Here is a 1,115,874-nt window from a genome sequence, read left to right as displayed (position 1 = left end):
CTTTATAAGAACACAGAAAAGAAAAAGAAAATACAGTAAAGAGCATTCCTTCTTTAAAATTGAACCAACAAGTCATTCCCTTACACCCTTGTTAGGTTGTATGTCTTCATGCATGCGTGTGTGTGTGTGCGTGTGTGTGTGTATCAGTATATGTCTCAGGGTATGTGTTGTTGCACGTGTGTTTCAGTAGCTGTGTCTTTGTGTATCTCAATGCATGTGTGTTTCAATGTATGTTTCTCAATGTGAGGGTGTATCTGTGTATGTGAGTATGTGTCTGTATCTGTGTATGTATCTGTGTGTGTGTATATGTATCTGTGTGTGTCTCAGCATGTGTGTGCATCAGCATGACATGTGTTTCATTGTGTGTGTGAGAGAGAGATGGTGGCTTATTTTGTGTGTGTTTTCATCTTTTTTCTGTTCATTCCCCGTTGTGTTTAACAGCCTGCTTACTCTCTGCCCTGGTGATTTGTCTCCTCAGTGTGTCTGTAAATGAGTGCATTTCCATATTATCCACTGGGGAGCTGTTTCCTGCTCCATCAGGATGCTCGTGGTATGTATTCGCTTCACAGCTTGATGAAGCCCTTTAGAATAAAAGAGTATTTTCACCACATGAAACTAGATTGTGCTCTGAAAAGTGCTTTCTCATCCATATTTTTAATATTTTACATGCAGCAAGAAATTTGCCAGTTTTAAAAACATGTAAGCCAAGGTTTAGACAAATTATTTACATATGTCATGGGCAGGTACATAACTGAAAGGGACTAAGTGGTAGTCTACTTGTATTGCAGTATTTGACAAATATAGGTGTCTGGTTTATATATGAATAAAATATTTTCAGTTGCTATGGTTTAAAAAATTACATGCATCCGAAGTTGGTCATTTTTGTGTATGGTTCTTTGGTTTTTAAAATGCATAAATACATGTAATTCTTACAATTAAAATACACATTTCCCTTCATGGTCATGAGGGAGGGAAGCATAGGAGATACCTTAGCTTGGGAGCCCCATTTGAATTTGACTTACCCACACAGACACACACCATAATAATGTACTCCACAGCCTCGTTCCTTCACCTGTATTTGCCTCGCCCTGACTCAAACAAGGAGCTCAGCAACTTCAAAGCCCCCTGAGGCCCCATCTGGATCAGGCCACATGTATTCCTATCATTGGACACGTTCCCCATGGCTGATAGTCAATTTTAAACCATTTCTGTTCAATGAGTTCCCAAACTGTATTCCCTTATCCAGTTTGACGAATACAAGAGAAAATCTGAGCTGAACTGATTTGGAGTGTCCTGCATAGTAAAGTAAAACTTGGTCCTTTAGTAATCTTTTTGGGGATCCCTATTTACCATCTTTTGCCTAGGTATAATTATGCATATATAATGGTTAAAATCGTATGTATTCCAGAAAGGGATATTCACAATAGAGAATCTTTCAATGAAAATAGAGTTAACCAAACTATGGTCCTTAGTAACCAGCCTCTCCTACTCTTGAAGTCCATAAAAATACTTTAGGGTAGCCTGCCCCCCTTGAGCTCTCTCACTAATGTGAGGCTCTGTCAACCTTAGTAGTGTGGCCCTTTGTAACCTTCACAATTTCTTTACTCCGAATCAAACTGTCTCGCTTCTTTTGCACTACATGAGCCTTCGTTTGCAATTCTTTGGATAAGAGGCTAAAACCGTGAAAAAACTAGACAGAGTCACCAGTAACAGTCACATCAAGTTGGCCTGTGTCTTCCAGCAGCCGTTTGCTTGCTCCTTATTTCCACAATTTTGTCTTCTCCTGATCATAGAAACACAATGCCTCAGAAGGGTAAAGTTTCAAGACGTTACATCATTCAGCTGGGGCATATGTGATATTCACCCAACTTTTTCATTCAAGTTATATGTTCTTGTTGTTTATGATAGAATCAATCCACTGGACATGTTTTCAATGATGTATTTATCTGCTTCAACAATCTCTGTGTCATTACTAGTTGTTGGCAATTATAAATAGTACTGTTGTAAAAACTCACATAAAGGTTAGTGTGGACTTTTATTAACTTTTTTTTTTGCCAAATCTGAAGGATAAAAATAGAACACAGGGTGGGGATTACGGAATCATTTAACAATGCTACATTTATAAGAAGTTGCCTAAATGCACATAGTAACTGCACAATTATGCGTATTCCAGTTGACCTGTGTTTGTGTCAGCACTTGCTAGTGTCAGGTTGTGCAAAGACTTGTATGTGCTGACATGTCTCTGTGTATGTGTTGGCCAACCTGAAATTTGTATTGTTTTCTAATTATGATTTAAACTATTTCCCTAATGTCCCTTGATTTCTAAATCTGGACATTTTATGTACTTCTTACAGTTACGCATGTTCTCTGAGATTTGTTATAAATTTTGGCTTATGACCTTTATTAGATTTTTTTATTTGACTTTAAAAATTCTTTTACAGTTTAAGTCCTTTGTCAAAATGTTACTTTCAAATATTTTCTCCCTGTTTTCAATTTATCTCACTTTCTGAGTATGTTTCACAGACACAAAACCATCAAAATATTATCAGTATCAAATGAGTCAGCATTTTTCAGACTCTTTTGCTGATGTTCTAGTTTCATTTCTGCCATTGTAATAAATATCCTGACAAGCACCACAGGGGAGGAAACGTTGTATTTACTGTAGAATTCCTGGTTATCGTCCACCATCAGCGGGGCGCCACAGAGGCAGGAGCTCCATCTCACCGTGTCTACCTTCAAGGGCAGAGAGAAGCTCACCTGTGCGTATTCTTCCTTCCTAGCTTTCTCTGTCTTACACATTTGAGGGCCGGCTCATGAAGTAATGCTATACAATCTGCTACAATCAAGGTGAGTGTCCCCATCTCTCTTATCAGTCAAGACAAGCCCCCACAGATGTATCCACAGGCCAACCTGATTGAGACTCTCTTCCCATGTGATTCTAGATTTGTGGCAATACAGCTATTTCAGATGATCAAAAAACTATGCCAAGCCTGAAAACAGATCACTTTCTTATATGTTTATGGTTTTTGAATTTGCACATAAAATGCATTTTGAATTGAACTTTTGTGAAGTTGTAGGCATCTAATGTTTCTTTGGCGTTCTGATGTACAATTATTATAGCACCATTTCCTGAAAACTGAGCTTTTTCCAGTGAATTGTTTTTGTGAAAAATACACTGACAACATTTCTATTCTGCTGTCTTTAGTCTATAGTTCCATTAATCTATATATCTGTCTTTTTACCAATTACAAACTGTCTTGGTTATAATTGTTTTTAAGAGACTTTAGAGTTTGGTAGTGTGAATTTTTTTTTTACTTTTTCAACATCAGTTTCATTTTTCTGCCCATTTATGGAACACATCTTTCTTTTTATGTAATATATATCTTCGTACACCAAAATCTGCCTCTTCATATTCATGTCTAAATGTGTATATATTATAGCAATGCTGATAGAAAAGTAATCAAACCAGAATGCTGTCTGATTTCTACAAAAAGTAGGTGATCATGAATGCTTGGATTTAATGGCCTGTTGTTTATTTTTAGTAGCATTTATTTTTATTTTATGGTATTGTTGTTTTGCACATATATATATATATATATATATATGAGCATGTCAGATCCTCTGTAACTGGAGTTACAGATAGCAGATAGTTGTGAGCCACCGTGTGGGTGCTGGGAATCGAACTCTGGTCCTCTGGAAGACCAGACAGTGCTCTTAACCATTGAAACATCTTGCCAGCCTTATCTATATAAATAAACAACACGTTGTTTGTGCATGCCTGAGAGCTGTGGCTTTAGCCCATGTGCTGTGATATCTGCCAGCAAGGTTATTCTTGAGAGAACATTGAAGCCTTGCTAAGAGCATAAGAACATCTTATTAAAAATTATAGATGTATATTCTAAGACGAAAGAGATTTTCACAGGAAAATCAGCTTAGCTTTCTATTAAATGCTTCATTCAGTTCAAAGAATAGGAGATAATTCAACATTAGTAAATCAAAAATCTAAAGTAGGCACATTCATCCAGACAGGGCTAGCTGGCACCTCCCCAGCAGGCAAGAAGAAAGGCAGTAAATAAGGGGCGGAGAATTGGGGGAGTTAGAGAGGCAGAATGATTCATAAGCCATGGAAAGACACACAAAGAAGCAAAGTTAGATACAGAGGGCTGGGCAGTTTGTTGGAGGCCAGCTTGCCACCTGGGTCCATGGTGACATTGTCGAGGAGTAGGCTGAGGAGGAAGGTCAACTTGCCATCCGGGCACATGGTGATATCCGGATGAGGCAGTTACCAAGAGCCGTATGCGGCTCTCTGGTCCTACAGTAGCCAGGGTCTGTGTTGATATCCATGGTCAAACGCCATGCTGACTCCAGTGGGCTGGCTTACCACCTGGGGCAAAGTTCAGGTTCATGAGCCATGCTGTCCCTGGGGTCACACTAATTAGGATGCTTTTCCTGTCATCTGGGTCGACAGTGACAGCCAGGTCTAGGTTGTTGCTAAGGACAATGTCTGTGCCCGTGATCCTACCGCAGCTGAGGTGTGTATTGACGCCCTTGTCTCCACGGTGCCACCAAAGGACACATGAAGCCTGGGGTCTGGGCTGCATCTTGTGGCTTTGTTGGTGTTCAGGAGCCATGCTGACACCAGAGCCATCCTGATCTGAGTGTCCCGAGCCACCACTCAGAACAAGGATGTCAACCAGGCTAAGCTGCTGCTTGAGGCTACGCCTGGGTCTGTAGCCCAGCTGCAGCTGGGGGTCTGTTGAACTCCATGGCACAGATTACCACTAAGGGCTATACAGGATCTGAGCCAGAGGAGGAAGTGTTCACGCCATAGTAGTGACCATATAGTCATGGGTGGCCTGTGCTACTTACCACCTGGGGCCAAGGTATTATCTGGGCCAAGACTGCCTCTGAAGGCCGAGTCAAGTTCCGTGGCCTGTAGCGGCCAGGGTCCAGATTAACATATGTCATTCTGTTTTCAAAAGCTCCATGAAGGAACAGCAGGGGTCAAACCAGCAACCTGAGTCAGGGATGGTATCCGAGGACAAAGATACAGCCATATCTGAGTGGTCTGGTGAAGTCTGGGCCAAAGCTGCAGCTGAGGGCCGCGACAGGTCCATGACCCCAATGCAGGCAGGGTCTGTGCTGATGCCCGCTGCTCCTGCCACCATCGAAGTCTGTGCAGACACCCAAGATCAAGGACCAAGTTAGTGTCAGGGCCACACTGCCATTGGGGCAGTGGCGACAGCAAGACCCAGTTGCTGCTGCTAAGGACCATGTTGGAGTTCGTGGTCCCACCACAGCTGGGGGTATGACCTGAATTACAGGTGCTGCACTGCCACTAATGGTCACCTAGGGACAGGCCCAAGGCTGGGACTGAAGCCTTGGTGGTATTCGGCAACCATATGGCTGTCAAAACCATTCCAACCCGAGTGACTATTTCTTCTATCCAGAGACAGAATGTTGTCTGGGCCTAAGCTACTGCCAAGGGCCATGTTTGGGTCCATGGTCCAGCTACAGCTGGGGTCTGTGTTGATGTCAGTGGCACCTCATAGGGCCTTGGGATCACTCGAGATGAAATCAGAGGGCTATACTGAGTCACTCGAGATGAAATCAGAGGGCTACACTGAGTCACTCGAAATGAAATCAGGGGGCTATACTGAGCCAGTTCTGGCCTTCGCTGCCCTGGGAAAGCTGGCCTTTGCTCTCTCTGCACACTACTGCAAGAGAACTGACCTGCACCCAGGGGAGAGGGCCTCCACCCCTCACCACAGGCGAGGATGAACCTACCCTGAGGGTATGCATGTAGGGGAGCTGACCACTGCACCCGAAGTGGTTGCCCCAGTGACTGGATCTGACCTAACTGGCTTACACCCAGATCCACAACCTGTCTTTGGGTTGACCCACCCTAGCATCTACCCCATTTAGGTCCTGGAGAAGCTGGGGAAGAGACTGTACCTGCAGAAGGATACCTGCAAGACCTCCAAGACACAAGATACCCAAGAAGAGCTTCAGTGAAGATCCGGTGAGGATGGCGAACCAAAACCAGAGGCCTTGAACCAGACCAAAACCTCATTGCAATGGACAGTCGCCAGTCAAGCTGATGGGACAAAGCGGTACACTACATGACAGACTGAAGCCTCTAATGCCATCAGGATGGGTGAAGAGGTGATGGAGAGGCAGGAGAGAAGGAGAAGCAGACAGTTTTCTGTTCAGGTGTGGTATTTGTTCTGTTTTGGGTCATTGTTTTGTTGTTGTTCTCGGTTTTGTTTGCTCACTTACTTTGTTTTGTGTTCTTTCATGGGGAAGGCAGCAGGGATGAGGGGGAGATATGGGGCGACTGGGAGGTGTACAGAACTGGGATACATGGTGTGAAACCCCCAAAGATACAATAAAGAAATTTAAAAACATCTAAAGTAGATACTGCAGACACTGGGCTTTTATTTTAGTGAGACAGACATGTGAAAAGGATGATAACTTTGTTCAAATAAAAAAGGGACAAAATGGGTATTGTCTAAGTTACATCATCATTATTATACCAGATGTGTATGTCCTTTTCTTCTTTTTGAAGTTTTCAGAAACGTTAAAGGAAAAATAAAGTGTTTTTCTGTAACATATGGAATGTTCCAGAAAACGTTTCTTTAGCAGCCTGCACAGTCGAGCTAGCTGATGCAGCTTTGTTCTCCCTCAAATAGATGTTTCATTTGCCTTCCTGTTCTATGGCTATAATTCATGAGTACTCACATCTGATGTTTGTTCACACAATCGTCTGTTTCTCTGACATCCAAAAAAATGAAGGCTACCAATGAAGAGATTACCCTTTTCCATATGACAAAGCGCCCTCCCTTTCCAATATTTTTTGATTAAATTTTTGTAAATACACACCTGCAAGGGGGTGGGAACAGGGCATTGGAGAACTGAGCTAAAGCCCCAGTCAGCCCTTAACTAGTTAGGTAACTTTGAAGCAACTTACTTAATTCCCACCCATTTATTTTAATAATAGTGTCCACTTCACAATATTACAGTAAAGCTTAAGTGATGTCACATGCATGAAGAGCCTGGACACATGATACTTAGCTACAAGGGAGGCGACCTTTCAGCACTGGCCATCCACCCCTCTAGTTCCTTCTGAAATATGCCATTTTCCATGTTTCACACCTATGGTGGTGGAGGAACCAAAGGTGTTTGGGGATCATTTGTGGTCAGACAATAGTGGAGACATTTACCACTGTTTGTGCATGCAGTAATCGTGTCACATAACTGGTGTCCCCTGAGACCCCAGTCAAAGAAACAGCTGAGAAGGAATCCTAAAGATCATTTAAGAAAGCACCATAAATCTTGGTTATCATCTAAAACACATTTCATTGATTTTTCTGTAAAATAAAGGGCCAGTTTCAAGATGTTAAGAATAGATGTCAATAGCTTGGAAGAAATTCCTGGAGACAAAAAATTCAGGACTCTTTGGTCAGCACTTAGTCACTGGTGCCCTTGTCAACGTCTGGGCAAACAAGGACAACAGTCACTTCCCAGAAGAGACTTGGAGCTGGACTTTGTTCTCCAATCACTGCATATTGTTTGTATTTTTTATTTTAAATATAAGCATTGTGATATACAAAAATTGTTTTCAATTAATGTAGATGGCATTTATTGAGTTTTGAATGGATTTTAAATAAATATTATAGTTGATGTCATTTTGGCTGAGTGCTTTTTATTCTTTCTTAGCAGCATGTTAAAAAAATAATCTTCACTGATATCCTGAGTCCATTGAACCGGTATAGATATTACTCATCTCAGGGCCTATAAGGATCTTATTCATTAAAGTATACAGCACGAAGACACTCTGTCAACTGTAATTTCCTAAAAGTACTATTTCCATGGGCTATTTAGAAGACCAAAACCAAGAGAAGAGGGAGCAGTCAGCAAAAGAAAGGAGGAAGAGACGAGAAGGGCAGATGGCTGGAAGCTGAGGGAACATGGGGAAGTTTTTCAGCAGATGACTGCAGGTAACTGTGTCTTACCTGAAGTAGACTAAACATGGTGACTGTGTCTCACCTGAAGTAGACTAACCATGGTGACTGTGTCTCACCTGAAGTAGACTAACCATGGTGACTGTGTCTCACCTGAAGTAGACTAACCATGGTGACTGTGTCTCACCTGAAGTAGACTAAACATGACCAACTCTTACCCATGGCCTAGGAGTGAGTGGACATTAAAGATTGGCATCTGTGCTTGAGTGAGAGGGCAGAGGGAAGGGTAGGAGTGCTGCATCTACTTCAGTGAGCTCATGTAAAAAGCAATCGTCTTTCAGGGATGTTTAATCACATTCTTACCTAACACACTGTACATCGCTAATTAGCGGCAGCCTTTGAGGAGGCTGAGAATCATCAGATAGAAAGAACAGAGCCTTCATTTTCCCCAGAAGTTCCTCTCCCTTCAATAAAATTATTCTAATTGGCTGGATTTAACAAGCCCTAGAAGTTATGATCTGGGTAATTCTTCCTTAAGAGAAAACTTTAATATTTCTATTACATTGTCTTTGTATGGATCAAATCACAATGAATTCACTAGGAAGGCAGCGAGCCCAGCTTCAGGTGAGATTGGGTCCCCGGCTGGGACCACCCGCCCATCACCCATCCCCCTCCATCTTCGGGGCCGCTCCCGGCTTCCAGAAGAGCCGCCCACACCGGAAAGAGATCAGCCCCTCCAAGACCCCAACCCAGCGAGCCCAGCTTCAGGTGAGATTGGGTCTCTGGCTGGGACCACCCGCCCATCACCCATCCCCCTCCATCTTCGGGGCCGCTCCTGGCTTCCAGAAGAGCTGCCCACACAGGAAAGAGATCAGCACCTCCAAGACACCAACCCAGCGAGCCCAGCTTCAGAAAAGAGATCAGCCCCTCCAAGACCCCAACCCCAGCGAGGCCAGCTTCAGCTTCAGCTGCAGTAAGGAAGGAGACCAGTGGAAACAGAAAGCCCCCACCAGCACCCACTAGAAGAAGAGATGGGAAGAAGACAGAATAAGAGATCACTCAGCAATAGAAACACCAACACGACCCCACCAGAATCCAGGGATCCAACACCAGCAAGACCTGAAAAGCACTACATAGATGAAGAAGAGGAGACAGACCTTAAAAGTTATTTCATGAAGATGATGGAGAGCCTCAAAGAAGAAACGAGGAAATCCCTTAAAGAAATAGAAGAAAAAACAAACAAAAAAATCCATGAAATGGGGGAAAAAATTCAAGAAATAAACAAATCTCTCAAAGAATCTAAAGAGCACCAAGAAAAAACAACCAAGAAAATTAAGGAAACAGCTCAAACAGTTGAAGGATTGAAAGCTGAAATAGAAACGATAAAGAAAACACAGAATGAAGGGATGCTGGAAATAGAAAAGCTCGGTAAACGGTCTGGAATTACAGATGCAAGCATCACCAATAGAATACAAGAGATAGAAGAGAGAATCTCAGGTGTTGAAGACTCATTAGAGGACATAGCATCGTCAACCAAAGAAAATCTCAAAACCAACAAATCCTTAACACAAAATATTCAGGAAATATGGGACACCGTGAAGAAGCCAAACCTGAGAATAATAGGTATAGAAGAAGGTGAAGAACTTCAACTTGAAGGTACAGAAAACATATTCAACAAAATCATAGAAGAAAACTTCCCTAACCTAAAGAAAGATATGCCTATAAAAGTACAAGAATCTTACAGAACGCAAAATAGGCTTGACCAGAAAAAGAAGTCACCTCGCCATATAATAATCAAAACATCAAACCTACAGAGCAAAGAGAAAATATTAAGAGCAGCTAAAGAAAAAGGCCAAGTAACATATAAAGGCAGACCTATCCGAATTACACCTGACTTCTCAATGGAAACGATGAAAGCCAGAAGATCCTGGTCAGATGTCCTACAAACGCTAAGGGAACAAGGATGCCAGCCCAGACTACTATATCCAGCAAAGCTTTCAATTACCATAGATGGAGAAAACAAAATATTCCATGACAAAGCCAGATTTAAACAATACGTATCCATGAATCCAGCTCTACAGAAAATGCTAGAAGGAAAACCTAGAGCCAAGGAAGATAACGACATTCACAAAGACACAGGCAATATAGAATCATACTTTACAAAACACTAAAAGAAAAAGGGAGGAGAAACTACACAAAATAACTTCACTAACAATAAATCAAGCGCAAACAAGGATCACCAATCAATGGTCATTAATATCCCTCAATGTCAATGGCCTCAACTTACCTATAAAAAGACACAGACTAGCAGAATGGATACGAAGACAGAACCCTTCCTTCTGCTGCATACAAGAAACACATCTCAACACCAAAGACAGACGTTATCTCAGAGTAAAGGGCTGGGAAAAGATCTTCCAATCAAACGGCCCCAAGAAACAAGCGGGCGTAGCAATCCTAATATCTAACAAATTAGGCTTCAAATTAAAATCAATCAAAAGAGATGAAGAAGGACACTTCATATTCATCAAAGGAAAAATACATCAAGACGAAGTCTCGATTTTAAATATCTACGCCCCAAATACAAAGGCACCTACATTCGTGAAAGAAACATTACTAAAGCTCAAAATGCACATAAAATCTCACACACTAATAGTAGGAGACTTCAACACTCCGCTCTCACCGCTAGATAGGACCTCCAGACAGAAACTTAACAAAGAAACAAAAGAATTAATAGAAGTTATGACCCAACTGGGTTTAACAGACATCTATAGAACATTCCACCCAAATACAAAGGGATATACCTTCTTCTCGGCACCACATGGAACCTTCTCTAAAATTGACCACATAATAGGAAACATAGCAAATCTCCACAGATACAAAAAAATTGGAATAACCCCCTGCATCTTATCAGACCACCATGCATTAACATTAGAATTCAACAATAACACAAATCGCAGAAACCCTACAAACTCATGGAGATTGAACAATGCACAATTGCACCATCCCTGGGTAAAGGAACAAATAAAAAAAGAAATTAAAGACTTCCTCGATTTCAATGAGAATGAAGACACAACATACACAAACTTATGGGACACTTTGAAAGCAGTGCTGAGAGGAAAGTTTATAGCACTAAGTGCCCACATGAAAAAACTGGAGAACAGTCATACTAGAGAATTAATAGCACAGCTGAATGTTCTAGAACAAAAAGAAGCAAACTCCCCCAGGAGGAGCAGACGCCAGGAAATAATCAAATTGAGGGCTGAAATCAATCAAGTAGAAACCAGGAAAACATTGAGAAGAATCAATGAAACAAAGAGTTGGTTCTTTGAGAAAATCAACAAAATAGACAAACCTCTGTCCAAACTAACCAAAAGACAGAGAGAGAACATGCTAATTAATAAAATCAGGGATGAGAAAGGGGACATAACAACGGACTCTGAGGAAATCAAGAGAATCATCAGGGCAAACTTTGAAAATCTGTACTCCACAAAATTTGAAAATTTAAAGGAAATGGACAATTTCTTGGATAGATATCACTTGCCAAAACTAAATCAAGAACAGATAAATAATCTAAACAGACCTATAACCCCTAATGAAATAGAAGCAGTCATCAAAAGTCTCCCAAACAAAAAAAGCCCAGGCCCAGATGGCTTCAGTGCAGAATTCTACCAGAAATTCAAAGAAGAGCTCATTCCAATACTCGTCAAAGTATTCCACACTATAGAAGCAGGAGGCTCACTGCCAAACTCTTTCTACGAGGCTACAATTACCTTGATACCCAAGCCACACAAAGACACAACTAAGAAAGAGAACTATAGACCAATTTCCCTCATGAACATTGATGCAAAAATACTCAATAAAATACTTGCAAACCGGATTCAAGAACACATCAGAAAAATCATCCACCATGATCAAGTAGGCTTCATTCCAGGAATGCAGGGATGGTTCAACATTAGAAAATCTATCAATGTAATCCACCATATTAACAATCTGCGAAAGAAAAACCACATGATCATCTCGCTAGATGCTGAAAAAGCCTTTGACAAAATCCAGCACCCCTTCATGATAAAGGTCCTAGAGAGATCAGGGATAACAGGAACGTACCTGAATATAATAAAAGCAATATACAGTAAACCAACAGCTAACATCAAACTAAATGGAGAGAAACTCAAAGCAATTCCTCTAAAATCAGGAACAAGACAAGGCTGTCCACTCTCTCCATATCTCTTCAATATTGTACTTGAAGTTCTAGCTACAGCAATAAGACAACAAAAGGAGATAAAGGGGATACAAATAGGAAAAGAAGAAGTCAAACTTTCATTATTTGCAGATGATATGATAGTTTACATAAGTGACCCAAAAAACTCCGCAAGGTCACTCCTAGAGCTGATAAACACCTTCAGCAATGTGGCAGGATACAAGGTAAACTCAAAAAAATCAGTGGCCCTATTATATACAGATGATGAAGTGACTGAGAAAGAAATCAGAGAAACATCACCTTTTACAATAGCCAAAAACAGCATCAAATATCTGGGGATAATGTTAACCAAGGAAGTGAAAGACCTGTATATCAAGAACTTTGTGTCTTTGAAGAAAGAAATCAAAGAAGATACCAGAAAATGGAAAGATCTCCCATGCTCTTGGATTGGTAGGATCAACATAATAAAAATGGCAATCTTGCCAAAAGCAGTCTATAGATTCAATGCAATCCCTATCAAAATTCCATCACAATTCTTCAAGGACCTGGAAAGAACATTAATCAACTTTATATGGAAAAACAAAAGGCCCAGGATAGCCAAAACATCCCTATACAATAAAGGAACTTCAGGAGGCATCACCATACCTGACTTCAAGCTCTATTATAGAGCTATAGTCCTGAAAACAGCTTGGTATTGGCACAAAAATAGGCAGGTAGACCAATGGAACCGAATCGAAAGCCCTAATTTTAACCCACACACCTATGAACACCTGATTTTTGACAAAGAAGCTAAAACTGTACAGTGGAAAAAAGAAAGCATCTTCAACAAATGGTGCTGGCATAACTGGGTAGTGGTATGCAGAAGACTGCAGATAGATCCATGTTTATCGCCTTGTACAAAACTTAAGTCCAAATGGATCAAAGATCTCAACATACATCCAGCCACACTGAAACTTTTAGAAGAGAAAGTGGGAGATACTCTTCAACGAGTTGGTACAGGAGACCACTTCCTAAACATAACACCAGTGGCACAGGCACTGAGATCAACAATTAACAAATGGGACCTTCTGAAACTAAAAAGCTTCTGTAAGGCAAAGGACACAATCAAAAAGACAAAAAGGCAGGCCACAGAATGGGAAAAGATATTCACTAACCCTACATCTGACAGAGGGCTAATCTCCAAAATTTACAAAGAACTCAAGAAACAAGTCTCCAAAACACCAAAGGATCCACTTGAAAGGTGGGGTACAGAGCTAAATAGACAATTCTCAGTAGAGGAGGCTAAACTGGCCAAGAGACACTTAAGAAAGTGCTCAACATCCTTAGCCATCAGGGAAATGCAAATCAAAACAACTCTGAGATACCATCTTACTCCTGTCAGAATGGCTAGAATCAAAAACACCGAAGACAATTTATGCTGGAGGGGATGTGGAGAGAGAGGAACACTCCTCCACTGCTGGTGGGAATGCCAACTCATACAGCCTCTTTGGAAATCAGTATGGAGATTCCTCAGGAAAATGGGAATTAATCTACCACTAGACCCAGCAATTCTACTCTTAGGCGTTTATCCAAATGAGGCAGGTTCATACAACAAGGGCATCTGCTCCACTATGTTCATAGCAGCATTGTTTGTAATAGCCAGAACCTGGAAGCAACCTAGATGCCCCTCAACTGAAGAGTGGATAGAGAAAATGTGGTACATTTACACAATGGAGTATTACTCAGCAGGAAAAAACAATGGAATCTTGAAATTCGCAGGGAAATGGATAGCACTGGAAGAAACCATCCTGAGTGAGGTAACCCAGTCACAAAAAGACAAACATGGTATGTACTCACTCATATATGGATTTTAGATATGGATCAGGATAGGGCCAGTCTGCACTTCCACAGATAGAGAGTCTGGGAAACAGGAAAGAACCTAAAAGATATGCATATATACATAGTACCCAAGAGAAGAGGATGGAGACAAGATCCTCTGAATGGATGGGGAACAGGGCGAGGGGGGGTAGTGGGACCTGGGAAGAATAGAGGGGGTAAAGAGGAAGGGAGTTGGTCATGGGGGAACAGGAAGTTGAGGGGGTGGGGGTAGAATAGGGGGAAGAGGGAATCATAGGATCGAAGACAGATCAGGCACCAGAGTGACCTCGAGTGATCTAAAGGTATAACATCAATTGGCAAGCTAAGCAATAGTGGAAGGACCACCTCGAATGCCCATTCCTGATAATGAACTTGATGTCTATAACTATCCGGGAGCCTTCATCCTGGGACTGATGGAAGCAGAGGCAAACACACATCTAAGCACTGAACTGAACCCAAGGAACCCAGTGACAGAGAGAGAGGAATGATGAGCAAATTGGCAAAGAATGGGCTGGCAAAACCAGCAGAGACAGCTGATCTGAACAGGGGAGAGCTCTTGGACCCCAGACCGACAGTGGGGAGGCCAGAATGGGACTGATCTGGACCCCCCAAATGTGAGTGTCAGTGAGAAGGCCTGGACAACCTATGGGGCTCTGAGCTGTGGATCAGTGTCTATTCCTGGTATACAATCTGTCTTCATGTGCCTATAGCACAAAGAGAGATGCTCTCTCAGCCTGGACTCTTAGGGGAGTGCCTTGATGAGTAAAATGATAGACTCTAGACATCCCCTATGTGGAAGTATGTGGCAATAGGGTGGGAGGGAGGGTGGAAGGGGAGTGCGGGAGGAGGGGAGGGAGAGGGAACTGGGATTGACATGTAAAACAAGCTATTTAAAATTTTTAAAAAAACTAAAAAAAAAAAATTCACTAGGAAGTTTTCCTGTGCCAAAATGATACTGACAGAAAAACAAATTAAACAGCAGATATTTTAATATTTTTGAAGCGCAACACTTTTTTCCTGATTTAAAGTATTCAGAAACACTTGAAATGATTTTGGTCATTTAGGCTCTGTTTTAATTAATAGTTTCTAAATGTTTTTATTAACCTCTATTAGTAAAACTAAGGATGAGGGGGATGAAGAGATGACTTAATGGTTAAGAGAACTTGCTGCCCCATTCACTTCCCAGTACCTACTTCAGGCAACTGACAACTCCCTATAACTCCAGTTTCAGGAGATCTGATTTCCCTTCTGGCCTCCTAGAGCATGTGTACACATGTGAAGCTCATGGGCGCATTCACACACACATGCCCTCGCTACACAACTAAATCAAAATTTAAAAGATTAAGGTTGAGGTTTTTTTGTTTCTCCTGGCATCAATTTTTAAAGGAAAGCTGGAGTGCCAAGGTATGTCTTTGCAATCTTGATAAGCTGTTAAGGGTAATAAATGCTTTTCTTTCAATTTTTTAGTAACTAAGTGGGTGGGAAAAGTTCCCCCCCCCACAATAGGCACCAAAGCACAGTTGGCAATGTTAGTGTGTAGTTCCAGTCTAACGCAAACAATAGGAAGTGTCTGCTAAAACAAGACTTCAATAGAAGTCAACGGTAAGTTTCAGAAAACAGAATAAGAATCTTCCCTGATGCTCAGGTAGAATAATCAATATTTTTCATGATTTCCTGTTTCTGCCTCGGCTTTGTAGTAGATTAATACTTTTGACTCTTAGAAATAAAAGTCAAATGAAAATCATCTCTTCCTGTGATGATTCCAATGTCATGAAACAGACCATTGTTAACCAAAATGGAGATAAAATTGTAAGCAAACAGTTGGGGTTACCACACACACACACACACACACACACACACACACACACACACACACACATCTCCCTTGCTCATATATTCCAAGCTGCCTGTAATAAATAAACTCTCTATGCTTGTTAACCTCCTGTTGAAGTGATCTTCCCATCACACCCTATAGCCAAGTCACACAGACCAAAGGGGGGGTTATGACCTGTTTCAATCACAACTTGCTGGGGATAAAGCAAGTTCAATTGGTTCTGCTGAGGTTGCCTTTATCATTGCTGAAAGAGGAAATCGTTAATTTCAGGAAGTTCTCTCCTCCCGTTCTCTCCCCCTGCCTCCTTTCTATACCCCTGCCCTCTGCATCCACTCCTCAGAAAGGGTAAGGCCTCCCTGGCATATCAAGTCGAAGCAGGACCATGCTCCTTCCCTGCATCAAGGTTGAGCCTGGCATCCCATCATAGAGCATGGGTTCTAAAAGGACTGTTCATACTTCAGTGACAGGTCCTGGTCCAACTGCTAGGGCCACTACACACAGACCAAACTACACAACTGTCACCCACATGTGAAGGGCCTAGGTTGGTCTCATACAGGTTCCCTAAATGTAGGTCTGGAGTCCCTGAGCTCTCATGATATTGGTCTGCTGTCTCTGTGGGTTCCCATCATGATCTTGACCTCCATTGCTCATATAGTCCCTCCTCCCTCTCTTCAACTGGATTTCTGGGGCTCAGGCCAGTGCTGAGCTCTATATCTGCTTATCTATATCTGCAATCTCTATAACTGCTTCCACCAGTTAATGGATGAAGGTTCTATGATGACAATTAGGGTAGTCACACATCTGATTACAGGAGAAGAGAGGATCAGGCACCCAGTACACTATTACTAGTATTATCTGGGGGTAATCCTTGTGGATTCCTGGGAGTCTCTCTGGCATGAGGTTTCTTCCTAATCCCATAAGGACTCCCTCTATCAAGGTTTCTCTTTCATTGCTCTCCTTCTCCATCTCTCCCTCAACTTGACCATCCCAAACCTACATATTCTCATCTACCATCCTCTCCTCTCTATCCCCCTGTTTCACCTTCCCAGGGCAATTTATTCATCCCTCCTAGGGTCCTTCATGTTGCCTGGCTTCATTGGGGCTGTAGATTTTATCATAACCATTGTTTTTACATGTAATACCCACTTATGAGTGAGTATATACTGTGTTTTGTTTCTGGGACTGTGTTACCTCACTCAGGATGATCTTTTCTAGTTCCATCCATTTGCCTGCAGATTTCAGATGTCACTGTTTCGTTTTTACCTCTGAGTAGTACTCCATTGTGTAAATGTACCACATTTTCTTTATTCATTCTTTGCCTGATAGGCATCTAGCTTGTTTTCAGTTTCAAGAGGTCCCATTTATTAATTGTTGATGTCAGTGTCTGTGCTACTGGTGTTATATTTAGGATGTCATCTCCTGTGCCAATGCATTCAAGGCTACGTCTCACTTTCCCTTCTATCAGGTTCAGGGTAACTGAATCTATGTTGCTGTTATCTCCCATGCTCTTGGATAGGTAGTATTAACATAGTAAAATTGGTAAGCTTACCAAAAGCAATCTACAGACTCAGTGCAAGCACCATCAAAATCCTAAAACAGTTCTTTACAGACCTCGAAACAACAATACTCAACTCCATATGGAAAACCAAAAACCAAACAAAAAGCTAAAATTTATAGAGGCATCACTTTTCCAGAGTTCAAGCTCTCCTATAGAGCTATATTAAGAAAACCAGCTTAGTATTGGAATAAAAATAGACACATGAACCAATGGAACTGAATCAAATATGCTGATATTAATCCACACACCTATGAACACCTAATTTTTGAAAACGAAGCCAAATTTGTACAGAGGCAAAAAAGAAAGCATTTTTAACAAATGGTGCTGGCACAACTGGATGTTGACATATAGAAGAATGCAAATAGATCTGTATCTACCCCCATGTACAAAACTCAAGTCCAAGTGGACCAAAGACCTCAACATGAATCCAGTTACACTGAACCTGATAGAAGACTCTATTTCAATAAGAGAAAAAGAAAAACAAAAAGATTTCCTTAATTTAAATAGGAAAACATTAGAATATTTCTGTGTATGATACATGACTGTCTTTGCTGTCCATAATGGGTCTTCACTTTTCCTTTGCCTGGAATTTGTGCAGCTGACTCACGTAATAATTACTAATTTGCCATGTAGTAGCAACACATACATAAATAAGACCTAGAACTGTATATGTCTTTAGGGACTTGAAATCTAGTTGAGGGTATTAAAAACAAAGCTGAGAGAGAAGCTGCACTGATGAAGACCACAGTGTTCTTATGTCTCAGGTTACTGGTGACAGCGGCCCAAAGATGTGTAAATGAAAGATAATGTGACTACCCAGGCTTGTTTATTATCCACCCACTCTGCTTATCTGTTTCCTATGTACTCATAGCAAACCTGTCCGAATACATGGTTTCGGTTTTATCAATGTCAATGTATTTAGTTAAGACCAACCTTTTTTTTCTTTTTTGTTTTTTTGAGACAGGGTTTCTCTGTGGTTTTGGAGGCTGTCTTGGAACTAGCTCTTGTAAACCAGGCTGGTCTCAAACTCACACAGATCTGCCTTCCTCTGCCTCCCGAGTGCTGGGATTAAAGGCGTGCGCCACCACTGCCCCGTAAGACCAACCATTAATTTGTATGGCATTTCTAAAATAGAAGAAACATGAGGAGCTGTTTACTTTATGATAGAAAACAATTCTAAAAAGACATTCTCTAAAGCAGTGCTCAGGTGGCTACATGATCATATTGGATTCTCTACCCATTTGCTTCTGCATGTAAGTCATTATTAAAAAGCCCTTTCATTGAGCCACAGTTCTATAAAAGGAGAAAAGGCACACCAAAATTCACCTTGATGCACAGAAAATACGCAGCAAAACCCACTACTCATCCACTGGGATGGGTGTTGCCTCTGTGGACATAGACATTTAGAGATCCTCCAAGCTATTTTCCAGAGTTAAGAAAAAAATCTCACCTGGTTCAGCCTAAGAGAAACAGGACCATAAATCATAAACTTCTTGACACCATCTATGAAGACAAGGAAAAGAAGGTTGTTCAGTCTCTTACAGAAAATATTTTCAAAGTCAGAACACAGATGAAAAAGTGTACATGTAGAATTTTCCAGGTGGACTTAGTTTAGATGATCCTCCAATTTTGTTCACAACATCTAGAGCATTGTAATTAGGAGCTCTTGCACAGGGAATCGCAGACAGGCTGCTTTAGAGGGCTGTCCCAGCTGGGGGTAGATAGGAACTATTTCACTGTTGTTACACTCCTCCACCTAAAGAGGAATGCCACTATGTGAATGCCATTAGTCCACAAAACCTTGGTCAACCTCTGGGAGGGAGGTCCTGGGATATAGTGTCCACTCAACCTCATTTAGGCCTATTAAGTCTTTTTCAAAAGAATTGCAGGGAAGGGGAAGCAATGACGTAAATAGAGGCCATCTTTAGTGTATTCTAGCTTTCCTTGTAACTATGCAATCAGACAACCATGTCCTGGTCAATATCATCTCCTCTACTAGCTGGATGTAGTATATCTAAAGAGAGACTCTAATTGTCTGAAGCAAAATAGATGCAACAGTTTTGATTTAAAGGACAAATGCTCAGGACAGCCTTAGGACTAGAATGTCCAATTGGCCTGCACAGATACACACACACACACACACACACACACACACACACACGCATGCATGCATGCACGCACGCACACATGTACGCACGCACACACAAATGAAACTTGAGTAATTAAACAGATAAATGTTCATCTGCTCATTTTTACAGTTGTCAACCTGCGGGGAGTTTCTGGGCATGCCTATGACTAACTAGCTTATTCTCATGAAAAAAATAATTACACCTTTCCACTTTTGTTCTCATTTTTTCCTTGGTATTTCACCAAAATAATAAAGTATGTAATACACTCACTCGTGACAGCAGTGTGGTCTCCAGTCAGAAAGAAACATTTATTTTAAATTAGTACCTTGTCTTTGTGAGGTTGCTCATACTAGAACTTGATGAATAATGCAGGACAAGTCTGGAACATCACAAGACCCCCGCACATGCCAGTGGGTCCTTGACAGCTATTGATTACATTTTTGCAACCTCTCTGCTTCTGAGACTTGAAACAGCTTTTGCTGTTGTGTACATGCCTGCCCCAGAATTCACATCTTTTGCCTGATTGCCACTGCCTGAAGAGCTGAGAACAGCAGCCAATAGACCTGACTGACTTCACTGAAGCTGAGGACACAAAGATACTGGTGACCATTAACTTTATCGTCTTTCCCCAGCAGGCAATACAATAGGGTAGCCCGTTCAATACATTTTGTACATGTTTGCTCATTTGTTATTCCATTAACCATTTGTTGAGTTCCCAGCCACCAGAGTCTTGGGGACACAAACATGAAAGCACACCCAACTCAGCTCCCACCCTGAGTTTATGCCAGTGGAGAACAGTGGGAGGGAGAGACAGAAGTCAGTGTAGGCTGTGAGGATGTTATGCAAGGTGTGAGAAAGAGGATGCTTTGGCGACTTGTCAGAATCAACTGAGCTGTGCAAGCTGCAGTTCTGTGTGTCTTACTTTATGCTGTAGAATGCATTTTGTAAAGTACTATTTCAAAGATTAATCCAGAGGCTGGGGAGATGGTTTAGCAGCTAAGAGCACTTCCCATTCTTGCCGAAGACTTGGGTTAGATTTTCAGCATCCACATGATGGCTCACAACTGCTTGTGAGTCTAGTTCTAGGGAATTCAGTGCCCTTTCTGGTCTCTGAGGGCACCAGGCACGTATGCAGTATACATACTTACATGCAGGCAAAGCACTTATGCACAAAAAATAAGAGCAAATCTTTGAAAAATGAATAGTTTATTAAAATGTATTAACCAGTGGCATTTATTTACAGCCTTCCAACTTCTCTGTTCCAGGGAAAGCTTCTTTTTTGTCACACTACATTTTACATTTTATTTTATTTTAAGACAGTATCTCGTGTATCAGAGGCTGACCTCGAACACACTATGCTGCCCAAGTTGCCTAAGAGCATTGGATCCTACTGCATCACTCCCTGAATCCTGATATTGCAGGCACGTGAAACCATGTTTGGTTTGTCTGCTCCCTGGGATCAAACCCAGAGCTTTGTCCACTAACTGAGCTTTCCCTCAGCCACTCCGAGTACATTTATTTAATGGATTTCATGGATTACTTTTGATTTTTAACTTGGGTCTTTATATTCTCTTGAAGACTGATCCTTTCTAAACCTACTTCTGAGTTATTTAAGGCATTCACATTTCACAAGCCGAACAGAAATTAAAACAGTGCTAAACTATTTAAAAGCTATGAAGTGTTATGGAAGCCTTAAATTTTAGTATTGAAGGTGAGAAAGAAGTTGATGATGATTTAGCAATTTTGTGTACATATTTCTCCCAACAGTCAGACTGAGTGGGACTCAGGTCTGAAAAACAAGTTCCCAATAAAAGCATAATAAATAAGCTCCAAAACCCCGAACGTGAATTTAAACAAGCAAATATGACAGACAAGAAAAATAAACATCTGACTCCAAGCACTATGGCAGAAATGAAAAAGATTTAGTGAGAAAAAACTCTATAGAAACTCATTCTGTGCATTCCCAGGGGCAGAATTGCTGTCTCTTTGCATCTGCAGTTTTGACAAGAGATCTTGGAGATCTCCTGGAATGCCTAACTTACTCTGCAGCAATGCAGGCAATACAGTGTTCTACTAGAAGTTTTTAATCAAGCAATCACGAATATGTCTTTAAAGAGACTCACTTCAATGTGAGTAATAGACACAGCAAAAGACATCTCTTTCCAATCAAACCATTATTGTCAGCTTTGTTCCCGCGTTGGTGCTCCCTGGGCACTTTCTATGCTACGGTCACTGTGCTTTGTACACTCTGTACTGTATCATCATCTTAACCACACCAGGTGCTTTTTAAATAACATCTATTAAGGAAACTCGGGTTGAAAGCAGTTGTACACCGTGCTCTGACTCATAGAACGAAATCTCAAGGCCTGGTTGTCCTTCATCAATACCATGATTGCTCATCACGGTATAAACTCTATGTTATACTTCAGCTGGAACTCAGGGCTTAGCACTACCAAACACACTGAGCAGTTTCATCGCATTTCAATGGTCATGTTTTTCATACTCAAAAATGTTGCTGCACAAAGGACTCAGCGACAGTGGAAAAGCAAATTGGAGTGGCGTCATCTCACAAAGGGATCTGTTACAAATGTCCACCAGGACATCTGGATAATTGGGTAGCACTCTCCTGCTTTTCAAAATCTCTGGTGATAGTCAGCTTTCCGTCATTATGATGGCATACCTTATGTGGAAGGAGGATTTTTTGAGTTTATCATCATGGAAATTTCTGGGTATGGTCTGTTTTTCCTATGATTTTTCAGCCTGTGGGAGACTGGGAAAGGGTAATAACTGCTTCATGAAAGCCAGGAAGTACAATAGCAATGATTTATGCTCCTCACATACCTTTTCCTGTCATGCTTGGTTAATAGTTAACATGCTTTCACTAGACGGTACCTCCTAATAACTTACTATCTCCTAATAGCACCACAGACCACAGGTGGGAGTCAAGTTTTCAATACATGGTCCCTTGAAAGTCACTTAACTAAACCATAGATTACTTACTGTTTTAGTCTTTATCTTAACAGAAATAAAAGTTGAGACACTTATGAGACAGGAAAATGTGCATTACCTACAAAGAGATTGTGAGCCAAAAATGTTGCTGAGTAAAATGAAAAATAAGAAAAAATAACCAACGGAGTGGAGAACACGAGAGGTAGGAAGAAATGGTGATGTGGGGAGTGTGGAGAGGAGAAAGAGAGGGTACTGAAACATATGCGACACGAAGGCAGAAAGGAGCTGGGAGGGGAGGAAGCGGACCAGCAAGAGGGCCGTAGGGCAGTAGGAGAAGGTAATGGAAAAGGAGCTATCTCGGTTTCTCTCCATGGGGCTATGATAGAGCACACTTACAAAAGCCATTTATGTTTTGGTTGTGAGCCTAGCCTTTAATGGCTGGGCCGTCTCTCCAGCCCAAGGAATGGACTTTGGGAGCCCATTTGCTATGGTGGGATAATCTCTCAGCCTAGATACACAGGCAGGGTCTAGGCCCTGCCCCAAATGATATGACAGACTTTGTTGATCCCCATGTTAGGCCTCACCCTCCCTGGGGAGTAGATAGGGGGTGAGAGGGAGGGAGCATGGGAGGATGGGAGGATGGGAGGGAGAGGGAACTGAGATTGGTTTGTAAAATAAGATTGCTTTTAATTTAAATAAAAACATATTAAAAAGCCATTTATAGAAATGAGAGTTTGTTAGACTTAAAGTTTCAGATTATAGTTTATCATTGCAGGTAACCCAGAGAGAGAGAAAATGAAGCAGCTAGACACAGTCACAGACAAGGGCAGAAAGAGAATGAATACATGCATATTACTCAGTTAACTATCCATTCTTAGAGCACCTAGGATGGAAACCCAGGGAATGGTGTGGACTACAGTGGGCGATGTTATTCTATATATATTTCTCGTGTTGGTTGATGAATAAAACACTGATTGGCCAGGCAGGAAGATAGGAGGGGCTAGGAGACAAGAATTCTGGGAAGTGTAGGCAGAGAGAAGTCAATATGTTAGCCCAGGAAGAGAGGATGTGAGTCTCCAGTAAGATAAGATCATGTAGAAATACATAGATTAGCAGCTATGGGCAAATAATTAAGACAAAGCTAGCCAATAAGAAGCCTAGACCACTCTCCAACAGTTTCATAATTAATATAGCAATTGTGTGTTCATTAGGGGCAAGGTTGCTGCGGAACCGGGCGGGATCAATTAAGGAATTAAGACAATTCCCCACAGACATGTCTGTGGACCAGCTAACCTAGGCAGTCCCTCATCGACACTATTGTTCCAGTCAAGTTAGCAGTCAAAAGGAATCATCACAGACGACAAGTAAGAACTGAGTATGCACAAAAGTACAATAATGAAATCTGTTACTTAGTATCCTATGCTAAGAATAATTAATGACTAAAATTATAGGTTAATGTACTAATAATATCACATTTTAAAACTATAATAAAATAAGTTTTACATAGCATCGACTTATATGTAACATATATATGCATATCTCATACATGTATATATATATACACACACACACATTCCTTAGGCAGAAATTGTGATTTAGATATCAATGTATTGCTGCTGACAGTTTTTACTGAAGCTTCAATGTGATCTAACACTTAAGAATTGAATAAATGAATCCAACAAGGTAAACAGAAGTCCATTGCAAATCTATTAGAACATCTCAGATTTTCTAGAACAGTAGCAATTTAAAGTCTGTATGTTCTCCAAAATCTCCACTATAAAACTCCTAGTTCTTTCTGAAATGTCCTTATTTTGACAGGAACATGCTCTCTAAGGCTTTTTCTCAACATCAACAATCAACACCGTAACTTATTCATTGAATATTTAATGACCATTCACTACCTGTTAGCCTCCCAGGGTAGAAGAATGAATACTATTTCCATATTTGGGTTCCTAGAAAAATGAGTAGCTGTAAGTCAGTTGATGGTGAATAGCACACCTGTTGAACATAAACTGACCTTTATACAAGGCTAAAACTTGCCCTTCTTTTCTCTATTTCTGTTATGTATTGGGTTGCCTAGGAAATTTCCATTAAGAAGATACAGAAAATGAGACTATATTTTCATTTTTAAATTATTTTAATAATTCAGAAAGGAAATGGTTTTGGGAAAATTAAAATAGAGGAATTTTAATTTATTATGAATTATAAGTAGAATTTACCACAATATAAGGAGAGTCTCCATGTATATTTGCATTTGAGTTGCATAATTAATAATTCCTATGAGACAATGCAGCCATATAAATACCATCATTGAATTTTTTATTATCATTTTTTATTTTAATTTTAAATAGCTTGTTTTACATGTCAATCCCAGTTCCCTCTCCCTCCCCTCCTCCCGCACTCCCCTTCCCCCCTCCCACCCTATTGCCAAATCCTTCCAAATAGGGGATATCTAAAGTCTGTCATTTTACTCTGGGTGGGGTCCAGGCACTCCCCTAAGAGTCTAGGCTGAGAGAGCATCCCTCTTTGTGCTATAGGCACACGAAGACTGTTTGTATACCAGGGATAGACACTGATCCACAGCTCAGGGCCCCATAGGTTGCCCAGGCCTTCTTGCTGACACTCACATTTGGGGGATCCAGATCAGTCCCATGCTGGCCTCCCCACTGTCAGTCTGGGGCCATCATTGAATTTTTATCATCACTCAGTAACTCAACAACCTGTGATTTTGTAAAGTAATATGTACTCATTGCATAAAATATGAGCTAAATGTCTATCAAGATAGGAATCGATGAATAATTAATTACAGATTCATATGCTCAAACATATATTAAAGATAATAAACTATAATTCCAACCGTTAGTATTAAAAATTCAGAAATATTATTCAGTAAAAAATGTCATGATGAAGTTTCTAAAAACATTTAAAGTATATAAAATACATTTTGCATTTTGTGGGATGAGCATTTGTGTCCTTCCCAAATTCACATGCTGCAATCTCATCCCCTGTCCTATTGTGGGTAGGATTTGTGGGGTATAATTAGATAATGTGTGTAGAGTCCTACTTAAAGACCCTCCAAGAGCTCCTGACACGCTTTCCACCATGAACATGCAAGGGGAAGATGGCTATCTGCAGCCTAGAAGAGGACCCACACCAGGACCTTGCCACAGAACATCTGACCTCAGATCTCCAGCCTCTGGAACTGTGAGGGATGCACAGCTACTCAACATACGTTATTTGTTACAGCAGCAAAAATTGACACAGAAAATAAATATACACAGTACTAATATGAAAACTCGTGTAGATGATAAGGGACATAATCAGGATAGTGCAGAAGGATCAAAAGGGCAAGATGATAGAACAAGGGAGGATGTCCAAACAAGAAGGCAAATGGGCTCTTCCAGGTGGAGCTCGTCCATTGTTGCACAGCACATACATCTGTGTTAAAGAGCTGTTCCCAGCGTCCAAAGTTACCTACAATTTAACTCCTACTGGAGTGTGTTCACTTGGAGAACTTCCCCCTTTATCCTTTCCCTGTATGTCAACAAAGGGCTTATAGTGTACTTACAGGTCTCTAACAACTTTGTGTTATGCATATCAGCATTTTAGTATGTGTTGCTGTGAGCATTTCTTCCAGATGGGCTCACCTTTCAGTTCAGAGTTAAAATTTCTCATTATATTTTCTGTCGTTATACATTTAGTGTTCTCATGTATCTTTTAGCAGTTCTGCTTCATTTTCCATTTGGATAGTCAGCCCATATAGAATTTATCTTAGTGTATTTCAGCCTATGATGCTGGGAATCTAATTCTGCTTTCATGATAAATCATTAAATAATTCATCAGATATTTCAAGTGGATTTATGAAATAACTCAGACATACTTTTGTGCAGTTGTTTTCTTTGAATCCACACTTTGCTGCTGAGAGGGAGGACACAGCTTTTAAAACTCAGAAAGCAAACTCAGAAAGTCACAAGAACTTATACATTAGCCAGAGTCCCAGCACAAAAAGGTGGATTTATATATAATAAAATATTTACTAGATTGGCTTAAGGGATATAGTTCGGGAAGTACAGCAATGGCTGCCTTACGTCAGGAACAACTAAGAATCTGATAGCTGAGATCCACAAGCCAGATCTCTCAGCAACTCCACCCTGGTGCTGAGATCTTGGAGAGTTCCGGGAGAGCTGATGGTCTTCCATCCACGTTAGTAACCTGAAGAAGCTTCTTCTAATATTGACAACGGAACACTGCAACAGCAAGATAGATGATCTTGGCAGATGGAGGGAGGGCGGGTAGGCAAACTTCATAGTTTCCATCTTCCATGTCCTTTTCTGTGGCTTCCACAGGCAAGTGCTGCCCACACTGAGGGTGAGTCTTCCTGGTTCAAATGCACTAGTCAAAATCCTTCTTTGCAGGAGTGCCCAGTGGTTCCAGATCAAGTCATGCTGATGACCCAAATTAACCACAAGCAGACTGCTCCCCAAAGTTGTATGCAGAGCAATAACTACAGAGGAAGAGGGGACTTTGGTGGGACGGCCTGCAAGTTGGGCAGGGAGGTGCAGTGGATTTTTGTTGTTGTAATGCACCTGACTTTGTGTCATTCTGAACAACGCAACCCCTAAGAACAAGCTCAACTTGGATGGAATTGTGTCTGCTCTGTCATCACTGCCCTATCTCAGATGCATAGATTGTGTGCGTATTCCTGTCTCCTAAGGAACACTCATGAAACAGATCCGAACTCAAACCAGGATCTGGAAGAACAAAGGATGATTGGGAAAGGAGTAGTTGCATAGCTACTGTGGTACAGGGTGCTGTGCCGGTATAGTACAGGCAAGAGCACAGCCTCATTCTCCTTCTCCCTTAGACAGGACTGTGTAACACAATGTGGCCCTGCCTGTGTCATTGTGGGTGGGATGGTACGTGACCACAGCAGTGTTTCACCACGAGGAGGATGAATGCCTCGTGGAAAATGATTGACTGAGGCAGTCTTCTCCCCATGCTACCAATATCCAGTATTGGTCTATGGTCCAAACTATTAACAGAGTGCCTGGGGTGGGGACATGGCTTGGAATTGGTACAGAACACAACCAGACACCAAATTCTTAACACAAAGAATATTTATTACCCCAGAGGGGGCAGGTGGGGGCTGTCTCTGGATTGGATATCTCCACAGAAGTGATTTTTAAGGAGAAAATGGAACGTCTCTGCTAGGGTGCTTTTGTACATCCTGGTTAGACAGGTTATCCCGTGAAGGACCATGGTATTCAGTATCAGGAATGAGTCAATAGTCAAATAAGGGAAGAGACCTTGGGGAATAGCTTTAGGAATATAATCGAAGGCTTTAACAAGGGAGAGGAAAGGAGAAAGGGCCAAACCTGTCTGCAATGGCTGGGCCTATTAGGGAGCCCTTCACAAACAGTAGACATAAATGACGAGAATCTTTTCACAGTGTATTGGGCCTTGCTTATATTTTGCTTTGGTATTTCCCCTTACACACTAAATTCCAAGATCAACTGAATCTCTTTGGCATGGATGAAAGTGTGCCTTGAGAGATCCTGTTTGTTCTCTAAAAAAATAATTTCCAAAAATAATGTTAATCCTATAATGTCTTACATATTTGGGAAAGCATCTAGAAAATGCCAAAAAAAACCCCCATAGTTTAATGAATAATAGAATCCTGACTTGCTTGCAAAAAAAAAACTCCCTAAGAAGTTACAATTTTTGGAAAAAGGTTTCAGTACCAGGGTGGGTTTCCTTCCTAAAAGTTATTAGATGTGGGGAGGGGGCTTCCTGAAGCCACAGAAACCATAAATGCTATGGTTGCTACTGTTGATTGCATGCTAGAACTTGATGTCACCTGTGACTTAAGATATGGCACTTGGTTGTGGGACACAGAGAAACTTTGCTAGTCTTTTTCTTTTTTATCTATGTGTAATCAGGACTGTAATCATCTTTCTTATATTTTTATTCTTAAACATCAAAAGAGTATGCTGATACATGGATTAATTGAGCCACAAATATGGACAATTTGGTTCTAATAGAAAGATTTAAGAAAGTGCTTCAATCCTTACCTTTTGAATTCCTCTAATTTAGAAAATGAAGTCTTTAGGACTACCCTCTTTGTCTTCAAAGAACCTACATCTAGTAACTGATGGAAGCAAAAGCAGTGACTCACAGCCAAGCACTGGGCTGAGCTCCTGGAGTACAGTTGAAGAGAGGAAGGAGGGGGTCATAGGAACAAGGGTTGGTCAATATCATGATGGGAAAAACCACAGAGACAGCTGAATCAAGCTAGTGGGGCTCATGGGCTGACAGCTGGGAAACCTGCTTGGGACAGAACTAGACCTTCTGAATGTGGGTGAAAGTTATGTAACCTGATCTGTTTGTTGGGAGGGACCCTGGCAGTGGTGCCAGGACCAGTCCCAGGGGCATGAACTTGCTTTTTGGAGCCTATTCCCTATGGTGAGATACCTTTCCCTGCCTTGATATAGGGGGATGGGTCTTGGTCCTGCCTCAAATTGGTAAGCCAGACTTTTTTGACTCCCCAAGGGAGGCCTTAACCCCTGTGAGGAGTGGATAGAGGGGTTCAAAGTGGGGAGGGGGAGGGGTAACTGGGGTTGTTATGTAAGTTGAAAATTAAATATTTTAAATAAAAAAGAAAATGAAATCTTTAGTAAATTTAATAACAGTTTCACTCTATAGATATTTTAACCAGGACTGGTGGCTGAGGCCTGTATTCCCAGCTATTTGGAAAGCTGAGGAGGGAGGATTCTAAATATAACATCTTCTAGAACTATAGAGTGGGTTCAAGGTAAATTTGGGCAATTTAGTGAGACCCCATCCTAAATAAAATGTAAATCTTTAAATTAAGGGAAAGGGACTGGGGATATAGATTAGTAGTGAGCACTTTTCTAGCTTGTGTGGGGCCCTGGGTTCTACCATCAACATTGAAAGGAAAAAAAGGAAAAATGAAAGAAAATTTAGGAAAAATGAAAGAAAATTTAATCTTCACACAGTGAGAATAGTAATGAAGAGATAATTACCACATGTCTAATCACTTGAAGTTTCAATTTTGATATTTAAAAACTGTTTTAGTGTTTCTATTGCTGTCATAAAGACCATGGTCAAATGCAGTTTGGGAAGGAAGAGTTCATCTTAGCTTACAGCTCCCATGCAGTTCATCTAGGAAAGTCAGGATGGAAACTCTAATGGTGGAGGTCGTCATGGAGGCTGAGACCAAGAAGGAGTGCTACTTACCGACTTCCTTTCATGGCGGGCTCAACCATCATCCAGTACCAGCACCAGGAGTGTCACCTACAATGGCTCTCCAACATCAACTACTAATTAAGAATATGCCCTACAGGCTTGCCTCCAGATGTACTAGAACAATAGTGGCACCAACGGGCATAACTAACCACTTTTGGATTGGGTTTAAGGTCTGCTCCTTATGAGATGGAACCCATACCTGACATGGCTAATAAGGCCCAAAACAGGAGACTAGACAGGGCATGAACTCTAGAGTGAAACCATTATTCTGCTAGGTAAACAGAGCAATAGACTTGATGACGTATTGCTGTATACACTGATCAGCACATCAGTCACCCTTCATCAGAGAAAGGTTTCCTTGCTATAAATAGATATCAACATAGAGATCCAGAGCTAGATAAAGTGCAGAGAGTGGGAGACTTTGGAGTACTCAGCTCTAAACAGAGTGTCTTTATTATACGCCTCCCAAGTTTCAATGTTTATGTGGACTAGGATACAGAAGGACCAAGAGCCAGAGGAGGGGGATAATTCTAACGTGAGCTTATTTTCCACAAATAATGGGGCATATGAAAGCACAGAGACTGTGGCAACATGCCACAACATACAGACGTGTAAAAGTTCAAGCTAGACAAAAATCCCAGCACGGAGAAGGGGAAGTAGGCACACAGTCCCATGATTAACCGAAAGGTTGTTTACAATCGGTGACTTCTAGGAGAGGGAGAAATAATTTATTTTCCCATTGGAGTAACACCAGGTTTATCAACCACACTCCAGGGCAGGCCTCATGCTCAGTAGTAGTTGAGCAACACAAAATGACTTCATTTAAAACATTTTCTTTCCCCCCCCTATTTTGTGGTTGTTTTAAGAGATAAAGAACATGAAGTTGGATGACTGGGGCTGGGGATGTGGGAGGAGGTAAGTAGGAACAGAATATGATCAAAATATATGAAACAAATCAAAACATTTTACAATTTATTTTCAGTATGTGGGAATTTAGTGTGCTTGTGGGCTAGGATGTGACATTCTAATCAAATATTCAGTGTGTGGCAATCACATTGGGGATAACTGGTAAGGCAACCGCACAGTTTACATTCCTTACACAGGAACACTTGCCATCTTCCTTAGTAGCTACCTCTTCACACTGTCAACGTCCTCTTGAACTCAGTGACACCGGTAGCTTTACTAATTATCTTTGATTAATTTCATGTTGTGCTCTGATCTTCTCTGAAGAGCTGAACACTCAGTGTCTTTCATTCTCTTTTCCACCCAGCTACTCTAACAGCATCGCAGAAAAGAATGTATCTATCCAGTTACTCACACCAAACCCAGTACTGAGGTTTTTCCAGAATCTTCTCTTTCACAAGACAACACCAGTTGAAGACTTGGTGATTCTTCTTCATCCTATCTCCTTGCAGCAAGATGTTACTTAGTAACTGTCCCTGTTTCGTCACCTGCTGCTGTACTTGGAGAGGAAAGGGTTTGTTTCAAGTCAACCATCAAGGGAAGCCTGTAACTGAGGCTTGAAGCAAAAACCACAGAAAATGCTGCTTACTGGCTTGCTTTTGGGCTCACAGAGAGCTACCTTTGAAAAACAGCCCAGGTCCACCTGGCAGGGAGTGGCCTTTTAAATGCCCCACAGACATGCCCAAAGGTCAATATTCTAGAGACAATTAGGTTATAACCAAGATTAGCATCGCAGCAGTCAGTTTAATTCATGAATTTTGAGACTCTTAACATTATTAATATGACAAAAATCTAAGATTACAAAGACCAATCATGATTCATACACATGGGTGATATGAAGGACTAATTTTTCCTTGAGCACAAAACTACATTATTGAGCAAAATTAATGTTCTATTGGCAAGAAAAAGATGCTGCTATAAAGTGGGCCACCAACAGTGTTGTCCAGAATTTCCAGTTTGACATCATGATAGACTGCTCATCTTATACATCAGCCCCAAGAGCTCTGAGGCAGAACCACTTGGGGATAAATTTGTGAATGAAGTGATTTTGCTTACTTTTCCAGGTGTAAAAGAGGAAGAAATTTGCATTGTTAACCAGCATTTATAAGCATTCTCCTGCATCAGTTCATATGACCCTCCCAACAATTCTGTGCCAGTGATGCAGCTGGTGTGTGGTCATATATACAGAAAAAAACAAACCTCACAAATTCGGAAGGTAGAGCGATTCTTGCAAGGGCACTCAGCCACTGGGTGGTAAGACTTGGCCAGCGAGGCTGTGAGGATGACTCAATGCTTCTGCAAGCATGGAGATCTGGATTCCAGTTCCTGCATCCATGACAAAGGCAGGCCCAGCACTGGAAGCCTGTGATCCCGGCACTGAGGAGACAGACGCAGATGAGCCATGCAGTTTCAGGCCGGCCAGTGTAATCTGTCAATGAACTCTGGGTTCAGTGAGAGACCTTGTCATAAAAGTAAGGAGGAGGGCTGGGCACAGTGAGTCATTTCTTTAATCCCATCACTTGTTAGACACAGGCAGGTTATTTCTGTGAGTATGGGTTCATCTTGGTGTAGATAATGAGTTCCAAACTAGCCAGGATGACGTATCTCAAAATAAATATAAAAATAGTCTAGAGAGTGGTTAAGAAAGACAGTAGATGTCAACCTCTAGCTTCCATATACACATGTCCACATATACAAAAATACCATCACACACATGCACACACACATATAAATACATGTAAACATACATACACACACACACACACACACACACACAGCTGCTGCACATAGACATTCTGTTTCCCAACTGTGACCTTTTCTTTACACCCCAGACCCTACAGCACTATCAAGGAACTTTTTAGGAAAGCCATCTATCTCCCAGGCTTGCCCACCAGATCTCTCGAATCTGAAACTCTCAGATGTGGTCCACTAGGCTGTGCTCAGCAAGCATTCCTGGGGATTCTGATGTACCCTGAGGTTTGAGGATAACAGAGCTACACTGCATTACTCACAGGACTTGCTTGTAAATTAATCATGTTTCTTCATGCATATTAAATAATTTAACATAAAAAAATGCCTCCTTTCCTGGAGCTGGCCTCAGGAGCGCCCCTTCGATTCAGGTCCCTCAAAATATCGTTATAAAGCTGTGTTTACTCTACCTGCTTTCACACAAAGAGCTGTCCATTTTAAGAACACCATGTGCCCCTGTTTCCAAAGATATATTCCTGGACCCAATGAGTAGTGGCCAGATTTTCCTCTTCCCAGCCTGCGTTATGTATGAGCATACAAAGTGAGCTAGGGAGTTGCATCTCATAGAATTAATTTTCTTGTAACTAATAATGAGTCATTCTGAACTCTTCCCTCTGCCAAAATGAAGGCCTTTTGCCCTCTGCTTCCTGACTACTCGTGACATCCAACCTTTATTTTAAACCACAAAACATGCAATTATGTTCTCTTTCCTGAGAAATAAGCAGCAAAACGGAAAACATTTCAGTGACTAATCATCATCCCTGACAAAGATGACCTAAAATTATTTTACATGAGATACGTTTGTCTTCTCCCAACTCTGATCCTGTGTTTCCCCCAAATTATTAGCATTGTATAAACTCATGAATCACAGGGCTCTGTCTGCAGTTGGCCTTTCCTCTATATTTCTGACATCTTTATGTAACTAAGAGGAATAGTGTACACTTGGAATGAGTTTTAGGCCAAATTAATATATTGGCTATGACTGTATCCTGTTTCCCTTGCCTGTAAAGCTACCTAGGCATAGATACTTTGCTGGTTACTTTTCCCTAGAGTTACATGATGCACACTTTTCAATATTGTTTTTCTACATACCTTACCCATTGCAGGCAGTTCACATTTATATCGACACAGAAAGGAAGCACACATGTTAACCTATTTTGGTCATGACCTTGCTGCTTATTTCCCTTCAATTCAATTCTTTATTTTAAAAACAGTGTAAGGTAATGGTTCGCAAGTTCTGGGGCAGATTAGAATTGTATGTGTGACCTATAAAAGAAAACAAAAGAGTACCGAGTTGAATCAGTCACATAATTTCTGATTCAGTAGGCAATACCTTATATTTCTAGACAGGTACTGGATGATTGCTGGTTCTGCTTGTCTAGAGATGAGGCTTTGAAAAACACTACTTTACTGTTATTAGGACAAAAGTGTAGCATCTGCTGGAAAATGCTAATTTCAAAGCAAGCACTTAATGAATGTCAGTCCCCCTGTCCTCCACCTTTCTTTAACTTTTCATCAAGAGAAATTAAATAGATGGTAGAGCATGGCCAGTTGGACTTGAATGAAAGTAAGCTAAATCCAATTATCTCTGGGCAAGTCTCTCTGGAAGCAAACCAAAAAGTATTTCTATAGAAATAAATTTGAGAAAATATTTGAGATAAATGAACATTTAGAAACAACTGATAGGATTTGGAAAACTCATCAGATGAAGAACACCCCTGTGCACTGTTAATAGAAAAATATTCGTAGTTCAGATGTCAATTTGGTAGTGCCTATCAAAATATGAATAAGGCATACACTTGGACCCAGTGATTTTAATTATAGAAATATGTCCTTCAGAAATACTCATATATGCTCAGAGATTCTGTTCAATAGTTCAGCACAGTAGTTTCCAAGTTTAAGAATACAAGAAATGTCATGCTGTCACCCATGTGTCAACTTGATTTATACTTCAAGCCCATTGTGCCAGGCAAGGAGAATGAATCTCATTCATTTTAGAATTCATCTCTTGGTAATTTGTGGAATTGTATCAGGGAGCCAGGAAGGATGCGCAGAGCGGTAATGCTGGGGCGAGAAGAATTTTTGACTTTATGTTTAATCTCATCGTGCTGTCATCTCCTGCCTTGACCATCGTCCGGAGAGTACTTGATGGATGTCATCTGCAAACTGCTGCTAACTTAGCTTCTTCCCACTGTCCCACATGTCTCTACCTGCTTTGTTCGCCTCTTTTGTCCAGTGCCACACTGAGCTGCCTAACACTCAGGAAGGCAGATGCCCTGACTCTTTGGTTGAGCTTCAGAAACCTAGGAACATTTTAGTGTGTTCTGTACCCTAAAAATTCTAGGTTGTTCCAGAGATTGTAATCAACTTTCTATCTCCTTATTTTAGTTCCACCAACAGAACATATCCAGAAATTTTAAGTGCTAGTTGGGAAGTGGTAAACACTTCCATTTGGAACCTTTTGCTTCTGTAGTTGTTACCAAGCACGGAACAAAAGAAAATAGCCATTTTGATGCTGAAAAATCTCGTTTCCAAGACAAGTTCCAGATGTAAGCCACTCCTTAATCAGTGACTTGGTGATTACAACTTAGCAGCATGCAAGTCTGTGCTGACTGTCTATAGCTTTATTTTTGTCTGCATTAAAATAAGCCTCTGATGGTCAAAATAGATTTTTTAATGTTCAGAATTATAACAGCTGTTACCCTTAATTTTCAGAATAATTTTGGGAAGTCTGTACTTTGCCTTCTTCACTCTCCCAGCCAGAAATGACTTCATTGTTTAGATACAAAAAGAAATATGTTAAATCACTCACCCAATGTTGCTTGGAATAGACTTCTTTAAAACATATTTTGATTGTGTAACTGTTCTGAGCTAAATTTGGCTTTGTCAAATCTCTGGGTGTTATATAACTTCATAGAAAATACAAAACTAAAAAATAAAGACAGAATTAGCTAAGAAACAACAAAGTTTGGAAAATTAGGCATGTTTTAAACCTCCACATTGGCCAAAGATAGATACAAAGATAGATAGGACATAGCTCTTGCCATTGAACTCTAATAAGTGAGAAGATAATTAGATAGTAGAGACAAAGTTCATTAAACAATAATTAAAAAGGACAGAAACAAAGGTTAGTGAGATGGCTTAGTCAGTCAAATGTTTGCTGTGCAAGTATGATGACCTGAGCTCACAATCATCACACACTATATAAACCTGACACAGTGGAGAATGGGCCTATAACCCTTGTATTGGAGAGGCAGAGACATGAGGACTCCTAGAGCTTACTGACCATCTAGTATTGTCTAATCACTGGGTTCCAGGTTCCAGGTTCATTGAGCGATTCTCCGTCCAAATACAAGCTATAGAGAAATTGAGGAAGACACCCAACATTACCCTCTGGCCTCTGTGAGTATGCACATACATAGATGGTATTGATCCTACCTGAAGACAGGATTCATAGTTAAAGTAATATTCAATCCATGGAGCAAAATTTCTTCAAGTATCTTAAAGAAACAAGGCCAAAATTGGTGAAGAAAAAATCCTATTTATTCAATGTAAATTGTGTATTGGAAGGAAGAGTGACTGATTAACCTACTATTTGTCCAGTACCAAAGATTAGCTGATGTTCTAGGTCAGTAGCTCTTAACCTGTGGGTCACTACTCCATTTAGGGGCTGAGCAACCCTGTCCTAAAAGTCACATGTGAGACATCCCATATAGCAAATATTTACATTGCTGTTAATAACAGTAGCAAAATTACAGTTATGGAGTACTAATGGAAATAACTTTATGGTTTTGCTTCTTTACAGCGTGAGAAGCTGTTTTTATAGGGTCACAACATTCAGAATGCTAAGAGCCACTGCTACAGAGAAAATCAATATATATTTGTTGAACTAGTGAAGGCATGACTAGAGGTAATAGTCAGAGGCTCCAAATTGTTCTAGTTTTCTAAACCGGAAAGAGCAGAGTTCACACTTGAGATAAACTAAAAAGAACAGCAAAGATGCTATGGACATGATTTAAAGAATTAGGATTTTGCATTGCTGGCAGTGGCAATCTCTCAGCAGCAATTGAGCAGGATAATCAGAACTTAGTGTATAGCAGACTGCCAAGTAACTCTTTCCGAATGTATGAAGTCAGGTCTTACAGATGAGGACCAATGCTGACCACCTCAAAGACAACAGTTATCCAATACATTTTTTTACCATCACCTGTGAAACACACACACACACACACACACACACACACACACGCTCTCACACACTCAGTCACCTAAGATAGCAACAGCAAGAAGAAGAGAAAACAAGGGAGATTAGCACAGCATTTTGCATTTTGAAAGGTGAGTTGGTCTCTCACTTGGCCAAGTGGGAGGCCCAGCCAACCCCATTCCTTTCACGAAACTTCTATGTCCCTTTAATTCTACTCTGTTCTTCTTGAGGATCACAAGTGATGAGATAATGAACCAGCACTTCCCTGACTTCTCTATTGATGAGTTACAACACAGTATCTTTTCTACATATATCACTGCAGCAAGTTTCTGGTCTTCTTCATTTCCAGACTGGGAAATCAGTCTCCATGTCTCAGCTCATCTCTAGGTTACAACTATATAGGATTCTCAGTAATGATATTCCCATCATCACTTAAATAGTGTGGTCCCATGATTCTGCAGTTGTTCAAGTCTCCAGACAAGAATGTAAGCAAAGTATTTTGTTATGTATCCCCAAGCTCTAATTCTGAACCACTAGCATCCTTTATAATCACTTGGCTTAAGGAAAGATGGATCATGAGTGGGAGAGGAAAGGAGGAATGACTTTCTTCATAAATACTGACCCAAGGAGGAATAGTTCCCTCCTTTTAGTTCAGGTTGTTTTGTATTTCTTTTCTTGTGTGTGTATATGTGAGTATGTGTGTTAGTATTAAGTGTATATATGAGTTCTGTGTGTGCATGTGCTTACATGTGTGTGTGTGTGTGTGTGTGTGTGTGTGTGCATCTCTGTTTTATGTGAAAGGGATATAAATGTTCAGGTTTGTTGTTCTCCACCTTATTCTTTTAAAACAGTGTCTGTTACTGAACCTGGAACTTGTAGTCTTGGATCTATGCCTCCTCACTGACACCCAAATTTAGGGGGTCTGAATCAGTCCCATGCTGACCACTCAGCCATCAGACTGGGGTCCATGAGCTTCCACTTCTTCAGGTCAGCTGTTTCTCTGGGTTTCACCAGTCCATTCTTAATCCCTTTGCTCATCATTCCTCCCTCTCTGCAGCTGGTTTCTTGGATTTCAGTTCAGTGTTTAGCTGTGTGTGTCTGCCTCTGCTTCTGTCAGTCACTGATCAGACACTGAATGAAGGTGCTAGGATGGCATATAAGGCAGCCATCAATCTCATTATCGGGGAAGGGCATTTAAGGTAGTCTCTCCACTATTGCTTAGCTTGACAGTTGGTGTCATCCTTGTAGATCTCTGGAAATCTCACTAGTGCCAGATTTTTCCTCAAACCTATAATGACTCCCTCTATTATGGTATCTCTCATCCTGCTCTCTATTCTACCCCCAACTAGAACTTCCTGCTCACCCATGTCCTCCTCTCCCCTCCTCTTCTCCAGCTCTCTTTCTCACAGATCCCTTTTCCTGGCCCCCATGCTCCCAATCCACTCAGAATGTCCAGTCCCAATCTGCTTCTTCAGGGTACAATGAATATCTCTCTTGGGGTCCTCCCTGTTTCCCAGACTCTCTGGAGGTGGGATTGTAGGCTGGCACTCTCCTGCTCCATCTCTAAAATCCATATATGAGTGAGTACATACCATGTTTTTCTTTTTGTGACTGGGTAACCTCACTCAGGATGGTTTCTTCTAGTGTTGTCCATTTTCCTGCATATTTCAGGATTCCATTGTTTTTTTCTGCTGAATAGTACTCCATTGTGTAAATGTACCACATTTTCTCTATCCACTCTTCAGTTGAGGGGCATCTAGGTTGCTTCCAGGTTCTGGCTATTACAAATAATGCTGCTATGAACATAGTGGAACAGATGTCCTTGCTGTATGAATGTGCATCTTTTCGGTATATGCCTAAGAGTTGAATTGGTAGGTCTTGGGGTTGACTGATTTCCATTTTCCTGAGGAATCTCCATACTGATTTCCAAAGTGGCTGTATGAGTTGGCATTCCCACCAGCAGTGGAGGAGAGTTCCCCTTTCTCCACATTCTCTCCAGCATAAACTGTCATTGGTGTTTTTTATTTTAGCCATTCTGACAGGAGTAAGATGGTATCTCAGAGTTGCTTTGATTTGCATTTCCCTGATGGCTAAGGATGTCGAGCACTTTCTTAATTGTCTCTCAGCCATTTTAGACTCCTCTATTGAGAATTCTCTGTTTAGTTCTTTACCTCACTTTTTAATTGAATCATTTGGTGTTTTGGAGACTTGTTTCTTGAGTTCTTCATAAATTTTGGAGATCAGCCCTCTGTCAGATATGGGGTTAGTATGTAGAGAGATGTACATACCCGTAACGCTGACCACACCCATTTGGGTGTGTTCACAGCTATGTAGAATGTACAGGGGATAAAAGAGTTAGGGGGAGGAGACGTTTTTTTCTCTGGGTTCCAGTTGCTGCCTGGAGACAGCGTGGGGGCCTTTGGTTCTTGGCTTTCTTGGCTTCTCACCTAAGTCATTTCTTCCTCAATAAAATATCATCATAGGACATCCCTATTTTGTATAGCTTAATATTTCCACATTATTAGTGAATATCTTTTACCATTCTGTGGGCTGTTGTTTTGCCTTGTTGACTGTGCCTTTTGCCTTACAGAAGTTTCTCAGTTTCAAGAGGTTCTATTTATTAATTGTTGCTCTCAGAGTCTGTGCTACAGGAAGTGGTCTCGTGTACTAATTAGCTAAGGGTACCTCCCACTTTCTCTTCTAAGAGATTCAGTATTGATGGATTTATGTTGAGGTCTTTGATCCATTTGGACTTAAGTTGTGTGCATAGTGATAGACACGGATGTATCTGCAATCTACTACATGCCAGCATCCAGTTATGCCAGCACCATTTGTTGAAGATGCTTTCTTTTTTACATTGTATAATTTTAGCTTCTTTGTCAAAAATCAAGTGCCTGAGGTGTGTGGGCTAATATCATTGTTTTCAGTTAGATTCCATTGGTCTACGTGTCTATTTTTTGCTAACACCAAGCTGTTTTCCAGACTATAGCTCTATAATAGAGCTTGAAGTCAGGGATGGTGAATCCCCTGGAAGTTTGTTTATTGTACAGAGTTGTTTTGGCTATCCTGGGTCTTTTGTTTTTCCATATAAAGTTGATTATTGTTCTTTCAAGGTCTGTGAAGAATTGTGCTGGGAATTTGATGGAGATTGCATTGAATCTGTAGATGGCTTTTGGCAAGATTGACATTTTTACTATGTTGATTCTACCTATCCAAGAACTTAGGATATTTTTCCATTTTCTGATATCTTCTTTAATTTCTTTCTTTAAAGACTCAAAGTTCTTGCTAAACAGGTCTTTCACTTGTTTGGTTAGCTTTTATGTTGTTTGTGGCAATTGTAAATGGTGATGTTTCTCTGATTTCTTTCTCAGCTCATTTATCATCTGTATATAGTAGGACTACTGATTTCTTTAGTTAATCTTGTATCCTGCCACTTTGCTGAAGGTGTTTATCAGTAGTGGGAGTTCTCTGATAGAGTTTTTGAGTCACTTATATAAACTATCATATCATCTGCACATAGTGAAAGTTTGACTTCTTCCTTTCCAATTTGTATCCCCTTGATCTCCTTTTGTTATCTTATTGCTCTAGCTAGAACTTCATGTACAATATTGAAGAGATATGGGGAGAGTGCACAGCATTGTCTTATTCTTGATTTTAGAGGAATTGCGTTGAGTCCATTTAGTTTGATGTTGGCCATTGGTTTACTGTATATTGCTTTTATTATGTTCAAGTATGTTTCTGTTATCCCTGATCTCTCCAGGATCTTTATCATGAAGGGGTGTTGGATTTTGTCAAAGACTTTTTCAGCATCTGGCTCAGCCATTTTAATGTCCAAACAACTGAAAACTTTCTGCGTTCTTTATGAGATGCTTATGTCTTACTTCTTGAAGTTAAAAATGACACTCTATTCAGTGCTGTTGTGCCCATCTTTAGTATACATGATTAATATTGAAGATATCCTTGAACCACCAGACACCATAGACTTCCTGGTTCGTATATTCTGCCAACTTCCCGGGAGTAACTACTAGGAATAAACAGATGGTTGGATAGATGAATGAATGAATTTACTTGATAGCTCACTGCCAAAAAATTGCTACCTATAGTAAAATCATGGTTCTTGGTTTTGTTCCATGAACCACAAGGGAAAAGAACTCAAATTAGTAACCGACAGAATTTAGAGTAAATACATAGTAGTTCTTTGCCTAAATATATATTTTGTTCTGTGCCTGTGCACATACGCACAATTTCATATTTACAAGTATGCACATTCACATAGAGGGTCAGTGTCAGGTCTTTTCCTCTGTTTCTCTTCACATTTAAAAATACATCATATTATTGGTGTGTGTGTATGTGTGTGTGTGTGTGTGTGTGTGTGTGTGTGTGTGTCTGTGTGTGTAGGCACACCGGTGTTATGATTCATGTGCAGAAGGAAGAGGACAATAGGAGTCTGCTGTCTCCTTCCACCCTTGGTTGCAGGGATTGACTCAGACTGCCAGTATTTCCAAGTGAGTGGTTTCTACCTGCTTTCATCTCACTGACACCTTATTTTCCAGACAGGGTATCTCACTGAACTCGGAGCTCACTTATTTGGCTAGATGGGCTAGGCAGCCAGTCATGGGAATTTCCTTTTTTCTGCCTTCATGGTGTCTGGTGCTCAGGATCTGAACTTGGGTCCTCATGCTGATGTAGTCAGCAAGCTATCTCCCTAGCCTCCAGACTGTTTTTTGTTTGTCTTTGTTTTTTGAGACAGGGTTTCTCTATGGCTTTGGAGCCTGTCCTGGAACTAGCTCTTGTAGACAAGGCTGGTCTCCAACTCACAGAGATCTGCCTGCCTCTGCCTCCCAAGTGCTGGAATTAAAGGTGTGCACCACTACAGCCCACTCTCTCCAGACATTTTAAAAATGGATTTAAACTCAAGAAGCCCTAGCTAATAGAATTATTATAGAACTTCTGAAAGAACCTTCTGGCAATTTTGAGTCAAATAAATTTGTTACCAATGGCATAAATGTCATATTCACTATTAAAATGGAATTAAGTTCCATTTTAATGTTAAATGTATTGTATTTTAGCAACATTACTCATCAGATTCAATTGTCTAAGAGGTATTTAGGATAGCACCTACTATGTGACAGGCACTATTATAGGCTCTGGAAAACATGGGACACAGATGGGGTTGTCATTCTATTGGAATACTAATTTCAATAGGTACTTGAGCGAAATATCTAAAACACTTCATGTAATCAATGTTATATTTTAGTTTGAGCATTGCTTTCACTTAATTCAATTTCTAGATAAGGCAACATTTACAAGTTGGATTTCAGAGATAAGATGTCAACCGAGGTCTTTTGATTACAAAATGTATGCTTCCTTTGCCCCCATGATGCTGTAACAAATACTTGTCTTTCCACGACATTTGTTCAGGAAAGGCTTAAGAGAGCCACACTGTTCCTCCCAGCTCCAACATGTTCGCTTTCTGCTCTGTAATAAAATGTTCTCATCAGAAGACAATTTCAGGAAAACCAAGTTTCACTTTGAAAATGAAGATGATAATGCTAAAGATAACACTGGAAACAGTATCCATCCCTAATATGGTTTCACAGTTTCAGGAAAAGAGTGAGAATAAAAATACAGTATAATCATATCCTTATAGATTTGATTAAGATGGCAGAAATTGCATGGTAATCTGAAAATGGTTCATTCAAATATATTAACCTCTATTCTTTCAGAACCGCTCTGAAGTGTATTCCTCAGGGCAATTAAAACCTGATTGTTAGCAGAGCAGTGGGTAGTAGGGTTTGGTGCAGGGTCGAGGTGGGTGCTCTGCAGGGGAAATCTGACCGAAAGCTGGCACATGTCAGTTAGATAAGACCAGTAAGCTCTAAAGGCTACTGTACGGCAGTGACCGGAGTAATGGCAGTGCCCTGTTCCCTTGAAGTCACATAAAGAGCAGATTCCAAGTTTTCTTTCCAAATATTTGTCCAGTAAATCTGTGTTGATGAATGTGTGCTGCCATTCCACTGCAACCCTGAGCAGTAGCTGCTGAGCATAAAAATCTTCTTTTGAAATAAGTAAAAAGTGCTCTTTTTCTATGAAGAACTAAGAAATGTTTTCCTTATAAATGGCAGACAGTCATAAAAGCATTTCAGTTTCACCAAATAATATAGCTGCTCAGAACTAAAAGTCCCCATACAGCTCCTGAACATCTGTTATAAATAGGTATGAACATTTGAATCTATATATTCTGTATTGTTGGCTTAAAGCAGAGTTGACATGGCAGCTAATGTGGGAAAGAAGAAAGAGGCTGGGTGAAACTGTCTCTTAGATAAACGGGGCCCATAAAACGAGTTAGGAGTCACTGATTAACATATTATGAAAAAAAATCCTGTCCCTCTGTCACTGCTTACTTAAACAAAGACAAGTTCCTACCTCCCCAAGTTTTGCTGTCTGCTTAGAGGGCCCAGGCCTCTGGCTGGCTGCCTCTGCTCCCAGCCCTCTGTCCCCTACTTTCTACTATGCATTTATAACTGCTTTCCAAATGTTGGCTTCTTAGGGTAGCTGCTGGTGTCTCAGAGTGAAATCTTCGCCAGAACTCACTCTATCTCTCAGTGCCATGAATCTCAATAGCACTTGTAAGTAACTTTTTATGCCAAAGTGTTATTTCTCAGGGAGCCAAAGGAAATGCCCGATGTACTGCCTGCTCTCCATGTGCCTTCGGAATAGGGAAGAAGGCACAAGGGAAAAAGTTAGTGACTGTGATAGAAACTGACAGCATCATATGGAGTCATTTACAAATAAGCAAGCCAGCAGCTGGAAACCAAGAGACTATGGCAGAGAAGACAGGGTCCCTAGAGAGGGTGTTCTGTGATGACAAGTCACTTCTGTTCCTTTCTGGGAAGTGCAGTCGACAGGAAGCTCATTGGTGGTGTAGTGTGTTTTGCACGCAGTTTCTCTCCCATCCTGTGAAACAACACGCCCCCATCGTGGACCGTGTTGAGTACTCATTTCCCTTTTTCCCGGAGTGTAGAACCTCTCGGTCATGCAGTGTTATTCTTCAGTTCCCAGGTGAGTTGAGATGTAGAGACCCAGAACAAACAAACATTTTTTATCTGTATCAGAAGCTCATTTTGCAAGAGTTGAAAGCTTTCTCGTATTGAGCTGGATGTCAACACTGGAAATCTAGGAGAAGCTTGAGGAGCTCTCGATTTTTATTTGTCGACTAAAGCCAAGGCCATGGAGTAGCACTAAGGAATAATAAAAACAGTGTATGTGTTTGTCAAACCTCACAGACACCAGTGTAGATATAAATGATTATCGAACAGGACAGAGAATGATGATTTTTAATATCAAAATTATACCACTGAAAAACTGAAGCAAGACAAAACAATTTCAACTAAAGAGACTGATTGAATTGTAACTTCCTTTTACCCCCTCCCTTCATCCTCTATTGCTAATATCCATTCCAGAAGAGTATGTCCAAGATGTCCTATTAATTGAAGCATCTAAGTGTAGACATAAGGAACAATATAGAATACTATGCTTAACATACAACTCTAAAAACGCTTATCATTTTGCACATCAGGACTTGCTGGTAAGTTTCTTCTGCTGAAGACACCACACACTTTTGTCACAGGTCTTTGAGAAATCATGTGGATATTGATCTAGAAGCTTTCTCCTGACTGGTTAGCTTTCATCATGCTCGAAGGTGCTGTCTAAGCTACCCGGGAAGAAAACACCTCAGCAGTCTTACCCAGCTGTGAGCATTGGTAGCTATGATAACAGCTGGCATTAAGGATACCCACGGGTGCAATCGCAGCACAAATGTTATTGGTGGAACCAACTACTTTCTGTCTGGACCGAAGGACCACTCTGCAGGGGAAATGCATAACCGATACTCTAAATCTGGCAAGAACTCATGACTGAGCCCCAAGGGTAAACCCACTGCTACTATTTTGCTAAATGGACATAGTACCAAACTACCCTCTAAATATTTATCTCTAGACCCACAGATTAGTGTGCTTCATTGGAAAACTTCTTTGTCCAGAGAATCGAAGTTAAAGCAGGAATTCACAACTGTACAAAATGCAGACCAGCTGTCTGTGTGGTGTTTAGTCATATATTGGACATCTATATCACAATCCTTCCCTTTCAAAACTTGGGAAATCCTGGGAAAGAATGGGTAAAAAAGATTGCAGTGGTCAGAAGTCTTGAAGGACAGAGGAGAAACTGTCTTCTGGATCTGACAGGACTGCTAAGCTCATGAACTCACAGTAGTCATGGCTCCTTGCATAGACCTACCTAAGACTAAGTCAGTCAGCATTCCAACATGGAGGGGTCTAATGCTGACTTTAACAAAAAATCCTGCCTTTTAGCATCTATGAAAATATATAGCTATAAGTACTTTATGGCAAATTATCCAGATTTTATGCTAATTTTAAAAAACAATTACACGTGGTACAATATGGCTCTGGTTTGGAGAATTGCTGAAAGATAGCCATGTGTTTATATCTTAGTATAAGTGCATGCAAAAAATCTCATAGAATAGGGCCTAATTTTTATAATTTTGTCTGGTTTGTAATATCATAATAAAATAAATTTTCATCAATTTTCTGCATTTTGAAGTTGTTTGAAGTGAATACTTAGGATAAGAATAATCAGAGCCCTTATGCTACTAAAGTTTGATCTAGTTTTCTCACTCTCTGTGTTCTGGAAATTCCTTTTCACTGCTGACCACGGTTTATCTGTCAAGAACAAAGAAAAATTCTTGCAAAAAATTTAAAGACAGATGAAGTAAAATGCTGTCTTGTACTTAATTTGCTTATTACCACTCTTACTGGAAAGCCCAAGTTTTGTAGACTATCCATGTCACACGAGCAGATTTCTCAGACTCCTATAGAAATCAATGATTTCTCTTTTGATCTTCAATTTTGTCAGTATCATCATGGTGTAATATTCAGTTTTTTCTCCAAGTGAATGCTAGTCTACCAGGTGTGTCTAACCTGTTTCCCTCAGGCCATATGGGCCCCAAAATAGCAGTGAATGTGGCTCAACTGTTCATGACATGTCATGCCACACGTAAAAGCATAGACTCTTTCGAAGGTAAACACTTTGAAAGAGGCCAGATTTTCCCCTTTGTTCCCCACGGAGATTAAATGACAGCTGGTGAAACAGAATGTCTTCCCCACCTCTGCAACTGCACAGTAGGAAAGAAAGATGAGAGTCCCAGGGAATCTGAAGAAAGACCACAAAATGATGTTTTTTGACACATTAAAAACGAAGCTTCATAAATCATGCTCACCTAATAGGTATTTAAAATTTTTCATTATAATGAACAACATAGTCATCCGAGTTATACTTCATTATCAGCAAAATGAATTAAAGACTCTACTAGTGCTGAAATTGTGTGGTACGAATGTAACCTAAATCCCACACAAGAAAATAGACCATTAAAATGCTTCTCTGTGAGCAATTGATTTTGGCCTTTGGGGTAAATCTTGCCTTGCTTACGAAGGATCATCTCCCTCCAAAGGAAGAACGCCGACATCTAATGTTATAGGAAAAGTAAGCGTTGAGTTTGAGGTACTGTTTTCTAATCATTTTACAATTTTTCAAGATTACATTTTTATTTATTTACTATGTATGCCGTGCATCTAGGTAAGGCAACATGTGTCACAGCGTGTGTGCAGATGTCAGAGGACAGCTTGAGGGAAGGTCTGTTGAACACATAGGTCCTTGTGCCCACAGATCGCTAGGGAGACGTTAAATGCACAGGGGCCTCTTCTCAATGGAGGAGACGAAATACCCGTGAGTAGATTTTAATGACCTGGTGACCTTACTATCTGTGGAAGCAGATCTCATTCACCTTTTGCTATAGAGGCAGACCTCACCCAAATTCCCCAGAAGGATTATCACAGACTCTCCGCAGGTCATTACCCATTCTTAGAGGCGATGATGCCACACCCACATTAGACCCAGGTACAGGTCAGAGGCCACACTCGATTCTAAGCCTTAGCTACAGACCCTACCGTCACAGTCACAAGCACTTGGCAAAGGAGTGTCTACGTAGTCACACCTTAAACCTTATTGTGCACCTGGAACTGGACTGATTGTTGCCTGAAAATCGTTTCCCAAATTGTTCTGTGTTTTAAATAGGCTGACATTACCTCTTGGTAGAAGACTGAAGTCTCGTCCAGGTTGACGACGTCAATCACACATGGTTTTCAGTCTCCTCTCCCACAGTTTGCATCCCTGTATGAGACCTGTGGGGACCACACAGGCTGAGGAGACAGACCTCGGGTGCGCAGACTTGGTAGCAGGTACCTTTAGCCACTGAGGCATCTGCCGACCCCTGGTGAGTTTTCAGTGTGATGCCAGGGCATCTAAAATGAGAGGTAACCAGTTCCCGGTTGTGAAGCAAGCAAGATCACAGGAGCAGGTGAGTGCCCTTTCCTTTCCATTCGTCAAAGAGCCCAGTCCCTGGAGAACTCTGGGAACCTGGGAAGCCCGAATCGAATTCCAAGCAGAGTGAGTGGCCCAAGCTTCCGGCGACAGTTCTCAGTGATGCACACAGTGGCCACGCTAGAGGCTTTCAAGGGACTGGAATCTGAGAAAAAGAACACAATTATTGAAAGAGTTCCGCTTTCAAACACCTACCTTTGTGCTCCTTCTGAGTTGGGCGGATGTGAGGTGGTGTAGTACTTGTCAAATGTAAGCCCCTCCATTGGTCACCTTGGAGTCTTGTCACCCAGAAAAAGCCAATGCTGCTTTATTTAAGACCGGGAAGTCACAGAGCACCATCGTGTGCAGTGAGTCCACGGGTCTCCACAATGCTGAGAAATCTCGGAGCTTCCTCTGTGGCAGTTTTTTAAACGAAGACCCTGCTCTGGAGGGAGGAGAGGGGAAGGTCAGGCCAGAAATAGCCTTGCATCCTATTATTGGACACGTGACACGTGTTTGCGTCCCGTTAGGGGAGGGAGCTGTAGTGTTCCTTCCATGGTGGTGGCCGCTTGGATCCCCCAAACACGGCTCAGCCAGTGGAGTCCCTTTGTCGCCTGGCATCACAAAATGAAAAATGCCATTCCCTGACTGAGGTTAGGGGTGGAGATGGAGGCAAAGTGGTGTGTGTGTGTGTGTGTGTGTGTGTGTGTGTGTGTATGTGTGTGTAGGTGAAGATAAATGCTCCTTCTGTCCCCACATCTTTGCAAAATATCAGATTAGATCCTGTGCTTTCCTCTCAGAAAAGTGACGGTAGCCTTTTATTTACTTGCTATTACTAACCCTGGCATTCACAGCTCTTCTATGCCTTTAGGAAAATAGGAAAAAGAGACCCTTCTTGGGGGAATGGCTGAGTGGGACGCAGAAGATGGCTGGATTTATGTTCTTTCTACTCCATGCCGGCCAGTTAACAAAATGCAGCCCGTACTAATGAGGCTGTGCCCGAGAATAAAACACCAGCTTGCTGAAAGCCTTTAAGCCTGGAGATCTACCTGGGTGAGACCCTTTCTCCCAGATCCATGCTTACGCAGCTGCAGGGCTTGCAAAGACCCTGGGTGAGGACTTTAAGGCTGCCATTTGACTGATGCCTCCAGTGTATCCTGGCTGGGAAACTGCTGCATGTCGCAAAGATTCTGAGCAGTTATGACATGGAAATTGCTAAAAATAAACCTGGATGCTTGCCAGGCCTCACTAGGCCTTCTGTGTAATATAATCTTAAATACACCAGATAAGCCAGAATCCTAAAATAGCTCAGTTGTGGGAATAATAGAATTGGGTCTTATAATCTTAAATATACCAGATAAACAAGAATCCTAAAATAGTTAGCTGTGGGAATAATAGAATTAGGTCTTTTTAAAAGTTGGATCCACAGTCGCTAATTTTTTTATATTCTCCTTACTTGTATAAAACTTTTAAGGCTGCAATTCCCTATATTTTGAGGTAGAGCATGCTTAAAGTTAGTTGCAAGGTAATTTGCATTTATGACTATGTGATTTCTACTCTGATGTAGTAGCTGCTTAAAAGAATGATTTGGGGCAGGAGAAATGGCTCAGCTGCTAAGAGCACATGCTAAAGCTAGGTTCTGTTCCCAGTACCTACACGACAGCTTGCAACTATGTGTAATTCCAACATCCTCTTTTGGCTGCAGGAATGTGGTGCATAGACAAAACACCCATACGCATAACATAAACAATAAATAAGTCTAATAATTTTAAATAATGACTCAGTTTTTATTCGTGATTTTGTTGTTGATGCTTTCTTTTGTTGGCTTCCTTGGGGAATGTATATGCTCTAGTAATGTAAGAAGGTAATGTTCATTCTCTGTGACGAAAGCATTACAGTTTATTGTCATTGTTACTATTATTGGAGTGTGCATCTGTGTGTGTTTGGGTTTGTCCATGTACTGTTGGCCAATGTCTAGGGCTTCTTACTGGCTAGCTCTCTCTTAATTATTAACCCATAACTGCTAATCTATGTCTTTTTACATGGCCTTATCTTACCAGAGACTGCCTGGCATGTCCTATTTTCCTGGTCTCTACATGGCATCTCTTCCTGGTGGCTCCTCTCTGTCTTCCTCTCCCCAGCCTTCTGGTTTGGTAGCCCTGCCTATATTATTGCCTGGATATTAGTCAATCAGTGTTTTATTCATCAACTAGTAAGAGACACATATATACCGAAGGACATCCCCTATCAATGTTTATCATACAACCTGGCGATCATTGATTCTGCTAGACTGGTTAGCCAATGGACCTCAAGGATCAACTTGTCTCTGCCTGCAATTCCCCTTCCCTCTTATGCGCGTTCTGGAAACAGGTTTTCCTACTAGTGTGGCAATTACATTACCTACTGAACCATCTTCTCAGGACCATCATTTAAAAAAATATGTATGTTTATAAATATTTGAAGACAAGCTTACTAACCTTATTTTTCATGCCATGCAGCATCCCTTGATTAAATTATCTTTATATTTCTGGAAGATTAAGTTTTATATACTTGATATGTATGCCTAGAAAACAGAAATATAAGCTTTCCTTCATATTACAGCATTGACCAAATACTTGTGTAAGTTTTGTCTCATTTAGTATCTTTGTTATAAATTCCACTTTAACTGATACCTTGATATTTAACTGATACCAAAATGCACTCTACATTTTGGTATTTACCCTTATAATTCTTCTTTAGCATTGGCCCTCATACCTTCACATGCATTCTTTTTAAAAATTATAATTTTGTGTGTATGGGTACTTTGTCTGAACGTCTGTCTGTACTATGAACATGAAGGGCTCTTGCAAACCAGAAGAGGGTAGCAGATAACCTGGAACTAGAATTTTGGGAAGGTGTGAGCTGTCATGTGGGTACTGGGGATCGAACCCATTGACTGTGGAGTCATTGCTCCAGCTGTACTTCATTCTTAGTGTATAGGACATATTAACACCTTTCTTCATATCTAAACTTGGTATTTGTTTTAAAAGCATGTGGTTTATTCTTGTCTTATTTACTACTTTTCCCTCCTTTGCCTTTATAAAAAAAACCTTTTCCTCGTATTCTTTCAAATCAGAGTAAACATTTCACTATTCCTTCCATTTATCTTCCATCTCTCATTTGGACTTTTACCTTTAACGTTTTGTTATTGCAAATGCTTGTGTGTGTGTGCGTGCAAGCATGCATGCACATATGCGCGTGTGTGCTCATGTGTGCGTGTGTGTATGTGTGTGTGTGTGTATGTGTGTGTGTGAGTATGTGTGAATACTGTTGCCCTTGGAGGCCAGAGAAGCCGGTTAAATCTTATGGAACTGGAGTTAAAGGTGGTTGTGAGCCACTTGGGAAGGTGCTGGGAATCAAACTCAGAAACTCCGCAAAAGCTGAATATACTCTTAACCACAGAATCATCTCTCCAATCTGTGGACTTTTAAGTTAGCAGGGTTTCACAATTGTCCATAAAATTGGTCCCAAACACAGCTTTGCTAAGTCTAGGAACCATGTGTGTATTGTTATGAAAGTAACTTTTTTAATACATAAAAATTCATGAGTTGCTACAATAATTAGGTTTTTTTTATTTGCCCCTTTCCTTTTGCCTCTTGAACAGAAGGTATTTTCACTAGCCCCTACTTCTGCTGTTTGAAAACTTTTCTATCCTGCTCAATAGCCAGTGCCTGGCTTATAACCAACAGTTAGCAGTTTAAGTATTCTGTATCCTAGCTAACTTTCCCGAGACAGTATTTTCTTTTATTTGGGAATAAGTACTTAAGATTTAAGTGTACTCCTGTGATGTAATTTCACTCATTTATCTTTATATTTCAAGCTCTATGGCATCTCATGGTTCGCTATCAGCAAAGGCATCAGCACAATTCATTTAGTGAATAAATTCCGAGCAGAACATCATATTGCCTTTTCATGCTTTGGACCTTAGAGATATCCTCATGTTCATGACCCAGGTGGTAAGATAAAAACAAGGATTTATTCAGTGAAGCGCCCTTCACTGCTTTTTCAAACTGAAAACCATCGCTGGTATTTTAGTTAAGTTAAATTTTACCATAAGTCCCAATGTCAAATCCCACTGGGAATTCATCTACCTAGCACAATGGAATCTTGGATGATTGGGAATTGGGCATGTACCTAAGCTTTCTATAGGCACCGATATCAAATACTTCACAAATACTATAACTTTCATAAATTCTCTTTCTCCAATTGAATATGAAGTTGTGAAATCTTTAGAAAAGAGCTGAATCATTATTTTTGCACTGTCTGCTGCATCTTAAAGCAGGAACTATGAAATAACTCAAGGGAAGCAGGGAGACATTTGCACCATGACACTCAGTAGCTTGTCTCCCAATCACATGCAGAGGAAACTGATGTGGACAGAGAGAATGGAAAATTGAATTTTGAAGACCATATTGAAAAACTTCCAGGACTACATTAGGTGTACAAGCTGAAAATTGACACAGATCACTATTTTATGTAGATGAAACGTTTGCAGCAAATTTTAGGCTACTTCTCATTTGTTCTCTTCCTCCTTTCCGTGATTTCTGCATAATGTGTTGGGAGAAATAAAAAGAATGATGCATGCCAATGAAGCTAATGGTTGCTGAAGTAAACTGTCTCCACTAGAGAGGGCACACATTTCTACAGATTTTCTGGAAGAAAATTTAAATATCTACCCTTAGTGTTTTAAAAAGTGCATGTGCTTTTTAAAATAGAAAAACTCCAAGTTTATCTTAAGGAAACATGTAAGCATTTATGTAAAGATTTATGTAAAAGGGATTCCCATGCATTGTTGGGAACACAAGAAAAATGTAAAATTCCATAAACATCCATCAGAAGGCCTTGGTTAAAGTATTTACTGTGCATCTATTCGTTTATTCATTAAGAACAGTCACTTAATGCCGATGCATTTCCCTTGAGTAATGCCTATAGTTTAAGATATATATCTGTGATTGTGGGGGACAGTGGATGTGGGGGACAGTGGTATATGTGTAAGTGTGAATGGCTGGTAGTCATAGGACACAGATCCTTATGCCTCCAAGCAAGTACTTTCCTGACTGAACTATTCCGCCCCCCCCCGCCCCACACACACACACAATTTTTACACTGAAGAACACATAGATTTACAAGAAAGAAGGCAAAGAGGGACATTCCCGTTCTCTGTGTTACTGAGGCAATAGGCCATAACAACAGCAAACTCTCCATCTTTTAGGAATGAATTATAATCTGAGTCACAATTCTAACTCCCAATGACCTATGATGCCTTATACAACTGGCCTGTTTCAAGAGAAAACCTTATGCTGTATCCAAGGGAAACAGGAGGTCCCCCTGTCCCCGGGCTGTGGGGCTGCACAGGAGTCTCATGCTGATAAGAGCAAGTGACTTCCCCTTCAACTGTTATAGGAAAACGGCCACCGCTTTTCCCTCTCTGCTTCTGCTACTTGTAAGTCCTGGCTGCTAGTGATTGCACAACTGGAAGTCCTCACCCTGTCTCATGACACAGTCCTTTCTCTGGGAGCTGCTTGCTGCTTTCTTGGAGTCTTGTTTCTGTCTTTTCCTGTCTTGATAATATTTTTTTAACTGCCTGTGACATCAGCCTTACATATGCCATTTGGCACGGCACATTTCCCACCCTGTCTTCTCCAGATTAACTATAGCTTAAAATAATTCTTATTGCAGTGACATATTTTGGGGTAGCATACTCTAAACCTCTCGAAACATAAGGCTCCCAGCTTCTTGCTTCATAGCAGAAAGTAGCTGCCTCCTGTACCTCCATCAGCATAACCCTTGCCTGCGTTTAAACATCCTTGGGTTCCCTCCAGATGAGAAGAACTGTTGGGTATTTAAGTGACTGAAGGACGTGATGGTAGCCAGACATGGGATGATGAGGTTTCCACCCTTAATTTTGTTCCTTAAAGGGGGCATTTAGCAAATGACAAAGTTGAGTGCTGAGTCCAAGTTCTATGGAGATTGTATCTTAGAAAAATTACTGAAATATGTCACTTCAGTAACATGGCAAGACATGACGTAGGATTTCTCATCACTGTCAACTGGATATATGATGTCACTTCTTATGACTAGATTGGGAATGCATAAACCCATCTGAAAATTAAACAAGACTTCTGAATTGTGATTTCATTGACTATTCCTGCACATATCTAATAGAATGTATAGAACACTCAATTATGATGAAGTTTTAAAATGAGAATTTAGGAATATTTGGACTAATAATATAATTTTTGAATAAAAGCAATAAAACAGGTGCTAATTATTTACTTTAGGTTAAAAATATTTGTGTACACTTCTCAAGTGTTTCAAAACAAACAAACAAAAAACCCTCTGGCTCCACCTTTTGTTAGCATTTTCTTTGGAAAGCAGCCCCAGCAGGGATTCTCGGCACTTCCCCACTCTTCTTTGATGTGTCCTGTCATTCCTTTGGCCTTGTTTCAGCGAGGATAGATAGCGTGGACTAGGAGAAGGAAACAATAGCAATTGCAGCCTTGGAGTTTCAGCTGTTTCTGTGAAATGAAGACACTGCTGAGGCTAGGAACAGCAGAGGTACCTATTTTAAAGGTCTGCGACGGTGTGCTTTGTGTAACTGTCATCGCTCGGCCTCCGCAGACAGTGGTGTCTTCCTTGCCTGGAAGACATGAAGAGCTCCCTCCTTGTCAACTAAGGCCAGGGCTGCAATCCATCGCCTGTCTCGGAAGTAGAACAACTGATCTCAAATGAAAAACAATGCTTTCTGGCAGACCGGTGATTGCCAAGTGAGATGCTTTCCTAGTAACTCCTTTCAAAGCAGGAAGGGCAACCCAAGTATTCCTTATCCAAAAAGGAGGCCTTTTCCTTTAAACTCACCCCTCTGTATCCTGAAGGCTTCTTTAGACCTTAGATTCCTTAATATTGGAGATAGTCTTAATTACTGAAACAGTTCCTTTCTATGCAATTCTGAATTCAGTTTGCATTCTACCACTGGTTTTATATATTTAAAAATATACAGAGTGCTAACAATGGACATAATAATTAAAGTTTTATTGCTGAGGTCGCTCTATGTCTCAGATTAAGAATTCTAAACATTGCTACATTAATAATACTAACTACTTACTAGAGAATTAAATAACATGGTTAATACTCATTGCCAACTTAGTGAGATATAGAATCACCCATGAGATAAGCCTGTGGGCACACTTGTAAGGGATTACCTAGGTCAGATTAACCTCTGGACATGCCTGTGAGTGGTAACTCCCATATATGGCATGTGTGTGCATGAACACACACACACACACACACACACACACACACACACACACACTCTCTCTCTCTCTCTCTCTCTCTGTCGCTCTCTCGCTCTCTCTTACACACACACAATACCTATTCTGGTTTATTAGACAACTCAGAATGACATACATAGCTAATATGTCTATATTGTAATATGAAGATTGCCATTGGAGACTGTTTTTTACAATTTGGATAAAAATGTCAGCTCCAAGATCTTTGTGTATCTCTAAAAAGAATTTAAAAGTCAATATTAGTCTAAGGAAAACAGAAGTTTGAATATGCCAGAGGGCTTCCTAGAACTTTTAATTTGTTCTATGTTAATGTTTTTTAATATCAGTAGTTCCATAAAGATCCACTTGGCTGGACAGAGTTAATAGTCTTCTTTCTAAGTAAGAAGAATTTCCATTGTTTCTGGCTCCAGAAATGTGGATATAAAATAGAGGTATCTTGAGAATGGATATTCTTTATGCAAAATTTAAAGCAGGTCTCTTCAGTCTTAAAGCTGAATTTTATAAATCTATATTGTTCCAAATAATGACAGAATCCTTTGATTAGCACAGTGAAAAACTTGACTCTTAAAACATAGAAATGGTTGGTCTGGTAAACAAATAGTCTCAAGCAAGTCTTTTACTTTTGAAACTTTCTTTTTATTTATTCTTTCTACCTTTTATATGAGGCATCTTGATCTCATTCATCTCCCCATTACTTTGTATTGAACCCTCTGCCCTTGAACCCCTAAAAAATAAAACAAAATAAAATTTAAGAGAATTTTCATCATAAATCTCATCATGGAATGTGTAGTGTGAAACAGTGAGTCACTCATTAAACCTTTTTATCCAATGTCTTTACTTGCAAGTGTTCATTGCAAAGAGTCATTGGTTTGGTTTGAAGCCTCCGGTTGGTTTCTTCTATGCTACTGACACTGGGTCCTCACTGGGTATCCTGTTGTTTCCCCGTGTTGTGGAGATCCTGCGGCTTTTGGATTTGCAGTACAAGCCCCTTCCTGTGCTGTAGCCCATCACAGATGGGGTGGATACTGGGTAGGCCAGCTCACTGCCCTGGTTCTGGGCCTGGGTAGTTGCAGGGTTGGTCAGCCCCCAGCTCTCCCTCATCCTACCACCAGGGCGAGCTCTCCAGCATTGCCCTAGCTAGCCACCTTACTCAGTGACGATCAAGGGGTAGGACAGTTCTCCTACTTTTATGTCCTAAGTGTAGGCTCACCCATACCTATACCATCAGGGCCAGCTGAGTTATATCTCCCAGGCCAGGTCAAAGGACTATCCTCTCAAGTGCTCATGAGGGCGGGGACATCATGACCCCAGGGTCAGCTGTCCCACTTGCCTGGCAGCGGTGGGCAGGGGCTGGGGTAAAGGCATCTCTCCCCTGCCCATGCCACCCTACGGCAGATGAGGGGTGGGGCCACATATTCCGTGTTCCTGCTCTCGGCTCACTCACACTCCAGTCAACGGTGGGTGTCAGCTCTACCGTGTTACCAGAGGAGGTGCAGGGCACACTTCTCTGCCTGTTGCGGCTGGTAAAGGGCAGGGCCAGTTCCCTCACCAGCTCCAAGTAGTAGGGGAAAGAGGTGTAGGCATCTGGTCTGTGGACCTGAGGCGGAGGCCACACCCCCCTTTGGGTGTGGCTTCAGGCAGACAAAAATACGGAAAGAGAGGAGCTTCAGGCATGACTTTCCTTTGGGCAATTTTTCTGTTGGGTCAGCGGATCAGGTAGGAAGAGCAGGGAGATGCTTAGGCAGTTCTTTGTATTTTCTGTGTAATTGCCCCCAATAAACTCCCGTTTATCATTTATCTTGGGTCTAGCGATATAATTACATCCTCGCCTTCAAAGAGGGGAGGGCCTCTTTCCTTATTCATGACCACCAGAAAGCAGGTGGGCAGGGGTGGGCAGTACTATCTACCCCATTCTCATGCCCTCAGGGCTGACTCACCTGAGCCCCTTTCTACAGGGTCAGCTCTATTGTACGGCTCAGGTGAGGTGTAGGATCCACTCTCCTAAGTGCTTAAGTTGGTGAGGGACAGGACAAGTTCTCCGTAGTATTGCAGCCAGTGAGGGGTGGTGCCAACTCTGTACAGCCCTGTCCTCTTGGCCTTTGGTGGTATTGGAAGCCAAGCACATCAACACAAACTCCACCTAAAGCAGGACCATGAGCCCAGACATGGGTCCCCTCAGCAACCCGGGTCCAGATATCACTCCATGGCCCTGAATGGTGATCAAGCAACTCGCCTTAGCCCACTCCTCATCTCTTTCACTTCTTTATATACGCCTCAGTCCACAGGACATGAACCATTCCGTCTCTTTCTTTCTCCCATAGCAGACCATAGATTTGCTCACCATAATATTGCCCGACTGCCCAGCTATGCAAGGCACTGGGTGGGCCTGAGTCCTCAGAGCCCCGGGTGGAGAGTGCACACGGGACTCCATGTGCCCTGCTTAGGTCATCATGGCACTGGGCAGGACCATGGCAAGCAAATCTTGATTGATGTGATGATATAATATCATCATCCTCATTTGTAATTTCCTTAGCATCAAGATCAGCATTATTCTTGATATTTCAGAACGTATTCCAAATAATTTTCCAAATAACTCAGATAATTTTAAAAAATATCTCCATACAAAAGAATTAAGAACTATGCTATAAGAATGAGACTTAGTAAAAACGTCAGTGGTGTCTTTGTCAGTAACTTGGATTATGAAGTCACTGATAAAGTTGAAATTATTCAATTCTTCTGAAGTCCATGTGAATATATTCTCAAGTTTAAGAAGATATATACAATATATAAGAGTCTAATGTTTAAGTTTTATAGTGCAGGCTGTAATTGGAAGTAGCAGAGAGAGTCCCTTTTTACTCTGCTTGAACAGTTTTTTATGTAGTACTTTCTTTTTCAAATGATAAAGTCACTTGCTCTTCACTCTGATTCATTTAATTATTCATCTCTTGGAACTCAAGGGTGCAAAGGTGACTGAAAAACACCCGCATCACTGAGAAGTCCCATCTCCTCATAGGTGGTCACATGACAAAAGCTGCTTCATGGAGACCCAGAAGACTTGTAAATTGTAATTTAAAGATAGACTTTTATTACTTTGTTAGCAACAATTTATGAATATTTTATTTGGGGCTGATCAGGAAAACTAAATTTCTTAATGGTGTCTTTGCTTTAGAGAGGAGAGAACGAGGGAGTGCCTGGGTCCAGCCAGGCAGCCATCAGAGCAGACACAGAGTAGGACAGACAAAAAGAAAGGTAAAAAGGCCTGAGGCACAAGAGAAGTGGATTAAGTTTAAGAAAAAAAAAAGCTGGCCAGAAAAGAGCATAATCTAAGGCTAAGCAGTCACAGCTAATAATCTAAGTCTCTGTGTCTTTATTTGGGAGTTGGTTGCTGGCCCCCAAAAGAAAAAGCCTGCTACATTTGATGCCCCACTTTGGGTTCCAGATGGGTTGGGATTTTTTTTCTCTGTCTCACTCAGTCCCACTGGACCAGTTTCTCTCCTGACTGCCAGGTGGCTGAATCAGCTTATGAAATTACACCATAAGGCTTAAAATCAATTACAGTTGTTTGGCAAATGGCTCAGACTTATTACTGGCTAGCTCTCTCTTATAAATTAACCCATTTCTATTAATCTATGTATTGCCCCGTAGTTGTGACTTACTGGTGATACTCTGGCATGTTACTTTTTTTGGCAGCTACACAGCATCTGTGTCTCCATCTTCTTTCTCTCCATAACTCTTTTTGGATTTTTCTGCCTATCTATATTCTGCCTGACCATTGGTCAAAAGAGCTTTATTCATCAGCCAATAAGAGCAACACATATTTGCAGCATACAGAAGGATATCCCATGTCATATGCCTCAGTTCTGTTGCAATTAAAATAAATACAAAAGATCTAAACAAATAAATGAACAAAGCCAAACAGACAAAAAGCAAAAATCTACTTCCTTTCTCATTGACCAAGTCTTTAAAATTAACCCTAGATTCTAGATAAATAATTAGAAATGATTTTATCATACACCTTTTATAAGTGCATTATATCATTTGAACACCAGAGCCTTCCACCCCATTGTTTTACATCCAAAATATGGAGCACTTGATATAACATTGAGTGCTAAGAGGATGATCAAAACTGACTTTAGATTGCAATGGTGGAAAACGCATAATGCTCACAATGACACCACATTTTATTTGTTGCCTACATAGCATAGGGCAGGAAAGAGTTAAACAATGAAACTCTGAGCTGTTCCAACCAAGGAGAACCTAATAGTATTACAGATTAAGTGTCAGGCATCATCATTTCTGTTCAATGAAGGAAATCTACTTTCAATTCAAGCTCTGATAAGGAAGTTTCTCTTCCAGACAAGGTAACTAAATGCCCCATCATGACAGCAAGGAAGGCAGTGAGCAACATCCCAGAGGAAGCCAGCAAGAGAAAGACAGCATTACTAAGAGAGACCATAGGTGTTGCATCACACTACCCCGAGAAAAAGTCTGTTAGCAAGGCTCAACACTCCACACATATTTTACAGAGCTTCATGGGAATATACCAGAGTTTCCTTAGTAATGCTCTGATGCCATATCAGCAGGGTAGTGAGGGAAATTCAAAGCTTAGTCACAGGACATGAAAGCTACAATCCCAGGAGCCCACAGGGTACAGGCGAGTACAGGGAAGAAAAGGAAAGCAGGCTGTGTGAAAGAGAACAATATTTTAACTAGGTGTGTCTAGCAAGGAACTTTGCCACCAGGCAGTCCACAAGCCAGCTGTAAACTCTGTGTCCCTGCAGGTGCAGGTGCTTATCTGTCATCAGTATTGAAGCAAGTATTATTCTCTGTCTCCACTCTACATTCAGTTATTCCCAAAGGATCTGTCTGTTGTCTTCTTAGTACTCAGTCATGATATGGGTTATGATATTGGAACTGGATGCTTATCTTTCTAATGAACAAGTAATTGATTCAAGATTAGAAGAAGCTGAACGTAATGGCTCTCACATGTAGTCTCAGCACTTGGGAGGCAGAGAGAGGCAAGGTTACCATAAATCAGTTGCCAGTCAATAAACCAAAAATGGGTGTGTGAGTTGGGGTGGGGATACAGCTGTGTCTGTGTTTTTTTACTTCCACCACTAGAGTAAAAACAGTGGCTGGATAAGAGGTGGTATTCCACAAATATTTATTCAAATTGTGTCAGATACTATTCTGAAGAGTTTCTTTTAGAAACAAATTCTGAAAACAATTATGATTTAGGGTACTTGCATATAAGGTTATTGTCTTTTTATACATGTGGGCATGAAGAGTATAGGAATGAAATAATTTTCTTAAACTTATGAGAGCAGGGAGGTGGCAGAGCCCGGATTTAGCTGTTAGTCGTTCAGTCATTGGCCCACACAGACCCCTTCAGCTGCTGTTCTCTTTCCCATGTCAGGCCACATCCCTTGCAGTCTCTCTGTCTCTCTGTCTCTGTCTCTGTCTCTCTCTCTCGGATCCCCCTCTCTGTCTCTCTCTCGGATCCCCCTCTCTGTCTCTGTCTTTGTCTCTGTCTCTCTCTCTCGGATCCCCCTCTCTGTCTCTCTCTGATCTCCCTCTCTCTGTCTCTGTCTCTCTCTCTCTGATCCCCCTCTCTCTGTCTCTCTCTGTCTCTGTCTATGTCTCTCTCTCTCGGATCCCCCTCTCTGTCTCTCTCTCTCTGTCTCTGTCTCTCTCTCGGATCCCCCTCTCTGTCTCTCTCTCTCTCTCTCTGTCTCTGTCTCTGTCTCTCTCTCTCGGATCCCCCTCTCTGTCTCTCTCTCTGATCTCCCTCTCTCTGTCTCTGTCTCTCTCTCTCTCTCTCTGATCCCCCTCTCTCTGTCTCTCTCTGTCTCTGTCTATGTCTCTGTTTCTCTGTCTCTCTCTGTGATCCCCCTCTCTGTCTTTCTCTGTCTCTGTCTATGTCTCTGTCTCTCTGATCCCCCTCTCTGTCTCTCTCTGTCTCTGATCCCCCTCTCTCTGTCTCTCTCTCTCTCTCTCTCTCTCTCTCTCTGTCTCTCTCTCTCTCTCTGCCCTCTCTCTAAGCCAAAGCAACTTTAATGCCCCTATATAGGCTTCAGTCCCCACCCCACCCTCCTTTGTAGCTATAAGCAAGCCCAGCTCAGGGGTCATCTAGCACCTAGGCATGAAATCACCTTTGTTGTAATTTTACTCTTTTACGTAGGTCTCTTCATGACACACAAAGGAAGTCACATGGTACCATCCCACTGCCTCACCCTGGAAACCTACAAGGGAAAGAAGCCTCTATTGTCTTATGGATCTCAAAGTTTCATGGCCCCATGTGGCTATGACCATGAAATTATGACTTCCCTCATACAGTGATTCTTATGGGTCTTTTGGTCTCAGTGTTCCTTCCTATGAGCTCTCTTTCTAACTTGCATCACTAATGATTATAAACAAATATAATGATATATGCATGTATTTCTGTGAAATAGTAGAATATCTATTTCTTTTTGGACATGTGGTACATGAAAATAAAGCTAAATCCTTTTCAGTATAATTCAGTCCTCTTCTAATATACAAAAAGTAGTGACCCATAATATATTAATGATGATTTCATCACACAACTTGTACAGCATTAGCTTTCTTTGCAACTTCAATGAAATTTGCTTTCCAATGGTAGTGATTTTATTAAGCTTTATGACCAGGAAGTCTCATTCATGAAGAATTGTGCTTCCTATAAGCTAGATGCTCATGCATTTTAAAAAGAATTTAAAATTTTCATGCAGCAAGATAGCCTCATTTTTGTAATCTTACATTTGTGTTGCATAATCTTCTCCAGCTAATCCATACTGTTTACCTTCTTATTTCAATCAGTTATTATCTATAATCTAGGAGACTGTCCAATGATCATCATCATCAACACAAGAACAGAATGTTGTAAGTTGAGAATATCTGAGAAAATTTTCAGAATTTGTAGATCTTGAACCTACACCTCTCATTTCCCTGCCAGCTAGGCACTGCCACATTATATGTTTTCTTTCATGCTTTGTCAAATTATACAACAAAAACCACACTGTCACCAAAATGAGTGGAAAAGATTTAACATGTAGACATTAAATTTGGTGGATATTTGACTAGATTATTTAACTTACCAAAAACAGTTACATTTTCAAATAATCTACAGAATACACTGAAGTCAGACAGCAGTCCATGTCCTAGATAATCTCTCTTCATCCAAAGCAATCTCTGAGAGGCTAGATAGCCTGAAAACATTGCTGACAAAATAGAAAAGTATATAGATACTGAATTCCAGTTTTGGCTCTTAAATGCTGTAGTGGTAAGTCCATAAACTCAAGCAAGAGGCTATATAGATTGCCCTTAAAGACTAAATATCTTCTATTCCTTGATCAATTCCCCATGCTTATTTAATGCAAATAGATTTAGAAACAAGCCCACACTTTTGTGAGTAGAGTTGGCTCACTGAATAAAGAGAGATTCCTTGTAATAGAAAACCCCTTTTAGCAGCTTAGCTGGAGAGTCAGCTCTGAACTCTCTGAGAACACAGTGGATGACACACAGGGAATGCATCAGAACTGCAGTTTTATGGGGAGAAGAGAAGACAAGTAAGAAGCTGTCACCATTTGCCTTGTTCTTCATGGGTCGCTAACTGAAAAATAAAGTTGTAAGAACAACAGTAAAGAGGAAAGTTACCTTCATGTCCTCACCTGCAGTTCAACTAAAAGTAAACTGTAGACTCTAATAATCCCAGTCCTGGAGAAGAATGTGGTGAGTGTCACTGTGTTTCTTGTTACTAGAAATCAACTACTAGAAATCATTTACTTGTTACAGAAATCAGTCATGAGATTAATAACAACCCAAGTCCTCAAGATCCCACAAGGGTGCCCTTCTCGTGTCTTCTTCAAGATTCAATATAAAGTTGGGTGTATAAAAGATCATACCGGACAAAGATGGGAAGAGTTTAAACTAAGTATAGAAACACTTGCTCATAGACTGTGTTTGCCAAGGCTTCATAAGAAACATTTTAGAGCTATTAATAAAAACAATGACTATAATGCGTTTGTCACATCTTTCCCATTCAAGGTATAGCAGAAACAGTTTTATTTTACATATTATCTTATTTTACAATATGCACTCTCACTGGGTATGTAGAATCATTAGCTCCATTTTGCAGGCTAAGAGCCTAAACAGAGATATTAATTAATTTTCCCATGAAAGAAATGATGTTTTAATCCATATAGTGTGAGGTGAAGTGTGTCCTTTTATACATTAAAATTACTTTTCCTTTGCGTTTATTGTAAGACAAAAATCAGAAAGAAGTTATGAATTTAAAAAGTGTATCTTTTCAACAACACATTTAATTTGTTTAAGAATGGTTATTCACTTAAAGAATTCTCGTGAACTCTTTTTCTTATTTCTTTTCCAATAAAGGGTTAGCTTCTTGAAGAACTTTTATTTTTCAAACACTTTTCTTTGCATAGTCCTTTGCACATACTGGGCACTCAAATGTGTGCAAGCCAAATGAGTCTGTAAGAAAGCTGTCTGTTGGGGCTACCACACCAGTCTGGTAACAGCGCCTCCCAGACAAGCTTCCTAAAGACAGCCACAGAGTGCTCGGAGTTGGATGGTGAAATTTGCCAGTCAGTCCAATTTTGGGGTACAGTGTTATAACAACTTCAAAAGTGTGATTGGAAAATTCAGTTGAGATGGAACATTTTAGAAGCACTTTCTCCTGTCTTCCCCACTTACAGAAAAATCCTGGAGCAGCAACTCACAGATAAGAAAGGGTTTTTCTCTCTTCAGCCTTTTCTTTTCAAACATTGTATTTGCCTTTGGGCAAAGTATGTATTATGAAAGAATGGATAAATAGAATATATGTTGGATAGAATGCAGAACTTTATCATATCAGCGAGGTTTAGATTAGGGAATTGTATTCCTTAAGTAGATCCCTATTGAAAAAAACATTAGAAAGGAGAAGGAAAATACATAAATATCCAAATAAAATCCTTGTTCAGCTCTGTAGGAGTGAACCCCAGAAAGCTATCCACCCATGAGGGAGGAGACATGTAAACTGACACAGGTAGATATAAAAGGAAGTGAAAGAAGAAGGAACCTCCCTTTTTTTCTCCTGGAAGCCAGCCACGCTTCTGACTCCTGGTCAGTGCAACTCTTTCTTTCTTTCTCTCTCTCTCTCTCTCTCTCTCTCTCTCTCTCTCTCTCTCTCTCTCTCTCTCTCTCTCTCTCTCTCTCTCTCTCTCTCTCTGATAAATAAATATATTGTTTTCCCTATATAGCCACGATACAGCTCTTTCTTTTAATTGGGCTAGGAGTATAGCTCAGTGGTGAAATATTTGCCTAGCATGCAAAAAGACCTCTAGTTTAACCCATAGAATCACTATAAACCTCTAAAGTAGTACAATTCATCAGATACCACACAATCTTAACTCCCGCATATATTGGGTTGAGTTCAAGCCAAGGAAAGCAAGGCCAACATACTCTTAACATATGTTTAAACTCTGACATTTGTGTGTCGGAAAAAGGTTTTGATCATTATTATTGTTCCACAACCTGGCTAACTTGATCTTTTTCTTATCTTCATACCCATGGTAGAATGTGCCCTTGCTGAAAAGCTAGATGTCATTGCTTTCTTAGAATGCTACTCAGTTTTACCCCAAAATATTGTTGTGATGGTAACTTCCGATTGATTGTCTCATCCTTTGGATGAATCTAATGCTATGTGGGGTCTCTACACACACCATGGCTAGCAGAGTAACAGTCCATTTGAGGCTAGAAGGAAATCTGACTCAGTAGTTGGTGTTAATTCAAACTTTCAGAGTCTGACATCGGGCAATTTATTTTAGGCATATTCAAGTGCAACATGATTTTGGGAAAAAGGGTTTCTTGATGGGAATTAACTAAATTCTGTGTGTACAACAAAGCTTAAGACACATTTACATGAAACTCTTTAGAAAGTACATATTGCTAGTATTCAGGCATCTGTACTGGCCTGTCCTTGAGGTTCTGACAGGATACACCCTCAGCGGCAACCACTAAGAACACCACCTGTGCACATTCACTAGGTTCCCTTTTAAAAGGGCCCTGCCCACCTCCCATCCTTCTCCCTCCCCTCCCTCTCTCCACCTCTCCCCCTCTCCCCCTCTCTCTTATCCCCCCCTTTCCTTTATCCTCTCTCCTGCTGCCCCATCCTCGGGGTCCAGTCTCCTCCCTCCCCTTTCCCCTTTTTATGACCCCTTTCCCTAATTAAAAAAGAAACCCTCTGCTTGAACCCTGTTACATGGTGTGCTGCTTTTCTTAAATTACAACACATATTATCTTTTCCATAAAGATGGGTTCTATTGACTGAGAAACCCACTCAAGATAGAGGCCTAGGTAGAATAATTGAGATAAGCACAAAAGTCTGTGGGTGTCTGGCGTGGAGTGGCCTTAGAGATCACACAGAGCTCATCCAGATTATTGTAAGGTACATGTGATACCACCCATAAGGATAGATTCTATTGACTGAGGAACAATATTTAAGACCAATGTCTAGGGAAGAGTCTGAGATAAGCATAACAGTCTGGGAGATTCAGATATGGCCTGGCCCTACAGATCTCATGGGTCATCAGACTATTAATACAGAAGTAACTCTGAGTGTTCAACATTCCTGGTTCTCCTAGTGTTTATCTGTGAACACAAGGACCTCTGCCCTCTACAGTGCTAGACCATAGTGGATCACATACTTTACATTTCTAGTCATGGTAATTAGCCTAGATAGGTGAATCATGATTCAGGCCAACCAGAGAACTTTCTTGGGATTTTTTTAAAAGCTAGAATTGGCAGTGAATAATTGTGTTTCTTGTTACTTGAAAGAATATAAATATGTGTAAACCCAGGCTATCATCAGATAGCTGCCTGGTGTTAGTTACCTTGCAGAGATACAGAGATTCGGACACACACACACACACACACACACACACACACACACAGAGAGAGAGAGAGAGAGAGAGAGAGAGAGAGAGAGAGAGAGAGAGAGAGAGAGAGAGAGAGAGAGAGAGAGAGAGAGAGAGAGAACACAAGAGAAACAGAAACAGAAATCAACCCCTTTCCAAGGTTCACTTGTTGTAGCCAGTAGATTGCCAGTTTGAAGACCTGACTCAAGTCAGATTTTTCTCATTTCACCTGAGGAATTTGAGTAATGGCTTAAACTGTGGGTGTTAAGTAAACAGTCTATAGTAATCTATTTTTCGACTTCTATTCATTTCCCTTGGCATGTGTCCTAAAGGAGAGTGGAAAGGCTGAAGGTGTTTGCTTCTTTGGGACTAGGCTAAATTTGGGTGAGAATCATTTTAACTGAGGACTTTAAATCTGGAGTTTAAAGGTGCGGTGCCCCAAGGAAAGCTCAAGATGCGCATCTTGGAGAATCACAGGACTTTGGAGAGCAAAGGGGGAATGCATAGTGGACACAGACACTTGTAACAACAAGCATGTGTGGGAGAAGAAAGCTTCCTGTAAAAATTTTTGGCTGTGATCACAATGTACATGTGTGCAGTTGGGTTCAGCAGAATCCTGACTTTCAAAAGTCTTAACTATTGTGCTAAGTAGTCAGAAATGGATCCTACATGCTATGAGAAGTCATCTGCAGCTCTCAAACAAGTGAGTGGCAGTCAGATTTATAAATACATGTTTCATCACTCGTATGTGAGACTGAGAAACTCTGAAGATCATCAAGGTCAATTTTCACTTACCTTCCTATACATTTTATGCAGATCGGTTCATTCTATTATTCAGATCATCTGTTTTACGAACATTTGTTCCTACTATATCACGTATAAACTTTAAAACTTGCTAATGGTATACATTTACCAAAACACTTCTCGGTCACGTGTAGATCTATTTTCAGTTTTTTGAGAAACCTCTATACTGACTTTTACAGTGTCTCTCTAGTTTATATTTTTACCAGATGTGTATGAGGGTTCTCTATCCATAAACTCAGCAGCATTCGCTGTTAATAACTGACATTCTGACTTAGGCAAGCTATCATCTCAATGAGATTTTGACTTACAATTCTTTGGAGACCACTGAGGTTGAATAATTTTTCATGTGTTTATTAACTATTTGTGTGTTATCTTTTGAGAACTGTCTGTTCATTGGGCCATTTATTGATTGGGTTGTTTGATCTCTTGTATAGATTTTTGAGTTCTTTGTATGTTCTGGTTACTAATTTTCAGTCACATATACACCTGGCATAGATTTTTCTCCCATTAGTAGGCTGTCTCTTACTTGATTAACTGTTCCTTTAGGCGTGGGATTCCATTTGTCACTTGTTATTTCCTGAGTGACTCAAGCCCCATGCAAAAAGGCCTTGCTTAAGCTGAAACTTATTTTCTTCCTTCCTTCCTTCCTTCCTTCCTTCCTCCTTCCTTTCTTTTTCTTTCCTTTTTTACTTCTAGAGTTTTGAATCCCTAGATTCAGATTATAGAATTTGCACATGTTCCTTTCTAATACATATGTAGTTCTGTTTTTAACCCTTGATTGAAATATCTGATCCACTGGGAAGATAAGCAGCTTTTGATGTAGGAGATGGAGTCATTTTTATCATTATCCATATGGACATCCGTTTATATCATTTATTTAAAAGTCCATTTTCTTCTTAGTGATTTAAAATGCTTGTCATCTTGCACAGTGAATTTCCACCTATAATTGCCTCTGTTTCTGGATTTTCTGTTGTCTCCATTGGTTGGTATTAGCACATGTGCTAACAGGGAAGTGTCTGAATTCTGTATTATGCTGTTTCCAATATGTTTTGACCTGACACTTCTTCCATTTTTTTTGTGGTTCTTCTTCTTCAGGATTCATGTAATTACTGTTATTGCTTGTCAAAATATCTGGTGAATTTTCCTAGGAAAGTTGTTTACTTTTAGACAAAATCCTTACAGGCATTTAATAGGGGTCAAGTTAAGTATATAAATAATTAAACTATTTGTACTGCTATTTTCTGCTCCTGATTATGGTCTGTATTTCCATGTATTTATATCTGGTCATTTTAATTTTTTTGTTGTTGTTTGGTTTATATAAATAATGGACATTTCTTGGTAAGTTTATGGTAAAGTATTTTTTCTCTCCTGTTTCCTTTTTAAATGACAGGTGTCATATATTCTTTCATTGCAGAGTCTCTCTCACTGTTATTTTGTGTGTCTGTATTTTCAATTACATAGTTTGTTGCTTAGACATAAATATAAGCATGAGTAATAATATTTACAACCTCATTTAACATATCATTTTAACCTATTCTTGTATTTTTTGTAGCTCCTTTTCTATTTATACAATGACATTTTCTCTTAATATATTTTATCTCATTGTTTTTATTGTGCCAGAATAATGAATATTGTCTTAAGTCTAATAATTGCATTAATTAATGCTATTAACTGAGTGTAATATGAGAAAGAGGTACTGGAAGATAATTGTAACAAGCTAGGTGACGGCTTGATGGAGTGAGAAACTAAAGTAGAAATGCTTGTGATTTTTTTCCCATTATGGTATCCTTCTTTGATAATCTGTGAGTCCACAGACAGCTGCTTCTTGCTATGACTACAGATCACATTGCAATGTACACTATATACACTTGTGAAGAGATACATAAAATCTGAATGAATGAATAATGAATGAATGAGTAAGCTGCTGGATAGAGATAAACTATGGGAACTATTTCCAAGTGATTTTATCAAATTGAGTCAACAGATTATGGAGATTGAATAATTGTAAAAGATTAGAGAGTCAAAATTAGGTAGGATTGCTGCCATTAGCTTAGATAGACAATTCAAGAAAGAAAATTAATATTAAAGACTTGCTATATTGCCTTGAGGTTTCCTGTAAGACATCATAGTGGAGATACTTAATATGCATGCATCCCTTTTCTAAGAAGAAGACTCAAGAAACTATTTTATTTGTTTTTTCTTTTGCCAGATACCATGGCAACTGAATTACAAGGACTACTTCATTATAATTTACACATAAAAGGACATTAGGACTATTGCCATTCTTAAAGTACAGGATAAATATCAAACACAATGGAGGTAAGTAATATATCAAGACTACGGTATTTGCCAAGACTTCCTAAGCACAAAGTGGTGGCACCAGTTTTCAAACTCAGATATTCTTCAACCAAAGCCTGCACAGAGTTATGCCATACAGGCTACTAAGATTAAAAGAGCAGACAGAAGAGCGCTCATCATAGTTCACCACTGGGATGTAATGAATTGTCTTTGTGTATTATCTGTAGAGAGCAACGATGAAAAGTAACTGAAGCAAAATAAGAAGTTGGCAGAAGAGGAAGAGGCTGAGCAGAAGTGGCAGAGAGCTTGAAGGAAACCAGAGAGGCATCCTGGATAGATGGCAGATAATCTGGAACTAGAGAAATTCAGTCTGCTTTTTGGTGTTTGTATATGTGCATGCCCGTGCGCGTGTGTTTATTTTAGTTCCATTTTTAAATGTCATTCATCTCTCATTGTTTTTTTAATAATTTTTATTTAAACTAGAAACAACCTTATTTTACATATCAGTCCAGTTCCCTCTCCCTCCCATACTTCCATGCCCCCCACCAACCCTCCCTCAAGCCACCTCCCATTCACTCCCCAGGGATGGTGAGGCCTTCCATGAGGGATCATCAAAGACTGTCAAGTCATTTGGGGCAGGGCCTAGGCTAACAGAATATCCCTTCATGGGAAATGTGCTCCCGATGTCCGTTCGTGCACTAGGGATAAATACTGGTTCCACTTATCTCTCTCTCAGATACCCTTCAAGAAAAGAAAAGTTATCTGGTACACTGTAGGCTCCAAGGGACGCTGTAACGATACGCAACACTTACTGGAAGTAAAACTAAGTATTTATTGTAGAAATTACTCACAAGATACCAAACAAGTAACCCAGATGAGACAAACAGTTTTCCGCTGCCGAACCGGAAGCCAAACTCCGGGAAAAGAGAGCGAGACTTCCTGTGTGCTGTCTTTTATACCTTCCCCCGTAACACCCCCTAGCCATGCCCAAAAGTGGGCCTGGCTAGTGACGTAGTTCCGCCTACGTACGTATACGTCTTTATGTCCAGCCATATACGTGTTTAGTCCTGCCTAAAGTGGGTGTGGTTAGTGGTGTGGTAAACCGCCCTTTTATTACCTCATCTGTATGCGCCTCTAATAAGTCACATGTTTAATGGCGGCATACAGACTTCCTCCTACAATTCCCCTTTTAGTCTAAAAAGGAACAACTAACTTGTGTCCATGAACAAAATGTATCAAACATCTATTCTATCTAAACCTAAACTTATCTGAAAGAAACACCCAAATATAAACACCTCCTCCCAATGCCAACTCTAAAATAATTGAAAACTAACACTAACAGGTGTAAAATATCTTATAATATCAATAGTAGGGAGAGGGGGCGTGGAATTCTCAAAACTACTTCCTGCTGAGATGGGACGATGATAATCTCATGGGGACCTGTGAGAAGAAAAATGTTAGTATAACAAAATCTCAGTAGATCAGACAGTCTCTGTATGGCAGGAGATGCTTGATTGAAGTTCCTGACTGGGGTTCTAGTGTTGATTGAAGCTCTCGTCTGAAGCTCTGGCCAGATTGTAGAAGATGTGCCGTTTCAGTTTCTTCGTCCGGAGTTGTGTAGAGTGATGTAGTTTCAAGCCAGTTTCAGGATAGTGCTTGTCAGGTGGAGTCAATGATGTGGGGCAGTTCAGATGCCTCCAGTCGAATCAGGTGAAGTCAAGGAAGTGGATCCTCATTCTCTTTCTGAAGCAGTTGAAGATTGCTGTCAGGAAATCCCTTGTTCTCTGGAAAACTCCAACGTTAATGTTAACAAAGAAATATTTCAACTTTCATATGTATGCATACAGAAGAGGTGACAATAGGGAAGATGGAAAACCTAGAGGAAATTAGACTGTTCAGAAAAAGAAATCCACAGATAACAGTCCCTCATTTTATTTCTTCTGTCTCATATCAATGGCTCTTTGATATAATACAGAAATTCTGAATCGTATTTAACTAATATGCTTGAGTTTAGAGTAGGAGAGCCAATCCAACTCCAAAGCCAGCTTCAGTTAAATGAATGGGGACTGAGGTATGTGAAGAAATAAAGATAAAAGGGTACTATGAAAACAAAATATAGAGAGATTTAGACTTTGATACCACACAATGAGTTACTGTTTGTTTGATGGTCCTCACGGTAGCTATTCATTCTTCTACAGGAATCCATATGTCCAGTATTCTTTGCTGAGTTTACCTGTGAATACAAAAAACAAAACACTTCTCTTTCCTTTTAGGAGGTCACTTTACCCATGGTGGACTATGAATTTGTAGATGGGCTGTTATCTTCCTCCTCCTAAGATGTTTTCTGTTCTGATCGAATTTTAATTAATTTTGATGGAACCCAAACCTTTTCTTCTCCTGTGGAAACAAAAGCATAACCCCTTCCCCAATGTAACACATATCCTGGTTTCCAGACTGAGGTCATAACATCCTTAAAATACACCGGTTGGTTCAGTTCAGAAGTCTTCTCTGTAGTCCAGTGTCTTTCTGCTGCAGTTTGTCCTTTTTCATCAGCATTAAGAAAATTCAACGTTAGTAAAGCATTGTGTAACCTATGTTTAGGTGTCTTTGTTTTCCCTGGCTGTTTATGAAGCATCTCTTTTAAGGTTCGGTTAGATCTTTCAATTATTGCTTGTCCTGTGGGATTGTAAGGTATACCAGTTACATGTTTTATATTATAATATTTGAAGAATTGTTCCAATTTACTGGAGACATATGCTGGAGCATTGCCAGTTTTTATTGTTTTAGGTATACCCATAACAGCTATCACCTCTAAGAGGTATATAATAACAGAATCAGCTTTTTCAGAGCTGAGGGCAGTAGCCCATTGGAAGCCTGAGAACGTGTCGATGGTATGGTGTACATATTTCAAACTGCCAAATTCTGGGAAGTGAAATACATCCATTTGCAAAAGTTCATTTCTGTGAACACCTTTAGGATTACAACCTGCTGGTAATGGAGTGTGATTGTAGAATGAGCAACTGGGACAATTTCTTACTATTTCTTTGGCTTGTTGCCATGTGATAGAAAAATCCTTCTTTAAACCTTTGCTGTTAACATGGTGTTTCTTATGAAATTCTGAAGCTTCCAACACATTACCTACTAATAAAGGATCAATTTCATCATTGCCTTGTGCCAGAGGACCTGGCAGACCTGTATGGGATCTGATGTGTGTTATATATATAGGATGAGTCCTGTTTCTGATGATTTCCTGCAATTGTAAAAACAATGAGGTTAAATCTGTATTATCAGGAACAAATTCTGCAGTCTCAATGTGCAAGACAACTCTTTCTGCATACTGAGAATCCGTGACTATATTGAGAGGCTCTGTAAAGTCTTTAAGTACCATGAGAATGGAATATAACTCTGCCTTTTGTACGGAGTTGTAAGGGCTTTGAACTACTTTACTTATTTTTCCTGATTTATACCCTGCTTTACCTGATTTGTTTGCATCCGTGTAGAAGGTAAGAACTCCAGAAATAGGTGTTTGCCTCATGATACGTGGAAGAATCCAAATTGTTTTCTTTATGAATTTGATTCTCTCTGTTTTGGGATAGTTATTACTAATACTTCCCAAAAAGTCACTGCAAGCTATTTGCCAATACTCATTATCCTTCCATAAGGAGGAAATTTCCTCATTCATTAAAGGCACAATAATTTCAGCTGGGTCTTTCCCAGTCAGTTGACGAAGCCTTAATTTACCTTTTAATATCAAATCGGAGATCTTTTCTATATATGTTTTCAATTTTTTATTCTATTTATGTGGCAGAAATACCCATTCTAGAATGATGTCTTCCCTCTGCATTAATATTCCTGAGGGGTATTCTCTAGATGGTAAAATAACCAGAATACAGTCCAGATTTGGATCCACACGGTCCACATGTGCTTCTAATATTCTCTTTTCTACCATTCTAATTCTTTTTCAGCCTCAGCTGATAGTACTCGTGGGCTGTTTAGGTCTTTATCTCCTTTTAAAGCCATTTTCAGGTGTTTTAAATCATGCCCTTCTACACTGATAATTGTCTGTAATTGAGAGATTTCTCCTAATAGTTTTTGAAGATCATTGAGTCCAGTAACAATCTCTTCTGATCTGTACTTTCTGCGGTCTAATTTTCTGAGCATCTATTTTATAACCTAAATAGTTAATAGAATCTCCTCTTTGTATTTTTTCTGGGGCAATTTGTAATCCCCAGCGAGGCAAAATTTCCTTTACTGCTTCAAACATCTTTTCCAAAGTATCCTTATTTGAATCAGACAATAATATGTCATCCATATAATGATATATTAACGAATGTGGAAATTTTTTATGAATTATTTCTAGAGGTTTATTCACAAAATATTGACACAAAGTTGAACTGTTTAACATACCTTGAGGTAGTACCTTCCACTGGAATCTCTGTACTGGACGGGAAGTATTATAGGTAGGTACCGTGAAGGCGAACTTTTCTCTGTCGTTTTCTTGTAACGGTATGGTGAAGAAACAATCTTTTAAGTCTATAACTATAATTGGCCAATCCTTAGGAATTAGAGAAGGTAACGGCATCCCAGGTTGTAGAGACCCCATAGGCTGAATTACCTTGTTGATGGCTCTAAGATCAGTAACCATTCTCCACTTACCAGACTTCTTTTTGACAACAAAAACAGGTGATTTCCATGCACTAGTTGATTCCTCAATATGTCCAGCATCTAGCTGTGCCTGAACTAACTTCTCCAAAGCCTCTAACTTCTCAGATGTCATAGGCCATTGACCCACCCAGACGGGTTCATCTGTCAGCCATTTCAATGGTAGAGCTTTTGGTTGCTCTGTAGGTTTGGCACTAGCCTCTTGCTTCTGTACGGGCTGTACATTTTGCATCTGTTTTCTGTACTGCCTTACTATATTCTTTCTACCACTAAGAGCTTGCCTATAATTCCTAGCTGACACAGGAGGAATGTTAATCTGCGTATTCCAGTGCTGGAGTAGATCATGACCCCAGAGGTTTATAGCAATATCTGCAACATATGGCTTTAACCTTCCTCTCTGTCCTTCTGGCCCAATAAAGTCAATCCATCTGACACTCTGTTTAACTTCAGATAGGGTTCCAATCCCTAAGAATTGAACATTAACCTCTTTTAAAGCCCAGTTGGGCGGCCAGGACTGCTGATTAATTATAGTGACGTCACTTCCAATGTCCAATAAGCCGTTAATCACCCTATTATTTACCTTAACTGGTAGCTTGGGTCTATGATATTGTAAATAAGTTTGCCAAAATATATGTTTTGTATCTCCTCCTGATGTAATTGATTCATCCTCTGGAGCTAATGTATTATCCAGTGCCGTATTATTTACAATGGGCAGTGGATCTTCTAATTGTCCTGGGAGAGGCTGTCCTCCACTGTCACTGGGAATGACCGGATAATCTTCCTTTTGTGGCTCCATTGAGCCCCTGAACCCCGTTTCCCGGCTTTAAAGATCTACCTTGTCTGTCTATTGTGGAAAAGCATTCATCAGTCCAATGGCGCCCCTTCCCACACCTCCTGCATAGACCAGGAGGCTTAGGCCTTCTGTTTGATGCATTCCTGGTAAAAGCATTATTTCAAGGAATGCGTTGTCTACAGTTCCTACTAAGATGTCCTATTCTACCACAGTTAAAGCATGTTGCATCTTTATGCCTATTAAAATTCTTGGAGATTGCCTTCCCTACCCAGGCCTCTATATCATCACAGGTAGGGTATTTGGCATCCTGGTGCCTCCTCAAGCCTGTAGAAATAGCTTCACCTACCCAAGCTCCTGTATCCTGACTTTTACATTCCAGGTTCGCTGTATGTAGGACCCATTCCTCCAATGGCGTTGATCTTATTTTTAATGGCCAAATTACCTGCCTGCATTGAGGATTCGCGTTCTCATACGCCAAAGATTCTATAAGGAGACGCCTGGATTCTGGATTCACTACCTGTACTTCTACTGCTCTGGATAATCTCTCTAAAAATTCAGTGAACCTTTCCCTTGGGCCCTGTAATACCTTGGTGTAGGGTTGCATTATCTCTCCTGTTTCACAAACCTTATCCAAGGCATTTAAAGCAGCTGTACGGCACAAAGACAACATGTGCTCGTCATATGCAGATTGAACCTGCGTGTCAGTGTAAGGACCCTCCCCAAGAATCTTGTCTTGGGGTACTTCATGACCGTTCTGTAATTCCTGAATCTCTATAGCTTTTGCTTCTTGCCTCCATAAAGCTCTCCATTGAATTTGACAACAATTTTCGAGCACTGCAGAGGCTAATTGGGCCCAGTCTTTTGGGGTTACTTTATTTACAGTAGCCCATGAGGTTAGGAACTCCCTGACAAAGGGAGAATGAAGACCATACAAGACAATGGCCTCCTTAATATTCTTTAGATCCTTCATCTGTATAGGTTCCCAGTGATAAGCAATGGGACCATTTGATTGTTTTTTCGTTGCTGGTTTTTCTGTTACAGATACTGGAAAAACCATAGGGGAACGCATAGCAAACTTAGGGAGATCTTTCCGGCATTTGAGAAGCTTTGGGAAACTCCTGTCCTGACCTGTTGCCTGTATTTCTGATTCTGAAGTATCAGATTGAGCGTCTTCTAAATCCTGCAGTCTATTCATCATTGTTTCTCTGAGCTCTTGAAGTTCTTGGGACAAATAATTTTCTAAGGACGTCATGGAATCTTTCATTTTTTACATTCATCATTTACATGTGATTCCAAATTTCTAATATTCTCATTCTTAGAAAGTACCTCAATAGCATGTAAACTGCCTTCCACAAATGATATTCTATCAGTTAGTTTATCATTGCTCTCAGACATGGAACAATTCTTTTCTGTTAGCATTTCAATTTTATGTTCCAGTCTTTGTAATTTGCTAGTGAAATCATCAAACATGGAACCGTGTTTTTCGTTAAATGTTTCAACATTATGTTCCAATTTTTCAATTCTATCTGTGGAACACATTTTTCCTGAAAGTAATTCAATTTTGTGTTCCGTCTCTTTAAACCTGTTCGGCAGACCTACATTATCATTTTTAATATCCTGAATATTTTCTACCAACCCTTTCTTACTCTCCTGCAATGAATTTTGCATTTCCTGAATCCTTTGTATTAAGATTTCAAAACTATCCTGCGATGACTGTATGACCTGTATAAGTTTAGTCCTATTTTTGAGCCATTTCATTAACAAAATTATATTGATTATGAAACTAATAATCACCATCCTGGGTAGGAAGTACATTTCAGGTAGGTCCTCAACCCTTTCTAACATCCCATCCATACAAAAAACAAGAAAATTCTTAACATCCTGCATCATAATGTTAGCTGTTGACATTGCATAAAGCAGTTATATTTGTTACCAGTGGAGTAATTCAGGCTGAAATCAACAGGCTGCCAGCGAAAGAGCACGTGGCCGGAGTCAGCAGGCCGCCAGTAAAACAGCACGTGGCCTCGAGAGAAATCTTGGAATACCACCTAACCTTACAGGCAGGTAGAAGGTGCTGGTTCCTGGCGGCAGGAATCGTGCCTTGCTGAGCGAAGTGGTGAGGAACTTAGCGAAAGGAGAGTCCACGTGTGCCTGGTCAGGCCGAGAGAAGCCGCTTTTCTGGGCGCCTGGATCCGGATTCCAATCCCGCTTCCGACACCAAACTGTAGGCTCCAAGGGACGCTGTAACGATACGCGACACTTACTGGAAGTAAAACTAAGTATTTATTGTAGAAATTACTCACAAGATACCAAACAAGTAACCCAGATGAGACAAGCAGTTTTCTGCTGCCGAACTGGAAGCCAAACTCCGGGAAAAGAGAGCGAGACTTCCTGTGTGCTGTCTTTTATACCTTCCCCCGTAACGCCCCCTAGCCATGCCCAAAAGTGGGCCTGGCTAGTGACATAGTTCCGCCTACATTCGTATACGTCTTTACGTCCAGCCGTATACGTCTTTAATCCTGCCTAAAGTGGGTGTGGTTAGCGGTGTGGTAAACCGCCGTTTTATTACCTCATCTGTATGTGCCTCTAATAAGTCACATGTTTAATGGTGGCATACAGACTTCCTCCTACAGTACACAATATCCTTGGCTGCCTATAGCTACAACCCAATAAATAAAATGTATTATTAGCATTTTCCGTTAGCATACAAAGGCATTATGATAGTGTCTTCATACTTCTTTTGCCCTTAAAATGTGGACTGGTTCATAAGTTAGCATGTCATCTCCGGGGAGGAAGGGATGCTGTAGGACTTTAGTAGAGTCATTGTATCTAAGGTAAAGCATTAGAGTGAGTAGCTGTTTTCTAGAAGGACTTTGGCATTGAAGAATCATTGTGGAAAACAGTGATTTGCAGCATTGTTTTTCTGAGGTGGCATTACAGCCTTTGCATGACTTTGGGGACCCAAGACGTTTCTGGAACACCTGAAGCTCTTGGGGTATTGTGTATTGCAAGCAGCACACAATGAGAACTAAAGTAGCAAGGGCATGTGATATTTTCCTTTAGAAACATATAGATCAGATTAGGGACCTTGGTATGAGGAAATACTTTACCTGAAAAACAACTCTGTGTAACAATCAATAAAGATGTCACTGTACTGCTGTTCAAAGTTCAGCTCAGTTCATTAGAGACTGGACCTTCCTGCTTCCACACAAGACTTAAAATTCATCGTGGAGTGACCTCTTTTCTTTGGCTGACTCATGCAGCATAGCGCACCCCGGCAGAGGCGGCAGATGAATCTCCTCCTTATCTTTTTATATTTAGTAATGAGCTACTGAAGCAAGCACAGGAGATAACATGTATCAAGTCACAAGAATTCCTTTGATGGCATAAGGAAATATTTATATGTTAGCCAAGGAACTTAGTAAGCAAAGGTCTCATGTTTTATGAACCCATGCTACTATCATAAATTTAAAATAACTGATCAAGTGCAAGCAATTAACAATTCAAAAGAAGTTTGGATAATTAGAATAACAATCTCTATCATACTCTGAAACTAAACTTTTAGAATTGAACTATAATTTTGATAGTTTATAATTTCTTTTCATTATTTTATTCTGTGAATTTGAATCGACACTTATGGGTTAAGTAACCAGCATACGGATCAAATGAACAGACAATATGTCAAAGTTATTTTTTGAATGTGGTATTAGGGATGAACACGATGGCTTAGCATCAAACCAGATGACCTGAGTTCAACTTGAATTCTTTTTTTTTGATAGAATTTTCATTTTTTGATAATTTCACGTAATTCACTATTCCCATTATTTCTACCCCCATCCAGCTTCTCCCTTCCCCTCCCACTGCTCCCTCTTGGATTTATGGCCACTTCTCAGATACACAAATAGATGGATACAAAGATAGACAGACAGACAGACAGATCCTACTGAATCCATTTGGTGTTTCTTGGGTGTGCATTTGTTTGAAACTGCATAATGTATCAGGGGTGATGGGATGACCGCTGAGAAACTTGCAGGTGACACTTTCAAACCAGCACACCTTCTAGCACGCCTTTCCACTCACCCAGCATTGTTGCTGACTGCAGTTAGATCTTTCACTCCAGTCTTCAATAAAGCTCCTATAAGATTTTCTGGAATCCCGCACAGCCCGAAACCCACAAAACCCACAAGGCAAACAATCTGCGCAGAGGTAATGTTCTTTCAAGATATGTATTTAACTTGAATTCTATCCCTGTAGCCCACATGGTTGAAGGAGAAAAATGACTTATAGTGTCTCCTGTGACCTCTCCCGAAATGCCATGGCAAATGAACCCATCTGTACCCACTTCCACACAAACTGAATAAATAAAAATGTAATCAAAATTTTTGTTTAATATAGCTAGTTCAATCTGTAATAAACATTTTTACTTTTGTGAGTCACATGTCAGTAATTCCCTTCTGTATAAGATACTGTCAAGAGCAGTGGACTTGGCATTTGGCCTTCATTGAACAATTTCCAGTGCGACAGGGTCACTCATCTTCACAGTCTTCTAAATGAAATTTGTTTCCTAGTATTGCGATTCCACTTTGCATTGTATGGAAATGATAAGATTCCAGATTGTTTCGAGTATCATTCATCTTGTATACAGGATAGCTTTAATCTTTCCATCTTTGTGACAAAACCAAAGAAACAGAACAGAAAAACCTGTCACAGAAATAACAAATCCCTCAAGATAAAGAAGGATGGAGAAGATGGATCAATAAAATTTTGCTTCTGTAACTTGTCATTCATTGTAAATGATCTATCTTATAACTAGTTTCATTTCAAAACGGATTTTTTTGAATATGGTAACCTCTGCCATCTAGTGGGCTGACTTGGTTACTATATTATAAACAATTTTTTCTTTTTCTTTCTTTTCTTTTTTTCCCCCAGTTTTCAAATACAGGTATTCTCTATGTAGTCCTGGCTGTACCAGAACTTACTCTGTAGACTAGGCTGGTTTTGTAGTCAAGACTCAGGATCTGCTTTCCTATGCTTCCTTAGTGCTGGTATTAAAGGAGTGTATCACAACTGTTGGCTATAAACAAGACATTTTTATCATGTCTAATAAAAACACAAGGAGGATAGAGTTTCATCACTATACTTCATCTGCTTTCTTAGTTTATCTACTGCTGCACAATGACAGAAACACCGATGTTTATTTAGCTAATGTTTATGGGCCATGCCAAATTTGATCTACTAATAATTAACTTCTTTTAGAGCAGGCATCCTTGAATATAGGGGGAAAGGAAAATGAGGGTGGGAGTAAATCATTTGCTAGGTGGTGTTTTCCAACTGTAAGCACCACTTGCGGGCCAATTGTAATAAATTTGTGATACCTGGCTTGATATCAACTTCGAACACTGTCTCTTTCTGTAGGCTGCCTGCATGAAATTACCATGTGGTTGTCTACTGCTTGTCTTATGCCTCTCACTTTCCTTCTCCTATTCAACTTAATACACTGTTCCCTTCACCTCCCGAGCCTGGCCTTCGTTTTTTCCTTGTCAGTTTGCTAGATGCAATCATCAAATAAGCCTTATGTGCTTCCCCTTTCCTTATATCTAACTTCCACCAATTCGCTCAACACACCCAATGGTAAGGTAAGTCAGTATGGTAATCTCGAGGCACAAGCTCATATGCAGGCCACAGGAGTAACTTTCAGGCTCTGTGTTTCTCCCACACAGCAGCTAGAATACCTGTATCCATTCCTTGTCTTGTCATTGGGATAAAATCGCCTAGGGAAGAGCAACTAGGAAAGAGAGGGCTTATTCTGGCTTGTAGATCCAACGAGAAATAGTCCATCATGGCAGGATGATGTGGCAGCAGGAGCACAAAAGCAGCTTGGCTCATTGCATCAGTTGTCTGTAAGCGGAGTGAGAACAGAAGTGGAATCAGGCTACAAGACTCCAGGCCTGCTCCAAGACATCAGTCTTCCTCCAGCAAGGCTCCACATCGTAGGGCTTCCTTAGCCTTCCCAAACAGCACCACCCGCTGTGGACCCAGTGCTCAAACTCTTGAGCCTATGGGAAACACTCTTATTCTAGCCACAACATGGATGAAAGGTGAGAAAATTGCACAGATATCTGTGTAACTCCTTAATGTCTTCTTAGAGCATACTGAATAGAGTCCAGGCTTGTCCCCATGGTGTGGAGATCTTTCATAGAAAAAGTTCTTCATTGTATCCTCCTGGAATCCCAGATCATGTGCTAGCTACCATCCCTAACTCCAGGTCACATTGCTTTCTTCTTTTCAAGAAACATTGTGCTCAGCTTCCATTGTAGTCTTTGTATTAACTTGTCTGCTGTCTGGACAGATAGCATCCATCCTTCTCCTCTTGCTCAAGCTCAAGGCTTCCCACTGTGTATTATGAAAAGAAGGGCATTAACTGTGGTGGATGTAAGACTCTCTATCAGTAATTACTGAAGTTTAATAATCAGCATCGAGAATGTTATGAAGGGCAGATGGAATCTGCAAGTATATGTAGTCTATACATGACTTTTAAACATATGCCATTTTCCTACATGACTGAAAATTACTTCTAGTGGTGGATGAACAGAACGTAAATTACAAAGCAATCTTTCTTATTATGCTGTTTTTGAAATTTTAAAATACAAATCATGTTTTGAAAGACAGGATCTCAGTATGTATCTCAAGCAGGCCTGAAGGTCATTGTCCTTCTACTTTGGCCTCTCAACTGGTGAGGTTACAGGTGTGTCCAACAATCTGCAACTTCTTTTTTTTATACATAGACTGTACTTTTATTTAGTAAGAATATTCATTGGGAACAGGACCACTGGAGTCTCACAAAAGGAGTCTTGCACGTTGGTTATTGAATCTATATTTATCAAGTTATGCATCATAAAAAGAAATATAACTGTGATGGAGTTAGAACTAGAAGAGCATTTAGATATATATCTGGTTTTGTAAGTGGTGTTCATTACCTTTATTCAGTCCTACCTCAAACTTGATATTCAGTCTTTGTTGTTTGCTTTGCTTAGTATTCTGGTGTGCCCACATGCATATTGTTTCTCATATACACCTATTATTGATCACTTTCTGTGTATGAGGAAAATGTGATTTCTTCTTCCTGACATTGTGTGACTTCACTTAATAGTACACATTCTGAGTCCATTTTACAGAAATTTTTATGTTTTTATTTAAATTAGAAACATGCATGCTTCAAATGTCAATCCCAGCTCCCTCTCCCACCCCTCCCACCTTGTCCCTCTCCCACCCCTCCCCCCCTTGTCCCTCCAACAGCTCCTGCCCCTCCAAGCCCAGTCACCACAACATTCCCCAGGGAGGGTGAGGCCCTCCTTGGGGGGAATCTCCAGAGTCTGTCATTTCATCCAGGGCAGGACCTAGGCCCTTCCACATGTGTCCAGGCTGAGAGAGCATCCCTCCATGTGGAATGGGCTCCCAAAGTTCATTTGTATGCCATAGTGAACACTAGTGTACTATCCAAGGCCCCAGAGATTTCTGAGACCTCCTCACTGACACCACATACATGGAGTCTGGATGAGTCCCCTGTTGGCTTCTCAGCCATCAGTCTGGGGTTCAAGAGCTCCCCCCTTGTCCGGTGAGCTGTCTTTGGGGGTTTCACCATCATGGTTTTGACCCCTATGCTCATCACTCCTCCATCTCTGTCACTAGGTTCCAGGAGTTCACTTCAGTGCTTAGCTGTGGGTATCTGTCTCTTCTTCCATCAGTCACTGGATGAAGGTTCTAGGATGCCATATAAGGTAGTCATCAACCTTATCATCAGGTAGGGGCTATTAATGTAGTCTAATATGCAATTTCTTTGACCTTTAGCTTTGATCTGCTTGGCTAGGAAGATACATATACAAGTAAATACTTAATTTTCTCTGGTAATAACCTTAGGAGAAAAAAATCAAACTGCCTAGCCTCATCAACCTTCCTAAATAGCTCCTTGACTCTAAATCCAGAACCATTATGGCCAAAGCTGTTAAGTTCTTCTGCCTGCTAGGGCTGTGTCATGGGTCCCTTGTTCAAGTACATCTTCTTCAGCTTTCTGTTTTCCATGGTTTCCGTCACTGGGTAAGCTTGGCTGTCAGAACTATATCTGTAGACCAGCCTGGCCTAGAACTAAGAGATCTTCAATCACATATTCACCAACTTTCCCTTTATGATGTTGTTGGTTGCTTTTACTCTTTTGGATTTTCTGCTCTTTATTCTTTTGAGGGACCAGCCATTCATTTTTCCAAATAATTACACATGGAAGCTTATTCTTTCTTATGAATACCTGGCCCTAGGTTGGCTTGCTTCTAGTAAGCTTTTCTTGACTTAAATTATCCTGTCTACCTTTTGCCTCTGGCCTTTTACCTTATCCATTTCTGTATATATATCTTTACTTCTTACTCTGTGGCTTGCTGTGTAGCTGGGTCGTTGGCTCCTGGAGTTCTCATTTTTCTTCTCCTTTTGCTCCCCAATCTCCTTCTCCCAGACTTCTCCTCCTATTTATTCTTTCTCTTGGCCTATCCCACCTATCCTTTCTCCCGTGTTGTTATTGGTCATGCAGTTTTTTATTAGGCCAATCAGATGTTTATACAGGCAAAGTAACTCAGCTTCAAATTTATACAAATGCAACATAAAAGAATGCAACACATCTTTACATCATTAACCAAATGTCCCACACCATAAGCACATGTACCAGTTAAGCTCTAAACTTTTATTTAATATCTTTTCAAAGTTTCAAACATAGCTGGGTGGGATCTTGCCCTTAGGTCACCACTCCCTTTATTTCATTTCTTAATCTGTTTATCTCCTTGAATACAGGACTTAGCTCCATTCTACTTCCTGGTGCTACTTTTGACCTCAAATTGTACATTTTGTATGTTTCCTTTCTCAGCTTTCTCTTTTTCATTATGAATCTCATTAGACTTAACCCTAATAACCACATGAAATAATCTATACTTGACTGTTTTGAGACTTCCTCTGACAATGGAAATAATCTAAAAGTCGTCATTTTAACCTTTGGCAGAATCTTTAGACAAGGGCAAAAGCTGCCACATTCTTCATCAATATATCACAAAAATGCAAACCTCTTGAGCCATGCACGCACAGTTCTCAAACAATACTCAGTGAAGAGTCTTAACTTAGCATTAGTGCAGCCATGATAGGATACAAACTAACAATACTGAGATTAGGCCTTGCCATTACAATAACCAAGAAAAGCCACAGACTGTACCTTGTGGGGGACCAATCAGAATTGAGGCAAACAAGTTCTAGATGCTCCTGCTTACCTAACTTGTGTATGTAAATTGCCAATTTCCACACAGCAATACCAGTACCAATCCATATTTGACAAGATTTCTGTTACCTCACTTCTGCCCAATCAGGAGTTCAATTCTCATCTGAATCCAGAATTCCCCTCCCCCATCCTTTACTCCTTAAAAACCCTACCATAGCTGAGCTCAGTGCTCTCCTTGATCCAACTGCTATGTCAGAACAGATGGGGGGCCAAGCTTAAGCTTACAATAATGACCCTTTGCTTTTCAATATAGACTCAGACTCCTGGTGGTGTCTGGGGGGCTTATTACACAGGCGTAACACTGTGCTTCTACTAGTATGGAGCATTAAGCAGCACTTAAAATGTTTGACTGCTTTTCTAACCCACAGTGTCATGGTCCATAATCCTTCAGACAAAACATGGCCCGGCCTATAACAATAATACCCCAGTTCCTGGTAACAACTACTATCTTAGAGTTCTGTTGCTGTGAAGACATACCATGACCACAGCAACTCTTATAAAGGAATAAAATCGATTGGAGTGGCTTACATATTCAGAGGTTTAGTTCATTATCATCATGGTGGGACATGGTGGCATGCAGGCAGACATGGTGCTGGAGCTGAGAGTTCTACATCTTGAGCTATAGTCAACAGGAAGTGAGCTGAGACACTGGACATGACTTGAGCATATGAGGCTTTAGCCTGCCTCAAAGAAAGTCACACCTCCTAATGGTGCCACTCCCTATGTGTTTATGGAGCCAATTATACTCAAACTATCACATTCTACCCCCTGGCACCCAAGTGTTTGCAGCCGTTTTGTAAGACTGTCTTAGTTAGGATTTCTGTTGCTGTGAAGAGCTACCATTGGCACGGCAACTCTGGTAAAGGAAAAACATTTAATTGGGGTGGCTTATCGATTCCAAGGTTTAGTCCATTATGATCATGATGAAACATGGTGGCATGCAGGCAGACATGGTGCTGGAGATAGAGATGAGAATTCTACATCTTGATCAGAAGGTAACAGGAAGTGAAATGAGACACAGGACATGACTTGAGCATATATGAGACCTCAGAGCTTACCTACACAGTGACACACTTCCTCCAACAAGGCCTTACCTCCTCCATCAAAATCATATCTCCTAATAGTGTCACTATCTATGAGTTTATGGGGGCCAATTACATTCAAACTACTGCATTTAGGAAGCATATTTTAGAAACTTGCTCCTTTTCTTATTATTTTTACTGGAAAATAAATGACAAACACAAATATTTAAAGACTTAAGGTGAATACCTACATATCTATCACCTAAATTCCACAACTGACACATTCTTGTACTTGCTTTACTGGATAACTAGTCACCTATTTATTAAATATAAGTAAATGGTAGACTTAAGTACCCTTCTCAATGAAAAAAATCAAGAATGAAAATCTACTGAGAGTAGATTGTTATAAAGTTTATGATTGATAAGCAATATAGAAAGGGAAGTTTACATGGTGGACAGGGAGAAGCTGTGTCATCAAATGGGAGATGTCACTTTAATATATGACCTATATGTGTATGCAGGTGACATCTACAGCTCTAGCTAGAACTCAGTTGGCATTCCAGAGTAGGAATCACTGGTTGGCAGTTATAAGTTCATTTACAGATTATTAAGGAAAGGCTCGTGTTTGTGATATAGTGAAATTTATCCCTCATTAACTTTAGGGAATTCATTATTGTTAGAATAAAACATTTATTTTAAATTTAAATACAAAATAAATTAGGTCATTAAATTATTCCTAAGATATTATATACTTTAATTACATTCTTATGGCTCTTTGAAACACAAATGATTCACAACATAGAAATATCAAAAAATCATGGAAATTGTGAGAGGAAAAAAATTGAATAAAATAAGCAAAAATATCAAAAGTAAAATGAAAGGTACCATCTTTAAATGGTACTGTAATATAAACTCTCAAAAATAAAAACAGAAACAAAAATCTGAAAACAAATAAAACCCAAAACACAATATGAGCATCTGTATTCAGGTATGAAAGCTATCATTCAATAAAAGTTTTGGTCAATAGATTTGTAGTTTATTTAATACAAGTTTAATATTTCAAAGGGAAAACATTTTAAAATTTTATTGTTCAGGAATTCCATACATGCGTACAATGTGCTTCTGTCAAACACACCCTTCATTCCCTCCCGTACAATTTCTTCCCTACTACCCTTCCTACCTTTAGTACCAAATTCATATGCTCTTCTATCATATAAGCAGTGTCTACTGAATGCTGCCTGTTTGAATACAGGTGTAGGACCATATACTGGTGTTCTTAGGCAAGAGTATTGTTACCTCTTTTTAGGAAAATAAGTGATTATAAACAAGACTTGATGAAATTCCTGTCTAGGGAATATGCTTGATTTCTAATATTTATAAAATTTAATGTTCTTCAATAAATTACAGTAATTGGTTTCACAATAACTCAAAATCACATTTATTTCTCTCCACATACTCATTTTTAAGTCTACATGAGAATCACAAATGGACCATTAATAAAGATTCCTTCCTTTGCCAGGCAAATATCTTCTGCATGCACACTCTCCCCAACTACCTTTTCACTTTCTTGAAAGAAAACAAAAACAGGTGCTTCATTGGGGGGTGACTCTCTCAGCTTTCTGGCACTGTTTTCTGTGCTCTCACCTTCTAGTCTCCTTGGAGCCCATACAGCCTTGATTTTTCTATCCCCAACTCATTGTTCTCTTCTGGGCTGGAGCAGCAGAAGTCTGCAGTATCCACTAAAGGCTCCCACCCTTTACCCTGTCTCCTGACTTTTATTCTTTACTTACGATTCATATTTCCTCCATCAATCTGACACAGTGCTGTGATTTACATTATCAAACATGTGTTCCTCATTTACCCCACTTCTGAGTTCTAAACCTGTATTAAGATGCATTTTCCTGGTGCTTCTATCTGAATGACTTTGAGTAACTGAACTACCACTTTAGCCTGTAGTACTGCCATTGTCTTAGTTCTTTTTACCATCACTGTCAATGACAACTTCTAAGGGGTTTCTTAAAATCAATCCAGCTTATACTGGATATCTCCAAGTTCCTCCTATGCTGTTTTTGGTCTCCAGTTTTGCTCTATTAAGTCTACCTCTGCAAGGTAATCAGATGATCATATTAAAGCCCTGATTTTATCATATCATTCTCTTTATTAAAATGCCATAGTAGTTCTCTCATAAAATCAAGTTAAACTCTTTCATGAGGTGAAGTGAGAGCATATCTCTATTTGCTTTACACAGTTGGGTTGACACTTAAAGACACAAGGTCCTACCTGGTGGTGCTTCTGAAATCAAATATGTTTCAATAGAGTCCTCCTTCAGATGATAACTTATATAAAAAAGCCTTTTCCATGCTTTTCTGATTAGATTTTACTTTGTGTCTAAAGACTCATTATGAATGGTTATTAACTTTCATTTAGACCCTAACCATCCTGATTCTCAAAGCTCCACACTGCAATCAGCTTTCTCAGCTCTGGTCTTCTATGTATGTTGATCTTTCCTTGCCTCTCGCAAATCTCATAATCCTTTCTGTACTTCTTTGAAGAAAACAATGTTAAAATTTAATATTTTGTATTACCTTTGTGCTTATTTTAATGAAACTTTTATATAACAGTTCTAAAAACTACCAATCTGTTGGCTTCTGTTAATAAAAATGACTTCAGATATACTAAGATTACTTGGCATCTACTTATTTAGAAAGATAACATTTAGACATAGAGCAGGTTATTTAGAATAAGCAGTAGCCAGCATATAATAAAAGCAGAATTGGAGTTTCGTTTGCCAGAGATTTTTAATTAAGATACTTAACAAGAATTTATTGGTAATAAGAAGTTGAGTGGCCTCAAATAGAAAGCAGGAAAACTATTATAAATTATAATGAATAAACTTTTATTTTCTCAAGTTTTTATTTTCTGGAGTGATGATATACTACAGGCATAGTACACACACGCACACACACACACACACACTCACACTCCACACCACACACACACACTCCACACATACACGTGCATACACACACACATACACGCACACACACACACTCACTCATGTTGTTCAATTAGAAAGTGATAATAGAATTATAGTGGTTTTGGAGAGATCAGAGATACAAAGAACATACTTAAATATAATAAAGGCAATATACAGCAACATCAAACATCAACTAAATGGAGAGAAACTCAAAACAACTCCACTAAAATCAAGAACAAGACAAAGCTATCTACTGTCTCCATACGTACTCAATATAATGCTCCAAGTTCTAGCTAAAGCAATAAGGGGATACAAATTGGAAAGGAAGAATTAAAACGTTAGCTATTTGCAGATGATTTGATAATATACATAAGTAACCCCAAAAATTCTAACAGGGTCCTCCTACAGCCAATAAACACCTTCAGTAATGTGACTGGATACATGATTAACTAAACAAAAATCAGTAGCCCTCCTATATGCAAATGATAAATAGGCTGAGAAAGAAATCAGAGATTCATCACCCTTTACAATAGCCACAAATAGCCTAAAATATCTTGGGGTAACTCTAACCAAACAAGTGAAGGACCTGTATGAAAAGAACTTTAAGACTTTGAAGAACATATCAGAAAATGGAAAGATCCCCCAAGCTCTTGGATAGGGAGGATCAAAATGGGAATTTTACCAAAAGCAATCTACAGATTCAATGCAATCCTCATCAAACACCCAACATAATTCTTCACAGATCCCGAAAGAACAACACTCAGCTTCATAGGAAAAAACAAAACAAAACAAAAAAACAAACAAAGATAGCCAAAACAATCATGTACAATAAAGAAAGTTCTGGAGGCATCATCATTCCTGACTTCAAACTTCATTATAGAGTAATAGTAAGGAAAATAGGTTGGTGTTGTCATAAAAACAGGTGGACCATTGGAATCTAATTAAACACCCTGACATTAATCTTCACACGTATGAACACCTGATTTTTGACAAAAAAGCCAAGATTGTCCAATGGAAAGAAGAAAGCATCTTCAACAAGTGGTGCTGGAATAACTGTATGGTGACATGTAGAATGCTAATAAATTCGTATCTATTGCCAAGCACAAAACTCAAGTCCAAGTGGATCAAAGGCCTCAACATAAATTTAGTTGCCCTTAACCTGATAGAAGAGAAAGAGGGAAGTAGCCTTCAATGCATTGGCACAGGAGACCACTTCTTCAGTATAACTCCAGTAGCATAGCCTCTGAGAACAACAATAAATAAATGGGATCTGCTGAAAATGAGAAGCTTCTGTAAGGCAAAAAACATGGTAAATTAAGACAAAATGGCAGACTACAGAATGCAATAAAAGATCATCAGTAACCCCACATTTGACAGAGGACTGATCTTTAGAATATATGAATAACTCAAGAAACTAGATATAAAAATCCCAAATAATCCGATAAAAAAATAGGGTGCAGATTTAAATAGAGAATTATCACCAGAAGAATCTCAAATGGCTAAAGACATCTAAGGAATTGTTCAACATCCTTAGCCATCAGTGAAATTCAAATAAAAACAACTCTGAGATACCAACTTACACCTGTCAAAATGGCTAAGATCAAAACACTGATGACAGCTTTTGTTAGATATGATGTGGAGTAAGGGGAACACTCCTCCACTGTTGGTGGGAGTGCAAACTTTTACAGCCCCTTTGGAAATCAACATGGTGGTTTTCCAGAAAACTAGGAATCATCTACCTCAAGATGCAGCAACACCACTCTTAGGCATATACCCAAAGGATGCTTTATCACACCACACATACACTTGCTCAACTATGTTCACAGCAGTATTATTTGTAAATGTCAGAAAATGAGACAACCTTGATGCCCCTCAAATAGAAGAATGAATAAAGAAAATGTGATATTTTTATACAATGGTGTATTATTAAACTGAAAAACCCCACAGAGACAGCTGAACCAAGGTAGAGGGAGCTCATGGACTCTGGACTAACAGCTGGGAAGCCTGCATGGTACTGAACTAGGCAGTCTGAAAGTGGGCCATAGCTGTATGGCTTGGTTTGTTTGTGGGACCCCTGGCTGTAGGACCAGGATTTATCTCTGGTGCATGAACTGACTCTTTGGAGCCCATTTCCTATGGTGTGATTCCTTGCTCAAACTTGATCCAGAGGGGAGGGACTTGGTCCTGCCTCAATTTTCTATGACAGGCTTAGTTGACTCCCCATGGGAAGCATTACCCTCCCTGAAGTGTGGATAGGAGGCAGTTAGGAGTGGGAGGGAGCAGGAGGAGGAGAGGGCGGGGGAACTGTGATTGGTATGTAAAATGAAAAAAGTTAAAATAAAAATGATTTGTAAAATGGAAAAATTTTTAAAAATTAAAATATGTGAAATAATATGATATATAATGCCAGTCATATAAGTAGGCCCACATGGATACATGTGTATGTGTGTGTATGAGTATATATGCATGTGTATGTGTGTATATTGTAAGTGTATGTGTGTGTGTGTGTGTGTGTGTGTGTAATGAATTATAGTGTATTAAGAGGTCAGACTTGTAAACCTCCCTTTACACATAAATAAACATCAGTAATTATTGGAGCTTTTAGCAAAATATAAGGAGATCCTTAGTGCATATGACATATTTTATATTAAAATATTTTTTCATACAATGTATTCTGAGTATGGTTCTTCTCCCTCAACTCCTCCCAGGTCCTGCCCACCTCCCACCCACTCACATCTATACCCTTTCTTTCTCATTTGAAAGAACCATACATCTCAAAAAAACAATAAAATAAGAAAATAAGAAAAATAAATACAAACAAACCAGAATAGGACCCAAAAAATAGCCAAAAAAAGGAAAATAATAACCAAAGGGGGAGAAAATAAAACACATACAGACTCAAGCACACACACACACATTTGCAAATATCAAAATCCCATAAAAATACAAAAATCAGGAAATAATATGCATGTAAAAGACTTGGGAGATTTTGAAAAATACCCAAACAAAACAATATGAGACAAATACACCTCCAAAAATACTATTAAGTTTGTTTTGTGTTGACTATCCACTACTGGGCATGGTGCCCACCCATAAGTGTGGTTTGTATATTCAATGAGACTCTATTGAAAAAGAAAAAGCTAAGTTTCCAACTTGCAGAAAGGAAGGAATTAAAGAAAAGTTTAGAGCTGTTAGTTATCATCCTCTAAAAAATTGGGGAACACAGAAAGAATCCTGATGAATATTAAAAAATATAAACATCTTGTTCTATTTGATCACAATGCACTAAAGCTAGAAATCAACAGGGAGAGAATGCAGACACGCTTACTATGTATGCATTCTTACAGTGTATCGGATGGTGAATGGGCCATTGAAGCAATCAGGAGGCCAATTAAAAATTCTTAGAGTTAAAATATTAGAACCCATGAGACATGCTGTCAGCAGGACTAGAAGAAAGTTTATCATCAAAAATGCTTTCATTTAAAAATTTAGAGAGGTAGGGGTAAAACTTGATGATGAACCTAGAGCCATAGAAAAACAAGGACAAGACAAAAACAAGAGTAGTAGATCGGGAGAAAAATCAGAGCAGAACAGAAGGAAAATGGAAAGGAACAAACAGTCAACAAACCAGGGTGTATTCTAGGAAGAATAAAATTGTTAAACTCTCACTAACCTAACCAGAGGAGGAAGAAGGCCACATGCCCCCAAGATTCAGAAAATAATTAAGGTACATTGTAAAAACTTGTATTTCAGCACAATAAAAAAAATTCTAGATACTCATGGATCGTCTTTGCTGTGTGTCCACCTGCATATGTGTAGCTGTAGATGTTGAATGTGTGCATGCACACACACGTGTGTGTGTGTGTGTGTGTGTGTGTGTATGTGTGTGCGTGTGTGTATTTATGTAAGCAAGAGGTCAATACTTGTACTGTCTTCCTCTGTTGTTTTTCACTTTGTTTTTCTACACAGGGTCTCTTGGTCAACCTAGAGCTCACAGAGTTAGCAAGACTAGTTTGCCAGCAAGATCCATGAATCTTCCTGTTTCTGTCTCCCTGCCACTGGGATTAGATGTGTGTATACACAACCACGGTGGGCCTTTTATGTAGGCCCTGGGGATCTGAACTCATTAAATACTTTACTAACTAAGCCATCCTTCCTGTCCCCTTGAAATGGCTTTTTGTTTTAGAAATGATAAAATAATTTATTATTTCTGTTATTTTTATTTTATTTATTTTGGAGAATAAAAAATAAAATTTTATCAATAATCAATTAACCAAAACATTTATATTCATGAAATACTCAAAGTTTAATCCATGGATATTCTACAATGTGAACTTAGAATTATCCTTAGTGAAAGTGTAAATCTCTGCCTCTATACTTTGTATATACATATATATGTACACACACACACACACACATATATATATATATATGTACAATTATGATAGAAAATTTCATGTGATATAGGTGTTTAAAAGGGTAGAACCTGGACTGCCTTCTGTTTTTCCTCAACTTTTTAAGCTAATAATCTCTTTTAGTTATGTTTCTGGATATCTTAGGCTATTTTTAATGGGAGCCACCACAGCCTCTGCTATTTAAACAAAGACTTCTATTCTTCCATAATTAGGAATATCAATCCATTTCTACATAAGGTAGGTTTCTGGCCTAAGATTGCCCTGGGCCAGATAGTCAAACTGTTAGACTAAACAACATTGTTTATACCTTGGGAAAAAAATAGAATGAAGTTACATTGTCAATGTGACTGCTTTCTCCCCAAAGAATGGAATATGGGACATATAACTCTACTTGAAATATGCAATGGCAGTTACTCAGCATTTGTCTTGTTTTCTGACCTCCTTGTATATTGTCAGATGAAAATAGATAATCTTTTTTCCTGAAGTTTCCATGTCACCTTTTGGGTGAGCTCAAATGATTTTGGACTGAACACAGTGCCTAGAAGTGTTTTCTGCGAGCAACACATTATGATCACATTTCCCAGGAGTCACACTGGGAAGCAGTTTCTAGCTTACCATCCATCTCCCAGCTGCCTTCCGTCTTTCCTATCAGCTGGGTAATTGTGGACACTTGTATTTTCAGGTATAAGGGTGAACAACATATTTGGGGAGGTGACTTTCTTCAAAGTCAGCTACAGAGTGGTGGGTGACAGTCCACAGGGACAAAAAACAAGACTGTTTAGCTATTCAGTTCCAAGACAGGTGGTGGTGAAGTATACCTTTAATCCCAGAACTTGGGAGGCAGAGATGGGTAGATCTCTCTGAGTATGAGGCCAACCTGGTCTGCAGAGTGAGTTCCATAACAGGCTGCAAAGCTACAAAGAAACCTTGTCTTACAAAACAAAAACAAACAAACAAACAAACAAACAAATAAAAAAGAAAAGTCCTTCCTTCACCTTCTAGATTAGATTAGGTTCCTTGCTTGGATGAGGAATCTGCTGTCATCACCCACTGCGTATGTATTCTAATACATTTTACTTTTCAACATGTGAATCTGATATGCAGGACATCTGACGGTGATCTCACAAAGGTCCATGAGCATGAGTGTAGTAGTTGTTTTAGAACCATTCCCAGATGCTGTCAGAACCCAACACAATACTTATTCTGTATACACACACACATTGTGTTAAGGTTATAATCTTACTAGAGGCAGAATGAACATGGTTTTCTATAATATCATCGTGTATTCTGCACACAGTTATGGTAACTACAAATTGTTTTATTACTACCAGAGTCGTGAATCAGATTAACAATTGTGATTAGGAGAAAACATGGAACTGAACTTCTCTTATACTTGGTATGCCCTGACCCTAGCAATCTTCAACTATTGTCTGATTCATTCAGGTACCATTAAACTAGATTTGCCACTATCATAGGAAACCACCGTAGTTTAAATGTATTATGAAAGCAATAGGTAATTGCAGAAAAGTTGGGAAATATAGAAAAGTTTAATCATACTTTTAAAGATTTGGGTAGAAGTTTCAGAGGCTTCAGTCTATACTATTTGTTTAAACGCAATTTAAAATTTAAACCTTCATTACTGATAGACAAAACTGGTGTCAAAACAAGAATATGAACACAAAGACTATGGTTTCCCTTTCAGTTTCATTGTATTTCTGCATTTGTTTTACTTTTTCTTTTCCTTCTGCTTCTCTTTCTTTTCTCCCCATTTCAGCATCGCCCTTCTTCTGATCTTTCATAACCTTTCAGTCTTTTTCTTCATTCCCTTTCTTTCTCTTTCCACGTGTTTATGAATGGCTGGCATCTAACAAATGATATATTTGAAATAGTTTTGACATCCATTCATTCATACCTGTGAAACTCTTGTTGCAATCCCACAACACACATACATCAGCATAAAGCTTTTCCTGTAATCCTACCCCCGGCCTTGCCCTACACTTCCCACCTGACCAAACAAATACCCACAGGCTTCCTGTCAATGTAGACTGGATTTTGTTTTCATCAATAGTTCCCACTATGGATATTTCAGTCCATGGTCATTGGTCTCACTAATTTCCACACAAGAAATACTGGGGGATATTTAAGACACAAAGAGCAGAGATCCTGGCTCCATTTTCAACCTTAATGCCAGTTGCCGGATAAAATGATGTATTGACATGTTCTGAGCATTACACTGGAAACATTGTGAACTTACGTACTGTCTTAGTTAGGGTTTCTATAACTGAGAAGAGACACCACGACCACAGGAACTTTTATAAAGGAAAACATTCAAGTGGGGCTGGCTTACAGTGTAGCAGTTTTGTTCATTATCATCTTAATGAGAAGTGTGGTGGCATGCACACAGACATAGTACTGGAAAAAGAGATGAGATTTCTCCATCTGGATCCACAGACAGCAGGAAGAGACTGAGACACAGTAGGCCTCCCTTGAACTGAGACCTCAAGTCTGCCCAGGGACACATTTCCTCCAACAATTCCACACCTACTCCAACAAGAACAGACCTCCTTATAGAGAGTGGCAGTCCCTAAGAGCCTACGGGGCTATTTTTATTTGTCTATTATACATTGCCTCACAAGGTTTCTTTTTATTTTTTATTTATTTATTTATTTTTTATTTTTTACGAGACAGGGTTTCTCTGTATTGTCGGTCCAGCCCAGCCTCGAACTTACAGAGCTCTGCCTGCCTCTGCCTCCCGAGTGCTGGGATTAAAGGCGTGCACCACCACCGCCCGGCGCTTTGCAAGGTTTTAAGATGGTCATTTCTTTTTCTTTTCACAGGCCATCTGACAGAGGACACTTTAGCATCGCTCCCCTCCTTTGTCTGTTTCATCTTTCTCAGAATATAGTCTTTAGAAAAATGATTCTCCACATGTCACTTATGATTTTGTGTCTTGCATACTTTGAGCACATGTCTTCAGTTCTGACTGCCTGAGCATTATAATATTTTTGATTCAGAGTGTGTTTAATACTTTTAGTGGTTAAGGTTGTTCTAAATCAACTCCAGGTTCTTTCTGTTTTCTCACCCTGCTGTGATTTTATCTAGATTGATCTCTAGTCTTGCTGTGTGATGAGGCCAGAGCTTCATAAGAGAAACTCAGGGAATATGATGACTCGGTTGTTTGAAAGTTCTGCTAGTGTCTGCTGTTTTTCTCTTTCCAGTCTTCTTTCCCTCTCTGTCTCTGTCCCTGTCTCTGTACCTCTGTCTCTTTGTCTGTCTGTCTGTCCCTCTCTCCCCCCTCCTTGAGACTGAATATAGGGCCTGGTGCATGTTAGGTGTTCAGCACTACCACTGCTCTACATCTTCAGCCCCTGGTCTCTGTTTTCAAGTGTAGTGAGTGAGTAAACATATTTCCCCTCATTTGTTCATATCAGTTCTGAAGAAAATATACTGCCTATGTGTAGGCTACTAAAATTATCTTAAGCTGTTTATAAGTTCTTTGATTCTTTACTATCAAGAAAATTATCAATTTCCTTGAGAAATACTCATAAACAAAGCTTATTTTTCATAGGTCATATTCCAGATTTGAGATTCTCCCTTTTTTAACTGACACTGAAGTTTCAGAGAAACAAAGTAAGATTTACTTTTATACAGAATGTTTGGAAGTCTAAGCCTTGATTGCGTTATTATTTCAAAAGAAACATAATTTTAAAATATTATCTTTTTAAAAATTGGTGTGTGTTTGTGTGTGTGTGTGCGCGTGTGCACGCGTGCACGCACACACACCTTATAGTTCACTTCATCAATTGAAAGCATGTGAATGGGCTTTGTAAAAGTTTACTTCACTAATGTAATGTTGAGATGCATGTAAGACATTCATATGAGTCTGAGGAAGGAAGATCAATAGGTAGAGAAAGGCAGAAAGGAGACATGGAAAGAGGGAAAGATTTCTAGCATTACATAGTCACAGTTACACATTTTAGTATCATTAGGAGATATATATATGTATATATATGTATGTATATGCTAATATGCTATATATCCTTAGTCATTAATGGAGTTGAGACAGATTGAGAGGAAAAAAAGGGAGAAGGAGAAAAGAGAGAGAGAAGGAGAGAGAGAAATAGAGAGAAGAGTTCAAATATTGAGATTTGAGCACACTAATGTTAGAGTGTGGGAGATGAATATTAAATATAGAAGAGATTTTAAAATCCGAAGAGAAATTAATTGCACATGGAACCTTATATGTCAAACAAAGTCAGCTGGAAGAAGACAATGCTTGGATTTCTCTGAGGATTTGAACTTGACTATTGAATCAAGTAGCCTGACAATCATCCATGACTTCTACAAAAGCTGGAACTAACACTTGGGTTAGTTCAGGGGGGTCTGGGAAGAAAACTGGAGGCAGCAGATGTTGCTACCACTTTTCTTCTTGTCTTGTGTTCTGCAGCAGATGGTAAGTAACCTGTTGAGGTAGCAGCTGAAGAAAGAAGTAGGTCGGAGTTCTTTTTCTAAGGCCTTTGTCTTAAGTGAGAAAATGTACATGTTTGTATATGTGGGAACGATCCAGGGAATAAAAATGATAGTGGGGATACAGAGGGTAGCAAATTTCTAGACTGCCAGTTAGAGATGCAAGTGTGGAACTCAGTTTCTCAATAGAGGGAAGCATTGAACAAGCAAAGGTATTACAGATGAGAAGACGGAAAGGACGGGAGAAGTGACCGAGAACGTAAACAGATGATCAGTGTCTATGGAGATACTTGTCTGACTGGTCAGGCGAGAGTAAGAATAAAAAAGAGATGGGGGAGGTGTGAGAGGAAAGGAGTTAGAAAATCATTTAAAGACTTGTAGGATGAGAATTGATCTGAGGAACTGAAGTGTAAAAAAGAAATCATCATAGTTTTACAGAACTGGGATATTCATTTCTCCTTACTCACCTGGGTGGTCCCCTACTCCCGGGAAGTCCCCATACTGATACTGAACTTAGTGTGAACAACATATCTGGCATAGTAGACTACAGCTCTGCAGTCCTAGACTCAGTGATCCTCCTGCCTCAGCTTCCCAAGTAGCTGGGAAAATAGATGTGTGTCACTGTGATGAGCGAGAATGGCAGTTTTAAATATATAGCAAATATTATGTTTTGAAGTTAGACTTGAGTCAAGTGCTTTTCCTAATGTCTAGTTCTCAGAAGCAGAAAAACCCATAGGAGAGTTTCCTCTGCTTTTAGTGAACAGCAATTTCTCAGTCCCACAAGCACTGATACGGAGGAGCAGATGAATCTCCTCCCTCCCTGAGGGTCTTCAAGCAGTTAATGCTTGCTAGGAAAGGGAGCATGATTTTCTTCTCTGGGGTAGCCACTAATAAGTTGCCCATGCTTTAGTAAATAAACTTCTACTCACACTCATTAAGGAAACACAAATTGAACTCTGTGGGCCACATACACACAGAGCATGATAATCAGAGGCAGACTTGTGAAGGAGAAGGGTTTCAGCAGGAGAGGGGAGGAATTGACAGAGGAGACTTTGGGAGTGAAAATGACTAAAATTTATTATACGCATGCACAAAACTATCACAGACTTTAAAAACAGCGAAAGCTTGTATTTGTGGTGAATGAGATGCAAATTACAGGCTTATAGAACTTTCATTTTATTGGTTGATAAAGCAAAAAATATAATGTAATCTTTGTATATAGTAGATATTCTGAGCCAACTTGTTGGATCAATAAATAATCATACAAATAAAATGTGATGTTTATGTATTTTCTGTGCAAATAGGCAAAATGTTTGCTTTGAAATAAAGTATATTTCTTTCTTGCTATGAGCAAGGAAGAACCCCTTGTCTTCAAAGGAGTTTTATTTGCACCAAGTTCAATCAGGAATCATCTATCATTCATTTTATTCCATTTAATTCTAAACTCATAGAAGAGACCAAGAATCTAAATATCAAGAGACTTTTTTTTACAAAATTCACACTTCAAGCATTTCAATAATGGGAATAGCTTCTCACCATCCAATCCCTTTATCTCAGCTATCATGCTAGCCAGGGAATCAAGTAGGCAATCCTCACTCTCCCTCCTCTCTTTCAAATCCAATCCCCCATCACCCACCCCATCATTGCAGTAGATCACCTCTTTGCCCTCTTTGTCCCCATCCCCAGGAGACTCAACACATCTTGGAGGCAGATTCTGGTTTCTTCCCTCCTGTGGACCCCACAGACTCCTCTTCTCGCCCACCTCCATTCCTAAATGTAAACCCCCAATACTCAGAAACAGGTTCTATGAAGTGCCACTCCTGTCAGGGCAGAAGCGCTTCCTACCAGGCAACCCACAGCCATCACACTCCCAAAAGAACCAGAGAGAGGAACAGAAACCAACTGACGGAACCCCCACCCATCAAAGACAAGATCAAATATCAGCACCAACAATCACAGTCACCCGAGTTCCAGATGCCTAGACACCAGCATGGAAAGAAACAGAATAATAACAGCCAAGACATTTCCCCACCAGATCTTAACAACACTACTACACTAGGCCCTGAGAAATGCAGCATAGCTGAAGCACAAGACAAGAACTTCAAAAGAGACTTTATGAATATGTTAGATGTCCTCAAAGAGGATATGCGCATATTCACCAGCATTCTAACAAAGTGTCAGCCTACAGAATGGGAAAACGTTTTACCACTTGCATTTCTGATAGGGGCTAACATCCAAAATACATATAGAAGTCACAAAACCAGATATCAAAAAAGCAAATAACTCAATTAATAATGCGGTACAGGTTTAAACAGAATTCTCAAAAAGGTGAATTCTAATGGCTGTGGAGTACTTAAAGAAATGTCCAGTATGCTTAGTCATCATGGAAATGCAAATCAAAACTACTTCGAGATTTCATCTTACGTGAGTCAGCCTGGCCAAGATCAATAAAACAAATAAGGCTTACGTGGAGAAGATGTGGCATAATGGGAACACTCATCCATTACTGATGCAATGCAGACTTGTACAGGAAATCAGGATGACTGTTCCTCAGAAATCTGGAAACTGATCTACCACAAGATTCAGCTATACTACCCAAGGGACTCTACACCCCACCACAGAGACACTTGTACATATGTGTTTATTGCTGCTCTATTCATTATAGACAGAAATTGGAAACAATCTACATACCCATCAACAGATTAATGAGTAAAGAAAATGTGATATATTTACACAATGGAATGTTACTTAGCTGTTCAAAATGAGCTTTGTTATTAAATGAGTGGAGTGAGAAAATTACCATCCCAAGTGATATAATCCAGAAAGAAAAATATGGTATGTATTCACTTATATATGGATGTTTGCTATTAAGTCATTGATAAGCAGGACATCAGCCATATAACCACAGAGATTAGTTGTAGAATAAGGGACTACTTGGGAGGCATGGATCTCCGTAGGAAGTGGAAATAAAACTAGTAGCTATGGATGGATGAGGTGGGACACTGAAACAGGAGAATCAAATGGAGAAGGGTAGCAAAGTGGAGTGACAGTTAGAACCAAGGGTCATTTGAAGGGATCTATGGAAACCTAATTCAGTAGAAGCTTCCTAAAAAATATACACATGTGAAGTCGATCTAAAGGAAATCACCAGGTAACAAATCGCCAAATCTCCCCTCTGTCTGGGGGAGACAGAGCCCCAGTTGAACATCTCTTGTCATTAAATGAATCTTCAAATACTGTAGAGTGAAGTCTTCCTGCCAGCTTTGTTCCAGAGCTGCATCAGTCTCAAATGAACACACAGGACACTATATTAATTATGAAGCTATTGGCCATTTGCTTGGTTTCTTTCTGGCTGTCTCTGACTTAAGTATTTACCCCATAATTGTTAAATTAAGTATTTCTCTTACCAGAGAAAGGGTCTGGACCTGTTACTTCTATGGCAGCTACATGATGTCTGATGCTGCCTCTCTTTCCCAGAATCCTCCTTGACTCCTAGTCTCACCTATCTTGCTTCCATATTAGTCAACAGTGCTTTATTCAACAACCAATAAGAGACAAATTTACAGAATTACATCTCCCATCAAAGTACCAAGAATGGGTTATATCTAATTGAGCTGTTGGCCAAAGGTGTCCCATGGAAACCCCTCAAAACCCAGACTATTGCCACAGCTAGTGGTTCCTCTCAAAACATTGACAGTAGCCGGGCGGTGGTGGCGCATGCCTTTAATCCCAGCACTCAGGAGGCAGAGGCAGGCGGATCTCTGTGAGTTCGAGGCCGGGCTGGACTGATAGCCTCCGAAACAATACAGAGAAACCCTGTCTCGTAAAAACCAAAAAAAAAAAAAAAAAAAAAAAAAAAACTGACAGTATGGCCCCACAGCTGAAGACAGCACTTATAAAACTCATTGAACACCAAGAAGTTGAGCTGGTTCTTTCTAGAGCCTTGCATTAACAAGCTACCAAAGGAGACATGTAGATACCAAACCAGCTACAAACCCTTTGATCTACAATGGTGATGTGCCCGCAAGGTATGCTGGTATAACGGCGGCATAAAGCTCGTGGGAGGAACCTACCAAGATCTCAATGGACTCAAGGCTCACTCCATGAGATGGAGCCCACACCCAACACTGCTTGAGTGGCCACGAACCTGAGACTGGAGAGGCCACAGACCTTGTGGAAAACCAAATACTACTGTTCTGCTAAATGACCATAACAATAATGTGACTCCTAATCACATTCTTCCACACTTACAGATCTGGGCCCTTCTCAGTCATCATCAGAGAAGCTTCCTCCTCCAGCAGATGGGAGCAAGCACAGAGATTCTTATCCATACCCTAGGCAGCTCTAAATGGGATGCCTCCATCAAATCCCTCCCTTAGGGCTCAGGCAACCCTGCTGAAGAGGAGGCAGAGGTGTAAGATTCAGAGAGGGTGAGAACACCAAAGAAGCAAGACCTTCTGAACACAGCAGGACTGACACATATCTGAACTCACAAGAGGCTGAGGCAATGTGCACAGAGCCCGCACAGATCTGCACCAGAAGGGATCTTAGAATTCTGAGAAGTGGATGCAAGATCACATCTCTAACCTGGGGCTAGCTCCAACTGATAACCACTTGCAAATGTTTTATTCCCAGTGAGTATCTATGGGAAAACTAGGTACTTCTAAGGGCAGGCCCTCAGACCTAGTGGTAGATGACCCAACAGAAACTAACTTGAGTGTACCTTTGGAGGTTTTTAGTCTTATAAAGTTTTTTTTTGTTTTGGTTTTTGCTTTTTTAAACCTCAGAGGTCAATTGTATATATTTATGGGTTCCAGTTTTATATTTTTGTGGGATTCCCATATGTATGATCATGTGGTTTTTTTTTGTACTTCTTTGGCTATTTTTCTTGTTTGTTCTTTTGGTCCTATTTTGATTTGATTTTATCTTACCTTATTGTATTACATCATAAATGCCTGCTGTTGTTTCTAATGAGACACAAAGGATGTGCATCTGGATGGAAGGGGCTGTGAGAAGGAAGTGAGGGGAGTTGGTATGGGAAGACAGTAATCAAAATATATTGTTTGACACCTCAGTCTTCAGTGTTTTCCGGTTCTTTCCCAGTGCTTAAGTGCTTAAAGTGAGCAGGGGCCATGTTATAAGCCCTAACTCCCTACATCCCCCAGCTCTGTCTACCTGGGCATTTCTGCACCTAGAGAGGACCTGCCCCACCCAGGAAGGATCACCCTGAATCTGCCCACACCTCAGTCTTCAGTGTCTTCCAGTCCTTTCCCAGTGCTTAAGGTGAGTGGGGGCTCTACTCTGAGCCGGAACTGCCTACATCCCCCGGCTTCATTTCTCTGGGCATTTTCTGTGCCTAGAGAGTACCTGCCCCCCAAAGGATCACCCTGAATCTGCCCACACCTCAGTCTTCAGTGTCTACAGGTCCTTTCCCGACTCTTAAGGTGCTTAAGGTGAGTGGAGGCCCTGCTGTGAGCCCCAACTCCCTACATCTCCTGGCTCTGTCTCCCTGGGCATTTTCTGCGCCTAGAGAGGAACTGACCCTCCCCCGCCCCCGAAGGATCGCCCTGAATCTCCCCATACCTCAGTCTTGAGTGTCTTCTGGTCCTTTCCTGGTGCTTAAGTGCATAAATGCTTAAGTATCTTCCTGGTGCTTAAGTACCTTCTGGTCTCCGCCCTGTGCTCAGACCCACCTGCACCCATTGAAGTATTGGACCTGCTTGAATGCACTGGAAAAGATCCTTAGACCCCATGAGCTCTCACTGAAAGAAAGGATGGAAAGAAGGCAATATAAAAACACAGCTAACAACAGAGGAACCACTATGACACCACCAGAGTCTAGAAACTCTATACCAGCAAGACCTGAACATAACAACACAGATGAAACAGAAAAGAATGACCTTCAAAACAACTGCCTGAAAGTGATAGAGGTCCGCAAAGAGGATATGAGAAAATCCCTTAAAGAAATGGAAGAAAACACAAACCAAAAAATGCAAGAAATCAACAAATCTCTTAAGGAAAGCCAAGGAAAAACAATCAAACAGATGAAGGAAACAATTCAAACAGTTCAAGACCTGAAAACTGAAATGGAGACAATAAGAAAAACACAAAGTGAGGTAATGCTGGAAATTGAAAGGCTGAAAAAACAATCAGGAACTACAGATACAAGCATAACTAACAGAATACAAGTGATGGAAGACAGAATCTCAGCACCACACAGAACCTTCTCTAAAATCGACAACACATACTTGGCAATAAAGCAAACCTCAACAGATACAAAATTGGGAATAACCCCCTGTACCTTTTCGGACCACCACGGCTTAAAATTAGAATTCACCGTCAACACAGACTGCAGAAACTTCACAAACTCATGGAAACTGAACAATGCTCAATTACATTACCCCTGGGTAAGAAGAAATAAAAAAAGAAATAAAAGACTTCCTAGGATTCAATGAAAATGAAGGCACAACATACCCAAACATTTGGGATACTTTGAAAGCAGTTCTAAGAGGAAAATTCATAGCACTAAGTGCCCACATGAAGAAACTGGAGAATAGCCACACTGGAGAATTAATAGAACACCTGAAAGCTCCAGAATAAAAAGAAGCAAACTCACCCAGGAGGAGTAGACGCCAGGAAATAATCAAACTGAGAGCTGAAATCAATAAAGTAGAAACAAAGAAAACAATACAAAGAATCAATGAAACAAAGAGTTGGTTCTTTGAGAAAATCAACAAGATAGACAATCCTCTATCAAACATAACCAAAAGACAGAGAGAGAATATGCTAATTAACAAAATCAGAAATGAAAAAGGGGACGTAACAACAGACACTGGGGAAATCCAAAGAATCATTAGGTCATACTTTGAAAATCTGTACTCCACTAAATTGGAAAATCTGAAGGAAATGGATGATTTTCTGGATAGATATCACTTACCAAAATTAAATCAAGGACAGATAAACAATTTAAACAGATCTATATCCCCTAAAGAAATAGAAGCAGCCATAAAAAGTATTCCAACCAAGAAAAGTCTAGGGCCAGACAGATTCAGTGCATAATTCTACCAAAAATTCAAGGAAGAGCTAATACCAATACTCTTCAAATTGTTCCACACAATAGAAGCAGAAGGATCACTGCCAAACTCTTTAGGAGGCTACAATTACATTAGTAGCCAAACCACACAAAGACACAACCAAGATAGGGAATTACAGACCAATCTACCTCATGAACATTGATGCAAAAATACTCAATAAAATACTGGCAAATCGAATCCAAGAACACATCAAAACAATCATTCACCACTATCAAGTAGGTTTCATCCCAGGGATGCAGGGATGGTTAAGCATATGAACATTCATCAATGTAATTCACCATATAAACAAGCTGAAAAAGAAAAACCAAATGATCATGTCACTAGATGCTGAAAAAGCCTTCGACAAAATCCAGCACCCCTTCATGATAAAGGTCTTGGAGCGATCAGGAATAACAGGAACATACCTAAATATAATAAAAGCAATGTACAGCAAACCAACAGCCAGCATCAAACTAAATGGAGAGAAACTAAAGGCAATTCCTCTAAAATCAGGAACAAGACAGGAATGTCCACTCTCTCCGCATCTCTTCAATATTGTACTTGAAATTCTAGCTAGAGCAAGAAGGTAACAAAAGGAGATCAAGGGAATATGAATTGGGAAACAAGAAGTCAAACTTTCACTATTTGCAAATGGTATAATAGTCTACGTAAGTGAACCAAAAAATTCTGCCAGGAAACTGCTACAACTGATAAACACCTTCAGCAAAGTGTCAGGATACAAAATTAACTCAAAAAAAATTAGTAGCCCTACTATATAGAGACAATAAAGGGATGAGAAAGAATTCAGAGAAACATCACCCTTTACAATAGCCACAAACACCATAAAATATCTTGGGGTAACTCTAACCAAACAGGTGAAAACCTGTATAACAAGAACATTGAGTCTTTAAGGAAAGAAATTAAAGAAGATACCAGAAAATGGAAAGATCTCTCATGATCTTGGATTAACGTAGTAAAAATGGCAATTTTACCAAAAGCAATCTACAGATTCAATGCAATCCCTATCAAAACACCAGCACAATTTTTCACCGACCTCAAAAAGACAATCCTCAACTTTATATGGAAAAACAAAAGACCCAGGATAACCAAGGCAACCCTGCACAATAAAGGAACTTCCAGAGGCATCACCATCCCTGACTTCAAGCACTATTATAGAGTTATAGTCCTGAAAACAGCTTGGTATTGGCACAAAAGCAGACAGGTAGTCCAATTGAATCAAATCAAAGACCCTGATATCAACCCACACACCTTTGAACACCTGATCTTTGACAAAGAAGCTAAAACTATACAATGGAAAAAAGAAAGCATCTTCAACAAATGGTGCTGTAGTAACTGGATGCTGGAATATAAAAGACAACAGATAGACCCATATCTATCACCATGCACAAAACTTAAGTCCAAATGGATCAAAGACCTCAACATCAATCCAGACACACTGAATCTCTTAGAGGAGAAAGTGGGAAGTACCCTTGAATGAATTGGTACAGAAGACAGCTTCCTGAACATAACACCAGTAGCACAGACACTGAGATCGACAATTAATAAATGGGACCTCCTGAAACTGAGGAGCTTCTGCAGGACAAAGAACACAGTAAACAAGACAACGACAGGCCACAGAATGGGAAAAGATATTCACAAACCCCACATCTGACAGAGGGCTGATCTCCAAAATTTACAAAGAACTCAAGAAGCAAGTCTCCAGAACACCAAAGGATCCAATTAAAAAATGGGGTACAGAACTAAATAGAGAATTCTCAATAGAGGAGTCCAAAATGGCCAAGAGACATGAGAAAGTGATCAACATTTTTAGCCATTAGGGAAATGCAAATCAAAACAACTCTGAGATACCATCTCACTCCTGTCAGAATGGCTAAAATCAAAAACACTAATGACAGTTTATGCTGGAGAGGATGTGAAGAATGGGGTACACTCCACCACTGCTGGTGAATGCCAACTTGTGCAACCACTTTGGAGATCAGTATGGAGATTCCTCAGAAAAATGGAAATCAGTCTACTGCAAGATCCAGCAATTCCACTCTTAGGCATATACCCAAAAGATGTACCCCCATACAATAAGGACATCTGCTCAACTATGTTCCTAGCAGCATTATTTGTAATAGCCAGAACCTGGAAAGAACCTAGATGCTCCTCAACTGAAAAGTGGATAGAGAAAATGTGGTACATTTACACAATGGAGTATTACTCAGCAGAAAAAAATGGAATCTTGAAATTTGCAGGTGAATGGATGGCACTAGAAGAAACCATCCTGAGTGAGGTAACCCAGTCACAGATCTACAGGAATGACACCAACTGGCATTAAGGCTACCTTAAATGCCCTCCCATGATGGGTAGAGTGATGACTACCTTATATGCCATCCTAGAACTCTCATCCAGTGGCTGATGGAGGCAGAGGCAGACACCCACAGCTGGGAACTGAATTGAACTCCTGGAACCTACTTGCAAAGAGGAGTGATGAACAAGGGAATCGGAATCAGGCTGGTGAGGCCCACAGGGGCAGCTGACCTAAACAAGGGGGAACATATGCACCCCAGACTGATGACTGAGGGGCCAGCATAGGACTGATCCAGACTCCCTCCCACCAAACCTGGGTGACAGAGAGGAGGCCTTGGCAATCTGTGGGACCTGGGAGAGTACAGAGTATTTATTCCTGGCAAACAGAGGGACTCTGGGAGCCCATGCCACGTGGAGGGATGCTCTCTCAGCCTGGACACATGAGGAAGAACCTGGGCCCTTCCCGAGATGATGTGACAGACTCTGGAAATCCCTCATGGAGGTCCTTGCCCTCCCTGGGGAGTGGAGGGGAGATGGAGTGGAGTGAGGGGTTGGGAGGACTGGGGGGGGGTGGGGGAGGAGGGGAGGAAGAGGCAACTGAAAGTGACATGTGTAAAAAGTTAAATAAAAAATATGGAAAAATATATTGTATGAAAAAATGTGTTTTCAGTTAAAGTAACTTTAATGAAGAGAGCAAACATTAAGGTATGACTGCAGATGTTCAGCTCCCCTCCTGCTGTCCCTTTAATTTTGGTATTGAAGATTCCAGTTCCAGGACAGTTTTGACAACTCTGTGAACAATGTTCACTGTTAACCTATGCTAGGAACATAGGAGCTCCTTTGACAAGTTCCCAGAGAGCTGTAACAAGACCTCTTAGATGGCCACGTTGCTAGGCAACATCTTGTCTCCTTGGTCACGGTGAGTCCACAGAAGACACCTGTCCCTGAAGTGGCAGCAGATTCTTGGTGGGCAGCTCTCATATCCTTGGAAAGGTGTGAAAGATTACCTTCAGAAAAAATAGCTTTTATGAAGCCAGGGGGACTTTTTTTTCACCTGCTAGCCATGTTCAAAAGGTAGGAAACTAGAATTAAAAGTACCCTTTTTTACTTGAGAGAGAGCACTAAAGTCCAGCAAGCACAGATACTGTTACCAGATTATATTGCAGTTAAAGATGCAAAGTGCTGGCCTGGTGGCTGAGGAAGGTTGCTTCCAGAATGAAGCAAACTCAGTCATCGTCAACTGCCCAGCACTTGCAGTAAATGCGAATGTAGCTTGTGTCTAATCAAAGGGAGGTGGGTTGCTGTTCATTAAATACATCAGCAGATACTCTTTAAGAAGTAGGTGTGAATTTCAAGGGAATAAACAGGACAGCTAAAAGGGAATGTCTATTAATACTAACTAGGTAGATTTAATCAAATCGCTTTACTGATAATAGGAGACTATAAATCAGTTACAGGAAAGCCAACTCCTTCCTTTCTGGTTCTGCATCTGGTCACTGTCTCCTGAGTGTCATGATCTTGTAAATAATTGAACAATGTGCCTTTTGGAGGATTGTAGTATTCTTTGAGTTTTTTTTTGTTATGTGTTACATTCTGTTTGTTGTGTTTTGTTTTTGAATTTATATTGCTGTGTAACCTGGCTCCCATCTTTAAAAACATGAGATTCACACTGTCTGCCTTCAATATTAAGTGTACCATGACTTCGTAAAATACAGAATTAGTTGTGGCTTCCACTCACTGCCTGTAGTCCACAGAAAAGTTCTTAGGTGTGGAACTGGTGAAATGCCAAAATGCTCTGAGTCTGGAAGCCAACTGTGTGTGCCTCAAGCAGTGTCAGAGTATGTTTTCTTATTAAATTACAAAAATCCAGAATTTAGAGAATTGACAGGCAAGATAGTCCTTTTCAGTGGAGTAGAGATTCTGTACAGTGTTGTGGACTTCATTTCTACCTGCACTGGAAGGAAATTTGTGAGCTGTATGCAAGCTGGCATTTACAGCAATGTCATTTTCAGTTGCATTTGTGAAACCATTTTAAAGGCATTGCAAGGCAAGTGGCAGTGGCATACAACTTATCTTTCATTACTCAAAATTTAAAAGAGAAAAGGATGAAGAGATGATAGCAGGGAAGAGTGAGAAAGGGAAGGGAAAAGAAAGGAGGACAAGCCAGGAGAGCAGAAGGAGGGAGAGCAGAAGGAGGCAGGGCAGGGAGGAGGGAGGGCGGAGAGGAGGGACCATCTTCTGTTTGCATAGCTTTGGTGTTTTGCTAGTCACATTGTCTGCACGCTGTATTCATAGGACTTTCCTAAGGGAATGAGTCCTCTTCATTTGGAATTTGACTTTCCTAAGGGAGTCCTCTTCATTTGGGATTAGGTAGTTTTACGTTTTGTTTTTTTTTTTATCACATGTCCATCAATTTCTATTCTCTCCAGTAGCAAGGAACCTGGTTACATTTCCAGAATTGTAACAATTTCTAGAAAGGACAGAGTCAAAACTTAAGCAGAACCATGAGTGCCAGGACAAGGAAGGTCTCCTATTTCTAAACACGACTGCTAGAGAGGGATGTCAGTATTTCTATCTTCCATGGTTCAAGCATTGGAGCACATCCTTTGCTCTTATAAATAACGGTGGATTCACTAACCCCCTCTGCAGCTTAGAGGCCCCATCTCTGCGGGAGGCACTTCTTTGCTTTCTCGCTTTCATTGTACGTAGACGTGGGACTCCTTGATGTTTATATGGAGGTGCGGCAATGAGAGCAAGCAAATTAATAGAAGCAAAATGTTGTTCACATAACGTTAAAATCCAGCTCAGGAGCTAACATACATAGCAAAAGGAAATACGATAAAATCTAACTCAGACTGAAGCACAGGAAATAAAACAAGTGCAGTCTCTCAGTTTTTCGATCTATTTTTTATCGACCGAAGGAGGAGCTTGAAGATTTGGGAAGAGTGCTAGTTGCTAACTGAAAAATAAATTGGACGTTCATCTCTCCTCCCTAAATAGTAAGCCTTCATGGGAAATCCACAAATAGAAACGGCAGTTTTAGAAATTGAGATGTGCTGAATGCTGTTTTGTCCACCCTGTGGGTCATGGAGGACGCAGCCCTGGCTTTTGTGTGGGCCTAGTGTCACTTTTTCCAGCCAAGGAGCTCAGCTCCATCCCGAGACGTGGGCTAACCGCTCTTTCCTCTTCTAATCGCCTTGCCCGTTATGTAACTGCCAACTAGACATTTTAATTAAACGGCTAGCTCCAGCTCCTGTGAACACGTTACGAGGCTTATAAATTCATGGCTGTAAAGGACACCAGAGTCCTCTGATGGCAGGTGCTCGGGAACTGATAAGTTCTTCTTGTCGTTTGTCACCCGTCTTCTCAAATCACCCGATGACTTCCTGCTGGTCACTCCACATGCTTAAAACACAAGAAGCGATGACCAGTTCAGACAGTGCCGCCTATGTTTAAAGACACTAGAAATCAAGCCGAATGGCTGCTGTGCGTTTCAGACATGGCACTTTCTCCAGGACGGCTTTATGCCATAGCATTAATAATACTAATTCCTCTGTTAGAGGGGTTGAGATTGGCAATTTATGACTGGGGTTTGTTCAATGCTGGTGGAAAGATTGTAATTGAGCCAACCAATATACCATGTAAACTGCTTGTGTCTGGTTTATATGGAAGGGAGGGGAGAGAGGGAGGGGTTTTATAGGCAGAAAGCTGCTGTCTAGAGTGATGATGTCATCCAGGTTCCATGTATGGAAGTTTAACTATTGTTTTCAGAGAATGAGAACTGTTCAGAATTGCAAGGTCTATTCAATAACAAAGAAATTTGTATATGGTCAAGTGAAACAGTCAGAATTAGAAAAATCCATACAAATTATTTTCCTTATCAAGCATACCATAATAACGGCAGCTTTAATTCCTTAAAGTGGTGCATTGCTTATCTAATACGTGCATCTGATTTCAATCCTAGTGGTTAATTAATGGACATTCATTGTGGGGGGGCTTTGGAACAGTACTCTCTCTGCATTAGTTCCATTTCTGTTGTTATGATAAAGTACCATGGTCAAGGCAACTTACAGAAGGAAGAGATTACTGTCCTTATGTACCAGAGGGAGAGGAGTCTATCATGGGGGCAGGAGGGCAGCAGGTGGGCATGGCTGCTGGAGCTGGAAGCTGACAGATAAGTTGCTCCTTTTCAAGCAGGAATCAGAGAGTATATAATCTTTTGTCAGCCAGGATGCAACACTAACAACTCCCAGAAACAGTGTCAACAACTAGGACTGGAGCATTTAAATACCTGGGCTTGTGGGGGACATTGGTCATTCAAACCACCCCACTCTCTGGCCTTCAATTTTCTCATCTGCAAAACCGTAATTGAAATGTTGCATTTTTATTAGGAATGTAAAAAAAGTTGAATGTGTGGATCCATGCAAAACTTTTCGTGTAGTGCCTAGCAAATAGTAAGTGCTCAGTAAATACTGACTCTAACATTGTGTTAGTATTGTGGGCCATCAAGTTGGCTCATCAGGTAAAGGTACTTGTCTACAAGGCTGATGACATACTCAGAAACCACACTGAAAAAAGTGCGACCTGACTTCCTCAGCTTATCTTCTGACCTTCACACGTGCTGTCCTATGCATACAAACATGCAGAATGCACACACATGTACTCTCACAAATAAATACACAAAAATCAAAAGGATAATTATGTCAGTAGTAACAGCAACGGCCAGCATGGTAAAACCTAAGGCAGGAAGCTTCTGCATTAACTTGTGAATGGCGAGCAGATAGAGAAACGATGCTAATAGATGCTGAGTGTCTTGTCTGGGTCACAGCAGTCACCACGGCCTAAATGGCGAGGACTCACATGGCTTGCAATGTTGATTTCAGCATCGTGTACATTAGGGCAATCATGGTGGGAAGAGTTATATGACCCAGAAGACACTTTAGAGTTTTCTGTTTTCTTGAGATTTTTCAATAAAACAAAGCAAACAAAGAGCAGAATGAAGAAAAAAATCCATATTGCATATCACATTTGGTTTTTTAGAGTTCCAGAAGAGTTTATCACAATGTTGTCCTAGGGCACCACCTCTGGTCACTGCTTATTTCTGAACTGCCCAGGAGTGACAGAATAAAGTGAGGGCAGAAAACAGAGATGTCACACTCAAGATGGTCACCGTAGTCATCTACAGGCCCTAGTCTTCTTAGCTCCTATCCCATAGTAAGGAGAAGTCAGAAGATGGAGGAGTGGAAGGGTGGAAAGGGTCAGGAGAGAGATGGGAGGTATTGGATACTTCTCCACTCTTATCATTCACGTTGAGTTGCATGAGGAATAAGGCTTTATTCCTGACTTTTTAAACTTTTTTAAGAGAGCATGCATGTGGGAAAAACAGTAATAGAGTTTGAGACATAACCCGCTGGGAGAGAAATGAGCCACAAAATAGAGGGACAGCTTCTTCTTTGAATTTATTTTTATTTTATTTATTTGTGTAGTATTGGCAATCCTTTATTGGAACTTACTTCCAGAGGTCAGGCATGGTGGCACATGCCTTTAATGCCTGTAATCCCAGAACAGCAGTTGGGAGGCAGAGGCAGGCAGATCTCTGCCAGTTTGAGGCCAGCCCAGTCTATAAAGCCAGTTACAAGACAAGGACTGTTACACAGATAAACAATGTCTCAATCAAACAAGTAAGCAAGCAAACAAACAAACAAAAAACAGCTTCTCAACACAAATAATGTTACTTTGTCTTAAAACTACTGGTATGTAATTGATCAAATACAGGAAGACAAACTGATAACAATTGTTGAGAAAAGGGTAAGAATGAATAATAAAGCAGGGGATTGGTACAGAAGAGAAGCAGTTACAAACATGAAGGTACTTTATATTTCAGTGTAAACATAGGAAAGGACGCAGAAGAAACTGGACAGCCAGGTGGGGGACTGGGCAGCAGTTCAGGGTGAGTGAAGCTGATTACAGAGATTTACTTTCATTTGTTTGCCATCAGTGTTAGTGGTAAATCTCAGGGAACATTTCTGGCCCAGATTTGCAGATTTGTGAGGAGTTACATGAGAGCGAGAGTGTGTTGTATGTGCGTGTGTGTGTGTGTGAGAGAGAGAGAGAGAGGAGAGAGAGAGAGAGAGAGAGAGAGAGAGAGAGAGAGAGAGAGAGAGAGAGAGAGAGAGAGAGAGGAAGCTGGAAAGGGCAAGTCAGCTTGGTAGCTCCCTGAGGAATGATAATCCATGGCGTGACCTTAACACTGTGGCATCTTATAAACTGGGGCATATGGTATTTGTTTTTGTTTTTTAAAGGCAGGCAGTTCATGCAGGTGCACTCATTTGGGGGATGGGGACATTTGTTGTAAGTGGGTACAGCCTCAAATATACGTATACATACATATATACATTTAAGATGACGACAAGATATCATAAACTCACAATTTACATCCTCTCTAAATGTTTGTGCTTATAACTTATTGTTATTTTAATGGCAGTATTTATTTTTAAGACAGTAAGAGACACAAAACCACTTTAAACTTATTTTTTCCTTCAGCTCCTTAGATCAAAGTACAAGTAGCAGAGAGGAGACCTGCCCATCTAACACGTCATGCTGCTCTGATCCCAGGGAGTCCCATATCTGTTCAGCTTTTTTAAGGAAGAGAGTATGTCCTCCATATTCAGATTGTGGAATATCATCCTCGGTAAGTACTTTTCCATTTGGCGATTTAACTTGTATTATGTCTCAGCAAATACATGACCTTAGATTTAACATGGACCTGGCGTGGTTTCTTCCTCCCCACTTCATTGAAATTGTTCCACTTAGCCCAGAGGAGTCACATGACTTTTTATATGTCTGCTCTCAAATGATAGAAAATAAGGCTTTCAAACACAATTACTGTATTTTATTCAATTTTGTATACCCAATGTTTGTTAGGAGCTTGTTACCCAACAGAGGACCATCTATGTATGTATACATATGTGTATAAGATAATATTCATTCATTTATATAAACAAATATAACAAAGCACACAGTGAGCCTAACAAAGCACACAGTGAGTCATTATTGTGTCAATCTAGAAAGAGAAGAAGAAGATATTTAAAGAAACCTGGAATGGAAGAGGCTCTAGATAAATCAATCACAATTGGAAAAACCCATAAAGCAAGGCATGAATATTGACTGTCATTTTGCAGAGGAAAAAAATGATCACATGCCATACCACACCAACAACTTAGCACGACAGTAAGCAAGACATGCCCAGCTTCTTTGCTTGTGAGAACAGAAGCCACAAATTAAACAATATAACTGCTAAAGATATGGATTTCAGGTGAAAAGATGGAAGTTGTTTGGTTTTCATCTTTTTTTCCACAAATACAAGGTTAACTTAAATTCCCCTTTATTTCACTATTAATTAGCCTCATAGAGAAGTACAAAGAGGCAACGGGGCATGGTATCCCCAGGGAACTGAAACTGCAAAAAGTTTTTCTATGTAGAAAATTTCACCTAGATTCCACAATAGAAGCAAGAGAGGACACATTCTGAAAATTTATAAAATTTTGAACCTAAGTTTCTATAAACATATAAACCACACAACCCAGAATAAGTTCACCACTGTAGTTTACCAATCTAAGATCTAGTTGTGTTTATTAGCTGTTTTAGAGACAGTTCATAAAAGAAACTTGATTACTCGAGAATTCATTAGCAAATGCTATTTCAACAAATACAGTAGCAGCGTTAACATTTTAGCATCTGTTAACCAAATTTTTAGTGATAGTTCCTTTTTGCAATGAAGATATGTTTTATTTATTACAGAACCCAGATCATGGAGTGACTAATTAATGAAATCGAAAGATCAAACTTTTATTTCTCTATTGTTTTTAGTTATATGTATGAGTATATGTTACTCTGCATGTGTGTGCTCTTAGTACAGATGCTGGTGAAAGCCAGAGGTGCTGTAATTCCCTGGAGTCAAGTCACAGGCAGCTGTGAAACACTTACCTGTGTCTTGGAAACAGAACTCAGGTTTCCTAGAAGAGAAGGAAGTTCTTTTAGATGCCCATACTTCTCCTAATTTATATTCATCACCTGAAGGGTAAATTTATCTAGCAGTTGAAACATTTTTTCTATTAGTTACACAAATTTATACCTAAGCAAACCATAAGCTATGTGAGTAGCTCAGTGAGATTAATGAAGTTGTTCTTAATGCTTTGAAGACGTTTTGTTAAGCCCTTACTCTGATTTAATCTTCTATGTGTGTGTACCAAGGATAACAGAAGAATGAACTTATGGTGTGTGTGTGTGTGTGTGTGTGTGTTTAGCATAGCATTTTCCCAGTAATATAAATTGTATTAGTTTATGTTAACCTCAGAAACATCAACAGAGATAGAAATACTGGGAATTCTGGTTGGTGACAATCTTTGCCACAGATCGTTGATGAAAGCCAGAGGCACTGTAATCCCCTGGAACCAGAATTATAAGCAGTTGTGAAACAAGTAGCATCCTAGAAATTGGACCCAGGTCTTCTAGAACAACAGGAAGCACTCTGCAAGACTGCCACAGATATGGTTTACCTCAGAAAAGAAGATGACCTATCTGAAAGATTTCGTCAATAACAGCTACATATTTCAAAGTTGGTGTCAATAAACAGTTCTTCACAAGAGAAGCTACCAGGATGCTTAATAGTTTATAAACCAAAATCTGTGTGTTCGAATTGAATTTCTTAGGAAGATGATCAATGCCATCACACATTTAGTACAGTAACCACAGACAGAGAGGTTTTTTTTAATGTAACTTCACAAGGGCAGGCCTGGCACACATGGACTAGTTGAGAGGAGTTATGTAATGAGGAGGGTCCATTTAATGAAGCAATTTTACCAGTTAGTACTATTCTATAATCAATTAAACAGATATCACAGGGTGTTAGCCTTGTTTAGAGTAGACTTAATGCTTCTATACATATAAATGTATATATATATGATTTTATGTATATTTGTATATGTATGTGAATATGTGTATGCATGTTTATTTACTCTATTGTTGACCATCAACTATAAAAAGGTTGCAAATGTTGGAACGCAGGATGTGAAGATACATAATGTAGAATGCACTAAGTTGACTTTCAACACAGGATATCTGGAGTTCAATTGGACCGAATATTTGATGCATACAAGTAAACTGAATATATTATCTGATGGATACACTCAGCAGATGATGCAACCGTTCTCTCTTATTTAAGCTTCCATCAGATTCTTACAAATTCCTCACATGGTGCAACATAGAACAGCATGACATTCAAGGAAGTCAGCTACACTGCCCAAGAATAAGAAAAGGTAAAAAAAGGAATATTCTTCTTGCACGTTCTGAGTAGATTTTATCATGTGTATGTATGTCTTAGTTATTGTCCTCTTCATATGAAGAGGTATCATGACAGAGGCAACTCTTATAAAAGAAAGCATTTAATTGAGAGCTTGCTCATCCATAAACAGGAGAGAGAGAGAGAGAGAGAGAGAGAGAGAGAGAGAGAGAGAGAGAGAGAGAGAGAGAGAGAGAGAAAGAGGACCTGGTGTGTGCTTATAAACCTTTAAAGCACATCCTTAGTGACACATATCCTCCAACAAGGCCACACCTCCTAGTCCTTCTCAAACAGTTTCACTACCTGAGGACCCAGCCTTCAAACTTATGAACCTATGAGGCCCATTCTCATTCAAATCCCCATAGTGCATATTAAAATATATTCCTGTATTCCTTGGGGATGAGGAAAGACGTTATGGATTGACTTTTTTTCTTCTTTTGTAATAACAAAGGATGGTTTATATAGTAGCTTCATATTCAAAGCATTATGAAAATAATAATACTTAGCACTAAATGCTGAATAAAAAGATAGAGGGTCCTGTAACCAATCATCTAAAATAATCAGATTTTCATAGATATATATGAAATACATATATATATATATAGAATTTGTATTTTGCAGTTTTCTTTAACATGCTATCACTTAAAACATGCATTTTTAAATTTGCATGCATTTGTGTCATGTGTACATTTTAAGAGTATTTAATCAATGATCATTTTTTAGAAATGTATTATTTTTATGAGTATGTGTAATGGGTCAATTGATTAGCTAATGCTGCTTTAATTTGGTGTAAATATACATTAAGATCAACAGAAGAGAATATTCAATGTACTAGGGTTGTCCCGAGAAATAAGTTTCTTTTGTCTATAGATAAATAGTAAGATATTGATTATAATATTTGGCTTATATGGTTATGGAAACTGTGAAGTCCCAAAATATGTCACCAAGTTTGAAGAATCAGGAAAGCGGGTAGTGGGTTGGAGATTGAGTCTAAACACCTCAGAAACAGGGAAGCTGATGGTCTCATGGGAGAATTCTCATGGAAGGCCTAGAGTCTAAAGGCCAGGCCATGTGGGATTCTGATTTGTTCCAGCTCTAGAAGTGAGAGTGAATCCTTATTCCTTCTACCTGTAGTTCCCCCTTGGTCTCAATGGTTGAGGGGTGCTAGCCCAGGAAAGTGAATATATAAGCCTTATTTATTTGTATTTATTTGTATTCACCCTCTATTGATGATAAATTTAATTGTCATCCTATCTGGATTAAGAGATGTGTAAATAGATGGTTTTGCCTGTGGGGATGCTGTTGAAAAACTATCATTTGAAATTGCAGACTGAGTAAGAAAGATTTGCCCTTACCTAGCACAGGTAGGAACCATCCAATTGCTTGAGGACCACGATAGGATAAAGAGAGAAGGTTAATTCTGTCTCTCTTCTGGGGCAGGACCACTCATCTTCTCCTGCTCTTGGACACTAGAATCTCAATTTCTCAGCACTTGTACTTTAGTAGATTAGAAAAAGGGGACTATGTATTTCTCATGTCTTTGTGTATTCCTCCTTAAGCCAGTGAAACAATACTATACAATTCCTGTTTCACTGAAACTTTAGTCTTTATGAAACTTCAAATGTTTTCTCATCTTTATTGATGTATTGCTCTAACACTGTATAATATATAGTTGAATGATTGGTTTTGGAAAAGTGTCTTTAGAGATGTTAACCTGTTTATTTCTTTCTGCCAGTAGCACGATTTTACCCACATCATACCCGTCTTTTACTCAAACTCAGTTAACAAAGGAAGACTCAAATATTGTTTTCTTAAAGCTGCTACAAAACATGCTCACATACTTTTGTGCTATCAACTTAGTAGGTAGCTAAGCATTAACTCATTAAAAAATACCAATAAGCAGCATTATAATACATAAATTATGTATGTCCTTTAGAAACATTAGACTAATTTTTGAAGGATTGAGAAATTTTAGAAAACAGGGAAGGACCTGAAGACGTAGAGATCAAGTAGGGAGTAACAAGTTTGCCATTGCATAGGAGAGGGAGCCATGCCGCTGGATGAAATGAACAGGAGTCATCTAGGTCTTTTCATTGGATCCTGTGAAAAGAAATCACATTTCTTGGCCTTTTACACCACAATGTGATATTGTTCCTGTGAATTGGGCTTTCTGGAGCCTGCCTGCACTTGTTAAATGATGGCAGTAAATTCTGCTGGAGATCATCTGAAGGCCTTGCTGTGAGATACGGTGAGTGTTTTGAGAAGAGACATTTGATAGACAGTGAGGCAGCAAATGAAGAACATCTCTCTCTCTCTCTCTCTCTCTCTCTCTCTCTCTCTGTGTGTGTGTGTGTGTGTGTGTGTGTGTATGTCTGTGTGTCTGTGTGTGTCTGTGTGTCTGTGTGTGTGTGCACATATGTATATACGCGCTTGGGTGCTTCTTGATTTTGTCAGCCGTGGTGATGCAAAAGAAGCTGCATTCTGAGCACAGGTGAGGGCTGAGGTGTGGTGAGCACTGCAGAACTGGAGAAACATGAGGGCATGGAAAGAATCACACATCTGACAGGAAACCGAACATGAGCATGTTCATTGCATAGCAGTCACGCTTTCCTTCCTGATTTACAGGACCAGGTCAAGTGCTGAGATCATCAATCAGCAAAAGCAATCTCACTCCATCACAATAGTAACCATTCATGCAGAGGATGGCATTGCTCTTCTGAGACAAAGGCACATTTCGCTTCCTTAGATCATTAACAGCATCCAGTCTCTCCTAAGTGACTAGTCATAAAAGAAACAGAGCATTGCCTAGGGGAAGGAAAACACCTGACAAAAGTCCCATCACTTTAAACTATAGAGAAAATAGATGCCCCTTCTACAATGCACTTAATTTGGTTTAGATTTGTTTTGTGAGATGGAAAACAAAGGCTTTCCAGAGCATGCTGATAAGAATTATCCTCCATTGAGATTAGACCTTCAACCATTTATCAAAACTATTTCAGATTGTCTCACCTGTCCCAGTTGTCCATTCCCAAAGAATTGGTAACGAAAGCAAGGTTATCTGGTGTGAGATAAACAGAAATTTCCTGAGGCTTTGATTGCTGGATCAAGAGTGACTAAGCCTGTTCCAATTAAATAAAGCAAAATAGCCCATTGTTCAAAGGATAGACTTATTCTATTTGAAAATCTCCCAGCAAAGTGTTTCTTTGACTGTCATTTTTAGCTATATATGCAGCAAGGGGACAAAGAATGAGCTAAGAGATAGCACGTGAAAGCCAACACCTCAGATACTCCAGGCTATATAGCTGCTAAGATATATCTTCAATTACTAATCCAGTAGGAGTGAAAAACACCAATTTAATATAACTTCTCACAGAGGAAATGACCTTTGGCCTCCAATATCAAATAAATCTTTGGAAGCTACTCTAAAGAGAAATAATTAAAAGACCAGAAAAATCAATAGCACTCAAACCAACAGTACAGGGCAGAGCTTCAGAACTCTGGGGTAGTGAGCACACAGAGGGTATTCAGCATTACCAAATTTGGAGAGAGTTCAAGACAACACTGTTTGAAGGTATCTAAGGTCAATTAGGTGAATTTTTAAAGCTTTGAACACTATAGATTTTATCTCCATTCATCTTCATTGATGAAAAACAGCTCCCAGCTGAGGCTACCTTATTTGCAAATTTATTGACCCTACCACACTCAGGGTCAAAGGATTTCCTGGTACAGTTCATTATGACAGAAATAGGCTAGATGACACCTTGACCTATATATACCTCCCCCTGGTGAGAAAGACTAATGCTTGTGTCAGAATAATGAAACACTGGGTTCTTTCTTATTGCTTTCATAAATTCTTCACAAAAAGGAATCATTATGTCTTATCATCATCTAGATAAACATGCCACAAGACCAATGTTGGCTTGTGATATCTCCCATGTTCCTTTTTCTATTATCTTTATCTTAAAAGAGCAGACCATGAATTCCAGAAAACAGACAGAAATGAATACAAAGGGCACAGGTACAGATCATACAAATACAATATATTAGAGCTGGGAGGCAGCCTTGGAAGCTCACCACCAAGTTGTTTCAGGGGACTTGGATGATAGAAGAATTAGCTTTGCTTGGGTAACTCAATAAACAGTGCAGCAGTGGAAATACAAAAGCATATGTTGGCCAATTATTTTTAGAAATAAATGTCTTATGAATAATTAGGAATACCAAACAAGTATGTTTTCCCTCCAAACTCAGCTCAAATTGGGTCCTTGCTTCTGACCCTTCTGGTATTTTTGGATAGCAAAGCAGCGAATGAAGACCAGTACTTGAAAATCTGTTATCTGGAGTCATGTGGGCCCCTTTCCACTTACCTCAAGATCAGAAGTAGAACAATCTATCCCGACCTTGAGAACTGTGAACAAATCATATGTGGGGGAGAATATTGGAGAATAGTAGACAATTGCTTTGGAAACACAAATTAGATTAATATATGGGAAACTCTGTTGACAAGACTGGGTTTGTGGCCAGGCAGGAAGACATGCCTGTCATGTTTCGAATGTGCATGTTCTATGGTAGATGCTGCTGGAAGCCTTGGGGGCAACTTACAAGGAGATTCCTGAGAAAGCACCTGCAGTTCAAGGGGATATATGAGCTTCCTGACACTGAAAAGCAAGGGATGGTAAAAGTGATCAGACAAAAAAACTCACTGAATTGAGAGACCAAACAGAGAAAATCAGTAATGACTTCACACTCCCCTACACATATTGTATCAAGATTGGATATACTAGTGGCTCGCCTCATTTTATCATGCCAGTTATAATTTGCATAGGGCTAAAGTTTAATTCTACATCTGATTTTTCCTCCATTAATTAAAGTAACTCTTTTTACTTTTTATTAGCTGTAGAAAAAACATTAAATTATATTTCAGCATTAAAACCTGTGCCCAGAATTTAGGGTGGTCCAATAAAATGACAGATGATACATGGTTTAAATATCATTTTTCTTTAGTAATGTGCTATTTCAGATTTTAAACTGAATCTAAATGTGAATTTGTGTGTGTGTGTGTGTGTGTCTATGTGTCTGTATCTGTGTGTGTGTATCTCTGTGTGTTTCTGTGTCTCTGTATGTGTGCATCTGTGTGTGTCTGTATGTGCGTGTGTGTGTGTTTCTGGGTGTGTCTGTGTGTGTTTCTATGTCTGTGTGTGTATCTGTGTGTGTCTCTGTGTGTTTGTGTGTGTGTTTCTGTGTTTCTGTGTGTGTTTCTGTGTCTCTGTGTGTGGGTATCCGTGTGTGTGTGTGTGTGTGTGTGTGTGTGTGTGTGTGTTTCTGGGTGTGTCTCTGTGTGTGTGATTACTGCCAGTCAAACCCAAGTTGTTCTATATGTAAGCAACTAATTGTTCTACCACTCACTGATTCACATTCAACTCATACAGGTAAAAAATTTACTGTTAATTATCTTTAGAAACGTGAAACATTGGTTACATATGTGTTATACATATATATTGATATATGCATGTATTGCCAACAGTCTATATATATATATGTAAAGTTACATAATCTGCAACTGTCCTTTTTCTCTTAGTGACAATACACACTTTTCTGTAAGTTCTAATGAAAATTAAGATTGATAGATGAAAAGAAATAAAATCTTTTGCTACTTTTCCTCATGTGTAACTCCTCCTGTGATGGGAGTATTTAGAGAATAAACTAGTAGACAGGACTTATTCAGCATACGAAGGAACAAGGAGGCCAGAGTCAGGGGGTCAAATATGTGCTCTAGTCATATCTATGAATCTGGTTCCCTTTTTCCACATCAGGAGCTCAGCCTCCCAGTGACTGTCTACCATGGGTTCTCCATCCATAATTTCAACCAATGTCAGAGAACCTGGAGATGCAGAGGCTGGGCTGCACTTGCCAAGATACAAGAGGAAGCCCACCCGACAAATTTTAAGAAAAACATTTCTGGTGATATTTAGAGAAAAATGCAGAGAAATTAAATTATACGGTCAAGTGACCAAGCTCCCTTCTACCTGGATTAGGCATGGTAATGGGTTAGAGCCCATATCAGATGGGAATAATATGATTTTTTTGTTTGGTTTTTCGAGACAGGGTTTCTCTGTATTGTTTTGGAGACTGTCCTGGAACTAGCTCTTTAATACGAACTTTTAAATAAACCATGTTCTTTCCCATCCAGATAGAGAGTGACAAAAAATACAATCAAGCAAAAGTAGCAATCGCGGTCTCCTAGCTTCTTCTGAGGTTTCACATTGCGATTTTGGTTTAGGACCCTCTGAAGAATGCTTACTCTCCAGACAAGTGGGATGCACCTTGGCTCCAAAGAAAAGAGTGCTTGAGAAAAACAAATGGGAAATGTGGTTGCAGGAAAACTGGGAAGATTGCAAGGTGAGCTCCGGTAAAGCCCACACTCCCCCATTGATCAATTACAGCAGCACTCATTTAAAACTATTGTGAGAACGTCATATGAGTGTGTCTTTCTTAAGGGGAAATTGCCAGCAACTCCAGATCTTCATCTAAACACCCATGTTTCCTTCATCTCTCCCATCTTTCCTCCCACTTTTTCTTCATCCTGACTATGCGGTGTATTCTCTACCTGTGTGTTTGTATTGACAAACATTGGGAAAGCAGAAAATAATGGAAAATGAAGTTGTTCCCTTTGTTTAAAAAAAAGTTGAATTTATGGAAGGAGAAAGATGGTTCCGTGGTTAAGAGAGAAAATCAGTAATGACTGCCTACTCCCCTACACAGATTATATCAAGATTGGTTATATTAGTGGCTGCTCTTCCAGAGGTCCCAAGTTCAGTTCCCAGCCCCCACACTGTAGCTCACATTGTCTGTAACTCTAGGCCTAGAAGATCCAATGGCCTCTTTTCCTCTGTGGTGACTGTATCACTACATACATGCAAAACATCCACACACATGAAAGACAAATGAAGGGATTTGTCAGACTGTCAAATTTAGTGTAATTTGGATCAATAAGTTTGTGACGCAGTCTAGAATTTCTCAGTTATCTGCATGGAGCTGTAGGAGCTGTGATTTCACATGGTGAGGCTCCTCTGACTGAGTTGATGGTAAAGAAATAGCCCTTTGATTAGTCACCATGTTCACTCCGTAGGAGACTGTGGCTTTGACCACTTGACTTCAAATTTAGTCCCCTTAAAAATCGCCTGTAAGCAAAAGATTGCATATTTATTTGGCAATGGTCTGTAGCATTGATATCAGTGAAAGAGAAAAGCATCTTGCTTTCAACTCAGTGGAAATGATCAAATAACACTTGATAATTTTAGGACATCTCCTAGCAGTGAATGTGAGTTCAGAAGCTTCGTGTTGGGGTCCCCTGATTCTTCCTTGACTTCACAAGCTGACTTTGTATGTCAGAGACCTACATGGGAAAGAATTTCACAGAGGGTCTGTTTTAAATTCCTTTTTCAGAAGAAGTTCAGTAAAGTACCAAGGTTTCTGAGATTACTCGTGGAAGATGAAAAGAACATTATGCTTACAATATGATGATTTCTTTAAAATTAATTTAAAATCATTCCTATAAAATAAATGGATGCATACTACCTTTCAAATTTAGCAGCGTGCCCACTCATTTATTTCAAAAAGATAAACAGTGCACCCAGGACTCTGACTTCCAGTTCTGCCCAGCCTTCGCTTTCATGGTGATTATTTTGGTATAGTCATTCTTTACAGCTGTAATTTAAGGCATGGACTAACATCAAGGTCGATGAAACTGGTTAATCAATGATCATAAAAATATATTAACTCCCACCTGCCCATCATCCCCTGAGGGATGTGGGAGAGCTGTCCCCAGTACTCATATGTCATGTGGCACCTTGGGCAGGCGAGAGATCCCTTCCCCAACTGCCTTAAGTGGGAGAGCTGGTCCTGAAGTCATGAGAGTGGGAGAGCTGTCTCTGCCTCTCACCATCTGCAGCACTCGGGAGAGTGGCTGCTACACCTCAACTGTGCAACACAATAGAGCTGGCCCTGAAGATGGCAGTGTGGGGAGCCTACCCCGAGAATATGAAAGTGGGGGAACTAGCCCTGCCCTGCTGATCTCTGCAAAGGGTAAACTTTAGCCAGGGCAATGCTGGAGAGCTCACCCTGGTGGTGAGGACAGGGAGAGCTGGTAGGCTGACCAACCCTGCCACTCCCTAGGCACAGAACCGAGGTCAAGTGTTGCCCACCCCAGTGTCCACTCTGTCTGTGATCTGTTGGAGCACAGGTTGGGGGGGGCGCAGGTCCTGTGGACCCAGAACTACAAGATCTCCCCTACACAGGGCAGCGGCAGGATGTCCCCGAAGGGGCCCAGTGAGGGCCCACTGTAGATAGTTTATCAGAGACCAGGGGTCTTGAACCAAACAAATGATTCTTTGTGATGAACACCGACATGCAAAGATTATGGATAAGAGGATTTGCCCACTGACTCACTGTCACACTGCAACTTTCATGACGAGGTTTTCCTTTTTTATCTTAAATTTTATTTTGATTTATTTGGCTGTGGGGATTGCAGGGTCAGAGGGCAGTGAGAGGGGACAGGAGATAGATGCTATCCAGCTACATGATGTGAAAGACACAAAGGATAAATCTTTTTAAAAAGTTAAAAATTATAATCAACCTTTGGGTTATAAAAACTTGTCTTAATAAACTCTAAACTACCATGCAAGACTTAACCACAAAATAACAGTAAATAAGAAAACTGATCAGTGACATCAATGTGTACGATATGGGTATGATCTTCCTCATTCCGTATGTTTTATTTTTAGGTAAGAGTCTTTTGTTCTTATATAAAATAGAGCTTTAAGTCTGAAACTTTGTAATGTTTAATGCCTAGAATATCAAGACTTCAATTTTATTTTATTTGACCTTCTTTTCATGTGTATATGATATTTTCATATGTAGTAAGAATTTGTTTCTGCCAATAGTTACGGGAGTCTTAAGTGTGCGGACATGATGCCTTATAAGGAAGAGGAGGGGTCTTGCTCTCGCTCTTGGGTGGTGGTCTGAACATCCTGCAGCACAGCACCCTGCGTCTCCAGGGGCAGAAGACATGGGGGGTATTTACCTTCATTGTGTGAGTGTCCACAAATAAATATCTGTTATTCTTTTATTTGGACATTTATGGACTTCCTTAATCTGCCCACGCGGGCGTGTGTGTGTGTGTGTGTGTGTGTGTGTGTGTGTGTGCTTGTGCATATTTTTGTGGATGTTCACACCATGTAGTACATATGGTGGTCAGAGCTTAGCTGTCAGTCATTGTCTTTCTTCCTCTTTGGGATAGGGATATATATGTTTGATGACCATTCTACGTATTCCAGGCTAGCCGGCCTCTGAGCTTTGGGGGTTCCTTTCTCTTCTCCTCCCATGTCATGATAAAAGTAGGATCACAGATGCTGGCTATCACACCCACTTTTTAAATGGGTTCTGGATGTTCAAATTTAGATCCTCACTATGGAGTGGTAGGCATTTTATTCACTGAGAGACCTCCCCAGCCTCAGACATGAACCTTTCTAAAGTACATTCTTTAATGCCTGTAGTTCTTTAAATAAAGCAAAGTATTTTGACTCAACACTTTAATGGGTTACTATTCTACTCAACAGCTTTTATTGGCAGCAGTCAGTGGTGAGACCTAGTTTAATATGCTGCACTGTCTTTTATGAATGGAACTCAGGGATAGTACTGGCTTCCTATACCTAAAATTTGGCTGATATTAAAAGTAAATATTAAATTACTGTGCTTGCAATAAAGTCATTTATGAATATGTGCTTGTAGTTGGTTTAATCACAAACCAAAACTTTATCCTTTTGAAAAGGGATGTTTTTCTCTAGATTTTTTATAAGTATGATTTCTGATTGTGTACAAGTGAGGCTGATGGATTGATCATTTGGACCGGTCATTCTTCATTAGACTTTTACCAACTATAATCAGTACTCCAATAAAATTTCAGAATTTTCTTGAGGATCCTACCCTTCTCTAATTTCCATGTAACCTTATTTCACTCAACAATTCTCATCATGTCTCAGCTTCCTCAAAGAACACAGACAAGATAATTGTGGCTGTTTGGGAGAGATGAAAATGAAAAGAGAGATGATTTAATAATGGTTTAATGAAAAATTCATTATCACATGTTGAGCACTAAGTACATTAAAATCGACAACTTACTACTTTTGTTTTTCCTTCAGAAACTGAACATTTCATTTCAGGATTTGGGGGACCCTTATCAAGTTGAAAATTTTAAAAGGATTCTTAGAAGACTGATTCGAGTCGAAATCCTGTGGTTGGTGGATAATTCACTGGTAGATCTACATACCATAAGACTGCCAAGGTATGAGCGATCATTCATAATTTGATTCTTGGACATATGTGACACATATGTATACATAGAATACACCTCAATTTCTGAGGTCACATCTTAGAACTGATCATTTATGCTAAGGCGCATATACAGCCAGGCAACAACAACAACAACAAAATGTTTTATATCAAAATATCATCCAAATAGACACTTTCATGGGTTTTTTGCCAATTTTTACCACAGAAATTGGAATCATGGACATGGTGAGCAGAAAATATTGTCACTTTCCTTTTGTTGTGAACTGGAAAATACAATTTCATTACATATACATTATGGTTGTAAGTAATTTGTAGTGATTCACATTTATTGAGCACCTCTGTGAAGAAACTCTGCAAAGTAGTTAACAAAAGAATTATTTTCCAGGTTGTGTAATATAGATGTTAATGTTGGTATCCTAAGGACAAAAGCAAATAAGAGATTAAATAAGGTATTTTATAAGAAAAAATTCTCATGGAATCCTTCGTCACTCAAAAGACTCCAAATTCCTGTTGTACAAGCCACTCTGTGTCTTCAGTCAGGGCTGTGTAAGAACGCTCTTTCCAGAGAGCTGCAGTCAGCTTCATCAGGCAGAACGGGTAGGTGAGAGAAGCACTGAAAGCCATAAGAGACACATGAAGTCTTCAGGAGTCCATTAGAAGATTGTCATGGATATTTCTGTTGTCACCTTGACAAACCTAGAAAATTCATGAAATAATTGCCTCTATCACATTGGTCTTTTGGCATGACTGTCTGGGGCATATTCTTGATTACTGATTGCTGTGTAAGGGCCCAGCCTACTATGAGCAATACCATCTCTAGGCAGGGTATCCTGGGCTGCATAAGAAAACTAGCTGAATATAAACCTGAGAGCAATCCAGAAAACATCATTTTTCCATGAGTTCTGCTGCAAGTTCTTGCCTTGGTTTTCCCTGGTGATGGACTGTAACCTGTAACCTAAATGAACCCTTTTCCTCCTAAAAATGCTTTTGTTATGGTGTCTATCAAATTAGTAGGAATCGAGGGAGAACAGAGAAGAAGGAAGCCGAGACTCCACACACGAGGAAAGTGAATCCCAGAGTAATTAAGATGTGTCTCTGATGCTGGGCTGACAACACCACAGAAACATATCAGCATCACTGTACAGGAGAGAAGAAACAGCTAGGGAGATGTAAAATACATCAGCATATACAAAGTGTCCATGTATCCATCACCACCTTCAGTTATTTTCAGAATCTGTGTGAAACCTCAGACTGCTTAACGGACTTTTAAATGGACTTACTGTACTGCTGTTAATTTTTTAAAAAATGAGTTTAAAAGAACACAAAAATTCAAAAGAAACTTTATTACTAACACACACACAATTTCCGTACCACTTGGCACCAACTTATTTATTAAACTTGGCAGGTTAAGGTAGGAGGACTGTATCAGTTGTATCTTGCCAATACTTACAGAAATAAACATGCACCAAAGGCAGTTTTGTGGTCACATAGGTGCAGAGCATATTTAGAACACTGAACTGGAAAATTTTGAGTTGGAGTCTTGAATACACATTTATTCATGTGTTAAGGCAGTGTGCTAGAGATGGATTTTGAATTACTTCTTCCATTATCATGCTCTCATACAATTATGATTTTAAGGCAAAAATATTGAAAAGCATTATAGTTCAGAAAATGTATTAAGCTTAAGTGCCTAATATGCTTTTATTCTCTTAAGGGTACTCTGTAGATTTCTTTTTTATATAAAACAAAGGTTACTTCTGATTTAAAATGCCATTTTCTCATTATAGAATTTCGTAAGTACACAAAATCAGGAGGAACAGCTGCTTCCTTTCTTGGAGGCAGCATTCTTCCAAAGTTGCCTTACTTTGTGTGTACTTTTATGCTAAGGAAGTGGTATGGAACTAGTCACCCTGTCGAGATGAATGGGGAAGTCAACGCCCGCTGAACACATGGGAAGAGACGCCTGTGTGTACCAGGCTTATGATCTACTCATCCAGTTTACTCCCGTGGTGAACACAGCTCTTGACAATTTAAATTCCTTTGCAGTTCTTCTCACTGTCACTCTCTGGTGTGGCCAGAGTCCTAGCAGGACTGAGAGGTGGTGTGAGATTTAACAGTTTACTACCCACTTTAGAAAGCAAATGAGTAGATTTTCATATTGTCTCCAGCTGCAGAGTTTTAAATATGAGCAAAAACTGTGTCACATCGTTCAAGCAACTACCAAAGATACCCCAAATACAGCAATTATCATTGGCTGAAAACCACATTGAGACACTGGCTGGCCTCTCCAGTTTACGGAACACACCACTGGAGTCCCTCACCCTGAAGAGGAACCCCTGTGAATTTCATCAAAACTACAGGAAACAGTAAGGCTCAAATGCCTAGGTTACCTTTTGTTGAGTAGTGTACTGTATTGCGTGTTGTTTTTCTCTTGTTAACACTCATGTACCTAAGGTTTGTTTATTTCTATTATGTATTTATGTGTGTTCCTGAGTTCATGTATATATGCCACCTGCATGTAACTGCCTGTGGAGACCAGATAGGATGCCAGATACCCTGGAACTGGAGATACTGACTGTGCAAGCCACCACGTGGGGTGCTAGGAACATAGACATCTCTCCATGTCCAAAAATACTTATCGTAATTGTTCTGTATTGAACCCTTCAGGATTCTAAAATATCAAAAGCAATGAACTAATATGCATGTGTTTTCTGTCTTAAAAATTACTTTATTATGGTAGCACTGATGACAGGCCCTTAGCATAGCAAAAATTTAATATATCGACATATATTCATTTATATAACAATGTATTTCATACAGGTTTTTCATAAAATCATATTGTGTTCTTTGGCAATGTTTACCTCATGCCTCCTCCCCATGATATTTCCATTTTATTTCCCTACTCTGCATTGACCTTCCTTTCCCACACAGCCTCGTTTCTATTTTTATAACACACACACACACACACACACAAGATTTTTTATTTTATTCTATATAGAAAATAAAGGATCAAATAATGAAATAAAACAAATATTGGTCTTTTAAAAATTATTAGGATTTTACTCAGTGGAAAAAAACAATGGAATCTTGAAACTTGCAGGCAAATGGATGGCACTAGAGGAAACCATCCTGAGTGAGGTAACCCAAATGCAAAAAGACAAACATGGTATGTACTCACTCATATATGGATTTTAGACATGGATCAGGGGAGTCTCAGCCTAAAATCCCAGTACCAATGAGTCTGGAAAACAGGGAGGTTCCCAAGAGAGATGCATGATACCCCAGAGAAGTTGAATGAGGCAAGATCTCTTGAGCAGATTGGGAACATCAGGGGAGGATAGAGGGAGCCAGGAAAAAGAGAGGGGGATAAGAGGAGGGGAGAAGAAGGCATGGGGGAGCAGCAAGGTTGAGTCGAGGTAAGAATAGAGGAGAGCAGGATGAGAGATACCATAATAGATGGAGTAATTATAGGTTTGAGGAGAGAGCTGACACTACTGAGATCTCCAGAGATCTGCAAGGATAACACCAAATGGCAAACTAAGTAATAGTAGAGAGACTACATTAATTGTCCCTCCTTGATGGTAAGGTTGATGACTACCTTATATGCCACCCTGAAACCTTCATCCAGTGACTGATGGAAGCAGAGACAGATACCCACAGCTAAACAATGAACTGAATTCCTGGAACCCAGTGACAGAGATGGAGGAGTAATGAGCAAAGGGGTCAAGACCGTGCTGGTGGAACCCACAAAGACAACTGACTGGACAAGGGGGAGCTCTTGAACCCCAGACTGATGGCTGAGAGGCTAACAGGGGACTGATCCAGACTCCATGAATGTAGTCTCAGTGAGGAGGCCACAGAAATCACTGGGACCTTGGGTAGTAGATCAGCATTTATCATGGTTTATGAATGATCTTTGGGTACAGCTGGTATTCTTGAGAGAATTGAAAAATAAGAGCAAGTAACTGAATTCTAATCTCATACTTGATCCCATATGAACAGAGATCATCTTATCTCTCAGCTAATTTTGTTCTACTAAGGGTCGAATCATCTCAGGGGACAGAAATTCATTCTATGATGGAAGACCTTAACAGACATCCAGGTTCAATAACAGATGTAGTTCTCCTTGTTTTTTCTTCTCAAGTTGCTAGTTTTCCCATAATAGTAAAAGAGCTTTATGTAATGTTAAACTGCTCAACTCCTGGTGTACAGTGAAAAATTGTCAAAATATGAATTCTAATCTACGTTGTTAATACATAAATCTCATTATGGCAGTTGTCTCCCCTATGACTATGGTTGGAAAGCAAAATTTCATGTTGGTGATCATAAATTCTCAAATTGCTTTTACAAAGCAGTGGAAACTGGTGTTATAGTGACTTTAATATTGAGCTAATATTTAATCATAATAACGTTTTGAAGCTTAAAATTATATTTCCTATATTCAGAAGAGGTTTAGCTGGACATTTCAACATCATTTACAAGAAGGCACATTCCCAGTCATAAGTATAATTTAACAGTATGATATTTCAGTTTTGTTAACATGTGGCATTTTATCAAGTGTTTTGGTGCCAACTCAAAAATCACCTTAGAGTAGCAACATTAGAATTGTATGAAATCTGGTACAGCATGATGTTTCCCTATAATTGTCTTCAGAATTTATAATGTGGTATACAATTATGAGAATAGGTCCCTCCTGTTTTTCCACTATTAACTCCATTAGACTTGGTCCAAACTGGATGCATACTGCCTTTTAAGCTACAAAAAGCAGGTTATGTTGACTTGAGGCACTTCAGGGTTACTTTGAAGAGAAAGATGAGGCAATTTTAAGATATGAAGAGATGATTTAAGCTTCCACTCATTCTGAGAAGCTAAAATGAAGTTCAGAGTTCATCTAAATTTGAGTTCACTTTGAAGATGATAGCCACATTTATTTTGTCAGTAGGTGTTCATATCCAAGATTTGGGTCAGACTCAAGATCCTTGAGACCATGCTCAAAATTATTTTAGATGTAGCTTCTTTGGGTTACTGTCACCTGGATATGGTACTTTTTCCTTTTTCCTCCTGTGTTCAGATCACACAGTCAGAAGATAGCCTGATTCTAAAGAGAAAAAAAACACAGTGAGAGAGCTTATAGTATATGTCCAGGATGGCAGGGAACACCACTTCCAGGACATACTAACTTAACACAAACTAAATTATCTACCATTTTTCAGAAATCAAAATATTGATTTTGTTTTCATCTCTTGTGTTTTAAATGTTTCAGTGGTGAGGGAATCTCATGATCTAAGTCTAAATATTGGCCCCAGCGGATTTGGATTTTAGGTTTTTTCTCTGGCCAAGATTGAGATATTGAATAAAATACCTAAAATAGGGAGTCAGACTCAGCTTGATAGAGCTTCTGTGAGGACTGAATGAAATAACACACAGAACAGATTGTCACTCTAAGAAAAGCAGGAACAACAAGAAGTCTTAAGCAGGTCAGTGGCGCCATTGGATGACCCAGCACATCTGATGACAGCTGTAAGTTCTTTCATTTTCATTCTGAGGGCCATAGATTGCATTTGCTTGAAGTCTAAGAGATCCCAAATATAGGACAGCTGTCCACTTGAGGGAGGACGCTGCCTTCTAACTGTTCTCTGCATATGATCCCTGCTTAAATGTACTGATCAGAAGGATCTCTTCTAACCCTGTCATTGACTTCCTAAATTTGAAATTTGACCCTCAGAAGCATTGTCTGTCAAAACGAAAGAGCTTACAGAACATATTTCTTATCCCTCTTTTACACCCCTCAGCTCTCACTAAGTAACACTGCCTTCCCTAAATCCCTCCCTCAACTTTTAACTTTGTAACAGGCATATTTACTGTCACAGTCTCATTCTCTCCCTTACAGTATGAATCTGCTCACTGAATTTTTTTTCCTTAGAGGACTTTATGAAAACTGGAATGGGAATGGGGTTCTCTTGTAAAAACAGACTGTATGCTGTCTCACTTCTCTGATCAATATTTACATCTTCTGAAAGATCTGGTATAACCAGGAGAGATAGAAGTATGCCCAGGATATTAGCTCAAGGGATATGAGTAGTGGATTATTTTAACTCCTCTGCAAAGATAAGTAGAGCAGAATAAAGTGAGCGCAATGCTCCTTTCTTATTTGAATAAGCTAAATGCATTTATTCATAAAAAGTACGTGAAATAAAATTCTTTGTTCAATATACTTACTGAACTTCCATTTTGTTTTGTTTTAGAGTGTTCTTCTGTTTGCCAAACTTAAAGATTCTGGATGGGATCTTGAAGTTACCAGAAGATTGTTCCCCACCAGAAGATAATATTTTTTCAAAATCATGTATTTTATCATAACACACTCTGCATAAAAAGAAAACAAGTACTGTTGTTGATAAATAGCTAAAAATAAAGGTATTTCATGATTAAACACTATTCTAATGTATATTACATTTTGGATTGTGAGCCTAGCCTTTAAAGGTTGAGCCATCTCATGGATCAGGGGAATGTCAGCCTACAACACCACTGCCAGAGAGACTGGGAAACAGGAAGTACCCTAAGGGAGATATGCATGGCAACCCAAAGAAGGTGGAATGTGGCAAGATCTCCTGAGTAGATTGGGAGCATGGTGGGAGGGGAGAGGGAGCCAGGAAAAAGAGAGGGGGAGAAGAGGAGGGGAGAGGAGGACATGGGGGAGCAGGAAGGTTAAGTCGGGGAAGAATAGAGGAGAGCCAGAAGAGACATACTATAATAGAGGGAGTCATTTTAGGTTTCAGGAGAGATCTGACACTAGTGAGCTATCCAGAGATCTGCAAGGATGACACCAGCTGGCAAACTAATCAATAGTGAAGAAACTACCTTAAATGCCCCTCCCTGATAATGAGTTAGATACTACCTTATATGCCATCCTAGAACCTTCATCTAGTGACTGATGGAAGCAGAGGCAGACACCCACAGCTAAACACTGAACTCAACTCCTAGGACCCAGTGACAGAGAGGGAAGAGTGATGAGCAAAGGGGTCAAGACTGGACTGGTAAAACCCAGAGGAACAGCTGACCTGAACAAGGGGGAGATCTTGGACCCCAGACTGATGGCTGAGAGGCCAGAATGGGACTGATCCATACCTCCTGAAAATGGGTGTCAATGAGGAGGTCTAAGCAACCTAGGGGGCTTTGGGTAGTAGATCAGTATTTATTCCTGGCATACAAATGGACTTTGAGTGCCCATCCCACAATTAGGGATGTTCTCTCAGCCTTGGGAGAGGGCCTAGGCCCTGCCCTGAAGGAAATGACAGACTCTGGAGATCCCCCATGGAGAGCCTCACCCTTCCTGGGGAAGGAATGGAGTAGGGAATAGGGGATCCTAGGGGCACAGAGGAAGAGGGGAGGGAGAAAGAGCTGAGATTGACATGTGAAGCAAGCTTGTTTCTAATTTAAATCATATATATATATATGTATATATATATATATGTATACTTCTAGTCATGGTAGGAGACTATTTCCTTAACAGATCACTTTATGGACAGGTTTCTAAGCTAGCATGAAGCCCTAGGTTCAATTTCTCAACACTACAGAAATAAGGATCATTTTATGGACTGTGGGTTATGTCTTTGCTGCACTTGCTCACCTCAGCCCTGTAGAGCAAAATCGGCCATAGATAATATAGAAAAGTATGAGTGTAGCAATGTCCCTGGAAAACTTATCTTCCAAACTATGGTATCATGCATCTTAGTGATTTCGGCTCAATGTTTTGATATCACAGGGTTGATTGAATTACTGGTCACCATATTCTCCTGCTCTCTCTGGAAGAGGCATTTACTTCCCCTCCTCCTGATGTCGGACATGTCAATGAACTTTCTTCTGCCGGTGAGATAAAGGGATTGCATTACTACAGGCAGAAATTTGAGGAACAAGTTTGCCTTTTGTTACATTAAAAAATCTGTATCACACCAGTAAACAAATAGCCAGTCAAAAGTTCCTTCACAGGATCTGACATGACTGTGGTCAGGGACAGGGCCATCATCATTCCTAGGGAAGATATGTATACAAAGAATTTCATGATGTCTTACTATATAGACTCACCTTTATCACCTAACATCTCTATAAACTAGGGACTCAATCATACCATACCAATGATGTGTTTCTTTCTACTCCCCAAACAGCGCAATAAGTTGAGTGAATGCATGTGACCACTTTAGGAAGCCATTTGTGCCTGGTAGAACTACCAGGTAGGACACAATGTAGGGAGTTTTGGTGAAATTAATTTAAAAACTTCCCTTGTGGTAATAAATGTTGGAAATTTTAAAACTGTTATGAGAACACTGGAAATTAAGCATGATGCAGCAATAATACTTCATTGGTTACACTAATTTGATTTGGGTTTTCTGAGAAAATGCAGAAAATGCTTATAGGGAAAACATTAAAAATGGCAAGAAAACCATGGGTTTCAAACATGGAAAATGAGAGGTTCAGGGTTGCTCTGTACTTAGCTCTTAGAAACAATGGGTAGACTTATGGTTAGGGGGCTCAATATGCACATGACGAAACTGCCAAATATATAGCCTATGTTTGACTTGGAATTGCAGTTTCTAATCTTAACAAGTCCATCTTCTATGGGCAGGATGGCCAAGCAGGTTGGTTTAAGTAGCTGCTGCCTGTTCTGGAGGAGAAAGGATAAGTAAATGACCTGAATACAATAGGTCTAAGATTTAGTCTCTCTGCTCACCAACTCCAGCAGTTTCTGTGCTTTACCTATCAATAATGGCATTTCAATTATATCTACTCATACAGCTTTCCTTGTGTCTTCTAAGATGCACAGAGACATGACTCACTCTTAGGTCTTAGCATTACCTTTAGTCATACTATACTAAAAATACACATGGACTTTGTAAATCACCAAAGAATCTGCAATTATGTAAATTCATGCACATCAAATAAAAGCAGCCAACTTCTGGCTTTAATCTACTGCTACAGAAAAACAGTTCTCCATCAAGGTTTTGTAATGGGGGAAGTCCTTCTGTATGTATGTTTGTCTTACTGGTTGATAAATAAAGCACTGCTGGCCAATAGGTAAGCGAGATAGGTGGGACTAAGAGAGGTGGAGGATTCTGGGAAGCGGAGGCACAGGGAATCTCTATGTAGGATGCGACAGAAGTAAGAGGTCTGGACCCTTTCTCCTGTAAGAAAAGACCATGTGAAAATACTCAGATTAGTAGTTATGGGTTAATACTTAAGTCAGAGCTAACTAAGCTAACCAACAAGAAATCATAGCAAACGGTCAACAGCTTCATAATTAATATAGTGTCCTGTGTGTTCATTTGGGACTGACGCAGCTCTGAGACTAGGCTGGCGGGGAGAATGCATGTTACAGTTTTGGTTCTGTCAGTCTGCTGAAATGCTTAGTGTTTCTCTAACAACAAGAATACACTAATGTCACGTCTCTTCTTCCATAGAATTTTGTGTTCCAATTTCACTCTTCCCCCAAAGAGTACGTGTGGGCAGATTCATGATTATCCTCACAGTTTGGTTTAAAATGCTGTCAGGGTTAAATGGCACAGATGCTCTAGTGCTCTAACAGAGAAATGTGATGCAAGCAGCTGCTCTGATAGAACACAATTTCAGTGACTGGCACTCACTCACTTTATAAGAAACCACACACGCTTGTCTACTTAATCCCATGGTCATCTATGTCAACCCTCCACTTCTCAATCAAGTATTTTCCAGTTCATCTGGGAACCCATGGCATTTTCAAAACCATTTTGGGTCTGTCTTACTTTTTTGGAAGTTCTTTATTTGAAGATGATACATGCCTCCTGAAAGCTCCAACTTTTTGCTTAAATGGATTGTTATACTCAACTGCATCTTGGAATTTTACTCAGCTTCCAGGTTCATGAAATCATCCTGACATTTTATCTTTTATTATAATGAAAACAGGAATAGTAACACTGGGATTCCATGAGGTTGAGGGAAAAGTAGGGTGAAATGAGCTGAAAAGAACCAAGGCAAGAAATAGACTATGGCGGTTTGAAAGAGACATCCCGGTAGTTGTTTCGGTCCCTAGTTGATGGAGTTGTTTCTGGCAGGATTAGCACGCATAGCCTTTCTGGGGGAAGTGTGTCATTGGGGAGGGATTTGACATTTCAAAGTCATGTGCCATTCCCAGAGTGCTCTCTGCTTCTTGCTTGCAGCAAGATGCGGTCTCTCAGTTATTATTGCCACCATAGCTGGTATTTGCTGCCATGATTCCCTGCCATGAGGAACACTTATCCTTTTGGAAACATAGGCCCAAATAAACTTTTTCTTCTGTAGGTTGCCTTGTTCAAGATGTTTTCTCACAACAATAGAAAATAACCAATTTAAACACTGATTTTCTTGAAATAGTCTAGGCAAAGAAAGTAAGAATGGAATTTTGAAAAGAGATAGTAAACTTATTTTTTGGTTCTCTTAGATGTCACCTGATTTCAGTTATTTCTTTCTACAACAGAAAACATGTAAATACTACTAAATAACATCGACAAATTGGAAGGTTTTAAAATCACAGACATGAAACAATTTTCTGATTAATTTTAGTGTTCTAGAGCAAAGAAACCAATATTTGAACCACTACGAGTGTACTTTTGTCTCTCTCTTGTTTGTTGTATCTCAAAAAAAGAAAATAACATTGGTTTTTCTTTATAATTTCTGAAAGATCTAATAAAATCATCCACACTACTTTATAAAATACCTTGTAAAACCTGTGGCTAATAAAATCCTTATTTCTGTTGTTTGTCAGTGTCCTTGAATATCATTCATGTTTTCCGTTATTTTATATCTAATCACTTTTTACAATATATCACAAAATACATTTTCTTGAAAAAGTAGATTATTTTTTATGTTTGTATATAGTATATCTGATGATTTATATATATGTTATGCATATGATTTGTGTGACTAGTATATGCACGATATTGTATAAGGTATGCATATTATATGTATGATATGTGTATGATATAAGTATAATATGTGCATAATAATATGACTATGTGTAATTATTAGATGTGCTCATATGATTTGTACGTATATGTGTGTGCACATGTGTACTTTGAGGTGAGAGTGAGCCATGGTGCACATTTGAAGATATTCAGAGGATAAGCTTGGATGCTGAGATTATCTTTTATCTGTTTGAGACAAGGTGCCTCATCCATAGCTGAACATTCAGGTTCCCATCTTATCAGAGGAGCACAGGGATCACCACACCACACTACCTTGTGTGGCTGTGCTCTGGTTTTATAGATTTGAACTCAGGTCTTCATGTTTGTTTCATAAGTACTCTACCCACTGAAACATTGACAATGCCCCATTCATATTCACGCCTCTTCATATCGCTAAAAATCTAAGTGGAAATCTCAATGAGTGTGATAGAGACAAGAAAAATTCAACTCTGTCTTCATAAAGATTAGATTTCTACTGCTGGAAGAACACCAATCATATTTTAAATGTCTAAAGAAATAAAAGTTGTAGGGTTTAAAAACTAATTCTTTTTAATTTAAATTAGAAACAAAGTTACTTCCCATGTCAATTCCAGATCCCTCTCCCTCCCCTCCTCCCACGCCCCCCCACCAGGCCCCCAGACCCCCACCCAATCCCCACTCCCTTCCCCAGGGAGGGTGAGGCCCTCCATGGGGGATCTCTAGAGTCTGTCATTTCATCTAGGGCAGGGCCTAGGCCCTCCTCCCACAAGAGTCCAGGCTGAGAAAGCATCTCTTATTGTGGGATGGGCACCAAAAGTCCATTAGTATGCCAGGGATAAATACTGATCTACTACCCAAGGCCCCATAGATTGCCAAGGCCTCCTCATTGACACCCACATTCAGGCAGTCTGGATCAGTCTCCATGCTGGCCTCCCAGACATCAGTCTGGGGTCCAAGTGCTCCTCCTCGTTCAGGTCAGCTGTCTCTGTGGGTTAAACAACCCCAGTCTTGACCCCTTTGCTCATCAATCCTCCCTCTCTGGCACTGGGTTCCAGGAGATCAGTTCAGTGTTTAGCTGTGGGTGTCTGCCTCTGCTCCCATCAGTTTGGTTGAAGGTCCTAGGACAGCATATAAGGAAGTAGTTGAACTCATTATCAGGGAGGGCCATTTAAGGTGGTCTCTCCACTATTGTTTAGCTTGCCAATTGGTGTCATCCTTGTAGATCTCTGGAAATCTCACTAGTGCCAGATCTCTCCTCAAGCCTATAATGACTCCATCTATTATGTTATCTGTTGTCCTCCTCTTCTCTATTCTTTGCCTGACTCAACCTTCCTGCTCCCCCATGTCCTCCTCTCCCTTCCTCTTCTCCCTCTCTCTTTTTTCTAGCAACCTATCCCCTCCCCCCATACTCCCCATCTGCTCAGGAGATCTTGCCTCATTCCCCTTCTTTGGGGTACCATACATATCTCTCTTATGGCCCTTCCTGTTTCCTAGACTCTCTGATGGTGGGATTGTATGCTGGAACTCCCCTGATACATGTCTAAAATCCATATATGAGTGAGTACATACCATGTTTTTTTTTTTTGTGACTGGGTTACCTCACTCAGGATGGTTTCATCTAGTGCCGTCCATTTGTCTGCAATTTTCAAGATTCCATTGTTTTTTTCTCCATTGTGTAAATGTACCACATTTTCTCTATCCATTCTTCGGTTGAGGGGCATCTAGGTTGCTTCCAGGTTCTGGCTATTGCAAATAATGCTGCTATGAATACAGTGCGACAGATGTCCTTGTTGTATGAATGTGCATCTTTTGGATATATGCCAAAGAGTGGAATTGCTGGGTCTTGGGGTAGACTGATTCCCATTTTCCTGAGGAATCGCCATACTGATTTCCAAAGTGGCTGTACGAGTTGGCATTCCCACCAGCAGTGGAGGAATGTTCCCCTTTCTCCATGTCCTTTCCAGCATAAACTGTCATTGGTGTTTTTTATTTTAGCCATTCTGACAGGAGTAAGGTGGTATCTCAGACTTGTTTTGAGTTGCGTTTCCCTGATGGCTAAGAATGTTGAGCACTTTCTGAAGTGTCTCTCAGACATTTTAGACTCCAATATTGAGAATTCTCTATTTAGTTCTGTAGCCCACCTTTTAATTAGATCCCTTGGTGTTTTGGAGACTTGCTTCTTGAGTTCTTTGTAAGTTTTGGCAATCAGCCCTCTGTCAGTTGTGGGCTTGGTGAATATCTTTTCCCATTCTGTGGACTGCCTTTTAGTCTTGTTGACTGTGTCCTTTGCCTTACAGAAGTTTCTCAGTTTCAGGAGGTCCCATGTATTAATTGTCGACCTCAGTGTCTGTGCTACTGGTGTTGTGCTCAGGAAGGTGTCTCCTGTACCAATACGTTCAAGGGTAGCTTCCTCTTTCACTTCTAAGAGTTTCAGTGTGGCTGGATTTATGTTGAGGTCTTTGATCCATTTGGACTTAAGTTCTGTGCATGATGATAGACATGGATCTATTTGCAGTCTTCTACATGCCAGCATCCAGTTCTGCAAGCACCATCTGTTGAAGATGCTTTCTTTTTTTCCATTGTATACTTTTGGCTTCTTTGTCAAAGATCAAGTGTTCATATGTGTATGGGTCAAAAACCTCAGAATCTGGAACTTTTTTTTTGGTTTTTCGAGACAGGGTTTCTCTGTTGCTTTGGAGGCTGTCCTGGAACTCGCTTGGTAGTCCAGGCCGGTCTCGAACTTACAGAGATCAGCCTGCCTCTGCCTCCCAAGTGCTGGGATTAAAGGCGTGCGCCACCAATGCCCGGCGAATCTGGAACTTTTGTACATGGCAGATGACATTGATCTTGGCCTTGCTCTGAGCTGCTTTTCCCTTTTTTCCCCATGAGCAAATCAGATAAGGAGTTCTGCTCTCATGGTTCCTTTCCCTGTGACTGCAGCCAAGGATGTGCGACTTGGATGCTATGCTAATCAACAACACAGGTGAGGAGTTTATAGTTGAAACTTTGAAGAGGGCTTTGAGTTGTCTTTTCCTAACCTCCTCCTTTTCATGCATCGAAAGAAGTTCAGAGAACTGCTTTCATTGTCTTTGGTTTTTGGCCAGTCCCTCTCCTCCCCATTGTTCCTCTTAGGACCCTTCCAGTCCTTCTGTCTGATGCATACATACAGCACAGACACATAGGAGTGGTGTCTGTGACAAGTGGTCTTGGGTGAAAGCTTGATAAATGGAACACAGACCTTTCCACTTGCTCTGTGTGTGTTTATTTATTTACTTCAATTTATGTATTTGTTTTACATCCTGACCACAGTTTGCTCTCTCCCCTCCCTTCCCATCCTCTCTCTTCATCATCCCTCCATTACCCTTCCATCCACTCCTCCTCTGTTACTGTTCAGAAAGAGGCAGACATATAAAGTTGCAGTAATACTGTCTTCCCTTGTATTAAGGCTGAACAAGGCAATCCAGCATGAGGAATGGGTTTCCAAGACCATCAAAGCATTAGAGACAGCCTCTGCTCCCATTGTTAGGGGCCCTACAAGTAGACCAATCCACACAACTGTCACATATATGTAGAGGGCCTAGGTTGCTTCCATGAAGGCTCCCTGGTTGTTGATTCCATCTCTGTGAGCTCCTATGAGCCCACGTTAATTGTTTCTGTGGGTTTTCTTGGTATGTTCTTGACTCCTCTGGCCCATACAATCCTTTCTCCATCTTGTTATCAGACTTCCCTGAGCTTGGCCTAATGTTTGGTTGTGATTCTCCATCTGTTTCCATCAGTTCCTGAATAAAATCCCTCTAATAACAATTGGGGTAGTCACCCACCTGATCACAGGATATGGCCAGTTCAGGCTACATATCCACTATTGCAAGAAGTCTTACTGGGGTCATCCTTGTAGATTCATGCAAGTTTCCCTTGCATCAGGTTTCAACCTGACCCTAAATGCCCTCCCCCATTTCCAGTGATCTATTTTAGTACTCTTGCCCTCCATCCAACCCCACAACCTGGTCCCTCAATTTCCCATCCCCATCTGCTCCCAGTCCACCTAGGGAATCTCTTCTGTTTCCCCTTTCCAGAAAATTCATTCATTCCCTCCTTGGGTCCTCCTTGTTACTTAGCCTCTCTGCATCAGTGGATTGTACTATAGTTTTCCTTTATTTTAGAGATAATGTCCCTTATGAGTAAGTGCATACCACGTTTGTCTTTCTGGATCTGTGTTACCTTACTCAAGACAATTTTCTCAAATTCCATCTATTTACCTTCAAATTTCCTGATGTCATTGTTTTTTTACAGCTGAATAATACTCTATTGTGTGTATCACATTTTCTCCTTCCATTCTTCAGTTGAGGGACATCTAGGCTGTTTCCAGGTTCTGGCTATTATGAATAAAGCGGATATGAACATAGTTGAGCAAGTGTCCTTCTGGTATGATTGAGCATCCTTTGGGTATATGCCCAAGTGTGTTACAGCGAGATTTTGAGAAAGATTGATTCCCAATTTTATGAAAAATTGCCATATTGATTTCCAAAGTGACTATACAAGTTTGCACTCTCACCAGCAATGAAGGACTGTTCCCCTTGATTTTTATGTTACTTTCATGATTTCCTGAGCTTAGAAAACACATTAATTTGTTTAATAGAATTGGAAATTTCCAAATATCCAGAGTAGTTTAGTATAATGACAGAAACATATGTTTTTTTGGATATGAGCTCTATTAAATCTCAGTATAATTTATTAAATTTTGTCAAGGTTCTGGGAAGCAGGGGCCCAAGATATTATTTTGTATAACTAGTTATCATCATCATGATTTATCTCTATTCAGAGCGTTGATAGGTATTTTTTCTATAAAAGTACTCTGGTCAAATGTTGTTTTAATATCATGCTAATAACACTCAGTCTCAAAAGGGTTTGTGCTTTCAAACAAGACACAAATGTCCTTATAGATACATATTACATTTTAATCGTTTACTTAGTTCAAACTCTACAGCAAATACTAAAGAAATACCTTAAGTCTTATAAGTATCAAGTATATAGCTTTTTAATCTGTTGTTCATATTTAGGTAAAAGATACTCTCTATTCATGTTAGGAATATTTTATATTCTATATAATGTAATAGCTAACAACATAGGAGACACTTATTGCTTGCTTAACTAATGAAAAAGGAACAAATATGAATTTATGTTTATCCTCACATGGAGCTATCAAATTCAAGCAAATAGTCTGTTTATTTATTCAGAGGGACTATAGCCCATACCTCCTAAAATAAAAATAGTGACAAAGCCATTGACTACCAAGTAAAAATATCTAAGGTGCCTTTCACATGAATTTATAAGAATGCATATATTTATACAGCATATCACTCCACTATCTTTTAGAAGTGAAATGCATGTTGATGAAAGAAATGTCCGTGCCAATGAGTCATATACTCTAGAATGTTCTGAGTGTAACTGACATTGATTTAGTAGCTGTAGTATTCAAGATTATGTGATCCTCTTTGCTCATCACTCCTCCCTTTCTGCAACTGGATTCCAGGAGTTTGACTCAATGCTTAGCTGTGAAGCTCTGTTTCTGCTTCCATCAGCTACTGGATGACGACTCTAGGATGGCATGTAAGGTAGTCATCAATCTCATTATAGGGGAAGAGCATTTAGGATAGCCTCTCTACAATTACTTAGATTCTTAGTTGGGGTCATTTTTGTAGATCTCTGGACATTTCCCCAGTGCTAGATTTCTCTTTAGTCCTATAATGGCTCCCTCTATTATGGTATCTCTTTTCTTACTCTCCTCTATTCTTCCCCCTACTGGATCTTCCTGCTCCCTCATGTCCTCCTCTCCCCTCCTCTTCTCCCCTTCTCTTTCTCCTAGTGCCCTCTCTCCTGCCACTATGCTCCCAATTTGCTCAGGAGACCTTGTCCCTTTGCCCTTCTCTGGGGGATCAAGTATGTCTCACTTAGGGTCCTCCTTGTTTCCTAACTTCCCTGGCAGTGTGGACTGTAGGCTGGTAAGACTTTGCTCTATGTCTAACATCCATATAGGAGTAAGAATCCTTCTTAAAATAAGTAAGCTTCATCAAGTAAGGTGACAACTTGAACTGAGTAAGATTAACTCTCTGCATGGCCACTTAGGAAGGAATTTTGCCCACAGACAGACTCCTATCAGGAATTGATCTGCATAATCTCCTGTTCATTGAGGCTTCTTTCTCCTCCCTCCCATCCCCTCCCCTCCCCTCCCCTCCCCTCCTCTCCCCTCCCCTCTCCTTTTCCTTCTTCCCTTCTCCTTTCTGTCATTTTGGTTCTTACTTTCAGGATAACCTTGACTAATACATAAGACAGCCCAAGGTGTGCATGCCTTTCTTTCTTTTTTTTTTTAATTCTTTCTTTTTTGGCATCTGCTCTTTACAAGCTCTATCTAAAAGAAGTGTTCATCATTACTTACTGCTTTTATTTCACATCTCTCACTCTTCCAACATATCCTCCATCCTCCTTCTTCTGTGATTCACTTATCGTTCATGTCACAGTCCACACACTTCTGACTTTCCAAACTTAAAAGAGATAATTCAGAAAAAAAACCCTCAGGTTTCCCATCCTTTTCATTGAAAGCTTAGCTTTTCAAATCTTTTTTCTATGTACTTTTAAGAGTTACTTTGAAAGTAAAATTGGACGGTGACTTTTTTGTTTTGGTTTTTCATCTTCCTCAAATGGATTTTTGTGTATCTATGCTAAGGAAGCCAAAGTCAAAGCTAAACAATGGCATTTTTGTTTTGGTTTTTATCTTCCTTACTTTAAAAATCAATGGATATTTGTGTATCTTATACTTAGAGAGCCGGAGGCAAAAGCAATCATGAGAGAAAGTATTAAAATTCAGATAATATTTGTAAATATTGCCATTCTGCAAGATAGTACCATAAAGCAATATTATCATAAAACATTATTATCAGTCCTGGTTTGGAATAGAATCATCAGGATGTTACAGCCTAACAATAGTTGAACCCAACCCTAAAGGCAGTCTGATTTGATTGGTGTAAGGTTCAGGTAATATTATATTCGCTATTTTGCTAAGCAACTCGCGTGCTCCTCACATAGCAGAGGCCTAGACACTGGGTTTCCTTGATAAGAAAGCAGCAGACTAGCATGTCCACTGCAACCTGAAGTAGCTGTGAGATCTAGGCTTCACCTCTAGTTTCATCTTGCTTATATGAAGAACAGGGATATAAGTTTCAACATCTTCAGTGGACTTTCCGCCACTAACATTCTGGAAATCAATTGCTGTGAGAACTAAAGGAGAAACTTGAAGAGTGGCTAATTAGAATATATACAGGCTATACACATGGAGTGAGAGAAAGTCAGTCTAGTCAAACAAATGAGGCACCTACCCTGTGCTGTGCTGGTAAGAACACAGCAGGTCTTTTCCTATGATGATCTTTCCTTTGGCAGGTTGATCTGACACCAACATCAGCTTAAAAGTAGCACTACACACAATCCCACTTCCTCAGACGCTATCTAAGCTCAGAGAGATGCAATCTAATGACTGCATCTTTGAAATTATGTCTCCAAAAGGAGTGGAAATGTTAGTGAGCTCTCTCTGGTAGAACAGGCTGAGATCTGAATGCTGCTTAAATGTCATGTGTGGGAGCTTCATTGCCATGTGAAAGTATTAGAAGGGGAGGCTTTCAAGGAGTAATAAAGTCATGGATTGCATAGGATTAGAATGGGGATTAGGTCTTTTGATGGTCTTGAAGCTTGAGGAAGAACAGAAGCCCTGGAAATGGTTCAAACTAATTTTAAAATGAGTGTCTTTTGAGAACACAAAAGAAAAATTTTAAAAAGGTCTAAAAACATCAAGAAACTTCTAGAAAGTTATAACAACTTCAATATAAATACATGAGATAGATAAATGTGATACACCATATGAATTAGCTGAAAAACGTGACATGCTCATACTAATAGATGTCAAAAATACTTTGGTGAAATCTAACATCTCTTTATGATAAAGATGGTGTAGTGAAAGCCCATTGCTAATATGAACTTCAATGGAGAAAAACTCAAAGCAATTCCACTAAAATTGGGAACAAGACAAGGCTACCCACTCCCTCCATACCTATTCAATGCAGGATTTGAAGTCTTAGCTAGAGCAATAAGACAGCTGAAGGAAATCCAGAGTATTCAAATTAGAAATGAAGACGTCAAAGTATCATTATTTACAGACACTATCATAGTATACACAAGTCACCCTAAAAATTTCCCTGAGAAACTCCTACAGCTAATAAACACTTTCCGCAACACATATGGAAACAATTAACTTATAAAAATCAGTACCCTTCTTAATATGCGAAAGACAGAGGAACTGTAAAAGAAATAAGAGAAAAAACACCTTTCACAATAGCCTCAAAAATATAGGAAGTGAAAATCATATATAATCCATACTTCTTTGGAAATTGAAGAAAGAAATTGAAGAAGATATCAGAAGATGGGAAGATCTCTCATATTCATGGATCAGTAGGATTACTTTAGTAAAACTTGATATCCAACCAAAAGCAATCTACAGATTCAATGCAATTCCCATCAAAATTCCAAAACAGTTCTTTACAGATCTTGTTAGGAAAATTTCTGTTTCATTGTGGAAACATACGAACCCTAACACAATCTTGAATAATAAAACAAGTGCTGGAGCTATCACCATGCAAGAACTCCAATAATTCTTCAGAACTATAGTAATAAAATAGCTTGGTATTGGTATAAAAATGGATATGTTGATCAATGAACTCTAATTGAAGACCCAGACACAAATTTACACAGCTATGGACACCAGAATTTTTTATAAAGAAACAAGACTGCATATAGAAAAAATGGAAATAGATCCATACTAATCTCCCTGCACAAAAGTCAACTGTAAATGGATCAAAAACCTCAACATAAACCAGATGCACTGAACCCAATAAAAAGAAAGGTGAGAATAGTCTTGAATTCATTGGTGGACAAAAAAACATGTTTTACAGAATGCTTTTGGCATAGGCACTAAGATTAACATCTAATATATTGGACTTCATGAAACTAAATAGCTTCTTATGGGAAAGGGTACCATCTCTTAAATGGCTATCTATAAATTGGACAGCTACAGAATGGGAAAAGATTTTTACCCACTATACATCTGATAGATGGTTAGTATCTAAAATACATAAAGAAGTAAAAAAAGTTATCAAGAATCCAAACCAGTTGAAAAAGTGATACAGATCTAAACAGAATTCTGAGAAGAATGTCAAAAATCTGAGAACACTGAAGACATGTTCTACATCCTTAGTCATCAGAAAAACACAAGCCAAAACTATTCTCAGATTTCATGCTTCTCGAGTCTGAAGGGCTGGGATCAATAGAACAAATGACAGTATATGAGGATATGGTGTAAGAGGAACACTGATCCTTTGCTGGTGGAAGTGCAAACTGGAAAGCCACTAAAAAGCGTGGACATTCCTCAGAAAGCTGGGAATTGATGCACCTCAAGATGTAGCCATATTCTTTCATTCCTCAGGAAGCTGGGAACTGATGCACCTCAAGATGTAGCCATATTCTTATATTCCTCAGAAAATTGGGAATGGACGCACCTCAAGATGTAGCCATATTCTTTATTGGGATATGTATATCCAAAGTTTACTTCATCCTACCACAGAGACACTTGCTCAACCACATTCATTGGTGTTCTATTCATATTAGCCAGAAACTGGAAACAGCCTAAATGCCAGTCAACAGATTAATGTATAAACAAAATGTTGTACATTTATACACTTGAGTATTACTCTGTCATTAAAAAAAAGTGAAATCATTAAATTTACAGGTAAATGAATGCAAGTAGAAAAGCATCACCCTGAGTTAGATAACCTAAACCTAGAAAGACAAACATAGTATGTAATTGTTTATATATGAATTATATATATATGTCTATATATAGACATATATAGTGTTAAGTCAATGATAACCAATCTGTAGAACCAATCTACAATCTGTAGAACCACAGCTGTTAGGTATAGATTGAGGGATGGGACAGGCTTGTGGCAGATAAAACTCTCTAGGAAAGAGAAATGGAATACATAGTTATGGATGGATGGGGGAAGTGGGCTGGGAAGATCAAGTGGGTAGTAGGAGGAAAGAAGGGAGTGAGGAAAAGAATACAGGAGAGAGATACCTACCATTAATTGCCATTTGAGCGGTACAGTATGGATGTCCAATACTGTAGAAGCTTCTTAATACACATATGAAAGTTATCTAAATAAAATCACAAAACATGGGAGATACAGAGCCTTAGCTGGACATCTCTGGTCATCAACCAAGAATATGTTACATTTGAGATGACAAAGGGTCCCAGTGAAACTCCCAGACTACCAAGTTTTCCACAAACTGACAGTAAAGCCTAATTGTTAAAGACAACACCTACATAACTCAATGATCACCAAGAAGTCAAGTTGGTTGCTACCTAGAGCCTTAATCCTTATGTGCTAGCATCTTTGGTACGGGAAGGTATTGTGGGATACTTATACACTGTGTGAAAATATATTGCTGTGACTGGTATAATAAAAGCTGAACATCCAATAACTAGGAGGTATAGGAGGGACTGCAGAGTAGAGAGAGAACCCTGGGAAAAAGAAGGTGGGGTTCCCAGATGGAAGCAGCATGAGCAGTACAGAGAGACAAAACAGTCATGCAACAGAATGCAGATTAATAGAAATGGGTTAAGTTATAGACCTAGTTAAAAACAGGCCTAAGCTCATGCCAAAGCTGTCATAAGTATGTGTCTGTGTTGTTATTTGGGAACTGACTGGAGGGACAGAAAAAGACTCATTATAGGAAGGTATTCTGTAGGCCACCAAATGATAAATCTAAACACGGACACAACTTCCAGTCCTTTGATCTACAATAGTGTCCAGCCTGCTAGGTACAGAAGTGCAGTGCTGACACAAAATTGATGGAACTGACCAATCAGTATCTGATTTGACTTAAGGCACACCCTATAGACGGAACCTGTGTTCTACGGTTCCTTGGGGAGCAAGAACCAAAGGTAGCCCTAGGTTCTAGGAAAAAACCAAATGCTACTGTTCTGCTAATAAATGTGTCAATAAAATAACTCCTAATGACAGTCTGCCACACTCAGATATCAGTGTCCTGCTCAGCCATAATCAAAGAAGTTACCTCCCTTTGTAGATGGGAAGTAACACAGAGATCCATAGCCAGACAAAATAACAAAGTGAGAGCCAAGGGAACGCTCAGCCCTACATGGGATGCCTCCATCCAATCCCTCTCCTCAGGGCTCAGAGAACCCTGTGGAAGAGGAGGCAGGAATATTGAAAGAACCAGAGGGAATGGAGGACACCAAGGACACAAGGACGTCTAGATCAACAGGGTGGATGACTATGTGAACTCACGGAGATTGTCGCAGCGTGCACAGGGCCAGCACCAGATGCGGTCTTAGAGCTAAAAACAGTGGACACGTGCTCCCACCCTAACCTAGAAGCTATTTCCAATTGACAACCACTCACCGATATAATTTTAGTTTTCTATTAGGGAGTCTCAGAGGGGAAACAAAGTACTCTTTGGGTTGGCTTCATGTCCATCAGTAGATGGCCAACAGATAAGAAACTCAAAATTATCTTTGAAGGTTCCTTGTCTTATAATGTCCTGTGCAGGATTTTGCTCCACCCTCTTTAAACTCATACGGGTCCTTTGGGTTTATGTTACGGCTCCCAGTTTGGTAATTTTATGGGAGTTTGAGTACACACATGAATCAGTCTCTGTGTCTATATCAGTTTCTTGTGCCTTTTCTTGACTCTTCTCCTTCTGCCTGTTTTGTCCTATTCTAATGTGTTAGCTTTTATTTCCTTATTATATTTTATTATTATCCCTTAGAAGAGTATTTTTCTAATGAGGGACAGATAGGAGTGGACCCAGATAGGAGGGAAGGTGGGCTGAACTGGGAGGAACAGAGGAGCAGACACCATAATGGTGATATATTTGTAAGAAAAAAACTGTGTTTTTAGTAAAAGGAGACAACAAAAGAACATAACGAATCTAAAAAGTAGTCAAGGTGGAAAACACATTCTTATAGCTACTCCTACTTTCAAACTCTCTTACCGTCACTATTTCTGCTGTGTCTTGAACAAATTACTAATATAAAACGTGGAACTCCATGCTAGTACCAGTCAGAACCAGTTACTGTTGCTTTCTGACTCCAGAGAGTAGGTATCAAACAGAAGTATATTTGTTGGTGACGTAATCGTGTAAAACCTTCCCTGAGTTTGATAAATCACGGAAAGGATCAGACTGTTTCTCACGGGGGTTTTGAATGGAGTATAAGAGAAGTAAAGCATGGAATTTGAGGGCGTAATTTGATTATAACAGTGGGCTGTGATGGCCAGAGCACCTTTCCCCCTAAAATGCCATTTTAAAAGCTTTCGCGGCATCATGCCAAGAAGCTCAAAGGGTTTAATGTGTCACTTTCAATGGCAGTCAAAGGTGCATTTGTGTTTTGTAATGTGTGCTTTTACAGGAAGAGGATAAAAGAGACACATGCTTTAGATTCTGTTAATTATTAGAGGCCTAAAGTGCTCGTATTAACAATCATCTTCACCATTAGCTGTTATCTAGTGCAATGGAAGACGATTATTTAGCAGAAGATGGACCACAAATTCTTTTAGTTAAGAAAAATGCTAATGTTAAGTACACATGTTTTTTTAACTTCTTAATCTTTGTAGGAAGTTAAATAGTGGGGACAGGTAAAGAGGGGTGATACGCCTGAGTGAGGCGGAGACGCAGATATTGCTTCTGTGAGACATCACCGTGTCTCCCAGCCACAGGCAAGCATGCCCATGCTGTCTATTTCCAACATCAGCTAATGGAAGTTTCATCCACTGGTGTGGTAAGACTCCCTCCTTCATACGTACTTGTCAACTGTGGTCCCAGCTGTTAAACATTACAGAGTGTGTGTGTGCGTGTGTGTGTGTGTGTGTGTGTGTGTGTGTGTGAGAGAGAGAGAGAGAGAGAGAGAGAGAGAGAGAGAGAGAGAGAGAGAGAGAGAGAGAAAGGGAGGGAGAGGGAGAGGGAGAGAGAGTTCCTGCAAATAAGTTCTATTTTGCGCTTTATTCTTATCAACATATAGAAAACATGTTGTATTCCTTCTATGCTTAAAGACCACAAGAAATGTTACAAATGTGAAAGAAAAGGGGCTAGCCTCCAGTATCTTTATAGATCTTTAAAAGCTTTAACCAAATTGACTCCTAACATTGTAGAAATGCGATAAAAACGTTTTGTATCATTTCTTGACCAGTTTGCCAAAAAGTGGGCACGCATGACAGCTGCTTATTATCAGCCTCTTATCACATCATAAAGTTCCTAAGAATATTGGATTTGGTGTGCATGGTTCCATAGAAATCACAGGTACTGCCACTTGCCTCATCAATTCAGCTGATTTTCCCCATCTGAAGCAAAATGTTATCAATGTTGGAACTGGTGAATTAATTTATATTTAATACTACTCCTTAATCTGAGTAGCTACTGCAGGTTACTTTCCTTTTGTTTACAATGGTGGCACCAACATTTATTGCTGTGCAAGTACTGTGTTTTACAAATCTGAATAATCTAAAATTTAAGAAGAGGAAAATATGGGTATTTTGGGGCATAGGAAGGTATAATGTGTGTGTTTATGTGTGTGCATACACACAGAGAGAGAGAGAGAGAGAGAGAGAGAGAGAGAAAGCAAAAGTAGAGAAAATGTCCCTTGTTCAGACTCTTCAATAGATCAGATTGTGAACTTGCCTGAAATACTTATTCTAAAGATAATCTGGAAACATCCTGTAGATATCCAGAAATATTTTACAAGCTAGTATCTTGGTATCTCTTAACCAAGACTATGTTTTAAAAGTTCAGTTTCTAAAATCTATTGAAATACTAGAAAATTGGAAGGAAATTGAGAACATAACCATGCTGCACTCAAAATTATCAGTCAGTTTGCTTAGTAGCTCTACTAGTGTACGGATCCAAGTGGCCCCTCACTATTCATCTCCTAGGAGACGCTTCATCCTTCTGTAAATAGACCCGAAATGAGCAAGCTACATTTGTCCTGCAAGTATGCCTGGTCACGTCCTGGCTCCAAAAGTCTACTCAGCTGAAGATGCACCACAGCTACACACATAGCGATTGATTTTGAATCTGAACTACCACCATCTGGAACAGATCAATAATGGACTTGTTTTCTTTCATTCTCTTAAGTTTGAAGTGTGTTAGGTTTCTAATCAGTTGAGAATCCAATCATGTGACTCATGAAGGATCTGACAAATTGCTGCTTTTAGATGACTGAAATTTTAACAAGTCCTCGATTTGAAAAACTTTACCTGAAAAATCTTGGAAACGAATTCATAATAGGTGACTAAAATCCTAAATTATGTTTCTGGACTTTGCTGAGTCACCATCTCATGTGACACATCCTGATGATATTAAAACCCCAGAGAGAAAAGAAGCATATAAACTTGTTATCTCCTTTTCTTTTACAGGAGGTAAAACCTGACTCAGGCCACTGCATAAACTAATCTAAAGCAAATGTAGGAAAAGAAATATGGTGTTCCAGCTACCTCAGTGGGCCTGAGTGAAGAAACTGTCATAATCCTTTTTGCTTTTTCATTTTCAAAATTTTGTTCTTTTCATATTTTTTTCATGAACACCAGGGGATCAATGTGGGATGGGCCCAGTGTCAGATTACAGATGTGCTGCACAGCCCCTGGCTCTTTCTGTGGGTGCTGGGGGACTGAACATAAGCTGTCATGTTTGTGCAGCAGGCACCTCACCAACCGAGCTCTCTCCCCAGCCCAGTGAAGATGCACATTCATACAACAAGGATATCTGTGCAACTATGTTCATAGCAGCATTATCTGTAATAGCCAGAACCTGGAAGTAACTAGATGCCCCTCAACTGAAGAGTGGATAGAAAAAATGTGGTACATTTACACAATGGAGTACTACTCAGAGGGAAAAAAAAACAATGGAATCCTTAAATTTTCAAGCAAATGGATGGCACTAGAAGAAACCATCCTGAGTGAAGTAACCCAGTCACAAAAAGAGAAACATGGTATGTAGTCACTCATATATGGATTTTTGATATGAATCAGGGGAGTGCCAGCCTACAATCCCACTGCCAGAGAGTCTGGGAAACAGAACCTTCAGCAATGACTGATGGAAGCAGAGGCAGACACCCACAGACCAACACTGAACTGAACTCCTGGAATCCAGTGACAGAAAGGGAGAACTGATGAGCAAAGGAGTCAAGACTGAGTTGATTTAACCCACAGAAACAGTTGACCTAAACAAGGGGGAGCTCTTGGACTCCAGATTGATGACTGTGTGGACAGCATGGGACTGACCCAGACCCCCTGAATGTGGATGTCAGTGAGGAGGCCTAGGTAATCTATGGGGCCTTGGGTAGTATTTATCCCTGGCGTACAAATAGACTTTGAGTGCCCATCCCACAATGTGGGATTCTCTCTCAGCCTGGACTCTTGTGGAAGGGCCTAGGCCCTGCCCTTGATGAAATGACAGACTCTGGAGATCCTCCATGGAAGGCCTCACCCTCCCTGGGAATCAGAGTGGAGATCTGGGGGGGGCCTGGGGGATCTGGTGGGAAGGGCAGGGCAGGAGGGGAGGGAGAGGGAGCTGGGATTGACATGTGAAGCAAGATTGTTTCTAATTTAAATTTTAAAAAAAGGGGGGGAGGAAACAACAACAACAAAAAGCATTAAACCTGCTTTGTAAAGAAAAAAGAAAAAAAAATCAGGCATTGTGACCTGGGAGTAAAACAACTCTCCTACACTCTTGAATAGAGTGGAAATTAGGATAAGTGTTTTAAAAAGCTATTTGATAACGCCTAACAAATTTACAACGCATTTATCCATTAACCTGGTAATTTTACATGCCTAGAAGAATTTGGATAAGCTTATACAGGTACACCAAAATATTTGTATGAGAATATTCATCACAATGTTGCTAAAGTAGCAAAGGAAAATTATTTCAGCAATAAGTGTGCAGTAGAGGAGAATGTCCTAATTAATCACACACACACACACATACACACATAAAATTTAAGGGAATACTGTAAGTCATTGAGAAGTGTGTATGGGTAATTCCGCATAAAATAAACCAGGCATGGGCCATTAGGGAAAAAAAAGAAAATACAGTACTTGTATATAATAATGAGTTTTAAATAATTTTTTACACATTACATAATGTGTTTTGATCATACTGACTACATCTTGTGCTCCTCCTATGCCTGATCTTCCTCTTCCCACCAAGTTCTCTTTCTATTTTCATGTCGTTTTGTGTGTGTGTGACCCAATAAGCTTAACCAGGGTTGCTATTTCAAAAGCCTGAGCACCTTACCAGAAGCTACACCATGTGTAGCCATGGGTTTTCTCACCACCTTTTCATGCATATAGGCCTCTTCATTGAACACAATGAACTTCCATTTCCATCAATTTCCCTGCACTTTTCTTTATGACAATAAAACACCATTGTGTATATATGGCATTTTCATTATCTATGTATATTGGTGACTCCATTTCCTAATTATTGTGAACAGAGTGGCTTTTATCTTTGATTATAGCCATTCTTTTAGTGAAAAGCCAGTTCAGTTCTTTTGGGTATGTAATACATTTTCAAGCTCACGACTTGGACTTGCAAGCAAAGTCCTCTCTAGACTTTTCTATTAGACCTTGTTTGTATTTCATTTTATAATAATATTATTAACAATTAGCACTTGCTGAGATTCAGGCACATTTGGAAGACATTTTCTCTAACATCCATAACAACCTAAAAAGCACACACTATCCTTTATGTATCACAACTGAGCTGAAAGTAGTTTAAAAAATAACTTCACCCACTTGTTCAGGGTCACACCGGTAGAACATATAAATCGAAATTTAAAAGAACTTATGATAAAAATGCCATGATGTCCCTGTGTTAGTAACAACTGAGGCAATCACACATGATATTCTAACAACTTTAGTTAAAAATAGTGCAGAAGATTATACGGTTTGGTTTGTGCTCTGTAAAAAATATTGAAAACTAACTTCCATGTAGGTTCTTGTGCAAATATTCAGGTTCACTTGGTTTAGTCATTTACCTAGCACTAGCAATTATTTCCCAGAACATATGTATCTAAACTATATGGTTTAATTGCAAAATATGTAGTAGACTTTCTTTTGGGCTACAAATCAGCTCCCAAATCAAGACACGGAGACTTATTATCAATCTTGAGTACTTGGCCTCACCCATACTTGTTCCAATAGTTCTTGTAACTTAATTCAATCCTGTTTCTATCCATCTACATTTTGCCTAGGAGATTCTTTTACCTTTCTTTCTGTATGTCCTGCTTTCACTGCTTCTTCCAAGTCTGGCTGGTTGGGGAATGCCTCGTTGGCTGGCTCTGGGCAACTCCCTCTCTTTCTCTCTCATTCTCTCCTCCCTACTCGAAAGCCTATATTCCTCCTACTTGCCTATTCCTCTTTCATCTAGCCATTGGACATTCAGATTTTTATTAGACCAATCGGGTGCCTTAGGCAGGCAAAGCAACACATATTTTTCTAGTTAAACAAATGCAACATAAACACATAAAACACCTTTACATAGTTAAAGTAATATACCACAATAGAAGTATTTTGAAACAGGATAGGAAATCTATTGGTTTCAGTGTTACTAGCATGCTTTCTGGTAGGTATGACCCATGACTAGGATGGCATGATTGCCACCTAACTTTTGTGAATTGGGTAGCAGCACACTTTTAGGGTATCTTCCCATTCTATGTTCTTCCTCCTCTCAGAACCATCTTTAAGAATGTTCATGAAGTAGTAATTCTAGTACATGCATGGGAACATGCCATCTCTTCCCACCATTCCTCCCTATGTAATTGGTTATGACCAAGTCTAAACTACATAATCCCTGGCCTAAGTACTTTTGACCTAACGACCCATCCTCTTTTCTTGAACAGAATTAATTTGTACTCTACAGCTGCTGGATTTGCTATGTAACCTAATTTTTTAAATTTCAGTTTGCTGGTATATAAACATTGTGTTTGATTTTGTTGTTTGTTTTTAATAATCACTTCTAACTGCTCCATTTTACACACCTTTCTGTGGGATAATGATTACCTTGAATGCATGCATTTTTAGTCAGATTTATTAATCCCTAGTCCCAATTTACTATTCCAGTGCTCCCATTTTTACATTTAGGGTCAGCATCAAACGTAAGCTCGCTTCTTAATGGATGCTGAACTGAATGCGTGAGTCATGATAACCTGAAGACTTGGCTCCATTGGGATAGTGCTCTCTGTGCATGCTTAACGACCTCAGTGTGGGTTGCTAGTCACTACCAAAAAAGCTATTCATGTGGTTTATTTGCTATCCATGAGGGAAAGAGGCATACTGAAGTTCAGTGTCCAGCCAACCTAGCCAAACTGCAGAGCTCCAACTGAGAGACCCTTTGGGTGGTTTGAATGAAAATAGCCCCCATAGGCACATAGGGAGTGGCACTGTTTAAAAGTATGAGGACAGGGGGCCTTGCTCGAATGACCTTATTAGAAGTGTTTCACCAGGAGTGGGCTTAGAGGTTTCAGAAGCTCAAGCCAGGCCCGGTGGTTCATTCTCCCTTCCTGCTCCCATTGGATTAAGATTTAGAACTCTCGGCCACCTCTCCAGTACCATGCATATCTGCATGCCACCATGCTTCCCGCCACGGTGGTAATTAACTAAACCTCTGAATGTAAGCAAGTCCTAGTTAAATGGTTTCTTTTGTAAGAGCTGTCCGGGTAACATCATCTCTTCACAACAGTAAAATCCGAACTAAGACATCCCTAGACCTATACCCAACATCATCTTCTGGTCACACATACATGCACATGCTTCTATGCATGTATGTGAACATATACACAGATCACAAACACACATAAAATATGTCTGGCCTTATAAAGAGACAAAGGTGAAATGCTCTGTTCAGATTCCAGTATCCCTTGAAGAATAAATGGCAGCATGATGGCCTGAAAAGGTACTTATGGTGAAGCTTTAAATTTAGCAAGAAGAACGTGCATTTTTGTCAAAGCTGCAAATCTAATCAAAGGGTTTTGGCGCGTTGGAAGTCAGTTTTTAGGTATTACCTGGAAGCAATTTATGGTGTTCAGGGGTACAGGACAAGATTTTAAGGTCACTTTCAAAGGATTAACTAGCCCTAGTATAGTGCTCTGCACTTTGTGGACATGGTGTAGTTGTCTTTAAAAATAGATGACTCGACCCAAAATTAAAGAGCCGTTAAATCTGGGTCTAACAATCCGAAGCAAAGGAGTCAGACATTTGAGTTGGGCATTGCCTTTTTCAGAGATGGAAAGATATTGTGGCAGCTTCTAGGAGCTTAGGGGGTTTTTGCAATGAGAACTAGTAAGGGGATTCAAGCAGCGAGACCCTGCCAACAGCTGCATGTTCTAGAAAACGGTGTGCATGATAGTGCAGCCTTGCTGACACCTTGAATTCAGCACTGCAGATCCTGAGAACAAAGCCTGGTTATGTGGATAGCAGATGGTGAGTGATTACATGACTGTCATTTAATCTGGAAACTTTATGGTGCTTTTTTAATGAATAAAAATAAAACTAAGAGAGTGTCATGATCCCAACACATAAACAATACCACTGCTTAATTAAGAAAACAGTGTATCCTCTATGAATTTGAAAAAGAGCAAGGAGGTTTGTAAAGAGAAAAGAAAAGGGGGAAATGATGCAATTACATTAATATGAAAAAATTCAAAATTAAAAAAGCAAACAAGAAACAGTATATTCGTACCAAGCAAAATGAGCAAATGAAATGAGACATTTGGCAATCTTTTCTGCTGTACACACTTAATTTAGGTTAAGTCTCATCATTACTACTATTATTATTACTGAAGCAAAATTTCTAAGGGAAATTGGAATATTCCACAACAAATCCATACTAGGAATGATTTATTCATTAACAAGCTTGTGAGGTTACCCGGACACAGCCAGATGTACATAGTTAAATCTTTGGCTTTTACTTGAAATATGATTTGTTTTGATGATGACATTTCATAATGAAAGATAACATCCCTGGTCCTCAGAAGCACTCATCACAAACTCACCTTTCAAGTTTTGATGATGGGATAAGTTGATATATCCAGCAAGGAACTGTCTTACAACTGCCCACTAAACATGGCACTTATATTTTTATATGTTAAGTATAAAACAGAAGTGTTTCTGCCAACTAACAGAGCCCAAGTGTGATTCATGAGTTAGACAAACAAGATTACTTAGAATACAGTTCCCATATCAGATTGAAGAGTTATGTCAACTCATTCCAGCTCAGGATGACATTCAGCAATGCCAGACCTTTCACTCTGACACTGATCGATTATAAGTGCACACTTGTGCATACATGAAAGACAGTGGCATATATTCCCAGACAGCATTCATCTTGAGCTACGGGAGCTGCTAACCCTCATGATCCTGGGGAGACTTGATTTACCTCCATAACTGTGTCTTATATTCCATAGTATTACCAAATTGCTATGAATTAATCCTACTTATTATCAAGCGAGGGCCTCATTTACACCGTGATCCTTATTTTGAAATCCAATTTAAAATACATCAGTGTTTTGAAATTGCAGGAAATAACAGTATATCAAGTAACCACAAATCAAAAGTCTACAGCAGCTACACAAAACACAAGTCAAAGTTATTCAAAACTTCCCTTTGTATAAAGCCATGAAACAACAGAGGGAGACAGCAACAGAGGGAGAAAGATACCAAATACCTTGGAAATAATCAGAAAACAAGGAACATAATGCCAGTTATAAGTACTACCTATACTTGAATGTGAATGAAATTACTTCTCCATGACTGGCATGTAGAAGAATGCGGATCGATCCATGTTTATCGCCATGCACAAAACTTAAATCCAAATGGATCAAAGACCTCAACATAAATCCAGCCACACTGAACCTCTTAGAAGACAAAGTGGGTGGTACCCTTGAACGAATTGGTACAGGAGACAGCTTCCTGAACATAACACCAGTAGCACAGACAGTGAGATCAACAATTAATAAATGGGACCTACTGAAACCGAGAAGCTTCTGTAAGGCAAAGGACACAGTCAGCAAGACAAAAAGGCAGCCCACAGAATGGGAAAAAATATTCACTAATCCCACATCTGACAGAGGGTTGATCTCCAAAATTTACAAAGAACTCAAGAAGCAAGTCTCCAAAACACCAAAGGACCCTATTAAAAAGTGGGCTGCAGAACTAAATAGAGAGTTTTCAATAGAGGAGTCTAAAATGGCTGAGAGGCACATGAGAAAGTGCTCAACATCCTTAGCCATCCGGGAAATGCAAATCAAAACAACTCTGAGATACCATCTCACTCCTGTCAGAATGGCTAAAATAAAAAACACCAATGACAATTTATGCTGGAGAGGATGTGGTGAAAGGGGGACACTCCTCCATTGCTGGTGGGAGTGCCAACTGGTTCAGCCACTTTGGAAATCAGTATGGAGATTCCTCAGAAAAATGGGAATAAACCTACCACAAGACCCATCAATTCCACTCTTAGGCATATATCCAAAAGATGCCCATTCATACAACAAAGATGTCTGCTCCATTATGTTCATAGCAGCTTTATTTGTAATAGCCAGAACTTGGAAGCAACCTAGGTGTCCCTCACCCGAAGAGTGGATAGAGAAAATGTGGTACATCTACACAATGGAGTACTATTCAGCAGAAAAAAATAATGGAATCATGAGATTCGCAGGCAAATGGATGACACTAGAAGAAACCATCTTGAGTGAGGTAACCCAGTCACAAAAAGAGAAACATGGCATGTACTCTCTCATATATGGATTTTAGACATAGATCTGGGGAGTGCCAGCCTACAATCCTATGGCCAGAGAGTCTGGGAAACAGAAACTTCATTTAGTGGCTGATCGAAGAAGAGGCAGACTCCCTTGGTTAAGTACTGAGCTGAACTCAAGAAAGCCAGTAACAGAGAGGGAGGACTGATGATCAAAGGGATTAAGACTGGGCTGGTTTAACCCCCAGAAACAGCTGACCAGACAAAGGTTAACTCTTGAATCCCAGGCATCAGCCTGGGAATCCAGCATGGGACTGATCAAGACCCCCTGAATCTGGGTGTCAGTGAGGAGGCCTAGGTAATCTATTGAGCCTTGGGCAGCAGATCAGTACCCATCCCAAGTATACACACGGACTTTGGACTCCCATAGAACAATGTGAGGTGCACTCTCACCCTGAACTCTTGGGGAAGGGTCTAAGCCCTGCCCTATATGAAATGACAGACTATGGACACCCCCATGGAGGGCCTCACCCTCCCTGGGGGAATGAGGGGATAACGGGGGGGGGGGGGCTTGGGGGGATGGCACGGGAGGAGGGGAGGGAATGGGAGAGGGACCTGGAACTGACTTGTGAAGCAACCTCGTTTCTTATCTAAATTTAAACTGGAAAATAAAAAAAATAAAAAAATGAAAAAAAGAAATTACTTCTCCACTTAAAAACATAGAGTTTGAATTGAAAAAATGGGATCTATCTATATTATTGTAAAAGGAGCTTACTCCGTTATTCATGACACACTCAGAAAGTGAAAACATGAAAAATATTTTATACAAATGGAAATCCACACAATAGGAGCAGCTGAATTTATAGCAGAAAACATAGTTTTTAGAAGGTAGATGAAGAACGTAATATAATGGTGAAGCGGTCAAATCATCAGAGATATTATCTGTAGGTATACACATGTCTATGTAGCTATATATACATATGGCAAATAAGAGAACTAACATAGAACACAAAATAAGCACTTAGGGGACTCAAAGTAAAAACATTGCAATACAATGAAAGTTAAGCATTTTGATGCTCAATTTCCAAAGAAGGTAAGACAAAACAGGGCTGAAAGAATGCTTTAAACCCATGGACCTAACAAAAACATAGAGAATGTTCTTCCAAACAATAGGGTAATATTTCTTCAATGAAAAATATGCTAAAAGGACATCATAATTGAAGAATTAAAATTACCCTTGTTTATCGATGATGAAATTATATATGTAAGCCCCACTCTAAAGGATCCCATAATTTGTATTAAAAGCAATAAATGAATTAAGGCAGCAGGATACAAAATTGACATAAAACATATCTGTATTCCGAGGGATGCTCTCTCAGCCTGGACACATGGGGAAGGGCCTAGGTCCTGCCCTGGATGAAATGACAGACTTTAGAGATCCCCCAAGGAGGGCCTCACCCTCCCTGGGGAATGTTGTGGGGATTGGGTGGGGGTTGGGGGGCTGGTGGAGGGACAAGGGAGGAGGGGTGAGAGAGGGAGCTGGGATTGACATGTGAAGCATTCATGTTTCTAATTTAAATAAAAACATTACAAAAATAGTTTAAAAAATGTATCTCTATTCCAACAAGTTATCCATAGAATGGACCAAGAGAATAGTCTCATTTATTACAGCTATAAGAATATAAAGTACTTAAATATAAAGAAGGTGAAATGTCTGTACAGTTTACAGAAAAGTAGATAGAAATGGGTAATGCATATTAAAGTAAGTGAAACGCAGAAAGACACATACTTAGTGTTCTTTTTCATGTATGAAAGACAAAACAAACAAACGCAAAACATTACTCTTATGGGCCATATTAGCCTCTGTCTCTTTATAAAGCATATGATCATACAAAACTGATGATCTTTCTATCTCCTTCTAAATGGTGAGATTTTAGAAAGGAGCCACCATGCCATATTTATGGGGTGCTGTGGATCAAAGCCAAGTCTTCACACATGGTGAGCAAGAACTCTATTAACTGAGCTACATCTCAAACCCCACGAATGTTAATCTCAATGTGATTTAGTGGTTGCTCAGGTCTTGGAATGGTATTAGAGAGTGAAGGTAAAGGAATGTTGGATGGTGAGTAAGGGTTAGGAGGAAGTTATATTGTTTTATAGGATATTAGGAGAACGATAGCTTGCAATAATTACATATTTTGTGAGTAAGTAAAAAGTGACCAAAGACACTCCAAAGTTAAAATAATAATGATAGAAAGCATTACTGATCCTGGTTTGATAGATACAAATTGTATGCACATTCAGAAAGATCAGAGTATATTGTATATGCACGTAAACTTCTACATGAATCAGAAATACTAAAGCGTCTTGAAAGAGTTAGGAAATTACTCTCATTTGGTAATTGCAAGTTATACAATATAGCAAGCAGTACATGGAACCTTCTAGAGATACATAAGTAAAGTCACTATAAGTTTTTTCAAAAGATTGAATGAAATCAAGAAATATACAAATAAATAGGTAAATATACTCTTTCAAGGTTTGTTAAAATATGGAAAATAATCATAAAATCTATATCCAAAACCAAAAGTCTTGCTGGGTGGATGGTAGTGCACACCTTTATTCCCAGAATTCAGGAGGCAGAGCAGGTAGATCTTTGTGAGGCCATGGCCAGCCTGGTCTACAGAGGGAGTTCAAGGAGAGCCAAGGCATCAGAGAGAAATCATACATTGAAAACAAACAAACAAAAACCCTTAGCATAAAAACAAAGAAAACAAAACTGAGACATCATACCATCTGATATCAGGCTATTTTCCAAAGATGTGATCAATAAACTACATGGTTCTGGCATAAAAATAGACATACCAATCAATATAACAGACTTCTCATCAGTCCCAAAAATTGAAAAAAAAATGAATTATAGGGTTGAATGTAAAACAAATCTAGAAGAAGCATAGGAGGGAGTTTGGGGACATTGTCACAGTCAGAGATACTTTGGGGGTTGATTCAAAAGTCATAGGATATAATGCAAAAACAGGAAAGTGGGATTACAGCAAACAATAAACAGTCAGTACAGCAGAGGAAAAGTTAACAGAATACGGAGAAGAGAAGAGTTTGTCATTCACTTAACAAGGGTTGCTACCAAGATTATATTAAGAACTCAAAGAATAGTAGGAAAAAATATCCATGCTCCTAATGGGATGATATTTAAGGAAAGGGCAGTTGACCTAATCAATGCCCAGTAGACATGAAAAATGTTAAGTACCCTTAGTCTCCAAGGAACTGCAAAGCAGAACTACAAGGAAATATCACCTCATTCCTGTAAACTGGCTATATAAAACGACCGATGACAATAGGTGCTGGGCTGCAGAGAAGGCTCATAGGGATACATGCCTGGGGTGCAAGCCTGACTACCAGAGTTTGGAGCCTCAGAAGCCATGAACCTAACATCTCTATACCCATCTGATTGTGAAATTTTGAATGAACTTCTTTAAAGATATGTTATTGTATTTGTCCATTTTCCCTGTACGTTTCGGTCCCATTCTTTATACTAACAAACGTTTTCTGTGTTGGGAATGTGTCTTTGCATGGCTGGACTTGGTGGATATTCAGCCAATGCTTGCTGATTCAGTTGTAGAGAAACTGAAGACCTCTCTATGCAAAGACAGTAGGTGATGGGGTAAATGCAAAGGTGACCATCACAATCCTGATTCCCCAGGAGCTTACAATCCAGAAGGAGGGTCAGTGACAACACACACCATGCGGTGTCTGAATAAGAAACTGAGACAAGAGGCAGGATGTACAACCTTTAGAGAAACTTTCACTTTATAATTGTGTAAAAATGTACGTACCCAAATGTATCCACAGCCATAAAACTCAGTAGTTTTCCTGTTTAAGAATTTACTAGATCTATCATCAACCCATGCATTGCAGTTACTGTTAGTTATAGCCTCCCATGTGTACAGTACTGTAAAGTAAACACTGAGATACAAAATTTATGACCCCTAAAATAAAATATTAGCAACTTAACACCTTAGAGAGAAGTGTATATACTGTGAATTAGTATTTCCTAGAGAATTCACACTTAATGTTAGAGAAATAGCACTTCACTTTCATCAATACTTATTTTATGGAGTCTCCATTTTTCATGCAGTATATTCTAATATTAGTTTCCCCTCTCCCAGTCGTCCCTCCCTGATCCTAGCTACCCTCCAAACCTACAAACTTGCTTGTTCTCTCTCTCACTAGAAAACAAACAGTACTGGCTATGGAGCTGACTCTCCCTCTTACCAGCCACAGCACTGGGGAAAGCCGGCCCTGCACCTCAACCGGGCATGATGGTAGAGCTGACTATTGACTGGGCTGCATGGGAACCTGTCCTGAGAACTTGAATGTGGGAGACGTGGTCATGATCCTCACCAGCCATATGGTGGCATGGACAGAGGAGAGATGCCCTCCCCTACCCTCACTCCAGTCCCTTGCTGCCTGTGGTGTGCGGGAGAGCTGGCCCTGGGCTCATAAGAGAGGGAGGGCTGTCTCTGTTCTCACTAGCTGCAGCACTTGGTAGAATCGTCCACGCATCTCACCAGGAAAACACAGTCGAGTTCTCCCTGATGGTGCGGGTGTGGGTGAGCCATTCCTGAGGGCATGAAAGCAGAAGTCATCCCACCCCATGCTGCACGGGGTGAACTAGTCAGGGTAATGCTGGAGAGCTCACCCTGGTGGTGAGAATTGGGAAAGCAGACGAGCTGACCAACCTAGCGGCGACCCAGGCCCAGAACCAGGGTTTTAAGTTGGCCCATCCCATCTATCAACAGAAGAAACACAGGAGGGATAATGCCCTGCAGATCCAAAGCTGCAGGATCTCCATGGCACAGGGCAACAACAGGAGAGTCAAGACGAGTTCCAGGAAGGGCGCAGCAGAAATCAGAGGCCTCAAACCAGACCAACAACTGTAGGGAGAGGTCTTACATACCCGTTTGGCGTGGTCACAGGTAAGTAGAATGTACAGGGGAATAAAAAGCTGGGGGGAAAGAGACGCTCTCTCTTTGGGTTCTGGTTGCGTCCCGGAGAGCAGCGTGCGGACCTTTGGTTCTTGGCTTTCTTGGCTTCTCATGTAAGTGACTTCTCCCTCAATAGACTATCAGAGGACATCCCTACTTGGTGTAGCTTAAAATTTCCAGGATAAATGACTCTTTACAATGAACACTTAAAAGTGAAAGTATTTGGATAAAAGGTTTTACCGAGTGACTCACAGTGTCACACTACAGATTTCATGATGAGATTTATGACAAGACCTTTTTCTTTATTTTTTTCTCTTAAATTTTATTTTATTTATATGGGGGGGTTGCAAGAGCAGAGTGTAGATATGAAAGGGCAGGGAAATGGATGGCATCCAGATGCATGAAATGAAAGACGCAAAGTAGAGTTAGGAAAAGAAAACAAACAGGAGTAAATTGCAAATAAACACAAACCTGAACAAGACAAAACAAACAAACAAAAAGAGCCAAAGAAAAAGCACAAGAAACAAATATAGATGCACAGACACATGTATTTGAATGAACAGAAATAATATAAAGATGCAAAATAATAAACCATACTATACAAGCTAAAGATCTAGAAAGGGGGAAAGTACCCACACAAAGTATTGTAAGACCAAAAAAAAAAATAACCTAAAAATACCACTGAATTTCTTTTGTGTTGGCTATCTACTACTGGGCAAGGGGCCTGCTTTTAACTATAGATTGTATACAGTGAGACTCTGAGAGAAAATTAAGGCTTTCTTTTTTTGTTTTATATTTTTATTTAAATTAGAAACTATATTATTTTACATATCAATCCCAGTTCTCTCTCCCTCCCATCCTACCATGCCTTCCATGGGGGATTATCAAAATCTGTCACATCATTTGGGGTGGGGACTAGGCCCTACCCTGTGAATTTAGGCTGAGAGAGGCTCCCAAAGTCCATTTCTGCACTAGGGATAATACTGGTTCCACTGCAACGGAGCCCATAGACTACCCAGGCCTTCTAATTACCACCAAATTTCAGGAGGCCTGGTTCGGTCCTATGCTGGTTCCCCAACTGTCTGGCTGGGGTCCATGAGCTCCCACTTATTCAGGTAAGCTCTTTCTGTGGGTTTTCCCAGCCTGGTCTTGACCCCTTTACTTATCACTCCTCGCTCTTTACAACTAGATTCCAAGAGTTCGTCTCAGTGTTTACCTGTGGTTCTCTGCTTCTGCTTCCATCAGCTTCTGGATAAAGACTCTAGGATAGCATTTAGACAGTCATCAGTCTCATTATAGGGTAAGGGCATTTAAGGTAAACTCCCCACTACTGCTTAGATTCTTAGTAGAGGTCATCATTGTGGGTTTCTGGACATTTCCCTAGTGTCTGGTTTCTCATTAAACCTATAATGGCTCCCTCTATTACGGTATATCTTTTTTTTATGCTCTACTTTATTCATTCCCCAACTCAATGTTCCTGATCCCTCATGGTCTTCTCTCTGCTCCTCCTCTCCCCTCCTCTTCTCCCCTCCTTATTCTCCTACCATCCTTCCCTTTCCCCCTCCCTCATGTTTTCAATATGTTCAGGAAGTCTTGTCACTTTCCCCTTGTCTGGGGAACTATGTATGTCTCTCTTAGGAAGCTCTTTGTTAGCTTCTCTGATGGGGTGGATTGTAGATTGGTAATCCTTTGCTCTATGTCTAAAATCCATATATGAGTGAATACATACCATGTTTGTCTTTCTGTGACTGGGTTACCTCACTCAGGATTGTTTCTTCTACTATCCATTTGCCTGCAAATTTCAAGATTTCATTATTATTATTTTTTGCTGAGAAGTACTCCATTGTGTAAATGTACAACATTTTCTTTATCCATTCTTCAGTTGAGGAGCATCTAGGTTGTTTCTAGGTTCTGGCCATTACAAATAATGCTGCTAGGAACATAGTTGAATAGATTTCCTTGTTATATGAATGTGCATCCTTTGGGTATATGCCTAAGAATGGAATTTCTGGATCATGTGATAGACTGATTCCCATTTTCCTGAGAAACTGCCATATTGATGTGCAAAGTAGCTGTACAAGTTGGCACTCCCACCAGCAGTGAAGTAGTATTCCCCTTTCTCCACATCCTCTCCAGCATAAACTGTCATTGGTGTTTTTGATATTAGTCATTCTGATAGGAGTGAGATGGTATCTCAGTGTTGTTTTGATTTGCATTTCCCATGTGGCTCAGGCTGTTGAGCAATTTCTTACGTATCTTTCAGCCGTTTTAGACTCCTCTGTTGAGAAATCTCTATACAGTTCTGTACCCCAGTTTTTTTCTTCCTTTTTTAAGTTAGAAACAAGCTTGTTTCACATGTCAATCACAGCTCCCTCTCCCTCTCCTCCTCCCCATCCCTCTCTACCAGACACTCCTAGTTCAACATACAATCTCCACTCCGATCCCTCAGTTTTTAATTGAATTATGTGGTGTTTTGGTAAGTAGTTTCTTGACCTTTTTGCATAATTTGGAAATCATCCCTCTGTCTGATGTGGGGTTGGTGAAGATCTTTTACCATTCTGTGGGCTGCCATTTTTGTCTTGTTGACTGTGTCCTTTGTCTTACAGAAGCTTCTCAATTTCATGAGGTCCCATTTACCAAATGTCCATCTCAGTGTCCATGCTAATGGTGTTATGTTCAGGAGGTGGTATTCTGACCAATTTGTTTGAGGGTAGCTCCAACTTACTCTTCTAAGAGGTTCAGTGTGGCTGGATTTATGTTGATGTCTTTGATCTATTTGGACTTAGGTCTTGTGCATGGCTATAGACATGGATTTATCTGCAGTCTTCTATATGCCAGCATTCAGGTATGCCAGCACCATTTGTTGAGGATGCTTTTTTTTTCCGTTGTATACTTTTAGCTTCTTTGTCAAAAATAAGGTGTTTGTTGGTGTGTGGATTAATATCAGGGTTTTCAATTTGATTCCATTTGTCTGCCTGCCAATTTTTGTGCCAATACCAAGTTGTTTTCATTACTATAGCTCTATAGTAGAGCTTGAAGTCTAGAATGGTGATGCCTCTGGAAGTTTGCTTCCTTTATTCCAGAGCTTTCAGGTGTGCTGTTAATTCTCTAGTGTGATTATTCTCCAATTTCTTCATGTGGGCACTTAGTGCTATGAAATTTCCTCTTAGGACTGCTTTTAAAGTGTCCCATAAGTTTGGCTATGTTGTATCTTCATTTTCATTGAATTCTAGGAAATCTTTAATTTTTTTATTTTTTTTCCTTGACCCTGGAGTAATGTAATTGAATATTGTTCAATTTCCATGAATTTGTAGGCTTTCTGCACTTTGTATTGTTGTTGAATTCTAATATTAAACCATAATGACCCAATAAGATACAGTGGGTTATTTCGATTTTTTTGTATCTGTTGAGGTTTGCTTTGTTGCTGACCATGTGGTCCATTTTTGAGAAGATTCATATGGCACTGAGAAAAAGTTACATTCTTTTGTGTTTGGGTGGAATGCTTTATAGATGTCTGTTATATCCAATTGGATCATAACTTCTTTTAGTTCCTTTATTTCTTTTTTAAGCTTCTGTCTGGTATTCCTTTCTGGTGGTAAGAGTGGGGTGTTGAAGTCTCCCACTATAAATGTGTAGGGTTTTATGTGTGATTTGAGATTTAGTAATGTTTCTTTGACAAATGTGGATGCCTTAGTATTTGGGGCATAGATGGTCAGAATCGAGACTTCATCTTGATGGATTTTTCCTGTGATGAATATAAAATGATCTTCTTCATCTGTTTTGATTAATTTTAGTTTGAAGTCTAATTTGTTAGATATTAGAATAGCTACACCAGCTGGTTTCTTAGAGCCATTTGATTGGAAAATTCTTTTCCCATCCCTTTACTCTGATGTAACATCTGTCCTTGAAGTTGAGGTGTATTTCTTGTATGCAATAGAAGGATGGATTCTGTCATCATTTCCATTATGTTAGCTTGTGTTTTCATAGGTAAGTTAAGATCACTGCTATTGAGGGATATTAATGACCACTGATTGTTGATTCTTGTTTCTTCTGTATTTGTTTTTGGTGGTGTCACTGTGTGGGTTTCCCTATTTTTTTGGCTTTTGGTAATGTGGGATCACTTGTTGCCTGTGTTTTTGTGGTTGTAGTTAACTTCCTTGAGTTGGAGTTTTCCTTCCAGCACTTTCTGTAGGGCTGGATTTGTGAATATGTATTGTATATCCATCTGGCTTTGTCATCTAATATCTTGTTTCCTCAATTTATAGTGATTGAACTCTTTCCTGACATCCACGGTCTCTTAGTTGCTCAGAAGGCTGAGCTGAGTCAGAGGTAGGGTAAGTGTGATGCTGGCAGGTTCCTCAGAATCCCAGGATCATGGAGACAATCAGATGCAGAGGCAAGTCTAATCAAGCAGGAACTCATTTATTGCCCCATAGCAAGCATCTTTAAAAGCAAAAAAACACAGGGCGGGAAAACAGCCAGCCAATGGATTTTAAAAGTCAGCCTATCATGTGCCAAGGCACCCTATGCTTTACCTAGTGAACACGAGCCATTCATTCAGTGATGTCATCTGGTTCAATATTGGCAACTAATCACCCTTTTTTCTAAACATCTCAGGACTCACCCTCCTGACTTCCCCCAGTGCCATTTTTGACTGGCTCATGTGCCCTTCATTTCGTGTTTATAGAACATCTATCCAGGACCTGCTGATTTTCAGTATCCATTGGGAAGTCAAGAATAATCCTGATAGGTTTGCTTTGTATGTTACTTGGCCTTTTTCCTTTGCTGCCCTTCTTTATTCTATATGTGATGTTTTGATTATTATGTGGCAAGGAAACTTTTTATTTAAGTCTATTTGGTGTTCAGTAAGCTTCTTGTACCTTCATTGGCATGTCTTTCTTTAGGTTGGGAAAGTTTTCTTCTATGATTTTGTTGAACATGTTTTCTGCACCTTTGAGCTGGGCTTCTCTGCCTTCTTCTATACCTGTTATTCGTTGGTTTGGTCTTTTCAGTATGTCCCATATTTCCTGGTCAATGAATCTGTTTCCTCTAGTTTGTCTTCAGCACCTGAAATTCTCTCTTCAATCTCTTGTATTCTGTTGGTTATGCTTTCATATGTAGTTCCTGATCATTTATCCAGATTTTCAATTTCCAGCATTTCCTCAGTTTGTGTTTTCATTATTGTCTCTATTTCAGTTTTCAGGTCTTGAACTGTTCGAATTATTTCCTTCATCTGTTTGATTATTTTTTTCTTGACTTCCTTGTTTTCTTTAAGACATTTTTTGATTTCTTGAATTTTTGGTTTGTTTTTTCCTCCATTTCTTCTAATGTTTGTTTGTTTTTCCTTCCATTTTCTTTAAAGGATTTTCTCATTTCCTCATTCCTCTCTATCATCTTTATAAGATAGTTTTTAACATCCTTCTCTTCTGCTTCATCTGCGCTGGGATGTTCAGGTCTTGCTGGTGTACAGTCCCTAGACTCTGGTGGTGTCATACTAGTCTTTCTGTTGTTGAGTGTGTTCTTATACTGTTGTCTTTCCATTGCTTCTTCCAGTGGGTGCAGGTTGGGTCTCTCCCTCTTCTGTTGGTTATGGGTCCAAGGCTCTCTGTAGATGGGTGCAGTTGGGTCCAAAACTCAAGTAGCAGCAGGTGTTAGATGGCTCTCTCTTCCAATGTGTGCTGGTCCAAGATAGGAATGGGAAGTGATGTGATCCAATAACCCAAATGTTTATGAATAAAGCAGTACAGTAGCACTATAGAGGATGTTCTCAAACTATTGAGAAGCATCAGCCCTTCAAAATGGAATCACAGACCTTAGGTAATTCAGCACAGCATGTATTAATTATGGTCTGCTTTGGTAAAGATTATAGCTGTTTTAGATTCCAGAAATGTACATGATGCTGATGTACCTTGCAATATTCTGAATCATGGTACTTTTGTTTTATAGATTATAAATACAGAAACCTCAGAATTTATAATTTTTGGTCACTCATTTTAATATGAAAAGAACCATTCAGAAAATAAAAATATTCACATATGTACAACAAAAAAGATTTTTGTAACACAGGTTTCTTGATACCAAATGAGGAACTGTGATACCACGTTTCTTGAAAAAGAAAAAAATTATATGATTAACTTTTTAGTTTTATTTATGCTTCTGTGACTCTGCTAAATGAAAATTGGTGTGGAAAGGGTTTTCCTTGTTCATGTTTCCCAGCCACAGACCATCTTTGAGGGGAGGCAGGTCAGGAACCTGGAAGCAAGAACTGAAGCACAGACGTTGGAGGAACATTGCTTCCTGTTTTCCTTTTCCTTTTTCTCAGCTTTCTTTCTTATACAACCCAGAATGAATAACTTAGGTAATATAAAAACCCATAACAAATTTTGTGTGATATATCATGCTATTATATCAAATCTTGTAGTATGGGGATAATCACTAACAAGGAAAGGGATTTATAAACTATTAATTATAACGATTGATAATTATGTTACATAATAGCATCACATTATATGATATGTATATGTGCACAGGAATAAGGTCTTCATGAACATACATTGTTGTTATTTAAAAATAAAAGCATCATGGTCTGGAAGATGGCTTCACACCTAAGAGTGTTTGCCAGGCAAGCCTGAGAGCTTGAGTTCAATGCCCAGAACTCCTGACAGAAAGAGGAAATGGACTCCGAAGAAATGCTAATGTCTACATGCTCACTGTGGGACACATGCTTCCAAATATATCACATATACATGCATAGCACCAGTCAATACACTTTGACAATCTAAAATCCAGGACTAGAGAGAGACGGCTCAGTAGTTAAGAGCATTTACTGCTCTGGCACAGGACCGTATTGAGTAACTCACAGCTGCTTCCAACTCCAGCTCCATGGGATCCAAGGTCCTTTTTTGGGCTCTGTATTCACCTACACACACATGGTGCACATATATTCAAGCAGGTACACACAGACATACAAATAAATAAGTAAAGTGTGAGTAACAACTTCATGATGGTCAAAGACTCTGGCATAGTATAACATGAGATCTTTTTATTAACTCAGCTGCCTCTAATTTGATAAGAGGTCTAACTACTCTGGTCCCTGTTTTTTCATCTTATTCGGATAATTATTTTCCGAATTTTCCTAATGTTTCTTCCAAGCACAAATGAAATCTTCTTTGATTGCCTTTTTTTTGGACTTTTGGATAAAGTTCTAGGTGCTCTTTTGATGTTAAGTTGGGAATCTAAGACAGCACATCATGAATTTTCTCCATGTGTTGGCTGTCGGAACCTTCTCGACATGTGACCCTATTATAACCATAACTTTGCTTAATCCTCATTTTGTGATGCTAGAATGAGGGGTGCAGATTAAGTGTGGGATTTTCACAGTTTTTTTCTTGGTGCATATGCCCAAGTAAATAGCTAAGAGGATATAGATGTTAGTGCTTGAATTTACATATTAACATTAAGTATTAGGAATGTTTTATCAGTAAATATGGGCTGTTTCATCCTGAGAGTATTCTTTAGAATTCTATATTTGCTAATTTCAGCAAAATGAACAAGTGCAGGAGTACAAAGTAATTGTTCTCATTTCTGCTCTATTTACTGGTAATATATTCTAGAATAAAGTTTACCTATCATGTAAAATGGGAGAGGAGAAAGTGTGTTATCTACAACTGCCCTGGTTGTTGTCTACCCAGTGGTTACATCAGACTGATGATAAATTATGAGTTAAATGAATATGTTGTCATGGCACAACAAAATAAAACAAGTTAAGCAATGGGAAACAGAAAACAAGCATCCAATTTTAAGACCCAGTTTAGAAGCCAATTAAAGTGATATAGGAGAGTAGTATTTCATTCATCAATAAAACATCTCTAGGCTTGCTAGTGATTAGACATGGGATCATTTCCTGCCCTCTCTAATAGATAACAGTTCTGACACTGTGTCCTTTAACAAAGTGCCAAAGAAACAGCTCAGTACATTCCAAGAGCAAAACAAATCACAGCTGTCAGAACTACATGACTCCTGGATTCTGCCACTGAAGTAATGACATTGCCTGACCTTTCCATTTTACTTGAGAATTCTGCCAGGATTTTAGGCTAAAATCTGCTTTAGATAAAGTAATTATAACCTTTAGAAAGGAAGTTATCCAAACTTATATCAACGCATAAATGGGAAAAATGTATAATGGATTCAACACATCTTATCTTCTTACAGTGAGGAAGCAGAATGATCAAGGGAAGCTATAATATCCTGAAGGTTCATTTGTTCCCTGTTCCAATTTGACTCAGTACCCCAATTCTCTAGGTCATTATTTTCCCAGATGTGTGCTAAGACATTTTAAGGTGATACAGCATATGTATAGGGAGGATGATGAATTATCTTACATTTTTAAGGAAATCAAAGTGATACTTAAGATTGACTAGTTGAAATGAGAATTAGTGGCAAGATCAAGGTCATTCACAGATTTATAAAATTCCCTTGAATAATATTTCTTAGGAGCTGGGTGTTCAACAGTTGCTGTGGTAAAAAGCAAAGATTATAGGTTACGGGATGATTAATGAGTTAAGCATCAAGGGCCTTCCTTAATTTTCCAGAAATCATATAGAAATGCTGGACATAGTGGTTCAATCTTGTAACCCTAGCTGTGTGAAAGCAGAAGTAGGAGGAACCCTGGAGCTCCCTCCATTGAGTCTCAGGGCAGTTAGAATCTCCATATCAGACAAACTTAATATAATTAGTGGTCAGATATTTCTTTTGGCCCAAGAATACTACAGAATCAAAAAAATGCATATGACTAAAACACAGAGACCCATGAATGGAGAAAGGTTAGTAACCTCTGCCTTACAGCCTTCTCCCTTGACAGTATGACTTGTCAGTGTTTTACCAAGGCCAATTTACTGCCTAGAGGGCCTAGGGTGTAGATGATCCCTTTTACTGAAGCAAAGGAAAAAGGAATTTTAGATCATTAAGACATTACTGAGAAATTCTCTCCATGTCTCATGTTAAACATTTGTCACCTAAGGACAGCCATCTGTTCTCTGCAATTTTCATTTGGCTGCAGCCTCTCCTCTAGTTGCCAAAATCCTTAGATGGTTGATGGCTTGATTTTCAAAATCAGGATACTTTTGGGTTGGCTATTGTATCTACTTATTTATAGCAATATTTATTCTATCTAATCTGTTTTCTACATTTCTCAAAACAAAAGATCCATGTCTCATAAATATAATATTTTATTTATAGTCATGCTGCAATCACCATAATTCAGTCACTTATTCTCTCTGCTCAAGTCTGAAAGCTGGAAAACAAATATCCAGACATTATTGGTTACTCATAGCAGAATAAATGCACAGAATTTTCCATTTATAATTGCTGTAAAGTATCTGCAAGCATCTGTTGGAAGGTCTTTCTCTCTTGTATCATTATTATTTTACTTACCCGACCTCGTTTATCCAATAGAAAAACACTGAGGGCAATGGTCTCCAGATATATATCTTCCATTTCATTCTCTCCACAATGCTGACTATCTATGAAAATTTCTTAAGTATTTTTCATTGAAAAAGATTCTTCTCTCATACAATACATCCTGACCACAGCTTTGCCTCCCTCCACTCTTCTCACAGCTTCCCTCTTCTCTAGATCCATTCTCTCCTCCATCTTGTGCTTTGTTTTCTTGTGTTTGGTTACCTAAGTATTCTTTAAGGCCACCAATTATCCTGTGTTCCAAAATTCCCTCACCAGCTTTTTTCTCACATTGTATCTACTTTTGTGATGGACTCAGTCTCAAAATCCTTCCTTGTATATTCCCAACAATGAGCGGGCTGCCTAATAAACATGACAAGTTAATGCCAAGGCTATTGGTTGCTCTCTACAACCTGATAGCAAGGCCTTAATGGCGAGCTTACATCATCGTGTAAGATGCAGACACGGAGAAACAGAACTGGTGTGCAACTAGTTTTTCCCCTGCTGACTGCCATTCATATTACAGGAGAAGAAAAGGAATCACCAGTGTCACCCAGCTACAAAACCTGTGAGCTACAGTTGCAACCTGCCTGCAAGATATCCTGGTACAATAGTGACAATACATTGTGGGGGTAACCAACCACTATTGGATTGGACTAATGGCCCACTCCATGAGACGAAATGCATACCCGACTCTGCTAAAGTATCCAAGAGCCTTAGACCAGATCCGTCATAAGTCCTGGGGGCAACCTACTACTGTTAGTCTCTTAAAAGACTAGAGCAATAAAATAATTCCTAATAATATATAGTTATACCTGTAGATCAGTGTCTTGCTCAGCATACACCAGAGAAGCTTCTTCTTGCAGTAGATGGAAATTAGCGCAAAGACCCACTCATCCCTAGATTGAAGGTTTTCTTTCATTTTTTTAAATCAAACCCTTCTCTTCAATATTTGGGAATCTATGTGGAAGAGGACTATAAGACTGCAGAAAGATTTTCAGTGCTATAGGTGGTTGATGACTCCAAGGAAACAGCATTTGGACACAACAGGAGTAGTACATGTATGAACTCACATAGACTGTCACGGTGTGTACAAAGTATGCACAGGTTCAAACCAGAATAAAAACCCAGAGCTGAGAAGGGGAAGTGGAAAAAGTCCCATCCAAAACTAAGAAACTATTTGTCATTGATACGTGCTGAGAAAGGAAAAATCAGTTTTTTCTAGTAGAGTGACACTCAAGGGCAGGTCTCATACCCAGGAATAGTTGGCCACACAAAACAGAATCCTTTTAAGAGATGGGGCTTTTTGTTATATTTAGGTATTTTTGGTATTATTGGGGTTTTGCTATTTTTATTTTCAATTTTGTTGTTTTAAGAGAGAAAAGAAGACATAACATAAAGTTAAGAGTGTAGGGAAGAGTTGTGGGAAGGATCTTGGAGTTGTGGGAAGGAAATAATGTGATCTAAAATATTTTATGAAAAAATTAAATGAAAATGAAACAAGAAAAGCACATTTATCTTTTGTATTTGTACTCTATTTCCATAGCAATTTTCCTAGCCCATACTTTCATTTCTTCCTATTGTGGTTTATGCTTCATGAAATGTCAGCAGTAATCTTTGCAAGCCTCCCATAGGCTCGTGCTATCGCTCTAACTGAGGCTTTCTGGAGTTGGATTTGTGTATTTTTGACCCTGACATGTTTTGATCTCAACTTTGTGTTTATTTCCTTTTATAAAAGCTCTATAGTTTTGTTTGTTTGTTTGTTTTGGCTCTTCAAACACACACTGAGTCCATCAGTGCTGGGGAAAACTAAAGAATGGAATGATTGTCTGAAGAGAAATCTGGAATGGTCTTGAGAGACGGGAGATGATGCTCAGTGGGTGAGATACTTTCAATGTATCCAGAAGGGCTGGAGTCAGATCCCCAGGCTCCATGCAAATCCTGGGTAAGTGCAAAAGTCTCAAAAGGCAGGAATAGGGATCCCCAAACAATCTGGTTAGTGGGACTATCCACTTCATGGAGCTTTGGGCTCAATTGGGAGACCCTTGCTCAAAAACTAAGGTGGAAGAGTCATCAAGAAAGAACCCAACATCAACCCTGGTTCTTCATGTACATACATATGAAGACATGTACACCACACACACACATACACACACACACACACAAAGTAGGAAAGAAAAAACTGCTCCGGAGAAACACTTCCTAAGGTGGGAAGATCTTCCTTATGATTGCTTACAGCTTACAGCTTAGGAACCAACAAATGCATTATGACATATCATTTGCATAAAACATGTGCTCTGTTGACTGGGGAGATAATTCAGTGGGTACCTGATGATTCAGTGTGAATTGGAACTTGAATCTTCAGAATCCACAGGAAAAAGTCAGACAAAGCAGCATCAACTGAAACCACATAGAAAGATTTCTTTTGTGTGACCTAAGAACTTTCTCTCCATTTTAGCAGACAGTTAAGATTGTGAAAGGCACTGGGAAATATTAAGATCATTAAATAAATAAATAAATAAATAAATAAATAAATAATAAATAAATATTTTGGGGGGGTTATGAGACAGGGTTTCTCTGTATTGTTTTGGAGGCTGTCGGCCCAGCCTGGCCTCCAACTCACAGAGATCCGCCTGCCTCTGCCTCCCGAGTGGTGGGATTAAAGGCGTGGGCCACCACCACCCGGCTTAAATAAATATATTGATGACCAATATTTTGACAACAGAAACCTTAGAAACAGAAAGTTTGGTTTAAAAGTATATATTTTCCTTAGGTTCATATTCTTATTTCTCTAACAAGGCCTATGTTTTGTACTTAAAATATCTGATTGATGAATTGAAAACCAGATCATCATGAACACCATTTTTTGTTTTACTTGTGTTTGAGTAAGTTTTAAATTCCTACAGTTCATAATTTGAAAGCTACAATGTAGTCAATGGTGAGAGTGCTGGGTTAAGAGCAGTTTACACTGTCTCACAGGAACCACTGTACATAGCTCTTCACATATGTGTTCAGTGGCATCACATGGCCATCTTTAAAATGGACACTGGGAGCATTTAAAGCATTGAAATTATCAGCTATTTCAAAGAAAAGGCTTTACCAGGACTCTGTGGAAGGTCCTACCCCATTTGCAGCTTTTTGTTGAAATTACTTTGCTTCTTGCTTGCAACTAGTGTTATTTGGAATTATTTAGCACCTTTACAGACAAACTTATGGCACTTGTAATTGATATGTAAATGTTCAGCTGTTTGTCCTATGACAGATAGTGTCTTTTTAGGTGGGTTGGTCTGATTCTTGATTTCTTTTATATATCATTTCATAATTGCTACATACAACGTTTCCTCACTCAGGTTTGAAATATTAATACCTATACAGTTGTTCATTATGCGGATGTACTACTCTTTATATTTGACCCAACATTGCTCATAATCATTGTTTTCAACTTGGGTGGAGGTAATACTCAGCAACTAACCTGTTCACGGATCATTTTGCATGAGAAACACTGTATCTGAAGAGAAGATTCCTCAGAGTGGAACCAGCATATCTAAAGCAGGGGAAGTCTTTTGCAATGACAAAAAGAGGCAAGTTTTTCTCCATAAATATTCCTGTTTGCAGTCCCTTCAGTGGTGTGTGAAGTAAACATTCATGATTAAATTCATAACTGTCTTGTCATATAATCAATATGAAGTTCTGTGTCAGAGAGAAATAGTGTCTGTTATTGCCCAACAGACACTAAAAATGCAGTGTTTCATTATATGAAAAGCTTTCATCAACTGAATCTTTCCTGCAGTTTTCTCCTCATGGACACCTTCTGCCAAATGGCTTCTCTAAAACTCTCAGTGTCCACAAAAATCATGAGATTTGAAGCAGGAGAGAATACACACACACACACACACACACACACACACACACACAGAGAGAGAGAGACAGACAGACAGACAGAGATTTCACTTTTCCAAATTCTTTTTCTTTTACCATAGACAGAAAAAAATACAAATGAAATTATGGAACTTAAATTAGGTAATGATTGACCAAAGGGAGCAGACACATTCATCTAAAATATTTATTCTTATGGGAAAAGAGCAACCAGGATTTTGAAAATGTCGTTACTATTTCAAAGAAAATAATCAATATGTGACTTTGCAGGAATAATCCCACAGTGAAAATAAAATTATTCATCCATGTAGTTTTAAACAACGGGCTTCCAGCCCCAAGGAAAAAGGCCATTTCTCCAGAAGCTTTAGAAAACAAGAGTAGAAATCACTTGGGGTCCTTTCTTTGAGAAGATTTGTTTCATGAAAATGAAATGATGAGTACCACCCTTAAGGCCACACAGTCTTACACAATCCCTTACGGAATTTACTAGTGCAAAAGAAAAGACACACTGTAGACAAGGTGTTAAATCCCCGTCCGTTGAGCCTCCATTTTATAATGCAGCAGTTTAAGTGAGGAAGTTGAGCAGGCAAACTGCCGGTGGGGCTGTCAGATAGACAGGGCTTTTCCACGGCTGAGGACGAGAAGGGGAAGAAAAGGTGGGCAACGTTTTCTTTAAAGAAAATGAACAAGAAATTCCAAGAGGGGGAATTCACCTTCTCCCATACCCCAGCACCCTCCGGCGTGCACCCCACGTCTCAGACTTAGTAACCCTGTTTGTGAACTCGCCACCTTTGTGGTTTCTTCACAGACTGCTGGATCTACTATCATTAAGAAGAACGATACAGAAGGCAGTGGCTAGCCCAAGCTCTGGCATCCCTTGAACCTGAGTGTGCTTCGGAGTAAGCCCAAAGTTAAGTGTCCTCCGTGACCCACTGACTCCGGAAATGTGCTCACCACCACTGAGGCCAGCTTGCTTTAGCTCTCCTGAATTACTAAGCTCCAAGCACGAGTTCATTTTCTTCCCTTTGTGAAAAATGTATGTGTAAAAATTAATTTGGAGCAACCGAGTCACCAAACCGGCGTTGGAATCAGGACGTTAAAACTGTACAACTGAGACTTAGATATATATGAGTGTGGGACTGTAATCTACCCTTCACAGTTAAAGGATGGGATGGGGCACATCCTCTTGCATGCACCCAGAAGGACAGAAGAAATGTAGCTAGGAACACAAGCCAAGTTTGAACACATGTGACTGAAACGGAGAGGACCAGAGACAGAGAAGGAAGCAGTTCTGTGAACGCCCAGCACAAGTCCTGTAAGAGACTTACAGGCATGAGTGTGCTTTTGATGTGGCAGAGCTGTTAGACGCATGAGCTTACAGCAGCTGTGGTTACCTGCTCCAGAGCACCATGGCAATTAACATCCCAGCATTGGTTAGGGAGTGGCTCCACCCTAGCTGAGGGGCTATTGGCAGCTCATGGCTTCTTGCGGAGGGATAAAGACGTTTTTTAGGAGCTTAACTACTTCTGATAGGTTGCACCTGCCCCCCCCCACCTCCATGGATGACCCCACACCCAGGCATACACAGGACAGCACCTCAGGGAGATCGGGTAAAATCCAAAAGTCAGAGGGCAGCGTGGTGAAAAGATGTCCAGAGACTTCCGCTTCGGGTTCTATATAGATTTAAGACAAATAATTTTTTAAAAATCATCACAGTACTATTTCTTCACTATAAGCAGCTGTGTGTCTTGACGCTGGAAGTAAATTATTTTCTGTCTTAACAGGAAGCTGAAAAATGCAGATCTGTGTCTCAGAGACACAGATACTGGAGCCCTTCAACACAAAGTTCACAAAGTCCACGTCCGCGACATGGATTGGGTAGACACCATCCTCTGCTCGGGCAATCCATCCATGGCTCACACAATGGCCCTTCCAATACATACACATGCCTCTTCTTCTCCTGCAGGCCAGGAACCTGGCAAAGCTGTGTCCCAGGAATCCTTAGGGGTTGGGGCTTTGCAGAGGCTGGGTTCCAACAAGCTGTGGACTTGAGCATGAGCAACAGGAGAACGCTGCCAGACTGGGAAGGCAGGCACACGCCGAGACAGCTGTGGTGAAGCTGTGCGCACTCCCCCTTCCTTCCCTAGTGCCGTGATCCGGGTGCTTATCAGACACACATGTCTCCACCGAGCTTTCTGCTGCGTCTCAGCCGAGTGCCTCGCAACAACTGTGAGCTTCCCTGTAGTGATTCAAGAATCTCTGTGTTGACTAGTTGGGGGTAGATGGCATGGTCCGAAGATAGAAATAGCAAAATCATAAGATTCCAAGTAAGGGTATTAGGCAAGTTGGTAAAAAAACATTATCCTGAGAAGAGGCCTGAAGGAGACCACAGCATCTTCGTCTTACCACCCAAGGGTGATACAAGCTGATCTGCTCTCCCGGTACTAGGGGGGAGATGGGTAGTACTTCTTAGCTAGCCTGTTGATGGTGGTCTCATTCTGCTGCACTTTCTGGCTTCCTTGCTCAGCATACATGCTGCGCAGCACCTTGTCAGGTTTCGTGGTTAGCATTATTGACAGCAGATCTGGCTCCTCCACTGGCTACAAGTGCCGTCCTCTTGACTAGTGGGCCACACAGTCCTTTCCTGTTGCGCCTCTCAGCATTTTCAAACTTTATGTGGCCTTGACCCAGCCCAGCGAGTCTTCTTTCTGACAGAGCTTGAGCAGTCACGGGGCTGCACCTTGTCCCTGGCACAATGACATTTGGAACACAGGGACTCTGGAGTCTTGTCATTTTTAAAGGAAATGTCAGGCAAAGGAGCATCCTCCTGGTTATTGTATTTGAGTGAAATGCCATTGTTGTGCTACCTAGATCTTTCTAAATTTACAAGCTAAGTTTTAAAGTCAAATATTGTGTCACTTTTCCTGGGGAGATATGAAGAAATATTTGTTTACTCTAGATGCCCTCTTCCACAGCTATCCACTAAAAAGAAAGATAAATGCTTAGCTGTTGGAGAGAATGAATTTCCGATATTCTATAATGAAAGAGAGCAATTTTTGCTTGTATTAGAAGCATGGAGTAATTATAATGTAAACAAAATGTTTTTATTTTCTGAAAAAAAATCATAAATTCTATAGGAGAAACTCAGTGGTAGGGTATAATGCATTAGGCCTTGGATTTTTTTTATACACACACACACCACCCAAAACAAATTTGTCATTTTCTTAGCCACCTCTAAATGTCTCATTAACACAACAAACTAAGGAGAAAAACAAATTCATCCGTGTACTGCTCAGATCGCTCCTCCAGTTTCCCTATTCGGAGTGACAGAGAAGGTTCATCTGCTTCCAGTGCTCTCGGTTCGGATCCTATCAGACACAGCTTTTTGTTTTCCCCTGGGAAAGATCACTGGGCCACAGAAGAGAAGATAAGGGCCTGCACTTGGCTCTGTCACTGTCGGGTGATTTATCCTGATGAAGGTGTTAATCTCCCTGAACTTGAGTTGACACAGTGGTCACAAAGGAAGGAGAGTAGCTGTCCCTAAATTCAGATAAAACTGGCAAAGTTCTCCCTCAGCATTCCCACTGCATCCTTCTCCATATAGAAATTCCTCCCAGAGAATTGTCTTGTTTGTCTTTCACATTCCAACTCCACAAGTCTTAGGGAAAGTCCATCGCACATGAGGTTTAAGGTCCAGAAGAAAGCAACAGCCGTCTGCCAGGCCTGGGTTCAGAGGCGGCCCTGGTGAGCTGTGTCTTATAGCCAGCTATGCTGTCCCTTTGTCCCAGCAGGGTCCCATGCCTTGTCTTCCTCCCCACCCCCACCGTCAGCCCGGGCACACACACTGGAAGTTACCCTTTAATTGCCTGTCCTTTCCTCTTCTTAGACTTGGCATGAATGATCTACCATCCAGCCCACGCCTTCCCCTAGAATGACGGATGCCAAGGGCACTGCCATGTCTTCTTGTGTCATCATTCTAAGAATGCCTTCAGTGTCTCAGGTTAATGTTGCCTCCTACTCTGAAAACACATTATTTTTTGTTTATTCTTTACACTTTCGAAGCTTACAAATGGATTTTTATTGCAAAAGAAAAAAAAAACTCACACAAATTAATCTAGGCCCTTTGCTTTGTAGAAAAGTGTTCAGTGTCTCACAGAGCTGGCACTAACTTCGAACTCACTATCCCAGTGTCCTGATTTACACTTCTGCTTCTGGAGTGCTGGGATGACAGGTGTCTACCCACACTTGTGGACACTTGAGATTGTCCTAAGGGCACACACCACCTGCATCATTAATTTGGTTGTTTTCTGTCTCTGAGAACTATGTGTATGTATTTTACTCTTTATTCTTTATAAATAAAATCACTTCAATTGAACAAGCTATTTCGAAGTACAGCTATGTACAGCAATCTATCGTGGGTTTTGTAAGAGTTAAATTCTTTTTGTCTCCTCCGGGAATTCATAAACTATTCAGACAGAACTATGTGACAACTAATTGTAGCAAAGTATGAATTTAAGAAGTGCTTGGGGAATGGGAGATTAATCTTCATATAAGACAAGTGGTATGATGCACATGCAAAATGCTACCTGGTACCAAACTCACAAAGCTATCATGCATTTTTAAAATATTGTTAATTTTAATTAGAAACTCAAGATGAAAATTAATTATAATTTGAAAGTTCTCCAAAGTGTAATTAACTGAGAAATGGGACACTGATGATGCCATCATGAAAGCTAATCAGATTTATATGTGTTTAACTGAACAACAGACATTGTACAGATGTTTAATAAATAATTAGCAAAATTCTCATTGGAGAAAAAATTCCTTTTATGTTTTATGATGCTGGGCACATATTAAGCAGCATCAAATGGACTTCAAGTGTTCCATGTCAGTATGTACTTCATAAGTGACAGTGTCACAGGGAAGACGTTCTAATGGGCCTCCTCAGTTAGATAACGGCAGGGTGCTTGTTATTCCGGGAACCCCAGCACACATGTCTGTTTGCTGAAGCATACCAGGGAGTGTCTTTCTCCCTCCTTCCATCCTTACGTTCTACATCAAGTGGCCTTAGCATACTGGGTTCTTCTTGATAGTGATGAATTAGAGTCACGTGTTTTCAGATCTGGACTCCTGATTTATTTTCTGCTACTGCAGCCACACCCTCTGTCTTTGGTAGCCACCACCCAAATACTGTCTTAAATAACTGTCTTTGTATTTTATTTTTATTTTTTTTCGTTTTTACGAGACAGGGTTTCTCTGTATTGTTTCAGAGGCTATCGGTCCAGCCCGGCCTCGAACTCACAGAGATCCGCCTGCCTCTGCCTCCCGAGTGCTGGGATTAAAGGCCTGCGCCACCACCGCCCGGCTGTCTTTGTATTTTATAGCCACCACCACTATTATAGGTACTCATATGCCTCTTACTATAATAGTCGATCCCACCATCAACGTTTTAGAGACTTGTTTATTTTATTTATGTGTACGGGTGTTTTGCCTATTTGTGTGCATTTATGACATGTGAATGCCTGTGCCATTGGAGGATAGAAGGCTTCCCAAATCTCTTAACTGCTGAGCTGTTAACCTGTAAGCCTCACCTGCCCAAGGACCAGGTAATTTCCTGGAATGCTGGGAGTTGTAGTTCTTGGAAAATAACAGACAAGTTACATGGGAAAATACAGTGGTCCTATAGGTTTGCCTTTAAAATGCTCTATAAAACATGTCTGGTGGCCACTCAAATGGGAATTCCAGAGAGTGGAATGGCCAGCCTCCTCTACCTGTCCAGAATTCATATTTAATGAAGCTCGATTCAAATTTGGCTCAAAATAGTGAAATTGATTTTTTTCTCCTATGATTCTCGAAATTAACATTTGGGGCCCTGCAGTGAGACCATTCACCCCAAATTCTAGAGCTAGGCTTTTCACTCCAGCTCCCTGGACATGCTCAAAAAAGAAGACAGCAAGCATTCTTACAAAGGCTTCCTTCTGATAAGTCAGAGGGACGCTTTTCTGTCTGATTTCTGAATTCTGCTTATGGGGTACCCTATCTGACAAGCTCTGTGCAGTTTGGGGCAAAATGAGATGTCCAATGACCCACTGGTTATTTCTGGTTAGTTGGGAAGTTCAGTCAGAGACACCAGATTTACACTCTCCTGACATTTGAACCCTAAGAACCCCTGGTGAGACTGGGAGCTGAAGTATGAAGTTTCCTACTCTGCGAGGTCTGGTACTTCCCTGGTCAACAAGATTCCAGTGCCTTAGCTGCACAGCAGAGCTAAGGAGCAACAGGGGCTTTCTACCACATGGAGACCCGAGACTGAGGATTTGGATAGGGCCAGTGTGGATTTAGGAGCCAGGAAAAACTGGGAGAGGCCCAGCATTTGATGGTTCTTAGAGACTGGATTGTACAAGGAGGCTAAAGAAATTATTTCTCGTTCAGCCTGGTGAAACCTCTGTGCAATACCAGTTGTTACCATTGCTACATTTGGTCTATGGTTTCTGTTCTTGATTTGGCTTTGTGTCTTGTCTTGTGTCTGTTCTGTTTTTGAGCATTATGATTTGGGACAACTAAGACAATGAACAACCAGACTGATGATCTCACACTGTTCTGGGAGGGCCCCGAGAGGGCCATGTAAAGACCCACAACCAAGACTTCAAATCGGGTGGCATCCTTCTGCCTGGGTCTAGATGATGATGAGGCATCACTATAGAACTCCCTGCACCCAGCCCACCAGGTGTAGTTACGTAGCTTTGGGGACATGTGATGTGGCAGGTCTGTGTACAACAGGCTCTTCAGCCTCTTCCTGAGATGACCCTCCTCTCTGCCCACTCCTGCCCGGGAAATTACTGCTTATTTGTTTTTGACTGGTCTCTCTTGAATGTGTGAGTTTACTGTGTGTCTGTGTGTTTTGGTTATAGCTCAGCTGTTACTGATGAAGCCAGCCTCCAGAGCTCAGAGTTTACCCTTGGGCATTCTGGCCATTGGATCTAATGTAATAGTCATTCAGATGTCATCTGGGCGTGGATAATATGAGTTGTTTTATGCTGTTCTACCTTATTGAAACACTGGATCTGAATTGGATTATGACCTGCCCTTTAGTCAGATACAGGCATGCTTTTAAAGTCTCTATGTCTGGAGTCAAGAGCTGAGGCAGGGAGAAAGAGCAAAGCAATACAGCTAAAGGGATTACTGGTTTCATTTAATTGCCTAAAACCATTGCATAAACTTTCTACGCTTAAAAGTCTGTAATATTTGTTACAGAAATTTTGCTTTAAACTCATAACTGGGCATAACACTGGCTCCATCGCCAGGGGCCCCATAGACTGCCCAGGCCCCCCAATTGATACCGATGTTCAAGAGGTCTAGTTCAGTCCTATGCTGGTGTCTATGTGCTCCCACTTACTCAGGTCAGCTGTTTCTGTGGGATTCCCCAGCCTGTCTTGACCCCTTTGCTCATCACTCAGGCCTCACTACCACTGGATTCCAGGAGTCTGGCTCAGTGTTTAGCTGTGAATCACTGCTTCTGCTTCCATCAGCTACTGGATGAAGGCTCTAGGATGACACAAGTGGGTTTGGGGAGCCCATTTCCTATGGAGGGATATGGAGGGATACTCTCTCAGCCTAGATACAATGGGGAGGGCCTAGTCCCACCCCAAATGGTGTGACAGAATTTGATGATCCCCCATGGGAGGCCTCATCCACCCTGAGGAGTGGATGGGAAGTGGGATGTGCGATTGGTGGGGGGGAATGGGAGGAAGAGGAAACTGGGATTGATATGTAAAATAAGATTGTTTGTAATTTAAACAGAAATTAATTTTAAAATCCTCATAACATGTAACTTGGAGAGATGAGTGTCTAGGTACCAGGCTGGAGGATGCTGCCCTCTAGCCCCTAATCACTCCAGGCACAACCCATGTGCCATCCCACCCACCAAATCCCCAGAGACCTGGAATAAAACTCCACACACACATCCAGGCCATCCCTGACAGCACCTATGACCTCCAGAGCTTTGGTCCTGCCTGAATCAGAAGAGTATCCAGAAGAAACTCAGACCACCTGCACCACAGGCTCTGCCTACACCAATTGGAGAAAGAGACACCCCCCTGAAGCACAGAACCCATGTGCACCCATTGGAGGAAGAAATAGGAGATGTCAGTGTAAGAATATATTCAACAACATAAAGAGCAGTGTGACCCCACCAGAAACTAGGAGTTCTATACCAGCAAAACCTGAACTTCCCAACACAGATGAAGCAGAAGAAAACAACCTCAAAAATAACTTTATGAAGATGATAGAACTCCTCCAAGAGGAAATGAAAAACTCCCTTATAGAAATGGAGGGAAGGATGAAAAAATGGAACAAATCCCATAAAGAAAGGAAGGAAACCCAAGAACAAACAATCTACAGGTGAAGGAAGAAATTCAAAGTGTTCAAGACTTGAAAACTGAAATAGAGACAATAAAGAAAACAGAAACAGGGTAAATAGTCAGGAACTACAGATGCAAGCAAAATCAACAGAGTACTAGAGATGGAAGAGAGAACCTCAGGTGTTGAAGACACAATAGAGGAAAAAAAGTCATCAATCAAAGAAAATGTTAAATCCAACAAATTCTTAACACAAAACATCTAGGAAATCTGGGACACCATGAAAAGAACAAACCTAAGAATAGTAGGAATAGAGGAAGGGCAGAAGTCCAGCTCAAAGGTACAGAAAACATATTCAACAAAACCATAAAGAAAGACTGATGTTGCCCTGGTGCCTCTGCACCAATGCCATAGAGACCACAGGAGCCTGGAACAACTGCCTAGGTAATGGCATGGACTGATTTCTGTTATTTTAGTTGATACATAAGGAACTTGGATTATACTTCATGCAATAATTTATCCTTCTAAGATCTCTGATGACATGGAAGGCTAGTTCAACTGTAGATTTGTTGACTAGGCAGTGGCAGACAATCAGTTCCTTCCCAAGGGCTGCAACCACCTTGTTAGTTCAGTAGTCAGTCTGTTAGTTAGTTAATGCTACTATGGCTCTTATTTTTAAAAATGGAAGACAGGTATGTGGGGCTACAGGCTTCATATTAAAGTATAAACAGGTTTCAGGTGTAACTTTCCACTAAAGGAACATACTTTGTAATGATTGTTCTCAGTATACTCATGTCTCTTGTAAATGATTAGATGAAAAAAAAAAGTGCCCAAGCCCATAGCTGAGGATGTACAAGCTTAAACAAGCTCCGAGGGCCTCAGAAAATTGATTTAAGATATATAAATGCTAGTTGTAAATGTATGTAAAGTAATTTAAGGTATATAAATAATGGGAAACATTTTAGATTTCTCTTTCCCTTTCTATGATATTGTCTCACTGAGATTTCGAAGGGTCAGAGTTTTAATACTGATCGGTGGAATTCCAATAAGCTAGTAGAGCACAGACTACTTACTATTAAGTCACAAGCTCAAACTTATAAGTCTCCTTTGTTTGTCTTTTAAGTAAGGTGTAAAGGTGCTTATCATAAGGCTAAAATAATATATCCAGCTGTCTGGACAGAGGAAAAAATATTCATGGTTTTTTAAAGCAAAGTCATAGTTTTTGCTGTAACTCCCAGGTGTGAATCTACTCCAGCTGTTTTACAACACCTGTTAGCTGCCCTTTCTGCAATGTGGATTTCGGTACAATGATAATGCTAATATATCTAGAAGTTTTATCACTTTCTGTAAACTAAAAAAAAAAATCACGTAAACTTCATTGAGTCAAAGAAGTCATGAGACTTGGATTCACCAGTCACGGGTCAAATGGTCCCCAGATAAGTACAGCCTAAGTTTCACAACACATCTATTCCTGATGTCAGGGTCTCTCTCTCTCCCCTAGTCTTGGGATTCTATCCTTCCTAACTATTAGGACTATGGGTCTGAAATTTCCAAATGTAAGGTTCCTAAATTTTGACTTCTGTCCTTGATCTGTATCTTTCTCAGCTTGTTTTCACTTGGCTGATAGACACCATCCAGGTGTTGCTGCAGACTGCGAATTGCTGGGATCTGGACTTGCTGAAGGCTGATGTGAACCAGTCCCGTCAATGATTACTCCCTTTCTCTTCATCTGGCTCCGCTAATCAGAGGCTTCTGATGAAAGCCCCAATGCCCAGCCTTGGACTCACCTTTCAGCCTTCTTAGGCTCTCACAACAATGCCCTAGTTTCAGCCGGAAGTAGTTACAGAAGAGGCTACAATACCCCTTGCCCCCCTTACAGGCTGAAATGTTAAGTCAAACGAAACTCCCCGACACGGGGAACAAAATGGCTCCTACAATGCAATGGCATAGCCGAAAAGTGGGCCCGGATTTACAACTGGTAGATTCGTGAACTAAAATAGTTCTGTAATATGATAGGACACTTGAACAGCTTTATGCAGAACAAAGATGTATTAGATGACTTTAAAAATGTTTCTAGAAAACCATTGCGGGATTATAAACTGGCCATACTCAAGAAGTATTATAAAAAGTAGACGTGAGATATAATAAACCACTGAAGTCGCCTCTGTTTCCAGGTTCCTTCTAAATAGTAACTCTGATGTCAGCCCCCCATGGCCTTTGGCCCTTCTCCTTTGCTCTTACATGTGGGTACTGCCTATCTGGGTACCGCCAAGCTCATGGTTATTAAATCCAAACACGAGCAAGTTCCCATCAAGAGTCAAGGATTTGACCCAGGATACAACTCAAGGGAGGAATGTAAGACCGGAAGTTAGCTTGTAAGCCCCCACCTGCACAAGGACTAGGTAACTTCCTGGAATGCTGGGTTACAATTCTTGGAAAATAACAGCCAAGCACATGTGAAAATGCAATGGTCCTGTGGGTTTGTTTTTACAAAGCCCTATAGCACTTGTCTCTGGAATTCCAGGGAGTGGCCAGAATCCATCTATTTAATATTTAATAAAAAAGCTTTTTTCAAATTTGGCTCAACATGGTGGAATTAGACTTTTTCTCTAGTGAATTTCAGAAATAACACTACCTCTTCAGCCACACACCTCCAACTTTTTATAATTTGTGTCTATAATGAAGAAATAAAAATTATCTAGGTAACACAAAGTAATTCTAGTAACTGGCACAATAACATTACCATTGTGCTTTAAACAAAACAAACGAAGGACAGAATAAATTTAAAACACCCCCCAATTGTTGCTCAACTTCTTTCCTTGGAAGAGGTGGTGTGAACACTGTCCATCTCCTCTTCCTAAGTTCTTAATGACAAACCAAGGTAGGATCCCAGCACACTGTGCCCTTTGGAAACAGTAACTTTATTAGCCTAAATACAAAGCTCGGGTAAAAGGTTGTTTGCAGAGGGTCATCCCCATCCTCCTCAGTGTACAACCCTCAACCCCCTTAGGCAAGCAAATAAAATTAGGGCAAAGTAAAAGAGTGGCCTGCAGCCATTTAAGGAAGCGAGGAAGCCTCACAGAACAATTCAGGAGTTCCTCCTTCTCTTGTCTCACTCTTTAGAGATGTATCTCCCCTTATCACATTTGATGGGACAAACTGACCAACTGAGCAGTAAGAAGTTGCCCTGAGAAAGAAAGAAGCAGGCTTTGGAGGCATGATGAGACCTTTAGGATTAAGACTTGCTTGGACCAGAAAGGCCAAGAGTACCAAGCACAGGTCAGTAAAGCTCTCATACATCAGGCTCTTGCAAATAACATTGTGACACCAGGATCTATGTCTCATCACAGACGCTTCTCAGGTACAGTATTTGTAATTTATAATTTTATCAGCAGGTATCTTGTTAAATTTATGCTATCAAATAGATTCAGAGAACAAACTAAATTAGGTATTTACTGATGGAGACTGACTTACCACATCAATGCTGCCAGTAAATGTAAACAGGCATTTAAGATACATGTGAAACAGCATTGTTTGGAAACAATGGTATAACTGTGACTGGTGCTGTATAATGCTGACCTGGGGGACCAAAGCTGTCTGTGTTCAGCCGAGACCAGGAGCTTTTGCTGCTTCTGTGCTGCTAGAAAGTATTTCATCAAAATACATATCAAGGCCTAATTACCAAAACAGGAGAGTGTATTTGAAGTTGTGTGTGTGTGTCTGTGTTTGTGTATGTGTGTCTGTGTATATGTTTATGTTTGTGTGCGTGTCTGTGTGATGTGTGTTTGGTATGTGTCTGTGTGGTATGTTTTTGTGTCTGTGTTTGTGTGTGCACAATGTATGTGTTTCTGTGTGTGTGTGTGTGTGTGTGTGTGTGTGTGTGTGTGTGGTGTTTATCTGTGTTTGTGTTTGTGTCTGTGATGTGTGTATCTGTGTGGTGTGTGTGGTGTGTACCTGTGTGTGGTGTGTGTGCATCTGTGTCTGTGTGATGTGTGTCTGTATGGGCTGGGTCTACTGACTGAGCAGGTGCTCACAGGAGAATTCCGGATGCACAGCCTTGGGAGTTGAGGAAAAACACACTTAAGCATGTCTGGACTCTTCTTTGGAGGGCATCAGGGAAAGTTCTACTGTGAGAAATCACATATTGTCACAAACATTTTCATTAGCCACTTTGCAGCTCTGTTGACTTCCGGATGGAACTTGGTTTTGACCAACTGGAGGACGTTAGTGTCTGGCAGGCTGATGTGACTGATGGTTCTGGTTTCCCTTTGCAGTACAGGCAGGCCCACACATCCTGGCAGGTGCAAGTAGACGCCTCTGTACATCCAAACAGAATAACCCAAATCCTTAACAAGTGCTCTGAAACACCTTTTACCCTTTAAAATGTTAGTTCCTATAAAAAAATGCAACAATTGTCCATAGAGCCAGCAAAGTGGTAAAGAATGCAAACCTAGCCAAAGGAAAATCTTCAGTTACATTAGCAGCTTTCCATGAAGTTTTACATGAATAATGATGGCATGACCTCCTAAACAGATAAACAAGAGGGAATTCTAAATCTTAATTTAAAATGTGTCAGCACCAACTTCTGGTTACACACACCTCCACAATGCATACGGTCTTAACACACACCCAGTGGATAGTGCTAGCTATAGACTAATGTGTAAAGAGAGAGGAAGATAATTTCAGAGCAGACAGTACATGTATCAGAAACAAATCTTGTTATTCATGCTGCATAGAAAGTTCCAGAAACTTAGGTAAAAAATCAAATCTTATAAACAAACAAATACCATCTTTTTAGTGTATGCCAATGCTAGGGGATATGGTATTCTAAAAAAGAAATACTGGAGTCTAGGAATCCATGGCTTTACAAATGAGGCTGCATGCATATGGATGCCTGTCATATCTCAAGGATTTTGACAGATGTGGCTTGTTCTTTCAACTGTTTATTTCACATTTGACATTTCTATAGAAGAAAAGCTATACCTGTAATGAAATAACCACAAAAGGAATTTTGGTGTTTTTTCTTTTGCTGTTCTCATGACTAGTAATTATAAACAATTGCTTCTAGAGAGATGGGAAATTGTCTAGTACCATGTCACCGTGAAGGAGAGCAGATGGCATCCCAGCTGACCATCTAGTCAGAGAGACAAAACAGGACACACACAATGATGGAAGCCAGGATACACATGTAATTAAGACACAAGAACATTTGCTTCTCTATAAAACACTTTTCACAAATTAACTTTATAATTAAAAGCACTTATCAAGGTGTGTAACATTACATTTAGCAGGTTATGTGTCTGGGCTTTTAGCGTTTGTAGCTATCCTTCACAATTCTAAGTCATTGTTAAGTTACATTTTTCTAGATTGCCCAACCTCTATCCAAATAACCCTGTCTGCATTAAGCACAAACTTAAAATTACCTTCTTGTGGATTTTACCTTAAACAAAAAGCAAAAACAGAAAAAGTTCGAGAGGAAGTGTAAGCCAACAAAAACTACTGGACTGAGCCAAGAGTGTTTTCTTTCTGCAGTTCTTAAAATAGCTACTAATAAGTAAGTTTACAGAACACCAGCATCTCCTGGAGTAGAGGCTGACTCAGATGAGTGTCTCATGACCCTTCCCATCTCCTCTTATGAGGAATTATCAGTATCCCACAGGCATGATTGTGATGCACTCTTGCAAGAAAACATAGCTGATTTCGTGAAGTTGGCCACAGTATGCATTGTGATATAATGCTTGTTCAACACAAATATAGCTCACTCATATATGAATGCAATTGATTTTCATATGTGTAAATGGGCATAGAGAGATTTTATTCCACCACTCATATACATTGTTTTTTCCCCTTCTAACATAACCAAAAGCCAACAAAATTTAAAGTATCTCATACCAAACAGTAACTCAGGACAAAGCTGAGTGAAGAAATGCTTTACTGAAGACCATTTCAGAAAATGAGCACCACTACATCGGAGTTGTTTTTCATAATGCCAGTCATATACATATTTATTACATTCAGATTCATCAGTTTAAAAAACCCAGACAGCATATAAGTGAAACACACTGGAACATTTCCATTATTAACAGCAACAAGAAAACATAAATACAACCTCCTCTTCCACCCAGGGTGTGCTTAGCAAGATTTGTAATGCATTTTATTATTGCCTTCACAGAAAATATTCCAAAGAAATTTAACATAGAATACAACAATTGTGATTTATTTCTGTTCTTTTTCAACATTACTTCTGATGCAGCACTGAAATAATTGTAACGCTTTATTTTAGTCAATAAAACCAATATACTTTTTTAAAAGAATGAACTATAAAAAATTAAAAATGCACAATAACAGAATAGTAATGCATTGGCTGGGATTCCCTGCATTCCAAAATGTTTGTGTTCATAACAAAAAACCATGCTAAAGTTAGGATATACGAGTAATTTGGCCCAAGAGTGTTGTTATCTTTGTGTTGTCTATGTTGAGGAACACCAGAAAAACAGATTGTCACAGCCAAAAATGATTTCAAAGAGGAATCAAAGTTTAGTATGTTGTCTTTTAGATTGTTCTAAATGCATAGAAATTCATTTGATGCTATTTGTCTCCTAAGGCTATAGTAATACATTTTGATAGCCTGTTTCAGATGCAAGGTGACAGCTACTAGGACACTAAGAATTTTGTTCCAGCTCATGTTTCACTTTTTTTGGCATCTAGATAAATTACTGTTTTCTCTAAGACCTCACCTACAGAACAGGAAAAATGCTACAGTTTGCTACTGTAGCTTTAGCTGATCCTCTTGGGTTCTGTAAAGAGGATATTGGTAAATTATGGACTTAGCACTCCCCCCACGCCTGACCCCACTCAGGGCATCTGTAGCAGGTAATGGTAGAGCTCAGACTGATTTCTGTCACCCTTTGGGACACCCCATTCCTCAGCAGTATGAATCACACTTACCTCAAAATAACATTACAGGAATTTCCTTGGTTATTTTCACTCAGATCAAACATTTGTAATTATTCTGAAAGATTAGGTTTCTTATAGCTGAAACAGATGGTGAACTCTGAAGTTGTGACATTGTTCTGTTATCCTACTGGGCTTTCCAGATTCACTTATAAGGCAAGTTTTCAAGTGTTTTTGGGCTATTCATCCCCAGTCAACATATTTGAAGTGTTCCTTATTCTATCAATGTGAAATGACTTTTGGATATTTATTATGTTAATTAATGAACTCTTGCGTGAAAAATCACACAGAGAAACCTGAAACATTGGTATAGATCAGGAAACAGGATTACTGAGGATAAATTAATCACTGCGAGAATAGGTATACTTCATTAGAACACTTGAATAATGTTTCCTAAATGCCATTGGATTATAAAAACTAGTATATTGATATTATGTCTGTGATTAAAATATTTTGAAGAAGATTAAAAATACTGTCAAATATTTGAATGAAAACATTTCATAAACATCTGCTGAGAATTGAAAATGTGTGAAGTGATCCTTGTGATTTTTTAATGTATTTTTTTAATTTTTAAATTTAAATTAGAAGCAAGGTTGCTTCACAAGTCAATCCCAGCTCCCTCTCCTTCTTCCTCCCCTCCTTGCACTCCCTCTCACCAATCCCCCCGTCCTCAACCCCCCCAATGTCCACTTCTTTCCCCAGGGAGGGTGAGGTCCTCCATGAGGGGTATTCATACTCTGTCATTTCATCCAGGGCAGGGCCTAGGACCTCCCAAAAGAGTCCAGGCTGAGAAAGCATCTCTCATTGGGGGATGGGCACCCAAAGTCCATTTGTATGCCAGTGACAAATATTGATTACTGCCCCAGGCCCCATAGATTGCCTAGGCCTCCTCACTGACACCCACATTCAGAGGGTCTGGATCAGTTGCATGCTGGATTTCCAGCCATCAGTCTGAGGTTCAAGAGCTATCCCTTGTCAGGTCAGCTGCTCACATGGGTTAAACAAGCCCCAGGCTTGACCCTTATGCTAATCAGTCCTTCTCTGTCACTGGGTTCCTTGAGTTCAGCTCAGTGTTTAGCCCTGGGTGTCTGCCTCTGCTTCCATCAGTCATTGGTTAAAGGTTCTGTTTCCAAGATTCTCTGACAGTAGGACTGTATGCTGGAACTCCCCTGATCTATATCTTAAAATCCATATATGAGTAAGTATATACCATGTTTGTCTTTTTGTGACTGGGTTACCTCATTCAGGATGGTTTCTTCTAGTGCTATCCATTTGCCGGCAAATTTCAAGATTCCATTGTTTTTTTTTCTGCTGAATAGTACTCCATTGTGTAAATGTACCACATTTTCTCTATCTGCTCTTCAGATGAGGGGCATCTAGGTTGCTTCCAGGTTCTGGATATTACAAATAATGCTGCTACGAACATAGTAGAACAGATGTCCTTGTTGTATGAATGTGCATCTTTTGGATAAATGCCGAAGAGTAGAATTGCTGGGTCTTGTATTAGACTGACTCCTATTTTCCTGAGGAATCTCCATACTGATTTCCAAAGTAGGTATACAAGTTGTCACTCCCACCAGCAGTGGAGGAGTGTTCCCCTTTCTCCATATCCTATCCAGCATAAACTGTCATTGCTGTTTTTGATTTTAGCCACTCTGATGGGAGCAAGATGATATCTCAGAGTTGTTTTGTTTTTTATTTCCGTGATGGCTAGGGATATTGAGCACTTTGTTAAGTGCCTCTGAGCAATTTTAGTCTCCTCTATTGAAAATTCTCTATTTAGTTTGGTAGCCCACTTTTTAATTGGATTCTTTGGTGTTTTGGAGACTTGCTTCATCAGTTTTTGGAAATTTTAGAGATCAGCCCTCTGTCAGATGTGGGGTTAGTGAATATCTTTTCCCATTCTGTGGGCTGCCTTTTTGTCTTGTTGACTGTGTCCTTTGCCTTACAGAAGCTTCTCAGTTTCAGGAGGTCTCATGTATTAATTGTTGACCTCAGTGTCTGTGCTACTGGTGTTATGTTCAGGAAGTGGTCTCCAGTACCAATTAGTTCAAGGATACTTCCCACTTTCTCTTCTAACAGGTTCAGTGTGGCTGGATTTATGTTGAGGTCTTTGATCCATTTGTGCTTAAATTTTGTGCATGGCAATAGACATGGATCTATCTGCATTCTTCTGCATGCCAACATTCAGTTACTATGACACCATTTGTTGAAGATGCTTTCTTTTTTCCATTGTACATTTTTAGCTTCCTTGTCAAAGATCAGATGTTCATACATGTAGGGGTTAATATTGGGGTGCTCAATTCAGTTCCATTGGTTTATCTGTCTATTTTTGTGTCAATACCAAGCTGTTTCAGGACTATAGCTCTATAATAGAGCTTGAGGTCAGGGATGGTGGTCCCTCAGACAGTGCTTTGATGAATAGGGTTGTTTTGGTTATCCTGGATCTTTTGTTTTCCATATAAAGTTGAGTATTGTTCTTTCAAGGTCTGTGAAGAATTGTTCTGGGATTTTAATGGGGATTGCATTGAATCTGTAGATTGCTTTTGGCAGGATTGCCATTTTTACTATGTTGATCCTACCTATCCAAGAGCATGGGAGATCTTTCAATTTTCTGGGTATCTTCTTTAATTTCTTTCTTTTAAGATTCAATGTTCTTGCGATACAGGTCTTTCACTTGTTTGGTTAGTGTTACCCCAAGATATTTTATGTTGTTTATGGCAGTGGTAAAGGGTGATGTTTCTCTGATTTCTTTCTCAGCCCTTTAATCATCTGTATATAGTAGGACTACTGATTTCCTTGAGTTGGTCTTGTATCCTGCTACTTTGCTGAAAGTATTTATCAGCTGTAAGAGTTCCCCATAGAGATTTTTGGATCACTTATGTAAACTATCATATCATCTGCAAATAGTGAAAGTTTGACCTCTTCCTTTCCAATTTGTATCCCCTTGATGGCCTTTTGTTGTACTATTGCTCTATCTAGAATTTCAAGTACAATATTGAAGAGGTATGGAGAGAGTGGACAACCTTGTTTTGTTGCTGATTTTAGAGGAATCGTGCTGAGTTTCTGCCCATTTAGTCTGATGTTGGCTGCTGGTTTGCTGCATATAGCTTTTATTATGTTTAGGTATGTTCGTGTTTTATCCCTGATCTCTCCAAGACCTTTATCATGAAGAGGTGTTGGATTTTGTCAAAGGCTATTTCAGAATCTAGTGAGATGATCATGTGAGTTTCATTTCTCAGTTTGTTTATATGGTGGAATTCATTGATGGATTTTCATATGTTTAACCATCCCTGGGATGACACTTACTTGATCGTGGTGAATGATTGTTTTGATGTGTTCTTGGATCTGATTTGCCAGTATTTTATTGAGTATTTTTGCATCAGTGTTCATGACAGATATTGGTCTGATGTTCTCTTTCTTAGTTGTGTCTTTGTGTGGCTTGGGTATCAAGGTTATTGAAGTCTTGTAGAAAGAGTTTGCGTGGAATACTTTGAGAAGAATTGGTATAAGCTGCTCTTTGAATTTCTGGTAGAATTCTGCACCGAGACCATCTATACCTAGGTTTTGTTGTTGTTGTTGGGAGACTTTTGATGACTGCTTCTATTTCCATTGGGGTTATAGGTCTATTTAAATTGCTTATCTGTTCTTGATTTAATTATGGCAAGTGATAGCTCTCCAGAAAATTATCCATTTTCTTTAAATTTTTGAATTTTGTGGAGTACAGTTTTTCAAATTATGACCTGATGATTCTCTGGATTTCCTCAGTGTCTGTTGTTATGTGCCTCTTTTCATTTCTTATTTGGTTAATTTGCATTTTCACATTCTGCCATTTGGTAAGTTTGGATAAAGGTTTGTCTATCGTGTTGGTTTTCTCGAAGAACCACCTCTTTGTAACATTGATTTTTTTTGTATTGTTTTCCTAGTTTCTACATTATTGATTTCAGCCCTCAGTTTGATTATTTCCTGGTGTCTACTCCTCCTGGGTGAGTTTGCTTCCTTGTGTTGTAGAGGTGTCAGATGTGCTGTTAATTCTCTAGTGTAACTATTCTCCAGTTTTTTCATGTGGGCACTTAGTACTATGAACTTTCGTATTAGCTCTGCTTTCAAAGTGTCCCATAAGTTTGGGTATGTTGTGTCTTCATTCTCATTGCATTCTAGGAAGTCTTTAATTTCTTTCTTTTTTAAAATTTCTTCTTTGACCCAGGAATGGTGCAGTTGTGCATTATTCAACTTCCATGAGTTTGTAGGGTTTCTGCAATTTGTGTTGTTGAATTCTAATTTTAGCGCATGGTGGTCTGATAAGATGCATGAAGGTATTCCATTTTTTTTTATCTGTTACGGTTTGATATGTTGCCATGTATGTGGTCGATTTTTGAGAAGGTTCCATGTGGTACTGAAAATAAGATGTATTCTTTTTCACTTGGATGGAATGTTCTATATATGTCTGTTAATCCAAACTGGCTCATAACATCTATTAGTTCTTTGCTTCTTTGTTAAGTTTCTGTCTGGTAGTACTATCTAGTGGTGAGAGTGGGGTGTTGAAGTCTCCCACTATAAGTATGTGGGTCTTTATATATGATTTGAGTTTTAGTAATGTTTCTTTTACGAATGTGGATGCCTTTGTATTTGGGGCATAGATATTCATAATTGAAACTTCATCTTGGTTAACTTCTCCTGTGGTGAGTATGAAATGACCACCTTTATCTCTTTTGATTGATTTTATTTTAATGCCTAATTTGTTAGATATTAGGATTGCTACCCGCTTGTTTCTTGGGTCTATTTGATTGGAAAATTTTTTCCCAACCCTTAACTCTGCCGTAATGTCTGTCTTTGAAGCTGAGGTGTGTTTCTTGTATGCAGCAGAAGAATGGGTTCTGTCTTCGAATCCATTCTGTTATCCTGTGTCCTTTTATGGGCGAGTTAAGACCATTAATATTGAGGGATATTAATGACCATTGATTGTTCATTCTTGTTTGTTTTGGAATGGGTGGTGGTGGTGAAATTATATGTGAATATCCACCCTTTTTTCTTTTGGCTGTTGGTATGGTGGGATTATCTATTGCCTATGTTTTTCTGGTTGTAGTTAATTCCCTTGGGTTGGAGTTTTCCTTCCAGAACTTTCTGTAGGGCTAGGTTAGTGGATATGTATTGTTTGAAACTGGTTGTGTCATGAAATATCTTGTTTTCTCCATCTATAGTGATTGAAACCTTTCTGGGTATAATAGACTGGGATAGCATCCATGGTCTCTTAGTGTTGGTAGAATATCTATCCAGGACCTTTTCGCTTTCAGAGTTTCCATGGAGACATCAGGTGTACTTCTGTTAGGCTTGCCTTTATATGTTACTTGACCTTTTTCCTTAGCTACTCTTAATACTCTTTCTTTATTCTGTATGTTTGGGGTCTTGATTATTATGTGGTGAGGGGACATTATTTGTGGTCTACTCTATTTGGTGTTCTGTAAGCTTCTTGTACCTTCATTGGCATGTCTTTTTTTAGGTTGGGCAAGTTTAATTCTATGATTTTGTTGAATATATTTTCTGCCTCTTTGAGGTGGTTTTCTTCACCTTCTTTTATACCTATTATTCTCAAGTTTGGTCTTTTCATAGTGTCCCATATTTCCTGGATGATTTTTGTTAAGGATTTGTTGGACTTAAGATTTTCTTTGGTTGATGAATCTATTTCTCCTAGTGTATCTTTAACACCTGAGATTCTCTCTTCCATCTTTTGCATTCTGTTGGTTCTGCTTGCATATGTAGTACCTGACCATTTGCCCAGCTTTTCCATTTCCAGCCTTCCTTCAGACTGTGTCTTTTTTTATCATCTCCATTTCAGTTTTCAACCCTTGCAACTTTTGCTTTACCTTTTTCTCCATTTGTTGCATTTTTAAATTTTTTGTTTGTTTTTTCTTCCATTTCTTGCATTTTTTGGTTCGTTTTTTCTTCCATTTCTTTGAGAGCCTTTATCATTTTCATCAAGTTGTTTTTAAGGTCATTCTCTTCTGCTTCATTTGCATTGGAATGTTGGAGTCTTGCTGGTGTGGAGTCTCTAGAATCTGGCAGTGTCATATTTGTTTTTCTGTTTCTGAGTGTGTTTTTGTATTGTCTCCTTCATATCCCTTATTCTAGTAGGTGCAGAAAGAGCCTCTTCCTGGCCTGGTGGTTAGGGTACCAGAGTTCCCTTTAGGTGGATGCAAGCAAGTCCAATACTCTGGTAGTCTCCTCTTCCTGGTCCTAGTCCTCATTCTGTGGGTGGAGAAGAAGACCAGGAATCTGGGGTGTGTAGGCACCTGCTGGAGAGGAGGCTCACTGGTGGTCCCCAGGCAGTCCCCAAGCACTGGAAGGCAGGCCAGGATACAGGGCCCAGCTTATCTGGTCCCATGGGTGGAGAAGACCAGTAAACTGGGGTGCATAGGCTCTCACTGAGTAATCCTTGTGAGATTTAAGAATATTAAAATTTTACAAATATTGCAAATTAGTGTTCTAGCAATATGACCCGGTAGAATGAAAAAATAGTTAACAGTGTTTGATGTCATGGGCTTGATGATGTTGATCGTCTTTGTTTGCTTTCTGTTGTTGAGAAGAAATATTGTGACCAAAAGCAACGTGGGGAGGAAGGGGCTTATTTGTCTTCCATGTCCATGCCATGGTAAATATGCTTGTTAATATCTGCATAGTAAATTGGGATGTTCAGGACAGTGTGCAGGGCTTTTTTTCTTACTGCAAAGAGGTTGATTTCCTTGATTTGACCTGAAATTATATTATTACCTCTCATTAATTCTAGAATCTCACAAACTGTTTACCACTATGGATAATAATAACTTGCGTTCATGTGTATGCATGTGCATGTGTGCGTGTGTGTGTGTGTGAGTGTGTGTGTGTTAACCATATGCCACAATATTTTCATATCAAACCTAATGAAAATTGAATGATTTCAGAGAAATGTGTAAGTTAATGAAATATAAAAAGTTGTGCAAATTGTCACAAAGGTCTGAAAAAGAACATTCAATATCATTGTCTTAATGACTGTTCAATTATTGTGAAGGGACACCATGACCAAGGCAACTCTTTCAGAACAAAGCAATTTATTGGGGGCTAGCTTACAGTTTTTGAGGGTTAGTCCAGGATCATCATGGCAGGAAGCAGACAGGCATGGTGTTGAGTCCTTTATGTCTGATCCCTAGGCAGCAGGTGAAGAGAGAGACAGGGGTCCTGGAGAATACCTTTGAAACCCCAAAACCCACCCACAGCGACACACTTCCTCCAACGAGGCACACCTTTTTTCTGAGCCTTCTCAAACAGTTCTTCTCCCTAGGGATGACATATTCAAAAATGGCTCATGGGGCAGTTCTCATTGAAACCACCACAAGCACTAATTCTGTCACTTTCATAAACATAGCTGAATCTAGGGGACATGATGCTGAGTGTAGTAAGCCAAGTATGGAAAGGTAGTTTTTCTTGCCCTATATGAGCAGGGATTACCATGCGGGTTGTAGGTAACATGGAGGTGTTGGGCAAAGGCCACAACACTGTAATCAGACAGAAGGATTATTTTTTAGTATGATGACTCTAATTAATATAAATGTGTTACACATTTAAGGATTTCTGAGTGTAAATCACAAATGTGCCTGTCATACACAAAAGCTGATGAGCTCATGGTATTAGTCAGTTTAATCATTTGTAGTGTATATCAGAGTATCACATTGTGAACAATAAGCATACATGTTTTATTTTCCAATCACATCTTAACAAACATTAATAAAAAACAAAATTTTACTTTTTTACCATCTTTCAAAGGAGAATGTAAGGTCAAGAAAGACAAAGCATTTGTGCGTGTTATTTATCAATGTGACACATTAGAACGGCTAGAACATTAGTTTTTTGATATTTAGCAGATCCCTGACAAGTTAATAAAGGCCTTTTCGTATTCTTTCCCCTCAATCTTTGGCCTATAGTGATTCTCTAATTGAATCATCTAGAAGGAGGTTTACAATCAACCACTAGAAACAGGAGGCTTTCAAAACATACGAAAGCCTTGAGCTATATCAACTTCTTGAAAGAAATCATAGACAAACACAAATGCTATTCAGGGTACTCTAAAATTCCCTGAAAAGTTCAGAATCGCCCACCCATGCGACTCTCGTAAGAGCCTACACATATGCAGGTCATCGCATCTCAGAAAGGCAGTGTCTCCTTCATAAATAGATGTTTCATTACTTGCTCAATGAGAATCAGGCTTGCAAAGGGAATCACTGATACTCCCTTAAGGGAGAATAATCCAGCACGCTTGCACAATCCATCCAAGTGAACTGTATCATCTGATCCTCTGTCAGCTGAGGACGGCAAACAAAATACAATTGTCTAAAATTGGAAGGGACCTGAATCTGGATGGTTGGCTTGAAGGGGAAATGGATGGCTGTGTACACTTTTTCTTCACAGTTACAGTGTGCTTTCTCCACATTCAGATAACACTTCCTGCTCAGTGCGTTAGTATTAGCAGAATAACAAGGAAGGACTAATTGATGTGAGCCTATCACTGTCTTAGCCTGTTCTCGAAGGACTGTGAGCCAACGGTGAGAACCTGCCAGAGCTCAGCTGCTATCCTAAGGTGGGCTGAGCTTTGCCCGTTTCTTCCGTTCCCAACATCAGGGCCTCTTCACATCCTTCTGCCAGCTACCAGTCTCAACCTTCCTGTACCCTCGTCAGCTTACCCCAGCATCCTAAACAGAGCAGACAACAGTCTGTCCACAGCGCTGCAGCACTCAGAAGAGTATCCATTCTCTTATGAACTGGTATCCTCTTTTATTCACTATTTCGTTTGAATCACGATTCTGCCCTCTTCTCCCTGAGAAATTTTAATTAGTGAATTTAGGCTCTCTGAAAACAGATTGAAACAGGCTAAGAAATAATGACCTATTTTCTCCCGGATAAAAACAGCTTGAGAACTGGGGTCAATTTTGTTCTTTATCTTCTGAGGAAAATCATCTCGGCTTCTCTAATGTACTAGAAAGCCTTTTTCCTTGAGGGTGAGGAGAGCCATTAAGCTCACATTCTCATTTTGTAGAGTCGAAAACACTTACTAGAGTTAGAAAGGGGCGCAGCCAGGGAGTCTGCATTCAGATGGTCTTCTGTCCACCCCTGGAGAGGACACTCAATAAAGCATTTTCCCAAACAACCACTGAAGATTAATCTTAGAGCCAAAAGTCCCTATGAAGAAAATGAAGGCAGCATAGGCCTGATGTTCCTGTCAGAGTTATTAAAATGTTAATGATATCAGCCATAATAAAAACCTTAATTCCTGAGGATTTATATTGCATAATTATACTCCTCATTAAAGAATTTAACATCATCCATAGGTATTAAAATTTATAGAGAAGTGACAATTCCCCTTTTGGTTTTTATGAGGTTTCCTTTCACATTTGAGCCCAGAATAGGAACATGGAGCCTTCCTTGTAGGCCCATATTTTAAAGCAGCGTTCACTCAGTTCAATCCAGACCCTTGACATGTTGCAAACATGCTATGGGGAAATGCTGTCCACTATTTCTTTGCCAAGCAAGAATTTATTATCACCTTAAAGATTCTAAGAGGATACACAATAAATTGGATATGCAATGAATAAACCCATCCACTCAAAGCTGATTGCACTCCAATTGGAAAAAGTGACGAGTCATTCAGGAGCCACTATGTGTGACTGTGCCCAGGAACTCAGACTCAGATCACTCCAAATCCCATCTTCTAGCTTCCTAACAGTGCCAAGAACCTTTTATCCATATAGAACTAATGACATTTTTCATATACTTTTGGTGAAAACATTATAGTAAAGCGAGGAAATCTACTTAACATAACATTTGTAGGTTTGGGGTTAGTAGGAGCTAGTGGTCTTTTACATTAATACATTGTAGTGGTTGAAAGAAAATGGCCCCCAAAGTGAGTGACACTATTGGGGGCTGTGGCTTTGTTGGAGTAGGTGTGGCCTTGTGGAGGAAGTGTGTCACTGCGGAGGTGGGCTTTGAGGTCTCTTTTGCTCAAGCTATGCTCAGTGTGGTACACAGTTCACTTCCGGTTGTCTGCTGATCAAGATGTAGAGCTCTCAGCTCCTTCTCCAGCACCATGTCTGTCCATATACCACCATGTTTCCCCACATGAAAATAATGGACTAAACTTCTGAAACAAATGGTTTCCTTTATAAAAGTTGCCGTGGTCATGGTGTCTCTTCACAGCAATTGAGACACTAAGACATACATCCAAAAACCAATATATTTCACATAACAGTCTCACGGATATTATGTCAGAAACACATAGGCAATGCCTGGCTATTAAGAGGGTTAAAGATAACTGAAGATAATTTGACTCTAGATCTGCAACATTCCAACTCTCCACAAGGACAGAAGTTCAGTCAGTAAAACAACCTTGTAGAATCTTCAACACAACTGTGGTCTCTTATATAATACTTTAGTAAACATAGTGGCTTAATTGTGAGGTATCCCTCATAGTCTCACATGTTTGGACACCTTGTCCCCAGCTGATGGTGTTACTTGAGAAAGTTGTGGAACATTTAGGAGTGGAGTCTTGCTGGAGGAAGTGACTGTGGATGGCAGTGAGATTTTTATGGCTATACCCCACTCTGTATCCTCTCTGATTCCTGACTTGGAATTCAGTGTGAGTAGCCAGGACCGTGCCTCTGCTACCATACGGAAAACATCCTCTAGACACTAAGCCAGAGAAAACTGCTGCCTTTGCAAAATATAGTGAATACAACTGGGGCATCCCTGGGTTTTCATATGTTTATCTTTATTCAGGCATCATTATCAGTGTGTCTCCCTTATCTCCAACAAGTATCCTCATTTACACCCAATAATTTCAGTAGCATGGTTTAAGCTATCATTCCCAACCTTATTTCACCAGGGAAACCACACTTCTCTCAGCACCCCCGTACCTCACATGGATGTGCCATTTATAGCTTTCCTAATTAGTACAGAAGATTACTTTATTTTATGTGAGAGTTTATCGGTATCTTTCTGGAAGTGACTATAAAACTCACTGATAGATAGCAGATGTGATAGAAGACAGTTAACATTTTGCTGCATGTGGAAAAGGAATGTGAGTGCGTGGCCTTGCCCAGGATGAGAACACTGTTAAATTGTAGTCAAGGACCATCTGGTAGACCTTGCTGTAGTGAAGAGTGGAAGCCACCCCAGGACAGCTGCATGACAACAAACATGCTAGCTGGATTCCAGCTGAGCTCTGCAGCAGCAAGCAAGGCAGCTTCTTCCTTTCCTTGGGAGATTATCCAGACTTACTCAGTCCTCTCTTCCCCTTCATCACCCATCCACTGCTAATGAACATGTACAGCAGAGCATCGACTAGCACTGGATGGTGGAGCCAGAACCATGGGGAATTTTCCTGTACCCACCCTCCATCCATTGTGCATACCAGCTTTGTCTGGGTTACTATCAAGGCCACTCATGCATCTGCTCTGTCTGGTAAATTTTTGGCTGTTGCTGCAGATGGCTGAGGAAGTACAGCCAACCGTAGCAGAGGCATCCTCTTTAGAAACAGAAACCTATAATGAGGTGTGTTCATGGTAACTGTCACATTTGTTTGGGACAGTATCACTTTGAGGTGTTCTAAGAGGAAGAATCAAACAGCTGTTATGAGCAGTATCACCGGACCTCATGTAGGGTACTATGTAAACCCACAAATGACAAAACCAAACCAATTCCATTAACATCCAAAATTTGAAGTATTTCCTGTATGCTTACTGATTCTGCTTTCGTTGAAATGGGAACTTACTCTGGAGTCTAGGCTGGCTTCAAATGCAAGTGACCTAGGACCTTACCCTGGATCCAGGATGGTCTAGAAAACACCCTGCGACCCAGGCTAAGTAGCACAAGCAAGCTTCAAACTTGTGATCCTTCTGTCTGTACTTGGCAAATGTGATTAACTTCAAAACTAAAGACAATAAGAAAACACATCGTTATACTATCCAAGCAAAAAACAAAACTGCTCAGTACATTGGAGCACGATCCCTGTCAATAAGAAAATCAGTTGCAGGGCTGGGGAAATGCATCTGATTAAGAGCACTTGCTGTTCTTCTAGAGAACCAGATTTCAGTGCCCAGCTCCCACTTGGTGGCTCACGACCTACTGTAACTGCAGTTCCACAGGATCTGATGGCCTGCCCTGGCCTCCACAGGCACTGCAAACACTTAGTACACAGACTTCCACAGAGGAAAACACACAGATACAGAACTTTTGTCCTTTTCAATAAAGCCTTCTCTAAAAAGAAAAGAAAATCAACTGCAGTTTCCAAAACGGTTGTAACTCTCTTGTTCCTTAGTGACCAAAGAAGCTACTTGGAAGTCAGTTTTGTTTCCTCAAGAACTTTCCAGTTGTTCCCACATTCGCGTCACCACAGAGGCTGGTCTACTTTTTGTTTTTCTTTTTGTTGTTGAGGAATCCCTCTTCCCTGTCTTTACAGATTTTTGAACAAAGCATGTTTTAGTAGGCACTCCTTCCTCTCAGCTCCTTGCTAGCCCAGTCTCCACCGAAGTCTCTCCCTCTTTCACGTCTCATGCGAACTTTTGCCCTCCCCATGCTCTCATCCCCCGTTCTTACCCTCTCTCTGTCTCCTTTCTAATTTTTTATGTTTTGCCTCCATTTGCATTCACTTCCTATATGCCCATATAGTACAGACTCGGACCCACATGTGAGAGAAAATGTGGTTTCTGTCCTTCTGATCTTTGGTTCACTCACTTGATACACTTTCCAAATCCATCTATTTCTCTGTAAATTGTGTGATTAGTTTCTCATTTCAGCTGAATAAAATTCCACTGTGTACAAGTCCCTCATTTTCCTCATCCACTGACCTGTTGATAGACGTTTAGGTTGCTTTCCCTGCTATCCGGAAAGGAGCCACTCTCCATAAGGATGTGGCTGTCTCTGGATGTGTTCCCTGGCATGGTCTAGCTGGGTCATAGCAAGTTCTACTTTCAGTTTTCAGCAATCAAATCCAGATTGATTTGCACAATGGTTATGCTTATTTTCTTTCCTACCAACAGTGACTAATATCCTCACCAGCAATTTTGTCACATTTCTTCATGATAACAGTTCTCACTGGGACAAGGTGTCTCAAAGTAGCTTTAAATTATATTTTCCTAATGACAAAGCATGTCTCCTATTAAATTGCTTATTGACCATTTTAATTTCTTCTTTTGAGAAGAATCTATTCATTTACCGAGTTTATTTGTTGTTGCCATTTTGTTTTAGGGTGGATGCTTAATTCTTGCAGTTCTTTGTGTGTTCTGAGTGTTAACCCTGTCTGAAACGAAGCTGGTGAAGGTTTTCTCCCATTCAGTGGGCTGTCCCCTGGCTTTAGCTGTGCAGGAAATTTTAGGAAGTTTGTTTTGTTAACATTTTTTAAAAGTTTTTGAAATAATATTCAACCTTTATACCACATTTTCAGACATCTAGGCACCATTTGGAACACTTTTTACACATCTTATTAAGGGCCTGTAAGATTTCTGAGATGGGTACAGACAGTACTGTGCCTTTTACATAAGAGGAAAGAGGAAGTTGATCAGTTTCCCTGTGATCAGTGACCTAGTAGGTGACAAAGTATTGCCTTTGTGGTGGTGTATTTCTTTGAGCACTTTTGATAACCACTGCATCTTATATATTGCTGTCTCCAACATTACCTGCCTTTCTTTTCGTATAGGAACTGTCAAAACAGACACAATAACATAGTCATCAATAGTCATTCTTCAGACAACTGAAAGGTCAGATGTCTATGAATATATATTCCAGACACATTAAAATCAATAAATACTTGGGGAAATTTACAAGCATTCTCAAAGACTAGTTAGAATTCGGTTATTTTCTACCTCTTTGCCAAAAATTTTGATAAAATTGATCAGCATATTACCTAAATGAAGCTGTCATTTTAAGTGGATTATTTTAACATTGTGTATTTGTACACAATGATATGCAGTTATAGTTTCTCCACCAGCATTAATGATGGATTTCTGTGTTGCTTCCTGCCTCCCTGGCAGGAACATGCTTTAGGCTTCTCATACCTTACAATTAATTTTATAGAGCCCTTGACGAAGGGCATGGCAGACCTGAACACTGATTATCCCAAACAATGGCTTTGCTTTATCCATTCTTCATTCAAAATCATAGAATAGCTTGTTCACAATTTCCACGGCTGAATTTATTCCAATCATCAATTAAATATGAAATTATTGGACAATGACTTCATCAATTGTTTTATTAAGGAAACAAAAGAAATTGCTAAATCAGTCCTGATCACATGAGGTCATTAGTATCCACACAAAAACATTTAGTTTTCTTAAATATGTTGCTCCTTTTTGCCCTAAAATTTTTTACTTTGAAATGAAAGGCTAAAAATTATATTCACAGCTTTATTTTGTCTTTAATATAACTTGACAACCACATTAAATTACAAAAATATAATCTAAGGACACTAAACACAATGACAAATTTAACCATCACTTTCAGTTACTCAGCTTTTTCCTTGATATTTTGTTTTGGAAAATATTAGTTGAGAGACTAAATGTATTCCTAAGAGGGAGAAATAAGTCATTTTCCAATTAGTATAAAAGTAGTATTTACTACTTGAGTATTCTTTGCAAATGCATTTGGGGTGGCATATGCTAAAATTCCTGGAAAACTTTGCCTGCTAATGGTATCATCTACAGAACTGAAGGTATTCTGGAACTTTGTCCCTGATGTAAAATAACAAAGAGAGAATGGGAAGAAGAATATGAGATTAAACACTCGGAATGGTTCCCTTTTTAGCTGTGAAATATAAAATTTTTATATGTGAGATCATTACAATAAAAATTTTAAATATATATGATATTTCATGAATTTTTCAGATGTAAGATAATGTTCTGACTATAATTTCTCAGCAACAAAAAAGCACTTGGTAATACAGTATAATGATAAAATGAATTCCTCTTCAATTTTCAGGCTGAGAGCTATACGCAAACAAATTCGTCTTTATCCATCCCATATACAGATGGTCTCTGTTGAGTTACATCTTTATTACAATTCATCAGTGCTTCTCATGGGTTCTCAACTTCATGTCACAGTGATATTACATGATGAAGTTCCCAGGGAACCAATTTAACAATGTCTGTGATGGTCCTTAATGACTTCCAAGAACTCTGCATAAACAAGTAATTTCACTGTAATGATATTATTATATAAAAATATTGATATTAAGCTATAGATCATTTACTTTCCTAAGTTGTGTAAAAATAGAAAAGGTAAATTATGCCTTATTTTTCACTTTGTTTTTATTGTTACCCTTGTGATGTGCAGGAGGAGTGGAGGGGGAAAAGGGTTAAGAGAGGAAGAGGTAGGGAAAACTACATTCAGTATGCAATATATGACAGAAAATAAAGTATATAAAACATATAAGCATAAAAATTTGAAAAAGAACTGGAGGGATGACTCAATGGTTAACAACACTGACTACTCTTCCAGAGGGCCTGGATTTGCTACCCTGCACCCACATGACTCTTCACAACTATTTCTGACTCCAGTTCCTGGGGATCTAATGTCCTCTTCTAACATCCATGGGCACCAGAAATGTAAGTGGTCCACAGGACATACATGTAGGCAAAACACCCATATACATAAAAATTTAAAAATTGAAGTTAAAAACATCTGACAATTGAACATATTCGGGTCTCTATGGCATGCACAGCTTCCTGAGTAAAGACTTAGTAAAACTGTCTAGAAGGAGAGGAAGGGTAGGCAGCAGTGGGCCATAGCCAGTGTTTCTGGAAAATACAGATCACATGTCAGCTCAAGTGCTAAGAATATGCCAAGGGGGTGCCAGAAGGAAAATCTCCACATGTGTAACCTGCTCCATGTATGGATACAGGTATTTGTTAATTCAGAGGTTCTATTTTAAGGAATTAAAAAAAAACCAAGGACATTTATAGACATGGAGCTGAATGGGGGGACAATGATTGGTATCCTGGTCTCCCTTCCTTTGGTCCAGCCTGTGCTTGTGTGACTTTTGAAAGCAATGAAGAATAGAAACCGGAAGGCAGCAAAGATGGAGAACAGAAGTTTCCAGAACTGTGAATACCTACTGTGAAGTAGGAATGTAGAATAACATTACTGAAACAGTTAAACATCAAATTTGAGACCATGTAGCCAGATGGGCCACAGGGAAGTAACCAGCATTTGCGAAGGCCTATGGTCTTTGAACTTCAGCCCAAGGTAGCGTTGAAATTCATCATCGCTCAGGACAAACAGGTTGGCCAGATTTTAGACTGGGTGTTACTCTACTTCATTCCTCATGTGTAGGCAGTCAGCACCCTGTGGATCTTCACTCAGTAGGATCCTAGCCCAGCACCACCAGCATTCAGTAGAGCAATCTTTGCTGGGTTGCTGTAGAGACTCCACAGATGGAGAATCTGCCTCGTCCAGACAGAGCCCCTAGGCCGACCAGCTTGACCCTAATTATTAGCATTAAGTCTTCTTATCTTAATGACCAGTCAAGAAAGTTCTAAATCTCAGTAAGCTCATTTGCACAAGGGGAAAAATGAAAAAAATGGGAATGTAGGTTATTGTGGTTCACTGACATTTGCAATAATCTGTGATATTACTCATGAGTCCAGGCTAATGTTCCCAGGGCATTTAGACATAGATGAACCTGACCCCGACCATCTTGTGATGTGACTAACTCCAAGTGTACACAGGTCAAAACTTGAATGAATGTGTACATATTAAATAAAATGTACACTCTAAGACAGAAGTCAAGATGCTATCCCGCAGTCCTATCCATTGGCCCAAGCTGATCAAACTTAACTGATTTTAAGTTAAGTACTCCTTTCATAACTGTATAACTTAACAATTTTCCCAGGCTTTTTCACTCTAACTTTTATTAGACAAGCAGTGGGCTTTCGACTATGTTAATATTTCAACTTCTGTATGTACTTTCCCAACCTAAAAACTGCCGTTGGGGTTTCACTTACTAAAATAGAAACTTAACCACACCTCTTTTTTTCCTTTTACCAATAATATATTCTGATTATGGTTTCCCCCTCCTCCAACTCCTCTCAGACCTATATTCTTTGCATTAAAATCAGACTGTTTTCTTCTATGTCAAAAGCAGTTTCTAGGCCGGGCATTGGTGGTGCACGCCTTTAATCCCAGCACTCAGGAGGCAGAGGCAGGCGGATCTCTGTGAGTTCAAGGTCAGCCTGGTCTACAGAGCAAGTTCCAGGACAACCTCCAAAGCCACAGAGAAACCTTGTTCTCGAAAAACCAAAAAAAAACAAAAACAAAAACAAAAACAAAAAACAGTTTCTGGTTCGAGCTTATCAGACAGATGTTGGACTGAGAGCATATGCTTGTGAATCTGACCTGCTGTTAATGGGCGAACAAGCAGCAGCAATGGCTGCTGGGAGAAATGCCTTCATTACTCTTGCCAGAAATAACAGAATCAAAGAGGCCAAAACACAGATGCTAGTGACTTGCAATTTTACGTTTTGATATTTACCTACTTTTTCAGTGATTTACTTTCATGTGTGCAGAGAGTATTTTTGCGTGCCTTTAAAGTTTTTGAAGTTCCCTAGTGCTAACTCCAGATTTGCCCCAGAAGCCTGGATAGAGAATGAAGGGTCATTAAAATAGCCCTTGCTATTGGAGCATGTTATCCTTCCACAGAAACTGTATGATTTTACTCTAGTCCAGATAGTTATTTCATTCTCCCTAGTGTATGCTGTTAGTTTGTCTCAAGTCAAAACCATAGAAGCAAAACTTGCCTGGTCCTTTAAAGTTTAAGGGTATGAATGGGGCAGGTTTGTGTGGATTAATCTTCAGCTTTCTCTTGTCAAACAAACTACCTATGTTGTATCCAAATTCTGAACCCCAAAATCATTGCGATGCAAAAGTGAAGAGTCTTTTAACATAGTTGTTTAAAGCGCTAACCCCATTAGCTAGGGCCCTTCATCCATCCATCATGGGAGATGGCTGGAGAAAAGACCCCGAGGAACCACGAGGCATGGATCTTAAAGGGCAGCAGCGTAAGGGGAGTGTCTAGGGGTATGCAGCAGTCTCAGGATCGGTGCACTTCCAGGTTTTTGACCTGCCCTGTGTTGATTGGTCAACTGGTTGTTATGGGCGGTTGCCCAGAGCCGTAAAGCAAGTCCTGCCAGCTAACTTCTGATTGGTTCCTTGCCACGAGGAGGGCATCTGACCTCCTAGTGACCAGGACAGGAGCAGCAAGGTCATGCAAGCACATGTTAGCCTGTCATCGATGCTAAGACCAGGGTGGGTGGAGAGGCTGGTCATTTCACCTAGTCTTTCCTTACTCTTCCAGTCAGAATATCCCAAATCATGCGAGTAACTTGGTTTGAAATCTTTCAGTATTTTATACATTGAAAGTTCTAATGAGGCTTCAACTACCATATTTCCTTACCTAAAAGAGGAAGACAACCCAGCCAGATTTAGGTTTAGGACCTTTAAAGGAAGAATTCAGTTTTGATTTCCAGCTTCTTGCTCAGTGAGAATGTGAAAGGAAGGAAGGAAATGAAGGAATTGAGTGACTGGGTCAGATGATTTAGTAACCCTTAACCCGATCTGAAGGATGCGGCAATTATGCCAATATTATATTTGGTAAGGCAAGCCCAAGGGGTCCAAGGAGTTTGTGGAATGTCCATAAGCAGTCATTTGTGACAAAGTGCTGCTACCCTAGCCTTAGTGGTCTTGCAGTGATCTTGTAAAAGTAGCCACACTCCGTTGGGCGTGGCCTCAGGCATAAGGAGGCAGAAAGAGGGAAACTTGAGGCCTGGCTTTCCTTTGTTTGGTCTTTCTGGTGGGTCAGCCTATCTGGCAGGAAGGGCAGAAACAACCTCCCAAGGTTCTTTGTATTTTTCTGTGTAAGTGTTCCCCCAATAAACACACAGTTTTCATTCATCTTGGGTCTAGTGAAGTCATTATATCCTCACCTTCACCCACCTCCACACAGGAAGAAACAAGATGTGCCAGAGAACACTAGTCACGATTTCCTCTCCACAGAGGTATTACAAGATGGTGACCTTGAATGAGATACCGAAGGCCAGAGTATTGTTTGTGAAATTTGCATCTCAAACATATGACATATTTACATATTTTACAGTCAGAAACAAAATTATATATCTTACATATTCTTCTTTGGGAATTCTTTGCTGTTCTTCAAAAGCCACAGTTTACAGACTTGCAAAGCAATGTTTGGAGGCAAAGCAATTACATGATGAGGTTTTCCATCTTGTGTTTTTCCTCTAAGAGCAGAGACTAACAGGACTTTTGGCTCAAACAATTTGCCCATGCAGTATTCTGAAATTCCCTAATGTGAATGTAAGAGACGGCTACAGCTCAAGTTTGCAGCTTTTGTCATTTACTGTAAAATACTGCAGCAAAGACAATTTGATGAATCCACCCAGAGGATTTTGGTGTGTGTTTGGATCTGTAGACGTTAACACAGGTGGTGCCCTGGTTATGAACGCTTACATCAGAGATGGTTGATCATCCCATAAAAGCACAGATCCAGGCACATCACCCTCGCTGGAGGTTAGTCCTTTGGGAGTTTCCAAAAACTATGTATAAGCTATATTTTCATTTTCAGTTACCATTCAGTAAAAACTTCCTTTTATTTGTTGTGGGCAATTCTATGAATTTTAATACACGTATAGATTTGTATAACAACATCTATAGTCAGAATATAGGCTTTCATGAAGCTGCCTTGCATCCAGAATCATAGTGTCCTTGCAACGACAATTTTTGGGGATGATTTTTTAAAAATAAATACTGGAGTCTAGGCTTTTCTCTCAGGGATCTTGATCTCACTATATTGAGAAAAGGCTTGGAATCTCTTGGGCAAAAACAAAAACACAGAAAATCAAAAATAAAACAAACAAAAAATTACCATGTATAGGCAAGCTCGAGAGACTATCAACATCTATTAAATCATCTAGTAATTTTCAACAAGTATATTGGCTTACACTTGTTTGGGTCATTGGATTGAACTCACCTTCCACACTAACACACTGGGGCAGCTGGCTAGATTGCCAGGGACACTGGTCATGCAGCTGAACATCTCAGTCAGCACTGGCCCTCTCCCTTCTGACTTACAAAGTGCTCAGAAGATGGATGCTTAACCACTGCTGTGTACCCAACTCTTCAAAATCAAGGGGAGTCTGGAATGACTTTTCTGGCTTGTTCTGCCCAACTCCCACAACATTCAATTTATCTGAAGGCTTGACAGGGTTTTGAGGGTTCATTCGATCCAAGTTCTCTTGTGTTGTTATTGTCAGGAAACATCAGTTTCACTCTGTGTGGATGCCGGGCTTCTGTCTGAATAGCCCTCAGGATGTGGTGGCTGGCACTTTCATAGTGACTGATCCAAGGCCAGAGCAATGATACATTATCTTTTATGATCTAACCTCTGAGTCCCACATGGTTACTGCTCTTAAATTTTATTTTTCTTAGGTCAATAAATAAATCTTTTACACACTCAAGAGAAGGCAATCTGGTCTCCAGAAGAATTCCTCAACAAATTTTGAAACCATCCCAAAAAGTAACTGGCTAGGGTTGAGGGTTATAAAAATATTTTGACTGCATTTATTGAAATGTTTAGGGCAAGTCTAGAGGGATAGCTCAGTTGGTTACATGCATGAGCACCTGAGTTTCATGATTAAACCTCATATCTAAAAATGCCAGGAATAGTGGTACTCACCAGTAATCTTAGTGTTAAGGAGACAAACACAGGCAAGTCTATGGGACTCAATATCCAGCCAACGTAGACTACTTGACAAGTTCCAGGCAAATGAAAACAAAGACCCTTTTGCTCACGAGCAACGATGCCTGAGGTTACTCTCTTAACTCCACAGCATGTGTATACATGTGCTTATGTAACCCCCTACTGACATGGATCTACACACAAACATGTGCATGCTCTCACGCACATACATCTAAGCCAGACTCACGGTTTGCAGACCATTAATTCCAGCTAGGAGATTTGAAACTTCAAGTATAGTCTGAGCAACTTAGCGAGACTGTGTGTCAAAATTAAAAATAAATAAATAAATAAACAAATAAATAAATGTGATGATTCATTCTAGTACTGGATATGAATTGGATGAAAGTCTAATACCCCCCCAAAGTCCAAAAACTCTTAAAGCTGTAGTGAATAAATGTGCCACCCAATATAATTGGTACACACATCTTCAGGAGGACAGGACACACCATCTCAAAAGCCAACATCTCATCTTGCTCAAGCCCATGTTGTTCAATGAACTAGTTCTTTAGAAGACATGTACTTTCAGGGCAATGCTGTATATGTGTTAATATAAAAACAGAAACGTGTTAACAGATAAACAGAAATGACATTTAATTTCAAGCTCCATTAGTAGCATACAGGGAACAGGGAGAACAAGGTCAGCCAAGATGGTAAAGGACAAAAATATTTCATTTCCAATTATGTGCAATGGTGTACCGATGCAGCAGCCCAGATACTGCTGAGTGCCTGCCAACTGAAAAATGAAAGGAGGGATAACAACGAAGAACAGAAACCCATAATGCTTGGGGACCTCAAAGTCGTAGTGTCTGTCGGAACACTGTTTTCACCATTAAGTATTTGAGCCGCGTGGATCAGCATTCTGGAGCTGTAGAGGCACCCCGCTTTGTTTCCAGTTTGTAGGAGAACACAGCCATGCTGAAACTTCTTCGTACTGTGTCTAGTAGCTCTCACTGTGTGGCAGTGACTCCTCGTCGCAGGCCTCTGTGAGTCACAAACGTTCATTAAGTAGATTCCAGTTTAAAAGTCAGCTCCTGAAGGAAGGGGTAGCTAGGCTCCAAGAAGTCACCCAGAAAAGGAGAGAATGCTGCACAGTTGGATCAGAGGCAGCGCTGGCTTCACCTTTTCACCCTTCCCCTGGTCCCCTCCCTTCCGAGTGTCGTGGGGTGAGTACATGTTGCATCCTTGTAGGCTCCGGACATGATGTGTGATTCCCTGTCTTCGGAAACTCTCATTTTAGAAAGGTTCCTCTAGCAAACTTGTCCAAATCTTGGCCTGAAAAGGAAGCCACCCTATGGCCCAGGGTTATATATCTTTAGCTTTGAAGGCTGCTGCTTCTGCTAACATCCTTGAAATGACAGTGCATGATAAACACTGTTCAACGGTGCTCGCAGATACCATATTGAAATCGCCTGCCAAAAATAACATCCCAGAGAGGAAATCAAACTGCTTATGTGTTGAGCCAATTATCTGTCCTACCTGGATCATATGGTTTTTGAAAATGTGTGAGGCAGTAGCATCAGCTCTGTTAGTCAATTTTCCATCCAGAGACCAGTTATTGTAGTTCCTATTAAATAGTAATTTACTAGGCTGAAGAATTAAAGTGGGGCTAGACCATGAAGAATTGCACAGTCCATGCTAACAGGTTAGCGGTGTTTTCTCGCATGCAATGGGAATTTCTTAAATGACTGCACGATACTGCAGTAGTAAGGTTATCTCTAAAGTCCTACTGGCTCAGGCCTTAGGGATTATGAAGAAGGAAGAGAAGGAAGAAAAGAATGAAGCAAGGAAATGCCCCAGGTAAATACAGATAAGTGGGGCCTGGACCAGGACAGCAGACAGATGGAAGGTCTGTGGGGATAGCCTGTGGGGTGGGAAGACAATTTCATGCTTCTGTTTGGTGAAACTTAGTGAAAGGAGACACAGCTTAGAAAGAGAAGTAGGTTTGATAAGGTATAAGAAAATGAGTTTTAAAAGTTATGACTTTGGAGGTAGAATAGGGTGTAGAAAATTAGGCTGAGAAAAAGAATAAGACCTGTGAGGAGGGTCCGACAGAGACACGGTCTCTGGCAATAAACATGAAAGGCACCGGCATTTAAGGAGGTGGAAGAAGCAGCCCGGAGGCCACATGAAGGAGACAAGGAAGAGACTGAGCAGCTGCAGGAAACGTCTGATGGAAGCGACATACGCAACTCCTGTGCAAGCCGCCTTATTATGAACGGATCACCAAGTGTCCACATAGCCAAACACACAAAAGGATAAACTCAGAGAAGGTAAATAATGTCAAATGTTCCAAAGGCCATCCTGCCAACCTTAAAGGAAATGCCCTCAGAGTCAGTGCATAAGAGAGTCCAGGTCACCTACTTCGCACGCAGTGAAGGCATTCAATACATGCCAGTCCTTCCCCTTGGTAAGAGGGAGTCCCTGGTGCCCGTGGCTAAGGTTATACTCTTCGTTGCTCGATCTTCCCTCATTATTCTTGCAAATAACCCGTCATTAATTCGGTGCTCTTGCACACATGTCTAAGTGAGTGCTCGCTTTTCCTTCTCGTAAATTCACAGGCATGAACTACTTTGACTTCTGTGGATGTGGAATTCAGCAATCCACATTTGGCATCTTCATTTATCATTCTCCTTTGCTTTGTCCTCTCTCTCTCTCTCTCTCTCTCTCTCTCTCTCTCTCTCTCTCTCTCGCTCGCTCGCTCTCTCTCTCGCTCTTGAGGCAGGATTTTTCTGAACTTGAAACTCACTGATTCAGCTACTCTGGCTGCCCTGTAAGCCCCAGACATCCCCTCATTTAATTGTTCCCAATGCTATGATGACAGGTGATTCTGGCTTCTTTGTCTAGGTACTAGGGAGATATAATGCAAGTCATGCTTTGACAGCAGCTACTGAAACAACTGAATCATCTCCCCAGCCCTCCTCTGCCCCTTGGTCAATCTTGACTAATGGGCAAGACGAACTTAAGTGATAATTTACATCTGTACGGTCATTAATGGGGATCAGGTCTAATTTAGTTCCCACTAGAATGTTCTTCTAGCATGGAGTTAGAAATACTCCAGAGCAGATTGTGATTGGTGGTTTAATGGGGAGATTTACACATGGGCTGTGAACATGGCACTCACGCTTTCTCATATTTTTCTAGACCAGTTTCTTATTTCTAGCACCCAAAGCTAGCTTAATCACAATAAAAGTCCCCAGTGTCCTTAGTGTCCTCTTTAGGTGAGAGAATGGGGATGAGAAGTCAAGTGCCAATCAAAGTAGAAAAAGAAAGAAAATGAAGCAGTTTGGGAAAGGCATTTAATAATTCATTAATTTGTATTCTTCTTATAAAGAAAAACCATAGATCACAAACCACTAAGAAATTATATGCTTCAAGACTTACCCCTTCACTCTTTATAGCTTTATTGATTATTACCCAAGTTTCAAATAATTAAATACTGCAACCGGGACATTAAAATACAAACTAATTTACCAAAATAATTGTATTTTGAGTATTATGTACAATATTATACATTTTACATTACATAAGGGGCTTTTATACATAAAGATAAAATTTGATTTATGGTTACTGGTAATCCACAATACACTTGAACAGAACATTTCTATGCACACACACCGCCACACATACACACACACACACACACACACACACAATTGCTCAGCTGGGAAAATAAAAAATGAGTGTGGTTATTAAAAACTAAAATTAGGTTCATACAATAATAGCAGAAAATGAAATTCATTTTATTATTTTGAAAGTAGTATTTAAAAACCACACACAGATGAATTGTGGACCAGTTCTACATGTTCAACAATATTGATGATTCAAACTAAAACATGTGCTCATTTCAAGGAAAAATTTCCACTTTGCATTTTCCCCTAAGGGATGTATTATTATTCAAAAGCCATTAAATGCCTTATATATAGGCAAAGGCAGGTCAATTCTGGGTAAATAGTAAAGCCACTGAGGGTGGAGTTTCTATCATAGTGCTATAGATATTTCACGACATAGTTTGAAAAATAATCTTATTAAACCGTAACATTGCCTGCTTTCATGTGAACAACCGTGATCCAAATGGTTACATACCAAGGCACAGAGCTTAAGGGAGAAACATTAAGTGGTAGAAACTGGATACCGATGGGCATATAACAATGAGACTTAAGACAAGAAATGATGGAGCATGGGCGATCACCCAGGAAGCACCATCACACACACCACATCAGTTTCTAAGTGTGTCAGGCCCTGTTTGGCCTCTGTAACAAGAGACTAAGTCCAAGATACCTTCATAGGAGTCCTAATATTATTCAACCTTCACACTTGAGTCTCAAGCACGACCGCTGTGATTTTAAGCATTGCTAAATATTCTTCTGACCTAAACTTCGTAAAAAGCATGTCTTTGCTCTGCCACAAATAAAGGTTTTCCAGTTGTACGTCGGCTGTGCAGATGGATCTCATTTCTAGACAGCCTGTAGCAGAGACATCCTATCAGCGCTGTACAGAAGAACCTGCCGAGGCAGCTGCTAGGCTACCAGTCATCCCTCCACATTTGCGTACAGGGCTTTTCAGTACGCCTTGTCTCTAGATCCAATCCTGCCTTTCATCCGATATAAACGGTAGACTCCCTGGAAGCCAGGAGACAAAAAGGTAATGAGCTGTACCATGCACAACAACAGCCAAGCACTTTACAACATCACAGCTTCTCTGAGGAGCGAGACTCAGACGCGAAGGCGTGCCATACTGTTTGTCTTCCCGTCCGTGTTGAACTTGACTATAAAAGAAGTTCTAAGCTAAGTTATCAAAATATATTCATATAAATGTATAGCATTTCTAATATAAAAGTTAAAAAAACTCTAAACCCTTACTTTTGTATGTAATTAAATATTCTAGAGTTCAGTAGGCGGGATTTGTTTTAGAGCAGCTTGAAAAAAAAATGGTTGGCTGAGCACGGTGCAGAAATTGCGTCCAGCTACATTTCGGCTCTGCGATGTGATTTCTCGGCAGCGGCTGCCCCGTCTTCTTCCTCGTCCTCCTCCTCCTCATACGGCTCCTCCCTTCCTTTGGGGTGGGCACCGTCTTGAGCTCCTTGTTCTTCAACATCATTATTTTTGTCCCCAGCCTAAAAGAGAAAAGCAAGAAAATAAGAGAGGATGGGGAGTTCGTGATTGACAATTCTCTCCAACAAAGGACACAAAGTAACTCATTTTGGAGGAAGAGAAGCCATGAAGAAAATGTTCTCAAAAACAACACCACTACATCCTCTTACTTTTCTTAATTCTAGGTGGGCCTGCTAAATTTATCATTGCCTTAGAGGTGCAAGGAATGTACTGTTGGTCTCGATCTGTGTGCTTTTTGCAACTTATATGTGTAAATGTGACATTCCAGAGCAGTGTAGGCAAACACACACATTCTAACGTACATATATACATAGACACATACATACATACATGCATACATACATACATACACATCACACACACACACACACACACATACACACACGCATGTACAGGCACCCATACACACTCATGCACCTTTCCTGGGGAACAGAGGGGGGATGGAGTGGGATGGGGGCTGGAGGGATTGGGGAGCTGGGGGAGGAGGGGAGGGAGAGGGAACTGGGAGAAACATGTGTAAAAAGTTAAATAAAAAATTATTAAAAAAAGAAACAAACATACATTTTCACCATAGGTCTCTTCAGCATTATGCTCCAATTCCCTTTTCTTCTCTTCAGTCAAATCTTCCTGAACCTAAAACACAATCATAAACACAGAGTAAAGCTTTCCCATGTAAACACTTGTGACAAAAGTTCCAATTTCTAAGACATTCATTCACAATTTCACATCTTTACAAAAGAGGAACTAAAATTAAGGTTGAAAATGATAAAAAGTCAAAAGTGTGTCCTGTCTAGTAGGTGCACAGAAGCGCGTGATATACCTCTGGAGAAACTGTTGGCAGTTAACAGTCTTTTGAGGGACAGGTGCCATTTTCTTCAGTGGTATAGCACCGAGAAGGCTCACCTGCTCCAGTAAATTACCTCCTGTTCACGTTTTGGCAAGAAAGTCTAATTAGATTCAGTGGGTCACTCCCAAAAGGAATATGCGAACACAGGAAGACTTGTTGAAAAGAGGCATCCCAGAGGGAAAGGGAACGGGGTAAGGGAAGAAGTTAGGAAAGGATATGGAGAGGAAGATGGTTAAAATTCTTTATATAAATATATACAACTGTGATAAACAAAAATTTTTAAAAATCAATGTGATTCTCAAAGAAGGACCCCTGGATTCGATTTGTTTGGATATGGGTGAACTCTACAAAGTCAATAGATAATGAGATTCAGCTCTCTTTACAAATTGTTGTGTTTCTACTTTCAAATGGGGAGAACTCGAGAATTCTAGAAGGCTGATGGGAGAGAAAGTTTTAGGAAGGCAAAGCAGCCTGTCTTATTTGCTGGCATCAGTAATCACTATGTTTCAGGCAAGTCAATATTTTAAAATATGTAATAGCTTACTAATGGGGTAGTTAAATATGTAATAGCTTACTAATAGGGTAGATGAATAAATAAATGCAAAAAATATCTCTTCTTTATAGGTACAGATGTATCTAAATTTATCTAACTAAAATGTATAGAAAATAGGACAAAATAATTTCAAATTCTTCGTGAAATGTTCTATTACAAACAGCTCCCACATTCCTGTTTCTAATGTGGCAGCACATTTCTGTTTGAAATTGTTTTGTTTTGTGTACACTATTATCACTGTTTCATTGGGTGCAAGTATTTATCGCAAATTGTGAATCAAAGACAGCATCCAAATACATTTACTAAATATCTTCTAATGATCATATCTTATAGAAATAGGTGATAATACAGTTTCCAAATTGTCAACATCTGAAACCCTATATATGCCAAAAGACGGAAGTCATTTGCATGTATTACAAAGATCCTCAGAACATCAGTTTGGTGGGAAGGACTGGGCTGGTATGAAGCCAGTTTCTTCTGGATTCATAGCGTATGGTTAAGTCCTCTTGAATGACACAAGGCAGTAAGAGATTTGGGGGAAGAAAAGCTGGAGGAGTGGCTGCTGCCACTTTGTAAAATGGGTGAGGTGCTATATTCAGGTAGAAGATCGGACACTGCTTCAAAACATCCAAACAAAATGAGGGAAATGAGCATAGCTCAGCCTCCTGAAGGGTTGTGGATAGATGCTAGCTTGTCTGTAGCCTACAAGGATACCTCTTCCAAGATACTCAGGCCACAGGGAAGGCTTCATGAGTCTACTCTAGTCATTCTGCTGTCGGCTGGACCTAGAGCCCCTAAACTGTATTCCTTCCAAATAATTAGGTCAGAGGCATAGAACATGCTCTGTGTTCACAATTCCTGGTAGGGTACTAAAGACTCCCTGTCTCACTTTACGGCTTTATCAATAGTCCATTACATCTCTTCTGCCATTAGTCATCGATCTACAGTGACATTCCACAGGATATTGGGATGAGGTCAGTGGAACAGATATTCCCGATTATATCCAGGGCTGACAAACTGAAGCATTATTTATTAAATTGCTTAAGTGTTCTGTCAATTTTGATAAACAAAATCAACTTTTCTATAACTTTAACGAAGAAAGCATTACTTAACTAAATGTGAGTTGGCTGGGAACAGAAGAAATGCTTAGAAACTGTGCAGTACAGCGAGAAAAATCCCTAAATCAGAGGCTGGAAATCTTTTTGTGTCCAGTGGGGACTAGTAACTGCTCAGGCTGCCTCAACCACTCTGCTCTCTCATGCAACACAACTCTACCAATGTAGAGCCAAACAGCTGTACACAATATTCAAGCAATATTGCACTGCTCCAGTAAAAACTTATTTACAAAACAGACTGTGCGTATTGGAATTTTCTACCTCCTAACATACACTGTGTGGAGAGACAAATCTCAACCAAAGGCTTGCCTGTAAATATTTCTTTCTATATAAACAGTGAAGTCAAATTTGCTGTTTTGCTTTGGTTTCAGAAAGGGTCCCACCTCAAACTCACAATCCTCGGGCATCAGCTCCTGGAGTGCTGTGATTAAAGATCTATGCCAGCATGCTGGGAAAACCATTTTCATTATGAAAACCTTCAAGTGCAGGCCAATAAAGAGAACCTCTAAGACTCTTCCAGCCATTCATTTCAACACGGCCAATCTGGATGTTTTTGATATGCCTACTTTTTTCAATGAATTACTAATATGCCTGTGTGTGCATATGTGAGTGTGTGTGTGTGTGCGCGCGCGCGCGCACCAGAAATGGGAGGTCAGAAGTGAGTGTCATGTGTTTTCCTCAGTCTTCCACTCTATTTTTTAAAAACTTAGTCTCTCATTGATCTTGAAGTTCACAAATTTGCCTACTCTGGTCAGTGAGGCCCCAGGGACCCACCTATCTGTCTTCCCAGTGGTGGAATTACAAGTGTATGTTATCAAGTTTATGTTAGTTTTTTTTCAATGTGAATGCTACGGACCTAACTCAAGCATTCAAGCTTGAGTAAATATTTAAGCAGTTGAGCCATCGCCCCAGCCCTTTGCTGAGTTACACTCAAACTTTCACCCATTACACAGTTTCCATGCAATGCCATTTACATCCATAGCAAGCATCTCTGGCAATGTTGGTCTCATCTCTCTGTACAAACAAAGGGCTATGATGACATTTGACTACTTCAGTAACCCTGTACTATAATCTACTGGTTAGACCACACTCAACACTCCCTTGACTGTCTTTTTAAAATGTTTTTTGTGTTGTTTTGAGGTAAGGAAGGTCTTACACTGCCACACAAGCTGACATGGAACAAAGTGACCCAACCTGGTGTCAACCAGTCGTCCTGTCCAACAGCCTTTTGAGGACAGAGACTACAATTGTCATGTGTCCTAATCACAATCTAAACAAAGATAATGGACAACATGGGCTTCCTTGCATCCTTTTTACTTAAAAAAATTCTACGTTCAGTTCTGTGTGGTATGCCTTCAACCATAACTGTAACCATCCCTCTAGGTCCTTATGTTTCCTATGAGTAAAGTTAAACATAAACTATGATCAAATTCAGATTCAACGTAAGACTCAAGGGCACTTCAGAAGCAGTGCTGAAAACTTGCTGTTTTCATTCCATCAGCATGCAGCCTGTGTGTGTGTGTATCCTAACAAAGTAAGGTTGTCCTCCATCAGTGACATCAGGTATTGACAACCCAGTCACTCCATGCTCCATGGAAATTTCTCTGACCTCTGTCCATGTAGTGACATCATTCATTGATGAATATGTTTAAGTCGATTGTTCGATTTAGAGATTACAGCATGGTGACTTTCTGGTTCTATCATTCTCTTTTATTAATTTCCACCAAGACCTCCTTCACATAAACTTTCAGTTGTTGGTATTCTTAATAATATCAACCTTACACTGGCCCTGGGTAAGCTGTAGTTAGAATTCAACAAGAAATAACAAATGGTGTGATTCTGAAAAAAAACTGATCTCTCTAAAGCTCAATTTTTAATACATGAAAAAAAAAACGTGTTGAATCAAAACCCCTTTGTGTTTATTGTCTGTGTTGGGGGAAGAGCGGTCTGAGAGTTGTCGACCTTGTTAAGTATTTAGTGAGAAAATGTTTAGCAAATGGGTATGACCATATCCATAAGTTCAAGAGGTTACACTTTGCAAAATCTATCTAAACTTCTTTCCCTATAACTAGTTATCTAAACAGAGGTTCCCAAAAGAGCAGTATCTGCTGGCTGATTTCGAGGACCCTTGAAAGACAAGATCCAAATACCAGAGGGTAGAGTCTGACTAGAGGTTTGTATTTTTCATGAACTTCTCAAGGTGACGCTGGGTCACGGCTGAGACAGGACACTACACGTTTGAGTACAATGTGTGCTGGCTAAGAGTGTCTGGCGAGGGAAAGAACAAACTTTGTAAGAATGCTTCTCCTTTTCTCTACTCAGTGGATCTACTGTAGAAATTTGAGCTTATGCCCCGGTTTTCATTGTAATCATAGTTGTGAACTAGTGATTTAAATGGCTCTTTGTTAATTAAAAAAAAGGCATTCTGTAATATTCTAGCCATAGAGACAATTGACTGTTACGTATCTATTATTAATTAACTCATCACATTTGAGACGGAAGTAATCCAAGCTCATCTTAGCCGCACTTCTAAAGAAGAACAGATGATACTGTATTCCCGAGCTTTACAATACGCTTATGCGGACAGCCCTGGGTCAAAAGTTCACCTTTCATCATTTCCATCTTCCACAGCAGTCTGCCTTAATATCCTCCTAAAGATGGCACCGTGCTTTACCAAACACATCTCAACACTGCTACTTCTCATGCAGCCCTGAGAACTCTGCTTCAGAAACTGCAGAAAAGAATCCTACTGAATGGGGCAAAACTTGCTTCGGGTTACACAAAACAAAGCCGGCACCTGCAGCTGAAGCTGGTGTTGGCTAGCCATCCTGTGCTAGCGGGTGTAGGAAGACTTTTCTTCTACATACGACAGAAACTGTGTACCTGGCTGGGAACCGGGAAGCTTCCCCTTACGAGGCTGAGCATGGGAGGGTGCAGGGGTGGTGCCTTGAGACACAGTCAAAGGCCTTCAACAGCATGAGCTACAGTGCTTCATGTACAAGGTTGCAAAGAATCTGCGCCCATTCAAAAGGCCTCCCTTCCTCCCTTCCTAGCAGGACCTGATCTCCCTGGATGGCTTCAAACGTGCTGTGTAGCTGAGAACAACCCTGATCTTCTGACCCTACTGCCTCCACTCCCAAAGTGCTGGGATTTTAGCTGTGCACCCCTACAACCAGTACATGCGTTGTCTGAGACAGATCTTCTGGCGTGAGGGGCAAGAGCCATACCCCCAGCGCTGGGAAAGTTTCTTGACATGGTGATTCTCAGGTCACATCTGGTATCAGGTGTGTGTCCTTCTGTCTACAGAAGGTGGACAGGTACCCTTTACTTCTCTCTCTTGAAGGTTCTTATTATTCTGCTTTTTGGTTTACTAGAGATACTGAAACAGCCACATTTTTCAAGTAGTCATTTAACCTGTTTTATCATTAATTACTTTAAAATACATAAACTTTTTTAGATATGTCATAATGTGTCTCTTCACTCAGAAGCAGATATAATATCCGGAATGCTAGCAACATAAGAAAGATATTTTTAAACATATTTTCGCTCTAGAAATCATAAACAAATACAGAAGGAGTGCTGGTCAGGAATCACGTTTATGTCTTGGAAAGATAACCTGGCTGGGATAAATGAAGGTAGTAGGAAGCTGGGGTCACGGGGTAGTCATGGAAGTGTTTGCCGGGAAAGCAACTGGACCTCAACTCAGTCCTCAGATCCTGCGGCACGCACAGCTCTGGTGTGGCAGACAGGCTGGGGTTGTCTGGCTAGCCAGCCTCCCTACTCTGTGAATGCCAGGCCAAATGACAGATCTTATACAAAAAACAATAACAACAACAAAAAATAACAACAACAACAACAAAGGCGGATGTCACCTGAGGGATGACATCCAAGGTTGCCCTCTGGGATGACATCCAAGGTTGCCCTCTGGCCACTAACTCATGTGCATGCACGGGAGTGTGTACTGTGATCACATATGTGTACCCACATTGGAACATACACATGTACACAAATACACAATACACTTTCTCTTCCTCCCTTTCCCCTCCCCGCTCCTTGTTCTCTCTCTGAAAGAAGGCAAAGAAGGTAGGGAGAGTATAGACTTCCTGTACTCAGTGTGACGCTTATGCTGTGCTCCCCAAACTCAGGTGGTAAATCTGACGACTGCAGTTCTGACTGGAGCAACCCCAGTGAATACGATTACAGTGGTACACCAATACCAACACATCTGAGCTTTGCTGGGAAGGGAAGGAAACTGGGTGCTATTACAAGTCTACGGCCCGGCTGTTACAGAACCGCCGGAACGCGAGGCAAAGAATAGACGAGCAGGACACAGCCATGTGGCATTTCAGTTTCTATAGTGTGTCCATGAATGCTACCCCCCCCCACTAAGTGCCATGCACCCATGCTTCTAATTCACTGCCCATTTTGCTGCAGGCTGCTCAGCACCTCATCTCTGTTATTAGCGCTTGAAGAAATGCGGCATCGGTTCTCCTCCCCGCCTCTATAGAAGACCTTGGAATAATGGAAAGAGTGGGGCAAATTCAACATAGCCTGTACAAGGGATGCTGAGTGGACAGGGAGGCAGTCAATACTGGAAAGAAAATCTTTGTAAATGGGGTGTGTGTGTGCATGAGTGCGTGCGTGCGTGCATGCGTGTGTGAGAGAGAGTGCATGCGTGTGTGTGTGTGTGTGAGAGAGTGCGTGTGTGTGTGTGTGAGAGAGTGCGTGTGTGTGTGTGTGTGTGTGAGAGAGAGAGTGCGTGTGTGTGTGTGTGTGTGTGTGTGTGTGTGTGTGTGTGTGAGAGAGAGAGAGAGAGAGAGAGAGAGAGAGAGAGAGAGCGTCCAGGGGGGTTAGAAAGTATAGACACTGACATTGTTAAAAGGCCTCCCGACAGTGCTAGCGGCCCAGCAGAGCCGAGGCGAGTCACTCTGGGACAAAGGAGGGAAGGACTGTGCTCCATGCAGGCTGCTAGTGTCTGCCTTGGCGCCTGTCTTTCTTTTCTGTGTGTTTCTGCGTCGTCCAACCCTCTCATGCCTCAGGTGTTCCCTCCTTCACCTTAACTGATCATCCTTCAGAGCCGAGACGGAGTCAGCAAACACTGATTAAACTTTTATGTTTACCCTTCTGAATTTTTAAAAGGAAGCCAAGGTGAACCCTTTCTCTCTTAGTCCCTCAGCGCTTCCCCTCAGCTGACTTAAGGAAACAAAGGACTATTGGTCCCGACACCCTGTTAAAAGAGCAGTCCTGACGAATAGCTCTCTCCTGCAGCCGTCTTAGTACTCATGGCTGCTACTGTCTGCAGTGCTCTTTAGGAAAAGACAGTCTCCGGCACTCCATGAAGCTGAGCAGCAGGAGGAAACACGAGACGGCAAAGACGAAGGCTGTTGCAGAGAACAGGGCTGCGGTCATAAAGAATGATTTTCTCTTTCCCCGGGATAAGCACACATGTTAGCACTGGCTCTAAAAAGCTGACCAAGACAAGGAAGAATGAGGCAGGATGCGTGAAGGCAGCCGAGGATACGGTGCAGGGAACTCACTCTCCCAGCTTGCTCTCTTCCTGGTCACGTGTCTACCATCTCACCTGCCACCTACCCCACCCCCTTCCATTCAGGGACAAAGCCTTCTGATTGTAAGACACTGTTATGTTAGGAAACATTTTCTTAACCAGTGCTTTAACTGGGGAAATGCTGACTTGCCTATTGACAGAGAGAGTAAGTGTGGTGTCTGGACCTGTTTGAATGAAAATGGCCCCCACAGGCTCACAGGAAGCAGCATTATTTGAAAGGATTAAGACATGTGGCCTTGCTGGAGCAGGCATGGCCTTATTTGAGGAAGTGTGTCTCTGGGGGTGAGCTTTGACGCCTCAGAAGCTCAAGGGAGGCCTGGTGGCTCACTCTCTTCCTGCTGCTTGCCTAGCTGGATGTGGGCCTCTCTCCTGCCTCCTCAGCACTGTGTCTGCTTGTGTGCTGCCATGCTTCCCACCGTGACAATAACGGACTAAACCTCTGAACTGTGAGCCAGCCTGAATTAAACGGTTTCCTTTATAAGAGTTGCTATGGTCATGGTGACCCTTCACAGCAATAAAAACCTAGGACACTTCCACACACAGTTCACTAAAGAGGCACACACTGCACTCATCAGCTGATTAACCAGGGAACAAGATACTGGGAGAGGTATTTCATAAGACTCATTAGTGCCAATATGCCAGAAATCTACAATGAAAGCAAGTTAAAGTTTAATACTAAGAAACTCCATCTGAATGCACTTTAATTCAAACAAAGTCTGGTCCTTCCCATATTTCACCTCCTCCTTTCTTTCTCTTTCCCCTTTTCCTTTGGTGGAACGGGTGTGCTGGAGACTGAACGCAAGGCCTCTCACTTGCCAGGTGAGCCCGCCCTCATTATTAAGGGAAGAGGTCAGAAGGAAATATTGGTGAATCTCCAGAAATACTTGGGAGTGGGTTAAGTGGGTCCCAGGTCACTCTGTGGGGGTCTCCCTGAGTCGGCATGGGGACGAGCCCGCAGAGAGAGGCGCAGGGATAGGGATTTGCAGAGAATTCCTTCTTCTCTCTTTGATGTTATGCATTTATGGACGCTCTCACAAAGATGCCATGAATCTCAATCTGCCAGAGCTCTTCCTAATTCCAAATCTCTGGTCACTTAAAATCAGCCTGGTTTGCTGCCTCCTAAGTGCTTCAGTTGCTACAGTCCACTTCTTCTTCAGGCTCCCACCCCTTTCTCGTGTGACTTAAGTCTGAAGGTCAAAGTCAACAGAGCTGAGGTCTGTTTGAGGGTGGTGTGCCCCGTGTGACTGGTCCCATGCACCCCATCTCATACCTCCTCCTCTCCTTCTTCCTGGTACTGCTCATCAACATTATCCTCCTGCTGGTCTGGATTCCCTGCCATCTGTTGAAACAAAGGAAAGGATGCTGGGTCGGAGAATGAGCACATCATGAAGAAAAGCATCCCTGCAAATGCATCAGTAGCCAGAAAATGCTGAATGTTCATTTCTCCAAAGAAGTGTGTGCCACTCACCCCTTACCTCACTCTTGGAGTACAGGCATATCATATTACTCAAAGGTCCAAACCCATATCATCTTACTCAAGGGTCCAAACCCACATCATCTTACTCAAGGGTCCAAAACCCACATCATCTTACTCAAGGGTCCAAACCCACATCATCTTACTCAAGGGTCCAAAACCCACATCATCTTACTCAAGGGTCCAAAACCCACATCATCTTACTCAAGGGTCCAAAACCCACATCATCTTACTCAAGGGTCCAAAACCCACATCATCTTACTCAAGGGTCCAAAACCCACATCATCTTACTCAAGGGTCCAAAACCCACATCATCTTACTCAAGGGTCCAAACCCCGTATCATCTTATGCCAGGGTTCAAGACCCGATGAAGAGCTGATGTGGCAAATTGTCTCTCACCCCACACAAGTGCTTGTCTTTCCCACAAGCCAGGCATTCACTGAAACGCTCAGGCTGAACGCAGGCACCGTCTTACCACCAAGTGCTCATCCATTTCTGTGTTCTCCTGCTTGGCTTCACCTTGTTTTCGCTCTTCACTTTCCTCGGGCAAATTTTCTTCTCTCACTTGCTCAGCTTCCTCAAATTCATCTTCCCCTTGGTTGTTGGGGTCATCTGCTGGGTTTATATCCTCCACAGCTGCCCTCTGGAAAATGTTCATGAGCAGCAAGCATAGCTTCAAAACTGAGGCTCAACTTTAATTTCATTGGAAAGGTCACACACTGACAGAAAATGAAATTGCCCTTCACCCGACTGTTCAAATCAAATTTTCCCCGAGACCTGCAGAGTATGAAACAGCTCAATGTCCAAGATGGAGCTCATCTTGCTTTTTCAGTAGGAGGAATCAGATCAACTGAGGAAGTGCACACAGAACGTCATTCGTGCAAGTGATTCCCCAACACTCTGCTGGTAGCGTAAGCTCCACGACGCAGACAACAGTGCTCACACAAGTCACAGGGCGAAGCAGAATAAAAATAGATCAGTAATAATCAAGATGGGAGAGTTAGGGGCAGCAATAACTCCTTTTACCGCTACATTGACTTTCACAAACCTCCCTCTGAGAGAAATTTGTGGGTGTGAAGCGTGTGTGTGTGTTGGTTGCATGTGTACAAGTGCGTGCATGTGCACCTCTCTGTACCTGCCCAGGAGTGCACATGAGTGTGGAAACCCCAGGTTAACTTCAGGTGTCACTCCTCAGGAGCCGTTCACATTCCATTTTTTGACAGGATGTCTTACAGCGAGACATGGGGCCCGTCCACTAAACTAGACTGGCTTAGTATGGAGCCCTGGGTACGCAGCTCCAGAGCTCCAGCACTGGTATTATAAGGTGCACCACCACACCTGACTTTCTATTTGGATGCTGGAGATAAAGCAGCCAACACTTTACTTACTGGGGTACCTCTGATGCCCCCTGCTAGAAAATTTTAACAGGTAAATAGGTGAATATATCTGACGGGAAGGAGTCCACACCAGAAGGACTCAACAAAGACACAGGATAGAGAATGAACTCCACAGTATATGGTCTATTTGTAGCATGCCAAGTTTCTACCATGAAATAGAGTGATATGGCTTTAGAAATGGATGGGAGAAATCAGACAATGTACCATCAAAGGTATTTCCACAGCAGTTCCCAATAACTGTCTCCCACAAATGCCTTTCCAGTGAATTGACATCATAATTACTTCAGTTATCCATGTAAGCCCCTAGCACACATGTTAAGTGATAGCCAAACTCACAAGACCCTGAGATGGGCATCCCCCTTCCTTCAGTAAGCCACGGGACACCTACTGAAGCGGGAATTGCTCTCCCTAAGACCCTGAAGCCACAGAGGGGGAATTCAGCCTCTCAGTGTTACATAGTCAAGGGGCTCTTCTGTTCACCAGGCTATTTGAGCATGGTCAAGAGCTCCCTGCAGGGGCAGATGGTTTATTACCGCACAGCCCTGGCTGGCAACATCAAGTACAAATGACACTGCTCTCAACAGAAATGAGAAGTCATCACCATCACACCCAAGTCCAATTACTTTGCAATCTCTCCACACAGGCGTTCTCGTATGAACTATTGGTCACTTGTGTGGGGGATAAGGAAGAAACTGTATCCTATTCCTAAGTACCTTTTTTACAGAGAAAAAAAATCATAAAAATGCAAATTTAGTCCCACCTGCAACCAAACAACAGTTGAGGGGGTTACAGGGAAAAGCGTTACATCACATAAGAGAATGAATGCACGATGGGACAAGAGGTGACTGACTCAATTCTTGTTAAAAGAAGACATGTTAGAAAACTATCTCTTTATGCATGGTACCCCAGAGAAGTGGAATGAGCCAAGATCTCCTGAGCAGATTGAGAACATCAGGGGAGGGGAGAGGGAACCAAGAAAAAGTGAGGGGGAGAAGAGGAGGGGAGAAGAAGGCATGGGGGAGCAGAGAGGTTGAGTCGAGTTAAGAATAGAAGAGAGCAGGATGAGAGATACCATAATAGATCGAGTCATTATAGGCTTGAGGACAGAGCTGACACTAGTGAGATCTCCAGAGATCTGCAAGGATAACACCAACTGGCAAACTAAGCAATAGTGGAGAGACTACATTAATAGCCCCTCCTTGATGATAAGGTTGATGACTATCCTATATGCCACCCTGGAACCTTCATCAAGTGACTGATGGAAGCAGAGACAGATACCCACAACTAAACAATGAACTGAATTCCTGGAACCCAGTGGCAGAGATGGAGGAGTGATGAGCAAAGGGGTCAAGACTGTGCTGGTGGAACCCACAAAGACAGCTGACTGGACAAGGGGGAGCTCTTGAGTCCCAGACTGATGGCTGAGAGGCCAACAGGGGATTGTTCCAGACTCCATGAATGTAGTGTCAGTGAGGAGGCCTCAGAAATCGCTGGGGCCTTGTCTCAGCCTGGACACATGGGGAAGGGCCTAGGTCCTGCCCTGGAGGAAATGGCAGACTCTGGAGATCCTCCTAAGGAGGGCCTCACCCTCCCTGGGGAATGATGTTGGGATTGGGTGGGGGCTGGTAGAGTGATAAGGGAGGAGGGGTGGGAGAGGGAGCTGGGATTGACATGTGAAGCATTCATGTTTCTAATTTAAATAAAAACATATATTGAGGAAGAAAAAAACCCCTATCTCTTTCAGTGCACTGTCTAGAACAAACAGATGTCAGGAGAGTAAGGATTGGATCCCATCAGCCAGGGATCGTGCAGCAGATCCTAAAGGTAGGTGTCTGTCAGACCCAGCCATCCCACACTGGCACCCTCGCCTCCCCTTATGCACTGGCAGGCTTTTGTGCTCTGGCTTCCTCACTCTCAAGGGACATCTTCTCACTCCCTCATGGGCTCTGCTTCTGTCACTGCAAACAGTTCAGAGCTCGCTTCCCAGCCACACAAGTTCACCTTTTCTTCCTGCCTGCCTTGTGACTTCCTGACTGTTGGGATCAGTGGAGGAGACTTACATCTGCCTCAGCTTCTGGGTCAGATTCTTGGGGTCCTGGTTCGTGACGCTCCTGTCTGTCGCCCGTGTCTCCTTCAGCTTCATCTTGGCGCTGGTTATCTCTTTCATAGGCTAACCAAGCAAAGGCACCATAATCAGCCCAGAGCGGATCAGGCAGGACTTTCCTCTCAAACGGCAGCCCGTGGTGGCTTCCCTGGAGGTCACGCCACTCTATCTCATGTCCTTCTCGGGCAGTGGCATGTCTCTCTCTTGTTTTCTGAGCAGTTCTGTCCTATTTTACAGGCTGCGTGTCACGTGGATGGGTAAACGTACCATGCTACCATTCTCAAGGGATATTTATAGCAGAGGCTGGTGTTTCCCCACCAGACACAAAAGCAATAATCACGATTTTCATAATAAAAGAAGGTATACGTGATTGAGTCTTTTTGGTTACTGTCACAAAAGGAGTTACCCAAAATTGAGACCTTTAAAAATGGACGCCAACAACGTTAAACTCAGAAGCAGACATATCGCTGCCAGGAAAAACCATCCTGTGCTTATAGTGACTTAAGAGTTTACTTGGTATTCTTTGGGGGGTGGTGGTGGTACTCAGATTAACAGAATTACATACACACACAAACTGTCAATCATTTCGAGAGTAAGACATAAGAGGGAAGGTTAAGGCTGCAGTTATTTAGTCTGGACACACCCAGGGAGCCTGCGGGCAAGCTGAAAGTGCTCAGGGGACTTATTAAACAAGAAGGGAGCCAGCAGCCCTTAGTCTCATGAATAACAAACGGAGGGAGCTAAAGTGACCCACGGGGGACATAAAGGCAACAATGTCTTGACTCTTAACGTTATAAAGTAGCATGATAGGCTGCTGATTGAGTGCATGCCCCTGCTTTTCCTTAGACACTTTCTAGAAAAATCGAACACTTGTAAGAGTCAGTGGTACCAAGCTGAGTTAACCTCAGCTCCGTCTCCACAGGGAGCAGCGTTTGACGAATTTCATACTAGAGGTTTGTCACAAATAAAAGCAAGGGCGCAAGATTTCCAAGCTAAGTAGAAAATACAGAAATTTCCTAAAGAATCCCAATCCTATGATGTTTGTCAGAAACAAGTACTAAGCACACAATGAGGGGAGAGGTTTCTGAAAAAAGCCGCTGTCTCCACCTGTTTGCAGGACTGCTAAATACTGTTGCCAGGACTCAGCCCAAAGGTAACAACAGCATTACGTGTGAGTGCCAGCCGCCCGCCTGCTGCTGCATTTACTCTGCCTGTTGGTGCTCCAGAATGTGCTTGTCCGCACGGTGTGACGTGATCAAGTCATCCGGGTGAGGGGTCACCATCTATGGAGTCTTACCTCCTTCCTCCTCTTCATGGATTCTCTGGTCCTCGGCTCCCTGCACAACGTGGTCGTTCTCTACAGCATTGTAATCAACTTGCTGCCTGCCGGTGACATAAATTCAGAAACAGAAATTAGCAGGCAAGGCTTGAAACAGGTCATCTATCTTTCAAGTCAGGAATAAAAGAGGATTTTCAAACTTTAAACGTAAGCCATAACTTGTTTCTGAGGTTTAGAAACACAATAAAATATAATAGTGACAGCAGATATGTTTTCAAAGCACACCTGTAAGAGGGAAAATGACATTCCATGACAAAATAAAGTTAGAACTAAGTCTGCTAGTCTATTTTGAGATCTATTAAGTTTCTTTATTACTATGTGGTGTGTGTGTGTGTGTGTGTGTGTAAGTTTCATGAGAGGTGCACCAACATGCACACGCCAGGTGCACCGGCCAGGTGGTCAGAAGAAAACCTTGCACATTGTCCTTGATGTCAACCTTGCTTGAAACAAGGCCCCTTTTTTGATGTTTGCCTCCACATACTCCAGGCTATTTGGCTGCGAGCCTCCAGAGAATCTCCTGTCTCCAACTCCCATCCTGCTGTACTAGCCCTGGGATTACAGGCTGTGTGCCACCGTACTTAGATTTACATAGATTCTGGGGGCGTGAACTTAGGTCCTAATGTTTGTGTGGCAAGCCCTTTATCACCAAGCCACCTTCTCGGTCCATAACTATCACCTTTAGGAAGAAAAAAATTAGGCTGAAGTTAGTCTCTAGCGTTTAGTTCTCCAGGTGTTTCCTACTTTGTCTACATGGGCACCACGAGCCAGCCCTCTTGCCACGGGTACAAGGGCTACACACACACACACACACACACACACACACACACACACACACACACACACACGGCTGATTTGACGGCGGAGGAAGGATTGTCTACACCCACCAAGGGTACAAGGGCTACACACACACACACACACACACACACACACACACACACACACACACACACACACGGCTGATTTGACGGCGGAGGAAGGACTGTCTACACCCACCAAGGGAAGGGGCAGGCTACCGTTGCTTCTCCGGGTGCTGCTGGGCTTCCTCAAGCCCTGCTTGATCCTGCTGAGCCATCTCTCTGGCCAGGAGCTGCTGCTGCTGCCGCCGCCGCAGCAAGTGTCCGTGTAGCCTCTGCTGGTGCAAGGCTTCCTGGTGTTCTCTGAGCCTCTGAGCCTCCTCATCCCTCCTCGCCGCCAGCCTCTGCTGGTCCAGCTGCTCCTCGTATGGGGACCGGGATTTCGTGATTGCCTTGGTGGGATGGTCCACCTGGAACACAAGGAGTTGATGCTAACCCAGAGGGGCTACACCCTCCGGGAATCCCTTCATGTCCTTGTCGGGACAAGCGCAGGAGGCAGGGTGGGCTTCTTAACGCTTCATGGCAGGTGAGCGCCAATTACACGTGAAGTCCCGTATCTCACAATCTCTGTCTTTTTCTGAATGGCCTTGGCCTTCTTATAGCAGTCTTGGGGCAAGAAGGCCATCTTTCCGTGTGTTCCAGCTCAGATGGAACACAGCACAACAGAGGGAATCAGTTCTACCCTTAATTAAATGTAGGCTCATATGTTCTGAATGTGGCACTTGGTAACCAACCCCACACTAATTACCCAACTTGTGAGGCTAATGCTTTGTCTAGGAATAGTTAAAGACCCAAGGATGCTAATTAACACCAACAATGGATATGCCAGTCTCAGGCTAAGCAAAATGTCAAATCTCAGCTTATATTGGGGAAGCAGAGGAGAGAGACAGAGACACAGAGAGAGAGAGAGAGAGAGAGAGAGAGAGAGTGGGGGAGAGGACACACAGAGAGACAGAGAGATACAGAGAGAGAGACAGAGAGACAAAGAGAGACAGAGAGACAGAGACAGAGAAAGAGAGAGAGAGGACACACAGAGAGACAGAGAGACACAGAGAGAGACAGAAAGAATAAGAATATGGAGAGTGTGTGTGGAGGCCAGAGGAGAACCTAAATTGTCATTCCTTAGATGCCACCTTGTGGATCTTGGTTTTGCTTTTGTTTAAGACAGCATCTTCCATCGGCCTGGGACTTGCTGAGTTAAGGCAAGGCATGTGAGCCCCAGGAATCTCCCTGTCTCTGCCACCCCAGATCTGGGACTGAACTAGAACTTGTTGTGTTTCTGGGTTCTTGGACATTGAACCTGGGACCTCATGCTTGCAGTGTGGGCACTTTACTGACTGAGCTATCAGGCCAGTCTTAGAGAAGAGATTTTTTTTAAATAACTATGCACGGATGCAGACATAATACATTCCAATTAGAGGAAAACCAAACAGCATGTTCTTAAAATTCTGCTCCCCAGTGAGCTACATATCTTCCTTCCACTACCAACCACCCCCCAATTAAAATACACATGCTCAAATGTCAGCCACAGGACGAGGGCAGAATCGAGGACCACAAGCCTAAGGGGAGGAAGGCAGTGCCATTTGCATGCAAGGTTTGCAAGGATGTGAGGGGCAACAGCAGCGGTCTTCACACCTACTAAGGGTGACTTCACCCAGTTTCAAGTACCCGAGAATAGGAAGACAAATAAAGACAGAGTTACAAAGAAATTGTCAGCATCCATGTGCACTATTGTTGGGTGTGAGTTTGGAAGCAGTGAAGCAAAGTCCCTGGCTGCACTCAGTGTGGGCTGACACTAAGATCCTCTGAAGACACTGGCTGCTTTTGTTTGTTCTGAAGGTAGAGATGGGTCTCAGATGTCAGCGGTGAGCTGATGGGCAGTATCTGAGGAGAGACAGGCTAAGGGCACTCACTCAAGGACATGCGTGTGAGTGCTAAGTGTGTGAATGTGTAAGTGGGAGGGTATTGAGAGCTTTTGATTCATCTTTGAGAGCAATGGGGGCAGAAGCTAGCACTGTAACTGCAAGTGAATGGCCGGAAGAAGCAGGACTCTGTCACAGAAAATTAGACGTATTTCCACACTGAGATACTCCGGGTGCAACTTGGGCAGCTTCTGGGGAGGCGCCCAGTTGGGAGCTCACCTGCTGTTCTGTCAGGGATATGAAAACAAGTCTCTCATGCAACACTGACAATGGGATAGATAATACAGGTCTACGAGCAGCCATTGCTCCGATCACCAGTCACCTTTCTGAGCTATGCGGTGCCATTAGTCTTACAACAGAAAATTTAAACACAAGCAAAGAACATTCAATGAAATCTTTCAAAAAGATTGATAGAGACTGTGATTCATTAAAGGGATTCTTTCCCCCCCACCTCTCTCTCTCTCTCTCTCTCTCTCTCTCTCTCTCTCTCTCTCTCTCTCTCTCTCGTGTGTGTGTGTGTGTGTGTGTGTGTGTGTGTGTGTGTGCCCTGGACTTTCTAGTCAGGCTAGGCTAGCTGGCTAGTGAGTCCCAGGGTCCCACCTGTCTGCTTCTCCAGGGCAGGACTTGTGTCCACACCACTACATCCAGCTTTTTACACGGACTTTGGGGATAGAACTAAGGTCCTCCCGCTTGTACGTCACTGACTGAGCATCTCCACAGCCTCCTTATGTTTTTATTAGTGTCTAAAGCCAAAGCCAGCTTCCCTAGCAGAGAGAACTTGCAGCGAGTACCCATGCACCTCAGCTTGAGGGCGGCCATCCAGAAGGTGGGCTGCATCCTGTCTCTGCTGATCGCGCCACTCCCGATCCTGTTCCTCCGGTGAGGGGTCATGTTCTTCCTCTAGACGCTCCGCCTGCCCCACCTGCTCCATTTCCTCCTCTTCCAGTGCCTTCCTGTGCTCCTCCTCCACTCGATGCTCCTCTGGCTCCCTGGGCTCCACTTGGTTCTGTTCCGCTGCGGCCTGAAACCCGGCTCCCTTCTGGATGGAAGAGAAAGGCTTCTCCTCCGTCCTTCTAGGCACTGCTTCCTGGTTCTGCCACACCTCGTTATGCAGAGGCACCTAAGACAGGCACAACACAAAGAATGTCACTTTCGCCATTTCAAAAGTAGTGACATTGTTGTTTTATGACCACATTTAAGGGGCTACAGCATAAGCAACGTATCCTAGAGTTCAGAAATATACACAACCATGACTTCAAAAAGAAAACAGGTGTGACGGAGCTATTTAATTCTCACTGTGTCATTTCACCCTAAGACTAATTTAGGCAAAATTCTATCTCCGAGAATGATAAGTGACCAGGAAAGTGAAACCCACCAGCAACCATGGATCAAAAAACAAAACAAAACAAAAAACCCAAAAACTTCCCTCAAAAGCAATCTATGCAATCTACTCCAGCTTCCTTTGAACAGAAAGGAAACAAACAAGTAAAACAATAAATACCAGAAACATCACATTTACAGCTTACAAAAGTTTCTTCGAGAGGTCAACTTTCTTGTCAACAGACATTTGAAAGGGCTAGGGTAAGATTAAAGATTTAATTGAAGAGGGAATAAGTTGGTTTCTCATTCGCTTCATTAACTAGTAATTAGAGGGACTTGCATACTAACAGATATCTACTTTAGCTTAAAACAGTTTCAGCTAACCAAGACACAAAATAGTCTTTGTTACAGCAGTTCACCTGTGCCAGTGTTTGCAAGTGTTCAGATGCACAGCTGTTGATGCCGGCAGAGCAGGGGGAAGCTTGGGGTCAACCTCAGGTTGCGCCCCTCACGAGCTATTCATCTTGTGTGCTGAGACAGGGTCCTTCTTTAGGATTATCCGACTGACAAATTAGACTAGATTGGCTGGTCCATGGGCCCTACAGACCCTCTTGTCTCTGCCCTAGTATTCTAAGCACAGGCTCTAATGTTTGGCTTTTTAAATGGGGGCCAGGGATTAAACTCAGGCACATGGCAAGAATTTTGCTGAGTTATTTTTCCCAACCCCAATAAAATATTAATGTGTCTTACTACATCTCCTGTAAACCATAAGTAGTCTGTGTATTTATTTTACACTGTCAATACAGGAAACTAAGCCAAGAGAAAAAAACTACTTTAGAAAATATCTTCTCTAAAATCTGTTGAGTCATATCCATATTTTCTATAAGTTCACAACCTTTCTTTGACCTACATGAGTTAGGAAGATAAAAATACTGATAGGAAAATCTATAGTGCCTTCTCCCTCTTCTTCATCAAAAAAAAAAACCTTTACTTCCTTGGTCAGATTAATATCTTGTAATTAGATGCCTAGGGGCCCACACCACAAGCAACAGGAAATGGGACCCCTAGTCTGAAGCTAGCAGGGATATAATTATCACTCTTGAGAAAGGCAAGAGTGTAAATCATGAAGTCCGGAGAAAAGCTCTTCCGTGAAAATCTGGGAACTTCTACAGATGTACATTTTGACAAAGTCTTCTGGCAAGTTTGCCATAAAACTGCCTTGTAGAAAATATTCTCTCAGGGGCTCTAACTACTTTCAAACACCTGCCATTTGTCCCCACTCTGTCCCCGTGAGGAATGTGCCGGCAGATAACTGCTATCTCCCACTTGCAGTTGGAGCAAAGCAAACTCTGCATCATCAGATGGAGAACTGGGAGGGTTGGAAGTCAGACTAGCAGAGCACAGAATCAAATGACAGGCACGTGGTCCCCTCATGCTGTCTTAAATTTCAGATTATAAATCCCTAAGAAAGAACTGGATTGCAAGGACCCGGAGCCTGTGTGTGGAGGAATGCTCCGATGATGCTAAAAACATTCACAGGAGAAATCCATTGGTGTTGACCTCGTTATTGCCATAAGATGGCCACTTGGAAACAAGACTTCTCAAACATTTACAGCAAGCACATCACAGCCTGCATGTGAAGGTCAGGGAACACCCCTCTGCCTTCCTCCATTTGGGACCTGTGAATTAAGTTCAGGTCATTAATCTTGAGTGCCACTGAGCCACTTGGCCAGCCCAGACAAATAACTTGGAAGAATCAGTGCTAAGCAAGACCACCCTAGTGATGTTCCACTTCTGAAACATACTCAAGCCAATCTTCATTTTCACGAGGAACAAGTATAGAGTGGATCACGATCAGGTTACATGGGTAATTTTGATATGGTTTTGGCATGCTCTATATAGACCCAGCAATGTAGTGAGTTCCATTATATTAACACTGATAACAAAGTGGGCTGCCACATAATAGTCTTACACTATTCAAAACCTTTCCACATATTCAAAGGAAAGAAAAATAATCTCTCCTTCAAATCCTCACATGCCAGAGCTCCTTTAATACATGTAAATTTACATAGATACAGGCAAAGCCGGAAAAGTCTTTCCCAGTAAATGCTACAGCATTAATTATCAGTATTTTTCCCCCAGACTAGCTGATTTGGTTAGAAACACAAATCTCCAGGCCAAACCTCAAATGAACTGAATTGGAAAGTGGAGCTGTGGCTGAGAAGCCTGTTTAAACATACCCCACGGGGGATGCTAATGTATACGGAATCTAGGAATAAGCTTGATGAGAAAAGCTGGCTGTTCAGGGAGCATTTCTCCTCAGGACGGCTCCACAGGGAACAACACCTACCAGGGACCCCCAGGTCACACGCCTCACCTCTCTTAGCTCTTCTGTTGGTTTCACTCTTATGTTGGAACCTTGTGGAGTCCCACGAAGAAAGGTGACATTTCGATGCTCTTCTGTGTCAGGATTTCGAAAGCTCGGAATCCTGTTCAGAGTGTCCTTTAGTTGTTTATATTCTGCAACTTGAGTCTGCATATAGATGGCACAGTTGAAAGAAAATTGCACAATGTGATGAGAAAAAAGCCAACATTCATAGATTAATCCATCAGAGGGGCTCTTAGGTTCACTGGAGGAGTAGAAAAACATGAAACCCGAGTTTGTTAGAAAAGGTGCAGGGTCCTCCATGCACTAGGTCTTCCTCTTTGGTCATGCTTGACCATTTCTGAGCACATGCAAATTAGAACCAGAATTAAGAGACGGACAATATATCCAAGACATGTTAGTTTCCCAGGCTACGTGAGTCAAAATAAGAACTACTATAAACATCACTAATAAAGGACAGCTATGTAATCAATGTTTTATTGTATCAGAAATCGACTTACATGTTTATTCAAATTGAGACCCATTAACAGTATTCCTGAATTATAACTTTCAATGGAATATATCTATGTATGTATCTGTCTATGTATGTATCATCTATCTATGTATCTATATATCTATGTATCTATATATGTATCTATCTATCTATGTTTACCCTCTTCTCATCTATGTATCTATATGTGTATCTATCTATCTATGTTTACCCTCTTCTCATCTATGTATCTATATGTGTATCTATCTATCTATGTTTACCCTCTTCTCATCTATGTATCTATGTATGTATGTATCTATCTATCTGTGTATGTATGTATGTATGTATCTATCTATCTATCTGTGTATGTGTGTATCTATCTATCTGTGTATGTATGTATGTATCTGTGTATGTGTGTATGTATGTATGTATGTATCTATCTATCTGTCTATGTTTACTCTCTTCTCCTCAGTTGATTTATGCTAAAATCAGGTCCTTTACTTGCTACTTTCTATACCATGCTCTGCAGCAGCAGAGAACAGGGAAATAGGGGGAAATGAAACTGGGTTTTCAGTCATCAATTCTGCATGTCCTTTGACTTAAAGTGACAAAGGCGGCGTGTGAGTATAGGACGAGTGTAGGACTGGAAGGATCTGATGTAGAAGCTTCTGCGTATGCTTGATGTGGGAGGTACAGGGTGTGTGCCTTTTGTTTCTAACAAGGAGCTAGAAAGGTAGAAAATAAGTCAATAACTTTAACAAAATTAGTAGACACTGCATATCCACATTTCATGGACAGTGTCGCTCTTATCCTAAAACGAGAATTACTGTGTAAATCAACACTTACATAGAACTCTTGTTCTTCCATGCTTACGGAGAAGAACTGTCTTACTTCTTGTGTGTTGTTGGAAGCATATATGATAGGCATACAGGGTATGTACAGATGTATACACGTGTGCATGCGTGTGTGTCGAGGCCCAAGGCCTATCAGGTGGTTTCCCCTACTGCTATTCATCTTTAGTGTTTTAAGACAAGGCCTCTCATAACCCTGAAGCTTACTGGTTCTGTTAGGATGGCTGGCCAATGCCTCAAAGGATCCACCTGTCTCCAGACAACTCATAGTTGGAATTATAAGCTTATGGTTCCGAATCTTGCCTTTCTCTGTGGGGTTTGGGGCCACGATTGCATGGCAAGCACTATCCTGATGGAGCCGTCTCCCCAGCTCTGTTTTGTCTCTTCTAGATTTCAAAAACGAGGATGTCAGCTGGCTAAATATGCATCAGGGGAGTACTCTCCTATAGTTTGTACAAAAGTGGAACGTGTAGCTGCCAGTGGCCTTACCTCAGAATCAATCAGAACATCTAGGAATCAACTTTGGAGAACTAAGCCAAACAAATGGCATCCACACAGTAATGCGGAGGGGTGTACAAAATTCAACTCTATGCTTTCTTTTTTTCTTCCTCTAAGGTAATATCTCTCAACCTGAGGGTTGTGGCCCCTTTGGAGGTTGAACCTTTCACAGGGGTCACCTAAAATCATTTTCATATCAGATATTTACATTATGATTCATAACAGTAGCAACAATCCATTTATGGAGTAACAATGGAAATAATCCTGTGGTTGGGGTCACCACAATAAGAGGGTCTGGATTAAGGGAAGCATTAGGAAGGCCAAGAAACACTGCTCCAAGGTGTGCAATGCACGATGGTAGTCAAGTTGTGGTTTTGATATCAGTGTATATTAAGGATCATAATTGTGTGTGTGTGTGTGTGTGTGAGTGTGTGTGTGTGTGTGACTGCATGTCATGGAATGTCTGTCTGTGGATATCAGTGAACTTTTCTTCCACATCTAATGGATTCTGGGGATCAAGCTCTGGTTAAAAGGCTTGTGTGGCAAGGATTTTATCCACCGAACCATCCTTAAGCCCTAGATTATGAAGATTAAATAAAAATTTCAACTATATTTAAGAATCACCCTGCCTAGAAAGAATCTCATAAGAGGATTTTGCATACGAGATGTAGAAGCCAGAAACAGCAATTGTCCCTCCCTTGGAGATGTGGATAAGTTGTGACATGACGTTATTTACTGAATGTGTGTACCCTTTAGAAAGTGTATATCTGAAGTTTAGTCTCTTTAGTGCTGACAGCAGAAAGTTGATATATTAGAAGGTGCTCAGGTTCTGAGAGTGGAATCCTCGTAAATGAAGCTAGCGTTGTCATAAAAGGAATCCTGGGAGCATCCCCAGATCCCCAGTCTCTTTCCATCACATGACAATACAAGGAGGCAGGAGTCATAACCCAGAGGAGAGTCCTCCTAGGAGTCTGAATGTAGTAATCTGAACTCCTAGCTTCTGGAACCATGACAAATTTGTTACGTCTAAGCCGCCAGTCAACGGTATTTTGTTACATCAGTTCAAATTAATAGAAACATACAGTTCTAATTAAGGAAATTAAGGGATACAGTAGTTACAGTGTAAGCATTGAGATAAAACAAGCAAACAAACAGAAAAACAAACAAACAAAAACCCTGAAAAGTAAGAACTTTGGGCACCCTCCAATCAAAATGCCTGAAGTTACAAAAGCAGTTAAACATGGTAAATAATGAAATAGAAAACTATATTTATTTATTTTTGTGTGTATGAAATTATTTTTTATTGTAAATTTCTTTCTGGGCTGGTGGGCAGGTGGATTCCTGGGGGTACTGGAATCATTGAGTTCCAGAACAGTGACAGACTGTCTCAGAGTGGAGGATGTCCTGAGGAATGACACTTGAGGCGGACCCTCTGGCTTCCACTGACGCGTGTGTGTCCACAAACTTGTGATACCAGTAACAGCAAGTTCCATGGTTGGCTCAGTAATACCACTAACGTGCTTAGTTAAGAACTTGGTTTGGGTCACTAAACCAACCATTGTAATTCTATTTCTGTACATTTTCAGATTGTTGCTTATTGTAATGTTTGTGGCTATTGCCATACAGTGTTCAAATCAGCTTACTCCTTTTTGCTCTGTGAACCTCCTATAAAATAATACCTGACAAGTTTTATGAAGAAGACTTGCAATGCAAGTCTCTAGAGTCAACCCATTAATACACAGATAAAAATCATCATGGGCAACAGAGTAGTACAGAGACATCTACCTGACAAAGGTCCCAAGGACGGTGGCTCACAAGGCCCTACTCCTAGCGGAGCAAGCTATGGGCAGCCAGGAGAAAGATAATCATTTTTGTCTGTGAGTGTGGCCACAGTTAGGTTTCCAGTGCTCCAGTCTGTGGCTCCACACCTGTGCACATGTGGGGGGGGGGGGTGGGCTGGGAGCTAATGGGAACTTGAGGGGGAAATGGTGGGCAAATGTCATCATCCATTGTATACATGTGTGAAATTATCACAGACTCACTTAAAGTATTAAAGAAAAAATTAATGTGAGAGCATACTAAGAAAATTAGAAAACAAAATGAATTCTTTGCATGTTAGAAAAACATCCCTGGTCCTCTAAATGCAAAAAGTGAGTCTTTGAAATAGGTCTAAGCCCAATGTGTTAACTATAGATAATTTTATGAAGCAAAAAGCGAGTGACTTGGCCACTCACTCCTACTGCTTTGGCTCTCAAGCTGTAAAGTCTTCATTTAGAAATCACCCACCAGGTTCTCCATAGCTTCTATTTGATTGCTTATCCGTTTAATAGACATATACCAGGAACATGGCTTACGCCAGGGCCTACTCTAGTCTCTGGCCAAGTGCAGATACGACCCTTGCTTTTACCTTTTTCACCGGCCCTTCTGCTCTCCTGTAATATGAACAGCCCTGTCTTACTCTTGTGCCACGAAGGGTATACACATACAGACTGGGATGCTGGGAATAAGGTCAGGAGCAAAGACAAGATCTGGGTCTGAGTTATCAGATAGTTGCCATCGCACAAGCCTAGATCTGGGATCTTTACTAAGATGGGACACAGGCCAGAGAGGTGCAAAAGACCACATTCCCAGGCCATGCTGTGTTAAGTGTCAGGACCCCTGACTACAGGATGTGGGAGAGGCAGAAACAGCCATGTACAAAAAGCAGCAACAAGTTTATTTAGTAGTCTCTTCAGTGACTTGGAAAAGCATGCATTGTCCCCGAGATTAGGAGTGCGGTCAGAAGTAACTCTGAAGACTGTGTGGTGGAAAACTCCATGCATAAAGGAATTTAGAAATAGTAAGCAGACCTTAACAGGACCCAACAGAGGCTGCTTCCCTCCTAACCTGTGCAGCAGACAGTGCACTCTTGTGGTCTTCCAGAGTCACTAAAAGCCGTTCGTGCTCGGAGAGTAAATTCTTATGCTGTTGCTACACAAAAAAGAAGTTTACATGTTGAGCTAAATTAATGTCACAAAACAAAATTCTTTGGTGTGGCCACCCAAATGTTATTTGCTTGTTGTTTGGAGCAATATTTGTTAGGTTTAAAAATTCCTGGAGAGAAGTACGATTTATGGGCTATTCTAAAATCTATCAAAAGTGCTACCCAGATAAATCTTTCATTAGTAGTCAGCTTTGGTAAATAAAATCCATCTTAAAGTGTAATCATTCACCAAAAGAATGAGTTCAGTGTTGATGCAGATAGTCAGAGGTCCTAGGCCACCTTTAGTTTGTGATGCCAATGTGGCAAACGTCTATCCCAGGTATGCAAAGCCCATGACAGTTGTCTGGGTTTGCAAAGCAGATCAACTAGGGAATGCATTTTAAAAATGAAAAAAAAACTTTATTTTTAAATTTTAATTTTGTGTGTGTGTGTGTGTGTTGGTTGCCATCACGGGGTATGCATGTGAGTGCAGTGTTCACACAGGACAGACAAGGACACTGGATTCCTTGGAGCTGGAGATATAGGTGGCTGTGAGGTAGGGTACCGGGAGCCAAACGTGGTTCCTCTGCATGAGCATCAAGCACTCGTAATCTCTGAGCCACGTTTCCAGCTTCCAGGAATGACTTTTGAAGCCATTCTGAAAATAAGAGACATTCCTTATTTTCCTCAGAGCCAAATGTCCGGTTTTGCCTTACCTTGACATCTTGAAGCTGTGTGTGAATGTCTTGGTGTGCTTTTCTTAGTTGTTTATTCTCTTCTCTCAAATTATATACAGTTTCTGTTTTATAAGAAGAACAGTCATGCATAAATACTAGGAACTCTCTAGTTTCATATGCCATTACTTAAGACCGGAAAGTGTATTTAAGGATGTGTCATAACTTTTACCGGTAAAATAACCCAAATCAATAAAAGACTGTATTATATCGGCACACAGCATGGGTTCAAAGACTCATTGTAAAATGACCTGGTTCACTGGCTTAAGCCTGTAGAAACAGGCAGTCATTATATATTAAGTCAACAATTTCAATCACACAGGCATTGGAAAAGAAACACTTCTGTTAATGAATGAGTCCTCGGGACTATCTGTAATGGGCAGGTGCTGTCTGATTTGAGGACCTTCACGGACGAAAGGTAGCTATGAACAGAACAGACCTTATTTCTCATAGCATGAATACTTTTCACATCCCCTCACAGGGTACTTTAACTAGAGACAATAGAAACCCCACTAAACTGATGATAACCTGTAATTCTTCTTACGCCTATCATTGAGTTCTTGATTAATTTAACTTCGACTCTGAGTAGGTCTTTTTGGAGCTAAAATGAGTGTGTGGAGTCAGAGGTCCCAAATCCTTCCCTCCAAGCTCTGTTCAGTTATCAGCTTCCTCTTGCAAATTCCAGAGCTACCACTTTAGTTTTAGAAATTCTACCTTTCCATGTGTTTTATAAGTTAAGTGCTTTCAAATGTACAAAGTAAGTCATCTTTTTTAAAAATAAATCGCCTATATAGTCTTTTCCATATTTGAGTACTCATCAGTGTTTAAAATGGATCTGACAATATTAGGCCAATGATTGCAAGGCAATACACAAATAACGCAAGGGAAACTGGATACTGGCAGGGTGATTATGTAACTTATTTTGGAAGAGGCAATGGCTGTGAAAAAGAAAGGGGGCATGATTAATACATGAGCCTGGAGAGCAGGCATTAAATAAATCCGGACTGCCCCAGACAAACTGTCCCTACGCAGGGATGCCTTGGCCACAAACTGTCCCCACGCAGGGATGCCTCTGCCCCAGACAAACTGTCCCCACGAAGGGATGCCTCAGCCGCAGACAAGGCTCCGTCTCTGCAGGGTATGCTAAGGTTTAAAGGAGAGTTTTCTGTCCCCTTGCCTCACCATAGCAGGTACAGTTTTACTTTCTTATTGTCCCTTCTTGACTCCGGGGCACACGATTTATGATACATTTAGGGGAAAAATATTAAGAACAAAGTAGGATCGAGCCTTCACATCATAGTAGATTTTCCCAGAAGTCAAAACAGGACACCGCTGGCCGCCTCCCAAGGACCTTTAGAGTACCGCAGGCTTCATGGGGTTTGTAACACTAGAAATACCTAAACTTGACCAGCTAGATCTGAATTTCAGTTCGCTCATTTATTGGCAGTGGCTTCCATGCCTTCACCCGGCTTCTGCCGAAAAGCTTTGCTCAGCAGCCTCCAGGTCTTCATATGCTCAGTAAAACAAGGCACCTGGCTGCCTGCCTCCAGGTTCCTGACGAGAATTCAGTAAAACCATCCACTGAAGGATTTCACCGGTCCTAATACATTGCAGAGGTGTGTTGTCAGCTATTATATTCACAACCATCAAGAGCAATTATCTACATTTCCATGCTGTCAGAGAGAAAGGGGGAGGTGTAGACACTCTCCTTGTGCCACATTAAGCTACCCAAAATTGCCAGCACTTACGGCCCCTAGCCACCACTGCCCTTCATTGATCACAGAATGCTTTACCTTTATTGCCTAAGCCTTTTGCCCAGAGCCACATCTTATTTCCACTTCTGCTGCTGCAATAAAATACCCTCACTAACCACGGAAGGTCTCACCCTCGCTGGGAGTGGATGGGGGGCATGAGAGGATGGGAGAGAGAGGGAACTGGGATTGGTGTGTAAAATAAGATTGTTTCTAAATAAAACAAAAATCCTCAATCAAACAAACAAAATACCTTGAATAAAGCAGGGGGAGAAAAGGTTTCCTTTACTTCATAGAGCCAGGCTATGGCCCACCCCTGAGGGAATTCAGAGGCAGGAACTTGGGATATCCGGTCACATTGTATCCATAGTCAAGTAGAGAGGAAGTAGAGAGGGAGGGAGAACTATACTCAGCTCCCTTGATCATTTTCATTCAGTCCAGGACTTAACCCATGAAATGATGCTGTCCACACTCAGGTTGAGCCATCCCCTCTCAGCTAACCCAAGTAAGAAAAAACATCACAGGCACACTCACGTGCAACCTATTCTTCTTAGGTGATTTCAGCTCGTTTCCAGGGGACAATTAACAGCAGTCATTGCGGTAACGCAGTTATCCCAATCAGACATGGGTACAGAGAAAAGTGTCCATCACAGTGTCAAGGGTTGTTTCTATACTTTCTTTCAGATCCTTTTGAGAAACTTCTTCCAAAAGTTGATTCTATAAGTGTGGTGTTTCGATTTCTAGCTCTCCTAACTGGAGTGCACGTATGTGTGTGCCTGTGTGTGACAAGCTCCCTAAGGCTTCCTGCCTTTCCACTTTTGTCCTGGGTGCAAAGTTCTGAGGCTGATATACCTTAGAAATCAGAATCACATGTACGTGTTTTCCTATCTTCTGTAGCTCTGATTTCTTCTATATGGGCTACTAAAATTTTACTATATATGAATCTTGCTTCAGAAACAGTGAGAAAGAGGATGGAGAGATGCTTCAGAGTTTGAGGACACTTACTGCTCTTCCAGAGGATCCTGGTTCAATTCTAAGCACATCTGTAACTCCACTTCTGAGGGATCTAATGCCCCCTAAGGGCCTCCAGAGACATGAGGCACACCATGGTGTACATACAGACATGCAGGAAAACCCCGTATAAATAAAACAAAAACTAAAGCAATAAAACAAAACCAATGGATTATGAATAGGAGAGGCTGACTACTAAAGTTAACTGTACTACAGAATGCAGGGACCTTAAGGCGGCCCAGCTTCGGCGTGGGCTCTATCAAATACCTTTCAGCTTAGACAGTTCTTGTTCCTTTTCTTGCTGGAGCTGTAGGTATCTCTGTTTGTGGTCATTGAATGTTCTGCTGAAGTCTTCCCCTTGCTTGCGATGCTCCTCTTCCAAGTCACTGTGCTGTTTCTTCAGCTCCTCATGCTGACTCTGCAAGGTGAACACTTGAGTAAGGGCATGCTCTCTAGGGCACACAGAGTCTGCTCCTTGGCTGCACGGCCGCTCTGTCTCTCAGCAGAGAATCAATGAAGGAGTGAGCGCAGCTAAGGCTGGGTCCTGCTTGTTCCTTTCACTTCCTTCACATTTCAGGGAGACCACGGGAAAACACGAATCTCCCCGTCATTTTGAGCGTCAATAAGAGTAAGAAGCATAAGAGGTGGGAAGGGGTATGTGTGGGAGCGGGAGGAGACGTGAGGGTATTCCCTGGATTTAAATTACGGTAGAAACAAGGTAAAGGTAACAGGAAACTTAACCCTAGCCACTTTGAGTATGTTTTCTATTGAACAAGCAAGATCAAGGCTCCATAGTATTCATGGGAGGATTCAGGGCAACTTGAAGCTAAGCTACCCAAATCTGCTTAAGACTCTGAATGGCATAGTATTTGTACATATCCACCACCATGCTTTCAATCATTTCAAGATGGCTTGTGCTACCTAGTTCACTATAAATACTAGTGACAGCAATGCCAAAGAAATAATGGCAAGAAAAGGTCTAAGGCCCCAGGAAGGAAGATACTTAATTAATAAAGTGTGTTCTTGTAGTAGACAAAACTACATCTCCTAAACGTCAGCAAAACAGAGGAAGCTCTGGAGTTGTACACACTCCAGTCTTATAAGATAAGAGAAAAACCACCATGAGAGACCAAGCAAACAAAGAACTCGAAAGATACCAAAGAGAACAACATTTAAAAAGTAGGTAACCAGAGAGCCCAATTATTACATAAGAAAATGGGCAATACAGTAGCCTCTTTTTTGCATAAAGGTAAAAATCATCTTGAGGCCCTAAAACTAGAGACAATTTTTAACCAACTATGACTATATGAAGTCAACTTCCTTCGCTTTTGTTACATTAAAGATGGTTAATTAGTTCAAATAGTTCCTTCTCCTTTCTTTGTTCATATAGGACAGTTTAGGTTACTTACTTTCAGCATCTGATGCTGGACATTCAATGCACTGTATCTGCTATTGGAATCTTGCTGTAAATAAAAGAAAATCAAATCAACAAAAGATAGCTCATCTGGGTCTTTTGTCGAAGACAGCTTCACTTGCTTAATCAAAGATTTTCAGTTTTGCTTTGTAAGGTAACATAAGTTCCTTGACAGAGACAGTATATCTTTAGAGCCATCTCCTTTATTTATTTATGTATTTATTTTTTATTTAACATTGTATCGAGATTGTACTCAGGGCCTCGCACATACTAGACAATCACTTTACCACTGGGTCACCCCCTAAGAACTCCTATTTCTTTATTTAACAGCAGAAACGAGGATTCAATTTTCTCCTGGGTTTGTTAGATTTTACTAATGCAAAGACAGACAAGAAGGGATTCCTAACACGATGAGTTGATAGGACTCAGAAAAAGTTTGGCTCTCTTTCTCATAATCTAAACAAGCCTGGAGGCCCACACACACTGAACTTCTGAAAGTCACTGTGTCCGGCTAACACAGAGTTTAGCACCCGGGAAGGCAGGACGGTGGGGCGTACACCAATTGACAGCAGGCCTCGCAAACTCAGCATGCCTTAGGAGGACAAAGACGGTTCTTCCCTCAACTTCAGTGTGCATTCACATAATCTTCATTTCACCATCAGGGCGAGAGACTGGAGCCGGAGTGAGTCCTGTGCACAGCCGCACAGGAATGGAGCTTGAGCGTCCATGTTCAGGATCATCCCTCAGTCTAAGGGAGCAGATGTCCACACAGGCCTCCCAGCTCCAACCGTCAGCACACTGAAGACACCTGGAGTGTCCTGTCTGCCTTCATCCCCTAGGCTCATTCATCTCTGTACAGCACAACCCTGCGGTGCTCTGTCACCACACAGGTGCACACCTGTGTTTTCTTTTCACAGCTCCTAAAATAAGCTACAGTTTTGCTCTATCATCTCATCCGCTGACCTTTTCTTTCTTTCTTTCTTTCTTTCTTTCTTTCTTTCTTTCTTTCTTTCTTTCTTTCTTTCTTGTTTGTAAGGAAATTGCATTACAAAATATACAGTCGTTTGCACACAGGTTTGGTTGGGGCTTCTAAATAAGGGTTGAAAGCTGAAAGCCTCTCCCAGGACTGACTTTCTCAGTTTTGAAATCCCTAAACACTAATGTTTTATTCAGCTAACACGCATACATTTTTTTCTAGTATAAGAGAAAAACTGGCTTCTCTCCAGTGAATTTTAACATTAAAATATTTTTAAATGCCAACGTCATTTGCTGTGTCCATAATTCATTCTTCAGATACTGGCAAACGTCAACTCTAAGGCAGGTCTCCTGTTTGATAGTATTTTGTAAAGGCAAATGGAAGTCTTTGCATGTCATAGAAATGACCCTCCCTGCTGGCCACAGTAGCACATTCCTGTGATCCCAGCACCAAAGAAGTAGAGGCTCAGGAGTTCAAAGCCACACTCAGTTACACAGTGATTCTGAGGCCTCTTGGGGATAAGAAAACCTGTCTCCAAACTCCAGAAGCAAACCAAGCAACCAAACAAGGCCTTTACTTCATATGACACAGTGAGGTCACCTCAGTTTCTCACTAATCACCATCAGTGTGTCAAGATGCAAGAAGAAGTAAGTCTAAAATGAACAATGCTTAAAGTTTTCCTCTTGTTTTTTTTAACAAAAACGTATGTCCAACCTACAATGCTAGTGATCGACAGAATAACATTTTTCACTAATATTTTTGTCTCTCTCAAGGTTCATGAAAAGAAACGGAAAGCCCAAACAGAGCAAAGCCTTACCCTTCCTTTGTTTAGCGTTTCTTGTGCTTCTAACTTGTAAACAAGGAAATCTAGAAAGGATGAAAATGCAGAAAAAGTAGTAAGTTAATTCATTTTAAAATCTTTAAACATCTCAGGAAAAAAGTTATGCTTTACTCAGACTTGCACAAATGTTTTCAGTTGAAATCAATGTATGTATTTCGCTTTCCCCCTCAAAGCTTTTGGCAAACAGATGACAAAGCATGCCGTCTTCCACTTTGCCTTCTATCTGCGAAACCGGCATCACCAGAGTTCATGTTTTAATCAAGTGCCGGAGAGCACATTACAGTATCTCTGTGAAAAACAGCCTTTGAAACTAAGGCGGGAGCTGCATTTGGAGACAACGGTGATTTATCGTTACCCACTAGAGGGCACACTACATTCCATCAGGAATTGAAAAGACAGACAATCAAGCCATCTTAGCCATCTTCAATGCTCTGAAAACTTTATTATCCACTAGATGGCTCTATAAAATCACTCTGCAGTGGAAGACAGGGCAAAGATAAGTCTCAAAGCATTTCTCAGAATTCTGTTCAACCCAAGAGTCAGGAGAGTGTTGCAGGGTATCCAGGACCCACCACTGCCCCTGTCCTTCTATTCCACAAAGAGAGCCAAGAGCTTAAATTTCCAGATTGGTCACAAAACGTGAATAAATGAATAAGTAAAAAATAAGAATGCAGACAACTTTCAGGAGCTAGATACTGGACTGTATGCTTTCTTTTAAAAGGTATGATAAAATTCAACAGCAATGCCAGTGTTACTTAATTTCTGACTGAACAACTATGTCAGTAAAATTTTTCATGAAATAATAATATCTGCTTCATTCAAAAGAGTCCAGGTAGTGGGTCAACTCACTATGTTACAGATGTAAGATGGAGTGTATGAAAAATGTTATGTTCTGAACAACACATGTTTTCTCAAACCCCAACTGTGGGCAGAGGTTTGATGCGTTAGAAATATACCAATGTCATATAGAAGGGAAGTTGTATGCCAATGTATGACCTTCATGAAGGCTGCAGAAACAGAATGAAAGCTCCTAAATCCCCTCTTGAGCCTCTAATGCAGAGGGTTCCCTATGGGACTGAAGGAAGTAAAGATCTTTGAGATGATAAAGCTCACACATCTTCCACTTACTATCTGACTTGAACTCCCAAAGGAGACGAAAGGGCTACTTCCCCGTCACTGAGCCTATGTAAAATATCTGCACCATGCCTAACACATTGATTAACAGCTTTTTTTCTACCAACCTACGGCGTTGGCTTCAGGTTGATTGAAAAACAACTTAGAAGAAAAAGAACAAAACCAAAAAGCATCATAGGTCATGTCCATGTTGCATCAAATAAGGGTGGGGAAAGCCAGAGGGCACAAGCTAACATTGTCTTACCTTCCTTTGCTTTCTTGTGTTCAAGCCTTTCTTTTTGCAAAGACTTCTCTAATCTTGACCTGTGTTCATACACAACTGGAAGAGAAAGAGTTAAATTTGTCAGACAACTGAAAGGTCCAGAATGAAATTAACAGCAATTTTACACACATGAACGAGTATAGGGCCCACACTCAATTAGGGTAACTGTATAAAGCTTCACATCTGGAGTAAAGAATAAACAGGTAGATGTATTCAAACTTCCAGATTCTGTGCAAGTAATATACACAATAAATACACATGCCATTGGACGCAGTTCTGGAGGACTCCCTAGCAAACGGTGATATGTCAGTGAGCCAGCATTTTTTTCCTCTGCTGCCTCTTAACAATGTCATTATGTCTCTCTAGGAGGCCCGCCACATGGCTTCCCAGGCAACTGTGTCACTTGCAAGACTTCAGTCACAGTCCACACAACAGTTGCGCCCTCATACGCATCCCTTGCTATCACTTTCCTCTGGGCATCCCTTATCTGCACATGAAGAGCATTTCCCCTGGGTATCCCTTATCTGCAAAGTCAGTGTGCCCTGCATCTCAAGCCAAAGCAAGTGCTACGGACGTCAGCGCACCACCACGATTCCACCAAGAGGAGAATCATCCTCGTCCTTCCCATTGGAGCCAACACGTGAAAGAAACACAATGAAAAGGGGATGGAGAGTCTCCCCAAAGACCCTATGGTAGTGCCCACAAAGAAAGAGTCGGGTTCACTATCCCTGAGAGCAAATCGATGTCCATCCTGGAAGGTCCTCCTGCCTTCTCTGCTCTCTGCTCATTCATACACTATGAAGAAGTCAGAGGAACTATGAGAGTGTGGAAGAAGACAGCCTTGTGGAGGGGACAATGCTCACCACAGCTCTTGCTACACTGGTGGATTCATATCTGTAGGAAGCAGAAGCTGCAAGTGAGAGACACTTCACCTCGGAAGGAATGAAATACGTATTACAATAGACTAGTCAGACATAACAACCAACAAACCAATGCCACGTGTGTAGTAGTTATAAGCTATTGAAAATTTCAGGGGCGTTTTATTTTGTTTGAATTCACAGAGGAGCCTGAGAAACCACCAAATGTGTCTAGGACTCTATCTGGGAACAGAAGCCTCACCTGCAGAGTGGTTTGGACAGGCAGTGAGGGCTGAGAAGAGGATAAACTCAACTTCAAATGCATCTTCCAACTCCTGTTTGTCCAGTGTTATGTCAACTATGATCTCATTCTCCATCGAGCTAAGCCAATTCAGTTACTCCATTCTTTGATGAGACCCCAGCACTCCCTGGCTATACACAATTCCATCATTTTGGTCAACGGCTGTCGATATACAACACAAGAACTGGCCGCACACAAACAGCAGCTGCCAAAGTTGTCAGCATCCCAGCAACTCCCCTCCGCTTTCTCCTGCCATGACCCCTTGCTGCTTACGGGACTGCTTGTTCCTCGGCCCGTTCTCAGTCACGGCTTCCTGTTCCCAGTGACCGATGCTGCTGCTCTCCTTCCTCTGTGGCCTCGATTTATACTAAAAGCCCCACCCTGAGTGGTTTCTGGGACCAGAAAGGCAGGGAAAAGGTAAACGCTGCAGTAGTAATTATGATATGCATATTGTTTATCCATTGGCAATGACATTGGCTTATTTCTTTTTTGCCTGAAAAATTCCCTGGAAGAGATGGCAAGAAAGCATTTTCAGTTCATTAGAATCTGGAAGCGTATTTTTCCATAAAAATTCATTGGCAGTAAAGATAGACCAGATAGAGTCCTTTTAAAAAATGCAATCACTATTATACACATACATACTTATAAACACACACACACACACACTTTTTCTTTCCTCGTGTATGTTTAAGATTTTGAGCCAGTGATTTATCTAGTGGCTTTATTGTTTCTGTTAGAAGAAAGATTGCTAATCAATCCTTGTCACCTGTCTCTATTTTTCTATTTATATTCTGAAGTCAAGGGCATCAGTCAAGATGAACTAAAGCTACACAATGACATATAATGGATATTTTCACAGCTTCAAGCCAAGGCTAGTGGGGGGCTCTTTAATCTGATGCACAGGAATAAGATGTGAAAGGTAAGAACTCACGAAAAATAAAAAAATAAATAAAACTCTGCAATACTCATCTCCTCCCAGGTTTGTTGAAGGATGGTGTAATATTTTCCATGCAGCATAGAATGGAAAGAGGGCTCACTTCCACTTAAAAAAAAGGAAAGGAAAGGAAAACTTTTTAGGAGTTTAAATCAACATGCGAGCTTCCGTAGCCATTTGGCATTTAAACACTGTCTTTCATCTACAAGTCACAAAAGAAATGCAGTGGACATTGGCTCTGGGTGGAAGGCTATTCTCAGTTCAGACTAAAATGCTCCAACTCACAATTGAGGAGCCCCTCCTGCCAGGGTGGGAGAGCTGGCTCAGGGGTTAAGAGCTCCTGTTGCTCTTACAGAGGACCCAGGTTTGGTCACCAGCACCCTCATGATGGTTGACAGCCATCAGTAACTCCAGTTCCAGGGATCAGGAGGTCTCTTTGACCACCTTAGGTTCAGAGGCCTATGGTCCACAGATGCACATACACACAAAATACTCCGACACAGAAAATAGATAAATATTCAAAAATTTTCAAAGAATGCAACAGTTAAAAAATCCTTCAGAAAGCACTCCTGGATGTCTTACCTTCTTAAACCAAGGAAGAGAAAACGCTTCTTTGGCAGAACTAACAATAGCCCATGGTTTTTTTTATTCCTACCCCACCCCCAACCCCTTCAGATCTTACTATAGTATAACCTACTTTTCCAAAACTTGGTTAAGAGTCACGCAGTTCAACTGGTGGAATAATTAAGGTTAGTCAGTGATCACATTTTAAAAGGATAAATTTGTTAGTTCAAAACCTGTGGCTATAGAAAAGACAGCCAGGTAACAAGAAAGAATTGGGTGAATAAATTCAAAACAGTACACACAGATCTCGGAACAGAATGTTTTAAAGGCTTCTGGGTAATTTTAGGACTAAAATCGGGCATTTGTGATAATCTGTGTTGAGTGTGTGTTTTATACACTTTTCTATGTGTTTGAGTGCACACGAGCATGTAGGGAAAAGAGAGACATCAGCCGTCTCCCTTGATAGCTCTCCGTCTTGTTTCTTGAGGTAGGACCTGGTCTGGCTGGTCAAATGAACACGCGGGATGCCCCAGTGTCAGATTACAGATGTGCTGCACTGCCCCTGGCTCTTTCTGTGTGTGCTGGGGACTGAACATAAGCTGTCATGTTTGTGCAGCAGGCACCTCACCAACCAAGCTCTCTCCCCAGCCCAGTGACGATAGTCTATGAGAACCACTTTGACCTGTAGTACTAACTCACTGTAATGGGGTGGAGGCCAACCGCAGAGTCTTTCTCTATGGAGCAGAAGACAGTGATTCCATATGAAATGGCATTATAGATGCATTTTTCTGTTATATTTTCTTCTTGCTTTAGTCATTTAATTCATCCCAATTTGAGGGTGAGTATAGAAAATCTTAGTAAATCCGCATCAGACAATAAAGGAACAGAGGCCATAACTGCTACCATGTGGTCCTCACACCGGATCTTTCTTCCGGCTCCCAGGAGAGGGAGAAGGAACCACTAAAGCACTTGGTAAGGTCTGTTCTCCTGGTTCCTCTTTCAAACGACCCCTACCCTGATATGTCAAGCATTTTCCTTTCAGTGCATTCGAGTGTGTTCTGCTTTAGCTTGAATTTTGAGTGTGTTCCAAGATCCCTGTGCTAAAGGCCCAGTCTGCATGAAGGAAGCGGAACCATCTGCAGGGTAGGCCTAGAGGAGGGGGTTCCTTGGTCACTGGAGTATCCTGTGACCGTGATTTCTATTGCCAAACATCAGGGCCAAGCATTACAGACTGAAACGTTCAAGACTTCCAGCCAAAACAAACCTTTATTCTAGATAAGTTAATTGTCTCAGGTGTTTGTTCTGGTGGCAGGAAACTAACACCCATATCTTCCATTACCACCTTTCCTGCTTGCTTTGTAATCTAGACTTTCATTTCATTATTATCATGCAGGGTGGACCACAGCTTTTGTGAGGTAATGCGTGTGAGCATAGGCTGTTGGCTGATACAACTGCCCTTTGATTGCCCATGCTCATCAGTGATACCTTTCATCCATGCTCCTGTAGGTAGTTCCGATTATCTCACTGGACCACTGAGCTCAGCTGAGACCGTCATCAACATTCTAGCACAGAGTGGGAAAGGGGCTGATGAGTGCTCACTACTGAGGAGCTGTGAACAGTTGGTGGCTTCTAAGGAAGGGACAGTGAGTTTTCTTTAAGTCTGCAGCGCTGGGTAGATCAGGTACAGTCAAGGGGACAGTCCTGTGCCTATGAATATATGGGTAGCATAAACTCAAGTTGGTTGGTAATGTAAAAAAGAAAAGAAAGATAAGTTTAGGACGGATCTGAGGGGAGTTACGTGCAGAAGTGAGGACGAACATGATCAAAGCATATGTATAAAGTTATCAAAAATAATAAAAATAGTTTCAATGCTATCCCCATTAAAATCCCAGCACAATTCTTCACAGACCTTGAAAGAACAATAATCAATTTTGTATGGAAAAACAAAAGACCCAGGATAGCCAAAACAACCCTGTTCAACAAGGCAACGTCCGGAGGCATCACTATCCCTGACCTCAAACTCTATTATAGAGCTATAGTCCTGAAAACAGTTTGGTATTGGCACAAAAATAGACAGGCAGACCAATGGAATCGAATTGAAAATCCGGGTATTAACCCACACACGTACGAACATCTGATCTTTGACAAAGAAGCTAAAAATATACAATGGAATAAAGAAAGCATCTTCAACAAATGGTGCTGGCATAATTGGAGACTGGCATGTAGAAAAATGCGGATCGATCCATGTTTATCGCCATGCACAAAACTTAAGTCCAAATGGATCAAAGACCTCAACATAAATCCAGCCACACTGAACCTCTTAGAAGAGAAAGTGGGTGGTACCCTTGAAAGAATTGGTACAGGAGACAGCTTCCTGAACATAACACCAGTAGCACAGACAGTGAGATCAACAATTAATAAATGGGACCTACTGAAACTGAGAAGCTTCTGTAAGGCAAAGGACACAGTCAGCAAGACAAAAAGGCAGCCCACAGAATGGGAAAAAATATTCACTAATCCCACATCTGACAGAGGGTTGATCTCCAAAATTTACAAAGAACTCAAGAAGCAAGTCTCCAAAACAGCAAAGGACCCAATTAAGAAGTGGGCTGCAGAACTAAATAGAGAGTTTTCAATAGAGGAGTCTAAAATGGCTGAGAGGCACTTGAGAAAGTGCTCAACATCCTTAGCCATCCGGGAAATGCAAATCAAAGCAACTCTGAGATACCATCTCACTCCTGTCAGAATGGCTAAAATCAAAAACACCAATGACAATTTATGCTGGAGAGGATGTGGTGAAAGGGGGACACTCCTCCATTGCTGGTGGGAGTGCCAACTGGTTCAGCCACTTTGGAAATCAGTATGGAGATTCCTCAGAAAAATGGGAATAAACCTACCACAAGACCCAGCAACTGCACTCTTAGGCATATATCCAAAAGATGCCCATTCATATAACAAAGATGTCTGTTCCACTATGTTCATAGCAGCTTTATTTGTAATAGCCAGAACTTGGAAGCAACCTAGATGTCCCTCACCCGAAGAATGGATAGAGAAAATGTGGTACATCTACACAATGGAGTACTATTCAGCAGAAAAAAATAATGGAATCATGAGATTCGCAGGCAAATGGATGACACTAGAAGAAACCATCCTGAGTGAGGTAACCCAGTCACAAAAAGAGAAACATGGCATGTACTCTCTCATATATGGATTTTAGACATAGATCTGGGGAGTGCCAGCCTACAATCCTATTGCCAGAGAGTCTGGGAAACAGAAACTTCATTTACTGGCTGGTTAAGTACTGAGCTGAACTCAAGAAAGCCAGTATCAGAGAGGGAGGACTGATGATCAAAGGGATTAAGACTGGGCTGGTTGAACCCCCAGAAACAGCTGACCAGACAAAGGTTAACTCTTGAATCCCAGGCATCAGCCTGGGAATCCAGCATGGGACTGATCAAGACACCCTGAATCTGGGTGTCAGTGAGGAGGCCTAGGGAATCTACTGAGCCTTGGACAGCAGATCAGTACCCATCCCAACTATACACACGGTCTCTGGACTCCCATAGAACAATGTGAGGTGCACTCTCACCCTGAACTCTTGGGGAAGGGTCTAGGCCCTGCCCTATATGAAATGACAGACTATGGACACCCCCATGGAGGGCCTCACCCTCCCTGGGAGAATGAGGGGATAACGGGGGGGAATGGGGGGAGGGCACGGGAGGAGGGGAGGGAAAGGGAGAGGGACCTCGTACTGACTTGTGAAGCAACCTTGTTTCTTATCTAAATTTAAAATGGAAAATAAAGAAAATATTAATAAAAATAGTTTTCAAAAAGGAAATCAATCCAGGCAGCAAGTAGGTAATTACCAAATATTTCTATTTATAAAAAGTTGACGAGCAAGCAAATAATAGTCATGGTCTACTGTTTATGTGGTAGGCTCTGTGAGGTGCCCAGGAGGAATGTGGGGAGGTTTTATCCTCAATGGAAGCGCCAGGTGTACTGATTGTTTTTCCAAAAGGCCCTTATGCTCTGTCTTCATAATTCAAGTATGACAAATGTGTAATTTTATAGTTTATCAAATTTAGATCATATCTATATAAATATCTAGAAAAAACATATAGGAGAAAATATGGTATTTTACCTTTCTGAGACTGGCTTAATTGATTTAATATGGTGTTCTAGTTGCTGATTCATAAAGTCATATATATATATGTATGTATATATATATATATATATGATATAAAGGTGGGAATGAATCTATCTATAGGAACAAATATAAGTGGGAGCCAGGGGATAGGTGAGTTATGGAAAGATATGATAAACACACAATATATACTTGTAGGTAACACAGTACTGTATATAATGAATATGTTCAACAAATTATTAAACTAAAAACCAACCAACCAAATGACCATTCAAACAAACAAACAATTTGTTGGCATCGAGGTCATCATTATACCAATTTATGAAAGTGCTTTTTCAAACACAGATAATATAATTCAGCTCTGGCATTTGGATCTTACCTTCCCTACTTATACAAACTGTAGCATCAAGACTTCATTTTAGTGACAGACAAAGAAATCATCAAGGACAGACAGACAAAAAAAGACTCATGCCCTTGAAATAAAATAAAATTATCTTTACAAAAAACAAACTAACCTTGGTAGGAAATAGCTGTAAAATTATGGCACATGCTACTGCAATTATGTAAGTAAAATAGTGAAAAATATACTTAAAAGGTCATTGTTCCTATATCTCTAAACATAATTAGATTTAAACTTGTCACATACATGAGTGACCTCAATATCAACAGAAGCTGAGTGTTTAGTCCTCTCAGTTTCTGAAGGACAAAAATCTTCTCTTGATACTAACATAGGGGGATTTAGGTCAGGTGCCTTGGTGGAAACTTTGCCCCAAATCTCAGGAAGACCTGACAAAAATTAGGATAACTGTCACCCCCATTTGTCCTGTAAGAGCACAGTCATGTTTTCTATTTGGCCAATCCTGGATTGATTTTGTTTTATTTTTGTGGAAAGCTTTGTTTCCAAAGGCATTTTTATTTGCAACTGTGAGGACACATTCCCAAGAATAAATACCCATGTTTTTAAAATGTTCCTGCAGGCTTCAAAAAAAAAAAAAAGATCCTGTCAGGTACCTTCCATAAATATCTAAGTGCATTAAATGAGGTCATCCTGAGCTCAGATGTCTTCCTCTCCCAGCTCTGTTGCTTGGGATGAAGCAGTAGAGACAGTACCTAGGGATTGCAGAGGCACTGTCCTAATTCTAGTGTGGAATGAATTCTTTTCAGAGGACGAACTTTGCAGGAAGGGAACCTGATCTAGTATGTGAGCATGGGTGACAGCCACTGATGAAGACAGGGATACACAGATGTAAAATACATTTAGCCAAACAAATCGAAGCACTTGAGCGAACGATTAGAAGCCCACTATAAAAGTAAGGCCAGTGGGGCTAAGAATGTGGTGCATTTGGCAAAGTACGTGCTTAGCCTGCAGTAAGAGCTCTTTGGGAGTTGAGACAGCTGAGGCAGGAGAATCCGGAGTTCAAGGTCATTCTTGGCCATACAGAGTGAGTTCAAAGTCTTGGATTCCTGAGACCTTGTCTCATGCATTTAAAAACAAGCCTCCATACATATAAACTTGTCTGTCTGTCTGTCTATCTATCTGTCTGTCTTTCTGTCTGTTTATCTATCTATCATCTACCTACCTGTTTATCCAAATAACATGAAAGTAAATGGGATGGTTTCTCAATGTACAATACAGAAATGCACAAGAACTTCAAGAAATAATTTTTTAGGAAAGAAAATATATCCAAGGATGGGTCTAGCTACTGAATGAACGTTTATAACTAGAAATAAGGATGTGGGAGGGAAGAACACATCATACACTCAGTTTTGCTGGGAGTGTCGGCACAGAGGATTCTAACTCTGGGGTTCCATTTCCTCATCACATTGCATCTCTAAGGCCTGGCACAGAAGTCTCAGAATCCAAGCTCTGTCTCTATCCCCACAGCTACTGCTTATTCTTTGTGGCTACTAATGTTTACTAGTGAAGTCTTAAAACCCTGTTAATCAGAAGAAAAAGCAAACACAGGGAGGCCCAAATTGGCAGTAGATATCCAAAGTTTATTTCAACAGCTTCACTAGAATTCTCAGTAATAGCATTCAATCTTGGCTTATTTTTGGATGCAACCCTCACTCCTCTGGGATGACAATGCGATCAAGCAAAAGTCTTCTAAAACTTTTGAAAGAGAATGTTTAAGTTTACATAATAAAGTTTAATGAAAGGCACAGAGCTCTCCCACAAATCTCTGTGCCATTCATTCCTTTTCTTAAATTACTACAGAAAGCGGGTATCTTCTCCATGGTTCATTGAGGACACAGGGGCTATGAATAGGATTGACTTCTACACTGAGATTCCAGGAAGACCTTGGTGAAGGGAAGGGGCACACACCAGTCACTAATCCCTACACTGCTGGTAAAAGCCCTACAGTGTAGATGACTGAGATCACTTGGTGACACCTCTCCAGGTCAAATGCAAGAGTTCTCTTTTTCTTTCTTTAAGAAAAGACATAGTCTTTATAGGAGGTTGGCTTTAGAGAGGATCATAGGAGATTCTCCATGATGATCTGAGGATTTGGAGGATTTCTGAAAAGCTTTCTCTGAGCAGGCCTGAGTACATCCTTCATGCTGGCATGCAGAGTGAACCTCCAGTGCTACAGATGCAAGATCTGTGTCAGCTTTGGCTGCAGAATCTGTGTTTACACTGTGAAGATGTGTCTCCGCCTAAGGCACCTTCTGATTGGTTTAACAAAGAGCTGAATGGCTGATAGTTAGGTAGGAGAGGATAGGCGGGATTTCCAGGAGAGAGAGGAAGAGGAGGTTGAATCTCGGCCCTAGGCTTTCATAATTAATAATAAGCATTGGTGGCTCAATGGTAGAATTCTCGCCAGCCATAATTAATAATAAGCTTCACTGTCATTATTTAGGGGCTGGGGTTCCAAAGATAGTCTGAACAGAAAGCTTGTTACGAGTTTTACTAGAGTTCACCAAGGCTTGGCGAGGTAACAGGATTCACTTCCTCAGTCTGCTTAGGGCCCCAAACATCTCTGTCCAGAACCTTTTTTTCAGTACTGGTCATTTCAACTGCATTGTGGGATTACTTAAGAAATACCAGTCTCTATCAATCTGTACTATTGGGATAAGTTTATATGGTCTCATTGTGCGCTGAGGTGTTCTTACAGTAGCAACTGCCATAGCAATAAAACAATTCGGCTCAAACTGGCTTTGAACATTCCTGATGACTTGCATTTGAACAGGAGAAGAAATACCCAGGTTAGCAGAACACTGAAGGCTCTGACAAACTGAGACATTCTATTTAATTTGTCACCTACAATTTTCAGTAACTTGAAAGCTACTAAATATTAATATAATATTGATATAATCTAAGACTTTCTTAAAGTTGAGTCTCTATAATACTATATATGTGCTCTCCCTATATATATCTATATACATATATTTAATACTTTATACTTGTGTTTTATATATTCATACATATGTATATAAACACATTATTCTTTTTATGACAAGAAATAATAAAATTATAGATGCATACAAATATTAGTGCCCCAATGAAAGTATATTGAATGAGTTTCTCTTTTTTACTTATGTTTGCATTTACTCTTCTCATGAAAACTTTTACATATTGTGTCCTTATTTAATTTCTGTTGCTGTAGGAAAACTCCCTTACCAAAAGCAGCCTTTGGAATAAGTGGGTTTATTTCATCTTATAATTCCATTATTGTGAGTAGGTCAAGACAGGAACTTCAAACTGCTATATCACATTTACTGTCAACAGCAGCAAAAATAAAACAAAACAAACAGAAAACAACAAAAACAAAAAATAAATCCATCCATTCTGGACTGCTTGCTTGTGCTCGGCTCAGTTCTACACACCCGCACAGCGCAGGACTCCTTGCCTAGAAACTGGTATTTCCCACACTTGGCTGTGTATCCTCGTATCAATAATTAACCCCCCGCCCGCGCAGTGACATGTCCAAAACCCAACACAACGGAGGCAATCTTTCACTGACAGTGCTTTCCCATGTCACCCTCAGTAGTGTCAAGTTTAAAATTAAAGCTGTTGAGAAACAGCCAAGTACACGAGGCAGATAGCCCAGACAGAGGAGTAGAACCGTGAGAAGCACTTCTCCATGGGGGCAAGCAGAGCTCCTCCCAGGCCAAGTGACATGCTTTTGTGAGCCATGACGCATAGCAAGGCGCGCTGAAACCAAGATGTTCAGAGATTTGCTTTAATGTATAATTTGCATGCATCGGGTATTGGAGTATTGAACGCCTCAAATTACATCACTGACAAAACAGAAGGCCCTATCAAGTGACTCCTAAGGGTTCCTCCTGCTCTGCCATTCTCTTATTCTTTGACATGGCCTAGCAGGCAAAGACGCAGACACCAGAATTATAAGGACTTGGATAAGTGGTTTGGTTTTCCACCTAATAGTGAAGTTCAGAAACAGTGATGTCCTGAGGAGAATCAGGGTCCCAGCAAGAAAAACCAAGTCGAGCCTAGGAGCAGCCACATCTCCTCAGCTGACAGTTTACAGCCAATGATGAGGGCTATAGGACTTGGGCCCCCCTTCCTTCTGCAAAGTAATGTTTTAACAGCTCCAAAAAGTTGTGAAGGTGAAAACAGGAAGGCTTCTGAAGATAATGAGCTCAGTGGTTCCAGATTCTGCCAGTCCAACATCCCTCTGGAGGAGCTGACATTCATTTCCATGTTACATTTTCATTTTCACAGCCAGTCTAACCCCAGCCAGAGCCTAATTTAAGCAAAGGCTCATTAGCACACTCGACACTTCACCTTTATTTTACATTGTTTTTCAATGGACAAAAGGTAAATTAGAATTCTTCAGAGAGAGACAGAACCATCATTTACTAAACATTTCTTCATCTGCTTGTAGACAAACTGTCCCTAAGAGGGTAAATGTATTTGCGTACGAATGTCCATGTATTCAGGAGAAAAAAATCCTTTAAAACACACTTCAGTGATAATCACAATAAATTATACTTTCATGGCTCATTTCAGTGTGTATACAGAGAATTTTATGTCCAATTCCCTCTAATTAAGGGGGGAATCAAGGAAGATGATAATTAGAAATTATAACTATGTGCTCACTAGAAGAACTTGGGCCAATCTTCAGGTATTAGCTCATCTTGTATTTACAGTGCTTAAAATGCAATTATTTAAAAATCACTATATTTGGGGGCAGTGAATCAATATGGTTTAGGTCTTTTTGTTATTGCTCTCCATTTCTTCTTAAAATACTTCTTATGGCAAATTTGGCTCATTGAGAACATGAGGAAGACAGGGTAAATTGTCCTCCAATTTACCCTTAAATCATTATGCATCATGTCACCCTGATGGTAAAGCTGCATTAATGCGGGTAAGAAAGACGGGGCAGTATGCAGGCAGCATATTCATGCTTGCCTCTTACATCCTTGCTTTAGATGGTTGTGAACGCACTCAGTAAATTTCTGTTTGACATTATAAACGACCCATTTTTCATTGCTAATTTTAGTAAAGATAAGTTTGTGACTCCTTTATTTCTCATTTGATGATGAAATGAAAATTACTGTGCTTGCAAGTAGTTCAATCCTTCATTACTATAAATATGTAAACCAAGAATCCCCCTACTCTGACTCAAAGCAATGATCCTGGGAACACACACTTAGCAGGTATCTAAAAGTAGACACAATCAGCATTATATGTAGAAAAAAATCTGGAAAGTTAGCTTTACTCCAGAAATTAAAGCAGTCACCCAATATAGTAATATTAGAAAATATAAACAAGCATTTTCAGTAATGGTTTGACTGTGTACTCTGGATATATGTTGGGAAGTCAATTGCCAGTGCAATGGGTATAGATATAAAGAGACTTTAGGACAGAAGTTCTAGGACCTTCTGTAGTGCAGAGCATTCCCTTCCTAGTTCCAGTTCTGTGCTCCTCAAACCTGCAGCAGAGGCTCAAATGGGCCCAGATTCAGCTCCAAAAGACACGAGAGCTATGGCTCCACCTCTTAGATTTCAAGAGACATATAGAAAGGCCTGTTAAAAACCTGCTCCAAAGGCACAGTCGGAATTGAGAGTCCCCCACTAGGAAAGTGCCCAGTGGAGTCCAAGAGTGGAACATCCCAAAAGACTCCAGATCTATAGAGCTACAACACACTAATGTAATGTATGGAAGCTTGCCACAAGATTCCAGTCACATGAGCTCTTCCATGAACTGTGGGTACGCCCTGTAAAGTCAAAAGGATGAGGGCACAGGACGCCTTGTGGGTCTGAACCTCTTGCTAATGTGCCCAGCATGCTGGTTATGACATCAAAGGACATTAAGCTGCAACGTTAATTTCATGTTGTTTCCTCTGTTGGGCTTTGAATTTACATTGGACTCACTGTTCTTGCCAGATTTTCCCTTCAGGTTTAGGAATGTCTATCTACCATTGTATTCTGTAAGCAGGTAGCTAGTTTAATGTCAGAAGCTCCCAGCTGGACAGAAACATTTCCCAGGATGAATTGCGCATAGAGAGTCTCAGCTGTTCCTAATTTAGATGAGAGCATGAACTCTGAGCTTTTGAGTGGATGCAAGAAAGATCGAAAGGCACTGGAGACCAGCGCAATGGAATGGAGGAGTTTTGTCTGTGAGAGGACGTGAGATTGGAGTGTACAGGGCAGAATTGTATTATTTTAATTCCCCCCCAAAGCATGCAGTGGACAACTAGTCATGAAGTCTATAATAGTAAGAGGCAGAACATTTTAAAGAGAAGGGTCCTAAGTGTTCCACCCCCATGCCTACAGTTTTGGGGAGTATAAAGGGATGTGAGCTCTGCATTCAGTCTCTTGCTTTTGTTTGTTTATGTTCTCTGTCTCCTCCCCCTTAGCCCCCCTCCTCTCAACCCTTTTTCTTCCCTCCCTCTCCCCTTCTCTCCTCATCTCCCACCTCTCTCCTCCTCTGCCTTCCACTGTGCTGGACTCTAGAATGAAGTTCCACACCATACGCAGACCCCTCAAGATTTCTCAACCTCCAGAACTGTAAGCACTAATTCTGTGTGCCTTAGTAATCATCCAGCCTGGGGCATGCCATTATTGCAGCACACACACAGACATGCTCAAAGACGAAGACACCTTATGATCTAAAGTGGTTGTCAAAATACTGACAGAACTCACTAAATCAGAAGGATACTAAACCTATCAGAGGATATGACAGATATTTGAGAAATAATAATAAAAAAACCCAAGGCCAGTGCTCATAAAGAATTCCTCTAAGGCAGAAAAGACAGCTCCACATTATCAATATGCAGAATATGTATGGCATTTATGGATGGGATGGTGCAGAGGGCAATATTTCCATCAAATGTCCAGAGTTTCATGACTCAAAAAAGAATAGAGATGAAATTTAACAAAATACATTTATATATCTACCCTGGTGTTTCATAAAGAATACACAAAATATTTTTAGTTCTTTTAGCTTCAGAGCTAAAAAGAGAGGATGCAATCAAATTAAGTTTTCATTCTTAATTTAAATATGTTTACAAAATATCACTACCAAGTAGAAATGCATGTATTTAATACTGCACCACAAAATTAAAACAGCTTTCTCCAAATAATAATAATGTACAAATTAATTTTTCTCCAAAGTTTATGTCATTTGCCATGACGAGTGTGAGACAGAACCGAAGTTATGATTAAAATTGCACACTTAGCCAGACGGTGGTAGCGCCCACCTTTAATCCCAGCATTTGGGAGACACAGGCAGGTGGATCTCTGTGAGTCTGAGACCAGCTAGGTCTATGAGAGCTAGTTCCAGGAGAGTTCCAAAGCTACACATGGAAACCCTGTCTGAAAAACCAAAAACCAAACAAAAAATTGCACAGTTAATATTTCCGGTAAAGAAAACAGAAAAATTACTAAAGCGTGGCTTTTTAATGGCTCCAGTTTCAGAGTGACTATTTTTGGAATTCTGGAAACAAATATCATTTTTTAATATATCAACTTAGTATAGGACAAAAGTGTCCACAACTGATTTATTTGTTCTTTTCTCTCTACGCTGAATCACAATGCTGAGTAAGTGTAAGCGTAGACATTAAACCATGGAGATGCTTTATGTCTGTTGTCCTCTAACTCTCGTCATAATTTTGCCACCGTTTAAACTGGAAATAAGACACAGAAGTCAAAACAGCAATGTGGGATGGGAAGAGGACCTATTTATCCACTCTTTTCTGCAAATAAAAAGTAGAACAAGCTCTAAAAGCTAATGGAAGTTCCGGCTCTTTGAAGATACATTGACAACCATTTACTTCTTAGAACCCCCTGAACCTTTTAAGCTTATAAGGAATCATGAACTAGTGCTTTGGCTTCATACTGTAATGTTGATTATTGTGATTCTAACTATGCTGCAACTGGTTGCTTTTAATTTGTTTTTTTTGCATCCAATTTTTTGAAGAAAGCAAAAGACCAGTGTCTATCTATTAACAAGGCCAGCTAAGTGTTATACCCAGGGGAAAATCCACAGCACATTGAGACTTCCCACCCAGCCTACATTAACACGAGAACCAGCTGATAACAGCCTTTCATACTTCCAGTGATGCAAAGTAATTAATATAGCTTCTAAGGATTTTCACTAAGACTTGGAAAAAAAAAAGGATGTCATGCAACTTTCTATATAAACTCAAATGCAATAGAATTATTTAAACACTGAGACCAGAAACCATCCAGGAACAGAATGTAGTATATTATTTAACACAGAAGCCTACATTCATCAGAATATTCCATTTCCTCAGTACTCTACTTAATTGAGTTTTGTTGCTTTGATGTTCAGAATCCCCGAGTAAAGCGAATTAATGGCAGGAACAGCAGGCACTCAAACATTGCTGCAAACTATGCAGCTGGAGACACTGTGTATTAGAATGCACTAAACTGACTTTCCTTAAGGGAGATCTTAAGACTTCATTAGAGCTCTATGGCATCTCTGGTTGACTTCCTAAGCTACTCTCACTTAAACCCATTCTGTCTAACGGTAAGTGTTCAGCCATTCAAGGGCAGTATAAAGCTCAGAATATACAGATGAGGTTATCAACGCATGGGGCATTTTTTCCTCAGCTGTACTTTATCAACTGTAAGTGGTGGGTGGGTGGGCTTAATGACATTTCTGTCCATCATATGTCATATGCAATGTTGATGTTTTAATAATATCCAGAACTCTAGAAAACCAAGCAGTCTTTATCTTAGTAGACAGTGGTACAGACTAAGTGGATATAAAGCTTGCCAAAGGTTTTATTATAGAAATATATATATATACATATATATATGATACATACATATATACGATAGAGTACAAATCTGAACTCAGGTTTACATGAATTTCAAATCTTGGGAAAACATGTAGATTCTTTGCTTTCCTTAGCTGGACATCACACCATGGCTTCAGTAATATCTCTGAAGTAATATGTTTTTGTCAAATACAGATTCAAAGATGAACTAAAAACACACAGGAAGAAACTCGGAATAAAATATTATCAATTCTATTCTCTGCCAGTAACTCAGTTAAACAACTTGCCAACTTCTCCAGCTGTGGAAACTACCTTAAGCTGGTGGAAACGTGTAAGATTCACAAGGGTCCCTTCCCAAGGTGAAGGACACAGTAAGCAACAGGCAGAGGAGTGCCTGGCCACCTCAGCTGCTGGAGGAAGCCTAGCTGCCTGGAGGACGCTCTCTGACCTGTCGAGCCTGAAAATGGAGTAGAGAATGTCAAGGCAAGAGCTTTGGCGCAGGCTTTCCCTGCTGTAGTTGACTGAGTTGTTCCTGCTCATCCACAGGTTGTCACTCCTCATTCACAGGTCCTGGAGGTATCTCCAGTAAGCTCACCAGCGCAAAAGGTGAATGCAGAATTATTGCTTCTGCCTTTCCCATCTGCAGTGATTAGGACATGCATATGACCTGTTCCCTAGAAGTCTCATGCTACAGTTGGGTTTCTTACACTTCGGAGTTTAGGAGGATGGATATTCTTATGCAGCTCAAAGTGACCTCAAATTCACAATCTCCTGCCACAAGAAGATTCCTGTGCCAAGAATCCAGGAGGTATGTACACCTCCTTGGCAAAGTGCCTTTTGTAATTTTGTACTTAAAACTTGTAATTTTGGACACACACTTTCTGAGCTTCTGCTTTTTTTAAAACTCAGATATAAGGCTCGAATTTGTTCTAATTCATTGTGCAAGTCACAACAGACAGACAGTGAATTCTAGCTGAATTTACAGTAAGACAAGAGCAGACTGTTCCTAGGACATGGGGGACAAAAGAATAAGAAATGCCACACTCCCAAGGGGTAGTCACTGTGACACATTCTGATTAGTGATGAAACTGGGCCAAAGGGAAACCGAGGCAAATGGCAGCAGGACAAGGACTAGCCCTGAGATGAGCCTCTGGGGCAGACAGGCCAATCTGGTGAGGCAGGCAGATGACCTGGTACAGCTTGACGCCCAAAAGAAAATGTTGACTTCATTTTATTTTACTCCCAAATGAGTCAAGAGGATGGGAAGCCGGAGAGAATATATGAAGGAGTGGGAAATGCACGTAATTAATGGATGGTGTAGCAATTTAATTAAAAAAATTCCTTCCTCTGAATGTTCTGTTGACTTTGCGGACCTGCTGTGACCAGTAGATCCTCCTACAGAGACACTCAAGGCTTTATTCTCAGAGCCTGGGATGCCTGTACAATGCCATTGTCACAATCGCCAGGGAGAGACTACAGTATGGGCCTGTTAAACAAGCTTCTACTCTTTGAAGGGCTGGGGAAGCATAAGCCCAATGTCATGGACAGCCGTGAACTTGTAATGCTACACAGGGCAAGACCCCTAATACTACTGCATGAAATTCAGCTGCAGTGGTTCCTGTGTTGTTACTTTTTTCCTTGTCTTAGCAAAATACCTGAGAAGTTCAACTCAAAGAAGAAAAGGTTTAACGTGGCGCAGAAATCGCATCAAAGACTGGCTATTTGACTTTTCCAGTTCATAGCTATAGTAGATGAATCATGTTAGAGAGTTATCAGTACAATGCGAAGCTGATGAACACACAAGCGTAGTGTCAAAAGGATCAAATGTGTAGGATGAGGGAAGAGGGGTATGAGGGAGGGAACACGAGGAGGAACAAATAAAATTAAGGGTCACGTGGGGGGATGTCACTTGGAAACCTAACACAGTTAAGCATCCTAAAATATGTGCAGACATGAAGGCAATCTAAATGAAGTCACCAAATAATAGGGGAGACAGATCCCCAACTGGACTTCCCTTGTCACCAAATGAATATCCCAGGACTGAGAACCTGTTACATCTAATTGAGTTTGTGCCCAAAGGTGTTCCATGGGAACCCACCAAAACCCAGGCTGTTGCCGAGCTATAGGTTACTCTCCACAAACAGAAAGTATGGCCCTATGGCTGAAGACAACACCTACACAACTCATTCAACATGGAGAAGTCATTCTGGTGCCTACCTACAGACTTCCCCACTACGGGCTAGTCTTCTTGGTAACAGAAGGTACTCTGCAAGTTACCAAATTAGAAACATAAACACCAGCCTACAACCCTTTGGCTGCACAATGATGTCTCACCTGCAAGATACCCTAGTACAATGATGGTACAAGGCCTGTGGGATTAACCAATCAATGTATGATTTAAGACCACCCCATGAGATTGTACCCATACCTGTTGCTGCTTAGGTGACTCCAAACCTGAGATTAGATAGTTCAGGGACCCAGGGAAAAACCAAACACTACCAGTCCGCTAAAGGAATGAAGCAAGAGAAAGTCTTAATGAGATTCTGTTATACTCATAGATCAGTGCCTGGCCCAACCCATCAGAGAAGCTTCTTCCTGCAGTTGATGGGAACAAACACAAACACCCCCAGGCAGACAATGCACAGAGAGTGAGCCTTGTAACACTCAGCCCTAAATGGAATGTCTCCATCAAATCCCTCCCCTCTGGACTCAGGCTAGCCTACTGAAAAGGTGGAGGAAAGAATGTAAGCGCCACAGGGCAAGGAAACCCCAAGGAAACAAGGCCTAAATGCAGCAGGACCCACCCCAGCAAGTTTTTGTACCTAGAGCTAAAAGGAGACACAATCACCTATTTCATGCCACTATCCCTAACTATCTCCCAGAAGCTGTCTCCACTTGCAAATGAAAAGAATTTTTTTTTTTGTTTTTTCGAGACAGAGTTTCTCTGTGGCTTTGGAGGCTGTCCTGGAACTAGCTCTGTAGACCAGGCTGGTCTTGAACTCACAGAGATCCGCCTGCCTCTGCCTTCTGAGTGCTGGGATTAAAGGTGTGCGCCACCAATGCCAGGGTTTCTACATGGGAGTTTCACTGTGGAAATGATCTACTCTTAATGGTAGACTCCAGCACAGTCTGGTCAACAGAAAACAAACTCAATGAGATCTTTGGAGGGTCTTTTTCTCATAATGTTGCATTGGCATGTTATTAAATCTTAAAGGTCTTTTGTGTTTATATTATGACTTCCAGTTTTATGTTTTTATGGAACTCCTCTGGCTGAGAACTTGAGTGTCACAATCTCTATACGTGTGTCTAATGCTTTTTCTTGGCCTTTTTGTTTGTTTGTTTTGTTTACTTCTTTTGCCCTACTCCAATTGGCTCGGTGATTTTTGTCTTATTATATTTTATTTTACTATTATCCTGTTTTATTATGAGAGACAGAAAAGGGGTGGATCTTGATGGGAGGGGAGGTAGGAAGGAACTGTGAAGAGGCAAGGCAGGGAAAATATTTGGAATGTACTGTATGAAAAAATCAGCTCTCAATAAAATAAAAACTTAGAAATCAAAAACATAAAATGGTGCTAAAATGTAAGGCTGCATATATATTTATCAAGAGTACTAATTGCCTGCTGTATTTTTGACATGATTCTAAATTTTACCCCTGGTATATTGAGATGAAATATCAGTCTTCCATACTGACAGGTTTTACAACCCCATGAAAGTAAATACGATAGGCGACAAATAAGATGAACTTATAGCAATGCCTGAGTTAGGACCACTCAGAAAAGATACTTTTGTATTTATGAGGAAAAAAGCAGTGCATGAAATAACAAATATGGCACTCTTTGTTGTTTCAAAGAACTATGTTTTGGAGTAACTGTTATGCAGCAATGGAACATTCAAGCTTCCTTTACAAGGAAAGGCCCGTGTGGTAGAAATCTGAGCAGAAGGATAAATAACCAGTGATTAAGACTCTAGACAGACTAAATAGTAGGTCCTACGACACTGAGAAGGCCATGAGCTCTGAAAGTCTCTGAAATACCTGACAGATTTATGTTGAGGGAATCATGACGGTTAAATAAAACAATAAAGTAACGGAAGAATAAACTGGTATTTCAAAGAGAAATGAAAAGTTGCACACCTATTTTATGTTTGTAACCAACTGTTACAAAGTCTGGCCTACTGCTTGGGAAGTAATGAAACAAACACCCATGAGGAGGACACCCATTTGCTTAGTCTACTCAAGAGATTATCATAATTGTCTCTCATCAACTCAGAACAAAACCTTAAGAACAGGTTGGGAAGCAGACATAAAGCGGCTTGCTTTCCAAGCTTGAAGACCTAGATTAAGTACTGAAAATGTAGGTTAAAAAAAAATCTAGGTGTCATTGTTCAGGTCTGGTTGGGGCAACCATTTTAGTGAGACTACATGTGTGCAGCTTCCTTGACATTTCTGGATTAACAGATAGTCTGCTAACAGGGAACAGGGGATCTCATGGGTCTTCAACCCTTGACAAAGAACTACAGGCAGCACAATACTGAGAGCAGGAGAACAGTCACATAAATTGGTTATCCAATACTGTGCGGTCGGCCTTGAAATCGTATGCGTATAAGCGAGACTATAAAGATTGCATATATGTATTTAGGAATAGATATACTTAATTAAAGGCAAAAAAAGGCCTCAGATCTGAGAGGAAGCAGGAGGGGTACATTGGATGAGTTGTAGGGAGGAAGAGGGAAGGGGAAGTGATGTAATTGTAGTTCAATTTCACATATATATTGTGAGGGAGGAAGCCAGGTGTGGTAAACCCTCCGCTGTGTCTCAGCTCAGGGGAGACAGAGACATGCACGTCCCTGAGGTTCAGGGACCAGTCTGCCTGGCCTACTTAGCAAGGTCCAGGCTAGGGAAATACACCATCTCATAACACAAGGTGGATGGGCCTGAGAAAGGACTCCTGAGATTGTCATTTGGCATCCACATGTCAGTCTCTCCCAGCCCAACATAGGACATCTTATACATAAAAATATTACAGGTTGGTTATATGCATCAGACCCCTCTATTTCTATTAGCTTATATTAATTCCGTAAAACAATGGCTTTATTGAGACATTTCCGTGCATGCATACGATCCATCTGTATTGCAAAGGAGCACACATGTAGTTACATGAAGATCTTATTCAGTAGCCTCTATCCAGTCAACAGCGTCTGGCTTTGCAGTGGCTCAGTCAACAAGATAAATCTAGATAAGGTAAGGATTAGATGTCACTCAGTGAGACACACAAACAAGCAAAAAAAGTTGTAGACATGGTAGTGGAAAATGATCTCTTGTAATTAAAAATGCTGTGGGCATAGAAAGAAAGACCTCTGTATATAGAAGGATTACATAGGAGTGGCTCTTTGGAGTCTGTTCTAATTGATGCCAACCAGACTGGTGAGTAAACTTTTCATCAAAAACTAGCAAAGGGAGCAAAAATTAAACATACGTTAATAAAGTAGAGACGAAGAATGATACAAAAGGTTAGGTTAGATTTCTCTTTTCACATCAGCATGCTTCTAAGGAACTGAATTAGAGACAGGGATCTTCCAGGTAGAGTTCAGTACTGAGTCCTGGGGGAGTCGCTGTTGGTTTGATGAAGGACTTAGTGTTCCATTCAGTAGGGCTTAACAGGAACAGACATGTTCCCACTCTGAAAGCGCTCTTAGAAGATAGTATTCACAAAAAGTACATTAAAGAGACATTATTGCATATACAAAAACCATGTGACGATGACTAACAGGAAATATCCATTAGAAATCAAGTCTGTATTTGTCTACTGAGTGCAGCAGTGAACCTCTGACATTCTTCGGCTGAGACACGGAGAGCTGAAAGGAAAAGGCAAACAGACTGCTATTAGAGCTATCTAACGAATGTCATGTTGAGCAACCACCATAAACATACACGAATGACAGCCCCATACTGGTGCACACACACATTATATGTATACATGAGAAATGCTCACACACAATAGGACTAATAAATGTACAACTTGAGAAGCAGAAACGCTCAAAATCCTAGGAGTCCTTTCAAAGGCAAGACCTCTCCTCTGTGAATTTCCCACAATCCTTCCCCAAGTCTCTGCATATACGCAGACACAGCTGCTAGGGTAGGTGCTGCAACTGTAAATAAACAGCAATGACATCATTTTGTCATTTAATTTTGTCCACAAAATAATTTAAGTGAATATTTATTTTTAAAGGAAAGCAGGCTGGGCGTTGGTGGCGCACGCCTTTAATCCCAGCACTCAGGAAGCAGAGGCAGGAGGATCTCTATGAGTTTGAGGCCTGCCTGGTCTACAGAGAATCCTTGTCTCGAAACTCAAAACAGAAAAAAAAAAACAGAGGAAAGCAGAACATTTGCCCAACAGAATCTTACATAATTTTCAAATGACCAAACCTGTCTGTAGATACATACCTTAACTTTCTCAACATTGTGTTATCTTGTGTGTATTAGCATATAAGATAAAGCTAACGCCTTAGCACATCTTATCTGATAAAAATCAGATTACTGACTGACAGAATAATCAGGAAGAGATAGCCCACTTACTCTACGTCACTAAAAGAATTGTCATAAAATCCAATGGGAAATCATTGAACTAGCTACTTTTTTTCTTCATTCTAGGATTGAGTCCAGGACCTCAGTTGTACTAGGTGAGCACTCTGCCACTGAGTGATCAGTCCAGCATGTTTTATACTTTTTTATTTTGACACAGAGTCTCACTAAGCACAGTCCTCCTGTTTCAGCTTTCCAGTAGCTAGGATTACAGTCAAGCGCCACAAGGGCTGGTTTATACTCTATTTCTGGCCTTCTAAAAATTACTCTATTCTCTCTCTCTCTCTCTCCTTTCTATGTGTGTGTGTGTGTGTGTGTGTGTGTGTGTGTGTGTGTGTGTGTGTGTGTGTGTGTGTGTGCACTCTCTGAAGCCAGGAGCCAGCATTAGATCCCCTGGGTATGAAGTTATACCGGTAGTCATTAGCCATCTGATGTGGGAGCTAAGACTCGAACTTAGGTCCACTGCAAGACTGAGGAGACTTTCTGGACCCTACTCTATTCTTGATTTGAGTGAGTCAGTTTATATGTCCATGTGGCCTATGGTGTTTTAGGCAACACTCTGTCTTATTTTGTTTTGTTTACAATTTCTGCCAGGGGCTAGTTCATTCTAGATTTGCAACTTCTACCTAAATATATACAGAAATGATTAAACTATGCTACTTGGCATTACTCTTTACTGAGTTTCATCAAGTAAGGTGATTCTTCAAATACAGACACTTTTCCCTGTGATTCCAAATCCCAGCTGCTTTGACAGTGACTGTGGTAAATGGAAAGCGGTCACCTCTCTGGGTGTAGCTGCGTTAGTCCAGCCCCAACCCTGCTCAGCATTCTCCACCAACCCACAGTTTCTAGGCTTGTCTACGAGATGCAATGGGACAGAGGAGACAGTGTGCCACACTCAAAGTGTTAGCGCTTGCTGTCCAGTGCTGCTGTCACCTTTCCAGCAAGACCCTCTGCAGGTCACAATCCTTGCAGCTCCAGTTAGACACCTCAGACCTTAGGAATGAGCCTACCACTGCCATCACCCCGAGTCTGTGACCCAGGTAGCAGATGAGTCTCATAATGACCAAAATCACAGCCAAACTAGAGTCTATGACAAAATTTAGGCTTGGTCTTTTATCATTGTGAGACACTGTTATATGGCAAAATTCGAATTCACCTAATACACTGAGTGAAGTGTACAAAAACAAAAGTCTAAGTCCTGATTTCATAACCCTGGCAACTTCCACAGCTTAGCCAAGAGTCCTCCAAGTGCAGTGAAGGTTATACCTCTGGAAACATCTGTTATTCTCAAACAGCCTCTCCCTCCAATTTCTAGCTGTTTTTGTGAGGATCTTCCCAAAGCCTCACAGAAATGATTAACTGTTACTGGGCAGAAGCAGGGAGGCAACATCAATGGGTAAAACTTGTGACTTTGAAATGACAGATTATTCTATTTAGGGGATGGAGTGACGGCTAAGGGGGTTAGAGTGCTCGCTACACTGAGTTTGGATTGCAGCACCCACGTGAAAAGCCAAACATGGCCACACACTTGAGTGTGACCACAGCTCTGTGGAGAGTTGAGGAAGGAGGATTGCTGGGGTCTCCTCATCACCTGCCTCGCTCCGGGTTCAGTGAAGGCACTGTCTCAAAGGAGTAAGGCTGAGCGACAAAGCTGGCCACTCGGTGGACTCCTCCGGCCTCTGTGCATGCACCCCTGAACACACAGTACACACACGTGCACCACACACAGCGCCAACTAGCATGTTAAACCACCAACAGGGATCTGTTTCAAACAGTCTTCACCGACCCTCCAGATATAAGGTGGTCTTTCCAGATGACATTCCTTAGTAAATGTTAATTCTTTTAAGAAGTTAAATGGGATGTTTTGCTTCCATATTTACAGCTGCATAACTGTTTTCCCTATCATAATTTGAGCTTTAGCCCAGTACAACTCAATAATCGCGGGTCACAGAAGCAGAGTGAGATCTCTATGGGTCAGTTCTAGGAACACCATTGTCCTTTGTGCCTATTGTATATCATGAAGCAAAAGCGGGTCCCAAAACCTCAGCGTGCAATAAAAAACTGCCAATCGCGAGTTGCTGCAGGACATTCGTATCTTAGTGACTAAGCAGTTAAGACTTACACGAACACTTTCTTTTAGTCATAAAATTTTAGATTAGACACCTGGGGGGCCTTCAGAACTTCAAATGCTCATTTACCCCCAAAGCCCTTCCTGCTGCAGTCAGCACGTCCACTGAGGATTTGTTTCCGGAAACAGTAGAAAGACAGTGGTTGAATCTGTTGTCGTGTGTTGAGTACATGCGTGTTCCAGTGATTGTGCACATGTGTCTTTCTTCATATGGAAATCAGAGCACAGCCTGGTGCTGTTCCTTAAAAAGGTTTTCTTTTTTAGCCATTTTTGTTAAGAGAGAGCGGGAGACAGACAGACAGACACAAGGAGACAGACAGAAAGAAAGACTGACTGACTCACGAGACACAGGTGGCTCACTGGACTGGAACTTTCTAGCAAACCTAAAAGGATCTACCACTCTCTTCCTCCTCAGCTTTGGGATTACAAGCCTATCCCAACACGTTCAGCTTTCTGCTATACGATGTAACTCAGGTCCTCCTTAGCAACTAAGCCTTTTCCCAGCCCTTTAATAATTTTATAAATCCTATAGATAATTTTTAAATGACCCCTTACCTATACACAAGTTGAAAATGTGCATACAAAATGAGTACACTTAATGGCAAATAGTGAACAGATAAGCCACTCATATCCAGGCAACCACAAGGGCATCTTGTCGGTTGGCTTAAAAGTACCATTAATGCTTATTTTGAGGTTTCTGCTTTGATTGGTTTTCCTTTTTATCACATTTAGAAACGTGTACTAATAAACAGACCTGGGTCTATATACATAATGCATGGACTTGCATTACTAGCAGGGGAACACTAAGAAAACTTGCGAAGGCACTCCTTAAGCTGCATCATCTTCTACAAAACTGTTGCATATGAAGAAGCTGTTAGCCTTTAAAAGAACAATATAAAAGCATTCATATTCACATTAGGTGATATTAGCCAAACATCATCAATGGATAAAACAGCTGGAATGTGACAGACACACAGTCGCATCCCCAAAGATACCAGCCATCTGCAGTTACTGATGCTTTGGGGTGGATCTCAATATAAAAGAGATGAGACGGGTATGAAACACGTGTCATTTAGTTGCATTTCTTTCAAATATAAAACCAGTTGTTAAGTCATTCCATCTCTCTCAGGCTCACAGAGTTTCAAATGCAGATGCCTAGAAAGGCTCGGTCAGTCACGCAAATACCCCAAGTCATGGCAGTTGGGATTTTTGGCCAAGGGAAGCAGAAAAGCAGTCGTTTACAACATGCAGATACAATGCTACAAGGTTATCAAGGCTTTTGCATTGGACTTGGAAAGCCAGATGTTTGGGTTTTAAAATCTTTTGTCCCATCAAGATGATATGTGAAATTTTCAGAGCACTCTAGAGACCAAACCCAAATCTACCCATATGAGTTGGCATTTGCAATCTGGACTCTAAGAAATATTCTTGTTCTTCCAATCTGATTGATTTAAGTGATAGAGCTTCCCCCCTCTAGAAGTTAAGGTGCATAAGAGGACACTCAGTTCAAGGTGAGCTTTCAGAAAACCCTATGAATTGAGTGCCAAGGTGAAGGTACTCAGCGGTAGAAGCTGCCTATAAGGGGGAGCTGAAGGCCTGTCCACCTGACAGTCTGTGTTGTCTATAAGGAGCTGAAGGCCTATCCACATGACAGTCTGTGTTGTCTACAAAGGAGGAGCTGAAGGCCTGTCCACCTGACAGTCAATGTTGTCTACAAAGGAGGACATGAAGGCCTGTCCACCTGACAGTCAATGTTGTCTACAAGGGGGAGCTTAAGGCCTGTCCACATGACAGGGCAGACAGGTGTTTGAAAGGGAATTATTATTAAAGAACAATCTAAGCCTATAAATACTGGATCAAGAACAATGTGCTGGAGGTAGAGGGGAAGGAGGGTGAAACTGAGTTCATCACAGGGACAATTAGACTTCCTGTCCTAGGACCTGGTCCCGAGGAAGCATGCTTGTACCTTAGAGGGCATGTGGGATCTCCAGAAAAGCCATGCATAGACAAAATGAGAAGTGAAAATCCATGGCAATGTGTCCTTGTTGGTATCCGGAGTCGCCATCAGCACTGTCCAAGAACACAGCTAATAGAAATGGAAAGGGGTCTCCAAGGAGACTAGCTCTTAAAGGAACTCCAGATGAGTTGCCTCACCATGCATTTCATGCTACTGCACGTAACTTGTAACTCATAACCCTCCTTCCTTAGTCTTTTAAATGCTGGGGTTATGGATAGGTGTGCTCCAATATGCCTCACTCTGTGTATGTACTTAACGCTGGCAGATTCTGAGAAGCTTAATATGCTCTCCGTGAGGTCAAAGCTAGGAAGCAAGCCATTCCATTTTGTAAGAACAACACAAGCTCATTTTTAGTTCCAGGATAAGGGAGTGTTGGAAACTGAGGATTGATCTACTAGTAAGAAACCTGTGTTATAAAATAGGCAGAGTGGACATCAGTTTTAACTTTGACAGTACCTTGCTGTGTGTTTGCAGCTTTCCTAAATTTAAAATAGTAATAACACAGTAGCTTGTTTTCGAGCCAAATAACATCACTTGACTGAATAAATTTTTCATGGAATTTCAATTCTTTCATTATTACTTCTTATTGTTATTAAATTACTAAGCAGCTACTTATCAATTCTAGGGAGTCAGTTCATTAAATTCCATGCAAATTTCTCATCACGATGCTTATTTAATTGGGGACAGGAATGGGGGCTCTGGGTTAATGAATAACAGAAAACACTAACCGTCCATCACAAATTCAGGCCCTCAGAAGCCATGTCTAATGCGTTTATGGCCTGGACACAGCGGAGGTAAAATTCTAAGATGCACTTGAAAAACCTGAAAAGGAAGAATTTGCCCTAAAGCAGCAGGTCTTCATCTTCAGGTCACTGATGCTTTTAGGATTTGACTGAAACATCGGTTTCTGTCTTAGACAGGGGCTCCTATAGAGAACAGACACATAGCTTTAGATAGCTCAAGACTCTCACAGATCCCACAGCGTGAATGTCACCTTTAAGGAAGAGAAGGTTACAAGGTCAGACACTGATAGCGGTCTTATGCAACAGCTATTTTGAAGTTGGAGGTGTTTGGAGAACATCTGGAGGCCAAGTGTAAGAACAGAGACTTTCTTTATAAAGACTCAGCCCCACCCCAAAATCCCTGATTGCAACACCATACTTGTGAAGTCCTCAGGTGACTTGACTTCTTGGAATTTACATACAAGATCTCACATGCATTCATAAATACCATCATCTCAGCTAACTAATTGCTACTTCTTCCATGGACAATTTCAACAAAACCAAGCATCCTGGAGCTTAAGCCAGGTGGACCCTAGCCAAATATAGAGATAAGAAGAAAAATACAATATGTCAGTCTTTCTAAAAGCCACAGCACATAACCTAATACAATATTAATATAATATTGCAGAACATGCAGAGAATTTTTCCCAATTTTGACTTCTGGAACACAGAACAGAAGATTACATACACAGAGGAATCTAAATTATCCGTGTTAATACCACAACAAGTCAAAGACCAGGGTCAGCTGGTACTGTAGCAACAGTCTGATACATCCAGTGCTATCTGGTATGTAGAATAATAGATCCTACAGAAATGAGAGTACAACTCTCCTCGGGTCTTGAATGGAGTACGTGGCACCATACAACTTAACAAAATACCATCTGCTAACCTCTCAAACCTCATAGGTGTGTGTGTGTGTGTGTGTGTGTATGTGTGTGTGTGTGTGTGTGTGTATGTGTGTGTATACATGTGGAGATCAGAAATAGATATTCAGGAATAGGATTACAGTCATGTTTCACTGCATCTGATTTTTTAAGTGCATACTAGGGATTTGAACTCCAGGCCATTAAGCTCACACACAGCAAGCATTTTACCCATTCAGCTGTCTCATCAGACCTGAAATATACCTTAATACTTATTAAAATGCTATACTAAAATACATTCCCTTGTATGATGACTTAGAACTTAGTAAAACAATACTTTTAGATAAAGGACACATCAGATAATAACCTGGTAAGAACAGATGATACGTTTCAGCACAGCCAACAACAGAGAAAAAATAAAATACATTAGAAAGTTCAGTAGAGCTCACCTTTCTCACAGATTCTTAATTATCAAAATGTGTTTAGAATAATGTGAAAACTATGAACTTAGAATTATAACTACTCAGAAAACATCAAATAGGTGTTCCCTTAATATGCTTTTACACTGAACTTTGGATTTTATTAATATTATATAAGACTGTTTAAAAGAAAATCTTAAACTTAACTTTCAAAGTAGGGGTAAATGAACAAACTGAAATTACCAGTCATGCAACTAATGCTATTTATTTAAGTAAAAGATACCCTTCTAAGACCAGTAAATTCCATAAAGTAAAGAGCTTCTACTAACCAGATCTTCACCAAGCACTGGAATCCACAAGCCAGAAAGAGATGAAAATCATATTCTATGAATACACAAGACACTGTTTTCCTTTCTGCTGCCAAAGTAATCCAGTCACAGATATATGTGGCAAATATTCACATACGTGTTACTAAGAGGCTTTGGAACTTTCCAGGTATGTGGTGCCTTCCCCTTTAATATTTACTGCAAAAGTCTATAATCTGTGTTTACACTTCAAGCAGTCACACCAAATTTTCACTTTCTCAGGCTGAATGGTTTAAACATCAAACGCTTGCCCTCTAAAGTGAGATTTCAGTACCCACTTATTGCTAATACGCTTCAAATTTAATTAACAGTCACATCGGTAGTGCATATTAAAATACTTTTCCAAAAACATGGTCAGATAATCCAGGAAAATAACTTAGAACAGGGCCTGGTATCCAGGCAGAGCTCCATAAATACCATCTCATGATGGCTTAGGCTTTAATGGTATTGTCCAATAGCAACAACCAATAATTAAACAACTCTTATATTGTGCTAGCTCCCGTTGGCCCTCATTTTCTATTATCCTTACCCCTCAGTCATGCTCCCCTGATTGTAAGCAGAACTTACCAGTCTATTTCAAACTAACAGAATATGGTAAAATGATGAGAAATGACTTTCAGGATCCAGTTACTAAAAATACCTTGCCTTTCATCTTGGGTACCTGGAGGATAAACAGCCAGAACTGCTATAGGTAGCCTGAGGTGCTCTGCCTACGGGGACTCCGTTCAGGTAAAAACAAAGCTTTGAATATGTCACAGGAAAGAAGTTCATGACAGATCAGAAAGACACATGAGTGACGCTAGCATGCTTTTCAAGCAGAAACAAGGGATCGTGCATGAATTAGACATAAGAGCCAGCAGTGAGCACCTGACTACACAGGAACCAAAGTACTCATTCCAGTGTGGTCCCAGGTTTCTTACAAGTGTCACATGGGGACATCTTTATAAGAACTACATATGTGAGTCTGGGGCTAAAGTTGCATCGCTCAAGGGATGTAATTCCCACTATGATTTAAAGATTAAGTTAAGTTCAGAAGTTAGGTACAAGGGTATGAGCGAGTTTGCTTATTTCTACTAATGTGTTACCTTTGCGTAAATGAGGCTTCATGAGACACATTGTTTAGAAGGAGGGATGAGGGAGGTGTGTGTGTGTGTATGCCTACACTTAGAGGTCATAAGCATTCTAGCTCTAGACAAGCATAGTTCTTCTGTTGTTTATGACACCCTGGTTGGAGACATCTCTTGGAAAAGGGAATGTTGGTCTCGTAAGCAAGCTTGACTCTGTTGCATTGAAGCTTCTGACCCTCCACCAGCAGGAAACACGAACCAAGGTGAACAGTTTTGTTTTCTTCCATGTAGCCTTAATTTTGCCTGTCTTTTTTACTTTTTCACTTTTTCTGGCTTTCTAGCGTTTCTTTATGGCTAGCATGTTCTGAGGTAGCACTGTGGAAGGGCCCAGATGAGCTCAAAATAGCAAGCAAACCTACCAAGGCCTTCCAACAAGCGGAGTGAAGGCACCAGCAATACCAATGAAATTCTGAGATGACTCAAATCCTGCTTAACAATATGGCCGTGAGGGACTCACTCACTTCCTCCAGAAACCCTGGGGCAATGATTATCTTTCAGAACCAACTTAGTTTGGGGATAATGTACTTTGCAAAAACATAATTAATGCAGGATTAAGAGTAGGGTGCCACCATAAAAATGTAAAGGTAGGAGACTGGACACGATGGTGCATGCCTTTGATTCCAGCACTTGGAAAGCACAGGCAGGCAGATATCTATGAGTCCCCAGTTAGTCAGGGCTACATAGTAAGACACTGCCACAAAAATAAATAAATATTTAATTTTGAGATGAGCTTAGAATTGTGTATGTTAATCAAAGTGCTTGTTTGGGTCACATGGTTCAGAGAAGTTTGAAATTTAAGATAATATATGGTTACATGAATGGATGGGTGGATGGATGGATGGATGAGTGGATGGATGGATGGATAGGTGGGTGGGTGGGTGGGTAGATGGATGGATGGATGGATAGGTAGGTGGGTGGGTGGGTGGATGGATGGATGGATGGATGGGTGGATGGGTGGATGGATGGATGTGTGGATGGATGGATGGATGGATGGATGGATGGATGGATGGATGGGTGGATGGATGGATGGATGGATGGATGGATAGGTGGGTGGGTGGGTGGATGGATGGATGGATGGATGGATGGATAGGTGGGTGGGTGGGTGGATGGATGGATGGATGGATGGGTGGGTGGGTGGATGGATGGATGGATGGATGGATGGGTGGATGGATGGATGGATGGATGGATGGATGGGTGGATGGATGGATGGGTGGATGGATGGAGGGATGGATGGATGGGTGGATGGATGGGTGGGTGGATGGATGGGTGGATGGATGGATGGATGGATGGATAGGTGGATGGATGGATGGGTGGCCATTTTTAATGTAAGAAAAAGTTCACTGGATATTAGACATGATGTAGCACAGTATTTTCAACAATGCTCACACTTCCATGTAATAATGTGATCCAGTCATTTGCAAGTGTATTGAGAGTAAAAACTGTCAAGCGAATTGAAAGATCCAATTAAGGAGATTTCCTAGAAAAAATATTAAAATGTTACTAGGTTTCTTTCTATTGTGTTAGGATAAACTGTAGGGAAGAGGCAAATCTATGGAAGGATTGTTAATAAGAAAATTCCATAACTATCTCTATGACTTGATGAATTGAAGATTCTCAGTCTCTCTAGACAACCAAACAGTTGTAAAATTAAAAAGACAACACCAGAGTTGGAGAGATGGCTCAGTAGTTAAGAACACTCTGTGCTCTTGCAGAAGACCCAGGTTTGGATCCTCATACCCAAATGGCATCTCTCAACCATCTCTAGATCCAGTACCGGGGCATCTGGCACACTCTGATGGCCCTCCATGGATTCTGCACACACGCAACGAAATGAATACCTATTTTTAAATGACAGACCAGAGAACAAGGTCATACCACTGCAGTACAAGAAAACCATGGCATTAGATACAAGCCCAGCTTGTAGCTACAAAACCTTTCTGTTAAGGTCAAGGAAACGTTAAAAAAGAATGCCATGCCACATGACCTCCCAAGAGTGTCACAGATCACATTTTTCAGACACGTGGGTTTAAACAAGTTTTATGGACTATGGATGAGCACAAGGAAAAGGCAGACCTTTAAGAGAGCGGCCTCTCACCTGTCCCAGCATGAGCACAAACCCAAGGAATCCTGTCTAGAGGCTGTGGGGATGGGACAGCCTCAAAAGGACAAAATTTTACAAAGTGCCACAGGAAACTTACAAAATCGTTGAGAAGATTTTATCAGGAGAAATACAGCCAGCTTGGGTTGAAGAGGAAAGAGAGGGGATTAAATGAGCAGAGACTAGAGACAAAACATTTCCCTGACAGGGAATACTGTGGCAGAGCCAGAGTTGCAAGCAGGAACAGGAAGCATGACATGGAGAGAACAGCCAGAAGCCTAAGGGTACTAAATACTGGGATAGTGACTGGCAGGCCTGGGGACCTAACTGAGTGTGTTAGCTTGGGTTCAGAGTTGCTGTGACTTCCTTGTTCCTCTTCTACAGACACTTCAGAATGCAAATATCTCAGGGTTTCCTGCCTGTCTTCGGGATGCTGATGGTGTTAAGAATTGACCATTTCCCCTTAGTTTTGATCCTCCAAAGGAGAGGGGGACCAAACTTCAAGACTATACTAAAGTATCAGAGGACACCCAAGGAGCCTCGTCCACAGAAACTGCACTTGGATGATTTCTGAATGTTAAGCCATTATTCATCTGTACAATACGGATTGCTTTTTCGAAGTTGCATAGGTGGCACATTGACCTGGATAAAAGTGATCCTTGACATCAATATTGCATAATTTGTCTTACACCATCATCAGAACCTCTAACTGGAACTTCTAGTCTATTTAAAAATCTCTCTGGGTGTTGACGAGAAGCTTGGCCAACTAGAGCTAGATATGTGATTAAGTTGACAGCGTTCATGAAGACCAGAGTTTGAGCCCCCAAAACCCATGTAAATAAACCAGACAAGCACTAGATGAGTCAGCAACTGAAAATGCTGGGCACACAAGCATAAGTACCTGAGTCGGACTCCACGGGACCCACATGCAGCCAGATGCGGTGGATCACGTCTGTAGCCCCAGCACTGCTACGGTGAGATGGGAGACAGAAACAGAAGAATCCCCACAAGTCTGAAGGCCAGCATGCATAGTGTGTTACAGAGATAAAGCCAAAGAACCTGCCTCAACAAGATAGACATTGCAGACCAATGCCCAGGGTTGTCCTGTCGCCTCTGCTTGCATGCTGTGACACGTGTACACCCGGACTCACACATAGACACACATCACACCCATCTCTCTCTCTCTCTCTCTCTCTCTCTCTCTCTCTCTCTCTCTCTCTCTCTCTCTCTCTCTCTCTCTCTACACACACACACACACACACACTTTTTTTTTAAGTTGAGTACAGTGGTGACATCTGACCTCTACAGACAGGCACATGCTGTACCCATCTGCCCTCCCGACACACAAAGAGACATACATACAAAACGGCTGAGTAGTTGAATCAGTGTCACACATACTAGATTTATAACATAAAATCACCCTAATATAAACATGATACATTGTTGCATTCAAAGTTATGTAACCAAATAATTACCCTCTGCCCAACTGTAATTTGCTTATATTTATTTTTAGCATTGTACCTATTTTTAAGAGAGCTCATAAGCAACATCAAAGCTCTCCTGAAGATCATTATTTATAAAAGATTCTGCGGTTTGTAACAAAAACCTCAATTAAAAAGTGTGTGTTAAATGAAGTGAAACCTAGATGATGGAGTATTTGACTCCCCTAACGTGATTCTAATTTGTTGATTCGCTTATCCTCAAAAGAAAGCAAATTACATCATTCAAATGTGTCACAGTGCCCATCCTTCACAATGACACCACGTCTTTTAGAGTTCTGCACACCATCACATTGTGGCATTTCATGTGTGAAAAATAGTTACAGAAATATTTTCTAAATGTCAGACAGCCGCAGAGTGACTTATCTCATTGCCTTGTCCCTCTAGGCTATGAGGTCATTTAGTATAGGCTTATTAGTGAACAGCAATAACTGACAGACACGTTTTCAGCATAAGCATTCACGGGCCAATGAAAACACAGAGCATAAACATTCCATTCAGAAACTCACAGCATTGTTCAAAAATAGCAATGCCATGAGAACTGGAACTGAAGGGGATGTTGCTTGTCCTCAGGGAGCACAGGGCAATGGGCAATGCTGCCTTCAATTAGAAGCCATGGTATTTGGCTCTAGGCTCAGCTTGAACCAGAAGGTGAATGAATTTGGGGAATTGCAAAGTTCTGTGTTCCTCTCAGATCTGATCAGTTAGTTGCATTCCTAACCCCAAGCACGCAGGCCTCCACACACGCATGCTCACCAGGCCAGTCAACACCTGCCAAGGGAAGACTTGCCAAGTGTTTGTCTTCCCCTACAACAGACTTCTGAAAAGAAAACTTGACCCACTGCCCTGTAAATGAAAAGTGTGATGTGCACGGCATTAATGATGGGCAATTAATAAGATTGTTTAATTAAAAGATTATATATCATAAAACAAATTCGGGCTCCCAGGCTGCTATTTGCCTGAAGTAGGCTTCCTTTTATGAAACAGGAGACTCTGAGTCTTGGAGAGAGAGTCTAACACCAAACCCAGAGTTTCTCCATGACTTGTCAAGAAAACGTTGAGTAGGAATAGTAAATTTTGTACCATGTGATCCAGTGTTACTTCAGGCAGCATCTGCTTCACCTAAAATCAACTCTGGAAACAACTAAAGTCATGTGGCAGCCCATGTCCTAAACCTCTTACTTCTTAGTCTAAACTTTACTTGAATCTTCAGAGGAACGACTTTCTCTTGTTATTTCATCACCAGAAGCACTAAGATTATGGAAGAAGCAACCCAGACAGGAAGTTACATTGGGGCTCCACATTTGCTTTCATTAGACCCCATCTTGACATAGTAAGGTACTTCCCCCTCCAAACCCCAGACTTCTTCTGCAGTCTGAAGTGGTACACAACAGAGTGTCTTGGCATGGTGGGTACTCAATGAAGGTTATTAAATATATTTGATGTGCAAATAGACTCTACCAGAACAAATTTATGCTCAGAAGCAGAGTGGTTTTCCATTCTTCTTTGATCCTATGATAGACACGTGGAACTTTCACTTCTCAATGAGGCTATGAGCCCCACAAACTACCTAGAAACAAAAGTCATGAATATATTTTGTCTTCTATGATAGAAAGAACACAAGCAGATTTTGGTCAAAATGCAAAGCACTAATTTTTAGTCACAGTTGTATAAAAGGCTTTCACATATTTTTCTTCCCCAAAATAGGGTCAAAAAATGAAGAATGAAATAGAAAGTGGCCTTCATGCATCCTCTGACCTTGAAGCCCACTCTTCCTCCTTCCTTCTTTCTTTCTTTCTCTACCGTTTAAAGACATCAAGTTTTAAGGAAGAATCCTCATGTCTTAAACACTCACCAGCTGCTACTAATCCCTTTCCCACTCTCTCCCCGAGTCTAGTTCTTCGCCAAAGCTCTGATTTTTGGTCCACATCATCTCTGGTCCTCATTTCCCCAATTCCAGCCCTCGTAGTCTCTCAGACAGTGCCTATGGGACAATATTCTTTGCAAAGTCAAGGTGAGGTTTCAATCTCTCTGAAACTCACACTAGAAGCCTCTGTGTCGTGCTCTGTTCTGACATGCCCAACCAGTGTTTCCCTTATCACAGAGTAGGCACACTCCCCTTCACAGGAGTGGCTCATGCAAGCACGGCATGTGGCTGTAGATTCTTGAATCCATCATTTACATGAGACAGAATGCTTTACTAGGAGTTGCATGAGGTATTCAAAAGTTTTATCTTGTAAGTAGGGAATGAACTTTATATGTTATAATATCGACATCTATTAGTTGCCTTCTTGGTTGCTCTGACAAAAGCCGTAACAGATGCAACTTAAAGGAGGAAGGATTTATTTGCCTCACAGTTAGCAAGAGCATGGTCGAACATGTTCAGGAAAACAAGGTGATGGGCAGGGAGACAGGGACCCCTCATATCCCACAAACCATAAAATCGGAGGGGGCTGCAACCTTCACTCTCTCCACACAGTGACCCACTTTCTAAAGCTTCACAACCTGCTACCAGCCCTGCCACCAATCAACTCTTCAAACACCTAAGCCCAAGAGGCACATGTCACATTTCAACCCCACCAGTATTTTTAAGGAAAGCATGTCTTTTTAAGTGGTAGACATATTTTTAATACAGATGACTATTTAAAATCAATATTTATTTGATGTTACAAGCCTTAACTATGCACATAGAGATGATTGTACTTTCCAAACACTGTCCACACTTGCATACCTAAGGATGGAATTATCAAGGTCTGTTCTGTGAAGAACTCTGTTGCCCAGAAGCCGTCAATGGTAGTTCAAATGCGAGCTCCACTCACCCAGCATAGCACACTAGGTATCAGACCACATGGAAGCCTATGACATAGTTATCTTGATAACTATATGAGAAGAAACAATGCCATGGAGAGGTTAACTTATTGTCCAAGGTCACACAGCTGGGGAAAAGCATAGCAAGTTCATGTCCTCTGCCTCACTAGCAAGTATCAAGTAACATTACTCCACCCACCATTATTAAGAACATCTATTGGTATACACCTGCTGTTAGCTGAGTACCAATCATATGCCGGGCACCAGGAGGAAAGAAGAAGGACTGTAAAGAGCCTGACTTGAACTGAAGAGCTTTTGTTTTAGAGCAAGTGTGGGAGCTACGGAAAACGAAAAGGGCCAGAGCACAATGTACTAACTTCCTATCAGGCTAGGGTAAGTAAACTTGAGTAACAACTGGGATGCCTAGAAGCACCAAACTCTCAAATGCTTTTCTTAAATTTTTACGACCTTCTTGTCTGAATTTAGAGTATGTGAAACATCGTGTAAATTTTCTTCAGGGGTATCTGGTCATCAGTGTCATATTGTGGCCCAGTGTTCCAGAGAAATAGAGTTAATATTATTAAATGTGTGTTAGTAACATCTTATTCCCGATCTTAGTACACACAGTTATTACCTCCAAAGCTGCACACCTCTGCTAATCTGACATAATACAGAGGTGTTAATCAGTAACCAAACCCTAATTCTGTGTTTAGGTTGTCAAGGAAGAGCCATCCTTCTCCAAGGCGAAGTGCACTGGCTTACATCAGCTTATCTTCTTTTCTGATGCTTGCTTAGAAACAAAGGAGGGTAGATAACCGCACAGAGAACTTAGCCGATCTCCAAACTGAGCCAGGGCCAAGCTGGGAAGAGAAAAGTAAACAGATTGTCTATCTCAAAGGGGGAGCCTGACGACCACACAGTTCTACTGTATTCCAGGCTTTTGCTAAGGGTTCCGTGGAAATTATGTTGGTTAGTCCTCGCAATAACCCTGATAAAATGAGGGCATTCTAATCGCCATTAACAAATAAGAAAAAATGAGGCCCAACTTCACAAAAAAGTTGCAGAGCTAGAACTGGAACACAGTCCAGAAACCAGCCTGCTTCTAGTCACATGCCCAGGACAGGTGATGAAAACACCCTTGGGGACAAGCAAGCGAGAGGATGTTTGAAGTGGCTGTGCTTTCAGATGAGAGAGCCAGGGCTCTTAAGCACCTGGGGAGCCTTAACAACCTTTGGTTGAAGCTTGGGTTCCACCCCCACAGATGTGATTTAATTCATGTGGGACCTGCAAGGAGCTCTAAATGGCCAGTGCAGCCAGAGGCAGGCTGTGAGCAGAAGAGGGCGGCATGCGACATGCTTGAAAGCAGCAAGAGGAAACTTTCAAATGTTAAGTAAACAGTGTACTGAACAAAGGTTGCTACGACCTCTGCCCCAGTATGTGACCTATGCCCGGTACTAATATGGGAGCTAGATACACAGGTGATAGATAGACAAATAGATAGATAGATAGATAGATAGATAGATAGATAGATAGACAGACAGACAGACAGATAGATAGATATGGACAAATGGACAGACAGGACAGATAGAAGATACAGATAGATAGATAGATAGATAGATAGATAGATAGATAGATAGATAGACAGACAGACAGATAGATGGACAGACAGGACAGATAGAAGGTACAGATAGATAAATAGATAGATGATAGAAGATAGATAGATAGACAGATAGATAGATAGGGACAAATGGACAGACAGGAGAGATAGAAGATACAGATAGATAGATAGATAGATAGATAGATAGATAGATAGATAGATAGATAGATAGGGACAAATGGAGAGACAGACAGACAGACAGAAGATACAGATAGATAGATAGATGATAGATGAGATAGATTGATTGATGATAGACACTTAATAGATACATAAATGCAGAACATATTCTCATGACCTTTTGTGGAGACCGTCATCTGGTTGGTCTCTGAGCCTTTCTATGTCATCCTCCAGTTCCAATTATAGGAGTATTATTACACAGAAGAGAAACTTCTGTTCAAAGAATCCTGGAGTATTCCCTGTTCTTCAGATGAAGACAACCCAAGTGTGTTCACTTAACAAATGCATACCATTTGATAAAGAAACTGTTCGACTTTTTCAAGAGTCATGTTTTCAAAGAAGACCACTCAAAATTAACCCTGACCTTTATGTGAGCCAAATAAAGGGATCTCACTTAACTAAGCAAGTCTTAAGAAACAAAGTAGGAAGGAGGGAGAGAGGGAGGGAAAGAGGGAGGGAGGGAGGGAGGGAGGGCCTCAGGAGATGGCTCAGTCAGTAAAGCCCCCTTTCAGCCTGGAGACCTGCATTTGGCTTTGTAACCCAGTGATTGTGGAGAAGAGACAAGCACCTCTCTAAAGCCAGCCTAGCGGAGTCAGTAATAATTGGGATCAGGGAAAGACCCCATCTCAAAAGGCAAAGGTGGAGAGCAGATGAGACAAGACACTGGGCGTCAATCTGTGGCCTCCAGAGGCACGCACACCGGCATGTGGACACATACATCAAAAAATAAGGAAAGAAAGCAAACAAGAATGGAGCTAGATGCCCTGAAGATTTGTGTATTGAGGTAGTATGTAACAGCACTAGATAAAATGTCACTTGTCCTGGGGAAGGAAAACAAAAGCTGCATGCCACCAGAAAGTGATCAGAAAGTGCTCATTACTACACAGCCTGCAGACCTGAAAATGGATGTTGCTAAAGTCGAGTCTGACTCCTCTTCTGAAAAAAGGAGAAACTTTAGCCAGCTGGTGAACTCGTTTCTTCATGCACAATCATTGCGACTGTTGCACTGCCAGCCTAAAGGAAATGGCAAAAAGCATCATCTAAGAGATGTCAGGAGCTGGGTGCACAGCCCAGCCAGTTGCTCAGTTGCTTCCTGTGCAATCTGAGGGCCTCAGTGAGGTCCCTATGACCCACTTAAAAAACCCAGGTATGGCGGCAAATGCTTGCAATCTGGGTGCTGGGGGTGGGGGCTTAAAAGTAAAGGATCCTTGGGACTCAGTGGCCAGACAGTCTGGCTGTCTCAAGAAATGAGGTGGAGAATGGAAAACAAACACATTGGACATCGACCTCTGGCCTCCACACAAGAACATACATATATATGGTGGTGCATGCATGTGCATGGGTGTACACAGACACAGAGACACAGAGACACAGAGACACAGACACACACACAGACACAGACACACACACACACACACACACACACACACACACACACACACACACCAGGTGTTAGCTGGCTAGTCAATCTATCCAAAACGGGTATTGAGGATTCAGTTAGGGACCATGTGTCAGAAAAATAAAGTAGAGACACTGGATTGAGGAAGACTTCCTGTTATCAACCTCTGGCCCTCACGTTTGTGCAAATGGCAGGCCTATACATGTATACCCACATGGAAGCTCATGATACTTTGTAAGTAAATAAGTCAAGTATTCGCTCTTCTCACATCTACAACTCACGGGTAAATTCCCATACCTATATTTTTGTAATCTAAGAGACTATCAAAACAGGCTTTCCTTTTGAAAGAAGCCCAGCCACATATTTTCATTGCCTGGGGCAGGGCAGCCTGAAGAAGCTAAAAATACTCTCTTTTCTTCTAAGTTTGGAAGAACAAATCAGACCAAACAAATAGCAGAATATCATTTTCTCCTGTCTTAAAAGTCTTACTAGAAAACGCTCGGTACAGCTGGACCATATGCAACAGCATCTGTTTTATATTTGTACAGACATCCACTGTCAGGAATACCCCTTCAGCTCGTATGCACCCAGGAAGATTCAATAAGCCGTATTTGCATTATCAACAAGGACACTCATCATATGACTATTTAGCTAGGGCTTTTTATTTCTCACTTCTTCTGTGCTAGAGAGAGCTGCATGAGTTGAAAACAAACCATGAGGGCAGTTAAAAGCATATGTATGTATGTATGTATGTATGTATGTATGCATGCATGTATGTCTTTAACAGAACCCCAAAGTGTTTACATGCGCTCACTCGTGAATCATTTGGACTTTAGAAATTCACAGTCAATGTGATTGTGTTAGCATAGAAGGACACAAGCTTCGAACCTCTTGCACGAGTTCTGCCTTTGGCAAAGTGAAATTTTACGTTTTGATTTCCCAAAGCTAACTCTAAAACATGCCTGTGCAAGCATGAATATGCTCGCACAAAGCTCTGTGGTCAGTTAAAGGCCTCCTCAGGACGACAAGCCTGTTAAAAAACAATCATCTGTAGTCAAGTAGTAGTGGCCTTTTCCATCATACCCAACATCTCAGTTCCCTATTAAACCAGGATAATAATAACAATACAAGCTAGACGGTTCCTTTCACGGGCCACTAGTGTATAGCCTAATTTTTTTCCCTTGAAAAGGAGAACCAATTAGGAAATGTCTGCTTAACTCTCCAAATCTACAAACCAGGGCATGCCTCTTGGGAAAGTATTGGCAGATGTGTCAGGAGGGCTGTTTGCCTAGATTGCAGCTGGGCCTTTGACAAGTGCTTCTTGTAAAATACCCCATGTTGGATACACCACTACCACCCCTTCTTCCCCCAAAGCCAGGTAGGGCCAATGGGCTGGTGCTGTGGATTTCAAACACAACTCCTGGGAGGAAAAAGGAAAACCGAGATGTTACCTCTCCGCACACACTGAGGCCAGCAGTCCGGGCTGCTGTCCAAAAAAAAAAGGTCAATGGGTGGTACCTGCAAAGCCAACATGCACACCAAAGCTACTTTCCCAGCCCCAGCCCCAGCGCGGAGCGAAGTTGGCCTCGCGCGTCGCCCCCTTAACTGTACCTTGCAACTGGGCAGAGAGCGAGTCCTGATGCTGCTGGTACTTGAGCGCCACCGCCTCGGCTTTGCGCAGCTGGGTCTGCAGTTCCAAGTAGAGCATCGCGCCGTACAGGAAGCCGAAGACCACCGTGAGCAGCAGCAGGGTCTGGAAGATCCGCTTCTGCTTTCGGGAACACATCCCGTTTCCCATAGTCCCTCGTGCGCCCCGCGCTGCGGCGGCGGCGGGCGCCGTCGTGTCCTCGGTGCTCGGCTGAGTCGGGCGGCTCAGCAGCGGCCACCGCGGGAAGCGGCCGGACGCGGCATGAGCAGAAGGCGACAGACACAAAAGCGGGGCCGGAGGGGAAGAGGCGGCCGCTCAGCCCCCCGCGCGCGGCGGGGCGCCAGGCCATCGACGCCACCCGGGCAGAGGCCACTAAACTTGTGCGACGTCGGATCTCCCGGTGTGGCTGGGCCCGCGTGGGGTCCCTTCGCATACTCCACAGCCTGCTGCCCCGGCTGCCGGTCCCCACGCGCCGCCGCCCGCCCGGTTTTCCTTCCTCCTCACTTTTTGGCCTCGCTGTCCCCACCGGCTGTCCCCGCCCCTCGCGCCGGCTCTGCCTGCTGGACTTTGTCGCTACCACTGATAGGGGACGGGCGCCCAACAAAGGGACCTGGCTCCCAGCCGCGTCTCCGCGCACGGTCCACCCCGGATGGTGGCGAGATGGGGACAGGTTGCTGGGACCGGGTTGGGGGTGTCGGTGGGCCGGTGACACTGATCTGGCAGTTCCAGCCGTCCGCCACCTCCCACCCAACTTACGTGTCACCCACGGCCCCGCTATCATGGCCAACGGGATTCCGGGAGGAAGTCCCACTCGGGCTCCCAGCTCATTGGGCCCGCGCGAGCCGCCGCTCCCTCCTTTCGGGGAGCCACTGCTGGGTTCCATTGGACGCCAGCTTTGTCTGTCCCGCCCCGGGCCGCGCCTTCCCTCTCGGCTCAGGGCAGGCCCCGGGCTCCGTGGGCCGCGCGGCTGCCTGGCGCCTGGGTGCGCCCACGTGGAGCCCTGGTGGGTGGGGATGGGCGGAGGAGCCGGCCTGGGAGTTCTGGGGACTTGTCCTGGCCTGAGGCTTGGGGATGATCATTGCACATGTGTGTGCCTGTGTGTCCTGGCACTGAGAGTGCACGTGGAGAAAGAGTCTAGGGCGCACACACGCCGAGGACCGCAATCAGCCGTGCATGCACTCTGCTAAGTCTCGCTCACTTCTTATCCTTCAGACTCAGCTCAAGTCACCGACACTGTGTTCTTTGCGCAGTAGGCACAAACTCTCAAGGGCTGCCTACCCAGTCTTCTCCCCATCATGGACAGGAGCCTGTGTTCACAGACAGTAGGAAGCAAGCTGGAACCCTGACGCTCATGCTCACTTCACTGTCCACGTGGGGTGGGGAAATCACTTTGTTGGCAGAGGGGAAGAAATGATCTCATATGCTTGCTCTGGCTTCAAGTGTGATAATTTAAAAACAAATCTTACAGGCTGAAATGAGTACGCATTCATTTTTGCGATGTGTGTTTCTTGTAATGATGGCAGAAAGACATCAGTTACATTTTAAAATTACATTTTCAAGGCCAACAAAAAACCCTTGCTAAAAACAGTTAGACAAGCATAATAACTCCAAACCACTTCAAAGAAATCCATGGGGCATTTGTCTCTTCCATGTAATGAGAGGGGGTGTAGAATTGAGGTTATGCATAAATGCTAATTTTGTTTCTCCTCTTGACCCGAATTCTAAGGGAAATGCATTATTTCTGAAAAGTATCGGTAGCGCAGCTGCACTTATTATATTCTACATAATTTTTGTGGTATTCTGACTGGGTTGGTTTTAGTCATCACCATCAATTATGGGGAGCGAATGCTTAAGATGAAGGAAGATCTACTTAAGCCAGATTCGTTTTAAAGTCAGTTCCTGTCCTGAATGTTTTTAGGTCAACTCTGAAATCATAGGTTAACAAGAGCCACACAGGCAGACTAGGGCATTTATCTCACCATGAAAAATAAGCAGGGTTGGTATGTGCACTTAGCTAATAAAAAACCACATTGCATTGTTCAAACTGCTCTTACACTGATACTTATCCAGGACATTTGATTTACATGTTGGAAACAAAGAAACCAAATTTGACCAAGATGACCATAAATAGTTCTAGGACCCTCTAGGTCTTATATATATATATATATATATATATATATATATATATATATATATATAACAGTACTTGCTTATAATAGGAGAATCTGTCAGAATCTTATCTCTTTTTTCCCATTTCTTTCTATAGAAACCAAAATGTCATTCCATTTAAGCATATAGTCAAGAAGAGAATTATATTAAAATGTGAGCCTATGCCAGGCCTGGAGGTGCAAGCCTGTAATTCCAACTGCTGGGGAGATCAAGGCAGTAGGATTCCAAGGGCAGCCCAAGCAATTTAGAAAGACTTTGTTTCAAATCAGAAGTGAGAAAAGGGCAAAAGGATGGGAACTTAGTGTTAGGACACTTACCTAGCCTGTTGTAGACACTGAGTTCAATCCCCAGTAACAGAAGAAAAAAAAAAAAAAAGGAAAGAATGCCCAATTTAAAAAGAAAGAGGACTAAAGAAGCTTGGTTTTGTTCCATGGTGAGGGTGTAACTCTCATAGTCACCAGTCTTATGGAATCTACCACTGTTTAAGGTTCCTTGTTCCTCTTTTACTCACAGAAACTGAGAGTAATTAGTAGGAGTCCTTTAGAATTCCTCAGAATTAATTTGTCCATAAGCTGTGGGAAAAGTCTGTGTACACTTATCTAAAGGAAATGAATTTTTCAGCAATAATCTTAGCTTACACTTGAATATGAGATTACCCCGGGCGTGCGCGCGCATACACACACACACACACACACACACACACACACACACACACACAGGAATTGTACATAGAGAGGCATGGAAAGACTGCTCACAACTTACACAGCACATGATATCTAGTTGTGTTTCCAACCTTTGGAAAATCGTGTGCTTCCTGAATTCAGGATCCCTCATTTAAACCTCTGATTTCTTAGCATCAGTTTCATTTCAGTTTCTTTGGGTTTTCTTTGCCTAAAGCAGACAACTGATTCTGCAGAATATAATAAATGAAAGCTATAAAACACAACTCAATATTTTAGTCATAAAATTTGAAAGAGAAGAAAAGTTATTACCTGAACTTGTTCATTATTTCAAATTCAGGAAGGGTTTGCAGAAGAACATAAAATCACTAATGGCAGTGTCTTCATAATATTACATTTTCAAGGTGAGCAATGCCTCTGGATGCTTGAATATACAAGTATAGTGCTTTTTAGCAGCTAACATGGGAGGCATCCAGGGCCTACAAATTAAATTTACATAGCACTGCCTTTGGGTAGACTTTATAATATATGAGCTATTTACACTGGTCTTGGAAAATATATTGTTAGTTGTTTTATTTTGTTTCTTTAGTATTTTTTTAAAAAACAACCCTTCATAATTAAATATCCATAACCCATTTATTTTTACAGTGCATGCAAATAATTGGGAAATTGCAAACACCTAGGAATGTCGCCCATTTAGTATTTTGTTTCTAAATCCAACAAAGAACAACCAGAACCTCCCATCCTGGCAGAAGTCAAGATAACATTTGAGAGCATTAGCATGTTCTCTAGCTTAAATGAATGATGTTCAAATATGTTTTTGTTCCAAAGAGGGGAGGTTAAGAAAAATAAATTTAAGCGGAGCGGGTGATGCATAATTTGGAACAATTTAATTAATGTTAGTAGCACTAAGTTGTGGGAGAAACAAACAACGCCCAAAATGGGTGCTGAGTATTCAACTTCAAAATGATGAGCTCAGGCTTTGTGCTGGTGTTAGGATGCTTGCCTAGCATTTGCAGACCTGGGGACTCAACTTCTAGCACCTACATTTGCAGTTTTAATTGTACCCTTGACATCTAAGAAGAAACCCTAGCTCAGATTGCTCTGTGGACAGGTTTGTGGAGGGTTTTCTTTATTGCTAACTGATGAGGACAGCAGCGCAGCCCATGTGGACTGTAGCATCCCTACAGAGATGGTGCTGTGTAAGACAGCTAGCATGAGCCAATGGGCAAAGTAGTAAGCAGTGCCCCTCTGTGGTATTTGCGTTAAGTTCTTACCCTGAATCCCCTCAGTGATGGGCGGTGACCTGGAAGTATAAGCCCCGTCTTCCCCCAAGTTGCTATTGGCTGTGGTGCTTTATCCCAGCAAGACAAAGGATCTTAGAACTGAAAATACATAACTGGTAGCTCAATTAACAAAATGTAAAACAGGTTTTTTTATGTCTATAACTCACAGTTTGAACTGTGTCATGTAACAATTAGAGAAATAACCCTCCTCTGTTCCTTACAAGAGCTGTCACCCGGTGTCTCCTTGCTTTCTTTCCCCTTCACCCATTTGTTGACACCTAATTAGTACACTCCCCTCACCTCCTGTCACCTTGGAGGTCTGTTCTAGGAATAAGGGCATCCTGCCTTTCTGAGGGTTCCACGAGAAATATGCTGACACTTCTTTTTCTGGAGGTTTTCTTAATGACCTGGGAGTAACTGTCAGGAGATTAATGAAGCAAGGAGATAGGCATGGACCGGAGGGCATAACTGAGTAGTTTTCTCCACTCTGCATATCTCGATAACTTTATTGGGTCTGTCTACTAAACTTCTGTCTCTGTAATTGTCAACTATGTGGGGACTTAAAAGAGGGCAAAGGAGTAAATGGATGATCAGTTCTTATAAGTCAAATTCTTTTCATAGCAAACTGGACCGGTAAGATTGCAGTGGGTAAGGCACTTACCATGTAGACATAGCACTTCTCATGTAGGCATTAGGTCCTGAGTTCTGATGTCCAGAGCTACATAAAGCCACTGGGATCAGAGGTATACATCTATAATTTCTGCCTCCCTATATTGAGTTGGGGTGTGGGTACAGGAAATCCCCCAGGTCATAGGCTTAACCTGGCTTAGACAGGTACAAAACTGAGAACCTGTTTCAAAAATGACAAAAGGGGAGAACCTAAACTTAAGATTTTCCTCTGACCTCTTCATGTAAACTGTGGAGGAACCCAAATGCATAGAATCCACACCACCCCACCACATGAAAAAGAACATTGTGGAAAATGTAGTAAAAAGTTAACCTCTACTGCTATGACCAGGTATAGACAGAGAACAGACAAGCGATGACTTTGTATCACGGGACTTGACTGCTGCTTCCTGAGTCACTGGAAATGCTCCTTGCCCATTGTAAAGATGCTTGAGAACATTTCAGGGGTGGCTCAAGATGCACACTGGCAGGTTCAAGGTTCATTTAGTCACACATTATCTGTCAGTAACTATTAAGACAACGAGTTCCAGAGTTTACAAAATAAAAGGAATATTCCTGTCGGCTCTGCAGGAAACCTGCAGGAATCAAGATGGAAGCAAATCTTCAGACTTGAGATCTAGCTAAAAGCTCTAGTGGCATCTATCCATATCTCCATTGCCCTAGAAATCCGTATTTGATATTTTGAAAATTAAACTCAACGTGTCAACTAACAGGACAATGCTACCCCCTCTGACCATGGTTTCTTCGCCTGTGAAAGTGTGATTTCACAGCACAGTGATCTCCATGTGACTTACAGTCAGTGAGGCTGCGTTTCTAATTCTTTGGTTGCAATATAAGGACTGATATTTTCAGTAGACGTTATATTTCAACTTTCTAAAACATAGCTGCTGTGCTGATGGAAGCAGAAACAGATGCCCAGAGCTAAGCACTGAGCCGAACTCCAGGAATCCAGTTGTAGAGAGGGAGGAGTGATGAACAAAGGGGTCAAGACCATGCTGAGGAAACCCACAGAAACAGCTGACCTGAGCAAATGGGAGCTTGTGGAACCCAGTCTGGCATCTGGGGGAACCAGCATAAGACCAAATCAAGCCCCCTGAACATAAGGGTCAGTTAGGAGGCCTGGGCTGACAATGGAACCAGTATTTATCCCTAGTGCATGAATGGACTTTGGGAGCCCATTCCCAATGGAGGGATACTCCCTCGGCATAGACACATGGGGGAGGGCCTAGGCCCTGCCCCACATGATGTGACAGACTTTGATGGTTCCCTTGGGAGGCCTCACCCTCCCTGGGGAGTGGATGGGGGTGAGATGAGGGAATGGTGGGGGGCATGGCAGGATGGGAGGGAGAGGGAACTGGGATTGGTATGTACAATAAGATTGTTTCTAAATTAAATACAAATATATAAAAATAGCTACTGTGCGTGGCGTGAGGAGAAGGACGAAGGGTGGTGGATGCAGCGACAGCATGCGGGGGACTTTACTGCAAGGGACTTTACTGCAAGGGACTTTACTGCAAGCGACTTTACCGCAAGGGACTTTTAGGAATGGAGATCATGTCTTTCACGCTGTTGTGAAGGTCTTGGGATTTTAATCGCAAAAAGAGAAAGAACAGGAACAGAAGTGACCTCGTGCTGTAGTGGGACACATGGAGAAGGCAGCCTCTTAGGCATGACAATTAGCACAAACAGGTGGTTAATTATAGTCAGTGGAAGCCAAGGATCATTAAAGTGACGTTCAGACACCTTAAAACATACATGTGTACTTTCATTAAGTTTTTCTTTAATGTGAGGACAAGTCTTTGCTTGCAGGTCTGAATTCATCATTAGCTCAAACTCAGCTTAGCCTTTTCAGCCACAAATCCTAGCTGTAGCTTCTTTTAGTAGTCCCTGGTAAGGTGGTTTCAGTGTAAAATGCAGCCAGATTTCAAGCATTATGGTTTTTTGTGGTCTTATTTTTCACTCAATTTGACTGGGAATTTTCTCTAAGTAATCAGTTCTGTAGAGCTTTCAAAGCATTGGTCTGAATTTCTGTAGAAGCAACTAATTGCTTCACTCACAAATTTCTTACTTTATATAACATTTGTACACATAATGAAAAAAAGCGAGTGAAATTACATAATCCGTCAGCAAAGCATCAACAGTCTCCACCTAGCTCAGCAGTAAAGTGCAGGCGTTGTTGATGGTTTTGGTTTGGGTGACAGTGGTCTTCTGCACAGAATTCATACACCTATTAACCCAAGAGGGAAGAACCTCCTTTAAAACAGTGACTTGCTTTGTTGGAATTATGCCCTGAAATTATTCATTTACATTACAAGCCAGTGAGGTAAAGGGATGAACCAGACACAAAGAAAAAGGGAGATCAACAAGATGAGTTTGATCCCCAGGACTTGCATGGTGGAAAGAAAGAATTGGCTCCCAATAATTGACCTCTGTGACCACATATTCACCATGGCACACGCATGCAAAAGCCCACAATATATAAAATGTAAAAAGAAAGGAAGAGAGAGAGAAGTAGGTAGGAATACAAAGGGACTTCCAAGAGACTTTTTCAGGGGTCACTGTATTGCTGATATAAAAGAGAAAGGATGTGAGATGCCTTTCTGTATGCTTCAAATATGCGTTGCTTTTATCGGTTGATGAATAAAGCTGTTTCAGCCAATGGCCAGGAAAAATATAGCTAGGTGGGAAATCCAAAGAAAGATGCAGAGAGAAGGAAGTCAGAGTCTGGAGACACCATGTAGCCACCGGGGAAGGAAGATGTGAGATAACAAGCCATGAGCCTCACGGCAAAATGTAGAGTATTAGAAAGGGTTAATTTATAGGTAGAGCTAGCCAGTAAGAAGCCTGAGCCATTGGCAAAACAATTATAATTTTAATATTAGCCTCTGAGTAATTATTTCAGAAGAGATAGTGGGAACCTGATGGGCAGGAGAGAAAATGGTCCAGTAGACCCAGGTGAGACAGGAAAAAACTTTCAACTACAGAAAACTGGAGCATTTTAAAGCAGAGTGACAAAGCTAAGTTCATGGTGATACCGACAATTGAAATCGGTTGAGGAATAAAAGGGTGAATAGCATGTAAGGTTGTGGAGGCTCTATCTTCCAGGACTTTGACTGAAAGCTGAGAAAACTGGGTATGGGTTGAAAAAGAAACTAGCTTAAGAGAAAGTTCTGGGTTTTCTTACTGAGATTTGCTTTTCGTTTTGCTTTGGCTGGTAGATAGGACATGCTTGTTCACTTGAGGGAAAGGAGTAAGTAGTAAGTAGACATGAACTGATTAGTGACAATGTGTTGCATTCACACATTCCAAGGTGTCCCTGTTCATTTGTGTCAGCTCCCTATCCGGCTGGTAGATAGGACATGCTTGTTCACTTGGGGGAAAGGAGTAAGTAGTAAGTAGACATGAACTGATTAGTGACAATGTGTTGCATTCACACATTCCAAGGTGTCCCTGTTCATTTGTGTCAGCTCCCTATCCAGAGAAACCCCTTCTGCTTCGTATGTGACACGGATGGCAGTGGACGTGGATTCAGGTAGGTGATTTCTCTTCTTGTTTCTGTCCTCTATGACAATATCTCCAGTGTCTCCCTAGCTCTAGAGCAGACTGCTTGCAGTGGCCTCTTCTCTATCCCTATTTGCATTCCCTAGTGATGTAACCAAACCTTGGTGTGCAACCAGCTTTCCTAAACCCAGTACAGTCTCATAGGCCCATTCAAATCCCTTCTAGCTCATCCCCGTTGCTTTCTATTAGCCCCCATACCCAGAAACATTTTCTATTCAAGATGTCCAGTGTCCACCACTGTGAAGTACTCAGGTAGAACAATCACACTATCCCTGTTGTCCTCCTCTGACATCTCCCCATTGTCATGCTATGCCCAGTAACATCCTTCTTACAGCAGCCCCTCCTCCCACCTTAGCTCCATCCACTAGAGCCTCCAACACTTGGTTGGGACCCAGGATCCCCCTGGTCCTCTCATCCCACTTTTTCTGGACTGAGCTTTGCCTTACCACAATCAGCATGCAAGATGCCCTCTTTCCAATGCACATCCAATCTGGGGATCCTGCCTCCAGGAGGAAACAGGATCCCCTTAGCGCTTCCAAAAGCTCCTCACAGTCTTTTCTCCCAGTCCACCTCTATTTCTCTCTACTGCCCACTGGCCTGCAGAAGCACTCCCTACCAGGTGAACCACAGCCATTACACTTTCCTAAGATCCAGAGACAGCAACAGAAACACAAAATGTAGCACCTACCCAACAAAGATATGATGAGTTACCCAACACCTAAAATTGCCATAACCATCCCAATCTCATATACCTTGACACCAGCACAAAACAAAAGCATTACCACATTCACACAATACGGCTCCACACAACTCAGTAATCCTAGTAACTGAGAGACTGAGAAATGCAATATAACTGAAGCCCAAGACAGTGACTTCAAATAGCTACTATGAGTGTGTTCACGAATGTTAAAGAAAATGCGAATAAATTCTTAAATTAAGTACACAAAACACCAATGGAACAGCAGAATGAAATAATGAAAATAATTCAAAGCATAAAAGTAGAATTTAACAAAGAAATAGAATCACTAAAGAAACCTCACACTGAAATAAAACTGGAAATGAAATACTCAGGAACTCAAACAAAAATCCCAGAGGTAAGCCTTGTCAACAGAGTGTAAGACATGGAAGAAAGAATCTCAGTAGCTGAAGACAAGGTAATAAAAATGGATACGCTAATCAAAGAAAAAAATTACATCTAAAAATCCCAAGCACAAAACATTAATGAAATCTGGGACACTATGAAAAGACTAAATATACAAATAATAGGAATCAAGGAAGAAGAAACCCAGGTCAGAGTACAGAAAATAGTCAACAAAAGACGTAGGCTATCAGATTGATTTCAAAAACTGGTACCATCCCTTTTGCTGCATCCAAGAAACAAGCACACCTTATCATCAAGCAGAGACATCTGCTCAGGGTAAAGGAATGATGGATGAAGACATTCCAAGCAAATGGACCCAAGGAGCAAGCCACTGGGGCCAAAGACTACAAAGCAAAACTAATCAAAGGAGACAGGGGAAAGCACTACATATTTATCAAAGAAATATATATATATATATATATATATTCACCAAACACATGGGCACCCAAGTTCATAGAAGAAACACGACTACAACCGAAATTACATGCTTTCCCATACAGTTATGGTGACTGATTTAAATACCCAATTCTTTCCAGTTGGCATATCTTCCAGACAAAAACTAAAACAGAGAAATGTTGGAGACAAATGATATTATAAATCAAATGTTACTAGAAGATACTTACAGAGCATTTTGCTCAAACACAAAAGAATATTCCTTCTACTCAGCATTTCATAGACCTTTCTCCAAAACTTAACATATACTTGGACACAAGCATGTCTCAACAAATAAGAATACTGAAATTATATCGTATGTCTTGAAATAAAGCTGGAGATCAACAGCAGCAGAAAACTTCCAAATTCATGAAAACTTAAGCAGCTCACTGCTAAATGAAAAATGGGTCAAGACATAAATGAGTGAAAACTCATGCAGCCACTTTGGAAATAAGTATGGCAGTTCCCCAGAAAAATGGGAATCAGTCTACCACAAGATGCCACAATTCCACTATTAGGCATATACCCAAAAGATGCACATTCATACAACAAGGACATATGTTCAACTATTTTCATAGCAGCATTATTTGTAATGGGAAGCAACCTAGATGCCCCTCAACCAAAGAATGGATAGAGTAAACGTGATACATTTATACAGTGGAGTACTACTCAGCAGGAAAAACAGCAGGAAAATGATGGAACTAGAAGAAACCACCCTGAGTGAGGTAATCCAGTCACAAAAAGACAAACATGTTATGTACTCACTCGTATATGCATATTAGACCTCAAGCAAAGGATTACCAGTCTAAAATCCACCAGAGAAGCTTGGAAACAAGGAGGACCCTAAAAGAGACATACATGGTCCCCTGGTGAAGGGGAAAGGGACAAGATCTCCTGAGCAAATTGGGAGCATGGGGTGAGGGGGAGGTAGTTAGGAGAAAGAGAAGGGAAGAAGAGGAAGGGAAAGGGGGGCATGAAGGAGCAAGAAGACTGAATCAGGGGAAGAATTGAAGAGAGCAAGAAAAGGGATACCATAATATAGGGAGTTATTATAGGTTATAGAGAAATCTAGCACTAGGAAAATGTTCAGAGATCTACAAGGATGACCCCAACTAACAATCTAAGCAATAGTGGCGAAGCTACCTTAAATGCCCTTCTCCAATAATGAGATTGATGACTACCTTATATGCCATTCTAGAGCCTTCATCCTGCAGTTGATGTAAGCAGAAGCAATGTCCACAGCGAAACACTGAGCCAAACTCCTGGAATCCAGTTTCAGAGAGGGAGGAGTGATGAGCAATGGAGTCAAGACCAGGCTGGAGAAACCCACAGAAACAGCTGACCTGAACAAGGGGGAGCTCACGAACCCCAGAGTATATCTGGGAAACCATCATAGGACCAATCTAGGCTCCCTGAATGTGGGTGTCAGTTAGGAGACCTGCACAATCTATGAGGCCTCGGGTAATGGATCAGTGTTTACTCCTAGTATACAATTTGACTTTGGAAGCCCATTCTACATAAGGGGATACTCTCTCATCCTAGACACATGGGGGAGGACTAGGCCCTGCTCCAAATGATATGACAGACTTTGAAGATCACCCTAGGAAGACCTCACCCTCCCTGAGGAGCAGAAATGGGATGGAATAGGGTGTTGGTTGGTGGTGTCAGGGAAGGAGGGGATGGAGAAGGAACTAGGATTAACATGTTGTTGGGGGAAGTCCTGTGTATATGTTAATAAAGCACTGTTGGCCAATAGGGAACCAAGATAGGTGGGACTAGGAGTCCAGGAGGACTCTGGGAAGGAGAAACACAGAGAGTCAAGATGTAACGCCATGGGGTAGGAAGCCCGGAAAGTTCTCAGGTAAGAGAAATACTTAGATTAGCAATTATGGGGTAATTACTTAAGTCAGAGCTAGCCAGTAAGAAACAAGCAAGGGCCAACAGTGCTTTATTATTGACATATACACAGGACTTCCCCCAACAACATGTAAAACAAGATTGTTTCTAATTTAAATTAAAAAAGAAAAGAAATATATTTAAAAGATTTTAGAGAAATGGAATACATTAAATATAGGCAAAAATATCAGTAAAACGGAGAATTATTTTTTGATAAAATCAATAAAATAGACAACCTCTAGTCAAATTAACTAAAAGTTAGAGAAATAAGATCCAAATCAAAAAAATTAGACACAAGAAGAGGAACACAGCAGCAGACATCAAGGAAATTCAGATGACACACTTAAAACAATCTATACTGTGTCAAATTGGAAAATCTAAAAGAAATCAATACATTTCTTGATATATACAATGTAACAAAGTTAAACCAAGACAAGATAAGCAATCTAAATAGGACCATAACTCCTCATTAAATAGAAGCAGTAATTAAAAGTTACCCGAACAAATTAAGTCCAGGCCCAGATTTGATTTAACACAAAATTCTACTAGACCTTCCAAAATACCTTTAAACTGTTCCCCTAAACAGAAACAGACGGAGCTTGTCACAATTCTTTTTATGAAGTTACATTTAACCTTGTACTGAAATAGCACAAAGACCCAACAAAGCAAAAAGAAGTACAAACCAATTTTTCTAATGAAAACAGATTTAAAAATTCTTAATAAAATACTGGCAAACGGAATCCAGTAATACACCAAAAAGATGTTCCTTGATGATGCAGTAGGCTTCATTCCAGAGAAGCAGGAATAGTTTAACTTATGTAAATTGATAAATGCAATGCACTACATAAAAGCTGAAAGACAAAAACCACATGATCATCTCATTAGATACAGAAAAGGTCTTAGACAAAAATCCAACATCTGTTTATGATAAAAGTTCTAGAGATACTAGGAATACAAGGTACCTCAGTGTTAATTTAGGCAATTTACAACAAGCACACAGCAAACACCATCATGAATGGAGAGAAATACAAATTAATTTTACTGAAACCATGAAGAAGACAAGGATGTCCACTCTTTACATACATATTTAATTTGATACTTCAATTCTTAGCTGGAGAAATAAGACAATTGATGGACATCAAGGAGATACAAACTGGAAAGGAGGAAGTAAAAATGTCTTTATGCAGATACTTATGGTATCAATTTTTACATAAAAAACTGTAAAAATTCCACCAGAAAACTCCTAGAGCTGATAAACACTTTTAAGCAATGTAACAAGAGACAAAATTAACTTTAAAAAATCAGTAGACTTCCTATATACTAATGTCAAATAGACTTAGAGAGAAACTGTGGAAACAATAACTTTCACAATAGTATCAAAAATACAAAATAATTTGAGTAACTCCAACCAAGCAAGTCAAAGTCTTATATGATAAAAACTTTAAGACTTTGGAGAGAGAAAGTGAAAACGATATAAGATGGAAAGATTCCCCCATGCTCGTGGATTGGTAGGATTAATATAATGAGAACACTGCTTCTACCAAGAACAATCTACAGATACAATGCAATCCCCTTCAAAACTCCAGCACAATTTTTTAGAAATCTTAAAAGGGCAGTTCTCAGTTTCATGTTAAATGAATCTCTCTCTCTCTCTCTCTCTCTCTCTCTCTCTCTCTCTCTCTCTCTCTCTCTCTCTCTCTCTCTCTCTCTCTCACACACACACACACACACACACACAGACACTCACACACACACACACACAACCCAATCAACAAACAACAAAAACAGGATAGATGAAAGAATGCGGAATAATAAAAGAACTTGTAAAAATATGCCATGTCCAACCTCAAATTGTACTACAAAGCTAGTAATAAAATTAGCATAGTATTGGCATAAAAGCTGACATATTGATCAATGGAACAAAACTGAAGAGCCAGACATAAATTTACAAAACTATGGACAACTGAAACTTGATAAAGAAGCCAGAAATACACACTGGAAGAAAGATAATATCTTTAATGATTGGTGTTAGTCAAACTGCATCACTGCATGTAGAAGAATGCAAATAATTACTTACTCTGACGCTGTGTAATACTCAGCTTCAAATGGATCAAGGACTGTAGGGCAAAGCTCACATTCTCAAGATACTGCCCATGCCCCTTTGGGGCATGGACAGGGGTACATGGGACAGGTGAGGAATAAAAGGAGAAGGGAAAGTAAATATCTCTCTCTTGGATCCTGGCTGCTGTGAGGACAATAGAGCTTCTTCTCAGTAAGTGATTTCTATATTCAATTAAGTATCTTAGATCTCCTTTTCAGGTAGCATCATTTCCATCATCAAAGGACCTCAACATGAGGCCATGTCCCCTGAATCTGATAGAGAAGAAAGGGGGAGGGATTATCTTGAATTCAGTGACACAAGAAAAGACTTTTCAAACATGACACTGAAAATACAAACCCTAAGACCAACAATTGATAAATGGGGTTTCATGAAGCTGTAAGGCTTTTGTATGGCCAAAAAAGCATCTGAACAAAGTGGCAGCTACATAATGGAAAAAAAACTTTACTAATCACACATCCAGTAGAGGGTTAATATCTAAAGTATATAAAGAACTAAAAAAGCTGGGCATCAAGAAAACAGTTAACCTAATTAAAAATAGGGTACAGAGAACAAAGAATTCTAAAATATGGAGCATAGATAAGTGAGAAATACTCAGTGAAATTCTCAGCATCCTTAGTCAATAGGGAAATGAAAATCAGAACTACTTGATATTTCATCATACAACAGCCAGAATGCCCAATATCAATGAAACAATACAGTCCATGTTGTCAAGGTTGTGGGGTAAAAGGAACACTTGTCAGTATGGTGTTCATTCAGTAAACTGGGAATAAACAAGACTCATTATCTAGCCTCATCACTTTTGAGCATGTACCCAAAGAGCTCTGCATGTTACTACACAGACACTTGCTCATTGGTGTTCATTGCTACTCTTTACTCATAATAACCAGAAGTCAGAAAGAGTTTAATATCCATTAATAGATGTATAGATAATGAAAATGTGGCACATTTGCATGGTGGAATGTTATCAAGAAGTTAAAAAATCAAATCATGGCATTCTCAGGAAAATGAATGGAGCTAGGAAAAAACCATCCTAAGTGAAGTAACCCAGATCTCAAAAGACAAATACTGTATATATCCCCCTAATTGTGGATGTCAATGCTCACTAAATGTGCTATTATCAGTAAACCACAGTAAATACTCTATCATCTATTCTATTTTGTTAGTCAGGCATAGAGTAAAGAACTATGATCAAGGGGATGATCTCTAAGGGAAAGGAAATTGAATAAATTGCTAGAGAGACAGGGGGATGTTGCTATGGGAGTATTAAATGCAAAGGGGAGGGAAGAGGGAGGTAAGGGAGGCAATGTGTGGATCAATAGGGCCATTTGAAGGATCACATAGAAGCTGAGTATTACACAGGGTCAGAGGAAGTAACTATTTGCCTCCTTCTACATGCAATGATGCAGTTTGACTAACACCAATTATTAAAGATGTGTTCCCTGTGCTGAGATGGAGTAGTGGACACAATCACTCATCCCTAACCAAAAAAACTATCTTCAACTGACAATTGCTTGCAAGGGAAAAATTAGTTTCTCCAAAGGAGTCACAGTGTATTTAAAAAACACGTTTGTGGGCAAACTCCATGCCCAGCTGTGGATGGTCAACACAAACAAATGCAATGATATTTTAGATTTTTAAATCTCACATTGCTCTGTTTGGGCACTTTTATGTGTGTAGATGGGGTTTCTGTCAGCCTGATCCTGTACCCTTCAGCCCCAAATAAACACACTGATGTTTATGTTAATTATAAACTGTTTGGCCAATGGCTCAGGCTTCTTACTGGCTAGCTCTCTCTTAACTATTAATCCATAACTACTAATCTATGTTTCTACATGGCATTATTTTACCAGAGAACACTGTTACATCCTATTTTCCCTGTAGCTACATAGAACTTCCCTCCAGCCTTCTCTCTGTTTCCTCTCCCCAGAATTCTCCTCATCTGGTAGCCCTGCCTATACTTCCTACCTGATTACTGGCCAACCAGTGTTTTGCTCATCATTCAATAAGAGAAACATATATACTGGTGGACAACCCTCATCATCTCTTCTTTAACTTTAACATAGTAAAATTATATATAATAAACATTATCAAGCTAAAATTATAGTTACCTGTGTCTGAGAATGTCCGGAGGGTGTCAGGATTAATGACACAGAGACCAGTCAGTGGTGTAAAGAAGGCTTCCAGAAGGTTCCCAGAAGGCCCCTCAAGAAGGCTCCACTTTATTCTTACCCTGGCTGGTTATTATCTGCTCTGACACCAGAGGAGGTGGTAGGGGGTCAGAAAGAGGCAGTTAGTCATTGGAAAAGGTCAAGGTCAGGGTGTTCCCATGGGCCAGCACTTATCAGGAACTTATTGCTCCAGTAAACATGTCCTATGGGCACCGTATTGTTTTTAGTAAACATTGTCTTACAGCTGCCTGCTCCCAGGCTGATGGGGAAGTGGGCCTCCAGCCAAGGTCTGTTGTTCTCATAGTTACCATATTTAGTTCATTAACAAAATTTAACAAAATTGAAAGAAAATACTCTATCATCTATTCTATTTTGTAAGTCTAAAGTTTTATGTGTAACTTATGTTATCATAATTAAGGAAAACCATAGCCGTAACTGTCTTCAACTCTATCAAAGACCTCAGAAGGTTAATATATAAACTCTAGAATTGACAGAGACATCTAGCTGCCTGGACAGTCACCCAAAGCTCCTCTGTAACATTGGGGCATACATCTTCAGCCTATAGGCCTAGAATATCTGTCATACAGAAAATTGAAACTGTCCTGCCTTTATTGGCAGTTTGACAGTTTGACAGTGATTTTTCTCTGTGTCCTGTAGAATGTCTGGCAGACTCTTCCATAAAACAGGAACCCTGCAGGACTGTCCCATCTTGTTTTGGTAAGTTTAGCAATCACTTTAATGTGGGTCCTTCATGTCCAGTTTACATAACATATAATCAAACAGTCCAGGCAAGAGCAGTTTCTTGCTGAAATGGTTAGACTTGCCATGTTGAAGGTAAATTCCATAATGAGCTTCTTTGACGCCTATCTTCCTCTATGATGTAACTGGTGTTGCAGGAGCAGTTGTGCCTCTTTGTTATAAAAAATCCTAATAAACCATTTTAAATGCCATATTCTTAAGATCTTTGAAAGGTTTTGAAGAATATCTATCCATCTCAAATATATCTCTGTATATCTAGAAAACCTAACTAACATAACTGTAAGTTTTGACTATTATAGGTGACTATAATCTGTATTTAATTTTACATTATATTTTTAAATGAGGTATATAAACAATAATAGAAATATACCTATAGCAAAATTGACCTTAAATTTGTAGCAATAAATCAAAATCCATACAATTACAGAGTATTCATTTCTATATCATATTCCCCTTTTTTCTTTAGAAGGAGATTTACTGTGATCATTAACCATATATAACCAGCCCTGCCTAAACGAAAACAAACATTCATAAATAGTTTTGGGAATTTGGGCACCATTCTCTCCAAACTGCTTCCCGCTGTTTGGGGGTACTGTTCATATCATGGGGATCATGAGAAACTTAGAATCATGGCCAAACCCTTGATGTAGGGATCAGTGAGCCTGCATGGTCTCAGCTGTTTTGACGTTAGATCACCTGGGCCATTGCTTCAGGGATCTTGCTTGATCAAACCTTACTAGTCTGGAAGGAGTTCACAGCTTTTCATTTACTGTGGAAACAAAAGCAGAAACTCTCTTCCAAAATAACATATCCTTAGACTTAGATTTTGAAGTCAAGGAACTTTCAAAATATATACTTGGGATTAATCCAGTAGCATTTATAATCAAATGTCTGTTAGCAGCTGTTGCTATTTCCTCAGCAATCAAACAATTCAAAGACAACACAATAACATACAGTATCCAGATATTCTGTGTATTTTCCATCTTTAAGTGGCTTTTTTTCTACCTCTATTTCCTTTATTTTTTTTATTTAGGTTCGAAACAATCTTGTTTCACATGTCAATCCCAGCTCCCTCTCCTCCCCTCCTCTCCTGCCCACCCCACCAGGTCCCCCAGTCCCCCACCCAATCTCCACTCCAATCCCCAGAGAGGGTGAGGACCTCCATGGTGGATCTCCAGTGACTGTCATTTCATCCAGGGAAGGACCTAGGCCCTCCCCCAAGACTCTGGGCTGAGAGCCTCCCATATTGTGGCATGGGCACTCAAAGTCTATTTGTATGCTAGAGATAAATACTACCCAAGGACCCATAGATTACCTAGGCCTCCTCCCTGACACCCATATTCAGGGGGTCTGGATCAGTCCCATGCTTTCCACACAGCCATCAGTCTGGGGTCCAAGTGCTCCCCCTTGTTCACGTCAACTGTTTCTGTGGGTTAAAGCAGCCCAGTCTTAACTCCTTTGCCCATCAGTTCTCTTTCTGACACTGGATTCCAGAAGTTCAGTTCAGTGTTTGTCTGTGGGTATCTGCCTCTGCTTCCATCAGTCACTGATGAAGGTTCTGTTTCCTAGACTCTCTGGCAGTGGGATTGTAGGCTGGCACTCCCCTGATTCATGTCTAAAATCCATAAATGAGTGAGTACATATCATGTTTCTCTTTTTGTGACTGGGTTACGTCACTCAAGATGCTTTCTTCTAGTGCCATCCATTTGGCTGAAAATATCAAGATTCCATTTTTTCCCGCTGAATAGTACTCCATTGTGTAACTGTACCACATTTTCTCTATCCACTCTTCAGTTGAGGGGCATCTAGGTTGCTCTCATGCTCTGGCTATTAAAAATAATGCTTCTATAAACATAGTGGAACAGACATCCCTGTTATATGAATGCGTATCTTTTGGATATATGCCTAAGAGAAGAATTGCTGGGTCTTGTGGTAGACTGGTTCCCATTTTCCTGAGTAATCTCCATACTGACTTCAAAGTGGTTGTACAAGTCAGCACTCCAAGCAGCAGTGGAGGAGTGTTCCCCTTTCTCCACATCCTCTCCAGCATAAACTGTCGTTGGAGTTTTTTATTTTAGCCATCCTGACAGGAGTGAGATGGTATCTATGAGTTGTTTTGACTTGCATTTCCCGTATGGCTAAGGATGTTGAGCACTTTCTCAAGTGTCTCTCAGCCATCTTAGACTCCTCTACTGAGAATTGTCTATTTAGTTCTGTACCCCCACTTTTTGATTGGATCCTTTGGTGTTTAGAGATGCTTCTTGAATTCTTTGTAAATTTTGGAGATCAGCCCTCTGTCAGATGTGGGTTGCCTTTTTGTCTTTCTGACTGTGTCCTTTGACTTACAGAAGGTTCTCAGTGTCAGGAGGTCCCATTTACTAATTGTCAATCTTAGTGTCTATGCTATTGGAGTTATGTTCAGGAAGTTGTCTCCTGTACCAATTTGTTCAAGGGTGCCTCCCACATTCTCTTCTAACAGGTTCAGTATGGCTGGATTTATATTGAGGTCTGTGATCCATTTGGATTTAAGTTTTGTGCATGGTGATAGACATGGATCTATCCTCATTCTTCTACATGCCAGCATCCAGTTATGCCAACACCATTTGTTGAAGATGCTTTCTTTTTTCCATTGTTTATTTGTAGCTTCTTTGTCGAAAATCAGATGTTCATACACGTATGGATTAATATCAGGGTGTTCAATTCTATTCCATTGTTCTACCTGTGTATTTTTGTGCCAATACCAAGCTGTTTTCAGGACTACAGTTCTATAATGGAGCTTGAGGTCAAGGATGGTGATGCCTCCAGATGTTTCTCTGTTGAATAAGGTTGTATTGGCTATCCTGGATCTTTTTTTTTTCATACAAAGTTCATTATTGTTCCTTCAAGGTTTGTGAAGAATTGTGCTGGGATTTTAATGGGGATTGTGTTAAATCTGTATATTGCTTTCGGTAAGATTGCCATTTTTACTATGTTGATCCTATCTATTCAAGAGCATGGGAGATCTTTCAACCTTCTGGTGTCTTCTTTAATTTCTTTCTTTAAAGACTCAAAGTTCTTGCTATACAGGTCTTTCACTTGTTTGGCTAGCATTTTGTATGTAGCTATTGTAAATGGCGATGTTTCTCTGATTTCTTTCTCAGTCCTTTTATTGTCTGTACATAGTAGGGCTACTGATTTTCTTGAGTTGATCTTACATACTGCCACTTTGCAGAAAGTATTTATCAGCTGCAGGAGTTCCCTGGTAGAGTTTTTTGGGTCACTTATGTAAACTATCATATCATCTACAAATAGTGAAAGTTTGACCTCTTCCTTTCTAATTTGTATCCCCTTGATCTCCTTTTGTTGTCAGATTGCTCTAGCTAGAACTTCAAGTACAATATTGAAGAGAAATGGAAAGAATGGACACCCTATATAGCATTCAGAAATTTTGTTTCTCTGGATCTATCCTTTTTGTATCTCTATCTTTTTCTGACCTCCAGAGTCTTATATGCTAAACAGCATGGCTAAAATTAAAGTAGAGCCCATACAAAATAAAGAAAGAAAATTAAGAGCACCAAATAAAAAGGCCAAGTAACATATAAAGGCAAACCATGACAAAACCAGATTTACACAATACATATCCCCAAACTAAGTCCTACAGAAAGTTCTGGAAGGAAAACTCCAACCTGAGGAAATTGACTACACTCACAATAACATAGGCAATTGATAATCTAACTGTACCAAAAGCTAGAAATAGGGGCAAAACTCATACACAATTCCACCACCAAAATGAATCCAAAACAAACAAGAATCAGCCATAAATGGTCATTAATATCCCTTAATATCAACTATCTTAACTTACCTATAAAAAGACACAGGCAAACAGAATGAATATGAAGACAAAATCCATCCTTCTGCTGCATGCAAGAAACACATCCCACCTTCAAAGACAGATGTTATGTCAGAGTTAAGGGCTGGGAAAAATTTTTCCAATTAAATGAACCTAAGATGCAAATAGGTGTAGCTATCCTAATATCTAACAAATTAGACTTTGAAGTAAAGTTAATCAAAAAGATGAAGAAGGTCACTTCATATTCATCATAGGAAAAATCCATCAGAATGAAGTCTCAATTCTAAACATCTATGTCCCAAATATAAAGGAACCCACTTTCATAAAAGAAACATTACTAAAACTCAAATCACATATTAAACACCACACACTTGTAGTGAAAGACTTCAACACCCCATTCTCACCACTGGACAGGACCACCAGACAGAAACTTAACAAAGAAACACAGGAACTAACAGAAGTTATGACACAATTGTATTTAACAGACATTTTCAGAACATTCAATCCAAACACAAAGGATTATAACTTCTTTTCTGCACCACATGGAACCTTTTCTAAAATCGATCACATACTTTGCAATAAAGCAAACCTCAACAGATACAAGAAAATTGGAATGACCCCCTTTATCTTATTGGACTACCATGGCTTAAAATTAGAATTCAACACCAACACAAATTGCAGAAAACCCACAGACTCATGGAAATTGAACAATGCTCAGTTGCATCACTCTTGGGTAAAGAAATCAAAGACTTCCTAGAATTCAATATGAAAATGAAGGCACTCTGAAACCTATGGGACACTCTGAAAGCAGGTCTAAGAGGAAAGTTTATAGCATTAAGTGCCCACATGAAGAAACTGTAGAATATCCGCATTAGAGAATTAATAGAATACCTGGAAGCTCTAGAACACAAAGAAATAAATTCTCTCCAGAGGAATAGTAACCAGGAAATAATGAAATTGAGAGCTGAAATCAATAAAGTTGAAACAAAGAAAACAATACAAAGATTCAATGAAACAAAAAGTTGGTTCTTTGAGAAAACCAACAAGATAGACAAACCTTTATCCAAACTAACCAAAAGGCAGCAAGAAAACATGCAAATTAACAAAATCAGAAATAAAAAGTGGGACATAACAACAGACACTGGGGAAATCCAGAGAATAATTAGGTCATATTTTGAAAGCCTGTACTCCACAAAAATGGAAAATTTAAAGGAAATGAAAGATTTTCTGGATAAATATCACTTACCAAAATTAAATCAAGAACAGATAAACAATTTAAATAGACGTATAAAGCCTAAAGAAATATATGCAGTCATCAAAAGTCTCCCAACTAAAAAAAGTACAGGGTCAGATGGTTTCAGGGCAGAATTCTACCAGAAATTCAAAGAAGAACTAATACCAATACTCCTCAAAGTGTTCCACACAATAGAAGCAGAAGGGTCACTGCCAAACTCTTTCTATGAGACTATAATCACCCTAGTACCTAAACCACACAAAAATCACAACTAAGAAAGGGAACTACTGACCAATCTCCCTCATGAACATTGATGCAAAAATACTCAACAAAATAATGGCAAATCAAATCCAAGAACACATCAGAAAAAACATCCACCATGATCAAGTAGGCTTCATCCCAGGAATTCAGGGATGGCTCAACATACAAAAATCCATCAATGTAATCCACAATATAAACAATCTGAAAAAGAAAAACCACATGATCATCTCACTAGATGCTGAAAAAGCCTTTGACAACTTCATGATAAAGATCTTGGAGAGATCAGGGATAACAGGAACCTACCTAAGCATAATAAATGCAATATACTGCAAACCAACAGCCAACATCAAACTAAATGGAGAGAAACTCAAGGGTATTCCTCTAATGTCAGATACAAGACAAGGATGTCCACTCTCTCCATATCTCTTCAATTTGAAGTTCTTGCTGGAGCAATAAGACAACAAAAGGAGATCAAGGGGATACAAATAGGAAAAGAAGTCAAACTCTCACTATTTTCAGATGATATGATAGTCCATGTAAGTGATACAAAGAATTCTACCAGGGAACTCCTACTGCTGATAAACACCTTCAGCAAAGTGGCAGGATACAAGACTAACTAAAAAAAAATCAGTAACCCCTCTATACCTAGACAATAAATGTTCTGAGAAAGAAATTAGAAAAACATCACCCTTTATAATCACCACAAAAAAAAACATCTTGGGGTATCTCTAACCAAACAGGTGAAAGACTTGTATGACAAGAACATTGAGTCTTTAAAGAAATAAATTAAAGAAGATATTAGAAAATGGAAAGATCTCCCATGCTCTTGGATAGATAGGATCAACATAGTAAAAATGGCAATCCTACCAAAAGCAAGCTACATATTCAATGCAATACCTATAAAAATCCCAGCACACTCGGGCGGAAGCCGGCTGCTTGGTGGGAGCTCCGGAGCGAGAGTGCCGTGGGGAGCGCTGTCGGCCGGTGCCATGCCGTCGTCGCCGCTGTGGGTGGCGGTCGTGTGCTCCAGTAACCAGAATCGGAGCATGGAAGCACACAACATCCTCAGCAAGTGGGGTTTCAGTGTCCGGTCCTTTGGAACAGGAACTCATGTGAAGCTCCCAGGACCAGCACCTGACAAGCCCAATGTTTATGACTTCAAAACCACATATGACCAGATGTACAATGATCTCCTCAGGAAAGACAAAGAACTGTATCCCATGGCTGACCCTTAGAGAAGCAGGGTGGTCTTCTGGTGGGTGTGATTTGTGACTGGTAGTCACTCTGATCCCCCACCCTGCAGGGTGTGTTTTAAGGTGAAACAGGACCAGCAAATGTGCTCTGGCATTTGTGCCTGTAGTGCCCACACCAATCCTTTTTTATTTATGAGAAGTCTGTTTCCTTTCTTCCTTCCTTCCTACCTTCCTTCCGTCCTTCCTTCCTTTTTTTTTTTCCTCTCTTAATTTGAGACTGGGTCTCACTACATAACCCTGCTTAGTCTGGAATGTACTCTGTAGGCTAGGGTGACCCTGAACTCACTGAGCTCATCCTACCTCTGCCTTAGTGCTGGGATGAAAGAAGTGCAGTACCAGCCCAGTGAAGAACTCAGTTTCTTTCCTTTTGCCTACTGGAGAGTCTAGAGTAGTGATTCTCAACCTGTGGGTCATGACCCCTTTGGAGGTCAGTTGACCCTTTCATGGGTTGCCTAAGACCATCAGAAAACACAGATATTTGCATTATGATTCATAACAGCAAATTTGCATTATGAAGTAGCAACAAAAATAATTTTTGGTTGGTGTCTTCAGAACCATGAAGAGGAACTGTAATAAAGAGTCACAGCATCAGGAAAAAAAATCCCAGCACAATTCTTCAAAGACCTTGAAAGGATAATTCTCAACTTTATATGGAAAAACAAAAGACCCAGGATAGCCAAAACAACCCTGTACAATAAAGGAACTTCAGGTGGCATCAGTATCCCTGACTTCAAGCTCTACTATAGACCTATAGTAATGAAAACAGCTTGGTATTGTCACAAAAATTGATAGGTAGACCACACACCTATGAACTCCTGATCTTCTACAAAGAAGGTAAATCTATACAATGGAAAAAAAGAAAGTTTCTTCAACAAATGGTGTTGGCATAACTGGCTACTGCCATGTAGAAGACTGCAGATAGAGTCATAATTCTCACCATGCACAAAACTTAAGTCCAAATGGATCAAAGATCTCAACATAAATCCAGCCACACTAACCCTCTTAGAGAAAGTGGGAAGTACCTGTCAATGAACTGGTACAGGAGACCGCTTCCTGAACATAACACCAGTAACACAGACACTGAGATTGAAAATTAATAAATGGGACCTCCCAAGACTGAGAAGCTTCTGTAAGGCAAAGGACACTGTCAACAAGACAAAAAGGCAGCCCAAATAATGGGAAAGATATTCACCAACCCTACATCTGACAGAGGGCTGATCTCCAAAATTAAAAAGAACTCAAGAAGCAAGTCTCTAAAAGACAAAAGGATACAATTAAAAAGTGGGGTACTGAACTAAATAGAGAATTCTCAACAGAGGAGTTAAAAATGGCTGAGAAACACTTAAGAAAGTGCTCAACATCCCTAGCCATTAGGGAAATCCAAATCAAAACACCTCTCAGATACCATCTCACACCTCTCAAAATGGCTAAATCAAAAACACCAAGGACAGTTTATGCTGGAGAGAAAGGGGAACGCTCCACTGCTGATGGGAGTGCCAACTTATACAGCGACTTTGGAGATTGGTATGGAGATTCCTCAGGAAAATGAAGTTCAGTCTGCCCCAAGATCCAGCAATCCACTCTTAAGCATATTCCCAAAAGATACACATTCATACAACAAAGACACCTGTTCAACTGTGTTCATAGCAGTATTATTTGTAATAGCCAGGACATGGAAGCAACCTAGATGCCCCTCTACTGAAGAGTGGATAAAGAAAATGTCTACATTTACATAATGGAGTACTACTCAGTGGGAAAAAAACAATGGAATCTTGAAATTTACAGGCTAATGGATGGCACTAGAAGTAACCATCCTGAGCAAGGTTAACCCAGTTACAAAATACAAACATTGTATGTACACTCTCATATATGGACTTTAGATATGGAGCTGGACATTGCCAGCCTGCAATCCCACTGCCAGAGAGTCTGGGACTGGAAGGACCCTAAGAGAGATATGCCTGGTACCCTGGAGAGGGAGAATGGGGCAGGATTTTCTGAGAGGATTGGGAGTATGGGGTGAGGGGAGAAGGAGCAGGGAGAAAGTGAGAGGGAGAGGAGTTGAGGAGAGGAGGACATGCAGGAGCAGTAAGGTTGAGTCAGGGAAGAATAGAGAGCAGGATGAGAGATACCATAATAGAGGTTGTCATTATAGGTTTGAGGAGACATCTGGCACTAGTGAGATCTTCAGAGATCTACAAGGATGACACCAACTGATAGTCTAAGCAATAGCAGAGAGGTTAACTTTAAATGCCCTTCCCCAATAATGAGATTGATGACTACCTTATATGCCATCCTAGTGCCTTCATCCAGTGACTGATGGAAGCAGAGGTAGACACGTACAACTAAACAGTGAACTGAACTCCTGGAACCCCGTTGCAGAGTGGGAGTAGTGATGAGCAAAGGGGTCAAGACCAGCCTGGTGAAACTCACAGAAGCAGCTGACCTGAACAACTGGGAGTTCATGGTCCCCAGACTGGTACCTGAGAAGTGAGCATGGAACTTAACCAGACCCCCTAAATTTGGATGTCAATGAGGAGGCCTTGGCAATCTATGGGACCTTAGATAGTAGACCAGTATTTAGCCTTGGCATACAAAATGACTTGGGAAGCCCATTCCACATGGAGGGATGCTCTCTCAGCCTGGACACATGGGGGTGGGCCTAAGCCCTGCCTGGGATGATATGACAGGCTTTGATGATTCCCCATGTTGGGCCTTACCCTCCCTGGGGAGCGGAGGGAGGATGGGGCGGGAGGTTGCAGGGGGCTGGTAGGGGCCAGGGGAGGAGGGTAGGTGAGAGGGCTAGGATTGACATGTCTAGCAAACTTGTTTCTAATTTAAATAAAAATTGCTATTAAAAAAGAAGAAATTGGATATATATTCTGGAAAATGGAAAAATATTGTTTCATGCCTTAAAGTCTTAGGCACTTGTATTTATTCAGTTTCATTAAATATTTATACCCAATTTTGGATATAAGAGAGTGCTAGTATCACAAAGACGGAATCTACCAATCACTTCCATTAAAGAAGAGGAACAATGTCTGCTTTGAAACAGTGACTGGACTCTTAAAATCCTCAGGTGAGACTTCTTGCTTGATGTGCAATATATGCAAATGTTTCCCATGTTAAATGGAAAAACTGCAATGCATATTTGTACAAATAATATGATTAATATTGTAGAAAAAATATTTTCTTTTATATATATAAATTTTACTTAATTAGAAACCATCTTATTTTACATATCAATTGCAGTTCTCTCTCCCTCCCATCCTCCCATGCCCTCCAACGACCTCCCCATCCCATTCCCCATTCACTCCCCAGGGAGGGTGAGGCCTTCCATGAGGGATCATTAAAATCTGTCAAGTCTTTAGGGGCAGGGCCTAGGCCCTCCCCTGTGTATCTAGGCTAAGAGAGTATCCCTCCATGGGAAATGGGCTCCCGAAGTCTGTTCATGCACTAGGGATACATCCTGGTTCCACTGCGAGAGGCCCCATAGACTGCCCAGGTCTGGTTTGGTCCTATGTTGTTTACCCAGCTGTCAGACTGGGGACCATGATTTCCCACTTACTCAGGTCAGGTGTTTCTGTGAGTTTTCCTGGCATGGTCTTGAAGCCTTTGTTCATCACTCCTCCCTCTCTGAAACTGGATTCCAGTAGTTTGCCTCAGTGCTTGATTGTGGATCTCTGCTTCTGTTTCCATCAGCTACTGGATGAAGGCTCTAGGATGGCATTTAAGGTAGAGAGCATTCTCATTATAGGGTACAGGCATTTGAGGTAGCCTCTCCACTATTGCTTAGGGTCCTAGTTGGGGTCATCCTTGTGGATCTCTGTACTATTCCCTAGTGCCAGATTTCTCTTTAAACCTATAGTGGCTCCCTCTATTGATGTATCTCTTTTCTTGCTCTACTCTATTCCTCTCCCAACTCAATCTTCCTGATACCTCATTTTCTCCTCCCCACCCTGCTTCTCCCCTCCTCTTTCTCTTACCTCCCCCATACTCCTCAAATGAGAAGTTCAGGAGATCTTATACCTTTTACCTTCTCTAGGGGACCATGTATGTCTCCCTTATGGTCCTTCTTGTTTCCTGGATTTTATGGAGGTGAGGATTGTAGGCTTGTAATCCTCTTTACTATGTCTAGAATTCATATATGAGTGAGTACATACCATATTTGTCTTTCTGTGACTGTCTTATCTCACTTAGGATGGATTTTTCCAGTGCTATCCATTTGCCTGCAAATTTCAAGATTCCATTGCTTTTTTCCACTGAGTTGTACTCCATTGTTTACTACATTTTCTGTATCTATTCTTTGATTGAGGGGCATCTAGGTTGCTTCCAGGTTCTGGCTATTACAAATAATGCTGCTATGAACATAGTTGAACAGATGCCCTTGTTGTATGAATGTACATTTTTGGGTTTATGCCTAAGAGTGACATTGCTGGATCTTGAGGTAGACTGGTTCCCATTTTCTGAAGAAACTGCCATACTGATTTTCAAAGTGGTTGTACAAGTTGGCACTCCCACCAGCAATGGAGAAGTGTTTCCTTTCTCCACATCCTCACCAGCATAAACTGTCATTGGTGTTTTTGATTTTAACAATTCTGAGTTGTATTGATTTGCATTTCCAATATATACAAAGAACTAAAAAAGCTATTCACCAAAACACCAAATAATCCAACTAAAATGTGGGATACAGAACGAAACAGAATTCTCAGTTGAGGAATCTAAAATAGCTGAAAGACACTTAAGAAAGTGCTCAAATTCCTTAGATGTCAGGGAAATGCAAATTGAAAAGTACTTTTTAATCTTCAGACATTTAGACAATTCTATGGAAACATAAAATTGTTAATATTGCTAGTAACTTATGCAAATCCACTCTGTCCATAATAATAATGGACTAATCTCATTTGCAGTTTTAACATTACTGAGCATACCCTTTGTTACAAGTCCTATTTTCTATTAGGAATGAGTTTATATCAGAGCACTTGAGAAACAGACAAGATTCCTAGCCTATTCTACACAATTTCCTCTTCCCCTTTTTCATTTTATTAGTGATTTTCCTGGTTGGAAGGAAAAAGTGGCTAACACAAAGCAAGTAAGAAAAAAAGGATATGATTCAGTGTGCCGTTTTGGAGGATCACAGTTCTTCAGGTGATGAGGTTTGACAGAGTGTCTCAGCATATGAAGGCAGCACATGTTAACACGGAAGTGAACCAGGAATCATAACTGAAGGCTGCCGCTTGGCTGTGGTCTTCAAAGACCCAGCCCTCGTGATCTGCTTTTGCTCTCCAGGGACCATGTAGATTCCAAAGCCTCCACAAACTCCAAGGTGTTTAGTATGCGAGCCTGTGGGGAGCATTTCAAATTCTCGCCACAATATCCATCCTAATATTCAGTCAAATGCACTTTTCAGATAATTTGAAATGGAATTTAATACTTATTCCAGCATCTGTCTTGAGTAGTCATATCTTCCTTTGTAACACATAAGGAATACATTTTTGCTTGGTAAATAGACTTTGCCAATGAGGTAGAGTCTGTCTTCTATCCATGATGAACATTAAAACCTTAAACCCCAAAACAGAACAATTTAAAAATAAACGTTAAAATGAGAAGGAAACAAAGAATAAACATTGAAGCTTTGCAGATAAATGGGGAGAAATATGGTTTCTACATTTAGTGCAGCTTTGTAAGGAGACACACTTGAAGGAATAACAAAGGAGGTGAATTATGGATTTGTATATTTGACAACTAAATTATTTCACTTCAAATACTTTGTTTTATTTCATTGTGTTTATGTTATGTGGACATGTTTCTGTGTCTATATGTATATGTGTGCTTCTATATGTACATGCGTGTATAGATGCCTGCAGAAGCCAGAAGAAGGTGTTCAACCAGCTTGAGCTGGAGTTACAGATGGTTGTGAGCCACAGATTTGGTTGCAAGAAACTGCAAGAGCATCAAATCATCTGAAGAACCGAACCATCTCTCCACCCAAGTTACTGCCTTTGAAACAGTGCTGATACAGTTCAAATAAGAATAAAACATTTGTGGGACTGGTGAGATAGTTCACTTGGTTAAGAGCATTTGTTGTTCTTTCACATGAAGAGCCATATGGTGACTTATAACTCCTGTACAACTCCAGTTTTAGGGGATCCAATATCCCACCTCTGTTCTCTGTAGCACCAGGCACACAAGTGGCATGTGTGCGTACACACACACACACACACACACACACACACACACACACACACACACGATAAATTTTTAAAAGAAAACATTTGTGAAGATAAAATACACATAGGTTTAACAACCTCATATAATATCACACATGTTGGAAAAACACTGAGTTAACAAAAGTTACAAATTTCATAAATTTATAATTGATAAAAGAAAAACAACAGGAAAATATTCATTTTTCTCAATCTCTTTAGTAATCAAAGAAATGAAAATACTATTAATCCTTCTATAACCAATCATATTTTAAAGTTTAAATTAGATATGGCTTGATGTTAGAAAATATTTGTAAAAGGTAACAACTCAAATGGAACTCTAAATTAGGACACATTTTCCAGAGAGCAAGTTGGCAGTGTAGTTTGAGCACCATAAAATATTCATCCTTTTTGATTTATGAATTTCTCTTCCAGAAATCTACCCATGAAATGCAATATACTCACAAAGATAATTTCAAATAAGCAATTTGCAAAGCAAGATTATCATTGCAAAGTAAGTGCTGATCTTTGGGTATGGTTTGCTCCTCAAATTTTTATATATTGGAAGACTCGTCTTCAAAGCAATGATATAAGAGTCAGCTGAACCTAATGTGAGGTCATTGGGAGTTGTTATCGGAAGTTCTCACGCGAATTCAGTTAGTTCTTTTGAATGGTGAAAGCACAAGGGGTCTCAGTCTTCCCCTCACTCTTTATACATTCTCTCATGATGTGCTTTCTTCCTCTCAGACATTTTTGTTTCTAAGCTGCCATTTACCATGATGCGATACAAGGTTCTCACAAGTTCTAACATAATGGCATTTGAACTTTGAGTCTAAGTAATTATGAACTCAATAAGCCTCCTTTCCTTGCAAGTTTTCCAGCCTCAAGTATTTATTAAAATAATAAAAAGAATGCAATACAATTAACTTCTGTAGAATATGAGAGTCAAGTGATTAATTCCAGGAGAATAATTTAACAATGTTTCATAAGCAGTACCTTTTAGATAGTTAGATGATAGATGATAGATGACAGATAAATAAAGATAGATTATCATCTATCTATATATACAGATAGATAAATAGATGATAGATCAATCAATTGCTAGATAAATCATGATAGGTAGATGAATGATAGATAGTTGATAGATGATGATGATAGATACATTGATGAAAAATAGATATAGATAATTATAGATAAATGAGAGATGGATAAATATAGATAGGTAGTTATGGATAGATGACAGATTTATACATAGATGATATATAGAGATACATAGATATAGCTATATAGCCAGATGATAGATTAGATATGAGATAGATGATATAAACCTAATAGATAGAAGATACATAGGTAGATAGATATTTGTAGCAAAACATGAAGTGATACTTATGGCAATCCAGGTTAACATTCCAGTAACTGGTCATGTGGCTGTAGGCTCCGTGTACAATTTTCTTTATTCAATTATCTAATCTGTATTTCCTTTGCCTTCAGCACACATTGCAGCTATACATGTTGCTTTACCTGGTGCAGTAAAACAAACATTTCTTGCCAGAGAAACTGGATCATTTCTAGACCTTACTAGGTCGGTATTTTTAATCTTCTTCTTATCTTTATCATAGGGCATAGTAAGAGCAATAAAATAAAAATTCTCAAGAAACTTCCAAGCTCATTCTTCCTTGCCTCCATTGTGTACAATAGAATTTAATTACCTCTCAGTAGCTAGGAGAAATGGTCCCAGACAGCATGGCAAAAACTTCCTTAGCTTGATGATTGGTGACATTTATTTATGAAACTTTGTACACTTCTCTTTCATGATCATTTGATGGATTGGCATCACCTCTTTATTAATAGAAATAGAGCCATTAATATCTGTAGCAAAGGGTATGGGGCTACAACACTTCTCAATGATCCGGGTGAAGGGCTGAGGATTTAAATGAAGACAAAAGACAGCAGCTCATTCTTGCAAGGGGAATGGCGTTTATTGTAACAAGAGCAGAGCATTAAAATACCAGTAAGAAGGCACTGTGGAAAACTACAAAGGTCAGGAGTTCATGTTCTCAGGGCCCTCCAGCAAAGGACGGGCAGAACACAGGAACTTGAATTTAGAAAATAAGGACAGGCAAAACACAGGAACTTGCATTCAGGCTTAACTGGAAGGAGGGGACAAGAGGTATTTGCTAGAAGCTCCTAGCCACAAGCTGGTCAGCAGACCCCCAAGGAGGAAGAGTGCAACAAATCCCCCTTTTTTATATAAATAAAAATGAGCATCTGTTTTACTCATCATCAAGAAGCCTGCCCAGGCCTCTCAGATCCTCTGTCTTAGGTTAACATATATCCCCTGAGTATTACCTGTCATGGATTTCTCATTTGTCTTGCTGGCTCAACCAGACCTGCATTGAGGAGTTATCTGCTGCCAAGGAATGCATGATCTATGTTGTATGAAAATGGTGCTGGGCTTGTGGACTTCCTGTGAAGCAAAGGCAGACTAGGGCTAAGATTGTGCTGCCCAGGGCCATAATACCAAGGGCTAGTGACCCACTCCATTCCTTAAGTAATAGACCTTTCAGCTGCAGTACCATTAAGGGGGGGTCTCCCAAAAGGCGAGGCACCCTGGTCTCAGTTAGAATAGACAATTAAGCCATGTAATTTAATTAAGATTTAAAGTGTCCAATTATACTAGAGAATTAATATTATTTTGCGAACTTAAGGTAGAGGCAACTTCCTCTGAGAGCTTATCCAGGATGTCTGCCATGGAAACTGGCTAAGAAATAGGGAAGCCAGAAACTGCAGATGCTGTGATGTCAAAGTCTCTCCCGTGTCATGTGAGGATGAGTTGGTTCTTTCCTGAGTGTCCCCTGGTATAGGCATGAAACCAGACACACTGGCCACCAAGGCTTATACATCACCATTCCAACAGCTTCTCAAGTGGCATTCCTGGAGGAAATAATTAAGCATTTCTCCCAAGAGGGAGTGTTAGCAAATGTCCAGGCAGGTCTTCGAAGGGACAGACCTGAGAAGGTTGCTTGACCCAGCTCAAAAGAGGACCAATTAAGCGGGTCCTGCCAACATCTAGGGTCAGGCAAAAAGGGGGTGATCTTAAGTCCAATAACAGAAGCATTTTGAACAAATCAGCAATAGATGAATTGCTTAAAACTATGCAGCCATGTAGCTAGGTATATCTGACTCTGAAGACCCGCTGGCATCAGGACAGGTGGGTTCCTCATTAAAGCCTAGTGGGCTTTAATTGACGGCTGATGTGTATCAGCAGGAACAGAGATCACATGACACTCCAGAACCCAAATTGGGGATTCACCAACCTGTGGGAAGACACAAACAGACCCCCAAGCCCATACCAAAACCCAATCTGGTCCTTTCCAGAGGCCCGAGAATAGGTCTTACCATTTAACCAGAGTTTTTTTGCTGTATAGCAGACCAACAATGATGGTCTGCTGAGGAGTTGCCAGAAGCATCCACAATTTAAAAAAATAAGATATAGAGTAGAGTGACGGGAGCCAAGGTGACCCCCAAATTTCCCCTTCTTAATTTAAGCTAAATAGTCTTTCAGAGTGTGATGAGCGCATTCCACAATAACCTGCCCTTGGAGGTTGTAAGAAATTTCATTTTGGGGGGAAATATCAAAATCTAGACAAAAGTGATTGAAACCTCTGCTGACATAGGTAGGGCCATTATTGGTCTTAATTTGTTTTGGGACCCCCATGTAAGCAAAGGCCTGTAAACAGGGGCTCTTAACATCTTTCACTTTTTCACCAGAGGGGGCAGAGGCAAGTATCATGTGGGAAAAAGTATCTACTGAAACATGGACAAATTTACCAAAGGATGGCTCATGCATTACATCCATTTGCCATATGTGATTGGGCAAAAGTCCTGGGGGGAGGATTAACTCCCAAGTGAGGCACAGGAAGAAATTCTACACAAAGAGGGCAATCCTTAACTATTTGAACAGCCTGTTTTTTGGTAACCCCAGTATGAGAGCGTAAGGATCCTGCACTGAGGTGAAAGTGCTTATGCAGGGATTGTGCATTAGTGAACCCTTGTAAATCCACTCCGATTTGAGCATACTTGTCAGCCATGTGATTTCCTTCTCTGAGGGGTCCTGGCAAAGGAGTGTGGGCCCTAAGATGTCCCACAAATATAGATTTGCTCTGTTGCCATAGCAGACCTTGTACCTGTAATAAACTCTCTTGTATCCCAGAGATGGGAGAGACATAGGCAGCAGTCTCCAAGGGTTGGCTAATAAGAGCAACATAGTGACTATCAGTATAGATGCTTAATGCTTCCCTGAGGAATGTTGTAGAGTCAAGTCCAGGGCTGAAAATTTGGCCATTTGGGCAGAAGTTGCAGGAATTCTGGCTGTCTTAATGACGGGATAAGATACAACTACAGCTGTTCCTTTAGAGGAACCATCTGTAAAAATCACTTGCCCCTTAGAAATAGACTGAGAGACTATGTTTTTTGGGAAAATCAAAGGATGCATTTTAAAAAAGGAAACCAAATTATTGGATGGGTAATGATTATCAAAGTAACTCTGGGTAGCAGAGAGAAAAATTGCTCAATCACAGTTATTATTTTGTAGCCACTTGATTTGTTGACAGCATAAAGGTGTAACAACCTGATTTGGCTCTTTACCAAAGGTTCGTAATGCAAACTTTTGCACTTTAAATAGGAGTGCAACTATAGCTTGGGGGTAGGACACCACAGATTTAGATAGGGAGGCTCGAGAATGAAACTAAAGAATGGGACTCTCTTGCCAAAAAAACAAAAACAAAAACAAAAACAAAAACAAAAAACAAAAAAAAAACTCCTGTAGGAGCATGAGCAGAACAAAACACTAAAAATTTTAGAGGCTTGGCATAGTCTATATCATCCAATTGAGCCCCTTCTAAGGCTTTTTCAATCAAATGAAGTAAGGACTCTGGGAGAGTTGGGATCTGAATCCCCTTGTAATATATGAAAAAGAGGTTTAAGTTGCCCAGTAGTAATTTTAAAGCTGGTCTGATCCAATTGCTATCTCCCAGAAGCTTTTGAAAATCGTTTAACATGTGAAGGGTGTCCAGATGAAGCCTGACTTTAGGAGGGCACACCCATTTATGAAGCAAGTGATGTCCTAGATAATGATATGGAAACTCCTTTTGTACCTTCTCCGGTGCCATCCACAAGCCAGCCAATCCCAAGGTGGTCTGAAGACCCTGAAATATGCAACCAGCAGCCATTGAGGTCTGTGCACAAACAGCAGGGTCATAAAGAACCTTCTGGCCCAGAGCCTCATAGGCTCCCATGCCAGCAAGCACCTCCAAATTCTCACCAAGTGAACTGGCAGCCATGCCGGGCCACGCTGTCTGGCTACGCAGTTCCCGGCACTCACGCCTCCAGACTAAACAATCTCCCCCCTGACAGCGCAGCATGACATAATCTCTGCCAATCATTGGGGAGCACAAATTATGGTTGCAAAGGAACCACAAACAGCCAGATTGAAAAGGGCATAAAGCCCACATGCCACAACCACCTCCTTTAACCATTCCACATCCCCAAAGCCAAGAGGGGGAATGTTTGCTCTGAACCCAGCCTGAGGATGAAGCCAGAGAGGACTGGGATGGTTAGGATTACAGGCAGGGGGATGCAGTTTAACGGAGCATTTTTTTAAGTTTATATTTTAATTTGAGGATGCCCTTCTCAAACTGAGGTTCTTTGCATTCCTCAGTCTTATTGGAAGCTTGAATTGATCTAAAAGACTTGAGCCTCTGTGAAGGCATCTTTAGCTTTTATGACCTGCTCTTTCATTACTGTATTATCACTAATAGCGCATCCTTAAAAAGAAGCCACAGAGAAAAGGTAACAAATGGTATGACTCTTGGCCCTTCTTTATGTAAAGATTTTTGCAGGTCCACTCTAACCTGCTCCCAATTGAGGAAATTAAGATCACCAGAGACCGAAAACCAAGGACTGACTTTATGTATAGTTTTTAAGAAGTCTTTAGCTGTCTCATGTCTGATATTGGTGCCCTGCCTTTTTAGTAATTGGAGCAAATGGTCCTCCAAAAGAGGGTAGGAACTGACAGCACCCATGTTTAATACACTTACTCCTAACCTTAATGATAATGCTGGCCAGCCTTCGACGAGGGTTACCTCTCAGTGACCCCTTACTTCCCCAATTGAGTGGATCAGGTGAAAGCTGGAGGTTAACACAACTCGCTTGTCAATGAGAGCTACCTCTCAGTGACCCCTTACCTCCCCAATATCGGTGGGACCTCTATTTATAGCGAAGGGTATGGGGCTACAACACTTCTCAATGATCAGGGCTAAGGGCTGAGGATTTAAATGAAGACTAAAGACAGAAGCTCATTCTTACAAGGAGAATGGCATATATTGTAACAAGAGCAGAACATTAAATACCAGTAAGAAGGCACTGTGGAAAACTACCAAGGTCAGGAGCTCATGCTCCCAGGGCCCTCCAGCAAAGGATGGGCAGACAATAGAAACTTGAATTTAGACAATAAGGATGGGAAAAACACAGGAACTTGCATTCAGGCTTAACTGGAAGGAGGGGACAAGAGGTATTTGCTAAAAGCTCCTAGTCACAAGCTGGTCAGCAGACCCCCAAGGAGGAAGTGTGCAACAAGTATCTTCAAAGTTAATGGTATCCAAGTGTTGTCCTTGTCCATTCAGGCTGTTGTAGTGAAAATATTTCATAGTGAACAATTTATAAACAGTAGAAACATTTCTCATACTTTTTGGAAATGGGAAAATACAAAATCACAGCACCAAGAAATTCCATTCTGTAGAGGCCTTCTTCTTTGCCTTGAAGTGTGCATTTTCCTGTTACATCCTCATATTGTGGGAAAGCCAAAATGCTCCCTTAATTTTCTTTTAGAATAATGCCAGTAGTATTTACCATCAGAATTCTCATGACTTAATCACCCACCACAAAGCCTTATCTACAAATTTTCCACATGACAATTAACTTTAAGCATGGGAATGTTGGAGGAACATATTTTAAACAAAGCAAGAACTATTGCCTACAACATCAAAGACAACACATTTCTCCAGGAGAAAAAGCTGAAAGTGTCTGCATTTCCATGGTTATGGAGGCTGAACAGTCAAGTCTCAAAGGTGGAAAACTAAGAGCACTAGTGATACTGTTCCAGCCAAGGCTTGAGGATGAGAAAGGCCCAAAGGGCAAATGGGGCACAGAGGAAAGTGTCTCCTACTTAGCCTTTTATTCAATTCAGACCCCCCTTATATTAGATGAGCCCACACAGCCTACTAATCAAATTTAAATCTCACACCAAGATGGCATGTTCCTCTTTGGCACACCCAGAAAAGTAGCCAAATAAAAGGGCTCTAATGGCCTAGTCAAACGGGCACAGAAAATTATCACATACAGGATAAAATAAATAACAAGATCAGGCATGTTCAGGATGGTTTGGCCATAACAAAAACATGGAAAGAAATGAAGGTTAACTTTTTTTCTATCTTAACTACTTGAATGAGTAGTGGTATTGGGTAATCTTTTTATATACTGTGTAAATAGTATCTCTGTCCTTCTTGACCTGCAAAGGCAGCTCCTTGAGGTGGAGTTTTCCTTGTAGTATCTTCTGTAGAGATGGATTTGTGGATAGATATTTTCAATTAGACTTTGTTGTGGAATAGTTTGTTTTCTCCATCTATAGTGTTTGAAAGTTTTGTTGGATATAGCATCTGTGCTCTCTTACAGTCTGCAAGAGGCCCTTCTGTCATTAAGAGTCTCTTCTGAGAAGTCAGAGGTTTTTCAAAGCTGCAATATGTTTCTTACTCTTTGACCATAATGTGTTCATATGCAGGAGGACATGAAGATTTATCACACAGAAAGTATTTGTGCTAGTTCTTATAGCTTTGTCTACCTGTGGTAGTTTTAATGACAATGACCACATCGGCTCAGATATTTGAATGATTAGCAACCAGGGAGTCCAACTGTGAGGAAGATTAGGAGGTGTGGCCTTATTGGAGCAACTGTGTCACTTGGGGGTGGGCTTTGAGGTTTTGAAAGTTCTATTGGGTTTCTCTTTCACCCTGACTGATGCCCACAGATCAGGATGTAGCTCTCAGATACTTCTCCATCATCATCCTTACCTGTGTGAAAATGTGTTCCTCACCATCATGATAATGAACTAACTTCTGAAACTGTAAGCAAGATCCAATTAAATATTTTCTTTTGTAAGAGTTGTCATGGTGCCTCCTCACAGCAATAAAACATTAATTAAGACATCACTTAATTGTCTTTTGGAGGGCATGTAACAAAACTTGCTTTAGGCTTCTGGAAATGTTGCTTTATGAAGGAATGATATAGACTCTTTACCTGTAGTGAATTGGAATAAAGACAGCTTGCAAAACAATTACCCTTTGAGATTCTTCAAAACTATTTAAACCCAGTGTTTTCCAGAAGTCAAGAAGGCAACATATTAACTTGCTTCCTGTTAAGATTTCAAAGGCTCAGTAGGCTTCTGTAACATCTAACAATAATGTTAAATGAAGGCTTAGTACTCAAAAAGTATTTCTATTTGCAGCTAAAGTTTTATCCATTTTTTTTGGAGGGCAACTAAAACTCATTCTTGGGCTTCCAGTAGAGTTGCTTCCTGAAATGCTCACAGAGGCCTCTTTATCTACTGTGAAAATGCATGATGGGCAAAAAGTCTAGGCTGCTTATAACACTGTTTGATATACATCCAGGATACTCACTAAACTTAACTCTTTCAATTAGTCAAGGAACAGAATATATTTAGTTGATTTCTAACTGATTTTTTTCAAAACAGATTTCTCTTCTCTTGGAAAAGAATGGGATCATATGCAACAAGAAATAAAGACATTCTGCTCAGAAGCTGTTTTTGGTAACTGTCAGAGCTTTGTCCACTTATCTTCTGAATGCAAACAAGTATAACCAGTTTTTAGCTTCTTAGAATGCTGTTTGTAACACTAATGCTCCTTTATCTACAATGAAAATGCAAGTTGCATTGGAAGAGATGACTGCTAATAGTATATCTATGCACTGAGGTACATCCTAGAAACATAACTTGCTTCTATCAGGGATTCCAGGAGGGAGAAGTATTTACTTTTCTTCCTGTTTGTTTTCTCTAAGGCTACAATAGACGTCTTCATATATGCAGTGAAAATGAGGGATTATAACTCAAAATTTCTTTTATACCTTAGAACGTTATATACTTAAAATATCTTTTGAAGTACAACTGATAAAATCAGTCTTGGGCTTCTGGGACATTTCGACGTGGTACTATGATGTTAATTACAAGGAAAGACTACCTAAGATATAGCTTATCTTTGATGTATGTCCAAAAATCATATTAGATGTCTATATAAGTCACTAAAGGGAACATAGCTACTTTCTTCCAATTTACTTTAAAGAAAAAGTTTAAAATGATATTTTTATTAATTCTTTGATAAGTGCATTTAATGTATTTTGGTCATATATACCCATCTCCCTTAACTCCTCCCAGATAAACCCTCATCCACCTCAATTTCATGTCCTCATTTTCTTTTTCTTGCCTGCTAATCCATCAACTCCAATTCAAATTGTCCAAGCACTCGTGGATGTGGACATGTGTTGTAGTGTGGTAGAACTACCAGGGGTCATACTAATAAAGAAAACTAGCTCTTCTCCCAGCAACTATCAAATGGCAATATCTCTTAAAATAGGCATGGATTGCATGCCCAGCTCCCCTCTCTGTGGTGAGATTTTGTCTGGTTTGAGTGTTTGCAGGTCTTATAACTGTTGTCACAATCACTATAAGATCATACCTGCAACTTTTTTTTGCTTTGTTTTTTTGAGGCAGGGTTTCTCTGTATTGTTTTGGAGGCTGTCCTAGAACTCGCTCTGTAGACCAGGCTGACCTTGAACTCACAGAGATCTGCCTGCCTCTGCCTCCCGAGTGCTGGGATTAAAGGCATGTACCACCAAAGCCCGGCCATATGTGCAACTTTTATGTGTCTGAAAAATACTGATACTATGCAGTTATTTACCATCTCTGGCTCTCGTAATCTTCCCAAGCTCTCTTCTATGAAGATCCTTAAGTTTTAGAAGGAGAGATGCTGTCTTAGAGTTTCTGTTCTGGTTGTAAAACATGACCAAAAGCAAGTTGGGGAAGAAATTATTATTATTATTATTATTATTATTATTATTATCAGCTTATAGTTTGTATTCAATTGCCCAGGAAGGTCAGGACAGGAACTCAAGACTGGAAGCTGGAGGCAGGAGCTGATGCAGAGGCCATGGAGGAACACTGTCTTGCTCAGTCTATTTTCTTATAGCATCTAGGACCACCAGCCTAATGGTGGCACTGCTCAAAGTGAACTGGGTCCTCTCACATCAGTCATCAATGACGAAAATCAGCTACTTTGCCTTATGGAGGTATTTTCTCATGTGGGAGTCCCTCTTCGTGAATGATACTAGCTTGTATCAAGTTCACATAAGACTGACCAGCACAGGTGTAATCAAGTCATCCCATTTAGGGTTGAGAACTCCAAAGATTCCTATTCTCTGCACATTGCCTGTTCTTCTCACCTACTGCAGAAGAAAGCTTCTCTGACAGAGGTGAAGGATGCCCTGATAAATAGATATATAACAAGAAGTCATCTGGAGTCATTTGAAAACTCTGTCCTTTTTGCAAAACTGTTGCTCATTTTTTTCTTTTTCTTTTCTTTCCGTTTTTTACTGTTTAAATTGTCTCTCTCTTTTTAAAATTATATTTCTATCATACAATAGAGTCTATCTTGTTGACTTTCTCAAAGAACCAACTCTTTGTTTCATTGATTCTTTGCAATGTTTTCCTGGTTTCTACTTGATTGATTTCAGCCCTCAATTTGATTATTTCCTGGCATCTACTCCTCCTGGGTGAGTTTGCTTCTTTTTGTTCTAGAGCATTCAGTTGTGCTATTAATTCTCTAGTGTGACTGTTCTCCAGTTTCTTCATGTGGGCACTTATTGCAATGAACTTTCCTCTCAACACTGCTTTCATAGTGTCCCATAAGTTTGGGTATGTTGTGTCTTCATTCTCATTGAATTCCAGGAAGTCTTTAATTTCTTTTTTTATTTCTTCCTTTACCCAGGCATGGTGCATTGTTCAATTTTCATGAGTTTGTAGGTTTTCTGCAATTTGTTTTATTGTTGAATTCTAATTTGAATGCATGGTGTTCTGAGAAGATACAGGGGTTATTCCAATTTTTTTGTATCTGTGGAGGTTTGCTAAGTTTCCTGTTATATGGTCGATTTTAGAGAAGGTTCTATATGGTGCCGAGAAGAAGGTATATCCCTTTGTGTTTGGATGGAATGTTCTATACATGTCTGTTAAACCCAGTTGGGTCATAACTTCTTTTAGCTCTTTTGTTTCTTTGTTAAGTTTCTGTCAAGAGGTCCTGTCTAATGGTGAGAGTAGAGTCTTGAAGTCTCCTACTATTAGTGTGTGAGATTTTATGTGCAATTTGAGTTTTAGTAATGTTTCTTTCATGAATGTGGGTGCCTTTGTATTGGGGGCATAGATGTTCAAAATTGAGACTTCATCTTGATGGCCTTCTTTTCTTGTAACCCTATAGTGAACAGTGCATATTGTATAGGAGGAAAAACTGATTCTAACACACCCACCCCTCAAGATGCATTGAATATTCTTACAAAACTTACATCTGTCCAGCAATCAAAGAGTGAAATCATTTTCCTTGGCTTTCCAACAGCTTTCCTTTACAAAGACTATAATAGGCATCTTTTCTCTACAACAACATGAATTAAGACATGAAGGCTTCTTCCTCAGAAGGTTTTTGTGATGACTGCTTTGAGTACTTATTTCTTTTTGTAGTGAAATTAATAAAATTAGTCTGCATTTTCTGTAAGTGTTGCTCTTTTAAGTGGAAATATAGGGTTATTCCCTGTAGTCCATTCTGCATTGTGAATAAGAAGAAAAGACAAACTTGTAATAGACTCACTCATAGAATGCATCCTTGATGCACACTAAGATTGCTTTTGTCAGCAAGACAAAGAGGGTAGCACATTTGATTGCTTCCTGCTTGCTTTTCCAAAGGCTACTTAAAATTTCCTTTCTCTTTGACAGTAATATGTACATATGCAACAAGAAATGAATTTTTATTTCTCAAACAATATACTTGTACCTTACTTCTCTCAATGTGCCAAAGAATGAAACTTCCATGTTGGAGTGCAACTGACGAAATCAATCTTAGGCATCTAGGAGTACTGCTTTTGAAATGGTAATGCTCTCTTTATCTACTCTAAATAATACATGATGAACCAGAAGGAAACACTGCTTATCACACAAACACCCTCTGATACACATCCTGGAAACTTATTAACTCTATATCTCATAAGGACTCAAACAAGGAAGCATGTTCACTTAGTTTCAGCTGCTTACTTTTACAAAAGCTATAATAGGATTCTTGTGCCTTTGACAGTAATTTATTCAGAAGTAGAAAGAATCAAAGTCCCAGTACTTAGCACTTGGGGCAGGTGTTAGTGCTTTGTCCATGCAACTCTTTTGGGTTGCTACTAACAATATCTTACTTAGGCTTACACAAGTGTTGATTTTTGAATTATGAGTTTAGACGTCATTACCTATAGCAAAAATGTGTGGTGGGTTGGAAAGTTAGACTGCTGATTACATGGCCACCCTTTGATATATATTCAAGAAATGCATTAAATTTATTTTTATTAAGGAATCTAAGAAGAGAACATGATAACTTGCTTCCTATCTATTTGCTTTTGAAAAGGCTACACCGATAGACTGCTTTCCCCAGTGGCAAGGATGTATTCATATCCAACAAGAAATGAATGTTTATTACTCAGAAATGATTTGTGTGGAGTGTTATAGCTATCACCACTTAAGTTCCCTTTGAAGTGCATCTAACAAAGTCAATCTCAAGTTTCAGGGAATTGTTTTTGAAATGGTAACATCAGCATTTTTACCAGTGGTGAACAATGCAAGAAGAATTGGGAGGAGAGACCGCTTATAATACACTCAACCTTTCAGTATCCAAGAATCTTATCAGACTGACTCCTTTCCAGGAGTCAAGGAAAGAGTAATGCTCAATTGTCTCCTAATCATAGTTGCTTCATTTCCTTTGTGTAACCTATTCACATGGAACAAGAAACGAAGGCTATTACTCAGAAAGTATTTGTATTATCTGTAATAAGATATGTCCATTTCTCTTTCAGAGAGGAACTAACAGAATGATAAATTAGAAGAAAAGCTGCTGATAAAACATGCATCAAATGAACTAATTAAACTGACTTTGATTAGGGGCTGAAGAAATGGCTCAGTAGCTAAGATTGTTCCTTGCTCTTGTCCAGGACTCTGTTTTTTAAATGCTTTTAGGTGGAATTATTATTATCATGTCTCCTCTCCCTTTCTTCCCTCCAGTCCTTCCTAGTTGTACTCCCTCAAATCCTTCCCATGCTTCCTACATTCTGAAGCTGATAGCTTATTTTATATTTGTTACATATACGTGTATACTCTCTCTCTCTCTCTCTCTCTCTCACACACACACACACACACACTCACACATATATCTTTTTTTGTGTGTATATGGTTTCAAGTCTGACTACTCTACATTGGACAACCAGTAATAGGGCTCATCCAGCAGTCAACAGTTACCTGTAGTTCTTTGTCTAGAAGTGGGACCCTGAGAAAGAAAAGTTTCCCCCTCTGAGTTAACATGTCCATTGATGTTGCCACTGTTCCAGTCTGGTTTATGTAGCCATTTCTAAGAGATACTGTTTATGTAGCTATTTAGTAGAGGGACTGTTTCACAGAGACTTTCTGGCATTCTGGCTCTTGCAGGAGCTGTGATGTATCCATTAGGACTGGGCCCCACAATCTCTTGATCTCTGCCTTGTGTCCAGTAGTGGTTTTCTGTGATAGACAAGGTTTCTCTCTTTTCCATAAAGAGAAGCTTCCTTTATAAGTTGTGGTAGCTACAGTTATCTAGGTATTTGGATGAGATTTAGGATGACACAACATAGCTCTTGTTGATGTAGCTCTCAGGGGTTGAAAGTGAGTCCCTATTGCTGGACATCACACCTTCAGGTCATATGACTCAGATTGCTACAGCTAGATCTGACCTGAGAGCCTCTTTCCTGCAGTCTAACTTCCATGGTTCCAGAAAATATTGTGAATGCTTCCAAGGGAGAGAACCAGTTACACAATCCTACCTAACTGCAACACCTATAGACCATGGATGGCAACCATGGCATACACAACGGCCACAAACCAGCATGACAAAATATATGGAAAGGGCCAATAAGTGACACAGGTTGGAAGCACCCAATAGCTGTCTAGTTGGACCTAAGGCTCACTGAAAAGGGAAATCATACCTGGTATTGGAAACCTAGTTTGTTTCCTGCTTATACAGTTATGGACCTTAGAAAAATCAATTGCTACCATCACTTTGAGAGATGCATCAATTTCTTACTATATTCTAAATCCTATCCTTAAAATTACACATAAGTGTAGTTGCCAAGGGTTCTTATTTAGTTTCCAGCTATCCACATGGAGGCTTACAACTGCTTATTATTAGTTCCACAGGAGGTTTTGTTCTCTTCAGTCTCTGCAGGTCATGAAGGAGCAATGTGCTTGCATATCATACATGCTTCTGTGTGTGTGTGTAGGAAAACTCTCATATAAAATTATAAAATATGAATAAAAGCAAATAAATTTTAAAATATTGACTTCTGTCTTAGAGTCAAAGAGGGGCACACTTTCATTTGTTTCCTGTCTGTTTTCTTTTTTAAAGGTCACATGACTACAGCATATTCAGATGCAATAAGAAATGGAAGCTTATTACTCACAGATGTCTGTACTGGCTAATACAGCTTTATGTTTGACCTTCTCTTTGAGACTTCAAGTAACAAATTCAGTCTAGGAATATCAAGACTGTTTCTTTTATGAGGAGGTAGTGTAGTAAAGGATGTATCACGAATCAGAAGGAAAGACTATAAAACAATCAGTTTTGGAGATGCATTAAAAAACTACTGAAGTTATTTTTCCTTGGATGGGAGAAATGGATGGGCAAGTAGGAAAACTTGCTGTTCTTGTCAAGTGCCCAAGTTCAATTAGTGCACACATGATGGTTCCACTGTGTATTAGTCAGGGTTCTCTAGAGTCATGGAATTTACAGAATATCGCTGGTGTGTATCTCTCTCAGGGTTCTCCTTGTTTCCTAGCTTCTCTGGCAGTTTTGATTATAGGCTGGTAATCCTTTCCTCTATGTCTAAAATCCATATACGAGTGAGTACATACCATAATTATCTTTTTGTGACTGGATTACCTCACTCAGGACGATTTCTTCTAGTGCCATCCATTTGCCTGCATGTTTCAAGATTCCATTTGTTTTTTTTATTTCTGCTGAGCAGTACTTCAGTGTGTAAATGTACCACATTTTCTCTATCCATTCTTCAGTTGAGGGACATCTAGGTTGCTTCCAGGTTCTGGCTATTATAAATAATGCTGCTATGATCATAGCTGAACAGATGTCTTTGTTGTATGAATGTGCATCTTTTGGGTATATGCCTAAGAGTGGAATTGCTGGGTCTTGTGGTAGACTAATTCCCATTTTCTTGAGGAATCTCCATACTGATTTCCAAAGTGGCTGTACAAGACATACATGGTACTGTGGAGAAGGGGGAAGGCACAAGATCTCCTGAGCAAATTGGGAGCATGGGAGGATGGGAAAGGGAACTAGGAGAAAGAGAAGGGGAGAAGAGGAGGGGCGAGGAGGACATGAGGGAGCAGGAAGGGTAAGCTGGGGGAAGAATAGAAGAGAGCAAGATAAGAGATACCACAATAGAGAGAGTCATTATAGGTTTAAAGAGAAATCTGGCATTAGGGAAATGTCCAGAGATCTACAAGGATGACACCAACTAACAGTCCAAACAATAGTGGAGAGGCTACCTACCTTAAATACCTTTCCTCTATAATGAGATCGATTACTACCTTATATGTCATCCTAGAGCTTTCATCCAGTAGCTGATAGAAGCAGAAGCAGAAACTCACAGCTAAGCACTGAGCCAAACTCCTGGAATCCAATAAGAGAGAGGGAGGAATGATGAGAAAATGGGTCAAGACCAAGCTGGAGAAACCCATAGAAACAGCTGACCTGAACAAGGGGGAGCTCATGGACCTCAGACTGACAGCTGGGAAACCATCATAGGACTGATTCAGACACCCTGAATGTGGTGTCAGTGAGCAGGCCTAGGCAATCTATGGGGTTCCTGCTAGTAGATCAGTATTTATCCCTACAATACAAATGGACATTGGGAGCCCAATCCACATAGAAGGATACTCTCTCAGTCTAGACACACAGGGGAGGGCCTAGGCCCTGATCCAAATGATATGACAGACTTTGAAGATCCCTATGGAAGGCCTCACCCTCCCTGGGGAGCAGAAAGGGGATGGAATAGGGGGGTAAGTGTGGGGCAGGGTGAGGACGAGGGAGAGGGAACTGGGATTGTCATTGAAAACAGGCTTGTTTCTAATTTAAATAAAAAATAGAAAGAAGAATATCACTGGTATTTATGATATAGATGTATGTATAGATAGAGAAAGGGAATTTATTGGAGTGATGTATGGCTGCAGTCCAACTACTCTAACAATGGCTAGCTGTGAATGGAGAGACCAAGAATTCAGTAATTGCTCAGTCCCACAAGGCTGAGTTTCCCAGTTGGTCTTCTATATATGTTGGGATTCTGAAGAATTAGGCTTCAATGCTAGTAAAGGGATGGATATGCTGGCAAGGTGAGGGCAAATAGGCAGAGAATGAACAATCCCTTCTTTTTCCATTTTCCTTAGACAGGATTCCAGCAGAGGGTGTGGCCCAGACTAAAGGTATGCTTCCCACCTTAAGATCCAGATCAAAATCCCATGTCTTCCAGCCTCAAGATCTGGAACAAAGGCGTGTTGTCTTTCTGCCTCAAGATCCAGATCACAGGCCTGCCCTCCATTTCTGGATTATAGTTCATTCCTGATGCAGTGAAGTTGATAACCAAGAATAGCCACCATACATGTGTTCTTTACTGTGTTCACATGTAACAAAAAATTATGGGTTGTTCCTCAGGAAGTGTTTGTGCTAAGTTTTAGAGTTTTGTCCATTTCTCTCTAGTAATGAAGGCAGATATATTAGTCTTATGCTCTGTGAGTATTGCATTTTGAAGTAGGAATCCAGGCCTCTTTACTGTAGTGAACACATGTGTGGCGAACTGGAAGGAAACAATACTTATATAGAATAGTCATCCATGAGAAACAGTCAAGAACTTACTATGTCCAATCGTCAATAAGGAAATCTCATTCACTTGATTCTTAACCCAGATTTTTGCAGTCGTCAAACAGACTTCTTTGCTGTTGACAAAACTGTGTTCACATGCCACAAGAAATTTTATGACTTATTATCTCAAAAATATTTGTGTGAAGATTTGGAGCTTCTATTACTGTGCTAGCTAGTTTTATGTCAACAAGCTAGGGTAATTTAAAGAGAATGACTCACAATTGAGTAAATACTTTCATAAGACTGGCCTGCAGCCATGTCTGTTGTGTCTTTTGAGTTAGTGGTTGGTGTGAGAGTACACAGCCCATTGTTGGTGGTGCCACCTCTGTTTGGTGGTCTTGGACGCAATTAGAAAATAGGTTGAGCAAAACAGTAAGCAGCATTCCTTTATGGCCTCAGCACAAAGGAATGTGTCCTGCCTCCAGGTTTTAACTTTGAGTTGCTGCCCTGAGTTCCCTGGAAGATGGAGGATAAACTGTAAGCTAAAGTAAACCCTCTCCTCCCTGAGTTGCTTATTCAATTCCCCTCTCTTCTGGAGTGAAGCTGACACACCCACTCTCATGTTTCTGGGTGTGCTGCCTTTTGAAATGGTATTACAAATCCATTTTGGTTTATAGAACTCACTCAGTAAGGTGTGTTCAAGAACCTGATTAAACAAACCTGTTTGTCTCAAGGACCCAAAGGAAGAAACATGTTCATTTGCTTTCTAAATCTCTGGTTGTCCATAGACCACAATAGGCTTGTTTCCCCTTTGACAATATCCTTTTCACATGAAAAAAAGATGAAGTCTTACTTTTCATACAACATTTGTGTTGATGTTGTAGTTTGAACATTTAACTTCTCTTTTGAAGTACAAGTAACGAAATCCATCTCAGGCTTCTGAGATTGTCTTTTTGGAGTGATAACACAGTCAACAATGCATGAAGAATTCTGACAAAGACACAGAATAAAGCACCCATCCCTGCAGCTTACTAATCCTGTTTCTGGAGGCTGGAGAGAGGGTGCACTTGTTGCTGCTGTAGCTGAGTGTGAGGTTTGGTTTCCAAGACGATCAAAACCTGTTCTTTGTAATTCCTCACGATCCGTTGCCCTCTTCCGCCCTCTACAGGCTGTGAATGCACAAGTTACACATAGGTGTGTCTAGCAAAAAAGTGCTTGCAATAACAATTAGTGAAAAAAAAAGAGGAAATAAATTTGAGGAGAGTGGATAGGGATATATTGGAATATCTAGAGGAAGAAAGGGGGAAGGAGAAATGTAATCATATTATAACCTCAAAAGTTTTTTTAAAAAGTGTTTAAAAAAGAATGGAAAAATTCACATGAATAAACCTGAAAAATATTTAAAATTTTCACTTCTTTCAATGTGTAAAAGAAGGACATATGTGTCACATTCTTTCTGTTTGTTTCTCCAATGGCTACCAAAGGACTCCTCTCACTCTGACAGTAATGTGTTCATGTGCAACAAGAAATTAAGGCTTCTTATTAAAAATTAATAGAAGCTGCTGCTCTCAGCCTTGGTTGTCTCCCAGAGGCAAAAGGTAAAAACCCTATTGCTGAAGACATTTTGCACTGAAGAGAAAAGAAGAATTGAGCTGAATCTAATCCCAAGCCCCCTTCTTGAGGACCGTCTTTCATAACACTGGAGGATGTGGTGCAAGATGCTAAGGAAAGAAAACCCTGCATAGTGCTAACCACTGTGATGCTTCCAAACCAGGACAATGACCACCACGGCAAGATACCCATCAAATGAACAGTGACACTCTAATCTTGGCAGTAACTAACAATTGTCAAATTGGCTCTCAGGCCTATTCATCATGAGGGAAATCATGCCTGGTATGGTAAACAGTTACCTGTGCTACATCTTAGAGAACTACTAATGACAGTTGCTTGAACCAGCATACTTTTAACTGCATTCTAAATACCTTTTCTCACACTCACAGAGAGTCTCACGGCTGACTTTGCTCGTTTGTCTCTGACTTCACCTTCTTTGCTTCTTGTCATAGAAAACACAGACCAATGGCAGAAAGCCCCAACTCGTAAAACTGAAGGAAAAATCGATTGTAGAGTGCCTGTCCCGGTTGATACATCCACCCAAAATCCTCTACCCTTCTGAATATTATGGAAGAGAGGGCAGAAAGATTCTAAAATCCAGAGAGTAGCAAAGTCTGCCATGAGAGTGTGCCATCTAGAACATAGCTGGGAAGATAAATCCATGAGATCTCGATAATACGGTTGTTTAAACAAGACCTGAACAGTGAAGATACCAGTTGACATGTCAGCCTGAGCCAGGGAAATCTTATGGGGCTTAAATGAAAAGCTACAGGCAAGAGAAGACTGCCTAGAGAGGGAGAATTAGTCCTCCCCATCAAGGAGTCCCCTGATTGGTTATCCAACACTGTGTGGTGAGACCTTAAAAATGTACATATGATGAACACTAAACAAATCTAGCAATCCATTTATATATTTACTTACACAGAGAGATGCAGCAAAGATAAAGAATAAGAGGCTATGAAATGGAAAGGGAGCTGGAGTGAGTGGAACAGGAAAGAAGTTTAAGGGGAAAAAGTGAGGGGGTCATGATATGTACCAGGCCTTTTCCAATGGTCTGCCAACCAGCTCCCAAATCATGACACAGAAACTTATTATTAGTTGTGAATGCTAGGTCTTAGCTCATGATTATTTCCGGCTAGCTTATTTTTCCCCTTTAACTTAAACTAATCTGTTATCCCTCTTCTGCCTAGCTATTGGCCACCTAACTTCTCATTAGACCAATCGGGTGCCTTATGCAGGCAAGGTGAAGCAAATGCAACACACCCTTACATCATTAAACAAATGCAGCATGAACAAGCTCAACACATCTTTGCTGAGTTAAAATAACATTCCACAACAATGATGCAATGTGTTTTAAGTATATGAAATTAAGATCTCCTTTCACATGTATCCAAGAATGTTATTAAACTTAAATCTATTAGTGTTACATAATTAACTGAATGATTAATACCAAATAGAAAATTAAATTTGGGTGTTGTTCAAATATAGTATTAGGAAAATGAAAATATGATCAAGCCAGTTTGATATTATAACATTAAGGAAAGACTGAGGCCTTATTATGTTAAAAAGGGAAATACAATGGTTGTAAAGGAGACATTTACACCACCTCCCTACCCAAGGCCCAGGAAACATGGAAGACATGGTAGAAAAAAATTAAAACTGAAACAAGGAAAGCAGTAGTGGGGGTTAGTGTCTTCTGGACATGATACTAGTGTACTCATTAGTTCACTACAGCTACGACAGGGACCATCAATATACCATGAAGCACGGGAAAGGGTTTCCTGGGGTTCCACCTTTGCTGGAGGTTCAGAAAATTAAACTTTGCTAAGGCAAAAGATACAATCTTCTTTACTAGTGTAGCCACTTACAAGTTGCCTGTGCTCCGGACACTCCTCCAGACATGCACTCATGCTCATGAAAACAACCATTCACCAAAAAAAGATCAAAATATGGGAAGAGCTTATTGAGAAGAAGGGACTCGATGGTAGAGGGAAGGGAATGAGAGAAGTTAGTGGGGGGGTAAAAATTTACTAAACACATATAAAATTGTAAAATAACAGTAAGAATTAAAAAGAAATGGCTGCATTCTTATGATATTAAATGATAAATTTAACACTTATAATCTAGCAAGTATTAAAAACTATCATGTAACAGAGAAACAAGCAATAGAGTAATTTTTTGTTGCAAAGTCTAATAAGTATATAAAGGTAAATGGGAAAAAACCAATAGGTAAATCTAATACTTTCTTCCAGACTGTGTTAAAATAGCCAAAGCAGCTAAACAAGCAAATAGACTTACCGCACATTCAAAAAGTTGAGTATATGGAGAAATCCCAAATACTGTACTCCCAAATAAAAAGTATGATCAAAACACATTGTATAGAATTCTCAAAGAACTAATACAATCCCATTTAAAAATAGAGTATTCTTTCTTCTCAGGAAGAAAGAAAACATGTATTAATTTTGTGGGAACAAAGATAGATTAAGCACACATATTAATTGTTGCAACCCGGACATTCCACAGGATTCGACAAAACTTGAAATAAGCAACATTTTAAAAGTCCTTAACATGAAGTTTAAATAACTCTACTAGAGCAGTTTAATGTGATTTCAACTGTATATTTTTATTTTTGATAAAAGTTAAACTTGATAAAGTCCAACTCATCAAGTTTTATTTTGCAACTCATATGCATTGAATTCAAAGGCTATTTGCCTAACCAGAACTTTCAAAGGTGTTTAGTTCTTTTATCATACAGGTGTGCAATTTAATATTATTTCAATGAAAATATTTGTATGCTGCCACATGTGAATGATTGAGTGCTTGAATTGTACACTTTCCATTCATTTACCATCTCTTTTATTATACCTTACTGTAATAGGTGGCATTTTAATGCTTTGTCATGAAGCCTGTTTACTAGTTACCTTTCTATTGCCATGATAGAGCACTATGACCAAAAGCAAATAGAGGAAAGAGTCTATTTGATCTTATTATTCCAGAAGGGTATGAGTCCATCCTGACTGGGAGGTATGCCATCAAGTGACAGACAGGAAGTTGAGATCTCACATCTTGAAGCATTATCTCAAAGCAAAGAGGGCAAACTACAAGTAGGGTAAGGCTGTGAGCACCTAAAGCCCTCCCCTCTAGTGACATCCTTCAACCAGCAAGGCAGCACCACCCAAAACTCCTAAATCAGTGCCACCAACTGGTGACCAAGTGATTATAGGAACATTTCTCATTCCATATAACAGTCTCAAAGGCTAGAACCGCTCATTTGAGGAGGTATTTTTGTGTTATCTCCATGATCACTAGTGACATTGTTTACAAATACCTTTCTATGTCCTAACAAAAATCTTCCTACTTCCAGTTTCCAGTGATATTTTAAGTGTCTTCTTTTACGTCTTGATATAAAGCCTTGATCCGTCTTAAAAAAATCTGTTAACTCTCCAAATGTTATGGTTCATTTTCAAATATGTTCCTTAAATACTTTCAGCTTCTACATCTACTTCAACAGTTTGCTTTTGTTAAGTTCGAATGCTTACTCTTAGGACCAAACTAAGTATTCGCTAACTTTGTTCATTACATTTCCACAAGCATATAACACATTTCTGATATAATCAACTTATAAAACTGAAAGGTTAACTTTGCTGATAATTTTAGAGTTTTCAGGTTATGAGCAATTGTGTACAGGTTCATGGAGGGACAGATATATATGATCAAACAGAATAGTTCATCTCATAGTGAAAGAACATAAAAGAGAAAAAGAAATGGTGAGGATCTCATGAAATCCCTTTGAGGTCTCCCCTCCAGTGACCTAACATGCCCCTCCCACCTCCACTGTTCCAGTCATTAAAGTTTCTATCCCCTCCAAAAATTTGGAACACTTCAGATCTGTTACATATCAATAATCTATAATGGTGTAAAAGAAAAATCTTAGAAATTAGTAACTAGAAACACAACATGTTTGCTATCTGAGGTATCAGAGGAAGTTGAAATGATTAATTTTGTCTCTGTTGTAATTTGATCTCAGCTGAGTTGTTGACCAAGGGTGTAGTCAGCTGAAAGTCTGCTAGGTGTGGAGGATCTCTTTCAAGCTTCCTCATGTGGAAATGAACAAGAGACATGTGTAGGTCTTTCTACATGTCTGATTACTTGGGTAGCCCCGTGGAATAACAGCTGGAGTTTCAGAGAATGAAATGAAATGAAACAATACATGTTTTGATCTGGAATGCTTCCTAAAAGTTATAGATTAAAGACTTTTGTCTCATGATTACGATGCTATTGGAAGATAGCAGAACCTTCATTAGGTGGGCCACAGTGGGCACTTTGATCATTGAGTGTATGCTTCCTTCAATAAGATTATGGCATGCTGATCTATTCCTCACTTTTTTGTGTTACCAGACCTAAGATTAATGGACTCCTCCACCATGTACGCCAGCCACGGTGTAGCCTGATACTAAAGCAGTGGAGCTAAAAGTTTGAGTCGTAATAAACCCTTATTGTTAAATTGGTTATTTCAGGTGATACTTTTCACAACAATGTATCCAGGGAGTAACAACTTGCTTTCTGCGAGGCCCAGCCCCTGTAAGGAGGCTATACAGCACTGGGTTTCCTGGGGAGTATGTTGGGAACAACAGCAAATGAAGTTGAGAACTAAAGCAGCCTACAGTGGAAGCCAAGCTGCCTGTTGGTCAGCTTGGCCATTATCTAGAGAAATGTCAGAGTGATCCTTTTGGTGACACAATTTAAAATCTAAAAGGCTTCTAGTAGGGTCAAAATCTCAGAAAGGTTTATTTGAAATGTTTATGGATATCTCTCTCTAGATGGCTGATTGACTAAGTATAGAATCTGTGTAAAAATGCACTGAGCCTCATTCCAGCCCCCATCTAGAGAGCCCTAGGGAGAATAATTACTTCTGCTTTGGGACTGATGTGAAATTATTTGGAAGAACCTCATAGTCTCTGACCTCTGTCATCCTAGCTGTCAGACTCACTGAAAACCTCTCTGCTGCCACCACTAAGTCACTTTCATCTCGGAACCAGGCAACCTTGGTTTGGGGAAATCGAGCAATTCTACAAAGCTGGTCTAGGACTTCAGTGAGACCAATTGTCTCTTCTTAGAAATGCTGTAGAGAGGTCATGGCCTTAGAATCTGGCAGTTTTTAGCTTGGTGAGGTTCTAGTGATAGCTCTGAAGTTTGAAAAGGAGCAGTCTGGTAATGCAATCTAAGATCCCATAGAAAGACCTGGAATAAACTTTCAAGGAACTAGTGAACCATGACATCCATCCTACTCTGTCCAAGGATTAACATTCCTGCAGATAGCTGATGAATCACAACAGCACAGCCGCTTGTTCCCCCAGGCAAGAAGAGAATCTCATACTACCAGCTCTAATAATGTGTAGAGAGAGGTACATGACTTGACACTTGAGAGGCTCCAAAGTTCAGGTTAATACTCAAAAATGGGTTTAGCAAGACAATGGAGAGCTAATGATGCGGCAGAGGTAGGTGCATGGTTTAAGATGTCTAAGTCCAGTAATTATGAGAGTCCAATGGAACAGTTCTTCCTCTTCCCCTTTAGGTCTCACACAGGAGGGTAATCAAAGCTTCAGCTTCAACGTCTGAAGTCCGCGATAGACTTTATATCATGTTGCTCCCAGCTGCTTTGTAGGGGATTCCCCATAGCAGAAAGTAAGCTCCTCATGAAGACTGGAAAGGCTTCTTTTGCCTGACGTTAACATTAGTCCAAGAAATTGGATCTCTCGTTAGGATATTTGGTTATTTTAACAAGTAACTTTACACCCACAGAAAGCCAACTTTGGAAGACTTAGACCAGTGGTTCATCCAAAGAAGGCTTGTCTAGGGTGCGTCTTAACAAGTCATCTACATACGAGAGAATGCTTCCCTTGGGGGGAATTTAGGAGATTATAGACATTTAAAGACCTATAAGCTGTCCAGAGGTGTGAGAGTGATTTCAAAATTCCATAGGCAATTCATTCCAGGTGAGCTGTCCAGTGACCTGGCTAGAGGCTACGGTCATTCAGAGGGAAGTAGGAACTGTGAATCAGGGCATGCAAGCATGGAGAAGAAAAGCTTCCTTAAAATCTAATGCTGTGAACCAGGTGTGACTACACGTGTAAGGATTATGAACTATCCTATAGATTGGAGCAACTGCTTAAGTTGTGATCCTGATGTTCCCGACAATTCTGTAGGACCCACCTAACTCATTTTAAAGGACATTGGTGTTGCAAGAGAACTATGATTTGTAATAGTGAGAACTGCACCAATGAGAAGCTGTATAATCTATGTTTTCATGTGTTAAGGGTATAGGGGTCTTTGAGGAAAAGATGTCATAGTACTTTGGAGAAACTGTGATAGGTGCTGTTGTTAGTGAATGGTAAGGAGCTATCCTATACTTCAGGGTAAGCTTGTTGGTGAGGAAGATATTTATTGCAGGACAGAACTTTGAGGTCACAGGCAACTCTGGACCATTATGAAACAGGAGACTAGGTTTTAGGAATGTCACAAGTATCTTGTGGAATCTGAGTCTTAAACAGACCTAAAATTTAGAATTACCTCAGCATCTAAGAGGAAATGGGGAAAATTTAGGCCCAGAAAAGAATGAGGGAAGAAGATATTTGGCTACTACAGAGTTTAAAAGGAGTACTAGCCAGGTTGGTTTGATATTGCCATAAATATCAGAGGGGAGACTTGGAGACCAAGTGATCAAGCTGGAGAAGGTGATCAGTGGTCAAAAAATTAGCCCCAGTGTCCACAACATAGGTAACTTCACCATATTGTCACATCTAGAATTATCTGAGCTCACCCATAGTGGAAGAGAATGTGGCAGCTTACACAGCGTTATGGCCACAGCAGTCTATAAGGGCATGGGGACTGCCTTCTTTGTTGGGGTCCTTACTGTATAGAAATGAAGTTAAGGGATGTTGTCACTTTTCAGATTTTACCTGAGCTTGGAGTCACTGGATGAGGCTGACCTCGTGTCATAAAGAAGGAAAGGATAGTCTTTCTTTAGCATGCCTCCACTCTGCAAATTAAATATGACCCAAGGGATACCTGTGGTCTGGTGGTCTTGGGTACTCTTTGTTGAAGTTTCTCGCTTGCCACCTAAAAGATAGCCGGCTTCCTTTTGTGTAAGGTTTGGGTAATTCCCATAAACTGCTCTGAGTGGCCACTAGATGGAGCCCTAGGATTTCCTGAGATTAGCAGGGAGTCCTCAAACTACTATTAGTTATAGGTGCTGCTTGTCTCTTTCAATGGTTTGCGGTTTCTACCTCACAAGGTCTCCTCCCTGTTATCAAAGGCTGTGAAAGTACTATTAATAGAATAGAGAAGTAAATCTGGGCTTTCTTGTGCAGTTTCCTTTTTAAGATACATAGATTTCTAATGTCTAAAGAGGCTTTTCTTATAAAATATACATCAAAGATGGTTTGACAATCTGGATTCTGTCAGCATCGATTAGTACAATTGCACATAGTTTCAGTTCTTCTAGAGTGTAAAATCTGGAAGACTTTCAGACATTTTCTGAATATTTTTCTTAAACTATAGCTAATGGGTTTGATAAATCCTCTTTTTAGTTCCTGAAGGTTATCACATAGTACTAGGTGTGCAGTCCTGCCACACCTCATTTCCTATGTAGGCTTGGGAGAGAAAAGAAAAAGGATAGAGAAAGTCCTTGAAATGAAATAGAGTAGCTGGGAGTGGTGGCACACCCCTTTAATCCCGGTACTCCAGAGGTAGAAGCAAGCAGATCTCTATGATTTCAAGGTCAGCCTAGTCTACAGAGTGAGTTCCAAGACAGCTAAAAATACACAGAGAAACTCTGTCTCAAAAAATTAAAAAGATATATAGTAATAAAATAAGGCAGGTAAAGACGGGAAATACACAGGAATTCTGGATACTGTATCGTATTGTGTTGTCTTTGAATTGTTTGATTGCTGAGAAAGGAACAAGGGCTGCTAGAGGGCATTGGACTAAAATGCTGCTGGATTAATCCAACCTATATATTTTGAAAATGCTTTGACTTCAAAATTTAAGTCCTAGAACATTTTACTTTGTAAGAGAGATTTTGCTTTTGTTTCCAAATAAGGTGAAAAGCTGTGGATTTCTTCTAGACTAATATGGTTTGCTCAAGCAAGAGCCCCTGAAGCAGTGGCCCAACATCCACACAGCTGAGACCATGAACCCCCAGAGACCACTACAGCCAGGATTTGCCCAGAGTTCTATGTTTTCTCAGGATCCCCTTGGGACTGACAGTGTTCCCATACAGCAGGAAGCAGTTTGGAGAGAACTACAACCAAATTCCCAAATATCGTTTACAAATGTGTGATTTTATTTAAATGGGTTGGTTATAAATGGTTAATGATCATAGTCACTCTCTTTTAAAGAAAAAAAGGAAAGTTTGGGCAAAGGTTTGTCTATCTTGTTGATTTTCTCAAAGAACCAACTCTTTGTTGCATTGATTCTTTGTATTGTTTTCCTTGTTTCTACTTTATTGATTTCAGCCCTCAATTTGATTATTTCCTGGCGTCTACTCCTCCTGGGGGAGTTTGCTTCTTTGTGTTCTAGAGCTTTCAGCTGTAATGTTAATTCTCTGGTATAACTGTTCTCCTGTTTCTTCATGTGAGCACTTAGTGCTATGAACTTCCCCCGTAGCACTGCTTTCAAAGTGTCCCATAGGTTTGGGTATGTTGTGTCTTCATTCTCATTGAATTCGAGGAAGTCTTTAATTTCTTTTTTTATTTCCTCTTTGACCCAGGGATGGTGCAGTTGAGCATTATTCAATTTCCATGAGTTTGTAGGTTTTCTGCAATTTGTGTTGTTCTTGAATTCTAATTTTAAAGCATGGTGGTCTGATAAGATGCATGGAGTTATTCCAATTTTTTTGTAGCTGCTGAGGTTTGATATGTTGCCAAGTATGTGGTCGATTTTTGAGAAGGTTCCATGTGGTGGTGAGAAGAAGGTATATTCTTTTTTATGTGGATGAAATGTTCTATAGATATCTGTTAATCCCAGTTGGGTCATTACTTCTATTAGACCCTTTGCTTCTTTGTTGAGTTTCTGTCTGGTATTCCTGTCTAGTGGTGAGAGTGGTATGTTGAAATCTCCCACTATAACTGTGTGGGGCTTTAGATGAGATTTAAGTTCTAATAATGTTTCTTTAACGAATGTGGATGCCTTTGTATTTGGGGCATAGATGTTCAGGATAGACACTTCATCTTGGTGGGTTTCACCTGTGATGAGTATGTAATGACCTCCTTCATCTCTTTTGATTGATTTTATTTTAAAGTCTAGTTTGTTAGATATTAGGATTTCTACCCCTGCTTGTTTCTTGGGTCCATTTGATTGAAAAATTTTTTCCCAACCTTTAACTCTCAGGTAATGTCTGTCTTTGAGGGTGAGGTGTGTTTCTTGTATGCAGCAGAAGGAAGGGTTCTGTCTTCGAATCCATTCTGCTAGTCTGTGTCTTTTTATGGGTGAGTTAAGGCCATTAATATTGAGGGATATTAATGACCATTGATTGCTCATCCTTCTTCGATTTGCGATGGTTGCTGTTGGTGGAATTATGTGTGGAATTTCACCCCTTTGTTCTTTTGGCTGTTGGTAGAGAGGGATTCTCTAATGCTTCTGTTTTTCTGGTTGTAGTTAGCTTCCTTGGGTTGGAGTTTTCCTTCCAAAATTTTCTGTAGGGCTGGGTTAGTGGACACATATTGCTTGAATCTGGTTTTGTCATGGAATATCTTGTTTTCTCCGTCTATAGTGATTGAGAGCTTTGCCGGGTATAGTAGTCTGGACTGGCATTCATAGTCTCTTAGTGTAGGTAGAATATCTATCCAGGACCTTCTGGCTTTCAGAGTTTCCATGGAGAAATCAGGTGTAATTCTGATAGGTCTGCCTTTATATGTTACTTGACCTTTTTCCTTAGCTGCTCTTAATATTCTTTCTTTATTCTGTATGTGCTGGCATAATTGGAGACTGCCATGTAGAAGAATGCGGATCGATCCATGTTTATCGCCATGCACAAAACTTAAGTCCAAATGGATCAAAGACCTTAACATAAATCCAGCCACACTGAACCTCTTAGAAGAGAAAGTGGGTGATACCCTTGAATGAATTGGTACAGGAGACAGCTTCCTGAACATAACACCAGTAGCACAGACAGTGAGATTAACAATTAATAAATGGGACCTACTGAAACTGAGAAGCTTCTGTAAGGCAAAGGACACAGTCAGCAAGACAAAAAGGCAGCCCACAGAATGGGAAAAAATATTCACTAATCCCACATCTGACAGAGGGTTGATCTCCAAACTTTACAAAGAACTCAAGAAGCAAGTCTCCAAAACACCAAAGGACCCTATTAAAAAGTGGGCTGCAGAACTAAATAGAGAATTTTCAATAGAGGAGTCTAAAATGACTGAGAGGCACTTGAGAAAGTGCTCAACATCCTTAGCCATCCAAGAAATGCAAATCAAAACAACTCTGAGATACCATCTCACTCCTGTCAGAATGGCTAAAATCAAAAACACCAATGACAATTTATGCTGGAGAGGATGTGGTGAAAGGGGGACACTCCTCCATTGCTGGTGGGAGTGCCAACTGGTTCAGCCACTTTGGAAATCAGTATGGAGATTCCTCAGAAAAATGGGAATAAACCTACCACAAGACCCAGCAACTCCACTCTTAGGCATATATCCAAAAGATACCCATTCATACAACAAAGATGTCTGTTCCACTATGTTCATAGCAGCTTTATTTGTAATAGCCAGAACTTGGAAGCAACCTAGATGTCCCTCACCCGAAGAGTGGGTAGAGAAAATGTGGTACATCTACACAATGGAGTACTATTCAACAGAAAAAAATAATGGAATCATGAGATTCGCAGGCAAATGGATGACACTAGAAGAAACCATCCTGAGTGAGGTAACCCAGTCACAAAAAGAGAAACATGGCATGTACTCCCTCATATATGGATTTTAGACATAGATCTGGGGAGTGCCAGCCTACAATCCTATGGCCAGAGAGTCTGGGAAACAGAAACTTCATTTAGTGGCTGATCGAAGAAGAGGCAGACTCCCTTGGTTAAGTACTGAGCTGAAATCAAGAAAGCCAGTAACAGAGAGGGAGGACTGATGATCAAAGTGATTAAGACTGGGATGGTTTAACCCCCAGAAACAGCTGACCAGACAAAGGTTAACTCTTGAATCCCAGGCATAAGCCTGGGAATCCAGCATGGGACTGATCTAGACCCCCTGAATCTGGGTGTCAGTGAGGAGGCCTAGGGAATCTACTGAGCCTTGGACAGCAGATCAGTACCCACCCCAAGTATACACACGGACTTTAGACTCCCATAGAACAATGTGAGGTGCACTCTCACCCTGAACTCTTGGGGAAGGGTCTAGGCCCTGCCCTATATGAAATGACAGACTATGGACACCCCCATGGAGGGCCTCACCCTCCCTGTGGGAATGAGGGGATAACGGGGGGGGGGGTTGAGGGGAGGGCACGGGAGGAGGGGAGGGAATGGGAGAGGGACCTGGAGCTGACTTGTGAAGCAACCTCATTTCTTATCTAAATTTAAACTGGAAAATAAAATAAAAAAAGAACAATTTAGATCCAAAAAAAAGAAAGAAAAAAAGGAGAATATGATATAGAAATAAATACTTTATGTTGGTATGGATTTTGGCTTACTGATACAAAATTGGGGTTCATTTTGTTATATGTATATTGTTACTCTTGTTTACATGTGTTTATAAAGTTCATTAAATGTCATATTTAATAGAAATACAAATTAGTGGATAGTCATGTATAATAGTCAAAATTTATCATCATTTTAGTTAGGGTTTCTGGATACAGAGAGATACATTTCACATCAATAGGTACTCTTCAAAATCTTTTAAGACCATACAGATTATGGTGTTTAAATTGGTTTACGGTTTTTCATGACAGTGAGACACAACACCAATTACGTCAGAGAGGAAGATGGGCATCAAAGAAACTCGTTCTGGAGTTTGCCTTCAACATGGCAGGGGAAGCCATTTGGACAAGAAGTTGCTCTTGCCTGAACTGTTTGACACCATGCTGTCCAAACTGGATAAGCAGGTTAAAAAGAAAAGCGACTGCTGAACTTTCCAAGGGACAGGATGATCCTTCAAAGTGCCTGCTTCATGAAAATGTATGGCAGACATTCACTCTGAGCCTAAACAGTGAAAAGGGATGCCCCAATGTTACAGAGGAACTTAGGTGACTGTCAAGGCAGAGAGATATCTCTGTCAATTCTAGAGTTCATATTATCCTTCTGGGTTTTTTGATGGAGTTGAGGACAGACAGCAATGGTTATGGTTTTCCCTAGTTATGATGAAGTGTAAGTTACATATAAAACTTTAGATTCAAAGATAGAATAGATGATAAATTATTTTCTTTACATTTTGCCAAACATAAATGTATTAAATATTTTAACTGTAGTTCCTGCTTGATAACTTTTTGTTATGTATAATTTTACTATATTAAAGTTAAAACAATTTATATAGACAGAAAAGAGGAGATAATGGAGGATGTCGTTCTGTATGCTGTGAATACATGTTTCTCTTCTTGGTTGGTGAATAAAGCTGTTTTGGCCAATGGACAGGCAGGATTTAGCTAGGAAGGAAATCCAAACATGGATAGAATAAGGTAATAGGCAGAGTTGAAGAGACACTGTGTAACTACCCAGGGATCAAGACGTCCAGAGATCACTGGTAAGCAAAGACCATGTGGGGATACACAGATTAATAGAAATGGTTTAACGATTAAGAGAGTGCTAGCCAATAAGAGGCCTGAGCCATCAACCAAAGAGTTTATAATTAATGTAAGCCTCCGTGTGTTACTTGGGACTAAATGGCTGCTGGACCAAGTGGTTTAGAAACTTTCATCTGCACCCAGCTCTAGGGAGGTATAATAACAGATCGGAGCCCCATGTCTTCAGCTGCACTCTGAGATTAGTTTCCAGTCACAATGAGGAGAGGCTGAGTTTTGGAGGAGAGCTAGTAGAGACAGGATCAACCCTTTAAGCCTGACGCAGATGTAAGAGCTAGTGGCTTGACTACTTTATTTCTCTGATCTTCAGGTTGAAGTCTGAATCCCAATATCAGTCTCTGGGTTTTCATTTTACACTTCTCTTCATTTGGGGTATCTCTATGCTATTGTAATGTATCTTTAAGGCAGTTCTTTTGATGAAAATAGCCTCCTAATGAGTTTCCATTATATCTACATCTGTTTTATTCACTGTGATCATTATGTGCTTCAAATGAGGGTACACTGGAAGGTTGGTAGATAGGTAGTAACAGACTCGAAACTCATTGAGGATGTATGCCTTCCTCCTCCTCATCAGCTGATAAAATAAAGAAGAGAAAATACAAGACTCTAATTGGTATTAGGCCCCGGAGGTCCTAATAACCTCCATAGCTGAAAGAATCTAGCACATGGATTTAGAAGAGAGATTTACTTCAGTCAGAGCATGGGAAAACAGGGGTAGATACTGTCATTCTAAAACAGAACAATGCTCCTCATTTTCCAAAGGGAACGATCTCAAGGGATTCTGCAGCTGTGAATATAAGATTTCTATGAAAGGCAGAGCTTTGTCTCTAGACACTAAATTTTCCAGTTCTCTTTGACTGGAAAATTTAATAGAGCAGAGATACGCTCTCTCTTTCCACAGACAGTAAGCTTTGGACCACTTCTACAACTCTGTTCACATACTAATTTTGCTAGCAAAACCAGTAATAGGCAAAGGAAGGAAAATATGCATCTGAGGACGGGGAAATGGCTCAGTAGGTAAATTGACAAGTACAAGGATGTGCGTTTGGATCCTTGGAGCTCACATAAACTATGCATGGCAGTGTATACATAAAATCTCAGTCCTGCCAGCCAGCCAGCCAGGCCCCTTGGATTTCCTGGCCAGGTAAGTCCAGCTAGATGGCTAGCCACAGGCTTGCTGAGAGACCCTGTCACAGAGAAATAAGGTGGAAAAGTGAAAGAAAACATCCTGAAATCAGCCTCTGCGATCTACACACACTTCTATGGATAAATATGTCTACATCCACACAGCCACAAACTACAGGCATACATGTATGCACACACAAACACACAAATGCATACACACAATAATGTTTTTTTAAATACCACAATTTCTCTTTCTTAAAATCTGAAGCACTACATGAAAAGACTAATCAGATGAGAGAAAGAAAGATGATGACTTAGCAACTAGCACTTAGCACATTTTTGAGGTCCGTCAAGGGATGTCTACTTCCCTCCCTTTATTCTTTTTCGCTTATCCTATGGGTCTTTCAAATCATGTGTCTTGATCCCACTCATTTTTCCATCCTTTAAATCTTACCTCTGTTCTGCACCCCACCCCCACAAAAATAAAACAAAGTTTAAGACAAAAAAGGGAAAAGTTAAAAATCTTATCAAGGAAGCTGCAGTGTGACACAGTAGTGAGTTACTCAATAAACACCTTTGTCCATAGATCTTTACTTGCGAGTGTTTATTGCAATTGGTCTGGTTTGAGACCTCTGGTTTCTGTTGCACTATTGATGCTAGGCCATCACTGGGGCTCTTCTCGGACATCTGTTGCCACCCTGTGTTGTGGAGACCCTGCAGCTTTGGGTCTGTGGGTCAGGTCCCTTCACGTGCTCCAGCAGATCATAGACGGGGTGTACGTTGGGCCAGGCCAAGTCGTAAATGTGGTTCTGAGCCTGGGCAGCTGTAGGTTGGTCTGCCAGCCAGTTCTCCCTTGTCCTTACCACCAGGGTGAACTCTCTAGCATGCCCTGGCTAATTGACCTCTTGCAGCAATGAGAGAGGGGTAGGGCAGGTTCTCCTGCCTTCATACCCTTAGGATCTGCTCTCCCACACCTGTATTATTAGGGCCAGATCTATTGTGTTGCCATGGTGAGGTACAGAGTCCATCCTTTCAAGTTCTATAGCTGCTGAGGAGTAGGGGCAGCACTCCTGCTTTTATGACCCCAGGGCTAGACCCTCCACCTGACTCCACATGCATTGACATGTAGGAGTTGTGGGGCGGGGGCTCCTTTGCCCATGCTACCACATGTCTGATGAGTAATTGGGACAGCTCTTCTTTGCTCATAACATCCGGTCTGGGTCACCTCACCTCTGACCACCAGGCAGTTCTGCTATCTGCCTGTCTGTAGGTAAGGGACAGGGCTCATTTTGTGGGTGCTGTAGCTTATAAGGGACAGGGTCATCTCTCTTACCTGTCGCAGGTGGTACAGGGTGAGGGGCAAGGGTTGGGGGCAGCTCTCAACCTCCCACACCATCACATGGAAGACAAGCAATTCTGACAGTTCTCCCGTGATTCTGCAGGGCTGGCTAAGCCACACATCTGCCCACAATGTTGCCTGTATTGTGTCACCCAGGCTAGGTGCAGGGCCTGCTCTTCCAGGTGTTGCTGCTGTGGGAGTCAGGGACAGCTCTCCCATTCTTATTTCCTCAGACTCAACTCCACAACCTGCCTTAGGCATTGACGATTGGGAGTGGGGTAAGGGCAACTTTCCCCAGCCCATGCCACAGGCAAATGAGGGGTGGGGCTAGGTCTCCGTGTTCACATTCTCACAGTTGGCTCACAGGGTCCTATCTACTGTGCTGCCCAGACAAAATGCAGGGCTCACTTTCTCATGTGCTGCAGCTGGTCAAGGGGTCAGTTTCCACACCATCTCAACCCACTCCCTTAGTCTGTCATCTCTTCAGATACGCCTCTGTCCACAGGACCTGGGCCATTCTGTCTGTCTCTCCCGTCCCACACCAGATCATACATGTGCTGTCTCTAACAGTGTCCATCTGGCTGCTGCTGTAAGGTACCAGGATGGCTGGTGCTTTCTCCTTGGAGCCCAGGACTGACAGCCCCAGGCCTGCATATGGGTCTCCTTGTCCCATTCAGGTTGCCATGATGCTGGACTGGGCCATGCGTCCTCATCACAAAGAAGTTGTTGTACTATACAACATCCTGGCACCATGGGTGGTGCATTCGGCTGTGTTCTACACACCTGGCCACACTGGGTGGGGTGGGGATTTTGTTGGAGTGGTGGCCGGCCGGGATTAGGATGTCTGGCCCTTGCTTGCCTGAGTTCTGTCCAACCCAGCTACATGGTATGGGGTGGGGGCGTTTTCAGGATGTCTACTTTTACAAATTCAGCTTTTTCTTTTATTTTTAAGTCCTTATAATCTGCTATCGTGTTACCTTTTTTCCTGGTTAAAAGAAAGAAATGGGCCTGCCAATTATTGAGTAGGAAAATGAACCCTGAGACAGCTATCTATTTCAGGGATGCTAAGAAAGAGATTGTGAAGGAAATTGTGACAATGATCCGTTTGACTTCTGCCTGACTTAATTCTTGAGTGAACACCACTTTACCTTGTAATAAAGTGCACTTGTCTTCTACCCTGTGTTCTGTATGCTTCATCTGAATTCTTTTTATGGAGAACATGAAGACTGTATGCTTCGACTGAATTCTTTCTACGACTGTGGTGCCAGTGGAAGGCCAGAAGCCGACGAGAGTAAACACTGTGAAAGTAACACCGTTTTCCCCTCTTCCCCTGGTTTTGAAAACTCAGTTTTTCATAACTCACTAAACTTAATAAATGAAGATCAGACATGAATATGGTTTTAAATTTTGTGTGTTGTTTGCATCATTTAGGTTTATTGCTGATGTGTTCTCTCTCACGTTAAAAAGGTAACTCATGACAGTTTCTCAAGAATGCCATATTTACCCTTACAAACCCTGTGTATCCTATCACTGAGAGGCTGAAAAATTTCCCCCTTGTCCTGGGATGATTCCTCTTTGTCATTCAGTTCACACAATAGAGCTAAGACTGAAACAGATGCTCTAGTCATGTGACTACATAGTTCTCTACTCCTTTCCATCACAGCACTGAACCACCACTTACAAATTACAATTCAATATTCAGTTACTCTATATACCACAGATAGCATTACGTTTAATGTGGCCTGAAATATCCCTAGTTTTTTCCTATAGAATTTTTTGATCCAATTAATTGCCCAGATATCAAAAAGTATGTTTATTGCTAAGCATTTTGTAAGGAGAAAAAATGAAGTTGTCCCAGTTTAGTACTTTTCACAACAGCCCTTGTGTCATGATATGCCTGAATTTAAATGACTTTGCTTGTAATGCTCAGTGTGTGAAGTCCGAAAATGATCATTTCCTGTTTACTTTCTGGTGAATCTACCAGGCTTGAATGTAATCAAACGACTTTGTCCCCGACGACTCCCTCTTCCTAAAACAACCAGTTTATCATTCTTTATGTCAACATAGAGCAAGTGTATGTCCTCGTACAGGTGACATTCTAATATCTAAACCCATTTCACCTACTTACTTTTCAAAGTGGATTTAAGATTTATTTTAGTAAGTCCTTCTGTGCTAGGGTGTGTGTGTGAGAGAGCATGGATGCCCTGTGCAAGGGAGCATGAGTGCCCTTGGATGTCAGAGGCAATGGATTCTACAAAATTACAATTGTGAAAACAAACGCAGGTCCTCGGTACAGCAATCTGTATTCTTAGCTGCTGAGCTTTCTCTTCAGTCCCATAGGAAAAAAAAACTTACAGTAAAAAAAATGAGTGCTAAGTCATTATTGTACATGGAATGCACAAGTCATAAGAAATGTTATTAATTCTCTGTCCTACCTCACATATTGAAAGGAGGGAGGAACGTTGTGATACATATTTGCTATGGTATTCAACCTGGTTCTCAGACAGAAAGCTTCTAATGAATGTCATTATCAAGCCCATAAAAACAACAAAACCCCCGTGTCTTATAATGACCAAACACTATCCACAGCAAGATGAAAAGCTCTTTCAGCTAACAGTGCCAAACACCTGACACCATAATGCTTCAAATTACCAACAGGTGCAAGGAGCAAGATGATATGGATATTAGTATAGCTAAGGAAAATGAAAATCATTTGGTATTATTGCTGAAAGATATTTAACTGAATTTGGTACTTGAGAAAGATTATATCTTTTTGGGTTTCAATAAAGACAAAATTATGAGAATCAGTGTACTATTTAGAAGCATGTTAAAGGCTGTTTTAAACTACAATATAGTTTCATATAATGTGCTTTATGAATGAAGTCTGAAAGTAAAAAAGGCATATAAGGATACCATTTGATATATAGATATATTTGGTTTATATTATGCATTGTATTAAACCTTTATAGAGGTATGAAGTTAGACATCTCTAAGGTAGACAAATACTTCATTTAAATGTGAACTTTTTCAAAAATATTTAAAAATCAAATAAGGGCAATATAATAAAGGGCAATATCTTTAATAAATAAGGCATTTTTTCCTCAAAAACTAAAATTCTGGCCACAGAAACACATGCTAATATGATTGTCTGAAAGCATTTGATGAATGCTTTATGTCTGAGTGCATAAAATGTTTCAGGCCTTGAATGTAGGTGGTGGTTTGGATGAAAATGTCCCCTCTAGGCTCATAGGGAGTGGTGTTAGTAGGAGCTGTGGTCTTGTAGGAGTACTTGTGTCCATATTGGATGGAGTGTGTCACTATGGGGTTTTGAGGTTTCAGAAGCTCAAACAAGACCCAGTGTCACTCTGTCTTTCTGCTGCCTGTCACTTGGATTTAGAACTCTCAGCTACTTTTCAAGGACATGTCTGCCTGCAAGACACCAAGCTTCCTGCTACGATGATAATGTACTAAACCTCTTAACTGTGAACCATCCATAATTAAATATTTTCCTTTATTAGAGTTGTCATGGTCATGGTGTCTCTTCACAATTACAGAAACCTTAAGACAGTGTGTGTGTGTGTGTGTATGCATAGATATATAATTTTAAGTACATATATTACTAAGTAGAGGCATATCAAATAAGCATTCCACATTTAAGGTTTTTATCATTGTCAACATTCCTTAGGCCACTAATATTATCAAAAAAGATTATTTTTAAGTTGATAGTTTTTTATTTGTTTTTTTTGACACCAGTAGTCACTTATCACTAATTTTCACAGGTAACTAAACAAGTGTCTAAAATGAACACAAATTATTTTGATACATATTATGATAATTTTAGATGATTGGCTCTGAAGAATAAATACATATAGGCAAATTTTGAGAGAGTTGAACCTTATAGAAAGAAGTGTCATTTTATATTTTAGTATAGATGTGGCTAAAATAATCAGAAGTCTAGCTCTATTTCAGGTGGTAACACCCAAGAGAAATGCTCAAGGAGTCTGTATCAGCTGTAAGTGACCAGAAGTTCTCCAAAGAGAGAGAGAGAGAGTCTGCGAATAAAAGTCAAACTTTGAACATGTGATCCAGTGTCTGATGTGTGAGTACAACTCATTAAAAATTATTCTGACTTACAAAATTGAGTTCCTACTGACCAAGGTTAGGAGATTTTTGTGTTTGAGTTAGCTTTTACTACATAAATACCATATCATTTCAGAAAAAATGCAAAAGAATTAAGATCCCACAATTGAACATTCATAAATTCTAGGGAACATCCCCCAAGTTATTTAACATATGAAAAGTCATATAAACAGAGTCATTACTAGGAAAACAAAAGCAGAGAACCAAACTGATTCCAATGTTGACATTATTAGAGAAGAAGTTGAGTACTTGGCATTGAAGGGATCCAGACAAAATGTAAAAATAATTCATCAAAGTAATGTAAATTTCAAAATTGAGAAAAAATCAAACAGAAACTCTTGTCTCTGCAATAGAATTAATAGTTGGGGTTGAGCAGAATAGAGAAATATACATAGTGCATTTTCAGCAGGCTTGAAGACTGTTATAAAATCATCCATCTGACAAAGAAGGAATGTATAATGCATAGAAATGTTGGATAGTCTCAGATCTGTCAATATTTCTTCTTCTGTGGGGATTTCTGCAGGTATCATGGTTGGTAGCGAAATGACCCAAGAAGAGGTGAGAATAAAAACTTAGTTCAGCCCAACTTAGACTGAATCAAACTTCTAGAGACTCTGATGCCAAGTGGTTTACTGTGAACATGTTTAAGCACACTTCAATCTGAAAGAAAGATTAAAGGCAACAGTCACTCCAATTCCAAGAACACAATAAGGTTTCAGGCATGACTGTATCGGAATTCCTTTGCAGAATGCATGTGACCATGAGGATGGTTCTATAGCCTATCGGACTAGGATGTGGTATGATCTCTGACAGACACAGCATGGAGGTTAGTGGAACATAATTGCATGTGATAGGTTCTTTTTACCTGGGAACAAAAGGTAAATGTCTAAGGATGGAGAGTCTGGGATAAGCCTTCTGGGGGATTTGGGTGAGGTCTGTCTGTACATATATCAAAGGTCATCAGGTCATTAACAGCATCCATTCCCGGATTTCTGTGTGTAATGCAGGTATATATCTCCTCCACTGAGGAGACACCCATGTTTGATGACATTCTTGAATTCCCTAATGCTTATCTCTGAGTACAAAACCTCTGTGCCCTCTATGTCCCGTTAGTTTTTGATATTTAACCAATTCATTTATCTAGATAAATGAAGTAGAAAAAATAATGAAAAATAAATGAGAAAATAAAATTATTTTACAAGTAATTATTGCATGTTTTTCAATACTTAGATAAACATTGGCTTGTAGGTTCAATATGCTCAGTGAAGAAGAATAGAGAGACAAAACAAAGGTCCATAAGGAGAACAGAGTGTAGTGGAAACCTTTCAGGAACTGAGAATACAGAATTCTGCAGGATCTGTCAAGGTCATTTTGGCTCCCAGGTTTAATAGCTGGATAGGCTATTGATCAGTTTCTTCCTCAGCAGAGAGTGCTTGAAACTTAACTATGGTCCCTACAAGATAAGTAAGTGCTCTTAATCAATGAGACTTTTCTCTAGACACAATATACCTGAATATATACTTTTAATTATAATGTCCAATAATATTATACTATGTTCTCTGTATTGCTTTGGAGGTTGTCCTGTAACTCACTCAGTAGATCAGGCTGGCCTCGAATTCACAGAGATCTTTCTGCCTCTTAAGGTGGGCAGTGGGAGTGCCAACTCATACAGCCACTTTGGAAATCAGTATGGAGAATCCTCAAGAAAATGGGAACCAGTCAACAACAAGATTTAGCAATTCCACTCTTAGGTATATACCCAAAAGACGTACATTCATACAACAAGGACATCTATTCCATTATGTTCATAGCAGCATTATTTGTAATAGCCAGAACCTGGAAGCAACCTAGATGTCCCTCAACTGAAGAGAAAATGTGCTATGCTTACACAATGGAGTACTACTCAATGGAAAAAACAATGGAATCTTGAAATTTTCAGGCAAATGGATGACACTAGAAGAAACCATCCTGAGTGAGTAACCCAGTCACAAAAAGACAAAGATGGTATGTATTCACTCATATATGGATTTTAGACAAGAATCAAGGGAATGCCAGCCTACAATCTCACTGCCAGAGAGTCTGGGAAACAGGGGGGACCATAAGAGAGATATGCATGGTACCCCAGAGAAGGGGAGGGAATGGGCCATCTCTGGAGTGGATTGGGATCACAGGAGGAGGGAAGAGAGAGCTGGGAGAAAGAGAGTGGGAGAAGAAGAGAGGAGGGGAGGACATGGGGGAGCAGGAAGGTTAAGTTGGGGGAAGAATAGAGGAGAGCAGGATGAGAGATACCATAATAGAGGGAGCCATTATAGGTTTGAGGAGAGATCTGGCACTAGTGAGATTTCCAGAGATGTACAAGGATGATACCAACTGGCAATAGTGGAGAGGCTACCTTAAATGCCTTTCCCCGATAATGAGATTGATGACTAGCTTATATGCCATCCTAGAGCATTCATCCAGTGGTTGATGGAAACAGAGGCAGACACCCACAGCTAAACACTGAACTGAACTCCTGGAACCCAGTGACAGAGAGGGGGGAGTGATGAACAATAGGATCAAGACGGGGCTGGAGAAACCCACAGAAACAGCTCACCTAAACAAGCGGGAGCTCATGGACCCCAGAGGGTTGAGAGGCCACCATAGGACTGATCCAAACCCCCTAAATGTGGGTGTCAGTGAGGAGGCCTCAGAAATCTGTAGAACCTTTGATAGTAAATCCGTATTTAGCCCTGGCATCCTAACGGACTTTGGGAGTTCATTCCACATGGAGGGTTGCTCTCTAAGTCTGGAGCCATGGGGGCTTGGGGGGTTGGTACCTTCTTGGTTTCTGAAGTTATTATGGGTTATGTGTTCAGATTTAAGGATTTGGTGCTAGGTTCTATGAATAAGAGAGAAAGTACGCATTTACTTTTCTGTAATGAGTTCCCCTGCTTACTGTATTGTTTTCCAGTTTCACACATATATCTGAAAACTTTGTCATTTCATTTTTCCTCATGAGTTAACTTTCACTGTGTATGAGTTCATTAGAAATAGGCGTTCCTTTCTCCTCACATCCTTGCCAGCATTTGTTGAGAATTGTTTTCTCCATCTTTACAGTCTGACTAGGGTAAGACTGAATCTCAAATTAGTTTTAGTTTGTAATTCATTGATAATTAAGGTTGGCAAACACCTTAAGTATTTTACATTTTATCTTGTCAGAAATAGTGGGATGCTACACATCATGTGATTTAGTTCAATATAGCCTACATGACAAATGGCTTGGAAAGGACCATAACTTAGGAACTGTTAGTCTATAGTTCAATACAACTTCTTAACAGTCATAAACATGCATTCACAAAGACACACACACACACACACACACACACACATACACACATGACAGATAAGGGGGAGGGAGGCAGTAGTGTAATTGTAGTACTAGTAGCTGGTCATGGACTAATTTCTTTAGGTAGTGCAACCTGGCCACATTCTGTGATGAGCATTTTAAAGGGGAAGACTCATGATCTAATAAAAGCTTTTTCAACATCACAAGTCATCAGAGAAATAGAAATTAAAACTGTCTTAGAATTCCATCTCAGATCAGTGATCACTGCTACCATTAAGTAAAGACGCCAAATTCTGATGAGGTTGGGGTTTGGGGAACAGGTTAAGGATGTAAAGGAAACATTAACCCATGTAAGGGAGAAATAAATTAGTGCAGACACTAATCGTGAAGGACATTCCTCAAAAAGATTAAAATAATTTTACTCTATGGCCTAGGACTATTACTCCTGCACATATACCAAAAGGACTCTATATAATCATGCCATAGAGCTCTATGCTATCACATTATGGAATCAGCCTAGGTGTCTGTCAATGTATGAACCAATAAAGAAAATATGGGATATTTTATTTAGGCACAAGGAAGAATGAAACCATCATAGTTTCAGTGGAACAGATGCAACTGGAAATGATCATGTTAAAAAAACCAAAACAAGCTATATACAGAGAGACAAATAGTACATTCTTTCTCATTTATGGATCCCAGATGCCATAGATTCATAAAATCATATACACACGTATCAAGGTGGAAGCGAGATATAAGGGACAGGGGAAACAATCAGAATACATGAGGGGAGAGAGAGCACAGGGCACAGGGAGTGAAGATGGTCACAGTAAATGATATTCTTCAGCCTAATATCTTTATGAAGTCCATCACTGGTTACAGTGACTACATACTAATATAACATGATTATGCGTGTTCTTGCCTGCTGTTCAATTTGGAGTTTTTATTTTGCTTGCTTTGTTTTTTTATTTGCTTAGTTTAAGACAGGGTCTTTCTATACATCCCTGTTGGTCTAGTCCTTTCTATGAGACCATGTGAATCTCAGACTTGTGGCGATCTGCTGTCTCTGCACCCTGATTGCAGGCATGCATAATCGTGACCTTCGTTGTGCCTATCAGTTTCTAAAAACAAATCTTTCTCCTCTTAATAAGATTGCCCTTTGCTCTGACATTTTTATGAACAGGTAAAAATAACTTGTGAGGCCGGGCGTTGGTGGCACATGCCGTTAATCCCAGCACTCAGGAGGCAGAGGCAGGCAGATCTCTGTGAGCTCCAGACCACCATGGTCTACAGAGCGGGTTCCAGGACAGGTTCCAAAACAACACAGAGAAACCCTGTCTCGGAAAACCAAAAAAAAATAACTTGTGAGAATATAATGAAATAAATTTGTATTAAAATGCCATGGTCAATTATATCATGCAAAATTTTTCTAATGCATTTCTCCTTACTGCAGTGACCATATTGCAATGGTAATTGTAATTCCTTATAGAAACAACATGAATGTAAAAAAGAGAATGAAGGAAGGGGTAAAACAACAGTGAGCAAGGACAACAATGGAGTTTTGTACATTTTTTATGACAACATAGAAAATGTAAATACAGAGAGATCATGTACTCCACACTACTTAGCTCAGAAGAAACTTCTGGGAAACAGTCTCTCATTTTAGTCAGTTGTTTGCGATTTCCCATATTATCATACTGGGAACAAGGTATTGTCATGCTTTCAAAAGAAAAGTGTTAGTTGATTGGAGAAAATTCATACAAATATGGAAGCAACTCTGAGTTTGGAAACTGCTAATTTTCCTGGACTTTGTCTTCAGATTCATCTTTGAGCATTTCATACACCCTATCAGGATGTGATCATTCTACCACGTTGTTAAGATAAATTATTCTTATCAAGTTCAATGACCTGCCATCTATAATCCATCTTTTTGGTTTCTAAGTCTAATACCAATTTGTGATGTACTCAATAAGTTTCACATTGGTCAAGGTCACCAAATAAATGATGTTTAGAGATGAGATCAGGGATAGACAATCTGATTATTTTCAGCAGGTAGATAAAGTAATTCTGATTTTGACAAGTGGCCATAGTCCAAATAAGATTCACAAGGTATTAAATTGCTGAAAGAGCATTATCAACTGAAAAGCCAGCTTTGAACGTATTATTGTCATCATTCTCTAAAGTAAGCACATTCTTGCTGTATTTGTATGTATTCACAATGCAATGTGCGTAACAGCAAGGGATTATGCCTATCTTCTGAGATAAATATGCAGGATAAAGTCTCAAAGATCTTTTTAATAACAAAGGAAAAATTAAAAATATTCAAAGATTTATAATAAGCAAACATATTTCTTTGAATGACCTTCTTTGGTAATAAAATTAATCTCCAATGAAGGAAAATCATATCACATCATCTAGAAAAGTAATGGTAAAACCATTGTCACAGGACAATTTTTAACTTCACTCCATGGTAGCTTGTTACTACAGAGGTCATTACTGGTCTGTGCCAATCCTAGTTAAATCAAAATAGTATCATGCATGTGTACTATTTACTGAACTCAGTGGTTTAAAAGTGAGCATCTATGAATAAGCCATAATCTTTTGTGCTATAAGGAATTACTAACTTTATAAGATCATTATTTTTAATAGGGCATCTGTTAAGAGTCAGAGAAGGAGGGATGTGACCCAATATGACGAAAGCGAGTCATCAGTAGCCCTTCTTATATAAGACATCACATCACTGTAATAACATGGCGAATCAGCCAATCCAGGAGGATGTGAGGTGTACCAGTAAGTGTTTTCTAGTTTGGACCTGAAATGCTACTCATCTCAGTCATTGAACATGTGTTCCCCTGTGTGGTGCTAATTGAGAAGCAATGGAACCTTTAAGATGGTCTTTGAAGGTGAGACTCATTGGTTATTTTGGGATTCTGGTCACTTTTAACCCCTAGCATTTGCTTCTTAGCCATTCAGTGAATGGTTTTTCTTTGCTACACACTTATTGGCATGATATGTTATCTCTCTTTGAGCCCTCAAACAATTGGATAAATGGACCATGGATAAGAATCTTCAAGACAAAGACAAAATGAATATTTTCTATCTATAAATGAATTATATTGGGTTTTTGTTGTAACAGAAAACAGCATAACAGAGGGAAATAACAGGGCTTTATGATTAAGGGGAAACGCAGGGATGAACACATGTCATCTGTAAGAAGTCTAGGTGTTGTCTTAATACCCTTTTAAACTGACACATGGTTTGAGATGAGTCTTAGCAAGAATACTTCCTTGAGGTTGCATTTTGCTCTACCTGGATAGAAGTTGGAGATTGGTAAGAATCAGGTCTTAAAATGCTGACTCTACTGGTTTTTTTCATCATCTGACATTTGTTAGCAGTGAGTGTGGCAGCAATGCCCTTGAGTGCCGATACACCAGTGATCCAATCATGCAAATAAAAGTCTATGTGGAGAACAAGATGGCCCTTGAGACAGGACCTCCCGGGGTGAGTCAGGGCTCCAGAATCTGGAGAAGTAACTGAGACACTGCAGCCAGAGAGAATCCAGCAACCAGACCAGTCAGTTTCCATAATTCATAAGCCAGCTGGTGGGTAACCAAACAATCGTGGTGAATGTAATGTATATCATAAGCTTACAGAGATTAAGGAAACCCAGAAGTGTTAAATCCCATTTACTCCTACTCATTACATTTATATCTTCTTAGAAAATAACTTTTGCATCACCAGGATCATGTGGCAGTGGCTCACCTAAAACTTTCAATAAATATGTCCTTAATATTAATAAAAAGTCAGACTGTATTTCTATTAATTAATTTATTTTTTCTTCTCTCATATATTACATCCTGACTGCAGCTTCCCCCTTCCCTCCTCTCCTCTCAGTCCCTCTCCCACCTCCCCTCTCATTCAGATCCACTTCTCTGTTCCCCTTCCGAAAAGAGCAGGCCTCCCAAGGATATCAATAAGGCATTGCTGTCAACTGGCAATAAGACTAGGCATGCCTCCTCATATTAAGGCTGGAATTTGATAGCCGGTAGGAAGAAAAGGGTCCCCAAAGTATGATAAAGAGTCAGAGAAAACCCCACTGCCCCTGGTAATGGTCCTGCAAGAGCCCCAAGCTGCACAACGGTAATGTGTATGCAGAGGCCCTAGATTAGACCCATGCTGGCTCCCGGATTGTCCCTTCACTCTCAGTGAGCCCCTATGTCGTTTGTTCAGTTGACTCTGTGAGCCATGTGCTTCTGGTGTCCTGTACCCCTCAGACTCCTGAAATCCCTCCTCCAGTCATTTGCAGAATTCCCCTGCTCCTCCAAACGTTTGGATGTGGGCCTCTGTGTCTGCTCCTATCAGTGGCTTGAAGGAGCCGCTCTGACAGCAATTATGCTAGGCCCCAAAATTATCCACAAGCATAGCCGAATATCATTAGGAATCGTTTCATTGACCCCCTCCCCATTTGTGCTTGTTTTTATTCCAGGCCTCTGGGCTAACAGGCTTCTGATTCCTGAACATCCAGGCAGTATCAAGCATGGGCTCTCTCTTTGGAGGAGTCGTTAGTTGGCCACTCCCAAAGTTTTGTGCCATCTTTACCCACTCCTATCTATCCCCCCCCTCCTCCCGCACATCTTGCATGTAGGACAAATTGTAGGTCAACACTTTCGTGGCTGGGTTGGTGTGCCAGTTCTCCTGGAAGCCTTGCCTGCTTATAGAAGATGGCTGGTTCAGGTTCCATACCCCCATTACTAGGACTCTTTGCTAGTCACCATGTAGATTCCAGGGAGTTTCCATTGCAGTAGGTTTCTAACTATCCGTGAAATGCCCCCAGGCTAACTCACCTATCCCAGTACCCTCTCCCTCCACCCACTACCAGATCCCGCCTGTTTCCACCACCACCAGCCCCCAGTCTTGTGCGAAACTCATTCCATTTTCCTTTTCCAGGGAGATCTAAGTATCCCCCTTTGAGCTCTCCTTGTTCCTTAGTCTTTCTGGAAGGCTGTATTTTTTGAATAATAGCAAAATTAGACTACACAAAACTTCAGACAGGATTAAGACACAAAATGAAGAATTATCTTAATATCAAAATGCAATGAATGCCTAGGGTGAAATACAGAAATCCTACAACTAGGTTTCAATTTTTTAAAACAAAAGCTATATAAAATGAAAAGAAAAAAGTTGAAAATGAATTCTCACTTGTAGTTTCTATGATATTTTGAAGATTGTTTATTTCACACCTCCTATTTTTTTAAAAAAAGCAATATAAACCACATCTAGAACATTTTTACTTTATATGCTGTTATCTAGTATTTTCATATTTTTCTGTAAGCATCCTTTAATTTAAAAAAGTGATAAAACATATAAAAGTAATCTTTTATATAACATCTAGATAAAAGCATTAAAAATGAAAAGTGTAAAATTTAAGAAATAATGTAATCAATCAATGATACAGCAAAATATGGGATTTATGAATTTATGGAAATTAATAAGCAAATTCTGTTATGAATGATTTCTAAAGGATGTACCAACTGATTATAGTGAGAAATTACAATACTATGGATGGAATAGAAAAATTGTTTCAAGGTAGATATTATTGTAATGAAGATAAAGTCACTAATATGAGCTTTAAAGTAAGGATAATTATAGTTAATAATTTTAAATTCTCATTCATAAAACACTTCATCAAAATAAAAGCAGGCTTCCCCAGCTTACTCTAGAGGAGAGCACAAGAAGCACAAAAATATTTAACAACACAGAGTACAGCCAAATGCAATTCTCAAGATTGGTTAGATATTGTTCATTGTAATTGATATTATAAATATATGAGTGATAAATACTGCAGCAGTGAGTTTGATTTTTAGCATTATTTACATTTAATTTAAGCATTTACATGTTTAATTCCTGAATTCTTAAATGAACTCTATTAAATGACAACTTCTTGGTAAGTATTGAAGCAAAGATTCAATCTGAATCAATTATAAAAATTTGAAGGAAACTGGTAAATCTGTAAAATGAATTATTATTTTTGGTGATTAAAATATCACAGTTTTATAGTGTTCAAGCTGCTCCATCCTTAGCAAAACTTTCCTTCTACTTGACTTCATGACTTTAAAACTACTATCATTGGTTTTGTGTAGTCTTCTCACTCTTCCAGATAGATGTGATATGAATATATAGAAGTTATGCTATATACTATATATTTGATAGTAACTACATATATAGCATATGTGCACTATATTGTCTGATGATCATTGAGTATAGCAAAATGAAATGAATAGTTGTTAAATTTTAAATAGTTTTTAAACACTGGAAACATCAACTATTCACTTTTGTCTGGGCATATTTTATAATCTTGACATTTTAGATGATAGATTGAGAGATTGATGTCAGTCAGACAGATGATAGATAGATTAGCAAACATTTAGAAATAGTATTAAGCAAGGCAAGATGCTGTCCTTTAAGGACTATTTCACTCGTGTGAAGGCAGGTGCATGACAAGATTTTATCACCCTTATTTCATAAATGAAGACACTGACTTTCACAAAGTAAGGAGAAATGATGAGGCCCACAACCAGTTAATAAGGGTGTTAGTATTTGAATATTAGTCTAATCAAAATATTTTTTCTTCTTCTATCTTATATCATATAGGTAAGGGTTATGTTCAGGTTTGTCAAAACTGTGTTCAGGTCTGGTAGACAGGACTTATAGGTCCAGTTTGTTTGCTGATATTAATGCTGAGAGAAACAACACTGTAAAGTTACCTTTAGGCTGCCACTAGTAAAGCCATAAAGGCAGGTTGTTGTGTGAGATTGTAGGAGCCCAAGCATCTGACCATATTCTGTTATAAGTTTTGGCTTGACATTGTTGTTTAATGAGAAATACAATTATTGCATGAAATATGTTCCCTAATATCTTTTTCTTATAGTTTCCTCAAATGAAAAGCACAGCCCACACCAAAGTGCCAATTATTTTTTATGGGTCTGTTCCACAAGCATCCAAATTCTGGACTAGGCACATGACATAAAACAACAGGAATTGTAAACATTAAGCTCACATTAGAATTCTTCATTCTTCACTTTCTCTCAATTGGTGTTAGTTTTCCTAGACTTTGGGTAATTCATATCCATATCAGGCAGTATTTATGAGGGCTCTTTTGACATTCAAGTTGTTTTCTCACTGATCGCCACTGCTTCCATATAATTTACTTTCTCTGCCTGCTAAGAATCCTTTACTGGACACAGAATGAAACATTGAACTTAATGATATTCTCAAATTCTCTTATTTCTTCTTGTGAGAGAGGGACTCAACTCATCCATGTTTGAACTATGGAAAATTCTATTTGTGTTCCTCCTTTATAGTTCTGACCAATCAAGTATGCACTGGAGCAATGAGACTGGCAATGCTCCTATCATCTCTGACATCTAGCTGATTACCTTAAGATGTCCTTGTATCTATTCTTGTTAAGTTGTGTCCTTTCTTTGTTTATTTCACTGTCTTCCTATTTTGTATTTAGATTAGAAATAAGATGCATGTTAAAAATTTGCATATTACTTAGTCGTCTTTTGATTTCTCTTTCTTGATACCAATAGTGAGAAGTACCCTCTCTTTCAGATGTCACTTTCCTAAATATAGGTTCAGCCTAATAATTGTAACATCCTAATTGTTATATGCTTGGACGTGTGTGCTTTATGCTTGTGTGCAAGCAGTGCTATTTCATCATTTCACTATGAATATTTTGTTATGTTCCTCAGGGAGTCATTTTCTTCCTCTTTTAATTAGAGACCCAAAGATAGCTAAATTGGTAATGAATTATAATTAACTTTGTGCCTATTCTTATCTGCTTACAGTTATATGCTAATGTAGCCGTTTAGCATGGAAGTCTCTTTTTTTTTCAGCAATGAAGAAACAGGGAAATAAATGTTTGAGATTTGAAAGGAGAAGGAGCTTGTAGAAGGAGGCAGGAGACCAGTTAGAAATGGGGCAGAGGTCAGGAAATGGTAGTATGGGAAGGCAGGAGTAAGAACATCTGTCTGTAAAAATGTCACAGCAAAGCCCTTAACTCCATATGCTAGCTTTTGAAACAAGTAAAAATAGATCATTCATCAGTCTGACAAGAATGACAAAACATGGCCTGTCTTACAAAGAAGTCCGAGTTAGTTTCTTGAAGCTTCTGTAACAAAACAGAACACGCTGACGGCTCAAAACATCAGAGATCACACCCTATAATGTTACTCATATTTACCTGGAGTTTATTCCTGACTTTTAATGTGTGTCTTTGTGTGTGATATGGCGCATGTGTATATGCAAGGTTGCATGTATGGGAGCACATGATTGGCAGGTGCACATAAAGATTCTGATGTTGGGAGTCTTCCTCCATCACTCCCTACCTTACTCATTGAGTCTAAGTTTCTTAAGTAACAGCAGAACTCACTACTAGGGCTCATCTACCTAGCCACCTTGCTCTGGGTATCCGGCCTCTGTATACTAAGAGCTAGAATTAAACACAGACTCTGTGTCTACCTGACATTGATGTTGGTGCTGGGGGTCTGACCTCTATTCCTTACTCCTACACTGTAGGTATTTTACCCATTGAGACCTATTTCTCCAGCCCTATATTACCTGTTGACCAACCCTCCCTACACATTCCTTTTCTATACTTTCCCCAACCCCTAGTAATTTAGCTTTATAAAAAATAAAGGGAAATTGAAGACTTTCATTTTCGTTTCTTTGTTGTTGCTTTTTATGGTGGAGGAAAAGGTTAATTGTGGATAAAAGGGAGAACGTAGTTGGAGCTGTAGACATCTGATGGAGTTCAGGTGAACATGATCTAGAGTCAAGACATGTGAGAGAAAAGGCCAGGGGAGAACAAGAAGAGTAAATGGTAGACAAAAAAGGGCCAGGAAACCAAACCAGCTAAGTTCTATAGGGAAGAACAGTTCGGGGAAAGGCAGCCCAATCCGTGGGCTAGAGAAGTTTAGGAAAGTGGGAGGAGTTTGACAGCCAGAAGGTCCCTGTAACAAGTTGGGACTGAGGGATGCTGGGAAAACCTGGTGGCTGGGTTCACTTTGATATGTTAAATAGGCACCTCAGTAATCCATTTGTCCTGGGTTTCAGGTATAACATCCCATATTTTTTGATGATGGGATTATGTCACCTTAATAAATGATAAGATGAGATATGTTTTCTATGATTACTTCCTGTTGACATGGAGGCAGGATGTTGGGACCCAAGAAAGCAGGAATTATGGCTCAGGGCAGTTAGAGAAGGCTGCCCAGGCTTTGTAGGGCCATCTGGAGCTAGAGAAGTGCAGGCCACATTACAGCAGTCTGCCGGACCACCTGGGGTGGCCACTTTGGAGTTGCCCAGGACGCAGAGGCACAGGTTGGTAGGAAATTCCATCAGAAGCACCGAGGGTTTGAGTTTGGAACAGTTTCCATTCTTCAGTTGTTTGGAAATCTGCTGGAGCAGATATAGATTAGGGACAGGAGGTAAACTTAAGGAGTTTAGGGAAAATTTTTTTATGTTGGGTGTACATTTGAAACTTCCAGGCCCATGGTCCTGGTAGATGGGGGAGTGGTGTCCCAAAACCGGGAAAGGAGGTAAGATCTTACCCTCAGGAAGAGACAGTAGGCAGGAAACCTTAGGCCATTGGTTGAAATACTTATCTGGAGTCCATTTGACTTGTAAGAGATAGATCCAAATAGACTCTCTGAAGTTTACAATTTTTTAAGTTTATAAAAAGAAATAAAAGTTTTAGATGTATCAGCATTTCCACTGTTTGTAATAAGTACTAAAATCCACATTGTGGATAAGGCAGTAGACTCACACCTTTGAGTCACAGTAAAAGCTATTGACCCCCAAATTGCTCTGGGTTAAAGCATCTATGATGGTTATTCTTGGTTGTCAACTTGAGTATGTCTGGAATGAGCTACAGGCCAGAAATGGAGGACCCACCTGTAATAGTGAGAAGCAATGGATTCCATGAAACTTTTGACAGTTTTGGGGAAAATAAGAAAAATTATTCTGCTGGTTGGTTGATCTTAATATCTCTGGATAATTTGATAAAGGATAGGAATAAGCTCCATGATAAAACTAACCGACTTCAGAATATGGTGAAGGAGAACAATGAACTTATTGATAAAACTGACAGGCTCCAGATGCAGATAAAATCTAAATATTTCTAAATGTTTCCTGGAAGAGAATCTTCTCTCCAGCAGCCACTAAGCTCGAATGGCAGAAATAGAATGTAAGCCCTCATGAAAAGGTTGGCAAAGATTCAAGTCTCAGCCTCAGAGGAGTCAGCAGTTAAAGTAAGGACATTAATGGCTAAGAAGTGGGATGCTGTAATTTGGAGTGGTGATATAGGGGAGGACACTCTTGAAACTGAGAACGTTAACCCTCAGATTCTCAAGGGTTTATCTCACTTGATGAAGTAATATTCTCATCCCAACCTCTTGAAATATTGCTGTTTTTACCCTTCATTGAAGAAATTAATCATTCCGTGTCTGCGCAAACCAGCAGTGACTTTTTCAGAAGGAAATTTATATAAGACAGTATCGATGTCCCTCAAGACCCACACATAGTTACCTCTAAGCATATAAGCAGACTCAAGGCAAATCAGGATCCTAGAGGGAAGGCAGAAAGTGTGTTCCATGAGGAAGCATGCTACACTACTAAGGAACTTTATGGTTTTGCTAATTTAGTCAGGCAGAAGTCTGGGAACTATGCATGGGAATGGATTTTAAGGGTGAGGGATAATAGTGGAAGGTGCTTAAAACTAGATCAGACTGAGTTTGTTGATATGGGCACACTGAATGGAGATTGTAGGTCTAATATGGAAGCTTGCATACTTAAGAAGGTATCAAAAGTTTGTTTAAATTGTTAGCTGAAGCATTTATCAGGAGATGGCCTACTGAAAAGGAGTTGGAGAGGCTTGTTTCCCTTGGCTTAATGTTGATGAAGGAATTTTAAGGCTCGGGGAAATTGCAATGCTAGAGTGGATAAGCACATTGTAAAACCCAATCCTCTACAGTGGGAAGGCCCAAAGACATGCGCTTCATGAATCCTCTAAGATCCAAAAGGATGAGAGGAGCACCAGCATATTTGAGGAGTTTTGTTGCCTCTCTTTTCCTTGTGCCAGAGGCAAGATGATAACAGGTGCCATAATGGGCAGTGTAGACAAAACAGTGTTCATTCCGGCCTAACCCATAATGGTCAGCACAGGGAAGGTGAATTCTATAGTGTCATGACTCCTACAGACCCTTTGGTACTGGCTAATCAATCATGGTATTTCTAGGTATGGCATAGATAAGAAGTCTATGGCATTTCTATTTGACCTGTATAAGCAGAAAGATTCTCAGATGAATGGAAGAAAGGCTGCATTGGATTGTGGCAAAAGACAATCTGGGTCAGTGAATCAAGTTCAAGACTTGAGACAGTTTGCAGACCCAAACCCTCTTGAATGAGGAATGGCCAGGTTACCCTGTGGAAGGATCTTGATAAAACACCAAAGAGTTTTACAGTTATCCTTTCTCCAGTTTTTAACCAAAGGGCCCTATGGCACTATACAAGGGTAACTGTATACTTGAGAAAAGGAAATAATCAGAGTTTCTTGGTGTCTGTTGGATACTGGTTCTGAACTGACCACGATTCCAGAAGATCCTAAGAAACATGTGACCCTCCAGTTGAAGTAGGGGGTTATGGAGGCCAGGTGATTAATGGAGTTTTGGTTGATGCCTGATTCACAGTGGGTCTAGTAGGTCCTCAAACTCATTCAGTGTTTTCCCCCCCCAGGTCCAGAATGTATAATTGGTATAGACAGAAGTTGGCAGAATTCTCACTTTGGATCCCTCACCTATGGAGTTAGGCGCCTAGAATGACTTTAAAGTTGCCTCTGCCAAAGGAAATAGTGAATAAAACCAGTATTGAATTCCTGGAGGAACTTTGGAAATCAGTGCCACCATCAAGGACTTGAAAGATGCAGATTATATAGACAGAGGAAGAAAGAAACAATATAAAAGTTTATACATTGAATAATTAGGCGCCAGAAAATAAGGGTAGGTTTATAACAGAAGAGAGAGAGAGAGAGAGAGAGAGAGAGAGAGAGAGAGAGAGAGAGAGAGAGAGAGAGAGAGAGAGAGAGAGAGAGAGAAGAAAAGAAAAGAAGGAGCTACTTTTAATTTTCCACAGAGAAACCCAATCAGGGTATGTATGTGAGGGATATTTTAGATTTGATCACTTGATATGGGAAGATTTCAAGATGTGTGAAAATCAAAGTCAGCCTGTAAGCCCCACCTACCCAAGGACAAGGTAACTTCCTGGAAAGCTGGGAGTTGTAGTTCTTAGAAAATAAAAGAGCCACACAGGAAATACGGTAGCCATACGGTTTTGCCCTTAAAAAGTCACTACAACATGATGTTCATCACCAACTGGAATCAGAGAGAGTGGACCTGACCAGAGTTCATCCTCGTCAGTATTTAGTAAAGTCCTCCCCAAATTTGGCTCAACATTGTGGTTTTTCTCTCAGGATCGACAGACTCACCATAACATGGGTAGCATCATCCCACAGTGTGAGGTCTGGGACTGCATATAGAAGAGGTAGCTAGTAGAACCTCAGAATTCATTGCTCTGGTTTTGCTCACTGTGAATGAATGCCCTGTGACCTCTCAGCATTGCCTCCATGCTTTCCCTGCCATGGTGGACTGTCAAGGGCGAGCCAAAGCAAACCCTGCCTTCCTGAGGCTGCTTTTGTCAAAACAATGGGGAAAATAACTAATACAGGCATTACTATAACTGTAATACATAAACAAGGAAATTGCTTTATAGCTTAGCCTATTTAAACTATATTCAAGCACTTAAATCACGTAAAGCCCAACTGGAAAAAATGTCTCAATAAATGTTTTCTATCAGCCTTATCATCAATATTATTTTTGCTCAGATGAAAAGTACTTACTTTTTATAAATGTCTGAGAGAATTGCTCTCTTTTTGAACATAGCACATTTAGTAAACATTGCATTTTTATTCTTCTCTCATATATGAAGTCCCAGCCATAGCCTCCTCTCCCTCCACTCTTCCCAACACCCCTCACATTTCTCCTCTCCCCCAGGTCCGCCACTCCTCTGTTTCCCTTCAGAAAAGTGAGGCCTTGCAGGGTTACCAACTGAACATGGTATAACAAGATGCAAAAAGACTGGACATGATCCTCACACCAAGGCTAAAGGAGATAATCCAGTAGGAGTAAAAGTGCCCCAATAACAGGCAAAAGAGACAGAGGCACCCCCACTCCCACTGTTCCACAAAACACCAAGCTAATGACCTTAACTTATATGCAGAGGACCTAGCTTAGACTCCATGCATGCTGTGTGATTACTGAGTCAGTCTCTGTGAACACCCCTGTGAGACCTGCTTAACTTATTCCATGGGCCTTGTTGTGCAGGTGTCCTGGACCCATCTGGCTCCTGCAATCCTTCCTCTCCCTCTTCTGCAGGGTTCCCTGAGCTCAACCTAATGCTTCACTTCGGTTCTCTGCATCTGCTCCTATCAGCTGCTTGAGGAAGCCTCTCTGATGATGATTGGGATAGGCACTGATCTATGAGTATAGCAAAGCATAATTAGGAATCATTTCATTTCATTGACTTGTAGGGGGAACAGTGGTGTTGGGTTGTACCCATTGTCTCTGAGCCATCCAGCTCTGTCACAACCATTGTGTATTTAACAGTGTTTGAAGACTGAATCCAGAGCCTAATGCATGCCAGGCAAGTGTTATAGCACTGATAAAAATCCTCTAAGTCTTCTTCTTCTTAAATGGTTTAGAATACTGGGGAACGGGGAGGTGGAGCTAGCACAATCTCTGGCTTTTGTTTTTTGTTTTCTTTCTGTTGAATATGGCTGATGATAAAACCTTACATTAGTGAATTTTATGAATTCCTTCACCCAAGTTACTAAGTAAGTTTCATACCATTTCAGCATTTCCCTTTCCTCCCTATGTTAGCCTATTCGCCTGTGTCAGAATGTCTTTTAGGATACCAAATTCTATTTAATAATTACATTTCATGGTTTCTGATTAACTATGGTGGTTTCTTAAATATTACTTTTTATGATGTTCTTGGCCACTAAGAAAAAATGTTTGGTGTAGCATTTCTCATTTGAGAGTTATTTTTTTTTTCTTGTGAGTCTACCCTTGTCATGGGTTATGGGATAGGAGACTATGTCAGCAAATTGAGAACTTCATTGTGAAGCTATAAAACTGAATCCTAAACCACAAAGGAAGCTACAGGTTTCTTAGATGCTGGAACCATGGATGTCAGTGACAAAAACTTCAAGAACAGAGTGGAGCTGTCTCAAGAGAAAGTTGACCTGTGCTGCAGGAAGTAGAACTGGGGGTTAGGGGCTGGGGGTTGGAGGTTGGGACTAATGATAAAAAGGGAAGATATAAGAAATTGTCTACATCATTTAAAGACCCTTGAAAGTGACAAGTTTCTATATTAACATGGTTGTTCTTTATCTCTTTTGTGTTAAAAACCATACTGAGACCATGACTAAGACAGCAAGGCTCCTGGAATGACAACTGGGCTGGTCAGCTCAATCCCCACACACTCTCCAGCTAGTAAAGATTTATGAACTTCAACTAGTGACCTTCAGTGGTACTCCAGTGCTAGGGTCCCCTTATACTCTTTATACCTCTTTTGTTAGTTTCTTTTCTGAATTTGTTAACAAGGAAAATAATAACTCTGACTATCTTGTATTCAACTCCATTCGAGAACATTCATTTAAAATATAGCTGTCTGACCTTGAAAACATACCTAAGAGGACTATAGGCTTCATTGTTATTGATGAATAACTACTGACCTGTCTTTCTTTATTATTCTGAATACCTTTCAAGAATTAAAACTTTGCATTACATTTTTAAATGAGCTGCATATATATAATGCTTTCAAGAAGAATGAAACAGATGTGCTGCATGACAAAAATAACCTTAAATTTGTATCAATATACAAAAATATCTTGTTTGTTTGTTTGTTTTTGAGACAGGGTTTCTCTGTGTAACAGCCCTCTCTGTCCTGGAACTAGCTATGTAGACCAGTCTGGCCTCAAACTAACAAAGATTCTCCTGTGTCGGCCTCCAGAGTACTGAGATTAAAGGTGTAAGCCACCATTGCCTGACTTAGAAAATATCTTAAACAAGAGCAGAAACATATATACAGCATAAGAAAAATAGTCCTAAATATCTATCAATATGAAAAAATATCCTAAACAAGAGTAGAAGCATATATACAGCATAACAAAAATAATGTTAATTTATAGCAATATACAGAAATCCAATGTGCAATATTTGATACTAGTAGTTTCTTTTTTAGTTTAAAAGTAGATTCAAAAGACAAACATGGTACGTACTCACTCATATATGGATTTTAGACATGGATCAGGGGAGTGCCAGCCTGCTATCCTACTGCCAGAGAGCTTGTGAAACAGAACCTTTATCCAGTGACTGGTGGAAGCAGAGGCAGACACCTACAGCTAAACACTGAACTGAACTCCTGGAATCCAGTGACAGAGAGGGAGGAGTCATGAACAAAGGGGTCAAGACTGGACCGGTTTACCCCAGAAACACCTGATCTGACAAGGGTTAGCTCTTGAATCCCACACTGATGGCTCGGAATCCAGCATGGGACTGATCAAGACCCCCTGAATGTGGGTGTCAGTGAGGAGGCCTAGGGAATCTATTGGGCCTTGCGTAGTAGATCAGTATTTATTCCTGGCATACAAATAGACTTTGGGTACCCATCCCACAATGAGGATTGCTCTTTTAGCCTGGACTCTTGGAGGAGGGCCTCACTCTCCCTGGGGAATGGAGTGAGGATTGGGTGGAGGGCTGGGCAACCTGATAGGGGGAGGGAGGAGGAAGGAGGGGAGGAAGAGGACATGTGAAGCAAGCTTGTTTGTAATTTAAATAAAAAAGTAGATTCAGTAATCTAGCCTTTTCTTCTCATTCCTGTATCATTTCATTTTTCTGAATCTTATCTCTTTTGCTTAGTGTTTTTTCTGACCATGATCAGTAACAGGTTGCAACACTCCCCCCTTAATAATCACACATAACCCACTGAATGATTAAAAACCACCCACTCCACCTCTTGGGAATGTAGGAGTCATATTCTCTAGATTGCTTTCTGTTTTCTGGGGGTGATGACATCTTTAGGAGACCCTGAGAAAATGGGATAATGCTAGGAAGGCTAGCTTGCATTGCTATTCATTTTGTTTAGTCTTTTGCGATGGGAAATGTAGAGCTTATCTGAAGTCCTGGCTGGAGTGGTCAGTTAAATTCTCCCTTTAGCCCATTAATCTTTGAGTCACTCAGTGACTTTTCTCAAAAATCCTTCACCTTTCTCTTAAAAAATGTTCCAAGGTACAAAAGCCAAACGGTATAAAAGTCAATCACAGCAATACCCCATGCTCCTGGTACTTCTATCCTATTTTTATTTCTATTTGTGTGGTAAAGACCATGAGAAAGGAACAGTATCACCTGAGTAAATAGGGAGCACGGGGGGGGGCAGGGGGGCAGGGAGGTAGGAGAGAGGAGAGGAAAGAAAACATGAAGAAACAAAGTTTGAGTTGAGTGAAGGACAGAGAAGGAGAGCAAGGAAAGAGATACTTGGATAGAGGGATCCCTTATGGGCTTAAGGAGAAACCTGGCACTAGAGAAATTCCCAGGGATCCACAAGAATCCTTAGATTCTTAGGTGGGGTCGTCCTTTTGGGGCTACATTAAATGCCCTTCCTCTATAATGAGATTGATGCCTATCTTAAATCCCATAATAGAGCCTTCATCCAGTAGCTGAGGGAAGCAGAAGCAGAGATTCACAGCCAACCACTGAGCCCAACTCCTGGAATCCAGTTACAGAGACAGAGGAGTGAGGAGCAAAGGTGACAAGACCATGCTGAGGTTGACAGCTGGGAAACTTGCATAAGACCAACCAGGCTCCCTGAACATGGGTGTCAGCTGGGAGGCTTGGGCAGTCTACGGAGCCTCTGGCAGTAGAAGCAGTATTTATCCCTAATGCATGAATGTGCTTTGGGAGCCCATTTCCTATGAAGGGATACTCTCTCTGCATAGATACATGGGGGAGTGCCTAGGCCCTGCCCCAATGATGTGACAGGTATTGATGATCCCCCATGGAAGGCCTCACTCTCCCTGGGGAGTGAATGCGGGGTGGGAGGAGATGTTGTGGGGAGTGGGAGGACAGGAAGGAAGTGGGATTGGTATGTAAAATAAGGATATTTTTAATTTAAATATATAATTAATTAGAAAAAACAATACATCTTCAGTTAAAAAAAAAGATCATGACCAAAAGCAATTTAGAAGAAAACAGTTTATTTATAAAACACCCCCAAATCACAGATCACAGTCCCTCATTAAGGAATACCGAGGTAGAAACTCAAGTAGCCCAGGAACCTTGATGTAAAAACTGAAGCAGAAATTGTCAAGGGACATTTCTTTCTGCTTTCTCTAAATGACTTGCTCACTTTGCTTTTATATACAATTCAAGATCAGCTGCCCAAGGGTGGCACCAATCACAGTGGTCTGGGCCCTCCCACATCAAAGACTAATCCAGAAAATGAGGCACAGTCCTGCCTACAGGTCACTTTTTAAAGAAGTTCACTCTTCTCAAATGATCCTGGCTTGTGTATATTTGACAGAAAGCAAAGCAAAAAAAACTAATTTTCACACTGCCTTGAATGGAAAGATTCTACTTAGAAAGTTTTAAATATTTTGTGTATGTGTGTGTGCATGTATTCATATGTACAGGTGGTTATCTGTTCTCTAAAGGTTAATGTTCCCACCGATTTTATGAAATGGATAAAGAATATTGAAAGTTAGCAAGCAATGGGGTTATTTTTAAATTGTCTCTTAAGATATTTCTATTTATGGGTATTTCATTGCATAGGTTAGCACCAGATAGACTACATTGGTTTTTTTTGGTATGCACTGAAGCAAAATATCCACCCAAGTATTGAATAACACATTAAACTATATTAAAACCTTAAATATCTACAAACACTTTTAATTATAGAGTAGAGTGATATATATATACGTACTTTTGTGCTATTGATTTTATTCCTTCACAATTACTACATAAATGTTTGTGCTTTTGTAACATAATTACTTCATTTTTAATCTTTAATTCTTAATGCTAAAGTTTGGTGAATAACAATGTATGTATAGTATTCACTAAAAACCTTATTAATATTATATCAGCCAAAGAGTAAGGGAAAACAACAGGCTCATAAAGGATGTCTTAGCTTCAAATTTGCATTACAATATCCCTGGGAACACAAGGAGCTGAGAAATAAGGTCTTTAACCCATCAGATAAACACCATCTTGAAAAGATCAATATGAGCAAACCACTCATTAGGAGCAGGAAAGTTCTTGGGTAAACAGCTGTAAATAAAACTGTGCAGGGCCTCAAAGAGCAAGCAAGGAAAGCTCATCTGCTTCCTGAATAGGTCACCATGATTCAAATTCCCTGTTCAAAATGAGGGAATGAGTCTCAACTCTCCTTTTGCTACTATTTGAAAATTTTATTGATAATTAAAACTTCCTCTATTTTCCAAATCCACTTCATATCCAAGTTAATAGATATTTGATTATATTTGTATCTTTTTCTTAATATACACTTTGCACATGATAGACCTCACCCTTTCTAAGTTTTTAATTATGTGGACTTGAGTGTGCATCCAAAACTATGGGAATTGTCCACTCCAGAAAATATATTCTGTATGTACAGCAGGTGGAGCATAGGGCCCTAAGATAGGTTTTGACCTGGATGCTTTATCTCTATTGGCAAGCACTCATAGTTTTAGAATTTGCTATGCATGCTACCTGAAGAAAAAATAATCATCGATCTTACTCAGATGTGAACTCAGTTAGCATGATTATGTCTAGACTGACAAGACAGGCCCACTTGTGGAATAGTAGCAGAGATGTTGTGGGAATAACCAAATATTTTTTATTGTATTTAAGGCTGCTCCACTAGATGAAATTTCTACTGGGCAACATTGTCAGCCCAGTAACCTGAATATAGACAGTTCATAGGCCCTAAAGAAGAACTTACTACTATTCTGCTAAATTAAGATAGCTTTAAAATGACTCCTAATGACACACCTATGGATATAATATCCATAGATTAATGCATCCCTTAGTCCTCATTTGAGAAGTTGTGGCAGATGATGTTTAACACAGAAACCTAGAACGAGCAAAGGTGCAGAAAATAAGGGACTGCAGAATACTCAGTCCTGAAAGGGATATTCTCTCTCATAAGGCTAAGGGATCTTTCCATGAGAGGGGTCAGACAAACTGTAAGAGTCAGAGGCAGAGGATGGTCACAAGTCAACAGCATCTCCCAGACACAATAGCACAGCTGCTCCCACAAACTCAGAAATTGTGAAAGCATGTTTGACTCCACTGAAGATCAAACCAGACCAAATCTCAGCATGGAGAGGGGAAGTAGACATAAAATCTCACTTCAGTCAAGGAGCTATTAACTTTGATAGCTTTTGGCAAAGGGAGAGTAAGTTTTCTTCTAGAGTGTTGACCTGCAAGTGGACTGTACTCCATTGGAAGACCTCACATGCAAGAATGTATAGGTGTTTCCAGATTTTGTGCATGGAATTCTGAAGCATATTTTCCCTCAAACTGTAGAATCTTGTATAAATTCATTATTTGTCAGTAAATTTAACTGGGTGAGTCTCTTGCAAAAAAAGGAATGTATGGGTAGTACTAATTGAACTTGAATGATGAATCAAAAACCATGGATGGAGAAAAGGGTGCATCTTGGAGGAGTTCGGAGAGAGGGCAAATATGATCACAACATATTGTAAGAAATTCTCAGTGTGGTATGAATCCCTTTGTCCGTCACTCTTCCATCTAAAACTGGATTCTAGGAGTTTGGATCCGTGCTTAGCTGTGGATCTCTGCTTCTGCTTCCATCAGCTACTGGATGATGCTATGATGGCATTTAAGGTAGTCATCATTCTCATTAGAGTGGAAGGGCATTTAAGGTAGTCTCTCTACTATTGCTTAGGTTCCTAGTTGGGGTCATCCTTGTGGATCTCTGTACAATTCCCTAGTGCCATATTTCTCTCTAAACATATAGTGGCTCCCTCTATTGATGTGTCTCTTTTCTTGCTCTCCTCTATTCCTCTCTCCACTTGATCTTCCTGATCCCTCATGTTCTCCTCCTCCTCTTCTCTCCCCTCCCCCACCCCTAATTTGTTCAGGAGATCTTGCCTCTTTCCCCTTTACTGGGGGACTGTGTATATCTCTCTAATGGTCCTCCTTGTTTCTTAACTTCTATGGAGGTGTGGATTGTAGGCTGGTAATCCTTTGCTCTATGTCTAATATCCATATGTGAGTGAGTATATACCATGTTTCTCTTTCTGTGACTTGGTTGCCTCACTTACAATGGTTTTTTCTAGTTCCATCCATTTGCCTGCAAATTTCAAGATTCCATTTTTTCTGCTGAGTAGTACTCCATTGTGTAAATATACCACATTTTCTGTGTCCATTCATTGGTTTAGGGGCATCTAGGTTGCTTCCAGGTTCTGGCTATTAGAAACAGCTGATCTGAGCAAGTGGGAACTCATGGACCCCAGTCTGACAGCTGGGGAACCAACATAGAACCAAACCAGGCCCCCTGAACATGGGTGTCAGCTAGGAGCACTGGGCAGTCTATGGGGCCTCTGTCAGTGGAACCAGGATGTATCCCTAGTGCATGAATGGACTTTGGAAGCATATTCCCCACAGAGGGACTCTCTTAGCCTAAATACACAGGGGAGAGCCTAGGCCCTGCCCCAAATGACTTGACAGATTTTGATGATCCTTCATGGAAGGCCTCACCCTCCTTGGGGAGTGGATGAGGTATGGGATGGGGGTGTTGGTGGGGGACATGGGAGGATGGGAGGGAGAGGGAACTGGGATTGATATACAAAATAAGGTAGTTTCTAATTTAAATAAAATTTATATAAAAAAGAAATTCTCAAAGAGCTAATTGTTAGGAAAGAGCTGTCCTTTCTGCTTTCCTTTTCTCAGCCATTAAACAACTACTAACACATATTTTTAACCACATATATTTCTGTAATCTAGGGCTCATATAATTGCACACCCTATGATATTTTACTATTAATTTCTTTCATTTAGTCTAACATTTTCAAAGTTTATCCTTGTATAAATATTTTGATACTTTTGTCTTTTTGAGACAAGGTTTCTTTATGAAGCCATGGCTGTTCTAGAAATAGTTCTGTAGATCAGGCTGGCTTTGAACTCACAGAGATCTGTTGGTTTCTGCCTACCAAGTGCTGGTATCCCAAGTGCACTATCCCCACCTGGCTGATGCTGATGCAGTTTATTGTCAAATAATATTCTATCATATGTATATATGTATGTATGTATGTATGTATGTATGTATGTATTATGTCTTATCAGTGCATCAGCTATTAGCTTTAGTACTACTTCTATACCACTCTAAAAACTATTGATTTAAAGAATTATATACAAATGTTGGCCTGATGATGTGTTCTTAATTCTCTTGGTTATATATTTAGGAAGTATGAGTGAGACAATGCTATGCATGAGTAACTGCTAATATATTTTCAAAAGTAATTGGGAGTTTTGTATTCCCATTGAAAATGTATGGAGGTTTTGATTTCTCCACAACAACATAACCTCAGTGTATCTTAAAAATCAATTTAATTTTAGTAGTGTAAAATATATTTCTGTGGTTCTCATGTTCATTTTGCCAATAACTATATCAAATGGTTTTTTGTGTGTTTTATTTTTGTGTCTTTTTTGTATAAAGGTCTTTTTAAGTGTCTTGCCCATTTTTGATTGGTTTGTACACTAATTGAGTTATAGCTATTAAAGAATCTCATAATATTTTTGGATTTTTTTGCGGTTTTACTTGTTATAATTATAATGTCTCTTGTCCTCTAAAGACAAATCATTTTGTTGCTAAATATTATGGAATTTGGTTGACTTCCCTGTTTGTTATTTGTACATTCTGTAATATGCCTAAAATATCCAAAATAAGTCAGCCTCAGCCAAAGTCATGAAGATTTGTTTCTATTTTCTTCTAAAATATGATAGCTTTAGGTTCCACATTTAGGTGAGTTAGTTATGTGTTTTGAAATCATTTATTCATATTTTAGAAAATATGAATCCAACTTCATTTGTTTACTGATGGATCTGAAGTTGTCCAGCACTATTTACTAAATAGCCTTTCCAAACTCAACAGCCTTGCTACCTAGTTAAAAAATCAATTGACATTAATTGTAAGAATTTAGTCCTTGACTCTCAGTCCTTTTCTATTGATCTGTTTTCTAAATTCTATTAAGAACCCAACTGTCTGATTTTAGCTTTATAGTAACTTTCGATATCAGTATCCCTGATATCATTCTAATTCACCTGAACCTTGAGATTGGTTGGTTTTGTTTCACAGTTGATGACTATGGTGGTTATGTACATGGATTTAGGAAATAGAGTCATTTAAGCTTTTATCTGTGAACATTGGATGTCACTTCATATAGCTAAAGTCCTCATTGATAAATGTCTAGCATTCTTTTTAATCACCCATAATTGTTTGGGTGATTAAATGTAAAACTGTTTTGAGATATGCCAGTATATTATCATGTTATTGCCATCTGCACATGGAGAAATTCTCACTTCTTCATCTTTTAATTTGCATGACTCTTTCCTGTTTATATTCTTTTCTTATTTGGGTCTAATTGCCCCTCCTTATGTCTCCAGATTTCATGGAGCTGGACTTCCAATGCAGTATTTCATAGAGGTGATAGAAATAGGCATTGCTCAAGTTTCCCCAGCTTATGTTAGCAGAAAAATGTTTATCCTTTAATGTTAAACATGGTCATTTTTGTGCTGCTACATACACCAAGTAGGTGGCCTGTGGGTCAGCTTCCAGGATTATCCTGTCTCTGCCTCTCGTGCCCTCAGCTCTACTGTGCTTAGATGAGGTCTGTTCTCTTGGATGGTTTATCTGGTGATGGGTGGGACCAACTTTGGCTAGCCATATCCTCTTGACCTTCAATGGTATCTGGAACCACAGGCATCATCACAGACAATAACTGCAACAGGGCGGTGAACCAAGACATGGGCACTGGCAGCAGCTCAGAACCAGATATCATCATGGCCCTGCGTGACAAACAAGTCACCCACATGAGCCTGCTCCTCACCACTTTCTCCTCCTGAGGTATGCCTATGTCCACAGGACATAACCCTTTCTTTCTTTCTTTCTTTCTTTCTTTCTTTCTTTCTTCCTTTCTTTCTTTCATACCACACCATACATTTGCTCTTTATAATACTGCATGACTGCTTGGCACCAAATGGTGGGCTTGTGTTTTCTTCAGTGCCAGAGGGTGACTGACCCAAGCATGCACATGGGTCTCCTTGTCCTGCTCAATTTATCAGGGTGTTGGGCAAAGCCATGCTTTGTCCTCCAAGTGATTGTTTTTAGTCTATTAAAATAATAATAATGTGATTTCCTTTTTTCCTATCAATATGGTATATTTTATTGATTTTTTAAAAAAAACATCTGTTAGAATCTCATTTCATATATATGATGCTTGTCCATGTTATCTAATAATAATAATAATAATAAGTTATATTTTATATTGCATAATTAAAGCCACCGATATTTGGTTGTGGATATCCATGTTTACATCCACAGAATTTTAATATTTTGTTGCTTTTATTTCTTTGTAATGTCTTTGCACAGTGTAGATATTGAGGTAATATTGGCACTACAAAGTGCTTTGAAATGTTACTAACTCTTGAATTTTTCTTTCTTATGAAAAATTGTTTTATGTTACTTCTCACGTATATGGTAGAAATTACTGGTGTAACCATTTGTACCTGGAGTCTTATTTGAATGAAGAATAAACCTGATAATTAATTCAAGTGTTTTATTTGCTATAGTTGCATTCAGATATTTCCTATTTTCTTGAGTCAGTTTTAGTAATTTTCATATTTCTAAGAATTTGTTCACATTACCTGAGTATTGCTGAAGAATGTGACTCCTTACTGCCCTTTTCTGAAAAATCTGCTTGATACTAAATTCAAGAGTTTTTGATTAATTGCATTAGAAAAGAGTATCTCAAATCAGCCTAGTATTGATTCTTGTGTGGGTTATTAGTATTCACTCTTATAAAGATGTACAATGAAAAGCTGCAAGCTGATCAAGAAAAAATACAAAATGTACAATTCAAGGAGAAAAAAGGGGCACCAGGAATTGGAATGGAGCTAAATTCTGTCTTCAAGGAGATAAATAGATTAATGAAAATCCTGATGTTAAATGGAATAAAGGGAGTGGTGTCCTCAGGGCAAGATCCCATCCAGTTAAACTTCCAAGTTGTGAAAAGGAATTAAAGAAAAATTTAGAGCCTGAACAACTTTAATCCCAGAACTTGGAAGGCAGAGCCTTGCAGATCTCTGAGTTCTAAGTCCAGCCTTGTCTATAGAAGGAGTTTTAAGACAGCTAAGCTTAGACAGTGAAGGAAACCATCAAAAACAGAAAGTCTGTGAAGATGTTATTGAACAAGGAGGTAATGTTCCAGTTCCAGCAAGCAGCAGCTCTTGCCAGTTTTGGCCATGTCATTGTAGCTCTAGAGTTAAGGACAGAAGAGAGGCTTTATGGGACCTCCTTCTAAAATTAAGGAAAGCTTCTCAGGCCGGGCGTATGTCAGGGTGTTTCTGCATTGAGGCCTATAGAGACAATTGCATGAAGCTCTGAAGTTGAAGCCTGGATTGCATTTGAGACATTAAAATTTTAGAGATGCCAGAGCTGTGGGATACCTGCCAGGGAGAACTGCTACCAGGGAGTGGAACCCGCCAAAGAAAAAGAACTGTGTTGTGGCCAGCAAAGCTGAAAGGAGTTGTTGGAGATCTGAGTGTTTTGACATCAGACGTGGTCATGCAGACTTTGAAGTTTGCCCCGCTGGTTTTTGATTTTGTTTTGGCCCAGTATTTTCTCACTGTCTTTCCCTTTGGAATGAATTGTGTATCTTGTGTCCTCGTATGTTGGAAGTATATGGTCTGCTTTTCATATTGAATTTGCAGAGGATTACAGTTAAGAGGTTGCATGAGTAAAAGAAAATATTTTCAACTTTGGACTTTTAAATGGTGTTAATACTATGCTAGACTATGGGGAATTTTGAAGGACTAAATGAAATTGGGCTGTAATATTGCTACAAGTCTATTTGTGCCAAGGAATGGAATGTGGTGGTTTGGATGAAAATGGCCACCGTAGGCCCACAGAGAGTAGCACTATTAGGAGGTGTGGCCTTGGAGTTGGTGTGGCTTTGCTGGAGGAAGTTCATCATTAGGGGTTAGGCTTTGCTGTCTCAGAAGCTTGAACCAGGACTAGGGGCTCATAGTTCATTCCCTGCTGTCTGCTGATCCAGACATAGAATTCTCAGCTGCCTCTCCAGTACCACGTCTGCCTGCATGGTGCCAGGCTTCCCGCCATGATGATAATGGACTAACTTCAGAGGTGTAAGCCAGTCCCCAGTTAAACTTTTTCCTTTATAAGAGTTGCCATGGTCATGATGTTTCTTCACAGCAAAAATTCTAACTAAGACGATCATTGAATGTCAGTTTAATCAAATAGGTACTCAAAATATACTGTGAAAGTGGGAGCTCATGTGAATGCATATTCAGTTTGAAGATTGTGATGGTTAGTTAAGTATTCAGCTGTCAAAAGGAAAAGTAAGAAACAACAGAAAATCTGAGATGGAGAGAAATTTAACACATAGCAACATAAACATCTTTGGAAACACTGACATTGTTACCACAGTGCCAGATGTAAAAGTAGGAGCAAATGCTGCTGGGTATTTTTATAAAGAGAAGGGTAGATCTATGTTTTTTTAAAAAGCCTTATGAAATTATTAACTAGATTATTAAATTAATATATAATATATATTAATAATAAATATAAAAAGAAAATTAAAACACCAATTCAGAAAATCAACTCACAGCAAACTCTATTCACCTAAGGTAGATAATATGATGTTAAATGTATAACTCTTATTCCTTTAAGAAGAAACAAGGCAATTCCTACTCTGCCTTCTACATTATTTTGGAGAATATGCTTAAACTTGATAAAATTAAATATAAAAATGCCAAAAGCAAGACAAAAATCAACCGCGAGGCTACAAAAGTGAACACATAACCATGGCCAGTCAAACAGCATTAAGAATTCTATTGCACAGTGTTATCTATGAAGCGACCTGGAGAGAGTTCTGTATTCAAGATAGACAGTTTTCACTCTGACCAAGTGATGCCCGTGTTGTAACAGCATACACTGTGTCACAGTATCACACAGTTTACTTAAAAAAAGAATGTATCATTATTTTCTTTGACATGGAAACTTGTTCTCTACACAAAAAGGAAACAGTAGCTAGAGTGTCCATTTAACACAGTAAGACAATGCTGCTTAAGCAGGGTCTGCAATTCCATTCTTTTCCACTTCCCTACCAAAACTCACAGCATTCTACAAGAATTGAGGAAAAAAGAAAACATGGAGGTGATTAATGCTGTGGTACATTTGGCTCCTCATGACCAAATGAGCAAAGATACTTGTTGTTCTATGCCCTGCGGTGCGACTGAAATGAGAGAAATCACAAATTTCCTGGGATAAAAATGAACAGAAGTTCAAACCAAGTGAAAAACTGACGCGACTGCTATGATTTGTAAGTGACTTTTATTAAAGCACGTTAAGTGTGGTGTGTTTGTCCAGTGGGGCATAGTCATAACAGGAACGCATCATGCTAAAGAAAGGAAAATACTTCCAGCCATGAGGAAATTATAATTTCACTGGGAAGAACACACTGATAAAATGCAAGCATGCTTCAGCATTATTAAAACCTGTACAGTGAGCGAGCCTTAAAGGTGTCAAATGGGCCAAATGAATCAGCTTGAGCTTAATTTTAAATATCAGAGGAAGAAGGACAAATTAAACATTTTATGATAACAGGGTAATAAGAAGGGCTGGAAATGAAAGTTGGCAGAAAAATATAATTAGAACTAAGCATAGATAATATTGCCAGAATTATATTTATAGGTGAATACTCTAAATATACTCACAATGAAGACATCCACACTGACTTTTGCATAATTGTTAAGATGACAAAAATATTTACAGACAAGGTAAACCATAGCATTAGGAAGTTCATTATGGAATCAGTTCTTCATCGTTCAAAGGGGCTAAGTGCACTCTAAGTTAGTAAGAAAATTCAGTTATAAAGTATATGTGTATATGTATATATACATATATATTTTTTTAAGTAAACATGCGGAAAAAACAAATATAATAAAAGCAACATTTATACATCATGGGGAAATATCTCTACTTAGCAAAAATTATTATAATTCATGTATAATGTTATGTTTAAAACTTAAAGGGAAGTAAGAAAATAAAAAAATCCATCAGAAAATAATAAATAACCAAGGTTATTAGTTCAGAGCGGTACAACAGCTTTGTGAAGGTATAGCTCTCATTCACTTTTGGGTGAGAGGGTGAAGCCCCACAGTTTGGCTGGTCATGTGAAGTAGTACACTCGCACACCCTCACCGTCAGTCAGTGATCCCATTTTCTAGTGGATCTATTAGGCTTCTAAGCCACAGGACCTCAGTGTTTCACTGACTTTGAGCATGCTGCTGTTCTACAGGCAAACAGTTAAATCGATCCATTGGAGGATGATGGGTTCATAAACAGGCATAGCTGTTGACGCTGTGAGAAGACGAGAAGATAAAGACACAGAAGATACACCTTATGAGCCATGTTTTTGCAAATCAAGAAATTCCTGAAATGCTAGGTGTAAGTTAGGTGGAGGCCAACCTAGAGAACAGAGCCATGCTGACAGCAATCTGATTCCAGACTTGTCCCACTAGAACCGTGAGATGATAGAATCCTATACTCTTTTTTTTTTTTTTGTTAGTTTGTTTTTCGAGACAGGGTTTCTCTGTTGCTTTGGAGGTTGTCCTGGAACTAGCTCTTATAGACTAGGCTGGTCTTGAACTCACAGAGATCCACCTGCCTCTGCCTACCCAGTGCTGAGATTAGAGGCATGGGCCACCATCACCCAACTCAGCAGAATCCTATATTCTTAAGCCAGCTAGGTTGTTCTATGCCTATGGCACTAGTAAAAAATGTACTCCTTAACCCAAGAAAAATACTGTGTATTAACAAACCTACTTGGGATGCATGTAATTTCATCTTCTTCATGAGAGTGAACAGAAAGAGAACAATAAAGAACAGTAGTAAACAAAATGGTGGGAAACAAACTTCTGTGAAAGCCACAACCAAATGCAACTTATGAAGAAATAATTAACCACAGACTTTGACCAAGGCATGATTTCAGTATTACAGTGAAAAGAGGAAGCCAGGCAAATAAATAACTACCCACTAATATTTTTACAATCTTATTGCTATGAGCAGCAGTAGCAGCTCAACTGAATTCTGTAATTTGCTAAAACTGTTTCTTTCCTTTGAGCCATCATCAGCCCCCATAAGACCTCCCAGCTTTGTAGCCTAATGTTTCCTTTATGTGCATATTCACCCTACTCCAATCACTCTGGCCTCTTCTACTTCTGGAACTTACTGTGCATACTTGCCTTAGATTTCACAATTTGTTAAATTTCACAGCCTAGAATCCTTGACTAGATAAGCGAAGGCTTTCTCACCACTTATGTGTTTCTGTCTACATGCTCTGATTTTGAGAGTTCTTTGTAATTCTGCATAAATAATCATCCTCACCAATCCCATTTTCTGCTTTATTTTTACTCAAATAATTTAACAGCACTTATAATGTGGATGTGTGTATGTGGGATGTGCATATTCACTTGGCATTTTTATATTCAGCATTTGCAAGTTCAAAAGTGATGAGTTTTACCTTGAAATCAGGGGGAATAAAGTTAAAATAGGAAGTATTGTTTCATTCTTTGTCTGTTTTGGAACCAAAAGTAACACTTTCAAAGTTGATGTACAATTTAGCTCATTAAAATACAAACAAAAAAAAAGTACTAAACAAAACTTAGAGCACTAAATGAATTTAATATAGTAGATATTTTCTAATGTGACCCTGGATTAAAATTTTATTTGAGGTTCCAAATAAAATGAAAATGAAAAACCTTTCTTTCAAATCATGCACATGAACACACAAGAGCAAACTAATTATGATAAATTGACTTGCTGGTTCCTATTATCTTAAAACATTCACTGATAATTTTATAAAGAATAATATCCATGGCTTTTAAATGAGTAAAATAATGCATATTCATATAACTTAATAAATAAGTTCACATCTCATTCCCCTGAGCTTTCATGTATTATATTGTTTCTATGGATTACTATTTTGAAGAAAACAATCCATATTCATTAATATCTTACATTTTTAGAGTGTTGCATAACTACAGAGATTAAATTAAACAAAATACTTATCACTATAACACAAAAGGAATAGAACAAGGCCTGATCTCTTACAGTTGTCTTATTTGATAAAATGCTACCGATAGAACTCCTGAGCAGCCATCTTAGATCCTGTCTCCATGTTAACCTGAGAACTGGTTGCAAAAACATTGTGGAATGTTATTCAACCATTCAGGAAACTTGAAAAAGATCCAAAGCATAAAAACCAACCCCATTCTAAAAAGACTGATAAAATCGCCCACCTGCTTACCCACAAAGTCCCCCTCCTTCCTTCTTATCAAATGAAAGGTCCCACATCAGTATGAGAAATGCTCTTGTTACTTGCATAGTGTAAGCCCCTGTCAAGTTTTCCCAATCACCCCTGCCTCTGCAGTTGAGCTGATTTCCCACATCAGGCCCCCGTTTTTTTTGTTTGTTTTTTTTCTTTTTGTTTTTGTTTTCTGTTCTAACAAACAACTACCAGCACACTAAAATTGGATTCAATGTTTTTTTTCTTTTATCAAGAAAACTGTGACCATTTAACATGCAGTGTTGCATCTTTAAAGTTATAATACACATATCAGGGTGATGATTTCTTAGGATTTTGTTCACATCAATTGCTGAAAGGACTGTCTGGATGCTTCTCAGAAATTGAGTGTGTGTGAGTGTGTGTGTGTGTGAGTGTGTGTGTGTGAGTGTGTGTGTATGCTTGTGTGTGTGTATGAGTATGTGTGTGTGTGTGTTTTGTGGCCAGTGTTAAATATACAGAAGGCCATAGTCTAAGATGGCTTCCATACTTTGATTTCCAACATTTATGCAAATGACAAAAGGACTGAGAAAGAAATCAAGGAATTAACACCTTTCAAAATGCCTCAAACAGTATAAAATATCTTGATAGTAACTCCAAACTGTAACTTTATTTTATTGCTACTAATCTCTCTTTTTAAAATTAAATTGAGGTTTTTTTTCAATTGATTTTTTGTGTATTTCACATCACAAATTTTCATTCCACTCAACTCCCTGTCCATTGCCATCTGTTTTCTACCCTTATAATCTTCCCCATAGGATATAACAAAATAAAATTTAAAAGAAAAGAATAATCTCAACATGGAAACTGTCCTGTGACACGGTGAGTTACACGGTATACCCTTTAGTTAATATATCATTACTTACAAATGTTCATTTCACTGGATCAAGACCTTTGGGATTTGCAACCTCATCAATACCGGGCCCTTACTGGGGATTAAAATTGGATATTATGTTCTCTTCTGTCATGGAGATCCTGACACTTTGGGTCTTTTGAACCAGTCCCTGCATGTGCTCCAGCAGAGTCTAGATGGGGTGGACACTGGCATGGTCCAACTCATAGCCCTGGCTCTGGGTGGTTGCTAGATCTGTCAGCATGTTAGTTCAACCCTCCTTCATTCTCACCACGAGGGCAAACTCTCCAGCACTGCTCCAGCTAGTTCACCCTATGCAGTAAGCAGCAAGGGGCAAGCATATTCTCCTGCTCTCGTGACCTCGGGTTGGTTCACCATCACCTACACTCCCAGGACCAGCTATACTGTGTTGCCCAGGTGAGGTGCAGGGCCCACTCTGACAAATGCAGCAGTTGGTGAGAGGCATAGATAGCTCTCTCACACAGATGACCTCAGCCAGCTCTGAGGCTTCGAGGGGGGTTGGGAGTGCTTTTCTCCCTCATCCACACCATCATATGGCAGATAACATGTGAGGCCAGATCACTCACCTTCCCCCCTGTACATGGGGATCAGCTCTACCATGTTGCCCAGGCAAGGTGCAGGGTCCACTCTCCTGAGTGCAGCATATGTTGAGGAATAGCATCTGTTCTCTTGCCTGCTGTAGGTGGCAAGGGGTGAAGGGAAGGGCATCATCATTCCCTCAACACTCACAATCACATTGCAGATGAGGGGTGTAAGGCTAGCTTTCCCACTCTTATGTCTTTAGGGCAGGCCACCTATGCCCCTCCAGCAGGGTCAGCACCACTGTGATAACCAGGAAAGGTTGAGAAATTATATAGACGCTAAGAGACTTTGGATGCCAACCCAGACTACTATACCCAACAAAACTTTCAATCACTGTAGATGGAGAAAGAAAAATATTTCATGACAAAACCAGATTTAAACAATACCTACTTACAAATCCAGCCCTACAGGAAGCACTATAAGAAAACCTCCAACCCAAGGACTCAAGGAGATTAAAGGTACCCAGGAAAGCACAGGCAATAAATAATCCTAAACCAGCAAATGCAAAACAAAACAAAACAAAAAAGTAAATACACACCACCACACCACAATTACCACCAAAAAATGACAGGAAGCAACAATCACTGGTCATTGATATCCCTTAACATCTCAATGGACTCAACTTACATGGAAAAGACACAGGCTAACAGAATGAATACGAAAACAGGAACCATTCTTCTGCTGCATACAAAAAAAAAACCCAACCCAACTTCAAAGACAGACATTTCCTCAGAGTAAAGGGTTGGGAAAAGACTTTTCAAACAAATGGACCTAAGAAGCAAGCTGGTGTAGCTATCCTAATATCTAACAAAATAAACTTCAAACTAAAGATAATCAAAAGATATGATAAAGGACATTAAATATTCATCATAGGAAAATCCATCAAGAAGTTCCAATCCTAGACATGTATGCTCCAAAAACAAGGGCACCCTCATTCATAAAAGAAACATTGTAAAGCTTAAATCTCACATCAAACCCCACACATTAATAGTAGAAGACTTCAACACCCCACTCTCACCATGATAAAGGTATTGGAAAGATCAGTAATACAAGGAATATATCAAAAATATGGAAAGGAATATATAGCAAGCAGACAGCCAACTTCAAATTAAATGGAGAGAAACTCAAAGTGATTCCACTAAAATCAGAAGCAAGACAAGGCTGTGCACTGTCTACATATCTATTAAATATAGTACTTGAAGTTCTAGTTAAAGCATTAAAACAACTAAAAGAGATCAAGGGGATACCAATTGGAAAGGAAGAAGCCAAACTACTACTATTCACAGGTGATATGATAGTAAAAATAAGTAGCCTCCAAAACTCTTTCAGGGAATTCCTATAGCTGATAAACACCTTCAGTAATGAGGTAGGATACAAGATTAATGCAAAACTATCAATAACCCTCCTATATACAAATGATAAATGGGCTGAGAAAGAAATCAGAGAAACACCCTTTACAAATATAAAATATCTTTGGGTAAATCTAACTCTAACTAAACAAAAAGTCCTGTATGACAAGAACTTTAAGTCCCTAAAAAAAAGGGAAGGGGATATCAGAAAAATGGAAAGATTTCCCATGATCTTGCATAGGTATGATCAACATCATAGCATTCTTATCAAAATCAATGTATAGATTCAATGCAATCCTCATCAAAATTCCAACACCACTCTTCATAGACCTTAAAAGAACAATAGTCAACTTCATATGGAAAAACAAGAACCCCAAATAGCTAAAAGAATCCTGTACAATAAAGGAACTTCTGAGGACATCACCATCCCTGACTTCAAACTCTAATATAGAGGAATAGTAATCAAAGCAGCTCGGTACTGGCATAAAATCAGACCAGTGAACCAATGGAATTGAATAGAAGACCATGGCATCAATCCACATTCTCATGAACACCTGATTTTTTTTACAAAGGAGACAAAATGGTACAATGAAAGAAGGGATATATCTTTAACAAATGGTGCTGATATAACTAGATGTCAACATGTAGAAAATTTTAAATAAATCCATGTCTATCACCATGCACAAAACTCAAATCAAGTCGATCAAAGACTTCAACTTAAATCTAGCTACACTGAACCTAATGACAAAGTGGGAAGTTGCCTTGAACACATTGTCACAGAAGACAACTTCCTAAAACTAACACCAGTTTCACAGAGCAGCAATCAACAAATGGGACCTCCTGAAACTGAAAAGCTTCTGTAAGGCAAAGGACACTCTTGGTAAGACAAAACAACAGTCTATAGAATGGAAAAAGATGTTCACCAAGCCCACATCTGACAGAGGGCTGACCTCTAAAATATATAAAGAACAGAAGAAACTAGACAGCAAAATACAAAATAACCCAATTGAAAAATAGGGTATACAGGTACACAGGGAATTCTCACCAGAAGAAACTCAAATGGTAAAAGACATTTAAGGAAGTGCTCAACATCCTTAGTCATCATGGAAATGCAAATCAAAATGACTCTGAGATACCATCTTATACCTGATAGCTAAGATAAAAAATACTGAGGACAGCTTGTTTGGGAGAGGATGTGGAGTCAGGGGAACACCCCTCCACTTCTGGTGGGAGTGCAAACTTGTATAGCCATTTTGGAAATAGTATGGTAGTTTCTAAGAAAATTGTGATCAACCTACCTTAAGAGCCAGTGATACCACTCTTGGGAATTTATCCATTTACCCAAAGGACGCTCAATCATACCTCAAGGACTCTTGATCAATAATGTTTATAACAGCATTATTCATAATAGCCAAAATCTGGAATCAACCTAGATGCACCTCTACCAAAAAATGAATAAGGAAAATGTGGTACATTTACACAATGCAGAAATACTCATTTGTAAAAATATGATGACCTCATGCAATTTTCAGGCAAATAGATGGAACTACAAAAATAAAAAAAAACATGTGAAGTGAGGTAACCCAGATTCAGAAAGACAAACACAGTATGTATTCACTCATAAATGGATAGTAGATGTAAAGCAAAGGATAACCAGACTACAATCCACAGATCCAGAGATGTCAAGAAATGAGGAAGACCCTGAGAGGGACACGTGAATGGGGTATTAAATGGGATCTATGGGGTAAACCTGGGGTAGTGGGAGGTAATGGGGAGGGGAGGGGAATGAACATGAGAACATGAGGGAATGGGATGGTTGTGGGGGGGATGCAGTGAGAGAGCAATGAAAGAGATAATCTAAATAGAGAGAGCCACTATGGGCTTAGGAAGAAACCTGGTGCTAGGGTAGCTCCCAAGAATCCACAAGGAGGACCCCAGATAAGACTCCTAACAATGGAGGAGTGGATACTGAACTTCCCTACCCCTCTAATCATATTGGTGAATACCCCAACTGCCATCATAGAGCCTTTATCCAGTAATTGATGGAACCAGACTCAGAGATCCACAACCAAGAACGAGGCCGAGCTCCAGGAATCCAGCTGAAGAGAGGGAGGAGGGAATATATGAGCAAGGGAATTCAAGATCATGATGGAGAAATCTACAGAGACAGCTAAACCAAGCTTGTGAAAACTCATGACCTCTAGACCTACAACTGTGAAGACTCCAGGAAACCGAACTTGACCCTCTTTATATGGGAAATAGTTGTGAAGCTTGGACTATCAGAGGGGCCCCTGACAGTAGGCCCATGATACAAATCTGGTACATGAGCTAGCTTGTTGGAGCCCACTTCCTATGGTGGGATGCCATTCTCAACCTTAATGCATGGGAGAGGGGCCTGGATCTGCCATAACCTATTGTGTCAAACTATGTTGACCCCACATAAGGAGCCCTTACCCATGAGGAGGTGTGGACTGAGAGTGGGCAGGAAGGGAGGCGAGGATGGGTGGGAGGAGGTGTGTGAGGAAGAACTATGGTTGGAATGTAAAGTGAAATTAAAAAATAATTTTGTTTTCTTACTGTGCTTCTATGTCCAGATGATAAAATGTCAACTGTCTAGTTTCTGACAATTGTCCAATTCATGCCATGTTTTTTATTCATGCACAAACAAGCAAACACAAAAAATTATAAACTTTCTAATGTTGTGTGTTTATGTGTCTGTGAGACAAAGACAGAGAGACACTGAGAGGATATTCAAATTGGAAAATTAGATATTGCATTTCCCCATTATCTTAAAAGCCAAAATATGCATTTTAATTTATATTTATGAACCCATCTAGTTGTCCAGGGCTGTATATTGGAAATCTATTCCATCCTGCCATGAGTTCAGAGAGCTCAAGTCACTCCTATTGTCTTTGAGATATTAGCTCAATGGCTGTAGGATGCCCTAGCCTTGGTGGAGGATGCCTCCTATCTAAATAACAGTAGAATTGGGCCCAGGCAAGTTTACACTCATCCTGAAAGCTAGGTGATACTGCAGATACATAGCACCTGAAGGTCAAGTATACTGCAGCTACAGAGTGTCTTTAGAATTAAGGGAAGTAATTGCTATTTGCCCTCTATGCATGATAATAGAAGTCTTCTGCCATTTTCCCCACCTTTGGTTGGTTACTTAAGATGGTGCGTGAATAAAGAAGAGCATGACATTCAGTATTAACTGATTCTGGTCTCCTGATGTCATCCTATGTCTCTCTCTTTCCTGTATTGTCTACAGCTAGCCTTCCCTCATCCATACTCCCCCACTCAGGAAACAACCCAGGTCTGGTCAGCTGGTCATGACTGCAGCCCCCAAGACACCAGTCTTCGGCATATGGTCCCTGAAAGACAGGGCTAATACAGGTGGCCGTGGCAAATGGCACCAAAATGTGGGACCTGAGAATCAGGGCCAGAAGTGATAGACACTGCAGGTGTACAAATGCGAAGGAAGCACTTGCAGAAAAATGAAATGAAGTGGGACAGATGAGCATCACAAGTCAGGAGTAAAGGAGTATATAATCGTAGATATGAAGCAGGGAAATATTAGTTAGATGACAAAGAAGTGAAGTGTAGTTATTTACCTTAGGAGTGAAAATGTGTATAAGCATACTTGTGAAACGGAAAAATATTAGCCAGATGATAAATAAGTGAGTTAACCTCCAGGGTAAAAATGTATATAATCAGAGATAAGAGACAGAGTATCATCAGTCAGATGATTGTATATTTACTTGGGTATATTTTAATAGCCAGGAGATCTGGAATAAAGAAGAAACAAATACAGAAATTTTTAGAGTTTGAAAATATTGTAAGGATCCTTGCCCCTCACAGGAGTCACTGCTCAGCTGTCTCTGAGCTGTGCTGGGGATTGGGGAAGCTAAGGTGTGACCCAGCATATGCACCAGATCAGCAGAACCAGAGGGTGCCAATAACTCAGAGTTACTACAATGATGGCATTTGGCTTTTCAAGCAGCTGTAGCCATAGATGACAAAAGTCAGCCCAGGCCCAGAGGGCAAAGGCAAGCTGAGGCCTCCATAGTTCTCACTTCATGGCAGGAAGGCCAAGCCTAGGAAACCAATAGCTTTAGGAGCTGCTACTGTGGCTGACACACTGTCAACTGTATGAAAGATTCTAATTAATGCAGCCAGTCAGAAACGGCTTTCAGATCTTATAGAAAGAAAGGTGACATAGATAAATTTGCATTTGTTCAGATTTTGGATGCTCATAATTCAAGGATGGGTGATAGCTGCTGTATTACAAGAGATTTCAGTTAAAGACATTTCACTTCAACAAATTAATCATAATCTAGGGAGTAGGATTGCTAAAAGATGGGAGTATGGTTCTGTATGTATGATGTGGTCACATGTGTGTGAAGTGTGATTGTGAATGCATGAATCTTAACAAAAGGAACTACTTGAATTTCTTTGGAAATAGTTAAAAAGAACATCAGTCAGTGTCTTAACAGTAAGGGTTGGTGATCTGTGCTTCCTACAGCTGGCCCCCAGAGCCGGTCAGAGGAAAATGACAATGGCAACATGGCCTGAGAGCCTTTAGCAGAGGAGAGGATACAGAAATCCTCTTATTTTTTGTAGTTAAAAAAGAAATTGAGAGATTAGAGGTTAATAGAAGATTTGAGAAAAGTTATTGAGAAAAACTTTCAGGGAAACTGCTACCCAATTAGGCCCTACCTAGAAAAGTATCTGTTTTGATGCAAATGAGAGCATATCAGCTAAGGAAAGCTTTAAATGCTGGATTAGAAAAGACTACTCACAAACTTTAAATCATTTTCTAAAGTTATTTGGAACATATGTTAAATCATAAAAAAGTTGAGCCTCAAAGATTAGAAATTAGAAAAGATACCGTGCAATCTTTAAATGGTTTTCAAAAGTTATTGGGAAAAATTGATAATCAGTTTCCAGCTCAAAGACTGTTACAATTTGTACTGATGCATCTGTTTATATTCGCAAAAACTGTAAGGAGTAATACTGTAAAAAATGCAATGTTAGTTTTTACTGATGGTTCTACTAATGGAAGAGCAGCCTACGTTATTGACAGCAAAGCATATGTAGAACAAACAGCTCCAGCTTTATCTCAGATAATTGAGTTATGAGCTGTTATAAATGTTTTCCAGCTTCTAGTGAATGATTCATTTAATTTGTATAGTGATAGTCATGTTTTTAAAGCTCTTCAAGTGATAGAGACTGTTCCATACATTGGAACTAGTAATGATCAGGCTCGAATATTGTTTGAACAAATTAAAAATGCAATTCATTTAAGAAAATTGCCATGCTTTGTGGGTCACATAAGAGGTCATTCAAATCTTCACAGCCCATTGGCTGAAGGTGATAAGTCAGTTGACAGATTAACAAAATTTGTCCCTTTATTCCAGGTAGAACTAGCTCAGCAGTCACATAACTTTCATCATCAAAACAGCAAAAGTTTAAGAATGCAACATGGTTTAACTGGAGATACTGCTCATCAAATTGTCAAACATGTGATGTGTGCCCACAATATTTACCTGTAACTAATTTAGGAGTAAATCTTCGAGGCCTGCTTCCTAATCATTTATGGCAAATGGATATTCCTCATATTTCAGAATTTGGCAAATTAAAATGTGTGCACAGGACAGTTGATATGTACTTAGGCTCCTTAATGGCTACTCCACAAACTGGAGAAGTCAATTAAGCATGTGATAAGTCATGGTTTAGAATGTTTTCTTTACATGGGAGTTCTAAAAGTGATAAAAACAGACAATGGATCTGGATATACTAGTAAAGACTTTCAGCAACTTTATGCTCAATGGAAAATTGGTCACAAAACAGGCATTCCTTATAATCCTCAAGGGCAAGGAATTGTGGAGCATGCTCATAGCTCCTTGAAAAATGCAACTTCTAAAAATGAAAAGAGGGGCGTTCTGCCCACAGTCTCCAGATGATGCATTAAATCATGAACTCTTCATTTTAATTTTTTTGAATGTGGATGCCCATGAGCAATCTGCCTCAGACAGATTGTGGCATGATGGAACTCAAATGACTTTTGCTCAAGTCAAGTGGAAAGGTCCATTCACCAGACAATGGAAAAGGTCCCATCCTGTCCTAATATGGGGTTGAGGACATGTTCGCGTTTTCTTCCAGGAAGAAAAATGAGGCCTGATGACTGCCAGACCATTTAGTGAGATGCATGGAGCAGAGGAAAACTGGATTGAGACTGCGGGAACCTGACCAATCCAGTTGAAGGGACACCCACTGACGCTGTGTTCCTGACCCCCTGATGTCATCGATTCCACAGTCCAAGAAAGGAAGGAAACAGTCAGTTCAAGATTTTCAGTTTCTCAACAGGTCTTATGCTTGGAGTTTTCATTCTGGAGCCAACCAAGGACTAGATGACTAGCAGTAATCCACACCACACCTTGAAACACAGAACTCACTTTGCCAGTTTTTTACCTTTGGGGAAAAAGGATCCATTTCGAACAAGTGAACACTGTTATGGATGTGTTTTGTGGCAAAAGGCCCTCTTCAATATTTGAACAGGACATGGCCAAAATTTTTGCAGTTAACATTCAAGGATTGTGATATCTCAAACTTATTTTTGAATTTTACAAGCAGCAGATCATTGGACTTTAGATAGGGGAAAGGAAAAAGTTCAGAATTATGGAGTTATTCATACTCTACCCATCATGAGAACATTTTATCATCTTTTGATCGAATTGAAATTATGAGAATTGTAGCCCAGTTGATTTGTACGTCTGTTGCTGCTATTCATGCTGTAATTATTAATATTTGTAACCTTTGCTGTGCTATGTAAGTGTTTATGGATGCAAGAGATCAGAGCTCATTCTGACAGGGATTTGATATGATGCTTATGAGTCTTAGGGTACAATGTGATTAGAAAGGCAGATTTAGATGTTGATGTAATCGAGAGCACTCGAAACTTCCCACACCAATTTCAAAGGCCATTTTAACTTGATTCATCTTCCCATTTTGCAGGATATTGTTGTAGCTGTAAAAACACAAATGTTACTTGGCATTATCTAGTAGCTTGCTTGTGAGTTCTCACTGAATAGACTAGTCTACAGCATGCTCTGCTACTCACTGACTCCCAGTGACTGAGTCATTGGTGCTATATCTTCTCACCCCCTCCCCCAAGGGGTGATCAAGCAGGGTCATCCGCAACAAATGGTGTCTAGATGGGGGGCTCTTGGATTTCGTGCAGGCATGGGCCTCAACCCTTCTTGAATCAGGCATCATTTATTGGTGCTTAGTTTTATTAAGAGTGATACCCTGACTTGAATAATGTGGTCCTAGTAGTGTATAGGTTCCTGTATAGTAGAAAATAGTTCTTGAGGGCTACATAGATGCTTATTTTAGCTCATATACTAAAACAAAGCAAAACATTTTTAACCTTATCAGTAGAAGAGGATAATACACACAATACAACTTTTATCTTAGTAAAGATGATTCCTAGAAGCATGGAAACAAAATGCCAATGAGTTCTTATGAACATATTTAGGAAAAATACAACATATATACATATATATGTGTGTGTGTCTGCATATTGTATTTGAAATATAATTAATTTCCTCTCCCATTTGCCCCTTCCTTCTCTCAGATAGATCCCCTTCTACTTTCATGACCCCGTGTTTATTCATGGACATTAGGGGATGGAACAAAGTTTGATGCCATGCACCTGCATCACTGTGGCTGTTTTTTGGGCCCAGATGCTGCCTTTTGCTGCTGGTGGTCCATCGGTTGAAGGATCCTATGTTGGTGCACTTTTGCTTTCACTATCAGAACCCTTTCTATCCCTCTTCAAGCTTGCAGCATGTTTCAGCACCCCCTCTTCAGCGACTTGTTTGGTGAGATGGTCACTGCGTGTTTTATGCCCTTGGTCCTTGTGAAGACGAGTGTAGGGACCCTCCTTCTTTTCTTTCTTTTTCTTTGTGTCTATCCAGTATCCCTGGTGTAGTAGGTAGGAACTGAGAGACCCCAACTCAACATTGTTAGACCCCTAGCGACTAGCACATCACAGAGTAACTTGTCCTTCTGCCCTCTCCTGAGAAACCCGTGACCTCAAGATAAACTTAAAAGATAACACTCCCTGATCCAGGAACTAGCTCACCACATTGCTGCTCAATGTTTAACTGTACAATGCCCAAAGAATGCTTGCTTGAGATAACCTATAACCTTCCTATTAAAACATGAGCTATCATTTAACTTCCTCATCCTTTATGGTGTTTACCTAACTTCCCCATCCTTTATGATGTTTGCCTAACTCCCCCATTCTTTATGGTTTTTCCCTTTTAAAAGGGAATCCTGAGATTTGCAGGCAAATGGATGACACTAGAAGAAACCATCCTGAGTGAGGCAACACAGTCACAAAAAGAGAAGCATGGCATGTACTCTCTCATATATGGATTTACAATCCTAAGACCAGAGAGTCTGGGAAACAGAACTTTCATTCAGTGGCTGATGGAAGAAGAGGCAGACTCCCATGGCTAAGCACTGAGCTGAACTCAAGAAAGCCAGTAACAGAGAGGGAGGACTGATGACCAAAGGGATTAAGACTGGGCTGATTTAACCCCCAGAAACAGCTGACCTGACAAGGGTTAACTCTTGAATCCCAGGCTGATGCCTGGGAATCCAGCATGGTACTGATCAAGACCCCCTGAATGGGGGTGTGAGTGAGGAGGCGTAGGTAATCTATTGAGTCTTGGGCAGTAGATTAGTATACACAAGGATTTTGGACTCCCATCCAACAATGCACTCTCACCCTGAACTCTTCGGGGAGGGTCTGGGCCCTGCCCTGGATGAAATGACAGACTGTGGACACCCCCATGGAGAGCCTCACCCTCCCTGGGGAAATGAGGGGATATTGGGAGGGGGTTGGGGGAAGGGCATGGGAGGAGGGGAGGGAAATGGAGAGGGACCTGGAACTGACTTGTGAAGCAACCTTGTTTCTAATCTAAATTTAAACTTAAAAATAAATAATAAAAAATAAAATTGTAAAAAAATAAAAATTAAAAAAAAACCCTGACTGCAGCTACTAGGGATAGTACTCCTCTGCCTGTGCAAGAGTTACAAACTCGGCCCCAGTGCACTGGTTCCCCAAATAAACCTCATGTGCTTGCATTAAGAATGGTCTCTCTTGAATTATTGGGGCATCGGCTTATCCCAAGACTTGAGTGAGGGTCTCCCCACTCTGGGGGGTTCTTTCAGTTGGGGGCTCATCTGGGATTTGCGACAACCCAAATCCTTGGAGACCTTTCTTGGAGGTAAGATTCTCTCTTTGTCTGTGTCTTTGTCTGCCGGCTCTGTCTGAATCTAGTACTTTTGGTTTGCAGCCCATGCTCGTGAGAGCAATGATCTCCCTGTCCAGGATGGAGGGGAGGGTTATCGACAGACGTGCCAGGAGATAACTGACTGTTGCCCTGGGAGATGTTCCAGGAGGTCTGAGGGAAATCCAGGGATGCCTTGGTATTTCCTGTCTGGGTGCTGATTTAGAACTCGAGTCCCTCCTGGAAAGGAGAGACTTTGTATCGTCTCAGCTGTCTGATTCTGTTTCTTGGGGTTGAAAGTCCCGCAAGAGGAGGGCTCTGGTTTCAGCTTTCTCGGTCTTTTTGAGCGTTCTGTTTGTCTTCTTTTGTGTGACTTGGATGATGGGACAGACTGTCAGTACTCCTCTTGGTCAGACTCTCGACCACTGGACAGAAATTAGAACTAGGGAACACAATGTGTCTGTAGAAGTTAAGAAGGACCTTGGAGAACTTTTTGTTCTTCAGAATGGCCAATGTACAACATTGGATGGCCTCTGGTGGGTACACTTAACCTGTCTGTGATTTCTGCCATTAACAATATGGTTTTTCAGAAGGGACCAGGGCCTCACCCTGACTAAGGACCTTATATTAGTGTCTGGGAAGATCTGGCACAAGATCCTCCATCCTGGTTAAAATCTTGGACCCAGAAAAGTAAGCCATGTTCCCCAGTCCTGGCGCTCTGTGATAAAAAAAGAAAGCAAAAATGGTGGAGTCTGAACCGCCAAATAAGACTCAACCCTCAGCTCCTCCTAAGATATATCTCTAAATAGAGGAGCCTCCAGAATGGCCTAGTATCCCACCCCCTTATCCCATCCTGATAAACCCTCAGAATCCTCAACAGGGTGATGTTGGAGGGGCAGCAGAAGGACCAGCCACTTGGACCAGGAACAGACATGCCCAGAGTCCCGAGGAGGCAGATTCAACTACAGCATTACCTCTGTGTGTATACGGCCTACCTGGCATACCCTGACCAGCTGCAGTTACTCCAATACTAGCCCTTCTCTTCGGCCAATCTCTACAATTGGAAATCTAACCATGCCCCTTTTTCAGAAAATCCCTCAAGCCTTACAGGTCTGATGGAGTCCCTCATGTTCTCTCACCAGCCTACTTGGGATGATTGTCAACAGATTTTGCAAGTTCTTTTCACCACTGAGGAAAGAGAGAGAATACTTTTGGAGGCACAGAAGAATGTGCCTGGAATCAATTATCAACCAACTCAACTTCAGAATGAAATAGATGCAGGCTTCCCCTTAAATCATCCTAACTGGGACTACAACACAGCTGAAGGTAGGGAACAGCTGACTGTCTATCACTGGGCTCTGATGGCAGGTATCAAGGGAACCCACCAATTTGGCCAAGGTAAGGGAAGTTCTACAAGGGGAGAAGGAACCCCCATATGTGTTTTTAGAATGTCTCTTAGAGGCTTGCAGGCATTACACTCCCTTTGATCCCATTTCAGAGAGTCAGCAAGCAGCAGTTGCTATGGCTTTTATTGGGCTGTCTGCCTCTGATATTAGGAGAAGTTTACAGCACCTGGAAGGTCTGCAAATGTTATCTTTTCAAAACCTAGTTAAGGAAGTAGAGAAAGTGTACCATAAGAGAGAGATTGAGGAAGAAAAAAGAGAAAGAGAAAAGAAGGAAGCTGAGGAGAGACAGGATAGACGAGATAGTAGGCAAGAAAGAAACTTAACTAGGATTTTGGATGCAGTAGTAGGTGACAGGGAAGCTCATAGGAAGGAAGAAGGAACTAGGCAGACAGTGTACCTGGGCAATGCTGGGCCAAGGAGACCTTGGAACCCTGAAGGACGCTCTCAGCAGCCTTTAGATATAGATATAGATCAATGTGTTATTGAAAGGAAAAGGGACATTGGGCAAGGGACTGCTCCAAGAAGAAACACAAGACACCCAAGGTCCTCATGGTAGAAGAAGATGATTAGGGGAGAAGAGGCTTGGGTAACCCTAACTGTGGAGGGGACCCCTACGGACTTTCTTGTTGACACCAGAGCAGAATTTTCAGTTTTAAAGAACCATTAGGAAAATTAAAAAATACAAAAAAAACATAGTAATTGGGGCCATTGGCCAGAAGCCATATTCTTGGACCACCAACAGGAAGGTTGATCTGGGAAAAGGTCAAGTAACTCACTCCTTTCTCATCATCCCTGAGTGCCCCACACCACTACTGGGGAGAGATTTGCTGTTTAACCTAAAAGCCAAATAAGTTTTTCCTCGGAAGGAACTATAGTCAATTGGAAGACTCCAACTTCTATGATCTTGGCATTAAAACTGGAGGAAGAGTATAGATTACATGAGCCCCCAGCCCCGCCAGACAAGACACTGGGGGGAACATGGCTAGAGAGGTTCCCCAGAGCATGGGCAGAGACAGGGTGCATGGAAGAGGCCAAACTGGTGCCCTCCATCATCGTAAGCCTAAAGACTGATGCAACCCCCATTGGGGTACGAAAATACCCTATGAGCAAGGAAGCCTGAGAGGGCACCAGACCTCAAATCCAAAGACTCCTGCAACTAGGTATTCTGGTTCCTTGCCAGTCTCCCTCAAACACTCCAATGCTGCCAGTTAGGAAGCCAGGCACCAATGATTACCGGCCAGTACAAGATCTAAGAGAAGTTAACAAAAGGATGCAAGATATCCATCCTGCTGTCCCTAACCCTTACAACCTGCTCAGTTCTCTCCCTCCTGACAGATGATGGTACACGGTTCTGGACTTGAAAGACGCGTTCGTTTGCCTGAGACTATATCCTACAAGCCAGGCGATCTTTGCTTTTGAATGGAGAGACCCAGATTGGGGACAGGCTGGACAGCTGACTTGGACACATCTACCGCAGGGACTCAAAAACTCCTCTACTGTCTTCGACGAAGCTCTCCATCGAGATTTGGCTCCGTTCAGGTCTGAAAATCCTCAAGTTACCCTGCTTCAATATGTTGATGATTTGCTCCTAGCTGTTGTCACTGAGCAAGAGTGCAGACTGGGGACTGAGAGATTACTGACTGAGCTGGGTGACTTGGGGTACAGGGCTTCAGTAAAGAAAGCCCAGATTTGTCAGATAGAAGTAACCTATTTGGGCTACATTCTTAAGAAGAGGAAGCAATGGCTGACTGAAGCTAGGAAAAAGACCATGACACAAATCCCTACTCCTGCAACCCCAAAGCAAATGAGAGAATTTATAGGTCCTGCAGGGTTTTGTAGACTCTGGATTCCAGGTTTTGCCACCCTGACAGCCCCACTCAACCCCCTCACTAAGGAGACTGGGACTTTCTCATGGACCCTCAACCATCAGAAAGCCTTTGAAGAGATCAAGAGGGCTTTACTCATTGCACCAGCCCTAGCCCTGCCAGACCTGGCAAAGCCATTCACTCTCTATGTAGATGAAAGGCAGGAATAGTGCGAGGGGTCCTAACTCAGGCCTTGGGACCACAGAAACGACCTGTGGCCTACCTGCCAAAGAAATTAGATCCTGTAGCCAGTGGATGGCCATCTTGCTTAAAAGCCATCGCTGCAATGGCACTGCTTCTCAAAGATGCCGACAAATTAACTTTATGTCAACAGACTGTAGTGCCCTGGAAAGCATCATCAGACAACAGCCTGACGGCTGGATGACCAACACCCACATGGCTCACTATCAGAGCCTCTAGTTAATTGAGTGCTGTTTGCACCCTGGCTATCCTAAACCCCACCTCCTTGCTGCCAGAGACAGATCACTCATTACTGGTACACCAATGTATGAACATCCTGGCAGAAGAAACCGGAACCAGGAAAGACCTCACTGATCAGCCATGACCAGGGTGCCCAAATTGGTAGCAGCTTCGTGGTTGAAGGTAAGCAGAGAGCTGGGGTTGCGGTAGCAGACAGGAATCAGACCATCTGGGCCAGCAGCTTACCCAAGGGAACATAGGCCCAAAAAGCTGAGCTGATCGCACTCACACAAGCCTTTCTGCTGGCAGAAGGAAAGGCTATCAACATCTACATGGACAGCAGGTACGCTTTCTCTACCGCTCACATACATGGGACAATTTATAAACAGAGGGGTTACTCATGTTTGGCTGGAAAGGACATTAAAAATAAAGAAGAAATCTTGAGCCTGTTAGAGGCCATACATTTGCCAAAGAAACTGGCCATTATACATTGTCCCAATCACCAAAAGGGCCAAGATGTCATAGCCAAGGGAAATCAAATGGCTGACATGGCTGCCAAGCACGTGGCTCAAGGAGCTATGATCCTCACAGCTGAACAAAAAACTAAGGAACCTAAAGACTATTATGACATTAGAGAAACTAGCTTCAGGTATACCCCTGAAGATCATAAGTAGATGGAGAAACTAACAATTGTGCATGGCTACTCCCCCATGGAGTAGCCGAGACAGAAGAAGGCAAATCCATACTACCCCAAGAGGAGGGACGACATCATGTCACCAATCTACATCAACTAACTCATCTAGGGACAAAGAAGCTAAAGGACATCATACGTCACTCCGATTATCATGTCATAGGCCTCTCAGACACTGCTCAGTAAGTAGTTCAGAATTGCAAGGCCTGTGCCTTAACCAATGCTGGACATCATCTAGGCACCCCTGGCAAATGCCTCTGGGAAGACAGGCTAGTAGCATACTGGGAGGTCGATTTCACAGAAATTAAACCAGCAAAATATGGTAATGAATATTTATTAGTTTTCATAGATACCTTCTCAGGATGGGTAGAGGCTTTCGCTATAAAGAGGGAAACAGCCAACGTGGTAGCAAAGAAGATACTGGAGGAGATTTTTCCATGATTCAGCATCCCTAAGGTAATTGTCTTCATTGCCCAGGTAATTCAGGGACTGGCCACCCAACTGGGGATTAATTGGAAATCACATTGTGCTTATAGACCTCAGAGCTCAGGACAAGTAGAAAGAATAAGTAGAATGTTAAAGGAGATCTTGACTAAATTAACCTTAGAGACCATTGGAAAGAACTGGATAACCCTCCTGCCCTTCCCCTTGTTCTGAGTACAGATCACCCCAGGGAAGTTTAAACTCACACCATTCGAGCTCCTCCATGGGGGACCTCTCCCCTTGTCAGAAGCAGGAGGGGTACTTGATCCTGATGCCTCTTTCTCCCAATCCCTGTTAACTTATTTAAAGGCTCTTGAACTGGTCAGAAAGGACGCCTGGGAACAGCTAAAAGGAGCATACGAACTGGGAACCACAGCTGTACCACATAAGTTCCAAGTGGGAGACTCCATCCTGGTCCAGTGTCATTGATCCAGCAACCTCGAACTCAGATGGAAGGGACCCTACCTGGTGCTCCTGACAAGTCCCATCGACATCAAGGTTGATGGCATCCCCGCTTGGATCCACACATCCCACGTCAAAGCGGCCCCTCCTGCAACCCAAGATGACTCCTGGAAGCTGGAACAGACTGGTGATCCTCTTAAGCTGCATTTATGTCGCCTGCTCACCACAGAAGAGTAGAAATCCCCATGCTCCTCAAGCATTAACCTGGCAGGTACTATCACAAACTGGGGATGTAGCCTGGTCCACCTCTAAAGTCGCTCCCCCTGGTACTTGGTGGCCCTCTTTGTTTCCTGAAATCTGTGCCCTGATGGCAGGGTTAGACTTATGGGACATTCCTGGGTTGACTCATGAAGAAATACCCTCAGAAGAGGTGCATTTACAAAAACGGTTCCTTCATCAAGGAACAGTTTCACAGGGCCAGCACCTTGCTGATTCCCCGGGATGTAAAGATAGATCTATGCAGAGAAGACTGCAGCAGACCTCCTTTTATGTTTGCCCTAGAGACGGCAGATCTAGGACGGAGACACACAGATGTGGAGGACTGGGACATTTGTATTGCAAACAATGGGGATGTGAAACTACCGGAGATGCCCACTGGCATCCCACATCCCTATGGGACTTGATTACTGTCGCTAGAAAGAATAAGGGCCTAGACTCCCTCAATATCATGTTCACAAATCCAGGGAAGCAGTTTACTGCCTGGCCCAAGGGACGATCCTGGGGTCTGAGGTTCTAAATGTCAGGATGGGATAACGGGTTTTCATTCCAGATTAGGCTCAAGATTGAGAGCCCTCCAGCGGTTCCCATAGGGCCTGATAAGGTACTCCCAGAGCAAGGACCTCCCCAACAGGTGTTACCACCTCCTCCTCCCCCATAAGTCCTGATTCCAAGTTTATGAGCCCCAACCCCATGGGATAATAATTCCCACTGCAGAAACCTTCATTCTGCCCCCTACCACTGGTGATAGATTCTTTAACCTGATTCAAGGGGCTTTTCTAGCTTTAAATACTACCAATCCCAATGCTACCTTTTCTTGCTGGCTTTGTCTTGCTGCTGGTCTTCCTTATTACGAGGGAACTGCCATCTCTGGTGCCATCACCTCCATGACAGATCCAAATCAATGTTCCTGGGGCTCCTGAAGTAAGCTCACCCTTACTGAAGTCTCAGGCTCAGGATTATGCCTAGGGACAGTACCTGGCTCCCACCAGCACCTCTGCAACAGCTCTTCAACAATTATGGTAACAGAGACCAACTCTTACCTGTTATCAAGTAACAATAGCTGGTGGGTGTATAGTACTGGGCTTACCCCCCTCCCCCCGGCCCGTGTCTTTATTGTTGTGTTTAACCAGTCAAGAGACATTTGTGTTATGGTTCAGCTGGTTCCTCGTGTCTACTACCACCCCGAGGAGACAGTCATAGATGCCTGTGATTATAACCAAAGAAGGGACAAGAGGGAACTGGTATCCCTCACCTTAGCAGTAATGTTGGGTTTGAGCATAGCAGCAGGAATTGGTACCAGGACTACAGCACTCGTTAAGGGATCCCAAGACCTCCAGCATGGCCTGAATACTCTGCAGGCCACTATGACACAGGATATCAAAGCGCTAGAAAGCTCTGTCACTAAGTTAGAAGAATCTCTCACCTTCCTGTCTGAGGTAGTTCTGCAGAATAGAAGAGGCTTAGACCTGCTGCTCCTTAAGGAAGGGGGACTATGTGCAACAATTAAGGAAGAATGTTGTTTTTACATTGATTACTCTGGAGCTATCAGATTCCATGAGCAGGCTCAGAGAAAGATTAGAAAAAAGCAAACGAGACCGGGAGGCCACACAAAACTGGTACGAGGGCTAGTTCAGCAGATCACCATGGATGACGACTTTGTTTCTGCCCTGATGGGTCCCTTACGATCTTGCTTCTTCTACTGACTATAGGACCTTGCATAATTAATAGATTAATTGCTTTTATTAGACAAAGAGTTAGTACTGTAAAGATTCTTATGCTAGGCCAACAGTATCAGAGATAAGAACAGGGCAATGCAGACTATATAGAGTCAGAAATTTAGTTTTGCAGTTCTATGATTAGAACTGCTTACGAAAAGAAGTGGGGAATGAGAGACCCCAACTCAACATTTTTAGACCCCTAGCAAATAGCCCATCACAGAGTAACTTGTCCTTCTGCCCTCTCCTGAGAAACCGGAGTCCTTAAGGAAACTTAAAAGATAACACTCCCTGATCCAGGAACTAGCTCACCACATTCCTGCTCAATGTTTAACTGTACAACGCCCAAAGAATGCTTGCTTGAGATAACCTGTAACCTTCCCTTTAAGACATGAGCTATTATTTAACTTCCTCATCCTTTATGGTGTTTACCTAACTTCCCCATCCTTTATGATGTTTGCCTAACTCCCCCATTCTTTATGGTTTTTCCCTTAAAAAAAACCCCGACTGCAGCTACTGGGGGTCGAACTCCTCTGCCTGTGCGAGGGTTACGAACTCGGCCTCAGTGCACTGGTTCCCCAAATAGACCTTGTGTGCTTGCACCAAGAACGATATCTCTTGAATTATTGGGGTGTCAGCTTATCCCGAGACTTGAGTGAGGGTCTCCCCACTCTGGGGGTCTTTCAGAACATCTACTAAACTTAGGTCCCACACACTTGCTGTGTTTGTTCGATTCTTTCTTTGTCTATTTTAGACTTTGTCTATATCTCCTGCCATTAAGAGAATGGGGAACTTCCCTTCTACTGTAAGGAGCCTCAGGTGAGGGCATTGAAATCAATATTGGTTACTGAAAGGTTCAGGAATCACACTGGCCAGCTCCTGTTACCTGGCAGAAAGCACTCAGGCAGCACTCTGGCCAGCCCAGAGATGCAGGAGTACAGTCTGCACATAGGTGCAAAGGACCCCTTTAAGAGACACCCCCTGCCTGCTTATGCTCTCTTACCTCTTATCACTTTCTACGCTCTTATCTTACCCGTTCCCTTCTCATTTCTCATGTCTGCCTCCTCCCTCTTGCTCTCCTGACGCTGTGGCTTGTATTGCTTGTACTCCATTGTGCTGGTCCTGGTTCTATCACGTGGTCTTTTCACATTTTTTTCTGATTTTTAAACTTTTCCAAAATAACAACAGTTACCAGATGCCTTCAGGTTAAGAGTGCTGATCTGGATGATTTTTTGGATGAGGCTGTGGTGTTGGCCCCCTGGATTTCTCCAGAAAACATGTGGGAGCCTGATCTCTGGATGCCAGGTGTGCTCTTTCCTTCCTGAAAGTGTGGCTCAGGAATGACCCCCTTTTTCCTATGCTTTGACTGGGGGTATTGTCTTATTACTAATTATTCTCTTTAAGTATTTCCTACAGTGTATTTCTATACTTCAGGTTCTCATAGGACTTCAACATCCAGAAGGTGGCACTCCTTGGGAGAAGTCTCTTGTGCCTGGCTCACAGAAATTCCTGAGGCATCAGTTTAAGAGGTCTTCCTCCCACCAGGGCAGAACCAAAGACTTCATCCTTCAAGGGCTGGTAGTCAATGACTTTCTTAAAAGTCTGCACCACACTCTGTTACTCACTGACTCCCAGTGCCGGGGTTGTTGGTGCTGCATCTTCTCTCCCCCTACCCCAAGAGGCGTCCAAGCAACAGTAAGCTACCTTTCTTGCACAGCCGAGGCCACCTGCTCTGGGAAGGCACAGTGTACACGGGATCCCGCCCTCCTGTGCCAATAAACAATTAGGAAATTGCTCACATGGAAATGTCCACAGGCCCATCTTATGGAGGTAATTCCTCAGCTGAGGTTCTGTCTTCCCAGGTATGGCTAGGTTGTGTCAAATTGACAACAAACAAACAAGCAATATGCCTAGAAATCAGGAAAGTAGTCTTAAAGCTCCTTCCTGTCCTCCACTGCTATTTCCCCCTTCTCACCACTAGCCTAGGAACGAACCTCTTGCAGGGGCCTGTCTTCACACCAACCTCCATTCCCTAGGGACTCACCTAAACCTTGCTGCAAACCTAACTTTCCTTCTTTCTGTGGATCCTTTCAGCTCCACTTTTAGCCCATCCCCATCCCTGCCTGTCAGCCCCAATACCTTCTCAGGATGGCTACTCAGGGTCCCGCATGGCTACTCGTACACCTGGCAGAGACTCAGGTCGATGAGTCACACTACCCTTCCTTTATGATCTCTCCATCCTCATCTTCAGGCCATTAGCAATTTTTTTACGGGAGCTCCTCCTGCCTCCTCAACTCCATTCACTGGAGTCACCAGCTCCTTCTTCAGACACTGGGTCCCACTGATCCTTCCATCTATGTTTCTATGGATAATTCTTTGCATTATTGAGGCATACTTGTAGGCTCCCCTCTGCCCACCATATTGATAACTTCCTCCAGAGCGCCTCTAAGAGTGAACAGGGTCCCCTAACTCTTTCCCTCTCGAACATTTTTCTAGCCCACTTTTATTCCTCTCTACCACTGACCAATCTGCACAAACACCCTCTATTCAGCAACCCACAGCCACCACACTTTCTTAAGCTCCAGAGGAGGGGCAGAAATCAAAGAACACAATATTTAACCAATGAAGATAAGACCAGGTATCAACACCACACATAATAATCCAAACACCAGATGACTAGACAGCCCCAAACCCAATGGTTAAACAGTGTGTCTTCACTATAATCCACTAACCCTACTACAGTGGGTGCTGAAATGTACAATCATTATAACTGAAGACCAAGACAAGGACTTCAAATGAGCTCTTACGAATATGTTAACTGTCCCTGAAGATGACAAAAATAGATCCCTTAGCAAACTGTGTGAAACATAATCAGCAAGAAGTGATGAAATCAGTGATGGTATAAGTAGAATTTAATAAGGAAATCACCAAAGAAACCCCAATCTCAGGTACAACTGGAAATGATAAACTTAGGTGGTCAAACAAAATTCTCATATTTAAGCCTCACCACACCTGCAGAGTACAAGATACTGAAGGGAGAATCTAAGGCATTGAGCATAAGGCAGAAAATATGTATCTCTCAGTCAAAGAAAAATGTTAAATCAAAAAAAAACCACAGGCACAAAACGTTCAGGAAATCTAGGACAATATGAAAAGACTGAGTCTAAGAATAGTAGATATAGAGAAAGGGAAAGAAACTTATATTCTGAGCACAGAAAACATTTCAACAAATTCACAGAAGAAAATTTCCCTAACCTATAAAAGTAGGTGCCTATCAAGGTATAAGAAGCACACAGAACACCAAATAGACTAGACCAGAAACAAAGTTCCCCATAACACATATCAATCAAAACACTAAATGTTCAGAATAAAGAATATAAAAGCTGCAGTGGGAAAAGATCAATTAACAAAGAAACTCAAACCCATTAGATCCACACTGACTTCTGCTACATGGCTGGGAATGAGACTGAGGAATTTGCAGTGGCAGACAGGAAAGAAAGTGAAAATTGCCTGCTTGATCCTCAGGCGAATTTGCCAGCTGGTTTCCAGGTGGAGAGGGCTGCAGGCACAGAGAGCTGAAACAAGGAGATGGGGTGAGGGAGGAAGGCTAGGTTATGTCTGCAGTTCCCTGGGGGTATGGAGGCAGACAGGGAAGGCCAGACACCAAAAGACAAATACCACTTTTGTACCATGTTAGCTTTCAAGTATTCAAAAAGCATGCTAAAATCCACATAATCATAAAAGTTACACGCAGAGTGAGGGACTTTGGGGGGATTCCCTAGGAATGGAAAATAGAATGCATAGTTGTGGATGGGCAGGGAAGAAGGGAACTGGAATTGGGGGTAGCATAGGGAGAGATAGGGAAGAAGAACTAAGAGAGGGAAGTTAGAATTAAGGGGCATTTGAAGGGTCCTATGGAAACTTAATAAGGCAGAATAAAGTGTGTGTGTGTGTGTGTGTGTGTGTATGTGTGTGCTCTATATGAAATCATCAATAAATGAGAGAAATGGAGCCCCAAATATGTATCTCTCATCACCAAATTAAGCTTCCAGTTCAGGAATGGCTTATGTGTCTTGGAAATGTTGATCAAAGGGAATAATGGAAAACCCCAAATAACCCAAGCTATTGCCAAGACAATTGGTTGCTCCCCACAAACTGATGGTAAGGAGCTATTTCTGAAGACAACATCTATGTTACACATCTCATTGAACACTGAGAAGTTGAGCTCGTGCCTTCCTACAGCCTTAGCCCTACAGACTAGTACTCGTGGTACTAGAAGGCACTCTGCGTGTTACTAAAGGAGAAAGGTGAACACCAGCTCAGCTACAAACCTTTTGATCTGCACGGGTGACCTGCCTATAAAATACGCAGGTGCAATGGGGGCATAGAATTTGTGGGAGTAACCAACTGCTGTCTTATTGGAGTCCAGGCCCACTCTGAGACAGGACCCATCCCAGATACTGTCTGCTAGACCAAGAACCTAAGTTTGGATAGGACAGGCACCTAAGGTAAAATCAAATACTGTTCTGCTTAAGGAACATAGCGATAAAATGAACCCTAATGACATTCTGCTATACTCCTAGAGCAGTATCTTCCTCAGCCATCACCAGAGAAGCTGTCTCCTGTAGCACATGTGAACAAAGACAGAGACCCACAATTGGAAAATGAGCAGAGAGTGAGGAACCTTGGAACACTCAGTCAAAAATGGGTTGTCTCTGTAAAATCCCTCCCCTCAGGGCTCAGGGAACTCTGGAATTAGAAACAGAAGATTAAGCCAGTGGGAGTAAGAGACACCAAGAAAATAAGGCTTTCTAGACACAACAGTACTGACACACATAGTAACTCAGAGACTGGGTAGCATGCACAGGGCCTGAATGGATCTAAGCCAGTTGTGGTCACAGTGCTGACATGGCAAGCAGTTATAAGGCCCCGTCCCTAACTCAGAAGGTTTATCCACTTAATAACTGCTCACAAAGCAAAAACTACCTTTTTTTCAATGGGGTCTCACTGGGTATACACACCCTTAAAGGCAGTATGCCCATCACTACATGGCTAACAAAACAAACTCAACGATATTTTATGAAGTGTCTTTGTCTCACAATATGTGGATTTGGGTGCATAGGGAAATGGGAGGAGCTGGGAGAACCTGAGGGGGGAGAAGCCATAATAAGAATACATTGTATGAATTTTTAACGTCTGACAAAACACACTTCAAAAAAAAAACTAACGAGAAGAGATAGGGAAAAACACTACATACTCCGTAAAGGAAAATCTATGAAGGATATTTAATTATAAACACCTATGCACCAAATATCAAGTCACGCAAGTTCATAAGAGAAACACTACTAAAATTTAAATCACATATTGACCCTTACACAGTGATAGTGGGTGACTAAATACCCCTCTTTCATCACTAGACAGGTCATCCAGACAAAAACTAACCAGAGAAATGCTGGAGTTAAATAACATGATAAACCTAATGGACCTAGCAGATATTTTAAGAACATTTCACCCATACACAATAGAACATACCTTCTCATCAGCTCATGGAATTTTCTTCAAAAGGGACCACATACTTGAACAAAAAACAAGTCTTGAGAGATGTAAGAAAATTCACCAAAACTCTTGAGAATATACTCAGAAATAGGATTACTAGGTCACATGGCAGTTCTGGTTTATATTTTAGGAATCCTTATAGTGTTTACTATAACTACTGTAACATTTTGTATTCCAAACAACATATATCAGCCAATACTTCAACTTTTTGAAAAACATTGTAATGTCTATTACAATACCTAGCCAAAAAAACATTAAGTATTTCTGTAATGAGTTATAAACAAATTAAATGATTAAATTCCTTTCTCATAGTTTACTTCAGGATCTTCCTCAAAATATGTAACTGCTTACTTTAAATTTATGATGATATTAACTAAATGTGTTTGCATGTAAGACAGTAGATATTTGAAGCAATTTGGAATCAGCTTCTATTTAGTCATAAGCTATTCATTTTAAAATTTAGAAAATGGACTTGAAAAATGATTAAAATTGACTTCTCAAGAAAGCTTTTCATCCAAGAGAATTTGTAGTAAATGTAATGGTTATCTGTAGGAAAAATACTTTGAATTTCTATAATCAATGAAATTTAAATCTAAAAAGCCTAGTTTTTCATTTAGGATTGTACATATTTATATGCAAATGAAGCAAGTGTTCTGTAGCCCTTAGATAATGCCAAGATAGGTTAGAAAGACAAGACGTCTGTGAAATGAAACAGAAATAATTTTGTGGCATCTACAACTATTTTGGATTGTGTACTGTGATTTTGAGAGATACTTGTTACTTACTCAGAGCCATGTTTTAAAAATAGTGTTCCAGTAGATATCCCTCCTTGAAATAAAATACATGTGAATAACCAGGCAAAATATTGCATGGTGGTATGCTGAACAGAGTCTAGGGTATCTGATTAACATTTCTTCACAAAGTTTCTGTACAGCTTTTTGGATATTTTATCTTCAAATAATAGATCTAGCAAGTAGGACATATTAATCATCAGGACCCAATTTAAAATGAATCTTTCTCTCTGTTTATAAGTTTAAATTTTCTATATTTTGTTGGCTAATAGAACGCTCTTATTTATTCAGTGTAAAATGTCCTCACAGAACTATTTTCAATAATTTAAGCAGCATTCGATAAAATCTGTGATGCTATAAAATTCTTTGGGCTAACATTTTATGAAATAATTTCATAATACAGTGTTGTTATCCGTAATTGCTATGCACCATTGAGGATAATTTAAGTATGATTATGTTTATGTATGACACCTATATTGCATTTGCTCTACATTTTTCTTTCTGCAAATGGTTGCCTACTTTAATTTTTGTTTTATGTAAAACGACTGGAATGTGCATAATATTTAAATTCTGTAGTGCAGAAATATTTATCCTTTTGCAACATGTTCTGCCTATAGACAGCTCATAAATTTCTCAAATGTCATTGCCTGGGATGTGTGCCCTCTCAAGGAGAAATTATTTAATCTTTTAAATTTTATTTCTCTCTCTATTTCTCCTTCCTTCTCCTGGAAGCTTCTTCTTATTCTTCATTTCTCTTCCTTCCTTTTTCCTTCCCTTTTCTCCCTCCGTTTTTCCTCCTCTTTCATCTCATCATCACCTTACCTTTCCCTTCTCATTAGCTCCACCATCTCCCTGTCAGTCTTCTATTGTCCCTCCCATTCCCCTTCTGTTTCTCTTAATCCCTGCCATTCAATGATTTGGGGTGGCAAAAAGAGAAGGAGGGAAGTTGATCAAAGGTTAGAAAGTTGCAGTCAGACAGATGCAAGGACTCCTTTTTTGTCAGTGGACATATCTTGGTGATAGATAACAGGAAGGCACTGTATGCTTTGAAGAGTTTGAAGAAGCTATTTGAAATTTTCATAAAGAAGTGGTATTTGAGAATATACACACTCAAATTCTGATTTAGACATTACATGCTATACACATATATCAGAGAATACCATGGGATTTTCATTAATATGTTGGTTTTGTGTAGTCACCAAAGTAAGTTTAACTAAAAATAAAGATTATAACTATTCTTGCAATATGTCCATTAATATCATATTTCTATCTACCTTCCTTGTTCAATATTAAGACAATGTTTTGAGTTGTAGAACCTCAAAGATTAAAATTCTTTGTTATAAAACCTTATTATTAACTGTGTCTTTATCATCTCAGACAGTAATGCATGGCTTGTCTTCTTAATTACACATTGCACCTAAGACAACTAGTCTCAAATTACTATTGTATCTTACACATAATTTGTCTTTTAAGGACAACTTAAAGCTGTGCATTTTATAAATTCTATCATTTCCACTGGTAACATAATTCTAAATGATTTTTTAGAATTTTAGTTTAAAATATGCCTTCAATTTTAGAGCATGAAACTTGAAATATAATTTCTTTTCTATAATTTGACCATTCTGTTTAAATATTGGGGATGGATTTCATGTACTTTTTTCATTTATTTTACTAAAAAGTCAAAACATAGTATGGGTTAACTCCCTAATTATGACTGTTTGTCCAGGTGTTTTTACTTCATACAAGAACATCAAATGCCACCAATTTTAATCAGATTTAGTGAATATTTGCATATGAAAGCCTCCCATTCTTAATCTTCCTCTCAGCTCTCCCATCGATGGTTTTAGTGCTCTTTTCTTTGCCTTAATGGGAAGTCACATACACACCTGTGGAGCAGACAGGAGGTCCTAGGGTTCCCTTACACTTCTGTCTCTTTCTACCCTTCTCCCACTTTATGTAATTTAATTAGGAATAAACAACGAGAAACTTGTTTTTTGGTCTTTTTGTTTTGTTTTGTTTCTTTTTCCTCAGCTCACAAGCCTACTTCCATTCTTGGGAGCACCTTTTCATTCATCAATAAACTGTTGATTTTTATTTCATGCTTAACTTAAAAAGCATGCCATTTTCTCCATTGAGATACTAGCCTCCAGAATTTTCACTTGACCTGCATTGCATTGTCCTCTGAAATGCTAATAAGATTGTCATTGATGGTAATAATATTCTAATTAAAAATAACAATACTAACAACAAATACATGACACTAAAAATACTGAAGACTCTTTTTCTATTTCTGTGAAGAATATCATGGGGATTTTGATTGAAAAATGAGGACTTAAGACATCATGTCAACATGAATGTGACCATTTTATAAGGTCTCACCCCTAGATGAAGGGCTATAGCCAAGCAACGGCTTTGAGAGAAGAATTCGTTTCTTCCAATAATGAGCTCCCTGATAGGTTACATTCCCAAACACAAGTACATAAGATCAACACTAAGTGGACTCATCAAGTTGTGTGTGTGTGCATGAGTGGTGTGTGTGTATGTGTGTGTGTGTGTGTATGTGTGTGTGTGTGTGAATGTGAGTGTACAAACATCAAAGTAAGAGAGTTCATGAACTGAAGAGGAAGTAGGGGAGGACATGGGAAGAGTTGAGAGGAGGAGTAGGTGGAGTAAAAATCATATAAATACATACTCATGTGTGAAATTCTCAAAAAAAAAAAAAAAAGAAAACCTGCCATACATAGTAGTCAATGCAATGATATGTGATCTTTCAAAGATTTTTTTTCCTGAGAAATCTAATTGATAGCTTACTGAAATTTGATTCTAAATTATTTGCTTAGTTCTTCTGGATGGATGTTGATATTTCCTGAGCATGTATGATTGATATATACTTGTTGGAGTCACATTGCTTGCCATATTTCTTATGGTCTGTCCTATACTAATTTATATATATATTATTTTTAATATATTTTTTTATTTTTAAATTTAAATTTAAATTAGAAACAAGGTTGCTTCACATGTCAATTCCAGGTCCCTCTCCGTTTCCCTCCCCTCCTCCTGTGCCCTCCCACCAACTCCCCAATATCCCCTCATTTCTCCAGGGAGGGTGAGGTCCTCCATGGGGGTGTCCATAGTCTGTCATTTCATCCAGGGCAGGGCCTAGACACTCCACCAAGAGTTCAGGGTGAGAGTGCATCTCTCTTTGTTGAATGGGAGTCCGAAGTCCATTTGTAAACCCGGAATTGATACTGATCTACTACCCAAGGCTCAATAGATTACCTAGGCATCCTCACTGACACCCACATTCAGGGGGTCTTGATCAGTCCCATGCTGGATTCCCAGTCATCAGTCTGGGATTCAAGAGCTAACCCTTGTCAGGTCAGCTGTTGATGGGGGTTAAACCAGCCTTAATGCCTTTGGTCATCAGTCCTCCCTCTCTGTCACTGGATTTCTTGAGTTCAGCTCAGTGCTTAGCCATGGGAGTCTGCCTCTGCTTCCATCAGCCACTGAATGAAGGTTCTGGTTCCCAGATTCTCTGTCCATGGGATTGTAGGCTGGCACTCCCCAGATCTATGTCTAAAATCCATATATGAGAGAGTACATGCCATGTGTCTCTTTTTGTGACTGGATTACCTCTCTCAGGATGGTTTCTTCTAGTGCCATCCATTTGCCTGCAAATTTCAAGATTCCATTGTTTTTTCCACTGAATAGTACTCCATTGTGTAAATGTACCACATTTTCTCTATCCACTCTTCGGGCATCTAGGTTGCTTCCAAGTTCTGGCTATTATGAATAATGCTGCTATGAACATAGTGGAACAGACATCCTTGTTGTATGAATGGGCATCTTTTGGATATATGCCTAAGAGTGGAGTTCCTGGGTCTTGTGGTAGGTTTATTCCCATTTTTCTGAGGAATCTCCATACTGATTTCCAAAGTGGCTGTACAAGTTTGCACTCCCACCAGCAGTGGAGGAGTGTTTCCCTTTCACCACATCCTCTCCAGCATAAATTGTCATTGGTGTTTTTGATTTTAGCCATTCTGAGAGGAGTGAGATGGTATCTCAGAGTTGATTTGATTTGCATTTCCAGGATGAGGCACTTTAGAAAGTGCTCAACATCCTTAGCCTATACTAATTTTTTACATAATAATTTTATTGATTGTTTGGGAATTTCACATAATGAACCCTGATCACATTCACTTCCCAGTCCTCCCAGGTCAGTCCCCCACCTCACTTTTGTGAACTTCACCCCCACCCAAGTAAGAAGAAATAAACCCAGGTTCAATTTCTTTTGCTTATATACTCACTGGAGCATGGTGAATCTTCCAGTGGCCAGTCCATAAAAGAAAACTGATCCCTTCCCAACCCAAACACCTGCTGGAAGGCATTAGCTATGGAGAGCTACACTTCAGTGTCCTTATCACAATATTTGAGAGTTCTCTTTAAGAGCTTTCTGTCTTGGCACACCCTACTTTTTGGTAGGGTGGTGGGGGAGATAATGAAGGTAGGGATTTTGCAGGAGTCTTCTATGTCTCTCTTAGCTGTGAGTCTACAGTCATCAAAACAATGGAAAGGGTAGCTTCCTTGCCCATTACCTTCAGTGAGAGTACAGACCACGAACATTTGCATGGCCTCTGTTGGCAAAAAATGACACAGATATCAACAAAGTTCCCAGATGTACCATGGATACAGACATGACCCTGGTGGTGGCATTGACCATGGACATCAATGTGTCCCCAAGTGGCTGCACAGGCCACTCAATTCAGCATGGCCCTGGGCTGTAGTAGGACTACAGACCCAGACATGACAATGGGCTAAGCATGAACCTTTAATATCAACATGACCTAAGGTGGTAGTGCGGACCACTCACACCTACACGGCTCTGGCTGCAACAGGAGCCACAGATATCTGCCTGGTCTTTGGTAGCAACACGGGTCATGGACAACCACACAGTGCTGGGACTAAAAAGGGCCACAAGAACCTCAGGCTTCAACATGGTTTGAGGCAGTGAACCACAGATACCAACATGGACTACAGAGGTCTTTCAAGGAGGTCCAATCCAGAAAATGGACCATTCTTCATCTCAGACACCCAGCCATTGTTTAGAACCAGGGCAATCACCCAGCTGGGAATTATGTTTGGAAGTATGGGGTTGAGTCTTCACAAGTTTTAGACTGGTGCACACCACGCTGTCAGGTCTGCTCAGTGAGGAAGTGTTCCTCCATTCCACCATAATCCTCCCTCACACCTGGTCCTGCTGTAGTGTTCTGCCTCTTTCCACGTCTCATCCATAACTTCCTTGCTTTGTCTTTCCCATCCTTCCACTGAGTATTCATTCATTCTGGTGGGATTGGAAGCTGCAGCATTACACATGCTCCCCAAACAACTTTGTATGAAAATATTCATTCCCACAAGTTGTTGGCCTGGTTCGAGGTTTCTGGTTTCTGAAGTACCATAAATACTGGACTGATATTAAGACTGGTCTCAGATACCCTGCTGTTGCCCAGTGTCAGGGTGATATTGTGGCTGGCTTGGTAGGGCATCTGGTAGCAGGTTTCATGAAAGTGGTCTCACATTTGATTAAAACAGCAGATCATAGCTTCTCTAGACCAAATGAAGTATGTGTTTCTAGCTGTGAATGAGCAACAGCATTAAGACATTAAGACAACCTTGAGATAACTGGGAGATCATTTTAGTCCTGACTACAACAGGTCCCCGAAGAGTAAAGTGAAGAGTATATGGATAAATGGATGGAAAAATGGGTTCTGAAACGAAATTCCTTCTGTCTTGTTCTATTATCTTACATAAACCTTATGAAGCAGTTCTTTTCTAGACTCTATTGATTCCTAAATCATTAAACAATACTGTTTTTAAGCCCTGATTTCTTATTATTTTCTTCCATATGAAATGGCCTTTTCTTCTCTGTGAAGTAATAGTTACTTTTTATAAGAGATTTGGTCATATTCTCACTTCTTCCTGTGGCTTGGGTAAGTGTCCCTACAGGCCTGCATGTTGAAGTCTTAGGCCCTGCTTGTAGTGTTCTTGGGAAATACTGGAATGTATTAAAGGTGAGGCCTGGCAGGAAGTACTCAGCTCACTGAAGGGAAGCCGTTTATGGGGACATTCGAGTCCCAAGCTCTTCCCCCGTCACCCCATCCTCTGATAGCATTCTTTACCATACACATGCTTCTGCCACTATGTGTTGCCTTGCCAAAGCCCAAAGCAGTGAAATACGTGGAACATGGACTGAACCTCTGAAATTACAATTCTTGTTAATACTCCTTTGCCTGCCTGAACAAAATCACTTTGAGACATGAAGGTTGGGGAGATTTAGTATTGCGGGTGACAGTATGATATTCCAGTCAGTTTTGTGTTGAACCTGATTGACTTTCAATATTGGAAAATTTAACTTTTTTCTCCACTGTAAATCAATAGCCAAAATAATTGGTTACAGTGAAATGGCTATGAAGGATGTAGATAGCTGTGCTTATGACACATTGTCTCATTTAAAACCTTTTCCCTTCTCTGTACTTTGTCATGGGACTCTGGAGGAAATTTCTTAGATATTGTCATAGTTAGCCTTCATTATCCACTTCCCAGATTAGATTCACCGTGGAAACACATCTCTGGGTGTGACTGTGATGCCTGCGAAGGAGTTTTAGGGGAAGTTTATGGGAAGAGGGGGCCCATCCTGAATTTGACAGGCACAACTCCACAGGATACTGCCCGGGACTGAAGGAGGTGTATGCTTGTGTTGGGACAGGGGAGCATAGCGCCGGTATTTATTTTCTCTCCTTCCTTTTCCATTTTTAAAAAGCTCGTTGTTGTGTCTGACTGAGTGTGGGCTCACGCACAGCACGGCATATGTGTGAATGACAGGGGACAACTGGGGGACTCGGGTCTCTGTGAGTGCTGAGGAATGAATTGAGGCCTCTTGAGTCATCTCAGTGACCTCTTTCTTCCTTGTTACTCACGATGCAATGTGAGCAGCTGCCGCACACTTGCGTTACCATGGATTCTCTATCGCAATGGTCTTCACCTCAAACCGAGTCAAAATAAACGTATGGCTTCAAGACGCATTTTTCAAGTATGTTGTCATGAAATGAGAAAAGTCACTGGAATGGATATTTAGTCAATCATTACAATTTGTGTTTGAATGAGTTTGGGAACAGAGTAGAAGAATGTGAAGCAACTCAGGGTTTTAAGAAGTAATAGAGAAGGCTGTGGGAACTGCCTACTAAGGAGAATCTCTTGCACAAGCATAAGGACCTGTATGCAGCAGCCCAGCACCTGTATGGAAACTCACGCACAGCGGCGTTCAGTCGTAATATCCACAGGATCACTGAGAGACCCCAGCTCAGTTCTTAAGGTTGAAAATGAGGACAACCTCCAATCTCAACCTCAGCATGTTTAGGCATGCACTTGCATGTGTGTGTGGACATTTATGTAGACACATACACGCGCGCGCGTGCACACACACACACACACACAGCACTGATGGAATATAATTGCTGAAATTTATGCAACCAAGCAAATGAGATTAATCAGAGGAACTCTGGGCTCATTGTTAGATGCAAGGTAGTAAGTGCTATATGTTCACTAGCTGCTGTAAATCCTGTTCAGTACTGAGGCAGAGGACAGGTCACATGACTTTCGAGCTTCGAGATCAGCTATTTGATGTGTGGGACCCAGGTCCGTGGAAAGTAGCAGTCAATACTTTAGGATAAGTTTTACAGTAGAACTCCAGTCTCCAGTAGAAGCAACCTCATAGCTCCCTAGACTAGGCTTTCCAATTTTTGTTAGCGATGACACCTCACCCCTCGAGCCTATAGTGTGTTTGAATTTGCTCTCAGGATGGAAGCCAGGCTTATGAGGTGACTAATAGCAGCAGATTCCAAAAACGCACATACTGCATGAAAGCCCGGTCTATTGCCTTGCAATTGCGACGGCTTGTGCTGGCACTGTTTGCCTTTTGTTGTTCTTGTTCAAATCAATGTCAGCAAGTGAGAAAGTCAGATTGTAAAGGGAATGGAGTTTGAAAAGCCACAGAGGCATCTTCACCTGTCCTTCAGCACATTTTTCCTCTGCTGAGGGCCAGGTTCACAGGTTCAGAGAGGATGGAAGGTACCAGCAAGGCAGGAAAGGAGTCAGGCAAGGCAGTCGGGAGAAACTCGCAGCCTTGCTGACCAGAAGTCAGAGTGTTTATTGCTACAGAACTCAGTAAGCAGGAATGGATTCATGTTCCAAAACATATATCATTTTTTTGGACATGCGTTTCCCGTCCTTTTGCATATCCTTAGGCATCATTGATAAACTGACAGAACAGAGCTCTTTTTTTTTTTTGCAATCAGTTACCCCCAAGTCTAGTCATCATTAATAAACAGTTGTCTTTTATAACCATTTTTACTCATAAACCCCACCCATAACCCAATTTTTAAGAATCCAGAGGCATATGACAACCTGTTCTCAGGCTAGTAGCTTTTGTTGTTTCAAGGACACTAGACCAAAACAAAATCATCAAGCCAGCCTGGGGAAGGTTGTCATGTCCCAAGCCATGTATTATTAACTCTTAACGGTCAAAGTGCCCAAGAAAAATCCTCACACCAACTGCTGCAGTTATTAACCAAACTGTGGCATAATACAATGTTTACATTTTATGTCTTTATATAATTTGTCTGTCTAATCCTGGAATTCTTTTGTTCTTTGGTCTTATGACATCATGGTGTCTCTAGATGACCTAACTTTTCTAAGAAAGGGAGATCCTGACACCTCATTCTTTTATCATCTTCCTACAACATTCTTTCTCATCAATGTAAGTCTCTCTGTAGGGCAGAGGTACTGTCAGCTAATCTGACATTGTTGCTGTATACGCTACATAATTGCCTGAGTGTGTAGTGGGAAGAGTCTTGTAATCTCATCTTGTTTTCATTATCTTGCTCCTGAGTAAGTACAGGGGAGATGTTTCAAGTCTACTTCAGAGCCCCACCAAGAGACCTCTGGTCTCTTTTTGTGTCATGACCTCCAGTGAATAAGGGAAACCTTTACGTAGACAAGGATATCTCCCTAAAAGCAGGAGCGGTAGTGTGTCCAGGACTTTCCTGGGGAAACTTATAAGCAGTAATCCTGGGAGAAGACTTAAATGATTCATAAGAAAATTTCCATCAATCCAAAGTCCTCAAATTTTACAAATATTAAAAGTCCCCAAAATAGGCAACATTTGGAGATCAAAACCACAAGTGGCACAGCGGCCATCATGTCCCTCAGCCTTGCTGGATCTGTGCCAAGCAGCTGTGCTGGTTTTATAACTTTTGCTGTTCTCATCAGATTTGGCTCTGCCACTCCTAAACAGTCCCCGGGCCATTTTGACTAAAGGGCTCGGCTATATATGCTCTCTAGGGATATTCAGTATATGGAAAACTGATAAGAACAAGGAACAATCACAGTATTTGCCCATTTTATCAACTGATTACTTATGTTCTTTCATGATTCCTAGCTCGAGGCATAAGGTCTAACTAATTTTTACCTGTAATTTTTCTTTGTACTTCTAATACTTGCCATTTACACTTGAATGACATTATAGTAGGATGTCACTGTTAGATTTATTAGTATATTATTTAATACATAGTATTCTACATAATGCTATAAAATTTGCAAGGCAGGCTCTGTGTCCTTTCCAGTCCTTTGCTATTTGCTCCTCTCTCTAATTTTAAGCAGAGGTCACTGGGATAGTCAAAGTAACTTAAGGGCTCAATGTTTATATTATTTCTACTTTGAACATTATATTTATTTACAATTACAATCTACATGAATGCACAACATACAACCACAATGCCGATGTTTTTTACATTCTACTTTCACAGACAGCAATATCAAATGCATGTGAGAGAAAAGTTACTTTGATATCTCAACAAAATACAAAAATTCAAATAAAACCTTTGTGACAACTAGTTTGAATATTGATATACTAGTTTAGTATTTATTTTTTAGTTTAAATATTTTCTAAACAAGTGTAAAATATATTTAAAAAGAGTTAAAATGGTCAATGGTATATTGCCTGTGTTTTATAAGATCAATTCCCACATCATAGTTGTCTTGTGTATTTACTTAATCCTGTAGATTCAATAATAAATATTGAATATTGTGTTTTTAAATCTCCTTATCAACGCACACATTTTTAAAACATTTTTATTGGTAAAATTTTCCCCATTCCCCTTGTCACCTTTGTTCTTTGTTCCTTGTTTGTTTGTTTGTTGAGATTGAGATTCTCTGTGTCACAATCCTGGTTGTCTTGGAACTAGCTTTGTAGACCAGGCTGGCCTTGAACAAACAGATTGACAGTCAAAAGTGAAAACAAAACCACCCCTACCACAATACAAACAAGAAACACACACAAACCCCATAAAAACACAGAAATGGAAATCAAAACAAAAAAGCAAAAGACTGATAAAAAGTCTAAATAAATCAAAGTGAGACAAAAAGTCTACCAAAGAACCATCATGTTCTCTTTCCATTTGTCAATCACCCCTGAAGTGTGGTTAATACAACCTGTAAGTCACTGGAGAAAACTAATTTTTCCTTTCCCTTTTCCTTTTCCAGCAGCTGTAAATTGCAGATAGATTTTGGGGGGAGAAAGAGTGGAAACCCTTTCCACTTTGCTTTCTCAGTGCTGGGACTGTATCAGGCTTCCACCTGTGCAGCATCAACACACCTTTTGGCAATTGTTTGGAAATATGTAATGTAGTTGTGCGAACGTAAATCCACTCTTGCAATACTGAGTACGGCCGCTAGATGGGGGACGAGGTCCAAGCATGGGAGGTCTACAACGGGACCTTGTGTCTGAACATCCAAGTTCTTATTCGCTGTTTCCATAGTTTCAATTACACTTGTGAAATGGAAATTTCATACCGCATTTTTACATTTTAAAGACTCATGATTTAAACAAATTCTGAATTATTTCTAGAAATTGTGTTCATTAAAGTAAAAAAGAAAGAAAAGAAAACTTTTGCAAAATTGATTTTCAAAACAAATAAAGGCAGCAATCCATCTGATTACTTCTAATTTCATAAATACGCCCAAGAGTGTTGTTATTGTGTTGCATAAACTTGATTGTAGGAGTAAGTTTATGGAAACAGATGAGCTGAATTGTACAATATTTATTGAATTAGTTGCTTTGTTTTTGTGTTTCTGAATTTACTATTATCTCAGCTTTATAAAATGCAACTATTAGAATTTACAAAGAAACATGGGATGAGATCTCAATTACAGCTTCTAACTGATAGATAACATTTAGGATTTTACATTGTTACTATTCATGCATAGTTGCATACATATACATGTAGCGAAACCGAACTATGCTTTTCTTTCTTCACCTTTGGTTTCTCTAGTTAAAATCCAGCTGGTATTAAGAGAAATGGCTGCTGGGTGGTGGTGGCGCACGCCTTTAATTCCAGCACTCAGGAGACAGAGGCAAGTGGATCTCTGTGAGTTCGAGGCCGGGCTGGACCGACAGCCTCCAAAACAATACAGAGAAACCCTGTCTCGTAAAAAAATCAAAAAAAAAAAAAAAAAGAGAGAGAGAGAGAGAAATGGCTAAATGATGTGTCTACGCCTGTGTCCGTATGCAGCATTCAGTTATAAGGAATCTCGAAATGAAGAACTATACAGACAGAAAGATAATTTAAATAGCTACTTTTATTGTACTTGCTATGAAATACTTCCCCAATTAACCATGTCAATTGATGTGTTCCACTTAACAGAGCAATTCATTTTGAAACTATCTGTCGGTGCTTCAGAATTATGTATATGGTCTTATGGGTATATATCAACAGTAACGACATGCTTGTTTCCATTGTTACCACCAGGTTTGGAAAAAGCAAGAACTGTTTACCATGCTCAAACAAGATCCCTGGAGTCCTGGGGAAGCTCAGAGTTCCTCCGTTTGGAAGTTAGGTGGAGTATCATAAGACCAATGCATGCAATTAATGCCTATCATCCAGAGAACATGTGTATATGTATTTCTTCCTCTTGACTTAGGGCGAATCTTTGATTGCAGTCCCTCTTGGTCTTTTGAATGACTCCCATAGGGTTTGAGTCTGAATTTGCTTTGTAACCAAATTATTGACCAGCATGAAAACAATGTATTACTTAAAGTTCAATCTAAATATCTCATTAAAGGTTTCCAGTTAGGCCGTGCTCCTTGTCATATGCTCTTTCCTTCTCTGTTTAGTGATACTTGAGCACAGATTGAGGCTAGTTGACTTTCTGCACTCAGAATTCTATTTATACTTTCCATTTGCTCTGGCTATTGTGAAATTTGAAAAGACCTCTTTACAAACCAGGAATTAAAGTTGATACTTGCATTCATCTGCACAACTTTTTGTTTGTTTGTTTTGTTTTCTTGAGACAAAGTTTCTCTGTGTAGCTTTGGAGCCTGTCCTGGATCTAGCTCTTGTAGCCCAGGCTGGTGTCGAACTCACAGAGATCCACCTAGGATTAAAGGCGTGCATCACCACCTTCTGAGAATCTACCCAACTTTTAACTAAAATGGCTTTTAGTCCTTGATGTAAGATATTGCAATGGTGATAAATTCATGATTACAAATGAAAGAAAAAGATCTTAATGTAAGTTTCTGTGTGTTAGTGAAAATATTAGCTAGAAAATTAATTTTGAAGCCAATAAACGAGGTTGGTGAATAAAGCTGATTGCTGCTAAGCCTAAGAATCTGGGTTAGATTTCCTAGAACCCTCATAGCAGATGGAAAGAATCAACTGTAGCAAGGTACACACACACACACACACACACACACACACTGGTAAGTATTTTGCGTTCTGGAGAAATCCCTCAACACTTAAGTACACTGTCTGCTTTTGTAGAGTGCCTGCGTTTGACCCCATAGTGGCTCACAGCTTTTGCAACTGCTAATCCAGGGATTGCGATGCTCTCTTCTGACCACCACAGGGACGAGGCCCACACGTGGCAAGCAGACATGGAGGCAGCGTGTTGATACTATAAAAGTAAACACAGGTGTATGTGCATAAAGCAAATCCTTAAAAAAATAAAAGGACTCCATCACTAAAAATTTAATTTGCAATCTGTTACCCAAAACCCACGGAAATCTTGTACTCTGGTAGACATGACAGACAATTTTGTCAAAAATGTGACTTCCATTTGTAGCATATTTTGGAGGTTTCTGTGATCTCATGAAAAAGGAAGTAGTAGTTACAAACTATGTTTAAAACTACTAGACATGTGTGCATGGTGAACTACTAGCTTCCAGTGTGCAACTTGAGCACTGCAGTTTAAACAACGTGGAACTCATTGTTATTACATTCATCTGGTTCTTTATTTGGGGGTACAATCCATGGCACTGGTGGAGGTGAGAAAGAAGCCCTTTATGAAAGCTGCTTCTCTCTGTCCCGTGTGGGACTGAACTCTGGTCCTCAGGCTTTCCTACATATGCCTTCGCCTGCTTAGCCGTCTGCTCAGTCCAGGGCATCCTATTCTCATGTCTAAAATTGTATGTCTGTGTTTTAAATAAAACACTCTTGAAAGTCTGTTTATAACAACCTTTTTTACATACAAATATGCAAAGAGTCTCTATGGTTTCAATTTAGGGTTACCTAAGGATGCTTTCCACACACACGCGCACACACACACTCACAAACTTATCTAAATCCGTCTTCTCTTCAGTCACATGACTGTGTGTTGAAGAATCCTAGTGGCACCGCCCACATGAAACTAGTGAACTATTTGAATAGTGAATTAGAATATAACAACACTTAAATAAAAAAACCTAAACTTTCTTGATAGAATAAATAAAAATCAAGGAGAAAAGGAAGTAAAAGTAGAAAAAAACAGAAGAAAGTATAAATTTTCAAATGCCAATTATGAAATTATTTGTATGTTGTATTTAACAAATGGGATTGTTGTTAAAAAAAAAAAAGAAAGGCCGCAACACAAAGGCATAATTTTAAAATTCTTTTTGAACAAAATTAATGGGTAAGTATAACATCTAGTTTTTGAAATGGTAGAAGACAGTACCATTATAAGCATGTGGGGACTCTGAAACATCCATGCTATGCCGGAATCTCACAATTCTCTTAATTAAGAAAGTTTTGAATATTTATGGCTATCCTCATATTCGCTTTGTTCTAGTATCATTCTATAGTAGGAGAGATCACAGAGTAAGGAGAGCTAGTCCTCTACCTGTCACAGCAAGCATTCTCTTCATTTACAGTGGATGGCATGAAAGGCTTGGCTTAGTCTGCCTTTTCTTGCTGTGATCAACACCATGACCAAAAGCACCTTTGGTGAAAAGGGTTTATTTCAGCTCACAGCTGTAGTCCATCACAGACTCAGGGTAAAACCACAAGGCTGGAACCTGGAGACTGCAGCCAAATACAGAGGCATTACAGGGACCTGGCTTGCTCCCCATGGCTTGCTCATCATGCTTTCTTATACACCCATGACTACCTGCCCAGGGTTGGCATCACCTTCAGGCATGCCTCTCACAACAATCATTCCTAAAGAAATGCATCCCAGGCTTGCCTAACAACAGTGGAGATGGAGACATTTTCTCAACTACAGTTCAGTACTACCAGATGACCCTAGTTTACGTCAAGTTAGACCAAAAAAACTATTCACATAAGACTAAAAAATAAAAAAATAAACAATTGACAAATCATTGCTTTCTTTTGAGTAGTTACAATTTTGGTATATTATGTGCATTAAATAATTATAATTTGAAAATGATTTTGTAATAATAGGTCATTCCAGGAATCTAAAGTTAGCTGAACCATAAGCCATTATACATTGGGTTCCATTATGACCACATGTGAGAATACATAACATTGTCATGCTTACACAATAAATGATGAGTCAGGGGACCCAATTCTGTATTTTCCTACATGCTGAAATCTGCTTTTATAAACATAGTAGATAGATGCAAGTTTTTTTCTGCTCAGCAGAAACTTCATAAAGTTTTGTATTTTGAAGAACTGTGCATGCCAAAGTAGAAATTTCTCATGTTTTGGAGTCTATAGATGAACAAAATAACAGATCTGTAACAAAACTCAGCTCATACAAATACAGAAAGCCATGAAAGCTTCAGAATAACTTGAAAGTCCCCACATTTCATTAGACATAAAACAAACCTGGGGTACTCTAGTGGAGGATGTACTGCAGTTTGTAACACTCTGCTCTGTGTATGCATCTCCGTGCACGCTTGCCAACGCTGTTCTATTTCCCAGCCCATTTTTCTTTATTCTCTCTCTGCTTTGGCCTTTCCCACTCTCTTTAGAGACAATGAGAAGAATAATTAGCTTTCCCCTTTATATTTGGAAGTTTCCCAGTTTCACTCTCTTTAGTGTTTGAATAATTTTATGATTGCTGCCTTTGGATTCATAGCCTGAATGTCTCATTACAGCAGCAAATTGAAAATTGATGCCAGTTAAGTAATTGACTTAAGTTTACTTGGACTTTTACAGGAATATATAAGCTATCACATGTGTTTCTGAAGTAAACTACCAAATCTTCTCTGACAGGATAGCATGAGGGACATCAAAGAAAAGCCTGGGTTATTTCCCTTTGCGCAAGTAGCCTAAGGGCAGGCTATTCAGCTGGCTCTATTGTAACTGTAATTGACAATACCCACCTGTTCCTATGTATTACCTTTCATTTCCTGCCAGTGTCTGAAATTGTTATTAAAAGTACAGTGGGAACTGAGACAGCAAGTGTGTGTGTGTGTGTGTGTGCGCGTGCGTGCGTGTGTGCGTGCGTGCATGTGTGTACGCATGATGAATAGTCCAAAGTAACATTTGTCATTTATATATTAACACAGAGTCGGCAGCTGCCAGGGGAGAATAAAACATGGCAGACTGCTATGAATGGAAGAATTATTGTCTTTGTGTGTTAAGGATGTTTTCCCAGGAAACTCAGTTTTATCATCTAATTAATGTTGCTGAGAACACAGGAGTGGGCCCAGCGTTAAGTTAGCTCAGATTCCTGGAAAACGATGACACACTTGTGCAATCTGATGGAAAACAGCACATTGCAAAGCATGAATTTTTAAAATGATACACAGCTTTATGAAAAAAGCTTTAAGCAATTAAAAAATCTCTGGCTTAGTTTTTTACACTCTGTTCTTTTGTGCAATTAGCATTATGTGTAGCTGAATGACTCAGGTGTTTTTGTTTACAAGTTGGAGTTAGCTGTCAACTTGACATGACAGTCTATTTCCTTTGTCAAAGTCCTCTTTGGAGCACCGCTGGAACAAGGAAGATCATCTTCAAGATAACGGCTAAAAACCACGACATTGCTTCCAGCCTACCCCATCTTTCTAGAGCAAGTGTTGTATGGGACAGTAGATATTGCACAAGTTTCTAGGTTTGACGATGGGAGTTGAAGCTGAGATCTTGAAAACATAAGTAAAATGATTTGTTTTTTTTTTTTTAAATTCTAGGATCTCCCACTCCACAAAGCTTATCATAAATCAAATAGGGAACAGTCACATGACTTAAAAAATCTGTTTCCGAGTGATGATGAGAATTACAACTTTCAAATATTTTTTTCCTGCGCTCAGATATTTTTAATTTTTTTCCAAACAAGTTTCTGCTGCAAGGACTTCCTGCAACAGCCCTGAGAACGGAGGAGAACTCTGAACCATGCGCCTTTCCGCAACCAAATGAGAAAGCAAAGTTTGGCCTGGAAGATGAAACGCGTCTGCTGCTGTATGGGGCAAGGCTGGGTGACTTCCTGGTGCTCAGTTCTTTCCCTCACAATCCCTGGTCTCCCTAGCCTGCTGTGCGGTCCCAGAGTCCCGGGAGCCGCGGTCCCAGCGAAGGCGGAGGCGCAGACCCTGCCACAAGCCCCTAGTTTGAACTGGGCTCGCCGAACGGAGCGTGAAGTCCAACGATGCCCATTCCAATTTTGATTTTAAGCCCTGGTCTCGTCTTCTGGATAGCGGCGGTGGAACCCAGCAAGAAGCCCAGCCAAGGGGCGGCCCCTCACCTCCTGGGGAGTCGAGATGCAAAACAGTTACGTCAGATGTGGGGCGGGGCGCGCCGGGGTTGACTGGCAGCCTGGCTCGGGCCGAGGGAGGGAGGAGGCGCGAGAATCAGCCTGGTTCGGAGACGGAGACAAACTGGACTTGAGCGGAGCCGGTGCTGTCCACAGCGTGTTGGTGCTGAACCTGGGGTGTGAGCAGATCGCCCGCTGGGGCGCCTAGAGGCAACGCCCACTGGAACCCTCTGTGCCCGCTGGGACCCGCTTCACCAGCAGGACCCAATTTAACTTGACAAAGGAGTGCGGCTCGGACTCGGACGTGGGAGAGACTCCTATGTTTGCAACCTGGGCGCCCACTCAGCCGTGACTTTGGAGATTTCTGTAGTTTTTGCTCGAAGTATTTTGATTTTTTTTTTCTCCAACCTAAGGCGACCTTTTCATCACTATTTTCTCCGTCTCCTTTTATTTTTAAAACCGCGACTCATATTTCCACACCGTTTAGGAATCTTTCGGGGGGGACTCGTGTTTTCTACTTAAAATAAGGTAAGAATAGAATATTGTTATAAATGATTGCTAGTGCGTGAGAAATGCAGAGAGCCATGAAAAAGATTAAAAATAAGTTATCTTGATTTCCATAATTTGAGACAGTACTTTGGCAATAATTATAAAAAATGAATAATTGATGCAATATGAGATGTTCTTCTAATAATATTGAAGACAGTGATTATTGAAGTATTAAGGAAGTTGAGAGCTGTTTGTTTTTGTGAAGTTAACGTTATGATACATGTCTCTTTATCAATATGAGTATTTTAGATGAATACTTCTAGTGTGGTTTAGGTTAGTAAATGCTCAATATCAATCCCCCAGATATTGTTAAAGATGCCATAAAATTCTCCAAGTTCTTTAAAATGAATGTAATTTAAAAACACATTTGAATTACCTACTATCTGGTTAATAAATCATATTTCCCATGTCCAAGAAATGCACTGCAAAGTGCTGAGCTTGTTAACCTGTTTTGGAGGGGAGACTGGAGGGGTAGCAATATTTCTGCCATGCTGGCCTCATTTACATATGCTGTTGTGCTATGGATGCAAATAAAACTAGTGAAACTCGGGTCTGTAAGAATTTCTTACCCAAGGTCGTGTGAATTTCCAAGTTGGGGACTGTTTTTTCGGCTACTGATGAGTAGATGTCATCCCTCCTCACCCCCCTCAGTTCAAAGGTGAATGTAAATGAGGTTTACTGATTTAATAATATAGTATTAGCTTACATTATAAAGTCTTGACTGCTTTGGTGATTGAATGGAGCAGGCAAGCTTGGGGTTGAGAAGTCGTCTTGCTGTTTCATCAGTTTTTAACCTCTTGCATGCTTAGCAGAGAGCATTTCTCTACTTAGATTTTCATTTAAAGCTACGTTCCTTTTGTTATTTGGCAGTGTGATCTGAGTGTGTTTTGAAAGGAGAATTCAGTGTGGCTAAGCACCGAACAAGACTCTTGACAGTGAGCAACTATTAAATGGTGGGAGTTACTTGGTGTGCCCATAGCCCTTGCTATTGTTCATACGTGTGTTATATAGGTGTGAGGTTTGTCTTAGAAAGGGTATTGCGATCTTCCATTTATGTCATTCGGTGACAGTAGAAGAAGGAGAAATAATGCCTGGGAAAAGGCAGAGCTTGCTTCTTTACATTTCAGAGATAGAGTTCAGGTTGCAAGAAGATGTCTTGTTTTAATTGCAGCAGGTGAACTGTAATGCTTCTTCATGCTCAACTGTCAGAACTCACTAAGGGTATGCTGTGCAGAACATCAGGATGTAATAAGTTAAGTTCATATATTTGGATTTTACAATGTCTGGGACATTTGCACTGTAGTTACATTAGAGATATTGGGATGAAGTTTTGATACATGATTACAACTTATTCATCTGAGTAGAGATTTTTCATTTTATTTACATCAAAGCTTCTAAGGGGGGATTGCTATCAGAAATATATGTTCTTGCAGCTTCTCCTAAACAAAAGTTTCTCCCTTAACAAATAGCCTTTGTAGGATTCATGTTAGTCACGTGATCATGTGTTTAAATATTCATGAGGAAAATTTAAATACATATACACAGTAGATAACAAATAAGGCCCCCATGAAATCGGAAGTTTTGATAAACATGACTTTGTTTTATATAATTGTTCATTGCTATTCATCATAAGATTTTCTTTTAAAAATTAATTATAGTGAAATAGATACCCAGACTTTGGAATTTCAAGTAGAATGGTGGTTATTTTAAAATCTATTAATCTTGAGACCTTCATGTATATTTAATTCTACAACTTGCTTGAAAGGCAGTCATATATGAACCTTACATTCATTTCAATGTTTTTGAGATACCATTGGTTTCTCTCTGCGGAAAGTTTTCTGTCCTTATTCAGATTTAAATAGCCACCAATATCTAGTGTTGTTACAGATGAAGTTATTGTCACAATGAGGCATTTCAATGCAAGCTAAATATGTTAATGGTAATTGCAAGATTCTAGGTCACTGATAAGTTAATTAAGTAAGGCAAATTAATGCATCCACTGATTTTATACACATTTTGCTTTATATGTTAGTTGTGAGGTAAGATATTTGGGTTCCCATAGTTAGTTCAAAGTTTGCATTTGGAAAATCTCATTTCAGTGGAGAAAAAGATGTACACACTGTAAACTAATAAAATCATCAGATTTTAAGACACTGAGAAGACAGTTAAATGTGGTAATTCGTTAATTGCTCTTCCAAAAAAACAATCATACAATGAATTTTAATTTATTCATGAAAATAAAAAACAATATTTAAAACCAAAACACTAGACACATTATTAAAATACTAATTTATATCATTATGGATACTATGCAAATGCATCACAGCTTGCTTTAAAGTGAAGGCCTTTGGCAACTGTGTAAATTATTGTGATAACTTAATTATATATCATATCATTTGTCTAAGCTGTTTTAAATATTTTAAAGCACATTGAAGCAAAAATTAACTAAAAGGAAATTGTTTCATGGATTTATTTTAAATTTTTCATACAGATACAACAAACTTTTATGTATATCTTTTGAGAGTGAACATAAGAATTATGTTCATAAGGACTAGTAATGAAACCACAAAGTATTAACTCATATGTACTGTTGTGTTTTCATATTTGGTCAAATTATTGTACTAATGCAAGCACATATAATAATATAAAGCTCAAAAGTGTGTTGTGAAGTAATAGGCCAGGAAAAGCACTTTCTATAGTTTAACAGTCAGGTGGCCAATTATCCCTACCAAACAATTTTAATCACCCTCTGACTCAGGGTCACCAATGTCCTTTGGGTATAGTTTCCCTAAGGTGAGCTAGATGGTCTCTTGTGGACACAGGCCAGTAATAAACAACAAAGTAATTGATCCCTTTGTGCTTCAAGTCATATTGTATTTACCAATTAATTTATTATAAGGGTTGGAATAGTGTTTTGGTAATCTCAGAGTTCCTGTAAGTTCTCTGAAAGAGAAAGAATTAAGCAATGTCATTGGGGGTTGGTTTAATGAGAGTCTGTGTGTGTGTGTGTGTGTGTGTGTGTGTGTGTGTGTGTGTGTACATCTTTGCTGGACTACAATAAAGATGCTAAGAAGATAATCTGAAAGATGTGAGTTCAAGAAATGCTGCTTAATACAAAAGTAATGAAAATAATGGTCCTTAATAAAACGTATGCCTTTGCCTGGCATATTTTTCTTCTAGTTTCTATCAATTTTTATTTAGAGTGGGTTACATGAGGACACATTGGCTTTAGGAGGGGGATTGTTCACTTATTTTGACTTGGATAAAAACGTTCTTCCGAGGCTCTTGAAAATTAAATATAGTAGAAATAAGAAAACAATAATGCTGTATGCACAAGGATGAAGTTATACAGATGTCTGAGAAAATACACTTCTGGTAAAGAATTTGAAAATTACTGTATATAGGATAGTTATAAAAATGAATGGATTTCTTTATCTTCTGATAATAAGTCATATACTTCTAAAGGAAAATAACCTAGGTATTGCAAACTATGAACTATTTTGCTTCTTGCATATGATTTTTATATTATTCTGGGGGAAAACTATCTTAACTCTTCACTTTCTTTAAAACCAATTAATTAATACTACTTCAAAGTAGCTGTTGGTTTCCAACTATATAAATCTATAAGTAAAGATGTTGCTTAGTAGGTTCATTTGTATATCAATACAGAGAATATTATTCTAACTCATAACTGGCTCACAGAACTGGCAACAATTTTAAAACATAATGCAAAAGACCTAGAAGCACTTTGTCACTGAGTTTTATTTCAATGTGCTCATTATAACTGACAGCTAAGGCAAACATACTTCACAGATGTATGCTCCTCAGTAAGGAGGGGCCTCATGCCGAGGTAGCAATTAAAGCATATGCACAAACCACATTCTTCAGAGATGCTAAAATGAAAACATTTTACCCTTGCTTTCAGAAATGGATCATTTCCAGAACATTCAATATTGTTTTAAAAACCATAGAGACCCTTTTAAATATGAAAATCCTATAATTTCTTTATGTATATAAAAGGCCCATGCCACATGCTCCCTTTGATCTTGTATTCTAATTTCCTGACATCTGTAGTCTTATGCCACAAGTACTGGGAAATAAAGTCAGCCCTCCATGTTTCTAAGGCAAAGTCACAGAGATGCTAATGGCGGTTTCATTGGCTGCTTCACCGTGCCTACCTGTTGATATTTAACACAGCCTGGTCTACAGAGTGAGTTCCAGGACAGGCTCCAAAGCTATGCAGAGAAACCCTGCCTGGAAAAACCAAAAAAAAAAAAAAAAACCCAAAAAAAACCCAAAACAAACAAACAAAAAAACAAAAACAAAAAAAAGATGCTGCATTGTCAGATCTCATAGACTATTTCAGTATTAGAAATGACAAATGTTTTCGATTTTATCTCTAGCAGAACAAACTGCAGAACAGAGCAATTCACCTCTTAAGAACCCATTATTTTTTCCTAACTAGGTAAAACAATTCAAGTACAAATATAACAGGAAGTTCAGCTCACTTAAGCAATCTGTGTTTGCAGGCTGCTACTCACATTCAAGCCTTCAGGTCAGTAAGCTGCCAAAATTTTAATAGACTGCATGATCAAATAAAATAAATAAAATAAACTTCCCAGAAGTACAATTCTAAAAAGGGAGGTCTTAGGTGGGTGCTATACTCCTTAGTATCATATTATTTTTTTTTAGCTCTGTAGGAGGTAGAGGTGCCTGCTGGCCAGTAGCTGGGGCTCTTTGTTTCCCAAAGGTCGGAAGGCTCAGATGGACATGGTGTCCTGTTGGTGCAACCCTAGCCAAGCTCCCAGGGGAACCACAGACTTGCGTCATGTTCCCAGGTGCTTCCCCATTATACAAGTTTATGCTTGTCGTATGAAATGGATCCCAAAGGGCATTTTAAGAAAAGTTTGTTGTTTGTGTGGACATGTGGAGAAAGCCCAAAGTAGAAAGATGTTAGAACATTTTTTTTTGTCTAATATACAGTGTTTCTTTCTTAAAAGTGAACATACTAGAAAATATCAGTAGTCTTGACAGTTTTATCCGGTTGCAGCTAACTTTCATTTGAATTAACCTCATGCGTCCTCTGTGTAGTCATATAAGAAGCCCTTTCATTTCACAGTAAAATTGTCTTTTTAGGGATACTTTGAAAATCTATAGCTCTTACCCAGATTTTAATTGCATTAATATATTTCCAGAATTTTTTTTCTGGACATTCTCCTTATTTCACAGCAATAGTACAAATGCTACAAAATGAGCATGTCACTACCCCTAACATATCCTTTCCTCCTAATTCCATAGCCTTTTAGTTAACTACACATTTTTTCCATACACTGCTTAGAAACAGGTATCTTAAAGTTCCATCCCAACTTTAATGTAGCTTTGCTTAGCTTCCATTCTGTATTCTTTGCATTTGTGTTTTTGTCACTTTTTCTGACCCAGACTGCCCACTTTTGGAGTAAGTAATACTTCAATGTTCTATAGTGATCTCATTTTCTGCTATAATATTTTTGATGACATGTAGTATATCACACACATTGTCATTGATCTATAAACATGGTTTCATTTCATGTACTTAAAACCCTCGGGTACAGATAGAGATCAAACCTTAAAGAATTTCGTTGTTTTTGGAACTGAGAATGGTGCCATTCTTTTTTGCTCATTGGAAGCAGTTGGATGACTGGATGACAGTGATCAAACTCTGCTAACATATTCTCTAGACTTCTTCAAGGTTTTCTTTCCTTAGAGTTGAATTTCAAATGGGGGGTTGCTCTGGAATCATCCATGTATCTCTAAATTTTATGATGCCAAGCAGAAATTCTCTGCCTGTGTTTCATTTATGTTCTTGCTAATTGATTCTAAATCTTGCAAGTGGTCAATGTGACCTTCAGGTGTTTCGTGTATTCACTTGAACTACATAAACAAAGGAAAGCAAAATATCAAACAAGTCCTTTCTTCCATATAAGCAATGCCTTCTGCACTGTTGTAATTTCAAGAATTCCAGCTTTCCCACCAACTCCTTAGTATTTGGTCATCTTTTTGTACCTCTAAGAACAGGGTACTCATATGTGCTTTTCCATATCTTTGTGGTTAGTTGCAATGAATGTATCATTGCCATCACACAATGTATGCTTTTGAGCAGGCATAGCTTTTTGTCTTTTACTGTTTGATAAAAAGTAAAAATATTTATGGTATTTAATCTAATCTTTGTTTCCGGTTTATGAATACCAATTTGGGGTAAAGGCTACTTGGGTTCTCAGTTTATAATTTTGCGATTTTTCAGCCCCGAGTGAGTTCTTACTTGATGCCAGTTCTTCATCAATATTACCCAATTGTTCTCATGATTTATTTGTAGCTCAAAACTCACAGCAGTTTGTTCTGGAAGGCTATTAAGAATATTGGAAGGACTCATTCATTAGCTCAGAAGTAATGCATTAGGTCAGGTTCAGCTAATATAGCAACCCTCCTGATAAACAAAGTCACCTAACTTGAGATTTTGCGGCTTTATGATCACCTTCTCTTTGCCTCCAAGATGATATCAGTCAATCTTCATTGTATTGTGTTATTTAAAAGAACATCATGGATCCTAACGATTTAAAAAGTAAGTTCTTTGAGTATAAGAGTGAGCGTCTGAAGATTTGAAATGGAATGCAACCTAATGTGCTTGATTAGACTTCTTCTGGAATGTATAACGCCCTTCACTGCTGTGATACCCAACTTTCTCTTTTTCCGTCTAAAATTTGTGACCCAAGTTGTGCAGAGAAGAGGTCAAAATTGATTTTGTATTTTATATATGCTTTATGCTAGTATTTCAAATTGTTTCTTTCAAGAGAAAGGGCCTATGCTTTTTTTAATATGTAGAACCCCAGTAAACTAAAATTGTATATTTATGGGTCTGAGAGATGTCTACATCAGTAAATTCCTTGGCAAGCAAGCATGAAGACCCGGGTTCATATCTCCAGTACCTAAGAAAAGCTGAGTGTGGCATTGCGTATCTATGATAGCAGCACTGAGAAGACACCTCGATCCCTGGGGTTTGTTGGTCTGCCATGCTAGCTGAATTGATGAGCTCATGCTCATTGAAAGATCTTGGGTCAAAGATTAACGTGGAGAGAAATTGAAGAAGGTGCCTGTGGCTTGCACACAAACACTTATGCACGGACACCCATATAGTTATCACACACAGAGAGATATCTAAATACACACATATGCCATACACACAAAATAATTAAGTATATATATATATTTTAAAGATATGGGGTTTATGATATTCATATTTGTCTTCATTGTTAAGTGTTGCTCATAAAAACTGTAATAAATTTGCTAAGTGTTTTTTATGTGTGAGACTATGGAAAAATTGTGTTGATGGATAGTGTGTTTAGGTTTCTAAGATTTTACCTCCTGTCATTTTCTTCTTGTCTTCAGTTGCTAACTGCAAATATCACAAAGCATGTTTCATCAATATGTTATTGTTTGCACATGAATCAAGAATATATATTAAGTTAACAGATAGTATAAATATGAGCGAGAAAGTGAAATGACACCTTATGTTAGGAAAAGTAAAATAAATGTATTTTATATTTGCTCTGTGAGAAAAAGAATCTCAAAAATGTTATTTAAAAATGATCAGATATATGGATATTTTCTTTATCATTAAGTTGTAGGCTGTCAAATTATTTAACTATTGTTTTTACAAATAGTAGTTATGCCAAAAATGATGCTACACACTTCACATATTTTTGTAGTATATTTATAACGCAAGGAATTTTTACCTTGATACAAGCTAACAAACTTTAGCTAGTACATAATTCACTGTTAACTTTTTAAGTAAATGTCAATTTTCTGAAGAAAGTTCAGATCATATTCATTATAGTGTAGCTAAATTCAATGAACATATTGCACACCAACTAGCTAGGTGCTAGGGTTGAGTATGAATGGCAGACACAGAGCACCTGGTCTGCTATCTCTTTTGAAAGACAGGCTACAAACAAATCAATAAACGCAAAGGATACTTCTCCCATTTGTGTAATTGCCATGAAAAACTGAAACAAGGCCAGGGTACTATAGGAAAAGGGTGCAAGCTAAGGGAGGAGTCATCATAAGTACAGATTAGGAGCACTTCAGGTATCCGTTAAATAACTCCTGCCCAAAGTCTACAACACTATTACTGATTGATTGGTTGGTTGGTTTGGAGAAGGAACCCAGGTAGGCCCGGTAAATGCCAATCATATGCTTCTCAGTGATTTACATCCCTAGCACTTATATTCCTCAAAATATATTTTTCTAAAATATATCCATTCAATTAATTAAGTTTGACTCTGGTAGAAATGGTATTAATAAACTTCAGGGTCTTGACATTTTAATTATTAGAAAATCAAACTTACATTTTAAATTAATAGTAAATTTTTCAATTTAAGCTGGAAGAATGTTGTATACTGTATACTTCTCTACCTCCTTGTAGAAAAGAACACGCAATTAGAATGGCTTAATATGCGGTACCATAAACTCTTCTAGAATGAGCATCAATTTTTAAAGTAGTACACAACTGTTAAGTGTTATATTGTTAGAAAATTTTTGAAGGCTCATGGCAAATTATTGTTTTCATTTGATGACCTGAACCATCAGGTTGTTCTTCAGTGACAAGGTCCTGATGGGGAGGTCAGAGCATGAGAAAGATAAAGAAGATAAGCTGGCATTAGGAGCTCTTGCATACAAGTTTTCTTTTACCAAGGAAGTTTATTAAGAAACAGCACTGCTGGGTGGTGGTGGCATACATCTTTAATCTCAGCACTCGGGAGGCAGAGGCAGGCAAATTTCTGTATGTTCAAGGCCAGCCTGGTCTACAGAGCTAAATCCAAGACAGCCAGGACTGTTACAAAGAGAAACCCTGTATTGAAAAAAATGAACAAATAAACAATAAAGCAAGAAAGACAGACAAAAAGGAAAAGAAAGAAGTACAGTATCTTATATACACTTGTAACAGTGTGAAAAATGGCCAAGGTCAGTAATGGGAATTTGTGAGTTAGATAATGTTGACTATCTTTTTGGTAGACTGAAAATGTCTATCTATCATCTATCTGTCTATCTGTCTGTCTGTCTTATCTATCTATCTATCTATCATCTATCATTTTCGTCATCATCATCATCATTATCTATAGTGAAGCACACCTCCAATCATGATGTCAAAGGGTTCACTTATAAAATATCAACTAACATGGAATGGACACTGTCCCACAGGCTAGTGGTTCCAATGAAGGAAGAAGCGCAGTGAGTGCCCTGTCTCTCATCTACTTGTGACTGTGGAGTGAGCTGTTGTGTTCTTGAATCCATTTCCTTCACTGTGAACTGAAACCTCAGAAAGGCCTGGCCAACATTAAAATGTCCTTCTTTGTATAGTATGTTTATTGTGGTGACTGCAAACTCTCACTAACCAAAATCACTGACACCAGAGAAGTGGTGTTGTTGCTGTGACTAAACATGACACTGTGCATCTTAAGCCTTTGCGGGTTATTAGTGGGAGAAATTTTTAAGAGTTTGAAGGTGCAGGCTAAAGAAGCCTGAGAATGCTACTGTGCTTAATGAAGGTTCTGAGGGGAGCTCGGAAGACTAGCATGACAAAAGACTGCTCATGGGGGGGGGGTGGGAACAAACACTTATTGAGAGTAAAGATTATACATACTATCTCATTACATTCTGAGAAGGAATTCATCTCCATCTTATTTATATCCTCAGACTATGTGTCAGGCTAAGTTTAAGGTAACAGACTAGTTAATATGGCAGAGGAAATGTCATGGTATTCATGCATTAGCTTTGTTTTTTATGGCTGCTTTTAGTTAGGAGCAGACACCAGAGAAGAAAGATTTGATGCATTTGTGATTTGGTTGGAAAAGTCTGTATAAACTTGGGGCAAAGGAAGGAAGGAAGGCACTCTTTCTAAAGACAAGGAAAGAAACCAGGTATTTTTCACTAGGATAATAGGTAAGATGCCTTGAGCATATCTTAGAATTTGCTAGACTTCTAAGGATGAGATCAAGGATGTGAAAGAAAGAAGTCATTTGAAACATTCTTGATGGTATTTCCTGGGTTCTCTTCAGAAAAATATGCCTGGAAGATTGTTTCTCCAGGAAGTGTTTGCAACTCTCAGGTACCTAGGCACTCAGAAGACAATGCCACAGTCTGAAGGTGGAAACAGTCCATGTAAGCTTCAAGTAGCAAAGCCACAGGTGTGGAGCTTGGAGCTCACATCATGATACCATGTTTCCTGGATGTTGGACATGGAGATACATCGTTTAGTTTTTCTTGACTGGATTTTTTTCCAGTTATTCCTGGTCATCTTCTTAAGTCTCCCTTTTGTACAAGGGGTGTTTGCTCTGCGCCTTTTTAGCATAAATATGCACAGAGCTTTCCTTTACTCAAAGAGCATACAGACTTCTATGCTGGAACAATGTTGAAGTTCCTGATACTCTAGGGACTCATTGGGACTACTGTATTCATTTTGCAATATGAAATGGTCATTAGTAGTTTTTGTTGGGAGTGGTGGGGGCAAAGAAAAATTTAAAATTTAAATTCCATTTAAAGTTAAATGAAATGCTACCCACAAGCTCAGGTATTGGCAGTGTGTTTTCACTTTGGTGGTGATATTTTTGAAGGGGTTGCAAATGTTCCAAGGCAGAGCTTAGAGCCTGGGGATTACTGGGGCTATCCATTGGGCAGTATCTTTTTCTGACTCTCAGTTGTATATACTCCTCTCTTGCCTAGTGAAGTGAGCAGCCTCAGCTGTCTGCTGGCCATAGCCATGACATTATTACCATGTTCTGATCATGTTTTAGCTCACCATGAACCAGGGATAAACAGCACACAATTCTGTGGACTGCACCAGGAACATTGAGCCCAAGTAAGTTCTTCTCCCCATGCTGGGCATTTCCCAGGTCTTCTGTCCCTGTCACAGTGACATTCTGTGGCTTTAAGTGAACACCTGAAGATAAATTTGAGTTCTTATGAATTGTGTGGTGAGCTTGTTCAGAATTTTGCATTTTAATAGAAAGGTTACATATTCTAATACCTATGTTCCTTTAGACCCAAGATCCATTTCAAATGATCTACTATTCCAGATTGTCTGGCATTATGAGGGAAATAGAGATGCCTAGAATGTTTGGAAGTAGTGCACATGCTTTTGGGCCAGTGTTTATGTTTAAGTTACTATGCAATCCTATTCCTGGAGAATATTGCACCAGGAAACCTTGTAAAGACAGAAACAAAAAGAAATAATGTTAAATTAAAAAATGTAACTTTACAAAATAAACGTTATGATTAAATGCACCCTTATTTTCGCTTCCTTGATAAGATACCAAAAGTCAGTGTTTCTGCGAAAAACTAAAGCTCCCCAAAATTGTGCCAAAGTTTTGCCTGAGTTATTTCCTTTGGTGAGAGTTCTTATAATGCTATAATTCCTTCTGCTTAAAACCTTTAATAAAAAATAGAAAACAAATTCTGGAAACTTTTTTCTTTACTTAAGTATATGCCTTTACATTTCACAAAAACAGTTGGAAATAAACCCTCTCTGAAACCATCAATTTTCTTTTGACAAATGCCCTGTTTCTTTGTTTCCCCGAGGCTGGAAGAGGGTGAAAAGCTCATTGTCAGTACATGACTAGTATAACGTAGCTGATGAAATCTGGAGACAGCTGTGTGCCTGCTGTAAGAACTGCTCTCCAGGCTAGCACTCTCCTGGCCATTCTGTTAATTATATATGTTTTTTGGAACATCTCGTTTAAGTACTACCTCTAAATCTGTGGAGAGAGCTGAGGAAGGCAATAAGGGTATTTTGTTATGAGCTTTCTGGTACCACTGTGTTTTTCCTCAAAATTAGTCTTCAGTTATAGGAAAAAAGATGCTTTCAAATGCAAAATAACCCTTAGGGATTTAGGAAATCTCCCACCACTCAAGCATCTGCGGTAGCTATAGCATTTCTCTTGGAATGGCTGTACCCTGTTTGTTGTCACCTGTACATGGGATCCATATACTTAAACGATGACAAACCCACTGTTTGACAGCAGTCATTTGCTATTGCAGTAGGTAGCTCTCCCCACTGGGTCATTGCTTTAAAAATGTTTAAGAGAACTTGAAGAAACAGATGAAATTAAATTCTATGCTTTCCAGAAGAATATTGCAGGCTCAGTTTTCAAATTTTGTTTCTTAGCTCAACTAGACTGGAGGTAGATACTAATTAATGTTTATCACACAACTTCCTAGCTTTAAAAATATGGCACAAAGCCATATATATCTTTTAAAACTTTAAAACGTGTTTGGGGCATTCATAACAATGAACTTCAAGGTAGCAAAAATCTCAGATTATGCTTTGTTGAGAATATGCTGCACGTGTTTCAAAAGTCTTTCTTAAAATATAAAACATTTTCAATTCAAAGACTTCTTTGGATATTGGATATTTATTTCTATCAGAAAGTATCAAATGTATTCTCAGAGTTCAGTTGAAAACCTACAATGCTACACAGTTACCTAGTATAGCGCATGGTTCAACCAAGAAAAGAACAGAGCCTTATACATATGTAATAAATGTGTCGTTTGTTTGTTGGATAAAGGGTAACTCTATGGTACAGGCTGGCCTCATGCTTACAGTAAAGCCAGGCTGTCCTGCACTTTATAATCCTCCTTTCTCAGCCTCCTCGTTGCTGAGTTTACAAGAGCACATCACAATACCTCTGCTTATTTCTAGTAATTTATTTACATAGCTTCATCGTGAACTCCGTAGTTAGCTTTTTATTACATTTCATTTTGCTGTGTTAATTTTTAACTTAATTGACTTTTTCTACATGACTTCAATATGTGTTTTGCTGAGTAAATATCCCATGGCCACCTTTGAAGACTGAGAAATGCTGTGTTGCACTATTTCTGCAGCAACCTCACAGATGTAGGCTTGGGGTTATGGTTTTATCACAGTTTCTTGTTGCAATTTTATCCATAGGGAAAATGAAGTTCTGGATTTTTACCTAAATCTGCTTACTAATGAAAATGATGTTTTGTTATTTTTCTTAGAATTTGAAACATTTCTGTTTGTTTCTTGACCATTTCTTGGTCAGTTCAAGAGAAATAGTGCTGGTTTGTGTAGAATCTGTGAAATGATTACAGAGTGTGTCAGCTAATCACTATGAAATATATGAGAGACATAGGTTACCTCAATGAGATCTGTAAAAGCTTAGGAAACATAGGTGGAGGCCAGGATACCTGGAAAGTTAGGGCTTATAATTGCCAGATAGGAAACATACAGGATCATTGATGGCTCTACGGACTTCATTGCTTTTTGTGTTTGTATATTCAGGACTCTTACATTTCAGCTTTAAATTTCCCATTTAAGATGTATTTTATTTTTTAGTATATACTAAGTTCATTAAAAATCATCTTGCTCAGTCTGTGTTCATACTTTATAAAGCACTTGGATGTCTCAAAGTAATATATATATATAAATGAATCTAAATAAAATCTATTATTCTCATGCCGTTCTATCAAATATTGTTTGATTACAAAGTACCAACATATTCACCAGAAATAAGGTCTTTGTTACTTATTTCTGACCTTATTGAAAAATTATCTCCTCCATGTTTGTCTTATGATTGTATGTGTGCCTTCGATTCATTTGAGGATGTGGTCCACATCCACTGCATGATCATGGAGATTATTATTTGCCTCAATTTTTTAATTGAGTAATTTTTAAGCTCATTTTAATTTTTTGAGATTAAATACATCAATTTCACCCTCCCCTTTTTCCCTCCAACTCCTCCTATATACTCACCCCTACTTTCTTTGAAATTCATGACCTCCTTTTTTTTTTTAATTGCTGTTATGTGTGTGTCTGTTCCTGAATATATAAATTCAACCAGCTACGTCTGAAGACTGTTTGTCTGTTTGTAGTTTCAGGGCTGATCCTTCAGTATTGGATAACGCATTGGTGTGGTCTTCCTTGTCTGAAACTAGCTTTTCCTATCTCTGAATTCTTTGGTTGCCTGTATCTGCATGGTGTTGAGGTCTGTTGGGTTTTCCAGCTCTATGTTAGAATGTCTGTTGGTGTCATCCTTGTTTAGGTCATGTTTAGGCAAGCCGTATCCTCATCTCTCCTCAAAGAAACTTCTCTTTGCAACAGAATGGACATTCCAGGAAGCCCCGCAAATACGGATCTGTGGAGCCAATCTCAACCAACATTTACAACACTACTATGTCTATATAACTCTCGGGGATTCTTGAAGAGGGGGGAGGGAGTGGAAAGATTGTGAGAACCAGAGGTCCAGGAAGTTTGTGGCTAGATTTTGTCTCTTAGAAAAGTCAGAAAAGCTTCACCTATATCCACCTGTTTTTAAGTAGACCTCTGTTTAGATTTATCTATTTACTTTGTGTGGACACATGTGTTCTGGTGCCTGTGGGAGTCAGTGGTTGACAGTGTTTGTGACCTGGGTCCTTTGTAATATCAGGATGCACTCCCTCCCACATTTCGATTTCTTAAACATGCTGTATTCCTTGAATTGGGAAGCTTTGAATTTCTTCTTTTAAGGAAACATACTAAATTAGTTTGAACCCCACTCAGCCTATGGTACTGTATTGTGCAAGTCTTATTACTAAATAAATAAAATATTGGAACTTCTATTTTTGGTCTATTGAAAATATTTTATCTCAATGACAGTTTTTAAAGACCACACGGTACTTAAATTGCCTTATATGTAAATACCAGAAGGTAGCGTTTCTACAAATTTAGCAATCTACAGATTCAATGCAATCCCCATTAAAATCCCAGCACAGTTCTTCACAGACCTTGAAAGAACAATAATCAATTTTGTATGGAAAAACAAAAGACCCAGGATAGCCAAAACAACCCTGTTCAACAAGGCAACATCCGGAGGCATCACCATCCCTGACCTCAAGCTCTATTATAGAGCTACAGTCCTGAAAACAGCTTGGTATTGGCACAAAAATAGACAGGTAGACCAATGGAATTGAATTGAAAATCCGGGTATTAACCCACACACGTACGAACATCTGATCTTTGACAAAGAAGCTAAAAATATACAATGGAATAAAGAAAGCATCTTCAACAAATGGTGCTGGCATAATTGGAGACTGGCATGTAGAAGAATGCAGATCGACCCATGTCTATCGCCATGCACAAAACTTAAGTCCAAATGGATCAAAGACCTCAACATAAATCCAGCCACACTGAACCTCTTAGAAGAGAAATTGGGTGGTACCCTTGAACGAATTGGTACAGGAGACAGCTTCCTGAACATAACACCAGTAGCACAGGCAGTAAGATCAACAATTAATAAATGGGACCTACTGAAACTGAGAAGCTTCTGTAAGGCAAAGGACACAGTCAGCAAGACAAAAAGGCAGCCCACAGAATGGGAAAAAATATTCACTAATTCCACATCTGACAGAGGGTTGATCTCCAAAATTTACAAAGAACTCAAGAAGCAAGTCTCCAAAACACCAAAGGACCCTATTAAAAAGTGGGCTGCAGAACTAAATAGAGAGTTTTCAATAGAGGAGTCTAAAATGGCTGAGAGGCACTTGAGAAAGTGCTCAACATCCTTAGCCATCCGGGAAATGCAAATCAAAACAACTCTCAGATACCATCTCACCCCTGTCAGAATGGCTAAAATCAAAAACACCAATGACAATTTATGCTGGAGAGGATGTGGTGAAAGGGGGACACTCCTCCATTGCTGGTGGGAGTGCCAACTGGTTCAGCCACTTTGGAAATCAGTGTGGAGATTCCTCAGAAAAATGGGAATAAACCTACCACAAGACCCAGCAACTCCACTCTTAGGCATATATCCAAAAGATGCCCATTCATACAACAAAGATGTCTGTTCCACTATGTTCATAGCAGCTTTATTTGTAATTGCCAGAACGTGGAAGCAACCTAGATGTCCCTCACCTGAAGAGTGGATAGAGAAAATGTGGTACATCTACACAATGGAGTACTATTCAGCAGAAAAAAATAATGGAATCATGAGATTCGCAGGCAAATGGATGGCACTAGAAGAAACCATCCGGAGTTAGGTAACCCAGTCACAAAAAGAGAAACATGGCATGTACTCTCTCATATATGGATTTTAGACATAGATCTGGGGAGTGCCAGCCTACAATCCTATGGCCAGAGAGTCTGGGAAACAGAAACTTTATTTAGTGGCTGATCGAAGAAGAGGCATACTCCCTTGGTTAAGTACTGAGCTGAACTCAAGAAAGCCAGTAACAGAGAGGGAGGACTGATGATCAAAGGGATTAAGACTGGGATGGTTTAACCCCCCAGAATCAGCTGACCAGACAAAGGTTAACTCTTGAATCCCAGGCATCAGCCTGGGAAGCCAGCATGGGACTGATCAAGACCCCCTGAATCTGGGTGTCAGTGAAGAGGCCTAGGCAATCTATTGAGCATTGGGCAGCAGATCAGTACCCATCCCAAGTATACACACGGACTTTGGACTCCCATAGAACAATGTGAGGTGCACTCTCACCCTGAACTCTTGGGGAAGGGTCTAGGCCCTGCCCTATATGAAATGACACACTATGCACACCCCCATGGAGGGCCTCACCCTCCCTGGAGAAATGAGGGGATAACAGGGGGGGGGGAGGGCACGGGAGGAAGGGAGGGAATGGGAGAGGGACCTGGAACTGACTTGTGAAGCAACCTTGTTTCTTATCTAAATTTAAACTGGAAAATAAAATTAAAAAAATGGAAATATTAAAAAAAATTGTGTAAGGCAGGGCAGAAACAACCGTAAGAGTTCTTCACCTTAGATACCTATGTTCAGCATTGATGCTCATGGTGACTTAGCCCATTGAGAAAGCCATGGGTACCAAGACTGGTGCATATGGTGCAGCAATATGCATGTATCTGTGTTCTTCGTTTAGCCAATGAATCAGCTGACTGTCTCCAATTGAAGCCCGTGTCTTCCAGTTTTGGGGGCGACTTCAATAAGCCAAGTTAAAATGGAGAGACGGAGTAAGCATGTCTTATGCTCCTTGGAACACTGGAAATATTTAGTAGAGTGAGGAGAGAGGAGGTATGGCTTCATAGATGGTAGTAATGAAGGGACTGGTTGTGGTGGTAGTGGTGATGGTGTGTGTGTGTGTGTGCGCATGCGAGCAGGTGCAAGTGTGTATATGTGTGTAACTTTGTATCCCTACCTAAAAGATGTGCCCATTAATGTTATCAACAATTATCAGTTGTTAAGAGCACCTGCTGTATGCAGGCCAGATGTTGGGGAGGGCGTGGACCCCCATACAGTTTGTTATCAAGTTCATTGCTTACTATGAAGACAACTGTCAGTCACTTTTCCTTTCAGCTCAAACAAGCAAACACAGCTCACAGAGGTGTCCACATCTTCCACTGCACTTCTATTTTTTAAAAATAAATTTTATTGAGAGAGAGAGAAAAAAAAGTTCATCTTGTTTATGTAGGCATACATGTGTATATATTTACTATACTATGTAGACGATACAAATGTAGAGGAAAACTGGCTAAATCTACCGAGAATTCAACTCTCAAGATTTCTGGTTATATAACCTGTTAATGAGATAACTATTCATTTCACTTCATGTGGGATTAGTGTTAGCAATGCATGGATCTCACTTTAATTTTTCACACTTTCAGATTTATGGGTAATTCTAATCAAATACATACAGCTGTTTCGTTTTGGAAGGGGTTTTTCATAATTACATTTGTTTGTTTGTTTGTTTGTTTGTTTTTAGAGACAAGGTTTCTCTGTGTAACCACTATGGCTGTCCTGGACTTTGCTCTGTAGATCAGGCTGGCCTCATGCCAGACTCAGAATTACTTTTGTGTGGGAGTTTTATACAAGTGTGGGTGATGAATGGTGCATGGTGCAAATGAGAGGTTCTGCCTCTGACATTAGACTGTTTTTCCTCAAACAAGCTCAGGCAAAGTAACCATAAAGACTGTTTTGTTTGGTTACAGGATTGTTCTATGCACACATTTTTAGGTGGTTTACAAATATGATCTTTCCCCAGTTTATACTATGCAGTCATTACACTTTAAATTAATTTCAGATGAAATAAGTTTCATTCCTTTTTAAAATGGTTTGACAGATCATTTCTTTGTGAAATGCAAGTTAATAATGCCTGACTCAGGTATAGTCATAAATCACTTAGACTTGGAGAAGTTTCATATGTTGTTGCTTTCAATGGGACTGTAAAACACTTCTACATGTTAAAATGAACACAAATATAGTTTGTGGAATTGCCAACCATATAAATGATCATTCTTTTTTTGTCAGTAGGCATTAACTTAGCAATGCTTAGCCTGAAATGTGTAATATTCTAGCATTATAATGTGTTATAATGTTCAGATAGCCTCTGAAACTATCAAATCAGTTGGAATTTACATAGTTATTGTGAAGATAAATATGTTTTTATATAGCTGTGTATTGATTTATAAAGATATGAGAATATACTAGAATCCTGGAATTGTGTGTATTTAGGCTATGTCGCCTGAACCTGGAAGCGGGACATAGAAGAACTTCAGTGCACCAAAAATAATGATGGTAAAATTTAAAATGTGAATCTTACTTGTTTATTTTTAAATGTTTTCTGAAATTGTAGTGAGATACTATGTAAATATTTATAAGTTTTAGTTATCAAGTTTCTTTTAAAAGTTGCTTAGAAATTTTCTAGATTCAAAGCAACTCATCAGACTTCATCTTACATAAAAAGTTATGCCAATTGACTAGGTAAAGCAGCTAGAAACATGCTATTCATTAGCTTAAGTTGTCTATACTTCACACATTAATTTATAGATTACTTATAGATCAATGAGAAATAGTTGGAGGAAGACAGAAATACAGTTGAAATATTTTGTTAGACTATACAGAAGGTCTATACTAAGACAGGATAAAGAGATAACTTTAACTTAAATGGTAACAAAAATGTGATTCTAATTTGGACTTATTGTGTCTCCTATTTTCTTATGCATTTGTGCTAATGTATAATTATGCACTGCCAAGAAATATTACAGCCCTTATTATTGGACATGTTAAAATAATCAATCATTATGTAAAAAGTCTGAAAATAAAAATAGATTTAAGAAATTATTCAGTGTAATATACCACAATAATACATGCAATATCTCTCAACTCTTTTTTTCTTCTCTGTGTTGATTCCTCATTCACACAGACACTCACTATTTTTTCTTTTTCTTTACTTTAAAAATAGAATTTTTTATACAAAATATTGTGATTACATTTTCCTTTTCCCTACTCCTCTCATATCTTCTCCACCTCCCCAGCTACCTAAAGCAACATTTATTCTTGCTTTCTTTCATTAAAAAACAAACAGGCACCTAAGAAATGTTTAAATAAGTTAAAAACAAGCAAACAAATAAATGAGCAGAAATGTATTAAGTCAAAGAAAAAGCATAGGAAATACATACATAGAGACACACACAGTGACATTAACAGAAATCCCTGAAAAATCACATAATCTGAAAATATAAGAAACAAACAATTGCAGTTGTAGGATAAGCAAGAAAGACAAAACTGGAAGACAGAGAGTTGTGAGATTCAAAAACAAACAAACAAATAAAATCTTCCCAAATCTACTGCTGGGCATGGGACCTGGCCTTAGGGAGTGGTTTGTATACTCCCAGTGATACTCCTTTGGAAAAAACTAATTTTTTGTTTTCATTTGGGAGCAGTTATCAGTTAGAGACAGCTTCTGAGATAGGAATGTGGGCTTTGGTCTACTTCTACTTTCAGCATCTCAGATACTGGCTCCATCAGGCTCAGACGTGTGTGCTCTGTGAATGCTGCCACGGTCTCTGTGAGTTGATATGTGAGTTGTCCTCCTGCGCTTAGAAGGCTTTGTGTTGTGTTGCTGGTGTCCTCCATCACATCTGGCTCTTACAGTCTTTCCCCCGCTTCTTCTGCAGTCTTCTCTGAGCCCCGAAGGGAGCGAGTGGATGGAGAGTCACTGTTAAGAAACAAATAGTCCCAGGTCTCTCCATCTCTGTATCCTGTCCAGCTATGGGTTTCAGCACCTTTTTTCTTTGAGCTGCACGAGGAGGATGAGTGAGGAAGACACAAATCTCTGAGGATAGCAGAATGTTATTAAGAGTCATGTCATTTTATTGCTACATTTCCCTATCAAAACAGCAGTATTTGATTTTCCCCCAGGTCTCTGGGCCGTGTAGTCTCAGGTTCTTGGTCCCTTGAGCAGTGTTGTGAATGGATTCCATCTCCTGGAGTGGGTCTAGAACATCTTACAGGCAAGTCACTATACTAGATCAAAGGATTAGTACCTGGCTTAGTGTTCACTTTTCCCCTACAGGAGTTTACATAGTTCTTTCCAGGACCATGCACACTAGTCAGTGGGAATGGAATCTCTAGGAAGGCACCAGTTCAAATTCTCTTATGCTCAGTGTGTTGTGTGGGTGATGGGTGAAGTCTTAAGCAAAAGGGTCTCAACATTACATTTTGGAGAGCATCCAATAGCCTTGGTAGGGAATGAGGTTGTTTGAGGGGGTTGCCAAGAGGGTGTTTTGTCCAATAACTCATTTAGATGGAACTCATTCTTGGATCACAAAGCTTTATTTGGTAATGAGAGATGTCCAGTTATTTCTCTATATCCCCGATTACTTAGCAATTCCATTTAAATAACCGTCATATATGTGTATATTTTAGAAGATTCTATTCTATTTCCACACGACCTCTAATGGCCCTTTGTTTCAGCTGTTCCTCTCCATGCTTCTTCCCTAACAACCTACTTCCATGCCCCTCCTTTTGATTCTTCCATTCCAGTCTTCCCCCTTACACATAACTATTTGTTCTATTTTCTTACGTTGATGCAAACCTCCACTGTTGTCCCTTATAGTAAATACCTCTGTGGTTTTATGGATGGTAGTTTGCTTATCAAAGACTTAACAGCCGACATCCATATATAATGTGAAAACATACATTTGTAGTTTTCTGTTCTGGATACTTCACTCAAGATGACTTTTTCTCTCTCCATTCATTTATCTGTGACTGTTGCAATTATTTTTAACAGTTGAGTGTGTTTTTCTCTCTATAAATGTACAGACTTCTTTGTTCATTCATCTGTTAATGGATATTTGGGTCTAATTTCTGGCTATTGTGAATAGAGGAGAAAATGAGCATGGTTGATCAACTGGCTCCAAATTCTTTGTTTGCTTGTTTGCCCAAGAGTTACATAAAAGCATCTTGTGGTAGTTGTTCTAATTCCAGCTCCCTGAGGGAATGACCAATTGATGTCTACAGTGGCTGTAGAAGTTTACATTCCCACCAGGGGTGGATGGAATTTTTCCCTTTCCAAACATGATTGCCAGAATAAGCTACAATTGTTTTATTGATATTGGCCATTATGGCTGTTGTAAGATGAAATCTTAGCATACTTTTGATTTGCATTTCCTTGAAAATTAATGCTGTCCAACATTTCTTTTGTGATTCTAAGCCATTTGTCTTCCTTACTTTGAGAACAAACTGTTTTGATCTGCCTTCATTTTTTTTTCTTTTTTCCTTTTGGTTTTTTTGAGACAGGGTTTTTCTGTGTAGCTTTGTAGACTGGCTCGTTTCGAACTAATAAAGATCTGCCTGTCTCTGCCTTCCGATTGCTGGGATTAAAGTTGTGCACCACCATTTTTTAAATCTGGTTATTTGGTTTTTGATGTTGAGTTTTGATTTATGTAGCTTAGGTATTAGTTCTGAATCAAATGAGTATTTGGTAAAATTCTTTTCCCCTTCTGTTTTCTTCCATGTTGTCCAAATAATGGTGTCCTTTTCCATACATAAGCTTCTCTATTTAACGAGGTTCAATTTATTAATTGTTGATCTTAATGCTTGAACTATCACCGTTCTGTTCAGGACTCTTTTCCTGTGCTAATGATTAAAAGTTTATTACATTCTTTTATATCAGATGGTGAATCTGGACATATGTTGAGGTCCTTGATCTATTTGGAGTTAGTTTTCTGATGGGTGATAACAATCGATCTATGCATATTCTTTTATGTGTAGCCATGCAGTTTGACCACCAACATTAGTTAATGAGGCTGTCTCTTTTTCCACTGTATATTTCTAGCTTCTTTAAAAAAATCAGGTGTCCATATATGTGTGAATTTATGTCTTGGTCTTCAGTTAAATACCATTGATCAAGTGTGTCTGTTTTCATTCAATACCATGATGTTTTTTTATTAATATATCTCTGTAGTACATTTCAAAGTCAGAGATGGTGACATCACCTGAATTTCATTCATTTATATGGATTGTTTTAACCATTCTTTGTGTTTATGTGTGTGATCATAGTACACATAGGAAGCTGACGATTGTTTTTTCACATTCTATGGAGAACGCTGTTGAATTTTGATGGGGATTGTAGTGAATCTAAAGACTGCTTTTTGTAGTATGGCTATTTTTTTTACTATAAATCTTGTTATTCCATGTACATGGGATATCTTCCCATCTTTTGATATTTTCTCAGTTTCCTTTTCAATGTCTTAAAATTTTTATTATAACACTCTCTCATTTGTTCGGGTATAGTAACCTCAAGATATTAGGCGTTTGCTTATTTGTTGGTTTTGTTTTATTTTATTTTGAAAGGTATTATTTTCCTGATTTCTTTCTCTTTCTGTCCATTTGTACAAAAGAATGCTGCTGATTTCTGTGAATTAATTGTACATCCTGCAAATTTGTTGAAAGTGTTGATCTGCTATAGGAGTTTCATGGAGGAATTTTTAGTGTCAATTATGTATACTGTTATATAATCCATAAAGGTACTTTGATTTTTTCCTTTTTAATTTGTATTCCCCTAGTCTCCTTTTGTTGTCTTACTGCTCTAGTTAATACTTCAAGTACTACATTTAGTAGGTATGGAAAGACTGAACACTTTTGTCTGATTCCTTATTTTACTGGAAATGCTATTTATTTCTCTCCATTTAGTCTGATGTTCACTGTGGGCTGGCAGTGAATTACCTTCACTTTATTGAGGTATGTCTCTTGAATCTCTGGTCCCTTCAGGACTTTTATAAGGAAGGCTTGTTGGGTTTTGTCAAGGTCTTTTCCTGAATTAATGAGATGATCCTGTGGATTTAATTCATAACTCTGATTATATTGTGAATTATATTTACCAATTTATGTGTGTTTCTGGAATAAAACATACTTGATCAGGATGATGATCTTCTTCCTGTGTTTTTGTACTCAGTTTTCAAGTATTTTACTGAGAATTTTTGTATACATCTCCATAAAGGACGTTAATGTATGATTTTCATTCTTGTTTGGATCTTTATGCGTGACAGTTATCAGAGCCAATGTGGCCTAATATAACAGTTGCACAGTATTCCTTCTATTTCTATTTTGTGGAATAATTTGAGGAGTATAGCCATTAATTTTGAAATACTTTGGACGTCTGGTAAAATTTTGCATTGAAACAATCTGGGGTCCCAGGTAGAACTTGTTTCTGGTATTGGAAACTACTTGCAGGATCATGGGTTGGCTAGTATGAGGGGGACTTAGAGGAAGAAAAGCTGAGTCTAATAGGGAGATTTTTGATGTCCCCAAGGAATGGAGTAAGGGAAGGAAAACAGTCCCCTGTAAATTATCTGCTATAGGGCTAGAGATGAGACTGTGGCATTGGAATTGGAGGACAGGAAGGACAGTAAAGATTGCCTACCTGATTCCCTATGCTGAATGGCCAATGGGTTCCCAGGGATTACCTGTCTTGGTTGTTGGTGTGTGAACTATAGGAACAAGGTGAGAGAGCCATTCATTCTTCTCATGGATTTCACATCTGTTCTTTTAATTTTTATTATGTCTTCACAAATTAAGTTCGTACATATTTATGGGATAAAAAGTGTTTCTGTGACTTTGAACATGTGGTGTTTAAAGACTAAACTAAATTAACGTATTCATCACATTGATCCAATTTTTCTTACAAGAACTCTAGAAATTTATTGGTGGTAGTAAGCATGCTATACAACTTACGTAAAATTTACCCCTCTTAACTGAAGCTTTGTATTAAATTATTTTCTTTCAGAAGAACCGTGACTTATAATCCCATCATGGAGAATGTACCTTTGTGTCATCCTCCAGAGACAATAAAGATGTCTAACCTTTTAAGTTGAATTTGATTCGTTCTAGTCACGTGCTCTGTACTGAAAATACTGTGTGACATAGCTCTCTGACATGTTTGATTGTGACAAATATAATATAGCTCAAATAGTAGCTTAGAAATAAATTTCCATTTGGAATAGCTTTGTATGAGGAAAGTTCAAATTAAATCCTCTTAGTGCATTAAAATGCAAATATAAAAGGCAATCCAATTGAGTTACATCGATAATAGAACATATAACACAAATGGAAATTCTTCCCAAATAATTAAATTATAACTATATAAATCACTGATGTGTGCATTTGAGTTTTGATCTTTTTCTGCATGCCATAAAGTTCATTAACTTTGGGCCACATTAGAATACACTTTGTGTATCTACCACAACCCAGTGGTTAGGCAATTCTTTCTTACTGACCCCAGAGACTTTGCTTGCAATTATCTCACAACAACTGAAACTTTAAAATCTGCTGAAATTGTGAGAGTGCCCTAAGAACACCAATATCTTTAAGTTTTGCTAAGAAGTAATTTGGATGATAAAATTAAAATACCTTTAGAAAAGTAGTGTTATTCAGTTTTGGCAAAACACAAAAAGCTTTAGACAAAGTTCTTCACCTTACAAACACTGTAGATGCAAAGGCTTACATTGGATAGTGTGTGTGTGTGTGTGTGTGTGTGTGTGTGTGTGAGACTGAGATTGTGTATGTGCATATGTCTATGTATTGTGGTGGGGTTCATTTAATATGACAGGTAATATCATTTGAGCTGTTAAAATGTAAGATCCTAAATTTAAGTATTCTAAACTATATTAAACGATTTAAAAAATCTGGACATCTTAAAAATTTACCTTTCTAATTCCTATTCTGAACAGAGGCTAGGTAAATATTGAAATTAAAACGACCAGAAAAAAGTAATGTGTTTAGAACATTAAATTCATAGTATCAATTGTAGATTCTCTTAGCATGGAATATTGTCAATTGTGTTGACGATATTCATACATATATTTCTTTTTCTCATTTTTTATTTAACTTTTTACACATGTCCCTCTCTGTGCCCTCTCTCTTCCCTTCTCCCCCTTCCTCAATCCTCCCATCCCCTTACCCCCACTCCATCCCCCATCTGCTCCCCAGGGAGGGCAAGGGCTTCCATGAGAGATTTTTAGAGTCTGTTGCATCATCCCAGGCAGGGTCTAGGTCCTCCCCCAAGTGTCCAGGCTGAGAGAGCATCCCTCCATGTGTAATGAGTTCCCATAGTCCATCTATATGCCAGGAATAAATACTGCTCTACTTCCAGAGTTTGCCAAGGCCTCCTCTCTGATATCCAGGTTTGGTGGGTGTGTATCTGGATCAGTCCCATGCTGTCTCCGCAGTCATCAGTTTGGGGTCCATGTGTTCCCCCTTGTTTAGGTCGGCTGCCTATGTGGGTTTTGCCAGCCTGAACTTGATTCCTTTGGCCATCACTCCTTTTTGCAAGTGGGTTCCAGGAGTTCAATTTGGTTCCCAGCTGTGAGTATCTGCCTCTGCTTCCATCAGCCACTGGATGAGAGTTCTAGGATGGCATATAAGGTAGTCATCATTCTCATTATCATGAGAGGGAATTTAAGGTAGCCTTAATGCCACTTGTTATCATTCTTGTAGATCTGTGGAGATTTCACTAGTGCCAGATCTCTCCTCCAACTTATAATGGCTCCCTCTTTTATGGTATCTCCCATCCTTCTCTCCTCTATTCTTACCCTGGCTCAACCTTCCTGCTCTCCCAATTTCTTTATATTGTATACTGTATTCATTCATATATATTTCTTTATATATGTATAAACATCCATATATATTTCTTTTTACATACATATCTATATATTTAATATACATTAAATGTCTCTCAAGTTTATATATACATATATATTTTAATTAATTTATTTTTTATCTAATTACTTTTTTATTGAAAACACTTTTTGTTGTTTTTTTTTTTTGAGACAGGTTTTTTCTGTGTAGCTTTGGAACTTATTCGGGCACTCACGCTGTAGACTAGGCTAGCCTTGAACTCAGAGACACCAACCTGCCTCTACCTGCTGAATGCTGGGATTTAGTTGGAGAAATAATTTTTGTTTACAAGTAGTTATTATTTGGATGTAAATGCCATGTTAGGGATGTAGGCTTATTTCTGTATGCCTTTTAAACACTGGAACCCTATGCAGGCTGGACCTGTGCAGGCCTTGTCTTGCTGTCACAGTCTCTCTAAATTTATTTGTACATCAGTCTTGCTGTGTTTAGAAGGCAATATGTTCTCAGTGTCTCCCATCGAACTTGGCTCTTAACAATACTCTACTTCCTCTTTTGAAGGTTTCCTGATCATGAAGGAGAGTGAATTGATGAAGACATCCCATTCATGTCTCTCACTCTCTATACTTTGACCGGTTGTGGATCTTTGTATTTCTTCCCAGTGACTGCAGGAGGAAGCTTCTCTGATGATAGCTGAGGAAGACCCTGATCTAGGAATATCACAAAATGTTGTTAGGAGTCATTTTATTGCCATGATACTTTGGCAGAACAATAGAATTTGATTTTCCCCTATGCCACTGGCCTACCTAATCTCAGGGTCTTGGACTGCCCAGCAGTGTGGGGAGGGGTTCCATGTCAGGGAGTGGGCCCTAAGTCAAATTAGGTATCGAATGATTATTCCCACAATCTTTGTGTCTGTCTTTTGTCACTGCATCTTGCAGGAAGGTCACCATCGTAGACAGAAGGAATTTTACTCACCCTCTTCTTTGCACATCTGGAAGGCATCATCTATAATGGTTTGCATGTTTGCCTTTCTCTATTGGTCGTCTGAAGGGTATCTTCCAATTACATAAGCACTGGACTATAGGGGTGAAGGCTTTAGGTAGGCTACCAGCTTGACCTCTATACTCAATTACTTGAATAGGTGCTGTTTTAAGCAATAATTCCTTACCATTAGTTTTTATGAAATAACCAATAGCCTGCCAGTAGCCTTGTTTGTTCGGAGGTTCATGTGTGGCCCTGTTGACCAGCAACTGGCTAAGATTCCTGCATGCAAGTGATGAGAACTGTCCCGTTGATGCTCTGTATTCCACTGTTATATAGCAATTCCATTTGGGGTAACTTAACATAGGTCTATATTTTAGGAAGCTTCTACTGTATTATGATTTCTTTTTTAACACCTGAGTGATAGTCTATTCTATAAAATTACCACAGTTTTTTTCTATTTATCCAATGATAGACATCCAATTTCTGCCTATTATGAATGAGCAACAGTAAACATATTTGAGCAACTGGATCTGTAGTAGGATGTAGAGTCCTTTGTTTGTTTATATGAGTGGCATAGATGGATCTTGAGGTAGACCTATTCCAGCTTCCCGAGGAAATGACCCACTGATTTCTATAGTGGCTGTACAGGTTTGCATTAACATCATCAGTGGGTGAGATTTTCCCTTTCCAGTGCCAGCATGAATTGCATTTGTTTTACTGATGTTGGGCATTCTGGCTGGTGTAAGAGGAAATATCAAACTAGTTTAAATTTTCAATTTCTTGATGACTAATTAAGTTGAGCATTCCTCCTTGTGCTTTAGTTTTGAGAATATTCTGTTTGGATATAGACCCCATTTTTGATTAGGTTATTTGTTTTTTTAACATCTAGTATTTGAGTTGTTCATATATTTTAAATGTTAGATCTGATTTGGAGGTGTTGTGTGTAAAAATCTTTTTCAATCTGTAGCTTGCCACATTGTTGAGTTTATGATGTTCTTTGCCATATAGAAGCTTTTCTATTTATGAGGTTTTATTTTCTCATTGCTGTTCTTATTATCCATGCCATCATTGTCTGTTTAGAAAATATATTTGTGTCAATAATTTCACAAGTATTTTCCACTTTATATTTTGTAAGATTTAGTATTTCTGCCTTATGTTGAGGTCTTTCATTCATTGGGAGTTGTATTTTGTGCTGGGTGATGAGAATGTATTCATGTGAATTCTTTTACATGCATCCATCCAGTTTGACTAGCTTTAGTTGATGATGCCAACTTCATCTATTTATTTTTAGGACTTTTATAGCTATCTTGTTATTTTGATGTTGTTATTGTGTGTGTGTGTGTGTGTGTGTGTGTGTGTATGTGTGTGTTGTGTATGTCCATATGAAGCTGAAAATTTTCCCCTTAATTTTTCTTTTTACTTTTGGAAAGGTGGCTGTTTTAATTATATTAATCTCATTATCCATGAGTATGCCAAGTCTTTATATCTTTTGATCCTTCTTTAATTTCTCTCTCCAATACATTCAAGATTTTAATCAAAGAAGTCTTTCACCTGCTTGGCTAGAGTTTTACATTTTTTTTTTTGAGACATGTTTTCTCTGTGTAGCTTTGGAGCCTGGAACTCACTCTGTATACCAGACTGGCTTGAACTTACAGAGATCTACCTGCCTCTGCCTCCTGAGTGCTGGTAGTAAAGATATGTGCCATCACTTCCCAGCTCACAATTTTATTTTGAGGCTTCTTAAAAGGGTTTTATTTACTTGATTTCCTTCTCAGTCCATCTGTCATTTGTTTATATAAAGGCTGTGACATTTTTTTAAAGTTAATTTTGTGTTCTGTGGCTTTGCTGCAAGTGTTTATCATCTGTAGGAGTTTCTTGGTGGATTTTTTAGGGTCACTTATGTATATATTATTTTATCATATGCAGATGAAGATACTTTGATTTCTTCTTCTCTTATTTTTATTCTGTTGATCCTCTTCAGTTGTCTTATCTTAGCCAAGACTTCAAATACTTTATTAAATGTGTATGGACAAAGTGGATAGCCCTGCTATGTTCCTGATTTAACTGTAATTACTGTGGGTTTCTCTCTATAGGATTGATGTAAATTGTCTTTTTCATGTTCAGATATGCCCCCTTGCATCCCTAATCTTCAGGACTTTGATAATTTAGGGGTTTTGCATTTTGTCAAAAGCTTTTCTTTGCATCCATTGAAATGTTTATGTTGTTTTATATTTGTTTGATTATCTGGTGCACTATATTTATTGATTTATGTATGTTTAACCAACCCTGCATCATATTTTGTTATATTTAGCATTTAGTTCTTCTGTCTTGTCTTTGATGATGGGGATTCTCTCTTCAGTGTCTTGTATTCTCTTGGTGAGTCTTGCCTCTGAAGATGAAATTCCTAAATTTTTCATTTATTTATTTCCTTCGATTTAGGTTTTCTTTGTTTCTATTTTCAGGTCTTAGACTGTCTTTTATTAATTGGGTTCCAGTGTTTGTGTTTTCATAGATTTCCTTAATGGATTTGTTATTTTCTCTATAAGGCATAGAGGTACCATGGTTCTAAAAGATATTTTAAGGTTATTTTATACTTCAGTCATGTTGCACTTTCAAGGCCTTCTGCAATAGGGTGTCTGGGCCCTTCTTGGGACATGTTTTCTTGACTGGTACTGTGTTTTTTCGCTGTTACCTAGAGATCTTTTAAAGATGATTTTAATTCTATGTGCTAATATCTGGTTCTGTCTTTTTTGTGTGGGTGTTTTTTTGCTTGGTTTCTGTTTTCCTCTCTGGTTTTCAGGATAGTGTGGTGGCTGTGTGTTGCCTGGCATAGAATGTTTCTGCGAGAGTGCTAGTTGTCTCTGGGTTTTCTGTGTACAACAGTTTTGTAGATATTGGGAGTAGATACTTACACATGGGTATGGGCTAAATATTGTGGGGTGTTTGAAGTGGTTCACACGAGGGAAGAGAACAGTTTGTTCTGCCACAATCTCTTTAGTCCTCCAGCAATAGGGGCAGAGAGTAAGGAGAAGCTACAGCAGGTAGTGTACTACAGAGCAGGGGGAAGGGCTGACTGGATTTGGAGTAGAGGAGGGAGAGTAACAATTTGAAGCTAGTCTACTTGCTTTACTGGCCTAGTTGGTGCTTTGGCAGATCTGACTGGGAGTTTCCAGGGATTGCCTATGGGAATTGTAGGCTTGAAAAAGGGATAAGCAGGGAGGAAAGTTGAAGAAAGGTATCTGTGTTATCCACTGGCAATGGGGGCATCAGGAAGGGAAAGCTGCATGAAGAGGTTCACTACAGAAATAAGGGGGGCTGGGGTTGGATTTGGAAGAGGGGGAAGATGAACAGCTGCATTTAACCTACCTGATCTCCTGGCCTACATGTAGGGCATATCCTCTGGAAATGCCTGGTGGGAATGGGTCCTGAGATAAGGGAATGATTCACACAGGTTTTGTATTTAAACTCTCCTAATATTCTAGCCCTCACTATTTGATGTATGTTAAAGCAACATGTTAGCTACTATGTGTGTACAATTGTATTTACTTCTAAAAGAGTTTCAAAGGAATTACTGATCATAATAGATAAAAGCTGAAGCAGAGAAAGCTTAAATAACAGGACTAAAATCCAATAGCTAGGAACTAGAGAAATCCAAATACCATTCACAAATATAAGCACACATACTGAAGAGGCAATGTTCATACTTTCATGTTTTACCTTCTAACAAGCATTAGAGGATCTCAACACTTAGGAGATCATCACACCATCTCAATGGAATTGCTTCCTCTTACTTTGTATAATAAGGCTCCTGAATTTATCTTGCCACAGATGGTGATGTTTCACATATTCCTACCATAATGGTCCTCGTTCTACTTGCCCTGCAAGTATCTCTGCTGTTTTAAATATTTCAATGGCTTGTGGCCATTCTACCTTCTATGGCCATTTTTCTTCTAAGCCTCTCTAATATCTATTTAATAATTATATTATGCTAATCTCACCATACGTGTATCACCCAAACATTGTTCTATCAACCTCCAGGCTGTTGTCCTACAAGAAACTTCCCTTACTTCTCTTGGAATTTTGTCTCTTTGAATATTAACCACCTTGCTTTTAGCGCTTCCTTTAGATACCAACACAATGCTCTTGAAAGTATTATAAAATCCTCTTGGGTTGGATACTGCTGTGCCACATTCTTCAGTGGCTTCCTATTTTGTTTCGAGAAAAGGTCAGGGCTACTGCAAATATTTGAGTTCTCATTTTTGCATGTTCATGGATGAAAACTTCTCTATACTTGTTAAGAATACAAGTATTCAACTGTTATAGACACATTAGTTTTCCATAGAGATTACATTAAATGATAGCTTCATGGTGTTTGGTTTTCTGGATGGTTATTGTATGTAATTATCGGTCCTTGAAAATATCATCTGCTTATTGTTCCACATAGAGGGACACTCTCTCAGCCTAGACATGTATGGGAGGACCTAGGCCCTGCTTCAAATGATATGATAGACTTTGAAGATTCCCCCATGGAAGCCCTCACCCTCCTTGGGGAGCAAAAAAGGGATGAGATAGGGGGTAGGTGGGGGAGAGGGAACTGGGATTGACATGTAAAACAAGCTTATTTCTAATTTAAATTAAAAAAGAGAAAAAAAGCCGCTTATTGTATAGTGATCAATTCCCAGTATTTATATATTCCTTAAGGTAGCCATTGATAGCTTGCCCTTGCTCCAGTAACTCATGTCTCATCCATGCTCTGGCAAGAAAATCTAATTAAACACACTAGATCACACAAAAAGAGAAGGTATGGGGATAGGAAGGGCTTCATTAGGAAGAGGATTTCAGAGAGAAAGGAATGATGACAATGCAGAATGGGTGATAAAAAAAAACCCTGAACTTCATTCTGTAAATCTGCAAAACTGTCAAACTGTTAAACCAGGCAAGTGTGGTTTCTGGAAGGAGCTTTGGGTTTGTTAGTTTTTAGAAAGGATAAGTTTGATCATGGCTTTTTAATGTATCATTGGCTTGTCTGACGTCTTCCTTTCCCCATCTCTTAGGTTCTTGAACATTTTCATACGTAGTACTCTATCCTCAGTTTTCATATAACATGTGTCCCATCCCATCTGTTTATTCCTCCTTTCCTTTTTCTCATGGGCTTCTCTTTATTCTTTTGTCACTATAGCCACAGACTTCCAAATAAACCCCTTGAAAAAAAATAGAATCTAGGGCCCACACATGAGAAAATTCACATTTTTCCTTTCATATTTTTAACATTTTACTTAATATACTTTCCAGTTTTATTTATTTTCTGCAGATTTCATAGTTTCATTTTTATTTATGACTGAACAAAATTTCATTGTATCTAGGCAACACATTTACTATCAATTCACCAATTGATAAGCATCTAGACTGATTCTATACTCTTGCTATTGCAGAGTTGCAATAAAGGCAAACAGGAAGTAGGAGGTAATATATAAAGGCCTTTGGGAATATGCCCAGAATACCTATAGCCGGATATATGGTAGTTGTATGTGACTTCTTTGAGAAGCTTCTACATTGACTTTCACTGTGACTCTACCAGCTTGTATTCACACCCAAAGTGAGTAAGGTCTAACTGCTAACCACATCTTCCCTGTTATTTGTTGAGTACATACCATGTTTGTTTTTCTGTGACTGAGTTACTCACTTAGAATGGTTTCTTCTAGTTCCATCCATTTTCCTTTGAATTTCAAGATTCAATTTTTTCCACTGAGTAATACTACATTGTGTAAATGTACCATATTTTCTTTATCCATTCTTCAATTGAGGGGCATCTAGGTTGTTTCCAGTTTCTGGCTATTTTAAATAATGCTGCTAAGCACGTATTTGGACAGATGTCCTTGTCGTGTGAATGTGCACTATTTGGGTATATGCCTAAGAGTGGAATTGCTGGGTCTTGTGGTAGACTAATTCCTATTTTTCTGGAGAAAGTTCCATACTGATTTCCAAAGTGGCTGTACAAGTGTGCACTCCCACCAGCAGTGGAGAAGTGCTCCCCTTTCTCCACATCCTTTCCAGCATAAACTGTCATTGGTGTTTTTGATTGTAGCCATTCTGAGTGGTGTAAGATGGTGTCTCAGAGTTGTTTTGATTTTCATTTCCTTGATGGCTAAGGATGGTGAGCAATTTCTTAAGTGTCTTTCAGCCATTTTAGATTCCTCTATTGAGAATTCTCTGTTTAGTTCTGTACTCCACTGTTTGATTGAATTATTTGGTATTTTGGTGACTAGCTTCTTTAGTTCTTTGTATATTTTGGAGATCAGTCCTCTGTCAGGTATGGGATCAGTGAAGATCTTTTCCCATTCTGTGAGCTGCCATTTTGTATTGTTGACTGTGTCTTTTTCCTTACAGAAGCTTCTCAGTTTCAGGAGCTTCCATTTATTAATTGTCAATCTAGTGTCTCTGTTACTGATGTTATGTTCAGGGAGTGGTTGCCTCCCACTTTCTCTTCTAAGTGGTTCAGTATGATTTTTTGTTGAGGTCTTTGATCCATTTGGACTTAAGTTCTATGAGTAGTGATAGATATGGATGTATCTGCAATCTTCTACATGTCTGCATCCAGTTATGCCAACACCATTTGTTGAAGATGCTTTCTTTTTTCCATTGTATAGTTTTAGCTTCTTTGTAAAAAAACAGGTGTTTATAGGTGTATGGGTTACTATCAGGGTCTTTAATTCTATTCTATTGGTCTACCTGTCTGCTTTTGTGTCAATACAAAGCTGTTTTCATTACCATAGCTCTATAGCAGAACTTGAATTCATGGATGGTGGTGCCTCCAGATGTTCCTTTATTTTACAGGGTTGTTTTAGCTTATTGCATTTTTTTATGTATTCTTCTAAAGTTGAGTATTTCCTATGAAGAATTGTGGTGGGATTTTGATGGAGTCCTCCCCCTCTTACTTTTTAATTATTGAATTTCTTTTCTTAGGAACTGGTGTCCTTATCTTGATCTATATCTTGGAAATCATACTCTACTTTTTCTTATATCAGTTTCAGAGTTTCAAGTCTTGTTAAGTTCTTTGATTCACTTGGAGTTGATTTTATGCAATATGAAAGATAATGGTCTAGGTTTGTCGCACCTGCTGTGCGGCCTGCATCCGAGAATGTAGCGAAGTGGTCGGGATAGATGACACAGAGACCGGTCGGTTGCTTTAAGAAAACTTTATGCTTCCCAAGTCAGCTTAGGAGGAGACCCCAGTCCGCTTAGGAGAGAGCTCTCAGGAGTAGTCTCTCCAAGAAAAAAGAGCTTCCCTTTTTAAGGACTTCTGCCATCCATCTACATACCATTCTTTCCAGACTTCTCACCCTCCTGGCTGGTAGTTTAATCTCCGGCCCGCCCCAGAATCGGGGAGACACCGCAGGGGGGAACAGGAAGAGGCATCTAGCCATAGGGGGTGTGAAAGTCATGGTATCTCAGTGAGCAAGCCCTTATCTGAGCCCTATCAAGAGCTTTATAGCACTGAATTGTTTTCAGTAAACATTACACAGCTGCCTGCTTCCAGGCCGAAGGGGAAGTGGGTTTCTGCTCAAGGTCTGGTGTCCCCACATAGGTTCATTTAACATCCTGAGACTCTCCACTTTCAATCACCATTTGTTAAAGCAGTGATATTTTCTTCAGTGATTTCTTTCTGTATATTTAATTCAAAGTCATTTTATTAATTTCATATAATGTCTCATTTAGAGCAAGCCTGGTGGTAGAAATCTGTAGCTGTAGCTGGACCACATCAAGGCCTACTTTGGCTATACAGTTCAAAGAAAGCCCAATTGAAGATACTTTTTTTTTTTAAAGAAAAAGTAGCTGGAGATAGAATTTAAATGTAGAACAATTACATAACATATGAAAGGACCATGCTTCAATACTGAAAAACAAAGAATAAACAACAATTTTAAAAAATGCCTCTTTGGTATTGTAATCAAAGTAACAATGATTCTATAATAAATTATGTTAGAGTCCTCTGCAGAAAAGATGTTCAGTATTTCTATTTATTACCATTTTAAATTCTTTTTTAAGGATTTTTTAATTTAAATTAGAAACAAACTTGCTTCACATGTCAATCCCAGCTCCCTCTCCCTCTCCTCCTCTCCCACTTCCCTAGCCCCCCCAACCTCCCACCCAATCCCCATTCCATTCCCCAGGGAGGATGTGGCCCTCCATGGGGGATCTCCAGAGTCTGTAATTTCGTATTTCTTTTCATTTTAATTATTACATTATCATAAAGATATTGGTGTGATTTTATTGATCTGCTGTGAAAAATTTAAGCATTTTACCCTAAAATATACATTTTTCTTAATGTTGATTTTTTTGCTCATCCTCATTTATTTTAATAAAAATAATAAATTTCATACATATATATTAAAACAGTTTATTAAAAACAAGGAATTTGCTGGGTGGTGGTGGCACACACCTTTAATCCCAGCACTCAGGAGGCAGGGGCAGGTGGATCTCTGTGAGTTCAAACCAATTAATTCCAGGACAGCCTCTAAAGCCACAGAGAAACCATGTCTTAAAAAAACCAAAAAAAAAAAAAAAACCCAAGGAAGTTAGTGTGTGCCTTTGAAAGTCTTAGTTCATGACACTAATTAGGACTACAAATCATTCTTATACAAAGTAGAATAGTAGATGTCTTTCAAAATGCTTATTTTACATAAAAGATATATCAATAAAAATGGTCACTCTTTGTGTTTTTTTTTTCATGTTTTTAAAAACTGAACATACTTTCTTTGGTCAGGGACACCCTGTTTTACTACTTTGCTGACTGTACCTGCATGACCTCCAGTATCAGAGCCACTGTCCTTTAATTGACAATGGAATTACAATAAATGCTCATCGAGGTCATGAATCCTGATAAGTGTCTAATTAAGGTTCCATAACTCTGAGGGCCTCTTTTATATTTCCATCCTCTCTCAGAAAACTGCTTCCAATTCACATTAGAGGTAGCGTTTATTTTCTTCTTCTATCATTACACTGAACAATGAAGGCTCACACTTATGTTTGGTGTCTTGTCAGTATATCTGGATGAGTGATCTATTCAACTTTCTCTGCACTTTTACCTTCTCAGTGTTGCTCCTTGGCTCTCAAAGGCATCCGTGAAATTCTTGCCTTCTATGTGAAAACTGGTACATAGCACCAGTGATGCCTCATTACACTGATGCCAAGTGAAACAGCTGCATCAGTTCTCCCGTACCAAATACTTATATATTCCTTATAGCAATACTCTTTGGAATCCCCTAGCTTTGGAAAATACAGTATCTGCTTGGTATCAAGTATCCCTATTATACAGAACTACACTAGACTTTCATTCTGCAACTTTCTTGTAATTTACTGTTCTCTGATCAGTGCTCCCCCTTCCCTGACAGCGTATGCTAACCACCATATGTCCCACACATTTGTGAGATCTGTTCTTTCAGATTCCAAATTCATTAGATCATGTGATTACTCTTTACCTGAGCTTGTTGCATTCCCCGAATGACCTAGGCTTAAAGGACATTTTGTATCATGCATTCCACTCCTCAGTTATAGTAACTTACACATTTACTATAATTTACTTTTTGAAAATATCTATGTTAGCTATCATGCACTATACTTGTGTGTTAAGAGAAGCTTTTTCTTTTGCTAGCCGCTTTGGTTTATCCCCCGCCAGTCGCCTGGGCTCTGCCGCGCCAGCCTGGTTCTAGATCCGCATGAGTCCCAAATAAACACACAGGAGGCTATATTAATTATGAAGCTGTTGGCCTTGTTTGTCTCTTACTGGCTAGCTCTGCCTTAAGTAATTACCCCATAATTGTTAATCTAAGTATGTTTCTTACCGGAGAATAGTTCCCGGCGTCCTACCCCCATGGTGTCACATGTTGACTCTCCTGTGTTTCTCCTACCCAGAATCCTCTTGGATTCCTAGCCCCTCCTATCTAGGTTTTCTATTGGCCAGACAGTACTTTATTGACAAATGCACAGGCAAATAACAGGACTTCCCCAACACTTGTGAATATTGGAATTTGCTTTCTTGCAATCTAAATAGTTTTTGATAAGTTTGCCATTCAGTACCAGCTAAATATACCTCTAGAAATTTTTTGGAACATACAAGTAATTTTTGTGATAATTTCTGTGAAAAATGCTTGATATATTTGAGGCATATCTCTTTTCTTGTTTAGAACAGTGTATTTCTTAGCTTTAGTTAGTACTCACTATATGTGGCTGTATCCATTTCTATTTCATATTTCGAGTTCAATTGTGTTTTTTGATTGATTAATATTTTTGTTAATTTCCCAGAAAGTTTATGCAATGTAACTTGATAATACTCCCTTCCAGTCCCTCACTGACCCATTGTCATCTATCTCATTACCAACTTTGTCTTTCTTTTTTTGTTTTTGTTATAGTAATCAGTCCCTTCCAATGCTATCCATACACTTCTGGGTGTGGACCATTTACCATAGCAAGGTTGGAGTCTAAAGAAAGCTGATTCTCTGTCTTACAGGTGTCATCAACTCTCCATATCTCATTTGGGATAGAGTTCACGAACCTCTTCCTGTTCCATGATAGAATGTTGTTTAGTTTAAAGACTTAGTTCTCTGTGGGTAGTGCTATATTGCAAGTTAAAAAATTCTTTTATCCAAGTCAGTTTTCACAATGATGCTTTATCACAGCCACAAAATGTAACTAATACAAACATGTAAGGAAATCATAATCCTTGTTTGTTTCTAACATAGGTATTTTTAAAAATAGAAACTTTTGTTAAATATACCCAAGATACTCTGAATACAATAACATCTTTGTGGTTTTGGTTTGTCTGGACATTTCTTTACTGGAGAAAACATGTATGGTTTTCATAATTTTTATTTGTTAATGTTAGTCTCTTTCTTTCTCATATGCATTTAAAATTTTATCCAGTGTTCTAAAATATTTCTTTGAAAAAATATAATCGAGAGAAAGAAATATATAATTTTGCTTTTACATGAGTGTGCATATGTGTGCGTGTGTATGTGTGTGTATACAAGTTGAGCTTTCTTATATGGAATTATGTACTTTGTAACTTATCTAAGCATTGATCCAATCTGTCAATGTCAAGTGCTGTCTATGATTCTTATTATCCTCACTTATCTACCCCCTATTTCCTAATGATTTATATAGGAATTATTGTTACCAAGATCTGCTCTGCTTTTAATCTGTATGTTTGTTTCTCTGGTACATTTTCAACAAATGTAAAAACCATGTCCTTTTTTTCAGTCTTTCAGACATAGTTTCAATTTCTCCTTTTTTCTTTGGTAAATAGAATCTCACAAGTCTTCATAGACAAACTTGTTTTAGCATGACTGCTGCACATCCCACAGAGATAATTTATAGGGGGCATGGAAGGAAAAAGTGAATTTTAGGACTGAACTTGTATCCCTGAGATGTTACGACAGTCTGGAAACTGATGCACTGTGATCAAACCTACATCTTGGAACCACAGCATATTTTGATTATGAAAGATAACAATGAATATAGAAATGGAGGATATAAGTATACATTAAATGTCCTGGTAAACAATGAATAAGGGAGAACTAAAACAAAAAGCTCATGACCATAGAAACTCCAAAATCATGAAAATCTAATTTACTGATTTAAATAAAAATCAGATTGAAACTGGGCATACAAGTTATTTAATGTGTATACACGCACCATGTGTTGTGCACTAGACACTCTGTCAGCAGAGTGCTACAATGATAAATAAATAAGTTTATTTCCTGATCTCATGATGTTAGAAATGTTCAACAGTAATTACATATTTAAAAAAGTCAAGACACACAGGAAGCATTTTTCTCACATGTATTTGAATAAATGCCTATATTGGTGGTATAGATTTCTTATAAGAAAAATGTAAATTAGAATAAGCATCGTTCAACTGTGTTGTTGTATGAGATGGAGGGATGCTGTTTATAGATTAGTAGTGAGATAAGTGTAAGAAGTCAAACAAAATTATTCAAACAACAGAAATTAACAGAAATTGAACAAACCCACTTTGAGGCCTTCGTTGCTCCAATTGTTGCTATAATGTTCTAGTTAAGAAGGTAATTGCCCAAATCCTCTAGATCTGACAATACACATCCATGAAGCTAAGAGCTCGTAGAAGTTTTCAAAGAGTGGGATGTCGGGCACTAATTTGTGTAGTTCTTATTTTGGCAGATGCTAATGCTTTCAAATGTAGAACAGCTTCAACTCCCAGCAGTTTAGCAGCGACATGATTATGTACATGAATCCTCTAGGAATTGAAGAAACTGTAATAACGAGCCTAGTTAACAACAGAAGAAAAGCACTGCTTGGCTCACTGTACAAGTTTTCTGTGTTAACACTGATTATAAACATTAGATGCAATGGTGATGGTAAACATGGTCATTCCATGAGAATGAGCTGTGAGCAATTATGGGAAAATGACTTCATCAGTCATAATTCTGTTCCATTAAAATGACTCTCCAGGGGACTCCATAGTATAATACCTTTATTCTCCAACTCTAGGACCTGTGGGTGGGATCACATGATCCTATTCTGCAAGAGATAAATGAGAAAAGGTTAAATTCATCTATTCCACTGTCATCACATTATTAAAAGCACTCCAGAAAATCATAAGCTATTAAGATTCTTTTCAAGGTAGTCTTTCACAAATAAATTAATACTGAAAAACCTGTTTCAAGTCCTTTAATATAAAATAGTGCATAATTGCAAAACATCAAACTATTTCAGATTGATAAACTCTTTCTAAGATGTGAAACTCTAGGAACAGTGAACGCACACACTGTAAAAGTTGATTACTTTGTGGTACTGAGTACATCTCTGTCTATGCCCCACTTTCTAAAATTACATAAAACTTCATATTCTGAGATACCACAAATTATTCTCATTTGTCAGAATTTTCCAATACAACCATCTGGATATAGGGGACAAAAAACACTCTATAACAAAGATGTACAACATGGTAATGAAAAGACCCTGAGACAGATATTGGGGTCCAATTTGAAGATCATGGAAGCAAAGCAGTCAAGATACCAGAGAGCTCTAGAAGGACTGGAACATTCCTATTCTCAAAATGGCTGGAGAATGAATGCCTGATACAGAGTCCTGACGTTGAGTCCTTGCTCTTGTCTTATATACCTCTTTTGAGTCCTGAGATTAAAGGTGTTGGGTTATAGTTCTCATTTAGACTGATTTAGTCTTGTGTAGATCTGAGTGGCCTTGGACTCAGAGATCTGTCAACCCTTTAATCCTGAGTCCTAGGATTAAAGGTGAGTACCACCACTTCCTAGTTTCTGGCTCATAAGATAAAAGGTGTGTGCCTAGCTTCTGTGACTTCTGGCTGGCTTTGCTTTCTGAATCCTCAGGCAAGCTTTAATAAATCATAAGTACTATATCACTACAAAGATGAGGAGTACTGGGAGGTGTATATTAGGTATAAGAATTCTATGCATTAAGAAACATGACAACCTTCCATTCTTGACCCTTACTTAACATTAATACACCAAATACATGTTACTGATCTAACCAACACAGCTTAATATCAGACCTCAACACAGATTCCTGGTTTTCAGGATTAGTCTTACTTTTTTTTCTAGTGCCAACACTAAATCTACTTTCTACTGAAGGTGGGATAAAGGCTTGCTCTGCCTTTCCTTGAAGAGCAAAAGGGTGAGACTTTACATCTATACATGACATCACTTCTTTCCTATTTCATTTGAAAGCATCTTACATAGAAGCAGAAGAAATGATGCATGATTTTGTAGCACCCTTTCCAAATATAGGAACTTGTATTATTTCAAGGGAACCTACTAAGGCTAAGCATAAGTCTCCCATCAATATTTTACCATGTGACTGTTAACACTGCACTAGTCTGAAATAAGGTTATTTTAAAGCATGTGGTATTAACAGTATTTATAAATATATTTTATTTTATATTCTGAATGATGCATATGATATCTACCTCCTCTTAAATTAAAATAATTAGGGTGAGAGGAAAAGAGAAAGAAGCATAAGGAACTGAGAAAAATTCCCCAGGGAACAATGGATACTCTCTGTGTACCTCTTCCACGAGGTATGCTATAGAACACCACCAACAGGACTGTAAGAGCTTAATTTGCAAGGTAACTTTGAAATTTGCCCTATGAGCTTGAGAAGATCTGGCCCCCTCAGCTATTGTTGTTCTACTGTATTCTAAAGAGCAGATATTCCATCCTTAAAAAGAGAAATTACAGAATCACAGATGCTGTAGCAAAACTCAACTGCATTGTAAAATATTTGGGCCAGCATGATACACTTCTGTACAGCTGCTAGAATCTCATCACCACCACTTCTCTGCTCCACTTGTTTAATTTTTCTTACTTTTTGCTTGGTTGTTTTATTAAGTTTTGAAGTGTGTTCTTTTGTTTCTTTGTTTTTGAGATGTGGTTCACCCTCATGTAGCTCACAAACATGTACCTCATGATTTCTTGATACTCATTATATATATCAAACTGGGCTCAAACTTGCAACAATCCTCCTATTAAAACTCTTAAATGTATGAGTTACAATCATAATGAAGTACAGTTTAGAGGTACTTTTATTTATTCATTTATTTTTGAGACAGGGTTTCTCCATAGCTTTGGAGCATGTCCTGGAACTCACACTGTAGACCACGCTGGCCTTGAACTCACAAAGATCCACTTGCCTCTATCTTCTGAGTGCTGGGATTAAAGACATGTGCCATGTACCTCTAAAAAATTCGGGTTATAATAAAAATATTTGTAGTCACTTAGTGATTAACAAAAGTCTATAAGTTTACAAATCTTGTGAGCAAAACTTCATGACTGTGAGATGGAGAAAGCTCCTCAAAGAGTCAAAGGGAAATGTGAAGAGAAATTTACATGCTGTAATTTTGTGGGTACAGCTTCCCATGTATGCCATAAAGATTCCCAATATCACCTTTAGCAAAACTGACCTATTCTCTTAAGAACATATAGAACACTTTCAATGCCATCAAGAGTTTCAGGTGAGAATACACAGACTGGACTTTTAAGATGCTAAAGGGTGTGGCATTTTTTTCTTCAGTGATGTAGGTTTGGGATACACACACACACACACACTCTATACACACATCATCATATGTTTGTTTCTGTCCCTTGACCTTACCAATATGAACTCTCGTTATAATCAGTAATTCTGTCTGCTTAAGTAGAAAACAAGGCCAGTATTCAGGCTCTAATATACCACTCCTTATTTCCTAGATTGTACTCAGCTAACAGTCTGACCACCCGCAACTATCCTCCAGACTTCCATGCCCAATTTTAAATGATGTAATTGGAAGTAAATCAATTTCTTCAATGTTACAAAAGATACTACAGGGTAGTGGCTTAAGTGGGATTTGTTTCAAATCTGTTAATAACTTTTTCTAACCACTGTTTAAAATACATATTTGTTATTTCATTTAAGAGATCAGGTACCATTGTGACCTCTAGTGATCTAAAGGGACGACATCAATTGGCAAGCTAAGCAATAGGGTAGAGACCACCCCGAATGCCCTTTCCTGATAGTGAACTTGATGTCTATAACCACCCTGGAGCCTTCATCCAGTGACTGATGGAAGCAGAGGCAAACACCCACAGTTAAACACTGAACTGAACCCAAGGAACCCAGCAACAGAGAGAGAGAGAGGAGCGATGAGCAAATTGGCAAAGAATGGGCTGGCAAAATCAGCAGAGACAGCTGATCCGAACAGGTGAGAGCTCTTGGACCCCAGACCGACAGCTGGGAGGCCAGCATGGGACTGATCTGGACCCCCCCAAATGTGAGTGTCAGCGAGAAGGCCTGGGCAACCTATGGGGCCCTGAGCAGTGGATCAGTGTTTATCCCTCGAATACTAACAGACATCGTGTGTCCATAGCACAAAGAGGGATGCTCTCTCAGCCTGGACTCTTAGGGGAGTGCCTGGACCCTACCCTGAGTGAAATGACAGACTCTAGATATCCCCTATGTGGAAGGAATTGGCAATAGGGTGGGAGGATGGGGGGGGATGGGAAGTGTGGGAGGAGGGGAGGGAGAGGGAACTGGGATTGACATGTAAAACAAGCTATTTAAAATTAAAATAAAAAAGAAGAAAAAATAAATACAAAAATAAAAAGAGGTTTACTGTGATCATTACCATTTATAAGCAACCCCATTTAAATGAAAACAAAATTTTATAAACAATATTTGGGAATTTGGGTGGTGGTCATTACAAACTGCTTCCTGTTGTTTGGGGGCATTGTCCGTACCATGGGGATCATGACAAAACAGAAACCTAGCCAGGTCCTTGTTTTTTTAGTCTGCAAGGCTGCATCATCTCAGCTGTTTTAGATGTTGGATTCCCTGGGACACTATTTCTGGGGGTCTTGCTTCATCAAACCATAGAAGTCTGGAAGGAATCCACAGCCTTTCATTTTCTATGGAAACACAAGCAGAAATTCTTTTCTCAATAACCTGTCTTTATATTTAAATTTAGAAGCCAAAGCATTTTTAAAATATATAAGTTGAAATAATTCAGCAGCATTGATAATCAAGTGTATTTTAGTAGTTGTTGTTCCTTCTTTAGCAATTGAACAAGTGAAAGACAACACAAGAGCATACAGTATCCAGATTTTCTGTGTATTTTCCATCTTTATGTGACTTTTTTATTTATATGTTTATTATTATTACTCTATTTCTTTTACTCTTATTATTTATTTTTCTCTGAGACAGGGTTTCTCTGTGGAAATCCTCCTGCCTATACCTCTGGAGTGCTGGGATAAAAGGCTTATGCCACCACACTCAGCCATTATCCTGTTTCTTTTTCTCTTCCAAGCCTACATATATTTTTTAAACACACTATAAGCCTTTTAGAGGTTTTACTTCATCTGAATCTGACTTTATGTAAATCTTTATGTTTTTCTGGCCACGTGTCTGATATCTGCTAAACAACATTGCTAGTATCAAAGCTGAGGCTGTTTTAACTCTTGTGTTTCCAAGATGGTTCTACCGCCAGCACTGGCTGTGCAAGTCTCTTCTTGTCTCTAGCAAAACAGAGCCCACTGGAGAAATCCCTTTTAAGTTTTTGTCAAGTTTTAAGTGGAAGTTCTTAGTACCCATGTTGCTGTCACCATATGTAAGGAGATTCTTCCCACCAGCTACCTGGGTCCCTATCTTGCTTCCCTATTGGCCAACAGTGCTTTGTTTATCAACCAGTAGGACAACATATACACAGAAGGAATTCCCCCATCATTCCTGACTCTGGTGATATCTGAGAATGGCTCTTCTCATGGCAGCCCAACACCTCAGCACTCTGTTGCTTACCAACAAAGGCAGAAGGCCCCTTAACCCTAATGATCCTGCAAAAGCCTCTGAAATAAGGCTCCCCCTATTCAGACCCTGTAGGATCCATGAGTCACTTCTGGGGTGAATGAAGACCTAGACTCTAAGGAGCACTTGCACAATCAGTTCCTGTCAGAGAACAGCCTCCCATTATTTCTTACTCAGCCTTTATAATGACTGCGTTACTGCAGCCCCCTATGATTTTTCCCCAAGCCCTGCCACCATTTAAGAGCCCTTTCCCAGAACTGCTTCTCTGGTACTATCTTGGAGCCTGATCCCTGAGGCCTGCAGGCTGCTGAGGATAGGAGATACTCCCAGCCCCTAAGACCCCTGAAACTCCAGCTGGAACATCATGGCGCTCTGAGTGCTTATGGCCAGTATCCCTCCCACCTTGTTCCCAACAACAGAGAAGATCAGAAAACCTAGGAAGGAAGGAGGTTCTCCTCCAAACCAGGTGCCTGGGCACAGTATCTGTTGTGATGTGCATCCTATCTGACCATCACAGATTAAAGCCACATATCAACAATAATAACAGAAACAACAGAAAAGTATACAAACTCATGGAAACTGAGCAACTCATTACTGAATGGAAAATGGGGCAAGACTGATATTAAGATAAACATTAAAAACTTTTTAGAACTGAATGATGATGAAAATACCTATAACCAAACATGTGACACAAAAAAAGTGAAAAAATAAAATAAATTAAAAAAAAAAAGAACCCTGGTGCCGCGTCCGCTGCGCAGCCTGTGTCTGAGAATGTGCAGAGGGTGTCGGGGATTGACAACACATAGATCCGAAGGCTCCTCAAGAAGGCTCTTCTTTATTCCTATTCTGGCTTGTTATTATATACCCTGACACCAGAGGTGGGGGTGGGTGGTCTGAAGAGGCAGATATTCTTTGGGAAAGGTCGAGGTCAGGGTGTTCCCATGGGCCAGCCCTTTTCAGGAACTTATTGCCCCGGGCATTGTATTGTTTTTAGTAAACATGTTTTTAGTAAACATTGTCTTACAGCTGCCTACTCCCAGGCTGATGGGGAAGTGGGTCTCTGAACAAGGTCTGGTGTCTCCACACCCTGGAATCAAACTTAATTTCTTGAGCATAGGTAATTCTAACAAGCATTGTCTATTTTTAATTAGTTTGTTCACAAAAGTCTCAATTTTGCCTTAGTATACATGACTGAGTACAGAGAATGAATAATACGGATTGGAGCAGCTAGGAATGGAAACCTGGCAAAGAGCATTCCAGTGTGGGCAAGAACACCAGCAGTCTCTTGGTTTACACTGGGTACCCTTTGCTTTCTGTTGATGTGTTTGAATTTCTGGCCTAGGGTTTTTTCTCTCAGTAAGAAGCCCCTGGCTCCTTTAAGTTGTTGTCAATGGAATAATTATGCATAGTTGTGACATTTATTTATTGTAATTCTGTTAATCGATTTCATTTGTTCAGCCATGTTTTCAAGAGAACCAAAGTGTATCTTTTGGAATGTGACTGCACTTTAAATGATGCTACCAGATAGTCCATTTTGAGGACTCCTGGAACTTATTCTGAAATGCCTCAGTCACTCCTGTACTCTTAAATTCTCTCAAAACTATTTGACAGATGCCGTTATTTTATTTATGTGTTTGTTGTGTATGCATGTGTGTATGTGGGGAGGTGCATGAGATCAGAGGACTTGTAGGACTCAGCTCTGTTCTTCTGTCACATGGGGTCTGAGCATTTAATTCAGGTTGTCAAGCGTTGTGGTAAGCACCTGTACACATAAGGCAATCTCTCGGGTACTGATGTTGAGTAGTTTTGACATTGTAATAGTTACTACCTGTGTTTTTTCAGTGTTTATGATTCAAAATAACAATTGATTAGAAATCCAGAGATTTATTTTTTGCCGCAGGTAACAGGACATCCCCTTCTTTCTCCAACGAGGAACCCTGTACTGTAATAGTTCAAATGACTTCAACAATATCTGAGATCCTCACACTACTCAAGGAACAACTGTATAGCTATATTCTTATCTTGTTTACATTAATTGATGCATTCACTGGGATTATGGTATGGTTTGAACAGTAGACAATTGTATATAAACCCACTATACAGCCACATTGTAATGAACATAATGCAAATTGTACTGTGATTCAAATATTATATTTATATGGACTATAGATCTTTGAGTTAGAAATTATGGGTATAAAATAGCATATTTAGAAGTAATTTATTTTAATTGTATTTATGTAATTAATGATCAGTAGGCTGTAAGAATGTTGTTTCTGGGATTAAAATGAATGTACTGACCACCCAGGGCTACATAGAGTGAATCAATCTAAAAGCAAAACAGAGCTCATACCTTTAATCCCAGAACTAGAGAGGTATATAAGATAGGAGCAGGACATTCAGTATTCAGTCTCAGGGCAATTAGTCTCCAGCCACATTGAGGATAGGAAGGCATTCATTCTCCATCCAGGATCATACCCCCTCCCCCCCAAGTGTGAGATAGAGGTAAGAGCCAGTGGCTGGCTACTTTGCTTCTCTGATCTTCAGCTTGAACATCCCCAAAATATAAAATAAAATAACATAAAATAAAATAAATGTAACTAACAAAGATTATCATAAGCCATGCAAATTAGTAGCACACATAACTAGTGCATAATCATTGACTATTTTAAGTATTTTATGACGAATTTATATTACAGTAATTATGATAATGCAAATATTTAGAAATTTATAGTGAATTTATTAATTTATCATTACAAAAATTTTTAATTTTGGTTATTACAAGTAATGTCTTCACATCTTTTGTCAGCACATTTAACTTGGCTAACCAGCTGCATATGTCTCAATCTTATGGGTTTTTTTGGCCAAGATTTAAATTTATTTATGCATATGAGTCACTTAGTATGTAGTTTAACATAATCATTCATTTATTTAAAACATTTTTCTATTACTTTAGCGCTGTAAATCTTGCTTTATTCAGGAAGTATTTTTAATAGGTCTTGTTGATACATATATGGCATATAAACCTAACAAGTAAGAATATTAAAAACTCTATCCACTAGAAATTTTCTCTTATTTAACATTAACTTCTAGTTATCTGGGAGGAAAGGTGCTGTCAGGATAAGCTTCTGTCTGCAAAGGCCATGGGTATTTAGTGCATGCACAATCTTTGTCAGTTACACAGAGCTTTTAGAAGATTAATACTCTCAGACCCATGCTTCTATCAATGATACTACTTGTGATGAATTTAGGAATAGTCCTCTCTAGAAATAAAACCATGAAGGCAATGAAAACTAATGAAAAAAGCATGAAACATTCAACTATCGAAACTCATTTGCTTCCTCACGTAGTCTTTGCTGAGTGCTTCACAAGAGAAGAACACAGTCATCATATGGGACTTTCAGCTCCTTACTTAAAAATGGTGTCATTTCAGAAGTGACAAGTGCTCAGTCCTGGGTTAGCTGAGGCTTCCTTGGAGTCCCTGCATTCTGTATGTGTTCTTACATTTTTGTCTTCCCTTCAGTTCCTTCCTTAGAGCTCTAACATGCTGTTTTCTTAAACACAAGGCACATTTTCAATATTGAAGCTCATGTGTGCAATGGTATTAGATGGTTTTGTTTGACTGACACCTCCTCTAACATTCACAGTGTATATTTCTCAAGTATATATACAACATCATAGAATATGGAATTTATTTTTTATTACAAAGTTTTAGTTAGAATTTGCATTATATATATATATATATATATAATGGATAATTTGGTTCATATTAATTGTCAGGACAAAAATGAGAGTATTTTTGCTATTTCATTCTCTTAACAAAACAAATTAGTTGGGATGTTTTCTTATTAAAGAGTATTCACAATGATTTGAAAGATTTCAAAGCTATATGATTTGAAAATGGTTTGTGCCCTCTGAAAGTCATGCTGGAGTTTTGCTCCCATTTTGAGTTGTTAAAGGTTAGAAACATAATTCAACTATGCTTGCTATAGAGGTGGAAAGGGGAGCTTTGAGGAGTGATTAAGTTTGATAAGGTCATGAGAGTAGAGCTCAATTGCATACTGACAGGATTAAAAGAAGACAGAGACCTAGAGTGTAAACATGCCCCCCATTTCCCCTTACCAAATGTTGTTGAGTTACCACAGGGCTTGGGCAGCAAGGAGGCCATCCTGAGATGTAGCCCTCTCATGTGTCCCAGAATAATGGAGCAAAATGAATTTATTTCCCCTGCAACTAACACAGTCTTCGCTATTGTATTACTAGCAGCAGGAAATGCTCTAATACACAACAATGCTTATTTCTTTTTTTCTAGGGCAGACTGAAAGTAATATTCATTTGATGATTTTGGCTAGTGGTTGGTTGATATCTTTTATACATTAGGAACTTGCAGTGAAAGTTTAATATCAAAGTTTTTTGTTTCCTGTATTATTTTGTAAATAACATAGCTTGCAAAGACTTATTTGAAAGATGGAAGGATTTGCTAAATCTTGAAGCACAAGTGATATCCAGAAAATTGCCACCATTATGTTCATAGGGTCAAACTTCAAGTAAGATGTTCCTCTTAACAAACATGTGGGTAAGTTAAGCCTAAAAATATGTAATCTTGAAAAATGAAGGAGGACTATAGTAAAACTAAATTTGAGATAGCATACTGCCAAAATGTGACTATTCTTTTGTATAAGGTTTAATTGTGCATGCCACTTTTTAAAATGTTGCAATTTGTAAATACTATATAAAAAAATAACAGAACATATTGTTAGGAAGATCAGGATTCAGAAAATACTAGAGAATCTGTCTATCTTCTTATTCCGGAAATTCTCTACAGCTTTTATTGAACCCTGTGTGTTGTTTAGTTAGATTCTATCTTAGCCTGTTAGAGCTTCTACCATGGGGAGATTTGAGATGGCAGAAATATTACTTCTGAATATAAAGAACAATCAAGTTTCTGTGGCTCTTTACTTCCTGGTTCATAGAAGGTGGATTCATACCATGTCTTGGTGAAGAATGAATAAGGGTTTCTTTCATCTTATAAGGGCATCAATCTCATTCCGCAGACTGCTTTTTCATAACCTAACTACCTCCACAAGAAGCCAGTTCCTAACAGCATCTCCCAAACTTCTCATTTCATCATAGACATTTGTGAATAGTATAAACATCTGTCACAAAGAAGAATCTTCACCAATTTTTTTTAAAAAGCCGAGAATTAGAAACTCTTCAGATACATTCTTCTAAATGAATCTACATATGTGTTAGGCAAATCACTAAATTGAGGTACCAATAGAAATTATTCAGTACTATTGATACTTGTAATATATCTCTGAGAAATATATTTCAATATGTCCTTCAAAGATAAGCGTTAGTGTTACATATTTAAGAAATTAGAATCATTTAATATGAAGTTAAAGTTATAATGATAATTACTTATGCCATAGATCTTTAAAATGGTAAAACCATAGGAAGTTTTCAATTAGAAATCTCTTTTATAATAACCTTCTCAGTCCATAAGTAGATTTATTTGCAAGATTGTAGGTACAATGAATTGATGTACAAATGTCACCAATTTTCTTCACCTAAGCATGTTAGTTCGATATAGAAATAGAATAATAACATGTCAGGATTTAGGTTGGCATATTCTTTCTTTTCTAGATTTTCATTTTACATATGAAGCTTAGAGCTGAAGCCTCACTGTGTATATAAACACATATATGCATGTATGTATTTATTCAAATTAGTGTTTGTGCTCATAAATGCATATATAAAAATATATCATTGACTTTTACCATGAAAGAGTTGTCAAAAATTCTATTGATTTGTCTAGCTACATTCAAAGAAACAAATCATTCCAAGATATAAGTATGCATTTTGTGTTTCTGTGATACCAGATTTCTTTGAAATTTTCTCACGTTGGCTTTACATTTACTTAAAAGATTTTATATTTTGTCATTAAATTTTCAGTATGATCATATATCTGATAGAGTAAAAGTGTAACTTTAAAAAGAATACACTAGTAATTTTATTTATCCTTTGAGGCTAGAGTAAAATATAAAAGATAAAAATAATATTAGATAAATCATAGAAAAGGAATAGCAGAAGCATAATTTCCGAGGAAGCAAGAGTTGCTGACAAAAGCTGAGGATTTACAGGGAGGTAGGTGTAGCAGCCTGCAAAGTGACAGCCTGAGATAATGAGAATGAAACTTTGTATGCCTTTTCTTGGAAGATGCTATAATGAAACTGTTCAAACCCAAGCCCAGAGATTGTGCTCAGTTTAGCTAAGAAGAAAAGGTATCTAGTCACATAGATGGCATTTTTGTGAGACAAGACTGATAAAGGGAACAAAGCATATTTTAACCAGGCAGGCTGAACACAGATTCTGCACCTGGAGCCAAGCTACTCAGTGTGGTCACGTGCCAGAAACCCCCAGGTGGGGAGGGAGGTAAACATAGAAAAACACGGGTCTGTCAGGACACATGCCCATGGCTATTCCACAATTTTCCAGACAAGTAAATAAATAAGTAATTAAAACAAATTTATATCACAGAAAGAGAATTCAAGAAAATGTCAGGAAATAAAAAAAATAGATGCATCCCAACTGTTTTGAAAAGGAGTAGGATTTAAAAATAATAAAAATTTATTCAAGAATGTCAGAATAAATAAAGTAAAAACCACTGGTACCTTTGAAAGACAAACAAGTTGAAGTCTTTTCAATAATAGCTATAGACATTTAAGCAAATTTAAAAGATAGATGAATTATACATTATATTATATATAACAAAGAAAAATAATGAAGTAAGAAAAAAACCGAGAAATCCATTAGAAGTAAAGTTCTTGAAGTCAACTTTTATAATCATGCCTATGGTCTTTGCATAGAGAGGCAGAGGCTGGAGATCAGAAGATAAAGGCTATCTTTTGATATGTAGTGAATTCATGGTTCTTACGTCAAGGGGGGAGGGTAAGAGCTTATTTTAATGCCACGTATGAATGACCATGTCCTGAAAACACATTTAGGTTACCCAAAATTCCACATTCTAACATAGTAATAGTTTGACAATTTTTTTTCTAGTAACAGAGGAATGAAAGTCATAAATCACTTCTCAAACATATTGCTGGGAATATTAGTAGTCAGCTTTGCATTACTACAGTGAAATACCTGTGACCACTAAATTAATAGAAATAAAAACTTATTTCTCTCCCAGTTGATGGAGCAGGGTAATAGTGATAGTATGTGTACTAGAATTTCCAGTCAAAGAGCCTAGGCCTCCTAGTCTCTATTGATGAAAACCTCCATGGCCTAAGTACCTTCAACATGTCTCACATGATAAAGGTACAGAACACATTCTGATACTATGCCTATGGAATCAATTCCATGATGCAAAAAAATCACACTAGTCATCTCAATGGGGAAAAGAGATAGTTTATTCCAAAGCCAAATACAACCATGGTCTGAGAATACAGATTTGGGTTACATCAAATTCCATGACATAACATTTTGATAAAGGTTTTTTCGTAGCAAATAAAATCACACATCAAGGCATACTTAAAATATATTGGAGGGCACATTAATTTGGTGGGTAATAACAAATCAGGGAAAATCTCAGCTTTGGTATCAAATAGTGTCTGATGACATTTTTAGCATTCTGGTTGTTTGGAATTAGGGCTATGTTAAATAAATGAATTCCCAAAGGTTTTATCTCTAAGTCACATGATTTTAGGTTAAACACAGAACTGGGAAAGGGGTGGCTATTCGGGGAACCAAAGATAGCCCAAGATGGATTGGGCTTTGGACCTGAACATTCTAAATTCTCCACAATTATTAAAATTCTAATCATTGTTTTGAGCCTTTAGGGGTTTTTGGTGTAAGGTGTGACTTCTTGCCAGGAATGGTTGCTTATACCTCTAGTATGAATCTTGGGTAGGGGGCATTTGTCATAATCATATGCCACTTAGAAACAAGTTATTGGATTTGAATAAACACACCTGAATTATTTTCTATGTGTTTGAGTCTCTCTCTCTCTCTCTCTCTCTCTCTCTCTCTCTCTCTCTGTCTGTCTCTCTCTCTCTTTCTGTGTGCTATTTGTATGGATACCCATGGAGGAAGGCAAATCTTCTGGGGTTTGCACTTACAGGCAATTGTGAGTGACCCAGTGCAGGCACAGGAAGTCAAACTCATGTCTTCTGAGGCAGCTGCAAGTACCGTTAATGGCTGAGTCGTTTCTCCATTTCATTTTACATGCATGTGTGTGTTTGCTTGTATGCATGTCTGATCGAGGGTGCAAATCCTCTGGAATTGAAGTTACAGACCCTTGTGAGCTGTTATGTGGGTGCTGAGAATTGAACCTGGGTCCTGTGGAAGAGCAGCCAGTGTTCTCAAGCCCTGAGCCATCTCTCTAGCCCCTGTTTTAGCTTTCTTCCTTTCAAATTTGACATAATTTTCCCTGTGATTAAATATCAAGTTGAAAAAGTGGTATGAAACAGTAGATTTGTTTGATGGAGACAAATCGCCTACTATTGTGTTGGTTTCTCATGACTTGTTCTTCGCCACTGGCTGCCCCTTGGTAACAGGAATACTTGGCACAATGGCAATAGCTTCAGAGTTTGGTGGCCACTTTTGGCCTTTAGGTTTGACATTTTCAGTTACTCTTGCCTGCTTTGTTCAGGGGTTTAAGAGTTCACTCAAATTGTCTGCCAGTTGGCTTGGTTCACCTCAAAGTGGATGGTTTCTCCTCCATTTTTTCATATTCCCCTGTAAGCCACCTACCTCACTGAGGAATGTAACAATCACCCACTTTCTTTGTCTTGGACATCTGGCAGACCAGTGTCTTTAAGATATATTCTGGGAAATACTTTGGGTGGTAATGACCTTCACTATCTCTCGACTCCCTTCTTATATTCCCCGCAGTTTCTGGAGAATAAAACCCAATGCCTCTGAAACTCAGCTAATGCCCATGATTAGGTCATTTCCCCCATGACATTTAGTTTTAAGTAGAGAGAAAATTAAGTAGTTCCCTGTGTAGCATTCATTGTAAAGCTCCTGACTTCTTTTTTCTTTAATAATAAACACTGTCATAGGCTTAACGAACACAGGTTGTACGAGGCTTTTTTGAAATCTGGCATTGACAGAACTGCATCGATTCTTTAATAGCAAATAAAATGTGTAACACAGTGCCTTTGGGATTTCAAGCAAAGTCAGTCCTAAGAGCTATATTCTCCCTTAATTTACGTCTTAAGTGCTAATCATCATCAAGAGTAATAGATCCAGAAGAGAAAGGGTGTAATGATTTCTTTCATTTCTTTTATCAGGGCAAGATTTTAAAGGTCATATAACATATTATTTTAAAACTCTTAAAACACCATTTTTCATACTATATCAAGCACATCTGCATGCAGCTCAGATACCAAGTAGGGTAATAACTCTTTCACACAGAGTACGTGTGAGATGTTCAATGAGGTATAACCACAGTGTGCTGGAGAAAATATATAGCAGGGATCGTTTGAATGGGTAGTTCTAATTTGCATGATAATGTCTGCTTTGGATTTATTCTGCAAAGACACAAGGGCTTTCTCACTGCTTCCACTTTACTTCTCATAATTTTCTATTAATAGTAAAGCATGAGAGAAAAATGTTGACAAATGTTCTGACTGCGCTGGGTTTTCGTGTGTCTCACATGAGATCCTATTCTCTATTTTAAAAGTTTGAAGTGAATAGAGGAAAGTGCCAAAGAGAACTACAACAAGAGAGTTGGCACGGACATCGGAACCATGAGAATACAGGGTACCTGGAGCTAACAATGGTTCAGGTGAAGGGAGGTCTACAAGCATGTGGGGTATTGTGTCAGCTGGTGAAACAGCAGTTCAGTGAGGCCAGCAACACAAGTGCTCGGTGAGCTGCTTCAGGTCAAACCTCCTGACTGTTCCCCTACAGCTCTTTCTTCTGTCAACAATTTGCAGTTCAGCAGTGGGGGCCTTAGTCCAGAATGGGGACATATTTGTCATTTTGTCTACAGGAAGAAGAAATGTCTTAATATCAAATTTTGTAAAAGTAAATTAGAATCCAGAAATTTAAGTACATAGGTAAATTTCTTACAAATTCTGAATAGTTTCTTCTTTCCACTGTCACATGTAAATCAGGTAGTATCCAAGGACAAGGTGTACAGGCAGCACACTGATATATACCACCTTTTTTGGACACGTTTCGACATGTATTTTATCTGGTCATTTTTTTATCGTATAACAGAACATAAACCGAGTATTTCAAGTATAAAACACCTTTGAAAAATAACCAAGTTTGTTTATTGTGAGGAAAAAACAAAGTACAGTTGATTTAGCAGGGTACATAACAACTTGAATGAAGCTTATGTTTGATTGTCAACAGAAAATCATTTAAAAAGTAGACAGACAGTTAGTTTCAGTACTGTTGACCAAATTCAGGCCTTGGGTGTTCAAGACAAGGAGTATACTGCACTGTTACTAGAATTAATCTCATTTGAGGTTAAATGTATATTTTAATAATCCAATTATGGTTGAAATCAAAGAAAAGCCAGAGGACCTCTTCTGAGAAATAGTTAATGAGCCACTACCAGGGGTTTTGTATAAAACTGCCTAAGTTAACTCATTACTACATACAGTATGAAGCTCCAGTATGTAACAAATTCAAGAATTTATTTATTAATTTAGTTAAAATAAAAATTTCAGTTTGTTTTATAGTTGTTAATGAGGCCTTAAAATTCGAATTTGAACCATGTGTAACTTAGCAAGTTCCTATGTGTTAACGCATTTATGTATTACACATATTTATAGGTATAAGCATTTATGTAATCTCACTATAACTGCATGCATCTTCTATGTATTATCTCTGTATCATCTATCTATCTATCTATCTGTCTATATACCTATCTATATCTTCTACTTATCTTCATCATCCATCTATCAATGGAACAAAAACAATTACAAAATTTAAAACTGGTTAGCTTGACTCTGTGAAGTTTTTGCTTTGTTATTCCAATTTGTTAAAACCTTCAGTGGAGAAAACATACAGTATTCTCAGACATTTAATTTATGAAATACAGCTGATATAAGCTTGTGACTTTGGACGGCCTATATGACTGCAAAGCTGTATAGATTTTAAGCAATGTCCCGAATAGGCATTTTGAGATTTCCTTTGGGTTTTCATAAAGTGAATGGTTTCTAGTGAAACCATTGGTGCATTTGAATAACGCAATGCCAAAGTCAGCACAGCTGTGTCCATTAGACTCACCATGTATGATGGATTCATACACTCACCTTGCCAACTGTCATTTCCCTCATTTGTGGAAGCCATTTCTGCTAACTCATGTTATGTTCTGTGTTGAACTATGCTGCTCTTGATTAAATTTTGATCCTTTCCTAACTCACTGTTTCACTTGATTTTAACATTATGAAGTAATCTAGCTACACATCCATCTCTGTCTATCATCTATCTATCTATCTATCTATCTATCTATCTATCTATCTATCCATCTGTTATCTCTCAGTATCTGTCATCTATCTCTCTATATATCTACCTACCTACCTGTTTGCCTATCTGTCATCTATCTAGAATCAATTATTTTTTATGTGCTTCAATTATTTATTTATGTGATGTGTGTGGGCGCATGTGCTATGGTGCACATGTGGATGTCAGAAGACAGCTCTGTGGCATTAGTTCTCTCCTCTGTCTTTGTGTGTTCCAGGAACCAAACTTAGTTTGTCAGTTTTGTGAATTAGTTGTTTCTCCCAGATGTGCCATTTCTCTGGCCCTTCAAAATTTGTTAACTGTATTGAGAAAACATTTTGTTTCCATAAATTGTATTTGTTTAATTTGGAGTGCAAAACCCTTTGCAAACATACTAACAAATTCAGCAAAAATGCTTAGAAGTGCAAACGTAAATGGCTATGCATTTGCTATGCAGGCCATCTTTAAAACAGCAACAAATATTTTAACCTAGATTTAGCTACTTCTTTTCAGTTTCTAATGAAGCTGTTTATTGAAAGGTATAATCAACTAGAATTTGGGCAGTGTTGTTCTGCTTAAGGACTAAGGTATCACTGGAGTAAAAATTCCTCTTCTGAAAAACGGAATTAAAGTAATGGATGAATTTTTTTTTCTCAAAACTTAAAAGTCTTTTCTATTCTCACATGTTGAAAAGAAGGTACACTGAACAGTTTATAATTTTTCTGCTCATAAAACTACAAAGAAAAGCATCTGGACAATCATATCATGTGAAACAAGATGGAATTCAGAACTAAGAAATGCTTTTTTAATGCAGACTCAAAAACAAACTTCCACCCTATTTGGACACAGTTCCTTGTGACATCATAGCGTTCTGTGCTCTGTGTTGTCCTTACCTACGTCAACAGCTAGCATAAAAGGAAGCCTCTCTTGCAAAGTGTTCTTTCATGAGAGTCACATTTTTCTTTTGCATTTTTAAAGGAAGCATTATCACATGGATAAAAAGTAGAACCCTAACCCAGAAGTCTGAGTGAAACTTGATTGGGTCACACACCCTTGAAAAATAACTTTCTTAACTTGAGCATTTTATCACTTGTAGACTTCTTCTTTCTATGTTACATATATAAGAAATAATACCAAATTATGGAAATTCATTTTTAGAAGCAAATACTGTGTGACATCACTGACAGAGGGACAGATAGTAGGACAGATATGATCTAACTTACCCCTGTTCTTTTTGCTTATCACAAGGAAGGAATAGATTCCTACCTTTCTAAGTTGCTTTTGCTTTTGATGATTTTGGGGTGGTCTGAACATCTGAGGCAGGTGAGATGCTGGGGAACACATACTCTTTTGATGGAACTCCACTGCCTAAAGGGTGAATCCATTTCACTTCATGAGACATGATCCTTTGAAGACTGTCCAAGCACTTTCTAGACAGGTATTAAATTATAGGACTACATATAGTTCAGCATATTAATCTGAAATTAAAATGGGCAGAAAGATGAGACTATTACAATAACGGCTTGCCTAACGTATGCAAAGGAGGATTCTCTGGTTCTCTCTAATGTATTTCTGGTTGATACACATAAATACATTGCAAATCTATGAAAGAAGAAAACATATTTGCCCTGGGTAGGGAGGCCTTCAAAGGAACCTCCTAGAGAAAGTCGTGCTTTGTTCAAGGCAAAGAAAAAGTACTTATGAGTTCAACAACTCAATTCTTGGCTGTATTCACAGTTAATGTAAACAAGTATTTTCAATGAAGTGATGAATATTAATAATTTTAATGGTGTACTAATCACCATTCATTTATTTATCCAACTATATTCATTAAACATATATTCTGTGTTAACTTCTGCTCTAATTCACAGAAATAAATAAAAACCCCTGACTCTCTCATTTTTTCATTTAAATACAGATTAAAAACAAACCAATTAATACATAGGATATCAACAAGTGGCAAGGGCTGTGATTTCCAGATTTTCTATTGCATTTTTCCAATATATCCATTTCACTGTCTTAATTTTTTAAAAACTTTTAGGACCATTTAAACTTCTATTTGATTAAACCTACCTGAAAATTCATCTGAATTTTCTTTCTTCCTCAGACATATTCCTTCCCATCTTATATCTAAATTAGATGAGCTATAAATACCAATAATGTTTATGATGATCACTTTCCAGTATGTACTTGATGCACTCCAGTTTTGTGTGTCCTGAAACCTACTTGATACCCCCTTTTGTACCTCGGGCTAGAAATTATAAGGCACCTTAGGATAGATATTATAAAAAGAGGTTATAAAATGTTCTCTCTGAAATGTACTTCCAAGTGTCTTTGGTTTTGACTTTAATCATAAGTGATGAGTCATCATGAATGACTAGCTTAGTGTCTCTACTTATGTTACTCACTGAGATCCAAATGGGTCAATTCCTTGGTTTCATAGAATTCTAGAAACCAGGATGGTAAAGGGTCTTAGTGATCAAGCAGTCTTCTCTTGCTACAGAACAGGGCAAATATTTGGCCTAAAATGAACAACTTCAGTACACTGTCAGTACTAACAATCAATTTTCAATTTTACCTGGATGGGAATGAGAACTTGTCTGGACCAAACAACTATAATGAGATGTCACTTAAGGGAGGTATGGAAAATGTCAGCAGATGTCAGCAAGGCTGGTGTGACATCCTAAGAGGCCAAATAAAAGCACTGAAGGCATTTTCCTAAGACCCTGTTAAGAGGTGCTATGATGGAGTGAGAAGCAGCTGGAGTAGCCAAGTTGAAGCCTACAAACCACTTTCCCTGTTGGCCACACTTGATGAGATCAACAATGTTCCATCATTTGTAAGCTTTTTTTCTCAATCATAGGAATTACACAACAGTTTCTTCAACATCTTAAATTCCATATTTTTTTCTATTCTTTAGAAGACTCTTTTTTTTACAAAATCAATAAGGTGGAAATTATTAAGAAGTATAAATAAATCCAAATCACACAAATTTGAGTTTCAAAAGCAATGTAACTGACCTAGATGTTATCACCATAAGACCATGGTCTGCTGAGTCATATACTGCAAAGGAAACATTTTTCTCCTGCAATTTTTGTATTTTGCCATTTTAAATTATTATTATTATTTGACAGTTGCTATATTTGATGAAGAGTTTTAGTAATTTTCATCCTCCATATCTCTGCTGGCTAGTTTCATGTCAATTGGACACATGCTAGAGTCATCTGAGAACACAAATGAGAAAATACCTGCATTAAGAACCCTCTAGTGATGGATGGGAGAAGGCTGGTTTTGCTGTGGGTAGTGCAAGTCAAAGGGAGCAAGGCAATAAGCAGCACTCCTCCATGGCCTGTGTATCAGCTCCTGCCTCCAGGTCCCTGCCCTCTTACTGTTCCTGTTTTCATTTCCCTCAGCCGACTATGATACGGCAATCAAATCAACCCTTTCCTTTTCAAGTTGCTTTGGTCATGGTTTATCATGATTGCAAGAGAAACCCTAACTAACAGAATACCTCTTCACTCTATCCTCTGCCTGTGACACCATTTGTAAATGGAATTCTTGTTAGTCTAAATAGTAAAAACCCAGAGTCAGATATAGAGGAAAATGTTGGTAGATCAGAGAGGAGAACAAACCAAATCCACTTTTATTTCGTTAGCTTCCCACCAGACAAGATAGCGAGTTCCTGTTTCTTCTTGCTTATATACTCTTTCTATCCAACCATCTCAATTCCTGTCTCTTCCCAGCCATCTCACTTCCTTTTTCCACCTAACTATCTAACTTCCTGTTTATCTATGCAGACCTCCAGACCTCTATGCTTAGCTAGTGGCAAGCTTCATCCTCTAATCTTGAGACAAACTCCATTTGTTCAAGCAAGGTATCACCACAACCATTCTTTTAACAAGTACATCTCCGACCTTCATGTCATCATCCTTTTATGTATAACCCAGTGAGTTTAATTGGAGTTACTTCCCTGAGGATAGGTGTGAAGTTATTCAGTGGAAGAGACTGTTCCTGTGGTAATGTAAGTAATGTCTATAATAGCCTCTTCCATGATGAAATGTTCGTGGGCCAAACCTTGTTTGTATTATATAGATAAGAGTTGCTACAGTGAGTTCAAGAATGCAATGCCATGTTATTTCTCAAAGACACCTCTGTGGTGCATATCTTTCCATCCTTCATTTTTATCATCTCTCCACCTTGTCTTTTGCTTTGCTCTTTGAGCACAGTTGCACTGAAGTAACTTTTGAAATGCCTGTGTCATTCAAAGAAGGTGCCACTCCCATAACTCTTCTTTCTGTCATCTAGGTCTTGCATTCTTTCTACTCCCTCTTCCATAGAGGGATATAGCAGCTTCCCATTTGGAATGGGACATGCACTTGTTCTCAGAATTTTGGCAAATTATGGGTTTTGAATTAACCTCTATCTGCTGTCATGAGAAACTTCTCTGATAAAGGCAACACCTTTATTCCAAGAAAACAATCTACATTGTTTTCCTAAAATTATTCTCTTTTTATGCCCATGGATCTGGAATTTTTATTGTTTTCCACAGTTTGTGATTATTACATTCTTGAGTTTTCTTTACAAAAATTACCATTTTCTATGAAATAGCTAATTCTTCTAATCTGTCTTCATGTCTTGCATAATTTATTTGTTGATCAGAATTTCAGCTCAGTTCTTTTATTTGCTATATTATAATTTTATACAAATTCAAATGAATTTTATTTCAATTTTCAGTGTTTCTCTTTATTGAATTTTACTTTTAATGTCCTAAATTATCTTCAGTATTTCAGTTAGCCAATTAATCTTGCATCTCAGCTTCAATCAGAAATTTATTCTAACTTCATTCAGATATTTATTGGTATCTTCTTTGTGCTCCGTAGACTCTTAAATGTCTCTATAATTTTTTCAGAGTCTTTTTTTATTACTTTAATTTTAAATAGCTTGCTTCACATGTCAACCCCAGTTCCCTCTCCCTCCCCTCCTCCCGCATGCCCCATCCCTCCCAGCCTCCCACCCTTTCAGCAGATCAGTGTTTATCCCTGGCATACAAATGGACTTCATGTGTCCATAATACAAAGAGGAAGGCTCTCTCAGCCTGGACTCTTAGGGGAGTTCCTGGAACCTTCCCTGAGTGAAATGACAGACTCTGGAAATCCCCTATGTCTCTATAATTTAAGTTGTGCATTTTGCGACTCATATAAATAGATTTCCTTTTAGGACCTTACTCTAAGATTGACTAATAATATTGAAGAGAAAATATTTCTCATGTTATTTTATTTTTTGATGGGACTGGCAACTTTGAGTTTGGTCATTGGCTGTTTGTTTTCTGATATTAATTCATCATCCATCTTTGTTAACTGGGATTGCTGTTCTTTTGTGTTGTTACCATATTTTGACTGTTCTTTTCTTTTCTATCAGGGAAGATGTATTTGAAACTCATTCTTTTGATCACTGTATGGATGTTGATTTGTATGGAGGTTGAGGTGATTCCAATTCCTTGGAGACATGGGAAGGAGGGTATCCCTGAGGTCCCACTGGTTATATGCTTCCAATTGGGGTATTCATCAATCTGATTACAAGGGTAGGCCAGTTCATGTATCCTCTCCCTCATTGCTAAGAGTTTTACCTCCTTTTGGGTTCTTAGGAGTTACCCTAGCACCAGGTTTCTCCCTAAGGTAATAGTGGCTCTCTCTATTAAAATATCTCTTTCATTGCCCTCCCCACCTAGGCCATCTCATTCCCTCCTGTTCTTATCCTCCCCTCCCCTCACTCTTACCACCCTTCTTCTACCCAGTTTGCCCTATAGATATCTAATTTCCATCCCCAGGATTATCCATGTGTCCCTCTTAGGGTCCTCCTTGTATCTGGCTTCTCTGGAGCGGTGGATTTTAGTCTGGTTACCCTTTGCTTTATGTCTAATATCCACTTATGAGTGAATACATACTGTGTTTGTCTTTCTGACAACTCAGGATGTTTTTTGCTAGTTCTACAGTTTGCCTGAAAATTTCATGAGGTCACCTTTTTTTGTTTACCACTGAGTAGTATGCCATTGTGTAAATGGACCACATTTTCATTACTCATTCTTCAGTTGAGGGGCATCTAGATTGTTTTCAGGTTCTGGCTAATATGAATAATGCTGCTATGGACATTGTTGAGCAAATGTCTGGATGGTATGATTGAGCATCCTTTGGATAAATACCCAAGGGATTAGACATCAAAATTCAAAATAACCCAATTGAAAAACGGGATACTAATCTACACAGAGAATTCTCTCCAAAAGAAATTCAAATGGTGAAAAGACATTTACAGAAGTGGTCAACATCCTTAATCTTCATGGAAATGCAAGTTTAAACATCTCAGATATCATCTTATACCTGTCAGAATGGCTAAGGTCCAAAATACTGAGGGCATCTTTGTTGGAGGAAATGTGGCATGAGGGGAACACTCCTCCACTGCTGGTGGGAGTACAAACTATTACAGTCATTTTGGAAATCAGTGTGGCAGTTTCTAAGAAAACTGGGAATCAATCTTTTTGTGGGGGTTAAGGTGTGGTCCCAGAGCAGGCATCAGGATGAAATAGAGGTTTCTTTTCACTGGTAGTTCTGTGGACCACTCTTAGATTGGTTCCCGGGGCAGAACCAGAGGCAGAGGCAGAGGCAGGTATGCTCAAGGGATCTTACCACAGGAGGCTGTAGTGGCATCTTGCCTTGCCAATGAACTTGTTCTGGGGGCCACACCCTTTAGGTGTGGTTTCAAGTGCAAACATGACCCTCTATAAGGTAGAGAAGGGGCTGGCTCATGCTCTCTTGGGTTGTGGAGAGCATCTGAAGGGCAGAGACTGCATCTTCTGGAGAAGGAAAATGATCACGGTTATTTACTCTTATCTGTTTAAGTGTTTCCCCAATAAACATCTATTTATCATTTATCTTGGTAGATTCATTTACACCCAGCTTTCAGAAGGCTATGTGTGTCTGCTTTTTTCTAACACAGGAACTTAGCTGTGTAGCCCTTTGTGGCCTAGAAGTCCCTATGTTGATTATACTTGCCTCTAATTGTGGCAATCCTCCAGCCTCTGCCTTCTGAATGCTTGGGATATCAGGCTTCCTTACCATTGCATAATATAATTTTATTAAATGTAATTTGGCTGATCACTTTTAGATACATATGTTTTTTCTGTCAGTTAACAATGAGCTGTTCTTATGCTTATGCATAAATGAAGGGGTTGCAGAAAACCTCAGGGATATCATTGTATCACATGTTCTGGCTCATATTTTACTCACCTGATTTTCAGTTGTCCCAATGGAATGTATAACAATTGTCAATTAACTGTTAAATTTAAGAGGCTGTCAGACGTTATTAAAGTAAAAATGTTCAATCATGGGACTGATTTCTGCTCATTTCCAGTCTCTAGTACTCCTTTTGGGGATGAGTTATCTTTGGAAGATATGCTAGCACCCAAAAGAGCAATGAGATGATCCTAATTGCCTTTCAGTTTCTGTAAGGAGATGCACAAATTATTTCTTCTGGCTGTTATGACAAAATTTGTAACAAAGGCAACGTAAGGAAAGAGAAGAGTATCATGAATCATGAATCCATTATGGCACAGAAGTCATGGTAGTAGCAACAGCTATTGATAGAGCATCAGGAGCATGGTGCAGCTGATCACATTGTGGCTTGGTTTCAAAGCCACTGAAGTCTTCAAATCATAAGCTGAATGTACCCAAATTCTTTGCCAGAATGTAACACAAATGGCCTCAATCCATGTTCCTAAAAATGTTTTTCTTCCTTTCTGAAACATCAGAAAAAATTTTTGTTGTCTTCAGTTCTATTAAGATCTGTTTACAGTTGTATAGGAGCTTTCTGTGTAAACTCTTCTACATTCCTTTCAAAGTATATCCAATGCCCATGAACTTGTGGTCAGGCTTCTCACAGTAATGACTTCATTTCATTTTTCTCTTCATCTTCCTTCCCTCTTTCCCTCCATCCCTCCTCCTTCCTTCCTTCCTTCCTTCCTTCCTTCCTTCCTTCCTTCCTTCCTTCCTTCCTTCCTTCCTTCCTTCCTTCCTTCCTTTCTTTCTTTCTTTCTTTCTTTCTTTCTTTCTTCCTTCCTTCTGGTACAATTCATCCTGATGGGAGAGGCCTGGATAGTGCAACTCTTTTTTTGTTTGTTTGTTTTGGTTTTATGAGACAGGGTTTCTCTGTATTGTTTTGGAGGCTGGCGGCCCAGCCCGGCCTCGAACTCACAGAGATCTGCCTTCCTCTGCCTCCCGAGTGCTGGGATTAAAGGTGTGCGCCACCACCGCCAGGCTTAGTGCAACTCTTACTGAGGTGTAAGTGCATGAGATACCTGGTATGGCAGTCAGGAAGCAGTGAGACATGAGGGCGGTTCTCAGTGCACTTTCTCCCTTTCATTCAGTCTGGAACCCTATTCCCTGGTGCAGTGCTGCCCAGGTTCAGGTTGTGCCTTCCCTCTTCACTTAAACTTTCCTGAAAATACCTTCATGGAATGGCCCAGAGATTTGTACAACCAAGTTGACAAGCCAGATTGACCAGCTCAGAGGAGCAATCTATTTACTTGACTTTTTATAACTGTTATTGTATCCAATTATTTTTCTTATTGATATAAGAAAATATTGATATTTTCCATTCCTAAACACAAAAGATAAACATGTTAATAAGCTTTGTTTTATCTTCTAATGGTTCAGTATATGTTGATAATATTAAATGTTCAGGTTAATCAAAATTCTAGTTATACCAAAGAAGATGTAATTTGACTTTTACTATAAACCTTTCCATAATACTGAGTGAAAAATTCCAGCAATGTAACTTTTGCTGAGATGAAATGTTTGTGTTTTTTAATTTCTTCATAGCTACTTGTTAAGATTTTTACTTGAAAATAATAGGACTATCAATGAAAATAATAATCATAAATTTTATGAAACCTACAGACTATATAGGAAAAAGAGGTTGCAAAATAATATGCTAATTAGTGATGAGGGTTATACATCATTAAATCGTGTATTTTAGTGATAATTTCTTAGATCATTCTTTAACCTGGAATGCATTGCTACAAAATATATGCTGCTATAAGTTGTTGCCTCTTTTTCACAAGCTGCAAATCTATATGGTAGGTTACAGTACTAAATGCTATAGGGTATTATAACACAAAGATTGATATTTACATATTTAAGACCATCTGAATATGGAAAATCTAGCTTAAAAATACACAGCAGATTGAAAAGCATACCACTTTTATAGGGAATTTACTGTGAAATGACATTGGCAAAGTAGAAGTTGTCTGGGTGACTCAATGTGCAAAAAGAAAGACCTTGGGCATTCCTGAATGTGATTGTAGACTTTGTAAACATTGCACAATTATTCTTCACTTAGTGTCATTTCTTAGTGTTGTATTCTTCACTTCAACCACAATGTAATATGAGTATAGTGTGCTGCTTTAATTAATAGATTGTTCATATAAGTAGCGTTTGAATCACATTGCAATCTTTATGCTGTGGAGAGATTGGTCATCACAGAGTAGATTCCATTTTGGGGATTTTTGTTGTTTTGGTTTTGCTTTTTTTAAGAGAAAGATAGAACATGAATTTGGGTGAGTGAGGAAAATTTAGGAAAAAGATTTGAGGGAATGAAAATCATATCAAAATATATGCTTTGCATGAAAAATTTTAGATTAAAAGTAGTATGCTTGAAACCACATGTATGCTGTACAACTTTATTAATAATTTTCTAATATAATGGTAAATTATGTACATTAAATATATACCAGAAATATACTCACTGATGAGCAGTATCAACTGGGATGCTCAGACCAACTAGGTTATTCTTTGCTATTATTGACAGCTATATATATATATATATATATAATATCAAGAATAGGAACAATGTTCTGTCTTATAGCAAGATTGCTGTTACAGAATTGGATATAGTGGTCTTCTAGGTTCATTTTTAGCTTATGTGACAACTACCATAAATGTTCCCTGTGATTGACTGAAATGCTTTTGCACAGAGTGTGCTTGACTTAAGATGTACATGCTGACTTAATGCTAACAGACTTTCAGGGATATTTAAAGAAACTTTTTTTTTATTTCTTGCCTTTGACACAAAGATTAGAGGATAATACTATTTAATCATAAGTGTGTAGAATTTTACATAACAAATATAAATGATGTTTGGGCATTGTATTAAAATGAATTGTAGTTGTGTGTGTGTGTGTGTGTGTGTGTGTGTGTTTGTGTGTATCTGAGTGTGTAGACATACATACAAAGAACAGGGGAAAGAAATGCCTTTGGGGAGACTGGGAGAGGACAGAGGACAGTGACCTTGATTAGGCTCCTCTAGGCAATGTCTTTCCTCTAGTCATTATGGTATAAGGCTTTTACACTCTTCTCCTCCCTCCTGGTTAAGTACATATTCTGCATAAGTATTGTGGGAACTAACTCTATACATCAGCTGATCTCTTTTTATCATTTGTTCTCATATTTAGAATATCAACAAATTTGACACATCAAGTTGCTGTAAGACTAAGAACCTCTACATGTACCAAGGATAGACAAGACACCCAGTATGAGGAATAGGGTCCCCAAACCAGTCAAAGCATTAGAGACAGCCCCTGCTCCCACTTCTAGGAGTCCCATAAGTAGACAAAGCTACACAACTGTCAGATATACCAGGATACCCAGGTTGTTCCCATGCAAGTCACCTTGTTGACTCAGACTCTCTGATACTCCGTGAATCCAGACCAGTTGTCTCTGTTTTCTTGTGATGTCTCTAACTACTCCGACTTGTACATTCCTTCTTCCCTCTCTTCAGGAGGATCCCCAAAGCTCAACCTAATGTTTGTCTCTGTGTCTCTACATCAGTTTCAATCAAATGTAGGCTCTCTGATGGCAATTAGGGTAGTCATGTTTGTCTTTCTGGGTCTGAGTTACTTCACTCAGGTTGACTTTTTCTAGTTACATCCATTTCCCTCAAATTTCATCATGTCATTGTTGTGTAAATGCCACATTTTCTTTATCTTTTCTTCAAATGAGGGGCGTTCATATTATCTTCAGGTTCTGGTTATTACAAAAAAACTGCTTTGTGCATAATTGAGTCTTTGTGGTATGATTGAGCATCTTTTGGGTATATCCTCTAGAGTGATGTAGTTGGATTTTGAGGTCTTTGATGCATTTCAACTTGAGTTTTGAGCAGGATGATAGATACCGGATTTGGATTTATTCACATTTTTTCTACATGCTGACTTCCTGTTATACCAACATCATTTGTTGAAAATGTTTCCTTATTTTCCATTATGTAATTTTGGATTCTTTGTCAAAAATCAGGTGTCCATAGGTGTGTGGATTTACAACTGGGTCTTCAATTCTATTCTATTCATCTGCTAGTCTGTTTTTATGCCAATACCATGCTGTTTTTATTGATATAGTTCTGTAGTAGAGCTTGAAATCAGCGATGGTGATACCTCTGGAAGTTCTTTTGCTGTACAAAATTGTTTTGGCTATCTTGAGTTTTTTGTTTTTCCATATGAAGTTGAGTATTGTTCTTTCTTTTTTTATTTTTTGCTTTTTTAAAATTTAGATTAGAAACATGCATGCTTCAAATGTCAATACCAGCTCCCCCACCCTTCTCCCTCTCAGCCCCACCCCCCACCCCCAGCCCAATTCCCACATCTTTCCCCAGGGAGGGTGAGGCCCTCTTTGAGGGGATCTCCAGAGTCTGTCATTTCATTCAGGGCTGGACCTAGACCCTTCCCCATGGGTCCAAGCTGAGAGAGCATCCCTCCATGTGGAATGGGCTCCTAAAGTTCATTTGTATGCCATGGTGAACACTAGCCCTAGAGTGTTGTTCTTTCAAGGTCTGCAAAGAGTTGTGTTGGAATTTTGGGGGTTATTGCATTCAATTTGTAGATTGCATTAGTAAGGTTGCCAGTTTTACTATGTTAACCATACTGATCTGTGAAAATGAGAAATCTTTCCATCTTCTGATATCATTCCAATGTGTTTCTTCAAAGACTTGAAGATTTTGGAAAGTTAGAGAGAAATGTATTTTAAGATATGAGTGGTTCAGTTGTTGATAGATGGAAGAAAACTTGTTGAGAAAAAATACTGCTGTTTGGGGTTAATTAAACAATTTCAGTTCTCAAGCAGCTATTCTTAACATTGGTTTACATATAAAAAGAGAACCCTTTCCTCTGTTAATAAGGAAGGAAGTGTCCTGAAATGCAGTTGTACTCACAACATGATTACTGTATGTTTGAAAGGTGTTGATGTTTTTGTGACAACTGTATGCCATTTTGTGTATACTCTACTCCATCCAAAATATATAGTACTATAAACACCAAAGCACATTAATGAAAGTACTCTGATAGTTCTCTTGAACTACATTGAGTTTGTGGCATAGACTAGTAGCTTACGAACTTCTCACAAGTCCTTAACAGAGAGTTGAAATTGTATGGGGTTGCAATGACTTATTCTTAATGAAGAGTTAAAGCTTATAAGTATATATAAATAGAGTAGTAGTCATAGTTTATTTTCCTTCTTTCAGTTGACCTTATATTGAATATTCCCAGAGACATCTTTTTTATGCAATTCATACTTTTTTATTTTGTATTTTATGAGACTGATTTTAAAAACTACCAGTGTTTTGTTATGAACAGAGGGTAATGCTGATTACGAGGTGTCTAACTATTACATATCCACACACCAAGGAGCTCTGATTCAATGTATAAGAATTTTGATATATCTCGTTATCATATAAAGTGTTTTCTCTTATTTTCAAAATTCTAACTTCGACAGGTGAAATCAAAAAGGATGTTTAAGTCCTGGTCTGCTGTCTTGATTCTTGGATTCATCTTCCTGGAATCTGAAGGGAGACCAACGAAAGAATCAGGATATGGCATTAAATCCTATCAGCCTCTTACGAGATTACGACACAAGGTACGGCCGAGTTGTTAGTTTACTAAAGTGCTGTCCAGTTTATTTGTGAATTAAAAGATTAGACACGAGTTTACTATTCATTTAGGGACATTTATTTCCAAACATGCTTTCAAAAATGTTTATTTTATAAAATAATGAAACTTTAAAAATGGAAAATACCATCAACTAAAAATTGCAGTTTGGTGAATGAAATACTGTCTTGATGATGAATATATGTAGTGTGGTTATAAAACCCTTAAAGTGTCTCAAATTGAAAACAGCATATTACTTTCTATAAATCTCTATAACTATAACTATATATATACACATATAGTCACATACATACATGTTGACAAAATTCAACTTGAATAGGAATTATTGGATATTTTCATATAGTCATTAAATTTTAGGTTCCTTATCATAAAAAAGAGAAGTGTTTTGGGACAAATACTTTTTCATGTCTAACTTCTTCAAGATCAAAATAAACAAGTTTATCTCATGATGTCACATATGTAGTAAATATTAATTTTGTTCTGTTTCTCTGCTTTACAATGTATGTTTTGAGGTCAGAAACTATATCCATGCCTTTTCTCGTTTTGTGTGCACATGAGACACTGTTATAGTTAATGTTTGGTAGAGAATTGATGGATAAAGTGATTATATCTCACTGATTTTCTGGAAAATGCAAGACAACAGAATTGTGCATCAGAGTTAGCATGTATGAGAATTTTTTTCAGTAAAATTTACATGTTAAAATATCAATATACTTATCTATACAATTTAGCCCATTTTAAAAGAAAAGATATAATTAAATGAAATAAGCTTGAGAAGAACATACATGCTCCAAAATTTTTATATTTTAATATTTTTATTGTATGTCAATTTCTAAATCAGTAGAAATGATACTTGATTATTGGTGTTAAAGATCAGGACATAAGTTTTTATGAAAACATCACTTTTAAGCAGTTTTCTTCAGCTCTAAGATTATTCTATATAAGAAAGGGTTATTATGTGTGTAAGCCTGTTTGTGCTCATATGGTGTGTGTGTGTGTGTGTGTGTGTGTGTGTGCGTGTGTGTAAGTGGTTATTTAAAAGAGTGAGAAAAGGTATACTGAACAAGCATGTAAACAGAGAAGCAAGACAGTAGTTAGCAGTTTTTTTTTATAGTGTCTACTTCAGGGCCTGCCTCTAGGTTCTAGTCCTGGATTCCCGTCCTGAGTCACCACAATGAGCAATGTGTAATTGATTTTGGTCTTGTTCTTTATCATAGGAAAGAAAGCAAACTAAGACAGCCTATACATTCAGTATATTTTGAAACAAACAATAAAGGACTAATTTGTCAGATCACATTGAAATGTTACAGATATGAACAAATGCATTCATATTTCATCATCTCCAGCTGTATGTATCAAAAAAGTGATTAAAATTCATTTGTCTGTATCACAGTAAAAATGAGTAACGATAAACTTGCCATACTAATTATAGAAATCTTAAATATACTCTACAAATATATGTCTGAGGGAGAGCTGATTGTGTGTTTTACTAATGTGTTTATCCCACTACATTTATGCAACATCATCTGCGGAAATTCATTAGCACTCAAGAACTACAAAATGTGATCACTGAATCCAAACCCCACAAAGTTCTGCTCTCATTTTTTTATGTTTTAAAACTTTGACATGATGTACTCTTGCGCAAGCCACCTTCCTGCACATTTTCATTTAGTCATGCTGTAGTCTGGGACGCAGGACTGCTCTTTCTGCTTATATCAGTGACGTTATTATAACTCAGACAGTCGAATTGAAGGAGCTTCTCTGAGAGCAAGAGAACGCAGCAGCCACCATCAACAAGACAGGAAATATCAGAATTTAGGATAGAGGATGAGCGGATGGACCCTAAAATTAAAGGCAATGATCATAAATCAGCATGATAATGACCTGAGAGAAATATCTGCTTTTTAGACTGTCATCCCTGCTTTCTTGCAAGCAAATAACTGTATTTTATATTGTCTTCTGAGTGTGTACAGATGGTGCTTGTAACCTGGTTCTAGGGAAGCTTTCTAGGAGGGACTCACTAGGAGAAATAGAAATAACCTGGGTTATGGCTTTGTTAACAAAAATCTGCATCCTAGGCAGAGTTTAATAATGATAGACTACCCCTAGATACACGGGAGAGGACCTAGGTCCTGCCCCAAATGATGTGACAGACTTTGATGATACCCCATATACTGAGATCCCAGCTTCTTTCCACAGATAAAGACAAACTTGGAACTCCTCTTGCTATACATCATTCCATGTGACATTCCTGTTCCTTTGTGGTTTCTTGTTTCATTTTTATTTGTGGATTTCTCTCATCTTCACCTTTTCTTTATTTCTCCCCCACAACATTACTAGTTATTTAGATATAATATCTCAAAACAAGCTAGCCTCCTCTTCTTTGCATATCCTGTATCCTGTAGTATTTATATACTGGCATTTCCAGATATTAACAGACACTTTGCTTGTCTGACTGTAAATCTTCCTTCATCAGCACTTGTCTTGCCTCTTCTCTACCTACTGTTTTAACAGCACTGCCCCTGTATTGGCTGATGGAAGACTGTATGAAGACAGTAGTAAATTTTGAGTGTCGCTAATGGGACCACTTAAAGTCTTTTAAGGGTCTGTATCTCTCTTTGACCAGAGTGTTGTGTCCAGCTAACCTGGCAAATTGAAGTTGATGCATGTTTTATCCCCCTGAAGTCAAAGTGCTTCTTTGTGAGGATCACTGTGGATGAAGCCAAGTGTGTGAAATTTAATCATTCTCTAGAATGTAACTGCTCACAATATACTGTGTAATACAAAGAGCTGATTTGTGAGATATGATTTTTCTTTTCTTTTGCTTTTGTGCTAACATTGATAGATGTGACCCTAATAGGAAGCAGCAGGAGAGAAGTAAATGGAAAAAAAACACTAAGGCATCAACGCCAGAATCCCAGTGCTGAAAAACATGGACCTCTAAACAAACCAAGATCATCATTTCCTAACAGACAGGCTGGGGGCAAGTCTTAGCAATTACTTTGCTGCTATCAAGGGATTTCAGAAATTACTAAGATGATAATTGATTTATTTTGGTGAGGTCAGGAAATAATTTGGAGCAAACCTTGAAAGAAAATTTGGGGACAGGGCTGAGAGGAGTTAAAAACTTACTATGAAGTATTAGTTAATAAATGTTAAGGAGTTTAATAGTGAAAATGTACAGATAAATTTATTCAGTAAATGTTAACAAGGATAAATATTATTAAATCTCAAAATTGTTTCAGATAAACACCTTGTGTTTGCAAAATAAAGATTTTATTATTTCTCTCCCCATGGAAATCAATCTCAGTTTCAACTTGTGCATCCCCTACTCCATCTTCTGGTTGTGCAAAAACTGTATCTTGGGTTGTACAACCAAAGTAGAACAATAATTCAACAAACTTTACTGATAGAAACAGTAAGTCTAAGATATACCATGGGGTTTCATAAAATTCCTTTTTTTTAAACACAGAACAAGAAGATTGCTGTGAGTTGTAGGCTAGCCTGGGGTAGAAAGTGATTTTCAGGCCACGTTAAGTTGCAGTGTGAAAACCTTTCTCAAATTCAAATGATGAAAATATTTTCCGTTAATTTAAGAGACTGTGGCAACACTTGCTGAGCTAAGAGTTTTGCAAAAGTTTTAGTCATGCAGGATGAAAACTTCTGAAGAAATGATGTATGATACACTGGCTACAGCCAACAGCAATGAATTTCTACTTATTTTTGAGAGGGCAGGTCTGAATAATTCTCACCATACACACATACACAGAAAAATAACAAATATGTGAGTAATGGGAGCTTTACGACCTCAGTGGTAATGATTGCTTCATTATATATGTGTGTTGGTATATCTAGTTGTGGTCCTCAAGTGCACAAAAGGTTTGTCAAACATGTCTATAAAGATGATAAAAGAACACATGAAATAGAAACCCTTTTAGAAATGTGTTGTGCTTGGGTTACTTATAGGTTTAGACACTTTATGAATTTCGTTATTCTCATTTTAAAATATTAAAAGCAATGTTATAATAGTGCAACTTCTGATAAAGGGGAATTCTTCTGAGCTCCTTGGTCTTGTTTTTCATCCAAATACTTGGAGGCCAGAGAAAGATATAGTAAGCTTTCTTCAGCGACTATATTTGCATACTGTCATTAACCATGAAAGTCTGAGATTATTTTTCCCTTTCATTCACTTTATAGCTAATGTTTCTTTTTTTATACATAGCTTCACAAGTAGTGACATAAGTCATAATCTCATGAGTTAGAGACAAAGAACATGCCAATGTTCATAGCAATGGCAATAGGCAGAGTATCAACATTTGGACTGTATAATGATCATGTCGCTTGAAGTTGGTGAAAGCTAATGTTCTAAGAAACAATTCATGGCTTTTAACAGATATCCACGGTGATGTTATGTCAGATCCAGAGTAGGAAATGAATGATTATTAAAAGATACTATTAAAGGAAACTCACAGCACTTATCAAGTTCTTCACAGAGTCATGAAGTTCCAACCAGTTAGCATTGTAGTATCTTCAATATAGCTATGGTTCTTTACTGGGAATCTCTTCTGATCAAGAACATGCCTGAACAGGTAGCCTGGATTAAATAATGGCCAGTCCATGGTTTAGTTCCTAAGTTAAAAGCTGTGTGTGGATTGTTTTCTAATATATATTGAAACACACAGGAAGCCAAAACTAAGTCCATCTGTTTAAACTTAAGTACTGTGTGGACAAAGTCGACTGAAAACCCAGGTGAGTGATCATGACTTCATTCCCCCTCATACCCAGTGAAAATACTTTTAAAATCTTCAAGAGAATAATGCTGTATTAAGTTTTGGAAAAGATGTCTATTATTTCTAGCCAAAGTTTAGCTTTTTTTCCAGAGAAAATTATTTGGCATTTGATGGCCAAAGTCAATTTGCTTAGCCAAAACAACACAAGCAAGCTTATGTCTGGTGTATGAAATGCTCTAGCTAGGGCTCTTTGACAGAAGATTGTTGTTCCTTGGGAATGAACTCTCAAGGCAGTAGGTGGTTTGCAGAATAATGCTCCTCCTGTTTCTGTGATCTCACTCAGAATATCTTTCTCAAAGTTTTAAAAATATCTATTGGCTTGAAAAGGAGTTTTTTTCATGTTGGAATTCATCAACTAAATGTAAAAATTTGTAATGAATTATCATTCTATTTGTTTCTAGTTAGTACTAAGCTAAAAATGTATGGAGAGAAAATCCAGTATATACATATTAAAATTAAACCTACTTGTCAGGATTCCATATACTCCTCTCTATATAAGTTTGGGCACATATAAAAGTCTTGTTCCACATAAATATGTATTTATCTAAAGACCTGTGTCACAATGCTGTTTCTTAGCCATTCACTGTGTCTTTGTGTGTATGTGTGTTGGTGTGTGTATAGTGTATAAACTATTCTTTCCTTTGAAATGTTCAAAGATCGCCAGTGTATTAAGACATGAGTGTTGTAAAATACAGTATCATTGTTTATTTTCTTCTTTGTATTATGTTTAACATCCTAATTGTCTTATCATGAGAGCTAATTGTAATGTTTTTGTATGTGGGAAAATAATGCAATATCATATTGGTTCTGTAAAGAAAAACTCATCTGAATCTATATTAATTTATCACATTTTACCAATACATGTGTAGAAAAGTAGAGATGTGTTTTTATTTAGCCAATTTCCATGCTTCAAGTGTGTGTGTGTGTGTGTGTGTGTGTGTGTGTGTGTGCATAATATACGAAAGAAGGGCTATGATGCAGGATAAATAAAGCCACTTACCTGATATTTAAAATTAATATAGTTTCAAGTTGTCATTTGCAATCATTACTTTAATAAGTAAGTGAACTATATATTACTCCCAAAATCTTTAATTCTTAAAGTTTTCATATGAATTCAATAAGGAAAGTTGCATATTACAAATGATAAGAAATTTCAATTTAAGAACTCTATATTCAGTATGGTTAAGTGATTAAAACATTTGTAACATATAAATAATTAAAGAGCGGTGTTATTTTTACTTAATGTTATTCTTTAGGGTTGGCCTTTCCTGTTAAGAGAGCTATAATAATATATAGAAATCATGTTGTGTACACATATAAGCATATATGCATATTCACACACGCACACATACTCACACACACACACACACACACACACACTCACACACACTGCAGATAGGATGTGAGGGCTAACCCCTCACACTCTTTGTTGAAAGTGACACAGGGAGCTACTGTAAACATGAAACTATAACCCATGTTTCTCACCTTCCTGTTGTGCTCAGTACTCTAGCCTCAAGAAAATACTTTTATGCATGCATTCATTTACCAATGAAAAGTGCATTTTCTTATTATTGAAACACATTTATTAAGTGCCTCGTATATGAATAGCATTGAATAGAAGATTCCACATTGAATTCTCTGGAATACATGCTAATTCATCATGTAACTTTTAGTGAAATGAGCATCTCAAATGAGTTGAATGAAAACATGATTCAATGAAAATATAATTCAATATATATTGAAATGTATAATGAGGCAAGTGTCTCATAGGGAGAGCTAGGACAAAGTTTGCTTTATAGTAAGCTGTCTACAGGAAAATAAATGAGGCAATTAACTGTGTAAACAGGCTTAGATTAAAGGTGTTGAGCTTAAGGATTCAGACTGAGAATGTATTTATCATCTAGGTGGATTAAACACAGGACCTTCCACACAGATGGAGCTGTCAGCCATTATGATAGAGATGTCTAATAATAAGTATCTGTTTTAACAGGCAGTCAGTGCAAAGTGTGCTCAGAAATCTTGACTGTATTATTTGTTGCTATTTTCTTTTTATCACAGTTTTATTTTAATAATTGACATTAATTATAAGGGTCATAGTAGGCTAACAGCAAAAATGATAAGACTGAACATAGACTCCCATGTGTTCATATTTCCCCATAGAAAGCCTTTGTCCTTTATTTAGGCTGTGGAGCAGAGTGGGGAATTTCTTATGATCACCCAGTGATGCGTGGTTGTCATTCAAAGCTCACGGTTTGCACAAACATTCATTTCTGGCCTTGCTATAAAATCATGTGTAGCTTTGATGAGTGTGAGGTAATATAAATAGCATATTTCCATAGCCTAATTTTCTGCATTCTGCCTATTCGCCCCTTTTAAGAAGAGAATTCTTCATAATTTTACCTTCTGTATAAATGGAATCACACAGTAACTGGGTTGGCTTATATCATAGAGTGCCATGCTTTCAACGTCCCTGATTAGGATTTTATGACTTCTTGGCATATTTCTTCTTTAGAACTAAATAATATCCCATGGCTTGTATGCACATGTTTTATGTATATATTCACTTGCTGAGGGATACTTTGCTCACTTCATAGTTTTTGAAGAAAGCTGATGTGAATATAAGTCTATATGTTCACATTTGGCTGTGAGCATACATTTTCTGCATGATTGCTGACTCAGATGGTAAATATGCATTTTCCTATGAAAGAAATTGTTAAACTATATCTCAAATTACTATCTACAGTGTAGTGGCATTCTATTGTTCCCCCACCTTTCCCAGAATTTGGGATTTCACTTATTCTACAGTTTTATTATATTAACTTTTTAAATGTTTGATTCCATAATGACAAACATTTAAGGTCTTTTCTTAGCCCAATTGTCCCCATGGGTCTTATTTGATGATGATATATGACCAGGTTTTTGACTATGTTGTAAGTGAACTGTTAGTATTTTCTTTCCTTGGATGTAAAGAAGTCCTTTGGGTAACATTTTTAGATGCCTTTTATATAAGCTTTTAAGATAATTTGACTTGTTTTCTTGTTTTCCTTGGCAGTGTCTTTTTTTGTGAATACTATAAATTTTAATGATGCATTAGCTCATTTTTCATGTTTAGTGCTATCGTCTATTTTTGTGAAGTTTTTGAAGTGATTTCTTTTGTAAAGTTCTATTTTCCAGTTTTTTTTCTTTTTTTTAATTTGGTGTCTAGGCCTAGATTCTATTATATTAGTGTATGCAGATTCCAGATTTAATGCATTATCTCTGTGCCCCATCATTGTTTCATTTGTGTTTCCTTATCCAAGGTCTTGTATTTGTTTGCTAACAGCCATGTGTTTCAATGATGATGGTTCAGGTCTGAAGGACTAAGCAAGTGCCAATGAACTGTTACCTTCATTAAACCCCTAGTAACAATGGAAATAAGATTATGATAAAAATAACTGACAAAATACATATCAAGTGCCCCTCAACAGGAGAATAAGTTAGATGGACAGGTGGGAAAACTTGACAATAGATTAATAACTTGATGTCCCAGTTAAGACAAATGAAAACCATCCAAATATGACAGTGCTTAAGCTAATCTTGCATGTCTATTTGGTTTTTTGGCTTTGTAACTGCTTTATTATTCTTATGTTCTTAGATTATTTTTCACTTCAGGGGAATCTGGTTAGCCAAAAAACAATTATGTGCAATGTCTTCCAAGAAATGCCAACACTTTTCTAAAATAATATGTTATCAGGGTACTCGGTCTATTAAAGAGAATACATTTCTACAGTAAGTTCTAACTTTATCAATTATTAGCATATGTGTTGTGCTGTCTTGCTCATAACCAGACAAAGGCCCCTTTGAGAAGGACGGCTTTGCTTCTTTATGTAGGATGGCAGCAAGAGCACAAAGCCGCTGGTCTGCAGTGAGGAAGCAGAGACATGTGAATTCTCATGCTCACTGCGTTCTCTTCCTGTTCAGTCCATCTCCGAGCACTGAAATGACGTCACCCCCGGTTAGGTGCGTCTTCCCAGTTCAATAAATGCAACTTGGCTACTGCCTCACAGGCATGCCTTGAGCTTGGTCTACTAGGCAGCTGTTGACCATCACATTGACAAATACCGAAAACAACTTCAAAGCTAATTCCAATAAAAACTAACGAATAATGGTCAGCCATTTCAAATTCCCCTTTTAATTTTTTTCATTTAAGTTAGAAATAAGCTTGCTTCATATGTAAATCCTGCTCCCTCACCCTCCCCTCCTCCCATGACCCCCACCTCCCCACTCTCCCACCCAATCCCACTCCGTTCCCCAGGGTGGGTGAGGCCGTCCATGGAGGATCTCCAAAGTCTGTCATATCATCTAGGGCAGGGCCTAGGCCCTCCCCGATGTGTCCAGGCTGAGAGAGATTCCCTCTGTGTGGATGGGATCCACAAGTCCATTCATAAGCCAGGAATAAATGCAGATCTACTACCCTGGGCCCCATAGATTGCTGAGGCCTCCTCACTGACACCCAAATTTAGGGGGTCTGGATCAGTCCCATGCTGTCCTCTTCGCCATCAGTTTGGTGTCCATGACCTCCCCCTGGTTCAGGTCAGAAGTTTCTGTGGGTTTCATCAGCCTGGTCGTGACACCTTTGCTCATCAGTCCTCCCTCTCTGCAACTGGTTTCCAGGAGTCCAGTTTAGTGTTTAGCTGTGAGTGTCTGCCTCTGCTTCCATCAACCACTGGATGAAGGCTCTAGGATGGCACACATGGTAGTCATCAATCTCATTATCTGAGAAGGGAATTTAAGGTAGCCTCTCCACCATTGCTTAGTTTGCCAATTGAAGCCATCCTTGTAGGTCTCTGGAAATCTCGCTAGTGTCTGATCTCTCCTCAAACCTATAATGACTCCCTCTATTATGGTATCTCTCGTCCTGCTCTGCTCTATTCTTCCCCTGACTCAACCTTCCTGCTCCCCCATGTCCTCCTCTCCACTCCTCTTCTCCCCCTCTCTTTTTCCTAGCTCTCTCTCCTCTCCCCCCACCCTATGCTCCCAATCTGCTCAGCACATCCTGTCCCATTCTCTTTCTCTAGAGTACCAAGCCTATCTCTCTTAGGGTCCTCCTTGTTTCCCAGACTCTCTGGCAGTGGGACTGTAGGCTGCCGCTCCCCTGCTCCATGTCTAAAAATCCATATATGAGAGAGTACATACCATGCTTGTCTTTTTGTAACTGGGTTACCTCACTCAGTATGGTTTCTGCTAGTGTCATCCATTTGCATGCAAGATTCCGTTGTTTTCAAATTCTCTTTTTTAAAGAGCATAAATGTGGGCTCAATGGTTAGCTTTGGCTTGTTCCCAGCAATTCACAAAATAGATAAGTGGTTAAGTAAGTATTAGCTACCATACCAAAACTACTATTTTGTACCAAATAATGAAAAAACTCTTAGGAATTTGGAGTTTACATTATGTAAAAATGGAAATATTTTTTAAAATCATATGACAAACCTTCTACATTATTAAGTAGCAATTAGAAATGAAATGAAACACAAGTAACTTTGCTTATTTATGTTTCTTGCCTTAAATAATTTTCTTTATAAATGAAATGATAAGATGATTTATGGTGTCCACCATTCAGGTTTACTCATGAATGATAATACCAGTACAATTAACCTTAAAGATTCCATACAATCTGACTTCAAAGAGAGATTACTAGTTGCTTCAACATTCTTTTTGGATGAGATTAATGTAGAGCAGTGCTGTGACCTGAGTTATGCACCACTATGTAGTGTGACATGCTTCTTGCTTCACACTAATGGAAAGAACAATAAAAACTCTATGAGAAGCTTGCTTAAGATACATTAACCATGATCTGCAATGCAGAATAATGATGGCATATTTAATTTATGCCTTTACAGATGTCCCCTAATACCAGTGGATCTCAGGTTTTCTCTAGTGGCTGAAGGACATAAGGTTGGAACAGAGGTTAGCTTTAGTCAGTGTTGCAGAGGCTGTGCTTCTGTTTCTTTGTCCATCACATACACTGAGCTTTTCATTTTACTACTCATATGGAAACCAACTTCATTCTTATACATGATGGGAAATTATTTTTATCACTCATGGTGATCAAGTTCCATGCTTATAGACAATTTCAGAAAATTATAAATCAAATTAGTTACCAAATATGCTTTGTAGAACTTAATTTTATTAATTGAGGTCGATTTTTATAGTCTTTTATAGAGATTTAAATAATTCCTAATTAGTACCATTAACTTATTTCATTTGGACAGACTTTGAATTTGGATGTATTTTCAAATACTTGGTTTGCTTCATTCAGACTAAAATGCAACAGTACTGACTGAGATGAATGCAAACTCTGAATATCTTTTTTTTTTTGGTTTTTACGAGACAGGGTTTCTCTGTATTGTTTTGGAGGCTGTCGGTCCAGCCTGGCCTCGAACTCACAGAGATCTGCCTGCCTCTGCCTCCCGAGTGCTGGGATTAAAGGCGTGCGCCATCCACCACCCGGCAGCAAACTCTGAATATCTTTAACATGAGTATGGTGTGTATTTACTTGCAAATTTCCTCCAAATTATGCATATTAATGAATTAAGATTTTATGGATATGTGTACTCATTTTTCTGTGATTAACAAGTTATTTCTTTCAAATATTAAAACAGCCATCTCCACATTCAAAGGTAAATCTTAATACTGGAATGTCCTTTGTCTACTGAAGCTTAATCAAGTTATCAAATACAGTTAACTTAATTTTTCTCAACTATTGAACATTATCAAAATATTTTCACTTTATAATATAAAATAGTGATATAATATTCTTCAACAGAAGTTTTATTAATACACAAGAATGAAACCTTTTTCACTTTGAAAGAATAAAACAATATTTATAGCTCTCAGATTGACAAAACATTGGGAGACCAGAAAGAAGAACCTCAGGCAAATTACATATGGAGTAAAGCATAAAAACTACCAAAAATTCATTATTAAAAGGGTAATAGTAAATAACATCATTTTAGGCTTTACCGATTTTCTAAATGCTCCCACAGAGACATATGCTTTGATGCTTAAAAGTAGTAATAATACAAAATATACATCCATTATTCCATGACTGAGGAACTAAGAGATACCCCACATATTACTCATATTGTTTCTGTTACCAGAAAGGTGAAAAACTAGTTCAAAATCTATCTCTGGGCATTGACATTGGTTAAGATTTCAATAGCTGCAGAGAGTGCATATGAAGAGGTTGGAAAGATGGCACAGGGATAAAAGCATTCCATACTCTTCCAAAGGTTATAGGTTGAATCTTAGCACCTATATGGCAGCTCACAACTGTCTGTAACTTCAGTTCCAGCAGTTTTTTCAACTCTGACTTCCACGAACATCTACATTCATATGAAGGCACACAAACTATGCTAAGTTAGAAATAATAAAAACAAATCTTTGAAAGTGATGCAAGTAACCAGTCAGTGCTGATCAATATATACTCTTCTATATCACCAAACATCATTGTTTTCATTCTTATCTAGTATGCTTTGTCTGAGTATGTTGACAAATTGTGTGGATCTCTTTCAGAGAGGCAAGTTCTTTCTCCCATTGACAACAGATCTTCAGGCTTTCCATTCTTTCAACTCTGGATCTCAGGCACCTAGCTCTACTCTATTGCCTGAGATGTACTCCTACCTAGGGTAGAGCACATCAATTGATTGTCTAATGCCAAGAAGTCAGCTCTGAAAATATATATACATGTAACATTATATGATCTCTATAGGTTATATTTAAGAATATACATGTATATACAAATTCATATGTGCCTGTAGTATAGTAATTAATGAAAAAAAGAAGTCACAAATTTGAAAAAGAATACAGAGGAGTATTGGGGAGGGTTTAGAAGGAGAAAAGGGATGCGAGAAATGTTCTGATTAAATTACAATTCCAATAATGAATAAAAATGTAAGTCAAAATAAACCCATTCATCTCTCATATTTGTTTTTGCTCATGGCTTATTACAACAACAGAAAGAAAGCTGTTTTCAGGGAGGAGGATTTTGGATCAGATCTGACTCAGGTCTTCTATATCCTGTTTCTAACGTGCATAGTGTCTTATAATGAATTTAACTTTTCCCGTGATAAAGCAGATAACTTTTTCTGTGCCCCACTCTATAATGTTTTGATTCTTCCAGTATTCATGCTGCATGTGATAGATTTAATTTTAAATGTTTTATATGTTCTGCTATTTATGGTAATTTGAAATAATTCCTGATAGGTAAATAAAATATTCTATGGTTTTCAAATTAATTTTATAAATAGTAAACTTCGGGTGTTTTCTTATTGGTTCTCATGTATTTTTAGGTTGTAATCATATTTACAAGGAATAAATGTCTGCCCAAAGATATTACTTCTCTTCATTTCTTTCATAATCTTTTTTAAATGAAGCTCTACAGTCATAACATTAATTATTTGAATGAGAAAATATGTCTACCTGATGCCAAACTCCTTTAAGAAAAGGAAGCTTTTTGCTATCAACTTGAACTTCCTCATTTTTATCAGGCCTTGAGTCAACTAATGTTCACAACATTCATCCAATAAGAATTAGATTATCCTAAGGTGACTGTTCGTTGGGTTCTATAAATCTAATGTCCCAAAGACTTTTATTATACTTATTTAGCCATTAAAGTACAAGGCAGTCATCAATTGCTAACCACATCTTCTCCATGTTTTAATATGTCTATAATAAATCAATATTGTAAAGTATTATGTCTAGACACTTTGTTCAAAATGTTGAAAAGATAGTATGTTATTTCTGAGATGACTACCATCTTTTCAAATGAATGTTTCTCAAACTACTGATATTACAAGCGCTAAAAATTTTCAGCTTTTCTGACTGACATAGACTGTTTAGCATGTTTATAAAATTTCAATATAAGGTAGCTTAAAAATCAGAATTTATCTCTTCCATATTAATTTACTTCACAGTGTATAATAACACAATTAAAAATATTTTTCTTAGTTTCTAATTGTTTGGAATGCCACATGAAATTAATACATGACAGTATTAATATTAAAAATTATTATATTATGCCATTGTGTATATATTGTTTATTTGTGAATATTAGAATATTAAAGGCATGATTAAGATATATATTTATGCCTTTAATAGCCATAAATATGAAGCCTCTCAAATGGATATACAAAATCAGGTAAATCTATCATTCTAAAACCCTATAAATTAATTGAGGTTGTTGGATAGCATGACAATTATAGTACCTAGAGTAAAAGTGCTTAACTGAGTGTTAAATGCTTGGATCATTAAGTGATTTGAGAAAATACTGTAACATAAATTAATAAATGACCCAGAGATAGATATTGGGGTTAAAGCTGAAGATCAGGGAAGCAAAGCAGCTGGCCACTAGCTTCTGACCTCTACCTCAGGCTGAATGGACTGATCCTGTCTCCGCAAGTTCTCACCAAGCCTCAGAACGTAATTTCTCCTGAGCATGGCTGGAGAATGAATGTCTCCTACTGATGACTTGCTCCTGTCTTTTATATCCCTCTAGTGTTGGAATTAAATGCCTGTGATCTGTTATTCTTTTAGAGTGATTCAACCTTGTGTATCCCTGAATGGCCTTGAACTCAGATCTGTTTACCTCTTCTTCCTTAGACCTAGGATTAAGATGAGTACCAACACCTCCTAGCTTCTGACTGCTGGGATTAAAGCTGGGTGCCTAGCTTCTATAGTTGTGGCTGACTTTTGAATCTTCAGGCAAGCTTTAATAAATTATAAATAATATATCACTACAAAATACTTTATTCTTTTATTTTAGTATGAGACAATAAGTAAAATGAAAAAAACAATAAAGAGTTAAAACATATGCTAATTATTAATTCAGTAAAATGAGTTCATAAACTCTAAGGCTACTTAATACAGAAATATTAAGCTACACAAAGTAGGATGTCCTATGATATTTTATTGAGTGAGAAATCACTTACATGAGAAGCCAAGAAAGTGGAGAACTAAAGGTCCACATGCTATTCTCCAGGCTGCAACCAGAACCCCAAGAGAAAGCGTCTCCTCCCCCTAGCTTTTTTATCCCCTGTATGTTCTATGTACCTGTGAACACACTCAAATGGGCATGATAAACGCTATGGGCACACAGATCTCTCCCTACAATTACCCCTTTAAAGTACTATCAAATACATAAACCAGATCAAGAAGGAATAATAGGAAATAACAACAAAGATAAAAAGAGTCATGAGCAGTTCTCAAAGAAACTCAATTGCAGGAATTTGAAAAATGTAGAGAAAAATGGATAACTTCATTAAAAATGCAAATTCTCAAAGTCAACACAAATGAATGTGGACATTTCATTTTGAGCTCAGAGAGAAGAATGTAAATGAGATCACAAGTTAATACTGACAAGACAATCTAACCAAATAGTTTCATAGCTAAACCGCAATCATTTAACAGAATGTTAACTTCCAAAATTCTGATAAGGTTAATGACATTAAAGTATCATATTTCAAAGAAAAGTAAAATCTTTCACATTAGCATATAATATCTCAAATTTTAAATTTGAGGATTACTTCAAAACTTTTTAAAAATTATTATAAAAAGTATCTATTTTACATCCTGACCGTTATTTCCACTCTCTGCTCTCCTACCATTCCATCTCTCACCTCTCCTCTGTTACTGCTCCCCCAATCCTCCTGTCTTCATTTAAAAAGTGGCAGTCCTCCCATGAATATCAACAAAACATGGCCTATCAAGTTGCTGTAATAATAAGCACCTGCCCTTATGTTAAAGAAGGGAAAGGCAATCCAGTATGAGGAAGAGGTTCCTAAAAGCCAGTCAAAGCTTTAGGGACAGCCCGTGTTCCCACCATGCAGAGTCCCACAAGAAGACACAATTGTCACATATATGCAGAGGGCCTACGTCAGTCCCATGTAGACTACTTGGCTGTCATTCAGACTCTGTAGCACCCAGGAGTCCAGGTTAGTTGACTCTGTGGGTTTTCTTTTGATGTCTTTGACTCTTTTGGATCCTACAATCCTTCCTCTCTCTCTTCAGCAGAATTCCCCGTGATCTCCCCCTAATATTGTTTGACTGTGGGTCACTGCATTTTTCCATCACTTACTGGATGAACGCTCTCAGATGACAACTGGGACAGACACCAATCTATGAGAATAGCAGAACATCATTAGGCATCATTATGTTGACTTTCCCCCTCCAATTCTGTTTGGTTTCACCCTAGGTCTGGGATATCATTTCGTCTCTGGGTCCTGGCTCTAGAGGCCATGTCAGGGGTGTGTTCACTCTCATCGCATGGGTCTCTGGCTGGACCAGTCATTGGCTGGCCACTCTCACAATCTCTGTGTCACCTTTAACCCAGCACATCACACAGAGAGCACAGATTGTATGTAAAAGGTTGTGCCTGGGTTGCTGTTCTCAACTCTCCATTGGAATGCTTGCCTGGTCAGAGAAGACAGGCAGTTCAGGCTATGTCTCTGTTATTTCTAGGAATCTTAGTGGAGGTTTTCCTTGTAGATTCCTGGAAGTTTCCCTGTACCAAGTTTCTACCTAACCTGGAAATGTACGTTTTTTCTAATCATATCTTACAATACTCTTCCCCTACATCCAGAAACTAAACAGAGAAATAACAGATGTATGACTCAAACGGACCTAATAGATATCTATGAAACATTTCAACCAAACACAAAAGAATATACCTTTTTCTCAGCACCTTGTGAAATTTTCTCCAAAATTGACCACAGACTTGATTAGAAAACAAGCTTCAACAGATAGAAAATACCTTCCTGTATCCTGTCAGACTACCATGGATTAAAGTTAGGTTTCAACAACAGAAACAATAGAAAACCTACAAACTCATGGGAATTGAACAACTCTCTACTTATCACTCTGTCAAGGAAGAAGCAAAGAAAGACATTAAAGACTTTCTAGAATTCAATGAAAACAAATGCATACCATACCCAAACCTTTGAGACACAACGAAGTGGTGTTAAGAGGAAAGCTCATAGCAGTAGGTGTCTGCATAAAGAAATTAGAGAATTCATACCAGCTACTTAACAGCACAGCTGAAAGCTCTGGGGAGGTGGGGTGGCAGACACATCCAGGAGGAATAGTCTGAAGGAAATAATTCAACACAGGCTGAAATCAATAAAAAGAATCTATAAAGCAAAGAGTTGGCTCTTTCAGAAAAATCAGCAAGATAGACCATACCTTATCCAAACTAAAAGGGAGAGAGAGAATATCCAAAGTAACTAAATCTAGAACCAAAAGGAGGTTGTAACAACAGCCACTGAAGAAATTCAAAGAATCATTAGGTCATAGTTCCAAAGAAAAAACCAGTATTCCACAAAATTGGAAATTCTAAGAGAAATGGACAAATTTCTTGATGTATACCACTTACCAAAGCTAAATAAAGATCAGATAAACAGATTAAATAGACCTATAAGCCCTACAGAAATAGAAGAAATCATTAATATTCTCCCAAACGTAAAAGTCCAGGGCCAGATGGTCTCAGTACAGAATTCTACTAGAATTTCAAAGAGCTAATACCAATACTTCTCAAATTATTCCACAAAATTAAAATGGGAGGAACATTACAAATTAATTTTATGAGGCCACAGTTATACTGACACCCAGACTACACAAAGTTTCCCCAAAGAGAACTAAAGACCAAACTCTCTTATGGATGGATATTGAGGCAAAAAAAAACATTAAAATACTTACAAAACCTAATCCAAGGACACATCCAAAAACCATCTACCATGATCAAGTAGGAGAGTAATATCAGAGATGTAATCTACCATACATACTAACTGAAAGAAAAATATACTATATGATAACCTCATTAGCTGCTGAAAAAGCCTTTGACAAATTCCAATGCCCCTTCATATTAAAAGTCTTGGGGACATCAGAGATACAAGTAACATGCCTAAACATAATAAAGGCAATACTCAAGTCTATAGGCAACATCAAATTAAATGCAATCCCAGCAGAATCAGGAACAAGACAAGGCTTTCTGCTCTCTCCATGTCTCTTCAACATAGTACTTCAAAATTTATAGAATAATTTTGGGTCAAAACATTTTTTAACTACTTATTTGAGATTTTTATTAGGATTGATTTTTTACTGTATTCTATAGATCTTTGAGATATATACTTTTATGTATTTCACTAAGATGTGTGTGTGTGTGTGTGTGTGTATGTATGTGTGTGATTGCATGTGTCTGTGCATGTGTGGTGTTTTACAATAAAGTAGGAGGTGGGAGAAGTAATTTTCTTCCTGAATGTATTTTTTCTTTTATGTATGTTTTTTATTTAAATTAGAAACATGTATGCTTCAAATGTCAATCCCAGCTGCCCCCTTCTCCCTCCACCAGCCACACCCCACCCCCCACCCCCAGTCCAATCCCTACATCATTCCACAGGGAGAGTAAGGCCCTCCTTGGGGGGATCTTCAGAGTCTGTCATTTCATCCAGGGCAGGATCGAGGCTGAGAGAGCATCCCTACATGTGGAATGGGCTCCTAAAGTTTATTTGTATGCCATGATGAACACTAGTCTACTACCCAAAGACCAGAGATTTCTGAGGCCTCCTCACTGACACTATATTCATGGAGTCTAGATTAGTCCCTTGTTGGCCTCTTAGTCATCAGTCTGGGGTTCAAGAGCTCCCCCTTGTCCAGTCAGCTGCCTTTGTGGGTTTCACCAACATGGTCTTGACCACCTTGCTCATCACTCCTCCAACTCTGTTACTGGGTTCCAGGGGGTCAGTTCAGTGTTTAGCTGTGAGTATCTGTCTCTGCTTCCATCAGTCACTGAATGAAGGTTCTAGGATGTCACATAAGGTAGTCACCAACCTTATCATCAGGTAGGGGCTATTAATGTAGTCTCTCCGATATTACTTAGTTTTCCAGTTGGTGTTGTCTTGTACATCTCTGGGAATCTCACTAGTGTCATCTCTCCCCTCAAAGCTATAATGACTCAATCTATTATGATATCTCCCATTCTGGTCTCCTCTATTTTTACGCAGACTCAGCCTTCCTGCTCCCCATGTCTTCTTCTATCTTCCTCTTATCCCCCTCTCTTTTTCCTGGTTCCCTGTCTTCTCCCCCCATGTTCCCAATCTGTTCAGGAGATCTTGCCTCATTCCACTTTTCTGGGGGTATAATGCATATCTCTTGGGAACCTCCCTGTTTCTCAGACTCACTTGCTCTGGGATTGTAGGCTGACACTCCCCTGATCCATGTCTAAAATCCATATATGAGTGAGTACATACCATGTTTGTCTTTTTGTGACTGGGTTACCTCACTCAGGGTGGTTTCTTCTAGTGCCATCCATTTGCCTGCAAATTTCAGGATTCCATTGTTTATTTTTCTGCTGAATAGTACTCCATTGTGTAAATGTACCACATTTACTCTATCCACTCTTCAGTTGAGGGGCATCTAGGTTGCTTCCAAGTTCTGGCTATTACAAATAATGCTGCTATGAACATAGTGGAACAGACATCCTTGTTGTATGAATGGGCATCTTTTGGAAATATGCCTAAGAGTGGAATTGCTGGGTCGTGTGGTAGACTGATTCCCATTTTCCTGAGGAATCTCCATACTGATTTCCAAAGTGGTTGTACAAGTTTGCACTCCCACCAGCAATGGACGAGTGTTCCCCCTTTCTCCACATCCTCTCCAGCATAGGCTGTCATTGGTGTTTTTTTTTTTTTGGTTTTATGAGACAGGGTTTCTCTGTATTGTTTTGGAAGCTGTTGGTCCAGCCTGGCCTCCAACTCACAGAGATCTGCCTGCCCCTGCCTCCTGAGTGCTGGGATTAAAGGCGAGCACCACCACCGCCCAGCTGTGTTTTTGATTTTAGACATTCTTACAGGATAAGAAGGTATCTCAGAATTGTTTTGATTTGCACTTCCCTAATGGCTAAGGATGTTGAGCACTTTCTCAAGTGTCTCCAAGCCATTTTAGTCTCCTCTATTGAGAAATCTCTATTTAGTTCAGTCCCCCACTTTTTAATTGGGTCCTTTGGTGTTTTGGAGAATAGCTTCTTGTGTTCTTTGTAAATTTTGGAGATCAGACCTCTGTCAGATGTAGGGTTAGTGAATATCTTTTCCCAATCTGTGGGCTGCCTTTTTGTCTTGCTGTCTGTGTCCTTTGTAGATCTCAGTGTTTGTGCTACTGGTGTTATGTTCAGGAAGCAGTCTCCTATACCAATTCATTCAAGAGTACCACCCACTTTCTCTTCTAAGAGGTTCAGTGTGGCTGGATTTATTTTGATCCATTTGGACTTAAGTTTTGTGCATGGCGATATATATGGATCTCTTTGTAGTCTTCTACATGCCAGTATCCAGTTATGCCAGCACCATTTCTTGAAGATGCTATCTTTTTTCCATTGTATAATTTTAGCTTCTTTGTCGAAAATCAGCTGTTCATAGGTTTGTGGATTAATCTCAGAGTGTTCAATTCGATTCCACTGGTCTACCTGTCTATTTTTGTGCCAATACCAAGCTGTTTTCAGGACTACAGCTCTATAATAGAGCTTGAAGTCAGGAACGGAGATGCCTCCAGATTTTGCTTTGTTGAGCAGGGTTGTCTTGGCGATCCTGGGTCTTTTGTTTTGCCATATAAAGTTGAGAATTGTTCCTTCAAGGTCTGTGAAGAATTGTACTGGGATCCTGAATATATTTTTGTATTTTGTGTTTGCCTTTCTTAATGTATATGAGTTCAAATGTCAAGTTACAAATGAGCTCCTGTTTTGATATGACTCCATTTTGATGCTAAATAAACAGAGTTTGTTAAAAAAAACCCATCTTAGGAGCAAAAGACTATTCTAACAAGAATATTTTAGCCACCTTACTGCTACTACTGCCAAATTCTACTAAGAAAATATCAATTTTGTTTGTTTTACGTGTGTATTTTGCTTTTGGAAGGGCAAAGATGAAATTTTGACCTTGATTTGTTTGTTCTACACATTTTTATTTTAATTTTGTTTATTAATAAAGATAATCACTTTGCAAATTGGCCTTTGACTAGACAAATGCAAGTCCAGAGATAAGGGGAATTAACTCCTTCTGATTTTTGCTCTTATCACCTCATTACAGAGACCTTCATGACCCTTTGAACTCTGAGTTCCACCATGATCCATTACATCCTGTGCATTTTGATTTTCTCTTATGGAAATGCGACTGGTTAAGAGTCTTTCCGTATCTTTGACCCAGGAACATTTTGGATAAGCCTCTGTAGTGCAAACCCATGAGCTTTGGCAATAGATAGGAATTGATTAAATATTTGGAATGCTTCCTAAAATGAAGTTTATTCAGAGGCCAGGTAAATACCTGTCATAAAGGTACCTTCAAGCTCAATCAACAGTGTCTCTTAGTCTCAGAAATTTCTTTTTGTATTAAATAAAAAATAATCCCATGGGAATAATTTTCACAGAATAATTTTGTGTGAATCACACAGTTTAATAATGTTAAGTGGACAACATATTTTTAAATTTTATTTTATTTTTGGTTTTTTGAGACAGGGCTTCTGTGTATTGTTTTAGAGGCTGTCTTGGAACTTTCTCTGTAGACCAGGTGGTCTCAAACTCACAAGATCCACCTGCTTCTGCCTTCTGAGTGCTGAGATTAAAGGCGTGCACTACAATGCCCGGGTATATTTTTAAATTTTTAACAACTTAATTACACTAGGGTCATCTTAGTAAATGTATCTAGGACTTTATTGTTAAAGAAATTGTATCTTGGAGGTGAAATACTCAATCTGCTACACAAATTGTCAATTTTATATTAAAAACTTTCATCTGCAAAAGCATAGGGAGTTTGTCCAGATTTAATTTCAAGTTGCTGATATAGAAAATAAACGTAACCTTTCAGGGATAAGGTGAAATGAAACTTTATAACATTGAGAAAACTATGGAACACTGAAACATAGGCAAGAAAGTTGTGCTAAGTACAATGTTTACAGAGAATACCCTATAAGACCACATAAATGTGAGAATTAGCCTCTCAAGCAGACTTTTACAGAGCTCCTGTTCTCTGTCTTTAGAGGATTTGGGGAACTATGAGAACATTCTTCCTTAAAACCCTCTAGCAATAAGCTTATGCCCTGCCACATGAGGTTTTAGTTATCCTTGTCAGTGTTAGAACACACTTTACACATATTAATCAGAATACATCGCTACAAGGTTTACACAGAAAGATAAATAGCATCACGATGCAAGTCCAAATATTATTAAGTGTGTTTGAATCAAATCTTACATAGCACAGAGAATCTATTGAACAAAAAACAGGCTCAACACCATGCTGGTTTAAACAGTTTTGCTTAGTACATGGGAACTAAACAGGGTGTGTCAGTGGACTAAAAGCAAAATAAGTCTAGGAAGGCAACTGTAGCTGTCCTTACTATAGTCTGTTTCATTTTCTTGCTTGAATGCTGTAATACTTTTAGTAGTAAATTCATACACTTCTATTCTATCAACTATTATCAAATTTGAATATGTGAAATCCTTTCTTGCTTTCCTCGAGTGCAATTACAAACTTTTTCTATTCTACCAGTGTGATGCATTCCTAAGATAAACTTTCTGCTCTTCATTGCATAGTCTAACATTAAAGCTAAATCAGCTCTACTTAGATCATTCCAAAATCTATTAACAAAAAACATAAATAAATATTTTAGACTTTTTTCTTCTGTAACCTAAGCATGCCTTTTATTTCAAATCCTTTTGCTTTTCTCCTTTATAAATGTTTTGTAACCTGGGAAATTAAAATGCTTTGATGTTGTCCTGTCCTGCTTTGAAGATGTAATATTTCTACACATGAAAGATGGTTTTCGACATGCCAGTATACTTACATATAGGAATGTAAAATCAACCAAACCTAAATGTCCTCTTAATATTTTTGCTTTATTTTACGGTCTTTAAAATCTTACACATCTTATGGCAGATGAAAAGTATGGCAAAAATCTATGTGTTCACAAACATTTAAATATAATTTCCATTCGCATCTCTCTTTTATTTTAAAGATATTTAAATTACATATACACAAGACTTTATCTTCTTCCTGCTTCTCTCCCTAATCTCCAAAACCATATCTCCCTTCTAACATGATCAGAAGGACGCAGTGAATGCTGGTAGTGTGGTGCATCTCTGGATAACATTCAGTATACTATTTTAGCCATGGAAACTCAACTAGATATGCTCTGCTATACATCTTGAATGACTTGTGTACCCTAGGGATATACATAGTTGAAAAAAGGTGAAACTTGGAAAATGAATATGAGAGAAAATTGGCTAAGATTTACAGCAGGTATAGAGTATAAAAGAATGTAGGAATTGAAGGTCATTTTTATCACCTAAGAATGGTAAAACATCCCGGTAAATGTTTAAATGATACTTCAATGACAGTTTCCTAGATAATAATCACCTACTAGAATTATATTGCTTTCTTGTATTCTCTCTGCAATTTTTTTCTGAGACCAGTAAATGTCTAAATAATTTTCCTTCATAATGTCTCCCTTTCTTTCTACCAGTATTTAGTAATGCATCTGGAAATAGGAGTTAGTGCAGAGAATTTTCTGCATTTTTAGCCAGGTTCCTTGTATTCTTGTGTATTTCAATTACATTAAGGCATAAAAATGTCCAGTGATGAGTTAAATATCCAATTCTTGGTAATATAGCTGCATATCCGCTTGTGTACAAAATAACATAACTCAATGTCAGAAAAAGTGTGAATTAAACTTGAAAATAGGTTATTACATGTGTTTGCAAGAAACACTTCTCCCCTTTCCCCCTCATTTACAGAATATGCAACAATAGGATATGTTAGTTATGTATTTATAGCACCTATCAATTTGTAGAGCAAATTTACAAGGATTGTTTCTCTTAGCTGGAACTGTCGCCAAGCATTCAGTAAGTGGTTAGTCCTATTTGTAGAGCTAGCTTCTTTTAGTTTATTGGAATTCCCAGCAAAATAAACTCATTTCATTGCCACAGTGAAAACCTGTCTTACTGGAAAATGAATTACTTGGTCCATCAGCTATATTGTGTGCTGTCTCTAGTGTTAAATGAGGCATTTGGCGAATATGAAGTAAAGAGACAGCTCCAAAAATAGAATTAACAACAACAACAAAAACTCCCACAAATCAATTTCTGGATGATTGTCTATGGAAATGCTACTTACTCCATGTGGGTATGTGCTCAGTATAATCAACATACCACAAGTAGTTGACTTTTCCATGTACACTTCTCTACCAATCATTAGGGGTTCTTCTTGTCTTTGGCATAATTAAGGGGCACTTTAAAGCTCCCAGTGATCACTTACCAATGCTTGCATAAATTTTTTATGGTTGGATCTAATGGGGAATATTATTAAATATCTTGAGTATGTAGCTAAAAGGAAACCCAATCTAACATTACTACCACCTTGAGCTTTTTTCCTTAAGCTTTTGAACTAAACAAGGATGTTTAAGACACTCAGCATTATTTAATTTAAAGCTCTGTTGCACACTCTTGCTTTGGTCAATAAATCAAGCAAAAGAATTAGCAGTCATATTTTAAAATGTATTCATTAAGCACAGAATACTTATAATTACAACTGCACTGATAAATGTATTATAGCATTATATTTTTACTTTCTAGCCTTTTATTCTTAAGGTATATTCCCACAAGAATTTATCTGGATTTTGTTTTTATAAATTATTTTGCAGTTATTTTCTTTTCCCTACTTACCTAGGATGTCTTCAAGAGACACCAACAAAATATATATATGACATTTGGGTGGGTGAGTGGGGGTTCCCTAGCCTCCAAATCCAGAAGCTATTATTATTCTTCCTTACAAAACAATGTTTCAGACTTTCTATCATAACAGACAAAACTGATGGATTGATTTTGTCAGAGTATGAATCTGTATCTCAAGATATCCAGTTGGGTCAATATTAGTTTCCAAAGACCCATTTCTATTTATTGGTATGGAACTCATTTAAGAGATATGGAAAAGCTATAAATAAAGTTTGTGTGGATAGATTGCTGTAAAATTTGATCCCAACACTGAATATTTATTTGCAATATCAACTCTGTCTATGGAACAGAAGATAATTTGGGGCATTATGTACTATTTAAGATAGTTTTATACCTCATTTGAGTATATAATCTCATATCTTAGAATATTTTCTGTTTCAGGCAACCAAAGCAGCCAATGCTTCAGTCCCATATTTTTATTCTCCATTTTGATCTCTGTATATGGGCAGCTATTTCACGGGTTGAAAGGCTGACTTCACCTTGCACATAAATGGGTGTGATGTAAGGGACTAATTTATGTCAACATTTGCCATTAGAGAATTCAGGATCTCATAGCTAAAGTACCCACATTTTACAATCCCAAATCTTTTTTTTCTGTATATTTTTAAATTTAAATTTAGATTAGAAACTAGGTTGCTTCACAAGTCAGTTCCAGGTCCCTCTCCATTTCCCTCCCCTCCTCCCATGCCCTTACCTGAACCCCCCCAATATCCCCTCATTTCCCCAGGGAGGGTGAGGCCCTCCATGGGGGTGTCCATAGTCCGTCATTTTATCCAGGCCAGGGCCTAGACTCTCCCCCAAGAGTTCAGGGTGAGAGTACATCTCACATTGTTGGATGGGAGTCCAAAGTTCATGTGTATACTCAGGATAAATACTGATCTACTGCCCAAGGCTCAATAGATTACCTAGGCCTCCTCACTGACACCCCCAGTCAGGGCGTCTTGATCAGTCCCATGCTGGATTCCCAGGCATCAGCCTGGGATTTAAGAGTTAACCCTTGTCAGGTCAGCTGTTTCTCGGGGTTAAATCAGCCCAGTCTTCATCCCTTTGGTCATCAGTCCTCCCTCTCTGTTACTGGCTTTCTTGAGTTCAGTTCAGTGCTTAGCCATGGGAGTCTGCCTCTTCTGCCATCAGCCACTGAATGAAGGTTCTGTTTCCCAGACTCTCTGGCCATGACAACCCCAAATCTTTTATAATATCTTGTCATACTTACTTTGCTGTTGCTAGAACAAAACCCATGATCAAGATACCTTATAAAATAAAATATTTAGATAAGGGTTTATGATTCCAAGGGTTAGTGTCCATGACTACAGTGGCAGAGAACATGGAAGCAGCAGTAGTGAGTGCTTGCAGGTGATCCGCAATTGTGAGGCTACAGAGAGAGATAAGAATGACATGGGGTTTTGAAGTCTCAAAGCCAACCTCCAGTGATACATCTCCTGTAACATGCCCATGCCTCCTATTCTTTTCCAAACAGTTCAGCAAACTAGGGACCAAGTAGTCAAACATCTGAGCACGTGGAGGACATTCTTACTCATACACCCCAAGCTGGTAGCAAACCTAGTTGAAGTTTTAATTTTAAATAATTAATATAAGAAATAATCACTCACAGCTAAACACTGAGCTGAACTCAAAGAACCCAGTGTCAGAGAGGGAGGACAGGTGAGCTTGGGGGTCAATACTGGACTGGTTTAACCTACAGAAAACAGCTGACCTGAACAAGGGGAAGTCTTGAACCCCATACTGATGCCTGGGAATCCAGCATGGGACTGATCCAGACCCACTGAATGTAGGTGTCAGTGAGGAAGGCCTAGGCAATCTATGGGGCATTGGGTAGTAGATCAATATTTATCCCTGACATACAAATGGACTTTGGGTGCCCATGCCACAATGAGAGATGCTCTCTCAGGCTGGACCCTGGGGGGAGGGTCTAGTCCCTGCCCTGGATGAAATGACAACTGTGGATACCCTCTATGGACAGCCTCACCATCCCTGGGGAAACAAGTGGGGATTGCGGGAGGGAGGATGGAGGTTTGGTTAGAGAGTGTGGGAAGGGGATGGGAGAGGGAAAGGGAGCTGGGATTGACATGTGAAGCAACCTTGTTTCTAACTTATATTTAAAAATAAAAAAGACTTAAAAAAGAAATAAACTATACCCTATGACAAATGTAAACAGTTATCTTTGTTTTCTAAGACCTCATGTTTTTTTATAAATCTGAGAAGATAGTGCAGTAAAAGAAATCATTTAGTTCCTTGTTAAGAAATCTGTATTAACTCCACAGGACTATGCTTTACTATAGATTCTGATGTTTTAGAACGTAACTGTTTCTGGACTATGCATTCTAGTCCCGAAACCAGAGCTACATCTGTTTAGCTCTCCAATGTTGTGTAGATATCCCCAGTCCAAGCTCAGGTACAGCAGAATCAGGCCGTAGAAGAAAAGTGATATAGAGCCAGTAGCACTCATCTTCAGATTATGATATTTGATCTCTGTTAATGGCATGCCACACAATGCACACCTCTGACAACGGGCAGCTGCAGTGACTAGCTTCGCTATGTGCAGTGCTAAATAATGAGAATCAATGTACTCTCTGGGGTGGAGTATGTCCCTGGACTCTGAAATGTAGTACTTTTGGTGTATAAAATGAAATTTAAGTATTATGACTTCATAGCAATGGAATGCCACATGTATTGAAGAAGTTCTATGTTTGTGCTGCCAATGAAAAACCACAATTCCCTTCTCAAAGGAATAAGAGATAGTATTTTCTTGTGCCCAGTTTGAGTAATTTTGGTCCATGAACACAGATTTAGGTTACCTCAAATATCACGTTCCAATGTAGCAGCAGTTTCAATAATAACAAACAAGAATGAATGAGTCACTTTCTAAATACATTGGTGGAAACATTCAGTATGGCTAACCAAATGGAAAATTTTCTGTTATAGGTCCCAGAAAATAATTGATGACATGATCAGCCTTTTGTTGGTTGAAAACAAGTATTTTGTTTGTAAATTCTGAAAGATGTATCTAGTGGTCACAAAGATGATAAATAACATAAAAATGAGAGAAACACAAGGCAATTAAGGGGGCTTAACATGCTTTAAGATAGTGTGCTTTTGTAACTGCTATATCCCACACTCCACAACAACTGTGTTCTACTTAGCTAATCAGCCTTGCAGAGGGCTTAGTAGAAGGTGGAGCTCATTTTCAGTAAATTTGTGTACAGTGCATGTACTACTATCAATCATGCCTGTTTTCTCTCTGCTATACGCTATATTTATAGTTGGGTTTTTAATCTGCTAATATAGAAATTTGAAGTGCTCTGTTGCAGATGTCCTGAGAAAGTCATTCTTACACAATAATGCAGGCAGGAAGGAGTTAATTCACAGTGAGGCTGGCAATCTGTGTTCCGGTTATCCTCAAAGGAGTCCTAGGAATCCTAGGGTGGCCTAGTTTTGTGCAAAGATGACAGATTTTGTAACCTGTTATTAGCCAGTCACCATGGTGGCTGTTCCTAAGAAATAAATACACATCTATTTGGCCATTTCCTCACTGCATGGGGGTGAGGCTGGATATATTGATAAATGGCAAATTTTTTGAATCTTAAACTTTCTGTGATGTCATTAATGGTCTAGTCATTTTCTCACGATGCAGGGAACGTCTATCTCCTGCCACCAGCATATTGGGAAGACTCTTGTTAGCATGTAAGGAAAAATTCTTGCAGTTTCTCCAGTCATTGATATTAGAAAACTACGGAAGCTGCCACATTGCTGACTATTTTACCCAGAAGCTGGATGTACAACTCTTGGCAGTGGTTGTACCTGAATCCTCCATGACACATGGCACTTCTCTTTTACATCCCAACTCTGACACTGCAGCCTCAGCAAATTTTCCATCTTCAGCCAATACCCAGACAGTGCTTATGAACTTATCTTACACCATGGTGCACTCTACGTATGTCTCTATCAGTTTCCTGCATACCAGATCTCTGCAATCTCTTGAGCTATTCTTTGGCTAAATGTGAATTAAATGTGAACATTTGCTGTCATTCTGCCACACATACATACGCACACACACACACACACACAAAACACATGACCCCCCCACACACTCACACAGGAAGGCAGACAGGCAGACAGACAGATAGATAATAGAATTATAGATGGAAAAATGGAAAAGCAGATGATAGAATTGCTGTGAATTTGTGTATTTAATTTGTTAGTTATTAAATGTTGCATTCAAAAGCCTGAGTTTACATTCCCAGGAATACCAAGACAAGTGATACATGGCAGATTGATACTAGCCAAGTCAGCTTACCTTGATAATATATTGATAGTAAATAAATTTTGACAGTGTGGAGAGACATACATGCCTTCCTCTGTTTCTAACGTAGCATGATCATGGCAAAGATCACTCAACTTACCACTTTCTCAAGTTTCTAGGGAAAAAATCTACAGTTTACAAAGCTTGGCTCATGCCTTAGTTAAGGTTTTTATTTCTATGAAGAGACACTCTGTCCATGGCAACTCATATGAAGAAACCATTTAATTGGGATGTCTCTTAAAGTTGCAGAGGTCTAGGCTATTATCATCATGATGGGGAGCATGCAGATAGACATAGTTATGGAGTAGCTGAGACTCTTACATCTGGAAGGGAACAAGAAGTCAACTAAGACACTGTGTGGTATGCTTAGCATAAGAAAACACCAAAGTCACCCCCACAGTGACACTCGAATGAGACCATGCCCATTTCAACAAAGTCACAACTCCTATTAATGTCATTCTCTGTGGGCTCTTGGGGCCCAATAACATTCAGACTACTACGGTTCAGTCATCCATATCCAATATTCAAATTAAATGAACAAATATATCAGCGTGTCTAAACTAGGAAGAGAAGCAAAGTGTCTCATAATTCCAAGTTCATCTTTGAGGAAATGACAATTGCTTTGGCTTTGGAGAAAGAATTGGGGCAAGGATTTTAAAAAGTATACACAATTGAGAAGCCTTGGTCAAGAGGTAGCTTGCTACATTGTTCATTCTTTTGGAAAGCTTTCTTTATTGTTTAATTTTTTAAGAATGCCCTTATTCCTGGAATCCTAAGTTATTTCAGACTTGGAGCAATGATTTAACACTGCTTTGAAGCAAGGCATAGTACATTTGAAAGACACAACTTGAGTGATTAACACACACTGTGTGCAGAGGTAAGCACATGACCTCATAATGACAGACACAGATACAAAGCATTAAAAGATGCCTTCTTTTTGTTGTGGTTTTGGTTTGGACCTACTCTGGACTCAAGTGAAGATATAATGATCTTTGCAAAAGTACCTTCTAAGTGTCTATTTTATATCTGAAATAATTCCTTCAAATGTTTATTTACAGACAATTAATGGTGCCAGATGAAATTGACTCATTATGGTAATATATTTATCAATGCCATTTGAATTTTGCATTGTATCTTGAAGTCTCTACTGAAAATACATTGGTTATTGAGAAAAAATGAATACTAATACATTTAGAAAAATTTAAAGCCTCAAAATGAGTATGAAATATTTGTATTCATTACCGCAAATGATGTCATTTAACAACATTAAACATTCCAAGAAAAGTGAATGATCAGCATTATAAAAATACAACTGTAATTGATAAAACATATTTTAAAATCTCCTTAGGAAAGGAGAAATGATAAATCTACAAAACATTAAATAATGGGCAAAACACTTCTGTCGTGGGATTATTTGGTCACTGAAAATATAGTTTCTGTCACCTGAAATTGGAAAGTAATTGTATAATTTCATCTGGTTGTATGACATCTAATTGTGATGAGCTAATTTAATGGACTTTTATATTAGAGTATGTTTACATATACAAGAAAATAATAGAGAGAGAGACAGACAGACAGAGAGAGAGAGAGAGAGAGAGAGAGAGGTATGCAAGGGTAAAAGTTTGGTTTTAGACAATATTACTATCCCACAGTTAAGCAAAAAAATGTAATATGGACAATGTAGGTCTTATTTTGAAAATCCATTGGCTTGAAATAAAAAATAGGCCTGTAAAAATGATAATTTTCCTAACAAAACCGACTTTGCTTCTGTAAAAAAAACAGTGGGGCAATATTTAATTTTATGTCTTCTTAGAGTAGAAAAAGTAGAGCTTAAAATTTGGAAACATTTATTTTCCTACAAGTTTTCTCATGCCTATCTTGATTAAAAAATTCTAGAGTGATCACTAGGATTCATTCTTTAAATTTTTTCTATTATAATCAAATGTCAGCTAAAAGAAAGCTGCTCATTTCCTAGACTTTCCTGATTATAAAGTGGACTTCGGTTTCAAATTCTCTTATCTTTGTAAATATTATAAACAAAGCCCAAAATGTATTAGATATTTATGTCATCAGTTATCTATATTTGCAAATTAAATAATTTTTTACTAATAACAACTTGCTAGAGAAATAAATTGTGACGGTTGAATGAGAATACCCCCTCCCTGGTATATATGCTTGAATGTTTGCTCTCTCGTGAGGGAAACTGTTCAGGCAGAATTAGGGAGTGTGCCCGTGATGGAGTAGGAGTGACTTTATTTTAAGAAGTTTGCTACTGATGGTGGGCTTTGAGGTTCGAAAAGCCCATGCCAAGCCTTCTCTCTCTCTCTCTCTCTCTCTCTCTCTCTCTCTCTCTCTCTCTCTCTCTCTCTCTCTCTCTCTCTCTCTCTCTCTCTCTGGCTCCTGTCTGAGGGTATGGATATAATCTCTCAGCTACTGTTTCAGAAATGTGCCTGCCTGCTGCCTCATTCCCTTTCATGGTGGTCATGGACTAACTTGATGAAATAATAAACAAATTCACCTAAATACTTTGTTTAATAAGTTGCATTGTTCATTTTGTCTCTTCATGTCAATAGAACACTAAGACTCAAATATTTTCTTAACTCGTCATTTTGAAATAGGTTATTTTTTCCCAAGCATCAGCAGGATATGTCCCTAAATTTGAAGCCTGGATGGCTGAAGGTATTGCTACCCTCCTAGGAAGAGTCTATACGTCAGCTAAACCAGAGTAGAAGAAAACCACTATCTTAGTTGGAATGTAGTAAGAAGGGGGAATGTCAGTACTTTTTCTACTGTCGTACTTGCAAATGATTAAACAGTATCCACAAAACTGAGAATAGTTACTTCCAAAATCATTTGTTAATAGAAGTATTATGTCTTCTATTATGCTTAAAGTATTCATAACAGATTTTATAACATTATTTTCATCATGTTTTTTCCTTTCTTATGGTTTAGGTGACCTGTATATTTTGAAAGATCATCCCTAATTGGATTATTGTTGGTAGTGTTTTTTCCTTGTGCATGCCTGGCAACATAAAAGGAAGGGTATGCTTTAATAAGCACTTTGGCATTTCAGATGTGAGTGCTCATTAAAACTTCAATTAGATATGTTCCATTATTAATTATGTATTGTTTTGTTCACTGAACTGTTGTAAATTTAACTGGCACTCACAACTGAAAAACAAGTGAGTGCAAATAACCTCTGCCATTTTATCTCCATCTATTGAGAGTTTGCAACAGAACTGAAACACATAACTACTGTAACATAGTTTCCCTGCTCAATTTTTGTCAATACTTATGTCATATTTTCACAATGACATCTATAAATTAGGGTAACCATGAAAATATAAAAACAATTTTCATCTTGTTTTTGTATAAAAAATTTCTAGCATTACATTCTATACATGAGCTAAAGAAGAACAATATCAATAGACATGCTAAATTGGGTGGGAAAAGCTCATGAGGCTTCATACCTACACAGAACTAAAGGGAACTGAAGAATTCTGAGAGAGGGAGAAATAGCCTTCCCCAGGGAAGAGAACACTGATTAGTTATCAAAAATCAAGTTGTCAGCCTTAAAACATATGTATAAGTAACATTCTACAGACTATGTCATATTTAGGAATATATATATATATATTCAACAATTAACAGGTCTTTTTTTTGAGAAAGGGTTTCTCTGTGTAGTTTTGTAGACCAGGCTGGCCTTGAACTCACTGAGATCTGGCTGCCTCTGCCTCCTGAGTACTGGGATTAAAGACCTGACAATTAAAAGTTTTAAATACTATTTGTAAAATGTTAAAAATTAACTGTTCAGGTTAATTACTAATGGAATTTCCAAATAAAGGAGGTCCAAATTCATGGATGGAAAGAATCATAGACAAGGACAAGGACACGGTTAGAGTAAACGTTTATACTGCTCAGTCTTAGATAGGTATGAGAAAAATCAGGAACTCTACAGAAAATTTGAACTACATAGCCCCATAAAAAGCAGCAAACTTTATTTGGAATAAATGCAAAATATACATTTTAAAATTATGCAGGAAAATGTGTTGATATAAATATCTTAAATCATGAATATATTATTAATATATTTTATAAAAATACAATAAAAGGAACAGTGGAGAAAGATATGTCCTTTCAACATTGTTAGCATTTGATATTCTCAGATATAATAGATCATCCTTTGGGAATATGCCAGAAAGTGGTATTTCTGGGTCTTGAGGTAGATTGATTCCCAGTTTTCTGAGGAAATGTAATACTTATTCTCAAAGTGGCTGTAAAAGGTTGTACTTCGTGGCTGTAAAAGGTTGTACTTCCACCAGCAGTGGAGGAGTGTTCCCCTGACACCACATCCTCTCCAACATAAGCTGTCATCATTGTTTTTGATCTTAGCCATTTTGACAGGTGTAAGATGGTATCTGAGAGTTGTTTTGATTTTCGTTTCCCTGAAGGCTACCGATGTTGAGGGATCCCTTGAATGTCTTTCAGTCATTTGAGATTCTTCTATTGAGAATTCTCTGTGATGGGATACCTTGCTCAACTTTGGTGCATGAGAGAGGGGCTTGGTCCTGCCTCAACTTGATATGCCAGGCTTCATGAAAGCCCATACCCTTTCTGGCCAGTGAATGGGAATGCCAAGGGAAGTGGGAGGATGGGAGGGAGGGGGAACTGTGATTGGTGTGTAAAATGAATAAAAATTTAAAAAATCTTATCAGTCAATAAATCACATAAAACACTGAATTTTTCTCCTCCAGGTATCCTTAATTGACATTAGCTTTCCTGGGCAGGATGGGGCCCCAATATCCATTCCTCCTAAATGCTAGCTGGGTTAAGTTTGTGGAGACAACTGTAGTTGTGAGTTCAGGAAAGACAAGCCCATGGCACGCCCATAAAATAACACATCACACTTATCTCCACTGTCTGGCTCTGACATTCCTCTGTCAATTCTGTAGTGTTCCTGAGCCTTTAAGGAGGTACGAAGATTTCCTAGTTAAGGCTAAGAATTCAGCACTCACTATTCTTAGCACCTTAGGTGGCCATGACTCTGCATTAACTGCTGTTAACTACACCTAGCAGTTGCTTTGATGAAGGCTGAGTGCAGCATTTGTCTGTAGGTATAAATATTTAGGGGCAGCTTGAACACATACCCATTAATCAAAACAACATGGTAGGTTCATGCCTAATATCCATGACCTCTGAAACCATGAGTCTCTTACCAAATCCACAGTACCGGGCATGAGTTCCTTATGTGGAACAGGCCTCTGATCCAAGCAAAAAAATTCATTGGTTACTACCATGATTATAGTGCAGGCAGATTGTTATTATATCATGCTTGAGTCAAAGACTTATCTCTCACTCTGCTGCCTGCATAGAAGCTTCCAGGCATTACAGCAAAATCCTTGAGCACAGGTCCAGAATGATTTCATTTTATTTTGCAACCAATGGGTGTGGCATATTAACTCATAAGGTATTACCATCCATTTTTGGTAAATGACCAAGAGAATTATCAATAACCTATACTATTTTAAGATTTGCTTTGGCCAGTAATTCTTAGGAAGGTATAATATACCTGGAGTTGTTTACCAACATCTTCTGGGATTATCTATCAATGAATTACACCAATTCAAATTATTTTTAATTATGTTGTTAGAACTATCCATCTGTCACTACTTGTCACCTGTCATCTATCCATCTGCTTATCACTTATGCAGTGACTTTAAAAAGTATTTCTGCTGTTTTTTGAAATTAAACTATAATTAGACCATTTCACCTTTTCTTTCCTCCCCTGAGTCCCCCAGGCACACCTATCTTTCAAGCTCCTGGCCTCATTTATCATGAATTGCTGTGATGCACATGTGCTTATATCTATATTCACATAAGCCCCTGTATGCATAATAATTCATTCGGTTTGTGAAGTACAAGGTTTCACTGTGGCTTCATCTTCCCTCCTGAGTTTAGGTTATCCCACCTCCCACACCTTTTCTTCTCTCCCTTCCATGACCCCGCTCTATTTAAACTTCATCACCCCAGTCCCTCTTCTGCTTTCACACGACATTGGTGCTACCATCTCACCCGTTTTCAATGTCTTATTTTCTCTCACACTGTCGCCATTTCCAGTTTCCAATCCTCTACAGTTTTTCCAACATAAAGAAATAGAGCTAAAAGCTAAAAGGTGTGATCCTCATTTAAGAGAAAAAAATAAGACATTTGAATTTCTGGGCTGAGTTTCCTCACTCAATGCAGCATTTTTCAAACACCTTCATGGTCTTGGTATTTAAGCTCTAATATTAGCAATTTTATTCCACTATGACTCTTGATTCTTCCTGACATTTGATATTGTGCACTGACTTTTAGACTGAGATGATATTACTCCAATATTAAAAATATATTTACTTTTAATACAGTGGTTACCTCATTTTGGATGCAATGAAGAATTTTATCACTAATAACTTTTAGACTCATTTTTCCATCATGCTATTTGAACAATGACAACATGGTTAATTTTCTTTAGTCTCTATTATTTCACTCAGAGGAGGAATTCGATCCTCTTTGCATTAGTCCAGAAATCTGACTCCTTTTGTGATAATCCTAAACAAATATTTTTATAGACTAAAGAGTAGCTTAAGTTGGTACTTATTCTCATTTCCAGAAAATTGAAATCTGTGTCTGCTCTTATTTCCCTGCCATCTGCCATAGTACTTTACTATGAATCAATGACTCGGGAAAATCATATTCCCAGGCTAGATTTGCTACTCTATTTTGAAAACTGAACTTGTTTTATCACGCATCATATGACATGCATATTGTTCATCATCTACTATCCTCACCTTCACTCTTCTGCAGGTCCTTGCACAAATCGAATCAATTAGGCAGCTCCTTATAGGTGATTGACAGTCTTAAACACTTCCTTCTTACGTTATTTTTTAGAAGGTGCATTCAGACATTGCTCATTATTCTTATAATTATAGCTTTAAAATATGAAAATGCATTGATATAAAGTTTTAAAGCAAAGACAAATTTTGTGACCTTTTACTGAAAAAGGTTCATTTTATCATATATACATCCCAACCAGAGTTTCTCCTCTCTCTACTCCTCCTGGCTCCACCTCCCATCTTCCACAGATCCACTCATCCTCATTAATCTTCATAAAAGAGCAAGTTTTCAAGGGGTCAAAGCAGGATACAATAAGGAATAAGACAAGGCGAAAACGCTTCTGTCAAGTCTGGACAAGATAAGCCAACAGGAGAAAAGGAGTACCAAGAGATGCAAAAGAGTCAGATACACCTGCTCCCACTGCCAGGGGTCTCACAAGAGTACAAAGCTAACAGCCACAACAGATGGCAGAGGACCTGCTGCATTCCACACAGGCCCAGCGCTTGGCTTTTCAGTCTCTATGAGCCATGTGAGATCTGCTTAGCTGATCCAGCAGGCCACATTCTCATGGTGTCCTCACGCCCTCCAAATCCTAAATTTTTTCATCTACAACTTTCATGGTGTTCCCAAAACTCCGAGGGGAGGAATATGATGAATATGATGGAGACCTCCATTCTCTCTCTCTATCCCCCCTCTCTCTGCATAATGTCTGGCTGTGGGTCTCTTCACCCACTCCCATCTGTTGTCAGAAGAAGTCTTCTGATGATGACTGGACAAGGCACCAATCTAAGTATAACAAAAATGTCATTAGGAATCATTAAAATATTTTCCAGTCATCTTTTGCTCTTTCTTATGTTTCTGGAATATCTAGTCTCCACTTGCTGACCATCCATGCAGCATAAGGCATGGGCTTTCTCTGGTGTAGTGGATCTTAACTTAAATCAGACATTTGTTTTGCATTCCCATGTGTTCTGTGCCACCATTGCCTCAGAACATCTTGCAGGCAGGACAGGTGTAAGTAGAGGATTTTGTGTCTCAGTGGTTGTCCAGATTTCTCTTTCAGTAGCCTGCAGAGCACCTTCTTACTCAAAAGAGACCAGAGCCAATGTAGGCATAAAAGCTACAAGCCTACACCAGCTTGACTTCTTTAAATTCAATGGGCTGTGTGGAAATTATCTTCAGTAATGCCCCCTGTCTACACACACACACACACACACACATACACACACACACACACACACACACACACACACACACACACACCGACAGAGTCAGAAAATGACCTTCTCTCTTAGCATTGGTTTGGGTTATTTAGATCTCCAAGGGGCCCTCTTGGTCAACAATTCAACCAAATGCAATCAAGTCCCACCACTAGAAACCTTGCCTACACTAGGTAATCTATTGAGCCTTGGGCAGCAGATCAGTACCCATCCCAAGTATACACACGCACTTTGGACTCCCATAGAACAATGTGAGGTGCACTCTCATCCTGAACTCTTGGGGAAGGATCTAGGCCCTGCCCTATATGAAATGACAGACTATGGACACCCCCATGGAGGGCCTCACCCTCCCTGGGGGAATGAGGGGATAACGGGGGGGGGTGAGGGGAGGGCACGGGAGGAGGGGAGGGAAAGGGAGAGGGACCTGGAACTGACTTGTGAAGCAACCTTGTTTCTTATCTAAATTTAAACTGGAAAATAAAATAAAAAAAATTAAAAAAAAGAAACCTTGCCTACATACAAAAGATGGCTATGTCAGACTCCATCAGTAGGAGTTCACACTAGGATCACCCTCCAGGAAGTTTCCACTGTTCTAGGTTTCCACACTGCCCCCCAAATGCTTCCCCTCCCATTCCACCTGTTTCTCCCTGCTCTGTCTCCATCCACCCAGCCTCAATCTGATCCCTTCTGCTCCCATCCCTCCTAGCCCCACTACACCCTCAGAATCCATTCTTTTTCTTCTCAGGGAGACCCATACTTCTCACCTCTACACAACCTATCTAGGTCTGTGGATTATAGATTGATTATGATTTACTTAACAGCCAATATCTAGTTCTCAGTGAATGCATACCATACTTGCCTTTTGATTATGATTTACTTAACAGCCAATATCTAGTTCTCAGTGAATGCATACCATACTTGCCTTTCTGGATCTGAGTTACCTCACTCACTGTGACTTATTCTAGTTGAATTCATATTCCTGTAAATTTCAAGATGTCATTTTTTAAACTGCTGAGTAATATTCCATGATTTCTTTATCAGGTAAGGGACATCTGGGATTTTTTTTTCAGTTTCTGACTATTCTGAATAAAACCTCAATGAACATATTTGAGCTAGTAGAATCTCATAGTTTTGAATTTTATTTCCCTAATGGCTAAAGGTATTTCTCAGCTTTTAAAATGTTTCTCACAATTTTAGGTTTCTCCATTACTCTACACAGAATTCTCTGTTTAGATTTGTGCTCGATTTTAAATTGGATTATTTGACATTTTAATATTTAGTTTCTTGGGTTCTTTATATATTTTGGGTATAAGAACTCTATAGTGTGTGGAGTTGGTAAAAATGTTTTCTTAGTCCTTAGACTGCCTCTTTGTCCAATTGATGGTGTCTGTTGCCTTACAGATGCTTCTCAGTTCATGAGGCCCATTCATTAATTGTCGATATTAGTGCCTATGCTATCAGTGTTCTGTTGTTCAGAAAGTTGTCTCTTGTGCCAATGTATTCAAGGCTTTTCCCTACTTTCTCTTCGATTAGGTTCAGTTCGTCTGATTTTATGTTGATGATTTTATCTACTAGGACTTGAGTTTGTACCGGGTGATAGATACAGATATATTTGCATTCTTCTACATGTAGATATCCAGTTTTGCCAACACCATTTGTTGAAGATATTTCCTTTTTGTCCATTGTATAATTTTGGCTTATTTGTCAAAAATCAGGTGTCCACAGGTGTGTGGATTTATGTCAGAGTTTTCAATTCCATTCAGTTGAGCCACCTGTTTTTATGCCAATATCACGATGTTATCACAAAAGCACTGTAGTAGAGTGTAAAAATCACCAATGATATTACCACCAGAAGTTCTTTTGTTGTTAATGATTATTGAAGCTACCCCACTTGGTTGTTGTTGTTTTCCCATAGGAAGTTGGAAGGTGAGAACTCTCCTTTCAAGTTTTTAAAGAATTATGTTGGGATTTTGATGGGGATTTCATTGAATCTGTAGATGCTTTCAATAGGATGGTCATTTTTTACTATAGTAAATAATCCTACTAAATCATTATCATGAGAGATCTTCCTATCTTCTGATATAGTCTTCAATTTCTTTCTTCACAGTCATCAAATTTTTATCACACAATTCTTGAACTTGTTTTGTTAGAATTACCCCAAATATTTTAAAAGAGGAATGGTAAGAATACTTAATACATGCATAGTTACATTTTATTGCCTCTTTGAACAAAATAATATAATTGAAATTATTTTAATTTTGCATACTGTTTTATACTTTGCATAATGCAGAAAATAGATCAAATGAAATATTAATCTATGGATTTGTTAAAATAGATTACACCAGAGTAAATAATGGATAAACTAACCATTAGAAACATTTCTACTCTAATTTTGGCTGAAGTAAATTACTTTTTAAAATTTTGTGGCTGGGATATAGGAGAGCTTATCAGAATAGCAGCCTTGTGTGCTTGGAGCTCTAGAGTTTTTCTAGATTTAAATGGAAGACAGGGAAAACTTTTCTAGTCAGAATATAGAGCTATGACTTAGTGAAATGAGGTTTGCAGAATTTAAAAGCTAGATAAAAGTGAAGTTGCTGTCAGCTCCCCTCAGCCATGGTATTTAGCAGGCAGATGGACCACATGCTCCAGCCGGATGCTTCATCCCCTCGTGACCTATTTGTCACCTGCCGCAATAGGACCTTTAATATGAAGCAGTAGTTTAATCGCACACTTTTGAGGACACACAAGATCAAATATCTCCATGTACTAACATATTTTTTCTTTGTTATAATGAAATTCACAGCAGATGTCTCAGCTTAACTACACGCATTTATTTATTCTTTATTGGTTTATGTATATTATTAATATTTATATCTTCCTACCAAAGGGCAATGTCTTGAGACTGAAGTTCAGACCTTTTCCTTCTGCTGCCTTCTATCCCAAACCTGCCACACTGTTGCCGCGTACATCGCGTCAACTTATTTTAGAGCTATTAATTCCATTTTTGTATTCATTTAGGAAACAATGCATTTGAAGCTATGAAGGTATTTTCATGTCAAAGTTTCTCAGTTTTTCTTTAATATGTATTTCAAGAATGTTTTGAGAGAGATGTGCTACACAGAATAGTGAAAAACAACACTGAATTCTGGAAACTTATTGTTTTAATTTTAATATATATGGATGTTTGCCTGCTAGCATATCTCTGTTCCACAAGCATCACTATAAATCTTGGGGAAGAACAGACAGCATCAGACCCCTTGGAGGTCAAGTTATAACAGTTGTGAATTGCCCTGTGGGTGCTGGGAATGAAATCAAGGTTCACAGTGACAGCAGGTGCTATCTGTCACTGTAGCTCACTTATGCTTATCTCCTGAGTTCACTTATGTGCAAATTTAGGTGACTTAAAATGATGAAGTAGGTTGTGATGCTTCTATACCTAAAGATATATGTTTTATAAAGGCAAATATAAAAGTCAAAATCACTTTACTATTCATAAGGTAATATCCAACCATCTTATTATAAGTATTTTGCTACGGAACTCTTGATAATAGATAATTACTTTCTCTCTATGAGTATTTACTTTCTGTTGGAAATGCATAAATGCCTATTTTTATAACAAGGCTCTTGAAAGCTTATTTTATTTAAAGTGTTTTTTCCTTATATCAAAATTGATCTTAAAAACTATTTCAAGAAAGGAAAGAATCCTTGAAGAAACAAAATACAGATAGACAATTTGTGTTCACTCTTATAAATACATCCAATATTAATGAGAAAGAAACACATATGGTGTAGAAACAGACGTGGAGATATCTGAGGAAGGAAGAGAAATGAACTGATTTGAGGGAGCAGCAGAGAAAAGCAAGAAAGATGAGGCAGAAAACATTATCAAAGCTTAATGGTACCCATTATGAAAACAATAAAAAAAACTCATTTTCTGTAAACTTGCCAAAACTAATCTATAAAAGGAACACATCTGGGGCTAGAAATTTGGCTCAACAGATAAAGAGCTTAATGCTGAGGTCAGAAACCCATGACCTATGTAAAGCGGTACTTGGTACTACACTTTTCTTACAAAATAAAACGAGAGGCAAAGACAATAGTAGGGCAGGTAACCCTGTGTATGAAGTAGTGAGCAACATGACACCCTTCCTTGAAAACACAGTATAGAAGGAATATACCCAAGGTTGTCCATTGACCTCCACAGGTAGTCAATTTCATGGGCACACTCCTATTAAAAACTACAGAACTACATACAGGAGAGTGAGAGCCAGAATGTGAGATAGAGAATGATTGTCAATTATAAATTTACACCTTCTGTATTTACTTACTGATTGTTTGATTTCTTTCTTTCTCTACTTATATTTCCCTATGTCAGGAACTTTGGGAAATATTTGATGATTCTAACTTAAAAGCCCATATCCATTAAGTTTTCATGACATATTTTCTAATATATTTTTAAATGTGCTTTGTCTAATATACAGATGTATTTTGTTTTATTAACATATTTTTCATTTATTTTACATACCAACCATAGTTTCCCCTCCCTCCTTTCCTCCTGTTCCCTCCCTTGACTCTCATCTACCTACCTCCACATCCACTACTCCTCAGTCTCCATTCAGAAAGGGGGTAGGCCTCCCATGGGCTTGAACAAAGCATGACATATCAAGTTGAGGTAGGAATGAGCTCCTCCCCCTGCAGAAAGGCTAGGTGAGGCAGTACAGCATGGGGAACAGGTTTCTGTAAGTCATCTAAATTCCAGGGTTCAGTTCTAATAATAAACAGATTTCTAATGATAAGCAGGTTCATTTGACTTGAGCTTTTCTTCTCTGAAGTTTTTACTTATTTTTTCTGTTGTCCATTGTTCTCCTTTTGTAATGTTAATTTTTAACCATGCTCATCAAACTTACTCTAAAATTATCATTATCTTTCATAGCTAAAGTTGATTTGAGGACTGCAAGGGAAAGTTTTCATGATAAGTTTCCTAATGTAGGGAGAGTTGTTTGCTCTGAACTTTTACTGTTATCTCACATTGAGTGTCTTATCACAATGACATGTGATAGTGTCAAAAGAAGAGTAACTCATATGACTTTGGATTTGGGTACATATGGAAGGCAGAATGAATTATGTTTAACTTTTTATTTATTGTTTGTAAGTTAAAAAATATTTAGATCCCAGTATTTTGGTTCATCAACTTCAGTTTTTCTTAGACTCTCCCTTTATTCCAAAACCCAACTTCATGCCTTCTTCTTCTTCCCAACCAATTCTAAATGACACTGCCTTAACATCTCCTGGGCCATGGTCAATTCATCGTGGGCGACAACACAGAAGAAAACAGACTCTCTTCCTCCAGCTCTTCTTCCTGTGACTATGAACTGCCATTTGCTTCTGGGTGTGCTATGGGGGCCCTGTGAGCACCTTTCCTCTCCATACTTGAATGTAGATTGGCTTATTATAGACCAAGTCCTGTACAGGCACCTGTAGCTGATGTGATTTAGTGATTCTATGGCCCTATCATCTCCAAAATCTGTTAGTTCATAGCAGTCTCCACCTATTTCTTTTTCTTACAACCTCTCTTAACCTTCTTTCCTGAACTGTAGGTGGAAAGGTGGTGTCACAAATGTCTCATTAAGCACAGTAGAGTCCCTTATTTTCTACACTCTGATCAGTTGTGAGTCCACAACTCCTATTGCTACATAATGAAACTTTTTTGATAAGGGGTGAGAATTTAAGCAGCCTATGGCTTAAAGAGCCTTAAAGAAAGTTAATGTTTCTGGGGCCTATGATTTCCTATCAACACAGAATTACTGTGAGTTCCTTCCTGTGGACCAGGCTCTGAGTGCAGTGAAAATGCCTTAGGATAGCTTCATGGCATTCTTGCTACTATTGTCCCATATCTCGCCAAGCTCATAGTTACTGGAGTTCTCAAATTTCTCAGTTTAGTAAGACAGTCAGTGACTTTCATCTTCCATCTGTCTTCATAGCATCATCTAGCATTATGTAAACCAGTCTGCAGGGTAAATGCTTCCAGATCATACCTACCAGTGTGTTTTCTCTGTGTCCTGTGTTCAATGTGTTTGGCGTGTTTTCAGAAACACGGTCTTCCCATCAAATTTTGGTGTGTAAACAAGAGCAAGGAGAATTATTTTGGGGGTCTTTTGGAGGAGAATAAAACTGGGCATCACTGATTCGACTCAGTAGATTGAAGGCAAATGAAGACATGAGAAGCTGGGAGAGGGGTGAAAGGTGATCTGGGAACAGTTGGAGGGGGATGGGGATGTGTAGCCTAGTTACTTTGTATTTATTTATTGTGAGTCTTTGGGTGATATCCCACTCTGGCACTAGGATTCTTCATTTTTTTTTTTGACAACTTACTGCTTCTAGATGGAACACTATCCATTCCTCTGAATAGGGTAACTCAATTACGTTTGTAAAAATACTCATGCTTTTAGGAAGCTCATGAAATAGTAGTTTCCAATACGGGCTTTTAAAATGCCCTCAGTGTTCTTTTGCTTCTTCTTACCTATTCTCCACACTAACAATTCATCACCATTTCTCCCTAGATTTTAATCCTGGAACCTTACCTTCAAGCTTTCTACCCCCTCCTATGGCAACACCTTCCCAATGATGAGCTACACAAATAATGGAATCTTTGGTTTCCCTGAGGACTTTGTAGCAGTTTTTCTGAGTTCTTCACTAGAATATTGTACCTCTACTGTTGTAGATTTTTAAACATTGCTAAATGATTCAATTCCACTATCTTTTTTCCCTGAAACTATTTCAGTGGTTTTAATATTATGTCAACTTTCTAAAAATTTTAATTTTCAACTGTTCCAAAAGATTGTTCCCCACTCCAAATTGGGTATACTAAAGGTGCCTACAGTTTTATTTACAGAATGTATAGGTGTTCAATTTTTGGCTACCTTTAAATCATAGATATATGTAATTTATAAAATTATCACTAATCAATATAGCAAGTGCTTTTCCAATATCCAATATCCTTTATTATTTATGTATGTTCATTTTCTCAGAAACAAACATCAATTTGTAAATTTCAAAATATCTGGATTTTCTATGCCCAGGGTACCATGCATTGCGGTGATATATTATTTATGAGTTATTAATGTCACTGGAGGTTAAAATAGTAACAGAGCCACACTAGTTAGCTATAGAAGCTTGGTGCTGGTGGTACACACCTCTAATCCCAGGACTCAGGATAAAGAGGTACACGGATCTCTGAGTACAAGACCATCCTGGGCTACAGGAGGGTGAATCAGAGCTCTGGCCTTTTATTCCAGGATTTGATAGGTATAAAACATAGAAGCATTCAGTGTGAGAGTGAGTTTCTAGCCACATTGAGGAGATCATAGCAATCTGAGTGAATTTGAGGAGCAGTGAAGTTGAGGGCAGTTGAGTAAGCCTCTTTAGTCTGACCTGAGGTAGAAGTAAGATCTACCTGCTTGGCTGCTTTGATTTTCTGATGTTCAGCTTGAAGCTTGATCCCCAATAACAATATCTGGGTCTTTTACTTCTCGTGTTACATTACATTATTTTAGTCTGGACAGAGATATGTAGATAGCAAATTTATAATTTTTTACACTTCACAGTCCAGATTCTTTCTTTTGCAAATTCTATTCTCAATAATATGTTTTATTAATAACCTTTAAAAAGGCCTCACCGTCTCAGGAGGCAGAGGCAGGCAGATCTCTGTGAGTTCGAGGCTAGCCTGGTCTACAAAGTGAGTTCCAGGACAGCCTCCAAAGCCACAGAGAAACCCTGTCTTGAAAAACAAAACAAAAAACAAACAAAACAAAAAAAGAGGCCTCACCCTCCCTGGGAGCAGAAAGTGGATAGCATATAGGGTTAGTGATGGGGCAGGAAAGGAGGGGAGGGAGAGGGAATTGGGATTAACATGTAAAATGAGCTTGTTTCCAATTTACTAAAAACAGAGAAAAAGCAAAACAGCAAAAAAAGACATATATAAACTATGCTTTACCACCAATTATAGAATCTTAAAAAAACAATGATTTTATTTCTATAACAATTACTACTCAGCAACTGTCTACAAACAGCAAATTACCAACTCAAGTTCTTACAAAGATAAAATATAGAAGAAATTATAATATGAATGTCTGAATTTAAAATCAACCAACAGCACCAATTTCCATGACAAATTCATTAATTAGTAGTTTGTATTTTCACTTACTACAAATCCTTTAATTACTTGTTTATACTAGAAAATCAACACTATATTTCTCATTAATAAAAATGCCTATGCTTATCTAATTTGGGGATCTGTAGAAATAGTTTCAAATCTAATACCTAGCATGAATTTTCCTTAGCAAATAGAATATAGTTATCTCATCAGATAGATTTATCTTTACACTCTTCATATTTTAAGTCAAAATATAATAATAAAAAATGTTACTACTGGAAGTTAAAAATATAATTATTTTAAAACATGATCTCAGATCAGATATTAATTTATCATCACACTTTCAATCCTTAAATATAAAATTATAAAAGAAATGACAAAGAATTGTGAATTTCATTATTTTAAGAAGAATGCATACATATAAAACATGTATAGATTTTAGTGAATATTATTATTTTTGTTCATCTACTATGTTTAATATGTTCCTCTCTTTCTCTGAACTTATATCACTATTTAATTTATTCCCTCAATATGAAAAATTTTCTGATCTGGATGTCAACCATTCCTTTATGATGTTAATTAAACACTGATAAGATATTTGAGATGAAGAGCATTCATGCATTTCACAGTTCATTAGGCAAAAAAATGTTTTCTGTGGCACCTTTGCAAAATTATGTTCTATTATACTTGACATAGTGCATACTGATTGTATTCAGGTATGGGTTCCAGACATCATTATAATGTATACAATTTTGCTAAAAAAACAAAAACAAACCTGTGTTTTCAAGCAAATTTAAAACATACATGTTATTATTTATTTATTTTTATAATTACCATTGTTTTTTTTTTGAAAATTTCATCCTATGAAGCATTTAACCAGTAGGTAAAATTTTAAATTGGAACAAATACAATAAAATAATAATTCACATATTACTGAACATTGAAGAAATTGAGCAGATGAATTCATTTATAGTTTGCAAAGAGTATTAAGCCCAGCATATGTCTTTTATTCTCATCTTTTTGAACACTGAATATGTCAGGAGACAACACTCTCTCAGAAAGGGGTGGAGCTCTGTAAATTTCTCTCTGTCCATGATTGACTGCCGAGAGACCGAGTCTTCTACAGACCTGACTCAGTAGCCACAGTTCTTATTTGGTCATGACTGAATATGTGGTCTTATGCCCAGAAAACAGCATTTCACATTCCTTCGGCTAATTAGAGCCAGGTGTGAATTAGTATTTGTTTATGAGTATAAACATAGACATTTAGAAAGCATCTTGGTACCAGGAAAATTTAGCTAAGAAGTGGCATTAAGTTTCTTCCTAGAGGTTTCCTAGAGGAGCATAGTTATCCTGATGTACAGAATACTCTGCCTCTCTGTCTGTCTCTCTGTGTCTGTCTCTCTCTCCCTCTCCTTCTTTCTCCCCCCCTTCTTTCTCCCCCTCCCTCCTTCTTTCTCCCTCTCTCTCCTCTCTCTCCCACTTAAATGTTCTACCCCTCAAATTCCCATACTGTTTTCATATCATTGATGTTGGACTATCCCCATCTCTTAACACATGCCCAACCAAAACGATCCATTCCTAATTTCTTTACTTTTACAGGTACTCCTGACTGAACACTCAAAACTGAGTATTTGAAGCTAGGATTCACACGTGAAAGAGAACATATTGTTTATCTTTCTGAGTCTATGATATAATGCTATATCCTAGGCTAACTGTGAAAAGAAACTACACTACTTTCCATTACAACGTCTTCTAGGGATTCCAGTCTCATTAGTCATTGTTTACCTTAAGCCATGCAACTTACAAGAGGGCCACAATTCTCCATGAATTTATTCTAAGACAGCATATAATGCCATCATTGATTGGTATATTTTACTGTTTCCTCACCATATGTGTTGTAATTTAAGAAAAGCAGGGCATGAGAGAAAGATGCCATGCGACAAGGTTCAAGCCAAAGGGGATTTTTATTTCAGAAAGAGATCATAAAAAGGGAAAGGGAAGGGGGGAGACTGGTCTTTGAGACAGCAACAGCATGAGACAGGAAAGAGGGGGAGAGAGAGGGAAACAAAGGGAGAGAGAGGGATGAGGGCTGGGCAGAGCTCTTTTAACAGGGAGCATGGTGAATATGCACAGGTGGTGCTCTTAGTGGCTGGAGCTTAGGCATATCCTGTCTGAACCCCAAGAACAGTCCAGTAGAGATGCCTTAATACTAACAATGTGGTACTTACTCTGTAGACAGAGTGACCTTGAATTCAGAAATCTGCTTGCCTCTGTCTCCTGAGTTCTGGGCTCAAAGGCATATGCCACCATGCCTGTACCTAAACTGCTCTTTTTTTTTTTTTTTTTTTTTTTTTTTTACGAGACAGGGTTTCTCTGTATTGTTTTGGAGGCTGGACCTACAGCCCAGCCTCGAACTCACAGAGATCCTCCTGCCTCTGCATCCTGAGTGCTGGGATTAAAGGCGTGTGCCACCACAGCCTGGCCCTAAACTGTTCTTTAATTTCAATTCAGCAGATAGAAGCTCAGCAGGGTGGGGTCTTGCCCTGAGGTTACCACTTCTTTTATTCCATTTAACATCAGGTGGATTCTTCAGAGGGGCAAAAAGCAGTCACATTCTTCACCAAAATATCACAAGAACAGTCTCTAGTCAACATATCAAAATTTTTCTCCTCTAAAATCTCTTGAGCAGCCCCTCCCCCACAAGTTCAAATTACCCTCAGTATCACTGTCTTCCATGTTCCTACTAGTATGGCCTGCTAAGTCATCCTAAAGAATCCCACTGCTTTCCTAATCCCCAATTCCTAAATCCAAATTCCTTAAAACATGTGCATTCAATTCCCTAGCTAGTCACTGATACCATCTGCTGCCTCAGTTAGGGCTTTCATTGCTATGAAGAGACACCATGACTATAGCAACTCTTCTAAAGGAAAACATTTACCTAGGGATGGCTTACAATTTCACAGGTTTCATCCATTATTATCATGGTGGGTGGTACGCAGGCAAATGTTGGTCTTTTAACTTTGGCATAGCCGTGGAAGACTGATCCTCTCTCATTGCTGGCATCACAGAAGACCTGTACTTCTGCTCCACCAAACCACACACACACAAAAACTGAGCCATTCCAAATACCATCCTATTACTTCCTGTGTCTCTATCTCAACACTATGTTCTCTGGAGAGCTATGTCTACTCTCTGTCAACTAACTGCTAAGGCAGCCTCCTCACCTAGGGTTAACTGTTATTTAACTGGTGCAAACTCAAACTTGGGGTTCACAGAGTAATTGGATATTTCCCAACAAGACATGCTGCTGGAGAAGAAGCTGGGAGTTCTACATTGTTACCCATAGGGAGAAGGAAATGAACTGAGACATACTTCCTATAACAATGTTTCATCTACTCCAAGAAAGCCACACCTCCTAATAGTGCCAATTTCTATGAGCATATGGGAGACAGTAACATAAAAACTACCACAATATCTGTGTGTTTCTTCTCGTCTGAATCTATCTTTCTGTCCAAATTGCTTTCTATGATTTTCTTGTAACGAAGATGTTCCCACAAATGGAAGACAAGATATCATCATCAAAGGGATAGGTAGAAGAAAGAATAGAAGAAAGATAAGAGCTGAAAGCTAATGGCCCATGAAAGTAGAATTGACACAAGTACTATTAGCCACTTAACCTCTGGGGTAGATTTCATGGTGTCTAACTATATAAAATCAGGCTACAATGCTCTGAAAATTCTCTAAGAAATATTGTAAGACAAAGTGAAAAGTGAATGGTGTTCCTATTATTAAATTTAATCTGCAGACAAAATATTCTTATTATTTTAAAAATTGATCAACATATCTGAAAATACTTTGAAGTAATAGTCAAACTTATTTAAATAAACAGGTTTTAATATATTGTATACAGTAAAATACCAGGTCTATAACTTTTTAACCCATTTGTCCTTATATAAGTTAGAGAGGTGTATCACAAACTTATGTTGGCTGAATTCTATTAGGAATGGCTCAAGAATACCAAGCTGTGTGCTGTGAGATTTTTTTTTTTGCTTTCATGAAACAGTATATTTAAATCAATGGCAGATTCTTGAATTTTGGCAAATGATTCCACCTTCAATGTTGAGTTATTTCTCCTCTCATTATGTAAATTATTGTATTGAACTTGCACAATTAATTAAACAAACCTGCATACCTCATCATTTTACACCACATGTTATGTTACAGAAACTGGCCTTCCTTCTATCACAGATTTTCCTAGTCATTCTTTGTGTCAAATAATGTAAAATCAGTAACATTGTCATTTCCTTGTACATAACTTTCCTCCCATACCTCTATTGTTATAAGTACACAAATAATAATATCATAAAACTAAGTGACAACTAAAGAAAATTATAAAGTGGGCCTTGTGAACAAAAATATGCAACTCAACTCATTATTTACTAGGTAGTTTTATAATGAAATTTTTATCAGTGTGTACATTTCATAGTATCCCTTTCATTACTTGAATAATTCTAATATTACTTCTAAACCCACAAGAGAAACAAAAAAGTGTTTTATCTGAAGGCAACGATTCCACCTAGCTCAATAACTCTAATGGGTACTTTAAAGAGATAATTGTACTTGACCTCTGAAAAGAATCTATACAATCGAAAACTCACTTCATAAATAATGCATTACCTGAGAGTCTATGATTGCTTGCTCTCAGGGTTTTTAATCCAATAATTTTCTAACTTTCTGTTCTCTTTCACTGGATAATTAAACTTTATATTTTTTCCAATGTGAGTACTTAATTCTGGAATATTTTATTTAACTAACTTCTCTGCATAAAGACTGTACTTTTTTGTACAGAAGAGAATGGTGTCAAAATTTGTGCATCTCCTAGAAATAGTCTCCCATGAATTCTAGACTTTAGGTTCTGTCTTCTTTGAATCCATAAACCTCTTACCTTGTTTCCCTGTATTTTAAGTTATGAGGAAGAAATTAGTAAGGGAAAATAGAGTTAGTGGCAGTTTTGTTAAGCAAGAAAAAGATTACTACTTTCTCTTCACCATTACTACAGAAATGTTGCCATTTTATAAAACAGATAAAAAATACATGAAATTATGTAACGTATAACATTTATAAATATATGTTTTTATATTTTATACATAAGATATATGATGTTATACATAAGATATTATGTATTTTATATATATTTATATATTGTATTATATATTTATATGCACATATATTTCATATATGCATATACATGTATGCATGTTTTATATATACATATATAACATCTTAATACATAATACAATTATGAGATAAGTCACTACAACTGTGATTTTTTTTTCCTGTGAAAACCTTTCTTCTCTGGTGCGTACTAGCTCTTTCCCTTCCCACATCACGTATTTCTTCTTCTTTTTTTTTTATGAGACAGGGTTTCTCTGTATTGTTTTGGAGGCTGTTGATCCAGCCCAGCCTCGAACTCACAGATATCTGCCTGCCTCTGCCTCCCGAGTGCTGGGATTAAAAGCGTGCGCCATCACTGCCCGGCATCACGTATTTCTGAGGAACCCTTCATTTTCTGTGATCCAGTGTTTCATGAGTTTGATGGATGAAAGGAATGAATTAAGGTATCTCCTATCCCATCAGGATTTTGGCAAAGAATCATAGTTACACAGACACATTAAAGATAAGTTACAACAAATATTGATGCATATTAAATCTCAAAAGAAAGGATACTAAATATCAATCTCCAAGTCTGAGTAAGTAGAATGTTGTAGTTGTTCTACCTATTGTATGAGGTCAAAGAAGGGAAGGTCAAAACTTCCATGATCAGTCAGTTATATTATTAGATTATCTAGATACAGGTGTCAAGATTGTAGGTAGCAGTTTTAAATAATAGTTTGATGTTGCAGTTGGCTACAGAATATGTATCTGAGAGTCTTTATGACAAGGATGGTTCTCAAAGCTAGAGTATCAGGCAAATTTACCAAAGATTGTGGAAAGCTGATACCTGAAGAAGTCATATCAGGAAATCAAAATGAGGAAGAATCTCTATGAGTACCTAATAGGAACAACCAGCAAATTGAATGAAAAGTGCAGGTACAGTCCCAGAAAACAAGTGAAGAATTTCAAATGCTTATTATTTAGCCAATAACTTCTCTAGCTAGAAAAACCTCAGTTCTTACACAATCCCATGTCCATTTCAGGATTTTTGTCTTCTCTGTCAACATTTAGTCTATCATTGCTGTGCTAGTTCTGATGCTTCAAATCCAGTGCCACGCCTTTCTATGTCCTTGCTAGCATCTCCCTGTGTTACCATAGTAACACCTTCTTGGTCCCTACTTCCTAAGTTTATCCTTGCTTTTCTCAAACTGTTATAAATAAATGACCAAAATGATAATATTACTAGCTTAAGAAGAGATGTTCATTGTCTCTAAATGCTCTCAGGCTGAAATCTGAAATCATAAATATTTCGTGGCTTGCCTGATAGCACCTTCTACTGAACCCTGTATGCGCATTCTAGTCCAGTCATGGAGGGAATCTCATATTTTGGAAAAATACAATGACATGACGGTTAGCACACTTGCATTTGGTTTTCTCTCTTATGTGAACTTTGCCGAGGAATACAATAGTTGTCTCTTCATTCCAGATAGGGTGAATGAACAAGTCCATCGAACAATTGGGTATTTCCATTTATGAAAATCTTCTAATTTTGAAACTTACTACATTGAAAAAAATTTAAGAAACAAAGAAAGAAATTAAAAAAGATGCAATATCAAAGGACAACACCTGGTCATGGATCAGCAGATTCAATATTGTGTGCCTTGCCCGCTGAGCAGCCTGTTTCCGAGAATGTGGAGGGTGTTGGAATTGACGATACAGAGACCCATCGGTGGATTCCAGAAGGCTCTTTAAGAAGGCTGTACTTTATTCCTACTCTGGCTGGTTATTATATACCCTGACACCAGAGGAGGCGGTGGGTGGGTCAGAAAGAGGCAGTTAGTCTTTGGAAAAGGTCGAGATTGGGGCTTTGCTGTAGGCCAGCCCTTATTAGGAACTTATTGCCCCGGGCACTGTATTGTTTTTAGTAAACATGTTTTTAGTAAACATTATCTTACAGCTGCCTGCTCCCAGGCTGATGGGGAAGTGGGCCTCTGGCCAAGGTCTGTAGTTCTCACAATTGTGAACTTATCTCTAGTATAAATTAAAATTTTTAGATTCAGACAATCCTAATTAATATTCCAGTGTCATTTTTTACAATAAAAAGGAATGTGACAACACAATCATGAATTCATATGGAAACAAAATGACCTTGATTTAAGTCAACAATGACTACAAAGAACAATGATGAAGACATCAGTATATAGCTATACTATGGAGAGACAATCATAAAGTAATATTGAAATGGCATAAGAAACAGCAAGAAAAAGATGCAGAGATCACCAGAATAAAACAGACACCCCAGAAATGCACTCACAATTAAGGAGAGCCATGTAAATTTTGACAGTGATAACCAAAGCAAACATTGGATTAAAAAAAAAAGTTGATGGGAAACTATCATTCGATTTGTAAGAGAGTGAAACTAGATCAAATCTCTCTCATGCCAAAAAATAAATGCAAAATCAAATAAAAACATGTTTATAACTACTGAAGTTTTTTAAAATCTAGAGGAAAACATAGAACACTTGGTGTAGAAATAAGCACTATTTTTCTGTATAAGTTTCCAATATCCCTGGAAGTAATCACAAATGTTTACTAATGGAATCATATGATAATAAAACTTCTGCACAGAAAAAGAACTTATCCTGAGGAAAGATACATATTAGAATGGGAAAACAAGTATTTTCCAGCTATGTATTATATGAGGTTAATAGCTATCATATCTATCTATCTATCCATCCATCCAGCCATCTCTCTATAAATACAGAAATATACATTAAATACGGAAACATAAAAATCAATGTCAATGAATGTTTTTCAATTTGTTCAATCAGTAAATATGTTAACGAATGAACATTTGGTTTTCAAAAGATGAAACATCAATAGCCAATAAACATAAAAATTATTTAATATCCTCAATAATCAGGGAAATTTAAATTAAAATTGCATTCAAATTTTGACTTACACTAGTCAGAATGACTGTCCACTAAGACAAAATAAATGCTGGTTCTATTACGTGGAAAAAGGGAACTCTATATGGGATTAGTGAGTATTAAAATTAATTTATATACAACAGAAATATGTATAAAGGTGGCAGAAAATTTGAAAAAACTTACTACCATATCAAATACATAGGCTGGGTATATGTACCAAGGATACTAATAACTAATATCACTGATATAGTTGTACACTCATGTTTATTACAAAATTTTCAAAATCTCAAATATGTAACAATAGCCTAAAAATGTAACACATAAAAAATTAACTGATAAACAAGGGTAGTGTATATATACAATAGAGTTTATAGAGTCATAAGGAAGAACATAATTATTTTGTTTACAGGAGCATGGATGAAACTGGATAGCATAATATCACATGTAATGATGCTGATACAGAAAGACAAATACTACGTGTTTTCTTCCAGTTCTGGATTCAATATTTATATATATATGTATATACATGAAATCATTTACTTATGGGATATAAATCTCGGTGCAAGACTGTCTTGGAGAAACAATGGAAATAGCAGACGGGAAGAGAAGGAAGAAGTTGGGTGAATATCAAAGCACATGACCCTCTTGCATAAAATTATGTTAATGAAACCCTTCACGTGACATTGCTGTAATGATAAAACTACATATGTATAAGTAAAGACATACATAGTCTAACTTACAATTTTCTTTTATATTCACATCATTTAGTCAACTGTTTTATAAATGTAACTGTATTTATAATTTTAATATCAGTCATTTTATTACAAATATTATAATATATTGTCTTAGGGTTTCTATTTCTGTGAAGTGACACCATGACCTTGGAAACTCTTATAAATAAAACCATTTAAATGGGGATGGCTTACAGTTTCAGAGTTTTTTTTTATTATATTATCTTTGTGGTGGTGGTGAGTAGGTAGACTTGGTGCTGTAGAAGGAGCTGGGAGTTCTACATCTTGATTTGTAGGCAGCAGAAGCAACTGTGTCATACTGGGTCATGAGAAAGCTTAAAGTCCTCCTCGCTATGTGACATACATCTTCCAACAAGATCAAGCTAATGCCATAAAGTCATGCCTTCTTATAATGTCACTCCCTATGGGCCAGGCATTCAAACATGTTAGACTATGGGAGCCATACCTATTCAAACCACCACACCCGTATAAAAATATGTAATATACTACAAATAAATATATATATATATAAAACATATGTGCATGTGTGTGCATGTATATAATTATTGATAGACTATACTGTGTTTGAAATTTGGGATTAATGTTTGCAATAACATATGATTCTCTTTTCCTTTTTACTTTAACAAAATTTGATTGACATACATGTGTATATATATATATGTTTAATATTTGACATTTTATTTGAGATATGTTTTAAAAATTTTTAGGTTGGATCTTGAAAACTTTTAAAGATAGTAAACTGTGAATCTTATTTTGGAGTTACACATTACATGATATGTAATTTAAAATAAACTAATTTTTATTTAAAAATTATTTTTCATTTTACATATCAAACCCAGTTACCCCTTCCCTTCTGCCACCCCTGACATTCCCCTTCCCTTCCCTATCCACTATTTAGAAGAGTTAATTAAGGCCTTTCTTGGGGAGTCAACAGTGGCATACCAAGCTAAAACAGGACCAAGCTCTTCCCCACCCAGTATCAAGGCTGAGCAAGGTATTGCACCATATGGAATGGCCTCCAGAAAGCTAGTTCATGCACTTGGGATAGATCCTGGTTCCACTGACAGCCCCCCACCCCAAATCAAGTCACATAACTGACAACCCCATTCAGAGGGTACAGTTCAGTCCAGTGTAAGTTCTCTAGCTTTGATTCCATAGTCTGTGAGTTTCTACTAGCTGGGGTCGGTTGTCTCTGTGGTTTTCCCTATCATGCTCCTGACCTTTCTTGATCTCATGATTGATCCCTCCTTTATCCATTCTTTGCTTCATGAGCATCTAGGTTGTTTCCAGATGCATATGAAGCAAATGCTGCTGTGAACGTAGTTGAGCAAATGCCCTTGTAGTATGATAGTGAAATAAGCTAATTTTTTCTGATTAATTAGTAATTAATAAAGAGTGTCCCAAGTTGATGGGCAAGTTTGACTGGAGCACCTTTTTGGAAATTGTCAATATTAATGTTAAATTAAGACCAATTCTAATTGAAATGAGAGTGAAGGTAGTTTACCAGGCTTTTATATCATTTTAGTGAGAGTTTTCTCTATGTTTATCCTTAAATTTTGACCATTGCCAACACTTTATGGTTAGTATTGAGCTGAAATCAAATTCGAAAAACATTATTGAGGATATATTGAGATTAAATGGAATTACGTTTCTTAGAGAAATATGTGCACAGAGAATTACTAATTTGATACGTAATTTCTAGAATTTTCTTTTGAGGTATATGTATAAAAAGCATTTGACTCAAGTTGATGATAGTCTTTTGTGTCAACGTATCAAAAACATACTTAAAGATTTTGACGTATTTCTGTTTTCATTTCAGCAGGAAAAAAGTCAAGAAAGTTCAAGAATCAAAGGTAAGAAATAAATATTTTAAAGTAATCTTTCAAAGGTGAAAGTAAAATGATGCTATACCATTTTGAAAATACAGTTAAAATGGATAATTACCATCTACAACATAATTCTAAAACTATTTGAGCATTTGGGGCCTCTGCATGACCAACAAACTTCTCTGTGGAAATTGTTCTTTTTATGTCATATGATGACCTGATGATCTCAACATAATATTCCACTTCTCTATATGGCCCAGGTGAAATCCATATCCCAATAATTGTTCCTATTTAGCATTCTCTCTCATCTGTAAATTGACAAGTGACAATTTTTAAAATATATCATACAGAAAACTCAGTATTTGACTATCGCTGTCTTACTTGATTTATATGCAAAACATTGAAGATATTTGTTTACGTGTTTTTCTTTTTATTTAAATTAGTAAATATCTTCTTTTACCGGTCAATCCCAGTTCCCTCTCCCTCCCCTGTTTCCATGCCCCCACCTCCCACTCCCCCATCCCATCCCCTTTCTGCTCCCCAGGGAAGGTGAGTCCTTCCGTGGGGGATTTTCAAAGTCTGTCACATCATGTGGAGCAAGGCTTAGGCCCTCCCACTTGTGTCTAGGCTGAGAGAGTATCCCTCTATGTGGAGTGGGTTCCCAAAGTCCATTCCTGTACTAGGGATATTGATACACTACCAAATGCCCCCTAGATTAACCAGACTCCAAACTGACATCCTCGTTCAGGGGGTCTGGAGCAGTCCTATGCTGGTTTCCCAGCTATCACTCTGGGGTCCATGATCTCCCCCTTGTCCAGGTCAGCTGTTTCTGTGGGTTTATTCTTTTAAATTGGTAATAACATAGCATGATATATCTCTAGTAAGAAAAAGGAGAATTCTCTATAGATGCATTCTTAGTTTTAAAGTTTATTCTATGATACAGTGTTACTGTTTGTAGATTTTTAACAAAAGAATTGTTAATGATAATAATGAAGGAAAATTCGTAATTTCCTTGGGTTAATTCTTATAGCTTCTCTGTTTATGTGTTGATCTTTATTCTACATTTGGGATTTTCTGTCTACTTCCCCAATCTCTAAGGCGTCCCAGTTCAGTCATGGAGGTAAACAAAAGCACATTGCTTTCTTCCATACTTCCTGTATAGGAAGAATCTTTTCAGAGACATAAAAATTTAAAATGAACTGTCATGCAAACTGGCATCTGCTACTGACATGGTGGAAGGATTGTTACCTTCCTTAGTATCTTTAGATAATGATGCTTCTCGACAAACCTTTGCAAATGATGAAATTATTTTATCTGTGTGGGTGTTTGGCCTGCATGTATGTCTATGTGCTATGGATGCAGTGCCAGCATATCTACTACTCATGAATGACAGAAGAGGATGTCATATCCCTTGTAACTGGGGTTACACATGGTTGTGAGCCACCATGTGGGTGTTGGGAATCCTAACAAGTGTTCCGGAAGAGCACCTGATGCTCTTAACTACCTAACCAACTCTCAAGGCCAATGCTAATTTTTTTCCAAACAGGGGTTCTCTGTACTGTTTTGGAGCCTTTCCTGGAACTCACTCTGTAGACCAGGCTGGCCTCGAACTTACAGAGATCCACCTGCCTCTGCCTCCCAAGTATTGTGATTAAAGGCTTGCACCACCAATGCTAGGCTGCTATTCTTAAATAACAAGTCCAAATACATTTCTACTTAGAAATTTCTTAACAACTGGATAGCCCTACAAGGGGTCAAAACAATGTGTGTGTGTGTGTGTGTGTGTGTGTGTGTGTGTGTGTGATACATTATGTTTAAATGGATTACAAGAGATTGTCAACCAAGGAGTTTCTAAACCAATTAAATTAATTTTTAACTTTAGGAGGTATGAACTATCTTGTGTTTGAAATTATTATACAATCTTAACTTTAAAACACTAATGTTAGTTTTAAGGTACCCACGTTTGTGTTCTAAGTAAGAATTTCTGTTCTAAGAAGTGCTGTCTGATGTGTATTCAAATGACATGAATTTCCAGCATGCTGATTGCAAGTCTTTCTGCCCCAGTGTATCAGGTTAACATTAAATCATATTTGTAACTCTGTTGTTGAAGCAGAAATAAGTTTAGTGAAACATTCTTCTTGATGTTTTATTACCCTAGACATATAAATCACACCATCTCAAGTAGAAATTATGTTTTGCAAGCATTGTCTGGGAACATGTTTTAGCGGTATAATAAAATTTCGAGATGATGCTTGCCAGCTCTTCCTCTGTTCTTAGCTGGAATATTATTCAAAACTAACACACAGGATGTTTTTTTGAAAACACTGACTTGTGTGTAAATGAGATAAGTATTCTGACACCAGAACTTGCTTATTTCATCTAGTAAGGACTGCCATTTCCTTGGGCATGGGAATATTGTCCTCTTCCAAAGAATATGTTTTACAGTGTTGATATTAAATAATGCAAAAGCAAACAACAGAGCATGAGGCTAAAGCTTATCAAGAACTGTTAAACAATTTTGAAAAATAAATAATTTATGGTACCTACAAGCTAATCATTGTAACTTATTTTCATAACTTATTTTTATCTACTAGTTCTTTTGACTTCCTGATTAACAGCTAATCTCATTCATCCAAACAAGTTTATTATATAGAATCAAGTCCAGATGAGGGTTTCAATCTAATTTCCTGCAATGGTGTTTGGTTTTGCTCATAACAAGATCCCCAACTTAATGATTCTAACTTAATATTTCCAGTGATCTTCAATAAACAAATCACAAAGTACTCTGATTAAACTTGACCTCTATTTGCTTCATGTACATAGAAATAAATTTTGAAATGCTTGCAAATTTAAAACTGTAACAGGTTAGTATTTGTTGACTGTCTATGACCTAACTTTGAAATATTGTGGAAACTAATATTTTATACATTCTAAAATTGTGTGTTTATATAATTTAGCTGAGAAAACACATTCTTTTGAATTTGAGTAGTTTTAATTTATAAATATCTTATTTTTAATAAGAGGTAAATCTGTATTTAATTTCTAGTTTTGCAAGTCACAACTGTTTAGCATAGTTTCTTGCTTGAAGCTACATAAATGACGTTTGAATCAACTTGGCACAGCTTTAAATTGTTCACATAGTTTAAAACACATATTGAAATACCTATGGAGAGTTTGCAAGGGCTTATATGTTGGAGAAATTTTGAACATCATCTTCAGTTTTCTTCTGTAAATGAAAAACTATGTACCTATCACTATCTGCCATGTGAGCCTATGTCTCTCAGTAAAAACTCTCTTTTTTCTCCTTTTAAATGAACAACTCTGGTGTCATTGAGGACTGATCAAAATAAAAGATGTACTTATTCTGTAACTAGTTATATTTTGGTTAATCTAATATTCTGCAGTGAAGAGACACTAAACCCTAAGTTAGTTTCTTCATGTTTTTTTTTTTTTTGGTTTTTCGAGACAGGGTTTCTCTGTATTGTTTTGGAGGCTATTGGTCCAGCCCAGCCTCGAACTCACAGAGATCCGCCTGCCTCTGCCTCCCGAGTGCTGGGATTAAAGGCATGCGCCACCACTGCCTGGCTTAGTTTCTTCATGTTTGCAATTAATTGTTAAATTCTTAATAAATTTCAGACACTGTGATTAAGTATTTGTTCATATGACATCAGTTTAATCCTCAACCAAATATTATTTGATGAGGTTAAATGTTAAAACTCGTAAAATAATGAAAAATCACACAAAAAGCAAATAATTTATGTCACTGTCATAATATGTGTTCTATCTTAAAAATACCAAACTTTATTTAGCAGTTATTAGTTCCACATTGAGACATTTTCCATGTTTAATTAGGAAAGTTTTTTTCTATATTCAGCATTTGAAGATATGAATTTTATTGTTTTCTGTTATTTTTCCTGAAAGTCACAGTTACAAATATTTTCCAACTTGCGATTCATTTCAGTTCTGCTGGGTACATGACAACTTATTGAATGAAAACATAACTACATTGAACAGGTTATATATATATAATGTTTAGAAACTTATATGTACATAACAGTAATTAGTGAAAATAAAAAGGCAATAAATTTGAAAGAGAATAAAGAAAGATATATGGGATGATTTGAAGGGATGAAAAGGAAGGGGGAAATGGTGTACTTATTTACAATTAAAATACTTTTTAAAAATGAGAGTAATAAAATGCAACATAATCCTGTTATAGAGATCTTGTCTAGGTCCTGTATTGAAAAACTATCTTGAGGTCATTGAAAGGCAATTTAACTGGAATATGGACAATTCCCTTTTTATGGTCAATCTTAGTACCATTTACCCCTGGTAATAAAATGTTTAACATGTCTGAAATTTTAAATCTTGTAATTCAAGATGAGTTTTGGATAATTTTGTTATGATAAATATCCATTCACCAAAACATTGTAATTCTAGGTTCTCTATTATATGTTCCTTTGGTTGGAAGAAAATATCTCACCAAAACATCTCAAGGGTTGTTTTGTCTTACAGTAGAATGGTAAATCCATCATAGTTAGGAAGGCTTGGTGACTGAAATGTAAAGCCACTGATACCAATTCATTCCTAGTCAAGAAGCAGAGAGAGATGAATGTTGATACTCATTTGTTTCCTCATTTATTTATTTATTTAGTATAGGACTCAGGCCCATAGGATGGTAATATCCACATTTATGGTGTGTCCTACTATCTCATTTACACTAATAATCTTTCACAAATATGTGCAGAAGCTTACAGCCTATGTGATTCTAGAGCAGGTCAAGTAGAAAAATACTGATACTTATGAAAAATATTTTTTAAAGTACATAATAGGATTGGAGATGCTGAGGAAACAACCCACATTACTAATTATACATTCTCAATAATTTAATGCTTCATATGAAGGAAATTGAAGTTTTGGATATTTAAATCAGAAATTTTATGATTCAATACATTTTAAACCACAAACTATCTTATTTTCCTTTAAAAGTATCTTTCAGAATGAACTTTTATAAAAAAAGAAAAATGACTTCCAGCAGAGATTTTATTTTTAAAAGTGTATATTGTATTTCAATTTCCTCACATAGCTAAAGTTTTAATGAGAAACCTAAACTATATTTGATGTTTTATATGTTTAGTGTAAAGAAATCATTTCTCTTGCAGTAAAAATTTTCATGAAACAATATTTTCTGAAATGGTCATGTTGTTGAGTGCTTGAATTTTGTTTTGTACAAGAGTCCCTGTTATATAGGTCAAAGAAAAATTATATGGTCCATTACCTGTTTTGCTTTGACACTTTAGGTGCATTAAGCATGGCATTTACTTAGTTAAAAGAAGTATATTATCTTGTGATTTTGGAATATGTATCTGTTCTTTCTTTCCCAAGAACTTAATATTTAATATAATCAATTTTAAATGTGTTTGAGGTATCTGACCTTCTTTGAAATAAAGAAAATTACTTGTCATACTAAAAGGTAATATTATATTTAGTTTTATCTATGCTGTTAATTAAATACAACTTAGGTAACTTATGATTCAGTTTGTCAAATATGTAATAATTCTCCTTTAAAAATGATGATAAATTCCAATTTCATGTGACTATTTTAAAGTCTTACATAATATGAAAGTGACTTTATTTATACATTACACTAAAATGGTAACTTTCTAAAACTATTGGTACATAAATCCTCATGTGAAATGACAATGCAGATGTGGTTCAAATGTGCATCATACCATTCCAAGATCTCTCCATACTAACACAGCGTTGCTTACCTTTACTTACTTACATGTTTCATGTGTTTAATATAATCAAGGATCCCTTCGCTTATCATTCACCTTGCAGGAAATAGCGATCATGCTTCACAGCATTAGAGTAATTAGACTCATATTTTAAGAAGTGCTGACTTCTGCTACATTTTTTCCTTTTTTAAAATTTAAGTTAGAAGCAAGCTTGTTTCACATGTCAATCCCAGATCCTTCCCCTTGTCCCCTGCCCTCCCCACAAGGCCCCTCAGTCCCCCCAGTCCCCAACCCAATCTCCACCGATCCCCAGGGAGGGTGAGGCCCTCCGTGATGGATCTCCAGAGTCCATCATTTCATCCAGGGCAGGGGCTAGGCCCTCCCACAAGAGTTCAGGCTGAAAAAGCATCCCTCAATGTGGGATGGGCACTCCAAGTCTATTTGTACATCAGGGATAAATACTACCCAAGGCCCGTAGATTACCTAGGCCTCCTCACTGACACCCGTATTCAGGTGGTTTGGATCAGTCCCATGCTTTCCACACAGCCATCAGTCTAGTGTCTAAGAGCTCACCCTTGTTCAGGTCAACTGTTTCTGAGGGTTACACCAGCCCAGTTTTAACCCTTTTCCTCATCAGTCTCCCTTTCTGTTACTGGATTCGAAGAGTTCACTTCAGTGTTTAGTGGTGGGTGTCTGCCTCTGCTTCCATCAGTTGCTGGATGAAGGTTAACCACCCTGAACATGCCTGATCTCGACTTCTACTACATTAATCAATTATTTAATCCTTCCATGAAGCTCTCTGTATTGTCTCTTTTCACTGTTAATGTTATTATACCAAAGGGTGCTGACCTAAGTATTAAATGAGGTAAATCATTTACCTTTTTGACCCACTGAGTAAAATGAAATGTTCTTAGATTATATGAGTTATTAATTATATGTCTTCTCTCCTCAGTTTTTAAGTTTAAATTAGTAACACTCTTGTGTTCCATGTCAATCCCAGTTCCCTCTTTCTTCCCTCCTCCCCTGTACCTCACTAAACCCCTATCCTCTTTCTGTTACCCAGGGAGGATGAAGCCTTCTATGGAGGATCTTCAAAGTCTGTAATATCATTTGGAGCAGGGTCTAGACCTTCCCCCATGTATCTAGGCTGAGAGAGTGTCCCTCTATACATAATGGGCTCCCAAAGTCCATTCGTATACTAGAGATAAGTACTGATCCACCACCAGAGGTCCCATAGATTGTCCAGGAGTTCAACTCAGTGTAGCTGTGGGTGTCTGTCTCTGCTTCCATCAGCTACAGGATAAAGGCTCTAGGATGGCATGTAAGGTCATCATCAATCTCACTGGGACAGAGATAGAATATGGTCAAAGGGAAATTGTATGTGCATTGGTGTGCCTTTGTCTGATCTTTAGTCTTCCACTATCAGAAGACTCCAGATTCGTTAGCCTCATAGTATGGAGTCAATATCAATTTTACCTTTGCAACAGTGGGACTTTTAGAGCTGGATTTGGGCTAGTGAATTATTCATCTCCTTGGACTGAATAATTACTGGATTTTCAAAATGTTTGGCATACAGATGATTGCTGTGAACTACCCAGCTCTATTATGTAAACTAATCTAATAATCTCCTTTCATAGTTATGTTTTTGAGTACTATATTAATTTTTAGAGAATCCTGTTTAATATACAATGTTAGAAATACATTTGTGACAAAATCCTTAATTCATAAATGCACAAAAATGAAAGTTCAAGTCATAGTAACCTTCATTTTTTATTATTTTAATTATTTTGTTTCATGTTTATAGAGATCTAATCTACTAATGATGAGTAGTCCTGAGTTGTCCTGCCAAGACTGTTTAGAATAAATTTGTTATTATGTCAACATACAAATAAACAGTTATCACACTAAGGGAAAAAGAGATAGTTTGCTTCAGTCAGCCCTAAATATGAATGGCCAACATGGTCCAGCAATATAGACTCATATTTACACAAATATCATATTCCACAGTGGAAGTGGCTACCTGGGATCTTATTAGTTAGAGAATAAAATAGAGACATAAGTCAAAGTGTTTATATCTAGGGGCCACAGAAGCAAACTCTGCTTTGTACTTGAAATAATATTTGATGACATGTTGAGCTTTTCGACTGGGAACAACTAATTGTTTGCTGAGAATCAGTTGTAAGATTTTGATAGTCACAGGATCTTAGGCCATGCATGGATATGGGAAAATGAAAGAATTTCAAAAGTAAATAAAAAGAGTCTAAGATAATTTGGCTATGGTCTGTAGCAAATCAATTTGCATTACATAATCTTGAAGTTTTGTTGTGAATTTACCAATGACTGTAAAGAGTCTAAGATACCTGCTTGGTTAACAAATTAACCTAATAGTTTTATGCATGCTGACTGTTACCATTAACTGACTGTTCAACATAATTTAGAATCACCTGCTTTGAGAGTCTCAATGAGCAACTGTACAAATAAAATTGGTCTCTAGGTCAATATTTTACCACCACTTTCCAGTTATGTTATGTGTTCTCACTTTAGTTCAATACCTAGTGACCCATCTATCACTCACCAGCTGGAATCTAATTCCCTCTTCTTTGAAAGTTGATTTTTATTGGAAATTTTTATTATAAAAATAGAAATCGCCAGGCGGTGGTGGCGCATGCCTTTAATCCCAGCACTCGGGAGGCAGAGTCAGGCGGATCTCTGTGAGTTCGAAGCCAGGCTGGACTGACAGCCTCCAAAACAATACAGAGAAACCCTGTCTCGTAAAACCAAAAAGAAAAAAAGAAAAAAAATAGAAATCTGTCGGGTCTGTTCTCTGCAACTCTTCACTTTGGTTGGTTTTGGTTAACACAATAATCTCCATCTTTTGTAACTGCTTTAATATGAGATGAACAAGGATGACACCAATAGACACTCTAAAGTGAATAGGGGAAAGCTGAGGAAGCCTCACCCAACAGAAAGGACTACACACACCTAAAGAATACTGAGAGTCGGAAAAATTGTATTTTTCGGGGAAGAACACAGCACCTGCAACTGTTTTTCCAATACTAAATTGCCATCCCTAAAAACATACGTACAAGTGCCATTATACAGTCTAAGAAGTATGTATGTATGTATATAATGATATGTTATATAAATATACATATATATGTCACAATATATGTAATAACAATAAAAAGGGAGGTCATTACTTTGAAGGAGAACAAGGAGAGTATATAGGGGAGGAAAGGGAAGGGAGAAATGATGTAATTTTGATTTCAAAAGTTAAGAAAGAAATCTGGCACAAATACTTTTTGTAGATTCTCAAATGCATTCCTGTTTTTTAAAGCTTGGTACAGTCTTTGAGATAGAATCAGTAAATTACTGTTTCTGAGAGCAGTTTTGGATGCTGTTCTTCTTACAGGCTTTTCCGACTCAGAAACTGGAAACAACAAGTCAGGGAGTTCTTTGGAGTTGATCTTTCTGCTGTAATTCAAGTTTCTGCTTTAAGAGTCATAAAAGCAGGATATTTTATGGAATGGCCATGTGGAATAAAAACATATTTTAGTGGAAAAGTTGTTTTCTTTTCTCAGCCAGAAATAAGCCAGAGTGGATCCGAAAGGAAGCATGCAAGTAAACAGTTTTCTTGTTTGAGCAATCCTTGTAAGGCTGGGATGGCAGAACTTGAAAGGACAGTTCTGTAGTGGGTTTTCCAGCCAGATTTTAACTTGTCAGTAGTTCTGCTTTCTATACCCATTATTAAATATCTTCTACATCGATTAAGTAGTGTAAACACTATTGGTTATAGCAGAGGACCTTAGTCGAATCATAACTCCATTCTAGTATTATAGCTACTAGTCATCCATTAGGGGAAAAGAAAGAATAAAGTAATGATAATATTAAACTTTCCAAATTCATTATGGTCAGCCCTGAGATCATATTCACAGAAACAACAAAAGTGAACTGGTGTGTGTGTGTTTGTATGTTGGGAGACATGAAAAGTACTACAGAGAGGGTACCTGTGAGGGCTGTAACAAGGAAATGGAATGAGGAATGTATATTTAATTGTCTTTTAAATAAACTGTATTGAAATAAACTGGACTTCCTGGGTCATTAGGAAAGTCTCCAGGAAGCAAGCTCACTTACAAGACTGCTGTAGACAACCAGTACCAAGTGCAGTTTTCAGATACATGCCAGAATCAGACTGGCCAATACAGCATTGTAATATAATGTAAGAATTTATTAAATCAGACACAACAGTGGTTCACATGTCTCTCTTTCAAACTGAAAAGCTAGATATCAGTTATGTTTAAATATAGCAATAGTTACTACAACACAGTAATCAAAGGAAAAAATCTGCTTTGATGGGTCTTAGGTTAGTGATCCTTGAAAACGTGTCCACAACACAGAGCCACTAAACTGCCTTCATAAACCACACAGGATTTCTTATACACTGTGATAACCATGAACAATCTTAATTTTACCATACAACTCTTCCAAGTGTCCCAGAATCATGTCAAATATACTAATTTTCATGATTCTCATAATTCCACAAAGGACTCCATGCCATGTGTAGACCATGTTTATTATTCATTTTATGTCTTAGCAGGATTAGCAGCAAGGTCCCACATAGTGATAGCACACACTGATCTAACTTAGAGTTACTCCTGAAAGTATCATGATTTTTGGATTTTCAATACATTACATGTTCTGAAAGTACTGTACAATTTATTATTTTTCCCATGAGTAATTGAGGAAACTGCCTTTTAATTTTTTCATAGCTACTTCTTAAATTTTTTCTTTAAAAGATTTGGCATAGAGAATTTTTGTAATATATATTGATTTTTATAAAATGCTCACATACAGTATAAAAATTTTTGGTTGCATACAAATAATATATGTTATAATGGATTCTCTCAATAATATTTACTAATGCAGTCATGGTGTTCTTATTTATGGTCCTGAAGACGAAGAGTCAAAGCCTTTCATATGGTAACCAAGCATTCTAATGCTGTTATATTCCTAGCTTAACACAGGTACAGCACTGATTGATGGCCTGTGATTTGTTTTCTTGTTTTTGTTTCAAAACACATTTAGGAGACTATTTACCTTACCGCATATTGCAAATATTTCCACATGTTATTAACTCTAGTCAGAAGGCTGCTAGAAGTTGGGAAGATTTCTTTTACTTCCATTTTGAATCCTTGAAAGGAAAGCATATCACCTATGGTTTCCTGTGATAGTTTCTCAGTTTTTATTATAGTATTTAAGTACTTATTGCATTTTAGGTGACTACTTTTAAGTGGTAATGGATCTATTTTTATTTCTGTTTTTGCCCATGTGATGTCCAATTTTCTCAGCATCATTTTATTTAAAAAGGCTGTGTTCTACAATCTGTGTTTGTATCACATTTCTGAAGCACTATTTGGTGATGGTATGGAGGGTTACTGCTAATCCTGATCTGTTTTATCATTGTAGTTTAGGAAAGAACAATGCTGTTCTGATACTTTTAAAGTTAGGTCATTTATTTTTAACTCCAATTTGTTTTTTCTCCAGACAGCTTTAGGACCTTAAATTTGTGCTGTAATAGTGTTAGGTGAATATAAATTTAAGGTTATTCTTTTGCAGCACCTTCTAGATTATTCTGAAATGTTGATAGGGACACATTGAGACTGTAATTGCCTTGAATATTGAGGACATAGTAAAGACATAAACAGTATTGACTGTAAACACTGAACCTAAACTGTATCTGTAAGTAGCTATCAATTACCAGCAGCGTCTCAAATAGAACAGGGTTGGAAGTTCATGACCATTTCTTCTTCTTCTTCTTCTTCTTCTTCTTCTTCTTCTTCTTCTTCTTCTTCTTCTTCTTCTTCTTCTTCTTCTTCTTCTTCTTCTTCTTCTTCTTCTTCTTCTTCTTCTTCTTCTTCTTCTTCTTCTTCTTCTTCTTCTTCTTCTTCTTCTTCTTCTTCTTCTTCTTCTCCTCCTCCTCCTCCTCCTCCTCCTCCTCCTCTTCTCTTCCTCCTCCTCCTCTTCCCTTCCTCCTCCTTCTTGCTAAGATTTTTTTTCTGTTATAGCTAGCCCTTGTGCATTCTGTTATAGCCAGTGTGGGTTAATATGTGAAAATTCTCTCTTGGGTCAAAATGCTAAGAAAACTATTTCATAGTAGTTAAATACCACCTGTAACTCCTATAGTCTATCTGCACTTTCTGCACCTTCTTCTGCAATAGTCTGTGAACCTTAGGAGAAGGGGGCAGTGATATAGTCATCCAATTTAGGGAAGAGTCCTCCATAGTTTCTTATCTTCTGCACATTGACCAGTTGGGGTTCCCTCTTCTAGCCACCCCTGATGAGAGTTGAGAGATGCACTAATCTGTCTGTATAGCAGGAAATCATTAGGACTGATTTAACACTGTGCCCACTTGGCAGAATAATTGTACTTGCTCTCACCTAGGTCTATGACCTATCTAGCAACTGGTTCTTGTCCCTGATAATGGCACCATACATGATTGCTAACTTGTTTATCTGGCCTTAAATCCACCCAGAAATGAATTGGTTACTAACATAATGCTCATAGCACTTAACTAATCACCAGTGGTCACGTATTGCTAGTCCAGCCATTTTTGTAGTTTGTAGGATTCATACATGGATAAAATTGATGATGACATTTCTCCTTCAGTTGTGTACCTAGAACCTTCAAGGACTATAACTATCCAGTAAGGACATAGCTTCCAGTGAAGTTCTAGGTTGATTTCTCCCTGTTATGTGATTCTTTTCCCAACCCTTAACTCTGATGTACCATCTGCCTTTGAAGTTGATGTATGTTTTTTGTATGCAGCAGAAGGGTGGATTTTGTCTTCGTATTCATTCTGTTAGCCTGTGTCTTTTTATAGGAGAGTTAAGATCATTAATATAGAGGAATATTAATGACCACTGATTGTTCATTTTTGTTTGTATTGTATTTGTTGATTGTGGTGGTATTGTGTTTGGATTTCTACTCCTTTTTTTCTTTTGGCTGTTGGTAAAGTGGGATTATCTGTTGTCCATGTTTTTGTGGGTGTACTTAACTTCCTTGGGTTGGAAGATTCTGTACAGAACTTTCTGTAGGTCTCGATTAGTGGATATGTATTTTTTAAATCTGGTTATGTCATGGATGATATTCTGGTTTTCTTCAGTGTTCTAAGTTGGATCTGCTGATTACTTTTTAAATGTAACCTTCAGTATTTATGAACTTGATTCATCTTTTATGGTATGATGTTTAACATGAATGCATCATCTCATTCCCATGCATTTTTCCTCATTGGGCAGCCAAAACTCCAATATTTTCTTTAAAAATTTCAGGTAATAGTGCAGAGATCTTTCTCCAGAATCTACTATCTTTCACCACCCACCAATTAGTGTTATTTACAATATAATTTATCCATAGCATCTTCTTTTCCTGATCCTGGATAATTATCGGAGGGACTTGCCAGGATATTCATGCACATGAGAAATCTGGATAAATCATTAATGTATTTATTTATTTATTATATATTCAATTTTAAATAGGTTTTCATTGTGAAGGTGGAAGAAGACAAAGTATATGACAATGTATGACATGAGGGTTAACATATCAGCTGTCATATAATTGAAGTCAGACAATGCTAATTATGTATGACTCTAATCTAAGCACATGACTATATATGTTCTACATGTCCATATGCATATTTACATTTTATGTGTCATATGTATAATTTAATATTTCTATAAAATTATACAGAAACACAATCTGTTAAAATAAGATATTGATACATACATATTTAAATAAGTAAAATTGACATTTTATAATATATACACTTTCTAATGTTCAAAGGAACACTCCATGTATAAGTGGATGAAATCATGCTGTACATTTCTATATCATTCTAAATACATAGCAAGTGCCATTTCTATATGAGTTATATAGAAAATATTTGTAAATAGTTTAAGATGCATAATTAAAAAGTCTTCACTAACATTGAGATAGCCAGTTGCCAGTACATGGGGTGCTTCAAGTACCAGATGCAAGCCCTCAAGGAGCATGTGTGTTACTGAACCAAGCTGCACAGGAAAAAAGTCATGAACAGCTGGCTGGAATGCAAGAATAGGCTGGCCCAAGGCAGCTTGCACATGGTACAGTAATAGGAATTCCTTGCTGAAGAATTCTAGCAGTGATTTGGTATGAATAATTTACAGATATTCCATACCATCAGCAAGATGGTTTCTACTGCTGCCACATACCACATGTAGTGATTCATTGACTCTGACAGGTAGGTCCCCAACTCAGAGTACCATGAGGCCAAATAGGAGAAGTTGGTCGAAATTTCATTGCTGATAGCTATTCCTAAGGCTGAGGATAACAAAGACATGACACATTTCCCAACCACTGCTGCTGCAGGACTGCAGATGACTTCAGCTCTTCTCTGAAAACAAAAGAGACTCTGGGTTTCTAGCTCTTGACTTCCTCCTGCAGGTACATCCTGGGAGACTGCTCCATGTCTCCTTCCCTTTGGTCTCATCCTCAGCCCCGGTCCAAGTCTCTGGTTTAAGCCAAGGATCATCTCAACTTGCGTTCATATTGTCATGCACATAACTCCATGTGTTTACACTCTCAACAAGATTGAAACATGCAAACAACAATATCTGCCCAAGAAAGGAAACTCTGCAGTCAGAGGGCCACTATTAGAAAATTCTGTGGTAAAATTTCCCATGGAAAGACTAAGCCAAGAACAATCTACAGGCCTCAGTTTCTCTAAGGACAGATTCCTTGTGTGTGCAGGGCAGCCAAAAGTGTAGAATTCAAGATACACTGGAGGAAGGATCTCTTACAGAATCTCTGAAGACTAGGACAAACAGGTGAAGTTAATTTTTACTGCTGATTTTGTTATTTAAATTACTTGTCAACATGTCAATAGAAACTATACTTGGATAGACTTGTTGCAAATCTAGCATAGTTTCTGCATCCTAGGGCCATCTCATAAGATAGGCATAGATAACATTAATCATATTTTCAGCATGTTGTAATAGAAGCTGGAAATACCAAATGTATTATCACAGTAATATCTTTTATGTCTCAGTTATTAGGTAGAGTTGCAGCAGGTTGAGATTTTGGAGTTGTTCTCTGACAGGGCTTTGTGGCTTTGGGTTTTGGTAAATTCAATGCCAAAACAAGCAAAGCCAGAGGATGAGAACAGTTTTCTTAACCCGCAGTTGGGAGAGTCCAGGGAGTCAATGCCAAAGCGAGGTTCTCCCTTAACAAGGAGCTATTAGGATTTTATTGAGGATGCCTATATATATTCATAAGAATATGTACTTTGAAGTCTTTTATATCTCTTAGCATGCTCAATTTCAGATGCAAGCTGGTGGGCATGGTCAATTAAGGTTAGAGTGAATGCAGAAAAAGTGGCAGATTGGAATCACTCGGTACACTTAAGATCAGGGATTGTTAAAGTTTGGTCATCCTGGAATATTTTTTTGCTTAAAAATGAATAAATAAATGAAGTTAAATAATTTTTTTGAAAAGTCACCCTGGTAAGTCACATTTACAAATCTGGAATGAAAATAAAACATTTTGTTATTAGACATAGTGAGATCTACTTTAAAATCTTTCTGTATAACTATAACATTATCACTTATAAAAGATGAAGGCAAAATTGTATATGAATGAGACATGTTTATTTTTACATAAGGAATTAATCTTAGCTGAACATTGATACTGCCAGATAGCTTATGCATTGTTTCCCAATTAACTGATGCTCTGATTTCATAATTGGTAATGTCATGCTGCATAAATATAAAGTAGAGAAAGGGAGGTCTGTTAGATCAAAGACCCTATAGCTGTTGCTAATTTCAGAAATTAGGCCATGTCTCTCTGTACCTGTTAGACGCCCACAGTTCTCTGGGGAGTACAAAACACAGTCCCTCTGCCTGGGAGCTGAAAGATAAAATTATTTATACTTTCATCATTTATCCATATTCTTGACATGTATATCACATGGGGTTAGGCTTTCCATATATCCCTAAAAGCTAGATAAGCCAGGTATTTACTTTGTTCTTGGAATATCTCTGAACACTCTATCTTATCCAGATGGTACCATCATGTTTTCCGTGGTGCCTGTCTCATTTACTCTCATTTTAACCTATTGCTCTCGGTGCTCCCTTTCATGGATTGGGTGTTAAGTTCCTGTCTCCCGTTATGACCCCCATGTTTGCTGTCTCCTACATGAATTTCTATCTCAGACCTCAAGTCATGACATTATCTCCTAAAAAGCCTCATTCTGAAGGCTAAATATCTGTCATGCTCTCTCTCAAACCTGCCACTCTTTCCATCTGTTTGTTTCAACAAAGCAAATTAAGAAATTGTTGGAAATTCTGTCCTAATTTAAAATTCATTTAGCAATACTTTGACAAGACTTCATTAACTTCTCTTGTAGTTCTTTCTTTTCTGTTCTTTTTTTTAAGGCAGGTTTTGACTGTCCTGGATCATGCTCTGTAGAGAAGGCCTTAAAATCACAGAGATCTAGTTTCTTCTACCCCTGAGGGCTGAAATTAAAGGCATGCACCACCACCAGCCAGTTGAATGTAACAGTTTCTAAAATAAGACATTCTAATATGATACAGTACAAAAATATGATAATTTTATAGCTACATGTTCAGTAGTGACAGGAGCAAAGTATTAAGAATAGTGGTTTTTCACAATTAAGGCATTATATTTGTGTATGCACTGTGAAGACAGTGCAGTTTATATTACACCATAGACTTGAATCTGAGCTGAGGAATTCCATGCAGCATTAGGTGGTGCTACATAATGTGATGAACTGGGCAATACAAAGTACTCTTGTATGTTTACACACAAGGCTTCAGTGAAGACTCCACATGAGAAAGAACAGCTGCAAATGCACTGGACTCAGTCTGTATTTGGTGCTGAGTGTATTTTTGTCCATGCACATACAAAACATTTCACTGTTGCCCAATTTAGTTATACAACCTCACAGTGAGGATCATTGATGTTAGTTTACTTTTTAAGTCTACTAGGATTTAGTAGTGAATCCATTAGTACTTGGGACATTTTAAGTTGGGAGATCTTTCTTCCCTCCCTCTCTTCTTTTCTCCTTTTCTTCCTTCCTTCCTTCCTTTCTTTTTTTATTTTTTCATACAATATATTCTAATTTCTAACTACTCTCAGAAACTTGCCAACTCCCTACCCACCCAAATCAACACCATTTTTTTCTCTCTCTCATTAGAATATAAACAGACATCAAAAATAATGAAGCAAGAAAAAATAATAACAAACATTGGACATAGGATGAAGCAAACAAAAAGGAAAAGAATCAAATAAAAAGCAGAAGAAACGCATATAGAATTAGAGCCATAAAAGTTCTCATATATAGGAATCCCATAGAAACACAAAACTGTGATATATACTTGCCTATGCAAAAACATGTAAGGAAGAAAACTAGAATGATAAAAAGATGCCTGGACAAAGATTCAGGAGACAACAAAACATCAAAAATATCACTAAGATTGTTTTATGTTGGCCATCTAGTCTTGTACATGCAGTCTGTCTGTCCTTAAGTGTAGTTTGCATACTCAGCAAGATTCCATTGGAGAAAACTAGTTTTTCCTTTGAAAGTGCTTGTCAACTGGTTATAGCCTCTGGCTTAGGAATTGGAATTTGTGCCCACTTTCGCCCTCAGTTCTTGGACCCTATCTGACGTAGACCTGTGCAGACCCTGGCTTGCTGCCATAATTCCATGACTTTATATGTGTGTCAGTCCTGCTGTGTTTAGAAGGTCTTCTTTCCTTCGTGTCCCGCATCCCCACTGGCGTAAGTCTTTTCTCCTCTTCTGCAGGTAGTTATTTGATGGAGCTATCCCATTTAGGACTGAATGTAATAAGGGCTCTCACTTTCTGCCCGTTGTACCATTGTGGATCTTATTTTTCTTACAATCTGCTGCAGAAAGAAGCATCTCTGATTATAGCTGAGCAAGTCACTGATCTATGTGTACACCAAAATGTTGTTAGGAATCATTTTATTACTAGGTACCAGTAGCAGTATTTTCCCATAGGTTCATGACCTATCTAGTCTCAAGTTCTCTTCACAACCCTACCTATATGGGAGATGGGTTCCATTTTGGGGAGTGGGTCTTAATTTCGATCAGATAGTGGTTCGTAATTCCCTCAGAGTTTGTGCCAATGTTACACTAGTGCACCTCTCAGTCAGGTCAGTGTATAGAACTCAGGGTTTGTAGCTGGATTGTTGTGCACCTTTCTCCTTTAGTAGCTGTGTAGAATCTTACAGTACCATGAACACACACTAGTCAGAGGGGTGAAGGCTCTGGGCAGGCACAAGGTTGACTTCCCTATGCCCAGTGAGTTATGTAGGTGCTCTCTTAAACAATAGGGGAGAGCTTTTGATTACTGCTTCAATAGCTAAGGGATGTTATGGCATTTACTTGAATTTTGATTGATTTTTCCTTTTTAAAATGAGGGCACTTGTAGCTTTAAGCATCACCTTCAGTAATACTTTCATTGTATCTCAAAGGCCTTGCTATGTTTCACTATAATTTTCCTTTTTTTCTAAGCATTCAAAAGAATTGCTTTCTGATTCATTCAATGTCCAATGTAACATTCAATATTGTATTATTCAATCAGCAAGACTGTGTGAATACTCTTTAGCTTACCTCATTATTCAATTTCAATCTCATTATAATCATGTGTGACACAATATTTTTTTACAGTTTTCTGTCTTTCCTAAGATTTGTTTGTAGTATTATAAGTAACCTATTTTATAAAATTTTCATAGGCAGAATATGAGAATGTGTATTCTGGAGATTTAGTATAAAATATTATACAGGTACTTGTTAGATCAATTTATTCTATGACAAAAATTAATCCAAATATTTATCTACATTTTGTCAGGATGACTACTCTATTGATCAAAGCGGGGTATCTTAGTCACCCACATTCTCTGTGTTAGGATTAATCTCTCTTTTATCCAGTAATGTTTGCTTTGGTGCAATGATATATTGAATACATTCTTTCTGTATTCTCCCATTAGTCACTTTAAAAATTTTTTGTTTTAAACTTATATATTTAAATTTTTACAATTTTGTTGTAAATTATTATTATTAATCATTGTGTATATCTGGCATACACAAGTACACACACATGTGAAGGTCAGAGGACAGTTTTCAATTTTTGTTTCCCTCCTTCCACAGTGGCATTCAGGGGTACAAGTCAGGCCCTCAGACTTGCAAGAAAAGAACTGTTATTTGCTGAACCATTTCAAGAGAAATAAAGGTGACAATTAGCATGGTATTCTGACTCATTTTGGGTTAAAGTCTAATTTGTTGCACTTCAAAACAGTTATTTCCAGTTGTATTTGATTAAAGTTGTGACTTAATGGTTACAAATTTGTATACTTTGTATAATGGAAGGTTTTGTCTCTGATCATTCTAATGGGTAGTTTCGCTGTACAGAGAAATCTATATTTACAGTTATTGTCTTTAATAATATGTAATACATCATTTCCTTCCCGCTTGACTTTCAGGATTTCTATTGAAATGTGTGCTCCAGTTTTGATGGGTTGATTTTGCATGTTAACTGGTGTTTTACTCCCCAATTTTCAGTGTTTTTTTTCCTTTCTTCTCTATGCTTAGGTTTTTAATTTAAAAGGCCATTGGCGATTATGTTTTCACCTTGTCTATTGTGCAGTCTCAGTGCTTCCTGAATCTATATGCACATGACATTTCTCCTATGATTTAATCATTTACTTTAATGCCTTATCCACCTTTATCATGATTCATAAATGTGACCTTTCATTTTGTCCCACAATCTCATATGTTGCACTCAAAGGTTCTCATTTTTTCATTGTTATTGTTGGATATTCTAATTAACCCATTTATCTTCCATGCCTGTTATTTTGCCTTCCATTGTTCTGTTTTATTTTTTACTCTAACTGAAAAGTCTTAGTTTGATATTCTTTTTGTTTCTGGTATTTCAATTTGAAATTCTCTTGTTATTTCTAACTCTACTGAATTCTGTCATATCCTGTGTTGATACCGTTGCTTCAATGAGTTATTCAGATATCAGCTAATTGGGTTAGAACTTGAAGATAATGATAGGTAATAGCATGACAGATATTCGTATTTGATCAACTGAATAAAAAATCAATGTGAGAAAAGTAAATGGGCTAGCTTTGCTATTTTCAGTAACCACAGTTTTCTTTGTTTGTTTGTTTTTTGTTTTGTTTTGTTTGGTTTGGTTTTTCGTGACAGGGTTTCTCTGTGTAGCTTTGGAACCTATTCTGGCACTCAGTCACTCTGTAGACCAGGCTGGCCTTGAACTCACAGAGATCTGCCTCTGCCTCACAAATGCTGGGATTAAAGGCGTGTACCACGAATGCTTGGCCTAACCACAGTTTTTAAAGACTCATTATCTGGGGAAATTATAAAGATGAGATAAACACAAAAATGAAGTGGAAAAGAGACAGAGATTTAGTTAGAAAGGGTATATTAAGAATAGGTGAGTATATCACAGATTGAGTGCTAAAATTTATAAAACTTTCATAAAACCTAATCAAGTTATCTAAAACCTAATCTAAGTCCCTTTATAAATATGTATGAAAGAATAAAAAATAAAGGAAGTACGCTCAATTTTTCTCCAAATTTAGTCAGATTAAGCTATAATACTTAATTAGCGTATTTTCCTCTTATTCTGCTTTTCTTCAGAAATTTTATCATTAAGTCCTGCTAAACTTTATCAGATGACTTTTTTTATCTATCAAATGGTCATGTGATTATGTCTTCATTTTTATGTTGTATTATTTATATCAAAATATAATTTTCTTGAACCTGGTGCTGCCCTTCAACCACTTACTATTGACTGAACAGGAGCATTAATCATAGGGGGAACTGGAAAAAATTTCTATCAAGTTAATGAATAGTTTTGAACATTAATGAAATAATATGTTATTGCTTACTAAAAGGGAGAAAAATGAAAAGTGAACAATTTATATGATATGAAAAGAAAATAACTTAGGCTGTGTATTTCCACATAATTACCTTCTTTGAAACCCATTTTCCCTTGTTTTCTATGAGTCTTGGGTTGGATTTATTGAATTGATGAACTAACTTACAACATTCACAGGAAGAAACTGAAAATACAAAAGTATAATGAAACTATTTTAAATCGATAAAACATCATAAGAATAAAAATTATCTATTTTCTTGAATGTAGCAGATTAGTTTTATTTCAGCCAATTGTTAACTACTAACCAAGAGTTAATGCTTCTAATGTTTCTTAATTATATTAAGTTGTATAACTTCCTATTAAGCAATTCCTACTTGTAACATAAAGGGCAATTCTTAAATAACCTTGAAATATGAATCTAAGTGTGCTTTTCACATGGCATACTTTATACTCATGACCTCTTGCATTGTGTACACTTCTGCTGGAAAAATTATCATATTCATGCTGTGCTTTTGACTTCTTCTAAAAGTACTGAATTTCATTAACATTTAAGGTCACACCCTAATTCTGAGTGCACTCCTTTGCCCTGCTCCTCAATCTGAGCATTGATTAAAAGTGCCAGCTCTGGTTAACATTTATGTCAGACTTGTGATGATATATTCCAGTGAAGTCTAAATTAAGCATTACTAAAACACCGCTGCTAACAATTACACTGGACACTTACACATATTTCATTAATTTCAATGGGTCAGGTTAACAAGCCTGCCTGTTGAATCAGTGTCAGAGGTGGATGTGGGTATCAGTTCTGATTATTGTGAAAGGAATGATATACATAAGAGGACTTAAACATACATATCCATCATTAACTAGTAGCTTAATTATACATAATTATAGGAGTGTTTTATAAAAATTAGATGTTTCTGTCAATTAAAACTAAAGTTTTCTTGTTTCTGTTTATAAAAATAAATAGGAAAACATTCTTTTCTATGACAACAAAATAAAATATTTAAAAACTAATTTCTTTTTATATTGATTTAGCGTGTGTGTGTGTGTGTGTGTGTGTGTGTGCGTGTTAGCTGAACACATTTGGAATTTTCTCCCTCTACTGAGTGGTTTCTAAGGACCAACCTCAGGTCTTCAGACTTGAAGATAAGTACCTTTACCTAAGGAGCCATTTCACATGTCTCAAATCAAAACTCTTTATGAAATCTAAATAGGAAGGGAAATATTGTATTTCAATTGACTTTTGGGAGGTGAAACATTTCAAATAAATATATATATATTGTAAATTATTATCTTTAAAGAGCCCATTCCATATGGAGGGAACCTCTCTCAACCTGGGCATAGGGGGAAGGGCCTATGGCCTGCCACAGATGAAGTGACAGACTCTGGAGATCCCCCATGGAGGGCCTCACCTCCCTGGAGAATGGTGTGGGGATTGGGTGAGGGATTGGGGGGAACTGGTAGAGGGGCAAGGTAGGATGGGTGGGAGAGGGAGTTGGGATTGACATGTGAAGCAAGAATGTTTCTAATTTAAATAAAAATATATTGAGAGATAAAAGACAAACTATGCAATTCTAGCTAAAGTTAGGCAACTCATCTCTGACAGAACAAAAAATAGCCTGAAGGTATTTATGTTAAAGGACATCAAAGATCATCAATTTTTTATCTGGTGTATTGTGCTTTAGGTAAAGTCTGTTTCTTTGACATGTGAAAATTATAATTAATGTCTCCTTATTTTTCCTGAATCACCTCAATAAATTTCCCTACCACCATGGTATTTTTTTCTGTAGAAGAAAAACTTGCTATTAAGCTGTGGCTACTTTCTGAAAAGCTGCTTGAATAACTCATAGTCTCCAGACTGAAGATCTTAAAAACATAATTTTTATATCAAAATGTGTATAATCAAGTAGCCATTTATATTAAATGTTTCATTTTTAAAACAAAGTGATGGGGTTCTAAGCATTTTAAGAGACATGAGTTATAGTTAAGTTAAAAACAATGAGTTTAATCATTGGAATCTAACTTTAATAAACCTAAGCCTTGTCATGTCATCATTTATTATGGGGAAGGATTGTTCCTCCTATCATGATGTGTTTATAGTATCTTTATTTTTTAACTGTGCTTCATAGGGAGCAAAATAAGGAATAGTTAGTTTAAAGTTGTTTCTCTTACGGGCATTGAATCAATCAAGATAATCTGTTTAGTCTTTAAATTTTCGGCAATACACATTCAATAAATATATAATAAGTCTTGATTGTACTTTTTGAATAATATTTATGATTTGGCTTCCTTTATATGGTTGTGATAAAGATCATGACCAAAGGAACTTGAGTAGGAAAGGGTTGATTTCATTTTGCAGGTTCAGTTCTGTCAAGAAAGGAGGTTTGGAAGACACTTGGAGGGAGGAACTAAAGCAGAGAGCATGCAGGGTTGCTGTTTACTAGCTGGCTGTACATAGTTTTCTCAGACTGCTTTCTTAGCACCACCCACTATGGGCTAAGTCCTTCTACATCTGTAATTAAGCAAAAAAAAAAAGCCTTACCAAATTGCGAAGGAGCAATCTAGTTGGAGGAACCTTGACCCCAGCTTGTGTCTACCTGGCAAACATTTTAGCCAGGATAGCTTTTTTATAATTTCTATTAAAAATCTATTGTAAGTATACAACATATGATCAACCAGCTTAATAAAACCATATGAATAAACTGCCTCAATATAATGTGTCGCCAGTCTATTTACAGGATATCAATGTGCTTATGAAATTCTTTTATAAACTTAAGTGCTATTCATAGTCTGGTCATTACTCACTTCAAAGATTGACCACATTCATGGATTATGATTCTAGCTTAATTTCCAGTTTTAGTTGTAGTAAGTAGAAATTGAGTCACTTAACACAGATTATTCTGTGTTCATAATTTTGTGATTTTTAAGAAAGCTGTACTTTCTTTATTTTCATTACTTTGCAGTCCTCTATTTTAGAAATAAACCACAATAATTTACCATTGAACTGTTGAGATGTACTTGCTACTTCTCATGGATTTGTTTCTTGAGTGTACATTACTTCTGTCATGTAGGCAATAAAAATTTACCAGAGGTACAAAAAACGAAGTTATTAAAATAAACTTCAAGGCAAGAGCAAGTAAAATCTCAGAGAAAGGATATTATGATTGAGAGGGAGTGAAAGATTTATAGCTGTTAGAAAGGTACTTGATATTATCCTTGTAAGCTGTTTTTAAGGTTCTGTACTTGAGTAGAAAATAGAACCTTTTATTATTTTGTTCAGCAGTAAATTTTACAGCATAAGTTGTTTTTTCTTGAAGCTAGTTGTGTATGTCACTTTTGGACATTATAAGTTAGATTCTGATATCTGTACAGACATGGTCAAGGACAAATAGCCATGAACTGAGTGCTAAATTCTGAGGATTTTTTATATATTTTTATTTTTGTGTCTGAAAATTTCATTAAATTCTCCTCCTCCTCTTGTTGAATAGTTGGGTGATGTGATGGATTGTGCAGGCATTGGAAAGTCAATTTGGGAGGTTGATACATGTAACCACAATGTATATTTCACCAGACTTAGAATAAGATCTGAGTCTTAAACAAAATTACAAGAGCAACCACATTGTAAATCATACATAGGTTAATTTTTATCTATCTCTGTATTTTATTTTAAAGAATATTGAGTTTTGTGAAATGACTCTGTATAAACTGCAATTAAATATTACAGTAGTTCCTTGCGGTTCTGCTCAAGTAATAGCCTCAGTATGCTGAGTAGCAGTTCCTTCATTTCATTATAGTAACTTATATGTTATCAACCACTGAGGGTTTTCATGGGATAAAGAAGCCACCCACTTAAGTCAATTAGTACTTGACTATATGATAAAGCTTAGCTAATCCGTCAGGAAGTCAGAACAACCGAAAGAAGAAATAACATGAGCTGCAAGCAGCAAACTTGTGACCTAGCATTGAACTAAAAAGTGTCATTACTGATGAGAGGATTTAAATACTGAGCAATCCATGTTCAGCATAAGCAGAATTATTTCATTGGTCTTGCGATTAGATGTTGTCTGAAAAAATAGACTACAGATTTAATAAATTCAAAACAGCTTATTGCCTTTGTGATATTGAATAGGCTCTATAATACAATACACACATAAAATTTCAGTTATATTTTAATATATCACATCTCATTTTAAATATTATTTCTCATAATTTTTACATTTTCATTTGTTTAACTTTACAAATGGAAAGCAAAAATGTTGCTTTAAAATCTCTATTATCTATTTTTCTTTTTCTCCAAAATTTATGAGGAAACTAAATTATTAACAATACTTAGAATGAAAGGAAAATATTCTAATTCCTATTAAAGATATCAATTTTGTGAATAAAAAAATGAACGTGTCTTAAAAGTTCAAAAATCTGGGTGTTGAGAGATAGCTCAGTGATTAAGAGTACTGTCTGCTCTTCCACAGGTTCCGAGTTCAATTCCCAGCAACCACATGGTGGCTCACAACTATCTGTAGAAAGATCTGGAGCCCTCTTCTGGCCTGCAGGCATACATGTAGACCAATCACTGTATACATAACAAATAAATAAATAAATAAATAAATCTTTTTTTTTAAGTCCTGGGATCTACCCCCCATACATAAACTATACAAATATAAGTTTAGTCTTCATCAGCCCACAAACAGGACCATCATCATCCTTTGTATTCCTGATTTACAACATCTAACATTAAGTGCTGCCTTGTCTTCACTCATTCAGTCATGCTGGGTAACACTTTATGTGAAGCTGCCAACATTTAATCATGAGTGCCTGAAGGTGGTGGAAATGCATGCTGGTGTATGTTATTTGAAATAAACATGTGAAAATAACTAGTGCATTCAATCAGAATCTGTAAATGGAAACAGGAGAAGTCATACACCCTGAGAGAGATAGTGAGCTTCTCAGTATAAAACCAATTTTAACCACTTTCCGTTTTTCCCACAAGTGACAGTTTATGGAAAGGAGTTTGAATCAAACTTGGCATTTAGAACTAATCTCCCCCTAACAAAGGAGGAAAGGGCTGAAGCTTGTAAAAGCTCCCTTCTTCCTCCAGTAGGTTCTCAAGCCTCTTCAGCTCTGAAGTTTTATGGTATTCTTTCCTGACATCACTGTTCATCTAGTGATGAAGTTTTTCATATTCTTATTCACGGACATGACTCTATCATCTATCTATTCTATCCTGCTGTGCATTTAAGGGTCATAAATATGGATTGGAGGAAAGAGCAAGCAACAGAAACAGATGGGACACACTCCATTGAATCTGCTATGCCTTGGGTGACCATCTATAGTAGTAGGCCCCATGCCTTCTTCATAATGTTTCTGGGTAAGAGAATGAGTGAGGCATACAAGATAGCAGGCCCGCAGCAGGTGTAAATACACGTGGGAGTGTGACAGATGAATAAACTACATGGGTAAAATCGTGGATGCCCCTGCTAATAGTGTCTCGTAATCTAATCTTCCTAAAAATAAAGTAAAATATGTCTAAAGAAAGGAGCAGTAATCCCATTTGAGTTTGCTTTGTCACTAGGATTTTCAATATGTTGTTCTACAGTTAAACTATGAATACGTAGAGGAGTGCTCAGAAGGTGACTCCATTGGTGATTTTAGGAAGTAAAAGGGGAACTAGTTATTGTCCCAGGATAGCTTAAAGTTTATCTCAGGATAATTTAATTTACCCAGAATAATCTTAAATTTTATTGGACATAGTAGAAACTCATAAGACATAGTAGAAACTGACTATTGTGTCATGTTAAAACTGTACACAGTTCTGTACCTGGTTTTAAGTTAAAGCATAAGATTTATGATCACAGAACATACTTCAAAGATGTATTCAGATAAGTATTTGCTGGCATCTTGTATATGCTCAATATCTGGTGGGAGATATATGGCATAGCTTTTAACCATCAACTCACACAAAAAACACTGCTTCAAAATGACTTCAGAGGAGGAGATTTATTTCACCATTAGTAAGTTACTGAACCTGGGGCTGATGTGATATTGGTAACTGCTGTTGGTATTGTCAGTGCCTAACTAACCATGAATTTATCCTCTGAACACTCCCCCAGCCAACTGGACTTTTTCATAATCTGCCTCAAAGCACTGAAAGCCCCGGCTGCCTTTGTAGTCTTTCTCTTTATCCTCCTCTTATCTCCCTCTTCCTGTTGTGCCCTGATCCCTCCTTTCTCCATCTAATCCTTGTCCCAATGTTTTCTCCCTATCTCCTATATAGATAATTATAAAGACAATTACTATATACTAACTGAGAAAATTAGAATTTCTTTTTTCAATAATCTAAATATTGCAGGGCTAATATATCTTAGATGTTTCACTTCACTCTCTGGAAACTACTTGATGTTTATTTCCATTTTTAATTAATTCTTTCAGTTTTTCCTAATGGTTGTGACTTGTGTCAAGGTCTCTGACTTATTTTTATGCCCATGTCTAAACTCCCCTCTAGTAGACTTAACAGTTACAGTGTTCTTGTGGAAGATAATGACATTTCTTTTGGAAATAGAGATTCTCAGTACTCCCTAAAATGAGAGGTCATCTTCAGGAATATTTTGAACAATTACCCAAGTATATGACCTTAACTTGTTATATCATTTAACATAAATTTAAAGAAATGCCATTCTTGTATGCAGTAGACCTTTAAAAGGTCCTGTAAAACTTCAGATGGTTTCTTTTTATTAATCTTCATTTTAAATGCAGATATACTCAGTATTATAAATATTTGTATCTTTTTGTTCAGCAAGAATAAGAATGTCTAGTGGCTCATGTTTCTATGTCAAACCTCTTGACACACTCTGTCATGATAACCCTTAGGAAAAGGACTTCAAATACAGTAGATCATTTTAAATCATCACATTCTCAGTCTTCAGTCATCTAGTACAGGCTCACTTTAAAGTGTCTGTGGAATCAGCCAACACAGTTACTTTATTTTAAATCTGCTTATGTGTGAGTTGGCAAATGAGGGGAAAAGTTAACTCCTCACATTTTTTAAATGTAAAACTATAGTAGAGCTTACTATGGTTGCTTTTGTGGGAAATGTTGAAGGAAGCATGTCTGGGAGGATCATTTACATCATATTTTCAGTATGCTGTTATCTCCATGAACATGTAATCTATTGAAGGCTTGTATTTTGAAAATTGACATGTGATTAAGGCACAAATGAAATTGACTGACCCTCACAGCAGTAATTCAGTTGAATTGAGGTGTCTCGCTCATTAGATCTCCTGCGAATATGTAATCTAGTATAATTTTCCCAGAAGAGAGTAGTTTTCTTCTTCTGAGACATTCTTAGACAATGTGTTTGGCGGTGAATGCAGATATGTCAATGGACCATGAAGTATTTACTATATGGAGATAATTAGAAAGAGATTTACTATATACTATGGGAGACAATTGAGAATAAACTTATTTTTCATTAATCTAAATTCGTATTGCCAAGCTAACATTAATATTACTTATTTGAAGTTTAACTTCATTTTAAAGAATGATTTGATGTTTATTTTCTGTCAGTATTTTCAGCATGCTTGGAAATTTCATCTGCAAAGAGGAGTATTTATTTCTATTGTTAGTTCTTCAAAGGAACTTTCTATCTTCCTTTTCCAGGTTTATAATTTTTTTTATTCTTTGAGATTTTTCTAAAATATATTTTTATAGTATTTTTTCCTTTTCTCAGGATCTGTCTTACCTCCCTACCAACATAACTTCATATTTTCTCTCTTAATAATAATGATGGTGAGGATCAGCAGAAGCAACAGAAGAAGGAGGAGAAAAAAGATCAAGAAAATGTACACACACAAACCAAGCAAGCTTGGGGTTTCATTTGTACGGATCAACACTCCTGAGTTTGAGGCTTGCCCTGGAATGTGGTTGATATAAACAATGTCACTTCATTGAAGAAAACTGATTTTCTCTCTCTCAGAAGCAATGGCTAAGTCTTGGCTAGCACTTTCTTGTCTCTATTCTGGAGTTCTCTCTGATTTGAATGAATGCAGATATTGTGCAAGATTTTACAGTCTGTGATAATTCATATGCACATCACTCTTATTTTATTTGGACATCATTTCATTTCAGTCATCTAGAATCTCTTCCTCCTACAGCCTTTCTGCCCTCTCTTCTGCATATCTCCCTAATCCTTGGCACTATCATGCAATTTTGGTGTATTGGAGCCCTTTGACCAATGTCTCAGAAAGATGTAACCTATTCCCGGAACTGGTTTTTTTTTAATGCAGTAACATATAACATTCAGTATGGATACTGAATCCTCCATTTTATGGTAGAACCAGCTAAAGCCTTTTGTATGTGTATATATTTTAGGAATTTTGAAGAAAAAAGGCAGGCAACAAATTCCTGTGGATGATCACATGTCAAAGGGTGAGGATCTTGAGAAGTGTGTTTCTACAGGGTATGTGTATTCCAAAAAGAAGGAAAATGATTTGTAATGGAAATATTTCTGAAATAAATGTTGTTAATGGTAGGAATAGGAGCCTTTATTCTGGACAGGGTCTGTCTTAAATTATAGCAAGTTGAGGCACACCATCCTCTTCTCTTTGTTATTGCAGAATGGGCAATTTATTTAGTTGAATTTTTATATAGAACCCTATTATTGGCAGTCAAATTCTGTTTCTTGTGGGGAACTAACTGGAGTCTCAGGAACTCCTTCCCTATTGCAATCTTGATTGCTAGAGAATGGCACAGATACTAAGCTATATTCATATTTACATTCATGAAACCTGTGTGCCTGGGTTATGTATAATGCTCACAAACATGTTTTATGGGAGACCACATTTTCAGCATTAGTAGTGATTTGCTTTTAATTAGAAAACAAGAGTATCAATCTCATTATCAGAGAAGGACATTTAAGGTTGCCTCTCGATTATTGCTTAGATTGTTTGTTGTGGTCAAACTTGTAGATCTCTGGACATTTCCCTAGTGCCAGATTTCTCTTGAAACCTATAATGGCTCCCTCTTTTATGGTATCTCTTTTCTTGTTCTCCTCTATTCTTCTCCTAACTCAATCTTTCTGTTCTCTCATGTCCTTCTCTCCCTTCTCTTTCTCCTAACTCTCTGCCCCTCCCCCATGCTCCCAATTAGCCCAGGAGATCTTGTCCCTTTCATCCTAGAGCCTTCATCCAGTAGCTGATGGAATCAGAAGAAGACACCCACAGCTAAACACTAAGGTAAACTCTGGAATCCAGTTGCAGAGATGGAGGAGTGATGAGGAAAGTGGTCAAGACCAGACTGGAGAAACCCACAGAAACAGTTGACCTGAACAAGGGGTAGCTCATGGACCTCTAGACTGATAGCTGCGAAAACAGTATAGGACTGATCCAGACCCCTTGAACATGGGTGTCAGTTAGGAGGCCTGGTCAGTCTATGTGACCTCTGATAGTGGATCAGTATTTATTACTAGTATGTGAATGGAATTTGGGAGCCCACTCCACATGGAGGGGTACTCTCTCACCCTAGACACATGGGGGAGGGTCTAGGACCTGCTCCAACTCATATGACAGACTTTGAAACTCCTCCATGGAAGGTCTCGTCCTCCCTGGAGAACATAAAATGGATTGTATAGAGGGTAGGTGGGGGGCAGGAGAGGAGGGGAGGGAGAGAGATTGACATGTAAAACAAGATTTTTATTTAAATAAAAAAGAAAGCAAGAACATATGGACAATATAACCTTTGAAAGGAAAAGATACATGTTACAAACATCATTAACGATCTGGCTATGTGTGTGGAAGATATTTAGGGATTTTAGACAGGTTGCCTAGATTCATTAATTGTTGCTGGGTATGTTTGTCTCATACATTTCCTTACCATTACATGGTAATAATTCTTATACTTAATATGTCCACATATATTGTTACAGATTATAACACAAACATGATATGTAATCATTTGGCATATTCAATTAAATATATTATTTACACACACCTTCACTGTATTCATACAAATTTTAAGGAATGAGATGGTGTCACGTTGTGAATACCTGATATACTTTAGGGCTCACCTGGCATGTTAGATCTCTATCCAGGCCAGGGATTCTATTCTGTTGAACAGAAGGAATTTTTCCCTAATGGGCTTTTATTTCTATTCTAACAATAAAATAAATGTAAAGCTAATTATGTATTGAGAAATTTTTCATTAACATGCAATAGTTGTGGTTACTAGTGGTTACTAGTGTTTTATTCATAAATGCTTGTGACATGTGACATGATTAGATCTAATCTAAACTTGCTTTTTCTATTTTCTTCCTCCTCTAATATTATCTCCAACGTCTGGACAAAAAACTATTCTGTTTTCAAGTCAAATTTCCTAAATATTTCACTTGTGAGAGTCCATGATGAAATTTTATATCTCTGTCTGATTTATTTTACATCATGGTTTTCTCTAATTCCATCCATTTTGCTGCAAATATCAGAATTTAATTTTCATGTATGGTTGACACATACTGTAATATATATATATGTACATATATATATAATTTTCTTTTTTTGCTCTGTCATTGGATAGGTAGAACAATTCTATATCTTAGCTATTTGCAAAACCTCTTATGTTAAACACAAACCACAGATGTCTCTTTTGTGTGACGAGTTCATCTCTTGTGGCTAATGTACCTGACTTGCCCTCACAGTGAAAGACTTTTCAGATTCATTCTACAGATCCAAAGTCGAAGGCCAACATCTTTGAAAGCGGTATTCTGATTCTTCTACTTATAACTAAAATCCTCTGTTCTCTTAGGATCCTTCTCACTGCCTCTGCCATTTCTTTCATCATAGCCTGTCTTTAAAACAAAACTATCCTACTTACTGTCTCTTGAAGACAGAGGTTCCACTTGTCTCAGTTAAGGCTGCGTATCCTGTCTTAGGCATCTTCCTTGGCACATACTGCATCATGGACAGATAGTTTTGTTTGATTAATTATGTGCTTGCTTGTATTATATTGTGTCTTAAAACGTTATCTACAATGAACTTCTCCAGGATTACAATTTCCCACCGTAAATACTGAAGTGATCAAGAGAGAAGGGAGATAGAGAGGGAAATTTCCTGATTTTGGCATTTCTTCATTAATTCTTCAGTATTTAAGTTTTGTTTTGATTATTCAAAGTGTGATTTCCCAGCTTACAACAAATTAGATGTAAATTAAAAAACGACAGTCATTATCAAGATGATAGAAAAACCAGTGAGTTATGTGAGTTAATTTACATTAAAAAGAAATGAAAAATAATTTAAAATTGAAACATGGCATTTCCAGGATTAAAATCATAATAGCTCTATCAATTTTATATTGTAGCCATATTTAAGAATCAATAATATTATAACGCATTTTGATGTGAAATTATTGCTAGAGACATTTTTCAAGTATATTTTCATTTTCTTAGATTTGCAACCTCTCTATTAACAAGTGGGCAGATGTTATTCTACTTTGTTCTCTAGCTGAGGGGTGACACAAGCTTGGCTATATATGCTTTCCACCTAAACAGAGTGAGCATGTGCCATGAAACTCACACCTACATGCACTTACTCTAACACATTTCTTTTACAAGAAATACTTCAGAAGGTAGCTGTTTAATTTGGTTCATTTTTAGATCAATGCTTCATAGGGATGTAGGATGAAATATTACTCAAAAGTAGCAAAATCTGAAACTTGAGTAAAACATTGAAATGTCTTCATTGTGACATCCCTGTCAGCTTCCAGATAGTCTTGAACTGTGTATGACGCAGTACTTACTTTACGGCTTACAATAAAAACACTTCATAGAGTGGAAATATACTATATGTGGCTAAGTGTTAATAGTTTTTAAAAAATAACCACTAAATTTTATTGTATTTTCATTTTTGCTATTGTCATAAATTTATCAATATATATTATCTTTAGAAGTGGTGTTCCTGGACTTATGGACGTTGTAGTCTAGCAGCAGTGGTAAGACAAATCACAAAATACAACAAACCCACATGGAAGTTCATTGATGGGGGTAAAGAGGTAGTCGTGAAGGCCTACAGGGAAAGGGAAGTAATTCAGAGAGAGGGAGGGATGTGTAGAGCTTACTTTAAAAGGGCCCCTTTGAGCCTTTGCACAGAAGCGTATGCAGCCAGGAAGCAAGTGTTGTAATGATGTATGGCCATACGGTCTCCGGGCTGACCAAGTTTTTGCCTTAGTGCTGGTGAATGCATTCTGCAGGTGAAAGGGGGAGGGCCAGCATAATGCTCGAATGCTAATGTTCCCACCTTTGTTCATTATAAAAAGGTGAGGGATTACAGGAGCTAGAGGCTGGGGCAGGATGAGGGCACCAAGTTCTCAAAGCTGCTTCTTGCTGAACTGGGGCACTGGAACTTTGGGGGACCTGAGAAAGCTGGGGTGGCTGGTCTTTCCCCTGCTGTCCAGGTGCCTCAATGGTCCTGGTGAGATGCTGGCAGATCAGAAGATAAAGTTAAATTTAGGTGAAAGTTTTTTTTAGGTTCTGGTAATCATGGGGTACTAAAGCGAGAGGTGCATCTGATCTGTTCAAGGGGAATCCAAGTTTACTTCATGGAACTTAAAAGGATTCTTTGCATTTATGAAAAGATAAGTTTTAGACAATCAGTATTCCCACTGTTTATAATCTGTACTGAAATCCACATTAAAGAAAGGGTGATTTTCTTACATTGTGATAGTATTCTGCCAGGTTAATAGCTTATCAGGATTTTGTCAATTAGTGTTAAGATTACCAATTTCTTGAATACTAATATAACAGCAGCATAATGAGAGAGGGAAATCTGGAACACGTTTCATCCATTTAAACATCTCAGATCACTTCCTCCTTATCACCAATTAAGTTTCCTTTTTTTTCTTTTCTCTTCTTTTTTCTTTGCATAAATGAACCTTAAAGCACCTGTTCCTTCCCCATCATCATGGCATCATGTTAACACTAAGGAGCCACAGGTGGTTGATTGCTGAGTGCAGTCAATAGTAAAGAATTGTATGGAAATTTCTTCTGAGAGTCTCTTTTCTGAGTCTGGGGGCATGTATATCTCTAGAGTGTTGTTGTCCTTCACCAACTGGACACACTTGCATCTCCAGCTCTGTGCCTAATGGTTGGTAGTCCAGTAACAACAACACCTAGTGGTGCTCCAGTCTCAGTGGACAAGACAGTCTAGATAGTCAGTTAGGCCAGTTGGGTGGTCTTGGTCAGTGTTTGATATTCTTTTTTATATGCTTTCTCATCTTTTTCATGATACACCTTAAAGGCCAGTGCTAAGAACCCTAGATGGGGGTTACGGACCCTATTTCTAAATGCTTCAGCTTGGCTCTAATGTTGGGGGAGCTCTGAGCAAAAAAAATAGATCATAATGAATTGTTTTATCTCTGTGTTTTCAGAATCTAGGTTAGTGTATTGTAAGAAGGCCTTTGTGAGGCATTTTAGGAACTGGGATAAATGATTCTGTTCTGTCTGTGCTGAATGATTTCCTTCAGTTTCTCATAGTTTAGTCTCTTAAGGGCAGCCTTACAGAGACCCATGAGCAGTCAGGTTCTAATCTGACCTCTACTTAGAGGGAACCCTGGGGGTTGTGGCAAGGGACTGCCTCTGCCCTGACTGGATATGCTGCATTAGTTTAATGAATCTTATCTGCATGACTCTAGCCTGTTCCCAAACTTACCTGCTTTTCTCAGAAGCAGGTTGTTAGCTAGGATCTCACACAGGGTACACACATGCATGCACACACACGCACACACACATGTACACACATACACACACACACACACACACACATACACATACTCACCATGAAAGGTAAGACTATAAAATTGGGTAACATATTTGAATTCTTTTATGGAAACTGTAGAGTTAGAGGTATAAGACCAAGTTTTTTCTCTTTCTCTATTTTGGAGAGCCCTGACAGCGAGAAGGGGACATTTACCTTAAACTACTTCAGCTACCTCTTGAGGAGGGAGAACTGTAGTTGAGTTTGTTTGGGTAAGATAGAGACCCAAAGAGACTTCAGAACCAGCAGCATGAGGGGTGAAAGTAGGTACCAGTAGGGTGACTGGAAGGGCCCATTGCTGGAGAGGAAGAAGAGCTGGAGGGTGTTGGGGATGAAATGGTGGGTGGGGTTCTTTAGTAGGATCTAAATTAGTGGGGAGTTCCTCTAGTTCAGATCACATAACTAGAAACACATGAGATGGAGAGCAGGAAGCGAAGAGAGTGTTTGGAGCTGAGGTAGAAAAATGCTTGTACGTATGGCACCTGCCTATGTTTACTCAACTCCTGGTAGAAGTTAGGTCCTGTTAACTTTAAGGGTCAAAAAGGCCATTGGTCGGCCAATTTGAGTTGTTATCTAAGGCGTATTTGGGCCATTTCTGAGTACAAAGGCTAATGAGTTTAGAAGCCATTAAATATGGCATTAAGCATAGGGGTCTTAGGTTTTCTAAAAGGCATCCCAGAGAAGTAGATTGGTTTATATTTTTTGTCAGCTTGTTTCCCATGAGTGAGGCAGAGAGAAAAAAAAAAGAAATCCAATGGTTTTTTATCAAGCGAGGATCAAACAGCAATAGTTCAAGTCACCCAGCGACTCCTCAGTCAGAAGAGCAAGGGCAGGGACACTAAGCCTGAAGGATGTGAGTCCAAGGGATGAGAGGGGTACAAGCTACCCAGTGAGGGTACAGGCCAAGGGACTAAGCCCAAGGAACTCTTGGATTCAAGAGATGAGAAATGAGGCCTCACTTGTGGGGGATGGCCTGAGGTGATTGTTGCCAAAGGTGTCCAGCCATAGCATTGAAGATGGCGGCTGGGGTACCCCCGTTTCCAAGAAAACCAGAGGGGTGCCAGACTCCCAGCCATCACTTCCACTGGTCCAGGGGAGTGTTTACATCACCTGGGAGAAGGAAAACTATCCAAGTGTAGGTTATGTTGTGAGAATGGGCCTTGTGGATGAGTAGTTGAAAGTAGGCTGTCACTCAGGGTCCCTGTGCCTCAGGGTGCTGGGAGGGCCTGGGGGTTCTCATGGCACCTATGTTGTAGTTTAGTGGTGGTGGAAAGAACGAATTACAAAATACAACAGACTCACAGGGAAATTTATTGATGGAGGGGTGGTATAAAGAGGGAGTCACGATGGCCGATGAGGAAAGGGAAATAGTACTCAGTGAGCATGGGATGGGTGGAGCTTACTTTAAAGGTGGCTCTTTATGTGCACATACAGAGACTTGTCAGGCAAACTACACATGACATAGTGACATATGGCTCTAAAGACCCCAGACTGATTAAGTGTTTGCCTGAAGACTGGTGAGTCCATGCATGGCTGTAAGATTTTGAGGCTGGCTAGGCATTTGCCTGAGTGCTGGCAAATGCATCCTGCCAGGTGACGGAGCAGGCCAGCGCAATGCCTTAATGGTAACAATGTTCATACTCTGTGCCCCAACCTGTTAGGTTCAACCTCAGATCCTTCATAAGCTGCTGTATGTCACAGTCGCCAAAGCGACGCTGAAAACCAGGAAAATATTTACTCAATGTAGTCACATTGAGTAAGGGACAAAAAAATCGAAAGCACCCCCAATTCCACCTTCAGAGCGTATTTGAGTAATACTGATCACTCTGTAGTCTCTCCACCCACAATTGACTCATCATTGTATCTTCTGTGAAGTGTGCTAGCACACTGTAAATTTATTTCCAAACTAAAAGTTTGCTGTCTGCCTTGTCCACGATTTAGGTGTTTTCTCTTAACAGGATGCTATTCCACAAGCAATTTCAGATTCTTGGGTCCACTGCAGCCTTAGTGGTGTACAAGCCCCTCCATAAAATAGATACATTTCTGCCGTATAAGTGATTACCTTTAATAATTTATATTGAAAGTTAAGTAAATGTTTTATTTCAATTAGAAAAAAGCTTGCTTCACATGTCAAACCCAGCTCCTCCTCCCTCCTTCCTCATCACCCAGCCACCCACCCAGTCCCCGCTGTGCTCCCCAGGGAGGGTGAGGTCCTCTATGGGGGATCTCCGAAGTCTGTCATACCATACAGGGCAGGGCCTAGACTGAGAGAGCATCCCTCCATGTGGAATGGCCTCCAAAGTCCATTTGTATGCCAGAGATAAACACTGATCTACTACCAGAGGCCCCATATATTCCTGAGGCCTCCTCATTGAAACCTACATTCAGGGCGTCTGGATCAGTCCCATGCTGGCCTCTCAGCCATCAGTCTGGGGTCCAGGAGCTCCCACTTGTTCAGGTCAGTTATTTCTGTGGGTTTCACCAGCCCAGTCTTGACACTTTTGTTCATCACTCCTCCCTCTCTAAACTTGGTTCTAGGAGTTCAGTTCAGTGTTTAGCTGTGGGTGTCTGCCTCTGCTTCCATCAGCCACTGGATGAAGGCTCTAGAGTGACGTATAAGATAGTCATCAATCTTATTATCAGGGAAGGATGTTTAAGGTAACCTCTCCACTATTGCTTAGATCACCGATTGTCAATTAGTGTCATCCGTGTAGTTCTCTGGAAATCTCCCTAGTGCCAGATCTCTCCTCAAACCTATATAGGCTCCATCTATTATGGTATCTCTCATCCTGCTCTCCTCTATTCTTCCCCCAACTCAACCTTCTTGCTCCCCCATGTTCTCCTCTGCCCTCCTTTTCACCCCCCTCTTTCTCCCAAATCCCTCTCCCCTCCACCCATGCTCCCAATCTGCTCAGGAGATCCTGTCCATTCACCTTCCTTAGGGTTTCATGCACATCTGTCTTAGGGTCTTCCCTGCACCCCAGACTCTCTAGAAGTGGGGTTGTAGGCTGGCAGTCCCCTGCTCCATGTCTAAAATCCATATATGAGAGAGTACATACCATGTTTGTCTTTTTGTGACTGAGTTACCTCACTAAGGATGGTTTCCTCCCATGCCATCCATTTGCCTGCAAATTTCAACATTCCATTTTTTCCCACTGAGTAGTACTCCACTGAGAAAACATACCACATTATCTCTATCCACTCTTCAGGAGAGGGGCATCTAGGATGTTTCCAGGTTTTGGCTATTGTAAATAATGCTGCTATGAATACAGTTGAACAGATATCCTTGTTGTATGAATGTGCATCTTTTGGGTATACGCTTAAGAGTGGAATTGCTGGACATTGTGGTAGACTGTTTCCGATTTTCCTGAGGAATCTCCATACTGATTTCCAAATTGGCTGTACAAGTTGGCACTCCCACTAGCAGTGGAGGATTGTTCTCCTTTCACCACATCCTCTCAAGCATAAGCTGTCACTGATGTTTTTTATTTTAGCCATTCTGACCAGAGTAAAATGGTATCTCAAAGTTGTTTTGATTTGCATTTCCCTTATGGCTAAGGATGTTGAGCATACTTAAGTGTATATCAGTCATTTTAGACTCCTCTATTGAGAATTCTCTTTTATTTCTGTACCTCACTTTTCAATTGGATTATTTGGTGTTTTGGAGAGATCAAGGGGATATAAATTGGAAAGAAAGTTATGTAAATTTAACATTTTCTGCATTCATGCTTCTGCATATGTATGTGTGTATGTTGTAGTTATGCAGGCTTGTGAGCTATGGCATGAATGGAGAGGGAAGGGGACATCTTTGTAGGGTAGGTTCTCTTCGTTCACCTCTATGTGAGTTTCAGAAATTGGTTCAGATTTCTAGGATTGTTCAGCCACATGTGACTTTACCTCCTGAGTCTTATTACAGCTTAACCATTCTTTTATTCATGAAATTATAACATTTACAATTTTTAGACAATCCAACAGAAAAACAAACCCAAATATAAAGTTGCTCAGCTTTTATTTTGAGGATTTTTTGATAGAGAGGACACATTGCTTACATGTTGGCTTAGTTTCTTGATACAGTTCACTGTATTAATTTCATGTGAAGACAGTCATAGGAGCCTGCTTTAAAATGAGTTGCAAAGTTGACCTTCCTAAATAAGAGTTGACTCAACAAGAAAGCAGAATTGTCAGCTGCCATAAAATCCACCACATCAAACTTAATTTAAATTGTTGGAAATCATTTCCCCAAAGTTACTTATCACATATCTATATTTACTTAACTTGTATAACATTTACAACAATTTTTGGAAATGTGATTATGTTCGAAGGCTCTGAGAGCTTTGGCAATATATTCTCACACACAACTGCCGTCAAGATAGGCAAATATATAGCTACATATTGTGTGTATATCCATTTGAACATACATTGATTATATATTCCATTTTGGAGCATAGCTCTGTAAGTTTAAATATCTATTAAACTTCCTGTAATCACCATGACTGCCAGGATACTAAAAAGATACATCACACACACACACATATATATTTTTTTCATAAGTACATCCTAAACTTCTCTTCCTCTTCTCACCCTTTTAAAAACACTTATCTATTTTCTGTACCCTAATTTTGAAGAGTGTATAATGAGAGGATAATTGTTATATGGAACCTTTTAATAAGATTGACTTCTTCTATTGTATTTACTGATTTATTAATTTACCAAGTATAGTCTATTTTTAATGTTCAGAGAAGCCTGTATAAATTTTAAGGTCAGTCCTTTTGACATTATAATTTGATTCTGTAGTTCTGTCTTTGCCTGCTGCTTAAAGCTTAAAAAAACCTATGTCTATAAAATGAAAATCATGAAAGTAAAATCAATGGTTCTAGTGATATGGTAAACTTTTGTGTGTCAAGTTCAACATAATCCCTTCTGATTCTCATGGCAAACATCTGTTTGGAGGCTAAGGTCATAACACTCAAACTACCAAAATTTTTTAACCAGTGGCTGACTATGGGTTCTTTATCCCTAATCCAAAGAACAGAATTCATGACTCACAGAGGATGAGAGTTGGAGAGGTTAGTATTGATTAACCAGTGGAAGCTTAAGGGAAGTGTGGATGGATTGCATTTCTTCAGTATTGATTCAAAGATGGGGGCTTGAGTGGGGTGTAGACCTCCACTGTCTTCAGTGTTGACTCGAACATGGGGACTTGGGTGGGATATAGACCTCCAGCATTGTCTTAAATATTGATTCAAAGGTGGGAGCTTAAATGAGGTGTAGACCTCCTATACTGTCTTCAGTGTGAAATCAAAGGTGGAGGTGTCTTGATAGGTACCCCAAAGATGCCAATCTTTGAACCTTCTAATGGATTAAAGAAGATAATGAGAGCTCAGCCAAGTTGGCTAAATCGTAAAGTGTACAGGTGCCTCCTATGGGATTCACCCTCTTCATCAAGCACAGCGTTCTCAGATGTTCTGCTTTAGGTTTCCTGCTGGATCTGACTAGTTCTTATCTCCTATTTGTCACTGGAGGTTTTATTCTTGTCCCTTTAAACACCTAATAAATAGTGAATAAAACTGAGTGTTATATGTCAGGGGTGTACATAGGGCAGCAGGTGCTGGATAGTTTGTTTCTTATTGTCTTCTCTTTGTATGTAAAGCAGGGAGCTTTTCTTGTTGTGCTTCATCATTTTGTTACTTACTACTTGAGGATCTATCTGGAAGAAACCTCCTGAGGAGCATTTTTGGACACATGGCTTGCTTATTTCTTGAAGCCTTTATTGCACTGGTACAGACTATAATTTTCTAGACTTGTGTTTTATTTTTGTTACATTTTTAAATTTAAATTATAAACAATCTTATTTTACATATCAATCCCAGTTCCCTCTCCCACCTATCCTCCTATTCCCCCCACTGAGGCCTCCCGTGGGGGATCACCAAAGTCTGTCACATCATTTGGGGCAGGGCCTAGGTCCTCTCCTGTGTGTCTAATGATGAGCAAAGACCAGATGAGGAAACCCACAGAAACAGCTGACCTGAACAAGGGGGAGCTCATGGACTCCAGACTGACAGCTGGGAAACCAGCATAGGACTGAACCTGGCCCCCTAAACCAGGGTATCATTTAAGAGGCCTGGGCAGTCCATATGGCCTTTTGTAGTGGAACAGTGCTTATCCCTGTTGTACAAATGGACTTTGGGAATCCATTCCCCATAGAAGGACACTCTCTCAGCCTAGACACATGTGCTTTATTTTTTAAGTTGCTAGAATTGTTTAAGTAGAATATACTTGGATTGGAGGGTATGAAGGTCATTGCCATATATTCTACAGAACGATTATAATTTCCATCAGACACCTTTTCAATCTGTTCCCATTGCTATAAGAAAAACCAATACTGCATTCTGTTGAATATGCATGACCACTAGTGTTTGAAGAAAGGGCAACTTGATATATGCACTTCTATGATTATCTTGTTTGCATTCACAAGACATTATCTAAAAATACTGTAATAATTCAAAGACTTGTGCTAAAGGGCTGTTTCATTATTACAATTAGTTTTGCAGCAACTTTAAGTTAAACAGACTTAGCATTTAAAATTTCTTAATTTAAAATCATTAGAAAAGGAGAAAATTTAAATATTTAAGAAATAGCTTATTTGCTCATAAATGTTGAATTATGCATGTAAATATATTTTCAAATTTTTGACTGATTTGGGGTTCATTTAATCTTTCAAATGCATGCAATGGAGGAGTTCATCTTTCCTAGAGTTTTATGATATTTTAATAGAACACAAATGGCTTCAAACGAGAATCATACTGTCACAGTTTTAAATGATAATCAATTTTTAAGCTTTACTTTCTATGTAATAGTTGTTTTATTTTTTATTGTTTATTTTTAAGTTCAAATTTAGATTAGAAACAAGGTTGCTTCACAAGTCAGTTCCGGGTCCCTCTCCGTTTCCCTCCCCTCCTCCTGTGCCCACCCCCAACCCCCCCAATATCCCCTCATTTCCCCAAAGAGGGTGAGGCCCTCCATGGCGATGTCCACAGTCTGTCATTTCATCCAGGCCAGGGCCCAGACCCTCCCCCAAGAGTTCAGGGTGAGAGTGCATCTCTCATTGTTGGATGGGAGTCCAAAGTCTATGTGTATACTTGGGATGAATACTGATCTACTGCCCAAGGCTCAATAGATTACCTAGGCCTCCTCACTGATACCCACATTCAGAGGATCTTGATCAGTCCCATACTGGATTCACAGGCATCAGCCTGGGATTCAAGAGCTAACTCTTGTCAGGTCACCTGTTTCTGGGGGTTAAACCAGCCCAGTCTTAATCCCTTTGGTCATCAGTCCTCCCTGTCTGTCACTGGATTTCTTGAGTTCAGCTCAGTGCTTAGCCATGGGAGTCTGCCTCTTCTTCCATCAGCCACTGATAGAAGGTTCTGTTTCTCTGGCCATAGGATTGTAGGCTGGGACAACCCAGATCTATGTCTAAAATCCATATATGAGAGAGTGCATGCATGTTTCTCTTTTTGTGAGATCCTCAGAAAAATGCAAATGAACCCACCACAGTACCCAGCAACTCCATTCTTAGGCATATATCCAAAAGATGCCCATTGATACAACAAGGACATCTGTTCCACTACGTTCACAGCAGCATTATTTTTAATAGCCAGAACTTGGAAGCAAACTAGATGCCTCTCAACCGAAGAATTGTTAGAGAAAATGTTTACATTTACACAATGGAGTACCACTCACCAGAAAAAAATCAATGGAATATTGAAATTTGCAGGTAAATAGATGGCACTAGAACAAACCATCCTGAGTGAGGGAACCCAGTCACAAAAAGACAAACATGAACCTTCATCCAGTGACTGATGGAAGCAGAGGCAGACACCCACAGCTAAACGCTGAACTGAACTCCTGGAACCCAGGGACAGAGATGGAGGAGTGATGAGCAAAGGGGTCAAGACCATGCTAGTGAAACCCACAAAGATAGCTGACTGGACATGGGGGAGCTCTTGAACCCCAGAGTGATGGCTAAGAGGCCAACAGGGGCCTGATTCAGACTTCATGAATGTAGTGTCAGTGAGGAGGCCTCAGAAATCTCTGAGGCCTTGGGTAGTAGATCAGTATTTACTATGGGGTACCAATGAACTCAGGGATTACATTCCACATGGAGGGATGCTCTCTCACCCTCCACACATAGGGAAGGGCCTAGGTGATGGGAGATGTCATTCTGTAAATCTGTCTCTTATTGGTTGTTGAATAAAGCACTGTTAGCCAATAGGGTAGCAAGATAGGTGGGACTAGGAGTCAAGGAGTCAGACATGATGAAGGCTGCCAGAGTAAGAGGTCCAGACCCTTTTCTGAGGTAAGAGAAATACTTAGATTAACAATTATGGATTAAATACTTAAGTCAGAAATAGCCAGTAAGATACAAAGCAAATGACCATCAGCTTCATAATTAATATAGTGTCTTGGTGTTATTTGGGGGTTAAACTGGCAATGGAACCCAGGCAGGAATCCGGCAACACCTAGGTCCTGTCGTGGATGAAATGACAGACTCTGGAGATCTCCCAAAGGAGGGCCTCTCCCTCCCTGTGGAATGATGTGGGGATTGGGTGGGGGATTTATGGGGCTGGTGGAGAGACAATGGAGGAGGGGTGGGAGAGGGAACTGGGATTGACATGTGAAGCATGCATGTTTCTAATTTAAATAAAAATATATATTGAGGACAAAAATAATAAATAAATTTAAAAATCAAGTATATTTGTTTTTAAAGTATGTTACTTATATCATGAATTGGTGATTTCATCAATTACTCTATTATGTATTGTATGCATTCATAATTTTAATTTTTAAAATAAATAAATTTTCAAATAAAATATTTTGAACATACAACTGAAAATTTGGAATGCACAAAAGCTTATAGGTGAATATAATTTCAAATATACCTATAATTTCATAATTATATGCAAGCTATTACAATCAGGTGACACAGTATGTATTCTTCTTATGTAAATGACTTATAAAAATATCTTCAGGAATTATATTTTACAAACATTTGTAGACACTTATTGTTATAAACTTATCTGTGCTTCACACACATGATATTTTAGTTAATATGCATGTGTTCATGAACTTTTTATAATAGTCATTCCCTTAGCTGTGATATTGTCTATGAAATTACTTTTACAAGCCACCTTATATTATTAGTTCTTTTTACTGTCTTATCATTTATACCATACTCTGTATGGTTAACAGACATTTGGTGTGCAGATGGTTTGTTTGTGTCAATATACACTACTCTAACCCAAACAGAGAAGCACCTTCTAGAAATTTACAATAATAGTTGATTGAGCAGAAATGATAGGAGACTTCAAGCATAAGCAAATCTCATGTTTTACATGTAACAATTTACTATATAAAAAGAAAAGTCAGTGAGCTTACGTTGGATAAGAGAAGAATTCATATTCAGTGAAAAACTCAAGTCAATGTTTCAAATAAATGCTGACCTTATAGGCTACACATTCTCAATGAAGGCCCTTACACACCCCATAGCCAAATTCATTAGAGTAAACACTGAGGTAGAGAGCTACTACCTTAACTTGTCTGAGAGATCACAAAGATGAGATGAGTTTGATCAACAATGACATGAGATTGAATACCAACAATGAAGCGAAAATGCAAGAACTACTCCACAGATTTGTCCTCTGACATCTACAAAGGAGCTGTGGCATGCAAATGTCTGTTCACAGCCCCTACACACACACACACACACACACACACACAAACACACACACACACACACACACACACACAAATTTTATCTTTTGTGTAATATCATAGAAGTCATAGACTTTTCTTTGGCTCCTAAAAAGTTATAATGTATAATAGAACCACAATGAGTGGATTTTTGTCTGATGTATTTATTAGCAAGACTTATCAATTTTCATAACCTGTTGCACACAGCCATGAAAGTTAAAACAGCATTTCATATTGAACTCAACAGGGAAAGGACTTCCTATTGCCTTTAAGCTAATAGAAAAAAATTACAGAGGAATAATTGAAAAATATAGATTGATACATGACAAAACAGTAACAACAACAGAGCAGAATGTTCCAGAATAATAGTGAAAAACATTCAGCAATCCTCAGACCAGCCCTACAATTTCTAAGATAAAACTATTGCATAGAGACCAGCTGTTCCGGCGGGATCAGGTACAACAGGCCCTGCATAGGGGACTGTGCTCCAGTGCCTGGGGATCACCTGGGAACTGCACAGAGCTTCCAATCCCAGCAGGAGCCAAACACCCCAGACTCCAGGACTTCTCTCCTATCAATGAGTCCAGGAAAGTAGTGGATCCAGGGAGACCAAGGGACCAGCTTTTGCAGCAGGACCAGGTAAAACAGACCCTGCATCTGGGCCTGTGTTCCAGTGCCTGGGGACTGCCTGGGAACTGCACAGAGCTTCCAATCCCGGCAGGAGCCAAACACCTCAGACTCCAGGTCTTCTCTCCCACCAAAAAGACCAGGAAATCAGTGGATCCAGCAAAAGGACCAGGGGACCAGGTAGGAGGCTAAGCACCCCAGATTCCTGGTCTTCTCCACCCACAGGACCAGAACAAGGACAAGAAATAGAAGAACCACCAGATTATTGGACTTGCTAGCACCCACCAAAAGGGAATTCTGGTCCCCTAACCACCAGACCAGTAAGGGACTCTTTCTGCACCCACTACAAGAAGAGATGGGAAAGAGACAATACAAAAACACACTCAGCAACATAAAAACAAATATAACACCACCAGATTCTAGAGACTCCATACCAGCAAGACTCCAACATTCCAATGCAAATGAAGCAGAAGGGAATGACCTTAAAACAACTTTCATGAAAATGATAGAGACCCTAAAAGAGGATATAGGAAAATCCCTCAAAGAAATGGATGAAAAAACAAACCAAAAAATGCAAGAAATGGAAGAAGAAACAAAGCAAAAAAGGCAGGAAATGGAAGATAAAACAAAGCAAAAAAGGCAGGAAATGGAAGAAAAAACAAACAAAATACAAGAAATGGAAGAAAAAGCAAACCAAAAAATGCAAGAAATGGAAGAAAAAGCAAACCAAAAAATGCAAGAAATGGAAGAAAGAACAAACCAAAAAACTCATAAAAAGCAACAAATGGATGAAAAGATAAACCAAAAATTGGAGGAAACAATGTAAACAGTGCAAGGCTTGAAAACTGAAATAGAGACAGTAAAAAAAAAACACACAATCTGAAGAAAGGCAGGAATTAGAAAAGCTGGGCAAATGGTCAGGTACTACCGATACAAGAATTACCAAGAGAATATAAGAGATGGAAAAGAAGAAGGATGAGCAATCAATGGTCATTAATATCCCTCAATATTAATGGCCTTAACTCACCCATAAAAAGACACAGACTAGCAGAATGGATTCGAAGACAGAACCCTTCCTTCTGCTGCATACAAGAAACACACCTCACCCTCAAAGACAGACATTACTTGAGAGTTAAAGGTCCTGAAAACAGCTTGGTATTGGCACAAAAATAGACAGGCAGACCAATGGAATCGAATTGAAAATCCGGGTATTAACCCACACACGTACGAACATCTGATCTTTGACAAAGAAGCTAAAAATATACAATGGAATAAAGAAAGCATCTTCAACAAATGGTGCTGGCATAATTGGAGACTGGCATGTAGAAAAATGCGGATCGATCCATGTTTATCGCCATGCACAAAACTTAAGTCCAAATGGATCAAAGACCTCAACATAAATCCAGCCACACTGAACCTCTTAGAAGAGAAAGTGGGTGGTACCCTTGAAAGAATTGGTACAGGAGACAGCTTCCTGAACATAACACCAGTAGCACAGACAGTGAGATCAACAATTAATAAATGGGACCTAATGAAACTGAGAAGCTTCTGTAAGGCAAAGGACACAGTCAGCAAGACAAAAAGGCAGCCCACAGAATGGGAAAAAATATTCACTAATCCCACATCTGACAGAGGGTTGATCTCCAAAATTTACAAAGAACTCAAGAAGCAAGTCTCCAAAACAGCAAAGGACCCAATTAAGAAGTGGGCTGCAGAACTAAATAGAGAGTTTTCAATAGAGGAGTCTAAAATGGCCGAGAGGCACTTGAGAAAGTGCTCAACATCCTTAGCCATCCGGGAAATGCAAATCAAAGCAACTCTGAGATACCATCTCACTCCTGTCAGAATGGCTAAAATCAAAAACACCAATGACAATTTATGCTGGAGAGGATGTGGTGAAAGGGGACACTCCTCCATTGCTGGTGGGAGTGCCAACTGGTTCAGCCACTTTGGAAAGCAGTATGGAGATTCCTCAGAAAAATGGGAATAAACCTACCACAAGACCCAGCAACTGCACTCTTAGGCATATATCCAAAAGATGCCCATTCATATAACAAAGATGTCTGCTCCACTATGTTCATAGCAGCTTTATTTGTAATAGCCAGAACTTGGAAGCAACCTAGATGTCCCTCACCCGAAGAATGGATAGAGAAAATGTGGTACATCTACACAATGGAGTACTATTCAGCAGAAAAAAATAATGGAATCATGAGATTCACAGGCAAATGGATGACACTAGAAGAAACCATCCTGAGTGAGGTAACCCAGTCACAAAAAGAGAAACATGGCATGTACTCTCTCATATATGGATTTTAGACATAGATCTGGGGAGTGCCAGCCTACAATCCTATTGCCAGAGAGTCTGGGAAACAGAAACTTCATTTACTGGCTGGTTAAGTACTGAGCTGAACTCAAGAAAGCCAGTATCAGAGAGGGAGGACTGATGATCAAAGGGATTAAGACTGGGCTGGTTGAACCCCCCGAAACAGCTGACCAGACAAAGGTTAACTCTTGAATCCCAGGCATCAGCCTGGGAATCCAGCATGGGACTGATCAAGACCCCCTGAATCTGGGTGTCAGTGAGGAGGCCTAGGTAATCTATTGAGCCTTGGACAGCAGATCAGTACCCATCCCAAGTATACACACGGTCTCTGGACTCCCATAGAACAATGTGAGGTGCACTCTCACCCTGAACTCTTGGGGAAGGGTCTAGGCCCTGCCCTATATGAAATGACAGACTATGGACACCCCCATGGAGGGCCTCACCCTCCCTGGGGGAATGAGGGGATAACGGGAGGGGGATGGGGGGAGGGCACGGGAGGAGGGGAGGGAAAGGGAGAGGGACCTCGTACTGACTTGTGAAGCAACCTTGTTTCTTATCTAAATTTAAAATGGAAAATAAAAATAAATAAATAAATAAAAAAATTTCAAAAAAAAAAAGAGATGGAAAAGAGAATCTCAGGTATTGAAGATACACTAGGAGAAATGGATTCATCAACCAAAGAAAATCTTAAGTCCAACAAATCCTTAACACAAAACATCCAAGAAATATGGGACACCAGGAAAAGACCAAAACTAAGAATAATAGGTATAGAAGAAGGAAAGAAAACCACCTCAAAGGGGCAGAAAACATATTCAACAAAATCATAGAAGAAAACTTTTACAACCCTAAGAAAGACATGCCAATGAAGGTACAAGAAGCTTACAGAACACCAAATAGAGTGGATCACAAGAAAAGTCCCCTCCCCACATAATAACCAAGACCCCAAATATACAGAATAAAGAAAGAATATTAAGAGCAGCTAAGGAAAAAGGCCAAGTAACATATAAAGGCAAACCTATCAGAATTGCACCTGACTTTACCATAGAAACTCTGAAAGCCAGAATGTCCTGGATAGATATTCTACCAACAATAAAAGATCATGTATGCCAGCCCAGACTACTATACCCCGCAAAGCTCTCAATCACTATAGATGGAGAAAACAAGATATTCCATGACAAAACTAGATTCAAGCAATATGTATCCACTAATCTGGCCCTACAGAAAGTTTTGGAAGGAAAAATCCAACCCAAGGAAGTTAACTACAACCAGAAAAACATAGGCATTAGAGAATCCCTCTCTACCAACAACCAAAAGAACAAAGGGCTGAAATTCCACACATAATTCCACCACCATCAAACATTCCAAATCGAAGAAGGATGAGAAATCAATGGTCATTAATATCCCTCAACATTAATGGCCTTAACTCACCCATAAAAAAACACAGTATAGCAGAATGGATTCGAAAACAGAACCCATCCTTCTGCTGCATACAAGAAACACACCTCACCCTCAAAGACAGACATTACCTGAGAGTTAAATATTGGTAAATTTTTTTTTCCAATCAAATGGAACCAAGAAACAAGCAGGGGTAGCAATCCTAATATCGAACAAATTAGACTTTAAAATAAAATCAATCAAAAGAGATGAAGGAGATTATCACATACTCATCACAGGCAAAAGCCACCAAGATGAAATGTCTATCCTGAACATCTATGCCACAAATACAAAGGCATCCACATTCGTAAAAGAAATATTACTAAAACTTAAATCACATATAAAGCCCCACACACTTACAGTGGGAGATTTCAACACACCACTCTCACCACTAGACAGGAATACCGGACAGAAACTCAACAAAGAAGCAAAGGGTCTAATAGAAATAATGACCCAACTGGTATTAACAGATATTTATAGAACATTTCATCCACATAAAAAGGACTATACCTTCTTCTTACCACCACATGGAACCTTCTCAAAAATCGACCACAAACTTGGCAACATATCAAACCTCAGCAGCTACAAAAAAATTGGAATAACTCCATGCATCTTATCAGACCACCATGCTTTAAAATTAGAATTCAACAACAACACAAATTGCAGAAAACCCACAAACTCATGGAAATTGAATAATGCACAACTGCACCACTGCTGGATCAAAGAAGAAATAAAAAATAAATTAAAGACTTCCTGGAATTCAATGAGAATGAAGACACAACATACCCAAACATATGGGACACTTTGAAAGCAGTGCTACGGGGGAAGTTAATAGCACTAAGTACCCACATGAAGAAACTGGAGAATAGTTATAATAGAGAATTAACAGCAAAGCTGAAAGCTCTAGAGCACAAAGAAGCAAACTACCCCAGGAGGAATAGACGCCAGGAAATAATCAAATTGAGGGCTGAAATCAATAAAGTAGTAACTAGGAAAACAAGAGTTGGTTCTTTGAGAAAATCAACAAGATAGATAAATCTTTGTCCAAAATTACCAAACAGCAGTGTGAACATGCAAATTAACAAAATCAGAAATGAAAAGGGGGACATAACAATGGACTCTGAGGAAATTCAGAGAATCATCAGGTCATACTTTGAAAACCTGTACTCCACAAAATTCGAAAATTTAAAGGAAATGGACAACATCCTGGATAGCTATTACTTGACAAAATTAAATCAAGAACAGATAAGCAATTTAAATACACCTATAATCCCTATGGACATAGAAGCAGTCATCAAAAGTCTCCCAACCAAAAAAAAAAGCCCAAGTCCACATGGCCTCAGTGCAGAATTCAACCAGAAATTCAAAGAAGAGGTTATACCAATTCTTCTCAAAGTATTCCATGCAATAGAAGCAGAAGGGTCGTTGCCAAACTCTTTCTATGAGGCTTCAATAATCTTGATCCCCAAGCCACCCAAAGACACAACTAAGAAATAGAACTTCAGACCAATAGCCCTCATGAACATTGATGCAAAAATACTCAATAAAATACCGGCAAATCGGATCCAAGAACACATCAAAACAATCATTCACCACGATCAAGTAGGTTTCATCCCAGGAATGCAGGGATGGTTTAACATACGAAAATCCATCAATGTAATCCACCATATAAACAAGCTGAAAAACAAAAATCACATGATCATCTCACTAGATGCTGAAAAAGCCTTTGACAAAATCCAACACCCCTTCATGATAAAGGTCTTGGAGAGATCTGGGATAACAGAAACATACTTAAACATAATAAAAGCAATATACAGTAAACCAACAGCCAACATCAAACTAAACGGACAGAAACTCAACGCCATTCCTCTAAAATCAGGAATAAGACAAGGCTGTCCACTCTCTCCATACCTTTTCAACATTGTACTTGAAGTTCTAGCCGTTGCCATACGACTACAAAAGGGGATCAAGGGGATACAAATTGGGAAGGAAGAGGTCAAACATTCACTGTTTGCAGATGATATGATAGTTTACATAAATGACCAAAAGAACTCTACCAGGGAACTCTTACAGCAGCTGATTAACATCTTCGGCAAAGTGGCAGGCTACAAGATCAACTCAAGGAAATCAGTAGCCCTACTATATACAGATGATAAAAGGGCTGAGAAAGACATCAGAGAAACATCACCCTTTACAGTTGCCAAAAACAACATAAAATACCTTGGGGTAATGCTAACCAAACAAATGAAAGACATGTATTGCAAGAACTTTGAATCTTTTTAAAGAAAGAAATTAAAGAAGCACTCAGAAAATGGAAAGATCTCCCATGCTCTTGGATAGCTAGTATCAATGTAGTAAAAATGGGACTGATCAAGACCTCATGATTGACACTGTATCTTAAGTCAAAAGAAAAGATAATAGAGTAAGAAAGTTTACATGAATCACCACAACCTGGTGATATATAGATTTTTAAACTTTTTTATTTTAATTAGCTTGTTTTACATGTCAATCCCAGTTCCCTCTCCCTCCCTCCTCCCGCACCCCCCCACCATCCCCACCATCCTCCCACCCTATCACCAATTCCTTCAGCATAGGGGATATCTAGAGTCTATCTTTTCATTCAGGGTAGGGTCCAGGCACTTCCCTAAGAGTCCAGGCAGAGAGAGCAACCCTCTTTGTGTTATGGACACACGATGTCTGTTAGTATTCGAGGGATAAACACTGATCCACTGCTCGGGACCCCATAGGTAGCCCAGGCCTCCTCATTGACTCTCACATTCAGGGGGTCTGGATCGGTCCCATGCAGGCCTCCCAGCTGTCTGTCTGGGGTCCAAGAGCTCTCCCCTGTTCAGATCAGCTGTCTTTGCTGGTTTTGCCAGCCCATTCTTTGCCAATTTGCCAGTGGAAGTGCAGACTGGCACTCTCCTGATCCATGTTTAAAATACATATATGAGTGAGTACATACCATGTTTGTCTTTTTGTGACTGGGTTACCTCACTCAGGCTGGTTTCTTCCAGTGCTATCCATTTACCTACGAATTTCCTATAATATCAGGAACAAGACAAGGCTGTCTACTCTCTCCATATCTCTTCAATATTGTACTTGAGGTTCTAGCTATAGCAATAAGACAACAAAAGGAGATAAAGGGGATACAAATAGGAAAAGAAGAAGCTTTCACTATTTGCAGATGATATGATAGTCTACATTAGTGACCCAAAAAACTCTGCAAGGGAACTCCTAGAGCTGATAAACACCTTCAGCAAAGTGGCAGGATACAAGGTAAACTCAAAAAAATCAGTGGCCCTATTATATACAGATGATGAAGTGACTGAGAAAGAAATCAGAGAAACCTCACCCTTTACAATAGCCATAAACAGCATCAAATATCTGGGGATAATGTTAACCAAGGACGTGAAAGACCTGTATATCAAGAACTTTGAGTCTTTAAAGAAAGAAATCAAAGAGGATACTAGAAAATGGAAAAATCTCCCATGCTCTTGGATTGGTAGGATCAATATAATAAAAATGTCAATCTTGCCAACAGCAGTCTACAGATTCAATGCAATCCCTATCAAAATTCCGGCACAATTCTTCACAGACATGGAAAGGACATTAATCAACTTTATATGGAAAAACAAAAGGCCCAGGATAGCCAAAACAACCCTATACAATAAAGGAACTTCAGGAGGCATCACCATACCTGACATCAAGCTCTATTATAGAGCTATAGTCCTGAAAACAACTTGGTATTGGCACAAAAATAGGCAGGTAGACCAATGGAACCAAATTGAAAGCCCTAATTTTAACCCACACACCTATGAGCACTTGATTTTTTACAAAGAAGCTAAAACTGTACAATGGAAAAAAGAAAGCATCTTCAACAAATGGTGCTGGCATAACTGGGTACTGGTATGCAGAAGACTACAGATAGATCCATGTTTATCACCTTGTACAAAACTTAAGTCCAAATGGATCAAAGATCTCAACATAAATCCAGCCACACTGAAACTTTTAGAAGAGAAAGTGGGAGATACTCTTCAACGAGTTGGTACAGGAGACCACTTCCTGAACATAACACCAGTGGCACAGACACTGAGATCGACAATTAACAAATGGGACCTCATGAAACTAAAAAGTTTCTGTAAGTATATATACATGTTTAATAAAGAATTCTATACAGAATTCGAAAAGGTCTGATTGCAAAGGAAGGAATGTAATGATCATGATTGTAGGAACCAAAACAATATACAGCTACATGATTCTGTTTTATTATGCTTTAAAGAGTTTGAATTCCATGCCCTCATACTATCTGGCTGAATGGCTTGATACAATAAAATATATGTCAAAAAGAAAAAGGTCATTTTGTGGATGTTTGCTAACACTATATTCTATTTTAATCCATGTTGGTCATCTTTACATTGTACATTAATCTTTGGGACTCTGAGCAAAGACACACATTTCATGCTTTTAGCTAAGTGATGTGGAGCCACAGACATGACTGAAGTACCCATTCCTATAAAGTGATGGCTGAGAACCATGGTTGCACTAGGTTAAAAGGAGCTTTCTCTAAGAGTCCTTGCTCCACCCCTACCCATGCAGTTGAATATCCTAGCAATGTGTAGCATGTTATTTGCCCTATGATGAAAAGAGTTTGAGCAATGAAAGAAAACGTCTTCTGCTTGAAGTAATTTAAACAAAGAGAAAGTCCAGGTCTAAATTTGCCACTTTTCCCCTTGTGTCTCTTATCTGCCTGTAGTGTGGCCTGTGGCCTGGATGTATTCTTTTTTATCTATTGTATAATATCTGAAGTCTGACCATCCCTATCAAAGGGCTTTGGTCTATATTTGTTAAACATCACAGAAAATTTAGTATGAGATTAAAACTTAATTACAATGTTTTTGCTCCCCTTTCTACACTACAAATATCACACACACACACACACATATCACACAGCTATACAATCAATTGTTATGATCTTCCCTGGGGAAAATTACCTACCAGAATTTTATAAGACAAGAAGTTATTTTACTGACCCCCAAAAAATTCAGAATTGCACTCCAAACTCCAAACATGTTGTCAAGTTAAATCTACTAGTTGCTTGAAATACTTATGTAGTATCTGTTGTCTTTAATGAAGGCTGCATTCATCCTGTTGGCTGCTCTTAGTAACTGATTACCACAGCGTGCACACACACACACACACACACGCACACACACACCCACACACTTCTTGTTAGGGGTGATAGAGGAAAACATTATTTTAATACTAAAGCTATGCGTTCAACTTAGGCTGTAAAAGCTGACAGTAGGAAATTCAAGGAATAGTAAGACTGGTTGCATTGTCTACTTTTCCTCTTCCTCTTCCTCTTCCTCTTGCTCTTCCTCTCCCTCTCCTCCTCCATCTCCTTCTCCTGCTTCTGTTTGTGCTTCTCCCTCTCATCCTTCTCCTTCTTCTGCTTCTGTTTCTGCTTCTTTTTACATTGTTTTCTTAAAGGAAGATTAAAATTAAGCAGGCTGGATACATAGCAAGGGAACACACCCAGTAAGTAATTTTCAGATGTATTTTCTAGTTGATTACAAAATGTTGCCAAAGTTCAGTGTCTGGAGGCAAGCGGCATGTTCATCAAAGCTTGTCCCAAAACTGGAGTAGAAATCTAGGAAAGATGTTTGACACCAATGTTGGTGTTTTATTTGCCTCAAAAAGTCATTGAAACAAAGATGGTCCATGACACCTGTCGAACAACAGTCATAATGATGGAAGAGTCAGGATTCACACATGATGGGCTTGAAAGTCAATCACTCACTTCTAATGTAGCATGTCAAAGTGGCATGAATGATTGACCTTTTATGAATAGTTTACATGGTATGTAAACTTTCAGATCCTTTTTCATCTCCGCTGTCCTAATTTGAAAGCACAAGGGGTACAGGAATTAGAATGGTCTTCCTAATCATTTGCTATAATGATATTCTCTTCCATCTTTCATGTTTTTAATTATAAAAACAAGCTATCCTACTGAATTTCAATAAGTTAATATCAGCAACGCTTATAAAACTAAAAAAAATTTTACAACATTTGATGGTAATAAATTCATTTTATGCAGTTACAATACAATTAGAGTACTGTAAACACAACTAAGGTTCTTTGCCTTATAATCCTAACAAGGATTCAATGAATTATTTTAATTCATGAATAAAGAAAGTGGTAGTTCCTTTTTAAAGTCTTACTTCTTCTTGAGGGGATAGTTCTGGAGTATGAACCTGGGACTCTATATGTTAAGCAATTATTTCTAATCTACATCTTGTGGCTTTATAACTTTTCTCATTTCTATTTTCTTTAAATTTAATTTTACATTCCAGCCAAAGTTCTATCTCCCACCCCTCTGATCACCACCTCGATCCCCCCCCAGCCCACCCCCATCAACTCCTTCCAACAAGTAAGAGCTCCCACGGGGAGTACATAAAATCTGACACATCAAGTTACGCATGTTAAGGCTGAGCATGGCATTCCTTCATAGGGATTGAACTCCAGAAAACTAGCTCATGCTAGGGAAATTCCCCAAAATTCATAAGGATGACACCAGCTAAGACTCCTAGCAATAGTGGAGAGGGTACCTGAACTGGCCATCTCCTGCAGTCAAATTGGTGATTATCCCAACTGTCATCATAGAGCCTTCATCCAGTAATTGATGGAACCAGATGCAGAGATCCACAACCAAACACCAGGCCAGATGAAGAGAGGGAGCAAGGAGTACTTGAGCAAGGGAGGTCAAGAGGAAAGACGCTGAACTAAGCTTGTGGAAACACATGAACTCTGGACTGACAGCTGTAGAGCTTCTATGGGACTGAAATAGGCCCTTCATATATGGGAGATCATTGTGAAGCTTGGACTATCTTAATGTTATATAAAAAGGACCACAGTTGAATATAGATGCACATAGTTGCTGCAATATAAATTATCTGTTTAATGGAATATTGTAAGTCAAATATTATTCGAATATTATTCTTCTATTCCAAAGCTGCTTTCCAAAGTCATTCTACAGATATGAATGACTTTATTTCCTAACAAGTGGATGATAGTCAGAGGTATGCAGCTATTGACAGATCAAGCAAACAGAGGAGATTGTAAAGTTTGTACTTTTCAAACCATAACTTTATTTCTTTTGTCAGTATGTGAAAAAAAAGAAATATTTTATGTAACCATTTTGAAATTACAATAGATAGTTGAAGGCTAGGCCTTCTCCCTCTGATGTTTATTAGTAGCAGGAAGAGCCAGCCCACGGAACGACTCAGAAGGTATGTCAGTGGCAAATAAGCCTACAGGAAAACTAGAGCAAGATATATAGGGTCTGTTATTTTTATTTTTCTCTGTTTTATATTTAAATTAAAGACAATCTTATTTTGCATAGCATTCTCAGTTTCTTCTCCCCTCCGTCATCCCATGACCCCCATCAACTCCCCCATCCCGACCCTCATCATCTCCCCACAGAGGGTGAGGCTTCCCGTGGGGGTATCATCAGTGTCTGTCACACCATTTGGGGCAGGACTTAGGCTGTCCCTGATGCATCTAGGCTGGGAGAGTATCCCTCCATAGGGAGTGGGTTCCCAAAGCCCATTCCTGCGCTAAGGATAAATACTGGTTCCACTGCCCGAGGTCCCATAGTCTGCTCTGGCCTCCCAACTGACACCCACATTCAGGAGTCCAGGGTCCGTCTTATGCTGGTTCCCCAGCTGTCAGACTAGCGTCCATGTTCTCCCACTTGCTCAGATCGGTTGTTTCTGTGGGCTTCCACAGCATGGTCTTGACCCCTTTGCCAATCACTCTTCCCTCTCTACATCTGGATTCCAGGAGTTTGGTTCAGTGTTTGGCTGTGGATCTCTGCTTCTGCTTCCATCAGCTACTCAGTGAAGGTTTACAACACAGCTTTCCATTGACTCCCTTATGTCTCTCCCACCCTTCTTCAAATTCATGGCCTCCTTATTCACTAATTGCTATTGCATGCATAAATTTACATACTTGTACATTTAGAAATGTATAATGTTTAATTTAATGTCATAAATATAAATATAAGTATCCCTAAATATAATCTACTTAGTATGTATAATGCTACTTTCAGGTATGTTGTCAGGGATGACCATAGTACCCATAAAATTTTACATTAATCATTCATGTTCACAGTTAGTATATAAATGTGGAGTTTACCCATGTAGAACATATGTTAATTTTAAGAACTCGTTCAATGTATAAATTTAGAGTAATATTTAGAATGAGGATTGGTGAGTTAAAAGAAAGCTTTTCTTAGTCATTAAAATAATTAGGTTCAAGGATTAAAGTGGCATGATTCCAAACTGCCTATGCTACTCAATGTTTTGTAAGAGCTAGTCTTGTGCTTGTGGGGAGAATGCATATGTCATTGTGAAAAGCATAGAGATATCGAAAAACATGGGATAAATGTGGTGAGTATGCATATAAAATCTGTTAGTGCATGTGGATTTCATAGCACTGCCCTATCTCTACAGTTACAAAGGTAACTCTGAGCAGAGCAACGACATTATATTGTAGCAGTCTTAAATTTCTGGTGGCAAATTATCAAAATGCAAAGTGCTTCTTGAGATAATCCCGGGAAGTCTATACTCTGTTTTCTTAGTGTAATGTTTATTGTGAAATGATGATCACCATTACAACAGCAGAGCATATCATTATCTTTTAATGGATCTACATTGCAGTATGGAGTGCGTGCTGCACTTGGCAGTGACCCTCAGCTGAGGAAGCTCTGATATCATATCTGCATCTTACTATGGAGGTACATTTGTGGTCTAGTCAGCATTCTCATTAAATCTGCTCCTACTAGATTTCCAGTAAATGTGCATCTTAGAGCTGAAAACTAACTTCTGCGTCTTCCAGAAAAGGCAAAGGTCTCATGTATCTTACATATTATAAAACCATGCCTGACTCTATTTTTAATATCAAATTCTTTTTATGCTTTTCATCTTTATAGGAAATGGTAACAGTGTTTTTTTTCTTTTATATTTGTCATTTTTGGAGAAGAATTTCAAAGCCTCTTTCACATTAGGAAACTGATCGGCCCCATGAATAATATCTACAATTCAGGAACTGGTGTCCATTAGAAAATAAAAATACCCTTAATTTCTCATAGTTTCTGGTTGGTAGTGATGACAAATGAGATACCAACAATAAAAGTAAAATGATAAGGAAGAAAATAAAAATGGAGAGAGAGAGAATTACAATGACTAAATAGACAATTGAGAGGAGAAAAAAACTTAGTGCTTTAAAACCCTGACAAAAATCACAGTAATTTTTAAAAATTTACTTTTTATTATCTATTTATGTAACATGTATGTCTATCTCTGTGTTTGTAGGTTTGTGTATACCAGGGTGCCCAGTTGTGTGGGTCTTCATGATAGAGAAGAAAGTAGTCTAACTGTTGACCCTTTATCTCCTGCCCTCAGATCATTTCATTTTTGCACATAATATTTTGAAATTATTACTCTTTTGAAATATACTTTCACTAGGAAATGCAGAAGAAGTAATTATTATAGCAGATGACTCCATTGTCACTTGGAAAGAACACTGGAGAAAACATATGACTGAGGGGCAATGATGAGAGGGAGGTTCTAGAGACGGGAATGGCTATGCATGCAAGATTTTAAGATTCTAAGAAAACTATGAGTGCCTTGGGGAAAATGAGAAGCCACACAAGGAAAGCATTTTATCAATAGAAATGGAGGAAATTAGAGTGTTATTACTAAGTTTGGATTTTGAGGTGGGGAACAGTATTAGAGTGCTCCAGAGGAGACGCTATCAAAAATAGCATCACACCTGAGACTGATGTGACTGCATTCTCTATTCCTAGAAATGAAGTACCACAAACCCCAGAAGATTTTTATGTAGCAGATCCCGTGATGAAAAGGATCAAACCAGGCATGTAATCTCAGTATATTGGAGTAGATGCTAGAGGATCAAGGGTAGGGGGCCACTCTCAGCTACTCAGGGAGACATTATGTTTATCCCATACTTTCATAAATACATACATATGTATATATGCATACACACATATATATGCACATGTGTGTATGCCTATATGTATGTATATGAATATACACACACATGCGCGCGCGCGCGCACACACACACACACACACACACACACACACACACACACCACATATCAAAGCTTCCCTCAGAGCTCTCACCTGCCAGGGAGCAGCCATATAGCTCAAGCAAAACTTCACCTAGAATGGGCTCCTTGTGACTTACTATGGATAGGAAGTTCTTAAGTAAATGGGGTTTCTTCCACTAAAGTTCGTAGTTTCTTGCTTTCTCTTGAAAAAGTATTCTTCGGACCCTTTTGACATGGAATTGCTCAGTGCATGGAGGCTTGCCTGAGAAAGTTAAATGAAGGGAAATGCTTTGGGAGAACAGATGTTAAATATTTTGAATTCCTGTTACATTAGCTATGTAATGTTCTTAGAAGAAGTTGACAATTCCTTCCCACAATTATGTAGATGACTGGAAGTCCTGATTTAAGAGTTATGTAAGTAAATTAATATCATGAAGGATTATCATAACATCTTCACAAAAATTGCTCTGATTTGGTTCTTGCCTAATGATGCAAAGAAACTGATGGATCTTTGAGATAATCAGAAAATATAATCAAGTTGGCTTTGATGACATAAGGAAGAGTTGAACAAGATTTACAGAATATCCAGTAAGTACTTGGAGCAAATGCGTTAGTGTCCCTGTGTTAGGATCAGCACATGTTTACATCACTGTTGGGATTTGAGTACATTCTCATGTTGATGGGTCACTATAGCCCATAATGAGTATCTCCCAATGTTTATGTCAGCAGATGAAATATGACACCTCTTCTTTGTGTACAGATATTTGAGCAGTGAGATAATCAAGCCAAAGCCTTTGCCCATGCCCTGAAAGTGCTCTGCAAATCACTAATATCCATGTAATAGCAGAATACAAAAACTAGATTGATTTTTTTGTAGCCATAAATATATTAATAATCAGATAAGTTATTTTCAAGTTCAAATAAAGTGACTATTTTTAAAGAATTTTTGACAAATAACTTGCTAGATGGAAGAAAAGGAAGTGGAATAAAAGTAACAGAAGCAAGTGTAAGATAAATCTTAGAGTCCATACTTTATAAATTAAATGGTATAATAGATGAAATGATGACTGCATTCCATTGAACACAGCATGTTGGGTTTTTAAAAAAATCATTTAATCATTAACTTCTCAAATAGACCCCCTCCTCAATTATACTAATAACTCCAAATATTTTGGCAAAATTCACACCAGAATCATAAGTTTATTGGCATTGGAGATTTTCTCTTAGGATATGTGGACTTGCATGTAGTTGTGCCAGACAGTAAGAGGCATAATAATTAACTTTACTCACAGGGAATCTTTTCTAAAAGGAGGATTCTCTTTTCTTTTCTTGCCTAACAGAATTAATGACTTGAGAATAACTTGAAAACATTTGACTATATGTAAAGTAAGTTATAGCTTTGTATAATGGAGATTCTAGAGACAGTTTGGACGAGTCGTATGTGGTACCACCTGCACAATATGTGTCTGAATGTAGACAGAAGGATGGCTTAGTTAGGCTGCTGTTAAGAGGAAAATATTAAATAAATTAATAATTGACTTGGAATATCTCTGATGATTCTCTTAAGTCCCCAAAACTTTGTATTTACAATGGGATCTTCTTCCCAAATTTCAATCATTCTTTAAGTTTAACTAATTTATATTTTTGTAATTAATATTGTATTAATTATTACTATACATGCACATGATTTTTCTGTGTATATCTCTGCATGTGCCACCACATATCTGTGAAGATTAGAGGTCTGCTTTGTGGAGTGAATTCTTTCTTTCCATTACATAGGTTCTGGGAATCAAACGCAGGTTGGCTTTCAGGCTTGCAAAGCAAGGACTTGTCCCAGCCACACAGAATTAAACTGTTTAATGGAAAATCTCTGTCATTTAAAGCTATTGCATATTTTATTTCTCTATGTTGCTATGTGCATTCTTGATTAAAGTAATGCATTTTAATGTAAATGTACTGCTTTTCATTTCCATGATATTTTATCTCACTTTTTGAATTCTATCACTTACATAACAAGGAATAAGGATGTCTGTTTTCAAGGTGATTATATTTGCAATGTGTAATGCATTTAATTTTACTTGACTAATAATGAAGACAGTTCTTTCTCATTCAATATCTTTATCATTTTTGTCAGACCCTGAAGTTAATTGGTATGCCACTTAACTTCTAGAAAAATGCATTTCACATTGAGATAATCGATATATAACATAATATATTATTAAAGTTTCACTGCTTATAGAATTATCATGGTGATGAATAAAATCAGAGATACAACAAAAGTCCTTCTCTTTAACAGTTATATTCCACATGTTACTGATTCTCTATGTGTAGATCATTTGTGGGTCTTTGTAAAATTCTGAATCTGCTGCCAAAATAACTTTTAGTAATGAAAACTCAGAGTTACCTTTGTCTATGGCTATAAGGACAGTTTCGGGAATATAGTTAGAAATATTGTAGGTTTGGGAAAATGTCAGTAGTAGTTTCCTCTATGGTCTACTACCTCTCTAGCCATGGGTAATTGATCATCCTAACAGTAGCAAGTGTTAATTATTTCCAGTTGAGTGGGACTTACATACAAATAGACAGCTGCTGCTTACACAAAAGATAAAAATTCTGCTACTGGATCACTCGTAATTTCTTGTCTTTTTGGCCATAATTGTGGTTCATAGATTTTAAATTTGGGTAGGACAACTGATTGTCTTTCTTCCTTGGAATTTTGCATATCATCTATGAAAGCTATTCTTCAAGGAAACTTCTACGACAATTCCTCCAAGTCCTGTGTGTGAAGCACATGTGTGTTCTGTAGCAGTGGCTACCTTCAGGGACCCAACCATGAGCAGGAGAATAGCTTCTACTGTTTGGGTAGTGTCTTGGACTCCATGACCAAACACTCCAAGAAATTTTTTTTGTTTTTATGTCTGGCACTGGGTTTTTTTGTTAGATAATCTAAGGCAATTTGATGAAGCAATTATCTCCTGTGTGTCATAATTTTACTTAAACAGTATATACAACACACACATAATCACACACACAAATGCATACACTTATGAATGTGCACACATGTGTACATGCCCACACATATCTAACATATTTATTTCATCTATCCATCTCTGTCTGTCATCTATCTCTCCATCTGAATGTGTAAATTATTTGTAAGGTTCATACAACATACATACATCTCCATCATCCTGTCTGTCTCTAAGTCTGTCTATCTCTTTATCTATCTATCTATCATCCATCTATCTGTCATCTGTTTATCTATGTGATGTACATAATCAGTTCTATTAAGGTTCATGCCAGCAGAGTTGCTACTCTTCTTTCAAGCTAATCTTGGCTCTCAGATGGCCTTACTTTGCGTGTGCCCTATAATCACCAAGCCTCCTACACATCAATTTTGTCTTTTGTTTTCTCTCTTTTTGGGGTTTGCCTCAATGAGTTCATTTAAAGTCAGTGATTTTTCACAAACTTCACTCTAAATAGAGTCACCTTCTGAAGTCCATAGAGTGTACCTTGGCATACAAGCATTTAACTAGAATTACCCAATAATCATTTTTAAGGAATTTCCTTAAGTGCTGTGAAAGGATCTCTAAAAACATATCTTCAGTAACTTCTTTAAAGTTTATGTTGTACTTAGTTTAAGTGAGGGACACAAATAAATCTAGAATGAAACATGTATCCGGCAAAGTCTGAATGGATGGATTTAATTGCATAGCTGTAAGCTGAACATTGGAGTGACTGAAAGTCAGAACAAGCATAATATTTCCTTAGCACAGTTCTATGCTTTGTTCTTCAAGAGCATATAAGAACTTGATTATCTTTGTGAAAAGAAGCTACAGGTATACACACACACACACACACACACACACACACACACAAAATTCATATAAATTTTTGCATTTTAACTTATGTGCAGGTGTATTGTGATATATTAGGTCTCACTTTTGCATTCCATTAATCTTATCTGGCTATTGAACATTTATAGCCTAAGCTAATGAGCAAAGGTGTGAGAACTTTAGAAATGATAATACATAATCCACTGTATATACGTAAGGGAGAAATGGATTCCTGAAATTATTTTCAATGTGAATATCTAGTACTGATAATAACAGCCATTCTCATCCATTAAATGCCTTACTCCAAAGGATCAGGGAATGGCTTAAAGAACACTGTGTTCAGAATTCAACAAACTGTGTGCAATAGGTGGTTGTTATCATGAGCTTACATTTGTGAATATTCAACATAAAGAAATAACACAGTTTTGAAGAAATAGGCTTAATTTTTCTTAAGCATTGTACAATGTATATATGCACTGAGATATCATATTGTCCTGTCTTATACATAAAATGCATGAATCTATATATTAGTTGAAATTAATTTCATTAATAAAAATATTTACTTTCTTAGAGTAGGAAAATAATAAAAAGAATGATGGCCTCCCATATGGACATCATGTTCCTTCTAAACCTTACATCTTATAGTAAGAAAAATATCATCTTATGCTGGGACAACCATGCCACCATGTGTTTTATTATATATGAATGTTTAGTAGGAATGAAAAGGAATACAAATCAATAGTTCCCCTTTCTGAATTGTTGAAAAAACCCATTTACTATTCCATGCAGAATATTTAGAATCTCTTTGAACTTCTCTTTAGCTTTCCTACAAGTAGGATTTGAGATGGTCTTATAAGTGGCTCAGAATTCAATAGCCCTGGATATTCAGGTTTCTTGGAAGAGCTTGTGGCAGGAAGCATGCCTCAGTGATTGTGAAAACAAAATTGAGAGGAATTTGGGTTGTTGCATGGAAGTTAAATTAAGGACAAAAGGAAGTAGGCCCACTAGAGAGAGACAGGATGCTTAGAGAAAACAATAACCATTAATATTCCAGTGAATAAAGGTACTTTAGAAAGAATGTTCAATTTTTGTTTTTTTCAGATGTTTAATGCTTTGGGAAATTGTACATTCTGATTTTATCAACTGCAAATGTTTCCCTTTTAATTAAGGAAGCATTATCCCCCTATAGAACCCAACAAAGCAATGGTATAATGAAACAATTAAAGTGAGCCTTATTCATTGAAAAAAATACTTTATTATACTGCTTAGAAACCAAGCAAAGCAATTTTATGGAATTGTGACTGTATGTGTTACAAAGTTAGGAAGAAATTAATTCAAAATATAACTGTTATAATTAGAAGCATAAGAATTCATATTCCACAAGTTTCCATCACTGTTATACAATATGCTAAGAAACATCAAACAATGTTAATATTTACAAGTTAAGAATGAAAAAGACATTTCAAACTATAGTATCTTTCATCTAGAAGTGATACTTCATGTCCATCTTCCCCCATCTCACAGTGTTTTTGTGTGGCTTGAGCTTGGATAGGTCTTGTGCATATTATTATACCTGCTGAAAGTTTATATGTGCAAATACTCTAATGTCACAAAACACTGTTTCATTGTAGTCTTCCATTGTCTCTGGATTTGGCAATTTTTCTCCTTCCTCTCTTATGATGAAATCTGGGTATTTTGGAGAATGGGATATAAAGTAAATGTCTGTACCATTTAAGGAATATATATTAGTTCCATAATTGAAAACAAACAAACAAAACAACAAAAATTAATTAATCTTGTTCTGTGCATGTTATCCAGTTGTGGGTCTCTATGTCAATTATAAACTCTGCAAAAGGAAGCTCTCTGATGAGCATTGTGAGAGGCACTAACCTATGAGTATTAGAAGCAAAATTTCATTGGTAGTGGGATTAATACTAAGTACTTTTAGTAGAGTAGTAATGGACGATTCTTCCCTTGGGTTTATAATCTACCAAGTTACACTTTCTTCACACATATAACATTTTAAGCATGAGTTCTATCCTATGAAATAAGCCATAATCCAATAATAAAGTATTCTGATACTTGTCTGGTTACGCTGTTCTTATTCTCTTTAATTGGATATTCTTTACTTTTTATCTTTTTACACACACACACACACACAAACAAACACATATGCACCAATGATTGTTCATTCACCTGTTGGGACATATAGCCTCATTCAAAAAATTGGCTTTTGTGAGTAATATTTTTACAATAAAGTTACCTTGTTGTTATATGGTTAACAACTGTGCTTTTTTTTTTTTTGGTTTTATGAGGCAGGGTTTCTCTGTATTGTTTTGGAGGCTATTGGTCCAGCCCAGCCTGGAACTCACAGAGAGCCACTCAAATTTTTATCAGGGATCAAAAACCTAAACTGAATAAAAACCTCTTCACACATATTTTTAGGAAAACCAATTATCCATATGAAAAAGGAATGCCATTAGGTCCATGTCTGTCATCTTTCAGATAAATAATTCACAAAGATCCAAGCCCTTGGTATAAACCCTGAAACTAGTAGGGTAATATCCTTCAATGTATACTGACCTCTGAGCAGGACAACCGTTTTTAGCAGGCACCTGAAGAGAACTCCCAAGAAGCCTGAATGAGTTGAGCGGAGTTTATATTTGTCACCAATAGAGAAATATTTGGTATAGACTGAGGAATTGTTTTTATAAGCTCATACAATGGCCTCACTTCATTTTATTTGTGGAAAAACTTCCTTATTGACTTCCATAGTGGCTGGAATAGTTTGCTAGGGGTGTGGGAGGATTGATTCTCTTTGTCCACATCTTATTTGTCATTGTTTTTTCTTTCAAAAACTTTGTATTCAATTTATGAATTCATATTTTGATTAGAAAATTTGTTTTTGGTTGAGGATATTGGAGAGAAATCTTTGTGTTAATGTTTCCAACTAGTAATAATTCTATATGTAACCTCCATTCCAACGTGTAACTGGCTTTTGTTATATCTTACCATTCATTTCTAGGGCGTCTTTTCATTTTCCTGATAGTATCTTTTGCTATACACTAGATTTTAAATTCCAAATAACTTAATTTGTTAACTCAGGGTTATTTATTGTAATAGTGTATAGTAGGCTACTGAGCTATTGTTATGACATCTCATGAAAGTATTCCTGAGAATAGATTAAATGCTAACATTATTTTGGATAAAACTGGTCTCTGGACCAGCCCTAAATTCCCATACAATGTGAAACTGAGCTAAAGGTAAACTGCCTGACCATTTGACTGTTATTTCTCTGCTTCTGGAAACAATGCTTGCTTTCTGTATATGTTACAATTGTATTTTTTTACCTTTAAAAATTCAAGCCAATTGGAGATTCAGGCTGCTTTCCAATAATCTCCTTGGGACTTAGTTGGACTAGAGAATTCCTTGCAAGCCCATATTTCATGCTACATTATTAAAATTATTAACACATGAAAAAAGTTTATATATCCATCCAGAGATCCATAGATTAAAAACCATGATCTATATGGCAAAGAGTTTATTCGTTCATAAAAATGAGACATTGACATTTGCTTGAAATGAACACAAATAAGTATTATTATATTCAGTGAACTAACCCTGATTCAGAAACATTTACTGTTTTTTTTCTTATATACAAATATGAGATTTTAATTTTGTATGTGTAAATGTTTATGTTTATGGTAAGGTGTAGGATTTCTAAAATGGCCTGAGTGAAATCAGCATTGCTAAAGCAGGGGGTGATTTTAATAGAATGAATGTAAGGTTGAACTGAAAAGATGAATAGTTATGGAAGAGAATTAACTTCACAGTAAGGAAGCATGGGGAGGGCAATGGAGGAGGGAAATCAACAAAAAGCAAAGTTTGTATTGGTGGAAATGCCATAACAAAGGCTATTACTTTTCAACTAAATAAGAAAAGTAAAAATTACAAAGTGTTATTAAAACCAGGATAACGGGGGGGGGGGGGATGAGGGGAGGGCACGGGAGGAGGGGAGGGAAAGGGAGAGGGACCTGGAACTGACTTGTGAAGCAACCTTGTTTCTTATCTAAATTTAAAAAAAAAAGAATAAAAAAAATAAAACCAGGATGTTTTCATTCTGGCTATGTGTGTATTTCCTACTTCCCCTGGCTTGTTTTCATAGAGGCTCCTGGTTGTTTTCCACCTTCAATTGTTAGTCGCTTTTTCATATTTCTCTCTGGTATTTCAGAAGTTATTCTTACTCTTGTTCTTTTCTGGGACTCCTTAACTTTTAATGAAATCATTCTTGTGTTTGATGTAACAGCATACACTTTAACTATAAATTTAATACTGTATTGGATAAAAAAACAAGAATCAACAACTATGAAGAACTGGACACTTAAGTAATTATGAAAGAAATTGATTTAAGCATGAACAACATGTACCCTTGCTTTCTCAGCTCATCAGTAAATTACACACAGTCACTCATGTGCTACATATATTCCTAAGTAATGTTTTAACATAATTTATCCTGGCACCTCTACCACATAAAAATGTCAACTTAGCTCTTATAAGGAAACAAGAGGCAATATTTGATCTTCCTTTAGTCCATTCCACTGCAAATTCACAACTGAGATCTTCAGTTGAGGCAACCAAGACTCTAGTTTGTTAACTACTCTTTGAAATACAAGTGGATTCAAAGACTCCCACACAAATAAATTTCAAGTCAAGAATGTGCTAAAACAGTGTTGGGAACAAATTCCCCAAGTGTTAGAAAAGTTAGAAACTATTGATTTTCATAAATGCTAATTGATGAAACCATAACTGCATTGTTCTTAATTTATTATTATAATCATCATCATTATAACTTCTATGATATAAGAAGTCTATCCTTTAACATGAAAATGTAGACATACACATTGTATGTTGGAACAGTTTGCCTAAGGAAACTATAATTATCTGAGGCAATATATGATTCAAGTTGTAGAGTGATTTTAATTAGTTGTCAGATTTGTTATCATACTAATCATACAATAAAATCCTGTAATTAACACTATGCATCTTGGAGTCTGCCAGGTGCGTAAGTTTTTATCAAGTTATATTTTATTGATTATAATATGTTTTGCTACTGTTTATCGCATGGCCATTTTATGATAATAAAACTTCAATCTCTCACAATACTGGCGCTTCTAGCTTAGATGAAGGATTTCTGATCCTAAGGAAACAGCTAAGAAACAGAGGCCAAATATATAAAAGCTTTTACAAGATGCAGACATCTGGGCAGAAAGGGGCAGTGACCCTCAGAAAAGGCAAACACCCATGTGAGATATATGGCTCTGTAGGGAATGGATTAAACAGTTTGTAGACGATCACAAAGGGATAGCACAGCAGTTTCTCTGAATTGAATTTGAACAGAGTCTTTGGAGGCTCAGGCAGTGAGAGTTCAAAGCAAACATTACTTGGAGAGAGCTGCAGAGGGGAAAAGACGGCTCAGCAGTAGTTCTTACTCCAGCCTTCATCTGAGTCCTCAGGGGTTTCAATGTTTTCTTTACTGTATCTGCTCTGCCATTAATCCACGTTCCACTGCGTCCCACAGCAGAAATAAGAGAATGCACTGTGGTGGGGTGGCGTGGGGGTGGCAGCCATCAAGTGGGAGATTGACTGGCATAGTGCTTGGATCCCACTGAGGAAATGGAATAATACTTTTCCTGCCACTCAGAGAAAACGTTTCACAGCCTGGGAAGCAAGCACTGCTAGAAATCACTTAAATAGGTTAAATACAGTAATGACTTAGTGACAGTTCTAGACTACATGGATGGAGCTTAAAAGTTTAGTGTACAAACTGGATCAAATTGTTTCTAAGTAACTTAATTTCTATTTGGAAACTGTGTAGAAAAAATTAAAATAAAGAAGTACAAAGCACCTTAGGTCAGTTTTACAACAGCTTCCATTCAACCAATATTCAGCAGCCGTGAGCTGTGTATAGAGGCAGACACATTTAAGACCAGCATTATAGAGGCAGACTCAGGTAGAAGCCAGCATTGACTATACAATGAGCTTGAAGTTAGCCTGGACTGTATGAGACCTTGCCTTACAAAACAAAAAACAGAAAGAAAGAAAATATTGAATTCACCTGTCATATAAAGAATCAGGAAGTTTGAGTAAAAATGAGAAGCAGCAATTACTCAAAATAAATCTTTATGTGACAGAAATGATAGAAGCAATAGTTAAGAACATTATAGACATCATAAATCATTCTATATATTCAAGGCACTAGAAGAATGATTTAGTGTGTTAATCAGAGATATAGGACATAGAACCTCATCCAAATAAAAAAACACATTCCATAATATAAAAAAAATTACAGTGGAAGCAATAATACACCAGAAAGTGAAGTTTCTGACAATGACCATTTAAGAGCAGAATATATCTAAAATTAAACAGCGAATGAGATAATAGTAAGAAAAAGAGTTTTAATCATTAGTATGCAAACTACACACAGCAAACATATATTTAATTGAGTTATTGGAATTACAGGGGAAGGGGAAGAGAAACACCTAATTTTCAATTTTGTTAAAAATCTGTAAGTCAGAGAATTCAAAGAGCTTGTGCTTGCTGGGTTTTGTGTGTCAACATGACACAACCTAGAGTAATTGGAGAAAAGTCCCCTCAGCTGAGGAAATGCCTCCATGAGACCCAGCTGTAAGGCATTTTCTCAATTAGTGATCAGTGGGGGAGGATCCAGTCCATAGTGGGTGGTTCTAAACCTGGGCTGGCGGCCCAGAGTTCTGTAAGAAGGCAGACTGAGCAACCAGGTAAGGAGCACATCCCCATGGACTTTGCATCAGCTCCTGGCTCCTGAGTTCCTGCCCTGACTTTTTTTCAGTAGGAGCAGCAATATGGTCATATAAACCCAATAAACACTGTCATCCCTTACTTGCTTTTTGGTCATGGTGTTTGGTTTCAGCAATATAAAACCTTATGAGGACAAAAAAGCAAGAAAGATGGTTGGATGCAGAGTTGAAGATTGATTAAACTTTACATTTTAATTTTACTATGAAAGATATATGAATTTCTGTTAACTTAAAAAATATTAAAATTTAATTACAAAGTGAATCAAAATATAATTAACACTTTTTGTTTGATTATCATTGTTAAACGTTTGTGGATTTAAACACATCAATATACAAATGTAATCTACTGAGTCTTTTTTTTTTGTTATAAGTATGGTATGATATCAGGGCTGACCACTTGGTGTTAGATAACTAGTGTGCTCATCCCTGGAAAAGATTAATTCTCTTTCTTCTATGGAGAATTAGTTGCCTGTAGTCCTTTGCCTAAAGGTGAGGCCTTGTGACATTTTTATATACCATGTTAGCATATTTATTGGTGTTGCTACTGTCTAGGTCTTATTTAGGTGGCCATATTTTTTAGGTATCAGGGGATGTAGCTTCCCTGTCAATCATGTCTAGGAGATGCAAACTTGCAGTAGAGTTCCTGGACCTCTGGCTCATACATTCTTCCTGCCTTCTCTTCTGTGATGTTCCCTAAGCCTACATTTTGACATATTTTGAATTTAAATATTTCACGTATCCTGTAGAAGATCCAGTTTGGACTCAACACCCACAATGCAACTTCTTTGTAAGTGCAGTTCCAGTTCTGATGCCCTCTTCTGGCTTCCTTGAGCATTCCCAAATGCTAGGATTATTTGTCCATTCTAATACAACATGCCTAAGTATGAGTGATGATAAAAAGTCATGAGAGGCCTTTCAGCATGGGAACACTGAGGAAGAGGGTTCAAACCTTAGTTTAATCTTCTGAGTACTGACTTGAACTATAGATTAAAATAGATGAAAGACTAAGGCAAGTAACAAGGGGTCGGGATAATTTAACAATGATGATCAAGATGCAGTCCTGTGTGTTCTCTGCTGGGGTCCTGGATGAAGTCACATAGATTGTTATCTTAATCATTATCCTATCCAGGCAGGAGCTCCTGTTGCATCTGTTTCAGGATGTGACTTAGCCCGCACAGGTATGTGTTCTCATCAGGGTAGTATAAGCCTGAAGGCTTATCTTTATGTGGGTATAGTTTTAATCCCTTTCTGTTCCTGGAGTCCAAGGTGATTCAAAGGTTTGGACAATTAGTTATTTTGGTGCTTTTAATCTTCATGGGGTGGAGGAAAATGTTATAGAAAGACAGAATCAGGCAGAACAGTCTGCCTCACAGTAAAGGAAACGGTTATACCACCGGGGAAAAAATGACAACTGTGTAGTTGAGCAGGAAGAAATGCTGGTATTCCACAAAGACACTTGTTTCCTTTAATCAGACTACCGCATTATAGAAATAATGGCCTCAGAAATGAAAATTCCCTGAAGAAACTCCTTCAGAGAGAAGAAAATTTTGGGAACTGGGTCAAAGCTGAAGGAAGGTGTTGTCTCCTGGAAACTGATTCCAAACAATTCTAATAATTCTTCCTGGCTCATGATTTAGACTTATTATCTTCAGAGCTTTATTTTATATTTTTAAATATGTTTAGGTGTGGGTCTGCACTTGAGTCCACATGAGGTTAGAGAAAACAGGTGATCTGGAGTTAGAGATGGGTCCAGATGGGACTCAGTGTGATTGCTTGCAACTGAACTAGCTTCTTGGCAAGAAATACATTCTCTTGACTTCTGAACCATCCTTCAAGTCCATTCATTGTATTTCAGGTTAACATACAATTCTTTAATGCTGAAAGCAAGCAGCTGTGTTTTGAAAGTGTGTTTTATAAGGGTGTATATTGACTGTCCATGATAAATACTATGTTAAATGTAGAAAGGCAGTTAAAACAATCCTTGGATGTGACAATATTCAGGGATTTCAGGCTCATAAGTATCTGAAATTATTTATAAAATGTATGTCTAGTATTAGTGGAGATAATGAACCTTGCCCTGGGCCAGCAGCAAATGGTTATATAATTCAATGTATGCTTAGCTCATTCCAAACTCATCATTTTTCCCTTTAAGAAAGGGATGATTGTGGGAGTCAGAAGGGATAGAGGACACCCAGAGAATATGGCCTACAAAATCAACTAAGCAGGGCTCACATGGGGTCACAGAGACTGAAACAAGCGCAGGACATGAGTGCGTCTACTCCAGGACCTCTGAATATATGTTTTAACTGTTAGATTGGTGTTTTTGTGCAACTCCTAACAGTGGGAGTGTGTTTCCCTAGCTCCGTTGTCTTCCCTTGAAACATTTTACCTCCTATTGGGCTGCCTTATCCAGCTTTGACGGTAGGGATTTTGCATTGCCTTATTTTATTTTGTTTTGTCCTCTTTGGCTGTCCTCTTTTGGATGCTTTCTTTTTTCTGGAGAAGAAATGGAGGGGAAGTGAATCTGGGGGAGAGAGTATATGTGGAGTGAGCTAGGAGGGATGGAATATGTGGAAACTGTGATCAAGATGTATTGTAGAGAGATCTATTTTTAATTTAAAAATTTAAAGGACTGTTTTTACTAATTCCTTGATTTCAAAGGGAAAATGATACATCTTTCATTGTTTTGTTTTGGTATTTACCTAATTATTTATTCATTTACTATCTGTTTCTCTGTCTCTGTCTCTGTCTCTGTTTCTCTCCCTCCCTCCCTCCCTCCCTCCCTCCCTCCCTCCCTCCCTCCCTCTCTCTCTCTCTCTCTCTCTCTCTCTCTCTCTCTCTCTCTCTCTCTCTCTCTCTCTCCCTCTCTGTGTAAGCCAGCATATGCTTGCCTGCACATCACAGTACAGCATCCAGAAGTTGGTTCTCTCCTTCCACTTTTTGGATTTCAGTGGTAAAACTCAGATTCTCAGCCTTTGCAAAATGTGCCTTTCCCTATGAGGTATCTCTGAAAAGACTAAGATACAAGTTCTTTTTTATTTTTATAATTTTTTAATTTAAAAATTTTATTTATGAAATTTTTATTATTTTAGTATTGTTATTATTATTTTTAAACACTTTATTAATTATATATAAATTAGAAACAAGCTTGCTTCCTATGTCATTCCCAGCTCCCTCTCAGTCCCCTCTATACCCACTTCCCCCACCAGCCTGCCAGCCTCCCACCCAATCCCCACTCCATTCTCCAGGAAGGATAAGGCCCTCCATGAGGGATCTCTAGAGTCTGTCATGCCTGAGCCCTCCCCATGTATCCAGATTGAGAGAACATCCCTCATTGTGGGATGGGCACACAAAGTCCATTTGTGTGTCAGGGATAAATACTGGTCTACTACCCAAAGCCCCATAGATTGCCTAGGTCTCCTCACTGACACCCACATTCAGGGGTTCTGGATCAGTCACATGCTGGCCTCTCACCCATCAGTCTGGGATCCAAGATCTCCCCCTTGTTCAGGTCAGCTGTTTATCTGGGTCTCACCAGCCCAGTCTTGACCCCTTTGCTCATCTCATCACTCTTCCCTCTCTGTCACTGGGTTCCAGGAGTTCAGTTCAGTGGGTGTCTGCCTCTGTCACTGGATGGAGGTTCTAGAATGGTATGTAAGATAGTTGTCAAAATCATTATCAGGGAGGGGCATTTAAAGTAGTCTATCCACTATTGCTTAGTTTGGCAGTTGGTGTCATCCTTGTAGATCTCTGGAGATCTACACTAGTGGCAGATCTCCCCTCAAACCTAGAATGATTCCCTCTGTTATGGTATCGCTCATCTTGTTCTACTCTATTATTTCCCCAACTCAACCTTCCTGCTCCCCCATGTCCTCCTCTCCTCTCCTCTTTTCCCCCTCTCTTTTTCCTGGCTCCCTACCCTCCTCCACCCTGTACTCCCAATCTGCTCGGTAAATCTTGCCTCATTCGACCTTCTCTAGGGTACCATGCATATCTCTGTTAGGGTTGTTATTATTATTATTTATTTATTTTTTAGTAAGAGCACTCCACTCTCATTATAATGACCAATAATGCACTAGTTCTAATGGTTATTTCCCCCTTCAATGGCTAAATTATGTACTGTCACCGTATTTAATCACAAGATTATCAATAGGATTTTATTACTATATTTGGTATCATGCTTTACAAATTTCTTAAACACATTAATGAATTTATTACACTGATTTTTAAATTTTCTTGATGATGCTGTTATTAAGTGACATTCAAAGTCAAGTAGCATTCTTCTACTACAAATGTTTTAAGTGCAGAGATGAATGCCTACTGTTTCAGTAGACAAGTGGCTGAATCAAAGCAAACTGGATGGCTCAGAAATACTTAGAAGCCTTGGGTAAAGATAATACAGTATTGGTTTTTATTTCTGAGATTGTAATGGATTGAGTTATTTTTATACTGAAGTTCACTTCTGCTTGTACTGTGTCTAAAACATAGGACAATTTCTTGGTCATATCTAGATTTCTGTTCATTGCTAATTTCTGTGATGCTTAGATTTTGCCAATTTGACACAAACTTTGACATATAGGACAGAAAACCTCAGATGAGAACATATTTCCATCAAATTAAACAGCATGGATGTTTGTGGGGTCATTTTCCTAATTACTAATTGATTTAATAGGGCCCCATCCACCGTGGACAGTGCCATTCCTGGCCAGCTAGGATGGGCTGTGTAAGAAAATTAGTTGAGCAAGTCTGGGTGTGCCAGCAAGCAGCTTTCCTTGGTGGTTTCTGCTTCAGTTCCTCATGCCATGTTCCTGCGTATAGTAAAAACAGTCTTTGAAGAATGCTTCTTTTGATACTAATTACTTTAGGATTAAAGAGGGGTGTTATCAAAGATTTTCTGCATCTATCATGCTCACCATGAGATTTCCGTACTTAGGTTTATTTATATGCTTTTTTATATTGATATATTGAACCAAATTGCACTACAAAAAGAATCTATCTTGCTTGAATCGAATGATCTTCTTAATATGTTGTTGACTGGTTACACAGGTGTTTAATTTACTCCTTCACCTGTTGATGGTCACCTAGATCTTAATGCCTAGGATTTTGTGGTGTAGGGTAGAAGAGGTGACATTGTAGGTCAGAAACTAAGAATATATACAGGTATGAGGAGAGAGAGGGTTGTGAGTTTTATTTTGTATTTATCATTTCCTTCCTCCAAATGTCAGGGGAATGTCAAAGCTGCAGTTCCTCTATGGAAAAAAGAAAATGGCTTGCATGCCATAGCAGTAAGACCCATGGAGAGACTAGAACAATGACTTCAGAGCTAGTGCTTTTTCTATTCAAACTTGTGTACTGTCTGTCTTTCTGATTCTGTTGCTGCTACAAAATCAAATGCAAAATCAATTTTGAACTCAGTTTTATCTGAATGAACATTTTACTGTTTTTCACAAACTTATAGAAAATTCCAGTTTAAAATTTCATTATTTCTACATTTCAAAATATGTCAAGATAAGTGTATACTATAATTCATTCATGCTGGGTGCTAAGTGAAGTCTATAAATTTGGCAATCCATTTTTTTAGTTCTGAGAAGTATTTAATGATTTATTAATTATTTCTTACCATCTGTTTTTCTTCCCTGCCCATCTGGACCTTCTATTATTTGGCTTTAGAAATTCAGGAACTGACGGTCTTATTGCTTGACATTTTCTCTTTTCTATATTTTCTTTTATGTTGACTTATTTGTTTTCTGTACAATTTTCTTACTTTTATATTCTGTGTTTCCATTGGATAATTTAGTTATCATATATTTTAAAATAAATTTAAGTAGAGCATTCAATTTTTTAAAAAGACTTTTGTTTTTTATTTAAGAAATTACCTGTGATCTCATTATATGAGTGTACATTAGTAAGTGACTGGACTCTTTATTTTTCTACAGCAGTTGTCCTCACTGTTTCATCTCACTGCAAATTGTTTGCATGTTTATTTTGACCTGATGGTCCAGGTAACGGTTTTCTCAGCTGTCAAATTCATGTAAGCTTCCATCTCTTGATTAAGAGAGGGACACACTTTGTAGAGATAGTTCAGACCTCAAATCCAGTCCTAAGGAGGCTATGATGGAAGCAGAACTAATAGATGACTATAGTTCAAGGCTATCATGGGCTGAATAGAAAGAGCTTATCAAAGAAGAAGGAGGATGAGGAAAGATGGAACAACAGAAATTAAAGGTTGGAGCCGGGCGTTGGTGGTGCACGCCTTTAATCCCAGCACTTGGGAGGTAGAGGCAGGCGGATCTCTGTGACTTCGAGGCCAGCCTGGTCTACAAGAGCTAGTTCCAGGACAGCCTCCAAAGCCACAGAGAAAGCCTGTCTCAAAAAACCAAAAAAAAAAAAAGAAATTAAAGGTTGGTGTTTCAGATTGTTTGGTAAATGTCTTCAATGGAAAACTTAACTCTGAATGACAAAAATGAGTGCTTTTTAGTATACGCCCAATACCATGTTCAAGAGATCCCTCAGATTAGGCCTGTGATTCTTTTTTTGTTTCATTTTTTGTTTTTTTGGAGACAGGGGTTCCCTGTGGCTTGGAGACTGTCCTGGATCTAGCTCTTGCAGACCAGGCTGGTCTCGAACTCATAGAGATCCACCTGCCTCTGCCTACCAAGTCCTCTTAACACAGAGGCTAAAGCTGCGCCAGGAAACATTTTGTTTGATTGGGAAGAACAAGCAACTGAGAAAAGGATGCTCTTTGCCTTCTGAATTAAACATTTCCCATCACTGTTATGAGTGTATACACCCTAGACTCCTAACATGATTGTGCAGTGGTGGGGAACTAATAATCAGATGACTGATCAAATACAAACTCTATCCTCTAGGAATGACCATATGTATTATATTGGAAAGTAGCTGGAAATTCATGTACAAAGATGATTCCTAGTAGATAATGCTTCCTGCTTACTCACTTAAAAGCTTAGAGTCGGCTTTCACAGAACCACTAAACAAATTCCCATTATCTATATAACAAGCTGTCTCTGTTTTGTTATTATACTCTCCAGAACTCCACATATATATTCTTAAATCACTACTATATAGTGGGTTAAGAATTTTTAGAAATGAGCAAAGTTGTCTTTATGTCTTCAATACTCCATATTAAAGAGAAGTTAGCTCAAGAGAAAAATATACTTGTGGTAGTGTCTGCATACATATATTTAGAAAAATAGAGCCTAAAATTTTTCATTATTTTCTAAAGTTTTACAATTCCCAATGTTAAAATTATTAATGTTATGGAGACACTGGGAATGAGATTGGATTTGATACATAATTTGAAAAGTCTTGTCCAAATGCTTAACAGCAATTAGCATATTGTGGTGTGTCTGGATTTGTTTGAAAAGTAAGACTTTGTGATAGACGTGGCTGAAATTCACCAGCTTTGGTGGTTGGAGTCTGAAGGTCAGTAGGTAGTCAACGTGACACTCTGTGTGACATTCACAGAGACATCAAGAATGACTGACAATTGTGAATACCCATTACTTTGGATATTTTTATTAAAAATATTTGCCTTTAATTTCCTCCAGAACATTCTTTTAAATTTTTCCTTTGTCTTCTGTCTGTTTTCTAGTGTTGTCAGCAATGTATATACAATACAATATATTATAATACAATATAAATGTATTATATTTCCAATATAATACATACGGTCATTACTAGAGGACAGAGGTTGTATTTGATCAGTTGGGTTTTGTAAAAAAGAGTGCAGCAGTGATCTTCCTCATTCAATTCTGTGGAATAATTTGAGGATCATTGGTCTTCTTCTTTATAGATCTGGTAGTATTTGATTGAAGTCCATCTGGGCCTGGGATTTTGTTGTTGTTATAATAGAGTTTTGCTTTTAAATCACTGCTGCAATTTCATTCTTTGTTACATATCTGTGTAATTTTGTTTATATATCCACTTGTTTAACTTTGGTGGATGTATGTGTCTAGAAATTAATTTACTTTTTGATTTCTAGATTTTCAAATTTGTTAGAATGAAAGTTTTCAATCCCATAATAATAATAACCCTCTGAATCTCATTAGTGTCAGTAAAGTATCTTCTTTTTCAGCTTCAATTTTATTGCTTTGAGTCTTCTAAATCTTTTGCTCAGTTTGGCTAAAGGATTGCCAGTCATATTTTTTAAAGACATGTTTTTATTCTAATTATGTATATATATATATATGTATATGTATGTGGAGATGGATATGTGCGTGGACATGCAGGTGCCAACAGAATCCTCCTAATCATACATGTTCAAAGGTCCATTTATTTCATTCATTGTTTGCATTTTCTTTTATCTCACATTTCATTTCTTCCCTGGTCTTTGCCATTTCTTACTGTATATTGATTTAGCATTTTGCTTGCCCTTGTTTTGTAAGGCCTTAAGGAACATCACATTGCACTTCATAAAATGTTTATGTTTTCCAATTTGTCAATCAAACAATATTGCATTTCTATGGTTATGTAAAACTCTTGAGTAGGAACCTTGGCAAAGATGATGTTAGAAAGACAAAAAACCGAATGCAATTATGTTCACCAGTTTACATGATCAGGGAATTTTAAATTAATACACATAGAGTTAACTACTCTATAGAAATGGATAAATACCTGGGATCATAAGAGCCAGAGGGCTTGCCCTAACCCCCACCAGCTGCAGTACTCAGGAGAGTGGTCCCTGGCAACACAATAGATTAGCCCTAATGGCACAGATGTGGGAAAGCTACCCTGAGGACCTGAAAGCAGGAGAGCTAGCTGCACAGCTCACTTATTGCTTCAAGAGGTGAATTAGCCAGGGCAATGATGGAGAGCTCACCCTGGTGGTGAGGACAGGGCATAACTGGCAGACAGACCCAGATCCAGGGTTATGACTTCACCCACCCCAATAGCTACCCTATGTATGATCTGCTGGAGCAGGTAAAGTGACCTCACCCAAAGACCCAAAGAAGCAGTATCTTCACAGCACAAGGAAACAACAGATTATCCAAGAAGAGTCTTAGTGACTCACTGTGTTACACTGCAGCTTCCATGGTTAGATTTTTAATTGCCCCCTTTAATGTGTTCCTTTTTTCTCTTAAATTTTGTTTTAGTTGGGGATGGGAACAGGGATGCAGGACGGGTGTGAAGTGAAGGGATTGGGGAAATGAATGAGATGTAAAAGACAAATAGAATAAATAAAAACAAAAGAAAAAAGATACAGGTAAAATTAATAGAGAAACAAATTATCTCTGTGCAGCACTTTAGTCTGTTAAGGTGGACCAGTCTTGAGTCACATCGAGGCTGTGCAATGTAGCCATGGTTGAGTAAATCCAAAGGCCTGGCCCCTTGCAGATGCCCACCTCACCAAGAAGCTACTCAACCTTGTTAAGCAGTTGTGTAACTACATGTCACTTCAGAAAGGAGTCAGTTTGGCTACCAAAACCCTCAGGGAGGTATCTCTGAGTTCATTGTGGTGGTATCATATGCTGAGCCCTTAGAGATCATTCTGCATCTCCCATTGCTGTAGAAAGACAAGAACTTCACCATGTATTGGTGCCTGTGTGACCTCTAGGCCTCTTATCACCTGTTCTGTCACAGTCAAAGAAGGCTCTGAGCTAAAGCAGCAGATCCATCCCAGTCAGCAGTGTATTGAAAGGCCCTTGACGTGGGCCTGTGGCTTCTGAACTTTCCTGTCATTTCCCCCCTTAGCTGTATATCATATTGTCTGATGTAGTGTTTCCAGCCACTTTGATTATAATACTGTACCTTACTTGGTTGTTGTATATTGAATTCGTCTCACAGTGATGTTTTATCCTCAAACCTCCACCACTCATCCCTCTTTCACCATTTTTAGACATCCTTAAATACTATGAAACGCTACCTAAGACAGGAGAGAAGCAGAGTGTCACCATTTAACAGCAGGAAGAAGCAGGAACCTAAGGGAGTGATAGCATCTACTTTCATCTGCAACCCCTTCATGTGTGCAGGGCAGGATGACAGTAACTCCTATCTTTCTGCACACAGGATCTCTGTAAATGTCACCACGACTGAGGAGTGTTCTTTGGGTAGGAGTTGCCCTCACACCTGTCATCTAAGGAGGAAGTTTGATAACATTATGTTTATGTTGGTGCCATTCATTAATGTTCTCCTGTGTTCTTGATGTAACATTATAGTCTCACCCTACTTCCAGAAGTGATCCTCAGGGTTTCAGGAGGATAGTGTTTAATGTCAACTACAGGACATTCTGGAGTACCCTAAACATGGGGAACAGAGGTTGTCGGGGGCTCAGGAGACCAGGAACAGGGAGCAATGGTTGCATAGAATCACTCTTAATAAAAAAAATGTTTGACATTATCTATGACAAATGAAACCACTTGTTACTTTACAATATGTAAAATAAAATTTTGGTTTGGTTTCCCAATTTTCTATGTGTGGGTGGAAAATTATCACAAAATGGATGCTTGTGACTCTAAATCAAAATATGCAATTATGGAAATGGAAACTTCTGGATCTTCCCCCAATTCGTGTATTTCTTGTATATCGTTTTGTTCATTTCAATTTTTTAAAGAATTTTTAACTTTTTGGCATCTGAGAAAAAAATCGTGTTCGGATTTCTTGACAGTTTTAGGAGTGTTATTTTGAAGCACATTAGTTCCAACACTTCCTTGATGTACCTTGCTTATGTCTTTATTTTAAAATAGGATTTATTATGTAGACCATGTTGGCCTAGAACTTAATGTCTATATACTTTTGTTTCTATAGTTCCCAGAATACTGGATTGTACTACCAGCACTACTCCAACAGGCTTTTTAGCACAGTTTGTTGGGAAAGATATTTATTATAACAATTTGATTCATATATCCTACTGATAATTTTAATCATAATCACTACATCTTTAATCACATATAGTGTACTGAATCTTCTAAGCAACTGCATGGTAATATTGAATTTGTTGCCATTTCTCTTTCTGTTATTTATTGAAGTAATACATACTGAATTCTAATTTAGTGTTATTTAATGAAAAATGATGTCTGAGCATTTATTTAGCTGCCTAATACCTTTCTTAGGGCAGATTGGTAGTAAAATTTTATACTTGAAAATCAAAGTTGTACTTAGTCATGTCAAACAAAATCAAACACCAAATCCGTAGATTAAAAGATCAATTTAAAATATATAATTCAAAGTTAGTTTATATGTGCTATGGTTGAGGATATTTTAGATTATGTACACATTTTTAAGTTGAACATTATCACTGTGTGATTTTTCAGTGATGGTGAACTATACATCTTAGTCATTCTTGAGACAGCCAAGTATATTTTACATATATTAACATTAATTAGATTTATGCTTTAGTAGACAAGTTCCAATAAAGGGTTTATTATTGCGAGAATAACTTTCATTTTTAGTTACCTCTTGTTTTAATACTAGAATTTTGGGGTGAGACAAAAATATAGTTAAAAACAAAGATTTGATCCCTTTTCTAAAATTAAATTGTTAATAAATTGAAATTTCTATTAAATACATCTTACACTTTAACATAACACATGTTAGGAGACAACATATGAAATAATGGCACAAATTAAATGATATGTTTATATTTTACATAATAATTAATTCAGTTGTCCATAATATGGTGTCTCTCCTACCCCAATATCATTTTAAATCTTAATTCCATCTTTTCACCATGTCCTATCATTTTCAGCTTTCTGAATGTTCACTGTTTAAATACCTCAGCTGTAATTGGGTGTATTATGACATCCACCTTGGTGCTGTGTCTCCATCTATTTTGTTTCTCTCACTAGGCCTCTAAATGTTTTCCTCTAAAGTACTATATTATTCCCTTTGTAAAGCATTTGAAGAATTTGTCGGTTACTTGTTTGCATCCCAGAACAAGTAATATCACAACCTACACATGAATCATTCATTTTCAAAAGATTCACAAATGTTAACAATGTATCTAATAATATCTTTTTATTTATATATAGATATAGATAAATAATAGGTAGATAATAAATACAGAAATCTGCTAAAAAGAAGCAAAATATGATTGAAAATCTAGAAAAATATCTTTAATATGTAACTCTGCCTCTCTGTGACATTTAGGTTTTAATGTTACAGTAATATGAACATTAAGTAATGCTAGAAAGGCACAAAATTATCAAACAATGTAAATATATAATCCACTGTTGGAGAAAGAAATGCTGCTTTATCAAGCTACAAGTTAATTCTTAATGAAAATTAATTAAATGTGTTATCTGATTTTACTTTGAAAAGTCTTTGACATGTGGATCAGTTTTAATTGATTTAAAATCAGCTAAAGCTTAAATTAACATTAGTTAGTCACAAAGGATATGCCCTTGCATTTTGCTCACATAAATAAACTTCATCTGGATATTATATAAATTAATTACATTTTTAAAAGATAGCAGCAATAGACAACAAACAACTTCTAACTAGACTTGTAAAATACTCTTAATGTAACAAAGTGGCCAGCATTTTAATTGAAATCTCTGAATCAACAGGATGAAAAAGGAATTACTTAGGAAGAGAGACTCTTGGAGAAACAAATCAACTGCAGTATATCAGAAAGAACCATCTGTTACCACTAACATTAGTGCACCAGATAGCCACCTGTTATTATACCAACCTCATGTACCATCTAGTGCCACCTATCACACCAACATTGGTGTGCCAGATAGCCAACTTCTATCATACTAGTATTAGTGTACCAGAATATTGCCACCTGTTATATACCAATATTGGTGTACCAGATAGTGCCACCTGTTGTGATACCAACATTGGTGTACCACGCAGTGCCTCTGCCTATTATTACAACTCAGCCCAAGGAAACTACAATATTTCCAAGAGGGGCCTAACTTTTACTCAAAGGTAAAATTATCACTCTTTAAAAACAAAACATCACTTAAATAAGCACTTTCTTGATAAATTTTAATATTTAGAAATAAAAATAAAGGTATCCAATTATTTAAAAATATGTTAATGTCAGATAAATACCTGTGTTGTAATGGTAGCTATCTAGGAACTAATAATACATTGATAGTATGCTTAAGTAGTAGTATAAGGATATTACTGTTATTATTGCTACATTCAATAGAGATATGTGATATAAATTTAGATTTTCCCATTTCAATGTACTACATTTGTTAAGAGAAAAATTTAGGCAAGATAAATAAACTATATTTGTCTGAGAAATGGATGCTATTTAGTTACCTTTTCTTGGGGATACAGGGCCAAAAGCCTATTTATACAATATCAGGCACCAAAGACTGATCACAGTAACAACTTAGCCAAAGTCCTACTTGGTGACCCACCGGTTATAAGCATGGTTGAGGATTTGCTTATAATATGATAAGTAAGTATTAAACAATTGCTTCACTGCATTCTCCCATGCCATCAAGGATGATGATGTTGACTCATTGATGTTGCTTTGTGACATCCAGTTTCTCTTACTCTTCCACTTTCTATCTACATTAGATTGCAGACTCTCCAGCTGTCTTCTTTCTCTCTTTGAAATCAGCTCTTGTCCTAGCCCGGATAGTCTGGCAAACAACCCACAGACCTCTCCTGTGAAGATTAGGATGCACTGGAAAAAGCAAGAATAGCCCTCTATTCCACACAAGACAAGTTTGTCTTCCTAGTCCGTTGACATGTATTTAGTCTGACTAGACCAGACTAAATCTTCTGGCAGACACCATCTGACACTCCATGAAGCCTATAAGAGTAAAGCATTTTCTTAACTTCTTGGGAACTGAAGAACCTGTTCTTTCCCAACTTCAGTCATAATATATGATGGCTCCATTAATAATGGCCTGCTCCATGCCTGAGAGAACTGTTCTCTCTCTCACTCCCTCTCTGTCTCTCTCTCTCTCCCTCTGTCCTCACACCCTGTCACCTCAAGGTCCAATCATGATAGTCTCTCTCACCTCATTGTGAGGCTCACTACCATAACAAGGATCATCCTTCAGGGTAATTTCATATCAGCTCCTTTTCCAGTCTTTACACTCTGACCTGTACTTTTTATAGCATACAACTTAGCATCTTCCAACATCCCTTGCATGTAGAAGAGGAGGTTGGAATCCTGCCACCCTCAATCCTACTACCAAGAGCTAAGCTATCATTTCTCTGTACTATTTTGCTCAGTTAGAGCAAGGTAGTCTCTAGTCAAACATGCTGGAATGATCATGCTATGCCTAGAGAAAAAAATACCACATTACTAGATGATTTATGAGTTCTGTATCACTCAAAACCGACAAAGGCTTAGCATTCCAGTGCAATGTAATCAGAAAGGTTTTTAGCCCCAATGGAAACAAACTAGTGGAGTTAGCTTATTGGCATCCAGTAAGCAACCATGATATTTGGGCATGGTGTGATGAGCTGCTATTCAGTTTGGACATGGTGTGATGATTTGGAAGCCTGTGACTGATGAAACTTTGGCTGTTTCCACTTGTCTGAAACTCAGCTACCTGTTAAAGTAGAATACCCAAAAATTTGGGTCTTGTCTTTGAATGTGCCAAGTTAGGTTACTGTTTGTTACTATGCTGTTGCTATTGGTATGCTTTTGTGTAAATTTAAGTTAGGTGATTTAAATTTGACTTGGAATCACTGGAAAAAGATGAAAACCAAAGCAACATATGAAATTAATTTATAATATAAAACTAGTATTTAAACCTTTCTCAACTGTGTGTATGTTCCATGATAGTTCATTTTGAAGGGTCAATACTAATTGCTAAGAAAGAAAGATTCATGCATGTAAAATTCTTTAGTAATAGTCAAGGCACAGTTTGAACTCTGCTCACAAATTTATTCTTGTGATTGTTATGATGGCATCAAGTAGATTCATTCAGAATCCTAAGAATAACTCCCAACTTACAGTCATATAGACAAATCTATATAAACTCCGTGACTCATGAAATGATCATAACAGACATGAATATGAGAAGGAGATGTATCAGGCGGCTGGGAATAAGCAGAGGAAAGCTGAGAATGGTGAGAGTAGTCAACATGCATTGTGTAACATCTCCAAAAATGTCTAAAATTATATGTAATGATAATAAGTTCAAATCTCAAAGGACTGCAAAGAGTGAGGACAGAGCCAGAGGGGATGAACCAGAGAAGAATCTGACAATGTTTTAAATGTGATAAAACTCGTTGGGTTTTATCACAAATTCCTTTGTTGTGTAGTGATACACTGAATTTCTATAACAGTCTTTGAACATATTGTTCAGCTGATACTTTGAAATGAACTGGCTATTTCAACAAGAGAACCAAACTATAAACTCTTTGTGTTTCCAGGATTTCTAATTCAGGACAGCCCTTTTGGATCATGTGAAAATAAGTACTGTGGCTTGGGGAGGCACTGTGTTATCAGCAGAGAGACAAGGCATGCAGAGTGTGCCTGCATGGACATATGCAAACAGCACTACAAACCTGTGTGTGGATCTGATGGGGAATTCTATGAAAACCACTGTGAAGTGCACAGAGCTGCCTGCCTGAAAAAGCAAAAGATCACCATCGTTCACAATGAGGACTGCTTCTTTAAAGGTAAGAGCGGGGTGAAGCCTACAGGGTCATAGTCCTCTATTTTCCCTGTTCTTTCTTAGTGCTGTTAAGACTGTAAGAGTATGGTTTTAACTCTGTAAGTGTCTAAAATAGGAAAAGGAAAGAATAAGCTTAGCACAACCAAGAAGTAGCAGGGTATGGATATTTGCATGAATAGAATTCTGATATTCATTTATGAGAATAAAGCTGGCCAAAATCTGACTCACAATTTAATATAGCATTCAGCATTACACCATATGTCTTCCCAAACATGGAGTTATTATAAGGACAGAGGGTAGCCAGTTTTGTCTTTAGGCAAAATCTCCCCAGTGCCAAACACCTAAAATGCTGTTGAAGGCACGGGGAATGCCAAGTTTTTCTGTGACAGTTTCTCATTTCCTCTTGATCTACAGAATAGTTTCAGTTTGCAACACACAACTCAAATTATACGGGACCTCTAATTACTCACTTCAATAACAGTAAAGTCATAAAAAATCTCCATCAACAAATCTGAGGCGATGATGGCTTCACATTTTAAAATATTATTTGTGCTCATACAATTGAAATGATGGTTTAGTGAATAGCACTTCTAAATCAGTAATTAGATATGCTACTTTAGGAACTTCTATAGATTGAATCATCAAAAGGCTTTGACATCACTTATTTATTTATGCCCCAGCTTATTACTTGGTTATTTAAGTTGGAGGAAATATTTTCTTTTACATGTTATGACTCTTATTTAAATTCTATAATCAAGTATATAAACATCCATCCTTCTAACAGGTCAATGATCAAGTTGATTCTTGAAGTCTGGTGAATTCTTGAATCTCAGTTAATCAGAATACTGCACAACTGTGCCCACACTATAGAATTACAGGACACTTAATTCTTGAATTGGGGTTAAAATACATTGCAATACTTCATTTTCAAATTTATTAAAAATAATGACTTAAATATTTTAATTTTCAATATAATTTTTCAATAAAGTGTATTTCAAGGGAACAAAAATGATCACCAGATACTATTAAGATAGCATATTATGTGGTACACTGTGGCCATTGTGTCTTCTGGAAGCAGCATGATACTGATCAAAAGAGCAAGAATGGTGTCGTCATGCACTGCAACCTATGTACATTTTACAAAAATTTTTGCCAGAGTAGATTCTCCTTCTTTACTAAATGGGAAATGTTGTGGATTCAAATTCATTTCTTTGTCCCTTCAATTCCATCAATGCTGTCAATATTTAATGGATAACATTAGACTTTTAAAGAGAAGAATAGTATTTTGTCATTTTAACCTAAGATGTTAGGATAAAAATTATACTACCATACTGATATGAACTTAAGTAAATAGAATATGATATGTAACTGACTGAGAACATTAAGTTATTGTCTTACTATTTTCAACAATTGCATGCCTTCAATGCCAATGAAAGACAGGGCTTTCAGATCCATGGGAGCTGGCTGATTATGAGTTAGTTACCCTGTGTAGGTGTTGGGAAGGAAAATCATGACCTCTGGAAAAGTAACGTGCACTCTGAACCAAACAATCCTATTTTAAAGTGAAATTCTCTTCACCTTACATGTATAACTAAGCAAATAGAAACAAGTGATATTAAATATCATTTTAGAAGGTAAAATTTTATTTACTGTTCTGCTTGATAATTGAACGTACATTTACAATTTCACCAAATATTTAAATCAATCTGAGATGTATGAACAAAATAGCCTGGGTCTCTATAGAATTTACCACACAATGATTGTGTGAAAACTTCTGTCCTTTAGACTCATCCTCAGTATTAATCAAATCTATGTGTGCTTTAAAATACATTTCACCATAGAGTATTAAAATCCCATTTATTTTATCTAGAATTAACATATTTAACATATTTTCAGCTCCCCAAAGTTAAGAATTTTATGTTCGTTTGTTTTAGCATTATGCCTTAGGAACAGTTAGTTCCTAAATGCCTTTATTTGAGCAGAGAAAGGGTAAATAAATAGCAAAAAACCCACTACTTTCCCTGTTAGCAGTGCACATGTGGCCACTTTGAGTTGTGAATTAAGATTCCACTCTCAGAAGCTACCCTTATTGTGATGTTTTGTAATAGATCCTGTGATTATGAGCTGTTTTTTTTTCCTGGAATTTTAATCATGTACCTTGCTATTTAAAATGTCACATTGGAAGAAACAATTAAAAATATGAAGTTCACAGCTGAAAGAGCTTGTAATTAATTGGATGGTTCAAATGCAATGTCAAGTCAAAACAAATCACACGTACAATAAATTTTGCATTTTAAGACTAAAAATTACAACTGTGAAAATCTTGGATGAGAAATTAACAATGATTAACTTGACCAATCAAATTATTTTTAAGTAAACATATTTATTAAGAATTGAATACATTAATGTATTGTGTTTGAGTGAAATTCTAACTCCATTTCTTCCTCTCAGACTCATTTGTTTTTCTCAAAGTTTTAAAGTACAGAGCCACACCCACTTCTACAAGTAGAGACTTGAATGCAAGACATACAATGGCTGTTATACACAGAGATTAAGATTTTCTTTTACCATTGTTTTAAAATATTGTCCTTACTTTAATATACACTTTTAAATTTTATTATATCTTTACTATTTGCATCATTTTGGCTATTGAGGTGAATAAGGAGACTGCCATGTGTTATAAAGTTGAATACAGTAAAACACAAGTGTGAATAAATCTGAGTCATGTGCTGGAACTGGTTTAGAGTCAGAATCCTTGTTGTAATATAGTGTCATCATTAGAACAATACTACATTTGAGAGAAGCTGCATAACAGGCACATGAACATGTTATGTTAATCAACAATGATAAAATATTAAATCATAAAATCATAATTGAGAAATACTAGAAAATGGTCCCTATTTAAAGAAGGCAGCAGATACACTATTTATTAACTGCTTGATTTTAAGATATTACTCTTTGTTTTATAATTTGAATTTACCAGGTACAAGTTTGGTACGTGTATTTAAATTATCAAAATAGATTTAACTTGCATGACAATGCTTATTGATTGATTGATGTCAGTTGTGCTCATAATGTAGGTTAGTATATCTCTCTCATATTAAATATTTAATACAATTTACCTGTGTCTAACTTATTATTTACTATTAAATATTGAAACATCTCTGTAGCTATGATAGTATTTACTAAAAATGAAATGTATAAATACTTTTACCAAAATTTTTCTTTAGTGATATATCACTTGTGTAACTATAGGTATAATATCTCTTGAACACATTTATTCTCTAAATTGCCTCCATCTACATTCATCCCATCATAAAACATTGACTCTAGCTGGATATAAGCTGTAGCTTCTCTTTATTGGCGTCAACTGTTCTGTAGTAAAGTTCAGAGTAACTTAAAATGTTTTATTTTTACACAGTTCTTATCTATTTGTTTGTGCTAAAAGACTCTTGCCTGGAAGTCATTTATCTTTGGGGGCTTCTAAACTGCACCTACTCATACTGTTCTACAAGAACCTATCATGACACTGGGTCAGTCTGTCACACAAAGTGGAGTTTACTTTTTCAGAATGTAAAGGTTGCCTGGAGTACGAAAACCCAGATAAAACTATGCCAAAACAAAGAGGGAATTAAACCTCTTATGAGAAAGTCAATGGAACAGAAACCCTTTTGCCATTTGCTGTTCTGGGAATAAAACTGCCATAACGGCAAATGTTCTGTGCCTTAAACAGTAAGATCTTGGCAATTTGGTTGTTATGTTATGTTATGTGCAATATTGGAGTGAAATCTCTAATTGTTTCATTTTTCCTTGCATAATCTGAACAGGCATTTTCATACCACCTTTATGTGTTTTTAACTCGACTTTTAAATCAGAGAATTAAAGAAGCTACAGTTGAAAATGACTGAAGGTGATATTTTTAAACACATCAGTGACTATCATGAGGTACTTTGCATATATATTTAAGAAGCTTTTTTTTTGTTTTACAAAGTGCAACTTCAAGGAGCTATTATTTTACTTTATGTTTAAAAATTATTTTATACCATTAAAGAAAAAGTAAACTTGGAGGACTAACTCACAAATTTGTATTTGTTTACTTGTTCGGTGAGTATTAGTCATCAGAAATGCAGGTTGAGGTGAACTTAGTAACATGTCCACTAATAATACAGTTGGCAAACTAACTCAAGTGGACCAACAAAAGTGTTTGCTTCTCTGAATTCTTTCAGCACTCATCAAAAATGCTTTAATTTCATGACTTTTGGTGAGTTTATGTTAAAAATTTCTAAATTTTATGATATAAAACAGATGTCTCACTTCATTTTTACATTAGCTTGACACAATGTTTGCCCTAATCATTTTAAAGACATCTCTGATATACTTTCTGCAGTGTACATGCTAATATAGTTACCTGTCCTTATAAATAGATATTAGATTCACTATGTATAGATGTTTGATATGAAAGCAAATTAAGCTTAAGATTAAAATAATATTTAGGCTAAGTAATCAAACAATGGGGATTTTATGAGGACTACTAAAAATGTGTTTCATATGTTATAATGCATGGAAGAAGAAATCATTTGCTTACCGTGTGGGAGAACAAAGGTTCACCACCCAGATGAGAAAGACAGAGAAAGAAGGAAGTAAGTAAGAATTATATATTACATACACACAGACACAGACATAGACACACAGATACACAGACACACACACACACATGAAAAAGAAAGAAATTGAGAGAGAAAGACAGTAAGGCAGGCATACAGGCATGCAGGAAGATTGGAAAGAAGGAAGAATGATAGGAAGGAAAGAAAAGAAGAAAATTAGGACGCAAGTTTTCTAAGAGCGAGAACCTGAGAAGGCAGCAGAGAAAGGCTAGGAGCATAGCAGTGATAGCCAATCATTTAAATAAACTTACAGCAACGTCATGGTACAAATTCATTACAGTCAATCTTTGTAAGACAGGAAGTCAACTAGCTCAGGGAAATATAAATGACCTGACAGGATTCGACCTGGAAATGAATCTTGACCTCAATTAGGAACAAATGAAGTCTGTGTTTATCCTAAGTGAATAATAGGGCTATAATATTTTGCATTTCACATTTACCCTCAGGTGATGACTTCTATGTGAATATTTACAATCATTTAAAAACACTCTGACTTTAGAAGTATTTGTAGGGAATATATCATGCATTTAGCAGTTCTTGACTTTTGGAACCAAACAGTGGTACACGATTACTGAATTTATCACTAGAATTTCAGTATTTCTTCTCATTTGATTTAAATACAAGTTCAAAGTTATGTATAAAGTCACACATATATTTTATGTTTAAACCTTGTTTCTGGCTAGGGAATATACATTGTATTCCATGAGATTTGAAAGCAATAATTTTGTAATTTTGATCAAGTATGGAATAATTATGTTTAAATTATGTCATAAATGTATTTATTAGTTAAAATATTATTTTACTCTCTGACTGTTCTTCTTCATCCTCTAGTCAATATTAAATATTAAGTTAAATAAAATATTTATGCAATTTTATTTGGTATGTTATATTTTTAAATTCTAACCTATTCCCAAGTATTGCATCTTCCTCTTTCATGTTGTATTTTCTATGACTATATGAATTTTTCATTAATAGTTGTGAGCAGAATATGAGAGAATGTAACAACTCAAAACCATATTAGTAATTCAAATACTATTTCTAACTTGAGGCTGATTAGGCACAGTGTTGGTCATCATTGATCTGTAGAAACATACTTTCTTTATTTTCTTGCTATCTTGTTTTCAGTTGCCAAATATAACAATGGTATGAACTTCAAAGCATTGAAAAGTGAAAAAACTTTTAAAAAACGTTGATTTTCTTTCTTAACATGTGTTTTTGAAACTCCAGCTAATGAAAATAATCATTGATCACATTCCACATATAAAACTGAGATAAAATATTTTTGAAAATGAGTTTGAGAATTGTTCTTCATTAATTTGAGTTAATATACTTTTTAAATTTTGCTTTTTCAAGTGCACACAGTTATTTCAGAGAACATCTGAAATTTGGCTATTCATAAAAATTAAAACCAAATGTAAAAGGGAATAGTTTTGCATGTTTTCCTCTAGATAGCAATGTGGAAGGAAAACATTTACACAAAATTGCATCCAATAAAGAAAACTAAGTACTTCCTAGTACATTATAAGTATATTAAGATTATTAGAAGTTCTATTCCTTTGACACTGTTTAATAAAAATATGTAAAAACATATTTAGGTTGCTTATGATAGCAAAATATCTGCAATCTCAAAACCTCAGAGTTAGAGGAAGGAGAATCCGGGGTTCAATGTTATCATAGCCTTGCAATCAATTTAAGGCTACTCTTAGTTATAGAAGTGCCTGTTCAGAAAACAAAACAAACACCATAGTGTAAAAATTAAATAAGTGAAGAATGACTTCAGCTTAATGCCTATCAATCATATACAGTAAAATTGGAAATAAGATTCAGAGTATCGTATGTAGTGATTTATCAGTCACACAATTACATCAGAGATTCAGTACTTTGTGTACCATGTATTAAAGCAGACAATAGACATCCAATGCATTCTCCACAACATAATCAGCTTAAGGACTACTTCTAATCACAATACACATATCAAGTGTTTTGAATAATGGGTAAAGTTATCCTCTGAAATCTGGACCTTAGTTGTCAATACATTTTTCAGTATATTTTTCTCATGGCCTAACCTAAGTGGCCCACTGATGAGTCTCAATGAAAGATTTCCTCCCTAGTCTCTAGTCTTGAAGCACAAGTAGACAGATATAAAGAAGTGGGGGTTCTTCCATTTAAAAAATAATTGCAAATATTTAACTAATGTAACATTATAGCCAAACTAACAGAATTTCTATTTTTTCATTTGGATGCAAGTCAGGTCATTGAAGGCCAAGTTGAAGCAGTAGGTAAGGAATTGAAAAGTATGTATACATCCATAGAGGTACAAAACTAAGGGTCACTGCCACTGAAATGTGGTTGGAAATGAGAGTAAACATGGGAGATCACAAACCTCAGGAAAAAAATTATGATGCACCTTATACTTCAGAGCATGGGCAGAGTCAAACAGAAGACATAACTATATGTTCCCTGCTAGTACAGAATACACATTAAGGGAATACACATTAAGACAGTGCAGAGACACAGAAAATTTGTAAATGGATAGGATCATGGGCTATATCAAATGTAAATGGATAGGATCATGAGCTGCATTAAATGTAAATGGATAGGATCATGAGCTCTATTTAATGTTTCTGAGTTGGTTATGCTAGCAGTGGAGAAATGAACCCTGATTTGGAAATGTTAGGACATATGTGACTTGGGAAAGAGTGAAGAGGTAGAAAATTAACCCCGAGGAAATGAGTTTCCAAGTGGACTAGAATGTTACTTGAATAAAAACAGGAATCTGTCACTGTGACTGCCAAGAGAGGCATGTGAATGTAATATGTCTGTGGCCAAGGGAAGGGTAATAGGAAACAAACTGGAGATCATTCAAGAACAGGGGGTCTGTCTTGGCCAGCAAAGTTGTGACCCAAGGCACAGGGGCAAAGAACATTTCTTAAACACAGTCAACCTGAAAAAGGGAGCAGGTACTCTCATAATCATGAATTTATGTACATTTTCCATTATGAAAGTTTCTTTGTGCAACAGGGTAGCTTTTTTTAAATAAATTAATCTTTGTTTGAAAATAGCTGGGGAGAAGGTTCTTGCGGTTTTGAGTAGTGAAGGAAATGCTGGCAGATAATAAACCAGGCAATGAGAGAAAAGCATGCAGATTAAGTAAGATTTCACTTGGTGTGGGTGGAGTCAAGTACCATTTCCCACAATGGGCAAAATGGGCTGCTGGAGAGGAAAAAAATCAAGCATGATTTCCCACAGTTGTTGAACTCCTATAACACCACTGCTTATAAACTCACAGAATATCTGTGTATTTCTTCTCTAAGTAGAAATAGTTGCTTGAATTAAGGCACCAAAAGGACAAAAAGAGAAGTTTAGCAAAGATTCTAATTTTAACAAGAGACAGTAAGGATGCAAAGCAATGTTCCCCAGCTCTCTCTGGGAAGGGAGATCATGATCTCTTCTTTATGTACATTCCTACTTCAGAAAGCCTTTTGAAGTGGTCTTTAGCCCACACAGAATGCCTTTGTCATCCACAATTTTTTCTCTCTTATAACAGTTTCAGGTATGCATGATACACCACAGTTTGACTGGAAAAAATGCTACATTAGTCTTAATTGCTTGCCAAGTTGAGGAGGATGAGTAAATCATCTTACTCTGTCCTGGGCAGGAAACAAATTAACCTTTCTGTTTTATGCAACTCCCATGGAACTGATATTCAACTGTGAATAATTTAGTGATCACCTGGGAGATCGCAGCTTCTATAGAGGTCTTTCTGGTGCAGTGGTCATGTACCTCTGATTCCACTGTATACTGCACACAAGTCACAGATACTAGCCCTGCAGAGATGGAAACAACAGCCACAGGGGAATCATTTCAATGAATTTTTTTCTAATAAGGATAAAAAATACAGAAGTCATAATGTCTATGCCACTTATCACACTTCATGTCACCACACAGGCAATGCGATGGCTCCCTTATCATAATGAACATCAGCTTAGTACACTAAGGCTTCGTTAAGGAGAAAGACATCGCACGTTAACATTACTTTCACAACAGCATTTTCCTAAGTGTTCTCATCCAAATGCTATATTGAAATTAATTTATAAGTTAATTTCTCAGAGATGCATATTATAGAAAAGCAAGACATTTGACACTGGTGATAGTTTTAGACATCTTCTGGCATTCTTGGAATACATGGAAGATCACTGCAGAACAAAGTGAATTTCTACATCTCTACATTGTTTTCCACATTGTGTCATCATTTCTTAATGCTGTCATTCATTTTATATCAGTGTGTCTTAGTAAAAATAATTAATCATGGAATCTCACTAGATGGCAAAGCATGCTACATCTGTTTAGTCCTTTGGAAAGCTTGCAATAACACATGGCTGGACTATCTTGATGAGGGTTCCATTTCTGGTCTATTAGTAAACACTCAGAAAGATACACGGAGGAATTATCTAAAAATTTCCCGGGTATGATAAAAATGTTTATTGATACATAACGCTCCACAAGGGAGCATAAATGTAGAATTAATTTGTAAACGCACATAATGCAACATTATTTCACTAGTAAGTACAGAGATAGGATATATATGTAACTCAACGTAATTAAGAAAATTTTTTTAAAAACATGAATAACTGGGGGTAGTTGAGCATGCACTGAGAAATGAATTTTATTACTTAGTTAAACCAGTTAGTTTTGGAAGTTTCAACTAACTAAAATATTTCCTAAAATTTCTAATGTTAAACATGATCTCTTTGTGTGTGCTTTGTTTAATTCATTTATTTCAAATCATATTGAAATATAAATTGATTTAGATAACATAGACATTTTCAGAAAAGCTTGTATATAAGTCATTTGTTAAGAAGGAAGACATATTGAAAGATTAAAAGCCTTTCTGAAAATAATGAGAAAATACAAGTTCTTTTGATGAATGTAATTGAAAATTATATCAACCATTGACACGAATATTGCATAATTAGTTTTATAGTCACTCAAAATGCTTTATGCATGTTGTGTGATATTTCCTGGGATTATGAGAACAAAAGCTTGCTATTTCTAGATAAGGTACCCATGACAGACCAATTAAATAGTTCTATCAAAGTGAAACTTGGTAGCCAATGAGTTTTTTAGGGTGACTTGTAGGAGAATGAAAGGAGTAGTTAGAGGAACATGGGCTGCTTTAAGGCAGCTGCATCACTGACAAGCTCTCCCCAGCATGGGTAACAGCCCTTGGCATGACTTGCCAGCAGCTCAGAACATAGGTGTCTCTTCTCCTTTGCAGCCATTCCTTCATATATTCCATTGGGAAGGGAAAGTCTTTGTGAATCTGAAAGACTCAGGGACTTGCTGAGGTTTGTGGGAAATTTACTTAAGTCTTAATGAGCCTCCCTCCAGATTAGAATGATTCCATCTAGAGGAAGTCACCATGCAACAATACTTACTAAAAATATTTTGTCAAAATCATGATCATAATCAAAGACTTAATCATATTCTTTTGTAACACAAAGATTTCACGTGAATCCATTTTATATGTTTATAGATGTGAAATAAGTACATATGATTATTATAGGACTTATTACCTTAAAACCTTAAGGATTTATTCAAACATAGAGGCATCATCTGGTCCTTACTTTAACCTGGTGTGGTTTGATGAATCAACTAATTGTCTCTTATATTTCCCAATGTAGGAAACCCTTCTAGATGAACATCTGTTCAGGATATTGAAATAACTTGATGTCAAAGGAAACCTAGCTTTTGCTAACCAAAATATTTTTTCTGTAGTATTCAGGTTCTACAATGGAATCAGTCATCATTCATAGACATTCCTTTTTTAAACAACTTACAATTATTGAATATGTTTCAAATTAGAGAAGGGGAATATATATGAATAATTAAATTAATAAAATAGCATGGAACAGATGAAGAATTAATTGTGCCTCTCAACACACATGTGAATTTTCTATAGCTATAACAGTTATGAACTGTTGCTTTAATAAGTACACAATATTCTTTAATAAGAATGCATACCCTGGGGCTGGAGAAATGGTGCAGCAGTTTAGTTTCTCTTCTAGAGTCCTGTGATTTGACTGCCAGCATCTGCATAGCAGGTCCCAACCATTTGCAACTCTGGTTCCTGAGGATTCTGTGCCCGTTTCTGACCTCTTAAGTACTACATGCATGTTGTGAATGGTCATACATGCAGGCAAAATACCCATACATAAAATATTAAAAATACACAAATCTTTAAAAATTAATGAATATATCCAACTTTTAATATCAATGTAGACATCCAGAATGATATTGATTATTCACCCTGACATTTTAGAAATAAATATACATTTATGTGCCCACATGTTCACACGCATGTGTGTGTGCACATGCACGCATGCACATACACACACATACACACATATAGTAAAAATAATGTAGAATCTAGAATGGCAAATGGTAGACTTTAACAAATGCTAACCATTTGACACAAAGAGATCAGGATCTATTCACCTTCAGGTCACCTTGTTGTTCTACTCAAACATAGGGACAATTGAGGCAGTGAGCTGAAATTTCAGTTATTTGAAAATTTATCAGAAACCAATATTTAATTTATGCATTCCATGAATAAATATTTTAAAGGGAACTGTGTGTGTAAAATAAACCAAGTGTGCAGCCAACAGAACAAATCTTAGAGATTTACTTCTCTTGGAAATATATACCAAGCTTTCATTTATAGTGCTTTGTCTGAAATATTAAGGAATGTGTAAACTTGGATGCTGTGTGATTTTAGGGTCAGAATAATAAGTATGGTATTTAGTTGTAATGACAGTCTACAAAACCTAACAGTAGCATTTGGGAATTTAATTAAATTTATGTCAAAATTTCTTTCAAATCCTGGGGAAAAATATTCCTGAGTAATATAACACATGTTTTGGCCTTTAGAAATTTTGACAAGTGGAAACACTTACAAGACACATTACTACATTCTCCACAACTCAAAATGAGGTGGTTATAACATAGCAACAGCTTTTGTCCATTGATTCTACAGTAAACACTCAAACCAACTCTTCTATAAATATTTGGCTGCTGAGTCTACATCTACTGACACAAACAGGCATGCAAATCAGCATAAAGAACCTCTATACCTCTTCAAATATGTAAAATGATTGTGTCACTCCTTTAGATGTAATTCTATTTATTTCACCTTAGAATACAAAAATTAAGTGCCTCAGCCATATTCTATTATCTTACAAACAATGGTCTGTATTTGACTCCATACCATATTAAATGTAAATTTGTCTCCAATATACTTGTTTTTATAGCTCAGAAACAAGGCCTCTATATCTCTCTCTAGACACACACACACACACACACACACACACACACTCACGCACGCACATATACACACACACAAACTTTGCCTTTCCCTGTAGATATTTTCATCTTCCCATGTGGGGAGTGTCCCATTGTCTCCTGAGGTTTAAAAGCAGTATCTGAAAAATATTGACAGTGTTAATTGATGTTTCAAAAATGTGACAAAATACTTGACATACTTTTATAATAATGATTTATTTTAGTGCCTGGTTTCAGTTGTTTCACCTCACTCTCATTAGGCTACATTGCTTTGAACCTGAGGGAAATCTGAAAAATATGGTAGCTGATATGTTTGGTGCATGGGCCTGCCCATAATTCCCAGAAAGTAATAGAGAGAGAGAGAGAGCGACAGAGACAGAGACAGAGACAGAGACAGAGAGAGACACAGAGAGACACAGAGAGAGAAGAAAGAAAGGAAGAAAGAAAGGAAGAAAGAAAGGAAGAAAGAAAGGAAGGAAGAAAGAAAGAAAGAAAAGAGGTCAGGTATACTATTATATACCTTTCAAATTGAGGTTACCCACTATCCTCAAATTCTTATCTTACAATTTCAGCCACATCTAGTAATGTCATGAAACTATAAATCCATCAATGAAATAAGTCATTGCTTAAATAAAAGCCTTCAAGATACAATCATCTTCCAGTGATTACATCAAACATATGATGAACAATCTTTTAACACATAGCCTATGGGAGAACATGTTATTTCTAAATCACAACATAAGCCACATGTTAATGAAATGCTTTAATTGGACTAAAAATTTAGATGTCTCGATCTATTATTGACTGTGTTAATCTGAACATGTTAAGGATTAAGACGTCATGGTTAGAACATGTAATAGGGGAGCCTCCTCACCCAAAGGTGGTTAGGTAAGAACAAGAGGAAGATGAAGATTCTAGAGAATTCAAAAACCTTCATGGTCTTAGATTCTTTTCCTATTTCTGTGATAAAATAACATGGTTAAAGAAACGTTCTTAAGTTGTTTTTAAGAGTGAAACCAGTATTCATCCCTAGTGTACCAATGGATTTCAGGAGTCCATTCACCATGGAGGAATACTCTCGGCCTAGATACCTGAGAAAGGGCCTAGGCCGTCCCCCAAATGATGTAACAGATTTTGATGATTCCCCCATGGAAGACCTCATCCTCCCTGGGAAGTGAATGGGTGATGGGATATGGGGGCCAGTGGGAGGCATGGGAGGATGGGAGGGAGAGGGAACTGGGATTGATATGTAAAATAGGATTATTTCTAATTTAAATGAAAGTTTATATAAAATGCTTTGTTCTGGTTCACAGATTTGAATACAGTTCATCTTTATGGGCCAGTCAAGGTCACATGATCTGACTGAAGCTGGTAATACTTCGTCTGCAACCCAGAAACAGAGCAATAAATACATGTTGATGCCCATCTTTCTACTTTTATAGTTTCCAAAATCCCAGCTAAGGACTGTGGCCACCCAGAGTGGACAGGTCCTCCTATCTCAACATAATAAGCATTGCCACCACTGGCATGACCAGAGGCATGAATTCCAAGTGATGCAAGTTTTTTCTCAAGCTGAGAATTAACATTATAATACCAGTAGCCTATGTCCATTTTCCTCACACTTTAAATACTCTGTGATATCCTAATAGTGTAAAAAGCTGGGATTAAGTTTTTATCTCATGCCTGGGGGATGTCTCAGGATCCTACAGTAAGGAAATAATGATAGAAATTCATCATTGTACTATGTTTTTTGAAAAAAGACAAGTCATAGACCATCATTAAATTTCATGACTATAGTGTTTTATTAAAGATCAGAATGAAGGAACCATTAAGTGTTTTGTAGATAGAAGTTTCTGTTTTGCCTGGTCCTGTATCTGTTTAGTCTCAAATAAATACACAGAGGCTTATATTCATTATAAACTGTTTGGCCCATGGCTCAAGCTTCTTATTCAGAAGATCTCTCTTTTCTGTTAATCTGTGTATCTCCATGTGGCCTTGGCTTACCTGAGAATGCCCAGGCATCTTACCTTCCTGGTGGATGGCATGGCATTTCCCTCTGGTGATTGCTTCCCTGCCTTTTCTCTTCCCCAAATTCTTCTCTTCTGGTAGCCCCACCTATACTTCTGGCCTGACTACTAGCCAATCAACATTTATTCATCAACCAATAAGAAAAACATATATTCACAGATTACAGAAGGATATCCCCTATCAGTGTGTGGAAAGTAAAATGTATTCCAACTGTAATTTCAGTCAGACTAATGTAAAGATCAATTGGAGAAAGTGTCTAACTACTCCAAATCTGTCTTTTCCCCAAGCTACTTAACAGTTATCTTCCCTTTCAACTTCTCTTGCTCCCCTTCACCTACACATTTACTGTTGTAAAAACACATGGTTATTCTTGATGGCTCTGTACTTTGGAAGACCCAACTCTGACTATTTTCCTGCCATATTCTTACTGAACTTACATGTACCTAATCTTCTAGGCACTGGGGTTTCTTTTCCACTCCCCATGTGAAATTCACATCTCTGCTCACAAGGGCACTAAGGGCAATGACTTGGGAACTTGGCACAGGATTGTATATGTTGGGTTCTAACTTCATAATCAAGACTCACAATAAAATGTTTTTGTGCATGTGGTTGATGAGACACAGTCAAAAACACATGTACTATTTTCTTTCCCTATGTTTGGTTGTGATTTCGAGGCTCAGTGTCCTTTTCTGTTTCCCAATCTCAGTCAGAACTGCCTATTTGGCCATTGGGTTTCCATAGGTTTGAGGAGCAATGGGTGAGGCTGAGTCTGTATTTCCTAGGTACCTGTTAGCCCCCATTCCCATGCTTCAATTCTTTTAACAGGATGAGTCATGTTTTGTCTCTGTCTTATCACTTTAAGCAAAAACACATACTGATTAATTTTGACCATAATTAAGTATTTCATTTACATCATATCCACACAATCAGAAGAAACCATTCAGGGACATTTCATCTTGAAACCAAAATGCATGCTTTAGCAGCAGTGTGTCTGTGTGAGCATATTCTGGCCATGTCCTTCTGACTAAGCATACCAATTACACATGAATTTGTGCTGCACATGGACACTATCATCAATCAAAGTCAACTCTGACACCAACACGATCTACAATGACTTTACATATGGAATTTAAAATAACATGTAAGGAAGCTAAATGAAAGCTGGACAGTGGTGGTGCTCATTCTTAATCCCATCACTAAGGAGGCAGAGGCAGGCTGATCTCTGGTATTAAAGGAACAGTCTTTTCTACAGAGAAGTTTCCAGGACTTACAGGGTTATACAGAGAAACCCTCTTTAAAAAACAAAACAAAACCTAAAACCAAAATAAGGAACATGAAATTATTTAATAAGACTATTAATTCCCTTACAATAAGTTTAGTGAACTTTTATATATCAGCTTTATTAAAACAATATGTACCAACTCCAACTACTGTGATAGATATGTAATAAGGAATTAATAATAGTCTAAATTAATTCAGAAATATATATTTAGATATAATAACATATACATATGCTTATGCATACCAATTTTTATTTGAATTTAGAATCAACACCAATATTGGAAATCTGTTTTTCCAAATGTAACCCACATCCCATGACTTCTTTTGAATGAAAAATATTCACACAGGATAATGTACCTTCATTGCCATTTGCTGAGGAGCCGCTAACATTTTGCAAACATAATTTGTCACATACATTTATTTTCTTTGAATCTGCAAATAAGTATTAGCTTAGCATTTTTGTTGGGTAAATATGTGTGTGTATGACAAGTGACAATTTTGTGGTTTTTTTTGTGAGTTCCTAGTAAATAAGAAATGTTCCCTTTCTCCTTAAATAAGTAAAGAAAATAACTTTCTCTCTTTTGTATACTGAAAATGCCAGTGATTTTTCTTTTAATTATTGAGGACAATTATAGCTTTCATAAAAATTTTATGTCCTAAGAAAAAATAGGGAGATATTTTTTATATTTGTTCATGGCTTCAATTTTTTAAAGTGTGCACTTCCTCCTTCTAATTATAAAATCATAAAGCATGTTGAAGATGTGAGGTAATGGGCAATTTTAGTAAACAGAACTTGTGACTCATCACATTCATTACTGCACCCATGGTCCCAGAGCCAACCCAGTGATAACTGAGAGATGAGGCTGTGGTAAGGACAGTAGCACAGCATCCAGTAGGTCTTATGTATTTGGGCATCTCTAAGATTTCACACCCAAAGCTCCTAATGAAAGCTGAGTAAATTTAAATTTCAACATCTGTACTTTAAATCTGTAAACATATTAGGATTTTCCCTTACAGGCTTATCTTAATGTACTTTAAGGACAGTCAAAGAAATGTTTTATCACAACTGTGATTTGATTGTCATTGCTACTAATTAAAGAGATGAAGACATGGAAAATTCAGGCGGCACAGAGTACTATATTACAGGCCTTGAGGTTGATATCCAGTTAGTGGGCAATATTTCTTCCTATTAATCAGGAATTAGGAGAATTCATATTATTTCTCAATGAGAGACTACTGTAGGAAACTACAAATTCCAAAATTATCTCTAAACTCAGAGAATTTTTTTGTGAAAATCTAATGATATGTAAAAATAGAGCTATCTGGATTTCAATAAAATTCTTAAAGTTGGCTTTTTTGTACTCTCATTTTATTAATTTCTAACAGAATTAAAATAAGAACATTTTAATAAACTGTGTCTTCAATAATAACAGAACAGAAAAATTGAAAGTATAAGCTCATGTAATAAAGTAAAGAAATGGCTAGCACACATTTGTCATTTTACTGACAATTACAGATGAAAGATGTAATGAGTTTCATGGGAATTTTTATTGTATGTAAAAAAAATTAAATTATCTTTTTATGAGAGAAGGAAATGGAAATTATATTTGAGAAGAACACGTGGAGCCAGTCTCTTCAACAGTATGTTTTAAACTTGTTCAAGTGATGACACATAAAATGAGGAGACTAGTTCCCAGAGGACTTAATGAAGAAAAATATTGAATGAGGAACATGAACAAAAGGTAGATCTTAGGATTTGATATTAGTTAGGAAAAGATCTAATACAGCAATATCACAAAAGTTTAGAAAGGTGATTGATAAAGTTACTTGGGTTAATTAGACCTCAATCTTCAACCAGGTGACAGCAATTATAAACATTAACAGTGGGAAGTTTTCAAATGTGAGGGGGATACTACAAAATCCATAAAGGATTAAGTTCACCAAGAAAAGTTATATTCTGAAATTATTGAAACAGAAGCATAGTTTTATTCAATCAATCCATTATTTTGTTAAAGATCATACTACATGTTCTAGGTTGCCCATCTGCCACTTTTATTAACTATCCCACAAAACAATATTTTTTCAGTATATCATGTAATGTATTATTATCACTTTAGTTAAGGAAATAAATCATTAAATCCTAATCAGTTTGAGGAGGAAGTTATTCATCCCTTTTCTTTACCACTGACACTGATTTATCTTCAACAATCTGAAGGAATAAGACATGCAAGAAGATAATAGCAATGTTTTCTCACCTTGTCATTGGTGGTGAGATCTCACTGGGCTTTAAAGCAATTGGTCCTCTGGTCAATGACTAGTACACAAAAAAGCATGTGTCATGTGAAACGTAACATTAGTAGTGTTTTGTGAAGATTAAGGACTGGTATCTTCTGATATTCAATGTTCCCTGAGATATATATGTTTTCCCCATGCAATGGTATTGGAAAATGTTGGAACTTTTAAAAGCTTGGACCCAGTGGGAGGAAGTTAGGTTATTGGGAGTCATGTCCTTGATAATGGGACCCCAGTTTCTCCTCTCCCTCTCTCTTTACTTCTCAGCTGTAATAAGATAAGAAACTTGGTGTGGCATGTGCTCCCACCATGATGTACTACCTTGTCACAGGTCCAAAAGCAACAAGTCAACTGACCATGGACTGAAACCTACAAAGCTGTGAGCCAAAATAAAGCTTCCATCATTTTAAATTAATCATCTTAGGCACTGCTGTAGCAGAATATAGAAAAACATTCTTTTTCTTCCTCATTCTCCCTGTGTATGTATACACACATATACACATTTTCTGTCTATATATGTCTGTGTGTATCTATAAATATATATACATATATATATACTATCATATACATGTATACACTTTGTGTGTGTGTGTGTGCAACTTTATCTCAGTAGGTGTCTCAGAGTTGAAAGTATTTTAAAGTAATTTTAAGCATTGATAGTAGTATTATATTAGTACTGCTTGCTGTATTCTGCCATGATATATAAATAGAACCGTAGCAGGCAACTCTAAACCCTGCTAAGTCAACTCAAAGAAACAGAATATAAATTCTTCTTTTTGTATTTTTTGAAGCTCAAATCTTACTACTAAGCAGATTCACAGCCACGTAGCTCAGTTTCGGTAAAACGGACATGCCCCTTTTAAAATTAATCCTTTTTGGACAGTAGGAATGATAGCTAACTCCCTGATTTGAAATGAAATGATTAAAAGCAGTATGGCAAATAGATTATGACAGAGTTCCTGCAATTGGAATTCCCCACTCCTCACTCTCTTGCTAGTATTAGCAAGTTATCAGTTCAGTGCTAGATTCTTCTACTGATAAACAGAAATTATAAGGACACCTGCCTCACCTAATAGTTGAATTCGTTGGATATGTAAATAAAATATCAGAAAGCACGCTGCTATGATAAAGTGATCACCAGGCAAAGTTGAACTATTGATATCATTGTTTTGTCTACACTTGATTTGATTTAGAAAAATGCTGACAAAACCAAGATAGATTTGCTAAAAATATTGTGTATATTTTAAATAATATCATGATGTCTTGTCTAACAGAAGACACATGTTCAATAAGGGACAGGACACATGTCCACATCACACAAATTACCATTATGCATACAAGTAAAATTACATGAGTAAATTATGGAAGATACATCTTCAAGTTTTGTGAAACGCACACATATAGCTATCCCAAAAATATTCTATGTGCTTGTTAGTTGTTCAAATGCTGTAAGATATTGGGCATTGTGATGAGTCTGACATGACATGAGCATGGATTAAAAGGAATTGTATGATATCTAAACTGCACAAATCTGTCTTTTTTTCCTCGAGTCATATTTGACAGCATCATATTATGGTAGAGACAAAATTAAACTCAAGGTCAGGCCTGACAGTAAATCATATTTTCTTAAGTCAGTGTGAATCTCTCCAAGCATTCATTCTAGATTTAAATTCCCTGATATATGCGTATAAAAATGAATTAATTTGTCGTTAATAAACCCTACACTTAAATCTCTAAGGATGGGCATGTAAAGTGGCCTCCATACCCAGTTACTTTATAAATTAGCTCATAAGAACTTGTATAAAGTTTATCTATTGTTATTCTGATGGTTAGTTTTATCTCTTCAGAAATTCTCTTGGGAAGAGAATGTTATATTAGCTTTTCAGATGTAAACATTTTTTTCACCTACCAGTCTGGGAAAAAATTAAAATACTTGGGCACTAGGATTAATGAATTGTACAAACAGAAAAAATGTACATTAATAAAACTGTGGTTGATGATTTAGAACATGGAAATTCTTAAGGGTCATTGTTAGTTATTGCATTAGCATATTAGTTCCTGCTATCAAGCACAATGTTCATCTGCCTTTATAGGTCTTGTTAGGTACTTATAAATTACTCTGTTAATAGTGACCACAGTAATTGTACTGTGTTTAAATAGAGCTGCTAAGTTACCAGATAAGAGAATTAGTTTGCTCACCTTTTTTATTTGAAAAACTTTGTTCATTTTATTTCAATCATTCTATTAATTGGAAAATAATTGGCATAGTTTCATTTTACATTGATTATATCATTAGAAACATCAGATTAAAGCCAATTAAAGGATTATAGGAAAATGAACTTAAAGTTAACATTAGTATGGAATTCAGAATTTCCAAATAATCTCAGTATGTCAAAAGCTAATGATGATCTAGGTATTTCATTATTGGTCTTCAGTTTAAAACAACTGCTAAAGGAATCATTTCTTTTTTATCTAGTCATTTGAGCTTCACTTTAATTATGGTCCTTGCCATGCAAATGGTACATAATCATTTTATTCATGCTTAATGGTTACTAGTACAACTATGCACTCACCATTCTAGATCCATCCTCTGCCTTTTCTAGATGGATTGTCAAATATCCCATAGGCAGAAGTATTATTGCATATGTGTTCTTAACCAGATGGTAAATGGACATACGTGGAATGCATCCATTTTATTTTCTGTAAAACCAAGTAGAAATTCACCTATGATGCTAAAACACAGATTGTATCCTCCTAAAGTTGACATTTATTCATATATTGTAAGGCACAGAAATTAATGTATGCACCCATTAAAAATCATTCGAACAAACCTTTGAAAAATGCACTTTCATATTTGAATACTTTTAGTGAAAAGGACAGTAAGATGTAAAATAATATTTTATAATGTTTTTAGTTTATAACGACTATTTCCAAATAAATGTCTTAGTAATTTACACTTAGACTATTGTCCTTCAGCTGTTAAATTCTTAAGCTAACAGCTCTAGATATCCTAACTTTTATGGGCATTTTTATTTGCAATGTATAATAGAATTAACAATAGCTTATATATGTAAATGTCAGAAAATAATAAATATAATATTATTTGATCATTTTTGGGTTTATGTATAACACCACAAGCTTATTTGTGTTTTATTATTCAAATGCCTGAACCCATTGTGCTATTTGAATTGGTGTACTCAATGTATATTTGAACCCACAATCATTTTCATGGGAAGATACAAATGAAGTTATTATATTTTTTGAGAAAGAACTTAGGTAGTGATTGCATGAAATGAGAAGAATTTCAAAATGTAAGTCTACTTACAATGATTCCTCTCTATTTTATTAGTTTTTTGAAGTATTGTGAAATCTATAACAGAAATCATCATGGATTTCTTAGTTGACTAACATAATGTTAATAGTAATTTTTAAACTTGATTACAAAATAAACATTCAGTTTTCTTGTAATTAACAATGGAAAGGGGGAATAGGCAATCAAATAAAAAATAGACTCGAGTGGAAAAGTAGGTAAAAAATGATTATTGGTCAAATTTCAATATTATTTTAAAATCTAAATTATTAAATTATAATTGCGATTACTTACAGTACTTTTCACAGTCTAAGTATTAGTAAACAGCTGTCTAGCAGTGCTGTTTATGGAGTAGCGTAAAAGACAACAAACAAAACAACAACAAAATAAACCCACCTGGTTAGTAAGGAGATATCCCATATCTTCATGTCCCATGAATCAGATTATAGCTGGTTATTAATTATATGTATTTAAACATAAACTAATAATAAAAGTTTAAGTAAACATCAAAGACAGTATCATGTTACTATCTTCCATTGTTTATTTGAATATTTGTTGTTTGTATAAAGACCCCCTTTTAGTAAGAAAAGCCCTAAAATTTCTAGTTAAATTAAAAATGACCAAGTTTGAAATCCCTTAGTAAGTTATTTACAATATTAAACAATTCTTATTTCAAATAATGTAGGATATTTAGGTCTATTGTGATACAGGAAAAGTTGCATTCCTGAATCAGCTTTAAGAAAACCATGCTGTTTTGAATTCAGAGACACTAGTTTCTTTCTTCTTGTGTTTCTGTTGTATTTTATGTCTTTTTTCCTATTCTCTTAGCAGTATAAGGATAGTGAGAAAAAAACTAGGTAGGTCTTAGGAGACCAAGCAGAAAATGGCACATATTACTATTCAATTCAATAAACCTGATGTGCCTAACTGCATGTGTGGATGGAGGATTCAGCCTCTTTGGGTGCAAAGGAAGTAAACAAATGCTGTGATGAATGCCAGACTCTCCTGGAGTCACCATATACCTTTGGCTATTTCTTAGAGAAATACTTCAACTGCCGTCAATTATATTTTAAGGAAATTGGTTAATAAATGTTGGAAAAGGAAAGGAAAAAAGAGACTTGGCAGGAGAATAAGTGCACAAAAAATAGATGAGCATTCATTTTTATATTCATTCCATTCATTTGGCATCTTTCTGTGTATGTGTGATGTGAGTGAGTGAGTATATGTGAATAGTGTGCATGTCCTTAATAGATGGCCACTTCATGACCAAACTTGGAATGTCCAGAGTGCTAGGCAAGAGCTTTTAAACCACTAAACCATCTTTCTGGCCTTAATATTAGGTTTTAAAGTGAGATGTCATTCTTTCTGGACTTCAGTGTCTTCTTTGTAAATTGTAAGGATTATATTGTAAAAAGAGGTTATGATATGAAAGAGAGCAAGGAAAGATATATAGGAGGTTAGGAATAGTAAACAATAAGGGGGAAGTAATGGAATTATAATTCAACAAAATATGAGAAATTAATTTTAAAATGTATGGGTTGTACTATGTATGTACTGAACAACTTTTCATGTGGTAGAATCTCTGTAGTATTCAATGATTTGTCTTAAAGAAAAACATGAATTAAATTGGAAGTTTGATATAATCATCTATCTATATATCATATACCTATATGATATCTAATAATGAATAATATCAATTATCTTTGGCTATCCTCTTACATGAATATAACTACAGGAGAATTAAATATGAAATTCTATAAACTATTAAAAGATATTGATTTAGAAAATGAAAACTATATTATCTATTGTTCAGGACATTGTAAGAAAAGATGAAAAGTTTGCACAGTATTTAAAATTGGCAAATAAGGTGGGCTCAGTACTACAAGAAAAGGAGGTAAATAGATGATAGAGATGGGTAGGTAATATAAAAGAAAATGTTAACCAGAGGAATAAATCATAAGTATCTCAGAGGTGCTTGAATATTGATGAGCTGAGCCTGGGAGTGCTTGATAAGGTCACAAATTTTTGTTGTAACTTTTACTGCTCATTTTTGGCCAAAAATTAAATGTTGAATTAATTTTACATATGCTTAAACAATTACCTGATTGTCTTAAAACATACAGTACTAACTATGATTAATATCATAATTCTTTTCCTATTATGGCATTCAGTGACAGACTTTCTTCAGAAACACAGCACAGTCTACCATCTGTCGAGTACAAAATCAACAAAATGTTAACAGTTGTAATTTTAGCTATATTAAAGCTTAGGTTGACCAAGAAAATATGTTTAAACATTTAGCTGTTTAATCATGTCTTATAATATGAAGTTTAGTGGGTATCTGGTATCAGAATCCTTGTATTTCCAACCTAGGTATCGTTAATATAAACATACATGCCTTGTTTTATTATTAAGCTTAGCATGTTTGTGCTTAAAGCACGCAGTGCATACTTTGTTCATCTGATAAACAAATGTAACACTTTTGTAAAGGTGATGGGCCTTTTAAATACACTGAGCCTCCTAATGAATGAATAGCTAATGTTGGCTTTTTCAGATTGTAAAAGGTAATGTTATGGAGATGTAGTCTTTGTTGTCCTCTACTGTGAAATAGCTTAAAAATATCATTTCCTTGTATATACAAACATGACTGCAGAATATAGAATAGATTTATCTTAATGCCTCTTACTGGTTATGAGTATGAATGCATGTAGAAGTTTTAGAATTTTGGACTTTTAATGTCTAAAAATTTCAGTAGGTTACTGGAGCTTACTTTAGTTTATATCACTATTTAGATCAGCAGTTCTCAACAACAGGCTGGCTACTTTCATAAAAACTCATATTTCTGATGATTTTAGGAACTAAGATACGACTCAGTAGCAAAATTACAGTGATGAAGCAGCAATGACAGTAATTTATGACTTGAGTTTACTACAACATAAGGAACTGTGTTAAAGGGTCACAAAATTACAAAGGTTGAGAATCAATGATTTAGAGAGAGATATTAGGTAAACTATAATAGTTTTAGTTTTAAATTTCCACAAGAAGTCCAGAGTTATGTTATTATAGGTAGGATGGATATTTTGAGTTATGAAACCTGGTGGGTTTTAGGTAATCAATTTATGACCTTGAAGATCCCTTTAAACTTCCCCTTTCCTTGCTATGATATTTGTGCTCTGCCATATTCCCCGGCCTTTGACAGACACATGGAGTAAAAGCCATGTCTAACCAATTAGAGGGGTGTTTTTAAAGCCACGAGCCAAGTTGATCTGTCATTTAAAAACACATAAGGAGACAAAACATAATTTATTCTGAGACCAAATATGAGTGCCATAGCAACATCCAAAATTTCAAGTTTCAATGAGTCAACAATTTCATGAGGTTTCATGGTAATAGAACATAGTCATAAAACACAATTTTTCCCATATATTGGTAGGTATAGCAGGTTTACCGGTTACAGAAGAATGGTGAAAACCTGTTATAAACCCTAGATGCTATCTGACAGAATGCTTAGCTCTCAAGTTGATGGAAACTAGATGTTGGTTTATGTATTCTGAATATTGTATGTAATCATCACAACAGCTGTTAGGTCACATACTACAGAAAGTAATAAATGATTATGAAGGGTCTACAGATCCCTTAAGATGGTTTGACTCTGGACTTGCAATTTAATCTAAACTCTCAACTTAAGTGAGCATTTGCAGTCACAGATTCCTCCAAGAATCCTCACTCACAAAAGTCATTCCCCTATATGCAAAGTAGATCAGGTCCTTTGATACATAGATTGAAAGCTAACAACAAATAAAAGTTCATTCTACCTTCAACACTACTGCAGGTTTACCTCATATCTTTGTCTGCTAGTTACTTTTCTGTGGGTCTCTTTTGCATCTGATTTGACATAACAGTTTTTTCTAAGGAAGGTTTCCCTGATTTTCCAAATTGCAGGTAAGCTGAGTCTGCTGTGAGAAAACACACATTAGGAGGCTTCTTTCTGGAATGTGTAGGATCCAATTATTTCTCGCATGTATCACACTAGCTAAGTTCTACTATTTATTTCACAAAAGTTCTGCTCAAGATTTCCTGTGGCCATATTTAAGAAGTACACTTTAAAGAGAAAAGTGAGGAGTAATGAAGACTGTTGGTGATTAAAGTAATATTACTTTTAAATTCTGTTGAAAACTCTGTCATTGTTTCAATACTCTTCTTACTGTGAGGTTATCTGACTTTCTAACTATTCAAAACTGCTGAAACTGTTCTGACAGATAAATATTAGAAACCACTTCCTAACAGATATACACAAACACACATTTCGCAAAAGGACATGAAGCATGGTTTTGCGATCTTTACAAATCACTATAGCAATAATCTTTTTGAGGACCAATTACTCAGATTTAAATGTACAGCATTTGTTTAGCCAAAGACAGCTATATCATCAAGGTATAGGGAGGGATCAGAAAATGGATGTATCATCTTTTTTAAATTTATTTATGTTCTAATATTTATAAATAAGAATAAAATATAATCACATGCTTAGTTATTTTTTCTTTGTGGCTCAGTGGTTAAATTTGCTAAATAAACTAAATTATATAGAAATTATTTTATACATTTAAACTTACTTTTTAGACTATTATAAACCTTTTAAGTTCTAATTACCAAATAATCTTTTTAATAATATAAACATACTTTGAAAATTTTTTATTTTTGCTCTCCATCAAAATATTGTGGTCATGTAAACCTTTAACTCTCATGGCTGTCTTTCAGTTAGAGGATTTATTAAACTCTATGAACATCAAAGATTGTCACCTAAATGATCCATCTAGAGTTATACTCTGACTTTTGTCTAGTGAATGGCATCAACTGAAGTTTTAGCATGTTTCAGAAATCAAGCACAGTTGCATATCAGAGTCAGATTTTAAAGTGTGGTTAATCTTCCCACTTATATGAGATAAAGCTTCTCTTGCTTCCTTTCTTATATTTCAAAAGATTTAATCACAAATCCACCTATTAATTATATATTTAAATTAGATGTTTTTCATTTATAATGTACCTACCTGCATCTCAGCATTGCTCATGCATGAAAATTATTTACATATAATAGAAAATGCAAGCCAAAATACATTTCAAGATCTATATAAGACTATGCAAAAAGCAAAAACTGTAGGAAAATAAAACTTTAATTGTTGTTGAATATACAAATATTTAACATGTATTTCAAGACATTTTTCATTCAAAAAAGTACAGAGTAACCTGAAGGAATATAATGAAGAAATTCTTCTAAAATTCTAGCTCTTCCAGAATTTTCTTGTATTAGTTTTCATTATCAAATGCTCTTATTTGCATAATACTTGATGGTATAGTGGTAAGTACCCCAGGCTGTATAGTAATGAGTGCTCTGGAGGTTTATAATTGGGATGAATGAATAGGTCTGCAAAAATGCAACATTATCTAAATACTTTTAAATGAATCTTTCATTAAAAATGTCTTTTGCTTATAAATTTGTTAATTTTCTAAATAATTAAATATAACATAAGAAGCACCTAACCAAATGAAAAACTGGCTCAATTAAATGTGTTCCAATTTCAGGAAGAGTGAACTTTATTTTATTTATGCTTTTTCACAGTGAATTTTAGATTATATTGCTTAAATTGTTTCTCTGATCTTCGATTGTCAACAGAGTGTGATCTGTGCTCTATTATCCACCAATTTCCATGGAGGAATCAGGAAAACAGTAGAGGGAGAGACAAAAAAGCAATAATGACTCAATGCAGGTCTCTTGTATGTCAATTCATCAACTATTTCATAGGCAGTGTTTGGCTGAGCTTCTAGAAGTTCACATGCTGGAGGCCTGGTACCCAGGAGAGCACTAAGTGAAGCTGCAGGAGATGAAACCGGTATGTAAAGCCATGGGTCAGTGAGTATTAACTCCTGACCTGGATTATACAACCTCTCCTGAAGACTACATCCTTCACATTTCAAGATGTTATTAGTTTGTCACATCACATGCTTTCCCCATGATGTGCTAAAAGCAAAGGGGCAGCTCAGTTTTGTGAGAAACTTCCAGAAATATGAGTCAAAACAACTTCTGTACTTGTAAGTTACTTGCCTCTAGAATGTCATTATAGTAACATGACTGTGACTTAGACACACATCAATGCCTGCAAATGTTTATACTTGTGTACATGCAAATAGTGTTAATAAGGTGGCAACTACTGACTGAACTTTTTATCTAGTCACACATGCAAATTAAAATGTCTTTACTCCTGTGAGGACACCCTTTGGATTTCTTTCTTTTGCAATTATTAATTTTTCCTTTGTTAATTGGTGAATTCTGAGACTCATGCATCTCTGTTAAAAACACCCCAGCCTATATTTCCACCTGTTTCTGTTGCATATGATAAACTGCACTGAGTAAAATAGGTTAATAATTGAATGCAAAATAATTTATAAGATTTCCAACTCTAACTTTGAATTCTGAATGAAAACACTGAATTTGAATTCAGAAAATGCAAGCTTCCTTTTGAAAATATTGAACAAATTTCACAGTAAATGTTCAAAATATTAAGGAAGGCTGTTGGGTCCCAGCCCCCACGGGGTCTCTGTAAATCGCTGGTCAGTTAACAAGTCCATCCTGTTTTCCAGTCTAAGTGCTTCCTATTTTCTAGTCCCCACCATGCCCCCCTGACCTCAACATCTAGCACAAGGAAAAAATGATCTCTTCTACCTGGGGTTTTCCCACTGTCCTGTAAGCCTGTATATAAGACTTCTCCCCATCTATGAGATTGAGGGAGAGATATAGAGATAGATAGAGAGAGAGAGAGAGAGAGAGAGAGAGAGAGAGAGAGAGAGAGCTCTAAGAACTTGCAATAAAGCTACAAAGGTATGGCAATACACACATGCATTCTCCTGGTAATAGAGGCATTAGACAAATTCTCTTAGCATAGTTGGACATCTTGTCTTTCATTTCCTGACACGTTGGACTTGTTCATGGCACAGACAACACAGAGATATTTTTATGTAGAACATAGAAAAATACACCCTGAACTGTGAGCAAAGTCCGTGAGCTATACTGATGTTGTAACTAGAAAAAGCTGGGGAGACTTGTAGACACATGATTCTCCTCTAGCTGACTCATAAGAGCTTTGTGTCATTACCTACCAATACCTGCTTTCAATTCATAAACTGTAATGACTTTTATGCTCTGTTTCTGAGAAAGGTTCTTGGTTACCTGATTCAAATATTGCACGGCACATATATGCATCAAAACATCACATAGCATCTCATTAGTGTGTAGAACTTTATGTTGTGATATACTAGCTAAAATACATTTAAATTAAAAGGTATGAATGGTAGAGCAGCTTACAATTATTGAGTGTTTTCTCTATTCATTAAAGTAAGTGCCACGTAAGATATCTATTTGAATCTTAAATTATTTGGTAAAAGCTACATGTGATGACGGTAGTAGGACTAGGGACAGTTATGGAGTTAGTATCCCATTAAGAAGCATGATGCAACCTGAAAATAAATTATTGATATCAATCAATTAAATAACTTTTTCTTACTGAATGTTAAATGGATGGGGCTAACAAACTAAATGTTTTTGATTCTACTTAAATCAAACCCTTAATTGTAGTCTCCAAAGAGCTAAAGTTAATGGAAAGAGATGAAAGTGTGGTGGGTATATGCTATTACACTCTTCTCAAGTTTCGTGTTTTCTAGATTTTTAAAGCTGTAGACCTCTGACCAAGTAAGAAATAATTCTTTCTCGAGTACTATGTTCTTAAAATAGGAAAAAAGAGGTTCTGTTGACATTACACAATATTAGATATGTATTAGTTGCAAGTGACCTCACCTATTGGAGTATCTTTTGATGTAAATTAAAATAATTTATTTTAATAACTTTAGTTTTAAAAACAACCATCTCAATACATAACTAGAAAACAGTAGAAATGATGATGGATAAGTACCATGGCTCTTCAATCTCCTGGAAGGGTAACTATTTTGTGAAATGACAATTGTTACGAAAATAAAAATGCTGTAGAGATAAAGAAAACTAAAGATTAGATATATATGCTCAAGAAGCCTTTTAATTTAATTCTTTGTACATTCAAATGGTAAATGTCATAGATGTGATATTCTTATATGTCATTTACCAATTTTACCTTTTAGGATCATAGAACTTAGTTTTTGATTTACAGATATTATCTGTTGGGCTTAATGTTTTCTTTTTTGCTTTAAATTAATACTCTGAGGATAATCAGGCATTCAGTACATAAAAGTAGACAAGGAAGAGAAAACAGTGTTGTTAAAAGAGCTATCCAAAGCTATATGAGTGTGTGGAGTTCCTGAACAATCCTGTATGTCAGGAATTAGTTGGAGATTTGTGAGTCCCAAGTAGTAGGTCAGCAGTGATTTGAGCAAATCCTGAATTAAAGAGAAACAATTTCAGATAAGACGGTGATCAGCTTAAAGCCCATTACCACTGGCTTAGTTTTTATAAGAGGAAAAAAATATTACAGATGATTCACAGTTTGGAAAATGCTCAGCCAGCGGCTGAAAGAGCAGAGAGCTGGACAAGAAAGACCATAACACAACTGAAATTATTGATATAAAACACACCAAATATCAGAATTATATTTTGAACATTTGGGGATTAGTGACTATTTCTGCTTCAATCAACTTGATCAAATGAAGATTTTAAATGATCAGATGAAGGAGGGGACCTAGTCAGGAAGTTAAATCAGTCACCTTGAGTCTTGATATTAAACACATAATTACTTGCTATCCCGGTTACTAATATATTATGAATAAGGAGATCTACCACTTAAGATGTTGTTATAATTAGAACCAGGGAGGGAATTGTGCCAGATAAAGAAATCAAGTAGAAAGAAAGACTTTTTTGAATGCATTTTCCAATGACATTTCATCATTACTCTATGTAGATTATGCCTCTTGGACCTACATTGTAAACAAACTGCCACCAAGCTCATGAAAGCTACGATGGTTTTCTCTCATAAAAGCAAAAGGAAAACAGTACCATTTGCTACTCTGTGAGTAGACAACACAGCCTGTACTCCTTTTTTCCTGGAGTATTTAGAACAGTATGGCAATGTTGACTGCCAGAAGAAATCAAACAACCAACATGAAGCAATACTGTAGCAAATATTAGAACATGAAAATTCAGCATCAGCTTAAACTGTAATTTATAAAATTAAGTATGAGAAAACTGTTTATATGCCCAGTTGATTCCCATTTATTTGTATTGTATTATATAGTGACACAGGTAATTACTACAGCATGCTATTAAAATACAGTCTATTCCATGACACGCTGTGGGAGCTTTAATAATTCTATCTTGGTCTGATGGGTCAAAAATGCATGTTTATTTTGCTCATCATTGCTGCAATGGGACAAAGGATGTTTTGACAAGAAAAACAGCATACATGTTACCTCCTTGAAAACAGGATGTTTTGAAGTGGATTTATTGTTCCTTGAACCTGAGGTACCTTCAGATAAAGACGTCTGTAAAAATGTTGCCTATTTCTTAGCTGAATATAAGCACTGAGGATATAAACATGGGGTGGCAATATTCCCTGAGTCCTCCAGTGTGCAAATCTTTGTCTTTTCTCTTTGTTTTTCCTTTAAACCTCACACCACACCTCAGATAGTGCTTGACAAGTCAGCTGGTTTCAACAATGCTCTTGAATCCTATTTTCACAAGTTCATTGGTAACAATAATTACATCTTATTTGATCCCTCTACAAAACAGAAGTTAAAAAGGTAATTTGCATGTGGGTGTTTCTCCTATAAATACAATCAAGTACCTTGCCTTGTATTAAGGCTGCCCAAGGCAACACAATAGGAGAATAGATTGGGGAGCAGAGTAAAGTTGGGAGGGACTTGGGGGCGAGGAGGGAGGGGAGACTTGTTTGGTATGTAAAATAAATATGATAAAATGTTAAATTAAAATATAATTAAATGTTTGGTTGTGAGCCTAGCCTTTAACAGCTGAGCTATCCCTCCAGCAGACTCCCTCGGCTAAGCACTGAGCTGAACTCAAGAAAGCCAGTAACAGAGAGGGAGGACCAATGATGACCAAAGGGATTAAGACTGGGCTGGTTTAACCCCCAGAAACAGCTGACCTGACAAGGGTTAACTCTTGAATCCCAGGCTGATGCCTGGGAATCCAGCATGGGACTGATCAAAACCCTCTGAATGGGGGTGCCAGTGAGGATGCCTAGGTAATTTATTGAGCCTTAGGCAGTAGATCAGTATTTATCCCGAGTATACACATAGACTTTGGACTCCCATCCAACAATGTTAGATGCACTCTCACCCTGAACTCTTGGGGGAGGGTCTAGGCCCTGCTCTGGATGAAATGACAGACTATGGACACCCCCATGGAGGGCCTCACCCTCCCTGGGGAAATGAGGGGATATGGGGGGATTTGGGGGAGGGCACAGGAGGAGGGGAGGGAAACGGAGAGGGACCTAGAACTGACTTGTGAAGCAAACTTGTTTCTAATCTAAATTTAAACTTAAAAATAAATAATAATAATAAAATATATTTAAAAAATCTCTGCAAATTATTTTTATTTAAATTAGAAAAAAAGCTTATTTTACATATCAACTCCAGTTGCCTCTCCCTCCCTTCCTCCCCAGCCCCATACTTATCCCCATCCCATCACCTTTTTGCTCCTCAGGGAGGGTGAGGCCTTCCATGGGGGATCTTGAAAATCTGTCATATCATTTGGAGCAGGGCCTAGACCTCCCATTTGTGTTGTGGCTGAGAGTATCCCCCTATGTCGAATGGGCTCCCAAAGTCCGTTCATATACTAGGGATAAATATCATGTTTAGGTATGCTCCCATTATCCCTGATTTCTCCAGGACCTTTATTCTGAAGGGGTGTTGGATGTTTTCAAAGGCTTTTTCGGCATTTATTGAGATGATCATGAGATTTTTCTTTTTCAGTTTTTTTTATATGGTGGGTTACATTGATGGATTTTTAGATGTTCAACCATCCCAGTGTCTCTGGGATGAGGTCTACTTCATTATAGTGGATTATTTTTCTGACGTGTTCTTGGATCTGATTTGCCAGTATTTTATTTAGTATTTTTGCATCAAGGTTGATGAGGGATATTATGTGTCTTTGTTACCAAGGTAATTGTAGCCTCTTAAAAAGAATTTGGCAATGTCCCTTCTGCTTCTTCTGTGTAGAACAGTTTGAGGAGTACTGGTATTTGAATTTCTGGTACAATTCTACACTAAAACCATCTGGCCCTGGGCTTCTTTTGTTTGAGAGACTTTTGATGAATGCTTCTATTTCATTAGGGGTTATAGGTCTATTTAAATTGCTTATCTGGTTTTGATTTAATTTTTGGTAAAGGATATCTGTCCAGAAAATTGTACATTTCCTTTAGATTTTCAATTTTTGTGGTGTACAGGTTTTCAAAGAATGACCTGATGATTCTCTGGTTTTCCTCAGTATCTGTTGTTATGTCCCCCATTTCAGTTCTGATTTTTTTTTTTTTTTGGTTTTTCGAGACAGGGTTTCTCTGTGGCTTTGGAGGCTGTCCTGGAACTAGCTCTGTAGACCAGACTGGCCTCGAACTCACAGAGATCCGCCTGCCTCTGCCTCCCGAGTGCTGGGATTAAAGGCGTGCGCCACCAACGCCCGGCTCTGATTTTTTTAATTTAGCATGATCTCTCTGCCTTTTGTTTAGTTTGAATAAAGGTTTCTCTATCTTGTTGATTTTCTCATAGAACCAACTCTTTGTTTCATTGTTCCTTTGTATTGATTTCTTTGTTTCTATGTTACTGATTTCAGCCCTCAATTTGATTATTTCTACTCCTCAGTGGTGAGTTTACTTCCTTTTCTTATATAGATTTTGCAATTGTGCTGTAAATTCTCTGTGTGCCTATTCTCTAGTTTCTTCATGTGGGCACTTAGTGCTTGAACTTTCCTCTTAGCACTGCTTTCAAATTGTCCCATAAGTTTGGGTATGTTGTGTCTTCATTCTCATTGAATTATAGGAAGTTTTAATTTTTAAAAATATTTTTCCTTGACCCAGGAACGGTGGATTTGCTCTTTGTTCAATTTCCATGAATTTGTGGGGTTACTGCAATTTGTGTTGTCGAATTCTAACTTAAAAGCCTGGTGATATGATAGGATACAATGGGTTATTCTAATTTTTTGTATCTGTTGAGGTTTGCCATGTTGACAAGTATGTGTTCAATTTTAGAGAAGGTTCCATATGACACTGGGAAGAAGGCATATTCTTTTGTCTTTGAATGGAATATTCTATAGATGTCTGTTAATACCAACCAGGTCATATCTTCTTTTAGTTCCTTTCTTGCTTTTATTAAATTTCTGTCTGGTAGTCCTGTGTCTTTTTATAGGCAAACCAGACCATTGACATTGAGGCATATTCATGATCATTGATTGCTAATTCTTGTTTGTTTGGGATTTGTTATTGTTCATGGTATTGTGTGCAAATTTCTCCACTTTTTTGGTGTTTGGTAAAGGTCTTTATTTGTCTATTATCTTTATTTTTGTGAGTGTAATTATCTTCCTTGGGTTGTAGTTTTCCTTCCAGTACTCTTTGTAGGGCTGGATTTGTGGATATGAATTGTTTAAATCTGGTTTTATCATGGAATATCTTGTTTTCTCCATCTATAGTGATTGAAAGCTTTGCTGGTATAGTAGTCTGGGCTGGCATTCATATTTCCTTAGCATTTGTAGAACATCTATCCATGACCTCCTTGCTTTCGGAGTTATCATTGAGAAGTAGGGTGTAATTCTGATTAGTCTTCCTTTATATGTTACTTGGCCTTTTTCCTTTGATGCTCTTAATACTTTTTATTTATTTTGTAAGTTTGATGTCTTGATTATTTTGTTGCGAGGGGACTTCTTTTTGTAGTCCACTCTATTTGGTGTTCTGGAAGCTTCTTGTAATTTCATAGGCATATCCTTCTTTCGGTTGGGGAAGTTTTCTCCTATGATTTTATTGAATATGTTTTCTGCACTCTTGAGCTGTATTTCCTCACCTTCTTCTATACCTGATATTCTTAGTTTTGGCCTTTTCACTGTGTTCCATATTTCCTGGATATTTTGTGTTAGAGAATTGCTGTGCTTCAGATTTCCTTTGGGTGATGACTGTCTTTCCTCAAGTGAGTCTTCAATACATGGGATTCTATCTTTCATCTCTTGTATTCTATTTGTTATACTTATATCTGTAGTTCCTGATTGTTTACCATCTTTTCTATTTCCAGCATCCCCTCATTTTATGTTTTCTATTGTTTCTATTTCAGCTTTCAAGCTTTGAACTGTTTGGATTGTTTCCTTTACTTGTTTGTTTTATTTTTCTTGGCTTTATTCTCATTTTTTAAGAGATTTATTTATTTCTTGAGTTTTTGAGTTGTTTTTTCCTCCATTTCTTTAAGAGATTTTTCTCATTTCCTCTTTGGGGTTTTCTTTCATGTTCATAAAGTCGTTTTTGAGGTTTTTCTTTTTGCTTAATCTGTGTTGGGATATTTAGGTCTTGCTGGTGTAGACTCCCAAGATTCTGGTGGTGTCATATTGGTCTTTCTGTTGTTGAGTTTAATTTTTTACTGTCATCTTCCCATTCCTTCTTTGAGTGGGTTCAGGTGGGGTCATCCCTCTCCTCTCATCTCTATGTGGGCATAGGTAGGGGAAGTCTTCAATGTGAGCAACTCTGGATGGTCTGTGCTCTCCTGGTGTTCTTCTCACTCAAGAGGGAAGAGTCAGGGATGCAAGACTCAAGTGGAGGGCAGAGGGCATGGGGGACAAGACTAAGGTGTGGTCAGACTCAGGGTGGTCTGTCCTGTCATCATGGGTCCACTACATGTGGATTAGAGCCAAGAATTTCCAAGAGTGGATGGGGGAGAGTTGGGTTCTAGCAGATACCATCCTAACCTCAAGTAGCGAGTGGAGGTTGTAGGGGGGCAAAGCCTGAGGTGTAGAAACACTAAGCTTGGTCCTTCCAGCCAAGGCAGGTCCATTACAGGAGTAACATACCCAGGAAGTTCCAAAGGAGGGGATGGGGATAATTGTGCCATAGTGGGAACCCACACTCATCTCAAGCAAAGGGTCTGCAAATTTTTAATATCAAGTTGTTAATGGTGTACGTGGAAGGTTTATAGACTAAATTTTTTAAGAAGTTGTTGAATTGATTTGTATTTTTGAAGGCTTATTTATTTTTGTTTTACATATGAGTGTCTTGCCTTTTTTGACTTTACACCATGTATACAACATGTCCACAGAAGTCAGAAGAGAACATTGATCACCTGGAATTAGAGTAACTAATTGTTGTAGGCACTATGTGGATTTTGAAAATCATATCACAATAGTTGACAAGAGTAGCCAGTGCTCTTTCTAACCCTCCAAATAAAAGTTTTTTAGCTTTATTATTCAGCTATTCTACAGACTATTGTTTCATAGATTTTGAGGTTAAAAGTGTTTAAATTTACACATACAAAAACTTACCTTCTCCACTCTTCTCACAACAAATATCAATAGGGATGATCTGTGTCCCTGAACCAGGATCTACCTCTCATTTGTTGCCCTTTCCTCAGAAAGCCTACCACAATGAAATCCATGTGTCAGGATGAAACTATCACATTCACATCATCTCTGGAAATACCCTCAGAGAGACACCCAGAGCTACAGTAATACACTGAGCAAAGTTAATATCAGTTGTCAACCTATGAGGTTTAAGAAAAATTTTCATAGCTTCATATTATAGTCATTAAAATAAAAATGCTCTCCAGTTGTGCCATTAACTTAATATACAGTAACCAATTAACAAAGGGAAAATGTAAAAGCACGTAAAGCACATTGACAAATATACACTAATTATTGAAAAAATTTTAGAAAGTGAAATTTTCTTAGATCAAGTGAAAAGTAATAGTAGGAACTAAAGGTGGGGAAAAACCATTTGAACGTGTCAGTCTGTCTGATTGCAGTAGCCAAGCATGGTGAAGTAAGGTTTCACAAGTTTCGGTTATGTTTGCAAAGATCTATGTGGAAAGAAGTGGCTGGTGGAATTGAATTCTGCTTTCAAAATAGAAATGAATTCATTTCTCAAAGGTGGCAAGAAAGCTGTTTGTCTTAATCTTAGTAGTAGGTAGGTAAAGAAGACAATATTCCTATGGATAGTAATTACAGTCATTCTGCAGGAATTTCTGCTTGAACTCGGGCTATATGCACTCTGTGAAACACTCTGCAGGGCATTTATTTCAAAGAGGGGTTTTGATAACAGCATCTCCTGGGCACTAGGGCATAGCAAGGAGCAAAAACACATTCTTTATCAACACACTGTAGTGTTAGGATCTGATAATCCTACTAAAACAGAATCTTATTAAATACAAATCCAACAAAAGAAGTCATTTTTCACATAGAGAACCCAAGTGAGAATACATAGATTAAGCGACAAAGTAGCCACACCAGTGGTTAGCCAATACAAGAGCTTAATATCACACATATATTGAAAGAATGAAAACCTGTAAATTAAATCAAGCAGATTTAAAATTTTACCAGTTACCCAGAACACACTAACATATTGCTTTAGTGGTGAAATGAGGTTCCCCCACTATGACTATTTCTCTAGAACATGCTAATGTGACTGAAACATACTATCAGAATGCATATTTTAATTATATATTTAAAACTATGAGAAATATTGGGGAACTTATGTGATAGATTAATCACAATTTTAAAATTTCTGAAATTTCACCTGTGTCAGAATCGAGAATGAAGGAATGGATAAAAAAATGAGCTTCATGATTCATGTCGAAGAGGCAATGCCAATTACTTATACCCTATTATACTGTGTTTTGTGGTTATCACTAGAAGATCAGAAAATCGTGATATTTTCACAGTCTGTGGTCTCATTGAATGTCACCTATATGACAAAACTTATTATATACTCAAATAATATTGTTACATTTTTCTCAGCTAGAAAAAAATAAAAATTTGATGGTAATCGGAAGTCTATGCTAGTAGAGAAACATTGTCTAATATAAGCATATAATAATTACTTTAAATACAATTACTGGTTTGAAACACATTTGTGTATTATTCAGACGTTTTGCATAACCAAGCGTTTTAATTTTTTATCTTTTTCATGACTGTCATTCTGTTTGATTTTTTCATTCTGTGGAAGATTTTACCCATTTTGTTCACTTGATTGAGATCCAGTTGTGTCAGATATTTCTTAAAGAGAACATTATTGGAAATTAAAGGCATAAAATGACTTAGTATGTATTTAACATCTGTAATATAATCAACACTAGTCTGCTGTATTCAATTAGATTTTAATAAAATATTGAATGAGCTATTATCCACCTTGTAAATATCAGTGATGGTTTGAGAAGTCAAATGACACTCTTTATTCATTAAGAGTATCAAATGTGTTGCAGATCTCACTATAGTCTAGTCTGGATTACTTAATAGAAAAAATTCTTGTGTTTATGAAGTTCACCACGACATAATATAAAATGGAGTCATGATTATAATTTTCTCCTGAAACCTCATTACAGCAGCATAACAGTCTCTTTTTTGTTTTCTTTATTTCAAATTTATAGAGACATTTTTGTGACAATAGGTATCTAAATTGTATATCTATATTATGGAACTACTAAAATGTATTCCTTTTATAGATGGAAGACCACTCTGAAGCAATTTTCATTTTCATGGAAAGACTGAAGTGAAATCACAGCAAGAAAATGAAAAATGCCATTTTTCTTTCACCTAAATTATGCAGTGGGTGTTGAGCACTCTGCAGATGTTTTTTATTGTGGCTTTAATGTGTTATTTGTGAAAATGGCTTACAGAAACATAAATGTGTACACTAAATCCAGGACACACTATATCACCTTTCACACTGACATCTTCTCTGAGAGATTTCCTGTGCAATTTTCGTTTTCAGTGATAGAATATAAAACAGAAAATGATAGATATCAGAAAGAGAAAGAAAAAGAAACAGAGAAGAGAACTTGGGAAAACAGGTAAAGATAGATACAAAGATAGGTAGGTAGGTAGATAGGTAGATAGATAGATAGATAGATAGATAGATAGATAGATAGATAGATAGATGGATAGATGGATAGTTGTGTTTTATTGAGTAGTGTATAAGAAATAACAATGTATAGAAGACTGCAGTGTGGTTGTGTTTTACAAATGCCGCAATGAGTGGCTGGGATGCTCATGAGTGGTTCCTAGAAAGTTTGTCAGCATCAACACAGCAGACATTTAGGGTGTGAGCAATTTTGTTGTTGTTATGGAATGTTTTTCCAGTCATTCCAGATCATAATTTTCATTCATGACCCATAGCTATTAGACACCAGTAATGCTCCAAAGTTGTATCAACTAAAATGTTTTCTAAAATTAGTACATATTTTTTAGGGGGCATTCTCAATTTTGAGAACCACTGACAATGTCATAATCTATATGCAGAAATGGGCATCATTGAAACTATGCAACTAATTTGAATTTGTTGATAAAGAAGCAGACTCAGATTAATTAAAAAGTTTGGTTGTAGTCATAGGACTTGTAATTTGAGTCAAATTAATTTAAACTAGTGTGCTTAAAGCTTTGAAATGTGTTTCTTCCTTAATAGTATGATTGACTGAAACTTTTCTGTTTCATTATTTGTTTTAACTTTTAGTGTATAAATTAATTGTACATGCTGTGTTGCAAAAGGATATTTTTGTGAAAGTGTGTATTCTACACTGAGATCTTCCTTCCAAACATCCATATTCTGCCGTATCTCCACTCTTAGCACTCCAGTTCGCTTTATATCTCCTTGCTCTTACTTTAATGTCTCATCTACACACATAATTTCATGTATCTGTACAAAATCTAGTAACCACACATGAGACAGGAAAATGTATAACACTGTCTTTCAGATCCTAGCTTAGTTAAAATTATTATCACCAGTTACAAATATTAACTTGCAAAGGGCACTTCATTGTCATTTACTGTTTAAAAGTTTCCATTTTGTATCTACATCATGCTATCTGGAGGCACCTGTCTTTTGAGAGCAAGGTTGCTTCCACAATATAACTGCTACGAATTCTAATGGAATCTCTGGGACATCTAACTTGGAGACCTTTGGGTACAGAGCCTGGAAGTGGTATAGCCTGGCCATATGTGTGTTAGATCTTGGTTTAGATTTGTGAGAAACCTTCATATTGATTTCCCCAGTACCTAGACTTGCTTTTTTTCCCACAAGAATATATAAATGACTGCATCTCCAACAGTATTTCCTGTTACTTATTTGATTTCAATGATTAAATTTGTTCTTGCACAATTTCATAAACTTCATGTAGTTCAACCTCACCACCAATCCTCCCATTCTTCCCTCCCACTTGTATTCTTATATCCTCCTTTCTGCTATCCTCCCTTTCCCCTATTTGTGCCTCTTTGTTTTGTGTTTACTGACTTTTAACTAGAACCTTCTGTTCGGCGGTGGGTTTGGGAATGAGGTAAGATGAAATCTGTGTCCTTTCATTTAGTGCTTATCTGATAACTAGTGAGGTTGAGCATTTATCCATTTGTTTATTGGCCATTTGTGTTTCATCTTTGGAGTACTGGCAATGTTTTATTAGATCATTTTTTGTTTGCTTAGTTTTCTTTTTTATTTTTTGTGCATTCCAGGTATCAATCCCATCAGATACATAGTTTGAAAAGATTTTGTTCCTTTTTTGTGAGCCATTTACTCTCTTTATGAACTGCTTTACTTGCTCTGCACAAGTTTTGCAATTTCATTAGACCCCATTATTATATAGCTAAGCAGCTAGAGTCATACTCAGGAAAATCTCATTTATCTTACATATTTTACCTACTATTTCTCTGGCAGTTTCAGAGGTTTATACAATACATTCCCAAGTCTTATATTAAGAATTAACATGATGTTAATTTTAATACAAGGAAAGAGATACTGATCTAGTTTCGTTCTGGTCCATAGATGTCCAGATTTATAAGTAAACTTTTTAAAGAGTATTTTTCCCCTTCAGTGTATAGTTTTAACAGCTTTGCCAAAAATCAAGTAACATCATATGTTTAATTTGAGTGGTGTGTTTTATTCACTAATCTGCATATGTCTCTTGGTTCCAGTAGCATGATGTTTTGATTACAATAATGTTATGACATAACTCAAAATAAAAAATGGTATTTCTAGCAATATTTTTGGATCAAGATTTCTTTGGTTGTCAAGGCCATTTTGTTTTGTTTCATTTTGTTTTCATATGATTTTTTAATGAGCATTTTTGCAATTCTGTGAAGAAAGTGTTGGAATTTTCATGGTGATTATACTGGATATATAGATTGTTTTTGTTATGAAGTCATATCTCCACTAATGACTTTTAAGTCTCCATGCTGCTGCTTAGATGTTGATTTTATAATATTTAGATTTATAATAAATTATACACAACAATTATTTAAAGTCTCGGTTCATGAGTATAAATATGTGCATATTGTATGTTTAGAAAATACTGCATTATGTTCTATAGTTTCTTTTGTCCTTCCCTAGCTAGTCTTATACTCCTTCAATGTTGAATTCTAGAGTAAGCTTATAGTTAGCCTCAGATTCATTGTGAGAAAGAAAGCTTTTCTAGCTGCGAGCTGCATATATGATAAATTTTATTTTCAGTTTTCTTTTAGATATAATGTATTATTCAAACCTGTAAATGAGTAAATGAGTGTGTAAAATAAAAATCACCATATCTCATGAACAAAATGGTTCTCTGGTTTTCACTGCTGTTACCCATCATGGGAGAGCCTTCATCTACTCTGTATCTTATGCAGTTTGATCAGCTGCAATCATTTTATTGAATGGTATGTGAAATGAAAAATAAATATGTACCTAATAAATCTTAGATTTTTTTCTCTTTATTTTGTTAATAATACCAAACAATAAAAGACACAAAAAATAGCCAAAGTGAGTATATAATCAACCAACCAAACAAAAAAAACATACACTATAAATTTTAGGTATTTCCAAATAATGTCTCATTTTCACGGAATATTTACAATTTAAAAATTTAGGTAGACATCTGTATGATTACATTTTCATTATAACATTCCCAAAGGTAAATTATATTGTAATTGTTAAAATATGAAACACTAAGTATAATGATACACAGCATTTAAATTGTTGGAGACATTGTTAAGAATGCATTTATATATACAATAATATATAAGAATGTTAGACATATACCCAAAATGACAGTCTTTATTTCTGTTTTTACACATGCATTATATGCTAGATTTTCCCATGTTAAAAATGTGTATTAATTGATATTATTTAAGGTCTAAACCATAAGTGTCCTTAGTCTTATGTATAGAACAATAAAAAACAGTGAATTCTTAAACACAAATTCTTCTTGAGTAAGTTAGGACAGATGGACAGTTTATCATCAAGAATATGCAAATATTGTATTAAGGTATTGAAATTACATTTTGTAGGGTAGTGTATTAAATCAAGGTTCATCAACCAGCATTTATTCTTGTGAGACTAAAATTGATGTTAGGAAAAATGAATAAAGAAAAAGTGATAAAATAATCCTTTATTGCAGTTTACTTATTGATCAGCTTAAAATATCATTAGTTAGAAAAATGATAAAAGATTTTGATCTCCAAAATTTACAAAGAACTCAAGAAGCAAGTCTCCAAAACACCAAAGGACCCTATTAAAAAGTGGGCTGCAGAACTAAATAGAGAGTTTTCAATAGAGGAGTCTAAAATGGCTGAGAGGCACTTGAGAAAGTGCTCAACATCCTTAGCCATCCGGGAAATGCAAATCAAAACAACTCTGAGATACCATCTCACTCCTGTCAGAATGGCTAAAATCAAAAACACCAATGACAATTTATGCTGGAGAGGATGTGGTGAAAGGGGGACACTCCTCCATTGCTGATGGGAGTGCCAACTGGTTCAGCCACTTTGGAAATCAGTATGGAGATTCCTCAGAAAAATGAGAATAAACCTACCACAAGACCCAGCAACTCCACTCTTAGGCATATATCCAAAAGATGCCCATTCATACAACAAAGATGTCTGTTCCACTATGTTCATAGCAGCTTTATTTGTAATAGCCAGAACTTGGAAGCAACCTAGATGTCCCTCAACCGAAGAGTGGATAGAGAAAATGTGGTACATCTACACAATGGAGTACTATTCAGCAGAAAAAAATAATGGAATCATGAGATTCGCAGGCAAATGGATGACACTAGAAGAAACCATCCTGAGTGAGGTAACCCAGTCACAAAAAGAGAAACATGGCATGTACTCTCTCATATATGGATTTTAGACTTTGATCTGGGGAGTGCCAGCCTACAATCCTATGGCCAGTGAGTCTGGGAAACAGAAACTTCATTTAGTGGCTGATCGAAGAAGAGGCAGACTCCCTTGGTTAAGTACTGAGCTGAACTCAAGAAAGCCAGTAACAGAGAGGGAGGACTGATGATCAAAGGGATTAAGACTGGGCTGGTTTAACCCCCAGAAACAGCTGACCAGACAAAGGTTAACTCTTGAATCCCAGGCATCAGCCTGGGAATCCAGCATGGGACTGATCAAGACCCCCCTGAATCTGGGTGTCAGTGAGGAGGCCTAGGGAATCTATTGAGCCTTGGGCAGCAGATCAGTACCCATCCCAAGTATACACACGGACTTTGGACTCCCATAGAACAATGTGAGGTGCACTCTCACCCTGAACTCTTGGGGAAGGGTCTAGGCCCTGCCCTATATGAAATGACAGACTATGGACACCCCCATGGAGGGCCTCACCCTCCCTGGGGGAATGAGGGGATAACGGGGGGGCTGGGGGGAGGAAACGGGAGGAGGGGAGGGAATGGGAGAGGGACCTGGAACTGACTTGTGAAGCAACCTCGTTTCTTATCTAAATTTAAACTGGAAAATAAAATATAAAAAAAAGATAAAAAAAAAGATTAATCTCAAACAAATGTAATCTCAAAATATATCTTCAGAATTTAGAAATTTGACTTCCCAAGTCAAAGATTTAGTCATCTAGCAATCAGCATCATGAAAATTATTTATACTGATGATCATTTTATAGTATCATATTTATGAAAAGTTTAATTATGCCTGAGCTCCATTTTATGAATAATTCTTGAAAAGTTACATTATTGATAAAACAAACCATTTTAATAACCTTTGATTGCTATATTTTCTATGCTACAAACTATTTAAAAAAATCATCAAAAATAAAATTTTGAGACCTGAAAATTTTAGACATTTTGAAATTAAAATTGATTTTAATATTAAGCGAAAATTAAAATGTGGAAATTATAGCTGCAAATAGGTAGTAAATGGATAAGTTACTAAGATTTTTTATTAGTCAATTCTACTGAAAACTTATGTATGATGGTACACAACTTCAATCATAGCACTTAGTAGGTTGACACATGAGAACTCACAGAAGTTCAGGACTAGACTGTGGCTACGAATTTAGTTATTAAGTTCCGAGACAGTCAGAGTGATACCATGAATGTATAAAATCCAAATATAAAGGCCCCTGAGCTGTAATTGGAAGAACACAGACACAAGCACACACTTTGGAAAAGTAACTGTGGAGTACCTTAGATGATCCTTGGCTGTAAAAATTTACAAACCATTGCCACAAGAGCCCACCTAGGCACTGTCTACTTCATATTTAATGTATGTGTGGGCTTAACTTTATTGACCTGCCTTTCCTCCTAGTCTGTGAAGTTGGCAATTTTTTCTCCTGAAATTGTAATATCAGACTTATTGTACCCATCAAATCATAATCCTGTGGACTGTTATTATATAATTCTCTATTGATTTTAGTCCAACTTTTGATATTTTTAAAGAAACTTTTAATTTTGTATTACTCCAATTTTGATATTCCCTAACACATATCCTAGATACAAAATATGATAGTTGAATAACACAGACATGACTATTTGGACATTTACTTACCACAATTTAACATATCTTCTTTCAAGGTTATAATTTCACAGTACTGGCAAATATTTCTTAAGAGGTATTTGATGTAACAGTGAAGTACAATGTACCATTGAAATATTCAAGTATTAATTAATGTTAGGTATGATTCATTCAAATGAACCCATGTACTTATATTTATCCAAACATTTCATATTTTTCTTCATCACAGACAAAAATTCACAGTCATCAAAGTGAGTATTAGTTGACTGTGTGGTCATTCATTTTGGACTGTGGTGTTATCTTCAGATCAGAGAATATTTGAGTCCTTAGCCTCCACTTAAGTATAACTAGCCTTTATCAAGTAAATACCCGATTTAAATGCCTGTACATTATCAATAAAACATGCTAGATACTGTGGATTTTATGCTAAACTGGGTAGTTATCTCATTGGTAGAGTGCGTGTCTCTCTTGTATGAGTACATAGGTTTCATGTCAATCCCACATAAAAAGCAACAAATATAAATATGAAACAATTGTAAGTAAACATCCTTAAGGACTGGCTGGCTGTTATGAAGTCCCCTCATAGAAATCTATGCAATAGCTCCTATCTATGCCATGTTTGAACAAAAATAGCAATTACAGTAATCATTACTGGCATATTAATAATAAGGAAACTTACAAATCCTATAGTAGACATTTCAGCTAGTAATATAAATAAACTATATCCATGAGCTATTTCATCTGTGATATAATATCTAATGAAAGTTTGTTTCATGAATCTATTTTAAAATACTGGTATTATATTTTAATAAGTTAATAAATCCTAAACTTATCCTGAGGATAAGTTTCAAAACTATTAACAGGTATGGCAGTTTGAAATCATGCATCTAAAACAAATATGCTCACCTTTTACATGATTATAGAAAACAATTTAAACATTAGTCCTCTGAGAATAACTCTGTGAACCAGAAACTACATCTCCTTTTTTTCAGTATGATAATTATTCCTTGTTAATTAATATATTGAAATTAGAAACAATCTTATTTTATATATCAATCCCAGCTCCCTCTTTCTGCTATCCTCCTATGCTCCCCACCAATCCCCTCATCCTACCACCCATCCACTCCCCAGGGAGGATGTGGCCTTCTATGGGAGATCTTTAAAGTCTGTCACATGTATTTGGGCTGAGAGAGGATCCCTCCATGGGGAATGGGTTCCCAAAGTCCTTTTGTGCACTAGGAAAAAATACTGGCTCCACTGTCAGAGTTTCCATAGACTGCCCAAACCTCCTAACTGGCACCCACATTTAGATGGCTTGATTCTCTTAATCATAAATTATGATGCTGTCTTTTTTTATTTTACTTTATACATATAAGTGTATTGCACCATGAGTACCTGGTGCCTGGGATGATAAGAAGAGCCACCAGACCCTCTGGAACTGCAGTTATACATGGCAATGAGGTGCCATGTTGGTGCTGGGAACTGAACGTGGGTCCTTGGCAAGAGCTATAAGTGTTGTTAAATGCTGGACCTTCTAATCATCCTGATGATGCTCTCATATATATTGTATCCCCACCAGTTTCTCCTCCCTCCTTTCCTCTCAGTCCCTCCTTCCCTCTCAGTCCCTCAATCCCATCTCTTCATGCCATCTACTCCTCCTCCCCTGTTTTTTTTTTTTTTTAAGAAAAGGGCTGACCTTCTTGGATGTTCAAAGAGGCCAGGCATCTCAAGTTTCAGCAAGACTAATCATCTTGCCTAGTACTAAAGCTGGGTAAGGCAACCCAGTATGATGCATGGGGTTTCAGAAGCAAGCAGAATAGGAGACATACCCTGATACCATTGTTAGGTGTCCCACAGGAAGACAGAGCTACACAACTGTCACAAATGTGCAGAGGGCCTAGGTCAGTTGCATGAAGGCTCACTTGTTGTCAGTTCAGTCTCTGTGAGCCCCTATGAGCCCAGGATGCTGTTTTCCAAGAGGAGAGTCATTACTACTTGGATAACATGATGAGATATAACCTTGGCAGTATCACCCATAGCCACAGATCCAGTCTTCCATTTAGCAGTGAGGTGTGATCTAACATAAGGGCATATTCTCAGGTGTCTGAGGTTTGAAGGCAATCCCACGCTTCTTTAGGAAGTGCTGTGTCCTCACACGAGGCTGTTGCCCGGCATAAAGAGAAAGACAAGAGCTGATATTCAAAGAAACGTGAAAGAAAACCAATCCTTTTACTTACATTTAATTTGGAAATAATTGTAAGTATATTTGTGAGTAGTACATTACTATTATTGATAATAGCACTAAATTATAGTAAGAAGAGTCCTTAAGAATAAAATTTGAAGATTATATGCTTGGTATGTAAAAATCATGAAAATGATGAAGCCTAGTTGAACTTATGAGAATAATGTTTGCTTTTGGTTCTGGTTTTACTTATTTTTTGTTTGCTTGCTTGCTTGTTTGTTTGTTGCTCTGTTTTCTTTTCCTTTTGGTCATGTTTTTTAAGATCAAAGTGAGTTTTCCAAGTGCACTGCTACCACAAAAAAATTTAAGATCCTGAGGCAAAGAACATACCAGAAAGTCAACTGATGGTTTATGAAGTATAGCAGAGGCCTCTGAACAAAAAGTGACTGCTCAAAGGACAATCAAGAAAGAGATCGCAAAAAAAATTCACACAAAAGAACAGGGCTCTCTTTACAGTAACTTAATAATAACAGAAAATTAATGCTCATGAAATAATTAACAAATGCTTAAAAATACAGTGTTCCAACATAGTTATATTAGCAGATGTAGGCTTAAAATATTGTTAACTTTATTTTCATATTAATGAATTGTTTCAAGCACACATGATTCACACATGACACCGTGAGTCAAAAGGCAAATGTCAAAAATCATTTTCATGTCTTAAGAGATATGCTTATATATTACAAGGATATTAGGACTTCAGTATATGCTAAGTCATTAGTTAAAATAAAGATTTCTCTTTGTAAACTGGTGGAAAATCCACTAATACTCACTGGTTGATATGTGTTAAAGATCTCAATAACAGTACTTTTCTTATTGGAAGGCATTTAACTTAAATACTGCATTACTCTTTAAGATTTGGGAGATAAAAAAGTATTAAAGAAAAGTGAGAAATTTAATTTATTGCCATTATGTATAACTAAACTTGAGATTATATGACACACATGAAATAAAAAGATCATGATTATTATTATGTGCTACTGCTGTAAATGTATCAAACATAAAGAGTTTGTTTGTCCTATTTAGTAAGACACTTGTGTTTCATTTTGGATCATTTTAACCAGAGGAGAGAAACTGACTTATCTTCTGGTATTCATTTTAAAGGACTATTTTAGGATCAAGATTGCTTCTTTGTAACTATTTAAATAAGCTGTATTGTGCAGATGTTTGAAGTTATAAAGGCAAACCTGGAAGATGTCTTGGTAAAATTGTAGATATGGTTGGAATGAATCTATTGTGTATATAGAAAAACACTCATTCTGATAACACAAAGGAAAACATTGAGCCCGACCCTTCAAACTGCAAAATCATTATACATTTGAATAAAATTTGGCCACTTATTTTTAAATACTTACTAATAGCTGTCAATTTGTAGCTATACTGCCATAACAAAGTATCCTTACTCTACTAGAGGACTCCTTCACTTCACATAACAGATAATTATAAAGATGACCCATTTGTTCCTACTCATACTGTTGTCTTAACAGACATCCATTTGGGAGCAGATCCTTATGCTTATGGAGTAAGTGGTACTCTTCCTGTTTCAGTACCAAGATGGGCCAATGAAAAACAAACCAACAGAACACACAAAAAAGTACTAACTATGCTCTGTCCACTACACAATTAACTTACTCCAAAATTAGTTGCTAAAAATTTTAGGATGACAGACTAACACTGCTTTGTTGAGGAACATATCTGTGTCTACATCTCTATTTAGAGATGAAGAGATATATGTGTTCATGCTCATGCATTCCTGCACATACACACACACAAACATACAAACACACACACAAATACACAAACACACACACAAATATATATATATATATATTTAGATATATAACAAAGGATCAAATTTTTCTAAAGTCTGAGTTCATTTATCCAAAAGGAGCCAGGCCTGACCCTGATTAGCTTCTAAGATAAAGAGCATTTGGAGGATATGACTTCAGACTGAGTTCTTTTTCCTTGACATATTTATCCTTTCCATTTCAGTCAGCATTTTGAAACCACAAATTTCCACGTGTCCTCAACAGTTGTAGTTCATGCATTTGTCCTTTGACGTTGTTGTTTGTGGAATTCATAGTTGGTAAAAACTGATGGTTCTGTTCTGCTAGCATACCCAGCACTTTCCAGCACTACAAAACTAGTCAGTAAGTATAAAGCTTCCGGGTCTGTAGCATCGTGATACCTGCCTGATTTGTGATGCAAGTATTTAGTGTCCATAGAGAGTGTCTGGAGTAAGCAATAGCAGTTTTACACAAGTGAAACAATTCTAAAGATTGCAATGCCCATCTATGTCATCTATTGCTATCCTTTACTTCCATAGGTTAAATTTACAAATAAGAAAAAAGGATCAATTATATTTATATTGCACACATAATGAGAAAAAAACAATAATTTCTCATTTATAGCAGCTTTATTTTGATTAAATGATAAAGTTTTTCTTTGACTTCTCCCTTCAAAAATTATTTGCAATTGCTATAAATTTGTAAATTATGGCTATGTGTAGCTAAATCAGTCCTGTTTCCCAAAATTCAAAAGTAGCAAACTGGCATTAAAATAATATTATATGGATATCTCTGTTAGCCATGAAAATCTCAACTCAAAGTATTAACAATTACATGACTCCCACAAATACATATTAAAAGTTGTATGATAGACCCTGAACATCAAAACTTTATTTTAGAATGAAGAAGTCTTTAGAATATCAAGTGTGCCATCTTTGCTTCATGAATAAATAAAATAATTCATGCACAATAGAAATGATACATTCATTTCGTAGATCAGAAATGTATATTTAACCCTATTTAATCCCCTAGATGACCTTAATCAAATATTTTGTGCATGTTAATTAAATGCTTAGAATTTTCAAAGTGATTTTTATAATTGAATTATTTTCTTCACAAATACTAAACATGTAAACACCCTTTAATTCTGGAGTGGAATTTGATTCTAGATAGAAATACTTTGATGTTACTAATGATTGGTGTTTAGAATAAATCAGGAAAAGGTAAAGTTTTATCTCAGCTTGTCATGATACCTGACAACCTCATTTCATCTTCTGGAGGCACATGAGAGTTTGTGAGATATTCAGATATTTTCTGCATTACAAGTTTCTGCTGATACTAATAACTCATAGTTATTTAACATGACCTTTCCATTAAAATAAAAACATAGAATCCTCAGGGACAGATATGTAATGCATTCTTGCTCTATCACTATTTTCAAATAATTTGAGTGAATGCTATTTTAATTTCATAATTTAACTTTAACTATATTAGGTAGGGTTGTAAATTCTTTATGAAGAGTCTGTGAAATGACTGCTGTCTAAACATCTCAAGAAATATTGTGCATTTTATTATGCAACTTTGAAACAAAAACAGCTCTATTTGCAGTGTTTATAATACTCTGAAATCGGAACCTTCTCTTTGAAGGTAAGAGAATCTTAATACAAGAAATTTGATGCATTTTCCTTTATCCCTCATGAAATAAACAGAGATTCTATTACATTACTCACAAATTATTTAAAATATCTACTGAAATAAATGTTAGTAAATACAATTGTATTATTCATCAAGTGTTTAGATAGGCCAACAGAAGCTTGCAATATTAAAGAGAAATAAACCACACTCTAATTACACATTTCCCCTTTACTCTTAGCTGTTGCTCATCCCTTATGAATTCACAAGTTACAACATGGGGAATGACAGTATCTGTTACACATATTTCTAAATCCAATCCCATTGAAAAATATTTCTCAGTATTTTAAAAATACAAAGTAATATTTATGAATGGATGAGCAAAGGTTTTCTTTTCAGTATAACCAAAAGACCATCAGTAACCAGAAAAATAATTTTATTTGCAAAACAATCACATAATTGGCCAAATATAAAAGCCTTATTCATTTCAGTATATCAATCCCCAAAATCCATATATTCTTGTCTTTTCCTAGATAAGTTCTTAATATCTTGCTTTTTTTCTTTGAATTTGTATTGCAAGTATTTTATTGAGAATTCTTGTCTATGTCTATAAAGGATATTGATCTAAAATTTCTCCTTTTTGTTTGGTTGGGTCTTACATGCTTTTGGTGCTAGGGTACCATGATGAAAAGAATTAGAAAATATTCTTGCAGTTTCTATTTAGCTGAATAATTTGAAGAATATAAATGTTAATTCTTCTTTAAAGGCCTGGCAGAACTCGGTGATCAATCATCAGATCCTGGGCTTTTTTTTTTTTTTTTTGAAGACTTTAGTTGATTCCTTTATTTCACTAGGGGTTATGGGTCTATTTAGGTTGCATATTGGATCTTGGTTTAACTGTGATAGGTCATATCTATAGAGAAATCTCTGCATTTCTTTTAGGTTTTCCAGTTTGGTGGCTGTAGGGAAAAGGGGCAGTCAAAGAAACACACCCTGAGCAGAGCCAAAGAAACACACTTTGGCCCTGCAACCACAACCAAAGAAATGTAACCTGACCCTAAAACCAGTGCCAAAGGAACACACTTTGTCCCTGGAATCAGAGTCAGTGAAAGAAATGTACCCTGGCCCTAAAATTGGAGGCAAAAGGCTAAAAAGGACCAGAGAAAGAAACACACTTTGGCCCTGAAACCAGAGCCAAATCTGACCCTAATCCTGTGTAAAAAATTAACCAATCCCGGAGCAGAGTTCTAGCCAATCTAAGCTCAGCACTGAAATCGGACCAATCCCTACTCTGGAAAAACTTCCCCAACCCCAGGAATCCCTATATAAACCCTGTGTATGTTCAGCTTGGCTGGTCCAGCTGTCTTCCAATAAACCCCTTTGGATGAGCTTCGGGTGAAGATCTTTTGCGGCGGCTACAGAGCAGAGGCGACCCTGGGCAGAGCAGAGCAGAGCAAGCAGAGGCGACCCTAGGCAGAGCAGAGGAGAGCAGAGCAGAGCAGAGCGAGCAGCGCTGTAACACTTGCCCGGGAAACCTTCCTTGGCAGAGCAGAGTTGTTACACTCTGCTCCTGGCTCCCTGCTCTCCGCTCTCTGCTCTCCAGGAGCAGAGCTGAACTGTAGCAACTTCGCCCAAGAAACATCCTGCAGAGCAAAACTGCTACACTAGGCGAGCATCCCCAACTGGAAGACCCTGTCCTGCTGGAGCGGAGCTGATACACCATAGAAGCCTTTCTCTGAGGCAAGGCTGTAAGCTGCCAAGCTTACTGCAACCTGTGGTGGTCCTTGGCTCCCGAGCTCCAGGATACCTTTCCACCTGAGCTGTGTAACACTGAGTATTCTGTGACTCCTGAGTGCCAGAATACCATACCTGACCCACTCCTGTTCCATCCTGTCCTGATCCATCCCAACAAAACGCTTACAGTGGCATCTTCTATTTTTTATAGAAAGTTCCAAAATATTGTTTCTCAAATTTTCAAATAGTGTCATGGTGATCTTTATACAGATGTATAAAGCACATCTTTCTAAATATGAGATAATTTAGCCTTTTATTATGATAAATGTAAGTATTTGTTCTTTCTTTGAGACTAAAATTGCACAATTGAGCTTATTCCCAGCCAATGATGCATATTCATAGGGAACTGGCAAGATGCCTCTTTGAGGTTCAGTTTGTATGATTTGAAGACACCTGCTTACACAAAGGCAGGTGACAAATTGTGAATCCCAGACTGTATCCATTATGTTCACTTACTTCATCATTTAGAAAGCACAGTTGTTGCCGGGTGGTGGTGGCACATGCCTTTAATCCCAGCACTCAGGAGGCAGAGGCAGGCAGATCTCTGTGAGTTCGAGGTCAGGCTGGACCGATAGCCTCCAAAACAATACAGAGAAACCCTGTCTCGTAAAAAACAAAACAAAAAAAAAAAACAAAACAAAAAAAAAGAAAGAAAGCACAGTTGTTAACCATATAACAACAAGGTAACTTTATTGTCATCACCTGCTGTTAAGGTCTTTCTTTGCCCAGTGGTCAAATGGATTTTTGTTTCCTCCTCATTTACAAGATCTTTGTTATTTGATGGTATAAAATAGACAAGTAATTGTTTTCATTCATAAGAAACATTTAAAATAGAAAATTTGAAGAAAAATCTGAATTAATGTAAATTGTGTACTCTCATAGCCAATCGTTATGCATTCACCATAATGCTATTTGTCCTGATTTTGTGCTTAAAATTTAATTTTCCATTGTTGATTCTTTGATTTGCCATTGTTGTGATATGATTCCTCTTTTTCATTGATGATCCTTAAAATAAATTGCTTAATTTTTGTCCTTGTGTTTCCTCATCAAATAATGAAAACTTTTAATATTTCTGAAGATTTGCTCCTCAAAAGTATTATCTTGTAAGATTATACTTTTAAAAATAAAAATATCCATGAATACATACCCATAGGCATCTATTCCCGTCTCCCAAATGCAGTTGTACCATAAGAAACTTTCCATGAATGTACTAACTTAAAGATTTATCATCTGGAAATAATTTAAGTCTACAAGGAATCGCCATCAGGAAATGTACCCTCACTCTCCTTCTGCAACTCATCCATTACTGTGACTCTGGTTGTTACTTATCTAATTTATTTCCTTAGAAAACAAGTATTTCTAAATTGGTTTAAGTAATCATGATTGACAGCTACTAAGTGCTGACTCCTACTTGTCCTCGTTCTACACTGTGACTTGGTCCAAAACAGAGATTTTTATTTTGCTCTGTAACATTTGACTAAAATGTGTCTTTACAGAAACTGCTCCCTTTGTTTAACTAGTCCAAATCAAGTAATTTATCTCTCTGTGATATCTTTTTACATATATCACAATTATAGTAAAATTGACACAAAATACCCAATTTATTCACACACTGTCTTGAAATGTGTTAAAGATCTGTTATTTGTTAAAGTTAATTAAACCCTGGTCTATGGAGGTTAGAGATATGTGTTTAACTCCAGAGAAGCAGAGTTGAAAGAAATCCCAGATTCTAATTTTTTAAGTAACTTCCTGAAAGTTGGCACCTTTTTATAATTTAAAATACTCTCACTCTAAATAAAAGACTTCAAAAATTTTAATCTTTCAAAGAGCTGTTCTTTATTTCAGTCATTTCAATTAACAGTATTCGAAACCATTCAGAGTCTATACATTATTCACAGTAGTAACTTCTTTGAAAATCAGCTTTATAATCTTTCAATAGTGTAGAAGCTAAACATTACAAAAGCATTGTGATAACTTAAATTTAATAGACATTTTTCCTTGCTCATGTGAAAATCAAATCACTTCTCTGTAGTGCTAGTACTATGCCCCCAGGCTCAAGTTCCCTGTATCCTGTGACTGCATCTTCCTAGTGCCACGAATTTAGTGCCACAAATTTGTGAGCTGGATAGTGAACACAAGAAAATAACACTTACAATTCCTCTTACTGTTAATGGGTGAGATTTTTTTTCATGGCTTTAATTTCTTGGTCTGAGATAATACGTTTATTTTGTTTTCTTGGCTGTGGTTAACCTCCCTTGGTTAAAGTTTTCTTCTGCTGCTTTCTGTAGAGTTCAATTTATATATAATTACTGATTGGATTTTGTTTTATAATGGATTTTCTCCTTCATCTATTATAATTGATAATTATCCTGGGTAGAGTAATATGGGCTGGCATCTCTGGTCTCTTAGAGTCTCTAAAACGTCCGTTCCAAGTCTCTCTCACATTTAGAGTCTCCAGTGAGAAACCAGGTGTTATTCTAATGAGTCTGTCTGGTTTTATATGCTACTTGTTCTTTTTCCTTTGCTGCATTTGTTATTCTTTCTCTGTTCTGAACCTTTAGTGTTTTGATTATTATGTACTGTTAATTAACTCAACGTATTCATTGTGTTCCAGATATCCTGGATATTTTGTACCTCGACTATCTTTTTTTTTTTTTTTGGTTTTACGAGACAGGGTTTCTCTGTTTTGGAGGCTGTCGGTCCAGCCTGGCCTCGAACTCACAGAGATCTGCTTGCCTCTGCCTCCCGAGTGCTGGGATTAAAGGCGTGTGCCACCACCGCCCGGCGTACCTCGACTATCTTATATTTAACTTTGATTGGGCTATATTGTTCTATCTTTCCTTCAGTGCTTGAGATTCTCTCTTCCTTGTATTCTTTTCTGTGGGTTTGGTTTGCCTCTGAGATTTTTTTGTGGACATCCTGGATTTTTCATTTCCACTTTTACTTTAGTTTGGGTTTTCTTTTGAGATTCCATTCCCTTGTTTATGTCTTGAACTTTTTTCTTCCCTTCATTTCACTCTTTGTTTGTGTTTCGGGGGGCTTCATTACTAGATTATTCAAATCATCTTTAAGGTCCTTAAGTATATTCATAAGCTATTTTGAAGTTCTAGTCTTTTGCTTCAGCTATTTTGTTTCTCTCATTACCTATAATGGGTAGGCTTGCAATTGATTGTGTTTTGGTACTGGTGTCTTCTGGAACGGGAATTATTCTAATTCTAGTTTTTATGTATAGTCTTGTCTTTGTTGGGTGAATATTCCATTCTTTGGTTCTGCTGCCCTATAGAGACCTTATTACATTGTGGTGTGTATTGATTATCTTGTAGGAATTGTTTCTGAGTCCCTGCTATGTGTGGCTACTGGGAGTCCTGGATAGGATGTGTTTCTAGATATTAGTGGCTTGCACAAAGGACTGAGGGTGGACTGGAGAGGGCTGGGTGAGCAAGTTCACAGGAAGAAGAAAGTGGGGTATTCCTTGATGGTCTGAACATTACCTGTGTAGAGGAGTAAGAAAGGGAGGACAGGTCCTTGTAGCTAGTCTGCTACATGACTGGAGATGACATTGGGTAAATTTGCAGTACAGCGTCATAGGGAGAATTGATATTGCTTGTCTTATTCTCAGGCTACTGTGGCCTCTCTTCCCAGGTAGAGAGGGCCTCCAGATATTCGAGAAAACACTTAGTATTTGTTCAAAGTTAGTTTAATTCACAAGTATGGTTAACAGGTGCCTCAAGTTTAATGCACACAAAATGACTCCATCTTCTTTATGACAAATTAATGTTTCTTCATGCTTATGCAACACATTTTCACTATGTACTTCACCAATACTTGATATCTATGTTGATTCTATCAATTAAGTATTGTTAATAGCAGTACAATAAATATTGAGGTGCAAATATCGGTGATGTGGTTGACTTGGTGTCCTTTGAATGAACACAAGTGTGGTATGGCTGGGTAACATGTAAGATCTTGTTTTAATTTTTATTGAGAAACCACTGTACGGTGGCTAGACTAGTTTACATTCCTACTAACAGTGTATAAGTGCTTCATTTTGTACATACATTCAGCAGCAATTATCACATAGTGATTGTCATTCTGACTGGCCAGAATAAATTTTTTGTTGGCATTTCTTTAGTGGCTGGTGATATTAAATTTATTTGTTTATATTGAGAGTTTCATGCATTTTCACTAGCACTTTTATTGACTGTGATATTTTATTTCTAGTTAAGACTTTTATTAGTTCATTGTATATTCTAGTTTCCTCTGTCAGATATGATCTCAGCAAAGCTTTTCTCTCATCCAGTCATCTGTCCTTTCACTCAATTTCCAGTTTCATTTGTCATGCGGAGCATATTTTATAATTGTAAATTATTGACACTGTTTCTTGACGTCCAATAGGAAATTCCTATCCCTGGTCCATGAGCTGGCTTGTTGGAGCCCATTCCCTATGATGGGATGCCATGCTTAGCATTAAAGCAGGGGAGAGGGACTCGGTCCTGCCACAACTTAATGTGCCTCACTTTGTTAACTACCCATGGGGCCCTTACGTGTTTGGAGGATAGGATGGGGTAGGGCTGAGGGACATGTGAGGGGGATGGAGGGACAGGTGGGAAGGAGAACTTTAGTTGAAATTTAAAATGAAATTAAAAAATAAATTGAAAAACATAGATCAGCTATTTTTTTTAAAAAGACAGTCTTTTACTATTCCTATCTTGAAGTGTTTTTCTTGGTTTTTCCTCTAACAGTTTTAGATTTTCAGGTCAAACCTTTAGATCTTTAGATCAATTAGATGTTTTTGGAGGGTTTTTTTTGGCAGAGTGAAAATAGAGCATCCTTTGACATGTAAACACACAGCATTCATAGCATCATTTGTTGGAGACTCCGTTTCTTCTTCAGTGTGGACTTTTGGTTCTTCCTCAGAATTTACATGTACACTTTCTCCTGTCTGCTCCATTGGGAAAGGGGCACAAAATACCTTCAAGAACAATTCTGTGATTTTTAAGAAAGTGAGGTCACAAGACTCTTGCATTTTTTCCTTTGATTTTTCTCACAAGTGCTCAGAATTCTCTTCATACCACTCCAGTTTGGGATGTGCTCTGAAATCTCCCTTTAAAAAATTTTAATAACAGGATACCCACAGTGGTTTTGATTGAAGATGTTTTAGATAAATCTAATTGTCATTTAATATTTCATATATTTTTCTTATTACTATAATAATGTAACTGATAGTACTGGACATAATTTGAATCCCTGTTCTTGGTGGGAGAGTACAGCACACATTGCTTTCACTGATCTAGTGTTATAATATGTTTGCTTATAGGATGCTCATATATTAAATGACAATTAGATTTATCTAAAACATCCCAAACTGGAGTGGTATGAAGAGAATAGACTTTTGTGCTTTCATGTGATTGATTTTCTGATTCTATGAAAAATTGTGCTGTGATTTTCATAGGATTGCATGAATTCCTGCAGAGTGCTATTGGGAAAAGATATTTTTGCAGTATTAATTCTAAACATTCCCAGTTTCTAGAATCTTAAAGAAATACTTTTTCAGTGTTTTCGATTTCATAATAGAGGTCCTCATTTCTTTGGTTAGGCATAACCCAGTGAATTTTTTGAGGGGGTTTTTTGTTTGATTTGTTTTTGATTTTTGAAACGGGCTTTCTCTGTATAACAGCCATGACCATCCTGGAACTTGTTTTGTAGACCAGCTAGGCCTCGATCTCATAGAAATCTGCCTGCCTCAGTGTCATGAGTTCTGGGATTAAAGTCACGGGCTACTACCACCTGACTAGAGAGAGTTTTTAACAGGATTATATTTTTGATATTTTTCTCATGGTGCTTGTTACTAGTGTATATAGGAAGACTACTTATTTTTATATGTTAATTTTCTGTGTTGTCACATTGCTGGAAGTGTCTCTCTGAAGAGTATTCTGGTGGACGTTTGGGGGTCTTTAATACATAGAATTATATACAGTGTAAATAAGTGTATTTTGAATTGTTTTTCCTTTACTTTTTATTTTAGAACACCTTTGATACTGATTCTTTGGCAGTTTCATATAGGTTATGAATCTTGATAATTATCCCCCAAACTTCCCCTTACTACTCTCATGGAATACCACCATCTTAAATTTTTTTTCTGTTTTATAACTGTCTATATTCATTTTTGGCTAACAGTTTCAGTGTTCATTGATCGTGTCCTGACCTTTTGTACAGTTTCTACAGACAAACATAGCAGCAGTAAGAACGTGAGTGCATTATCCGTCTCATGTGCCATATCTAGTCTCCCAATATTAAGGTCCTTACAAGCTTTTAAACCCTCTTCTGAAATGTTTCCTGAATCTTGAGGATGAAGTGTGATATAAATGTAACATTTAGGTCTGTACGTTTAACAGTCAATTATTCATAACATTTTGTCCACTTATGAGTGTTTGCAGTAACTATTGCCTGCTTCATAAAGAGATTTCTCTGGTCAAAGCTGAGAGTAGCGTTAATGTATAGTTACACTATGGATATATCGAAGGCAGTTTCAGAATATGTTGACTTAGAAAAAAAAAGTTGACAGTAGCCTATGACCCACCTAGCCATAGCTTTCGACCAGATTTACAGCACAAGTCATGACTTTCTTTGTGGACCATGTATCTGATCTAGACAGAAAGTAGTTGATGCTTCCATAGCAGCCATGACACAAGTGTACCAGTGGATATATCTCGATTAACAAGTAGGTCTCTGAAACAACTATTTTTTACAACACAATAAAACAGATTTTCAAAAATATTCGTCATTAACCAATAAGGAAATATAAATATAAATCAAAACTAATATGATTTTTATCATATTCTAGTCAGAATTGCAATTACAAGAAAACAAATAACAAATGCTAATGAGGAAATGGGGAGGGGCATACTGATCCACAGTTAATGCTTGTGTGGGTTGATATTGTGTGAATATTTCTTAAAAGAAATCTAAAACCTAAATTAAATAATTATTGGAGCAAAAAGAAGGGAGAGGGGGGTAAGAGGAGTTTATCAAAGCTACAGAGTTATAAAAATCTTCATAGAAACTTGGTGTTTGAAAATATGGTTTTAAAATGACATTTAACCTTATATATCTTGCATGAGTAGACAATGCTTCCTCTAAAAGGCATGAATTGTTATAAAAATTTTCAGTATCAGTCTTGGATACCTCTGTAGTGGTTATTGCTCTGAAAATTCCCAAAAGTTCCCACAAACAATATAGACTATTAGTTTCTCAAGCAAAACAGCCATTCCTCTTGGTTTCTTTCTTTATTAAGTATATTATTTTTACCTTTTCTTACTAGTCTATCTAAGGCTTCAAGGACTATATTGAATAAGAGTTAAAGAGAGCAAATAACTTATTCTCCTTTGAAAAGGTGTAAAAATGCTTTGAACTTTGTTCCATTTACTAAAGTGGAGCTACAGGTCTATCTTCTACTCTTACTTCTTCAGGGCTTTGAACATGAAGCGATGTTCATGGCCCTTTTTTGTATTCATTAAGATTTCTAACACAGATTCCACTTATGTGATATATTGTATGTTGGGCTATATCTGCATCTCTCAAACATCTTTTCTTGTGTACTCTTGATTTTTTGCAAGTATTATATTGATAATGTTGACATCTGTATGTAACAGATATCTGTTTATAATTTTCTTCTTTTGGATATTGTTCAATCTTTATCTAAGTTTGATTTCTGAAAGGTATATTGGCTTTCTAAAAGAATGTGACATGTTCCTTCCTTCTTTACCATATGGGATAGTTAAGGAGTGACAGGCAAGGGCTCTTTATGGATCTGGAAAACTTCAACCATGAATATGTCTGGAACTTAACTATTTTTGGCTGGGAGGCTTTTCATTTCTACTTATATATCATTGATTATGAAATATCTACTTAAAAGTTATTCACATCATCTTATTTTAATCTTGAAAGGTTAAATATATGTATAATTTATTTGACCCTTTAGTTTTTATAACTTGGAAAATGTAATGGAATCACCTGATGATTTTTACGAACCTCCCTGACCTCTGACAGAAGCTGTGCTTTTTCTGATCTATCTTCTCTCTGTATTGATACTTTGGCAAAGGTTTCTATTGTCAATATGGCACATTCTTTTAATTTTCTTCACTTTCTTTTGTGTCTTTTCTTTTTCATTTTATTAGATGTTGTAATTATGTTTTTCTTTTGGTTTGTTCTGTTCATGTTTTTCCAAATTTCTTAAGTTAATCTTTAAGCTATTTATTTGATGTAGCTATGATACTTTAGCCACTTGTAAATTTAAATTTCCCTATTAGAGCTGCTCTCATTGTATCCCATAGGTTAAGGTATGTTATGTTTTAATTCTCATTTGGTTACAGTTATTACTTTATTTCTTTCATGATTTTTTCTATGACCAATTTATCATTCATAGTGTGCTGTTTCATAGCCATAAATATCTGTAAGTTCTGTAGTATTTCTTGCTATAAATTTCTAGTTTAATTCCATTGTGATAAAAAGAAGATATCTAATTTTCTCATATTTATTGAGACTTGATCGATTGTAGAGACGTCCCATAGTCTGTTGAAAGCATATGTGTTCTCTGTCTTTGGATTGAATATTATCTGTGATTTTTAGGTCCACATTACATATGACATAATTTAACTCAGATGTTCCTTCATTTCTTTCTTTGATAACAGTCTGCAATGAACAGAATATAGTATTTGTTATTGTCTTATGACTGACCTGGAAGTTTACATATAGTGGTAACTTCATGGAATCAGGAAAGACCATGTTTGTTGTGCATGCGCATGCTTAGAATAATGACATCCAAGCTGTGGCTGCTAAGTGAGGCTTTGCTCTGATGCTCTGTGTCCATATCATGCTCTTCCAATTATCATTTTTCTTTGGCTATCAGTCATCTGTTTCTATCTTCTGAGTGGTACTTTGGATTTTAGTTTTAAAATTTAGTTGTATCAATATTGAAAAACAACAAAACTTTATATACCCAAGAGAAACCATGTGGTATTTTAATTCATAGGCACCTTCTGTAATGTTTAATTTCCGGTAAATATTTTCATTTCTCCTTAGGACTAATGTGTTCTTCTAATTTTTTATTTTAAAAATAATATTTTCCCATTTTACATACCAATTTTGTTCCCACTCCCTCCACTCCCTCCTCTTGGTACTCCCTCCTTGACCCTACTCCACCCCCACCCTCAAGAAAGGTTAAGGCTTCCCATGGGGAGTCAATGATCTCCAGTGACTCATTTTGATTCAGGACTAATCCAGGCCCTCCCCCCATATCTAGGCTGAGCAAGATATCCTTACAAAGAGAATGGGCTCAAAAAAGTCCATTCAAGCACTAGGAAACAATTCTGTTCCTACTGCCAAAGGAATTAAACATTTTTAACATGAAAACTTAACAATCCATTCTTTGAGCTTTTAGAATACACTGCAACATGTTACCATTATCTGCAGTTACAAGTGGTGGCACACCCGAACATTATCCTTTGTATTTTTTCATTAAATTTCGTTTAGTTTCAAATTGCTATCATTGTTTGGCATTTTTAGATAACATTTGTGTCATTTTAAACAGTTAAAATAGAGACAGAGCTATGAAATATTCTTTTTAGCTGAATATTTTTTCTCTCTCCAGAGCTATCAAGGTCAGATAGCTTACCAAAAACGTTTGAGGCATGTTGGTGTAAAATGTATTCCCAGTGCTCAGGTTGCAAAGGCATGCAAAGCTCAATGATTGCAAGTCCATCCTGATCTACATAGAGATTTGCAGGCCAGCAAGAGTATTAAAGTGAGAACCTGTGACAGAAACAAATGAACCAACAAACAAATTTTGTTTCACTTTGCAATTCTTCATGTGAAATAAGCAGAGATCAACAGCTAAGCAATGAACCGAACTCCTGGATTCCAGATGTAGAAAAGGAGAAGTGATGAGCAAAGGGGTTAAGACCTTGCTGGGGAAACCCACAGAAACAGCTGATCTGAGCAAGGGGGAGCTCACAGACCCCAGTCTGACAGCTGGTAGCCAACATAGGACCACCCAGATCCAGTGAACGTAGATGTCAGTTAGGAGGCCAGGGAAGTCTATGGGACCTCTGCAGTGGAACCAGTATTTATCCCTACTGCACAAATGGATTTGGGAGGCCATTCCCCATGGAGGGATACTCTCTCAGCCTAGATACATGGGGGGAGGAACTAGGCCCTGCACCAAATGATGTGACAGACTTTCATGATCTCACATGGAAGGCCTCACCCTCCCAGAGAAGTGGATGGTGAATGGGATGGGGGCAGTCAGTGGGGGATATGGGAGGATGGGAGGGAAAAGGAACTGTGATTGATATGTAAAATAAAATTGTTTCTAATTTAAATAATTTTATTATAAAAAGTAAAAAAAAATATAATTAAGAATATACTCTCTTAATTTTCACTCTTGAGAGGAGTAACTATTGAGGGTATCTTTAGGAAAAGTATGTCCAATAAAGAAGTCAATTTCTAGAGATGTCCTATTTCTGAAAAGTAAGGCTGAGCAATGCAAATGACCAATGGACAACACACAGACAGCTTTGAATAATCCCACCTATTCTCATCACAAGGAAGTACAAATTAAAGTAGATGTAATGGGATTCCATAGCCACATAAAATGTCCTTAATTATTCAGTTTTGTGTGTTCATTAATCTTAGGTTCAGAATCAACCTGTATCCACCTTTCAAAGGCTGCTATTCCTGGCGTATCATGTCTAGGTTATACAGTGTTTGGGAATAAACCTAGAACCATGTGCATATTAGACATGAACTCTTTCACTGAAGTACATCCCGAATCATAAAATATTCTTAAAGAAGGGAATTTAAGATAGCCTCTCCACTATAATTTAGATTGCCAGTTGGTGTCATCCTTGTAGACCTCTGGAAATCTCATTAGTTCCAGATCTCTCCTCAAAACTATAATGACTCCCTCTATTATGGTATCTCTCATGCTGCTCTCCTCTATTATTCCCCTGACTCAACTTTCCTGCTCCCCCATGTCCTACGCTCCCCTTCTCTTCTCCTCTTCACTATACACCAGCCCCATGACCCCTTCTCCCATGCTCCCAGTCCACTCGGGAAATCCTGTCCCATTCCCCGTCTCTAGGGTACCATGTATATCTCTCTTAGGGTCCTCCCTGTTTCCCAGATTCTCTGGCTGTGGGATTGTAGGCTGGCACTCCCCTACTTCATGTCTAAAATTCATACATGAATGAATACATACCATGTTTGCCTTTTTGTGACTGGGTTACCTCATTCAGGATGGTTTCTTCTAGTTCCATCCATTTGCCTGCAAATTTCAAGATTCCCTTTTTTTCTGCTGAATAGTACTCCATTGTGTAAATGTACATTTTCTCTATCCACTCTTCAATTGAGGGGCATCTAGGTTGCTTCCAGGTTTTGGCTATCAAAAATAATGCTGCTATGAACACAGTGGAACAGATGTTCTTGTGTGAATGCACATCTTTTAGGTGTATGCCTAAGAGTGGAATTTCTGGGTCATGTGGTAAACTGATTCCCATTTTCCTGAGGAATCTCCATATTGATTTCCAAAGTGGCAGTATGAGTTAGCACTCCCACCAGCACTGAAGGGTGTTCTTCTTTCTCCACATCATCTCGAGCATGAACTGTGGTTGTCAGCTGACCTGAACAAGGGGGAGCTAATGGACCCCAGACTGATGGCTGAGAGGCCAGCATAGGACTGATCCAGAACCCCTGAATGTGGGTGTCAGTGAGGGGGTCCTGGCAATCTTTCAGGCCTCAATATTTATCCCTGGCATCTGAATGGACTTTGGGAGTCCATTCCACAGGGAGAGATGCTCTCTCAGCCTGGACACATGGGGGAGGGCCTAGGCCCTGCCCAGGATGATATGACAGACTTTGGAGATCCCCAATGAAGGGCCTCATACTCCCTGGAGAGTTGAGTGGTGATTGGGTGGTGGGTTAGGGGGGTTGACAGGGGAGGGTTAGAGTGGAAGAGTGGAGAGAGGGATCTTGATTTGACATGTGAGTCAAGCTTGTTTATATTTAATTTAAAAAATTCACAGGAAAAAATTTAAAAATATAAAAACAAACACAAGTAATGGTAAAGGGCAGAAGGATGTCAATCAGAAAGAGCATTTGGGGGGAAGGTGAAAATTAAGCATTTCCCCCATCTCCAGAGTATTGAGAGTTTAAAAGAGAAGAAGAGCTGGAGAGTAGTAGAAAAGAGAAGAGAGAATTCAGAAGATTTACTCAAGTGGGCTCTACTGATCATTATCTCAGTTCTATTTCTGTAAGATGGTGGCAAAAAACGTCCTTGTCTCTTGAAGGGGCAACTTGGGAGTGATCTCATGGTGAAGGGGTATTTCTGTAAGTCTCTCCCACTAACGGAATCCAAGATTACTTCACATCTAGGACAATGATAGGCGTCTTTGAGTACCCTGGATCAGAATGTTGTAAAAGCTGACATAACGAGCATTTCATTCCCTCAGTATAGTAGTTATTATCGGTGCCCTGTTTTTCATTTGTTTCTGTTTTTACCCTGACCATTATTTCTGTGTGTTTAAGAAGGGTATTTGTGGGTGTTGGGGATTTAGCTCAGTGGTAGAACACTTGCCTAGTAAGCGAAAGGCCCTGGGTTCAATCCTCAGATCTGAAATAAAAGGAGAATAATAAGAAGGAGATTTGTGTCATATTTTTAAGAAACTGAGTATCTCGAAGGGAATTTGGCTTAGAGGATTACAGCACTTGTCCTCATTACTGTGGCCTGAGCTCCATACATGGAACCAACATGATGGAAAGAGAAAACTGACTCCTTCAAGTTGTCGTTGGACCTCTACCAAGTGTGCTAGATCATGCAGGACTCCCCCTTGTCACCCACCCCCAGAAAATAAATAGAGCATTAATTGAAATTTAAAATTTTAAATAAAATGAATTTAATCATGTAAAGTTTAGGTGTAACTCTTTAGAACTTGGCAGCCATCAGAATAAATTAATCAATATGAATAAATATTTTATTCAGTATCTACTAATTTTCATTTAAAAGATGAAAACCTACATTTATAATTTTTGATGTATCATATGAATAGGAAATGCATGACAGGATTTTTATATCGTAAGAAAATAACTTTCATTTAGAATATACCTGATGTTAGAAGAATTCACTGAATCTAACTTTTGCATATTGCTTTAGATTGAAGTAATCTAATAAAATGCAAAATTACTCAATAAATGTTTGTGGTCAATTGTCCTAATTTTGAACCTTTAAAGTATATTATTATACTACTTTACCTGACAGTTAGCACTGTACCTGTAGGGTTTTTAATGTAGAAATTCTACTGCATTACCTTAGTTGGAGTAATGTAAACACACAAGAGAAATTTTCCTGATGATGTCACCAGAGAAAGGAACATTGATGACAGCTTGGTAGAGCTGAGTGCAATATTTTCCATATATATAAATATATATATATGTAACCTTTATAGATAGAAAAATCATCTGATCATGCAATTTAATTGATGTAGTGATCGTATTGTTACTACATGTAACTTTTAGTATTTCAAATTGTAAACTTTTAAAACTTTTCACTATTGGTAAGTTAATGATAAAATGTTTGGGCATCAAAAATTTGCCAACTCAGTTTTTAAATACAACACATGCTGGCATACTTAATGCCAATATTTTATTTATATGGAACATTTTATATGGATTTTTAATATTAGTTTGAAATGTAGTATTCTATAAGATAAAATTTCCTCTATTAATAAATCACATACCATAGATAAATACTACATACTACATGCTTATCAAATATCAAGGTTTAAATAACTTTGGCTTAATGCAGTAGCCATGAAATATTCTTTTGAATACAATACAAAATTAATTCATTTCTAAATTTGTAAACAAGTAAAAAAATATATTAGATGATAGGACACCAAGAAAGTTTCTAATGCAGTATATTTACTTTATACTCTACTCCTGTTTATCTAGTATTACCATAAAACACTTGCAAAGGTAGTAAATTATAGTTTCAAAATGAATTTTCAACCTAGTACCAGAGAACATATTCTACTCATCTCTGTCAGCAAGTTAAAAAAATCTCTGTTTGTTTGTGTTGTAAACATTAATACTGATGAAAAGAATACTCATATTTTATCTGCTTTACCCATGCTTGCAGAGGCATTCTGCTCATCTATAGTGTTTATGTTCTGCTTATGCCATACTCTGATGGCAACTATCCCTGAATTGAAGGTGCTTTTTATACCTTGTCATTTTTAAAGAGTGTTTGCTTAGAGTCTCCATCCAGAGTGAATCATGGATCAGGCAGGCAGGCTGCATAGTATTGAGCTTACTTTCTTCTTCTGGACCAGATGGACAGACTTAGAGGAAGAAGAGAGTGAGAGCTTTGTACACCTCCTTGACAATGATCACCCTGGCTTGTGTAATCATAAATATGCTATTGTAATTGAGTCTAACAGACCCTTCCCACACACATACAAAACACCTAAATGTAAACTAGCTTAGGAATTACTATAGAGATTGCAACTACATTTTAGAACATTCATTTGTGGAACAGGGAAATGCCATTGGATTCCAGATAGAATAATCCATTTCTTCCTAACAAAAACTTCTAAAAAGTAGTAACAACAGACTTCTTCCTTCTTAAAGTATAGCATAGTGCAGGCTGGAGAGACAGCACAGCAGTTAAGCATAACCTTGCCCTTGTTTAGGACTTGGGTTCAACGACTAGTGCCCACAACCATCAGTAACTACAGGTAAAGGTTGTGATAATTTATTCTGGGCTCACTGGGTATCAAGCACACATGTGATGTGCATATATATCTAGTAAATACATATAAAATGAAAATAAACATATTAATTTAAAAATGGTTTCACATCATCAAAAATTTTTAATTATATATAGCTAATTTTACTCACTGTTATGGCAAAAATGGTTATAAGGTGAATAATAACAATAGTATGTGAGTATTGTGTAAGATGAGAGAAAGATGTCTTCCAAGAATGGCAGAAGAGGAAATTACCTGCTTAGGAAAGGGATGCAAGCAGGTTAGTAGGAGAATCCCTAGGAAGTTCCTTTTAATCAGTTCCTCATGCATTTCATTCACAGCTCATCAGGTGTTCAAGAATATTGATGGAATGCCTGCTAGGTGGAGACATTTTTCTCAACAATTTGTTTTAAAAATTGTCATATTGGCTAGTAAGATACTCATAAATATATGCAACACAGTAAAAATGGATATTTTTCAACACCATCTCACAAGGATATATCAGCCTTCCTGAAAACTCTGATTGTACTAAGTTTAAAGCTGAACTCTGCTGAATAAGGGATTTTCAATCTGGGACGTACACTGTCTAGAAGGAATACTTGATTTTGTTTTCTCATTAAGAACCTAGAGTGATAAAACAGAATGACCTCTCTACATAGCAGGGATGACACTTTCTTATATTTCTTCGGGGATATGTCCTATAAAGACAAATCCCAGAAAAACCATAGGGTCGAGAGCCATTGTTTCTTCACAAAAATAAATATTCAATCAATGAATGAATAAGTAAGTGAGCAAATGGATGAATGGAACCAGTATATTTGGTAGTTGTCCATATTTTGTAATCTACCCAATTTCATGATACTTTCTGAATTAATACATCACTGTACCTTAAAGTACAAAACAAAACAAAAAGTTAACAAAAATCAAAACAAAACAAAACCAAACTAGCTAAATTTTCCATTTCTATCTCAGTCTTTTAGGAGGCCCAATTCTGGGGTAGTCTTATGTTCTGAACAAAAAAGGACTTCTCCAGCAACATTCGTCTTGGACTTGACTCCAAGATGTATCTCACAATAGTTTAGAAAGACTTTGTATATTGGTATTATATTTACTTCCTCTGCTTAACTGAAAATGTAGAGGGAAATTGTAACTTAGTATTTTATTTGCCAACTATGTACTTAAAAAATAAGAACTTATTTCAGATCTCCAGAGAGAACATCTGGTAATTAAAGTTCGAACCACTATCAAGTTAAAATGTGGAAAAGATTTTACCTCGTTGATGACAAAATAAAATGTTTAATCAATGTTTTCATATAAGACATCAATCACTCTTTGAATAAGCAATTAGGTTTAAAATTATCGATCAAAGTCATTCTGTATGATAACAGTATTCTAAAAATTGAACAACTTTTTTCCTGATGTACCAATATTTCAATTGCTATTATGGCTACATGTAGTTGGGATTCTTTTACTCTTGTGAGCCCACCAAGCAGCTCCCAAGTAAATACACAGAGACTTCTTACTTATGAATGCTCAGCCTTACCTTGGCTTGTTTCCAGCCAGCTTTTCTTAAATTATTTAATCTACGTTTTGTCTCTGGGCTTTTACCTTTCTCTATTCTGTAAACCCCTCTTCTCTTCTTACTCTGTGGCTGGCTGTGTGGCAATGTGGCTTACCTCTGGTGTCCTCTTCTCCTTATCTTCTCCTCCCTCTTCTCTCTGCCTGCTAGCCCCACCTATTCCTCTCCTGCCTAGCAACTGGCCATTCAGCAATTCTTAGACCAACCATGTGCTTTAAACAGGCAAAATAACAGCTTTACGGAGTTAAACATATGCAACATAAAAGAGTGCAACACAGTTAGGTATCTTTAAACAAATATACGACAACATAAACAAATGTAACACATCTTAAACTAATTTTCCATAACAGTTACACACCAATATGACTCTGCAAATGCCATTATTTCAAGCTATTTAAAGCATACACTTATAGATTGTTACAACAGTAGTTAGTCTCTGAGCCTCAGATCTCGAGTTTCATTTTAAATTTAAGGGCAATACTTAACCTTTCTGTATTAGTTCTTTTTGACATTACAAAACACCCAAACAAAACTTAAGGAGAAGGGGGTTTACTTGGGCTCCCAATTTTAAATAATGATCTACAATGCTGAGAAATGAATGACAGCAGGAAGTTGGGGTGGCTGGCCACATTGCACTCTGTCAGGAATCAGAAAAAAAAAACGAATGTGGCTTCTCAGGTATCTGTATTTTCATTCTGTCCAGTGCATCACACAAATGCAACATAAAGAAAACCCTTCACTGACCAACCCAGAAGCTTGTCTTCTCGATGATTTCAAAGTTCCACCAAACTGACAACCAGCATTAAGCATCCCATTCTATGCTTCTTTTCTTCATTTGAAACATGAAAATAATAACCTTAAGGTTGAGAGCTTGCTTTTCTTACCACCTGAAGAACAACTTATTTCAGCCAGTGATTGTGAAAAATTGTTCATATTTTTCTAAATCTAATATTTTTTCATGGTATTTTCTGAACTAATACATCAATGTACCTTAAAAGAAATGAGTTTCCTGGGTTCAGTCCCCAGTACCCACATGACAGTTTAAAACTCTCTGTAACTCTACATCCAGCAGATCAGACACCCTTACAAAGTTAAGCATGCAGGCAAAATACCAATGCATATATAATAAAAATAAATAGACAAATATTTAAAAGAGAGGAATAAACTTCCTAAATTCTCAGATTCTGTTGCTCTATCTGATAAGATTCAGAAAATTGCATTCCAATATATTTTATTTATAAGTCCTCACAATATAACATGTAAGGGGTAGGTTAGTTTTGTGTCAATTGAAAATATAGGATAATCTTCATAGTTTAAGACTATATTATTTGATACAAATTTGATAGTTTATTATTGATTTATATTTCATATAGTTTAAGAAATAAAATACACAATGGTCCATGAGTTTTAGACGGTTCCTTAATGGCAGGCATTATCCATTGTCTAACATAAAATATTTTACTAGGAGATTTTAAACAGATTAACTATCTTGCAAATAATAATCTAGGGGGAAGGTGCAATTCTCATGGGATTTGGAATCTGTCTCTCCTTTGTATTTTAGAATGTAAGGAGGTTTTGGTTTTAGTTCTTCTTTAAAGCTCAGGTAAAAGTCTGTGGTAAATCCACGTGATTTTGCTCTTGTTTTGGATCTGTTGGACCGGGAGTATTTTGACTGTTGTTTTAACTTAGTATCTTGTGATATAGCTGCTTAGTATTTTCCTATGTTCTTGGCATAACTTTGCCTTGTTGATCTCATTAAGCAATTAGTATATTTTCTTTAGACTTTCCAGTTGGAAAGAAGAAATATTTCTTGAAGTATGTCTTTGCTGTTTCCGTGATTACACTGTTGTCTTTTGTGATTGCTCCTTTTCTTTCTCCTCAGATTTATTTATTTGGTTTTTTTTTGTTGGTTTGTTTGTTTGGTGGATGTTTTTTATTCTTGCATTCCAACCAGAGTTTCTCCTACCAATTGCTCCTCCATCAGTCCTCTACTACCCATCTACTGTTCCTCCCCTGTTTCTCTTGGGTATGCGTGGGTCTCCCATGGATATTGGCCAGCCAAGGTATATCAAGTTTCAGTAAGACTAGGCTACTCCTCTCCTATTAAGGCTGGGTGAGGTAATCCAGAGATAGGATTAGGTACCAGAAGCGGGCATCAGAGTCAGGGACAGACCTGATCTTACTGTCAGTAGTTTCACAAAATACCATGTTACAAAACTATAACATATAGGCAGAAGGCCTAGGTCAATTCCACGCAGGTTCCCTAGTTGTTGGCTCAGTCTGTGTGAGCCCCTATAAGCCAAGGTTATTTGGTTCTGTTGGTTTTCTTGTAGTGTCCTTGACTACTCTGGCTCCTACAATCCTTCCTGCCCCTCTTCCGTAGGATGTTCTGAGCTCGACCGTATGTTTGGCAGGTCTCTGTATCTGTTCTCTGTTCACATCAGTTTTCCTTCAAATTTATTAATAGTGTTTCTCTCTCTCTCTCTCTCTCTCTCTCTCTCTCTCTCTCTCTCTCATTTGCTTAATGGCTTAATGTTATTAAAGGTCTATCAATCTTGTTATTCCTTCCAAATGAGCAATTATTGATTTTATTATTTATATTATGTTATTTTCAAATTTCTATACCTTTAATTTATGCTCTTTTCTAGATTACTGATACTTGTATATTGATTTTTAGAGCTATTTGTTTTAGTTTTTCCAAAGTATTAAAATGCATCAAGTTCTTTACTTGGGTTTTATTTAACTTATCTTTTTATAAAGGTAATTAGAGCTATAAACTTTCCTCATGAGACTCTGACTTCATTTTGTTTCATAGTTTCTAGTATCCTATATTTTTATCTTTATTCACTATAGAAAATTTATAATTTTCTTTTCTATTTTACAGTGATCCATTCATTACTTAATACTGTTTGTTAAATCTCCAAAACCATTTATATTTTCGTCATTTTCCTACTGCTGTTAATATCTAGGTTTATTTCACTGCAATCCAATAAAATTATAAGAAGTTTTAAATTTTTCTTTGTTGAGAAATTCTATGTCCCAATATATGGTGTATGTTAGTGAAGTTTCAATGGGGCTTTTGAGAAAAAACATGTGCTACCTATTGCTTGTATGTATTGAATTATAGATTTTCCTGAACTACATTAGATATATAATGTCCTGTTTCTCTATTATATATCTTTTCGTTTATATCTGAATGATATGTACATTGGTCAAATGGGGTATTGGAGCCAACTGTCATAATGTGTTAGATAGAGAAGACTATAAAGCCAGCCAAAAGACTCAGCATGGATAAGATAGAGGCTTATGAAGTACCACCCTCATCTACCAAAGCTATGGGCAGATGATAGTGGCTGAGGAAGAGGAAATGTCTTTGCTTCCGTGATTTGGCTCCTGAGAAGCTCTCTGTTTTCTGTTAGATGGTTCTACAACCATGTACATACTGAAAACAAGGTGGAGTCAGTGAGTTTTAAAAAAATGAAAGGAGGCCAAGGAATTGGGAGAGGAAAAGAGTGGTAGAACTATGGGAAGACTTGAAAGGGAAGGAATTTGGAATGAAAATCAACCTAAGCATATATTTACTTTAAAAATTTTATTATATTCCTAGTAGCTTTACTTGAAGTATGTATAAAATTTAAAAGAACTTCTAAACCATAATACTACTGTATTATCAAATAGGGTTTTATTTTACTGACAAAACATGTCTTTTTCAGCATACTGTAACCACCAAAGATCCATTTGAGTCTGTTAGTAGAAAACATACTTATGAGGCACTGTATGGTTTCTCCTTTTTGTTTGAAAATCCATGTTGTAGGTGTTCTATGAACCTTAAAATTAAATATTATTATTAGAATGCATCAATTACTTGACTATATTATGTAGTTCAGGTTTTAAATTTTTGAGAAGACTTGTCATTTTTCTTGAAAGAACAGCTAAAAGTTCGTGTTCAGAAAACAAAAGTGTTTAAATGTATAAATTGAAATCAATAACACAAATTATTTTAGTGAACTTAAATATCAAACTAAATACAGTTAATTGGCTTCCAGGACACTGAAGTATCCAATTCATAATAATTCTATGACATATTTGCATTTTTCACAAAGTGAGTGAACCATAATTCTTACTGTGCATTTTCATTATGCTTTTGTACCAAACTCAACAGCAAATTCAGGTTTCTAATATCTTGAGTTCTCTTAGGAAGATGAACTCGAGTAAAAGATGTAGCAGGAAATTCATAAGGATACCTACAGAATCTGACACCAAACAGCTGATGTCTTTTAGAAATCAACTCGAACTTGATCCTCAAGAACTGAAGTGGTTGTCTTTGCGTGTGATGTGGGAGCTGAAGACACAGCTCTACATGAAAGCTATGGAATCTTGAGGAATCTTCTCAGATCCAGATAAATCTAGAATCTTTAGCTACAGGGAGGAATTCCATGATAGTATGGAATGAACTGGGAGTTTATTAAGAGGGTTTTTATCATAGATTTAAGCAGCAAAGAGCTAATAGAAGATAAGTACTAGGAAAAAAGATCTGACACAGCAAAGCCTAAGTTTAGACTTGACAAGAAAATTTCACAATTACATATTTTTAACATAGCTGCAATTATTTGATTCTGGTGCCTCTCAAATTTCATAACAAAGATTTCTAAGAAATTAAATTTTCCATTCCTCCCTTTGGTGAATGAGGTAATAGTGTAGTTTCTCATAAAAACTGGGCATCATTCCACATGCTAAAGTAAAAACATAGTTCTCCTGGGTTGCAGGATTTGTGTTTTGTTCTGTTTTGACTTTGTTGTCTTTACAATAAATGATGGTTACAATTCTGTTCATGAGATAACCAGAAAATATTTTAGAAAGTTATAATAATATACAAAAACATTGCTATTTTTAATGTATTTTAAATCTCAATTTAAAAAGAATATTAACCATATGAAGGGGACCTCAGAGAAAAATCGTTTTTTCCCATTTTAAAATTTTATTTAAATTAGAAACAATCTTGCTTGACATGTCAATCAAATCCCAGATCTCTCACCCTCTCCTCCTCTCCTGCCCCCCACCAACCTCCCCAACCCCCACTCCATCCCCCATATGCTCCCCAGGAAGGGTGAGGCCATCCATGGGGAATTTTAACTGTGGTGGAATCACGAGTTCATCGAGAATCTTCAGTATGTATCCAGGTGGATATGTGTGTCTTTGCTTTCCCCACTCCCAGAGTTTTGCTTGTATCTGTATTCTGTTTCAGGGTTGACAGATTAGATCAGTAAGACTTAAATATCTACCCCCAGGTCTTAATTTTTTAAAAGAAGTATGCAAAAATATGTTGTAAATATTTTTAAATTAGTAATTATCAGGTCACTTAAAATATTCTGATAATTTAATAAGGAAGTGGAGGGAAATATGTTCTTAGAGAAATGAGTCTGACCCTCTATATGAACAGTCTGAAAGCTGTTGTCATCATCCATTTATTGTTGCATTTTAATTTCTTTGGGCTTTTCAAATGCTTCTAAACTTTACACAAATCATGAACTAAATTTTTCTTTGCTTCACAGGGTCCAGTCAGTGGGGAAAACTGTTCAAGATTTAAAAATCTTTGAAATGAGATGGAGATTAAGGCCAAGCCTTATTTAGCTCCACTATTGGTTTCTAATCTGGCAACATTCCAGACATGGGTTTTTCTGAGGGACAGGTTCTGAGTCAAGTCCTGACTACCAGCCAAAATTTTGTCTGTTCTCTGGAAAACTCCGATCAAATAACAACAGGCAGCAATCCATGGTATCAAGGATTCCGGTTTCCAGTGTTAATATAAAATGCATGCTCTGAATGAGCAAACTTCAGTGTCAGAAGAGTACCTTCACCAGAGATTGTGGTGACGAACAAAGAAGACACTGTTTTCTGTGAAGCCCATGTTCTGGTTTACTTGTTATTCCTTCCTTTTCCTTTTTGAATAGTTTTTCTCATGCAATATATTCTGATTATTTTCCTTTCATTCAACTCTTCCGAGATCCTTCCCATCTCCTCATTCATCTAAATCCACAGCATTTTTGTTGCTCCTTAGAAAACAGACATCTAAATAATAATAAAAAATAAAATGGAACAAAATAAAACAACCTAACCAAATAGGACAAAACAAACAAAGAAAAGAAAAAGCTCACATTTTAAAAATACAATTCATCAGTATTTAAAAATTTTTAAGATGATCTCTTTAGATACATGCTACTTTATTTTATGATAATGAAAATGCACACAATGATAAAATAGTTATGTATTCCTGTTAGAAGTTAGAGTTGAGCATTTAGCCCTGAGTAAAAGCATGAAAGCAAGGTTGCTGGTTCACTGCACATGGCTCTAAGGCATGTAGCTGGTGCAGTAGGTGGGCCTGCATTGCAAGCTGTGCTGCTTCTGCAAACCCAATGTTATAGGAAGGAGCTGTGACCGTGGGGAGGGGGCATCTTTCTCAGTTTGCATATGGCATCTCTTTTAAATGGATAAGGGCTGACTTACTGTATGCTGTAGGTTTTGGGAAACATGTTTTATTTTTCAAGACTGTAAGGTTTAAAATAAGCTCTATTTGTTTTCTTTAGGACATTGTTTTTCTTCTTATGTTCTCTCTGAGGCCAAGCATAAACTTCGTTTGTGGAAATTTATTCCTTTCATGAGGCATGTATGTCACTTATGTTTACAGACATCAGAGCAGTTTGAACTTTTGTTAGACCTCTGTTATGAAAGAAAATATATTTGGCAAGTTAAAACTAGTATTTTAAATGTTAAATCATATCTATCATACAGATACAAAATGAACACATTAACATTTTATCTTGTCTCTCATGATTATGAGGGAAATGGATGACTCCTTCCATAATTTACTTTCCTACTCAAGCATGAGGACCCAAGTTTTAACACTAGCGATTATGATAAAAAAGAAAACAAAACCATATTTGTCCCACAGCAACATCATGTAATCCCAATGCGGGGGAAGCAAAGAGAGGAGACGCTTGAGGGTGGATGACCAGGCACTGTGACCAGATCAGTGACCACAGGCTATAGTGTGGGAACTTGTCTCAGAAGAGTAAGTAGACAATGATTAAATAAGACACCTCTGGTTTCCACAGACAAATGGATGGATATGTAGTCCCTCATGTACTTGAAAATGCATGAACACACACACACACACACAAAAATCATATGTTTAAATGTAGCTTTTCCCTTTAATGAGAGATGTTAACTGCTAGTCAATATTCACTTTCACATCTACAGACAAAAATTACTGATAACTTCTAAGTTATGCATCATATATGGAGAAATAAAGTACCCCAAAGACAAGCAAGGGATTTAATAAGACAACACAGAAATTATGTTATAAACAATGAGTATTATTTAAGCAGAATTTCTAATAGATGAGTATTACCAATATTTAACAAACTATTAGATATCATAGCCCCAAAGCATTCAAATCAAGCAAAGTAACAGTGGTTGATCATAACTTGTAAAAGTACTCTTGATGACTTCATGAAATCCTAGAAAATCAAGTGGAATTTCTATACTATACATGATTACTATATCTTAACATTAAATTGTAGATGCGCTTACATATATAAATAAAATAACAAATAGTGATATACATAATCTTCAAAGAATATTTTCTGACATGATAAGCAAGCAATTTAAGAAAGAAACAAAAAAAGAAAAATATAATATACATGATAGTAAAATCTGTTTTTTTAAGATAATACACTTTATTTTTCCCTCTTTTAATTTAAATTAGAAACAAACTTCTATATATATATATATGTTTTTATTTAAATTGAAAACATGCTTGCATCCCAGCTCCCTCTCCTGGGGGACCAGGAAGGTTGAGTCAGGGTAAGAGTAGAGTAGAGAAGGGTGACAGATACATTAATAGATGGAGTTATTATTGGTTTGAGGAGAGAGCTGACACTAGTGAGATTTCCAGAAATGTACAAGGGTAACACCAACTGGCAAACTAAGCAATAGTGGAGAGACTACCTTAATAGCCCCTCCCTGATGATAATATTGATGACTACCTTGTATGCCATCCTAGAACCTTCATCCAGTGACTGATGGAAGCAGAGACAGATACCCACAGCTAAACACTGAACTGAACTCTTGGAACCCAGTGATAGAGCTGGAGGAGTGATGAGCAAAGGGGTCAAGCCCTTCCTGGTAAAACCCACAAAGACAGCTGACCGGACAAGGGGGAGCTCTTGAACCCAGACTGATGGCTGAGAGGCCAACAAGGGACTGATCCAGGCTCCATGAATGTAGTGCCAGTGAGGAGGCCTCAGCAAACTCTGGGGCCTTGGGTAGTAGATCAGTGTTTTCCATGGCATAGGAATGAAACAAGCTTCTTTTACATGTCAATCCCAGTTCCCTCTCCCCACCCCTGCCCCCTACCTATGCCCTCAGGGAGAGTAAGACCTTCCATGGGGGATCTTCAAAATCTGTCATATCATTTGGAGCAGGACCTAGACCCCATGTGTCTAGGCTGAGACAGTATGCTTCTATATGGAGTAAGCTCCCAAAGACCATTCATGTACTGTGGATAATACTGATTCCATTATCAGAGGCCCTATAGATTAACCAGACTCCAAACTGACATTCATGTTGAGGGAGTCTGGAACAGCCATATGCTGGTTATCCAACTATCAGTCTGGGGTTCATGAGTAACCCCCTGTTCAGGTCAGTTGTTTCTGTGGGTTTCTCCAACCTGGTCTTGACTCCTTTGCTAAACACTCCTCCCTCAATACAAGTGGATTCCAGAGTTCAGCTCAGTGTTTAGCTGTGGGTGTCTGCTTCTGATTCCATCAGCTACTGGATGAAGGCTCTAGGATGGCATATGAGGTATTCATCAATCTCATTATTGGAAAAGAGTATTTAAGGTAGCTTCTTAACAATTGCTTATATCATTAGTTGGACTAAACCTTGTATACCTCTGGACATTTCCCTAGTGCCAGATGTTTCTTTAAACCTATAATTGCTCCCTCTATTATGATATCTCTTTTCTTGCTCTCCTATATTCCTCCTCTGACTCGATCTTACTCCCCTCTCCTGTACTCATCCATCCTTCTCTTATCCCCTTCTCTTTCTTCTAACTCCCACTTCCCTCCCTCCAAACTCCCAATTAGCTCAGAAGATCTTGTTCCTTTCCCCTTCTCCGGGGGATCATGTATGTCTGTTTCTCTTAGGCTACCCCTTGTTTCCTAGTTTCTCTGCCAGTGTGGATTGTAGTACTCCTTTGCTCTAACTCTAAAATCCATATATGAGTGAGTATATACTATTTTTGTCTTTTTGTGAATGGGTTATCTCGCTCAGAGGGGTTTCTTCTAGTTCCATCAATTTTCCTGTGAATTTCAAGATTCCATTGTTTTTTTTTCTGTTCAGTATTACTCCATTTTGTAAATGTACCACATTTTCTCTATCGACTCTTCAGTTGAGGGGCATCTAGGTTGCTTCTAGGTTCTGGCTACTACAAATAATGCTGCTATGAACATGGTTGAACAGATCCTCCTAGCCCTTAATGTATAAATACTGTTGGGTATGTGCCTAAGAGTGGGATTGCTAGATCTTGTGGTAGATTGATTTACATTTTCCTGAGGAAACAGCATACTGATCTGCAAACTGACTGTATAAGTTGGCACTCTCACCAGCAGTGGGGGAGTGTTCCCCCTTTTCCACATCCTCTCCAGCATGAACTGTTGGCGTTTTTTATTTTAGCCATTCTAACAGGAGTAAGATGGTATCTCAGAATTGTTTTGATTTGCAATTCTCTGGTGGCTAAGGATGTTGAATATTTTCTTATGTGTCTCTCAGCCAGTTTAGATTCTTCTATTGAGAATTTTCTATTTAGTTCTGTACCCCACTTTTTAATTATACTATTTGATGTTTTGGTGGCTAGCTTCTTGAGTTCTTTGAATATTTTGGAAATCAGCCCTTTGTCAGATGTGTAGTTGAAGATCTATTCCCATTCTGTGGGCTGCCACTTTGTTTTGATAGCTATGTTCTTTGTTTTACAAATTTTCGAAGTTTCAGGAAGTCCCATTTATTAATTGTTGATCTCAGTGTCTGTGCTACTAGTGGTATGTTCAGGAAGCTGTCTCCTGCACCAATTCGACTGAGGGACCACCTACTTTCTCTACTCAGAGGTTCAGTGTGGCTGTATTTATTTTGAGGTCTTTGATCCATTTGGACTTAAGTTTTGTGCATGGAGATAGACATGGATCTGTCTGCAGTCTTCTACATGCCAGTATCCAGTTATGCCAGAAAAATCTGTTGAAGATGCTTTCTTTTTTCCATTGTATAATTTCAGCTTCTTTGTCAAAATTCAGGTGATCATAGGTGTGTGTTTTAATATCAGGGTGTTCAATTTGATTCTATTGGTCTACCTGTCTATTTTTATGCCTGTACCAAGCTGTTTTCAGGACCCTAGGTCTATAATACAGCTTGAAGAATGGGATGGTGATACACCTGGATGTTTCTTTATTGTACTGGGTTGTTTTGGCTATCCCGAGTCTTTTGTTTTTCCATATGGAGATGAGAATTGTTCTTTCAAGAACATCCCTCTTCCATTCCCCTATTTTGATGGTGACTACATTGAATCTGAAGATTGTTTTTGGCAAGATTGCCATTTTACTATTTTGATTCTACCTATCCAAGAGCATGGGAGATTTTTCCAGTTTCTGGTATCTTCTTTAATTTCTGCCTTTAAGGAATCAAATTTTTTGCAATACAACTCTTCAACTTGTTTGGTTAGTGTTATCTCCAGGTATTTTTTGTTGTTTGTAGCAATTGTAAAGGGTGATGTTTCTCTGATTTCTTTCTCAGCCCTTTTACTGTCTGTATAAAGTAGGGCTACTGATTTTTTTGAGTTGAACATGGATGCCTTGGTATATGGGCCACAGATGTTCACAATTCAGACTTCATCTTGGTAGATTTCTCCTGTGATGTATATGAAATGACCTCCTTCATTTCTTTTGATAGATTTTAGTTTAAAGTCTAATTTGTTTGATATTAGGATTTCTACCCCCACATGTTTCTTGGGTTCATTTGATTGCAAAATATTTTCCCAACCCTTAACTCTGAGGTAACATCTGTCTTGAAGCTGAGGTATGTTTCTTGTAAGCAGCAGAAGGATGGATTCTGTCTTTGTATCCGTTATTTTAGCCTGTGTCTTTTATAGAAGAGTTAAAATCATTACTATTTAGGTATATAAATGACCATTGATTGTTCATTCTTGTTTATTTTGGATTTGGTGGTTGTGGTGAAAATGTGTGTGGATTTTCACCCCATTTTTTTTCTTTTGCCTGTTGGTAAAGTTGAATGATCTATTGCCTATGTTTTTCTGGCTATAGTTAACTTCATTAGGTTGGAGTTTCCTTCCAGAACTTTCTGTAAGGATGGATTAGTGGATATGCAGTGTTTACATCTAGTTTTGTCTTATCTTGTTTTCTCCATCTATAGTGATTGAAAGCTTTGCTGAATATAGTATTCTGGACTGGCATCTGTGGTCTTTTAGTGTTGGTAGAATATGTATCCTGGACCTTCTGACTCTCATAGTTTCCATGAAAGTATCAGGTGTAATTCTGATACATTTGCCTTTATATGTTACTTGATATTTTTTCTTAGCTGCTGTTAATAGTCTTTCTTTATTCTGTATGTTTGGGCTTTTGATTATTATGTGGTGAGGAAACTTTTTTTGGGTTCACTGTATTTGATGTTCTGTAAGCTTCTTGTATCTTCTTTGGCATGTCTTTCTTTAGGTTAGGATAGTTTTCTTCTATGATTTTGTTGAATATGTTTTCTGCACCTTTGAGGTGGGTTTCTTCACCTTCTTCTATACTTATTATTCTTAGGTTTGATCTTTTCACGTTGTCCCATATTTCCTGGATATTTTGTGTTAGGGATTTGTTGGATGTAAGATTTTCTTTGGTCATTGAATCTATTTCTACTAGTGTATCTTCAGTGCCTGAAATTCTTTTTTCCATCTCTTGTATTCTGTTGCTTATGCTTGCATCTGTAGTGCGTGACTATTTACCCAGATTTTCTATTTCCAGCATTCCCTCAGACTAGGTTTTTTATTGTCTCTTTTTTAGCTTTAATCCTTGCACTGTTTGAATTGTTTCTTGCAATTTTTGCTTTGTCTTTTCCTTCATTTCTTGACTTTTTTGGTTTGTTTTTCTTTCATTTCTTTAAGGGATTTTCTCATATCCTCTTTGAGGGCCTCTATCATTTTCATGAAGTTGTTTTTAAAGTCATTCTCTTCTGCTTCATCTGTGTTGGAATGTTCAGGTAATGCTTGTGTACATTCTCTAGTATCTGATGGTGCATTATTGGTTTTTCTGCTGCTGTTTTTATATTGTCTTCTTCTTATCCCTTCTTTCAGTGGGTGCAGAAGGATTCTCTTCCTCTCCGTGTGGGTATGGGACCAAGGTTCCCTTGCACTGGGTGCAAACAGGTTCAATACTCTGTTGGATCTCATTCTCCTGTGGATGGTGGCAGTCCCAGTACCTGAGCCTTGCTAGTCTCAGGGTGGAATGGACTCTGTTGGGATGAGATCCGAAGTGCACAGTCCCCAGGCCTCAGCTGGTTGTGCACAAGGCACAGGAAGTCAGGCTGTAAACAGGCATATACATACCTAGACCCGTGGGTGGAAAAAGAGACTAGGATGCTGGCAGGCTCTTGGCGGGTTATACCCAGCTCGGGATGGAACCTGCTGTGTGCAGTCCCCAGGTCTTCAAAACTGAAATGTAGTCATTTCTTTAAAATGTATTGGGAAGGATTTTATTCTTCATTAAACTTGTGAAAATGATGGACTTAAATTCAAAGGTCTCTAGTTCATTTTCATCTGATGGAAACCATGAAAATTGATAGAACTTAAGCCATCTTCTTATGCTATTTTTTGTGAGGTATAGTTTGGAAACTTTATATCACAATTGAGTTTTGAAATTTTATACAACTTAGGAAAGTATTTAAGTGGGTATGTTATAAATTTAGATTAATAACAGTATAGTAAAAATGACAAGAAGAAAGTTCAGGAAATACAATAGTAGTTTCCCCAGGAATGAGTTATCTTGAAGTAATTTTTTGCAAATGAAGTTCACAGGATTGTTCCGAACATAAGTCAACACCACATTAAAGAACTGTACCTGTATATGAACTTGCATTAGTCTTTTAAATAAAGATGTCAATCTTGTTCTATGTACAGATAAAACACACATCCTTTGCAGATGGTAAAATACCAGATTGTTGACTAGCTCTCATGGAATATTTCTACTTTTCAAAAAGGGTAGGATCTTTTACTTCCAAAATTTTGGAGTTGTCAGACTATGTAATTGATTTTCAAGAAACAGACTTTATAATTTTACATGATAAAGGATTTTCTTTTCTTCTCCCAATAAACTTGTCATTATTACACCTTCTTTTAGAGAAATGTTTGCTGTGCTGCCAATGGCTACAATAGTGGCAGAGATGTTATGACAGTAACCAACTACTTTCTGGTTGGACTTAAGGACTAACCACAAGAGGAAATACATGTCTGGTCCTACAAATCTGACTAAAACCCATGGTTTTGGAGCTCATCAGCCCCAGAAGTAAACCTATTGTTATCATTCTGTTAAATAGACATAATTTCACACTACCCTCTGAATTCATCTCTGTCTATCCACAGATTAGTACAAAGAAGTCTTTGCACGGTAGATGTTTAACACAGAAACAACTGGTCCAAGTACAGAGAATAGGTATGAAGTGCTCATTCACAAAACATCTAAACTGCATTCCACACCTTGCATACTGGTCAATTGTAGTTTTCTGTAGTGATCTCCATTACCACATCAATGACCAGCATAGGGCAATAACTCTATAGGATCGGTAATGGTACACATAACTTGTGGTAATCAATGGCTCTCTAATTGGATTTAAGACTTGCTCAGCATCAGTGCTAGTGAAATTACTGTTATTGGGGAATACTCTATTACACTAATGTGCTAAAAATTGTATTTTCTAGGTGGGTATGCAGGTATGAATGTGCTTGCCTGCAGATGCTAGGAAAGTATTTCTGATCCTGTGGAGCTGGTGTTATGGGTGGTTCTGACCCAGCTTAAGTGATGGCTGGTAATTGAATCTGGGCCCTCTGCAAGAGCAGCAAGTAATTTTAATCATGGGGCCATCTCTTCAGTTCCACATTATTTTAATTAGATAAGTAAAGAAGCAATGTTTCAAATATATGTATAATTCACATATAAATATTCATTAAAATAATTGTCATGCTTACTTCTTCTTTCTATTCTGCTTCTCACTGAAATTCTGATTTCCTCTTTGTACTATATTCAACTCTAAATACCCACTTTGCATCCTCAGACCTGAAGGAAACTTTGCACATTTATACTGAAACTCATTTATATCAGCTCCAAAAGATTATTCTACATTATCCTAGAGTAACTGAAATACCATTTAAACATTTAAGTTCTGTTCAAATAAATTACCTTGTCTTTAAATCTATACAGAAATCTAAGCCAGAGTTATTGTAATGGTTTAGCTATGCTTTGCCATTCTTTCTCACACACATGACTGAAGCTTTGTTTTTGTGCTGTTCTTCTAGACACCAAAATTGCCATCTATTGAACTAGATTTGATCACTTCCCTCATTTGGCAGTGAATTCTTTGCTATTATGGAAACATTGATATTATTATTCTTCAGTGAGAACAGAATAATGTAAAATTGACTCATTGTGTAGCACCACATATACTTTTCTTTGGGAAAAGAAGACTTCTTCACAGGATAACTAAACATCCAAATCGCTGCACAGTAGTCATTCCATTGGCCTTTTAAAAAGTAAGAGCATGTCTTTTCCTTCTAGAATAGATTGTTTCCATCTTGCCTTGAAAGAGAATGGAACATCAAATACTGTTTTTCAACATTAGGGTTCCCAGGCATATACTTATACATCCCTAGGAATCCTTTAAAATTGTCAGTGCTGTCAAGACTAATTGTCAAAAGCAACCCTATTATAGAGCAAGTATTTTAAACTTAAAAATATGTTGTAAAGTTCCCATCTAACATAGCACCTTAAATTATCTCAAAATTGTACTTCTACAGGTCTCATCATAGGGACACGTGAAGGCAAATACTTTGTGAAATAATTATGTGATGATACCAGAACAATTGTATTAGTTTCAATTTTTGTTTTGCTTTTTAAAGAAACATTAGGTATTCAAATGTTTTAATTAATTGTAATGCCCCTGTTAGTAAGATTGATACAAGGAGATACTGAAAATATTTTATTGCAATTAATTTTAACTTTGAGAGGAGATTTGCAAAGTTAAATTTCACGGTATGAAATGAAAACACATGATTATATGATAATCTCAGTATTTAAAAGGCAGTAGTGGACACCTTGTCATGTAAGAAAAGGCATGTGTGTAGCTCCTAATATAAGTTTTCTGCTACTAAGGATATTTTTCAGTTGGGGATAGAAAATATTAAATATAGACAGACTGAAATACAGCATAGTGTTAAAAATCAATCAAGATATTTTGAGTGTATTTAACTTTATCTTGTGTAATGTGGCACAATTAATGTGGAAAGAGATGCAAATGAGTTGAAGTACTCCATCAGATAGATGGTACCCCTTAGCTTTCTTATTTGAGCCTCATTTTTTTAATTAAAAAAAGGTTTGTATCATTTTTATCTGTGGGTGTATTTGTGTGTGTGCTTATATGCATCTGGGTGACGATATCTATGGCAGTCAGAACAGTGTGTAGACTGTGGAGCTATAATAACATTCTGTTTTGTACCACCTGACAAGAATGAGAGTAACTACTCTGTAGTCTTCCACAAGACCAAAAAGTGCTCTTACAAGCAGGATCATTCCCCTAGCCCTTTCCTATTATTTTGTGCATATTTGAGTTTATCAGTCTAGAGTTGTAGTGTGAGGATAAAAATTTAGAAACATAATTTAAACTCTACAGCCAGTTGGTGGCATGTTTTTATGTTTCTTCAAATATTAATGTCTTTCGCATAGAAAAAAATCAGTAAATTTAGTCACCTTGGCAAAAAGTTTCCTATAACCTTGAGAAAAGTTCATTCATTTTTCCAAGTTTTAAAGTATGCGAAATTGGAAAAAAATGTTTTGTACTGCATACATTGATCATGTAACATCAATTTTGAATATTAATAAAATAATTTCTTCTCAATAAAATTGCTTCAAAAATAACTCAAATTTTTTGTTACAGGAGACAACTGCTTGGCCACTGAGTACACCAAGATGAAAAGTATGCTTTTAGATTTACAAAATCAAAAGTACATTACACAAGAAAATGAGAATTCTAACGGTGATGACATATCTAGGAAGAAGCTGTTGGTGGATCAAATGTTCAAGCATTTTGATGCAGACAGTAATGGACTTGTAGATATTAATGAACTAACTCAGGTATGACCAACAATTAAATAAAATATCTTGCTTAAGTATAGCAGATAGTGTTATTTTTGTTAGAATTTACTCTATATAATACATTTAATTCATCATACCAAAAGAGAGGAAATGAATTGCTATGATTACATTTGACTACCTAACTGATTACATCAATATATTTAATGATATGGTGTATTGAAACTAGTCTCCAATACATAATTTGATCATGACTCAGGAAGCCAATGGCTTAGGATACCACTAAGTATGTGAATGCTAGGCTTCTATCACCACAACCATAGGGGAAAACAAAAAAGGCTTAACTAATTTATCAGCAAGATTTACCAAATTACTATAGTATTTTATAGTTTACAAGAAATAGTATACATTTTGTACCTTAAACAAAATATATATTATGTTCTGGAGCTTGTAAGATTTCTCCTCATATATTCTGGAATGTGTGTAATGTTCAGTTTCTGCCAATGCTTAAAATGTTTCTTAGGAGTCATTTGAGGTAGAGGGTGTACACATGTTGGTGATGACAATGATGTACACTGTTGTGAAATACAGCTCTGAGAAAACTTACCCGGGATTTGATTATAATGTATCATCATTTGCTTTAGTGTTGCATATATGTTCAGACAAGATAGTTATCTGTAGTCTTATTGCCTTTGTCTGTCTTTGATACTTGAACAATGTAGGATGATGCATAGGGTGAGTTAGAAAGTACTCATTTATAGTTTCAGAAATAAATTTGTTATAATTTATATCTCAGGACTTGCATAGAATACATCTCCGACTAGTCGTTTTTAGTTTGGAATGTTAATAATTGCTGTGACAACTTCACTTCATTATAGACATAGCTATATATTGACATGCCAACTTTAGTAAATAATATTTAGGCATTTCTTCAGTTTTCTGGAGCATCAGATTTGGAACATAGAGTTGTTCCTAATACTCATTTATCCATTTTTAATATTCACTGCCTTTTTAAAAAATTGTATTGAAAATAGGTTCTTCTTTTATACTATACATTTTGACCACAATTTTCCTTCTCTCCCTTTCTCCCAGCTACTCCCTGAATCTGCTTTCTTCCCTAGATCCATTCCCCCTTGATTTCCTCTTCACAAAGGAATATGCCTCCAAAAGACAAAAGCCAAAGAAAACAAAACATCACACACACACACACACACACACACACACACACACACACACACACACACTCACATACCCCAAGGCCAAAGCCTTCATATCAAGGCTGTAACAGGAAACCCAATAGGAGGAAGAGTTTCAAGAACAGTCAAAAGAATCAGAGAAATACCTATTCCCACTGTTAGGAGTCCCACAAAAACAGCAAGCTAACAGCCATAACATATATGTGTAGCTGTTCAGGCCCTGTGCTTTCCAATCCAGTCTCTGTGAGCCTATATGAGCCCTGCTTAATTGATTTGGTAGATCATGTCCTTCATTCCCTCTGACTCTTACAATCTTTCTTCCTTCTTTCTGCACATTTCTATGATCTGCAAGGGAAGGGACCCGATGGGAACCTCCAATTAAGACACTCTGCATAATGCCTGTCTTGACCCTGGGTATTTGTATCTGCTCTCATCTGCTCCTGGAGGAAGCCTCATTGATGACAACTGGACAAGACACTGATCTACTAGTATAACAAAATTTTATTAAGAGTCATTTCCTTTAATTGTTTTGTTCTTGCTCTCAGTTGTTTTTGGCTCTAACCTAGGTTTCTTTGCTATTCAGTCTCTATTTGTGTCAATCCAGGCAATGTGGTATTTGCTCTCCCTCTTGTGACATTGACCTCAAGTTAAAGCAAACATTAGTTGGCCACTCCCCCAAATTCTGTGCTACCCTTGCTCCAGCAAATCTTTAAAATAATAAAAATTTTGGGGGATGCTGGGTTTGGGGTAGTGGCTGAGTTGGTGTCCAAGTTTCTCTTTCAGTAGCCTGCAGAGTGTCTTCTCATTCCAAAGAGACTAGAAGCCAGGAGTCAAGACCCCATGCAGGCACCAGACAAACCTCCTCTAAGTTCAATAAGCAATGTGGGTGATGTTCTCCGTAGTGGACACTGCTGTCAGTTTTCAGAGAGCGACCTTCCGGCCTGATATTAGCCTGGACTGTTTAGGGATCTCTACAGAACCCCCTCAGTCAGCAACTCAACTGAATGTAACCCATTCCCACCACTGGAATACCTGCCTAGTTAGAAAACCTGGCCAGTTCAGACTCTATATCCTCCATTACTAGGAGTCCTCACTAAGGTCATCCTCAGAGATCACAGGAAGTTTCTATCTCATTAGGCATCCACAACACCCCCACAATGATCCCCAGTCCCAACAGTCTCTCCCCTCATTCCCTGCCTCTCAACACCTTATTCATATCACTATCTTCCCTACTCACAACATTCCTTCTATTTCCCCTTTCGAGGGAGGGCAATGTGTCCCCATAGAGCCCTCCTATTCACCTCACCTCTCTAGGTCTGTGAATTGCAACTTGGCTATCATTACTTAACAACTAACATTCATGTAGAATATTTACAGCCTCCTTACTGATGTCCCTTATATCTTCCCATAACACATTAGTATCTTCCATTTCAAATAATGTATAGTGAGGGAAAGTGTTAATACTTCATCTATGATCAGCTGTTAAGGACAATAATTAAATATTTATATGTGGCTCCTTGGAAAATATGTACTACATACATTTTAGAAGGTTTTATCTATTGTTTTGAGGGGTTAATGCTTCTTTAAGCAATCTATATATCAGGTATTACAATGCTTAATATATATGATATATTCTTAAAAGCTTAAAAACAGATATTCTATAATAATGTAAAAATTCAAAATATTTAGATTTTAAGAAGTAAAATGAAGGGTTTGCTGTTAATTTATGTCATTTTCACTGAATATTATATGACATTCTATTCTAAGATATAGAAATTGCAAGTGATTCTAAGTTACACCAGTTACAAGTGATAATTAAAGTTTATGGCTTTTTCCTGAGATGTTATGGATACAGTCTGGGATCTGTCTGTATCTATTTTTCCTTAATGTCCACAGTGAAGTTATGCTCTAGTGCTTTTCATGCATATTTTAAAGCAAATTAAAAATTCATAATAAAAAGCGGAAATTGGAAATGAAAAGATTATAGTTAACAACTTGAAGGCATCAGAGTTAAGAACTTGTTAGCAGGAGGAAAATTGTTAGCTAAAATGAACTGACTGGTTGGAGAGATGAACATTCAAATCCCCCTTTATTACAGTTTAATGCAGGTAAAAATGAATACATGTATGTTGGTTAGGTATGTAGAATACATCCAAATAAAATCCAAATTTAATATAGTTTTAAATATGTAATGGAATAATATTGCATATAACACCAATTTTATTAATTACATGCTGAAAGACTTGTCATTGACGTTTGAAATTCAATAATTTGAAATGCCATTTTAAGCAGGAAGTGTCAACAAATATTAATACTGGATAGCCATTTCCCAAGATCAAAAGTGAATATTTGATTAGCTGTAGAATTAGAGTGAAGAATTTATACTGTACATTCGAGTTATTAGTTTTTGTGATCACGGGGTAGCAATCAACACCTTTGATTATAGAGCTACTTATTTGCTGTGTAATATTTGGCAAGTCCCTTAAATCCTCAATTTCTCATGTTGTCTATCTATGGATAATTATGTCTGTCTATGGCTATTGTAGCTAATAATGTAAATAGTAATTACTTGAATTTGATGTGACACCTGCTATGATTGGGTATACTCTAATGTTGCATAAACTTTATAAGCACACAGCAGAATGATGGTGACACACTCATGAGGGCACAGTGACATGATAATGTAGGTGAAAAGGACACTTTTGCTTGAATTCATGGAAGAGCAATTGACACATATTTCTGTCATGTTTAGTCTTGTTATCTTTCATGAATTGTGGGTGAAAATGATCAAATCAAATAATACTTGAAGCTATTGTAGCTCAGTAATCTGTTTGCATAGCTTCGAACATGCAAAACATTGTAACTAGAGGTTTGTTATAAAATGGCGAGAATTATATTTGTTTTTTCTAACAAACTAAAAAAATAAATGATGGTATGATATCTACTTTATCCATCCCCTAAGTCTCTCTTAATCCCTCTGTAATTAATGTGGTATTAAGTTATAGAGCTCAGTCCAGTCCAGAGACAAAAATATTTTCTTCTGTAACCACTGACATCTATATTTCCTAGAATACCTAGTGTTTATATTTTTATAGCTAGATGTTAAGCTGAACATAAGGTAAATAACAAATATTAAACTTCTAGATGATGCTGATAAACACTTGCTAAAGTAATTTTAGATAAATTTAAATACTTATGTACACAATTTATGTATTTATGAAATTCTAAAAGAATTTTAAAATAGTATGTTAAAATATAATTAAAATAATAAATTTAAGGTAGTGTATTAAAAAGAATGAAACTATTTTTAATAATATAGCACATATTTATGAACTAGTATATTTTAATTGACTATATTAATAGCTTCAAAATATTATATGTGAGCATATATTCAGTTATCATAATCCAGATTCTATTTCAACCTTTGTAACTCTTTTTCAGTACTACAGAAAGAAATATTCATTCGGATTTAAAATTCATTGTGGATTCCACAATTATTGGGTATAGCCAGGCCTTTCCCACATAGTCTCTCCCCTAATTGCTTGCAGTGCACTATAGATTGAATATGAATCACAATTGCATTGGATCTACTATGACCTATATATAAAACTTTCAAATTTTTAAATTTTTTAGAAAAGCTTCTACCCAAGTGTAAGTATTATTTTGTCATAAATAAGACATGTTTCTCAAAGTAGTTTCTAAAATGGAGATCAGCATGTGAAAAATTCATCAGGAAGTGGCTTTGGGCTGAACATCTGGATTGAAGTAAAAAAAGCAGCTGGACCAGGAAAGCTGAGCTGTTGGTTCAGTGACAGCAACTGGCTCTGCTAAGTACAAGGCGTTTTGGGAGTCAGGGTATTCGTTCCTAGTGTCTCAAGTTGAGATGTAAGGTAGTTGCTCTCTTGCTCAAGGACCAATTATTGTATATTGACACTCACAGAAGACAGAGTATTGCAATTCTAAAAGGCACTCAGCCATTAGCTCTTGTTAGCCAAACTTCCACAGGACACTGTAGAGAGTGGCATGGTATTAAAGGCAGAGCTGAGCAGTCCAGTCCACTTTCCTTTCAAAAACACTAGAGACGGTGTCTTGTGAGGAGTAATATTCTTTTATAAATAGGGCAAAAATAGAATGTATTGTTCTTAAGAGAGGAGATTTCCAAGTGCATGGATATATCAAGCTTTGGTTTAAGGTGGTCTTGACTTGGATCGATGGTGCTTGAAGTTAGTGTAAGATTCTTGGAACTGACTAATTTGTGGTAGAGTTACTTTATGTGATTACAGCTTAGCTAGGATATGTAGCTCTCACCTCAGGAGCAAAGTCTGTGTGATGCTGAAGGGATACTACACGTAGGCAGAAGGGTCTCTATGACCTCTGATGTCATTGATAGACTGATACATTACAGTTTCTGTGCTGGTACATGCTAATCATAATGCCTTTTATAGTTTATATTATATATCTCTTACATTATCAGCAGTAAATCTGAACTTTTCTGATGTTTGCAATTTCATTGTCACTGAGAATGCAATAGGTCTACCTTATCATATCATTGTGAATTTACATAGCCAATTACATAGCATTTCATAGTTGATAACATCTAAGTTCCTTACACACTAAGTTGAAAAGTATAAAATCAATGAAATTGAAAGACAATGCTTGCTATAGTCTTCCCTGAAATGGCTCACCTATCTATAGACAAAAGCTGGTGATATCCACAGCCTACATCTTCTGCCATGCTTATAGGCATTTGGAATTGAATGATATTGTTATATCTTTTTTTCTTATGTATAAGACCTACTCCCTTTCTCTTAAGAGTTTCAGCATCCCCACAAGACACACAGCAGGATGCTAAGGTACCAAATTTAATTCTAACAAGAACAGACTGGAACTCTCTTAGGCTTTCTCTTGCTGTGAAGAGACACCACGACTACAACTCTTATAAAGGAAAATGTTTAATTGGGGTTGCTCACTTACAGTTCAGAGGATTAGTCTATTATTGTTGTGGTGAGAAGCAGGCAGCATTCAGGCAGACAGTGCTGGAGAAGGAACTCCGAGTTCTAATAGTTTGACCCACAGACAACAGGAAGTGGTCTGAAACACTGAGCGTTACTTAAGCATTCATAAGACTTCAAAATCTGCCAGCCCAGTAGCACACATCCTCTAATAAGGCCATAATGACTCCAACAAAGTCACACTTCCTAATAAAGTCACTCCCTATGAGTTTATGGAAGCCAATTACATTCAAACTACCACAAACCCTTCTCATAGTCATGTGTCAAATACTGTGTGCTTAAGGTCAGATATCAATCCAGTTAAATTATTTTGTTCATTTTGAAAGTTCATCCTTGGATGAAAATGGCTAGAATAATGCATTATTTGCTCAATTCTGGTGACTTTCCGTCTCTTCTCACCCTAATGTCTAGATCTTATTCATAGTCATTGCTCTAAACAGTCATGTGACCTTCTGCTTTAGATCTGTGCTATAGAATTTGGAGGTTACCTGCTTCCTTCCTTTCCCCAAACCTCAACAACGTATCTGTCAAGGGGTCTTTCTCTTTCATTACATTTTTTCCTAACACTAAACTTTTAACACTCTCTTTGTATTTGTCATGAAATATGACTTCAATAACACTTGCTACTAAGAATATTGTCTTTGAAGCAATATTCTTCAAATCGGCTTAACATTTCAGTGCGTTTGTATCATTTCTCACTGTAATATCTTAACAAATGCACAATTTTAAAAAGAACATGGTTACAACAGTAACCAAGATAAACTGTTATTTCTCCTTCTGTGGCCAGACACTCAGTCATACAGAATTACATTCATGGTTTTAAAAATGCATCCTGTTCTTAAAAGAGACTTGAATATGTAATACTTGATATCAAGATTTCTTAATGAAATAACTGAGCCTTTATGTACAGACTTCTTCAAAGTATAAATGACTAGTCATTGGAGAAGAAATGAATAGTGATCATTCATGGTGAAATGGAACATTTCACCTGGTAATGAAGTTAGCAGGAATGTTGAAGGATAGGAGTAGACAGAAGATAAAGACATTTCCGAATTACGAGGGAATAATTGTGTATCTAAATTACCTGAGACTCAAAGGGATGAGGTTATCTATTATTGGTCAACCAAGTATCTATCTTCTATTCATCTTTCCATTTATCTGACTGGAGAAGGTTAATTTGGGAGGAAGAAATAATCTAAAATATCAAGTTACCTTTTGCCTTCTTTGTACTACTTTAGAATGATATAGGATAAAAATAGCTTCCAAGTAAATTTTAGGTGATAGCCAGTTTTTCTTTCTCCCCCTCCTTTCTCTGTCTCCCTCTTTATTTCTGTTTCATTTATGTCTTCTGTTGCTTCTTTTTGTTGTTGTTGTCATTGCTGTTGACAGAATCTCAGGAGGTAGCCCAAACTTACTATCTATTCCTTAGCATCCCAAGCTACAGGTTAGAGTGTGAATTAGTATACCTGACTCAAGAGATAACAGTATTTTATGCAAGAAATTGAATGAAAATAATTCTTTGTTCAGGAAACTGGATTTCCTCAGAGCAACATGATAGCTAACCTCAGAAGGGAATAAACAGCATAGATTGAAACAGGGAGACTGGAACTTCATAGTATCATATGAATAGGAACTGAAGAATAGTTCCACAATGTTACTAGATTTTCAGTTTCTCATGTAGGGACCTCCATTTAGTCAAACCCAGGATTATTGACTCCACAAAGTAATACCAGTACAACACTGGTACTGTATAAAGCAGAGTTAGAGTTTATTTAAAGATGTTATAATATAGAGTTGACACACAAAGAAGAAAAGCCAATCAGGAACAATACCACAGTGTGATGTAACCTTGTGGGATATGAGTCTCCCAAAGGAGAGAAACTTTCCTGTCTTTACAACAGACACATGCTCCAGCTGGGTAGGTGTTAAATCTAATCTCTCAAGGGTTACCGAAAAACCTAAGTGGTGTTATATGGTGGCCTCTGAGGTACACATGACAGAATTGTAATTGATAAGGTCAAAGTGTAAATGTAGAAAACTAGGGTATCTTCATTGTAATCAAAGATAATGATTTTCTTTGTGAGATTCCTAGAAAATACCCAGAAGGAAGTTAGGCTTCACTCCCACGATGTGTAGGCTTAGGTCTCAGGAATAGCTAATGGCCATTTTAGCATGATATTCATGTGTAAAGGAAATATTAATGCTGTCTTAGCAGCCTCCACAAAGCATTTCATTAATTGTTCTGGGATTCTTACTGAGAGGCTTTGACTTTCCATGGGAAGCAAGGGGGTCCTGTTCTTTCCTGTGTCCCCAAAACATTTCCTGTCTTTCTCCTGTGCTTCAGCAGCCCCAAAGGGTTAACCAGTAAATGTTCAAATTGTCTGTCTGAGAAGAATGATCAGTTTCTACACATTAATCTGTATGGTGGCACTTCCTTGTCTGTGAGAATACATAAGGGTGTCCTTGTGGGGGAGGCAATACAGAGTGGGAGGCATAGTGGGATAGAGAACTGTGATTGAAATGTAAAATGAAATTTAAAAGAGTACATAAATTATTTAAAATTCTAAACTTTTTATATATTTATTTCAAGTATATCCATGCTTTTATGTAGTTTATGAGCTTGTCACATTAAAAAGTAGAACAAACAAATCGTAAGAGAATAACTATTGAAATGTACAGTAACAAAATGGGTAGCATTCGGGATTTTCCATTACTAACACACACACACACACACACACACACACACACACACACACACAAGAACAAAGATGACATTGAATTAAATCATGGAAAGCAAAATGTTAGATAAGTAAGTATATTATATAACTATTTTGGTCAAATGAAAGGACAGAGAATCATTCTGGTAGATCGCCAATAATATTTAGTATTGTCTTTTGGTAACATTTTCATTTTACTATGTTAATCCTACCTATCAAAGCATGGGATATCTTTCCATTTTCTTAGCTCATCCCCAATTTCTTAAAAGACTTAAAATTCTTGCCATGTAGGTCTTTCGCTAATTTTATTTGAGTTACCCCAAGATATTTTATATTAATTGTGCCTATTTTGAAGGGTGTTGTTCTTTTGATTTCTTTCTCAGTCTGTTTATCATCCGTATAGGAAGGCTACTGATTTTTTTAGTTAAATTTGTACCCCACCATATTACTGTAGGTGTTTATCAGCTGCAGGAGTTTCCTGGTAGAATTTTTGGGGTCAGTTGTATATACTATCATATAGTATATAGTAAAAGTTTGATTTATTCCTTTTCAATTTCTATCCCATTGATCTGGATCTGCAACTACCTAGGTGCTGAGACTCAATGCAGACTTAGGAAAGACTGTATAAATTAGGTTGATCTCCGAGTATGTTTGTCAGGGATCAACTTGTTTAGGAACACTGATATAAAAAGACCGAGCCTAAAGGATGGCCTTCCCTGGGCCTCATTCATAGAGTACATAAGAAGAAGATAGCTGAGTAAGCATATCTTCCCCTCTACCTCCCTCCAACCCCTCTGTCTCTGCCCTATCCCCAGAGTCTGTGTATATGTATTACATATACTCATGTGTGTAGATGTGTGAGTGAAAATGTATGTTAGGCGATTTCCTTGACTGTTGCAGTTATTTATGGTAGATCTCTTACTTAACTCAGACTCACCCACACATTTATTCTGGTCAGTTTCCATGCTGGGATTACGGGCAGGGCAGGCCTTCTCAGCCTCTGTGTGGGTGCCAGTGTACCTGCACCCAAACTCTGACCCTTAATCTGGCACCTCAAGTCCTTTATCCTCTGCGTCATCCCCACAGCGCCTCATCTCTATCTTCTTCTTGACTGTGGGCATAATGTGACAAATTGCTTCAGACTTTGGTGACCTGGACTTTCAAAATAAGCCCTGCCGCTACAAAGTTGCTTTTTTTCTGAGTAGTTTTTAATACACCAAGAGTAAAAGAGCAGAATGGTATATAGTGTGTTAGCAGCAAATCTGTAACATTTAGAGTAAGATGACAATTACTACTTGGAAACATGTTGTCTTCCCCTACTTGATAGAGTGTTTCCTATGGATTATGAGAAGGTAGTAGAGATAGATGGTTCAGATGAGCAGAGCTCTTGCTTCCAAAAGGTAGTAGAGATAGATGGTTCAGATGAGCAGAGCTCTTGCTTCCTTTGCAAACGACCCAGGGGAGAGCCACAACACTCACATTTGTTGGCTCCCAAATACCTGATAACTCCAGTTTCACAGTCTGATGTCTTCCCTAACTTTTTAGGCACCTGCATGCACATGGTATTCAGACATACACTCAGACACATGTATATAGTAATATATATATATATATATATGTGTGTGTGTGTGTGTGTGTGTGTGTCATATAAAAATAACAAAATAAATCTGTAAGAATATAGATAGAAAGGTAAGGGACCTCCTCATAGAATACCTGGTGATACTGAGTTTAAAATTTTAGCAGTAGTGAGTACATTGCTTTAAGTTTTTCTTCATTTAGATTCTGTCATCTTAATAAGCCAAATCACATTATAAAGACACATTAAAATGAAATGTTTTCCTAATGGGCACATATGCCAACTTCTTAATAAAATTATAGAAAGAACTACTTCTTTACATTATTTAGTTATCTTGTTATATAAATTTGATTTACAGTGCCATTTGCTCAATGACAACCACATGTGAATACATTTACAAAATTAAATAACAGAAAGATTTCCAGATAACAAGGTGGGGATGATAATAATTTTTCAATATTTTCATGTAAAAAGTCTTTGTCTAAAATAATTAAAATAGTTATATAGGAACCACTAAAGATTATTTTGAACTGATGAACACTGTTATATTTTTCTCTCTTTCCTTTAATTCTGAGCCATTCAGCATACTTATTTACTGTGAGAATAGTAAGAATTGTTTTGTCTTATGTGCAAAAACCTATTTCCATGGGAACTAAGTAGAAGCAAACACACAAGTACTTCTATGAATACAGAGAGAGGTTAAGTGAGGGTCCCCTATGAATTTTATTGGAATTTTCCCTTTTAATACTCAATAGTAAAAAGTACAAAATAATTCATTCAAATCAACTTTTAGTTGAGAAATTTTAACTATTTTCAGATTGAAAGGTCATAATCACTTTTATTCAGAACCGTTCACTGAAAAACCAGGTGTTTGCACTATATGACCATTGTGAATTGCAAAAGATAGAGTGTAGAAGTAATGGAAATTCCTTCAGTGCTAAAGATTTCAGAGTAATAATAATATCAATAATAGGCACTTAACACAGAAGGATAAAGCCCTCAATTGATGTGTGTGTTTATGTGTATATTGTATTTGTGTGTGTGTGTGTGTGTGTAGTGTGTGTATGTGTTACGTGTATATGTGTATGTGTGTGTGGTATGTAAAATTCTGTTTCTAATATGTTGCATAGAAACTGGAATATTATAATTTAGAGATTTTATTTTAAGCGTTACTTGCAGTTTTTCATTAGAATCTGGGACCCATTTAAAGGTTTACATCCATGTTTTGCAAACCCTCATGGGACAAATAGACTGCCATAAAAATAAAAAGCTTTTTTTTTAACCAATAATTCAAATATTTAAATATCTATGTTGATTATTTTAAGTTGAATTTTATGTATTTGATATGCACTTGTGTACATTCCTTGGTATGTGCATTGTCAAAAGTCACCTAAGAGGAGTGGTTTCTTCCCTTCTGCCGTAGAAGACTGATATAAGGTCCTTAGACTTGGCAGCATGTGCCTTTACTGCTGAGCCATCTTGCCAACTCACTCATACTGGTTTCTAAGAGTTATATTAGGCATTTAGAAAACATAAAGTAACAGATTATTCAATAATTTCCTTCTAATTTTATTTTTGCTATAGGATAGTATGAATTTCACTATGTTTAAAAACATATAATTTGAACTTGATCATAGATTCTGTCTTTTCAAGTTGTTTTTAATTAGAGAAATATTGATCATCTATAATTATATTCCATAATTATACTATCTCATGTTCCTAGTCAACTTCTTTAGAGTGGAAATTCGATCTAGATAGGGCCTGTGCATACTGCCCTGCTGCCTTCTGTATATGGCATACTACTCCATTCATAGTAACTGAAAAGAAAATTTAAGGACAGAAAGAAACATAAAAATAACAGTTTCCAGATGATAGAAGTATAGAAACAAATAAGATAGTAGGAATAATAGTGCCTTTCATGAAATGAAAAACCAAGGTCTGGTGACAAAACTTCTGACTTCTCCCATACATTTAAGGATAACACAAATGCTTTTCAGATCAGTCACAAAACCTTGACGAGGATCTGTTTCTATAGCATATTCTCACTGGCCTGCACTATGCTGATACTATGCTAATATTTCTAATCAGAAGAAAAAAAACTAGACGAAGATACATGGGAGGGAAGGACAGGAGAGGAGGAGGGACTAAAGCTTTAAGGGAGAAGGAGATTGACAGAAGGCTGGAAGCTACAGACAATGAGTTTTCAATCTTATACCTCGGTATGTGCATTCTCACAAAAGACATATCTACCTTTTCTGAGTTTTAGTCTGCTATGCAATCTACACATTTAAAGGTACAGAAATTACCTTGCTTCTCCATTTAATCAACCCCTAACAGTGGGCCAGGATGTATCCCCTGGTTCATGATCAACCTTACTGGAGCCCATTCCGTATGGTGGAATGCCGTGCAAAGCCTCAGTGCATGGCAGGAGTGCAGGGAGTCTTGTTTCTGCCTTAACTGAATGTGCAAGGCTTTGTTGACTCCTCATGGGAGGCCTTAGCCATTCTGAGGAGTGGATGGGACCATGGTAGAGGTATGAGGGAGGAGAACTAGGGGAGGGAGGGGAAATTAGAGAAGCACTGAACTAAAACTCTGCCAACACCATTGTGCCCTTAGTTTGATCATGACTTGCTCAGGAAAATTAATTTGGGTAGAAGAAGGGGAACCCAAATTATCAGGGCACAATTGTAACCCTATCTATGTGTTCTCGAGACAGTATCTGTACTCTTTCCAGCAAGTAAACAAAAGCACACCTACATGAAAATCCCCTACACCTCTCCACATCTCTCTAGACTTGTGGTCTTATCACCATAAGCTATTAATGTGTGTGTGTGTGTGTGTGTGTGTGTTTGTTAATGTGCATGAGTGTGTTAGTATGTGGTTGCATGAAAGTGTGATTATGCATGAATGTGTACATAAGATACTGAGCAAGAATGTTTGTGTTTGCTTCCCCTTTATTAGAAAATAAAATTTCTTAAGCAAGGGGACGATTTCAATGTATTCTTAAAATTTTAATTGAGACATAGGATTCTTATTTACTTATGCAGGCACCATCTGATACACACATTTTTATAGTGTAATATCCAAATCAGCATAAGCATTTGCTTTCTGAAATTCATATGTTGATTGTATTTCCTGAAATGATGATGAACTTAGTTTTCCTAAGAAAATTTTGCTTTAAAATGTTGGATTTTTCTAAGATCATGTTGCATCTAATATTGAATATTTAATTCCTTTCTTGGGATGTCCTTGTCCCTTTAGAACTTCTAAGTGTTTCATGTAGAATTTTCAGTATTATGTTTCAGGAGAAAGTGGCACCTTTGTCCCATTGCATTTACCCAGGACAAAACTCACCATTCGTTCCCTTTACTGAATATTATGATTACAAAGTGGATGTGCTGCAATATGTTGGTGTATGTTATTGCTATATGAAGATATTCTGAGTTTTTCTCATGAAAGAATTCTGAATTTTATTAGGCACATTTTGCCTAATGAAATAATTTTATAGCATCTGTTCTGCATTTTGTTCACCTGGTAAAACTATCTATGAATTTATGCATATGAATGCTCATTTAATTCTTCAGATGATATTCAGTAGATGCTGGTAGTAATCTTAATGTATTATTGGAATGAGCTCTCTAGAATGTGGTTGAACTCTTGGTATCTAGGTTCGGGAGAGACTCTTATCTATGGCTTCTAGCCTTCTGCTTTCTTTCTCCCTCCTACTGCTTCCCGTTGCTGCTGGATGAAATATTACTACATATGAATGTGAGATCCATTCTCTCCTGTCCCTTCCTGCCATGTCTCTTTAACTATTCTTGTTTATGATTTCTGGCTTCTGATTTCAGCACAATGCAGAACTATGAGAATGTGCTGTAGAAGATACATATCTTCTTAAGGTTTTGTGACTGATCTGAAAAACATTTGTGCTATTCTTCAAGGTATGGGGGAGTTCGGCAAAGCTGTCACCAGACCCTGGTTTATCCTTTCATGAAAGACATTATTATTGTTATTTTCTTACTTGTTACTTAGATACTTTTTAATTCTTCGTGAACTATATGATTCAACCTGAAAAACTGTGTATGTGTATGTCTGTGTTCTGGCACTTACTCATTTCTTCTGTATTGTCAATCTTGGGGGCTTGTCATGCTTACTAGACTCTTAATATTCAGTGTATTTATTTTGTGAAAATTATATCTCCACTTTAATTTGTGTTTTTATTATTATTGTCTTCTGTTTTTGTTATTATTAAGCTAAGATTTTGTATATTTTATTTAAAGAAATGAATACAAAAGCCAACTTTCATTTCATTGATCTTTAATTGGTTCTTCTCTGTATTTTATTTATTTCTCTTCTGGTAGTTTATTTACTTTTTCACTAACGATTTTCAGTTTATTTGAGATCTTTGTTAATTTTTCATGTAAATGACTGCTATAGATTTCTCTTTTAGTGCTGATGTTACTATATCCATGAGGTTTGGGTATCTTAATTTTCATTATTGTTTGTCTCAATACATTTTTAAATTTATTTAACTTTTGAATTAATTGTGTGGGATTTTCAATAATGTTGATTTGTGTACATCTCCAAATTTTCCAAAGATGTTTTTGTTACTTATTTCAACCTTGGCTCTATTGTGTTTTAAAATTGTTGTCAGTACTATTTTGTGGGTAGCTGTATATGATATTCTGTAGAATGTTTCCATGTCCTATTGATCAAATGGATTCTGTTGCTGCTGGATGTAATATTACTACATATGAATGTGAGATCAATTTGATTTAGACATAATTTAATTCTCATTTCCTAGTTGGTTTTCTGTCTAGATGCTCCTTCTCATTGTAAATTGACTTTATTGTTTTTCTTTTCACTGATTTTTAGTAAAGTTATTTCCGTGGGCAAAAGTGTGGTTACTACTGCATGTTTAAAGACATCCACTTAAAGAGAATATATTTATCACTTCGTCTTTCAACCAATGTGTGTTCTAAGATATGACTCAGTTTCTTGTAAATAGCAAGTGGTTGCTTTTTTTCACTTTTAGGCATTTAGTCATTCTGATTTTTGATTAGTAAATTCAATCTAGATTTAATCTAGTTATACCTATTATGATCTAGCAATTTTTTGTTGTTTGTTTTTTCAAGACAGGGTTTCCCTGTATTGTTTTGGAGGCTGTCCTGGAACTCGCTCTGTAGACCAGGCTGGCCTCGAACTCACAGAGATCCACCTGCCTCTGCCTCCCGAGAGCTGGGATTAAAAGTGTGTGCCACCAACGCCCTGCTCTAGCAATGTTTTATCAGTGTCACTTTGTTCCCTACTTTTCGGGATTTTAAAGTTCGCTTCATTTTTCTCTCATCTTTCCATGGTTAATTCTTCTTCATTGTTTTGATTTGACTCTTATCATAACATTTATTGTCACTGGTTGTTTTTGTCATCTTGACAGAAACCACAAGCATTTGAAAAGAGGGAACCTCAGTTGAGGAATTATCTCCCTCAGATTGGTCTATAGGGAAGTGTGTGGACCATTTTCTTGATTAACTATTAATGTGAAAGGACTAAGATCACTGTGCATTGTGAACTATAAGAAAGAAAAGCTTCTGAGTAAGCCCAAGAAAGCAAATCAGCAAGCAACATCTCTGCTTCAGTTACAGCCCCCAGGTATTTCCTTGAGTTTCTCTATTGGTTTCTCTTGATTATGGAACGCACTTGAATGTGGGAGCCAAAAAAAACCCCTTCCTCAAGTTGATTTTGGTCAGTGTTTTATAACTGGAAAGAAAACTGGAAGAGTGTAATATTAGATTTTGCTTTTTTCATTTTGTTTTTTATTAGTCATTTGTATTTTATCTTTGTTATTTTATAATAATTTTTATTTAACTTTTTACACATGTTTCTTCCAGTTCTCTCTCCTTCCCCTCCTCCTCCAGACCCCCAATTCCTCCCAACTCCACACACTACTCCATTCCCCTTCCACTCCCCAGGGAGGGAAAGGTCTTCCATTGAGAAATTTTTCAGAGTCTGTCATGTCATCATGGGCAGGGCTGAGGTCCATCCCTGTGTGTCCAGGCTGAGAGAGCATCGCTCCATGTGGAATGGGCTCCTAGAGTCCATCTGTACACCAGGAATAAATACTGATCTACTCTTCAAGGTCCCATAGATTGCCGAGGCCTCTTCTCTGACACCCAGGTTTGGGGGGGAAGTGGGAGGGGCAGGTGTCTGGATCCGTCCCATGCTGGCCTCGCAGTCATCTGTCTGAGGTACATGTGTTCCTCCCTGTTCAGGTCAGCTCCTCTGTGGGTTTTGCCAGCCTGGTCTTGATTCCTTTGCTCATCACTCCTCTTTGCAACTGGGTTCCAGGAGTTCAGTTCAGGTGTTTGCCTCTGCTTCTGTCAGCCACAGGATGAGGGTTCTAGGATGGCATATAAGGTAGTCATCAATCTCATTATCATGGGAGGGCATTTAAGGTAGCCTTAATGCCTGCTGGTGTCATTCTTGTAGATCTCTGAAAATCTCACTAGTGTCATCTCCAACCTATAATGACTATGGTATCTTTCAAGGGAGAGGGAGATAGGAGAAAGAAATGGGGAGAAGAGGAGGGGAGAGGAGGACACGGAGGAGCCGAAAGGTTGAATCAGGGTAAGAATAGAAGAGAGAACAATGCTTTTACATTTCATGACTCCACAAAAATGATCCTTTGATTATCAGCAGATGCTTTGAAAATGTCTTAAAGTGAGAGAATAAAGGGGAAAATCATAATAACTAACTACAAGTGAACTTTCATTTTTTTGATATCACTTTTTATGTCTTTTGTTGCCTTTCTCATAACATATCTATTTAATTATCAGGTACTCACTCTTGTATCTTTCATCTTAAAGAACTCCTGTTACTATTTTATATCAATTGTGTGTGACATTTGTTCAGCTTTTGATTCTTTGGCAATATCTGTGCTCCATTATCTCCCTAATTTCCAGTCTGTGTGTGTGTGTGTGTGTGTGTGTGTGTGTGTGTGTGTGTGTGTGTTCTGCATGGATATGTCTGCTTTACTGAGGATTGACCTTAAAATGTGCATGATAAAAAGACTCTACCACTGAGCCAAGCTCTCCTTCATTCCAGAAGGACAGGCTGTACTTGGTGATAACCACCTTAGAGGTAAAGAATAAAGCCTTAAAACGAGATACACTAAAGTCTCATGCAGAAGTTATTTTGATTCTGAGCATCAGAAACTGTATATCCTGAGAGTGAAGAAACATCACCTGAACAAAGTTCTTATGAGATAACCCTGAATATAATCACAAGGACAAGCTTCATGTAGCAAAAGCATGTTTTTCTATTTTCTATAGAGGCATATATACACAGATAACCAATTATAATAATCCGAAGTAAACTCAATCTTATCTACTATTCCTGGAAGAGACATGAAAGCACATTGTATAGTTGCATGTTTAGGAGAGACTGAGGCCATTAGACACTTGTTCTTTTCTTTCTTTCTTTCTTTTCTCTCTCTCTCTCTCTCTCTCTCTCTCTCTCTCTCTCTCTCTCTCTCTCTCTGAGTTTTCTCACAAGCACTCAAAATTCACTGCATAGCACATGACATGATTCTAGCATTGTGGCATGCATTCTTGAATAATCTATCTCCTCCTCCTCCTCCTCCTCCTCCTCCTCCTCCTCCAGTATTGAGACAATCTTATTCACTTGTCTCTTTTCTTTGAAGGTTTGGGCTATTTCTTTCACTCTCCACCTTTAGAATTCTTAGATAATTTTGAAGTGATTCATTATTATACATTTTATGGTAGAATTTGTTGACTTCATTCTTTGATTTCCTTTTACATCGGCATTTCTACCACTCTGTAGGTGCTGCATTGGTTGCATCAGTGAATAATCTTTCAAATCCATTCAAATCATTCAAGTCTATCTTGAGTCTCAATGATCAAAAATTTTTTCTTTTTTTTTTTACTTTTTTTCTTTCTTTTTTAAATTTAAGTTAGAAACAAGCTTCCTTCCCATGTCAATGCCAGCTCCCTTTCCCTCTCCTCCTCACCTGACCCACAACAGGCCTCTCCCCCCGCCAAGTTCCCCACCCAATCTCCACTTTGATTCCAAGGGAGGGTGAAGCCCTCCATGAAGGATCTCCAGAGTCTTCTATTTCATCCAGGGCAGGGCCTAGGCCCTCCCTCAAGAGTCCAGGCTGAGAGAGCATCCCTCATTGTGGAATGGGCAGCCAAAGTCCATTTGTATGCTGGGGATAAATACTACACAAGGCCCCATAGATTACCAAGGCCTCCTCACTGACACCCACATTTAGAGGGTCTGGATCAGTCCCAAGCTGTTCACCCAGCCATCAATCTGGGGTCCAAGAGCTCCCCGTCGTTCAGGTTAACTGTTTCTGTGGGTTAAACCAGCCCAGTCTTAAACCCTTTGCTCATCAGTTCTCCCTCTCTGTCCCTGGATTCCAGGAATTCAGTTCACTGTTTAGCTGTGGGTGGCTGTCTCTGCTTCCATCAGTGTGAAATTTCTGTTTCCCAGACTCTGGCAATGGAATTGTATGGCAATGGCACTCCCTTGATTCATGTCTAAAATCCATAAATGAGTGAGTACATACCATGTTTCTGTTTTTGTGACTGGGTTACCTTACTCAGGATTGTTTCTTTTAGTGCCATCCATTTGTCTGCAAATTTCAAGATTCCATTGTTTTTTTTTTTCTGCTGAGTAATACTCCATTGTGCAAATGTACCACATTTTCTCCATCCACTCTTCAGATGAGGGACATCCAGGTTCTGGCTATTACAAATAATGCTGCTGTGAACACAGTGGAACAGACATCCTTGATGTATGAATAGGCATCTTTTGGTTATATACCTAAGAGTGGAATTTCTGTGTCTTATGATAAACCGATTCCCATTTTCCTGAGGAATCTCCATACTGATATCCAAAGTGGCTGTATGAGTTGGCACTCCCACCAGCAGTGAAGGAGGGTTCCCCTTTCACCACATCCTCTCCAGCATAAACTGCCATTGGAGTTTTTTTATTTTAGCCATTCTGACAGGAGTAAGATACTATGTCAGAGTTCATTTGGTTTGCATTTCCCATATGGCTAAGGATGTTGAGCACTTTCTTAAGTGTCTGTCAGCCATTTTAGACTCCTCTACTGAGGATTCTCTATTTAGTTCTGTACTCCTTTATTCATTGGCATCTTTTGGTGTTTTGGAGACTTGCTTCTTGAGTTCTTTGTAAATTTTGGAAATCAGCCCTCTGTCAGATGTGGGGCTAGTGAATATCTTTTCGTAATCTGTGGGTTGCCTTTTTGTCTTGCTGACTGTGTCCTTTGCCTTACCGAAGCTTCTCAGTCTCAGGAGGTTCCATTTATTAGTTGTCAATCTCAGTGTCTGTGCTTCTGGAACCAATTAGTCTCCTGTACCAGTTCGTTCAAGGGTGCTTCCTACTTTCTCTTCTAAGAAGCTCAGTGTGGCTGAATTTATGTTTAGGTCTTTGATCCATTTGAACTTAAGTTTTGTGCATGATGAAAGATAAGGATCTATCTGCAGTCTTCTACATGTGAGCCTCCTATTATGCCAGTACCATTTGTTGAAGATGCTTTCTTTTTTCCATTGTATAATTTTAGCTTCTTTGTCAAAGGTTGGGTGTTCATAGGTGTATGGGTTAATGTTGGGGTGTTCACTTTGATTCCTTTTGTCTATCTGTCTCTTTTTGTGCCATTACTAAGCTGTTTTAAGGACTATAGCTCTGTAATACAGTTTGAAGTGAGGTCTTTTTATGGGTGAGTTAAAACCATTAATATTGAGGGATATTAATGGCTATTGATTGCTCTTTCTTGTTTGTTTTGGAATGGTTGGTGGTGGTGGAATTACATGTGGATTTCCACCTCTTTCTTCTTTGGCTTTTGGTAAGGTGGGATTATCAAAAAATTTTAACTAATGCTAACTTTTAAATTTTTTCGTGTGCCTCTTTATTGTTTATTTTCCTGATATTTCTCCTTCAGTGTGTTATTGCATATAGTTTGGCCTCAAACTTGCTGGTTTTGTTTCCTTGTTTGTTTCTCAATGATTTCCATTTCATCTACTATAGTTTTTAGTTCCGGGATTTATGCTTCAGTCAAAAGAATTTTTGAATCTCTCTGCTAAGTTTAAATGACAAGTTATTCAACTGGTTTTACTCAGTATTTGAAATTGCGCCTAAAACTAGTTGCTTTACATTGTCAAAGATCTCTCCTATTAATCATGGTATGGCTGCTTTTTGATACCTTATTCCATTTACAGAATGTAATGGTTACTTGACAGTTCTTATTTATAAACATTGAATTGCTAGATATTTTTAAACCTTTAAAAACTTTGCTTTTAGTATCCTCCATTTTTACCACAGCATGAGTGCCTATCCATCCTTTTCCTGGGCAGACTCTGAGACTAACATGTGCTTTCTGAGTTTGATGAGGTGATGGAGTGATAATTTCTGAAATTGTCAACCATCTAATAAGAGCACAATACAGGAGGAGGACCAAAAACCATGGCCTGAGATACCTACCAGATTCATTGTAGGCTAGATTGCAAATCTGTCCTACCAGGGCTGTAAGCTTGAGCTTATAAGCAGGAAGCATCCCAAAGTCCTATCTGTTGCCACTGGCCTGAGATCAAGGGTCTTCATATCTTACAGTTGCTGGATTCTACTATGGCTGGCCTAGCTGTGAGTTGCTCAGCAATTCCAGAACTTACTCATATATCCAATTCCAAGGCAGGAAAAGTCATTCACTAAATTGAACTAGCTAAAGTTAGAGGAGACATGGTGGATTTAGTGCCTTCATCACTAAGGAGAACAGTAAGCAGGACTGTACCTGAAGATTTTAACTATAGGCATCTGTACTGTCTCCTAAGGTGTATCTCAGGCCTATACCTCAACTGTCATTAAGGGAGACTGCAACTCCACTATGCTGGGTTCTGATCTATTTCCACACAACGCTGTCTATAGGCTTCATTTGAAATGACTGTCCTGGATGCAGGAGCTTTTGGGGTTTGCCAGACGTTGAGTTTCACTATGTGAGCCCAGCATTCTTTCAAGGAAACTTCTGTGGTTCATTCTCTATCTCACCATCTACCGCATGGAGATTTTCTCCTCTGCTAGAGACCCACAGTTAGGAAGAGTGTGGATAGATTCAGGTCCTTACTAACTGTCAGTTTTGAGTCTAGAGGCTTCATCCAGTTTGTTAGCATGAGGAAAGAGCTCGAGTGCCTGGTCAAGCACCTTCTTTCCATGTGGGCCTGTTTCTGAGTTTCAAGTTAAGCACATAGCAATCTCTCCCCAACAAAAGAGCCACCTCTCCCATGATACACTGCTTGGGGTTTGGAGATGGTTAAATGGGCAAGTCTTTCCTTCTTGACTTTGAATGGGGATGGTTTTATGATAATACTAACCTGTTGCTGTGTTTTCATAGTTTCATAAAGTGCCTTATTTCCATAGTTCTTGTGAATATGTTTTCTCTTGTGAATATGTTTTCTTGCAATGTAGTTATTCTTTTTTTTTTTTTTTTTTTTTTTTTGGTTTTCGGAGACAGGGTTTCTCTGTATTGTTTTGGAGGCTGTCCTGGAACTAGCTCCTGTAGACCAGGCTAGCCTCGAACTCACAGAGATCCTCCTGCCTCTGCCTCCAGAGTGCTGGGATTAAAGGCATGAGCCACTAACGCACGGCCCGCAAAGTAGTTATTCTTACCGATATTTCTCCATATATAAATATCTTGGTGATTTTTTCTGGAATCTTGCTCTGCTCTCAGTTAAGGATATTTTTTGCCTGTATTATTATTTGTATGTCATACTCTGGAACAGTGGCTGGTAAGAGAGGCAATTAGAAACTATCCATTGAGTAAGTAACTAAAGCAGAGTCACAAGAACAGTTTATTGAAAGAATATAAAAGAAATTCTGGACCAGAAATAATACAGTATCAAAACATTTCATTATCTCTGATTTATGACATTATTTACAAAATTCTGTAAACTCTTTATGGAGATAAAAGATCTAAATTGTCAAACACACTAATTATAGCAGCATGCTTACCTTGAGCTATTTAACCACAATCTAGTTAAGAAAAACAAAAATATACAAACTAAAAAGTACCAAAAAGCTAGAAGCTCATTTTCTTAGTCTAGAAAAGAATTCAATTTTAGCAATGGATTAGAAAAAATGAGAAGTAAAATGACCAAAAAACAAAGCTAAACTAAACAATGTCCTTGTTTCACCTGTCCATTTACAAATTTATGTGTGACTTAGAAAATACTAATATTGAAATGTCTGAGAAGCTTTGGTGTTATTGTGTCATAAATATTTTCATAACACCTACAATATACATCTTCGGGAAAAAAACACAGTGAGGCACAGTGAGATTCATTGCCAACTCCCAGCCCTTAGCAAAATCATTACATGTGGTCTAATCAATAACAGATGGATAATGACTGAGGGTTCTGTTGCTTCTAAATGGAAAAGAAAGGCTTTATTTTCCCCAAAGGGTTATAGCAGTGATAGCTTCAGCCATTAGGCAGTATTGTTAATTCCTGTAGCTCGAATGTGTAGAGCATATGGTATAATACTCACCATCTACAGCTTCTATTTATAAAAAGAGTTATAAAATCCTATGCCTTCCTCATCTCAATTTGGGAAATAGCAGCTTAATCAATAAAAACTTAATACTATCTATAAGAATATATTTGATTGTTAAAGTGTAAAATTCAACTGAAGGTTCACAGATTCAGAATGACTTATCTAACACTGCAGAAGTTCCCTTGAGATGCATATAATGTGGTTCTGGTTAATTTTTCTGTATGTTTTTAATTGCTACTTATTTATAATACTATTTTAATGAAAATAAATAGGGAGGTCCTATTTATCAACTAGTACACTGTCACTCCTTGTCACTGCTTTGGTGAAAATGTAAATGTTGATCCAATCCTCAGAGATAGCGCATAAGCCATTCACACTCAATTTAATTTGGGTCACCAAACCTCCAACTTATGGGTGTCCCTCAAAGGGTTACAATAGAGATTAGAAGCAACACAGGATCCTGAGAATGGGACCCACTCCTGCCTCTATTTAACAAAATACATGAGAAATTCTGTTTTCCATGAAGGAAGATACGCACCTGTGAATGTGCAGCTACAGCACACACAAGCTGGTACCTGAAACCCTGTAGGAAATCGTTTAATTACGTGAAGAGAGATTACTTTTCAGTGTTAAAAGATAATTTCTGAGTGAATCCTACATGGCTTGATTGCACTTGAGTGCATCAATATGAATGGAGGTGTAGCATTTGTATCTATTTTTTAATTGAGTAATGTGAATTAACTTGCAATTTATTAGGCCAATATTAAGTGACTTTGGCAGGATGTAAACACACTCCTGGTGACACAGAAATTATTGTCTGCTTGCTCTATATCACCTTTTAAAGAACAAGAACAGCAAACAATTCTGTGGCTCATCTACAAACAGTAGGAATGTCTGCCTCTGTATGTGGTAGAATATTAAGGACTGGGGAATTGTGGACCCAGCAATGCAGCTGCACACTATGGATAGGAATGTCTGCTAAATTGTGCAAGCTCTGCTTTCTGACAGGCAATAGTCAAAATCATCAGAGTATAAAAATGTTGAACGTCGGTCCATGGGACTAGACATAGTAAGGATGGTGATGATGGTTTGCCTCGCCATGCTTGAGTAGACTTGTTATCAATCGGTGCATTAATTCTGTCTGGCTCCTGGAAACAGTCATTTGCTTAATAGTTCTTTTGTGAGCAGGGAGTCTGGCCCAGTCTCAAATGACTCATCTCCCAGCTACACGGGAGTTTAGGCATAAAGGGAAAATAAAATCTAACTTCATTTTTCACAAATAATATTAAGAAGGAAGTAGTCCCAGCATGCAGCACCTTTCACGACAGGACAGAACAGTGTTTTCTTCTCACACAGGTCAGTGTGGAAAAGAACATGGTTTTCCTGTGCAGGTGTCTCCCTGAGTTGGTGTAAAATAATGCAAGCCTAATATCAAATGTGCAGATTTGTGAAGTTATACCGTGAAGCTTAGACAAATTCTAAGGCTCTACCATAACTTCGCCTTTACAATAGTTAGAAATAATTGTTCAATAACCAAAGATGTTTGTCAATTTTTTTACTGTTCTTCAGATTCAAAGAAATCTATCATGTGATTACTACCAAGAAATAATTAAATTATGTAGAAACAATAAGGCAAATATCAAAGCTTTGCTGTATTGCTTGGCAGGTGATTAAACAGGAGGAACTGAACAAAGACCTTTCTGACTGCACCTTGTATGACCTGCTCAAGTACGAGGACTTCAGTGCTGACAAGCATCTGGCTCTTGAAGAATTCTACAGAGCATTTCGTGAGTACAGAGTCGGTCTTTATTTCGTTTTGCTCTTTTATTTTGCGTTGCTTTATGCAATATGTTCTGTAATCCTGATCCCAAAGTACAAGCTGTTTCTTAGGCGAAGTGTCATAATGAAGAGAATTTAAGGTTTTGGCTCCTCCAGAACATATGTAAATTGAGGGGCTTTTGTGGCTCCAGAACCACCATTTGGCCATGCTCTCTTCCCTAGGGTGTCACATGTCCTGCTGACTTTGGTGTGAGAGTACTTTGCAAAGCTGCCTTTTTGGTTGCTCTGGAGGAGGAGCAACACTGACCTGTAGTCAGCGTGTATATAAACAATTTAATTACTTATGCAGTGATATTTAGAGCTTCTTTGGGAAACCCAAAATAAATTAACAGATGAGTTGCGGTACATTCCAGGAGCTATGGCACTTTAGAATGTTTCTTTCATTGGAACAAAACATTATATTTGTGCTAAGGAACTACAGAACAATTTGTATTTGTTTGAGTTGCTTAAATGTTTCTTAAAATGATGAACTGTCTTTTAAAAAGACTATTAATTAAAAATAACTTTAAGGAGAAGGGACTATGAAGCTACAACAAAAACAATGAAAGAATAAAGATCCATGCTCAAGAAAAAAAATAAAAACAAGTGGTTACTGGTAAAGTACTGAAGAAGCATGTGACATTGAGCAGAGCAAATGGAAACAAAACATGAGACAGAGAGCTGGATTGCAGATATACAGATACTCTGCAAAAAAAAAAATATGTTATACAGCTAATGTAAAACAATTTATTTCAATTAAATTAAACTTCCATCTAAAGGGTGACTGCTTTGGGAGAGGTTACTTAAAAATATTATTTCTATTAGCAGTTAGAAACATCTGATGCTTTTACAGAAAATCTAGGTTAAGTTTCTCTTATCTGTGTGAGATGACTCCATGGGACCCACTGGTTTTTGCAGCAATATGTATGTAGGCATGCATACTCATACAGAGATGCTACATACATTCATAAGTTTGCAAAAGTAACTGGAGGCTATAGATTTTAAGATAAGTTATAAAAATGTTCTTAGTGTGCAATCAAATTGTATATTCTCTTAAATTAGAAAGTGGAATTTACCAGGCAAGATGCTGCAGTAAGTTTTTGGTTCATTAAAATGGTTTTAAAAAGCTAATAGGCCAATACCCACTATGAGTGAGTACATATCATTTTGTTTTTCTGGACTTGGGTTATCTTACTCCAGATGCATTTTTTCAAGGTCCATCCATTTGCCTGAAAATTTCATGATGTCACTGTTTGTTTGTTACCACTGAGAAACACACCATTGTGTAAATGTGACAATTTTCTTTATCCAGTCTTCAGTTTAGGGTCATCTAGGTTGTTCCTAGGTTCAAGGTATTATGAATAATGCTGCGATGAACAATGTTGAGCAGATGCCTTTGTGGTATAATGGAGCATCTTTGAGTTTATGACCAAGATTGATATAGGTGGGTCTTGAAGTAGATTGATTGCCAGTTTTCTGAGAAACCACCATACCGATTCCCAAAGTGACTGTACAAGTTTGTGCTTCCACTAGAAATGGAGGAGAGTTCCCCTTTCTCCACATCCCTCTAGCATGAGCCGCCATTAGTGTTTTTTATCTTAGCTATTCAGTCAGGTGTAAGATGGAATCTCAGAGTTGTTTTGAATTGTATTTCTCTAATGACTAAGGACTTGAGCCATTTCTTATGTGTCTTTCAACCATTTGAGATTCTTCTGTTGAGAATTCTTTGTTTAGACCTGTAACCCATTTTTTTCAATTGGCTTATTTTGTATTATGATGTATAGTTTCTTGAGTTCTTTATATATTTTGGAGATCAGTCCTCTGTCAGATGTGGGCTTGGTGAAGGTATTTTCCCATTCAATCTTCAGTTTTGTTCTATTGACAGTATCCTTTGCCTTTTGAAATCTTTTTGATTTCAGGAGGCCTCATTTATTAATTTTGACCCCACTGTCTATTCTACTGCTGTTATATTTAGGGAATTGTCTTTTATGCCAATGCATTCAAGGCTACTTCCCATTTTCTCTTCGACCAGGTTTAGTGTAACTGGATCTATGTTGACATCTCTCATTCACGTGGACTTGAGTTTTATGCAGGGCAATAGATATGAATCTATTTCCAGTCTTCTATGTGCCAACACCATTTTTAAAGTTGCCTTTTTTCCATTGTATAATTTTGGCTTCTTTGCCAACAATCAGGTATTCATGGGTGTGTGGATTAACATCAGGGTCTTGGATTCTGTTATACTGATCTACCTGTCTATTTTATGCAATGCCAAGCTGTTTCTATTGCTAAAGCTTTATAATAGAGCTTGAGTTAGGGATGGCAATACCTCCAGAAGTTCCTTTACTATACAAGTTTGCTTTAGCTATCCTGAATTTTTTATTTTTTCATAGGAAGTTGGGTATTGTCCTTTCGAGGTATACTATCTATAAAGTAGAAGATAACCAGGTTGCAACCCATAGCCCCAGAGAACTAAGACACAATGGTGGTCTAAAGAGGGATGCAAGGATCTCCCTAGGAAGGGAAAATAAAAGAGATCTCCTGGGTAAACTGGAGATAAGGCAGAAATGGGGATGGGAAAAGAAGAGATTGGGTTGGGCAGGTTTGTGATTCTCAATAAATCACCTGAAATCTAAATATTTTACAAAATAACTACATTAACACTGCATACAAAATGACAGAGTTTTAAAATCTGATGACATCAGAATATTACTATTTAAAATCACTGTAATTAAAGACTAGAATATATAACTTTTCATTATTAGAGTAGTCTTGTTTGAGAATAAATAACTAGCCATATTGCTACTAAAAAAAATTATCTATACACTGACATTCACAGTATAAAACATTAAGAACTTTTCCAAAAACACATTGATACTGATCTAACCAGTGATCTAGCAAGGCTCACACACACACACACACACACACACACACACACACACCAGGGTGAGAAAGAAATAAAGTTAAAGAAAGAGGGATAAAGGGAGAGAGAGAAGGAGGGAAGGAGAGGGCGCGAAAGGAATTATATGTTAACATATCTATTCCTTAATTAGATTAAGGGCAAATCATCTCCATTTCTGCGTGTGTGTGCGTGGACACAGGATTCCCTTTGAGCTAAACTGAAAGCTAGATGCATCATTAAATAAGTGAAGGCAGACAACTTCCCCAGACCTTGTACTCACATTGCTCATTTTCCTGATTGAATAACCTAATGCATATTTTCAGAACTTTATTTAACTTTCCAAAACTCTGATCAATTTTAATCTGTGCCCTTGATCCTGTATTTTTCCCACAGAGACCTGACTGCAAAATTTGTTAGAATATCAAGTAAACTGCTTTCCAATGTTAAAATCTAGTTTTAATGGTTTACACTCCACCATTTTTCACCACTAGCCTCTTACTCGAATAGCAACAGTAAAGAAATGGCTATACAACAAAATGAAATAGAAGGTTTCTTTTGTAAGGTGAGTTAGTTTTGCAAATTAGACTAGATATAGGATAGAAAACTGTGTTTGTAGAAAGGAACCTCTGTCTTTTGAAACTATAGATTAACAGAGCATGGGAAATGCCATAGGTCCTGAGCAAAAGTCTGTGAGGATGAAAATGCTAAGGCAGGAAGGAGGGGAACACTGACACAAGATTAGCTTACTCCAGAGCTAGGATGTCAGTTTGGTGCCCAAAATATAAGAGGTCCATTGAAAAGTTCTCAGCAAGAGAGTAGCACAATGCTGAAGTTTAGGCATCACTGTATCTGCAGCTTAGGGAACAGCATGCTAGACTTCTTTAAATTAAAATATCCATGGTCTGAAACATAGAGTCCTAATGCCTTAGTAAATATGTGGATAAAAGTGAGTTCCTAAGGACATTCAATTAAAGAGACCCGTTGATTCTTGTCTATAAATAAGTATCTATACAAGGCAAAGACAATGAGAACCATATTGAAGGATAATAATAATGCTCATATGTTAATTTATTTTTATTAGAATCTTAATAGAATCATTCAAAGAAATGTGTAAATTATATAATCATAAGATACATGCATTTGTGTTTTTGAGCTCAGTTTCAGATGACAAAGGAAACAATGTCAACCTGATTCCTGATTTGTAAGAACATGGTTATGAATAACTCTGCCCTTATACCTGATCTTTTCAGCTGAACAATCTATACAGGATTCAGTAATGTATACCACATGAATGATTTCCCACAATAAATCATAGTAAAGTTAACTTTAAGCACATTTAAAAACTTTCAAGTGAGAAATGTTTCATAAGTGGAGTGGTGGAGGTGTGTGAGCAATGATTTCTGTTTTCTTTCACACACCTTAAAGGTATCTCAAAGAGGATTTAGAGCCCTTCTCTAGCAATGTGAATTGCTGTATTATTGCCTGAAGTCAACATTGCTACACTGCAGCTCAAGTGTAACTGTTTTATCCAACTTCATGGTAGGACATCTGAGAACGTCAAAAGTCAAAAGAGTCAGTTGCAAAAATAATCATGAAGCATCCATCTCGTTCAGAAGCCTGTCTTCAAAAGTCAACACTGAGGTCTGAACTGTGGATGTATATACTCAGCTCTCCACAGGGATGCTCCACCCCTTTCCCTGTCACAATTTAAGTAAGCCTGAACTACGCCTCAACCTATCCTGTCCAGCCAACCAAGGATATCAAAATGCAAGGACATCAAATTGCTTTTTATAAAGTTTAGGTATAGACCTTAGTATTTAGTCTGGTCTTCCATCGCCACTTTTATTTACCATCCCCCAACAGTGCTCATAAGACAAGCATTTTACTGTCCTCTTTCCATCCTTTTCTCTGTAGTGGAATGAAAAGGAGGGAGAGAGCGAGCAGGATTATTTTACAATGCTGAGCATGTGAGGATTTTAGATTCCTAATTTGTAAGCACATGGTTATGAATAACTCTGCCCTTATACCTGATCTTTCCAGCTGAACAATCATAAAAAATACAGTAAATTCTATTTCATCATGTCCAGTGATAAATGATTTCTGTCTTAAAAAAATAACTACTTGCAATGATCTAAAAAATCATAAGAACGAATAGGTAGGTATAAAAGCATGTATAACACCACACCTTTTTATAGTTTTGAAATACACGCTAATAAAAGTTTACTTGTATATACACAAATATTGCTTTTTGTATTATTTATTTTTAAGTTTAAATTTAGATTGGAAACAAGGTTACTAAACAGGTCAGTTCCAGGTCCCTCTCCATTTCCCTCCCCTCCTCCTGTGCCCTCCCCCCAGCCCTGCCAATATCCCCTCATTTCCCCAGGGAGGGTGAGGGGGTAACCATAGTATGTCATTTCATTCAGGGCAGGGCCTAGATCCTCCCCCAAGAGAGCAGAGTGAGAGTGCATTTCACATTGTTCAAAGTCCATGTGTATACTCTGGATGAATACTGATTTACTGCCCAAGGCTCAATAGATTACCTAGGCATCCTCACTGACACCCCCATTCAGGGGGTCTTGATCAGTCCCATGCTGGATTCCCAGGCTGATGCCTGGGAATCAAGAGTTAACCCTTGTCAGTTCAGCTGTTTCTGGGGGTTAAACCAGCCCGGTCTTAATCTCTTTGGTCATCAGTCCTCCCTCTCTGATACTGGCTTTCTTGAGTTCAGCTCAGTGCTTAGCCATGGGAGTCTGCCTCTTATTCCATCAGCCACTGAATGAAGGTTCTGTTTCCCAGACTCTCTGGCCATGGGATTGTAGGCTAGCACTCCCCAGATCTATGTCTAAAACCCATATATGAGAGAGTATATGCCATGTTTCTCTTTCTGTGACTGCGTTACCTCACTCAGGATGGTTTCTTCTAGCGTCATCCATTTGCCTGCAAATCTCAGGGTTCCATTGTTTTTTTCTGCTGAATAGTACTCCATTGTGTAAATGTACCACATTTTCTCCATCAACTCTTCGGTTGAGGGGCATCTAGGTTGCTTCCAAGTTCTGGCTATTACAAATAATGCAGCTATGAACATAGTGGAACACACATCCTTGTTGTATGAATGGGCATTTTTTGGATATATGCCTAAGAGTTGAGTTGCTGGGTCTTGTGGTAGGTTTATTCCCATTTTTCTGAAGAATCTCCATACTGATTTCCAAAGTGGCTGAACAAGTTGGCACTCCCACTAGCAGTGGGGGAGTGTTCCCCCTTCACCACATCCTCTCCAGCATAAATTGTACTTGGTGTTTTTTATTTTAGCTATACTGACAGTAGTGAGATGGTATCTCAGAGTTGTTTTGATTTGCATTTCCTGGATGGCTAAGGATGTTGAACACTTTCTCAAGTGCCTCTCAGCCATTTTAGACTCCTCTATTGAAAATTCTCTATTTAGTTCTGCAGCCCACTTTTTAATTGGATCCTTTGGTGTTTTGGAGACTTGCTTCTTGAGTTCTTTGTAAATTTTGGAGATCAACCCTCTGTCAGATGTGGGGTTAGTAAATATTATTTCCCTCCTGTGGGCTGCCTTTTTGTCTTGCTGACTGTGTCCTTTGCCTTACAGAAGCTTCTCAGTTTCAGGAGGTCCCATTTATTAATTGTTGATCTCACTGTCTGTGCTACTGGTGTTACGTTTTAGGAAGCTGTCTCCTGTACCAATTCGTTCAAGGGTACCTCCTAGTTTCTCTTCTAAGAGTTTCAGCGTGGCTGGATTTATGTTGCGGTCTTTGATCCATTTGGACTTAAGTTTTGTGCATGGCAATAGACATGGATCGATCCGCATTCTTCTACATGCCAGCCTCCAGTTATGCCAGCACCATTTGTTGAAGATGCTTTCTTTATTCCATTGTATATTTTTAGCATCTTTGTCAAAGATCAGATGTTCAATATGTGTGTGGGTTAATATCAGGGTTTTCAATTCGATTTCATTGGTCTACCTGTCTACTTTCTAGAATCAAGCTGTTTTCAGGACTATACCTCTATAATAGAGCTTGAAGTCAGGGATGGTGATGCCTCCGGACGTTGCCTTGTTGAACAGGGTTGTTTTGGCTATCCTGGGTCTTTTGCTTTTCCATACAAAATTGATTATTGTTCTTTCAAGGTCTGTGAAGAACTGCACTGGGATTTTAATGAGGATTGCATTGAATCTGTAGATTGCTTTTGGCAGGTTTGCCATTCTTAATACATTGAGTCTACCTATCCAAGAACATGGGAGGGTTTCTTTAATTTCTTTCTTTAAAGATTCAAAGTTCTTGCGTTACAGGTCTTTCACTTGTTTGGTTAGCGTTAACCCAAGGTATTTTATGTTGTTTGTGGCAATTGTAAAAGGTGATGTTTCTCTGATTTCTCTCTCAGCCCTTTTATCATCTGTATATATTAGGGCTACTTGAGTTGATCTTGTAGCCTGCCACTTTGCTGAAGGTGTTAATCAGATGTAAGAGTTCCCTGGTAGAGTTCTTTGGGTCATTTATGTAAACTATTATATCATCTACAAATAGTGAAAGTTTGACCACTTACTTCCCAATTTGTATCCCCTTGGTCCTCCTTTTCAGCGTATGGCTCTGGCTAGAACTTCAAGTACAATGTTGAAAAAGTATGGAGAGATTGGACAGCCTTGCCTTGTTCCTGATTTTAGAGGAATTGAGTTGAGCTTCTGTCCATTTAGTTTGATGTTGGCTGTTGGTTTACTGTATATAGATTTTATTATGTTTAAGTATGTTCCTGTTATCCCAGATCTCTCCAAGACCTTTATCATGAAGAGGTGTTGGATTTTGTCAAAGGCTTTTACAGCATCTAGTGAGATGATCATGTGATTTTTGTTTTTCAGCTTGTTTATATGGTGGATTACATTGATCGATTTTTTTGTATGTTGAACCATTCCTGCATCCCTGGGATGAAACCTACTTGATCGTGGTGAATGATTGTTTTGATGTGTTCTTGCATCCAATTTGCCAGTATTTTATTGAGTATTTTTGCATCAATGTTCATGAGGGATATTGGTCTGAAGTTCTCTTTCTAAGTTGTGTCTTTTTGTGGCTTGGGGATCAAGGTTATTGAAGCCTTGTAGAAAGGGTTTGGCAAAGACCCTTCTGCTTCTAATGTGTGGAATATTTTGAGAAGAATTGGTATAAGCTGTTCTTTGAATTTCTGGTAGAATTCTGCTCTGAGGCCATCTGGACCTGGGCTTTTTTTGTTTGGAGGACTTTTGATGACTGCTTCTATTTCCATAGGGGTTATACGTCTATTTAAATTGCTTATCTTTTCTTGATTTAATTTTGGCAAGTGATAGCTATCCAGGAAGTCATCCATTTCCTTTAAATTTTCGAATTTTGTGGAGTACAGGTTTTCAAAGTATGACCTGATGATTCTCTGAATTTTCTCAGAGTCTGTTGTTATGTCCCCCTTTTCATTTCTGATTTTGTTAATTTGTATGTTCACTCTCTGCTGTTTGATAAGTTTGGACAAAGGTTTGTCTATCTCGGTATTTTCTCAAAGAACTAACTCTTCATTGCATTGATTCTTTGTATTGTTTTCCTAGTTTCTACTTTATTGATTTCAGCCCTCAATTTGAGTGTTTTCTGGTGTCTAGTCCTCCTGGATTTTGCTTCTTTCTGTTCTAGAGCTTTCAGCTGTGCTGTTAATTCTCTAGTATAACTATTCTCCAGTTTCTTCATGTGGGTACTTAGTGCTATGAACTTCTCCCGTAGCACTGCTTTCAAAGTGTCCCATAGGATTGGGTATGTTGTGTCTTTATTCTCATTGAATTCTAGGAAGTCTTTAATTTCTTTTTTTGTTTCTTCTTTGACCCAGGAGTGGTGCAGTTGTGCATTATTCCATTTCCATGAGTGTGTAGGTTTTCTGCAATTTGTGTTTTTGTTGAATTCTAATTTTAAAGCATGGTGGTCTGATAAGATGCATGGAGTTATTGCAATTTTTTGTAGCTGCTGAGGTTTGATGTTGTCAAGTATGTGATCGATTTTTGAGAAGGTTCCATGTGGTGGTGAGAAGAAGATATATTATTTTTATGTGGATGAAATGTTCTATAGATGTCTGTTAATCCCAGTTGGGTCATTACTTCTATTAGACCCTTTGCTTCTTTGTTGAGTTTCTGTCTGATATTCCTGTCTAGTGGTGAGAGTGGTGTGTTGAAATCTCCCACTATAAGTGTGTGGGGCTTTATATGTGATTTAAGTTTTAGTAATGTTTCTTTTACGAATGTGGATGCCTTTGTATTTGGGGCATAGATGTTCAGGATAGACACTTCATCTTGGTGGATTTTGCCTGTGATGAGTATGTAATGACCTCCTTCATCTCTTTTGATTAATTTTATTTTAAAGTCTAATTTGTTAGATATTAGGATTGCTACCCCTGCTTGTTTCTTGGGTCCATTTGATTGGAAAATGTTTTCCCAACCTTTAACTCTCAGGTAAAGTCTGTCTTTGAGGGTGAGGTGTGTTTCTTGTATGTAGGAGAAGGATGGTTTTTGTCTTCAAATCCATTCTGCTAGCCTGTGTCTTTTTATGGGTAAGTTAAGGCCATTAATGTTGAGGGATATTAATGACCATTGATTACTCATTCTTCTTTGATTTGGAATGGTTGGTGGTGGTGGAATTATGTGTGGAATTTCACCCCTTTGGTCTTTTGGCTACTGGTAGAGAGAGGGATTCTCTAATGCCTATGGTTTTCTGGTTGTAGTTAACTTCTTTGGGTTGGAGTTTTCCTTCCAAAACCTTCTGTAGGGCTGTGCTAGTGACTACGTATTGCTTGAATCTAGTTTTGTCATGGAATATCTTGTTTTCTCCATCTATATTGATTGAGAGCTTTGTCGGGTATAGTAGTCTGGGCTGGCATCCATTGTCTCTTAATGTTGGTAGAATATCTATCCAAGAACTTCTGGCTTTCAGAGTTTCCATGGAGAAATCAGGTATAATTCTGATAGTTTTGCTTTTATATGTTACTTGGCCTTTTTCCTTAGCTGCTCTTAATATTCTTTCTTTATTCTGTATATATGGGGTCTACATTTATGCATGCTAACATTTATATTGAAGAGGGCAATAACAGCATATCATGATTAAAAGTGAACTCCAAGGAATTTCAGGGACAGACAGATGGTAAAGATGTGGGGTACACATCCTTTGTTCTTGCACACTATACAAGAGATTCAGAGGTTAACTGAGCCTTCCGTAGCACACTACCCAGCACAGACCAATCATTCCTTGGCTTATTATAAAGTTGCAACTATGATTAGCCCATGTGTGTTAACAATACCACACACATTATTACAGTCTCTAATAGCACGTTACCATTTGGTACAATGTTTGGGTGCATTTTATTCTTTTAAAAAAAATACACAATGCTTGTTTATGTCAACCATGTGGCTTCATTTTCAGTGCACATATAATTGTGTTCCATGCATTTAATCATCTCAGGGAAGCTTTCCTGCAGATAAAAGTGATGTTCTTTTCAAAAATAGGAAGTCCTATTACTGTGTTGTAAAGTTTGGCTCTAGAATATGGCATCAAGGAAATTATAAATGTGTGCACTTTTTTATTTTTGAATTTCAAGGTAAATATATTCTTTTTAAGTCATTTACAAAAATGTGAAATTGAGAATACTATTAAGTACCTGAATCCAGGGCTATTTCTCACAGAAAGGCATATTTTCTGCTTTTAAGTTGCTGAAAAAAAACACATAACTGCTATGTTGATAGGGGTTGTTTCCAAAAAGATTGAAATCGCAGACTAAGGAGACAGCCTGGTCTCAAATTTAAACCTTTTGCTGGTGGTGCTTTCTACATCTGCAGTTCATACATTTCGGGGCACACAAAGAGGAAATGTTACACAAACATAATACATTTTTCTTTCACGTATATTGTTAAGATGTTATTTTTCAATTTCAGTGTAAATATTTATTGGCAGTGCTGTTCAGAACACTTCTGCCTACTATTTAAGCATATGGAACAAGTGTAGGAATATTTCATTATACTTTTCAGTAGCATGGCAGGTGTCTAAGGGTGCAGATGAAAGACGAATACATTTAAAATGATTTCACGAAAAATATAGTTTATACAGGAAATGTGTCTGTAATTATACTTAATACAGTCATAAAACAAAACTAATGTCTGAACAAAATGCTTCCAGTTAACATATTCTAGTAATAATGGAATTATGAGAAAGATATTCGGGTTTTTATCAAATAATTCCAGTAAAATTAATTTCATCAAGCATAATATATTATCTATACATGCACTACATGCCAAAATTACTACTTTACATCTTCACTGTTTTCACCTATCTTAATTTGGTATTATTTCAAGCTATATTTTTCATGAGAAAAATTAGTTAAAACTTCAAAAAGTTAGTTAATTCTTGCCTCAATACTGTACATACCTTCATAAAAGATTGGTGAGACCTGGGTGTTGGAGATCATGCCTTTATTCCCATCACTCGGGAGACAGAGGCAGGAAGATCTCTGTGAGTTTGAGGCCAGCCTGTTCTACAGAGCAAGTTCCAGGACAGCCTTCAAAACAATACAAAGAAGCCTTTTCTCAAAAAAAAGATTTGTGAGAAATAATTTTTATAATACATTTATAATTTTCCTACCATGATATTTATAAAACTTTCTCATAGTAATATGAACTGCTCTATAATATGATGTTTTACAAAGCAAAACATATGACTAATTTATTTAAATAACTCTCTATGTTATAGCAAAACTTGTTGAAAGGATTATTAGCTTAGGTTTTGTTTCCTGGATGAAATTACATGTATATTTGACATATTTTTCAGATTTCCTGAAAATACTAACAATAATATATACAGCTCACATTTATTTATATACAACTGAAATATGTACTCAATTCTGCATTTCTGGTTGTTAGGATTGTGGTAGTGTGCTACAGCATAACCACGTGATTACATTAGCCACTACCTGTTGTATGCTTTAGGAACAATGAACACAGAAGGTCTATGGACAGATAAGGAGAGGGAGATATTAGTCACTCTTATTTGACTGAAGAAAAATACTGACTATACTAACTGAGATATCACGTTTTGCTGTTTATGTACAAATAATCACTATATCTCAAAACTTTTATGTATTTGAGGAGAGTAAAACATTAACCACTATGATTTGAGGATTACACACTGCATAAAGTTATTAATTAACGATATTCTATATTATGATGCAACTTAAAATATTAATAATAATGCTAAGAATTTAATTTGGTGCTAAGGTGCAGCATTTTTTAATGCCCAGAAGTGTCCACCTTAGGAAAAAGTCCCAGCTATCACCATCTCAAACAACACCAAGTAAACTTGGGGAGAATACTGAAGCATAGTTATGTGTTATAGTCTTATCCAACTTAAAAATCCATTACCTTTGTGAAGAAATAATTTTTATAATACATTTATAATTTTTTCCTGGAAGTATCAGTAGTGCCAGATCCCTCCTCAAACCTATAATGACTCCCTCTATAATGGTATCTTTCATCCTGCTCTCCTCTGTTCCTCCCCTGACTAGACCTTCCTGCTCTCCTGTGTCCTCCTCTGAACTCCTTTTGCTCCCCTGTCTTTTTGCCACCTCCCTTTCTTCCCTCCCCCATGCTCCCAATCTGCTCAGGAGATCCTGGCCCATTCTCCTTCACTGGAGTACCATGCATATCTCTCTTAGGGACCTCCTGTGTCCCATATACTCTGTCAGTGGGATTGTAGGCTGGCACTCACCTGATCCATGTCTAAAATCAATATATGAGTGAGTATATACCATATTTCTCTTTTTGTGACTGGGTTACCTCACTCAGGATGGTTTCTTCTAGTGCCATTAATTTGCTTGCAAATTTTAAGATTCCATTGTGTAAATGTACCACATTTTCTATATCTATTCTTCAGTTGAGGGGCATCTAGGTTGCTTCCGAGTTCTGGCTATTAAAAATAATGTTGCTATGAACATAGTAGAACAGATGTCCTTGTTGTATGGATGTGCATATTTTGGTATATGCCTAGGAGTGGAATTGCTGGATCTTGAGGTAGACTGATTCCCATTTTCCTGAGGAATCTCCATACTAATTTCCCAGTGGCTATAGGAGTTGGCACTCCCACCAGCAGTGGAGGAGGGTTCCCTTTTCTTCACATCCTCTCCAGCATAAATTGTCATTGGCGTTCATATTTTAGCCATTCTGACAAGAGTAAGATGGTATCTCAGAGTTGTTTTGATTTGCTTTTCCTTAATGGCAAACAATGTTGAGCACTTTCTCAAGTGTCTCTAAGCCATTTTAGACTCCTCTATTGAGAATTCTCTATTTAGTTCTATACCACACTTTTTAATTGGATCCTTTGTTGTTTTGGAGATTTGTTTTTTGATTTCTTTGTAAATTTTGTAGATCAGCCCTTTGTCATATGTGGGGTTAGTGAATATCTTTTTCCCATAATGTGGGTTGCTTTTTTATCTTGTTGTCTGTGTCCTTTGCCTTACAGAAGCTTCTCAGTTTAAGGAGGTCCCATTTGTTAGTTGTCAATCTCAGTTTCTGTGCTACTGGTGCTATGTTCAGGATGTGGTGTCCTGTATCAATTTGTTTAAAGGTACCTCCCATTTTCTCTTCTAAGAAGTTCAGCATGGCTGGATTTATGTTGAGGTCTTTGATCCATTTGGACTTAAGTTTTGTTCATGCCGATAGATTAATGAGAATCTGGCTAAGTGTAGGATGTCAGGGATAAGAGTGTAGAGAAATGTGCAGAGGTGGAACATCTAAACAGATTTTCTAAAAATAATCTAAAACTAGAGGGCAAGGTGACAGACATTGCCATCTGAATTTGAAAGAACCTCACAGTTTCATTGTATTTTAAATAATATTTCACATCAATATTGCTCCTCTTGTGTCCTTTGTGGTAATAGTTGTTCTTTTAAAAAATGATATTTTGTTTCCAAGGAAGAAAAGCTTTGGAGTGCATGTGTGAACCATTCTGTTCCTGCAAGTTCTAAAGAATTCTTTGTAGCAATGGTGAAAGTAGTAATTACCAGTCAGGGGACATTCACAAATGCTAATACCTTTAGTTATTATTATAAATAAAAATTTTAATTTCTATTTTAATGGCTCAACTATGTCTTAGAAGAATTAATCCTCCAATGTGTTAGCCCCTTGAGGCTGCTATATGGTTTCCCGTAGCTCTGTCTAGGGTTTGCTTATAGGATTTAAATTAGTATATAATACAGTGACTCCAAAATTAGGGCAAACTTATAATTTTACATGATTTTTTTGTTCATGTACAAATCATCTTTCACATAATATTCATTAGTTCCATCACAGAGACTAAATGAACAATCTTAATACACTGTCTTTATTGAAATACAATAGGAATTTATAACAACAAACCATACTGTAATACATAAATCAGAAATTTAACACAAAGACACAATAGTAATCATTGAGTACTTCAAGGAAGAAGAAATAGCACCACCAGCATCAAACTTTGGAGTACAGTAAGGTTAGGTTAATGAGAAACTGGAGAGTGAGATGGAGGACAGAAGCATCCTTAAGTACAGAGGGTTTACCTTCCCTTTCTCTCCCTCAGAGGCACAAATCATAGTGACTTTAAAACCCCACATAAGCTTTAGTAGTCAGCAAGTTTTCTAAATATAACCATGTTCATTGCATGCTGTTATGTGCATCTTCTCAAATGAATATTACTGTTTTTCAGGTTTCTTTAGCCACCCTCCCAATAACTACTACTTCTGCTCCTACCCCTGATTCTCTGGGTAAAGTTTTAGGACTAAAACTATCAGTGACTTTTTTTGCCAGCAAATACAGTAGTGGACAATGCAGACACTCTTGCCTCTGGTTTAGCCTTGGAAAATGTAATATTCAGTTTCTTTAATCCCTGCCTTTCTTTGTGTTTTTTATTGTTAAATCATTCTGACAATGAATTGTGGTCTCTCCTCCCTGTGCTAAAGCTTGCACTTCTGAGTTTTCCTCTTCTCTTGACATGATACCTGATAATCTTTAAAGAGATTTAATGAGGAATTGTTAAGATCAGACAGGTATGTGGACATGTTCTTGGGGGATTGTCTTGATAATTAGTTGATATTAGAAGACATCCCACTGTAGGTAATATCATTCCCTAGGCAGAGGCTCCTTAACTGTACAGAAAACAACTACTGAGGAATACTGTACTCATTCTGCCTCTGTTCTTGGCTGTTGACATTCCTTTCTTGACTTCCTTATAGGAAAGGACTATGACAGGGATTGTAAATTAAATAAACCCTTTCAACTCTATATTCCTTTTAGAGAAGGTATTAGTCACAGCAATAGAAATGAGGTAAAACAAATTCTAAAGTCTGAAGAAATAGCAACTGCAGAAATATTCATAAAGAATCCATTAATATTCATGCAATAGTAATTGATGATTAATTTCAATATGAGTGTCTTTATAAAATGAACATTATAACCAGTCTCTACCTGTGAGGACAAATTAAACCAGCTGACATTCACTGGCACTCCAGGAAGTTTGCAAATGAGAAACACTGAATACACTGGAAGCTTTATCAACAATTTTTCAGTTTTAAAAAGTATTGCAGCCCAGATATGGAAAGGAAGGCCTGGGCCCTCCCCAAATGATCCCGTGGACTTTGATGACCCCCTGTGGAGGGTCTCACTATCCCTGCAGAGTAGGTGGGGGTGGGTTAGAAGGTCAGTGGGAAACATGGGAAGAGGAGAGGGTGATGGAATGGGAGTGTTTCTAACATAAAAAAGATTTTATTAATTAAGAAAAACAAAAAAACTAATATAAGAAATTAATCTTGTTCTGTGTTTGCGTTGTGGAAGTTCCTTAAGGATGCCCCCTTGATTCCTTTCCACTACCATGTCTCCTTTATACACACACAGTGAGAAACACAAGAGATGTAGTTTTTACCCCATTATTCTTAAGTTAGATGCTGCTCTTTGAATGTGCCTGAATTTCCAAATTTAATCCCATTGCTTTCCCAAACTTTATTTACATTCTACGTTCTATACTTTGACAAAGACATCACCATTCCCAATCTAGAAATCTGGTATTACCCTTCAATCTCCCCTTTCCCTGACTGTACATATAACGACCCACTGAAGAAAACAGGTTGTACATGTGATTTATTTTCCAGACATAACATCTTCTGGTACTTGTACAATTGCTGCTTTGTCCTGACCTCGTAACATTTAACATTTAATGAGATATTTTTGATTCTATTTACTAGATGCTATCACTTTTCTAAAATAAAGATCTTGTAAATTAGCGCTTTAGCTTACAAAAGGTTAATATGATATTCATTTTTTCTTCTCTAGTTGTTTAATTGTTCTGATAGGTAATATTTTAACATAGTGATTATAATTTCTTAGAAAAATATTTTCATTGTTAAATCCATATTATATTAAAAAGTATTTCATGTAAACAATAATAGTTTGCATATAATCATGCATACTTACACACTTTTAAGTAGCTAGTCTACTATTTTAAGTATCTCAGAATATTTAATTTATCATTGTAATAAGAGGAACCATAAGAGTTATTAAATAATCTGTAAATGTCTTCATAGTGGATATGGTCTATACAAATATTTTTGACACTGGGAGAAACATAACATTTCTTTGAATTCTTTACATTATGATCATTTTGAACTAAAAAATACTAATTAATTGTGACTATGGAGGTTGAACATTCTAAAATACTAACACAATTTAGGATGTTTGTATTGGTCTAAAGAAGGCTAATATAATACGGGACCTCTGAACTCTCTCCTAATTGGTAGGGCCAGTTTGATCACTCAAAGAGCAAAGGCATCTGCCACTTGAAGATGAAGGCCAAACAACCTGAGTTTGTACTCTGGAATACATGTAAATATAGAAGGTGAAAACCAGCTACTCAAAGGTGACCTCTAATCTCCCACATGTACTGTGCTCCGGATCACCCTCCCTGCAGCAATATACATCATGTACAACACACACACACACACACACACACACACACACACACACACACACACACACACATAAATTAAACTAAATTAAAAGAATTACCAACTAGACATTGGCTTGAACATGTTTTTTAAAATTAAATGTAGCAAGTTTATAAAACTTCCTGTATTATTAAAATTTACATTTCCCTACAGACTTAAATCATAGTTTTAGAATTTTATCCAATTCACATTTAACCTTACTGATTTTCATCTAATTTTGTCTGAGAAGCATAGCATTGCTTTGCCTGAATATAACTCATCTCTGATTCTCAAAGAAAACTTTCAACATATGGTGTGCATATTTGGCTGGAAATATTCAAGATAACATAATGCCATGGGAAGCGTGCACATCAACTGACAAGAGACTTAGTATTTACTCCAGACATAAAAAGCTGTCAGAGCTTTGCTGACTCTTTATTGGATCTCACTGAACAGCTTTCCAAGTCTGGTGATCAAACAAAGTCAGGTAGAGAAAGCCCTATGCTTACACTAAGTATTATACTTCAATCTCTCTGGGGAAAAAAAATAAGAGAAACTGACCATGCAGTGCTTTGGGGAAATTATTAAAATGATTTATTCTACCTACAAAGCAAAAATAGCTTTTAATGTAAATAACTTTAAAAAATGATTGCAATGGGCACCATAACATTACAGGGCTCTAATGATACTTAATGATGCACAATTTTTATCATTAACTTTCTTTGCTAACAAACTGCCCTTCATCCACCTAATTTTATACATGCCAGAAAGAATGATTAACTGGAACTCAAGAAATCTGTCTGTCTTTGTGCATATTTCTTTACACATCTAGCCTTAGTTTCTTGCTCTGCAAATTCACAAAGACCTCTGCAAGTGTGTTCAGATAGTGTTTAGAAACTAAATGGAGGGATATACCCCAGGTGTGAAAAAAGACTGCTTATACATTTACTCTTATTGCAACCATCAGCTTTTTAAATGTCTGATTTTAAATTATATTGACTATCAAATCCCTCTGTATAAGAAGACATTTGATACAGTTATTTTTAACAGATGGATTTTCTGTTATTGATACACAATTTTATTTGTTATACCTAAACATTTTTAAATCGAAAATGCATACCATTATATATAGCTTGATACTAAGCTTAAAAAAAATGTAACAAGGAGAAAGAGACACACATTTTAAATTCACATTTTTGTGTCAACACTGTTAGTATATGCAGTCCATAAAAGTGTATTTCTTTCTTTTGGGGATTGATAATTTGATTTCTACTGCAAATGAGGGTAAATAATAGAGATCATAATACCATGCAAAGGCTACTCTTCATGGAACCGCAAAAGAACTAAAATATGCTCCAAAATTGCAGAATTATCTAGAAAACTATGCCTTTAAGCGATTATATGAACATCATTTTAAAATTTGAATTGAATAGTTCACATTTATATAACAAAACCTTCATTGTATGATGGATAGTTGCCAAATGCACTTTCTTTTGTTTAGTCTTTTTTAAAATGGGTGCTTCCTTCATTTATCTTTTGTGTTTATATGCATGTAGTGTGTACATGGGGGCTGGCATGTAAATGGAGGCCCAAGTTTGACATCAGGCACCTCCCTCAGTTATTCTGTACTTTATTCATTGATTTGGGGGCCCTCTGTTGAATACAGACTTTACCAGCTAGAATAGTCGAGGTAGGCAGTTCAGCTTTTCCCTGAGGCATTTGTCTCCCAATTCTGCGTGCTAGAATTCTGTATGGGCTCTGTGGAGATGTGTCTGTCCTGGAGTCCCCATGCTTGCACAGCAGTCGATCAAGCCCTGGGTTATTCTTCTCTTGTATTTGTAGTTTTTGTTGTTGTTTGTTTGTTTAGAGGTGGAGTTGTGATACATAGCTCAGGCTGGCTTAGGGTTGGGTCTTCCCATCTTTAAAATTTGAGTTAGGTGTGCAAAATGTGAGCCAACATGCTGGGGAGCTCAGTGCTTTTCTTACCTATCATATCCCTATGTTTCAAATATTGAATGTGTAGACACTTATGTTATCTTTATCTTGGTCTAAGGGCAAAATCATTAAAATAACCGTTAAGATGGTTGTATTACTATAAATGATTTCTATTACATTACATCCCTGTTACAGTCTAATAGTAAATAGAATCTCACAACCTTTCTTCTCAAAAATTGTATCGTTCCTTGTATAAAGTAGCTTTGTGATCAGACAATGATGTTTTATCATGTTTGAGTTTCACTGGCTATTGATTTGGGATTTTAAAATATCATTTATCAAAACAATATATTTCCACATCAGTACCAAATCATATCCCAAAGCATGGGATCATTTTTGCCCCCCTCCCTGCCCTGTAAGTAAGACAAATAAGTAGCTGCTGGGCGTTGGTGGCGCACACCTTTAATCCCAGCACTTGGGAGGCAGAGGCAAGCGGATCTCTGTGAGTTCGAGGCCAGCCTGGTCTACAGAGCGAGTTCCGGGACAGCCTCCAAAACAATACAGAGAAACCCTGTCTCGAAAAAAAAATAAATAGCAATAATGTGGGGAAGATTATTATCTGCTGACACATGCAGATACCATTGCACAGAATCCTCATCAACTGTCTTCAAACTGCAAACTGTTCACACTTATCTTTGTTTCTTTTCTCATTGTTCCACCACTAACAAAACACAAAACACTACTGCTAGGAGTCTTAGCTAAGGTCATCCTTGTGGATTCCTGGGAGTTTCCCTGGCAGGAGGTTTCTCCTTAAACCCGAAATGTGACACACTCCCCACACACACACATCAAGATGTCTCTTTCGTTACTCTCCCATTCTGTCCTGCCCCAAACCTGCTCCCTCAAGTTCTCATTCCCCACATATTCCCACCCATGGCCGCAGTTCAGTCTGGAGATCTCTGGTACTTCCCCGTCCCAGGGAAATCCATGCATCCCTCTTTGGGTCTTCTTTTCCTTTCTAGCCCCTCTGTGACTGTGGATTGTAGGTTGGTTCTCTACTCATAGTATCCACTTATGTGTGAGTGCCCATGATTTCCCTGTGGGTCTGGGTTACCTCACTCAGAATGATTTTTTTTCTTGTTCCATCTATTTGCCTGCAAATTTCATGAAGCCACTGTATTGTACAGCTGTATTTTACATTCCAGTGTGTAAACGTACCGCATTTTCTTTATCCATTCTTCAGTTGGGGGGCATCTAAGTTGTTTGCAGGTTCTGGCTATTACAAACAATGCTGCCATGATCATAATTGAGCAAGTCTCCTAATCAGTGCCATTTTGGACACTAGACCTCTGATATTGAGATATGTTCCCACCTCAGATTTTGCCTTTTTTCTGTTAGTTTTTTAAATTGTATCTGTAGTGTGTGCGTGTGTGTGTTTTCTTACCTTTGTGGGGACTTAGGTATGTGTGTATTGCACATAGCTGTTTCTACATGGAGGCCTGATGTCTATGTGGGCTAATGAAGCTCATTTGGGGGACGACCTCTCTCTGCCTTTTATGTGCTTCAGTTACAATTGAGCCAATGTACCCATCAGTCATTCATCTGGATACTTTCTTCCCAAATCTCCAGCAGTGTTCTCCATCAAGCAGCATCCTTCAGTGCATTTTATGAAGCAATATTAAAAACACAAGTTAGCAAATAAAATCAAAACATCTAGACCATCCTAAGGACAGTACACAGTCTTAAAGTTTTTATATGGACCAATGATTACTTAGAGGACAATTGTGGGAGAATAACTGGTTCCTTTATTTAAAACAATCCTATGTCATACACTGATGATAGTTTAGTTAGGTTCAGTGAGCTTTACTGTTAGCAGAAAATATATGACCTTTCCAGATACATTATGTATCATTCCAAACTTTGGTTTAGATATTTTTACCTTCACAATTAATTTAGTGGCAAAAGCAAGCAATCAATAAAGTGTATGTATACAAACTGATGTTAGGCTTCATAGTTTCATATAGACATAGACAAATAGTATTTTATTTATTTGAAAATTTAACAAACAAAAATGCATTTAAGGTATGCACAATAGGTATGAACATGCATTCTCACTTGAGTAATGTGTTTTCTGGCTTAGTTTTTTGATAATGATATTACTTATTTCTGTTCTTAAAAATTATATACTTTCTTAGAAGGAATTATTTTGATTCTTGCAAATGTACAGATAACATCATAAAAAGCTCCATGTATTTCCTATTTTATTTAATGAAATGTTTTAACAGTAGCTAAAGGTCCAGCTGCTATAGAGCATGATAGAATAGTGGCCCTGAAGGATTAACATACCTCTTGATGTCTATCCAGTGACATTTAGCATATCTGGTATTAATAGGTAATCAATCATGCCTTATGAGATATGCCATTTCAAAAATAGTTTGGCTAAGAATGTAATTCAATCTATTTAAGGGAATAAAAGCTGTGAGAATGATTAAAATGGAAATTGTCTAGAACTCTAGATGGAGGAAATATCTTTTTAAGTGCCACAGGGTTAGTTCTGCGTATAGATGAAACAGCAGTGTCATAAGGACATACATCATTGCAATTTACATACATTAGAATATTAGGTGCTAGAGATGTACAGTCAGGGAACATCACCTAAAATAAAGACGATAAAGAGATACAGGAAATGTGGGTTGAACATCAAAGGCAATTCATCTGTAGAACAGGAGGTACTTGTAACTCAGGTTTCTATAACTCAGGCAGCATTGGATCAGCAGACTGAAAAAGTCTTAGATGACCCAACTATTCACGTTGAATCAAATCCATGTTGTGAATTCATTAAAGTTAATGACAAATGTTGAATAGGATTCATCATTAAAACAAATACATGTAAGAGGTTTTTGCTAAAGAAGAAAGAATTTTGCTAAGGAAAATGTTTGCATTTGCATTTAATTTCCCAGCTGTGTTTTAGTAGCTTTGAGAGAATGAAAAGAAAGTAATATTAACATTTCTGGGAACTAATCCCAGACATTGACATGCTCCTTAAGGCAAGGAAATAGAAGCTAGTCATGTCATTAAGAAGAGAAGTGAAATGAAAAAGAAACACATTTTTAACGTCTTTTCATTTATATTTGCATCTATATTATACATAAAAGGAAGATACTTTCTCTCCATAATTATAATGTAATTTACTAGATATCCTTTGTGTCTTTAAAAACTAGATTACTTTGACCCCTGGTTCATCTTCACATTGGTGCCTAGCTATGATCTTTCTAATAAAGCTTTGCAAGTTCTAGAACAGAACATTTGCTGTTTCTTTTAGAATCTTTACAAAAAGACAAACAGGGAGAGAGAGAGAGAGAGAAAGAGAGAATTTTATTAAATTGTTTATTACAATGAAAAGCATGCCAAGATATGAAGATTCTTTTCATTTTTACTTCTCATTTCTTTTTCTCTGACATAATAGAACTTTTTCCAACTTATGATGTCAAAATTTACAAACTGTGAACCAACACCTTACTGGAGTAACACAGCGAGTAATTGGGAAACTGGATGAAACCTGGTTTGGAGTATGAAACCATGATTTCTTGTCTCAGCTTGAACAGTTTCATTTTTGAAAAAGATTAACTATCTTTATAAACTAACATTCAAGATGCTGTAGTATTTAATATGTGCAACTTAATGAGTTTGGAGATAAGCACACACTCAGAATTAAGAACATGATGTATTTCATGATTCTCTCCAACATAAGTGAATATTTCCTCCCAGACTTATTATTATTAATTTTTATTGGCTAATTAATGAAAAAATCATCCAGAAAAAGTGATAATTACCTAGAATCTCATTCACTAGGTAGAATGAGCTAGTGTGAACGCAGTCATTATGAGTTTTAAAGTGAACCTAAAGGGACTGGTGAGATAGCTTATCAGTTAAGAGCACTGGCAGCTCTTGCAGAGGTACTGGGTTCAATTCCCAGCATCCACATGGCAGTTCACAACTGTCTGTAACTCCAGTTCCAGGTAATGTAACACCATCACTCAGACATTCATACATGCAAAATACCAATGCACATTTTTTAAAAAGGCAGGAACTGGAGTGTGCTGCATTCCTTTAATCCTAGGACTTGAGAGACAGAGGCAGGTGGACCTCTGTGAGTTTGAGGCCACTCTGGTTTTACAGATAGACTTCAAAGACAGGCTCCAAAGCTACACAGAGAAACCCTGTCATGAAAAACCAAAAAGAAAAATAGGCAAAATCTAGGATTTAGGGGTACCTCAGTCAGTTGCTGTCTCAAATATAATGTTAAACTTGCTGATGATATGACTTAGTGATAGAGTTATTCCATGATGCAAAGGACCATATGGTGAACTCCATATTGAAAAAAAATATCATAATCAGTTAAAATAGCTGAGCATCTATGCTTTTGCATTTTTAAACCTGGAACCTCAAAGTGTTTATTCCATATATTCAGCCTCCTCTGGATGGAGGAGGCGATTTATTGGATATAGATGAATCAGGAAGTAGGTTTAGCTTTTGGTAGGAGCTCTCTACAGGCCATTACCGTCAAGCTGCAATCATCCCAGGGGAGGAAGTTGTGGGTGTTAGTTTCTACATACATTATCAATGGTCCCACTGAGGTCAGAAGAAGGCTGTGGCATCACTCTGAGCCTCAATTGGGTAAGGTTCTGCTACTAACTGTGGATCTGAGACATTGCTGTGCCTGACATGACTGTGTATTCCAATGTTATCTGTACACAGTCACTCAGGACTTTTATCTTCTCTTTACACATTCACTTCAGATTTCCTCCACTCTCCACACCACCCTCTATCACATTCCAGCTGTTTTATGTTTTGTTTTAAAAATTAATAAATTATATATTACAATGTTGAAGGTCCAAAGGCCAAGTCTTACTGTAATTTAGGCTCTCTTTCTCTCTCTGTCTCTCTCTCTGACTCTGTCTCTCTCTCTCTGTCTCTCTGTCTCTCTCTGACTCTGTCTCTCTCTCTCTCTGACTCTGTCTCTCTCTCTGACTCTGTCTCTCTCTCTCTCTGTCTCTCTCTCTCTCTCTGACTCTGTCTCTCTCCCTCTGAAATTTTTATTGAAAATGTAGTTGTTTTCTCACACACAATGTACCTTGAGTAGTGTCTCTCCTCCGACTATTCTTCCCAGTCCCCCCCCATCTTTTTCTATCAGATGCACCCCCTTCTATCTCTCATGGGAAGACAAATAAGCTTCTAAGGGATAATAGTAAAATTAACATAAAATATAGTAAGGTGAAACAAAACTAACACATTGGAATTGAATGAAACAAACAGAGGGAAAAGAGACATTTGCAATGTTGCTAACTACATACTGTGTACTTTATAGTAGGTAGCAGGCAGTGGTTGATTCATCTTGCATTGTTCAGATATCTACCTAAGGTATTTTCTTCTTTCTTGCAGCCCTCAACCCCTGTTAATCAAAATTCTCTTGATGCTTCCGTGTTTTAACTAATTTAGAATCTTTTTCCTAAGTGAGATCATGTAATACTTACCCTTCTATGTTTGTTTCACTTGAAAAAAAAAGTCCTTTGGTGTCATCCATGCTGTTGAAAATGTCAGAATTCTCTATTGTTGTGAGTTACTTAAAACTCTCAGTGGTAAAAAAGTTCTTGACACTCAATCTATCTTAAAGATGCTTGACAGTTGAGGATTTTTCTACCCCTTCGGAAACATTGTTCCCAAATAAAACTTTAAATCCTTTGAAACAAAATTTTTCCATTGAAATATTTCTGTTCCCTTTACAGATAAATACAAGCATCAAGATGCAGCAAATTATGTATGTGCGTTTGATGCATATTCATTAAATATGCAAGTTTTTAGGTTAAAGTATTTTGTATGTTTATATTTCATTTAAACTTCCAATCTGAATATGAGTTCAATTCAATCATATTTCAGATATAAATATATATTTTCATTAGATTAATTCATGAGTTTTTGAGACTCATTGTTGTTTTGTGAAAGCTGTTATTTGGAAATTGAAAAAGCAGCAAGAATTGCAAAATTATGCCCTTGTTAAGACATTATGTAATTGCAAGACATTTAGTAAAATTATTTCTGCCTAATTGATGTTAAAATTAGTAGAATGTTGTATACATTATATAATGGGTACATACAGGTAAAAAGAAACAACACAAATTAGAGTGTACTTCATAGAATTTTAAATCTACTTTCACTGTTTTCAGTAGATTTTTAAAATTTCTTTTAAACATAAACATTTCTACCTAGTAGATCACACCTAAGAGTAATTTGTAGTTAAAAATAAAAGTTATTTGCTTACTTATATAAGATGCCATTATTTTGAAGAACAAGTGTGAATATTTCTCTTTTCTTTAATCAGTTTCTGGAGTTTTAAACTGTCCGTCAAAGCATTTCTCCTCTTCTTTGAGTTCACTTTGTCACACTCTCCACTTTACTCTAGATTTTCATTTCTGTTTATCGATTTCTAGACTTTCTCATTGATTTACTTTTATTTTTCTTTATTGCTCTCAATATCACAAGATAGAATTTTACAGATTGCTGTGGTAAGCATCTCCTGAAACTCTCTTCTTCCACACAACAGCTGCTGAGCTGACATGTGATTCAGAAACATTTGTTTCCATGATGGTGAATACAACTTGGTGGGTGGGTGGGGGTGTGTGAGACAAATGAAGGTTAGAAAATTTTGAGAAACTTACCATTTTAGATAGTTTCCATTTTTCTTCCTTGCTCTATTGCCACTATGCTTCCATGGCTTCATGATGCAGGATAGACAGGAATAGTACTCATATGGACTGGAATTGTATGTTGATGCATCTACTGTTTTTTAAAATGTTCTGACTTATAAGTTTCCAAATATCACCATATCACATTCTTTTTGAAAACAATTACTGTTTTATGATAGCTAAATATGTACAGAAAAAGAGATAACCATAAATTAATATATGTAATTAGTATACACATGGAATATTTTTGTGAAATATGAAAAAACCAAGTCCAGCAGATGTTAAAATGATTATTTTTTTACAACCACCTATACTTTAGAGCAAATGTGTGGACATATTAGTATATGTAGGTTGTCTAAAGAAAATGCCATAGATTTGTTGAATATCAAGAGATGATGACTGCCTTCTGGAGGCCTGATGTCAGAGGTTGACAATGATCTGGGTGCTTCCTCAAAGCTCTTCTTCATCTTTTTCACAGTGGTGTGCAGCTGTAGCCATAGGGTTTCACATGCTCATTCCTCTGTAACCATCCTTCTTGGCTTCCTCTATTGGTCCAAGGAACCTAATCCCACAATATCATTTAGATTTGATTGGAGCCCACTCTAATGGTGTCACTTGAACTTTAAAGATTCGTCAACATTTTAAACCATCTGTGTGAAGCCACTGTTTCTTACTGTTACCATTTTCTGTTGTACTGAAGTATTAAATTATTAACACTCATATTTTCAGAATATCTAATTTAATTAAGAATGAATAACATGTAAAATAATAAAACAATATATCCTTCTAATAGGGAATTAAGGGAAATGACTAAACACATCACTGTAATACTTAATCAATATTGAGGAAGTATTTGACAATAGCTAGCCAATATTATGTTTACAACTATTCAGCAAGCTACCAACAAATGGAATTTTCTCAAGATACTATCAGTATTCATTGAAATCACATATTTAACATTTTATTTAATGATGAAAGGTTAAAGTTCTTCATATTTGTAACACGACCAAGGCTGTGCTCTCAGTCCTACTGTGAAGAAGGCACACACAAAGGCAAAGAAGAACTAAGCCATTTGTTGCCTATTTATGAAATTTTGGTTAATGCACAGAATGTTATGCAACTGAGTAATGAATTTAATGTAGTTATTAAAGAAAAGATAATGTCAAAGAATGAGCAGTTTTGCACTACTTTAGGGGGTAAACCATTGTAACCCACCTAACATAAAAACTGAGTGCAGTGCCTATCAGACTTTGAATTCTTTAAGCTTATATACATTATCAACATTTTATTAACAGCAAGAACAAAATTGAAAAGATAAATGAGTTTGAAAACCCATACATTTCCATTTTAAACTAAAATATTATAATAGTCAAAAAGTATGGCAATGACCCAAGATCAGCATGTTGATCAATACGGTATGCAGTAGGATTAACATTTGATTTAAATGTAAATAAAGAAATAGGAAGTTTTTATAATGCTTAATATTATCTCTGAGTCTCAACCATGATATATAACACGCATGTCTCTGACCCGAGTTACATTCTGAGCCCTGTAATAAGAATTGTGTATGCAAACTACAATGTATATATAGATATACATACATATGTTTATTTATACACACACATGCATACATATATACTTACACACACATATATATTTACATATATATATATACATACATACACATGTGTGTGTGAAATATAAAAAGGCCAAACAGCCCAAAGAAAAATAGCTAATGACTTGAATAGACATCCAAAGAGAAATATAAGTGTGACAAGCCCCTGAAAACTAGTTAAGAATCATTCATTGTGTAAAGAGGTTCAATTGAAAATCCAAATTCTATAGCACTGTGCACCTTCTGTGATTTCTGTAATCAAAAAATAGAAAATAATTTGGAAAGCCTATAGTGACATAGAGGCTCCAGTACTTTGCTAGTGGTAAAGTAAAATAAATCATCCCGTAAAGACATGTGTAACGGCTCCTCAAAACCTTCAGTCATTACCATATGGACCAAAGTTTTACTCTTCTTTTATTCCTTGGTAGCTAAGAACAAATATTCAAAATATACTTGTTCATTAAAGTTCATATCAGCTCCATTAAAAGTGGTAAAAAATGTTTAAAAATACTCAAAATGTTCACCTACACTCAAGCACACAGTGCAATGTCAGTATGCAAATACAGTATAATTGTTATCCAACTGTCATTGTATGAACTGAAAATTGTGCCATAATGTAGATAAATCTTATAAAACATTGTGATCAGGAAAATAATGATAAAGAGGTGGTTCGCTGAATGTGTACTATTTCAAACAGGTGCTTTTACAGATTGAGCACTTCTGGGTGCTAGGATCAGAAATGAGTGCTTAGTAGACAGTGTCCTACTAAGGAATGAAATTGTGTACAGGTGGGCTTGAACAATATGTGAATGCATGCACTGTAATAAATTGGACACTGCAAAATATTAAACTTTATGAGATGTGAGCTGTGATTCTGTTATTTAAAATGTTCCACAAGTAATGCAGTTGCATAGAACTTTCAGGATGTCTGCTTTATTCCCACTTTTCTTGCAAAAGAGAACATATGAAGTTCAATTTAAATGTATTTCATGTAAATAAGTATGAAACATTATTTTAGTGTATGATACATTTATATAGTTTTGGTAATGCTGATTAGCTCAGATGCCTATTTTAATCACAGGACATCACAACTCAAACTAGTCTCATTTCAAGTCTTTCATATTTATGTGTCATTTTTGCCTGTTCTGAAATGTACAAAAGACACCCAGAGCACAATTTATAGAACTTTTGAAAAGTCATCTTGTAATAAGGAACATTTTTTCCACAGACTTTATTTTGTGAGGAAAGTTATACACATGTAAAGGGAATTCAGCATTTTTATTACAAGAATCTTCTCAAGCAAACAATTTTATTTCTGCTAAAAGTAATTAACTTTTGTCTATTATATTGACATTAAACTGTAATATACCCTATAGTTTGAACAGTGTCCAAGCACTTCCTGGAATGAATAGTTCATCACTCTATTTGCCTAGGTTGAACTTAACTGGCCGCAATAAGACAATAATGTAAGTATGGTGTAGGGCCTAAATAGCCAATTTTTTTTGTTGATGACATAGCTGCTAATCCACAAAACTAAAGATCTAGGTTCATCATGATTATGATGAAAAACTGTTGTTTTCAGAAAGGGGATAAGAGACATATTTCTGAGTTCAGCATACACATTAGAAAGCATTATGAGAGATGACATGGTTTGTACGGAGAAGATAATTATTTTCTATTAATTTTCCTTAAATTGTGAGTAAATATCCTATGTAGTGGTAAGCATGGAAGTGGGTTTCTAATTATGAGAATTGTTATCTCCATCATATGTAAGTAATTGAAATCCTTAGAGATGGTGAATTTCCCTCAAGTGGAGGCAGAGGAAGATCAAGTCCATACCCTACGACCGGGACATTTTTTAGCTTCACCCTGGCTCTCCCACAGCATAACTTTCTGCATTTCACAGGAGAATGAGGGAACCTGAAAATCCTAGAGCAGAATGATACCCAAGAGACATGAGACATGAGTTAAAGCAGAGTGAATACAGTGTTTCTCACATTTAGCCACTAAGTTTCATATTTAATTACAGAAATAGAGTTAAAAATAAGATGTACTAATTTTGTCAATTAAAAATAAATTAATGAGGATCAAAAAAGTACTCAAAGCAATAAAGTTAATCAAAACACAGGGGCTACAGGGCTTAGTTAATATAGGGTATATTAGAATAAAAATATTATTTTACTACTATAAATATGTTTTTCAGTCTGTATGCATGTGTTAGACAGATAGAGAGATAGACAAAGAGTAGGAAGGAGTGAGTAACATGCAAGAAAGGGGTGGGAAAGTTCTATGTATCTATTGACACTGCCAAGTCCACTATACACTTATCAGAATCTGAGAAAATAAAACCATCTTTGGCTCACTCTATTATGCAAACCACTAATTCAAAGTAATGTAAATTCTAAAATATTTTATTGTATTTCTATTTCACATGTAGGAAGATATTTAATAAGAATTATTTCAGAAATAAAGGAAAGAATAGGAGGCATTAGAGCATAGTAAATATGTTTATTCATAATTAGAAAAAATTGTATAAGAAGTGCAACAGACAGTTCAGCAAACAGTGAATTGTTATTTGTGTAGTTGATGTAAAACGTCACTATGTAGAACTAGGAGCTATGTGGTTAGGTAAATACATGTCATTTAAAATTGAATATATTTCATATTACTATAAACATGAACAAATTTAATGCATATATGTGCACATACAGGACACACACACACATATATATATATATATCACACATGTTCACATACATCCAGCAAGGTTTAAAACATGTCATAAGATTATGCATAGATACAGATTAGATATATAGCTAGATATCGAGATAGCGGGCTCTGATAGGTTTTTTCCTTTTTTATTGTCTAAGCATTTCATAGATGCATTTAATGCATTTGACCATATGTCCCCTATTGTTGATGTTCCTGCCGTATTTCCTCTCAGCTCTATAAGTGATTTGTTTTAAATGCATTAAGATCATTTAATGTCTGTATGTGTATTGGATTATCTACTGAAGAACGGCTAACCGCTTAAGGGGAGGATACTGACACTCTCCATAGAAGTTAACAACTGCCAAATAGCTTGTCAGATAAGCATGGACTTCCCTGTCGAAGCCAAGGTTTTGTCTGGCTTAGTCTTGTTCAATACTTGCTCATCAGTCTTAGCACTGTGAGTTTATGTTTAAAACAGCGCTGTCATCTGAGCTCTCTCCTAGGTTTTCTATCTTGTCATAGACATTAATAATTTTATCCAGTGCATTCTAGCTTATCAGAAAGCCAACAAGAGAGGAGAAACTTGTGTTACTATTTCTTATCTTGGAGGAAATCAAATAATCCTAAATCCAAAACAAATGTAGATACAATCATATTAGAATGCTTAAAATAAGATTCCTGTTACTTAGTCAACCAATTTTGCAACACAGATTTCCACAAGTTTGGAACTGTTCAGTTACCATCCACCCAGTCCTAGGAAGAAGCTAAGAAGACATGTGCAATGCACTGTGTAGTTCACCACTTTGTCTCTTAATCAAGATGTATATTTCTCACATTCAGTAATACTGTTCTGTGGTCACTGCTTTTCTTTTTATAATGTGAACAATGAAATAAAACAAAAGGGGACATGACACCTTTAGGTATTTATTATTTCAAACTCCAATATAAAGACATTTTGAGTGGGATAATTTCTATTATATAAACGTAATTCCAATTTAAACACTCGTGTTCATACGGCTACACACACAAATGGCCATCTTTATTTTGTTCATTAACTCGGTCCCTGACTTAGTCACGTGATTAATTGATTTCCCTAGTTTCACATAATGGAGTTTTGGCTGAGGCAATAATTCAGTTTGGTTTTTACCCTGCCTCTTCCCGTGGTTGTCATTTGTACTGTCACACATTGCTGTGATTATTTACTGTGCTTTGCTTTCTCTTTGTTAATGCCAGATAGACACCTTCAGGCAGTCTAGTGAAACCAAAAATGCTGTGGTATTTTGTTTTTTTCTTTTTTTTTTTTTTTGCTTGCTTTTCTGTTTTGGCCTTTTGATACTTTCTACTTTCAGCACTTCATAGTGTCATTATTCTTGTTTTCCAAAATTTCAGATACATATTTGTAAATGTCTTTTTTTTTACTTTTTATTTATTTAAATTAGAAACAAGGTTGCTTCACAGGTCAAACCCAGCTCCCTCTCCCTCCCCTCTTCTCTCCTGTCACCCACTTGTAAATGTCTTATTTGACAAAATGTCTTTTTAGGCATTTTCTCCCATGAAAAATTTAAAAATATATTTGAACTTATATAACTTACTAAAATCCTTACCCCTTTAATTTCTCCTTGTAGAATACAGTAAAAGGAAAATACTTAAAGATAAATTGTGAGTGGGGTGATTATGGCTCACACCCTTAATCCCAGCTACTGGGAGGCAGAGACAGGTGTGTCTCTGTAAATGCGAGGCCTGTCTGGTCTATAGAGTGAGTTCCAGGTCACACAAGCCTGCAGAGAGAAAAGACCCTGTCTTGAAAACAAACAAACAATAACAACAAAATAAATTATGATTTCTAATAAAGTTTAGTGTACTTTATATTACCTAGAAAATGGTGATCTATAACAATCCTAGTTAATGAAACAATAAAAAATACAATAAATACAAATATAAATATAAGTAAATACGTAAAATAAAAAGAAATCTTAAGTCCTCTACTATTCACATGTGCTTATTGGGAACTGTTATTTTATTAATCATGTAAGCTCTAGTCTTAATCTTCAAAGATATATATATATATATATGTATATGTGTGTGTATATACATATATATGATAGCTTGGTCTACATATATGTATGTGTACATATATGCATGTGTTCCACAAACTTACTTGCTGTCCAGGGATGTTAGAAGGCTACAGATTCCCTGGAAATTGTGATCCACTAGAATGTGAACCACCCTGTGGGTGCTGACAACCAAACTCAGGGACTCTGCAAAAGTGGGTAGTCTTCACTACTGAGCTACTCCAGTCTCTTTAGAGTTAATCTTAACTTTCATAGACTTTATATAGTGTAGAGGCTGCAGATAGTCAAGGAGTAAGCATGTGTGCTTTTGAAAGGATAAACAGTAGCTTGTATTGAGATAGGGTAGGTAGTCATTCCCCATCATGACCTCCCTGAGGACTCATAGCTCCGCAAGCTAAGCAAGAAGTATGACTTTGCATCTAGCATTCTACCTGAGGACAAGTAGTGAGTTGGAATTCCACAACACTAGATAAATAGTCTGAAATCAGAGCTGCATTTTCACTTATTTCCACAAATACATACTTAGGTAAAGACAGTTTTTATAAGTTAAGTAGTAGTATGTCTAAATCTCTTTTGAATCATTAAGAAGAAGTTATATTTAGTATCTTGAAATTAAATTTCATTCAAGGAAATAGTAAGATTGAATTTGGAATAAAAATATGTTTGTTCCTTATGTAATGTAGTTTCTTTATTTTCTGGAATATAAACTGAGAGATGGCAGTTCCTTTTCAATTTTGAAAGCTCCTCCTCATACTGGAAGAGAGTGTGAGGCATAGTATACTCAGAAAACATTATGAAATTTTCCAGGAATGGTGGTACAATATTTTAATTCCTAGAGTCAGAAATTTTAATTTTTTAAATTCCTACAGTTTAGCATACTTTTTTGTTGTTAGCGTTTTTTTGTTTTCTTTTACTTTTCCCTAATGCCTAGTGACCAAGAAATGGGGAAAAGATGACTTAAAACATTGTTTGGTGTTTTGGTTTTTGTTTGTTTGTTTACGATGAGGGAAAGTCAAGAGAGTGGATTTACAGCTAGGCCCTTCATTCTTCACACTCACACTCATATTGATGCCCTTAATGACATTAATTCCTGTTTAGGTGGGTTACATAAGGTTTTTTCACTTGTACATTCAAATGTATATAATGTAATTCTACCATTTACTTGATTAATTATAATGTATAAACTAAATAATAACAAATTTGTATATTAAATTAACGTCTGCCATCACTCTATTTATTGAGTTAATTTTTTTGCCTTAAAACCTTAGTCAATTTCTTGTAGTTGCTTATAATTTAAAAAATTTGATATTCACTAGTTTTTAAGCTGATAAATATAAATTAATGTCAGTCAGCTTGATGTCTTGAAATCTCCATACACAGGAACGGCTAACTTTAAGTGCCTCGGTAAGTTTTTTTTATTATCTTGGCACAGTTTAGAGGTACCTGAGAAAGGAGCCTTGCCAGATCATCTAAGACTGTGAACCCATCTGCGGGTGATCTTGATTGTTAACTGAAACAGGAAAGTCCAGCCATCTGTGGCACCATCTTTCCCTGGTGCGGGTCCTGATAAGAAAGCTTGCTAACTAAGCATCAGCCTGTTCCCTCTCAACAACACAAATATAGCTAGGAGCACAAATTAATTAACATATTTATCTTTGGTATGTTATTGGAGAAATATTCATCAGATTACACATTTCTGATAAACAGGGGACATGGAGAAGTTCATTGAAAAAAATTCAGTGAACACTTGAAAAATCACTTGAGAGAATTTGTAATTAAAACCTGTTGTTTCTTGACAAACTTTAAGTAGCAACTGCTTCTGCTCATTATGCAAACTGAACATATAAACATCTCATGTGGCAACAGGAACCAGGGTTCAGTATTTCACTTGCTGAAAATCTTGAGCCTGTATTTCTACACTAGTATTCTTTGTAGCACTAGTCGGTTCATCAATAGAACCAGTAATAAATTTTTAATTTAATGTGTGACAGACAATAAGCACATGGCCAGTCTGTCAGTGAACGGCTGTTTTTAAATAAAGCAGCATTTTCTCAACTGATAATTGATTCTAGCTTCCACATTTCCCAGAGATGGAAAATTTTAACTATTTAGTTATTTTTTTCTTTAGCTATTGTTTTTCTCTGTGTATCTCTTTCAGTCTCTCTTTCTTGTTGAGTGGGAGGAGCCGAGACAGGGATGGTAGGGATAACTGTGGTTGGAATGCAAAATGAAATCAAAAACTAAAAATGGGGAAAAGTCAGAATCATGCAAGAAGCCAGTTTTCACTTAGCTAAGGTGGTTTACTGCTTGCAATTATAGCACACACCACTCTTATATTTTTGGTTGTGAGCCTAGCCTTTAACGGCTGAGCCATCTCTCCAGCCCCACACCACTCTTGATGCAGATAATGTGCCACATGGCAAGGATGTGCCTCATAAGCAACAGCATATTCACATCTATTAAATAGTTGTTTTCTCCCAGTACATTCACATTTATCACTTACAAGCATATCTAGTGACCACTTTAAAGATATTCCCACTGGCATGCCATTTGCATAATTTAGAGGCTGATGTCAGGTTTGGTTTTGAAATAAATATGTTTCTTTAAAGTTCATTTACATTTTTAAGCAACGAACTAGAATCTGATTGTATAACAAAAAGTTACTACTTATTATCTAATTAGAATGTTATTATTTTTACTTCTCAGGGAATTAATACATCCAATTTCATGCTTTGGTGGTAATACAGTTAATCCCTGTTACTAAAAGTGAACAGTTTGATAAAAGAGAAAATGGATCATATAAGCTATTTCTACACAGTTGTGTTACTCATAAAGGTTCATACTCACGAGGGCCAGAAGGGTGAGCTAAGGATTTTGCTATGTTCCGGGTAGCTTTTTAACACTGGTGAATGATTAATATGAGTGAGATTTTACTAAATTGATAATAATGGAACACTAGAGACATGCTGTGCCCTTTATTTATTAGATTATTATTTTCAGAATGAGTCAAATAATAGTTACTGGAATTACTAGTTACTTTGCTTTTAGTGATATGACTTGATATAACACAATTTCAAAAATCCATGAAGCTTCTCATGGGGAACTACTTCTTCATGAAATATCGTTCCACCTGCAACTTTTAACTTCTAAAGATAACTTATTTCGTGTGTGTGTGTGTGTGTGTGTGTGTGTGTGTGTGTGTGTGTGTATGCATGTCCATGTTACATGTGCTGGAGTCACACATTTCATATCACGCACATAGGGGACAGAAGTTTAGTTTCCAGAACTGAACGCAGGTTGCCTGGCTTGAGTGGCAAAGACTCTTTACCACTGAGCCATCTCGTGGATCCGTACCTGATTTTTTATAGTATGTTTGTAGTTACAAGGTTAAATTAAGTATTCACTGGTTATTTTTTCTAGACTTTTACTAAAATGTTGTGAGGCATTTAAATAGATATATTTGATATATACTTCTGAAATGAGTGTCCATAAACACTACTGGCCTCTGTACATGAAGAATTTTGCCTCTACTCCTATGTGTATATAGGCAGAAATGGACCTAAAACAATGCCTTTCTCAAAAATGGTATATAGATGAATGTTCCTGGTTTCTCATTAATTCTTTTTGAACTAACTCTGAAGCATACATGAGGATGAGTGAAGAAACTAAGCAAAAAATATGGTAGGTTTTGAGGAGTAGAACCTAATTCCTTCCTGCCACTCAAGTCTCCCAGCAGATGAACTCAAGCTTAGGATGCTTGGGTAACATGAGTGCTGCGGACTGTGCTGCATGAAAAAGCCTAAGGGTTACTTACTACTGTGGTGGCCACTGGCAAGTGCTGGTGGACACTGTGGGTGGGGTGAGGCTGGACAGCATATTGGGCCACTTGTGGTTGCTAACCACTTGTGATGGGTGAGGGACTCTTGCCCTCCAGCACAGACTGAAATGCAGGCACCATTGCCATGGGTGACTGAATTTCACAGGATGCCACAGGACATTTTGAAAAAGCTATCCCAGGATTTTAAAACTGTCCAGAGCCAGTGATGTTGCTGTGTTGTATAGTAGTTATTTGGTGTACATGTGTCATTGGAATGAATTACAATAGCTTCAACTTGTTCAATTAAGAAATTAATACCAAATAATAATAAAAACTGCCAAGGGATGAGAGCCTTCTGTCTCAAACGTCTGCAATTGCATGCTTACTAAAGTAAAAAGTCCTAGGAACCTGAGGCCTAGGATCAGGACTAAACCTGTCTGTAGGTCTGGCGTTCATTGAGCCCATTTTAGTCAGATCTTGGTCCTTCTGCATTCCATCAAGTGGCCACTGAAAGGGATAAATTTTTCCCTTTAGAGGTATTCAATTGAAACTTTGGGGGATAAGGGTACATTTAAATCAAAACGAGCCCTATTAACATGTGAATACTCTTAAGCAGAAACAGCCTTGTTTCCATTCTGAGATTAGTACTATGAATGATTTGCACGGAATAATTAAATTTTTGTTTTCTGTTCGGGTGAGAATGGTTCCTGAAAAGCAGTGTTTTGACTGGGTATCAAGACGAGACAAGAAAGGGTCATTATTCAGTACACCATACATAGAAAAGAGGAGGAGTTGGCGAGCTTTGGGCAAGCATTACAGAGTGACAAACCCTGTCTTCTTATTTGTTGAGTGATGGGAGAAGCAGCAACTGCTCCTGGCTGGAAAAGGTAGTTTATGAGTTCATCCCCCCACACATATGAATAATGTTCTTGTCCTCTCTAGATAGCTCCAGTTTGTGTTTCAGTCATAAAAAAAAGGGCAGAATCGAATGGATCCTATGTAATAAGTGCAGATATAGGAAATGTTCACTGAACAGGCTGCGTCTGCTCAGGGACTACATAGTTTTAGGCTTTGCATATGTTTATCTGTAGCTCAAAGCAGCTTCAGACAACAAGGAAACCCATGGTGGTTGTAAGGCTGTGTTCCAGCCCTCCAAAGAGCCTTCATAGGTCAGATTTGGTCTTTAAGACTGGTTTGCCATGCATAGAAGGAATATTTGCTGAAATGAAGAAGCCTCTAAAAAGAACAAGAAAAAAAAATACCTCAATTCTTCTGTAGTGTACCTGAATTAATTCTGTAGATGTACACACACAGTGATGTGTGTAGAAAATTGAAGTTTGCCAAGAACCAAGACTTTCTCACACATACACCCTTTCATGAAACCCCTGAAAGTGAAAAAGAAAGATCTGAGACAGAGAAGTACTAGAATCGATAGAACAGATCATTAGAAGATGGACTTGACTACCCAGGAATAGTCCACTCCCTTTCCTGTATGTTTCTATCCATCAGGCCTTTGAAGTCTTTGACTTTTGCATTGCAAGGGAGATTCCCAAAGTCATCTCCCATGCTTGTGACTAATCAGGATGTTTTCCCACTGTCAAAAACACATAATGCTCCAGCATAAACTTGGCATTTTGATTATCTCTATCAACCTTCAATAGATTAATTAATTCCGGTTGAAGTGTTAAATTTATTTCAGCATTTGCATAGCTGAAGCCCATCCTTGGATCCTGGGAAGAGTGGCCAGAAATGAGTAGGCTGCTCTTGTTTCCCAGGACCTTCAAATCTATTTACTCTAAACTTTTAAAGGGACACACTCTGTGAAAGTTCCTGTGGAAGCCAGTGCTCTGATCTCATTCCTAGGTTCTCAGAAGTGAAGGGAAGCACAAGGCAAATAGCAATTTCTTATCTCAATTATTTTAATTTGACAATAATATAAATGGCATTGTGTAACCTGATAAGAGAAAACTCTATCTTACCACATGAAGGAAACAGTGTAATTTACTTATCTGTTTTTTTGTAGTTGGAAGAAAGAGAAAAAGAGGAAGAGAGAGAGAGGGAGAGAGAGAGAGAGAGAGAGAGAGAGAGAGAGAGAGAGAGAGAGAGAGAGAGAGAGAGAGAGAGAGAGAGAGAGAGAGAGAGAGAGAGAGAGAGAGAGAGAGAGAGAGAGAGAGAGAGAGAGAAAGAGTCTGGGATTTCCTTAGACAATTTTCAGGAATGAGCACACAGAGGATCAAATTCTTCCTCAGGCCTGTAGCAGCCCCTAGCACAGCACAGGCAACTATGTTTATAGGAAATGGGTGGGAATAAACTATGTGCTTTTCCTGACAGAAAAGATTTCCCAAAGGCATGCTAGATTTTTCCTGTTATGAATCCATGCAACTTCTACTTATGGCCTGCTAAAGTGAATTCCATTACATTGCTGGTTGCATAGAACTCTGGGATGCATATTCATTCCATTTAAAAGTGATCGTAACAAAAACTGTAAAACACACTGTGTCACTGTTTCATTGTCCTGACAAATACCTAAGAGAAGATAAAGGAGGGCTTGATTTTGTCTCAAAGCTTTGAGAGATTATGTCATTATGTGGAAAATACCAGTAGGAGCAGAAGAGGCTCTGTCTGTGAGATTGCCAGGAGGATCATCACATCCAGGTGACTGACCCAGAGGTGTTTTTGAAGACCTTCTCCTAGTGACCTGCTACATCAGTTATGCACCAATCTCAAAGATCCCGAAAGTTCTTCAAAGTGTGCCAACAGCTCATGTTCACAAGGGCTAACAGGTCCATGTCAGATTCAAGCCGCAGTTTTTTGTGAAGAATTACACTTTTAATATTCCACAAACTTTTCTTCAATATGTGGTTTTGAAATAAATCATAAGGTGAGAAGATGCTTGGTTATTTCGGTGTTCTGTTTTTTTAAAGGATCTTTTGATGTAGAATACAGATCATGATGCTATTGCAAGGTGTTTTGCAAAGACTCATACACCTTAGAACAATCCCAAGAGCACCTGGTTCTAAAGATTTGCATTGAAATGCAGTGTCTGGAGCCTATGATCATGCGGCTGCTGCTGTGCTTGTGATTTATAAATGTATGTAGAATTATGTGACGTTTTCATATAAATAGTATTTATCACTAAACTTGATGAATTTTTGTCCATCTCAACCCAGATATGTATCAGCTGCTTCTTATTAGTAATGGTAGCTTCGGTCTGTTTTTAATTTGTTTGATATCAGGCCTAAATTTACTTTAATAGGCATTCCACATCATATTTAGTCTTAACACCATTCTCAAAAGTTTAGATACCTTGTTTATTTTAAAAACGGGAGACTTGGAGAAACAGACACCAATCTGCTGAAATTCCCCCATTCATCAGAAATAAAATTGATGTAGCAGCAATGCTACATTGCCCAGGCGATAATAGTTTTCATCCTGTCTTCATTGTCAGTAGGATTTATACTTCTTATATTGTACTTCTTGGATGCATTTTTTTTTAATATAGACGTATGTATGCATTGTGTTTATTCCATTCCATCCTAAGGGTGACACTTGCTGCTCAGTTTCACAACTCAAAGCATCTGTAAAGCATGGGCTTGGCTTGTTTGGGGAAGCATGTCTATACAGGCAGGTTTGCCTTAACTTCATCTCTGAGTGGAGAAAGTGTGTATACGAATTACACTCCTGCTTAAGGTATTTAAATTTGCATATCTCCATATACTTCTCTAACATTGTTATGACTAATCTTAACTACAATCCAGTCCTGTAGGCTGTGGATTGAGAAGTTCTTCCCTGATTTCATGGGCTGTTGAGAACTACCTTTATTCAGAATACTGTTAGCCATGTAGCTTAGAGAGTTCCATGAACATTTGTTCAAATCTTTTGTTAGTCCTATTGATTATTTAATACAATCATCCACAGGAGATCTTTATTCATTTTCCACATGTGATTTTGGTAGATGTTTTGAGCAGTGCATTTCCTGCTTAGTGACTGGTGAATTTGGTCTCTTAAAGTGTCTTTAAATAATTTAATGCTTAGGATAAAATTTAGACTTCTGTGCTTTACTTAATAAATCTCTTCCTTAACTAAGATTACAAAAGTACCCAAAAGTAGGACACTTGAAGTATGAAAGTTTGGCTGTAAGTCTTCTCAGGGTTTTTTATTAAATTTAATAATTTTAATTTCATATATATAGTGTATTTACAACATTTTCCCTCTTCATTCTCCCTCCACCTCTATCTATCCCAAGGTCCCTTTTAAACCTGTGGCCTCTACAAAAACAAAAACAAAACAGAAACCACTTCCTTTTTGTAAGTCTGAGCTTCCAGCCATAATCATTTACGATCTGCTGGAGGATGTGTGTCAAGACCCATTGGCAGAAGGCTCTGTTGACCTTCTCCTCCACCCAGGGCAGTCTTTCTGCAGCAGCTCCCTAGGCATTCCCTCCCTTCTTTCTTTCCTCCCTCTCTCATTTGTCCCTTCTTCCCCAGCCCTCCCAGTCACTCCTATCTGCCATTCTCACTCTCTTCTCCTTTCTGTCCCTCTTCCCTTCCTTCCTCTCTTCCTTTTCTTCCCTTCCTTCCTTCCTTTCCTTCTTCCTTTTCTTCTCTTTCTTCCTTCCTTTCCTTCTGCCTTTTCTTCTCTTTCGTTCTTTCATTCCTTCATTCTTGCTTGCTTGCTTCCTTCTTCCTCCTTCTTTCCTTTCTTCCCTCCTCACTTGTTTCCTCCCTTCCTTTCTTCCTCACTTTTTTTCTCCTGGAAGAAGTATGTATTTTGTTCTCAATAATGCTAAGATGAGATGTAACCTGTATCATCACTCTAAAGTTTTGTTTCTACTTTTTACTTATGAGCTGTTATCACATTCTCCTTAGTACTGAATAGGTAATTCACACATTAACAGAATTTTAAAGTTTCTTTTTGTCTTATTTTCTTTAATTTTGCTGTTAACTTTATGGATGTGGATTCCTTTAATTTCTATTATCCTTATTTGAGATCAAAGGAGCTTCTTGAATCTACTCAGTGGTATTGTTTACATTTACAAAAATCTCAACTTTAAATATTGTCTTTACTTCATTTTCTCTATATTTTTGTTGTTTCAGTTTTAGGATTTGAGACAAGCTCATTTTCGTTATCTTCATCTGTACTCAAATGTTTATACATTTTACATTGTAAACTTTCTTTCTTGTCACCTTTCCTCGTCTTTACTAATTCTCCATTTTGCTATGTAGACATCAACTAAGTAAAATATGGCTCCAGATGCACTCTTGCTCTTGAGTGACAATACTCCCCCGGGGAGCATGGGGTAGGAAGGTCTTTAAGACTAAACTCTCTTTGTACAGGCACAGTGGCTGGAAGGTTGAGATCACCTTTTTGTTCTTATAGATGTTTCAAATTCATTTCTAAGCATCAAGTGAATGTTAATGGTCTATAACTTCAGCCCTGGGAGATCACATACACTTTCCTAGACTCTGTGGGCACAAACTCCTTCGCAAACATGCTTTCTTGTTTGCCATCGTTTATTTGTCCCATTGATGTGGATTCATCAAGTTACATGAGCTAGTCTGTTTTAGCCAGAGAAAAAGTGTGTTTCTATTTACTCTTTTGCTTCATTAATTTTTGTTTTTTATGGCAGCATTTATATATACATATATATATATACATATATACATTTTTAGATAAATTTATTCTACAATTTTATACACTCCACTGTAGTTAATTAGTATATATCTTGGCCTCTCTAAACCAGACTAGAATTTACTTTGTTATTACTTCATTCTTTGACAAAGATATCATTTAAATTTCACAAATATTTAAAATAAGGACATTGAGTTATCATAGCTCTTATTATGAGAATAATCTATTTATTCAATATAGTATATTTAATTATCATTTTTTATATTTTTCACACTTATATTATTAGTATTTGTTTTAGTTAGATATCTTTTGCTAGAGCAAAGGAGGAAGAACTATATTTTATTAGGTATGTCATTTATTTAATTTCTTTTATGCTTCCTTATAATAGGAATTGAGCACATATCCATTGCATTAACATTATGAGGCTACTGTGTCAGTAAATTAGATATGCAGCAGAATCTATACTTAGCAACTGGTAAATAGACACATAGTTAATGTAATAGTCTTGGTAACGATGCCCGGTTACCATGATTTAAAAATAAGTAAGTCAAACTTATTATAATTATTCTATTTTTAGATACACAATGATTCCTAAGTTCTTCTTTAATTTTCTTTCTATACTCACATGTTCTTACATACATTCTTTCTTTTATGGATCATGTAGTCACCATTATAATGAATAGTTCACAGATATTCTAGATATCAATAGCATTAGACCAGTGTTGTCTTTTGAACATTTATTTCTGCAGCAAGTTTGGTTCTCTATTTTATTTTGAAATTATATTTACCAGAGACTGAAACATCAAACACAGGGCCTACATTGGTCTGCACCATGTCCTATGTATATATCATAGCTTTCAATTGAGTGTTTTCATGTAACTTGTGAATGTGTGAACAAGTGGGTCTCTAATTCTTTTGAGTTCTCTTGGTGTTCTTTTCCTTTTGTTGCAGTGTCTTCTCCAATATCAATCTGATGTTTGATTTTATTGTTTGTTTGTTTGTTTGTTTGTTTACTTTTCAAATAATGAGAGACAGAAAAGGAGTATATCCAGATGGGAGGAAGGTGGAGAGGTGGGAAGAAACTGGGAGGAATAGAGGGAAGGGAAACTGCGATCAGGATGTATTGTTTAAGAAAAGTACTCATTTTTAATAAGAGAGGAAAGATGAGAAAGTGGTGTGTGTGTGTGTGTGTGTGTGTGTGTGTGTGTACATGCATGTGTGCACATAATATGCACAGAGGACAAACACCTCATGACAAATCCATGTTATTTTCATCTCACTGGACCATGGAGCTGGTTTATCAGCCTACAGCAAGAACCCTACAGTCTCCATCCTTTGCTCTGGAGTTTCAAGCACAGGTCACCATGTTTAGGTTGACTTCTATGTGTTGAAGTTGCAAGTCAAGTTTCATTGATTGAATTACAAGTATCTCCTTGGCCTGAAAATTCATTCTTATAATTCTAAGAATAAAGAAAAGAAAGAGTACATAGTAACCCACAGTGAGCAAGTAATTTACATGATTTTGTTTTGATGAAATGACAAAAAAATAAAGATAGATTGCTGTAAAACAAAAAACTGCTGTGATCTATATATATTCAAGGAAATACAGGGAAAAGATAGTTTCTCTTTGAATCTTTTGTATAAAATTACAATTCCAAACACTAAATTATATGTACACATGTGCACACATGTACACATGCACACACACACACATTTGTACACCCATGCACACTGAAGACACACCCCTTATCCTGATAAATTTTAAAGAGTTTGAATTGAATGGTAGCTTCATCCATAAGATATGATACTTATACCTTTTACATGTTTGTATAAGCACATGATTCATCACTAAAGTATTCTTACTGCATGTTAAGAATAAGGATGCTTAACTTCTAATATTGGAAAGTAAATCATACTAAAAATCCTAAAGATGGGCATAGTGGCCTCCAAGATGGAAGAATCCCTGTGTTCAGTTTGTCTAGGGAAGATCCTGGTAATCTGTGTTGCTTTATTTTCAATAAAAAATTATTGCTTTTATAGATAAAATTTTCTGCAATGTAGCACGGGATATATAAAATTCTATATATTGTTTTTCAAAATAACTATTGTTAGTAATTAAAAGGTATATGAGATACTTTAAAATACAGCTACAGAAAAAAACTTTTCTGTATGTATTAATATTGTCTGGACAGTAATTCTTGTTACAAATTATAAGTTCCCTTTAAAATACATTTGGGAATGCTACCTCATTGTCACCATTTACTATAAAATGATTGTGTTATCTAATTAAAATGCAATATATAAGTATAAAGAGCATACCTATTCCAGGTGATAGAGTTAATGGTTTCATAGTAATCTTGTGGAAATTATATTGAGTATCAAAATAACCACCAATAGTATTATGCTATTAAGATTAGAGATTCTATTCTCTTATTCTCTTATTTTTATTATTTAAGACAATTTAGATGCTATATTTCAGGAAAGCATATACTGATACATAATATCAGTAGCTTTTATGATATCTATATGTATTACCTTTATGATGTTCTCTGCGTTTCGTTTTTGTTTTAAACTATAAACAGAACTCTCTGAAAAATTCAAACTCTGTTCCTAATCAACATAATAACAATTAGTTGTACCTATTTATATGTATATGTGAATTTTACCATATGGGTACCAGCATATATATATGCATATATATATATATGTATATGTATATATATAAGTGTGTATACATATATATGGGTATATACATATATAAACATACGACAAGGTATATGTTAAAGTAATGAAGATGGAAATATTCTCTATATTCCTATTATTCAGGAAGCATGAGAAAATAAAAACAAGCATTAAACTTTTCTCTATAAATGTCTCAACAATTAATTGTTGTGTATTTTTTAGTTTTTCTGCAATTTACAAAAGAGGATATTGGGTTGAATTTCGCATGTCAGCCCCAGCCATCTAATGCAAACCTTGCTATTTAGACTGATGATGATAACAAATTACAAGTATCCATTTGTTGAATGCTTATACCGCATAAAATCTGTTACCTTTCTCTTCAAGACAGAAGGTTTAAAAAAAGATGTATAAGAAAAACTGGATCTTGAATGAGAGGCGTCTAGGGAGAAATTGGAATTACTACACCAGTTCAAATTAGAAGACACAATTGAGGAGTCACTGAGTCCCATTAAAAAGTTTGTAAACTCAAACAGCCAATTGTGATTTTTAGCAGGTGAAAATCTAACATTCAAACACAGTGTATGCAAATGAGAGTCTAAACAATAGACAGGAACCACAGGGCAGATTCACATGTATCCTGAAAGGGAGACATTGTTTCAGTCATCTAAATGGTGACCAAGCAGGGGCTGGATATGAACCCTTAGCTTGTAAGGATTAACTGAAAAGAGAAAAGCCACACTCACATGGGCAACAATGTACTCATGACTCTACATAATCATTCAAAAACATGTAAGTGCTAAATAGAAAAAAGGTTTAAGTGTAAAATTCAAAGAACTGAAAATGACTGTGCTGTATCAGCACCCAGACAGGGACAGCAGACATAATGCCACTTCATTGCTATGTGGTCGGTAAAACTGGGGTACCTTTTTCTCTTTCCTTCCTCTTACAGCCTTCCAAATAAACCCATTTTCTTAGAGTCAATTTATATTTTACCAGCTTAATGAAGCATTTTGCTCATATACTTCTGCAACTGTTCTCTGAAGCAGGCCAAAAATGATCTCACATCACCTACAATATAAATTCATCAGACAATAAACATCATCATTTTTATTTCAATGAGGATGACACAGTACATGTCGAATTGCTGGTTAAATAATTTATTTCTCTTTCAGGTGCAATCTGTCAGGCTTACTGTAACCCTCCTTCTGACACTCATTTCATGTTTAATAGTTCATCGCCTCATGAGGATGCTTGTCAATCAATTAAATTGAAATGTCACTCTGACCTTTAATTGGAAACAATTTACTCTTTTCTTCATTTCATTGGGAGCTTTTTTCCTCTGTTATTCAAATTCAAAGCGAAAATCACTCATATTCAAAAACTTTATAATAACTGATGGTGGAAAATGACCTGCTCACCAATATATTGACGTTTTATCATTGCAGAGGTAATCCAGCTGAGTCTGCCAGAAGATCAGAGAGTAAGCATCACTGCAGCCACCGTGGGACAAAGTGCTGTCCTCAGTTGTGCCATTGTGGGAGCCCTGAGACCCCCTATCGTATGGAAGAGGAACAATATTGTTCTAAATAATTTAGATTTGGAAGACATCAATGTGAGTATGTGAAACAAAGATGTTGTACAGTATGTGCAGTTTGCCTAGTTACCTTGGGCTCTATTGTGTCTGGGGAGCTAAATGAATACTAGATATAGAGGAGAAGAGAATTACTTGAAGATTGTACATCCATCCTACCAATTACTAGGTGCCCAAAGAACAGTTGTAATTATGCGAATCATTTGTATTGGTTTAGTAAGATTATGTAGCTGTCTATTAGTTAGAAAATACATTAGCACAACATTTTTATAAATATCTCTTTAGTTTTAAAATGCAAATTGTCTCCCTAGTAAATTCACATCTAATAAGTATTCCAGGAACATATTCATGTAAGCTCAAATTTACATGCATGAAGCTGTGAATGTTAAGAGTCCAAGAACAAAAAGTTAAAATTGCCACCCATAAGAAGTTGTGCATGAGTATATGGTGTGTGTGTGTGTGTGTGTGTGTGTGTGTGTGTGTGTGTGTGCATGTGTGCCTTTATAGCTATTAGTTTCAGAGGAGCAATAATATTTTGTTACCTGAAAATATACGAGTTATGTGTTTCTATAATACATATTACATTAATATAGAATACATCTATTCATATGTATATATATGCATATATATGTGTGTGTGTGTATGTGTGTGTGTATTCAGCATGGTGTGGTACTAAGGATGAGGGATGGAATTCAAATATATATCTAGTAGATATCTTTTTGTACCCTTTGCAACTTCTAACTTGTTCATATATTAATTCTTAGAAGAAACTTCTTTGAATTATATTGTGTTATAAACTTGTTAATAAAGACCAGATACTTGAGGAACACTACATGCAAAGAACATGTGTCTGCATGGAGGCTGTCTTGGGACTAGCTCTTGTAGACCTGGCTGGTCTCGAACTCACAGAGATCTGCCTGCCTCTGCCTCCCTAGTACTGGGATTAAAGGCATGTGCTACCACACCTGGCATGGGTGAGCAGTCTTAATATTGAACAATACCTGAGTATTTTCTCAAGGAATAGATAGATCATGGCAAGTAAAATAAACAAATAATAATAAAACTAAAAGTAGCAATAAACCAAAATCTAATGAACTCTACCTGTATTGATTAAGCATGTCTGGAAGCCATATGTCAAGAACTCTAGGTAATTAATCTCTTCTCAGTGTCATCAGGGTTGACGTTGCAAAAAGTCAGATGAAACTAAAATGAAGTTTAACTTTTCAATCCATTGGCAACAAGAAATATTATCATTGTTTTTCTGCTATGAAGAGATCTTGTAAAAGAAACCATTTAATTGGGGCTGGCTTACAGTTTCAGAAGTTTAGTACTTTATCATCATGGCAGGGAACATGGTGGCATGCAAGCAGACATGATACTGCAGAAGCAGTGGAGAGTTCTACATGCAGATCTGCAGGAACAGGAAGAACCAAAAACTGGGCTTGGCTTGGGCTTTTAATATCTCAAAGCCCACCCCCACTGACAGATTTCTTCCATCAAGGCCACGCCTCCTAATCTTTCAAATAATGCCATTCTTTGATGACTAAGCAAGGTGGAAGATAAGAAATTGCTGGAAATAAGAAATATTTAGCTCTGTAAACACGGCCACCTAATGGACCCATAACATTCTAATTTATACTACCTATTTGTTTATTTTCTGCACTAGCTAAATATGATTAGCCACCTGGCTTAAACCTTAGCAACACTAAACACAATTTATTTTCTCTATTAAATTGAGCAAGAACTCACTTGTTGATATGTTTGGTTTGTTGAACAGGACTTTCTTCAACATTTATTTTTCCCCTCCCCATTGTGGGTGTTGGTTCTTTCCTTGGATCATCCCCTCCCCCAACACTGGTTCTGAATGTAATTCATCTATCAAATAAAACTACCTTAACTAGTATTTATACTGTTTCAAAAGAAAGTATAAAATCACTTTGTGTTTAGCTTGAGAAAAGTCATATACAGATCTACTAATGTGCCACTGGCATACTGGGCTCACATGCAGATTTGACAATCTAATTCTCCCTGGGTAGTTTTTCAGAATTTAAATCAGATGAAATATGTGCCTCCAGGCAATTCAATATCTGTTTTGTGGCCCTCCACTGATTGTCAAATGTCAGCATAGGCTACAATTGGGATTCAGTTATTTTCTTTCCTGACTTTAGTAGCTAATATTTTATTGACTCTCATTTGCCTGAGCTATTGATTCCTCTGATCCCATTGCAACTCTTTCCAGGTTGTGGCAGATCTCTTTGTGGTCTGAAACATTGTCTTCTAATTCCTTTATGTGCAAAACATTCTGTCATGCTCACATTCAGGAGCCAATTAGACTGAAAAATATGTAGCGTGTTAGTATTTAGATAGCAACTGACCAACAAATGATATCTTTTCTGCCTGAAAAGAGGTGCCTGATAATGAGAATACTAAAGTATACTGGACTGAGTGTCTCAGCTGCGGAGACACTACCCACTTCCAGAAGGACCATTCCAAATTTATTTTCATCATTGTGTATTGCCTTTCTTAAGGAGAAATCACCTGAAATTATTCAAATTCCAGCTCCTAAATATCTGAGATTTTTCCCTGCCCTACCTTATTATTTGTTGGATGCCATTCTTAAAGTCATATGAGCTAGTGGGGAAAGAAGTATGGAAGGCTGCAAATTTCCATTGTACTTCCTTTTTTTCTTTTTCACCATTGTGAAAAGATGCAATGCTAGATCAATCTTCCTAAAGTTTTAAGTGCACAATAAAGTCATGTTAACAATAGGTACACTATTTTACAGTACATGCCTAGAAGTTATCTATCTTCCATAACAGACCCCTAGTAATAACTCATTTTCCTCCCGCAGTCCACAGAGACCATTATTCTATAATATATTTCTATTATCTTGACTTTTGTAGCTTCCTCATAAAGCAGGATCATGTGGATTTTATTATTTCTGACTGCCTTATTTTCCTAAGCATAATGACCTTCAGGTTTATCAATGTTGCTATTAAAGAATAAAAAATGGTGTGTCCTCTCTTTTTGGTCTACTGAACAATTTCTTTACTTTGGCTGTATTGAAAGGGACATGAGTTTATAAATGTATTTTTGAGATAGTGTTTACAAATATTTTATATACTCTCCAAATGATATTGATTGTCTACATAAATAGTTTATTTAATATTTTTTGTATACCTGTGAGATCATAAAAAGCTTATATGTGTTAGAGCTCTGCAAGCAAGAATCCATAGGTGTAAGGAGAAGCCTTTCCGCCAGCCTGGCTCCAGAGCCGCAGCAGTCCCAAATAAACACACAGGACGCTATATTAATTATGAAGCTGTTGGCCTTGCTTGTTTCTTACTGGCTAGATCTGATTTAAGTATTTATTCCATAATTGCTAATCTAAGTATTTCTCTTACCGGAGAGGTTTCCGGGCTTCCTACCCCATGGCGTTACATCTTGTGTTTCTCCTTCCCAGAGTCCTTCTGGACTCCTAGTCCCACCTATCTTGCTTCCCTATTGGCCAACAGTGCTTTATTGACATATACACAGAACTTCCCCCATCACCTCCTCTTTTCTGTCTAAACAAAAAGAAAGGTCTTAACTTTGACATAGTCAAATTATGTAAAACATAACAGTTATCAAGTAAGAACACAGTTACAATATTTGGTCTATCAACATTCAGCAAGATTTAAAGAAAATATTATCTATCCCATCCTTGTGAGTCCAAAGTTCTATATGTAGCTTATCTTTTATAATAACTAAGGAAAACTATAATTATAACTATCTGCCTTCAACTCTATCAAATACCACGGAAGGATAATATATAAACACTAGGATTGACAGAGACATCTTGCTGACTGGACAGTCACCTGAAGATTTTCTGTAATGTTGGGGCATCCATCTTCAGCCCATAGGCCACAGTGTGTCTGGAAGACTTCTCAGCAAAGCAAGAAATTTCAAACTGTACATCTGCATCAGCAGTCTGTCAGTCATTTTTCTATATCTTGTAGAAAGTCTTGTAGACTCTTCCAAGAAGCAGGAACCCTGAAGGATTGTTTGAGTTCAGCAGTCACTTTCCTGTGGGTCCTGCATATCCAGTTTATACAGCAACAGTCAAGCAGTCTAGGCAAGAACAGCTTTTTGCCCAAATTGCTAATCTTGCCATGTTGAAAGCAAACTCCATAATGAGTCTCTTTGATGCCCATCTTCCTCTCAGACATAATTGGTCCTGCCAGGAGTAGACATTTTTCATTGTCAAGAAAAACCCTAAACCATTTTAAATGCCATTTTCTGAAGGTCTTTGAAAGGTTTGAAGACTATCTATCTGTCTCAAATACATCTCTATCCATCTAGAAAACATAACTTACCTAACTATAAGTTCTGACTATTATAAGTAACTATCTATAGTCTGTATTTAATTATGTATTATGTTTTAAAAGAACAGTATAAGTATAATACTTAATCAAGAGGACAAATATAGCATCACAAAATTGACCTTGAATTTGTATCAATAAATGAAAAACCATACCCATACCATAATTCCCTTTTTACCATTAAAAAGAGATTGGCTGTGATCATTAGCCAATTATAAACAACCCATTTAAATGAAAACAAAGATTTATAAACAAGATGGGAATTAGGACGTCGCTCATTCCAAACTGCTTCTCGCTGGAAGGGGGCGCTGTTTATATCATGGGAATCATGACAAAACTCAGAAACCTGTATAAGTCCTTATTTTCGAGGTCTGTAAGACTGCATCATCTTAGCTGTTTCAATTGTTGGAACACTGGTCCACTGCTTCCGTGGGTCTTGGTTCATCAAACCACAGAAGCCTGGAAGGAATCCTCAGCTTTTCATTTTCTGTAGAAACATAAACAAAAACTCCTTTTCCAAGTAACATATTCTTGTACTTAAATTTTGAAGTCAAGGCACTTTCAAAAGATATAAGTTGAATTAGTTCAGCAGCATTTATAATCAAGTGTACTTTAGCAGTTGTTCCTTTCTGAGCAATCAAAAAACTGAAAAAACACAATAGCATTGTGTATTTTCCATCTTTACGTTCCTTACTTATTTATTATTACTCTATTTCTTTTAATTTATTTTTCTCTGAGACAGGGTTTCTCTTTGGAAATCAGCCTGCCTCTCCCTTTGGAGCAATCCTACCGGCGTGTGCCACCACAGCCAGCTTCTCTATTTATTTACCCCTATGCCGTTTCTTTTTCTCTCTCAATCTTACATATATTTTTAAACACACTGTAAACCTTTAGAGGTTTTCTTCATCCAAGTCTGACTTTACTGTAAATCTTTCTGTTTTTCTGGCCACGTGTTTTATCTGTTAACCGCGGCTATTGAAACTGCAGTTTTTCCAAGATGGCGGGCATAAGCGTGATTCCAGCCATAGTCTCAGTCTTTGTTGAGATCCAGCAAAAGCTGCCAGCTTGGAGATGTGGTCACTGCCACTTCCAGCTGTATGTACACACCTTTCAATTGTTAGCAGAGCCTCTTAAAAGAACCTTGCTATTTTTTTATTTTTTTACTTTTATTTTTTGCTTATGCTTAGTCAGGAAGACTCTCTTAAGCGAATCGCATGAGTCTCTGATTGTTGCTAGCAAAACAGAGCCCACCGGAGAAAATGCTGCTACCAAATTTCTGTGCTTTTCTCCGTTTTCTTCTGTTTCTAAAATTCCTTTAAAGCTTCTGTTTCTAAAATTCCTTTAAAGCTTTTGTCATTCTATGTGGAAATTCATCATCCCACTCCTGATCACAGATATGGATGATAGTCAATGCTATAGGAAAAACAATATATTTACCAGAGAGACAGAACCACACAAGCTGGGAGTCAGAAGCGTGCCGGATTTCAAAAGAGGAGGTCCTTTTTCCTTTTGCTTCCTTTTATCTCTACCTGTGCTAATTTACTTGTCCCCGCCCTCATGGGCAGATAACTTTGTGGGGTTCACTCCTACACATAGGTTCTCATTTATCTATACCTTTGATTAATCTTGCTATTTTTATTTATATATATTTTGGGTAGTAGTAATCCTAATGCAGAAAGTAATACTCATGATTTCAATTTTATTATTGTATCTATTATAGCTGTTATTATATGTACAGAATGTGTCAGTAGGTGCATGCACAATGGGGCTCATGTGGAGGATAAAGGACAACTTTGCGGAGACAGTTATCTCCTTCCCCCTTTTGCAAGGTTAGCAAGGATTGAGGTAAGGTTTCTTGCTTTGGGCTGTAAGTGACTTTATGCAGGGTCTATTTCACTGGCCCTTCTTTATGTTTCTATGATGGGGAAGTCCTGTGTATATGTCGATAAAGCACTGCTGGCCAATAGGGAAGCAAGATAGGTGGGACTAGCAGTCAAGGAGGATTCTGAGAAAGAGAAACACAGTCAGACATCATGTAGCTGCCATAGAAGTAACAGGTTCTGACCCTTTCTCTGGTAAGAGAATTACTTAGATTAACAATTATGGGTAAATACTTAAGTCAGAGATAGCCAGTAAGAAACCAAGAAAACAGCCAACAGCTTCATAATTAATATAGTCGCCTCTGTGTTTATATGGGACTGATGTGGCTCTGGAACCAGGCTGGCGGAAAGGCTGCACTCTACAGTTCTACTTTGCAGCTTCCTAACTATTAAGGCTGGTGAATATCGTTGTGTACATCTGATGCATTTGTGTGTTTTCTTTTAGAAAATGTCTACTTATATTTGACCCCAGTTTTTCTTCAGTTTACTATTTATTATTATTGTTAATAATGTTAATAAAGATTTCTTTTTACTATTTCTATTTATAAATAGAATTAATTATTATTATTTTGCTTATAATTTGTAAAAAAAATATTCATCAAATCAGCATGCTTTCCCTACCAAAACATTTAATAATCAAGGAACAAAAATAACTAGATGGTAAAGATTAGACACGGAAATCTGATTGGTAGCAACAACTGTGTGGATAAAATGAATAGATTTTCCTGTAAGATAAAAAAACAAAAAAACTGCCTGGTCTCAGCATTGCAGGGAGAGGTCTACATACCCATAGTGCTGGTCACGGGCATTTTGGCGTGGTCACAAGTATGTAGAACTTTCAGGGGGATAAAAGAGCTAGGGGGAGGAGACACTCTTTCTTTTGGGTTCCAGTTGCATTCTGATTGCATCCCAGAGAGTAGCATGCGGATCTTTGATTCTCGATTTTCTTGGCTTCTCATGTAAGTGATTTCTCCCTTAATAAAATGTCTTAGGATATCCCTATTTTGTGTAGCATAATATTTTAGTAATACAACATTGTGTACATCACACCTGAGGCAATCTGAGGCAGGGTGAAAGTCAAATAAAAGAAGGTAATGCCGGAGCTGTCTCCACCTGTCATTCAGTGGCAGATACTGGAACAAATATGTTTCCGATTAGACACGATCACTGTCAAGTTATTTCCATTTTTGAAATGTGTTCATGGTAATTGCCACATAGTTGTTCATTATATAAAAGGATAGAGACTATATAGTATTCAGATTTACTTTTACATAATGCATAAAACTATTTATATAGTGTTCCTTATGCACACACATATATAAAGACATTTTTATCTTTTAGGGTGGTCATTTGTAACAGAGTCCAAATAAATATCACTAATATAAAAATTATTTAAATAAATTAAATACAATTTAACAAGATTTCCCCTTACTATCTTAAAAATCAACACAGAGTATTTCATTATGAGATATAATACAGGAAACCATCAAAACTAGTGATTTAATAAAAATTGTGACTTTTTGCCTCTATAAATCATCAGGTATTTACTAAATATGACATTCCTGCAATCTGATTACTGAGATAGAGACAAAAGGATTAGAAGTTCTAAGTCATTCTTAGTTCCATAGCTATCTCAAGGCCACTATAGGATATATGAAACTGTGCCTTCTAAATTAAAACAAAACAGCAAAAAGACAAACAAAAAGCAAAACAAAACCACTCTCCCTCACAAATCTAACCTGAAATAGTAAGGATACTTAAATTTTCATTGAATAGATTGTTCATCGTGTTATTTTAAATTCTTTCTAGTATTTAAATTTCTTCTTTTATTGAAAATAGATTCCTTTCTCATAAAATGTATCCTCATTACAGTTTTACCTCACTCTGTTCCCCCGGTTCCTCCAAGCCTCAGGACCCCCTAGATCCACTCTATTTCTTCTCTCATTAGGAAAAAAAAGCAGGATTCAAAGAGTTAATAATCAAATATGACAAACCACAAAATACAAAGAGAAGGCAAAACCATCACAGTGAGGCTGGATAAGGCCACCCATCAAAAGGGAAAGAACACCAAGAGCAGGTAAAAGAAATCGGCTGGATCACACAGCTGAAAGCTACAAAGCGTATGCAGAGGACTTGGTGCATACCCATGCCGCCTCTGTGTTCCTTGCTTGTGTCTGTGAGTTCATAGAGCTTTGCTTAGGCAATTCAGAAGATCATGTTCTCCTATTGTCCTCCAACCCCGCTGGCATTTGCTTTTTCTGCCCACTCTTTTGCAGGGGTTCCATAACATAAGAGTGAAGATTCCCAATGGGCACTACCTCGACTTCTCCATGTTCAATGGGTTGTGTGTATGTTGTCCTTGGCAACATGTTCCGTTATGGTTGTTTTGGGATTTCCATTGAACCCTCTTGGGTAACAATTCATTTGAAGGAAAGCCAATGTAGCAACCGGAAGCCTCATTTGGTGACAAGAGATGGACACTTGGGACTCCATATCCCCTATTATTAGGCAAACTCATTGGGCTTGCCTTCACATATTACAGGAAGTTTCCACAGCACTTTGTTTACACACCATCCCTCAAATGTCCCCCTCGTCTCAGATGCCTCTACTTGAATTATCTTTCAGCTGTACTTCTGCTCGCCCTCCTCACCTGATCCTCCCATTCCCATCTCTATCTGAGCCTAATCTACCCTCAAAAATTTATACTTTACCCTAATTCCAGGGAGAGCTATGTGCCCTCCCTAGTCCCTTCCTCCATGTCTAATCTCCCTGTGTCTATAGATTGTAGAATGGTTATCATTTATTTAATGGCTAACTAGACACATTTAATAGAACACATACTATATTTATCTTTCCTGGTCTTGTTTATATCACTCATGGTAATTTTTTTATAGGCTGAAAATTTCATGTCATTAACAGCTGAGTAGTGTTTATTGTGCAAATGTATCATAATTCTATATCCATTTTTATCCTGAGAGTCATCTAAGATTCTCCCAATAGTTTCTGGCTATGGGACATGGTTGAGCAAGTGTCCTTGGGCTAAGATGATGTATCCTTTGGATCTATGCCTAAGAATAGTACAGCTAGAGCTTGACGGAGCACTGCCTCAAGATCTTCCTGAAGATTGCCATATTGATTTCCACAGGTGCTGGAGAAATCTGCACTCCCTCCAGCAGTGTAGGAATGCTCCCCTTTGTCCACAAGCTGCCACTTGTGTTATTGATCTTAGCCATTCTGACAGGTGTAAGGTGGAATCTCAAACCAGTTTTTAATTTCATCTCCCTGATGGCTAAGAATGTTGAACACTTCTTTAAGTATTTATCAGTCATTTAAGAGTCCTCTATTAATAATTATCTATTTAGGTCTGCATCCCAATTTTTGATTTGCTTATATGGGGTTGTTTTGGTATCTAGTTTCATGAGTTACTTATAAATTTTGATATTAGTACTTTATCACAATTGAAGTTGCTAAAATTGTTTCCCTATTCTGCAAGCTCCTGATTTATCTGAATAATAATACTCTTTGCTTCACAGGAGCTTTTGATTTCATGAAGTCTCATTTATTAATTTTTGATCTTAGAGCAGGCAAATCAGTGTACTGTTCAGGAAGTCTTTGCTAGGGCCAAGAAGTTTCAGGCTATCCCCTGTATTCTATTCTGTCCATTTCAGTGTTTCTGGTATTATGTTGATAGCTTTGATCTATTTGGACTTGAGTTTTGTGTAGGGTGACAGATATGGATCTACCTGCGTTCTACGTGTAGACATCCAGTTTGGCAAGAACCGTTTTTGAAGATGCTGTTATTTACAGTATTTCTGGCAATCTTTATTTTTAAAAAATTAAGTATTGATAAGTGTGGGTATTTATGTCTGGTCCTTCAATTTGATTCTGTTGATCAATATATCAATTTATGACAATAGTATGCGTTTTTATTGCTATAGCTAGGTAGTATAACTTGAAATTGGGAATGGTAAGAGTCCCAGCAACTCTTTTATTGTTCAGGATTGTATTAGCTATTTTGGTGGTTTTTGGTTTTTTTTTTCTTGGTTTGGTGTGTGTGTGTGTGTGTGTGTGTGTGTGTGTGTTTCTATATGAAGTTAAAAATTGTGCTTTCAGGTCTGTGAAGAATTCTGTTGGAATTTTAATGGGGATTGCATTGAATCTGTAGATTACTTTAGGTAGACTGGCAATTTTTACTATGTTAATCCTACAGATCCATGGGCATAGTCAACCTTTTCATCTTTTGATATCTTCTCCAATTTTTTTCTAAGACTTTACATTTTTATCATACAAGTCTTTCATTTGCTTGGCTAGAGTTACCCCAAGATATTTTATATAATTTGCAACTATTGTGATTGTTTTTGTCTCTCCAATTGCTTTCTTGTTTTATGTGTCATTTATATATAGGAGGACCACTTGTGCATTAATTTTGTATCCAGCTACTTTGCTGAAAGTGTTTAATAGCTGCAGGAGTTCTCTGGTGGAAGTTTTAGGGCCACTTATGTATGCTAGTATATTATCTGCGTATGACGATAGTTTAACCTCCTAGTTTACATGTATGTAATCCCCTTCAGTTGTCTGATTGCTCTAATAAAGAATTCAAGAACTATATTGAATAGGTAAGAAGAGAATAGAAAAACCTTGTTTTATTCCTGATTTTGTGGCTATCCATCTTAAATCCAGGGTGGTCTGATAGGATGCAAAGAATTATTTCAATGTTCTTGTCTCTGTTGAGCCTTGCTTTGTGTCCAAGTATATGCTCAATTTTGGAGAAAGTTCCATGTGTTGCAGAGAAAAATATATATTGTTTTTGTATGGGTGAGTAGATGATCTCTAAGTATCTGCTAGGTACAGTTGAATTATAATGTTGGTTAGTCCCAGTATCTCTCTGTTTAGTTTTTATTTGGATGACTTGCTCAATGATGAGACTGGAATATTGAAATATACCTTTATCAGTGTATGGTTTTTTGTTGTTTTCATTTGTTTCTTTAATAAACTTATGAGCCCTTGTGATTTGGATATATATCTTAAAAACTGACACGTCATCCTGAAGGATTATTTTCCTTTGATGAATAGTATTCTTCCTAATCCTTTTGATCAGCTTTAGTTTGAAGTATATGTTGATAAATATTAAAAATGTATATGTAAACTTGTTTCTTAGGTTAGTTTGATGGGAATATTAATCTCTAATACTTAACCCTGAGGCATTTTCTACCCTTGATATTGGTATGTGTTTGTTGGTTTCAGCAGAAGGATGGAAACTGTTTTCACATCCATTCGCTTAGTCTTTTTCAATTAATGGAATTTAGTCCATTAATATTGAGAGTTATCAGTGACCAAAGATTATTGATTCCTGATTCCTGTCATTTTGTTGTTTTTATTGTTGTTCCTGATGATGGTGTTGGTGATGGTCCTGGTGGTGGTGGTGGTGGTGGTGTGTGTGTGTGTGTATGTGTGTATGTGTGCATGTGTGCACGGTCTTCCCTTGTTTTTAATTGCTGATATGATTTTATTTATTTACCATGTTTTCATGGGTGTTGTAAAGCTTCTTATGTTGGAGTTTACCTTCTAGCTCTTTATATAGGGCTGGTTTTGTTTACAGAATCTATCATTACATCATTTATGTAACTTTAATTACCATTGTGGTACATTCTTACAAGAAATTACGTGGTCAAAAGAAACATGTTAGCAAAATTTAACTGTGGTTGAATATTTTATTAATCAAAGTATTGAATATCAACTATTACATTAATTAGAAAAATCTAGATAAGCACATTGACTATTTGACAAGAATATATCAGATTTCATTTTATTCAAAATGAAAAATAATTGTTAAGAAATTATTCCTTGTATTTCAGAGTCAATAATTTAGAAACATATTTTTATTGACATAAATTCCAAGAATAGAATTTCTAAATTGTAACTGTAGAATACTAGTTAGAATACCACAACTAGGTGAATATATATGCATGGACAGGTTTATGTATAAAAGTGTGAAATAGTAGCTGAATGATGAATTCAAGCTGATATGAATACAACATCCACGAGTTAATGTGCACTATAATCAAGAGCCTAAATTTCAGAGCATTCAAAGACCTCCATTGTTTATTTAAAAAAAAACTGCAACCATTAAGCATCCAATGAACTGACACATAGATAGTGACTCAGATCATCGCCCGGAGATTCCACACAAATGTGAGGGTGGTAAGCAAAGGCTGGGAGAAGAGAAATGCTAACAGATTAATGGTAAATAGGTCTCCTAGGCCCTCTTTTTCCCCATTGTGAGGCTTCAGCAGAATAGACCCCAGGAGGTCCTAATTAGGAATGCAGGAAGAAGGCATCCTGAGTTCTGCTTCACACTTCCAATGGGGCAGTAATAACTGGCAGTGCTTCATGTCTTCTGTGATAATGAGAGTTTCCCTCCATGAGAGATTCTAGGTCAAGGTTTTTACTTGCTATAGTCAGGTCTAAACATTGCTCAGGGATTTTTGTCTATAAATTTTATTCTTCAAAAACTTTACCAAATGTATGCTATATTGGTATACATTGGGAGAAAAATCACATTTCTTTCAATAAAGATTTTTTTCTCATTGTCACATATTTCATAGAATCTCATAGTTTTGTGATTCTTTTTTTTATTTTAGAAGCACTCTTATTGACATATCAATCCTCCCGTTCCCTCGCCCTCCCATCCTCCCATGCTTCCCCCCAACCCTCCAACTCACTGCCCACCCACCCACTCCCTATGGATAGTGAGGTCCTCGATGGGAGACCATCATTGTCCTTCACACCATTTGGGGGAGTGGCCAGGCCCACCTACCCGTACCTGGACTGCAATAGTATCCCTCAATAGGGAATGGGCTCCCAAAGTCGATTTGTACTCTAGAGACAAACACTGACTCCACTGTTAGAGGTCCCATAAACTGGGCTGGCACACACATTCAGAGGGCTTGGTTCATGCCGATGCTGGTTCCCCAGCTTTACAACCAGGGTCTCAGTGTTCTCACTAGTTCAGTGTCAGGACAACTGTTTCTGCGAGTTTTTCCAGCACCATCTTGACTCCTTTGCTCACGCCCCCCTCCCTTTCTGCAACTGGATTCCAGGAATATGGCTCAGTGTTTAGCTGTGGGTGCCTGTTTCTGCTTGGATTAGCTCATGGATAAAGGCTCTGGGGATGGCAACTAAGGTAGTATCAATCTCAATATAGAGGAAGGGCATCAAAGGCAGCCTCTCCACTACTGCCTAGATTAGTAGTTGAGGTCATCCCTCAACCACCTCAGTGGGTAGCTTCCTGAGTTAATTTTATATTTTGGAGATCAGCCCTCTGTCAGATGTGGGGTTGGTGAAGAACTTTACCCATTCTGACGGCTGCCATTTTGTCTTGCTGACAATGTTCTTTGGTTTACAGAGCTTATCATATAAAGGAGGTCCCATTTATTAATTGTCCATCTCAATGGCTGTGCTACTGGTGTAATGTTAAGGAAGTGGTCTCCTGTACTAATTCATTCAAGAGTACATCCCATTTTCTCTTCTAAGAGGTAGCTGGATTTATGTTGAGATCTTTGATCCATTTGGACTTAAATTTTGTGCATGGTAATAGATATAGATCTATCTACAATCTTCTACATGTCCACATCCAGTTATGCCAGCACCATTTGATGAAGATGCTTTCTTTTCTCTCTTGTATAACTTTAGCTCCATTGTCAAAATTCAGGTGTTTGTAGGTATATGGGTCAATATCAGGGTTTTCAATTTGATTTATTTGGTCTTCCTATCTACTTTTGTGCCAATGCTAAGTTGTTTTCAGTACTATGACTCTATAATAGAGCTTGAAGTCAGGGGTGGTGATGCCTCCAGAAATTCCTTTATTATACAGGATTGTTTTGGCTTTCCTGGGTGTTGTTTTTCCATATAAAGTTGTGGATTGTTCTTTCAAGGTCTGTGAAGAATTTTGCTGGGAATTTGATGGGTATTACATTGAATCTATAGATTGCTTTTGGAAAGATTGTCATTTTTACTATGTTGATCCTACCTATCCAAGAGCATGAGAGATCTTTCCATATTCTTGTATCTTCTTTATTTTCTTTGTTTAACGAAGCAAAGTTCTTATTATACAGGTCTTTCAAGTGTTTGGTTATGGTTACTCCAAGATATTTTATGTTCTTTATGTAAAGGGTGATGTTTGATTTCATTCTCAGCCTGTTTATCTTCTGTATATAGTAGGGCTACTAATTTTTTGATATAATTTTGTATTCTGCCATTTTGCTTAAGGTGTTTATTAGCTGCAGGTGTTCCCTGGTAGAGTTTTTCAGGTTACTTATCATATCATCTGCAAATAGTGAAAGATTTACTTCTTCCTTTCCAATTTGTAACCCCCTGATCACCTTTTGTTGTCTTATTGCTCTAGCTAGAACTTCAAGTACAATATTGAAGAGATATGGAGAGGGTGGGCAACCTTGTCTTATTTCTGATTTTAGTGGAATCATCTTTAGTTTCTCTCCATTTAGTTTGATGTTAGCAGTTGGTTTGATAAATATTGCTTTTATTATGTTTTGGTATGTTCCTGTTATGCCCTGATCTCTTCAAGACCTTATTCATGAAGGGGTGTTGTATTTTGTTAAAGGCTTTTTCAGCATCTAGTTAGATGATCATGTGGTATTTCTTTTTCATTTTGTTTGTATGGTGGATTACATAGATGCATTTTCTTTTTTCGATTTTTTATTTATTTAAATTAGAAACAAGTTTGCTTCACATGTCAATCCCAGCTCCCTCTCTCTCCCCTCCTCCCCCATCCCCACCAAGCCTTCCCCCATCTAATCCCCACTTGACTCTCCAGGGAGGGTGAGGCCCTTCATTGGGGATCTCCAATGACTGTCATATCATCTGGGGCAGGACCTAGGCCCTCCCCCATGTGTCCAGTCTGAGAGAGCTTCCCTCCATGTGGAATGGGCTCTCAAAGTACATTCAGATGCCAGGGATAAATACTGGTGTAGTACCAGAGACCCCGAAGATTGCTGAGGCCTCCTCATTAATACCCACGTTCAGGGGTTCTGGATCAGTCCCATGCTGGTCTCTTAGCCATCAGTCTGGGGTCCATGAGTTCCACCTTGTTCAGGTCAGCTGTTTCTGTGGGTTCACCCACTTGGTCATGATCCTTTTGCTCATTATTCCTCCCTCTCTGCAACTGGGTTCCAGGAATTCAGTTCAGTCTTAAGCTGTGGGTGTCTGTAACAATTTGAGGAGTACTGCTATTAGCTTTTCTTTATATTTCTGGTAGAATTCTGTACTGAAACCATCTGGCCCTGGGTTTTTTTTCTTTGGTTGGGGGACTTTTGATGACTGTTTCTATTTCATTAGGGGTTATAAGTCTAATTAAATTGCTTATCTGTTCTTGATTTAATTTTGGTAAGTAATATCTTTCCTGATATCATTTTCCTTTATATTTTTAAAATTAGTGGAGTACAGGTTTTCAAAGTATGATTTGATGATTCTCTGGATTTCCTCATTTTCTGGGTTTATGTTCCCCTTTTCGTTCTGGTTTTGTTAATTAGAATTCTCTCTCTCTCTGACTCTTGGTTAGTTTGGATAGAGGTTTGTCCCTCTTGTTGATTTCCTCTAAGAACCAACTCTTTGTTTCATTTATTCTTTGTAATGCTTTCCTAGTTCCTACTTTATTGATTTCAGCCCTTAATTTGATTATTTCCTGGTGTCTGCATCTCCAAGGTTAGTTTGCTTCTTTTTGCTCTAGAGCTTTCAATTGTTCTGTTAATTCTCTAGTGTGACTATTCTCCAGTTTCTTCATGTGGGCACTTAGTGCTATGAACTCTCCTCTTAGCACTGTTCTCAAAGTGTCCCATAAGTTTGCGTAGGTTGTGTCTATATTCTTGTTGTATTCTAGGAAGTCTTTAATTTCTTTTTTCATTTCTTCCTTGACTCAGGAATGGTGCAATTGTGCATTGTTAAATTTTCATGAGTTTATTGGGTTTCTGCAACTTGTGTTGTTGAATTCTAACTTTAAAGCATGGTTGTCTGGTAAGATACATGGGTTATTCTAATATTTTGTATCTTTTGAGGTTGCTATGTTGCCAACTATGTGGTCAATTTTAGAGAAGGTTTCATGTGGAACTGAGAAGAAGGTATATTCTTTTGTGTTTGGATGGAATGTACTATTGGTGTCTGTTAATCCCAACTGGGTCATAACTTCTGTTAGCTTTTCTGTTTCCTTGTTAGGTTTTAGTCTAGTGGTCCTGTCTAGTGGTGAGAGCAGAGTGTTGAGGTTTCTCACTATAAGTGTGTGAGGTTTTATGTGTGATATGAGCTTCAGTAATATTTCTTTTATGAATGTGGGTACCTTAGTATTTGAGGCATAGATGTTCAGAATCCTGATGGATTTTTCCTGTGATGATTATGAAATGCCTTCTTCATCTCTTTTGCTTGATTTTAGTTTCAAGTCTAATTTGCTAGATATTAGAATTGCTACACCCACTTACTCCTTGTGTCTATTTTATTGGAAAATCTTTTCCTAATCCTTTACTCTGAGGTAACATCTGTTACTATCAGTTTTTAATCTTTGCTAGAGAATATGTCTTATGATCTTTACTGTACAAAAATGAGCCAGAAATAAAGTCACAAGTCAACTGGAAATAAAGAATCCATGTCTAGATATGGAAAACGTACTACTATTTTTCCACTAAATGGACATGTTCTTATACCGACTTCTAATGACTTCTTGTTATACATATAGCTTGTTGCATCTTCCAACCCTCCTAAAAAAAGATCCCATTAGTAATAGATGGTGATTAGCATAGATAGAGTAGACACTTTAGTACTAAGTGGGATATATTTGTCATACCTTTCCTCCCAAGGCACAGGCATCAGGAAAAAAGGATTGGAAGGATGCTAAGAACCAGAGGTCATGAAGTTAAAGAAAACAATGCCTTCCAAATGTAACAGGGCAGTTGCACATATGAGCTCATATAGTTGTAACAAAATACTCAATATCTGTACATAGTATCATCAGACAAAAATCACACTAAGCAGAGGTTGTTGATCAAATGTCACATCCCTAGCTGAGGAAGTATTGGCAATTGGTAGCTGCTAGGGTCAGGAAACTCTGGTTTCTATAATAACATGACCCTTGTTTGGTCCATCAAACTCAGATGGATGACCAAACACCCAAGATTATATGGGCAGTATAAAGTGGAACCAATGTGCTTCAAAAATACAATGAAATTCAATGTTAGGTATACATGGAGGATAATATTAATCAAAATACATCATAAGAGATTTTTAAAGTTAACCAAGCCAAAAAGAGAGAGAGAGAGAGAAAAGCAAAATAAGAAAACTGGAAACACTTGCATTTGGATTTCTGCTGATACTCATAGGATTTTGTGGTCCAGATGGACCATAAATGCCATGGATATACTAGCTCTGAATTATCTGATTATTGATGACCACTTCTACTTTCTTTTCGACAGAACCACAATCATGTTGCTTTAGCTCGTCTGATAAATACTAAGGTCTTTACTAACTTGCCCTCTATATTAATTATAAAAGTGTTTCCACATAGAACATTTAGGAAAATATTATTGAGCTGAATATAATATTCAATAAGAGAGTCATTATTTCTGGAGATCAGGGACTTCATTGTCTGGCTATTCATTTACAGTCTGACCCTTGACACTAGAAATGAGTAAGTGAAAAGTGTGATCAAGGGAATAAGTTTGGCAATGTCAACCTGACAGGAAATTAAATGGGGAGAATTACTAACTAGGAATGGAAATTTCAAATTGATGTGCATTGAGAAATTAAAGTTAAATTTCATTGGAGTTTAATGTTACATTTAATGATCTAAAGTTGATTTTAGATGTCCTTTTTTGGCACCTCTTTTCACATTAAGAAGATTATGACTGCCATTTATCTTGGGTTAACCCAAAAAAAGTGAAATAATCTTGCCATGATAATACATTATAGGTGATTTATCATTAGACCTAATTTTTAAAGTTGAATCTCTATTTGTTTGTTTTCTTGAGTGATTTCTATTATTGCCATTATGTTTGTGGATAGCATAAAATGCTTCCACATAAAAACACACTTAGATTTGTTAGGGCTGCACTGTTAAGTTCAAATCTGTTGTTAAGATTTTATTGCTTATAAAAGCAAATGCTTTTAGCAATTCAAAATTTGAGAATATATATTTACACATGGAGTATATAGAACAAAACTGGAAGAGGGATTGTATAAGACAATGAGTTTCTTCATATAATATTGACAGAAAAATGAATTTATAGTGTCAGGCTTTTATATATACAATCTTATTTTATATTTCAATCCCAGTTCCCTCTCTCTCCCATAATCTCTTAGCCCTAACCAATCTCTCCAACCCACCCACCATCAATTCCACAGGGAGAGTGAGGCCTTCCATGGGGGATCATCAAATTCTGTCATATCATTTAGGGCATAACCTTGGCTCCCCTCATCTCATGTATCTAGGATGAGAGCATATCCCTCTGACTGCCCAGGCCTCTTAACTGACACCCACATTCAGGGGGCCTGGATTGGTCCTATGCTGGCTTCCTAGCTGTCTGACTGGGGTCTGTGAGCACCTACTTGTTCAGGTCAGCTGTTTCTGTGGGTTTCTCCAGCAGATTCTTGACCCCTTTGCTAATCACTCCTCCCTCTCTACAACTGTATTGCAGGAGTTTGGCTCAATGCTTAGCTGTGGATATCTGTTGCAACTTCCATCAGATACTGGGTGAAGGCTCTAGGGTGGCATTTAAGGTAGTCATCAATCTCATTATAGGGGAAGACATTTAAGGAAGTCTCTCCATGATAGCTTAGGTTCTTAGTTGGGGTCATCCTTGTCAATACCTGGTTATTTCCCTACTGCATGATTTCCCTTTAACCATATAATGGCTCCCTCTATGAAGGAATCTCTTTTCTTGTTCTACTCTGTTCTTCCCCAGAGTCAATCTTCCTGATCCCTCATGTTCTTCTCTCCCTCCTTCCCATCTCTTTCTTTCTCTTTCTCCTGCCTCCATCCCTATTCCCCTTCCATTCCCCCCTGCATAGTCTTCCTCATTTGTTCAGTAGCTCTTGTCCCTTTCCCCTTCCCTGGGGGACCATGTATGTGTCTCTTAGGAACTACTTTGTTTTCTAGCTTCTCTGGATGTGTGGATTGTAGAATAGTAATCTTTTGCTCTATGTCTAATATCCATGTGAGTGAGTATATACCATTCATGTCTTTTTGTAACTGGGTTACCTCACGAGGGTTTCTTCTAGTCCCATCCATTTGCCATCAAATGTCAAGATTTCATTGTTTTTATATTCTGAATAGTACTCATTAGGTAAATGTAACACATTCTTTTTATCCATTCTTAGGTTGAGGAGCATCTAGATTTCTTCCAGGTTCTGGATATTACTAGTAATGCTGCTATGAACATAGTTGAACAGACATCCTTGTTGTATGAATGTGCATCTTTTGGGTATATGCCTCAGAGTTGGATTGTTGGATCTTAAGGTAGAATGAATGGCATTTTCCTGAGAAGCCACCATACTGATTTCCAAAGAGGCTCTACAAGTGTGTACTCCCACCAGCAATGGAGGAGCATTCAGCTTTCTCCACATCCTCTCCAGGATAAACTCTCATTGGTATTTTTGATTTTAGCCATTCTGGAAGGTGTAAGATGGTATCTCAGAGTTATTTTGATTTGCATTTCAATAAGTGGACAGAGAAAAAATACCAGAGAAACATCACCTTTTATATTAGCCACAAACTACATAAAATATCTTGGGGTAACTCTAACCAAACAAGGAAAAGACCTGTATGACAAGAACTTTGAGTCTTTAAAGAAAGAAACTAAAGAAGATACTAGAAAGTGAAAATATCCATGCTCTTGGATAGGTAGGATCAACATAGTAAAAATGGCAATCTTATCAAAAGCAATTACAGATTCGATGCAATCCACATCAAAATCCCAGCACAATTCTTCACAGACCTTGAATGGACATACTCATACTTTATATGAAAAAAACCAGGATAGCCAAAACAACCCTGAATAATAAAGGAACTTCTGGAGGCATCTCCATCCCTTACTTCAAGTTCTACTGTAGAGCTATAGTAATGAAAAGAGGTTGGTGTTGACACAAAAACAGACAGGTCGATCAATGGAATTAAATTGAAGACCCTGATATTAATCCACACACCTATGAACACCTGATCTTTGACAAAGAAGCTAAAACTATACAATGGAAAGAAGAAAGCATATTCAACAAATGGTGCTGGCATAACTGGATGTGGTCATGTAGAAGACTGCAGATAGATCCATATCCATTGCCATGCAGAAAACTTGAGTCCAAATGGATCAAAGACCTCAACATAAATCCAGCCATACTGAACCTCTTAGAAGATCAAGTAGGAGGTACCCTTGAACAAATTGATACAGGAGACAACTTCCTGAACATAACACCAGTAGCATAGACACTGAGATCAACAATTAATAAATAGGAGCTCCTGAAACTGAGAAGCTTCTGTAAGGCAAAGGACACAGTCAACAAGACAAAATTGCAGCCCACAGACTGGGAAAATATCTTCACCAAATCCACATCTGACAGAGGGGTGATTTCAAGAACTCAAGAAGCTAGCCACCAAGACACCAAATAATCCAATTAAAAATTGGTGTACATAAATAAATAGAGAATTCTCAATAGAGAACTGTAAAGTGGCTAAAAGACACTTAAGAATGTGCTCAACATCCTTAGCCATCAGGCTTCCATTTTTCAGGAGGAATAAGGAAATGATGGTGAAAAGATTTTTATCTGACCAAAGTCAAAAGCAAGGAGGTGGATTTACATCTAGATTTATGAGATAGATTTGTTGACTCCAAAGTGTTCTTACTTTTTTATGCTTGAATTTTCCATTCTAGCTTTATTCTTCTCTTTATAGTAGATTTGAATTTTAAAAATGAGTAATTTTTGCATATGGTCTGATCAGTCTGTTCTGTTGTCTACATCTTTACAATAATACCAAAATAAACCATAAGCCACAAATATCCTTAATATTTTACATGTCAGGCATGAAATTATATAATTTATATATAGAAAGTCTAATATATTTATTTGATTTACACTTTAATACTCAATTGTATTATTGAATAATATCCCAAATATATTATGGAAAATAATTTAATCATATACAACACAGCATTAACAGTGACCAAAGTAAAGACATCATAGTTTATAAAAATTACCTCAATTTAATTAGCCACTAGAATATTTGCTATAGGGTACAGATGCAGATTTGCAGTTGAGCATATGAAAGGTTTTAATTGTAAATGACACAGGAAAACAATTAACAGAAAAATAAATTAATTTTGGATGGACCTGGTGGCCCAACTTTTTAATCAAATCACTCAAGAGGTGCCACCAGAAGAACTGGCATTATAATTTAATCTGAGATACATCATAAAATATTTCTTCGAAAGAATTTTAGCAGAAATAACAATGATAAGGAAAAAGCATATACTTTTAGTGTACCGTGTTGAAGGCGTAACTTAGTTATAGCATAATGCTTACCAAGCCCAATGTCAAAAGTTCCATACCCAGCACTACAAAAACAGAACTGAAATGGAGGAACTTACTTATTTTTTGACAGGTTTGTTATCAAAACCACATTCCTTAACGTTTTTCTGAAATATTAACTATAGGGAACATTCATGTCACATTTTTGAACTTTAAATATGCTTTAAAAGAAGTTTTATTTGAGATTTTGTTTGGAACCGACCAAATACAATCATAACATATGTTTTTCAAAGTATATAACTTTCAATTTAATACTTTATTTTAATTTATTCTGTTAGTTTCTCTTTGACAGTTTCATGCACATACCCAATGTCTCTTATTTCTTTGCCTCATTTCCCCTAATTACACTAAAATCCTTCTTTCCCCGCCACTTCTCCTTTTCCACTTCCATGGCCTTTTTATGTGTGACCAACTAGGTTCAAATGAGGTTGCCTACACAAGCATAGGTGGGAGGTAACACTAGATCTTAGGCAAGACATCAATGGTTTCACTGTTGAAGGAGGTGACATCCCTTTCCCAGCTGCCTTTTCCTAGTCCCTAAGGAACGAGTGGAGCCTGATAAGCCTTTTGCCCTTACGTGTTGAAATGTCGATGGGCCCAATGATGGGCAGCCATTGTGTAGGTCGTCACAGATACAGTAAGTTCATGGATGCAATTGGTGTGCCTTATCCGCAAAAAGAAAACAAAACAAAACAAAAAACAACACTGTTTCGTACTTCTCCCCAAACTGGGACTCTTGCATTCTTTGTGAACACTCTTCTAAATGGTTCCCAATTATGATGCGAAAGGGGCTGTTACCGATGGCCAGTTGGGCTGAGCACTCCATGGTCGCTTCTTCTCTGCACTTTGACCAGATGGAGGTGCCAGCGTTAACCACTGTCCAAAGAAGCCTCTCTGGTGAAGGCTGAGAGCTGCACTAATCTGCAGGTATAAGGATAGGTATTTATTTATAAGGTCATTTGCTTCTGTGTCCATTTAGAAATCAATAGTTGTAGGTTCTCCTGCAGGGAAATTGGAAGGCTATTGTTTCCCTGCATTTCTGTTCTAAGGTGTGTTATTCTGGTTTCTCATTAGTACAGAATAGTGTATTATGCAGGCCATCAGAAGGAAGTCAGAGCTGCATCCAGTATTTCCTGAGGCAATTCCAACTGCAGCAGCTGCTAATGATGGCCAAGGGGTCACTGCAGCACAGCTCACGGTGTGGTGTTCACTGTCACATCGGGCTCACTGGTGTGTAAGATTCGCAAACAAAGTTTTGTGAATACAAATTTGTTCGCACAACAGTTTCAACTGCCCAGAAAATTAATGTATGAAGATGAAATAAATATTTGCCAAGGCTGTTTATAGGCGTTTAAGTCAACACTCCTGTCCCTATTGAGGTAGAAGCAGGAGGACTTCCAGTTTGAAGCTGCACTGAGATACAAAATGAGAGAGTATCTCAAAGTACTAAAAGGGTAAACATAAAATAAATTATGAACTAAAGCACATATTGCCGACAGGGTGGGGGAGCACAGTGTCTGCTCTTTTACTCTCATGCTGGTAGGGCAGGCTTGCCTGCATCAGGAGTCAACAGAGTCAGCTCTAGGTAGAGTTCAGCCAGGCAGGATACAGAGCCTGTTTTCCCCTGTGTTTCGATCAGTGATGGGAACAGGGATAGTTCTCTAGTCTCTTGATATGAGGGCCATGCTCTCTAGACTACCTGAGGTACCAAGGAGTTGTTGAGGGGAGGGGCAACTTTTCCTCACCAATGCCACTCCGTTCCCTCCCTCCCTTCTTTCTTTCTGTTCTCCTTCCCATATTTTCTTTCCTGTACTTATTGCATCTCCTTGAAATTATACAAGTGGTGATGGAGTGACGCTAGTGGCTATACTTCATTTTAACAAATACCAAAAGGAAGCTGATGGGAATAGACCCTATCAGCTGTGTTTATGGTGTGTTTGGAATATACCTGTGGGAGATAATGCACAGTAAATGATTCTTTTCTATCAACACCCTTGGTTTCTGATCAGTTATGCACAAAATTTTTCAATTTCTAATTTAATATTTTACTGTGGGCAGTTTCTTTGTATGACATAAACTGACCTTAGCTTCCGGGATTAAACAAAGTCTCTATGATGTACAGTCATACTTAAAATGACACTTGTCACAATGTGATCTTATACCACTTTCTGTACTGGAGTGTATAAAATGGTTCTATTAGCAAGAACAGCAAATTACATAGTGCTTTGTCCATCAATTAGGGGGGGTACATTATTATGACAGCATAATAAACTATAGAGCTTGATTTTCAAGTTGTCACCTCATCTTCCACTCTTACTATAACCATACTTAATCAAAGCATATCGTCTTTATATATTATTACCTATACATATTATAATTCAAACTGCTAATACTGGGTTAAATAGTTGTTGCCTGTATTCACAAGCAATGATAACTCAGCGTTTTTCTATTTTAGTGAATGCCCAGTCATTTTTAATTTTTGTGTGTGTATTTATGTCTAGGTATGTGAAAGTGTTCATGTGAGTGAGTGCAAGTGCGTACCTACCGTGGCACAATTGAGAAGGTCGGAGAAAATCAAAAATAATCAGGCATCGACCCTTGCTTCTGTCTTGAGAAAAAAAATCTTTCATTGTTTTTCACTGCACATAACAGTGTAGCCAGGAAGCCGGTGATTTTCCTGCCTCCTATTTCACTTTAGGAGTACTGGATTACAGACACCAAGAGGGTACCAAGCCCAGATTTTTTTAATTCCTGGGATTCAAATTTAGGGCCTCCCACATTGCCTGTAGCACAATCTCTCCAGCCTTCAGTAATGTTATCAGAACTTTTTTAGTCTCATAGATGGCCTCTTTTCTCTTTGATGAAAATAGGATAAGATTGAAATTTATTTATTCTGAAGATTCATTTGACACTTCTCAATATGAGTATGTTTTATGAAAGAACAGTTTAATTATAAACACAACGTACGGAAGAAATCATTATTAAGAAGTTATATCAAGAGGCTTTTATGATCTCCTTATTTCTTAAACTGCATGGTACCACAGACCTGTAATCTCAGTATTTGGAAGGTAAAGGCAGGGTCACGATCATGTGTTGAGGTCAAGCCAAGGACCTGCTGCAGAAGCTGAAAACTTCTGTAGTTACCTCACACATAGATTTGTTCAGAATAACTTTTGTTAAGTCTCTTGACCCATAATCTAAAGCAGTCATCCAAATTTTAAGTTAATAGTTACTTTTTTATTTATACTTTCTCAATTATACTATTGTCATTTTAGTTCCTTTCATTCAGTACTGACATTCTCCTCTGGTCTAGCTAGAGCATGCTCTTGATTTCCTTTTGGGTTTTATCTTTGTGAAAATAATTTATTTGATTTATGATTTCTATTTGCCTCCAAGTAAATACTTTCTTAAGTTATAACCAACATTATTCTAAATATCTCAGAGATGTTTAATTTAATGACTTTTCAAATTTAAAATTTGATTGAATTATGTATTGTCTCTTTATGCCTGTTTTTTTTCTAATACCCTACTTTACTTACTAAAATAGGTATATCATCTAATGTTCTTTTTTACTGATATTGATTTTAGTTTTGTTCTTTTCTCTTGAGTTTGGTCACATTATCTTCTTTGGGTATTTAATGGATTTTATCTGGTCATTGAAAAATTATTAAAAAGTTTTAAAATAATCTAGATTTATGTTTTTTCTTAGAAATGTGTTCATATTTACATAAACACTAGATAATAATAACAATAGTAGTACAGAACACTGTTAGGGTTTGTGTGCTTCCTTTAGCAGTGAACAGTTTTATTACAAGTGCAAATAATATGATTAACTCAAATTAGTCTCAAATCCCAAGTTCTCCTGCAGTTTGCTTTCCCTGCAGGAGTGGAAAGTTCTGTAGTTTCCTTTATACAGTGTAATCCACAATGGAAAACATAAAGATCAGACAGGATCAGCTCCCAGCTGGAGAATGACACTTGGGTAAATGTAGTGAGAGCTTACTAAACAAGTCCTAGAAATGAGATTTAACAACCAATGCTTAAATATTCCAAGAAAAATGCTTTGCTAGTCTAAAGTAATGTCAAGTCAGAAATGAGTAGTTTCAATTCTTTTAAATTTTCTCTGTTTACATTTTCTCATATCTTCTTTAACCTTATTTCTAGGATACAATGAATTCTATGTTTAGAGAGGATAATGTCACATTGGGAAGCTCTTGGTATGCACTCTTAATGAGCTAATGCATCCTGCTGTTTACAACTAGTAACCATATTGGATTGATTGCTAAGCTAAAGAAGTGATCATTCCTTGGTGAAAACATCAACATAGAAGAAGTTGTTAAGTACTCATTGCAGATGACTCAAACAGTTTTGAATTTTCTGACTGATTCTTATGTCTCTTCCTCAGTATAGATTAAGTAAGTAAATGAGCCTTAGCTAAAAAACAATAGCTTGTTCAGGTGTAAATATACAACTGTCGCAAACATCAACATGGTTGATAAAACATTGTTAGGCAAAAGTATCATATCCAGACAGCTATTTACAACATATATATGAAATGCTGGCATAGCCAGATTAGGGGGGCTCAGGTGCAGCTTAGTTTTGTCACTGTGGGAAAACTGTGTAGACAGAAGGGGACAAGTTACGTAGCTGGTAAAGATGCTGGGAGTAACCAGACATTTTGAACAAATTAAGAGGAAGAAAATGTGCAGAACTTTAGTGAAGAAAATAAGTTTTTCATTTTTGTAAATGGGAAAGTTTTGACATATTCTCTTTGACAAAGATGAAAGGTTCATGGAATTGTTCTCAAATATCAATATATATTCAAATCACCTTAGAAAGTTTTTAATAGTGCATTGCTTTGTCATCTCTCTCTAGACATCACAACTAGCCCTGGGAGAGGAAGTAATCTACATATAAAAGAGTATCCATTGGTATTCTGGTACAAACATTGCACAGATTATACTAAAAGCAACAAAACAGCAAAGCAATAGCAGTAGTGAATTTTAAATCAGATCAAAGAGAACATTAAAAGGAAAGAATTTTTTAAAAACCTCACATATACTTTATCAATAAAGGAATGCTTGCATTTATTATTGTGTGTTATCAGAAGTAGAATAATCGTGTGTACACAGCAGTGTAAAATTTAAGTATACAAGCACCATTTGATTTTAAAAGTTATTTACTCTAATAAGGGTAATTCAATCCCGTTGTCAATTTTAATTGTTTTATAGAAAGCGATACATATGTAAAGAAATATATTCAGTGCAAATACAGTGTTTTAAATATATTTCTTAAATATTGTAACTCTTTAACCTACAATCAGGTGTCCTCCCTTATGACTCTTTACCTTGTCTATCATCAGTGACAAGGTCTCGTGGATATTTATAATAGGATTAGGTCATCAAAGTAAACTGTGTACCCTCCTAGTGCGCTTTAACGTGTTAGCTCTACTAGCCAAGACATATTGTAGCTTTGTTTTTGTTTGTTTGTTTCAGTAGAAATACCACTCAGGCTTGATTTCAAACAATTTAGTAGCTAGTCATGGATGTGAATGTGTGCAGTCCCAGCACTTACAAGACTGAGGCAACACAAGTACAAGACCAGAGGATCATGTAGATAAAAACAAATCAGACTGCAATGATCAAGCTCTTTGAATGCCAATGTTCATCTATTATGAAGTATAATATAAGGATAATTTGCGACTACATGTTTAAAACCATTAATCTATATTACATTGGGAATTGTAGAGACCCATTTGAAGGATTTTTCTGTCATTAAATCATTCAGTATCATGATTGACTAGCATTAATGCCAGTATTTTATAGATGATAATTCAGATAAAAGTATTGACATCACTTGCCTGCATCTCATTATTCTTGCTTCTATTTCATTCCCAATTTCAGTATCATTTTTCTACAACTTAATCATTTTCTAATTCCATATGTGCCATTGAAGTGGTATTTGGAATAATCTTCCCAATACAAATGCAGCTGAACTACCTGAACTTACCACTTATGAGCCATAATATAGAAGTGGTCCTCACACTACTAAAATATAAATGAAACACATGTCAGAAGAAATGGATTTAATTGTGTAAATCTTGTCAGTAGACAAGCAGGTTTTCTTATTATTAATAAAAGAAATTCCCATCAACATATGTGTTTCCATTTCTGCTTGTCTTTGTTTGATGTCTTGTCTGGGTTTCCTTCCTTTATTGTAAGACACTATTTGTGCACTGAGGGGCTTCACCTCAATTTCCTGTTGGGAGTGGCTCTGACTACCATGTTGCGGAAATACAGATTGTGTTTATTCAATCAGTTAGAATACTACATATGGGTGACCAGATTTAAATAACATTGAGTTGTAATTGGGTAAAATGGTAAAATAGGTTTTAAGAGTTTCAGCACTGGCTGAGCTGAGATGTATACAATGTATTTTTGGTACTATGCACTATAACTAAGATATGTTTATTTATTTACCCAGTATATTTTCTGTACTTTAGTGTTGTGATTACAGAATATTTTGCTTTAACTTATGCAGAGGTATATTTTACAGCTGTGTAATGTTAACTGTATAAATGTAGTCTGAAAGAGGGCATGACCGTGTTCCTTACTTATTTTTCATCTTTCTCATGTGTGTATGCATGAAGCACACACATTTGTTTGCACTCTTTTTCTTATGTTTGTGGATATACACGTGTGTTCAGGAACATGGGGTGTACATGAATGTAGAGTCCTGAAGTTGATTTCAAAAATCATACTTGAGTGGTCTTCCATCATATTAATTAAAGAAACTCTCCTAATCCAACTAGATATGGACAATACAGCTAGTAGCACCAGCTGGTTTACTATCATTTCTGACTTTCAAGGTTGGCATCACAGCTATGCACATGCCTAACAGCAATTATTTGAGTTCTGGAGACAGAATTCTGTTCCTCTTGCTTGCATGGCAGGCATTTTAATTGCTGAGTTCTCTCCCCAGATAAAATTCATTGCCATAAAATCTCATCATATCTGTTTTTCAGTGCAAGAAGTTTTAACAAGTCAGTATATGTTTCACCAGCATAGTACATTTCAAGTTCATTTTTCCTTATTGACATTGATCTTTTCTGTAGCATACTCATATATTTCTCTGATTGATGTACACTGTTTATTCTAGCATCTAAATTGTACATTTGAGCTAGTGTATCAGAAGATCAAACTGCAGATGCTACTGAAGTTCATCTTGGTGAATGAATGAGTTTTTATTGGGATTACTTATAGGAATATAGATGAAAGGTTACTTATAGGAGAAGGAATGTCTCAAAGCCAGATTTATCACCAAAATTCATCACAGCATGGGTGACAGTTTACAAAACTTGGGAATCTGGAGCACACTGCGCAGTCTACAGGCTGAACAACATGTTGGGCTGTGTTTTTTCCAAGTGACTCAGTTGATCTAAATCTCCTGAGGACAGCATGGCTGGTTTCTTCCTCTTTCGGGCAGCTGGTCTGGCCTGAGTGAAACTCTCAGCAATTTTCCTTCTTACTCTAGGAGGAGAGGTGCATAGGAAATCTGATCAATTGCAAGTACTTACTGATGATGTTGAGTTGTTATCTTCTATTGTAAGGAGATTCCCTGTAGGGTGGTATGTTTAAATCCCAGAGGAAACTGCTTCATAGCAACTAATGTGAAAAGAATGCTTTGGGAGAGCATTTCCATAAGGGTTCTGCTGTATTTCCACAACTCCTCATCAGAGACACTTGGAATTTTCACTCTGGACACAAGTTATGAGGCTGTTGGTATAGTAAAGTATCTAAGGAAGAAAAAAGTGTTTGTTCATATTTATTAAGCTAGGAGACAAGGGTAAAGACATCAGCATGAGATTTACACTATTTTCTGTGCAATGAAGAAGCAAGCTCTATATCTCTGATCCTTCAGCCTCTTGCATTCTACCTTAACTCTTTACTCTCTTAGAAAATCAGGCTTTTCATGATGACTTGAAATGATTTAATTTAGCAAAGTAGTATATGAGTCATAAGATGGAAATTAATTTTTATAATCTCTAAAGAAAAATATTGACACACAATTAAGTGAAATAGTATGTTTTTATATATTATCTGGTTTTAAAAATAGTATAGCTTATATGATAATACATATAATGACAGAGATATCCTCAAAAACTCTTGTATAAGCAATTCAGGAAAGTCTAAATAAAAAAGTTAATGATATCTCACGTCTTCAGAAATGGAAATCAAATTGACGTGATAACTACATGTTTTTAAAATATTATTTATTAGTAATATTTTCCAAGTAATTGAGTAGGAGCTAAGCCACAGTAATTATAATGACTGTATTGATTAATTCATTTGCATGCTCACTGAACACTGCTTCTATGTGAAGCACTGTACTGCACGCTGACTGAGAAGCAAGTAGCATCAGTACTCACGATTAAGAACCGGGGGTGATAAATAGTGGAGAAAGAAATACTGGCAAACAGTCATTGATTACTCATTATCACATATTTTGTCATTTTTGTGAGTGTAATTCTATTACCTTTTTTCTTCCCTTTCTCCATCCAAATACTCCCTGACTCCCTTTCAGATTCACTAAAAAATGTATACTCTAGAAATCTTGTACTTTTCACGGAGTCATAGTCATGATTCTGTCAGATTTTTGTGATCTCAGAATTGTGTACAAAATGTGTAAATTATAACACATAGATCCTATCATTTTGTCTGTCTGTATGTCTGACTGTCTTTTTAAGACTGGTATTCAGCTGTAACCAAGTCTAATGTTGAACTTGACCCTTCCTGTGTCAGCCTCCTCTATGTGAAGATGATAGGTGTAATCACTCTTCTAGGTTTTCAGTTTTCTTTCTAATGAAGCATGTTTATTGTAACTCACCAAGTGCTTTCCATTCATTGGTTTTATTTGTTCTTATGTGTCTTGTGTATGAGATCAATTGAGCAATCACTTTGATCCCCATTGTCTCAGGGTTTTTTATTGTTCCGAAGAGACACCAGGACCATAGTAGCTCTTACAAATAGAAACATTTAGTAGAGGTATCTTGCCTAGAGTTTCAGAGCTTCAGTGCGTTATCATCAGGATGGGAAGCATTGGCAATACACGGGCAGATTTTGTGCTGGAGCTGAGAGTCCTACATCTTGACTCAGTGTCACACTGAGTGAAAATCCCACCCTACTCCCCCAGTGAAAACTTCCTCAAACAAGTCACACCTAACATTGCCATACTCTTTGAGGGTAACTTTCTTTCAAACCACCACACCCATGTCTCATAAGTTTGGAAATTAAGGCTAAATTCCCTGTTTTTTTTTGAAATTTCTCAGAAGTGAAGCTGCCTTTCTTTCCAGGTCAGTGTTTTCAAATAACTATTATCTAAACAATTGCATTTGAATTCTCTAAAGTTAACAAAAACAGCATGACTTCTTTATGAAGATGAATTAGATGGTAAACTAATGCTAAAATATAATATTCAGATACAGATTAAGGAAAAAAGACAAAAATAAAAACATTCAAGTATGCTAAGTGAGGATACTCAATATCTTCTGCTAAGCAAAAAACATAAAACTATACATTGAACTAATGAGTTGATAATACTTTCAGATTAGAACACTGTTTTCATTAGGTGTCCTATTGCCGTGAAGAGATACCATGACCACAGGAACTACTATAAAGAAAACATTTATTTTGGATGGGTCACTTACAGTTTCAGAGGTTCAGTCCATCATCATCATGGCGGGGAGCATGGCAGCATGATGGCAGGGAGCACGGCATCGTGCTGGAGCTGAGAGTGCAACATTTCACAGGCAACAGGAAAGTGAAGGAGACACTGGACAGTATCCTGAGCACAGAAATCCTCAAAGCCTATCTGCACAGTGACACACTTTCTCCAACAAGGTCATATCCACTCCAACAAAGCCATACCTCCTAATAGTGCCTCTCCATATGACACTATAGCAACCAATGATATTCAAACTACCGCAAACCACTAATTACAATTTTCCTTACTCTGCATATGTACATATACACATACTTACATTTTTATGGAAATATATATGAATAACACAGAGACAGTGACTTAAATCTTTGTTTTAGAATATGGCATGTGTGTTTGTCTGTAATTGTTGGAATTAGTACAAAACTCTCAACTGTCTCTTGACTTTAATAGTTTGCAGATCCAATAAAAGTGATATCATATAACAGCATCCAGTGAAAACCTTCCTAATATTAAGTGATAAATCTGTAATAGGATAAATTTCTTGGCCATGAGATATTTCTCATTAAGTCACAAAGGTCTTTCCCTAAGTTTGAAGAATGATTCAGAACAGAGAACTCTTCAGTTTTTCATCAGTGTAGCCTAATTGATAGTCATGGAACATTGTAACATTTGAAACTATCCCACGCTAATGTTAAGGTAGTCTGTGACACAGTCTTTATGTCTACATATAGAATTATCACCTGTTGCATCATTCCAATTTAACTCTTGTAACCTCCCCCAAATAAGGAAATTGAAACTTCATGCATGTATTACGTATGGGTGCTAGGGATTATACCCAGAGTATTCCATGTGCCAAGCAGGTAATTTCTGTTGTTTTCCATTACGTTGTTCGTCTATTTCAGTTTGAATTGTATCTATTGCCTATTTTCAAGTTCTTTGCATATATATATCATGTGTACTGTGGGGCTTCCTAGAGTGTTCCCAGCTCTGTTAGTGTGTGTGCCTACATGGATTGATTTCTCCTAAGTCTATTTGGACTTACACTTGTTTCCATTTCTCTGTTAAAATCATCCACCTGGCTAGGATTGATGATGTATACCATTAACCAAAGCACCCAGGAGGAAGGGCCTATGTCCTGCCCCAAATTCTGTGACAGACTTTGATGATCCCCTATGGGAGGCCTCACCCTCCCTGAGGAGTGGATGGGAAGGGGGATGGGGTAATGGTGGTGGATGGGAGGATAGGAGGGAGAGGGAACTGGAATTGGTATGTAAAATAAGATTGTTTTTAATTTAGATAAAATTAAAAATCACACAGGAGACAGAGAGAGATTAATCTCTTTATGTGTCAGCCAGCCAGGATATATAGTAAGCTCCTGTCTAAATAAATAAATAAGGACTCATAAATAAACAATTAAATAAATAAGCAGCAAACAAGCAACTGAATAAATAAATAACCCATCTATTCAGGCTTATCTTCAAGTCTTCCAATGAAGCATAAATGGATTCATGGATTCATTCTGGTAGTTTTTATTCCCTGTTTGACATTTCCATCAATGGGGTACTATTAGAGAATAGTTCCATGAATTCTTGTTTATATCAAGAGGAATATTTTTCTATTTTGTTTTCTGTTTTAGTTTTCATTTTGATCTAGAGATTAATTGAAGGATTATAGAGACATGTATAAAGAGTGTTGCTAGCTGGTATTATATGTAGCTTTTTTATTTTTTGGTAGATCCTATCAGAATGCTAAGATTGTTAGTTTGGTTGGTTTCTATAATTGTGTTACCTTGTGTTTGTGGTTGGAAGCAGCTATCTAAGTAAATTTCTGATTATGATGGTACCATTCTCAATTTAGGCTTTGCCTGTGTGCCTGTATCTTGAAGAACTTATTTCTCCCTGCTCTTGTCACTAGTTTCCTGAATTGTGATGAGTGAAGAGAGGCAAAGCAACCAGCATCTACCCACTCAACATCAGCTCTGTAGTTTGGGTCTCTGAGTCTTCTAAGTGGAACCTATTAGGTATTTTTGCTCTGTATCAAAAGGATAGGAGTTTTTAGTACTAATATTGAGATTTTTTTCCTGTCCACAACCCCAGAGTGCATTCATGTTGTAAAGGAGTCACACTATGCACTGTGTTTTCTTTTTTTTAATTTTATGTGTATGATTGTTGCCTGTGTGCCTGTGCCCAAAGTGAGTGACTGTACTCACAGAGGTCAAAATGGGATACCAGGAATCATGGAAAGGAGAGTCTGGGGACTGTGAACCTCTAGGTGACTGGGAGTCAAACCTGGCCCCTCCATTAGAGAAACAAGAATTCTATTCTTAAAAGCTGACCCTCAGGATGTGAATTCCTCATAAGGGTAAGAATTCATCTCACCAAGAAAGAGTCATGAAAAAATTGTCTTTTAACTCAAGCATTTCAACAACAGCAGTACTTTAGTCAATTTCATAAACTTGCTTAAATTAATCTTCTTACTATGCTATGAAAATAAGTTTTTTAATCTGAAAAAAAAATAGAATGTAATTTTCTCAGATCAAATGAGACTGGGTGCTTTCAGGGTTGTATGGCCATAGAGAGAATGTAATTTTCATTATTTGACAAAGTAAAAACATACTACAATAATCAGAATTAAAATGGGAATTACTTTATATTGGCATAATCAAACTGAGGTATTTGGCCTAGAAAAAAAAACATTTGAAATACAGTAATATTAGTGCCAATTTAGATATTCAATGAGAATCATAATATAAAAAGAAAACTGGAGTTCAATTTAGAAACCGTTTTCAATAGATCTCTTTTACTATAACTAGCTAAACAATGTTTGTGAAGAAATACTGGCCAAAAATGCAGCTTTTCTATGCTCAGTGACTACACTGGGACATTGTTTTCCTTTTAGGCTCTTATCAGTACTGATCATGCATTCAGTGTTGAATGTTTTGATTTTCCTCTTACTTGATGAACTGTTGTCAGTGGGGAGTTGCTGTAAGTATTCTCTGAAGTTTGCAAATGTAGTACATATGTTCTCTGCTTGCATTGCTGTGAAAAGAATATGGGAGATAATCTCAACAGAAAACATGATTTGGAGTTTTTTCCATTAGCTCTTCCCAGACATCTGTGCTTGAGGCTACTTTATAATTGTGGAGGGGCACGTAAAGTTTTAATCTTCTCATGGAGTGTCTATTGGCTGGCAGACTGGGAAGATGTGATGGAATTCAGAACGACACTATATTTTGTTCCTGAATTCAGAGTGCCTGTTCCCCAATCATAGCTCTCCACCATGGCTAAGCAGCAAAATCTCATAGTTCAGGGGAACCACTTAAACTAGAAAAGTACTGAGAATGTACTAGTTTGAAAGATTAGAGGTGTGGCATTAGGAAGAAGATAAAGAATAGTTCTGATGCCTATGTGAAATAGCAATAGGTAGTCTCAAGAATTAATGGAGATCTGCTGAGGAGACTGAAACTTTAATCTAATGTATCGAAATCAATAAAAAATGGGGACTCAAATACTGGGATAAAAGAAGCTGCAAGATCAAAGGACCAGTAGCAGTCTCCAGTTGTTTCCCACCTGTCCCTTCCTACACCCAAAAGGATGAAATCCTCTCTCCACCCGGCCTTATCACTTCCTGTCTTGCTGTCTACAGTCCTCCTAACCTCTATGATTAGCTAGTGGTTAGACTCCAAGCAAGCTTTATTTGTCAGAATACAAACAAAATATTACACAAAAGGAAAGCATGTCAAAAGTTACCGAACAAGCTGATTTATCTTACCCTTTTGAAAACTTCCACAAAGTTACTCAGCATTATATTTCAGCCTGTAAATTTGCAAAATGAAACTAATGATGCTGCCTTCTTAAAAGGGTTATTTGGAGGATGAATTTGTATATTTAAAATAAATCACAGCATAGCACTTGAGATTGTAAGTGCCCAGTAAATATTTGAGGTGTCTTTTAAGTACATCGAGAGGATCCTTATTTTATTCAAAGTAGCAATTAAATATTAGAATTTGAAATATTAGAAAAATCTGTTTTATGAATATATACTTCTGACTCTCCCTTCTTTTAGCCTTCTATTCTCTCCTTCCTCTTTTATTACCCTCTCTTATTTCTTTCTGTATTTTTTATTATTTTTATTTGCTATTATTATTGTTGTTGTTGTATGCGTCAATGTGAGGGGATGTATATGAAGGCCAGAGAAAACAATTTTGTGAACTTGTGGATGCCAGTATCTCTTTACCTATGGCTCCTTTATCTGCTGAACCATCTTGTCCACACTAGCTTTTTTCATTAAAAAAAGTATTTTTCATTTTACATACCAAACTTAGTTCCCACTTCCTCCCCTTCTCCAGCCCCTCTGCCTCCCATCCATCCCCATATCCCATCCACTCTTCAGAAGGTTAAGGCTTTCCCTGGTGAGTCAACAAAGTCTGGCATACCAAGTTGAGGCAGGACAAGCCCTCTTCCCTATATCAAGGCTGAACAAAGGTATTCCTTCATAGGGAAGGGGCTCTATAAAGCCAGTTCATGCACCTGGCCACTAATAGCCCACCCCCACAATAGATTAAGCCACATAACTGACATCCACGTTCAGAGGGTCTAGTTAGGTCCCATGAAGGTTCCCGGATGTCAGTCCCTAGTCTGTGAGCTCCCACTAGTTTGGTTCAGCTATCTCTGTGGCCTTCCCCATCATATTCTTAACTCCCTTTGTTCATATGATCCCTCCTCCCTCTCTTGAACTGAGCTCCAGGATCACTGTATTTGATTCCATCAGTCACTGGATATAGGTTCTATGATGACAATTAGAGTAGTCACTAAACTAATTAAAGGGGAAGGCCTGTTCAGAAATCCTCTCCTCTGTCACTAGCTGAAGTTTTTGCTGGAGTCATCCTTGTGGATTGCTAGAATTTCTCTAGCACCAGGTTTCTCATCAGCCCCTTATTGGTGTTCTCTATCAAGATATTTCTTTCATCGCTCTCTTCCCATCCATCCCTCCCCCAACTCTGTCTTCTTGATTCCTCTTGTTCCTAACCATCATCCCCTCCCTTCTACCCTCTTTTTGGTCACTGTCTGGCCCAAGTTCAATATTCTTCTAATAATTTTCTTGATTTCAATTAATTTGTAATTGACCGAAGCTATTTTCAACAGAAGTACATATAATGCAAATATAGATAAAGTTGTCTGTATAACAAAAATACTTTTGAACACTGCTATACAAACACTGGAATGTCACTGGGCCTCTACAACAACTTAAAAACACAATAATTTTTTTTAAAAAATCAGTATTTGAAGGGAAAGTATTCTTTGGACCTATGGTGTTGACACAGTTAATGAAGTTTTACAAAATCAGATAACATTAAGTTCCCAGGTTACATACATAAATGCTGTATACAAACAAAAACTTCAGCATCACATTTTAAAATTGAAGATCAACATTAACATACTAATATTAAAATTAAAAAGGGAAAGAGTGAATTAGTAAAGAATTCTTGAAATGTGCATTAGTCCATTAGATCATTTGCTACCACTATAATACAGTATCTACTGAGACAATTTTTAGAGAATGGGGCTCATATTTTTTACAATTCAAGGGCATTGCCATGACCTCATCTTCACTCTGTTGAGGATCTCATTGTGGGATCACAGTGGTGAGAGTCCATGTGAGTGACAACAATTTCTTATCTCAGGAGGAAGAGAAAGCTAACAGGATTCTAATTATTTTATTATGTTACTTAATTGATTTGTACAATCTGATCATAGTTTCCTTTCCCTCTTCTCTTATCCTTCCATCACCCCCTGGCAATCTACTAATATTTCTTTCTCTTTGAAAAGGGCAGGCCTTCCATGTCTATTAGAAAGCCATTGCATATCAAGTTGCCAGAAGACTTTTCACAGCTTCCTGAGGGAATGCTGCTGTAAAAGTTTAGTCCCACCAGAAGTGGATGAGTGTTCCTTTTCCCCCACATCCTCTCCATCATGACTTGTAATTCTAATAAGTTGATTTTAGCATTCTGACTGGTATAAGTTGAAATATAAAAATCACTTTTATTTATATTTTCTTGATGATTAAAGATGTTGAACATTTATTTATATGTGACTCACATATTTATTTGACATTTTTGTGAACTTTCTGCTCAGTGCTATACTGCATTTTATTATAGTATTTGTTTTCTTAAAGTCCATCTTTTATTTATATATACAATATGTATTAACTAAATAGAATCTTTTTTCTGTTTCATGAGGTTCAATTTATTTATTTATTTTTAAATCTTTAGTAAAACATTTTACTGAGTTTAGTCTTAAGACAAATTTTTCTAGGCTGTCCATAATATTATCATTATGTAAAAGATTGAACTAAACATACTGAAATTCAATTTATTTCTTGGTGCTTGTAAGGTGGAATTTTAAGGTACAACAGGATACAGAGATAGCACAATGGTGTTCAGTATTTGCCAGCAGACAGCAGTGCACTGTGTACCATTGAATTTTGACTGAACCATGGGATCTGAGCATGTGTGTCCATTTGGTGTGAGCACATGCATATGTATGTTGCATCTTCCCAGGAAATATGTCTCATAAAACGTGTGTTGAACCCATTAAGTCTTTCTGCAACTTGTTGTATACCAGAAAATCATTAGAGATAAAGCATCTGAGTCAACTAAAGTAGGGCAGATTTTGCTCACTACTCTAGGCTTACTGCCATAGAAGTACTTTGACCAGTTAAAAGAGCTCAACACAGACAGAATGTAGAGGTTCTGGAAGGCTCATAGAGAAGGCTGCTGTCCTCATTCTGTTCAAAGAAGAGTGAGAGAGAGGTCTACAAAAAATCAAATCAGTTCCAATTTATTAATTTTTGTTACTAGTGCCTATGTTACCAGTGTTCTGTTCAAGAAGCATTTTCCTTTTCCAATGAATTCAAGGCTATTCCATGATTTCTTTTCTTTCAGATTCAGTATTTCTTGTCTTGTGTTGATGTCATTGATTCATTTGAAGTTGTGTTTTGTGATTTGTTTAGGGTGATGCCAATGCACCCAAGATGCACCCATCTAGTTAGACCAGTTCCATTTGTTGAAGACACTGTCTTTTTTTTTTGTATGTGTAGTTCTGACTTCTTTGTCCAAACTCGTGTCAATTGGTGTATGACTGTCCCATGCTCCAGTTTGCTTCTCAAATTGTTCTTCAGTCTACTGTGTTCTCAAAGAAGTATCGGTGTACAACAAAAATATCATGTTAAAAATTCTATGATTTTTTCCCAAAAGGACTATGGGATAGAAATGCTAAACATTAAACAGAGCAGTCCTTATGTTTTCTTTAAATAAAGCAAAGTCATGAAAACCTAAGATTTTTGATGACTGTGGAATTGTCCCACATAGACCTTTCCCTACGGGGGAGATTGAAGCCTTTCCCTCCCCTCCAATCCATGAAGACAGTGGAGTTCACAGGGAGCAGGAGTACAAGGTATTGATTCCAAGTTATCATGCAAGCAAGAAGGTGAGAGGAGGAAGAGAGGTCAGGATGCCCACTCACAGGCACCTCACAGAGACCAGGCAGATGGGCGTTCATAAAGACTCTGAAGATTGTAAGAGCAGGTTTCCCAAAGAACAGAAAAACAGACTTGGCAGTTCTCCCCATTGCACACATTGATTTATAAAGAGCAGATTTTCTGGTTTGCAACCTGCAGTAGCAAGGCTAATGTTTGGACTCAGTTGTGATGAGCAGAGGTGAGCATTTAATATGTTCCCGCCAGGAATGGCTCTGCATTTCTTCTCCAGAATAGCAAATAGCATGGCTATTTATTCAAATGACAAGTAGATTACAAGCTTTAAAATTAAATTCTCCTTGAGAGTTTAGTATTATGTTAGACTTCATGCTTAGCATGAGTGAGGATATGATTTAATCTCCATTAGCTATCAAACAAAGCAAAATAAAACAAAATATCATGTCTCAAGATATGCCTCTAAATGCTTTCACTGAGAAAATATTAATTTGATAGCTATTTTTCTTAATATTTATACTTCTAAGTGATAAAAAATTGGTGGATAATTATAAGACTAAAATGTAATTAGCAATATTATTTTAGTGGTAAGAAAAGTTTTTGAAAGACTTTTATTCATCTAAAATTCAAAGTATATAATGAAATTATACTAGCATACTTTGTTAATTCATACATTTCAAATAAAGTGGGAAAGCCATGTTTATCAATGAAAGTTCATTTTTAAGGGAAGAATATATTAAAGAAACATTAAGGTAAGTCAACATCTTAGTTGATATTTAAGACCCTTTAAAATGTTTAATATATTTGTTTTTCTCCTGAATAGAAATTATTCCTCAATTAGCCAACTCTGTGATTTATTTTCTTTTTTGTAGGACTTTGGCGATGATGGGTCCTTGTATATCACCAAGGTTACCACAGTACACATGGGCAATTATACGTGCTATGCAGATGGCTATGAACACGTACATCAGACACACATCTTTCAAGTGAATGGTAAGAAGAATAGTGTTGCTGTCACTATTTTTTGCTTCACTTGATAATGTCACAATTGAATGGATAGTGCCTTAATTTTAGCAGGATTCTAGTTTTAGGCTTTAGACTTACTGTTAGTGTAGCATCATTTGTTTTTTAAGTCCTCAAGTGAAATAACACGATAAATTAGTAACAATTTAGTCATTATAAACAATTACAAGGTAATATTTTAAAGCATAGGAAATTTAAGTTATTTGTTTTAATTGAAAATATTAATCATACATACACAGATTTTAGAAGCTGACAAGACTAGCAGTTTACAATTTTAAATGAGACCAGCTGTTTGGTTACTCTTACCAATATTATAGAAAACTCCTACTTATCTTTGTGTAGTTGTATCAGTTGCAATTCCAATAACTGTGTTGCAGAAGGAAAAAAAAAGGAGTTCAAGACCACTTAAATATAACCGAGACTAGTCTGAGTTAAATGGGGAATTGCTTAAGTGTTTGTTTTTTGGGACAGTATTATTTATGTGATGATGTTTTACATAGTGATGCTTTATTCAAATGTTTGGAGTGTTAATCAAGCAAACATATCCCAACCATTTATTTAGCGTATCTTTAACCTGCGTTGACATAGACTACTATGTATGGTATATTGTTAGTACTGTGTTCTGTATTTTATCACATGTATTACTTATCTACTCTGTGATCTATAAAACCAAACATGCTTATTGAGGGGTATACAGTGTGACTGCATTCATAATAGAAACATCAGACTATGAGTTTGAAGTCCTAGCCTAAGTTCTTATGGCTATATATCTACATTGGCTTTTTTTTCTCCAAGTGTCCTGAAAAAGTAGGAAAGTGTTTGTTGTAGAAAACTGGTATATTTTAACTTGTTTCAAATAAATGAATATTTAAAATAGTATTGTCAATGGGAAACAAATACTTGTGTCCTGATGTATAGTTTTGACTGTGTAGTAATTCAGTAGGGGTCACACTTGGAGAATGCTTAAAAGGAGACCTGTCCCTGTCTTTGACAATTACTTGTAAGGGTGAGAGGGAGCAAAAACAGGTCTTAGAGATGTGAAGGAGGGGTAGGTAGAGTGTGTGGAATGAAAAAGAGAGCATACTGAGAGACTGGGTGAGATTAGCTTTTAATATGCTAATTTAGTCATAATTACTGATACAAAGTCAAAAGACTGACAGCCATAGTGGTATATTTAGGTACTCCAGTTAAAGTTTTAATCAAATCAGGATCGAGCTTGATTAGATTACCTTGAGATTAGCTTGGATGTGAAGTCAGAGATCTGAGCCCTGGAAGTAGTGTTACAAAGAAGAAAATTAAAAGCCAAGGGACACAGTGTGAGGAAACCAATGTCCAGGAACATAACTAAGAAAATACTGTAAAATTCTAGAAAATGGATGGGGTTCTAGCTCAGTTGGCACAGTGCCTGCGTAGCAAGCACGAAGCCATGAGTTCAGTCCCCAGCACACATTGAACTAAGTGTGGTGGTACATGACCATGCAGAACTCAGAAGATGAAATTCGATTATTCCTATGTTGTATGGGATTTGGAAGCTATCTTAGAACTCTTTTCTTAAAAAAAAAGACATTAAAAAGTAAAATAAAGATGGAAAGCAAAGCATGTGGAATCTGATGATCCTTGCCATGCGATAGTAGCAGTTCCAGGAGTGGTTTCTGGACCAAACTCAGCAGGAAACTAGCCCTGGGCCTAGTGTGAAGTCGCTTCCAAGGGGGAAGAGTGGAGAAAACACAGCCATGGTATACACTGTTTGAGTTTCAGGTGCTTTGAGCTGGAGCAACAGCTGAGCCCACTCTTCCAGTTAAATCTATGCTAAGGCTGCTTACAGTTCGAATGCATTAGGCGCAGTGTAACTGACCCATCTTCATTTCCTTTTCAGTAGTCACTGACTTCAAACTAGCTGACAAGTCCAGTACTCTGAACTTTCTTACTTCTTTTACAATTAAAGCACAGATGTTCTACTACACGGTGTTGCTGGCAATTAATTTTTGACTCTTTAAGATCACTTACTTAATTGCTCAGTCTAATCTTTCAGCCTAGGCTCTTGTCCCTTCTTTAATGAGCCTACTTCATATTGTAATGGCCTTGGAGTTATATTTTAAAACCGCAGAGTCGTCACTTGCTCTGCAAGTTTGCCTCACAATTGGTATTTCTAGACAGGCTGGAGAATGTGCTGCAAGAAGCTTGTGTTGTGTGGGAGGTCAGGAGACTCACTAAACACTGCTGCCCTTCATAGTTCCAGCTGCTTGCTCCCTTCGGAGGATGTTTATTCTGAAAGTCATTCACTCACTGAGATCCAGCTGAGAAATTCAGAAACCTCAGCCAAACTGTGGGTTTCCATATTGCAGGAATCATGCCCAATCACAGTTTATGTTTCCTGTTTTATTCTCTCCTGTGAATAAATGGTTTGTTCTTGGATATCAGGTTTTTCTCAAAGATGGAATATGCTTGAAACAGAAAAAAGATACTTCAGACCTGAGACCTCATCCATCATCTACATTAACCATATGAGTTAATTACAACAAATTCAACATAAAGTTATCACCTGTATAGAATTCTAATTGCCTTCTCCTTTTCTAAGAATATAGATCCTCAAATCAGTATCAAATTAGAAATAAAACCAACATTCCATTTGTTCTATTACATCTAATCCACCTTGAATTCCCCCCACATTAAGGTTTTCCTGAACAGATCAGAGTTAATTTAATCAAAACTATATTATGATATTTAAACTCTATTATGATAAAGAAAAAGTAGGGTGGTGATGCACATTAAGTGCTACATCTAATTACTGAGACATAGAATTTAACCATTAAAAACTTGTAGGTGTGAGTATGTGTGTGTGACAACTAGTCAATCAGTTTACTTCCTGTGTGTTTATATAGTATATGTATGTATGTATCTGTACTTGCTGTATGCAGTACATAATAGGGGAGAGATTATGCCTTGCCTCACACATGCACACTGACAAACATACACAAAAACAGATAAAATAAACTCTTTCTTCCATAAGTTCTTTTTGGCTATGTTATTTTATCAGACATTTTTTTAATTTGCACAGAAAATATTTATGAATTCTAAATTATTTATTTAATTTAGAAACAATATTATTTTACATGTCAATCCCAGATCCCTATCTCTTCCATACTCCCTCACCCCACACTGACCCTACTCCCACCTCCCATCCATCCCCCAATAAGGGTGAGGCCTTCCATGGGGGATCATCAATGTCTGTCACATCGTTGAGAGCAGGGCTTAGGCCTCCCCATTTATTTAGGCTGAGAGAGTAGTCCTCCATGGGGAATGGACTCCAAAATCCTTTTGTGCACTAGGGATAAATACTGGTTCTACTCTCAGATGTCTTATAGACTGCCCAGCCCTTCTAACTGACATCCACATTCAGGAGGCTTGGTTTGGTACAATGCTAGTCACTAACTTTGAAACTGGGATCCGTGAGCTCCCATTTGGTAAGGTCAGATGTTTCTGTGGGTTTTTGCAGCATACTCTTGATGCCTTTGCTTATCCCTCCTCCCTCTCTACAACTGGATTCCAGGAGTTTGACCCAGTTCTTGGCTATGGATCTCAACTTCTTCCATCAGCCACTGGATGAAGGCTCTAGGATAACATCTAAAGGAGCCATTACTCTCATTATAGGGAATGGCATTTAAAGTAGCCTCTCCACTATTGCTTAGATTCCTAGTTGGGGTCATCCTTGTAGATCTCTGTATAATTCACTAGTGTCAGATTTCTTTTTAAACCTAGTGTGGCTCCCTCTATTGATGTATCTCTTTTCTTGCTCTAACCTACTCCTCTCCCAACACAATCTTCCTGAACCCTCATGTTATCTTCCCCCATTCTCTTCTCTTTTCTTTTTCTTACCTACCTCCCGCTTCTGTCATGCTCCCCATTTGTTCAGGGGCTCTTGTCCCTTTTCAGCTTCACTAGGGGACTGTGTATATCTCTCTTAGGGTCCTCCTTGTTTCCATCTAGATTACTTTCTAGATCTGGCTGTTAAAAACAATGCTGCTATGAACATAGTTGAACAGATGTCCTTGTTGTATGAATGTGCATCCTTCGGGGATATACCTAAGAGTGGAATTGCTCAATCTTGAGGTAGACTGGTTCCCATTTTCCTGTGAAACCTCCATACTGATTTCCAAAGTGGTTGTATAAGTTGGTACTCCCATCAACAATGGAGACGTGTTCCCTTTTCTCCCCATCCTCTCCAGCATAAACTGTCCTTAGTGTTTTTTATTTTACTTATTCTGACAGATATAAGATGGTATCTCAGGATTGTTTTGATTTGCATTTCCCTGATGGCTAAGGATGGAGAGTAATTTCTAAAGTGCCTTTTAGCCATTTTAGATTCCTCTGTTGAGAATTCTCTCTTTAGTTCTGTACCCCACTTTTCAATTGGATTATTTGGCATTTTGGTGACTAGCTTCTTGAGTACTTTGTATGATTAGAAATCAGCCATCTGATGTTGGGTTAGTAAAGAAATTTTCCCATTCTTTGGGCTGCCATTTTGTATTGTTGACTGTATCCTTTGCTTTACAGAAGCTTCCCAGTTTCAGCAGATCCCATTTATTAATTGTTAATCTCAGTGTCTGTGCTATTGTAATTATGTTCAAGAAGTGAACTCCTGTGCCAATTCATTCAAGGGTACCTCCTACTTTCTCTTCCAAGAGGTTCAGTGTGGCTAGAATTGTGTTGGAGTCTTATATCCATTTGGACTTAAGTTTTATGCATGGCAATAGGTATGGATCTATCTGCCGTCTTCTACATGTCAGCGTCTATTTATGCCAGCAGCATTTGCTGAAGATACTTTCTTTTTTACATTGTATAGCTTCAGCTTCTTTGCCAAAATCAGGTGTGTGGTTTTATATCAGTGACTTCAGTTCAATTCCATTGGCCTACCTGTCTATTTTATACCATTATCAAGCTGTTTTCATTACTATAGCTCTATAGCAGAGCTTGAAGTCAGGGATGATAATGGCTCCTGAAGTTCCTTTATTGTACATGGTTGTTTTGGCTATCCTGGTTGTTTTTCCATAACATTGAGTGTTGTCTATTCAAGGTCTGTGAAAATTTGTTCTATTATTTTGATACAGATTTCATTGAATCTCTAGATTGCTTTTAGTAAGATTGCCATTTTTATTATGTTGATCCTACATATCCACGATCATGGGAAATCTTTCCATTTTCTGGTATCTTCTTTAATTTCTTTCTTTAAAGATTCAAAGTTCTTTTTTTAGATTGTTTTTTCTTTAAATTAGAAACAAGGATTCTTCACATGTCAATCCCAGCTCTCTCTCCCCTCCTCCCATACCTTCCTACCACCCCCCCACCAGTCCTCCACCCAATCCCCACTCCATTCCCCAGTAAGGGTGGGACTCTCCATGGGGGATATCCAGAGTCTTTAGGGCCTGGCCACCACCCCAAGTATTCAGGCTGAAAGAGCATCCCTCATTATGGGATGGGCTCCCAAAGTCCATTTGTATGACAGGAGTAAATACTAATCTACTACCCAAGGCCCCATAGATTGCTGAGGCCTCCTCACTGATACCCACATTCAGGTGGGTCTAGATCAGTCCCACACTGGCCTCCAAACCATCAACCTGGAGTCCAAGAGTTCCCCCTTGTTCAGGCCAGCTGTTTCTGGAGGATAAACAACTCAGTCTTGACTCCTTTGCTTTTCAGTCCTCCCTCTCTGTCACTGGGTTCAGTGTTTAGCTGTGGGTGTCTGCCTCTGATTCCTTCAGTCATTGGTTGAAATTCTAGGATAGCATATGAGGAAGTAGTTGAACTCACTATCAGGGGTATTTAAGATAGTCTCTCCACTATTGCTTAGTATGCCAGTTGGTGTCATCCTGGTAGATCTCTGGAAATCTCACTACTGCCAAATCTCTCCTCAATCCTCTAATGGTTCCCTCTATTATTGTATCTCTTGTCCTGCTCTTCTCTGTTTTTCCCCCAACTCAAAGTTCTTCTTATATAGGTCTTTTACTTGCTTTGTTAGAGTTACCCCAAGATATTTTATGTGGTTTTTGGCTATTGTAAAGGGTAATTTTTCCCTGATTTCTTTCTCAGCCCATTTAACATCTATATATAGTAGGGCTATGAATTCTTTTGAGTTAATCTTGTATCCTGCCACTTTGGTGAAGGTGTTTAAAAGATGTAGGAGTTCCCTGGTAGAAGTTTTCAGGTAACTTATGTAAGCTGTCGTATCATCTACAAACGGTGAAAGTTTACTTCTTACTTTCAAGTTTGTAACCCCTTGATTTTCTTTTGTTGTCTTATTGCTCTAGCTAGAATTTCATGTACAATACTGAAAAGATACAGAGAGAGTGGAATACCTTGACTTATTCATGATTTTAAAGGAATCCCATTGAGTTTCTCTCAATCTAGCTTGGTGTGGCTGTTGGCTTGCTGTATATTACCCTTTACCATGTTTAGGTATGTTTCTGTTATCCTTGATCTCTCCAAGACATTTATCACGAAGGGGTGTTAGATTGTTTTCAAAGGCTTTTTCAGCATATAGTAATCATGTGGTTTTTCTTTTTCAGTTTGTTCATATGGTGGCTTATGTTGTTTGATTTTCATATGTTGAACCATCCCTGCCTCCCCGGGATGAAGCCTATTTCATCAGGGTGGATAATTTTTTCTGATGTGTATTTGGATTCTGTTTATCAGTATTTTATTGAGTATTTTTGCATCACTGTTCATGAGGGAGATTGGTCTGTAGTTCTTTTTCTTAGTTGTGTCTTTGTGTGGTTTGGGTCCAAGGAAATTGTAGCATCATAAAAAGAATTTGAAATGACTTTTCTGCTTCTACTGTGTGGAAAACTTTGAGAATTGTTATTAGCACTTGTTTGAATTTCTGTTTGAATTCTTCACTGAAACCTTGTGACTCTGGGCTTTTTGTGTTTGGGAAGCCTTTGATGATTGCTTTTATTTAATTAGAGTTTATATTTAAATTGCTTATCTGTTCTTGATTTAATTTTTGTAAGTGATATCTATCCCCAAAATTTTCCATTTCCTTTAAATTTTCCAGTTTTGTGGAATAAGGGTTTTCAAAGTATGACCTGATGATTTTCTGGACTTCCTCAGTGTCTGTTGTTGTGTCCTTTTTATTTCTGATTTTGTTAATTTGCATGCTGTCTCTCTGCCTTTTGGTTAGTTTGAATAAAGGTTTGTCTATCTTGTAAGTTTTTTCAAAATATCAACTCTTTGTTTCTTTGATTCTTCATATTGTTTTCTTTGTTTCTGCTTTATTGATATCAGCCCTCTATTTAAATTATTTCCTGGCATCTACTCTTCCAAAGTAAGTTCACTTCTTTTTGTTCTAGAGATTACAGGTCTCCTATTAGTTCTCTAGTGTGACTAATCTCTGGTTTCTTCATGTGAGCAATTAGTGTTATGAACTTTCCTCTTAGCACTGCTTTCAAAACATCCCCTAAGTTTTGGAACTTGTGTCTCCATTTTCATTGAATTCTAGGAAGTCTTTACTTTCTTTATTGTTTAAATCTGGTTTTGTAATGGAATACCTTGTTTTCTCCATCTATAGTGATTAAAATTTCCCTGGTATCGTAGTCTGTTCTGGCATCTGTGGTCTCTTGGCGTTTGTAGAACATCTATCCAAGACCTTCTGGTTTTCGGAGTTTCCATGGAGAAGTCAGGTGTAATTCTGATAGGTCTGCTTTTACGAGACAGGATTTCCCTGTGAGTTTGGAGGCTATCCTGGAACTAGTTCTTGTAGATCAGACTAGTCTCGAACTCACAGAGATCTGCCTGCCTCTGCCTCCTGAGTGCTGGGATTAGAGGCATGAGCCAACACAGCCCAGCAATAAGCCTGCTTTTATATGTTATTTGGCCTTTTTCATTTGCTGCTCTTAACATTCTTGTTTGGTGTTTTGATTATTATGTGGTGTAAAGACTTTTTATATAGTTCACTCTATTTGGTGTTCCGTAAGCTTCTTGTACTTTCATGGACATGTCTTTCTTTAGGTTGGGAAAGTTTTCTTCTATGATTTTGCTGAATATGTTTTCTGCACTTTTGAGGTGGCTTTCTTCACTTTCTTTCTATACCTATTATCCTTAGGTTTGGTCTTTTCATGGTGTCCCATATTTCCTGGATGTTAGGGATTTGTTGGACTTGAGATTTCTTAAAATTTCTATTTCCTCAAGTATATCTTCAACACCTGTGATTCTCTCTACCATCTCTTTATTCTGTTGGTTATGCTTGCATCTGTAGTTCCTGATCATTACCCAGCCTTTCTATTTGCAGAATTCTCTCTTCTGCATTTTCTTTATTGTGTCTATTTTAGCTTTCAAGACTTGAGTTGTTTGCATTGTTTCCTTACTTGTTTGTTTTTCTTCCCTTTCCTTGCCTTTTTAAGAGATTTATTTCTTGCATTTTTTGGTTTGTCTTTTTCTCCATTTCTTATATTTTTTGTTTGTTTTTGTTCCATTTCTTTAAGGAATTTTCTCATTTCCCCTTTGAGGGTCTCTATCATCTTCATAAAGTTGTTTTTAAGGTCATTCTTTTCTGCTTCATCTGCAGTGGGATGTTCAGTTCTTGCTGGTGCAGTCTGTAGACTCTGATGATGTTTTATTAGTTGTTCTGTTGTTGAATATGCTCTTATACTGTCATCTTCTAGTGCAGATACAGTCTCTTCTTCTGCTGCTAAGTGCAGGTTCAAGGTTCCCTCCAATGTGTGCAGGTAGGTCCAAGATTCCAATGGCTCTTGTCTCCCAGTGGGAGTAGTAGGGACTAAGACTGCAATGTAGGCAGACTCTAGATGTTTTTTCCTGCCAGGGTAGGTCAGGAATCTCCAAGAAGGGTTAGGAGAAGATGGACTGGAGAAGGGCCCAAACTCAATTCTCCCAGTGAGTATAGTTGGGACTCCCTAGTGCTCTCCTTTATCTATATATCTTTCTTTCTGTTTAGCGACATTGTGTCTTCAGTCAGGTCAATTCATTATTGATTATTAGGCTTTAAAATACAACTTTTTCTCTTATATTGAAAACTCATAAGATATATTCTGGTCATAGTTTACCCTCTCCAATCTCCTGTCAAAACCTCCAAAATCTCCTCATTTGTCTAATCCATTCGTTATTTCTCTCTCTTTATTTAGAAAACATGTGGGCAGATAAATAAATCAAACAAGCAAGCTAGAATATAAAAATAAGAATTGACTGCCTTTAGATTGCTTTCCTGTTTGTGTATATTTTAAGAAGTTTGTCCAGCAGTAGGTTCCCATATGACCCATCAAATGGCCCTCAGTGTTAGTCATACCTCCCTAAATTTCCTCTCTTATACACACTTCTCTCCCCTTCACTTTTTGATTCTCGTTCCAGACTGTACTCTGTTTGTCCACAACAATATATTCTATTTCCCCTTCTTAGAGAGACCATCCCCTCCTGACTAGTCCTTTACTCTCTGTGATTATATGGATTATAGCATGTTTATCAAAGGCTTAAAAGCAAGAATCCAAACAGAAGCAACTATTTTCACTATTTATCTTTTGTGTTTGGGTTACCTCATTCACTATGATTTTTTTTAGCTCCATTCATTTTCTTGCTAATTCCATGATTTATTTGTTTATTCATTCATTTATTTATTTCACAACTGAAAAAACTTAATTATATAAATATACCATAATTTATTTATCCATTTATCTGTTGATGGGCATCTAAGCTTTTTTTTTAACTTTCTGGCTGGTTTTAAAGATACAGCAACAATGAACACAGATAAGCTTGTGTAGATGGAGCCCCATGCAGTTCTTTGAGTATATGCCTGAGAAATAGTAGCTTGATCTTGAGTGGATCTATTCATAACATCCTGAGGAATTGTCTCACTTGCTTTCATAATATCTCTGCAAGTTTGCATTCCCACCAGAAGTGGATTTATAGTTGGTACAGATCTTTACACATTTTTGTCTGCTACTTTGTCAAAGTTATTTATGTATGTTAAATACAGAAGTTTTTCAGTTTCATGAGCTCCCATTTGTTAACGATTGTTCTTAATTCCTATGCTTATTTAGTCAGGTAAACAGTTTTTAATGTCCATCTTAATTTTGTCCTGATTTATATTTCTTTCGTAAGTGAGTTGTTCAGTTCCTATGACTTTGTATACACTTGTTTTGTTTCTGTTTTTATTGATATCCACCTTTAATCCATTGTGAGCATGTATAAAGCTGGACTTTTTTCAATATTCTTGTAATCAATTGAGATGTGCTTGTGTCTGAGTAGATAGAGAATGTCCCATGACATTCTCAGAAGAAGCTATATTATTTTATGTTCAGGTGCAAGGTTGTATAAATATCTGTTGGTTCATTTGACTTTTGATGTAATTTAAACCCAGCACTTCTCTATCATTAGGTAAGGGTCAGTATGTGGTTTGAACTGTATTAGTGTTACTTAGATGAACTTACGTGTTTTATATTTGGAGCATAAATGTTTAAAATTGTAATATCCTGTTGGTGAATTTTTTCCTTTGGTGGATATGTAGTGTTTTCTCTGTCTCTTCTGATTAGTTTTGGTTTGAAGTTTATTTTGTCAGATATTAAAATGACTAAAGAGGTTAGCTTGTTGTGTCCATTTTTATTGGAATATCTTTTCTATCCTTTTGCCCTGAAGTGATATCTGTACTTCATGGGCAGGTGTGTTTTTTGGATATGGCAGAGAAGTTAGATCTGTTTTGTAATACAATATATTAGTAACTATCTTGGTATTTGGAGGAACTGAGTCCACCAACATTTAGTTATCAATATACTGTATTTATTTATTACTATTATTCTTTTATTATTATGTGGGCTTTTCCTCATTTAAAAATTTACTTCTCTGTGATTATTTATTCCTTTTATTTTCTTAGGTAGATAGATATATACTACTTAAATGTGTAGAATATTTTCTTTATATTCTGTTTGGCAGTTTTGGTGGGTATAATTTTCTTCACTGATGTCTGCGACCTCTTACAGTTTGTACAACCCTTTACTTTTGTTTATGGCTCCCACAGCAAATCTTTTATCCACTGCTCTGTCTCCTTAATCTTCCACTCTATTTATATGTCTGCTTGGTTGTTTATTTCTTTATATAATCATTTATTGTGAGGCACTGTCGCTTCATTAAGTTAGAAGCATCTCTATTGACTAGGCGAAGCCTACCTGAGAGATCTGCAAATTCACCTGCCTCTGTATTCCTTTCATGCGCTGAGATCACATATGTGCTCCTATGGCTGTCTACACCTAGTCTTTTAGTCCTGTTGAACGTAGAAATTCAAGACTTCATGGTTTCCAGGCAAATGCTTTTCCCATTAAATCAGGTCCCCCTCCCTACTTTTGTTACTACAGTTGGGCATAAGCTATGGTTAAATAGATACATCATGTATTATAAGACACAGAAATATTTTTCAATTTCACAGTGATGAGATTCCCTCAAGTTTAGCACTGATGAGCATTATATAACAAATAACAGAGATATGCCTGGAGAGAGCCTGGGGTCAAGGGAAGGAATATTATTTAAAAATATAGGCATAATCTGTTATGTTTACATGGATAATCTAAGAGAACAGCAGAAATTCTTAAGAGAAAGGATAATAGATGACTTACATGGTGATCTTCTAAAAAAAATGCAGGTTGGTCATTGGGAAGTACACCTGGTGTGCTAAAGCTGGAAGAAAAGCAAATATCTGTTCAGTGTGTCAACTCAGATTGTTTTAATAATAAAATTAAAAACATCATGTCTGAAAATAAAAAGAAGAGTATCAGCACTTCTTGGGAATTCTTGGTGAAATGAAGAACAATAAGTAAGAGTTTAAAGAGAAATTTGTCAATGTGAAGCTGTTTGAAAAGAAGGAAACAATATTTTGCTGAGCAAGGGGAGTGATGGAAATAGACACATGTCCTTATAATGGTGAACAGAGCTGGAAGAGACGTTGAGATGGTCCTTGTTCTGCTATTTTCTGTTCCTCTGTTGAACTTGAAATCAGAGAGCAAAGACACATAGATACACAAGTGTCAACTGTCTGGCATGTGTCAAGAAGACACACAAAAGTAAATGAAGCGAACTTACAAAGGAGGCACAGGCCTTAATCAAATGAGCTACTGGGAAATATATGCCATTTGGGACTCAAACATCTGGAAAAATCTGCTAATAATAAATCATTTAAAGTATAAAAAATGGTTTATGCACCACTAAGTTTTTGCGTAATTTAGGGATTCTATTGCTATGCTAACACACCACGACCCATAACAAAGGATTTATTTAACCTTATACTTATAGGTAGTAATCAGTCACTAGGGGAAGTTGGTACAAGAACTCAAGACAGGAACATAAAAGAGGATATGGTAGCAGACCATGGAAGAATGTTGCTTGCTGACATGATCCCTATGACTTGCTTAGCCTTTTTTTTTATTTTTGTGTTTTTTCAAGACAGGGTTTCTTGGTATTGTTTTGGAGGCTGTCATGGAACTCACTTTGTAGACCAGGCTGGCCTTGAACTCACAGAGATCTACCTACCTCTGCCTCCCGAGTGCTGGGATTAAAGGCATGTGCCACCAATGCCTAGCTTTGTTTAGCTATTTTTTAAAAAAGTTTAGGAAGAAAATGCCCAGGATTGGTACCACCCACGGTGGGAAGGGGGTCGCCTCCCACATCAATATTTAATCAAGAAAATGCTGCATGGATTTGCCTGAAGATCTGTTTTGTAGGGTCATTTTCTCAACACAAGTTCCCTTTTCCCAAATGACTCTAGCCTTTGTCAAATTGACAAAACACTAGCCAGCACAGGTTTTTGTAAGAAATTCAGCCGCTCAGGTTTTTTAAATTAAATTTGATGGTTCTAACCTTAGTGAATAAAAAAAAAAAGAAAAGAAAAAAGAAACCATGTATGAAGTAATACTGATTGATCAAATTCAGCCACCATGGGCCACAAATTTCAACAATACATTTCAAGGGTTATGTTAAAAGCTGTTTGGAGAAGCCAGGAAAAAAATGAAATGTAAGTGCAGCAGTAGGGATTTTAGCGTCTAAATATGAGAACTCTTAGGAAGTAGACATGTACTTCACTTAGATGTGAAAAGAGGGACATATTAGTGACTTACACTGTATTTCCAAGTGGAAATTCTAGGCAGCCCATATTTTTCAAAATGGCCATTGAAATTCTTTTTACAGAAAAAATAAAAGATAGAAGAAAGGGGACTTGTGCCTCACCTACAAGAAAATACTTAAGGTAGTTTTAATAAAGGCACCAAAAGCAGTTTTCATTGACTAATACTACATTTTAAAAAGATCATATTTTCTGTAATCTTCTAGTATTCTACCATCAAAATTTTGATGACTGAGAAGGAATGAAAAAAAATGATTAAATAACAAACCATCATTGCCTCTAAAAACTTCTGCATGTAGGATTACTTTGTAAAGAAATTAATTAATATCTATTTATAATAACATATATAAATAATAGTATTCATTTAAGGCTATAGTATATAAGAATCTTGAAGCATTTTATATTCTTTGGCATTGTGGTGTTTGGCATTTGATATAATATCTTAAAACATACATATATTTTTGCATAAGTCAATATAGGAAAATGGATATCACTTAGTTGTTATAGACAATAGCAAAAGAATAGTTGGGCACAAAGAGAGACACTGGCAAAATATTAAAAATATTTAGCAGAATGCAAAGTAACTACTGCATTTGTTGGTCCATTGTGGTCCTAGATAGAAAACTTTAAATTTTCTATCATGTTTTTAAAAAGGAAAAAAATACTTTAGGAAATCTGGTTATCATGTGGAATTTAGAATGGTACACCCAGCAATCTTTCAGTTAGTAATGGAAAACAAATATCAGACTAGTACAATGACATCCTTGAAAATTTTCACAGATTTTGGAATGTGTGAGTGTTTTGAAATGCACAGTAATTTAAATATCACAGTATGTTGAAAGAGTAAAATCTACCAATAGCCATGTTTCTTTTTTGACAATGTAGAATTAGATTGTTTAAATATAAGCATATTTCTGTGTCCTTGTTTGAAAAAGCATTATGTTTCTACCAAAGGATTTTATATCTACAGTGGAATTCATTTCATGCTTTTATTTTTCTTTTTACATAAAGCAAGCTGCCTTTAGAGCTTAAGGTTACAATACAGAATGTTTGAAAATTTTAAGTCATCCATGTTTATACTACCCTCTGGGCAAAATGCTTTTTCTATGTTTACAACAGACTCATATGTATGCTGCTACTGCTCCGCCATTCAAATCTAAGCCCTCACACATAATATTAAACAGAGTCATTTTCCTATTTGTAGCAAAAACTCCTGAATGACATTGTGAGTTTTATAAAATATTTATGTTGAACATTTATATCTTTCTCTGTCCAAAATCCATATATGGGGTATTGAAATCTGATCTTCACTAGTGACCAGGGAATTAGGAGAATGTGATTGAAGGAAGAGCCATGATGGTTTTGCTCCTTGAACTATGGAAATATATATGTCCTGCTGTACCGCTAGTGGCTAGTAGCATGGAGACTTCTGTTCATGAGCAAACTCTGCCCTGCTAAGCTTTCTACATGGTTCAGAGAAGAATGATATATATCTGTAAGCCCTGAGATGCAGAAATCAGGAAGAAAGTGGATGTCTGCCTCTTCGTTGTCCTTATCACATAGTGAGTTAATAAAGGATAGCCAATGAGAGGCTCTTCTGGTTTAATGATACGTTGGTCCTTTTTGAAAAGAAAAACACACAAATAACAAAACAGCATCAAAAAGTGCAAATCTCAGGACTCCTTTCACTAGGTAAGCAATGCCATGCTCATTGAAGCTTCATCTATGTCTTAACAAATATTCCTATTATGTCTGGCAATAAAGTTTGAGGATATTTTGCTCCTTAGAAAGTGTAACTTTGACTTGGATATTTAAACTTATGATGTAGTAGGAGAATGGTTACACCCCACATTCATTGCTATCAACCACGTAAATTCTTATTCTTCTCCCTGCTAAGGCTCTGGGAAAGGCATTGTACATGACTGGCTCCTTGTCAAATGACAGCGGATAACCACCACCTGCAGCTGCTTGCTGCAAGACTCCACGTCTGTGCCACTTCCTAAATGCTTACCAGCTGCTCTCAAAGTAAAGACAACATGTCATTGACAGTCATTCCCCAGGGGAGAACTCAGATAGTCATTCCCTGGGGGTGGACTCGTCATTGGGAAGGAAGTTCAATTTTCATCTCCTGCAGGTGGAACATTCTGCACTACATTATACCTGGCCTTTCAGAAAGTGAACACTAGAATCAAGTTCTTCTGGGCCATCATAATGGTACTTGTGAATCTCTTGTCTTTTTTGCATTTATTTGCTGTTGTCTTATTTCTTCCCAAAGAAACTATTGGAGACTAAGTTCTTTCCTTGTCTCTGTATTTGAACATACTCAGACACAGGAGAGTCCTTTATCTGATATTTATTTTCACATTTTGTTTTCTCCTCCTGGAAATACTAGAGTTTAAATATTTCTAGAAGGTTTCAACGCACGATAGAACAGTATTAGTAGGAGACCTGAATACCCATTGCACATTAACTGTGCTGCATTATGTCCACTTGTAGTGTATAGCAGTATTTAAACACTTTAAATATCTATTCTGTGATTAGATTCCATATCATTATAACTATGTACTCTAATTATATAATAGACCACACATGGGAGCAAAACATGTGTCTTGCTCCAAATGGAATATGTCGTAGTTTATTCACAGCCAAGGAAGGGACCACAGCCAAGAAAAATGGACTACAGTTGACCAGAATGGAAGTTACCTTTGTTAGTGGTTATAGAAATTTTTATCATTGAACAAAGGGAAGTACATAAACCAATACAATTACCAACATATTGGTGAAGATACCAGGTAAATAATAAGTATGAGGGTTTTCATATACTATGACATTTTAGCTTTGTGATAAGTGGAAATTAAAGGTAAGCTGGGTCTCAGATTCATCAAAGTACTGTTTACAGAATAGTCCTGAGGATGTTAGATCAGACACATGGCTGATGGCAAATGGCTTTTAAAATGGACTGAAGATCCCGAGGATAGTCTTTCTTCTTTATCTGAAACAATCCATTGCTCCATACTATAAATGTCCTATTCAGGGCCAGAAAACATTGAAGATCATCAACTTAGTCGTGGTCTTCAGAAAACTTCCCTTCATAAGAAGGTAAGTAGTTTCAAAATATAATACACAAATTGGATCATTATTAGTTATCTACAAAATTAAGGTTTGAAAAGTTAAATTCTAGGGAAATTACTTCAAAGTAACTAACATTCAGAATTAAAACTGCTTGCCCTTGTCAATTATAAAAGCTCTTCCAAGTTTAAAGTATAAATACGTCATAAATTATTTATTTGGTTCCCCTTCAGTAAGACAGAACTTCATCCTTGGGTATGACTTGAAGCATCTCTATCCTGAAGCATTCCTAAATGGCTGTAATGTTCATATCCAAATTACAGTGTCAATTCTTTATATCTTTGTATAGTACCTTCTCTTGGAATGAATAGCTTTTTCACTATTTCTTTATAATTCTACTTAAAGATAGTCTGACATATAGCCCAGTTTTGCCTTTAATTTGTAATTCTCCTAGATCAGCCATTAGATGCTGGGATTTCATACTGCCAAACCTAACTCTACGTAATTTATGATCCCATTTATTGTATGGATTTTAGCTATATAAACCATCCCTCTCTGTAATTCAGTTGGAGATTTATTTTTTAAATGTGACTTAACTTATTGTGAAGTATTTATAAGTATTTACCCATTTCATGTATAATGCCATGTCTTTGACCTCTTTTTTTCCATTATTTGAAATGCTGTTATGAAATACTTTATTTGTATGTAAGTTATATGCCAAATAACATGGTATTTTAATTTTTCTATCAGACACCTTTAGTGATATTTCCTTATGTACAAAACAATACCACAAGAACTTTATTTAGAATTTAAGTTCCTCCTATCCACAGTGCACGAACAGACTTCAGGAGCCCATTCCCTAGGGAGAGATACTCTCTTAGCCTAGATACATGATGGAGGGCCTAGACCCTGCCCCAAATCAGATTTTGATGATCCCTCAGGGAAGGCCTCACCCTCCCTGGTGGAGTGAATGGGGTGGTCTGTTGGGGGCATGGGAGGATGGTAGGGAGAAGGAACTGGGATTGATAAGTAATATAAGATTGTTTCTAATTTAAATAAAATTTATTTGAAAAAAGTCACTTTTGTGATAATTGGAATTACCACGTATCCATTATCCTAGCCAACATCTGTAATGATTTGAAGTTTAAACACACTGCTGATACATTTCTCCCAAGATTTGTTTCTCAGCATGTGTTTTTAATTTTATTTCCTTGAATAATATTTCTTCTGGGTTTTGAATTTTTAGATAGAGAGTTTGGGGTTTTATTGTTGTTTATGGCTGTTCTACTGTCTTCTGACTGCCTGTCTCTATTGGGAGTTCTGTAGCTCTGATGTTTCCCTCCTCTTCCTCCTGCTTCTCCCTTCCCATGTTCCTTCCTCTCCCTCTTTCCTTAGGCCCCTCCTCTTGCCTCTCCTCTTATTCCCCCTCCCTCCCCTTCTTTTCATCTGACCCACTTCATCCTCTTCCCTCTACACCTGGTCCAGCCCTTCACACACACCTCCACCTCCTCTAAACATTCCCCCTTCTCCCCCAGACCCTTCATCTTCTTTTCCCATTTTCATTTCTTTGAAGAGTTCATCTTTACCAGTATGGCTCCAGGTGTTTATTCCTGGTATCTTACTTTTGTTTACTCTATTTAGATTACCTACTGAAGTTGTGTATATTTTTCAACAGACTGGTGAAAATTGAGAATTGCATTTTAAAATTGTATTTACTTTCTCTTTCCATCTGGGTCAGTACTATAGCGAAGTGTGACTTCTTATTTGTCCTCCACTGGCCACCATGTTCTTTGGTTTTATTTTTCCCTTTTCTACATTTGTTCTTAAGGCTATCCACACATAGAGATTCCGTTGTTCTGACTCAATGTGATAGATTCACCTATTTGCATTGTTGTCTGTAGCTGCCCTCTGAAGCATTGTTGTTTTTAGATGCTGTATCTTTTAAATACAGAATTTCATTTTTAAATATATTTTCATGTTCTCCCATTGTGTTTGTGCTTTACCTTACATCTGAGGACCTATTTATAGTGAATATTTAACAGGTTTCACTTGCTAGTTTCATTGATCCTGGAATTTCTATGTTTTGTTCCAGTCCAATGATATTTTTCTTCTATAAGATACACATTTTTTGATCTCCTATATCCATTTTTCAGAAGTCTGCTGCACTCTTTTGAAAAGTGACGAGTCTTGCTATGCCATGAACTTGAAGAATCTTTGTCGGATGGTACCTGGAGAAGTGTTTATTCTACACTTTGATTTGTTTGTCTTTTGAGATACAGTATTTTCCAGGTCTACAGGAAGTATACAGCTCTATCATTCTTTCTTACTTTTTTCCCCCATCATGTTTCTTCATTCTGTTTAAAGTCACTCATGTCTTACATATCCCAGAAATGCTTCCTATGGATTTTAAATTTGCAGTTTCATAATAGTTCTTTCCTAACTCTGAGAACTTAGTCTAAACTTTGTGTATTTTTATTTTATACATTGTTCCAAGTCTCCAATAGTACTCATACAAAATCCCATAATAATTATATATGTGTGTTTAAGAGAAATGTGTAATGAATGTACTTCCTATTATTTTTCCCCAAATTACAACAGCTATTGTTTCTATTAAATTTGAAGTATTTGTCTTTAGCTTGAGACCTATAGTTTTCCCTCTGCATTTTTGTCTAGTCAAACCTTCCATGTAGCAGGCTGTCTGTGTAACTGTTTTCTTCCTATTCAGATATCTTAGTCCCTGGCTTCCCATTAACTAAAAAGAGTCACTTTTTATCTGGTACAACACCCACTGCAAACACATATACACACACACACACACCCCACAAATGAGGTTATGTTAACGGAGGGTTTTCATGGCCTAAATTAGCAGGGCTTTGTCTTTGTCTTGCTGTATCTTGTTTTGTCTTGTTTGGCTGTTATCTCTTGTAGGCCTGCTCTTTTCTGAAGGGAAGCAGTGGGGTGTAAATCTATGAGAGAGGAGGTTGGGAGAAGCTGGGAGGAATGGAGATAGGGGAAACTGTGGTTGGAATATATTTTATGACAGAAGAATCTATTTTCAATTTAAAAAAGACAAAAAGAGCTTGAGTAGGATATGAGGAGAATGGTAGATAGAAATAGGGGGAGGATGTAATATTTCATTAAAAACATGATGGAGATTCTTAAAATTTTTAAAAATGAAAAATAATAAAGTTTCTTTATATGTTAATGGTAGTGTAATTTACATTTAATAGATTAAGAATTTTAAATTTTGACTCATTTTATTTTCAGATTTAAGTACTTCCTTTTCTGTAAACTACAACTATTCATTGGTATATGAAGGAAAGAGAAACATACTTGCATAGCCTTGCACAGGAGAAAATAGAAAAGAGTTATTAGCTGCTTTTTTCTATTGCAAGATATGGATTGTTCCATATGAACATTAAAGAGTTTATATTGAGTAACTCCACATAAACAAAATAATTTTGTTGAAACATTTGATCAAAGTGCTATTGATTATCTCCCAATTTCTCTTAGTAGTAACAGTCCAATTTTAGCTAGCCTTTGTCAATCCACCCTGTTATCTTTCATAGATAGCATGTAAACAAGCTTTAAATATTAGACTGTGAAAGTGACCAATGATTTAGCATATGAATTTTTATAGCATTAACAATAAAATCCCAGAGACAAATATTGGGGTTCAAGCTAAAGACCAGAAAAACAAAGTATCCAGCCTCTTGAGAGCTCCCACCTCTACCAGGGCTCATAGTGAAGGGGTGACTCCACTGAACCTTAGATTGCATCTCCAGATTGCATTGCTATCCACCAAGCCTCAGAATCCTAAACTGCAGTGCTCTCCTCAAAATGACTGGAGATTAAATGCCACTTGAGTCTCTTTGATTCTTCCTTATATGCCTATCTGGTGCTGGGATTAAGGGCATGAGCTCTGTTAATCTTTTATACTGCTTGACTCTCATGTAGCAGTCGGTGGACTTGCACTCCGAGAGATGCATCTGACTCTGTCTCCTGAGTCCTGAGATTAACTATTGGTGCTCCTACTGCCCAGCTTCTATGGCTATCTACTGTGGCTGGCTTTGCATTCTCATCTCCAGTGGCTTTATTAGATCTCCAGCAATATGCCACCACAGATTTTGAACATTACCCGGAAGATAACCTGCCTTTTTTCATTGCTATTTTTCAGTTTTTTAAAAAAATGAATTATTGTGGTAACAGAATAATAACTTTCTGTTTGGAAAAGAAAATCATTGCTCAAATTAATCATGATGCAGAGAGAGAGAGAGAGAGAGAGAGAGAGAGACAGAGACAGAGACAGAGAGACAGAGAGAGGGAGAGATTGAAGTCTTTTGAGAGTGACACACTCTTCCCAAATGAAACCCACGCTACTTAACTTAAATAGATAAACATTACATTAGAAAGCAAACCTGAAGTGCTTAAATTAAGGGAAGGATTGCCACTTCTACTCAGAACACAATAAAACAGCAGGTCAGCCTTAGAGAGGTTTTACAGTTAAACATGTTGGTGATCAGCAGCATTTCTGTCCTTGTGTCCGGGTTGCCAATCAGTTCATTCCAAGACAAGGTTCTGAGAAGGGTAGCAGGTTGTAGTTATAATTGAAGAGGGGATACACTAGTATGTATGTGGCCTGATATTTTCCCAAGAACATAGTGCTTACTAGCTTTCTTGAAGGAGGAATGACAACACAAGATTGTCACCTGGGAGCAGGCAGTTTGTACCTAATGCTACAGTAGAATTCCACCTGCTTATGAGGTTGGGTGCAGAGCAATCACAGTAAATCCCATTACAAACTCAGCTGGTACACATTCTTTGGCTGATTTTAAAACCAAACCTGTGATTAATGTTTGTGAAGACCATTTCTCTTGGGATGACTGCAAGCCTGCCTCTCACCGACAACTGGTGATGTAGTCTTGTCTTGAGTTATAAATGTTCTAGGCTTTGTTTTGTGTTTATTGTGTTTTATATTGTCTTGTCTCTCCTCTGCTTACACTACTCAGTTTCTCTTTGTTCTTTCATTCTTCCTCTCTGGAGAGATCAGTCTCTTCCAGCAGGTTAGCTATCTTTTTAATCTGTGCCTTACTGTTTTATTCCCCCTTTGGACAGGAAGTTTGTAAGAAATTTGTCTTCCCCCCTGTTATGATGCTTTGCTTTAAGCTCAGACAGACTTGGACTTGTGTGTGTCTCTCTCTTGTCCTATGGGAGCTGTCACAGTGTGAGATAGGAAAATATTACATCTGTCTGCCAAAAGCACTCACAGTTCAAGCGAACATTTCCGCCTTGTCCTCAGTGATTTGACTAATCCCACCCAGGGGCTTTGCTTCAGTCAGTGCCGTGTGCCCTGTGCCCAGACAGAATTCATTATTTTCTTCCCCAGATTTCGTGTGTGTGTGTGTGTGTGTGTGTGTGTGTGTGTGTGTGTGTGTGTGCGTGTGTGTGTGTGTTAACTTGGCAGTTCCTCACCTCAGAATTTCAATTCAATAGACTTCCTGGTCATGTTCTCTTAGTCTAGAGGCTAATTTCACAAATCGCTGTCACTTTGGAATACCTTCAGAACTTTCAGGAGACATTTAGACTTTTTAAAATTTTTGTACAATGTTGTTCATAATTAGTATAAATGCTTAATAATAGATCTTTGAAATATCAACTATTTCAGAGTAAAACTTTCTTTGTACTTATTTATTTAGTATGTGTGTGTATTCATGTTAATGCTACTGACCATATGAGGAAGCCCGAGGATATTTTGTGAAAATCACTTCTCTCCATTCTTGTGGGTTCAGGTAATGTAACTCAGGTCATCACGTTAGGGGGCAAGTATCTCTACCGCATCTTTTTTCTTTGGAATCTCAAAATGTCTCCACCCAGATTTTCTTTTGTATTTTTAATACAACATTTGTGATAGCAGTGTTTGTCAGACTGGAGGTAGCTGTGTGGGATACCCTCCAAAGCTGTGAACACACATGCCAGTTTCCCTCTTATCTAACATCAAGCAATATGTTCCCCCAAGAAGGAAGACCCAGTCCTCTTCTCCACCATAAGAATAACAAGTGTATTCATCTGGCTGTTGTCTTGAATGTACAGATACTTTGGCAGACGATCCCTAGAAGGCTAGATCCAAAACTCTTTCTTAAAAAAAATGTTAGTTTCTCATTGAAGGCTAATCTAAACAATTTAAAAAGACTTGCCACTTTCCACCATTCCCTGTAGTTAATATCAACCACCTCCCTATATCCAAAACACCACCACCTTCTTGCATATTGCATTGCTGAAATGCAAATATAAAATATTTGCTTCCTATTTTACTAGTTTTGAAAGAAAGATACATTCTGCCAAATTGTTTAAAAGCTGCAGGGCTGTTAAAGTGATGACTTTTTCCTTAGCTACTCATAACAATGACAGTATATTGACTTTAATTAAATAAAGAAAATTATTTGTTATATAATTAAAATTTTTATGGACTACTCTTATTAGAAATGCATTCTCTCTCTCCCTTTATTTCTTCTTTTTTATCTATCTTTATTATATTTATGTAACTAAAATGATGACTTACTTACAGTTATGAAACAATAATTCCTAAACAGATGTTTATGCTTTGATAAATAGACAGCTTTCCTTCATGCCTGCTTCTAGATACTATCAAAGATACCATTTTATCCGTTATCTGGGGTTTCTAGTTCTTCTCTAGTTTCATATTATGGGGCCTTACACAGGCTTATATAAACTACACTACTAAAAGATATTCTTAAATTCAAATGATACCTTCCCTAACCATCCTCTGTCTGTATACTTATTTACTGGATAGGGCAGCTTCAGAGTTTTAACTTTCCTTTTATTTTATCCCTTGAAGATGTGCTCTTAATAATTATGAGGCTACTGTGTATTTTTATTCTTTTTATTTTTATTCTTTAATACTTGGTATCTTTAGCAAGTATACTTCTTAGATGGTCTTAGAGACATCAGAACAACAATATTTCATTGCTGATTTGGTTTTTAAGAGTTTCATGAAGTCATTTTTTTTGGTTTTTCGAGACAGGGTTTCTCTGTATTATTTTTGGAGGCTGTCCTGGAACTCTCTCTGTAGAGCAGGCTGGCCTCGAACTCACAGAGATCCCCCTGTCTTTGGGTGGAAACAATGTAAACTTAGCACAATTACCATGAACAACCTAATTACAGCTGTGTTGGTACACAGCAATGGGGTTGTGCTTAAGAAGCGTGACATGTTCCTCTACACAGCAATGTAGTAAAAAGGAGCCTCCTACATGGGGCTGGAGATGTGACTCAGCAGTCAAGAGCACTGGACCACTCTGCGTGCTCTTCCAAAGGACCCTAGTTCAATGCCCAGCCCCAACATGGTAGTCACAGATGTCTGTCACCCCAATTCCAGGGCATGTGGCATCCTCACACAGTCATACATACATGCAGGCAAAACCCCAATGTACATAGGGAAAAAAAACTCCTGTGTAATGGAGCACTGAAAGTTATTTTAGTACTGCTTACCTAAAGCTGCTACGAGGAACTCAAATCACTATCTTCTGGTGCAAGTGTAGTGCAATTAGTTTTTAAAAAAGAAACAAAGAAAGGAAAAAGCCACAAAAATCCCACCATAATATTATAGATACATTTAAAACAACAAAAAAAGTTGCTGAAAAGACAAAAAGTAGAGAGAGAAAGAAAAAATGAAAGCTATTTTAAATGAACTCATCTGCTTGAGCCTTTTAGAAAATAACAGATCACACGGTATCTGTGCAACTTAAAACTGAGCGATAACAGCCTGGATGTAAGGTGGTCTGCTTGCTAATATCTGTAATATTTTTACAGCTCTGCCTACATGAATACAGATACTCTCTGATTACTAGTGACCGACCCACTATTATCAAATCTAACTAGTTTACATTTAAGAATGCCCAGTGCTGCCTACTCAGGCTGCAGGATATAGAAATTAACACTGGCATAGTCAAAAAAGATCAGTTGCAATTTGTACCATCACTGAGTCCTCCTCAAAATTCTTGGCTTCTTCTGATTTTATCTTACCAACCACAATTTAGCCTGCCACTTTCCCCAAATCTATTACATTATGTGCAGTGATAACAAAAATATCAAAACTCTCTTTTCTCCATGTTTTTAGCCTTCTAAGGGCAAAATACAGTAACAAGTCATAGCAAGGACAGATGTTACCTGCATTGTGGATGCTGCAGCTTAGAGATTCGTAGGCCTGTCTGCTCACCAGGAACCTCATCACACATTGGCAATTGTAGTTGAGCTGGTGACCATCTCAGAGGAGCAACAGGTGGCAATTGACTTCCAGAGATTGGCCCACCAGAATGCACAGCACCGATGGGTGAATCTCAGATAGACAAGGCCCTGAGGACTTCAGATCTAGAATGTCTCTTGCTACTGCAGTGTCTTTACATGTTTGCCAATGCCAGTTTTCTCTGGTATCTGGCATAATATGAACAGGTGTATTTGGGGTGAGGGAGTCCCCACTGCCTTAATGTACTGTGATTGTCTCATGAAAATATCCCATTCCACTGGGCATTGTTACCTGTGAATTATTATGAAGATGATTTCCTCTTAATGTTTAATGTTCAACTGAAGCAAGGATTTTATACAAGCATAATGTTAGCTTGAATAGAATTTTTATGATTAAGAGTTTTAAACAAATTTAGTAAGGGAATGGATTATGATAGAGGTTAGTTTAGTAGGAAAATTAATACAGGCAAAGGTAGCATGTGGAGTTGTTCCCATCCCTGGTAAAGCAGAGGCTTCAGAGGAGAGAAAATAAGAGCAAAGAAGTGTCATACAGCTAGGAATTAAGAAATTCTCTTGAAGAGCTGTGTAGACTGTGGCGTAGGTTAATGATTAAGAAAAACAGCTACAATAGCTCAAGTTCTTTCCTATCTTACTGTTGGAGATGTGTTCATGGGTTTTTGTGTGTATCATAGCTAAAACAAACTTTAAATAATGAGTTAAACTAAGGCCAAGATGTTTTTGTTAATGGCGTTGGGGTAGAAAATCTTGGGCAACAATTTAAATTTCATAAAAACACGCTTTTAATAGTCAAACAAGGACTCATTGACATCAGGGAACAGGAACAATGACAGTCAGACTATGGCAATCTGAAGTACCTTTCTTGCTAGGATGGGTTGGTGATCAAGGGTGACAATTAATTTCTTGTATCTATTTCTGACCTCAAATTCCTGGTATAAAAATTTTCCTTATATAAAAAACAGTGGGTGTGCACCATGAACATTTAAAGTAAAGCTGACTGATTTTTTCATATATTTAAGTTTAGATTTATCATTCTTTAAAGATTTCTTGTAGGATAAATAATAAAGTTATTGATCCTATGTAACAGCCAAATGCACCCTGCCAGCAAAAGAGATGGCAGAAAAAAATACCTTGTTGCTATACTTTGTTAATCTATAACAAGTTGTTTGGGTATGAATGTATGTTCTTGGGACAGCTTGTTTATCATCTATACTACATGAAATGCTTAATCATGTAAGGGATATGGGAAAATGCTGTTTTTTACTTGTACGCATTTTAATAATTCACTTAACAAATAGAGTAACCGCATTTTAATTTTTACACTGCTAGAATGATTTTGCTGGGGTAAATAAGCTGTAAAGAAAAATAAAGTTAGCTAGAAGGAAGACATTAAGAGAGACAGGATGTAAACATTCATGTAGAAGACTAGAGTAAGAAAGAACAGAGTAGAACAAGCAATAGAAAGAGTAATAAAATGATCAACTAAGTTTTGGCCCTTGGGAAAGATCTTCTGTGTCTGCTTTTGTCCATCCAGTAGTTTCGTGCTCTGCAACTTCTCTTCAGTTTCTCTGACCAGCAGTAGGCTTATTATTTATTGGCACCCTAGAAGTGGTCCTGATGTTGAAGGTGTGTGTGTGTGTGTGTGTGTGTGTGCGTTTCCCTTATTTTTTCTGGCTCCAGAAAGTTATGTTTAGCTCCATTTAGTGGCTTCAGAGAATTATGTTCTACTCCCTCAGATAGAAAAATAAATTCAGTGAGTAGTATGTGGGTTCTGTGGAATTCCCTTGTTTCTGAGCTGCTGAAGGCTGCCCTTCATGGTAGAGATACAGCTGCACCAGTGTCATTTGTTGGGACACCAAAACAGATCCAAAAAGCATGAACTGAACATGTCCATTCTTTCTGCAGCAAAATAATGAGACCTGTTTTTTTTTTAACTCCTATTCTGAGGACTGGCTTAGGATGTAATAAGGACAGTCCTCTAATTAAGTCAGAGAAGTGCACATAGTCTTGTTATTAAAAGCAGGTCTCTCAGGCAGGCAACTCATTCATAGATACTATTACCTTTTTCTCGCCTTTGATTAACTTATACATAAGAATTTTTAAGTTTTTTTATTTTTTAAGCCAGAATTACTTTTAACAGGGGCAAGTGAGAATACTGAGTCTTGATTAGATATTTTTGTATCACATTTTTCATGAACCTACAATCTGATTATAATTAGATATACATATTTAAATTAGCATGATATGATTTACTAGGCTAGTATGCAACACTCCACAGGAATATTTCATGGGTACATTGCTGCTGTGTTTAGAAGTAATGAGAAAACTCCAAAATAATCATGAGGTGGCCAACACTTTAAGAACAGCATAAAGACTAATTAATGTAATGATACTTGTGTAACAAGAGAGTCAAAGTAGGTTAATGTGGTAATGATGCCAATTTGAGCTTAAATATTTAACATGAGGACATTCGCAAGATTGCTTAATTAGGATTTAAGCACTCTTTGCAATTTGCACATGCACTTGTTAAAACCTGTGATCTAAAAATAAATTTCACTTCATTTAAACTAATAATGCATCTACCTTATGTCCTGGATTTGCTTTACTGTTATTGGTAGAGACCTCAGATTATTTTTGTCTACTGAATAAAATGTGTGGTTATTTCTTCAATATATTATCTGAATTGTAGCTCAAGTCAAAATAGTTAAAATGATATTGTTAATTTTCAAAACAGGAGCTTTGTGTAATAAATGGAGTTATGGCAATTTATAGCTATACTCATGTAATTAATTAGAATGCTTTATTGAAGTTTATCAGTAAACTTGACTTTATTCTTTATATTTATGTATATATATATATATCATTATTAATTGTGGTAAAATAGATGGGTATAGAAATTAAACTTAAAAAAATATCCCACTCTCCATAGTAGTTACTCAGTCAATTATATACCGTCTTCCTACACTATGTGACATTGGAGCACATTTTAAAATGCACATCCAGACTTTTAAGAGTTCTTCAGATTAATACATTATTATAGTTCTTTAATACTTTTTTACTAAATTAAATTCCATTGCACTTTGTCACATACTCTAGTGAGATCTCATGAGGCCCAGGATCTTGTTTATTGATTTTGTTTTTCCACCACATGAATGCGTAAAATAATTAGTGCACATTCTTCAGAATAAATGCGTTCTCATTTCATTTGGTTGATGCCACATCATTTTCCTGTGATCCCGCTGCTATTTTATTTCTATTTTCACACATGTTAAAAGACATTGAAACTCAAACTAATCACTTTCACTTTGGATAATTGCCATCATAGTTCTTTAGTCAATCAATATTTAATTTGAAAATTATACTAACACCCCTTGGATTTTTAATATACACATAGACTTGTTATTAGATTTGAATGATGAATTTATTCTATAAATTATTATTTTTCCTATTATATTTAAGTTAACTAAAAATCTTCATATCATTTTCTAAATTATTTTCAGCATATAAAATAATCAACAGGAATTTTTTGGTGAAACATAAACTGTACATTCAATGTAACCATATTTGTTTTCTTGGCACAAGTAAAGATATACCCCTCAAGAGGGTTCTTGAAGCTTGATATGACAAAGAATTCAGAAAGCAGTGTACAATTTCAAAAAGAAAGATGTCACAAAATGTCAAGAATATATCCCTGGCTTCCTTAAGTTTTCTATTAATAAGCAAGATTGCTACTGAGAAACAAATAATTGTAGCTATCTGGGTGAAATTTCAGCCTTGCAGAATTTTGATTTCCTATATATGAATTGATTTTAGTGTTTATTGAGATTATATCAAGTGAAAAGCAGCTTCTGTTTAACTGAGATCTACAGACAAATTAACCTTGCACAATTCAGTGCCAATGAAAAATGTCATATTGTACTGGCGACAAAGTTGCTGATTGTCTGGCTAATATGATTAATATGATGAAGCTGATAGGCATGGAATGACAAAGTAACAAGAAAAGTCAGTGTAAATGTGAGACTCTGATAATTTTACTGTTATTAAGGATATGTGAACTTTTTCTTTTTGCTTCTGGTGCATTACCAGCAAATACATAATATATAGTTTAAGACAGCTTTCTTGAGGAAAAATGGGAATTTTCTGTGGACCATCTCAAATAGTGAAGTGAGAAGAAGCTTCAAAATGAAATGCAATTTGTATATCATGCACTGTGTGATTAACAGGACAAAACAGAGGCTGGGCATTGCTGTCATACCATTCTAAAATTCCATGTACCAGAGCTTCTGCAAATTTATCAGTGCTGACATGGAAAACTTTTACACCTAATCTCATGTGATGAATTGGAGATGAAAGTGAGACACAACAAAAAAAATTGCATGAAGTTATTCTTCAGGCATCATGATGAGTTACAGTAAATGTAACTGAATTTTTTTTAGTTTTTCATATTTTTTAACTTATTACACATGTCTCTCTAAGTTCCCTCTCCCTCCCCTCCTGCCCCACTCCTAGTCCTCCCAGCCCCTCACCCCCACTCCATCCTCCACTCCCCAGGGAGGGCAAGGGCTTCCATGAGGGATTTTCAGAGTCTGTCACATCATCCCGGGAAGGGCCTTGGTTCTTCCTCATGTGTCCAGGCTAAGAGTGCATCCCTCTAAGTGGCATGGGTTCCCAGAGTCCCTCTGTATGCCAGGAAAAAATACTGCTCAACTTGCCAAGGTCCCACATATTGCTAAGGCCTCCTCTCTGTCACTCAGGTTATGTGGGAGGGTGTCTGGATCCATGCTGGCCCCTTAGTCATCAGTCTGGGGTCCATGTGTTCCCCCTTGTTTAGGTCAGCTGCCTCTGTGGGTTTCGCCAGCTTGATCTTGATTCCTTTTGTCATCACTCTTCTTTGCAACTGGCTTCCAGGAGTTCAATTCGGTTCACAGCTGTGGGTGTCTGCCTCTGACTCCATCAGCCAATGGATGAGAGTTCTAGGATGGCATGTAAGGTAGTCATCATTCTCATTATCATGAGAGAGCATTGAAGGTAGCCATAATGCCAGTTGGTGTCATTCTTGTAGATCTGTGAAGATCTCACTAGTGCCAGATCTCTCCTCCAACTTATACTGGCCCCCTCTTTTATGGTATCTCCCATCCTTTTCTCCTCTATTCTTACCCTGGCTCAACCTTCCTGCTCTCCCATGTCCTCCTATCCCCTCTTCTTTTCTCCCTCTCTTTCTCCCATCTCCTTCTGCCCCTCCTTCTCCCCCCAACAATCCAATTAGAAGATATCATCCCATTACCCTTCTCTCTTAGGATCCTCCCTGCACCCTAGACTCTCTGGCCATGGGATTGTGGGTTGGCAATGCCCTGCTCCATGTCTAAAATCCATATATGAGTGAGTATATATCATGCTTGTCTTTTAGTGACTGGGTTACCTCACTCAAGATGGTGCCATCCATTTACCTGCAAATTTAATGATTCCATTTTTTTCTGCTGAATAGTACTCCATTGTGTAAATGTACCACATTTTCTCTATCCACTCTTCAGTGGAGGGGCATCTAGGTTCTTTCCAGGTTCTGGCTATTACAAATAATGCTGCTATGAATATAGTTGAGCAGATGTCCTTATTGTGTATGAGGGTACATCTTTTGGGTATATGCCTAAGAGTGGAATTGCTGGATCTTGTGGTAGACTGAACTCCATTTTCTTGAGGAATCTCCATACTGATCTCCAAAGTGGCTGCACACGTTGGCATTCCCACCAGCAGTAGAGAAGTGTACCCCTTTCTCCACATCCTCTCCAGCATAAACTGTCATTAGTGCTTTTTATTTTAGCCATTCAGAAGGGAGTGAGATGGTATCTCTGAGTTGTTTTCATTTGCATTTCCCTAATGGCTAAAGATGTTGAGCACTTTCTCAAGTGTCCCTTGGCCATTTTGGACTCCTCTATTGAGAATTCTGTACCCATTTTTAAAAATGGATCCTTTGGTGTTCTGGATACTTGCTTCTTGTGTTCTTTGTAAATTTTGGACATCAGCCATCTATCAGATACGGGGTTTGTGAATATCTTTTCCCATGTGGACTGCCTTTTTGTCTTGCTGACTGTGTCCTTTGCCTTACAGAAGCTTCTCAGTTTCAGGATATCCCATTGATTGTCAGTCTCAGTGTCTGTGCTAATTTGTGTTATGTTCAGGAAGTGGTCTCCTGTACCAATTCATTCAAGGGAACTTCTCACTTTCTCCTCTGAGAGATTCAGTGTGGCTGGTATCTAAGCTATCTTATTTTGTACATATATATATATACATATATATATGTATATATATAATCTAATCTAAAATCTATAAAAATGTATAAATATATACCATCATGTTTTTGAATAAACGATGTTTAAGATATGTGCCATTTGTGGCTGTCAGTTTAACTCCATAACTCTAAGTAAATTAATTATGCTGCTAAAGTGCTGTTGAACAATACAGTTTTTCGTTGAAGGGAAGTAGTCATTTCACAATAAAACAGTCTTTAGTCTTAACTTCAGGAGGAGGAACAGAAAGACAGGAGTTTGAAATGTTCCTGGACTAAAAAGAGACTCCCAGAACAGTTGGGATATATAGTACTACTAAAATCCACAATGGTTACCCATCCTATAAAAATTCTTCAAGCAAATGCTCAAACACAGTAACAAAAACGATGGTTACAAAGCAGTGGGGATTATAAGGATGATGAAAATGTTTATAAAACCATTTTATATTGCAGGTGCTATTTCTGAAAGTGAATTATAATATATAGAATGAAAAAATGCATAGGTAAGTCAAAGACAGGATAAACTTGTTACTGACAGGGAAGATAAATTACATACATCAAGCTTATAGCATCAATTATTTACATCAATTATGTAATGTATTAGCTGATATGTTTGAGTAAATATTGTTATTTTTATTAAAACATATTGTAAATGGTCTGCCATCTATTGATAAAGCTGAAAACTACAGTTTCTCTTTGAATAAGAACAATTCATACTTTGATACTTACAGAAAGAGGTTTCTCAAGATAAGTATTCTTTGTTATTATGATTATCATTTTAAATTATTATTATAGGATGCCAAAAATATAAGAATGTTAAACATAATTTGCTTGTATGTAGTTAGAGAGGTGTATATATTAACATATGTACATGTAAATGAGCATAATTAATCATTATTTATGTGTATGTAAACCTAAGAATGGGAATGCTTATGATAAAATAGAATAATTAGTATTTAAATGTAATCAACCTATGATTAATTTTAATAATATTAATTTGAATAATACAGGCAATCATTCTGCAGGTAAGTTAATTTATTTTATTTAAATATAAGCAATGAATATATACTTGAGGGATAAGTCATGGTTTTATTTTTATTCTATTAGTTTGAACATGTCTATAATAGTTTAAATAGACTAATTTATTTTCTTCTTAGCACACTAGTATGAGTACTTTGTATGCTCCTTATTTAAAATTTTAGCTTAATGACTTGTAATGAGATAGAAAACTCTTCAATTAGGTTGACTCTTTTGAACAGACTTAAAGTAATTTTGTAAATCTATGAATTATGAATCTATAATCTCCAAACTTGTTATATAAAAATTTTCAGGAACAATGTGTATGCCTGCTAGCCAAATTGGTAAAGAGATATCAAATGTTTTAGGAGAATAGGTGGTTTATAAATATAGTCTTTTATTAATTATTTTTAGTTTAATGTATTTTGATCATATTCATCTACCTCTACTCTTCCACCAATTAATTTCTTCAAGATCTGCACCTCAACTTTTCTAGCATTTAAAATTCATGCCTATATTCTTCTTATCTAACTAATTCTAGTTTGTGTTGCCCCAACATTCAAGGATGTAGCACCATGTACTGATCATGGTTGGCCTGCCAGAGGTCACATCTTTAAAGAAAACTGACATTTCCTCTTAGAAGTTATCAACTGTTAAGGTAACCTCAGTTAGTGGTGGGGTTTTTGCACCCCTTTCATCTCCATGTTAAAACACTGACTGTCTCAATGCTATGCAGGACAGCTGCTGTGAGTTCATGAATGCTGAGGTCATATCATATCCAGAAGACTGTTTCACTCTGGTCTTCGAAGACCTTTGGCTCTTACAATTTTTATTCCTACTCTTCTGTGGTGGTTCCTCACGTTTGTGGAGGTGGCATGAGATAGATGTCCCTTTGAGACTAAGTAACTATTAACAATTTTTCTGTACACTTTAACAAGTTGTGAGTTTCCACACTAACTTCCTTCTGCTGGATTAAAAAATTTCTCTGATAAAATCTGAAAGGTGGCATAATCTATAGGTACAGAGATACAAATGTAGAAAGCAGTTTGATAATGAAAATATATCTATTTAGCATTATAATAAGTCAGGCCCAGGATCTGTGAGCTCCCAAGTATAGTTTCTGGGCCATTTTAACAGTAGCAAACATGAATTTCCTTCTGTGGAGACGACCTCAAATGCCATCAGAAGACAGATGGTGACTCCCTTAATATTCATGCTACTTAGTCATTATTGTGATTGCCTGGTATACATGCATGAGTTTGTCTAACTATTCATTGCTGGAAAGACAAATGCATTAGTTTAGTTACATCCTATTACAGGTAAATGTGAACACGATAATATACAGATTTTATGTGAACAATAATTATATTTTCTGGGATAAATGATTAATTTTTACTGATGAGTTATATACTAGGCTTCTAATTTACTTTCTACTTTGTTTTATTAAAAAACAGAGAATAATGTCAATAATTTGTATTCTCACTTGCAATGTGTGAGTGCTTAGGTCAATTTACATGCTTGACAGCATTTGGCATAGTCACTATTCTCATTTAGACATCCTAAAACATTTTAATAATATCTTAATGATATCATATCCTGCATTTAATTAATGGTGAATAATACCAGATAATTCTGATAAAATTAGCTACCATCTGTATAATTTTCTAAGTAAAATGACCTTCAAGCTTCAGTCAATTTTCTAATCGAATTACTTTTTAAACATAATTTGTTTATTATTTGTTTTAGCTGTGAAGTATTGAAAACTCACATTCTGGATGAGAACTTATATATGTGTTTTATATATATGGAGAGAATCAAACATTAAAGTATAATAAATGTTAACATTAGTAAGTACAAAAAGTAAAGTGGAGGGAGGAAATAAATTAAGTACATCAAGAAACTCATAAAATAGAAACACTAGAAATGAAAATATAATGGCTATGATTCCAAACTGAAATTACTTGATTATGAATTAATCAAGTGGCTATGAACACAATATTTCCAGAATGCTATGAGGTAATTTTCATAGTTAGACTGACTTTATGATAAAAAAAACTGGGATGTGCAAAGCTTAGGAACATGACTCCCATGTTGAATGGCACTTCTTGAATGGGGACCTCAGCTTGCGGTTGATATGAAGTCCTTTGGTATAAAAGAAGCAGTATGACATACTATTTTACCTGGTGTCTCCATAAAATAAAAATAACAGGTGTTTTGGAGATGGGGAACTGTGCATTTAGTAAGGAAATACTCCAAAAATTTAAAGTAATATCACATGTCTCATATGAGTGTTTGGTGATGGTGATAGTGGTGTGTGTGTGTGTGTGTGTGTGTGTGTGTGTGTGTGTGTGCAGGCTCGCATTGTTGTGTGGTGCTAATAAGCCTTCTCCCTATTGAGCTGTTTTCTGTCATGCGTATACCATAGATCCAAGAAAAGAAACTCATACCCTCAGCAAGACCACCAGTTATAGAAAAAGATGAATAAAATTTATATGATTATATATTCTTGACATGCTTTTTAATGTAATAGTGAAAGATAGGATTACTTCATTTCTTAGCTTATTAAACAATCAATGTATTAATTAATTTTGCAACTGCTGTGGTACTTCTTTGGCCAAAAGCAACCCAGAAAGATGGGGTTTATTTCACCTTACAATTCCAGGAAATAGTCACTGCAGGAACTAAATAAGGGAAGCCAGTGCAGGATTGGAGCAGAGAGAATGGAAGAGTGCTGCTTACTGACTTGCTCCTCCAGGTTTTCGTCTTGCATTTTTATCTAACTCAGAGCCAACTCCCCAGCCACAACAATCACTAGTCAAGAAATTTCCCTACAAATTTTCCCACAGGCCAGATTTATGATAGTGGTTTCTCAATTAAGGTTTTCTCTTTGCAAATAACCCCAAGTTGTGTCATGTGGACAAAATCTAACCACTATAGAGCCAGAACCTCTCTATAGAGCCCAGGCTGTTCTTGATCTCACAGACTTCTTTCCGGGAAGTCACAACCCTGCTCTGTTTAGAGTAGATGAAGCCTGGCCTATTGGTACATCATTGCAATTCCATCCCGGAAATTGGATATATTATTCCTTAGAACACACCAGTGAGTGGGAGAAAATCTTTCAAAGTTTAGTAAGCTAGGCTAGGACACTACCAAATAAGTAATTTGCAACCCACAAATCAATCATTTAAGTCATAGACCTAAGTCAGTTAAGCATGAAGCTATCAAAATAAAAATAAAATAGAAACAATACTAGGTTATATACCAATATCTCTCTATTTTCATTTAATGATTTCTGTTATAGATTAAGAGAAGCAAAATCTTGAGTGTTGTCTAAAAATGTCTTCATGGGGAGAGAGAGAGAGAGAGAGGAGAGGGAGGGGAAGAGAGACAGAGAGAGAGAGAGTGAGACAGAGAGAGAGAGAGAGAGAGAGAGAGAGTATGTGTATGTGTATATGTGTATATGTATGTGTCAGGTAGAATATCTGAAACTAATGGTTTTTGAAACTTAGAAACTGGAATGTGAAAGTTTCCACAATATTAAGAATGAGTAGATAAGATCCAATTTAATCAAACTGAGATAAACTGTTTCCATCAAAGTAGCTTAAAAATGAGTGATTTCTCAACATAGCATAGGAGTAGACCTACCTAGTAAACAAATCTCACAAATGATTATAGCCATTTGTATGCTGATCTTAATTTTATACTTAACCTTCAACATTTGTTACAGCCTATCCTTTCATGGAGACCACAATAATGTGATCAGAGCGCTCTATAATATTGACAAGAGGCAGTATGAATCTCATGAATATAAAAAGACTGCTTTGGGACAATGTTAAAGAGAAATTGATGGCTTTAATAATGTCAGAGACAAAAGGCATTGGACTGTCTCAGTAGCATTTAAAATATTTATTAAACCCAGTCTGTAATTTTTCATAGGAAAGTTGCTTTAATGACAAAGAAAGTCATAATACAAACAGAACAATCCAGATGCCGCTGTGAATCAGCACTAGTTCAGACACATTTATATTCCTACCCTCAAGCTTTCTCAGAATTCTTTCTAACAGTTGCAGCTGTTTGAATAATTTGTGGGAGAGCTGTGATAGAATTCATCAAAAGAGTGCAAGATAATGGCATCAAACAAATGAAAAGTAATCAGTGACCTGACTATGGACCTTCAGTGGGAATGAAGTCATCACTTTGTTCTGAATCTCTTGTCTCTGGTTAAACTCCTGCTGCAGGGCATCCAGGCTCTGCTGTGCCTACTGCCTAGGCAAAGTGCTGTGACCTCAAAGAAAAATCACAGTCTGAATGTATGGAGACTGAGACAGAAGCATCTTAATGCTACCAAGATAAAGTCTTCTCATTAAATGTTTTCCACGGTTAGGTATGAAAAGTTATCAGTATGAATTTCTTCTATTACATCTTTCCTTACTTAAAGTAAAACACCTGTCTATACTAATATGAGTGTTGTGAGCCTTTGAGAATAGATCCATCTGCTTGGCAATTTTATGCCTACTTTGCTGGATATAGTATAATTTTCAATTGATAATATTTAACAAAAATTCATACTAATAGAAAAATTTCCAGAAAGACATAAGTAAATGAGTTATGAATATTATACTTTGTTTTATTTACATTTTAAGTTGTAGTTTTTGAGTATAAACATCTGTACACTAAAGTTAGCATAACTCATGAAAATGTCTTACATACTCTTAAAGAAGATATTTCCCACTTGAAAATATATTATTTGCATTTACTATATGTGAGTTTTTAGACAATTTTTATTTTCTCATTTTATTTATATATTAATATTTATTTTAATTGAACAATAGAATATTATTCAATTTCCTTGAAAATTCATACTGCAATTCATTGTAAGCTTCTTTATGTACATTCATTCATATGATGATACTTTAAATAAAATAAAAATTTTAATATATCTTTATACTGTCAGTATATCATATATAGTACAACTAAAAGTCTAGTTTAGAGTTTTAATACCCACTAGTTGAGTCTCAGTAGAACAACAGAGAGAGGCATGTTTTATGTTTAGAACCAGATGATAAACATTTGGGTGATAAACACTGTATTTTTTCCTTGTTCCATTTGGCAATTGTGGACTCAGCACAGTTCAACATGTTAAAACAGAAAGGAAAAGAAATAAAAGGCTGGTGGTAATGTAAACTTTGTTCATTTTTAGCATAAATTCATACATTCATATCATTTATGCCTCCTTTTAGTTTAGAAAAATTCAGTTATGCTTTGTGAATTATATTAACAGCATTAACCCAGCTATTAAATAAGTTAGAATTATTCTGCGTTGCTTTATTTGACTGTTTCTTCATATATGTGTTTTATATGCATTGCACATATGTGCATTGTATGGGTACATCTATGTATAGAGGGGTGTATGAATTTATGTGTGTGTGTGTGTGTGTTTGTGTGTGTGTGTAGGTTTTAAGTTGATAGCAGGTGTGTTCATCAAGAATTCTGCAATTTACTGAAGCATGTCTTCTTGTCGAACATTTAACTCTTCAGTTCTTGCAGTTCATCTTTCCAGTCTACCCTGAGGATTTCCCTGTCTGTCTCCTGAGTGATGGGATTGTATGTTGTCACACACCCACTCTACTTTTAGATTGTTTCTGTGGATATGACTTTGTACAGCAAAACCCTTATCTACTGAGCCATCTGACCAGCTCAAAATGTGGCAATATTGTATGAAATAAGTTGAGCAGTTTAAAATATTTTGGGGAAAATTCATATGTTCGTTTTAAATGAGACATCAAATATCATAAGGAAACATTGAATTCGCAAATGTCAATAATTCCAGTGCTCAGGAGACTGAGGCAGGAGGATTATATGTATGAGTCAAACAAAGCTATAAAGAAGGATGCAGTCTTAATACCTGGCACACCTCCCTCCCTCCAAAAAAAAAATGGAAAAGAGAGGAAAGTAAAAAATGTGGATAGCAAAGAGAATATTCAGAAACTTTCTTTTATGTACGGTATTGAACGTTTGATTTAAGACTTCCGTGTCAGTGCAGGGAAATGGGTTAATCAAGCTAACATTAAAAACAACCAAAAAGGAAACCCCTTGTCTTAGTTTTGATTTCTGTTGTTACTGTGAAAAACACCAAATAAAGGTTGGGGAGGAAAGGGATAATTTGGCTAACACGTCTACATTATAGTCGATCACTGAATGAAGTCAGGACAGGGATTCAAGAAGGGCAGGAACGTGGAGGCATGGTTGATGCAGAGCCCGTGGAGGGGCGCTGTTCACGTGGAGGCAGGGTTGATGCAGAGCCCGTGGAGGGCGCTGTTCACGTGGAGGCAGGGTTGATGCAGAGCCCGTGGAGGGCGCTGTTCACTGTTTTGCTAATCTGGGCTTGCTCAACTAGCTTTCTTATAGAACCCAGGACCACCAACCCAGGGATGGCATCACTCACAATGGACTGGGCCCTCCCCCATCACTCACTACTGAAGAAATGTCCTACAACTAGACCTTAGGGAGGCACTTTCTCAATTGTGGTTCCCTCCTTTCAGATCAGTCTAGCTTGTGTTAAGTTTGCATAAAACACTAGCTATGGCAGGCCTTTTACATAGATAAAATCTCTTCCTTAGTGACTAACAGTAAAAAGGGAAAGGCAATATAGTGAATTCCTTACTAAAAATGACTGCTCCCAAAGGACCCAAAATATTCTTTGGAGTATTATCAAGTCTTGAATTGAGCTGCCCTCAATCCTTTAAAAGAATTATTCTTTAAAAGATGTGAGATGCACTCTCACCCTGAAGTCTTGGGGGAGGGTCTAGGCCCTGCCCTGGATGAAATGACTTACTACTCTCTAATTCTGTTTTTGACTACCACTTAGTGTCAATTGAATAAATGATATGTAAATTTCTCAGGAATCTGTTGTTTTCTCAATATTAAAATTCAATATTGAAGATACAGTGTTCAACAGTTTTTTATTCCTCTCATCTCAGAATATTTGGTAAATCAGATGCTAGTAGCAATGCAGGAAGAAACTGAACCTATTCTAAAACCTTCCCTTTCACAGTGAGGACTGGTGTGACTATAGGGAGCCTACATTAAATCTATATATTTTATATGAATAATATACAATCTATATTTCTTTTTTAGTTGATTGATAGTTACTCTTTAAAATTAATCATCTAATATATTTATGTTGTCTTTTATTTCCTGTCCTGAAAGAAATGCTGTAGATTGGATTGATTCTCTTTTGGGTCATAAGTTTTATGGCAAGATACATTTTCTTTGTTAAATATTTAATAAGCATTGCTTTACCTTCTGGCTTTTCTAATTAGTCTTTACTAAAAGCTCATTTCTAGACTCCTTAGATGTTAGGAGATTAGAGATGGGGTGTGAGGGCTTCAAAAGTGTTTTCTTCATGTTCATGTGAATTTGCCAGGTTTACCAGCATGACTTTTGTAAAAAAAGCTGTTTCTTTTAAACTAAAATAAAATATGTTGCCATGAAAGCTTCTCGGTAGTAGATATATGAGATACATTTAAATTTGGGCATGAAATCTGGGCCAAATTTATGACCAGGGCCTTTAATGTTGTATCTGATGCATCAAAACAAATTATCTAGGTTGTAATTGTAAAGAAAAGAAGCAAACTCACCCTGGAGGAGTAGACGCCAGGAAATAATCAAATTGAGGGCTGAAATCAAAAAATTAGTTACTGTATAAAACAATACAAAGAATCAATGAAACAAGGATTTAGTTCTTTGAGAATATTGACAAGATAGACAAAACTTTATCCAAACTTACCAAACGGCGGAGTGTGAACATACAAATTAACAAAATCAGAAATGAACAGGAGCATGTAACAATGGACACTGAGGAAATCCAGAGAATCATCAGATCATCCTTTGAAAACTGTACTCCACAAAATTCAAAAATCTGAAGGAAATAGACAATTTTCTGCATAGATATCACTTACCAAAATTTAATTAAGAACAGATCATCAATTTAAACAAACCTATAAACCCTAATGACATAGAAGCAGTCAACCAAAGTCTCCCAACAAAAAAAGCCCAGGGACAGATGTTTTCAATGCAGAATTCTACCAAAAATTCAATGAAGAGCTAATATCAGTACTCCTGAAATTGTTCCCCACAATAGGAGAAGGGACATTGTAAAATTGTTTTTACAAGGTTACAATTACCTTGGTACTCAAGTCACACAAAGATACAACTAAGAAAGAGAATTACAGACCAATATTTTTCATGAACATTGATGTAAAAATATTCTACAAAATGCATGATGTGGGGATTGGGTGGGGGTCTGGGGGGTGGTGGAGAGACAAGGGAGGAGGGGTGGGAGAGGGAGCTGGGATTGACATGTGAAGCATTCATGTTTCTAATTTAAATTAAAAAAATGAAAAAAATACTCAACAAAATACTGGCAAATTGAATCCAAGAACACATCAGAAGAAGAATCTACCTTGATCAAGTAGCATTCATCCCAGTGATGTAGGGATGGTTCACATATTAAAATTTATCAATATAATCCACTATATGGACCCACTGAAAAAGAAAAACAACATCATCATCTCACTAGATGCAGAAAAAGCCTTTGACAAAATCCAACACCCCTTGGTGATAAAAGTCTTGGAGAGATCAGGAATAACAGGAACATACCTGAACATGATAATGTCAATATGCAGCAAGTCAACATCCTACATCAAACTAAATGGAGAGAAACTCAATGTGATTCCTCTAAAATTAGGAACAAGACAAGACTGCCCACTCTCTCCATATCTTTTCAATATTGTACTCCAAGTTCTAGATGGAGCAATAAGATAACAAAAGGAGATCAAGGGGATACAAGTTGGAAAGGAAGAAGTCAAACTTTTCAGTATTTGCAGATGATATGATTCTTTACATAAGTGACTCAAAAAAGTCTACCAGGGAACCCCTACAGCCAATAAACAACTTTAGCAAAGGTGCAGGATACAAGATTAATTTAAAAAACAATAACCCTATTATATACAGATGATAATGTGTCTGAGAAAGAAATCAGAGAAAATTTATCCTTTACATTAGCCATGAACAACATAAAATGTCTTGGGGTAATGCCAATCAAACATGTTAAAAACCTGTATAGTAAGAACGTTGACTCTTAAAAAAACAAATTAAAGAAGGTACCATAAAATGGAAAGATCTCCCATGATCTTGGACAGGTAGTATCAGTATAGTAAAAATGGAAAACTTTCCGAAAGCAATCTTCAGATACAATGCAATCCCCATCAAAATCCCTTCACAGACCTTGAAAGAATAATACTTAACTTCATATGGAAAACCAAAAAGCCCAGGATAGCCAAAACAACCCTGTAAAATAAAGCAACTTCTGGAGGTGTCATCATCTCTTATTTTAAGCTGTATTACAGAGCTATAGTCATGAAAACAGCTTAGTATTGGCACAAAAAATAGACAAGTGGACAAATGGAATTGAATTGAAACCCTGCTATTAATCCACACTCATATGAACACCTGATTTTTGACAAAGAAGCTAAAGTTATACAATGGAAAAAAGAAAGCATCTTGAACAAACGGTGCTGGAATAACTGGATGCTGGCATGTAGAAGATTGCAGATAGATCCAAATCTATCACCATGCACAAAACTTAAGACTAAATGAATCAAAGACCTCAACATAAATCCAGCCACACTGAATATCTTAGAACAGAAAGTTGGAGGTACCCTTGAATAAATTGATAAAGGAGACTGCTTCCTGAACATAACACCAGTAGCATAGACTTTGAGGTAGACAATTAATAAATGGGACCTCCTGAAACTAAGAAGATTCTGTAAGGCAAAAGACACAGTTAACAATACAAAATGGCAGTCCAAAGAATAGGAAAAGCTATTCACCAACCCCACATCTGACATTGGGATTATTTCCAAAATATACAAAGAATTCAAGAAGCTAGTCACCAAAACACCAAACGATCCAATTAAAAAGTGGGGTACAGAGCTATATAGAGAATTCTCAATAGAGGAATCTAAAATGACTGAAAGACACTTAATAAAGTGCTCAAAATCCATAGCCATCTGGGAAATACAATTCAAAACAACTCTGAGATACCATCTTGCTCCTGTCAGAATGGTTAAAATCAAAAACACCAATGAAAGTCTATGCTGGAGAGGATGTGGAGAAAGAGAAACACTCCATTTCTGGTGGGAATGCAAACTTGTATGACCACTTTGAAATCAGTATGGCAGTTTCTCAGAAAAATGTCAATCGGTCTACCTCAAGACCCAGCAATTCCTCTTGTGGGCATATACCCAAAGAATGCACGTTCATACAACAAGGACATATGTTCAACTAAGTTCATGACAGAGTTGTTTGTAATTGCCAGAACCTAGAAGCAACCTAGATGCCCCTCAACAAAAGAATGGATGGCAAAAATGTAGTACATTTACACATTGGAATATTACTCAGCAGAAAAAAAAACAATTAAATCTTGAAATTTGCAGGTATATGGTTGGAACTGCAAGAAAGCATCCTGAGTGAGTTAACCCAATGACAGAAAGACAAGCAATGTTTGTCTATGCTTTTTAGACATAGAGCAAAGACCTACCAGTCTACAATCCCTACCACCAGAGAAACTAGGAATCAAGGAGGACCCAAAGAAAAGAACACATTGTCTCCTGAAGAAGAGGAGGGGAGCAAGTACCTCTGAGCAACATAGGAGCAAGAGAGTGAGAGGAGGGTGGTGGGAAGGAGAGAGGGGGAAGAAGGGGAGGTCTGAGACATGGTAGGAAAAGAGGAGGGCAAGATAGGAGATGCCTTGATAGAGGGAACAAGTATAGGTTTGTAGAGAGATCTGGCACATGGCAAAAGTTAGAGTATCTACTGGGATGACCCCAACTAAGAATCTCTGCAGTGCTGGAGAGGCTGCTTTTGATGCTCTTCCCTATAATGAGATTGATGACTACCTTGGTTGCCATTCCTAGAGACTTCATCCAGTAGCTGATCAAAGCAGATGCAGGCACCCACAGCTAAACACTGTGCCATACTCTTGGAATCCAGTTGTAGAGAGGGAGGAGGGATGAACAAAGGAGCCAAGGCTGTGCTGGAGAAACCTGCAGAAACAGTTGACCTGACCTAGTCAGAGCAGAGAGACCCTAGTCGCAAAGCTGGTGAACCAGCATTGGCCTGAATCAAGCCCTCTGAATGTGGGTGCCAGCTAGGAGGCCAGGGCAGTCTATGGGACTTCTAACAGTGAAGCCAGTATCCATTCCTAGAGCACAAATGGACTTTGGGATCCCATTCCCTATGGAGGGATACTATTGCAGCCCAGATTCAAGAAAGCAGTTCTAGACCCTCACACGAATGATGTGGACTTGGATGATCCCCAGTGGAAGGCCTCACTATCCTTAGGGAGTGAACAGTGGGTGGGTTGGGGGATCAGTGGGGGGCATGGGAGAATGGAAGGGCAAGGGAAGGGGGATTGATATGTAAATAAGAGTGCTTTTTAAAAAAGGAAATATAACTAGGCATTAACTCCCCAACGTGTCTATACTATATGTTTGAATTACATTTGCAGAGGGAGATGGGATGTAGCAATTTCCTGTGTTTATGACTTTGGATAGCTATGAGGATCCCAGTTTTAAGAATGCTAATGGCAATATCAGCATAGCCTAGTCTGCAGCATTTTCTAAGGTCTCCTCTAGTTCCTCTGGTTTTTTTTTTTTTGTTACAGTTGGTGATTGCCTCATTTTATATGTCTAGAGCATCACCTGGAAGAGAAGTAAGGATTCTGGCTTGAGAGTTAACTACAATCTAGATCTTATCACAGAAACCAGCTTGCCACTTACATGGGGTATCAGTAGATCTATAAAGATGGTATTTCTCCTTGTAAATCAAATTTTAATGAGCAACAGATCAATAAACAGAGGTGTCATGAAATTAAAATTGGGCAAGTTTTAAATACTAAGAATAACCTTGTATTTGTTGTACCTCAGAATTTTTGACACTAAAAAATGCATTTAGTTGGACATAAAGGATATCTCAGGTAATAATTACTTTGTGTTGATGTGATAAAATGTAATTACTAGGAAAATGACTCATGGAAGAAAGAGTTTTGGGGGTCTTTTGTTTTTTTGTTTGTCTGTTTGTTTGGATTATATAAGAGGGAGAGTCCTGGGAAAGGTAGATATGGCAACAAATACCAGGAGCAGGAAGTTGTAAGTTCTTATTTTCAATATCACACACAAAACAGGGAGAGTTACCTGGAAGTTAGGTGAGGAGACAATCCCACACAATTTGCCTTGGATGACATACTTTCACCAGCAAGTCTGCAGATGGCATAGGTTCCATCACATCCCAAGAGTGCCAACATAGGTTTCAAAATGCATGAGCATCTTGGGGACAGTTCTCTATTTTGTTTTGGTTTTATTTTTGAGAACATAATTTAATTATGATATTTGTCCCTTTTCCTCCCTCCAAACTTTCTCCTATACCCCACACTTATCTACTTCAAATTCATGTGCTGTTTTTATACTAATTGTTATCACATGTATATGTGTATATGTAACTGCATATATATATTCTGTTGCGGTGTTTGTATAACAGCATGATGTTTCACATTGTAACTATCACATTCCACTTCTGGGCCCCATTGATATGTCATGAAGGAAATTTTATTTATTTTAAAAGTTACCATGATCTGTAACAGTTTCGACATTACTCAAAAGTACAAACTCCAAATACTCTTTTGATAATCAAGGCTATCTTAGGCACCTATAAAACTAAACAGAAAATTACATACACCTAACAAACAATGACATAGTATACACATTCCCATTCCATAAGAGAAGCATGAGAGAGTAGTGAAGAAAGACTGGGTGGAAGAATATAAAACCAGAACTCAAGAGGGCAAACACCAAAGTGTATGGTCCCTTGGCCAATGTCTAGACTCTAAGAGCTTATGTGGCCTCACATCTCTATGTATGGGTGAGTTTCACTCTATTCATCCAGCATTATTTGGCAGATTTCTCACTGCTCTGGCTATCTCCAAAATCTTTGGGTCTCTTCTATAACTCAGGATTCACACTTATAGCTTCACACAATGGGTTCTCATGAACTTGTCACAGCAACTCCCCTGTCACATGATACGTGAATCTGCCTGGTTTCGCATCTCCTTGAGACTTTGAAGGAAGAACCTATGATGCCCTCATTCCTGCATCCCTCCTGAACGAAAGCTAGTACCATATGATATAAGTTGTCACCGTCAATTTCCTACTTGGTTGGTATGGAGCCTTGTTTTGTTAGATCACATTAGCAGCAACTTTTGAATGTTGAATTGATTTATTCATAGGAAGATGAAACCTCCTTGTCTTTCTTCTTTAATAAGTTTGAATCTTGATTGTGTGGCTCTTGTCCTGAGGGCATCCTTTCCATTGTTCCAGTACAGATTAGGAAGCTTCTGCTGAATGGTTCTAATCCTAATAATTAAAGCCTCTTTTTATGCAGCTCCCTATGGAAATTCTTACTCTACATTTTGTATTAATGCTCTGCTTACTCTTTTTCATTGTGGATAATCAGATGAATATAGTAATGACCATACACAAACTCAAATAAATCTGTCTTGAAAATTCCTCCAGTAACCCATTACTTTCAAATATAACATTGGGCTAATTCTTTGGGTACAAGCACATGACAGCCATATTATTTGTCAAAATATAACAAGTACAGTCTCTAACCCAGTTATTATTAAAATATTTTCCTCTCTCTAAAACCCTTAAGCTGGGCCTCCAAGGATGCACTGTTCTTAGTACTATTGTTCTTCTAAGCTCTAATAAAATGTCATGCCCAGCTCTCATTATTAAAGCATTTTCTAGTGCAAAGTTCCAAAGTCTTCTACATTCCTCCAAAAATCAACATGGTCATGTTCCTGACAGCAGCTATTCACATTATGTTGTTATCAACTTCTTCTTTTGGTGAGGTATTATTACTTCTTTAGTAAAACAAAATGGCCATCTTTAAGGGCTTTTACTAGTAGATTTAATTTAGGTATATTTTACAAGACTTTTTAGATCTTCTGCTATTTGTGTAGATTGTGGTACAAATCCAGTTATGCTGTAAATTCAGTGACTTACAGTACATACCAACATTGTGTGGTCATCACTGCTATCTAACCTTATAACGCCTCTTCCTAAATAAAGCTTGTACTCATCCAGTTAATGATTGTTCAGTTCCTTCCTCCCAGTTCTCTGTAAATCGACTTCAAAACATTTACCCATTCTGCTGCTGTTTCACACAAGTTAACTGTTACTGTGCATGACCTTTCCTGTCTGCCTGATTTCACTTAGTATCAGATCTTCAATATTTGTGTTGCAGGACCCTTTTCAACTTTAGGTTCCCTGCTGAAAGTGTTGTATGTTAAAAAAACATGTTTTTTGTGACTAGTTGATGTTTATTTGCATTTTTAACTTTTCTTTAATATGAGAAGTTCATTTTTATGTTGAATTATTTTTAAAACCAGTTTCAAGTCACTGAAAAAAACCTAGATCAGTAATACCTTGCTAATGCCTGTTAGTGGTAATCCTTGTTAATTCAAATTTTATGTTTCACATGCTGATAGACCATCAAACTATTTTTCACAGTATCCAAATGGCTAATTCCTTCTTTAGCCCAACCAGAAAGGTGAAGGTGTTCCAGGCTCTTTATATTTCCCATCTATGCACACTGTTTTGTTGTTTGTTTCAGTAGTCATTTTAGTGGGTAAATGTGTTTATGTTTGTTTACGTAAATATGTGTATACAAACTGCCATACACACACACATACACACACACAGGTATACATATACAGAGAGACAGAGACACAGAGAAAGACAAACAGAGAAACTGACAAAGAGAGATTTGCAACTCTCATTTGTGGTACCCTTGACATCTTAAATTTTGTTTGCTATTTTAATGTGTTACTATAAGACATATTCTTGTCTTTTGCTTCATATATATGTATATATATTTAAACATTTAGTTTTATTATTTGTATGTATGTGTATCTATACAGGGGTATATGCGTCTGAGTACAGTTCTCCTTTGAGGACAGAACCATCAGATCACCCTAGAACTTTGAGAACTGAACTTAAGTCCTCTGTCAGAGAAGTGTGCTCTTAATCACTGAACCTTATTTTTTTAAAGCCCAGTGTCCTATATTTTAATTGGGCTATTTATTATTTACCTTCTGAATTGCAGTCATTTTTATACATTCTGCATATCAGTCTGTTATCAAATATAACTTACAATTGTTCTCTCTATTCTGTGAGTTATAGTTAGTCTGTCATTTGTGTATGGATTTGTGTCAGTGGATATGCATGTGTGATTATGTGTGTGTGAGGGAAATGTACATGGCTGTAAGTGTATGTCCTGCCTAAAGGAGAAACTTTTTGTTACTCTTTACCTGCAGTCCACTTTCTTTTTAGAGACAGGGATCTTTTACTGATCGTAAATAGTATGAAGTAGGAGTTCAAGTTCATGTTCCTGTCCATATTGACAGTTGTAATGAATGTTCCTGAAAAACAAATAGCTTGGCACTATGTGAATTGTCAGTTGACCATAGTGGTATGTGCTTATTCATTTGCTCTCCACTTGCTCTGCAGTTCCTCTGTGCTTATCTTCATGTCACTGTCTCATCGCTTTAATGACCGAAGTGTGGTTCTTTTAGCAGTCCTCCTACTTTTTAGATATTATTTTGGTCACTTGTGTCCCCTTTTAATCCTTCCTCAATTTGAGGAGCAGCTACTACATTTCTATATAAAAATGCATTTGCACATTTGTTAAGGGTTACCTTACATCTTCAGATCAATTGGGGTATATTAAATTTTACAAATAATTGTTTTCATTTGACCAACCAATTCTTTCTAGTCACGAATATAGTATACCTTATATTTCATTGGCTTTAAATACTTTCAACAATGTTTTGTACTACTTAATATAAAGTCTTGCATGCTTTTAACAAAACTTATTCTTAATGGTGTGTTTTTAGTATACTATTATGTATAAAATGCCATTAATCTCTATATGATCTGTGGAAAGGAAAAGTATTCATTTCTAACTACATATTTATTTAAATAACTGAATCCATAAAGTTCTAATTATTTATAATGCTTTTAAGTGTTAATATAATGCATAAGTCATCCTGTAGTAGACAAGTAGGAGCCTATTGTAGTATTATGGGTTTTAGCTTTTATATTTTCTGAAACATGATATCACATGTTTGAATTGTATTTTTCCTGACATACTCCCAGAATTACCTTTCCCCAAGCAAACTTTGGACATTTTAGTAGAGAATTATACCAGGAAACTAACTATACAACTTAATGAAAATGTATAATTCTAAAGGTATAATTCTATAGTTTCCAAGATCAAATATAAATACTGATTCCTGATTCATTTTTTCTCCCCTATTTAGTTCCTCCTGTCATCCGGGTGTATCCAGAGAGTCAGGCCAGAGAACCTGGGGTAACTGCAAGCCTTAGGTGCCATGCAGAAGGCATACCAGACCCTCAGCTTGGCTGGTTGAAGAATGGAATTGACATTACACCAAAGCTTTCAAAACAGCTCACACTTCAAGGTGCCTGTTTCCTACATTGTTTTGCTTATATGAGAGTGAAGATCTTTTATAATAAAATTTAGAAAAAATTATAATACACAATACATGTGAAACAATGAGTTATTATAGCAGCTCTTGAGAATATTAAAATGTGGTTGCATCTGAAAAACACTGATACAGTTCTCTAATATGTTTACTGTTGTAAATAATAGTCTTGTTATAGATATTAATATAGGATGCCATTATTTTGGTGATAACTAAAATATTTAATTATACACCTCTTTTGATTAACTGTTCTACAATTGTTTATTTACTCCCTGTGACATCTTGAGTGTGTTTATCATTATCTTCAGATTGAAGTATCATTTCAGCATTCTCTGTGGAGCTAGAACTTACTTAGTGGTTAAAAATTCCTAATCTGTTTTTATCATAGAATGTTTTTTATTTTTTGTGTGAATTTAATAGGTAGTTTTCTGAGTATAATAGTCTGGGTTAGTAGTTGTGGCATTCCAGTACAAGATATGAAAACATAATTCAATAAAAAGAGATGACATCATTGAAGAAAAGCTAAACTGATGCTGAAAATGAATACTGAATATACCAAAATAGAAAACCCAGTGAAAAACCTTACTTGGAGCATAGTTTCGTAGTCTTGATGCTGACTTAACATACCTAAAACCATTCTTTGGAATTCTTGTCTGTAAGTTCTTCTAGGTAGTTGAAATTGGGTTCCCTTTTTGCAGGGTTAGTAAATTTTGTAGGCTACATGATGTTCTAGATGTTTATTCTGTTGTCAGTTCTGCAGTGGCACTTTCACACCTAGAGTTGGTAGAACAGAAGGCTGGAACACAGTTTGATGGTCTGAGCACTGTTCATCTGTCAACATTGGTACAATGGTGTTACAAAGTCAATACCAGTTAATTATCATCATCAGAAGATTTGACTGAATGATCAGGCTGGGTCTGAGGACTCCATACCTGCATTTGTGTGTTATATCAAAAGTGTTTGTATGATCTAAATAACTATACATTATAGAGTAATATATTAATGACGAGAAGTAAAATCTCACCATAGCCCTTACCACAGATATTTTGATACTACACAAGTGCAGATATATGGAAGAAAAAGAAGAGTAAAATTCAAGATAGAAACAAGAGACCAATTGATACCCCAGAAGAAAAGGAAAAGATAAAATAAGGGACATGTTCAACAGTGCCAGATTCACAGAAAACTATGATGACAACCTTGAGGTGCATCCCTGTGCTGAGTTCTTAGTTTGACCTGAAGTTGTTTTGAACAGAAGCATCAATAAAATTCTCTTTGATGAGATTAGAAATGAAAATGAAAAATTATATGCAAAAAAATCCAGATTTTGAAAAAGAGAGGACTAAGAAAAGACAATATCTTTTGGTGGAAACTTAATGATGTGAGGGGAGTATTGTAAAGAGACAGTATTGGAGTGGCAATGCAGAATCATATACATCAATGAGAAGAAAAGACATGAGAACCCATTCTTTGTGACTATTTCCTTATTGCTGATTTACAGGGAATGGGAAGTTTAAGTATTACTTCTTGATAATTTCCATGTATTTCATAATTTAGAAAACAAAACCAGTTGCTTATAATGATAGATAAAAGTTGAAGATTTCAATACTCTTATATTCAGATACTTCTTTTAAAATGCCCACAAAAAATCTTCAGAGCATAACTATTCCATAGGTCAAAATGAAATATATTCCCTTCTCAGTGACATATGGAAGCTTCTCTAGTAACACATTCTAGTCATAAGGCTAGCCTTGAAATATAATTGAAAAAGATTTTTGTTTAATAAACAGATTAAAGTATAACTTGACATGATCAAGAGGAAATTAAGTATAGTTGGAGACTAAGCAATCTTATTTGGAAGATCACTCAGTCACTGAGTAGACCAGAGAACAAATTTAAATATCCTGTAGTTAATTAAAACATAGGTCTATTTGCCAGAATAAGAACCAGGGAGTTTTGAGAGGAAAATTTACAGTTCTAAGTGCTTACAGATTCATAGATACACACATGTACACACCAGAAATTAAAACAAAATCTTAGAGATCTTAAATAATTAACCTAATCGTGAATCTTAAAATTTCAGGAAAATAAAAAACAGCCAAACAATACAGAGTAAAATCTAAAAAATAATATATGTATCACATCGATTTTCAGAGCATTGCATAGATTTTTTAACTGCCAATAATTAAGCATTAATGAGAAGGAGATGGGTACTGGGGATAAAGATTAAGGGTTAATGAATAAGGGTGAAACAATAAGAAACACCAGAGAAAACAGTGTAGGATAGGGACAGAGAAAGGAAGGGCAGTCTCAAAAGCCTGTTCAGATGCATCGTCAGCTACACAACAACTTAACAGTAAAAGTACAAAACTAAAAACAATAAAAAGATAATTGTAACTAGTAAATAATGTGAGGCAGAAGTAAACATTTGTTAGCCACTTCCTCCTTGGGGAATCACTCCCAAGATGGTTTTTTTGGCATAGTCTCTACAGGCAAGCAGATGTGCTATAAATCTCAATTACCGAGACAGACAAGTTGAGTCAGCTGTTTTCTTCTGTATTACTAACTTGCCTCATTTTTGAGACAAAATAGATGGCAATAGCCGTTTAAGCAAAGAAGGGTTTATTCTGGCTTTCATTTGGAGGAAGCATTCTATCATGGCAACAAAGGCAGGATGCTGCATGACCACATTGTTTTCACAGTTAAGCAATAGTGAGCAGCTAATGGGTCTTTTTTTTTTTTTTTGGTTTTATGAGACAGGGTTTCTCTGTATTGTTTTGGAGGCTGTCGGTCCAGCCTGGCCTCGAACTCACAGAGATCCGCCTGTCTCTGCCTCTTGAGTGCTGGGCTTAAAGGCGCCACCACCGCCAGGCTAATGGGTCTGTTTTATGAAGCACCAAGGATAACTCTCAGTGACCAATTTCCCACAGAGAGTATCTACCTCCTTAAGGATCCACATACTTCCCTAACGGTGTCTAACAGGGACCAAGTGTCCCAACACATGAACCAATGGGAGTCATTTCACTTTCAAACCACATTTTCAGATAGATTTCTGTGGGAGAAGACACCCTCTCTCCTTCACACCAATCTGTCTGTCTCAACCAAATCCTTTCTCTCTAATTCATCCATACCAATTTGTCTGTTATTCACTTGCCACAAGTGTTGTGCTGCAGTCCACTGTACGTTGTATTTGTGACTGATAAACAGGGAGCATAGACAGCAGACATTGTAGAGACATCTGCATAAAAATGAAAAGGGGAGAATAGAGATCAAAACTCTTGATAGCAATGGAACACAGGCTTGACAGTACATAGTCTTCATAAAAATCAAGCCTTTGTACTTAAGTACTTGTAAGGATTTATTCTTTGGATCTCAGACTCTTCATCTGATAATTAGATACCATTTGTGAAGTTTATCATATATATATATATATATATATATATATATATATATGATGGTCCTAGCATTTTTCCAGCATGTCATACATGACTAATTACATCCTGACTTTGGTGTTAGAAAATCCAACTCATTATTCAAGGGATAGGTTAAAATACTCTTTCACCAAGATTTGAAATTTTATTTGTACTTACAATGGTTGTATTTCTTAGTTATAGTTTATTTAAGGTAAGTTTTGGGGGAAATTTCAGAAAATTATCTTATTAACTGCCTGTGCTCTTTCTTTAATATTTCCAGAGGAGACTGTGGTACACTATAACTTCCTTAATGAAGCACCAGACTTACATATATAGTTCACTTAATTCATGACAGTGGATTTCCTTAATGAAATGAAAGACTTGCTGATAGAATCCACTCAACCCATGACAAAGATTTTCATATGTGTTCCTTTAAGTGAACAAGATTGCCGTTGTATGTTCTAAAACAAAAAAAGAAACTTAGTTTACAGATTGGGTTTTAGATGTAAATATGTATATCCATAAGATGGTAGTTGCTAAAAAGAAATATTTCATGTGCAATGTCAGAAACGTAAATGGTATAAAATGTGAAGTGTTTGCCTTTGCTAGTGCTGAGCTCTCGTCAATGGAATGACAACACAATGTACAAACACTTGAGAGCCTCTGGAGCAATTTGGCACATGTCCAAAATGTGGGAGCAGGAAGGAAAACAGTTTAATTAGGACAAGCTCAGTGAGGTGTTCTACTGTGTAATCAGAATGCACAGTACCGAAACTGAAACTGTCGTTGACAAGTCGCGTTTGCCTTCTGTTCCCAGCAAATGGCAGTGAGGTCCACATAAGCAATGTGCGCTATGAAGATACTGGAGCATACACGTGCATTGCTAGGAACGAAGCGGGCGTGGATGAAGACATCTCTTCTCTTTTTGTGGAAGATTCTGCTAGGAAGACCCGTATGTATTGAGTACCCCCCCAACAAATGTGTGCACATGCACATATACACACATGCACACTACACATTGTATGGTGTTGTCCCTTGTAGTTGACGACATGCACAGAAAAACAAAAATTAGGAAAATCTGTGTTCATGAAGAATCTTAAAATACTTAGAATAGGTTTGAAGATGTCTGAAAGCTGATGCAATTTTCTCTCCAGCACCAGCATCATTGCAGCAAAGCACGTAAGATGTTCCAGACACTGACTTCCTGTGTGTTCATGTGAGAATTTAAATCCTTGTAAAGTCCCTTTTCCAAACAGTTTGTAAAGTCCTCAAATAATCATCAGTGTGTTTATGTGTGGCTTTAACTCTGCCTCTGTCTGAAACGTCAGTGTCACAGCAGCCACTGAAGCAGCTGCTGTTTGTGGCCACCCCTGCAGCAAATCCTCCCTGTCCCAGTGTCCGGTACTGATAAAAACCCTTTGTCACCATGGCATGAGCCATATGGTTCTCCCTCGGAGTTAGAAAAAGATGCACTATACATAAACATTGCAAGCTTATTTCATGTGTGCACACTTGTACCTTTCAATACACATTTGACTTCTAGCACTCTAGGGGAATGGTGAACTCGGACTAATTAAATTATCCTCCAATTTAAGCTTTCATCATTTTTTGTGAAGATATTAAAATTTATCTCTAATCTGTGATGTGGGATGCAATACTGTTGATTAGTTTTATTTGTCCTGTTGTGTCATGACAGTGGATACATAAAGGGAGTGATGAAAGCAATACATGTGTGCTACAGCTGAAGGTTTTTTATTAAGTGAACTCCAGGCAAAGGCACAGGTATTTTCTGGATCACATTTACGGTAGTGTGGCTGTGTGATAACTTGGACTGACTGTACTTAACAAGATTTTCACATTTGTTCATTGATCACTTTTGACTAATGCAAATTTTGGTAGTCTCTGATGTTCTGGGCTCTCATTTGGGGCTTATTTCTCTGAGCCTAGTATTGATGAAGGTAGAAACATTTCAAAAGAGTTTTGGGGTCCACCAATGATCACAGGTAGGTAAGAGTGAACAAGCAGGAGACTTCCTGCTTCCATAGTTGTTTTGGGAAAGGCAATCATTAAAAGTGAATATTTAAATAGGTAAGTTTTAAAGCATGAAAGGAAAAATTAAAGCACACTTGCTAACCTGATCAAAGTCGTAATGTCTTTATTGCTTTTATTTTTCCTAATGACTACCATTTCTTAACTTTTTCTTAAAATTTAATTATAAGTTTCCAAAAGTTGCTTTATATTTGTTATTTATGATTGTATTCATAGCGTAGCTTTATTATGCTATGTTTTGGTGCCATGTATATGATATTGATATAAAATACCATTTTATAAAGTAGTTAAGGAATTTATATTAGCTATTATAGTTATAGAAAACTGCAAAGTAAAGACCTGTGAGCCTGCCCTGGTATCCAATAAACCCAAACTGTAATCTTCTTAATGTGACTAGTCTCTGTGGTTCTCAAAGTATGTAATAATTTAAAGTTGTAGTTGTGTAGAGACTCTAGGGAGATGAATGAATTTGGTTATCTCTGTTAAAGACTACTCCTGGACCTGAGCATCATGGCTTTTCTCTCCTACTTGCAAGAACCTAAGAGAATAACAATAACCTCTCCAAACCTATCATAAACTATTTCAAGGCAATTTTTCCTTTGAAAAGTGATAACACACATGCATGCACACATGTCTGTGTGTGCACGAGTGCACACACACAAACACAAACACACACACAGTGTTATAACTGAAAAAATAATAAGTTTGGTAGGAGAAGACTGTTTGAGTAGCCTGGCAGCTCTGTGATTTAATCCTGTTACATATCCACTTTTTAAAAATTTTTTATTTTTAAATTTAAATTAGAAACAAGGTTGCTTCACATGTCAATTCCAGGTCCCTATTGCTTTACCAAACCTCCTCCCACTTCTTTCCACCAACCCTCCCCAATACCCCCTCTCTTTCCCAGGGAGAGTGAGGCCCTCCATGGAGATGTTCATAGTCTGTCATTTCATTCAGGAAAGAGCTAGACCCTCCCCCAAGAGTCCAGGGTGAGAGTGCATCTCTCATTGTGGGATGGGCACCCAAAGTCAATTTGTATGCCAGGGGTAAATACTGATCTACTACCCAAGGTCCCATAGATTACCTAGGCTTCCTCACTGACACCCACATTCAGGGGGTCTTGATCAGTCCCATGCTGGATTCCCAGCCATCTGTCTGGGATTCAAGAGCTACCCTTTGTTTAGGTCAGTTGTTTCTGGGTGTTAAACCAGCCCAGTCTATACACCTTTGCTAATAAGTCCTCCCTCTCTGTCACTGGGTTCCTTGAGTTCAGCTCAGTGTTTAGCTGTGGGTGTCTGCCTCTGCTTCCATCAGTCACTGGATGAAGGTTCTGTTTCCCAGACTCTCTGGCCATGGGATTGTAGGCTGGCATTCCTGAGATCTATGTCTAAGATCCATATATTTGAGAGTACATACCATGTTTGTATTTTTGTGACTTCACACAGGATGGTTTCTTCTAGTGCCATCCATTTGCCTGCAAATTTCAGGATTCTATTGTTTTTTTTCCACCGAATAGTACTCCATTGTGTAAATGTACCACATTTTCTCTATCCACTCTAGGTTGCTTCCAAGTTCTGGCTATTACAAATAATGTTGCTATGAACATAGTGGAACAAATGACCTTGTTGTATGAATGTGCATCTATTGGATATATGCCTAAGAGTGGGATTGTTGGGTCTTCCGGTAGGATGATTCCCATTTTTCTGAGGAATCTCCATACTGATTTCCAAAGTGGGTGTATGAGTTGGCATTCCCACCAGCAGTAGAGGAATGTTCCCTTTTTTCCACATCCTATCCAGAATAAACTGCATTGGTATTTTTGATTTTAGCCATTCTAACAGGAGTAAGATGGTATCTAAGAGTTGTTTTGATTTGCATTTCCCTGAAGGCTAGGAAGTCAAGTGCCTCTCAGCCATTTTAGACTCCTCTATTTAGATTTATTTTTTATTTTTTAATTTAAATTTAAATTAGAAACAAGGTTGCTTCACATGTCAATTCCAGGTCCCTCTCCTTTTCCCAACCCTCTTCCCACGTCCTCCCACTAACCCTCCCCAACATCCCCTCATTTCCCCAGGGAGGGTGAGGCCCTCCATGGGGTTGTCCATAGTCTGTCATTTTATCCAGGCAGGGCCTAGACCCTCCCCCAAGAGTCCAGGGTGAGAGTGCATCTCTCATTGTTGGATGGGATTGTTTTTATGTGCCCTTGAATCCAATTTGCCTGTATTTTATTGAGTATTTTTGCATCAATGTTCATGAGGGATACTAGTCTGAAGTTCTCTTTATCAGTTGTGTCTTTGTGTGGCTTGGGTTATCAAGGTTATTGAAACTTCATAGAAAGAGTTTCTCAAAGACCCTTCTGCTTCTATTGCGTGGAATACTTAGAAAAGAATTTTTATAAGCTGTACTTTGAATTTCTGGTAGAATTCTGCACTTGGCTTTTTTTGCTTGGGAGACTTTTGATGACTGCCTCTGTTTCCATAGGGGGTATAGGTCTATTTAAATTGTTTATCTGTTTTTGATTTAATTTTGGCAAGTGATAGCTATCCAGAAAATTGTCCATTTCCTTTAAATTTTGGAATTTTGTGGAGTACAGGATTTCAAAGTATGATCTGATGATTCTCTGAATTTCCTCAAAATCCGTTATGTCCCCTTTTTCATTTCTTATTTTGTTAATTTGCATGTTCACAGTCTGCCATTTGGTAAGTTGGACAATGGTTTTTCTAGCTTGTTGATTATCTCAAAGAACCAACTGTTCGTTGCATTGATTTTTTGTATTGTTTTCCTAGTTTCTACTTTATTGATTTCAGCCCTCAGTTTGATTATTTCCTGGTGTCTACTCCTCCTGAGGGAGTTTGCTTCTTTGTGTTCTAGAACTTTCAACTGTGCTGTTAATTCTCTAGTGTAACTATTCTCCAGTTTCTCCATGTGGGCACTTAGTGCCATGAGCTTCCCTTGTAGCACTGCTTTCAAAGTGTCCCATAGGCTTGGGCATGTTGTGTCTTCATTCTCATTGAATTCTAGAAAGTCTTCAATTCCTTTTTTTATATCTTCTTTGACCCAGGAATGGTGCAATTGTGCATTATTCAATTTCCATGAGATTGTAGGTTTTCTGCAATTTGAGTTGTTGTTGATTCTAATTTTAATGCACGGTGGTCTGATAAGATGAATGGAATTACTCCAATTTTTTTTTGTACCTGTTGAGGTTTGATATGTTGGCAAGTATGTGTTTGATTTTTGAGAAGGTTCCATGTGGTGCTGAGAAGAAGGCATATTTTTTTATGTGGATGAAATGTTCTATAGATGTCTGATAATCCCAACTGTTTCTTAACTTCTATTTGCCCCTTTGTTTCTTTGTTGAGTTTCTGTCTGGTATTCCTTTCTAGAGGTGAGAGTGGCGTGTTGAAGTCTCCCACTATAAGTGTGTGGGGATTTATATGTGATTTGAGTTTTAGTAATGTTTCTTTTACGAGCATGGATGCCTTTGTATTTGGGGCATAAATGTTCAGAATTGAAACTTCATTTTGTGGATTTCTCCTGTAATGTGTATATAATGACATCCTTGATCTCTTTTGATTGTTTTTATTTTAAAGTCAAATTTGTTAGATATTAGGATTGCTACCCCTGCTTCTTTCTTGGGTCCATTTGATTGGAAAATCTTTTCCCAACTTTTAACTCTGTGGTAATGTCTGTCTTTGAGGGTGAGGTGTGTTTTTTGTATGCAGCAGAAGGATGGGTTCTGTCTTCGCATCCATTCTGTTAGCCTGTGTCTTTTTATGGTCGAGTTAAGACCATTAATATTGAGGGATATTAATGACCAGTGTGTGGTCATTCTTCTTTAATTTGGAATGGGTGTTGTTGGTGGAATTATGTGTGGAATTCCACCCCTTTTGTCTTTTGGCTGTTGGTAAGGTGGGATTATCTAATGCCTATGTTTTTCTGGTTGTAGTTAATTTCCTTGGGTTGAATTTTTTCTTCCAGAACTTTCTGTAGGGATGGGTTAGTGGATATGTATTGCTTGAATCTAGTTTTGTCATGGAATTTCCTGTTTTCTCCATCTATAGTGATTGAAAGCTTTGCTGGGTATAGTAGTCTAGGCTGGCATCCATGGTCTCTTAGTGTCAATAGAATATCTATATCCAGGACCTTCTGGATTTCAGAGTTTCCATGGAGAAGTCCATTGTAATTTTGATAGGTTTGCTTTAATACATTACTTGACATTTTTCCTTAGCTGCTCTAAATATTCTATCTTTATTCTGTATATTTGGGGTCTTGATTATTATGTGGCAAGGGGACTTTATTTTGTGGTGCACTCTATTTGGTGTTCTGTAAGCTTCTTACACCTTCATTAACATGTCTTTCTTTAGTTTGGGAAGGTTTTCTTCTATGATTTTGTTGAATATGTTTTCTGCCTCTTTGAGGTAGTTTTCTTCACCTTCTTCTATACCTATTATGCTTAGGTTTGTTCTTTTCATGGTATTCCATATTTCCTGGATGTTTTGTGTTAGGGATTTGTCAGACTTAAGATTTTCTTTGGTTGATGAATCAATTTCTCCTAGTGTATATTCAACACCTGAGATTCTCTCTTCCATCTCTTGTATTCTGTTGGTTATGCTTGCATCTGTAGTAAGTGACCATTTGCTGATCTTTTCTATTTCCAGCCTTCCTTCAGATTGTGTTTTTTTTTATTGTTCTCTATTTTAGTTTTCAACCCTTACACACTTGAATTATTTCTTGCAATTTTTGCTTTGTCTTTCTGTACATTTGATGCATTTTTTTGAATATTTTGGTTTGTTTTTATTTCCATTTTTTTTGTTTGCTTTAACTTCTATTTTTTGCATTTTTTCGTTTGTTTTTTCTTCCATTTCTTTGAGGGATTTTCCAGTATCCTCCTTAGGGCCTCTATCATTTTCATGATGTTGTTTTTAAGGTCATTCTCTTCTGCTTCATTTGCATTGGAATATTGGAGTCTTGCTAGAGTGGAGTCTCTAAAATCTTGCGGTGTCATATTTGTTTTTCTGTTGCTGAGTGTGTTTTTGTATTGTCTCTTTCCTATTTCTTCTTCTAGTGGGTGCAGAAAGAGCCCCTTACTCGTTGGTGGTTAGAGGACCAGACTTCCCTTTCAGAGGGTACAAACAAGTCCAATACTCTGGTAGTTCTCCTCTTCCTGGTCCCTTGTCCTGGTCCTGTGGGTAGTGAGGAAGATCGGGAACCTTGGTTTGGTGGGCTCCCACTGGCAATCTGCAGGCACTGGTCCCCTGGTCCCATTGGTGAAATAGAAGACCAGGCATCTGGGATGCATGGCTCCTGCCAGGAGGTAAGTTTCTGTAGCAGTCCCTAGGCAGTTCCCAGGCATTGGAAGGCAGGCTCAGATACAGGGCCCATTTTACCTGGTCCCCTGTCCTGTTGTTGGAAGAGAAGACCAGTGGCTAACAAATTTTTATTATTCCATTGAATGTTCTTATCGTAGCTTAAAATATTCATGTTATTTAATTTGCCCAAAATTATCGCATCCATGAAATAAATTGTACAATAAATCTTTTCATCTCTTGACCAACACATGATGAAATTATAGCCTCATCATTCAGTATCTGAAGCCTATAGACTTGTAAAAAATAATGCTATTTCCAATTATATTAACTTAAACTAGGCAATTAGAAATCATTATTGCATATGAAAAGTAAAGATGAAACCTGTTGTATTTTATTGTGTTCATTATAGTTTATATGCATGTATTATACATTTAAGGTTACTATCCTTTCTAATGCCTTATTACACAAAACATATTTATTATTTAATGGCATAACTTATTTATGTAAGTTTGCGTATGCTAGCTAAATTACCTTGTATAGTGACACTGTTAAACACAAAAATCTCTGTGTAAACTTTGTAAAAAGAAAACCGGAAGGATAAATAATAGGAATAACAATAAGTCCTGGTTTGTGTATTTTACTGTACCTAAACATCCATCAGTAAGAAATTACTTAAATAAATGTGTCAAACTTTACAGTGAGACACATTGTTATTACTAAAATTAATGATGGAAGTCTACATGCATTTATATTTAAAGACATATACAGTGTTATGAACAGAAAAAGTATATGTACTATGTTTCTGAAATCACATTTTAAAAAATCCAAAAGATGCTAGAGAACAAAATTGTCACAAAATAATTCTAGGAAGATATTACAAATAAACTTTATGTTTGTAAATTTATGTGTATTTTAAAATTACTAAAAAGTTTCTAATGACAAACATAGAAAATGATTTGCTTTTCCTAGTTAGAATTTTAAAAATTATATTAAATTTTTGTTGATGGTGTTGATATAATGGTAGTGTTCCTTTTGAGATTCTGCTATTTCAAAACCTGAATTAAGCTTAGTGAACTCTTGTCAAATAACTGTGTGCTCAATTTTTAAAAAGCAAAATCACAATAATTTCATAAATTTACACAGGTTATCTGAAAAAGAAATCGGTGAGACATAAATATAAAAAGAATAAATAAAACGTGCATCTTTGAAATAGCCAGAGAAGGGTAAGAGGCTGGGATGAGACAGTTCCCCAGAGTTTTGAAATGTCAACCCATGGCACACATTATTTTAAACACATGCAGGGAGCTCAGATTATGCATGCCTGTCCATTTGGCCTGTGAATTTTTCACAATGACTGTGTGGAGTAGAAATCTCTTTTCAAATGTGGACAAGCCACAGATTATCTATCCAGTATCATCTCTGATTCTGACCAGGATGCAAAATGGGTGATGTGCCAGGCAGGAAGATTATTCTGCATCCTTATTTTCCAACTACATCAGTGTTTTCATATATGTATTACACATGAGATGTTGAATATTAAATTTCTGGAAAGACATCTAAGCCATGTATGAATTATGTCTCCAGTGGACTGGCCCTTCTGCTTGTTGATCACTCTGTCTCTGAGGAGTGTATTTATGCTCATTCTTATCACTTTGAACAGTAAATCTGTACAAAGAGTAAGTGATATATTGAGGTTTCTATCTCTTACATGTTCTAATTGAAAACCCAGTATTTCCTAGATATAGTTTTAATTCACATGACTGAGATTATACTTTAGAAAAAGTGTGCATTGTAATTTCAGCTATATATTATATCAAGTAAAGAATATAGTCTGCATATATGCACAGGCACATATTATTTACCAATTGTGATTATATTGTTAATACTATCAGAATGCAATTTTGGTATTATCTCCCATAATAAATAATGGAATGTTAGAGAACACAACATAGATATATTAACAATATGTTATGCTTTTTGTTATTTGTGCATTTGTCTTTGAGTTAGGGTTGATGTCCAGACCAGCCTCCATTTCCTATATCCATGCAATCCCCTTACATTGCTTTGTGTAGTGCATAGACTACTAGTGTGTGCTACTGTGTTAAAAAAATTAACCAAGGGATAGAATAACACAAGTAATGCATGGGAAATTATTTTGCTAAATAAATACATGCATAATACATATGAATATACAACCAAAATGCAGACTTACCTGTAGTTCTAGAAGACACTTAAGAGATGAGAAAATCTGAATCTCCAATTAACTTTATTCATGTTGTCATATCCCAAACTTATAGAGGAAACTTGTCTTAAAACCAAAGGGCAATGTCACTTCACTTCTACGTGAGTAATAGCAGTTGAAATGCTGAACAAAATTGCAGTGGGCATGGAAGGCAGGACTAAGTGAAGACTGCTGCCGCCCCTCTCCCGTTTATACCCTTTGCCAATAGCATGGGCAAAATCCTCTGGATTTGATTTTGCATACTTCTTACATTCAAAAACACACACATTAGAGTCCTGGGATTGTATTGCATTTATGCACTATTTAGGAAGAAAATGATATGTTCTCAATGTTTGCTGTAATTTTATTTCTCCCTTTGGGTTTCTGTTTCAAATTTCCACGTATTGATTTAACTGACATAAATTCATTACAATATCAATAATTAGATTGATGTAAAGTTTATGAGAGGAGAGGGAGTAGGGTCTGAGCCCAGTGTAGCACAATCTGATCACAAACTCATGATTCTTCTGTGAAATGTCTGGCTAATTATTGCCATATAAATGTCTATGAAACTGGTTACCTTGCAAATTGTATGAATTATTGAATTTCCGATGTCACAATGTCTATTGGCAGCTGAAAAAATAGACACAAAATTTAGAATCTCATTAAGAACTTTCATTTTAAAGAGAATAAAATATCTACAAAAAACAACACATTCATGATTTACCTGTTAGCAACAAATGTGTTGTTGACATCTAGTCAATACTTAATGAATTATTTCTTCATATTCAAAAAACTCAAACTTGTATTTATAATAATCAGGTGTATAGCATGATGCATTATAGTCACATAAGTGTGATAAGTCCCTGAAACAGAAAATGTAATGTGTTGAACAATGCCCATATTTTGTTAGATACCTAAGAGAAGATTCAAACTAGAGAAGAATCATGAAGTTCATTGCATAAGGAAACATTTGGAATCACATTATAATATTGCCAGAGAATAATCACCTGTAATTTGTAAGATTTGGTTACAGTAGACTAAGAGTTGCCATTGTCAAAGTGTATGATTGCAATAGTTTCCATTAAAAAGGTTTGGATACTGTATTCTGCAAATGTGATCCATTTTTTATATATTTATCATTTAGGACTTTTCTAAGATGTACCAAAATAAGGAATATTTCATTCACTTTGCTGAAAATTATTCTTGATACGTTACAAGTCCTTGTGTATTCTTTTTATAATCTAAGAGTTAGGGAATGTTCAGTCTCCATCACAGTAAGAGAGATTTTCTTCTTTGTTTTCCATTTAATGTCAGGTGAAACCTACATATTAGAAACTCATTACATCTTTCTGATGGAATATAATAATGTAGGTTAATAGTATGCAGTTGTGTTATCTTTTGTCCATCTTCTAATGATTGTTTTATATAACATACTTTTCAAGAAAATACTACAATTTGCTTTATTAACTTACTCGTGCTTCTAGGGGAATAAATCAGTCTTTTTACAAAAGTACTTCATAATACATAAACATATACAAATAATCAGGGACTATATTATTGTCCTGTATTCAGGGTTCATATGTTTTTTTAGATGGTTGTGAACTTGGAGCTATTCTTCCACAATAAAGAGCCTGATGTGACAAAGCCTAAGAGATCATCTTCTTGAAACATTCCATGTGACTGGGTGATTTGGAAAAATTGTAAGGCAGTACTTTTGGCTGCAGAACTTCCCTTGAAAACATTTTGTGAATACTCAAGAAAAAATGGCTGGCCAACATATTCACTGCCTTTCATTACATTGTATTAATTGCAATTGTTTACTCCCTCCATTAGATATTGATCATGTTATTTTATATTTTTGAGTTAACTGAAGTACAGGTTATCATCAGTGAAGACATTTGTAGAAATGAATAACTAGTGGATCTGGTGATCTGAAACCCTTGATAATGTCTAGCATAATCAATAGTTCAGATGTTTCACACAGGTGCAACTATCATCATTGCTCTGCTCAGTATGAAGGATAAAAAGCATGTGAATAAAACTGTCAGCAATATATTTGAGATATAAGATTCTTAATGAAAAAAATCAATTTAGTTATTTTATACTTAGTATCAAAAAATTTAAGAACTCCAGACTGACAGCTGGGGAGCCTGATAAGACCAAACTGTGTCCCCTGAATGTGGGTGCCAGTTGGGTGGCCTGGACAGTCTATGGAGTCTCTGGCATTGGCATTGGTATTTTTCCCTAGTGTATGAATGGGCTTTGGGAGTCCATTTCCTATGAATGGATACTCTCTCAGCCTAATGCATGCAGGAGGGCCTAGGCCCTGCCCCCAATGATGTGACACATTTTGATTAGCCCCAATGGGAGGCCTCACCCTCCCTGAGGAGTGGATGTGGAGTGAGATGAGGGATAGGTGCGGGGCAATGGGAGGATGCAAGTGAGATTTTGGTATGTAAAATAATATTGTTTTTTAATGTAAATAAAAATTGATTTAAACATTTAAAGAATAGCATTTTTATAAATTACATTCTCCAATTTTAGATGGTACAGGCACTGCTACATTTTACTTTAAACTTCAGAAATGTTAGTACTGTTCAAAGTAAGTTTTGTGGTTTATATTTATACAACACATTCTTCTTGAAGTTTAAAATGTACTTCATGAACATAAGATTTATAGTTTTATTAAAATATAGTCTTTCTCTGATACATGAGTGTGAGAAATACACTATTTTAGGAAAGTATGTACACAGATAGAAGGGCAAGTGCTTTTATGTCTTATCTATAACGCTTGATAATATTTTATTTTTAGAGTCTGGGTGCTTTCAGGAGGCTGCACTGAAAACCTTCACAGTAGACACCAGTGTTCTTTTGTTTTAAGCTTCTCTCCATGCTGCTGGCTGACAGAGCTTAAAAGCTCTTATTGCATCTCCTCTGTTAAGCATCTTTGACCCCCTTCCCTTCCAGTCTGTCCCAGCAAGGGCAGTGGCCACAGCAGTGTTATTGTTGCCTTTGCTTATTCTGATCCCTTTCTGGTTTTGAGAATACACTGGAAACTGGTGTTCCTCCTTTATTAGTGCAGGTGCTATTGCTTTTGACCACATTAGGCAAAGAAGTGTGGAGATGCAGTAATGCCTCATTCAAACCGTGGGACACTCAAACCGTGGGACACTCAAACCGTGGGACATTCAAACCGTGGGACACTCAAACCGTGGGACATTCAAACCGTGGGACATTCAAACCGTGGGACATTCAAACCGTGGGACATTCAAACCGTGGGGCTGGAGGCTCCCTAGGGGAAAGATGAGGGCAAGAGATATGAAAGAAAGGACGCCAAGACAGGAATCTGATCAAGGCGACAACTTTATTTCATCCCAAAGGGATTTATATAGGGAAGGAATGGGGGTGTGCTGCAGCTGCAATGAGCCCGGTGGAGCAAAGGTCAGTGGGAGAGGTAACCCTCTGTACTGCCTGGAAACCGAATTTGCAGGGCCAAAGGTCAGGGGTAGAACCTCCTGTGTTGCTAGGTAACCTGACCTTAGGTTCTTACTTTATCTGTCCTTGCCTAACTCCTGGTGGAATTGGGGGCTTTCTGTTGACCTAATCTTTAACTGCTAACTAAGCTGCATGCCTGTTTCTGGAATTTAGCAGAAGTAGCAGGGCAGTCCAGAGTCACATCCTGTCTATGAGGATGGAGTCATGTCATTTCTAATGAGTACGTGAGGCAGCCATATCTGGTTGATGGCCTGAGGACCCTGACATCTCCCCCTTTCTGGTTAAACAGAAATTAGGTGCAGCCAGAGTGTAAGTTACCTGAAAACCACAGGGATGATGGAGCCTGCCTTAGAGTGATCTGAGAGGCTTCAACACTTACCTGTCAACGGATTACTTTGCTAGCCTTCAAAGCTCTTGTCTTGGGGGGAGGGGGTGAAAGCATCAGAAGGGAGCCCATCCTTGGTCAGCCATCAATAGGGGTGGTTTTTTGTGGGTAAAGGGGCCTTCCAAGGCCCTTGGCTGGGCCTGCAGGGGGCCCATGAGCAGATTATGTGGGAACATTAAGAGAAGTTTGCCTTCCTCCTTGCCATTGCTGTCCTCAGCTTTCTGAGAAGGACCACTCTCTTTCATGGCCAGCCTCTGACAATGGATCTGGATAGCCCTTGCAGTAAGATTATCTACTTGCTGTTTAAATAAGGTCCATCAGGCACCCTTAGAAATAAGCCAAAAGAAATAAGCAAGATAAAGCCTAAGAGAGGGCCCAAGATGTTGGGCAGTAAGGATAGCCAGGGAGAAGTGGAAAACCAAACTCCACTGTTGCTCTCCCTCCTTTTCTTTCCTCTATCCCTCTCTGTTTTTCTTCACACTATCTATGACTCTCCCTGTTTTGTTTACAGAGAAACAAATTCATCTTTGTAAGAGATCACAAAAAATGAAATCCTAGTGCCTACTCCTGTGGCTCCCAGGCCCAAAAGCACATCTTGCTTAGAATAATAGTTAAGGCAGAGAATCAATTTAACTAAAATGTAAAACATAGGGGCAGAATTCAGCAGGTAGTGAGGCCATCCTTGACAGGCCCACTGTTCTCAGGGATCCTCCTCTCAGGAGGAGTTCGTATCCTGGAAGAGAGTGAGGTTGCAGAGGTAGGATGGGTTGAGGAAATTCGGGAAACTGGGCAGGGGAGGGGGCTATGTAGATTCAGGAACACTGGTTTAGCGTTTTTTCCTGGAACTGGTTTGGACAGCTTTCCATGGTTTCAGGTCTGGTTTTTTTCTCTGCTCCATGCATCCCACCAAGTTTCTGGCAGCTACACAGCTTTATTTTTTTTTTTTCTGTAAGAGAACACAGACATTCTCTCTACCCCAAAATGGGTCTTTTCCACCATCTAGTATATGGATATTTTATCTGACCAGAGCAAAGTCGCTCAAGTTCAATCATTCTAGAATCTGTCCATAGCAGTTTGTTTACTGGCATCCACATTTAAAATTTTAAAATGAAGTGTGCATGATTTAATACATCATATGGAGACAAAGGTGATTTTATAGCCATTTTTTGAAGTCGGCATGTGACTAAGGTTCATTGTAGAGTATGTCTGAATAGCTACTCCTATGCCTGCGGAACCGGTGGATTAAGGCCCAATACTCCAAGTCCCATTAAGAGGGGTTTGAATTAGATGGCACTCTTATGTCTAGGAATAAGTTAATCCATGGGCTCACTTCTTGGAATATACTCTACATCTGGGAGAAGGGTAGCTAAAAACATAACCCTGTCCAATTTGTAGGCAACATGGAATAAGCCATTTCATTTTCACATGGAAAAACTTACCAGGTGGGGATTTGTGACATTGCTATTATTATTACTCCCCCTTTTTAGTTTTGTAAAAGTTGCATTTTTAAGGAGCTATGAGCATGCTCCACAATGCCCTGAGGATTGTAAAGAATACCTGTTGTGATTAATATTTTATTGAGTACAAAATAGCTGAATGTTTTATTTGAATTTCCAGACCTATTGTCTGTTCTGTATCACTTTTGGAACTCCCATGTAAGCAAAACATTTTAAACAGTGACCCATCACATGCTTGGTAACTCTCTTAGTTTTTGTGGTGACCATCAAAGAACCTGAATATCTATCAACTGTCCTTTGTACATATTTTAATTTGTCAAATCCTGTAATGTTTGTCAAAAATGATTAGGAAGTAGGCCTCTAGGGCTCATGCTTAAATTGGTTACAGATAAATATTGTGGGCATGCCTCATTATTTGACAATTTTGACAAGCAGTCTCTCTTGCTTTTTTAGACCTTTGCTATTTTGATGATGAAAATTGATGAGACTGTAGAGCTCTCTCCACCAGAGTCAAAGCAATTAACTTTGTTAGTTTATCTGTTTACTCATTTCCCCTGGCCAGTGGGCTGGGAAGGTTTGAAAGAGCTCTTATGTTACCCACAAAACATGGCAACTGTATTTTGAATTTGTTTAAATAATATTTTAACCTGATCATTGTTAGTTCCAATGTACTGAACTATCTTTATTATTTGAAGAGCCTTAAAAACATAATGATTGTTAGTATACAATTAAATGAATCACTTGCTGGAACTTGAAAAAAACCATTGTAACAGCTCATAACTGGAGTATCTGAGCTGAAGCCAGAGTTGTTTGTTCCACACATCTCTTATCATCTATACCATAAGCTGTTTTTCTATTAGAATAACCATTAGTAAAAACTAGCACAACATTTTTAAAGGACTATCTTTTACTATTTTGGAAAATATAAAATGAAGTATTAGCTCAAACTATAATAGTCTATAAGCTGTAAACTGATAATCGATTTTTCCTGAAAACTGAGTGAAAGCAGTTGCTCACAAACCACTGTTATGAAACAATAAATTAGGAGTGCCTGAGCCCCCGCCCTCATAGGAGGGGAGGCAGCTGTCCACCATTCCTGTTAACATTCTTTTGCTAAATATAGGTCATAAAGGACCTTTGCTAGTTGTAAAGATTCCCTGGCCCAGGGAATAATTGACAGACCCCATGTCCTCTGTAACTCTGCAAGCCTTATCTTATTTAGATGTATCCTGCCCAGAACATACACTGTTTTCCCCTGAATCTTGTATGACATTAAGTAACAACTGAAGCTGAACTCTGTGGTCCTTTTTTAAAGCCCCCCCCCCACCCACTGCTGATGAGCATCTCATCTCCTCTGTTATGGAGAGAAATCCAATCTGACCAGCATGAATTAAAGAAACCTTTTTCCTTTACATCAGAAGTGTCAATTCCTAGGTTTAGTCTGGGAACACACAAACCTGGCCAAACAGTATTATACTTTGTTTTTTTGTCAAAATATCTCCCAGATTCCATATGGTATTTCCACATCATACAGGCTACTGCTCTAAAATGAGAATTTAACACTTTGGCTGGGGAAACAGCATATGCTTCCCATGGTTTTGTATAGTGACTATAACATCTGCTGATGTCAGACTATACTTTCTAACACTAGACTTTGTTACCTTTTTTAGTCAACCATCCAGGTGATTTGGGATCACTATTTTTTTTAGAATCTCATTTAAGGGGTTTTTTTTAAAAAAAGACATAACGATTGAATATTTCAGAACAATTTTTATAAATCGCCTAAATAATTGTAAGCTATCTTTTTTTAATTTGAGGTTTAATTTTATTATAATATAACATATGTCCCAAATAACTTTTGAAAAATCACTCAAAATTCGCAAGTAGTCTCTTTGGATCCAACTAGCAAGCCTCTCACTAGTTGACAAAGCCTCATTTGCATCTTAACTGACATGCTCTAATTTGCATCTACACAGACACCCTTGTGGGTGGGCCCGACCAAGCAGCAGTTCCCTGAAAAAAACTTTTATAAATCACGTATTAACTTTTTTTAAAATTTAAATTAGAAACAAGGTTGCTTCACAAGTCAGTTCCAGGTCCCTCTCCATTTCCCTCCTGTCCTCCTGTGCCCTCCCCCTTACCCCCACCAATATCCCCTCATTTCCCCAGGAAGGCTGAGGCCCTCCATGGGGGTGTCCATAGTCTGTCATTTCATCCAGGGCAGAGCCTAGACCCTCCCCTAAGTGTTCAGGGTGAGAGTGTATCTCGCATTGTTGGATGGGAGTCCAAAGTCCATGTGTATACTTGGGATGAATACTGATCTACTACCCAAGGCTCAATAGATTACCTAGGCCTCCTCACTGTCACCCACATTCAGGAGGTCTTGATCAGTCCCATGCTGGATTCCCAGGCATCAGCCTGGGATTCAAGAGTTAACCCTTGTCAGATCAGCTGTTTCTGGGGGTTAAACCAGCCCAGTCTTCATCCCTTTGGTCATCAGTCCTCCCTCTGTGTTACTGGCTTTCTTGAGTTCAGCTCAGTGCTTAGCCATGGGAGTCTGCTACTTCTTCCATCAGCCACTGAATGAAGGTTATTCCAATTTTTTTGAAGTTGCTGAGGTTTGATATGTTGACAAGTATGTGGTCGATTTTTGAGAAGGTTCCATGTAGTGCTGAGAAGAAGGTATATTCTTTTTATGTGGATGAAATGTTCTATAGATGTCTGTTAATCCCAGTTGGGTCATTACTTCTATTAGACCCTTTGCTTCTTTGTTGAGTTTCTGTCTGGTTCCTGTCTAGTGGTGAGAGTGGTGTGTTGAAATCTCCCACTATAAGTGTGTGGGGCTTTATATGTGATTTAAGTTTTAGTAATGTTTCTTTTACAAATGTGGATGCCTTTTTATTTGGGACATAGTTGTTCAGGATAGACACTTCATCTTGGTGGATTTTTGCCTGTGATGAGTATGTAATGACTTCCTTCATCTGTTTTGATTGATTTTATTTTAAAGTCTAGTTTGTTAGATACTACAATTGCTACCCTTGCTTGTTTCTTGGGCCCATTTGATTGGAAAATCTTTTCCCAACCTATAACTCTCAGGTAATGTCTATCTTTGAGGGTGAGGTGTGTCTCTTGTGTGCATCAGAATGATGGATTCTGTCTTTGAATCCATTCTATTAGCCTGTTCCTTTTTATGTGTGAGGTAAGGCCATTAATGTTGAGGGATATTAATGACCATTGATTTCTCATCCTTCTTTGATTTGGAATGGTTGTTGTTGTTGGAATTATGTGTGGAATTTCACCCCTTTGTTCTTTTGGCTGTTGGTAGAGTGGGATTCTCTAATGCCTATATTTTTCTGGTTATCGTTAATTTCCTTGGGTTGGAGTTTTCATTCCAGAACTTTCTGTATGGCTGGGTTAGTGGATACGTATTGCTGGAATCTAGTTTTGTCATGGAATATCTTGTTTTCTTCATCTATAATGATTGAGAGCTTTGCCGGGTATAGTAATCTGGGCTGGCATCCATTGTCTCTTAGTGTTGGTAGAATATCTATCCAGGACCTTCTGGCTTTCCGAGTTTCCATGGAGAAGTCAGGTGTACTTCTGATAGGTTTGCCTTTATATGTTACTTGGCCTTTTCCTTCGCTGCTCTTAATATTCTTTCTTTATTCTATATATTTGGGGTCTTGATTACTATGTGGCGAGGGGACTTTTTTTTTGACCCACTGTATTTGGTGTTCTGTAAGCCTCTTATACCTTCATTGGCATGTCTTTCTTAGGTTGGGAAAGTTTTCTTCTATGATTTTTTGAATATGCTTGCTGCTCTTTGAGGTGGTTTTCTTCACCTTCTTCTATACATATTATTCTTAGGTTTGGTCTTTTCATGGTGTCCCATATTTCCTGGATGTTTTGTGTTTAGGATTTGTTGGACTTAACATTTTCTTTATTTGATGAGTCCATTCCTCCTAGTATATCTTCCACACCTGAGATTCTCTCTTCCATCTCTTGTATTCTGTTGGTAATGTTTGTATCGGTAGTACCTGACTGTTTGCCCAGCTTTTCTATTTCCAGCCTTTCTTCAGATTGTGTGTTTTTTATTGTCTCTATTTCAGTTTTCAACCCTTGCACTGTTTGAATTGTTTCTTACAATTTTCAGTTTATCTTTTTGTCCATTTGTTGCATTTTATGAATTTTTTTGGTTTGTTCTTTCTTCCATTTCTTGCATTTTTTGGTTTGCTTTTTCTTCCAGTTCATGTAATTTTTGGTTTGTTTTTTCTTCCTTTCTTGCATTTTTTGGTTTGTTTTTTCATCCATTTCTTTGAGGGATTTTCCTATATTCTCTTTTAGGGCCTCTATCATTTTCATGAAGGTGGTTTTAAGGTCATTCTCTTCTGCTTCATTTGCATTGCAATGTTAGAGTCTTGCTGGTATAGAGTCTTTAGAATCTGGCTGTGTCATATTTGTTTTTCTGTTGCTGAGTGTGTTTTTATATTGTCTCTTTCCCATCTCTTCTTCTTGTGGGTTCAGAAGGAGGCCCTTACTGGTCTGGTGGTTAGAGGACCAAAGTACTCTTTCGGTGGTTGCTAGCAAGTCCAATAATCTGGTAGTTCTTCTATTCCTCATCCTCATTCTGGTCCCATGGATGGAGGGGAAGACCAGGAATCTGGGGTGCTTAGCCTCCCACCTGGTCCCCTGGTCCCTTTGCTGGAAGAGAAGACTTGGGATCTGGGGTGCTCCCGCCGGGATGGTAACCTCTGTGGACTTCCCTAGTCACTGGAAGGCACACCTGGGATGAGGGGCCTTGCTTACCTGGATCTGCTGGTTTCCAGGTCTCCTTGGTGGAAGAGAAGACCTGGAATCTGGGGTGCTTGGCTCCTGCTGGGATTGGAAGCTCTGTGCAATCCCCAGGCAATCCCCAGGCACTGGAATGCAGGCCTGGATGCAGGGCCTGTTTTACCTGGTCCCGCAGGACCAGCTGGTCCCCTGGTCCCCTGGTCTCCCTGGATCTGCTCTTGTTCTAGAACTTTCAACTGTGCTGTTATTTCTTTAGTGTGACTATTCTCCAGTTTCTTTATGTGGGTACTTAGTGCTATGAAATTTCCTATTAGCACTGCTTTCAAAGTGTCCCATAAATTTGGTATGTTTTGTCTTCATTCTCATTGAATTCTACGAAGTCTTTAATTTCTTTTTAATTTCTTCTTTGATCCAGGTGTGATGCAATTATGCATTATTCAATTTCCATGAATTTGTAGGATTCTGCAATTTGTGTTGTTGTTGAATTCTAACTTTAAAGCTTGGTGGTCTGATAAGATACATGGAGTTATTCCAATTTTTTGTACCTGTTGAGGTTTGCTATGTTGCCAAGTATGTGGTCAAATTTTGAGAAGGGTTCCATGTGGTACTGAGAAGAAGGTATGTCATTTAGTGTTTGGATGGAGAGTTCTATAGATTGGGTCATAACTTCTATTAGCTCCTTTGTTTCTTTATTAAGTTTCTCTCTCGTAGTCCTGTTTAATGCTAAGAGTGGGGTGGTGGTGTCTCCCACTATAAGTGTGTGAGGTTTTATGTGTGGCTTGAGTTTTAGTAATGTTTCTTTTACAAATGTGGATGCCTTTGTGTTTGTGGCAGAGATGTTCAGAATCAAGACTTCATCTTGGTATATTTTTCCTGTGATGAATATGAAATTACCTCTTTCATCCCTCTTGATTGATCTCAGTTTAAAGTCTAGTTTGTTATATATTAAGATTGCTACCCCTGCTTGTTTCTTGGGTCCATTTGATTGGAAAACCTTTTCCCAACCCTTAACTCTGAGGTAACATCTGTCTTTGAAGCTGAGGTGTGTTTTTTGTATGCAGCAGAATGATGGATTCTGTCTTCGAATCCATTCTGTTAGCCTGTGCCTTTTTTTCTGGTCAAGTTAAGACCATTAAATTTTAGGGATATTAATGACCTTTGATTGCTCATTCTTCTTTGTTTTGCACATTTTATCCAAGTCCCCTGTTCTAGATTTTTTTCTCGGCTACTGCAAAAATATTTTTTGCCTCAAATTTCTAAATATTTTTGTCACAAGCAAAATATTTATCTTTAATGATGTTTCTGTGTGCATGTCTTTGCCTAAAAGCATGCATGCACTGATACACAGGCAAATATGTTGTATTTATAGGTGTCCACATACATATAGTCATGTATTGAGTATATGCTTATCACTGTTCTAAACACTTTAAATTTTTATCTTATTTGATTCTCTTCAAGTCCATGCTAGCTCTTTGTCTCTCACAGGCTTTATAATACATTTTCTTCAAATATATGTTAGAATGAAGTTCATTAAGGTTACTTCAGAATCAGTTTTTATATATGAAATTGTTTTTTCATATGAACACAGGTCACTAAATGTTCTTTAACTATTGTCTTTTGTGTGTTAATGATTCCAGAAGTCATGTTGCTAACCTGCTTAAGAGATTACCTCTTCGTGTTTTGTTGATATTGTATCTCTACATCTATGCTGTTTTATAACTGTAATATTAAGCCAAATTTACTATAAAGTTTAAATTATGTTTGCCAGAGTGATGAAACATCACTATTTAATTCATTTATTTTGAAATTAGAATTTGTAAGTTCACATATGAAATATATAACAATATGTATATATCCAAATTATTTTTGGAGATTCTTTTAAAGAAGAGATATTGTTTTGCCACTTTTTATATAAAACTATGCCTGTTTGTAAAATTATACTATTAAAAGACTGTATTAATTATACAGTTAAGGACATATTAAGAAGTATGTTACTTGAAATGCATGTCCAATAATAAATGCTGTTATAAAGAATGATCTTCTATAGCCAGGCAGTGGTGGCACATATCTTTAATCCCAGAACTTGAGAGGCAAAGCAAGCAGATCTCTGAACTCTTTGGATTTCTGGTGGAATTCTGTGTAGAAACCATCTGGTCTTGGACTTTTTGTGGTTGGAAGATTTTTGATGGCCGCTTCTATTTAGTTAGAGGTTATAAATCTATTTATATTGTTTATCTTTTCTTGATTGAATTTGGTAAGTGATATGTATCCACAAAATCATCCATTTCCTTTAAATTTTCCAATTTTGTGGAGTACAGGCTTTCAAAATATGACCTCATGATTCTCCTGATTTCCCCAGTGTCTGTTATCATGTCCCCATTTTCATTTCTGATTTTATTAATTTACATGTTCTCTTTCTGCTTTTTGGTTAGGTTGGATAAAGGTTTGTCTATCTTGTTGATTTTCTCAAAGAACCAACTCTTTGTTTCTTTGATTCTTTGCATTGTTTTCTTTGTTTCTACTTTATTGATTTCAGCTCTCAACTGAGTTCTATAATTTCAAAAATCTTATTGTCCAATTGATTAGAACTGATAACTTTTTATGCCATGTTACAGAGTAATTTAAGCCTTTCATAAGGATATGTGAATATAAGTTATTTAATCTAAACTCTTATTTCCAGACATGTAGCTGTAGGTTATATAATAAGACTGTATTAAATTAAACCAACAAATTACTCTGTAATAATATGATAGGTACAGAACTCTGGTAGGAGTTTCAGGGAGGTATAACATTGGGTGTAAGTGTTGGTATAAAAGATGATACATACTGGGAGTCCATATATTAGTGGCTCAGCCGGTAAGAACATTTGCTGCTCTTTAAAATTCCCATATCAAGCAGAACACAATCATGTCTAACTCCAGTCCTTAGAGTTTTGATGACCCATTTCATCTGCAGGCACACTTGCATTCACTTGGTACATATACAGAAGAATGCACACACGCATAAACACATTTAAAACATTTTTACACAGATATGGAGGATACATTTCCTGTGTTTGAATGTGTGTATCCATATGTTATACACATATACATATTGCTAAATAGTAACATTGAAATGCATAAGTATTAATAAATTTCAAAGTAAATAAATAAATAATGTCATCATTATTTGATTAATGCAGTGGGTATATGAAGACTACATTTTTTCATGCTATTTGCAAACGTGATGAGGTCACTAATGAAAATTTCAGGTTTATTCGTGTACTTTAATTTATATTTAACCATTCAAGAAGTTTTGTTCAAAATCATTTGCTCAAAGTCACATAGCTGTAATTATCTATCTGAAACAACTCAGTGGCAGATTCTACAAGCAGTTACTGGTGCTGCTGAGGACATGTAGGAAGTCTTGTGGCAGAAAAATTTCCTCAGAGAAGAGCATATCAGTCAGTTTTATAATACTAAGCAGGAGTTTCCAACTTGTCATAAACTTGGGTAACCTTATATAGACTGAGCAGGTTATAGTTATATTAGGGATAAATATTCACATATATGTATATATAGTGAAATTGAAGGTGAATAAGAACATGTATATGAAAAGGTTTGGAGGGAGAACAAGATAATGATGCAATTATAACCTAAAAACAAAGTTAAAGAAATTTTAAAATTCCCTGCATCCCTTGTAGGACCATTTATTAGTAGAATTAGCTAAACAGAAAGCAGATGTCACAGCAAACATACTCACCTTACATATGTAATGCCCATATTTTAATGGCTACCAGAGGTTTGTGGGACTTCATCACTTTGTGCCATCTTTTAATAATAATTTAGATTGATAAAAGGGAAAATCAAAATACTTTTTAAATGGTAGAAATCCATATCTGAAACTTACTAAAATGGTCTGCCTGAGCACCAGGTTAGATATGCTGATGTAAATGAATAAGTTTTGATTTCCATATTATATATTCAAGAATGGATCACAATCATCATGGTCTATGTATGTTTATTTCATGCATATGATGAAAAAATCAGTGAGAAAATGTGAAGGGAGGGATCATGATTATTTGCTATAGAATTAGAGTTAAAGGTATTTAGTTTTTGCCTTTATACACATTGTGGTATCAATCGCAGGGTGTGGGTACTAAGGGACCAGTCTGCCAGTTTTCTCCACTTCTAATCCTTGCTATTCACATGTTTAAATTCTGTAATAGCTGAACATATTCATACTTACTGTTCCAATCTTGAAAACAAAAATACATTTAATAAACACTGTATTTGATGTGCCCATATTTTATACAACAGGAAGTCACCAATATGCTATTGTGTTCAGGCATGAATCATATGAAATTGTCATCACTTATTTTGTATCATATGAATTTGTCATCACTTATTTTGAATCTTCCTACATAACTTCCCTGATAGACTAACTTTATATGTATTTTTATTCAATATTTATGACTTAGCATAACTACTATTTCTTGTACAATTTTCTAGCTAAATAATGTGGTGTATACTTGCAATATCAGCACATAAGTATTCAAGGCAGGCAGACTGCAGAGAATTTGTGGCCAGCCTGGGTCTCCTGATCAGTTTCAGGCCAATTAGGACTATACTGTTGGGATACTGGTTCAATAAAACAAACAAACAAGACAATAATGTGTCCTTTTGGGTTCCACACATATATTGATTTGATTTAAGAAAATTGAGTATGAAACATCCAGAGAATAGTTATATATGTAAGTAATTATTGTTGCTTAACTATTTTTTAATTTATATTATTTTTTCACAAAAATATAAACTTATAACTTTGAATTTTAAAAAAGTATATGACATTGCGACCCCCAGGAAGGGACCCCCGACCCGCGGGGGTGAGGTAATGAGGGTCGCTACTAATTTGGTGGGCCTTCACGAGCAGATCCGATCTGGAAAGTGAACTTCAAGAGGTTAATGGAATCAGGCTCAAGACAACGTTCACTGATCAAGAGCCTTTATTTTTTGGGGCGCGCTGGAACTTATAGAGGAAGGACCTCGGGGTGGTACAAGCATGTCAATCAAGTCTCAATTCAAATATACACCAAATACGGTAAAGACAAAGCTGTAATTTTCCATCAGTCACTAGTCGCATTCCACAAATGCTTGTCAGCGTAAGTCAGGTGCAGGAATTAGGGAGCGGTAGGGAGTGTTTAACAAAGACAATTACTCTGTAAGGGTACTTCCCCCTGGCTAGGCGGGTGGGCTGCCCTGTGTAAATGTAACTTTTATGGTTAGCCTTTTCCTTTGTCTCAAGGGCATGTGTGCTCGCAGTCACGTAGGCAGAAGGCCAAGAAACGGTTGACAGACTCCATTTTGTTCAAGGTTCTAGCAGTCCCCAACATCTCCCCCTTTTCTATATAGTAAAAGAAGAGAGCAATTGGGTGAAGTGCCTGTCTTAGGTTACCTGGTGGGCTTCCAGTTCTGGACATGGCAAGAGAGGATACGAATTAAGTTTTTGCCGGCAATGTTTAGAGAGCCATGTTTGCTCCCAGATTCTGGCACCAAGCTATCCCCGTCTTAAGCATCTCCACAGCCTGGAGCAGAGTGAACGTGGGTGGTTGGCCAGGTACTCAAACTCCTGAAAGCTCAAAGGTTGGAATGTAGGTTTGTCTACAGCCTCAGGTTCTTCGGGGTCTTGTTGAGAGAGCTGCTGATAGTGAACCTGAACTGAATTTTTGGTAGCCTCATCAACCTGATTTTTAGCAAAACCAGTAAGGTGACAAAATGCCCAAGGACCAAAGGAAATAAGTAACATGAAGCCAATAAAGGGTCCTAACAAACTAGGCAGCAAAGTCGATAGCCAGGGGGAGGTAGAGAACCAATTTCTGTACCAAGATTCACTTTGATCCAAATTTCTTTTTGTTTCTTCCAGACTCTGTTCAATTCTTCTGATACTATCTCTAACTAATCCTGATTTGTCTTTGAAAAAGCAACATTCCTCTTTAAGGGCGGCACAAACTCCCCCCTCCTGCAAAAAGGCGAGGTCGAGACCGTGGCGGTTTTGTTGTACCACTTCAGCTAAGGAACCAACAGTTTGTTCTAAGTAATCTAAACCTCTTTTTAGCTCATCTACGTCTCTAATAACAGTGCGGGTTAGAGCATTAACAGAGTCCTTTGTGTGGATTAGGGAGTAAATTCCTGTGCCAGCACCTGCTGCACCCAGACCAACCAATATGGCTAATGTGAGGGCGGTGACCGGCTCTCTTTTTTGGTGAGAGAGAGTTAGAGTTGGATCACTTTGGGGCAATAAATCAGATTCAGGGCGAACAGTCAATTTGGGCACAAGTACAACAAGGACGCAGTAGTCCTTATGCACAAGAAAAACATCTACAATAATATGCGGGGATAACCCTGTGGAGCAAGCAAAAAAGGTGAGGTTGGGGGCAATAAGGAAGGAAGCATGAGCAGCAACTTGCATGGTTTGAGTACATGCTTCTAACAGCGGGGTGGGGGGAAGCATACGTGGTCCCAAAAGGCAGAGTCCAGATCCCACGACCTGTCCTAAAGTCATGCAGCGTGGCTGCGTGCCCCAGCGAAGCAGATTGATGTCGTTGGTGTAGATGGGTGAGCCGAAGGCTGCAATTCCTTCGTAGAATGGAGGGATGGGCAAATAGCATATCCAGCAGCGCTCATAGGTGGTGTTGGAGAGTGCCTGGGCCGAGGCGTTGACCATCTGAAGGATGAGGTCCGAGGTGGAGACTGGACCGGCGGGCATGGTGGGTTGATAAACAGTGGTGGCAGCAGCAGGAGCTGGAGAATGGAGATTAGGAAGAGGGCAAGGGGCGGCAGCCTTGGGTAGGAATGAGCCACCACCAGAGGGGTATAAAAAAGGATTGGGACCAACAGCAATAGGGCGAAAGGAAGGGATTTCTTTCAAAAGTCTAATGGAAAAGGTGAGGCCTGGGTCCGTGCCAGAAACATATAGGCGTAGACCCCAGTAAGCGCCTCGGGAACCTTCCCAGAGGAACCTTTTTCCTGCAGCCTTAAACTGGATATGGAAGAGGTTGTACCAACTGTGTAAACAAAGGGGATTAAGTGGTGGTGGGCCAGAATTAAGCTGTCTGGCCAGGGGATGTAAGGAGGGAAACTAAAATTCAAAAGGAGAAATGGAAGAAGTAGCAGGCGATGTGGTGTTATCTTCACTGGGAGTTTTGTTATCAACAGCATCTGAAAGAGAAAACAGGAGATTCCTCAGGGGCTCTTTCCCTGGGAGGGTTATAAAGCTTGACCAGCGCGTTTCTCCATTGTTGGTGTTATGAACGCAAGCATGTCCTTTTCCCCAGATAAGGACTGGGTGAGGACCGAGCCATTGGCTCGTGTGCACATCCTTCCAGAATACCTGTCGAATGTTTTCACGGGTGGAAGGGTGCCAGAGCCGATCAGCAGCTGATCGGCCATTGTTGTCCAGAGAGAGAAAGTTGAGCACAAAAAGTACATGATTTAAAAGTAGGCGATGCTTGCCGTTGCGAGCATACAGGGTTTAACTTTCGGAAGAAAGCTTAAAGAGCATATTTTTCAAGGTCTGTATAGCTCTCTCTATGACTCCCTGTCCTTGAGGATTAAGGGGAATTCCTGTTTTGTGGGTAATGCCAAATTTTTTACAAAAATCCTTAAATTTAGAACTAATGTACCCTGGGCCATTGTCAGTTTTAATGGCAATAGGGACAGGAATAATACTAAAACAATGTAAAATATGGGCAATAACGTCTTTGGTGGCCTCTCCTGTTTGGAGAGAGGCACAAACAAAGCCACTAAAGGTATCCACCGTAACATGAATATATTTAAGATTGCTAAAGGCAGAATAATGAGTAACATCCATTTGCCAAAGCTCACCAGGCACAAGACCATGGGGGTTGACTCCTGTATGAGGCTCAGGCAAAAGGGAAAGGCAAGCTTTGCACGATTTAACTATCTCTCGAGCCTGTTCACGAGTGGTGGAATATTGTAGCCTAAGTGTTTGTGCATTAAGGTGATGCAATCTATGAGCCTGTTGTGCTAACTGTAAAGAGTTAGACTGATCAAACACAAACCAAAGAGAAGTCAGAGGTAGCTTTTATGCATCTGTCTGAAAGGTTTTTAGAAACCACCTTCTGTAGTGATTTGGCTAAGCCGATACATTCAACTTGAGAGACAATAAAATGGCAGAACAAATCCGAAGACACAAAGTGAAGGCTCTGTAATGGCACTGATCACACACACACACATACACACATACATACACACACATACAGCGGTTTGAGTGTAAAAGCTCCTTTAGTTTCAGACACTGGGTACCCTGACCACAGACAGTTTGTGTGGGGCTGAATAGAGCATGGACTTATAACCCAGCAGGGTCACAAGGCTTCAGGTGCCCCTGCCACCCATGGATGTATCATAAACGACAGTGTGACACAGCAGTGACCTCACAGCTTTAAGTTTAGGACTGGCTAAAGAAATGCAGCAATGGCCTGGTAACACTAGCTAGGCCATTCAGATGCTGTCCAAGCTGACAAAGGTCACACGGAACTAGAATGACATACTTTTGGGGGCCTGGCCGATCACAAGAAAACTAAACAGACCAAAAGTGTCACAAAGACTCCTAACTAATACGTTTACATTCAAGCCTTCTCTTTAGGTCTTAAAGAGCATGCTGTTTAGAGGTGGAGAACTTTTTGTTGGAAAGCCAGACGAGACCATTCCACAGTGCTCGAGAGAGCAGAGTCTAGTCCGCACACTCTAGCATATAATACTGAAATGTGTTGGGATCGTAGAAGCAAGGCAATGTCCCAGATCCACATCACTCCTGCCACTGTGAGTCTGTTTACAATCACTTTAAATGAGTTCAGCAGATTCATTGCTGGATGTGATAAGGAAAACTGTCACAAGATCAGTGCAATTTACAGGATCAGCACGCCTGCCACAGGATGCCCATGACAGAGCTACACGTGTACTGTCTATGGTGAGCCAGCCAGCACGGTTACGTTGGGGAAGGGTTTAAAACATAAACAAAATGTTTGCATTCGCAAATGAGGCATATGAACACCAAGGGAGTGTAACATCTACTCAGGGCACATTCCTTTTTCATAGGTGTGAAAAATGAGTTAGGGAGAGGTCACAGAAACGTTGCTTATGGCATGCCTGGGACTACTGGGATTGTCCACTGCCTGTGTAGCAAAATGCCCATGAAAAATCCTTGTAACAATCCAAGAGTTCAGGGCCATGCTGAGGGCCCTGAAGGTTCGTTCCTGTGACCAGCCAGTGCTACCACCACAGGGACTACCAAGAGAGGCCACCTAGCCTCTAAAGACTCCTAGACACTCAGGGGTCCCAGCTGTTAGCTGCGTGACTCTAGGCTGATCCACCTTTAACACATTGTATCAAATATAGAATTTGATTGAAAAACTGCTTGTAAAAATAAAATTTAAATCACGCTGCAGATCAATGCAAAAGCATACCACACCGATACATCTACAAGAAAAACAATTCATCCAGAAAAACTACATCTGTGGCTTCCAAAAATAAAGGATCCACAAACCTGATTTCTTTTTGATAACGAAAATAGGGGTATTCCAAGGAGATGTGGAGAGTTCTATATGGCCATCATTGAATTGCTCCTGCACAAGCTGCTGGGCTGCTTCTAATTTTTCTTTGACTAGAGGCTATTGCCCTACCCAGACAGGATCATCATTTATCCAGGTGATTTTATCTGCCGGGGCAGGGGGGGTACAGGGGAGGTAGTAACCACTACTGAAAATTTTGAGCAGGTGGGCTATAGCCAAGGCCCGCTCTATCATCGGGATCGGGATTTTGGTGAGCCGCTTCTTCGGCTCAAGCCACCTGTCTAGTGCGTGGTCACCCCTGTGCAGCAGGAAGAGGTCTAACAGGGAGAGGCGGTTCAGCTCCCTACCCTTCAGGGCCAAAAAGAGGGAACTGGAGTTTAGGTGATAGCAAGGAGAGGAGCTGTGAAAACTTGTCATTGAGAGCTTGAACGAGAGAGGAAGCAAGAGAATCAACAGTGGAGGAGTATTTGGGAGCAACAGGTTGAGGAAGATCAGGGAGCGAGGAAAGATCATAGGCAGGAGGTCTCGTGGCCAGAGAGGCCTTGCACCCGAAGGTAGGCGGCAGCCTCTTCCTCTAGCTCCTGGGCGTCCCCAGGATCGAGAGGTTCCTCGGGAGGAGCAGAGGTGAGAGCCCGTAGGGAGGGGTAGATACCGGTGGCTAGAGATTGAACTTTAGGGGCAAATGAGGTAGGTTGATCAGAAGGAGAAGGAAGCTTACCAAAGTCAGAGTTAGCAGAAGAAGAGGAACAATCTTTAGAAAGATCAGGGACAGAACTTGCCCTGGAGCTGGCACTAGAACACCCTCTGGAAGCGACCTCTAGATGTTGTTGGGCATCTTTAAGAATTTGTTCATTTCGGGGGCTTTCCTTTGCGTTAACAATGATACCTTTTAAGAGATCCCAATACTGCTGCATAATCTTTTTATCGCTTTCAGAGCCTTTGGTTTCGAAAAAATTAGTTAATTCGGCCCCGACTTGTTCCCAAGTACTGCAAACTATTTTTGGACAGGTAATGACAAATCAGGGACAAACTTCATGTACAAAAAGCAAAACTTAAGTAAATCTTTTTTCTTAACCTCAATGTTTCTATCTCTTAATTCTTCCTGAATTCCTTTAATAAATCTGGCTTCCTTATTTTTTTAACCTCAATGTATCTATCTGTTAATTCTTTCTGAATTCCTTTAATAAATCTAACTTCTTTGCTGATATTAGTCCCCATTTTCGCGGGACGGATGGGACGGCGGTGTTAACCTAGGTTATTAGACTAACCCTACTCTGCGCCACCCGGATGGGGCTTACCTGACGCCTTATGAGTGGGCTCCGGACTCGTCGCGCCTCTGTCGTCCAATCGGTGGTCTGTAACTCGTGCCCCACGTTGGGCGCCAGTTGCGACCCCCCGGGAAGGGACCCCCGACCCGCGGGGGTGAGGTGATGAGGGTCGCTACTAATTTGGTGGGCCTTCACGAGCAGATCCGATCTGGAAAGTGAACTTCAAGAGGTTAATGGAATCAGGCTCAAGACAATGTTCACTGATCAAGAGCCTTTATTTTTTGGGGCGCGCTGGAACTTATAGAGGAAGGACCTCAGGGGGTGGTACAAGCATGTCAATCAAGTCTCAATTCAAATATACACCAAATACGGTAAAGACAAAGCTGTAATTTTCCATCAGTCATTAGTTGCATTCCACAAATGCTTGTCAGCGTAAGTCAGGTGCAGGAATTAGGGAGGGGTAGGGAGTGTTTAACAAAGACAATTACTCTGTAAGGGTACTTCCCCCCTGGCTAGGCGGGTGGGCTGCCCTGTGTAAATTTAACTTTTATGGTTAGCCTTTTCCTTTGTCTCAAGGGCATGTGTGCTCGCAGTCACGTAGGCAGAAGGCCAAGAAACGGTTGATAGGCTCCATTTTGTTCAAGGTTCTAGCAGTCCACAACATGACATATTCTATTTCTTCTATTTTAATATTTTGTTTATTGGTTTAGTCTCTATTAATATTTAATAAACCTATTCCTCACACATATACAGTATATCCTGAAATCAATATATTTTTATGTTTATTATTCTTATATCTGCTTAGAAACAATGAATGAGTACACTACATAAAAATAAGAACAAACTACATTGAGGAAACCTTATTTTCCAGAGTGCTGCTTCCTCATAAGGAGTCACATAGTGGGAGAATATTACATATTGTAAACCCAGGGAAAATTTGTAACTTTTTATTGGTAACTTTAAATTGTTAACTAATTCAATAATTCTAACTACCAATATTGGCTCTAAAAGTATATTTCAAAAAAATACTTTAATTGTTCTCTGTTAAGGATGTAAAAATGTTCTTAGTCTGTTACAAAGTCCTTGTTCAAAAAACTTGTCTATTTCAAAAATGTGCACACCCCCCCCACTTCACCATTTGCTGAGCTGTTGAATCCTTTCAAGTTCACCTCACCACGTATAGACACTTGCTTTTCTAGAGTAACCTTAATAGTGGTTATTCCTATCAGCACTGAACAAAATTTTCCTGACTTGTTTTTCTCTTCTCTTTCTTTTTTTCATGCTGCAGTAGCTAACATATTATGGAGAGAAGAAGGTACCAAATTAAATTATATGTTGTATTGTGAATTCTTGGCTTAACTTTTATTATATTTGCAGACAAGCATTTGTTTCAATATTTTGCTTTTTTTTCAACTTGACTCAAGATTTTATTTGATTGTACTACTATTTTCTAGTATAAACCTGATGTTATTAAAATGTTTATCACTTGAGTAGGACAGCAAAATAGCTCAATGTGTAAAGGTACTTGAAACCAAACCCGAAGATCTGAATTCAATCATGGGACACATGCCGTGAAAGAAGAGAACCAACTTTTATAGATTGTCTTCCTCTTTCCTCCTTCCGCATACTGACACACAGACACACACACACACACATACTAAATGTAAAACATATTAACAATTACTCCATTAAAGACCACTTTGATTCATTAATAATAGTCTCAAACTTCCTTTATAATATCTTTAAGTGGTTTTAAAAGTTTAAAAGTAGGTGAAAACAGTAAAAGGAATTGATATTTTCATACTTTCCATAGTAAACATTGGCTAAGTCAGTATAAGACTAATTGTTCACCTGTCCTATAAGATGATTATATTTTATATAAATTGAATTTATAGGTTGAAGCACAATTCAGATAGTTTCATTACAGAACCCAGGCCTGCTCCTTTGCATCAGTATTCATAGTTATTTGTAAAATATGTATAGCTGTTACTAATACTTGGTAGAACTGCTCTTCACTTTTGAACAGTAGTCATCATGTAATGCAATATAACTCAGGAATACAATTTTTGCTGTCCTCTTCACTAGTCAAACAAACTGTGGAAAACGGCCTTCTTCCTTCTGTTGCCAATGAGATGGTGTTCTGAATTTCTTCCTTAGGCTCTTCAATTCTCCTTCATGATCTTCTTTACTAATTTGTTAATGAAGCAGCTCTGGTGTGACCACATCGCCCTTTCACTCAGTTTGAATATTTCCCTTTGAATGCACATAGCTCAATGAGGTTGAAACCTGCATTGACATATCTTTCAGTATTTCTTAACGCATTTTATCTGAAGAGCCAAAAATTATTTTTCTGGACATTAAAATATTTATTTCAATCCATCATTATGATGGAGAGGACAATTTCTACTGAGCAGGAGATCAGTGACCACAGACCTGGTTATGGCAATTGACTGCTGGAAAAATTAAATGAACTCTGGCTACTAACAGAACTTCACCCATGCTGGGCACTGCCTCTTCAAATCTGTGATATGGGAACCACTATGACATTTATGAAAAATCCATAAATATTAAATTTTGTAAAATTTAGCATAATTAATTTATAATAACTAATGCACAATGGTCATGTAATGGTTATATCATAATTATCTACCAACTGGCCCATCTCAGATGGCAATTAAAAAGGAACACTAATATGAATCACTCTGGTTGATGCACAGCTAGTGAGGTAGTCCACACTTCTGTACAACTATTGCCTTTAAAATAATGGACATCATTACTCCCAAAAGTCTTTATAGCAAAATTGAACAATAAGAAAGACATCTCTTCTATTATACTTAGGACTGAACCCAGGGCTTTATATACAAGCAAGTGTTGTTTTAGTGAGCATATTATAAAGACAATATTTTCATGTATTAATATGATTGTTCTCAATGTCTGAAGACATAATTAGTTTGCTTCATGCTCCAAATAATGGTAACACTCAAAAACACAAAATACTCTAGTCAAACAAGAAATTGCCACATTAATTTTTACCTAAAAAGGATATTTTGTTTGCAACATATAAATGTATACTGAGAGATTTGCATATATACCATACATATATACATGCTAATATATGTTTATGGCCACTGAAAAATGGAAAGGTAGTATAAAGGAAGTATTTCATAACTAAAGCCCAGTGATACACTTTTGATTAACAAATCATCATAGAATTTTAAGTTACTACTGAGCATGTTATATATACTAAGGCCATTTGAGAGTTTAATCCAGAAAAAGCATCACTACAAGATAATTTTTTAGCTTATGCATTTGGCATCCGGAAATGACTCAAATCTTACTGGAACAAAATTCATCATGTATGTAACATTTATAATTAACAGCAGAGATAACAGGGTACCAAAATCACTCTGTCAGTGTCCTGTCCCAAGGGGTTAGATATGAATACACACTGGAACCATATGTTCCTTACTACATTAATATTGTATTCAATGTTCAGTATAGATTAGAAATGCTATCTACCTATAAAAGGGCATGTAATTATTTCTGTTTCATCTATACATTCCACATAGAAAGAAAAGAGAGTACAAAGGAACTAAGATAATCATGAACTAACTTCTAAATTAATAGCTAGATTTACAATTGATTTGGAAAAGACATAAGAAATGAACAAAACGGCTATTAAGACTAACATAGCAGAAGCTTTTTCTGAATTCCAGGATGTTTGTCATGTGCTGTAGCTTTGGATACTCATGAAAACTCAGTGTAATTAAAAACCATAGTACTAATTATTCTTTATTCTGAGAATCAGGGCCCCTCTGCCTTTACAGTACTATGTATTGTTTGCAAGTATTATTTCTAACATGCATATACACATTAGAACTTGCAAAAACTGAGTATGTACAGATTAACTGATTTTTGTTACCTGCGAAACCAGGGAGAGTTTTGCTTCAGAGCAGTAACTTAGCATGAAAAATGCCCTAGCTTAGTCCTAGTAGTAAAAAGAAGCCAAAATGTTACCTAAAGAACACAGTATTGTTTTAACTATTATGTTTTCAAAAGTAATTAGCAGGCAGGTTGCCTAGAAATTTTCAAATATTTTTATGATGGGCATAATAGTAGATACTGACTTAGTTATCTGCTTATTAATTGATTATTGAAGATGCAAGTGACATTTTGTCTTGTAGCCTTCAAGAAGAACACACTGTCTTTGTAGAAGAATGAACTAGAAAATGTGAATGGCATTTTACTACACTATGAATATGATTGGAAAGGTCTTGGGGAAATCTGAAAGGACAAAGTATGAGAAATGTCCTACTAGAAAAATCAAATTAAAATTTTAGTGGGATTATGAATTCTTGAGAAAGGCGATATAAAACTGGATAGAGGAGGAAAGATAGAAATTTAGCGCAGAATAAGGATCCAAATTAGGTTCAAGAAAAAAATTAATAGAGGGATGAACTAACTGACTTCTCATCTGCTTTGCATGTCCTGCCCATGAGAGATAGCATCATTACATTCTCAACAGTTATGGCTTCTTAAAAACCTTGATGTGTGCCAATCATTCTTTTAATTCTGTACCTCTTGAAATCATTTAATTCTCACAATAGCTGTGTGATACAGTTCTTACCTCTAAATCCAATATGGACAGTGATCACACAATTATAATCTGGACCCAAAAGTGAATGTTTTCAGAATGATTTCATAAACACCAAGAGATTATTTTTCTACTGGAGAAAATTAAAATGAACAAAAGAGAGTAAGCCACAGAAATGATATTTATTTATGTTTCAACTGTGACTGGCATTGTGGAATACATTTTATGATTTATAAAATTAATGGTGTGAATTAATGTCTTAAAGGTAAGAAGCAGAGTTACAGACTTAAATGTGTGATTTGGATAAATAAGGTGTATGAAAGGATGATTCAACTCAGAAACTGAGCCTTTTAGTCACTCAGGATGGGATCCCATTGAGTATGTTGTGTGAAAAACAGTTAATGTAACCATTGTGTGAAAATATACATAGAAGTGAGGGATGGGAATATTTCAATGATAAAGGCAGATATTCTGGATAGTAACCAGTTGCCGGTTCCACATGTGATCAAATTCATGATGTGAGTCACCAGGAGCAGCCTAAAGTAGAAGGATACTCATTTAAAATTGAGAGGAGCATTGTAAGAAACGTGAAGAACTCCACAGGTTTCTGCACAGCTCAGACAGATACCATAGTGTGGCTTTTTTATTGTTCCAGCAATATGCAGGAATCAATATTATAAATTAATAGTTAATAACTTACATCAATCCATTTAGTGTTTGCAAGTAGGCTTTACTAACAGAAATAAAGAGCAGCAATACTTTTTTTTCCTTTTTTATTTAAATGAGAAAAAATCTTATTTTATATATCAATCCCAGTTCCATCTCCCTGCCATTCTCCAATGCCCTGCACTGACCCTTAGCCTGTCTCTCTTCTGCTCCATAGAAAAGGTGAAGCCTTCAATGGGGGATCATCTAAGTCTGTCACATCATTTGGGGCAGGGCCTAGGCCTTTCCCCTTATTTTTAGACTGAGAGATTATCCCTCTATGGGGAATGGGCTCCCAATGTCAATTTATAGACTAGAAATAAATACTGATTCACTACCAGAGGCTACATGGACTGTCCAGGGTTCCTAACTGACACCCACATTCAGGGAGCCTGGTTCTGTCCTATACTGGTTTCCAAGATATCAGTCTGGGGTCCATGAGTTCCCTTTTGTCCATGTCAGCTGTTTCTGTGGGTTTCCCTCATCTGGTCTTGGCCCCTTTTTAAGCCTTGCTGTGTGTAGGAAATTTAAATTATTTTATGCACAGGTATACATATAGTATACATATAGCTTAAATCTGACAATCAATGAATTCTTTCTTATGAAATTTCCTGTGTCAAATATCACTTGTATGTAAGTCTTGTCATTTCTGCTACTGTTCAGGAATATCTTCTCTTAATGTGGTAGTCTCTGGAAATTTAATTAACAGATCATTGTTGAAATAATCTACAGTCATTTCAATCAATACGAATTATTACATGTATAAATTCATGTGTTATAAGAAAAAGTATAAAAAACATAAAGTAAGAATTAGAATTATTCTTTGAATATGTTTTTCTCCCAAGAATGAAATGATTCTATTCATCTAATATTTGTAACTTTATATTTAGAAGCTGTTAATTTATAAGATTAAATATGAGTAAAGTTACATTAAAAAAAACTATTTGTGTAAATCAGGAAATTTACTTTGTTCCTCAATGGATGCAAAGTTTGAGAGTGAACTTAGCAGACTGGTGGGTGATCTCAATTGTAATACATAAAAATCTTAGTAATTTTTATTGTTAACATTTAAATAAACTCTGTAGATCTTATTGGAACCTTTAGAACTTAAACATTTTAACCAACACTCGACTTTCCAACTCATCAAGATTTAAGTATCATCCCTCATCTTTCAAAGAACATGTACTGTGTAAAATATAATTTGGCTGAATAAATTAGAAGCAAACAATATTAATGAAGAAAGAAACTTGCCATCCAGGTTCCGAAAAGAAAGACACATGGGCTTACAGCTCTTCTAGTGAATATAAGCAGAGGCTAAATCTACAAAGAAAAGGTTGCATGAGTATAAGTGGTCCGTAGCATGTGTATATGCTACCAGGACAAGTGTGGTTTAGTATGATGTAACCCAGAATTTGTGGGTAGTCCTTCAGAACAGATGAGAATGTGCACATAGGTGCCCTGACAGATGTGTACACTCCCAGTCATGACATGAAAATATAGGAGCTGCCAGTTGGGTTGTCTATTTCCAGGACAGATGAAAATGAGTACATAGTATCACTAAACAGAAGTATAATGCCCATGGATGTGTGTGAATGAGGACATGGGCATTTCCAGAGAGATACATATACTTCCAAAGCAAGTGTTCATCAATATGTGGGGCCCATGCTACCTGTATGTACTTTTTCAGGCCCAAAGGCCATTTGATTGTGAATGAGAGACTTGTGAGATTGTGCACACTTTCAAAGAGGTGTGCATGTGTCTGTGGGAGATCCAGATAGTTAAGCACTCTACAAAGGCAAGGACTTCTTAAGATGTGGTCAGAATTTCAGGGCTGAGATTTCAGCAAACCTCATCACATTTCAAAAATGTTTATAAAAGAGCAGAAATTTTATATGTATTGCCTTCAGAGCTGTAATAGATAACAGTTAAAATACTTAAAATATTAACAGATTCTTGTCAAAAAGTGTACTTAGTTTATTTTAGACTTTCAAAACTGTCAACTAAAAAAAACCACTGATATCTAAGACCTTTGTGTAAAATGTTTTACAGTATATAATCTCCAAATCTAGTGTATTTAGTCTTTTTGTTTCTAAAAATCTGTATACACAATATCCTCACATATTAGAAGAATTTCTTTCTTTCTTGGGGAACTATGGTAAATACTACAATGGATTAATCAGTTACTTTTACTCCTTAGCTAATATCCACAATACTTAGGGATGGAATCCATTATACTCTGTGTCAGAGTTCAAGATTCCATTTGTATTTGTTTAGAGACAAGTGAAACATGCGTTAATTTATACTAAGTGATCCACCTGACGGCAGAACAGGAAGACCAGGAAAATGCACTGAGGTCCCTGTAGTTTGTTTAATTAGCATTATGCAACATCTTCAGCATAGCATTGCTAGGGAGATGATGTGTGCTCAGTTGTTGTTTTGTTTTGTTTTTGAGACAGGATTTCTCTGTGGCTTTGGTGGCTGTCCTGGAACTAGCTGTTATATACCAGGCTGGTCTCGAACTCACAGAGCTCCACCTGCCTCTGCCTCCCGAGGGCTGGGATTAAAGGCATGCACCACCAATTCCCAGCCTGGGTGTGCAGTTTTTGTTGGAAAGGTTTCTGATAATTGTATTTTGAAATTTTGAAATGTGTTTCATTCCTAAGGTCTTGGAATTGGGAACATGTTCTACGTTTTTTATGAGGATGGAATCAAAGTGATACAACCCACAGAATGTGAATTTCAGAGGCACATTAAGCCCAGTGAAAAGCTCCTCGGATTTCAGGCAAGTATCTGTAAAGTTCCTTTTCGGTATTATGAAAGAACTCTTGTAAAGTAAAATATTTTGGAAAGAATATGAAGCTTATAAATATGTGAAACTTTTAAGGGAAGAACATTCTAAATTTGTGATGTTGTCTGTGATTTCATGAAGGTTTAGGAAGGACAATAACATCAGATTATATAAGTTTAATACTTATTTGTGTTATAATGAATTTGGTAGAGATGAAATTTCAACAAGCAACACAACGTTCAATACATTTATCAGGCTACTTAATTTAGAATATCTCCAGGTTTTTAGGATACCCTTTCTTTAACAAGGTAACAGAAAACAGTGTAATTTTTAGAATGTATGCATTTTGGATATTTAACATTATACTTATTTTGCCTAAGTTCTCCCACACAAATTCAGACTTATACAAAACCCTAAAAATGTGACTATTTAAAATATATTGAACATACTTAAAGATAAAATACTTTCCTAATTCACATATTTAAAGTTGATGAGGCCATGGCATGGACTAAAGAAGACAATTAAGATCACGATTTAGGACTGGATTTTATATCTTCATCCAGACTATTAGAGGCCAGTAGTGCTGCTGTGTATTTATATATGAAGAGAGCAATTGACAGCTGAAAGCAATGTCCACAGACGAAAAGCAAATATATTTAGCAAGAAAATGGGAAGTGCATAAAATTGAATTGAATCAAATAATTATTTATTACATGATATAGATTTCCTATACTTAAACATAGAAAATACAGTTGGTCTACTGTGTGTGCATGTTGTGATACTGTTCTCCACAGCTTCAAGTTTCCAACTGTTAAGTATGTTTATGGGAAGAGAGTTTAGTATTCGATAAGTTGACAATATTTCCTTAGGGACGTCTGTCTCTCTGTGTCTGTCTCTGTTTCAATATCTTTTTCTCTGTATCTCTGTCTCCATCTCCCTTTGCCTCCCTCTCTACCTCTGTCCCACACTCACCCTTTCTCATTTCCTTATAATCTCTCCCTTCCCCCATTCCCCTCTCCCACCTTTTCTCTATCTACAACATAAATGTATTTAATAACATTGACTCTGAGAATTGTGGGCTAAGGTGCTAAGTTAAATATCAGTAGGATTGAACAATCGTGGAACATAAAGGTGAGTGTAGATCTGTCTGTTTATCACTGCTGTCGGTCATCAGACTAGAAACTCAAATCAACCTGAATGTTGGAGGCTTCAGTATGGATTTTAGGGTATTAAGAAAACTCAACCTTGGTTTCATATTACCATCTTGAGATATGACATAAAATTTTGCTATGTTTGGACACATGAGTTTTGGAACATGCTCACCATACTGGATGATGTCAGTCACCTACATAAACACCTTCTCCTTATCTACATTGGGGTTTGGGCAAGCATTTGAAAACCAAGGCCTGGTCAGATGGACGTAGGTGGCACTTTCACCTGTCCTTCCTTTAGTGTGTGATGACACATTTGTTCATGAGAAGCTCAAATAAATACTGTTATACATAAACATGGGCAAGGTGTAGTAGCAAAACCATTTAACATAAGCCCATTACCTTAAACCATGGTGACTTATTCAGTTTTGTTTAACTTTAAAGAGGAATACATCTTAATTCATACTTCTTTTAACATCAATCCCTATTTTGTAATTTCACAAAAACAGTGTTTTCCTTTTTTATTTCTCAAAAATATTTCCAAGAGTAATTTATTACTGAGATTTTGGGGGATAAATATAATCTCTAGTACCTATTAATTTATAATGATAAGATCTGAGGTACTCTTTGGATGTGTGAAACCATCATTACTTTGGAGAAGAGAAATTAAATCTGTCATATCTGATTTTGGAGGATAACTCTCTTGGATACAAGTGGTAGGGGAGAAATATTTTGGAATCATTTACTTCATGAATAAAGAATAAATATTGATATGATATTTTCAAAAGTCATTTTCAACATTAAGATAGTAACAGTTTAGTTCCCCATACAGGGTGTGGCTCAGTGAAGTGTAGATAAGGACTGAAACACAGAATCGTCCATCAAATTCTTCCAAAGGTTCTGTTTGCTTGCTCTAAATAAAAATTCAATTTTGGTCCAATGTCATCTTGTATTAGGTTTCAGACTTTGGGAGAGCAATGGTAAGGATTTTTAGTTGATGGAGCTGTATTGTTCCTTCATCTCCTGGTTTTGTTTTTGCCCTTTGTTTTGTATCTCTGATAGAGGGGACCCTTGTTTTTTTTAATACTATCTCTACATATGATTTCATCTTGTCAGGGAGGCTATGATCTTAAAGCAAATATATTTCTGTTTCAGACTTATGGATTCACATTCAAATCAAAAGAAGTTTGGGTAAAATATTAAATTCTTTTCAGATTACTAAACTTTTATTCTTTTGTATTTCAACAAGTGTCAGTCTCATCTACCACCACAAGGCCTTTACAGATTTTTAATTCAGTGGACCTCAGTGCTTATAGTGTAACTGTCTTTGGATGCAGCTGCTTCTTTTGACACAAACCAGGTTATTACTTTGGCTGGCTACTGGTCAGTATTTGAGACAATGGCCCATGTATCGTCATGCTTGCCTATTCTAGAGCATGGCACGAAGGGTCGATATCTGCACTGAGTGCCAATTTAAAGTGCTCTGAGAAGCAAAACTGAACTTGCAATCTTTTTTTATGTTGTTGTTGTTCCCCACACATAACATGAATCTCTAAGATTCCTGCAACTTAACCTTTGAGCTTTCTCATTTGAAAATTACTTTCCCTTTTGGAAATCAACAAGAGCAATTTATTAGACTACAAAGTGTACCTAGGAGTAGGAGATCCTTAACCCAGTTCCTGGTTGAGACAAGATTAACACGATTAGCAAGCAGAAACAGTCCACGTTTCTCCACGGGAGAAACTAACTCATCAACTATCCTAGTGACAATTCCAATTTCCCTTTGCTTTTTGTTCTGTTTCTAATTCAATTACAACTTTTCAATATTAAGTACACCAAATACATGTTTAAACAAAGCCCTCTTATGTTGTGTGGACACATTCTTCCCAAGGATAGCCAGTGGGCAGTCCTGTATTCCAGACTGCAGTGCAATCTGGAAACACAATCAGGACACTCTCCCTAACAGTGCTGCCTCTGTGGGGCATTGCTCAAATGGAGCTTAATTTGCAGAACTGTGGAGTGATAGTGCTTAAGCTTTTGTTCCTTTGCATGTACAGTGACATCATGAGAAGAACTTCCTACAGAGAGGAATATACACACCTTGTAAATATTCCTTCAGAGATAACTCTCTAGATTTCAAAAGTACTACATTTATGAAACCGTTCTTTGAAGCACTAGATGTTAAGAGCTTTTCAGATGTTTCTAAAAATCCACACCGTTGTAATATTCTTGCTCTGTGTTTCAGTTGGACATATGTTTGTAAGCTCTCTCTAGAGTGTCTTTGGAGGAGGGTAGGGGGCTTAAAGCATGTAGCAGTGTCCTGATGGAGGCATGCAGTTCCCTTGTGCATTAGGTTTAGCAAGGTTCCAGAAGACACCATATTAAGGCCTTTTCAATGAGCTGTTGATAAAACCAGTCAATTTTTTTTTGTGGAATAACTTTTATTTCTCAATATACATTTTTATTTAAATTAGAAATGTGAATGTTTCACATGTCAGTCCCAGCTCCCTCTCCAACCTCTCCTCCCTTGTCCCTCCACCAGCCCCCAACCCCCAACCCCCAACCAATCCCCATATCATTCCCCAGGGAGAGTGAGGCCCTCCTTGGAGGGGATCTCTAAAGTCTGTCTTTTCATCCAGGGCAGGACCTAGGCCCTTCCCCATGTGTCCAGGCTGAGAGAGCATCCCTCTATTTGGAATGGGCTCCCAAAGCTCATTCATAAACGATGGTAAACACTGAACTACTACCCAAGGCCCCAGTGATTTCTGTGGCCTCCTCACTGGCACTACATTCATGGAGTCTGGATCAGTCCTTTTTTGGCCTCTCATCCAACAGTCTGGGATTCAAGAGCTCCCCCCTTATCCAGTCAGCTGTCTTTGTGGATTTCATCATCATGATCTTGACCCTTTTGCTCATCACTCCTCCATCTCTGCCACTAGGTTCCAGGAGTTCAGTTCAGTGTTTAGCTGTGGGTATCTGTCTCTGCTTCCATCAGTCAATGGATGAAAGTTCTAGGATGGCATATAGGGTAGTCATCAACCTTATCATCAAGGAGGGGCTATTAGTGTAGTCTCTCCACTATTGTTTAGTTTGCCAGTTGGTGTTATCCTTGTAGATATCTCGAGATCTCACTAGTGTCAGCTCTCTCCTCAAGCCTATAATGACTCAATCTATTATGGTATCTCCCATCCTGCTCTCCTCTATTCTTACCTCGACTCAACCTTCCTGCTCAAGTTTTTTTAATGACTGTGAGCAAAATAATTAGTATGTTCAAAGTTACTTGAATTTTTCTCTAGATTTTCTTTAAGGGTAGAGAGGTTAAGTGATTGAAAAAAGTATTAATACAGATATTATTTAGCATAAAAATACCTGAGATTTAAAATGTGGTACAATTCTTACTATATATGGCTTAAATAATAGGTTTTGTAGGGTTTATTATATTTAATAAAAACGCAGAAGTTTATTGTTGAGAAATGAGAGTGTATTGTTTATTTTTAAGAAATAACAGTTTGTTCCTCATGCCCATTCTCCACTTTGTATATTAAATTAAATAATTTTCCCTTGGTACATAATGTCTTTTGAAATATCACTACTCAATATTTTTGGTTGGTGTGTTTTTGGCAACTAAACATTTTATTTAAACAGTAACTATTTCCTTTTAAAGTGTACTGAAAACTCTATCAGGTTACAAACATCATCTGAAGTGTTCAGGAAGGGAGGGAAGCATAAATCATCAAATTAACAATTCTAATCATATTAAATATTTTCCTTTTAAATATTCCAAAACTGTTCAGTATTGAAAATTAATTTTTGTATGCTTCATGATTATTTTCCCAATCGAATTTCTATACTGAAATTAAGGTACAGTCACCTAATAAGAATTCAAACGACAATGACCGATACTTACAATTTACATATCTTACCTAAAGTAGTACCATAGATTCATTGCCCAGAAGAAAGCAGTTTCTGATTGTTGATTAGTTTACTTTAAAATTTTTGTTAATCATGTTTAAACAGGTATTATGGATTTTTCAGAATGTTAATGGTGTAGTCAGTGTTTCCCAGAACTTGCTAGTCTGTAGCATAGCTGTGCCTTCATCTACACTGTTCTTTATTTTTAAAGTTTAGAAAGCAAAATAATGTCAATAGACACTGTTATCATACGCAAAAGCACATGTATAAAGCAGCATGCTATATAACAATTATAGATATACAAACTTCTGTTTCAGTCCTTTTTTTTGTGAGAATTTATCCTAGTAAATAAATCAAAAGCATGATAACAGGGGTTTCCAGATGGGATGTCCAGGAGCTTTCAGATGAAATCAAAACTTTTTTATATAAATTTATTTTCAAAATGTACAAAACCCATAAAGTTGTATGTGTTCTTAATCATAATATGGTGTTTCAATATATGTAGTCATTGTTATCTCATATTGTTTGTATCTGATTAGATTTACATGTATTCAGATAATATGTTCTTTTTGTGGTAAAGACCAGTCCAAATTCTTTCAGGTTTTGCAATTACCTATAGTCACTGTGTTCTTCAACAGCACCACAGAATGTCTTGTTATTATTTAATTTTAATATACTGATAACTTTTTTCTCTTCTATCTACACTAACTCCTTATCCTCTATAATTTCACATTTTATTTCCAGTGCTATGACATCTGATTTTATGTTTATTTTTTCCACATCAGCGAAATCTATAAAACTTTGTCTTTCTGTCACACTTTGGAATATTTCACTAAACATAACAACATTAAGTTACATCTATTTTTTCTTTGTGAATTCTTTTTATATAATTAATTTATTATTATTATTTTTAAAACAATCTTATTTTATGCACCAGTCTCGGTTCCCTCTCCCTCCTCTCTTCCTGCTTCTCCCACCATCTCCTCTTCCCACCCCCAATCCACTCCTCAAAGAGGGTGAGGCCTCCATGTGGAATCAACAAAGTCTGTCACATCACTTGAGGCAGAACAAGGCCTTCCTCTCTGTATCTAGGCCAAGTGACTATCCTTTCATAAGGAATGGGCTCCAAAAAGCCAGTTCATGTACTAAGATTAAATACTACTGGGGAGCCTGCATAAGACCAAACTAGACCATCTGAATGTGGGTGGTTTGGGCAATTTGTGGGGTCACTAGCAGTTACATCTATTTTTCTAACAAACAAAAGACTCTTAGGACTTTCAGAGCTAAATAAGGATCTTTCATATGCTTTACCACATTTTCTTAAACGTTTGTTGTGATCTAGCATAAACTTCTCTAATACTGAGCTCTATATTATCACCCAAGCGCATCTTAAGTGAACTTTCTTTAATTCTTAATCCATATAACTTCATTGAAACCTCACATTGTGTCAGGTTTTGTGGTAATTGTGCCTTGAAGAGAAAAGATGAGGATATACACGAACTACAAATCATACATAAATTGCTCTATTTTATATTTTTAATTATAATTGTTTAGCCAATGGTTCTGGCATATTATTAGCTAGCCCTTACAACTGAAATTAACCCGTTTCTTAATATTTTGCTAGGAGCCTTGTGGCTTATTGCCTTGCATCTTGCTTCCCTGGTTGCTACTTGGCATCTCCCTGACTCCATGTTATTTTTAAAACAATCTTATTTTATGTACCAGTCTCAGTTTCCTCTCCCTCCTCTCTTCCCGCTCCTCCCACCGTCTCCTCTTCCCACCCCCAATCCACTCCATATCTGTGTTTGTATTTCCCATCTGGTGTTATTCTGCCTATCCATTGGCCAAATCAGCTTCTTTATTAACCAATGGTATAAAAACATATTCACAGCATACAGAAGGGCATCCCACATCATCTTCCCTTCTCTGTTTAATTGAAAAAGGTTTTAACATTGTAAAATTGCATTTGTTAAAACGTGTGTCAAGTAAGAATTATAGTTACAATATTTAATCTATTTGCATTTGACAAACTAAAAAAATACTCTATTATCTCTCCTATCTTTGTGAGTCTAAAGTCTTCTGTCTAAATTATCTTTTATCATGACTAAAGAAAACTGTAATTATAATTATCTAGTCATCAATACCATCAAAGACCCCAGAAGGATATAATATTACCAAAGAAAATTGCTAAGTGCATTGTAAGCAACTTCCAAAACTCTAGAAATGAAAGAAATATCTGGCTGCCAGGAGAGTCACCAAAAGCTTTTTTGTAACATTGGGACTATAGGCATAGAGTGTCTACCAGATTTCTTGGTGAAGCAGGGTATTTGAAACTGTGCCACTTATATTGGCAATTTGTTAGTCATTTCTCTCTGTGTTCTGTAGAATGGCTAGCATGTCTTTCATGAAGTAAGGATGCTGAAGGACTGTTCCATCTTGTTTTGGCAAGTTCATGGGTCACTTTCTTTTAGGTCCTGAATGTCCAGTTTATAGAGTAAACTGTCAAGCAATTCAGGCAAGAGAAATTTATTTCCCAAATGACTAGCCATGTAGGAGTATGAATAATAAAGCACACTGAAGAAAATAGCCCTGCTGAGTCTCCCTTGAATGAAATATCTTCACAAGATCAAGAAAGTACACCATCATGAAGATGTAAGATTGAGTATCAGGAAAAAATGGCATGGATTCACACAGAAGACGTTATATTTTGCATCTCATCTCACCGCTGCCCAGGCAATGGGATGAAAGTCATGATATCATGGGCAACACGACTTAGTGGCTGGAAACATGGATGGATGTCCACAAGGACAGCGTCTGCCACTGGACACCTCTAAATGCCATGAGCATAAGCTGAAGGCTTTCAGTGTAAACCAAATTTTAAGATGAAAAATGTGGCTTTATGATAACAACATAGGAAAACTATAAGACCATGCTCAAAAATCTTTGTTATGTATAGCCCAATTTTCACTGAAGTTAATTCTTTATTTTTATTTTTAAATTTAAATTAGAAACAAGGTTGCTTCACATGTCAATCCCAGGTCCCTCTACCTTTCCATCCCCTCCTTCCACGGCCTCCCACCAACCCCCCCCCCGCCTTAATCTAAAACATTGGATATACTTATTAACTGGCATAATTTTACAAATGTAGTATTTTAAAAAATAATTTTAAAAAGATGCAACAGATCTTTTTAATATTTTTCTCTAACTGATAAAATTAATATACTTGCATATAATGTTTTATATTCTTTCACCATAACTCTGTACACAATAAAATTTGCTACTATATTTTCTGTATGCAGGGGCTGAGGTAGTATGACTGTTGCAATTTTCAAGCAAAATTTGGTCAACATTATGAGTCCAAGATAGCCAGGGCTATATAATAACATTCCACATCAAAAACACATAAACTTTAAGTCTTCTAAAACATTAATTAAGCAACAAATAATAGGAAAAATGTAAAATTATTTTACATTGTCCTACTGCTGAGTGGTAATGGGCTTGCCTCACATGTGTGAAGCCCTGGGTTCTATCCCGGAAGTTGGCAAAAAAAAAAGTTTAATCAGAGGCAGTGTTGCTCCTCATTAGCATTTTTTTTTTTTTTTTTTTTTTTTGTTCTTTTTTTTTTTTTTTTTTTTTTTGTAATATATATTATATTTAATATGTAATATATAATACATGTGTGTATTTATTTTTTTTTATTTTAATTTTAAATAGCTTGTTTCACATGTCAATCCCAGTTCCCTCTCCCTCCCCTCCTCCCGCACTCCCCTTCCACCCTCCCTCCCACCCTATTGCCAAATCCCTCCACATAGGGGATGTCTAGAGTCTATCATTTCACTCTTGGTAGGGTCAAGGCACTCCCCTAAGAGTCCAGGCTGAGAGAGCATCTCTCTTTGTGCCATAGGCACATGAAGACAGATTGTATACCAGGGATAGACACTGATCCACAGCTCAGAGCCCCATAGGTTGCCCAGGCCTTCTCACTGACACTCACATTTGGGGGGTCCAGATCAGTCCCATTCTGGCCTCCCCACTGTCGGTCTGGGGTCCAAGAGCACTCCCCTGTTCAGATCAGCCGTCTCTGCTGGTTTTGCCAGCCCATTCCTTGCCAATTTGCTCATCACTCCTCTCTCTCTGTCACTGGGTTCCTTGGGTTCAGTTCAGTGCTTAGTTGTGTGTTTGCCTCTGCTTCCATCAGTCCCAGGATGAAGGCTCCCGGATAGTTATAGACATCAAGTTCATTATCAGGAATGGGCATTCGAGGTGGTCCTTCCACTATTGCTTAGCTTGCCAATTGATGTTATACCTTTAGATCACTCGAGGTCACTCTGGTGCCTGATCTGTCTTCGATCCTATGATTCCCTCTTCCCCCTATTTTACCCCCACCCCCTCAACTTCCTGTTCCCCCATGACCAACTCCCTTCCTCTTTACCCCCTCTACTCTTCCCAGGTCCCACTACCCCCCCTCGCCCTGTTCCCCATCCATTCAGAGGATCTTGTCTCCATCCTCTTCTCTTGGGTACTATGCATATATGCATATCTTTTAGGTTCTTTCCTGTTTCCCAGACTCTCTATCTGTGGAAGTGCAGACTGGCACTATCCTGATCCATATTTAAAATCCATATATGAGTGAGTACATACCATGTTTGTCTTTTTGCGACTGGGTTACCTCACTCAGGATGGTTTCTTCCAGTGCTATCCATTTCCCTGCGAATTTCAAGATTCCATTGTTTTTTTCTGCTGAGTAATACTCCATTGTGTAAATGTACCACATTTTCTCTATCCACTCTTCAGTTGAGGGGCATCTAGGTTGCTTCCAGGTTCTGGCTATTACAAACAATGCTGCTATGAACATAGTGGAGCAGATGCCCTTGTTGTATGAACCTGCCTCATTTGGATAAATGCCTAAGAGTGGAATTGCTGGGTCTAGTGGTAGATTAATTCCCATTTTCCTGAGGAATCTCCATACTGATTTCCAAAGAGGCTGTATGAGTCGGCATTCCCACCAGCAATGGAGGAGTGATCCTCTCTCTCCACATCCTCTCCAGCATAAATTGTCTTCGGTGTTTTTGATTCTAGCCATTCTGACAGGAGTAAGATGGTATCTCAGAGTTGTTTTGATTTGCATTTCCCTGATGGCTAAGGATGTTGAGCACTTTCTTAAGTGTCTCTTGGCCATTTTAGCCTCCTCTACTGAGAATTCTCTATTTAGCTCTGTACCCCACCTTTCAAGTGGATCCTTTGGTGTTTTGGAGACTTGTTTCTTGAGTTCTTTGTAAATTTTGGAGATTAGCCCTCTGTCAGATGTAGGGTTAGTGAATATCTTTTCCCATTCTGTGGCCTGCCTTTTTGTCTTTTTGATTGTGTCCTTTGCCTTACAAAAGCTTTTTAGTTTCAGAAGGTCCCATTTGTTAATTGTTGATCTCAGTGCCTGTGCCACTGGTGTTATGTTTAGGAAGTGGTCTCCTGTACCAACTCGTTGAAGAGTATCTCCCACTTTCTCTTCTAAAAGTTTCAGTGTGGCTGGATGTATGTTGAGATCTTTGATCCATTTGGACTTAAGTTTTGTACAAGGCGATAAACATGGATCTATCTGCAGTCTTCTGCATACCATTACCCAGTTATGCCAGCACCATTTGTTGAAGATGCTTTCTTTTTTCCACTGTACAGTTTTAGCTTCTTTGTCAAAAATCAGGTGTTCATAGGTGTGTGGGTTAAAATTAGGGCTTTCGATTCGGTTCCATTGGTCTACCTGCCTATTTTTGTGCCAATACCAAGCTGTTTTCAGGACTATAGCTCTATAATAGAGCTTGAAATCAGGTATGGTGATGCCTCCTGAAGTTCCTTTATTGTATAGGGATGTTTTGGCTATCCTGGGCCTTTTGTTTTTCCATATAAAGTTGATTAATGATCTTTCCAGGTCCTTGAAGAATTGTGATGGAATTTTGATAGGGATTGCATTGAATCTATAGACTGCTTTTGGCAAGATTGCCATTTTTATTATGTTGATCCTACCAATCCAAGAGCATGGGAGATCTTTCCATTTTCTGGTATCTTCTTTGATTTCTTTCTTCAAAGACACAAAGTTTTTGATATACAGGTCTTTCACTTCCTTGGTTAACATTATCCCCAGATATTTGATGCTGTTTTTGGCTATTGTAAAAGGTGATGTTTCTCTGATTTCTTTCTCAGTCACTTCATCATCTGTATATAATAGGGCCACTGATTTTTTTGAGTTTACCTTGTATCCTGCCACTTTGCTGAAGCTGTTTATCAGCTCTAGGAGTAACCTTGCGGAGTTTTTTGGGTCACATATGTAAACTATCATATCATCTGCAAATAATGAAAGCTTGACTTCTTCTTTTCCTATTTGTATCCCCTTTATCTCCTTTTGTTGTCTTATTGCTGTAGCTAGAACTTCAAGTACAATATTGAAGAGATATGGAGAGAGTGGACAGCCTTGCCTTGTTCCTGATTTTAGAGGAATTGCTTTGAGTTTCTCTCCATTTAGTTTGATGTTAGCTGTTGGTTTACTGTATATTGCTTTTATTATGTTCAGGTACGTTAATGAAACAAAGAGTTGGTTCTTTGAGAAAATCAACAAAATAGACAAACCTCTGTCCAAACTAACCAAAAGACAGAGAGAGAACATGCTAATTAACAAAATCAGGGATGAGAAAGGGGACATAACAACGGACTCTGAGGAAATCAAGAGAATCATCAGGGCATACTTTGAAAATCTGTACTCCACAAAATTTGAAAATTTAAAGGAAATGGACAATTTCCTGGATAGATATCACTTGCCAAAACTAAATCAAGAACAGATAAATAATCTAAACAGACCTATAACCCCTAATGAAATAGAAGCAGTCATCAAAAGTCTCCCAAACAAAAAAAGCCCAGGCCCAGATGGCTTCAGTGCAGAATTCTACCAGAAATTCAAAGAAGAGCTCATTCCAATACTCGTCAAAGTATTCCACACTATAGAAGCAGGAGGCTCACTGCCAAACTCTTTCTATGAGGCTACAATTACCTTGATACCCAAGCCACACAAAGACACAACTAAGAAAGAGAACTCATTAGCATTTTCATGTGTCAAAGATATCCATGTGAACCGCAGTTAGGTTTAAAAATAGAAATGTATTTAATTATGTCTGCAGATAGATTTCCAGTCTGGTTGAGATGAATCTGTTTTGTCAGAATAATCTTTTTTCAGTCAGTGGCATGCTCACAAAAGTAAGCAGCCTGCCTGCCTTCCACATTGGGCACTTTTAGGTGGACAGTATGTAAGGATGGAAGAATCCCATCCCAGTGATAGGAATCATCTGCCTCTGAAACTGTGCGCTGCAGGATCACAGTGTGGTACTTAAGTGGTATTACATGGACTGAATAATGGAGATGAGTCAACAGACTGAGAAGGAGCGCAGCCTGCACCTCCTTCTCACTGATAATGCATAGAAGAGTGATACACCTGGTCTGGATATCCAGGAGAATCTTATTTCACAACTAAAATCATGGGAAAGACAAACCTATAAAATGAATATTACTCAGTGTCATACTAAAAAGAGAAAAGCTTTCAGGGGAAGGAGGCCACAGCTTACACTTCAGGTCATTCAAATTATTTAACTATTTTTCTTAAATGTTTGATCCTCTTTTCTTTTAAGGATTTATATTGATGAGAAATAATTTGCTTCAAATAAGATAAATTAAAATTAAATTAAACCCAACTTGGAGTCATTTAAAATGTACTAAATGACTAGATTTTTCTTTCCAACCTATTTCATATCTATGGTTTCATACCATATTTATAAAGCCACTGTCAGTTTTTTAAATAATGCTACAGTGCTGATTAATCAGGTACATGAATAGCCAAAAATTGACTTGAGATGAAGAAAACACTGAAGTTCAGATCTTGGCTGTGTTTAAAAGCTACACTGACAAATAACCAAGGATCCACATTTCAAAGTCAAAAAGTCATACTGTGTGATATATAATTAGGGATCAATGTGGGTTTTTTTTGTCTCTTTAGTCCCAAGAACATATTGACAATTACTTGGAGTGTTTGGGCAAACACACATAAGACTAGAGTACACAGTGTGTTTGAATTTAATATTCTCTTTGTAGTGAGACTAATGTATACAATATATTTGTAAAGAATCTATATTTCTAAGCTGACTGACTGATTCTCTTGGGCACTGTGATTATAACTAACTTTCCATTGTTTTGAGAATAGGTCAGAAAGATGTGTGTGTGTGTTATGTAGTAACAGGTGTTTCATTATTATTTTTTCTTTGCTAAGCACCTTACTAAATTCACTTTGTAAAAAAATTTATTACTCCTTTATGATAAAATAGCTTCATTATATTGAGAGGCAAAACTAAATTGTCTTTTAATTCCAAATGTTCATGCTATTTTTTAATCAAGTTGATTAAATGTGAAGCTGTAGTTTCCACCTAATTCACATTTATTGACAATAGCTGAAATTACTCTATCTCTCTGTGGTTTTGGCATTTGTTTTCAATTCAGCATATTTTGCCAACTACTCTATTCCAGTTATCTGACATAACTTGCATCCTTTGTCCCAGAGAGTTAGTTTGGTCTCTGTCACTGTTTCATACCCAAGCCTATACAATAGACCAAAAATTTCTGTCCCTGAGATTTTCTGTCCTGTAAGCTTCTGCCCCAACCCAGAATTTCAATCCCTTGAAACAGCTAGGAGGATTGGAATGTTATCTAATCTGTACCCCCATATAATGTCTCTAGTTTTCTCACTATATTTTATAGGTGTTTAATATCTAATACTCCAGTATTTGTCATATCAACTATTCATATAGAACTGAAAGTTTGATAAACATTTTACATTAAGACACAATTGATCCATTAAATACCTTTGATTTTCATCCATGAATTTAAAAAAGTTGGTAAAATTTGAATTCAATTTTATATTATTGTAGATGAATAAATGACAAATGTTGCAATAAGCTCAGAGTAGCCAGTGATATAGGGAAATATGTAGTTGCACAGTTAAAAATCATTCAGAAACTTCTAATTATAGACAGCCAAATCTGTGCAATTATGGGAAAGGAAAACAAAGTTTATGTGAAATATGTAGACTAGTTTAATTGCATGAAGTGCAATCCCCAGAGAAAATTCTACCTGAAAATAAGAGGTGAGTTGTACTGATTACTTGAACAATACAAACATGATTTTGTTTAATCTCACAATGACTCTGTCTGATGGAAAACAGTATTATATGCATTTCACTAAAGAGGTAATCAGGGCTTATGGAAAGAATTTCGCAACTAATATGAGGATATTGCTGTGTTTTACACCTGGGCGTCATTATCCTCTAAGCTGATGGTTTAGCTTTTCCTTTCCAGTCTGGCTTCTGCCTGCACAGGGCCTTCAGCCTAATTTTTACACTGACAGGAAAATCAATGTGTTCTCATTAGGGTGAAAGTAAGACTTTCTGTGGTGTAGTGTTTGTGCTTTTGATGTCTTAATATCAAAATCATGTAATCAGATAGTAGTCTACATCAGCCTCAATTGAGGTAAAAATAGCCCTGAAATTGTATGTCCAAAAATATTCTGGCTAACTTTGACATAAAGGAACTCTCTAATGGAATGTGACAAAGTCATTGAATTTCATTTGTGGGGTGGGTGCTATATTGTTTGGGTTATAAGCAGTGAAGCCAATTGTAAGATGGATGCAAATACTTTTATCTAAGTTCCTTTTTGCATTTTAGAACAATGAGTATGTTATCTTCAGAGGTTTAGTTATAGCTCAGTGATAGAGCACTTGTATAATCTAAGCAAATCCTTGAGTTTTAGCCACAACAACAAAAGAGGAAAAATAAAATGTCCTTTGGTTCTAAAATGTTTAATGGCTTATTTTAAATATAAGTTGGAATCATTGTGCAAAGCAGTATTCAAAAAATTATAACTTGAGTGTTTATAAATAGCTAGATAGATTATATGCATACATACAGAGTTTTATATGCATATATTTCTAAGTGACTATAAGAGATTTCATTATAATTTAGACCTAAATATTCTAGTGCAATGTCAAAATCCTGATTGTTTTATATTATTTACTTATCAGAATTTGAATAAATCACCCAACCAAAAATAAGTTTGTATCCTATTGCACAATTTTCCAAGTATAACTGTTGTTTTGTTTACATCAGTGGAATCACTGATCACACTGGTGGTACATATAAAAACACATACATTGTTTTTAAAAGAGAGAAATTGTAACACGGGAGCTCAATCTAATTTTATTGGTTTATTTTTGGTTAGTAAGTCATTTTGATCAAATGAAATCCTCCAGGTATTCCAATAACACGTACTCAAGCCTTCTCTGTCCATGAATGGAGGCTCTAAACAGCTGTTTTAAACTATATGTTATTTTAGCTTAGTAACTGATGGTGGTCTAACAAACAGCAGTGTACAGACCTCACCATGGTTAGTACTGCTGTAGAGTTGGACTTCCCAGACTGTGACTGACAAGATCGTACATAAAAGGATAATCCTTGATCTATTTATTATCTATCTAGAGTAATATATTTAAATACATATTCATGTCTCAAATTCATGTCTCATTATCATATTTAGCAAATATTTCAAGGTTAATCGATTAACTTGGGTACGAGAGGGTGTGGTTTGCCAAACGTTGGCACAAATATAAACTCTGAGGAAGTCTAGACTAAAAGATCCCTGAGACACATTGATATAGAAGATCCACAGGCAGAGGCAGGCAGATCTCTGTGTGTTTGAGCCCAGCCTGGTCTACCAAGAATGTTCCAGGACAGCCTCCAAAACAATACAGAGAAAGCCTGTCTCAAAAAAAAAAAGATCCACATGCAGAAAATGGCACTAAAGTGGCCTACTCTTCATTGAAAACACATTGATTAAGAAAATAGGTGGAGTGTTTTCAAGATATGAGGAAAATTATTGTTTCCATTTTTTAATGAAATCTACTCAGAGTAAGAAAACATACTGAAGACAGTATAAGTTGAGTTCTGTATTTTGTGAATATCTGTACAATTAGTGTTTGTGTATAGAGAGGATTATCTAGATGTAAAGACTTCATTTGACCAACTACTTGCTTGATGGGCTGCATCAGTTCAGGTGTCTGCTGTTTATTATTTGAAAGCTCTTTACAATAAAATTATTTTGGTAAAATGATGTAGCTAAATTAATAGTATTGGTTTACAAAATGTGTGTGCTAGGAAGGATCCATTAGTGCATAATGAGACACAGTGGTCCCTAGTCTTTATTCTCTGATGTGCAGAGTTTGTAACATTTAAGGAACAGAGGTCAAGGTAACTCATAAATTGCCAGCAGTAAGCACAACTGTCCCAATTCTATTTCTCATTTTTGCCAATGGAGGGAATTCTTGGAGCTAGTGAAGCTGCTTGATGGAAATGCAAAAAAGTCAGATAAGCCAAAGCTGTGCAATCCTATGTCGGTTCACCAACTACTGACAAGCAACAAGAGCATTGTGTGGCAGCTTGCAAGCTTTCAACCTAAGGGCTATGTGTACCTGATTAATTGTTAAGATGTCAGACACTGGTCCCTTTGGTTCAACATCTTTTCATTTAGTCCCTGTCTACCTATGGCTGCCTATAGCACACTCTGAGATGAATCCTTACTGCTTCTCAATTCAGTGTTCAAGAAATTGTGTGCATATCTTAGGATATCTTATGTCCGACTAATGTGATGTTATGGGTCATAATGCTAATGTCAACTTTTTAATTCATGGTTGTATAAATTGCATAAAACAGTGATTATCCTTACTATTTATATCATGAGATAACCTCTTCTTACAGATGAGAGAATCTGGCCTGGCTTTTAATTAGTCTCAGCATACTTGATTCCCTTTCTGTTACATATGTCAGTCTTTACATATTACAGGTTACACTTTCCTTTTAGTTCCTAATTGTCAGGCTATTTTACATACAAACCCTTGAGATATGTATATATGTATGTATGTATACATATATTTATATGTGTGTGAGTATGTATGTATATTTAGAAATTACTTTCATTCTCAATTTTGCTTTGTTCTGGTTCTTTTACATATAATACTTTATGGACATTGAATTTCAATCTTCTTTCTTCTGTCTTCTTTCTTTCATTCATTCTTTCTTTTTTCCTTCCTTTCCTTTATATTTGAGGTTTCCGTAACATAAACCAAGCTTTATTTTCTCTCTCAAACTACCTGCCTAACCTTTTCTTGGTTTGAGTTTTGATTCAAGCTTTCACAACTTTACGTATTCCTTTTTTCTATACAATGTTAGTTCTTTGCTATATACCTTGCAATATTTCTGGAAGAAGTTAAATGGAAGGAGGTCTGATGAATGGGATAACCAGAGATTATTGTTTAGTATCATCGATTATACAAGGTCCTCAGTATGAATGATCGTTTAGGATACAGGAAGTAGATCAAGGAATTCAGATTTGAGCTCTGTTTTCCACAATTAACAGAAAACAAAGCCACAAGAATTGAAGAGAATTCAATGGAGAACTAACATTATAACCAGGGTAGGGATTGTATGAAGTCACAGAGCAGCAAATTGTCCACAAAGACAAGTTTTTTGGCTTTGTAGCCCATGCACTAATGGCCACAGTCACAGAAAGGTAGTCATTTTCTTTTCTTAAATGAATGGGTCATTGTAGCTCTATCTCAAGGACACCTTATTTACAGAAACCGGAACCTTAATCATGCTTTCACGTTATGCAATTATTGTCTTCTTTCAATTTTTTTCTTTAAACAATATAATAAACAGTTTTAACTCCTGGGTGATAGTAAACTAGAGAGCAGAATGAATGTGCTTCTGAACCCCTTATTTCCCAGCTCTCTTTCATAGTAATGGAAGAACATTGTACAATACAATAAGTGTTCGATACACCATAAAGCACAGTGACTCATGGCTATACTGACAGAGGTTAGAGACAGGGAGAATAAGAGTTCAAAGACATCTTTTGCTACATGCATAGTTGAAAGTCAGCATGGGATATATGAGATCTTGTCTCAAAAGCAAATGAAAGGAAGGGAGGAAAGAACTCCTGTCAGAATGGCTAAAATAAAAAACACCAAGACAGTTTGTGCTGGAGAGGATGTGGAGAAAGGGGAACACTGCTTCACTGCTGGTGGGAGTGCTGACTTGTACAGCCACTTTGGAGATCAGTGTGGAGATTCCTAAATGGGAATCATTCTACCACAAGATCTAGAAATTCCACCCAGGCATATACCCGAAAGATGCAGTTCATACAATAAGGGTATCTGTTTCACTATGTTCGTAGCAGCATAATTTGTAATAGACAGAACCTGTAAGCAACCTAGATGCCCCTCAACTGAAGAGTGGATAGAGAAAATATCATGCATTTACACAGTGTAGTACTACTCAGCAGAAAAAAAACAATGGAATCTTGAAATTTGAAAGCAAATGGATGGCACTAGAAGAACCCATCCTGAGTGAGGTAACTCTGTCACAAAAAGACAAGCATGAGCCTTCATCCAGTGGCTGATGGAAGCAGAACCAGACACCCACAGATACACACTGTCCTGAACTCCTAGAACCTAGTTGCAGAGAGGGAGGAGTGATGGGCAAAGGAGTCAAGACCAGGCTGGTGAAACCCACAGAGGCAGCTGACCTGAACAAGGGGGGAGCTCATTCCCCCCAGGCTGGTAACTGAAAGGCCAGCATGGGACTGATGCAGACCCCCTGAATGTGAGTGTCAATGAGGAAACCTCAGCAATATAGGATATTGCCTTGGATAGTAGATCAGTATTTATTCCTGGCATACAAATGGACTTTGGGAGCCCATTCCACATGGAGGGATGCTATCTCAGCTTGAACACATGGGGAAGGTCCTAGGCCCTGCCTGGGATGATATGACAGACTTTGAAGATTGCTCATGGAAGGCCCCAAGCACTCTGGAGAGCAGAGGATGTATGGGGTTGGGTATTGGGGCGTTGGTGGGGGGCTAGGGAGGGGAGGGAATGGGAGCTGGGACTGACATGTCAAACAAGTTTGTTTCTAATTTAAATAAAAATAAAAAGGAAAGAAAACAAACTCTTAGCAGATATTTTTTGCATGACAGAAACATGGAAGTACTTAATGCAACTGAAAAAAAAATTCTTTCCCAAGGCTAGTAATGAAAGGTTTGCTGTTGGTAGGAATAGAAAGAAGTAAGATGGTAAACAGACCATTTGAGGCCAATTTGTTGTAATGAGAAATCAGTATAAAAAATACAATAATAAATTCCCAAGTTAAAACAAGTGTTTGTATTTTTCTCCTTGACTTTCTAAGGTCTTGCCAAGTAGCTACCAACAATGCTATTAAAGTAGTGCATTAAAATTTCTACCATAACCAGCATAAATATCAAAGAACTTTAACATGTTTTGGGGTAACATAGAAGATACACATGAAACATAGGTTTTAATATGAAAATGACCCAGCCAGAATGATTTCTAATTTTAAACTAGAATTATATGTTTCTTCCAGACACTTACCATATTGGCTTATATTATTTTAATGCTGATTTTATTGCTGGTATTTTTGTCTTTTCCCATTAAATGCTTCATACCTGTGAATAACGTTTCTCTATAATTATCACCCACAAATATAAGTATTAATATATTTAATCTGAAAAAGAGTAGTGCTATCATTATATGGAGCCTAAGGGCTTTAATCAGAAATGATCTAAGCAAAGTCAAGGAAATTCAAGCTGTCTGTGAGGAAGCTCCTAATGGCTTTTTAAAAATGATTACATGTCTGTCCAGGGATGCCTTTTGGGAAAGGTATCAAAAGTAGAAAATCATCCCCGAGTCGAGCAATTTAGTTTACTGTTGAATCATTCTGAAGCAACAGCGCTGTGGAAATTGCTCCTGGTCTGGCAGTTGTTTGGCTGACAGCTGTGTGTCAGGTCATTCACGTTGTATTACTTCTGCAGATTTAGTGGGAAGATTTTACACAAGAACAACCCATTTGTAAATAATTTCCTTATATTCAGGGCCTTCCATCAGACATCAACCTTAGATCCAACCTCCCTCCCAGCATTTTCTGCCTCCATAAATATTTTATTCGGTGTTTATCTTTTAAAAAAATAAGGTCTTGTCAGTGACATTCAGTACAGTTCTGAAGAGAAGTTTCCCAGGTGTTTCATTGTAACTACTGAATGAAATTTCAAAACTGCTCTCTGTTTTAAACAGGTTCTTTCTCCAGGTTTAGGTGACTGACTACTTTAACCTCCCATGACAGTCTTCAGAGCCCCAATGCTAAACAGCCACTGTGCTGCAAGTTATGAAACAACATTCATTTCCTAACCCAGAGCTATCTGTATCATTCAAAACCAGTTACTTGGATTACAGGTTATTTACAGCTTGTTTTATGAACAATGGAATGCCTTGAAGAACAGGGAAGTGGAGTGTTCCTGAACCTTATGAACCAAACTGATTTGAGCTGGTGTATGCCCTATGACCTGCTTGAGTTACACCTGATGTTACACAATGCAAATATTACACCTCAACTACCTCATCGCAAAGTGATCTGGTATTTCCATGACATTAGACATTGTAAGACAAACATAATAATTACATGCAATGGCTGTGCTGCCTGAGCTATACTCTATTACTGAATATTAAGTGTAATCGCACATGTCTGATGTCATTATTATGTTGATAATATCATTGGTTTTGCTAAATCTTTTTAAACGAAGACATTAAATGGAACATCCAAGGAACACTATTTTGTGTCTATTAGAGAAGAAATGTGTGTACTAAAGTAGTTTGGGATTTGATCGTGTGCAAACACTGTGTGCAAGAATGTACAAATAAAAGAAAGATGACATTGGCTAGCAGTTGTCAGACTTAAGTAAAAAGTCCGTGTAAATCTCTGCACTGGTCAGGCATCAGCATGTGCATGGTGCACTCGGAACTGTAGTGTAAGGAGGCAGCTGCTGACCTTTCATCATGTTGCCTTGGTACTTTTTTGGGTCTGCTCACAGTGGGGGTGTTCGTATCACTGACTCTTGCCTGTACTTGGGATTCTTTTCCTCCTGATGTGTTGCTTTGTCCAACCTCCATATGAGGACCCTTTCCTTGTCTTAATGTATCTGTTTTTGTCCTGTTCGTCTGTTATCTCTTAAAGGCCTACTCTTTTCTGAAGAACACACGGAGGGGGAGTATTTCTGGGGATGAGAGGGGAGGTGTTGGGTAGATAGGAGGAGTGGATGGAGGAAAACCTATTATTGGGATGTATTGTTTGAAAAGAAATCCTTTTTCTGTTTCAAAAGAGGGGGAATACATAGAGAAACCGAATGTATTTCAGCCTGATGTTTGGTCTCTTAAAGATACTTGACACTGGGAGGTCTTGGGAGAAGATTAGATTTACTATGTTTTTGCTAAACTGTGGAGCTACTTAACAAGTGCTAAAAATGAAAAGTGTTTGAATTTCACCAGTAAAATCAGTAATTGGGTATCGAGTTCAAAGGGGACCCCATAACTCTCACAAAAAGGCAAGCCTGTTTTCTTTGTCCAAAACTGAGTGGAGTCTCAGCTCAGGCTGAACTATAGAAGGATTTTTGGCAGTTAGGCGAAAACCAGCATTCCTCAGGAATTGTGAAATGAGTTCCTGACTGCTAAAGGAAATCATTCTCTTTGCCTCTGGCAGAAGGACATATTGCTCAAATAGGCATATACCTGTGGCACCCCTAAGCATATCAAAGCCCATGCTAGTCTCTAGGCTCCTTCAGCCCTTAATCACACATCTGGATTATTGCAAGTCACAGGCTTCCCTCGTCCCAGATCAGATACCCTTCATTCATTCTCTGTATAATGGCACGTTTTTCCCCATACCTTGGCTATTCTCACTGTTTTCTTTCTTGTTATCCTCTACAATTCTCACTCCCTAGGCCTGGGCCATGTCCAAACTGACTCTTTTTCTCTGCTCTGTAGTCTTCTACATGTCTCCAGATATGTTCTCTCTCTTATCCAAATGAAAAATCTTCCTCATAATCATAGGAAATCATCTCAGTGGTTTCTCTTCTGCTACTTTTCTTAATTTGGGTACCTGGGATCTTATTTACATTGTTTCCTATACTTGTGCAGTGAACTTAAATTTGGTCTGTTTTCCATTGTCTCACCCTTTTTATTTGATCACTTAGCAATTTAATGTGCTAAATCACTAAACATTGATTTTACCAGGGTACTGCCATTACAATGTTTTAATATAATGTGTAAATTTGTTTTTCTATTTCCTAAAATAAAGGATGAAGTTTGTCCCAAGGATGAAGAAGACGAAGTTCAGAGATGTGTGTGGGCTTCTGCTGTTAATGTCAAAGACAAGTTCATTTATGTTGCTCAGCCAACTTTGGATAGAGTCTTGGTTGTTGATGTGCAGTCACAAAAAGTTGTTCAGGTATGATTAATGCTACTTTTTAAAATGAAACTTAAGGGAATTATTTGTGCTAATCTTTTTTTTTGTTTGTTTTTTGAGACAGGCTTTCTCTGTATTGTTTCAGAGGCTGGCCTCAAACTCACAGAGATCCACTTGCCTCTGCCTCCTGAGTGCTGGGATTAAAGATGTATTCCACCACCACCTGGCCATTTGTGCTGAGAAAATAGTAAAATTCACAAGTTAGTGAAATATATTAGATCATTATAAATAATTAAAAAGGTCTATTTGTCAATGAAACAGAAGCTCACCTTTAATAGACTGACATGATAATGGATTCACAACCTGTTTAGTTCATGTTTCCAGTATGAACCACCATGATTAAGCTCTTACTCCTACCAGGAGGCAATTTACCTAAATTCAAACATAAAATATCACACAGAAGGTACTGCGTCTTGGATATATATGTCCAAAATTTGGATCTGGACAGTTACGATCTTTGACTTCAGTACAGAAAAAAATAAGCTTTAGCAAACATCATGAGATATGTATTACTTTTAAATGGGAATAATCAGTATTTGTATTTTAGAGGTATATTAAAAAGTTAATAAATTCATTTAGTTAAAGCAATTACAGCAGACCTTGGCATACGAAGAGCAAGATATATCTATTATCTATCTACTATTAAAATACCTTAGAGACAGTGGAGTCAAACTACTCCCAATACATATAGATGAGTTTATACTCAATATTGCCATGAAATTAACCCACACATCTTGATTCCTATCTAAAAGAACAAAAATTGCTCAGAAGTACAGAGACAAAAAAGTAGCTGTGTTATTAACACCTTCCCATGAATCCATCCAACCGTTTGTCCTTCTGTTTGTCCGTCCATCCACCATCCATCCAATTTTTCCTCTGTTTGTGTTATATTCATGGAATGATTGCTATTGTGTTGACTTTAAATAAAGGAATGGAGCTGATTTATACAAGGCTCTGATGCCTGCCAGAATCAAAGCATTCAGCTGGCATTATGGTTCTAATAGTTCAGATTCTAATGTGAGAATAGACAGTGAAATCTTGAATAGAATTATGAACAAGTAATCTACTAGAAAATTCTGAGGCTTCCAGGCTGACATATTTATCATGGCTATCCAATTTAATAGTCCCTTACCTATTGTGTGAACAAATAGCTTGTATGTTACAGTTCATTTGCATATGATTTGGAGGCTGTTGAATTTTGACAAGAATAGTGTTATTTTGATTTACTCTGAGATGGGCTAGTGTAAATTAGAGGCATTTAGTCTGAAATGTTGAGGATTCTTTGCCAGAATTTTAAAATCAGATGCATGATCTGAGACTAATCAAGTTGGTCTTTAAATTCAATTTTAAGTAGATTCTGACACTTACTGAATATGTATTCCCTACTATATATTCAAAAGAGAGAAAAGCCAACATCACTTATTATTCATATAATTTTCCTTCAGACAATGATGTCAAATTAAAAATTAATAGAAGTAATGGATAATAAAATGGGCAAATGCTATGCAATGATCAAATACATCATATTATTTTCTAAGTCCCTGTTATAGCTATAAAATGTAGGGGAATCCCAGGAACTCATGCAATGCTAAATCAGAGAAAGTACATTCTGATCAGACTATGTGAAAGATTTTCAGCCTCAAATTTAACTCCTATGTTAGAGAACTATGTGTAAGCCCAAATGGATTCTCCTCTTGAATATTTTGTTAAATAATGATATCATTATCACACCTACCTAACAATCCTCCCAAAATACATTATTGCATATATTTTGCCACCATGTTTATTTCCAAATTTTGGACATTATATGCATCAAAATGGATAGTGTGTATCATTTGATTCTTTCTGGCTACTAGGTCTGGCAATTATTAATACAGCAGACTTTGTTTTCATGTAGATTTTATTTGTATTATATTACTGTAAAAATTTACTAGAATTAATTATTTATAATTAAGGAGGTATTGTTTGTATATCTACCAATTTAAAATCAAGTATAACCTCAAAATCTTCAATCAAATATTTTATAGTCTTCTGTAGACACAGACTTGCAGAGAAATTATCATTGGACATGCATGTTCCTTATTGATAACTTGGTAATTTTTTCCACAGACAGAAATTGTCTAGAATGATGTTAAACTTCATGTAAAGGGCTCTGATAATATAAACTATTCCCAGAGATGAATCGTAGTGGGCATGTGCTCAGAGTTAGCAAGTGAACAATATGTGTTAAGTTAGTCAATTTCTTTTTTTTTTTTTTTTTTTTTTTTTTTTTGGTTTTTATGAGATAGGGTTTCTCTGTATTGTTTTGGAGGCTATCGGTCCAGCCCGGCCTCGAACTCACCACCACTGCCTGGCGTTAGTCAATTTCAAATACACACATACACACACACACACACACACACACACACACACACACACACACACACACACACGGGTTTAATCAAGTGACTATAATAATGCAGCCAGAATCATTAACACCTGATCTTCTAATTGCTCTATAACAATAAGCATAATTTCAAAATTAAATAGTTTGATGTTATTGATAATGTGACAGTAGCTTTCACAAATAATTAAAATTAGTAGTATTTGTACATATGAAACAATGCTCTATTTAAAATTAATGAACAATTAAAGCATTTTCAAATTTGACTAATATAAAAAAAATGCTATACATTTATGTAGTTTATTTTGGTGTACATGTCATATCTAAATACATAACTACATATAAAATTATATATATATATGATTATATATACAAAAATCTCATATACAAAAGTATTTGTACATAACAATAAATTCACGAACATACATGCAGTACTCAAGGTTACATATGAAAAGCAACATTGCTTCTAAGGTTGTATGTTTGTGTCAATTTTAATAGACAAATTTTGGAAACATTCTCTTCAAATTTTTTTCCTTCTGTTCTTTTTTCCATATTTTCTTTTTATTTTATTTTGTTATATATTTTATTTACTTTTAACGTATATTACTCTCAGTTCCCTTTCGGCCCCCTCCTCCCCCCCCCCCGGCCTCCCATTCCTCTGAACCCACCATCCCACTCCATCTCCCTTCTGTTCCCCATGGAGGGAAAGGCCTTCCATGAGGGATTTTCAGAGTCTGTCATATAATCCTCAGAAGGGCCTAGGTCCTCCCCCATGTGTCCAGGCTGAGAGATCATCCCTCCACGTGGAAGGGGCTCCCAGAGTTAATTTGTATGTTAGGAATAAATACTGATCTATTCTCCAAGGTCCCATAAATTGCCGAGGCCTCTTCTCTGACACCCAGGTTGTGGGGGCAGTGTCTGGATCAGTCCCATGCTGGACTCTCAGTCATCAGTATGGGGTCCATGTGCTCCCCCTTGTTTAGGTCGGCTGCCCATGTTGGTTTTGTCAGCCTGGTCTTGATTCATTTGCTCATCACTCCTCTTTGCAAATGGGTTCCAGGAGTTCAGTTTGGTTTTTAGCTGTGGGTGTCAGCCACCAGATGAGGGTTCTAGGGTGGTATATAAGGTAATCATCAATCTCATTATCAGGGGAGGTCATTTAAGGTAGCCTTAATTCCAGTTGGTGTCATTTTTGTAGATCTGTGAAGATCTCACTAGTGCCAGATCTCTCCTCCAACTTATAATGGCTTCCTCTATTATGGTATCTCTCATCCTTCTCTCCTTTATTCTTGCCCTAATACAACCTTCCTGCTCTCCTGTGTCCTCCTCTCCCCTCCTCTTCTCCCCCTCTCTTTCTCCTACATCCCCCCTCTCTTCTTCCCTCCCCTAGGCTTCCAATCCAATTAGGAGATCTCTTCCCATAACCCTTCTCCAGGTTACCATACATATCTCTTTTAGTGTCCTCCCTGCTTCCCAGACTCTCTGGCAGTGGGATTGTAGGCTCTTCCAAATTTTAAAACAGCATGTGTTTGTATTAGTGTTTAATTTCTATGGTGAAGAACAGTGTGTACTCCACAAATTTGTCTTCCTACCTCTACTTGTGAGACACAGCATGCATGTATCCACACACAAACACACACATCAAATCAAAGTTTTAAAATTTCTGCAAACTATTGTTAGGCATTGGAAACTATAATATTTTTGGAAATAGTCTTCCTGAACTTAAATGGCTGATGGTGGTAATGAGAGAAAAAATAGATGAAGCACACATAACCTCAAGAACTCAAGAGACACCATAATTCTGATAGATAGATTGAATGTAAACTTCCAAAAGCAAAAGAGGTGCAAATAAAATGTTAGAACATTAAAAAATAATGTGTCAACAGTTTTATAGACAATAAATATCACCAAGAAAAATACCCAGGGGTTCATTCATCTACAAGGAAGGGTCAAAGTGGCCAAAACCATAATGGCTCACTCAATTCTCAGTGGTTCTTAGAAACAGTAAGAGAAATGCAGACAAAGGCTTCTGACCAATCAGTTAACAAATATATCATTTGAATGTGTCAAAATGAGATGGAAGAATTAAAATCATTAAAGACAAGCAAAAGCAGACTCACTTGCTGTGTGATAACAAAGACTGGAATTTGAATATCCAGCATCTACAAAGAAATAAAAAAGCTGAACATGGCCAGTGTTGGGAGAGGTGATGTGTAGAGAGGTGCATTTCTGGAGCTCCCTAGTCAGACAGTATTTGCTAAATGGCAAGATTAATGTTTAGTTACAGAGCCTGACTGAAGAGAGCAGACTGGGAGTGTTAGGGAAAGACACTCAGTGTTCTCTTCTTGCCTCTGCATGCATGTACACGAGTACTCTCCCCAACATGTGTGTGCTCACACAATCACATACAGAAACACAGATACACCCACTAAAACTTTAAAAAATTAATCATCAGGAAAAGAAAATGGAGGCTGGAAAGAGGGAAGAAAGAATGGAAAAAGAGACAGATAAATTCATGAAGAATATTACACCCAGAAAAACTGTCTTCTAAAGGTGAGACAAAATTTAAGGACTTCTTAGATAAGCAAAACTGGTATTGACCTCCAGAAATTCCACCAGGAATCCTAGTGAAATGAAGATATACTCACTTGACAGAGTAAAGAAGAAACATTTCAATTTAGGTAAATTCATGGGTAATGAAAAGAGATAGTGATTATACCATTTCAAAGTTGGTTTTGAGTTTCCTGTATGATTTGAAAGCAATATAAATTGGAAATTATTCATTTAAAAGCTAATGCATTTTAAAGTCAACAGGTTAATATCCATTTCTAAATATACTCCAAGATTTTACATCATTTAAAACTATGGGAGAAATTAAGATATTTAATTGGTGAACCTTAACCACAAAGAAGTAAAAAATAAATTATAAGAAACAGTAGAAGTAAGTGAAATAGTGAATACCAAAGAAAGTCAAATGTTGAAACCAAAATTCAGCTCTATGAAAGTTAAGCAGTGTTCCACCAACCTTATTTGGATGGACAAAGGGCACAAGTCTCACATTACTAAAATTGTCCAATAGTAAATATTCTGAAACAATAAAATAATTTTATTAGCATATAACCAAATGATAAGACATTTAAACAAGTGAGTTCAAAATGTATACAAGGAAAGCTATAACATATTGCCAAAAGTAATTAAGGGAAAATGGAAATATAGCTAATGCCCATGGCTTGGAAAACTTCATATTGATTAGATGTTAATTCCAACTGCAGTGATCTATGGCTTCAAAACAAAATCTTAACAGAAGGAGCTAAGAAAGGTAGACAAGAACATCCTAACATTTGTATGTCATCCCAAGTATCCAAATCAATGTCAATAAAGAGTAATAAAATTGAATGACCTCTATTTGCTTATTCATAAACTTTATACAAAGCAACATTAGTCAAAGTAACACTCTGAGACATATTGATCAATAAAGTAGAAAACAAATTCAAAATTTCCTAAATATATTCATACATTATATTTGGCATATAATAGCAGAAAGTTTCAGTAAAAATATTTTAATCTTTCAATTACGTGGGAATGCATACAAGAAAGAATGAAGCTGTACCCTTATCCAACACCACAGCCTACAAAAATTAAAATATAAGACAAACATAAATATAGAGTATAAACTTCTAGAAGAAACCAAGCATGAAGCTACAGCACACTAGATTTGTTGATGCCAAATCGAATAAGAAATTAAAGACATAGGTAATTCAAAAGTCATAGACATAATGGACAGCAAAAAGATATTTAAAGAGTTCAGATGAGATAACATATAGTAAACATATCATTCATATTTCTAATAAGTTTTGATATCTAGAACCTACAGAAAATGTCTCAACAGAAAAATTGACAAATAGAATTGACTGAGTTCAAGGATTTGAATGCATGTTTCCTTCTTGAGTAAATGTAAGCAGCCAGTAAACACAGGAAAGGGTGCTCCTCATTATGAAGTTCTAAGAAAAAATGAAATCTACAGTGAGGTTCACAAGAATGTAGCTAAACTTGAACTTTTGCATAAGATAAGTAAGGATGTACACAGAAGAGCTATCAGGGGCTGCAGTGAAAAGGCTTGCCAAAATTAAAATGGTATCGTTACCTGACACAGCAATGGCATGTCTGTACACCTCCACACAGCACATAAAGTGAGGTAAGGACTCAATACTGCTGACCTTCAGTGAATGGATGCGTAAAGTAAATGTGGCATAACTACATACATACATACATACGTACGTACATACAATGACTTGTTATTCATGCATTAAAAAGTGATAAGTCTGTATCTGCTGATAGTCTGTCTTTGCCGAGCAGGACTGGAATTTTAAACAACTGACACCCACCCAACAACTAAGCAGGTTTGGAGAATACCAACTCTAACCTGCTTTTGTGTGTGTGTGTGTGTGTGTGTGTGTGTGTGTGTGTGTGTGTGTAATATGGGATTTAAATGCTTAACCACTGAGCGACTCCCTTTTAAAATATGTATTTTGATATATATTAAGGACTATTTTCTCTAAATAACATTAGTATTACGCCCCAACCCTTGTTTTTCCCTTAGTAGGAGAGATGAAACTCAGGGCCTTGAGTTTGTTCGGCAGGTACTAGCTGAATAAGTTAAATCCCCCCCACCTCAATTTAAGGCATTTAGAATGCAGGTATTTCTCTATTAAAAACAAATAAAAAGGTTAGGTAATTTTGAATTTATTTAAGCTCTCTGTTCACGCTCCAATATAATTTTAGCTCATTCATATCTTCAGATAATGAGTTTCCTAATTTTATTACCTGCTGCATGAAATAATCTATCTTTATACTTGTCTTAAATTGCCTTTTCAGTGTGTGGATTTTACTGTTAGAATGTGAATGCTTGAAAACAAACTCTGTATATCCTGGATAATTGATACCCATAAATTTATGATGATAAATAACACCCCCAATTTTTTGTTTTCTAAATTTAAAAAAATCTAAAATGACTGATTTCTATGTTTACGTAAACTACCATGCTCATGAAGTGATAATCTATGTAGCTAAAATTTAAAGACAATATTACTGCACATTAATATCTAAAAGAAATATATTATTTCTATTTAAAACTTTATCCAAAGACATAACACACAAAATTTACAGAATATATACTTTGTGGATTTGACCACACTTGAGCTCTAAATTGAAACCTGTTTTTCCCCAAATTCACAGGCTTTATCCTTCCTGCTTGTATCTATTTCTTTTTCCATCCCTTATGTACAAAAATAGTAACCACAATAAAAATTAATTGTCTCCTAAACACTGCAGAAAGTGCTAAAGAATTCATTATACTGTTTGTAAATGCAACAACACAGTCCAGAAGCAAATGCATTTTTCCTGGAATTAGCAGCAATGAAGACAGTACACTTAATTAAATGTGCCCTTCAAGGTTTCTGCTTTGATTCAGGTACATCACAGTAGCTTACGTGGGGCTGGGGTTAGCACAAACCTTGGCTAAGCTTAGTGCTTCTGCTCCAGATAAAACGATCCAGGCCTTGCTGTGTTGAGACAAAATCTAGATACGTGGCTAAAGCTTTGCAGGAACTGGTAATCCTCCTGTGCCCTCCCTTGGAGTGCTGGGATAGTAAGTGTGCACAACCATTATCACAGTTCTCAGAATTTTATACTAACTTTATCTACAATGTCACGTATCTGCCTTTGTCCTTTGCATTATTTGTCTTTGTGGATTGTTCCAACTTTAAGATGTACTGATACACAGTAGTTGTAGAAAAGTGACTAGTTTCTTGTGATATAAAATTTCCAGCTTAGGTCTGAATTTGATAGCAATCAAGAAACATCTGTATACTTGTTTTTAGTAAATCTGTCAACATCATTTTTATCTGTATCTAAAAGTATTAAGTAACAATAATTTAACACTGTCGCTAAACTTGATGTTGTTTTAAATGTCAAATTGTTTCAATTATTTTCTAGAGTGACATACAGATGATGTTTAGCTTTACACATGATTAACTGGTAAAAAACTGACCTCATTTCGTTTTCTATGGCACAAGAATCTGTTCTGCCTGGGTACGGAGGACTCCTCTGGAACTGCCTGGGTGCGGAGGTGGCTTGGTGTGACACCTCTGGAGCATTCTGGGGATCGGCAGCAGTCTCCTCCAGCCATTAGCACATTATCTTGAGAATCTACATCGTTAGTTTAAATTAGGCTCACTTAATTAGCCAGCTGGTACAATCCTTGTCAGACGTGTAAACAAGCTGTGCTCCACTCTTCCCTCATGCCAAGTCTCAGAACTTTGTCTGTGTCTTTCTGCTATTGTCATTGTTTCTCCTTTAACAAAGCAAGCCATTGCAGAGTCCAACACACCTTGTCCATGAGCAGTGCACTGTACGCTTAGCTCCTTGTATTTGTTGGGCTTGCCCTTTGTATATGAACATTATTGTCTATAAGTCAGCAAAAATATAGATACATATAAGAATTAAATTTAACCTTAAAGCACATATGAAATTTAGCTTTCAACACTATATATATATTACTGGAAGAATGATTCTGCCAATGCTTCTATAATATTATAGTGCATCAAATGAAATCCTTTGTTTTACTGTTGCATATCCAATGTATTTCCATTGACATTTACAAAACAAGTAGGGGGTGAGATTATCTCACCACAAAACAATAGTACTTACATGAGAAATCATTCTAGAGCCTGAAAGTGTAGGACAATAACATGCCTGCTATTTGAAAAGTATTTTAGGAATGGTTAATATTTCAACAGAATTTCAGACAATGTGTTGCTATAGAATTGTCTGTATAGTATCAGAGAAAGCACAGAAGAAGTGGTGCACAAAATCTAGTTTATTGTCAACAAGAAAAAATGATCTACAAAATCATAGCCAGAATAATTCACTAAGTCAATTGCAATGGTTCCTTTCTTTTTCTTAAAAGAGGGCCTCTCTCCAGAATCATAAGGTATGTGTTTGTTCTGGAGACTCTGGTGGAAGAGTCTGATGACAAATTTTGTAGAAAAGTAATACCTATAGAGTAAAATAAACCATGCAAAGCACAAAGTGAAATTCACCACAGGCTGAACTTGGAAGAGACATAAGCATATATGCCATTATACCCAAATAACTGTCTTTTGACAAATATAATTTTCATTAAGTAAGAAATGATAGGTTGAACTTAGAAATAAATAAACACAAAAAGTAGTGTGTGCAGGTAGGCAGATCAACTCTGTGCCCCTATAGCCCTGTGGAGTTTGGATCCTCAACTATGTATGAACATGGTCTAACATATCTGGAAATGCCATCATGTCACAATGTCAAACATTTGGACACTCCATGAGGTATCCACTGCATGAAGTACTGTTTGGGTTAAAAGATGAGAAGTCATGGGGAGATGACCCTAGGATATTTGTTTATACTTGTTCATATCATTTGTTTGAAGAATCCTGCTACACTTTAAAACCATTTCCTATAAGAACCAATAATAAAAGCTAAGAATGGAACCCAGCCCCACATAAGTCATTAGGAGATTCAAAATTTAAAGGCCCTTACTTAAAGTACTCACAAAAACATGTGGAGTATAATAATTTTGGGTAAGTAAATCAGTATTAGTTTACTTAATAACAGAAATTAACTTTGGCATGGTATATAATTTTGCAGCTTGCTTATTCTCACAGTAATACTAGGAGTCATTCCTACAAAATGTTCAGATACTCTTAAATTGTATTATGCATCACAGGTTAACAGATTTATTCTTGGTAAATAAATAAATGCATTTACTAAGTTCTACATTTCTAACTTTTCAAATGCATATATTCCATTTTTCTGATCAGCTACATTTTAAAAGTATACTTACAGATGTTCTGTAAAAATTAAGCATATGACACTTATTCCTTTTGGGAAATGGATGGTGAGAGCTGAGAGTAGATGTGTTTTCGCTAACAGCCTGAATACAGGAATTTCTCAAGGAGATAATCATCTATAAACATGTCAAGTTATTCTAAGTTCATATCAGTTGCTCTACTCTGTAAATTCTTTAAAGATGGAGAATCTGCTTCTTTATTTTGTCTAATATCTTCATTTGATTATTAAGAAACTGTAATAATAATAACATAATCATGATAATAACCCAACATTTACTAGTGTGCACCCATCTGCATACTACCAGGGGCTTCTTGAAGAGCATGTTCTGTAATACTCTGCCAAGTGAGTGAGCTCTACTGAAGCCCAGTTCTTACGGTAGTTGCAGTAATGGTAGTTCAGTAGTGCTTAATAGTCACCAGGCACAGATATCCACTACCTATTCAAACAGTCATAAGAATTTTTGAAAATAGCTATTATTAGTTTTATTTTATAAGAAAAATAAGCATAATGCCTTCCAAAGGTTTTGCTATTAGGTTACATGAAGGGTTTTAGAATGACTGCTCATGAACAAGATGCATTCTGTGTTTGTCTTCCTGGCTCTGCACTATGGATTGTACTGCTTCTAGACACACAGCCACAGATGTTGGGGCCTCTTTGAGTTTCTGTTCATCTTCTAAAATATAACAGTCTCTCTCAGGTCTTTATATATCTGAGGTACAAACTGGAGGACCTAGGCAGAACACCTTTTGTGTTCATAGAGGTTCCCCCCTAATGGGAAGTAGTGCAGTACCTGGTAGATGGGTAGAGAGCCTCTGACAGGACAGTCACAGTTTCCCTTTTTCTTAAATAATTTATTCTTATTTTATGTACATTGTCACTTTGCCTGCATGTATGTCTGTGGGAAGGTGTCAGATCTTGGAGTTACAGACTGTTGTTAGCTGCCATGTAGGTGCTGGGAATTGAACCGAGGTCGTCTGGAAGGACAGTTAGTACTCTTAACCACTGGACCATCTCTCCAGCCCCAGCCACAGTTTTCTAACCCTTGTGGATTGTGGATTGCTGTGCATCCATGTAAGATATTAGTTAGGAAATGTGTTGTAAGAGCAAAAACATTATCTAACCTCTATCAGAGAGAAAATTCCCATTAGAATCTCTTGTTCTTTACAAATATTTATCATTTATCCTACTGTACTATTTGTTTTATTTCTTTGTTTGTTTTGTTTTGTTTTTTTTACAAGACAAGGTTTCTTTGTATAACAGCCCTGGTTGTCCTGTAACTGGCTTTGTAGACCAGGCTGGCCTCCAAATCACAGAGATCCACCTGTGTCTGCCTCCTGAGTGCTGGGATTAAAGGCGTGAGCTACCACTGCTGGAGTTCTACTGTATTCTTTTTTAAAATTTTTTATTCACTTTATATACCAACCAGACACAGTTGTGCCACCCTCAGCTCCTCCCATTTCCCCTCAACTCCCCTCCAACCCATGCCCCCATCTACTCCTCAGATAGGATAAGGCCTTCCATTGAATTCAACAAAGCTAGGCACCAAAGTTGAGGCCTTCCCCTGTACTCGCATTGGTGACTATCCTAACTGTCATCATAGCATCTTCTCCCTACTGTATTCTTAAAGACGACGTAACAGAAAGCTTTTCCTGGTTGTTGGTATTGTTTATACTGAGCTATTTCTTTAGCAGTCTGGTGACTTGCTGTATATTCTATTTTAGGCAGCATGCAAACAAGTCTGTTATAACCACATATGAATCAAGTTTAAAATATAAAACAAAAGAAGTGAAAAGTCAAAGGAATCTTCCTGCTTTGTCCCCACTTCACTGATAGGCATTCCTTTTGCTGCTCATGAAAAAAAATTAGTGATTAATGCATGCAAAAACTTAAATGCAACATCTGGCATTGATGCAAAAACAGTTATGTAAATATAGTCACAGCCATTCCATGAGTAATAAAACTAGTCAATTACTTTAATAATGCCAAGTCTAGTAGTTTATGTAACAACTGAAGTTCATTGATGAAAATTCAGTCTTTTTTTTTCCTCTTGCTACCTCTTCAACTACTTCCTATTCCTACTTAAACTGTTGCATCAACTCAAAGTTGCCTTGAAAACCTGAAACAACATCCTTCAAGACAGCATTCAAAGCAGGAGGGGGTGAAAAATGGGCAGAGGAGGTTGTTACATGGCTATCTTGGATTATGAAGTCGAGCAGAATTCTCCAAAATTATGGAACAACTTAGCGGTTACAATGCACAGACTAGAGAATCCCTGAGAAGCTATGAAGCGTGGTGTCTATCAAAGTGAAGGGTGACTTCTGAGTGGTTTTAGCGGCAAAACACACACACCATAACATTTCTGCTTAGCTGGACCACAAACTATAATACAACTATAACATCCAAGAAGGAAGGGAGAAGAACAGTACAGAAATTTTAAACTGCTCTTTTTCAAAATCTACTCATTATTTTAGTAATCCTTGAATACTATGAATTATAAAACTATAAAAAAGATATCTGTAAATCTAAATTTCTAATACAAATTGAAATATCAATTTCTATATACACAACCACAATTGTAATTTAGCATTTACTAACCCACTAAGAACTGCACATTACTGTGAGTTATATCTTGTGGAATTTTGCTAATTTTCATCAACTTTGGGAAGTTACAATGTCATTATTGGATAAAGTTTGGCTAAATATAATTTATTTCATATTATAAACTTAGAAAGTACACATAACTAACAACTACAGTAAATTACCTTACAGCTGTTAGTTTTTATAATATAAACAGGCAGAAATTAGGGAGAACAAAATGATTTCCTAGCAACAATTTGCTTTCCAATAATTGTATTTAAAATAGATGCTCAATATTATACATATTGTAAATAGTTTATAATATTATAAATAAGAACAATACTCTTCATATAACAACAATGTCACAAAAATTGAAAAATATCACTTGTTTTTGGATGGTGACATTGTGCATTAAAGAAATTTTTGGTGAGATTAAAGAAATAAAGTTATGTAACTAAGTAGCAGATTTTAGCTGAATGGTCAAACTGTTGCCATACATGAGTGACCAGGCCATGCAATACATTTATCAGATCAAACAAAAGAAGAAATTGCTTATTCTATGCCAAACAAGAGTGGCTATGACATGAACATGGAATCATGTCCTGAATAACAGGTTCCAATGTGGAAATAGAAGCACAAATGGTTAAGGCACAAAACAACAGAAAGTCAAAATCAAGGCATTTTCAAGTGCCTGTGTTGATTTCAAGAAAGCAGAGTTGCTGCTGTAGGCTGTTGATGCTGTATGATGACACTAGGGATTGGAAGAAGTTGATGGCCTGCTAATACCCTCCATGGCTGTAACTGATAGCTGGAACTCTGTTTTTTCAGACACAGGTAAACAATGTTTTTCTTTTAAGGTTACTATGATGAACCAGACCATATCAACTTGGTGTTTCAGCATTGCCATCATGGAGTTCTAATCTGTCCTTAGGCCTCATAAGACCTTTACTTCAGATGTGGCATGTCTTCTCTGCTTACATCAGTTCACTCAGATCCTTCATGAACATGATGAAAATTGAAAATAGAAACACAGTCAAACTGTGTCATTACTGAACTGTAGTGAGCATGTATATCATATTTTATAAACACTCATTTTCTTAACAGCTCTCCTTGACTCAAATTCACATTCAGACAGTTGAGCACAATGCTATATAAAATTGTCCATATATTGATGGGAATGAGTTTGAATAATGTATTTTAGTTTAATCTAGCACAGTGTAGAATATCAAGTATCTGGCCAAATATAGCTTTAATTTCATTCCTGAGTTACAGGACTCTTCATTCATTTCTACTGCAGTTTTTCAAGGTTTTAAGACTTCGGTTTTCAATTGTTCTTGATTACAGGCAGTAAGCACAGACCCTGTACCAGTCAAATTGCATTATGACAAGTCACATGACCAAGTCTGGGTGCTGAGTTGGGGCAGCATGGAGAAGACATCACCAACTCTACAGGTAAGATATCAGGGGAGCCTGGTAAGTTACGATTTTTAAACCTTTAGATGTCTTGGAGATGTTCATGTGCATTTAACTATGTCACTCTTATTTATGGGACCTGTGGATCCAATCACCGTCTATTCATAGGAAAGGGAAAAACAATGTATAAAACTCAAGGAGTTAGTTCAGACTAGGATGATTGCAGATAATATTTATTACATTTTCCACCCATATGCTAAAAGGGTGGATGACAGGAAACAGTCAATGCCATTAGAAAAGGAAACTGTGTAATTTTCTTTCCTCTGTATGCTGTTGCTGTAGCAGAGCCTCTGAACTATAGGAGGACATACTGGCAGCCAAAGTATGCATGCCAGAGAAGGTTTAGTGCTTAAACTGAGACCCTCAGGAACCATCCATCCATTAATAGACAAATAAGGGCAGTCTTGAACTGTGACCTTGCCTCAGTACACATATGTCAGAGATGCCAGGAGGTAGAGACCATGGAATCTGACCACACGGGTAAGGTTGTTGCATAGTCTTTAGCATCTAGAGTTTGATAATAAGAGCATGGGCCTACTTTTAATCACAGGATGTGCCATGTTAGTCTTAGAACACTTGTTTCTTTTTGAGGTCATTTATATGATGACTTCACAAAAACAGAAAAAGAGAATAACCAAGTGTCTGTGACCTTGTGCCACAGTTTCAGATACAAGTGATGGAAAGTCGTTATGAACTACTTCCTCACACTGTCCGTGGACACAGTATGACTGGACTGTGCCACTAATGCAGAAGCCTAAGTCATCAAACTCCACACATTTGAAAAAGGCAGGTTAGATGAAGTATTTTGTTTCCCAATTACTTGACATTAACAGTGTTTTAAATATTTCTGAGGATTTTTCAGTACTGTGCTATATTATTCAAATGTTAGATGTCTCAAGATGAATAATTTTAATTAGCTGTGGTAATGAGAGTTCATTTTATATTTAGAAACAAGTGACATTTTAAATGTCAAAATCACAGTGTATTATCTGTTACCTCTTTTGCAGCTCAAACCATTCTAAAACTTCATATTTTACACCATGAGTATCCCAGAATTGAGTTGAAGTAGTTAGTCATCTACTTTTGTGAAGTAGCCTTTTGAGCTGCATGCAAGTGAGATCTATATATGCCAATGTGGCCTCAGTCACCAGTGTCCCATTGGCTCATTTCCATCACAAGGCAGTGGTACTCTTGTTTACGTGACCTCTTGCCCTCAAGCCAGATATCTGCAAAGACTAGCACTTGTAGAACACAAGAGTGGAAACTCAACAGGGCTTAGAAACTAGGAGTAGAATTCACAGTCAATTTTGCCACATCTCATTGAGCCCAGAAATCCTTCTCTGCTTGTCACAGTGAGAGAGACTGAGTAACACCACTGCTCCCTTCACAGTGGAAGACTACAAAAGTGACACATGTCCAGAGTAGGAAATATACCTAATTGTTGGAGATTTCATATCTAAGTCTATTGTTGACAAGAAACATAAGGCAATCCTACATATGTGTCTATAAAGTTATGTATTACCGGGATGGTTTATAGCTCTGACTTTTATGCAAAAGGATATATTTTCTATCCCCAGTACCAGCATGGCCACTCAAGGCATCTGCATCTCTAGTCTCTGGGAATCTGATTCCTTCTTTTGGCCCCCTTGAGCATTTGGAGCATGTACATGTATACTGGCAAAATACCCATACATGCAAAAATTTATATATAAAAATATGTATTTCTACAAAATAATATACATTTCTACAAAATATTTCAATGCTATTATATTACTTAGTTATAAAGATTAGGGGATGTTTTTATAAGCATGAACACTTTATATTCTTAAAAAAATAAGAGTAAGTGTTTCTAATGTAACATTTTCTTGGTTGACATTGTGTGTGGTTTTTTTTTTAAATCTAATACTTCAGTTCTGATTTGGATCAAGCTACTCGGACAGATTAAAACATCAAGTGTTCTAATTTTCACAAAAGGGTTTTTTTAGATGATCCCTGTAATATTATACTTGATAACCCTTTGAAAAACTTTATAGACATCCTAAGTAATTTTATCCACATCGTTTAGTCTTCTCAATATGCCTTCTTTATTTTTTCTCTGGATACCTAATGAATCTTTAAGTTATACAACATAGTTTTTGAAACAAATTTCTAAATGGTGTTAGATCATATCTGAAAATATAAAATAAAAGGCAGAAAATAAGACTTTCTATCAGAGTAGCTCATATAAGAAAGATTCTTTTTCTACATAAAGGTAGATGGATAAATAAGGGACAGGTAGATTCTAAAATATTGTACATGTAAAGATAGATGATGCTGGCTAGCTAGAAAAATGGATAGATAGGTGGTATGTGGATTGATGGGTGAATAATTAGAAATCTAAATATATGATAGGAGGATGGATGGATAAATAGATACATAGAAGGAGAGAGAGAGAAAGAGACTGAGACAGAGCTTGGAATGTCAAATCTTGGATCCCATGAGACCTTTGCTACTGTTTTGGGATCAATTCACCACTAAAAGCTACTAAGCACATTTATCAGGCCACCATCCCTTCAGTGGCTTGCCAGTGCCCTTTGCTAAGAAAATCATGACTCAGCAGGAATGTCCAATAATCACGGGAATTTGTCACCCAGTAGGATTATCAGGAAACTTTTGCAAAGAGATAGAATCTGGGATGTGTGAAAGCTGATCCTTTTGTAGAAACTGAATTCATATTCAGAACTGTGGGCAGGCCCACACTGTAGCATTTTGTTTTTACTTCATGTCAATCACAGAGCCCACTGGTGACAGCCAGGCACTGCACTCTAAAGGAAGAGAAGTGTTTGCTCCAACACATTGCATTTTACAATGGCACCATTTTCACAGATGGTGCAACAGCAGTCTATCAACGATAGAAAAGTCTACATGTATTTTCTAGATAGATTTTAAACTATACATTTTGGACAAAATTTTCTGGGGAAGTATTGCTTTTCAGCATTCTTTATTATGAAGAAAGCCCATGAGCTATGATACTAATTAGTGAGTTTCCAAAGTTTTAATTGTATTTTACTTTTTAAATGATATTGATGCCTTATAAACTGTAAAAATTGCTATTCTAAAAGCCACGGTGAGAGTGTGTTTTGCATCTCACAGTTGGTGAGGAGTACGTTTTCAAATGCGGAACAGGTAGTGAGTACCTTTACTTGCTCAGCCATTATGCACCCCTCACATACTCATTATTTGAACAAAATTTTAATCAAGTAATTGTTTCTTGCAACACTGACAAGGTACAGGAAATAAAAGAGGAACTTCCAGAACTTTAAAACATTGTAGACTATGAGGAATAAGAGATATCAAATACAGCTATATTTTATATAGAAATGGCTTCTGAAAATTGTCCTCTGATTTTCATATTTGTGGCATTGCACAGAAAAATTGAATATGACCACACACACACACCAAATAAATTTATGAAATTAATAAAAGTTTTTAAAATAACATTTTATTCATTCCAAGATTTTCAAAAGTTAAAATGATGCTGTGTTTTATTTTTGTTTCCATGGTCATATTGCTATCTTTGCTTATAGAGAAATTAAGTCATGGTATTTTTTATATTGCCTTAATTTTGTTTGTTTTACTATTTTCGTAGCTTCTCCAATGTACAGGATGAATATGTGTATTTACAATTCTGTAGCTTTTAATAATTATATGTGTTCTTAGAATTCTAAATCCTATTGTATCTGCCTTGCACAATAGTCATATACTACAAGATTTCTTTGTAGAAAGAAGTTTTCCTGTTTAAAAAAAAACTATAGCGATATATCATCAAAATTTGCTTCTAAGATACCAACTCTTAGAAAGAAAATAGAGTTCACGCATACAAATATATGTATCTAGAATAAAATGAAGCCTCATACTCTACACTGCCTCTGTCTAAAGCTGACATATTGTGTTTAGGTAATAACGCTGGCCAGTGGGAATATGCCTCACCACACCATCCACACACAGCCGGTTGGGAAACAGTTTGACAGAGTGGATGATTTTTTCATTCCCACCACAACACTTCTTATCACCCATATGAGGTAAGTGCTAAGATGCATGGCCCATGTATAAAGCTTTCTATGTAATCTTAATAAAAGACACATAGAATCTAAAAGCAATTTATTTACAAAACAAATGTAAGAAATAGTCACATATAATTTCATCTCCTCATGTCTGCTTACTGTGGTTGATGAGGGTTAGTGGTGAACTTACCACCGTGACTTTCATGTCTAATGAACAAACTTCTAATGACAAAAGTGTATTTTGTTATTTGTAGCAATTTAACGTTTTTCCCAATTTTTATTAGGGCTTTTTCTCTAGGATCTCATAAAATATTTATATTTCCTGAGAAAAGTGAAATGATTCTGATGAATTAGTTACCTCTCAAATAGAGAGATGATGTTCTTGAATGTGACACAAGGAAGAGACATGTGTTCCGGTGTCTGCTTCGAGTATTTGATTATACCCATAGCAGTTTTGGCTCATGGTGAGCTTAGTATGGAATTCTATTAAGAAGTATAATAAGTTCATATGGAATGTTTTAAGCATGGTCTTTCTAAAGGGGTATTTTTGCTCTCCTGCTGATTATTTACAAGGTGTGAAGGTAATAGGATTGCACAGAGTGGTACCTGAACTAGGCCTCAGAGCAGTGGTTAAGATGCTGGCATGTGGAGACATCATTCCCAATGACATTTCGTGCCTCTCTGACTTACTGCATGTACTTGACATATTGTTAGAAAGTTGTGTGGCTTTAGGATGGGAATGATTTTGACATAGCGGGATATGAGAGCAGCCAAATATTGTCTACAGAGACATGATTTTACTTCATTGCTATATGCTATTGGAAGGATTTTTTTGTTTTTTCTCGAGACAGAGTTTCTCTGTTTTGTTTTGGAGGCTGTCCTGGAACTCGCTCAGTAGACCAGGTTGGCCTCGAACTCACAGAGATCCACCTGCCTCTGCCTCCTGAGTGCTGGGGTTAAAGGTGTGCGCCATCAACGCCCAGCTTATTGGAAGAATTTTTATGTTTCAGGTGATGATCTTTCAATTCCTTATCATTCATATTCCTTTAGGGATGTATATCAACATAAAGACTGTCTAAACAGTGTTCTATAAATAGTTAAAGTAATGGATAGTAAACATTAACCTCAACAATCTTACCTGCACATAGAGCCTAATGTTAACAAACAGGGATGATCATCAAATTTCCTATATTTCAGTTCAAAGCAATTGTCCCAACTACTTCAATAATGATGATCAAGAAAAACAGTAAAAATGTTGCTTCTGTATCCTAAATTGAATTGTTATTTATATAAAGTTTCATTGCAACAAATATAACTTATTTCACACTCAAAACACCATGGGAATAAATATGGTTTGTTCTACCAATTTTGTGGAGCAAATTATCAAATGAATTTCCCGTGTGTGTAAATATGTTGGGACTGGATTTCTGTGAACTGTGTGAATTCATTTGAAAGTACTTCCTCACTTTTGTATTTCCAAAATGCTTCAACATCTTCAGGCAGAGGGCTTGACACATAATATGTGTTGAATGAAAACTGACTTTCTTCCTCTGACCTGGCATCTCATTAATCTGCTTTACTCCCAGACTGCATCATCCTCCATTCTTATAATTGATATCTTAATGTCCAGAACACACCTGGGCCCAAGTAAGGCCCTTATATTCTTAGTGTCAGAAATGATGAATACTTAATTTATGTTTCTTGAGGGAAGGAGGAAAGTACCACATTTCCTATGATTTGTCTTTAGGAAGAGCTGTCTTTCAAACATACTGGGTTTTCCATGTCTAACATGACTGGCCACACAACAGCCAGGACACATATATTTTGTGGAAACATAGAAAAATGACAAAAACTTATTACAGTGGTAAGAGTCTCAAGAAAGAGATGTCATATTGAACTTATTTTTCTGGAGCTTTCCATAAGATTTATTGCTAAAACTGGATGAAGACTAAGGAAATTTATGCTGTGGGCAATTATTTTCCAAGCATGCCTTCGGCACAGTCAGTGTGGGCCAATCAGAGAGGTGATCACAGGCTGCATATGAACTGCTCTGCCCAGTTAGGAGGGCTGAAGCCTCTCTCCCCATATTTATCTCTCACTTGCTTTGTTAGCTGGTAGTATTGGCCCACTTACTGGCGAGTGCATCACTGGCTGTCTTTGTCAGTCACCTTCCGGAAGGCGCTGATGGTTTCCTACATTAGCTGTTATGTTCTTTCTTGCCAAGTTCATGTGAGCACTTTATAGCCTACTATGAGCCTTTGCTCTTCTGCTCATGGAGAGGCAACTCAGTCTCATCAGTACCGCTGTTGTCACTGTATGGCAGCATTCATTTCATTTCCTTCTCAAGACTGTCATGAAATACTGCTGGTGTACTCCTTTGTCCAGTGATATCTGTCCGGACAATTCACAGTCATCACAGGTAAACCGGATTATTTTGGAATTTGGTGCAATTATGCTAAAAGTCTATGTATTTCGTGGCCTGACTTCATCCATATGTTCACTGCCTGCCCCATTTATCCATCACTTATTTTGTTTCTGTAGATACAATATTCAGGTAGGTCAAGAAGGTAGAATTTAAAATACCAAAGAGAATATAATTGCTTGACTTCAAAAAGAATTTAGTATCTATGCATCTTTGTATTTTCATTCCCTTTAGTCTTATGTAGTGAAATACAGGCACATAGGTTTGAATTTTAAGGACTGTAAAGATCATCAAATGGATCAAAGACCTCAACATAAATCCAGTCACACTGAAGCTGTTAGAAGAGAAAGTGGGAGGCACCCTTGAACGAATTGGTACAGGAGACAGCTTCCTGAACATAACTCCAGTAGCACAGACACTAAGATCGTCGATTAATAAATGGGATCTCCTAAAACTGAGAAGCTTCTGTAAGGCAAAGGACACAGTCAGCAAGACAAAAAGGCAACCCATAGATTGGGAAAAGATATTCACTAACCCCACATCTGACAGAGGGCTGATCTACAAATACAAGAAGCAAATCTCCAAAACACCAAAGGATCCAATTAAAGTGGGCTAGAGAACTAGATAGAGAATTCTCAATAGAGGAGTCTAAAATGGCTGAGAGGCACCTAAGAAAGTGCTCAATATTATTAGCCATCCAGTAAATGCAAATCAAAAAAACTCTGAGATACCATCTCACTCCTGTCAGAATGGCTAAAATCAAAAACACCAACGACAATTTATGTTGGAGAGGATGTGGTGAAAGGGGAACACTCCTCCACTGCTGGTGGGAGTGCCAACTTGTTCAACCACTTTGGAAACCAGTATGGAGATTCCTCAGAAAAATAGGAATAAACCTACCACAAGACCCAGCAACTCCACTCTTAGGCATATATCCAAAAGATGCCCACTCATACAACAAGGATGTCTGTTCCACTATGTTCATAGCAGCATTATTTGTAATGGCCAGAACCTGTAAGAAATCTAGATGCCCCACAACTGAAGAGTGGATAGAGAAAATGTGGTACATTTACATAGTGGAGTACTATTCGGTGGAAAAAAACAATGGAATTTTGAAATTTGCCGGCAAATGGATGGCAATAGAAAAAAACCATCCAGAGTGAGGTAACCCAGTCACAAAAAGAGAAACATAGTATGTACTCACTCATTTATGGATTTTAGACATGGATCAGGATAGTGCCAGCATACAGTCCCACTGCCAGAGAATCTAGGAAACACAACCTTCATCCAGCGACTGATAAAATCAGAGGCAGATACCCACAGACAAACACAGAACTGCACTCCTGGAATCCAGTGTCAGAAAGAGAGAACTGATTGTCAAAGGAGTTAAGACTGGGCTCGTTTAACCCACAGAAACAGTTGACCTGAACAAAAGGGAGCTCTGGGACCCCAGATAGATGGCTGTATAGAAAGCAAGGGACTGACCCAGACCCCTGAGTATGGGTGTCAGGGAGGAGGCCTAGGTAATCTATGGGCCTTGGGTAGTATTTATCCCTGGCATACAAATAGATTTTGAGTGCCCATGCCACAATATGGGAGGCTCTCTCAGCTGGGACTCTTGGGGGAGAGCCTAGGCTCTGCCCTGGATGAAATTACAGTCACTGGAGATCCACCCTGGAGGGCCTCACCCTCCCTTGGAATCTGAGTGGAGATTGCCTGAGGGACTAGAGGACCTGGTGGGGAGGGCAAGGGAGGAGTTGAGGGAGAGGGAGCTGGGATTGACATGTGAAGCAAGATAATAATAATAATAATAATAATAATAATAATAATAATAATAATAATAATGAAGAAGAAGAAGAAAAGCAGGGTAGTGGGGAAAAGTGCAGGAAGAGGTGATTAAGCTGTATTCATGATACTTTTCAAAATTTAAATTTTTCCAGCAATGGTTTCCAACATGTTCCTAGTAGTGAGGGAATGGAACTTAGCTAGATATAAGCAGATTTGTGCAGAGAAGATGTTGTCAAAATTTAGTGAAGGCTCCCAATAAGGCCAGACAGTGAAATCTATAACAAATGCTAGAAATGGAAGACTTGAATGAATTGTATTGGAAAGACAATTTTGGCATCATGGAAACTGATTCTAAGAACAGAAAATGCTTTTAACAGCCAAGCCATCCCTCCAGTCTCCTGGAAGATACTGATGCCATTTGTAACTTCAGTTCCAGGATTTCTGATGCCCTGTTCTGGCTTCTGAAGGCAGCGGGTCAGAACATGGTGCAAAGACATGTATATAAGGCAAAACACTCATACCCATATAATTAACCACATCTTTATATAAACATTCTCTGAGTTGCAAGGGCATAGTTAATACTAGAGTCAGATGGTGTGGTCAGCAGGAATTATTTATGGTTTTCAATGATAGTTTTTTAGACAATTATAAGTAGATGTTATTGGGGTTTGTATTACACACATACACACACATACTCACACACACACATACAGAATCGGTGTTCACTTCAGTCATCCTTTCTCTTTTTTAGTTCTCCTTATTAGAGTTCAAGAAGAAAATTTGTAATTCTACTAGGCTGACAATGCTGATGCCAGGTGACAACCAGCATTCATTGAAATGACAAGCAAGTTCAAATATTTGACTTCTCTATAGAATACTAAGATATGACTTGTGGGGATGGAGAGAAGCCGTATCACCACTATCCTCACTGTTCTCTGTATTTATACAATGTTTTACTGTGTATATGCTCATGAGTAGGTTTCTTTCTTTGATCAATGAGCATAGCTGCAAATTATACTAAGGAGATCTTTAAAAAAACACATTACCATAGAATATTGAAAATTCAATTCCCACATGATTATGTTGCTCTGAACAAAACCTGCTAAGTTCAGAAAGCAAATACATACAGTATCTCATGTTGAAAGTTTTTTTCTCTAATTTACTCCATTTCCCACCCTCTATTCCAGTGTGATGCTATTCTGGACTGAATTTCTTAGGCTAGTTGACCCTTCAGTTTGGAATGAAAAAGGTTAGTTGGTATGCATTCCTTTATGATTTTGTGTGCTAAGAGTGTACACAGGAGTGTTTGAGGCACAATCAGTCAGTAAGACACTAAAGGCCTCTGAAGTCTCAGATAGGTCATAGCCCTAGCGCTACCCATTTCCAGAACTTCATAGAAGCTGACACAGCAACAATATAAAGTGAAAAGCAGGAGACACTTCCCTGATGTCTGAGAGTTTCTACAGTGCACTTTTCCTGTTATAAATTATAACAAAGGAATGTTTAAGCAGACATTGGGTTTGATATATGCTTCCTTAAAACTCCTCCAAGGAGAAAATATTTCTCCTGCAGGGAAAATAAACATTCTGTGAAAGTTAAAGTACATCATTCCCCTTCATTTTTATGAAATATGTTGAAGCAAAATTATATATAGAGAGAGATATGCATGTATGTATGTTTGTAGACAGAGACATAGATCAGTAGAGCTCCATTCTTGTCAGAAACCTACCAGGTATGTGGAAGTACAATGTCTCCACTAAAAGTGAGTGTCAGCCTGCATCTGAAATCTTCTCACGAAAATAATGAAGAAGATATTTTGTTCAAGAGCACTGAATGAAAGTGCCACTCCCCCATGATGGGCAACAATTCAAGGGGTGGTGGTGCAGCCTTTAATTCTAACATTATAGAGGCAGAAGCAAATGGACCTCTGTGAGTTCTAGTTCAGCCTGGTTTACAATATTTCCAGGCCGACCGTGTCTGTGTAGTGAAACTCTGTTTCAAAAACAAAAACAAGAAAAGCAAAAAAGAAAGGAATGAAAAATTATTTCTAAATGCAAATCTCATAAGAAAAACTTAATTCAGTGCAGTAATTTTCTTATTTTGTTCATGCTTATGAGATAATTAACTCATACAGAGAAATAAGGTAAGAAAAAAATAAACAAATGCTTCTGAATATAACAAGCTGCCAAACTCTGTACACAAGTTCATTGTTATGGATTCATCATAGAATAGAAATTTATATGCCACAATTTTATGTTTTTTGGGTAAATGAAATATTTATAGAATTTTATCAATGAATCTTGCAAACTTTAGTAATGAACTTGTGGTGTTCACATTGCATACATCAGTGATTCTGAATACTATTTAAAAATTCATCTTTTTATTTTGCATCCTAGTCTCAGCCTCCCCCATTCTCCACTCCCAGTCACTCTATCCCATCCCCCAATGCTCACCACCAAATCCCCTCCTCTTCATCCAAGAAAGTGAGTATCAATTAACCATGACATATCAACTTACAATAAGACTCAGCACCTCCCCATATATTAAGGCTGGGTAAGGTGTCCCAATATGAGTAGTAAAGTCCCAAAAGCCTGTAAAAGAGTTGGATAACAGGCCCTTTACCCACTGTTAAGAGTCCTACAAAAGGACCAAGCTACACAACTGTAACGTGTATGCAGAATGTCTAGGTTGTCCTTGAAGATTCCTAGCTTGTCTTTTAAGTTTCTGTAAATCCCTGTGAGCCTAGGTTAGTTGATTGTGTAATCCTTGTCTCCTCTGGCTCCTACATTCCTTTTTGCACCGTCCTCAACAGGATTCTAGATTTCTGCCTAATGTTTGGCTGTTTGTGTTTACATCTGCTTCCCCCAGTTGCTGGACGGCTGGCTCCTCTCTCATAACAATTGAGCCAGCCACCAATCTCACCACAGGTGACAGCCAGCTCAAGCTTCTTATCTGCTCTTGCTAGGCATCTAAGCCACAGTCCTCCCCATAGTCTCCTGGGAGATTCTCCAGCACCCAGACTTCTACCCAACCTCAAACTGCACCGTGCCCAGTAGTCCCTTCATCACTCTTCCCCTATGACCCCTCCTTTTGCAAATCTAATCACTCATGTTACTCATGTTGCCATCCCTACACACCATCAGTGCACTCACAGAATCTCTTCTAGTTCCCTTCACAGGGACATCTGGGTGTCTCCCCATGAACCATCCTTGTTACCTAGTCTCTCTAGTAGCATAGGTATCCTACATTTTGCAGCTAATATCCACTTATGAGTAAATACATACCATATCTTTCTTTCTTAGTCTATATTATCTCATTCAGAATGATTTTTTTCTAGTTCCATCCCCTTCCCTTCAAATTTTCTGGTGTCTTCATTTTTCACAATTGAGTAATACTTTATTATGTAAATGTAAAGCATTTGTTACATCTATTCCCATGTTGAGGGACATCTGGATTTTTCCAGGTTCTGGCTATTGCAAATAAAGCTGCTATGGATTGAATCAAGTGTCCTTCTGGTATGATTGGGCATCCTTTGGCAATATGCCTGAAAGTGGAATAGATGGGTCTTGTGGTAGATTGAGTCCAGTGTTCTGAGAAAATGCCACACTGACTTCCAAAGTTGATGTACATGTTTTCACCTCCCTCAGCAATGGAGGAGTATTCCCCTTGCTCCACATTCTCTCCTGCATGAGATGTCACTTGTGTTCTTGATCTTAGTCATTGTGACAGGAATAAGATAGATTAGCAGGGTCGTTTTTGATTTTTCATTTCCCTGACGGTAATGGATGTTGAACATCTCCTTCAGTATTTCTCGGTCATTTTAAATTCTTCTGTTGAGAATTCTCGGTTTATATCTGTACCCCATTTATTAGTTGAATTACTTGGTTTCTTGACATCTCTTTTCTTGAGTTCTTTATATATTGCAGAAATCAGCCCTATGTCAGATAGCTTCCCATTTGGTAGGCTATTGTTTTGTCCTATTGGCACTATCCTTTTCCTTACAGAAATTGTTCAGTTTCATGAGGTACCATTTATTAATTGGTGATCTTAATCCATGTGCTACTGGTGTTCTGTTCTGGCAGATGTTCCTGAGCCAATGCATTTGAGATTATTTCCCATTTACACTTCTATCACAGTTAGTGTACCTGCATTTATGTTGAGGTCTTTGACCCACTTTGACTTGAGTTTTGTACATGGTGATAAATATGGATTTATTTGCATTTTTCTACATGCTGATATCCAGTTAGACCAGCACTATTTGTTGACAGTGATTTTTCTCCATTGTATAATTCTTTGAAGAATTGTGTTGTGATTTTAATGGGGAGTGCACTGAATCTATAAATGGATTTTGGTAAGATGGCTATTTTAACTATGTAAATCCTACCAACATATGAGCATGGGAGATCTTTCCATCTTCTGAAATCTTCAATTTCTCTCTTCAAAGACTTGAAGTTTTTGTCATGCAGGTCTTTCACTTGCTTGGTGAGAATTACCCCAAGATATTTTATATTAGAAGCTATTGTAAAGTGTGTTGATTCTCTGATTAATTTCTCATTTATCATTTTTATATAGAAGGGTTACTGATTTTTTTAGCTAATCTTGTATTCAGCTACTTGACTAAAGGTGTTTGTCAGATGTAAGACTTCTCTAATAGAGTTTATGGGGTTGCTTATGTATAATATTATATCATCTATGAGAACATGATACTTTGACTTCTTCCATTCCAATTTCTGTCCCACTGATTTCTTTTAGTTGTCTTATTGCTCTAGTTAGAACTTAAAGTAATATATTGTATAAGTATTAGGGAGTTGACAACCTCATCTTGTTCCTGGTTTTAGTGGAATTGCTTTGAGTTTTGATTTCCATTTAATTTGATGTTGGCAGTCTGCTCGCTGTGTATTGCTTTTATTATGTTTAGGAATGTCCCTTGTGTCACTGATCTCTACAAGACTTGTATCATGAAGGGGGGTTAAATTTTTCTGTAAATTATAAATGAGTATAATACAATGTCAGAGACAGTCAGTGGAAGAACACTATTGGATACGAAGTCATTTTTATAATTTTAACCTGTAAAATGAATCATAGGGTATGCAAATGAGATAATATTTTAAATATTTTAATTTATTTGCAAGCCTGTAGCTATAACATTTTAAGAGCTATTCTTACAGAATTTATGAAAAAGGAGTCTACCAAGGACATTTAGAAAGGACGTGAATATATGGCTGAGTGTGTAAGTGAGGTCTCCTTTTGCAGAAGGCCCACATTTGATTCTCAGCACCCATGAACTGTCTCAAAACCATCACCATCTCCAGGTCCAGGAAAACTAATGCTGTCTTTTAGTCTCTGTGGGCACTGCACACATGTGGTACACAGACATTCACGAAGGCAAAACACGCAAATACAACAATTTTTAATTAAGACAAATACGTACTTTTTCTTATATTTTATTCACGTATTAATAACGCTTATTAACATTTACTGGTATAACAGACATGTGAACTAAGAAGCCCCTGTGTTGCAACAATCCTTTGCATGTTTGGTATGGCGGTTCAGCCCAGAAGGGAGAGGTCATCTGGCATGTGCTGATGGTTGTCTAACACAGTCTGGGTCTACTGTGAAAGATGTAGCAGGTACAACTTTTCAGTTAATAAGAGAATGCTCTATGCTTATATTACTCCAGAGCCAAATTCTGCTTATCATTGATCCAGTCCTAAATTCCGATTTGATACCTGTGAATTGCCAGATTTTCTTTTAAAAAATTTGGGTTTATTGTTTTTATTGCTTCATTTTTTAAGGTAAAGTCTAATATGTGGTTCTCCTTTGTCTAAAGCATGCACATGATATTGTAATGCGCAGAATCTTTGCACAGTTCCTGGCATATAATATCTTACTAACAATTAGGATAATGAATTGTTCATTATAGTATGTCCCATGGTGGTTATAGTGATTAACACTCAGTATATTTTTATTGAAAAATTATTTATCTGAAAATCTGACTAGCACAGTGATTTTCAGGGAAAGAAGAAGTACAGTGGGCTAAGCCAGAGTGTTAGTTTACTGTAAATTTCTCTGTCGCTTTAAGTACATAAAAGGGAAGGTAATTGCTAGTGGGAATTATCTGTATAACACTGCAGGGTGTCAGTCAGTACTGAGGATATTTAGGTCACTGGAGTTAACTCTAGAGTAAAACTAAGCATAGAGGCTTACTATCTCTGGAACATATCTTAGTGTCTTTTAAATTATAACCATTGTCTATGAAGCAGCTGGGTTTCTTGGTATGGGTCCCTAATCTATAAGGCTTGTAAAAATCCATTACTGTTTTTCTAATTTCTGTTAGAAAATTAGAAAGCACATTCTGTTAGGGAAATGCAGTGACAATAAAACTGCAAAGTGTTTATTTGGGGAAACAGTAGATCAGGAATCAGGATGCCCTAACTGAGGTGATTCCTGTCTTGCTGAGAGAAGATGAGGAGATTGTGACAGGAAGAATGGAAGCAAACACTTGGTGGCACATATGTGAATAATTTTTTGGTCTATCCTTTGGCAAAGGTGGTCTTTTTTGGTGAGTTTATTAATTGTTTCACTTTCAAATGGCTTTTTCACAAATACCACAACATTCATTTATATTAGCCAACAGCCTCAATTATGTTTCTGTTATATTTGAATATTAAGCCAGGTCAAAGTCTCCTGGATCAAGAACTGACCTGACCTTTTCTAGAGGAGACTCTCAAACATCACCTCCTCTTTATTCAGTCACAGTAAGAAGAAACCTATGTGGACTTCACTCAGAGGCAAATGTTTATTTTATTTAGTGTTTGACAGAAGCTTCTGATTGAACAAAACCTTGAACACTGGGAATGTTGCATCTTCTAAGCCTTAGAGAATCTTTCTTCTTTAAAACTCAGGTTGATGTCATCATAAATATTCTAGACTGCTTGTTGGAGATGTATGCCTTTCATGAAATTCTAAAAATTCCCTAGGAAATATTTACTCTGTGAAGTTTTTTCCCCTTGTTCAAAGCAACATATACTGGAGTGAATATTTCATTGCCTTCTTAGTTTTTATTTGATATCAACCCAGTTTATAACACTAAGAAATGATTGATTAAGTTTGTAAGTAAATCAGTAACTCTAGCAGCTTATGGGTAGGATTTCTGCAGAATGTGCAGTTTATATTCATAAAATGAAAGATATCAAATTGTCAGATGATGATGGAAATGCCTTCTGAAACTGACATTGGAAACATTTGTCATGTAATCAGCACAGAGCAATGAGTTTAAACTCAGAGGCAGGATGCTCTCTAGAATGTAAGGCCCTGGGTTATGTCAGAAACAGCAATAGCAACAGGTGCAAATTTACAAAGCTTGGGAGCCTTGCTCATTCATTAATTTCAATCAGGAATTTAACATATGGAGAAAGCAAGTCACAGTTTTCCTAAGTGTCTTATATCTGGTCATAAATATTTAGATGGAGTCTTGGTTAACAATAATGACACAGGAAAATTCTGGCCAAGGCTGGATTATTTTTCTTAATATTAACATTATCAAATAACAAACAGGGATATATTAAATAATGATGATTAAGAACGTAAATGTTTAGCTGGGTAAATGGTGGTACATGCCTTTAATCCCAGCACTCAGAAGGCAGATGCAGGCAGATCTTTGTGAATTCAAGACCTGCTGGTCTACAAGAGCTAGTTCCAGGACAGCCTCCAAAACCACAGAGAAACCAACCAATCGAACAAAAGAATGTAAATGTTTAACACTCTCAAATCATACTACTTAGTTTAACCAGAATGTCACCAAGCACTGAACATGCAAAATCGTCACTCACAGTTACTTCTGCATTGCACAATATATTCACTAGTCTAAAACTACACACCAATCCTACAGTGCTTCACCTCAGAACCTTTGAGGTAAAAACCCATTAGTGAGTGGAAACATAGTTTTGATGGAGACCTTTGTTTCCTTGAGGATGAAAGGAAAATATGTCAAAAACACTTATCTCTAAAACAATCACTGAGAAGTGATGTCTAGAAGGTTCTGACTAATACTTTTGTTTTTATGAGAGTACTTATCTTAACAATGTAGTAAATGTTCATCAAAAACTTAGAATGCCATAAGAGAATAAGGTGGAACCCCATTCAGCTGGAGAACAAGGTTGTTGGAGACATTCTGTGGGTGTGGGGGAAAATCAGGGTTAACTAGTACCGATATGTGATATTATTCTCATTGGGCACTCAGGCTAAATGGATGTAACACAGCCTGTGAGATCCAGAAGGTTCTGAGGCATGAGTGTACTTTTATGAGAATACCCATCTTGGCAGTATTTTCATTAGAAACTCCTTACATGCCCAGCACAGTATGTTCATTGTCTTTAGTGTGAAGCATTATGAACATTCACTTTTCTACACATAAAGAAATAATAAATAGTGGGTAGGGTATTGCTATGTGACCTTCAAATCATTTTATAGTTTTCTGTCACAATAATGATCCCAATGTTGGGGCTGACACTACCTGTATCTGCAAAGGCTTGGTGTTTCTGAGTGAAGAAACAATTCATCTTCACTCTACATTCCTAGAAAATGTTCTCAGCTAGGAGTCAAACATTTCTTAATTCAGAGACAGCTAACTTTGGTCATTAATTGGTGCATAAATGCCTTGATTTCTGAGAAATAAAAATATTGAAGTTTTAGTTTGTTTCAAATAATACTGTGTGTATACCTTTTTGTGTGTGTCCTCATTTATAAATGTAGGACATCATCAGGACTCTTTTGGAAAGCAGGTGTCAGATACTCTAATTATTTGGTGTTGTGAGCTAATCTGCACTGCAAAGTTTTACCCTTTGTGCTTTTAGTCTTTATTTATCAGAGACAACACGCTCTTCTCATTTCATAAACAGGACCTAAATACTTAAAGAAATTAAAATAGTTTACTCAGTGTCATATGTCAACTAAATGATGGATATGTAAAACAAATTCGGTATTCTGGTTGAAACTCCGAGTGTCTTCCAATTGATTCTCTTATGCACCTGGACAGATGGCCCCAGCTCACACACACATTTCTCTCTGTCTCTGTCTCTCTGTCTCTGTCTCTCTCTATCTCTCTGTCTCTCTGTGTCTCTGTCTCTCTCTCTGTCACTCTTTGTCTCTGTGTCTCTGTCTCTGTCTCTCTCTCAAGTACACATCCATGATTTCTTTTGATATCTGTCTTTTCCTGTTTTACAAGGTAACTTTATTATGTGGATTTTTGTCTTGCTTTATGAAGGCATGTTGTAACTTTTGTGTGATCAGATACATTCCTGAAACTTGCTTATTTTTGTGTATACCTATTGTTAGTGTGCAAAGCTACTATACACGTTATAATAAATTTTATGTGACAGCTGAATAATGACTACAATATGGAGTTTTTATATTTTATCTTACTCCATGGACAAGAACATTAATGTTCATTATTTCAACCTTATCTAAGAACACCCTTTAAATTTGTCAGTATATTAAAAGACAACTGTGGACATCCATATTTATATTCACTTACATCCAATACCGGCATAAGTTTCAGAGAAAACAGAAGTTAGTTTCAACAATATGGAAAATCTGCAATTCATAGACTTTTATTTTCCATCTATCAGAGCACATGGTTTCTTTTACAACATTACTCTGTATGTGATAGTTAGTCTAAAAAGTAGGCATTAAAAGTTTAATGATTAAACAAAGTTAAGTTTATTAGTTCTCTTTTATACATTAAAGATATACTTTAATCTAATTCAAGTATACTGTGCTCATTTGTACTTAGGGATTATGTAATTAAAAAATCAGCACTCATGTTTCCTAAACCTTCATAAATACATCCATCAGGAGGCATGGCAAACACTCCATTCTGTAGCTCTGTAAGAAGCTAATTAGATTGCCTTCAAAAGAAATCGTCAGCAAGAGATAAAGGTGTAAATTAAAAGGCAACACATAAAAGACTTGTATAAAGTGGGATTTTCATTTCTACCATTCATGACTTTAGAAATGAAGTGCTCACCTGCTCCTGAGTGGCAGTTGTTATTGTCTCTCCAGGACATTATGTGCATAAGGCAAAAAACAGCACTGCTATGCTTTGGCCCACTTACAGATCCACTTACACATAAATGGAGATAATCTCAAATGGGCAGAACAGCTAAAAGGCAGAGAATCATTTCAGGTGACTAAAATATGTGTGTTATAGACAACTATTTGAATTAAATCTCCCTCCACACTTTTCAGACGTTCTGAATCTTTTATCCATGCTTGTATTCAAAAGAACTCAGATGCTTCTAGACAATCTGGATGCTCATGAGCATGGGGGTTAAAACTGTTTGCCCTTTCTCTGGTTTGCATACCAGAGTGCTTCAAGGATATTATTTCTTCACCAACATCTTGTGAAAGTTGCAAGAAGAATCCTCTTTAGACTAGACACTCTCGATTATTCACACCAATTTTATCACTCTCATTTCTTCCTGTTATCTAAGCCACGCCGCCTCCACACACTAATTGGCAACCCCATGTGACACTTCTCTCCATGTCAAGTCGTCTAAGTGATTTCTGCTTCCCTGTGTATGCTCTACCTGCCAATTCATTTTTCCACTTTCACGATATCCCCAGATATAGTTCCTCACCCCAGCAACATATGTGACCAAGCTTCCTCCTTGTCGTATCCCTCACTATTGAATTTAGAATCACATTATCAGCTTAGGTTTTATAATGGTATCAGGGACTGTCAGCTAAGTATTAAATAGTTGTTATGTAAATGATAATCAAGCTACAATCTACAGACCCAAAGAGGTCATGTAAAGAGGAGGACTCTAATGGGGACACTTGACTCACTCAGAAGAGGATAGCATAGATTTTGTTGGTGCACTGGAAGCAGGGGCAGATGGGAGCAGAAGGCATCAGTTGGGGGTGGGGTGGGGAAAGACTACTGGAATTGGGAGCATATAGGGGATGTGTTGGAAAAATCCTTTCAATGGATTTAAGACCATTTGTGTAACAGTTATTTTTATTATTTTATCTTTTAGATGCTATTTCCTTCTCTTCTCTTCATCTACTTCCATAAATTTGCTTATTGTGGCTAACTGATATTAGTCTCTTTTGCTTGAGTATATCTCCTGGAATAGCTTAACCTTTTGAATATATTTCATACCTTGTGTTGTTTTTGAGCTATAATTCTGCATAAGATCCTATAACAGTGAAACTTACTACTTTATACATATTACTTATTCATATATATTTAATTTTGTATTATGTAGTTATGGTGTGTTTCTACACATACTTATATTACAATTATGTGGAAGTCAGAAGTCAGTTTTCAGGAAGAATTTTTCTCCTGGCATGATGTTTGGTAGAGGGATTGAACTTCATTTTTCAGCCTTGGTGACAAGTGTGTTTATCAATGAGCCAACACTTGAGTCTTTTAAAAGCTTTTGATATTGTCTTATTACTTTCTTTTACTTGGAGGGGACATGTATAATTGTACAATTGTACAAATTGTAGGAATAGGACATTACCCATTGAGACATCTTACTTATATAAATATTAAAATCCTAGTAACAGAATAATAATACTGCACTTTTGTCCCTGGAATGTAGCTCATTGCCTGACAGATATTACAAATTCAGAATATAATGAAATGATTAAATATGCTAAATAGTTACTTGCAAACAATGTAAATTTTTCTGCAATACTCAAGCTGTTTTATTTTTCTTTTTTCATCTTAATTAAAATACTGGGAGCTCATTGAGGCAGTCAATGTCTCTTGGGAAAGATAGAACTGATGATTTATGGTTCTGAAGAGGACTTGGAATGGCATGCAGGCACCCAGCCCATGTGCCCACACCCAGAATGCGATGACAGAGGAAGAGGACACAGAAAGGGTAGAGAAAAGGAGGAGGAGGAAAAAAGGGAAGGAAAAGTGAGTGGGGGAGGAGAGGTTTCGATGATAATACAGAGGGGCAGAGCCTGGGTAAGCTTCAGAGGTGGAACACTTGCTTAACATGCACAAAAGCACGGATTTCAATCCTAGGAAACAGCGTCAAAGAGGAAAAGAAAAAAGAAAAGAAGAGAATGAATAACTGTGATTATTCTGACTAGTCCAAATATTTCAATGACAACTTATAATACGGTGTATGCAAAGATATATTTTACCTGCATTTATGTCTGTATACAACATGTACACTCATTAGATCTTCTGGACTTGAAGATACAGACCATTGTGAGCCCCATTGAATGCTAGGAATCAAACTATACTCTTTTGAGAAACTATCTCTCCTCTAAAATGCTTCAAGTTTTGACAAGCAGAAGAAATCTATGAAGGGCTATCCTCATAAGTGGAGTGTTTCAATATGTAATGGAAATTTAATTACATATGTATTTTAATGCCAATTGTCCCTCATGTCCTCAAAATCTAGTAAAGAGCCTTACATGACCCCTCTCCATGATGCATCATGTAAGTTTAACTGTTGTCTCTAAGAGGAGGCACATGCATGCTACAAAGTTCAGAGATATGGCATAAGCAGTTATCCATACCATGATTTTTGAAGAATGACAGAATGTAAAGCTAAGCATGTGAATATATTAGAGATTGCTTGTGCAAAAACTTGAATAAAAGTCCTCCATTTTTTAGTTAACTCCAAAACATTAATTTATTTATCTTTAAATCAGTCCTGATATGTGAATCATGGCATCAACCTGGAGAGGAGCGAAGGTGTGTGACAGAAGTTGACTCAGAATAATTTTGGTACTGAACAGCCATCATTCATTTCTGCAAACCTAAGTTACTCTTTGTTGAAAACCCCTTAAAATTGTGTCTGTCATTTACAGTCTTTCACCATTTCTTTTCTGTACATGGAAAAGAGGGAACAATCTCAGCAACCGAATGCTTACTAAGTGCTTACTCAAAGCTTATGACAATGCCACTGCAGAATTTACTCTATTGTACTTTCTATTGAAATGCTTTTGCATTTGAGTTTTCAGATATTAAGGTTGTAAGGAGACAATATTAAAGTGAACTTGCTTGCGGAGTAATGACCAGCATCGTTTACTAACTAAAATCATCACAGATAGTGCACTGTTATTTTAATACTTAAGACTATGTAGATACAAACTATATGTCATACAAGACAATACTAGGCTTATAGCATTGACAAGATAACAGCTCAATTACACTTACCAGCCCCTCTCAGTGTAGAAGCTACAAGAGTCCTAACTAACCTTCATTTTCACTGGGACACAAATGATTCTTTAAGAAAACACCCCACAGTAAGTTTGAAATTCTCACTTCATCACCACACTCCAGAGTGAATAGAAGTTAGGAAGGTAGGATCTAATCCAAGCTCTTCAATAATAGGGCTGTGTGACCTCAGCTACATCCTTTAATCTCACTGATTCTCAAGATATTCGTGTGTAAGATGAAGGGATTGAAACAGATCATTCCTGAAGTCCTCCAGCTCCAGAGCAAACTCTGAGGTCTTATGCTTGCCTCAGCCAGGAATATCCAGCTGTCTCCTTCTCAGGAAATGGTCTGGCAGAACACAACCTCCAGCATTAGCCATGTACTCAGAATGGGCATGAATGCTGTTAATAGGAAACCCTGTACAATACTACCATTAAAAAGGCAATACATAGTTTTTGAAGACCCATCTTCCAATGTAGCTGAGTTTACTGTGGTGCCAAATATACCTCTCTCTGTCTCTCTCTCTCTGTCTCTCTCTCTTTCCCTCTCTCTCTGTCTCTCTCTCTTTCCCTCTCTCTCTCTCTCCGTGTGTGTGTGTGTTTGTGTGTGTGTGTGTGTGTGTATGTATGTATGTGTAGGTTTACATGTGTGTATGGGTATGCACATATGAAGGCCACAGTCAAGTCAGATTTCTTTTTCAACATTTCCTCTCCTTAATTTTGGAGACAAGGCCTGTCATGGGAGCTAGAGCTGGCTGATTGGCTTCCCTGTGGGCCAACAAACCCCAAATCAGGCTTTTCTTACTCTGGGTGTTAGAAATGGAACTTATTCTTATGCAGAAATTATGTTACTACTGCATCCACATAACCCCCAAATCCCTGAGGACACACTTAAATATAAATAAATCCAACTTTTGACTTCATTTCATCAGTGTTCTATTAGAAATTCACAGGTCAAAATTCCATGGACCTGATGTGTTTCATACCTTGACATGACTGTTTGCCTAGGGTATGCATGGACACAAGTACATTAATATACTTATAGCTTTTAGTATCTAAATATGATCCCATTTCTAGTCTCTTTCTAACTTTAGAGTTTGCTTCTAAAACTTAAAACTACAATTAAATTTCTTATAATTTTTACTTGCTAAAATTGAATCATGTTTGCAGAGTATCTTTCTGTAAAGATTCACCTTAGATTTTACCAGCTAGGAGCAAAATCTCAAAACATTAAAATTGAGTTCTAGGGGGAAATAGTAAAGAAGTAGAAAAAGAAAAAATAATGTGGAAAACTGGGAAAGTGATAAAATAATCTGAAAAAATCATTACAAATAAAACACAAAGGAACTATAAACTTTGCCTTTAAATACGATTATGCTCAGTTACTTCACTTAAGTTTCTTTGGGAACTTTTCCCATCCCAGACATTTAAAACTTCAAGCACCATAGGCTAGTAACCGCTAGAACATTATGTTGTTTAAGACAGTAACCTATATCCTAAGTAAACACTTAGCTAGTATTTTGAAAAATATTAACCATTTATTCATGGGATAAAAAATTATATAGTAAATATAAATAAAGTATGCAAAAATAAAAAGACACAGGAGAAGCTGCAACTCGTGAGAAATATATTCATATTATTTTGCCTTATCTTATGTTATCTTGTTTTTCCCTGTCTGGCTATGGTCTCTTGGAGACTGTTTTTTCTGAAACAAAAGCAGAGAGGAAGTGGATCTGGGAGACATGGAGGAGGAACTATGCAGAGAAGAGAGGAGAATCCGTGGCCAGAATATATTGTATGAGAGAAGAATCTATTTTCAATTTAAAAGAAAAAAGATTCTCAACTGTTGGTTTAGATAGACAACGTTTCTGAGACACAGCAAGAGACATTTTTACTAGAAGTAATTCTTGGCATGATTTTCCAAGACAGCATTTTCTGGAAGTCCTTAAAGGAGGATTATCACATTTTATATTGAGCTGAATGCTGTTTTTATTTCATTTTTACTAGCCAAGACATGAGTTTGGAAAGAACTTTCCATATGAGAGAAGTGGTGATTACCCAATATGCTTTTGAAATCTGTTTCATGTAAAGAAATGGATTTTTGAGCTTCATCAATTTTTAAACACAAAGGAAGTGCTTGACATACTGTAGTGAAAAAAAGTTATAGTCTCTCATTATTAATTCACAGATCAGCTGTTCAAGCAAAATTGTTTCTGAATTTATAGCAAACTAAAAGGAGTATAAAAGTTATTTCTTCCTTGTGGTTTCCATAAACAGCTTTAGCAGGTACTAGGTAATAAGAGCAATATAAATGCCTCTCCAAATAGATAAGTGGAGCTGTGATCGGGTTGTAATGCACTGTGATGTTTTCAGCCCACCAGCCCATTCCCTGCCAAAGCGCTGGCTTCTTCTATACTCTTTTCCTAAGCAAGAAATGTGGCACATTGTATTATTACCTATTTCTGAAAAATAAAGCAAATTCTTTAGGGAACTTGGAAGAGTAGCATTTAGGAGTCCTTCAGGGATGCTCAATATCATATTTGTTGTTGCTGCTGTTATTACACAGTCTGTTTGAAGAAAGCAATGGAAAGTTAAACAGGCAGCTCCAAGACCTTCTGTGGAAACCTAGGTACTCAGAAGTGTGTTGGTATTTCCAGTGTATACATCAGACCCTAAGAATCTTTTTTTCTCCCCCTTTAATGACCCCAACTCCAGATGTATGAGTCCCATTAACTCAAGAGGAAAAGCTACACATTCATGGTCAGGAATCTGAAAGACTTCCATTACTTATTATTAGCACTAATATTAAGTTATTCTAAGTGGGCAGGCACCCGTTACCATCACTATGCAGATGGAGGTAGGAATGTGAGCTTTAAGCCATCTAGTGCTACAAGGCCAATTCAAGAACACCCGGAGCTTTGAGGCTTTGTATAATCAACACAAGAACTGAGTTTGTAGCTCAGTGGTAAGCATTTTTTGCACATGTGTATTACATTCTCTGTATAGGGAAAAAAAAGGCCTCAACCGTGCCCTCTTTGTAATTAGTTTTTACATTTATTCACTAGGTCTATATATGTGTATATGTTTCCTTGTTGTTGTTATCCTTGTTGCTTGGTGTGTATGAACATGTGCCAAGGTGTTTGGGTGTAACTTGACGGAGCTGGTTCTTTCAGTTTACTATATGAGTCCATAGAATTGAATAAGACAAGCAAAGTTGGCAACAGATGCCTTTACTCTCACTAGCCCTTTTCATCAGCTGCTGTGAGACAGTCTGCTGAGAATTCTATGTATAACAATTGAGCTGTTTTCAATAGCCCTGCACAAGAGGAATTTATAAACATTAATCAAAAATTAAATATCTAAATTATATAATATAAAAGCTGTTATGGTAAGAATACCAAAGAAAGAACCAGCAGTAGATACTGATACAGGCTATGATTTTTCATAAGGTTCTTGCTCATGTAACTGTAAAGGCTCAATAGATCCAAGTAAGCCATCTGCAGGTCTGAGAGTTAGAGAGCTAGTGGCATGACTTTGATGCAATTCTGAAGGCTTGAGAGTCAGTAACAAGACTTGAGGCAGCAGATACTATGATTGGGGCAACATGTTTTTGTTACATGATAAGAAAGTAAGAAATAGGGAGATACTGTTTACTGTGTACACATTCATAACAAAATGGGGATGAAACTAATAATCTTCATGACTACTTGACCCCATGGGCTCTGCTGGTTTTTTCTAGCTTTCTTCCTCCACAATCTAGTATATATTTCCTTTGCCTTCAGCTTATACTTTATCAGGCTGTGATTTCCCACTCCTGGTATGATTGAAAAGCTCACCTGTGAAGTGTCTGGATCTATGTTAGTCTTACCTTTGATTGAATGGTGCAGTGTTTCTTTGACCTTACAGGTCAGTGTAAGCCAAAGAGATACACCACCAGAGGAATCCAAGTTATAGATTATGAATCATAAGCAGGTACATATATCTAAGAATAGTTCATCATGTGTCAGTGTACACATACACACACACACACACACACACACACTTAAAAAAGACAGACACTTTTTTGCCTGTGTGTGGTTGCTTTCTGGTAAATTGCTTACCCAAAGTGTGAATTTTAACAATAGCAAGAACATGTCATATTGTTAAAATATTGGACATGTACAGAAACTGTGTCTCATGTTCTAGATGACTTCTTCCTTTCTACTTTAGATGAAAGTTGATCAGTTTTGCAATGGACTTAGGATGAGTCAGACCTTTGAACCCTTTCTTTGCCAGCCAATTCTGAGAAATGATGTGCTCTTTCAGTTTCATTGCTATTGTGGCAAATTACCTTAAAAAAATTTGGGAGAGGAAACTCAAATTTACAGTCTATTGAAAGGAAGTCAGCATAAGAAGTTTAAACAGCTACTCACTTCATATCCATAGTCAAGAGCACAGAGAATAAATGTATGCATGCCTCTTTACTCGATTGTGTTCAATGTCTCATAATTTAGGAACCAAGACTAAGGAATGGTGCCATGCACAGTGTGCCGGGCTTTCCCAGTTCAGCTGACTTAAGACTCTCTCCCACAGGTACTCCCAGGGTTCAACTCAATCCCACACTGATACTCTCTCCAGCCGACTCTACATTGTATTGGCAGAGCTAACTACTCTAAGTACCCAAAGTTCCCATGTTAGTCTTAACTTCCAGTCAGTTCAATGGAATCACTGTTGTCTGTTCTCATCATTTTACTGAGTCTGCAGAACAGAATGTCACAGAAAACGAAGCAACCTTCTGCCTCTGTGCCACCATGCAGTGCCACCTCACTGGTCTCTCTTTCAAAGTATACAGTGTGGCATTATTGGTAGGAGGTTAGTGTAAAGAGTGTGAGATACTGTAGTGACTGAGAAACAGGCAGAGACAGACAGAGCCACAGAGTATCTCAGAGAGGGAAGGAGGGGGAGGGCGTTCTCCTCCCCTAATAATTATGCCCACACAAATATTATGATTGTCATTTTATAGGGAATATAATAACTATATTTTAGTGTTATGACGTACCAATAATGTTGGAAGTGATTCAGGATGGAGAGAGAGATCTATTTTGCTAGTGATGGGTCAGGCATCAGGGTCAAGAGCCTTGGGCATTCACAGGGGTCTCCAAGGGCCAATAGAAAGGTCTCTGGGATGGAGGCATCATCTTCCAGTCTCCATCACCAAGAGACAGACTCAATAGCTCTGAGGAGAAATTCAGGACCTATCAACAGGCTTTTCGGATGGTTAGGATCAGACAGTGAATTAAGGAAGAGAGGCTACAAGGCAGAGAAGGGATGTCAGATACTCAACAGTCATCACCAAATGTTTAGGGGAATGTTTATGATGGGTAGAAAGGGAAAACTCATTGATTAGCCCCTTGGATGAAGGAAATGGACACAGGATTGTCTAGAGAGTATGATAATTGGGTTGGAAGTCCTGTAAACCGATTCAAGTACCAGATCCAATCTAGGGGTTGGTTAACCCTCCAGAGACAGTATAGGACACACACAGACAGTAATTCTTTTTTTTCTTCTTCTTCTTTTTCTTTTTCTTTTTTTTTTTTTTTTTTTTTTTTTTTTTTGGTTTATCAATACAGAGTTTCTCCGTATTGTTTTGGAGTCTGTGTCTGGAACTTGCTCTGTAGACCAGGCTGGCCTCGAACTCACATAAATCCACCTGCCTCTGCCTCCTGAAAGCTGGGGTTAAAGGCATGAGCCACCAGCGCGTGGCTCAGACACCAAATTCTTATCAGAAAGAAATGTATCACCCTGAGGGATGGAAGGTGCTGCTTCTAGATCAGGCAGACAGACAGCAAACAGTAGCACCAGCAATTTCTTTTATTTTATTTCTTTTCTTTATTTTTTTTGAGGAGTGGGTTTTTAAGGAGAAACAATGGGGGTAAGTAGTCTGTGTTAAAGTGGGTTGGCAAGCCCCAATTGAACATGTTATCTAGTATCGTCAAATAATGAATTTTGATTGTTGGACCTTGTGTTTAGTCTCAAGAATGAATAAATGGCCAAATAAAAAATAGACCTTGGGGGCTAGTTTCAGGGATGTAATCTAACTGTTTTAGGAAGTGAGAGAGAAAAGGGCAAAACCTGTTGGTTTCATGTTAGCCATGCTTGGGCTTGTTAGAGAGTCCTTCATAGAGGAGGAAATTGTAGTGTTTCATTCATGGTGAAAGGTTAGAGGAAAGCAGAGTTGTCAAGCTCACTGGCAAAGAGCCTTTATTGGAGGAACAGCTTCAATTTCAGGAGTCTGCACAGGAGACTAGAACTCCACCTCCCGCCTTCATGAGTATTTTGTTTGTTTGCTGGTATTCTCTTCCTTTTTCCTACTATACTTCAAAAACCTCTGTACTCAAAGAATAATGAGTATAAAGGACATATCACTGTCAGGAGACCTATGTTTAGTCTATGTACAGGCCAATAAATACATAAGGTTCACAGAGAACAGAGAATCTCATGCAAAGCATGAAGAGGCTGTAAGGCAAGAAACACATGCAGAGTGATCACAGGGCGATGTGTCTCCAACATAGCTGGTAATCCACAGCAACTGAAGCTATGAAGCCACTCTTCTGAAAGATTATGAGCTATTCCAGAACCCCTGCCTAAGTCCTGCAAAGCAATGGGGCAGATTGTCTCAGGCTATTTGGAAGCTGTTAGAGAAAATAATGCATGCTGGTGATTGCCTCTTTGACAGAGCTCAGTGCTGGAAAGAAACGGTTCCCCTGATAATCCTGCCCAAGACTGACATCTCAAGATCTTAGAAAAAAAGCTTACACAGATCTACATTACACCTTTTACTTGTGCAATTCAAGAACTCTGTGTGCTGTTAGACCATGCTACCCGTCTTGTTTCTTGTGTATTTTTTTCCTCCCACTCTCCTTCTGACCCACGCTTTGAATCTCTTATCTCTGTTTCCTGAAAAAGACTTTCATACAGAATCTATAGTCACCCGAGAGGAGGGAACCTCAAATGAGAAAATGCTTAAATAAAACTGGTCTCTGGACAAGCCTGTATCGTATTCTCTCAATTGGTGATGGGTGGGGGAGGACACAGCCCACTGAGGGTAGTGCTATCTTTCCCTGGGCTGGTGGTCCTGAGTTCTATGAGGATGCCTACTGAGCAAGCCATGATGAGTAAGCCAGTAAGCAGCACCCCCCACACCACAGTCTCTTTGTCAACTACTTCCTTCAGGTTCCTGCCCTGTCCTTACTTGCTTTGAAGATGAACAGCAATACAGAAGTGAAACCTGAAATAATCCCTTCTCTCCCCAAGCTGGTATGGTCATGATGCTTCATCACCGCAGCAACAACTCACAAAGACGAAGAGTATGAATAATCCCCCCCACCCTGGGGAAGTTTGCACCTAATACAAAATTGTGCATAAAGAAGTACAGGAATTCATGAATATCTTCACATATTTATTTAATTAACTTGTCGTATAAGCATGACACCTTTATTCCCTGGTTGAATTAATACAGTCTTCAAAAGCTATGAGAGATCACCTTGCTGCTCTGATTTTCCAGATGAGAAATTTAGAGCCTCAGAAACCAAGCTTTAGCATGTGGGGATACCCGAAAACAAACAAGCCTAGCTCTGGGACTGTATTTTCAGTCTTTTCTGTAAAATCTGTGGGAGTGGTCAGTCAGTGACAGATTTCTACGTTCTCGTCTAATTTTTGAACACATTGCAATTAAAAAATAAAACTAAAGGTCAAGAAGGATATGTTATTAAATGAGACATAAACAGCACTCTTTGTGTAAATTTAGCTGTTACATATTGAGAGGAATCATAAGAACTCAACAATATTTGACATTGAGCAGACAAACACCGGGGCACTGCCATGACTTGACGGAGTTTTGGCACTCTCCAAGAGTTTCACAGCAATTTGAACTACAATGCAGCACTTTGGGGAGGTTTAAGACTAAACAATGAGGCTCTGCCTCATGAAAAAAACTAACTGAGGGGGTGAGCTCCTCTCTAACCTAACATCCCACCATATGAGGACTCATGGAGAAGCTGTCACCAGACAACACAGACTGCTGCTTTTTATCCTGTACATCCCTACCTCCTGAGAGCTATCCTTCATAAACTACCCCGCCACCAGTGTACTGACATGACAGCAGAGGTGAAGGCAAGGACAAAAAAACGTAAGAAGAAACAAAACAGTAATAGCACATGCTTTTAGGAAATATATGCATTCAATGATAACTATACAAAGACAGTGAAGGACCTGGATGAAGGGTCAGAGGTCTAAGCATTTTTCTGAAGTCTTTGATACATCGGACACATCAATCAGACAACACAACAAGCCTTTCCAACTAATCAGAACAGTGTTTGATGACCCACAATCTTGTGAGGCTTTAAATGTTTTCTTTTAGAACAGTCCTCATGATGATGGTGATATTTATTGCAATAGATCATGATACTTCAAGAAAACCATTTACTACTCTACATAGTGGTATTGATGGGTTGGTATGCAAAAGCCCATCAACAAATTTGAATGTACATATGCTCATAATTAATGTAACTACTGCCACAAATACTTAAATATGTAAAGTAGAACCATTTCCTTATGTCTGTAAATTAATAAGTTATACACAAGCTGGTCATCCATCATCTCCTGCCCACTGCAGACATAAATTAAAAACAATGTCAACTGTAATTAGCTGTAGTGCTCTGAAGTGTTGTATATGTTGCATTAGTTTGCTACATATCTCCTTTGTGCAAAGATGTAAAATTATTCTAAATATACCAAATGAACCATAAAAGTAAACATGTAGGAAAATAGAACAAGGAGAAAGTTGTGTCCCTAAGTCTTGCTGTGCATCTGTTTTGTTGTGCATCTGTCTTTCTCAGGAAAATGATCTAAATTCTAGGCAAGAATAAGCTACTCACTGATATTTGCAGTTTTTGTAAATCCAATACATTTTCTTGACATTTTATTATTTTTCTTAATGGTAATAGCTGCAATTTACTAAATACCATTAATATATCAGAGTTTGTGCACATACTTGTTAATTCTTTCTGATTGTACATTACTACAAAAGAACCAAAGAACCATTATTTGGAAAGACATAGGAAAAACAAGCAAAAAAGCTACAAAGCTCAAAGAAAGTAAACCTTTCAAGGTAAGAGACCAAAATTCAAATCCAGCCTGACAATAAAGCATATTTTTAAGTACCTGAGAAAACAGGTACCAGTAACCCAGGCCAAAATAGTCTTTTTAAAACTTAAATGCGGTATCTCTAAAGCACAAAAACACCAAGTCACTGATAAATCCAGATGCAGGACAAAATGAGTTGTCACTTAAAATATACTTGAATTGTTCTTTTTCCCCTCATGTAATAGCCAAGTTTATTCAGAGATTCAGACAATTATACTCTGAAAGTTAAGAAGAATTGTATGTGTAAGGTGTTAAATCACCTTACAAGCAAACATATGTGCTAAAAACGCATTTTTCCATAGAGACATATGAGTAACAGCAGCATCAGCAAACTCACTGCTATCTGCTACACCTGGAAGGAGCATGAAAACACACCCCAAGAACAATTTTTAGTTCTTTGAAGAAACTGAGGTCACAAGTCTCTTGTTTTTTTCACAAGCACTCAGAAATCTCACATGACTTCATTCTTGGACTGTGTTCTGACACATCTTTTTTTTTTCTATTTTTTAAATTAAAGTTAGAAACAATCTTATTTTGCATATCAATCCCAGTTCCCTCTCCCTCTGATCCACGTGAATTCTTGATACCTGTTTGTTGTTTTCATTTATATGTTAATCTTTGTTTTTTCCAGACAGGGTTTGTTTGGGTTAATAGCATCCACTGTCCTGGAACTAACTCTGTAGACAAGGCTGGCCTCCAACTCACAGAGATCTGCCTCCTCGTGTTGGGATTAAAGGTGTTGGCACCACTGCCAGGTTTATATGCTATTCTTAAGTCATTCATTGTCTAGCTTTTTCTTGACTACCAGTGCCTTTTGAATTTAATTACTGAATATTATGCAATAATTTTACTTGGCTCATATGTAATTTTATTATAAATTATGACATATAATGTCGCCTGTGGGTCTTCCTAGGATGCATAAATGACCTCTAAAGTGGCAACTAAAATCACACAAAAAACTCTGAAAGTATATGTACCACAGAGATAGAGTAGACATAGGCGACTCTTACTCATGTACTAAAATGTGGTCATTCTTTACTCTTTCCAAACAAATATATGTAAAATTGTATTGGTCACCTTTATCTGGCTTCTATGCCTAATGGCCTTCTCAGTCTTCTATGGGAGGGTCACCTTTCTCTTTAAAAGACCATTGACTAAATATATGGATGGACTAAAGTTGTTCTCAATATCCTATTCTTTGTGATCAACACTTAATGGTTTTGTACACAAAGAGGCAAGTCGGTAACATGAAATGAATTTTGAACACATATCAGTAATAGAACAAAGGCAGGGAGAATTCTGGAGATTCTCCTGGGAAGAGAGTAAAGAAAATGGAGTGCTGCCGCTGAGTCATCTCAATACTGGTAAATTAGAATAAGCTAGCTGGAACAATTAGTATAACTTCTAATATGTGAAGAGTTTTATGAAGTTCATTAAATTACAATGAACCTTCTTTGTCTTCAAATAAAAACAAACTGTGTTAATTTTATAAAGATAGTAAGAAAATCTGGAGCCACAAATGCTTAGAAAACAGGAAACTGTAGAAATTACAAAGTGACAATGCTTTCCCAAGTGGTGAACAGTTCAAAGCTCTTGTCACAATGAGTTAATGTTTTGATTTTCATTTATATTCAACAATTACTACTAATTCTTGGAAGTTCCAAATACTATTTTGATATTTCAGAAAAATATGAGTCTCAAGAAAATATGCATAGTATATTGAATAAAAAGATGTTGAGTCTGTTTTTAAATCCCTTTAACAGATAGGGATGGCAACCCTAAAATGAGTCTTGATTTTCTCCAGCTCAAAGACCAATTTCTTCAGGTGCCTATCAAATATAAAAAGATAACAAGGGCAAGCACTGTAGGCTGAGGAAAAGACCAGAATACAAATCTTTTCCTAACATAAATAAACTTACCAGTTACTGAGCCAAAGCAAAAGATGCTGTACAACCCACAGATGCTGCGAATGCGTTCTGAAAAGAAAGTAGAACATTGCCTTATTCCAAGAGGACCTTCTTATCTCAGCAATAATGTCTTAATCAACAGCCAATAAGGTTTGGCTCTCTAGATTCTTCTAGAAAAGAGTTAAAAAGTAAAATAAAATTAACATCAACAATTCAGACTATTATTTATAATTCATTTTCTTCCTAAAAGAAAATTTATTTCAAGGAGCTTTAAGAAAGATATTGTGTTCAAAATTTTTCTTATGATTTGTTAGCATCTTTGTTTTCAACACTGAAGACTACGTTTGAATGTACCTGTCTTCACTTAATTTCCTGATCATCTTCATTTAAGTTCCATTCTATTAACTAGATTTCAGAAGAAGACACTTTTGTGTCTTCTATCTGCTCTTAATTGATGCACACATATCAGACATACATAAATATATTTTTCATCACTTCAAAATATTTTAAGTAAAATCTAAGATAAAATCAAATAATAGGGGCTAGAGAGATGGCTCAGTCATTAAAGGCTAGGCTCACAACCAAATTAAATAATAGTAAAATAATGTAAATCAATTTAAGATGCTAAGAAAAGGGCTGTCATTGCTAAATTCTAAATTCATTAGCATGAATTGTATAAGTTTTAAATAGCATTAGTAAGATTTCCTTCCAAGTTAACTACAACCAATTTCAGCTCATTGTTATTAACACTATGAATCCTTCATCCTTTATAGCAGTGTCATTATTTAAAACATGGAGGTTCCTGAAATCAATTTATTCTCAGAGTATTCTGGGACTTAGCACAATCAACCATTCTACAAACAGAAATTAAATCCATGGGATTATATTCTTTGGGGAGATTTAAGTATTAATATCAGGAACATTTTGGGTTTTCTATTCTATAATCATCTTGATAATACTTCATACATTTCTCCGTTGTATCATAGGGGAAATTAAAAGCAGGGGTCACCAGGGAAAGGCTACTGAATTCAGGAATGCCCAATTCCAAGCATAGTTAAAAGTTCAGCTTCTTTCCATTGCAGTTTGCCTGTTCACTTCAGTCTCTGCAGCGGTCCACTTTTTACAGTAAGAAAACAGAATTTTACGTCTGTAATTCAGTCATCCAATTGTATGTAATAGATTAAAAAAGGAAAGCGCTTCAAATGCTTTTGAAAATTCAAATCCACATAATTAGCATAGGTACAACTTTGAGTACAGAATTTGTATTAGTAACAGGATAGACTTCAAGGCAAGTTTTCGAAAATGAAGTATCTTGGAAATGACAGAGAAAGTACATCCATAAGAACTCAATGAGATGGCAACCTTAACTGGAGCCAAATAATGGCAGCATGCATAGTAAAATTTTAAGTCCCAATGCATAAACAAAACCCCAGATGAATCTAAGGACTGAAGAGACAGTAAATATAAGTCTCCCATGGTAATAAGTCCCCTAATAGATTATTTAGTTGCAAATCATATGCCCTGAAATCATGCCCACACAACAACACTAAATTGATTCAGCAGATTATAGGTATACATTTCTTATATGTGAAAATAGCAAAGGAAAAGAGGCCACAAATCTAAGAAACACTGAGGACATGGATAATAGAAAGGACAGGGAAGGAGAGAAATAGTACAATTATCTTTTAATTTTTTAAAAATTATCTATGTGGGTACTGGGTGGGGGGCTTGGGGGTTGTTGGGGGGTGGTTGGGGGGTGGGGGAGGAGGGTAGGAAGAGGGAGCTGGGATTGACATGTGAAGCAACCTCATCTGGATTAGCTGTTACTCTCTTTTTAACTACACTGTTAACTTAATATCTCCCTGCTTGTTGATTGTACAAAAATATTTGTGTTTACAAATCTTTTGCATTTATTTAATATGCAAGCATATCATAACACTTAGCATTAATTCAACATACTTATTTATGAATGTGAGACTTTGCATATATGTTATTTTATTAGAGCATCGTGAGCAGTCCCTACATATATCTACATGACTTTTAATGCATATTGACATTCAAATTGATAATGACCAATTATAAGAGCTACAGAAGTTTTATTTATAATTAAGAGATATTTGTTTCTATGTATATAGATCATTTATCAGTAACTTTCTGTATAGAGTTTCTTATCAAAGACATAGAACTATGCTCATGACAAACCCTACAAAATTGAAACAAATTAAACAATGCAAGCCTGATCCAGTCTCTGAACATAACACAGTTAAACAGAATTTTCTCTTTGTATTTTATTTCTAAAGGTTTAATTATACCACTCACACAATATTGCTCTGTATTTATATAATTTTACACCATTGTTCAAGTAAAATGAACATTTTATTAGCAGCAATTTATCTGGTGTGTTAACATCACATGACTATGTCAGCACTTTGTACATATTCCTTTCCATTTCTGCTTTTAAATTGCTTAAAAAATTATTCAACTGTACATAATGGTGTTATGAATGTATTTTCACTAAAACTTTCATACAAATTTATCATCATCTCTTCAAGGTAGTTAATGAGGAAATGAGTTATCATCACAAGGTACATAAACATGACAAAGATCCTTCATGCTAATTGCTAGTTATTGTCTACGTGCAAGTAAATGTGTTATTAGCAGTGTGAGAAAATTCCACTTTTTAGAATCTTTAACACATATTCTTAATTTGTTAAACCAAATTAATTTCTTGTTTATTGAGTTGTATTCACCTGTCAGTTCACAAGGTTGAATATGGACACAAACACAAACACATATTCAACCCCACCAATTGGGTATGTACAGAATCTACACACTCATGAGTGCTAGGTAAGCATTTTAACAGTGAGCCACATTAACAAACATGAAACATTTTCTTTACATATTGGAATCCCATATGCAGTAATAAAACCATTATGAAATGTATAGAGCAATAATTAAAAATCTCCTCTTAATGTCTCTAAAGAGCACATAGGACTTTTAACGTCATAGAAATAGAACTTTCTGAATGATCTTTGAGATAATTATTGAAGAAACTTTGCCTGAGTACTTCAAATTATGAAATATTCCTTTCAGTATAGGATGCATTCATTTAAAAATCAACATCTGGGTCTGGAGGGACAGCTCTGCACTTAGAGCACTCACTGCTCTGGAATAGGAGCCGGGTCAGTTGATGGCACCCAGAGTTTCCTGTAACTCCAAATCAGGGAACCCGATGACTTCTGATCTCTGCAAGCCTCTGCACAGATGCAGTATACATACATTTATGCAGGCATACACACATAAAAAGAAAAATAAATACTAAAATAAAGTGTGACCTCCTCTGTCAATCCTGCACATTACTATTTTTCTAATATTAGTATCGAATTTCATTGGTACGTAGCTCATCCATTCATCTATTGTTTGGTCTTTAAATTTAAAAAATTCCTTCTTGAAGCCATTGTTCTAGTGACTAGTCTTGTGTATGGGAGCATTTATTAAGGAAATGAAATAAGAATAATCATAGCTTGTTAAAAACAAATGCCCATTTCACCTTTACAAGATTATGCTGAATTATTCTCTAGGAAGCCTAAAATGATTGTAGTTCTAATAAAATGTATTGAGAGCACCGTTTTATCCACATCAACCGTGCCTCTCAAAATCAACATCTTCTACTGTTATTGTCAACAGATTCATGGGATTCTTTGGCATTGAGTTATGTTAAACTAATTCTTTATAGAATTTGAATTTGGGAGGTGTTGAGATGGTTTCTTTGTAACTTTGAAGTCTGTCTTGGAACTTGTTCTGTAGAACAGGCTGGCCTGGAGCTCACGGAGGTCTACTTGCGTCTGCCTCCCAAGTGAAGGGACTAAAGGCATGTTCCTTCACTGTCTTCCTAGAATTTCAATTGGTGTTACAGGTCACGAGTGTCTTTCACTGGAAAGGAATGCTCAGGTGTTTACTTTATTCACTTTACTTTCCAGTTACCGCTAATTAATGATGTAGGTGAGTATTGATCTTTTCCTGTCAAACTTTCTCTCATTCTTTCAGGTTTCACTGAACATGATTTATTCATATAGCCAACTCATTAAGCCTTGCCAATTTCATTTACAGAATATTGAATTTAATCTAAGGAGAACTCATGTTTCCCACTGTGTGTCTGTTTGCTTTGTTGTTATCATTATTATTCTTATTTTGTTCCTCTAGGTTTCATTTTGTGTAAAAGTGAGATATCCAAACATTTTTATATCATTTTAGGCTGATTGTCTAACACAGTATGCATAGAGCCTATATTTTTTCTTTAATGTTAAATAATATTTACAATATATTTTTAATTTACTACTTACATTGCAAATCTACTTCTGAACAATTTACTCTAGCGAAATTTTCCACTTACATAAAATATCTTGATTGTATCAGTGTATACCTAGATATGTAGTATATGCATTTTGTATACATATATTTATTTTAAAATTTTTATGGGAATTTTATATGAGAAAATGTTGTTAAACAGATATCTTCAATTCTCCATCATTTTATTGCTCATACACACATGCACAAACACACATACACACACACACACACACACACGGCCTGTTATATCCACACAGTGGTGCTTGTATATACATTTTCAGGGCTGACTACTTGTCATTAAAAAGTCAACCAGCATGCACTTATGTGAGGAGGGCTTCCTCTCCCACTCTCAGCTTTACTCAATTGTCATAATACTTTGTATAAGGATACGGCTCATGGACTTTTTCTCATTCACTTTGGCATGTTTGCTGGTGCTGTCCATGTTCTGCTCATGCTTTAATAGTCATGTTGGTGGGATTTTCTGGGTACAGTTCCTGGTGTTTCTAGTAAACACAGTCTCACAGCCAAGTCCCTGATCATCTGGCTCTTAAGGTCTTTCTGCCTTTTCTTCCACAATGTTTCCTGAGACTTAGTTCTGGGAATGACTCATAGATGTGTTCATAGGGATTGAACTGCACAATTCTGCATATTGATTGGCTGTGGTTTTACATACTAACTCTTCATGTTTTAAATGAAAGGTAAAGGGTACACTTATCTGTGGATATAAGGACAGATGGTCATAAAGTATTAAGGATTATGCTGGATTAGTAATTAATGGTTACAGATTCTCATCCAATAACCATGATTTCACTAACACTGAGTATTTGGCTACCTTTCTCATACCAGGCATAGTATCAACTTTGATGTGTTGGTCTTAAAACCAAATACAGAACAATTGGTTACTACCAGTTATATGTGCCACCTTGCACTTAAAAGATTGTCTTACAACACTGGTCATTGATGTGATACCTAAGTATCATAGCTGGATAAGACAGTCATATGTCTACCTGTTTTGGAAACATGCATTATGTCATCTATTACTATGGAAATAAGTCTACACAGAGGGGAAATTCATGTCAATTCCAGTTCAGGGACTATGGGTCCTGTTTCTAAAGCACATATCTTAAGCAATAAGAGCTTACTTTTTATCCCACGGGGCTAACCAAGGTCAGAAACAATTGGATGTTTGCTTTCGGAGTCTTTAAGACATCTATGACCAACAACCCAAAACAAGGCTTCTCATCTCTGGTATTAGAATTTTTGTTAGTTAGTGTTTGATGATTTGGGGAAGAGTCATCAACCCAATGAAAAAGACCAGTGAGACTATATTATATATTTGTGTAAATAATGACATGTCTTGTACATTTTTAGATAAATAGTTAATAATGTGATTCCTCGTGGTTTTTTTTCTGTGATAAGATTTCTAGTATGAGGAATTTGCTTTTGTTTTCTTGTTTTTCTTTTACTACTCATGTATCCATGGATGATCTCTTTCTATTTTCTTCCATGTCATAATTTGTCCATTCATCAACTTCTACACAAAACATGTCCCATTAAAGACAATATGGTAAAATTGCTAATGTGTTTTACAAACACAAGCTCATCCAGTCTTCTAAAACATCATCTGAAGGTTTGTTGGTTCAATATTCCAAGCTTTTAACAAATTGTAAAGAGGTAAAGGTTTTTAATATTTGAAAAGTGTACATGGCATCTATAGAATTCCTAATGCTGATTTTCACATAGGTTCAAGTTACTTATTAAAATTCAAGAAACATACTCTCTAAAAGTAGTATAATTAAAATTACACATTTATCTTTTAGTGTCCCCTGGATGAACCAGATTGCCAACATATCAGTATAACAGCACCATAGAACACAGAAGAGAGAATTTAGTATTCAGGAAGATATTCTACTTCTTCTTAATGAGAAGAATACAAAAGCCAAACCTAAGAAGGAAACAATATGAGTGCAATTTATCCTATGAAACTTCAGTAATATACCTACTAAAGTTATATGAGGTTGGAGGACATTGTTTAATTTTTTTAGCCTATGTTTCATAACCAGAATACTCTCAAGTAAACATCATTTCATGAAAGTAGCACATTGTTCTGAATCTGTCCTTGTTTTGGTTTAAACATCAGTAAATGTGGCAATTCTTCTTCTTTGTATCACTCCCCAAAATGTAAATATGACCACACCTGATATGGTTTTGACTCATTTATGTGAAATTCAGATACAATCTGAATCCAGTGTTTAGACAGGAACAGAATTTATGTTTTCGTTACATTCCAAGATAATAGAAATCATTAAGAAACTAATTCCCAAAAACTGAAAGATGGCTCCTGTCACATATATGACTCCTGTCCATGATCCCTGTCAGTGGTGAAGACTAGAAGACATCTTTGCAGTGACAATATGTGATACACCATAGGTTGAAATGTGTTCTACTTCTGTCTGGAGTATGACTTTGGCATCTCCATCACCTATCTATTCAGCACTTCTTACCTTCCAGTCAAAAAAAGTATTTATAGTCTGATTAAGAAAACTTGATGTAAATAATCCTGTATATCCTTATTTAGGAGCCAGGCTTCTCTCTGAACATCTGCTGTTCTCCCTGTAGCCAAAGCACTGTAAGGATTCTACATTATCATGTCATGACAACGACGTCCCCTCTTTCCTTACGTATCTTGATCCCAATATCAACCTCAGCGTTCTCTGTTATTAGCAATAAAATTGAAAAAGAAACTCTTTAGTAGTACCAATATCTACTTCCGATGCTAAGGTTTGTGCAGAACCCACCTCACCATTGCCAGTAGGTCATCTACTCAGTAAGTCGGAGGAGGAACTTATGAAGATAGCTCAGTGAGTCTGTCCAGGTAGAGGCATGTACCATAGTCCTAGCTACTTCAGAGGCTGTCAGAATGATTATGGTATGAAGTCAGAGACCACACAACATCTTAATGGCACACTGTACTGAATATAAACAAAAAGTAGAGTGGATGATTTACTCCTTCATAGTGAGAGAAATTTAGAGGCCATGTAAGGGATAAACTGAGTATTCATCCTATAGATACAAATGAGAGCAGAAATACACAAAATATCCACATTGTCACTTTAGCCTCTCATGTGTGAAACAATGTATCTTTGTATACTGGTCCATTTTTCATTGCCATAGCAAAATATTTAAGGCAGCTCATTTTATAAATAAAGTAACTTGATCTAACTCACTGTTTTGGAAACCAAAATCTCATCAGTGAGCAGTCCCAACAATTTGTCCTAGGGGACCAAGCATTTCAATGCAATCCAGTAAGAGGAAGCGTTCAAGATTAAGTAGCAGAACAGGAAGAGGCTGAGAATTCCACAATTCCTTCTGAGGACACAGTCTCTACTCCTTAGGTTTTCCACTAGATGTAGACTTCCCATAATGCACACCTGGGGAACAGCTGGCATATGAACCACAGCAGGAAGATTGGGTGACAGTGTGGAGATGGTAGCTGTAGCCAAAAGGTGGATCCTCAGTTTATTTTTGCTTTGCACAGCATGGCTTGTGATATTTAGCCACGCATAAACCATGCATGTATATATGACACTAGACTAGAAAGGAAATTGTCAAGAGCAATAGAGAGACTAATAGGTAAGAGAGTAGAAAGTGAAAGGTTGGAGGGTGTGGGTATGGAGGAATGTACTTCACAAGTGGTGTACTTGCATCTAAGGGTTCTTGTATAATGTATAGCAGTGCAATGCAAAATAAGTATATATGATGAAATTAAAATTAAACACAGAAAAATAGAACAACCATAACAATGACAAAGAACCCAAACCTTTATCTACTTGGTGAGTAGGAAATAGATACACGAAGTATAAAGTTACAAAGTAGATGTAGTGTATGCAACTCCTGCCAGAAAAACAATCTCCTTAAGCTTGCGATGCTGCTGGTTTTGTGTTTGGTGACATAGACACTTCTCCCTTCCTTAACGTATTTCCATTCTGTGTCCTCTTCCTGCCAATGCAGAAATGGAAACTTTGGAAGTACGGACTCTAGAGAAGATCATATTTCCATAAGGTCTATTATAGTGAAAACTGTGTCAGGAAACTAAGCCATTCTGGCAAGAAACCATTGCTTCAATACAGCCAGAAGCACTCCAGGTCATAGCTGAGCTTAAAGAAAGTGAATGAAGTGAGGATATCTTCTTTACAACTTCCAAATAAATTCCATTTGACCAGATGCTCTGGAAAACAAATAAGGAAGGAAACGAAGAAAAAACATAGAAAAATAAAAAGAACTCACTACACTGTATCTGACCAACCTATACAGGTCAAAGCACAATAATTTCTGGTCAAAATGAGTTTGAGAGCAATTCCAAATCATTTGCTTCAAACTTCTATCCTAATATTTTTACAAATGCTAGACAAACCATCAGTATGCAGGATTTTATGAAGATAAGCATGCATAAAGGTTGAGTCTCATAAGTGTTCATCACAGCTTAATGAACAGGGGAGCATTTTGAATAGAAGTTATTTTAAGGGATGACCTTAATTTAAGACCAATAAAGCAGTGGTGGAAGCCGATGGCAGCCTCCTGCATCTGCTTATGGGCTCAGTGCTCAGTCCTGAAGCACAGTATGGGGCTAAATAAGTTCCATTTTGCCATCAGTGTGGGCCTCCTGCATTTTCAACTGGACCATTTCTTTAAGTTATGGAAAAGAAGTCAAGGTAAAGCTCAGAAAATGTGGGTAAATCATTCACAACCACTGTTGAAATACTTCAGGTGAACAGTGAGCTTGACTCACTCTTTCTCATTAGTAAGTACAACCCATTGCCCAGAGGGGCTAAGGTGCTCCAAATTACTGGAAAAGCCTAAATGCCTAGACTTGACTGTACTATTGCTTTAATTAAATTAGCCCACTATTGCTTTTCCTTTGAGCTCATGTACAATTTATATTTGAAAAAAAATCTACCATTAGAACTCATAATGTCATTAATTGTATATGTCTATACCAGTGTATTCATAATTATTATTCATTAAGAGGAAGACAACATGTTCCATTTGACAATGGGTTGGAGTTCTTTATTAAGACAAATTTGAATGTGGATAGCAAAACCTAAGATTTTATGTTATCTATTCTAAGTTTAAATTTTGTGAATCATCTAGTTATTGAAGGACTTTATGTTTTATATTATTTAGAAAAGAATTAAAGAGGGTGTGATATACTTTTGCATTGGATGCTACTTTTTAATTATTTTTTATTTAAATTGAAAGCAATCTTAGTTTACATACCAATCCCAAATCCTTCTCCCTCCCATGATCTCATTCCCCCATCCCACCCTCCATTCACTCCCATGGAGAAGTCTGTTAATATGGATGCTCTTTCACATGTTCAGAACTCCCATTTTTATATGCAATGGATTATGGCATGAGTTGCTTATGATATGGGTTTTAATAAACAGGGAAATAATGAACCCAGAAACAAACCTGAAAGGTTTGCTATAATTCAGAAATACACTGGAAATACTGTTTTCAATGTTACAATTACAGAGAGATAGTAGTAGTTACTAAGTTAGAAGCAGTGAGCAGACTAAGCATTAACCACTAAAACCTTTTAAAATTTTCATTGCATTAGAATTTCTAGACTCATCAAAATCAGAAAGACTTGATGTTCTATATGTCTACAATGCAATCTCCAATAAATATTTAGAAAGCTCTTGAAAGGATTTTTCTGTACATTTAACTCTTTAATGTAAGACTTAAAACTATGTACAAGAAATTTAGAAACAGTTAAATTTAATGAAACAATTAGTAATTGCTGTACTAAATTATGCCTTCTAACCCATAGTCATGCATACTGCTTTCTGAAATTTTTTACTATAGTAAACCTATGTATTTATTAATATGAATGTCTTGATAAGAAGGTATAGCTGGAATTATTTTTTATCGTATGTGGAAATAATTTTATTTATGTAAATAAAGTCCTCATGATTATTATTATGTAAAAATTAAACTACATTTGTCAAAACTGGTTAGCTATACAGTTATTTTTAATTTATAAAACTACTTCATTTCCTCCTCTCTCATTTCTCCTACCCCTCCCACATTCATTTCCTACCCCAATAACACCTCCTAAATTAACAGCCTCTTCATTAATCATTGTTGTTACACACACACACACACACACACACACACACACACACACACACACGAAATAATACAACTGCTGAGTTAAATGAGTGCTGTCTGCATGGATAGATTTCTAGGAATGATCATTTGCTATTGCATAGTCAGTCAGGGTACTCATCCCTGAGGAAGATACATTCTTCTTTTCTCAATACTTGTTAATTTCTTGTTGAATTTCTGCCAGAGACAGGACCTAGTGAGATTCCCCACTTATGTTAGGATATCAGCTACTGTTAAGATTTTTTAAGGGAGACAGCCATGCTGTTGACATTTCATGGGTGTAGCTTCCCTATCAAAGCTAGAAGACACATTTTCACAGAGAAGTTCCTGGTACTCTGGCTCGACAATCTTCCTTGCCCCCCCTCCTCTGAGATATTCTCTGAGCCTTAGATGTATGAGTTGTGTTGTAGGGAGGGAACACCCTAAGGTCAGTTGTTCTCTGCAATTTTACTAGACCTGTATTTCTGTAATGATATCCTTCTGCTTCAAAAGAAGGTGATTTGATGGTAGATGAGATCTCCATTTCTCTATGGGTATAAGTCTTTATAATACACTTAGGAATTGTACTCGTTTAAGAAAGTGGTTATGTTCTAATATCTGTGATCTTACTAGCTACAGATTTTGATCAGGTATAATATAAATGTGTAATTTTTTTCTTCCTGTGAAGTGGGCCTACACCCAATTAGGCACCTTCTGGCTACCATAAGGATACAAGTGCCACTATTGCACTTCAAGGGACACATTGCTGTGTTGATCATTGCTGTGTGTTTATTGCTTTCCTTCTTTGGTAGCTTGCACACCGATTTCCATTTCTATGAAAGCTAGTCATTGGTGAAGGATATTTTGTGTCTGTTCCAGCTCAAATCTTCCCAGTCTGGTGTTCCATAAAGGTTGGTTTCTAAATAAATAGGGAATTTATTTCAATGTCTGAAAGGCAGCCAAATGCTATAGCAATAAACTATGTTGTTTTAGTGCTCTGTTGGACTCTCCTGACCAAAAACTTGAAAGGGGGATTATCGTGCCTGGTTCTCAGGCTGTGTTAGATAGTCTATGAGTCTTGTGAAAAGTGTTTTCATTCCAAGTGGTATGACTTCACTTTAAAAATATGTATGTATATGTTGATATAAATGTGTGTTGTATAAAATTTTGGGGGAATATAAAATAATTATTCCCTATGTCTTTTAAAAGCATTCTTAGTGTGATTTTTTCCTCCTCTCTTCTCCTTCTTTATTGTCTTGTCTCCTCATGTTTTAATCCTCCACTTTATATCTCCTATATTGTTTCATTTAATCTTAATGCAATGCAGTCTTCTATTTTCTTCGTATGTAAACAGAGAACAGTATTTCTCTGACCTTTAACTCATGAGACTTTAGAACTATCAAAAAGTTATACCATTATTATTATAAATACCCAAAACTGAATGCTAACTATTACATAACTCTGTTTAATGTGTTTACTCCCTCTCTCCCTCCCTCCCTTTCTCTTTTTCTCTCTCCCTTCCTGTCTCTGTGACCTCCTTACCTCTTTCAAACTTGTTATTCTTTCTATCTTTAGTATCAGTGAACCAGTTTTATACAGTATCATTTTTAGAGATATAAAAGCTACATTTCATTTTCCCTCTCTGTTAAAAGTTAAACTGGGTGTTTACATTAACTGGACCTATTGCTTTAAATTATTTCCTTTATTCAGTAGAATTGATAATTACTTAGATATAGAGAGATTCAATAATTTTGAATAAAGCATTGGAACAGGACACAACAAAAACTAATTCTACCATTAGTGTTACGTAACAGATTTTCACCATAGCAATCAAGATCCTGCCTTGGGATGGACCTTGTTTCTGTCTGTGATATTTGTCTTTCTTATACCAACTCTATAGTTTCCTTTCTAACTTGGACTTTATCTTTTCAGGTTTGGATTTATTCTTCATAAAGATGAAGCAGCACTACATAAAATTGACCTTGAAACCATGTCCTACATCAAAACAATTAACCTGAAGGATTCAAAGTGCATTCCTCTCTCCTTGGCATACACCCATCTGGGAGGATACTACTTTATTAGCTGCAAGCCTGATGTCACTGGAGCCCTTCCCCCACAGCTTATGGTGGACAGTGTGACTGACTCGGTCATTGGCTTCAACAGTGATGTGACAGGTACCCCTTACGTCTCTCCAGATGGACACTATCTTGTCAGTGTTAACAATGTGAAAGGTCTTGTGAGAATCCAGTACATCACCATCAGAGGAGAAATCCTGGATGCTTTTGACATTCATACCAACTTGCACATATCTGATCTGGCGTTCCAGCCATCCTTCACAGAAGCCCACCAGTATAACATCTATGGCAGCTCAGGACAACAAACAGATGTACTTTTTGTGGAGCTCTCCTCTGGGAAGGTCAAGATGATCAAGAGCCTCAAGGACCCTCTCAAAATAGAAGACTGGCCCTGGAGCCAGAAGAACAGGCACATCCAAGGCAGTGGTCTATTTGGACAGTACCTGATGACACCCTCTAAGGATTCTCTCTTCATTCTGGATGGTCGCCTTAATAAGTTAAACTGTGAGATCACTGAAGTTCAGAAAGGAAATACTGTTGTTTGGGTTGGAGATGCCTAAGGAACCCCTGTTACCTATTTACGGAGGAAGAGTTTTACAGTACATTGCACTTAATCCTTATTTAAATTACAACTTAACTTTCCAAGTTTTTATCCTAGTCAAAACCCCTTTGTTTGTCCAAATAAGATAGATTTTTTTACAATAATATTGGCTAATTAGAAACATTTCACCCAATATTTGATTAGAAATTGTATCACTCACAAAAATCAAACATGTAACTATATTTTAAATCAATAAAAGGAGATTTAAAATTCTTTTAAAAAAGTAAACTGCAGGGAATTTCAGATGACCTAAGCATCACTTCATTTTTTAAGGCATTTTATTTTTTTTCTGTCCTTTTGCTATGCTTATATCTGAAAATAAAAGGTCTGATGGAACCTTAAAATTCTTAATTCAAAATACTCTGTCCTGTCCACTGTTAATAATCTTTTGTGCCTTGAAGGAAATGTCATAGGAGAAAAAGGAAGGCAAAACTCTGCATATTGGGCAACCTCATAGCTATGAATCTACTGTCATTAAGAAATGTTTATGTCTTGCACCAAATCCTGCCTTCAGGCATTTGTTTGACCTTCAGTGAAATGTCATGTGAAGGCATAATTTGGCCTTGGGCCGTATACAGATGAGAAACTATTCAGTACTCACTGTACAATGTGCATTATGTTACAGAAAATGGACAGGTAGGGAGAAGAATATGTACAGTAAAACCTTTTGCAATGTATTGGGTACACATTTAACTTTCATTCACTGGAGTGCATTATGGGTGCAAGTTTATCTAGTAATTCATCTGCTTACAGAGGTTACATTCTTTGCTATCAAGATTGATCCTTTTATGTAGCCTAGTGTTGCATAAGCCTGAAACATTCTCAGTTAGATACTGTGTCTACACGAAAAGAACTACTGGTAGGGAAACCAACAGTGAACAGGAACCACTCTCTGTAGTGCAGGTGCCTACAGCATTTCCTTGGTTGGTCCAAATAAGGTGGATGCTTTTTCAAAGAAAGAGAAACAGGACGAGGACACAGTGGAGAGTAGAGATGAACATGGCCATTGCTTTTGCTATTCAGATGTATCTAGTAAGGAAGCCCAACCTTCATCATTTCCCAAAATGACTTCTACTCCTTCATATCCTAAAGTACCTTCTCTCTAACTGTGTGCTCTAGCTGTGACTCAACTGAGTCTCTTGAGATAGTGTAGAGAAGTAAAAATGACTGCCTTTTCCCTTTTTACTAAAAGAGAAAATAGAAGACGAGTAGAAGTAGATAAATACCGGTAAGTTGGGTTATTGGAATAGGAGAAAACACTATCCAGGTTTAAGGAAATAGTAATGGTTTGAGAAACTTTTCTACTTATTTTTCTTCTTATCGTTGTTGCTAAAACTCCTAATGAGCTATTGAAATAAAGTCCATTTGCTGAAGGTAATCCAATAAGGTCTTTTTTTAAATATAAATTTTACTCAAGTTTAAATTGTGTAAAACTGCATAGAGACCTGGAATTTTATAGTATGCACTCTCTTATGTGTATATAGCACCCTCGGCTGTGTGATAATAGATTTCTTCTTAGCATAAGGAAACATTAAGGGAGATAGATTTAATAAACAACAAAAATCAGCTTATGTTTTTACTGATTGAGTCTGCTTTACTCTTTAGTACCTTCCTCCCCTGTGAACATGAGTCATGCAATGTCTTTGTGTTGATGATTTGGTGTAAGTCTGTCCTTTAGAATGTCTGTACATCCTCCTTTAGAAGCTTATACCATGTGGATGCTGTCTGTTGTCATTGCTTGATACAAGAATAAACCTCTTATGTTTTATTGCTTGTGTACTAAGAAATTATTTAGTGTGCATGACATTTTATGCCTCTCTGGGTTTCAGGTATAATTTGGTACCCTGTATTTTTACAAAAATGATGGTGAACGACAGCGTTGGAAAAAAGTGAAGGGAGGTCTAACAAAGAAAATTTCAGTTAATCTTTTCATAAAGTGTCAATCTTATTATATCCTTTTGTTACAGGGAGCCCACCAGAGAAGACCACTCAGACACAGTTTATAGACAAACAAAAGTCTTCATTCCAGCTGATTGGAACTACATTCGGGGATTATGGACCTAAGTGTAGGCCTGAGTGTTGAGAGCAAAAGCAAAAATCGACATCCTGTTATCTTGCTCTGCAGCCTCAGGGGGAGGTATTGTGTAAACAAGAAGCTTAACAGATAATAGGATAAGCAGTAAGCTGGATGGGGATATTTGCAAAAGCAGGCAGTTGACAGAAGTCAAGATAAATTACCTGGGGTGTCTTGACCTCATGTCCAGGAATAGAGTTGGGAAAGTCAAATTCTTGTCAACCAAAAAGGTCCTCAGGCAAGAACACCAGATGGAGGAAACTCTGCACTGTCTTTCTCTGTCACACCTTCACTAGTTAGCATTTGTTCCAAAACCTGTTCCTGTGATGTTTGTTTCTTCAGAATGTCTCATACATTAAAGGAATTATGTCAGAACAGATCCTCAAAAGTAAACTCGAAAGCAATGCTTTTCTCCCTGTATCTATAAATGTTATATGCACAAATTCCGATCTACTTTTTTCATTGTTGAGGAACCCAGGGCCTTCGCTTTGTTAAGCAAATGCTGTCTCACTGAGCCGTGCTGTCTCTCTGCACCACTTTTTTAAAAGGCAGAATTGTTAAAATACAGACTGGGAAAGCTAACAAAGAGCTCACATCATGTTTATGTTGCCGTTATTTTGATGTTGACACTTCCTTCTTCAAAGACAGAGCAGGCATACCTGACAAGACATCAGTGTCACTCTGCAGTTAGTGACTAAATCTGCATTGCATAGCGCCATCTCCACAGCACTGTGCAGAATCTGAAAATGAAGGAAAAGCTGGATAACCAGGAGAAACCTGCCTTACAAAGAGGCTGCAGCATCCGTGAGTGGAAGTCATTAGGAGAGACAATGAAGTTAGGACTGCAATGAGAGTAAAAAGATCAACAGAGGGAAAGGGGGGGGGGGCGTGGCATGGGAAAGCCCCTGAGCAAAGCCAGCCACAGGAAGTGGACAGCTACTGGGAAGGCAACTTAACTACAGGAAAGTGGTTAAGTTTGTAAAGAATGGACAATCAAGGATCCTAACTACTGCGCTCCAGAGCAATTCTTTCTCAAATGTTTGTCTGGATGGTATCCAGAGAAGGTGAGCTTAGTTTGACCTCTAGCTTCTATGCCTAGTGGTATCCATTGAAATACGAACACAAACTATAATAATAGTATAAGCAGAAAGAAAGCCAAGTGATAGCAACACTTAAAAACTTTGCCTTAATAGGATAAAATGGAGACAAAGAAATTAGAAGAAACATATCAACTGGATAGCTATTTTTAAGAATGCCAGCTTTTGGCCTTTAAACAGAACAGTAAATTTGAAATATACACTCTATTAAGACTTATTAAGGGAGCCGGGCGTTGGTGGCGCACGCCTTTAATCCCAGCACTCGGGAGGCAGAGGCAGGAGGATCTCTGTGAGTTCGAGGCCAGCCTGGTCTACAAAGTGAGTTCCAGGACAGCCTCCAAAGCTACAGAGAAACCCTGTCTCGAAAAAAACCAAAAAAAAAAAAAAAAAAAAAAAGACTTATTAAGGGATCACATCTAACCTGGCAGCTTAATAAACATGGATCATAAAGGGGGACATTGATGGTAGACGTTGCATGGGATATCATCAGGAGAACCCTGAAGGGTGTAGGAAAGAAGCAGATTTGGGTAGAGAGAATGACGATTCAGATGACAGAGAAAACGAATCAACGTGAATAATGGCTACACCAAGGGAAGCGACGGCGTGCAGAGCAAGGGAATCAGTGCTATCTCCAAGACTCGTTCCTGTCTGGTTAACTACATCTGTGTGAGGAAGACAACGTGTAAAAACCTGAATTCAGTTTCGATTGTTTCACCTGGAGGATGCACTTTCAGACCCTTGGGAAGCTTTTCTTCTGTGAAATAAATGGATACACTTGAATTTTATATTCACTAATTAAGTTATTACAAGTTATTATATTATATAATTTTGTAAAATAAGAAAAATTTAGGAACAAATTTACTCTTCACAATTACTAATGCATCAAAGGGTAAAATGAAACCCAATATCACAACTGTAAGAGCTAACACAATGCTAATGTCACCAGTCAGTATTTTTCTTCATTAGTCATTAAAAGAAGGATAATAGGAAAGTCACACTTCTCAAAAGTCTGTTTTAATGTTTCTTCCAACCCCAATCTCTCCTGACTAATTTCATGGAGAGGTATGATATTACAGGAATCTCAAGCTATGGTGGCTGTTCCCCTCTTTCTGGAGCACTAAATCCTATAATGCGCATGAGAGGTAGCAGTGTTTGGGGGAACTAGGAACACTGCCAGTCAGTATCCTTAGGAGCTTCCAGCTTTAACCACCACCAACCATGTAAAGATTTCAGGATGATCCGGAGTAAAGAAAAGTTAGGGAGTTTATTATTTTCACAGTGATGCCTAAGGAAAGGGCAAGGCAAACCCCTGAGGCATGAGTGAGGGCCTCTAGAGAGTGGCACATGGAGTCTTTATAATGGCTCTATGGGGTGGAGAAATGGAGCATCCATGAAAGCCTTGGCTCACAACCAAAGCTACAATGGCTCTGTGAATGATTCTCTACTTTCTAGGTTACCTTCCTCAAGGGATGAAATTTGCAACAAGGCTGAAAGAGCAAGCAGAGCAGAAAATTGAAGAAAATTAAAAGTTAAAAATACATGAGATGGTTTACTGATTTGTCTTATAGAATTTTCTTTTGTAAGTGAAATTGCAAGGTGATTTTATTGAGAGTGTATTACTTAAAACTAGGCATGAGCACTGAGTGTTAATAAGATGAAATTCAAGGTCATAAACTTTCTGGCCCTACATAGGCACAGAGAAATGTGTTCCAGTGTTCTTGTTTGAGATGCTTTCCAGAAAACACATTTTCTGTGTAGACAATCTTGGCTTTATCAACTGAGCAATAGCTAAGAGGTTTTCCTGCACAGGAAAACTAGTCTTAGACTTGTGGACACTGTGAGGTGAGGTGCTAGACTCACAGGTGGTCAAGGCTGCACAAAGGCCTGGGGTCTTGCTCTGGATAAAGAGAGGTTGCTTCATTCCTATCCACACAGCAGCTCGTGCTCGGTGGTTCCTACATCAGTCCATCACCCTGTTCCCAGGGCCATCCTGTCCTAGCTGCGGACCTACTTTGTAAGCTTTATGTGGCTGGATGTTATATCTGCCACCACGGGCCTAGGGTGCCCTTTGGAAGAAGGGGGATCGCAGTTGACTAAGTTTGGGCTCTGGACTAGGGTGTAAACAGAAGCTGAGCAGTAGGGATGAGAAGCGCTGAGATACTCTGAGAGGTAGAGAGCTGGGGAGAAACAGAAGAAGAATTGGTTGGAAAGAAAAGACCAAGTCAAGAGATATTCTTCAGGTACAGCAGCAGTCACTGTCAGGCTTCTGGGCAGTCACAAAGGAAAGTTTAGTCTCCTGGGGAGTAAGGGTGATGGTGGCACCTAATTTTTCAAAGGACAGCTCTGTCTACCAGGCTTCTCTTTCAAAAACTCAGTAACAAGTTTGTGGGCTTTAAAGCTGTACTAGTAATGTTGTACCCAAATTCTGAACCCCCAAATCACCAAGAGGCCCATTTCGATGCAAAAGCAAAGAGTCTTTTATTGTAGATGTTTAACGAGCTAACCCCATTAGCTCCGGCCCTTTACCCCACCACCATGGTGAATGGCTGGAGAAAGACCCCAAGCAACCTTGAGGCAGGGATCTTAAAGGGCAGCATAAGGGGAGTGTCTAGGGGCATGAAACAGTCTCAGGATTGGTGTGCTACCAGGTTTGGGTGACCTGCCCTGTGTTGATTGGTCAACTGGTTGTTATGGCCCATAGGCCCTCCCAGAGCAGTTGTTATGTTCTGCATGTCACTGTTGTGCACTGTCCATAAAGCACACCCAGAGCCTTAAAGCAAGCCCTGCCAGCTAACTTCTGATTGGTTCCTTACCACAAGGAGGGCATCTGACCTTAGTGACCAGGACAGGAGCGGCAAGGTCATGCAAGCACATGTTAGCCTGTATTGGCTGCTAAAATGGGGGACTGGTCACTATAGTAACTCTAGTCTTAAACCACTGGTGACACTTGTCCAAAGCACTAGAACTAGCTCAAGCTGAGCGGTAGGGATGAGAAGGCGTTTGGACAAGAAGGCATTCTCTAAATTATGTAGTCTCCCATCATGTGTACTGTACCAGCTGCCATGGCCACAGAAACACCTATCAGTCAGGGTGAGTCTGGAGAAGACAAGGAAGGTGAAAATACAGTTAAGCCTGGATTTTAGGAAGTAGGGAGAGAAACCAGAGGGACTTCTTTGGACAAATGTGACAGTGCAGGGGTGAGATTACAGGGAACTTTCTAGAAATTAGAACCGTGGGGCAATTTTTCAGAGAACAAATACTGAACTAGGTTGGGGACAAGTCTGAACCAACTTGCAGAGGGCAAGAGTGCAGAATCCTCAGAACAGCCCAGCTGTGGCACTATTAGACAGAAGAAGGTAAGGAAACAGACCTAGAGAAGCCATGCTAAGTCAGAGTGAGAGCCGGGAAACAGGCCAAATCTCCTTCTCTGAGAACTAACAAAAGGGAGGGCACAAAACAGGACAAAAAAAAAATAACAAACTAGCAAATAACGCTCTGGCCATAGCTAGCTCAGTGGGCACTCAACTCAACAGTTGGCCAGCTATTCCCCAGACTAACGATAAAAACAGACCTCTCATGAGAGGCAGAATTGGAAACCCAGGATCTCTGTTATTGCAATCCCAACTTACACAGATGAGGGATGGTTCCTTGTTATGAGTTGTGGTAGTTTTAATGTAATAGGCCCTCCTAAGCTTTTGGGACATGGCAGTATTAGGCAGTGTAGCTCTCTTGGAGTACAGAGTAAGGCTCGGTTCCAGGCAGCAAGGGAAATCCTCATGGAGCCTCCAATGAATCCATCCACTTGAGAAAGTTATAGATCATCACATTTTGCTTAAAGAAAGTCTTCTAGCCAGCTGACCAAAAGTAGCTGCATGCCTGGGAAGGACTCTTTGTGTCAAGACAAAAGAGGTTACGTTTTTCAAAGTAAAATGCTGCACACCTGGTGGGGATTAGGAGGTCTTTACTATGCAACCTTTGATTTTGAAAAAACATCACCCAAACCCAGTCTAGAGGAATCATACTGTTTTTATCTATGAGGGTGGTTTCTCAGCAGAAAAGAGGGAGCTATTGATGTTGTAAAGCACTTTTTCAAGAGGAGACAAAAACATTTGTTTACAGGCAAATGTGGTACCCAAGGAGAGGAGGTGCGGGGTCAGATAAACCTGGCATTTCTTAAACTGTTTCAGTACCATGTTAACTTTATACTGCCTATTTATAATTATAATTTATAATTGGTTCATTTTTATGCAAACCCACCACATACTATGGAAGTGTATTTATTACATCAACTGAGCACCTATTGGGTTTTAATTTATATTCAGAAATGAGAACAGCTGTTAAATTACCTGACATTCTTTTTTTTCTTTTTAAGGTTTATTTATTATGCATACAGTGATCTGTCTGCATGTTTGCATGCATACCAAAAGGGGGCACCATATCTCATGTGTAGATGACTGAAAGCCAACATGTGGTTGCTGGGAATAGAACTCAGGACCTCTGGAAGAGCAGTTAATACTCTTAAGCTCTGAGTGATCTCTCCCACGCCAGTTGTTAAATTAGAGAATTAAATTCTAACATTTAAATATCCATCACTGGTGTTTTAGAATACCTATTATTTCAAGAACCACAATATAAATTTACATAATGTGTATTAAATTATAAGATCTTAGTGTAAGTAGATAGATTCCAACTCTCAAATCCCACCCCTACTTCCTATAAAGATAAGTAAAAGTATAAACTAATGGAAAAATAAAATCTCTCTCTCTGCATACATATATGGGAAATTATTTAATACCAAACTACAACAAATATATATATATGTATATATATATACATATATATATAAAACATATATGACTGAATACAATTACTTCCTGGATGTTTTTCAAAATACTAATACATATTTAACATTGATAACACAAACACAAATTCAACTCAGAAAAATAATACAAAAATATAAATATCAGTACTCTGAAAAATAAACATTCTAACACCTAAGTGATATATTCATTGAAACAAATAAGTACATACATTTTAACTAATATTCACAAACAGCATTTTAGAGTAATAATGTTGAGACCTGCAGAACGTCCTGACCCCTGTACTTGCTATGGAAATAGAAATAATAAGCTACAGAAAATACAAGTCTTGCATTGCTCAGAATGCAAAATAAAAATGTTTCTATTTGATTGCAAAGAAAACTTCTCTCTACACAATACAAAAAGAAAACTGAGTTTTCAAAATTACAAGGAATCTTTCTGAGAGTTTGACTTGCAGGTTCACCAGGTCCACTAAGGTCAAGGAAATACCTAGCCCTTGGGATAGCTTGGAAAAAGAAATGCTTGTGGGAGTTCCACAAGTTCGAGATGACCATGACTGGACAGGCTTATCCATTTGGAAGGCTCGTGCTCCAAACATGGGGAATAAGTTTAGAGGCCGCCCACTAAGTGCCATAGAAAGATTAGATCCACTCTGAAACTAGGACAACTTGCTTCTTTTTATCGAGATGTGTTGCAGGAAACAGGCCCGTCACCCTGCACAAGGCCCTCTGCCCAAGCAAGCAACATTATGCTTTTAAAATCTCTGTGAATACATATGTGCAATTGCTTTGTTGTGTCTGGAAAACATTGGTTCCTTAATATTCTCTGCCTCAAACTCTTGCCGTCTTTCTGCTGCTTCCAAAAATCTTGGGAAGCAAATTGGTCCTTCCCGGAACATCAAACTGCTCTATTGGGGTAGTTTAAACTCTTTGGGGGGTTACTTGACATACTTTCCTTGTTGTGGTTTGCCATGGTTCTCTCTAGATACTGATTTGACCTCTCATTTATGTTGCTGCCCTCTTAGCCTTGATCCTCCTCTTAACTGACTGCTACCAAAATCTCAATTTCTTTTGGAGAAAACAGGCTTGATCTGCTATTCTCCTCATGTGGTGCGGCTCACCATGCAGCCAAAGGACAGACTCAAATTTAGAGCTGGAGACTATGGAGTCTATTCTGAAAGCGAAAATCCCTTTATTTGACAAGGACATTGAGAAATAATGGATTTTGTCCTTCAGGACTCTCCTCTATGAGCCTGAAACCTTAAATTGTCTGCAAGGAACTAAATCACACAGCAGAACACCAGGTCTTCACTTACGGTCTCGCGTGGAGCCCATGTCTTTCTGCTACAATAACTTTCCTTCTCTTGTAAGAATTTTTATTTTGTTTTCTAACTTATTCTTATTCTTGTGCATATGTGTGTGCACCTTTGTATGTGGACCACATCCGTGTGACCAATGGCTGCTGAAGCCAGCAAAGGGTGTTGGATCCCTTGGAGATCAAGGTTCATGTGGGTCTTGGGAACGGAACCCTACCCTTATGTGGGTGTGGTAAGTGCTCTGCTGAAGCACCATCTTTCAGCCCACCGTTCTTAGTTTGAAAGGCTCTGTAATGCCAGCTTTGGGCTTTAACACTTCTTATTTCCTAGAGGTGTATGTACCTGACCCACCTTTTTGTTTTATTTTTCCTTCTTTAAAAATCTACTTGCCAATAAATATTTCTTTGCAGTTTCCAAAATATAACCAAGTGTGTTGAGACTGTATCCTCCTTATTTTATTGACATTTAGGATTCTACATAATTGAATATTTAGTTTATTGCATCTCCATGTCATTTATCTTACACATAATCTTACTTAGTGATAAGTGACTACTTTGTGTTTGCTGTACTGCATTCAAAAAATGGTTTAACAGATACACATTAGGCAGTCAGTAAACATACATGTGATGACTGAATACTTAATTCTTTTTTAATTCTCTGTGTTTAACATTTAGTGGATAAGAACCAAAATGTAGATAGATTAAAGGCCCAGAAAAGAACCTACTATTATTATACTCCTTAAGAAACAGAACTGTAAAACTAGCTGAGAAATTTATAGATCAAAAATTGCTCACCACTAATAATGTAAACTTCTTCTTGCAGTAGATTAAAATTAATGCAAAGTCCCACAATTGAACAATGCACAGAGAGTGAGAGATTTTGGAGCACACAGCCACAAGTTGTATGTATGTCTTTCTGAAACCCCTCTGCACAAGACTCAAAAATCTACATAGAATATGGAGCAGAAAAATTGCAAGAGCCCAAAGTGGTGTATGAATCCAAGGAAAGGGTATTTTCCAGAAACAATAGTGTTTATACACATATAAATTCACAAAGACTGTGAAAGCAAGTACAATATCTCCACAGTTTCAAACTATTCGAAATCCCAGCTTAGAAAAGGGGAAACAGAGACAAAGTCTTAGGCCTAATCAAGACAGATTCTGCAATCAATACCTGAATAATAAAGGAAAGACTAGTTTTCTATAATGGAGTGTCACCAGATATATCAAACACACTCCAGGGTAATTCTCATGCCCAGTCAAACTTGATCAACACAAAATATTCTCCATGGGATATTTTTTTAGTGTGTGTGTGTGTGTGTGTGTGTGTGTGTGTGTGTGTGTGTGTGGATTTGTGTGTATGCTGATTTAGAAAGAGAGAGATGGAAAATTAAGCTGAGCTGGTATGGAGGTGGAAAGAATCTGGGAGCAACTGGAGGAGGGAAAAGAATAGGACCAAAATAAAAAGATTTCGAGTCATCATGACAAAAACTATACCTTTAATCTTACTTATGATACACACAAACATACACACACACGTAGCAGTATACTGATTGATATTTCCTATTTAATATTCTGTGAAATATTAGCATTAACATTACTAGGCATAAAATATTATTTGAATAGTTGGCGTAACTTTAAAACTTTTTTCTTCCTGTATTTCAGTAGATAGAAGAACATTTTTTTCTGTTAAAGATTATTATGTTAGTTTTATAAAAGTCTAAGCTGAACTCACAGACTTTCAATAGTCTATAGAGCAGATCTATCTGATATATTAGACTTCTAACATGAAGAACGTTTATAACGAAGTATGGTATATTTTGTTTGTGCTTTAACAAATAAAACTTTCCTGAAGATAAGAGTATGGAGCTAGCCACTAATTAGCCATAGATGCTAGGCAGTGGTGGCACACACCTTTAATCCCAGCACTAGGAAGTCAGTCACATGCCTTTAATCCCAACACTAGGGATGTGGAGAAAGAAGTGATATGCATAGGTGGAGAGAAGAGATAAGGTGGGAGGAGACAGGAGCTCATAGTATTCAGTCTGAGGCTTTGCAGAGGCAGGATTGCTCCTTTGTTCTGAGGATTCAGGAGAGGTAAGAACTAGTGACTGGCTGCTCTGCTTCTCTGATCTTTCAGTATTAACCCAATATCTGACTCTGGGTTTTTGTTATTAAGACTAATTAGAACTTCATGCTCCAACGAATAGAGTATTTCAAATACAGAAATATTAATATATTATAGGATGATTGTTTATTTTACTTCATGCTAGTTTGTTGAATTAAGTGTTAAAGATATCTCTAATGTTACTTAAGTTCACTTTAATTGTATGACAAAGATCTGTTTCCCACAATATCTATTATGAACTTTGAAATCACTCATTGCCATGTATTATGCATAGAAATGCATACTGTGCTATCCATTTGTACCCAATCTCTCCTTTTATGACTAGCTTTTTTCTCCTTTTTGTTTGTATTATTATAATATTATTTTAAAACATTGAACTAACCATCTAATTAAAGTTCTAAAAACCTGTTTAATGTTACTGAAATGCATTAACATTGTTTGATGAAGAACCGTTTCTTTCATCTACTAAACAACATAGAACTACATACTGTGTTATCCATTTGCCCCCAATCTGTCCTTCTACATGTAGCCCATTTCTTTATCTACTTGTCATTTTATCATATTAGTATAAAAATATTTGACTAAAGATTACCACCCTAAAATAATACTGCTTCAAAAAATTACAATAGAAAAACAAATAAATGTATTGATAATTGTAGCTGCAGTTCTAAGACATATTTTCTCAGAAAATTGAAGCATACAAACTTTGCTTTTAAAATAGTTACTGCTTTTACCACTGTATAGAATTTTTACTTTCAGACATATTTGTTAGTTTTCAAAGAAATACAGGGCAACGGCTTACTGAGGTACCTATTAGCATATTTAAACAGAAGCTGGATAACTCTCTCAGCAATATTCAGTACCTGTGGCTCCTCCCCAAACTTCTCAGCCTAAAGTTCTCCCTTCTAGAGATTGGGCTTCTGCTTTCTGTCCTGTTCTCTTACGGTCTGGTTTAGTCTGCCAGCCCTGTTCAGCTGGGACTCTTATCTCTGCCTGATTTCTCCTCTCTATCTACAATAAAGTTTTTCTTCACAATTTTGGAGTAGACATGTCCTCCTCTATTCATTTCATTTGTTCATTCAGGATTACTTTCAAGTATCCTTTTAAATTGTAAAAAATGCATAGCAATATATTCCTTATGCTAAGTATAGAAGAAAGGTGCACATTACAGAAAGGAGGGGGAAAAAAGCAGCTCTGGAGATAGACAGACTTCATATGCTCAGGTATTTGTAAGGCAGAAAAGTAAAGATAGACAACTTCTAATTAGTTTTCAATAATGCTGAAGACAATTGAAATAAGCTATGATAATAATAGCCTAAGGCAATAATTAACTAATAAACTAATAATATGAAAAGATCTATTTGATTCTTTCCAGCTCTGATGTCACAGTGATATTGGATGTCTACTGTTGGGCTTCTCCTTAGTTTTGCAATGTATAGCTTTGTCATCTTCTGGCAGAAGGAATTATTTTTTCTCTTTTGTCAGACAAAAATCTCGCTATAAATAGCTCATGCCTTGGCCGGGCGTTGGTGGCACATGCCTTTAATCCCAGCAATCGGGAGGCAGAGACAGGAAGATCTCTGTGAGTTCAAGGCCAGCATGGTCTACAGGAGCTACTTCCAGGACAGTCTCCAAAGCCACAGAGAAACCCTGTATCGAAAAACAAAAACAAAAAAACAAACCAAAAAATAGTCTTTCCTCTACTTCCTGAATGCCACCATGCTAAGCAAGAAGTAATTCTGGGACTCATTAAATGAAAAGGAGCTTCTTGTTTGATGTATCTAGTAGAGGAAAAACTATTGATCATGTTGGACAAAGCTACTTGATTTAAATTGCATATAGGGATAGCAATATCACCTTGTATGGGGTCAGTGAATGAACAGGGCAGACAATTTACAAATGTCAGCTGAAAAAACTGGAATCATGAGGGAAGACATCAACTTATTTGAAAGGTGGGGGTTCATGGGAAGAGAGGTAAGTCAGAATACTGGTTTCTATGACAACTCAAGTCTGCTGTTCTTCTCTTGCAGAGACAGTTACTCTTTTAAAAACCGAGTAATCCTACTCACCCATACTTTCTGAGCAGTGCCCAGATGTTTTGTCTAGGAGAAGTGGATCATACAACAGAGAATTCAATCATCAGCTTGAAAATCAGCTGGAAATTGAGTGTGATAAAACCCACATGGGCACTATTCAAAGCCCTGAGGGTAACATTTTTACACAACAAACTGGAGGCTAATAGATCCATGCAAACAACATGACAGTTACTGTTTCCGTGGAGAATCAGGTGAAGGGACTGCTGGAAAGATCACTACTAATATCGAAATGGAGTACAAAGATAAGCCTCAAAAGCTACCCTTGCAGAGGGGCTTAAATTCATTTTAGACAAACTATAGAACAATTTACCACCCAGGGTACTGTTACAATACCAAAAGTAACCAGCAATCAGTGTAGCCTAGCAGCTGGGCATCATACCTACAGGCAAAGAAGCTTAACATAGCCCTTTTATAAAGGAACAACCAAAAAGAACCCTACTAGCTAATCTCATTCTATCATAACTATGAAAATGTCAAGGTCTCTCCCACGGAGTCCTAAAGCTGAAGGCTTTAAGGTTTGAACGTACTAAATTTCACTCCAAACTCCATCTAAATCTCTATAAACAAATAAGCAATCATTAGATGCTCTGTTGGATTCTAGATTTTCCATAGTGTCGAATAATATCCCTTAACACAAAGGAAAACATGAAAATGTAAACAAATGGAAAATAAAAACTGTAAAAGGTTAAAATGAGCAGGGCAATGCCTATGAGGGGGACCAGTTGCCACAAACAGGAAAGCACAAAGCACACATATCTCTGAAGCTGAGGTAACAAGAGTTTAATAACTCAATAATAGAACAATGTGTCAAAAGGAGATGTCACTAAAAAAGATGGAGCTGAAGAGGGAAATGAACTCAAACTTGAATTCAACACTTGCACAACTGTTAAAAATCATTTCACCTGCCTTGAGGAGGAGATAAGGGGGGGTGGGATGATGTATGGGAGAGAGAACTGTGGTTGGAACGTAAAATGAAATTAAAAAATAGAAAAATGGCAAAAATAACAATAATTCACGAGAGGAGATACTAATTGGGTGAAGAAAGTTCTGGTACACTTGAGACACAGTGATTTTTCAATGCTTGGGGAGAATTTCTGTGAAGCTATGTTAGCCAAGGTTTATTAACTGACTGGAACTCTAATAATTAGGAGAATTTAGAATGTTGCAGGTCCACACACTAATTACAATTTATCTTGGGCTATCTTTGGCCCTCTACATAGCCGTTCCTCGCATACCTCTGTGACTGATCTAGCAACCTATGATTAAAAGATTAAAAAAAACTTTTTGAAATGTATTCATTTAGGAATACTTTTGCTTTCCATGAATCAAAGGGCTAAGAGGCCTCTATCTGAGATATTTCCACTTGGTCTAACCTGATTCTCTCATGCTTCCATGAGAAGTATATATATATATATATATATATATATATATATATATATATATATTTCAAGACAGGGTTTCTCTGTGCAGTTTTGTAGACCAGTCTGACCTCAAACTCACAGAGAACTGCCTGTGTTTGCCTCCCCAGTGCGGGGATTAAAGGCATGCCCCAACACCTCCTGGCATGCATTTGGAAACTGTCTTGATTTATGACTTTCATTTTGTTACCTTCAAAATTTTGGGAAATTACTTCCAAGTTTAAACTTGGAATTTAGATACCTGGGGCTGGAGAGATGGCTCAAGGTTGAGAGCACTGACTGCTCTTTCAGAGGTCCTGAGTTCAATTCCCAGCAACCACATATTAGCTAGCTCCCAACCATCTGTAACGAGATCTGGTGCCCTCTTCTGGCCCACAGGCAAACATGCAGGCAAAACACTGTATACATAATAAACAAATAAATCTTTTTTTTTTAAAGAAAAAAAACCCACAAAAATTTAAGTTTAAAAAAATATCATTGCTTAAGGTATTTAGGTATCTTAAATCTATATTTCTGGGTCAAGGATACTCATATTTGGTTTCATAATAGACTACTTCTCATCTATTTTTAAGGTGAGAATTGTGTTTTTCTGTTGACTATTTTAAAGAGCAAAACAAAACCATATCAAAGGAATGGATAGCAAAATATACATAATGAAATTAAATGAAGGAGAAAATTTGACAAAAAGTAACAGAAAATGCCACAAATTTAATGGAAAACATATACCTGCATATTCAAAAAGTTTGATGACCTCAGACTGTATAACTGCTAAGATGCCCATGATTGTACATAGCAGAACAAGACTGCTAAGAGCCAGCCACAGGGGCTGGGAAGACAGTGTTGGGTAAAGTGCTTTCCATCCAGGCAAAAGGAAAAGTATTTAGATACCTAGCATTGACCAACCCAATAGTGGACAGACATGATAGCTGTATTGTAATCTTGTCATTGGGAAGCAGATGTGGAGATCCTTAGGGCAAGTTGCCTAGCTAGATTTGCTGAGTGAACAAGATTGCAGTTTAGCAAGATTCCCTGCCTCTATAAAAAGTAAAAGGGTAAATAAGGAGGATGTCTGTTGTAAACCTCTGCCCTCCACACATTTGCATGTACAACCAAACACACAGGTGCATACATGCATACCACACACATATACCCACACCTCTCCAAAAAAACACAGACAGAAAAATCAGCCACTGAAGAAACATACGTTTCCATTATAAATAGGACAGCCAAATAAATGAGTAGTAAATATCTTGTTGCAAATAATGGAGGCCCAAGACTATGAAAAGACAGATTCAAACTGCTAAAAGAAATTAATTAAAAACAAATAACTTTATGATTTTTTATTTTAATTTTAAATAGCTTGTTTTACATGTCAATCCCAGTTCCCTCTCCCTCCCCTCCTCCCGCACCCCCATCCTCCCACAGCCTCCCACCCTATTGCCAATTCCTTCCACATCGGTGATATCTAGAGTCTGTCATTACACTCAGGGTAGGGTCCAGGCACTCCCCTAAGAGTCCAGGCTGAGAGAGCATGCCTCTTTGTGCTATGGGCACATGATGACTGTTTGTATTCCAGGGATAGACACTGATCCACTGCCCAGGGCCCCATAGGTTGCCCAGGCTTTCTCACTAACACTCACATTAGGGGGGGGGTACAGATCAGTCCCATGCTGGCCTCCCTGCTGTCGGTCTGGGGTCCAAGAGCTCTCCCCTGTTCAGCTGTCTCTACTGGTTTTGCCAGCCCATTCTTTGCCAATTTGCTCATCGCTCCTCTCTCTCTGTCACTGGGTTCCTTGGGTTCAGTTCAGTGCTTAATTGTGGGTGTTTGCCTCTGGTTCCATCAGTCACTGGAAGAAGGCTCCCGGATGGTTATAGACGTCAAGCTCATTATCAGGAATGGGCATTCGAGGTGGTCTCTCCATTATTGCTTAGCTTGCCAATTGGTGTCATCTCTTTAGATCACTAGAGGTCACAATGGTGCCTGATCTGTCTTCTAACCTATGATTCCCTCTTCCCCCTATTCTCCCCCCCCCACTCAACCTTCCTGTTCCCCCATGACCTACTCTCTCTTCCTCTTCTCCACCTCTCTTCTTCCCAGATCCCACTCCCCCCACCCCTTGCCATGTTCCCCATCCATTCAGAGGATCTTGTCTCAATCCTCTTCTCTTAGGTACTATGCACATCTTTTAGGTTCTTTCCTGTTTCCCAGACTCTCTATCAGTGGAAGTGCAAACTGGCACTATCCTGATCCATGTCTAAAATCCATATATGAGTGAGTACATACCATGTTTGTCTTTTTGCAACTACGTTACCTCACTCACGATGGTTTCTTCCAGTGCTATCCATTTACCTGCGAATTTCAAGATTCTATTATTTTTTTCCTGCTGAGTAATACTCCATTGTGTAAACGTACCACATTTTCTCTATCCACTCTTCAGTTGAGGGGCATCTAGTTTGCTTCCAGTTTCTGGCTATTACAAATAATGCTGCTATGAACATAGTGAAGCAGATGCCATTGTTGTATTAATTTGCCTCATTTGGATATATGCCTAAGAGTGGAATTGCTGGGTCTTGTGGTAGATTAATTCCCATTTTCCTGAGGAATCTCCATACTGCTTTCCAAAGTGGCTGTACGAGTTGGCACTCCTACCAGCAGTGGAGGAGTGTTCCCCTCTCTCCACATCCTCTCCAGCATAAATTGTCTTCGGTGTTTTTAATTTTAGCCATTCTGACAGGAGTAAGATGGTATCTCAGAGTTGTTTTGATTTGCATTTCCCTGATGGCTAAGGATGTTGAGCACTTTCTTAAGTGTCTCTTGGCCATTTTAGCCTCCTCTATTGAGAATTCTCTGTTTAGTTCTGTACCCCACCTTTTAATTGGGTCCTTTGGTGTTTTGGAGACTTGCTTCTTGAGTTCTTTGTAAATTTTGGAGATTAGCCCTCTGTCAAATGTGGGGTTATTGACAAAGAAGCTAAAACTATACAATGGAAAAAAGAAAGCATCTTCAACAAATGGTACTGGCATAACTGGGTACTGGTATGCAGGGCAGATAGATCCATGTTTATCGCCTTGTACAAAACTTAAGTCCAAATGGATCAAAGATCTCAACATAAATCCAGCCACACTGAAACTTTTAGAAGAAAAAGTGGGAGATACTCTTCAAAGAGTTGGTACAGGAGACCACTTCCTAAACATAACACCAGTGGCACAAAAACTGAGATCAACAATTGTGACCTCCTGAAACTAAAAAGCTTCTGTAAGCAAAGGACACAGTCAACATGACAAAAAGGCAGTCCACAGAATGGGAAAAGATATTCACTAAAAACAAATAATTTTATATAAGGAAAAATAAACACCTTTCTAAACTGAAGAAAATTAAGATATGTCCAGAGCAAAAAACCTAAATGCATTGTCTGCAGGCATGGTGGATAAAAAAAAAATATAGAATACCTCAGTCTCACCCCAAACTTTGCAGCAGACATACTGCTGGGGCTTCCTCCTAGCTCCCACCTCCAAGGAATGACAAGATCACAATGATCTTGTGAAATCTTCCTTTCCTCAACTCAACTCAATTCTTTATCCCTGGATTTTGTCAGCATCTAAGGAGATGACAATGTGTTTCCATTCTTTCAGTTTTTATATGTGGTGGATTATATTGGCAAATTTCTGTATGTTGAACCATCCCTAGATCTCTGGTATGAAGCCTACTTGTTCCTGGTGGATGTGTTCTTGGATTCAGTTTTAAAGTATATTAGTTCTTTTCTTTTCTTTTCTTTTGATCAATGTCCAGGAGTGAAATTGGCTTGAAATTCTCTTTCTTTGTTGAGTCTTTGTATGGCGTGGGTATCAGGGTGACTGTGACCTTATAGGAAGAATGTGTCAGTATTCCTTCTGTTTTTATTTGAGGGATAATTTGAAGAGTACTTGGATTAGCTTTTCTTTGAACATATGGTAGAATTTTACATTACAACTGTGTGGCCCTGGGCTTTTTCTGATTGGGAGACTTTTGAAGATTGTTTCTATATCCTTAGGGGTTATTGATCTATTTAAATTGTTTATCTGATCTTGATTTAACTTTGTTAAGAGTATCTATCAAGACATTTTTTCACTTCTTTTAGGTTGTATAATTTTGTGGAGTACAGGTCTTTGAAGTATGATCTAATGATTCTCTGGACTTTTCTTTGTATCTATTGTTATGTTCCCCTGTTTGTTTCTGATTTTGCTGATTTTGGATAATCTCTTTCTGCCTTTTAGTTTGTTTAAATAAGGGCTTATCAATTTTGTTGATTTACTCAAAGGAACAGCTAATTTCATTGATTCCTTGTATTGTTCTCTGTTGCTTTTTTGTTGATTTCAGCACTCAGTTTGATTACATCCTGCCGTCTACTATCTCAGGTGCGTCTGCTTCTTTTCGTTCTGGGGCATTCAGGTGTGATGTTAAGTAGCTAGTGTGAGATTTCTCCAAATGCTTTATGCAGGCACTTACGCTGTGAACTTTCCTCTAAGCACCACTTTCATCGAGCACCAAAACTTTGGGTATGTTGTGCATTTACTCTCATTGAATCCTAGGAAATCTTTAACTTCTTTATTTCTTCCTTGACCCAGTTGTAACTCAATCGTTCAGTTTCCATGATGCTGCAGATTCTCTGTTTTATCTGTTATTGTTGAAATCCAGCTGTAATCCATGGTGGTCTGATGAGATACAGGAGGATAATTCATTTTTTTTTTATCTGTTGGGTCTCACTTTGTGACTGAGTATGTGGTCAGTTTTTGAGAAGTTTCCATGTGATGATGAGAAGAAGGTATTTTTTTGTGGTGGGTGAAATGTTCTGTAGATATTTATTAGATTCAATTGAGTCATAATGCCTGTTAATTGTGCTATTTCTGTTTAGTTTCTGTCTGGATGACCTGTCCATTGGTGAAATTTGGGTGTTAACCCTTCCCAATATTATCATGTGGGGTTCTATGTGTGATTTAAACTTTAGTAATGTTTCTTTCAAGCCTACAAGATATAATAGAGTAATTACAGCAAAATTCATGGAAGTAGCCAACTAATGTGGAATTTGACTTAAGGTCTACTCCACAAGATGGAACATGATTATCAATAGTCAGCACTGCTTGGGTAACCAAGAACTTGAGCCTGGTTAGCCCAGGGACTTAGGGAAAAACAAAATATTACTGTTCTTATTAAAAGAACACAGCAATAACATAACTCCTAATGACATTATGCTTTAGATCAGTACCTTACGCACCCATCATCAGAGAAGGTTCCTCCTACAGAAGACAGAAACAAATAAAGAGACCCACAGACAATATGGAGAGAGAGAGAGAGAGAGAGAGAGAGAGAGAGAGAGAGAGAGAGAGAGAGAGAGAGAGAGACATTAGAATACTCATCCCTAAATGGGATCTCCCCCTCAGGGCTCAGGGAATCCCGCCAAAGAGGAGGACAGAGTGTAAGAATCGGATGGGTAGAGGACATCAAAGAAACAAGGACTTCTATATCAACAAGATAAATATAGATATGAACTCACCGAGACTGAGGATCTGCACAGGACTGTAATAGATTTAGTTTTAGAACTGAAAGGAGACATGAACACATGTCCCCATCTCTAACCTGAAAGATACCTCCAATTATAGCCACTTTCAAATGAAAATTTTCACTTTCTTCAAGTGACTCTCACAGGGGAAACAAGTTACTCTCTACTATAGGATGCATCTCCAGGATGAGACAAGGCATCATTGGAGATAACATCATGTCTCATCAGGGCTTTTTAAAATAAATTATCTTAATATGCATTTCTCTCTTTTACCATGTATATGTTAGCTATCCATCTTAACATGTATCCAAATCTATTATTCTCTCTTTTATCCTACAGGTTATTTGCCTATAAATTATGGATTCCAGACTATCATTTTTATGTTATTTCTAACTGTGTTAATGAGTGGGTCTCTGCATAAATATCTGTTCCTTTTGCATTTTCTTAGATTCTTTCCTCTATAATTTTTTAGTTGTTTTGCTTTATTTTTTCCTATTTTGATGTGCTAGCCTTTTTTATATTAGTGTATTTTATTTTATTCTCATTCCTTGAATTCATGTAAGTTTTCTAATAAGGAGCAGGAAGGGTGTGCATCTCAATGAAGGGGGCAGGGGGTAGATGGTGGAAAGAATTGCAGGGAGTATAGGGAAGGCAAAGTAATAATCAGGATCTATTACATAAGAAAGAGTTTATTTTCAATAAAAAGACAAAAAGAAGTATATAAAAAGAAAAGGATGCTCAAGAAAAATACAGAGTCTATAAAAGCTTAATCTTAGAAACTGGAATATCTGTGTAATGTTACATTCATAGTTACCTTACTTAAGGAAGCTCTATAAATATAAGCATTTATTTCTGTTTCTCTAATACATGAATTAATATATGTCACAATAAGACAAAATTGTATAAATATAAAATGACAGAAAACAAATATTAACTGAAGTCATTCCCCTCATACTGAAAAATAATTATATAATTCTTTACCAGAGTGGCTATGCATGAGAATCATGCTCTTGTTATGTAACTAGAACTAGCCTAGAATTCATGATCTCCCTTCTTCAGGCTCCCATGTACTGAGATAACAGGTGTGGTGTGTGTGCCAGCACACCAAGCTAAAATTTTTTAAATTAATTTAAAATTAATTTGAATTCCAGTTTTAACTCAGTGTTTTTTTATGTATACATGTGTTATGTACCAAAAAGTGCTGAGCTGCCAAAAAAGTGCAAAAGCCTGAAACTTACTTGTGACACGTATGGTTTCTTTTTTCTTTCTTTTCTTTTTTTTTTTTTTTTTGGTTTTATGACACAAGGTTTCTCTGTATTGTTTTGGAGGTTGTCGGTCCAACCCGGCCTTGAACTCACAGAGATCTGCCTGCCTCTGCCTCCCGAGTGCTGGGATTAAAGGCTTGCGCCACCACCGCCCTGCCGTCATGTATGGTTTCTAATGCCCAGACTTGTTCTTGCCCTTCTGTGGAAACCAGACTTAGCTATCATCGCTGGAAGTGCAAATTTGTCTTGCACATGAAAGAACGAGAATGTTTTAAGGCCCTGTATTGTGTGTCCTCTGCAGTCCTGCTATTGTTAAGATGTGTTTGTCTGCTTCTGTTGCGAAGTTTGTTCATATTGATAATATTTTATCAGAACAAATAGCATAAGGTACTGGAGCAAGCACTCTCATTTTAAGAAATCCGCTCTTTTTAGAGGGGATACTTTCCAGAACAAAGTGCTTGAACTATCAGTGTCAAGGCATCTTCTCCACACAGCCACCATCTCCTGAGAGGCAGACAAGCAGTGGGTGGCAACAGCTGTCTGACAAGCTTGATTTCAAGGATTGCCTCAGGTAATGGGATTATGAAGGAAAACATTTAAGAGATCAAATTAGTGTCTTTGTCAGGGTATTAAAACCACAGGCACTTCTTCCTACTGTTACCTGTCTTCCAGAAGATTTAAAAAGTAACAGCACAATGATTTCGTTGTTGCCTCAGTGACCAGGATGACTCCTATTCAATCTGGAAAGGTAAATGTTTATAGATATTTAATTCAATTAATTTAATAATTGCTGCCAACTGTTATTATCAGAAACATAAGCAGCATAAATACTGTTGAAGCCCTCAAATTAATAATCTAGTGAGGAATCAACAAAAATATAATTTTAAAGTGATGACATGACTTTTACTTTAGAAATAAATTGGTGCCACTGTTATTGGTTACTTTAGTCAAGACAGGAATTTGTTTCCATAACTATTTTGCTTGTTTCATCTTCAAAACATTCTTTCTATGTAATTTTTTGTCATTTCATTGATTTATTTAATTAGATTTTTCTTAAAGAGCTAATGTGAGGCTCTTATCCAGGTGCTGACTATTCATGAGATGAAAAAGAAAAGCAAAAAACAAAAAACAAAAACAAAAACAAACAGCAACAACAAAAATCAGATGACTCAGCAGTTAATAGAAACACTACTCTGTGAAATGGAACCAATATTCTGTGGGTATGGAATCTATACCTGACACTTCTTGGTATATCAAAATATAGAGACTAGATGGGCCAGAGGCATATGGTAAAACTAAATACTACTAGTTTAAAAAAATGTAGTGACAAAATGGTTCCTAATGACATTCTGCTGTACTCATAGACCCATGCCTCTGATACTCAGGCAGTATCAGAGAAGCTTCCCCCTGCAGGATATGGAAAGAAATACAGTGACCTACAGCCAGAAACTACAGAGGGAGAGAGACAGACAGAACATAGGCAGTACTTGCAATACTCACCTCTAAATAGATGTGTCCATGCAATCCCTCACCTCAGAACTCAGGGAACCTCACATAACAGGAGGCAGAAAGAGTGTAAGAGTCAGGAGGATGGAGGACACCAGGAGAATGAGCTCTTCTAAATAATCTGAACAGGGCTCATATGAACTCACATATACTGAACAGGTCCAAAATAGGTCCTCGGCATTTGTATTATAGCTTTCAGTTTAGTGTTTTTATAGGATTCCTGAATGTGTGAACAAGTGGATTGATGACTCTTACATCTTCTGTTGGGGCTCTTTCCCTTCTGTTGGTTTGCCTTGTCCAACAATGATGTGATGGTTTTATCTTATTGTACTTAATTTTATTTTGTTTTCTTATTATCTCATAGAAGCCTGATATTTCCTAATGAAAGTCAGAAAGGGAGTGGATCCATATGAGAGAAGGGATGAAGAGGAAGTGCAAGGAGTAGAAGGAGGTATAACTGTAATTGGGATATATTGTATAAAGTAAGAACCTATTTTCAATAATTTAAAATGCCTTGATTTTGCCTCTTCCCCCTTTTAAAATTTCATTGTATGTTCCAACCACACTTCTCCCTCCTACCCCTATTTCTGTACCCTCTTCACCTCCCCAGAGTCCACCCCCCATTCACTCATCCCAAAGGGTAAGTCCTCTCATGGAGAGTCCACAAAGCTGGCACCTTAAGCTAAGACAAGGCCATGCACCTCTCCACTGCATTAAGGCTGAGCATAGCATCCCACCATAGGAAATGGCTTCAACAAGATAGCTCATGTATCAGGGATAGATCCCAGGGCCCCATCAGATAGACTAAATTACACAACTGTCTTCCACATGCAGAGGGTCTAGTTCTGTCCCATGGAGGCTCCACAACTGCTGGTCTAGAGTTCATGAGTTCCCACGAGCTTGGTTCAGATGTCTCTGTAGATTTCCTCTTTGTGATCTTGACCTCCCTTGCTCATTTAGTCCCTCTTCTTTCTCTTTGACTGGGCTCCTGGAGCTTGGCCTGGTGCTTTGTTGTGGATCTTTGCATCTGCTCCCATCAATTACTAATGCAGGTTTTATGATGACCATAGTGGTATTTATCAATCTGATTACAAGGGAAGGTCAGTTGTGTCGCCTTCTCAACTATTGCTAAGAGTCTTAGCTGGATCCATTCTTATTGATTCCTGGGAATTTCTGTAGCCCATAATGGCTCTCTCTATCAAGATATCACTTTCATTGCTTTCCCATTCCATCCCTCCTCTAATTTGAGCATCTCATTCCCTCATGTTCTCATCTCTACTCTCCTATCCTTTACCACTCTCAGTTTACCCAGTAGATTTTGTCTAATTCCCTACCCAAGGGTAATCCATGCTTCCCTTATAGTGTCCTCTCTCTTAAAAAGTTTCTCTGGATATCTGGATTGTAGTCTGGTTACACTTCACATTTTTTTCTAGTATCCACTTATGAGTGAGTACATACTGTCTCTCTGAGTCATGGTTAAGTTTCTCAGGATGTCTTTTTGTTGTTTGTTATTTTTCTAGTTCAATTCATTTGCCTACAAATTTCATGATGTCCTTGTTTCTTTTAAAGTTGAGTAGTACTCCATTTTGTAATTATACCACATTTTTGTAGGTTGAGGGGTATCTAGATTGTTTCCATGTTCTGGTTATTAGGAATAATGATGCTATGAACATCAGTGAGCAAGTATCCTTGTGGTACATTGAGAATTCTTTGGGTATATCTCCAAGAGAGGTATCAGTGGGTCTTGAGGTAAATTTGTTCCCAGTTTTCTGAGTAACTGCCATACTGATTTCCAAGTGATTGTACAAGTTTGCATTCCTACCAGTAGTGGAGGATTGTTATTTTGTAAAGATTTCCTGTGTGTTTGGATAGGTAAGATAACATAATAAAATGGCAATCTTATCTAAAGCAATCTATAGAGTCAATACGATCCCTGTCAAAATACAAAAATAGTTCCTCACAGAACTTGAAAGAACCATACTCAACTACATATAGAAACACAAAAATTCAGAATAGCTAAAACAATCCTGTATTATAAAGGAAAGTCTGGAAGCATCACCATCGCTGACTTCAAGCTCTACTATAGAACTATAGTAATAAAATAACTTGGTATTGTTCCAGTGCCTGCAGATCGCCTGGGAACTGCACAGAGCTCCCAATCCCGACGGGAGCCAAGCACCCCAGACTCCAGATCTTCTCTCCCACCAACAAGACCAGGAAACCAGAGGAGGCTGGGAGTCCAGGGAAACAGCTGTTCCTGCAGCAGCATCAGGTAAACAGGCCGGCTTCCCGGCCTGTGTTCCAGTACCTGCAGATCGTCTGGGAACTGCACAGAGCTCCCAATCCTGGCGGGAGCCAAGCACCCCAGACACCAGGTCTTCTCTCCCGCCAACAAGACCAGGAAACCAGAGGAGCCAGGGAGACCAGGGGAGTAGCTGTTCCCGATCAGGTACAACAGGACCCAGCATAGGGTCCAGGGGACCAGGTAGGAGGCTAAGCGCCCCAGATTCCTGTTCTTCTTCTCCACCCACGGGACCAGCATTTGGACAAGGAATAGAAGAACCACCAGATTATTGGACTTGCTAGCACCCACCAAAAGGGAACTCTGGTCCCCAGACCAGGAAGGGGCTCTTTCTGCACCCACTAGAAGAAGAGATGGGAAAGAGACAATACAAAAACACACTCAGCAACAGAAAAACAAATATAACACCGCCAGATTCTAGAGACTCCACACCAGCAAGACCCCAACATTCCAATGCAAACGAAGCAGAAGAGAATGACCTTAAAAGCACTTTCATGAAAATGATAGAGACCCTAAAAGAGGACATAGCAAAATCCCTCAAAGAAATGGAAGAAAAAACAAACCAAAAAATGCAAGAAATAGAAGAAAAAACAAACCAAAAAATACAAGAATTGGAAGAAAAAACAAACCAAAAAAGTCAGGAAATGGAAGAAGAAACGAAGCAAAAAATGCAAGAAATAGAAGAAAAAACAAACCAAAAAATGCAAGAATTGGAAGAAAAAACAAACCAAAAAAGGCAGGAAACGGAAGAAGAAACAAAGCAAAAAATGCAAGAAATGGTAGAAAAACAAAGCAAAAAATGAAAAAAATGGAAGAAGAAACAAACCAAAAAAGGCAGGAAATGGAAGAAGAAACAAAGCACAAAATGCGAGAAATGGAACAAAAAGCAAACCAAACACTGCAAGAAATGGAAGAAAGAACAAACCAAAAAATTCATAAAAGGCAACAAATGGACGAAAAGATAAACAGAAAATTGCAAGAAGCAATGCAAACACTGCAAGGGTTGAAAACTGAAATAGAGACATTAAAAAAAAAAAACACAATCTGAAGAAAGGCAGAAAATAGAAGAGCTGGAAAAACAGTCAGGCACTACCGATACAAGCATTACCAACAGAATAGAAGAGATGGAAGAGAGAATCTCAAGTGTTGAAGATACACTAGGAGAAATGGATTTATCAACCAAAGAAAACCTTAAATCCAACAAATCCTTAACACAAAACATCCAGGAAATATGGGACACCATGAAAAGACCAAACCTAAGAATAATAGGTATAGAAGAAGAAGAAGAAATCCACCTCAAAGGGGCAGAAGGCATATTCAACAAAATCATAGAAGAAAACTTTCCCAACCTTAAGAAAGACATGCCAATGAAGGTACAAGAAGCCTACAGAACACCAAATATAGCAGACCACAAAAAAAAATCCCCTTGCCACATAATAATCAAGACCCCAAACATACAGAATAAAGAAAGAATATTAAGAGCAGCTAAGGAAAAAGGTCAAGTAACATATAAAGGCAGACCTATCAGAATTACACCTGATTTCTCCATGGAAACTCTGAAAGCCAGAAGGTCCTGGATAGATATTCTACCTACACTAAGAGACCATGGATGCCAGCCCAGACTACTATACCCGGCAAAGCTCTCAATCACTATAGACGGAGAAAACAAGATATTCCATGACAAAACAAGATTCAAACAATATGTGTCCACTAACCCAGCCCTACAGAAAATTTTGGAAGGAAAACTCCAACCCAAGGAAGCTAACTACAACCAGAAAAACATAGGCATTAGAGAATCCCTCTCTACCAACAGCCAAAAGAACAAAGGGGTGAAATTCCACACGTAATTCCACCAACAACAACCATTGCAAATCAAAGAAGGATGAGCAATCATCCCTCAATATCCCTCAATATTAATGGCCTTAATTCACCCATAAAAAGACACAGACTAGCAGAATGGATTCGAAGACAGAACCCTTCCTTCTGCTGCATACAAGAAACACACCTCACCCTCAAAGACAGACATTACCTGAGAGTTAAAGGTTGGGAAAATTTTTTCAATCAAATGGACCTAAGAAACAAGCAGGGGTAGCAATCCTAATATCTAATAAACTGGACTTTAAAATAAAATCAATCAAAAGAGATGAAGGAGGTCATTACATACTCATCACAGGTGAAACCCACCAAGATGAAGTGTCTATCCTGAACATCTATGCCCCAAATACAAAGGCATCCACATTCGTTAAAGAAACATTATTAGAACTTAAATCTCATCTAAAGCACCACACAGTTATAGTGGGAGACTTCAACACACCACTCTTACCACAAGACAGGAATACCAGACAGAAACTCAACAAAGAAGCAAAGGGTCTAATAGAAGTAATGACCCAACTGGGATTAACAGATATCTATAGAACATTTCATCTACATAAAAAAGAATATACCTTCTTCTCACCACCACATGGAACCTTCTCAAAAATCGACCACATACTTGGCAACATATCAAACCTCAGCAGTTACAAAATAATTGGAATCACTCCATGCATCTTATCAGACCACCATGCTTTAAAATTAGAATTCAACAACAACACAAATTGCAGAAAACCTACAAACTCATGGAAATTGAATAATGCTCAACTGCACCATCCCTGGGTCAAAGAGGAAATAAAAAAAGAAATTAAAGACTTCCTCGAATTCAATGAGAATGAAGACACAACATACCCAAACCTATGGGACACTTTGAAAGCAGTGCTACGGGGGAAGTTCATAGCACTAAGTGCTCACATGAAGAAACAGGAGAACATTTATACCAGAGAATTAACATCACAGCTGAAAGCTCTAGAACACAAAGAAGCAAACTCCCCCAGGAGAAGTAGACACCAGGAAATAATCAAATTGAGGGCTGAAATCAATAAAGTAGAAACCAGGAAAACAATACAAAGAATCAATGCAACAAAGAGTTGGTTGTTTGAGAAATTCAACAAGATAGACAAACCTTTGTCCAAACTTACCAAACAGCAGAGAGTGAACACGCAAATTAACAAAATCAGAAATGAAAAGGGGGACATAACAACAGACTCTGAGGAGATCCAGAGAATCATTAGGTAATATTTTGAAAACCAGTACTCCACAAAATTCGAAAATTAAAAGGAAATGGATGACTTCCTGGATAGCTATCACTTGCCAAAACTAAATCAAGAACAGATAAGCAACTTAAATAGACCTATAACCCCTATGGAAATAGAAGCAGTCATCAAATTCTCCCAACCAAAAAAAGTCCAGGTCCAGATGGCCTCAGTGCAGAATTCTACCAGAAATTCAAAGAACAGCTTATACCAATTCTTCTCAAAGTATTCCACACAATAGAAGCAGAAGGGTCTTTGCCAAACTCTTTCTATGAGGCTTCAATAACCTTGATCCCCAAGCCACACAAAGATACAACTAAGAAAGAGAACTTCAGACCAATATCCCTCATGAACATTGATGCAAAAATACTCAATAAAATACTGGCAAATCGGATCCAAGAACACATCAAAACAATCATTCACCACGATCAAGTAGGTTTCATCCCAGGGATGTAGGGATGGTTCAACATACGAAAATCCATCAACGTAATCCACCATATAAACAAGCTTCAAAACAAAAATCACATGATCATCTCACTAGATGCTGAAAAAGCCTTTGACAAATCCAACACCTCTTCATGATAAAGGTCTTGGAGAGATCTGGGATAACAGGGACATACTTAAACATATTAAAAGTTATATACAGTAAACCAACAGCCAACATCGAACTAAATGGACAGAAACTCAATGCAATTCCTCTAAAATCAGGAACGAAACAAGGCTGTCCACTCTCTCCATACATTTTCATCATGGTACTTGAAGTTCTAGCTATTGCCATACTACAACAAAGGGGGATCAAGGGGATACAAATTGGGAAGGAAGAGGTCAAACTATCACTGTTTGCAGATGATATGATAGTTTACATCAATGACCCAAAGAAATCTACCAGGGAACTCTTACAGCTGTTAACACCTTCAGCAAAGTGGCAGACTACAAGATCAACTCAAGAAAATCAGTAGCCCTAATATATACAGATGATAAAAGAGCTGAAAAAGAAATCAGAGAAACATCAACCTTTACAATTGCCACAAACAACATAAAATACCTTGGGGTAACGCTAACCAAACAAGTGAAAGACCTGTATCTTAAGAACTTTGAATCTTTAAAGAAAGAAATTAAAGAAGCCCTCAGAAAACGGAAAGATCTCCCATGCTCTTGGATAGGTAGGATCAATGTAGTAAAAATGGCAATCCTGCCAAAAGCAATCTACAGATTCAATGCAATCCCCATTAAAATCCCAGCACAATTCTTCATAGACCTTGAAAGAACAATAATCAATTTTGTATGGAAAAACAAAAGACCCAGGATAGCCAAAACAACCCTGTTCAACAAGGCAACGTCCGGAGGCATCACCATCCCTGACCTCAAGCTCTATTATAGAGCTATAGTCCTGAAAACAGCTTGGTATTGGCACAAAAATAGACAGGTAGACCAATGGAATCGAATTGAAAACCCGGGTATTAACCCACACACGTACAAACATCTGAACTTTGACAAAGAAGCTAAAAATATACAATGGAATAAAGAAAGAATCTTCAACAAATGGTGCTGGCATAACTGGAGACTGGCGTGTAGAAGAGTGCAGATTGATCCATGTTTATCCCCATGCACAAAACTTAAGTCCAAATGGATCAAAGACCTCAACATAATTCCAGCCACACTGAACCTCTTAGAAGAGAAAGTGGGTGGTACCCTTGAATGAATTGGTACAGGAGACAGCTTCCTGAACATAACACCAGTAGCACAGAGAGTGAGATCAACAATTAATAACCTACTGAAACTGAGAAGCTTCTGTAAGGCAAAGGACACAGTCAGCAAGACAAAAAGGCAGCCCACAGAATGGGAAAAAATATTCACTAATCCCACATCTGACAGAGGGTTGATCTCCAAAATTTAAAAAGAACTCAAGAAGCAAGTCTCCAAAACACCAAAGGACCCTATTAAAAAGTGGGCTGCAGAACTAAATAGAGAGTTTTCAATAGAGGAGTCTAAAATGGCTGAGAGGCACTTGAGAAAGTGCTCAACATCCTTAGCCATCCGGGAAATGCAAATCAAAACAACTCTGAGATACCATCTCACTCCTGTCAGAATGGCTAAAATCAAAAACACCAATGACAATTTATGCTGGAGAGGATGTGGTGAAAGGGGGACACTCCTCCATTGCTGGTGGGAGTGCCAACTGGTTCAACCACTTTGGAAATCAGTATGGAGATTCCTCAGAAAAATTGGAATAGACCTACCACAAGACCCAGCAACTCCACTCTTAGGCATATATCCAAAAGATGCCCATTCATACAACAAAGATGTCTGTTCCACTATGTTCATGGCAGCTTTATTTGTAATAGCCAGAACTTGGAAGCAACCTAGATGTCCCTCAACCGAAGAGTGGATAGAGAAAGTGTGGTACATCTACACAGTGGAGTACTATTCAGCATAAAAAAATAATGGAATCATTAGATTTGCAGGCAAATGGATGACACTAGAAGAAACCATCCTGAGTGAGGTAACCCAGTCACAAAAAGAGAAACATCGCATGTAATCTCTCATATATGGATTTTAGACATAGATCTGGGGAGTGCCAGCCTACAATCCTATGGCCAGAGAGTCTGGGAAACAGAAACTTCATTTAGTGGCTGATCGAAGAAGAGGCAGCCTCCCTCGGTTAAGTACTGAGCTGAACTCAAGAAAGCCAGTAACAGAGAGGGAGGACTGATGATCAAAGGGATTAAGACTGGGCTGGTTTAACCCCCAGAAACAGCTGACCAGACAAAGGTTAACTCTTGAATCCCAGGCATCAGCCTGGGAATCCAGCATGGGACTAATCAAGACCCCCTGAATCTGGGTGTCAGTGAAGAGGCCTAGGGAATCTATTGAGCCTTGGGCAGCAGATCAGTACCCATCCCAAGTATACACACGGACTTTGGACTCCCATAGAACAATGTGAGGTGCACTCTCACCCTGAACTGTTGGGGAAGGGTCTAGGCCCTGCCCTATATGAAATGACAGACTATGGACACCCCTATGGAGGGCCTCACCCTCCCTGGGGGAATGAGGGGATAACGGGGGAGGGGGTTGGGGACAGGGCACGGGAGGAGAGGAGGGAAAGGGAGAGGGACCTGGAACTGACTTGTGAAGCAACCTTGTTTCTTATCTAAATTTAAACTGGAAAATAAAAAAAAAAGAATAACAGTGAGAGGAGCCTTTTCTCCTTTGGTCCTTTGTGGCTCTGGTATCCCTCTGGAAAATCAACCACAATTGTTGGCACTGCTCCAGTAAGTGTAAAAAAAAAAAGAATTGGTTACTCATGATAAAAAAAATAGCTTGGTATTAGCATAAATACAGGCAGGTGGGACAATGGAATCAAATCAGACCCTGAAACCCTTGACCACCTGATTTTTGATGAAGAAGCCAAAAGAGAACAGTGGAAAAAAGAAAGCATCATCAACAAAAGGTGCTGGCATAACTGGATATCAGCAAGTAAAAGATTGCAAATAGACCCAAACCTATTCCATAAACAAAACTCAAGTCCAAGTGGATCAAAGACCTAAGCTTTTAACACTTACTTACTGGTAGGCACAAAGAGCCAGGAAGAAAACGTTTGTCACTTCTACGTTAGCTCTGTCACTTTGACAGTCCCTAACCTCACCTCTAACACCATCTGGGTGATTTCAAAGGATGCTCTTCTGCTCACTCTCATTTCTCTTCCTGTGCTATGCTGTTTATAACCTTGTACACATTTCTGTTAGTTTTCCTCCAGTCCAACTGCTAAAGCTCTCATTAATGCCATGCATTTCTCCAAAGAGAAATGAATGTTTTCTCCATAGTTACTAATGATTTCTCTATAAGCAGCCTGCTGTCTATTCAATTTTAGGTCACTGATTATTTCCCAAGAGCAAATTTTATTTTCTACTTCATTGAAATCATTAAACAATAATACAGCTTTGAATTGTCCTTCAAGAAATGATACTATAAAAGAATCCCTGCAGATAGTTTGATCATATAGGCTATGTTAGTAAACATTGTGTTTAATACATTCATTTAAAGTTGTGCATGTAACCAACCAGTATCAAATTGGATTTAAAATTTTCTCCATGAGATGGCATGCCTGCCTGCCTGCCTGCCTGCCTGACACTGCCTGGGTAGTCAAGATTCTGAATCTAGATAATCTAGGGACCTAGGGTGAAACTCTGTTAAGGAATATAGCAAAAAATATGACTCCTAAAGACATTATTTTCTACTCATTGATCAGTTTTTTGCTCAGCCATCACCAGAGAAGTTTCCTTCTGCAGTTGGTAGGAACAAATATAGAGACCTACAATTAGATAAAGTTTGAGAATCCTTAGAATACTGAGTCCTAAATCGGATGTCTCCATCAATCCCCTCTCCTCAGGGCTCAGGGAACTCTGAAGAAGATGACTGAAAAAGATTTTTAAGGGGCAGAGGTGATGGAGGACACCAGGAGACCAAGGCCTTCGGAACACAGCAGGACGGATGGACATATGAACTCACAGAGACTGTGGCAGCATACATAGGTACTTTATCGTTCTAAGATATATGGGGTTCCAGCATTGATAGGAGAAGTGGACACAGCCCCCATCCTTAACCCTGAAGCTGTCTCCAGATGATAACCACTAGAAAATGACACCATGGTTTTCCCCAATAGAGACTCACTGTGTAAATAAACAACACTTAAAAGCAAGCCACATGCCCAGTAGTAGAAGGTCAATTCAAAACAGACTCAATGGTATTTGGATAGTTTGTTTTGTCTTATAGTCTCTTGTCTGGGTATTTTTCCCTTTGCTTATATATTATGATTTCCAACTTTGTGTATTTTCAGTGTTTGTGTTTGGGTGAATGGGTTTATCTTCGTGTATATATGCTTCATTGTACTTTTTTCCTTGGCTCCTTTTTTTCTGTTTGTGTTTTTGTTTTGTTCTATTTGCATTTCTTTTGTTTCTTCTTCTTCTTCCTCTTCTTCTTCTTTCTCTTCTTCTTCTTCTTCTTCTTCTTCCGACTCCTCCTCCTCCTCTTCCTCTTTCTTTTTGAATAATTGTCTATTTTCTAATGAGTTAGCAGAAGAAGGGGTGAGGATTTAGATGCAGAGGATCTGATCAGAGTTTGAAGAGGGAAAACTGTAATCAGACTATATTATATAAAATATATTTCCACAAAAATATAAAACAAACAAGCAAATTAAACAACAAAATTTTATTAAATATTGAACATAGCTGTATAGTTTAACCAAGAAACTGTTTTCCCAGTTCAAAGATACTGAAGGATATGACTCTCTAATTTGATAGATTTGAGTTCAAAGATCATGGTTTAATCAACCCCTCAGTCTGAGAAGCCTGCATGTAACAAGTGAGGAACATTTTCCAGCTGCAGTGGTCAGTATCTTGCCTTATTACTTGTCAGCATGGGATATAGCAATATCTTGTTTTGTAGAGGACCATTACCCCATGAAGGTTTTCTGGGTGCTCTGATGACTCTAGCCTTGTATATACAGACATCTTTCAACTTTAATAGTTTGAAACTTCTGGACTTTACCAAAATGAGAAAGACATTAAACCAAATATGATCATACTTTTGAATGTCGATTATTCCTCGGGTGTGCTAGATGCAATAACCTTCACATGATAATGGACAGTGGCAGCAAGTGGCAGTTCTCTACTATCATCTGTATGGAAAGTGGGAGAACAAGATATTCCTCAGTGGACCATGATTTTAAACTAGGCAACTCAAGTGTTAGGCACTGCAATGAGGCCCCTGATAAGTGAACATAATTCAGGGTGCAGTCTGGTAGCTTTTGACATTGGGCAGCAACTCATGCATTGCATGATTTTGTTGGAACAATACTCAGCATTGTGGTGTTTGCATGCTTCAGTGATAACTGACCCCAGAAATACTTGTTTTTGTAGCTGAGATCTTACTAATGAACCATAACACTGTCATATTTTTAATATCAACCAGTTAAGAGGGGTCTTGATTATAGTCTCTCATTTGTATAAGCAATGTATCAGGATGAAGCATAAAGCATATGTTCAGCTTTCATTTGTTTAACTAGAGTGGAGGTGTAGCCAGGACACATGGCCGGTCTTTAGGGTAAGCCCTTCATTTGCTTAACTAGAGTGGAGGTGTAGCCAGGACACATGGCCGGTCTTTAGGGTAAGCCCTTCATTTGTTTATTCCATGTACACACTGTTTTTGTCTGATGCTGTGATATCCCAAGTTTAACAAATATTTTATTAGAAATATAGCCTCCTTTGTAACTTCAACTGTCTTCTACAGACTTGAGAGCAGCATACTAATGTACATTTTATTTTTGGCATTTATACCTCATGATTGGTTTAACAACAACATCTGTGTAAGACAGAGCCCAGCTGGCCCTATGGGAGCATCCTGGAAAATTGAGGTAGATCTTAGATGGTTTCTGACTTCAGAACAGGGGATTTGTTAATTTTCTGAAACCTCTACCTCTATTTCTCACAATTACCTTCACCAGACTGACTCCATATATACAGGTTAACTATAATCCATTTAGGGAAAAATCTCAGTTGAAGAATTCCAGAGCAATGAGAGTGGAGGTGGAGAAAAGGAAGTGGAGGCTTGATAGAATGGTTATCTCCTGTGACATGTACATGAAGATCAACCCTGACAAGTGGAATTCCCAGGGGAGCATGAAGGCTATACTCTCACTTCTTAGTGGTCTGATCATTACACTGCATTACAATGTCAGAAAGAAGATATATTTACCTTGTCTCTATTAGCTGCACTGGGAAAGCCCGAGGAAGCTTTGGTTATAGCTTGTGACTTATACCTTCACTTTGAAACTATAAGACTGAGTTGCAGTCACCCTGGATAGGTGTGAGGGGGAAGTCATGAAAGACCAAAGAGGAAGGCTTAAATCTCCAAGCACAAAAAATGTTAACAGTGTCAGGGTGATTACTGTAACACAGTGTTTCACAAATTAAGACTAATGTTCAATTTTCCTGATGTATGGATGCATGCCCTTGATAGTTTTAGAGGGTAGCAGACTAGAAATCATGGATCTTTTATACTAATGCTGAAAGAAATGTGAAATTTGAAACAGTATTAGTTGTTTGAAAGATATTAGAAAGATATTTCTGAACCACAGTCACACAACTATTAAGTAAGGCTAGAGTGGGAACCCAGGAGGTCTACTTCCAGAATTCCTGCTTTACAGAATATTATGATATTGATCTCAGTCCCAGGTTTTCCCCATGTGGAGCAAATGAAAATCTGGAAAAGCCTGCACTTATGTAAGAAAACTTCAATACAGGTCAAGGTACTGTCTTAACAGTAAGGAAATTCTGCCTTAATGATACTAATATCAAATGGCAAGGTGTAATCTGCAGAAAGATCATAACAGCCATGTCTTGTACTATGATAACTAGTGTTTATGATTTAATGTACTTGTCTGTACAGAAATGGCTAGAATAGACACATGGCATATGATGATATATAAAAAAACAGGAAATTACTATGCCTAGAGTTTTCCTGAAGTAAAATAGCAAGGAATGAATTTACTTGGAATTTGACAAAACCTTATCTGCGTACTGTATATAATTTGGGAAGAGATAATGTCAAAGCATAAATGAAATGGATATTTAACCTGAAGTAATGAATAACAAATTTTTCTATGGTAAATTCACTTTTTATCACTCTGCTCTTGCATTTGGTGGGTGGACTCTGTCACTGTTCTTTTCTTTCTAAGAATTTTGAGAGCAGGTCTCAGCAGTAACCCCAGCTGCTCTTGGAATGGTCTCAGTCTGTGATCCGGGCTGCTTTTGACCTTGAATCCTTCTCCTTCATCCTCCTTAGTGCTGCAACTGCAGGCCAGACTTATTCTGCAGTGTGTAAGATAGATTTCCATTGGGACAGCTTTAATCAGCAGTGTCGTAGGCAGTATTTGGACACAGGGATCCTGGACTATTGTCGTTTATTCCTTTTGAAGGACAGTTATTAGCCTGCTACTCAGCAATGATTGAGGTTAACCCCACTTTGTCTGTATGAAGAGAATCCCACTGCAGTGTGGAGTGCTACCAAAATGCACCTAAGCATCTCTGGTCTAAAGAGCTCAGCACTGAAATGGCATTAATTGAGAAATAATGGGATAAAGAACACATAGCCAACAATAGGAAGTTCTTTCAAAAACCAAGTGTAGAGATGCATTTTTTTCGCTGTTCTTATAATAATGGTTACTAAAGCATGTCCAGCCCTACTTTCTAGAATAAAAAAATAATTGTTTTTATATTTTAAAAATGTATGCCTACAGATGAACAATTAAGAAACTTGAGATGAGGAACATTTATGCCAGGTTATTTTGTGAAAAATATATACTGTGAAATATATCCCAATAAGGCACATATGGAAATATTTTTACAGAGAGCCAACAGAAGGAGAAAACTATATAAGACTAGAGATTCAGGGATGTACCTATAAGCAGAGAATGTTGGGTGACACGGTTTGAGAATGACACATGAAGATTTTTGTCTAGAACATCTAAAAAGACTGCAGTATCATCTCTTTTGAGATTTCTCAATCCTGCATGTGTGATAGAATTCATTCATATCATCAGCTGTAGAGTTTCAGATTATTAGGTCTAGCAAGAGAAAGGAACTAATACATCTTTATTATACACTTCCTGTGTCCTTATGATGTTAAATCATATGCTGCATACAAAGAGTGTTCATTAAATAAGGTGCACAAAAATTCCTAGGAGGGGTTGTCCTATTGTTATGATCCTCTTAGAAAAGAAGAAAAGGGCACAGAGACGTATTTCCCAAAATTACATAGCTGTAGGTAACCAAGACATATTTGAAAATCACCTTGAAAAGCAAATTTGAACTCATGTATTTGTGTTTCAAGATTGCATTCATTTTAAAAACATTTTATTTATTTATGTATGTGCATGTGTATATACAGGTTTATCCATCAGTGTGCACCCATGTGCTTTTGTGGAGACCCTAGAGGGATAGAAGATCGCCTCTTCTTGCTTATTTCCTCAACATAGGATCTCTTACTAAAGTTGGAGTCTGCCATGTTTTGGCTCCAGCAAGCCCCCTGGCTCTGGCCTTCCCCTAGTACTGCTTTTGGAGGTGAATGAGGCCATGCTGGGCATGTGACACCGACGCTGATGATTTAAACTCAGTGCTCTTACAGGAAGTGCTCTTACCTACTGAGCCTTTTCCAAGGTCCACAACCCACATGTTTAAGCACTGTATCCATAATTTTGTGTTTTCAAAGACTGTAGAGTGGGCTCAGCCTTGCTATATCAGTAGCAGAAGTTGAACAAATCCTGTCTTGAGTATTAGGAAACTTTTTTCTATCATGCTTATTATCTTGGAAAGTAATTACTCTTGAATATATATTAAATGAGGATTGTGTTTTTGAACACTGGACATTTGCCAGCTTTTTGGATATTCATTCCAATTTTTACTTTAATTTATCTCACTGCTTACATTGGCAAATCAAGGCATTTCCACTGAATATGTCCTTTCCTTATTAAGATGCAGTTTTAAATAGTAAAATTTTATTAAAATATTAACGAATATTTGCAAATGTTTCAAGAAGTTGCAACAAATGAAAAGTGTTCTAGGGTTGGACATTTGAAAATGTCTAAAGGGTAACTCCATTTTTTTAAACAAAGAGTTTTTATTGACAATGTTGACGATATTGACAAACTGCTAAGGCCTATGAGCCCTCATCTGTACCAAACGACTGCAAGTACTTAAGGAATGCTGAGAATGGGAGACATTTTATTTATTATGAGTTTTCTTAGATTACTCTTGGTGGCCTTAGAATTACAGACATCTGTCTACCTTTTAATCCAAAGTGGTGGGATTAAAGCTGTGTACCAGCACTGTCTGGCTTCTACAGCTTGTGGCTGATTTTGCTTTCTGAATTCTCAGGCAAGCTTTAATAAATCATAAATAATTTATCACCATACTACCGACCCAACTTTGACACAGGTGATATGCAAGGCCTTAGTTTCCTGGATATAGGTCATGGGCAAAAATACATTAATGAATTCTAAAATATCTTAAACAAACATTTCTTTCCATTACTAGGTTTCTTGACTATAAATTAATGTCACTAAACAAAATCTTGAATTTTTTACCACATATATTAACAAAAGTATTTGTAAATTATGGTTTTACATATTAAAATGTTCAAAAGACCTAATGAAATTTTAATTTTTGAGACATATTGCAGATTACATAAAATAACATCACAACTATTGTGTTTATTATTATTATTATATAGTGCTATATTAATTATTTTTTTTTATTTTCCAGTTAAATTTAGATAAGAAACAAGGTTACTTCACAAGTCAGTTCCAGGTCCCTCTCCCTTTCCCTCCCCTCCTCCCATGCCCTCCCCCCAACCCCCCCCCCCCGTTATCCCCTCATTCCCCCGGGGAGGGTGAGGCCCTCCATGGGGGTGTCCATAGTCTGTCATTTCATATAGGGCAGGGCCTAGACCCTTCCCCAACAGTTCAGGGTGAGAGTGCACCTCACATTGTTCTATGGGAGTCCAAAGTTCATGTGTATACTTGGGATGGGTACTGATCTGCTGCCCAAGGCTCAATAGATTACCTAGGCCTCCTCACTGACACCCAGATTCCAGGGGTCTTGATCAGTCCCATGCTGGATTCCCAGGCTGATGCCTGGGATTCAAGAGTTAACCTTTGTCTGGTCAGCTGTTTCTGGGGGGTTAAACCAGCCCAGTCTTAATCTCTTTGATCATCAGTCCTCCCTCTCTGTTACTGGCTTTCTTGAATTCAGCTCAGTACTTAAACCGAGGGAGGCTGCCTCTTCTTCGATCAGCCACTAAATGAAGTTTCTGTTTCCCAGACTCTCTGGCCATAGGATTGTAGGCTGGCACTCCCCAGATCTATGTCTAAAATCCATATATGAGAGAGTACATGCCATGTTTCTCTTTTTGTGACTGGGTTACCTCACTCAGGATGGTTTCTTCTAGTGTCATCCATTTGCCTGCGAATCTCATGATTCCATTGTTTTTTTCTGCTGAATAGTACTCCATTGTGTAAATGTACCACATTTTCTCTATCCACTCTTCGGTTGAGGGACATCTAGGTTGCTTCCAAGTTCTGGCTATTACAAATAAAGCTGCTATGAACATAGTGGAACAGACATCTTTGTTGTATGAATGGGCATCTTTTGGATATATGCCTAAGAGTGGAGTTGCTGGGTCTTGTGGTAGGTTTATTCCCATTTTCCTGAGGAATCTCCATACTGATTTCCAAAGTGGCTGAACCAGTTGGCACTCCCACCAGCAATGGAGGAGTGTCCCCCTTTCACCACATCCTCTCCAGCATAAATTGTCATTGGTGTTTTTGATTTTAGCCATTCTGACAGGAGTGAGATGGTATCTCAGAGTTGTTTTGATTTGCATTTCCCAGATGGCTAAGGATGTTGAACACTTTCTCAAGTGCCTCTCAGCCATTTTAGACTCCTCTATTGAAAACTCTCTATTTAGTTCTGCAGCCCACTTTTTAATTGGGTCCTTTGATGTTTTGGAGTGTGTGTATTTGCATGATTTTCAGATTTCTCTCTCTCTCCCTCTCTCCCTCTCCCTCTCTCCCTCTGTCTCTGTCTCTCTCTCTGTCTCTCTGTCTCTCTCTCTCTCTCTCTCTCTCTCTCTCTCTGTGTGTGTGTGTGTGTGTGTGTATTCCCATGATTTGAATGAAAATTCTTCTTATAGGTTCATATATTTGAGTATGTTTTTCACTGTTGGTTGACTGTTTAGGAAGGAATAGAGGTATCGTATTGTGGGAAGAGGCGGGTCAGTGTGGATGAGCTTCGAGGTTTAAAAAGCACATGTCAGGGCTAGTCAGTGTTTCTCTCTGGCTGAAACTAATGGATCAAATATGAACTTTCAGCTATTATATCAGTTCCGTGTCTTCCTGCCTGCAGCATACTAACTGCAATGGCTAACACTGTGATGGTGTGAGCAGTCCTCCAAACAAATGTCTCAGTTATGGTATCTCCTCACAGCAACACAACAGTAACTAAGGCATATATATGAGTCAGCTTCTATGGTAATAGGTAGTTTTCAATATGACTTTCCCCAAAAGATACTTAGTGTTAATTATCCTTCCAGATATCTCCTCTACCCTGCCTTCACATCCACTAAGCCAATTTAACCATTCCTGCTCATTAATCTCCTTAATGTTTACACTACTGCTATCTCTCATCTCTCTGGAAAGCTCCCTTTCCCAGCAGGAGTTTTCAAATTTATTGACCTCAATATGTGTATTTCAAATGAAACATATGTATCTAAAGATGCAAATTAACATTTGCAAATGAAAGGAAACATTTTATCTGTCTTTATAATTCTAGTTGTCTCATTACAAATTAGTATTTTCACCTTTATCTATTTACCAGTGAATTTTTTAACTTTGCTTTTCTTATTCCCTGAGGGATATCCATTGTGTAATACCACTGCATTTGTATTACTAATTTATTGACTGATTGAACAATTAAATCATTTCTTGTATATTCTTAATAGAGCAGCAGTCAGCATGGATTAATTGAAATCTGTGTAGTAGGATATGTATCCTTTTGAGTGTATGCCTGGGTAGTATAGTTGTGGTAGATATTTTTTAAAATATTTTAAAGCACTTCCAGACTGATTTACACAGTGGCTGCATCAATTTGCACTTCTATCAGAAGGGAATATTACATTTTTCTCCACATTCATTCCAGTAGTTGTCATCATTTAGGTTTTTGATCTTATCCATTCTGACTGTGGTAAAAGGCAGTCTCAAAGTCATTTAATTTGCATTTCCTGATATCTAAGGATGCTGATCGCTTTTTTGACATTTCACAACAAATTTCTTTTATTTGTTTGTTTGTTTTACAGAACTCTCTGCTTAAATCCGTTCCCTCAGCAGAGGATCTATTTATACGTAATGATGATTAGCACAAGAGCCACTCTGTACCACTTATAGAGACTAAGAAATGGTAGAATGCTGAGCCTTAAATTAGAAATTTGTATCCCATTATTTCTTCCCAAAGCTCATGTCACTGCAGACAAGGGGGCATAAAGGCTTTTGGAGATAGAGACAATAGATGAATAAAAGAAACCAGTGCCCTGCAGGTGCAACATGGCAATGGCACTTTTGAAATCACAATTATTATGATAGCAGGCATAAGCCCTATATAAGCTCAAGCCAAGAAAAACCTCAGAATGCATAGGGAAGGTGTACATGAAATCCCAACTTAAGCCAAGCATCTATTACATGTACAATCCCCGTTCCCTGTCCCTCCCCTCCTCCGGTACTCCCCCAACATCTCCCCCCAGCCTCCCATCCTATCGCTACTTCCTTCCACATAGGGGATATCTAGAGTCTGTCATTTCACTCAGGGCAGGGTCCAGGCACTCCCCTAAGAGTCCAGGCTGAGAGAGCATCCCTCTTTGTGTTATGGACGGATGAAGTCTGTTTGTATGCCAGGGATAAACACTGATCCACAGTGTTGCCCAGGCCTCCTCACTGACTCTCAACATTCAGGGGGTCTGGATCAGTCCCATGCTGGCCTCCCAGCTGTCAGTCTGGGGTCCAAGACATCTCCTCTGTTCGGATCAGCTGTCTCTGCTGGTTTTGCCAGCCCATTCTTTGCCAGTTTGCTCATCTTTCCTCTCTCTCTGTTACTGGGTGGCGCATGCCGGTAGGATTTGCTGAAGGAGGCAGAGGCAGGAGGATCACGAGTTCGAAGCCAGCCAAGAATCTATTAATGAAATTAATGACTGCTGGGAGAGGGAGAGTTGGATTTTCTTAAAAATATTCCACTGACTATGCTTCGGTGGAAGGTCACACATCCAATAACATATAGGCATCACAAATAGGACTTAATGTATTAGAAAGAATGAAATTAGAAGAAATGAAGGAAAGGAAGGAAGGAAGGAGAGAGAAAGTAAGAGAGAAAGAAAGGAAGGAAGGAAGAAAGGAAGGAAGGAAGGAAGGAAGAGATAAAGATAATGAGTGAATAGTGAACACAAAGTTGAATGGAAATGTAATAGGTTTTCATCTAGGAGATGTTAAAAGAGATGATAGGCATACATTGTATGAAATTACTGAATAATAAAATTCCAAAACTTTAATTTTCTCTCAAAAACAACCTTAAAAATATAGATGAAAGGAAAAGAAAGTGTTTAATTTTACAACTAGTGACACAACAAGATGTGAGTAGTCACACAAGAGCTAATTTTCCCTAAGTGTGTCACATAGTCCTTTGTCTTAATGATAACCGGTTTAAGTACTCTTCAAGCCAACTGTGTTTACCAGGCCTCAGATTTCAAGAAAACTGGACCAATGTTTCACTGGGAATTGCAAGACATGCTCACGTTTGTTTCTTGTCCTTTGGTAAGATGGGAGAAACAAAACTGACACATTTAAATAGAAGCCTAGAGAAAAGGTTAATGCTGTGTCTTCTTATGATATCAAGAATTTGATATCCTCTTGAGGAACCAAAACTCACTGAAAGAGTGACACATACTTTAAACATTTTTAATCTAATTTTGTTTCAACAAGTTCTTAAGATCTTTATTTCATGTGAAACAAAATAAAACAAAAAGAAACCCTGTTTTGCAGGTATACAAGCTTACACTTACTAAAATTCATCTGTGTTATATCCTTTTCTATGACTCTTCAAGTGAGGTAATGATGGAATTGTCATCATTTCAAATGTAGAATTACATTTTGGGAAAATATGGATTTTTAAATTTTATTTACTATTTGTATCCCTTTAATTTTATCCTCCAGTGTTATTGTTCTAGCTAGGATTTCAAGCACTGTTGTAAGCAGGAGTCAAGAGAATGGACACCCTCATCTTGTCCCTCATCTTACGCTGAGTGATTTGGATCTTGATTTCTGTAATCATGTATGGCTACCTTTGTTCCATGTGGTCAGCTAGAATATAATAAGTGATTGCAATTTTCCTACATTTGTCGACAGTTGTTTTTGTCTCCCAATATGTGACCAAACTTTGAGAAATTTCCATGAACTTCAGGGAAGAATGTGTATTCTTCAATGCTTGAGTGGAATGATTTGTTGATGTCATTAGGTCTATTTTATTAATGATGTCATAGAGAGTATAAAAACTGACCCATTGGTAACCTTCCATTATACCAATGACAAACATTCTAGAAAAGAAATCAGGGAAACAATCCCATTCACAATAGAATCAACAATATGAATAGAATACTGAGGAGTAAGCCTGACTGAGGGAGAGGTGAATAATGTAAGTTTTAAGACTGTAAGCTTTAAGAAAAGAGAGTGAAGAAGACATTAGAAGATGGAAATATTTGAGATGCTGCATTCCCAAATTGGAAGAACTAATATTTGGAATTGCCATCCTGAACTAAGAGTGTGACTTTATTTCATGTCACATTCTAGATCCATATTGTTAAAACATTATGATATTGACACAAAAAAAGAACATTTAGATTCACAGAAAAAAATAGAGGGCCTAGATATTCATCTATATAAATTCATCAACCAAATATATATATTAGAGAGAAGATAGCTTTTTCAATGAAGGTTGTTGGGAAACCTAGATTTCCACATGCAAGAAAATAAGTAGACCACTCATCTTCCACAAATGTCAACTCTAAATACAACGTATAACTCCACACAAACCTGATTCTCTGAAACTGCTAGACTATAGATCAGGGGTTATATTATTCATCTGTAAGGGAAAAATGAATACTTTTTCTGAAGTTAAACTTACATACAGGGGTCTGGTCCCCAGGAACTGAAAACAAGCACCTAATTTTTCTCTAATATGTAGATACTACTTTGCATATTTAACCTCTGTGCTTGACACAGAGGATGTGGAGAAGCGAGAGAGCTAGAAACACATATTAGGACAGATGATTTACGGTAGGAAGAAAGGAAAATGAAGGTAAAATGAAAGTGAGGATAGTACTTGGAGCAGAAAGATTCAGTCATGTAGATGAATAGAAGATGAGAAGTTCAGTGCTATTGGAAGGTATCATCAGAATTAAAAGTACATGAAAATCTGTGTGAAAAACTATAAACTTCCAATTGAAGAAAAATCTCTGAAAGATAGTGTGTTGCAGTTGACATGAATTGTGAGTAGAAGAATAATGAGGGTTGAAGGTTTAAGTGAGAAGATTGGGATTTGGAAGAGGAAAAAGTAGGGGTGACGATCAAAATCATAGAAATCCACTAGATTATAAACACACACACACACACAGAGAGAGGGAGAGAGAGAGAGAGAGAGTCACACAGTTTGAACAGAAGCACTCTGTCTAGGTTGATGGTCCTCCCAGAAGACATTTTATTAGTGTAGACCTCAGTACCGAGCACACAGTTCCTCCCTTTGAGTTATTCATCAGGAAGATTCAGAGGCACCCACAATAAAAAATCCATTGCCACTATTTTGCTTTCCAGCCATAACTGGGTAGTAGCAACTTATGCCTAAACCACTACATACTTTGGAAAAATTACATAGAGAAATCAACCTTAAACTTACAGTGGTTATATTACATAGTGCTGGAAGGTGCTATTCAGGCTGCTAACGGACAACAATATCAATAGTCTTACCTAGTACCAGATCCTGCATCAAACAATACTGACTGGCTGACAAAATGTGCTCACTGATACAATAATGGTATGCTGGTGATGGGAAAAACAATGGCTTTATTACTGAATATGAGACCAGGTCTGTAGGATACATTTTAAGTCTAGTCCTACAAACCTGGGGGGGGACCTATGACTAGATATCATAGGTCCTCAATGAGCAAGAAACCTACAGTTGTTATTTTACCAGTTTATCTTGCTGCCAAATTACATTCTATATAGATATGTGTATACCCATAGGTTGGTTATGCATTCAGCATTTGTCAGAGATTTGTCATTTTACAGTAAATAGTTGTTATTATAGGGGCTTACAACTGGTCAAAATGCTGGTATAAATAACACTCAACGGTCGACTGTGTTTATATAATGCCTACAGAGGTCACAGAGCAGGGTGCAGAAAGAATGTGAGAACTAGATATTGTGAAAGACATCTGTGAAATGATGGCCTCAGGACATGACATGTGTGGTATGAATAAACTTATACTAGTTGTAGTTACCTGCACAAGACCTCCATAACATAAGACAAAGCCAACCAAAATTCCTTAATAAATTCAGAGGGGACAAAGAGATGACATCCTACCCCTACTGGAGATTCAAAAGCAAAAGGAATCAGTGGCAGTTAATGGATGCTGAAGAAGAGAAAGTTACTCTTCTTTGAGACTATGTCAGATGGTATTTTCTTCATATACCAACTGGTCATCACACACGCACAATAACATAAAGACAGTATTAATTGACTTTCAGATATAATAAATAATGATGATTATGATGATGATAATAATGATAATGATGATGATAGGGGTCATTAAGTTGGGGCAATGAGGCATAATAGGTACTATATGACTTGCAAAAAAGTAGTAATAGATATATAAGATCAATATATGTTATATAAATGAACAAAATTTGGAAAACAAACAAAATTATTAAAATAAAAATAAATAGACAACAGTCCCAGGAGATGATTCCACCCAGACCTAGACTAGTGACCTAATGGTTTAGTGGGGTTATTCACCTCAGAATGGGCTACTTAAAGGCAGTTATGTCACTGAAAATCCTACTCCAGGATGATTGAGAATGCCAAAAAGCTGCATCACTGAAGTTAACAACACAACATGCAGTCAGACACACAGAAGACATCCCAATCTCTTTGGCAATTGTTTACTGAGTGATTGAAGAAATTCCTTGTGAATCTTGTTACTTTCTGAGTGGCCTAAGCCTTAGAAGTTTCCGTTAATTCTATTTATTTTGTATGTGTGGATCTTTTGCCAGCATGGATTTATGTATGTATGTATGTTCCTTGTGCCCATGGAGGGCAGGAGAAGTAACCTTATCACTTCCCACTGCACATGCAGATGGGTGGGAGCTATCAGGTATGTTCTGGGAATCAATCCTGAATCCTCTGGAGAAGCTGCAAGTGAAATCAGGTGCTGAGCCATCTCTCTAGCCCCATAGATCTTCTGTCTTACACAGTATTGTTTCTACAATGCTGCCCTATCTAGCTAACAGCAACTGGATGCATCTCATGTAGCAGGCTGTCTCTGAAGACAACGGAGGGGTTCCTTCTGTGCTGCTTGTGATTACCACCTCGGAATGAATGCACCACGGACCTTTTGCTGTGTTTGGTACTACCAGATAATGTTCTTCTTTCTACAATGCACAGACTGCCTGGTGTGGATGAGTCCAACGTGAAGAAGATCTCCTTCTCCTTCTTAAATATGTAGGGATGCTGGGCCTAAGAAAGGCTCAGATGCTAGGCCCAGTGTAAGCTTCTGAGCCTGGTTAGAGTTTGGCTACCTGTCTCTAATCTGTGACCTCCATGTGGGGGTACTCAGCCAGACCTGATGCAAGATTACCCCTGCCTAGCTACCTGCCTGCTTGGTGGAATACTATTGGCCCTTAATCCTCACTTTACCATACCCTTTCCTATGTTTCCCATTGCCTACTTCAGTCCTGTATAGGTTCGGCCTGTTGGAATAAATTGAGATCTTGCTTCAACAGACAAAAAAGAAGAAGAAGAAGAAGAAGAAGAAGAAGTTTCCTTTCTTCAAAATGGAATGGCTTAATTCTTCACACCACAAACTTTCTGAACATAATAATATTTTAATAGTGACAACAAGCTGGGAATTGGTGGCTCACGACTTTAATTCCAGCACTGAAGAGGCAGAGCCAGGCAGGTCTCTGTGAGTTCATGACCAGCCTGGTCTACAAGAGCTAGTTCCAGGATAGCCTCTAAAGCCACAGAGAAACCCTGTCTTGAAAAATAAACAAACAAAAAATAGTGACAACATATGCTGAATCAATACTTCTTCCAACAATAGTAAGCATTTATGTTTACCTAAATATTTTAGATGGTAATCTGTTTCTTTTAAGTATATCCAACTCTAATTTGCAGCATTAGATAATTTTTTTATCTGATCTGAGGAGTATTCAGACAAAACCTGGCTACATCTTTAAAACAAGCTTATCATGTTTACAAAGTTGGGAAGTGGCTCAAAATATTTAAACTTGAGTAGCAGACATCCATTCTTGTCCTTTAGGAATCATGATGGTCCCTGCTTCCCAAACTGATGCATTTGTGATATGGTTGACCTGTATTTGAAGTGTAGGTCATCTCATTACTCTGCAGTCTAGAGTGTAATATGCTAGGCTTTCATACTTGAAGGAGATATAATCACAAATGATAAACTGGACCTTAACATTTTGCTCTGAGTTATCCTTTCCAAATAGTACCAAAGTGTAAATATTAACTTCAAAATTCTGTAGGAAATTTTCAGAGTAGAAGGAAAACAGACAAAACAACCAACTTAAAGACTTAAAGCTCGAGATGCAATAATAGCTACACAAATAAAACTCAGTGTGCACAATATAAAAACGGAAGTGTATCTGAGGGTGTCTCAGTGTTTTCACAGGCATTCATTCATTTAATCTTTTTTTAGATTTATTATTTAAATAAGAAACAAGGTTGCTTCACATATCAATCCCAGTTCCCTCTCCCTCTCCTCCCACACCCTCCCACCAACACCCCAGCTCCCCACCCAATCCCCACTTCGTTCCCCAGGGGGGGTGAGGCCCTCCATGGGGGATATCTAGAGTCTATCATTTTGTTCAGGGTAGGGCCTAGGCCCTACCCCAAGAGTCTAGGTTGAAAGAGCATCCCTCATTGTGGGATGGGCACCCAAAGTCCATTTGTATGCCTGGAATAAATATTGATCTACTACCAAAGGCCCCTTAGACTGCTTAGGCCTTCTCACTGACACCCACTTTCAGGGGTTCTGGAACAGTCCCATGCTGGCCTCCCCACTATCAGTCTGGGGCCCAAGAGCTCCACCTTGTTCAGGTCAGCTGTTTCTGTGGGTTAAAGAAGCCCAGTAATGACCCCTTTACTCATCATTCCTCCCTTCTGCATTCCAGGAGTTAAGTTCAGTGTTTAGCTGTGGGTTTCTGCCTCTCCTTCCATCAGTCATTGGTTGAAGCTTCTAGGATGGCATATATGGAAGAAGTCAAAATCATTGTCAGGGGCATTTAAGGTAGCCTCTCCACTATTGCTTAGTTTGCCAGTTAGTGTCAGCCTTGTAGATCTCTGGAAATCTCACTAGTGCCAAACCACTCCTCAAACCTATAATGACTCTCTCTATTATGGTATCTCTCATCCTGCTCTCCTCTTTTCTTCCCCTGACTCAACCTTCCTGCTCCCCCATGTCCTCCTCTCCCCTCCTTTCATTTAATCTTTATAGCAAACTAATGAGGTGGTTAGCATATGTATATAATATGTATACATATTCATATATATGCATATATAATCCTTGCCACTTTAAAGGTATATAAGCCGACAGACTCTCACATTCCTCACAGTTTGCTTATGCTATATATTACCAGAATTGTACTGTCCCTTTCATTTTAAGTGAGAAGAATAGCACACTCACTGAAATAGTTGAGTAATGAAAATTATTTGATTTCTTCATGTGAGCATTTACAAGGAACAGAAAGCATCCAAGGAACACATTATAGTCAAGAGGATCTGTGAGCAAGAGCTGTGTAGCATCCTAACAGGCTGTGTGAGTTTGATGAGAAGAACCATGAACATTATACATTTGAATGATCATAAGAATGTATCTGTCCTGCAGACCATTGATAGCCGGCTGTCTGAAGGCAAAGAACAAAGCAAATAATCTCTCAGGATTCTTTTATTTGTTCCTGCTTTTCATTTCCCTTAAAGTAAGTCAATCCCTTTGGAGACAGGCTTCGGGGGCATGCAGGTCCCATCCTGTGTCCTTCACATGCTTGCATTCTCCTTTAAGTACCTAATTCACACTCAGGGAGGGACTTGAGACCACAGTAGAATACACATGCAGCTAAAACCTCTTAAAACCATTTTCATAATGGAATGAAAAGAAGGTTTTAGAAAAAGTAAGCCTGCACAAAAGAATGGAAATAAAAGGAGTGAAATGCACTGAACAAGTAGCTGGCAAGTTTTGTAGCTAGAATTCTCAAACTCAGATGAAACAGAATGAAAGTAGAGTGTATTGGAGTAGTGTTAAAACAGAATGAGTAGGCACTCTCTGAATTTACCTTCAGCTGTTTTACATGCACAAACTTACTTGACAGAAAACATTTTATACTATACAAAAAGAAAGCAAAAGTTCTATATGAAACACACATTGATGTTTTAGAAAAATACTTTAGCAAAAAGAACAAAACTAAAGGATAATGTTTATAAATTTAAGTGTACATATGGGTAGCATGTACACAATTTAAACAACATTTTTGAGAAGACATTTTAACACAAACTTGTGCCATAAAATGGATTTTCTTTTTCATTGTATTTGGTATTGAAAACTGGAGGATTCTGAGCTACCATATAGGTAACATATATGCACCACAATGTAGAGACAAGAGTAAGTGATGGGGGATATTCTTCTATATTGTGAATGCATGTTTCTCTTATTGGTTTATAAATAAAGCTGTTTTGACCAATGGACATGCAGGATGTAGTCAGGCAGGAAGTATGGGTGGGGCTACCAGACTAGGAGAATGCTGGGAAGCGGAACTCAGTGAGTCTCCATAGGAGACACCATGTATCTGCTGAGGAGGAAAGATGCATCATGGACGTCACCAGTAATTCAACACCATGTGAAGATATACAGATTACTAGATATGGGTTAATCATTAAGAGAGAGCTAGGTAATAAGAAACCTAAGCAGCTGGCCAAACAGTTTATAATTAATCTAAGCCTTTATGTGATTATATGGAACTAAACTACTCTGGGACCAGGTGGGACAGAAATAAGGACTTTTCTTGTATTATACACATATCACAGATATACTTAATTGTAATATAAGTGATTTGTAGTGATAACTCTAGATTTACACACACACACACACACACACACACACACATACTCACTATAGGCCTGTTAAGACAAAGAAAATGCAATGCTCTGAAACTCTATTTAAGTTACATTTTATGAGTTAGCAAAAGAAAATTAAAAAATATTAAACTAGTCACTTACATGATTTTAGCATTAATGAGGATAAAAATAAAATGCTCAGGATGATGAGATAAAGCGTTCTCATCTCTTCTGTTCTCCCCAATGTGCCAGTGTACAGTCTCCATATCTAAGCACCTGTCATCATGCCTCAGAAATCTGAGGAAATCAAGGACCTTCTTTCTGCTCACAGCCAGGCAGAAGGATGTCAGATCTGTCAAGATCAAGAGGAACAAGGATGAAGTTTAAGATTCACCTTTATACCCTGGTCATCACAGGTAAGAAGACCCAAATGTTGAAGCTCTCCTTTGCCCCTAGTTTGGCAGTGAGGAACCTGAAATGAACCACACCTACACATTTAACTATTAAAAAAATGAAAAGTCAGAGAGGGAGGACTGATGAACAAAGAGATTAAGACTGGGCTGGTTTAACCCCCAGAAACAGCTGACCTGACAAAGGTTAACTCTTGAATCCCAGGCATCAGCCTGGGAATCCAGCATGGGACTGATCAAGACCCCCTGAATGTGAGTGTCAGTGAGGAGGCCTAGGGAATCTATTGAGCCTTGGGCAGCAGATCAGTACCCATCCCGAGTATACACATGGACTTTGGACTCCCATCCAACAATGTGAGGTGCACTCTCACCCTGAACTCTTGGGGAAGGGTCTAGGCCCTGCCCTATATGAAATGACAGACTATGGACACCACCATGGAGGGCCTCACCCTCCCTGGGGAAATGAGGGGATAATGGGGGGGGGGGGGTTGGGGGGAAGGGGGGAGGGGAGGGAAAGGGAGAGGGACCTCAAACTGACTTGTGAAGCAACCTTGTTTCTTATCTAAATTTAAACTGAAAAATAAATTAAAAAAAAAGAAAAGTCAACAAAGAAAGAAAGCAGAGAGAAATATGTTGAAATAAAAATTAAAAATCTTTCCAATAATAAATTGTGATCATAAGAAAAGAGTTCACAATTCAAGATAACTTAGCATCGAAACTGCTACTTAATTACTAAGTAAATGAAATTATTCTCTTATAGTTGCTTCTGATGCAGCAGGAAAGAAGAAACAATACAAAAAGCAGCTGGCATGGGAGCCTACCATTTAGTGGTCATGTAATGCATTTAGTAATGGTTAGGTTTCTAGTGTATGAATCGACTTTGGGAGCCCATTCCCCATAGAGGGACACTCTCCCAGCCTAGACACAAAGGGTCCTAGGCCCTGCCCCAAATGTTGTGACAGACTTTGGTTATCCCCCATAGAAGCCTCACCCTTTCTATAGAGCAGAAGAGGGGATGGGAGTTGATGAGGGGCATGGGAGAATGGGAGGGAGAAGGAACTGGAATTGACATATAAAATAAGATTGTTTCTAATTTACATTTAAAAAGGGAAACATAATTGTTAAGTTTCAAACATAGGACAATTGGCCCAGGTGTCTATTTAGCATATCAAAGCAGACCTGGCTACCAGATTCTTCCTATAATCCCTCAGTCCCTACTTGCTACAGAGCACTCCTGGCTGACAGATATTGCCCCCTACCCTGAATTCTCCAGCCCAGGGATTAGGCTGCCTTTCCCCCAGCTGCTTACATTTTGGGGCCTCCTAGCTGCTGTTCCTTGTTCCCCTCTCGTCTCTCCCTGACCAGCCATCCTCCTCACACAGCTCAGATAAGTATGGTCATATCTACTCTGGACATTCCCAGATGTCTGTGCCTCTGGCTATGCTCTCCTTTTTATTTACAGTAAACTTTCCCCTCCCTGATACCTAGGAGCAGCCATGTCCTTTCCTTTGTATTTCTTTTTTCATCCATAGTAAACATATTTAGTAAGTGATATATTTTATGAAAAACATGGAACATAATCAATCCAGAGTTGATTTAGAAGCCAGAAAATGCTTGGTGTGAGTTGCAGATGTGGCATCAAAACAGGAAGGGTGGGTTTTCCTTAGGTAATGTGGCAATGACCTGAAATAAAATATTTGCAGCAATTTTTTTTCCTTTTCTTCAAAGTTTCTTCAGGGCAGAAAAAAATGTTTACAACCAGATGTTAGAGCACGGGCTTGTTTTGGCTGATAAGGAGAAAGGGGTGTTTTCCATCTGGGCAAAGCAGATAGCAGTCTGCCTGCTTCATGGTAGAATGCATGGCAATCACAGTAATATATTGTCTCACAGTTCTGCTGACTGCCATATTCAAGTCAGGGTATCACCACAAGTAAATCTAGCAAAGCCTGTGTTCCGATCTGGGTAAAAGAGGGTTTCTAGTGGGGCCTTCATTCCTGTCTGGGATCCTGAGGGAGTCTGTCAGGGCCTCTGTTAATCTCAAGGTTCACGGTGGGTTCACGTGGGGCCTCCATTCTTGTCCAGGTTTTCATATGACCCAAAGAATGAACTCTCTGTCTTCTTACTAGTTCATTAATCTCATCACAAGACTTGAACTACAAGATTTCATAGACACTAAAAACCATAAAAGTCTCAAACACCAGCACAGGGCAAATTACCACTTCATTGTTTCTTTGACTTCCCTGACAGCAGCTGTTTTAAGTTCAGGACAGAGAAGCTGCAGTTCTCCAAACTTCCACAATTAGTTACCACAAATATTTCAGATAATGTTTCGAAAACTCATATTTGTGAATATGGAAGCTCTAGAGCTCTGGTTTTTTTTTATCATTTTTTATTTTAATTTTAAATAGCTTGTTTTACATGTCAATCCCAGTTCCTACTCCATCCCCTCCTCCCGCACTCCCCTTCCCCCCCACCCTCCCACACTATTGCCAAATCCTTCCACATAGGGGATATCTAGAGTCTGTCATTTTACTCTGGGTAGGGTCCAGGCACTCCCCTAAGAGTCCAGGCTGAGAGAGCATCCCTCTTTGTGCTATAGGCACACGAAGACTGTTTGCATACCAGGGATAGACATTGATCCACAGCTCAGGGCCCCATAGGTTGCCCAGGCCTTCTTGCTGACACTCACATTTGGGAGGTCCAGATCAGTCCCATGCTGGCCTCCCCACTGTCGGTCTGGGGTCCAAGAGCTCTCCCCTGTTCAGATGAGCTGTCTCTGCTGGTTTTGCCAGCCCATTCTTTGCCAATTTGCTCATCACTCCTCTCTCTCTGTCACTGGGTTCCTTGGGTTCAGTTCAGTGATTAATTGTGTGTTTGCCTCTGCTTCCATCAGTCACAGGATGAAGGCTCCCGGATGGTTATAGACGTCAAGCTCATTATCAGGAATGGGCATTCGAGGTGGTCTCTCCACTATTGCTTAGCTTGCCAATTGGTGTTACCCGTTTAGATCACTCGAGGTCACTCTGGTGCCTGATCTGTATTCAATCCTATGATTCCCTTTTCCCCTATTCTACCCCCAACCCCTCAACTTCCTGTTCCCCCATGACCAACTCTCTTCCTCTTCACCCCCTCTCTTCTTCCCAGGTCCCACTCCCCCCTGCCCCTTGCCGTGTTCCCCACCCATTCAGAGGATCTTGTCTCAATCCTCTTCTCTTGGGTACTATGCATATATGCATATCTTTTAGGTTCTTTCCTGTTTCCCAGACTCTCTATCAGTGGAAGTGCAGACTGGCACTATCCTGATCCATGTCTAAAATCCATATATTAGTGAGTACATACCATGTTTGTCTTTTTGCGACTGGGTTACCTCACTCAGGATGGTTTCTTCCAGTGCTATCCACTTCCCTGCAAATTTCAAGATTCCATTGTTTTTTTCTGCTGAGTAATACTCCATTGTGTAAATGTACCACATTTTCTCTATCCACTCTTCAGTTGAGGGGCATCTAGGTTGCTTCCAGGTTCTGGCTATTACAAATAATGCTGCTATGAACATAGTGGAGCAGATGCCCTTGTTGTATGAACTTGCCTCATTTGGATATATGCCTAAGAGTGGAATTGCTGGGTCTAGTGGTAGATTAATTCCCATTTTCCTGAGGAATCTCCATACTGATTTCCAAAGAGGCTGTATAAGTCGGCACTCCCACCAGCAATGGAGGAGTGTTCCTCTCTCTCCACATCATCTCCAGCATAAATTGTCTTCGGTGTTTTTGATTCTAGCCATTCTGGCAGGAGTAAGATGGTATCTCAGAGTTGTTTTGATTTGTATTTCCCTGATGGCTAAGGATGTTGAGCACTTTCTTAAGTGTCTCTTGACCATTTTAGCCTCCTCTATTGAGAATTCTCTATTTAGCTCTGTACCCCACCTTTTAATTGGATCCTTTGGTGTTTTGGAGACTTGTTTCTTGAGTTCTTTGTAAATTTTGGAGATTAGCCCTCTGTCAGATGTAGGGTTAGTGAATATCTTTTCCCATTCTATGGCCTGCCTTTTTGTCTTTTTGACTGTGTCCTTTGCCTTACAGAAGCTTTTTAGTTTCAGAAGGTCCCATTTGTTAATTGTCGATCTCAGTGCCTGTACCACTGGTGTTATGTTTAGGAAGTGGTCTCCTGTACCAACTCGTTGAAGAGTATCTCCCACTTTGTCTTCTAAAAGTTTCAGTGTGGCTGGATTTATGTTGTGATCTTTGATCCATTTGGACTTAAGTTTTGTACAAGGCGATAAACATGGATCTATCTGCAGTCTTCTGCATACCAGTACCCAATTATGCCAGCACCATTTGTTGAAGATGCTTTCTTTTTTCCATTGTACAGTTTTAGCTTCTTTGTCAAAAATCAAGTGTTCATAGGTGTGTGGGTTAAAATTAGGGCTTTCGATTCGGTTCCATTGGTCTACCTGCCTATTTTTGTGCCAATACCAAGCTGTTTTCAGGACTATAGCTCTATAATAGAGCTTGAAGTCAGGTATGGTGATGCCTCCTGAAGTTCCTTTATTGTATAGGGATGTGCGACCCCCGGGAAGGGACCCCCGACCCGCGGGGGTGAGGTGATGTGTTGAGGGTCTCTACTAATTTGGTGGGCCTTCCCGAGCAGGAAAGTGAAAGTGAAACTTCAAGAGGTTAATGGAATCAGGCTCAAGACAACGTACGCTGATCAAGAGCCTTTATTTTTTGGGGCGCGCTGGAACTTATAGAGGAAGGACCTCAGGGGGTGGTACAAGCATGCCAATCAAGTCTCAATTCAAATATACACCAAATATGGTAAAGACAAAGCTGTAATTTTCCATCAGTCATTAGTTACATTCCACAAATGCTTGTCAGCATAAGTCAGGTTCAGGAATTAGGGAGGGGTGGGAGTGTACAACAGAACACTATAATCTTTTGTTTAACAAAGACAATTACTCTGTAAGGGTACTTCCCCCTGGCTAGGCGGGTGGGCTGCCCTGTGTAAATTTAACTTTTATGGTTAGCCTTTTCCTTTGTCTCAAGGGCATGTGTGCTCGCAGTCACGTAGACAGAAGGCCAAGAAACGGTTGACAGACTCCATTTTGTTCAAGGTTCTAGCAGTCCCCAACAGGGATGTTTTGGCTATCCTGGGCCTTTTGTTTTTCCATATAAAGATGATTAATGTTCTTTCCAGGTCCTTGAAGAATTGTGATGGAATTTTGATAGGGATTGCATTGAATCTGTAGACTGCTTTTGGCAAGATTGCCATTTTTATTATGTTGATCCTACCAATCCAAGAGCATGGGAGATCTTTCCATTTTCTGATATCTTCTTTGATTTCTTTCTTTAAAGACACAAAGTTCTTGATATACAGGTCTTTCACTTCCTTGGTTATCATTATCCCCAGATATTTGATGCTGTTTTTGGCTATTGTAATGGGTGATGTTTCTCTGATTTCTTTCTCAGTCACTTCATCATCTGTACATAATAGGGCCACTGATATTTTTGAGTTTACCTTCTATCCTGCCACATTGCTGAAGGCGTTTATCAGCTCTAGGAGTAACCTTGCAGAGTTTTTTGGGTCACTTATGTAAACTATCATATCATCTGCAAATAGTGAAAGTTTGACTTATTCTTTTCCTATTTGTATCCCCTTTATCTCCTTTTGTTGTCTTATTGCTGTAGCTAGAACTTCAAGTACAATATTGAAGAGATATGGAAAGAGTGGACAGCCTTGTCTTGTTCCTGATTGTAGAGGAATTGCTTTGAGTTTCTCTCTATTTAGTTTGATGTTACTGTTGGTTTACTGTATATTGCTTTTATTATATTCAGGTACATTCCTGTTATCCCTGATCTCTCTAGGACCTTTATCATGAAGGGGTGATGGATTTTGTCAAAGGCTTTTTCAGCATCTAGTGAGATGATCATGTGCTTTTTCTTTCACAGATTGTTAATATGGTGGATTACATTGATAGATTTTCTAATGTTGAACCATCCCTGCATTCCTGCAAGTATCACCAATAGAATACAAGAGATAGAAGAGAGAATCTCAGGTGTTGAAGACTCATTAGAGGATATAGAGTCATCAACCAAAGACAATCTCAAAACCAACAAATCCTTAACACAAAATATCCAGGAAATATGGGACACCATGAAGAAGCCAAATCTGAGAATATTAGGTATAGAAGAAGGTGAGGAAATTCAACTTACAGGTACAGAAAACATATTCAACAATGTCATAGAAGAAAACTTCCCTAACCTAAAGAAAGATATGCCTATGAAAGTACAAGAATCTTACAGAACACCAAATAGGCTTGACCAGAAAAAGTAGTCACCTCGCCATATAATAATCAAAACATCAAACCTACAGAGTAAAGAGAAAATATTAAGAGCAGCTAAAGAAAAAGGCCAAGTAACATACAAAGGCAGACCTATCCGAATTACACCTGACTTCTCAATGGAAACAATGAAAGCCAGAAGATCCTGGACAGATGTCCTACAAACGCTAAGGGAACAAGGATGCCAGCCCAGACTACTATATCCAGCAAAGCTCTCAATTACCATAGATGGAGAAAACAAAATATTCCATGACAAAGCCAGATTTAAACAATACGTATCCATGAATCCAGCTCTACAGAAAATGCTAGAAGGAAAACCTAGATCCAAGGAAGATAACTACATTCACAAAGACACAGGCAATATATAATCACACTTTACAAAACACCAGAACAAAAAGGGAGGAGAAACTACACAAAATAACTTCACTAACAATAAATCAAGCACAAACAAGGATCACCAATCAATGGTCATTAATATCCCTCAATGTCAATGGCCTCAACTTACCTATAAAAAGACACAGACTAGCAGAATGGATACGAAGACAGAACCCTTCCTTCTGCTGCATACAAGAAACACATCGCAACATCAAAGACAGACGTTATCTCAGAGTAAAGGGTTGGGAAAAGATCTTCCAATCAAACGGTCCCAAGAAACAAGCGGGTGTAGCAATCCTAATAACTAACAAATTAGACTTCAAATTAAAATCAATCAAAAGAGATGAAGAAGGACACTTCATATTCATCAAAGGAAAAATACATCGACGAAGTCTCAATTTTAAACATCTACACCCCAAATACAAAGACACCTACATTCGTGAAAGAAACATTACTAAAGCTCAAAATGCACACAAAACCTCACACACTAATAGTAGGAGACTTCAACACTCCGCTCTCACCGCTAGACAGGACCTCCAGAAAGAAACTTAACAAAGAAACAAAAGAACTAATAGAAATTATGACCCAACTGGGTTTAACAGACATCTATAGAACATTCCACCCAAATACAAAGGGATATACCTTCTTCTCAGCACCACATGGAACCTTCTCTAAAATTGACCACATAATAGGAAACATAGCAAATCTCCACAGATACAAAAAAATTGGAATAACCCCCTGCATCTTATCAGACCACCATGCATTAACATTAGAATTCAACAATAACACAAATCGCAGAAAACCTACAAACTCATGGAGATTGAACAATGCACAATTGCACCATCCCTGGGTAAAGGAACAAATAAAAAAAGAAATTAAAGACTTCCTCAATTTCAATGAGAATGAAGACACAACATACACAAACTTCTTTGAAAGCAGTGCTGAGAGGAAAGTTTATAGCACTAAGTGCCCACATGAAAAAACTGGAGAACAATCATACTAGAGATTTAATAGCATAGCTGAATGTTCTAGAACAAAAAGAAGCAAACTCCCCCAGGAGGAGCAGACACCAGGAAATAATCAAATTGAGGGCTGAAATCAATCAAGTAGGAACAAGGAAAACACTGAGAAGAATCAATGAAACAAAGAGTTGGTTCTTTGAGAAAATCAACAAAATAGACAAACCTCTGTCCAAACTAACCAAAAGACAGAGAGAGAGCATGGTAATTAACAAAATCAGGACTGAAAAAGGGGACATAACAACAGACTCTGAGGAAATCAAGAGACTCATCAGGGCATACTTTGAAAATCTGTACTCCACAAAATTTGAAAATTTAAAGGAAATGGACAATTTCCTGGATAGATATCACTTGCCAAAACTAAATCAAGGACAGATAAACAATCTAAACAGATCTATAACCCCTAATGAAATAGAAGCAATCATCAAAAGTCTCCCAAACAAAAAAAGCCCAGGCCCAGATGGCTTCAGTGCAGAATTCTACCAGAAATTCAAAGAAGAGCTAATTCCAATACTCCTCAAAGTATTCCACACAATAGAAGCAGGAGGCTCACTGCCAAACTATTTCTATGAGGCTACAATTACCTTGATACCCAAGCCACACAAAGACACAACTAAGAAAGAGAACTATAGACCAATTTCCCTCATGAACATTGATGCAAAAATACTCAATAAAATACTTGCAAACCGGATTCAAGAACACATCAGTAAAATCATCCACCATGATCAAGTAGGTTTTTTTTTCACAATATGTGAAGTAGCTTTGCTTTCAACAATAGTGCAGTGTTCATCTGAATGCCCTTTGTCTATCAGCTGCTACATTTGATTCTTAGCTCATAGAGACAACAAAAGTCCCTCTCAGATGAACCTCCTCACAACTTTGAAGTGCCACTACAAGACATATTGAGCAAGGGAGTATGTCATGGCAGCTTCTATGGGGCCTCTTAAAAAGAGCCTTGAGTGCAATGATTGAAAGAAAAATGACCAGAATCAAAGGCATCAGGAGCACGGGTAAGGAGACTGGCAAGAAAGCTAAGGTCATAGTTTAAACTGCTAAATACTGAATAAGGGTCATTTTAGTTCCTAAGCAGGGCAACAGGAAAATAGGATAGAAGGCAGCTAAGGATTCGAGTCATTATCTTTGTGAAATGTGATAACTATTATAGTAATATATTTCAGATAGGAATAAGTTTAGTATGCTCATATAAAATAGATTTCCCACAATTTTGGTCATAGATTAAAATTATTGTTCATTGTTTAGCTTCAATCTAGTCTTATAAAGACAAATGACCTGCATATGATTGTTTGTGTGAAATTCTTACATATTCCAATGAATCTCCCTTACCATGCCAAGTCATGAAAGCATCAGGTTAGAAGAGAAAGAAAAAAAGCACATAAGAGGCAGAGAGTTAAGGCTTTGAATGTCATTTCACAGAGCTTTTTCTCAAGGTGTGATGTTTCCTTTGTTATTACAAGACTAATGCTGATGTCAGTAATGCCACTGTAATGTTAGTGTAATAATTTCTTCAGTTAATCACTAATTTATATTGTAGTTTATTAAGACTGCTACTATGTAGAAGATATACATGAATGGTAGATCTGGGAGATGGCTTCTTAAAAGCATCTTAAAATCTATTTCCTATTTGTGCAGTCAATCATTTAACTGCAAAACTCCTACCTCAGCCGTCCGTGTAAACTTGAATTCAAAAGCAACAAAATCTCCTAACTGTAGGGCTTGAAGCCGTAAAATCAATTATGAGAACAACAGAAGTCTCCAAAAGAGTTAGGTATGAGGGAAGCAGGTAAACTACAGCCATTTCATGTTTGTCCAGATGGACATAATGTTGATTTGTCACTAAACACTGGAGCTTTAGGCAGATTGTTCCCACTGTATACAAAGGTAGAGATGCCAGGACATTTACTCACATGAATACCAAGAGTCTTCATCCTCAAATGGCCTTTATTTTGTTATAAGCTTGTTTATATTGTCATTTTGATCCCTCTACCTTTGTAGCGTTCTTGGAAGATCATAGAAAAAAATACGCTAAAGGAAGTTCTGGTCCAAGATATTTGGGAATATGACATTCATCATATTAATATTACTAAAATAGTTCCATGTGTGCATGCATATATACATATGCATTGTTATAAACATTTAATGAAATAATCAAAGCAGGGTTCACTGGAGAGAATGACTGGTCGTTACTAATAGTAGTAGTTACATTTAAAGTGGTGGAGACACTGAAAATACCCTACTTTTGAAAATACAAAAGACTTGGACACGGCAGAAGATTTTTTTTTTCTGAGACAGGGTTTCTCTGTAGCTTTGGAGGCTGTCCTGGAACTCACTTTGTAGACCAGACTGGCCTCGAACTCACAGAGATCCACCTGCCTCTGCCTCCTGAGTGCTGGGATTAAAGGAGTGCGCCACCACCGCCCGGCACGGCAGAAGATTTTAATAAAGTGGTTCAAGGACTAAGACAGAGTCTTTACATCAATATAAGAAGTTTTTAAAATCCTCAAAACAGAATCCATTGGGCTGCTGCTCCCCTTTGGGAAAGTCCCATGCAATCTCTGTTAGGAATATTTGCTTTGCTAAATAAATGTCTGCTCAAACTGTGTCACTTATCTAAATTCTTTCAAGAAGACAAGAAGAAAGACTCCCTCTGGGGCTATATTACAGAATTTAAGGCAAAACTAATTAAAAATCTCCTGAAATAGTGTAAGTTCACAGAAAACATGACTATAGAAATGTTTAGGATGAAGGATGGTAAGATGGACAGCTATAACTAAGGAGTATGTTAGAATAATTATTAATATCATGAACAACAAACTGTTAAGAGACACGAGGGGGTTTTAAAACAATTTCAGACTGTTGTGGAATACTCTTTTGTACAGTGTGAAGATGTGACACTCTGATTTATTTAGTAAAATGTTGAACTACCAATAATTAGGCAGGATTTCCAGGCATAGAGGATGCTGAGAAGAATGGAGGAGATACCAGGAGTCACAGAGCAAGCAGTGTGGGCACTACAGAGCAAAGGTAACCAAGCCTCGTAAAAGACGCAGATTAAAGTGTGTGGGTAAATTTAAGTTATAAGAGGTAGTTATAAACAAACCTAAGCTATAGGTCAAGCTTTCATAATTAATAATAAGTCTTGTTTTCATTTTTTTTTTGTGCTGGTGAAGAGCCCAACCACAAATGTGATTCTCTTCATGCTCAGGGACCATTTCAGAAAAGGGCATGAAAGATTAAGACCAGAAATCAGGAAGAACTAGAGTAGTAGACATGGGTACTGTAGTGGTGAATTTGCCATAGCTGCACAAGACAAACACAAGACCAATCCAATCAATATTATGCCTGGAGTGAGGATGGACTTTTGAGTCTCCATCTCCAATTAAGGAACTATTGATGGTTGATTGTTGAGACACAGGCCAGTCTAGAACTTTCTCAAAAGCCCTGGTGAAAGAGAAAGGGGATATTAACTCTTTCTTTTTCAGAGAAAGTGGTGGGGGGATGTCCTCTGTCTGTTCTAGCTATTTGTGTCTCTTATTGGTTGATCAATAAAGCTGTTTCAGCCAATGGGCAGTCAGAATTTAGCTAGGCAGGAATTCTGAACAAAGAGGCAGGGAGAAGGAAGACAGAGTGAAGAGATGGCATGTAGCCACCAAGAGGTCAAGAGATAAGGCGTCAACTATAATGCAAGGCCTTCTAGTGATTAACAGATAGAGCTAGCCAATAAGAAGCCTAAGACATTAGCCAAATAAGTAAAAATATATATTAATTCTCTGAGAAGTTATTACATAGTGGCTGTGGAGACACAGTGGGTAGAGAGAGTCCTGTCCAGTAGGACTGAGATAGATGGAGAAAGTCTACTTCTATAGGGCAGAACAAGATTTGGCCTGGGGCAGAGGTCAGGGTTTTGCAGAAATTAAGGTTTATGTTTCTGGGGACCTGGTTCTTCTTAAGGAAGCTGTGTCTGAGGTATCCTTTGTTCTCTTGCAACCATTTCTTAATTAGTTCTTTATTAATAATGTTCCATTATCCCCCTGTAAATAATATACAAGATCTCGTACTTCCTAAACTTGCTTGTTCTAACTTGTTAACTTATGCAACACATCCTGGTCCCAGCCTATGCCTTCTTTGTTTTGTCATCCCCAGTCATCCTCTTTTACAGCTCACTATCCTGGACCCATTTTCCCGAGGGTAGAGATCAGTTGATGGCTTCTGAGTGACAGGAAGTCAGTTCAATTTAATAATGTTGCACTTAGCATATCTCTAATACCCTCATGAGTGGTTCCTCTCCCAATAGTATACAGGAAGCACACATTGCACTCGTTGAGATATTAACCAAAAGCAGAGTAAAGAGGACAGGACATTGGGGTGGTAGAAATGTGGGATCTAAGAGGATAACTGTGAAAAGGAATATGATTAAAATAAATTGTATGAAATTTTCAAACAACTTATATTAATATTTAACAGAAAAAAGTAGGAATTAAAGACTTAATGTTAATCAGACTCAACTATCCCATGCACCATTAAATATGTTAGTATCTTTAATTTACTTAATGTAACAAGTGCATTAATAGCATATGTACTAAAGAAACACTTGTCTAAGCAACTTAATTACGTTTTTTTTCTTAATCTCAGATGAACATCAAACATGAGTGTGTTCCATTCAGGGCAGTCTGGAAAAGGTGACTATGTAGTCTACTTAATATAGCATAGATTTCCACACTCAGAGAATTCTAGAGTTGAGGTAGCAACAGAAACAGACATAGTGATTTCATAGGGAAACTTCATGTAACCTATCGTTGTCCAAGTTCAGTATCTTGGAAGAGGTGAGTATTCATTAGGACTTTAGCTTTTAGAGTTAGGGAAAGGAAGATGAATGACTTAATCAAGGAAGAGGACATGGGGAACTTCAACAGTAAAGTTGTGGTGGATTATGTGGTAGAGCACTTCAAAGACTGATGAAGAGCTAGGGGTGTGGGAATTGGGGAATGTGAAAGAAATCAGAGGGATGGGTTACAGTGAGGATATGACTCAAAGACTTGAGTTTGTCTCTAGATAGTACACAGTGTGAGTTTAGGTGGACATTGCAGGGATGATTAAAATCTATGTCTACAACCACACTAGGAAAAGAATCTGAACCTATATAACTATTAGTGATTATGCAGCAGCACACAGCTGTCTAGTCTCAAGCCGATATAACCTTTGTCTCAGGTTCTGTTTACAATACACTGTTCCTCTTTCACATTGCCTTAAATTTTCAGGAACTTTATGTCATTTTGCTTCAGCTCTTTTGACTCTGCCTGTCTGGGGTTTTTATTCTCAGAAGGTAGGCTTCAGTGGATAGCCTATCAGCTTCGCCTTTTCTACACTAGTCAGAGTCTTGCATCTCACTAACAAACACACAAGAGAAACTCAAGAAATACACTAAATTATTTCCCTATCACAAGACAACATACAGCATGATCTTGCACGTAACAAAAGTAAAATGTGGCTTAATTAGAGCTATCTTGTATTGCAATTATCAACAGAGTAGAAATTCTTTATTAAAACATTTGCTACACATACCATAAAGCAAACCTAGAGATAACATTAGTGAGTTCTCCACCAACAGATTTCCTAAGTGAATGTGGAGAGTGTGTATAACCCAACCACATGCATGAAAAGCTAAACAGTACAAGACAGAGTTCCTTATGTTCCTTATGTCTAAATCTGTGGACATTTATGATCTGTTGTCTTCCTCTGCTTAATACATTGTTCATAGCCCTGAATATCACAGTGCAGCAGAGTGGACTTCATCAGAGTGCGTTTTACCACACAGAATGTGTCACAACTTTTATGAATCCAAAATATGCTATATCCCTCAAACTGCAAATGTTGCCAGATTATAGCGCTTGTCATTTGGATTTGTTGAAACAATAGCTTTGCTTGAATTTGTTTTTCTGAAAATGATATCCTTTTAGGAGTTATCACAAATAGATTTATTAGTATTCATGCTGGATAAACACCCAAGAGCTTGCTATGCAGATTGGTCCCAGAAGCTGTTATTGAAGACATATTTCCAACTTTTATGGCAGCATCCTTTACTCTTATGTTCTGCCCTCTCTCAAATTGATAAATTGAGTTTTATTTAAAAAATACAAGCAAATGCAGTAGAATGTAGCAGGACAATTCCTCTTATTACTTTTACAGACTTAACACTTAATATTTTCTTTGTTTTAATGTATTCAAAACAGCAGATTTCATGGTAATGTTGGTGCACACTGGGTTTAAAGAATGACAGAATCAAATTCAGGAATAATTACCAAAAAGAACTTAAATATCACTTCAAATATGTAGCTTCCTCTTACTATCTTTTTACACTGTGTTTTTGTTTATTAGTTTTCCTTTTGGAGAGTTTGGGAGTCCTCAGGAAATGCCTACGTATTTAAAAATTTTGTATCTTTTTTTCTTTTATTTATTTATTTATTTATTTATTTTATGTTAGAAACAATCTTGTTTCACATGTCAATCCCAGATCCCTCTCCCTCCCCTCCTTCCCTGCCCTCCCCACCAGGTCCTCCAGTCCCCCACCCAATCTCCACTCCAATCACCGATGAGGGTGAGGCCCTCCATGGTGGATCTCTTGAGAGCATGTATTTTGACAGTTTAATACAATTAAATTTCATGAAACTAAATCTTTTCAAAATATATAAAATGTAGCTTGGTGGTACTATACACCTTTAATGCCCAAACTCTTGGGGCAGATCCAGACAGATATCTGTGAGATCAAAAACAGTTTGGTCTGCAGAACTCCAGGACTACAGAGACTATTTTGAGAGACCCTGTCCACCAAAAAAAAATGGATAAATAAAGAAAATACGGAGACTAAATTTGTTAGAGCAAGGCAAACTGGAGAGGATGGAGTTAACTCCCTCCTCAGAAAAGGCCACCCTGAGATATTCCATGCATGGCACACGGCTGATTCAGCTCCAGCCAAGAAACGATAAACAGTTCCAAGGAGCACCCAAACTGGGCCCAACGCAGTCAAAGTGACCCCATCTGGGTGGTCAGGCAATAACCAGTTTTGTTAAATAACATCTTCTCCTTATAACTGTCCTTTTGGGCAACTGTTAGCAACAATTTTGAAATTCCACTAGTCCCCACATCAGTGAATCCCAACGTCACGTCACCCACTCTTACCCAATCCTAAACAGCCAAAGCACATACCACCCTGCTTGTGTTTTTATCCATTATAAAACCCTTGCAACTGAGGCCAGGCATGCTTTTCCTGCAGCTGCTGTGCCAGTTTGCTGGACAGGGTCCCTGCTGAGGCTTGTAGCTTAACATGAAACCTTATGCATTTGCACCAGTGAGTTGGCTACTTGATGGTCTTTTTTGGGGTCTCATGAACTTGGCATAGCAATTTAGTAAGTAGATAAAGGAAAAAGAAAGGTCTAAGGAAGAAAATGAGGAAAAATGAAGAGACAGAGGAAATTACAAAGAAAGGCTAAGACCATAGTAGCTGATTTTCCTCATGAAGGAAGAGAGGGTTGTTGATTGCAGTAAGGATTACATTTCACCCAGGATAAAAAGTCAAGAACGAGTTTTACCTCGCACAAATATTAAAGCATTGTCATACTACTTATGTGGAACCATCCTTTTGCTCCTTCCCTCATTTTTATAGGCTCTGGTGAGAATCAGGTACCTCCCTATGTGGGCATTTCTTCATGTTCTGACCGTCATGTGTGTCTGTGGAAAAATGTAGTATATTTGTTGTTTCGTAAAAATATACTTTGCCTAAACAACATATATTTTATAATTAGAGACAGATGGCAAAAGTTGAGTGTTTGATGCTTTTTTTTTCACTCATCTATATTTTAGGGTCATGCTAAAAATACCATAAGAATTCATGTTCTCAACCGGCTCAGGATACTGTCCTCCTCAGAATCTCAACCAAACAGAAACACCATTAAAGATGTTGAAAATGAAAAAAAATAGGGATTTATTCCTAAGGGATTGAGAAAATTTGTCTAAATGAAACTAACAGCACCTTACCTTAATCTCCAGGTGCTTTGTACAAGTGATATTAAAATCATGCATCCCTTTAGCATAAACCTTCACATTTTATAAGGACATCTGAGAAAAGGGAAATAAAGCTGAAAGATTTTCACAAGTTTCTTTTTCCTCTGTTCTGTTCTCCAGAGGTGTGAAATGATAATTCATAGGCTCTTACCATTCAATTAACAAGCCAAGCCAAAAGCAGAGGTCATCAGAAACATTCATACTTCAATTTCACAGGTAGTTATTTCCAGTTTGTATAAGTTTTTTACATGTATGCTGTAGAATGCAGTTTTGCTTATAAAAATCATCTTTGTATAACTCCACCAAACAGTAAAAATAATAGCTATAGAATTACCTGACAACAATTTCCTTATTATAATGCCATGCTAGTTAGTCTGTTTTTAATAGCTGGTTTTACAATGATTTTTACTTGTATCACATTTAAAGTCTCTAGTTTAGAGATCAAGCAGGAATGGGATTTATATAGGCTCATTCAAAATCCTAAAACCAGTAAATGACAAACCTGACAGAAAGAATAGGAATCATGTTATGTGTTTGCAATGAAGTAATTGAACATAAGATCTGTTATACAGGAACCAACAGCAGTGAAATAAGCTGCAGGGCACAACTGCAAGAAGCACCCTTCCTCTAAGCCTTGGGGAACAACAGGGAAATGCTGGAATCACCATGGTGAAAACAGTCTGAAACTGGTCTCCAGAAAAGGAGCTCAGGCTCCAACGAGTAGTGGGGAGGGAGGCAGTACAGTGGCACCAGGTGGTCTCAGTAATGCTGGTGCCAGGAGAGAACATACTCCTAGAAGCTGGAATATCAGGCATTGAAGGATGCTGTTCCCCATAGACTTACTTTCTTTTGTTGATCCTGTTGTCTGGATAGAGCAAGAAGACAGATATACCAACAAATACCATTTTCAGTGGTTGTGGTTGAGGATCATGAAACCAAAACTAGGATCATAAAATAAAAACTAGCAGTGTAGACTTGTGACCCATGGAAGTGGGTTAGCGGCTTGTGAGCACTTACGGCTTAGTCATGCTATTGATGTGCTTGGAATTCAAGTGAGCTACTAAAGTGTATGCTAGCTATAGATTCTTCTAAGATAAATGTATGAAACTGATAAAAAAAATGAGAATCAAGTCATGTATGGTGACACAGGACTTTAATTCCACCATTCAGGAGGATAAGGTAGGAAGATTTCTGAGTTTGAGGATAACCTAGTCCATAGAGTGAGTGTCCACACAGTCAGGGCTATACAGAGAAATCCCCTCTCTCAGTGGTAAAAAGATCTCTTAATCAAAGAAAGAATTTAACAAATTCACCAACCTACTCAGAAAGAATGCAATTCGAGTGTTGCCTATGTTGTTCCTTCCATGTGTCAGTGGTGAACCCAGCTGGCAGACTAAAAATTGCACATGTGGATTCTGTTGAGCAGACAGCTTTAAGAGACTACTGATTCTCCACAAATTCCAGGAAGCGTGTGTAAAGAGGTTGTGATACCTCAGCATAAGCCTTTAAATACTTCTATTAAAATTTAAGTGGAGCCTGGAGAGATGTCTCAGAATCTAAGAGAGTAACCTGCTATCACAGAAAACCTTAGCTAGGTTCCCAGTACTCATGTTGATGAGCTCACAGGCTCCTGAAACTGTAGCTCCAGTGGATCGGATGCCTTCTTTTGATTCTTATGAACAAATGTACTCATAAGCACATACCCCTCAGCCACATATTCATGCTTGTAACTTAAAACACTACAAATAGGAACTGACATATTTAAAACATATAACATGGGCAAAAATTTTATGCTTAATATCAATATTTTTTCAAGTACTGGCATAAGAATTAGGGAAATAATATTTTTGAAGTTTTCAGTAATTGTTTCCTCTCAGGTAAGAGAGAAAAATAAAATGAAACAGACCAACTTGTCCAACTATCAAAATATTGTAATAAACAGTTTTCTGTGACTAAGACATAAACTACAATATGATATGCCCATATCAGCCAAATATTTTCATTAAACACAGTAGGACACATGTATTTTAAATGTTTACTATCCATGTATAATTATATTTTGCAAATTAGAATAAAATGTGGGAAATGCCACTGTAATTATTATTTTTCTTGAGAAACATGGTCTCACCATTGATATACCCCTGCCTTGTTTGCCTCATGGTGGTCTGAGATACTTCTTGAGTTGTGGGATTACAGACACGAGTCATTACTCCTGGTCCAATGTTATTGTTCAGTAAAAGAAATATCTATACCAAAAGACGGCTCTTTATGGTTTTCCACGTTGTTTCATTTATAGTCCATAAGTAAAAATATTTTATATTTTCTAATTAATGAATACTCTTCAGATACCTGTCTTTTGAGGGCAAAAATGCCCAATGACCTATCAAGAAAGGGATGATCTACTTGAGTTCACAGTCTGAGGGAGCATTGTATCATGGGAAGACATTATGTTAGCAGGATCTTCAGGCAGTAGTCACATTGAATTCATAGATGGGAAGCAGACAGAAATTAAATCTGGGGTAGAGATAGCTTTCTTCTTTCTGTATATTCTGTGAATTGCATCCACTAGATTGTGTTGCATACTTATAGGATATGACTTAATGGACTCAGTTAATTGAATCTAGATAATCCTGCACAGATATTCCAAGAGGCTTATCTATTTTCTGAGTCAGTGTTTTCTGAAAGTGAGGGAATTTTTAGGTGCTATGAAACCACAGCACAACATATCTTAACACACTTTCCCAGAGAGAGTAAGACTGCTGTAACCAAACATTTCCTGATTTCTCCATGTTGTGAATACGGTCTTTCAGAATGACCAAAATCTTAAATGGGCAGAACCAGAATCACACTCAGGGTTTCCATAAGCAGGTTTCTGAGTGGGTGGTCCTGACCCAAGAATATTGATAGCCCATGGTTAGGGAAGTAGAGAGAATGAAGTTCCAAGATCTTTCATCGGTTATGCTTATAATAGCTACTATTTTTTTTATCTAAGTGGGCTATTCTAAACAGCAGGAAGCCAAACATACGAAGCATGTTTCTATTTAAAATAAAACAGAAAAAGCATTTGGAGAGATGAGTTACGTTACACATAAGGACAGATAATGATTTCTTCAGAAACTTTGACTCCTAATGTGTGCTTCCACCAGGAGAATAATGACAAGCTTGATGATGTATACAGCTTCTCTAATGGTCACATTTTTACAATGAAAATATTTAAAGTCCATAAATATTACAATATTCCTTCCAGGCACCTCACTCAACCTCTTTCACAGTAGCACATTTGTTTATAAGAGGATTTTTATTCACAGCACAAGTTAAAAACTAGAATAAGCAGTACATAAAATTTAAACATTAGAAAAATGTATTATCTGCTTAAAAAATAAACAAAAATGTGGGAGTCTGGTAGCCAGCTGCATATTACAACTACATCTGAAATATTTACTAGGAGGACAAATTCTAACTCTAACTTAGCAGAAGGTTCAGCAGATGTGATGCTTAGAAACAATTGTTACTAAACACTAAACTCTGCTTTTTGACTGTTTTGAATGAATGTAGGGAAAATATTGCCTATAACTGAAAAAATACTTGGATGCTCAAATCTCAAAGAAAAGTCAGTTGCAATGTATATTTCAAAAAAAACATTGTGATGAATCATTTTAAATATATTTTGATATCACATAATTAGTGTGTTTTTAAGAGTAAAGTGATATATTTGGAATAGGTAGAGTATTTTTGATTTTTTCATCTATATAATCTTGCTATCATTTAGATTGATACAACAAAAAGGTTCCATGGGAATGATCTAAAAATAATAATGAAGAGACATTTAATTCGCAAACAAGATCTAAAGAACAAAAGCACAGAGAGCATCCAAAGCTTAAGACTTAGCTTGAAAATGTCTGGAAGTTTCTGGAAGGAAAGTGTTTCATAAAATTCTATTAAAAATCTGAGATTTACAGATGTATATGTATGCAATTAAATCGGTATTCTTAAGCTTGAACAGAGGATTCTGGTCAAATCAGAAGATACACCATGGAACAAACCTCATAAGCATCATGTTGAGATAGAAGATAGAGCATGTCTGTGAAACTGAAAAAGCCAGAATTATAAAGACCTTGCTGGGAGAAATTAACAGTTCACAGGGAGCACTCATTCTATTAGCTGTAGACCAGAGGAACCCAAAGAAACAAACTGCAAAGTCTAACCACATGAGAAGTGCTGACTGTACTAGGTTGGTTGTTCTTGAAAACAGTGGGCAAATGATTTGAACTTCCACATACAGGAAAAGAAGGAGACACAATTTCCTTTGGCTTAGCATGAAGCCAAAGTTGCCAATCCAATAACTTCCAGTCAAGTCGTCATTGTTCCCACCTACTATGTAGAAAATGAGTTTAAGTCCTCTCAGAATTCTTCATATCTGTAGCTAAGAAAATCTGAGAACCCCAGGTCAGAACAATACAAGTTAAAATCCATGATAAATGTTTAACACACTCAAATCTTGGGCTGGTTCCTAAGTTCCAACTTAGAGTGCTACAGAAGCAGACACATGTACATGCAGTCACAACAACACAGAGGAAGAAGAGGCAGCCACCACCAGTGATGCAGAGGAATTCAGCTTGAGTCCAGAAAATCAGCAAATCTTCCCGAGGAGAAGATTGTAGGATCTAGACATGGAAGCTGGGGGGCATTATTTCATTATTATGCAGACCAGGAAAATGAAAGTCTTTGGTCAGGAAGGAGACATATTTCTTGGTTCCTTGGACCAGACCATGTGAAAACAAATAAATCTTAGCTGAATTGCATATGCAGTAGGGAAGCATCTTCCAATGGAATAGATTCATGTAATCTAAAATAGCTAGAAGCTAGGAAGCTATCTATTAGATTCTCACCTTGATGGAAGGGTTGACAGTAAGAGAGGAGATGAGGCAGAAGGACACACAGATGGTGATCCTGTTGCAGCCTCTAATTTGGTTATAGATTAAGTTAAATGTATAAAGAATAATTAATAAGTTACACTAAAATTGAAACATGATTTACAACAACAAAGCTGTTGATCCTGGTTGAGAAATGTGTCATAATCAGTGAAATCCATGAGCATAAGGTTGTTGCCACTTCCTCTGCCACACACTAAAGCTTTAGGAAAACAGTGAATACTACTTTTGACAATGTATATATAGGTTATTATAATGTTGCCAGAAACTCTGTGGGAAAAGTATCTTTGGTCTTACCTGGAATATTCTAGTGATCACAGTGGTGTTCCCTCATAAGAGGATTGAAGTATAGTGAGCACCCTATTGGACTATGTACTTGGCAGAAAAGTGAGTATTTCAGAGGTGTTCATGGATGACAATCTGTGTTGACATGGAATTTTGAGGTAGACTGTAGATAAGCGCCATCTTTCTGTTGCATGTAACAGAGTCTTCTTCATAGGGAATGCCCTCTAATGGGATAAACAGAACAAAGAAATGACTACATGTTTTACTGTTCCAGGAGTCCTGCCTATTACATCCATTTCAAGTGGTGTATTTTTTCACTGAATTTTCAGTTTTTAAAAATTCTGTCACACCAATTGCAGTATGTATCATGATGAAGAAAAAAAGTTATTTGGAAATATACATTGGGATTAATTTTCGGTGAATTTTTTCTTTAATTTAGCTGTTGTGTTCGAACTTTTCATATAACATGCAGTTTATTCTTTTTTATTCAAATTAGAAACAAGCTTGCTTTACATGTCAATCACAGCTCCTTCTCCTTCCCTTCAGCCTCTGCCCTGCACCAACCACCCCACCCTCCACCCAATCACCAAGTTCCCCAGGGAGAGTGAGGCCCTCCATGGCAGATCTCTAAAGTCTATCATATCATCCACAACAGGGCCTAAACATCCTCCAGGCTGAGAGAGCATTCCTCCATGTGGAATGTGCTCCCAAAGTCCATTCGTATGCCAGAGATAAATATTGATCTACCTGAGGACCCCATAAATTGCTGAGGCCTCCTCACTGATACCCAAATTTAAGGGCTCTGGATCATTCCCATACTAGCTTCTCAGTCCTCAGGCTGGGGTCCATAAGCTTCCACTTGTTTAGCTCAGCTGTTTCTGTGGGTTTCACCAGCCTGGACTTGACCCCTTTGTTCATCATTACCACAAGATCCAGCAGTTCTACTCTTAGGCATATATGCAAAAAAATGTGCATTCATACAACAAGGATGTCTGTTCCACTATGTTCATAGCAGTATTATTTGTATTAGGCAGAACCTGGAAGCAACCTAGATGCCCCTCAAATAAAGAGTGGATAGAGAAAATGTACATATACACAATGTAGTACTACTCAGCAGAAAAAAAACAATGGAATCTTAAAATTTGCAAGCATTTGCAAGCAAATGGATGGCACCAAAGCTTGGAGAAAGAGAGGAGGAGAAGAGGGGAGAGGAGAACATGGGGGAGCAGTAATGTGGAGTCAGGAGAAGAATAGAGGAGAACAGAATGAGAGATACCATAATAGAGGGAGTCATCCTAGGTTTGAGGAGAGATCTGGCACTAGTGAGATTTCCTTAAATCTACAAGGATGACACCAACTGGCAATCTAACCAATAGTGGAGAGGCTATCTTACATGCCCTTCCCCTATAAGGTGACTGATGACTACCTTATATGCCATCCTAGAGCCTTCATCCAGTGGCTGATGGAGGCAGAGACAGACACCCACCACTAAACACTGAACTGAACTGGAACTCAGTTGCAGAGAGGGAGGAGTAATGAGCAAAGGGATCATGTTTATTCTTTTTTTTTTTTTTTTGGTTTTTCGAGACAGGGTTTCTCTGTGGCTTTGGAGGCTATCCTGGAACTCACTTTGTAGACCAGGCTGGCCTCGAACTCACAGAGATCCGCCTGCCTCTGCCTCCCAAGTGCTGGAATTAAAGGCGTGTGCCACCAATGCCTGGTCATGTTTATTCTTTCAGAGGGCAAAAGTTTCAAGGGGAATAGTTTCTTATTTATAAAAGAGAAATCTGAGATCTAAAATTATTACATTACTCACTAGAAACTTAAGTACTAAAAAGTTATAGATACAATCTAGTAATACATCCAATTCTGATATCTTCTACTATTAAATACACTTGGGTTCATTAAAATATGTCCCACTAAATTTCTAATTGTTTCCATATATGTGTCTGTAATCATATGTATGTATATATATGCATGTGTGTATTTGTGCAATATGAATATATAAGTATATTATACATACACACATAAATATTTTAGGATTTGCCCTGGAGAGATGCAAAAGCAGCCTGTGTTACCTGACATAGAAAGAGTGCCAACATATCCAAGAAAGGATTCCCTCCTTTTCCACTTTGGTGAATCTGTGGATTTGTTGGGGATGTTTGGTTCATTCTGAGGAAACTGTACCACTAGAAAATGCCATGTTGAACACACAGGCAGCAACACTCCTAAAGAGTCTCTATAAATGCCCATGAACAAGTCAACAGGATGATCTGAAATAACAAGGTCTCTGGTACAGGTAATCCCAGGGGCTCTGATGGAACAGATCCATGGTCACATCTATCCTAGAGACAATGGCATAGAAAATTAATATAGAATACCAAGGAATTGCATGTATTACATTAACAACATATGTACAGACTGGATGTCTTTATGCTGTCTTTGTTTTGTTGTTTGTTTTATTTTCTTATAGATTAAAAATAAATCTATTTCCTACAATTCTTCTGGATGTTTATTGGACATGGAAACATTACAGAGATGATCACATTATAAACCCAAAAATATTAGGATGAAGCTCCTTTGGTTCTTCATTCTGTGTTTATCAAAAATCAAATCATTCATTCAGCTTGATCACTTTACAGTGATTTTATTTCCACTGTTATCATTATGTCACTTAATCAGGATATTATTGGGGTTCCTCAAAAAACCTTTCTAACTTTAGCAAAGGTAGATATGTACATCTTTAAGATTCTATTTTGAAACTATAACCACAAAAATGACATTTGAAACATTTTAAGAAACATTTAGAAAACCATGATAAACACTTTGAGACATGAGATTTAAAGACTGTGAAGATTTATGGGGAATGATATTTGTTCCAAATTATGTTCATATTAGTCACCTCTATGATTGCTATCGGGTTTTTGACTACTCTAGAGCTCTTCAACTTTTAGTAATGAACACTTTCATAATATAGACACTTCAGTTTCATACAATTGTCCATCAACAAAGACGGACCTTCAGGCCCTGTATACATCATCTTTAAGATTCCAGTAAAGGAGGACCTCATAAAACATTTCCTCACAGTGCTTTGCTCATATACTAATATTTACAGGTATTACCTGCCTTGGGGATAAATATAAATAATACAGATGGTGAACAAAAGACTAAGGAAGCAGTATCATACATAAACACCTGGGCAGATCGGAGACAACCATGACATTAACACAAAAGGTCAAAGTTTCCACTTTTTTCCTGTACTGAAGAATATTTCAGAAACTAATTTAAAATTTCCTATTTGGATATATCACAAGTAGTATCATTCTCATGCTTCTGTGTTCATCTTTTTACAACTTTTGCCAATATGTATGCTAGAATAGGAAATAAATGAAAATTATATTGCTATATTTCTGAGAAAAATCTATGGTTGCTTAGAAAAGTTATTGTAGAAAAGATTTCCTTAAGAATAAAATTAATTTTTAATAGTTCAACTTTCCATTTTAGAATTAGTTATCCTACAGAAAATTAATTTTATATTTGAGTTAAAAATTGCATGCTAACATCAAAGCATTCAGGTGTAGCTTATTAGATCAAGTTATAAGCATATCCTTGCCTTATCAAACAAAGAATATAAAAATTACAAAAGTCTTACTAAGCTTTTCCCTATGGGCCTCAACACTATATTTTTAGAACTGGCAAACCAAATAAAGACCAAGTGAGTCATTGAAGCCAAGGTTTGACTGTGTCCATCAAAAGGCTGCACTCGAAACTGAATTCTCAGCAACAAAGGAGATGGTGTTTACTGAGCAAGTATGCTATGAGGTAAAGTCAAAGTGAGGCAGGAAGGGAGGGTCAGACACACATGACTGGGTCACTGGAAAGTTAACTCTGTAGCACAGTAACCAGAACAAAAAATGATACCCCTTGGTAAGTCTCAGACTTCCCCAAGGATTGTGCAAACCTTCCAACAAACAAAAAAATCAATCACCTATGACAGCCAAATAAAGGTCCACCCCGTAGAGATCTACTCACTTCCCTGTGTAAGCTAAAATCCTGGGAACTGAAAAACTGAACTCTTGAGCAAAATGCTGTTGAAGTCAACCTTTGCACAAAGTAATTATACTTTTCTTTTCAGCTCCAGTAAAGCCATACTTGCATTAATATTTCCCTGTATCTGCTCAATTTTTTGTATAAGATAACCCAGCCATCATGGAAGTCCTGTCCCTCCTAGTACATATTGACTAGCATAATTAATTGTGACAGAGTCAACATAATATGAGAAAGACCTCAAGTCAAATTGCTTTAGCCTCTTCCCTCTCCCCATCCAGTCCCGGACTTTGCCATGGTGCAGCAAACAGAGATTCAGCACAGATTCAGGCCATACATCTGCGACTTTGCATCTATACTTGACAAGTCAATAAATTTCGGCTTTCAATGAAGAACCCAGTTTCAGATATTGTGTTACACCATCACAGAAGGAACTAAGACACCGCCTTTCACCGAAACATTTTTCTAGGGATTTATGAATAATTAATGTCTGTTATGAGTTGTAGTTGAAATGTCTCTTCCTCAAAATATTCTAGGGGTGTAAGTTACATTGTTCCTGTTTTTCTGAGGTATTTTGGAGGACACTTTGGAATATAACGTACCCAGTATGAATGTAAATGTCACTTCAGAATTGTACTTCACAAAGCCACATACATGTTGGACCACATCATGCTTACCTCAAGGCGAAGGCACTTGTTTGACTTAGAGGTTCTGTTGGCTGTTTAGCATCAAGTTTTCCCCAGTTCTGTATTCCTTTACTGGTTCCCAGATGTGACTGGTGGCTTCTCAAACTCCTTAGCTTTCTTTATTTCTTTATTTCAATATTCATTTTTTATAAGAAGTCCTTTCTTGCCTCATCTAATCTCTTAAGTAACTCAGTAAAAGATGGTAATAGTAGCTAATACACAATAGGGTTTCATTCCTTGTCCCCAAGGCAGGTTTATAAGGTGCATAGATTCCTTTTTTCTAGATAACAGCTTCACTGCATGTATTACTATAAGGTAAATTACATATACAACTAGCAAAATGAGTTTTTCCTACTACTTATTATCTGACCATGGCACTAAGGGCACACATTTTAGATACCTGTAATTTTCTGCTCTTATTCTGGGTATGCTTTAAACCTGAACCTCTGAGTTTTTGATTCCCACACTTACATACACATAGGGTCATGTCCAAACAAAGTGTAAAAGCATAAAGAAATCTCTTTTGTCATTTTGTGAATGAAGTTGAACAGTCACATTCAATGAATCCCCTCACATTCTGGGGTTCAGTCACAGTGTGTGACTATAACTGCCAGGCCCTCACATGCTCTCTCTGTTTAAGTAGGAAGGAGAAGGAATGGAGGTGTATCCATGGTTCATGCATTCTCTTGATAATATATTTTCTATTTCCTTAGGGAGGTAATTCTATTTTTCTAGTCCAAAATAATTTCGGGGCAACTGCTTGAGTTTTCGAATATGTTTTTTTTGTATAAAATTGATACATTCATGTATTGTTTCAGACTGAGGACAAAGTGTGTAACTGTCAATGTTCTGTTGGACAACTTACAATTTTCATCAAGACAGTGCTCCAGAGAATGCATATTTTTCTCTAAGAAACTTTTATATTTCATTTTGAATAAAAATCAGGCATTAACAACTTTATGCAAAGTATTTAAGTTTTACTCATTTGTCCAGAATTTGAGGTAGTATGACATAGAAAGCATTGCTGGCTCCAAACTCAAGATGTAGGACAGAATGGAGTTCAAAATTCCTTTTCCACCTGCCACCATGCCATAAATGCTAAGACCAGTGATCGCATCACTAGGTTTACACTGGAGGATGAGTTTGAAAATTATTTTCCAAGCAAACACACTAAATTATATTCTCATATTTCTGAAATATTTCCTTCCATATTCTCATTCTAAACTTCGGTAATCATGGTAGTTAATCTTGGTTGCCAACTCAAAATACTGGGGAAGAGGAAACCAAAATTGAAGAATGGCCTCCATCAGATTGACCTGTGGGACATTTCCTTGACTGATAATTTATGGAGAAGGAACTAGCTTACTGTAGATAGTGGCATCCTTGCACAGGTGGTTCTGAGTTGTATAAGAAGGTATCTGAGAAAGCCAGTAAACAGAGTTGCTCTGTGGCTCTGTAGTATCTAGTCAAGCTCTGGCCTTGTATTCCTATTTTTACTTTTCTTGATGATGAAGTATAACCTATTAGATGAAATAAACTTGTCCCACCAAACACACTGTTAGTCAGAATGTTTTATCATGAAAACATAAAATAGACTGTAACACAGATGTCATGAATTCATGGATATAAAATTTAGATATTTTCATGCTCCAGGTACTCCACTTAATATACTCTTTAGTCTTATTTTTCAAAGTATAGCATTTCACAAGATCAAGTAGGCTTCATCCCAGGGATGCAGGGATGGTTCAACATACGAATATCTATCAATGTAATCCACCATATAAACAATCTGAAAAAGAAAAAAAACCACATGATCATCTCACTAGATGCGGAAAAAGCCTTTGACAAAATCTAACACCCCTTCATGATATAGGTCTTGGAGAGATCAGGGATAACAGGAAAATACCTAAACATAATAAAAGCTATATACAGCAAACCAACAGCCAGCATCAAACTAAATGGAGAGAAACTAAAATCAGGAACAAGACAAGGATGTCCACTCTCTCCATATCTTTTCAATATTGTACTTGAAGTTCTAGCTAGAGCAATAAGACAACAAAAGAAGATCAATGGGATACGAATTGGAAAGGAAGAAGTCAAAATTTCACTATTTGCAGGCAATATGATAGTCTACATAAGCGACCCAAGCAATTCTACCAGAAAACCCCTACTGCTTATGAACACCTACGGCAAAGTGGCAGGGGTACAAAATTAACTAAAAAAAATCAGTAACCCTGCTATATATAGAAAATAAAGGAGATGAGAAAGAAATCAGAGAAACATCACCCTTTACAATAGCCACAAACACCATGAAATATCTTGGGGTAACTCTAACCAAACAGCTGAAATACCTGTATAACAAGAACTTTGAGTCTTTAAAGAAAGAAATTACAGAAGATAGAAAATGGAAAGATATCCCATGTTCTTGGATAGGTAGCATCAACATAGTAAAAATGGCAATCTTAGCAAAAGCAATCTATAGATACAATGCAATCCCTATCAAAATACCAGCACAATTTTTCACCGACCTCGAAAGGAAAATCCTCAACTTTATGTGGAAAAACAAAAGACCCAGGATAGCCAAGGCAACACTGTACAATAAAGGAATTTCTGGAGGCATCACCATCCCTAACTTTAAGCTCTATTATAGAGCTATAGTCCTGAAAACAGCTTGGTATTGGTACAAAAGCAGACAGGTAGACCAATGGAATCAAATTGAAGACACTGATATCATCCCACACAGCTTTGAACACCTGATCTTTGACAAAGAAGCTAAAACTATTCAACGGAATAAAGAAAGCATCTTCAACAAATGGTGCTGGCAGAACTGGATGCTGGCATGTAAAAGAACAGATAGATCCATGTTTATCGCCATGCACAAAACTTAAGTCCAAATAGATCAAAGACCTCAACATCAATCCAGCCACACTGAATCTCTTAGAGGAGAAAGCAGGAAGTAACCTTGAACGAATTGGTACAGGAGACCGCTTCCTGAACATAACACCAGTAGCACAGACACTGAGACCTCCTCAAACTGACGAGCTTCTGCAGGGCAAAGGACACAGTCAACAAGACAAAACGACAGTCCACAGAATCGGAAAAGATATTCACAAACACCACATCTGACAAAGGGCTGATCTCCAAAATTTACAAAGAACTCAAGAAGCAAGTCTCCAGAACACCAAAGACTCCAATTAAAAAATGGGGTACAGAACTAAATAGAATTCTCAATAGAGGAGTACGAAATGGTCAAGAGACACCTAAGAAAGTGCTCAACATCTTTAACCATTAGGGAAATGCAAATCAAAACAACTCTGAGATACCTTCTCACTCCCTTCAGAATGGCTAAAATCAAAAACACTAATGACAGTTTATGCTGGAGAGAATGTGGATAACGGGGTACACTCCTTCATTGCTAGTGGGAGTGCCAACTTGTGCGGCCATTTTTGAAATCAGTATGGAGATTCCTCAGAAAAATGGAAATCAGTCTACCACAAGACCCACCAATTCCACTTTTAGGCATATACCCAAAAGATATACCCTCATAAAATAAGGACATCTGCTCAATTATGTTCATAGCAGCATTATTTGTAATAGCCAAAATCTGGAAAGAACCTAGATGCCCCTTAACTGAAGAATGGATAGAGAAAATGTGGTATATTTACACAGTGGAGTACTAATCAGCCGAAATAAACAATGGAATCTTGAAATTTACAGGCAAATGGATGGCACTAAAAGAAACCATCTTGAGTGAGGTAACCCAGTCACAAAAAGACAAGCATGGTATGTACTCACTCAAATATGGATTTTAGACATGGAGCCGGGCATTGCCAGCTCACAATCCCACTGCCAGAGTGTCTGGGGTGCAGGGAGGACCCTAAGAGAGATATGCATGGTAGCCCGGAGAAGGGTTGGGGGATTTGTGATCTCCTAATTGGATTGAGGGGGAGAAGAGGCAGGTAGATGGAGGTGGGAGAAAGTGAGGGAGAAAAGAGGAGGGGAGAGGAGGACATGGGAGGCTGAGCCAGGTCAGAATAGAGGAGAAAAGGATGGGAGATAGCATAAAAGAGGGAGCCAGTATAAGGTGGAGGAGAGATCTGGCACTAGTGAGATCTTCACAGATATACAAGAATGACATCAACTGGCATTAAGGCTGCCTTCAATGCCCTCCCATGATAATGAGCATGATGACTACCTCATGTGCCATCCTAGAACTCTCATCCAGTGGCTGATGAAGGCAGAGGAAGATACCCACAGCTGTGAACTGAATTGAACTCCTGGAACTCAGTTGCAAAGAGTAGTGATGACCAATAGAATCAAGATCAGGCTGGTGAAACCCACAGAGGTAGCTGACCTAAACAAGGGGGAACACATGGACCCCAGACTGATGACTGAGGGGCCAGCATGTGACTGATCCAGACACTGTCCCAACGAACCAGGGTGACAGAGAGGAGGCCTTGGCAATCTGTGGTTCCTTGCAGAGTGGAGCAGTATTTATTCCTGGCATGCAGAAGGACTCTGCGAACCCATACTACATGGAGTGATGCTCTCTCAGCCTGGACACATGAGGAAGAACCTGAGCCCTTCTGGGGATGATGTGACAGACTCTGAAAATCCCTCATGGAGGCCCTTGCCCTCCCTGGGTACCAGAGGGGGGATGGAGTGAGAGTGAGGGTTTGCGAGGATTGGGAGCTGGGGGAGCAGTGGAGGGAGAGGAAACTGAAAGTGAAATGCGTAAAAAGTTAAATACGTACATACATACATACATACATACATACATATGAAAAAGCAGGATTAATAAAATGGCTCAGTGGGTATGGTCTTTGCTTAAATCCCCAAGAAACACATTATGGAATATAAACACACACACATAAACACACACACACACACACATTCACATGTAGTTTGCATTCATTTTTATAAATGTATTTTACATTTTAATAAACAAGATTGTTGTATAGCTAGTGCTTTCAAAGTTCAAATTCCCTTCAGACACATTTGAAATTAAAGTATGATTTGAATTTTGACAGGAGGCATAATAATAATCAAAATTCTATATTATACCATTTCTCTTCCTATTGTGTTAAAAATAAGCAATTATTGGTAAGTTGTTTGTTTATTTCTGTTTTGGGCAAGCCAATTAAGGTAACATAGTCAATGACTCCTGCTAATGTACTTTAAAGGTTAGTTTTAATTTCGTTTGAAAAGTATGTGACAGTAAATATTAAAGTCATAAATGCAATCCTAGGAAGCCTAGAGCATGTGAAGGCAACATGAAAGGTCAGAATTGTCTGAGAACAGGGGATGGAAATTTCCATTCCAAAGACTCATGTGATTTGTAGGCCAACAAATATGCAACCATGAAAGAGTAATGCAATTATTGGTCAACTTATAGATAATAATGTAATTCTACATTTGAAACTCTGAAGTGCTATTTGAAAGGGCATGGCATGCTATTTTGTGACCTGAAGACAAACAACTTTAAGCTGAATTTTGTATATAAATCATGTTTCCCAAAACTTACTCTTATTATTTTTTAAAGAGAAATAAATATGATAAATGTAATCTTAGAAATTTGCAAAGTAATACAAATTTTGTCAGCTAAGCACAAAAACCCAACTGACTTGGAATGTATTATTTTCTACCAATGGTGGGTTTATTCTTATTTTAAATCATGTAGTGTCTGCTATTTGCATGCCACAGACTTTTACATGCTCAGTATAACTGGTGTTTGGTGGCATTTTTGAGAATCCAATGCAATATATCTTTGTTTCTCATATTGGAAGGTTACAGAGACTGTTGTTGCTAATTTTCTTTAGTGAACTTCTGTCAACAGGATTTATTCTGGAATTGTTCAGAATGGTCAGGTCAATAAACAATATTCAGCCAACTGTGCCCTTAGCACTTAAGAATTCAATGACACCGTGACTCCATATTAAATGTGATAGTTACCATCTAATACATCTAAATGAGGGTGCTATGTGACAGTTTAAGTTAGAACATCTTATATCTTCATCTCTTCTAAATGATGCTGAGAAGTCAATCATCAACAGTGATTATCAAGTTTCAATAACTACTTCCTTCCTAATACAGCAACACCAAGAAGAAGATTGGGAGCTCACACCAAAAATTCTACATCTTTTATTTTCTATTTCTTTGAGTATGCACGGATGACAAATAAGATTTATATAAAACTAATTATATTTTAAACCATGTTTTAACCATCCCTGAAACAAATTCGAGTCTGTATTTAACTTGTTGTTCTATAAAAAAAGAATCCACAGTTCAAGAAGAAAAACAAACTCAGTAAGGGATTGAGTTAGATATAGCTAATTTTAAGAAACCCAAATTAGTGGAAATGTAGTTTCTTGACACACTTCACATTTACACTAAACTTCATATGCATTACTCTTAATGCTGCTTATATGAAACTTACTTTTCTGAATTTTCTTTGCTAATGTAAAACGACCCTTTATCATTTCACACCATCCTGGGAAATACAATACCAAGGTAAGAATAACTGACTCTATATAGAAGAATAAACTCTGTATAGATGAGCCACAAACAGGAAACAGTATTTCTGGATTTCTATTTCAGTTATTCAATTTAATCACACTTGTGGGCAATATTTTAAAATGTTTATGTGTATATCAAGTAAGTTTGGACACAAAACACATTTTCCTGGTGAAAATAATGAAACTGGCATTCTCAAACATGTCCATATGTATATACCTAGAATACAACAAAAGCAATGATATATGAAATTTCACAGTGATAACGTTTTTGTGTGTATTTTCTCTTCTGATAGAGTCTGAGGATATAACTCAAGCTTCAGACTCTACAAGGTTGGATTACAATTATGAATTGGCAGACATAGTATCTCAATTAAGTTTTAAATTCAGACCAAATGACAAGAATGTAATAAAATGGTACATAGTTCACATTGTGATGTATCTCAAGATCTTAGGAGAACAAGAGTAAGTCAAGTGCAAAATTAGCATGCAGCAAGAGATTAAAGATCCGGTGGGGAAATCAATGAAATAGAGAAAAGTGTATAGGATTAATTAAAAAAAAAGTTGGTTACTTGGCAGTGGCCGTGTCAGAGGAGCTGCAGTCGGCAATAGAGCTGTACAGTACAGCTCACCCATTAGCACAGCTACAAGTGCATAGCCCAGAAAGACAAATCACAGGGTGGTGGTGGTGCGTGGGTGTCTCCAGAATGCTCCTTTGCTTCTGCTGGGCTTTCTCCTGCTTGCTGCTATCATGTTCTTATTGCATGTTGCCTGGTGTGATTGTTAGAACTCCATCTAGTACATGTGATTGTTTCATGGGAAAATCCCACTCCTCAATGGGAAGTTTATTTATTTGTAGATCATAATAAAGATGGTTTTTATAAAAGCAAAAAAAAGGTATAGTGCAGTTAATTGTGGCAGTAGGTTCTTCCTTTTCCTCTTCCTCTTCTTCTTCATCCTCTTCCTCTTCCTCCTCCTCCTCCTCCTCCTCCTCATCATCATCATCTTCTTCTTCTTCTTCCTCCTCCTCCTCCTCCTCCTCCTTCTTTTGGCGAGCTGGACAAACAATGGAATACTTTCTTCGAACATTCAGCTGCAACCTAACTCTACAGGATGTAAACACTCATATACTGATCCAGCACCTGCCTGCTTGATACTATATTCCCTACTATATAATCACAGAGTAGACCTCTGAAGCTCTAAGCAAGTCCTCCAATTTAATGCTTCCTTTTATAAAGTTGGCTTGGTCCTGATGATTCCTCATGGCAATAGGAAATTCCCCAAGACAGCTACTAAACTTACAGGAACTTTGTGTAGTATATATAAGAAATTAACACAGATTTGGAAGCTTGCTTAAACTATTCAAATTTCTTATCCATCTAAACTTTGTAGCAATCTTATTTAATTTATTCTACAGTAAAACATAATATTAGAAAAGTTAAAGCATATCTACATCTGGGAACCCCCATAAGTAATGCAGTTAATCACCAGCTATATATTCATCTGGAAATGGACAGGAGTCATTCCCAGATAAAATATTAATCTTTATATTTATGCTTCAGACTTAATAACTACTATTTACAGAAGGATAATCATTCCCTGTCAAATTGCGTGGAATCTTATTTACATGAAGAATGGAAACACTTTACATTGAAAGGCACATATTTCAGGTGTTTTTGAAAACATCACATCTGACTCATGTCATTCTCAGGAAAGGGTCCTAACTTCATAGACTCCTCCCTTGCTTAAAATGAGAACTCACAGGAGAGCATCAGCAACTTAACCAATGCCATTTAATACTAAATCCAGATGGCCTCATAGCCCCATGGGATCCTGAGACTTTATTAATAGCTAGATAGTCAATATGATACACTATGCAGCACTCCAACAGAATTAATGACTTACAAAACAAAGATTTACATTCTGAAATTTGGCTTATCATCATCGTACTCCCTTGATCTGGTAACCAGCCTGCCAGGAATTAAGACAATTTACAGAAGGACTCTGCATCCTTCATTCTATTTTAATATCAGGCTATCTAAACCATGATTGCCAAGACATTGAAATATCTCCCCATAATCTCATGCTGAAAGAATGTGGTAATGATCTTATCAAGCCATGCCCAGAAGAAAACACATTCTGGATGTCAGCCATTTGCAGCAGTTGGACACTGGTGGAGAGGACTCACCATTCTCATACAACTGCTGCAATCAGTTAATTTCAAGGACTTTTCTATCTTCACACTTAACTCAATATCAGCTGCCTTTCACCTATGAGGGAATCAGTATATGGCTTTTCTTTCAGGCTCTCAACAGAGACTTATCTTTGGTAGGTTTCTCCCTTTTGGTGCCTTTGCATTGTGCATTGGGGGACACCTTTGACATTTTTGGATTCTTTCTGGACAGTTGGTAACTGCCATTTTGTGATGGATGTAATATTTTGGAGTCTCTGAGCCTTCGACAAGTCTTGCCAATTTGGAAGCTCTGTTGAGCAAATTTGTTGTTTTATTCAAGCGTTTGGGCATCTGTTGAATTACAGGGAAGGTTGTATGTTTATCTTTGCAGTTTTGAGCCAGTAGAGTTCTGTTGAATGTTTTCTGACATAGAAACAAAGATACTGAAATATCAGATACCAACTTTTTACTATGATTTTTCTTTAGTAAATATGAAGTGTGTACTATCGTTCTATTTCTTCTGGTTCCTCAGTGTTTAGTAAACTTCATGATAGTATCTAAGAAAACCAGGTATAAATTTTAATCTGTCTCGAGTTCTACAAAATAACTGAGTAATAAATAAGTGAAAAGACAAAAGTAATTACTATCCATTTTCTGAATAGATTGTGTTTAGACTTCATCACAGAATGACACCTAAGCAGAGGCATGAGCCTCTTGACTTCCTGGCTAGCAGCTGGTGCCTGCTTGTTTATTGGCTCTCAGTTTACCTTAAGTTTGAAAAGCTAAAAGTGTTCTGGTACAAGACTGAGCCCAATAATCAGTAAAAGGAGGGGATCTCCATTCAGGCAGGATGAGGATTGAGAAGTAGAGCCTAGGAGAGACAGGTTGTAGACAATTGTACACTCTAAGTCTCTGAAGTACCCTGCCTATGGGGAAGAGAGGCTACTTATATTGAGAACAACAATATAAAGACTGCTGTTTAAAATGTATATAATAAATGATAATTATAATAATGATATATATATATGTGTGTGTGTGTAATATACATACATAGGATGCCTCAGCAGTTAAGAACAGTTTTTTTTTTCTTGTAGATGATCTTGGTTCATTTCCCAGCATCCACATGGTAGCTTACAACCATGAATAGCTCTAATTCCAGGTGATCTGACATGATCTTCTGATTCCCATGAACAGGAACACATGTGCTCCCCATAAATACATGCAGGTGACACAAACATCCCTATACTATTAGCATCTTGCCTTTGTCCAGGATTACTCCAAATTCTGAAGGATGGGAAATTGAACCACTTCATTTCATTTTTACTGATCTCTTAGTTATGTTATTTCAGAGTGGGTCGTGCTGTTTCTCACACATCCCACTTTGCATGTAATTTTGCATTTATTTTTGAACTACTGAGTGCTGTAATTACTCTTGTCAGCTTCTCTAATTTAAAATGTGTGTGTATGCATAATCAATGGCTAGAAAATTGCTTCCATTTGGTTTCTTAATCACTCAATTGGGGTTTCCTTTGAATTCCACAAAGAGCATGCACTACAGAACCATCTGTCGCAAAATACCTATGTTGTACATACATTATGCTATAAGCTACCCCCTGAATGCAAATTGATTTAAATACATCAAGTGCTGAGCAATCTCAGTTGTGGATAACACATTTTGAAGAATTCTACCAACATATATGGTAGATTAGGAAGACTTAAAGAACTGGCTACTTAAATATTGCATTTAATCTCCAAAGAGGTAAGAACACTGGAAAAATATTAATAGCTGAGGACTGCTTTGTAGACCCAAAGGTAATTTGGGCTTTCAGTGATCACTGTCTTTGCTAGAGGTCCAGCATGTTATGGCAGCATGGTCCCCTTCATGCTGTCCTTCTAACTCCCAGCAGAGAATTTAAGATGACAGAGGAGTACCCAAAGGTTAAAGAGCCTTGAGAAGAGATGCGTTGTGTGTAATTTAAAAGATACCAAAATGGGACTTGATACCCATTCAGAACACAGAGATATGGAAAAGTTGCATAAAATGTCATGTATATAAACAAACAAAACAAAACTGAATGTACTTCATTGTTCCAAAAGGATAGTACATAAGAATTTTGAGGTTGGGGGGGGGAGCATCAGAATAATGCTAAATTTTACTGAGCTATGCATCTCAAATATCTAATGACTGCAACATATTCTCAGTTTATGTGTATGAATATATATATTAACATGCAGGTGGCATGGTTACAGATGTTAACAAACTGTAAAAAAATACAGTGGGGCAGTGGTTGCATACATCTTTAATGTCAGCACTAGGGTGTTAGAGGCAGGAAGAGACTGAGGAGTGAGTTTATGTGTACATAATACACACACTCACACAAACACACACACACACACACACACACGCACACACATACATTATTTTTCATGAAAACATCTTCTCAGTCAATTTGATTAGCATCCACACGGAGAGCCTTACAGCCAATTTCTTTGTTTTCCTGGTGAGCCAAATAGACGAGAGTGTACCATTGTAGCATTGTTCTCTTTATTTTTATTCTTTTGTTGTTGTTTTTGTTTATCAAGACAGGATTTCTCTGTAGCTTTAGAGAATGTCCTTAGCTCGTTCTGTAGACCAAGTTGTTCTTGAACTCACAGAGATGTGCCTGCCTCTGTCTCTCCAGTGCTAGGATTAAAGATGTATACCACCATAGACCAGCTCATTATTCTCCTTCAGTTACATTTGTTCTCATGGTTTTTGTTTAAATTTTTCGCTTTTTACCAAAGGCTGCTCCTTTTATTCTTTACCTCAGAAAGCCGTGTTGTTTCTGACTAAAAAAAAAAAAAAAAGACACTATTTCTATCTTTATTTCTTTTTTTTACCTTTTTCTTTTACTTTTTTACTTAAATTAGAAACAAGCTTGTTTTACATCTCATTTCCAGCTCTCTCTCTCTCTGTTCCTACCCTGTTCACAACCTACTCCCTATCCCATCCCCTTTCTGCTCCCCAGGGATGGTGAAGCCTTCCATGGGGGATGTTCAAAGTCTGTCATATTATTTGGAGCAGGGCCTAGACCCTCCCCCATGTGTCTAGGCTGAAAGAGTATCACTCTATGTGGAATGGGCTCCCAAAGTCTATTTGAATACTAGTGATAAACAGTGATCCACTAACAGAGGCCCCATAGATTGCCCAGGCCTCCTAACTGACAACCATATTCAGTGGATCTGGTACAATCCTAGGGTGGTGTCCTAGCTCTCAGTGTGTGTTCCTTTAGCTCCCCATTTTTCAGACCAGCTGTTTCTGTGGGTTTCTCCAGCCTGGTCTTGACCCCTTTGCTTATCACTCCTCCCTCTCTGCAACTGGATTCCAGGAGTTCAGGCCAGTGTTTAGCTATGAGTGACTGCTACTGGTTTCATCCGTTACAAGATGAAGGTTCAAGGATGGCACATGAGGTAGTCATCAATCTCATTAACAGAGAAGGGTATTTAAGGTAGCTTTTCCACTGTTGCTTAGATTGCTAGTTGGGGTCAACCTTGTAGATCCCTGGACATTTCCCTAGTGCCAGATTTCTCTTTAAACCTATAATGGCTCCCTCCATTATGGTATCTCTTTTCTTGCTCTTCTCTCTTCTTTCCCTGACTGAATCTTCCTGCTCCCCCATGTCTCCCTCTCCCCCTCCTCTTATCCCTTTCTCTTTTTGCTAACTCCCTATCCCCTCCCTCCATGCTCCCAATTAGCTCAGGAGATCTTGTCTCTTTTCCCTTCTCCGGGGAACCATGTATGTCTCTCTTAGGGTTCTTCTTGTTTCCTAGCTTCTCTGGGGGCGTGGATTGTAGGCTGGAAGTGTCTCAAAGCCAGGACTTACAGGTTTCTCTTGAGGAGCCATATAGACTGTGACTTAGGTTAATGATTAAGGATTGTGCCTTAGGTTAATGAAACGTCCCAGAATCCTAATGTCAGGAGATGTGTTCATCAGTTTTGGTATGTGTCATAAATTTTTAAAAAGTTTTATATAATGTCTTAAGGTTAGTTTGAGGTAGAAAAAATCTTGGGGAGGAATTTAAACTTGAAAAAGATACGATAGTTTAGCAAGGGACTTGTTGAGGTTACAGAACAAATACAGTAGTAGCCTATCTATAGCAGGCCGATGTACCTTTCTTCCTAGGGTGTGTTGATGATCAAGGGTGATGATTAATTCCTTGTACTGATTTCTAACCTCAGCTTCCTGATTGAATTTAATAAAATAAAATGTTGATGAGTGGGTATGCACCCTGAAGATTTAAAATAGAAATGACTGATTGTTTTGATATATGAAGGGTTAGATCTGGGATTCTTATAAGATTTTTTATAATACTACCTCTTGAGTTACATAATGTGATTGATCCTTTCTTTGTAACTCCAAAATGCAAACTGTCAGTAAGAGAACTGACTGAGAAAAAGATACCTTACTAACTTACAGTCTGTTAATCTATAACAAGTTTCTTGGACATGAATGTTTGTGGGTTCTTGGGGACAACTTGTTTTTCACCTATAAAACACAAAATGCTTAAAAATGTGAGGGATATGGAAATATGCTGCTTTTTAATTTGTATTCATTGTAAATCATTCACTTAAAATAGAATGCAACTTCATTTTTATTTGTATATTTCTTGAAAGATTTTGCTTGGATATATAAGTTGTAAGAGAAAAAATAAAACTAGAAGGAAATAGAAGAAGAGCAATATCAGGGTAGAAGAACAGGTCTGTTCTATCCGGGCAAAGCTGTTTCACTGTAGCTGTTCCTTATCACTGGTTATCAGAGTCTCTCTCTCTCTCTCTCTCTTTCTCTCTCTCTCTCTCTCTCTCTCTCTCTCTCTCTCACATACACACACACACATGCACACATGCACACACACACACACACACACACACACACACACACACACAACTCCTACAAAGATCCCTGTCCTTGTGCCTTGGAAGGAGGGGTTATTATGTAGATGTCTCTGTTAGGCTTGAGTACTCCATGGTCTCTTATTTGCTGCATACCATTTGTGTATGTTGGCCTAGTTTTTTTTTTCTTGTTGTTGTTGTTTTTTTTTCTTTTGTTTTGGCCTCATCAGAGAAGCTTTTGCTTGAGGTAGCTGGCAGTTCGCAAAGTTCACTTTTAAGAAGAGCTAAACTTTATTTATGAAAAGAAACCAGTAAACCCTCTAAGAATAATAACAGGAAGCATTTAACAGTTAAGTACATACTTAGGAGTGAGGAATCCAGATGTTGTTCTGCTGGTCCAGGCCCTTCAATATCCTTGATGTTCCTTTGGAGTCATTTCATTGGGTACCACAAAGCTCCCATCGGCATCATAGAAAATATATAATATTCTGCAATATAGGATTGCTTCCCCTTTCATGGTTCTCAGCTTTCTAAACAGAAATCTCTTTTTCTAATTCTTAGGTGCAAGCTTCAGTGCCAACCTGCTGCATCAATTAGGCTTCCCAGTTGCCCATACTAGGATTCTTTTTCACTGTTCCGGGGCCATTCCTAGCAGTGGCAATAGCTTCCTGTGTTGAAATGGTTCTCTGTGGCACTGCACTGGTTGGCTTATTAAGACCAGAAGCTTCAAGAGAAGGAGCCACTCGATATTGTGTGGGAACTGTAGTTCAATGGGAGTTTCTGTGCATGACTGCCCTGTTCTGTCTGTGCAGAAGTGCCACTCTGTAGTTGTTCAATATTTCTGGGCTGTCTGGCACTTACACGCACACACTGTACTGCAGTGATCTCTGAGCCTTGGTAGCAGGGGTCAGGAAATGGATGTGTCATTTGTATTCTTTTAACATTATAATTTCCATCAGAAAATTCCTTGAAGAATTGAAAAAAATTAAAGTTCTCTTGAATTACTATTTGATTAACTTACTTACAGGAATTACCTTGTCAACATTTGCCCTCTTGAAACCTGCTTATAATATTTTGAAATTCTGAAGATATTCATATTCTAATTAAGTTTTGTCAAGATAATGGAATCAGGAGTATGTCCTTAAATCCATAATTTGCAGACCCAGAATGCAACTTTTTTCTTTTGTTTTTCCATCAAACTGCAGAGAATCATTGATTTAGGTCAATATGTCATATCTGCTCAAATTATTAATGGTGATAGAGTGGCATACATGTTCACTGGCATCCTTAATTTCAGTGGAACTGTGTCCATCAATTTGTCCTTCAAACTGTGAGATCACCTCATACTCATTCCAAGAGTGATGTACCCTTCAAAAGTACCTATATTAATATCTTTTAAAAGGCTGCTTACAAGGAAAAACTTAGGTAATATAGTCAAAAGCCTACTGCAAAAGACATATAGATCTGTGTGTCTGAATTTCATGTATCATTCAAAAGTATTCAGAGTTAAAGACATGCATATTCAAAGTACCTGATAGGTGCTATATAATATTTTATTTTGGTTTTGAGACAGGTTCTCTATGCAACATTATTGACCTAGAACATATACAAATCAAAGAGATCCACCTGAGACTGCCTCAAGTACAGGGGTTAAAATGCATGCCACCAAGCTTTGCATTTGCGGGTTTTTACAATATGTATTATACATTGACTGTCACTATATAAAATGACCAAGGGATTCTTTTTTTCTCTCAGCCATTCTTAATCATTGTCTTTCAAGTGACAAAACAGAAAAAGAAAACAGTCACTTGCACAATTTTGCATTTCATAAGGTCCAGATTGATAGCTTTTTTCTTGTTGTGTCTTATCCTAGGCCAAAGTCTGTATGCGAGGGATTGACTGAAGCTGAGAGTAGGCAAAGGATAGTTCAATCCCCTAGACATGCCAGTTCATGCCTACCCAGGATTTTGCCCCGGTTCCTGCCACAATTCTTACTAAAATTCCTTAGATAATCTCTTCAGAAGTAACCCATTTCTAAGATCCACCCCTTTTATACTAGATCTCAATCCTCTTTCTTTTTTATGCTCCTAATTATGAATTTATAGCAATGTCCTTACCAATCTTCCCTGCTGAAGTCTTTCAACTTCATTCTTTGTGATACAAGAATCTGAAAGCCACTGATTTGAATCAGTTTGGTTGTTACCATGTCTTTCAGTACTCTAGTCCTTAAGGTAAGCTAACCCAAAACAGAAAAAGTCTCCAAACCGAAGACACCTCCAAACTTTTCATCCTCATAGTGAAACTGTTTCAAAGTCTACAAAAAATGTGGAGTCACTTATCTCAGACATTGTAAAAATAACTACAGCAAAAGGTTAGGCAGAAACTGTTTTTTACCAAGGTCACCTAACACTAATGTATTTCTTTAAACTTTGACTACAATATACATTGTTTCTTTTTATTTATTTATTTATTAAATTTATTCTTATTTTATTCTTTAACCACATTTTCCCTTCCCTGATTTCCTCCCAGTCCCTCCATCCCCCTCCTCTCTCCCTACCTCCCCAATCTACGCCTCTGTTTCTTTTTGTAAAGGTGTAGGCCTCCCATAGGTGTCAACAAAAAACTCACTGCCATATATATATATATATATATATATATATATATATATATATATTAGCTTCTTATATCTATTTGAGGCATAGACATATTTCTGACAGAATAAAAGTTTACTCTGAAACTCTCAAAACTAAGGTCTCAATCAATGGTGAATGAATGGTATCCATCATGAAGAATCTGGACAGACAGCCTTATCCTTTTTTTAGACTAGTAAAATGATAAACCCTAAAATACTGGAATTCTCCTACAGTTCTTCTTACTAGAGAAATTAGTTTTTTTCTGTGTGTTGTTATGTTTGTTAATAAAAAGAATTTAAAAGAACATTTTGAAGGAAACTTAAGAACACTGTAGTGATTTAAAAGAAAATGGCCCCCATAGGAAGTAGCACCATTAGGAGGTGTGGCTTTGTTGAAGTAGGTGTGGCCTTCTTAGAGGAAGTTTGTCACTGGCAAGGGTGGGCTTTGATGTCTCCTTTGCTGAAGCTGTGCTCAGTGCAACACACAGTTAATGTCCTGTTGGCTATGGATCAAGATGTAGGATTCTCAGTTCCTTCTTCGTTACCATGTCTGCCTGCATGCCACCTGCCATGATGATAATGGAGTAAAACTCTAAACTGTAAGCTGGCCACAAATAGATGTTTTTCTTTGCAAGATTCGCCTTGATTATGGTGTCTCTTCACAGTAATAGAAACCCTAACTAAGACAAACAGTTTTACTAGAGTAGGAAAGAAAAGCAACGGAGCAAAGAAGCTACAGAATGCATTTGTCAGCAGCCACACATTGTGGACAGACAATTGCATAATGGTGATATTTGTGGTGATGGTGGTGGTGGGAAGGTATGTGCAGCTCCAAATATATATGAGACAGCCCAAAGCTTCATGGAAGGTATGTACAAACCATGCATGGGCACTGTTTTAAAGAAAAGGATATGGGTGGGAAATTAGGCTTTGTTGGGTATCTCCGAGAAGTGGGCTGGTTCCACGGTGTCATAAAAGAAACTATGCAGGGAGAGGTACAGAACAGCGTGCTAACAAGCTAGAAGGAAATGGTCTTTCATGTTCAAGTCCATTTCTACAGGAGAGTTCAGAACTTATAATACTGATGCTGTTTACATTGCAATCTCCTTGGTTACTGTGATTTACATGAGTACTTCATTTTATTTAAGGTTTTTTTTTAAGAATTTGCTTTCCCCTTAAGTACTATTTAGAAAAGCATTTACCTCGTAGTAAACTGTAAGCTGAGAGAATGTTTGTCATACACAAATTTACCTTGATAGTTTCAAATATATATTCATCAAAGCCATCTTCTTTCTTGTAAAAATGAGATAAAAAATACACCAATGGGACAGTTTAGTTTAAATGTATTTTAACATTATATATTAATCAATGTAATTATTTTAATTTTTTGTAGCTTTCCAATTTTTAAATAAATTTATATATGTGATTTTCTCTTCAAATGTTTTTATACTTAAATGTAATCTTGTGCTAATATAATATATATTATACCCTTATTAATATTTACTTATTAAACAGAGGCTTGTTTCTATTTCTTCCTAAATTCATAAATCTTAATGGAAAATACTTTTCCAAATCTATTTCAATGCTATTAATATCATATCATTCAGTGGCCAGGTACAACCCAAACACCAGGAAGTAACCTTGTAGAGAGGCAGAGTGAAAATAGTATCAGTGAGGAATAAAATTTCAAGTCAAAATATCTTCTAGAATATTTTTTCAGAAAACATTTCAAGTGTCTATTTAAAAGAATCACCTATTGCTCCATGATGGCTATTGTAATATTTCCTACATCACAGATACATTTTATCCCGACAGTTTCTTCTTGAACAGATATGGATCAAGGTATCAGTCTTGCACCTGCTCCTCATAAGTATTTTTTTCTCCTTGTTGTTTGTTCATGTTACTTCTCCCATCTTTAAAACACTGAAAAGACCCAAGAAAATCTTTAGATGTTCTGATAGTATAAGCTAGTATCCTCTGCTTTACAGTAAATTCATTTTTAAGATTTCTTATGGAAGAGTGACATTAAATTTGATTGGTAGAGCAGAGGAATGCTGCTTTGGGCTGTTTTCTGGGAGCTAGACAAAGGCCCTTTTGGAGAGCTCAGCAAGACACCTTGGAGTTCTGCTTCTCGTTTATTCTAAAATCGGTATGAAAGGTTACCTTTCCTTGGTGATGCCTAACTCTTACCAGTTCCAATGATTGATGGTCTTTATACTCAGTGGAGGGGATTGTATGATGTTTTTTGCTTCAGGAATACTTTCTAAGTACTGGAGGTAATAAACAACTTTGTTTTATAAAAATCTTTTTTTAAATAGCTACTTCTCTGTGCTATAAAAACTATGTGTTTCCTTTTGGAAATATAGTACAAAATACATGGAGTACTACTGAACAGCCAAAATGCTTGTTGTCAAAAATTAGATTGTATTTATTTGTTTACTTCTTTATTTGCTGTGATGGCATGTTCTCAAGACCACATGCAATACAAATCAAAGCTCTATACCTATAGAGACATACACTAAATAGTTTTCTTATTTGTCTCCAGTTTTCCCATAATAGCATTGATATTTGCAGTCAATATCAATGTATTTCATGGATACATGTATAATGGCAACTGCAAATGAATAGTAAAACTCTCTCTTACATGTATGGAGAAAATAAAGAAGCAATGTAGACTACCAATATACTCATGTTCAGTCTTTTTGCTTATGTTATGATAAAATAAGGTTCCCTTAAATATGAAATTCACAGTGGTCAAAAATAACATGCAAATATAGGTACATCAGCACACAGAGACACAGTCACTAGAGGTCTGAGTATTAATAGTGTCTTCTGAAGCATCTCAGCATAAACAACACACTTTAAGGTTAATCTCATTATAAAGTCTTGTTTTCATATCTGATAAAATGACAGCAAAGAGAAATAAGATTATCCAAGGTCAAAACTTATCAGTGCTATGTCTCCTGGCTTTCTATTGTGTTTGAATCTTCTCAATTGTTTGGTGCTGTCAACCCCTCTTGCCCAACCTCCAAATGAAACATTGCAGGTGAGTTTCATTCAATTCTAATGTTTTTAACATAATCTAGAATGTTTAAAATTTCTTATTCTAGAGTCTGGGAAGATGGCTCAGAAACTGAGAGTATTTGCTTTGAAGAACCTGAATTCAAATCATCAGAGCGTGTACCTGCAAACCTACTGCCATGGCTTCTGGAGACGAATGTCACTGGTGTGTGCTGGCTTCCAGTTTAGCTCCAGGTTTAGAGGGAGACTATCTCAAAGGAATGTGGTAGTGCCTGATAGAGCAGGATACAAGTTGTCTTCCATTTGCCACACATGCGCATGCACAGCACATGCATATACCCCTGGACCCCCACACTCAATTCAAATGCAAATAAAACAGGAAAATATGAACACCTGAGTGGTGAATAAAGTATCAGTAAGTTCCCACAATAAATGCTTTATATTCATAACAGGATCTTTCTTCTAGAATATGTATCAAGCATTTAAGAAAACCATTTAAGAAAAGAAAAAAAAAATTAAAGTGTTTTTAATCCCAGGATTCCAGGCAATATGTAGCCCTGATTAATCAGGAAAATAATCTGCTACTTGATTTTGCCAGTATTCATGGACATTTTGATTGAATGCATTGTAGCATTCTATAAGAAATGAAGCATTATACTAGTCTCTACTCGTATGTTAGATTTTGATGTAAGTCCTTCCAGCTGGTCAATTATCTTTTAGAAACATTTCCTGAGTTTTAGTTGGAGTAATTTGGTTAGGACATAGCATAATGGAGCCCCATAGTAAGATTATTGTTAGGACAGAACAACTCTTTAACTGAAAATAAAATGTACTAGGGTTATATCTTAAATATAATGTGAGGCAAATAAAAACACAAAACCCCGTAAAGTGACTTGCTTAGACCTCTCAGCTTCCAGAGATTCGTGTTAGCCAGAAGATTGTGGATGTGCCCTCAGGAGCATAGGTGACTATCTGCTCTCATAAAAATAAACAAATGACTGCATTGTGCTTGTTTATGACTTGTTAGGCAGCCTTACCATTGAGATATCATGGATATAGCTTCTGTGTCTCTCCTCAGAGACAAAAACTCACAGTACATTTCCTTATCCTCTGCCATATACAATCTTCTGCACCCCACATTCTCAATGGACCCTGCTTCATAAAGGTATGAGTTGTGCTGAAGATTTATCTATTGGGGTCAATCATCCCATAATCAGTTGTCCTCTATACTTTAGCCAATTGTATTTTTCAATGATGTTCCTGCTATGCTGTAAAGCTTCTCTGTAGTTTTGCGAACTCGGAAGTGGTAAATCTTATGATGGCAAGCAGTACTAGACATAGAACTATAGGCAACACTTGATGAAACCCTAACTTATTTTCCAATACCAAATTGTCAAATCTTAAATCATTTATATACATAGCTAAAATAATCCTGTAAAATAAGGGAACTGCCAGAGGTATCACTACCCCTGACTTCAAGCTCTACTATAGAGCTGTAGTGCTAAGAACAGCATGGTAAAACAGATGGGTGAATCAATGGAAATGAATCAAAGACTCTGACATAAGTCTGCACAGATATGAACACATGATTTTTTTTCACAAAGAAACGAAAGCTATACAATGGAAGATTTTTCCCCGAAAGATGGCTATGTCACCAATTGACCAATCTAGCATGAGTGATGCTCTTGAAAGCTGGAAAACCAAGACTCACTATACAACTTGCAAGTGACTCAAAGCTTGGAGATTATCTCTCCTGTATACCTCTCTTACTCTATTTCTTCTAGACAGTTTGGTTGATCTGCATGTTCTAGGATGCCAACCTGGTCTGAACATGTTTCTCAGCCAATTTCATTGATTCAATAAACTTTGAAAAAGTGGGGACTAGTGAGTTTGGTCAGTTTCAGGGACTTTCTGAGGCATCACACACTTTCTGAGGCTGTAGAGTTGTTGTTTAACTCTTGAAGTTAAAGAGTTTACCTTTAGGATGGAATGTTCTGCCTCCCTTTACATCATCACAATGTTGCTATTACCCTTTGCTGACATCAGAACCCAGAAGTGTGGCCTTTGGACTTGAATTAAAGGAGTACAATAATTATTATGTCTGTTTGAATCTGGATACATCACATTCTTCCTCTGAACCTAGGTTTGCCATATCACACACAGCAAGTGACTTGGAAAGCTACTAGTTTTGAGTGAGAATCAAAAAATGAGAAGTCTCATAGTTGGTCTACGCTGCTACTTCAGGCTATTCTGCCACTTGAAACAAATAGTCTAGCATATTTAATGGTACTTGAGGTTTCAATGGCAGGTAAAAATGTTCTTTGGGCATCTGTGCAGGTCCTCATATTCGACTCAACAAAAAGGTCATTGGGATTGTGGGACAAGGTACTGCTGTCATCTACAGACAACTATTCTCTCTCAAAGAGACATTCTTGCCTGATGTTGAGCCTTAGTGAAAACTGAATATTTGATGATGGACCGTGAAGTTAACACATTAGTTTAGCTGTATGTTATCGGATCAAAGCATAAACTTGTGCATGAAAAACAGCAATCCATCATCAAATGGAAGTGGAATATATTTAATCACCCCAGGCCATATCTCAGAGGCACAGACAATTACAAGCAGAAGCTTTTTATTACCTCTGATTCCTATCTCTGCTACAATGCCTTGTTTTCACAAGCATGTCTCTTGGGGTAATTCAACGGATCTCTGTGAGTTCGAGGCCAGCCTGGTCTACAAAGTGAGTTCCAGGACAGCCTCCAAAGCCACAGAGAAACCCTGTCTCGAAAAACCAAAAAAAAAAAAAAAAAGATCAGCCCTCTCCACTTCTTGCCTTTTTTTCCCTACCCAACAGCATTTTTCACATAGAAGACACTCAAATGAAACTCAGTTGATACTCATCCATGTATCATACTTTTAAGATCTTCTTACAAGACAAACACCATTACTAAACACAAAGAATATTGCTAGATTTTATTACACATGATATTCTAAATTAATCATTTATTTTTATAGATAGGTCTTTGATAGATTTTAGAAAACATTTTTGAAAGATGTGAGATGCACTCTATATTAGTTTTTATTTCTTTTAAGCTCTGTCTTGTCTTTCCAGCTCTATTGCCATTGGCCATATTTGTGTCAACCAACTCCCTTGTTTACTATGTTTTTTTTTCAGGTTTCTGTGTATTCTTTCACAAAACTATCTTATTAGGTGTAGTTTTATGCTGAGGTTTAAAACTTGGCCTATGCTCAATTCTCCAAGTTTGATCACCACCTTAAAAACTTCTTAAATTTTTATTAGACAGTCTATTCTGCATTTCAGTGGTTCTCAACCTGCGGGGTACTATCCCTTTTGACAAGGATCAAATAACATATATTCTGCCTACCAAGCATTTATGTCATAGCTCATAAGGGTAGTAAAATTACAGTTATGAAGCAGAAAAAAATTATGATTGGTGTAACTGCAATCTGAGGAAATGTAGTAATGCATTCTAGGATTAGGAAGGTCGAGAATCACAGTTGTATTTCAAACTTGCTTTATAACTTAAAGGTACGTTTAGCAATAAATAAAAGAATGGAGTGTTTTGACTGGGATTGCAATGATTCCATAAATAATTTGGTAATGAGTGGGATTTTGAAATTTTTGTGCTTTCCTATGAGTGCAGTGGAATATATTCCCACTTATATACTTGATTTCATACAGCAGAATTTCATGTATTTTCCATTATAGATGAGGAGTCAATTTATAAGACTTATGTCTAGGATACTTAAAAGGTTTATTTTAAACATTTTTATTTGTGTGTCTGTGTGGATACATACCACATATATTTAACGTTTGAAGAAGGTCCTATTTGAAATGGTTATGGAATTTTAGTTCAATTGCATATGTTGATTAGTAAGAGAATGACTTTTATAAGTAAAGTTTACTTTACAATTTATTCTGTGAATGTGTATGTCTAGGTATCTATCATGACATATTATAGAGGCAATAAAAGTTCAGGAGACTCCCATAGAGATATAGTTACACATATTTTTGAACTGCTGTAGTTTCTGGGAACTGAACTCCAATCATCTGCAAGATCCTTGATTATTTTTAACTAGCTTGGCATGTCTCAAACCGTTAAGAGTGGCTTATGTTTATTAGCCAACCTTGTAATCTTCAACTTTGATAGAATCATTGACTGAATTCAAGATTGTTTTGGATCTAAAATTTTAGGGTATCCTTTACATTTCAATAGACTTTTAATTTCCTCTGGTAGTGCATTAATTAAGACTGTTATGGGGCTGAAAATATTGAAAGGAACATCCTTTTCCATTTCTGGTTTTTGTCACAAAGATTCACATTTCTTAGTAGTAACTGTGATGCCAACTCCATATTTTTCACATCTGATCTCCATTGCATTGAGGAAGCTCAATTCTGGTTCCTTTTTATTATGACGATAGATTGTTTTCAAGTGTGTTTTTCACATATATTCATATAAACATGTGGTTATTTTCTTCTGTAATTTTGTGACATAATGAGTCAAAGGATTTACAAACATTGGGCGAAATATTGATGTACGAGCTATCTCTATTTCGCTATGTAGTATAATTTTCTTGATTTGTTGGATACATTTATTTGAGCAGAGCAATCTGACACAATTTTTCCAGAATCTTTTATATGTTTTTGGTCTATGACTATGATGGTTTCATGGAAAGGCTTTTACTTATCAACATTTTGTAGTTTGAATGAGCATAATTGCCAGCATTTAACTACATTTAAGAAACAGAAAATAATAGGTTTCCTTGCCTTTCTAAAATATGCTTAATATTAGTTGTACTACATAGTTTTTCCATGTATCTCCTCACTGATCACCTTTATTCCCATTTCCCCTTTATATCACCTATGTTCTGCTACTCTTTTAAGATCTTTCTTTATTCTCTCAATTCTTGGTCTCTATCTAGTTTCCTGTATTCTACAAGTACCCAGAGTTCTACAAATCAACAAAAGATTTTCAGGCAAGATGTACACATGATCGTGGATATGAATGTTTGCATTTCTTGGTCTCACTCAGTATGAAGTTTTCTATCACAATCAGTTTTGACTTCAAATTTCATATTTTCATCTTTTGTATAAGCAAATAATTTCCATTGATTATAGATATCAGATACTCTTATCACAGTTCATGAAGTTTTGTGGAGGAGTGAGCAGAAAGATTGTGAGGGTCAAATGTCAGGGATGACAACATCACAACAGTTGTGGGTGCCTGCACGAGACGTAGGAAGACAG

General features: G+C 38.1%; 4 protein-coding genes, 1 long non-coding RNA gene and 1 pseudogene across 7 annotated transcripts; 4 read left to right on the top strand and 2 right to left on the bottom strand.

Moving 5' to 3' along the window:
• Positions 1 to 41,902: 41,902 nt before the first annotated feature.
• Positions 41,903 to 47,540, bottom strand: LOC121142470. The gene is made up of 3 exons (XR_005879521.1): positions 47,397 to 47,540; positions 46,832 to 47,271; positions 41,903 to 43,912 (listed from the first exon to the last, which is right to left on the bottom strand). It is a non-coding gene; the product is annotated as an uncharacterized LOC121142470 (long non-coding RNA).
• A 58,885-nt stretch (positions 47,541 to 106,425) lies between these two features.
• Positions 106,426 to 131,614, top strand: LOC121142469. The gene is made up of 7 exons (XM_040752636.1): positions 106,426 to 106,566; positions 112,036 to 112,183; positions 114,716 to 114,809; positions 121,110 to 121,228; positions 125,029 to 125,171; positions 127,348 to 127,545; positions 131,425 to 131,614. The coding sequence occupies exons 1-7, from the start codon at positions 106,520 to 106,522 to the stop codon at positions 131,534 to 131,536; spliced, it is 861 nt and encodes a 286-aa protein (XP_040608570.1). The 5' UTR covers positions 106,426 to 106,519; the 3' UTR covers positions 131,537 to 131,614.
• Positions 131,615 to 215,742: 84,128 nt separating this feature from the next.
• On the bottom strand, positions 215,743 to 293,240 carry Golim4 (golgi integral membrane protein 4). 2 transcript variants are annotated; one of them, XM_040752634.1, is made up of 16 exons: positions 292,903 to 293,240; positions 251,334 to 251,408; positions 249,932 to 249,981; positions 248,134 to 248,187; positions 246,992 to 247,142; positions 243,945 to 244,027; positions 243,153 to 243,236; positions 238,440 to 238,595; positions 235,542 to 235,862; positions 232,980 to 233,230; positions 231,925 to 232,010; positions 230,584 to 230,693; positions 227,602 to 227,769; positions 226,923 to 226,991; positions 218,133 to 218,204; positions 215,743 to 217,573 (listed from the first exon to the last, which is right to left on the bottom strand). In XM_040752634.1, the coding sequence occupies exons 1-16, from the start codon at positions 293,087 to 293,089 to the stop codon at positions 217,424 to 217,426; spliced, it is 2,067 nt and encodes a 688-aa protein (XP_040608568.1). In that variant the 5' UTR covers positions 293,090 to 293,240; the 3' UTR covers positions 215,743 to 217,423. The 2 variants fall into 2 exon arrangements, with proteins under 2 accessions (XP_040608568.1, XP_040608569.1); XM_040752635.1 differs by lacking the exon at positions 243,153 to 243,236.
• A 22,848-nt stretch (positions 293,241 to 316,088) lies between these two features.
• On the top strand, positions 316,089 to 316,511 carry LOC106021612 (RNA polymerase II subunit A C-terminal domain phosphatase SSU72-like). The gene has a single exon (XM_040752633.1). It carries the CDS (start codon positions 316,154 to 316,156, stop codon positions 316,397 to 316,399), a length of 246 nt encoding a protein of 81 aa, XP_040608567.1. The 5' UTR covers positions 316,089 to 316,153; the 3' UTR covers positions 316,400 to 316,511.
• A 120,290-nt stretch (positions 316,512 to 436,801) lies between these two features.
• Fstl5 (follistatin like 5) lies at positions 436,802 to 1,016,318 on the top strand. Of its 2 annotated transcripts, none has more exons than XM_040752632.1 (16): positions 436,802 to 437,269; positions 505,809 to 505,949; positions 561,800 to 561,830; positions 646,572 to 646,820; positions 730,758 to 730,954; positions 755,665 to 755,785; positions 801,384 to 801,550; positions 841,430 to 841,550; positions 889,779 to 889,940; positions 894,195 to 894,329; positions 925,212 to 925,238; positions 931,886 to 932,004; positions 954,350 to 954,499; positions 968,712 to 968,819; positions 972,777 to 972,901; positions 1,013,807 to 1,016,318. In XM_040752632.1, exons 2-16 carry the CDS (start codon positions 505,824 to 505,826, stop codon positions 1,014,507 to 1,014,509), a joined length of 2,541 nt encoding a protein of 846 aa, XP_040608566.1. In that variant the 5' UTR covers positions 436,802 to 437,269; positions 505,809 to 505,823; the 3' UTR covers positions 1,014,510 to 1,016,318. The 2 variants fall into 2 exon arrangements, with proteins under 2 accessions (XP_040608566.1, XP_040608565.1); XM_040752631.1 differs by having other exon boundaries at positions 436,803 to 437,269; positions 561,797 to 561,830.
• Positions 637,451 to 640,942, top strand: LOC106021608 (annotated as a pseudogene).
• Positions 1,016,319 to 1,115,874: the final 99,556 nt, after the last annotated feature.

This window comes from Mesocricetus auratus, unplaced genomic scaffold (assembly GCF_017639785.1).
Source record: "Mesocricetus auratus isolate SY011 unplaced genomic scaffold, BCM_Maur_2.0 Super-Scaffold_100009, whole genome shotgun sequence".
Lineage (NCBI taxonomy): Eukaryota > Metazoa > Chordata > Mammalia > Rodentia > Cricetidae > Mesocricetus > Mesocricetus auratus.
The sequence above is the reverse complement of the archived record's forward strand: the minus strand, read 5'-3'. Positions and strand labels throughout refer to the sequence as shown.

Bases quoted from the DNA above. Each gene is read 5' to 3' on its own strand.
- LOC121142469 (XM_040752636.1), top strand. From the start codon at position 106,520: ATGAAGCCAGGGGGACTTTTTTTTCACCTGCTAGCCATGTTCAAAAG. The intron at 125,172-127,347 runs GTATGAGCGATC...TATTGTCTCCAG, and splicing joins CATACCATAAGACTGCCAAG to CTGCAGAGTTTTAAATATGA. The intron at 127,546-131,424 runs GTAAGGCTCAAA...GTTTTGTTTTAG, and splicing joins CATCAAAACTACAGGAAACA to AGTGTTCTTCTGTTTGCCAA.
- Golim4 (XM_040752634.1), bottom strand. From the start codon at position 293,089: ATGGGAAACGGGATGTGTTCCCGAAAGCAGAAGCGGATCTTCCAGACC. The intron at 249,982-251,333 runs GTAAGACAATGT...CATCCTTTCTAG, and splicing joins ACACAAGAAAGCAAAGGAAG to ATTTCCTTGTTTACAAGTTA. The intron at 233,231-235,541 runs GTGCATGGGTAC...CTTGTGTTCCAG, and splicing joins ATGGCCGCCCTCAAGCTGAG to GTGGACCATCCCACCAAGGC.
- LOC106021612 (XM_040752633.1), top strand. From the start codon at position 316,154: ATGCCGTCGTCGCCGCTGTGGGTGGCGGTCGTGTGCTCCAGTAACCAG.
- Fstl5 (XM_040752631.1), top strand. From the start codon at position 505,824: ATGTTTAAGTCCTGGTCTGCTGTCTTGATTCTTGGATTCATCTTCCTG. The intron at 801,551-841,429 runs GTGAGTATGTGA...TCTTTTTTGTAG, and splicing joins TAGATTTGGAAGACATCAAT to GACTTTGGCGATGATGGGTC. The intron at 841,551-889,778 runs GTAAGAAGAATA...TCCCCTATTTAG, and splicing joins ACACATCTTTCAAGTGAATG to TTCCTCCTGTCATCCGGGTG.